Below are 1,151,187 nucleotides of genomic sequence, written 5' to 3' on the forward strand. Positions count from 1 at the left end.
CCTGCGACGGGTTCCCGCGCCTCGGGAGCGACGAGGTGCGAACAGGCAGACGTCGCAGGAGGAACACTGCTGCCTGCCGGGCTGCAGCGAGGCGTGAAGAGTTCCGTGCCGTCGGCTTCCCCTCGCACACCCCTCTCCCTGGCATCATCCCCTCCTCAGACCAACTTCAGAGCTGTGACGTCATCCGAGACAGCCTCCCTCGTCGCGCGCGTGCTCCAGAGTCATTGTTCTACTTGGACTCTTAGCCCCCACGGTAAAAATACGTTTACTAAAATTAAAATTTGCGAACCTTACAATTAATGGCTTATTCTGCCTATAGAACTGCAAAAAAAAAAAAACAAAAAAAAAACAACATATTGTGCATACACAGTTGCCATAATTTTGAAATCATAAAAATCTCGTATCACAGTAAAAAAAAAAAGTATGTGTTACAAGGTAATTCTTTCGATAACCAGTTGCCACTAGATATTTTTCTTTTTAAAAATTACCAATGTTATCACGGTACATTTTCAAATCCATTGTTGTGAGACATACAAGTATTTGCTGTAGTTCCATTCCTTCATGAGTTGGGAGATTTCAAGAAATGTTTCATCAGATAACTAATTAATTAGTTGCACATATCCCACAGTAATGACTTGTCAAATACACAGCCACGTTTCTAATATTTTCAACGTCTCTTGAGCAGCGGGGACATCAGGGACGGGCGTATACAAATTAAATAAATCTCGGCACAGCCTACACCCGCAGGTAGAGTTAGAAAAACCTAATTAACTTGGAACTTTCTGGATACTACTGGAATATACTAGAAACGTCTGAAACATTTTGAAAACTTAATGTACATAACATACTAATATTCTCCAATATTCCAAAATTATCGATGAAACATTGTTCCATATTCTATGTGGTGGACGATTTAGAATATTTTTTTTCGATGTACCTAGCATTGAATAACTTAGAAACATTTTCATACTATGCCTACTGGAGAAGTTTTTTTTTTACATTCAAACACTATATTTCATCATTTTCACAAATTAATTGTCATATTAAAATTTGTTTTGGATTAAGGGTTTAAGAAAATATTTAATCTGTGTACAATAAGTTTGAACGAATTTGATTGTGTGCGTAGTATAGAAGTTCTAATTATTCATTTAAAACCACAGTCACGGAATTGTTTAAGGAATTTTATTTTAGATAATATTTATAAGTTTTACAAACAATTTGAAAGATTTAAAAGCACATCTACTTTAATTTATATTTGTTTGTTGCCTTTTTTTTGTAAGTATATTTGTTTGTGCCTATTTTGTTGCATGGTGCGCGTGCATAGTAAATATCACTCTCAACATATTTTTACCATGCAACTAAAGAAGTATAACTAAAAAAAACATTAGCAAGTCTTTCAGTACTTAATAGCCAGTGATGTGTAATATCTAACATTGGTAAAGAGCAAATTCATGAGTTCTCATGTTGCAAAATAAACTTAAAACACGAAACTCGGTCACTAAATTAAACGTAGAATTCTGTAAAATAATGCCGAACGTGAGAAAAAAAAGCAAATAGTGATTTCAAATATATTTCTGCACGCGAATCACACGTAGTTTTCGCACAAATCACCAGAAATCGCTGCCGGAGCAGCTTAGTCAACTATCGAATCATTCGATTTGCAGACTGAAATTTTAAACTAGATAATGTAACGGCTCCGATAAAAGCGAAAAGACTTGAAAAAATACGGAAACCGGGTTTTTGGACTGATTTTCGACAAATAAATTTATTAAAATATTTGCCAACTCGTTAAAATTCACTAAACAGTTATTACTATAAAGTTTACATTTGGCTTTGTGAACTGTGGTTCGCGCCATCCGCTACTCTTTCCTTGACGTCCGCCGCATTCACAGAATAAAGCTGGACTCCCAATCTCCGTTTCATCCGTCCGTCACCCGTCCGTCCGTCAATTTCGGTCCGTTATTTCTCTCGGCAATTATTACCGACTCTCAACCATCCGCCATCCGTCCGTCCGTCACTATTCTAAAATATCAGTGCTACAACTTTCCGCCACATACTTTCTCAATTGTAGGTAAACTTTTGGTGAAAATAATTTATTTGGGATAATTAACTTTTTTTTTATGAATGTGATAAGTTGACAGGCGGGATCCGTGCTTTTACAAGTGGATTAAACGGGTGCCGTCTTAAAAATAACGAGAAATACATAAAATTATGCTTATTTTATTACTGCGTTAAAGGAAACAGAAAGAAGCTATTTCTATCCAGGCTTTTTCCTTCAGTTGCTTATCCCGATAGTCTTTGCTATTTATATTATACAAATGCTCCCTTTCCCGGACGTAATTTATCAGCATTTCTTCCGAAAAGCCCATTCTAATTAAGAAATCTTTACCGTTATTATGACAATAATAATCGGTCAATACGACACAGCCTTCTATATATTGCAAATTAAAAAAATCGAACACTGTTTTCGGAAAGTCGTATTGAAGACGATCGACTCAACAAGGCGGTGGACCATCCGTTGGTCCGTCAAAAGCTAAAGCTAGGCAAGGTTTTGACGGACGGACGGATGGAATTTTTCGGGCCATCTGATTGGCTGCAGGTCACGTGATTGACGGACGGATGGGTGACGGACGGATGAAACGGATGATTGGGAGTCCAGCTTTACTCCCGCCAAATTTCGTATACCGAGAGCTAAGATGTTAAACCTAAAAACAAATCAGTACGTCGGCTTCAGCCCGAGCAAGAGCCAGCCGAAAATAGATATCACACATGTGTTTGGAAAGAGATGGTATTGGGCCACACACAGACGCCCTAATTACCGGTGCAGAGCGAGATGGCCTATTTTTTTTTTTTTCTGAAACTTCGGAACTTTGACGTGGCGCGCTCGGATAAAGGGACGGCGCTAGGCGCTTCCACCTACAGTCAAATTTAGAGCCGGTACTCCGAAAGCGACTCTCTGGCTCAGACCGACGGCCGTGCGCCCCGACACAGCCCCTAGTTTACGAAAACTGACGGTTGAATAACGCTGCAGCCGGACTGGAAATCCACCCGCCCGTCCCGCGCTGCGGAGCGATCCAGGCGAGAACTTGCACGTTGCCGCTTCGAACCTCTCGTCCGGGACGAGTCAGAAGGCAATCCGGCTGCCCACCAGGTCTCTCCCATCACCGCTCATTACCTTAATGCCTCCCCGCGGCGGCAGCGGGGGGTAGAGGCCCTGCACCGGGGATAATCTCGACGATACAGCCCACCGGGAGGAACCCCGCCGGATATCCCCGGCTCGTTCGTTAGAAATGTCGGAGAGGAAGAAGAAAGTTTTTCGTCTTTTCACTCCACACAGCTCGTGCTCAGAAGCGGCGCGCAAGCTAACCCTATCCGTATTACTAAAGGCACACTGCCAGACTTTCGCTTCCAAAACCTCCCGAACAGAGCTGGAGAGTTATGACTAGGGGCATGCAGATTTCGCGAAAAGATTTTGAGACTAGATGAAAGTTAAAAAACTCATCGTCTGTGTTTCGTGATTGGGTGAGCTTCTCCCAGGTACATATCGATTGTTACAACTCCAATCACAGTGATTCAGTGCGGAAGTAAAAGGATTCTGAGTGGCCCGGTCAAATAAGGCAACGACTTCTCTAGCAGACGGCCGCCAATCACAAGGAAGGAACCACAGCTGCGGGTATACCTAGTTGCAGTCTAATAAGTGTTCAGATCTTTTCGTGAAAAATGCCTGCCCCTAGTTATGACGTCTCCGAAAACATCACTACCGCAGCCATGTCTGTTTGACAAGTTGGCAAAAACTGAAAAACACAACCATTTCCGTCAAAAAGAATCTTTATAATCGGGTAAAACACACGGACCATTAAACAGGTAACAAAAGTGAACAACTAAAATTGTGTTAATATGAATGTCGCATGGATAATAATGTTACGTGTAAAAAAAGTAAATTGTGTTTCTGTAACTTTGATAAATCAATGAACATTTATTTAATTATGAAACGAATATTCTTGTGAGCTCAATTTATACACGTTTAAAAAATTAAACGATGCACAAATAGTATAACAAGTAGCAAAATTCAATGTAGCTCTGTTATGCATTATTTAATAACAAAATGAGATTAAAGTAGAAAAGTTTGAGATAGCTCACACCAAAAATAAAGATCGATAAGTGTGACATGATTTAAAACATTTTTGAGGTTAGCAGTCCAAATTTATTTGATAGAGAAAATTACAAGCCATTTGTCATCCATTACTACCCCTCCAACTCTATTGTCAAATATATTTGGTGACAAATATTTGCCAGTGTGACAGGACCATCTAGGCCCGCCACATCCACACGGTCGCATCTGGCTAATGTGTTAGAGCTGATGGCAGATGCGAATATGGCATTTTATTAGTTCACGTAATCTATGACGTCAGGTGTTGTTGGTATAGTCGCGCTGAGCGGAGATGTTTGACCATAGCGGGCGAACTTGACCTTACGAGTTTGTACATCTGCTCCTGAAGGTCGACGAGTACAAACAAAGTGAAAGATAGCGCGAAAATAATAATCTTCAAAGATAATTTTTAATCTCATATTTTTATAATTTCGTCTCGGGTACCATTCGGTTGCATTTGTTTCCCGTTAAGTTGCTTTGAAACATTGAACAAAGTACCCGAAAACGAAAATAAAAATTATAGAAGTGTGTATGGCATGGAAATAAACGGGTTTGGTTTCGATACATTTTCAAGAAATGTGTCGAAAATAACATGACCCTACTTATAGCTCAACGCTAAATCAAACATCCAAATATTTTATTATATTTAGGTTCAACTTTATAAAATCGCCAACAAAAATTTTACTTCAAAATTTACGAGAAACAGAAATTTTATTAATTTTTATCTTGGGTTGCAAGTGTTCGATATTAGGAAAACGAAGAAGACAACACGGCGTGATGAACGTGATCTGAATCTCATTCAGTGATATGAATTGTTGTCAAATATGCGTGAGTTTGAAATTTACACTCAGTTTTACACTACAAGGAAAGAAGACTAAACAACATTGATACGCCTATGATTTTCTTCAATCTCAAGTCGTCATATCAGATAAATAAATGTCTCAAAGACCTATAAATAAATTGCAGGGCTGCTACTACATACGCTAACAAAAATGTCCCTAGTTTAGTCATACCTAAATATGTTAATCTCATTTTTATTATTTATTGTAAATCTACATAGAAGTATATCGTTTAAACATATCGTTTATGAATAACACGCATGCATTGACTTGCGACCCGTTTACTGTAAATTAAAAGCGTGTCAAAACTGCATTCATGTTTGTCAAGTTTGCGATATTAAGGGAAAAAAACGCGAATATTCAATAGCGCAATAGCGCAACAAACCGCTCACAAGCCACGATGATGCATGAAAGGACCCAAGCGACTCATCCTTTCACGTAAAGCTGCATCAGCGATTCTATAAGGATCATTGCAGCTGTTCAGACAGTCAACGCAAATGGCTGACTCTTTTCAGAAGTTTTGTTACATTATGCTTATTATGTGCGAATTTAATAATGGAAAGTTATTCAGGGAACGGTTTACAAATAACTTTAACTGTTGGAGGTATTGGAACAACACACAGCATAAATACCCGGGCAAGAATCTGAAACCAGTATTACTGCGAATACTTTTGTAGTGATACAGCTATTTTCATGTATATGTACAAATTTACAAATGTCTGTAATTTTACATGAATATTTCTGTTCAATTCACAAAAACAAATTACAGTGTAGTGTACTATCAACCATTGCAACAGATCTACCAGAATACATCTATACGGATACCCCTTAATTAACAAAGATGATAGTAAAATTAATTAAAGTTATCAACTTGGCGTGAGAGGCCGGGCCTTAACTAAAACAAGGTCGTCATTGACTTCACCAGTACGACGCACCAAGTTCCAGGCGGGAGCGAAAAAGTCATTTCGGGATGATCCCCCCCCCCCCTTCCCTCTGACGAGTCACAAGTGAAAGAGTATCTCCCTCACAATACATCGCATTCTTTGGACGATCTGTTGAAAAGGCCGGATCAAGGAAGTTCCAACAAACAAGAACGAACGAAGTTTCCAATGTTCGCAGCTTTTCCCGACCGCATCTCCGGGGAAGTTGAAAAGTCCACAGGACGGAACGATGGGTGGCGAGTGTTTTTTTTTTCGAGTGGTGGTGGGGAGAGGGAGGGGATATGGATGGAAGGGATGAGAGTGGCGTCGCCCCGGAGCGAGCGTTATAAATGTGCGGCTTAACTTGCGACAGAGATTCATCGCACCCAGGCCCCTGATTGATGGCGCGCCATAATTCATTACACGGCATCAAAATCTGAACCGGGTTTACGGGGCGGCGGCACGAAGCCTTTTCCCTCTCCCCCCTTCCTCACCAAAACCAAATCTCCTCCCACCCACCCTCGGCCCGATAAGGGAGGAGAACTACTAATGGGTCTTGGGTTCCTCCCGACACCAGATGCGTAAATTTGGATTATCCGGGCGGGCAACTGTAGGCGCCGATGTGACTAGGGGCGAGAGATAAGAGTGGAGGAGGCTCCGTGTTCCCTCTAGAGAGACCGCCGAAGAAACATTTGAAGCAAGGGGCAGAAGCGTCGTGACAAAAGGGAGGAAGTTACACACACACACACACACACACACACATATATATATATATATATCAAACTATCAGTACAACACGTGGAAGATAGTCGATTCCTAAAAGAGCTACAGAAAGGGAAAATAAAAAGGTCTTGCTGTTTCAGGTAGAAGTTGCAGAGAAATCTCACTCTCCCATCTCCTCTTAAATCTCTGCTGAGCGCTTAATAAAAACTTTTTAATCCCTACATTCCTTTTATACGTCATCGCACTATTTATTACCTTACCAAGATTTTTTTTTTTTTTTTTGCGTTTTCATAAGTGCGTACGTAAGATGTGAGCAGACTAATGATTGACCAATAAAAAAAAAGGAGGCAGACCAGTATTATAACATTTTCCGCAGTTAAATATATATATACATATATTTTTAATATTTCTTTTTTTTCTAATTTTAACCAGTTTAAAATTAAGGCAAGAAATGTAATTTTTTTTTAATCTATAAAATTTTAAGGTAAGTTATTTTTAATTCGGCTGAAAAAAGCTTTAAAGAACTTGCAATATACAAAAATTAATATTATTTTACCTTAAAGACAATTGAGATGAGGATACATAAGATGCGAGTGTTTAAATATTATATAATTTTAAGTAAGGCGCAGGTTTAATGTGTAAGATCAGGTTTAGCTGACTGCAAGAATTTTTCAAGAAAAACTGTGAGCATAATATTTTTAAAAAAAGCGTGTAGTTTACAAGTAACAGTTTTAAGCATATACTTTTTTATCAAGTATTGGAGAAACGAGATGAAATAACGCAAAGAAATTAATAGATTACTTAGAAAAAAAATCAGTTGTAGTATTAACTTCATGCTTTATTTAACCATGAAGTGGTTTTGTATTAAGTGAACAGTAACAATGTGCTGAATTAAATTACATTTACTTTTATATATTTTCAGAATTGTTTGTACTATTATTGCCTGAATAACACATTATATTGTAAACATAAAGATTAACTTTAGTTATGCCTTGACAAAGCCCTGAGACCAGTACAAATATCCGACACGTCATTTTAATGTAATGGAAAAGGGACTATTAACTCGGAGATCTACTCCCATTGAATCGTTAACATTGCTGTACTGAAATGCAAAAAAAAAAAAAAAAAATTGCTAAGATTTAAAAAAATAGCCTAGTACAAAACGAAAGACTCAATAAAACAATAAATATAGAATATCGTACCGGAAGTCAGTTTACAATGTCCAATATGGAGTGAGACGTGAAAAAAGGAACCGTTAGATATACTTGGAGGAACAGAAAATACACTAAGTGCCGATACAGGAAAGCTCAAACATTTTTTTCTGAAAACATTTTGTAAAAATAATAGCACCGTTTGCTTTACGTCCAGTAATATAATTTCATTTGACCGCAAATCAATTTTTTTATATATGTCCAAATGTAGGATGACAAAAATGTACTCTCAGTACGTTAAAAGGGGCGTGAAAAATTTTTGTTGTTAAAAAATAAAATACAAAAGTCAACCACTTATTTACAAAATATTTGCTGTGGTGACCGGATTTTCACAGACAGATAAAGATTTTAAAAACTACTTTTTTTTTTTTAAATCACTATCAATTACTCCAACCTTAATTGATGAAAATTTGAATATTTTTCGTATCCAAACATTACATTTAATTTTTTTTAACCAATACTGTGTTTATGATAGTTAAGATAATTAAAGAATAACTGGACAAATATCCGAAAATAATGTTCAGGTGCGAGATATACAAGCTTACATACAATAACATATCTACCGCACGTGCGCACCACATACCGACGTGAGATGGCTATCTTGTTTCATCTGTAACGGTTTTATCAGCAAATGATAAGAAAGCTGATAAATATAGCTTATAGTAACAAAAATAATTTTAACATAAAACTTTTAATAATGACATATTTTTTTAATTGGCCTAGTAGTTTTAGAAACTACTTCTTACAAAAAAATTCACACTCTGACTTACATAGAAGTGGTAATAATTTTTTAATATAGAAACATATGAAAAAAAAAATACAAAAAAAAATACTTTTTTTATAAAGATACAATGTTTCAGCTATCATCACGAAACATAAAGCTCCTTTATAACAAATATATTTCCACACTTAATAACCTCGTGCAAAGCAGTATTGGAAAAAGGCATAAAAATTTTGCATCACGGTTTTTTTTTTTCGCGAAAGAATTTAAAACGTGGTCCGACGATAAACGGATTTCTAATTACGTTCAGTCAGCATTGAAGCATTAAAAGTTTTACCATCCGCCGGATTGTTTTAAAATTGATTGAAACCGGGGTGGAAGTTCATACAGTAGTTACAGACTGCTACTGTAGTTGTAACCACTTGTCGCTAGGCTACTGTGTTCGCGACACATCGCGTGTTTTGTTGGTACGGAGCCGTCCAGGAAATTGCATAGAGGGTGTTTTTTTTTCTGAAAGCAGCTTCACGATTCCCCAACAGGAGATCGTGCCAGGGGCGCGGGTGTCGTCGAGGAGGGGGAGGGGGATGCCCTCTCCCGAGCTCCCTGGATCCAGGCATACGAGATGCTTTAATCCCACCGCCGGCGCCGGCGTCGTCACGCCCGGGAATCCAATTTGTGTCTCGTATTGCCCCTTTCGTGATCTCAATTTGTCCCAAACTGGAAAGGACAAGAAGTGGGTAGAGGGAGCGGCAAACGTGCTTTGATAGGAGTGTCTGGAAAGGGTTGGATTCGGGAAGAAAGAATGAGGCGAGGGTTGAAGGGCAATTCCTCACTTATTCTCTCCAACTCTCCCCCAAATCCCCACCCCACGGGGGTCCTTTTACAGCTTATTCGCTCGTCAAGCCTTGGAAAAACCCCGGGCCTCTGCTATACATGCTCTCTGTCGCACCGTGTTGCATTAACGGCGAGATACCAGAAAGCCCTCCGTTACCACGCGTGACTGGAATCGACATTTTCACGAAGGGGGTTTGTCGAGGACGGAGAAGGCGTGGTCCTCCTCTTCCCCCCCCCCCCCTTCCTTCACACAACAGAGCTCACAAAGAATTCTTTTCACTTCTCTCTCCCTTGTCCTCAACTCTAGACGTCTCAAGTCTTAAGAGTGTTTGCACTTGTCCACGTGCTCCCTAAATTCCGCACACCTGCTCCACATCGTTCGTATTCGTTACCAACATCTGCATTGTTCCACCAGAATACAAATGGAATATTAGCCGTCTTAAGCGAGGCTGCTTTATCTTTATTCTTTTTCTCTCATTCACGTGTCAACATGGCGGTCGTTCAGTTACCGTCGGTTTCATCTGTTTTTTGCTTGGGATTTATGACAATCGTAAATAAACTGGAAATTAATTTATTATGAAATGGTAATTTATTACTAACACTCACAAAATACCCTCGTTAAGTGTAACCAGTGTGTCCGTAGTCAATAAGAGATGACGCGCATAATAAAGGCCGCTACATGTGTATGCCTATATGAATCTCACTTCTTCCTACTTCCGTCTCTTCGCTCTCTCCAAGAAAAGACCAAATTGTATTAGTAGCAAATAAAACTGTATAAAAATTACCATTTTGAGAAATGAAGATATTTTGTACGTTAAACCCATGTCACACTCATAGGGTCACTTGCAGAGTCAGGTAAGTAAAATCTAAGAAAAAAATCTTTGCAGGTTAATATAATGGAGACATATTATACTTTGCCTCAAGTCACGACTGTACAAGCTGGCCTTAGTATGCGAAAAAAAAAGCAAAAGTGTCATCTCACTCATCACATCAAATTACAGCATGATTCCCCTTAATTGTGAAACCTATGGGTCGTAAAATATTCTAGTAAATAAATAATAGCGACAAAGATAAAAGCATTTACTTCTTGCGAAAAACAAAGCTGAAGTAAACATTTTTTTTTACTTTAACCACTCACAAAATATTTCAGCGAAATCTCTGTATTTCAAATCATGTACCATTTAAATATTGAAAAAAAAAACATATACAGCTCTGAATTATTCAATAACCGATTTGTGCGCTGCCTACCAAATTTAAATTGTCAGTCGTTTTATTTCACCCGGGATTGTTCTATCGAGGTTGAATTGGAAATATGTGAAACAATCGACACTAAAAATTAAACCACGCAAAACAATTCCAAGGCACAGAGTAATTTGTTTGTGATCAAAAATGTTTTATTAACTTGTACACGAATTGAAAACCAATTTGGTTTTTCCCTTGCGTGATTATCCAGCTTCGCATTTCTTTTTATTTTTTATGTATCCTTGTTCACGTGTTGCATCATCATCATCTGGCTGTACTGCGAATATTTAATTATGATATTTTAAAACACATACACCTCGTTGTGTTGAACAAAAATCGTGATCATTTCTCATTAATACAATATATCTTTCTTCCAAAGGCAGGCTCTGCTTCTTGTGTTTGCATGTACAAATATAACCAGTCTTTGAGTTTTCGGAATAATGAGTTAAAATTGAGTAAATTTTTGTTTAATGGAACCAATTTTAAAGAAAAACTTAAAAGTGATAAATGAGAAGCAGCCACGCGAGTCAATGTGAGCTGTGTTTATGCATATTTTAATATTACTTTTTTTTTCCAGTTAAAGATATTATTTCAAGAAACACGTTTTGCCGGTTATAGACTCAATCAGGCAGAACATATTTTTTTTCTGAATAGATATTTCAGCTGAATGGGTTTATGTCTTCGATTCCAAGAAAAGCGATGCCATTGAAATGTTTTTCTCTATTACGAACGTATACAAATCACTGAACACAAAATTAAATTCGTACATTTCCAACATGGGAATATAATATTAGTCCAACCAATAAAAGTCAAGCAATTTGTCTAGCCTTGGTTTCAATCGTAAATCAGATGATTTTATTTTGCGGATTTCTTTATTGTGGCAAACAAAAATATACATTCTTCATGATGAATTTTATTTTTGTATACTAAATTATCTACCTTACGTTGAGGTTCTACTTCATGATAAGATTTTTATGAACTTTTTTTTGTGGATACTAAAGTATCCACCTTACGTAAGAGGTTTTACTGTAGAACAACTTCAAGTTAAGAGCTGTGTCACAAGCGGGGTTAACTGAGCGATACAGTTGTGTACAAGTCAAACGATTGCTCAGAAAGATTGCTTCGAAAGTAAGAACATAAATAGTTTAATTATGTTCCCAATTATGTACAATAAATATAGAGTATAAAATTACTTCATTAAAACTGCAACTAATGTTGCTACTATTTGGAAATCTTAAACATGTTCTAAAAAGAAGGAACATTCATTCTTATCAGGCCGGTATTCCAAGATACAATAATTCGGGTTTACAGGTAGCTGTTCAATATGTCACAACTGTACCCTAACCGTATTCTAAGTGACCGAAACCCCTACCAAAACCTTTACATATTTTTATGGAAGAATTTTGGTATCCTATCCGTGACATATTAGTTGCCCAAACTTCTGCGCACGTGCAGAGCTCACATTTTCGGTGATATCGTTCAGATGGCGGACCCACGTATGGCGTCATAGACACGTATATAATCACTTTCGTGAATATAGGGGACGTACCAAGCGTGCTGGTGTGCCAAATAAAACTTTATGGTAACGAAACTATCCTGGAATACATTTTGTACTCTAATGGTCATAACAAGAAATAACCGTGACTAAAAGGTACTGGAGAAAATTATAAATATGGTTCCATTTTTGTTCGATGGTGATGCTATCAGTAAGATATTTGACGTAATAATTGTATTGATGAAAGCGAAACGTCCGCTATAATGCGTTGGCACAATTTTCTAGCCTGCGCAAGGCACCGTTTATTAAAACGGTTGCCGATGTGTCACCTTGGTGGGATTCGGTTTTGAATTGTTCTGGAATACGGCCCGCGAGTTGGGTTACAGTTGTATCCCAACAAGACAGGTTTTACTCGCTACCTTACCTGAACGTCTTGGAATACCGCTCTCAATGTTGTCTCAACAGGCACACGGTTTTGCTACTGTTGAGAAACTCGTTTTCCCCCCCACCGCCCTCGGGGAAACATTTTAGTAATCACGTGAATATGAACGTTATGGGCATGTTTATCATTGTTAAGCATATCGTAAGACAAGATTAGAAGTGTTTTGCCCATCATAATGAGTGATTTATAGCATATGACCGCTTGCACAGTAGTGTAAGAGAAATATTAAAAAAAAATTGTAAGTCTTTCATTACTTGACTGTTATATTTATCATCAATCGTCGGTACCGAAGAAATTCATATGTTATCATGTTGCAAATCTATACTAATATTATAAAGCTGAAGAGTTTGTTTGTTTGTTTGTTTGAACGCGCTAATCTCAGGAACCACTGGTCCGATTTGAAAAATTCTTTCAGTGTTGGATAGTACATTTATCGAGGAAGGCTATATGCTATATTATATTATCAATAACATTAGGTATCCTTACTAAAAATCCAATTTATAATAAAATGCGTTGGAGGGGGTTAGATACAACATGCAGTACACGTACGAAGTGTGTGTTGACAATGCCGCAGGCGCTAGAAGTTTATTTCCTATTACCTATTAACATTGTTGCCACGCACTAGATGCCTTATCATTATTAATTTTCCCATACAAGTAAAAAACACCCGTTTGATATTAACAACGAAGCAATCAGTACCCTCATATAGAATACATAGAGATAGTGTGAGGTATATATGTAGATATAAAGAGATAAATACAGATAGATAGAAACATAGATATATAGGACTACAGATGTAAATAGAGATAAATATTTATTTAGAGACATGGATAGATTATTTGCATATGTGTAACTACTTCAAACATATTACAAAACAAAACGAATGAGGCATTGCAATGCATGCCAAGCATTAGCTAGATAATGGAATCTTTTCAATATTAGTAATCCCTTATTTTTCATTTTTTTTTCTATATTGCTTTATAGAGTCTAGATTACATACAGACCAGGTAAATAACTATAAACTGGCAGAACAACGTCTGTCGGGATCTGAAAGTGATATAAATTATTTTGCACACTTGACATTCAAATTAAGAAGACAATTACTAACTACATCTGATCTCTAAACAGTTCCCCTTCACCCTGTGTTCAGCCCGGGCAACGCTGGGTACTGCAGCTAGTACACTTATAATACGAAACTTGGACACGAAGTTTAACGTAGAATTCTATAAAATAATGCCGAGCGTGATAAATATATGCACAATGTGATTACAACTACATTTGTTGACGTGAATCGCACGTAGTTTCCGCACCCTCAGCTGCCGGAGTAGTTACATCGACTATCGAATCATTCACTTTGCAAACTCAGTTTTAAACTTTAAAAATAAAACGGCTGTGATAAAAGCGAATAAAACTTGAAAAAAAAATATTAAATCCCGGTTTTGAACCTAATTTTCGACAAGGAATTTTATTTAAATTTTGCCCATAGTGTTAAAATTCATTAAACAGTTAATACTTTAAAGTTACCCTTTGTCTTTGTGGTTTTTTGTTTACGCCATCCGTCACTGAAGGCAGCACCATGGTTTTCACACATTTCCGTTCTCGACTTCCGTCGCATTCATGAAATTACTCCCACCAAATTTTGTATACCGAGAGCTAAGATGTTACACATCGAAAAATTGCAGTTTGATCAAAATAAGTATTATTTTACCTTTGCTACATCTTTGACGTCTCAGAGCTAATACGCTGAGTGGTTCTGAGTAAGACACAACTCACAACGGTTTTGACAGATTGCCGAGCGGAAGAAAGCAATTAACACCGTGATGTGATTGGAGTGAGGAGTCTGAGGTTAATACTTGAAAGCCCAGACAAAGCTTGAGTTTAAATAGTGTTCCGTATTTTCTTCAATAAAATGTTAAAAACTGACTGACATAGTGTCCCCGTGGTTACAGACAGCAAAACATCATCTAGAATATCTACTAAAGTGAGAGGTCGCTTTATATAACAGCTATCTCGGGTGGGGCCGCCCGTCCATTCCTTTTGGAAGGTAGTCATGTGTGCCGCCGTATGACAATTAACGCTCTCTCTTACTCCTACTGAGATCTTATGGTCCGTGTTCTGGAACATTTACCGTGCTTCTTCCTCAGCCATTTGATCCCTATCCAAACACTGAAGCTTCGAAAAAAAAACTGACTCACGCTGGGCTTTCACAGAATTTCTCACGGTGTTCACTGGCACTTACAGAAATATTAAAGCATTTAAATTATTTTCAATTTAAAAAGAAGCAGTGAAGTGGTAGCGGGATGCAACACTTTGCCTCAAGTCACGAACGTGCAAGTCGGGCCTAAGAGCGGAAAAAGAAGTACATGTAGCATGTTAATGAAATTCGGATACCTATATCCATTAACTTGTGTGTATGTACCCTTTCACAAGTGAAATGCGGCGTGTATTAGACCTGCAGCGACGCGGCCTTGTTAAAATGTCTCTCACGTGACTCGTATAAAAGTTGACAGTTCTTTAAAGTTGTACCGGTGATACCCATTTCCAAACCTAACTTTCAGAGTAAAGGTAACTGAGAGGAACCAGCCACGTAAGCAGAGAAACTGCGTGGAAAGCCGAAATCAGGTTGGCAATCCGGGGATTCGAGCCAGGGAGTCAACGTCTTATCACTTTGCGATTTTTTCCGTTTACCCTTATATTTAAACAAAAAGTAATTTATTTATACTTAAGAAAATGTTGAACGCTGTATTTTCGTTAGTCTGAGCAAATTTGTACCAATGTACATACAAGAGACTCATGGCTTCCTATACGAAGAGTTGGAAAAATATAAATTGTGTTACATGCAACGTTATAAAAACAGTTTTGTCAGAGATAAAAAAAATTATATTATAACGCTCAACAAGTTACTATATGTGCACACACGTTCAAGTATTCTGAAAATATGAAAGCAGCAAAATTGTATTAATGATTATTTAGGTAACGTGTTTGCAGATATGGGCAGTTACGAAAATATAAGTATGTTAAATACAAATTTCCTGTACCTACATTTGCTATTTGAATGGCAAATATTTATATTTTTATTTTAAGTATTTCTCATTTTTTGTCACATATTATCCAAATGTCAGAACGTGTTACAAGGCGAAACGTAGGATTCTAAGATGCACACTTCCTCAGTTACACGCTATAATTTTGCAACTTCTGTGATTGATGTTCTTCTTTTTGTTCTTTGCAAAGGTCCGGGTGATCAGATAAAAACCTAAGGGTTGTTCGGGTTTGGTAAGGCTCATTCATGCCGTAAAATAATTAATATACTTCTCAGAAAACAAAATACCGAAGTTGAACGAAAGTGTTTTTTTTTCTCCTTTGAAGGCGTGTACCAGAGGAGTGGTGCATGTCAAGACTTCCCGAGGAATCAGGCCTTCACGCGCGCGCCACTCTGATTGTCTCGCGGCAGGACCACGCAGCCGAAGCGCCGGCTGGGTTGTCGGACCGCCACGCAGGCTCCAGCGACGACGACGACGCGGATAAAGTTGCGGCATGTCCCGGCCATCCATATCCGGTCCGGGGGATCGCAGATGCGAGGGAAGAGAACGACGAAGAAAGAGGTAACGAAATGGCGGTGTTTGACGGGAGGAGCAGGAGAAGGTGGAGGAGGGGAGAGAAGTTTAGAGCAGGAAGACACGACCGCAACTCGCCCGGTCGCTTCCCTGCGCGACGACGGCCCATGAATAACGCAAGTTCCCAGCCGGCGCGGCGTGACGCAGGGGTCCCCTCGAATCCAAGACACGCACCGCACATTCGGAGGGCTTAACCCCATCACCCCATCACCCCCTGGGCCACCCTTCCCTCCTCCGCAAATAACACAGCGGTTTCTGGAACATCGCGCTAACTTCCTCGCCGCCAGCGGCGCAGCACATGTCGACTTCGGCGAGTCGATAATGTCCGAAACATCAGAGCTCCCCCCCCCCCCATTGCGAACGGTCTGGCACTGTTGCCATGTAAGCTACGAATATGACAAAGCTTTCTGTTCCATACAATGGTTTTGTTCAGGTATAGTTTGAAATGTTTGTGTATGTCTATATATATATATACATACATACATATATAGTTATCTTTAAAATAGCCCACTTGTTCACAGAGGCTACTTGTTCACATCCATGGAGGTTAAGAAGCTAAGGAGTAGACATGTTCAATCTTTGAAATGTAACTAATTGTTTGTTTGACAACATTCGCTTCATGGTGGTATTTAAAAAAAATGTTTCATATCTAGTTCGTTTAAAAAAAATTCTAGCATTAGTTTATACAACCACGGCTTGTTTTTCTAGCCAATTGTTAACCAGAACAGTCTCCGACTCAAAACCTCCATGCTCACATTAACATCTGAAACGTATAAGACAAAGTGCAATAGTCCCAATAACTTGGTTTTTCAAACACTTAGCCACAGTTTGTAGCAATGGTTCCGTATTACATGTTTATTGTTTAAAATGGAATAGAACATATCACTTCTTGATGTCAACATCTGTACGCAGGTGTATTAATCATACAGTTTTAACTACGTACAATACTGAGTTAATTTTACCAGGCTGTTACTTGTTAGCAAATGAAAACTAGTAAGGAGGTCTAACAGCTTGGAAATATATAAATCGTACGTCATGTCATGCTAGAAAATAACTCAAAATTCCAATATAGCAGAAATTTTAAAAATTAAAAATGGTGGGTCATAACCCCTGTTTACGTATGTGTGTTCTACGGTAATTTAGGAAGGGAATAATGTAAACATTTATAACAAAGATAATTTTTGTGCATGCGTGTCGGCTAGTTGAGGTGATGATCCAGCGGTTGGCCGGGTGGAGGAAGAGCGAAGGGAAACAATTGAGGGGAATAAAAGGTACGCTTCTCTTGGGGAAAAAGGGGGGAAGAAAGAAGCGTGTTTTGCCGAGTAATAGACAGGAGCGTAGTCTGCAGAAAACCTGCGTTTCACCGGCCCCTGATCAGTTCCCAAACATTTCCGACGTTGCACCACTCGCTCGTGGCTACTCCACGTTCGGAATGAAAAAAAAAGTACAATTTCGTGAGATTTCATATAATTTTCACGATTTTAAAGTATTACAAATGTCGATTGCCTTTCAATGAAGAACAAATTTTTATTACTGTGTCAAGCATACCATACAATTTAATAAAAATAAATATAAATAAAAATTGAAGATACACAATCTGGCGTCTGACTCGGGGTCAATGAATAGTAGGTTTCCAGTCGTCTGACGGCTCGACTTTACGCCAAGAGTTGTCATGAGGAGGAGATGAGGGTAAAATACGGAGGCTTCCCTGAGCCTAGTACATCTGTCGGTCAGTGTAAATGGTCGAGTGAGAGAGGGGGTACGTCGACCTTGCCCGCTGCCTCCTCTCTGTCGTCGCCATTCTAAAGGAAATGGCCGCCCGGTTATTGCGGCAGGCCGGGAGGTCATCAGGCACACGACTTGGAGCCTGTGAAATGTAGCTTGTCTCAAACTTGACACTTCTAAATTGTCTCTCGTGTTTGTTTCATTAGCACTGACAACCGCGCAAAGTTGTTCGCGAACGCTGTTGACATAAAAGCAGTGGCGGAAGGATACGTAGACCACTGGTACTACTTTTTTTAGACCCTTTTAGAGATACAGGCTTCTATGCTTTTTGGTACAGACACTAGGGAAGCCTCTAGTTTACAGAGATGAGAAACACACTCGAACAATTCCGAATTTTGCCGAACGCTTGTGAAAAACACCATATTGTAGGATTTACATATTTTACGGTCATAGACTTTTATAAATAACACTAATCTAACCAACCTTTCATTTTTGTTACGATCCAATCTAATCCAACCTATCCTCACTGGAAAAAAGTAACCAACTATTATTTATTTCAATGACCTAACCTTTTTACTTTGATAAACTTTGGAACTGTTCCGGGTTGTGGTTCTGGATTTCATCTAAGTGGTTAAAAAAAACACACTTATAAATTAAATACTAATGCTTGTTTCTCCATTTGCCCGAAATTTTATACGCCGACAGTTACTTTATAACCATTATCATTATAATAACAATTGGAATAGTGTTTATTATTATCTAAACGCTAGTTACTAAGAAACAGCCTCAAGGAAAAAGTTATAAAAACCACACAAAATGCATTTTATTTAACGGCTATTTTCAATGTGCGCCCACGGCTCAGCTATTAGCTGTGGATATCATAGTAACTAGTTAATAAAGTGCCTAGTATGTAAGTTCTTTCTTCTCTAGTTCTAGGTGCTGACTGGCAGTGGAGTGAGTGGCTAGTGTGGTCCCTAACCACCAGGGGTGTTAGCGCCCCTGGTGATAAATCCTTCATTGTATACAAAATATGCAAGCGGACTACCCGTCCAAGTTACCAACCGCTCGCATGGTAGTCTCATTTTTACTCTGTCTAACTCTTCATCCACACCATCCTCTGTATCCTAAATACTCCTACACAATTAACGCAACGCCAGGTACTTCAGCTAGTAATACTATATAAAAATATTTCCATGATATATAATTCATAATTATAAATTTTATTAACATAGCCGCAAGTATGATGTCCATTAGAATGCGATCCATGACCCAAACTTTATTTATCATTGGTCTTAAAACTGTCTACTACAGTGCACAACTAAACTGAAAGAGATAAGATTTTTCTGGCCATTACATACGCACCACACATGTGAAAGCCATTAACGTTTACAAAACTTTTATCTTAATTGGTTGAGAGAAATACGTTTAATACAAATTTATCTTTATTTCGGAAAAAAAATAACTGTGCGTAAACACTTTTGAAAGATTTCACAAATATATTTAGAAAATAACTTTATAAACATACGAATTATAATTTACCAACTCACCATTCATGCCATATTTCGAAAACAAAATTCTGACGCTCGTTTCAGTAACGTCCAACCCGCGACGGGATGGAAATGGAAAATCTTTCTAATTGAAGGGTCCGTGTCACCTGCGAATTTCACCTCGCTGACGTCACGGATGTGTCCAACGTGATTGGCTGCGGGGAAAAAAAAAAGTATTCGTGTAGCGTCCACCGTAGCGCTCGTCGCGCCGTTGTGATCCAGGCGTGGCGGCGCGCACTCGCAGCGGCGCGAACGGGAATTATTCTCGCGGGTGTCCGAAGTAGAGGCATTGCATGTTACTGACGTGGCGGGAGTGGTTTATTGAATGGAACGGAAGTCGCACGGAACGGAAGTGTGTAACCACGGTGCCACCATCTGCGGCGTATGACAGTTTTTCAAATACTTACTAAGTTATCAAAGTATTTTTTTTTTACAGTATGACTAGTCAAATTTACCCGATTAAAGATATTTTCCGCATAAGTTTTCCAAATATTTTTCCCCCCAAAATCATTTCACTTTCGATTTTATTTTGAATTGTTATCAAAAGTATGATTGTGTAGCACAAACCTTTTGTCACAGTAGATATCTAATAGTTTGGTGCAGGGTAGGGATTTAAAACTTTTTTCAAAATATGTTTATAACTCTAAACCTACTAGACTTTTTGAATTATTAATTTTTGATTCATAAACGTGATTTATTGGCCTATCAATTGCTCTCGGCTTGACTTTGAGTTAAGGGACATCCTGTATGTCAAATTATATATCACCTGTATGTCAAATTAAATATCATTTTTTTTTAATTTATACTGGCCATATATTTCTTCGTTGCACAAATTTAGGGAGTTAAAATTCAAAACAAATCATTGAGAATGATGTTGTTAAAATGCGCTAAGTAGAGCATTTAAGGCGCCCACATAGTCAATGGTGTATTGTGTTAATGAGGCGGGAAGATAAGTGCGACGCGCGCTGGTGCTTCTAGCGCGGTGTCGCCTCTAAGCGCGAATACCCTGATGTGGCGCGCACAGTCTTCTCTTCGTGCCTAGGACAACTATGGAATTTAAGTGGTAACCACAAGAGATGGCGGAGAAATGAAGATAAATGTGTAATGCAAGGCCCTTGGATGCTTTCAAGTATCTTTTCGGGGCTTTTCATGTCTAAAAATGATTCTGAAAAAATGCGTTTTAGCTCTTTTTACACTTCTTAAAATACAAATTGAAAACTAAAAGCGGTAACAAAACTTCCACAACCACCCTCAGGGCATTCCCAAATGTTTTCGTAAACAGACACAACTCGGAAAAGTTTAACAGTTTTCAATTGCATGATTTCTTCTGAAGCTCTGCAAACCGTGTGTGTGCACAGGAAGACGGGCCCCTTCAAGGTTTTCAGAAGATTGTTTGGCTACGAGCTTAAACATAGCGCTACTTTATACAAACTCTATGATTAAGATCATACATGATAAAATATTTTGTGAAATTTGTTTGTGCTTTTACCAATAAAAAACAACTACAAAGTCTCAAATATTTATTTAAATATAATATTTAAAAAAAATACAGTTTAAGGTGGCATTACGAATACAGTTGTTTAAGTAGTAAACATTAAAGAAATGAATAATTACAACTGTATCTGTAAAACGGCAAAACACGTTGTTTCAATAAACGAATAATGATTATAATTAATATAATAAATAATAAACCTACACGAATTGTGCAATACCAGAGTTCAATTACGTCCACATTTTTACTCGCTATATAAAGCTAATTTGTAATTTAATAGTAACTTTTGGTAAACTACCAATATTACTGAGAGAAGATTAAGAATTGCGTTATTTGCGAGCAAGTATAACCACAATGTTTTATAAAATATTTTACCATAAGTAAAGTACCAAATATGTTATTGTCATTAAGGCAGCTAAATTTTTTAAATATATATATATATTTCTCCTTAATTTTTGTTTAACTAACAATTTTTCAGACTGTACTAAAGCCCGGACACTTAGAAACAAGTTGTTACAAAATCATCACACTTAAGTAATAACGCGTGTTCAGTATAATACTAAGGGTAACTAACGCTGAAAAAGCCACCGATGGATCAATTACAAAGGCGTGGAAAGTCCCAATGTCTCAATAACTTCCGGTTCCGAGAAGTTTCCTGCCCAAGAAGAGAAAAGAGAGGAGAAACAGCCGCTGGATAAATTGTAACAAGCGGAATGAATGGTTCGAGACGTTGTAAAACAAAGCCGTGTCGAAGCAGGGATCGGGAGAGGAAGAGAGAAGCATACGGGTTGAGAAATGTAAAAGGCTGCCTGACGGGTGTTAGACTCTCGGCACGGCAGCCCGGGCATGCTGATTCCCGTCTATGTGCGGCGAAGCTGGTGACAAATGTCCTCGCAATCAACCCGACCTACCCCCAGCCACCAATCACACCATTCGACTCACAAACCACGAGGCTTCGGGTTTTTTTTCTCTCTCTCTCCCCTACTTCACTCTACTTATTTCTCCGGGGGATGGGGGGGGGGGGGGGGAGAGGGTGGAAGGGGTTTCCTCCCGCGCCACATCCTTCACAATCGTGACGAGCAGAAAGCACTCCGGGCTCGGAGAACGTAGGGCGAAGGGGTTTGAGGCGGGGAGGGCGATCTATAATCAGCTCTCTCTACCGCCAGAAGCCGGTCCTCTCCGCCCCCACCCTCGCTCCGTAATTTCCTTCTTCCCACCCTGTCCTTATCAACTTAGGTTATCTCGGCCCTGGGGAGGGGGGAAGGGGGTGTCGACGCCGCCCCTATTTCACGGCTGTCGCCCCGAGTTCGACGGCCGCCGCGATATCGGCCACTGCGCTCCGATCGGCGCTCGGAAAAGATTTTTCGGAAAATACGGAAAAACCCTTGGTGAAAAAAAAATCTCCAGGGACATCAGTAAAATGAAAAATTATACACATTAATTTTCCGTTAATTTTCCAGCAGTTTCTGTCCATTTTCTCATTATTACTGGCGCTTAACCGAAGCCCTATATGGCGAATTCCTCAATGACTCGAAAATAATGCATCCATCAAAAATGTTGTACTCAGAATAGTTTATAATTTATTATGATTGTTTATCAAAAGAGTTATTGATGGTAATCTATTATTTAAATCGTCTCCCCCTTTTTTATAAATATGCTAAATGATATTTAAATTTTTGAGCACACATTTCAAAAATTAAATTTGGTATTTAATAATTTTAATTTTGTTCTATATAAAAAATAAATTTAGGGTGAACTATGTTTTTTAAATATAGCACTTCACTTGAGGTCTAAATTGCATAATCTGTAATATATTCAAACTATTTATCACATCACACGAAAACAATTTTAATCCTCTATAAAACAACCTTAGTAACTTATTGAAAGTTAGAATCATTCACCCTATTTTTATAAAATACTGTAATAATATTATATTAATAAAACATTGATACAATTTAAAAAAACCTTTTAGTAAAACGAATATAAGAAGTAAAGTATTTATCAAGTTTTTATATAATTTGAAATTATTTTCCAATTTGGTATTAAAATACTAATTCAATAATTGCATTATATTTTAATTAATTCTCCATTTATTAATGTATGATCAAATTAGTTAATAAACAGTTTCACGTAACTTGTTTCTTAAACTACATCGAATTAAAAAATCTTAGGTAAAAACGTTTTTATGAAAAAATAATTTTTCTATTTGAATTATGATCAGCACAACTGGTTTTTTCTACTTGAAAAACTCTTAGTTTTAATTTATATACTCTAATACTTTTTAATCTATTAATATTTAATTTCAGTGTTAAAAAAAGTTTGATAATATTTCTAGTGCCTTAAATTTTAATTAATTATTAAAATAATGTTTAATTATTGGATGATATGACATTCTTCTTCAATATTGTCTAAAACTGTGAGTTTGAATCAAAGTATTTTTTAATAAATACTAACAATTTGTTAATTTTGCGTAAAATAGGCTTATTATTTATATTAATTACGTCTTGTTCCATAATTACTTGATTTATGCGGTTACGTAATAAAAATGTTTGGTTGTTTGAATTTATTTTAAAAGTTATTATGTGGGAAAAAAAAGAATCAAAAATCCTTACAACTTACTATTATATATTTTTACTAACATAATGCCTAAGTATAGGTATTTAAAATAACATTTAATGGCTCAAGTGGTAAAAATATAAATAAAGAACCTCACTTACTTTTCAACAGCACAGTAGGGATCATACGAAGTAGTTGCTACTTGAAAAGACGCTTCTTACCTAAGAAAATAAAACATAATATAAGAAAACAACACAAACATGTAAAACTTTAATTTCTAAGTACTTATATCCAGCTCTTCAATAAACAACAATTCGACGCTTTAGTTACACTGTTAGAAATGTTCTCCTTATATTTGAGAAGAACGTTGGTTACAAAGTATCCAGACATCTTCGTTAATTTACGGCTACCTTGTAAATTTACAGACACAGATTTAACTTCCTTTAAAGATGAATACAAAAGAATACTCTCAGTAAATTAACAAAACATTCAAAAACTGGTTAAGTCCACTGTAATAACACTCTTATTTTGTCCACGCGAGTGTTACAATTGTTTAAAACGAAACGTACAACTCGAGACGAAATACGACGTAGTTTCTACGAAGATTCAGTTATTTGAATGTACGAAGAGCTCTTCGGTTATTCGAAGTGTTTTTTTCTCTCGCATAAACGTCCGTAAATTTACTGAATATTCTAAAAGTGTTTTTATATATTATGTCATCAATCTTACACATTATTAAGTTACTTATACTATTTAATAGTATTATTATGTTTCCTGGCATTTCAATGACCACATAAAAGATCAATCGTTGTTAGTGTGGCGTACAACAAATGTATATTAAAAATTACGAAAAAATTCGAATGTTCATTTGACACATAATAAAAAATTACACACATTATTTTGATTAACTAACATTTACATCGTTTTCGTAGGCCAAGTATTCATCTCCGTTCGTATTCATCTGTTATACATTATGGAACGATTAAAGCTAACGATTGACAAACTATTACTTGATGCACCGTAAAAGTTATAATACGCACTACATCAAAACCTTCAACAAACATTTTCTTAACGTTTGTTAGTTTCTCTAAAATGCTTTCATTCATAACAATGGCACGTTAAATACATTGTCATAAAGATTTTAAAAAACCATAAAAATACCGCTGTTGCCTTTACAACAAGTCACAATTTCAATGAAATTGAAAACACATATTGCACTAAAAACAAATAATTTTACAGTGTGATGCGTTTATAAAATATATGTTTTGTTCGTATCGATCTTAACTTACTCTGGACACTGAACCAGACGTTCGGAATGAGAAAGAATTTTGCACAAAGAATCCGTATTTATAAATAAAACGCTAAAAAATAACAGTATGCCGTAGTAAGATTTTTGTTTCTGAATAATAGTAATGAGAATCAACATTTTGAAATGAACTCGCAAAACTCAAGAATCTACTTCCTGGTAGAGAATAATGTTTTTCAAACCCATACTAAGAACGCTTTCACAGTAGACCTTACCACTTCCAGTTTCACAACTGCATTGTGGCTCAAAATAGCTACACTTCTTTTGAAAAAAATATGTATTTATGTATAAGCAAACAGGTGATATTTTTGTACCAACTAACATATAACTTTATATTTATATATATATTTTTCTTAATCACATAAAAAAAAATTTAAATATGAATTGTTATAAATTTGATTATTCCTTTTTTATAGTATTATTAACATTTCTTGGAATTTTAATATATTTATTTAAATTAAATAACACAGTGTCTCCTTCCAAAACACATTCAACAGTTAATTACATTTTAATTTAATGGACTCATTACGTACTTATATGTATTTATATGCACGTGTCTATACAAGAGTATAGTGTTGGTGTTTTGTATCGGGATGTATATGTGTTTAAATAATAACATTAATGTTGAATAGGATGTTTACTAAAATTTCCGAATGTAATTACTAAATGTTTAAATGCATTGGTAACATAAAATCTCCATAAACCTAACAAACACTTGGCGCACGATAACCTAGGGAAGTAACAATGTTTTGTTTTTTCCCCTCCTACGATGACACTTAGTAAGAAGAACACGGCCGTGACATCTCAGAGAGGGGCGTATACAGCCGCGACCCTCTAGCTGCAGGCAGGCCTTGTTTGCGAAACACAACAGAGCTTCGTTACGGTAACTACGACCCTCCGCTCGGCAAACAACACGACAACAAACACACACACCCACACACCAACACACGCGCACCGAGAAACGAACAGCAAGGCACAGCGGAATAACAACGGACAGCCTGGGTGATTCGAGGACTCTTCCTTGCGCTGCCCGGCTGAGGGGTGAGGAGGTTAAAAGAAGCTCGCCTTCTTTGTTAAATTCGCGAATTTCTTACATACTGCTCCACAGCTGTGTAAAAGTTTACGGCAGAAAGACTTGTTTTAACGGTGCATCAACTAAAAATGATCAGCAGAAAATTTTAACTCGTGACAAATTACACACACAACAAAATTTTAAGTGAGCCTATATAGTTCAAGGTTTCCTGGAATGCTTGACAAAATTTACCTAACCTTGGTATGTAATGCCTGATTACAAAAAGAATTTTTTTATCACGGTTTTGTAAGTTCTTGGTTTAATTTTCAGCCTACGTGCTATTTTTATGACGTTTAAAAGGCAGTAACGCCAGCACTCAGAAGCAGTTGAATGTTGAGAAGTATTCCGCTATATGCTTTAAAATTATTTTTTTTCCTCCTAAAACGCTATTCAACAAGTCCATTTAGTAGACAAGTATTTGGAGCCAATTTTTAGTTTAATAATTTATGTAAAGCCGAATAGCTCACTGCTTCATTATAATTTCTGGTCAACTTTCCAATACAGTACTTGATTCAAGTATTCTTGATGACAAGGTTAGCTTTTTTTAATAGCCACTGTAAACTTTGTATTTATGAAGCGACCTATTGTTACTTATTTTACGGGCAGCTTTGTGGTTGAACAAAATTCCATTCATTCTAACTCAAAACTGAAGGCCGAAAATTAAATAAGATACAGTTCACGCTCTATGTTAGGTTGGTTATGAACAAAAACTACTTATTGTAACCGTTACCATGGTGCGGTATCCGGAAAAAAAAACCCATGGTGAACTCAAATTTTATATATATATAAAAATAAATATAATTTTTATGGACAATAAAATGCCGTAATTTTGTACAAATTACTTCCAAATTTATACATAAAATACACTAACGGAAAATCTCTGTGGAGTGCTTTAATGAAAAAAAAACCGGGGTAGAAATGGGGAAGGTTTAATGAAAAACAGATACAAAGTTATAACTCCCTTAATATGTCAAATTAAATATCCTTATTTAGTTAAAATATATTTTAAGAGGAATGGGAAATACTTTTGTCAAAATATTTTTTAAAGACCAAAAACAACTGCAGGTGGTGGGAAAAAAAGGGGGTTTGATATAAAAAAATCACAACTCCCTTAATAGATACACCATAAAATCCGCTCGGATGGATTTTAAAACTTATAAATATTATCTTATACTCTTTTCTTAAACAATTCTTAATAAGACGAACCATTGCTGCGAATAATTAAAAAACAAAGGTTTAAATAAAAAAAAAATAATTTTACTTATTTCCATACCATGAATACGCATAGGCCTACTATCAAATACGTTCTTATTTATTTCAAACCTATTAAATATTATATACATCATTTCGTTTTAAATATTTTTATATGTCTAACCATTACTGTAAGGGGAGAAAATACAAGGGTCGAAGGAAAAAGTGTAACTCCTTTAGTGGGTATACTATCAAATCTGTTACAATGTATTGTAAAAATACTTAAAACTATCTTATACTTTTGGCTAAAACAATTTTTGATGAGAGAAACTATTACTGCATAGTGTTTGTAAAAAGAAAAGAAAGATTGAAATAAAAAATTTTCCTTACTACGTTCACTATCAAATTTGTTTGAATTTATATAATCCTTATAAACCTTATCTTAAATCTTGTTCCAAAACAAATAATTATAGGACTCTTATAGAACCACTTATTAGTGCAAGGGATGAAACGTAGTGTTTGAGGGCCGAAATATTTCTTAACTATCTTAGTAGTATAGTGAGAAATTCGTTTGAAGTTATTCAATACCGGATGCAGTGCATTAAAAACATTCGAAACATTTTCGGTGCATGATATATGAAAAAAAAAAATGTTTCATCGATCATCTCAGAATAGTAGAGAACATAAAAGATATTAAATACATTTTGTTCTCAAAAGGTTTCAGAAGTTTCTAGAGCGTTTCAGCTGAAATATGAAATTCGAAATCTACCTGCGCCGGTAGGCTGTGTCGAAAGGGGTTTTTTAAAACGGAACAATGAGAAATAAATTAAGGTTTTATATAGTTGTGGGTTTATTGTAATAAGTTTTACACTTTTTGTATAGTTAATATCTTTTTTTTTTCTATAAGTGATGGATCAAGTGATTTTTTTGCTAAAGCGTTTACACTATATTCCATGTGTCTGTTATTCTACAAATGTTACTTAAAGATAAACATGCTTAAAACTTATACTAACTCAAGTATATTATATGAAGGTGAAGTTACATTAATAATAACGTCATTCGGAAATATTGGTAAATTCTCAACAGCGGTGAATTTGCATACGTATCTCAACTGCGTATATGGAAGCATTTCTGACGATAGAGAGGAAACTAATTAACTTGGTGAGAAATCATGAGTACAGCTACGCCACTGTAGAGCTTTCTTATATCTTGTTATAAACAAAGAGTGAAAAATAAAAAATGTAAATATGTGCAGAACACACATCAAACAAAAGCAAACATTAACACAGAAATCAACTGAACGAAGGAAGGAAGTGAAAAAAAAAAAAATACTTTACTGACATCTGGTGCATTGTTAGAAAGTACAGTAAATTACGGACTGATCAACGTAGAATGTACATAAAATAAATGGAATGTTCTTCGTTGTTCAAGATAGAAGGGTTTTTCGTAGAAACTACGTTGGAATCTGATTTAGGAGTAATTTGCTTCGTTGTAAACAACGTAAACATTAAGTTTCATCGTCTGAAGGAGTAAGGGTTTTCATGAAAGACTTGTGTTTTAAAAAGGGTTTGCAAATACTCAACGATAATTCGTGTAACTTTAAAATGAAATAAGTGAAATCGGTTTCCGAAAATGTTACGAAGACGTGCGTTAATTTACGGAGATATCTGGATAATGTGTAAGCATAGTTCTTCGTAAAACCAACGTGAGAATAGCAAAAAAAGTGTAAAATAGAACTGAATGTCACAATGGAGACAGCGCAGACAAACACTGCAGCGAAAAGAAGAATAAAAAAAACTGTTATGTTGACAGATAAGTGTAACACACCCACGAACACAAAAAAAAGAACATAAAGTATCTTGGAAGAGGGCATTCAGTGAAGCTGCAGGCATCCTCGAGGGAGGATCAAGGAAGATTGGGCAGTAAGGGGAGGGGGTAAGTCCTCCTTGATCCGGGATCACTCTCCTCTCTCTCTCCTCGACGAGGGGAGGGCTGCTCCGAGGAGACGCCTGTTGCCGGAGCGACCGTGTCTCGTCGCACCGCCGGCCGGCCCGGCTGCGCCTGAGCCTGCTCTCAGCTTCATTAGTCCGCGGGCTGCGTGGTCGGCGCCACTCTCTTGCCGGCGCCGGCAGGAGCGCTGCTGTCTGCACGGCACTCTGGTGGCCCCCGTCCTCGCCAGCTCCAGCGTACTGTCCCGGCTTGGCTCCGCCTTACGTGCCACTTACTACTAGCTTGCTGTAGGAAAGGTTTTGATGGAGATTGAAAACTGACGAAAACTAGCTTCTACTGCGCAGCTTAGGTTCCCCCCCTCCCTTCTTTGCGACAGAGAATTCCCGTCACTACCCTCTCTGAGGGTACCCAGAGGGTACCAGGTACCCAGAGAGGGTAGTGACGGAAATTCTCTGTCGGAAAGAAGGGAGGGGGGGGGGGGGAACCTAAGCTGCGCAGTAGAAGCTAGTTTTCGTCAGTTTTCAATCTCCATCAAAACCTTTCCTACAGCGAGCCAGTAGTACACTTCGGATGATCCACCCACTATCCCTCAACTGTTTCTGACGTGAATACGCCTTTAAAATTGCTTCCATAGTGGGACGCGATTACAAAAAAAAAAAAATATATGATAACAAAATCGGGGGATACAATTTGGTGTTGCAGCTTCATATATATCATCTCCATCCAAAATAAAATTACACCACTGGATAGCTATAGGATCAAATAACTCGTTACGCTAAGTGAGTACTGTGACGTATCGCGCGCGGTGGAGGTCATTTTGCTGCGTTTCGAGATTTCCATTTAGTACAACTTTTGACTCGGAGAAGCTACGACGTTCGTTTGGGTTTCAATCGTGAGATCTCGTCAAAATCAATCGATTGCATGTATAAAAAATTAGCGTAAAATAGTTACAGTGAATATATATGGTGTTAAAATTTAAAAAAAAAACATGATTATAACCTACATAAAATAGCGTATTTTATATTTTGTATAGAAAATATGACCTGTTACGTAAACGTATTCACGTACAACACACGGCCGTTTCATGAAACAGCCAAACCCCATTTTTTAAAAAAGTGATCAGAATAAAGTACTCATATTTATCAATACTTACTGATGTTTTATTTATTATAACAAGACATGGGCGCGAAGTAATATATTTTTTTAATCCACCTATCTTTTTTATAACTTTTTGATATGTTGTTTAAACTTTACATACTAAATTTATTTTTGACCGAAAATTTCAGCTTTAAACGCGTAAAAACACAGCATAGTGACTTAAAACGATCAGACATGTCTGGAAATTTCAGACTGTAGTGTTTTTGGTAATTTTCAATATCACTCACTGAGGTTATGTGGCACGCTATGACAGCTCAAATAATTTGAGTTAAACACATGTCACATTTAATGATGACTTAGTATTCAAGTTCCTCGAATCCCACTCTTACTTTAGCTGCCTCTGTGCATAACTTTTGCCGTATAAACCTTAAATCAAATATGGTTTTAAGATAATTAATTATAGCTCTGAAACTAATCAAGCTAAAGAAAATATATTCGATACAAATTTCTAACATACAAAAACATCCAAACAGAAATTTCAAATTTCGCGAAAAACAACCACTAAGGAGTATAAAGGGAAAAGTACCTATATTTTAAAGATAAATAATACAATTTCAAAATTTCATTAAGTTTAATAAATGATATTGGGTAACAATAGTAAACATATAAATACAATTTTATTTTTTGTGAAATAAAACCCCTAAGGGATAAAAAAAGGGATAGATATGTTTTTAAAATTAATAATTATATCTCAGAATTGAATTAGTTGTATTAAATAATATTGGGTGCCAATAATAAACGTTCGACAACTACCAACAACAATAATAATATGCTGCACAATTCAACCCCTAAGTGGTGAAAAAGGGGTAAAAATATTATTAAGATTAATTTATCTCCTAATTTGATTAAGCGTAGCAAATTATATTAGAAAAAAATAATAAACATACAAATATTACGAACCACAATTTTTATATTTTACGAAATTCAATTCTTAAGGGGTGCATAAGGAATAAGTATAGGTAATTTTAAGATTAATAATTATATCTCCGAATATAATTAAGGGTAGTAAATTATTTTGGGTCCCGTTAAAAATAACACAAAAACAACCCACCATAATTTTACCATTTTGCGAAATTAAAATCCTAAGAGGTGAAAAAGGGGTTAGTATGTTTTCACGGATAACATTTAAGTCTCCGCTTTAATTAAGTGTAATAAAAATATTGGGAACCTATAATAAACATACGAAAACTACCTACCACAATATTTATATTTTTCTAAATTAAACCCCTAAGGGGTGGAAAAAGTTTAATGTATGCCTGTAAGATTAATAATTTTATCTCCGAAATAATCAAGCGTAATAAATAATATTGGGTACCAATAATAAACATACAAAAACCAGCAATAAATTTTTTTATATTTTTCGAAACTCAATACCTAAGGGGTGAAAAAGATGTAGGATTGCTTTTAAGATTAATAATAATGCCTCCCAATTTAATTAAGGGTAGTAATTTTGGGTAACAGTAATAAACATACAAATCTACCATCCACAATTTCTATATTTTGTGAAATTAAAACTCCAAATTGTTAAAAAAGGGGTAAGTATGTTTTAAGAAGAATAATTTTATCTCCGAATTTAATTATTCGTAATAAATTATATCGGATACCAAGAATAAACAAATGAGAACTACTAACTACAAATATTATCTCAATATAATATAAATACAGTGTCCCGATGTTTGTTTCCAGTGAACTCTTCACCAAGTCAACCGATTTCGATGAAAATTGGCATTTATGTGTAATTTTTTCCAACTTGAGAGATAGGATCGTTTTTATTTCGATTAATGGTCTTAATAATTTATAATTAATAACAAATAATAAATAACCGATCGCCATGGGTAAACAAAAAATCATAGATCATAAACATACAAACAGTAATTGTGTGACATTTCTCTATGTCCAACACACTGTCATATAGCGCTACCCAGTTTGCTTTAACTCGCAGACAATAAAGCTCCATGTGTTTAGCCCGTGAAATGCCGGGTACTGCAGCTAGTATTTTATAAAATTCAATTTCTGAGGGGTGAAAACGTGGTAAATGTGTTTTTTAAGATAAAATCATATATCCGAATTTAATAAGTTCAATAAACATACAATAATTACCAACCAATTTTTTTATATTTTGCGAAACGCAACCCCTAAAGTGTGGAAAATATATATATGGTTTTAAATTAATATTTATATCTCCAAATAATTTAAGCTTTTTGTGAAAATAATAAACTAAGGAAACTAACAATCACAATTTGACCTCTAAGGTGTGAAACAAAGGTAAATATAAATTGAAGATAACTAGTTATGTATCTTAAGCTAACCAAGCATAACAAAGAATACAAGGGACCAATAGTAAACATACGAAACCTACCAAACATAATTTTACAATTTTGCAAAATGATTCCTAAGTGGTGAAAATAGGTATTATGTATATACGATTAATAATTATATCTATGAATTAAATTAAGCATAATATATTATTTTGGGTACCTACCAATAATAAACACCAACCACAATTTTACCAGTATGCGAAATTCAAACCCTAAGGTTGGTAAAGGAATATGTGTGTTTTTAAAATAAAAAAACTAACCCTTCAAATTCAATTATAATTAGTAGTTATAAACTAAAAAAACATGCATCTAGAGTAACATATTGCTAATTTTTTGCGTTTATTAAAATTCGTCTTTTAATGGGGGTTAAGTCATAAGTGTTCGCTTAGGGGCGACTGAAAAGTATCCATTCGGAATGGTTACCATTCCGTAAATTATACATCCTCATGTGCCCAGAGCAATCCGGAATGGTTACCATTCAGGATTTACTAGCAAATATCGTATAATTGCAAATCCTGAAAAGTATCCACTGTATGAATGGTTACCATTCCGGCTTTTACTGCAAATGTGCTGCTAGAAAAAAATCCGGAAAAGTGTCCGCAGTGTGAATGGTTACCATTCCGGATTGGATAGTCTTCAGTGTTCGTCTGCAAAATACGGAAAAGTATTCGCTGTCGGAATGGTAACCATTCCAGTTTTGTGTGCGCAGATATAAAAGGGGCGACTGAAAAGTATCCAATCGGAATGGTTACCATTCCGTAAATTATACATCCTCATGTGCCCAGAGCAATCCGGAATGGTTACCATTCAGGATTTACTAGTAAATATAGTATAATTGCAAATCCTGAAAAGTATCCACTGTATGAATGGTTACCATTGCGGCTTTTACTGCAAATGTGCTGCTAGAAAAAATCCGGAAAAGTGTCCGCAGTGTGAATGGTTACCATTCCGGATTGGATAGTTTTCCGTGTTCGTCTGCAAAATACGGAAAAGTATCCGCTGTCCAGTTTTGTGTGCGCATATATAAAAGTAGCTAATAAAAATCCTGAATGGTTACCATTCCGGTTTTCCTTGCGAATGCACTTAATTTAAAAATACGGAAAAGTTCCCGCAGTGTGAATGGTTACCATTCCGGGTTTATTTGACAATGCACTTACTTTAAAAATCCTAAAAAATACCCGCAGCCGGAATGGTTACCATTCCCGTTTTCGCCGCTGTTGCACATCTCATAATAATCCTGAAAACTATCCATTCGGAAAAGTATCCGCTAAGGGCGTGCAGTTGACTCATTTACCCGTTGCTAGATGGCAGCAGTGTTATCTGTACACGAGAGATGGCGTGCACAAAACATTTGTATATTAATTTATGATCAATTATAATATATTTTATTTTAGAAAGATTTACTACTCATATCTGTGTTGCGAATAACTGGATAATGTCAACTGAAAATAAATATTTAGTGTGAACAATATGTTTTGTAAAATATCTCTAATAATGTTTTTTTTATTTACGGGACTGGACTTGTCTTTATACTAAAAACACGCAATTAAAAACATTGTACGTATTTTAAATTTAATTTTTTATATTTCAGAAATAATATGCCTACTGCCAAATTATAATTGAGTGTTCATGAATACAAAAATATCTACACTAATGGCGTTCTTAAAATCAATTTTGTTTGGGCAAAGGCAGAAAGTACATAAGTGATAATAGCTGTATCTGAATAGTGGCCTAATGGATCCCTTAGCTAAGGTATCTATAGATAGTGCATCGTAATGGACGTGGCCATCTTTGAGTTGTATCCGAATTCTCACAAGGGATGTCGATGCATCCTCTCATGCGTCCACTAGTTCGAGATTTTAAAGGGACGCGACTCTCACATCTACTGATATGTCCATACATCCCTTAGCTTTGTTATTGTGACCATAACCCTTTGAAAATGAGTGTGTGATACGAGATAGTTAATAAAAATGGATTTTGAAATTGAAGTTAATCACGTAAAATGTAACTATGGTACTTATAAATACTTATAATATAAGTATATGTTACATAATTCACATAAACAGTAAATTAATTTTATTTGTAGGAACAACAAGTGCCCGATTCCAATTTTCTTCTATATTTTAATTCCCAACAATAATTTAAATCATCTGAAATTGTTTAGAAATTTAAATGTTCATTTACGTTTTACTTTCCCACCTTTAGATGTCATGAATATAAAAGGCCAATCCACATTAGTACAATGACAAACTAACAGGCAGTGGTAGCTGTATAACTATTCGGATATCGTACATACTTTAGAATGTACCTTTAAATTATGGTGCATTTGTTTAGGGATGTAGGGACGTGAACTTAATGGACGCATCCCTAGGTATTCGGATACAGCCAATATTTCGGTCATCAATGTAATAACAGTGCTAGCACACACAAATCTGAGCATGTAAACTATTGTTTACTTAACAACGAATATTTTAAAATTTAATTTGAAGGATAGGTAACAGAAATAATTCAATAACAACTTACTCATCAATACAAATATATTTTTGACGTGACAACGTCTTATAAATCGATGAACGCCGGCTGCACGCACGAAAAAGTATGACTCATTGTCCCGTTACGCTCATTGTACCCTTGCGCCGCATCTTTCTCTCTTCCACTCGATTGTAACAACCATCTATTTGACTTTTTCGAGGCACATTCAACTTGAAACACTCCCATTTGTTTCCTACTATTCCTATCATCGTCCTATCATCAGAATAACACAGATTGGAATAAGTTAAATAGCAAATATGTATAAAAGTTATAGTTAAAATAATCTGTTCGTTAAAGTAATAAACATACTTGAATTAAGGAGTGCACATAAAAGTAAATTTATCAATTAAATTGTAGATTTCATTTCTCTTCTTTGTATCCATACAAAATAGTGATAATTCAATAAAAATGATTCAATTTTATTTATAAAAGTATGCAATCATTTCATTAATGTTTTGTTATGACGTTGTCACGTTAAACTATCGTCCGTAAATAGACTTTACAGACAACCAATTTTTTTCGTTAAAACCATTACTTCCTACATTGTAACACTTGGAACCGGTCTGAACCTGGGTCTGTAATGAGTTAATCGGCAGTCTTGTCACCAATGTTGTCTGTGCTGTGGAATCTGGGTTTAAAGCTTGCCATTAACACTGAGAATCCTACTAGCCCACTAATACTATAAATGCAAATGTGAGTTCGTTTGTTATGCTTTTACGCCTTAACTACTCAACCGATAAACATCAATTTATCTTACACGTTGTCAGAGGTGCAGAAAATGACATAGGATACCTGTCATCAAGAAATAAATTATAGTTTAAAAACAAAAAGAACTTTAACAGAAAATCTAACAAATATATCGCTGGACGTAGTTTTTTTTTTAAATATATATTTTCACGTTGCGTAATGAAAAAAATTCAATAGCACTACATATTTTAATGTGCTTTTAACGTTAGCACTGCTTCCAAATTAATTGTCATCAGATTTCTGTGTGTAACATCTTGGAAAGTACCCTTAATTACTAATACTTATTGCCTGATATTGGTAGGTCAAACAAGTCTTCAGGATTAGTTAAAAAAAAATATTTTAATTTTCGATACACCCGCGCCCAACATTCACCTCCTCTGGTGTTTATTTTCGTAAATATGTTTTCGGAAAACTACAAGAATATAATATTACTTTTTTTATTTCTTGTGTATGTATTCCTTTGCAAACTTTTAAAATGTACCATCTTATTAGTATGATCAATTACTTAAATTATTTATTTAATTAAAATTTAAAAAAAATTAAATACTTCTACAAATGATCACAACGAAATTGGTAACTTAGCTGACGTTTCACTTAACTTATGTTTGCTTTAATAGGTGAATGTGGGGATACAGGGAATAATTACTTGTCATAATAAACATAATGAACATATTGTAATTAGATCATCTTTGTCTAAATTTCATTTTCAAGAAGTAATGTGAAAATAAACAATATAGATTAATATCAGTGGGTTTTTTAATCTTTGTTTTATCTAATAGTACTAATTTCTTAACGTTTAATAAAATATTCTCAAACCTTTGGCGGATGTCTTCTAATTTCGTTATTACTATATTTAAGCGTGTTTTCATAATCAATCCACTTGCTTGATTTTTTTGTTTACCGGTAAGTTACTGAAAAGAGTTCAAAGTTTGTGGCACACAACGGAACAGTTAAAATTCTTTCACGAAAGTTGAATATAATAATTCCACGAAAACGATAAAAATATGAACGCGTTTTGAAAACTGGCTTGACATCCGCTAGTTCATAATATTTTAGGTGTATGGTGAATTAATATAGACAGTTCGTTGGTGTCGTTCCCTTAAAAAACATTTGGAAATTTAAAATGACCTAAAATAAATCTGTAACTTGTGGTTGGATTAGACATGTTTCCTTTCGTCAATATGTCCACCCAGGGATTATGGCAACGTCGCTGTTAGTTACCTCTACCATCCTTACTATATTACCAGTTTCTACAGTGCGACTAGTTGCCTAGACCCCACCTTGCGAATTGTCATTTCCGGCTGTTGGAAGGAATTGCCAGCGACGTTCGACCATACGAATTTAAACCACGCCTCACTTACTTGCAGCAGCCAACCGAAGGCCAGTCGCACCCCTCAGCAACAACCTCAACCACCAACCAACTCTTCTTATTCAATGGCATTTCCACTTGCAAAATGCAGAAATATCATCGGTTTCTCACTTATTCCGATCAATAAAGATTACATTTAATATTCAGATTAAGCTGTTGCGCCTTGTTAGGGGCTTGTTGTTCTTTTATCCATACAAGTTCTTTGACGATACAACAAGCCCATTTTTTTTTTAAATTTTATTTATGTGGGGTGAACAAATTCCCGTTTTCGCCGCTGGTGCACATCTCTTAATAATCCTGAAAACTATCCTGTGATGGCGTGCAGTTGACTCATTTACCCGTCGCTAGATGGCAGCAGTGTTAACTGTACACGAGAGATCGCTTGCACAAGTCAGTTGCATATGAATTTATAATAAAATGTAATTTATTTGCTTTTAGAAATCCATAATCCATTGAAGTATCAAAACCGTTGCATGACTTTTTCTCTCTCTACCTCCACCCCTCTCCCTAATGGGTCTTAAATAAACAAGAAGTCAGCATCTCACACAGACCTTTGATTTCACGCGAACATTGTTTCCATTTCGGAGATACCTGTGATGGGGATGAGTCACGTAATTGTTGCACTAATTCGCTGCCAGCCTCGTGTTTAAAGTGTGGGCGTATAAGGGGATTGGGAGGGGGGAGTGAAAACAAGGTGGGGTGAACTTGCTGGCTAGCACAAAATGACTGTTTAGTGTTTGCAGACCAGCTAAGACACAATCTACAATGTTTTTATTTAGCATTAACACATCCTCGTATACCAACATCACAATAACATAAAACTTCAATAAATCTCAATGTGAATTACTTAACACGTGAAGTAACTGTGTATGTAATAGTATTAAATCGATTTAAAATGATTAGCCTATAGCTTAGAAATGGCTAAGTTAATAATATAATGGTTTATTGTACAATTTTAATTATCTCTTAGGATGACTTCTTTGTTATGGCTGCCGTTATCTATCTCGGTCTCTGCAAGGCCCGTTCTACAATTCCACGGATGCAGAACACGGATCACGTAAGCCGAAACGTAATTTAGTCTGTGTTCATTCCACAGTGGGACGTATCCGGTCACGGAAACATACGGATTCGCGGCAGAAAACTCGTCAACTCCCAACTATTGCGTGCCCGTGAATCCGTATATAGCCAATAGGAAGCAAGTATTTCGGCACCATTTTGTTTTAGAAGAAAACGGTGGAGATAAACAACTGAACAAAATAAGTTTTCGGCACTTTATTTTTTTTAAAATATTAATAAGGTAAACAAAGAGTTATAGTATTTGATATACAAATTAAAAACATAAAGTAATATACATGGTTTTTGATGTATTTTGTAATCGTAAAAGCATTAACATATTAATTAAATATTATTTATAAATATAAAACAATAAACAAATATCAGAAGCACGTTGAATATTTTATAAAACGTAGGATTATGGTTGTTTTCAAAACAATTATTTTTGGTTTTTCAAAGGTTGCCATTCATTACTTTTGTGTTGTAGAAAACAAATTTTTGTCCCAGCCGTCTAGTTTTCTCCGCTTACGTGTTCCGTGTCGGAGCTTTTACGTGTCTGTGTCATTGTAGAACACGCCTAAGAACGAGTCGGGCTACGCCAAGTGTTTCGTATTTTAACATGTATGCTCATCTACGAGGCATTTACGGCCACATCAGTATCGTGACACCTGATGTAGTAATGAAGGGATGGCTGAATGGAAGAACCGAATCTATTAACTAGTTAACAGCAGCCTATACTACTTTTGCTAAAAAGAAAAGTCGGGAGTGACCCAAAACTTAATCGCACTCCAGGTTTTTTTTTTTTTGCAATAAAGTGAATGGTAAGACCGTTTGTGTTTCAAAGTTAAGTAATTCTAAGCGCCTAATTATAGAATCATTATTATAAACCCCTGTTAATGATAATAATGTGTAAGAAATGCTGAATGTAAATTATTTAATTTGAGAAAAAACGGCACAATTGAGGTTAATGTGGTTATTTTTTGCGTGCGAGGTATTGGGACGAAGGAGCGATAAGGCGACACGGTTATACGCACCAAGTGTACCTTCGCCTCAACACGCAAGGCTCTGAAATTAGTGTTTCATCGATGTGTTGTTCTAGCCTAATATGTGACTTTCAGTAGCAACCAAATAATAAAATATTTATTTATTTGTCTTTGGAATGGCAATGTTAAGGTATAGTCTTCTTAATATGTATAAAAGTTCAATGCAAGACAGTATTGTTATATTTTGAAATAGGGCGTCTGAAAACACAGTTTTTGACTGTTTGAGGACTCCGAAACTTTATTTATAATACGCGTGATGTCTTGAAAGTAGGTCTACATACTCGTTCTCGTCTGAAGTACACAAGTTGTTGACAATAGGTAGAATGGTCTCGTAAACAAAACGTGTATTTCATACACATTTCTGTAGACAAACGTACTTAAAAAAAGAAAATTAAAAGGACTGAACATAAATCAGTAATTAAATTCCCTGGGCGCTTGTTCAACTATAATACTGAGCTGGGAAAACCATTGAAATAACATACAACAAATGTTAATTCACTAATAAATATGAAAGATTTATTTTATTGGTTAAACAAATCAAAAGTACAATCAGTCTCCAGTTAATAAGTAGGAATAAATGAAGCTCAAATATTAACTAACTAATTTTGATCACAATCTATAGAACAGTTTGTAGAAAGTCCACATATTTCAGAAAACAAAAAAATTAAATTAATTATTTAATTTATTTAAATATGTCAGAGTCTAATTGTTAATTATAAATGTTCCGGTTAGCTCAAGCATGAGATCCTTGCACTCAGGACCTCTGGACCTGTGTGAATAAGACTGTTTGTGTTGTAGAAAAAAAATATTAAAGTTAATGTTTACTCAATGCACATCACTTATTTACCGTCGGATAGTCAAAGTTTACTGTCTCGGCGTTACGATTACTGCAAAAATACGTTGGCGTCCCTAGTGATTAGCCACGACAGCCATACCTGGTTGATAGTAGAAAGTTGCCAGTTATATTACCGTCGTAACTCACGGTAAAATGCGTCCCGCAACTTGCCTTCAATAGTTGTGGTAACTCACGTTTTTCCCTTCGGAAAAACGTATAATTCGTAGTAAAAACACTTAATAATAGTCCGCCAAACTATTATATTCCCAGCAGTAATTATCTTGAAACACACATGGCATCATTTAATCACTCTTTTTGACGTGACAACGTCTAATAAATTGATGAACGCCGGCTGCACGCACGAAAAAGTGTCCCGTAACGCACATTGTCCCACTACGGATGTGTCCTGTTATGCTCATTGTACGTATGCGTGGCATCTCTCTTCCACTCGATTGGAACAACCATCGATTTGACTTTTCAATCAAGTTTTCATCGTTTGAATTATTAATATTATGTAATTTAACAACCGTCCACCGATTTTCAGCACAATTGGTACGGTTATTTAAAAGTAATGTTGAATATTGAAATACGTTTTTTAACGAACAGTGGTGTTTTACAGTTACACATAATAATTCAAATTACACCCGGGATCTTTTGTACAATGTTTTAAAAAATATTGTAACACATTAAAAATAAGTTTGGTGTATTTGGGATGCGTATTTGTTATAAAATCGTGTTATAAAAACAAAATAATATTATTCCCCTACCGTGCTGCCATCTACGGTGACGGACGCGAACCGAAAGAATCGCGATATCTACCCGCTATCGCGGGAACCAGGCACTCCTTAATACATATTTTCCTTTGTTTATCGCGATGGGCGTTATTATTAATGCATTATAATAAAATTTCGTGGCCGGGGCCACAATTGCATATCATTTTGAGCACTGAAAGAAATAATAACAAAAATATTTTCGACTGATTTTAATCTCTGGTTTTCATTGCTTATTACAACAATTTCGGCAATAAAGATAAATAATTTTTTGAATTTTAAAAATCTGATTGCTAGTAGAATTGCAAGTAATTATTCTTTTATTATTAAAAAAGTATCATCTGTCGGCGAGTGCAGTAATAATAGGTTAAGTTAGATATTTGATTACAGTTTATTTATATGAAAACTTGTTCATAATTATATTTAAACGAAAAGTTAATATGGTTTTCATTACTTATTTCAACAACAATTTCGGCAATAAAGGTTAATTATTCTTGCATTTCAAAAATCTGATTATTAGTATAATTTCAAGTATTTTTTCTTTTATTATTAAAAAAAGTAGCATCTGTCGGCGAGTGCAGTAATAATAGGTTATGTTACAATTGACTAAAGAATTATGGTGATTCATATAATTTATGATAGATATTTGATTACAGTTAATTTATATGAAAACTTTTTCATAATTATATTTAAACTGTATAGCTGAATGCCAGTTTTTAAAATTAGTTACAAGTCATCTAGACGTGAACTGTTTCGTCGACTGTTTATAAAGTTAAGTGAAAAGTTAATGTGGTTTTCATTGCTTATTACAACAACAATTTCGGCAATAAGGGTTAATTATTCTTGCATTTTAAATATCTGATTACAAGTATAATTTCAAGTATTTATTCTTTAATTATCAAAATAAAAATGATTCAATTTTATTCATAAAAGTATGCAATCATTTCATCAATGTTTTGTTATGACGTCACGTTGAACTATCGTCGGTAAACCGACTTTACAGACAACCAATTTTTTAGAAGTCGCCTCACTGCAGAATTACAGCATATATTTAATCATTTAATTCATACATAATCACTAGGTTATTAGATACATCAAATTACATTTTCACTTTAAAAACGCAATAAACAAGCTACTCGGCTAAAGGAAATGTGCATATTTGAACAAAAGCTAATGCTTATACTGAAGTCCAGCCAAAAGTGTGATAATTTTGCCGCACAGAAACATGATATTTAAGATTTACAGAGCCAATTATTGCTCAACTAATCTTCAAGAATAATTGCTATCATACAAACTGCTATGCTAAAAAATTCTCATTGATACACAGAGCAGCTTTGTTTACTATTACAAATGGCTATTGCTTATTGACACTGTAGTATCTTGTGGTAAAAATATAACACAGAATATGCTTTTTCAGCAATGGTAATTATTTATTTCGAAGGCAATTAAAAAAAATTAACAGATTAGCATTAAATTACGCAGTGCTGTTGAACGTACTATAAGAACAGCAGGCCGCACATACATCATGTCTGCCAACATTACACAAGAAGTATGAAAATATGAGCACGGGCCTTTTAGTCACGTACATTTTGAATTCCCGCGGTAATGTGGTCTGGCATGTACGTCATACGCGATTGACCAATAACAACAAAATAACGGGAGGAAATGACCTGGTTATATAGACCTTGATTGATGACCGAAATATTATCACTAACTTTCTGCCTTTGCCCAAACAAAATTGATTTTAAGAACTCCATTAGTTTAGATATTTTTGTATTCATGAACACTCAAGATTTTTTTTTTAATGAGGGACCCCCCCACCAAGGGGGTCCTCCCCGCCAAAAAATGTGCTCTTTATTGGAAAAAGGGCAAATACAAATACATAAAAAAACCTGGAGGAGAAAATTTAAACAGATAAAAAGAAAAATATTTACAATTTATTACTTAACATTGGCACTGGGCCCCTCCCAACAAAAGAGTCTTTGGGGGCTGGTGGTGATGTGTGGTGATGTCGTCGATTTGTTGGTTCATGAACACTCAAGTATAATTTGGCAGTAGGCATATTAATTCTGAAATATAAAAAATTAAATTTAAAATACGTACAATGTTTTTAATTGCGTTGTTTTAGTATAAAGACAAGTCCAGTCCCGTAAATAAAAAAACATTATTAGAGATATTTTACAAAACATATTGTTCACACTAAATATTTATTTTCAGTTGACATTATCCAGTTATTCGCAACACAGATATGAGTAGTAAATCTTTCTAAAATAAAATATATTATAATTGATCATAAATTAATATACAAATGTTTTGTGCACGCCATCTCTCGTGTACAGATAACACTGCTGCCATCTAGCAACGGGTAAATGAGTCAACTGCACGCCCTTAGCGGATACTTTTCCGAATGGATAGTTTTCAGGATTATTATGAGATGTGCAACAGCGGCGAAAACGGGAATGGTAACCATTCCGGCTGCGGGTATTTTTTAGGATTTTTAAAGTAAGTGCATTGTCAAATAAACCCGGAATGGTAACCATTCACACTGCGGGAACTTTTCCGTATTTTTAAATTAAGTGCATTCGCAAGGAAAACCGGAATGGTAAACATTCAGGATTTTTATTAGCTACTTTTATATATGCGCACACAAAACTGGACAGCGGATACTTTTCCGTATTTTGCAGACGAACACGGAAAACTATCCAATCCGGAATGGTAACCATTCACACTGCGGACACTTTTCCGGATTTGTTCTAGCAGCACATTTGCAGTAAAAGCCGGAATGGTAACCATTCATACAGTGGATACTTTTCAGGATTTGCAATTATACTATATTTACTAGTAAATCCTGAATGGTAACCATTCCGGATTGCTCTGGGCACATGAGGATGTATAATTTACGGAATGGTAACCATTCCGATTGGATACTTTTCAGTCGCCCCTTTTATATCTGCGCACACAAAACTGGAATGGTTACCATTCCGACAGCGAATACTTTTCCGTATTTTGCAGACGAACACTGAAGACTATCCAATCCGGAATGGTAACCATTCACACTGCGGACACTTTTCCGGATTTTTTTCTAGCAGCACATTTGCAGTAAAAGCCGGAATAGTAACCATTCATACAGTGGATACTTTTCAGGATTTGCAATTATACGATATTTGCTAGTAAATCCTGAATAGTAACCATTCCGGATTGCTCTGGGCACATGAGGATGTATAATTTACGGAATGGTAACCATTCCGATTGGATACTTTTCAGCCCCCCCTTCGCTTATTAAAAAGAATCGTATCTCTGAAGGTAATTACGTAACATGTAAATTAATGGAAAAAATAATTTTAAAAATCATCTTATTTATTAACTTATGTACAAGATTCCGCCCCTAAGAGGTTTAAAAGTATTACGTTTAGTTTAAAGAAATCAATGCAAATATACAAAGCTGCTATTAAAGAAAACTAAGGGAAAATAACTAACAGTTGTATATAATAGGGGCTCCGAGATCAGGCGCCAGGCGGTGGATTGAAGATTGTCAGTGTCCGCCATCTTGGATTGTGACGTCACGGCGGCCATCTTGGATTGTGACATCACGGCGGCCATCTTGGATAAGCGTAACGGGACACAGCGTAACGGGACACAGCGTAATGGGACACAACGTAAAGGGACAAGTAGATCACGGCAGCCATCTTGGATCCGCCATCTGTAAATCGAGCGCCCCACTCATGATGAAATGTTCGTCTCTGTCGCCATATTGATTTTTTTCTGTTACCGCTGCAGGCCGCCATCTTGGATACCGTCGACTTTGTTTCTGTTGTTTGTTCCTAGATAGCGCCAGCGTCACTCTTGATTTTTTCTGTTCCACTGGAGGCCGCCATCTTGGATACCGTCGATTTTGTTTCTGTTGTTTGTTCCTAGATAGCGCCAGCATCGCTCTTGATTTTTTTTGTTCCGCCGCAGGCCGCCATCTTGGATACCGTCGACTTTGTTTCTGTCGTTTGTTCCTAGAGAGCGCCAGCGTCGCTCTGTCTAATCACATAAGGTCGATGTTCCATTACCTACCATAGCTATTATGAGCCTTATCGACATTTTAAATTTTATTTTTTATAAAAAAATATATTGGAAACGCTGTGATTCGAACCATCGAAGCTCTGATCTCTAGGTTGGAAAACATACGCCATTAACCGCTCGGCCATCGAGACATTTACCAGACCGAAGATTAAATAAGGTATATATAAAAATAACATGCATATTTGGACTTGTAATTTTTTTAAATTTAAAGTAATAATAGCACCACCTGTTCGAGACAGACCTACCATCTTGTCATTTAGCCGCCATCTTGAAAATCCGTAATTTTTATGCTAGAGATGCGGGAAAAAGTTCAAAATTCATTAAATAAATTGACAATAAATATAATGATTGATTATATCGATTCCCGTCCTTGGTTCGAAACCGGCGAGGGTAAAAAATATAAAAAAACATCAGATCCTTCCTCCACAGAAGCCACCTACAGACCGATCTACCGTCACCAATACCAAGGTTCATATATCGCTGCTGATATGACGTCATGTCCGCCATCTTATCTTCATACGTTGGAGACCACCATCTTGTTTTCGTCGGCTAGAGTGTGCTGATACCATGTTAGTATAATTATCTGGTCACCACACCATTGACCTAGACCTTTGACCTTGACCTTGAAATTTGACCTTGACATTGAAATTTGACCTTGACTTTGAAATTAGACCTTGACCTTGAAATTTGACCTTGACCTTGAAATTTGACCTTGACCTTGAAATTTGACCTTCACCTTGAAATTTGACCTTGACTTTGAAATTTGACTTTGTCCTTGTCGACCATCATGGACCCGACATTTTATGTTCAGTAGATGCTACCAGGAGCTACCACCTGCTGGAGTACGTCATCTTGTGTGTGTACTCATATTATAGAGTACATTTCCATCTGGATAATTTCATTCTAACCCGCTACAGTGCAGTAAACATTTATTACCGAGGTGCCCCCGTCATCTTGAAATCGTGCAATTATTTAGCTAGAAATTCAGGAAAAAATACAAAATTCATCAAAAAATTCACTAATTAATTTACATATTGAAACGCTGGATTCCTGCCCTCGATTCGATACTTGAAGAGTGACAGTTGTAACTAAATATTAAATTAATTTTAGATTCTGTTTTCCATTGCCATTCCTGTAATTTATTAATCATTCACTCTTCAAAAATAAAACACAAGTCAATATACCTGACCATCTAAATAAATACAGTGCTGCTATGCTTCACATGAAATTCTAGTTTTTTTTTTATATTTAGATTAACCTTTAAAATGTTCATGTACAAAACCATCCATACATATACACCAAGCGTCTTCGGACCGCAAGACCGAGTCATGAACAATGTCAGTCATATAGACCATGAACTCAGTACACACAGGAAAATGGAATTTACACACAGAAAAACGGAATTTACACACAGGAAACGAAACGTACACACAGTACACACAGGAAACGGAACGTACACACAGGAAAACGAAATGTACACACAGGAAAACGGAACGTACACACAGTACACACAGGAAAGGGGACGTACAAACAGGAAAACAAAATGTACACACAGTAAAACGAAATGTACAAACAGAAAAACGAAATGTACAAACAGGAAAACGAAATGTACACACAGGAAAACGAAATGTACCCACAGGAAAACGAAATGTACACACAGGAAAACGAAATGTACACACAGGAAAACGAAATGTACAAACAGGAAAACGAAATGTACACACAGGAAAACGGAATGTACAAACAGGAAAACGAAATGTACACACAGGAAAACGGAATGTACAAACAGGAAACGGAACGTACACACAGTATACACACAGTAAACGTAACGTACACACAGTATACACACAGTAAATGTAACGTATACACAGGAAAACGGAATATACACACAGGAAAACGGGACGTACACACAGGAAAACGAAATGTACACACAGGAAAACGGAATGTACACTCAGGAAAACGGAATGTACACACAGGAAAACGGAATGTACACACAGAAAATCGGAACGTACACACAGTACACACAGGAAAAGGAATGATCACACATACAGTAGCGGAAACACAGGCTTATTTGGAAATCAGGATACAAGAAATAAATCATACTTTTTTAAAATATAAATAGTTCATTTATTTTTCAATAGTACACGCATGACAGTTAAACAATGATTATTGTATGTAGCCAGCTTTCCGAAGTTCTTACAGTATGGACGATACATCCTCGATATGCGAGTAGTTTCCTCTACGAACAGATGCCACCATTAGTCTTAGCCGGTCAACCAATATGTTGAGATCTTTCCATGATGTGGAATCAATCTCTTCTGCCACCATCTTCCTTGCACGTTTATTATAAATATTATGATCTCTGTTGTCTTCCGTTTTAACACCAACCTCAGGGTTACTTTCATCATCGAGCCAGTGATCATCACAAGCTTGATCAGATTTATTTATCATAACGTTTCCATCGCTTCGGTCTCAGGACACTACCACAATCTTCGGTCTTGTCAGCTTTAGGTTCTGCATCACAGTCTTCGATCACGTCGTAAGCTTCAGAGTCACTGTAGCAATCACCGTAGAAGGCATCGTCTTCACCCAGATTACCGTATAAGAACTCGTTATCGTCGATGTCGAAGTGTCTGCATCGCCTTCATGCTTCCTTTTTAGGAGTCCATTATTTTTACAAAGTATGGAGGATCTGCTAAATATAGGTTTGAGTGTATTTTCACTTTTCAAGGTGTTGATACTTCCATTAGTTTCAGTCTTCCCGAAACCATCAGCATCCTTCAATATTTGTTTCTCGTCACGATCGGCGTGCTACGGCTTCCATCTTTTCTAAATTAATAATATTATTTGTCTTAAAAATCTCCGCGTCCGTGTCACTATCACAGACGTAAAGACATCATCTTCGTAGCTGTAATCAATATTGTCATGAGCTGCATCAATATAACTCATTTTATGATATCGTTTCCACATTTCAGTTGTCAGTGATTTACCCGCAATCTATGATCTTGTGAGCTCCATTCTCATTTTCTGTAAAAGCTAGTGTGTACAGTTATATTATTTAATCCTTCAACCCATCATCCCAAACCCAATTAAATCATCTTAGTATATAGAAAAAAATCATCAGAGCTCCTTTCATTTGATCATAGGAACCACTTCATCCTTTTCACCTATAGTTAGCTTCTTGAGCCCAAGAGTCTTTCATTATATACATTTCAGTGTTCTTCAAGAGATGTGGTATACCACCATTTCTACATACAAATCCATCATATCAATGATTTGTTCACACATAAAAAAACCTTCACGTTATTTCTAGATGTTTTATTAAATTATCACTTCGACTAAAATAATTACCACACATAGTAATTTCAACAAAGGACTCTTTGCCCAAGACATTTTAACCATCATCTGTCTGAAAACAACCATGTCCCATCTATATCACAAAGTAAAAGAGGGTAGAGGTGATAGGACAAACAAGTGCTAGTCACTCATAGGGTAAGAACCATGTGTTGGATACTTATCTCGACATTTAAGCATCTATGTATTTTTCTTACCTCATGTAGAAAAATATCTTCCTATACATACGAATTTAAACTTATTCACGTGCCTCTAGTCAAAAGTACCTAAATTCAAGCACGTTAACCGCAAAAAAAAAAATTCTCAAGGATAGAGGCAGAGACTTCTCGATCGAGACACGCCTACCATCACCTGCAAAGAACATTGACCCCTCGCGCAGGAGTTGCAAGCTTGCAGAATGCTGCGGCAGTCATATGTTTTGCTCGAGTCATGCATACATCACGTCGCTAGCCCTCCAACTCAGTACACGTGAAACTCCAGTGAAATCATAATCCAGCATACGTAAAGTACTTGCTGGAACCACTTCAAAGTATACATCACTGAACCAGAGCAGAAAATCAGCCTACGAATGTATATCTTGTTACCTACAAAAATAAATGTATAGCACATATACGAGAGGAGTCGATTCCTACATACCATACTCAATACTCTGATAATTATAAGCGTCAAAATATTTTAAATCAAGACCTTAGCCAGTATACATTTTTTTTTTCATGTTGTAAAAATTCATGTTAGTAATCAGCAACGAAGGAGTGAGTAACTTGGACGAAGAACCGCTTACCAAGTATCCAGAATCTTACAGATACAGCCCATCCAGTGCACCAGCATACCCCGAAGTGTGGTCAATTGATAAACATTCTTTAATTTTTTAATATCACTACCATAGTGTACACCAATATATGACAGGTTACGATTTAAGACCATACATTTCCCACAAGTCTTTTAGTTTTATTTCGGGAAGTAATAAATTATTTCTCAGAAATAATAAATCAAGTTCCTAGTCAGATTTGCTCTAATGTTACGGCATTACCTGTACCAGCACATTACCAAAACATCTCCCATAAAAAAAATCTTAAGAATGCAGATGGCATACACAGTCAAAAATAATTTTAGCAAAAAAAACAACAGTCTTCATCATTATTGGTAAAACATAATAATACACACAAACAAGACAAAACGAACATTACAAATCCGACCTAAATTACGTGTCACATGTAGTTTATTACATTAAGATAAGCGATGTAGGTTAGGGAAAAATAAATAAAAAAATCTTTAATTCTATAATTTATTTAAAATTGTACATTTATACACAATAAAATCTGACACTGTATATATTTTTTACATTTCTCAGTCCACGCGACATTCAATATTATTAAAATAAATTATTATAGTTCGTATTAAGAGTGACAAAATACAAATAATTCATACAGATCACGATACCTCAGTTCAGGAGTGTAACACCTTAGAGGGCCAGAAATTATGCTAGAGACCTTCCTTTACAAAATTTATAATGTTTTTTCAAGTAAAATTTTCGTGTAACCTGTATACCGCACTTCTCACACAGAAATTTTACACGGTCAAGATTTCTTCTGCAGCCATGCTTTTCATGGATGCATGTACTTCGTAGTCGTTCAAATCGTTTACCACAGTAGCAGCACTGATACAGATATTCATCGCAATTACCATCGCTTCCCCGCTGTACAACCTGCAAATGAACTTTGCTTTTACAATGCCTAATCAAATTACTTTTGTTTGTGAAATGTACACCACACGGGTCACACGGAAATGTCACACGATTAGCGTTTCTTCTACAGACATGATTTTCATGTCTTCTTGCATGTTGACGGTATTTAAAACTTTTGTCACAGTACGTACACAGATGTCTCGTCGTTAGACCTTGAGTCACCGACGGCTCGGAAAGTATCTTACTTTCAATGTGCACTGCTGTTGTAGGCGACGAAGTCCAGTATGTTGCATGAGCTGGAGATTTCCCAGTCGACATTGACAGATCATCTGTACTGGATGCCAAAGAATCTGATGTATACACGACTGATGCAGAAGCTGGGAATTGCTCACAAAATGTTGTATTTACCAAATGCGATGTAGTTGCAGGTATCGGAGTCTCCTCTGCGTTCGATAATGCACACATTGAAGTCTCTTGGAGTGAAGAGGCAGTAGATACAGCCATCATCGGGATCTCTGGAGATGGTAGCCTCGTTACCATCGGAATCTCTGGAGCTGCCCTCATCGTTGTCATCGAGATCTGCTTCGTCATCATCACCTCCGTCGTCAGGGACCCCGGTGAAGACGCGAGACCCTCTGTCAAGATCTATGCAGTCGTTGACCCCGCCACCATTGGGATTTGTACCGATGTCGACGTTGCTACCATTGAGTTCGGATACACATCAATATTCATATACAAGACTTATATGCAGACGAGACAATCCATCAGATCTGCACTGCACCACTACAAGAGGTGAACTGAGGGACCTGCTGTCTAAGTCTCGCTTAAATAACCATGTTCGCTTGTATAATACGCAAGTCAATACATCATCCATTGTTATTACTTAAAAAAATTAGGAATTTCAAGGAATGAGAATTTAAATTATACATATAATCAACTAATCACACATCCTACATACACGGTTAATTTAGACTTAATAGAGGAGCAAGAGTCTGTAATCAATGGAACTTTCACAACCCAAACAAAATTTAAAGTAGGTACCCAAATTTAAATATTATGTAGAGCTACACATAACATCCAACTGACTCCAAATGACTACAACACATGACTAAAATAATTTATACGATATCAGCCTAGGTCCAAAGTCATTTTTTTGTACCTCTCATCTACAGTTCAGAGGACCTTCAGTGTTGATATAGCTACAGCCAAGACATGTACAGTACCATACATCTTCAAAGCCTTTAAAGTCGATCCTTGTTAAGCCTTACGACAAAAGTCTCCGAAACAAGAGGCCTACTCTACAAGTTTACTAGACATTTTAAGCTTGTACTAGCACACATCGATAAAAATCTTCGTAAATAACCCAAAATATTATCAGACCACTAGCATTCGATTTATGCACATACAGTAGGTCACCAACATATTCGTCAACACATGACCATTCTACATTAAGCTCCTCGCTTACTTATGTCAGCCTACTCGACTACACTCAGCACACATAAACTAAAAGAAGTCAAATAACATCCTATTATTTATTTACATTCGAATATTTAACAGCATGCCGACTGCTAATTAAATAAGCCTGACAGTGAACATGTTAGCAAAGTTTCCTTTTATATAGGACCAGGAATCCATTGAACCTTCAGAACCTAGCTACACATACACAGTGCTGGATGCAAGGAATTCTACACTTATTTGTCATCACTGACACTCATATTACATCATAGGCACTTGAGTCAACACTCATTTTCCATCATTAACATTCACAAAAATGCAAATTAACCACCATCGACACTCAATTCAGCACTCACTTTCCATAATCTAAACTCAATTCGGCACTCATTTTCCATCATCGACACTCTATTCAACACTCACTTTCCATAATCTAAACTCAATTCGACACTCAATTCAACACTCACGTTCCATAATCTAAACTCAATTCGGCACTCATTTTCCATCATCGACACTCAATTCAACACTCATTCTCCATCATCGACACTCAATTCGACACTCATTTTCCATCATATACACTCAATTCGACACTCATTTTCCATTTTCGACACTTATTATCCATAATCTACACTCATTTTCCATAATCGACACTCAATTTCCATAATCAACACTCAATTCGACACTCAATTTCCATCATCGACACTCAATTCGACACTCATTTTCCATCGATGACACTCAATTCAACACTCATTTTCCATCATCGATACTTAATTCTACATACTCCTTCTTTCTTCGACACTCATTTTCCATCATATACATACAGTAAAATGGAAACTTTCCACACACACACACACACACACAGAGATATATTAATATATTCAAACTCAACTCAATTCTTTAAAGTAGCAAACGCATGAACTTTATTAGGGCATGAACAACGACACATTTTAATAACAATTTTTAAAAATATATTTATATCAAAAATACAAAAGTATAAAAATCCGTCAGTCAATAAACATTACTAACTTATTATATATACCCTGAAATTCTAAGTTCATCAAGAATAGCCCACGTTTCTTTGATAACTGATAAAATTTCGTCATCTTGCGAAACAAGTAAAAGTCGCAACCTGTTCACCAACACGTTCGGGTCTTTCCACGATATATAATCAATTTTACTTGATGACACCATCTTCTTCGATTGTTTGCTGAACATATTCTGAAAATCGTTCTAATAATGATTATGATAATTTGTATCATCATCATCGCTGCTGTCCACATCTTTATCAAACACACTGACATCTTCATCTTGCATATCCCAGTATTTCGAATTTTTTGACATTGGAGTACCGTCATTGGCATCAAGCTTACTTGCTAATTTTCCAAAAAAATATTCCAAAGTCCGTAGAAGTCTACTATAAGACGTCTTGTCACTTTTTCTGGAGATGTTACTTTCATTTTCTTCTACCTTACTTATATCTCCAACACCATTTAAGCTATATCCTTTCTCAAGACCTGGAGAGATTTTAACACAATCGCTTTTAAGACTAGGTCGATCAATTTCATTGTAAGACATACTGTCCCCGAGCATATCGTCTCCATCTATGTACTTTATCTCCTGAACGAGCTTGGCTTTACAAGTTTTATAGTATTAGACGGAATGGACTTTTAACACAATCGTTCTTTTCATGTCTACGAGCATTATAGCTTTTATCAAAGTATTTGCTACAGTATGTACAATGTCCTTCAGATCGAGATCGATATTTGAGTATCGTACCTTCACTAGACTGTACGTACTCCATAATGGTTGAATAGCCACTAAAAGTATTATTTAGGTACTTCGTATTTTTATGTATGAACATTCATCAATTATTTACGAAAAAATAATTTTTTTTCTCATTTTGACTAAAAAACTCATGTTCCACGTAGTTTTACTACCCACCTTCATATTTCCTCATATGTTATGTTGTAAAAGCAACCAAAGTTGGTTGTAGGTTACGGAATGCTCACTCACGATCTGTTGAAAAAGGTGTGCTTCCCTAGATCTCAAGAGGAAGAACATTGACCTTATTTAAAAATTAGTGAATAATATCATGGCCTAGCAAGAATCACAAGATAATCTATTCACATATTAGCAACCATCATGTATCAGTTGTCTGTATATGCAGTCTCTGTTGTCTGTATAAGTAGACAATGTTTTGTGTGGGATGCGGGATGCTCCCTAACGATCGCAACAGAAGGAGGGCTTCGCTAGAACTCAAGGGGAAGGGAAATCTTCGTGTGAGATAGCTTTTCCCATTTGTTTCAAGACATAGTAATCGTCTGATTAATGAACTTTGGTTTTTGTGTGATTTCCACCTGTTAAAATTATTTTTTAAGTGTTGATTTGATAATATGACTTCGGAAATTTATACGAAACTCTGAATAAAATTACCTGTCTTAGACACCAAGGACAATACAGTTTGTCTTTCATGTTAATGCTTCTCAGCTGTCTCAAAGCATATTATTTGTCTGAGTAAAGTTATTATTTTTTAAATCCACCTTGATAAAAATATTGTAAGTGCTGATTTATTGACAGAATTTCACTGATTAAATGTAACTCTGAATAGAAATGACATGACTCAGTAAGTAAAAAATTCTTCATGCAGAGATAGATCTCTCACAAATAATCTGAAGCACTCGGTGAAAACCATCAGATGTCTAGTTAGGTATAATCAGAAACACTTGGAGAAAGCCATCAATATAATAACAAGAATAATCTGAAGCACTCGGAGAAATCCATCAGATGTCTAGTTAGGTATAATCAGAAGCACCTGGAGAAAACCATCATAATATTGTCAAGAATAATCAGGAACACACGGAGAAAACCACCATAATATTGACAAGAATAATCAGGAGCACACGGAGAAAACCACCATAATATTAACAATAATAATCGGAAGCACACGGAGAAAACCACCATAATATTGACAAGAATAATCGGAAGCACACAGAGAAAACCACCACAAGTTTTCTTTGATATCATAAAAAAAAAGAAAAAAAAATTTAAAAATAAAAATAAATAATAAAAAATTTTAAATGACAAAAAAAATAAAAAAAAATAAAATTCTGGCTTGTACTAGAACTATATCTTTGCTCAACAATGAGAAGTTCACAAGCTAGCAGGTAGAAGATAATGAAAGTAACATCTCCAGAAAAAGTGACAAGACGTCTTATAGTAGACTTCTACGGACTTTGGAATATTTTTTTGGAAAATTAGCAAGTAAGCTTGATGCCAATGACGGTACTCCAATGTCAAAAAATTCGAAATACTGGGATATGCAAGATGAAGATGTCAGTGTGTTTGATAAAGATGTGGACAGCAGCGATGATGATGATACAAATTATCATAATCATTATTAGAACGATTTTCAGAATATGTTCAGCAAACAATCGAAGAAGATGGTGTCATCAAGTAAAATTGATTATATATCGTGGAAAGACCCGAACGTGTTGGTGAACAGGTTGCGACTTTTACTTGTTTCGCAAAATGACGAAATTTTATCAGTTATCAAAGAAACGTGGGCTATTCTTGATGAACTTAGAATTTCAGGGTATATATAATAAGTTAGTAATGTTTATTGACTGACGGATTTTTATACTTTTGTATTTTTGATATAAATATATTTTTAAAAATTGTTATTAAAATGTGTCGTTCATGCCCTAATAAAGTTCATGCGTTTGCTACTTTAAAGAATTGAGTTGAGTATGAATATATTAATATATCTCTGTGTGTGTGTGTGTGTGGAAAGTTTCAATTTTACTGTATGTATATGATGGAAAATGAGTGTCGAAGAAAGAAGGAGTATGTAGAATTAAGTATCGATGACGGAAAATGAGTGTTGAATTGAGTGTCATCGATGGAAAATGAGTGTCGAATTGAGTGTCGATGATGGAAATTGAGTGTCGAATTGAGTGTTGATTATGGAAATTGAGTGTCGATTATGGAAAATGAGTGTAGATTATGGAAAATAAGTGTCGAAAATAGAAAATGAGTATCGAATTCAGTGTCTATGATGGAAAATGAGTGTCGAATTGAGTGTCTATGATGGAGAATGAGTGTTGAATTGAGTGTCGATGATGGAAAATGAGTGCCGAATTGAGTTTAGATTATGGAAAGTGAGTGTTGAATTGAGTGTCGAATTGAGTTTAGATTATGGAAAGTGAGTGTTGAATTGAGTGTCGATGATGGAAAATGAGTGCCGAATTGAGTTTAGATTATGGAAAGTGAGTGTTGAATTGAGTGTCGATGGTAGTTAATTTGCATTTTTGTGAATGTTAATGATGGAAAATGAGTGTTGACTCAAGTGCCTATGATGTAATATGAGTGTCAGTGATGACAAATGAGTGTAGAATTCCTTGCATCCAGCACTGTGTATGTGTAGCTAGGTTCTGAAGGTTCAATGGATTCCTGGTCCTATATAAAAGTAAAGTTTGCTAACATGTTCACTGTCAGGCTTATTTAATTAGCAGTCGGCATGCTGTTAAATATTCGAATGTAAATAAATAATAGGATGTTATTTGACTTCTTTTAGTTTATGTGTGCTGAGTGTAGTCGAGTAGGCTGATATAGGTAAGCGAGGAGCTTAATGTAGAATGGTCATGTGTTGACGAATATGTTGGTGACCTACTGTATGTGCATAAATCGAATGCTAGTGGTCTGATAATATTTTGGGTTATTTACGAAGATTTTTATCGATGTGTGCTAGTACAAGCTTAAAATGTCTAGTAAACTTGTAGAGTAGGCCTCTTGTTTCGGAGACTTTTGTCGTAAGGCTTAACAAGGATCGACTTTAAAGGCTTTGAAGATGTATGGTACTGGACATGTCTTGGCTGTAGCTATATCAACACTGAAGGTCCTCTGAACTGTAGATGAGAGGTACAAAAAAATGACTTTGGACCTAGGCTGATATCGTATAAATTATTTTAGTCATGTGTTGTAGTCATTTGGAGTCAGTTGGATGTTATGTGTAGCTCTACATAATATTTAAATTTGGGTACCTACTTTAAATTTTGTTTGGGTTGTGAAAGTTCCATTGATTACAGACTCTTGCTCCTCTATTAAGTCTAAATTAACCGTGTATGTAGGATGTGTGATTAGTTGATTGTATATATAATTTAAATTCTCATTCCTTGAAATTCCTAATTTTTTTTAAGTAATAACAATGGATGATGTATTGACTTGCGTATTATACAAGCGAACATGGTTATTTAAGCGAGACTTAGACAGCAGGTCCCTCAGTTCACCTCTTGTAGTGGTGCAGTGCAGATCTGATGGATTGTCTCGTCTGCATATAAGTCTTGTATATGAATATTGATGTGTATCCGAACTCAATGGTAGCAACGTCGACATCGGTACAAATCCCAATGGTGGCGGGGTCAACGACTGCATAGATCTTGACAGAGGGTCTCGCGTCTTCACCGGGGTCCCTGACGACGGAGGTGATGATGACGAAGCAGATCTCGATGACAACGATGAGGGCAGCTCCAGAGATTCCGATGGTAACGAGGCTACCATCTCCAGAGATCCCGATGATGGCTGTATCTACTGCCTCTTCACTCCAAGAGACTTCAATGTGTGCATTATCGAACGCAGAGGAGACTCCGATACCTGCAACTACATCGCATTTGGTAAATACAACATTTTGTGAGCAATTCCCAGCTTCTGCATCAGTCGTGTATACATCAGATTCTTTGGCATCCAGTACAGATGATCTGTCAATGTCGACTGGGAAATCTCCAGCTCATGCAACATACGGGACTTCGTCGCCTACAACAGCAGTGTACATTGAAAGTAAGATACTTTCCGAGCCGTCGGTGACTCAAGGTCTAACGACGAGACATCTGTGTACGTACTGTGACAAAAGTTTTAAATACCGTCAACATGCAAGAAGACATGAAAATCATGTCTGTAGAAGAAACGCTAATCGTGTGACATTTCCGTGTGACCCGTGTGGTGTACATTTCACAAACAAAAGTAATTTGATTAGGCATTGTAAAAGCAAAGTTCATTTGCAGGTTGTACAGCGGGGAAGCGATGGTAATTGCGATGAATATCTGTATCAGTGCTGCTACTGTGGTAAACGATTTGAACGACTACGAAGTACACGCATCCATGAAAAGCATGGCTGCAGAAGAAATCTTGACCGTGTAAAATTTCTGTGTGAGAAGTGCGGTATACAGGTTACACGAAAATTTTACTTGAAAAAACATAAATTTTGTAAAGGAAGGTCTCTAGCATAATTTCTGGCCCTCTAAGGTGTTACACTCCTGAACTGATGTATCGTGATCTGTATGAATTATTTGTATTTTGTCACTCTTAATACGAACTATAATAATTTATTTTAATAATATTGAATGTCGCGTGGACTGAGAAATGTAAAAAAAATATATACAGTGTCAGATTTTATTGTGTATAAATGTACAATTTTAAATAAATTATAGAATTAAAGAATTTTTTATTTATTTTTCCCTAACCTACATCGTTTATCTTAATGTAATAAACTACATGTGACACGTAATTTAGGTCGGATTTGTAATGTTCGTTTTGTCTTGTTTGTGTGTATTATTATGTTTTACCAATAATGATGAAGACTGTTTTTTTTGCTAAAATTATTTTTGACTGTGTATGCCATCTGCATTCTTAAGATTTTTTTAGGGAGATGTTTTGGTAATGTGCTGGTACAGGTAATGCCGTAACATTAGAGCAAATCTGACTAGGAACTTGATTTATTATTTCTGAGAAATAATTTATTACTTCCCGAAATAAAACTAAAAGACTTGTGGAAAATGTATGGTCTTAAATCGTAACCTGTCATATATTGGTGTACACTATGGTGGTGATATTAAAAAATTAAAGAATGTTTATCAATTGACCACACTTCGGGGTATGCTGGTGCACTGGATGGGCTGTATCTGTAAGATTCTGGATACTTGGTAAGCGGTTCTTCGTCCAAGTTACTCACTCCTTCGTTGCTGATTACTAACATGAATTTTTACAACATGAAAAAAAAATGTATACTGGCTAAGGTCTTGATTTAAAATATTTTGACGCTTATAATTATCAGAGTATTGAGTATGGTATGTAGGAATCGACTCCTCTCGTATATGTGCTATACATTTATTTTTGTAGGTAGCAAGATATACATTCGTAGACTGATTTTCTGCTCTGGTTCAGTGATGTATACTTTGAAGTAGTTCCAGCAAGTACTTTACGTATGCTGGATTATGATTTCACTGGAGTTTCACGTGTACTGAGTTGGAGGGCTAGCGACGTGATGTATGCATGACTCGAGCAAAACATATGACTGCCGCAGCATTCTGCAAGCTTGCAACTCCTGCGCGAGGGGTCAATGTTCTTTGCAGGTGATGGTAGGCGTGTCTCGATCGAGAAGTCTCTGCCTCTATCCTTGAGAATTTTTTTTTTTGCGGTTAACGTGCTTGAATTTAGGTACTTTTGACTAGAGGCACGTGAATAAGTTTAAATTCGTATGTATAGGAAGATATTTTTCTACATGAGGTAAGAAAAATACATAGATGCTTAAATGTCGAGATAGGTATCCAACACATGGTTCTTACCCTATGAGTGACTAGCACTTGTTTGTCCTATCTCCTCTACCCTCTTTTACTTTGTGATATAGATGGGACATGGTTGTTTTCAGACAGATGATGGTTAAAATGTCTTGGGCAAAGAGTCCTTTGTGGAAATTACTATGTGTGGTAATTATTTTAGTCGAAGTGATAATTTAATAAAACATCTAGAAATAACGTGAAGGTTTTTTTATGTGTAAACAAATCATTGAAATGATGGATTTGTATGTAGAAATGGTGGTATACCACATCTCTTGAAGAACACTGTATGGTATATAATGAAAGACTCTTGGGTTCAAGAAGCTAAACTATAGGTGAAAAGGATGAAGTGGTTCCTATGATTAAATGAAAGGAGCTCTGATGATTTTTTTCTATATACGAAGTTGATTTAATTGGGTTTGGGATGATGGGTTGAAGGATTAAATAATATAACTGTACACACTAGCTTTTACAGAAAATGAGAATGGAGCTCACAAGATCATAGATTGCGGGTAAATCACTGACAACTGAAATGTGGAAACGATATCATAAAATGAGTTATATTGATGCAGCTCATGACAATATTGATGACAGCTACGAAGATGATGTCTTTACGTCTGTGATAGTGACACGGACGCGGAGATTTTTAAGACAAATAATATTATTAATTTAGAAAAGATGGAAGCCGTAGCACGCCGATCGTGACGAGAAACAAATATTGAAGGATGCTGATGGTTTCGGGAAGACTGAAACTAATGGAAGTATCAACACCTTGAAAAGTGAAAATACACTCAAACCTATATTTAGCAGATCCTCCATACTTTGTAAAAATAATGGACTCCTAAAAAGGAAGCATGAAGGCGATGCAGACACTTCGACATCAACGATAACGAGTTCTTATACGGTAATCTGGGTGAAGACGATGTCTTCTACGGTGATTGCTACAGTGACTCTGAAGCTGGCGACGTGATCGAAGACTGTGATGCAGAACCTAAAGCTGACAAGACTGAAGAATGTGGTGGTGTCCTGAGACCGAAGCGATGGAAACGTTATGATAAATAAATCTGATCAAGCTTGTGATGATCACTGGCTCGATGATGAAAGTAACCCTGAGGTTGGTGTTAAAACGGAAGACAACAGAGATCATAATATTTATAATAAACGTGCAAGGAAGATGGTGGCAGAAGAGATTGATTCCACATCATGGAAAGATCTCAACATATTGGTTGACCGGCTAAGACTGATGGTGGCATCTGTTCGTAGAGGAAACTACTCGCATATCGAGGATGTATCGTCCATACTGTAAGAACTTCGGAAAGCTGGCTACATACAATAATCATTTGTTTAACTGTCATGCGTGTACTATTGAAAATTAAATGAACTATTTATATTTTAAAAAAGTATGATTTATTTCTTGTATCCTGATTTCCAAATAAGCCTGTGTTTCCGCTACTGTATGTGTGATCATTCCGTTTCCTGTGTGTACTGTGTGTACGTTCCGATTTCCTGTGTGTACATTCGGTTTTCCTGTGTGTACATTCCGTTTTCCTGAGTGTACATTCCGTTTTCCTGTGTGTACATTTCGTTTTCCTGTGTGTACGTCCCGTTTTCCTGTGTGTACATTCCGTTTTCCTGTGTGTACGTTACATTTACTCTGTGTATACTGTGTGTACGTTACGTTTACTGTGTGTATACTGTGTGTACGTTCCGTTTCCTGTTTGTACATTTCGTTTTCCTGTGTGTACATTTCGTTTTCCTGTTTGTACATTCCGTTTTCCTGTGTGTACATTTCGTTTTCCTGTTTGTACATTTCGTTTTCCTGTGTGTACATTTCGTTTTCCTGTGTGTACATTTCGTTTTCCTGTGTGTACATTTCGTTTTCCTGTTTGTACATTTCGTTTTCCTGTGTGTACATTTCGTTTTCCTGTTTGTACATTTCGTTTTCCTGTTTATACATTTCGTTTTCCTGTTTGTACATTTCGTTTTTCTGTTTGTACATTTCGTTTTACTGTGTGTACATTTCGTTTTACTGTTTGTACGTCCCGTTTCCTGTGTGTACTGTGTGTACGTTCCGTTTTCCTGTGTGTACATTTCGTTTTCCTGTGTGTACGTTCCGTTTCCTGTGTGTACTGTGTGTACGTTTCGTTACCTGTGTGTAAATTCCGTTTTCCTGTGTGTAAATTCCATTTTCCTGTGTGTACTGAGTTCATGGTCTATATGACTGAAATTGTTCATGACTCGGTCTTGCGGTCCGAAGACGCTTGGTGTATATGTATGGATGGTTTTGTACATGAACATTTTAAAGGTTAATCTAAATATAAAAAAAAACTAGAATTTCAAGTGAAGCATAGCAGCACTGTATTTATTTAGATGGTCAGGTATATTGACTTGTGTTTTATTTTTGAAGAGTGAATGATTAATAAATTACAGGAACGGCAATGGAAAACAGAATCTAAAATTAATTTAATATTTAGTTACAACTGTCACTCTTCAAGTATCGAATCGAGGGCAGGAATCCAGCGTTTCAATATGTAAATTAATTAGTGAATTTTTTGATGAATTTTGTATTTTTCCTGAATTTCTAGCTAAATAATTTTCGATTTCAAGATGGCGGGGGCACCTCGGTAATAAATGTTTACTGCACTGTAGCGGGTTAGAATGAAATTATCCAGATGGAAATGTACTCTATAATATGAGTACACACACAAGATGACGTACTCCAGCAGGTGGTAGCTCCTGGTAGCATCTACTGAACATAAAATGTCGGGTCCATGATGGTCGACAAGGACAAAGTCAAATTTCAAAGTTAAGATCAAATTTCAAGGTGAAGGTCAAATTTCAAAGTCAAGGTCAAATTTCAAGGTCAAGTTCAAATTTCAAGGTCAAGTTCAAATTTCAAGGTCAATGTCAAATTTCAAGGTCAAGGTCAAATTTTAAGGTCAAGGTCAAATTTCAAGGTCAAGGTCAAATTTCAAGGTCAGGGTCAAATTTCAAGGTCAAGGTCAAATTTCAAGGTCAAGGTCAAATTTCAAGGTCAAGGTCTAATTTCAAGGTCAAGGTCAAATTTCAAGGTCAGGGACAAATTTCAAGGTCAAGGTCAAAGGTCAATGGTGTGGTGACCAGATAATTATACTAACTTGGTATCAGCACACTCTAGCCGACGAAAACAAGATGGTGGTCTCCAGCGTATGAAGACAAGATGGCGGACATGACGTCATATCAGCTGACAATATATGAACCTTGGTATTGGTGACGGTAGATCGGTCTGTCGGTGGCTTCTGTGGAGGAAGGATCTGATGTTTTTTTTTATTTTTTACCCTCACCGGTTTCGAACCAAGGACGGGAATCGAAATCAATCATTATATTTATTGTCAATTTATTTAATGAATTTTGAACTTTTTCCCGCATCTCTAGCATAAAAATTACGGATTTTCAAGATGGCAGCCAAATGACAAGATGGTAGTTCTGTATCGAACAGGTGGTGCTATTATTACTTTAAATTAAAAAAAAATTACAAGTTCAAATATGCATGTTATTTTTATATATACCTTATTTAATCTTCGGTCTGGTAAATGTCTCGATGGCCGAGCGGTTAAAGGCGTATGTTTTCCAACCTAGAGATCAGAGCTGCGATGGTTCGAATCACAGCGTTTCCAATATATTCTTTTCATAAAAAATAAAATTTAAAATGTCGATAAGGTTCATAATAGCTATGGTAGGTAATGGAACATCGACCTTATGTGATGAGACAGAGCGACGCTGGCGCTCCTTAGGAACAAACGACAGAAACAAAGTTGACGGTATCCAAGATGGCGGCCTGCGGCGGAACAAAAAAAATCAAGAGCGATGCTGGCGCTATCTAGGAACAAACAACAGAAACAAAATCGACGGTATCCAAGATGGCGGCCTCCAGTGGAACAGAAAAAAATCAAGAGCGACGCTGGCGCTATCTAGGAACAAACAACAGAAACAAAGTCGACGGTATCCAAGATGGCGGCCTGCAGCGGAACAGAAAAAAATCAATATGGCGACAGAGACGAACATTTCATCATGAGTGGGGCGCTCGATTTACAGATGGCGGATCCAAGATGGCTGCCGTGATCTACTTGTCCCGTTATGTTGTGTCCCGTTACGCTGTGTCCCGTTACGCTTATCCAAGATGGCCGCCGTGACGTCACAATCCAAGATGGCCGCCGTGACGTCACAATCCAAGATGGCGGACACCGACAATCTTCAATCCACCGCCTGGCGCCTGATCTCGGAGCCCCTATTATATACTACTACTAACACCGACTTATATTTTAAAATGTAAATATGAATTAAGGGCAGGCAGAGAGAGAAATTTAGTAAAAAAAAATAAGGTACAAACGATGGCATATCTGTGGGCAAGTACTGCGCATTAATCTATCCAAAATTGTGAATTCTTTTAAAGAAAGGTTAAGCAATAAGCTGGTATGCCTTCTATTCTTTCTCGCTATTAACGAAACAGTAGCAAACTATTTTACATTGTAAAAATAATCTAACTCTTTTACATGTAAACTATTCACGAAAACCTTATGACATTAAAACTAAATTTCAAACGCAGTTAAAACATATTAATATGTGGCTACACTGTGGTGTAGCAGATAATAACTTTGAACAATTGTATGGAAAAATAAGTGATATTTTGATTTTTTTAGTGTGCCCCAAAAGAAAAATATTTTGCTTATTTTATTTAAAAATATTACTGAATAATTCTTGCTAAAATTTTTATTTATTTTCTTAGGCATTGGTATTTTTAGCACAGAAGTTACTACGTACCACTGTCACACTCGATTCATCAGCAAAATGTGTTTTATTAAAGACATCTCTGATCGATTTTAATTTTTTTACGTTCATCTGAATAAAAATACAGGAAATAGTATGTTTTTGTGATTTAACGACTTATATATTATTTTCGCCACACATGTCAAAACTTTGCAGGTCAGAACCCTTACACATCCGCATTAAGCTATACTTTGTGAGAAATTTATAGCGCGACGACAATTCACAGGATGATATCGAGTGCTTTTCTCTATGGCTCAGTTTTTTTTTTGGCTCGTACCCTTTCCGTACCCCTTTTAACTGCTTCCTCCTTCCACCGCGGTGATAGATCGACAGTCGACCACAATTGGATTGGAGGTTTTTTAAAGCTCTCCGCGGCGAGAGACAGACAGCTAGCTAGGTTCTCCACTCACGGGGTTGCCAACCCCCGATAGGCCGTCAAGCACTCTCCCACAGAGCCCGGCTCCCTGGAGCGGACAGACATTTCCAGCGGCGCGCAGGGCCGGAAACGTCGCACGGCCCACGTCACAGACGACGGGAGTTTCCCCGCGTGGGGAGATATTGGCACCCCTTCCCTTCCCTTCAACACACATCACTCTCTCCTCACCCTGATTCCGACCAGGGGGCTGTCCCACGCTGCGCTTATTGCGCACTAACGATTCCGTGCGTACCAACATCAGAATGTCTTTCACATTCAAAGCTGAAGCATATTCATTTATTTAATAATGTTACTTGTGCAAACTGTAATCTTACTTAATAAATCTTAATTATTTGACACGTAACAACGTTTTAGTGTTTAGAAAACTGAGGTTGTATAAATTAAATATAATTTTTTTAATGTTTGTATTTTTTGACGTGAAAACTTCTAATAAATCGATGAACGCCGGCTGCACACGAAAAAGTGTCCCGTTACGCACATTATCCCGTTACGCTGTGTCCCGTTACGCTCATTATACGCTTGCGCCGCATCTATCTCTCTTCCACTCGATTGGAACAACCATCGATTTGACTTTTTCGAGGCACATTGAACTTGAATCACTCCCATTCGTTTCCTACTTTTCCTATCATCGTCCTATCCTTAACAGAATAACACAGATTGGAAGAAGTTAAATAGCAAACATGTATAAAAGTTATAGTTAAATTTATCTATTCGTTAAATTAATAAACATATTTGAATTAATGAGTGCAAATAAAAGTAAATTTATCAATTAAATTGTAGATTTAATTTCATTCCTTCTTTGTATCCATTCAAAAAATATATAATTAAATAAAAATGATTAAATTTTATTCATAAAAGTAGGATACAATAATTTCAGCAATGTTTTGTTATGACGTTGTTACGTTAAACTATCGTCCGTAATTCGACTTTACAGACAACCAATTTTTTTTAACTGTTCTGGGATCAATCAAAACGCAATGACGGATTTGACGGAAAGTATTCTTTATTATATTATAGGCTTAATTAAATATTAGGCAGCATAAAATAACCGAATAGTTTTATGATATACAAAAAATTATTCATATCTCCAAAGCTAAAGCTTAATAAATTATTTTGGGTATAAAAACCGTATAAAAACCACCAAATAATTTTTTAACATTTTGCGAATTACCACGTTCCTAAGAAGTGTAAAAGGGGTAGGTTGATTTTAAGGGGAAAAATGCTTGCTTTAGTATCAATCTGATCAAGAAGTAAGAAACTAAAAATTAACAACATGCTTATACAGTTACGTATTGTAAATTTCCATTTAGAAATTTGACCGTTAAGAGGGTTTTTATTTTAGAACTATTTTCGGAACTCTGAAACAGAACATAAAATAATGGGTAGTAATAATCACACATTCGTTCTTGCGAGATTCCATCTCTAGTAACTTTGATATTAAATAAATTTATACTTCAAATTTATTAGCACTACAAGAAATAAACTAAGAAATAACAAAATGCATTTAGAGTTACATATTATTTTTTTCATTTATCGAAACTGGCCCGTTAAAGCGGTGAGTTTTGTTTTATCATAAAATATCATATTTATAAAGCAATTCCAGTGGGGATGAAAAACTGAGTATGAATAACATACATAATGAGTTAGCTATCATTATTTTATATTTTATCAAGATTCGACGGCATAGGTCGTAAAAATTGGGTAGTTGGTTTTTACAGTAATAAATATTATCTCCGTAGCTAATCAAGCGGGAGGTAATGTATCGTTCGTCCTATTTATTTCATTAATCAAGAACGGAAGTTTGCGACGTAAAAAGCCTAAACGTTAAGGGGCTGTCATAACAAAATGAATGGACCTATGTTGCCGTCTAAGTTTTAAACTCATCTACCTATTTCCCTCCCCCCCCACCCTTTTTTGACCCCTTTTCCGTCCTTTCCCCTTCAAACCTCGAAGGAGATATAGCATTACCGAAGGGATATATTTTCGACGTCGGAAAACGTCATCCCCTAAGGGGGTTGATAAGGAGTAGGGGGAAAATCCCCCAAATTTGCATGGTATGGGGAAAACTTATTGTGCTTCCAAAAGCACAACGCTTAGGTACAGTGTTCAAAAATTTATCATGCACGAACCACAGTTTTGGTACATCTTTTATAAAATTTCGGGAAGGGAACGTACACTTGCTATATATATAACATCGTAAGCTTTTATATGGTCAAATAGAAAATTTTCCTTGCTTTTTTGTTTGCAAAGGATGTTTGAATCCGCCATATTTTGGGGTACGTGTCTTTTGGTGACTTCTTGGGGAGCCTCTTGCTGGGAATTTCGAAAAGATATTTTTGTCCCTCCCATAGGGTAGAGCCTGAAAAGGTATCGTAGCACTGTGCGCCCCCCAAAAGATATTATGATGTTTTAAATCAAAGTACATGTATAAATATTTATATATGAATATATATGAAATTAGGAAAGGATATCATTTCTCTTAACAGTCACAAAATCAGATCGTTCACATTTATTTCCTTCCCCCGATATTATTTCCAAATATTTTAATCCTTTCTCCTTCACCATACCTCAAGTTCATGGTTTTTTTTTTTTTGCGTCGTTGTGGCATTTGTTTTCCACGAGCGATGCCCCCTCTCCCCGCACTGGTTTGGTATTTAGTACAAAAAACATACAAAATGTACCAATTCTTTTTTTTTTTTTACCACGTTCTGAAATTCTGCCCCTAAGGAGGGTGGAAACAGTTTAATATTGTTTTAGTATTAAAAATATTAGTATTCATCAAATCTAACTAAATTTAAGATATTGGTAGGCCTACTACTATATAAACATGCCTTGAAATAATTTCTCATTTTTACCATTTTCCAAATTTTCAACTTTAAAGTTGTAAATCATTTCATGGTAGCGGGTCAGTACTGGACCAGACAATGGGCCAATTAAAAACCCATTAATCTTAATTAGTAACCCCCTCTGCCCCTTTGCCCACCCCTATTGATTAAGAAGGATCCTTAAGCAAGTTTAAGGATTCAAATATGGCAAAAAAATTAATATGATGACAAAAAAATTTACAAATTAAATACTAGAGTATGTATGTGTGTATACAATATTGTAATACAGTATAACATAATGGTTATTTGAAAAAAAAAAATCTCATTTAGAGGATGCGTTTGAGCTAAAAATCCACCAAAAATGACGCATTAAATTAAATACGCCTTCAAAAAGTTTTATTTTTAAATGCAAGTGACTGTCGGTATGAGAGCCTCAAATCCGGATAATATTTGTAATGTTAATAACTGTATTAAATTTTTGCACAGTTATGCCACTACTAAAATTTTGGCATAATCTTAGCAGTGATAGCTTTTTCACTTAACCACATGGATTGCACATGGTTAAGCATAGCTATTACAAACTTAAGCCAAACCGCGGTCATATTACCAATTTGTTAAAATTCGAACATATAAATCTTACTTGGCAGCATCCTCAGCTATAAAATATGAATCACTTCTAATTAATAATACTTAATTAAAAGCTGGGGGAAGATTACGATGAAGCTGTCTCTCCCGAAGCACAGTTGCGGACGAGTAGGGAAAAAAAGAGAGAGGGTGAAGGTTTTTTTTTTTTTCGGGGTTAATTACGGTTCTGAGACTATCGGCATTCCACACTGCAGCGCCGGTACACCGTTATAAAAGGAGAGGTTACTGGTTTTGGAGGTAGAATGTTATGCGATGTAAAAAAAAGGGTAAATAATTACTTTGAGAGCGAGGTGTGGTACGCAAAACCCTCAAAAGACCAAAGTAATTCCCTTTTTTTTATTAACACCTTCCGCAGTGTCTGTCGGGCGTGCATTTCACACGCGCGTCGAAATAAAACGTAAATAAACTCAAAACAAAATTTCGCGTTTACGCCAGTTTTGACTCGGATTAGTAACAAATTTACCAATTACTTCTTTGTTCTTTAATGACAAAATTATTTTTTATGAAAAAATAAGCTCGCGAGGTATGCGTGATTAAGCGAAAATAATCATTCTAACAAAAATTCTCTCGCTAAACCAAATTTGATAAAATTTTATAGCAATGCCCAGATTCTTAATTCTCGCATTGATATTTTCTGATATATAGGATAATTATTTTTCTTTGAAAATGAAACCAACAACCTTTACATATTTTCTAGGTGGAACTTTGGAAAATAATAATGATAAGTTTTTCAATGTTGTATGTTTATAATTCCGCTTAATAAGCTTCTATGGCATGATTTACATTGTAAAACTAATCTTAGCCCCTTTAAACCCACTTACGGGTCAAATTTTTAAAAAAAATATACGCTACCATTTTTATATCTCCCGCACTTATAGATTTAGATATATAAATTTTCTTCCCAAAACCAAACTAACATCTTTCCTCCCTTTAGGTGTGCAAATACTAATAGTTGTAAAAATAAATTGGTAATTTTTGTTCGTTTAATATGTATGCCTAATATCTTAACTGTATAAACTTTATTAACTTCTAGGATTTATTATTTCGTAAAACATTATTTACGCGCCTTTTCACGCCATAAGGAGTGGAAATTCGTAATTATTATAAGGTAATACCTTAAGCACAAAAAAATTGCATCAATTTGTTAGATGTATTGATATTTATTCATTATTCTATGATTAATTTTACTTATAAAAAACCAATATGTAAAGCTAGTTGGTATCACCAGCTAAATTATGCTATGGACAAAAATATGAGGTTTTGTTTTATTGAAAAAAAAAAAAAAAAAAAAAACATTCGGGAGAACGAAGTTTGAATTAAAAGAGGAATAACATAACTATTGTACGAGGGATAAGTTATTGAGTACAAACAGTCTTAATTACCACTAAAATTGTGAAATTTATATCATTATTGCTGTTGAACGGTTAACTATGTGAAGTGCTGAGAAAATATTGATAATATTTTCATAATATTAACGTTGGAAGATGGCCAGACGACTACAAAAAACTTCGTCCTAGTGAGAATTTGGAAGAAGCTGCTTTTGGTTTGTAGAACTCTTCTATTTATAATAATTTCAAGTTTGTATCTCTCCCTCGGGTGTCTACTGTTAAAATTGGATAATTTTCTATTGTGACCGTTTACAAAATTAGTGCATACCTAAATGAAGAGGCACTATCATACCGGTCAATTCTGAAGACATCGTTACATACAGGCATTATTGTGAACGAGGAAGTTAAATTGTACGACGGCAAACTATCTTCAAGTGTAGCAGATCGTCGGAACCAACATGGTTCCACTACTTCGGACGTCGTTCTGGGCTGTACGTGATTTGCAGTAAAGGTTGAACGATTTGGTCGACATTACCACCATAAGTGTAATACATGTAAATCAATGGACCTCAAGGTATGGTGTTGGGTTATGTTTCTTTAATTATAGTATATTCATATTAGTTATATTTTGGTGTTAAGTGTTAATTGTGTTTTTAGCATTTAAATTATATTTTTAGTACAGCTGAGCGTACTAGTACAATTTGTACACATGTCAATTTGCTAGCATCATCTGACAGTTAATTTATATAATTAGTTTTCTTTTCTTTGTTGATTTTGCCCTAACAAAAAGCTCAGTGGTTCCCGTAATGTTAATAAGATTCTCAATTTTACTTTTATTTTTCTACCAGAGTTTTAGTCAGAGTGCACAAAGTTGACTATTAATCCTTGAATTAACTTTTGTTTGCTTCAAGTCAACTTATAATTTATTTAATGTAAATTCATACACGAGTGAGAATGTTTACCAGGTCTCTTAATATTCTTTGAATGCTAATGTTCTACTTAGTGTGTTATTTCAAATATCGTCATATAAATTCAATTTTGCATTAAATGTGCGCAAACATTGAATAACTTAATGGTAAAGATAAGTGTCACTTTGAATAATTTTCGATAAAATCATTGTCAATACATTAAATTTCTTTCATCGTATATTGTTATCCTTTCAAGACTCAAAGGTAATCAGAGTCAGTAGATTTTGCATTTTAGTTTTTCACACGGCGCCCAAAATATTTAACCAGTTTATATGTTTTAACCCAGTAATACAGACCTTTGAAATACTTGGGTTAATTTTCTGAGTGAGTGTTGGTCCTCGAGTGTTTAGTCCGAGAGGCTACATAAGCAAATATGCCCGTATGTTACCAACCCTTACATTATGTATAGCCTAGTGAGTAAGTTAGCGAATGACCTCACTAAAATAAAAGTTTAATTAAAACACCTATAGGTACTGGTTTTTTCATGATACCTCAACAAACATACACAATGTATATATATCTTTATATATATATAATTCTTCTGTACGTGTGTATTTAACTGAATTCCTCCTAAACGGCTGGACCGATTTTGATGAAATTTTGTATGTGATTAAGTTGGTTCGAGAATGGTTTAGATTCACAAATTCATCCAATATAATTTTTTTTCCGTTAATTAATTAATTTATGTTTTGTTGTTGATCTTTGGATGGTTTAGGTTCAATGTGTATATATATATCTATATATATATGTATGTGTTTGTGTTGCGTATTTATTTATGTGTTGTTAATCTTTGGATGGTTTAGATTCACAATTGGATCCGGTAGGTAGAGCTGCGATCACGTTTTAGAATATATATATATATATATATATATATATATATATATATATATATATATATATATTTGTGGAATATCAGTCAGGCCCGATAGTTGGTGCTGCGATCGGATTCTAGAATTTTTTTTATGTTGAATTTTCGCATAACAGTTACTTGCGTCGTAGCTTAGTGTTGTTATTACATTAAAATTAAAATAGAATTGCGTGCTTTCTGGGAATATTATATTATTATTTATTGAAATAACGTTTCAAAGTGTAATTACAATTATACATTGTGCAAATTTGTGAGGTTCAGTATTGAAGTAAGTATTTTACATGATTTTTCGTGAATTTTAATGATGTATACACGTGCATTCATTAACAATCAATTTAACCTAAAATTTTAAATTGTCAGTTCTCATTTTATTCTATGCAACTTATGACGTATTGAACGCCTCTTTGAAAATAAAAATATAAGTTTGTAAAATAAATTATAACACATATAAAATTAAAATATAAATTACTTATAAAAATTATAGTTTAAGTATATTTAACAATTTAAGTTATACATTTTTATTTATGGATATACAAAATATTAAAGTTTTCAAATTTAAAACGTTTGAACAAAACAAGGTCGGTCGGGTCACTAGTATGTATATATGTATATATATAATAGGATATTGGTATGTGTGTATGACGTTGATGAACTCCAAAACCGTTTGACCGATCGCCATGAAAATTGGAACATCAACGTGTATTTTCATAGGGAAGGTTTTTATGCTATCCATCTTTGTAACTCGCCGCTATATGTGACTGCAGCGCATAAACTTCTAAAACGTTCTACCGATCGCCATGAAAATTGGTATACATGAATATTTTACCACTGATATTTTCGTGACATACATTTTATTAACACTCTTCACTATATGGCGATGCAGCGCATCAACATATAAACAGTTTAATCGATTTCCATGGATAAACAGAAAATCATAGATCATAGAAATACAAACAGCAATTTTGTGTCATTTCTCTATGTCCACCACACTGTCATACAGCGCTATTACCCGGTTTTCAGCCCGGGCAACGACGTATACTGCAGCTATGAATAACTATTTATATTTTATTTGTAGGCAAATGCCATTTGTATCACACGCAACTAAACTATCTTTGGACATCTTATCTGCCAATAATATTAAATATTTTTGTATCACACGCAACTAAACTTCTGTCAATTCCAGTCATCATTAGAATAAATTGAAAAGAAAGGTATCCCGAACATCACCAATTACATCAGGAATCATGATTGGCTTTGTGAGCATGCTAGCTTAATTCCAAACAATGATGACGTCACTCGAATCAATATTAAGATTCAATTGAAAATTCCTGGTGCAGTTACAGAGTAAAAATCCATTGACACAGTTATAGAAGAGGATCCAGCTGTTAATTATCCAGTCTAATTTCTCAATTCATTGCATGGTGCCACCGGTAATCCCACCGCACCAACTGACGATGAAAATTGGCTCATAAATACTGCTCCTTCGGAATCTGAACAGGCTTAAGTTATGCAACTGAACCAGACTTTCGGTGAAAAAAAATTGGTTGCCTGTAAATTCGGTTTACGGACGATAGTTTAACGCGACAACGTCATAACAAAACATTGATGAAATGATTGCATACTTTTATGAATAAAATTGAATCATTTTTATTTTAATAATAAAAGAATAAATACTTGAAATTAAACTAGTAATCATATTTTTAAAATGCAAGAATAATTAACCTTTATTGCCGAAATTGTTGTTGTAATAAGCAATGAAAACCACATTAACTTTTCAATTCACTTTATAAACAGTGGACGAAACAGTTCACGTGTAGATGACTTGTAATTAATTTTAAAAACTGGCGTTTATCTATAAAGTTTAAATATAACTATGAAAAGTTTTCCTATAAATAAACTGTAATCAAATATCTATCATAAATTATATTAATCACCATAGTTTTTTAGTCAATTGTAACAAAACCTATTATTACTGCACTCGCCGACAGCGTAACGGAACACAGCGTAACGGAACAATGAGCGTAACGGAACAGCGTAACGGAACAATGCGTAACGGGACACTTTTTCGTGCGTACAGCCGGCGTTCATCGATTTATTAGACGTTGTCACGTCAAAAACTAATGCCAAGTGTGCAACAATAATTATGGTAAATGATGTGCTGATTCCGCGCATTCCAATGATTCCCATTGATTTGCCCTTCACGTTCAAACGTCTGCAATTTCCTGTGCGACTAGTGTTCGCGATGACAATAAACAAAGCTCAAGGGCAGTCACTGCGCGTTGCCGGATTTAATTTAACAAATCCATGTTTTTCGCATGCTTTCTCCAAAAACTCTATACCAATGGCACACTGTCGAGGTAATAAAATCTTATAGCTTTACGTATGTCCAATTTTTAATACTTGCATTCACTGTGTCAAAATGAAACATTGCCTATTATAGTAGTATATAATAGGGGCTCCTGAAACAGGCTTCAGGCTGTGGAGCCTGTGGAGCCGACCGCCATCTTGGATTGTGACGTCACGGCGGCCATTTTTGACTCAAAATTCCTCAAAATTCCTCAAACATGACTCAAAATGACTCAAAATTTCCCATTTTCGAGGGAAAATTTCCCGTTTCCGAGGGAAAAATTCCCGTTTAAGTCCAGGAAAATCCCCGTGGCTAGAAATGTCCATATAGCGGCTTAAAACTCCTAAGAGCTAGCCGCTCTAAGCCGCTATCAGGACCTGACCTTGACCCCGGCGGCCATTTTGGATCCGCCATCTTGGATGAAGTCATTTTGTTTTCTCGAACTTTCCGCCATTTTGTTTTCCGTCATTTTTAATTATGACGTCACCCCCCAATTTCCGTTATGTCCGCCATATTTAACTTTTTTATTTATTATCCGATTTTAATTAAATTTTTTTTAAAATTTATAATAAAATAAAATAAATAAAATTTTAATATATATATTTTAAAAAACGTCCCCGGTTCGAACCCGACGAGGTCAAAAAAAAATTTAAAATGACGACAGGCTCCTTCCTCAATGGCGGCTGCTGGCAGACTGACTTACCCCCACCACTTTTTTTCATAGCACATATATCGTCAGGTAACATGACGTCACGTCCGCCATCTTGTTTTCGTCTGCTACAGTGTGCCGATACCATGTTAGTTTAATTCTTATCCACTAGAGTGCAGTATCCATTTATTACTGTGACACCCGCCATCTTGAAATTTGGACGCCATCTTGAAAATCCGTAATTATTTAGCTAGAAATTCGGGAAAAGTTCCAAAATTCATTAAATAAATCACTCATTAATTTAAATATTGATTCGATCCGCTCCTGTCCTCGGTACGATACCCGATCGAAGCAATGATGTTTAATTTTATGTAAAAAATAATAATTTCAATAAACCATGTTCAACATTCTTAAAGAGACTTTAAAACCTCTACTACCATCATCCTATAAGCCATCAACACCACCATCTTGGAAATTCGTATTTATTGACTTATTAATTCGGAAGAAGTTCAGAAATCATTAAATAAATTTGCAACCAACAAAATGAGTAACTAGATCGACTAAGCTCCTTGGTACTATCTAGGATGATGAAAAAAAATAAACATAATATAATAGTGGTAGGTTCGAGAAAGAAAACAACACAAGTTCTTTCACAAAATAAACTTTATTACATAATATATATTCTACTACACGAACACTTGCGAAAGCCAGCAATCTTATAATCATTTAGGTCCGCATAGGCGTGAAATGACTAATTCTTAGCTTCAATCGGCTTATACTAGAAAGAGTCCAACCAGAACCTTTACAGACATAGTCCTCCTCTTCTTGACAGAGTTTCTGGATACCATTTTTAACAGTATGCTTCACATCGTCAGAACTGTAAATTACTGCAGCCGATGTCTTGAATGCGCACTTCTTCACTTCATTTTCGAATGGATACGGCTTTCCATATATACAGTCCAACCACAAGTTGTATTTTAATGGACCGTTTGTTGCAACGTCATCAGTAAGCTGATTGATTATGTCCTGTCTGATATCATCAAGAAAAGTACAAATGTCCTTCGACTCACCGAACGTATTTAGATAATAGTAGTCTTTCAACGTTCCACGAAATGCAGACTGCGCCAAGTAGAACCCATTATCATTCACTTGTAATGCGCCGAACACAGTCTTAGGTTTATTTTCTTGTCCAGACGTTATAGCATTCGGTTGCTGCACATCGGTTTTCTTGCTTGTTCTCTTACGAGTCTCCAATCTAAAGCGAGGAGTCGAAATTTCTACAGGTAATTCTTCAGCAGACACACGAACTTCTCCTTTACATTTTTTCACATGTCGTCGCAAACTATCAATACGTGTAAACCATTCATGACACCCATCACAACGAAACTTTATACGGGATGGATTCTTCCTGCATTTACTCCGTTCATGTCTTCGTGCATCATGAGAAAATGCGAACGACATATCACAGTAGCTGCAAGGATACCGGGATGATGAAGACGAGCCTTTCAGACCCGATCCAGATACTAACGTTGCCGCAGTTGCGTCATCTCTAGGCATGCTCTTATGCACATTGATGCATCGTTGTTGCACCGATACCTTTACTTTCTGCCGCTCTGCAGGACCTTTACATGTCTCCAAGTGATGCTTCAAATTAGCATTTCTTGTAAATTGCTTGCGACACTTAATACAGCCAAACATATTACGATAAGGGTTCTTAGCACATTCTCTCCTCTCGTGTCGTCGAGCATTGCTGTTGTTCGAGAAAATGTTGTCACAGTAACAGCACCGATGTTCGTTAGTCGTTGTTGAATCACCATACATTGAAGTCTCCATCGAGGGCGAAACGAAGTTCGACGAGTTTTCCTGTGTAGCCAGCACCACCGGCATTAAAGTCTCTCCTGCTGACGGTATCGCGACTGTTGAAGTCTCCTCTTTTGATGACGTCGCCGTTGCCGACGGGATCTGCACCTTCTCTGCCGTAGCTGACGTCAGGGTTCCCATAGTCGATGGTACACTGTTAAAATTTTTCACCGTAAATTTACGAAAAGTACCGGTTAAAAATTCTCCGGTGGTCTTCGTAAATTTACGGTTACTTCACTAGGGAAAAAAACTAAATCTCCGTAAATTTCACGACCAATGCCGTAAATATACTAGTACTTCGTAAAACTCAGATACGGATTCTTCGTAAATTTTACGACCAATGCCGTAAATATACTAGTACTTCATAAAACTCAGATGAGGATTCTTCGTAAATTTCACGACCAATGCCGTAAATATACTAGTACTTCGTAAAACTCAGATACGGATTCTTCGTAAATTTCACGACCAATGCCGTAGATATACTAGTAATTTGTAATTCTCAGATATGGATTCTTCGTAAATTTCACGACCAATGCCATAAATATACCAGTATACTTCGTAATACTAAAAAATGTATTCTTCATAAATTTTACAATTAATACTGTAAATATACAAGTACATTGTGAAATTCAAATACGGATTATTTGTAAATTTCAAAACCAATGCAGTAAATATACGATAATTTCGTAATATTCAAATACAGATTGTTCCTCAAATTTACAAAAGTTCTGTAAAAATTACTGAAACTTCGTAGCATAAAAATATGGTTTTACCGTTATGTTTACAGCACTGATGTAAAATTTACGAAGATTAAGTTATTTTCCATGGTGTAGTACATGTTAATTTATGAAATTCTCTGGGTAATTTTTAACCAGTATAATTACAGTAAATTTATGCTATTTTATAATGCAATTACATACATAGAACTCTTAATGTTTGTGCTTATAATAACTATATAGCTTACTTTTGGAGCAATAACATAACTCCAAGCCTCTACATTTTTTACTTGGTGGACATTTTACAATTCACACCAAATAAATTACTTTCTACCATTTTCTATTATAAACCCAATTTAGAGGTGGAATTTTAATCATGTACAGTGTATGTTGAGGGTTTTGTGTGGAAAATCAAGTTACATAAAATTTCTTATTTTGTCGTATGCATAAGAAGTCAGGAGCCATTTAGAATATACTAAGCCCTGACTTCTTCCCAATTAAAAAATGGTATTCTTTATCTAAATATGGTAAAATGTCATAGTTAAAAATATTATATTTACTCACAATCTTACATTAAATCCATTATTTGTTAGACTATAATCTAGAAGATAGGAATCCTGTTTTAAATTTTATCAAAATCAGGTAAGTAGCAAAGACTTCATTACGTAATAAACTTTTAAACTAAAAAAATTACATAATTTAAAGATTAGTAGGATACCCAACCTTGCCTTATGCTTCATTTAGCCTACTTGTGAGGTCTATTTATGATACTTATCACCCCTCCCTGATGGGTGGAATTTTTTATTAGTGAAAAATCATTACAAAGCAACACACTTTGAGGCATAAAGTATTAAAAAGTACCAAAGTATGGGTTTTTTGGATACTTTTAATGAGAAGTTACTCTATAGCATTTGTGTTAATTCAGTATATGGGCTACCTATGTTTCAAACTGTAACAAAATTGGTTAAGTGTAAAATACACAATTGAAAAGCATATGACCCTTAAAATTTTAAAGTTTATATATTTGTAGGAAGTAGGACCAGTGTTTATACTACAATGAAAAACTATGTTAACTAGTGAAGTAATAAAAAGTATAGATATTGTACTTAAATCATCTAGTTTTGAATAAAAATCAATTTACTATTTTTAAATAATTAATATTTCTAACATTTGCATGACGCTTCAGTTTATATATATATATATATATATATATATATATATATTACATCTTGCAAATCAATGAAAATGTATTTGTTATTATTTTAGTGCAAAAACACACTAATAGAGCTTATAATGATATGTAAATCCCAAAGTTTTTTGCTAAAAATTCCCACAATAAGTTTTGCTTAGGGGATATGTTACTTTCTGTAACAGAATTGAAACATTAAACAACAAAAAAACATAATACTTAACAGCACTGCTAGTTGATTAACGTACAGAATATGCCATTGTAAGACATAAGAACCATTATCGTAGCATACCGTTCCTTGGTTTATGTGCTAGTCAATTTTACAAAAATTAAAATAAATAAATGAGCTATACCTTTATAAATATTTATTTACAAAATGCATTGTTAATATAAGCCAACATTTAAAATAAATTTAAATGTAAAATATTCATATTAGAATTTTTTAGTCACAATAATTAAAAAAAAAATCTTGAAACACCACACAAATCTGCATGTACAAATAAATCATCCAACAGCTTTGACAATTCAACAATTTTAGTAATTGTATCTATCACTTTCTTCGAAGTTACAACTCTGAGGTTTCCTTGATGATTTTTTTATACATTAGGATTAATCTTCATCATGGACCTGAAAAAAAATAAAAGCATAATTTATAACTATCAGTGGAAGGTTGTATAAACTGATAAAAATCAATATAAAATTATCTATCCAAAACAAAGGGGGGTTGTACAGAAAAGTGTTTGTCAAATAAGACTTGCAATTAATGATACTGAAAGACAATGAAATGTGTTTTCATAGCTGACAGAGCAAGCACACACCTGTTTATTCACCACATTGGCACGTGATTAAAGGTGTCATATGTATTTATTTACTAGGTAGATTGTCATATAACGTACTATGATTATACATAAATAAAAACAAGTTTTTGTACAGGATGTTTCTGTATCTGACCAACAAATATCAGCTGCAGGTTCATCACGACAAAATAACCTTTGTACGACATATGTTCTGACTTGCTTCAAGGCTTGTATACGTCATTGTGGTTGGGGCTGAAAAATATTTTTATTGTAAATGACAGTGAAAATATTTAAGATGAAACACTGGGTATGAGTTCAACAACCATCATGAATTGTGTCACTGTTGTAAATATTTCCTGAAATAATTAGGGGTAGCAACAAATCACAAAAGTATGTGGAAAATAAAGCCCCAGTTTTCAGTCACATGGAGACTCATTCTCTATATGTTAGATTTCTATCAAAAAACATATAATTTAGTCAAATAAGTTTGCTGACTACACGTTCCTATGTAAATATTACAAATAACAGCCCACTTCATAATTAGTTTTGCTAATTAATAAAGTAAGGCAAATAACACCTGTTAGATAGCTTGTTTCAGACTTAAATACTCATGATTTCAATCAAAATCACATGTAATCTTGAATAATGCTCAAGCACTATTTGATAATGTTACAGTCACAAGAACATTTCTTTCTTTCAATTTTTTTGGGGTACACTCATTTAGGTTGCCATTTATTTTATTATGATAAGAAAGCTTAAAATCAATTCATTGCTCACAGGAGGAGTTTGATGATACAAAAATATTCATACTATTTTAAGATGTATATAAATTCAAAATAGAAAAAAATATATATGTTTCAACAAGCATTTTTGAAGGAAATTAAGTATTGAAAATCAAAACTGTTAACAATTAGTGTTTTAGCAATGATTACGGACAAGATAACGTATATGGTAAATTTGGATGAAACCAAAAAGCATATCAATTCACCATGAAACATCAAACATTAAATGTCATTAATCTCCAAATTTCATTTAGAAATCAATCAATTTGTTAGCAAAACTTTAGTAAATCACAAAAATGTAAATATATTCATTCAATTAATATCATTTTGTCAGCGTAAAGCTTGTTGCAAAATATAGCATCAAAATACATCGCAAAAATTTAATTTTACCTTATTTGTGCTATCATCTCATTTTTAAACTCCTGATGTTTGTACATTTCCAAATCACACAATCCCTTGTAAATTTATTTTTATTCAGAATAGTTCTGTTTAAGGCATAAATATTAAATAATTATTTTAATGTAAAAATGCATCCTATATTAGTCAAAATAGGATTAATAAATATTAGAGTATGTATTTATTATGTATTATTTGTTGTAAAACATACCACCTCTATGTATAAAATTAATTAACAATGACATCAAAGTCTCCTTTTTCAAAATCTAAATCGTCTTTAAAAATAAAACCATAAAATATTGTATCTAGCAAAGATATATAATTCAAGGGATTAAATTCAATAAAAATTTATTGTAGTTTTAGGAAAAGTTGTTAAGAAATAATTAATTTCAGAAATGAGGGGAGTACAAAGAGGGAGAAGGGATCACCAATGGAAGATTCCAAGGGAGTGGAGACAAACTGAACGAGGAAGGCAGGTGTTTCTGGTGAGGACGGGGCGAGAGTGAAATGGTCTTGAGGGAGGGGTACTGGATGGGAGAGGAGGAAAGGACTTCAGGTGACTTCAGGAATTGGGAGAGTGAGATAGCGAGGGGAGTTCCTTGCCACCGGGTGAAAGCCCAACTCCAAGTGTGAAGAATAATAATAATGATGATAATAAAATGAAACGGTTTAATATGAATTCATTGAAATATCTGCAATACTTTCTACAATCAAATTGAAATTTAAAGAACTATAAATAATTTACACCTGGTTTTCCTAATGCTCCAGCACTTACTATGTCTGATGTTTCTAGGGACATTTTCTTGTCCACAAACAAGATAAACTTCCGAGAAGTAGGGAGATGGCCCTGGAAAACAATAATACCATATAACTCATTAAAAGCCACAAAACTTATAAAAAACCCTGCAAGTTCACATTTTAGGCAAATAGTTAATGCATGTTTTCCACCAATCCTTGTAAATGTTTTAACTCTCAATTAAAAAAAAATTGCAACTTATTTCAACTATAAATTATCTTAAAGGCACACAAGGAAAACAAGAACATAAATACTGTAAATATATTTAGGAGCAAAAATTCAAAAGGCTAGCAGTAACAATAAACTTGGCTCCGATGGGAAGCTACAACAATCATGAAAGTCAAACTACTAGGTACCACTTCTGTCCCAACCCTCGCCACATAAGTACATTTTCTCAGTGATGACCACAGTCACCATGGATTCCATCACAAAGGAACATCGCATACAGGAAAGTAAGTTTGATAACCGGAAGACAAAAGAACTATATTGAAATTCAGACACAATGAATCATTTAACATTCAGAAAAATAAAAAGTAAATTTATAATTAATTAATACCAGTAATGTGTATAGTATTTTGTAACATAATATATTTACTGTCATATAACAGTTGAATCCCATTCCTAACTTTGACGTCGTCTGGCCGACGACCACCCCAGAGCCCGACCTGCACCCGCCAGTATACGCTCCCGCTAACGGAACACACCCCTGGCCATGGCCCACCCGAGTCAGGCGAGCCGAACAGCAATTAAAGGCAAAACCGCGGAAACCTGAGTAGACAAGAGAAGAACCGTACCCATTCCTCCTGAAACATTAAATTAGGATTTTAGCGACAGTAAAATCTCTTCCAGACACACCCATTTGGAGTCTAGCGTAATGAGGTCACGCCTGGCGCGAGAGAGGCCGAGCCTCCCTCGGACGCCATGCCAGTTCGGGAGTTCAGCGCAGCTCACAGACCGGGGCGGACCTACGTCCCACGGAGAGGCAACATCCTTTGTCTACACTGAAAGTAACGTCCGGTAAATATAGTCACTAATTAACAAACCCCCTTTTATTACTTAACCTCTCCGTGAGTACCCGGTCCCTTTTTTCGGTCCAGGACCTAATCCGGCCGCATCAATTTAAAGACACCCCGCACCACACTTGGTCAACGGGGCTGCTCTTCAGCATACGGCACGGGCCGTCTCCCGCAACGTACAGAACTTTATTTAAGGTCACGCGCACGGCGCTGACCACAAACCCGCAAGGGAACTTGGACAAACTTAATTGCGGTGCGTGTTTCACCACAGTGGGCACAACACCCGCGCCGAGACATTTGCATACGGGATTGGCCGTCTCCAATCGCCCGCCCCCTTAATTCAGTGTATTTTTGTATCCCGTATTTTGTACTGCTAACTTACGTTACCCGAGTAACGAGTGCCACGTAACTTGTGCGCACCCCCTTAATTCAGTGTATTTTTGTATCCCGTATTTTGTATTGCTAACTTACGTTACCCGAGTAACGAGTGCCACGTAACCTGTGCGCGCCCCCTTAATTCAGTGTATTTTGTGTCCCGCCTTTGTGTTACGAAATTACGTTACCTGCGTACCCAGTGAGACGTCTGAGACATAACAGCATCCGAGGCCACGTAACGCGGAACACAAACAATACGGCGCCACGGAATAACAAGTAAAAACCCCCCCGGGGACCTCTGTAGAGTGTTGTATTGTGTACGACCCGCTCCTCTGAATAAAAGGTACGACACCGCCACCTCAACTCCACGTCTCTTATTTAAAATCATCCCACGCAACACCGCCGCCGGCCCTAGTGGGCCACGCAGGGGCACACACATCCACGACCCCAAATTCACGACTAGAAACGAGCTAGTCTGGCGCCCACCCGGACAACACAGATCAAGAACCGCCTTTTCCCACTAGGAGCCACACCGGGACTCGAGCCCGAGACCCCGGACGACGGCAACTTTATGTACATAAAATAGTGTGAACACAAAAATGATAAATTAGTTGATAGACATGACTGATTTACCATCATACTTTAATCTACACCAATTTAGACAATGTGACCACAAGAAAAAAAAATGTTTCTTAAAGAACCATATTCTGTAAGAATATGCTGTAAATTATATGTAAATATTTCAGTTTAACTGCTGACATAAATAACCAAAATTTATGAATAACTTGGATTTAAAATAAAAATGTAAGTTTGCTACATAACAATTTTATGAATAAGCCTTTTCCCACAATTAAATGGCTTGAAATGATTTTATGGTTTGTTAAATTTCCTTTTCGTATACACAGTGAATGCTATATGAGTTACACTAGGTATCCATGTGGTAGAGGCAAACAAGCAACAGCATTGTAACCTATGCAACAGGCTGCAATATCTAAAAGATTGTGCTTAGCATTTCTCACAACAAAAAAAAATTGTTAGGTATATCTCACCCTCAATTTTAAGTGGTAATACTAATAGAACAAAAACCAATCACTTGTAAAAAAAAAAAAAACTTTGCAGTTTGCCTCTAACTGTAGCAGTGGGCTCAGAATTCATATAGAACTGTGTAAGCATACTGCAAATATACTTGTTAGATGCTGCATCATTATTTTGAGTAGGGGAAGTCCGGGCAAAGCAAATAACTTAATTTTAAACTAATATCTGCATGTCATTAAATAACTCAGGTGACTGAATTTTGTTGTGTTGATTCTTTGTTTTATGTACTATTAAGTTTTGCCAATATAAAATTTTATTTTAAATTATAAATAGTTTAAATTATTTATTTTAAAATATGATGCACATTATTCGCTTTGCCCTTGTATAGGTCCAAAGTGAATAAGAGCAAAGGGCAAAGTGAATAACAATGATATCAAAAACAATATTAAGCAATTACAATTTAGCTATGACTTGACAGTTAAAACTTAAGTGGCAAGTTATTTCTCTTGTAAATAATAAGCTTTAATTTGTCATATTTCATTTTTTTTCATAAACAATATAGGATGCAAAGTAACTTTCTTAATGTTAATGTAGGCCCTATTATTTATATTGCAATAGAAAAGCATAAAAGTCCCAACTAAAGCATATTCTGAAATTCTGTTACACTTTAAAACATCATGCTTGGGATGTTGCAGCGTTATATTAAATTCTGACACCTCACTCACACTCATGACACAAATATTGTCCAGTTCCACATATGAAGTGCAGGACTCATGACTCCAGAGTTTGCACAGGGCACACTGAATCCAGTCTTCTGTTGGGGGATCCTCATATGGTGCTTCACATATTTGACAACTGTATTCTGATTCTGTGCTTTCGACGTGTTTTTCACTCTTCTTCAGTATCAAAAAAATTTTCTTTGCTGAAACGTGAAGAGTAAAGTGCATTTTTTAGCATTTTGTTCCAGTTTCACCTTTTGGTAGACCTTAACTGGAGTTATAGTCAGTACTTCAGCTTGCTGGGATTTTCTTTTTCTTGTGTTTTCCTTGCGATATGCAGTTGGCATGGGTCTAATGTCTCTTGGACTAGTCCTGGAAGCACCCGATGGTCCTGCTTCACCTTCTAAAACATTTGAAGTGCCAGGGACAATGCTGGAACAATAATTGCTATGCACTACTGATTCTCCACTACCATTTTCATTTGCATTTTTGTCCGGCACTAAAGCAGGAGCATAATCTTCATCACCAAATATATTTGGTTTGTAGGGCCACAAGCCAGCAGACTTGAATCCGCTTACAGCATTCTGTGTTGAGGCAGCTTTCAAGTATGCTGGGGAAAGCAATTTATAAATATCGTATTGGTTTATAACTCTACAAGCATGGATCTTCTGAAACGAATTTACTTCTTGTTCAAAGTATTTCTTCAAAGGCCCGTAAACAGCTCGGTCAAGAGGCTGCATTTTGTGAGTGGTGTGTGGAGCAAAAGACACATAAACCACATTATTTTCAGAGGCAAACTGAAGAGCAGGGTAAAATTTGTGTGATTCGTGGTTGTCAAGCAAAAGCAGAATTTTTTTTTCTTTTTTAAGGCGGACATGTTCAACAAAGAATTGCAGCCACTGCAAGAATGCTTCACCATTACTCCATCCATTGTCTGTGCACGTTGCTTGTGTTCCTGGTGGCGCATCATCCAGCAGTCTCTCTTGCATGCGTTTTCTAGCAAAAATTAAGAAGTGTGAAATGAATCCTCCAGCAGCATTACAACAACAAATCACTGTAGTAAGTGTTCCTCTTTCTGCACTTGAGATTATTCCTACCTGTTTCTTTCCACAAACTGAGAGAATTTTAGGGGTTTATTTGTCGTCGTCTGAATGCCTGTTTCGTCCATGTTGAACAATGTGCTTGCACTCAAATTATATTTCTCCATCTGGTCCCATAAAATCTTGTAAAACCTATCAACTTGCGGCCGATTAAAGCCCCTTGCTCTACGATTGTTGTCGGTTCCGGCTGTCTGAGCGAAATTTCAGGATGCCTTTGCTGAAATCCCATAAGCCACTCATTACCAGCACTACGATTCTTATCCCAGTTTGATGGATGAGCTATGTTGTTTTTCTGGGTGAAGTCATATGCTAGTCCCATGAATTCACGTCTTGTCAAACCTTAAAAGATGCTGTCCATTTCTTGTATATATTCTAAAAGTTCAATTTCTTGTTCATCTGTGAATACAGTTCTGAACCTACCAAGCCGCTTTTTGCTTCAACCTGACTTACGATGTCTATAAAGAGTTGCAAAGGGTATTCCATATTTTGTAGCAACAGAATTTATTGAATTAACTTCATATTCTTCCATCGCTCGTTTCATGGTTTCCTCCGACCAGTTTCCTTGGTTGGTTGTTCTCTTGTATTTATACACCATCTGTGGACAGAGTTCATTTTGATATAAAATGTCCTATACTGATTGTATGGTGTAATATTTATGAGCATTACGGAAACTATGAAAAATTATTAATTTATTATGAAAACACTTAGGCCTAAACTTAGAACTTTTTAATTTATTCATTAAGTGCGAGTTCCTACCACAACTGTATGCTTGCAGTTATAACATTATGCCAGTAAACTAAAAGTTTAAGAACAACAAATATGTGGTAAGATTAAAAGCACTGGAAGATGAGTGTTTAAAATCTTAGTATAAAATAAGTTTTTTATGGAGTAAAAAGTTCCTGCTTCAGAATTAAAATACTTGTATTTTATAACTCGGTTTTTATACAGTTCAATATTTACATGTTAAAGAAATTTAACCGTTTTTTTTACATACAGAGAATAATACCTAATTTACAAAAATAAAATTAATTCTAACATTGTCAACATTCCACGAACAGCAGTTTATTTTCCACTGTAATGTTCGGTGTTATTCTGCTAAATGATATGACATGCACACTCGGGACACTTTAAATATCACTATGAATAATGTTTGTATAGTAAAATTGTTGTCAGGGCAAAGTGAATAGCTAATAATATTAATCCGGGCAAAGTGAATAGCTATTCACTTTGCCCTATTTACTTTGCCCGCTTTGCAGCCATTACAGAACAATGAGAGTAAATAAAATTTACTGACACGTTACTATTTACGTTATATGATATACATGTAGGCCATTGTATGGGTATCATATGTTACAGTAATAATTATTGTGTCGTTAAAACTTCTTGAGTAGTTTTAAACAACTCACCTTTATAAAATCTTAACAAATGTGGCAAAATCTTTTGTAATTATCTGTATGCGCCGTTCCTGCTGATGTCCATCTCGTACCGAGTTTCTTCGAGGGCCGATAGGTAGCTCTACCTCCTGGGCGAGTAGGCTAGAGCCATCTGTTGTCGTTCAGTTAATACTGCCTTTATTCGTTTTACCCGGACTATTCTCTTTGCCCGGACTTCCCCTACCTATGTCAGGTATTGTTACGTTAGGTTAAATTAGGTTAGTTGGATGGATTAAGTTCGTTAAGGTATCAATGAACTGAATTTCTCAAATATATATATATTTTTTTACATAACCCAGTCAACATTGGGTAGACCTAGGTGTACATGAGTAAACGCAGAATTAAAAAATTCTTAGTGCTTAGTTTTTATGTAACTTTGCAAGCCATCTTACTTCAGCCAGTCTTAATATTTTTAGCAATGTCAAAACCCCCAAAAGCTATTTATTATCTAAATAATAAATAATATGAAAAGTAAACCTAGTTTAATATTTTACTGAGAATTAGTAGCAATAAGTATAAACTAAGCACACATTCCTGAGAAATAAGCATTTCGCCTCAATCCCAAAATATACTAAAAGCGAACACAAGCTGTACTATTGAAACAAAATAGAAATAATAGAATACAAAAAGAATGCATGCAAAGGAACAAGTTATATGATGAATTGCAATAAAACATAACACAACGTGGAGCCAATAAATCATTTGATTTAATAATACAAGTCAATTACTTAAATAAAACAATATTTTAAAAACCCTTTACCAATAACATTGAAATTTAATTCCTTAATTTTTATACAATGTAGTTCAGAGATTTTGTGAGTAGTTGGTAACAAATAATGTACTAATTTGATTATAAAAATTATTTACCTAATTTGATTGATCATGCTTTTATCATCAAATTGTTAAATTACTGATCCTGGTACATACTATGATCAATGGTTGCCCCCATTTTTAAAATTTGTTCCACACAATATACCTATATTATTATTTTGAATAAACAAATACAACTTCCATAATATAATTAATTAGCTGCAGTAGTTAGGTATCCATGAGTTACATGAAAATGGATAGCGCTATATGACAAGTGTGGTGGACACTGAGAAATGACATACAATTACTGTTTGTATGTCTATGATCTATGATTTTCTGTTATAAAAATGAATTCACAATACAATTTGGGACATGCCCCATTGCTGTACATAAGAAACCTTAAATTTGTACAAAAACATTCATTTACAATAAAAGCTAAACATGCAAACACAGAAAACAAGCTAAAATGAGCCAATGTAAAAAAAAAACACAGAATTCTACTGTATATTTGTGCTGTTGATTTTTCTTGGCACTACCTGCTTTTATTTTGTTTTCTGTGTTTGCACATTCAAATTTTTTGTATTTTAATTTTTCTCGGTTATTTTCAGGTTTATAAAGACATACAGTCATACAGCAATGGTTTATGTCAAAAAAAATCTTTAGTCAATCTTACCCAATGCAGTAACCATTCAAAGACTGAACCATGAAATCTTGTCTTCAGCCATGAGGTATATATTAATACATGAATAAGTGGTGAGTTGTGTATGTATGTAGGCTACACACACAAAAAAAAAACCTACAAATGAGAAGATACATTGAAATTTTGGCATTACTTTATAAAAAAATGTAACATACCTCCACAAACATTCTGATCCCTAAACATCATCTACTCAATGTAACTTTAACTATAATAGGCCTACATAACACTATACTTGACCATACCAACCAAGTTTAATTATATATAATATCACTGATTTACCTATCCCATTATTTGTTTATTTATTTTATTATTATAAACAAATATTTTTTCTCTTCTTTTTACATTTTGTTGTATTTTTATTTCTTTTGTTTTACTTATATTCCTTCAAGCCCTTCCCCTTTACATTATTTTATTATAAATTTGCATCTAAACAACACTGCCCATGTTATTAAAAAAATTGCCTTTTTCACCCATTGTAGACAATCCTTTACATCCCCCACCCATGATAGAGTTCTACCAACATAAAATACCTACCCCTGGCTTAGAATAACTTTCCACTGATAGCCTAACTTTAAACTAAATTAACTTTACTGATTACCTGCCGCTTTGTTAATTTCTGCCAACTAAAGAGGCCTGAACAACTTATATTTTTTGGTTTCCTATATCTTGTTTTCCCAATTATGTTGAATTTGCTTCTTGTTTCTGCTAAATTCTACTGTTTTTTCCTTCCCTGCTGCCTCCCACTTATTATAATCTTCATAACCATAACAACCAAGTTAAATAATATACAACAACCTGATTTGTTCATCCCATAACTTTTTAATTTATTTTTGTTTTCAACCTTATCATTGCTTTTTTTTCACAAGCAGACTTTTTCCACATACTTTATTTTATAGTAAATTTAATCCTTAACAACCCTGCCAATGTTATTAGAAAAAATTGCCAGTTTCACCCGTCGTAGCCATTACTTTACCTCTCCCCACCCATGATTCAGTTCCACGTACATAAATATATATGATAAATGCTGTTCTGCTAAAGTCTGCCAACTAAACAGTCTGACCAATCAGCATTATTATTATTTACCTAAATTTGCTTTACTTTTGTTTTAACTCTTGTGCTTCCCTAATGTTTTGTTTCTGTTAAATTCTAAACTTTTACACCCCATGCTACCTTCTGCTCATAAAAACTAGACAATAACTACATGACCACAAAAGTTTAATCCAACCAAACTCCACCCAGTTAAAATAAAACCTACACAATTCCAACCAAACTTGTGATCCCCCCCCCCCCCCACCCACCACCAAAACTTAAAAAAAAATAATAATAATTGCAATCAACTTCACCTTTTTCATTGTTTTATTTTCTTTATTATTAAGTAGCTTGCCCCACCATCTGAGGTAAAGTCTTGTGGGTGTTAGACAGTTTGTTTACCATCAATTAGTTTTACAATTATTCATATTTTTAACCATCAGCTATTGGCCAAATTTTATATCTGTACTTGAAATATCTTAAGCTTTGAGGGTATTAGACACCATTCTTTAAGCATCATGCAAGCTCTTCAAGCAAACCAATACTTTTCTTTTTTCACAAAGTTTTTATTTGCTCAGTTTTTGTTTGTTTTTTCTTTTGCAGGTCTGAATTTTTTTTAAGTTTGTGAGGGTTATACCTTATGTATATTGGCAAGTGTTCTATGTACTAGTATTTATTTTTCTTTCCAAAGTATAACATGAGATACTTAAGGCATGCTTAGATTTGCAAAAAGATTAGGCCAGTGCCAATGTCTGCTCTGAACTTTTAACTCCAATTTCTCCATTGCAATAACTGAATGCTTGCACACAAGATTTTTCCTTGCTTTGGCATGTTTACTCTGCCGAATTAACATCTAGCATCACTTGGTTTGTGTACAGGACTGACCTGAAGTGTCTGGGTGGTAGGGTCTGCCATGAGCAGACTTTTAGTGCCCTCAAAGGCTGCCACCTTTTTTATCTTAAATTTATCTGGTGTTTGCTTTTTGAAATAATGCCTGGCCAAAATGGCAAATTGAACATAATAATTAACTTCACTCCCCTAATTATTTAAAAACCTAATGAGGAGTGGGAAAGACACCTCTACCCGGTTCAGCCCTGCATACAACCATACAACAGGGCTTGTGCATTAACTGTAGGCCAGCATTCAGAAAGATTTAACAGTCAGGTTAACTAATAGGCTCCCGCCCCTGTCGTACCACTTCCTGGAGTTGGCTGGGGAGAAGGGAGTCGCGGCGTACATGACTGTACCCTGGCTGGGGCTTGTAGGAACTTCAATACATCCTGGTGTCCAAGCTTGGTTGGTCTCTCCGAGGCTGGTCAAATGTGCTCACCCTCAGATGGCGGGGCAAGCTACTTAATAATAAGGAAAATAAAACAATGAAAAAAGTGAAGTTGATTGCAATTATTATTATTATTATTATTATTTTTAAGATGGGGGGGGGGGCAAAGGTTTGGTTGTAATTGTGTAGGTTTTATATTAACTGGGTGGAGTGTGGTTGGATTAAAATTTTGGTGTTTATGTAGTTTTTGTCTAATTTTTATGCGCAGAAGGTAGCATGGGGTGTAAAAACTTTAGAATTTAACAGAAACAAAATATAAGAGCAGCACAAGAGTTAAAACAAAAGTAAAGCAAATTGAGGTAAATAATAATATTAATGCTGATTGGTCATACTGTTTAGTTGGCAGACTTTGAAATTTTGGCATTTCTTATAAAAAAATGTAACTTACCTCCACAAACATTCTGATCCCTAAACATCATCCACTCAATGTAACTTTAACTATAATAGGCCTACATAACACTATACTTGACCATACCAACTAAGTTTAATTATATATAATATCACTGATTTACCTATCCCATTATTTGTTTATTTATTTTATTATTATAAACTAATATTTTTTCTCTTCTTTTTACATTTTGTTGTATTTAAATTTTTTATTTTACTTATATTCATTCAAGCCCTTCCCATTTACTTTATTTTATTATAAATTTGCATCTAAACAACACTGCCCAAGTTATTAAAAAAATTGCCAGTTTCACCCATTGTAGCCAAAACATTACATCCCCCACCCTCGATCCAGTTCTACCAACATAAAATACCTACCACTAGCTTAGAATAACTTTCCACTGATAGCCTAACTTTAAACTAAATTAACTTTACTGATTACCTGCCGCTTTGTTAATTTCTGCCAAATAAAGAGGCCTGAACAACTTACATTTTTTTTTGTTTTCCTATATTTTGTTTTCCCAATTATGTTGAATTTGCTTCTTGTTTCTGCTAAATTCTACTGTTTTTTCCTTCCCTGCTGCCTCCCACTTATTATAATCTTCATAACCATAACAACCAAGTTAAATAATATACAACAACCTGATTTGTTCATCCCATAACTTTTTAATTTATTTTTGTTTTCAACCTTATCATTGCTTTTTTTTTACAAGCAGACTTTTTCCACATACTTTATTTTATAGTAAATTTAATCCTTAACAACCCTGCCAATGTTATTAGAAAAAATTGCCAGTTTCACCCGTCGTAGCCATTACTTTACCTCTCCCCACCCATGATTCAGTTCCACGTACATAAATATATATGATAAATGCTGTTCTGCTAAAGTCTGCCAACTAAACAGTCTGACCAATCAGCATTATTATTATTTACCTAAATTTGCTTTACTTTTGTTTTAACTCTTGTGCTTCCCTAATGTTTTGTTTCTGTTAAATTCTAAACTTTTACACCCCATGCTACCTTCTGCTCATAAAAACTAGACAATAACTACATGACCACAAAAGTTTAATCCAACCAAACTCCACCCAGTTAAAATAAAACCTACACAATTCCAACCAAACTTGTGATCCCCCCCCCCCCCCCACCCACCACCAAAACTTAAAAAAAAATAATAATAATTGCAATCAACTTCACCTTTTTCATTGTTTTATTTTCTTTATTATTAAGTAGCTTGCCCCACCATCTGAGGTAAAGTCTTGTGGGTGTTAGACAGTTTGTTTACCATCAATTAGTTTTACAATTATTCATATTTTTAACCATCAGCTATTGGCCAAATTTTATATCTGTACTTGAAATATCTTAAGCTTTGAGGGTATTAGACACCATTCTTTAAGCATCATGCAAGCTCTTCAAGCAAACCAATACTTTTCTTTTTTCACAAAGTTTTTATTTGCTCAGTTTTTGTTTGTTTTTTCTTTTGCAGGTCTGAATTTTTTTTAAGTTTGTGAGGGTTATACCTTATGTATATTGGCAAGTGTTCTATGTACTAGTATTTATTTTTCTTTCCAAAGTATAACATGAGATACTTAAGGCATGCTTAGATTTGCAAAAAGATTAGGCCAGTGCCAATGTCTGCTCTGAACTTTTAACTCCAATTTCTCCATTGCAATAACTGAATGCTTGCACACAAGATTTTTCCTTGCTTTGGCATGTTTACTCTGCCGAATTAACATCTAGCATCACTTGGTTTGTGTACAGGACTGACCTGAAGTGTCTGGGTGGTAGGGTCTGCCATGAGCAGACTTTTAGTGCCCTCAAAGGCTGCCACCTTTTTTATCTTAAATTTATCTGGTGTTTGCTTTTTGAAATAATGCCTGGCCAAAATGGCAAATTGAACATAATAATTAACTTCACTCCCCTAATTATTTAAAAACCTAATGAGGAGTGGGAAAGACACCTCTACCCGGTTCAGCCCTGCATACAACCATACAACAGGGCTTGTGCATTAACTGTAGGCCAGCATTCAGAAAGATTTAACAGTCAGGTTAACTAATAGGCTCCCGCCCCTGTCGTACCACTTCCTGGAGTTGGCTGGGGAGAAGGGGGTCGCGGCGTACATGACTGTACCCTGGCTGGGGCTTGTAGGAACTTCAATACATCCTGGTGTCCAAGCTTGGTTGGTCTCTCCGAGGCTGGTCAAATGTGCTCACCCTCAGATGGCGGGGCAAGCTACTTAATAATAAGGAAAATAAAACAATGAAAAAAGTGAAGTTGATTGCAATTATTATTATTATTATTATTATTTTTAAGAAGGGGGGGGGGGAGGGGGCAAAGGTTTGGTTGTAATTGTGTAGGTTTTATATTAACTGGGTGGAGTGTGGTTGGATTAAAATTTTGGTGTTTATGTAGTTATTGTCTAATTTTTATGAGCAGAAGGTAACTTAGCATGGGGTGTAAAAACTTTAGAATTTAACAGAAACAAAATATAAGAGCAGCACAAGAGTTAAAACAAAAGTAAAGCAAATTGAGGTAAATAATAATATTAATGCTGATTGGTCAGACCGTTTAGTTGGCAGACCTTAGCAGAACAGCATTTATCATATATTATTATGTACGTGGAACAGAATCATGGGTGGGGAGAGGTAAAGTAATGGCTACGACGGGTGAAACTGGCAATTTTTTCTAATAACATTGGCAGGGATGTTAAAGATTATATTTACTATAAAATAAAGTAAATGGGAAGGGCTTGAATGAATATAAGTAAAACAAAGGAAATAAAAATACAACAAAATGTAAAAAGAAGAGAAAAAATATTTGTTTATAATAATTAAATAAATAAACAAATAATGGGATAGGTAAATCAGAGATATTATATATAATTAAACTTGGTTGGTATGGTCAAGTATAGTGTTATGTAGGCCTATTATAGTTAAAGTTACATTGAGTAGATGATGTTTAGGGATCAGAATGTTTGTGGAGGTAAGTTACATTTTTTTATAAAGTAATGCCAAAATTTCAATGTATCTTTTCATTTGTATGTTTTTTTTTGTGTGTGTAGCCTACATACATACACAACTCACCACTTATTCATGTATTAATATATACCTCATGGCTGAAGACAATATTTCATGGTTCAGTCTTTGAATGGTTTCTGCATTGGGCAAGATTGACTAAAGATTTTTTCTTACATAAACCATAGCTGTATGACTGTATGTCTTTATAAACCTGAAAATAACTGAGAAAAATTAAAATAAATGCATGAGCAAACACACAGAAAACAAAATAAAAGCAGGTAGTGCTTAGAATTAAAACTTCAACAGCATAAAAAAATACAGTAGAATTTTTTTTTTTACATTGGCTCATTTTAGTTTGGCTGTATCCGAATACTGGCCTAATGGATCCCTTAGCTAAGGGATCCACTAAAAGTGCATCGTAGTGGACGCGGCCATCTTTGTGTTGAATCCGAATTCTCACAAGGGATGCCGATGCATCCCTTCACGCATCCACTACTTCGAGATTTCTAGGGATGCGACACTCGCATCCACTAACGCGTCCCTACATCCATTAGCTTCGGAATTGGGTTTTATTTTGTTTGTGTATAATATTACTTCAGATTTTCAGCAAAATATTTGTTTAAAACATTATAAGCGAAAGTGATAACTTAAACAGAGACAAATGAAGACGTTAATAAATATAATAAAAATACGAATTTAAACTTAAAGGATAATTCAAAACTCATAAGTATTTTTAAAGTTTACAATTTATAAAATGTATTTTATTTGGATCGCTAAAATATATAACATACACGTTACATTATTTTTTTAATTGGTAGGTATTTATTATTTACGTTTTGCTGAATATTCGTAGATATCCCTACACAAAATGGCTGCGTGAACATTAGTACGACTGACAGTCAACAGGTGGTGCTAGTAGTAAAAGTATTCGGATACTATCCATCCATTAGAAATGCGTCCTCTACATTGTGGCTGCATTTGCTAAGGGATGTAGGGATGTGTGTGCTAAGGACGCATCCCTATGTATTCGGATACAGCCTTTGTTTTCTGTGTTTGCATGTTCATCTTTTTTTGTAAATGAATGTTTTTGTCCAAATTTAAGGTTTCTTATGACCAACAATGGGGCATGTCCCAAATTGTATCAAGATTTATGGTGATATTTCAAGAAAAATTATGGTGTTAAGAAAGCAGAATGTTATTTGTGTGGTCTTATTTTACTTTAAATACCCACAGTGAAATTTACACAGTTACTATACACCTAGACAACATTTTTTATAATGCTTGTATCAATATTACAATTTCAAAATTGGTTTAGTTGTTATTAGCTGTTACTTTATGAAGATGGTGAAGTATTAAATTTATAAGAATAACATGTTCTTAAATACTAGTTAATAATAATAGCTTTGTTAGGAATGCAGTTCTGAGGCACTTAAAGTAGCAGGTGGAGGGCAGCTATGACTGGATTATCTTCGGAACAGGGAGCCTGCCTATAAAAATTATTATTATGTATCTAAGTAAAGTTAGGAAGGGGCTACTTCCCAGATTCACCGAATTATAGTTTAAGTGCATAGGTTAAGTTTGAATTTATTTAAGGACCGCAGGGAGCTAGGCTCCCTGAAAACATAGTCTATCCAAGTTTTTTGTATTAATTTGATGTAGGTACAGGCAGACTAGATCTGACTTCTCACTTAAATTCACTTAGCTGTATTAAGTCAGTGACTTGTGGGGACTAGGTTCCCTTTAATTTTAGTTTTAACCTCCCACATTTTGAGGTAGGTAACCGGCCCCAGAGGCACGGTGAGATTAATTTGACCTTCAGTCTACCCCTAATTTTAATTTTCTTCGGGTGCTTGGCACCCCTGTCCTATTTGGTTGTGGTTTTAATATTGTAAAGGTTTTTCCAGTAAAAGTAAGGTTTTTCTGGAGGAAGTTAAGTGTTTTTGAGAGGACTAGATGCACAGATGCTCAGTGTACAGGTCTAGGAATCAAAATCAAAAGTGAAAGGTTTCTTATGTAATCAGCCATACTTTAAATCTGTAAAATTGTCAATATTAACATTATCATAAAAGAGCTTCCTTTTTATCCCCTGATTTCTGAAAACTTGTTAAATTTTAAGACCTTTGAAGTCGAGGGAAATGGCTAGTTCTGATATATTACCATGTAACAAATATTGATTGAGATATTTAAATTGCTGTACATTAATTCTTACAACAAGGTAATTATGGAGAGTAGTGAGTTTTGGGAAACCAGGCAAAAATTAACTTAGATGAAAAGTTGGTTATAATCATTTGGTTACATTAATAATGTAGCTGACCTAAACGAAAAAATCTATTAAAGAGAATTATTAACATTTTCCTCTTACAATCAGATCTCAGCAGGGTTACCGGTAAGAAGGTGCAGAAAAACACAGTTAATTATTTTTAATGTTTTTCACAAACTAATGTGACCCCTATTCACACCAATTTGCAGCCATTTTTATTGTAGATTACATAACCTATTCCTCACCCTCGTAGAAATTGTTTCGAAAACACGAAAATAATTTAAAAAAAAAAGCAGTTTTAAAAATTTTGTTTTCAGGAATGAAAGCATCTCTCCTTCAGAATTACTGAAATACAATTTATTTCTTTAATTTAATTTATCAACAACATATTTCAAAAAATTAAAAGAATGTGATGAACAATTCAACATACTTAAAGAAAGCCAAATCCTTTTCTGCATTTATTTTCGTGACTTACGTGTTTTAGATTTTATTCTGGAACGATGAACATTTTTCTTATTGTGAATGATTAACTTTTTTCCTTATGAATGCACTATACCAATTACAACAGCATTTTTTAAATTGCAATATTTAATATTGCTAAACATAATGAGAGGAATAAAAAGTAGAAATCTCAAAATTATAGTTTTATACTTTCTGAAGAGCACCTGCTTTAGCACATTGCCAACAGAGTACAGCGGGTGGCCAGGAAACAAACATTATTTTAACCCCATTTGTCAATTTTGGTTGGGTAAATTAGTACGAAACAAAAGCTTTTCAGTGCATGCATAAAAAAAGTTGTCCCAAAATAAAATCCATTCGTACATAAAAATTACATTAATAAATCCAGAAACAAATTTTGTTCATCAGAAAGTACGTTGTTAATGTTCATTGCATACTGACTATGTTTTGAATATGTGCAAGCATAATAAATTAAAGCAAAGAATACATGCTTAGATAATACTGAAGGATACTTTCCTAAGAAAAAAAACTTTCAAATGGCTATTTTTTTTTACTTCCTGACTTGTTTTCAAATCATTTTCTAAGCTGACATTTGATACTTCAAGTTCAATTTTAATGGTAAAAGTTCCGTATCGCGTATCTAAGTTGAGCCCTTGATCTTGATGGCATTAAACGGTACATTTTGACCCTGTGGTACACAATGCTTACTGTTTCAATTAAGTACATCATTATATCCTGAACTTCAGGTAGAACAATAAATATTGTAAGTTGAATAAAAGTTGCATTTTTGGTTAAAGAGCATAGAATAAAAGTATTTTCGGAATTTTTAAATTTTTTTTAACAAATATCGCCCAACTATGAAAATTAAAAAATTCGATATCTCCTAAAGTATTTGGAATTTCTTATCTCCGCCGGGTTTAATGAAAAGAGGAAGTGAAAGAGCATAATATGCATAATAATAAAGGTATTTTCGGATTTTTAACATTTTTTTTCTAAACTACATATTTACCGAAACTTGCGTGTCTTGCGTTCGCTTAACCTGGTTATATTATTGGTGGGATAAAAAACTTATATATATATTATAATTTATTTAAATAAAAACAGATACTCTAATTGAACTTACCTTGCGCATGGACTCACAAAATTCTTCCGATTGTATATAACGAAAATGACTTGCTCTCTTCTTCCACACATGGCTGACCACGGTCAACTTCTAGAATCAGCTATTTTTTCATTACATATAAAAGGTATTTTATCAATCTTAAAAGCAGTAAACTTAATTTCAATAATAATTAACATAAAATCACTAGGAATATCTCTTGAACAATTCCATATATATGCAAATTAAGAAACAGCAACAAAACAAAACACGGAATGCATGGGAAAAAAAAACAAATGATAGTTCACGAAGTAGGCCGAAGTACGCCGAAGTAAATTACGCGCATGCGCAGAGGGTACTAAACTGTGAATGAGAGAGAGGGGCGATAGCACAGCTATTTCTCTCTCTCTAATTCCACCGTAATTTTACGGAGATTACGTTTTACAGAAAAACGAAGAGCGTTTAGTTTATTTACGGGTGTTTCTTCGTTGGAATGTCCGTAAATTTACTGTAATTTCTAACAGTGTACATCCTCCATCAAGTTCAACGGTTGGATGGTAAAGATGCCATCGTGTTCACAAGAACAAGCAATTACACGACTTATGCACCAGAAGAAACAAACTAGGTGATCCGTACACCGTCGACATCAGTAACAACTGAGCCACCTGCTGTCTAGGACTCGTTTATATACTTGCACCGGATGGAATAATACGTTAGTCAAATCAAGAACCATTTACTATAATACTCGAGTCAAAACATCATTTTAAAAAGCACCACACCAAAATAAGGTAACACATTTGGAAGCAAATTCGTCAAATGAAATAAACACGCAATGCACGCACTAGCAGCTTTCATATCACAAAGTTAACATTTAAATTTCATTCAAGCGAAGTATCAGGCCAATGTCACATCATATTAACATCCTATTGGTCATACTATCCTTAAAATTACACAGTGTTATAAATCACACCAGTTATAGAAGGACTTATAGTTTATAACGCACATCATTTCAGCCATTGATCGTTAACAAATTCGAATTTAAAAAAATGCAAAATATACATGGTAAACGAAGAACCAGGTACGTAATCATTTTATATAATTTATGAGCACTGTAGACGCCAAGAGCTTGAAAGTACATATGTAAGAATGATATTTAATAAAACTCATATTAAATTGTATATTTATTCCCAATAATATACATAGATAAAAAAAAGTAGGTTTTATTCTATAAACCTCGCATTTCTTAGTTCATGTTTCTTTGAGGATGTATAAAATTTCATCATTTCGCGAACCAAGTAGAAGATTTAGCCTATTATCCCGTCATTTGGATGATCAATTTGGTCTCGCGTGCTACGGCTTCCATATTCTTTACATATATGTTATTATTAGTCTTAAAAAATTTCGCGTCCGTGTCACTATCCCAGACGTAAAGACATCATCACCGTAGCTACCAGTTATAATACCAGGAGCTGCATCAATATCACTCATTTTATGATATCGTTTCCTCATTTCAGTTGTCAGAGATTAACCACAATCTATGATCTTGTGAGCTCCATTCTCATTTTCTGTAAAAGCCTATGAGTCCAGTTTTATTATTTAATCTGTCAACCCATCATCACAAACTCAATTAAATCATCTTAGTATATAGAAAAAAAATCATCAAAGTTCCTTTCATTTAATCTTGGGAACCGCATCATCCTTTCCACCTATAGTGTAGTTTCTTGAGCTCAAGAGTCTTTCATTATATATACCATGCAGTTTTCTTCAAGAGATGTGGTATACCACCATTTCTACATACAAATCCATCCTATCAATGATTTGTTTACACATAAAAAAGCCTTCACGTTATTTTTACGTTTTATTAAATTATCTCTTCGACTAAAATAATTACCACACATAGTAATTTCTACAAAGGACACTTTGTCCAAGACATTTTAACCATCATCTGTCTGAAAACAACCATGTCTCATATATATCACAAAGTAAACGAGGGTTAGAGGAGATAGGTCAAACAAGTGCTAGTCACACATAGGGTAAGGAACTGGTGTTCGATACCTATCTCAGTCATTGTAGCATCATGTATTTTTCTTACCTCATGGAGAAAAATATGTTCCAATGCATACGAATTTAAACTTATTCACGTGCGACTAGTCAAAAGTACATAAATTCAAGCACGTCAACCGCAAAAAATATTCTCAAGGATAGAGACAGAGACTTAACGATCGAGACACGCCTACCGTCACCCGCAAATGAACATTGACCCCTCGCGCAGGAGTTGCAAGCTTGCAGAATGCTGCGGCAGTCATATGTTTGCTCGAGTCATACACACATCACGTCGCTAGTCTTCCCAATCATTTCATGTAAAACTCCAGTGAAATCGTAATCCAGCATACGTAAAGTACTTGCTGGAACCACTTCAAAGTATGCATCACTGAACCAGAGCAGAAAATCAGCCTACGTATGTATAACTTGCTACCAACAAAAAAATTTGTAGCACATTACGAGAGGAGTCGAACCCTACATACCATACTGTGAAAGTCGATACTCCGATAATTATAAGCGGCAAAATATTTTAAATCAAGACCCCGGTCAGTATATAATTTTTTTTCATGTTTTAAAAATTCATGTTAGTAATCAGCAACAAAGGAGTGAGTAACTTGGACGAAGAACCGTTTACCAAGTATCCGGAATCTTACTGATACAACCCATCCAGTGCACCAACATACCCCTAAGTGTGGTCAATTGATAAACATTCTTTAATTTTTTAATATCACGTCCGTAGTGTACACCAATATATGACAGGTTACGATTTAAGACCATAAATTTCCCACAAGTCTGTTAGTTTTATTTCGGGAAGTAATAAATTATTTCTCAAAAATAATAAATCAAGTTCCTATCATATTTGCTCTAATGGTACGTTATTACCTGTACCAACACATTACCAAAACATCTCCCATAAAAATCTTAAGAATGCAGATGGCATACTCAGACAATAATAATTTTAGCAAAAAAAAAAAACAGTCTTCAGAATTATTGATAAAGAATAATACACACAAACAAGACAAAACGCGCATTACAAATTCGACCTAAATTTCGTGTCAAATTTAGTTTATTGCATTAAGTTATAACGATGCAGGTTAGGGAAAAATAAATAATAAATTCTTTAATTCTATAATTTATTTAAATTTGTACATTTATACACATTAAAATCTGACACTGTTTATATATTTTTTACATTTCTCAGTTCATGCGACATTCAGTTTTATTAAAATAAATTATTATAGTTCGTATTAAGAGTGAAAAAATACAAATAATTCATACAGATCACGTTACATTAGATCAGGAGTGTAACACCTTAGAGGGCCAGAAATTATGCTAGAAACCCGTCTTTACAAAATTGATAATGTTTTTTCAAGTAAAATTTTCGTGTAACCTGTACACCGCACTTCTCACACAGAAATTTTACACGGTCAAGATTTCTTCTGCAGCCATGCCTTTCATGGATGCGTGTACTTCGTACTCGTTCAAAACGTTTACCACAGTAGCGGCACTGATACAGATACTCATCGCAATTACCATCGATTCCCCGATGTACAACTTACAAATGAACTTTGCTTTTACAATGCCTAATCAAATTACTTTTGCTTGTGAAATGTACACCACATGGCTCACACGGAAATTTCAAACGATTAACGTTTCTTCTACAGACATGATTTTCATGTCTTCTTGCATGTTGTCGGTATTTAAAACTTTTGCTACAGTACGTACACAGATGTCTCATCGTTAGACCGTTAGTCACCGACGGCTCGGAAAGTATATTACTTTAGTAGGTGTATTTGGTTCATATGGTGACAGGGGAGGGGGGAGGGGGATTCGGGGATTCGAGGCGGCCATCTTGGATGACGTCACTTCCAGCGGCCATCTTGGATGACGTCACTTCCGGCGGCCATCTTGGATTACTTCACTTCCGGCGGCCATCTTAGATTGCGTCACTTCCGGCGGCCATCTTAGATTGCGTCCCTTCCTGCGACCATCTTGGATTACGTCACTTCCGGCGACCATCTTGGATTACATCAAGTCCGGTGGCCATTTTGTTTTCTACAACATTCCTCTATTTTGAGTTTCGTCCGCCATCTTGAAAATCTTTATTTATTATCCGATTTTAATGAAAACAAATTTAAATTTTAAAAAATTAAATAATCAAAATTTTAAAATAAAATTAAAAAAATATTATTTAATAAAATTTTAATTAAAAACCTACGTATCGAACACCCCACTCCTCTAAATTACAAGTACATCATCTAGCACCCCCACCCCTCTGTTACAATGGCATCGTCATCGAACACCCCACTCATTCATTTTACAATTTTTCGTTACATCCACCATCTTGGAAAATCATAATTATTAACTTAGAAAATCAGGGAAAAAAATATATACCATCGTTGTCTGCTGGAGGGACCATCTTATTTAGTGGAGACTGCCATCTTGATTTCATCTGATGGATGTCGTGATCGGCTGTAGGTTTATAAAGTATGTTAGTGTATGTAAGGTCGAGTTACAATTCTCTACCAACATTGTTATGAACCTTATAGACCAAAATCCACAGAATCCAAAAAATCCACAAAATCCACAGTCATTTTGTTGTTGTAACCGACAGTTTTTTCTTAAAGTCTTATCACTTATAGGTTTTAACTAAAATATATGTTATCAATACTATCGTTGTGGATGCGTTAGTTAAAGTAATGATAATTTAAAAAAACATTTATTACTCCATCTTAGCTGGCCAAAAAATTTTCAGAGTCCTAACTCACAAGTAATAATCTCTTCTCATGTTTGCGTACACGTGTTTTAAAGCTGCATGGAAGCAGATATTTTTAATGTCTGCGTTCAATTTCACTTTTATAAACAAGTTCATGTTTGCGTACATGTGTTTAAAAGCTGCATGGAAGCAGATATTTTTAATGTCTGCGTTCAATTTCACTTTTATAAACAAGTTCATGTTTGCGTACTCGTGTTTTAAAGCTGCACGGAAGCAGATATTTGTAATGTCTGCGTTCAATTTCACTTTTATAAACAAGTTCATGTTTGCGTACTCGTGTTTTAAAAGCTGCATGGAAGCAGATATTTTAATGTTTGTGTATAATTACATTTCTCCATTCTGTAAGACATTTATAAGTATCAGTACCTCGTGGGATATAGGTTCTATATTAAAAATAATAAACAATATGTAGGTAAAATTGTATTTATTAAATTAAGAACATATTTTACACAACAAAAATGGAGCAAAAACAAAAACTACACATAAAAAAACTGAAACTTTACAACAAAAATGGAAACTATAAATCAAAAACATAAACTGTACAGCAAAAACAGAAAAACTATACAACAAATGGAAACAACTACCAAACTGCCAAACTATTTAAATCAAAAACTATTTACAGAAAAAAAATTATTCGCCGCCTCCAACATATCCGTGGGGTACTGTGTGGATACCATCTTCGCAGATCAGCCGTTTGTCGTCCTCCCACGTTATGGCCAGCTTATTGCTGTACTCAGTATAGAGTATGTGCTGATGGGAGCGAATTGCTCTAACGCCTGCCCTCATTGTGCGGTGGTCTTGCAGGGCTTCCAGGTAGTCATCGAATGTTATGTGGTTTTTGACCACACATCGCTGGATGCCCTTGGCCTTTTTCTCGCTCTTACCACCACACCTGTAGGCATAGAGTTTGGCCTGTAGGCTTACAAACTCCTCCATCACTTCTCCCCCACATTCATCTTTGAATTTACCGACAACTTTCTTGTTGATGGGGGAGAAGCATGGGTGGTCGGAAGGGTAGCAGCTGGTGTCGAATTTAGCCATCAGTGTAGGGTCGGCTTTGAGGTCTGAGTAAAAGTCTGTTGTCTGGATCTCATACACAAAACTGTCTGTATCCATATACATCAGGTGAATATTGTCATGGTAACGGGGTTTCATGGTATTGTAGTGGAAGTCGTACATGAGAGTCTTTGAAAGATCTAGTACGGCCAGTCCGGCATAGATCGGCTTGTCGAAAATGATGGTCTCGTGTTTAAGGTGGACTAGAGACAAATTCGGTTCGTACATTGTACGGTCCTTGAAGGACGGACGACACACCAACTTCTTGAACCTCTTCTCAGAGCACACCAACTCCATTTTGAGCCTCCGCCTTTTATTTTCCATCAGTTTACCAAATGTCGAGTTCACAGCGAGCTTAAAGAACTCCTTCTCGAACTCGTTGGCTGCTGCTTTCCGCTTGTTGGTATTCAGCCGAATATAGGGCTCCAACCATGCCGACTGCTCAAACTGCAGGACTCGATGTATCTTAGTCACTCTCAGCCCATGAGATACCGCTTGCTGGAGGTTTTTGTAGTGGACAATGTAGTGCTCTTTATTTTCAAGTGTTGTCATCAACTTTGATTGATTTGAGCCGGGCGGACACTGATTTATGGGGAGAAATGGCAGGTCTTTATGACTTTCATGGAGCTCGGGAGGGTACTCCACATCACACTCAATAATGTAGCCTGTAGGAGAATCATCTGGGACAGACACGACATCAATTGATGTGTCTGCCCATTGGAAATGCCGAATTGGAAGCGGCAGAGACATCGCCCACCCGTACAAATTATTTGCATCAATGTACTCCAGGAATGTGGATGGCTTGGATGCATCATATGTCTCAGGTATGTAGGAGTTATTGGCTACGCAATGACGTTTAATGCTTTGCGCTACTCCCCCCCTAATACCAGCCTCCACAAACATGTACATATCATAATCGGTAAGAAGCTCTAGCTGTACGCCTGTGGTTCGAAGCATCGCATCGAAAGCGAACCCTGGACAAGAAACATAGTGAGACGGATCTAGGCTGTATGTCTCCAAACATATGGAACGGAAATTCTCGAATACATCCGCCAAAATCAGGACATCTGTCTTTAAATACAAGTCAGCGTACTCCCCCAAAGTAGCACACTGAAACTTGTCCCAGACTTTCACTGCATGAGCGTACTCCATCTCTGAAATCATGGAATCAGTCAGACTATTGTAGAAATCATCGATGGATGGAAGACGAGTATCATCTAGTCGAGCAAAAGAATCCACAAAATCATACGGGAAGACACCCTTGCGGGTAACCAACTCCAACTCATCAGGCGCGAAAAACTCAGTAGTACTTATAAACTTGTCTGCAGGCAAGAACTCAGCGAGCGAAGCAAGACCCCGACTCATAAAACGGAACGTATCGACAAACTGAATGCTGAACTTATCATGTAACTTCTTGGAAAAAGTTATCAGCTTCTCCTCTGAATTCGGAATGATGAAGATGTCTTTACTATCATACCCCAACTTCCTGATAATGAAGTTCTGATCGTATGCCAGGTTGTGGAAGAACACAATCAACTTTTTCGGTCTGCGCCTGAGAAGGTTGCAGTCATTACATGCAGGCCCAATAAATTCGCCGGTGAAGTGATTGTGGTCACGAACTTTCTTTACAGTTCCTCCGAACTTTCCTCCACAGTAGCAACAACACCTTGCTTGCAGAAAAGCAGTGTTTTGTGCATGTGTGAGCGGAGTCATAGGAACAGACGTAGAAAATATTTTCTGTACGTCATGTCCAATCTCCACAATGCGGGATATGAACTTATCCTCTGCGTCACAACCGCGATACAATTCAGGCTCTGATGGAAGTGCTGAAGTGAGGTGTGCAGGAATGATGGTATTATCAGCTTTCACGTAAATACAGTAGCTGTATGCTTTATGCTTTTGGTACTGCAGCGTGTATGACTCATCAGTATTCGGGTGACATGTATGGATTTTCTCTAGAATAGCTTCAAAGTCGCAATATACCACGATGGGCATCTTATCACTGTGATGGAAGTTTTTGAACTTCAGAACAGGTGGCTGGCCGTTTTGATCGGGCGATGGCATCTCCATCCTAACAGCAGCATGCTGTTTGCAGAGCTCACGGTGTTTTTCCAAACACTGAAGACCAGTGAGCCCGCTAACCCTACCCCGATCATCGTAATGCTTGAAGCATCTTTTACAAACATGAATAGCATCATGATGTGTAGTGATTTGGGACCGAACCAGAGCAGAAAAATTAGTGATGTAGGTGAAATGGGATGAATCGTCATTGACCAAGAGCAGAAGATCGAAATGATGTTCTTTTTCTTCAGGAGCGACTCGTGCAGGAACAACATTCAGATTCTCGTCGATACTGTAGATGTTGATGGAGACTCCGGGGTTCTGTTTTTCAAACAGTGGTATTTGCTTGATTGGAGTAGGGAAGTCAGTGTTGTTGAAGTTGAACTTCCCCTCCAAGTCATGGTAGCGCTGGTTGACACGTTCAGGATGCTCACCTTCCACGTACTTCACAAGAATCGACCACTTAAAGCACATGTGGTCTTCGAGGTTTTGCGGATTTATCACTGCGTATTTGTCTTTGATGGAAGTAGGTAATTCGATGTAGGAGCTGGCACGGAGTGGATCGAGCTTGTTGATTCTCAACTGTAGTCGCTTAACGGCCGACAAAGTCCATCCGGACCCCTTACCCATGTAGTCTTCCTCCTCCTTGCAGATCTTAGAGATGGACTCGGTAACTGCCTCCTCCACCTCATGAACTGCGTAGAGGGGGACATTCATGGTTTTGAAGGCCCTCTTGTCTTCACAGGCATCTACGGGTTTTTTGTAGGCGCACTCGAGCACGATATTGAATTTGAGAGGTCCGTTCTCTTCAATCTCCTCCACAAGTTGGTTGATTATTTTGTTCTTGATGGAGTCCAGGTACGTACAAATATCCTTGGCAGAACTTGACGTATTTTCTGCCACGTACGTCTTCAAGTTACCCTTGAAACCCACTTCGGCGGTGATGAAGCCGTGGGTATTGGCCAAACAAGTCCCGGTCACCACCTTTGTTCGGCTGGTCGAAGGCTTGGGCGTAACTGCAGGCTTAACTGCTACCATCCTCTGCTTCTTTGTTGGAGGCGGAGCAGGCCCCTTGCATACCTTGATGTGGGCTTTTAACTTATCAGCCCTGGCGAACTCCTTAGCACAGTTGTCGCAGGTATGTGATATGCGGTTTGGGTTAAGACCGCAAGCCGACTTCTCATGGCGTCTTGCAAAATCAGCACGGGCGAAGGCCTTGTAGCAGAAGCTACACCGCATGCCTGATGTCGTAGCGACAGCTCCAGCACATGATGCAAGGTGCTGCTGCATCTTATCGCTGCGTGCGACCATCTTTCCACATAGGTGGCACTGTTGGTGGTCACGATGCTGGTTCTCAGCACACTGACGCTCGTGCCGGTAGCGGTTGTGGCCTGCCGTGAATGTAGCAGAGCAGAAACGGCATTTCTGAACGGTAGACGCCATCATCACGACACTCGGTAGACTGGTCTCAACGTACGGAACACACAACGGTAGCTCGACGCACGGAGAACTATAACAAAAGAATTAAGAATACAATGTAGCTAGATGTTAACACGAAAAAGTTGCAAACATAACCTCAAAACTCTATCCCTCAAGCTTATTAACCTAAACTGATAGCAATGTAACTAAATAAAAAAGTTACAAACATAACCTTAAAGCTCTAGCACTCAAGCTTACTAACCTAAACTACTAGTAATGTTACTAAATAAAAAAAGTTGCAAACATAACCTCAAAGCTATTCCTTCATGTACAATCCTAAAAATGGTAGAATATTTAAAGTACCTACTCATAAAAGTTAAAGCTGAAAAAGTATTCAATGTTAACTCAAAATGATTGATTACATAACCTCAAAACTACACTAATGCACAACTCAAAAATGCTAGAATATTTAAAGTACTGTTAAAAGTTTAAGCTAAACAATTCCTGGTTACCCATACATAAGTGTACAGAGAAAAAACTAGCTATCAGATAACCTACGAAAAAGCTGAGAAACATAAAAATATTAACGAAACATGTAGCATACCTCAGAAAACGATGAAGTGGAGCTGCAGAAGATGATGTATCGGTGGCGGTAGGAATCGTGGTAGCAGCGAAACTCACACACGAACTAGCTCACTCAAACTCCAAGAACACAATGAAGCTCCGACAGTTAATCCTGGCCTTTTATAGCCTCGGACCTGCCTGTTCTTGGAAAAACATTAGGAACAGAGTATTTCTGTTGTATCCGCCAATATGAATGTAGTACATGGAAGTACCATTGTCTTCGGAAAAACCCAGCATGACTCATGTGCATGTCGTAGCAGGTCTGTGAGTGGTGGTGGTAGAAATGTAACCTGACAGCCAAACATGGGAAACCACACTCGGGTAAAACTACGAATGACCTAGGTGATTAGAGATTAGGGCGCGAGGCACTGCCTGCATCGTGACTCATCACTCAGGAATGTCATCTCACAGTGTCCAGGGGACCCAAACAATAGACTTGACCGTGCATGTCACAACTGGTACATTAGTCCGCGACTTTGTGGCGCCATGAGGCGCTCATGAATGTCTGAGCCTGCCACCAACTGCTCGTCAAAGTGTCATCACGAAGCACTCGAGCTGCAGTCATGACGCGCATGCTACAACAGGCCCGTTAGTCACCGACTTCGTGGCGCCAATCTGACACTCGGGTAGACAGGTAGCTAAATGGTAATACTAGTAATGCAAGGAAATAAAAAAAATCGGGTATGTTTAATACATTTATTAAAAGTAAGAACACATTACAAAACTAAAACATTAACAATTTATTCTACATTTATTATGACCAACATTCGTTTATAAATTTTTAGCATTTCATTGCGAACAATCAGTTGAACATCCACAGAATGACACATTTTGCTGATGTTCCAGGAACAAACCCTTTTCACAAACATTTAAGGAGACTTACCTTAAGCTTTCTTTTGATTGGTCAAATAAAACATCTCCCTCTCTTCCCCTTTTACAATGATGCTGCTTCACCATTACGCTAAAATTCTGTAAGACCAAAAAAAAATATACTTCCCTTAAACCTTACGGTAGAAATTTCATCCTAGGATGCTGTTACTGCATCTAGAAATTAAAAATTATATTATCTCATACAGGTTTTATTTACATGTTAGGCTTAACCATCCTACCACACACACACACACACACACATGCGTGCGCATGCGTGCACTGAGATGAAATACATACTTGCCCAAATAATGTACTTTTATTTACAAAGGCAACATATTAAAACACATAATATTTAAATTTTGTGTAGATTGGATGGTACCAGAAACCATACTACAAAACGAGCGGACAACACTTGATTCTTTACTATGATTGGGCTGACGGATTGCCTCTGGAATGCCCTTGTTACCTTCAACGACTCAGAATTAATACTTTTATCCATAAAAAAACAGCAACAGTTTAACTAAGCAAACATACACCCCACACCCCTCAAAAAATTGTTATTACACAAGGCATTATTTACATGGTAGGAGACCGCACATACGAAGTGCGAAGCTTCAGGTTAGAAATATTGATTAAAATAACTACTAAAGATGCTAATTTGTTTATGAAAAAATTGCACATGAAATACAGACACTTGCTTATTTACACACACATACATACATACATACATACACCCTGCATGGCTTCAGAAGTAAGTACGATATTTTGAAAACCACTCAAGACTTACATCTGTTTATGAAAAGGAGCTAAATATTAAAAAAAATTCAAAGTTAATTTTAGAGATGAAATATCATGTGCAAGTCCTTGCATGCGAGAAGATTTTATTACGCAATTATCTTCATTTTCCCCAAACCATAGGTCTGATGTCTGGATACCACACAAATCCCACACCTAACATATGCAATACGAGATGACTGCACGCCAGTCCAAGCCCCTGCGCTTAGAGACGAATCTGCACTAGAAGCATTAGCAAGCATTGCAATTATCTCGCTTCACTAATGCAGATTCACCTCTGACTAGGTAGACCTCCTGAAACAGTAAACATAGGACGGTGAAACACATTAAAATAATGCATTTCAAAATAATTGAATAATATAAAACACTGCATATTTCACGAAAATCACCACGCAATTGACAGCCCTTTCAGTCACAATTCTGCGAATGCTATCACAGAATGCTAGATTTAGAAAGAAAGGATCATTCATTCCTTCATTATGGAACAAAGTAATACATCACATGAAGAGAAACAAAAAAGGCACACACTTCGTTCTTAGACTCGTGCCGCCTCCTTGACAGAGAGAAAAGATTGTACACATAAAATAGTATATATTTCATTTCCAGCGATGAAGCTGTACTAATATCACATTGACAAGCTTAGATGATCTAGGGAGAGATAAAGTAAATATATTAACAAAAAAAGTCGACTAAAATTCATTTACAAACAAAATACTTAACATTCCTTCGATTACATATTTTTCTCAATTTAATAAATGAGAGAACACAAACATTTGCTTAAATCACTATTTATCAATTTTAAACTCTCTTGTACATCAGGAAAAAATATATTGTATCATTCATTATTAGTTGTAATGTAAAAAATGCAAAACAGTTTCTTTGTGGGATGTGGAATTCTCACTCACGATCGAAAAAAGAGGGGCTTCGCTGTAACTCAAGGGGAGGGGGGGAAACCATCTTGAAAGTTGAAGTTTCTCATATATTTGGATGTATAGTAATCAAGTAAGTAATAACATTTGGTGGTATAATATCCGTCTGATTAAAGTTTATTTGCTAACATGAATTCACAAATTAAACGAATCTCTGAGTACATTTGCTTATCTTTTTAAAAAAAAAAAATGCACAGATTGATTGTTTTATCATGAATAACCAGGAGCACACTAAAAAAACAAACGAAATTCTCGCCAATAATAACCAACAGCACACAAACAATAAAAAAAAAACCATGTGTCAGTAATAACATGCAGCATGCGGAGAAAATCACCAAAATATTGTCAAGAATAACCATCAGTACATGTAGAATACCAATAAAGTCTTGACATGAAAAAGGCTGAAGTGCACGGAGAAAATCATCAAATTCTCGTCAGGTAAAAAAAGCAGAAGCACATGAAAAAAAACCAACAATATTATAACACAGTAATGTTGAAGCACACGTAGAAATCTATCGAAATTTCATGTGAAAAAATAGGAGCACTCAGAGAAAACTATCAGGGAGAAGATTAAAAACTCATAAATTATCAATTTTTTTAAAAAAGTTCAATTTAAATCCTGCTAGAACTCTCATGTTGCTTAAGCAAAGAGTTCACAAGCCGAATTGTGCCAGAACTCTCATGTTGCTTAAGCAAAGAGTTCACAAGTTGACTTGTGCTAGAACTCTCATGTTGCTTAAGCAAAGAGTTCACAAGCTGACTTGTTTACTCTTTGCTTAAGCAACATGAGAGTTCTAGCAGGATTTAAATTGAACTTTTTTAAAAAAATTGATAATTTATGAGTTTTTAATCTTCTCCCTGATAGTTTTCTCTGAGTGCTCCTATTTTTTCACATGAAATTTCGATAGATTTCTACGTGTGCTTCAACATTACTGTGTTATAATATTGTTGGTTTTTTTTCATGTGCTTCTGCTTTTTTTACCTGACGAGAATTTGATGATTTTCTCCGTGCACTTCAGCCTTTTTCATGTCAAGACTTTATTGGTATTCTACATGTACTGATGGTTATTCTTGACAATATTTTGGTGATTTTCTCCGCATGCTGCATGTTATTACTGACACATGGTTTTTTTTTTATTGTTTGTGTGCTGTTGGTTATTATTGGCGAGAATTTCGTTTGTTTTTTTAGTGTGCTCCTGGTTATTCATGATAAAACAATCAATCTGTGCATTTTTTTTTTTTAAAAAGATAAGCAAATGTACTCAGAGATTCGTTTAATTTGTGAATTCATGTTAGCAAATAAACTTTAATCAGACGGATATTATACCACCAAATGTTATTACTTACTTGATTACTATACATCCAAATATATGAGAAACTTCAACTTTCAAGATGGTTTCCCCCCCTCCCCTTGAGTTACAGCGAAGCCCCTCTTTTTTCGATCGTGAGTGAGAATTCCACATCCCACAAAGAAACTGTTTTGCATTTTTTACATTACAACTAATAATGAATGATACAATATATTTTTTCCTGATGTACAAGAGAGTTTAAAATTGATAAATAGTGATTTAAGCAAATGTTTGTGTTCTCTCATTTATTAAATTGAGAAAAATATGTAATCGAAGGAATGTTAAGTATTTTGTTTGTAAATGAATTTTAGTCGACTTTTTTTGTTAATATATTTACTTTATCTCTCCCTAGATCATCTAAGCTTGTCAATGTGATATTAGTACAGCTTCATCGCTGGAAATGAAATATATACTATTTTATGTGTACAATCTTTTCTCTCTGTCAAGGAGGCGGCACGAGTCTAAGAACGAAGTGTGTGCCTTTTTTGTTTCTCTTCATGTGATGTATTACTTTGTTCCATAATGAAGGAATGAATGATCCTTTCTTTCTAAATCTAGCATTCTGTGATAGCATTCGCAGAATTGTGACTGAAAGGGCTGTCAATTGCGTGGTGATTTTCGTGAAATATGCAGTGTTTTATATTATTCAATTATTTTGAAATGCATTATTTTAATGTGTTTCACCGTCCTATGTTTACTGTTTCAGGAGGTCTACCTAGTCAGAGGTGAATCTGCATTAGTGAAGCGAGATAATTGCAATGCTTGCTAATGCTTCTAGTGCAGATTCGTCTCTAAGCGCAGGGGCTTGGACTGGCGTGCAGTCATCTCGTATTGCATATGTTAGGTGTGGGATTTGTGTGGTATCCAGACATCAGACCTATGGTTTGGGGAAAATGAAGATAATTGCGTAATAAAATCTTCTCGCATGCAAGGACTTGCACATGATATTTCATCTCTAAAATTAACTTTGAATTTTTTTTAATATTTAGCTCCTTTTCATAAACAGATGTAAGTCTTGAGTGGTTTTCAAAATATCGTACTTACTTCTGAAGCCATGCAGGGTGTATGTATGTATGTATGTATGTATGTGTGTGTAAATAAGCAAGTGTCTGTATTTCATGTGCAATTTTTTCATAAACAAATTAGCATCTTTAGTAGTTATTTTAATCAATATTTCTAACCTGAAGCTTCGCACTTCGTATGTGCGGTCTCCTACCATGTAAATAATGCCTTGTGTAATAACAATTTTTTGAGGGGTGTGGGGTGTATGTTTGCTTAGTTAAACTGTTGCTGTTTTTTTATGGATAAAAGTATTAATTCTGAGTCGTTGAAGGTAACAAGGGCATTCCAGAGGCAATCCGTCAGCCCAATCATAGTAAAGAATCAAGTGTTGTCCGCTCGTTTTGTAGTATGGTTTCTGGTACCATCCAATCTACACAAAATTTAAATATTATGTGTTTTAATATGTTGCCTTTGTAAATAAAAGTACATTATTTGGGCAAGTATGTATTTCATCTCAGTGCACGCATGCGCACGCATGTGTGTGTGTGTGTGTGTGTGGTAGGATGGTTAAGCCTAACATGTAAATAAAACCTGTATGAGATAATATAATTTTTAATTTCTAGATGCAGTAACAGCATCCTAGGATGAAATTTCTACCGTAAGGTTTAAGGGAAGTATATTTTTTTTTGGTCTTACAGAATTTTAGCGTAATGGTGAAGCAGCATCATTGTAAAAGGGGAAGAGAGGGAGATGTTTTATTTGACCAATCAAAAGAAAGCTTAAGGTAAGTCTCCTTAAATGTTTGTGAAAAGGGTTTGTTCCTGGAACATCAGCAAAATGTGTCATTCTGTGGATGTTCAACTGATTGTTCGCAATGAAATGCTAAAAATTTATAAACGAATGTTGGTCATAATAAATGTAGAATAAATTGTTAATGTTTTAGTTTTGTAATGTGTTCTTACTTTTAATAAATGTATTAAACATACCCGATTTTTTTTATTTCCTTGCATTACTAGTATTACCATTTAGCTACCTGTCTACCCGAGTGTCAGATTGGCGCCACGAAGTCGGTGACTAACGGGCCTGTTGTAGCATGCGCGTCATGACTGCAGCTCGAGTGCTTCGTGATGACACTTTGACGAGCAGTTGGTGGCAGGCTCAGACATTCATGAGCGCCTCATGGCGCCACAAAGTCGCGGACTAATGTACCAGTTGTGACATGCACGGTCAAGTCTATTGTTTGGGTCCCCTGGACACTGTGAGATGACATTCCTGAGTGATGAGTCACGATGCAGGCAGTGCCTCGCGCCCTAATCTCTAATCACCTAGGTCATTCGTAGTTTTACCCGAGTGTGGTTTCCCATGTTTGGCTGTCAGGTTACATTTCTACCACCACCACTCACAGACCTGCTACGACATGCACATGAGTCATGCTGGGTTTTTCCGAAGACAATGGTACTTCCATGTACTACATTCATATTGGCGGATACAACAGAAATACTCTGTTCCTAATGTTTTTCCAAGAACAGGCAGGTCCGAGGCTATAAAAGGCCAGGATTAACTGTCGGAGCTTCATTGTGTTCTTGGAGTTTGAGTGAGCTAGTTCGTGTGTGAGTTTCGCTGCTACCACGATTCCTACCGCCACCGATACATCATCTTCTGCAGCTCCACTTCATCGTTTTCTGAGGTATGCTACATGTTTCGTTAATATTTTTATGTTTCTCAGCTTTTTCGTAGGTTATCTGATAGCTAGTTTTTTCTCTGTACACTTATGTATGGGTAACCAGGAATTGTTTAGCTTAAACTTTTAACAGTACTTTAAATATTCTAGCATTTTTGAGTTGTGCATTAGTGTAGTTTTGAGGTTATGTAATCAATCATTTTGAGTTAACATTGAATACTTTTTCAGCTTTAACTTTTATGAGTAGGTACTTTAAATATTCTACCATTTTTAGGATTGTACATGAAGGAATAGCTTTGAGGTTATGTTTGCAACTTTTTTTATTTAGTAACATTACTAGTAGTTTAGGTTAGTAAGCTTGAGTGCTAGAGCTTTAAGGTTATGTTTGTAACTTTTTTATTTAGTTACATTGCTATCAGTTTAGGTTAATAAGCTTGAGGGATAGAGTTTTGAGGTTATGTTTGCAACTTTTTCGTGTTAACATCTAGCTACATTGTATTCTTAATTCTTTTGTTATAGTTCTCCGTGCGTCGAGCTACCGTTGTGTGTTCCGTACGTTGAGACCAGTCTACCGAGTGTCGTGATGATGGCGTCTACCGTTCAGAAATGCCGTTTCTGCTCTGCTACATTCACGGCAGGCCACAACCGCTACCGGCACGAGCGTCAGTGTGCTGAGAACCAGCATCGTGACCACCAACAGTGCCACCTATGTGGAAAGATGGTCGCACGCAGCGATAAGATGCAGCAGCACCTTGCATCATGTGCTGGAGCTGTCGCTACGACATCAGGCATGCGGTGTAGCTTCTGCTACAAGGCCTTCGCCCGTGCTGATTTTGCAAGACGCCATGAGAAGTCGGCTTGCGGTCTTAACCCAAACCGCATATCACATACCTGCGACAACTGTGCTAAGGAGTTCGCCAGGGCTGATAAGTTAAAAGCCCACATCAAGGTATGCAAGGGGCCTGCTCCGCCTCCAACAAAGAAGCAGAGGATGGTAGCAGTTAAGCCTGCAGTTACGCCCAAGCCTTCGACCAGCCGAACAAAGGTGGTGACCGGGACTTGTTTGGCCAATACCCACGGCTTCATCACCGCCGAAGTGGGTTTCAAGGGTAACTTGAAGACGTACGTGGCAGAAAATACGTCAAGTTCTGCCAAGGATATTTGTACGTACCTGGACTCCATCAAGAACAAAATAATCAACCAACTTGTGGAGGAGATTGAAGAGAACGGACCTCTCAAATTCAATATCGTGCTCGAGTGCGCCTACAAAAAACCCGTAGATGCCTGTGAAGACAAGAGGGCCTTCAAAACCATGAATGTCCCCCTCTACGCAGTTCATGAGGTGGAGGAGGCAGTTACCGAGTCCATCTCTAAGATCTGCAAGGAGGAGGAAGACTACATGGGTAAGGGGTCCGGATGGACTTTGTCGGCCGTTAAGCGACTACAGTTGAGAATCAACAAGCTCGATCCACTCCGTGCCAGCTCCTACATCGAATTACCTACTTCCATCAAAGACAAATACGCAGTGATAAATCCGCAAAACCTCGAAGACCACATGTGCTTTAAGTGGTCGATTCTTGTGAAGTACGTGGAAGGTGAGCATCCTGAACGTGTCAACCAGCGCTACCATGACTTGGAGGGGAAGTTCAACTTCAACAACACTGACTTCCCTACTCCAATCAAGCAAATACCACTGTTTGAAAAACAGAACCCCGGAGTCTCCATCAACATCTACAGTATCGACGAGAATCTGAATGTTGTTCCTGCACGAGTCGCTCCTGAAGAAAAAGAACATCATTTCGATCTTCTGCTCTTGGTCAATGACGATTCATCCCATTTCACCTACATCACTAATTTTTCTGCTCTGGTTCGGTCCCAAATCACTACACATCATGATGCTATTCATGTTTGTAAAAGATGCTTCAAGCATTACGATGATCGGGGTAGGGTTAGCGGGCTCACTGGTCTTCAGTGTTTGGAAAAACACCGTGAGCTCTGCAAACAGCATGCTGCTGTTAGGATGGAGATGCCATCGCCCGATCAAAACGGCCAGCCACCTGTTCTGAAGTTCAAAAACTTCCATCACAGTGATAAGATGCCCATCGTGGTATATTGCGACTTTGAAGCTATTCTAGAGAAAATCCATACATGTCACCCGAATACTGATGAGTCATACACGCTGCAGTACCAAAAGCATAAAGCATACAGCTACTGTATTTACGTGAAAGCTGATAATACCATCATTCCTGCACACCTCACTTCAGCACTTCCATCAGAGCCTGAATTGTATCGCGGTTGTGACGCAGAGGATAAGTTCATATCCCGCATTGTGGAGATTGGACATGACGTACAGAAAATATTTTCTACGTCTGTTCCTATGACTCCGCTCACACATGCACAAAACACTGCTTTTCTGCAAGCAAGGTGTTGTTGCTACTGTGGAGGAAAGTTCGGAGGAACTGTAAAGAAAGTTCGTGACCACAATCACTTCACCGGCGAATTTATTGGGCCTGCATGTAATGACTGCAACCTTCTCAGGCGCAGACCGAAAAAGTTGATTGTGTTCTTCCACAACCTGGCATACGATCAGAACTTCATTATCAGGAAGTTGGGGTATGATAGTAAAGACATCTTCATCATTCCGAATTCAGAGGAGAAGCTGATAACTTTTTCCAAGAAGTTACATGATAAGTTCAGCATTCAGTTTGTCGATACGTTCCGTTTTATGAGTCGGGGTCTTGCTTCGCTCGCTGAGTTCTTGCCTGCAGACAAGTTTATAAGTACTACTGAGTTTTTCGCGCCTGATGAGTTGGAGTTGGTTACCCGCAAGGGTGTCTTCCCGTATGATTTTGTGGATTCTTTTGCTCGACTAGATGATACTCGTCTTCCATCCATCGATGATTTCTACAATAGTCTGACTGATTCCATGATTTCAGAGATGGAGTACGCTCATGCAGTGAAAGTCTGGGACAAGTTTCAGTGTGCTACTTTGGGGGAGTACGCTGACTTGTATCTAAAGACAGATGTCCTGATTTTGGCGGATGTATTCGAGAATTTCCGTTCCATATGTTTGGAGACATACAGCCTAGATCCGTCTCACTATGTTTCTTGTCCAGGGTTCGCTTTCGATGCGATGCTTCGAACCACAGGCGTACAGCTAGAGCTTCTTACCGATTATGATATGTACATGTTTGTGGAGGCTGGTATTAGGGGGGGAGTAGCGCAAAGCATTAAACGTCATTGCGTAGCCAATAACTCCTACATACCTGAGACATATGATGCATCCAAGCCATTCACATTCCTGGAGTACATTGATGCAAATAATTTGTACGGGTGGGCGATGTCTCTGCCGCTTCCAATTCGGCATTTCCAATGGGCAGACACATCAATTGATGTCGTGTATGTCCCAGATGATTCTCCTACAGGCTACATTATTGAGTGTGATGTGGAGTACCCTCCCGAGCTCCATGAAAGTCATAAAGACCTGCCATTTCTCCCCATAAATCAGTGTCCGCCCGGCTCAAATCAATCAAAGTTGATGACAACACTTGAAAATAAAGAGCACTACATTGTCCACTACAAAAACCTCCAGCAAGCGGTATCTCATGGGCTGAGAGTGACTAAGATACATCGAGTCCTGCAGTTTGAGCAGTCGGCATGGTTGGAGCCCTATATTCGGCTGAATACCAACAAGCGGAAAGCAGCAGCCAACGAGTTCGAGAAGGAGTTCTTTAAGCTCGCTGTGAACTCGACATTTGGTAAACTGATGGAAAATAAAAGGCGGAGGCTCAAAATGGAGTTGGTGTGCTCTGAGAAGAGGTTCAAGAAGTTGGTGTGTCGTCCGTCCTTCAAGGACCGTACAATGTACGAACCGAATTTGTCTCTAGTCCACCTTAATCACGAGACCATCATTTTCGACAAGCCGATCTATGCCGGACTGGCCGTACTAGATCTTTCAAAGACTCTCATGTACGACTTCCACTACAATACCATGAAACCCCGTTACCATGACAATATTCACCTGATGTATATGGATACAGACAGTTTTGTGTATGAGATCCAGACAACAGACTTTTACTCAGACCTCAAAGCCGACCCTACACTGATGGCTAAATTCGACACCAGCTGCTACCCTTCCGACCACCCATGCTTCTCCCCCATCAACAAGAAAGTTGTCGGTAAATTCAAAGATGAATGTGGGGGAGAAGTGATGGAGGAGTTTGTAAGCCTACGGGCCAAACTCTACGCCTACAGGTGTGGTGGTAAGAGCGAGAAAAAGGCCAAGGGCATCCAGCGATGTGTGGTCAAAAACCACATAACATTCGATGACTACCTGGAAGCCCTGCAAGACCACCGCACAATGAGGGCAGGCGTTAGAGCAATTCGCTCCCATCAGCACATACTCTATACTGAGTACAGCAATAAGCTGGCCATAACGTGGGAGGACGACAAACGGCTGATCTGCGAAGATGGTATCCACACAGTACCCCACGGATATGTTGGAGGCGGCGAATAATTTTTTTTCTGTAAATAGTTTTTGATTTAAATAGTTTGGCAGTTTGGTAGTTGTTTCCATTTGTTGTATAGTTGTTCTGTTTTTGCTGTACAGTTTATGTTTTTGATTTATAGTTTCCATTTTTGTTGTAAAGTTTCAGTTTTTTTATGTGTAGTTTTTGTTTTTGCTCCATTTTTGTTGTGTAAAATATGTTCTTAATTTAATAAATACAATTTTACCTACATATTGTTTATTATTTTTAATATAGAACCTATATCCCACGAGGTACTGATACTTATAAATGTCTTACAGAATGGAGAAATGTAATTATACACAAACATTAAAATATCTGCTTCCATGCAGCTTTTAAAACACGAGTACGCAAACATGAACTTGTTTATAAAAGTGAAATTGAACGCAGACATTACAAATATCTGCTTCCGTGCAGCTTTAAAACACGAGTACGCAAACATGAACTTGTTTATAAAAGTGAAATTGAACGCAGACATTAAAAATATCTGCTTCCATGAAGCTTTTAAACACATGTACGCAAACATGAACTTGTTTATAAAAGTGAAATTGAACGCAGACATTAAAAATATCTGCTTCCATGCAGCTTTAAAACACGTGTACGCAAACATGAGAAGAGATTATTACTTGTGAGTTAGGACTCTGAAAATTTTTTGGCCAGCTAAGATGGAGTAATAAATGTTTTTTTAAATTATCATTACTTTAACTAACGCATCCACAACGATAGTATTGATAACATATATTTTAGTTAAAACCTATAAGTGATAAGACTTTAAGAAAAAACTGTCGGTTACAACAACAAAATGACTGTGGATTTTGTGGATTTTTTGGATTCTGTGGATTTTGGTCTATAAGGTTCATAACAATGTTGGTAGAGAATTGTAACTCGACCTTACAAACACTAACATACTTTATAAACCTACAGCCGATCACGACATCCATCAGATGAAATCAAGATGGCAGTCTCCACTAAATAAGATGGTCCCTCCAGCAGACAACGATGGTATATATTTTTTTCCCTGATTTTCTAAGTTAATAATTATGATTTTCCAAGATGGTGGATGTAACGAAAAATTGTAACATGAATGAGTGGGGTGTTCGATGACGATGCCATTGTAACAGAGGGGTGGGGGTGCTAGATGATGTACTTGTAATTTAGAGGAGTGGGGTGTTCGATACGTAGGTTTTTAATTAAAATTTTATTAAATAATATTTTTTTAATTTTATTTTAAAATTTTGATTATTTAATTTTTTAAAATTTAAATTTGTTTTCATTAAAATCGGATAATAAATAAAGATTTTCAAGATGGCGGACGAAACTCAAAATAGAGGAATGTTGTAGAAAACAAAATGGCCACCGGACTTGATGTAATCCAAGATGGTCGCCGGAAGTGACGTTATCCAAGATGGTCGCAGGAAGGGACGAAATCTAAGATGGCCGCCGGAAGTGACGCAATCTAAGATGGCCGCCGGAAGTGAAGTAATCCAAGATGGCCGCCGGAAGTGACGTCATCCAAGATGGCCGCTGGAAGTGACGTCATCCAAGATGGCCGCCTCGAATCCCCGAATCCCCCTCCCCCCTCCCCTGACCTCATATGAACCAAATACACCTACTTACTTTCAATGTGCACTACTGTTGTAGGCGACGAAGTCCCGTATGTTGCATGAGCTGGAGATTTCCCAGTCGACATTGACAGATCATCTGTACTGGATGCCAAAGAATCTGATGTATACACGACTGATGCAGAAGCTGGGAATTGCTCACAAAATGTTGTATTTACCAAATGCGATGTAGTTGCAGGTATCGGAGTCTCCTCTGCGTTCGATAATGCACACATTGAAGTCTCTTGGAGTGAAGAGGCAGTAGATACAGCCATCATCGGGATCTCTGAAGATGGTAGCCTCGTTACCATCGGAATCTCTGGAGCTGCCCTCATCGTTGTCATCGAGATCTGCTTCGTCATCATCACCTCCGTCGTCAGGGACCCCGGTGAAGACGCGAGACCCTCTGTCAAGATCTATGCAGCCGTTGACCCCGCCACCATTGGGATTTGTACCGATGTCGACGTTGCTACCATTGAGTTCGGATACATATCAATATTCATATACAAGACTTATATGCAGACGAGACAATCCATCAGATCTGCACTGCACCACTACAAAAGGTGAACTGAGGGACCTGCTGTCTAAGTCTCGCTTAAATAACCATGTTCGCTTGTATAATACGCAAGTCAATACATCATCCATTGTTATTACTTAAAAAAATTAGGAATTTTAAGGAATGAGAATTTAAGTTATATATACAAACAACTAATCACATCCTACATACACGGTTAATTTAGACTTAATAGAGGAGCAAGAGTCTGTAATCAATGGAACTTTCACAACCCAAACAAAATTTAAAGTAGGTACCCAAAATTAAATATTATTATGTAGAGCTACACATAACATCCAACTGACTCCAAATGACTACAACACATGACTAAATTATTTTATCCGATACCAGGCAGGCTAGGTCCAAAGTCAATTATTTTTTGTACCTCTCATCTACAGTTCAGAGGACCTTCAGTGTTGATATAGCTACAGTCAAGACATGTACAGTACCATACATCTTCAAAGCCTTCAAAGTCGATCCTTGTTAAGCCTTACGACAAAAGTCTCCGAAACATGAGACCTACTCTACAATTTTACTAGACATTTTAAGCTTGTCATAGCACACATCGATAAAAATCTTCATAATCAACCCAAAATATTATCAGACCACTAGCATTCGATTTATGCACATACAGTAGGTCACCAACATATTCGTCAACACATGACCATTCTACATTAAGCTCCTCACTTACTTCCATCAGTCTACTAGGCTCCTCGCAGCACACATAAACTAAAAGAAGTCAAATAACATCCTATTATTTATTTACATTCGAATATTTAACAGCATGCCGACTGCTAATTAAATAAGCCTGACAGTGATCATGTTAGCAAAGTTTACATTTATATAGGACCAGAAATCCAACGATCCTTCAGAACCTAGCTACACATACACAGTGCTGCATGCAAGGAATTCTACACTCATTAGCCATCACTGACACTCATATTACATCATAGGCACTTGAGTCAACACTCATTTTCCATCATTAACATGCACACAAATGCAAATAAACCATCATCGACACTCAATTCAACACTCACATTACATAATCTAATCTCAATTCGGCACTCATTTTCCATCATCGACACTCAATTCAGCACTCACTTTCCATCATAGACACTCAATTCAACACTCACTTTCCATCATCGGCACTCATTTTCCATCATCGACACTCAATTCAACACTTACTTTCCATCATCGACACTCAATTCAACACTCACATTCCATAATCTAATCTCAATTCGGCACTCATTTTCCATCATCGACACTCATTTCAACACTAACTTTTAATCATCGACACTCAATTCAACACTCACTTTCCATCATCGTCACTTATTTTCCATCATCGACACGCAATTCAACACTCATTTTCCATAGTCGACACTCAATTCAACACTCAGTTTCCATATTCGACACTCAAATCGACACTCATTTTCCTTAATCGACACTCAATTCGACACTCATTTCCATAATCGACACTCAATTCGACACTCAATTTCCATCATCGACTTTTAATTAGACACTCAATTTCCATCATCGACACCCAAATCGACACTCAATTTCCATCATAAACACTCAATTCAACACTCATTTTCCATCATCGATACTTAATTCTACATACTCTTTCCTTCTTCGACACAATTTTCCATCATCATCACCCAATTCGACAATCAAATTCCATCATCGACACTCAATTCGACACTCATTTTCCATCATCGACACTCAATTCAACACTCATTTTCCGTCATCGATACTTAATTCTACATACTCTTTCCTTCTTCGACACTCATTTTCCATCATCTACATACAGTAAAATGAAAACTTTCCATCATCCACACACACACACACACAGATACATATATAAATATATTCATACTCAACTCAATTCTTTAAAGTATCATACACATGAACTTTATTAGGGCATGAATAACGACACATTTTAATAACAATTTTTAAAATTATATTTATATCAAAAATACAAAAGTATAAAATTTCATCAGTCAATACACATTACTAACTTATTATATATACCCGAAAATTCTAAGTTCATCAAGAATAGTCCACGTTTCTTTGATAACTGATATAATTTCGTCATCTTGCGAAACAAGTAAAAGTCGCAACCTGTTCGTTAACACGTTCGGGTCTTTCCACGATATATAATCAATTTCACTTGATGACACCATCTTCTTCGAATGTTTGCTGAACATATTCTGAAAATCGTTGTACTAATGATTATGATAATTTGTATCATCATCATCGGTGCTGTCCACATCTTTATCAAACACACTGACATCTTCATCTTGCATATCACAGTATTTCGAATTTTTTGACATTGGAGTACCATCATTGGCAACAAGCTTACTTGCTAATTTTTCAAAAAAATATTCCAAAGTCCGTAGAAGTCTACTATAAGACGACTTGTCACTTTTTCTGGAGATGTTACTTTCATTATCTTCTACCTTACTTATATCTTCAACACCAGTTAAGCTATTTCCTTCCTCAAGACCTGGAGATATTTTAACACAATCGCTTTTAAGGCTAGGTAGATCAATTTCATTGTAAGACATACTGTCCCCGAGCATATCGTCTCCATCTATGTACTTTATCTCCTGAACGAGCTTGGCTTTACAAGTTTTATAGTGTCTTTTTTAATTCTCTCTTCGTTTCATCCGCCTACCACACTTGCCACAACTTAGTATTTGACGGAATGGACTTTTATCACAATCGTTCTTTTCATGTCTACGAGCATTATAGCTTTTATCAAAGTATTTGCTACAGTATGTACAATGTCCTTCAGACCTTCACTAGACTGTACGTACTCCATAATGGTTGAATAGCCACTAAAAGTATTATTTAGGTACTTCGTATTTTTATGTATGAACATTCATCAATTATTTACGAAAAAAAGACTTTTTTTTCTCATTTTGACTAAAAAACTCATGTTCCACGTAGTTTTACTACCCACCTTCATATTTCCTCATATGTTATGTTGTAAAAGCAACCAAAGTTGGTTGTAGGTTACGGAATGCTCACTTACGATCTGTTGAAAAAGGTGTGCTTCCCTAGATCTCAAGAGGAAGAACATTGACCTTATTTAAAAATTAGCGAATAATATCATGGCCTAGCAAGAATCACAAGATAATCTTTTCACATATTAGCAACCATCATGTATCAGTTGTCTGTATATGCAGTCTCTGTTGTCTGTATAAGTAGACAATGTTTTGTGTGGATTGCGGTATGCTCCCTAACGATCGCAACAGAAGGAGGGCTTCGCTAGAATCAAGGGGAAGGGAAATCTTCGTGTGTGATAGCTTTTCCCATTTGTTTCAAGACATAGTAATCGTCTGATTAATGAACTTTGGTTTTTGTGTGATTTCCACCTGTTAAAATTATTTTTTAAGTGTTGATTTGATAATATGACTTCGGAAATTTATACGATACTCTGAATAAAATTACCTGTCTTAGACACCAAGGACAATACAGTTTGTCTTTCATGTTAATGCTTCTCAGCTGTCTCAAAGTATATTATTTGTCTGAGTAAAGTTATTATTTTTTAATTCCACCTTGATAAAAATATTGTAAGTGCTGATTTATTGACAGAATTTCACTGATTAAATGTAACTCTGAATAGAAATGACATGACTCAGTAAGTAAAAAATTCTTCATGCAGAGATAGATCTCTCACAAATAATCTGAAGCACATGGTGAAAACCATCAGATGTCTAGTTAGGTATAATCAGAAACACTTGGATAAAGCCATCAATATAATATCAAGAATAATCTGAAGCACTCGGAGAAATCCATCAGATGTCTAGTTAGGTATAATCAGAAGCGCCCGGAGAAAACCACCATAATATTGACAAGAATAATCTGGAGCACACGGAGAAAACCACCATAATATTGACAAGAATAATCAGGAGCACACGGAAAAAACCACCATAATATTAACAATAATAATCGGAAGCACACGGAGAAAACCACCATAATATTGACAAGAATAATCGGAAGCACACAGAGAAAACCACCACAAGTTTTCTTTGATATCATAAAAATAAAGAAAAAAAAAAATTAAAAATAAAAAAAAAATTAATAAAAAATTTTAAATGACAAAAAAAAAATGAAAAAATAAATAAAATTCTGGCTTGTACTAGAACTATATTTTTGCTCAACAATGAGAAATTTACAAGCTAGCAGAATCTGTTTATTTATTTTTTCATTTTTTTTTGTAATTTAAAATTTTTTATTAATTTTTTTTTATTTTTAATTTTTTTTTTCTGTATTTTTATGATATCAAAGAAAACTTGTGGTGGTTTTCTCTGTGTGCTTCCGATTATTCTTGTCAATATTATGGTGGTTTTCTCCGTGTGCTTCCGATTATTATTGTTAATATTATGGTGGTTTTCTCCGTGTGCTCCTGATTATTCTTGTCAATATTATGGTGGTTTTCTCCGTGTGCTCCAGATTATTCTTGTCAATATTATGGTGGTTTTCTCCGGGTGCTTCTGATTATACCTAACTAGACATCTGATGGATTTCTCCGAGTGCTTCAGATTATTCTTGATATTATATTGATGGCTTTATCCAAGTGTTTCTGATTATACCTAACTAGACATCTGATGGTTTTCACCATGTGCTTCAGATTATTTGTGAGAGATCTATCTCTGCATGAAGAATTTTTTACTTACTGAGTCATGTCATTTCTATTCAGAGTTACATTTAATCAGTGAAATTCTGTCAATAAATCAGCACTTACAATATTTTTATCAAGGTGGAATTAAAAAATAATAACTTTACTCAGACAAATAATATACTTTGAGACAGCTGAGAAGCATTAACATGAAAGACAAACTGTATTGTCCTTGGTGTCTAAGACAGGTAATTTTATTCAGAGTATCGTATAAATTTCCGAAGTCATATTATCAAATCAACACTTAAAAAATAATTTTAACAGGTGGAAATCACACAAAAACCAAAGTTCATTAATCAGACGATTACTATGTCTTGAAACAAATGGGAAAAGCTATCACACACGAAGATTTCCCTTCCCCTTGATTTCTAGCGAAGCCCTCCTTCTGTTGCGATCGTTAGGGAGCATACCGCAATCAACACAAAACATTGTCTACTTATACAGACAACAGAGACTGCATATACAGACAACTGATACATGATGGTTGCTAATATGTGAATAGATTATCTTGTGATTCTTGCTAGGCCATGATATTATTCGCTAATTTTTAAATAAGGTCAATGTTCTTCCTCTTGAGATCTAGGGAAGCACACCTTTTTCAGCAGATCGTGAGTGAGCATTGCGTAACCTACAACCAACTTTGGTTGCTTTTACAACATAACATATGAGGAAATATGAAGGTGGGTAGTAAAACTACATGGAACATGAGTTTTTTAGTCAAAATGAGAAAAAAAAAATCTTTTTTCGTAAATAATTGATGAATGGTCATACATAAAAATACGAAGTACCTAAATAATACTTTTAGTGGCTATTCAACCATTATGGAGTACGTACAGTCTAGTGAAGGTATGATACTCAAATATCGATCTCGATCTGAAGGACATCGTACATACTGTAGCAAATACTTTGATAAAAGCTATAATGCTCGTAGACATGAAAAGAACGATTGTGATAAAAGTCCATTCCGTCAAATACTAAGTTGTGGCAAGTGTGGTAGGCGGATGAAACGAAGAGAGAATTTAAAAAGACACTATAAAACTTGTAAAGCCAAGCTCGTTCAGGAGATAAAGTACATAGATGGAGACGATATGCTCGGGGACAGTATGTCTTACAATGAAATAGATCTACCTAGCCTTAAAAGCGATTGTGTTAAAATATCTCCAGAACTTGAGGAAGGAAATAGCTTAACTGGTGTTGAAGATATAAGTAAGGTAGAAGATAATGAAAGTAACATCTCCAGAAAAAGTGACAAGTCGTCTTATAGTAGACTTCTACGGACTTTGGAATATTTTTTTGAAAAATTAGCAAGTAAGCTTGTTGCCAATGATGGTACTCCAATGTCAAAAAATTCGAAATACTGTGATATGCAAGATGAAGATGTCAGTGTGTTTGATAAAGATGTGGACAGCACCGATGATGATGATACAAATTATCATAATCATTATTACAACGATTTTCAGAATATGTTCAGCAAACATTCGAAGAAGATGGTGTCATCAAGTGAAATTGATTATATATCGTGGAAAGACCCGAACGTGTTAACGAACAGGTTGCGACTTTTACTTGTTTCGCAAGATGACGAAATTGTATCAGTTATCAAAGAAACGTGGACTATTCTTGATGAACTTAGAATTTTCGGGTATATATAATAAGTTAGTAATGTGTATTGACTGATGAAATTTTATACTTTTGTATTTTTGATATAAATATAATTTTAAAAATTGTTATTAAAATGTGTCGTTATTCATGCCCTAATAAAGTTCATGTGTATGCTACTTTAAATAATTGAGTTGAGTATGAATATATTTATATATGTATCTGTGTGTATGTGTGTGTGTGTGGATGATGGAAAGTTTCCATTTTACTGTATGTAGATGATGGAAAATGAGTGTCGAAGAAGGAAAGAGGTTGTAGAATTAAGTATCGATGACGGAAAATGAGTGTTGAATTGAGTGTCGATGATGGAAAATGAGTGTCGAATTGAGTGTCGATGATGGAATTTGATTGTCGAATTGGGTGATGATGATGGAAAATGAGTGTCGAAGAAGGAGAGCATGTAGAATTAAGTATCGATGATGGAAAATGAGTGTTGAATTGAGTGTTTATGATGGAAATTGAGTGTCTAATTGGGTGTCGATGATGGAAATTGAGTGTCGAATTGAGTGTCGATTATGGGAAATGAGTGTCGAATTGAGTGTCGATTAAGGAAAATGAGTGTCGATTTGAGTGTCGAATATGGAAACTGAGTGTTGAATTGAGTGTCGACTATGGAAAATGAGTGTTGAATTGCGTGTCGATGATGGAAAATGAGTGCCGATGATGGAAAGTGAGTGTTGAATTGAGTGTCGATGATGAAAAGTTAGTGTTGAAATGAGTGTCGATGATGGAAAATGAGTGCCGAATTGAGATTAGATTATGGAATGTGAGTGTTGAATTGAGTGTCGATGATGGAAAGTGAGTGTTGAATTGAGTGTCGATGATGGAAAATGAGTGCCGATGATGGAAAGTGAGTGTTGAATTGAGTGTCTATGATGGAAAGTGAGTGCTGAATTGAGTGTCGATGATGGAAAATGAGTGCCGAATTGAGATTAGATTATGTAATGTGAGTGTTGAATTGAGTGTCGATGATGGTTAATTTGCATTTGTGTGCATGTTAATGATGGAAAATGAGTGTTGACTCAAGTGCCTATGATGTAATATGAGTGTCAGTGATGGCTAATGAGTGTAGAATTCCTTGCATCCAGCACTGTGTATGTGTAGCTAGGTTCTGAAGGATCGATGGATTCCTGGTCCTATATAAATGTAAACTTTGCTAACATGATCACTGTCAGGCTTATTTAGTTAGCAGTCGGCATGCTGTTAAATATTTGAATGTAAATAAATAATAGGATGTTATTTGACTTCTTTTAGTTTATGTGTGCTGCGAGGAGCCTAGTAGACTGATGGAAGTAAGTGAGGAGCTTAATGTAGAATGGTCATGTGTTGACGAATATGTTGGTGACCTAGTGTATGTGCATAAATCGAATGCTAGTGGTCTGATAATATTTTGGGTTGATTATGAAGATTTTTATCGATGTGTGCTATGACAAGCTTAAAATGTCTAGTAAACTTGTAGAGTAGGTCTCTTGTTTCGGAGACTTTTGTCGTAAGGCTTAACAAGGATCGACTTTGAAGGCTTTGAAGATGTATGGTACTGTACATGTCTTGACTGTAGCTATATCAACACTGAAGGTCCTCTGAACTGTAGATGAGAGGTACAAAAAATAATTGACTTTGGACCTAGCCTGCCTGGTATCGGATAAAATAATTTAGTCATATGATGTAGTTATTTGGAGTCAGTTGGATGTTATGTGTAGCTCTACATAATAATATTTAAATTTGGGTACCTACTTTAAATTTTGTTTGGGTTGTGAAAGTTCCATTGATTACAGACTCTTGCTCCTCTATTAAGTCTAAATTAACCGTGTATGTAGGATGCGATTAGTTGTTTGTATATATAACTTAAATTCTCATTCCTTGAAATTCCTAATTTTTTTTAAGTAATAACAATGGATGATGTATTTCCTTGCGTATTATACAAGCGAACATGGTTATTTAAGCGAGTCTTAGACAGCAGGTCCCTCAGTCCACCTCTTGTAGTGGTACAGTGCAGATCTGATGGTTTGGCTTGTCTGCATATAAGTCTGGTATATGAATATTGATGTGTATCCGAACTCAATGGTATCAACGTCGAAATCGGTACAAATCCCAATGGTGTAGGGGTCAACGACTGTAGAGATCTTGACGGAGGGTCTCGCGTCTTCACCGGGGTCCCTGACGACGGAGACGATGATGATGAAGCAGATCCCTATGACAACGATGAGGGAAGCTCCAGAGATTCCGATGGTAACGAAGCTACCATCTCCAGAGATCCCGATGATGGCTGTATCTACTGTCTCTTCACTCCAAGAGACTTCAATGTGTTCATTATCGAACGCAGAGGAGACTCCGATACCTGCAAATAAAACATTTTGTGAGCAATTCCCAGCTTCTGCATCAGTCGTGTATACTTCAGATTCTTTGGCATCCAGTACAGATGATCTGTCAATGTCGACTGGGAAATCTCCAGCTCATGCAACATACGGGACTTCGTCGCCTACAACAGTAGTGCACATTGAAAGTAATATACTTTCCGAGCCGTCGGTGACTAACGGTCTAACGATGAGACATCTGTGTACGTACTGTAGCAAAAGTTTTAAATACCGACAACATGCAAGAAGACATGAAAATCATGTCTGTAGAAAAAACGATAATCGTTTGAAATTTCCGTGTGAGCCATGTAGTGTACATTTCACAAACAAAAGTAATTTGATTAGGCATTGTAAAAGCAAAGTTCATTTGTAAGTTGTACATCGGGGAATCGATGGTAATTGCGATGAGTATCTGTATCAGTGCCGCTACTGTGGTAAACGTTTTGAAAGAGTACGAAGTACACGCATCCATGAAAGGCATGGCTGTCGAAGAAATCTTGACCGTGTAAAATTTCTGTGTGAGAAGTGCAGTGTACAGGTTACACGAAAATTTTACTTGAAAAAACATTATAAATTTTGTAAAGACGGGTTTTTAGCATAATTTCTGGCCCTCTAAGGTGTTACACTCCTGATCTGATGTAACGTGATCTGTATGAATTATTTGTATTTTTTCACTCTTAATACGAACTATAATAATTTATTTTAATAAAACTGAATGTCGCATGAACTGAGAAATGTAAAAAATATATAAACTGTGTCAGATTTTAATGTGTATAAATGTACAAATTTAAATAAATTATAGAATTAAAGAATTTATTATTTATTTTTCCCTAACCTGCATCGTTATAACTTAATGCAATAAACTAAATTTGACACGAAATTTAGGTCGAATTTGTAATGCGCGTTTTGTCTTGTTTGTGTGTATTATTTTTTATCAATAATGCTGAAGACTGTTTTTTTTTTGCTAAAATTATTTTTGTCTGAGTATGCCATCTGGATTCTTAAGATTTTTATGGGAGATGTTTTGGTAATGTGTTGGTACAGGTAATAACGTACCATTAGAGCAAATATGATAGAAACTTGATTTATTATTTTTGAGAAATAATTTATTACTTCCCGAAATAAAACTAACAGACTTGTGGGAAATTTATGGTCTTAAATCGTAACCTGTCATATATTGGTGTACACTACGGACGTGATATTAAAAAATTAAAGAATGTTTATCAATTGACCACACTTAGGGGTATGTTGGTGCACTGGATGGGTTGTATCAGTAAGATTCCGGATACTTGGTAAACGGTTCTTCGTCCAAGTTACTCACTCCTTTGTTGCTGATTACTAACATGAATTTTTAAAACATGAAAAAAAATTATATACTGACCGGGGTCTTGATTTAAAATATTTTGCCGCTTATAATTATCGGAGTATCGACTTTCACAGTATGGTATGTAGGGTTCGACTCCTCTCGTAATGTGCTACAAATTTTTTTGTTGGTAGCAAGTTATACATACGTAGGCTGATTTTCTGCTCTGGTTCAGTGATGCATACTTTGAAGTGGTTCCAGCAAGTACTTTACGTATGCTGGATTACGATTTCACTGGAGTTTTACATGAAATGATTGGGAAGACTAGCGACGTGATGTGTGTATGACTCGAGCAAACATATGACTGCCGCAGCATTCTGCAAGCTTGCAACTCCTGCGCGAGGGGTCAATGTTCATTTGCGGGTGACGGTAGGCGTGTCTCGATCGTTAAGTCTCTGTCTCTATCCTTGAGAATATTTTTTGCGGTTGACGTGCTTGAATATATGTACTTTTGACTAGTCGCACGTGAATAAGTTTAAATTCGTATGCATTGGAACATATTTTTCTCCATGAGGTAAGAAAAATACATAGATGCTACAATGACTGAGATAGGTATCGAACACCAGTTCCTTACCCTATCTCCTCTAACCCTCGTTTTCTTTGTGATATATATGAGACATGGTTGTTTTCAGACAGATGATGGTTAAAATGTCTTGGACAAAGTGTCCTTTGTAGAAATTATTATGTGTGGTAATTATTTTAGTCGAAGAGATAATTTAATAAAACGTAAAAATAACGTGAAGGCTTTTTTATGTGTAAACAAATCATTGATAGGATGGATTTGTATGTAGAAATGGTGGTATACCACATCTCTTGAAGAACACTGCATGGTATATATAATGAAAGACTCTTGAGCTCAAGAAACTACACTATAGGTGGAAAGGATGATGCGGTTCCCAAGATTAAATGAAAGGAACTTTGATGATTTTTTTTCTATATACTAAGATGATTTAATTGAGTTTGTGATGATGGGTTGGCAGATTAAATAATAAAACTGGACTCATAGGCTTTTACAGAAAATGAGAATGGAGCTCACAAGATCAGAGATTGTGGTTAATCTCTGACAACTGAAATGAGGAAACGATATCATAAAATGAGTGATATTGATGCAGCTCCTGGTATTATAACTGGTAGCTACGGTGATGATGTCTTTACGTCTGGGATAGTGACACGGACGCGAAATTTTTAAGACTAATAATAACATATATGTAAAGAATATGGAAGCCGTAGCACGCGAGACCAAATTGATCATCCAAATGATGGGATAATAGGCTAAATCTTCTACTTGGTTCGCGAAATGATGAAATTTTATACATCCTCAAAGAAACATGAACTAAGAAATGCGAGGTTTATAGAATAAAACCTACTCTTTTTTTATCTATGTATATTATTGGGAATAAATATACAATTTAATATGAGTTTAATTAAATATCACTCTCACATATGTACTTTCAAGCTCTTGGCGTCTACAGTGCTCATAAAGTATATAAAATGATTACGTACCTGGTTCTTCGTTTACCATGTATATTTTGCATTTTTTTAAATTCGAATTTGTTAACGATCAATGGCTGAAATGATGTGCGTTATAAACTATAAGTCCTTCTATAACTGGTGTGATTTATAACACTGTGTAATTTTAAGGATAGTATGACCAATAGGATGTTAATATGATGTGACATTGGCCTGATACTTCGCTTGAATGAAATTTAAATGTTAACTTTGTGATATGAAAGCTGCTAGTGCGTTCATTGCGTGTTTATTTCATTTGACGAATTTGCTTCCAAACGTGTTACCTTATTTTGGTGTGGTGCTTTTTAAAATGATGTTTTGACTCGAGTATTATAGTAAATGGTTCTTGATTTGACTAACGTATTATTCCATCCGGTGCAAGTATATAAACGAGTCCTAGACAGCAGGTGGCTCAGTTGTTACTGACGTCGACGGTGTACGGATCACCTAGTTTGTTTCTTCTGGTGCATAAGTCGTGTAATTGCTTGTTCTTGTGAACACGATGGCATCTTTACCATCTAAACCGTTGAACTTGATGGAGGATGTACCATCACCTATGGGAACCCTGGCGTCAGCTACGGCGGAGAAGGTGCAGATCCCGTCGGCAACGGCGACGTCATCAAAAGAGGAGACTTCAACAGTCGCGATACCGTCCGCAGGAGAGACTTTAATGCCGGTGGTGCTGGCTACACAGGAAAACTCGTCGAACTTCGTTTCGCCCTCGATGGAGACTTCAATGTATGGTGATGCAACAACGACTAACGACCATCGGTGCTGTTACTGTGACAACATTTTCTCGAACAACAGCAATGCTCGACGACACGAGAGGAGAGAATGTGCTAAGAACCCTTATCGTAATATGTTTGGCTGTATTAAGTGTCGCAAGCAATTTACAAGAAATGCTAATTTGAAGCATCACTTGGAGACATGTAAAGGTCCTGCAGAGCGGCAGAAAGTAAAGGTATCGGTGCAACAACGATGCATCAATGTGCATAAGAGCATGCCTAGAGATGACGCAACTGCGGCAACGTTAGTATCTGGATCGGGTCTGAAAGGCTCGTCTTCATCATCCCGGTATCCTTGCAGCTACTGTGATATGTCGTTCGCATTTTCTCATGATGCACGAAGACATGAACGGAGTAAATGCAGGAAGAATCCATCCCGTATAAAGTTTCGTTGTGATGGGTGTCATGAATGGTTTACACGTATTGATAGTTTGCGACGACATGTGAAAAAATGTAAAGGAGAAGTTCGTGTGTCTGCTGAAGAATTACCTGTAGAAATTTCGACTCCTCGCTTTAGATTGGAGACTCGTAAGAGAACAAGCAAGAAAACCGATGTGCAGCAACCGAATGCTATAACGTCTGGACAAGAAAATAAACCTAAGACTGTGTTCGGCGCATTACAAGTGAATGATAATGGGTTCTACTTGGCGCAGTCTGCATTTCGTGGAACGTTGAAAGACTACTATTATCTAAATACGTTCGGTGAGTCGAAGGACATTTGTACTTTTCTTGATGATATCAGACAGGACATAATCAATCAGCTTACTGATGACGTTGCAACAAACGGTCCATTAAAATACAACTTGTGGTTGGACTGTATATATGGAAAGCCGTATCCATTCGAAAATGAAGTGAAGAAGTGCGCATTCAAGACATCGGCTGCAGTAATTTACAGTTCTGACGATGTGAAGCATACTGTTAAAAATGGTATCCAGAAACTCTGTCAAGAAGAGGAGGACTATGTCTGTAAAGGTTCTGGTTGGACTCTTTCTAGTATAAGCCGATTGAAGCTAAGAATTAGTCATTTCACGCCTATGCGGACCTAAATGATTATAAGATTGCTGGCTTTCGCAAGTGTTCGTGTAGTAGAATATATATTATGTAATAAAGTTTATTTTGTGAAAGAACTTGTGTTGTTTTCTTTCTCGAACCTACCACTATTATATTATGTTTATTTTTTTTCATCATCCTAGATAGTACCAAGGAGCTTAGTCGATCTAGTTACTCATTTTGTTGGTTGCAAATTTATTTAATGATTTCTGAACTTTTTTCGAATTAATGTCAATAAATACGAATTTCCAAGATGGTAGTGTTGATGGCTTATAGGATGATGGTAGTAGAGGTTTTAAAGTCTCTTTAAGAATGCTGAACATGGTTTATTGAAATTATTATTTTTTACATAAAATTAAACATCATTGCTTCGATCGGGTATCGTACCGAGGACAGGAGCGGATCGAATCAATATTTAAATTAATGAGTGATTTATTTAATGAATTTTGGAACTTTTCCCGAATTTCTAGCTAAATAATTACGGATTTTCAAGATGGCATCCAAATTTCAAGATGGCGGGTGTCACAGTAATAAATGGATACTGCACTCTAGTGGATAAGAATTAAACTAACATGGTATCGGCACACTGTAGCAGACGAAAACAAGATGGCGGACGTGACGTCATGTTACCTGACAATATATGTGCTATGAAAAAAAGTGGTGGGGGTAAGTCAGTCTGCCAGCAGCCGCCATTGAGGAATGAGCCTGTCGTCATTTTAAATTTTTTTTTGACCTCGTCGGGTTCGAACCGAGGACTCCGAACTCCGTGTCTAAAAAGTACGTTTTTTTAAAAAAAATATATTAAAATTTTATTAATTTTATTTTATTATAAATTTTAAAAAAAAATTTCATTAAAATCGGATAATAAATAAAAAAGTTAAAGATGGCGGACGTAACGGAAATTGGGGGGTGACGTCATAATTCAAAATGGCGGAAAACAAAATGGCGGAAAGTTCGAGAAAACAAAATGAATTCATCCAAGATGGCGGATCCAAGATGGCGGATTCAAAATGGCCGCCGGGGTATAGGTCAGGTCCTGATAGCGGCTTAGAGCGGCTAGCTCTTAGGAGTTTTAAGCCGCTATATGGACATTTATAGCCACGGGGATTTTCCTGGACTTAAACGGGAATTTTTCCCTCGAAACGGGAATTTTTCCCTCGGAAACGGGAAATTTTCCCTCGAAAACGGGAAATTTTGAGTCATTTTGAGTCATGTTTGAGGAATTTTGAGTCAAAAATGGCCGCCGTGACGTCACAATCCAAGATGGCGGTCGGCTCCACAGGCTCCACAGCCTGAAGCCTGTTTCAGGAGCCCCTATTATATACTACTCTATTATATTTTTAAAAAGTGTGTATTTTATACAGCATGATTTGTAAAAAACAAAACATAAAGGAAAGTGAGCTAGTTTTTTTCAGTACTCGCCAGAGATATGTAACATCTAGCCTCGGTAACGAGCTAATTCATGGGTTATGATACTAAATTTGGACACAACATTTAACATATAATTCTTTAAAATAATGTCGTGCGTGATAAATATACGAAAATGGTGTTTTCGAATACATTTCTGACCGCGAATCACACGTAGTTTCCGCAACCACCGATAGAAATCGTTGCCGGAGCAGCTACGTTTACTATCGAATCATTCAATTTGCAGACTGAAATATCAAACTATATAATGAAACAGCTCCAATAAAATTAAAGTCTTGAAAGAAATAAACCTAACCCCGGCTTCGGACCTGATTTTCGACAAGGAATTTTACTAAAATAATGCCTATTATGTTAAATTTACTAAACAGTTAATACTATAAAGTTTCTCTTTGGCTTTGTGAACTTCGGTTCATGCCATCCGCCACACATTGCAGTACCGTGGTTGTTACACATTTCCGTTCCTTGACATCAGTCGCATTTACGAAATTACTCCCACCAAATGTTTTATACCGAGAGCTAAGTTGTTACACTTAAAAGAAGGTCATTGGCATTGTTCAGCCTATATCAACTGAATTTGAAAGACATGTTGGTATTTAGTACGTGACAGTTGGAACCATCGGTATGGGTGCGTTCACAGAGAAAGCTGGTAGCAAGTTACTTGTTCCTAGCGCTTGCTCCCAGCGCTTTCAAGGGCTTGTGGTTAGTGTTGGGTGTTCACAATAAAAGCTTAGTAAGCTTTCAAATCTCATTGCGATAAATCTTCCTCTTGTGATGAAGAATATTATTTTTACTAGAAAATGTAGATTTAAAAATGCGAGACATGTAATTAAACGCGGTAGAGGAAGATTTGGTGAATACCACCATCTGTTTCCTCAGCTAAAACTGGACAAGGTGAGATTTTTATCTTGTGTGAGGATGGAGTTGAGGACGTTCAATTATGTCCTCAAGAAAATTGAAACTAATTTGGACAAATGCTGGGGAAACTGGCATAAGCAACCAATTCATCCCGAAGAACGGTTAGTTATTTGTTTGAGGTAAGTCTTGGTTGATAATAATAATTTTTAGGAACCATTTACTATATAATAATTTTTATATAGTTTTTACTATGCACTTTAAGATAAAACTACTATTTATATGTGGTTTGTTTTATATTACATTACCACAGTTACAATAAATTATTTCAAATAATAATTTGTAGTTAAATATAAACACCTTAAAATTTTTGCATTTTATCTTTGAGGATCTTGAATTGTTAAGATATACTGCACTTATATCCTGAGATCAATTGAATTAATTATGTAATGGTGTCGGAGTGAGTAATGAGGTTTTATTTATGTCTAGTGAATTAATTAAAGTAGGTACCACAAAACACAACATATTTGGAGTTTCAATTATTTATTAATATAAGAACGTTACAATGAGTAAATTAAAGGAAACACAAATAGTTGTGAATTTAAATATAATAGGCATGTTTTTGGAAATATTTACTGTTTCCTACACGCATAAAAACTCCTTAACTAGTTATTTTTATTTGAGATTTAATAATTGGTCATGTCCGTGAAAATCCTCATTTGCAGAAATTGGTGTTGCCTCATATTCATCCATGGATGAGCTCTGGTTAAAAGTGCCACAAGGTGAAAATTGAGTGATGTTTCTAGGTGTAGATCCAACGCTGTAAGACATGGAGTATGCAAATTGCTGAACAACTTCCTGAATCCTTGCACGAAATGGAAAAATCTGTTCCGGACGTATTTTTCTGACATGTTGTAAAAGCGTCTTGAAGAATAATGAATGCTTGTCTTCAGGTTCCTTTTCTTCTTTATTATTCCTCTTTTGTGTTAAAATTTCTAGTTTTTTTTCTCTCGATTTACAGCATTGACGACATATACTAGTCATCAGTTCTTCTACGTTTGATTCGATCCGTTGTATGTTTTCTAATGTTTTGTGTTTGTGCAATTCCGCAAAAACGATCAGCTATTGTGGATATATCGTCATTATCCACGGAATTATCTTGCTGGGGCTGAACTACTACCACATCTTCAGACCCAATAACTTCTTCCTTGTCGCCTATATCTGGAGAGTTCCTCTGCTTTTCAATATCTTCAAAAGTATCTGGGCTTTTGAGTGTGGAACAGTTACCTGAACTTTGTTGAGGTCTAACAATGTCTTTAAAAAAAATTAAGTGCTTTGAAATACTGCCACTTACACGTAACTATTTCATCTCCTCTAGCTCCAAATTTGGGACGAGTCATCTTTGACAGCTCAGTGGAATATTTATCTCGTAAATATTTCCACTTCTTCTTCAGCACATGTTCTGAAATAATAAATTTGCTTAACTTCAATGTTCATTTCCAAAGCTATCTCCTTCCAACACTTCTATACGTAAACTCTATTCGCATTTTGTTTGAGACGTTTGTCCCAAATAGGTCCTCTTCTAAACACTTGTGAAATAATTTCATTGACATCCATGTTGACTGTATAAGTAGTTGTCAGCAACTGAATGCTGCCGGCGCCGAAAAACAAGTATCAACAGGTTCTTGCTTGCCGTTCAGCGCTTGTAGCAGGCGCTTGCAAGTCGGAACAAGCTTTCTCTCTGAACACACACACTTGATACCATTAAAACTTTTTCTCGGCCGGTCAGCGCTTGTCGGCGCTTGTTAGCAAGCGCTTGCAACCAGCTTTCTTTGTGAACGCACCCTATCATCATTTCGTCTATGACGGGGGTTCGACGCTCGGATCGTCAAATTCGTCCAATGGCGCCACCCACGCCGGACTGCGATTTGTTCGCGCTTCGCTGGATGACAAGGGGGAGGGTGGGTATTCCCAAGGTTAATAACCCTATCTGCCCTTACCCACTTACCCCTTACCAATACGGTAATTACTCGCCGCACGAGATAGACTTCGCGTTGATGAACATATAAAGGTAGGGCAGTGAAGGCCATTTGCATCAAACAAACACCGGCACTCCCATCATTCCCCCTCCCTTTTCCGCGGTCCCCGACCTCGGAATGGTATGAAGGAAGGGTGGAGACTGTCAACTAATCCCCCACTCTCCCTCAACCACTGTTTGACGGGAAGTGTGGTGGGGTGGTGACGTGATAAGCAAGGGGTGGCGGTGTTCCATGGCCACTCAATTAAAGGGTTGACGTATGGCCAATTCCGCGTTGGGGGATACTTGATTTACGGCCGTGTGCCCGAGACCCGACCGCAATCACAAGGGGTGTTGGTGGGGAGGAGGATGGTTTTGCAGCCGATCCGCCATTCGGCGGCGGCGACAACGAGCCATAAATATCGCGTGGCAAGGGCGTGCCAGATCCGGTCACGAGACTGCGGGCGTAATTCGCGGAACAGAATCGACGGCGGAGCGAAACAGATCAGTCGAATTCAAGAGGAAAGTGAAAAACTCGAGTTTCGAAAGAAAAAAAATTTGATTCTTCGTGCAATGAATGCTAGGGATAAATTTCCTCCTCCTCCTCCCCTGTTCGCCAACCTTTGATCTCTGTGGCTTTGATTCCTTTCAAACTTGCCCAAAAGATAGAAGAACATTTTCCCTCCTTGCGACTGAGTATTTTATCACAGCGTTGACTGTGTACCCGCTCTTTCGGAATGATTGGATAGCAGCTTATTCTTCACACTGACAATGAACTAAAAAATTTGTGAGTCTTATTGGTGACTTAACTGTTTCTTGTAGGGTGAATGAGGAGAGAAAAAGTAGCAGAAGCTTTTTGATTCAATTCTAAGTTCTGGAAAAATGAGTTTAACTTATAGGGTTATTTTATAATTTGTTGTGAATGAACGTATTGACTACATTTTTCGAATGTTTACTTAAAAACCCTTTTTAATTGTTTGATTTGAAATCAATTAAGTAGTTTTAAGCACCTGCTACTACGATGGCGCATTGCCTTTCGAGTTGAAATCGCACTTAACAAGGTCCAGTTCTTTCCCGAACTGTAATGTATGAGGTCGTGAAGGAGAATCTACTTTACTGATCAAGGATCGATGCAAAAGCGGCGAAATAAGTCTGGCACTATTCCGTAGATACAATAAGAAGGGCAAGAGCGTACGCTGAATTTAATTTCTTTTGGGGAAAAAAAGGGGGGATTATAACTACTTTCCTACTGGTTGCTTTCAAATACTTTTCATTTGTTGGGCAGAATGATATATATGTTTTTTAGGATGTATCCTCCCAGCCTCCCCCCCCCCCCCCCCCAATCCGTACATAGGCCTCTCAGGAAATGAATTGGCACTTTGGATCGTCTACGGGTATGACGCAAGATTTAAGGGAACAATTATGACGGACGGTATTGGTATAGGGATACGTGGTGTCTTTAATACCCAAATAAACTGTGATGTGTTTTGCTTCTTAAGTTACTCATCTTTTCACATTATAGAGCACTGACTTGCATAGGTACAACACAGTTCTCTCATTCAGTTCAATCTAGCTATTTATACGTGACGATTGGACGACTGTAAGTCTGAGTATAAATCTGACACGGCAGCACTTCTGAGCTCTCGATAATTATAAAGTACCAGAGCCTTAAATTTAATGGAAATATCCCTCTGAATGTAAAAGGAACTCGTCACACAAATTATGTTTAAAACATACAGATGCAACAAGGCTTAAAAGAACCTCACCACGATTCAATCATTCGTAGTATTGAGAAATCATGTATGTCAATAACAACAATTTCCATTATTTTTCAACCACCATTGTAACGTTAGTCATGATTCTACATGTCGCATGTCTGCGTCGCGTTACTTGACTCAAATTTGACAGTTCTAGTAAGTATTGCCAGTGATAACCATTTCCCATAGTGTCACTTGCAAAACGTCGCATTATTTTCGTTTACGAACACTAACGAACACAAGATGTTGTTTGCAAAAAATAAAATTGACAACAAGAGTGGCAGAAGGATATGTACCCATCCATTTGTATTATTTTTCAGAACTGCAGGATTGAGTCAAGTTACATTGCACAGGCTGTACTTACTCATGGGACGGAAATGTGTGTCTGTGATTCGGGAAACCGCGAGGGGTTGGGCTTCAAGTTTGAATGGGGCAAAGAGCGCGTCAAAAAATGCGATTTATTGTGCAATGGATTTTGGGGGGGAGGGGGAGGAAAGCCAAAAGTTGGAAGGAATTGTTAACAGGCAAGTCCTATAAGGCCGTTTCTGTGTCTTGAAGAGAAACCGTGACGAAGAAGAGGACCGCAAGTTGGAGGATCTGGTGTAACCCTACACTCATCCCACGCGACTCTAGTCTCTCTGGAGACTCTTGCGATCCAGAGAGCGTAATCGCTCGCCCTTTTCCCTTAACGCCAAGTGTCACGCGTGACGTTACGAAGTTATCACACAATCCTGTCGCCTTTCCTCTCGCCCGCGCTAACATCGTCTAACCCCCCCTTCCTCCTCTTCAACATCAGCCATCCGCCATCCAAACAGGGGGAGACTTTAAACGTAAACAATATATGACAAGGAGTTATGAAGTTTCTCACTCTGCCTTCCTCTGGGAAACACGAGACCTTCACATTCGCGAGGGAAGATTCACCCTCCTGTACGAAGACCCTTCAGAAAATCGACGCTATAAGATCAGGAAAACGTTGCATGCTATAACGCTCGTGGAATTCACAAGAATTATATGATAATAGTACAATTTTATGAGCCAGGAATTATCACAGGTGTTGGCTAACCTAAAACGCTTTAAAAACAGGTGAATAGGTACACACTAGCTAACATGAAAGTCGGTTTTCATGGTTAATATTTTTTTTATGACAAAATGATTACACTGGACAGCATGCATTATGAGCATGACAATATTTGTATGCATCTTCTTAAGGGATGTTCTGCTTCAGCTGCGTTTATCCTGTACAGCTAGCCTTTCAACAAATGATATAATAATGTTTATAACAATTATTACAATACATGACGAATAAATACACAAAATGTTACATTTGTTTATAAATATTACATGGAGCTCTGAAACTTTATTAAATCGCTTGGCCAGTTTTGTTCATTGTCAATGAATTGATCTCTAGGAGAGTATGCAGTCCATAAATGAACAACTCATTGGCTCGGCTAATTACTGAGGTTTTCTTGAAGTATTTGGCTGTACTCGTTAATTTTGAGTTATTTCTTAACCTAATTAAAAAACCAAATTCATGCCCTTTTTTTTTACCTTTCTAAGGGTGGAATTTCCATAGATACATTAGGAACATTATCTTCTTTATTTTTAATGTATATAACTCACTTTACGTTGATTCGGAGATATGCACAGCATGAATGAAACCCAGCTTACTTCTTTTCGCCAAATTTAAAATTTGAATATATTAATTTTTTGTTAGGGTGTTTAGCTTAGTTCAGTCAGTAATCAACACAAAACTAAAGACATATTAACATACAAAATATCCAAAAACGTTTTATCAGGATTCGAAATAGATGTTCCGAAAGGAATTTCTCTGCATTAAAAAAATACAGTTTTCAAACTTAAAAGCTTTATAAGAATACTATTAGAGGTATAAATGATGAAAATCGCTTGCTTGTTTTGAAATATTTAATATGATTTAGACATAAAGTAACTGAAAAAAAAATTAATAGGAAATAAAGTCCGGGGAAAGTACGAATCATTATGGTTTTTAAATTGGTTTTATAATTATGAAGTTGTGTTTGCTCAGATCTTATCAATTAAGGGACGCATGTAACTTTATTTTGAAAGTAAAAATATAGATTTAGAAATAATATTTCTTACGACTTAGTTTCATTTGAAGTTTTTAAAGTTTTAAAATTGCATAAATTGTTTATTTTAACTGATTTTTCATTCAAGCATATTATTTTTAAAACAAAAATTTCAATCGAATATTCAACAATTTGACTTTATTTAACTAACATGCTTAATTATGTGCGCAGTAAATACTGGAAAACCATTCAGGGAACGATTTTTGCAAATAACTTTAACCATTGGAGGCACTGGGACAACACGAAGCACAAATGGCCGGGGGAAGAATCCGAACTCAGTATATTACCGCGAACACTACTTTTGTAGTGATACAGTTGTTTTCGTTTGAATGTGGAAATGTACAAATATCTGTAATTTTACATGAATATTTCCGTTCCATGTAGTGCAAGGTAATTGTACCGGGGCATGGCACGATAAGTACGGCGCTAGCAAGCGCCAGGCTTGTGGATCGGTGATGGGAGGAGAGTTGTACCCAGGAGGTGGCGGAGGGAAGGGGGGAGCTCAATGCTGCCTGGAGACGCGGTTAATGAAGGCCTCCCATCATTCCGCCTCAGGATCCACACCCCCCCCCCCCCCCCCCTAGAGAGAAAGGTTGGCGCGCGGGAACGACGTCGTTAGCGCAGGTTAGGTTAGCGCGGACCCACCCTTCGACCGCGACGACGCCGGGTGAGGCGGGCCCCCTGCGCGCCTGCCACTGCCACGGTGGCACCCGAGGGGAGAAGGGGCGCATCCTAAACTATTTTGTTTCCTTTACTTCGCGTTTCTTCTCGCTGTATTCATTGTACAAACACATTAAAGGCTTTATTTTTTGACGTGGCAACGTCTAATAAATCGATGAACGCCGGTTGCACGCACGAAAAAGTGTCCCATAACGCACATTGTCCCGTCACGCTGTGTCCCGTTACGCTCATTGTACGCTTGCGCCACATCCATCTCTCTTCCACTCGATTGGAACAACCATCGATTTGACATTTTCGAGGCACATTAAACTTCAAACACTCCCATTCGTTTCCTACATTTCCTATCATCGTCCTATTACAGAATAACACAGATTGGAAGAAGTTAAATAGCAAACATGTATAAAAGTTATGGTTAAAATAATCTCTTCGTTAAAGTAATAAACATATTTATTTTGAATTAAGAGTGCAAATAAAAGTAAATTTATCAATTAAATTGTAGATTTCATTTCATTCCTTCTTTGTATCCATACAAAATAGTGATAATTAAAAAAATGATTCAATTTTATTCATAAAAGTATGCAATCATTTCATTTTTTTTATGACTTTGTCACGTTAAACTATCGTCCGTAAACCGACTTTACAGACAACGAATTTTTTACTAAACAATTTCTTATTTAACGACAAATGTTTATGTCAGTTGTAGCATGTACTGAGGCACGAAATCACGTGGTTTACAGTTTTGGATTATCTGTTCTTAAGAAGCACTCCTCTTGAAGTTCTTTTTTTTTTTAGTTTAGCACTCATTAAATCAATAAAAGATATGTTTTTCATGTTTTCGAGAAAACACACTTATGCTTGCTTATATATTTTAGCTTAAAGTATGCGTATTTCTAACAACATATATTTATATATTTATCATATCTATATTAAGTTTGATGCATAAGAATATATATATATAATAGAGATATATCTTAAGCATAAATATTAAAACGGTTATTCCGTTTTAAACGGCCGCGCCTCTGTGACGTCAGGTGGGCTCAAGTGACACGGTGGTTGATAGTCGCGCATGCGCAAGGTGATGGCAGCGCCACTAGCGGTGGTGAGCGGCGAGGACTGTGAAGGTGCCAGAGGAGAGACGGAGTGGACAGGCGGTAGATGTTACGCGACGTGCTGGAAGTCTCGGCGAGCACACAGTGAAGTGCTAAGAGACTTAGAGGGGACAGCAATCGAGGGTCCCTCGGGCAGCAGAAACGTAACCGTTCGACAAGGAAGCTTGCAAAGGGGTGACCGGCTCTTCAGTGACCCGGCTATGAATATTGTAGTAGAACGAGATGCTGCCGATTGGGCTATCGCTGACGCCGTCCATCCATGGTGGTGGTCAGATTGGGGTGACCAAGAGGATGACGTCTCCATCAGCTGCAACGGCCGCAACGTTCCGCAACGCTTCGCAGGAAAACTAAACGGACGCGTCGGACAATAAGGTGGGAGAAAACTATGTAAGAAACATTTAGGACGGATCATATCCCAGAGGCTTTTCAAAAGGGTAAAATATTGTTAACTTGTTGTAAATTGTACCAGTGTAATCGCGTACTATCAGTTCCATCAACGTAACTATAATAAAATTCTGGAGGATGAAAAAATTATTATTTTTTATTAAGTCGTTATGTTCACCTAGGGGGCTTAATATATTTATGCGTATGCACATTATGTCGTTTGAATGTTTATTCACAGAGCATGATTTAGCAAGACTTCTGTTGGTTTACTCCGCGTGTTCCTCGTTTTTCCTTCCAAGAATTCTTTTGGCTTTCTTAGTGTAATAGCTATTCTTGAAAACATGAATACACTAAACAAACAGGCATGTTGAAGGACAATGATTCCAGTTAAGACACAACTAACATGATTTTTTTCTGTAGGGCCAAAATTTTTCTAGAAATATAATTTCTGATTAAAAGGTTTTGAGATTCTTATTTGATACAATTTGATATAAATCAGTGATGGTATAAAGCTAGCATTAGTAATCTTAATAAAATAGTAGGTAGGTTTATTTAAACCATTTTATTTGACAAATTGGGATCAAATTTTGTATTTATTATTAAAAAACTTTTTTTCAATTAAAACAAATTAACTTAAGTGAAAATTATTTGACAAACACAGACATTTTACTGAAAAACCGAAGTTTTAAATTATGCATTGAGCCGGTATCAGGTTGGAAGACTGACGTTTTCAAAGCATAGAGGTTGGCGGCAGCAATGTTGAACAGTTTTTGTGTATTAATTGGAAGTTTTTGAATAAAAAACGTTCCTTACATTCATTATTTTCCTATAATTTCATATATTTCTGTCTTTTTTCGCATCATTTCATAACAGAGCACGCACCGCTCTCCGACGCTTCTCCGGTTCAGTTCCAAGCACATATTTATTGTGCTTGACTAGTTGTTATTTATCAACCTCTTATGTATGTAAAACGAATTTTAAAAACTAAATACATTACGTGTTGGTTTATGCATGTTTAAAATTGCTCCCGATGTTTTGGTATAACATTTTGCAACCATTTTCAAGGACCCCTGACAATTTTGCAGAGGACCATTAACAATATCATTACTCTATTGTACTATTTACACACACTCTAAGATACATTAATAATAAGGTTTTTTATAGTGTGTTCATCTAGATGGTTTTTGACACTATTTTTATTTAAAGGTTTAGGTGTACGTAATCACAAAAATTCAAATGCAATAATTCAACCATTTCAGACTAGAGCCACTAAAGGTCCTACTTCCTACGTAACAAGGCACGCGAAGCTATCTCATTTTAAAAATAAGGTAATCATTTCCACTTTTTTACATTACCGCCACGTTTCCTTGAGTTTCCAGTACATTTCCGAAAAAATATTCTCTTAATTTGTTATAACTTCCGATCACACATAACACCTATTGTTTCAAATGCATAATAACATTTTTTCTGTTAATGAGTAAAGGGGTTTTGTTGAAGTCCTCATTTGCAACAATCTTTTTCACACATTAATGAACACACATGATATTGAAATGAGGATTTTTTTATGGTGAAGTCTCATTTCCTGTAGCCAGAAATGAGTAAATATTTAAAAGTAATATCATTTGACGACGTGGGAAATGAACCTTCTTTAAAAGCGACGCTAAAAGGAATTGTTTCCTTTCCTCTCGGATCCGCCACTATCGACCGCAACTTATCACTTTTTTTTTTTCATCAGTCCCTGCCGTCCACTCGTTCCCGTGAATAGCCAATCTGCGAAGCAGTTCCCCGCGCGCGCTGATATATGAAAGAGGTCGGCCGGACCTGGTATAGAGGGGCTGGCAAAATAAATAAGCGCGTAACGCGAAGAAGAAAGGCAGAGGTTGACAATGGCGGTCGCAGACGTAAATAATAATAAAAAAAAAAGAACGACGGGGTCCGAGCGGCTGCCAAAAGGGACCATAAAAAAAACATATTCCTCTCGTACTACGCTTCCATGTTGCAAAAAGTTCGTAAACCAACGGATAGTTTTAATTATTATTAAGTTGCGAAAAACGAAAAAAAAAAAAATACCGCATCCAACAATTCATAACTCCCTCACTGATTACATCATAATGTACAACCCAATTTTAACTACATTAGGGCAATATTTATTATTTATAGATTACTGATCATCTATACAAGATGATTCAAAATTATTTAGACCAACTTCGGCTACACGTTCATCATGAGGAAATAAGTTGAATTATTTTGTACGTACTTGTGGTCTAAAGAACTTATTAAGGCTGGTACACGGGTTTGAAGTTGGAGCTCAAAAACAGTTTTAATGCAAATAACAGAGAGAGTATTTAAGACTAAACACTAAGAATCGGAATAATGATTAACTAAACAAAGTTATAAACCATTCCAAAACATGCAGCTGTTGTAAAATGATTTCGTGTAAATAATTAAAGGATACTTTTTGTACCTTACTATCCTCATTACTTATAACCTCTTTAGGAGGCATTAGAACTTTCAGAGAATTTGGTAAAAGATCAAGCTCTAGTTTACTCATCACAACACATTATTGGAAATAAGACTGTAACCATCTATTATTTCAAAGGTAATTTATTTTACGACAGCGACACGATTTTACGGTGGTTGTTGAACTTTGTTCAATTAAATATCGCACAGACGCTAAGTTTTTCATCTGAAATATTTTCTCTATCAGTTGCAACAAATCAGTTGCTCATATTCAAATTTAAGGGCGGATGTGTATGTATGTTTGTGTGTGTATATTTATGCATTTGAAAGCACTTAATGCCATGATTTGTATTACCTATATCATCTTATTTTTCGTGAATAACCTGCAACCGAAGTTTATAAAATTCAGACTAATCTTGTATTTATTAATTAATTTCCAAGACTCTACAAAATAAATACCAGTTTTTCTAGCTTGCAATGTATATAGCTTTCACTCAAGTTATTTGTGATGGTGAATTTTATTCCATATCATTACTGGTTGTGTTACAATAATCAAGTGAATACTTATATTTCAAAGATTGTGTGTAATCCTATTTATTACTGAAGCGCGAGTGACTAAGCTATCATTTTGCTCCAGTATAGATATTATAAAATTAACGCAAAAATAATAAACTTATAAATAATAAATAAATACGCTGCGCCATTGAAAAATTGTATTTGTGTGTGTGGCGTTCTATAGATAATTTATTCGACAGCTTTTTTTCTCGTGGATAATCTGCATGTTTCAAACAACGGGTTGCGGTGTTTCACAGTTAGGCAGGTTCCAACATACATTTCCAGTTTCCGAACTCGAGTTAAAATAAAATAAAAAAAGACAAGGCAACATTAACAATTAAAAAAATATAAAAATATAACGATGCAGGCTTAGGAAAATACACAAAGTTATCGACACAAAACCTTGAGAAGTAATACAGAAACCGGTATATAGGAGACAAGAGAGTCTAAAGGTTAGTTCGGCTTAAACAGTCTTCAGACAGTAGAAAATCCAGAGTAAAACTTCAATAATTAAGAAATTTGGTATTGGTGATTTAGTTTTGAAACATACAAATCCCATCAGAAAAGTTTGGGAATATGTGATGAAAAATTTTCTTTTATATGACGGACTGTATAAATTCACGAAAATTATCAGGGAAAATTGTTATCAGTTTGTCTGATCAAAATAACAACAAAAATGTGGGTAATATTAACGTAGATCAGTTAAACTATTACAAACCACCTTAAGTTTCCGAACAGACGTTAAGGAACTCTGCGATAGTAATATTCCGAGTGACTTTCAAGTATTTTTGTATCTTACAAGCTGCATATAGCAAATGAAATGAACTAATATTATTTTGGTTCGACCATATATATTTAACCTTCCTTTTGTATTTCGGAATTGTTAATTGGAAATTTTGGCCACAGTCATCGATCAGCTCATAAGGTTGAGTAGTAATTTCGTCATTGTTCCAGAGAACGGAGTCCTTCGGCCTGCACTGTGATACGCAAGCAACCACGGGATTTTTTTACGAGCAGAATGTAATTGTTGATTCCGGTACCCTTAAAGAATATATTTGTGAGTTTTTTTTTATTAGTGTAGATGTTTTGTACGACCAAATGGTAGTTTCGACATGTATTTGTTTTCCTTGTCAGAAAATGGTGGCCGTGGTGATTTGTGAATTTTCGTATGAAAAAAGTTCAAATCAATTTATGTCTGAGAAACGTTATTTCAGCAAATCAATCATCATGGGTAACATTTTTTTCGAACTTAAAAATATATGTATATATATATATATATATATATATATATATATATATATATATATATTATTGTTCAATACATATCTATTCAAGTATTTATGTACGTGAGTAGGAGTGACAAGGCGGTTCTGGACCAATGTAAACATTGAAATGTAAACATCGCCCTGGGCGCCACCATCTTGTTTCATGGGGGCCGCCATCTTGTCTCACGGAGGCCGCCATTGTTGTTGACATTGGCTACCAGGGCGCGCCACCGTCGCAGCCAATGGGGGCCGCCATCTTTTTCCCGTCTGCTGGAGACCGCCATCTTAGTTCAGCCTTTAGTTACCGGAGTGCGCCACCGTCGCTCCGAAGGCGGGAATTGTATACAAAAAATCCTGGGCGCTGGGTGCATTCGATCCCGGGGACGCACCAACATCGTGGTTACGAGGCGGACGCCTTGACCACTAGACCACGGGACCAGATGAAGTATGGGGAATTAAATAACGAAGATATGCTTTAAAGAAGCTATGCCTAAAAGAAGCTATGTCTTTAAATTTTCGAAAAGCAATACTAGCTATGCTTAAATGTCGAAAAGCAAACCCCACACCCCAAGTATGCTTAAAAACCCCACCATTATGGTTAACCGCCATTTCTTTAAATTTAAAAAAAAATATATGTCTATAAACCCCCACCACTCCACAACCGCCATATATTTCAAAAAATATGCTTAAAAGAAGCAACCGCCATGTTGTTAAATTTCGAAAATAAAAAAAATATCGCTATGCTTAAATTTCGAAAGAAAAAAATATGCTTAAATAATACAGTCATTCTAGCTATGTCTATAAAACCCCACCCCATATTAGCTATGACTAAACCCCTCCAACCCCCCACTACAAGTATGCTTAATCGCAATGTTTAATTCCCAACCACCAAATTTCGAAAAAAAAAAAATCCTTAAAACCCCCACCCCTATATTAGCAATGACCAAAACCCTCCACTCCGAGTATGCTTAATCGCCATATTTAAATTTCGAAAAGAAATAAAATACCGCTATGTTTAAATTTAAAAAAAAATATGCGTAAAGGCCCCGCCATACTAGCTATGCCTAAACAGTTAACTTTCGAAAAGAAATAAAATATCGCTATGCTTAAATTTGGAAAAGTATGCTTAAGCCGCCAATGTAAATTCCAACCACCATGTTTAATTTCCAACAGCCATATTTAAATTTCGAAAACAACCCCCCATGTTTCAGTATGATTAAAAGCCCCGCCATATTAGCTATGACTAAAGAAACATAACCTCAAATATCCCGTGCAGTTAGTGAGATGTTGCCCGCTGGAGCTTCACTTGTAAACTGCGCAATTATAATCCCCACATCATATTATAAGCATAATGTCTTTAAAAAAATGCTTTAAGTAATAAGCATAGTTAAATTTTATAATATTAGGAAAACAGAAAATAAGCATAGTTAAATTTTTATAATAATGTATAAACAATGTGTTAAGCATATTTAAAATTCATAATATTGTGAAAGCAATGTTAAAAGTTTTAATATTAAGCAAAGTTAAATTTTATAATATTTTTACAAACACTTTGTAGTAATTGGCTCTCGGCCAATGTGTTAAGCATTACTTTACGTCGAGTACAAACGCCGTGCTGGAAACCTTGCTCGTGCGACCAGGAATGTATTAAGGGACCCCTGCAGTTAACACGAAGCGTTAAGTAATTAGCTGCGGCACGAATGCCTGAAATAAACTATATAGGCATAGTTTAAAAAAAAGTACGCAAAGTTAAAATAAAAAAACAGTTCTATCCCTCCAAATAGCGCTCTGAAACATGTACCAATAAGCATACATAAAATAAAAACTCACCGGAACGCACCCCCCATCCACCCCGGGGACACGTAAGAAAATAAATATAAATTAAATGTTGTGTAGGGAGTTGCAAGCATGTTCTCACACCGGTGGCCGCGATGCGTCTGCAGATGACTTGTTGACAAAGAGCCTGATGCTAGTGAAAGTGTTTACCGAAACGGCGCGTGGCCGAAGGGGGGAAGGTGAAAGCTCCACTCCCCGACTCGTCCGCGAACTCCGAGGGGGGAAGTTGTTATGCCGGACACAGGCGGCGAGGCCGAAAAACAAAACTCGGAGGGGGAAAGACAGGCAACCCACATCCTAAAGTCGAAAGTCACGGTGAGTAATCCAGGTCTTTACGGAAATGGGAAAACCTTTCCACGACACTAGGAAACGTTCGCCACACTTTTTATGAATTTTATTCACTAAATAAGTATTGGGGTACGCAGTTACTTGAATCTCAGGACCATAAAATCCGCCTTTAATTTCATAACCGTCCAAATCACTCAAATGAAACACATGTGGAAAATTAATCATAACTCTGACCACTTTGAAAACTTCGTGCGACCACCTCGGTTTGAATCCCTTCTCAAACACTGTCTTGTGTTTTGATATACGTACGTACGAACCCACGCGAGTCTAGAATCGATTTTCTTAACATATCTGTAAACTGTTTGTAGCAAAGAGTTATCCCTCACAGCATTCGGAGCCATGCCTATAGTGCGGTGGAACCTATTATTGTAGACAGAAAGTAATTTCGGTAAAAGTGTAAGCCACTTATAATTTCCTTGTGCCAAGAACTCACGGTAAAGCATATCCTTTAAAGTCCTATTAAAACGTTCTACAACAGACGCCTTGACTTTGCTATAACTAGAGTAATGGTTAATTGCGTACTTTTGCATTAAGGCTTGAAAATGTTTATTGTAAAATTCCGCTCCAGCCTCGCTTTGAATATTCTTAAAACTTCCCGCCTCATTTAAAATACTCTTCATGGCTGCGGTGACTAATATTCCGTCTTTCGTTTAACTGGAACCACATAAGCATGTTTGCTATAAACATCTATAGCAGTAAGGATGTACTTGAAACCGCTATTTATCCTGCTGTACGGAATCATCTCCACCAAATCAATCTGTAATAAATCGCGAAGCCCATATGTCAACACAGGTCTACGAGGAAAAATTCTGTGAACTCCGCGATGCAGTTCATTAGAAATCCCACGTTGTGCGACACTCTTTTTACGATATATCCAGCTTCCTTCAACTCTTCAAGAATAGATATCACCTTGTTGCTATGTCCGGTATGGCCAGCGGCTTGCGAGGCCATTAGTAATCTGAGGCGAGCAATAAGCTGGTTCGGGTTGTCCCAATAGATAAATTGCTTTGTGCGTTGCAAATCCAATGTTTTTTGTAACAAACCACTTCCTCGCTGAGATGAGTCAATATTCGGAAACAATCCTTTAATGATATCAAACTTTGCATGCATTTCGCTTTTATAACGTTTTGTCGTAGGATCATTTCTTTTATAATAAAAATTTGTAATATCTAGTAAATGTCCGTATTGTTTTAAGGCAGAATCGGAGTAGGTGTGCGGCGCTCGGCGGAACAATAATTCGAATAAGCCGGGAGCAGGCTGTATCAATTCTTTGTTGACGCGAATTAAATTATTATCGTGAAAAAATACTTCCGTATCCCCTAAGAACCAATGGTTGCTGCATTTATAGAGACCATAGGTCCCATCACCCGAGCGAAGGTTGTAGCTCCGTAAGTAAGACTGTAATTCACCCAATGAATCATTCATAACATTGCGACGTATACTAGTGTCAGAATCATAACCATCACTCATTAACGGTTCCGGCTTCACCTCTGAAGACTCTTGTTTCGGAACAATGTCACGTTGCGGGATAGACTGCACAAACAACTGTCCAAGCCTATCCAAACGCGAATTAACAGACTTGAACATTTCCTGATTAATCGCATCCCTCTCCATTCATGCTCGCTTAGCCAAAATATATTTGGCACGTATGTTCCGTATGACATGATCTAAAGCGTTTGCCTCGGCAGACATGACTGAAGATAACCATACAGCATAAAGCCTTTTTATATACAAAATGTCTAAGTTTTATGAGGCGGTCTCTGAGGTGTGGGCCACTTAGCAACAGTCCTCGCAGTCGATGCAGAAACCAATCCATCAACACCATTCTTAACAACACCAATAGTACGAGCCAATTGAGAAACACGTTGCAAAATGTCAGCGCCACTATCGGTAAGTTTCAATATTAGTTCCGCCAAGATACCGTTTACCTTTTCTATAATCGTATTCTCAAATAGATCGAGTTTATTCTCCAACAACGTAACATACATATCACCCAACTTTGTTGGCAGAACCGACAGACGAGAATTGATTTGGTCCACAGACCGCTGCTCCTTCACCTCCATATTACGTAAAAACTTGATAATACCAACCTGCACATCCCGTACATTGACTAACGACGAATTGAGCTCCGTAAACCGACGCAACAGCTCCTCCGTCACCGTGCGAGTGATTACACTCGCGACCAAGTCGATATAATGTTTACTCGCGCCATCCCCAGCATCCTTAGGCATACCCACACGCTTTAAAAGTTTTCCGCCCAAATCGCAATTCCCATCAAGATCGCAAGATATACACGAGTCAAGCTGACGTTTCAGAGGACCACCTCCAAACTTTGATACGCTGTAGGACATCCTTCAATGACTCGCAACAATAAAATGATCAAAACCACAACGATACCTGCCATTAAGTAAAGGATAATCCTTTACGATAACAAGAAAACCATGTTCATTTTTCCAACACATGAAGCACATATCCTTAAACGCGCGAAACTCCATATCACTCTTTACATGATCATCGTAGGCATGTCGCAAATTAAGCATATCCATGCAGAAAAGAACGATAACATTCGCATTATCACGAAGCAAATTTTTAGGTATTCTACCATAAGTTTGACCTAGGTAAAAACAATCAACATGTGCGTGTCGACCCATAGAAAAATACTGTTGTATGATTCCTTGTTTCTCACACATTATATCGTCAAACACAAACACTGAATTGGCCCTGGCCTCGCTAGGAGGTACCACATCAGCATTTTCAGTATATGGGAAAAATCCCAAACCTTCCACCGTAGCCAGCCGTTTATACTTTGCTTGGTGCAGCGATTTTGAATATAGATACAAATTCTCGAACCGAAGAACGTTCGGTTCCTCGAGTAAACTAAGTAGGACACACGTTTTTCCGCATTCGGACGGACTGAAAAATTAAACATCTTATTGTCGAAGGTAATAAAGAACCATGCCGCGACTCGCGAGCACTGGCTTCATCAGCCTGTGTAATCCGCACAGGCAGCGACACACGCTGTAGGACTACTTCCATTAGGCAACTAAACAGAAAACTATAAAAACAGCATACTTATACCAACTCGAATCAGTATAGTGTTATGCGTTGTACACCAAAGAAGGTACAAAGAGGTGGAGGAATAATAAACTCTGTTATTAACAAGCTGCCAGTAGTAGTACATCTGCCAGGATATAATTTCTGCGGTCCGGGAACGAAACTCGCCAAGAGGCTAGCACGCGGCGATACAGGAGTCAACTCCCTTGACGAGGCGTGACGTCTCCACGATATTAGCTATTCTAAAAGTAATAACCTAAGTGACAGACATATAGCCGACGGTATATTAGCGAACAAAGCCGCACAAATAGCAAAGAATCCCGCAACGAAATTCGGTGAAAAGATTGCAGCGTGGGGAGTCAATAAGATAATGAGAGTAAAACGTAAGATTGGCGGCGGTGTCTCAACAAAGAAAAACCACGCGAAAAAAGGCGGACTACTACCTTTCATTTTCCCAGCGCTGGTAGCGCTAGGCAGTCTGATTGTCGGAGCGGCGGGTATAGCCAAGACTGTAAAAAATGCACAGCACAATAGTAAAATTGCAAAAAACCGTTCGGGCCTATACCTGCATCCCTACCCAAAGTCAGTGGGAGGGGTCAAGCGGAGAAGAAGGAAGAGGGGCGGGAAAAGGAAATGAGGATACTGAGTAACCTGTCAAAGCGAGCTCTTACCACCACAGACATAAAGACAGCAATTAGGAAATTAAAAATTCCACATTTTAGAAATGTGTTTATGAAGGATAAATTACCCACAAAACCATATCACGAGAGTGGTATTATTAATTTAGATACGAGTAAGGGGCCCGGAACGCATTGGGTAGCGTATATGCCAAGACCTGTCGTACGGCTCGGTATTACGATAGTTTTGGAGACCTGCCGCCCCCTTAAGAAATGCAGCGATACATGAGAGGCTGCAAAATAACATATAATTACGATAGACAGCAAAAGCTAAACTCATTCAACTGCGGACACTTGTGCATAAAGTTTCTCATCTCGGTATATAAGAGAACCAGCTTCGAAAGAACATGTCCATCACGCTAATACTAAGTGGAAACACATCGGAACTGTGTTCAACACACTTTCCACCGATCGACGTAAGTGACGGGTTATGGCAGGTCGCTCTCGTGGATTTTACCGTATACAATTCCATCCCGAACGTGGACGAAAACAACCGGATGTTTAGGTACAAGCTGAAGAACGAAGAGATGACGCGAGAAATAAAATTACCTATAGGCTCCTACGAAGTCTTAGACATTGAAATGTATATTAAACAACACCTACCCACAGATGTAATGTTTTCGTTGAAAGGTAATCCAAACACTCTACAATGCGTATTGCACAGCAATGCACAAATCGACTGCACCGGCGACTGTTCCCTAGCCCCGATGCTTGGATTCGAACCGGAAGTCTACGAGGCGAATAAAATTCACGAGTCGACCCAGCCAGTAAACGTGATGCCGGTAAATGTGATTAGAATCACAGTGAATATTATTGGCCACAGCTTTCTTAATGGAAAACCAAACAGTACGATACACGAATTATCCCCGAACGTTCCTCCAGGATATAAGGTCAGTGATACGCCTCAAACACTCATTTACAGTCCGGTTACCGTGCAAGAAATACGATAGTTAGTTATTAGAGTGGTAGACCAGAATGGTAAATTAATCAACTTTAGAAACGAGGTGACTACACAACGCTTACATTTGAAAAAAGTATGGGGGTAAGATACTTTGGTTTGCATAAAGGGGTGGGGGTGAGCAAGCATAAAGCCAGTACGAAAGCAAACATCAAGCGGTTAACACCTGCCATCGTGAGGTTCCTAGAAAAATTAGGTTTCAAAGTATTTCCAAATGGAATATAGTATACTCGATGTGCAACAATCACCGCAGTTTGACGATGCAGTCTCAAAATGTGAAATGCACACGTACAAACCATACATTGCAGGACCGTATGAGCAAAGCTCCGAGATAGTTATAGCAATACAAAACTCCGACGTGTATACGCACATTGCTAAATCGTTTCTGCGAATTCGCGGTGCATTCACGAAACCAAACGGGCAGAAACCAGACAATGCAAAAATCGTAAACAATGGTATACTACATATGATAAATCGAATATCATTCGAACTTAACGGCGTGAAAATCGACGAGGTACGTGAAGTTGGAATTGTGACAACTGTGAAAAACTATTAAAAACCCACGCGTGATGAAAAATCCGTAAATAAGATGGGGGGATGGTGTCCGGACGGTGATTACAGTTTACCACTTACAGCGCAAGGCGAGTTTGAAATATGCATTCCGTTGAACCAGTTGCTAGGCTTTGCAGAATACTATAAACAAATATTAATAAATTGTAAACAAACGCTCGTTATAATCACTGCAAACAGTTATATTAACGATATAATGGACACAAGCGATCAGCCACAGCAAGTGACATTAAGTTTGCAATCTATCGACTGGCTTGTTCCGCATGTAACGGTAAGCCCCGCCCAGCGCACACGGCTGTTGAAAATGGTTGAAAAAGGCCGCGACATAGATATGGCTTTCAGATCGTGGGGAGTAGAAGTTTACCCGAGTTTACCACTATCACAGAGCGTCAGTTGGGCTGTAAAATCTAGTTTCTCCAGCGAATGCCCTCGTTATATAAAAGTGGCATTTCAAACCAGCAGGCATAATGTTCTAGCCGCAAACAAATCTAAATTCGACCATTGTAATTTACAAAATATCAAGGTCTATCTTAATTCCGAGGCGTATCCATATTCGGACCTAGCCATAAACTTTACGAATGGATACTACCTACTTGCATATAATATGTACTCGGACTTTCAAGCGAGCTACTACGGTAGACTAAATACGCCTCTACTTGACCCGGAAAGATTTAAAGATAAGGCCCCTCTCTTTGTATTCGACGTGTCACGTCAAAACGAAAAACTGACCTCAACCGTCATAGATTGTAAAATAGACATTACCGCAGCAAACAATATACCGCCGCTAACACAGGCATACGCGATTATTCTACACGATAGATTAGTATCGTACAACCCGAGGGATCAAAGTATTAAAATAATGAGCTAAACGCGATGTATGTTCAGTCGTGTTTCAGCCGCCATGGCGAAGTGTGTTAACCTCCAAGGCTTCTTCTCACAGCACTGGTTTATCGTTAAGGAAGTTAGCATCGCAGACCCTGAAGGGAATGTGATTACGTGCTCGTTTCAACCACAATTTGCGTGGGAACATTTAATTAGAAAACATCAACAAACAAACACGTGGCTCACCAACAACTTCCACAATCTGAAATGGGAAGACGGGATATTTCCCTACACAAGCCTGCCAAACATATTGGCAGCGCACCTGAGTGGAACTATAATGGTCGCCGGGGCCGAACAGAAACGTTGGCTAGCTAAACATTGTCGCAAACATGTGCGCATAGTGGACGTTCAAAGTGAATATGACTGCCCATCATTAAAGATATTAGATAAAACGTACAGCAACAACCGCAGAGGCACAAGACCGGTATCGTCGCACCACAACGCAGCGCTGCTCAGAGCATGGATGGTTGAAAACATTGCCGAGAGCGATGAGAAGGCGGAAATGTCAGAGGAGGAGGGGTAGGCCGCAAGGTCGCAGCAAGCGGCGAGAACGTAAAAAACAAAAACATGATGTCGGTATAAATATAGCTCGGTGGTCCAGAGCTAATCAGTAAACGGTAGCCCACACCCGTTGCGAATGACGTTCGACCCAACAGCACACTACCTGGAGGTAACGCCGGCCTTTCGCCGCGTGCAGTGTGTCACCCCGGACGGTCATTTTCAGCTACACGTATGCAACTTTGATCATCATTGGGTGAGTGACTGCGATGAGGAGAACCCAGACATCCTCGAGACGCCCTGCAAGCTGTCAGACTGTGTCGTACACCATATACAGCCAGATACTACTTTCACCACAACGCTAGAAGAACTTAAGGCAGCAGCCGACACTGAAACTATAAATTCAGTCCCCGATTATTCCTCCGTAACGTGTGAACTGACACGCATCACGAAGCCAGAGACTATCGTTCGTTGGGTAGAGAGGTGCGGTGGATTTATTCACTATACCATATATGGTAATCGTAGATGGTACACATTGTGCAGCTTCCTACAGTGTAGACTCTTCCGCTTCAAACCCCTCGTGTAACAATGTTACGTAACCGCAAACCAAGGACTCTGAATGAAGCGATCACAGTAAGACATAATGTTGGGCGCTGGGATGAAGACTATATACCTGATGCTATAGACATACACGATGATCCTGTATTCTACCCGCTGTGGCATCTACCGCCGGACCCAACACAGTGTGAAAGGCAGGCATGCACTATGTTTAACCCTACCGAAAAAAAGATACATGCTTACCCATGCGGGTTTGCATAGTATAGAATACCGAATACGCTTCTTTGATACAAACAATCCAAACATTATCAAAGCCTTCACATACCTCGAGTACTGTAGAGACAACACGCATTTCCGATTGAGGTGGGAACCGAAACGGCCATATAATACTGTGCGACGTGTGAGCGTGTTTCAGTGTGAGGGTAAAGACTGTATTGTCCATTTGAGCCATCCGCATGCACGCTTCCCATGCACGCGTCACGACCTCGAAACATCCAGAATACCTGCTGAAGAATCCGGTTACGCCGAGACGTGTGCCGGATCATTACATTCTCGCTATGACATGCAATTACCAATTAACAAATTCTCAATGCCTTCGTACCTAAATACCCAAGTAACAGGTCGTACACCGAAACGTTGCCGTTTGATGCCACTCCTCCTCCTGCAATGAACTGTTCAGAATGCCGTGATTGCATAATACATTTAATTATTCATCTGGTAAATATTGTTTTAAATAGATCCGCAGGTCCGTGCGTGAACAGTCGTGCGGAAACAGTGACAGTGTAAAGATGGCTAGCTTTAATCCCCGGAACACGTATCCAGATGTAACTCCAAGCGTAGGCAGTGTAGAGTATAGCGAGTGGAGCCAGGGCGCGTTGAGACATGTTACGGAAGAATGTGACTCTACCGTGCACTCGAAACATATACACAACCCAAGACCGGAAGACCTGCCTCTAGAAATGATTCCCTGCCACGGCTTCGGCGAGTGCTTGCTACCCAACGATACAACTCTACCCGCAACAAGTGCAGAGGTCTACGCACATGCCTTCGAGACGCAGCCGCCATTGCCCGCCTGCAGCCAGACTTCATTTCCGTCGGTAGAGCCGAGACTCCGACGCCGCCCTTCCTCCCGCAGAGCGCGGGGCCTCGATGAGGGCGACCTGGGTCCAGCGGTGAGCAATGACCAAGCATTGGACGAAAGAGTGTTAGACATTGCCAGAACTGCACTTCGCAAAATACTTACAGACCTTTTAAAGAAAATATAATTTATTTTATACGTAAAAATTAATTACAAGTCATTTTTTTAATTTCCATGTAATATCATTTATGCGTAAAAACACAAATTCAGTGTAATATCATTTATACGTAAATTGTTTATACGTAATATTCATTTCAATGTAATATCTTTATACGTAATATATTGTAACTTTTATTATTTTCAATGTATTGTAACTTTTATACATAAAAATTGTTTATACGTAAATTGATTTCAGTGTAACTTTTATTTTATACGTCAACATTGTCTTCAGTGTAACTTTTATTAATATCAATGTAATGTAACTTTTAATTTCAATGTAATGTAACTTTTATACGTAAAGTAATGTAACATAAGAAAAATACTTGGTTTGTAACTATATTCCAACAGGTGTGGGCTATTAAAAACAGAAGAAAAAAAATGTCTCGATGTATTTTTCTTTCTACTTAACCCTGACAACCACATAAATAACTAATGTGTTCACTCTTAACCTTGCAAACCACATAAATATTTTTTTTTGAAAATGGGTTCACTCATGACCTTGCAAACCACATAAATAACTAATGTGTTCACACTTGACCTTGCACACCACATAAATATTTTTTAAAAATGTGTTCAGACGGAAAAGTCCGTGTGACGTACATGTTAATGGACGTGTGGTAAAAGTGTGTCCGACCCGGACTGACCTAGCTGGGCATGTATAAATACCGCCGGCGGGAGGTGATTGCATTTTCTTTTAATCACATCTCTACGTCTCTACGCGGGGCGGGCTCCCCTCCCCAACTGCGGGGCGGGGAAAGGCTCGTTGCCATGACAACACGGAGCGGAGGGGAGTGCGCTCAGTCGAGTTTACAGCGTTACATGTTCACAGTCGCTCAGTCATGTTTACAGCGACACATAGTTTGCGCTCAGTCACGCTTAAGGCGATTGGTGCACGGTAAAAAACGGTCACAGGCCCGAAAACAATGAATTTTGTATCATATGACCACTAAAGAGTCTAGATGCCTATGTGGGTGACCGTTACTATGTAGGGAGGTCAGGAGCTTAGTTCCAGCTCGTCAGTGGCGAGATGGCCTTCATACGGGAAGGGTGTCACTGGTGGTCGCTCTGCGGCCTGCCATCTAGCGGGAACTAACAAAACCTCGAAGGTTGTATCTCGCTCTCCCTCTAACACACAGCCGATAAGGTTCTATCGTGCCTGGAAGAGGGGAAGGTTTATCAGGTTTCTCTTTCACTCATTCTTCGCCATGGGGAGGCGGACTGGATTATTTTGTCCGCAACTGCGCAGACGTCATGTGGCCACTCCCGCACTCTTCTCACTCAACTCGCTCATTCTCTCACACTATCTCAATAAATCTTTTCAAATCTTCAACATCAATACTTTAAACCATTGTGCTTCCTACAGATTAATTATATTTCATGCAAGTGCCCGAATTCAGCTGCAAAAAAATAAAACGTGTAGAAAATTTTTTTCTTCAAAAACCTTCCCAAACACTATGTGTTAAAAAAACATTCTGAAAGCCCATTTTTCTAGATAAATGGAAATTCTGAATCACCTACGCCACAAGGAAACATTGTGCTTTAATATTATGTAAAGAAAACACCTCTTAGTTTTATAGTTATGTAAAGGTGGTGTGATATGTTTTAGATGTCGCACCCTCTTATCATCCATGTAGAAGAGTTACCCGAAAAGCTAACAAGACTATTGCCATGGAAATGGAAATATGTTTAAGGAAATATTTTTCAAATGTTTGTAAACAGTAAACAACATATAAAAAATCTTATAACTGTAAAATTAAAATACAAACAACCCTATAGCAAATTTAATTTCAATATGAAAAAGTCTACAATAATGTTTACAAGAAACGAAATTGCAATAGCAATACAAAAATATCGCAATTTTGTTACATTGTTAATATATATATTATTTTTAATAAAGGCAATAAAAATGACATACTAAATATTTGGAATACAATAAATACCTTAAGCCCTACATAATTGCTGCGATATTCACAATAAATGCTTTTCTTAAATATAGTAATTAAAAAACGTCGTAAATAAATTATGAACATACATATTATGGTGAAGGAAAGTGGACACTATCACACTGAAAAATCTTAGAGGGTAGTTTTCCTCATCTTATTTCTTTCTTTGCGTTTTTGGTCTTGTTCGTTAAAATATTTCATGTTCAAATACTTGATACGCATATACGTTCTTGTCCTGACAAAACAGTATATAACTTCTTCTGGATATTTATTTTCAGTAGTTCCGCAAATAATTTTAGTCAGTGATTCAAAAATCCGCTCTTTTTTGCACAAATTGTTGCCATGAATATTATCAAAACACATTTCAGCGATCTTTATTAATTCCAAAAATTCATTAGTGGGACATTTTAAGTTACCCTTTGATTGTACATGTATCCAGCTATCGTCCTCCGAATTGAAATCCGTAGTGCCAAGGTCAGGATATTTATTTCTGAAACGGTGAGCTACATAGCCAGAAACATATTTCAGCCCTTCAAGAGAAATTTCGTCACTTGAAAGGGGCCTGGCCTCTAAATCTAAGTCTATTTCTTCCATGTCAGCAAGATCTATTTCATTTAAAGGTGATTTCTCTTGAAATGTCTTTGTAGAATAATTTCCTTGCACAAAAGTAGTTCTGTAATTTCATTCTGATAAGCACTGTCCTCTTCCATTTCATTTGACGAAAAATCACTTACCAAACACATTTCGTCTATCTTCTCATCCGTGTTTTTCCGTTCAGCAAAAACTGCTGCAGAATGTTTTCACAATATGTAGTTTATAATTCTGTATTTAAAGTAAATGGGCGACAGATGCGTATTTTTACATGCTTTATATTAGCTTCACCTGTATGTTTGTCTGTCCGTCTGTAACTCTTTCGACTAAGTTTTCTTTTCTTGCAAAGCACATACTTTTACCAGTTTCAATTGTTCCTTCCTCTGTGCTAGCCTTTCAGCTTGCTTAACTATTTTTACATGTTACATGTTACATGCTTTATATTAGCTTCACCTGTATGTTGTTTGTCTGTCCGTCTGTAACTCTTTCGACTAAGAGTGAGTTGCCCATCACTGTAAAGTGTCCCATCAATTTCATTATGTTCGTTAGCCGAGTGGTCTAAGGCACGCGATTTCTATGGAGTCAGCTATCGGAATCAGCGATCGTGGGTTCTACTCCCGGCCACGCCGAAACAAAAAAAGTTTTTTTTTCGGTAAATTCTAAGATTATATCCATACATCTAACTGTAAATGTTTCGGAGAGACTTTACTATTTCTTTGTGACGTTGCAACTCCAAATAGTTATCTCAGATGTTAATAGGTAGTGTCGGTAACTCATTTCCCTATGATAATTATACATAAATATAGTTTAAAAAACTAAAAAAAAACATGCTTTTAAAGAATATCAAACTAAAAAGTTAAAAATAAATATAGTTTAAAAAACTAAAAAAACATGCTTTTAAAGAATATCAAACTAAAAAGTTAAAAATAAATATAGTTTAAAAAACTAAAGAAACATGCTTTTAAAGATTATCAAACTAAAAAGGAAAAAATAATTTTAAAATTTAATTTATGACAATAGTATATAAGCAATACTAGTATAAATGAGAAAAAAGCATGGGGCGCTTAATATACAAAAAATATGGCACAAAGCGCCTCAAGCTTTTTTTTCATTTATACTAGTATTGCTTATATACTATTGTCATAAATTAAATTTTAAAATTATTTTTTCCTTTTTAGTTTGATAATCTTTAAAAGCATGTTTCTTTAGTTTTTTAAACTATATTTATATTACATGCTTTATATTAGCTTCACCTGTATGTTTGTTTGTCTGTCCGTCTGTAACTCTTTCGACTAAGAGTGAGTGTGTCTAATCACTGTAAAATGTCCCACCTATTTCATCACGTTCGTTAGCCGAGCGGTCTAAGGCGCGCGACTTCTGAGATGTCAGCTTTCGGATTCGGTGATCGTGGGTTCTACTCCCAGCCACGCCGAAAAAAAAAATGTTGTTTTTTTTCCCTGGTGAATTCTAAGATTATATCCATACATCTAACTTAAATGATATTCGGAGAGACTTTACCATTTCTTTGTGACGTTGCAACTCCAAATAGTTATCTGAGATGGTAATAGGTAGTGTCGGTAACTCTTTTCCCTATGATAATTATACATAAATATAGTTTAAAAAACTAAAAAAACATGCTTTTAAAGAATATCAAACTAAAAAGTTAAAAATAATTTTAAAATTTAATTTATGACAATAGTATATAAGCAATACTAGTATAAATGAGAAAAAAGCATGGGGCGCTTAATATACAAAAAATATGGCACAAAGCGCCTTAAGCTTTTTTTCTCATTTATACTAGTATTGCTTATATACTATTGTCATAAATTAAATTTTAAAATTATTTTTAACTTTAGTTTGATAATCTTTAAAAGCATGTTTCTTTAGTTTTTTAAACTATATTTATTGATGTTCCATACCTCTAATATACGGACAGAGAAAAAACCACTCTAACACATCTTAGTTCAGTTTAAATGTTAACAAATATTTAGGTTAACAGGTCCTATACATATTTCCGAATGTTTTACTGACTGAGTTATACTGGACATTAATTAAATTGATCGCTGATATTTATACTTTTAAACGAAATTTTGAATTTATCATTTTATGTAAACTCTAATGCGTTAAAAAGTGTAACGCAACACTACACACAGGTAGTGATGTCTAGTGCACTGCCCTATGCACATTAGTTAACAAAAATATAAAATGAAATATTAATTACTGATAAATAATACCTTGATGTCGTGATACAAGTAACACATGCTTATCTGATATTTATCTCAATTAGAATACGAAATAGGAAGATAAAATAATTAACTGATTTTAAGACTGATTTATTACTTACACAGTACAGTGCATTTTGAATACAAATGGGTCTTAAGAAGCGAAAATCGTACTCGATTAAAGGATGGTATGGTGTTCGGTATATTAAGGTTTCCCTCAAAGTAACGGTTTCAGAATGCTTTTAAGATATTAGTTACATCCCAACATAAGTTTAAAACATTTCTCTTAAGAGTGTGCTTCGTAGCATTAAAAAAATGTGCCTTAATTATTTTGCAAATTTATCATTGTTATGGTGACGATGTCAGGGGTTTTCGTAATTTTTTTTTTTAGAAATATAGTACAGTATTAGCAACTACGTTAAGAACTGTTATTTTATTCACACAGAGAAAAGAAATACAAAATGCTAAAATTTGGCATTTGTCTTTTTATATACTATATAGGTTTGTTATTATATGTGTGTTGTAACATGTATAAAAATGTTAAATATATTCAACAATATTTGGTAATTATATATATTAAAAAACTTTTATGTACGTGACTTGAAACTACGTGAAAGGTTTTCAGTCTATAAAGGCCTATTCTATGATTTATTTAACATTATTAATTCTTATGCAAACAATTAATAAAATTGGAAATTTCTTACATTGTGAGTATATGCATAGCATTACAGTTATTCCAAACAATTCTCTACCAGTGTTTACCTAAGGTTTGCATGTTACGTTGGTTCTTCTACTAATACACGTATATTACAAGAGGTTTGTAATAGATTAAATGAGGTAAGTAAGAATTCGTTTTTATAAACGTTGTGTATGAAATTATAAATTTTGAGATGTATAATAACATAAAGAAGTGCGTTCCGAAGACATATGTCGGTAGTGTTACCCACTGAAACATTATTTCCACTTCAACTCTCTGTAAAAATAAAAGTATGGGGTTGAATGCGTCAAAAGGGGTATATAAATAAAATTTGAGGCTTCTTCCTTATTTCATATGCTAGTGTCCCCCACTTACAATTGCAAACAAAAAGTTTTCCTCGATGTTGTAATTTACTCTGCGTAATCACAAAAAATTTTGGCAGTAAATAAGTATTTAATTTTTAAAAATGAAAGCATTCATGTTTCGAAAAAAACATTAAAGCGATGTGGGGAAAAATGTTTATAGATACTCCAGTAAAATTTTCAGTTTGATTGTTTTGATAGTTTCGGAGCTGTTGCGAGTTTAGTTTGGAGGATTCTCGGCCGCGCGAGGCGAGTTTGGCTCTTTTTCATTTTCTTCCAGCGTAGTAAGCCGATACCCGGCTTCACCTCGCATCCTCTGCTGGCCTTCCCTTGTCCTCTCCAGATGTATTACTGTATATTAGCTCCATGAGCGCGGCCTTGACATTCCCTTCGTTTCTTCGGTCTCCTCTCGTCATCCCTCTACACCCCATTCTTCCCCCTCCCCACCCGCAGGCTGCGGCCCGCCGGCCGGAGCTCCGCCGGACTACCTGGTTGCGACAAGCGCCGCCCTCAGCGCCACGTCGCGGGGACATTCTTCCCGGCGGCGAGAGTTTTACACGCAGCACTAGAACTGTCACTCCAGAGGGCATGTTTTGAGTCGGATCGTATCAAAAACAAAAGGATATGAAAATATATACATAACTCAACAGTGTTCTGCCAATTATGTTTTCATTTGCATTTACATTTATTCTTTAAATCGCTCCTGAAGTAGTCCAGCAGTGATCAATAAAAATTGTCAATATTAAACTGTAATTTTGACGATGAAAATTTTTTCTTCTTACTTTTATATGTGCAGAAACCTATTCATACACTTGTTTCTTGAACTATACTTAAGTTTAACATAATTATGTGTTTTATAAATAATTCTGGCTTGGAATAAAAATAAATGCATTTAAAATGACATAACTCAGTAAAAAAAAGTTAATTAAAAATATCCTAGGTATATTATGTCTTAAAAAGAAGCATCAAAAATAAATATGTACAGTTAAATTAGTTTTGTCGTAATATTTTCCATGCACCAATCGCCTTAAGCAGCTTGGGCTTCACTCAGTATACACAAGACCCTTTCCTTTAATAATAAAAAATGTTTATTTTATGTTTCCAGAACATTATTTGTACCGCTGAACGTAACTTCCCGTCTATCCCCTCCTCGCCATGTCTACTCCCCCCGAGGCGAAGTGACCCCATCCCAGTGAGGCTTCCACATCGGACACTCGTGACAGTGCACGGGCGTCCGGGGTGGAGCCACGTAAAGCTGGCGACCTGCCTCCCCTGGAGAGTGTTATCTTGGACTCTGCTTTTGCTAACCGGATAGTGGACTTTCGGATCGGAAATGATGTTGATCCCGATTTGGACCGGTTTCTACAGAGATGTAGGGTTCCCTTTCTGGCCTTAACTTCCGTCTTGGTACGCCCTTTTAAAGTCTACATTTCACTCTCGGCTTCATTTGTTAAGGATTCTGTGGAGGGAGGCGAGAGTGAGACATTTCATTTTACAACACACTCAGCCGCGGTACTGCTCTCTGATGAGGTAGGGGAAATCTATGATTCAGTATTCATTCCGGAAATCAATAGGAACGTTAGCGAATTCGCTGCTCGTGGCAGTGGGTGGGCTCTACAGCGATTGATTAACATGGATGTACATGTTTGAAGCTATAGGGCTTTCACTGTTGGCACACCGCACACAAAATTACCGACGTTTTTATCCAATAGGAAAACTTGTGTCAATATTGAATGTCCCGAGCAGCATTGCTTTCTGTATGCCGTTATGGCAGGTGTGATGCCGGCGGATGCCCATGTTAACCGAGCCAGTTCGTATCCGGATCCACTTGTGGCTTTCAATACGTCTGGTTTGAGTTTCCCGTCCATTCTCCATCAGATTAAGACTTTCGAGAGGAACAATAATATTTCCGTTAACGTTTATGCTTGCGTAGACAGTAAGGGGAGTATTGTTGATGAATGTTTTAGTGGCAAATCTGTATCCTCTATCCAGCCTCTTCGCGTATCCTCTGAGCGAAGAGCGAGACATGTAAATATTTTAGTGATTCGTTCTAGTGGCGCGGCAGAGCACCTACACTTTGTAACAATTAAGAGCCTGTCCAGATTATTACATTCCCAACTGTCAAAGGCTACTCATAAGAAATGGATTTGCGAGCGCTGTCTTCAATACTTTACAAGTGAAGACAGGTTAACTTTACACACTGTACTCTGCAGCCAGCATCAAGCGGTGCGTTCCTGTTTTCCTACAGAGGAGAATAAATATTTACAGTTTACAAATATTGCAAAACAGGATCGCCTCGGCTTTATTGCGTACTGTGACACCGAGTCATACCTTAAACTGATATCCACCTGTTTACCCGGTGATGAGACATCTAATACCACTCGGGTAAACGAACATGTACTATACACATGCAGCATTTTGTTAGTGTGTGGATACGATAGCTCTTTGACCAGGTATGTGCAATTCGAGGGTGATAATTGTATTGCTGAAATGGTCGCCGAATTAGTTTCAATGACAAAGTGTGTATGTGATATTTATTCAAAGACCATCCCTATTAAGACGCCGACTCCAGCCGTCTCTGCAAGGCTTGCGAGTCAAACACATTGCCATATCTGTAAGAAGGTATTGGCTGGGCAGAAGGTGCTCAATCACTGCCATTTGACTGGTGAAATATATGGTTATGCCCATTCGAAATGCAACCTGGCTTTCAGGATGCAAAAGAAACAGCTTGTCGCGGTATTCAATAATTTGCAAAATTATGATGCCCACTTTTTAATGAAGCATTTAGTTTCGCGGCGGATTGCACAGCCGGACAGCTCCTTTGTTGTAGAGAATCCCGGCGAGGTCAAAGTATTAGGTGTAACTCTAGAGAGTTACAAATGTATTACTAAATACATACATGTCTCAGGTAATGCGCAAGGAGGCATGCGCACTGTGCGTCTTCGATTTATTGATTCACTTAACTTTTTTAATTCATCTCTGGAAACTCTCGCTGGCAATCTCACGCCGGATCAGTTGAAACTCACCGGTTCAATGTTTCCGGACGATGCACAGTTTCAGTTAGCTACGCGTAAAGGTGTGTTTCCCTATGACTTTGTTAAGTCTAGTGAACGTTTGCAGACTGCCTCGCTACCACCAAAGGATGCGTTCCATAATGTATTGAGTGGCACGGACGTGAGTGATCTGGACTATACTCACGCTCAAAGGGCTTGGGACGTATTCCATTGTGCCGCATTGAAAGAGTACGAACTTAGTTACCTTATGGTGGATACTTGTTAGCTGGCCGATATATTCGAATCTTTTCGTTTTGTTTGCCTACAACATTATTCGCTTGATCCAGCACATTACATTACCGCTCCCTCGCTCGCATGGGATGCACTTTTAATTAAAACCAGTGTGCGTCTTGAACTTGTGACCGACCCGGACATATACCTCTTCCTAGAGTCTGCCGTTCGTGGAGGTATTACAAATGTAAGTCGATGTCACGCGAAAGCTAACAATGTGTACATGTCCAGTCACGACTCGAGCCTTCCGTCTTCATACATCTGTTATTTCGATGTTAACGCACTGTATGCTCACACAATGTTGGATAAGCTTCCTGTGGGTAATTTCCAATGGGTTCCCAGGGATGAGTATACGAGTTGGGATTTCAACACCATTGACATCGATGGTGATACATCATTTTTCGTGGAAGTAGATTTGACCTTTCCCGATGATTGTCACGATCGCCTATCAGATCTGCCTCTGACCCCTGTGAATAACGTACCGCCAAACGGGCGTATGAGTAAATTACTGTTAACATTCGCGCCACATACTAAATATGTTGTCCATGCTAAAACACTGCGGCACTACTTTCAGTATGGGGCGGTCATCGGCCAGGTTCACCGTGTGCTGTGGTTTGCGCAGGCGGCCTGGATGAGAGACTATATAGCCTTTAATGCTGAGCGTCGTGCCCAGGCTGCGAACCCCTTTGAGAAATCGTTTTTTAAATTACTGTCGAACTCGGTTTACGGAAAAAGTTTGGAAAATACGCGAAAGCATAAGGATATATGCATCGCGTCATGATACGATTCCATTTATGGGGCGGCTGAGCTGATTGGTAGTCCGACATTCAAGGCTCGGCGAATCATCGATGAGAGTTTAGTCCTCATAGAGATGCAGAAAGGGACAATTACCTTTGATAGACCGTTGTACACAGGTGTCGCCATTTTAGATTTATAAAAATTAGTCCTCTACGATTTCCATTATAATTACATGCAAAAGAAATTCCCTCCACAGTCTCTGCATCTCCTGTACACGGATACAGATTCGTTAATTTACCACGTTGTGTGTGACAACATTTACGATTCGATTCGCCCCGATTTAGCTTCCCGTTTCGACACTTCAAATTATGCGCCAGGTAATGAGCAACGCTTCCCCTTGGTTAATAAGTGTGTAACGGGGGTGATGAAGGATGAGGCCACTGGCAATATCATCACGGAGTTTGTTGGTCTTCGCCCGAAGCTTTACGCATTTAAGATGGAGGACGGTTCTTCTACGCGTAAGGCCAAGGGAATCAAGGCCAGCACACTGCGTTCACTCCTTTTTCCTCAATACCTGGAATGCTTGCTTCAAAATTCACGGGTTATCGCGACCCAACACCATTTCCGATCGCGAGGCCACACTGTGTTTACGGAGCGTGTGACCAAGGTAGCATTGTCTTCAGGAGATGATAAGCGTTGGCTTTCTGAAGACAGTGTCAGCACTCTACCTTGGGGACATAAGAACCTACGCCTTTCCCCAGACCATGATTAGCCCTTTCCCATTGTTACGTTCAGCTATGATGTCGTCTCCGAGTGAGGGGTGGCCTAGCGCTCCAATCCTCCCACCCCCTCGAACCACACACCATTGCACGTGGAGAATAACCTATTGGTATGTCACAGTACACAAATACTTTATTTAAAAAAAAAAGACATGTAACATAATTTATATAATTGTTTTTAAAGCTAGAATGATTTTAACGTAATTTATACACGTAATATTTAAATTTAGAGTTAGAATGGTCTTAATGTAATTTGTTTTACACATGTAATTTAATTTTCCTCTTTTACAAAGGCTAATGTAATTTATTTTTTTCTTTACAAGTCTTAACGTAATTTCTTTTACACATATTTATTTTCTCTTTTAAATATCTTAACGTAATTTCTTTTACACAAGTAATTTATTTTACAAAAAGAAATGTTAACATATTTTATACAAATGTTAACGTATTTTCTATTTCCAAATCTTAACGTAATTGTTTTACACACTTGGGTTATGCTGTAGCTACTGCGTATGTATTGTTCTGCAGATCTCCCCAACACGAGATGGCTGTATCATGTGATGATATGTCAGCCCTTATACCGAGAGAGATAGCCGAGCTGTTCTTTATGGAAGAGGTGGTGGAGGGTGAGCCACATCCACCATCCTCTGCGGGATTACCCGCGGGTGCTGTGGTGTTGGTGGGGCCTTCGGGGTTGGGGTCGTCCGCCAACCGTGGATGAGCGACGTGGTTATTATATATATATATATATACCAAACGTAAAATAAAACCAACATTCTTTTTTACCCGTGTGTTGTCTACATTATTTCTTTTTTCCACCCCTGTATATTCCTTGTGCTTGCTCCTTTCCTGTACGCAGCGATAGCCTGACCTTGTTTCTCTGTGGTAAACACTTTCACTGTCACCCAGCAGGTAAACACATTCCTGGTCGCACAAAGCGAGGTTTCCAGCACGGCGTTTGTACTCGACGTAAAGTAATGCTTAACACATTGGCCGAGAGCCAATTACTACAAAGTGTTTGTAAAAATATTATAAAATTTAACTTTGCTTAATATTAAAACTTTTAACTTTGCTTACACAATATTATGAATTTTAAATATGCTTAACACATTGTTTATACATTATTATAAAAATTTAACTATTCTTATTTTCTGTTTTCCTAATATTATAAAATTTAACTATGCTTATTACTTAAAGCATTTTTTTAAAGACATTATGCTTATAATATGATGTGGGGATTATATTTGCGCAGTTTATGAGTGTCGCTCCAGCGGGCAACTACTCACTAACTGCGCGGGATTTTTGAGGTTATGTTTCTTTAGTCATAGCTAATATGGCGGGGCTTTTAAGCATACTGAAACATGGCAGGTTGTTTTCGAAATTTAAATATGGCTGTTGGAAATTAAACATGGTGGTTGGAATTTAACATTGGCGGCTTAAGCATACTTTTCCAAATTTAAGCATAGCGATATTTTATTTCTTTTCGAAAGTTAACTGTTTAGGCATAGCTAGTATGGTGGGGCCTTTACGCATATTTTTTTTAAAATTTAAATATAGTGGTATTTTATTTCTTTTCGAAATTTAAATATGGCGATTAAGCATACTCGGAGTGGAGGGTTTTGGTCATTGCTAATATAGGGGTGGGGGTTTTAAGGATTTTTTTTTCGAAATTTGGTGGTTGGGAAATAAACATTGCGATTAAGCATACTTGTAGTGGGGGGTTGGAGGGGTTTAGTCATAGCTAATATGGGGTGGGGTTTTATAGACATAGCTAGAATGACTGTATTATTTAAGCATATTTTTTTTCTTTCGAAATTTAAGCATAGCGATATTTTATTTATTTTCGAAATTTAACAACATGACGGTTGCTTCTTTTAAGCATATTTTTTGAAATATATGGCGGTTGTGGAGTGGTGGGGGTTCATAGACATATTTTTTTTTTTTAAATTTAAAGACATGGCAGTTAAGCATAATGCTGGGGGTTTTAGGCATACTTGGGGTGTGGGGTTTGCTTTTCGACATTTAAGCATAGCTAGTATTGCTTTTCGAAAATTTAAAGACATAGCTTCTTTTAGGCATAGCTTCTTTAAAGCATATCTTCGTTATTTAATTCCCCATGCTTCATCTGGTCCCGTGGTCTAGTGGTCAAGGCGTCTGCCTCGTAACCACGATGTTGGTGTGTCCCCGGGATCGAATCCACCTGGCGCCCAGGATTTTTTGTATACAATTCCCGCCTTCGGAGCGACGGTGGCGCGCTCCGGTAATTAAAGGCTGAACTAAGATGGCGGTCTCCAGCAGACGGGAAAAAGATGGCGGCCCCCAGTGGCTGCGACGGTGGCGCGCCCTGGTAGCCAATGTCAACAACAATGGCGGCCTCCGTGAGACAAGATGGCGGCCCCCATGAAACAAGATGGCGGCGCCCAGGGCGATGTTTACATTTCAATGTTTACATTGGTCCAGAACCGCCTTGTCACTCCTACTTACATGCACTCTAGACTGCTTTTCAGCTAGCTAGATATCTGAAGTGTCACAAACATAACAGGTTGATATTGGTTGTAATATAAAAACTTCGATAACGTACGACAAAAACGAATCCATGAACACGCTGTTTAATTTCAACACTGGGTATATTCGTCGCTGCGTTGTTTATGCGCTGTTCATAATATGATGTATTTAGTTTCATCATTGGTTTCGTATGTGCGTCGCTTTATTGTCCAAGATTTTTGTTGTTCTTGTTGCAAATTTATTGCCAACACACCGTTTCGTTCTGCGCTGTAATTTTATTTTCAATTAAATTCCTAATATGGAAAATTTTGTACTATCTAGGCATGTAACTTCTGAAATACAATATTATTAGTTTGTTCTCCATGAGTTTTTTTTTTATATTCTTGGGGTTTTTCAATGATGACCAGTGTAAACCAGTAATAACATATATTCATGAAATAATTAAAAATAGTACCTAATTTATAGCTTCATATTAGCTTCGTATTTCATTTTAATCTGAAGAATTTTATTTTTTAATAGATATTTTGTTTCTGCTTTGATTTATACATAGTAACCAACGGAAAGTCTGGATTTTAAAGTGGTAAAGTTATATTTTGTAAAATTTTAATAATTTAATTGCGTTTAAATTAAATTCGTTGCATGAAAGTATTTTTATTGCATAGTTGGTAACTTTTGATTATTTTCAAATAACTTATTACTGTTAAAGTTAGATCATTTACTGTTCCTGATATTTTTAAGACAAATTTGAAATGATTACCATCTGATAACTCGTCCCTATTATAGTTGATTATTTGCTGTTGGTCGAATTGCAAGCTAGTTCTTCATGTTATAAAACCAAGAGATTTATTTACGCTTTTTTATAAAAAAAACTTTATATAAATACTTATTCACTGACAATTAATTGAACACTTTTACTAATTGTCTGAGTACTGAGAGACTTTTTAAAATAAAGAACCAAATCATAATTTGAGCTATATTTCTGTATGGCATGATTGTTTCTTGAGCTGTGCTATTGAGTATGTAATGTGTACATCCATATAAGGGTGCAATGTATTTTGTCTAATGCTCAAATCTGTGTGTGTTTCTTGTCAGTTAAATAGTTTTACATCAATCTTGTTTTGGTTAAGATTTTTATAAATAAATAAATATATTTTTATCGTTTTATTCATCAATATATTTTACTTCGAAAGATTTATAATTCCTATAATTAAAAAAATACCTTTCATATCGCATCATAGTTATTTTTGAGCACTGATAATACTTATTGAAATTGTCTGCCTAGTTATGAAGTTCAATGCCAATACATGTTGTAAAATAACAAAATTTTTATTGATATAATTTACTTATATTTGTACTAATAATACTCATAATAGTAACTACTTCAGGCCAATTAAATTATTTCTCCATTTAATTAACCTGTAATTTATTTGCTTAAAGTTTCCTTGCCTTACCCTGAAACTTTCTTAAAGAAATGGACTCCTATCTTCTTTGTTGTTGCTAATTAATTGAATTCTATACAACTACCATGGTTTATGTAGATTCCTAGGTTCGTTTCACTCCATTTGTTTGTATTGTGGTATTTTATTTGTTCGTGTTGTACTGTATTTTCGTTATTCCGACTCATTTTTCGGCGATGGAAAAGGGTCAGTTCTAATTAAAATTATATCTATATATTTATTCTTCATGACTGTAATTAAAAGACCGTGTCACGTACTGTAAGCTGTATGTTAAAGTAGCCTGCAATTAAAACAATCAAGCGTTAGCAATTACTCATATGTTATATATCGTATCTGATTAAAAGTTAAAAATTTTTAATCACAGAAAGAAGGATTAATCTTGATCCTGTGTCAATAGGAATAAGGTGATGCTAATAAAAATCTCTTTCATTTTCCACCCATCGTCAATGTGGAAATGTTTAAATACAATCGTCTGAATACGTGCTAGACACACGCGTAGTGACATTTGTTCTAGGCTTACGTAGAACTGATGTGTGCATGGTTATCAGTGATTTATGATTTGGTATCATAAGAAGCATGGGCGTAATTCTGAGGGGGGGGGGGGATGGCCGGGGGCCCATCCCCTCTCCTGAAATTAAGAAACTCCTCACTAAGGGGATTCGCTTGCGCTTTCAAAATTGTGACTGTGAAACGGGTTTAATGTCAAAACTATGTTTTATGAATAACTTTCTGAACTTTTTAAAGTTTTCTGCTTATTGTATTATTGCATGCGTATAAGCCAAAATATGGGCAGTTTACAACAGTATGCAAGCACCCTATCCAGAGATCACTTGTGTCGGTTAAAATCCACGCGCAAAACTCTTGGGCCGCGTGGAACTCCCCCCCCCCTTCCTCCAAAATTCCACAGGCCCCTGTTGCCCCCCTTTGCACCCCTGGTAAGAAGTATTATGATTATATAGCTTGACCACTTGGCCACTTATATTCTGTATTTTATCTTTTAAATGAAAAGTATTACTGTTATATTAATTTTAATGGACGTTATCCATCGCCTATCATTCGTAAAATAAAGTAACAAACCACAGGACAATACATATGAACAAGAAACGCAAAGGAAAACCCCAGAAAACGACGCAGACCTACGAATTCAACCCCGGCAGTCAAATAGCCGCAAAACAAATGTGTTATTGGGATCGAAATATATTTGAAAAAAACAAAAAAAGACAGGGAAAAAACAATAAAACAAACAAAATACAAACACAGAAGATGCAACATAAATCAATAACTAGTTAGTAGGGCAGAAAAGCCAACACAAAACTTCATGATGTTCCAAGCCTGTTTTATGTTCCTTTTTTTCTAGATGAGACGCTGGATGCAAGAACCAATTTCAGTGGGCAGTTATTTAAAATTATTCTTTAATCGTTGTTATCCTGTCGATTAGGAACTAGTCAAAGTAATTCAGAACGTCAATAAAAAATAACAGGGAGTCCGGCAAAAAACCATGTACCGAATTCCTCAACTGTTTGTTTGACTTGTCCAGGTTCTTTATAGTTTTTATTTTTTTTGCTGACCAAAAACTTGTAATGTTATTTATAGAAAACAACATAGTTTCAGTGTACGTTCAGATTCTTCATTGTTGTGATCAAACTGTCTAAACAGAAACATAAACAATAAATTCAGAAAAAAACAAAAAAATGAACAACACAGCGACGGACAGAAGAACCCAACTATGATACTAAACAGACAATCTGAACAACTCAACGACACTACAGCAAACCCCAACAATAAAATAAAACAGGTATTCTGATAAGATAATGGCGAAAACACAGACGAACGCAGAAGGCTTCCCGTGGCAAAAGAGTGGCGAAGGTTTGGGAACCGAGATCTGGCAGAGGGATTCTTCGAGCGGGTGCCGCTGGTGTGTAAACTATGCTCGAAGCGATGTTTCCCGCACGACGCTCCGAGGCACCGTCACAGACGGAATTCAGCCTAACTTGCAAAAAAACATAATTATAATTCTATCAAAGATATATTCGGCACATTAGAACTGCAACAAAGACAGTTAACGGGTTAACGATACAGGATGGTCCTTGCCTAACCATTTCATTTAAATTCCTTAACCTAACACATATTTCTCCGACTGACTATTCCGGACTTTGGCCTGTCTCGTCTTCTGTCCGCGGCTGAGAGGCGGCGATGACTTAGGCCTGAACCCACGGTTCCATTTACAGATCGGGGATAACTCATCGGGAGACATCTCGCCAGCTGGGGACGTGGCAGGAAACGCACTGCAGGAAAGCCTTGGGAGGGAACTCGGGAGCAATGCTGACGTGGCCCCTAGAGGCCAAAAATAAATTATTGGGCGGGGGGGATAAAAAGCACTCTCAGTTTACCAACCTAACCCGCTTCTCCCCAACCCAGCTACCCTCTTCAGTGGTCCAGCTGACCTCAGCAGTTCGCCCGGGGCAGCCGGCTCCAGCCCGAATATTGAAAAACTTTATATTTTATTCGCCGGCGAGGGAGCGGCAGTAACGTTCCGTCGGAGAGACGCGACGCCCGACGCCAGCGCGGTCCAGACAGCAGCTCTGGGAGGAAGGAGGGGGAAAACTTATGTTACAAAGTGAATCGATACTCAGTAAAAAAATTTATTTAACATAGTAAAGTAATAAATATCGTTATTTCACTTACACACAAGAGTGTATCTTTAATCTTTTTTTTAAATAAGCTTTAATGATACTTCGTCCTTGTTGCCAGCCGAGGGATCGTGGTTCTGCGCCCAGCCTCCGAAATTCTTAACAATTACTTCACTTTCTGTGCCCGTGACTTTATCCGCGTTTAATAATACACAGTGATACAAAGTAGGTGATTATTTACAGTAGGTCATATTTTACCAAAGCTGGCTCTGCTTTTGGGAGACAGCCCGCCATCAAACGCTCTGACGAAGTTCAGAAGCAATAACTGCTTCGCGTTAGAGAGGTTCAATCGGCTCAACAAGCTCAAATAATCCCTCAGTCTGTTTGTGCCCATAACGTCGCTACTCTTTTGTCTTGGAAGTGTTCTCTGTGTTTTATTCCGTGTGTTGTCAGAATACCTGTTTAATTGCATCGCTTGGTTCGTATGTGCATCGCTCTATTGTCGGTGTGTTCTCCAGTTTACCTGTTTAAGCATGATCATTGGGTTCCTCTGTCTGTGATTGTGCTGTCCAAAATTGTGGTTTGTCTGTATTTACTGTTTATGTTGCAATTGTCTCATCGTTGTCAGCCGGCATTATGTTGTGATATCGTTTTCACTAATTCCTTATACGGAATTCCATGCTATCTTTAAATTTAGCGTTTGAAATTGGCTGATATAGGTTTGTTTTCTATTTTTTTTTGTATTCATCTTTTTACGTTCTTCGGGTTTTATCTATGAGATACTGTACAAACTTGCAATGGCGTTTGTCCAAAATAATTATTTAAACCACGCTTTCCCGTTGCAAGAATTATTTTAAAGAAAGAAAACCTATAGGGCTTTAGTAATATCTGAGATTGCATAGCTACATATGCAAGCCACTTTTAGTAAATGTAATGGCACCAATATTTTTTTTTCCTTTAATGAATAAACATTTTAATATTGTATTAATTCTAAGGAAATTTAATTTTTATTTGTTGTTACAATTATAAAATTTTAAAATTCTTCAATTTATATTTTCTCCAGGCCTCCGTATTTCTAAATCTCGCTTTCAGCCACTACAGACGTCGGCCCGGGAAACTCCTGTCACAACAAGCACGCCGGCGGACCTCGCGTATCGCGTATCTCGTGCGTGTTTTCTTCACCGCACTGCGCGATGCGCGGCTGCTTGTAGTAGCGCGCCTTGCCGCGTCACGCAGCACGTCCTGTCTCGCCTCGCGGGATGGCGTATCGCCGTTTCTTGCGGTGGCTGCGCGGCTCCCCACCTGCCTAACATTATTTTTTTTCGCCACGACTGCGGTTAGGGTCCACCTCCGCATGCGAAATTACTCCCCACCTGGGGCGATTTTGTATTATTCCACTGATCACTATCCTTCCTTCCCTGGATCCTCCATGCTGGCGCTTGTGGAGTCCCTCCAGCCACCCGCCCTCCCCCTTCTAGCAAGAACTAGGAACCACAATCCCTCCCTCTTGGAGCCTTCAGGGAACTCTTACAGAACTACGCGCTGTTCCATCATGCGGGAGGCATTTTGTCGTTGGGCCGGCCATCGCAACACTTCGTTTATGATTCTCTCAGCGTAATATTTTGTGAAGTCATCAACCATAAAGGATATATGCGGCGAGTAAAGGGATATTTATTCCCTATTTTTTAATCATTTAATAATGATTGGAATATTTTATAATTTTATTTAATAAGCATTTGCGGGATTCCTGTGGTCCAGCCTAACCTATCCTAATTACAGCGCAAACAAATCAGATATACTTATGTGTCCAAACCCAAAATAATTCTATTAATTTCATTTTATTTATTATTCTGTAGTGTGTTTTCCATTAAATTGTAAAAGTAGACAACTTCAATGTATCACTAAATCATAATTTTTACCCGAGCGTTTTTAGCACAATTATTTTTGTAAGAAGTAAATTCCAACAATATTATACATACACACGTACACAAATTAAACTGACTTCATTAGAACGCTTTGCGTCGAAGTGGAAATATAAATCGCCATTGTCGAGTATCTAAGCTAGTGTGTGTGTGAGTGTACGCAAGAAGGAACGAATGAGTGGAAAAGATGGCTTCGCTGTTGACAGCGCAGTACTGACAAGGGATTGTTGCTCACCTCCAGACAACTGCTTTTCTTTTTGTCATTCCACTCGCATGAATATTTGTTACCACATAAACACGAAATCTGGCCCCCATCCGGTGATTAAGAGGGTTACGGCACCCGGCAAAGCAGCGCTTACCGGCTTTGTTTTCGATTCCCCACGGAGGCAAGGACATTTTTATAACATGCTTCCGGGATGGTTGTAAGCTGCTCTCAGACCACCTGCAGGTTTAAATAACATGGATTCATAAATATTTTACTTAACAAGGTACAGATTTACCAGAGGGTGCACTTGCATCCATTCATTCTCGTCGGGAAACCACTTCACATGCCAACTTAACACGAGTTGCGAAAACTAGCAAATCACAAAACGAGTGTTATTTTCACAAACGCCCTTACGTGTTAAGTCCAGATCAGCAATTCATTTTCACAATGCGTACGCGTAACTCCACTTACGTAACTTACGTTACACTACGTAAGCCACTCCGGGCTGTAGTACTTGCTTAAAATCGTGCCTAGGTAAGCCGCCGTCAACACCTGCCAACCACCGACAAGCTCGAACGACATCAGCCGCTACCATACGTCAATTATGCCATGAAGGTCCTTACGTCCAACCCTTCTGAGTTAAGTCGTCACGTCGTATACTCTGCGGTGACAGAATGGCTAAGTACCACTCGGACTTACAATTTCTCCAATACCTGCTGCAATAATTAACCTATATATATACATATATATATATCAGTTGGTAGTAGAGTAATTTAGGCCTATTTTAGGATTTTACACCATATTAATTGAAATTTATATTTTTCACATAAAACTAAAATGTTCTGCACCGATCAAGTATAGAACCAAGCACTGTAATCGAGCAAACCAACGAGTATATTAATTGCAGATTTTTCAATGAATTTTGGATTTTTTTCCGTATCACACTGGAAATAAGTCTACCACCAAACATAACTTAGACACTCGGCGTCATACTAATACAGGCTGTTGCAACGGCGATCGGGCAGCATAACGACGTGTGGCGAGTCGGAGCGTCGGGGCGGCGTAGTGACCTTCTTCAGCGGGCGACTGCACACCAGCAGCCCAAGCAAGGGGTGTATACACTGGTCTCGACAATCCTTTGAGCAACCTAGAAGATTCTTTCAAAATATTCTACAGCCTCGCGACAATGGCCGCCGTCCGCTGACGTCACAGGTGGTGTGGACACTGAAGCATCTTTTTTTTCTTTCACAGGGACACTTTTTTTCTCAGCCGCGTCGCGGGTTTGCCTACTCTACAGGCTTCCTGAACGCTGCGCTAAGTCAAGAGCTAGTTACAGGATAAAAAAAAAACACAACTATGCAAAAAAATAAAAAGTGGGGGTGGGGGGGGGGGAAGTCATCTATGAGAATAACAAGTTTTTTAACTTTATTTTTAGTAGAGTGTAAATGACTGTAACGCGTGTTTCGAGGATAATTTTCAGGGATGAAACATCCTATAGAGATTCTTGAAAGCACTCAAGGGACTTGCATTACAAAATTAACTTCGTTTCTTCGTCATATAATGCTATGGTCAGTCAAATCTTACAGTTTTCCCATGTACGACGATGATACTGCAATCCACAGCCTTTGCGTATAGAGGCGATACCGCGCTAGAAGCACTAGCGAGCGTCTCACTTATTATCCCGCCTCACTAACACAGATACACCTCTGACTTGGCGGGCCCCTTAATGTGAGAGGACTGTGTAGATTGGAACTTGAGAAATGATTGCCAGATTATTTTCATACATTGTTTTTGTTAGCGGGTGATTCTACAAAGCTATGGGATAGATACCTTGGTGTCACGTCTTTTAAAAAAAAAAAAAAAACTTTTAATACACTACGTTTAAAAATGATTCTTATAATTTGTCAAGCCTATAAAATTTAAATGAAGTAAGATATAAGCTTTAGGTACATTTTAGTATATACATATAACAATACAAAGGTTTTTATATTTCCTTTTCACAAAAAATAAATCATGAAATTGTTGGTGCCATCGTCGAATGCTCCAAGTAAAAGGAGGTTTACTGTCATAGTGTGAACGGAAATCACGATGAACAGTTGCAACTGGCCCTCGCTCGTTGAAACGGAGGGCGCTGAACGCTTCTTGTTGCAGCGCTGTCGCCGTCTCGTCGCACACTGAACCGTGCGCGCTGACATTGCCAGCTGTGTCGACCCGGGGGCGATGCCTGTCCGCAACCAAGTGAACCAGCCACGCGCAGCACGAGCCACGGGAAACCTGGCGTTTCCATGTGCGGTTTGCTGATTGCCGCGATGTTCTATCGTCAGGTATGTCCGAGTTGCATATATCCCTATGAAATCGAAGCGATCATTTTGTGAAACACGGCGTGTGTGTGTGTGTGCATATACACAGACATTCCGTCGTCACGCCACCTTCGAATTCAAACTACTGCCACCCTACTGCAGACGTTCTGCCACGCTGACCGCTTACATTCCCACACGACCGCTGAGAGCGATCACTTCTTTCTCTCGAGGCTCCAACTCCTTTCACCCAAGAGAAAGAGAGAGGGAGAGGGAGAGAGAAATTGCTTGCTCCTGGGGCCGCTCAGAGAGCATGCATGAGTAATGTTTGAAGTGAGCAGGAAAAAAATATATAGAACGCCCTACGGGGATAAAAAAAAAGCAAGAGTGTCACCTCACATAAATTGCGAAAATAAATCACGGGAGGACGTCAGAAGTTTGTTTCCAACACAAACAGCTCAAATTCTGAAAAAGGGGGTGGGGGTGGAAAGGTCCTGACCCAAAAAAAAAAACCGCTCTCGCAGACCTCACGCCCCCACCGATCCTCTGCAATACCACGAGACAGGACGTGATAGCTGTAGTAACTCGGGGGAAATCAAACCAAAACAGAGGTGCTGCCATCGACAAAAAAGCACTCATGTACATGTATACAATTTTATTTTAACTCTGAACTACCGGCTCCGGGTGAACAGCTGTTGTGGGTTCAAGTTCACGCAGGATGAGGGATTATGCGAAAACACCACAAGGAAGAAGAAAAATCACGCATAAAGATAATCATGAAAACCTTACACTTCATGCCATTGAGTGATTATCTCTTCTAAAAAAAATGTACGATACGTTTTCATTTCCGAATTTATTAACTGACATGAGTCCGTAAAAAACAATCCCTTTAGGCACAGCCCACTAGCTTAGGTAAATTTTGAAATAACAATTTTTTATGGAAATGTTCTGGAAACTTCTATAAACTTCTGCGAAATTTTAAGAACTTAATGCAGATTATATCCTATATGTTCTATAATATATCAAAATGATCGATAGCACATTTTCTCACATTTAATGCAGCGAAAACGTTCGAATTTTTAAGTCAGTGCATCCAGCATTAAATAGCTTAGAACGAACTTAATACTATGCCTACTAAGCTAATACATACTATTTTCATACCTTTCCCTAATACATAGTCATATAAAACTTCGCTTCGGACCAAGGTCTAAGATAATATTACGATGGTTTAAAATAAATTTGAACGAATTTGATATAATACTAAATTCGTTCTAAGTTATTCAATGGTGGATACATTGAGTTAAAAATAGTCTTAATATTTTCGCTGCATGGAAAATGAGCATATATTTAATAGATCCTTTTGAAATATTAGAGAACCTAAACATTTTATGTACATTAAGTTCTTAAAATGTTACAGAATTGTAAAGAAGTTTCTAAAATATTTTCAGAAAAAAAAAGGTACTTCGAAATCTACATGCATTTGTCTGTTCTGTATTATTTTATTTAAACATCCCACGTAATAATTTGTGCTGTAAAGTCATGGTTTGACATAAGCTAGTATTAGCATATTCTCAGTATTATTATGTATTCATCATCGTGGTCCATTCTTGAGGATATTTTATGACAACCAGTGTATACCAGCAATGGCGGATGTCCATTTACATTAATCTTTGCCATTGCCATAGTCATTAAAAAGTACCCGGGCTACCTTTTTAGGTACTACAGACTGTAGCCGTTACCATGGCGCGACTTCCGGAATGTTTCTACATAGTTTTCATTTCATGATTCATAGACCCAAAACCCATCATTATCTCATAAGTTTATCACTTTTTTTTTTGATACGGTAACTGTCGTAATTTTGCACATCACTTCCAACCGCATGCATAAAACATAGTAATGGTAAATCTCGGTCTAGTTCGTTACGGGAAAAAATCCGATCTAAGGGTTAGAAATGGGGAATTTTTTTAATAAACAGAAAAACTACTTAAAAATAACAAATATCACATACGTAGGAATTTTTAGAGCAATAACAAGAACTTCTGTCGAAATATATTTCTTGACACGATCAACCATTACTGCAAGGGGTTGGAAAACAAATGTTGGAGGAAAAAAAAAAACACAATTCCCTTTATTAGGCGCTTCATAAAATCAATACAAATTGTTTGTTAACCTTATGAATAAATATTATTTAAAAATTTTGTTTGATACATTTTTTGGTTAAAGGAAACCATTGCTGCAAGGGGGTAGAAAAACAGAGTTTGAAATTTAAAAAAATCATACTCTGGAACCGTATACACTATTAAATTCTTTCTTATCTATTTAAATAAAATTAGATGTTGGTATGTATGAATGTATGACGTCGATAAACTCCGACACCGTTTGACCGATCGCCATGAAAGTTTGCACATCGAAGTGTTTTTTTTTTAATGGAGAAGGTTTTTGTGCTATCATTTCTTTTGTAACTCGCCGCTAGATGATTCTGCAGCGCATCGACTTCTAATCCGTTCAACCGATCGCCACGAAAATCGATATATATATATATATATATATATAGAGAGAGAGAGAGAGAGAGAGAGTTATGTTAACACGGAGCATATTTTCACTATATCCATTTTGCTACAACCCGCCGCTAGATGGCGCAGCAGCGCATCAACTTTTAAACCGTTCAACCGATTTCTAGGGACAAACAGAAAATCGTAGGTCATAGACATACAAAGAGCAATTGTGTGTCATTTATCTATATCCACAACACTGCCATATAGCGCTATACATTTTGCTTTAATTTGCGGACAATATGTCACCTTGTGCTCAGCCCGGATAACCCCGGGTACTGCAGCTAGTCCATTGTAACAATAAAAATCTGCTCGTAGCTTCCCGCCTAAAGCAGGGTCTGCACTCACAGGGGCCGGCTGCCCTACCCGAGGGACAGACCTGTCGTATCGGCCAGCCTGGAGAGTGCGTGAGATGAGATGTGGTATGGAGCAGTGACGGAATTAATTATGAGGGGAAAGAGAGTACTTCGAGAAAATCCACAGGCCAGGACAACGTCCGCCACGTTTCCAACTTAAGCGGGTGGGAGGGGAGTGATGAAAACACTCGACCACTTGTCTATTGTAAACCTTTAAGATATTATCTACAACCTTTGTCTGAAATAGTTTTTAATACGACCAACCACTTATGTAAGGGGCAGAAAAAAAGGAGTTGAAGAAAAATTAAATTATTAACTCCTTTAGTAGGTACACTATCAAATCTGTTACACTTGTTTATATACCTTATAAATACTACCTAAAACTTTTGTTTGAAATAATTTTTGATACAACCAACCATCACTGCTACAAACGGTGTAAAAACAGGGTTAAAAAAAACAAAACAAAAAAGTCTATCTCCCGTATTAAGTACACCATCAAATCTGATACAATTTACTAAACATATTTTAAGTATTATTTAAAACTTTTGTCTTTAACTGTTTTTGATACGACACACCATTACTGCAAGGGGTGGGGGGGAAAAAGGGGATTGAAGAACAAAAAAAATCGTAACTTCCGTATCATGTACACTATCGAATCCGTTTTAAATTTGAAACTTCTACATAATATCTAAAACTTTTGTCTTAAATAAATTTTTATGCGACCTATAAAAACTGCAAAATGTGAAAATAACTAGGGTTGAAGTACAAAAAGAATCACAATTTGTTTAGTAGGAATTCGTTACAATATGTTGTAAAAACCTAATCATTATCTAAAACTTTTGGATAAAATTTTTTTTGATGAGAGTAACTATTACTGCAAGGGGTTGAAAAAAGGGATTGAAATTAAAAAAAATTAAAACTAATTTAATAGGTAGGCCTAAACTATTAAATTTTTTCAATCTTATTGTAAAACTTCTAAATATTATCTTAAAACTTGGCCGAATCAAATTTTTATACGACCATTTACGTTTCCTTAAATCAAGGAACTGGATGTGACCTATCTAAAGGTTCGGAATACTGCTAGGGTACAGGTTTAGCATATTCAAGCACCTAAACCCTTATTTTTGGGTCTTGGAATACCGGCCCAAGGGTCTTCAAGGAATGAAACCTAATTTTCGTGACCCCCCCCCCCCCCTCCCTCCAACATTAAGTCGCGAATGAATCCGGAAGTTCGCCGCTCATTATGTACACTTCCGCAATTTTAGAGTATTTTGTATTTCGCCCACCTAGACCTGCGGAAATATATTTTCCCGAAAAAAAAATTAATTGCGTGAATTTTATTTATTTACAGACCTAACCTACCTTTTACTATTACCACGTCTGACTAGGGGTCAGTGCATAGTGAGTTCCCCTCCCCTGTACCGACGGGAATATTTGATGTCGAGGCGGGACGGGTCGCGGCGAATTAAATGGCTTTAATAAGTGATGGTGATCGCCGGCAGCCTATGGGGTTTTTCATTACTTACGGCCAGTCGTGGGTGGTCTGAAGAGGGAGACGGGTGGGGGAATAAACCACGTGTCCGCCTGGAGGAGAGGAATTTTTCATCGGGTCTCCGTGTTCTGGAGGGAGTAAAATCAGGCTGAGAGAGAGAGGGAGTTCGAGAAGGAAGAGGGAGGGGGCGGGGCGGAGAGAGAAATATAGTATTGCCTGCGGATGGATACGACGCCGACGGGAGCAGGATAAAAAAGAAACGGTAGCAGTAAAAAAACGAACCGAATGCACGCAGTTTTATCGAGGTCGTTCAAATGCCCCCTGCTTGGAATAACAATATGAAAGCTAACACTGAAACCTGTTTAGAGACCTGTCTTAAGTCTTCGTTTCTGATTGATCCATTTATACTATAATTTATATTCCATGTTATTTATTAAAAACTTTTTATTTTAGCGGGCATAGATAACAGCTTCCAAGGGAATCCCACTTTGTAGCAATCTAACAGAATATCGCATCCCACAGCATGTAACTACCACGCCGTGCTTAGTAAACAATACATCAACACAAATAAATAAAACTGAAATATATGTCAGAGATTTTTGAATTATTGCACATAAAACATTTTTACTGTTCGCTGATTATATACTTAAATCAAATCTAAACTTAGAAATTTTTTTGTCTGTCAAACTTCCACTATGTAATAAGATTTAAGTGAAATATGCGTATTCCAGTGACATAAAATATAAACATGTTTTATATTATAATACAAGTTTTAATTTAATTTTAATGTTATTGTAATATTTCAAATGTTCGGAAGATTTGACGATAGTTATAAACCCTTATCAAATGGTATCTATTTTGATTCAAAAATTTTAAAATTACGATCAAATTGTAAATGTATTAATAAATCTCACGAAATTACTTCAAAGATTAAAAATTATTTGTAAGTTTAATAAATAAATCTCGTGCAATAAGTTGAGCCACTAGTTTTTAACAATCAGTTTTTTATAATTAGTTCACTGTTTTAAATAAAAATGAGATTTTATCAAAAACCCTGAAAACCTCAGGTTCTAATATTTCAGGAAAATCTAATTTTTATCGATTTATTAATAATATACTAAAAATAATAGAGTACGAAGACGAAAACTGCATATGAACAGTTAATCAAAAACTGCATATCACAGTATTTCATGATTTCAGTGCATGCTAGTACTAACATAATTTGAGTTCAAAAAACTTAATATAAGAACTTGTTTTGTAGAAAAACTTTTATAAACAATTAAACATGGTTATATGATAAAGTTATTTAAAATCATGTTCAAAAACTCTAAATATTAGAAACAATATAATTTAGGATACAACCCCCTTAAACACACAAACATTGAGTCACGGACAACCCAGTTAAGACATATCTCAAATGAGAAGTCATTAAATAGGTGACATTTCACGAGCATGTACAATACTGTGGAGTCAATCCTACAAGTAAGGGAACACGCGATATATTCCAGTCTCTATCGATTAATTCGTGTGTTACGGTTAGAGACTCTGAAATCTCTCGCCTGCCGGCTAGACTTTATGGCACTATGTTCTCTCAAGCTTAGTCATTAAAGCTTCAATATGTTTCTTGTAGTGTCACAAACTATTCCTAGGAAACTGTTTTACAAATAAATCGTTTGTAAAAGTACAAAAAAATTATCTGTTATACAAGTTTTTTACTTTTTGACGTGACGTCTAATAAATCGACGAACGCCGGCTGCACGCACGAAAAATGTCCCACTACGGATGTCCCACTACGGATGTGTCCTATTTGCTCATTGTACGCATGCGTGGCATCTCTCTTCATGCTCATTGTAGGGCATACGCATGCGTGGCATCTCTCTTCCACTCGATTGGAACGACCATCGATTTGACTTTTCAATCATATTTTCGTTGTTTGAATTATTAATATTAAGTAATTTAACGATTGTCCACCGATTTTCAGCACAATCGGTACAGTTATTTAAAAGTAATGTTGAATATTCAAATACGTTTTGAACCAACAATAGTGTTTTACATTTACACATAATAAATAATAATAATTCAAATTACAACCGGGATCATTTGCACAATGTTTTAAAAAATATTGTAACACATTATAAATAAATTTGGTGTATTTGGAATGCGTATTTGTTATAAAATCGAGTTATAAAAACGAAATAATATTATTCCCCTACCGTGAACAACATTTGTATACATGTATATATAACATCTGGAGCTATTTATTATCTAGTATGGCCTCTTGGGTGAGTGATCAGCGGGGCTATCTTCTATCTGTAAGATAGTCGGTTCGAATCCCGGCAGGTGCGATGTTATTTTTCTTACTTGTAAAAATAAATACGGCGCACGTAACATTTCAAAAGTAATAAATATATTTGAATAATGAATGCAAATAAAAGTAAATTTATTAATTAAATTGTACATTTCATTTCACTCCTTTGTATCCATACAAAATAGTGATAATTCAATAAAAATGATTCAATTTTATTCATAAAAGTATGCAGAGGTAGATTTGATCATACAAAAGATAGAAAAATTAAAAAAAAATTCTTCCTCAAAGAATATAATATTTTTAATGCCTAAATGGTTTGGTCGCAAAAACCTATTACGGCTCAGTCTCAGGCCGAATATGATATTTCCTTTTCTTCTGGATCAATCATTTCATCAATGTTTTGTTATGACGTCACGTTAAACTATCGTCCGTAAACCGACTTTACAGACAACCAATTTTTGATGTGTAACACCTTAGCTCTCGGTATACGGCATGTCGTAAGTCGCATGGAACGGAAATGCGTAACCACTGTGCTGCCATAAGTAGAGGATGGCGCAGAGCAAAGTTCACAAAGACGAAGGAAAACACTACAGTATTAACTGTTTGATTAATTTTAAGAAGATGAGCAGTATAGAATAAAATAACTTGTCGAAGATCAGATCCAAAGCTAGGGTTTAGAATTTGAAGTCTTTTTCACTTTTATCGGAACCGTTTGATTGTATAGTTTAAAATTTCACTCTGCAAATCGAATGATTAGGCAGTCGACGCAGCTGCTCCGGCAACGAATTACAGCGGCGTGAGCGGAAACTACGTGTGATTCGCATCGAGAAATGTATTTGAAAACACAAATTGCGTATATATTCATCACGCTCGGCATTTTAAAAAAAATGATTATTCGTGTCCGATTTTCGTGTTACAAGTGTATTTTCAACACGAGAACACAAGAATTCGCTCATTACCGAAGTTAGACGTCACACGTCTCTGGCGAGTACTGAAGGACCTGCTCAATATTTCCTGTATTTTCCCTATAACAATAGTTGTAGTTAGTCAATAAAAGGTTACGCGTCGCTTTAAAATGTACGGGTAACCCGTTTCAAGACGTTGACTCCGCGCATGTGAAAATTTGCCAAATGATTGCCGTTCACCGTCCAGCTCACTTGGCGGGAGGACCGACAGACCAAAGACGCGACGTCGAGAGTGCACAGACTTCGGCGTTGGATCGTAAATTTTCCGAACGAATGCTTGGTCGTACCACGTGGCTCGGAGCACACTCGTAAACTTTTGGAGGTTTTATCTTCTTCTATCTTTAACGTCCACGAAAGTGCGACGTAAAACATTAACTTTTCCCGTCTTATTATTTTTTTAAATTTTTTGTGAGTGTGCTGAAACAAGCAAGTAAAAAGAGACGCTTTATCGACGTCGAGTCATTAACCGGGTCTCGGTTCTGGGGAGGTAAGTCCCCGTTGTCACTGTGCCATGTCCCCGCTACCTTTTGCCGCAGGCAGCCCCGACCATGATGTAAAGAAGAGGAGGTGAAACCGTGCGCAGGTTTTCCCCCTCCACGCGCTCCCTCGCTACGTCACCTTGGTCGTAGCCAGCGCTCTTCTTCCAGGCGCTTCCCATCCATTTCATCTGCGTCTCGTGCGAACCTTTGTTATTGTTGGTGCTTACACAATCCTGAGTGCTTTTATGTAGCTGTGCAGTGTTGGGATTTCACACTCATTTCAAAAAGACTCGAGATTCTGGCATAAAATATTTTTATTTTCCAAAAAATGAAGATCTTTGCAATAAGTGGGTGAACGTATGCAAAAGGAAGGACACATTCTGTGTTAGCAGAGGTAAGTTTAAACAAACGTGATTTTAAGTAGAAATGTCGCTCTTTTTATAATACGAGTATTTATTTATTTTTAATTTTTTTATATTATTAACTGTAGGTTAATATTAGGTCAAGGAATATATTTCGTGCAAAATACTGAGTTATTATCTATAATAATAAAGTATTTCGCGGTAAAAAGGTTATTTACTGAATTAATTTATTAAAAATGAAATCTCAACGTATATATCCTACCCATTAATAAAAACTCAAATCAATTGCTTTAAAATGTTTGGTGTTCGGGCATCAGCGAGAACTACAGAATTTATTTCAATTTAACTTTTTTTTCTTGTTTGTTATAGAACTAACCTAAACACTAGGTTGTGTAGTATTAATAAAGGGGGGGAAATATTTCATCAATGCATGTAAACAAATCGAATGAAAGTAGGAATGTGAACCCCCTATACATAAAAAAGAAACATGCGCATTTTTTCTATTGTTCAAAATGTTCTCTTTAATGTAGTGGAGAGGACATATGATATCATTACGTTTAAATATATTTAAGTATACACGCAAAACCGTGAGATAAGAATTATGAAATATACAAATAGTAAACAGGCTTACATACAACCACTTTTGAAATTCGAGGTCTAATATGTTTGTTTTAAATGAATTCGTTTAGGCTTTGGAAGAAGTTAATTTTTATTTTATTACGATATGTATTTAACTTAATAATGTTAATGCAAAATACCGCTCAAAATGCGGTGCGTGTAAGTGAATTACTTTTCTTGTTACATGTGATGATACTGATTTTAATAATATGTTAGTTACCTAAAGATATTTTAAGATTTCAGCACTATAATCTCTTTGTGTTGTGTTATGTTGTTGGTTTACACACAATAATGAAAATTAACGTAAATGAATTCATTGTTATCTAATTTTGTCTTTGCCAATTTTTCCATTCAAGCGTTTAGATAATGGTACAATTTTGTTTCGTCTCTTCATGTAAGAGTTTGTGTTTACGCCTTAAATAGCATTTAACGCGTTAAAAAAACTGCCGTTTTAAATACTTAAAAATAAGGTTTGCAGGGACCATAGCTCAGAACATTCTCAGCGCACGTGCGTGTGTGCTCCATATCTTTGAATATATATATTCAAAGTCCATATGTTAATCCAGAAAGAGGAAGGGGGGGGGGGCACAGGGGCACGTGCCCTCCCACCCATCTAAGGGTACAATATACATTGATTAATAACGACTTTTGCAGTAATAAACAGGTATCATACTAGGCCCAGACTCACGGTTCCGTCCCCCCCCCCCCCCCCCAGTAGTTCTTGGATCCGCCCCTACTGTGTCTACAATCCTAACACTAACACAACTCGGCTATAAATAAAAACAGTGTAGCACATAAGTTTGCATGTTTGTAGGTATTAATTTTTCTAGATTCTATAACTATAAAGCGCATGAGGTATACAAAAAAACAGTTATGTATTGAAAATTGTACATGTGGACATTTGCAGCGCGGCTTTGGAATAGTAATTATGGAGGTAAGCGGCTTTTCCGTAAAACTAGATATAAGTGGGAAAAATGGTATTTCCGATTTTAATATTTCGATGATTACAATGATTTTATTATATTTCAATATTTTTATATTTTTAATGTTTTTATTACACCATTTACCTTTATTTATTGCCTTCAAATCATTTTAGTAATTACAGAATCCAGGAGGAATTTTTAAACGCCAATTTTAAGGGGAATTAGATGAACTTGGATATTTATTTTGTAATTTTTTTCCATGGAAAGGCCGTGACTCTCTTCAATTGTCTTATCAAATTATGCGAGTGCCTGCAAATGCACAATGTTCAGGAGGTAAAAAAAAATACTTATTTTGTTATAACATGGAATTTTCAGTAATCAAAATTATAGCAAGCAACATTTTTGAGTTTTCAGAAGTTAACGTTATAAAAATGGAGACAGAAACACCTACAGCCAAGATACACAAGTTAAAATTACATTCAAATACCTGGCTATGAGGGACGGGAGTTCTTCAAGCCATTATGAATCGATTTTGGCTTTAATAAAATGTAGTGTAGAAGGCATACGGGTTTTGTGAAATCTTTACTGGCGAGTTATTTTGTAATTGAGTTATTTTTAGTAATCAACCAACAATTATGTGCCATGTTTTAACGCACAATGTGCTTGAGGGATTTGAAAACTATTAGGTTTTTCCTCTCCAAGATAATAAACAAATCCAACCTTTTCGTTTTTTTTTCTTGTGAAAAATTTTTTGTAATGCCTGCAAGCTGTTTTTTTGCTGAATATTGTAGAGCTATTTGGTTTAATTATATGTTTTTAAATATATTTTTTAAATATACTTTCTATCATTATTTACCCTTTTGTTTATTGTTTGTAACTAAATAAAATTAAATTTAGTAAATAAATCAAAAGCGCTTATGTTTATGTAAATTACAAATAAGTATTTATAGAAACTTTGCTTTGTGTCAGATGCTTTTTTTTTGTAATACGTTTGTATTATTATTTGTCGCCTGCATCCTGAATGTTTATTACATCTATTTTATTAATATTCATAATAAATATTTTCGAAGTATATTCATTCCAATTACCATTACCATCCTGTGTTTACAAGACCCAATCAACATTTTGAAGTGATGAAACAGCAGAAAAATATTGCTTCGTTGATTTTATTATTAATATAAACCCCGTGTTTGGATGCTAATACATTTATTTAAACTGTATGTTCTAAATGCATGCTATACAATGTACATAGCAAAGTATTTCTACGCTTCGTGGTCACTCCTACTATTCAAACGATTGTAAATGAACTGTCTGTGCGTGGTATTGCCGTAAGCGCGCTGCGTGTAGACCGGGCCGTGCGACCAAGGTGACGTAGTGCGCAGTGGAGGACGCGTTTGGGCGGCCGGACGGTTTCACCTCCTCTTCTTTACATCATGGCCCCGACCACGTCATTACCACACCCTCGAGGGGCAAGGGGGAGAAGGAACCACAGGATGTCATTTGCGAACAGTATCGGGTCGACCAGGGTGCCGGTGCCGAAGAGGGGTGGGGAGCCTCCCTCAGGTAAGTAAATGGCCGGGTGGCGGGAATGTCTTCACCCAGGGAGGGGAGAGACATCTCCCCGTCGTCAACTCGTCAGCTTGTTCCCGGTAACGGCGACGCGAAGGTGCGGTTGGAGGGGTCGCGATTAGTCGTCGGCGTGGAGGCCACGCAATAAGGCGAGCGACCGCCTCTCTCGCCGACCCCCCTCCCACCGCCATCTCCACCCCTCGCCGGACGCAAAGCCGAGATGGCCTCATGAATATGTAAGAAGGCGCTGGTTACGTCGTGAAGACGGCTCGGAGGAACAATTGTCCGTCGGGAAGGACGAGCGTGTATTATTCATGGCCGGGAGAGAGAGCCGCGGTCCCGGGGGCGGATAATCTGAACGAGGGCTGCGACGAACCCCGTGGCGGAAGGGCCGAGATGTTTGGTCCTTGAGGATTGGTCTGGAACGGCGCGTCGCAGGGGCGAATCCGGACACTGGATTGGAGCGGAGAAGGATGGGGCAATGGGGCAATTTATATCCCCTGTGTGCGTATATTTTTTTACACACAACTCCACTTCCCAACCCATTAAACCACTACTCTAATCAAATAAAAAATGAACACGTCAATAAAAATTGATTACGAAAACTTCCTTTAACCGGTTCTGGGTCTTTAAAAGTTTTCTGGAGAATTTTTCTCCAACTCTTTTCCATGACTTAATATTATTTTCTACACATACCTACGTATAACACCTACAAAGCTGCCGCTCATTTTTTTTTTTTTTTTAGATTTCTTTGTGAAATGTCGTCTCCTCCAAACTTTCCTTTTATTTAGCCACTACACCATTTTACATACATTCTTTAGTTGGTCCAAAAATACAGTTAGTTTCACGCTTTCAACACAGATGAGCGTGCAACAAACAACAATTAAATAAATTGATATGTTATTAACTGATGAAAAACCTTTTTCAATACAGTTCTAAGAAATATTGAAGCACTGGATATTTATTTTTAGAATTGATTTTGTATGCCTATAAAAACAGGTTCCACTTACAGACTTTTTTACGGCTTTAAATGCATTTACATTCTAGTTACCTGTTGGACTTGTCTGACAAAGTCATGTTTTTTTGCATACAAATCTTAGAGATGTTTGGTATTAGTTTATAGTGTATTAACTAGAGTAAGAAAAAGTGTTCTCGTTTCAACTTCGGGTGGGGAACATGTAGCTAAAGATTTTCTCCATTCTCCAAGCTGCGTTTATCACCCAACTAAGAGAAAAATTCTTAAAATTGAGGTATATAACATTACTCTCGATCTGATTTTTGTTTTATACCTGGTAATACTACAGCTAACGATATAATGGTTCAAATTCCCAGTTTAGGCTCGTATTTCACGCCATACAAAATGAAACTACTGAGACAATAAGCGTTCTGTGAAAATAAATGTTCTATAAATTTAAAAGTATTTAATATTTTGGCCTTTCTTATACGAAAAACCTAAGTAAAACTTGAACCGTCTTAAAAAAACTGTTATGCGACATACAAAAGTCGCAGAAAAGAATATTATATTATTAAAATCTTCATACATCTTCTTGGCATGATTTAAAATTCCCAAGTTTTCTTCATGATCACGCAAGCTCTGCTGACGATGACAGCCCTCAATTAGCTCTCGTAAGTCAGACACAAGTCTCAAACTTCAAACAAAGGACTTTTGGATATCACTTCAAGTAATATACTTAAAATGACTATCATCTATAGTGATGCCTCCAATAGTCTTCTCGATTTTTTTCAAAGACCTGTATTAATTTACTATAAACTTAACTTCGCCTTAAAATTAATTAAAAAACAAAATAGTCAAAGATGGGTTAGTTATATACACAATGTTAATATGAAATGAATAAAAACTATGTTTATATGAATCTAGTTTATTATAATGCGTCTGTAATATAATGACCATACAAATTCACGGCCGTTTCAAAGCACGTGATTGTTCTTCTCAACTCTTGGAAACTGAGCTTCCACGCCAACCAATAAATCAGCGCGTTCTTAAGACAACTTCGTGGCCGCAGAGCCGACCAAGGGCCACGTGCGCATTAGAGAGACGCGAAGTGAACAACTATTCCCCCCCCCCCCCCCCTCCGGGTAATAATGCACTTGGCCGTGTCCATTCGTAAAGCTGAAAATTTGTCGACCACAACATTCGGGTGGGTCCGAAATCCTAGACCAGAAACACAGAGGTTTTTGTTCCAACAAATCAGTAAGTATCGAAATCTAGAAGCTAAGCTAACAGGAGAATGTGTGAAACATACATATAACGTTCTTTAAATGATTAATGCAATGGGTAATTTGAATTTCATGCGATTTTTTGGACATTAGCCATTGCAGTTTTGCACTGTTTGTCAAGGAAAAATTTCGGGAATGCAAAATAATAAATAAAAACGAAAACAAAAATTAAAAGAGAATAAGCCTAAATGCGCTGATGTCAAACAGCTGCACCTAACAATGAAATTAAACGGATAATATGGACAACACAATGACGACAGCACAGACGAACACGTTCAAACTTTAACTGTCAAGCAGCACAATAATTCAGAAGAGGGAACTTTGAAGTTTGAATGGGTTCGTCTGTGCTGTCGTTACTGTGTTGTCCATAATACCTGTTTAGCTTCATCGTTGGGTCCATATGTTTAACATCAGATGATTTAGACTTTTTATCTGTGGATTTAGGTTTTCATATTTTCTTCTTATTTTGAATTCTTGATCTTTTTCCAAAATGAACAGTGTAAAATTAAAATGGCGTAAGTCCCACAAATTGTTTAAATCACACATAACATCCCCCCCCCCCCCACTTCACCTCTCGGATACCAAACTGTTGCTTTATCACCGCCGGTTTTCGAAAAGTAACATGGCTCAGAATTTTGTTTTAGCCAAAGGACAACTTGAACTCATGACCTGTTATGTTCGACGTAGCGGAGATGTAGCCTGGATGTCAGACTACCCCGTACGACTGCAATGCGCGCGTGCAGTCTAGTACCTGGGCGCAAGAACAGAAAGTCGCCACACTTGAACACTTTTAGAAATATCTATTATAAGTGTTTCATTTTTGTCAAGAAGGCATGTATTTATGTACTCTTGGTTTAAAAGACTGTAAGAAAGGCGCAGTTTCTGGCAGAAAGGGCCGTCAGAAGACAATTACAAAACTTTTAGATTATCTGGACTGCAGTATAGGCTACAAATACTCCCTAATATTTTTCATAGTCAGTGTAGAGTTACATGTTTCAAATTTGACGAAAAAAGTAACAGTGGTATCCAATACCCAACTGTAAATTTCAAAGACATCAGGTGTTGTTTGTTTGCGAACGCTGACAACCATGTGAAGTTGTTTGTAACCATTGTTGAGAGAAAAACAGTGGCAGACGAATATCGGAGCCACTATTGAAAACTGTCAAATTTGAGAAAATTGACGCGACACAGACTAAACCGTGGCAAGAGCCCAGCAACGTACAAACACGAGTGTATTTCAGGGAATCAAAGGTGAGTCTTGAATTTTTTTTATGTGTAAACATCTTAGGTACCTATATCTCGGTACACTGCACTTGGTAGGAGTAAATTCGTGAATGGAAAGATAGTAGAATTAACGGAAATGTGTAACCACGGTGCCGAGGTCGTCAAGATGGCAGACTAATGTGTAGCAACATAAACCCATATACAGTCACTTTCGTAAACATTAGGTGACATACTAAACATATTGGTGTGCCAAATTTAACTTTATGATAGTGAAACTATTCTGGAATATATTTGGTAAACTAAAAGAGTCACTGTTAAAAGTAATTACAAGTTTTAAAATACGTAATAAAACTTGCATTAAAATCATTATAATACATTTTGTCCTCGAACACTCCCAATAGGCTCGGTAGCACAGCAGCAGAGCGCGCGTTTGTGAAGTTTAACGGCGAATTTTTGACTTGGTTAAAACCTCGTCACTGTAAAAATATTTTTATTTATTTTTAATAACAAAATAATATGATACTATGTACTTATAACGTAAAATCAACTCAATAAGGTTAAGGTTTGTTTATCGGAAGTATTTACAGACTGATTTTAGTTGTTTAGGCAAAAACAAAAATACAAACATATACATAGTGTTATAATATGTGTTTAAAATCTTTCACGTTTATATTTTAACAATGCCAAAGAAGTATAACCTCTTAAGTATGCGGAAACTGTATAATATTAACTGTTTAGTGAATTTTAATATGATGGACAGCATTTTAATAAAATTCCTTGTCGAAAATCAGGTACAAAGCCGGGTTTTAGAGTTTTTGCAAGGTTTATTTTTTTTTATTTTTTTTTTTCGATGACGTTTTTAATATTTATAATTTTCCATTATTTTCGGCTGCCATTTGAGGAAAATAATGGCAAGTAACATTTACGATTCCGGCAGCGAATTCTAGAGGAGGGCGCACAAAGTATGTGAGTGATTCGTATCTAGAAATTTTAAAAGCGACTATTTTATTCATCAATTATTTATCTGGCTCGGCATTACTTTTTAAGAATTATGCGTTAAAATTTCGTGGCCGAGTTTTGTACAATGGGTTTATTTGAAAACATGGAAAACACGAGAACACCTGAGTCTGCTCGTTACCGAGGTTATATGTGTACACATACATCAATGGCGAGTACTGAAAGGCTCGCTCACACATATATATATTTTTTGTGTGTGTCATATTTTCCTTCCACGCGGAAATAAAAAATAAAAAATCAACCTGTGGTCGGGAGGGAAAGAGCAAGGTCCGCGACGAACTCTGTTGGAAACGTCGGGCGAAAACGGTCGTGCTCCGACAGGAGGTTGGGAGAGTGTAACTTTGCCGTGGCGTCCTCTCGCGTGGTGAGAGGGGATTGGTTTGACAAGGGGAGGGGGGTAGGCGGCTCGTGTGCAGATCGGCGGTCCCGGTTAGCGGTCGGCGGCGGTGACCCGGGGGGGGGGGGGGGGGGTATTGGAGCTGGAGAGAGGAGAACGACTGCACGAGGACCAGGGGAGGGGGGAGCGGCAATCCTGTCCGCGACAGCCGGCCGCAAGTTTCACAACTCGGTTATGGCGCCGACGCTCGCTGTACCCCACCTTACCCCTCCCTCCCCACCCCCCCTCACTCCACAAAACAACCTCAATCAACAACATACCCTCAACCCTCGACGGCGACGCTGACGGTTTCACGCCCTTCCTAATTGGAGCTCTCCCGTGACTCGCGCCGCGACCCGGCGACACAGGGGTGCGTCGCGTCCATCTCTGACTTCTCGCTTCCAAATAAATTACGCACGCGAGAAAATAGTCACAAAAAATATTATTCTATTCTCTCACACATCAAGAAACACTGACACATAATATTTTTAAATAGTTATGGGTGCATAATTTTCTATTACTTATACTATGCCTACAAGCTTAAAAAGATTTTTACATTTTCTCGAAAAATATTTCCCACGTCTTTTTTATCGTAAATCATTCCACCAATCGACACACAAAACCGTTGTTTATTTCTAATTATTTAATGGCATTTGCATTAGTATCACAATTGCCTGTGGCCTAAATACAATACAAAAAATTCTGTACCTGATGATACTAGCATCTCCACCATATATATTTGATTCTTTATATTGTAATCACAACCTAGCGGTTAAAACTTCTTCAAGCACCATTAATATATTTTATTTTATATACCAGTTCAGAAAGGGAAACAATTTTTATTTTACTCTAGAATATGTCTTTCCTAAATGTGCTTAATGTTTAATTATATTTGCGAGGTGACAGCTTGAAAGTTAAGTAAAAGCTTTGGTTGTGTTGCCACCACCGCCCAACGAACAGCTGTTAACATTATTTTTGTTACGAGTGGGAAAACAGGTTCGAAAACGGTAGCCTAGTTGATTCACTACATTTTTTTATTTATTATCTACTATTTAGACTATTAATTAAATTATAAAACTTAAAATGTCGGTCCATAAATCACTCACTCATTGATTTAGTCCACAGTTTACTCTCTCCACTGGAGTTTGGCTCGAAGGTGACTCTCTCTACTGCTGGTCTCTTACCGCGCACCTCTGTTCCTACACACTGCCTCGCACTGCTCTTTCGTCCGTCTCGCACAACACCATCCCGATGCACCAGTCTCCGCACATGCTCAGATCGCCAACCAGCCCGCGTGGTCACCTGCGGGTGTGCCGCAGTCCATTACCGTTACAACCCCCTTTTTTTTATTAGCAACAAACCCCCCCTCCCCCGTCGGGGCCTCAACAATCCTTAGCGTCTCTTGAGGGTTCGGCAAATTCCTAGAGCCCCCACCTGAGTGAAGTGGCGTAACTAGGACATCATTGTTGTGGGAGATTCGGGTGTCAAGTCGACTCTGATAAAGCGATACTTCAAAGGGGCGTGAGACCACACCAGAAGGGTGGCTGAGGGCTTATAAAACAGGAGATGTCAACCTCCGAAGGAATAAATTAATAAAACTATAGTTGAATTAATTGGGCTATCCTATTCGAACCCGGTTTCCCACCTGTAACTTTATAATCCACGTTTCCTAGAAATTTCCCCGTTATAAAGGTCAATGAAACTTTCTTGGCACTAACGTTTTCTGAAAAATGTGTTTTATTTTTGTGAGTTTTTTTTTTGTGAGAAGGTAAACTTATAATATATTTGGCATTTGTTGCTCACATAAATGAAACTGGCTTCGAAGCTGTAACAAAAATGTAATTATATTTAAGTTCAAACCCAAGTAGATATTTTTAGTTGTACTGATTAATTAATAACATGTAAAAATTTGTATAATTTTAATATTTATATGTTTATTTTAAAAAAATTGTTCTGTACTAAACAGAAGATATTTCCAAACACCTCCAAAAAGTACCTTTAGTCTAAAGGATCCTTGAAAAGTGTATTTTAAAGATGTCCGTTTTAAAGAGCCGCATATGCAGTTTCTTGACAAAGGAAGAATGGCTTTTATGCATCATTTTTGTCATTGATAGATAGGTATGTGGCATTATCTTTTATTTAAGCTGTAAATATAATCCGTTGCTTTGCCACTCAACTTCTGTCTACGCCCTTTTAGATTTTATTGTGAAATGATTAATTCTAACGTGTAATAGTTGGAAATTACCTGAAAACAGAGTGTAAAGAAGTTTTAAATGTAAACAAATGATTACCGGGACATGTTTATTTTTTGATACGGTAGGTCGTTTGAGCGTCGGCGTCGGAAGAATTCGGATGTAACCTTTTGCGGCTAGTTTCTCACATGCGAGTAATGCAAAGTCGCTGTCATTATGCACATGACACGGAGAGCAGTCGAATCTACGCAACGCGACGCTACCATGTTGCTTGTAGTCCTCAGCACGCATGAAGCTCAAACAATCAAGGTTAAGCAGCTATATTAACGCATCTACTAAAGAACAAGTTTGAAATTATTTAAATGAGACATTAAAAACAATTAATAATTGTTACGTAGGGATTTAAGGAGTTTATCGCGGGAAACTACATTTTGAATTAGCCACAAAGAATTATTCGAATAGGAGGAAGACGGCTCTTTAGGTAAAAAATTATAAGGAGGTTGTTTATTCATTTCTGGAGTGCAAAGAGTGAATGGGGAAGCTGTTAAGTTGAATCTGTAAGTGGAAGTCTTGGAAACCTGGGCAACGAGTTAATAGAAAAGAACGTGCTGTAACCAAATAAACTAATTTGATCAAATTAAAATATCATGTGATCAAATGTGATCAGATGATGATCAAACGATCCTATTTATAAAATATATAATATTAAGACTTGATGGGGCTAACTACGCACACGTTATAAAAGAATAATTTTTATATTTAAATAAAATATCCACAACGACAAAAAGTATTTTCTCTTCATATTTGTGCTAAGTTGTAGAGGTATTCGCCATTCTGGCGAAAAGAATGGAGACTTAAAGAAAAGAAAAAAAGCAATTCTACTAGTGAAGAAACGTATTTATCGTTAAAGTGTGTTTGTACCTTCTTTTATAACTATATGCTTTTCATTGTAATTTTAAATAATGCTTTGTGTTAATAAATGTAATCTATTCACTTATATGAGTCAAAATTGTTTAGGCTTTAGACATAATAGAGTACCTATCCATTATATAGCAATCGTGAAAATTGCAGATGCAAACATTTGTACATGGCCACGTTTGTGTGGTAACGTGTGTGTGTTTTACATGAACATAATTATATACTATTTGCTCACAGTTGTAGTGACACTTTGGTAGCGTAATAACTAGTAAAATGTGTAAAAATACATAGATATAATACCATAATTTTGTGTATAGGTGTAATAAAGATATAAAATAATGTGTCACTTTGTTAGTAATATAATAATTATACTATATTTCGCTATGTAAATTAATATTTTTATATCATATTTTTTATACTTGACCAACATATGTAGTTGACAATTAAATAAAGTACTGTAATTTATATACCATAGACAATAGAAAAACAAACCAATATGTACAGTGTTATATTATCACTAATGTTGAATTATACATAATTACGCAAGCATAAATGGCTAATGGTACATATAAAAAAATACCACAAGTATTAATCTTGCCAACCTTAGAATAAATGAAATAAGTTTTTTGACGTGACAACGTCTAATAAATCGATGAACGCCGGCTGCACGCACGAAAAAGTGTCCCGTAACACACATTGTCCCACTACGGATGTCCCACTACGGATGTGTCCTGTTATGCTCATTGTACGCATGCGTGGCATCTCTCTTCCACTCGATTGGAACAACCATCGATTTGACTTTTCAATCATATTTTCGATATTTGAATTATTAATATTATGTAATATGCAAATAAAAGTAAATTTATTAATTAAATTGTACATTTCATTTCACTCCTTTGTATCCATACGAAATAGTGATAATTCAATAAAAATGATTCAATTTTATTCATAAAAGTATGCAGAGGTAGATTTTATCATCCAAAAATTTGAAAAATTAAAAAAAAATTTCTCCCTCAAAGAATATAATATTTTTAATGCCTAAATGGTTTGGTTGCGAAAACCTATTACGGCTCAGTCTCAGGCCGAATATGATATTTCATTTTCTTCTGGATCAATCATTTCATCAATGTTTTGTTATGACGTCACGTTAAACTATCGTCTGTAAACCGACTTTACAGACAACCAATTTTTTTTTAACTAACGAACGTATTTCAACCAGAATAAGTTAAAATTCCTAACTATTTTGTGAAGCTTTTTTATAAAGTTGTCTTTAAAATTGATTTTAGCACAAGAAATGAAATTATACATATTCTTTTGAAATAGTCAATTTCAATTTTTGGATAAAATGTCCTCGGCTAGTATTGGGAAAATTAACAAAAATCTCTGTATCTCCCACTGGGATGTAAAAATCCACCAATAAGTTTATGAATATTCAATATTTAAATTATCTTTTACAGTCTGTAAGTTAAGTTAGTCAATAGTCAAAAGCTTCACGGAATCTTTTATAGTGGACAACAAAGTTTTACAATTAGTTTCACTATTGAGTTGTTTACACTCACCATTCAATTACCCAAAATGAATTAATATATCCAGGTAAAATTTCTTGCCGTTACCACTGAAGTTAATACAAATAAAAATACAAAACCTCTTATACCATGTAGAGATGATGCGTTATAGGCATAAATTTGGCTATCAGAAATAGTCCCGGTATACTTACTAATGTAGCTTACTATCAGTAAAAGAATTCTCGGAATAGAATCAGTTGTTTCAGAGATTACCCCTTACATCCAAACTTAAAAACTTACAAACAAACTTTACCTCTTGATAATATTAGTATAGATATAATATTTATACGTTACCATTACCACAGATATTCGAAATAAAAAAGGTGCTGGTGGAGAATAACAACGTTATTAAATATTCTATTTTAAAGGTGTTTTAAACTTCAATCCAAGTAAAACAAAACAGTATTTGTTAAAACGAGTTTTTAAAACGGATAAAAATAGTATCTATATTTGAAAGTAATTATTTTCCTTAGTAAAACGCATCAGGTGAAGGTTGAAAGAGACCTTATAAAGCCAACTCTATTCGGTCCCTTGCGGATCTGAGTGTAGCTTGTATGTGATCGCCCGCTCCAAGGAGAGCGGCGATGGGCGGTCCGCCCTGCAGAAGCGCTATCTCGATCGCAGGAAGGCTGGAGTAAACATTCCTCGGACGGGATCCCAGGAGCGATGGCCGCCCCTCGCGGTAACGAGCTCTGCGGAACCGCGCCCTTTTACGACCTGGCGCGGCGCGGCCCCGGGAGCCGTCCGAATAAAAAGCTACGGGCGTCCCTCCCGCCGGGATGGTCAAGCGAGGAAACAGCCGGGAACAGCAGGGAAACGGGGAGAGGGGGGGAGAGAAAGATAGGCCCGGGGCTGCGGACAAGATCAGTGTCTCGGGCGAGCCGTATCAATCCAGGAGTAACTGGACGAGCGAACCCATTGGACGCCAAGTCGAGCATGGCCTGCTGTGAGAGATAACGTTCCCCCGCGCCGCCAGCAGAACAGAGAGAGAGATACTACAGGAAAGCATCGTGCTTAAATGGCACTCTGCGCGCTCTCTACAGTCCACTGCGAATGTTTTCCGAAACACACAACACGGAGAAGCCAGCGTGTGAAGTAAATACTGGGGTTACAAAAAAAAATACTGAGTTATTCGAAACATTTTAGGGCGTCACTTAATGGGCGAGCGTTTTCAGTCGACCTCTTTGAGCTCTCGGCGAGGGTGGAGAGTGAGTGGAGGGGGAAATGAGGGGGGTGAATCAGCGAGGGCGATTGGCTCGTGGATTTCCACTCGCCGACGCAAAAATAAAAATGAACGCTCGGCAATGAAATATGTTTCGTTCCGGGTGTCAAAGTGAAAATTCCTTGCTGTTTTCACTGTCGAAACCCGCGCACCATCTATCATTTCAGTTCCAAACTGTGCGAGTGGATATTTCCACGTTAAAAAAAAAAAAAAAAAAAAAAAAAAAAACGGGTTTTGCTTGACATTTCACGAAAAGCTTGTATCACGTGTCATTTTTTTTTCACGTCCAGAGTAAGCTTCAGTACAACAGGCTCCTACCGACCCACCTATTTAAACTTGAGCCCTTTCGCTCTGCACTGGGTGTCATCATGCAACAAGGACAAAAACGAAATGGATTCACATTTTTTTAAGTTTTTTTATAAGTGAAACTTCTTTACAGTCAGTAGGGTGAGTCGAGATGACAGCTCATAGAGAGTAACGAAAAATGCAACACTCAAGTGCGTAGATAGGCCTATATAAATAAAAGGGGGAGGGGTAGAACGAATAACTTATAAAATTGAGAGTCAGACAAATGAAAGACTCTTTGCATGCGTTTCGTCTCCATGTTTGTTACAACTGGTACTCCCCAGAGTGAACATCCATTGTTTAGTTTCATCGTTAAAGTGAATTATTTAAGTGTAAAGTGCTTATTTATTTCTAAAGCGCTTTGTGGCATCCATTTTCTTGCATTACTTTTCAAATTGAACATATTCATAATTGTGTCAAAAGAACCCATTCAGAATTTAGGGGCAAAACAATTAATGATGTCCGACTATTAATGAAAATCGACGAGGAATTAAAGTAGCCATATATATTTTGCGTTATCTACAAAAGAACATTTTTGACATGTTTTTAAAATTAAATATTAAAAACAATTAATAATTGTTACGTAGGGATTCAAGTAGTTTATCGCGGGAATTTACATCTTGATTTAGCCACAAAGAATTATTCGACAAAATACAATTTCAAAAAATCGTATCAGAAGATAATATTGAGGCACGCAATACTAAACAATATGCCACAGTCTCTTCACCATGTTGGCGTAAAGCCTCATAATTCACAGCCGTAGAGGGCCATTAAGGGCTCGGTTCAAGGTCACGGTTGTGATTCTGTCCCGCTGGAGAGCGCTAGTAGTCACGATCAGTTGAACACTCGTTATCACAGACATATATTCTTCCCGGGTGCCGCTGTCATCCGGGTAGAAGCGGGGGGACACGATAATTACAACGCGGTGTTGCCAAGCGTTATCTGACACGTGACGCTCGCACCAAGGGCTATGGGCTACCGAAGACAGGCGGTTCCGCGGTCGCTCTGCTAGATATCCGAGGGCAGCTAGGCAGTGCCTTCTGCTTCCGAATGGGCCCCAATTGGCGGCGTGTGCTATTTGCTTGCTGATTTAACCATGGATATATTGAATAGCAATCCGTGGACCATTTGGCCGGCTGGTAGGAAAGGCAGTCTGGTACGATTAAGGAAAAGTTAAATAGAATATTACCTACAAAATTATATTCAAATAAAAAAAACCACAGAACTAAAGGCAAAATCCTAATAATTAAAACAGAATTATTTTTTTGTGTATGCTCAGTTTAAAGTTATTTCCATAAAGGACATAGATATTTATTTCAATGGTTTCGATTTTGGCAAACAATATTTTGATAAGTTAATAACGTAACTTTCTTTTTAGTTTCCTGATATCATCTTCCAATCGGTTTTACAATAAATATTTGATACATTCAGCAAAATACGTACCGTTTGTTTGATTCAAATGTTACTATATTTATATAAATTTGAAATTGTACGTTATTAGACTAACACTGGATTGAAAAGAATATATTGTGTGACAAATATAAATTCTTCAGTGCAATCTATACTAATCCAGGCTAATACTTTGTTACCAATAAAAATTTTATATCTTTGAGGCCTATTGACTCGCGTTTTGATTAGGCTGGGACAATATGTTACAAAACGCAAGCAGAATTAATAATAAATAAACGACATTTTAGCATTTTTTCTACAGTTTATTTTCATCTCGTGGTTCCGGGTTATAAATGTCCAGAACATTTAATGCAATACCTTACTTGACCCAATATTTTTCACCCAAGATATATGTAGTCCGCGATTGCCTTGATATCCTTACAATCTAATGCCTCGGCTTATAACTTATATTAGACACAAAAATATTTCCTTCATTGCTCCGATGAACCGCCCCGTTTTTCACAGTCATTCGAAAGGAAACTTGGCATTCGACTACTATAAACGTAAACACTGCTTTATATTAACATAATTCCATGTAAACAATTTAGTATTTATCGAAATATTTAGGTATTAAATGAATAACGCCCAAAAGCACCTCCTTTACTTTGAACCTCGGGAAAATCACGAATTCTACTCATTGAAAACAGAGACTTTACCACTCGAATCGGAACTACACATGCAGGTTTTATTTAATTCCAATAAATGATTGATATAAACTTAACCACACAATGTAATGATTTATTTTCATTACCTACTTTCATTTTCTTACTAAATGAATGACTGAATTATTCACAAATATTCAAATACCGTAGTGTCACGTTCATCCGACCTTTTCTTATCCAACATTTCGTATTATCCGACATTTCACAAAATAATAACTATTCTATCGGAAACATAAACGACAATTTGTGTCATAATAATTTTTGTTGATCCCGACTCTAGGTACTGCAACTTATTATTCAGCCATATATATTTTTTTTTGGTTGTAAAATTTTTTATTAGGTTTGAAATGTATAAAACATAAGCAAATTTTTACGTTTATAATATTTTTATATTATTACTTTTCTGTCGTAGTTTTCCCACTACTATGTTGAAACACACAAGTGAAAACATACAGCTAGTGTGAAAATATATAGCTATAACGAACATTTCTCTGCTTCGTAAAAATAAAAGTAGCTTTTTTGTAGTGTTTTTTTTTCCTGTGTAGAAAAAAATAATTAAGAAGTTGTGGTTCCCAGATAAAAAGGAAATAGCTTCACACGAATTTTTAATTCACACCTTTTTCCAGCTCTATTTATTTATATTTTAGCTTTTTAGCTAATTGCTTCAACTCTTTCAGCTCTAATAAGTATTGCAGTTGTGTTTTGTATGCGCCGGCTTGAATGTGTGTTATTTTTTGGGGGAAATCGTTATTTTCACTGATCTGACCTGAATAATAAAATTTAGAATACATTTAGATTTTAAATGCTCATGCACATTATAAAATGTTCATAAACTAATTTGATCAGTTAAATAGTTCGCTCATGTTTATCTTTTTCAAATACATGGTGAACACAGCGTGCGCTGTGGATGTAATAAACATTTATTATTTTATTTAACAGTCTGAAATAAAAGACGGATATATTCAGTTTACCTATCTATTTACGGCTGTAAGCAGACTATTACCAAGATAACGACTGTACATTGAGTCAGAAGTTCTTTGATATGGTAATGCACAACATCGCGAAAATTCGCCCGCTAAGAAGTTTGGCACAAATTATACTGAATATTATGGGAGAAAACGTAATTGCAGTTACTAAGTGACCACTTCACTACATAAACCTAAATGTAACTTTTATATATATGTATATTCCAGCCTCATGAGCCATCTGAATTAACTTACAATTAACTTTGTCCAACGTAGGCCTAATCATTGGCTACAATATCAAAATTATTTTCAAGGGTCTGTCGAATTACCTCAATTTCGTGAATATAGTTTTTAAAGAAAAATAATTTTTTCCTGTTGTTCGAATCAAATACAACCATGTTATAAAAAGAGCAACATAATAACATTGTGCGTATTATAATTGTATTCATTGGCATGTTGATAGTATTACATTCTCTTGAAAGTAATAAATTGTTTAACTGATAACAATGTATTAATATCCTACATAGTAATCTTCATTTTAAAACATCCAATATTTCAACTCCATTAATTTCAGCACTGACTAGTTTTAAAAACTTTGATACCTTATTTTATTTTACAGGTTCCCGTGTGCCGGCGGGTTTGTTAGGGCTTGGCGTATCAACTACCTAATCTTAGGAACACTACTGCCTAAATTTATTGGCCAATAAATGCAAGACAATGGCCAATAAAGCCGGCGGAATCTTTATTACTAATGCCTAAAATTTATTTCAAAATCTCTTATCCATAGTTAGAAGTCCATAGGTTTTGACGTGACGTCTAATAAATCGATGAACTCCGGCTGCACGCACGAAAAAGTGTCCCGTAACGCACATTGTCACACTACGGATGTCCCGCTACGGATGTGTCCTGTTATGCTCATTGTACGCATGCGTGGCATCTCTCTTCCAGTCGATTGGAACAACTATCGATTTGACTTTTCAATAATATTTTCATCGTTTGAATTATTAATATTATGTAATTTAACGATCGTTCACCGATTTTCAGCACAATCGGTACGGTTATTAATTTCCCACCTACCACTATAAGAAATAAACATGGCGGACTACATACGTTTTTAAAACTTCCACAACACAAAACAAATTTTTTACGAATATATATATATATATATATATATATATATATAACATCTGAAACAATAGTTTCTAATATGGCCTCGTGGCCGTGCGGTAAGCATCGATGACTACAAATCCAAAGGTTGACGAATCAAAATTCCGGCCACTGCGATACCTTCATTTTTGTACTTGTCAAAATAAATACGGCTCGCGCGACACTACAAAAGTAATAAATTTATTTGAATTAATGAATGCAAATAAAAGTAAATTTATCAATTAAATTGTAGATTTAATTTCACTCCTTTGTATCTATACAATATAGTGTTAATTCAATAAAAATGATTCAATTTTATTCATAAAAGTATGCAGAGGTAGATTTTATCATACAAAATATAGAAAAATTAAAAAAAAATTCTTCCTCAAAGAATATAATATTTTTAATGCCTAAATGGTTTGGTTGCAAAAACCTATTACGGCTCAGTCTCAGGCCGAATATGATATTTCATTTTCTTCTGGATCAATCATTTCATCAATGTTTTGTTATAACGTTGTCACGTTAAGCTATTATCTGTAAACCAACTTTACAGACAACCAATTTTTTTGATTGCTTGTCTTCTGCATTCCATATATGTATATTCACGTAGGTCTTGGATTTCTGCAACAAACAAATGCCCTACAACGACGTATGTTCGTCATTGCTTCCATATAAACGTAACTTGTAGGACCCGGGTTCGCGCCCCGGCTCCTCCAAGGCGGATTGCTCAGGCAAATGGTGGCATTTGTCTGATAGGAATACAATCCCTTGTAACAAGTGAGGCTTACCCAAGAGGCGATTTGGGTGGAAACAAAAAATCTGCTAAATTGGCTTCCATATAGGAGTACGTTTCTTTATGTGCTCCCATATGGAAGCCAAACTGGTAGGTTTCTCTGGGGTCGTGGAGTTTTGCCAAAAAAATCTTTTTTTCATTTTAGATTATAAAATTTTAACGTTTGATACATTATCGCGTTGGAAAAATATTAACCACTTTTTAAATACCAGACAGTGAAATGTAATTTTAAAATAGTTGTATCAAACGTAATAATTCCTTTTACAAGTTAATATTTACGTTACATTGCATTACGATATCTAAATCAAAATCTTATGCACGGAATTTGTAAAATTTATCTGTATATTATTGATTATAAAATCCTTGTATATTTTGATTTTTGTCATATTTTTTTGATAGTTTTAATAATTTCACCGCATTTTTATGCAATAATTAAACTTAGATAGTTTCTTGTGAAATTGTTGCTTTTCAACGCTCGCTCTTTACGTCTGCCAGTCCGGGGCGGATGGACAAAGAAATTATATAAAAAAATTATACAATTTTACAAATATTCATGGCACACTCGGAATTCTGATCCAAATTCCTTCCAAAGGTACATAGCGACTTCAGCTACTGTCACCTGAAATAATACTGTTGAATATTGCATAGAGTGGTCATTTCATGTTGCACATTTAAACGGTATTGCTTGCAATCTTTTAAAAAGGCTTGCTGAATATATAGGCAGGCAAAATAATAAAACTTTAAAATGTGTATTGTATTTCTTGTAAGGCTGCATGTACCATACACAACCTATAAAGCCAATAAAAACATTTTACGAATTAATAATATATTGATTTCCCGCTGGAAATCTTTAGCCCTAAGCCGGTTGTTCACTACAGAATTATATACTGTACTGACTGTGTTGCTTTAAAAAGCATACTCTAGCCGTGAAACCCATAAAAATCATAAGTACGAGTGGCCGCTATGCGCGTTAGAAGTGATGTATCAATATATATAAGAGATAGGGGAATAATAATGTCTACGAATGTGTGGAATGTGTGCAAGTATGCAAGTGAGCAAGTAGACAAATTTGCAAGTATTCAATTAAGCGAGTGTGCTATAATGCAAAAATTTCATTGAGCACCTCACTCCTGAGCCCCGTTCCCCTATCCTCCTTCGAGTACGACACTGATGCTGATAGTTACCCTGTAGGCATTACGCTTTTGTTATGCTGATTACAACATCGCCTCATCTTACTTTACCAGCTGTAAAAAGGTTACAATTAAATTTTCTTAAAATAATTGTTGCATCATATAAATACATACCATTTACTTTTACGTTTAGATGCTAGCAGAAGCTTTATTCGATTTTTCATGGACTTTCTACGGTGAGATAAAGGTGGTGAGATCTTGGAACACTTACGCCAATTTGTTCCCATGGCTGTAGTGTAGCAACTGGAGAATTGAACCGAGGAACAAAATCACTTGAAGTGCGGGTTCACTGTTTCATAGCCTGTCGCGTGACAGCTGAAGATAAGGGGTGGATGAGGGGGAAATAGGCGAAGTGGCAACTAGGCCGTTCCTTCTCTCTTCCACGCGGCCCTTATCTCTTGTCCGCCGCCGGCGGACCATGTCATATTACCAGCGTGCATTGCAGCCTATACATCAGGCACTGCCACAAAATACATTTAAAAAATTTGGTGTTGCTTGTATATTTAACCAGATACATTGTCATAGCCAAGGACTTTTCGTGAGATTGAGATATGACCAACGTTGTTACGAGATGATTAAGGGGGTAGAACATACTGACTGATAATTGTGACAAAATTAAAACTTAATTTTACAATATCAAACTTAAAAATTTAAATTAAATTAAAATTGTTTTCGTAGAAACATGTATGCTTATAATATCTACAATTTGGTGTTTGTTTTAGTTTTCTATTACAATAACTGACGGAATCGCGTGCATTTAAGTTTAACCTGTAAATCCCTATCCCGCCATTCGGCTAGCATGGGAGTGAACCGAGCCCTTAAGTCATAGATACCGTTACGTCGAAGTGAAGTTAGGAGTCGATAATAATCGCTAGCTCTCTATATTTATATTGTTCTTTAATAGCGGAGTTTTAACAATCAATTGGGAAACACTCTTGTTTAGAACTGAGAATTCGTACAACGCAACGTTTAAGTAATTTATCGCATGTTACTTATGACTTACTTGAAGGATCCTCCCAGAAATTGCACTTCTACGGCCTCATTCCACAGCATTTTACATACAAAAATCAATTTCACCAGCTTAGGTGACACGCATTCGCTCCTGTATCTTTTTTCTTGATCTATTACTAAATTATAACTTTATTGGATGAAGTATCCGCTGTTTAAAGTTTAAGTTTCAACATCATAGCAAAGTGTTGTTAGGCATTCAGTCACTTAGTGTGATATTTATTATTTCGTATCTCCCCTTTCCTCTAATATGAAATACGTAACTTATGTTTGTCACAAAAACTGAATTTATATACGTATTTCTCATTTACATCTGAAACTAAAATGGATTTAGTTTTTTTTAGCGAAGAAAAACAAATTGCGCTAATTTTATAATTACATTCAAACGTTCAGAAGTCTTAAAAAAAATAATTTTATGTGGAACGGATAAATTACTTCTCTTCACCAGTATCGGGGGAGGGGGGAATGCTTCCCACCAAACTCTACACAACTGTCGAGAAGCTTGCAATATTCAGAGGAAAACAAACGTCTGCTCTCGCCAAGTTCTTGATGCATAGCGGAAACAGGAAACACCCCAACCCCCACTACTCCTTTCCCACCTTAGTTTCCAACCCCTTCAGGCCCCCATCGGGCTACACGACCTCACTTGCGACTGCCACCCCTTCCCCTCTACACTTGGTAAGGGACCTGTCACACCGTCAAACTTTCTCCTCCAACACCGTCCAACATGTTTCGTCAAATAAAGCTGGGCGGTTCTGATGTCACAAAAACGTCTCTAGCGTAGCCATGTTTGTTTGACAAGAACACATGAGCCATTAAAGAGGTTATAACATGTAATAACTAAAACAATATTAATATGAATGCCGTATGCAAAACAATTTTATGTCTAAAAATGATTTTTTTTTCTATAACGTTAAAAATTCACTGAACGTTTATTTTATTATTTAACGCTTATTATTGTGAGTTAAATATAAACTTGTTTAAAAATTTTAAAACAGCACAAATAACATAACAAGTTAAAAAAATTCCATTTAGCACTGCGATGCGTTATTTAATATCTAAATGAGATTAAGACTGAAATAGCTCTGAGATAGCTCAGACCAAAAATAAACGTTGATAGTGTGAGACATTATTCAAAACATTTCGAGGTTATCCGTCCGAATTTATTTGATGGAGAAAAATTGAAAGCAATTTTCCATCCAATGCTACCTGCTCTCTACCTGCTCTGTCAAACACGGGAAGCCTTCTTTTCACAGACGAGAGAGCCAAAACCCGAAGTTCCCCGAAGTTCATGTTTTTTTCCGTATCTTTAATGTAGGTATCCTAACCAAATCAACCGTCCACAATGTCTTAAAGTATTTATAATGTAGCTAACCTAACCTAATTGACCATTTGTATCCTTTTGGCAACACCGCCATATTTATTTACAATGAACCAAAAAAAAAAAACGAAGATGCACGATCGGTAGGGACCGGAAAAATTCGCGGATTCGTTTCGCGCTATGCTGGCATGCAAACAGTTGTACCTTCATATTACTTCTGGGATTGGCTCACAGTTTATGTTAAGGACTTTGAGCCAGTGGAAAACCTTCAACCAAAGAAGTATCGAATCGGAAGCATTCTCGTTGACAGGTCTCAGAAGTAATTAGCCAAAGAGAACGTGACATTTGCCCGAATATGTAGGTAATCGTGGAGTATATCCTAGAGGTCATTGAACTCGCGAATATTTCCAGTCCCTAACGATCGGGCGTTTGGCTCTCTCGTCTGTGAAAAGAAGGCTTCCCGTCAAACACAGCTGGAGACAAATATGTGACAGTGTTGAGAGGGCCTCGCCGCGGCGTGCAAGGATGCAAGGAGGATGTAGCACCGGGAAGAGCGCGGTCTGGGGAAAAGTGCGGTGCCGTGTCGCCTCCCGCCGCCCGGCCGCGGGTCCCGAGAGCCCAGCCTCGCTTCCTGCCGGGAGGACGCGGCCGCCGCACCGGCGCCAATCACGAGGCGCCATTCGCGATCCAGACACGGCTTGCCTCTCAAGGAACACTTCACGCCGGCACCAACACACCACACGTTCTCGGTTGGGAAACAGACCGAGTGGAACGTAGCGTCCACGGGAATTTTCCCCACTGCATAAAAATAAGTCGTGTAAGTCGTAGTTTCACTAACATTAATTTATATAGCTTACACAACCCATTTAAAAGCACAAAGTTCACACGAAGATGTGCAAGAAAATACAATTAGGTCGCATATTCTATCCTTTTTTTTTTAATGCGTAACATCTTAGCTCTCGGTATACGAAATTTGGTGAGAGAAATTTCGTGAATGTAGCGGAAGTCGGATGGAACGGAAATGTGTAACCACAGTGCTGCCATCTGTGGCGGATGACGAGGACCAAAGTTCACAAAGCCAAAGTGAAACTTTTTAGTATTAAATGTTTAATGAATTTTCACAAGATGGGCAGTATTTTGATAATATTACATGTCGAAAATCAGGTCCAAAGCCGGGATTTAAAATTTTTCAAGTCTTTTTTGCTTTAATCGGAGCTGTTTAGTTATATAGTTTAACATTTGTCTGATTATCAAATGATTCGTTAGTTGACGTAGCTGCTCCGGCAATGAATTATAGTGGCGGGTGCGGAAACTTGGTGTGAATCGCGTCAAAAATGTGGGTGAAAACAATTTGCGTATATATTTTCAAATGCTGGGCATTATTTTAAATAATTCCACGTTAAAATTCGTTTCCATTTTTTATATCATAAGTGTATTTGCAATATGAGAACACGTATATTTGGTAGTTACCTAAGTTAGATATTACACATCTCTGGTGAGTACTGAAATACTTGCTCACGTGTTTTGTTCTCTTGTTTTAATTATGCAATACACGTGAGGAATGTACTAATTTTTACATTTAGTTACAATAACAATAAATAAGTTTTTAATATTGGTAGCGATGTATAAAAATAGATGCTGCATGGTCGAAACAACGAGAACGCTTTATTACGACAGCCAAATTTAACCCGTCAATAATACAGACTGAATCAGAATCTATTCGACAGTTTTCGGCTGCACGTTGAAAGCTTATAACATGAATCATGATATAAAGTAGTTTACAAGTTTGGTATTCATCAGTGAAGATGGAGCTGAACACCTATATTGTTGCAAATAATAGAGAAAGTGTTAAAGATGAAACGCAAAGTGTCTGGACAGTGTTTCGTTGAACCACGTTCTACAACCACCACAAAACTTGTCACCATCGTAATTTGCATTCAATTATTTTCGGGGTATCAACAAGTAAAACATGTGTAAGTATTAAATATTTCCATGAAATCATCATTGCATGACAGTGACAAGTTTGCGGTAATTGAGGAATTAGATAGCATCTCATGTATTTGCTCTATTATTGGCGATAAACAAGTTGTTTAGCTCCAATTTAAAAGGCGTATACCACTTTAGATCATAAACGTACACATGTAATCAACTTTTTTTCCCTTGGTGAACCTACAGCCGAACATTCCCTGTCGAACTCAGACTCATCATGTTTGGGTGCCAAATATAAGTAGTTAACCTTACAAATGTAAATTCTACAAATGCTAATTGTCTTAATTAATGTGTGTTTTGGGCAACGTAGGTGTTTTTTTCTTCTGCGAAGTGATAAGGCACAAGTGTAAAAACGTCGAGGCGACAAAGTGCTTTCAAGTGTTAAGCATTTAATTCTCTGGCTAATTTTCCATCATCAATTATCTCTCATTTTCTCCCCTTCGGGCGCTGCCAGGTAACGCCTCGCTGACTCTTTGTGCTACAATTATTTACACGTACATTAACAGCGACATGATTACGATTCAAACTCTGTTCATGAAAATGTCAACAAAAGCAGCCAATGCTAATTATTTTTAATTATACCTTATGTAACAATACGCTAATTTAAATTTCGACACAATTTTTTTATGGTCACTGGCATGAAAAAAAATTTAATTGCCATGTGACCAAAAAATTTGCGCGTTTATTATTATATTGTTCTTTTATTAACAATTATAGATGCAATATGCAAAAAAGACTTTGTATGCTAATTGTAATTGCATTCCTTAAAGAATTTTTACATTTATATTTACAGCTGTAATTCAGAACTATACTAAAAAAAAACTAAAACTTTAATGTTGCGGAGTTAATGTCTCAAGAGTAAAATAAATATTCTAAATAACTTACTTGGCTAACCTACATGAGGAAACTGATTTAAAAAACTGTGAGGTAAATCCTATGCTAGAATCTCTGATATAATAAATATTTTTTTTTAAAAAACAACTATAAAAGTACACTATTAGAATTCCTTAGCAAATACGGAGCATTAATAATTATTCACTTCTTTCTAATAATTTAAAAAATTATAGCCATTAATTACGCAATATTTCGAATCAAATTATGTCATAAATTTCGAAATTGGGTACATCTATTAATAAAGCTTTACACATAATTTTTCGTATAACAATAGTAAACAAAAACTGGTTTGCGTTCACTTTTCAAAGAGTGTAATATTTAGCATCGTTTATATAACAAATACATCATTTTATTCGACGTGCCAAGGTTTTATTAGAAATGTTCCATTTTTTAGCTTATAATCTTTGTAACAAAGCATTGATTTCAAGCTGTGTTCGGTAGCCAGTATACGTTCATATCGCCTTTTACCTAGCATAAAGATAAACATGTAATCATTCACAGTTTAACCATAAATAAAAATGTTTGTCTCACACGCAATGTTAATTTATTTTCGCCAATTTTCAAGGGCTATTTCTAAAGTGTTAACCATATAACGCCCTTTAATTAGTTGTTTGACACAAATATTGCAACAGATATTCACATAATATAATATCGGGTGAAAAAATCCATGCAAGTGATGATAATTACGAAGACCCATGACATTACACTAGGTGAATATCTGTTGAAATTATTTGTGGCATTAAATAAAATAAATGACGGAAAAATGAAAAGGGGGGTGGGGGAATCAACAACCGAGCCTCCAACACTGTGAATTTAAACGTTCGTCCTATTTGCAGGGCGGGGATAATACCTCGTGGGAGAAACGAACCTTGAAGTTGTCACGAAGTGGCTGACGCCGTCCAACACAGCGCAGAGTTGGGGGAAACGTTTGTAGGGGGGGGGGGGGGAGTGGCTGGCGGTGCCTCCGTCCGCCCTCATTTCCTGCCGCCGGACGTGAACACAAATGGCGGCAGACATGCTGTGCCAACGGAAGCGAGTAGGGGTGAAAGAAAAGACGCCGAGAAGAAAGAGGAAGAAATGGGTACAGCAATGAGTCTTGGCTACACAGTCGCGTTCCATTCGATTCATCCCAAAGATACATTTTCGAGGTGAAATGTTTCAGAACGTATATATTCCTCCAGGAGGAAGACGGACCACGAGGACTATTCCAAAGATGGTAAGAAAGGAAATAAGAAAAGCTGGAAAAAAGAAACGCGTGGTGGACAGAGGTGGTATAATATCGGAGAAGGGGGTGAAGGAGGCTCAGTGAACAACAGAGGGGTGATAGGTTCAAACGTCGATACTACAGTACTTGCCAACGGGCTAGAGATGGACGGAGAGAGCATGTAGGTTACCTATGAGCAATGTCGTCCCCCCCTTCCAAGGACGTAGGTCATACGGGAATGGCTGCAGTTCTAGGGGTAATAGTGGGAACAGAGAGAGAGAGAGAGAGAGAGAGAGAGAGAGAGAGAGAGAAATACAAACTAGCTGCGAACCCCTTCGGAGAAGCACCCACGCTCTAAGCAACATGAACCCTCCAGTTGCTTTAAACACACCGCTACTAACAGGCCTCCCGGCGCGGGGTCGGCAGAGGTGCAATACGAGATAAATTCCGCTTTCCCCCTCCCCCACCCCTTCCGCAACCCACGCCAATTGAAACCGCCTAGTCTAATTACATTTCAATAACAAGGGGGAGCGCGCGAACCCCCGCTAGTACAGCTGGAGATATGTTTTGCTGGGGGGGGGGGGGAAGAGACCCGGGGCTAAGCCCCGCATGAATCTGGACCGTTGGAGGGCTAACCCCCCTCAACCACCCCTGCCCAAAACTAATTTTCATTCCCAGCCCGCTGCCCATTAGCGCGGGATTATAGCTATTTTATACATTATTCACGCGCCCTAAACACCTATTACTTAGCTCTCGCAATCCTACAAGCATTTACACCTCGCGGCCACTACAGTTCTAACAACGGTCAGCAATAAAAAAAAAGAAAATGTATGCGAAAAACACAGGTTGCAATGGAGACTAATTTTTGCACCGCTCATAAACGTAAATTATTGAAGTCGTTTTGCAGAAAATGGCAAATTTTCGTAATGCGGGACGTTCATTGGCCTTAGTGTACTTAATGTGATAAGATTTTTTTTTTTTTACTTGCAACATGCGGAGCTGAAGAAAATTTGTGTTTGTATTAAATTACTTTTAACTTGAATTTTTAATCGTATGGAATTATACCAAACAATTGAATACGTAATGAAATAGGCCTACATAAGCTATTTACATGTATATGTTGATTTTTCTTATCTTTTAGTACCTGCTTAGACTCTTTACGAACGTATTGCTTGCACTGGTTTGATCACTATTAACGCTAAATGATTTTTCAAAGTTAACTTGTTTTTAAAAAAATTCAGGTCTAAAATATTTTAATTTAAGTTTGTACACTATACATTTTAATTGCGTATTTATGTTCTCTTCCTATTATGACAATTTATATATGATATTATTTTAAGTAAGAAAAATATTTTTATTTAAGCTATTTCAATTTTTTTTATTTTCTTCTTTTAGTAAGATAATGCACGAGACGAAAGTTTCTTAAAATTAGTGGTTTTAAGAATATCTATTTGCATTTTACTGATATTTTGTTACCAAAATTAAACTATTTAAAATATAATAAATTATTCTAATATCAGTGAATTTCTGCACCTTCTGAACTGATATATAGTTAGAGACTTATTTTTTTGTGTGTTTAGTATGAATTCACAGATTATTTTATGATGTCCAAATGTTTTTGTTCGACTAATTGTTTCCAATCACAAAGGAATAGTTTTATCTACGAAATAAATCTACCGATTAGACGGGAAACGTCACAACCGTTTATAAAAATGAATATAACATTTTACATCGTCTTTAATTTGTTTTTTATCGATTTAGCATCAAAAACATACCCTAAAAACATAAACAAAAAATATTAATTAAAAAAACGAATTACAAAAACTCCTATGTAACCTTAATTGGCATAAAGGAACAATTACCGATTAATCTTTTCATTTCAGGGAATCTTTGGTAAAAGTAGAGAATTTTTTTTTCTGTGTGGGAGAGAGCAATGAACAGAGAGTGGCGAAGCAGTCTGGCGGGGATGGAGGAAGATACCAGCGCCCCCTGGAACGTGCTCCGTATCGGCCCAAGTGCCTCACTGACAGCGGACAGCGCACCGAAGAGGAAGAGAGGATTGCCGACCGAGGCAGGGGAGAACTAACTCCCTCGCAGAGCGGCTGAATACGGGATCGGGCTGGACCTTCTAGCGACTCGCCCGAAGTGCGTTCCGGAACGTACTCTCAATCTTAATGGAGCCTAACGCATGCAGACCTTGTCCACCTAGGATAAGTGCATGGAAAAATACCAAGTGAACGTGACTGACTGCTTTCCGTGGTTTCAAAACGATTGCTTACGTGCTTAAGTGTTGAATCATTGCCGCTGAAATTTGGCATGCGATGAACCCCGAAGCGGTTTGTCCCAAGCAGTTGCCACAAGGTAATTGTCTATACTTATGATAAATTCCATGTAGAATATTCTGTAAACTTCTAGATCATTCTGGCCACTTAATTGACCAAACACCCTAAATATTCTAGAATATTCCAAAAAGGTACTTCGTACATTATTCCATATTCCATGCAACAAAAATAATTAGAATACTTTCTTTTGAATGAATTTGGCACTTTTGTAGAATTTATAGATATGTATAAGATTCTCGATAAGAAAGACATAGTCATGAGCTTTATGTAATTAAAGCGCAGGTATTTAGGTTCTGTGTTATGCCGCTAGTGAAAACACTGCTGTAAATGGCACTCACATTTACTCAACTTCTGACGATTATTAAAGAAATTCATTTGCGACCTGTGATAAATCAGATATAAAATAAGTTTTAGATAAAGGACTTTGGAAGTATTAACAAGATTTTTAACAATAATAAAGAGTTCAATAGTATCTACAAATGGAGCAGTGTAAATCTGCTCTGCGACTTATTTTTGTTAACCTTTGATGTGAGGGTTGGTCGTACCGAAAATTGATCGAGACAAAATTTTATATAGCATTTAGAAGGTTAACATTACTCTTAACTAATATAAAAAGGGCCTACTAATTGATTTATGATTTATCCTTTCAAACGAAATTTTTTCCACCTCTTGATCTAATGTTTAGTGTTATAAAAAAATTATCGAACAAATTTTTCGATACTACTCTTAGAAGGTATTATGATTTCAAACGGATGCAATAATATTGTTATTAATGTAGTTATGGTGACTTCAGATAAAAAAAAAAACTTCCATATTAATTTGTACACCCTTGGTCCGATATTGCCCCTTGACACACGCGACCGAAATTCTCATCACTTTATTTTATGTATTAACCTAAAAGTAATTTGTGCTATATTATGGCACTTATCTTGGGCATATTTAAACTTTGATCTTACGCTTATTTCGGTAACTGCCCTAGGAAGTATTTATTATAGATTTACATAAAATTGATTAGGTTTATTTTTTAAGTTTTCGACGAAGTGTCAGAAATGTTTACGTTAAAACCTGGTTTTGTTGCTTCACCTGAGGAAACTAACCTTTCAAATATATTTTCTTTCCTCCCACGACCCTAAAATGACAATGAAATAAAAAAAAAACTCGGGTGTCATTTCTAAAGGAAACACAAAATTTAGTTTTCACACAACGTTTAGAATATAATTTTTCCTATACCAAATTTTTTGTTATTGTGTTATGACTAAACGTATATAACGTATTTATGGTTTAATTTGATAGGGAAAGGGTGAATTGAATTTTAAAAGTTATATTCACGTAGGTCTATCAGTTTTACTGTAAAGCCCAAAATACATAATTGTATTTAAGATTCTTTAAGTTCGAATATGACTTGAATCCATATAATTCCTTCAATCCGATATAGACATGCCATTACTATCATTCATATAGGTTAAATGTCACACAGTTATAAAATAAATAACCGACAGTAATTTCTTAAATTATGGTTATGGTTTAAAAACTAGCCAATTTCTTTGAAAACGAATCAATATAAAAAAAAGAAGATGCCAAATCATGCAACTGTGATTTGAGTGCGAAATGTTATTCACGAGGCTTTGTGAGAATATTTCAGAACAAGGAATTTTCTTTTAAAGTTTGTTCCTAATTGTAAAACTGTTGGCAATAAACCTTATTCAAGGGTAAAAATATAAGATTTTTTATCGGTACCTTAAGGCTTAAGGTGTAAAACATACGATTTATTCACTTTGCACGACGAACTGAAAAGGGCAAGTCCGAACATTCTTAATGTTTCCATGTTGCGGTGCCCATAAGAGTAAAAGTCTTGTGAACTCTTTAATTCACATGGAGGCCGCTATAATCTGGTGACCAAAACATGTACAAAAATTTAAACAAAAAATTGCCAAAGTCTATTTAAATATTGGACGTGTTTTGGGCGCACCTTCATAAACCTCAGACACTGAGGAACGGTTCTGAATCCGCAGCACGAAATACGCAGGTATCGCGGTGAAGGAAGAGAAGGGGGGGGGGGGGGGGGGGGGACCCGGCAGAGGACACTTACGCCCCCGTTCAAAACGCAGGAGATCTTCATCAATATGCAGAGCCGCAGCGTTCCAGAGGCGGGAACCAGCCGGGAAGAAGCTTGGCGGAATGGTGGAACGAGGAGAAGGGGGAAGGAGGGAAGGGGGTTGCACTTCGCCCGTCGACCCTCGCGGACCCAAGCCGTGCACCTGCCGGCTCCCCTGATCGGAATTCCCGAGGAAGGACGTGGGGAGTGCGTGTAGAGGGGGGGGGGGGAGAGGGTGCATCGCCCCAGTCTCTTGCAGCGTTCATCCCGTTAAATATTTCACGCCGGTAGCGCTCCTAGCCCTGTATCGGCCGCGCGGAGGCAACCCGTATCATCTGCGCCTTCGTCCGCTCCTTCGCATTACCTCCCGTCCTCCTCCCCACCAGGCGAACAACCAAGCATCCCTCGGCGGTGCTGGGCATCCCCCCCCCCCCCGGGGTGTTTCCCCGCGCGGAGCACCCTCCCAACCCCCCAGGGGCGCACTGGCTATAGGAGGCCTCGCCCTGAGGCGCCGCGGTAACGGACAACGCTGGGCAAAGAAGGGAAGTGGGGTTCGAACCCGCGTTTCCTGAAGATCCGCCGACACATGCAGGGCGCGATACACAATGGCACGGAGACGGCGCCGGATCTCCCGCAACATCTCACTTCCTCGTCTGCTGCTTCCACGACTCACGGAAACGTAACAAATGACAACCAATGATAAGCATTTCAAGATTATGAAACATTTATTTAATTATATATATATATATATATATATATATATATATAAATATATAAATATATATAATGCTTCCAGATCGTAGCACCGGCAGAATGTAAATAATATAATAAAAATAAATGTCAAAGTAATAATAGAACACTTGATACTCTTGTAATTGAAACCATTTTTAACGTATTTAAAACATTTAAAAAAAAACATGGCCACCACAACGCAATCAAGTACACGGCTTCTATTGGTCGCACGGAGCAACGTAAACGGAAGAACTCGGCATTGCCGAGCTAATCCGTACGGGTCCGTCTCAGTCAGCGGTGATAGTGTGGAAACTCTGTTCCGTGAGATCCGTCTCCGTTTCCGTGTCACTGTAGAGCGGGCCTGCGGCCGGAGTCAACGCTATGCGTTTGAACCGGAGCGGCTGCCAGTTTTTGCATCAGTTTTATTCCGATCAATTTGCTTAGCATATTTTTGAGGGACATGTGGGCTAAAGAATATTCAAAAACAAAAACATCTGCGGAAATTTTAGCCACAGCGGCAGAAACACACATTGTGACACCAGCCTTATCAATGCCAACCGACTTGAATCCACCCCTTCCTTCCCCCTGCCTATGCTCCTTTCTTTTTATTCCCATCCAATACCCTTTAAAAAAAAATTTGCAGGAATCTCAACCCAGGCGAAAATATTATTTTTATTTAATGGAGTTCTCAACTTTCCGACGCTTGCGATGCGGGAACGGGAAGCTGGCGTGACCGAGGTGCGGTGTATTTGCCTCGCAAGTTGTTTCCCGGAACGCTATATTGGTTTTGTTTCGAGGAGCAGCGGAGGGTAAAAAACAAATAAACCTTCCTCGGAAAGCACGAACAGGAAATATCGGTGATGTTTGGAAGGGGAAAACACTGACTAACATCGCAGGTACAGTATATGAGAGGAAATCTCGCGACGCAAAGCAATAACATAGCAAATAAACATGTAACTGTAATGAAATATAATAATATCTTGCTAGTGTAAATGCCACAACTGTTTGTTGGTCTGGAAAAAAAATTCGAATAGCTCTAAACGTTGAATATTCTAATACAGGACATCAAATAATCTCCTTAAATTTGTTTTGCCCAGCAATTATTTACAACGTATGTATTTTTCTTAAATTTTTCTTGCCCAAGACAATAAATTCTTTCGTTATAAAAACCTTTGAGAATTCACCTGACATCATTTAAGTGTGTTCCAAAGGTAATACTAATATTGTTTAGAAATAATCTCTTAGAATTATTTTTTACTAAATTCTTATTTGTCAGTATTTTTAGTATACGCAATGTAGACGTTAATACCGTTAAAAATATATATTTCTGCAATTAAATTAAAACTGATTTATTTTTATAGATAAAAGTAATTTCCTGGTGTAATTTTTAAAGCACAAAAACGTACCTTATATCCAGTAACACAAATAATACGCTTTTCCAGATATATAGGAGTATATACTAGAGTATATATAAACATTGTAAAACCTTTTTACCCTGATTGAAATAAATGTCCTCTTAAATAAATTGAATTCCAATTGTAATGTTGAATTGATGAATTATTTTTAAACATTTCCACAACCTAATGTAAAAAAGACATTCTACTTATAATTTACTATCAAAATTTCAGTGAACGAGGCCAGACAGGATCATGAATGAGGTCATGCAAGCAAGCGCAGGAGTACAGGGCTTGAATGAGATCATGGAAAAAGCAAGAATGAATTGGTATGTCCGGGTCCTAGAATCGGAAAAGAGAGAATGCCTAGGAAAATGATGGCGGGGGTTGAATATAATACAGGAAGAAGGCCCCAAGAAAGACCAAGGGGAAGATGAAAAGAGCAGATAGTTAAATAATGATGATTTTATTTCGGCGAGCAAGAACTATTAATGTGCGATTTACATTTGAAAACTAATGTGTAAAGGTAAAGAAATTATGTCTTCAGAAGTAATTATGACCTCATAAAAAAATTCTACATGCCTGTATACCCCGTGCTCAACGAAATACATACATCGTTATTCAAACCCAGCGTATTTTCTGGAACTACGAAAAACAAGTCGCTTATTTGAGAAGAATTTTTCGTTGAAAAGTTCTAAAAAGCACGATAATTTCCAATAGGGTATAGGGGAGTGGGAGAAGGTCCTCAATCCCACTGGCAGAATAAACTTGGCTTCATCCTTAGAATATTACAGTAAATTTAGGGACGTTTCAACGTAGATTTAACCTGAAGTAAACGAAGAGTAACTGGATCTACGTAGAAACTATATCATAGTTCTATTTCATAGTTTTGTTTTTAGGGTAAACATATTCGTATAGTAAATAAACGTGTTTTTAAGGAGACTAAACGTGTTTTTGAATGGTTTTCAAATATTCCAAGAATATATATATATATATATATATATATATATATATATATATATACTTTTTTGTGGATTCACTTTCACAGTAATAAACCTTAGTACCCGTAAATTTAAGAACAAACGGTAAATTAGTGAAGATTATTGGGCGATTGGTAACCTGCGTTCTTCGTAAATTTAAGGTAAAAATCTATAGAAGTGTTGTACGCGGGCTGTGTTGCTTCCGCCGACAAGGGAAAGCCAACGGTCACCTCCCGGCGAAGAGTCCGCTGACTATCGAAACAACCCGGGTCGTAACAGCGACTCCGAGTCGAGTCGGTTCGCCAGCGGCTGAAAGTCACACCACTGTTTCTGTCCCAGACAATCTTCTTGTACACATCCTGCCTGTGGCTTTACAAACTTCACTTGCGTCGCCGTTTACTATAAGCTTTGGGTTTTTAAAATGTATGAGTGTGTTCGAAATTGAGATGTGTAGAATAAAGACTGATAATAGAGGCTCCTTTCTTTTTCCATACACTAAGTTTTTGGCTTTTCTTAAGAGCATGACAAAAAATATATATTATGACGTAACAATAAGTCGAAAGAATTTTGTGATAAATTGCGTTTAGAATGCATGCTTATATAAATTTTATAACGCAGTCTTCTCCAGAAAATAGCTTCCGAACAAATAAGTCTGGTCGTGGGATGCAATGGTATTCACTTGAAACTAAATAAACAGCACAACTACGGTTATCGAACTAGGTAATGAATGTCCGGTACTAGGCTATGAGCTGAAATTTCTTCCGAGTCATTTATTGCATAAGCCTCCATGCTCTTCCTTCCGTGAGCTGCAAGATCACATCTTCACCGTCCTTATTGATCACAAAAAAAAAGTCCTAATATTTGGATATTCGCCGAAACAAATATAAATATTCAAGAATCATATTCCAGGACAATTTTTTTACAGTAAATTGAGCATGTAACTATTAATTCAGAAGTATTAAACAAATTTGAGGTAATAATATGGATTTTGTTATCAAACGGAAGTGTTTTTTTAAGTAAGTGTCATCGAAAGGGAAAGAAAAGTACTTTTTTTTTAATCAGGGTATGTTTTTCCCTTGAGCCCAAAACTCCCAGGGAAGATTTTTTTTTTAAAGCGTAGCCCAATCGAAAACAATCTTATTCCGAGTCCGCGAGGAGACGGTGCGCGGTAATGTCGTTTATCTAGTGGTGCCGCCGAGTCGAAAACACGGGAAACAGCCCAGGAACCACGGGAGACTGTTAGGCAGAAGGAGGGGGAAGGCGTCACCTCGTTAGAGGGACTCGCAGCCCGCGGCGGGCAGATGTGCGTCTCCCAACTCCATCACGGGCGCACGGGAGACAAGCCCCCGCCCGGCGCCCTCCCCACCCTCGAGGAGGTGACCTTGGCTTCCCGTCCCCGGCCCAGCGTCGAGCTATCGTCGAAGTGAGTCGGGAAAACCTTCTTTGTCTCGGAGGAAGAGTTGCTGTACTTGCCTTCCCACTCCTACCACTCTGCTCATGAAAATGATTGCATTTCAAACATTCAATTTTTACACGTGTGACATCTTAGCTCTCGGCATGCGGCATTATTGGTGGGAGTGACTTCGCGAATGGAACGGAAGTAACGGACTGGAAACGTGTAAGAACGACGCTGCTGCCATCTGTGATGGACGACACGAACCAAAACTCGCAAAACCAAAGGTAAACATTGTAACACTAACCTGTTTAAAGAATTTTAACAAAATGGGGAGTGTTCAACACAATTTCTTGTCGGAAATCAGGTCCAAAGCCGGGGTTTAGTATTTTATCGACTCTTTTACGCTTTTATTGGAGCCGTTTCGTTATACAGTTTAGAATTTTTCTTTGCAAATCTAAAAAGTCAATGGTCGCCGTAGCTGCTCCGGCAGCGAATTCTAGCTGCGGGAGCGGAAACTATGTGTGAATCGCGTCCAGAAATGTAGTTGAACACAATTTGCGTATATTTATCGCGCTCAGCATTATTTTAAAGAATTCTACTTTAAGTTGGTGTCCGAGTTTCGTACTATAAGTGTATGCAAAATGATAATACATTTATTTTGCTCGTTACCGAGTGGCATTTTGTGATGTACTTACATATAGTAGAAAAACATTATATAGTCTACAATTTTGACGCATACATAAATATATACGTGCATGCATACATGCACACATGAGAACGTGTAGGCATTCACAAATGCATACATACATACACAGACACACACAAGTGTGCATAACTAAACGTTCTTGAATAATTTGGTATATATGTTTATTTTATGAATTAGAGTAATGTGTATGGTCAAAGGATAGTTTCACTACAACCAGTAGTATGAAATGAGTATGGCTGTTTAGTCACAAAGCATTTTAGTAAGGCCTGCATTTCCCCACTCGTAATCGTGAAACGTAAAGCAAAAAATAATACTGATTCGTCACTTGGACGTGAAAGCGAACCGCAAAAGCCTCGCGGCACAGGCGAAATTTAAAATTCTGAACTTTTTTTGTCTTCATCGAATGATGTAATACAACTGACATCAGGCCTCTATAGGGAAGGCGATTTTGTATTTTTTGTCTACGTTTTACTAACACCCGATCTGTTCCGAGCATATCCTAAGTACACCACTCGTGCATGCAACTTCGCGGTCGGAATAAAAAAAAACACCACTCTTCCAGATTTCATAAATTTACAAGCTTAAGAACATTTGAAATGTCGCTGAAATAACATAGACAAACTTTTATTTTAGTTACGATCAGCTGGACACGTAAAAAATCTACCCTCTTAGGGAAAAAAAAGTACAAATTTTAGAGACATAACTAACCTACCTAATAACAGACCACAGATTTACGATTATGAACTTGGGTAATCGGGCCTCCGACTCGGGGTCAGTAAATCGTCTTCTCTGTCTAGGTGGTGTTGCCAAATACGCAGGAAGCAAAGGTCAGCCAATTAAAACTGAGTTGGCCGTTTTTAACAGGGTCACTATTGTAGAGAGAGATAGCCATCATTTCTGGCTGGATCTCCCGTCTGCTTTACTATAAATATCTACAGACAATTTAGGCAAACTTTTCGATGTGGAAGTGGGGCCACCACTAATTAGACGTAGTTACGCTACAATTAGGAACCAGCTAAAAAAAATACAATTTTCTTGGCCCAAGTCAGTTTCGCGACGCCCTGTGAAAGAAATTTTACACTTATGCTAGGACCAAAATAGCATGACAGACGGAAAGAGACGCGATTCGACGGCGAAATATCATACTATTGTGAACATGTAGTTTTTAACTGCAGGAAAAATCCGAAACTTACATATACTTATGTACACACACACAAACACACACATATATATAGTGTTTCTTGTCTTTACATCTACAAACCATTAACAACATCCATCAATGTTTCCCAGCTGGTTTTAATGAATATGTTCAAGAAACATTTGCTAAGTCCAAATAAATTATTTATTCGTACAAATCATTTCTAAATTTATTACAAGTTTTCCCAAAAATACAAAGTAAACAAAATGATTTAAGTTTGTAACCAGGAGTTAGGAATATGTTTGTACTACTCGTTTTACCAATTCACTGGAAAACCAAAATTCTGACGTTCATTTCAGTAATTCCACATCTGCGACACAATTAAAATAGAATACTTTATAGTCGGGAAGTCTTTAAGGTCTGCGATTTTTGTCACGCTGTCGCTACAGATGTGATTCCAGCATTAGGTTAAATCACAGCAGCATTATTTGGCATATTCATTTACCATATTGATTCCTTTCAAAATTAATTCACAAGTATTAATAATATTTCTAATCCAAGAACCCTAGTTAAATAAAGGCAGTTTTTCCTATGTGTATAGCTACGACGAATTAGCAGTCAATCAATACTAATATTATAAATGCGAAAGTAACTCTGTCTGTCTGTCTGTCTGTCTGTCTGTCTGTGTCTGTTTGTTTGTTACCTTTTCCCGGCTGAACGGCTGAACGGATCGTAATGAAATTTGGCAAGGAGACAGATTATATCCTGGGGATGGACATAGGCTATCTTTTGTCTAAAAAATAATCTTTAAATGGGTTAAAAAAATATATCTTAACTTTATTTAATGTGTGTCATGGATATAAAAACTGTTAGTGTCATTCCTCTATGTCTGCGAGCAATAGCTTTCAAGCCATTACGTTATGTTTTGCTATTGTAGGAAATTGAGTAGAGAGTAAGAAAAAAATAAAGATCTTGACAGTTTGTAGTGTCGCCATATTTGTTTCAATTTTCAATACCGTTTTTGTATATTACAATTTAAATTGCAGAAAAAAATCATGTTTCATAGACACATAAATAGTGAGTGTGTGTCATTTCTCTATGTCCACGAGGTCTCGCCGCATCAATTTTCTCCTTGGGGCGAACCCGTTTGCTTGCTTACATAAACAGCTTTAATCGTTGAATGATTTCATGATTTAGTTCATGAAAATCTGCTCTCATAAAAAAGTTAGTTTTATAGACATTCAATAGGTCTCTCTCTCTCTCTCTCTCTCTCTCTCTCTCTCTCTCTCTCTATGAAAATCAATCTATGAATCGTTACAAATTTATTTCCTTTATTTTTTAGTTTGATTTGATACAATATGATTTCACTAAAAATCAATTTCTACCCCTTCCTATTTTCATTTCCACATTACGAAGTTTCACTTCTTCCACGCGGAGGGACTCCACGCATTATTTTTGCATGCAATTAAAAAGTATTTTTAATTTCTTCTATATAAATTTTTTCTCCCTACCTAGGGCACTCATAATTATTTTAAATTTCACGTGTATGTTTTCAATATCATTTCAGTTGTACAATTTTTTTTTGTCAATTTGGTCATTATTTATACTTTGTTTCATTTTGGAAACATACGTATTTTAGGTATTATGACAAATAAAAAAAATTTGTTTCACTAACACTCTTAGGGTTTTTATTGTGTGGATAGTTTCAAGTTTAATATTATGTAGGTACATAAATTCTTAAACTTATAAATTTCTTCGAAATTTATTCATAGGTTGGTAAAGCCTACTAATATTTTCTATTTGTCAATATTGTTATTTTTTTACAGTACCTACTTATTTGCAAGGAGATTGGTTTAGTGTTTATAATTTATCTGCTGAGCGTCAAGAGTCTTAGGGCTGCTGAGACCGAAGACCAGAAATATTTATCAATTATGTAATATATTGTTGAAAAATTTGAATTTTACTATTTCAGGAAAGTAGAATTTTTTTATTAATTAGAATAGTTACGTGTGATTGCCATCTTCCTTTATTTCATATTAAACATTATGTTTAGTTGAGTGTGAGATAATTTAATTTATGTATGTTTTAATTTCATTTAATTTATTTTATATATATATTCTTACCTACCTACTTCTATTAAATTTCAGGCGGATGTTAACATTGTCATTCCAGTTGTATAAATTTTTTTGTCAAATTAGTTGTTATTTATACTTTTTGTTTCATTTTGGACTATGTTTTTTTTCTACTTATTTCAAAGATTTGTGGTGTGTACAGGGAGTGATATCTCTATTAATTTCTATACTCCTTTGGATAAGCGGAATATTGCCACCACAGTTTTACATATAAACAAATCCTACAAATGTTTTAAACAATATGACAAATAAAAAATAGTTTCACAAACATCCTTAGTTTTTTTTTTTTTTTTTGGTGTGTATAGTTTGAAGTTTAATATTATGTATGTACGGAAATTCTTAAACATACAGTTATTTATTAATTTATTTAGATAATTATTCATAGGTAGGTAATACATTTATATTTGTCAATATTGTTATTATGGTAGATAGGAGTACAGTAAATGCCTACATTCTTATATTCATTTATATCTCTTTCGATTTGGAGTGTTTCCGAGCCATTCGGGGTCCGCAAACATCACCCCCACCCCCAGGTGGTTAAAGCCCCAAAATTTCGAAAGTTAAAATTTTTTAAAAAACTATCTCTTTCGATTTTAAGTGTTTCCGAGCCATTCAGGGTCCTCGAACCCCTGCCCCCCTCTGGGAACAAAGCCCCAAAATTTCGACAATTTCAGGAATTTCAAATATCTATTCTTTCGAGATGGAGTGTTCCAAACCATTCGAGGTCCTGAACATCCACTTTCCGCAAAAGTGAAAGCCCCAAAATTTCGAAATATAAGAATATATATAATTGGATGTTGTTGGCATGTATGACGTCGATAAACTCTTACACCGTTTGACCGATCGCCATGAAAGTTGGCACATCGAAGTGTTTTTATCATGGAGAAGGTTTTTATGCTAACCATTTTTTGTAACTCGCCGCTAGATGGCGCTGTAGCGCATCAACTTCTTACCTTTCAACCGATCGCCATGGGTAAACAGAAAACCATAGGTCTCAGATACACAAACAGTAATTTTGCTGTAACTCGCGGACAATATATCAATCGGTGTTCAGCCCGGGCAAAGCCGGGTACTGCAGCTAGTACAGAATAAATGGTGAAGTGGTATATACTATCCGTATCTCTCATTCACTTTCCGAAAACATTCCAGAACTTTTTTCCTTAGTTATCATCATTTGTCCCGTTCTAAGGAACTACTTTCGGCTTACCCTACGATCAACTGTTTAAAAAAAGTGTCCGCGTGGGAAAAAATATCATACTGAAAAAAATATTTATATGTCCCGTTTTATATTTAAGATGCATATTCATTTTCACCTATCATTTTCGGCAGCTAGTATAAAAAGTAACTCATTTGCATCAAATCATGAAAGTAAAATGACGCCGTGTTTAAAACAATCATTTTGTGAAATAGCCTAATAGCTTCTGCTCATAAATGCACATGGTAAGTTATTTTCTTTGTCTTAACGATGGCTATGTAGATATATAAATCTTATAAAAGTTACTTTGTCAAACAGTTATTTGGAAGCCCACATTCTGTTAGTAGATAATAAAGAGCAGTTAGGCACGCACATCAAACTTCGCTCCGTTGCAACCACAGGATAGCGCTTACATGCAAACAGCACGTTATTATTGGACTTCATACGGCTTCCCATACAATTACCGTAGTACAAACGTAGCATAATGACACACTTATCCAAGTATTTATTAAACGTTTACCTGCTACAAACTTTGTATTTAATGTTTCATACTTATCGGTTCACCGAAAGAAGGAAGTAGATACCAAACTATACAGAGGAAATATTTCTGGAACTATGTTCTCCATTAAGCAATTAATGTACAATAATCGTAATGATTTTTTTCCATGTGCTGTCACAAATTTAAATAAAAAATCACATTTTAATCAAGTGTCTTTTGTAGTCATGATACATCTTGAAAACGAAAATAGACCACATGTACGTATCGATGGTTGATTTCACTTTAGCCCTTTCTCATCTTTCAAATGTGTACTTCCCACGAGGCGTGTGAACGACTATGGAAGAAGTCTCTAGAATTCATCAAATAAAATAAGCGAGACGGATGTCTAGCAGGCTATGCAATAAAATCTTCGGAAGATAAAATTTTAACACTAAAAAGGCAAAATCGCATAAAATAAAAAAAGTTCTTACCGTGAAAAATAAGGAATGATAGATTTTTTTTTCTCGATAAATTATACGTGATTCATTTAGACATATGTGAATTAAATATTTTTTTTAATCCACATTCGTGTTTTAGTCTAGCAGTTAAAGACCAAATGGGATGTGTCATTTGATAAAAAAAAAAACCTTAGTAACTAGATGGTGCTGTGTACCGCATTGGGTTGGATTTCATTTTTATTAAGGATTTATCGGGTTGACTGGTAGACCAAAGCGGAAATACTTTTAAAAAACTCAGAAAAGTAACGAATTGCATTTCGCATTTTTTGTGAAAAATTTAACGTTGAACAGTGAAACTCTACTCTGCTAAACAACGCATAAATTGGATCTAAAAGCGTTCATCATGTCAGAATAAACTCCAACGATAAACAAATACTGAAATATGAGATAGCAATCCTAGCTATTCTAGTCTGCCAGCACCCAGATGCCTGTGTGAACTTCGCTGACGTTACAGTCTCGCAAAGGAACTAGACAAGTGCACTGCTACTCATTGTTGGCCAGTTGGCTCGCCTTAACTAGACGAGTACTTTATATGATCTTCACTGGAAACTTTGAGAACTGAATAATTTCTGACCAAGAGCTTCATACCTTATTTTAGCCAGGTAATGCAATAGTTCCAAACCATTGTGAGTATCCTTAAAAAATTTAAAACAAAACTTAGCATTTAACAAGTTACTGTTGTAATACGTTTATAAGCAAACAGTAAATTACTCCCAATAAATAAGGGAAAATTCTAATAAATTATTAATTTACAGTACCGCTGTACATAGTTTGATTTAAACTAGCTTATCCTTAAAGACTCTAGACAAATAGTAATGAATATAGATTTCTTAAAAAACACGCGTGAATCGTAAAAACATAAATTAATATAAAATATGCACAAGCTTTTTTTAATCGCCCCATAGTGATGTTTCTAAGCAATGGTCATGTGTCTAGGACATGATGCGGTTTTACGAAAGCGGGAATTTAATCTGTGTGTTGGCTGTTTGGTGATTTATTTTCTTCAGTTGATGTTAGGACAGTTGTGTTATGGAGAAAGATTTTTCTCAGATTAACACTGGGCTGTAATGTTTCAGGCCTGTATTGGGATCCATCACTGTCACAGGATCACATGGTGATGGAGGCTTAGTACTAGTTACAACTCGTGGAGGTACATCTTAGAAGTTAATTAACACAGATATTGATATTTATTTTTTCCCAGGTATTTTTCAATTCATTTTTTTCATTAATTATTTAATTTCCATCCATCATTTCCATTGGCACTCTCTAATATGTATTGTTTTTAAGTTTCTAGCTACGACACTTGTCGATCAAAACTACGTGTAACAATTAACATATTTCAATGAACATTTTTTTTAATTTGGTAACGGAACCAACTCTATGGTACATTTTGGTACATATTTAAAGCTTCCTTATTTTTAAGCTCCAGAGCTTTTAAACAACATTTAAGATATTCTATCCTTCTATGATTGCCAGCATTTTAAAGAGAGCATTTTCCTTAGTCTTCGGAATAAAATCCAATGGAAATTATAATATCCACTGGAACCCAAGGTAAACTGTTCCTTAGCCCGTTGTTCCACCGCGGATATCTTGATTACCTACCCCTCGCCACTTCCTCCTCGTCCACCAACAATCCAGATCAGGACCAACTTCTGCACATTCGAGTACGCTTCCAAAATGTTGTTTACCAGCGACCTTCTCCTAGACACCCAACCCCCCCCCCCAATTCCCCTTTTCCCTTTTCCACCATCTTCCGATAGCAGGGAGGAAACTTTGGGAGCCACAAGTACGTGATTAAAACGCCCTTACCTATTCCAGCCCGACACGATAATCATCTGCCTGTGAAATATGTAATTGAAACGAACACTTCAAACTCTTCGAGGTAACTCCCCCCCCCCCCCCCCCCCCCACCCCCACGTGGCTAATAAGGGCGTCTCTCGGAGTGAATGGAACAGCCACCGGATCAATTCAAGAAAGTCTCGCTCCTATAATTAGTACCCATCTAAATAATGATCCATAGAACGCGCTATACCCAAACGGTTGCTCAGAGTCTAAAGCGATCTCAAGTTATTTCTCTTGAAAGTTAGCAGCAGTCGATGAATAATTTCGTTGCAGTCATTTCAGATTTACAAAACTAAAACAAAATTAACTGAGATACCCTGAGAGTTGATAAGAAAAGAACACTCTTCCTCTGTTATAGACGTTATAATTTTTCTACGCTCATTTTGAAATTTATAAATAATATTATTCAAAGTCGCTAACCGCGACTGTTTGATCACTTACTTAGTCTAAATAACACAATGTATTTTTATGCGGTTTTCACCATTATTTACAGAAATTATTCCGGAAGTTTGATGTGATAATACATTCACACTAAATTTAAAGATAGAAGAGAAATCTAGATTTTTGTAATCAAGTTGTAAAAAGACGCTTTTAAGGGGATTACTTGACTTACTCTGACTTATATACACGACTAATACATCAAATGATTGTACAACATAATTGAAAGAATTAACAAGGAATAGATTTGAACGTTGAGAGCTTTTCACAAGGACAACTATATGTAGTCCTTTCGCGTGTGACGTCTAAACAAAATCTGTTTGCGTTGCCTCGTGGGAAAAAAGAAAAGCTGTCAACGTTGTTTACGAAGAAATTCTTTATTTATGGGCAGTACGTGTTGGGTGTATAATTTTTTGAAAACACCGGACACTTACGCGGCAGTGTTGCCAGATTAAGGGGCCCGCCTAGTCAGGGATGTGTGTGTGTGTTTGTGTTAGTGAGGCGGGATGATTAATGCTGACTTAATTTCACATCCGTAGCGTGGATTAACAATAGTGTTGATGTTGTATATGAGCTAATGTGTAAATTCTATGAGGGTGAAAATGAATGACTTCTACACAGGCCATGGTTTTATTTTAATAATATTAAATTATCATTACGAATAGAACAGTAATGTTAAGGTAAATTGCAATGATTCAATTACGGTGCTTAAAGTAATGGCTTACATTTTTAAATAGAGCATAAGGCCAATACAAAATCATAATTTCCTTTGTGATAAACGTAAATTTTTTATATTTATAAGATTTTATTACTATTTCCATTATTTTTTCACTAGACTGTTTTATAAAATACGGTTAAGAGATTGTTCTTTAAGGTCCGTGTTCTTTTAAATACCATATATTAATAAAAGTTTTTATAACCGTTGCCACAATGCATAACGTATGTATTATAATATTGTAAAGTTTTCTTCACTTATATTAATGCATAAAAAACCTTGAAACTCAGCATGATGTTTATTAAAAGCCACTAAGTATTTTTCCTCAGAGGACTAACATAAAAAAAAACGCGTCGAAACAAACTCAAGTGCATAAAGGAACTTTTCTTTATTACAAACTAACTGAAGTACACAGCTGTGCCCGTGCTTTAGGCAGAGTAGTTAGACTTCCATCTGTAGATGGCTCTCATACGCTCCAGCAGACGAAACCTGACTACTCGCTTTTCATAACTGATTTGATTGATTGACTCTAATTCTCATTTAGCTGTCATTGATAAATTACAGTATTAGTGCAGAAAGTACTTTTAAGTAATGAGTAGCTAGATGATAAAAGATATTTTTATTCTATTTTTTATTTTATTAAATTGATATTTAATTTAATTTTTTAAGTTAAATTTAGTTTTCTTATTAATTTATGATGTTTGAAATTCATATTTTCATAGTCTTTGGCTACAATAACATTGTATAGTTATATTTTCAATTGATAATTGAAATAGCGTTTTTATCGAAAGTATGAATTTGTATGAGAGAGTGTGAAATTTTTTTATTCTCCTTACCTACCGTGTCCAGCAATTTGAATTCGCAAAGGTGGTCACCCTAGATATGATGGAGGGGGGGGGGGGGGCTAGGGTGGCAGACCTGGTTGCGCCGGCCCCGCCCGCCTGGACGTGACGCTGTTACAAGCCTCTTGACTAGCCGGCACACAAGTGCAGCCCAGGGCCGAGGGCCGGACGCGGCACAAGAACAGGAGGACTAATTGCGACCGCGCCCGCACAGACCCGCTCGAGGGCTCGCGACCCGCGCTGCTCGCCGCCGCCATCTGCGCCCAGGGAGCGCCGCCGGGTAAAAACCCGCTGATAGCCGCCGATCCGCATGAAAGATGGGCGGAAGTTCGCTCGTACGAGCTCGGGTCGCATGCAGCTGCTGTGGGCGGCGATGGTCCGTCGCAAAACACGGTCGCGATTCATGCGCACTCTACGGAGAGCGGTTTTTCCTGGTCCAACATACGGACGATATATGGACATTCAGACCAAGAAAAGTTCAGCAACATTACGACAGAGCACCATTAAGGGGTAAGAGATCTGATTTATTTTACAGGTTATGATCTTTCGTGGATTTAAATAAATTCATAACATATGGTTTAAAAAGAGGTTGTTGAAGTGAAACTTATTTGGGTGCGACGGGAGTAACATTTCATGGCCAAATTTTAAGTTTTTTTTCCTAATCTAACTAATAACTAAGTGTATTTGGGAGTGGTCTGGGTAGGGAAGACTCTAAGTGCGTCTCAGGCCGAAGCCTATACGCTCTAAGCATGCAGGTTATGAACCATGCAGGAGAGGAAGCATGCATCAAGTGCTAGGAGGGGATTGGTCAGCCATGGCAAAGTTTTAGCCATGACTAACTCCCCTCACTGACTATTCTAGATTAAAAACTAGATAAGTTGGGTCCAGGTAAAACCTGCTTAGACACAGGGAAAACCCTGGGCACTGACATGCGGGATGCAAAATTTCATGCATTAATTACAAGCAGGTTGGTTACAGGAAACATAAGGATGGTTCTGGAATAAGAGTTGGTCAGAGTAGAAAGACTACTATGCAAATGGGTGGGAGCTTGGACATTTTTTCCGCATTTGGTTTGGTGGCACTGGTTGTTTCGGGGGCGACTTTGTCGTTTCCCACCAGGCTGCCAGCCAGCCTAGACTAAGTTAAGAAGGGGAAAAATTCGTGTACGCTGTTGAATTTAAGTAAATGTAAAGAAACATTAAATTAACATAAAAATAAACATTTAAAATATGTTTAGTTTGGTAGCTTTAATTTAATCGTGCTTAACGAAAAAGTGTCCCGTTACGCACATTGTTACGTTACCGCTGTGTCCCGTTACGCTCATTGTACGCTTGCGCCGTATCTATCTCTCTTCCACTCGATTGGCCTATGCGTCCGAGGAGAAGAAAGACAGCGGCAGCACACAACTTACATCTACACGTGAACTGTTTCGTCGACTGTTTATAAAGTGAAGTGTAAAGTTAATGTGGTTTTCATTGCTTATTACAACAACAATTTCGGCAATAAAGGATAATTATTCTTGCATTTTAAAAATCTGATTACTAGTATAATTTCATGTAATTATTCTTTTATTATTAAAAAAAAGTAGAATCTGTCGGCGAGTGCAGTAATAATAGGTTATGTTACAATTGATTAAAAAAGTATGGTGATTCATATAATTGAAAATATATATTTGATTACAGTTTATTTATACGAAAACTTGTTCATAATTATATTTAAACTTTATAGCTAAGCGCCAGTTTTTAAAATTAATTACAAGTCATCTACACGTGAACTGTTTCGTCGACTGTTTATAAAGCGAAGTGAAAAGTAAATGAGGTTTTCATTGCTTATTACAACAACAATTTCGGCAATAAAGGTTAATTATTCTTGCATTTTAAAAATCTGATTACTAGTATAATTTCAAGTATTTATTATTTTATTATTAAAATAAAATAATTCAATTTTATTCATAAAAGTATGCAATCATTTCATCAATGTTTTGTTATGACGTCACGTTAAACTATCGTCCGTAAACAGACTTTACAGACAACCAATTTTTTGGTATAATGATTTTCACGTTTTAGTTTGGAAGGGTAATAATTTGTCACAAAGTATTATTTGATTAACTAAATCACAATCATATTATAATTATGGGCCCACGACCGTATAAGTCCAACTAAGAATATTCTAGTTAAAAAAAAGTTAAAACAAATACCGTGCGTATAATATTGATTGTTTTTATTTTCACTTTGTGGCAATATGGTTATCATCCTATATAAAGTTACGCTCATCACTGACTTAATGATCGCGTAACGCTGAAGGCTATATAGCTTTAATTGATCTTTGCTAACCCGTTCCTCCTAGCATTGCTGCCGTGTCCGTGGAGCTTGGTGTTAGGTTAGCCATTTTCCTGCACATCATCGGTGAGTCAAGTATCTTAAATGTTTATGCTGTTTGGGAGGTGCTGGATTTTCGAGGGGCGACTTCTATCGTTTCCCACCCTGCTGTCAGCCAGCCTGAACTTAAGACGAAGGAGGGAAGATAATTTGTGCGTGTAAATTAAACTAACATAACTAATCCTACCGTGTCTGTCCCACCTCAGCACCGCCCAGCAACAGCGATCCACTCGCTGGTATGGGTAACTCAACGGTGTATCTGAAGGCCTGGTCTTAGTATTCATACAGTGTCTCACAACTCAACATCAAGCCAAGGACAGTCGACAGATCAATTAATCATGACTCTGAATATATGAAATAATTAAAACAGAGTCATAGTATTCGAGTTATATGCATTTTTTCAAAAGTTTCTAAATCAACACTGAGAATAAACATTTTTGCTACGTAATCATAAATAACCCTATTATTGATAAAAATTACTAATATAATTAAATATTCTTTATTTTTAGGGGGGGGGGAAATATTTGGAAGATTTAAGCTGCAAAAAAATTTTTATCTGATTTGTCGTACTGTAAAAAATTACTTTGCTAGCTTAATTTTAAAAGATGGCCAGTTTAAAAAGGGTAGGGATATAAAAACTTTTGAAAAAAAATTTTTTGCAAAACTTTGTTCCCCCGGAGAAACCACCGGAATGGCCACCGCATGGGGAGCCCAAGAACAGAAACGGGCTCCCCATTTGGAAGCCACCTGGAAGGTTTTTTTCTGTTCCACGCCACCGTTTCTTTGGTAGCCTGACTTGTTACAAGGGATTGTATTCCTACCAGAGAAAAGGCCACCATTTTGACTAGGCAATCCGCCTTGGAGGAGCCGGGGCGCGAACCCGGGTCATTCTAGTCACAAGGCAGGCGCTCTACCCCAGAACCAGAGTGGTGGAGCAGATACTTGCAGTCTTCTTAACACTGACATGATGTTATTCCACGAATTTACTGTAGTTTCGTGTGTCAATAGCACGTACAGTAATATCTAACCTCGGTAACGAACAAATTTATAGATTCCTATGTTCTTCGTTCAGCATGAATTGTGTAATTTCATAACAGTGAAATATAATTTAACTGGCAATTTTTTGTTGATTTTCTGCAAACAAACTTACAGTCCCGCTGTACAATAATTATATATAGAACTATAGACTATTAAAAAAAATTTGTTGTCTGTAAAGTCGGTTTACGGACGATAGTTTAACGTGAAGTCATAACAAAAGATTGATGAAATGATTGCATACTTTTATGAATAACATTGAATAATTTTTATTGAATTATCACTATTTTGTATGGATACAAAGAAGGAGTGAAATAAAATCTACAATTTAATTGATAAATTTACTTTTATTTGCACTCGTTAATTCAAATATGTTTATTACTTTAACGAACAGATTATTTTAACTATAACTTTTTGATTGAAAGTGTTTGTTTGATTGGAATGTTCAACTGACTCCATAAAATAGTATATTCCCTTGCACGTAGGTTAGGCGTTTTAACTTGATATTAAAATTTCTAAATATGTTTTTTTAAATTGCTCTTTTATGTTTCTTTTCGTTTATTGCTCTTTATTTTGGAAAAATTGAAAAATGGAAAAATAACCAAAAAATTGGTTAACTGTAAAGTCGGTTTACGGACGATAGTTTAACGTGACGTCATAACAAAACATTGATGAAATGATTGCATACTTTTATGAATAAAATTAAATAATTTTTATTTTAATAATAAAAGAATAAATACTTGAAACTATACTAGTAATCAGATTTTTAAAATGCAAGTATAATTAACCTTTATTTTCGAAATTGTTGTTGTAATAAGCAATGAAAACCACATTAACTTTTCACTTCACTTTATAAACAGTCGACTACACAGTTCACGTGTACATGACTTATAATTAATATTAAAAACTGGCGTTTAGCTATAAAGTTTAAATAAGTATAATTATGAACAAGTATTCATATAAATAAACTGTAATCAAATATCTATAATAAATATTTATATGAATCACCATAATTTTTTAGCCAATTGTATACATGTTTGCTATTTAACTTCTTCCAATCTGTGTTATTCTGTTAAGGATAGGACGATGATAGGAAAAGTAGGAAACGAATGGGAGTGTTTCAAGTTTAATGTGCCTCGAAAAAGTCAAATCGATGTTGTTCCAATCGAGTGGAAGAGAGATAGATGCGGCGCAAGCTTACAATGATCGTAACTGGACAAAGCGTAACGGGACAACGAGTCATCCTTTTTAGTGCGTTCAACCGGCGTTCATCGATTTATTAGACGTTGTCACGTCAAAAAATCCTATAGCTAAATGGAAAAATACAACCTTTTTTAAAATTAGTTTTAATCAGAACCATTATTGTCCTATCAACTGTTCTCGTTTAGACGTTGAGTTATGGGACATTCTCAGCCTAGTTTTAAATGGTCCCTGTGGACAGTCATGATCTGAGAAGTGTCTGGTTAGTCAGATTGAGTCTGCTTGGAAAGGGTACAGTAGCTACAGACGTCAAGAATATGTTACTGACTCTGAACACGATATCTTTAATTAAACAAATATTAAAACACGACTAGAGCGATATTAGTGTGTAATATTTATATCCCAATGATAAATCTAGTTTATACAGACTTTTCAATTATGGGTCATGTCTAGAATACATCATCTTTACTGCTGTGAATATATATTTTATTATTTTTTAATATAATTTTTTGTTATATCTTATAGCATTTAAATTATATTTTATAAAATTTTATTTCATGAAAATTTAAAAGAAAATCTTAGCTCAAATATAAAGTATTGTCACTTTGGTTAGGAAATTATTAAGTGTGACTGAAAAGGTTAATACCAAAAAAAGTTCTTGGAACTATATTTTGATGTAGGTACTCTGTGCGCCTTAATGTGAGCTCATAAAAATAGTTGCGAAAAAAATGCAGTTTGATGTAAGAATAAATTTATCTAAGGATGACAGCAAAAGTGTTTAGATTAGCGCGAAACAACTATAATTGCTATTTCTGTGCGCGGACGAGTACAAGTCTCGGCGAGATACTGGTAACACAGAGTTTCTCACTCGAGTGCAGCCAATTTCTTTCGATGCCCGAGCACCCTCTGCAGGCTTAGCAGCGGAATAATTAATGCGAATCGGATTGCAGGATTTCCGAGTTCGGAAGGTGAATGGGAATCGAGGACAAGAATATCGATCGAATGAAATTTGTATGAGATTCAATGAAGCACTTCCTACTGGGGTGAGGTATTACGCTTGCTAATGGGTTTACCTACTTCTGAAAACAGAATCTCTTTAAGAGAAGTTAAATAAAATGAAACAAGCACGAAAAGAAACGCTTTTGAAAGAAAGTGTAGCGAAACTTAAATATAACAGGTATATTCAATGAATAACTATCAATACAATTACCTTTACATCCAGGTATATGTTAACAAATATATAAGAATAAAAACTATTCCCTTTAAAAATTAATATTCGAATAGTTTTATACATGGTGAGTCAAATAAAATATGAAAACATTTCAAAATATTAACAAAACTATGATTCAAAAATTATATGGATTTTCGTGGAAACAATTAAACGCATAACAAAACGTTTTTAGGCCTAAACATGGAGCAAATTTTACTCGTAGAGTTATGAAAAATTTCTGACAGTAAAAAAGTAAATATAAAGCTATACAGCTTTACGCTGAATGATCATTCACAGAGTCTACGTTCGTCGGTGACTTCGTGTTAATAGCGGGATACGTACTACCTGATCACCGACCCCGTGCCTGGTGCGTAGAGGTGAAAAGGCGTGTGAAGCATGAGACCGTTTCGCCCTTAAGCTCGTGTTACACTGTGTTTCTTCCGGTGCGGCGTTTTTTAGCTGAATGTTTTTTACTGCTTTTTTTTTTTAGAGTGCCCAATGCCGGTCTCTCAAGAACGCATTAAGTAAAATTATCCAATTCAAACCTGTCAAAAACTGACCAAGAAGAAATCACCTAATATAAACTGACAACCGCTGTGGTTCAACAATGAAGCTATTAGTCTATGGAATGGGTATCCGTTGTGAAGTTGAAATCTACTGGTTAGCAAATGGAGAGCTCTAATATGCTACAAATTTGTTTAATAGCTTGAAAAGAACACGCCCGGAAGAGTCGTGATGATGCCATCAGTAGTGAATATTGCTAAACAAACATAATACCCACCCATCTGCGAGAAATTAGCGTCCAAATTCATTATAATCAAAAATTGCTTTTTCTATGCAAATAGTAAAGGGTGGTGAGGGGATGTACTCATTTTCACTTCAAGTAGTAACATGGCAATGATTGTACACGCCATCCCCCGTACTTCTTACCTTCATAGTGAGTAGTATAGTTTGGCCGGTCCTGAAACAGGGTTCTGGGTGTGGTGCCGGGTGCCGAGCCACATCTCTGACGTCACGTCCATCTGTGACGTCACGGTGGCCATCTTGAATGAGCGTAACTGGACACAACGTAATGGGACAAGTAGGACATTGACCTTCGACCCTCAAAATCCACCAAAATTGCACAAAAATTGCCCAAAATTCCTCAAAATTAGCCAAAATTACCATTTCTTAGGAAAAAAAATTCCACCAAAAAATCTCAAAATATTCCACAAATTAAAAATTTCTCTTTTCGAGGGAAAAAGTTCCCGTTTCGAGGGAAAATTTCTCGTTTTATTCCTTAAAAATACCAACAGCTAGAAATGTCCAAATGCAGGCTCAAGCATCCATGTCTACAGCCTCTGATAAGCCTCTGACGTCATCATGGATTATAACGTCACCGCTGCAATTTCCGTTACGGCCACCATCTTATTATCCGATTTTAATGAATTTTTTTTTAAAAATTATAAATAAATTTAAAAAATAAATTTTAATAAAAAAATATTTAAAAAACAAACATTTACGACACGGAGCTCGGAGTCCTCGGTTCGAACCCGGTGAGGGCAAAAAAAAATGGCGGCCGATACTTCCTCCACGGAAGTCACCTACAGACTAACCTACAACCAATAACAAGGTCAACTAGTATGATGTCATGTCCGCCATCTTGTCTTCGATGCTGGAAGCCATCATCATTGTATCGTCGGCGAGAGTGCGCTGATGACATGTTAGTTTAATTCTTATCCGCTAGAGTGCAGTAATCATTTATTATTATTGCTGTGACACCCGCCATCTTGAAATTTGGCCGCCATCTTAAAAATCCGTTATTATTTAGCTAGGAATTCGGGAAAAGTTCCAAAATTCACCAAAAAAATTGGCCATCATTCTACAGATCTATTCGATGGATTCCTGTTGTCCTAGGTTCGATACCCGATCGATTCAATAATGTTTAATTTTATGTACAAAATATAAATTTCAATAAACCATGTTCAACATTCGTAAAGAGACTTTGAAACCTCTACTACCATCATCCTATAAGCCATCAACACCACCATCTTGGAAAATTCGTAATTATATTGCTAGAGATTCGGGAAAAGTTCAGAAATCATTAAATAAATTTGCAATCAATATACTAATTAATTAGATTGACTAAGGTCCTTGGTACGATCTAGGATGATGCAAAAAATTGAATATAACATCAATTTAACATAATAGTAACAGGTTCGAGGGATTAAACACCGAAAGTTCTTTTACAAACATAAATTTATTACATAATTTATATTTTACTACAGGATCACTTACGAAAGCTAGCAAATTTATAATCAATCAATTAGTTTCGCATCGGTGTGAAATGACTAATTCTTAGCTCCAATCGGTTTATACTAGACAGAGTCCAACCAGAACCTTTACTGACATAGTTCTCTTCTTGACAGAGTTTCTGGATACCGTTTTTAACTGTTTGCTTCACATCGACAGAACTGTAAATTACTGCAGCCGATGTCTTGAATGCACACTTCTTCACTTTGTCATCTAACGGATATGACTTTCCATATAGACAGTCCAACCACAAGTTATATTTTAATGGACCGTTTATTGCTACGTCATCAATAAGCTGATTTATTATGTCCTGTCTGATATCGTCAAGAAAATTACAAATGTCCTTCAACTCACCGAACGTATTTAGATAATAGTAGTCTTTCAACGTTCCACGAAATGCAGACTGCGCCAAGTAGAAGCCATTATCATTCACCTGTAGAGCACCGATAACAGTCTTAGGTTTAGTTCCATGTCCAGACGCCATACCAATCGGTTGCTGCTCGTCCGTTTTTTGCTTGTACGCTCACGAGTCACCAATCTAAAGCGAGGAGTCGAAATGTCGGCAGGTAGTTCAGCAGTAGGCGCACGGACTTCACCTTTACAGTTTTTCGCATGTCGGCGCAAATTATCGATTCGAGTAAACCATTTAAGGCACTCATCACAGCGAAACTTCATGCGAGAAGGATTCTTCATGCATTTGCTCCGCTCATGTCTTCGTGCATCATGGAAAAATGCGAACGACGTATCACAGTAGCTGCAAGGATGCCTAGTTGAAGACAAACCCGAACCAGATGACGATGTTACTGCAATTCTACCATTTCCAGGCATGCTCTTATGCACATCGATGCATCGTTGTTGCACCGAAACCTTTACTTTCTGCCGCTCTGCAGGGCCTTTACATGTCTCCAAGTGATGCTTCTATTAGCATTTCTTGTAAATTGCTTGCGACACTTAATACAACCAAACATTTTACGATAAGGTTTCTTAGCACATTCTTTCTTCTCATGTCGACGAGCATTGCTGATGTTTGAGAAAATCTTGTCACAGTAACGACATCGGTGTTCGTTAGCTGTTAAGGATTCGTCATCCATTGAAGTCTCCATCGAGGGCGAAACAACGTCCGTTGAGGTTTCCTGTACAGCCAGCACTACCTGCATTAAAGTCTCTTCTGCTGGAGGTATCTCAACTGTTGTAGTCTCCTCCAGTGTTGACGTCGACGTTGCCAACGGGATCTGCCCCACCATCGTCGTCGCTGTCGTCAAGGTTCCCGTAGTCTACGGTACAACCTCCATCTAGTTCGACGTTAAAGACGGTAAAGATGCCAACGAGGTCTCAAGAACAGCTAATGAACACGACTTATGCACCAGAAGAAACAAACTAGGCGATCCTTACACCGCCGACGTCAGTAACAAACTGAGCGACCTGCTGTCTAGGACTCGCTTATATACATGCACCGTATGGAATAATACGCTAGTCAAATCAAGAACCATTTACAATAATACTAGAGTCAAATCTACAAATTAAAAAAGAGGATCATTTGATCGAAAAAAAAATTCGATCTCTCCAATATACGCCAGGCTCCATTAGCTACAATTCTCGTCATCAGATCCATCTATATTTTGCTTCTAAGCTTCAATTGACCATTAGCTTCAAGTGCTCCAACAGCTCCATCAGCTCCAACACGTAATGTACGCAATGTACGCGCAATACATGCAATTTACGTACAATAAATGTAATGATCACACAGTACACACAGAAAACGGAACGTTCACACAGTACACACAGGAAACGGAACGTACACACAGTACACACAGGAAACGGAACTTACAAACAGTACACACAGGAAACGGAACGTATACACACAGTACACACAGGAAACGGAACGCACACACAGTACACACAGGAAACTGAACGTACACACAGTACACACAGGAAGCGGTACGTATACACACAGTACACACAGGAAACGGAACGTACACACAGTACACACAGGAAACGGAACGTACACACAGTACACACAGAAAATGGAACGTACACACAGTACACACAGAAAACAGAACGTACACTGTACACACAGGAAACGGAATGTACACACAGTACACACAGGAAACGGAACGTACACACAGTACACACACAGGAAACGGAATGATCACACATACAGTAGCGGAAACACACAGGCTTAGTTGGAAATCAGAATACAAGAAATAAAAACATTAAATTTTTACTTTCAATATTTAATTACTTTTCAACATTAGACAAATACAAGTAATAGAAGCCATTATTGTATGTAGCCAGCTTTCCTCAGTTCTTTGAGTATGAAGGTTATTTCTTTGATGCACGGATAGTTTCCTGCACAAAGCGAGCCATGTAGAAGTCTTAGCCGGTCAACCAATATGTTTGGATCTTTCCATGATGTGTAATTAATCTCTTCTACCACCATCTTACTTGCTTGTTTATTATAAATACTTTTAATATCTCAATCGTCCCAGTGATCATAATAAGCATTATCAGATTTATTTATTATAACATGTCGTTTCCATCGTTTCGGTCTCAGGACATCGCCACATTCTTCGATCTTGTCAGCTGTAGGTGCTTCATCACAGTCTATGTCTTTGTCAACAGCCTCAGAGTCACTGTAACAATCACTGTAGAAGACATCCTCTTCACCCAGATTACCGTATGAATTCGCTATCGATGATGTCGAAGTGTCTTCATCGTCTTCATGCTTCCCTTTTTAGGAGTCCATCATCATTTTTACAAAGAATGGAGGATCTACTGAATATAGGCTTGAATGTATTCTCACTTTTCACGGTGTTGATACTTCCATTAGTTTCAGTCTTCCCGAAGCCATTAGTATCCTTCAATTTATGTTCTTCCTCACGATCGGGTGAGCTAATACCATCACGCTCAGGACAAGGAAAATTATTGTCGTAATGCAGATCACTCTTCTTTAGTCTAGTGGATCCATCGGTGTCCTCTATGCCGTAAGTAGTCTTGACTTTACATGTTCTACCATGTCTTTTTAAGCTGTCAATTCGTGTTAACAACCTGCTACAACGATTACAGCTTAACATGGTGCGTAGTGGGTTTCTAGCACAATCGTTCTTCTCATGACGTCTAGCATTACTTCTCATGACAAAATCCTTGCCACAGTATCTACAGCAGCTTCCTTCCGATTCAGCTGCAGATAACAAACTATGATCCATGGTAGCTTCTGTGACTTATGTTAGATACAAACTGTCAGTGTTCTCCAATTGGAACCATTTTTTAAATAGAATTTTTTTAAATATTTCATCAGCGAGAGTTAAGTTATCTAATGCAAAGCAAATTGATGCAAGTAGTTCTGGCTGTCATCAACAGATGTCGCCACGTGTTGCTTGCAGGTAAATAATATATATTTCATTAATGCGGGATGCGGAATGCTCACCATCGTTCGCAAAGGAAGATTGACTTCGCTAGACTCCAAGGAGAAGGAAGTTCGTCCTTCCTGTTAGTGCTTCTTAGATTTCTCAGAGATTATTATTATTCGACTGAGTAATGATTTTTTTTTTAAATTTCCACCTGTTAAAAATATTACAAGTGTTGATTAAGTAGCAGAAGTTCACTAATTAAATGCAACCTTGAATAAAAATGACATGCCTCATTAAGTAAAAAAATCCTTCATGCAGAGATCTTTTTCTCATCAGTAACCAGAAGCACTCGGAGAAAACCATCAGATGTCTAGTCGGGAATAATCAGAAGCACACCAGAGAAAACCATCAAAATGTTGTCAAGAATAATCAGGAGCACACGGAGAAATCCACCATAATATTGTCAAGAATAATCGGAAGCACTCGGAGAAAACCATCAGATGTCTAGTCAGGAATAATCAGAAGCAACCAGAGAAAACCATCAAAATATTGTCAAGAATAATCAGGAGCACCCGGAGAAAACTACCATAATATTGACAAGAATAATCAGGAGCACACGGAGAAATCCACCATAAGATTGTCAAGAATAAACGGGAGCACACGGAGAAAACCACCATAATATTGACAAGAATAATCGGAAGCACACGGAGAAAACCGCCACGAGTTTTCTTTGATATCATAAAATACAAAAAAAAATTAATAAAAAATTAAAAATAAAAATGAAAAAAATTCAAACATTCTGCTAGCTTGTGAACTTCTCTTTGATGTGCAAATTTAGAGTTCTAGTACAAGCCAGAATGTTTGAATTTATTTCATTTTTATTTTAAATTTTTTATTAATTTTGTTTGTCTTTTATGATATCAAAGAAAACTTGTGGCGGTTTACTCCGTGTGCTTCCGATTATTCTTGTAAATATTATGGTGGTTTTCTCCGTGTGCTCCCGTTTATTCTTGACAATATTATGGTGGATTTCTCCGTGTGCTCCTGATTATTCTTGTCAATATAATGGTAGTTTTCTCCGGGTGCTCCTGATTATTCTTGACAATATTTTGATGGTTTTCTCTGGGTGCTTCTGATTATTCCTGACTAGACATCTGATGGTTTTCTCCGAGTGCTTCCGATTATTCTTGACAATATTATGGTGGATTTCTCCGTGTGCTCCTGATTATTCTTGACAACATTTTGATGGTTTTCTCTGGTGTGCTTCTGATTATTCCCGACTAGACATCTGATGGTTTTCTCCGAGTGCTTCTGGTTACTGATGAGAAAAAGATCTCTGCATGAAGGATTTTTTTACTTAATGAGGCATGTCATTTTTATTCAAGGTTGCATTTAATAAGTGAACTTCTGCTACTTAATCAACACTTGTAATATTTTTAACAGGTGGAAATTTAAAAAAAAAATCATTACTCAGTCGAATAATAATAATCTCTGAGAAATCTAAGAAGCACTAACAGGAAGGACGAACTTCCTTCTCCTTGGAGTCTAGCGAAGTCAATCTTCCTTTGCGAACGATGGTGAGCATTCCGCATCCCGCATTAATGAAATATATATTATTTACCTGCAAGCAACACGTGGCGACATCTGTTGATGACAGCCAGAACTACTTGCATCAATTTGCTTTGCATTAGATAACTTAACTCTCGCTGATGAAATATTTAAAAAAATTCTATTTAAAAAATGGTTCCAATTGGAGAACACTGACAGTTTGTATCTAACATAAGTCACAGAAGCTACCATGGATCATAGTTTGTTATCTGCAGCTGAATCGGAAGGAAGCTGCTGTAGATACTGTGGCAAGGATTTTGTCATGAGAAGTAATGCTAGACGTCATGAGAAGAACGATTGTGCTAGAAACCCACTACGCACCATGTTAAGCTGTAATCGTTGTAGCAGGTTGTTAACACGAATTGACAGCTTAAAAAGACATGGTAGAACATGTAAAGTCAAGACTACTTACGGCATAGAGGACACCGATGGATCCACTAGACTAAAGAAGAGTGATCTGCATTACGACAATAATTTTCCTTGTCCTGAGTGTGATGGTATTAGCTCACCCGATCGTGAGGAAGAACATAAATTGAAGGATACTAATGGCTTCGGGAAGACTGAAACTAATGGAAGTATCAACACCGTGAAAATTGAGAATACATTCAAGCCTATATTCAGTAGGTCCTCCATTCTTTGTAAAAATGATGTTGGACTCCTAAAAAGGGAAGCATGAAGACGATGAAGACACTTCGACATCATCGATAGCGAATTCATACGGTAATCTGGGTGAAGAGGATGTCTTCTACAGTGATTGTTACAGTGACTCTGAGGCTGTTGACAAAGACATAGACTGTGATGAAGCACCTACAGCTGACAAGATCGAAGAATGTGGCGATGTCCTGAGACCGAAACGATGGAAACGACATGTTATAATAAATAAATCTGATAATGCTTATTATGATCACTGGGACGATTGAGATATTAAAAGTATTTATAATAAACAAGCAAGTAAGATGGTGGTAGAAGAGATTAATTACACATCATGGAAAGATCCAAACATATTGGTTGACCGGCTAAGACTTCTACATGGCTCGCTTTGTGCAGGAAACTATCCGTGCATCAAAGAAATAACCTTCATACTCAAAGAACTGAGGAAAGCTGGCTACATACAATAATGGCTTCTATTACTTGTATTTGTCTAATGTTGAAAAGTAATTAAATATTGAAAGTAAAAATTTAATGTTTTTATTTCTTGTATTCTGATTTCCAACTAAGCCTGTGTGTTTCCGCTACTGTATGTGTGATCATTCCGTTTCCTGTGTGTGTACTGTGTGTACGTTCCGTTTCCTGTGTGTACTGTGTGTACATTCCGTTTCCTGTGTGTACAGTGTACGTTCTGTTTTCTGTGTGTACTGTGTGTACGTTCCATTTTCTGTGTGTACTGTGTGTACGTTCCGTTTCCTGTGTGTACTGTGTGTACGTTCCGTTTCCTGTGTGTACTGTGTGTATACGTACCGCTTCCTGTGTGTACTGTGTGTACGTTCAGTTTCCTGTGTGTACTGTGTGTGCGTTCCGTTTCCTGTGTGTACTGTGTGTATACGTTCCGTTTCCTGTGTGTACTGTTTGTAAGTTCCGTTTCCTGTGTGTACTGTGTGTACGTTCCGTTTCCTGTGTGTACTGTGTGAACGTTCCGTTTTCTGTGTGTACTGTGTGATCATTACATTTATTGTACGTAAATTGCATGTATTGCGCGTACATTGCGTACATTACGTGTTGGAGCTGATGGAGCTGTTGGAGCACTTGAAGCTAATGGTCAATTGAAGCATAGAAGCAAAATATAGATGGATCTGATGACGAGAATTGTAGCTCTTGGAGCCTGGCGTATATTGGAGAGATCGAATTTTTTTTTCGATCAAATGATCCTCTTTTTTAATTTGTAGATTTGACTCTAGTATTATTGTAAATGGTTCTTGATTTGACTAGCGTATTATTCCATACGGTGCATGTATATAAGCGAGTCCTAGACAGCAGGTCGCTCAGTTTGTTACTGACGTCGGCGGTGTAAGGATCGCCTAGTTTGTTTCTTCTGGTGCATAAGTCGTGTTCATTAGCTGTTCTTGAGACCTCGTTGGCATCTTTACCGTCTTTAACGTCGAACTAGATGGAGGTTGTACCGTAGACTACGGGAACCTTGACGACAGCGACGACGATGGTGGGGCAGATCCCGTTGGCAACGTCGACGTCAACACTGGAGGAGACTACAACAGTTGAGATACCTCCAGCAGAAGAGACTTTAATGCAGGTAGTGCTGGCTGTACAGGAAACCTCAACGGACGTTGTTTCGCCCTCGATGGAGACTTCAATGGATGACGAATCCTTAACAGCTAACGAACACCGATGTCGTTACTGTGACAAGATTTTCTCAAACATCAGCAATGCTCGTCGACATGAGAAGAAAGAATGTGCTAAGAAACCTTATCGTAAAATGTTTGGTTGTATTAAGTGTCGCAAGCAATTTACAAGAAATGCTAATAGAAGCATCACTTGGAGACATGTAAAGGCCCTGCAGAGCGGCAGAAAGTAAAGGTTTCGGTGCAACAACGATGCATCGATGTGCATAAGAGCATGCCTGGAAATGGTAGAATTGCAGTAACATCGTCATCTGGTTCGGGTTTGTCTTCAACTAGGCATCCTTGCAGCTACTGTGATACGTCGTTCGCATTTTTCCATGATGCACGAAGACATGAGCGGAGCAAATGCATGAAGAATCCTTCTCGCATGAAGTTTCGCTGTGATGAGTGCCTTAAATGGTTTACTCGAATCGATAATTTGCGCCGACATGCGAAAAACTGTAAAGGTGGAGTCTGTGCTCCTACTGCTGAACTACCTGCCGACATTTCGACTCCTCGCTTTAGATTCGTGACTCGTGAGCGTACAAGCAAAAAACAGACGAGCAGCAACCGATTGGTATGGCGTCTGGACATGGAACTAAACCTAAGACTGTTATCGGTGCTCTACAGGTGAATGATAATGGCTTCTACTTGGCGCAGTCTGCATTTCGTGGAACGAGGAAAGACTACTATAATCTAAATACGTTCGGTGAGTTGAAGGACATTTGTAATTTTCTTGACGATATCAGACAGGACATAATAAATCAGCTTACTGATGACGTAGCAACAAACGGTCCATTAAAATATAACTTGTGGTTGGACTGTCTATATGGAAAGCCATATCCGTTAGATGACAAAGTGAAGAAGTGTGCATTCAAGACATCGGCTGCAGTAATTTACAGTTCTGTCGATGTGAAGCAAACAGTTAAAAATGGTATCCAGAAACTCTGTCAAGAAGAGATTTTTGTCAGTAAAAGTTCTGGTTGGACTCTGTCTAGTATAAACCGATTGGAGCTAAGAATTAGTCATTTTACACCGATGCGGAACTAATTGATTGATTATGAATTTGCTAGCTTTCGTAAGTGATCCTGTAGTTAAAATATAAATTATGTACTAAATATTATGTTTGTAAAAGAACTTGCGGTGTTTAATCCCTCGAACCTGTTACTATTATGTTAAATTGATGTTATATTTAATTTTTTTGCATCATTCTAGATTGTACCAAGGACCATAGTCGATCTAATTAATCAGTATATTGATTGGAAATTTATTTAATGATTTCTGAACTTTTCCCGAATCTCTAGCAATATAATTACGAATTTTCCAAGATGGTGGTGTTGATTGCTTATAGGATGATGGTAGTAGAGGTTTCATAGTCTCTTTACGAATGTTGAACATGGTTTATTGAAATTTATATTTTGTACATGAAATTAAACATTATCGCATCGATCGGGTATCGAACCTAGGACAGGAATTCATCGAATATATCTGTAGAATGATGGCCATTTTTTTTGGTGAATTTTGGAACTTTTCCCGAATTCCTAGCTAAATAATTACAGATTTTCAAGATGGCGGCCAAATTTCAAGATGGCGGGTGTCACAGCAATAATAATAAATGATTACTGCACTCTAGCGGATAAGAATTAAACTAACATGTCATCAGCGCACTCTCGCCGACGATAAAATGATGATGGCTTCCAGCATCGAAGACAAAATGGCGGACATGACATCATACTAGTTGACCTTGTTATTGGTTGTAGGTTAGTCTGTAGGTGACTTTCGTGGAGGAAGTATCGGTCGCCATTTTTTTTTGCCCTCACCGGGTTCGAACTGAGGACTTCGAGCTCCGTGTCGTAAATGTTTGTTTTTTAAATTTTTTTTATTAAAATTTATTATTTAAATTTTTTTATAATTTTTAAAAAAAAAATTCATTAAAATCGGATAATAATATGGTGGCCGTAACGGAAATTGCAGCGGTGATGTCATAATCCATGATGACGTCAGAGGCTTATCAGAGGCTGTAGACATGGATGCTTGAGCCTACATATGGACATTTCTAGCTGTTGGTATTTTTAAGGAATAAAACGAGAAATTTTCCCTCGAAACGGGAAATTTTTCCCTCGAAAAGAGAAATTTTTAATTTGTGGAATATTTTGAGATTTTTTGGTGGATTTTTTTTCCTAAGTAGGCCTAATGGAAATTTTGGCGAATTTTGAGGAATTTTGGGCAATTTTTGCCCAATTTTGGTGGATTTTGAGGGTCGAAGGTCAATGTCCTACTTGTCCCGTTACGTTGTGTCCCATTAACGCTCATTCAAGATGGCCGCCGTGACGTCACAGATGGACGTGACGTCAGAGATGTGGCTCGGCACCCGGCACCACACCCAGAACCCTGTTTCAGGACCGGCCAAACTATTCTACTATAGTGTGACAACGGCCTAAACGCCCCCGCGATTTTAAGAGCTAATTGGCCAAGTCAGGTGGCTCGCTTTTAGAATTCACCAATGAGAATGCAGATGTGTGACACTGACTCGTTGGCAGTGGTCAACATACTTTTCCTATCCTAAGCATCAGTTCGAAGTGATCGGTGGTTGCCTAGAGACGAGGAGTTTACATCTTAATTTATAACTCTCACGTTAGCTCTCAAGAGAGATGACTCGTGCCACATTTTGATGCAAGGCCACGCCTAGATCCTATTGGCCTCTTTCGTCCTGACCACGTGGCTGCCTCTGCCACAGATCACAGAGAAAGGATGCACACAATCATTATAAAGACGAAATCTGTTGAAAAATTTCGGATTTTCACGAGATACAGTCAATTCTAGCTAAACTGAAAACTTTTTAAATAATTCATTTTTACCAAAGACGGCACAAAATTCAATCCAAGCAAATCTTGTCTTACTTTTTTTTTACCTACTAGGTACGTCATATTGATAAGAAGATTCGTGTTATTTTTTTTTTTCATTATTTACTGAAAGAAATCACTTGGCAAGAAAGATTAGCTGTAACGCACTATAGATCATCACTCAAGTATTTCGTACAGTTCGGGCAGATAGTATTGCGACCTGCAGTGCGTGGATAAGGAGCGAAAGAGGTGAGTGGCAGAAAGAAGAACTGGGGGAGGGGAATACGTTCCAGTGATGTTCGGCCATGAAGAAGGGACTTGTCAGGAGACAGCATGCTGTGACGTAGATGAAGTCATACCATACTATTCCGCCCAAAAAAATTGCTAAAATAGTACTTGATAAAGTCCTTTGATGGTTAGTAAGTATGAATTAGAATCTCCGTAGTTAAAAACAGTCACTTCCATTTTTTTTTAAACAATTGTCTTTAAAACTTTTTCCACCATGAAAACACTACAACGACTGTTTGGGGGATTCAGCAAATACGGCACAAGAATTAGCTGAATAAAATCCACGTGTTCACATAGTTGCCACCTAATCAAGCAGACATGTGACTATGAAAACAGAAAATTCTCTTTTTGCGCAGAATTGTTCTTGAAGTATAAATATATTAAAATATTTTGAAAATATGTTAACCATGTAGACCGTAGTGTGCGATGGAGCCGATGTTTTTAGAACTGTTATTGTGTAAAAGGGTCGTCACGAGTCGGCATTTTCTATGTCTAGCATTTTAGCTCTCGGTACACGGCATTTGGTAGGAGAAACTTCGTGAATGGAACGGAAGTCGCATGAAACGTAAAAGTGTAACCACGGTGCTGCCATCTGTGGCGGATGGCGCGAACTAAATAGTTCACAAAGCCAAAGAAAAACTTGCTAGTATTACTGCTAATGAATTTTTAACACCAGATAAGCAGTATTTTAATAGAATTCCTTGTCAAAAATCAATTTCACAGTCAGAGTTTAATATTTTATCGAATCTTTCCCGCTTTTTTTAGGAGACGTTTCATTATATAGTTTTATAATTTCACTCTGAAAATCGAAAGAATTCGTTAGTTGACGTATTTGCTCCAAAAATGAATGCCAAAATAATAAAAGTTGAGATTCCAATTATTTTGATGCGTAACCCACACCCTCCAAACATGTGCAATGGGACAAGACCGCAAGTTCAAGCACTCAGGAACAACATAATTGAAACAGTCATCCTCACAGAACCAGCAGCTGGGCAAATGGTGCACGTTTTTACATTCCCACGATCCCAACCGAATTACCTTTTCAATTTAAGCGATTACAATTTCCAGTTAAAATTTCATTTGCGATCCTCGTCAATAAATCCTAGGGTCAAACATACAAATATGCTGGTGATAATCTGAGAAAATAAAGTTTTTTCTCGCGGACAACTGAATGTAGGTCTAACTATAACAGAAAGAGCGGAGGATCAGTATATTTTGAATCATTTCAAAAATATTACCAAAAAAGTAGTATACTCAGAAATATTAAAATAAACCAGTCTTGAAAAAACTGAACAGATAATTTTTTATCTCATCTTATACATGATAATAAACTATTTTTTACTCTTTTCTATGTTCAACTGAATTGTAATTTAGCAATAACTAAAACATCAGTTTTTTATTTTGACTTTCAAAAGAGTTGTTTCTCTAATAAAAATATAAATCCACCCGAGTGACTATGGGACGTGTTGCTAGTGTTTTAATGAACGCAGTGGACCGATCACGCATCGACGAGCGCTCTGGCTTAAAGGGGTAGTATTCAATCGTATATTATTTTGCTTCTAATAGCTTATGTTTTTAAAAAGGATTTAGAATAAATTCATAATATAACTAATTTATTGTTTGTTAAAGGTTTTATACTTATCAAACTCTTATTTAAAGGTTTTTATGATCTTAAGATCAAATTATAGTGTCAGTCTTAGCATGGACTGAGAGCATAAAATTATGTGGTAAATAGCGTTTTAAGACTATTTATTATTGGCACATCATTAAAAAAATTTAAAAATTAGTTTTCTTCCAAATTCCTGAAAACCCCGGGTTTCTATGTTTTGTAAGAAATTATTATTTTTTTAATAATTATATACTAAAAATATAGAGATTTAATAAGAAGGCTACATATGAAACTGTAAACTACATTATTTCATGTTTTTAGTACATGCTAACACATAGGCCTATTAAAAATTGGCGTTCAATTTTATAAATGCCATTAAATTAAGTATTGTTAAGTAGAACGAACAATTTTTATAAACAATTTAGTATGTTTACATTACATATTCATTAAAAGTCAAATCCAGAAAAAAATAATATGAGCCCAATAATTTAAGATACTGCGCTTTAAGTACTCATACATCCGTCATTCCTCATGTTTGGTCACGCTATACCACCAGCCATGTTTAGTAACGGCGCGCGGCCGCATATCTAATCACTTTTATTGGTCAACTGCAACATATGGCCAGACACTTTGCTATGACAGACATTCGTATAGGCTTCCGTAATGTGCGGCATGGTTGCCGATATGCTAACGTGAATGGGATCCTAAAACATGCAAATGTATGCAGCGGAATAAGTTTGTATGTCTCTGAGAATTTGGGTGGATTGGACAATCCGTGTACGCTGGTAGCAAGGGATGTCATGCGAGCATCTAAAATAGGAATCTAATTTAAGCTTTGCTAACCAGAGAAGCAATGTTAGATACAGTGCTAGGTAAACCAAGCAAACTCTCTAAGGTAGGGAAGATACGATTATGTAAGGTATATAACTACTTATCAGCTAGGAAAAACTATGTAAGCAAGAAAAGCTAAATGGCTGAGAAAAAAATCGTCTTTATGGAAGGTACTGGCAAAAAAAAAAGTGTATATAGAAAGTTAGTAGTAAAATATTGGACGCTTTAATTACGCTTCATTTTTCTCTCATTTTTCTTTCTGTGTTGCATTTTCGGTAGACGGGCTACGGTGGCAAGACATACAGAAAGTTCAGCGTTTTATAAATGTGGAGGATATATTTCATATTCTAAAAGTACTGAGGAAATAAATACGGCCTACGTTTCCGTACTACAGTAAAAAAATTCAATTTATTTCAGAACATTGTTTTTTTAATGCTGGTGAGCCAGTTTAAAGGCAAGATGGAATGGAAATGGGTTCTTCACTTTCTCCCTTTATGACAAACATTTTCATGGAGAGTTTTTAACAAGAAAAACTGGGGGAAAAAACCAACACTCTTCTTTAAATCTGGCTTCGTTATGTTGACTTTTCTTGTCTGGCAACATGGCCACAAAAAATTAGAAGAGTTCGCCCATTTCCTCAATTCACTCAGGCCATCTATACATTTCACTTATGAAATAGAAACCGAAGGGAACTTTCTTTTCTAGACGTCCTAGTTTTCAGGAATACCTGCGAAATCACCACTAAAGTATACAGAATCCTACACATAAAGGCCAATGCCTTAATCTCAATCCTAATCATCCGAAAAGCAGAAAATATGGCATAATACACACCTTAAGGGGGTGCCTCCAATTTCAGGTCAAGATTTTATATTTACAGTAATTACAAATAAACTTATAGACTTTTTTAATTCTTTAACTTTCACGAAATGAAAAATATATACAGTGCATAATTTTTTGCATAATTAGCTGCCAAATTTACATTTTTAACGTTTTTGGGTTGTACAAATAAGGATAATTTAATTTATTGCAGAATTGAAACTTTTTAGGTTTAACTGCAATGCCAATGGCTACTTCAAGAAAAGGTTTGCATTTCTTTCAGAAGATATTAATAAATTTTACCTGGCATTTCAAATTTCTCAAATTTGATACGATTTTGTCAGCCAAGAAACATGAAATGAGATTTTGTGATAGAAATGTAAACCATATCATGAAGTAGGTAGTGGCATTGCAGTTAAACCTAAAAAGTTTCAGTTCTGCAATAAAATTAATTCTCCGTATTTGTACAACCCAAAAACGTTAAAAATGTAACTTTGGCAGCTAATTATGCAAAAAGTATGCGCTCTATATATCTTTCATTTCGTGAAAGTTAAACAATTGAAAAAATCTAAAAGTTGATCAGTGATTAATATAAATATAAAATCATGACCTGAAATGGGAGGCATCCACTTAATTAACCGAGCTAGCTGAAATAATTTGTTTACACAAGAAATCAGTAACTGATGAACGAAATCACTTAAAATATGGACCTCTTGCATATGGCTACACACCTACCAAAATAAAACATAACAACAGACAAATCCCAAATCACTCAACAAAAAAATACAGATAAACCCAGTGGCACATTAGTTATTTTCTATGTTCGTGGCCTCTCAGTAAATAACACGATTCGGAAGCAAATACAGTCAAAGAACAATTTTAAAGTCAAATTCTACCACCAAAAGCATGATTACCAGAGTAACCAGCTGTAGATAAGTTGCAATGTCAGAACTACGTTTATTAGATTACCTGTGAATGTGGTTGCATGTACGTTGGAGAAACAGGCCGACCCTTTCAACACACATTAAAGAACATAAAAACAACACAACGAAAGATGAAACTAAAAATTCTAGACTTGCCCGAAAATGGCAGTGACAACAGCCATAAAATACTCTCGGACAATGCTTATCATTCATACAGGAAGAACACCTATATTAAAAGAAAACTAAAGGAATCAGCATTTATTGTCGTCAATAACAATATTATCAGTCATTAAAGTATTAAATTAAAAAATACATGGTTTCCTTAAATAAAAAAAAGAAACCAATCGACCGCAAAAATCACTTGCAAACAAACAACCCTAACAGCAATAAGTGCATGGCCAATCAGGGGAGCCCTCACCTGCCATTAGCTGTGCTAGATGAGGTGGTCGAGCAAATATAAACCACCTGTTTTACAGTGTCCACATCAGTCTGTGTGTGACTGATGCGGGAACAAATGCCAGTTCCCGAAACGTCGCAACTGATTGGTCATAGGAAACCTACTGTGTTCGTCGTTGTGTTTCAATTTTATCTATTTATCTTCATCGTTGTGTTCGTATATTTGCTGCGTTGTCCAGGTTTTGTTGTCTGTCTCCAATTTACTGTTATTGTTGAAACTCTCGTCGTTGTGAGCCCACTGTGTTCATCTGTGCTGTTATTATTTTTTTTTCATGACTAAATTTCTTCCACGGATTTCTTTTGCTGTCTGATATTTAAGTTTGAATGAGTTTGTCTGCGTTGTGTGGTCCATAATACCAGTTTATGTACATCATTGGGTTAATGTGTTTGACATAACCTATTTAGGCTTGTTCTCTGTAGGTTAATGTTTTCATTTTTATTTCTTAATATTCGTTCTTGAATTTTTTCCATGACAAACAGTGCAAAACTGCAATGGCGTATTAAAAAAAATTGTATGCATATATATATATATAAAACACTGAACTATTAGATATATTTAAACGAGGTACAATACAATCGTGATGAGCTAGAAGCAAATACTTTTTCTAACCAATCATGTTCGACAAATCCGTGACATCTGCGGGAAATAAATATGGACGCGACGGACTTTACGTTTAGGAATATTTTCTATTTCCATTGCGTCGCGGGCGCGCCAAGTTACTGAAATGAACGCCAGAATATTGTTTTCAAAATATTGTTAGTTTGGTGCGTTAATATTATTGTTATTATTATATGAGTATTTCTGAGGTTTCATGTATATAATTTATTTTTGAAATCTCTGAAATATGTTCACGCTGTCTTTTTTTTTTTTTTGATTGGCTATTACATTTTAATTAAACATGTTGATTAAAAAAATGAAATCCTGCTAGCGTTGATAGCGGTAGTAGGGAAAGTCCTCTAGCCCCGGACAGTTAACATTTTTCGTTTATAGTAATTTAATTAACAGGTGTTTAAATTAAGTATTATATGTCAGATATCTTTCAACAAATATTTAATAATATTGCTCACTCAATAAAAGAAAACACTAATGCAATTAGTGAAAACACTGAGTTAAAATTATTGAGTTATTTTCTTATTTCTCGAGATTGGCGGGTAGTATCGGACAGTTTAAAAACTTGGTCAAAAATTTGTGTACATAATTTAAGTACTTTATATATACAGGATCATAATACATTGAATCTATGTTTCGAAATCCTGGGGACACATAAATATTATGCTACAGCTTTTTAAGCAGTATAAAGTTATAAAAACTTATCTGTTTTAATGTAAAAACGTTTTCAAAACTGCACGACGTCATTCAAATTTAGAATAAGAGTGTATAAATAGAAGAAAATGGTGTAATAATTCAATAAATTTTTTCTTGATTTCACAGAATGTCCAGCATAAAAATATACCCCCAAAAGAAAATTAGACGATGTTCTTAAGTTTATCACATCTGTCACATTTATAAAATAATGGTGCTCCTTCAACACTTGCACAGTTTTCATGGGCCCATTCTTTACACACACAGCATTGGATCCAATCTTCTTCAAAACTTTCCCCACATAATATGCAGATGGTTTCCTGTAAACTTGACTGTGATGTTGTTGCAAATGCATCGAATTTGAATGATTTCTTGTACTTCAGACGCTTTCTTGTTTCCTTCTCAACTGTCTTATTGTGCTTAGCCTGCAGGGCTTCTTTAAACGGAGTTGATGTAAGAATTTCACTTCTCTGCGTCTTCCTTTTCCTACTTTGAATCCTGCGTTTGCTGACATCTGGGAGAGGTGAGAGTTTTTCTAAAATAGTCAAAGTGTTGACTAATCCACTTGAACCTGGAGTTGGTTCCACGTTGGATGGTGCTGAACTGGACTGTGTGGCATACATTCCATTTTCTTGGCTGGTCGACGGATTTTTCACTTCTGTCATTTTGGAACGTAGAAAATCCAAATCTGAAAATACACCCGAGTTGAATGGATGGATGCCTGTACACGAGAATCCTTTCAGAGCGATATCCAGACGACATACCTTGGTGTAGGCAGAACTTGCCAACTCTGCAATGTCGTATTCATTAATACACAGTCCATGATTCTTTCTCATCCATGCGGAACATGCTTCGGCGTACGCCCCTTTAAAAGGTTTCATGAATGACCTGTCGAGAGTTTGCCGCCTAGGAGTGGTGTGGGGAGGCGTTGATAGCATGTGGATATGCTGCGATCTAGCATACACAATGACGTCCAGTTCCTTATGACTGCAGTGGCCGTCGAGGACGAGAAGTGTGGGACTTTTCTCCGTTGGATGTGCGTGCTTAGCAAAGTGTTTTAACCATGCTAAAAAATGTTCTGCATTCATCCAGCCATTTGGCTGAGCGACTCCGAAGCTCTCACCAGGAGCACCAATCATAACCCTTTGATTCATTTTTTGTCGAGGAAAGATAAACATAGATGGAATGAAGTGCCCCGTAGCACTCATGCAGAACACTAATGTTACTTTTCTACCTCTCTCCCCAGAAGTTAGTTTCCCAACTTGTCTTTTTCCTTTCACTGAAATCACTTTGCTGTTTTCATGGACAGAAGATATTCCCGTCTCATCCGCATTATAAATACGGGAAGGTGGGAAAGAATATTTATCGAACAATTGACCTAGTTTGACATAAAATATAGTAACTTGAGGCTTATTAAAACCCACTGCTCGCATTATGCTGGTAGATTCTGCAGTTCTCAATGACAATTCTGGATGCCTCTTCATGAAATCGTAGTAGAAGTTTTTCCCTGGAAGTTTTATCTCTTTATTGAACCTATGGGGCAGATTCAAAGCAGCCGCCAAATCATACGCTAGCTTCAGGAACTCTTTTCTGGTGAGAGGCATAAGCATATCATCTAACTGTTTGATGTGAGAGATTAATTGTTCCTCGTAACTATCTGAAAATGTCTTCTCAAAACGGCCTAATTTTGGTGAGATCTGAATTTCCCCTCCACTTTTAATTCGCATTAATCTGTCCTGTAAAGTGCTCTTTGGAACACTAAAAGTTATTGCAGCTTCTCGTACACTTAAAATATTAGCCAACACATTGTTTACAGCCAGCTTCATATCGTCTTCGGACCATTTTCCTCTTCTTTTCGCATCATTTTTTTCTTTAGACATGATTGAATTTTATATAATCTGCAAACAGAAAACCTATTTCATGTCTGAACACATTAAAGGCCCGTGTAAAATTAGCATGTGGTTTCTCTTACCAGCTAAAGTAAAAATAAATGCTATAATTTCAAATTATTAGTAACGTCTTCAACACGCATGGTAAATTATAATACATTCATAATTAGATCGTACCACTCTTTTAAGTAACAATTATAAAATCAATAACAAAAATAGGTAACGAAAACTACTTTTAAAAACAATTAGAGACACTCTCGTAACCAACATTTGTAAATCATGCAAATTGTTGCTAATGCATACTAAACACAAATCTCATTATTGAAAAAATAATCAGGAATTTATAAACGAGCCTTAAACCAGTTACATATGTGTCTGAAAACAAAACACTTATATTTGTGTGTCTTAATACAGAAAATAGAGTACCTATGTATGTGTCCGGTACTACAGGACAAAGGGCTTGTTGGCTAATTGTGTGTCCGATACTAGACGACATAAAGTGTCCGGTGCTACCGGATCTGCATGCGACCAAATTAATTCTCGCCATTAGATAAACACCGTTAGATTTCCACTAAAAATCAATGAATATGTTATTCAGACTATAATAATTACCTGAACACAGTTTAAACACAATCCATTCAACTAATTCCGGGTAGTTCACCTTCAAATCTTAACTTGGGTAGAAACATAAACAATGATATTCACAAAAACGCTCACAGTGTGGTCACAGCTCGAGGAACTAACACACTCTGCCGGAACATTTGTGTACTGGAAGGAACCTTTAAGACGCACCCTGCATTATGCTGATACCTAGCGGGATTTTCGTGAACTCTTATGTGTCCGATGCTAGAGGCCGTCCTGTTCTAGAGGACTTTCCCTATGTTTATGTGTATGTAATAACAAGAGGGTAAGAACCTCATGTTCACAATAACTCGATATTTTATTGCCGCATCGCGTACACCGTGTGGCATCGTCGCGCTATTGTGATTCCAGCATTGTAGATACCAAACCCAAATTTCGAGAGATTTTGATTTTTATTAATTGTTTTTAAATATTTGAACAAAATTAAGTTTTCTATATTTAAGATTATTAAATTGAATTTATACCAATTGAGGCGCGTTATGAAAAAATAATTGGACTGAAACTTTGCGATGCGCACGCACCATGCATCGAAATTTTCACAAGATGAAATAGGCTACATAGGTACAAACAAAGGCTACGTAAAATATATGATTTTACACCATAAACTTTTGTAATTGACAATAATATTCAATTTCATTAAAAACATTTATTTATTGTAAATATTTGTGAGAGAATTTAGGTTCATAAAATTTTTCAATTGTATTTTCAAGCGAGCTTACGTTGCATTTCTTTAAGTAGGTACTTCTTTAAGCAAGGATGAGAATTTATTTTAAAGACGCGCGTGCAACATGCAACAAAAAGTAACAGGATGAAAAAAGGTACATAAAAAATAAAAATTATACATGTGTTATTTAATCATATACTTTAGTGATCAATTTTAAATAACGATCCCTATAAGTAAAATCATTAAATTATTGAGAATATTAGTGATAAAAATTGTGTTTATGAATTTTTAAGTGTATTTATATATGTGAGTTTATGTTCCCGCATGTATAAATTATTTGAATTATAAATTATTGTATTATTATTTAATAAATAATTAAAATTAATAAATCAGAATAAACATTCAGCAAATGTATTGATTTTTATTAGTAGATAATTAATATTAAACAAAATTATTTTACTTAGTTAAATAATTAATTTTATACAAGTGTTTATTATAATACTAAGTATTTATTTGTTTTTAATTTGATTGAATTTATACTTTATCAACTGAATATATAATTGTATTATTATATTTCTATTAATTATCTGCATGCAAAATTAAAGATAGTTTTTTATCACACCAAGTGTATAACTTATAACGTGTGTACATAAATACATATATTATTATATTTCCTGAGTGTTTACGGGAGTATAAGGTTAAAAAATAAATGTTCAGGGTCAAGATCTGCTAGTTGCTTCTGGTATTTCCAAACATATATACATGTATGTGTATACGTGTATATACAATCTGAAGTATTCGTGCCAACGAGCATTACTCCTACGGAAAGAGTGGTAACTTCCATGTTAAATGCGTGTCGCAATAAGCAGACTGCTATGGAGCGACCGCAGCGATACCATGTGTGTCGTGGCAAAAGCTGAACTAACGAGCGTGCGGCGCATGCTCATTAGGAGCCCTTTTTTTAGCTGCCACGTGCTTGTTTTTCCCGCCATACAGAAAATTAAGGATTTGTTTGTAAACAAAGATGCAGAGAAGCAATACATTCTTCACAAAGGATGTTACTTTATATTATTTTCTAAACTAAATTGGTCAATTACTTTGATATTGCCTTATAAAACACTTGTAATGAATTTTCTCGGCAAATCATTATGTACTAAATCGAAACAGGCGTAACTCGGACCTACTGCATCTCTGCATGTTTATTTATAAAAGTTACACTCGTTAAATACTTAACCTTCTTTAAGCTTTAAATTGCAAAGAAAGGCTAATATTCTTGTTAAGGTGCCTTATATTATCTGGTTTGTACCATATGAAACCCCGACATCTGTCATGTTAACCATAATAAATATATTGCCAGAATGGAATCACTTTCGTGAGCATTTTGTTTGGTTTAAGTTACCATGCGCATGTATAAAACGTACCTATATTTTAAAAACATACAGGCCTCTAACCCAGGTGTGAATACATTTAATTACACTTTTAACACATAGGTCAGGAATGTTCTGTTATGAAATGAATCTAGTTATCATGTTCGTTACTAAAGTTTTTTTCTCCTGTAGGCCTGACTAAATCCTACTTTGTTACCATTAAAACCAATTTTACCACAACTGGTTTTACAGTTTCAACCCCCCCCCCCCCCCCCCTTCAGTGCTTTTATACACAGTTAAACATTAATAACATATTACCTCAAAATGCTGAATTACATGGTACACAAATAGGCCAAAATTGCATTTTGTAATAGATTCTCACTTTTAGAATGGGCCTTAAATGTTGGCCAGCGCATACAGCTGGCTTCGCAAGGAGGTGGGAGGGAGAGTTTCACCACAAACTATGTAGCATTCCTACAGACCATGACATCTTTCTGCACACTGCAAGCCCGACCAAACCCCTGCTTGGCAGGTCCTCACAAGGCAGCAGTAGCTAGGTAGGTAAACTATCTTTCAGGCGGAGCAGCAGTATAGCCATACAGACTATACATTAACATATTGAGAAGCGAGAACATGTTTATACTTTACTAACTACTCAGTGAAATTGCGCTGTTGCACTGCATTGCCAGTCGCCACTTCTCAGAATATTTTTTTGCAGAAAAAGAAGCATCTTGAAGGTTGGGATATAATGTAGGCTAACATTGACCCATAATCAACACTGTTAATATTTGTTGTCCTATTCAGGTTTTTAATCAGAATATATAAAACTAAAGTAGAATAATTAAATATAGCAGTTTTTGCCTAAGTCATGAGCATACATTTATCCAGACGGATCAATAATGCTGTGTACTCTTTTTTGCAAAAATCTGGCTTCTGGGAGCCCTAGTAGATCAAGCTGTCAAAACAACTGTCCAAAAGTTGGCAAAAACAGTTAACCATGATCACTCTGATGTTTGATATGAAACCTATTTCAATGAATGAATTAATGAATGTCTTATTTATGTGCCATACTTTCTGAAAAAAGGAAAGAGGAAATTGAATTTGCTGTAAATAAAAAAATGTACCTTCAGACATGTTATACCAATATATTTAAATTTCATTCAAGATAACAAATTAAAAGGTTCACTGTTCACAAGACACAAAACCTAAACCCATGTTTACTGGTGCCAATAAAATTTGTAAATATAGTTGTCTTGTTTTCCTATATTTACAAAATTAATGTTAAAATTATATTTCAACAATCAAAAAGAACACTGTTACAACAAATTAATGCTGTTTAATAGTGTAAATATGTACCAAGGTAATTTTTCCAGTTGTTAGGGTTTCACCCACTCACTTTTGTGGTGCTGTAGTGCCATAACTGTCACAGGGTATACTGAAAGCTCCAAAGTCAGGGTATGACCTACTTGGGCCAGATTATTTTGAAATGCAGAATATATTTCATGCAAAGGTAACCTAAATAGGCTATTTATATGTATTACTAGTTTACCTGAGTCAAATAACATAATTTACTCTACTAATTAGTTTATTACATCCGCCAGATCATTTCAGAGTACAATTTTCTACAAATATATTGGACAAGTGAATTTTATACATTAAATATCATGATGAGCAAAAAATCAACCAATATATGAAGAAATGTTTACACTCTTCAGCGGCGAGAAGAAGAAAAGTTATTATTTTATTTATTTATTTTTTAAAATGTCCAAGTCGACTACAAAAATATACAATTATATTGAACATGTAGTATAGGACTCGTCAAGAATATTAAACATTATGAATACACATTTAAGTACAATCATATACACATAAACGTAAATAATTAAATAGTAAAAAACAAATAATGTACATTATATAATAATAATAATACATTTTTAGCATAGTTTTGCTTCCATAATATAATTAATAGAATAAAATCTGAATTCCAACAGCGAATCTTTCAGTATTTTTTTTTTAAATACAAAAAGTTGGTTTTCTGAATAAAAATGTGGTGGAAGTTTATTATAAAAACATATAGCAGAGTATCTCGGACTATTTGCAAAACATTTTGTACGATGTTGTAAGATATGAAAATTATTTTTTGATCTAGTCGAATAATTATGTAAATTGAAATTCTGCAGTTCATTCAATTGTGAATGAGCAAATATATGTAATTCATAAATGTATAACGATGGTAATGTTAAGACACCTAAGCTTTTGAAAAGTTGTCTGCATGAGGTACGATTATTTACATGCATTATTATACGTACAAATATTTTCTGTATTTGAACAATTTTAGAAGAGTCCGTGGAATTACCCAAAAATATTATTCCATATCGTGAGGTTCAACATAACCAAAGTAAATAATGTTTAAAGCATTTAGATTAGTCCATTTTGAAAATGTTCTCATAGCAAATAATATTGAGCTCATTTTTTTAGTTAAATGAGCAATATGAGATTTCCAATTAGGGTTCTTCTCAATATATTTACCTAGTATTTTGGTTGAATTTGATTGAGATATATTAAAACCATTAATCGATACAGTTGGGTCTTGCAAATTGTATAAGTTATTAAGTTTAAAATGCAGCCACGTTGTTTTTGTGTTATTAAGAATTAATTCATTAGCCTTAAACCAAATTATGATGTCCCTAGTTAAAATTTTAATATTTGCAATTAAACTTAAAGGGTTATCTCCATGTATAGATATATTAGTGTCGTCAGCATATAATACAACATTTTTAGGCAAATCGTTAACGTATATAAGAAAAAGCAAAGGTCCTAGTACAGAACCCTGAGGAACACCAACAGATATGTTTTGCCTATCTGAATGAACATTATATTTTATGTTGGTTAAGGGATCTATATGTTGTACTACGACTACTTGTAAATGCTGAGACAAGTGAGATGTTAACCAATTAAGCACTGTATCTCTTACACCATATGTGCTTAACATTTTAATTAATATTTTATGGTTAACACTATCACAAGCCTTACTTAGGTCACAAAATAGCCCAACAGGATGATTCCTTCTGTGTAGGTCCATAGTTATAATGCTGATAAATTCATAAAGTGCAGTTATTGTCGATTTACAACGCCTGAATCCATGTTGACTGCCCACTAAAATTTTATTTTTCTCAAAAAATGACATTAATCTATTAAACATTAATAATTCTAATATTTTTGAGAATGAGGACAGAAGAGATATTGGACTGTAATTCTGACAGGCGTCACGAGGACCTTTTTTATGCAAGGGAATAACTTTTGAACACTTCCATAAGGTAGGAAAATAACCTTGCATAAAAGATTCATTATAAGGATATAACAATGGGTCAACTATATAATCAATACCAGTCTTTAATAATAAAATCAGGTACAGCATCTAAACCTGATGAACGTTTACCTTTTGATTTATGAACTACTGACAATAACTCAATTTTAGTTACAGGAAATATGAAAATAGAAGACGATGTATAGGTTGTGCCAGAAATGGAGGCTGTATTGTACACATTATTATTAATAATCTGATGAACACGGAGTTGGTTATGCACTATTTTATAAAAATATTCACTAAACTCATTAGAAAAAAATCTTTGCTCTTCTGGTTTTGAACGACAGCATCTTACTGCACATTTTCGCTCATAGGCATATCGTCCAGACATTTTTATCTTTTCACGTTTTCTTGCTAACCAAATATTTTAAAATGATTTCTAATTTACCAGCTGCAGGTTGATGTTCAACACTAAACATAAACACAACATGGCGCCAGCAAGTCAACCCTTGCGAGTCAAATAAATATCCTACTTATTTTAGCGGAGTATTTTCAAAGCAAATTATTGTTATTATAATACTGAATAATTTTAAAAATTGATGTAGAAACTTCGTTACAAGTACAAGTAGCTATGCTATACTTGTTGAAGTCTTTAGTGTGATTGTGTGATATTACATTTAGCGCGGTCACCTGTATCATGGCGAATGACGAACTAACAAAAAAAAGGGTCCATCATAAAAAAAAAAGCCTGTGCAACGATTTCCTATTCCAGTTTCCTCCCCATGATTCGTGCTTTGTTACTGCAGTCTACGGACAAAACACTCTCGCACAGCTCATAATACATGACCCGTCTTATGGGTCCACCATTGTTGCGCTTCGTATAAAAAAAACATGCAATGCAATCACCGTTTGCCAGGAGACTAAGAAAGCATTAACAATGCTATAGTCGTTGCCAGGAGATAAATATAGCATCAACATTGCCATAGCCATTGCTAGGAGACGAAGAAAGCATCCACAATGCATTAACCATTGTCATGAGATAAAGGAGGCATCAACATTGCAATAGCTGTTGCCAGAAGACGAAGAAAACATCAACAATGCTATAGCGAAATTTCATCAAGAGGTATTAAAATTATTTTTTAAAGGGTGGTTTTCTGGAATCTTACATTGACAAATGACCTTTCTCGTTCTAGATCGTTGTAAAACAATATTTTTATGAGAAACAAACAAAGAAAAGGAAACACTATATATATATATATATATATATATATATATATATATATATATATATATATATATAAAATATATACATACATACATAGCGTGTTGCGACCAACTGAACTTAAGAGTTCAGCCCAACTGAACTTTAACGACGATACATAACGTTTCATACGTAGCAAGGTGCCGAGTTTTTTCGTTGCCGTGTGAAAAATTGCCGGTGAAGGGATAGAGGGGCAAACGTGAAGCGATCCTATTCTGCCACCATCAAGGTGCGCGCCAACTGGCACGAATTATTCCGTGAGGATTAGTTCCATGTTGTCAAATGCGTACGCCCACTGCACGTGAGGTGAAGCGAAACGTGGAGAGAAGAGACGCGCGCCACGCGAACAGTTTGACACCCACTGGCGCGAAGCGAGGAGAAGAGGCATGAATTTTCCGCGAGGATAAGTTCCCGAGGTTGTTTTTGATTGCCATGTTTCCCAAATAAATTCTTCATATTTTACACGAAGTTGCTGGGGAAAAAAATTATGCATTGTGGTAAATCTAGCTTTTGTTCACCCACGAACGGTAAAATTCGTACAAATTTTATATGTAAGTAATGTTCATGAATTGGAGTGTGCACAACTGCAATTACAACTCAATACCTATGTCGTTATTTAACAAATTCGTAGGATGTTATTTTAAGGGGTGCCCTCTACCCTAACGTTTCCCCTAAGCATTAGCGCGAAAGGAGATCCCTGCTATATTGCTGGCCGCCTCGCGCCTCTTCGCTTTTCCTCTCCTCGCTTCGCTTCGCGCCAGTGGGAGCGCACCTTCACTGTTCTGTGTTCGAAGGAAAGTTACCCCCATCTTATCTTCTCTCTCTCGTCTCTCTCTCTCCCCCACACGACGGCGGCGGCAGCGTCCTAAAAGCATTAGACCCCGGGTCTTGCGAGCCGCGGAGAGACCGTCTCACGGACACTTTCAAGGGAATTGCCGGGCGGTGAGAAGTGATAAAAGTTGTGGCAGGTTCTCTTCAAAGGCGGGCGCGCGAAGCAGCAAGGAGGTTTAAGCGTAGGGGTTGGAAGTTAAACTCGGAATAAGACTTTTTTTTTTTTTACCTCGCTCGCAAATTGGATAGTGGAGCGGGGAGTGAAGGACCCCCCAACGATCGCAACGTCGCGTCTGAAGTGTATCAGCTAACGTTTACAACTGACGAGAAGTATTTTGCATGGAAGTAGCTTGGATTCTGGGTTGTAGTCGTGCGTGTGTGTGATATATTCGCCTTGGACGCGGCTACAACGCAGAAGCCAAGCAACTTCAGACAATTTGCAAGGAGTCCCTTATTGTAATCTGTAGCCATGGTGAAAGTATAGCTTCTTTCTCTTTGAAACCCCGATCAGCTTGTAGCTTTTTTTTTCAGTGATTTAAAACATAATGTTCACCCCACAATGTTCTCAATATAGAATCTTCTAAAGCGGTAAGCCATTAAAGATTATAATTATCCGTGAACCACACGGTGACTGACTTCATGCTGTGGACTTACGGTGCGAACCAACAATATGGCATTCTCCTCACATCAGTACATCTCGCTTAAAAATAAACTAAACATTTTTTAAGGTAGAACTGAAACCTCGTGAGTCTAACTCTTATACTGTATCACAAATGAATGGCTTGCTCGAATTCCTTAGTCAATTTTAGCAACAATATCAAAGATCACTGATCGTTTACGTTTTAGGCCATAAACTATATTTTTCTGAGAGTAAATTTCGGAGAGAACAAACCAAATCCGATAAAGATTAAAAAAAATAATGCATTGCAAGAAAAATTAATCACGCCAAAAATACTATAATCGGTATGGTGGATCTAAAATGCTTGTAGTGGTACTAAAGTATTTTGATAACTTGTTTCCGAAAAAACAATATTGCAAAAGTACAGAAATTATGTACTTAAAAATATTAAGGAAAATTATAATAATCTCTTGCATCATTTTCTAGTAATATTTATACATATACTATAACATCATACATTGATATGTTCTTGTCTATGCATATGATTTACGCTCAAGAGTGTCTCAAGAAAACAATAACTGCGGAGCAAGATGATCCAAGTGGCAAAATAGATAGTGGGGAAATTTAAAAAAAAATTGTCAGTAGCGCCAGCAAGATATACACTGAGTCGCTTTTGAACTATAAGAAAACATCGGACGGGCTTGGATCAGAGTTAACTGCATTAAAGGTTGTTTCGAGATCGCTTTGCATTAAAAAAAAATTTAATTATTTTTTTTTTTTTTTGCCATTCAGATCACTTTACCCTGTAACGCTTCATACCTTATTCTCGAATAAAAATTTATATATTTTATATCATGTAGATAGCGATTACCTTCTCTGCCGAACGTAACAGCTGAGGTGAGAAACGTTAATGTAAACGAACGAATGATTGAAAGAACTGATGATAAATGAAGACTGATCGAATGATCGTGGACTGTTGACATTGAGGGTCATTGGAGACGAAGATATATTGAACGACAAGATAGAGCAATGAAGGAACGCACAGGTAAAGCAAACGGGAGCACCATGACAAGAACCCACATGTTCGCAGGAAAGTCCACCAAGTTTTAGAATCTTTGTAAAAAAATAAATTCTAATTTTTACCAGGGAAATAAAATCCGAAACGCGTATTTGAGGGGAAACTGTGATCTGATCACTAGTATGGAGCAACTATGGCTAAGTTGGAGAGGGGAAAAAAGGGGATAACGCCCGCCACGTTTCCCCTTACCGCAAGCGTGGACTTGGATCCAGAAGGTATCGAACACCGACTGCAGTAGTAGATGGGTATAAGTTTTTGAATTGCTCGTGTTTTTTCGTCGGGTTCCTTTGTCTGATTGAGGACTGGACAAAGGGTGGTTTGTTGGGAAGGGTGTGGGAGACCGCAAATTGGGCCAGCCGCTCTTCACGGTAACAATCACGACAACCCCCCCCCCCCCCTACCAAGCAGATCCCTATCACGTGGCGCCCCGACATCAGCCCAGGTCCCCTGTGCCTAGCCGCGCCGTAATGACCTGCATCACGACAAGCCGCAAACACAAGGAGTTGCCGCCTCGTGCAGGGCTCCGGGTGTCAGCACACCATTCACAAACCACTTAACATTTCTTGAAAGTGTTTGATCAGGAATGGCATTTAAGAGCGGGTTTTTACTTGTCTACATAAGTTTCATTTCAAGTTTTCGGGTTTACGGTTTTTTTATTGTGGGCACTGAAAAATACGAAAACGGCACTGAGGGTCATTGGAGACGAAGAGGTATTGAACGACGAGATAGAACAATGAAGGAACGCACTGGTAAAGCAAACGACAAAAAACCCACATGTTCGCGGCATATTCCACCAAGTTTTACAATTATTTGTAAAAAGAAATTGAATTTTTACCCCTGCGATATTCTCCAACGGCCGGGTGCTGTACAGGGAGGAGTAAAAGGTCCAACAAAGCCAGATAATATAATTTTTATTGTGTCGGGAGAATGACAACACATTCAGTGTACCATGATACATACATATTTATTTACCTATGCTGGACGGCATTTTTCCACCCTGCCATTTTGAAGACAGGTTTATTTTGGCGAGGTGATTATTATTAAGTCAGCGAATAACTACGTCTCTTCAACTTTTCGTTGTTAACTTTTAACTATGTGTAAATAATATCGTTTTATGCTTTTTTCCTGCAAGAAATCAAAACGAAGAAGTTTGTTGCGTATAGTGGTAATATATATTTCGGTTTTTCTATTTCGGTCGGTGTAAAATGGACTGTAAAAATCATCGTTTCTTAGCAGTGTATATTTTTATGCCAGTATGCAATAGTTTTTTTTTCTGGCTGTTCGATTAACATCCATTTTCAAACTTGCAGTTATAAATATGTCGTCAGATTTCCCTAAAATGTTCACGTATGTGCGTTTGTTTCTTTAATGTAATCGGAGTCTAATCATGATGAAGCATATTTTTTTATGTATTGGGCTCAATATTCTCATCATCAGAAGAGTAGTTAGTTTTCCGCTTTGAAACCTTACGTGACAAAATAGTTCATTTCGTATCAGAGACAGCGGAACGGTAAAAATTTCTGTCTCGCAAGTTGTCCGATGCACGCCTCTTCATCAACAGGGGTGTGTTACCGTGTCTCTCTCTCTTTCTCCCGCACGCTTCGTGCTCCGAACAGGACGAAGACGGAGAAGAGGACTGAAGAATGCGAGGGAGCGCGCTGTAGCCGATATTGGAAACGGTCGCTGTGAATCAACGTGGCCGTGCGGAGGGTCAGTTCGCCGGCACCAGTTCGGGTTTTCGTTATTTCCCGTCGTGTTAATCCTCGTTCCCGTTCCAATTTCAAACGTATGGGTTATACGCGGATTGATTGGGGGAAAAGGGGAATTTGCGGAAGGGTCGTGGGTCATATTGACACGAGCATCAAGGGGAGAGCCTTCTCCATTTCTATTGCAGAGGTTTATTTATTTTACCTCGTATGGGCACCAACCTGTTTTATATATATTTATAGATGGAAAGGATTTTTTTTTTCTCTCAGAATATCAGACTTTGTTTGATCTACAAAATAAACAATTGTAAACAACTAACAGGATTTGTACTCTAACAAAGTAAGTATTGTGTGAATAAGGTAAAACGTTTATTTCATTGTACAGATTCGGTGAACCACAATTTCTCTCAATTATACGTACTTAGTTGGATTGTTTTAATTTTTTTACCTGTACGTCAGTAGAGGGCTTATTTCAAGCTTAAATTAAATTCAAATTATAGTTATATAACTTTGAAAATGGAACTAATTATTCTATTTCCCTGCTAAATAACTTAATACGAGGTTCAGTTCCCCTTAGCCAGAATTATATGATAATAAAAACGGTTTTGATTCCATTTTTGGTTTTAATATAATAGTCGTAAAGTACAATGATTTTTACTCATAAAGTCGTGCCCAAAAACTGATAAGCGTTACATATATATCTACTAAGCACAGAGGCAGGGCGTGGTGAAAGTTTTGTGAGGGGTATGGAAAACATCTAAGCTAATTTGAGGGGAGTTAAAATTTTTGGAAATAAATATCCCATTAAAAATATATTGTAAATAATTTCTGATGTGTTGAAAAGTAATTATTAAAAATTAAACATTTCACAGTAGCACTAAAAAATTAAATAATATTTTTTTTCCCACTACACGGATTAAGAGTAGCGTGGCGTGGTTACTTATTTTGATAGTTCTAGGGGGTTATGGGGTGGCGACCGCCCCATATCGCCTCTCCCATAGGACCAACACAGATCGGAACAGTCCTACGTCCATTCTGCAGGACACGTGTCACGAGTATGTACTGATGTGATCGTGCGTTGGTAAACAATCTTGAACAGTGATTTCATTACTAAAGAAAACTTCATCATTTATAGATCTTTTAATTGTTCTTGCAATGGAGAACATTAATTTAAGTTTTTTTTTTACAAACGCCATTGCTGGTTATACTGTATTTGATAAGAAACCTCAATAACGACGAACAATAATTGGATAAAAACACAGAAAATAAGCCAAAATCAGTCGATGTCAAAAAATAAATAAAAACACAGCACATAAAATTCCGTGGAAGGAATTAGTAAAACATTATTGCAGCACATACAGACCCAGCGGGCTAACAACGGCGAGGCTGAAGCAACAAGAACAGTTATTAAAAACAAAACAAAAACGACTTTGGACTACTATAATTCCTTCCACGGAATTTTTAATTTTAGTTTTTGACATTCGCTGATCATGGCTTATTTTCTGTGTGTTTATATTTTCATATTTTTAGTCCGGCATTGAGGTTTATAATGACATACGATGTAACCAGCCATGGCGTACGTCCAAAAAAAAAATCTAAAATTAACGTAAGCGTGTGTCAAGGTCCACGTTTCTGTATAAATTCGCGTTAATTTGCGCATGTTTTCAACACTGCAACACAGCAAGAACACGTTTCGCAACGGACACGAATCAGCGCATTGCCGCTCGGCGTCGATTGCGAGCCGCGTCGTGGGCGGTTGGTGGGGAAAGGGGGAAGGGGGGCGGTTGACGGCGCCGCTGGCGACGAGGACATCAATTAGGGCGACTTCGCTCAACCAACCCGAACGGACGCCGCTCCCCGGCCAATCACATGTCGCCCGGCCCTAGCTCGCGGGGAACCTTGCCAAATTAACGCCCGCGCCGCGTACAATGAACAGGGCGCGTTGTCGGCGAGACGACAATCAAGGGGTTTGGGGGGAGGGGGGAGGAGGTGTTATTAATCAGCGGTATTCGCCAATAGCCTCGGCGTCATAATGTGCGGCTCACGAAAACACGCTCTTGTTCGCGGTAGAGTGCTGTACGCTACCGGCGACCGGGCTTTAACACCGGGATTACAAGTAGCATACTTGTAATAGATTTTCCGCGGAGCGTTAATGCTCCGTATAGGATTACAGCGATGGCACTACGGTTTTTTTTTTTTCACGAAGCGCAACACAAATACGCATGACAGGACGTTGTCGCTGCGAGAAGCCCTATTTACTCCTGGCTGAGTTTGGGGATGTCGTTTGGGAAGCGCATGCATAATTATTACGAAATGAAACGTTACCGAAGAGACACTACTTTTTAGATGGGAACTACGGGCAACATACATTCCTGAAAGAGACAAGTAGGCTACAGAGGCCCTTAAAGTGAAGCTGTAACGGAATTTGTAGTTGTTGAAACAGGAGTACCCTGAGAAAATCCATCACGTGTTATACAATGTGGAATTTTTATTTTGAGCTCGCACTCCAAACATCAGCCATCACCTCTCCTTTTTCCCTCCAAATGACAAAAAAGTAATATGGTCAAGCATGCAGTAGGTCAACATCTTTGATCTGTCACATTCATGAACGGTCACCCACTTAGCCACAATCAATCTAAGAGGCTGTTCATGATACACCAGTCCTTGCTCTGTTGTTACCTTTACTTTGTGGGCATTCACGAATAGGGAGTTAGTAGCTGAGAGGTTGGTGGAAGAGAAGAAAGAATGTAAGTTATAGTGGGCTACAACAAAAAAAAAAAAAAAGATTAATAACATTTAATCGGGTAACGTTATATTAAAATAAAAATTAATAATACCAGAGATATAGCTACTATATTACTATACTTCAGCGCAAGCCACAGATTAAATTAAAAAATTGTTTCTGTATTTCACAAGCCAAGCTGAACAAATGACGTCCAAAGTTTGCGGTTCGCCATATTCGCTTGCCAATGACTCAAGTTTGCAATGAGAAAACTACTTTCAAATCTAAATAATATTTTACAGAATTATTGTTTTAAAATTTTTAAGGTAAGATAATGGTTTGCGTGTGTATACACGCAAATTTTATTTTATTACAATGTAGTACAAACAGTTCCAAAAAAAATTGGTTGGCTATAAAGTCAGTTTACGGACGATAGTTTAACGTGACAACGTCATAACAAAACAGTTATGAAATGATTGCATACTTTTATGAATAAAATTGAATTCTTTTTATTGAATTATCACTATTTTGTATAGATAGAAAGAAGGAGTGAAATTAAATCTACAATATAATCGATAAATTTACTTTTATTTGCACTCATTAATTCAAATATGTTTATTACTTTAACAAATAGATTATTTTAACTATAACTTTTATACGTGTTTGCTATTTAACTTCTTCCAATCTGTGTTATTCTGTTAAGGATAGGACGATGATAGGAAAAGTAGGAAACGAATGGGAGTGTTTCAAGTTTAATGTGCCTCGAAAAAGTCATATCGATGGTTGTTCCAATCAAGTGGAAGAGAGATAGATGCGGCGCAAGCGTACAATGAGCGTAACGGGACACATCGTAACGGGACACAGCGTAACGGGAAACCGTGTAACGGGACAATGTGCGTTACGGGACACTTTTTCGTGCGTGCAGCAGGCGTTCATCTATTTATTAGACGTTGTCACGTCAAAAATGCAATTACTAACTCATCTATTTCCCAACTGAAAAAAAATTTTTGAGGTGGAAACCACAGAGACATGAGTTTAAGTTATGTTAGATTTTACTCCGATCTCATAACACCCCCAGCATTCTGTGCATGCCGCAGACACGTTTACGAGATGACAAATACCAAACCCATAAATATTAATTATATGTTTACCCGTGCGGACATTTTGTTTATCTCCTTGATCTTGAAGGTAATAGTAGAGACTGAAAAAACTGGTAGATTTATTTACCTTTAGGATAAACTCCGCAATGCTCTAAATACTCGGGAAAATGACACCTGTTCATTGTCTACTGTCTTATAAGATCCTGTTAATTGGGACGCTTGTGATTCGATACTTCTTATTCAATGGCTCTGGTCCTTCAGATTAACTGTGTCCCAATCACAGAAGCAGCAAAAAGGAGAAACCTGTTTGGATTTTATCTAAATGAATCAGCTTTCCGTTCTCTAGATATAAGCATATGGAGAAAGGGGTCTGTTCTAAAGTTTAAGTCACCCTACTTAGCAATTGGTTAACAAAACAGACTGTAGTTGAGTATAGGCTAGCATTAGAAATGTATGTAGTTGATTTTAAAGAACACTATATCTGTCTTACAAATAATATTGTAGACGAAATACTTGTTGTATTCACCAAGTTTCTTCAACGCTACATTGGGACTTTTTGGAGGTTACTTTTAATTATTTTTACTGTTGAATTAATTTAACTTTTTCACTTCACTGTTTTAATAGCAATGGTCTCTCTTTTACGATGAGGAGCCAATAGAAGTTTTGATTTTAGTATTGGTCCGATAATTTGTTTGTATTCATGATAAAGTTAGATACTCTTTTAACTGTGACATTTCTTTGTTTACATATTGGGTTTGTGGAATACTTCCAGTAATCGCTGTAGCTGTACTTATATTCAAGAATACATGAGTGGTCGTTTAATTGAATTTGTTAAAATTTCAATAAACATTTTGTGTGTTTCTAACAACATACTATTTAGCGTTCGCTTTAATCAATCCTTCCTCATTTTTTCCCCTTCTGGGGGGGGGGGGGAAATTGAGTGATGTATTTCAACAATGAGTAATATTTATTGTTAATCATTATTAATTTTTAATTAATAATTAGCAATTATTGTAATGCTGAGCAGTTATTTTGAAGTGAGTAATAATATTGTTAATTCATGTTTATTTAGAAAATTGTCTTCTTTCTCTTTTCATCTCTCTCTCTCTCTCTCTCTCTCTCTCTCTCTTTGCCGTTTTACCCCTTACGATATACTTACGAGTTTGGTCTGAATTGCCAAAGCAGTTTCACGTGTACTGAATTACACGAGCTCTTATTTTCTATTTTCATACTGAGAAGAAGAGATGTGGCTTTAATTCATCATGAATTTGATTTCAGAACTCAACAAATTACTGGTAATCTTCAAAAAGAATCTGGAAAGTAAATATGTTACCAACTCATGTTCATACACATTCATTACCGCATTTTTCATAAGCACAAACGATAGTGTTTGCACAAAATACATAATTAACTAGGCATTAAAAAACGTGCGTTTTAGGATTAATCACTGTCAAATTGCCACTTTCCAGCTGGGTGTGCTTGCATTTTCCATTTAGAACTGAACTCCAAATATGTATGATAGTAACATCTTAGGAGTAAATTTTCACTAAGTCACCCAATTCGAACCAGTTCTACCGCAGACACGACGCCAGTTCGGAGAAACGACGTTTGCAACTGGATTCAGAAAATCGACTCGCCTAATTAGATAGCTATCTCGCGCTTAAGTTACGGCGTTGGTTTCCGGACCAGAGGGGGAACGCCACAGAAGTCCCGAAACGTATAGGCAGGGTTAGGGAGAGAAGGAGGAGGGGGTAGTATGGCGTGAAGGTGTTTCGAGGGGGCATGGAATGGGTAAGTTTCGAGTTTCTGCCCGGTTTCGGGGGGCAATGCGGTGTTCGGGGGCTCAGGGACCGGGTTATGGTTTATCACGCCGGGACTTTCCGCAACAGCGGTCAACCGCCGAAACTTGGCGCGGCAGTGGGAGTGTCCACCCCCCTCCCTGCTTGTCCACCGACCAAACCCTATTCCCCCATTCATCATGGCTCGCGAGAAACCCAGGGATCGATTGCCAACATCAACGTCTGAAACTGCGCCAACTACGGTGACGATAGGTGCCAGAATTACCCGTTTACGACCCTGAACTTTCTTCTCCCGATTGAAAGCTGTAACGTTTTTAGTAATCAAGACTGGAAGGACTGAATAATGTTGCGAACCCTTCAAAATTGGATAACAGATGATAATGTTGGAAAGGGGAACAAAACTTATTTTTTCCTTCATGAGATTGAAGCGGTATTGGAACAGTTTTTAGAAACGGGCGAAGTACATATAAGTTCATATCGAGCATTTGATCCAGTACAGGCCAAGGTTACAATTAACAAAATTTATCGATCACAGGACGAGGTATCTACTTTTTGGAACAGCCCAGTGACTGAGAGTTAAACCCTCTCATGGCATACAATCATACAACCAGTTTTAAATAATCAAACTACTCAAATTTCAGTTTTAAATGTTTTTATTGCAAAAAAAATGGTACAGCAGTAAATGTACAGTGTTTTCGCTCGTATTTTATGCTGTCCACATATGAGGACATTATAATTTAGTACCACAAACAACAAATATTTAATGTCCGCATCTGAGGACATTGTTCTTTACTGACACAAAAAGAAAACAAATATTAAGTCTCTCATGAAGACAGTGTGTAAAAATAACTAGTTCTATAAAATACATCAGTATCGTTGATCCCAATAAAATTCTACGTTATTATTATCGGAGTAGGTATCCGGAATGTCACTAAAACTCAGAAATACAATTTATATCACTACAAAGTATATAAACTTTGGAACTATGAAACCCTAAGTAAATTTGTAATATTATATCTAATGTTTTTGGTTTATTTGATATGAAATCTTTGAATACTTTGAGGACAAACTGGACTTTGCAAAGACCACACAATAATCTAGTCTTACTCTTGCACTGGCTGTCATGACATCAAGTTGCGTGTGTCTGAGTTGATTTTACTGGGTAGTACTGTGCGCCATCATGTCGCAGTTATTTTGGTACAAAATGACTAGCTCTTTTTTCTTAGGTTCTTGACTTTCATCAGATGGACGCCACCGCTTATTTTTTTCTTAGAATTTCTGCAATTCCGTGATAAATGAGTCCAATAACAATCTGATTTTTGAATTCAGGAAGTTCTATGATTTCGTTTTGGTCCCATTTACACAAAATCCATTCTTCTGGATCAACAGCATTATGAAATGCATCATGTAGCTTGTTCGAAACGGGACGAATTCTGACAGCTTTATCCTTATTATCTAGCGGAATGGAACTTGTATCTGTAAAATGCAAATACCTATGCATTTCCTCAAAACGATTTAGTGACATTGTATTATCAATCAGGTCCTTTCGTAGTCCACTTTGTTCACACCAATACTGTCTTATTCGTGGATACTTTATGTAGATCATAACAAAGAACAATGTCAAAAAATGCATTTAGTTCTGAAATGGAAAGAGAAAGGTTGTCCTTTCGCAGTTGACAAGCATACAAATTTGTATGATATGCAATTTATGAAAGTAGTTCAAGAGGAAACAAGTGATAAAAAAATCGAGTGGAATGTTGCCATGAACTAGTACATTGTGGTTACCAGTAAATACTGTGCACAGTTAGCCTTACCATTATCACGTTCACTGAACCACATAACCATTCTTTCTTGACTTGTAACACAACTTTTTGTATGAATTATTTCATCCTCTATTTCTTCCACATCACTATCGTCTGCCGATCACGAAGACATAGTGTTGAACAATTTTTGAGGCACATAGAAGGTATCTTGGTCTGAATCATGATCAACAAGATAATCTTCAGACTCTTCAGCCAAAATCTGAGCAATTTCCCAGTCTTTTAATGGTAGCAGCCTGTAATTAAGTTGAATTCACGGTAATGATTTAAAATTATGTGATATTCTCGGAATATGTTCCATTTAAAAAGAAACAATCTAGGTTAACTGTGAGTTTTCAAGGCAAATATTGCAAGCATAACAAAGCAAATAAAAAATGCTTCAAAAGTTTATCACAAATACAACAATACTGATACAAGTCAGTAATAATAATAAAAGCAAATATTTCTTGAACAAATATTGTAAGAGTAATCATTTCAAAAGTTAAGGATTTTATATAAGTTTTAAATTAAAGTTAATATGTTCCATTTATTTTGAATAATCCTGTAAAGTACATTGATTTTCTGTTACGAAAATTTGAAAATGTGAGTTTAATAAATATATAATTACAAAATATAATAATAAATTTTACTTCTTTTAAACATATCTAGATATAGGAATTAACTCACCATCACTTTAGATGCTCAATCTTTTGTAGCAAACACGTAAATATTGTTCAGAACATGGCGTCAAAGAGAACAATAACGTGGGATATTAGTGAAAGCTGTAGAAGATGGAACTAGTGCTGCCATCTTTGCCGCGTCTGGTGAACTAATATCCATCTTAAAGCAAGCCTTTAATGCATTTAAATTTAAAAATTCATTTTCATACTAAGCATACAATAACTTTGTTTTATCTTTCCCCAAATGGTGACACAATGCAAGAGAGAAACAGAACTCTTGTCGAGTAGGTCACACGAAGCTGAATTTATGAGGGAAGCATTACAAGATTTTTAGCTCGAAGGTTTTGCTGCTCATGAAAAACTTAAGGAATTAAAGTTCGACGGAATTATCATCAAACCTGTGGCACAAAAGGGCTAAAAAAGTGGAAAAAAAGAGCTAACAATCAGGGACAGATAAAAGGAAGGGTAAAAATACCGACCAATATTCCAGCAGGTACTAAATTAGTGCAATAAATTCAGTGATATTATCCCACCCGATTTTTTTAAAAACACTTCATCGATGGACATCAACGAAGCGGTTTCAGCTGATGATTTAATGATGTGCAGTAGTTTCAACAGTTTTATGTTTCAGAGTGAAGTGGTAAGGCACTGGATTCACAATCTGGATAATACGGGTTAAAATCTTGGTCCAGCCATCACGATTTCGGTTTTCTTTGGTATTCCCGAAATTCCGCTGAGATGGCCTAGATTGTGTCGTTTGTGAACATTCGTATTTCATGACGTTGACGCGACGTAAATTCAAAATAAAAATATACTGAGCATTTTCAGTGTGAACTGAAATACGACTGGATTGCAACCTAAACCGGGTGAAGTTAATTTGACAGTGACGTAGAAATATGATCAAAGATGCAGTCTCATATTTCAGGAAAGTAGACATTTAAACTACACAAAGTCCAAGATAAAATTACAGAATTAATTGAGTTAGTACAAATGACATAAATCACGAATATTTGAAATCCAAAAAAAAGTACAGGACATTGAAAATTTATGTTTAGGTTAAATGGAGTTAAATTAAGTCCGAAAGTTAACTGAAACCCAATTTAAATGTGTTTTCCATTGTGGAAACTCTTACATGCAATAAAAACTTCACATCAGATACAGTTTACTATATGTTTAACATATGTTAAGTTCCTCGTGAAGATTTTGGATTCCTTTTGACTTCACTATTCTTTGGCAAGAAACAATTTAAATCATAAATCTTCCCATATATCCACATATCCTTGACTATCAAACTGGGATTAAATGACCAGAACTAAAATTGTATTTATTAAAGTCAAGCCTTAAAAGTGTAAGTGTTATATAGATTAAAATATAACAAACAAGCCTAGAATGTTTCTGCAACCTTAAATGTCATATACAAAATATTAATTTTTCATTTTAGCATAGTCTACTAGATTATGTAAAAAAAAATACAACTATTCACTCATTTGAATGAAATACTTCTTTGGCCACTTATTCTCGAATGGTTATTATAAAACTCAATGTTAATAGCCTGCCTGACTTTATACTGCCAATCAAGCTATACTGGCAGACAAATGGCCTGTCCATCAGGGGTTTCACAGCGCACGAAATGCTATCTTTTGTGCCACCTTTGTGTGCTGTACCCTTAAATGCATCCAATATTATTAATTAACTTTCTCTACATGGTCTGTTCATAATAAATACGTATGCGAAACCACAGCGCTTCGTGAAGTAATCAGATGAGCATTTGGGACGGTTGGCGCGATGATCATAAGAATTGCGTTTTGCGGTTAATTGCAGGTTTCATGACCGTTCCAGATTTTATTCCAGGAAGTTTTGTGGTGAGGGGAAGGGGGGAGTTGTGCTGTCGACACCTGGTGGGTTTAGCGGTCTCCGACCCTGGATGTAACATTTAGTGTCACGTCCAACCCCGAATCTCAGCAGCCCTTCTTCCGCCGAGTGCTGCGCATTCTTCACTTGCCTCCCACCCAGGTGATCCGGGTTCGAACTACACAATGAGTCTCACCCCCTCCCCCCCTCAAGTGGTATTAGCCTGGTGGACGTTGCCTGTTAGCTGTTAGGTGGGTTTTCTCGGGGCACTCCAATTTCCAAATAAAATGGTTCCACGTCACTGCTCAAACCCTCTCCACTTTACGGCTTATACATTTACAATGAGTTCTAAACCACCACCACCATTACTGCATTTATACTTGATAAATTATTATTTTTTTCGCATACAGCATGTGTTAAAAATATGTGACGCATGCCTTAAGTGGAAGAGTGTTATAGATCAAAAGTAGACAAGCACAAGTGACCACCAATTTAAGTCTGGAACTCAATCTCTGAAGTGCTTTAAGAGTCGTTTTCCAGAATAAATAAATAAACGCGCAGTTCACAGCAGCCGTCATCAGTGCCGTGGATCTCCGAGATGGGCGCGTACACGGGAATCAAGAGAAGGCCGACGGGCGGGCTTGCGGACGCAATGCGAGGGAAGCACGGACACTCCACAGAGGAATTTACCATCGACACGCGAGCCAGATGCGAGAATCTTTCAGTGATCACGCCGACGTCTCTGCGGGAGGGGATTTATATGCTAACTGCAGGCGGAATGGCCGGCGTTCGAGGAGAGTGTCCTGTCATCCTGTCACCCGGTCTCTTTCTGTCTGGGTTGTCTACGCTTCGCCAATTTGAGTTCCGAGCATATAGGCTACGTATTGTATAGTATCTCGTTACTTGGCTTCTAGGTTGTAGCCGCGTCGAAGGCGAATATTTAATCGACTTTTCGATCAACCTTGCAGTCACTATCATCAATGCAGCAGGTACCTACTAACCCATGCGTCAAGCGACTCCAGACAATGCCATCGAAATCCTGACATCTTAATGCTTGTATAGGTAGTTGTGTTCTATCAACCCCTTGCCTTAAGTACGAACCACAAATTTTGAAACATGCTTTATATATGTTTACATAGTATATGCATGTATTATGTTTATATTATAAATCATAATTACTATGCATCTTTATATGATAAATAATATATAAACAATATGAAACAAATATAAAATATATTTATAGGTATATTAAAGGCTTCATCTTTACATAAAAGAATATTTTTTTTTTACATTTAGTCATCACAGGAATGTTTTTATGACGTGTTGTTTAACGAACTTAAACCTGTACCAATGGGTGGTTTCTTAGATGTCTTCTCAGCATCTCTCATATGGGTGTCATATATGTATACATATACATATACATATAAATACATATACACATATACATGTTTGTGTTTGTGCGTAAACAGAAAACCATTGAAAGTAGTAAGACGGTGTATACGCTGCTATAAGAAATCATAAATCGTGAGGGAAATTATTATATTTCTTAATCTTTGTTAGTACGGTTACGATTTAAAACAGCGCGCATTCAGAAAATTAACTAAAGTCGTTTTTTCAATGTAGGGGAACGATACCAACGATGTAAATAATGATGTGTGGTCACTTTTTAATTAGTTAGGTGAATAGGCAACTCACACATGTATTAAAAAATGGGTGCCGGGATTGCTTTCGGGAGAAAAATAAATAAAATGATTAAGAGAAGCGTTAATTTACTCTCATGTTATTTATTTTTTACGGTGGTTGTTACGTAGTTGTAACGAGCTGTGTTCACTTTATTCCTTTGCGAACCAGTGTAGGTGCTCGACAACGGAAAGGAAGATTATCTGTCGTAAAGGCAGCGCCTAAACCGACGGAGGAAACAAAAGAAAAACATTTTCCCCGTGGCGGTAACAAGCACGAGTTACATGTCCATCCGGGGAGGAGGGCTCGGACATTTACTTTGGTGCGCGCAATGAATTACTTTCGAGTCACGGCGCTGACCCTCCTCACAACTTTGAAGTCGTCGTCGCCCCTTTGTGCCGGTGAGACCCGCTCCTCTCTGGCGAAGGATGAGCCCCCGAGGAGGGGAGGAAAACGCGCAGGGCAGAGCGGTCGAGGGCTTTACGTGCGACAGCCCGTTTCCAACTATTTTTTTTCTCCCTCCCTACCTTCGGGCGCACAAACCCCGCGGCAAATATTTACCGACGCTGCTAATTCCGCGGGAGGCGGGGTCCAGAGGGGAAGAGGGCGAACAAAAAAGACCGTAGCGCAGAGAGAGAGAGAGAGAGAGAGAGAGAGGGCGGATGTGTATTTCAGCGGGGATGCAGAGGAATTAAGCCAGCGAACTGTGTACCTGCGAGCGAGCGCCAATAGCCCGGGTGGTTAGGCCACCCACAAAGCCTTGCAACAAAGAACACGCACAATGCAAGCCGCCTCGTAAAGGCCCCTCCCCCCCTCCACTCGACGGTTTTCTCTCCACCCCCCCCCCCCCCTTCACATACTACCATCCGCAAAACACTATCCACACTAACCCTCTAACCCACGTCGAACAAAATGCTCCGCCGGTTTGAAGGAATGAGGGGGGGGGGGGTGATAAAAACCGCGAATCAATAATTAATATCCGGCGGGTATTAGCTGCAGCGTGCAGGAGTAGCAAATCCCGACACACACGAGCAGGGCCCGCGCTCCCGCAAGTCGTGCAGCGGCAGAGTCCCGGCTCACACGGGCCTGTATACGATGCGTCACGTCGAGCAAATACTTTAAATATATTTTTTTTTGTTCTCTAGTACTAAGTAGATGTGAAAATGGCGGGTAAGTTAAGATGTTCGCACTGGAATTATGATGTGTAAACATCTTATTTCTCAGTATACGGCATTTGGTAGGGGTAATTTAATGAATGGAACGGGAATGTGTAAACACGATGCTGCCATCTGTGGAAGTCATCAGGAATCTTGAAAAGATGGCGTACAAACGTGATTCATACGCATAGGCCTATATTAACTTTCGCGAAGATCGGGGGATGAACTAAGCGTATTGATGTCCCAAAGTGAACTTTATAGTAGTTAAACTATCCCTTAACACTTAATAATATAATATATGGTCATGAAAATAGATAATTTCACCTTTGAAAAATACGTTAAGATGCTGGCATTACGATTCCGACAACCTTTAGTCACCACTGAAATATAGAGATAGCGCAGTGTTCATCATACTATGCAGATACAACAAATTGTTAGCCCACATATATTCGATGCCATGTTGAATAAAAGAATATCGTCATGAAATACTTCCTGTTAAATCCTTAATGTTGAATCAGCTCAACAAGGTTAAGTTTTGTTGTACGTATTATTTACAGACTGATTTTTTGTCGTTTATGCAACTAATATATACATACAATTACTTATTTTTAAAAGATGTATTTTTTAATCTTTCAGGTTAATTTTGTTTTATAGTATATTTTGGACTGCAAAGTTTAGTTGAAAAATAGTTAAAGATAGCGTCGCGTTCGTAATGTTATAGAGAACCAACAAAATGTTGAATATCTTTGACATCATGTTTGTTCCAACACACTTTACTGGCTAATAAATTATTGGTATTTTTAAAGTTGCGATTATATCTTGTAACCGATCCGGACACACCAGGTCGGCTACAACCACTAAGCGTACATATCACCCTTATACACTTCACAAGTGAAACACTAGTTCGGCAAGCACTGTAAGTGTGAGTTAAAGACGTAATGGGGCTGACCCTAACGAACAGACTTAATACAAGAGGTACCAAAATATATATTTTATTTTATAACAATTCAGAACAATATCATCACAAATAACAAATGTATAAGATATTTATATAGTGGAAATAGATACATTCATATAAAACAAATTTATGTTAACGCCCATGTCTATATGAATTGCGCTACAATTACGGGCGCACAGTCACATACGAATTACAAATGCAACACACATATATGGCTGCAAAATCTGACTTACTTCCTCTAGACCGTAGCCTTAATAACGTTAGTAATACGATAAGTTAGAGCGCATATACAAATCAACGCACTTGTACAAACAGTACATGCCTTAAATGCATACTTATGTACGCCATTCAAGTGTTTGGTAGCTAAGTAAATTATCATGAACAAATATAAATATACCCGTATAAATATCTGTAATTAAGAACTCTTAATACACAACACGAATAAAACAGAATGCATCTCCTACTAAAGTTAGATGAGCCTAACAGCCCCTAGCAAATTTAAGAACGTAAGGAGGTACTATACCCGAAATTACAATAAATACACCGGACATGTGTAGCACAAGGACCGTCAAAGACAGACACCGAAAAACGGAAAGTCCAAGTACAACCTCACACTAAATAACACCTAATGAAAACGCACCCGAAGAAATCCGCAAATCCCGAACACAGACCACTTGCTGTGTATACAAAAGGAAAAAGGCGCAGCTAATAAGGCGCAGCTAATAAAGACGCGGCTCTATGTTCAAACATAGTAACGGCCTACAACCACTGCCATAAGGGCGATCAAGGAGCCGACGGGCATAGTAACGGTGTCAGAACGAGCTCGTAGTGCACTTGTCGGTGGACAGCCTTGCTCAGAGGGAGCGAGGACTGCGAGGAATAGCCTCAGGCCAGGGGCTTATATATCAGCAAAAACTAAGCCGATAGAGGCGCTAAAATCGCAGTACACAGGGGAAAGGAGGAGAAAAGAGGGGAAGGAGGGGCGGCATGGCTGGACTAGAGGTGGGGCGGACAAGTTTAAGAAGGGGAGGGCGGGGAAAGTATTGGCGGGCCGCCGGGGCTTGCAGAAATTGGCTACAATCTTGTTATAATATTCAAGTTTACAAAATGTATTCCCTGATATTCACTACCATAAAGATTACTTCAACATACCAATACGCTTACTACATCCCCTGACGTTCGCGAAACGTAATATATACGGGTGCATGTTGCCGCACGTGGGTCCGCCATCTTGACGACTTCGGCTCGTGGCTGTAGCAGTTTCTGCGTGCATAAGCATCGGAATTTCAACTTGTTAAATTTCTATCGTGTAATGCGCTCTTATTCCATTGCATTCTTGCTGCATACTAAAATTTCACTCTCAACGAGCCTAAGGAAGTATAACCTCAAAATGCAATCGATAATAGTTCCGGTCAATGGATAAATGTCACAGGTTCAGCGTTCAGGCATTAATATGTCGACGCGTTGTTCAGGATAGCCCTGAGAAATCAATAGTACAATCCTGTTAAACAGAATTATTGTTGAGTTTTAATAAGAGGAAAATTTTTTGCCCTTTTTTTTCCTGGAATTAATCATTTTCGTATATTTATCACGCTTGGCATTATTTTAAAGAATGATTCGTTAAAATTCTTGTTCGATTTTCGTGTAATAAGTTTATTTGCAACATGAGAACACATGAATTTGCTCGTACCGAGGTTAGATGTTTACACATCACTGGCTAGTGCTGAAAGACTCGGTGACATTTTTTCTAAGATGACCAGTTGGACCTGCCAATAGCGTACAAAAATTTAAGATTTATTCAAGTTTTTTGACTAGAAATAGCGTTTGAAAGCCGAATAACTTTCCTATGACAGTTGAGTTTCGTGTTTTCGGTTTTAAAGTGATTTTTTTTGTCAATGAAAATGTATAAAAATTGAGCTTTTTACGGGCGTTTTGCAGACATAACAGATTTGGCACTCATATAGGAAAGGATAGGCACGTTACTTTTCCACCATAAAATTGTAGCGTCTCATAGAAGCCCGTTACCGACGCGAAGACTGCGCATAAGATCGGGAGCCGTGTTCGTAAGGGCGAAGGGGCGTGTGATCCACGAGCCAATGTAGCGCTTAAGAGTGAGCGATAGTAAAAATTTTTTCTGCAGATTGGAATGAAATTTTGTCAAAAGTTTTATTTAGCTACTGTTGTTGTCTGTACGTAGTTTCAAAAATTTTCATAACATTTTAATTGAGATATTAAACCTTAAGTTTTAATAATTTAAAGCAGTTTTATACAGAACTTTAAAAAGTCTCGTGTCTGACGCGTTAACTATATATGCATGTAACCTTCTTGTTTACTAAAATAAAATTTCGTTTTAATAGGTGCAATAATTATATGATAAATTAATTAAATTATAAATCTCTGCATAATGCAGAAGTGCAGTCTTTAGTCTTTTATGAAATCGCCTCTTACACGTTACTAATATATTGTAGAGAGATGGGATGAAGCCCTTATAGAGACAAAGCACCATGAATATTTGTTAAGGCTAAAATATGTCAGAGCTATGTCTGGGAAAGCCAAACGAAGATCAGCTAATATTACCAATTTTTCACACGTAGCGAGTGAAGACGTCTGTGAAACTATTTCCACCTAAGTTCGTATTCGACGAATCAAAATGGAAGTTAAACTATTATACAGTAGAAAGAATACTGCATCGTTTGATACCTAACATATGTCTGTGCACTGCCTGGTAACTCTAAACGAAGGTTAGTTGAAAGTCCAATTTCGCGTTGTTTTTGGAATTTTACACGCAGCCGTTTAAAAATAATACGCGCTGAAGAGCGCTGAGAACAGTGCTGCTAAGGATTGAGCAGCGGGAACTTCCCTGAACCAGGTACTACCTGCTCGTGGTGGGGCGAGACCGCGGTAAGCCGCTTATCTCTCTTCAAGATCAGGAAAGGGGGCAGTGTATTGTTACCTGCCTCTTTCTGACCACTGAACCATGGAAGTGCAGAGTATATCAGTGCTATCGTTCAAGTTCCTTGTGTTCAAAGAGCTAATTAGTAATCATATTGAATTCTTTAACATTAATTTTTATTAACGTTACCACATTTTTCCCTGTTCACTTACAATTTGGTTTATCTGACACATCTGCCTCCCTACTCTCAGTACGCCTTCATGGCCAGTGACAGTACACCTGGTTATAATTAGGCCCGTTATGTAATGACACGGAAACATAATCAAACGGTAACGCATCTCGTAAACGCAAGACGACCATTTAGGGTACTCCGTCAGCTCGTTCTACAGTGTACGGATTTCACGGAAACATAACAAAACTTGCGCCAATAAGCGTATAAAATACTGACGTCACGCAACATCATTGTAAACAAGCTCAAACATGAAATTTTAAACATGCATCGGTTTTTATGTTTAGTTTACGTTGAATTGTGCATTATGACTTCTGTTTGATGCATTTAACTAGTCTAACGGCTTATAATTAGAGACGCCTGAATTTCGCGTATAGATTTCGTGACTGGTTGTATTGCATATCACTGCATCTCGTATTCACGTAACTGATTGGGTGCTTGTTACTCTCGCGCGTCTGGGCACTTGAAAAAATATACGTCAAATATCGTACCGCACATACGTTAATGTATGAATAATCACTTACTGTAATTTGTACATCTCGGAATGCATTTATACAAAACACATTCGGCTTCGTTTTGATAAAACTTAAACAATTAGCTTGTCGGTATTCCACGGTAAATTTATCAATGTACTGAAATATCAGTTTTGGTTTTAAAGAAATAAGTTTTATATATTACACTGTATCAAAACAAAATTTTGTGAATTAGCACATAAAAAACAAGGTAAACAACCTATATTTCATAAAATCATTGCTATATCCACCGGTTTTAGAGTCTCGATGTATGTAGATTAACCGACATGCCGAAGGCATTACTTGTTGGAATTTCACGCTTAATCTAGCTCTAAAAGTAAATATTTCCATTCGTTAAAAGTGTGCCGCAAATATACTTCTGTTTGTTTATTGATATGGTTTTTTTTTTTACTTGAGCCATCGTCGTTACTCGGCTTTTTTTGGCCGTTCAAAATTGGTATTCCCGAAAGAGAGGTGTACACCAAACTAGACTTTTTTGATATTCCAGACAGAAGAAACGACGTCTTAAATAATAATGCCGAAACAACTAGCAAATACATAAATATCGTATGGGGAAGGTACCTGAGGGTAGGGTATCGTACCCCGAGTGCAGACTTGTTATTGGGCGCCTGTAGGCATCTGCGTGCCCTAAGGAATGATAAGCAATGAAGCCCTGCAATGGCGAAGCGCTTGAATGAGCGGGGCGGTGGAAACGGGAGATCCCCGAGAAACCCCGCCAGCCACGAAATCGGAATGATTCCTACATGCGAAATTCCGGGCTTCTGCCCCACTGAGATCGAATCCAGATCGCTTTGGTGGGAGGCGAGGGGTCTGACCCCTCGACCGCCGCGGACCCTAACATGACTATTCAAAAACAAGAATAAAATGGACATGTTCATGGTATACGTAGTGATAAAATAGTGTATTGCTATTAGCTGCATGGAAGAACGCATGCACAAGAGTTCGGCATTGCCCATTTCTCCATCTTTCTTACGCTTGCGGATGCGAATATGTGTACACTTACGTGTGAATGTAGAACGAACTTAGAGTGTCGTACATTTCCCTTTTCGTAATACGTATACGTTTGTGTGTCACGGTCAAACGGGCCTAATCATTACTTGCATAGCCGTTTCATAAATAAGTACTTAAAATTAAATGTACAACTCCTGTGCTCAGAAAACTGCTCGTAACTAAGTAGGCACTTCGTTAGCGATGCTACGACTTTGCTGCAACTATTTTAGTATACAACGTGTATTTTAGTTAAATTTATTAACATTTCTGAATGCGTACTGCTGTATTTTCGTAAAATTAGTACCACACACGTGATGTCACGGAAGTTGTTATTATGGCATAGTTGTAATGCACGTGTTACTGAAGTCTCTATTGTTTTATATAATCATCCTAACTACACTATTAATTTCAACGACAGTTTGTAATTTATTTGGAAAAAAATTTATCTTGGTTTTCATCTGAAATAAGTGCATATGGCCTGAACACTGGCGAAGTACACTGCTTTCAAATAACACAACAACAATTTAAATTACAAAAAATTACAATTACAACTTTTTTATATATCTGGTTATTTACTAAAAATACGTTAATGGAATTTTAAACAAAATAGACCCTAGTTAACTTTAAAGAAACCGCGTCTCTATGAAGATTCGAACCACAAAACACATTCTCTATATTAATCTAAACACTGCTAACTAAACATACCCCAGAACAAATGAACAATAAGCACCAAAACGAAAATATTTAACAGAATTAGCATAAAATGTACAAAATAAAAAAAGCTTTTTTAAACATAGCATAAAAAATAGAATATACAATAAGCGCGGATGTGTCTTATAGTGCCCGGTTCTAATACTACTATAACAACCATGATTTAGTGAATTATTTTGGATATACGCCATTTCTGGTTTGAACTGTTAGTCATTTAAGAACCTCCAAAAACCAAATAAATAAATAAATAAAATATTAGAAACAGAAAAAATAATTTCCAAAGACAAACAAGACCAAGTCAGATGTATTCGAACATAGTCTGACCAGCAAGGGAAATAAAAATAAATATGGACAATACAACGGAAACATCACAGACCAAATATTTAACCTAAAAAAACTAGACAGAACAAGAATTCCGTGAAAGGAACTTAGTCAAGAAAAAATAATGTATTAAACACAGACGAACACAGTGGAAATACAGTGAGACAGATTGGATGCAAGCAGACAGAAAAACTGGACAACGCATCAAACACATAAACACAACGATGAAAATAAATAATTCTATGAACAACACAATGACGACAGCACTAACGAACACAGAAGTTTTTCAATGGCGGGAACAGATGTCAGTTCCCGAGACGTCGCAACTACAATTTGTGGACACGATAACTACAGAAATTTTTTACCAATCACTTCTAAACTGATAAATAAATTCTGAAAGTGGAAAATCTCGATCAATTTCGTTAATAGGCAATATCTGACCAAAGTGGTAGAATTGGGGAAGGTTTTTCGAAAACCTGAAAAATCGCTATAACTCCCATAGTATTAGAAATATCATATTCGTTTGAACTTATTAAAATTTGTACAAGTAATGTAATGAAATTTGATCTTAACTATTTTTATACGACCAACCATAACTGTAGGGGGTTGATAAAACAAGGGTTTGAGGACAATAAAAAAATCATAGCTCCCAATGTAGGCACAACTTCGGATCTATGCAATTTTTGTAGTATTGTTATGATTTTTATATAAAACTTTTGTCTAAAACATTTTTGGATTAGACAAACGTTTTCTGAAGGGGGTCAAAAAATAGGAGCGAATTATTAAAAATAATTCATAACGCCGTTAGTAGAAACACTACCAAATTCGTTCAATTTTTTTTTGTTAATCTTATAATTTTTATCGTAAAATTTAGTCTAAAACATTTTTTTGACTAGACAAACAGTTTCTAAGGGGTTATATAAATAGGGGTTGGTTATAAAAAAACCATTACTCCCTTAGAAGAAACACTATCAAATTAGTTCAAATTTTTTGTAAAAATTATAATTTTTATCTAAAACTTTTGTCTAAAATTACTTTTTACGAGACGAGCCAATATTGCAAGGGGTTAAAAAAACAAAAGTTGGAGAACGAAAGAAAAATCACAGCAAGGGCACAACTTCGGATCCGTATGATTTTTATATTAATTTAATAATTCTAATCTTAAACTAATGTGTAGAAAATTTTTTGATTACACAAGAAATTGTTGCAAGGGACTGAAAAAAGAGTGACATAATAACACACACAGTTCACTTCTTAGGTATACCATAAAATCCGTTCAAACTGTGTTTAAATCTTACAATATTCATCCAAAACATTTTTTCTGAGAACATTCTTGATAATACAAACCATTGCTGCAAGGTATTTTGAAAACTTTGGTATGGAATATGATAATAATTAAAAGCTCATTATCATGTACTCTATGGAATTAATTTTTGTTTTTGTTTACATTTTTAGTGTTGCAAATATTTTCTTAAGTAAATTTTATGTTACAAACCATTATTGCGTGGGGTGGTAATATAAACGATAGAAATCTAAAAATCTTATTACTTTTTTAACAAATATTTTTATAAAACTTTATAAACTTTTCCTGAAACGTTAAGCTGAAATAATTGTTGATAAAAAGAACAATAAAAACCGAAGTTGGGATTATAAATAACAATAACCATAAAAAGTATCAATTTAATCAAATTTTATTTTTATTACCTTTTTTTAATATTAACTTAAACCTTTGTCCAAAGGATATTTTTGTACGACCACGTATTAGTGGCAAGGATGAAAGATAGTGTTTGAAGGTTGAAAACAATTACATAACTACTTAGTAGGTACAATATTAAATTCGTTTAGACATTAAATGCTGACTGCATTGAGTTGAGAAAAAAACATTAAAAATAGTTTCGCTGTCTGGAATGCAAGAAAATGTTTAGTCGGACATTTTTTTAATATTGGGTAACATGTCTATAAAAGGATGTTATGTACATTAAGTTTTTTAAATGTTCCAGGAGTTTGTAAAAATCTTCAAATCACTTCCACTTTGAAATCTACGTACGCCTGTAGGCTTTGCTGAAATGGATTTTTTTATATCTATTTACAGACGCACACGAGATAGTTACATAACTGAATCATCCAGTGTCAATAAGTTATCAAATCCAAATTAATATGTTTCAAAAGGTAATATCAATACAAACTTTTAATATATTATCTTCGAAATATATCTTTTGACTTTTTTTTTAAATAGATATTTCCTAATGCATAATGATAAACACAATAAAAACAAATTGAATTGGAATATTAGTAAATTCATTTTGAAAAAGTTAATGCATAAAGTGGCTTACTAACATTATGCACTTAACGATTGAAATGTTGTTAGGTGTTTTACATTACCTGGAAGACATATGTTAATATTATACAAATTGAAACCAAATTACAAAATTTGCATCTTCGTTTTGCAGATGACGTGCCATATAACATGTATATTTTCTTAGAAATTCTATCCAAATCGGTTGCAACAAAAGACCTAACTATAAAAAAGTAATCAACAATATTTTTGTTTTAAATTACAGCATTTTGGAACAGATGTTGAAACTTATACAATTTTAATTTCTATAAATTTTTCAATATTATGCATGCAGAAAAAAATTCTCTTTTCTTTATTTAAAATACTTCGCAATGAAAAATCAGATACATCAGGTCACGGTTAGGTTTTTTAAGGCCTCCTAGGTTTATGATATATATTTAAATGAAATTATTTACATTAAGTAGATTAACGGATATTATTGTTGGCAAAGCAGGTCACAATTATACTGACAAATTTGGACGTCGTTTGACTAAATGGTTTTTGATTTATGGCGATTTGACAGATTTTTTTATGCGCGTGAGCATGTACTGCACGCGCTAGCAACTGACGATCAAAAATAGCGGACGCGCATACGCTCCTTGCGCCTTACACATCCCAGGTACGCCACAGGACGAGATCGCTCCCCCCTCCCCCCCCCCCCCTTCTGGTTTGCTCTTCATAACGGCCCAACCCAACCCCAACCGCTCCAGCCAGACACAGTGGCGGCAGCTAATCCTGCTTGATTGACAGCAGATACCCAGCTACGACAACGCTCTCTGTAAGGATATTCTGGAACTTTTTGGGAGGCTTTTTCGTGACCTCGGTGGCTCCTCCTCGATTTTGTCATTTCCTCCTTTCGTCTCCGGCCTGTCGCTCACTCTTAAGAGCGCTCGCACGGAATTTGCGCACCCCGTCATCTTCGATTTGTCAAATTTTTTTCGCTATAATTTGAATGTTGTGTTATTTATCACAATTTCAGCACATCATTGTGTTGCGTATTCATGCGATTAAAAGTCACATAAAGAAATTTCACACGTAAAATATAAATTACACTTTATTTAAATGCTGATGTTTATTTATACGCAAATTCCATTCACAGCAGTACTACATAAATATTGACTTCGGTTTTTGTCACTTGGGATGGAACGGGGGTGGCATGTACCCTTTATATCGGCCGTAATATTGGTATGACAACGTATGTTCTCGTCAATGCCGATCAGTAAACTGTCCTGAGTAAAGTATCTCATGTTATCTATCCTCCATGAAGATGCAGCTGCGCATTCCGTAATATGGTTCTACATGTTAAATACTAAGTAATTTTCACATTAGCCAATCGCTCTCGAGCGAAAACCGCACTCTGCATTGTATGTTTTGATGTTTCTGAGTGTTTTATGTCTGTGTTTTTTTTTTTATATGTTAGAACTCCTACACATGAACCTTCCAACAAAAAAAAAATACCAAGAATACCCGTCTTCATTGCACTCTCGTATTTACCTTGTTTACAGCGGAGCACATAACTCGGAATTCGGAGCAGATATTGCGAATATATCTAGCTGAAATCACGTTTATTTCAGGTAAATTCTCCGTTTGAAAGTCCGTGTTTTGACTGTTATTTCCCGACATCGTGACAAGGAGGGGGAGCTGAAGGCACGAGCGACGTCGCTTCCGAACCCCGACAGTAGCTAGCGAGCAAGTTTGCCGACGTAAGTTACGCGTTACCCGCCAGCCCGCCCGGCTGCGGTCTGAGTGGCGCTCGGGACCCCTAGGCGCCATCTTGCTGACTCGAATGACAATTAGATTCTACCCCCTCCCCCCTCCTGCACACACACACCACCTGCGTGGCTTCCCTCGGAAACGGGCAGGTTCGACTAACTACCGCACCGCCAGGCGCGCGACATGGCCGCTACAGGCTTCAAAGGAGGCAGAAGACCAAGGGAAGGAGGAGGGGCAGGCTGATAACCCCCTCTCTGCCAAGTTTACAATTAATAACTATACACTGTTCCACCAAATCAAATCAAATCAACGAGTTCCAAATTTGAGTTCCAACTGCTTATACGTGCTCCCCCCGCGTTTCTCCCCGCGAACTAACAAGGTTTACAATCCTTTCGTTTTTCACTTCGGAGGGTAAGGTCCCACGAAGGGGCACGCCGGAGTCCTGGAGGGGAGGAGACGGAAAGGAAAGCGTTGCCTAGCAACGGGGCAACACGAGCTGTCGGGTGGGGGAAGTCTCTGCTCGCGCCGCCTTGGAGAGCTCCGAACAAAGACTGACAGTGCCAGAAGGCATGTATCACCACATGAACTTAAATTTTCAGTGGTTGGACATGACATTAAAGCTATAAATAGTTGCCCGTGCAATAAACGTTTAACAAAGACGGTACCCCGTTTCTAACCAAGAGTAAAATTGTAGGCAACCATGGTGATTTAAGTGGTGATAATAGCACTGTGCTAACGATATTAAACTACGTTAATACTCAACAACAGACGTAATTAACATCCGTGCGCAAAATTTTTAACATAAAATTTTACATCGGCCTATGAATGGATAATGTTTGTACTGTGGTTCAAGTCATTAGATACTTTTGCGAGAGTCATGTACCTCGTTTAGGGTAAAATTTCAATTCGGATTGAACCTGGAGTGGAGTGAACTCGGAGTGAATGTGTAACTAACATAGACTGACGAAATGCGTTTATGGTAAATATCACAATCCAGATTGAAATGTAAAAAAGATCGAAGTTGGAGTCAACATGGACTGAAAAAAACTTGCCTTCAATCCTTTCCATTTAATTATTATCTGTTCTGTTGTTCTTTTGAACCCCGCACTGTCCCTTTCTGCCTTCACCAACTCAAATATTTCACCTTTCCTATACTTTTTTCCGTCCAGCAATCTTAAAATATGTTTTTCAATCATTACGTCCAACAATAACTCTACTTCCATCTCTGCCCACACATTCCTCTGCTCTTTTTTTTTTTTTTGCCATTTTCTCAAATTATGCCTGAAATGCAACGAGTCCAATAACAAAAAATGCAATATGGCGGCGGCTTGCTCGTGCGTGTTTTTTTTGCACTCCAGTCCGTGTTTAAAGTAAAATCTCAATCCGGATTCTTCAGTCCAGTCCACCTCAACAAGTGGAGTGGATTATCTCACTTCACTCCAACTTCAGTCCACAACAAAGTGTTTTAAGTAAAATTTCAATCTAGATTCCTCACTCCACTCCAGGTTCAATCCAGATTGAAATGTTACCCTAAACGAGGTAATGTTGTAAGCTGTGTACTGTATGAGACATTTTGTGACCTCCAGGTTGTGGCGCAATCTCTTGTGCAATCAGCGGAGACAATCAAAGGCACAGCCAAATGTATAAACGTTCAAAGTTTTTGACGTGACAACGTCTAATAAATCGATTAACGCCGGCTGCACGCACGAAAAAGTGTCCCGTTACGCACATTGTCCCGTTATGCTGTATCCCGTTACGCTCATTGTACGCTTGCGCCGCATCTATCTCTCTTCCACTGGATTGGAACAACCATCGATTTGACTTTTTCGAGGCACATTCAACTTGAAACACTCCCATTCGTTTCCTACTTTTCCTATCATCGTCCTATCCTTAACAGAATAACACAGATTGGAAGAAGTTAAATAGCAAACATGTATAAAAGTTATAGTTAAAAAAACCAATTCGTTAAAGTAATAAACATATTTGAATTAATGAGTGCAAATAAAAGTAAATTTATCAATTAAATTGTATATTTCATTTCACTCCTTCTTTGTATCCATACAAAATAGTGAAAATTCAATAAAAATGATTCAATTTTATTCATAAAAGTATGCAATCATTTCATCAATGTTTTGTTATGACGATGTCACAAACTATCGTCCGTTAACCGACTTTACAGACAAACAATTTTTTTTGTAACTGATTGTTGTAAATGCAAATAGTCTTATGCAGTTATTGGACATACAGCATTTTGCACTTTGAGTGACGACACAGCTACAAACGAATAGTATTCAAGCAAAGAGTGAAACTAAATGTGGAAAGAGATAATACTTTTCTAGAAAGCACTTATCAACAGCATTATCTTTTGAGGTCAACCCATGAATATGCTTTCTTGTTATGTCATATAATAAACACATTTCGCATAACTTAAATGACAATAAACATTAGACTTCGCAAAAAATATGTAATTGTATTTTAAAGAGGTACCAATTAACAATGCTACAAAAATTACGTGTTATTTAAACTAGGTATATAAATAGTTTATATACGAATAAGTATCGAATATATATATGAAAAACACCAATTATATATAAACTTACAGACATCTGGACTACGTTGATTTGAGGTAAAGTCTTTGGTGAAACGTCTGAATAATTAACTTTAACTTCAAACAGTGCACCGGCCAACTTGTGTTGCTTATTGCTTGAATTGCTAGTGTCCGTAAGTTATAGGAACATGCAGGGGTAGATCCAGGATTGACTTCTGGGTGAGTCACCGGTAGTTTGGACCTAGAATAATAACTGCTTATTAGTTCAGAAGTCATATCATCCAGTGCATAATTTATCCTTCTTGGGGGGGGGGGGGGCACGTACCCCCATGATCAACTCCCCCCCCACCATTCTAAATAAGCCACTGGGAACATGGGAAAATGAAGGGAAGGGTTGCAGAAGCGTGGAATAATATCGCCTGGATTTTCCCACAGGCAGCATCGGAAGGAAATCAGCATATCATTGATAGATACAATGTTCTGTGACAGTAATTCGAATTTGCATGATGATACGGTCTTGGTAGAGACCTGCTAAGTTCGCGGTACTATCTGGAAATTGGCTAGAACGCATATCATTATACGCGTGAACTGCTTTCTCGTTGAACCGTAGCTAGTTCTGACACGCCCCGTAGGACAAGAAACCAATAATAAAACATTTAAATTCAAGTGACTTAAAAAACATGTAGTCCGGCCGGACTATAAAATGTATCAGCAGCCAACAGACAATAGACACCGAATTGTTTGTGTACAAGTATGCTGTGATCATCCTGGAACAAGAAAATAACGCGAAATTGAAAGATCTGTACATTCGAATAGACGTGACCTAACTAACCAAAACTTAAAAGCTCAAAAACCAAAATTTAATGCCGCACTTCATATTCAGTTAAGTCTACATATTGCGTGCAGCACAAATGTATCTACCTGGTCAATATTTTTATAATTTCACATAACCACAATAAATCATTAGTTGTGGTATTTTAGATTTTATAACAAAATTTTGTGGTGAAATATTTAAACCAAGCCTACTTTTTTCAGTTATTCTTCAAGTCGAGCTCTTTATCGACCATATGATAAAATTGAGGTCCTAAATATGTTCCAGATTTGGGATCATTATTTACAGAGTTACAAGTACATGCTAACTCCCATAACTGCTCAGTAAAGTTTAATGCTATGATTATCTACCATACTGTACCCTACCTTCGTTTCGGATTACTAGTGCGAAATTCCTATCTTAAAACTAATAAATTCTGATAGGCTAATACGTTACGGGTTAACTTAAACCACCCATAGAAAAAGGAGGGATGTAATTTAAAAATTTTTTTTCAGAATAACAATAAAATAAGGGAAAACGCGAAACTATGATTCAAAACTGAGCCACGTGTATCGCTGATAAGTCAAATACACACGCCCTAGGCCAACAACCAAAAACAAAATTCACAATTTAGTCTACTCTAAAATTATATAAACAGCAGAAAAAACGTATCGAGTTAATCAATATTTTTAAAACTTAAAATTAAATTTTTAACAATGCTAATAATGACGGACGATTTAAAATATTACGTTTGGCTTTTGATATAAAAATGATCATACAAAAGGAAGTCCTAACTGAATATTTACATTATAATTATTTTTATTTAATTTTTTTTTTTGCCTATAGGCACTTCACGTGGCATTTATATCTCATTTGTGAAGCCAAAATCCCTCCAATAAAAAAAAATTTCAAATGTTTAAGCACGCTGCTCGGATCTAAACATTGTAATTTTACTGTATGAATGTAATAAAAACTAAGTAAAGACTAACAAAGACGTTACAAGAATGATTTCTGCAATTGTTTTTAACATTTCAAAAAAACTTCTACGTGTAGTATGAATAATCGATACCAAATAAGGCTAGCCATACCCAGTTTTATAAATATGTATATAGTTATTTAAGTAATAATATATATATATTACATAAATAACGATGATACTGCGGGTATGTTATTTTCATTGAGATTTAGATACAGAAAGAAAACGTGGCTAAGTGCGTGAGGATGCTACAAACCACAAACAGCGTGTCAACGACGGTTACCTACTAACGCTAGTAACAAATACCTACGTATAATATTTTAAAACTTTCGTTACTATATTCTGCTATATACGGTACTTAAATTATTTCTTCTATTTTGAAGCACGATGTATGAGCGATTGGATTGCAATTAAATGTTTATTTTTTTATCCCTCAATATAACTAAAATGTTAATGAATTAGTCGTTTCTTTACCCCATTTTTTATGCAGTGGACCAAGTTACCGCTGCGTAATTTGACAATATTGCGGTTTTTTGATTCCGACGACGTTTTTAACTACAATCCTGAAATATAATTATGATTTAGCTACTGAGAGCTAAGTATCTATTTAGTAGTAGTCATTTTTATATCCAAATCACACCATCAAGCTTGCTTAATGGTGAAAGGAAATAAAAAAAAGTATGTAAACACAGCAAGCTGACCTGGTATAGAAATCCAGGGCGAATCAATCAGCGTGTGAAGTTCTTTTTTGAATCTTGAACATTCGCACACAACCGTAACCGCTTTGTACATTTAAAAATAAAAGCTTAACCGAACACGAAGCGCATATTCGCGTATTTTCACAAAAAATTTTAACACATACAAACAAACTACCCCCTTTAGCACTTATGAAATGGCCGGTGACTTTGAGAAAGTACGTAACTTTCTTTACAGATGACGTTAGAGTGCATATTGCAGTGTTTTGTAAACCCGCCAAGCTGTTGGCGCTGCTAGCGCTGGAAGTTCATTTAGTTCTTCTGAGAAGCGATAGATAGCAGCACAAATCGGAAATCGTTCCATCGTACCCATTCGTACAAACCGTGCCATTTGATTACACCGACAACATTCTTGTCAACTGTTTTATTTGCATGTATAATATGTTCTTAGCTGTAACTGTAACGTAATCTGCTTTTATTTACAGGTTTTTTGTAGCTTTTTTACGGAAATGACTGTCAGGCACCGATTTAAAATTGTTCAGATTAGCTGGAACGCTCTTCAACTTATTTACTTCACCACTTCACGAGATAAATAATGTATACTATAAATTATGTAGACTATTTTTTTGTATTTTATGCATGTTTCCATAAATGACTTGCGATTTGTTGTTAAAACTGGTAGTATCAAACACAAATATAAAGAGTTTTTAACAAAGGACTTTCTATTTTAAGAAATGATATATAAGGATTTATTAATTTTCAAATAATTGCTTCGTATCTTGCCTATGTTTATATTATGACGGCAAAGGTTCTTGCGTAAATATTGGATTAAGATTTGATCCTTTTTTTCGTTTACGAAATATATAATATATTTATGGTATTTAGGATAACATATTACTTCGTACGCGCAGTGCCGGCGCAACATGGTTTTCTCTTTTTATATCTGGAACCATAGGCGTGCGCACGGTAGGTGCCACAGGTGCCTTGGCACCACCATTAGGGTTAACGTTATTTTGTTTTTTACAAGCAGAAATAATACATACTTACAAAAAACCGTATTATTTCCAAAAAAAAAATGTTTTTCAATCGTATCCAGTTACAGATATGTGCTCATAACACTATCAGTATATCAATTATCAATATAACCAACTATACACACGGAAACAAGCCAGGTGCAATAAATTACTTGTGTTGTACACGCGGGCCGCGGCTACGAAACTTCTGAAATGTAAATACTTCTCCTAGTTCTCCTCGAATTACATAGAATGCACGCTCGGTGTCCACTGTTCACTCCACTCGGCAGGCGCACGGAATAATAGCCGCCGTCCGCCAGGTAGCACTACTGTGTAGTGTTTACTCTTACTGTTTACTCATCAGTTTACTGTTCTAATGAGTACACGAGTACAGCCTGTGTTTGTTAAGTGGATCACTCATTAATTAATTATTTTATTTTCACTAGTTGACAGTTGTTATGGTTCGTTAATTGCTGTATATATCTGTCTGTATGATGTATTATATGGGTGATTAAAATTAAAAAGCCGGGTCCCGAAAAGGATTACTCAATGCAGTCGCCGACAAAACATTTTTGTTGTATTCCAAAAGTTAAAACTTTTGCCCACTCTTATTTGTGTATTTTTATTATTTCAATATTTTACATATTTGAGGTATGTTACAAAAACTCCCTTGACTTGTTGATTTTAAAACTTAACATTTGAGAATGTTTTTTCTAGCATTAATTTGGCGTCTTCAGAAAACATGTAGGCTAAGTACGATTTTTCAAAGCCACCAGCATGAATTCCGTGCAAACAATTTGTGCAATTTACTTTATGGCTCAACAAAGCTTAAAACTGTAAATAGTTTAGTAGTTTTCCTTGCGATTAAAACGTTCAAAGCCATTATTGGTCATAAAAAAAGTTAAAATTTTTACATCTGTATATTTAATGTTTTTGTTCGGAAACACCTTAAATAGCACCATTTTGCGCTTTCAAATCCAAATTTTTCCGGGAGAGAGACCCCGGACCCCCCGCTTTAGGCTCGGGTATGTGAATAATAGGGCTGTTGTGTAATTTGGCACCACCACTACTGAAGTCCTGCACACGCCTATGTCTGGAATAGTTTATTTTAATCAGTGTTCAAGCCATGCAAGCAGTCAATATGGTAGTTTTTCACTGGTTTCAGTATAAAATATTACTATATTTCACAAAACATATATTTTATGTTTAAAAAATAAATATGTCCACCTGGGATAGATCATGTAACTTTATAACAGTGAAAGAATTTTTGAAATCGGTCCAGTAGCTTATTTAATTATGCATTCCGTTGAGCCTTGATTTTGGTTGATACCATATTTACAGTTCACATATCCAAAACATGCTGCAATCTAAAGTTATATATTGATACACTGAAATATACACTTACTAGATAATTAAGCGTGGGTATACAGCTTTGAAAGATAACAACTTCCAGAAACTTTTATTCACATCTGTTATAAATTTTATAATGTTTAACATTTACAAGATATATACATTTGGACTAAAACCAACATGTCTTAGGTACTTATTATGTACTTATATACCTACTTATATACTTTATAAAACTGAGCTAGACTTCAGATATTGCTGTTGCTTCAGTACGCAGTGTAACTATATGAAGGAAACCTCAAACAAATAAACAAACTCACGCTCTCTTTTTGTACTTTAAGTAGGAATCAATAAAATCGTATTTTATAATTTGACGCATTGCATAATAGTAATGATTCCTCGACAATGCGGCAACTTGAATGATTATGATGATTCATTACTGGTCGATTCTGATCAAGGTGTAGGATCTGCAGTGATACTAAGGTCTTATTTATGAGCTACGCAACGATCGAAAATGTCGCAACAACGCAACGTGACCATCACAGTCGTTTATAAAGCACGCAAGCTGCAAGACGTTACCAACCCCTCACTTAAAATTTAAAATAGTGTAAAAATATCCTGGGTTTCATTTGATAATTCATATTAATCATGAAAACGAATTACATTGTAAATAATATTTAAAAGGGTTATTTTCTTTCACTCTGTGTAAGTTTAACAAGTGAAAAAGTTATGTACATATTAAAGAGAACATCGTATGGTTTTATGAACAAATAGTCTGCTTTTTCGGAACACTTTTCTTCCAACATGGCAACGCAAGAGAAAACGCAAGAAAGTAGGAGGTTGAACAATGCTTGCGTTGCGTTACCATGCCTTGCCTTATTAAACTGGTACTCTGAAAAGTGGTTGCTGAACATTTTGCGTCTTGCGATTTTGCGTGCTTCCATAGTTTACAAACTATGCCTAAATGTTTTCGTGGCAAGGTTATTCTCAGGGCCGGTGCAAGGTAAATTGGCGCCCTAGGCGAAAAACCTCCCCCCCCCCCTTACCATCCAACCCCACACCGGTCACCCAAAAAAAATTTCCTTGCCTCAAAATACATCACGTAACCCTAAGATTTTGTCAACAATCAGATGTAAGCAGGCTTTTTTTTTTTAATTTTTTACTTATTACAAATCATAAACAGGTCACCGTGGACTTTAAATAATTACTTATATCAATATAAACATTCCAAACTGTTACAAAAATAAATTTTCATCTAGTTTCAATAATCGTTAAACATCTGGATCTACTCCCATGTCGTTTTATGTTTTACGCAGGATATCTTTACTACTCAACCTCCGTGGCTCCACTAATTCTAATTCCGATGAGACAAGAACAGCTAATAAAGACGTAAACCAACTATCGCCATATAGGATAAATACTGAAATTACATTTCAAAAAAATCTTAGGGGGGAAAAAGCGGTTTTCACCTCACAGGAATAATCAGCTGTTATGTGTCGTGCTGCGCCGCCCCCAGCCACCTGGCGCCCTAGGCGGTTGCCTAATTCGCCTATATGGACGCGCCGACCCTGGTTATTCTGTGGTGTTTGGTTTGGGGATTTCCGCAGTGTGAAAGTTAAAGAGACTATACACAGCACTAAGTCCTAAACTCTAAAAGGAAATTTCTCACAATTAGAAAATCGCCAACCAGGCCAGGATTCCGACCCGAGATCTTTGAACCGCATGCCAGGAGTCCTGATCATTAAACCAATGATGGACCAAATATTTTATAAAGGGTTGTAATTGTACATTCAAACGTATCTGCACAATTATATGCAGATTCTTCCAAATGATCTCATTTAAATCATAACCTGTATAATACAACGTCACAATAATTTTATTTCCGTGCGCACTAAGTATTTCAATATCGTGTATGGAATTTTTCAAAATTTTCAACATCCACTGTAAAAATATGATTGTACTTTTAGTAGGAAAATCCTTGAAAAATCAAATGAGGAGTTTCGTTAGTAGTATACGAATGTATGTCCGACGGCAGGATTCAGGTTGTGGTGTGTGTGTCCTATCCGCCATCTTGGATTGTGACGTCACGGCGGCCATCTTGGACGAGCGTAACGTGACACTTTTTCGTGCGTGCAGCCATCGTAACGGGACACAGCGTAACGGGACACAGCGTAACGGGACAAGTAGATCGCGGCGGCCATCTTGGATCCTCCATTTTGGATGACGTCATTTTGTTTTCTAGAAAATTCCGACATTGTGTTGTCCGCCATTTTGAATTATGACGTCATCGTTGCAATTTTCGTTATGGTCGCCATCTTGAAATTTAGACGCCATCTTGAAAATCTGCAATTTTTATGTTAGAAAATCGTGAAAAATTTTAAAAATCATTAAAAAATTTAAATAATCGAATTAAATAAAAATCTTAAAAACCACTGTTGCAGTTATCGTTATGGTCGCCATCTTGGTTTATATAAATGTTGCATATTTCGTTACACCCGCCATCTTGGTTGAGTACTATACCATTCTTACACTTTACGTTACGACCACCATATTGGATCCTATTAATGTTGCAATTATCGTTATGGTCGCCATCTTGAAATTTAGTCACCATCTTGAAATTTAGACGCCATCTTGGAAATCCGTAATTTTTATGTTAGAAAATCGGGAAAAATTCCAAAATTCATCAAGAAATTAACTTAATAGAATTCCGATTGATTATATCGATTACCGTCCTCGGTTCGAACCCGGTGAGGGCAAAAAATAAAAAAATCAGATCCTTCCACCACAGAAGCCACCTACAGATTGACCTACCTCCACCAATAACAAGGTATTTACCATCAGCTGGTATGACATCATGTCCGCCATCTTGTCTTCGTCCGCTGGAGTCCACCATCTTGTTTTCGTCTGCTAGAGTGTGCTGACATCATGTTAATATATTGTTCTGTTCTCCATACCTTTAACCTTGTATATTAACATTAAACTTTGACCTTGAACTTGAACTTTGACCTTGACCTTGAACTTTGACCTTGACCTTGAACTTTGACCTTGACATTTGACCTTGACCTTTGACCTTGACCTTGAAATTTGACCTTGACCTTGAAATTTGACCTTGACCTTGAAATTTGACTTTGTCCCTGAAATTTGACTTTGTCCTTGTCGGCCATCATGGATCCGACATTTTATGTTCATTACATGATACCAGGAGCCACCACCTGCCGGAGTACGCCATCTTGTGTGTGTACTTGTATTATAGAGGACATTCCCATCTGGATAGTTTTATTCTAACCCGCTACAGTGCAGTAATCATTTATTATGGAGGTGCTCCCCGCCATATTGAAATTCGACCACCATCTTGAAATTATGTAATAATGTAGCTAGAAAAGCGGGAAAAAATCCAAAATTAATTAAATAAATTTGTAATCCATATAATGATTGATTGGATCGACTAAGGTCCTTGGTTCGATCCCTGACCGATACAAAACATCTTTAATTTAAAAAAAATACTAAAAAAGTGTTGGTTTAAGAAAATAAAAACACCACAAGTTCTTTTTAAAAAAATGTTATTACATAAATTCAATAGGAAACGAAACGTATACACACATTACACACAGGAAACGGAACGTACACACAGTACACACAGGAAACGAAACGTACACACAGTACACACAGGAAACGAAACGTATACACACATTACACACAGGAAACGGAACGTACACACAGTACACACAGGAAACGGAACGTACACACAGTACATACAGGAAACGAAACGTATACACACATTACACACAGGAAACGGAACGTACACACAGTACACACAGGAAACGGAACGTACACACAGTACACACAGGAAACGGAACGTACACACAGGAAACGAAACGTATACACACAGTACACACAGGAAACGGAATGTACACACAGTACACACAGGAAACTAAACGTACACACAGTACACACAGGAAACGAAATGTGTACACACATTACACACAGGAAACGGAACGTACACACAGTACACACAGGAAACGAAACGTATACACACATTACACACAGGAAACGGAACGTACACACAGTACACACAGGAAACGAAACGTATACACGCAGTACACACAGGAAACGGAATGATCACACATACAGTAGCGGAAACACACACGCTTAGTTGGAAATCAGAATACAAGAAATAAAACATACTTTAAAATATATAATAATTTATTTATTTTTCAATAGTACACACATGAAAGTTAAACAATTTATTAGTCCATCATTTTTACAAAGTATTGTGGATCTACTGAATATCGGCTTGGTTGTATTCTCACTTTTCACGGTGTTGTTACTTCCATTAGTTTCAGTCTTCACGAAGCCATCAGCATCCTTCAATTTATGTTCTTCAACATGATCGATCGATCTAATACCATCTCGCTCAGGTCAAGGAAAAATTATTGTTGTATTCTTTAGTCTAGTGGATCCATCGATGTGATCTATGACGTAAGTAGGCTTGGCTTTACATGTTCTACCATGTATTTTTAATCCCTCAATTCGTGTTAACAACCTGATACACCGATTACAGCTTAACATTTTACGTAGTGGGTTTTTAACACAATCATTCTTCTCATACCGTTCAGCATACTTTATCAAGGTAAACACCTTGCTACAGTATCTGCAGTGATGTTGTTTTGATACAGCTACATACATCGAAGGCTCCAAAAGGCTCCAATTGCTCCAACAGCTTTTTGTTTCATCAGCGCCAATGATATTTGGCTAGAATGCTACGAGTCTAAGAGACTATGAGGTCTCAAGGCTACGAGTCTAAAATGATCTAGCTGGTTATGACTTATACATGGCTGCGGCGAGTCTGCATGGCTAAAATACCGCGTGGCTACGTAAAAACATGACTATGAAGCTACAAGGATACAAGTCTACTCGGCTCCAAATAAATGCAAGACGACATGGCTACAAGAAAACTTGGATACAAAGCTTCAATTCTACGAGTCTACAAGACTCCACCAACTACCTTCGAGTGTTTAAAGCTCCAACTGCTCCATCAGCATTATGTTATAAGATTACAAGGCTACTTGCTTACGTAGCTACAATTCTATGAGGTCCCAAGACATCATGACTACACGACTACGAGCCATGAGGTTACGAGACTACACGCCTACGAATCTTAAAGTTTACGAGACTGCAAGGCTACAGAGCTACGAAGCTTCTAGAACACAAGTTTATGTGACTGCGAGGATACAGGACTTCAAGTCTGCATGAGTTCTTGACTACGAAGCTACTCGTCTACAAGGCTCCAATTACCGTATCTTTCTTCGACGGAATTTTCTCTTTTGCTCCAACTGCACCATCAGCTTTATGTTATAAGATTACAAGGCTACTTGCTTACGTAGCTTCAAGTCTACGAGGCTCCAATGCATCTTGACTGCGAGACTACGAGACTATACGATTGCAAATCCTCAAGGTTACGTGATCTCGAGGCTATAGGTCTATGAAGCTTACAGAACGCATGGTTACGAGACTGCCTGACTAATTGGTCATGGCTACGAAACTTAATGTCTCTAACTGACTAAAATAGCACCATTCAGTGGTGAGAGTTAATTTATCTCATGCAAAGGTACTTGTTGCAAGTAGTTCCGCTTTTCAACAACAGATATCGCCACATGTTGCTTACAGATAAATAAAATTTATTTCTTTTATGTAGGATGCAGGATGCTCACTAACGCCCGCAAAAGAAGCACGGCTTCGGAAGTCACCAAGGAGAAGGAAATTCGTCTTGTACGTTAGTGCTTCACAGATGTCTCATGGTATATTACTAGACTGAGTAATAATTTTTTTTTTATTTCCACCTCATTAAAAAATATTGCAAGTGACGATTTAGTAGCCGAAAATCACTAATTAAATGTAACTTTGAATAAAATGACATGTCTCATTAAGAGTAAAACTCCTTCATGGAGAGATCGGTTTCTCAGAAATAACCAGAAGCACTTGGAGAAACCACAGGAATGATCGCAAGCACACGGAAAAAACCTTCATAATATTGACAAGAATAATCAGGAGCACACGGAAAAAACCTTCATAATATTGACAAGAATAATCAGGAGCACACGGAGAAAAAACATCATAATATTGACAAGAATTATCGGTAGCACACGGAGAAAAACAATCATAATATTGACAAGAATTATCGGGAGCACACGGAGAAAAACCATCATTATTTTGATAAGAATAATCAGGAGCACACGGAGAAAAACCATCATTATTTTGATAAGAATAATCAGGAGCACACGGAGAAAAACCATCATAATATTGACAAGTATAATTAGGAGCACACGGAGAAAACCGACATAATATTGACAAGAATTATCGGGCGCACACGGAGAAAACCACCACACATTTTCTTTGATATCATAAAATTAAAAAAAAATTAAAAATAAAAATAAATTAATAAAAAATTTAAAACAAAAAAAATCTACAAAAAAATACATAAAATTCTGGCTTGTACTAAAACTCTATCTTTGCTCAACAATGATAAGTTTACAAGCTAGCAGAATCTATTTATGTATTTTTTGTAGATTTTTTTTTGTTTTAAATTTTTTATTAATTTATTTTTATTTTTAATTTTTTTTTAATTTTATGATATCAAAGAAAATGTGTGGTGGTTTTCTCCGTGTGCGCCCGATAATTCTTGTCAATATTATGTCGGTTTTCTCCGTGTGCTCCTAATTATACTTGTCAATATTATGATGGTTTTTCTCCGTGTGCTCCTGATTATTCTTATCAAAATAATGATGGTTTTTCTCCGTGTGCTCCCGATAATTCTTGTCAATATTATGATTGTTTTTCTCCGTGTGCTACCGATAATTCTTGTCAATATTATGATGGTTTTTCTCCGTGTGCTCCTGATTATTCTTGTCAATATTATGAAGGTTTTTTCCGTGTGCTCCTGATTATTCTTGTCAATATTATGAAGGTTTTTTCCGTGTGCTTGCGATCATTCCTGTGGTTTCTCCAAGTGCTTCTGGTTATTTCTGAGAAACCGATCTCTCCATGAAGGAGTTTTACTCTTAATGAGACATGTCATTTTATTCAAAGTTACATTTAATTAGTGATTTTCGGCTACTAAATTGTCACTTGCAATATTTTTTAATGAGGTGGAAATAAAAAAAAAATTATTACTCAGTCTAGTAATATACCATGAGACATCTGTGAAGCACTAACGTACAAGACGAATTTCCTTCTCCTTGGTGACTTCCGAAGCCGTGCTTCTTTTGCGGGCGTTAGTGAGCATCCTGCATCCTACATAAAAGAAATAAATTTTATTTATCTGTAAGCAATATGTGGCGATATCTGTTGTTGAAAAGCGGAACTACTTGCAACAAGTACCTTTGCATGAGATAAATTAACTCTCACCACTGAATGGTGCTATTTTAGTCAGTTAGAGACATTAAGTTTCGTAGCCATGACCAATTAGTCAGGCAGTCTCGTAACCATGCGTTCTGTAAGCTTCATAGACCTATAGCCTCGAGATCACGTAACCTTGAGGATTTGCAATCGTATAGTCTCGTAGTCTCGCAGTCAAGATGCATTGGAGCCTCGTAGACTTGAAGCTACGTAAGCAAGTAGCCTTGTAATCTTATAACATAAAGCTGATGGTGCAGTTGGAGCAAAAGAGAAAATTCCGTCGAAGAAAGATACGGTAATTGGAGCCTTGTAGACGAGTAGCTTCGTAGTCAAGAACTCATGCAGACTTGAAGTCCTGTATCCTCGCAGTCACATAAACTTGTGTTCTAGAAGCTTCGTAGCTCTGTAGCCTTGCAGTCTCGTAAACTTTAAGATTCGTAGGCGTGTAGTCTCGTAACCTCATGGCTCGTAGTCGTGTAGTCATGATGTCTTGGGACCTCATAGAATTGTAGCTACGTAAGCAAGTAGCCTTGTAATCTTATAACATAATGCTGATGGAGCAGTTGGAGCTTTAAACACTCGAAGGTAGTTGGTGGAGTCTTGTAGACTCGTAGAATTGAAGCTTTGTATCCAAGTTTTCTTGTAGCCATGTCGTCTTGCATTTATTTGGAGCCGAGTAGACTTGTATCCTTGTAGCTTCATAGTCATGTTTTTACGTAGCCACGCGGTATTTTAGCCATGCAGACTCGCCGCAGCCATGTATAAGTCATAACCAGCTAGATCATTTTAGACTCGTAGCCTTGAGACCTCATAGTCTCTTAGACTCGTAGCATTCTAGCCAAATATCATTGGCGCTGATGAAACAAAAAGCTGTTGGAGCAATTGGAGCCTTTTGGAGCCTTCGATGTATGTAGCTGTATCAAAACAACATCACTGCAGATACTGTAGCAAGGTGTTTACCTTGATAAAGTATGCTGAACGGTATGAGAAGAATGATTGTGTTAAAAACCCACTACGTAAAATGTTAAGCTGTAATCGGTGTATCAGGTTGTTAACACGAATTGAGGGATTAAAAATACATGGTAGAACATGTAAAGCCAAGCCTACTTACGTCATAGATCACATCGATGGATCCACTAGACTAAAGAATACAACAATAATTTTTCCTTGACCTGAGCGAGATGGTATTAGATCGATCGATCATGTTGAAGAACATAAATTGAAGGATGCTGATGGCTTCGTGAAGACTGAAACTAATGGAAGTAACAACACCGTGAAAAGTGAGAATACAACCAAGCCGATATTCAGTAGATCCACAATACTTTGTAAAAATGATGGACTAATAAATTGTTTAACTTTCATGTGTGTACTATTGAAAAATAAATAAATTATTATATATTTTAAAGTATGTTTTATTTCTTGTATTCTGATTTCCAACTAAGCGTGTGTGTTTCCGCTACTGTATGTGTGATCATTCCGTTTCCTGTGTGTACTGCGTGTATACGTTTCGTTTCCTGTGTGTACTGTGTGTACGTTCCGTTTCCTGTGTGTAATGTGTGTATACGTTTCGTTTCCTGTGTGTACTGTGTGTACGTTCCGTTTCCTGTGTGTAATGTGTGTACACATTTCGTTTCCTGTGTGTACTGTGTGTACGTTTAGTTTCCTGTGTGTACTGTGTGTACGTTCCGTTTCCTGTGTGTACTGTGTGTACGTTCCGTTTCCTGTGTGTACTGTGTGTATACGTTTCGTTTCCTGTGTGTACATTCCGTTTCCTGTGTGTACTGTGTGTACGTTCCGTTTCCTGTGTGTACTGTGTGTACGTTCCGTTTCCTGTGTGTACTGTGTGTACGTTCCGTTTCCTGTGTGTAATGTGTGTATACGTTTCGTTTCCTGTGTGTACTGTGTGTACGTTCCGTTTCCTGTGTGTACTGTGTGTACGTTCCGTTTCCTGTGTGTAATGTGTGTATACGTTTCGTTTCCTGTGTGTACTGTGTGTACGTTTCGTTTCCTGTGTGTACTGTGTGTACGTTCCGTTTCCTGTGTGTAATGTGTGTATACGTTTCGTTTCCTATTGAATTTATGTAATAACATTTTTTTAAAAAGAACTTGTGGTGTTTTTATTTTCTTAAACCAACACTTTTTTAGTATTTTTTTTTAAATTAAAGATGTTTTGTATCGGTCAGGGATCGAACCAAGGACCTTAGTCGATCCAATCAATCATTATATGGATTACAAATTTATTTCATTAATTTTGGATTTTTTCCCGCTTTTCTAGCTACATTATTACATAATTTCAAGATGGTGGTCGAATTTCAATATGGCGGGGAGCACCTCCATATAAATGATTACTGCACTGTAGCGGGTTAGAATAAAACTATCCAGATGGGAATGTCCTCTATAATACAAGTACACACACAAGATGGCGTACTCCGGCAGGTGGTGGCTCCTGGTATCATGTAATGAACATAAAATGTCGGATCCATGATGGCCGACAAGGACAAAGTCAAATTTCAGGGACAAAGTCAAATTTCAAGGTCAAGGTCAAATTTCAAGGTCAAGGTCAAATTTCAAGGTCAAGGTCAAATTTCAAGGTCAAGGCCAAAGGTCAAGGTCAAGGTCAAGGTCAAAGTTCAAGGTCAAGGTCAAAGTTCAAGGTCAAGGTCAAAGTTCAAGGTCAAGGTCAAAGTTTAATGTTAATATACAAGGTTAAAGGTATGGAGAACAGAACAATATATTAACATGATGTCAGCACACTCTAGCAGACGAAAACAAGATGGTGGACTCCAGCGGACGAAGACAAGATGGCGGACATGATGTCATACCAGCTGATGGTAAATACCTTGTTATTGGTGGAGGTAGGTCAATCTGTAGGTGGCTTCTGTGGTGGAAGGATCTGATTTTTTATTTTTTGCCCTCACCGGGTTCGAACCGAGGACGGTAATCGATATAATCAATCGGAATTCTATTAAGTTAATTTCTTGATGAATTTTGGAATTTTTCCCGATTTTCTAACATAAAAATTACGGATTTCCAAGATGGCGTCTAAATTTCAAGATGGTGACTAAATTTCAAGATGGCGACCATAACGATAATTGCAACATTAATAGGATCCAATATGGTGGTCGTAACGTAAAGTGTAAGAATGGTATAGTACTCAACCAAGATGGCGGGTGTAACGAAATATGCAACATTTATATAAACCAAGATGGCGACCATAACGATAACTGCAACAGTGGTTTTTAAGATTTTTATTTAATTCGATTATTTAAATTTTTTAATGATTTTTAAAATTTTTCACGATTTTCTAACATAAAAATTGCAGATTTTCAAGATGGCGTCTAAATTTCAAGATGGCGACCATAACGAAAATTGCAACGATGACGTCATAATTCAAAATGGCGGACAACACAATGTCGGAATTTTCTAGAAAACAAAATGACGTCATCCAAAATGGAGGATCCAAGATGGCCGCCGTGATCTACTTGTCCCGTTACGCTGTGTCCCGTTACGCTGTGTCCCGTTACGCTGTGTCCCGTTACGCTGTGTCCCGTTACGATGGCTGCACGCACGAAAAAGTGTCACGTTACGCTCGTCCAAGATGGCCGCCGTGACGTCACTATCCAAGATGGCGGATAGGACACACACACCACAACCTGAATCCTGCCGTCGGACATACATTCGTATACTACTTTCGTTCCATTTGTAATTTTACAAATATTTTACAATTGCCTTGCAGTTTTACGATTGATGTCGTTTCCAAGTTGTAAAAAGTACAAAGGGTTTTTTTACGGTGATCGGGAACGACTTGATGATTAGAGTCCCGGAAATTTCGTGGAATCCTCTGGCCTCAGGATAGAATTCAAAGTTATATAGGTGTGCTCGACCGACCCATGTTTACTTTCTCATTGGTTGATTTCTTAGCGAGAACATTTTTATTCTTGTTAATTGGCACTGCCTGATTCGCTTACTTCTCTCCTAGCTGGACATCGTTGGCTCACGGTCGTAGAGGGGCGTGTCCAGATAAATGTGGTCCAATCATGAACACAATGCGACAGTGTGGAGGTTCGCGACTAAATGAATGCTCTAGTAATGATCCGTCTCCCGTCCGCCCGTCAATCACCTAAACCACAACCAATCAGATGGCCCGAAAAAGTCCATCAGTCCGTCAGTCACAAGCTTGCCAAGCTGTAACTTTCGACGCACGTAGGAGAGGCTGGACTGCGTAACACTATGCACTTGAACGGCGTTCTCATAGGACAATAAATAGTTTGCCGAACACCGAAGAGTAGTATATGAATGTATTTCCGGGGACAGGATGCAGGTAGTGGTGCCTGGTGCCGAGCCACATCTCTGATTCTGACGTCGCGGCGGCCATCTTGGATGAGCGTAACGGGACACAACGTAACGGGACAATTAGATCACGGCGGCCATTTTGGATCCACCATCTTGTATCCGCTATTTTGAATGACGTCATTGTGTTTTCTCGAACTTTCCGCCATTTTGAATTATGACGTCACCGTTGCAATTTCCGTTACGGCCACCAACTTTAACTTTTTAATTATTATCCGATTTTAATTTAAAAAAATTAAAATTTAAAAAAAAAATTAAATAATAAAATATTAATAAAAATATTTAAAAAAACAAACATTTATGACACGGAGCTCCGAGTCCTCGGTTCCAACCCGGCGAAGAAAAAAAAATTAAAAATGGAGACCGATCCTTCCCTCGTGGTGGGTGCTGGCAGACTGACCCCCACCACTTTTTGCCATTCATATATATCATCAGGAAGTATTATGTCATGTTCGCCATCTTGAAATTTGGACGCCATCTTGAAAATCTTTATTTTTTATCCGATTTTAATGAAAAAAATCCAAAATTCATCAAAAAATTAACTTATTTGAATTCTGTTTGATCAGATCGATTTACGTCCTTGGTTCGATTCCCGGTGAGAGTAAACGGCCGATCCTTCCTCCATGAAAGCTACCTAGACTGATCTACCACCAACAATACCAAGGTACATATATCATCAGCTGGTACCACGACATGTCCACCATCTTGTCTTCATCCGCTGAAGACCACCATCTTGTTTTCGCCTGCTAGAATGTACCAATACCATGTTAGTATAATTATCAGGTCACCATACCTTTGTCCTCAACTGTTGACATTGAACTTTACCTTGACCTTGAACTTTGACCTTGACCTTGGACTTTGACATTGACCTTGAACTTTGACATTGACCTTGAACACTGACATTGACCTTGAACTTTGACATTGACCTTGAAATTTGACCTTGAACTTTGACCTTGAAAGTTGACCTTGACCTTGAAAATTGATCTTGACCTTGAAATTTCACCTTGACCTTGAATTTCGACCTTGACCTTGATGTACGACTTTGACCTTGTCGACCATCATGGATCCAACATTTTAAGTTCGGTACATGCTACCAGGAGCTACCACCTGCTGGAGTACACCATCTTGTATGTGTTCTCGTCTTATAGAGTAAATTTCCATCTGATTAATTTAATTCCAACCCGCTACAGTGCAGTAAACATTTATAACCGAGGTGCCCCCGCCATCTTGAAATTTGGACGTCATCTTGAAATCGTGTAATTATTTAGCTAGAAATTCGGGAAACAAAATCCAAAATTCATCAAAAAATCACTCATTAATTTACATATTGAATCGCTGGATTCCTGCCCTCGATGCGATACTTGAACAGTGACAAGTGTAACTAAATATTAAATAAATTTAATATTCTGTTTTTCCATTATCTTTCGCGGAGTTTATAAATCATTCTCGCTTCAAAATTAAACACAAGTCGACAAATGTACGACAATGTTCGACGAATTAAATACGTTGCTGATAAGCCTAACATGAAAGTCTAGTTTTTCGATAATCTGAATAACCTCTAAACCGTTCATGTACAAAGTCATACATACATATAGACCAAGCGTCATCGGACCGAGATAGGGTCATAATCAATGTCAGACGTATAGACCAGTTATTTCCGAACCACACGACCTTCCTCACGTCAGCTAATTATATTCAATTGAACCAACGGACCATGTTTTTTATGATTACAAGAGGACCAAGAATACAATCAAAAAGGCAGCACCATCAACAAAAAGGCAGCACAATTGGAAGCACCATAATCAAAAAGGAAGCACATTTTGGAAGCAACATTAACAAAAATGCAGCACATTTGAAAGCACCATCAAAAAAGGAAGCACAATTGGAAGCACCATAATCAAGAAGGCAGCACATTTGGAAGCTCCATCAAAAAAGGAAGCACAATTGGAAGCACCATCAACAAAAAGGCAGCACATTTGGAAGCACCATAATCAAAAAGGAAGCACATTTTGGAAGCACCATCAACAAAAAGGCAAAAAGGAAGCACAAGTTACGAGAACTAAGTCTTAGTTAGAAATCAGAATACAAGAAATAAAAACATTAAATTTTTAAAATATATTTTATTTATTTTATTTCTTTACATTATACAAATGCAAGTAAAACAAGCCATTATTGTATGTGGCCAGCTTCCCTCAGTTCTTTGAGTATGAAGGATATTTCTTTGATGCACGAATAGTTTCCTGCACAAAGCGAACCATGTAGAAGTCTTAGCCGGTCAACCAAAATGTTTGGATCTTTCCATGATGTGTAATCATTCTCTTCTACCACCATCTTCCTTGCACGTTTATAATAAATATTATGATCTCTGGTGTCTTCCGTTTTACCACCAACCTCAGGGTAACTTTCATTTTTGAGACTGTGATCATCACAAGCTTGATGAGATTTATTTAATATATCACGTCGTTTCCATCGTTTCGGTCTCAGGACACCGCTACATTCTTCGATCATGTCAGCGTTAGGAGCTTCATCACAGTCTATGTCTTTGTCAACAGCCTCAGAGTCACTGTAACAAACACCGTAGAAGGCATCGTCTTCACCCAGATTACCGTAAGAATTCGATGTTGATGATGTCGAAGTGTCTTCATCGTCTTCATGCTTCCGTTTTAGGAGTCCATCATTTTTACAAAGTAGGAAAGATCTACTTGAATTCGGCTGGAATATATTCTCACTTTTCACGTTAAGGATTCTTCCATTGTCTTAATTCTTCCGTAAATTCAAAAACTGATTCTTCTAGCCTGTGAACTTCTCATTGTTGAGCAAAGATAGAGTTCTAGTCCAAGCCAGAATCAGTTTTTGAATTTTTTTGTGATTTTTTTATTAATTTTTTATTAATTTTTTTTTCTGTAATTTTATGATAACAAAGAAAACTTGTGGCGGTTTTCTCCGTGTGCTTCCGATTATTCTTGTCAATATTATGGGGGTTTTCTCCGTGTGCTTCTGATTATTCTTGTCAAATATTATGGTGGTTTTCTCCGTGTGCTCTCGATTATTCTTGACAATATTATGGTGGTTTTCTCTGTGTGCTCCTGAATATTCTTGTCAATATTTTGAAGGTTTTCTCCGTGTGCTCCTGATTATACTTGACAATATTTTGATGGTTTTCTGCAAGTGCTTCTGGTTACAGATGAGCAATTGATCTCTGCATGAAGGATTATTTTACTTAATGAGTCATGTTAATTTATTTAAGGTTACATTTAATTAGTGAATTTCTGCTACTTAATCAACATTTGTAATATTTTTATCAGGTGGAAATTAAAAAATAATATCATTTCTTAGTCAAATAATAATAATATCTGAGAAATCTAAGAAGCGCTAACAGGAAGGACGGACTTCCTTCTCCTTGGAGTCTAGCGAAGCCATCCTTCTTATGCATCCCGCATAAAAGAACTAAATATTATTTACCTGCAAGCAACATGTGGCGACATCTGTTGTTGAAAAGCAGAACTACATGCATCAAGTACCTTTGCATGAGATAGATTAATTCTCGCTGATGAAATATGAAAAAAAAATTCTATTTAAGTAATGTATCTAATATAAAACACTCAATTGGTATATGTAATTAGTCTCAGTAAATAATATAAATTCCGATTTGTATCTGACGCTGTATCGAAAGAACATAGGTGTAAGTTTTGCAGCAAAGAGTTTATCTTGAGAAAGAATAAAAGACAACACGAGAAGAATGACTATGTTAAAAATCCACTACGTAATATGATAAGTTGTGTTCGATGTAGCAAGTCGTTTACGCGGAGAGAGAGCCTAAAAAGACATGGCAGAACTTGTAACGCCAATCCTGCGTACAAGCTAGAGGACAACGATGAATCTACTAGACTAAGGAAGAGTGATCTGCATTACGACAATAATTTTCCTGGCTCTTCCGATCTTGACAAAGAACTTAAATTGAAGGAGGTTGATGATTTACGGAAGAATGAAGACAATGGAAGAATACTTAACGTGAAAAGTGAGAATATATTCCAGCCGAATTCAAGTAGATCTTTCCTACTTTGTAAAAATGATGGACTCCTAAAACGGAAGCATGAAGACGATGAAGACACTTCGACATCATCAACATCGAATTCTTACGGTAATCTGGGTGAAGACGATGCCTTCTACGGTGTTTGTTACAGTGACTCTGAGGCTGTTGACAAAGACATAGACTGTGATGAAGCTCCTAACGCTGACATGATCGAAGAATGTAGCGGTGTCCTGAGACCGAAACGATGGAAACGACGTGATATATTAAATAAATCTGATCAAGCTTGTGATGATCACAGTCTCAAAAATGAAAGTTACCCTGAGGTTGGTGGTAAAACGGAAGACACCAGAGATCATAATATTTATTATAAACGTGCAAGGAAGATGGTGGTAGAAGAGAATGATTACACATCATGGAAAGATCCAAACATATTGGTTGACCGGCTAAGACTTCTACATGGTTCGCTTTGTGCAGGAAACTATTCGTGCATCAAAGAAATATCCTTCATACTCAAAGAACTGAGTGAAGATGGCCACATACAATAATGGCTTGTTTTACTTGCATTTGTATAATGTAAAGAAATAAAATAATTAAAATATATTTTAAAAATTTAATGTTTTTATTTCTTGTATTCTGATTTCTAACTAAGACTTAGTTCTCGTAACTTGTGCTTCCTTTTTGCCTTTTTGTTGATGGTGCTTCCAAAATGTGCTTCCTTTTTGATTATGGTGCTTCCAAATGTGCTGCCTTTTTGTTGATGGTGCTTCCAATTGTGCTTCCTTTTTTGATGGTGCTTCCAAATGTGCTGCCTTTTTGATTATGGTGCTTCCAATTGTGCTTCCGTTTCTGATGGTGCTTCCAAATGTGCTGCCTTTTTGTTGATGGTGCTTCCAAAATGTGCTTCCTTTTTGATTATGGTGCTTCCAAATGTGCTGCCTTTTGTTGATGGTGCTGCCTTTTTGATTGTATTCTTGGTCCTCTTGTAAGCGTAAAAAACATGGTCCGTTGGTTCAATTGAATATAATTAGCTGACGATGAGGAAGGTCGTGAGGTTCGTAAATAACTGGTTTATACGTCTGACATTGATTATGACCCTATCTCGGTCCGAAGACGCTTGGTCTATATGTATGTATGACTTTGTACATGAACGGTTTAGAGGTTATTCAGATTATTGAAAAACTAGACTTTCATGTTAGGCTTATCAGCAACGTATTTAATTCGTCGAACATTGTCGTACATTTGTCGACTTGTGTTTTATTTTTGAAGCGAGAATGATTTAAAAAACTCCGCGAAAGATAATGGAAAAACAGAATATTAAATTTATTTAATATTTAGTTACACTTGTCACTGTTCAAGTATCGCATCGAGGGCAGGAATCCAGCGATTCAATATGTAAATTAATGAGTGATTTTTTGATGAATTTTGGATTTTGTTTCCCGAATTTCTAGCTAAATAATTACACGATTTCAAGATGACGTCCAAATTTCAAGATGGCGGGGGCACCTCGGTTATAAATGTTTACTGCACTGTAGCGGGTTGGAATTAAATTAATCAGATGGAAATTTACTCTATAAGACGAGAACACATACAAGATGGTGTACTCCAGCAGGTGGTAGCTCCTGGTAGCATGTACCGAACTTAAAATGTTGGATCCATGATGGTCGACAAGGTCAAAGTCGTAGATCAAGGTCAAAATTCAAGGTCAAGGTAAAATTTCAAGGTCAAGGTCAAATTTCAAGGTCAAAGTTCAAGGTCAATTTCAAGGTCAATGTCAAAGGTCAAGGTCAAGGTTAAGGTACAGTTGAATGTCAACAGTTGCGGACAAAGGTATGGTGACCAGATAATTATACTAACATGGTATCGGTACACTCTAGCAGGCGAAAACAAGATGGTGGTCTCCAGCGGATGAAGACAAGATGGTGGACATGTCGTGTTACCAGCTGATGATATATGTACCTTGGTATTGTTGGTGGTAGATCAGTCTAGGTAGCTTTCATGGAGGAAGGATCGGCCGTTTACTTTCACCGGGAATCGAACCAAGGACGTAAATCGATCTGATCAAACAGAATTCAAATAAGTTAATTTTTTGATGAATTTTGGAATTTTTTTCATTAAAATCGGATAAAAAATAAAGATTTTCAAATGGCGTCCAAATTTCAAGATGGCGAACATGACATAATACTTCCTGATGATATATATGAATGGCAAAAAGTGGTGGGGGTCAGTCTGCCAGCACCCACCACGAGGGAAGGATCGGTCGCCATTTTTAATTTATTTCCTTCGCCGGGTTGGAACCGAGGACTCGGAGCTCCGTGTCATAAATGTTTTTTTTTTAATATTTTTATTAATATTTTATTATTTAATTTTTTTATAAATTTTATTTTTTTAAATTAAAATCGGATAATAAATAAAAAAGTTAAAGTTGGCGGCCGTAACGGAAATTGCAACGGTGACGTCATAATTCAAAATGGCGGAAAGTTCGAGAAAACACAATGACGTCATCCAAAATGGCGGATACAAGATGGCGGATCCAAAATGGCCGCCGTGATCTAATTGTCCCGTTACGTTGTGTCCCGTTACGCTGTGTCCCGTTACGCTCATCCAAGATGGCCGCCGTGACGTCAGAATCAGAGATGTGGCTTGGCACCAGGTACTACTTACTACCTGCATCCTGTCCCCGGGATTACATTCATATACTACTCCGAAGGAAAAAAGAGGGTTGTCTGTAAAGTCGGTTTACGGACGATAATTTTACGTGATAACGTCATAAGAAAACATTGATTAAAAATTGCATACTTTTTAATTTTCAATAATTATTTACAGTTTTTGCAAATTTAATTTAAATTATTTTTTAAAATATAATCACGATTAATTAGTTATAGAAATAAACTGAAATCAAATCAATGTCAATAAATTGTTCATTTAGAAATGAAGAAATTTGACCGATTAATAAAAAATTTTAAATTTCTGCTTTTAAAAAGCCCGCCTTAACCTGTTTGATATAATAGAAGATTTTCTCGCACGGTGGTTGGCCGGTTTCTTGCACGCTCGGCTCAGGCGTAACGTGACAATTAGTCATGATTTTTCGTGCGTGCAGCCGGCGTTCATCGATTTATAAGACGTTATCACGTCAAAAGAAACCAATAACAACACTACCAAATCGAAATGACCTAATCACATGCAGCCCGTCCAGAAGGTAAAAATTTTGCAGCGGCCAATGGACAAAAGACACAGACTTTTTTGTTCTGTGTACCAGGGTAGGGCTTCTGACGTTTAATGGTCATTTACGTTTTGTCACAGTTTCTCAGGCAGTGCTTTGTCCCCCACGCGCACAATGTTTCTGTGACCTCCCTCGTGATCATTTGCCGTAGTTCCTACCATTAAAGTCGTTATTATAGTCGCAGTACGTTTCCCCGGATTTTCATGTCAGCAATGCGTCTGTCGAGATGTTTGCCTATATCCTTTGTTGACGCTAATAACACGTCCCCCTTCAGACACTGAGAGAAAAAAAAAATCTTAATTGCTACGTATTTTCGTGGACACATGTACGTAACAACAAAGCGGCGAAAATAGGGAAGACATAAGACATTTTGTAAGGAACCGTCATCGTGTTTGATAGGGATATTTTCAGGAAACCGTAAGAACATAATCTGGATAGCTGGAGAGGTGTTAGATGCCAAATCCTTTCAAATGCAAGTCCTTCATTGCTTAGTGTATCTTCCAGGTCACTGGATTGCAATGACGTGTCTTTCCATGTATGTAATCGGACTAATGTTCTTATGTGTTAGCATAATTTAAAATTATTAATATCATTTTTTTAGAACATCTCATTTTCTTCCAAGGAATGTGGCGTTTCCACCACATTATTATTTGTAATTATGTTTTTAAGACGATCTTAATTTTTTGTATTGATTTTTTGGTTACAGAATAACTTAAGGTGACTTTGTATATATTTTAATTATTTTAAATTAAGTTGTTAATGACAATTTTTATTGCTGGTTGGCCGATAGACTCTGGCCAAAGGCCACTGCTTCCAGAAAGTTTTAGCTGCCTCTAGAAATTTGAGTCAAGTGTAAGCTTATAATATTTAAAACGTCGACAAAAATTTTAATTAAGTTTTTTAGTATTTTTTTTATTTGTAATGTTGTGTTACGTATATAATACGGCTTAAAATGTTTGGACGTTTACGAGAAATTAACAGGACTCAGAACTTTGAGTTCGCCGATGGCCGTTGGCTGGCGTGACGTCAGTGGTGGTTGACCGCGGCAGTAGACAGTGATGGCTGGACGCGGCGCGCTGTTGCGCCTGCGTTTCGGGCACCGGGTTTATAATAGTGGTGCGTAAATTGAATACTTTACGTGACCTTACGTCTGCACGCGGTGTGCTGCTTGAAAAATAACTCCGTGAACGACCAAGTGAGAGAAGAGTTCTACGCCGTGCAAGTTAAACTATTGCGCGGATTTCTGCGCGCAAATGCTTCGCGTCTGGAAACAGCCTTACGACCGAACACGTGAGATGCAACTATGTGGGCGAGGTGCTCAGGTAAGAGGCAGAACCGAGGACAAGTAAGTGGCCACGGACTTACATGTTTTTTTGAATGGTGTTTTGGATCCCGGGGTCGGTAGCGTGGTGATAAAATAAACAGATTGAACATGTAACGGTGCGCTAGTGTGTGTTGTGGATTCTGTCAAAAAAAACTCGCAGTTGAAGCCCGTAGACATAATGCAAAGATTGGAAGACTTAGCACGAGTGTACTGCTTGCATTGGTAACGCGGTGATAAAGTTTCTGAGTTAGCGAGGTCACGGCCCTTTTTAACTGGTTGGCAGTGCGCTTAAAGAACTTAGACTTTTCCCAGCACAGAACTGTTATCAGGTTTTTTAAGAGAAATAAATGTTTGTTATGTTTCTTAAGTATTATAAATTACGTAAGTAGCAAGACGTATTGCAGTAGGAAAGTAGGGAACTCCCAGAATTTTCAGATATTTTAATATTATTTTTTTCATATGCTTATTTTTAAAAAAAATATTTAATTGTAATATAATTTTAGTCTAAAATTAAAGTGCAATAATGTGTTTAATCTTTTGAAGACTGCTGCTTCAAAAAACAACTAACATGGCTTTTTGAAAAGTAATTTTAAATGGTAAGATATGTTTATTATGAATTCTGCCTACACCTTGATATGATGGATTTTAAGTCAAAATTTTTGGACGATTTAAATAAATTTTGCTATCAGCAATGTTGTGCAAAATAGACGCAAATCCGGACCGGGCGTGGTAGTTGTCTCCTTTTACTCTGGAGCGGATAAAAGGGGGCAGGGATTTGTCGTCAAGTTTCTATGTGTCTCATTTTTCACCCTCCAACTAAGTTGATATTAGGAACTCGAATATTATATTTTTTTACTATAAAACTTTATTAAGTTATATTTTATACTATCGTACTATCCTTTGCAGAGGTTAAAATTTCCTACAGTTATTTCGCTTATGACTGCCATCATTACAGAGTAATTTATCATGCTCTATGATGAAACAATGCCAATTAAACATTCCGTATTCTCACGCAATTACGTCGGTAGCAAAAAAACATATACGTGTTGTATATTAAAATCAGTACCTATTGCCGTCTTTAACTACCGCGTAACCGTTACCGGTTTCATCAACAGAATAAAAGTAATGCATATATTTAAATTTATTAAATTATTGCGTCAGATAAAGTTTGTTTACCGGTATAAAGCTAATGTATCCTTTCAATAATATAAACAAATTTACTGGACGTATTTACACGTTATTTATTACCTTGTTTCCTGAACTTTTTGCTCATCTGCCTAGTCACGTAGTCGGAGCATTACGAGTAAGGCCGGGGTTATAAACTACAAAAGGGACGCAAAAGCAACGACGCAGTAACTCAACACACAATAAACAAAAGAAAATCACTGTTTTTATTAAGCACAGAAGTCACAGGACGTCACGTACCATACATCTTGAAATTGTAAAATAGTAGAAAACGAATTTCATCCCCATGTTTCTTTTGTTGGTAGATGTTTATCATGAAAACGTATAAAATTGTCAATAACGTTGTTTGAAAGGGTTACTTTCTTTCACTGTGCAAAAGTTAAACAGGTGGAAACTTTTTTTCTTTCTTTCAAGGTGACAATAAAGTAATAATTGTCTACAAACACTTTCGCGAATATTTACACTCATTATTAGGGAAATACAGGTTCCGAAACTAGCTGGGAGTAAAACGCTGTAGCATGGTCTGTGTCTCGTGATTGGTTGAGTTTCTTTCAGGTACGTGTTTACTGTCAGAACACCAATCACAGAAGTTCAGTGCATCCTGAATGGCTCGGTCGAATAATGGCTTCTCTTGCAGACGGCCGCCAATCACAAGGAAGGTGTGGGTATACCTTGTCGCAGTCTAATCGGCGTTCAGATTTTTTTTCGCGCAATATACATGCCCCTACCCATTATATTACAAGAGAGGTATAATGTTAAATTTTCAACAAAAAAGAAAAATATCCTAACATAAATGACGAGAAAATTAAAATATCAACATGGCGTATCAGACCCCAGCTTAAACAGTCATAGCACCATTTGAATTTCCAGTACGCTAGACTTGATCGTACTTTGGTCACCAGAGTGTTCCTGATCTGTTCATTGGATGTTCATCTAGTGCCAGATATCATTTTTGAAACTAATGCCAGGGCCAGATGAATACAACTAATAATTTAATTTATTCCCGACCATATTTTAATGTATTATTCTGTGTAAATAAGCGGTAGCTAGGGGCAGGCATTTTTCGCAAAAATATATGAACGCCTATTATACTGCAACAAGGTATATCCGCACCAGCGGTTTCCTCCTTGTGATTGGCAGCCGTCTGCGAGAGAAGTCGTTGCTTTATTTGACCGAGCCATTCAATCACTGTTATTGGTGTTGTAACTGGAGACGTACACGCGAGAGAATCTCATCCAATTACGAAACACAGACGATACTACAGTGTTTTAACATTCAGCTAGTCTTGAAATCTATTTGCGAAATATGCATGCCCCCAGTGACGGCACATTTTGATGAAATTGTTTTAAATTAATTTTCACGATACGAGAATCTTTCAAGGTATATACTTGTCGATTTACCTATACACATTTCTTTAATCCCCATCATTAAAAACGTAATTAGATCAAATGTATACCTAATTTTATTCTAATTTTTGCTACGCAATCCTGAATATCCAACAACACAAAATAAATTTAAATCAAAAAAATACCTTTCGGCACAGCCTACATGCGTAGATAGATTTCACTATAGTAGTATATATTGGTTCCTCCTGCGCCAGGCTTCAGGCTGTGGATATGTTTGTCGGCCGCCATCTTGGAATGTAAAGTCACTCGGCCATATTGGATTACCTTGACCTTGAACATGAACTTCAAATTTTGTCAAAAATTCCTTGAAATGTGCCAAAATTTGTCCAATATTCACCAAAATCCGTAAAAATTTCAAGGTTTTTGAAAAAAAAACATTCCGCCGAAAAATCTCAAAAAGTTTGTCAGATAAAACATTTCTATATTTCGAGGAAAAAATTCTTGTTTTGAGGGAAAATTTCTCGTTTTAGTCCTCAAAAATGCCGATGGCTTGAAAATTCATTAAAACGGCTTTAATTCCCCGACGAAAAAACTGCTCTAAGCCGCCGATGTCATGACCTTGACAATTATGATACTATGGTCGCCATCTTGCAATTATCGTTACGACCACCATCCAAATTTTGTATGCTAGAAAATCTGGAAATTTTAAAATTTGTAAAAAATAATTAATACCTAAATGTTTAAATAAAATATTCCGCCATCTTGGATTATGGCGCCACGGCCGTCATAGTGAAAATCCGTATTACTATCAGAGAAATTTGGAAAAAAATTACAAATTAAAATTTTAACTAATAAAATTTTAATGAAATATTATTTTAAAACGCACCTTCGTCATGGAGTCCTCTTTTCGAATGTGAAACCATTTCAAGTATGGAAGTCTTTAACAATTGTCCGCAATTACATGAACATAAACACAACTACATAGTGCCCGGCAATGGTATGATACATGTATTCATTCCAGCGGTAAATGAGACATCCTGTTTTCTGCATCTTTCTACTGAGGCGTGGTGACTTCCAGAATTGGAATTCATTTATCATAATAAAGATGCTAAATATTTTGTTCAGCAATTTTTTTGTATGGTTTAAGTAACGTCTGCAGTTATATAGTTTAATTATTAGTTCAATTTTTTTAAATAACTTCATTTGCGTATAAATCAATTAACAATTAGTGCCCCTAATTTTAGACAGCTGTTTCAAACTGAGTGGTTTGAGTGTTATACACCTGCCAGGCTTCAAAGTATTTTGTTCTTAATTTTATTTTAGTTTTGCGCGAAAACAGTGGGGTATAGGTTAGTACACAACAAAGCGACATTTTTAGTTAATTTTGATATACAGATTAATAATCAGCTTTTAAAAAACACATTATTCATTTGCGTCACCTCAATTTATGGGAATTAAGAGTGTTACCCTAAATTATTTCCATTTAATAATTTCACTTCACGACATGATTTACATTGTTTGTAGAACTGTGTTCACTTAGACATAACGTAGATGCTTGGGGTTTCATCAAGAGCAGTTAATTTAAATATTTTCGAAAACTACGGTCTCAGCTGTAAGTTCAAAGGCTTATAACTAGGGGCAGGCATTTTTCGCGAAAAAATCTGAATGCCTATTAGACTGCAACAAGTTATACACGCACCAGCTGTTTCTGCCTTGTGATTGGCGGCCGTCTGCGAGAAAAGTCGTTGCCTTGTTTGACCGAGCCACTCAGGACGCGTTTGCTTCCGCACTGAATCATTGTGATTGGTGTTATTACAATCGATATGTACCTGGTATAAACTCACCCAATCACGATACACAGACGATGGTACAGTGTTTTAACTATCATCTAGTCTCCAAATCTTTTCGCGAAATCTGCATTCCCCTACTTTTAACTAGAGAACCGAAAAATTCACGGGTTCATTTCGTTTTATGCTAAAATTCAAATAATTATACCTTAGTGCTGCTTCTATCATTGGTTCACTGTTAATCTGGACGACTGAGGGCCAATTAGAGACTATCACTCATAGAAGTGTAGAATCACAGGCCACCCAGTCGAGACGACTCACAAGTCAGCAGCCAATGAACAGTTGGCATTTGCCTGAGTGTGTAGAGGATATTGGAGTCTATCCTGGAGGTCGTTGAACCCACGAATTTTCCGGGTCTCTAGTTATAACAAACAGTCTTGGGAAGCATTTTAGACTGCATGTCGTTTATATGTTTTAAAATTATTTCTTCATGGCGAATCTGCATCCAATTTTACGGTCTAATTCAGACCGTGTATAAACTTTTGATTTGACAATAGTTTTGGAGCAACTGAACCTGAAACAAAAACCTATGTAAAATATTTCCGGTATTTGCACCATGGCATTGTCTACAACTGTAAACTTTCTTCGAAATCTACCTAAAATGAAACAGCATATACTTTGTTTGGGGGATGGTAAATAAACTTTGCATGACTTATGCTAGAAAAATATTTTATAAAGTAACTTTGACTAATAGTTATTCAGGGCTGCTATAAGAAATTATAATAAGTAATATGGAAATTTGTAGACACAAAACCAAACAATTTATTGATGGTTTGGTCTTTTAAATCTTTCAAAATCTTTAACTCGAAAACTAAGACACCTTTTTTTAATATTCAGAACTGTGATTAATTGGTTAATCAACAATTTTTGGCTTTACGTTGAGTCCTGGGACATTCTATATACTTTCTCCCGTTGCACAAACCAAGAACTGTTATTCATTTGCACGTACACAAACTAATATATTTCAAACAATGACAACATAGTTTAAAAGTAAAGATCTTATATTACATTTTTTTTTCTAAATGGAACAGAAATAATCATGTGAAACTACAGATATTTCTACATTTGTACGTTTACGTGAAAACAGCTGTATCACTAAAAAGATATATATTTGTTAATCATTTCCTTAATAGCTGTCCTGTATTAACTGCGCACATTAATAAACATGATACAACAATATTGTTGAAAATTCGATTATATTACCCATGGTTTTGAAAATAAATAAAGAGTCAATTAAACTTCAATTAAAATATAAAGTTATGTGCTGAATTTCGTACTCAGTATTATCTCTAAAAACGTATTATTTCATATGTGCTGAAATAACCATAGCCATGTGTTATACAAAGTTACAGTATCTTTCTTGTAGCATTACGAGCTATTTCTTAGCAATTGGTTTCCAAAGGAATCTTTTGTGAAAGTTCAGAAAGTTTTTTTTTCCAGTGTGTAGCAAAAAAGGTTACTCCCTCCACTCGCAAGCAAACTGTCATGGTAAAAGGGGGAGGGGGGAATAAAACGCGTCGGCAACACGGCAGGAGACGGACGTGTCTCGCGAAGGGGGAAGGCGCGCCGCAGGATGTGACGAGGCAGGCGCAGTGGGAACTGTCGCGCTGGCACCGTCCTGTCACCTACACGTGAGAGGGGGGGGGGGGAGGAGGAGGAGGATCTGTGAGTGCGCAGGCGCGCCGGTCCTGGACAGCAATTAGCCGCGCCGCCGGAGGTGCAAAGTGCGGCCAGGCGACCCATGCCGGCTGACGGCTTGCTTCCTCGCCCGCCCGAGAGATCATTCACACTGGGCAAAAAAATTGGTTGTCTGTAAAGTCGGTTTACAGACGATAGTTTAACGTGAAAACGTCATAACAAAACATTGATGAAATGATTGCATACTTTTATGAATAAAATTTAATCATTTTTATTGAATTATCACTCTTTTGTATGGATACAAAGAAGGAGTGAAATGAAATCTACAATTTAATTGATAAATTTACTTTTATTTGCACTCATTAATTCAAAATATGTTTATTACTTTAACGAATTGGTTTTTTTAACTATAACTTTTATACATGTTTGCTATTTAACTTCTTCCAATCTGTGTTATTCTGTTAAGGATAGGACGATGATAGGAAAGTAGGAAACGAATGGGAGTGTTTCAAGATTAATGTGTCTCGAAAAAGTCAAATCAATGGTTGTTCCAATCGAGTGGAAGAGAGATAGATGCGGCGCAAGCGTACAATGAGCGTAACGGGACAATGTGCGTTACGGGACACTTTTTTGTGCGTGCAGCCGGCGTTCATCGATTTATTAGACGTTGTCACGTCGAAAAAAATTTAATGAGTCTTTTTAGTACTCGCCAGATATGTGTAACATCCAACCTCGTTTTGCGACCAAGTTCTCGTATGTTCCCGTGCTGCAAACACACAACTCGGACACGAGAATCAACACTTAAGTATTTAAAAATAATGCCGAGCGTGATAAGTACAAGCAAATTGTCTTTCAACTAAATTTTTGGACGCGAATAACGCATTGCGTTTCCGCACCCACCGCTAGAATTCGCTGCCGTAGCAACTACGTCTACTACTGAAAAATATGATTGACAAAACTACGTTACAACTATATAATGAAACGTCTCCAATGGAAACGTAAAAGACTTGAAAAAAATAAATCCCGGCTTTGTACTTGATTTTCGACAAATAATTTTTATTAAAATACCGCCCATTTTGTTCAAATTCATTAAGCATTTGGTACCATTAAGTTTCCCCTTGTCTTTGTGAACGTTGGTTCGCGCCATTCGCCACAGATGGCAGCAAAGTGGGTACACATTTCCGTTCTATGCGACTTTCGTTCCATTCAGTAAATTACTCACCAAATTCCGTATACCAAGAGCTAAGATGTTACACATAAAAAAAATTCCTTCACTTTATTCACGCAAAGTATCATCACTTGATGAGTAGCCTACTGAGTTCACTTGCTTTAAGCAGGAACTCACAGGTTCGTCCGTACACGTGTTTACAACGGGACACGGAATTCGTAACTCAGAATACGTAGAGACCTGCAAAATTCGCGGTTTCGGTGGTCTTCAGGATAGACTGCACATACCCCTGTACACTCGGGCAAATAACGCAAGTTCATTGGCTGCCGACTTGTAAGTCGTCTCAGCTCGTTTGTCTGTGATTCGATCCTTTTTTGGTTGAGGGTTTATAACTGGTTGAGATTCGTCCAGATGAACAGTAAGCCAATAGCAAAATGATCTAAGAGGTATATGTGTTTGAATTCTAGCCTATCACCGAATGAATCCGCGAATTTTGCAGGTCTCTAAGAATACGGCGTAGAGCACTGCCCTTCGCCTCCGCCAGAGAGCAGCAGGTGCGGAGCGGCTGCCTCGCACGCGACTCCCTACTCCCTGCACGTCACGTGCCTGGACAGCGCGGACGTCTGCCCGACACGTGCAGGCACTTGCCTCGTGCCGCAGACCCCCCAAGAGTCGGGCGAGGGGTCAGATGATCTGTGTCGCCCCGTGCTCCAGCTGTCCGCTGGCTGTCCTCGTGGCACACCACAGGGGTACATCTCTGTACAAGTGAACCTTCACTGGTAGCGAGCTAGCAAATGTTCAGAAAACACGAACATTCGAAACACGCGTGCAAGTTAGCAAGCATACAAGTGTACAGGCGAGTTTTTCAGAATGTCTGCAAGTATCAAAGAGCGGAAGGAGGTATGCATGTAAGGGGGACGCACCACAACGCCGAAATACCACAACGCCGAAATACCACAACGCCGAAATACCACAACGCTGATAGTACAATAACGCCGAAAACCATAACGCCCGAATGCCAAATTGACTACAACGCCGACATCTAGAAAACTGCTGTGTACCACAACGCCGAATTACCACAACACCGAAATACATTACCGCCGAAAAATGTCACTGCAGGACTGCCACAAAGGTTAGGTTAGGTAAGGTAAGGTTAGGTAAGGTTAGGAGTAGTATACGAATGTATGTCCGGCGCCAGGATGCAGGATGTGGTTGTGGGGTCGGTGTCCGCCATCTTGGATTCTGACGTCACGGCGGCCATATTGGATGCAGCGTAACGGGACACAACGTAACGGGACACAGCGTAACGGGACTCAACGTAACGGGAAAAGTAGATCACGGCGGCCATCTTGGATCCGCCATCTTGTATGACATCATTTTGTTTTCTCGAACATTCCGACATTTTGTTTTCCGCCATATTGGATGATGACGTCACCGTTGAAATTTCCGTTACGGCCGCCATCTTTAACTTTTTTATTTATTATCCGATTTTAATGAAATTTTTTTTAAAAATTATAAAAAAATTTAAATAATATAAATTTAATAAAATATTTATAAAAAACAAACATTAACGACACGGAGCTCGGAGTCCTCGGTTCGAACCCGACGGGTGCAAAAAAATTAAAAATGGTGACCGATCCTTCCCCCCATGGTGGGTGCTGGCATACTGACCCCCACCACTTATGTCAAAGTATACATATCTTCACCTAGTATGACGTTATATCCGCCATCTTGAAATTTGGACGCCATCTTGAAAATCTTTATTTATTATCCGATTTTAATAAAAAAATTCCAAAATTCATCAAAAAATTAATGTATTTGGATTCTGTTTGATTATATCGATGTACATCCTTGGTTCGATTCCCGACGAGAGTAAACGGTCGATCCTTCCTCCATGAAAGCTACCTAGACTGATCTACCACCACCAGTACCAAGGTATATATCATCAACTGGTATGACATCATGTTCGCCATCTTGTCTTCATCCCCTGGAGACCACCATCTTGTTTTCGTCTGCTAGAGTGTGCCGATATCATGTAGTATAATTATCTGGTCACCATACTTTTGTCCTCAACTGTTGACATTTATCATTGACCTTGGCCTTTGACCTTGACCTTGAACTTTGACCTTGACCCTGAAATTTGACCATGACCTTGAAATTTGACCTTGACCCTGAAATTTGACCTTGACCCTGAAATTTGACCTTGACCTTGAAATTTGACCTTGACCTTGAAAATTGACTTTGATCTTGAAATTTGACTTTGACCTTGAAATTTGACTTTGTCCTTGTCGACCATCATGGATCCGACATTTTATGTTCAGTACATGCTACCAGGAGCGACCACCTGCTGGAGTACACCATATTGTGCGTGTACTTGTATTATAGAGTACATTTCCATCTGGATAATTTTATTCTAACCCGCTAGAGTGCAGTAATCATTTATTACCGAGGTGCCCCCGCCATCTTGAAATTCGACCGCCATCTTGAAATCGTGTAATAATGTAGCTAGAAAAGCGGGAAAAAAATCCAAAATTCATTAATTAAATCACTCATTAACTTACATATAGATTCGATCCGCTCCAGTCCTTGGTTCGATCCCTGAATGATGCAATAATGTTTAATTTTATGAAAAAAATAATAATTTCAATAAACCATGTTCAACATTCTTAAAGAGACTTTAAATCCTCTACTACCATCATCCTATCAGACATCAAGACCACCATATTGAAAATTCGTAATTGTAATGCTAGAGATTCGGGAAAAAGTTCAAAATTCATTAAATAAATTTGTAATCTATATACTGATTGATTAGATCGACTAAGGTCCTTGGCACGATCCTGGAAGAAGCTAAAATCAACTTTAATTTTAAAAAAGTACCAGAAAAGTGTAAGGTTCGAGAAATAAAACACCACAAAGTCTTTTACAAACACAATATTTATTACACAATTTCTATCCTACTACAGGATTACTTGCGAAAGCCAGCAATCGTATAAACATTTAGCCCTGCATAGACGTGCAACGACTACTTCCTAGCTCCAACAGCTCCAAATGTTCCAACAGCTCCAAATGCTCCAACAGCTCCAAATGCTCCAACAGCTCGAACAGCTCCAAATGCTCCAACTGCCTGTTCTTTTAACAGCTCCAATGATATTGGGCTACAATGCTACGAGTCTAAGAGACTACGACGCTACAAGGCTACGAGTCTAAAAGGATCTAGCTGGTTCCGAGTTATACATGGCTGCGAGACTGCATGACTAAAAGACCGCATGGCTACGAAACTATATGTCAATGAAGCTACTCGGATCCAACACGCAATGTACAAACAGTACACACAGGAAACAAAACGTACACACAGGAAACGGAACGTACATACAGTACACACAGGAAACAAAACGTACACACAGGAAACGGAACGTACACACAGTACACACAGGAAACGTGACGTACACACAAGAAAACGGAATGTACACACAGTACACACAGGAAACGTGACGTACACACAGGAAAACGGAACGTACACACAGTACACACAGGAAAACGGAACGTACACACAGGAAACGGGACGTACACACAGGAAAACGAAATGTACACACAGGAAAACGAAATGTACAAACAGGAAAACGAAATGTACAAACAGGAAAACGAAATGTACAAACAGGAAAACGAAATGTACACACAGGAAAACGAAATGTACACACAGGAAAACGAAATGTACAATCAGGAAAACAATATGTACAAACAGGAAAACGAAATGTACACATAGGAAAACGAAATGTACACACAGGAAAACGGAATGTACACACAGGAAATCAGAAAGTACACACAGTACACACAGGAAACGGAATGATCACACATACAGTAGCGGAAACACAGGCTTATTTGGAAATCAGGATACAAGAAATAAATCATACTTTTTTAAAATATAAATAATTCATTTTAATTTTTATTAGTACACACATGTCAGTTAATCAAATGATTATTGTATGTAGCCAGCGTTCCGAAGTTCTTTAAGTATGGTCGATACTTCCACGATATGCGAGTAGTTCCCTCTACGAACAGATGCCACCATCAGCCTTAGCCAGTCAACCAATATGTTTGGATCTTTCCATGATGTGGAATCAATCTCTTCTGCCACCATCTTCATTGCTTGTTTATTATAAATATTATGATCTCTGGTGTCTTCCGTTTTAACACCAACCTCAGGGTTACTTTCATCATCTAGCCAGCAATCATCACAAGCTTGATCAGATTTATTATAATACGACGTTTCCATCGCTTCGGTCTCAGGACACCAACACATTCTTCGATCTTGTCAGCTTTAGGTTCTGCATCACAGTCTATGTCTTTGTAAACAGCCTCAGAGTCACTGTAGCAATCACCGTAGAAGACAAAGTCTTCACCCAGATTACTGCAAGAACTCGATATCGTTGATGTCGAAGGGTCTTCATCGCCTGTATGCTTCCTTTTCAGGAGTCCACCATTTATACAAAGTATGGAGGATCTGCTAAATATAGGCTTGAATGTATTCTCACTTTTCACGGTGTTGATACCTTCATTAGTTTCAGTCTTCCCGATACCATCAACATCATTCAATATTTGTTTCTCGTCACGACCGACGTGCTACGGCTTCCATCTTTTCTTTATTAATAATATTATTTGTCTTAAAATCTCCGCGTCCGTGTCACTATCACAGATGTAAATCATCATCATAGCTGTCATCAATATTATCATGAGCTGCATCAATATCACTCATTTTATGATATCGTTTCCACATTTCAGTTGTCAGTGATTAACCACAATCTATGATCTTGTGAGCTCCATTCTCATTTTCTTTAAAAGCCTAAGTGTCCAGTTTTATTATTTAATCTGTCAACCCATCATCACAAACTCAATTAAATCATCTTAGTATATAGAAGAAAAAAATCATCAAAGTTCCTTTCATTTAATCATAGGAACCGCATCATCCTTTCCAACTATAGTGTAGTTTCTTGAGCCCAAGAGTCTTTCATTATATATACCATGCAGTGTTCTTCAAGAGATGTGGTATACTAACAGTTCTACATACAAATCCATCCTATCAATAATTTGTTTACACATAAAAAAACCTTCACGCTATTTTTTCGTGTTTTACTAAATTATCTCTTCGTCTAAAATAATTACCACACATAGTAATTTCTACAAAGGACACTTTGTCCAAGACATTTTAACCATCATCTGTCTGAAAACAACCATGTCCCATCTATATCACAAAGTAAACGAGGGTTAGTGGAGATAGGTTAAACAAGTGCTAGTCACTCATAGGGTAAGAACCATGTGTTCGATACCTATCTCAGTCAATGTAGCATCTATGTATTTTTCTTACCTCATGTAGAAAAATATCTTACAATGCATACGAATTTAAACTTATTCATGTACGGCCAGGCAAAGAATTTAAATTCAAGCACGTCAACCGCAAAATAAAAATTCTCAAGGATAGAGACAGAGACTACACGATCGAGACACGCCTACCGTCACCCGCAAATGAACATTGACCCCTCGCGCGGGAGTTGCAAGCTAGCAGAATGCTGCGACAGTCATATGTTTGCTCGAGACATGCATACATCACGTCGCTAGCCTTCCAACCCATTTCACGTAAAACTCCAGTGAAATCGTAATCCAGCATACGTAAAGTACTTGCTGGAACCACTTCAAAGTATACATCACTGAACCAGAGCAGAAAATTAGCTTACACATGTATAACTCGCTACCAACAAAAAAAAAATTGTAGCACATATACGAGAGGAGTCGAACCCTACATAACATACTGTGAAAGTCGATACTCCGATAATTATAAGCGGCAAAATATTTTAAATCAAGACCCCGGCCAGTATATATTATTTTTTTCATGTTTTAAAAATTCATGTTAGTAATCAGCAACGAAGGAGTGAGTAACTTGGACGAAGAATCGTTTACCAAGTATCCGGAATCTTACTGATACAACCCATCCAGTGCACCAGCTTACTCCGAAGTGTGCGCAATTGATTAACATTATTAAATTTTTTAATATCACGTCCGTAGTGTACACCAATATATGACAGGTTACGATTTAAGACCATAAATTTCCCACAAGTCTGTTAGTTTTATTTCGGGGAGTAATAAATTATTTCTCAGAAAAAATAAATCAAGTTCCTATCAGATTTTCTCTAATCTTACGGTATTACCTGTACCTGCACATTACCAAAACATCTCCCATAAAAAATCTTAAGAATGCAGATGGCATACTCAGACAAAAATAATTTTAACAAAAAAAAAACAGTCTTCAGCATTATTGATAAAAAAATAATACACACAAACAAGACAAAACGCGCATTACAAATTCGACCTAAATTTCGTGTCAAATTTAGTTTATTAAATTAAGATAAACGATGTAGGTTAGGGAAAAATATATAAAAAATTCTTTAATTCTATAATTTATTTAAAATTGAACATTTATACACAATAAAATCTGACATGGTATATATATCGTATACATTTCTCAGTTCATGCGACATTCATTTTTATTAAAATAAATTATTATAGTTCGTTTTTAGAGTGACAAAATAAAAATAATTCATACAGATCTCGATACATCAGTTCAGGAGTGTAACACATTAGAGGACCAGAAATTATGCTAGAAACCCGTCTTTACAAAATTTATAATGTTTTTTCAAGTAAAATTTTCGTGTAACCTGTATTCCGCACTTCTCACACAGAAATTTTACACGGTCAAGATTTCTTCTGCAGCCATGCTTTTCATGGATGCGTGTACTTCGTTGTCGTTCAAATCGTTTACCACAGTAGCAGCACTGATACAGATATTCATCGCAATTACCATCGCTTCCCCGCTGTACAACCTGCAAATGAACTTTGCTTTTACAATGCCTAATCAAATTACTTTTGTTTGTGAAATGTACACCACACGGGTCACACGGAAATGTCACACGATCAGCGTTTCTTCTACAGACATGATTTTCATGTCTTCTTGCATGTTGACGATATTTAAAACTTTTGTCACAGTACGTACACACATGTCTTGTCGTTAGACCTTGAGTCACCGACGGCTCGGAAAGTATCTTACTTTCAATGCACACTGCTGTTGTAGACGACGAAGGCCCGTATGTTGCATGAGCTGGAGATTTCCCAGTCGACATTGACAGATCATCTGTACTGGATGCCAAAGAATCTGATGTATACACGACTGATGCAGAAGCTGGGAATTGCTCACAAAATGTTTTATTGTTTTAAAAAAAAAAAAATTGGTAATTTATGATGTTTATAAACGACATCCTCCCTGATGGATTTCTCCGTGTGCTTCCGATTATTCTTGACAATATTATCGTGGTTTTCTCCTTGAGCTTCCGATTATTCTTGACGTGACATCTGATGGTTTTCTCCGTGTGCTCCTGATTATTTGTGAGAAATCTAATGGTTTTCTCCGAGTGCTCCTGATTATTTGTGAGAAATCTAATGGTTTTCTCCGAGTGCTCCTGATTATTTGTGAGAAATCTATTCCCTGCATGAAGAATTTTTTACTTAATGAGACATGTCATTTCTATTCAGAGTTACATTTAATTCGATAATTTCTGCTACTAAATCAAAACTTGCAATATTTGTATCAGGTGGAATTAAAAAATATCATTACTCAGTCAAATTAATATTACGCCATGAGACATCTGAGAAGCATTAACATGAAGGACAAACTGCATTGTCCTTGGTGTCTAAGACAGGTAATTTTATTCAGAGTTTCGTATAAATTTCCGAAGTCATATTATCAAATCAACACTAAGAAAAAAAGAATTTTAACAGGTGGAAATCAGGTAAAAACAAAAGTTCATTAATCAGACGATTACTACGTCATGAAGCAACTGAGAAACGCTATCATACACGAAGATTTCCCTTCCCCTTGAGTTCTAGCGAAGCCCTCCTTCTGTTGCGATCGATAGGGAGCATCCTGCATCCCACACAAATCATTGACTGCTTATACAGACAACTGATACATGATGGTTGCTAATATGAGAATAGATTATCTTGTGATTCTTGCTATGCCATGGTATTATTCACTAATTTTAAAATAAGGTCAATGTTCTTCCTCTTGAGATCTAGGGAGGCACACCTTTTTCAAGAGATCGTGAGTGGGCATTCCATAACCTACAACCAACTTTGGTTGCTTTTACAACATAACATATGAGGAAATATGAAGGTGGGTAGTAAAACTACGTGGAACATGATTTTTTTTTTTTTCAAAATGAGAAAAAAATCTTTTTTCGTAAATAATTGATGAATGTTCATGCATATAAATAACGAAGTACCTAAAAAATACTTTTAGTTGCTATTCAACCATTATGGAGTACGTACAGTCTAGTGAAGGTACGATACACAAATATCGATCTCGATCTGAAGGACATTGTAGGGGAGGACGGGGCAAGTTGGCGATGTTAAGAGTTCGCCATTTTTTATAATTTTAATTTTGGAAATACGATTTCCTTCTTTCCACACACGATTAGAATAGTCCTTTGTCGTGGTGTAACTACATGGAAAAATTTATATTTCTACATTATCTCCAAAATTCTGCCCTTTTAAAAATATAATGCAAATGTGCCATCTTGCCCCGTTACCGGGGCAAGATGACTTTGACTACGGGGTAAGATGACATTTCTGTAAAAGTTTAAACATATTTATTTTTAGAATGCAAACTAATGTAAATTAACTAATTTAACATTGTTACATGCTTTTTTTTTACATATATGGCATATTATTAAAGGCTTGGTTTGTTGAAAATTACAATTAATAGTTAACTTACATAACTAATTCAGAGTTGGTGTTTTTATAAACAATAATCGCAAACAAATTTTCCTCCTTCAAAGTTCGAGCAGTCCTCATGCCAACATATGTGGCATTTGCAACACTCGATCCAATCTTCTGATGGAGGGTCAACATAAATCTCATCACACACAAGACACTGCACTTCGGATATTTGAGCTGAAGTCATGCCTGGCGAAAGTTGGAGCTTCTTGGATTTTTCTCGAGAATCGAACTTCAGTTTCTTAGTAACAGTTCCTTTTTTGGCATCTCGAGACTCATGTCTTTATTGCTTCAAACGTTCTTGTTCTATCCTCTGAGCTTTTCTCTGAACCAGCATCGCTTTCATGGGTGAGCTTGTGATGACACTTGCACATTGCTTATGACATCTTTTTTCTCACATATGATCTTTCTTTAGGCAATGGTTTGAAATCGAAAACACTTCGGCACAGTTTTGGCTTAACAGGAGTAGCATTTCTTATAGGCCCTATCTTAATGAGAGTAGTCATCTTGCCCCAGTCAACTTGCCCCGATCAGCAATGTTATTAGTATTGGATTTTTTCGCTAGGAAAAAATATAAAAGGTTAACAATATATAGTGGTTAAGAAAAGTATATTGTCTAAGGTAATAATGTGTGGCATTGAATAACCAAATATCTTACCTGTTTGTCCATGAGATATTACTTCCAAGTTCTTGAAAATTACAATACGTCAGACCAAATGTACGAACATCATCTAACAAACAACTAAATGGTGGTAGCGGCTTCGCTGTGCGATTCTTTAGTGCCCACCAGTGAGCATCGCTAGTAGTGTCTGTTAGGTGGTGCTATCTAGTAACATGACGTGGAACTAAGTCATTCGTCGTCTTGCCCCGCTCGTCAACTTGCCCCGTCCTCCCCTACATACTGTAGCAAATACTTTGATAACAGCTATAATGCTCGTAGACATGAAAAGACCGATTGTGTTAAAAGCTCATTCCGCCAAATACTAATTTGTGTTAAGTGTGGTAGACGGATGACACGAAGAGATAATTTAAAAAGACACGATAAAACTTGTAAAGCCAAGCTCGCGCAGGAGATAAAGTACGTAGATGGAGGCGTTATGCTCGGGGACAGTATGTCTTACAATGAAATTGATCTACCTAGCCTTAAAAGCGATTGTGTTAAAATATCTCCAGGTCTTGAGGAAGGAAATAGCTTAACTGGTGTTGAAGATATAAGTAAGGTAGAAGATAATGAAAATAACATCTCCAGAAAAAGTGACAAGTCGTCTTATAGTAGACTTCTACGGACTTTGGAATATTTTTTTGGAAAATTTGCAAGTAAGCTTGTTGCCAATGATGGTACTCCAATGTCAAAAAATTCGAAATACTGGGATATGCAAGATGAAGATGTCAGTGTGTTTGATAAAGATGTGGACAGCACCGATGATGATGATACAAATTATCATAATCATTATTACAATGATTTTCAGAATATGTTCAGCAAACATTCGAAGAAGATGGTGGCATCAAGTGAAATTGATTATATATCGTGGAAATACCCGAACGTGTTAACGAAGAGGTTGCGACTTTTACTTGTTTCGCAAGATGACGAAATTGTATCAGTTATCAAAGAAACGAGGACTATTCTTGATGAACTTAGAATTTTCGGGTATATATAATAAGTTAGTAATGTGTATTGACTGATGAAATTTTATACTTTTGTATTTTTGATATAAATATAATTTTAAAAATTGTTATTAAAATGTGTCGTTATTCATGCCCTAATAAAGTTCATGTGTTTGCTACTTTAAAGAATTGAGTTGAGTATGAATATATTTATATATGTATCTGTGTGTGTGTGTGTGTGTGTGTGTGTGGATGATGGAAAGTTTCCATTTTACTGTATGAAGATGATGGAAAATGAGTGTCGAAGAAGGAAAGAGTATGTATAATTAAGTATCGATGACGGAAAATGAGTGTTGAATTGAGTGTCATCGATGGAAAATGAGTGTCGAATTGAGTGTCGATGATGGAAATTGAGTGTCGAATTGGGTGTCGATGATGGAAATCGAGTGTCGAATTGAGAGTCGATGATGGAAAATGAGTGTCGAATTGAGTGTTGATGATGTGAATTGAGTGTTGATGATGGAAATTGAGTGTTGAATTGGGTGTCGATGATGGAAATTGAGTGTTGAATTGAGTGTCGATTAAGGAAAATGAGTGTCGAATTGAGTGTCGATTATGGAAAATGAGTGATGATGTAAACTGAGTGTCGACGATGGAAAATGAGTGTTGAATTGAGTGTCGAATATGGAAACTGAGTGCCGATGATGGAAAGTGAGTGTTGAATTGAGTGTCGATGATGGAAAGTGAGTGATGAATTGCGTGTCGATGTTGGAAAATGAGTGCTGATGATGGAAAGTGAGTGTTGAATTGAGTGTCGATGATGGAAAGTGAGTGTTGAATTGAGTGTCGATGATGGAAAATGAGTGTCGAATTGAGATTAGATTATGGAATGTGAGTGTTGAATTGAGTGTCGATGATGGATAATTTGCATTTGTGTGCATGTTAATGTTGGAAAATGAGTGTTGACTCAAGTGTCTATGATGTAATATGAGTGTCAGTGATGATAAATAAGTGTAGAATTCCTTGCATCCAGCACTGTGTATGTGTAGCTAGGTTCTGAAGGTTCAATGGATTCCTGGTCCTATATAAAAGTAAACTTTGCTAACATGTTCACTGTCAGGCTTATTTAATTAGCAGTCGGCATGCTGTTAAATATTCGAATGTAAATAAATAATAGGATGTTATTTGACTTCTTTTAGTTTATGTGTGCTGAGTGTAGTCTAGTAGGCTGATATAAGTAAGTGAGCAGCTTAATGTAGAATGGAATTGTGTTGATGAATATGTTGGTGACCTACAGTATGTGCATAAATCGAATGCTAGTGGTCTGATAATATTTTGGGTTATTTACGAAGATTTTTATCGATGTGTGCTATGACAAGCTTAAAATGTCTAGTAAACTTGTAGAGTAGGTCTCTTGTTTCGGAGACTTTTGTCGTAAGGCTTAACAAGGATCTACTTTGAAGGCTTTGAAGATGTATGGTACTGGACATGTCTTGGCTGTAGCTATATCAACACTAAAGGTCCTCTGAACTGTAGATGAGAGGTACAAAAAAAAACTTTGGACCTAGCCTGGTATCGTATAAATTATTTTAGTTATGTGTTGTAGTCATTTGGAGTCAGTTGGATGTTATGTGTAGCTCTACATAATAATATTTAAATTTGGGTACCTACTTTAAATTTTGTTTGGATTCTGAAAGTTCCATTGATTACAGACTCTTGCTCCTCTTGTAGGTCTAAATGAACCTTGTATGTATGATGAGTGATTAGTTGATTGAATATATAATTTAAATTCTTATTCCTTGAAATTCCTAATTTTTTTAAGTAATAACAATGGATGATGTATTGACTTGCGTATTATACAAGCGAACATGGTTATTTAAGCGAGTCTTAGACAGCAGGTCCCTCAGTCCACCTCTTGTAGTGGTGCAGTGCATATCTGATGGATTGGCTCGTCTGCATATAAGTCTTGTATATGAATATTGTTGTGTATCCGAACTCAATGGAAGCAACGACGACATCGGTACAAATCCCAATGGTGGCGGGGTCAACGACTGCAGAGATCTTGACGGAGGGTCTCGCGTCTTCACCGGGGTCCCTGACGACGGAAGCGATGATGACGAAGCAGATCTCGATGACAACGATGAGGACAGCTCCAGAGATTCCGATGGTAACGAGGCTACCATCTCCAGAGATCCCGATGATGGCTGTATCTACTGTCTCTTCACTCCAAAAGACTTCAATGTGTGCATTATCGAACGCAGAGGAGACTCCGATACCTTCAACTATCGCATTTGGTAAATACAACATTTTGTGAGCAATTCCCAGCTTCTGCATCAGTCGTGTATACATCAGATTCTTTGGCATCCAGTACAGATGATCTGTCAATGTCGACTGGGAAATCTCCAGCTCATGCAACATACGGGCCTTCGTCGTCTACAACAGCAGTGTGCATTGAAAGTAAGATACTTTCCGAGCCGTCGGTGACTCAAGGTCTAACGACAAGACATGTGTGTACGTACTGTGACAAAAGTTTTAAATATCGTCAACATGCAAGAAGACATGAAAATCATGTCTGTAGAAGAAACGCTGATCGTGTGACATTTCCGTGTGACCCGTGTGGTGTACATTTCACAAACAAAAGTAATTTGATTAGGCATTGTAAAAGCAAAGTTCATTTGCAGGTTGTACAGCGGGGAAGCGATGGTAATTGCGATGAATATCTGTATCAGTGCTGCTACTGTGGTAAACGATTTGAACGACTACGAAGTACACGCATCCATGAAAAGCATGGCTGCAGAAGAAATCTTGACCGTGTAAAATTTCTGTGTGAGAAGTGCGGAATACAGACATGACGTCATACTAGGTGAAGATATGTATACTTTGACATAAGTGGTGGGGGTCAGTATGCCAACACCCACCATGGGGGGAAGGATCGGTCGCCATTTTTAATTTTTTTGCACCCGTCGGGTTCGAACCGAGGACTCCGAGCTCCAGGTCGTTAATTTTTGTTTTTTATAAATATTTTATTAAATTTATATTATTTAAATTTTTTTATAATTTTTAAAAAAAAATTCATTAAAATCGGATAATAAATAAAAAAGTTAAAGATGGCGGCCGTAACGGAAATTGCAATGGTGACGTCATCATCCAATATGGCGGAAAACAAAATGTCGGAATGTTCGAGAAAACAAAATGACGTCATCCAAGATGGCGGATCCAAGATGGCGGATCCAAGATGGCCGCCGTGATCTACTTGTCCCGTTACGTTATATCCCGTTACACTGTGTCCCGTTACGTTGTGTCCCGTTACGCTGCATCCAAGATGGCCGCCGTGACGTCAGAATCCAAGATGGCGGACACCGACACCACAACCACATCCTGCATCCTGGCGCCGGACATACATTCGTATACTACTGTTAGGTTAGGCTAGGTTAGGCTAGCCTAAGTTTGTTAAGGTTGTGGTACGTTTTTCGGCGTTACTGTATTTGGCGTTGTGGTACACAGCAGTTTTCTAGCTGTCGGCGTTGCGGTCAATTTGGCATTCGGCGTTATGTTATTCGGCGTTATTGTACGTTTGGCGTTGTATTAACGACCCCATGTAAGTTAAGTACTCAAGTGTACAAGAATGCTAGTGCACATGAATTTCTGTTTCGTTTAAAAACACACACACATACATATAAATATATATATAAACATAAATATAAAAATAAAAGTGACAAATGCTCTGAATTCATTATTTTTAATGCAATCTTTTTTTGACGCAGGTGCTCTCTTGCGGTCTCAAATCAAGACTCAGTCACGTAGAAAGGGGAGAGTAGTTTTGTGTAGCAAATACAGAATATTGTCTGCAATAAAGTTTTGGTGACTCTTGTGTACGTTATACACTATATATTGTGAAAACTATATAATGTTTTACCGTCCTACGCGTAGAAAGTTTTTAAACATATTTGTAAATTTGCAACCAAGGTAGGGTTAATTGATTCAATAGTTTTCAGATTTATGCACGTGAACCTTAATCCGTAACTATGAATTTAATCGCTTGTTGAAGCACCCCATAAAGTACAAACATGAGACTAATTAAGGCATTAGAAGATAAATTTAAGTCTCGTCGTTATTAACCCCGCTGTGCTCGTCTGTGCTATAGTTTATGGATTTATGTTATCTGACTTTATTTCTTTCACGAAATTCTCTGTACTGTCTGTTTGGCTTGGTCTCTGTGTATTTCGTATACATCTCTGTTGTGTTGTCAATTTCTGAGGTTTTTTTACAACATCAAGTGTAAATCAGCAATAGTGTATGTCCATGAAATTGTTTTAAATCATTATTTCCCAATGCAAGAATCATTCAAAAAACGATCACAAGTTATGTATCACAAGTAGGGACACCTGTATTTCACGATTTCTTTTCATGTCAAGGTATTTCACAAAACACTGTAGCTTTTTCTAAGAGTCATGTCAAATTGTGAGGGTGCAGCAGTACGGTTACCACATTCTCATTGGCCCCGTCAAGAGCGGGACGACACCTCTCCCCGACCTCAGCCAATAACCACAGGAGAAAAGCTACAGTATTTTGTGAAATACCTTGACAAGAAATGTATTCGCGAAATACAGGTGTCCCTAATCACAAGTTGTTGAAAAAAAAGTGTAATTTATCCGTGCCTACAGGGAAGCCTGTTTAGTACACAATTCACATGAAGCTAGTTGATTTTTTTTAAATTCAGCATTTAGGTCCTTGATGTATGTTAGTGTTAACTCTTTAAAACGCGTTTACATCGCTTACCATACCTGCACAAAAGTTTTCAGGGATGTAATAGAAAGTAACTGGTTTTAGGCCACACAGCTCTTAACCGTAACTGAGACCAGCGTGTGCCGTAAGTATACATGCTTAAGCTTCTAAAACTTTTGCGATAGAGCTGGCGGCGCAGAAACTAAGTGGTAACAAACTGGACATCGCTGTAAAAATTCCATTACCGCGTTCGGCGCTACAGATAAAAGACGGTTTGTGAGGTTCGAGCTGACATGACGTCGTGAAATGTGTGTGGGGGGGAAGGGGGCGGTGGAGATCCTTCGGAACCGGTAAAAACACGTTTCAGTTGCCACTTCGCACGAGTGCCTCCTTCTATAATTCTCAAACACTCTGAAATCTCATACGAGCTATTTCTGGCGAGCAGTGGACCTGAGCGAAAAAAACCACGTGACTAAAGTAGGCAACCCTGGCACGCGTTTTCCTGCATATTGATGATGCTGTGAAGATAATATGAAATTATTTATGACTTAGGGCTTTTTCATTCGAACAAATGTTTATGGAGTTTTGTTTATTGAATACAAAAAGCTAATGTGAAAGCACGTCAACGATTGGATTCAAAGAAAATTTCAAACGTTATTCAAGTTCTTAAATTATTTTGGAAGACGTGTTATTTAAAAATATTTTTTTTAAATTATTTTTATTCGTTTTATTCAATTCTTCCGTGTTAAAACTACTTCAAAATTGCTTCTTGAACATTGTAGTTAATAGTTTTTTATCTGTGCTAATATAGCCGCTCAGAGTAAATTACATATATTTAAACAAACAAATTGGAAACAACTTTCTGCATTATTCAGAGCTCAAACAATAGTTTATTTAATTTTATTTTTGCCAGTTTCTCTGTTTGTTTGTTTTGTATGTTCTGATATCGCACCAAAACTATACCAAACTTTTTTTTATAAAACGTTTTTAGTTTGTCAGGTTTTTGGCTAACTCAAACACTAGGTTAAATGACACGAGACAAAATACCAACTTTAAGTGCCGGAAAAGGTGTTAACATAGTTTTATGATTAAAAAAATAATAATTTCAGAATTAGCAAAATTAGCGCTATTATTTGAAGTGAGGCTAGAAAGCAAACCATTACACATTTAAACTGCTATCTCATTAGACCATAGGTAGTTTTGACACGCCCCGGAAAATAGGAAACAATTACAAAATTAAAATGGCCCAAGCACATGCAATTTCGACAAAATACACCGAGTCATTTGTGCTCGATTGCGTTAAGTTTAAGTGCATCCTTGTGACTAAAAATAACGCGAAGTTTGCAAGTGTCGATTTATTAGTTTGCAAGCAGAAGTTTATAAATGTGGTATGAATAGTTATCAAACTAAAACTATGAATAGCTTTAATCTTTTTTTCTTAAATTATACCCCTCATGGGTGTAAAAATGAATAAGTATAGTTTAATTAAGGAAAATTCACGTATTTTAATCTGAAAGTAATGAACTAAGCATGAATAACAATCAAACGTTGTTACGTAGAACTTTTTTGTTTTCAAATTTTTCTATTTTCGAACGCTATGGTGGTGAAAATGGGCGTAAGTTTTATTTTATTATATAAAAAAATCACATTCCCGAGGTAAATCAAATGGTAGGTAACTAAAAGATAAAAAATAACGAATATGAGACTGAAGAAACAAGACATACTCAAAAAGTAATGTATTTTTTAGATTTTTAATTTTTTATAATTCGCCGACTGAGGCGAATATGAGGTAGGTTTAGTTTATTAGTTACAAAATTATTTCATAAAATATAATTAACTAAGCAAAAATTTCACCGCTAAATGGATTGAAAATTAGGTAGGTTAAGTTTTAAATTTAAAAAAAATATATATCTGAATAAAATCAAGTGGAAGATAAGAAATTGTAGAATAATATCATACATAAATAGCAAAGTAGTGTATTTTGATTTTTTTTAAATTTCTAAATTTTTTTAGAAAGTAGTCCATACAATGTGAATGTTATTTTTCCCCATCATATTTCCTGTAAAAAAACGGTGCATTTCAGTAAATAACGTGACAAATGATGATTATGTTGATAGAAGAATATTAATGTATAACGATGGGAAATGAACAAAAGAATCTCTGAGCCGCACCGTAGAGGGTGAAGCCGAGTTTAAAATAAGGCCTCGCGACTGTCTAGTTCCTCGCCTTGCCGCTGGCGAGGCGCGGCGCGCCGGAGAGTGTTTACCGGACACTTGCGTCATCTTCGCCTCCGGGCGGGGGAGAGCGTTGAACCGGAAATATGGTCATCACTTTAAATGAATCATCAAGACGAGCGCCCAAACCTTCCCCCACCCCCCCTTTTTTCCTCTTCCAGGCTCCTCTCAGAGCTTCTCAACCCTTCCAGCAAACGAGCCAATCCTTCCCGCGCGACTCTCCATTAGCTTCGCCGGTTTTTATTTTCATTTTGTATTTTCCCTTCCTTCTGTCCTGCGGAGAGAATTCGTTAAGTGGCTGGCATCGGTCCGTTGAAGAAGGAATGGGCAAATGTAAGCATGCACCTGCCTGTGCCTTCCCCACCTGCCTTTCCTCTTCATTAGTTCACCAGTCGACCTAAACTGCGCTGATGTAACAGCTTCATCGACATTTATGGATTCATTATTTTAACTCTTGGAAGGACTATAGTAATTGTTTGATTTCGTGTACACCCTTGATCTTCTGTGGTAACGGCAATAAACACACCATTTAAGTAACAAACAGATACGATTGTATGGGAAGTTTACTTTACCCATATGCATCCATCCTAAATTTTCTTAGTAAAACGCAAATTCCACAGGAAATTTCTCATACTATTATATAGGTTTAAAAATTCAAGCAGATTGTTATAAATGCTACGAGAAATTTATATCTCTGTGTTTGCAGGGTTTATCAAAGCCCTTTTTATTGTTGGTGTGTTTCTTCCCCCTCCCCATTTGAACCAAAATGATAATTACTAGGTAAAACCAAGAAATTTTAGAAATATATACAAAACTTTTCCAAGCCCTGTACCGCAATAACTAACGTTGGCACTTATGCAAATTGATGGCTTCGTTTAAAAGAAGACTAAAAGGGATGAATATATTTCTATTATCGCTAGTTACTAGTTTCAAAGTTAAAAATCTATTGACTACAAGGCACAGAAAAGATTGGCATTGACTACCTTATAATTTTAAACACACTATTTCAATGGGACACAAGAAATAAAATGATAGTTGTATGAATAGACAAATAAGTACCCGTCATCAAAATAAATACCAAATTATTTTATATATGATTGCGTGGGACTGTCAAGGCTAACAGTAGTATATAATAGTTCCTCCGGGCACAGGCTTCAGGCTGAGGAGCCAGAGGAGCTAACCACCATATTGGATTGTGACGTCACGGCGGCCATCTTGGATGGTTGTGACCTTGACCTTTGACCTTGACCTTGACCCCGACGGCCATTTTGGATCCGCCATATTGGATGACGTCATTGTGTGTTCTCTAACTTTCCGGCGTTTTGTTTTCCGCCATATTGGATGATGATGTCACCGTTGCAAATTTTGTTATGGTCGCTGTCTTTAAATTTTACTATCCGATTTTAATGAAAATTTTTTTAAAAATTATAATAAAAAAATAATTAATAAAATTTTAATGAAAAATATTAAAAAACAAACATTTACGACACGGGGCTCGGAGTCCTCGGTTCGATACACGATCGATGCAATAATGTACTTAATTTTATGTAAAAAATAATAATTTCAATAAACCATGTTCAACATTCGTAAAGAGACTCTAAATCCTCTACGACCATCATCCTATCAGACATCAAGACCACCATATTGGAAATGCGTAATTTTAATGCTAGAGATGCGGGAAAAATTTCAAAACTCATTAAATAAATTGTCAATAAATATACTGATTGATTCGATCGATTCCTGTCCTTGGTTCGATCCCAGGATGATACAAAACAACTTTAATTTTAAAAAAATACTAAAAAAGTGTTAGGTTTGAGAAAATAAAAACACCACAAGTTCTATTAAAAAAAACTTTTATTACATAAATTCTACACTACTACAAGTACAAAAAATACAAATTACTAAAGTTTTGTGGATTTCTCGATGTCTGCATCTGCCACCCACGAATTAAAGCGAGGTGGAAAGCCCCACCATTTCACGTAGGACAGTCCATTTCTTCGTTTTATAATCTTCTCCACCAAGTACGTATCGGGATACAACGTAGGCTGAATCTCTTCAGCATAGAAGCCGCCATGGATAGGTTTGTGGTCCAAATCTTCGAGGTAGTAGGTCCTAGGCTCTGATTCACGAACATGTGTCACACGGAAAAGTTCGGGACTCCAGTTCGCAGTGAAACCTTTCTCGAAGATACCTTTCTGCTTGGAGATTCGCACAATGTCACCGACGTTAGCTTTACGCTTTCGTAGTTCTTGTTTCTTCGTGTTGGAAAACACTGTTTGAAGCAGGCGATTGTCTGTTACGTCCTTTGGCTTCATTTTCGTGGTAGAATGCACCGTGGAATTATACTCGCTTATTAGTTTCGGCAAGATGTCAAGCCACTTGTAATTTCCGTTAGCCGTGAACTGCCGCCACATCTTGGAACGCAAAGTTCTGTTAAACCTTTCGACAACGGAGGCTTTGACGTTACTAAATGTAGAGTAGTGTTTGATGCCATACTTCTTCATCAAAGCCTTGAAGGCTGCATTGTAGAATTCTTTCCCGAGGTCCGTTTGCAGGTGCGACGGTACACGTCCATCACGCAAAATATTGTTCATGGCCTTGGCTACTTCAGTTGCAGTCTTTGATTTGACAGGTCTAGCCCAAGCGAACTTGCTATATACATCGATGACTGTCAACATGTACTTGAAACCTTTATTTAATCGGGAATACGGTATCATCTCAACAAGGTCCGCCTGGAATAAATCATCAATTCCACGAACTACGACTTTGCGACGAAGGTATTTCCATCTAGCAGGAGCATGAAGTTCGCGAGCGATTCCGGTTCGACTCATTGTATGTAGCCGGCTTCCCTCAGTTCTTCAAGTATGGAGACTATTTCGTTGATGTGCGAATAGTTTCCTACACTAAGCGAAGCATGTAGAATTCTAAGACGATCAACTAATTCATTGGGGTCGTCCCAATATACATAGTCAAATATCTGACCACTTTCTAGCTTTTTTAAACCTTCGCCATGTATTGTTAGTTCACTGAAGAGATTAGCGAGAATGTCGATTTATTCATGATCTTCGTCTTTATATACACCACTATCTGGATCGTTATCGCGAAAATGTGCATTGGTTAGCTCTAGCAGTTTTTTGTACTCTTGTAAGTCTTTGTGAGAATATCCTTTAGGCTCCCTGCGAAACAGCAATTCGTACAGACCCGGAGTCCCGCGCGTTTTGAACTCTGCTACGCGCACGATATTTCCTGGTAGAAAGTCTATTTCTTTAGCACCGAGGAACCACTTATTATGTTTTCTGTACACTCCGTAGGTCGTGTCATTATTCCGGCTCGTAAACGATATCAGGTATGGTCGGACCATTGCATTAACTTGATGTCCCTTTTTCGGTATTTTCTTATTGTGCATGGACTCTGTACCTGTTAAGTCCTCTTCTTCTCGATCTGGTTCATACTTTCTCTTCTTTACAGTCGGCATTTCATCTTCAACTTCTGTCTTCACAATGATGGCTGGTTCTTCCTTGTTTTTAAGTTCGTCGAGGCGACTAGTGATTGGTTTAAATATCTCCTCATTTGCCATCTCACGTGCAAGTCTGGTTCGTCTAGCAAGTAAATATTTTTCACGAACAGACTGTATAGCTCGATGAAGGTCACTGGCCAGGTCCGACATTGTACTGGCTGAAAACTTATAGCAAGACCTCCTTTTATACTTTTTTATTCGATCGCAGAAACTTCTTTCTTGTGTTTGGTTAAATCTGAATTTGTTGACAAGTGAGATAGTGATGCTTTAAGACTACTTTGAAAAGTCCTCAGATCGTCACGTCTTTATGCATTCGATACTTCGATAATGTCGCGAATGCGAGAATCCGAGGCTTCACACACTGGTCGATGGCAACGAGATACTCTAGTAATTCCTTTTTCACACTTTCTACTTTTTGAGCCAGTAGTATAATGTATTTGCGGATAACGTCGTCATGAGACTTGAGAGCAGTACGTAAGTCTCGACTGCTGCGTCCAAATTTGGAAATGCTATGACTCATGTTTGACGATAAACTGATCGAAACCTCGTCTGTACCTGCCCTTATATAGAGGCCAGTCCTTTACGATGACTAGAAATCCGTGTTCGTCTTTCCAACACAAGGAACACATGTCTTTGAATTCCTGAAACGACATGTCGGTGTTTACGTGATCGTCGTAAACGTGGCGTAAATTAAGTTCGTCCATGCGAAACAAAACTATGACATTTGCGTTGTCTCGTAGGAGATGTTTTGGAATACGACTGTACGTCTGACATAGGTAAACGCAGTCTACCTTGGAGTGTCTGCCCATCTAAAAGTACTCTTGTATTATGCCTTGTTTCTCGCACATTACATCGTCGAAAACAAACACGGAATTGGCTTTTGTTTCGCTTGGAGGTACCACATCCGCATTATCATTAAATGGAAAATACTCCAGACCATCCACTGAGCGTAGAACAGTAGCTAGTCGCTGGTACTTTGGCTGTTGCAACGACTTGGAATATAGGTAAACGTTCTCGAACCGAAGACCGTTTGGTTCCTCTAATAAACTCAGTAGAACGCACGTTTTACCGCAGTTGGACGGACCCGCCATAATGCATCGTACGGCAGAAGGCAACAGTAAGCCATGTCGTGATTCACGCGCACTAAATTCATCGTCTTGCGTAATGTGCACGGGTAAACACACTTCTTGCTTGACGACTTGCATTGTACTGACGAAATTGTATAAAATCAAACACATTTATACTTTCTGGTCAGTTGTGCGTAATGACTCGAAGAGGTAAGAACAAAAAACACATCGGTGCAGGACTCGTGAACTCGCTGATAAACAGTCTGCCATTCGAGTTACACATTCCCGGCTACAGATTCTGCGGCCCCGGCACTAAACTAGCGAAAAGGTTAGCTCGCGGTGATGTGGGCATTAATTCTCTCGACGAAAAGTGCAAGCAGCACGATATCGCATATTCATTAAGCAAGGATCTGGAATCCAGACACCGGGCCGACGAGATATTGGCACAGGAAGCCGAAGAAATATGCAAATCTCCAGAAGCAGGGCTAGGAGAAAAAATCGCAGCGTGGGGCGTATCTAAAATCATGAAGGCAAAGACGAAATTAGGACTGGGTGCTCGTCGAGCCAGCTCCATCAAGTCAAAAACTAACTCACGCAAGACCAAACGCAAGACTGGTGCAGGCGTGCAAAAAGCCAAGCAAAAATTACAGACTCTCGACAAGATGATTATAGGAGGATTTCTCCCTTTGCTTTTGCCTGCATTGGGTGCTCTCGGCGGCCTCATCGGTGCAACGAGCGGTATAGTGTGGGCAGTCAACACTTCGAAGAATGAGCGCAAGCAGTTAAAAGAAGCACAGTGACATAATGCAAGCATGGAAGCCATTGCCATGGGTAAAAAAACGGCGCAGGACTCTACTTGCAACCTCACAAATCAGGTCAAGGCATGAGGAAGAAACGAATGAAAAAATCCTAAGTTATTTGCCGAAACGTCCGCTCACCAACGTAGATTTAATAAAGTACGCACGCAAACTGAAAATACCAAATTTCCGCGGCGTGTTTATGCGAGACACTTTGCCCAGCAAGCCAAAGACACGTGAGCGCGCCATAATTAATTTAGACACGTCGGCGGGTCGCGGCACGCACTGGGTGGCCTATGTAAAGTCTGGAAAAATGGCCGAGTACTACGATAGTTTTGGAAATTTACGGCCTCCGCCAGAACTGCGACAGTACCTGGGCCGGTCCACTACGTTGTTTTACAATTACGAAACGGAACCGAGGCCTAATCAAACAAACTGCGGATACTTGTGTCTTCGCTTTTTAACAAACAAAAATTAGCTGACAAATAAAAATTGCTACTTAAAGGTTGTGCAGTGATGATAATTTATTAGTCATGTCGATAACACTTACCTTGACAGGTCACGCATCTGAGCTGCGGGCGGTTCATTTCCCGCCTCTGGATTTAGACGGAGAATGGTGTATCGGACTCGTAGATTTTCAAACGTATAATGCCATACCTAATATCGACGAAGAAAACTGCAAGATCTGCTTCCTGAAAAGCGATGGGACCGCTCATGAAATACAGTTACCTGTTGGCTCTTACGAAATTGCTCACATTGCAAATTACATCAGGGATATGTTACCACAGGATGTAGACTTTCAACTGCGTGGAAATCCAAACACTCAAAAAAGCATTCTAACATGCAGTGAAAATGTCGACTTTATGAAACCTGGCACTATAGGTACGATGCTCAGATTCGAATCAAAGGTGTATGGTACAGGAATACATACGAATCTACGCGCGCAGTAAACATTTTGCCTGTGAATGTCATAAGAATAAACTGTAATTTGGCAAGTGGAACGTATCTCAACAGAAGACTAAGCAACATGCTGCACGAGTTTTCGCCGATGGTCCCGCCAGGATATAAACTGGTCGAAGTACCGCAAAGTATCATTTACGTTCCAGTCGTCGTGAAGTGCGCACACGAAGTCGTCGTCAGAATCGTTGACCAGCGAGGACGATTGGTGAATTTTCAAGACGAAGAAATTACATTACGTCTGCACTTGAAGCGATGGGCATACAGTTCGTAACACCGAACAGTTATAAAAGAAATCGTATTGCAGTGAATAAGAACAGTTCTCTACCAGACATCGGTGCATTAACACCTGACAGCATAAAGTATCTTCACAGTATTGGACAAGTGCCGAGTAAATATGGAAGACGAAATCCTCAACGTGGAAGATCCGGTCATTTTTGATGACAGCATTACAAAAATGGAATTGCACGAGTACCAGCCTTTCCTGCTCGGACCGTACGCTCTACCATCGGAAGTACGCATTGCTGTACAGCACCAAGATATTTGTACTTTACCTTCGCAGTCATTTCTACGTATAAGAGGCACGCTGACAAAAGCGGATGGTACGCACCCGACAACGACATCAATATCCTGCAATGGTATTCTTCACCTAATCGAGCGCATTACTTATGTACTCAATGGCGTCGAGGTAGACCAGACGAGAGATGTAGGCATAACATCTGCCATGAAATATTACCTTTCGCTCACGCCGAATGAACTGTCTGCTGCAAAGATGGTCGGTTGGGCTCTCGAGGATGAATATAAGCTTCCGGTTTATGCCGAAGGGAAGTTCGAAGTTTGTGTTCCTCTGTCCATGCTTCTTGGATTCACTGAGGACTACAAGCATATAATCATTAATTCGAAACAAGAGCTCGTACTGCTTCTAGCCAACACGCACATTAATGCAATTGTCGTCGCTGCAGAAAACCCTCAAGATGTCTCGCTAACACTACAGTCTATCGAGTGGATGCTGCCCCACATCCAAGTGAGCACCGTTGAACGAGTCAAGATGTTGAAGAACATAGAAAATGGCAAGAACTTCGATGTGCCATTCCGATCCTGGAGCCTGGAAACTTATCCTGGCTTGCTTCATAGTCAGCATATTAATTGGATAGTAAAGCTTAGCTTCGCTACGGAAAAACCAAGATACATCATCGTCGGGCTTCAGACCGGAAGACAGTTCAATGCAGGAGTGAGTCGCTCCGTATTCGATAACTGTCAAATACGTAATGTAAAAATATTTTTAAACAGCGAAAGTTATCCGTACGTAGACATGAACATGGACTTTGAAAGTGGAAGATTTCTTCTCGCATATCAAATGTATGCCAAGTTTCAGCAAGCTTACTATGGGCGGAGGCAGTCACCGATACTGAGTCCCGACACTTTCAAGAACAAGGCTCCGTTAATGGTGTTTGATGTTTCCAAACAGGATGATCGAATAAATTCAAACATCATCGACTGTAGGATCGAGATAACGACTAGCGGAAATATTCCGCCAAACACCTATGCTATTTGTCTGATACTTCACGATCGGCTTGCATCGTACAATTGTCGAGACAAACTTGTGAAAATTCTGACATAAATACTGTTTCGTATTCGATAATAATTTAGTTACGATCGAGCATTGCTAGCGACAAGATGTACTGCAACCTGCAAGGTTTCCAGAGTCAAAATGGATTCGTGCTCAAGGAAATTAGCGTCACCTCCGGAGACAAGACTCGAACTCGCAGCTTCCGACCTCCGTATCCGTGGAAACTACTAGACGAAAAAAGTAAACGGTCGAATGAATGGCTATGTAAATATTATGATGGACTAGAGTGGGACGAAGGAAAAATTCCGTACCACCAAGTGAAAAACACTATTGAAGATTTACTAGTTCAAAACGAAATAATCTAAGTTGCCGGACCTGAACAGAAGAAATGGCTACGAGAACTGTGTGACGACGGAGCGGTTGAAATTGTAGACCTACAGACCGACTACGGCTGTTAGGCCAGTAAAATAAAGGTTTTGGTGACGAATAATTAGAGGAAAGCTGGAATCTGTTTTAATCGACGAAGTTCATTCGTAGTAAGAGTATCCTAAGTTTGCCCCGATTTACGAGTGGAGCGTTGGCCGCCATTTTGAATAAACTGTAGATTAGGTCATTTTTTCCTGATTTTTCTCAAATTATCCGAAAACGAATTTTCCAATCAAAAAAATTGTTCCGAAGATAAATGTAGCTTATTAAATTACGATTCGAAAGAGTACAAAATACATTGAAATGGGTTATTTTTTAACTTAATTAACACTTTTTGAAAACCACCTTTTAAAATGTATTTTATAAATATTTAATTTTTTAGTTTTATTACTAGTAATATATCCGAAATATATCCTAACCGAAAAAAGTAATGAAATAAAAGTTGAAGAACATTTTATTATGCTTTTTACGAACACTGAGTTTTATTTAGTAAACATACATTTGTATATATAAATTAATAATTTGAGCCACCATTGCAAAAATGTTATGTTGTGAGAAATCTTTCTTTTCGAGTAGATTATTTTTGATAAGCAGATATTTATTTGGTCAAACATAACATTTATCATCTAATTTGATTTGGTAGGAAACGCAAACTTTATACAACATAGGATTAAAAACACTTTAAAAATGATCACACATGCTAAACCACTTAAGTGATATAAACCTTTCTTTTACTTCATCTGTTGCATTGAGAATAAGAAATGGTTTTGTGACTTAATAAATATACATTAATCACTGAAAATAAGGTAATCAAAATCAACGGAAGGCTGGGTGCCGACAAAGGTAAAAAATAAAATAAATGTTTCCTAATCCGAAATAATTTTGACAATCGAAAAAGTTTTATCGTTACTAAAATTGAAGGAATAATTTACATACTCATTCGTTTACAGACGATACATATAATCCATTGAAAGTTTTAGCACTTAAAAATTATCATATGTGATGGATTTATTGGATACTCGTAACATACATACTACCGAAAATATAGAAACACAGGGGTTAATAACAGCATTAAAATGTTTTACCAGTAACTTTATAAATAAATACAACATAGTGATTATCAAATATAACATTATAATAAAACAAAAAGCTAGAAACTGGTTCTATAAAATATATTCAATATAATGTACTATGGCTTTATCAGTCTCATGACAACATTATCAGAAACTTGTTAATATCAATTAGCACTGTGCATTCGTGGAGAATTAAATAGTTTCTCTTTAAATAATAACGATTCAAAATAAAATATTTATAACACAGAGAATAAAATAAACACATATGATAATGATTTAAAGACAGGCCAGTTATCTCGACACTGATAATATATGACATATTATTACTTACATAACCACACATGTGATTTAAACAAAACACAAATGATATGTTTACATATTTTCAAAATAATATCACATCAGACAGGTATTCGTACATGGTGCCTCTAACTCTGAAGATTTACCAATCTCCCTTCTCATCTTAAATCAAATCATTCAGCAGTGCATCTATGATAATCAAGAGACATTTCATTATCATTCATATTGTACAGTTATAACAAAAAAAAATTTTACAAACAAAACAGTACATAATACACACACTTATGTTTTCTTTCTTTTAGAACAAGGTAATTCAGGTGGCTGCTCTAAGATCTCATTCTCATAGTCTGATAAACACTTGTCTTCTTGGAGGTCTAAATGCTCTTCGTTGCAGACGAAGTTTGGTTGAGCAATGTCGTCTACTGGGGAATTGGCGCACGATAGGCCTTTGCAATTCTTGCAGATCGTTGTACATTTCAAATTTTTTTCGGCAAGAGCAGACTCCATTACAGCCTATGGCACACCTGCAAGACACAGTTTTGAGGAGCTCTTCGGGTGCTGCATCTCTCCTTGTTGTAACAGAGACTAGACCATGTTTGGATGTCTTACAGCCCCATAGCAGTGGATCGGTGTGGTTGTTGCTCCACATTTGCACTTGCAAATATGTTCTCAAGGAATGCTGGCGAGCAGCTGCTGGAGTTAGAGGCAAAGAAGCGAGGTTAAATTCATTTCTTTGTAACGATTTCTGAAACATCTCGTAGCGTATTTCACCTAGTGGTATATCACTACGTCCAGAGTATATTGCCGCAATGAATTTCAGTCCTGCCACATCAACCTCATCTGCAGTAGTTTCGGCTTTGTTAAACACCCTTACAGCTTCTTGCAAACTGACTCTCTTTCTCCAGCAACTTAAGAAATTTCAGTTTTCCTTTTCTGAAAATAGCTGATGTAGTGTCGCAACCACTGAATGCATGAAGGAATAGGATATTATCCTTAGCAGGTTCGGATGAATTGAAATTGCGTGGACTGTAAAGTGCATTGCTATGTTGACCCTTTCCTGGCTTCAATAAATATATGTTGGGGGAGTCTGGAGCTAATGCAGTCAAAATCACCAACAGGTCAGTGGCTTCCCCCACAATAACCACACAATCAGCATGCTGGGCGATGACCATTGCACTGGTCACAATTAGAGTGTCAGCATCCTCCTTCGCCTGCTTTACAACAAACTGCTCAGATTTCAATTTCTCAGTCAACATGGAGATAAGACGGTTCTTGTTATGTTAATTTGATAGAAATAATTCTTGTGGCATTGTCACCGACATTGCCTCATCAAACATAACATTTGCTTCTGTCAGCTTATTGCCTCTTCGAAGTTCTTCCGCAGATTTTATACCCTTCGCACTTGTTTCATCTGGATATCCATCGAAAACAATGGTTGTACCTTGTCCAAAGTAATATTTAACATACTCGACATATTTATTTAATATTGACGAAAAGGGTTCTCGAGCCTGCCACAACACACGGTGTAAGAGGTAGTCTCCATCTATGACGTAAGCAGAGTTACTCATATAAATTGAATAATTTTCAGGAGTAAACAGGTCGTAGAATGCTGATTTGCGTGTTTTACGCATACCAACTTCGTCAAATAAGGACAACGGATACGGATCCAGCACAAATTGAAAGTATTGTTTCAGCTGTTCATTTGATTTTTTTATGAAATGAAATTCTGCGGAAAATCGTATCAGGGTTGACTGTAACTTCTTCCTTGTGAATTTTTACAGCAGAATTAACACATCGTAGGGGCATCACTCTTTGTTTTCGCTGAAACTTGACAATACCAAAATTACTGCCACTCATCCTCGAAATGCTGGAATTTCCGTTTTCATAAGCTAGGTGGCAGTTAATCTTCTCTTCTCCTGTCAGTCCAGTACTTATGGACATTACTTCTTCCTTAACTGGGAATGGATTATGAGAGGTAAACCAGTCCAGCAATTTATGTACATCAATGTCGTCTCTTAATAAACGTGATGCCCTGGCATCAACATGCTGCTCAGTTGTCGCAAATGACACTCCACAGAATGTTTCAATTTGGTCTAAAATCTCAATAGCAGCAGGCATTGAAGAGATCCACTTTTCCAGAGTACTGTCTGTAATTAATACCTCTTACTTGTACATGTAAATTGTTTCCATATTCATAACTTAATAAATATCTAATAAAATCAAATGTTTCATATACTTGATTTTAACCTACATATTTACGATAAATAAATGCAAGCATTCTACTGAATAATCTATAAGTGGGAAAAAACCAAGTCATTCACACCTCAAAATGTAAAATCGCATTTACCTGTTAATGTAAAAATTTATTAAAATAATTAGGTTTAGCTAAATATTGAAATAAATTTCCTATAAATGATGTACCCCATTTTTTTTTTAATTATGAGCCACTTCAGAGATGTTGAACGTGCAAAACCGATAGATTTGTAATTTCCCACAAATCTAAATAAATGAGTAATTTTCAAATTGTCTTCTAAAGAAATCGCAATACCCCTTTTCGTATATATGGTATTCATTTGAAGCGAAATTCAACTATCTAAATTTAACATCTTTACATACTAATTGATTGATCGCTTCGTTTTGGAGAAATTTGAGAAAAACCTCCGAAACAAACAAAAATATTCAGTTTTTTCAAAATGGCGGATGAAGCTTCACTCGGAAATTGGGGCAAACCTAATGTGATCATACTAGGGGTATGCTGAATACATTAAAACAGTTTCCAGCTTTCCTCTAATTATTCGTCAGCACTGTCTTTTTTTAGTCTAATTTTACTGGCCTATGTCCTTCCCTGCGCAAGCTTAGTGCATACGACGTGCAGCCACGTGACAAGTTTGAACGTGTCTGTGCCTGTACAAACTCGCAGTTAATGCAGAAATGGCACACACGATGTTAGTAGGAGCCTGCATATATAAATGGCGTACATACATACGAGCCTTCAGTTGTCGTTCTACCCGCAAGAAGATGTTTACGTTTCATCCTGCTAACGTGTACGTGAGCGCAAGACCTAGCTTCAGCAGTGTCGAGTACAGCTACTGGGATTCCGGGTATCTACGTACATATACAGAAATCTGTGATGGAGGCGCTCAGCATTGGCGGTTTGCGCACTTTCCTGTGTCCTACGAACCGACTCAGCAGCTGGTAGATTGTTGCGAACCTGGAAACTGTGCCCTCTATCACATGAGACCACACACAATCCTTCCTGCTAGCATCGCTGAGGTAGTCGCCTCGTCTGCACGTGCAACACCAAACATGGACGTGTTGCAACATGTTGCGACCTGTGATGCTTCTACGCAGACGTCCAAACGGTGTGCGTCTCGTCGTCGCAGTTCAGGCAGTGAATCTGTCCCAACTAGCACTGAGCCTAAGCCCAGACGTAGACGTGGTCACAGACGTCACCGACCATGTCTTGTCGGAGTTTTCGACGTCGCAGAAGATGACCAGCTGGAAACCTGTGTTCCTGATCGCGTGACCGGCGAACCAGTTGGAACCGGAGTCAACGAACCAGTTGGAACCGGAGTCGACGAGTCATTTCGTGCAGCATTAAAGACTTTGCTTGTGAAAATGCTTGATTCCTTAACCTAATATGTATTTGTGTACTTTTTGTAAATAAATGTGTAAAACTTGAACTCGTGTGTTTTTTATTTCTACAATTTTTAGATACCTAATAAAAAAATAATTTTAAATACAGACAATATTTTGACTAATGTAGTATACCAGTAGACCACGGGTATATAAGCGAGGTTCAGACGACTGGACTCACAGTTCACCTCTGACCGTGGTGCAGTACGGACTAACTCTCTTCAGGTAGTTTCGTGAGATCTAGTTATGTCGGCCGGAATAAACTGTCTACCGTCAGCGGCGGGGACCTCGATGGCAGCAACGTTGATGGAGTCGGAGATCCTGATACCGACTGCAGAGGAGACCACGACAGCGGTGGAGATCCCGATACCTGCTGCAGAGGAGACAACGATACGTGCTGTTCCATCATCAGCTGAAGTTTCACCATCTGCATTCCAGACTTCAATTAATGAAGAGCGTACAGCGCATCAATGCGAATATTGTGACGCATCTTTTACAAAACCTACGAATGCGCGCAGACATGAAAGAAGCAGTTGTCCGAATATTTTACTGAAAAGAATACAATTTCAGTGCAATAAGTGCGATAAACTAATTTCACGTCTCGACAGCTTACATCGTCATTATAAAAATTGCTCCGAGAAAGCTAATTGCGAGTATAATGAACATGGTTATTGTTTTGACTCATGTGTTGAACAAGCTAATGAGAATATATAAGTGAGACCCTGGTGATATGAACTTCAGTCTGTCTCTGGCTGCGGTGATGAACGGCTCGGATAGTTAGACTTGTATAACATAATAGACCAGTATCTAGCTATTCTTGAGAACTCGATGGCATCATTACCAGTATCAACACCAACCTGGATCGAAGGTCTACCATCATCAGTGCAGAGCCCGATGACAACGTCGTCTACAGCTACACCTGCCTTCTCAGCACAGCAGGAGATTTCGACGTGTGCAACATCTTCTGCAGAGCAGACCTCAACGGCTTCAGAAGTTAACATGTCAGCAGTGTTACAATGGTTGTCAACAGTTCCAGTGCCATTGATGAAGGAAGGAGCATCCAGCGATGTTCCATCACCCGACTGCACGTACTGTGAGAAGATCAAAATCTTGGAATTACGGGATCATGTAATACACAATTGTAGTAATAACTCTGAACGCATTAAATATCAGTGCAACTGGTGTTTAAGCAAGTTTGTACAATATGGAAGATTAAAACGGCACCTCAGGAATTGTGATAGACTGGCTGTACATTCATCGGAATCAAGCTGTATATTTTGTAACAAAACATTGGCAAATATTCAAAGTGCCTAACGACACGAAATATATCACTGTCCTTTTAATGAAGTCGATAATTCGTCTTTGTGTGAAAATTGTGGTGTACCAATATGTCGACCTGATAGACTGAATAGACATTTACGAACATGTAAAAGACTTGGTCCATACAACAAGAAGATGTTTGAATCAAGGAATCCACAAAACTTTAGTAATTTGTTTTTTTTTGTACTTGTAGTAGTGTAGAATTTATGTAATAAAGGTTTTTTTTAATAGAACTTGTGGTGTTTTTATTTTCTCAAACCTAACACTTTTTTAGTATTTTTTAAAATTAAAGTTGTTTTGTATCATCCTGGGATCGAACCAAGGACAGGAATCGATCGAATCAATCAGTATATTTATTGACAATTTATTTAATGAGTTTTGAAATTTTTCCCACATCTCTAGCATTAAAATTACGCATTTCCTATATGGTGGTCTTGATGTCTGATAGGATGATGGTCGTAGAGGATTTAGAGTCTCTTTACGAATGTTGAACATGGTTTATTGAAATTATTATTTTTTACATAAAATTAAGTACATTATTGCATCGATCGTGTATCGAACCGAGGACTTCGAGCCCCGTGTCGTAAATGTTTGTTTTTTAACTATTTTTCATTAAAATTTTATTAATTATTTTTTTTTATAATTTTTAAAAAAATTTTCATTAAAATCGGATAGTAAAATTTAAAGACAGCGACCATAACAAAATTTGCAACGGTGACATCATCATCCAATATGGCGGAAAACAAAACGCCGGAAAGTTAGAGAACACACAATGACGTCATCCAATATGGCGGATCCAAAATGGCCGTCGGGGTCAAGGTCAAGGTCACAACCATCCAAGATGGCCGCCGTGACGTCACAATCCAATATGGCGGTTAGCTCCTCTGGCTCCTCAGCCTGAAGCCTGTGCCCGGAGGAACTATTATATACTACTGCTAACAATAATGAACCCAAGCTTTGTCCTTTCATTAAATGCAGAACATTTTGAAATCGACTCCTGATCAATTATCTTTTCAAAAACTGCACATAATTAAACTAAATTACGGTTTGTCTTACACTTGTTCCGTAATGGAATAATTGTTATAAGCGAGGGTGAACAAGCATATTAGACTAAGCATTTCAATCCATAAAATTTAATTAAGTGCAACCCCCCGAAGACTCAAATAAACAAATCCAAACATGTGATGATTTAATTAAATCTCATTAATTTTACAGGTGATATACATAGATCATTATCATATCTTCCCTCAGCGACACACTGGTGTCTCTGAAAGATACAAGATTCTTCTAAAAATAAGTAAACTGAAGAGCAACATTTCATCTTTATGCGTCGTGTAACAAACATCTGGCGCGTCAATGGCCTTAATCATTTCTACAGAGAGTAAATTGCTGAGGGTTTGTCAAGTAGTTCTCCGCTTTGCTTGAAAAACATCCGTAAACCAAACGGTGCTTTTTTCTGAAGGACTTTCTAGTGATTTGCGGACTATCTTTTAAAAAAACATGTATACAATAAATCACCATCTTTAACTATAAATCGAGACATGCAAAATTTGGACAGAGCCTGGAATGCATTTCATTATACTTTTGACGAGCACTAATCTGTGTTCGAGACGTGGGGCCCCTGGACTCCCCGCAGGCTAGCACCTAAGGACAAGAAACAAATAAAAACACAACAAAATTCAAATGACCCAATCACATGCAACCCGGCTGTAAGGTGAAATGTGGCAGCAGTCAATGAACGGTATACAACCGACTTATTTATGAACAAGTGAGCATATTTTATCCTGGTACCAGGGGCGCGTGAAAACTACCTGCAGTCCAATGATAACGCTGTCGAAATGTATAATTGTAAAATATCCAGTCTTTCTGCAAATAGTTACGCGCATTTTGCATGCCTCTAGAATCATCACAACAGGAAGACATTTTACCATAAAAAAATTCTGAATATTCATTAGACTGCAACAATGTATAGCCGCTTCAGAAGTTGTTTCCTAGTTATTGGTAGGGACTGGAAAAATTCGCGGTTTCAATGACCACTAGGATAGACTCCACGATTCTCTATGTACTCGGGCAACTATCACCTGGTTATTGGCTACCGACTCGGGACACCTGTTTACTGCGATTCTTATGATTCGATACTTCTTTTGTTGAGTGTTTGCCATTGGCTCAGAGTCCTTCAGGTAAATTGCGGTCCAATCTCTGAGGCAGCATTAAGCTAAACGAGTTTGGATTCCAGCCTGTCTCAAAAGGAATCCGCGAATTTTTCCGGTCTCTAGTTATTGGCGACCGTCTGCAAGAGTAGAATTTATCTTATTTATCCGGGGCCTTCAGGATGCTCTTGCTTCCGCTATTAATGGCTGATAATCGTGCCCGAAAGTGGACGCTTGCCTGTAGGAATTCACCAGTCACGAAGCTCAGACGATGTTTCAGTGTTTTAACACATAGCTAGTCTTAAAAACTTTTCGCGGCAAAAAAAACGCCCTTACTCACCACCAGAGATCCAGGAATTTCGCCGATTCATTTTTGTGTCATGATAGAATTCATAGTCTTGTGCATACTGTACCATCACATGCTTTCCCACTGAGCGATTCATTGCTGTAGAACCTCCCATTCTTTTGAATGAGTAGAAATGATTCTGTTAATATACTACTAGCTGGTAGTTGACTGTTCCACGGTCGTAGAGGGGAGTGGAAGTACAATTTTGGACCTATTGTTATGTGCATACTAGGGGCTGGTTCACAAGGACACACTCATTTTCGGATTTTAGCGAAAGTCCTCGCTACACCCCTCTTCTCGATTACTCTTCCTCGGCGCTTTTTCATCGAAATCTATGTCATTATGGAGGATTCTACAGGCTCCCGAGGCCCGTGGAGTGGCGTAACTAGGACTCCATTGTTCCGGGGCTTCGGGTGTCTAGTCCACCCTGATGACGCCCTACTTGAAAGTGACTCGAAACCATTCCCGAAGGGGGACTGAAGTGTCTCTAAGGCAGTGAAGTGAAGAGGACGAGTGACCCCTTGGCGAGCGAACGGGCCTCGTGCGCGGAGACTGGAGCATCGGGACTGTGCTGCGTGCGACGGACGAGTGAGTAACGCGGGGCACTGTGCTGGGACAGAGATGCGAGTTTAGAGACGATCAGTATGTTGAACAACGTTCGAGTCGAGCTCGGGAGAGTTGACTGTGGACTAAATTAAAGAGTGAATAATATGTGGACCAATTTAATCAATGGTGTAAAATAGTGGTTAGTAAATTAAACTAAATTTAATTAATTTGGTTATCCTTTTCGAATCTGTTACCCCAGTGGTAAAACTATAAATAATGGGCAGCCATTTTTCGCGAAAAGATCTGAACTCTTATTAGACTGCAACAAGGTATACCCGAACCTGTGGTTTCTTCCTTGTGATTGGCGGCCGTCTGCGAGAGAGGTCGTTACCTTGTTTGACCGAGCAACTCAGGACACGTTTACTTCCGCACTGAATCACTGTGATTGGTGTTGTTACAATCGATATGTACCTGGGAGAAACTCACCCAATCACGAAACACAGACGATGCTACAGTGCTTTAACTTTCAGCTAGTCTCGAAATCTTTTCGCGAAATCTGCATGCCCCTAACATATAATTAGAGACTCGGAAAATTCGCGGGTTCAATGACCTCCAGGATAGACTCCAATATCCTCTACACACTCGGGCAAATGCCAACTGTTCATTGGCTGCTGACTTGTGAGTCGTCTCGACTGGATAACCTGTGATTCGACACTTCTATGAGTGAGGGTCTCTAATTGTCCCTCAGTCCTCCAGATTAACAGTGAACCAATGACAGAAGCAGCACTAAGGTATAATTATTTGAATTTTAGCATAACACGAAATGAACCCGTGAATTTTCCGGGTCTCTACATATAATCAAGGCAATGCTAAAGGTATAGATGTTTGCAATCTATCTGTTGACCAGAATAATTCGCAGAATTTCCGGGGAACCTGCTCATTTCCACTCGTGTTCCCTGACGACCGCAGAGTCGTCTCTACTTCTCTCCCGAATGACTTCGCGGTATCCGCGTGCCGTCGACCTCTCCCCAGACGAGAGGGGCACTCGGAGATCTCGGCGAGGTGGCGAGGCGGTCGAAAGTGCGTTGACATCGGCGGGAGTCCGTGACCCTGCCCGCGAAAAAGGCGTTTCGAGACTCGTGATCCAGATGTGCACTTCGTCACTCGCGCCCGCCTCGCAAACAGCACGGGGGATCAACGAGCTCCGCCTCCAACACAATGGCTGGCGGTGTTTGAAGTGCGGATTCCCTCTGACGCGAGCTCGCGGATTCGCGGCTTTGTTCCTCAGGACGCGTGAAAACAAGGCAATAAAACCCCGGTGGAGAAACACCTGGGTGCAATGACCGATTTGAGTGTTTACAGTGTCTGACGTCAAACATTTTCGATACAGCATCAAATACTGTGAAAATATCAGATTTCTAGAATTTTTGGAGAGAAAAAAAGTCCTAATAATAAAGATTTTTTTACAACTTACAAACCATTAATTAAAACCTGTACATGTATCATACGATTACATGCTCATGTTCATGCTAGGATTTAATTATAACTCGGCCTTTAAACAACCCAAAACCATTTAAAAATCACTTACGGAAATGAAACATAAGTTCATTTAGACCTATAGCTAATTACTAGGAACAGGCATTTTTGGCAAAAAAAATCTGAACTCCCATCACTGCAATACGGAATTCCCGCGCCAACTTTTATTCCTTGTGATTGGCGGTCGTCTGTAAGCGAAACCATTGCGTTATTTGAACGGGCCATTTAGGACGCGTCTGTTTCCGCACTTATTTATAATGATTATATGCTGATAGAAGACATTTACCTTAAACAAACCACTCACGATACCAGACGTTTTTTTCAGTGTTTTAACTCTCAGGTAGTCTCGAAATCGTTTCGCGAAAAATACATGCCCCTACAAATTAATCCTTGTTATATATTATTAATACATTAAAAATCATAAGCAAAAGCAATACTTTGTTAAAGAAGAATAACTTAGTTTATACATTATCCTTTAAAATATTGTTACGAGGATACTATAGGCGAGGCAACAAGAAAGGCCAGTCAGTTTGCCGCGTAGGCCAGCGGGGTTCCAGGGTAGGCCCCACCTCCCGGCCACAGGTAACACCCGTCACTCTGCTACATGGTAATCTGATTAGAGCTGCGTCCGTCAATCCCTCTCGAGGGTTGGCACTAACCCATAGTCCCGTCTGAGTGAAGAGGCGTAAATAGGACTCCAATGCTCTGGTAGCTTCGAGTGTTAAGTCGGTAGTTCTGATGACGAGACACTTCGGAGGGCTACGAGACCTTTCCAGGGCGGAAGTTCACAGGTTTTTAACGACGGCGTCCTCCGGCAGTGAGTGTGACAGAGGCTGGTGGCGACACCGGCGACCGAGTGCGAGAATGATGAGTGAAGTGAAGAAGGTGAGTGATCCCTTGGTGAGTGCCAGCGGGCGACAATTTGTATTAATAGTTTTTTTATATTTTTTAAATATAACCTATTTTTCTAACATGAAAATTACGAATTTTCAATGTGGCAGTCGTAACGAAAATTGCAATGCTAGAAAGTGAGGTGTTAGAGGGCGGAAAATGAAAAAAATTCGGAATGGTGGAAAATTAAATTGCGGAATTTTCCAGAACCCAATATGGCGTATAAAAATGGGGGAATACAAGATGGCGGAATCCAAGATGGAGACTGAGGTAAAATGTCAGGGTCAAGGTCAAAGTACAAGGTCAAGGTTATCCAAGATTGACACCATGACGTCACAATCCAAGATGGCGGTCGACACCTTACTCACCTCAGCCAGAAGCCAGACGCAGTACCGGTTATTATTTACTACTAAGAAGCATTTGCTAAATTGGAACACTAATACATGAATTATGGGAACTTATTACCATGAGAAGTCTAAGGACACACATGAATCATTTAATAATGAAGGATATGATTCTGAAAAAGAAGTTCATATGTATTAACTAGCTGCCCGACCCGGCTTCGCACGGCTATACTAATGGAAAAAAATTAAGCCACATCTCCCATTTACAGTAATGGTAAATAAAAAAAAATCAGTGAAAATTTATTACAATGCTGTATAATGTACCGGAGAGAAAATGAATAGCACCGATGGTTTCCCGACTAGTGCACGCAACGTACAACTGATGTACCCGCATTTCGCTACGGCAGTCTACAGGCAGATCACTCTTGCGCCGTTCATTAAACATGCCCCTCCTTGTGGGTACGCCACTGCCGCGTGATGCCCGTTGCCATGGAGACGCAGAAGGCATGAAAAATGCCAAATCCTGTTCTCATGCAGACAAAGTACCCACTGTAGCCTGGTTTTAACCACCCATGGGATCTAATTTTCGGAAAATGTCATCCTGCCTAACATAAGGAACATTACTGTGAAGTTACAAGTCTGTAAAATATATATACTTGAAAAAAAGGGCAATAAAAAAACAAATTAAACACAGAGAGAGGAAAAAAAACAATAGTTTAGGTTTGCGATTTAAAGTGATAAAAAGTATTTAAATACTAATTGAACTCTTATGAGGGTACTGATTGCTTCGTTGTTAATATCACACGGGTGTTTTTTACTTGTATGGGAAAATTACGAATGATAAGGCATCTAGTGCGTGGCAACAATGTTAATAGGCAATAGGAAATAAACTTCTAGCGCCTGCGGCATTGTCAACACACACTTCGTACGTGTACTGCATGTTATATCTAACCCCCTCTAACGCATTTGATTCTAAATTGGACTTTAAGTAAGGATCCCTAATGTTATTGATAATATAATATATCCTATAGCCTTCCCCGATAAATGTACTATCCAACACTGAAAGAATTTTTCAAATCGGACCAGTGGTTCCTGAGATTAGCGCATTCAAACAAACAAACAAACAAACTCTTCAGATTTATAATATTAGTATAGATTATTATGTAATGTATAATAAACTTACGGATTATTTATATATTTTCCAACAGGGAATAATGTAATAAAAATAATATTAAATAAAAAAAATTAAGGTCAAATTTTTGTGAGTGGTATAGCTTTTTTTAAATTAAAACATAAAAAATATACCTATCAATTGTACATTTTGACACTATGGATAAAAAAATAGGCAATATAGGAGAATAGTAACAAAAAAAATAAAATGGCTAGAGCCACGATTATTTAACAAAATCACTGAGTAGTAGACTTGCATAAGATATACATATGCTTCACGTTTAGGACTGTGAGAAACCATAGGCGTGTGCAGGACTTCAGTAGTGGTGGTGCCAAATTACACAACAGCCCTATTATTCACATACCCGAGCCTAAAGCGGGGGGTCCGGGGTCTCTCTCCCGGAAAAATTTGGATTTGAAAGCGCAAAATGGTGCTATTTAAGGTGTTTCCGAACAAAAACATTAAATGTACAGATGTAAAAATTTTAACTTTTTTTATGACCAATTATGGCTTTGAACGTTTTAATCGCCAGGAAAACTACTAAACTATTTACAGTTTTAAGCTTTGTTGAGCCATAAAGTAAATTGCACAAATTGTTTGCACGGAATTCATGCTGGTGGCTTTGAAAAACCGTACTTAGCCTACATGTTTTCTGAAGACGCCAAATTAATGCTAGAAAAAACATTCTCAAATGTTAAGTTTTAAAATCAACAAGTCAAGGGAGTTTTTGTAACATACCTCAAATATGTAAAATATTGAAATAATAAAAATACACAAATAAGAGTGGGCAAAAGTTTTAACTTTTGGAATACAACAAAAATGTTTTGTCGGCGACTGCATATAAGTCATTGAGTAATCCTTTTCGGGACCCGGCTTTTTAATTTTAATCACCCATATAATACATCATACAGACAGATATATACAGCAATTAACGAACCATAACAACTGTCAACTAGTGAAAATAAAATAATTAATTAATGAGTGATCCACTTAACAAACACAGGCTGTACTCGTGTACTCATTAGAACAGTAAACTGATGAGTAAACAGTAAGAGTAAACACTACACAGTAGTGCTACCTGGCGGACGGCGGCTATTATTCCGTGCGCCTGCCGAGTGGAGTGAACAGTGGACACTGAGCGTGCATTCTATGTAATTCGAGGAGAACTAGGAGAAGTATTTACATTTCAGAAGTTTCGTAGCCGCGGCCCGCGTGTACAACACAAGTAATTTATTGCACCTGGCTTGTTTCCGTGTGTATAGTTGGTTCTATTGATAATTGATATACTGATAGTGTTATGAGCACATATCTGTAACTCGATACGATTGAAAAACATTTTTTTTTTTGGAAATAATACGGTTTTTTTGTAAGTATGTATTATTTCTGCTTGTAAAAAATAAAATAACGTTAACCCTAATGGTGGTGCCAAGGCACCTGTGGCACCTACCGTGCGCACGCCTATGTGAGAAACTCCATCATAACAAAACTAGATTGAGAAGACTCGCGCCCCGAATTGAATGCTAGTGAATCTTATTTGCAAATAAAAATTGAACTATAAAATCTATCGCGTCAATCTGTATATATTTATGTACTTTTACAAATCCTTTGTACAAATTGTAAAAATAGAACTGAACTGTACTAATTAAATTTAATATGTGCGCTTATTATCAATGTATGGTAAATAAGTAAGCCTGTATAAATAACCTTTTCTTAAAAGTTCATTAGTGAAAGTTATAAAATTTTGTTTGTTATGTTTGTAATATTTGGTTTTTTAATAATTCCTTCGAGTAATATTTCCCAAAGCGAGTAAACGATTGTATTTTTTATCAGAAGGATACGTTTTACTCACACCAAAGATAAGTACCAATATTAAATTGTATTACAGTGTTTTTATTATGTATATGTCACTGGCGACCACAAGCCGGTTATCAACGAGGATAAGAAGAAGGTTACCCAATCACACGTAAGGCTACAACCTTGTTATCGACCAATGTGCGTTCTAAAAAAGCTTGTTAAGTGATAATACATCAGGCAAGTTGAGTCTAGCCTAGAGTGAAATGAATCCGCGACTATTTGTGGCTTGTAATTAACTACAAATGGCAGTGTGTCGGACTGATGTACGTGTATTATGTGTAACATGTAATATCCTTGCCAAAACAAGCCAGCCACGGATCGACAGCGACGGAGTGGGCCTCCAGACGTGGGAACCAGTTCCAGGGGCCGCTCCTAATGACACTGCAGATTCCCGGGAAGGGATTGGCCCCGGGAGAAATAGGGAAGGCTTCTAGCCTACCCCTCCCCCCTCCTGCTCCGCTCTTCAATTCCAACCCCCGCTCTCCCTTCCCCGAGCCCTGTCCTGTTCCAGCCCGCCCCGGGGCCCGCTGCCAGACACATCTGCCGCCCTCCGCCGACTAATGGGCGATGAGGAATGCAGACGGTGATCCGCCCCCCTCCTCTTACAGGAGCTAGCCCTACCCCTCCACCTCACCTCCCCTTCTTAACCGAATAGTGAGTGGGCCACACATAATGGGTATTTCTTCCCTTCCGAGTATTCGCCAACCGCCATTCGTTACTTCCGCTTGGGTGAACGAGCTACCGTTAGCCAGGGAAAGACAAAACCCTGCCTCAGAATTACAGGCCAATAAGCCTACTAAGCACTGTGTCGAAAGTCGCGGAAAAAATCCTACTATCCAGGCTTAACAAACACATACACGATCACAACTTACTGCCGGACGAGCAATTCGGTTTCCGAAGTACCCATTCGACAGTACATCAATTAGTTCGTCTCACAGAAGAGATCACTAGCGCATTTAACGCTCAAAACTATGTAGTTGCGACGTTTTTAGACGTAGAAAAAGCCTTCGACAGGGTATTTCATGCGGGGCTGATCTACAAATTATTTCAAACTAATTTCCCCGACTGCTATATTAAGCTAGTCGCGTCCTACCTCGCAGACAGAACCTTCAGAGTGTCAACTGAAGGAGCTCTGTCTGATATTAAACAAATAAGAGCTGGCGTACCACAAGGCAGTATTCTTGGCCCTGTCCTATTCAACATATATACATATGACTTACCACGCCCTGAACACCGACTAGTAAAGATAGGTTGCTATGCAGATGATACTATACTTTACAGTAGATCATATAACCTCCAGCCAGTGGCGTAGCGTGGGTGGGGCGGAGGGGGCGGCCCGCCCCGGGCGGCAGCCCGCGGGGGCGGGTCGCCGGTGAAGCGGGTTGAGATCTGATCTATGATTCATTCATTACATGTGTCAGACACACTTTAATGTTCCATTTTTATCTAACATTTTGCGCACCAACTATTTTTTAATATTTATTTAAAAGAAAAACTGCGAAATCACTGACAGAGCTCTTATAATGTTTGTTTGTTTACATACGAACGGCAACATCGCATCACGCCGTGCGAGCTGAGTTGAGCGGCACTCCTTATTATGTTCATTACTCATACAAAATATTTTGTTTCACGCGTCGGCCCGTGTCGATGCCTCTCTTTCGCACTCATTGAATTTAGTACTACGCATTGTACTGTAAAGTTTGACCTTAACCCAGGGCAAACCAAACAACTTCCGCAAACCGGGACACAGTAAAACTCATATATAGCCCCGTACCGCGAGCGCAGGTAAACCCAAAAAAATATTAAAACCCAAACTAATAGCAGGCTTAAAAAATACTAATAAGGTTGCGAACAGTGAGAGGAGGCAGCAAGTTAAAAAGACGCAAAATTTATATGACAACATTTAATAAATATATATATCATAAAATCGTTTCATCACAAATCGGCGCATCCATCATAAAATACATACCCTATTACTACTTATAAAAATAGCTATATAATAATACTAAAAAAATACTTTAACAATTCCCCCCAAAAATTATAATTTGATCATATACTTCGGAGCTCCGAAAATTTAATATAATTACCAAAAAGGCATTTAAAATATATAAGAACATATTAATACAAATACAAATACAAATATAGATACGCACCGGGCGTATCACCGCTGTAAATACCAATTAACATAGGCGAAATCTAGCAAAAAATGGACACACCTTAACATGCAAATAAATATACCAAAAATTTAGCAAATTACAAATTATGGGTTTACAAGCCCCTCTCAGTTAAGTCATTTTCTAACGGTCGACGCCTTTTTTCTTCTAGGTCTGGCAGGGATTGGGTGAAACACGCTGAACGTAAAATCCCTGTTTCAGTTTTATTAGTCCGTTAATTTAAATCCCAAAAATCCACAAATTATAGTTTCGCACCAGGGGTCAAAGGGGTGAACGGGGCGGTGGCACGGCTGGCACTTACTTGCTTTTTGACGTCGTGATGTCCGGTCACCAAATACACTCGTTTGCTCACGAGTGTTTTTAATGGCAAACCCTTGCCATTATACGTTACCGTAGCTGCAGGTAATTGTACGGATATGACGAATCCTTCGCCATACCGTCTTGGAGTTTATTTCGGCGCACATAATTCATCCTTGGAAAATCCTCGCGATATTCACACACGCCTCACCAACCACTCGCGTTCATCGTACCAAAGCGTTCTAAATTATATAAATGAACCCCGTTCATATTCAAAAAGGAACACTCGTATACAGTTACTTTGATGTGGAACCATCACCATGGCCAACCCGCGTTTTACTTCACGTGCGCACCCGCCTGGGCCTACCAGGCGACTCCGCTCGCCCGTCTCACCTGACGTCACACAATCAGCTGTTCTGCTCGCGCGCCGTCTAGCGCAGCGATTACCAACATATTCGGTAGTGTCCTCGAACTTTCCAGACCAATTTAATAACTTAAAATCTTAAACTTAAAAATAATAAGACTAAACAAGAATTACAAATTTCTTTTTTAAAACAACATATAACAAACTTAAATCCAAAATAACTCGTATTACCAGGGCATCCGAAAGATTAATAAAATACGTTAACCATTTCTGCCAACATAAACATTATCAAAGGTAGCAGCTGTAGCACACATGCTACAGTACTGATCTTTGTTTGTTTTAGTGCATCGTGAAATACCGTTACGCAATCACGCTTTACTCGTATGTTTGTTTCGCGAGAGTTTCGGATACGGAACGAAAGTCATTTTGATTGTGTTTCGATCTTTTAAATACTGTTACGATCGCGCTTGGCTGCAGTGCTTGGCGTCGCCGCGCTCGTTAGGCCTGTCTGCGCCCCCTTCCACCCGCATCATCTCCCTGGTATCTCGTGTCATACTATCTCGCAACATCCTGACCGTCGCAGCGCGCATCTGCCTCAGATCGAGTTACTTAAAAAAGGCCGCACTGCGGCATAAAAGGACTCAAGACATGTTTATCGGCGCATTTTGTGGGAACCCGATGCTGTTGCGTTTATCGGCATTCTTTGAGCAGCCGCCACGTCCTTCGCCAGGACTCACGACGCGTTTCTGGACATTTCGACGGCGAAGGTCGCGCGATATCTCGGAGACATGCCCGATTGTTCTGGACGGGAACCCAAGGGCTATATTAGGAGGTTGGGCCGACCTTCGAGTCAGTCAGTCGGTGACTGAGTGAGTTCTCCCGCGGCGGAGTTTCCGGGCGATAGTGCCGCGGGTGCGGCAGAGTGGCGAAGTCCTTGGACGAAGGTTCCAGGGCAGGGAGTGAGTGAGTTCAGTGGAGTCGGGAGTTTCCGGGCGATAGAGTTGCGGGCGCGGCGGAGTCCCGAGTGGAAGTTGCGAGCGAGTCGTCGTGTGGGATCTCGGCGAAGGGTGTGACAGCGGCGGCGGAGTGCGGCGACGGAGTCCCGCGGCGGAGACCCACGAGGGGTGCTGCGGCGAGAGTTGCGCCAGAGTTGCGACCCAGCGAGGTGTGTTGAACGAGTGACTGCGGAATTGACATTTATTTAAGTTTAATTAATTATTTGCTAATTTAGAAGATTATTTGTAAGTGACAAGTAGTGGTAATAAGTAAAACTGTGTGTGTGAAATAAAATCTTTTAATTGGGCTATCCTTTACGAACCCGCAGGGAAATCGTAACAATACTGTTGAATCTTCTAAAACTAAACATTTAGAACTTTACCCAATCTTTGAACTAGTTTTTGAAAATGAAAAGAGTCAAAGAAAGCGGTGCGTGATTCCGCAAAAAAAAGGCTAAGAAAGAAGCAGATGCGAAGAAGTCTCAAGGTGCATTACTGAAATATTTTAGTTCCATTTCTGGTTCGAAAGCCACGTTAACGTCTTCGGTGGCATCCTGCAGCAGCGGAAGTGATTCCAGTGTAAGTAGGTATATGATTCCTCCATCTAGAATCATGCATGGCCTAGCATTACTCCAGTTATTTATTATTATTATTTATTTATTGTTTACAAAAGTTACAATATTTCTTACATTAGTCTCGCAAAACCTATTCACCTAGGTTTGTCTGCGAGTACGGAGTCACACTCGTTCATTAAATCTTATTTTATAATACACTTAAAATTGCTCTAATAGCTGTTTGAACATTGATAATTGTTTAAAAAGTATGGAGTATATTAACATAAATTACATTGAGTTAAGGTACATCTTTTTAAGTTTACGACTGAATTTTGTCCTGCTACCTGAATTTAAAACTTCAATAGGGGATGTTTTGTAAATCAGGTAGTAGTCTAGGAATATTTTTGTTTTTTTTTTTGTTTTTGGATAACTTGATTTTTATGGTACCTGTCATACAAAGAAAACATAATTTTTCATTTAGCTCAAAAATGGCGCCAACGATTTTTCTCAAATTTCTCGTCATTTTATCTTTTAATAACATCTATAACATGGCTTACTCAGTCAGTTTTTACCCGGAAACTCTAAAAATGGTAGCTGCCATACAAAATCAATTTTGTTTGTAAATTTTCCTATAAACCTGGCAAACCGCGCCGTCACCAAAACCACTTTTGTTTTGTGATAGATAAAATACTTATTTGAAATTCGAACGTGTCCTCCGGCCAATATTCATGGGAATACATAACTTATTTTACAGGTACAAGAAGAAGACGTACCTGCCGTCGCAGTTGGAAGTAGTTCTGGTCCCACCACAGAGCAGGGTCAAGACGAAGTCGACTCATCAAAAGTACCTCAAGCATCTAGTCATAAGCCTGCAGAAAAAGTGAATGTTGCCAAAGAAGACATAATTGAAATCGTGCCTTCTGCTCCTGCCAAAATCAAAGATGTGAATCTCGACGATGTAGGTTGCTGGACTTCTCCTATGACCGACGAAGTAAGAACGCTTCTAGTACGTCGCGGATCTGACTCAGTACAGCACATCGATTCCAAATTTGCCGATGTTGTTCGCTCAGGGACTTCAATGAAAGGCGGTACCCGAAAACTATCCAAAGAGTAGTTCTACAAACCATTATCTAACGGCGAAAAGGTTCTCCGAACATGGATGGTGTACTCGCCTTTGAAGCAATCCTTGTATTGTTTTTCTTGCAAGCTGTTTGGCAATTCAGGCTCTAACTTCGCATCTGAAGAAGGATTCAACAAATGGTGGAAGCTAAATCCAAGAATAGGAGACCATGAAAATAGCCTGGGCCATGAACAGAGCTTCTTGAAATGGAAGGAGTTGGATGTTCGCCTGAACTGTAAAGCAACCATCGATCAGAAACAACAAGAAGTTTTCGAAAGTGAGGAGAAGAAGTGGAGGGATGTACTGTACAGGTTGCTAAATATTATCCAGTTCTTAGCCAAACAGAATCTGGCCTTCAGAGGACATCGAGAAGACATTCGGGGAGATGATAGTGGCAATCGCGGGAACTTTCTGGAGTTAGTGCACCTCCTAGCTAAATACGACCCTCTTCTAATGGAACACCTGACAAAGATAAAGCTGGGAGCAAGAGTCTCAGTTTCGTATCTATCTCCAGAAACCCAGAATGAATTTATAAACTTACTGGGACAGCAAGTTCGATCCACCATCATCCGTCGTATTCAAGAAGCTAAATATTATTGCGTAATCTTCGACAGTACACCAGACATCTCCCACAATGACCAAATGAGCCAAGTTCTGCGATACGTACATATCGAAGGAGAAAAAGTCGCAGTGGTAGAATCTTTCATTGACTTCTTCGAACCAAAAGGAAAAAATGCAGAAGATCTCAGCAACGATATAATCGCGAAGATAACATCAGACGGACTGGACATACAGAATCTGAGAGGACAGGCTTATGACAATGCTGCCACAATGTCAGGGATCCACAATGGAGTTCAAGCCCGGATTAAAGCACTGAATCCGAAAGCTATATTCGTTGCATGCACAAACCACTCACTAAACTTGGCTGGGGTACACGCTGCTTCTGAATCAGTGGATTCCGTGACGTTTTTTGGAACTCTGGAGAAGCTGTTTGCCTTCTTTTCCGCATCAACTGTTCGATGGAACGCTTTGGTTGCCGTCACAGGTCAAGCAGTAAAACGAGTCACTGAAACGCGCTGGAGCGCTAGAAATGTAGCTGTCAAGATGCTTAAAAATAAGTTTGAGGTAGTTCTTGAAGTTATCTTTAAAAGATTTGTGCAATGGGAGTGCATGACTTGATGTAAGTTTTTGGACATACGCCATTGCTAAGAACTTTTTCTGTTGAAGAAAAACTAATAAATAAAATAAATAAATAAAAATAAAAATAAAAATACTCAAAAAAAGATACAAAAAACACACAAAATTAAGCAAACAATTGCTGTTGTCAACAAGGATATGAACACCACAAAATATTCCTAAACAGGAATATGGTCAGCAAACAAAGAAAAAACAAAGAAAAATGTACTAAGAGAACGAAAAAATCCCTACAAATGATGACAACACAAAAATATTGAAACCCAAAATAATTCAGCACAACAGTTGAAGCGAGACAAAAAACATGACAAAACGAAAAAACAAACAAATACAATAGTTTTACCTAAACAGAAACAAGCGACGTTTCGGGAACTGCTATCTGCTCCCGTCCTCAGGCAGAGACGCACATGGTACGGAAACACAGGTGCGACTGCGTATTTTTATTTTTATTTATTTATTTTATTTATTAGTTTTTCTTCAACAGAAAAAGTTCTTAGCAATGGCGTATGTCCAAAAACTTACATCAAGTTCTTGAAGTACTGGAACAATTAACAGATTCATCTCAAACTTCCGAAACAAGATCGGGAGCCAGTCTTCTCCTGACAGCCATGCAGTCATTTAACTTCCTAACTTTTCTTGGCTTTTGGGCTGCAGTGCTACCTGAAGTAGATGACGCACAGATTTACCTGCAGCAACGAGGACTAAGTGTGGATAAGTGTGCTCAGAAACTCTGCGCTTTGAAAACCCTCTTAGTGGAAAGTAGAGACCGTTTCGTGCAAGAAGCAATTGACTTTGCTAAGACTCTCTGCGAAAAACTCGGAATCGAACTCAAAACGAGAAGAATTCGCAGGAAAAAACGCATGCATGGCGATGAATCTTCTGAAGATGCAGCTTTGTCTCACGAACAGGAAATCCGTCGCGAGATTATCGCATCATTCGACAAGATCATTCAAGAAATGACGACTCGATTCCAGCAAATTCAAGAAATATCGGACAAGTTCGGATTTTTGATGCCAGCGAAACTTTTGGACAGCAAGTTCGAGTGTGATCTTTCCCATGTATTAGAAGACATCGACAAGGACGAGTTTCAGATGGAGCGGAAGCGTCTTCAGCAGTTTGTTGTTGTTGCCTGTTCTGAATCAGAGGAAGATATAAGTGGTAAAGGACCACTGGAGCTCCTCCAGTTCATTCAAAAACTGAATCTCGGAATTTCGGTTCCAAATATAGTCATCTTGATTCGTATATATTTGACTTTGGCGATTAGTGTTGCAAGTTGTGAGAGAAGTTTTTCGAAGTTGAAGCTAATAAAAAATTACCTCAGATCTACTATGAGCTCCGCTAGACTATCAAACTTGGCTATATTGTCGATTGAACAAGAATTGGCTGCTAATATTGATTTTGACAAAGTTATTTCTGACTTCGCTGCTCATAAGGCCCGTAGAATCCGCTTGTAAAACCGCTCATCCTATTTTAACTTCAATAAAAGGTACCTCATTGCATGTGAAATTTAATTTTAATTAAGCACCTATAGAATGGGGGCGGCAAAATGGGTCTCCCGCCCCAGGCGCCGAGATGGCACGCTACGCCACTGCCTCCAGCTGGCCACGGCCAGACTCCAGGATGCATTAGCTGTGTACCAGCAATGGTGCACATCCTGGCGAATAAAAGTAAACACAGCTAAGTCAGAGGCTATTGTGTTTACCCGCAAAAACCTTCCGCCTGTAGAACGCAGGCCACCCATACATTTGTTCAACGAACAAATCCCTCACAAGGACGTAGTAAAATACCTAGGCGTACACATGGACAGGAAACTGCTCTGGCGCCATCATATTGACGCCAAGCGGGCTCAAGCCCATGCTAGAATGAGCTCACTATATCCAGTCATGAGTAGGCGATGTGGAGGCACAGTAAAAAATGGTCTGCTGCTCTACAAAGCACTCATTCGCCCCATAATTACGTACGCAGCCCCAGTATGGGCAACTGCTGCGAAATCGCACTTAATAAAGCTACAACGAGTACAAAACAAATGTATTCGGGCAGTTACAGACGCCCCAGTGTATTGTGCTGTAGCAGCCTTGCATCGTGAAACGAAGTCGGAAACCTTACAAGACTTCTACATCAGAACTACACAAACTTTTTACGATAAATGCGCAAATAGTTTAAATCCACATATTTCTACATTAGGAAATTATGATCCAGACATTAATGAGAAATATAAACGCCCAAAATCTATCCTGTCACACCGCCCGCCGTAGACGCGGACGCGGCGGGACTGCTCTCTGATTGGCCGGCAGCCCGCGGACCAATCAGCGCGCCCCCTCCCCCTGCTCCGAGCGCGAGAACACGCGCGCGGAGCGTACGCACACAAGCTGGCAGCTCACGTACATTAAGTTAATATTAAGTTAAGTTAATATTAGGCCCCAATTATATATAAGCACACATCATCCCACTACACACTGCACAACACAAACTATCAGGCGAATCAAATAGTCGTGCTTTGGCCCAGCGGGGCCCTAATGGAATAAGTAAATTATCCTTCGAAGATTAATAGCGTAGATGCTAGGCTAGAGTCTTTCAATGACAGAAGGTGGCAATTTCTCTAACTGACCGACTGCCTTTTGCTGGCAACAGGTCGACCTGAAGCTATGTCACCATTCTGGAGTCTGGCTCGATGCCCTGCTCGCGACCGCAGCTCACACAGCGTAGTACTGCAGCTAGGACTTTTCAATGACAGATGGTGACAATTTCTCTAACTGACCGACAGCCTTTTACTGGCGACAGGTCGACCTGAAGCTATGTCACCACTCTGGAGTCTAGTCCGACGCCACAGTTCGCGACCGCCCCACTTACACGATCATATTACACAGCCACAATGAGTGCTAACTGGCAGCACGACGGGAAACGGCATAAGCCGCCCCCAAAATGACCAGACCTGACCAAACCAATGCGGACTAAAAGTCCAAGTGCCCCACCCTTGCATAGTAGAACTTCTACCACGCCCCACTCTTCTTCCAGGACCATCCTTCTATTCCTGTAATCCACCTGCTTGTAATAATGCATGACCTTTGCATCCCGCATGTATGTGCCCAGGGTTTTCCCTCTGTCTATGGAGGTTTTACCTGGGCCCAACTTATCTAGTTTTAGTCTAGAATTAAGAGTGAGGGGAGTTAGTCATGGCGAAAACGTCTGCCATGGCTGGCCAATCCCCTCCTAGCACATGATGCACGTGACCTTTTCTGCATGGTTAAAAACCCGCATGTTTAGAGCGTATAGGGCTTGCCCTGAGACGCACTTAGAGTCTTCCCTACCTAGACCCCTTCCTTACACACTTAGTTTTAACTTAGGTTAGGAAAAAAAAAACGAGCTACCGTTTTCAACCAGCAAAAAAAAAAAAAAAAAACCATTTTGTGTGTGTGGCAGCTACACTGGTTAGGAGTCGAACTTCACGGCTAGAGGAATAATAATGGAAAAGAATGTGTGCAATTGTGCGCAAGTTTGCAAATACCCAGTTGTGCAAAATATGCGAGTGCGGAAGTACGGAACTATGCAAATGCGAAAGTTTACAAGTGATAAGGAATGCAAAAGAGAAAATATGCGAGTGTGCCATATAACGATAACATGCTAAGCTTCTTCTCGCCTCGGAAAAATCGAGTGTCCCACCGTTTGCATTCCTCAACATTAGGGTTTTTTATTCCTTCTCAAAATGATTCTATCGCTCATTGGACTGCAATATGATATGCCGGTGGTAGCGATTGTTCCCCCATTGACCGGGCCATTCAGGACGTGTTTGCTTCCGTAGGCCTACTGGATGACTATGATTGGTGTGCTCACAGTAGACATGCACCTGAAATAAACTCGACCAATCACGAAACACAGACGATGCTACTACTTCGCGAAGGTCTAGAAAACCTTCGCGAAAAATACATGCTCCTAAGAACAATGCTAGAAGTTAGTTTAATAGCTTGGAAGGGAACTTGCTATAAAGAAACGCCTTTCCATTCTCGCACCGTTATCCGATCCACTGCGGCCTAGTGGCCCGCTACCAGACACTTCTGCAGCCCTTCGCCGTCTAATGGGTCATGAGTAAGGCCACTTAACTTTCACGAAAAGATTCCCAGATCAGAAGCTTGATATATTCTGTCTTAAAATTTCCATCAGTAATAACAATATGATTTTTAATAGATTTTTTCATTATATATTTTAGGATATAGTCAATACGAAAATTTTAGGATGCAGTATTACGAAAATGAATATATGAACTTAATAACAATAATAAACTTAAAAATTAGTAGTGAGGTGCTTCAGGGGCGCAAATCTGTAGGATTCGCCAGTGGGGCCCAGGAAATTTACGGGGGGCGGGATGATTTATAAACCGAGAATTTTGCACGTTAACCGATACTTCATATCTGGATGCGATGCCCGTATGCACACAGCCCATATTTTGGCCTATATGCATGCAATAAGAAGAAAACTTTAAAATATACAGAGTGTTTTCCATAAGACATAGTTTTGACATCAAACACGTTTCAAGTCACGGTTTTGCAAGTGTGAGGCCCGGGCCCTCCTGCCCCCCCCCCCCCCCCCCTGATCAACGCCCAGGGGGTTCTTGATACCATTTGTCTTAAATTTTCTATCACTAATTTTGGGATCGAGTCATAACTAGAATGAAAAAAGAGAGTACCCCACGCTTGTAGATAGATATATAGAGTCGTACGACATTATTTGGCTGTAAGACAAAATACTTAAATTTAATTTTTTTTAATTTCATTCAACAATAAAATCGGGATTTAAAAGTTTTTTAAACTATAAGCTCATTCTTGTCTCTATTTCACACCAAAAAAAAAAACTAAATGTTAACGCATTGTTCCAGATCCATGGTTAGAGATGCAGAAATTTAACGCATTTATTTAATCGCAAGTTATAATGCAAACCTTCACACTCTCGCACTGTGTTCATGATTTGAGCGCAGTTATTTGGACACACCCCTCAACGATGCCCAGCTAGGAGAGAAGTAAGAGAATCAGGTAGTGCCAACTAACCCAGGATAAAAATTGTTCTCGCTGAGAAATCAACCAATGGGAAAGAAAAAAAATGGGTTGAGCTCCACCTATTAGTTTGAATTCTACCCTGAAACCAGATATAGCTATATCTGCGAAATTTCTGCGGTCAGAAAGACAGACACGGTAAACACGACGTCACTCACAAGTCACTACTTGACACCGATTATCTCAAGGGATCAGGGTCACTGGCTTATTACTTCAAATATATTTAGCGTCAGAAGTTTCTGATAAAACATATCATTCACGGAATTTGTTGATCACACCTCGTACACCCATTCTATTGACTAATGGGTAGAGACCTGCAAAATTCGCGGATTCATTTCGTGATATGCTACAATTCAAATAATTATACCTTAGCGCTGCTTCTACCACTGGTTCACTGTTATTAATGAGGGCCAATTAGAGACCCTCGCTCAAAGAAGTGTCGAATCACAGACACTCAGTCGAGATGACTTACAAGTCAGCAGCCAATGAACAGGTGGCATTTGCCCGAGTGTTTAGAGTGTTGTAGAGTTTATCCTGGATGTCATTGAACTCGCGAATTTTTCCGGTCTCTACTAATGGGTGAACTAGTGACAGCCAACTCAGAGGTAGCAAGCCACGGGTCTGTTACGTCTGCGCTCACGGTTACCGGAGACACGAAATAACTTATATATCCTCAGCGTGTAGAGAACAGTGTATAGTTTATGGCTAAATGTGATTTCTAAATTAATTAATCTCTATAAACTTCTTATTTTCCAACCTAATATTATTTTCTTAAGAAATAAAATTCTGTATTATAAAGCATTTTGACAAATATTTATTATTACACTAAAAACATATTTGAAGCCACAGAAAATGAAATTGTGTCAATAAATAAATACTTATTCAGATTAACGTTAGCTACAAAAATAATTTTTCGTGACTTTAAAATGTTGTCACTAATATGATTAGACGTGCAAAATTCGCTTTATTTTCTGGTACCAGGATGAACTTCACATACTTGTATTGAAAACATTTTTTTTCTATTGGCTGCTGTCACATCCGGCCGGATTTTCATGTAACTGGGTCATTTGAATTTTGTGATGATGTTATTAGTTTTGTGTCCTTTGGGGCGTGACAAAGAAAAACTACCAAAGGTCTAACGAGAACGCAGTTCAATTTTGTAATATTGTTTTTTTTTCAGCTTTCTCCAAATAATAACATCAATTTTGCGGGCCACCACAAAATATTTTTAAGGGCAGATATTGACATGACTTTTTTAGAAGCCATTATTTATATGTGTGTGTTTCCTTCGTGTAAGTGGTATTCGGGTTTGTTTTAAAGATTTAACTATTGTGAGTAGTGGTGGCTGTTTAGCATTTGCAAAGCGAGCTGGTCTTCACTCAATACTGTAACAGAGTTGCAGAAACTAGACACTGGAAACGTAGTACTGTTTTCTTTTCTTTTTATCTAAACGCTTGAGCGTAAAACTATTGCCCAATGATATTTTTTTTTACGCTTCACCCAGCTTCCGCTGCCTGCAATATTTTTGTCACCGTTACTCGTTCATTTTATGTTCCCCAGAACTTCCCTCTCCTTCGCCACCAAACGGAGGTTCCGCCGACCCGAATCCTGGCAAGGACTGCTGCTGGACCTGAGCCCACTCCTGCGGTCGGCGCCTTTGACGGCCTATCGACCATCGCCCGGCCCGCAGACCCCGCTGTCGGCTCTTCTCGCCGAACATTTCGCCTGTCTCCCGTCGCTTGCCTGCACCGTCGCGTCGGCAGAACATTCCCTCGCAGATAGGCACTGGGAACATTCGCGACTCCCATGACTTTCAGGATGGTCTGCGAAGTCCCCTACGCGCACTCGGGAGGCCGCTGACTAGTCAGTCGGATTCAAATGGTTGCCCGTGATTCGATACTTCTTTGGGTTGAGGCTTTCTCACTGGCCCAGAGTTCGTCCAGATGAACGGTGAACCGATGGCAAAAGCAGCTTGAATTTTTGCCCATCTTGAAATGAATCCGCGAATTTTTTCCAGTTTCCTACTATTATATAGGATCTTGCAAAAATTTTGCGTTATTATTATTATTATTATTATTTGGAGAGACATTAGTAAGCCTACCAATGTCAATTTCATTTGGGTTTTCGTTGGACCGTAGGTGGGTTTGACCTGCCCCGAAAACCAAAAAACTAACAACAATATTACAAAATTCAAGTGATACAACCCCATGCGATCCGGATGACAGGTAAGAATTGTAGAGGCATGTTTTTTTATCCGCGAAAAGATTTCGAGACTGTCTAAGAGTTGAAATACTATCCATCATCCGTGTTACGTGATTGGTCGATTTTATTTCAGGAACATGTTTAACGTCAGCACACCAACCATAGTAATTCAGTGCCGAAATAAACGCTTTCTGAATGGCCTGGTCAAAAAATAACGCAATGGCTCCTCTTACAGTTGACGGCCAATTACAAGGAATACACGGTTAGCGCGGGCGCAGTCTAATGGGCGTTCAGATTTTTATCGCGAAAAATGCCTGCCCCTAATGAAGTGGCAGCAGTCAAAGTACACCCAGAATTTGTTATTGCCGTATGCGTGGGTTGAGATTATCTAGGTACCCGATTATAACATGAATTTTACAGGTCCATACGCAGAACGACTTGAATTGCAGAGTGACTTGAATTCGACTTTCTGTGCAAACTTTGCCATGCCAAACTTGATTTGAGCTTGACTTTGATAACCACGACACATACTTACATTCACAAGCTTGCTGCAAGCTTAGAAGTTAACGTCTTGATGTAGGCTTTTGGACACACGCTATTGCTATGCTCATGTATGTCTGTAGAAGAAAACTACAAAAAACACAAATGACAAAAACAAAAATTAAGCAAAAAATTGCTGTTGTCAGGATATAAACACCACACAATACTCCACAACAGGAATATGGTAAATGGTCAAAACTGTTGTGTTTGTTTCGTCTTTTCGTTTTGTAGTGTTTTTGTCTCGTTTTGACTGTTGTGCTGAATTTTTTTGGGTTCAACATTTTTGTGCTGTCATCATTTGTGGGGGTTTTTTTTCGTTCTCTTCTATTTTTGGAAAACTATTTTGTTTGTTTCGTCTTTTCGTTTTGCTGTGTTTTTGTCTAGTTTCAACTGTTGTGCTGAATTTTTTGGGTTCGGTATTTTTATGCTGTCGTCATTTGTGTTTTTTTTTTCGTTTCTGTTAGTCTATTTTTTTTGTTTTTCTTTGTTTGTTAACCATATTCCTGTTGTGGAGTATTGTGTGGTGTTTATATCCTGACAACAGCAATTTTTTGCTTAATTTGTGTTTTTGTCATTTGTGTTTTTTGTAGTTTTCTTCTACAGACATACATGAGCATAGCAATGGCGTATGTCCAAAAGCCTACATCAAGTCATGCATGCACTCCCATTGCACAAATATTTCAACGATAATAGAAGTTTACGTATCATGACAATGTGTCAAAAGCTTATTCAAAATAAACTGCATCAACCTGCCCATATGATAATATATCTCTTAGATGTAAATTACAAATACAAATAAATTTGCTATCGTCGGTTTACATGAGAAAAATTCGTGTCTAAAATTAAATGGAAATTATGAATTTATATAAATGAATGATATGTAAAAAATTCAGTAAACTCACATTAAAGTCAAATTGATGTGTAATTTGTAACTAAGTGTTTTTCACATAGCTTGTTTCTATAGTAATGGATAAATGCCAGTAGACAGACTTTTATTGAAAATCTGAGTTAAAACAGGTGCTAAAATCTGCTTAGAGCCTCTGATAATGGAGTTTAGAATAAAAACAGTTCCAGCTGATCTTTTAGAAATTTGATTTTTAGTTTTAATGTAAAGCTTGACGTTTGTGTCCAGCTTAATCCAAGCTTATGCCAGCTTGATTTAAATGTTATTTAGGTGCAGGCGTGATGCTATACATAGCTTAAAATGCTATCTGTAGGGACTGCAAAAATTTGCGTGTTCAATTACCTCTGCTATGGACTCTACATCCCAGGACAATTGTCTTGTCTACTCAATCAAGGGAGGTCTTTATTAAGTGGTTCGTGATTCGATAATTCATTGGTTAAAGATTTAGAATTTTAGAGAATTTTCTTTACATTATTTATAACTCAAAAATAAACTTTTTCTTTTTTCTTTTCTTTTTTCTGTTTGTTATGACATCGCTCAAAAACAACTGAACGGATTTAGATACAATTTTTTTTTGGTATAATTTGAAAATTCCGTCCTCTCGGCTCCCTAAAGAGATGAAAAGGGGTAAATATGGTTTTTACTAAAAGATAATACCATTGAATTTACTTCCACCGAAAGTAAAAAAAAAAAAAACCCCTGCTTAAGACCTTATTTTCAACAAGGAATTTTCACAAAATACTGCCCATCTTGTTAGGATTGGGTAAACAGTTAATACTTTAACGTTTCCCTTTGTCTCTATGAACTTCGCCATGCCCCGCTGTTCCGGTAATGTTTACGTCGCCGAAAAATTCATCTGTCACAAGAGGTGAAAAAAAAAAATGGCAGCCTGGTTAAAATGGGCCTACCAATGTTGGGTGTGAATTTGAGGGGAGGGGAGAGGGAATTGAACGGTAAGTTTTACGACATCGGCTGAATTTGGCTTGCTTTCTATATGTTTGCACATTCGTCTGTTTTATAAAAATTCTTCTTCTTTGTCTGTTATTGAGGTTATTACGACGTACGTTGCAAGCAGCCATGTCGTTATGTCCGCAAGAAGTCTTAAATCAAAACATTTGTTTGAATCAACTTCGTGTATTTGTTTCGCAGTGTTCAAAAAAATTTATTGTCCAAGACCGAGCTACGGAGTAAGGTGGGGCGCAGTGGTAACGCACTGCACTCTCCTCCTAAAGGAACGGGGTTCGAAACGCGGACCAGCCAATCGTACATCGGTTTCCTATTGTGTCCATGAATTGACTCCAGATAAACAATTAAATGGTTCTTCACCACAGGCCATGGGCGACTTTTCCCCAGTTTCCGTGTTGTGTTAATTTTATTCGTCTGTAGTACTTTGTGAATACTAATTTTTTGTGCGACGCGAATATCAAATTGAATGTTTAAAATATTTGCGACGTCGAATCGAATTGCGAATACTGTTATCGACGAATCTCTATTTTACTTTGTTTTATATAATACAGGATAGAAGAAGAAAAATTGTATGTTTTTAAGATCGAACTGATTAAGTGATTAACTTTTTGTTTGCTATGTATTTACATCATTCAATAAAAACATCAATAAAAACATCCATAAAAACAAACGGAGAGCAACTAAGGTAAGTGCACAGAATATGGCCTGTTTCCCTAATATGGCCTATTTACAGAAAAAATATTTAGTTAGAAAAATCCAGCAGGTAGCACCACTGTACAGCAGATAGTATCGAATGCTTCCAACTAACAGCAAGATAAAGTGCCACGGGCACAATGACTCGCTACAGGACGTTCTTATTGTGTTTTTAGAAGTTGGTTGACGAAGCCATCTTATTTACTAACGTAATGAAAGAATAAATTGTTTCTTACACGTAAGTCATACAATATTTAACTTTACTTTAAAATGTTAAGAATTGTATACTCTTTAAGATGGTATAATGAAATATGCTTTCATTTTACTAAAAACATAACTTCAATGTGGTTATTTAATTAAATGTAAGGTGTCCTAATATGGTTTGTGTAGGCCATATTAGGGTAATGTAGGCCATATTAGGAACATAAAATCTGTGTTTCGATTTTTTACTATGTATTTATTTGTATGAATTTTTCTATGTTTTAGGCGATGGGTCCTTGTCTTAAACGTGCTCAGTGGACAGAGAAAGACTTGCAACATGCTGTTGAAGCGATCAAGTCGAACACACTATCAACATAGTATGTCGCATCAGAAAGATTTGCTGTTCCACGTCGGACTTTACGCCGATATATCGATGAAGGTAAAACATTTAAATCAAAACTTGGTAGAAGAAGCATTCATAACAATGAACAAGAGCAGGATTTGTGTGGACGTATAATACAATTGGCAAACACTGGATATCCTTAAACAGCAACAGCTATCAGACTTTGTGTTTACCGATACTGTACAACCAACAATATCAAGAATATGTTTTCTATTCAAAAAGGCCTTGCTGGACGGAAATGGCTCAAGGGGTTTCTGGAAAGAAATAAAAATATTGCTAAATGTACGGCTCAAAACCTCAACCCAGCAAGAGCACAAAAGGTCAACAAGTTTATTTTGTCAGTCTATTACAAGAAACTGAAAGAACTATTAATCTCTAAAAATCTAATGGGGAAACCTGAGAGTATATATAACGTCGACGTAAAGGGGCGTAGGTTAAGTCTGCACAAACAACCTTACGTGTATGCCAAAACAGGAAGTAAACGGGTACACATTGTTGCTAAAGAGCATGGAGAAAGTGTTTCCATTGTTACTTGTGGCAACGCATTGGGTTCTGCTGTGCCCCCCATGATACTGTTCAAAGGTGTCCGTATGAAGCCAGAATATGTAGATAATTTACCTCCAAGCTCTGTCTGCCAGATGACACCACGAGTTAGTATGACAACGAAGGCATTTGTAAGCTGGATACATCATTTCAGTAGATTTAAAACACCAGGGCCATGCATCATTATATTCGATGGTGCTAAAAGCCATCTGGATTATGAAATTGTTGATGTGGCTGATCAGTACCAAATAACTCTTTTCTGCCTTCCAGCAAATACGACACATGAACTCCAGCCTCTAGATAAGTCAGTGTTCAGAGCTTTTGAGCACTATTGGGATGAAGCTGTGTTGTTATACTGGAGTAATCATGGCGACAGGACAATTACAAAACATCGCTTTGGATCTTTGTTCACTGGAGTGTGGGACAAATGCATGAATCCGTCCAACATTAAGTCAGGCTTCAGAGCTACAGGGATTTACCCATTTAATCCTGACATTCTGCCTGATGAAGCATATGCACCCAGCTCTGTCACCGAAAAAACTAGCCTTTTTAATAGTGGGCCAGAACATGTAGAGTTACAGCGAGAAAACTCCAACCAGCGACCTGAGTGTTCAGGAGTGCCTATTTTACCATGTGATGAAGAAGAGGAATTGGTTCAGGAAGTACTGAGGAGACATAACACCGATGGCAGCTCTGTTAACAGCACAAGTGATTCATTCAAAACTTTCTTGCCAACACCTCAAAAAGAAATTTAAAGAGCAGCAAAGAGGAAATCATCTATAAACTGCAATGCCATTCACCTGAAAAAATCTCTATTTTCAAGACCAAGTACAGAGCATTCAAAGGAAGCTCCTGGTGCTAAAAGGAAAACTTCTCTCACGAAGGCAAATGTCTCAAGGCCAGGTGGGCGAAAGCTTGATGCTGGAAGACGCACAGACCGATTGCCCAAAGCTTCAACATCTGTCGCCGACCAAATACAAGAGTCATGGTACTGTGTTTAGTGCAAAGAAGAGAGAGTTATTGGCATGCGAAAATGTAAGCTTTGTGAGAAATATCTCCATGAAGAATGTGTAGGACTTATGGCTGATAACACTGATGAGTTTATTTGTCCATATTGTGAAAAATAAAATTAGACTTATTTTTAAACATCGATAATAATGTCATGAACACTTATATTTTTAATTAATCAATGGTTTGCTAGTTAATTTGATTTAATAGCAGTTGTTGACAATTCATGTTAAACAATTTGTGACAATCACTAATGTCATTACCTATTCCTGTATATTATTCTTGAATCATGCAAATTAGAATTTTTTTAAAATTTTAAGTAAAGAAATAGGTATATTTCTACATATTTTGAAGCAAGAAAATTTGTGTAGGCTACAAAAATAATGAATGTTATCTGTTATTATGGTTGAAATTCTTATTAAATTTAAGTAAAAATTATAGAAATAACATTTAACATCACTATAAGCAATATTCCAATATATAAAATTAAAATGTTTCAATCCATTATATATTTATTTAAGTGAATAATATTTTTTACAGCTAAGTAAATCTTTAATAATCTTTTTTCTGCTTAAATCACGATCGTGTGTCTAATAGGCCATATAAGGAGCACTAGGCCATATTATGTCCACAATACAGATTCGCACAAAATGCAATTGTTAAAAAATATACACATTGCAAAACACATCTTATAACAATTTTTGAGTACACAATATACTTCTCTACAACACACATAAATTATTCACCAATTTCGTCATTGGTTTTGTGTGTAGGCACATCCAAACCTTAGCTAGGCCATATTCGGTGCACTTACCTTATTTGAATTTTGAAGTAACCAAAATCCTTCAAGCAAAACATACAACAACAAAAAAACTATTTTCATGAGCGAATCTTATAGGTTTCATAATTTTAAAGCTTTGCAACAAAAGAAAAGCTTCACATAGGACACGAAGCTAGGCCTCAAAACTTAAGCTTCAAAAAAAACGAATAGTGAATTTCCTGGTGAAATCAAGTAGAATTTTAAAGAGAGTTTCGATGGATTCGCTTAGTTGAAGCTTTGTGTATGCCTATTCGACTGTAATAAACTCGCTGACGATGAGATATTTTTTATCCAAGGTAGAAATAAAACACCGAAGTTCACCTCCGCGGCCGAAGTCGCTTAAGGCTTCGACTTCAGGCCGTTAGTGCATGGGTAAGTTACAAAAAAATATTTCATAGCATTTTTCATTTTCTTTCGTCAATTTCATACACCTATGAAAATATGTTGACTTTTATAGATATTACATTTAATTTATCTATATTATGGATGAAACTGAATTCGTAACTGTGAAATAATTTTTTTTTACTAAATGTCCAGCTTCAAACCATCTCACAGGTTGAAATTCTGAGTGTATCACTTTAGAACACAAAAAGAAACACTGTATAGAAATCATATTACAGGCAATCTATGGTAATGGTACGCTATAATTCGAAGCATCTGTATAATAGCGGCAATAAGCAGAGTTTTCAGAGATAAAATGGTTAGAACAAAGGAGGTTTCAGCGGGTACCAATTCAGAACAAACAGAAGAAGCGCTGGCGTGTTCGCTTGTCGTCGCGGAGAATTTTCGTGCGGATCAGAAAGCACTCCCACGCGACACGAAGCCGTTATCTGGTCGTCATTTCCAGAAGGCCTGCTCCACGATGTGGGGAAATGGGCAAAGTAACTGGGTGGTGGGCACGACACCAACATCGTCTGCCCCAAAAAAAAAAAAGTGTTTCTGTTAATTGCCGGGCAATAAAACTTATTAAATGCCGGCTCCTCATTCCTCCCGTTATCTCGGCCGCCGTCGGTTGGGGGACTTATCAAAAAAAAAAAAAAGGAAAGGTCAATGACTCCGTATCTCTCCTCTCTCTCCTCTCTCTCTCTCACTCTCTCTCCCCCCACCCCCTCCCTCGCCGGGCTGGTCTAGCACCGGGTACGTGAACTTGGAGCTTCGGCCCGGGACCCCGGGAAGTTGTGAAAAGCGCATTAGAAAAGTCTGATAGACGTTTTCTTCCCCGCTTCGTGCGACCCGGTACAACGACCGTGTTGGTCGGTCCTCCGCAGACGGAGACCACGAGCGAGCGAATGTTTACAGCCGCGTGTGCTGGACGCGCGCGTTTCCCCCTTACCTAGAGTCCGAGAACATCCCCAGTTATCAATCCAAGAACATTTGGGTGTCAATGATAATTAAGAAGGTTATTATATTTTAATATCAGGTTATGAGTAGAGACCTGCAATATTCGCGGAGTCATTCGGTGATAGGCTAGAATTCAAACACATATACCTCTTAGATAATTTTACTATTGGCTTACTGTTCATCTGGACGAATCTCAACCAGTTATAAACCCTCAACCAAAGAAGGATCGAATCACTAGAGACAGGAAAAATTCACGGATTCATTTCGCGATAGGCTCAAATTCAAACATGTGTACAATTCTGCTGGTTCTGCTAATGGCTCGCAGTTTAACTGGAACTCTCTGGGCCAATAAGAGACTATCGATCAAAGAAGCGTAGAATCACAAGCTACCCAGTGAAGACGCCTCACAATTTAGTACCCAATGAACACGCGTGTTTACATGAGAAATGCAGAGTATAATGGAGGCTATCCTAGAGGTCATTGAATCCGCGAATTTTTCCGGTCCCTACGAATCACAGACAAACCAGCTGAGACGACTTAAAAGTCGGCAGCCAATGAACTTGCGTTATTTCCCCAAGTGTACAGGGGTATGTGCAGTCTATCCTGAAGGTCATCGAAACCGCGAATTTTGCAGGGTTCTAGTTATGAGTTATACCATTGAATATGTTCAATGGTTATACGGAGCACTAAAAACACGTTTTACTACTTATCTGCCAAGAAAATATTTTTTTTACTACTTACGCAACTTATTATATGTATTGTGTGTGTATTACGTAGAAAATGGTATAAAGAAATTGCTTTCCAATTTCAAATACATACAAAGATTCATAACTTAGTTTTACTAAGTTTCCTACAGCTAAAAAATATTTTTAATTTATACAACCTCTTAATTTCCCCTGAATGCAATACCCTAAGTTACGACAAAATATACACCTTTGTGATTCTAGGCGCGTATTTTTAACCTGAATACGTTTTAACTAAGCTATCAAAAAATTGAACTAGGTTATGATTACTTTTTACTGAAAAAATATTTGTAATTTGTATCAGTGATAATGATGTTCAACTTCCAGTATTCAAAGTTGGCATCGTGCAGTAACAGAATCAAAGCCAAAACAACCAATTTGTGCAATTTGTTTCAGAGAAAGCTATATATAACGAATGAAGATACATTATTTTTCGTTTACTTGAATTCATAAAATGAATGTACGTGTTTCCGTTCGTTGATACTGTTTTCAAATTGTATAGTGCCTTCTGACTTAAGTACATATCCGACGCGTCTGTACATGACACAATCTTCACACTAATTTCTTTCTAGCTGTTTCATTAATTTTTTCAGTGAAAGAATATCGAGCAGACAGAACTAAGAAAATTTTAGAAAATTTTAAGAGTTGGGGGTAATAACAATTCTTAATAAGTATATCTTTTTCAAACTGCATTTAGTAATAAATCTATATCGAATTATATAATACCTGAAACAACTAGGCTATCTACTAGCATCTACTAACGATTGGCAAAATCATAGGCTTATGATTTGAATAATAGGTTACACTGTAAAAAGGTTTCTAAATTGTACAATTTAAATCCTTGGAAACTCAGTTGCCAACGATATAACCAGTAAAACTGCAAGTCAGTGCTTTGTAAAATTGCAATTTTACATGTTGTATCGTTGCCAACTGAGTTTCCAAAGACTATCCGTATAAGAGTATAAACATTATTTACAGTGTACTTTTTCGAGCCACGAGAGACAAGTCGTATGAAGCATTCAAAATATTAGCTCTCATGTTTCACTTCTGCAGTGCATGTCTTTATATGAATAGGATTTCTTTCTCCTTTATTTATTCTGCAACACCATTCTAGACCAATGTATTCTTACATCTCTGAGCATTAACTCATAATTGATTCGCAAAATATGATTGCGCGAGGAGATGTTTTATGAACAGGAATTTTGGGCCGCAACCAAGAGTAAAACAAGCCCTATATAAAAAAAAAGGAGAAAGTGATGCTGTGTTCTGGTGAAGAGGGGTGGATTTAATATTTCTATTCCAAGGAAGATTTTCTCATTACAAAACAACAATTAATTTAGCAATTTTTCAAAGAAAATATTTATCCAATTATTATATTCTACTTCTATGCTTCTTTTTGAGAGGCTGCAAAAAATAGTTGCGTCAGATCATCAGAATTCAGGATTTCTCAAGATCGATTCCAGTAGTCTGTTGCAAAACTGGAAAATTTTTTTATTGCAGCCTACCTGGTATGGTTGACAATGTTTGCAGACAGGCTATTTATTATTCTCGATATTTAAACGTCCAATCGTGACTATTAATTAGCGTTGGTACAAACGAATGTTATTCCATAAGTGAATAAAATCGTAACGCATACATCAAGGTCCCAAGTCCTTGATGTCGCGTGGTAGAATTATCTTCTTATTTTTTAAACTCTTCTACCGGACCATTCCCTTGCCTTGCTTACATCATGCTCGCTTAACGTATGCCATTCTTCCATCCCACGTGAACAGGGGGGGGGGGGGGGGTTCCCCCGTCTGTAATACGGGTTTCACTTGTGCCCGTATGGCTGGACTAGCATGGCAGGGACAGCCATGACTAGCGGATCCCCTGACAAAGCACACGTGACGCGCGCCCCTTTACGGGGGGGCGGGGAACCCCGAGGGATCAGGTGTGTGTAAGTCGGGCCCCTCCCACATATCACTCCGCCAGAGTTTCAATTTACGATTGCAAAACTAACAATTGTTTGCTCTTTCATTGAATGACACAGTGATGACATGTCATTTAATTGGTACAATATTTTTTTAAAAATACAATTTCTTAAAAAGATTTTCGCTATACAGGCAGTACAGCGCGAATTAAAACATTATTTGGGACATACGTGAGTGTTGGTTCACGCTGTATGTCACGGATAAAACAAAACAAAACAAAAACAGGCAAAGAAAGACAAACACACAGAAAACAGGTCAATGTTACATTAAAAGACAGCACAGAGAATTACGTGTATAGAATGAGTCAGAAGAGTATCACAGCACAGATGAATACAGTGGACTGATAACGACGATACCGTTGCAACGAGAACTGTAACATTTGGCATGACTGATTTTAGCTTTTTTCCTGTGTTTTATGTGTATTCATCGTTATATTTCCTTTATTCTGGTTTTATTTATGACATACAGTGGAAACCAGCAATGGTGGTTGCCAAAAATGTTTTAAATCTATATTCCCCATTGCAAGAATAATTCAAAGAAAGTAGATTCTATGAATGTCTTCAGATGCACTTGTTAAGAGGCCACTCCAGTGTTTCAGGGGCACTACGCAACCCGCGTTAACCTCATAAGATTCAATGCTATTTTCATTTTGCTTATAACTTATTAACTAATATATATTTCGAAATGATGCTTGCTTTATATGTAAGACAACGATGCTCTTATCAAAGCCCCTTTCTTCAAAAACGTGCATAAATTATGGTTCAAACCTAGACAATACACTTATGCATATTAGTAAAGATTAGTATAAAACCATAATTTATGCACGTTTTTGAAGAAAGGGGCTTTGATAAGAGCATCGTTGTCTTACACATAAAGCAAGCATCATTTCGAAATCTATATTAGTAAATTAGTTATAAGCAAAATGAAAATAGCATTGAATCTTATGAGGTTAACGCGGGTTGCGTAGTGCCCCTGAAACACTGGAGTGGCCTCTTAAGTCCAAAATGAGGAAATATTTGCTTTTAATACTCTGGGATTTAAGGAAATATGTCAAAACGGGGGTTAAAGACGAGTATTTAAAAAAATATTAGCGTGTCTTGGAGTACTAGCCAGTGATTTGTAAACATCTAACCTCGGTAAAGATCTTATTCATGTGTTCTAAAGTTGCAAATAAATTTATAATACGAAAATCGGACACGAAATTATAGGTAGAATTCTTTCAAGCAATGACGAGCGTGATAATCGTGCGAATATTGTGTTGTTAACTACATCTCTTGACGCGGATAACACGTCGGTTCCCCACCCGCCGTTATAATTCACTGCCGGAGCACCTAGGTCGAACTAACGAATAATTCGATTTGCAGAGCGAAAGGTTAAACTATATAATGAGACGGCTCAGATAAAAGCTAAAAAGACTTGAAACAATACTAAAACCCTGCTTTGGACAGTGAATTTAATCAAAATACTGCTCATATTGTTAAGATTGAGTAAACCGTTAATACTATAACGTTTCTCTTTGTCTCTATGAACTTGGCCACGGATGGCACGGCCGTGGTCACACAATTACGTTCCATGCGACTTCCCTTCCATTCACCGTGCACCGAGAACTGAGACGTTACGCATAAATAAGCTGCGCGACCATGGGGACGCCCCATGCGCATGCGTGTTGCGTCGCGGGGCAGCAAGGGGAGCCAGCGCGACGGTGCTGGTTGACGGAGGGAGGGCGAACCTGACCGGCCATGTTTCCCCGGGAGGGGAAGGGCCCCCTGCGGGAGGAGAAGCGGAGGGGAAGCGAAAACGGCGGGCGAACGCCGAACGCCCCGAAGTCAGTCAGTGTGGCGCACGCCGGCGGCCGACGCGGTCTTTAACGTGTTACTGGAGAGAACGGGCCGACGAGGGGAGACGAGGCGTCGCGCGTGTCGTAACACTTCCCGTTAAATTCCCTCTCCCCTCCCTTCAAATTCCCGCCCAACATCGGTACACATTTTAACCAGGCTGCCAATTTTTATTTTTTTTCCACCTCTCGTGACTGATGAATTTTTCGGCGACGTAAACATTGCCGGAACAGTGGGGCATGGCGGACTGACGTGGCTTCGGGCTGGACGGATATTCCGCGGGTTTCCGTAGTTCTACGTTATAATTAATTTAAATATATATATATATATATATATAAATTTTATTTTCGAGTTCGCGGGCCTGCAGACCCCGTGGCGGCGGCGCGGGGCGCGGCAGCGGTGCGGTCACTCACGCCGGCACAGGAAGCAGGAGCTCTACACATCGCCTCGCGGGGAGAGCGCCGGCTCCGGAGATGATCATATCCAAGGATCTGTTCCTTCTGGGCGACCAAGACTACCTGCGGCTGCCCAAGGACGACAAGCGAGACATGGTGCGACCTGTCGCCAAGCCACAAAGGTGAGACACAGTTGCGTGCCGGGTGTTTGGCCAGTGTTCTGTTGTGTGTGTGTGTGTGTGTGTGTGACACTGGTCGGAACTACTGGCCAATACCAACTTAGATTCACGATTACGTGCTAGAAAAACTTTAGAATCTTTTATTGCCACGTGAAATCACGCGTTCACACAGGAATTTTATCGTAAGCATTCATAAAACTGACCCTAAGATAATTTATCGGGAAAGAATATAAAAATTTCTTAAAATAAATTAGCAAAATCATCGTCAAAACTTGAATTTCCAAGTTGGCTAAAAATATTGTTTGAAAGAGTTGATTTTCAAATTTTCCATTAAATTAAATAATAGCCCTGGGACCACCACTGGGCACGCACACACACACACACACATCTCCCACCGTCCCGTACATCTTGTAAAATGTCTTCGTATAAGTGTCTGTAGTGTACACTAACGATGTTCCAGCACGATAACGTTTCAATTAGCTTCTATACGTGTGTTCCCCTGAACCAGTACGTGTTGCATCACCAACTGAATTGCGACTTTCCCCAGAACCAAGTGACCCACAGACACATTCCGGCCGCCTGTAGTCCATCAAGTTGAATCCTTAACTTGTATGTTATTTTCCAATGTTTGTCATTCATACTAAATTCCCTGAGGCACAAAAAAAATATTAAAAGGTATTTTGTTTTGGAATTGCAATTACACAACGGATAGGCTAAAAATTCTGCGTGAATGTATTTACAATATCTACATTGCAGTGGCGAACGCAGGGGCAGGGGTAGGAATTTGGGAAATATATCCCTTTTCAAGTTTAAAAAAATATATATTATTTTGCGTGATTTCGGTGAATGCGATATGCTACTTTGTGACGTAAAGAAACCGAAACACACAACCTGGAACTCCAAACTACACAGGAAGTGACGTATGTTGAGAAATGGTAACACTACAGTCCAAGCTCTCTTGTTTGTTTTTTTGAAAACACGGATTATTATATTTTTTTTTGTTTTGAAAATCCCCCCTCCCCTATTTTTTTTTCTCTTCCAGCCACTAAAAACTCCCTTTTCCGCCACTGCCTGCAGTCCGGTCGTCGAGGGCTGCAGTTTTCGCGCCGCCGCGTGCAGTCACGCGAGACGCGAGTAACACAACCTCCGCAGGTGCGCTGCTTGCACCTCGAACCCGCCGCTCGGTCGCTCGCTCGCTCGCTTCGCGACCCGGCCCTCCGGGAAACTGCCGCGACCTTCTTTCCAGGGCTGTCGCTTATTTCTGCGTGGCCTTGCGTTCGGCCCGGCTGCCAGTCGATTGCATTTTTGCTTGTCCTTGGTCTTTTATTTTTTTTTGTTTGTTCGTTTCCCGCCCACTCGAGCTTTTAAAGTTGGCCTGTGTTCCGACACCATTGGAAAATCTAGAAATTGCTCGAATTCTCCGTTTTACCCGGTGGTTCACGAGCAATAATTTGTTATCACACCATATTTTAAGTTTTATTACCTACTAAAGTACTTAAGAATTAGTTCAAAACATGTCTGCGTGTTTACTATAATCGTTAACTGGTATTCATAAAACATTATACAGTAGAACCTCGATCATCCAAAACCCGATTAACCGGGCATTCAGTAAACTTGGTTCTCAATTAAATATTAAACATACTTATTTTTCTTGGGGGGGGGGGGGGGGGAGTTAATTGGTTAAATTGCATGTACCTATGCATATCAAATAGTAAATATAATTCATATTTTTTCATTGAAATTATGTCGTTTAGTTCATTACAAATAATTTCAGTCATACATATTTTAAAAAATTAATAATTAGTGCCAGTAATACTTTTACATTTGTTTTGCATAAAATACTTACGAAATTTTGCTGTATTGTATAACCTAAACATATTTTAATTCGATTATCCGTGATTTTCGCTTATCCGTGCTGACCTTTACCCTCCCCCCCAAATTACCCCAGTTAATCAAGGTTCTAATGTAGATTAATGGTATAGCCTAAACAGTACTACATTTTAAGAACGTAATAATAAATAGTAAATAAAAATTTTTAGCTTCTATTTCCCGCTCTTTACTTTCCCTAAGTAGAGAGCTTATTCGGTGGTTGTAGAAAGTTCTAGAAAACTGAAAATCCCCCCCCCCTCTCCTCTTTCTCACCCACTCCAGGCTCGACCGAATTAGTTTCAAAGAAATGTGGACATCTGGAAATTATATCTTAATCTACTGTTCCTTCACAAAACACTACTCGGAACACCTGAAGCAACAAGGACGGCGGTTTGAGAGAGTCGATGGAACGCGATGGGGCGTCGCCCGGGTCTTGTCGCCGTGTTGCGAACAGGCCTCACCGCTCCGCCACGCCAAATACCTACAACTCGCGCATGCGCGGCAGCTGTTCGAACTCCCTTGCACGTCTCGCGCGCCTCGAACAAGCTGCGGCATGATCGGGATATCGAAACGTTTCTGGAACACCCACACATTCGAAGTACCGTAATTTTTTATTTTAACGAATACGGCGTCTTCAGGTATCCGGAAGGTAGTTAATAATAAAATTCAGGGACTGGTATCCTTGTATTATATGTACGTAAGAATCTTTTTCAAGGAAATATTTTTTTTTAATGAGGCGTGAATTTCTGTGCAGGAATTTTTAAACATTTACCTATACTTTCTATTTGAAAATGATTTTGAGCAATCTCTTTACCAGTAACTAATAATTCCCGCTAAACTGTAAGGCCTAAATGTGTGAACTAAATTCCGTGAATAGTTTAAAAGTTTTTTTTTAATTTCACACTTTTTGATGGTATTTTGGGTTTCTTCTTTATATTTTCCACCAATATTTTTGTTTTACAGCGCAAGAGTTACGCTGCAAGGCAAACTACAGCTCTATATTAAATCATATCAGCGAAGCATTCCAGATTCTAAATTTTTTACCCAGCTACAGGAGAGAAGCAGGATTCATTTGTCGAGGAGTAAGGGGGGGGGGGGGACCACTTTGTCTGCCGTTTGGTTTTAAATTATTTATTTTTTGTGTGGAAATGATAGATATTTTTAGATTTTGGGAGGATTTTATGAGGATATATCCCCCTCTTAACATGATCAGTGTTAGCTCCTGGTCCCATATGGTTTACCCATTGCACGTCTGACATCAGTAGATACGTACATCGTAGCGCTTGTGAAATTGGTGGAGAATATGGTGTCTGGCATGTGTCACCATTAACTTACCGTTTTTTTTTTGTGCTTTATAAATTATAAACTGTACTGTGGTCCCTCGAAGGCCCTTGATTTGTTTCGTTTCGCTACATTGTCGAATTAGCTTCAACACTGGATTAGTAACTTACATCAGTGCTTCGATAAAATGAAGCTGTTGACTTAGTTAAGAACAATACTTGCTCTTTACAATAAACCAGAAATGTATTGACAGTGGGGGACAATTCAACAAACGTTTCTAACCAGAAATAGATTTTTGTTGGTATTAAGATGATTTAATATTTCTTATGTGTAGGTATAACGCCTATAACATCTGTCACATGGTTAAGTTTTCTTTTAGTACAGTTCAAACTTTACCAGATTGTGTAGAAGCTGTCAGCATTTAAATTTTATCTTATTACTGTTTACTTATAAACTACTAATGTGAAAAAAGCTTGCGCATGATTGTGATTATCGTTTTATAGTATAACAAGTTGACCAGTAAATACCTATATAATATGATTGGAGTAAGATAACAAACATATATTCATCTAATTTCACTAGGTCTACCAACTTTACAGAGATGTACTTATATGCAATAACAAGTAGAGATGTACTGTAAAGCTTACATAGTTCTACTTGTACCTATATTGACTAATTGGAACTAGTTTCTAAAAAAAAAATTTGTAATAAAAACAAAACAGCTACGGTGTACGTTTGCCTTTGGTGATACAATTGGTAACTAAGTTTTTATTGTGGTAAGGTACAAAAACGGGAAATTATTATGAAATCTATTTGACGGTTGATATTGTCTTAGCTGAGAGCGGGACTCGAACCCATGCTCTGTCCAGCTGCCGGTCGGGATCTGCTCTAATGATTGATGCAGGCTCAAGTATTTGTCTTCTGCTCATCGTTCCCACATTGGCTTACGATTTGCAGACAAAAACCTGTCGAAATCTGCTGATGTAAACAGTGCCATGTGCGTTTGTTTGTAAATGGTTCTACAACACACACACACGAGAGAGAGAGAGAGAGAGAGAGAGAGAGAGAGAGAGCTTTCATTATAGTTATTAAATGTAAAGTCTTGTTTTGACGCAGTGCATTTATGAATAACTAGAAGCAATAAATGCATCAAGCACGTACTGTACTGAGACCAAAAACATAGGCACCAAAACAGGACAGCTCTATAGAATCAACATGGGCAAACGTGGACAAATAACCTAGTGGCATGAAGTGGTACCAGAATATTTTTTTTTACTATTTTATAGCTGGAGACGAACATTTTTTTCGGTTTTATTAAGGAATTTAAACGTTAGAGGTTTATTTTTTACATTTAATTTGTAAAAAAGTAAAAAAGTATATATATATATATATGAAATTAATTTTTTTAGTCATTGGTTTTTATCGAATTTTTTTAACAAACAAATTGTTATTACCAGGGGGTGCCCACGTCTGCATGATTACATAGTAACTGCTTGGGGCCTTTTTTATCAGCTCATGTTTGTTAGACTTCCAAAAATTGACTGAGGAGTAGTGTTTGCATTGTGGAAATAGTTTTAAATGACTGTATTTCTTGGAAATGACCGTGTTTAACGACATATATTCTAATTTGAATTGACTAACCATGATCAGGCGTGACAATATGGTGATTGCGGGGGGAAAAATAAGTAACTTCAACTATGTCACAACATGCCGTGTCCTGCCAATTCCTAAATGCATGGTTACTGCACATATATTCTGCCATCCATTGGATTGGTGCAATAATGGAAGATATGTCACACAAAAATCATGAAGCGGTCCTGTTTTGAAAACCTCGACATAAACCCGTACAATGTCACTTTCGTAAAGCTTTGGGCACATATAAAATGTATTGAAGTGCCAAACGAGAAACGACCCTGGAATATATTTGATAAACTAAAATGGTCATGGTAAAAAGAAAACCCCAAGTTTTAAAATATATAAGAAATCTGGCATTACATTGTTGAAGTGACATAGTCACCTTAATAATTCCCATTTGTCCTCCCTGATAGCTAGGGGCAGGCATTTTTCGCGAAAAGATCTGAACACTTATTAGACTGCAACAAGGTATACCCGCACCTGTGGTTTCTTCCTTGTGATTGGCAGCCATCTACAAAAGAAGTCGTTGCCTTATTTGACCGAGCCGCTCAGGACCCGTTTACTTCCGCACTGAATCACTGTGATTGGTGTTGTTACAATCGATATGTATCTGGAAGAAATTCGACCAATCACTAAACATAGACAATTCTACAGTGTTTTAACATTCATCTAGTCTCTAAATCTTTTCGCGAAATCTGCATGCCACTACTGATAGCGCAGTGGACATCTCTCACAGTGGATAGCTCTGCGGACAGTGGGAAAGGGAGGGGGGTCTGGCCGGCAAGGGGGTGGAAGGGGGGGGGGGGACTTGCTCTCCCACCTTCACCTCCTGAAGCAGAGAGACCGGGCTACTGGTTATCTTCCACAGTCTTGACCAGCCCCAACTGCGTCTGACAGCCATCGTGTTCGACGGCGAACATGTAAATATAGCGTCAGCTCGTCCTTATTTTGCCTGAAAATAACGTTTAACGGATTTTTTTATACCATTTTCGCTGCTTGAAAGATCTTAATTTCGAAACGAATCTGTCAAATATGAGAGGTCCAGGAAAGCATAAAAAAAAATGTTTTAAAATGCTGGCCTTTGCCTGTCATGACTCTTGAAGTAAGTAGCCTATACGTATTATGTATTTTATTTACGTAATATTGTAATGTAATCAGCCGGAAGAAAGTGAAAACTTAATAAGACAATACGATATATCTTTTAAAATAAGTTTATTTGGATTTGGATGTACGTATTCATTTTCATTATTAATTCATATTCATATAATGAATTTTCTTCAATATTATGTTTGTTAAATATTTAAATTATTTTATTCGTACACAATAGAGTGAAGATGTCACAAAAAATGGCTAGTTGTTTCTCAGGAACGTTGTCTTTAGTTTTCTTTTCAATTAAACTTTTTTATAGCTTAAATATAATTATAATTATTACAAACAGTTGTGTAGGCATTGGTGCCATTTGAAATGACCCGTGATGTTTTAGGCTACCGAATTTCATAGCGTTAATGTGATTAAAATTGGTCCAGCGTGGTTGACGTAAAAACAATATGGACTCACGATAAAATTAAGCGTTAAAAATGTTTAAGTATTCAGCCGCTCTGATCGTAAAAATCTTCCACCCATGCTATGTGTGTAGTTTTTTTTTTAAATAATCGTGTCTTAAATCTCCCTTTTAAAACATGATCCTTCTCCCTGTTATGCGCGGCATGTTAATTTTCCAACGGTACTGAGCACACTCTGTGTTCCGTAGGGTCGGGGAACGGGCAGGAAAGAATGCGTTTATTTTTACGACCGACATCATTTCCTTCTTTTTTTACTTCTCTTTTCCGTGCCGAGGGGTGAGTTGGGGGAAGGGGGGGGGGGGGGGCGCACGAACAGATCCCCACACGCTCGTACAAGCGCCTCGTTGATGTTTGGAGCAAGTTTGTAAACATGTGGACTGATTTATGGGGTCGGCAATTTGCGAACACAAATCCGGCCAGTGGGGTAGCAAGCTTGCCAAACACTGCGAGAGGATTTTCTAGCAATGATCGGCAATTATTGAGCTGTATCAAGAAGCAACGTATGCCGTCCTCGATGGAGTTCATTCACACTCTTAATTGCGTTGCTTGTGTGGCGTGCGTACAACAATTCTAAAATTAAAAAAAACTTAAGTCCAACCTAACGTTTTGAGGCAGAGACATTAAGGCTAGGCTTAAACCATGTAGCAGATTTTTTTGTTGTTTGGTTGTTAATTTCAGACTTTTAATAAACAAATGATTTTTGTTTCAAGTGACAGTAGAAGTAGTACCTGTGTATTGCCCAGTTCTAGAAACAAAGAAAGTTAACTTATGGAGGAAATCAAAAATTGTTTATCATGAACACGCGCCTGATACCCGAAGTTCGGAATTTTCAACAGATTGTAATACTTATGCATATGCATATTATTAATTTTATTTTTGTTGGTCTTCCACACACACTATGTTAATGTCTGTCACTAATTTGTATTATTGGTGTTGGTTGGAGAGAGATGCTCTTCCGCTATTGCCTATAAACCAATGTGGTTATCGCACCATTGTACGTCCATGATTCGTTAGAATTGTAAGAGAGAGATGCAGTGTTTTGAGGAATATCTCAACAGACGAACATCTGCACGAAATTAAATTGTTTCTTATAATATGCAATAATTATGTAGGTAAACGTCCGTAGGAATTGTCCTTGAACGGAACCAGTGACCATAGAGACGTGATAATTTCTGGGTTATTTTCTGGTATCAGGATGTACTTCACACACAGATAGGTCGGTTTATATCTTCTTTTAGCTGCTGTTACACTAACCTTTCCGAACGCATCGCATATTATTGGGTAATTTTGAATTTTTTAATGTTGTTCAAGAGTATAATTGTATGAATTTCACCCTATCTCTAAATAATAACGCGAATTTCGATAGTCTCGCCTTATAACTATGGAGTGGAAAAAATCACGTGTTCACTGAACACTAGGATGGATCCATAATCATCTGATTTTTAACAAACGTCGCCTGTTCATTGGATCCAAACTTACAAGCAGGGACTGGAAATATTATCGCTTTCAGTTACCTCTAGGCTAGCTTCCATAATATTATGCTTACCCGGGAAAATTACACCTTATCTTTGGCTACCGACTTGTGAGACGTTTCAGCTAGGTATCCTTTGATTCGGTGCTTCATTCTTTGACGGTCTCTCATTGGCAGATAAGCTGTGAGCCAATAGCATACTCAGTGAAAATATACAAGTATTTGAATTGTAACCTATCGCGAAATGAATCAGCGAATTTATTCCGGTCTCCACTAATGACAGTTGGGAGCAACTAATCAACGTTCTGGGTTACGCCGAGGCTAGAGGAACACCGCAGATGCGAGCCCTGAGTCTCGCAGCTCCTTTCTCCGTGTCGCCTCCAACAGCCGGCGCAGCCAAGGAGATTGGAAGTGCGGGGAAGCGTGGGATGAAAGCCACATCCGAATAGTTCCGAAGTTCTCCGGAACTCCTCCACGAGTGTCGATCACTCGTGGGGGGGGGAGGGGGGGAGAGAATCGATTTATGTATTTAACGGTCATAGGGTATTTCAAATAACAATAACCTAACCTAACCTATCCTTCTGGGGGGAAAAATATTACATTGAACTAATCTAATATAAACTAATATTTGGTTCGGTAAATGTTGTAACTGTTCGGGTTGTGGCTGTAGCTTTCATCCCTGTGAACTGGAGGCCATCCTCGCGCGCAGTGCGTTCAGCGCCGGACCGCCGCTGGGCTCGGCAGTCACGTGACGCGCATGCGCCCTGTCGGCGCCGCCGCGCCTCAGTCAGACACAGTCGCGAGCGAGTGAACGACAATACCCGACGGTCGGTCGTTGGAGCATGCCGAGACGAGGGCGTGCGTCGGCGGAACGGACAGGGGGCTGCGCTGAGACGGGAGTGGCCGTGACACACACAGCCTCTCTGCGCAATAAATGCTTTCGTAATTCCGAGACGTTTGTTTACTTGAAAACCAGATCTGGACAGCTGAAATATCGAGCTGAATACTTTCACAAACTTATTTCCCAATTATATATATTTTTTCATCAGCATCTCTTCTTTAATAAATTCTTCATTACAGTTGGAATACATTTATTAAATATTAAAGAGTAGTGGAGATAAACTACCACTTTGAGGAACACCGAATACCATGACTCGAAGTCCGGGACTCGAATCCGGACATCGTGTTAGCGGGAGGCGCGTGATCCGACCACCCAGCCACGGGGAGATCAGCGCTGGGCCCGCGAGTATTCCGTGAACTATCCCCGGTTCTTGGGAACATGTACGCTATTAAAAAATGCTTCACCTTCAGATCTACGAAGAACGCTGGTTTACAAAATAACCAGGGATCTATCCTCGTACATTTGCGGCTTTCTTCGTTAGATTACGGACAATGTGCAGAGACCTGAAAAATTCGCTGTTTCAATAACCTCTAGGATAGACTGCACGATCCTCTATGTACTCGAGCAAATTACACCTGCTCATTGGCTACTGACTCGTGACACCTGTTTACTGGGATGCTCGTGTTTCGGTACTTATTTTGATGAGGGTTTTCCATCGGCTCAGAGTCATTAAGGTAAACTGTGGCACAATCACTGAAGCAGAATGAAGGTAAACGAGTTTTGATTCTAGCCTATCTCGAAATGTAACCGTGAATTTTTCCGGTCTCTAACAATGTGATTGCTTACTGTTAACATGAATCCAAACGAATATTCTTGTTATAGTAACAAAACATTATAAGACTGGCTAAGTCTACAGTAATAACACTTATTTTGTCAGCGTGTGTGTTGGCCGTTGTATAGAACTAAACATAAAAAATCGTAAATTGAAATACGGCGTGGTTTCTACGAAAATTCATTTGTTTGGAATTACGAAAAATCTTCGTTCATTTGAGTTCAATTCGTCTTTGAAAAAAACCAGTTAATTTCTGTAATTTTAAACAGTGTACAGAGATCGAAAAAAATCGCGGATAATTTCGCGATATGCTTAAATGATAATAATTATTCCTTTTAGCTGCTTCTGCTATTGGTTCATCGTAAATCCGGAGGACTCTGGGGCCATTCAGTCAATGAACTACCGATAAAGAGAGATCGGTAACTAAATCCATGGCTTCATCCCAGATGGCTGAAAATTGAAAAACCATTACCTTTAGTCTGCTTCTGTGATTGGCCGATGGTTAACGTTGGTGGACTCTGAGCCAAAGAGAAACCATCTTAAAGAGAAGTATCGAGTCAAGGGCAACCCCGTTTACAAGTCTCTCGATATTGAACAGCCAATTTAACAAGTGGCAAATTTTGTAGAAGTCGATGGGGTTTATCCTAGAGGTCACTTATCCTCGAATTTTTCCAGAGTCACGATTATTTCGCGGACATATTTGGTAGGAAAGAAACTTGAAGCACTTAAACATTGGCTTCACGTTGATGATTGGTCTACAGTGCTCTTGAAACGCCCTTGACACCCTGAGCCAGTCATAAACTAAGAGAAGCGGTGATCATTCAATCACGTTTAATTGGCCGAGGTAGTGACCTTATGGCTAAACGACCTGTGAGTGATGAGTAAATTGACACCTATACGGATATTTTACATGTAATGATTTACTATAACATATTTCAAAGTGAAAATTTACATATAGGGGAAGGGGGGGCAAGATGGGGTCGTGAGGCAAGATGGGGCAGGTGTTTATTTGTCTGCATGGTGCTGCCATCTTACGGGAAAGGATTTAATATCGAAGAGCAAGTCACGCTGGCTCGGCGTACAAGATTTTAGTAAGCTTGGAGTATTTAGTTGTGTTCGGTGGCCATTTTATTGTATCTCACTGTTTTGATCTTATTTTAATTGGTTTTGGCAAGGCCAACAGGTAAGCCACGATTTAAAATGTTATATTTCTTGGCTTGTATTGAATAACATTGTGTTTGAGGTATTTAATACTGTAACCGCGGAACTGACTAAAAAAGCTGTAAAGTTATTATACTTCTTTTAAGTATTATGCTACAGTTGAGGCAAGATGGGGACGTCCCCATCTTGCCCCTTAACATTGCTCCCATCTTGCTCCTTAAAAGCTCCTAAATATTGTCATGCCAAGAGTAATGCTTTTGATAAGTTGTAGTTATATTATAGGTTTAAAAACCATACCTGCTCGTTTGTAATAGTCTAGTAAAAACCAATTTTTTTAACTATTAGGACAGCTGTATGACCAATACCAAATTACTCCAGACAGAGTGTACAACTGCGATGAAACAAGTGTGTCATCAGTGCCAAAGTGAAGATCGAAAACCATCTCTTCGAAAGGAAGAAAACAAGTTGGAGCTCTAAAATCGGCAGAGAGAGGACAAACAGTAACTGTAGAACTTTATGTCCGTGCACCAGGCGTTTACATGCCACCGATGATATTTCCTCGACAGAGAATGAAAGACGAACTGTTGGATGGGTCTGCACCTGGAACTTGGGCCGAATGTCATCCATCAGGCTGGATGCAGTCCGACATTTTTGTAAGGTGGTTCAAGCGGTTTATGCAATTTACTAACGCCTCCAAAAATAATCGTGTTTTATTACTGTTTGACGGCCATTCTACACAAACAAAAAATCTTGAACTAATTGATCTAGCAAGAGTAAACGGGGTTATCCTCCTCTGTTTCCCGCCGCACTGCACACATCGTTTCCAGCCACTGGACGTTACATTCATGAAGCCACTCAGCACATATTATGAAGTTGCAGTAACCATTGGTTGCGATGCCACCCAGGGCGTGTTGTCACAATGTATCAGATAGCCAGCTTGTTTGGAAGTGCTATTCTACGAGAAGCCACAATGACGACAGCCATCAATGGTTTCAAAACCACGGGAATATGGCCAATACACCCTGAGGTCTTTCAGGATAGTGATTTCTTGCCTTCCGAAACAACTGACAGACCAGCGCCTAGTGTCGTTGAAGGAGCCAGCATACCAGAATCTTCGGGTTCTCAAGTATGGAAGGATAATTCTGTTCCTAGTTGTTCGTCCAAAACTACTGACAGAATGATGCCTGATAATGTCACTGAAAAAGATAGCATACCAGAGTCCTCGAATCCTGTAGTAAACAAGAATTGCATATTTCCTAGCTGTTCGTTCTCCACTGTACAAAATAACACTGGTACATTGAGTCGAGTATCCCCAAAAGATACAATGCCGTTTCCCCATTTCGGCAAAGAAAGGAACAATTATAGTGATCGGCGCCGTGGGAAAACTGCTATTTTAACTGAATCGCCATATATAAATGACCTGAAAGCTCAAACTGGGAAACGTGCTGTTTCTTGCAAAAACAAGCTGAACCTAGAGCACAGAATGATGACAACAAAGAAGAGTAGGCCCACCCAAAGAGAAAAAGGACAAAGGTTCTGAAGTGAAAGAAACTGACGATGCTAAGTGTATTTTTTGTGGTCATTTGTTTTCTGAATCAACGGAAGCGTGGGTTAAGTGTATAGAATGTCAAGGGTGGGCTCACTGTGCATGTGCTGGAGAAGACGATGAGGACGAAGACACTGCTTATGTATGTGACATGTGTGAATAATGGTACCCCATCTTGCCCCAAGTTATGCCCCATCTTGCCCCATGTATGGGGCAAGATGGGGTGTTATCGTGAGATCGTAAATGTTTTGCCATTGTTTTCAGTGAGTAACTGTAACTATCATTTTAGTTTACAAAGATAGCCTGACATTTTGTGCACCTGTAGAAATATTTGTCGCCATATTAGCAACAACCATTATTTTTTTAAGGCAATTTCTTCTTAGCGTCCCCATCTTGCCCCCCCTTCCCCTATATAGAATATAGAATTTAACTTGATGAATGATAAAAAAAACACTCAATACAGCAGTGTAACTCTATGCATACAACAAATGTGTTATTTTTCAATAATAAATATAATTTCACACATGAATATACTGTAAAAATACGTAAATAATGTGTGCGTAAATTTACATTGAAATTAGTAGAATTAATCATTCAAACTATGTGAAAGTATGCATAAGGAGCATATGTGATTTTTAATACTATATGGTTAAATTAAATTACTTGTCAGTAATAGGTAAATTTATAGCTACTTCGTTAGTGTTATTTAACGACAAAACTGGGTATTTACACAGACCTGTGTGGGTTTAGATACACACATACGGGGACGCGGCAGTTAGGCAGAAAATCACTGGACCGAAAGGCACTAGATCGAAAGTCATTAGACTGAAAGGCACTAGACCGATCAGGAACTAGACGGAACATGAACTAGACCGAAAAACCCTAGACCTAACAGGCACTAGATCGAAAATCACTAGACTTAAATGCACTAGAACGAGCAGGCACTAGACCGAAAGTCACTATACTGAAAGACACTAGACCGAGCAGGAACTAGACGGAACATGAACTAGACCGAAAATCACTAGACCTAAAGGGACTAAACCAAACATGCACCAGACCGAACAGGCACTAGACCGAACAGGCACTAGACGGAAAACTTGACAATTATTCTCACTAGGAATATGTCTTGACTCTGGCAACAGGGACTAGACGGAAAGTCACTAGAATAAATTCGTTTCCCTAACAAGTGCAGAATTAGTCTCTTCAATCGTTTGCAGTCAATTCGAGAATGTGTCTACACTGTGTCTACAAGTGACCAGCTACCGTACCCGAGACTCGAACTCAATGTCACCTCAGTCCAGCTCAATGACGTCAGGCGTGCAGCAGGCAAACCGTATGGAACAGGTTGAAAACTAAGCTGGAAAATGGGAGGGGAGATGAGGGTACTACTCCCACTCCCCCTAAATAATATATTCCTACTATCAAAATTAAACTATTTTAAAACAAACAGTGGTTCTACAAACCCCCCTCCCCCCAAAGAAATTAAATTATACTTACGCTCTTGCTTGAAACTTCAGGGCAATGTTTTATGAAGCAAGGTACACAAGCTTATATCCTGGGAATGTATTGAGCTAGTATGATTAGAAATAGAGCTGTTGTTTGCCTTGCAATGCAACAGTTATGTAAAAAAAACGGTGGAAAATATGAAGGGGAAATAAAACACAATGCCATCAACAAGTGTTGTATTAAAAACGCTTTGAAACTAAAGTCACAAAATTTATCTCATACGTATAAGGTTTATAGTTAAGCGGGAAATATCTGCTAAACTACAGTTGAAGAGCTTCCTCATAAAAATCCAGACATAAAGTATGTGTATATCTTTGAAACTACCTGCTGAGGAAAGAACGCCTCGGTCAAATAAAGGGTTCTAAAATAAAATGAAAATAGGTCACTTGCCGTGCGGGATTGACCGTTTCGGACGCGGCCTTCGATCTGTGACGTCACCCAATTCCAGCCACCGGCGTGACCAATCGGAAGGAAGTTTTCCCCTCCCCTTTCCCTTCGCCGCCTCGCAGTTCTTCCTCGCCGCATTGTGAGCTTCTCGTCCAAGTACAAGCGCCGCGCGGCCTTTGCTCGGCGGAGCGGGGAAACCTTTGCTCGTGATCCGCGACGGTCACTTAGCCGATTTAGCCTTTCTTTTTGTTGGAATCGGCGGTGCGGACTTTTTCGTCTCTTTCTCCGCGCCTTTGTAGGCGGGATCGCAACTCCTTTCCTGCGGTCCAGCTCGCCATCACAGGACAAATTATCAACAGGAACGGTGACTAACCAACGAAAGAAAAATGCGCCAAAATAATTGCCTAACTAATATAATTTCCTCTCCCTATTTTTTAGTTGTAAGACATGTATTAAATATCACACAGTTTTTCTTCGTGCGCATCACGGACTTTCTTGTAGTTCTACAGCCGCTAAAAATTCGGTCGCTGTAGCAAAATTATTCCATTTAAGTAATTGGGAGTAACACATTTATTTTCCACATATTATATTGTGCCGTGTTGTTACCTACAATAGAGCAATATAATTCGCGGTGGTTGTAGAACATCGTTGGATTAAAAATAATTCAGAAGCTCCGTGTTCTATCTTTAATAATTTCTCTATTATTCACAGTAAATTATTGATGTTCAGGCCCAACCACAAATACGTATACCACCCTTGGTAACCACTTTAGATCATAAGTAGAGCCACGGAATTTTCGCACATTCATTTAGTCGCAAGCTAGAATGCAAATCTCAACACTGTCGCACTGTATTCATGATTGGACCGCAGTTATCTGGACACGCCCCTCTACGACCGTGAGCCAACGATGTCCAGCTAGGAGAGAAGTAAGCGAATCAGGTAGTGCCAAATAACAAGGATAAAAATGTTCTCGTTAAGAAATCAACCAATGACTCTAATCATAAGTCGAATAGAGGTTTTCAATTTTTTATGTTACGATCACCTGCAGCCGACGTTTGTAGGATCGCATTCCTACTAATTATACACAGTTTCTTATAAAGTTTATTTTGCTAACGCATGAATAATAATACATTTTTAAGTTTAAATTTATCAGTACGTTAGCCTCATCAATCTTGTATTTAGGTATAGAAAAGGTCAGATTTTCTTTAAGACATTTTTAAGTCCCAGAACAAGTCGAAAACTTAGAATTTGGCAGTTCAAAATTTTTTCCATTGCCTGTCAACAGTCTAATCACACACAACCAAAAACAACGTAAGTGTGATATAAGTCTATTCTGCGATATTTCCGTGGATTTCTGCCGTCTTGCTGTAGGCTACTATACATTATTCTGCATGAACCTGATGGTTAGGGCCATGCATATTTCGCAAAAATATTCCGAGATCAGCTGAAAGTTAAAACACTGGAGCGTCGTCTGTGTTTCGTTATTGGGCGAGTTTCTTTAAGGTACACGACGATTATTAAAACACCAATCACAGTAATTCGTTGCGGAAGCAAATGCGTCCTGAGTGGCTCAGCCAAACAAGGCAACTACTTCTCTCGCAGACGGCCGCCAAGCACAAGGAAGAAAACCTTGCATACCTTGTTGCAGTCTAGTAGGCGTTCAGCTTTATTCGCGAAAAATGCCTGCCCCTACTGATGGTTTACGTTTTTTGACAGCATAACACCGCTTTTTCTGCGGTCACACATGATAGTCACGTGTTTTTTGCAGGATTTTTTCACTATCATTTAGTTGTTTTTTTGATCATGTCAAACAACACCGCTATTTAATAACAGAGGGCATTATAATGCAAGATATTTCTAAGTCCTGTCTATTCATAAGTAATAACAAGAAATTTAGCAAGTTTTATAGGGCACATTGAAGGGAAATATTTTGATTTTCTGCGCTCTCGGTGGGAGGACTAGGGTCTTCCTCCAGGGAGGTTCGTCTGTGGGCAAGGATTGGCGAATTGTGTTCCCTCTATAGACCCTTTGTCAGAGGCACGATTATTTGGAGGAATCATTAGTAGGGACTGGAAAAATTCGCGGTTTCAATGACCACTAGGATAGACTCCACGATTCTCTATGTACTCGGGCAACTATCACCTGGTCATTGGCTACCGACTCGGGACACCTGTTTACTGCGATTCTTATGATTCGATACTTCTTTTGTTGAGTGTTTGCCATTGACTCAGAGTCCTTCAGGTAAATTGCACTCAAATCACTGACGCAGCATTAAGCTAAACGAGTTTGGATTCCAGCCTGTCTCGAAAGGAATCCGCGAATTTTTCCGGTCTCTATTCATTAGTAGGGGCAGGCATATTTTGCGAAAAGATCTGTACACTTATTAGACTGCAACAAGGTACACCAACACATGTGGTTTCTTCCTTGTGATTGGCGGCCTTATTTGACCGAGCCACTCAGGTCGCGTTTAATTCCGCACTGAATCACTGTGATTGGTGTTGATATGTACCTACCTGGGAGAAACTCACTCAATAACGAAACACAGACGGTGCTACAGTGTTTTAACTTTCATCTAGTCTCGACATCTTTTCGCGAAATCTGCATGCTCCTATTCATTAGTAGTAACTGGATAAATTCGCGAGTTCTATGACCTCCAGGCTAGACTCCACGATCCTCTGCATGCTCGAGGAAACGTCACCTGTCATTGGCTGCTGACTCGTGAGGCGTCTCAACTGCGTACCTTATTCAGATAATCATAACTAGGGTCCCAAAAAATACCCAGATTAATTTCGCGATAGGATAGAATTCAACCATATATATCACCAAGATGTTTCCGATATTGAAACATAGTTAGGGGCAGGCGTTTTTCGCAAAAAAAAATCCGGACGCGTATTAGACTGCAACAAGGTATACCCGCTCCAGCCGTCTGCGAGAGAAGTCGTTGCCTTATTTGATCGAGCCACTCAGGATGCATTTGCTTCCGCACTGAATCACTGTTATTGGTAGAGACCGGAAAAAAACCGGATTCATTTCGTGATAGGCTGAAATTCAAACATGTGTATAATTCTGCTGGTTCTGCTATTGGCTCGCGGTTTAACTGGAGCTCTCTGGGCCAATGAGAGACTATCGACCAAAGAAGCATCGAATCACAAGCTACCCAGTGGAGACGACTCACAATTTAGTAACCAATGAACACGCGTGTTTACTTAAAAAGTGCAGAGGATAATGGAGGCTATCCTAGAGGTCATTGAATCCGCGAATTTTTCCCGTCCCTACACATGGTTTATTGGGAAACTCTTGGACAATCAGAAACCCTCAACTAAAGAATTACCAAAACTCAGCTGTTTTACCAGTCAATTGACAATGGACAAGTGACCTTTGCCCGAGTATACAGAGGACTGTGAAGTCTATCCTGAAGGTCGTTATATACGCGATATTTTTTTTCCCTGTCTCTTGCAGACGGCCGCCAATTACAAGGAAACAGTCCAATATACGAACGGATTTATTTTTCTAGGAAAATACACGCCCTTAACTATGCGAGGAAATGGTAGGTCCCATAATATTGCGAAAGTTTCGCTGACACGTTCGGCCTTATTGGATGGCGAGAGCGGCAGAGTGGTGACGCGTGCAGTGAGTGTCGCCGTCGACGAGTGTTTGCTGGTCCGACGGCGGCGGCCCACGGACTACTGACGTGGCGGCGTCGGGGAGGGGGTGGCAGTCCTTGGTGGTGTGTTAGCCCCGCGCGGGGTTAGCGACCGGCAGATCGATTGTCTGGGACGAGGCTTCCCGATCGATCAATCACTCCTCAATACAGATCGTTAGCTCGCTTGCGGCGCCGGCTGTCCGTAACCGTCCTGTGCGTGGGAAGGGGGGTGGGAACTGAACGAGGAAAAGGGGAATCAGTAGGGGCAGGCATTTTTCGGGAATAAAGCTGAACGCCTACTAGACTGCAACAAGGTATGCGCATACCAGCGGTTTCTTCCTTGTGATTGGCGGCCGTCTGCGAGAGAAGTAGTTGCCTTGTTTGGCTGAGCCACTCAGGACGCATTTGCTTCCGCTACGAATTACTGTGATTGGTGTTTTAACAATCGTCGTGTACCTTAAAGAAACTCGCCCAATCACGAAACACAGACGAAGCTACAGTGTTTTAACTTTCAGCTGATCTCGGAATCTTCTCGCGAAATATGCATGGCCCTAGGAATCAGGTTCTCGCAGGCGCATGTGATTTTCGCGAACATATCTCGACACCATAAAACACTGTAGCATCATCTGTGTTTCGTGGTTGGTCGAGATTGTATGAAACAATCACAGTAATTCAGTGCAGAAGCATGCGTGCGTGTGCTGAATGGCCCGGTCGAATAGGAGAGTGAAGAAAACCCCTGGCGTGGACATACCTCATTTGTAGAGACCTGTAAAATTCGCGATTTCAAATCCCTAAAGGATAGACTCCATGATCCTCTATGCACTCGTGCAAATTACATCTGCTGATTGGTTACCGACTCGTAGCACCTGTTGACTGGAATGATTGTGATTCGCTAATCTTCTGTTAAAGATTTTTCATTGGCCCAGAGTCCTTCAGATAAACTGTGGCCCAATCACTGAAGCAAAATAATGTCAAAAGTATTTGGACTATCCTATCGCGAAATGAATCCGCAAATTTTACAGGTCTCTACTCATTTGCAATCTCTAACGGGCGTTTTGGTTTTTATTTTATTTTGGCGTAAATTTACTGTTCCTGTGTATGACTACAGACAGGGACGAAAATCTTTTGGATTCCTATAGTGAAAAGCGGGGTGGGGGCGAGAATACGTTTACCAACCCCGTTTCACTGTCGCGATTTTGCGAGTGCAAGCGGGCCCCCCTCAGTGAAGGCCTGCTTGTTTCAAGAGAGACTGGGCCCCTGTTATGCTCCACACACAAAATATACGTTTTTCCTTTTTAAATAATGTGAGAAATCTGTCAACTAGGCGAAATTGGGCATAATTTTAGCGTAAAATGCAGCTATCTCTCCCTCTCACCCCGGAATCTACGACTGAGACCTTAAAAATTTGCTTTGCTTTCTGGCCATTAAGCTGAACTGACCCACACACACCTCTAAACAAATAATTCTATGTGTTCATTGGCTGACTTTACTGCTCGAAGCCACGCCTCTGCTCAATTAGTCCGCGTTGAATCCAGCAGCTGAGTGTGCTAAAATGTTTTCCACTGGCTTAGAGCCATCGACGCTTCTGTAACAAAATTGAGAAATAAAAAAATTCAAAAGACAGCTGTTTGAAGTAAGTAAATAAGTTACTGATTAATATTTAGAGTTAAGAGGTATGTTGCTTAATTTATTTTATTTGAAATTTATACGTGAATTGTAAACAAATCCTCGTCAGGTCATCGTGCTACATTATATCCACTTTTAATTTTGGTTGCGTAAGAAAAATTGCATAAATAGGCTTAAGGCCCTGTCGTCTCACACGCTAAGTTGATTCATTTTTTCGTTTTTTCGTCATTACAATTTCTAGGGCTACTTCTAACATTTTAACTCCATACCTCTCTTACATTTGTTGTCTGCCACAAATATTTTCATCATATATTACACTAAGTAAATATCTGTTGAAAATATTTGTGACAGAACAATTAATCACTATGGACTGGAAAAATTTGCGTTTTCAACGACCACTAAGATGATCTCTACAGTTCTTTGCATATTCTGGCAAAATGTCACCTGTTCATTGGTTGCCGCGCTGTGCTACGTCTCAACTGGGTAACCTGCGATTCGATACTTCTTCGGTTGTGAGTTTCTCATTGGCCCAGAGTACTCCGCACAAACTGTAAGCCAATAGGAGATGCAGCACAAAAGTGCACGCAACTTATTTGAATTTTAGCATAAAACGAAATGAATCCGCGTATTTTTTCCTGTCCGAGTAATCACAACAAGCTCGTAGCACGGCGTTTTATGATTGTTTAATCGAAGCAGAGAGATAAAAATTTTCAGTTACAACTTGTCAAATACAGTGGCCAAGGTATTCCTGTTTCAACCTATGCAAAACCTGTGTCAAGGAATCTATTGCACTTGGGTTATAAACTGACTTTAACTGCCTTTAAGGACAGATTAAATTACCAGGAACGTTCGGTCCTTCAGTAGCTAGTCATTAAGTATGTCTTGTGGCTAAAATGTTATTAAACGAGCAAAGTTGAAAACCACTATTTTTTTTTTTTTAATTTCTGTTTTTAATGTTCCGAGTAGAAATCCTGCTTCTATTTCATTGGTCTTCGAGGAAGAGCGCAAGCTTGTATTTTATTATTAATTATTTTTTTTAATTGCCTGATGAAAACGATGTGTTTATGTGCCTGCGCGTCTGGATGAAAAATCATACGTCTCCCGGCACACAACACCTCTGGAAGGCAGATATATATATATTTTTTTTTCCGTCCTGGGAATAAAGTATTAGCAAATCTGAGGTAACAAACATGATTGGGAATATCTAAAGCCACGATTATTTTTTGGATGCGTTAGTTAGCAATGTATACATGGAAAACGTACACACATCTTCTCACTTCGATTATTGGACTCCAGTTCTCTTTACATGGCCTTGAATACCCTGAGCCAGTTACAAACAAGAAGACTTGGTTACATAATTACCCGCCAAGGGATGTGACCTTGTTATTGACCAATGAGAATTATAAAAGTTCTTTATTATACTCGTATACAATTAAAAAAAATCATTATATTTATTTTTTAATACATATTTAATACATAGATCTTCTGTGTGTGTAGAATCTGCTTGGCGAATAATGATTTACCGTTCACAGCGTGTTTTCGTTTGTCAGTGCTGTAATTTACTTGAAAAATGAATTTCTAGCAAGGTATTCCATTATCTGCCAAATGGTGTAGGGATGTGGCTGGGCAACACACGTTGTTCGTTATTTTGTTGCTTATTAAAAATATTTTTAATAAATATTTCTAAAATGTGATTATCTGCCAATTTGTGGGGAAGGAAAAAAAACAGTTAACTTCTTGTCCATAAATTTAATGCTCGTAAAGTGAAAATTTCACAGAAATTTCATTAAAACTCAAGTAATCTAACACATACGTAAAAGCGAAACTTAATAAATATAATATAAAAATAAAATAGTAAATATTGCTAGCAGAGTTTATTCTTATTTTGAGCTTGGACTATCCTTAATCTTACGCATTTATTAGACCTCACCTCGAGCCAGTGTAGCCATTCAGACAAACGACTTACCAATAAGCAGGGTGCATATTCTCGATTGTATGTAGCACTGTGGATTGGGGCCTGGTGGTCAAGTATATCTACAGCAGGGAACTGTAAAAATCGCTCATAATTTGGAAAACAGACTATACTTTAAACTGTATCACATTTAAATGCTCTCTTATAATTTACCATGAGTTTTTGACACTCCCTGAATGACGATAAGACAACAATAGCATTGAAAAAAAAATCCTAGTAACCCATTTAAATACAACCATGACAGACGATAAAATGCGTCATCAACCATTCAACAAATGATACTGTTAGGATTATGTACAGGATAATGTACAGGAACGTAAAGTCTATCCTGATTCAAGGTTATTAAAAAACGCTTCTTATTTGTTCAGTATACTTCATCACCAGGCGAGAATGCGTTGTCCTTATATTCGAGGTATGGTGCTAAAGTGTTAATTGGCTGTCGCCTGCTGTCACACGTCATTTCCACTGATCTCCATGTAATTCGCTTGAACATGGATTAATTATTACCCTTAGCTTAAATTCTGGCGCGATGCAGATAGTCGATGCTCTGATGGTACTAAAACATACCGCGAAACGGTAGAGTCCCTCCTATTTATGATAAGAGACATGCCATACTTGGTTCTTTTCTGGTACCAGTATGAATTCCATAAACATTTACTAGAGACCTGCAAAATTCGCGGTTTCAATGGCCTTCAGGACGGCCGACTTGTAAGTCGTCTCAGCTGGTTTGTCTGTGATTCGATCCTTCTTTGGTTGAGGGTTTATATCTGGTTGAGATTCGTCCAAATGAACAGTAAGCCAATAGCAAAATTATCTAAGAGGTATATGTGTTTGAATTCTAGCCTATCCTTGAATGAATCCGCGAATTTTGCAGGTCTCTAACATTTACACAAATAAGTCGTTATATTTTGGCCACTACCTCATTTTACATTTACATTTCATTGGTGTGCCCGCGACAACCGTGAATTCCTTGTGATTGGCGGTCGTCTGTAAGAGAAGCCATTGCCTTATTTGACCAGGCCATTCAGAAATCGTTTATTTCAGCACTGAATTACTGTTATTAGTGTGCTGAAAGTAAACACGTACCTGAAATAAACTCGACCAATCACGAAACGCAGACGATGCTAACTTACAGTTTTTTTTAACTCTTAGACAGTCTCGAAATATTTTCCCAAAAAAATTATGCCCGTACACTTCTTACCTGCCATCCAAATTGCATGTGTTTGGGACATTTGAATTTTGTTATGTTTTTTATGGGTTTCTTGTACCTCAGGGCGTGTTAAAACTAACAATGGTCCAGTGAGAGAGAACTCACTTAAAGTGTATAATGACATGCGTTCCAGCCTTGCCCCAAATTAAAACGCGAATTTCGCAGGTCTCTGCTTATTATGCAGGTCTTTAATTATATGGTACGCACTAACAACATGTCCAGTTTTACCAACTAATGTAGCGAACCTGCCGGCAATCCCCCAGTTTGGAAACCAGGTACGCGAGCATTAGTTGCCCCCCCCCCCCTTTTTTTTTACATACACACACACACACACTCTCGTCTCCACCCCGTCTCGCTCATAATTGGCAAAGATCCGGAAATTTCGCGAATTATTTTGGTTGCCAGTTGGACGGTAAAAATCCGCCACTCCCTCCTACGACAGTGGGAAGAAGAGAAACCGAATCACATCGACCCCCACAGAAGAAGGGGAGGTTCTACAGTAAGAAATCATCCAATATGGAAGCATATGATGTTACAGTACACACAGGACTGTGGATTTTTTGCCTGACGACCTAATTAATCCGCAAAATTTTCGGGCCTCTATCCATTTGCTACAGTTAGTATCACTATTATGTTGCGGGTTCATTCACTCCACTTATCTCTATACAATCAAGCCATTTGAGAATCCACATTGGCAGGAATCGGAAAAATTCGCCGATTCATTTCGCGGTGGACTAAATTTCGACTACATATACCTTTGAGCTGCTTTCACTATTGGCTCACTGTTTATCTGGCGGGCTCTGGGCCAATGAGAAACCTTCAACCAAAAAAGTATTGACTCACAGACAAACAACTTCAGACGGCTCACAATTCTGGAGCCAATGAATTGGCGTTTTTTTGCCCGAATGTACAGAGGACTGTTTAGTCTACCCTGTAGGTCATTGAACCCACGATTTTTCCCAGTTCCTACACAATGGTTAACTGCAGGCATTTTTCGCGAAAAAATCTGAAAACTCATTAGACTGCAACAAGGTATGCCCACACCTTTGGTTTCTTCCTTGTGATTGGCGGCCGTCTGCGGGAGAAGTCGTTGCCTTGTTTGACCGAGCCACTCAGGACGTGTTTACTTCCACACTGAATCACTGTGATTGGTGTTGTTAAAATCGATGTGTACCTGGGAGAAACTCACCCAATCACGAATCACAGACGTTGCTACAGTGTTTTAACTTTCATCTAGTCTTGAAATCTTTTCGCGAAATCTGCATGTCCCTACAATGGTCTATTTTTTTGGTGGGTTACACGAGTTGGATAACCAGTGCTTCTCCTTGTTTACAACTGGCTATGGGTCCTCAAGGGCGTGTCAAGAGAACTGCAGTCCAGTCACCAACGTGAAGCAGATGTTTACGTGTTTCAAGTATACTTCGCCACCCATGGATTCTCAAAACAATCGTGGCTCCAGCTTGCAGAGTGCCGACGGTACGCCGCGAGGAATCCTCCTCACTTCGCTCCCTGTGCACTCGCGTACTTGAAACACGGCGGTTGTCGCTAGCTTCAAGGTCGTGTCCCCTCCCCCCACCCCTCCACTCACCGCCCTGGCTGCACCGAAGTGGACCTGCAGGTTCGCTTGTGGCGCTCGGAACACGCCTGCTGCCCGTCGTGAATGTTTCGCGTGTCTCTTAAAGAAGCCGCGATCCGTGCAGCTGCACTGTTTAAACATTTCACACAGCGTTCCTCCCTCCTCCTGTTTCCGATTAAGTGCATCAGTAGAGCCATGCAGATTTCGCAAAAAGACTAGATGAAAGTTAAAACACTGTAGCATCGTACCTGTGTTTCGTGATTGTTCGAGTTTCTCTCAGATACATAGGGGCAGGCATTTTTCGCGAAAAGATCAGAACACCTATTAGACTGCAATAAGGGTATACCCGCACCTGCGGTTTCTTCCTTGTGTTTGGCGGCCGTCTGCGAGAGAAGTCGTTGCGTTATCTGACAAAGCCATACTCAGGACGCGTTTGCTTCCGCACTGAATTGCTGTGATTGGTGTTGTCACATTCGACATGTACCTACAAGAAACTCAACCAATCACGAAACACGTACGATTCTACAGTGTTTTAACTTTTGACTAGTCTCGGAATCTTTTCGCGAAATTTGCATGCCCCCCTACTAATAAGTTGTTCAATGTTCGGCTTCCAAATTCGGATGGTCTCCTCTCTATGGCAAGGAGTCTACGACACCGCCTGTCGCCTCGCCGCCATCTCGAGAGCCTCGAGTGGGCGGGCAAGCTTAAGCGCGTCACCGCGTGACCTTCGCCGCGACCTTCGGCTGATAACGGCTGCCTCGCTAATCTGCTTTCCAACCGCATGTCCCTCCCCTGCGGATCACGGTGTCGAGCCTGGACCAGTAGCGATGGCCGGCTTCACTCTTCCAGGGCCAGATATATCATTTTCGAAACTAACCGGTCCGAGAGCCAGACACACATGCCTAGGGGCAGGCATTTTTTGCGAAAAGATCTGAACGCCTATTAGACAGCAACAAGGTATACCCCCACCCGTGGTTTCTTCCTTGTGATTGGCGGCCGTCTGCGAGAGAAGTCGTTGCCTTATTTGGCGGAGCCATTCACGACGCGTTTTCTTCCGCACTGAATTTCCGTGATTGGTGTTACAATCGATATGTATCTGGGAGAAACTCACCCAATCACGAGACACTGACGATGCTATAGTGTTTTAACGTACATATAGTCTCGAAATCTTTTCGCGAAATCTGCATGCCCCTACACATGCCACGCATGCTACATTTAAGACACAGCTATAGTGTAGAAATCTTATCGCTAAAATTACATGACCCTACTACCTATTCCATATGGGGTTCTAAAATTTCAACTTTTTAATATTTGTGATTACAAACTTAATTAAATCAGGTACTAATTTCTGACTACGTAGATTTCTAGGGAAATAAAATTGCAGCATGTGGCAGTAGTCGGTGGACGCGCACACCGACTATTTGTGTACAAGTTCGTAGAGTAGAGAAAATAACGCGAATTTTGCAGGTAGAAAGCAATCGCTGGTTGGTAATCGCTCTATCGTACAAATGTTTCGGATTTTAATGACTGACAATTCGAGTTGGCATCTGTTTCTCATTGAGATAAGAATGCACGTCAAGTCGGTTAGTGCAAGATGTCTGAGATTCGTTAAGGGTCCCGCCTAGTCCGGAGTGGATTTGTTTTGGTGAGGCGGGGTGATAAAGTGCCACGCTCGCTGGTGATTCTAGCACAGTGTCGCCTGTAACCGCTAGGCCAGGGGTCGGCAACCTGCGGCTCGCGAGCCACATGCGGCTCTTTGGATGTTAAGCTGCGGCTCTTTAGTTCCGTGCCAGAAATACTGCATCACCAGCTCATTTATACAGAAAATATATTTTTTTTATTACAAACCAGTAGTAAGCCTGGTTTTTTTTCCACGGTTGTTATATTTTATTAACACTTTGAAGGCTGCCGACGTAATATTACGTCATTGCGTGTTTTGGTAAAAATGCGATCGACGCAATATTACTGCGCAACTTTATTTATTCAAGTACTGTTTATTGTTGGCAAGAAAAATTTTTGTGGCTCTTTAAATACTTTGAAATTTTGTAAATTGTCATTTTTGGCTCTTCCGACTCAAAAGGTTGCCGACCCCTGCGCTAGGCTGTGGAACTGGCGCGCAGTCTTTTCGTCGTGCATAGGGCAACTTCCTAAAACAGTAACAGAAACCGATGTACTCCTTCACCCTCAGCACATTCTTTAATGCATTTTTATACTGGCACCACTTGGATATCTCGAGCAGTTTTTCAATATGCGTGGTTAGTACCGAAGCTCTGCACACCATGTGTTGTGCCCTTAAGGGCCCCGTTGTGCAGAGCTTCAGGAAAAACAACGCGATTTCAAAACTACTCAAGATATCCGAGTGGGGTCTACTTACGAAAAGCATTTAAGAGTTCGCTGAGGGCCGAAAAGTACTTTTGTTCCGGATTAAATTTTTAAACTGTATTTTTAGGGGAGTTAAAATGTCATGTTTTCAGAGTAATTTTTAAGCGTAAAACAACCAATACAGATTCTTGAAAGCACTTAAGGGACTTGCATTCCATCTTTATCTTCATTTCTCTGCCATATAATGTTACGGTCACCGCTCAAATTTCACAGTTATCCTGTGACTACGAGAAGACTGCACGCCAGTTCAGAACCATGCGCTTAGAGGCAATACCTAGCTATAAATAGCAGAGAGCGTCGCGCTTATCATCCCGTCTCACCAACACACATACACCTCTGACGAGGCTTGCCCCCTTGAGGTCAAACGAGGTATGTAAAACGACGTGGCTTTGCGAGCAGCGATCTGTGGATGTGTCCGACTGCCACCGGGAAGCCGTGTTTGTTTTGCGACGGAACGAGCTCGTGAAGTGGTTTGACAGAATACGTGGGAGAGACGACCAATAGGAGCTTCGATCCTCGCCCACGTCCACGTCGAGCGTCGAAGCTGCTCTTCGTTCTACGGCTTCACCCCCCCCCCCCCCCCTGCTGAACTGTCTCGTCACATCGGCCGGCTGAGCTGGTGCGGATGTTCGGTGTCGACGTCGAAATGACAGGCTTACGTCCACACCAGTATGCAGGCAGTTTTCTGTTCACGTCGTCAGAGAAAGGGAAGAAAATAAATTCGTAACAACATGCCCTTGGCATACCTAATTGCATGCAAGACCGTCAAGTGGACCGAACACCAGGGTTCCCAGTTGAGTTTAGAGATATATTTTTAAAATTCGTGTTTCTACCCTGATAGTTGGATGAAATTTCAAGTTTATTCCTAATGGAATTCATTGGATACATTACAAGCTATGCGAAACATGCAATTCACGTTATAGTTATGGAAATCTGTTTTTTTTAATGGCGGGGTTTAAAAGGCTTAACTTACATTAAGTAATGTGAAGGAGCCCAACAAAATAGGTGGCTTACTCTTAAATCTGTATTAGTTTCAGTTTTTGTGCATCGTTTATATGAAGAAAAAAAATATCCTCATGATATCTCTTAATGTACCTACAAAGACCGAAAATAAAAATTGTTTCCATTCCACAGTAAGCCTTGCCTTTCACCAGTTACTATGACTAGCTCAGTTTATGTGGATGACTATTTATCCAATGAGAAACTTTCAACATCTCTCGAGTATGAAGTCAATAAGCAATATACATTTTCCCGACTATGTAGCAGAGCGGCTAACAAACTAAGCAAACATACTCATAGCTATAAAAGCTTCTTATTTCAAATTTACCAGGGACTCGATCCCAGTACCTCACCGTAGGCCTATTTTGACTAGTGTTCTGTTAACTAACTTAAGGATGCTAGCTTGAGACGCGAAAAAAGAATTTTATCTAGTTTTTAATTTGTTTACTAAGACTGATATAAAGTTTCTGTATTTGAGCAACACAGTAACTATTTCAGCAGCGATAACGATGAGGTCGACTGTTTGATTGAATTCCAAAGACATAATCATTGACTAACGATAATTTTTAGTGCCTCTACTGCATGAAAACAAAATACCAGGAGTATTTGTTCTACATAATCGTATGTTACTTTAGAATGATCAACGGTGATGAATGCAGTAAACATATTTGTTAAAACGAAGTTTGTGAATTTACATTTGAATGATACGGGTGGCCCAAAAGTTCCAGTTTTGGAATATGGTATTTATAATTAAATGAATAGGGACTGGAAAAATTCGCGGGTTCAGTCGACCTTCGGGGTAGACTGCACAGTCCTCTGCACACTCGGACAAATAACGTCAGTTCATTGGCTCCTGACTTGTGAACCGTTTCAAGTTGGTTGTCTGTGATTTGATACTTCTTTGGTTGAGGGTTTATCATGGGCCCAGAGCCCTCCATATAAACAGTGAGCCATTGGTACAGATAGCTATAAACTATATGTATTTGAACCTATAGCAAAATCAATTCACGATTTTTTCCTGTCTCAATAAATGAATTAATTGACATATATTTTGGTCACTAAATGAGAACCTCTCAAAGAAAACCTGAGACGAAAATAATCCAAATCAATAGGGCCTCCCACCGGCCCCATTTATCCCTCTTCCAGGAAAAACACAGGAGCGTCAAAAGAAAGGATTATTAAGAAGTGGCGTAGAAATTAGAACAAAATTCGCTTTAGACGGCACTAAAAAATAATAAATTAAAACAAATATTTAGAGAAAGGATCATGTGTGAAACCATTTTATGTTTACACAAATATGGCGTGAATACCTAAACACGCACATGAGGTAAGCAATAGAATTGTACATATTTTACTTCAGGTATGCAAATGTGTGAATACATCTAAAAAAAATTATTAGAAATTTGCTCTTAAATTTAAATAAAATTAATTGGTCTAGAAACAGGAACATTAATATTATCTATAATTTAAAAAAAAATGTATCCAGGAGCAGGTATTTTACGAAAAATTTCGACTGCTCATTAGACTACAGTCGGGTATGCCCAAGCCTGCGGTTTCTTCTTTGTAATTGGCTGTCGTATGGGAAAGGTGCAATGTTTGCTTCCGAACTGAATTACTGTGATTTATGTACTGACAGTGGGTGTGTAATCGGAAGAAACTCAACCAATCACGAAACACAGACGATGCTACAGTTATTTTTAATACAGCTGATCTCAAGATACTTTCGCGAAAAAAAAAAACATACTCCTAATAATTTTTAATCAATAAACTGACTGGATTTTTTTTTTTACTGTTCCCACGTATTCTTGATGTTAATAGTTCGCAAATCATACGCTGGTCAGATGGTTTGGACATTTTTATTGAGATGTAGCTTACTCACTTTGAAAAATAAATTATATTTTATGTCGAGCCAATGAAGCCAATAGCGTAAAATGAATATATTTCTTCCTACAGCTAGTATTTAAAAATTTTAAAAGTTTCTTCAGCTCAGTGATAAATAAGTAAATGTGTATAGCCCCACTATCGAATTAGGTTTAGAAGTAAACGCAAATATTTTAAGACTGGCAGTTGCGGTTGAATACCGTATTTAGCTTTCATTAAAGTGTTTGCTGCTATCCGTAAACCGTCGCAGTGTTTTTACCAGTTCCACGTTTATGTGCAGGATAAAATAGGTTGTAGTTTTGACAGAACTCGTATGATGTTGAATTAATTAATGGTTTATTTTGTTGTCTTCGCTATCCCTAGGATATTAGTGCACTCTGCATCACGTGTGTCAAGTTGGCGACCACACATTGGAATTTCAAGGTCAAAAATGGTCAAAAATTAGTGCTCAATTTGTGCTAATTTGTGCCGTAGAAAACAGAATTTGTGCTGCATTATGTAAAAAGTTATAGCATATAGTAAGTTGGTCGCCAACTTGACGTCAAGTTGGCGACCACCCAAGGATAATATCAATTTTTTGGAATGAATTAGTGCTCAATTTGTGCTGCCAGAAGCCAACATTTCGAGATTATCGCAACGTAAACAAAAAAGTTATAGCCCTTGATATGTTTGAAGCAAATTGACAGCTGGCGACCACACATTTGAATTTCAAGTTCAAAATTTGTCAAAAATTAGTGCTCGATTAAAGATAATTTGTGCCGTAGGAAACATAATTTGTGCTGCATTACATAAAAAGCTCGTACTACGACTGAAAAGCGCGTTTGTTGTAAATTCCCCCCACCCCCCTTGCGTATTTAATTACGAAAGCTAGATAAAGCATCAAGCTTTCGTCCAATCGCTCCACGTCCTTAACATCTGGACGTGGAGAGTGTTTGTAGAAGCGACGCGTGTCAACAAACTCTCTCTTATCGCGTGTAAGTTCAAGGCAATGGCCGCCCGCCGGCCGACGATTATCAACGATGACATTTCCTGTTATATTTTTTTATGTAATATATTTGTCTGCTTGGTGTTGACCATTGGTCCGGTCTCCTAGACTGCATCGCCACAGGAGAAAAAAAAAGCGTTGATTGGTCGGATTTACGACGTAAATTTGTAAGAAACGTATAACATAAGCCAAATATATGTCCAGTCATGTTGGACCTATGCGTTCTTTGAATGATTCTTGTACAGGAGAAGATTTATTTAAATTATTATTTCGAACATACGCCATTGATAGTTTGCACTTTTTGTCATGGAGAAAACACAAAGTACGAACAAAGAAAAAATGAACACACAAAAAGACAGAAAACAATACAAAATCAGTCGATGTTAAATTTATAGACAGCAAAGAGAATTCCTTGGAATGAATAGAACAATAATACAGCACAGACGAACACATTGGGCCGACAATGACGAACAGTGACAACAAAAACTGTAAACACAGATGAACCAAGACCCTCGACAACACTGTGACGGACAGAGGTATTCTGAAAAATATGCGGCTAAATCACAGACAAACACAGTAAGGCTTCCTAAGACAAAACTGTTTCTACGTTACGGGAACTGATACCTGTTACCGTCATCAGACACAAACAGATTTGTATGTATACCTTCTTCCCTGTATAGATATGATGCTCACTGAAAATTCTTTATATAAGCTGCTATTTACATATATATACTTTATTATATAATATATTCAGCTTGTTATATTTAGCTTTTAATTAAGTACATAGAGTTGGGGGATAACTTGTCTCAACCAGAAGTTTTATCCTTAAAAGGAATTTTTGTTTTGTGTTTTGTAATTTATTATATACTTAACCGAGAAGTTCAAACAATTAAACGAAACGAATCTCAACCTTGATACGGCTAATAAAAAATTGACAAAAAAAGATCGCAAGGAAAGGTATAACAAGCCGACTTTTTTAATATTTTTATTAGTAGTCAACGCACTCGCAACACTCCAGTTCAGGTTATTACAACGCTTGTAAATTAAATTTCCCCGTCCGTTTCTATTGCTGCCATCATTCGCTGTCAGATGCGAGTAGAACTTTCTGCGAATGGTCTGACCCCCCGCAGCCCCTTCGCCAGAAAATCTTCTCCGCTTATTTTTTTTCCCCCTTTGCACACACTGCACCCTTCTTTTTCTCTCTCCTCCTAACCACTTCCCCTGCGCCGCCGGCTCGAGCCCTCCGACAACAGGTTTCGCCATTAGACGTTCGGCTAGATCATGCTGACGTCACTACCTCATCAGAGACGAGTCAGAGAGGTTTGAAAAAGGGCTTAAAGGGAGGGAGGAGGGTTTGTTGGGAATCTTAGTAGGAAGACGCGAGCGGTTTCTCTTACGCCGAGTCATTTATACATACGATCAGACAGTAGGCATATGTGTTAGCGTTGTGATGAAAGTACCGAGTGTCCCGTTTCAGTCACACTTTGACATTTCCTAACGTATATATATTTTTTTAATTTAAACCTCACAATATTTTATATTTTATGTAATAGTAATCTTAAACTATAATTATAATTACTCACCATGCCATAGCCGGAACGCCTCACGCCGAACGCTAATACTAGTTGTTTGATGCGAAGCGAATATCAAATCAAATATTTAAAATATTCGCGAAGTCGAATGGAATTGCGAATATTGTTCTCGGCGAATCTGTGTTACACTTATTTTACAAGATACAGGATTGAGGAAAAAAATACAATTTTAACGTTTGTAATCATTGAACTCGTAAAGCTGTAAAACCAATTGGGCTATATATAACACCATTCAATAAAAATTAACAAATAACCATGCTTAGTAACATAATTGAGCATTCGTAAAAGCAAACGGAGTGCCTTCTTTTGATTTTTTTAAGTAGTCAACTTTATTCAAGTCAGACCTATACAACAAAAAAAAATTCTAATTATTTTCATGATCGTATCTTAGGCTTTCAATGTTTTAAGGCTTTGCAGAAAAACGCGAAGCTTCACATCAGACGCGAAGCTTTGCACCACAACCGATACGAATAGCAAATTTCCCGGTGAAGTAAAATCGAATGTTGAAAAGAACTTCGATTGATTCTCTTATTCGAAGCTTCGCACAGGCGTGCGGAGAAAGAAGGCCGCCCGGCGACGGAGGTCAAGCTGGTGACAAGCGGAGATGAGCAGAGAAAGAGATAGGAAGAGGGAGAGAGGGAGAGAGAGAGAGAGAGAGATGGAAAGAGGGAGTGAGTGCATGTGTTCGCTTGGAGTGCCGCCTCAACAGGACCGAGATGGAGCGGCAGGTGCTGATGAGCCGGCGAGAGATGACAGGTGGGCAGAATGGAAGTATCTTCCCTCTACAAGTTCTTTGCTCCCTCGCCTCAGAGGAGGGCTTTCTTTGATAGATTGCTGCAGGCTGCATTATACCTTTGCGATATTCACTTTACGCTGAAAAAAGAGAATAAAGATAACCTTGTGTTTTATTAGTCTTTCTTCTACTCAGAAGACGTGAACAAAACCTAGTGCCTGCGCATATACAGTAAAATAAATATTTATTTAGTTTGACAACATATACGTTTTCCCACGGTCAGACAAATAAATAAAGTTTATTCAACCAAATTCAAATCAAAATATGGGTGCGTATACTTATGTACACGCGTTAGAAGTTATACTTACTTGGCATAATAAAACACTAACTTTGCATTTCCATGCAAATAATTCATAGAAATAATATAATATTATGACTGGAGTGATATTAGGCCTATAAACATGTTTGGTAACGTATGAATTCAATAAAATTAAAAAATATATTAAATAAATACTCAGTATTTAATATTAATATAAAGACGTGTATTAAATTAATTATTTCATTAAATTAAATATAGAGATAAATTTTTATTAATAATGAAAATCAAATATTCTGAATGTTTATTTAGATTTGCAATTTTTTTTATTATTTATTAAATAATAGTTTAATAAATTATACATAAGGGAACATAACATCACAAACACTCTCATGAAAACGGCCAGAAGATTACAAGTTACCCCGTTGAGACGCCTTTTGGCCCTAGCACGCAGATTTTCGTGTAATCTATCCTGAAGGTCAATTAACCCGTGAATTTTCCCAGTCCCTAGGCATGCCTTGTTTTGCAGCCACCTTCACGGGCGACTAGCAACTGTCGGGGACATTATCAAACCATGGACTTCGTCTAACTCAAAAGCCTAGGAGTTTTTGGTACTTTGGCCGCAAAAGCATACGATCAATATTTTATGAAGAAGGTGTACCTACTACATCTGCAGCTGCATCTTCATTCGCTTGGAGTGAGCAAGAAAGCTCACTGTATTCCTCTCCTTCTAGTTTGGTTGAATTTTGTGCACTGCCAGAAATATTTCTTAAATATACTGTAATAATAAACGAACGCAATAAAAAAATACACACCGTAAAAATATTTGCCAATAGTCCATGTTATCTCTTTTAATTTTGCCAAGAAAAATGTTAAATTTTTTTTATTATTGTAAATGTACCACAATTGTATGGAAAATGTTTCCTACATGATATAGGTTAATACCTAGATACTTATCAAATTGGTCTTAAACCAAATTGGCCTTAATGTCAAGAGAGAGAGAGAGGCTGAAATGTATGCCATTTTACACTTTAACCGCGTTCTCATTGGGCAATGCGGTGTTTTCGACAGGTCCCGGTGAACAAGAATCCAGTAATAGCATTACAGAATTCAAATTACTCAATCACATGCGATCCGGCCGTAAGATACAATGTGGACAGCAGCCATTGGACGATAAAGCCCACTTATTTGTGTACAAATGTGGGGAGTTCATCCTCATACCAAAAAATAACACAAATATTTTCTTTATTTATAAATAACTTCCATGTTATGAATAGGAAAATAAATACAAAAAAATTTAGGGTGTAATAATTATTTGGCAAATGATATACATTGTGAAAAAGAATATAACAGATAAAGAGTGTGCTCTTTGTTTTAGGGACATGAAAGAATGTATGTAGTTTACTAGGATACGGAGGAGTGGAGAAAAAGTGTAACCAGTACCCGATTGCTCGAATGTGTTGAACTGTAAAATTGGCGTGTTTAGCCTATGTTTACTTTTAATCGCCAACACTAGCAATTGTGTTACACGTATATTCGATTCTGTGTACTGTTGTTAATTCGTTAAGAAAAACACGCCACGATCCTTTTCTATGCGTGTTTTTTTTTTGTATTAAGGAACATGCAGTGACAGGACGGTAGCACCGGATAGTATTAATTAGCGAACAACAAGAATTCACGAGCTCTCAGAACCACTTTTTCGCCAGTGCATATAAAACTAATGGGTTCGGGTGGGAAAGGAAGACTAAATTGCCGTAACCCGCACGGGGTAACGTAGTTTTAATGGCTGTGCAATGATCATACGTGTCAGATTTATGGATATCGTGCTTCGGGTAATTTGAACGGCTCTCAGCTACCGGGAGTCGTTACCAACCTTACGGCACTCTTGCTGCTAATTTAACTAGGCCACTTAGCTCGCATGGAGTGGCAGAAAAGCGAAAGAATAACCCGCTAAATTTATATCTCTTGCCTTTAGGGGATAGGCGGCCGTGATTTAGAATCCAGATATCTATCACACTATCTATCACTTGCGTCGGGTCTAGCTCAGATACTGCTGCTGATAAAGTTTAAGTTTATAAGATATCATATAAATAGGATATATTTCAGAATAGCAGAACCCGGCAGACGTCCTGCCTAAATGGCTGCATTCATTGCAGTATGCATGTAGCTGAGTAAAATAGAGCCAATGAAACGTTGGTTTATCACACAGATAGTCTCGAAAGCTTTTCGCGGAAAATGCATGTCCCTAAGAAGGATAACTCATGGATAGAGACCTGCAAAATTCGCGGATTCATTTCGTGATATGCTACAATTCAAATAATTATACCTTAGTGCTGCTTCTACCACTGGTTCACTGTTAATCTGGATTAATGAGGGCCAATTAGAGATCCTCGATCAAAGAAGTGTCGAATCACAGACACTCAGTCGAGACGACTCACAAGTCAGCAGCCAATGAACAGGTGGCATTTGCCCGAGTGTGTAGAGTGTAGTAGAGTCTATCCTGGAGGTCATTGAACCTGCGAATTTTGCAGGTCTCTACTCATGGAATATTTAAATAGGTATATTATTTATATTATATTACAGTTTAAAAAAAATTGCTTTGAAATCATCGCGTATGCACCGTGGCACATTTTACACTGTTAGAAATAAAAGGAAATTTACGAACTTCAGAACGAAGAATTCACCTCAAATACACTAAGATTTGTTCGTAGATCCATATTCCAGATATTCGCCGTCGTCGCTATGTTTTCCCGTTTGTTTGTGTTTGTCCTAGTGGATTTGTATTGTGGTTTTATCTTTTATGTTGTTCCTTGTTCATGCATATATGTTTGTGTCTCCGTTATTTTGATGTTATGTGGTCCCTGCCCGTGTGCCAGGCCTGGTTGTTCGTTGGGCCTTCCCGTAGGTGTGGTTTTCTCTGTACGCAGTGCCCACCTACGATATTGCGTGCTTTTGTTCTGTGAAATAGTTTTATTTATGTGTCTATGCATTTTTTTGGTAGTTGACTTCCATGCATTTACATTACAGGATCAGACGTGGCACGACGCGACGCCACGAAACTGTCGCGATCGGACACGAGGCGAAATTTATGGAAAGACTGCTGCTCCAACTTCTTTGAGAGCAGACTGTCTGTCTACTTGTGCGCGAGTGTGAAACATTTGCTAACAAAGACATCCCGTAGTGTGTTTCTAGCAGACTAGCTAAAAGCTGTTTTTCATTGTTACTGTAGTAATTTTAGTTATCGCTCACTTGTAAAGTACTTTAATTGATTTTTCTCAGTATTTGTTTTTAGCAAAAACACTAATTTTTCTAATAGATATTCACGTGATGTAACAAAGTGGATTTAAAAAGTCTTGCAAGTGATAATAATTACGATAACTTTTATCACCCATGATTAGAGACCGGAAAAATTCGCATATTCATTTAGTGATATGCTGAAATTCAAACATGTGTACAATTCTGCTGGTTCTGCTATTGGTTCGCAGTTTAACTGGAGTTCTCTCGACCAAAGAAGCGTCGAATCACAAGCTACCCAGTGGAGACGCCTCACAATTTAGTACCCAATGAACACGCGTGTTTACTTGAGATGTGCAGAGGATAATGGAGGCTATCCTAGAGGTCATTGAATCCGCGAATTTTTCCGGTCCCTACCCATGATATTACACTAAATTAATATCTGTTGAAAATATTTGTGGCAGAACAACGAATGCAAGGGAGGTATGGAGTTTTGAATTTTAGAGTGGGAGACAGCCTTAAGATGAAATATTTTTAACAGCGTAGATATGCATGGATGCCGTCTACAGGACTTGTGTACGCTGTGTTGCCGCAGCTGGTTGGTGGGGTGGACCCTAACCCGCCAGAACACAGCCACTTGGAGGTGTTGACACAAGCAATTGCCGCCTCGGGCTTCTGGCGTTCGCACCCCTTTCCTTCACCTCCCCCCCCCCCTCAAAAAAAACCTTCCTTCTTCACTCACCCAGGGATCTTCTCCCACACAGTCACGTCAGCCATGTCGCCCTCTGCTCCTCACATTTTTCCTCGAGGGGGAACAAAAAAGAAAGGAATTGGGAGATGTAAAAAAAGAGGAGTTGGGGGGGGGGGGGGTAAAGCAAATCCACTTGTCATAACAGTTGAGTTGGAGGTCCACAGTTAGATCACCCCACTTACTGACTTTTCGAGGCGGGAGATCCCTTTCATCGTGGAAGTTTCAATGTCCTCTGGTCCGTCAGTTAGTTCACTGGAACGAACTAGATCAGGCGACGAAGCAGTCTATTAACTGAGCTACCCTTAAGAACAGGCTGAAAACATACTCAGCTTAATAACTGCGTGGCCTGTCTACTGTATGTGAATGTGGGAGTGAAATGACACAATGTCTCACAAATTGATTTTGTATTGGAAATGTATGACTTTCAACCATTAATATTACATTCCTGGTGGATGCCTAAGCTTCATTTCGAGTTGCATATGAACTGGTTTCCTGTTTATCTTTTATATTTGAATGTTTAGTTAGCATTCATGTAATCTTACCTACGTTATCATATCTTAGTTAGGTTTTATTGTTTTTAATTATTATTGTTATTATAGATAATGCATTAATGTATATAAGTCTAAGAAAAGGCGTATCGCCTTAAATTTGCAACCAATAAAGACGATAAATAACTAATAAATAAAAATAATCAATATAAGATGTTATTGTGGCAGAAATAGAACTGCGAAATTCTCGCTATTTCCTGGTATTGGAATTAATTCTACCATCATTTACACACATAAATCTGGTCCTATTGCCCAAATGTTGCTGATACATTTTATCTCTCAGCCAGATTGGCTGTTAATAGGACATTCCAATTTTGTAATGTTTTTAATTGTATTGTCCCTCGGGTTGTGTCAAAACTACTAACTGATAACCATGGTTAAAGAATATGACTGTGCTGATTACAATAATGAATGAATATGGTTTAAATTATTAAACTGCATTTGATGAAAAATTAGCCCCTTAAGATGGAATATGGTAGAATTTGTGCCCCAATAAGTTTTCATGCTTATGTTTGTTTGGTAGTTCGTTGTGTTGCCATTATTTTGCTCAAGAAGCTTACTATATAGTACCGAAAATATGAATTTTTTGATTTGCTTATTAAGTTCATGAAAATGCGCCTTCATAAATTGGCAAATCACTGTTAAAAGACTTCTTGATGTATAACGACGTGGTTCAAACCATATACGCATCGAGTCTAGGAACCAAATCGTTTGATATCACGATAGTGAGGGGGTTGTCAATTTCTACATATTATATAGATACGCTATATAGATAAAACGTTTACGTATCTTCGCTTTTAGGAGAATAAAACCTAATATTATTTATTGATTATACACAGAAATCACAATATTCCATTTGATTACTTGTATTTTTGTCCTCAGAGAGTGCAAAAAAATATATAGAAATCAAATTCTTGACATAAGTACCTTAACTGTAGCATAATCAGTACTATATATATATATATATATCGTTTCTTTATAATTTAGCCACACATAATTTTGGCACAGAAGTTACGTCAGCAAACTTTGTATCTTAACGTAGACGTACAATAAAAACTTGTAAAAATGTTGTTATAATTTGAGTCATTGCGCTGTCGGAAGCGAAACTATGCTAATGCATAAGGGAGATCTTCGATACGGTGACCAGTGCTGACAGATTGGAACCAACGCATTAGCAATTCATATTTTAAAATCCATGACGTGTGGCCTTCAACAAACCTTGTGCGTAATCTGCACTTAAGCGTGTCAGTATAACAAGGTATGCAAATTATTATTGTTTAGCTTATACATACATGACTACAAACAGATATAATTTTTTTATTGTCTACTTAAAATATCGTCCTAACTCCTATGACTTTATCTATCAGCAACTACCTTTTTTCTTTATCTTACGTTATAACACTATCTTTCCTGTAGCTCCTTAATTATCTTGTTAGTTTGCAAAACTAATTCATTATGACCTAAGGCTTCTTGCTACTATAAAAAGTCATGCTTACAGGCATATATTTTTCGTGTTGAAACACTGCAGCATCGTGTTTGGTTGAGGTTATTTAAGGTACATATCCGCAAACGAATTACAGAAAACCAAATGGCCTAGCCAAATAAAGCAAAGGCTTCTCCTGCAGAAGGCCGCCAGCTATACAGGAGAAACTGCTGGGAGTTCCAGTCTGAGTGTTCAGATTTGCTATGAAAAATACCTGCATCTAGGCATGCTTTTAACTGTTTTGGAATTTTCTTGTTGATCAAATTTATAATTCTGTAATTTATCATTTAACACCTACCTTTTATCTTCTGGTGCCGCACTATGACTCATTCTACGAAAATTCGTATTTTTAACACACAGGGTCATAATAATTAAATTAAAAATATATATTTATTGGAAAAAATCCTATCTTTAACATTTTCACCTCGAAAAGCTTCAGAACGCTAATTGATTCACCCACCGGTTCGTGGGGTTATTCCTGCCCAAATTGCCTTAAGCTGTCTTCTAAGAATTTTAAAGCTAAATGGAGTTTTTTTTATTTAGCCTAATGTTTTTAACAAGAAGTTTAGACCAGCTCCAACCAATTTAGGTTCTAACTTGATACTTACTCATTAATTTTAATTATGTCAGAAATCAGAATCTGACAAATGTCCCTTGAATCGCCACATTAATCAGACGCCTTATCGATCATGAAGTTATGTAATCAGTATGGACGCGTCCTCTAAATTTTTGTTTCATTCCTCTGTCTCTTCGCCTAACGGCTTTCCAAGTATAAATCGTGACTTTGGTGATCGACGATAACTCAAACAACACGAAAATTATAGTTATTTAGTGACACGGGTTTCTTCCCCCCCCCCCCCCCCCCCCCCGGCCTACCTAATTATCTTCAGTGTCTAGAAATAAGGATCTCGGCGGTGTGGGGATTTTGGTTCGTGTTTCGTGTGGCGGGTCTCGAAGCGGCGCGTCGCGACGGTCACGCGAACGGGAGGCAGAGAAAGAGAATCGCGTGACCTTCGTACCTCGTTGCCGGGCAGAGGGGTGGTGGGGTGGTATGGGGGAGGAGGAAGGGGGGGGACCTTGAAGCAACCCGTTTTCGTCGCCGGACCGCGAGCGCCGTGCGTGCTTGACATTTGGGCGGGAGCGCGGCGTCTCGGCCGGCGGCGGAGGGCCGCTGCTCGAACCCAGCCGGGCGAGAGCCCCCCCCCCCCCCCAGACATCCCCCTCGCGCGAGACGTGGCCGTGAATTGCGACCCCGCCGACTAGAAACACTCCTCCAGCTTTCCGGACCTGCGCGCACAGAGAAAAAGGTTTGTTTGAATCAAACAAATATTTGTTTATATATGGCGAAACAAATATTTACTTGGTGGAACAAAATATTTTGTAAGTTTAACCAAACTCGGTAAGTAACAAAAATAATTTGTTACACCTAACCAAATTATACAATGGAGTTGACAAAATCATTTTGTTGGGTCAACAGAATCTTTCCTACTACAAAATATTTGTTTAAATTAACAAAATATATTTATTTCGTCATATATCAACAAATTTTTGTTAAGGTAAACAAACCTTTCTCTCAGTGCGCGCACCACGCACGCTGTACAGTGGAACAAGAGTGTTCACGTAGGTTTGCAGACATTTGTACGTTCTACACGTGGGAAAAAAACTGTACCAACCTCTATAGATTAGTGTTCGCAGTAATGCTGGGTTCGGATTCTCACCCCTGGCCTTTATGCTCCGTGTAGTCCCAGTCTACCTCAAAAAAAACCTTCCCGTAACAACTGCGCGCATTAATAAGCATGATACAACAAAATAAACTAAAAAATTGGATGTCTGTAAAATCGGTTTACGGACGATAGTTTCACGAGACGTCATAACAAAACATTGATGAAATGATTGCATACTTTTATGAATAAAATTGAATCATTTTTGTTGAATTACCTATCACTATTTTTTTATGGATACAAAGAAGGAGTGAAATGAAATCTACAATTTAATTGATAAATTTACTTTTATTTCCACTCATTAATTCAAATATGTTTATTACTTTAACGAAGAGATTATTTTAAGTATAACTTTTATACATGTTTGCTATTTAACTTATTCCAATCTGTGTTACCTATTCTGTTAAGGATAGGACGATGATAGGAAAAGTAGGAAACGAATGGGAGTGTTTCAAGTTGAATGTGCCTCGAAAAAGTCAAATCGATGGTTGTTCCAATCGAGTGGAAGAGAGATAGATGCGGCGCAAGCGTACAATGAGCGTAACGGGACACAGTGTAACGGGACAATGTGCGTTACGGTACACAGCGTAACGGGACAATGTGCATTACGGGACACTTTTTCTTGCGTGCAGCCGGCGTTGCTCGATTTATTAGACGTTATCACGTCAAAAACATTTTATACTCGATTACAGTTTCCACGGTTTAAAAAATTAATTTGTCTTGAATGAAACCATTAATTAAAATTTAAAATAATAACGCCCCTATTTTCTTAAGGAAATGCTCAGTATTATCTCGAGAAAACGCATTTGATGTTTTCAAAAATAACCATAGCCATTTGTTGTATAAATTTACAATATATTTCTTGTAGTATCACAAACTATTCCTTGGCAACTGGTTTCCAAAGAAATATTTTTAAAAGTTCAGAATTTTTTTCTGAGTATACAAGGCTTCTCACGCTATCCATTATTGTCATTAATTAATTTACTGTAAATACATTTGTAACGTAAAAAAAACATTATTTTACTAAGAAGTTATTTTACGATAAACCATCCCATTTTCTGGTCACATATTTTGAAATAATTAAATCACTTTCAGGTTGACTACACAAATATGTAATAAAATTTACTCCACTTTCCTAGACTAAAACATTAATTTTCCCTAATTATTTTTATAACTAACCTTTGTTAAAATTTTTAGAAAGAAGTTTAAAAAAAATCTGCCACCAGCATCTCTATAATTGGTCCAGTTCTCTCTCCACTTTCTTTATGGAAAAGATAACCTATTGATCAATAACTGGCCTTTTATTTTGTTTTAGTATGTTTATTAATGTGCGCCGTTAATATTGGAAATCTAATCAGGGAACGGTTTGATGTACTGGGACAAACACAAAGCATAAATTCCAGGTTAAGAACACTATTTTAAAGTTATATAGTCATTTTCATTTAAATTTAACAAATTTACAAAAAAATCTGCAATTTTACATGAAAAAATATTTTTTTTTTATATTTACAAAAGAAATTATAGCGTATAGAATTTAATTTGTTATTAATATGTTGTATTTATTTTGAATCGTGTTTAAAAAAACATGGAATATGATAAGCCTAACAATTGCGGATGCTACCCCATGAACACCGGTGTGTTTGTTAACACCTTGAGCCGCCTCTACTCTCGTGCGCTCCTGCTCTAACCCCCCACGAGATCTGGCGCCACGCCACGGATCGTGGAGGGGAACCGTTGACCGGGACGGACCGTGTGCCCGACTCCCGCCGTTGGTCACAGCTACTGCCCGCCCCGTCAGCGAGACGCTGATGGGTCGTTACCACAACGCCGAGATACCACAACGCCGAACGTACAATAACGCCGGATACCATAACGCCGAATGCCAAATTGACCGCAACGCCGACAGCTAGAAAACTGCTGTGTACCACAACGCCGAAATACAGTAACGCCGTAAAAAAATGTTGCTGCAGGGAAGGGGGGGGGAGGCACAGGAGCAAAATGAAAAACAAATGAATGAATTTGTGTGCTAACCTTACCTAACCTAACCTTTGTGGCAGTCCTGCAATGACATTTTTCGGCGTTACAATGTATTTCGGCATTGTGGTACACAGCAGTTTTCTAGCTGTCGGCGTTGCGGTCAATTTGGCATTCGCCGTTATGGTATTCGGCGTTATTGTACGTTCGGCGTTGTGGTATTTCGGCGTTGTGGTGCGTCCTCGACGCGGATTACTACGCCCCGTGTGATTTTCCCGTGCAAAATATTTCGACTCAACGCTGTACCCATCGCTTTATTTTCGTGATCGGTTGAGTTTTCTTTCCGGCGAAAGCCCGCTTGTCACAGCCGCGAAACGCGTCCTAAATAGCTAGGCCAAATGAGGAAGTGGCCTCTCTTGCAACTCTTGCAAACGGCCGCCAAATCATAAAAATGACGCCAGAAATTAGAAGATTTTTATTTGCGTAAAATCGCGGGTTTTAAATTATTATCATTCCGTTACATTTTTTTTTTTTTTTTATTTGACGTGCAAAATTCAGCTACCAGGATCAATTTTATACACTTGTTACAAGAACAATTCTGTGTTGATTGTCCACATTTTTACTTTCCGGCTGTACCGCACGTGCGTTGGATCTTTTGAATTTTTTGATGTTTTTACGGTTTCTTGTCATCAAAATGGGAAGTGGGGGGGGGGGGGTTTGAAGGCTGGCCAAACTTACCCGTGGTCCGATAAGAATGAAGTTCAAATGTACATATACCTAACTAACGGTACACATTCAAACCGCTCTCCAAATAATAATGATAATTCTGCAGGTCTCTAAAAACAAAGACATATTTTTCGCCAAAGAACTAGTATTTGTTTCTTAGAAATTATGGAAAACATTCACCTGTCAAAAAAAAATTAATTCATAAACATTTACTTGTTCCTGGAATATACTACACCCAATATATAGTCAGAATTTCATTTCAGGTCGTTTGGCGAGCGGCGAATTTTTTCTTGCTGTGTCTGCCAAACTTAATAACAGCATTTAACTTTTCTGATTTTTATTCAAACTGTTTCCCCAAAAAGTTCTGTTTTACATGTGAACTAGGAGAAAAAAAATTATTTGCAAAAGAAAATGTGAGCGAGTATATTAGTACTCGCCACAGCCAGTGATGTGTAACATCTAGCCTCGTTAAAGAGCAAATCCATGTGTTCTCGTGTTGCAAATACATCTTTAATGTGAAAGTTCTGATACTTCAGGACTCATCTGCTGAATTATTGTTATTGGTATGCTGATAGTAGGCATGAACCTGAAATAAAATTGACCAATCACGAAACACAGACGATGCTACAGTGTTTTAAACCTCAGTTAGTCGCGAAATCTTTCGTTAAAAATACATGGCCCTAGTTATTCCTTGACGAATACAATTTTTTTAAACTGATAAACGATTGTAAACCATTTACCAAAACTTTTGAATTCAAGATGGCGTCTATTGGTGAAACCGTTGGTTGTCGTTGGCTCGAGAGTCTTTATACGCTTGTCTGAGGGTTTACTTTTCAATTGGTGTGCACAGCCTGGTATAGTCTGCGTCATGTAACTTGTCTCAAGTTAGACAGTCGACAAAAAGTAGTACATACCAGTGGCACCCATTCCCCAAATGTTCCATAAAAAGCATCGCACGATGTTTGTTTACGAACACTGACCACCACATGGAGTTGTTTACAGAACAACAATGGTGGAAGGATACATAGACCTTGGGTGGTACTACTTTCGAGAACTACCAATTTTGAGAAAAGTTAAATGGCTCAGACTCAGGCGCGTTAGCAGAGGGGGGCAGTTGGGGTTTGTGCCCCGATCATCACATGTAAAAAAATGGGAGAGGGGGGGGGGGGTTGGCGTTACTAAACTGGCGGAGTAGTTTTTACTATATATATTTACTTGACTGCCGTAGTGATATAACACAATAAAAAATGTTCGAGGGCAGATGAACTGGATTATTTGTATTGAAAGATACCTACATGTATATCGTCAAATCTTTAAAAACTGCTATTTTCCGCGTACTATCCAACTTTCGATGTGTTAAAAATTAAATGATTGAAGATAAATTTTATTTATTTACCATCTGAGATGAATCAAAAATATTTGGAATAGTGTAACTAATATGTGGTGGCGGTATGAGGTGTTGTCGGGAAAGGTTTTGGTTTGGTTGATTTGAAAATAAAAGGGCGTGGGGTCAAAATGAGTTCCTGCCCCGGGTGGAAACATGTTCCTATAGTTACGTCTTTGCTTTAGATGGCAGTAGCTCTTTTGCCGCAGTTTATTTGAGGTTGCGATTGGTTTGGGGGGGGGGGGGGGGATAACGGCGTCGATCGCCCGTGTTCTGCGAGGGAAGTTATTTCCCAGTTACGTCAGTGAATGCAGCTTCGAGGAACTGCCGCGTGGGCGCGACGCGCAAACAGCAAGTCGTTACTTCACAGCTGACCTTGAAAACGAGACCCCTTCCTCCTGCCACACCTCCCCCCCCTCCCGGTGAATGCAGGTAACATGATAAGGGGAGGTGAGCGGGCAACCGGAAGTATTAGACGTAGCTATTCATTGGCGCGCGCGCATGAATGTGGTTGCGGGTTTCGGAATCATATAAAGGATTGCCGAGTAGAGACGCGATGGGGAGGGGGGGGGGGGAGGGGTTGACACACGTGTCTTCATCCGAGTGTGGGAAAAACCTCGGAAAGTCATTTAACATCTTTTGAAAGTTGGAGGGAAAGCAAAAGCTTTAAGATATACATTTCGATCTAAAATGAAATGCTAAGTAAAAATGTAATTATCAAGTTCCGGAAAAATTCGCGCGTTTAATGACCTCCAATATGAACTCCCAAGATCCTCTGCACACTCGGGCGAACGTCACCTGTTCATTGGCTGCGGACTGTGATGCGTATAAACTGGGTAACTGGTCATTCGACATATCGTTGACGGAGAGTTTCTGATTGGCCGAGACTCCGCCAGATTAACAGTGAACCAATAGCAAAAGAAGATACAATGGTATAATAACATTTTTTTTTTTGCATATCACGTAAATAATCCCTGAATTAGTCTGGTCTCTACTAATTTTTAAAAAAAGGCTGTTCACCTAAGGTTTCGGTAAGTTGTTTACGTATTAAGACGTCTTAAATTAAGTAATGCCGGGTGGAAGTATCGAACCAGAGATTCGTATTCACTGGCAGGAGTGTGACGCAATGAAGATCAAAACTAATCGAGCTCCAAGTTAAAATTGAGCTACAGTCATTCGAAAAAAAACCTGCAGAATTCGCGCTAAAATTTGGAAGGAGGCTGGACTGCATACCGTTACACACTTTAACGACGATCTCATTGGACCAAGGGTAGTTAAGACACGCCCAGACACATTCACGTGCAATCCAGCGGGAATGTAAAATGTGGCAGCAACCAATTGATAGAGACCGGAAAAATTCGCGAATTCATTTCGCGATAGGCTAATATACAAATAGTTATACCTCAGTGCTGCCTCTGCTATTGGCTCACAACTCACCTGAATGACTCTGGGCCAATGAGAAACGCCCAACCAAAGCTTTATCGAATCACAGGCTGCTACTTTGGGACGTCTCACAATACAACAGCCAATGAGTGGGTGACATTTGACCGAGTGTACGTAGAACTATGGAGTTCATCCTGCAGGTCATTGAACCCGCGAATTTTTCCGGTCCCTACCAAATGACAGTCAACACGTACTTAAGAGGCCGTGTCACAAATTTGCGCTCCTATCTATATCAATGTTATTTTATAAGGCAGTCTTTCTCAAAGTCTATAAGTGGTAGGGGCCGGAAATTTTGCCTACTGAAAGTATACAATACATTTAACATAACTGCTTTTATCAAATTTAGTTATCATATCATATATTATTTCTGTGATAAAAATAATATTATCAGTATTTTGATTTGTCCAGATACATTGAAATTTTGCTTACATCTATAATTATTTAGCAAAAACTGAAAACGCCATTGAAATGTATTGCACATTATCTTCCGATCAGTATCTTAATGATCATTATGGGTTTATAAACCTGGGTGTAATCAAGTCTTTAACAATTACATGACAACATTTATACTTAATAATTTGGAGATAGGCCTTTTCTACCCTCAGCCCCTGAGCTTTTACTACCTGGTCTGGCGACCGACCTGTCACTCTTCAACCACCCCAGGGGTCTCGGACTACACATCCCCCCCCCCCCCCCAAAAAAAAAAAAAACTGTTCGTTCATTTGTTTTTATGTTCGAGCGAAGGTTTACTTCACAAGTGCCACAGACTTCACACATTTATGCTAAGGGAATATTCCGCTGTTGTGACGCCATACGAATGTATTATTCGCGACCATACAACTTTTTTGTTTGTCATCGGAAAGATATATAATAATGGTGTTTTTTTATACAGGGAAAAACCGTCGTTTATCAAGAACACAGGTTTCGTAAAACAAGAAGAAAAAAAGTTTCGTACCATGTGCATCTCTGCCTGAGGACAGGAGTAGATAGAAGTTCCCGAAACGTCGCTTGTTTCTGTTTTGGAAAACTGCCGTGTTTGTTTCGTCTTTTCGTTTTGTCGTGTTTTTGTCTCGTTTCAACTGTTGTGCTGATTTTTTTTTTGGTTCAATATTTTTTTGTGCTGTCATCATTTGTGGGTTTTTTTTTGTCGTTCTCTTCTGTTTTGGAAAACTATTGTGTTTGTTTCATCTTTTCGTTTTGTCGTGTTTTTGTTTCATTTCAGCTGTTGTGCTGAATTTTTTTTCAGTTCAATATTTTTGTGCTGTCATAATTTGTGGGGGTTTTGTCATCCTGTTAGTCCATTTTTCTTTGTTTGTTGACCATATTCCTGTTATGGAATATTATGTGGTGTTTATATCCTGTTGACAACAGCAATTTTTTGCTTAATTTGTGTTTTTGTCTATTGGTTTTTTTTATAGTTTTCTTCTACAGACATACATGTGCTTAGCAATGGTGTATGTACAAAAGCTTACATCAAGTCATGCACTCCCATTGCACAAATCTTTCAAAGATAATAAAGTTAACATTTTCATAGACATTTTATTATATTCGTTTGCCGTCCAAGTACAAATGTCACACTATATCGCACGTAAGTATATATTTTACTAATTTGTTAGTTGTCATTTTATTTAAATTACAAATAACAGTAATAAAAATATTACTTAATAGTCCAGAAAAGAGATTGTTATTATTCATTTAATAGGGGTTTAAAATATGGTACTACATAGATACTTATATTATCTTTTTGTCTTCTTTGGAACTTTACTGGAAGAATAGCATTTGGTATGTATGTTAACTTACAATTAAAATACTTCAGAAGTACTCAATTAACAGTGAACAACCTAAGCCCTATACTAATTTCATTATGTTGATGGAAATATAATTGAAATTACTAATAATGAACTGTATGTGTTTCATGTAGAGATATCGTACGAACTGTATGTGGTACAGACCAGCATTTGCTAAGACTCTGTAAATAAGTAATTTCAGTTAATGTGTAGAGAATATTAAAAGTTAGAAATGATATATATAAAACAATGCAGAGTTATCAGCATAAAAATAGAAGTTATTTTTACGTAGCACCTACTGGAATGTGTATTTTGTGTTGAATTATATGGCATGATTAGTATTCTCTTATTGTATGTGTGTTTTGTTGAAATCTTATAAAACATAACTTACTGTTGAAGGATTTTCATTTTTTTTGTGATCTTACTTAAACACGTTTTAATAATATTACACATGTCTATTTTAAAAGCATTTTAATTTATACTTATATAATTGTAATAGGCTTTATACGGACTCTCACGATGCAGGTGATCATCTATAATTATCTACATCACCATTATGGCCGTTTCACAAGATCAAATATTTATTGAATTCAATCAGTTGCATTCATTGTACATGATTTTCGATATGTACATGGAATTCAATACAAATTAAGATGTTACTCAACTAAGCTAATTCTTATTAACTTATAAGTATTTTGTTTGTTCACTACATAAAAGTAAAAGATTCTTTATTATTTAAATAATGAGCATCTATAAGCAATGACGTTTTCTAAATATTTACATAAACCTAATGGAATATATATTTTAATAATTTATATCTACGATCACATTAACGACAGTATTACATAATCAATGAGGTAATGAAATATCTTTAAAGGATATTTTCTCCTCTGTAAAGTAAATTTGTAATGCAGCCCTTTTAATGTTAGTCTTGTGAGTTATTTCGTCTTCTAATATGCTACAGCAATATATAAAATTAAGTTTTATGAGTGTTTTAGTCTTGTGTATGTAATCAATTCAATATTTTTTTTTTTGTAAATTCGTATTCATAAAGATACATACCGTAATAAGATAAATAGTGATATTTGTAAATATTAAATCTTTGAAACAACATCCATAAGAGGTTCTCCTACCTCTGTTAAACTGAATGATGGTGCATTGTAAAAAATGAGGTAGTCTGACTTAAGTGAGATTGTATTTAGATTGTGTGTAATGCATATGCAATATCTAAGCATATGAATTTGTTATTATCCTTTTATAACGTTACATGATTTTAGTATACTTTTTTTATGTCAACTAACATTATTTTTCGCGGAATATTACATACAGATAAAGAATAATTACCACATGTTTGAAGATTAATTGTATTCCGATACTTTTAAAGTATTAACTTTTTAGATACGACTGATACTACAGTTGTAAATGTGAGGTTTCTTGACTCTGAATCCCTGCATCCGCAATTTCCTAGTGAGCCGCCGGTCAGATTGCCATCCTCTCAGATTGTCGAGGAACCAGCTATTTTTCGTCGAGTAAGCTGGAGCTGTCAACCTTCCCACTAATCCTGTGATGAGGGTATAGTGGCATTTTCACGCGCTGCGGCTACAGTTCCTTCGGTTGAAAAAGCCACTAAATCTCACTGTTAAAAGAGAGAACTTCTAGGGCAGAATATTGGAAATAAACATTTACTGACACGGCCTCTTAAATACGTGCACACGAATGTTGAGTTCATCCAGGTGCTAAAAAAATTTTTTTTAGGTCATTTGTGATTAACAACACAAAATGTTTCAGAAAAATGTCCCGTTATTTCTCAGAACAGTTAAAAATTTTATGTTGTAAAATTTTACCCTGCAGTCGTCTTAAATATGGAAACGATAGTTATCACAAAAAATAATGCACTTCACTCGATAGGGCGACGGGTTCGTATATCGTTTACACATTGCAACGCACGACGATTGGTAGAACTTTGCTCGGATGGCGTAGATGGAACGTCGTCCCGAGTGATCAACGAGTCCTTGATATTTTTTTGACGGTTTCGTAATTATTTTTCCCTGCTGGTGAATCACGTGTCTTAAAGGCTTGCCAACGTAATTTTAGCATCACCCTGGCGTGTGCGGGGGGAATCAGACACAGTGTTGTAGGTTTTTCCTAATGACCAGTTTTCGGTTTCATCCGACAATCTGTTGGCACCCTCCCGTTGCGCGCACGCTGCCAGAAGTTTTTCGCCGAACGGAGAGTAAACGTTTGCGGACTTTCCTCCTGGGATGGTCGGGGGAGGGAGGGATGAAGGAGGAGGTGCGAGGAAGGATATAAAAAAGTAAAAGGGGGAGGGGAGCCAAGGTTCTCTGTAAGTGGGTGTCGACTTAGTTAGGGTCGTCCACCTGCTAACGAACTGAAGACGTGATAGTCGCTGGCACCAGCACCTGGCCGACGGACCTTGGACCGAGTTTTCAAACAAACAAAGGATCCGGCATGTGTTCTCGTTGCTTCGTGACGCCACGCCGGCCTATGCACGACAGTTAGTGCCACAATCATTTCCGGAGGCGCGAAAATTTCGGCGGATTTTTTTTTTTAGCGAACTTACTTCAGATTAAGGCCCCTAACTACCCGGGCACACAAACGGTGTGCAGAGCTTCAGAAAAAAACACGCGATTTGAAAACTGCCCTTGTTATCCGAGTGGTGTCCGTTTAAAGAAAGCTGTTTCCGTATTTAGTTGTTAAACTACAGACATTCTTAGAATACTAAATATGGCTACAACGCGTGTTTTTAGGCATGAAACACCCAGTACATATTCTTGAAACCACTTACGAGACTTGCATTATTACACCTTTATCTTGATTCTTAAGCCATAAGATGTAAATGGTTATCGCTGAAATCCCGCAGTTGCCCTGTGCACGACGAGAAGACTGCGCGCCAGTTCAGAGCCTTGCACTTAAAAGCGATAACTTAACAGCGCTAGAAGCATTATCGATCACCGCAACTAATCACCCCGCCTCGACCACACAAATGCACCCTTAATATACACCTGATTCACGTTGGTCATTGGACCACAGAGCCCTTGACACGCCCTGGGTGTCCCTGAGCCAGTAATGAGCAATGAGAAGAAGGGTTGACTCCACCATGTACCCCAGACCTCGGTAACGTCCAAGGAACACACATTAGTGGCTTTATTGTTAGGTACTGGAAGCATTCGCCTGTTCAGTGACCTCCAGGACAGAATCCACGATCCTGTGTGTACTCGGGCCATCAAAGTCTCCCTGTTCATTGGCTGCTGACTTGTGAGGCGTCTCAACTGCGTACCTTATGGTTCAACACTTCATTGACTGGGGATCTCTATGTAATTGGCCCCAGAGTCCTCCGAATTTACGGTGAACCAATAGCAGAAGCAGCTAAAAGTTAGGTATGCCTATAATTATTTGAATTTTAGAAAATGATAAAATGTATCCGCGAACTTTTCCGATCTATATTTATTTGCTACAAATCGTTTAGTCTTGTCTGGTTTGAAAACAACCCGCGAAATAATTGTGGCTTGACAATTATTTTACTGTTTTTTTTTTCGCACCGGACCAGATGAAACCATACTATAATCACCCTAACCATTTTTAGCGTTCTAATTGGCCGATTATTAAGTGAGAGAGAGGCCTTCCATGCTTTGCAAAAGTTTTCAAATGATTGGCTCACATTGCTTCTTCCTGTTTATTCTTGGCCCAGGATAGTTCGAGACGTGTAAAAGGAACTGCGTGACAATCACAGTAAAGTTAAAGCATATGTGTTCAGATCTGCTTTACAGCATAAACATAAGATGAAGGAGTAGACACTTATGGTTTCAGGATCAACTCTGTCGGTTTACATGTGATTGGATCATTCGAGTTTTGTAATGTTGTATTGGTTTCTTGGTCTTCGGAGTATATCAACACTTTTTACGGATCAATAAAAGTGCAGTTCAAGTGTATAATTGTATGAATCCCATCCTAATTCAAATTGTTGCGCGGTTTTTAGGGAAAAACTTTTCTTTTCGTGAAAATGATGTATATCGATTTTTTGAAATTAGTTTGTTATTACTTTTGGTAGAGTATTATCTAACATTGCTTAGCTAGCTTTAGGCGAATATTGACAGTAATATTTTTGGCCCAAAGTGCGGTATAGTAGCCTACGTGCCAACCCTAGATAATCAAACCTGGTGTGTAATACGTTAACACACTGAATAAAAGTTTAACAAGCAGTATAATTATCCTGTAAATTCAATATGTTATTACAAATAGTGAGTAAGGACTGAAAAAATTCGCTATTTCAGTGACCTCCAGGATAGACTCCACTATCCTATACGTACTGGGGGAAATTATACCTGCTCATTGGCTACTGACTCGTGACATCTGTCAACTGGGATGCCTGCGATTCGGTACTTCTTTTGTTTAGGGTTTTTCATTGTCTCAGTTTCCTTCAGGTGTTTACTGTGGCCAAATCACTCAGACAGCATGAATTCGACCGAATTTGGATTCTAACCTAACGCGAAATGAATCCGCGATATTTTACGGTCTTAAATAATGAGTGATTTTTAAAGAAAAAATAAACGTAACAAATAAAGATCGCAGGCTTTCGCGGCCATTGTCTGAAGTTGCTTGGCTTCTGGGTTGTAGCCGCGTCCAAGGTGAATATATCACCGACGTATCGGTCGACATTGCAGTCGCCATAATCAGGATAGAGTTACCTACTGAGGTTTTTACAAGTTCTTCTGCCTTGAAACTCTCGCCTGAGAGGAGTGTTTCCCTATTGGCTGCAGCTGTGGGCCAATTATAGCATTCCTTTGAAGGTTAACCTCGGTAAAATATTCGCCTTGGACGGGCCTACAACCTAGAAGCCAAGCTACTCAAGAAACGCAACGGTCGAATCTCTGCACAGGCATTTGTTCTCGACTTGGCGGAGGAATTTCTGGAAGTTTTCTGTTTGTTGTCCTCGCTTGTCCGGCGATTATTGAGCGTGCAATTAGCATTCCATGTACTTCGTATAGATGCTACCATCATGCAAGCCGGAGATATTGTTATATTTGTTATTTTAATACTATTATTGCGACACTTTCTCTTACGAACATAATGGAAAAAAATTAGCGAATTTCAGTGGCCAAAAATTAGTTTTTCACAGTAACAGAGTCACGATTATTTTGCTGATTCATTTCACTCCAGGCTGAACTTAAATCGCCTAAACTTACTATTAACTGGAAGGGGCTTATATTTTTTCGCTTGAAAAAAATCTGTTCCCTCATTGAATTGTAACGAAATAAAACCAAGGAAAGAACTGAAATGTATGTAAATGTTACCTAATTGAACACATTAATGTGAAAATAACCGAAATAATCTTAAACGATACAAATGAAAATGAAATAATTCCACAATTACCGAAGTGAATCGGAAACCTAATACAAGTGCTAATACTAATACTATGCAATAAAGTATGCCCGCGCTTGCGATTGTTCCCTTGTGATTGGCGGCCTCCTGCTAGAGAAGCCATTGCCCTGTTTGGCCGGGCCATTCAGGACGCGTTTGCTTCCGCACTGGACGGCTGTGATTGGTGTGCTAACAGCAGGCATGCACTTGAAATAAAACCAAGTCGACCACGAAAGACCGACAATGCAACACAATGTTTTAATACACAGTTGGTGTTGAAATCTTTTCGCTAGAAAAATGCAGGGTCCTGATTAATGAATATTTTGTTTCATCGCTCTAATTAATTTTTGAAGTGGCGAGTTTCTCTTCTTAGGCGCATGGAGGCCTCGAACAAATTTATTTCAAGAACATTTGTACTTGCATTTATAAATTGTTCAGTCTCCTCCCCTTCCTCTTCATCATACGTCCTACGACCACTTCGAACGATCTGAAGCACGAAGTTAACAAGAACCTGTTTGTTAAACGGGAATGGGCACTGCTGCAATGAAATTTCAACTGACAGTTTTACATATTCGCCCAGAACGGCTGGCGATTTGAACTATACGTACGTTGGTTCGCCAGAAGTCATAAATACCTTTTTATCTGCGGAGGAAAAGTGACGAGGGGGGGGGGGGGCGTGTAATTTATTTAAAATTTGTTTTTCTTTTCTGTCTGTGTATGGCGGCTCCGCGACTTTCAGACTTTATTCTCTTGCATTTAAAGTGGGTGGAATTGGGAATTAAAAAATTTGATTTCAAAGTCACACGAAATCTGTTCTTTTTTACGTACACTTTCAGACTGTCTATTGCTGTAGGAACTGACTTTACGTAGCTTTCTAATTTTAACAAACATAAAGCGCTGTTAATTTAACTTTATCTAGCAATCCTGGCTTCTGTTTTCCATGGTTACCCATAAATAGGAACTTGAAAAATTCGCGGTTTCAATTATGTCTGGGGTAGACTCTACTGTCCTTTATGTACTCGGACGCATTACACCTGCTCATTGTTGAGGGTTTTTCATTGGTTCAGAGTCATTCAGATAAGCTGTGGTCCAATCACTGCTGCAGCAAAAAGGTAAACATATTTGTATTCTAATCTGTCGCGAAATGAAATCACGAATTTTTCCACTCCCTATGCATTGTCTCGGATATTATTAGAGGCTTGTAAATTCGCGTTTTTTGCGGGTCGCACAAGTTTTAGTCAGCTGATTTTAAGTTGTATGTAATGTTAAGTTGTGTAGCTTTTAGTCCGTTGGGGCATGTCAAATAAGTCGTGATACAACGGCAAGAGTAATTTAAGTGTGTAAGCGAACTTTTACAATTCATATTGTCGCCAAATAGCAAAACGAATTTTACAGGTCTCTCGCCAAGGAAAACAGTCATTTAAGTGTGAAAACTTTTTCAAACCATACTGGCGACAAATAATAAAGCGAATGTTGCTGGGTTGGCACTACTTATGAGTAGAGACCGAAAAAGAAACGCAGATTCATTTCGCGATATGCTAGAATAAAATAAAATGTACATTTATACTGCTTCTGTGATTGTCTCACAGTTCATTTGAAGTCCTTTAAGCCAATGAGAAACCCTCAACCAAAAGATTATCGAATCGCAAGCATCCCAGTTGACAGGTCTTAAGAGTCAATAGCCAATGAGCAGGTGGCATTTGCCTGAGTATGTAGGAGATTATGGAGTCTATTCTAGAAGTCATCGAAAGCGCGAATTTCTACAGTCTCTACTTGTGAGTAGACTCAAGGGACTCAATGGGCCAATTAGAGAGCCTCAGTCAATGAAGTATCGAATAACAAGAAACCCAGTTGACATGTCTCACAAGAAAACAGCCAATGAATAGGTGATGTTTGTCCGAGGCTGCAGAAAATCGCGGATTCCAGTCTGGAAGTCATTGAACAACCGCGTATTTTGCCATTCCCTACTTATAAGTTATAGCCCAACTGACCAGATGTAGAGCCAACTAAAATAAAAATTAGTACGTATTTAAAACTTGAAACTGTGAGCACGTAAAATATTCAACCCGAAATACCATTGAAACATTTATCAGCCCTGGGAACAGTTTGTGTTTAGTTAAAGCAGTTGCATTTTGGCACAGTGCCATGGCAGTTACACACTATCAAGTTCAAAACATAAGTGATAACAGAAATAACGGGCGAACGTCATAATATCTACTAACTCAGTAGTTTGCGGGACTGTTTCTGGATTATGTATGCGTGTGCGAGCCTACGAGGTGTGATAAAAAAATTTGAATCATTTTGTTACGAACAAAACACTCATGGCTAGCGATGCGCACCTTTCCCAATGTTGATCCCATGACTGGAAGCATTTCTGGAAGGTTTATCGGAAGGGTCATCAGCTGCTATGTCGTGGCCCTCTCAAAGTCGGGTATGGTGTTAAAAGGATTTCCTTTAAGCACGGACCATTTTTCTGGTCTCAGTTTCGCAAACAAAACTTAATGTTAACGCGTTGTTCAAAATCCATTATTAGATTGCAAATCCATTATTTTGCGTTAAAATTATTAGTAAGTTGGACTATACGCACACCGTTATGCTTCTCTTTGCGTTCGACTGTGCAGAATATTTAACACATTAAATTATTGAGCGGCTGAATTCCACATCATCGACTTGATCGGTGATACGTGGAGTCTCAGTTACTTAACGGAATCATTTGAGCTCCAGCTTAGCCTCAACTGGCCTTTACATACTCAAGCCAAATACTCTTTAGAGCGCTCGTTAGACGGTACCAAGTGGTCATGGATGTAGGTGTTTAGGTTAATACTTCCGTTCCTTCTCCATCACCGACCCAGGGGTTTCAAGGGCGAGTAAAGTCGACCACACTGAAAAACTAAATATTTTGGCCACGCGCCAACTAAGTTACTAAGTAAAACAAGTTTCTAATAAGTCGACCATGCCATCGAATGATTCCGCAAAGTACTTCTGATAAAAAAAATAAGCCAATGGTTTGATGACCAGTTGTCGAGTACGTACAGGACTGTAATGGCTAGACCGCTGGTAAAACACACCTCGAAATGGTGTATTCTAATATGCTGCACTCAAAATTATTATTTTTTGGTTACGTTTATAAACATGTGCGCAGCGTGTCTGTTCTACACTCGTAAACGAAAAACTCAAATGCATTGGAAATGTTGTTTGGTTAATACCTTACATTCCATGCTGTGAATGTTAGCCAGAAGGTTTTGACGGCGTGTGTTAGCCACAAGCGCACTGTAGACACGGACTGCGAGGGTAGCCGCAGGGGAACATTGGTGGGGGGACCATGACAAGGAGGGAGGGGGTTTCGAATAGAAAGCCCGGCGCATGCGCCCGGCGTGTCAGGGATGTCGAGGGGGGGGGGTGTGGAACAAGAAAAACACACGTCAGTCAGCGTAAACAGCGCCAGATAAAGATAGCGTGGGCAAACGCCCGCTCTGTTTAAACTACGACCGAAATACGCGAGGGGGTGAGAGGAGGGAAGCTTGCATGCATGTCGGCCTCTGGGGCAGCAAAAAAAAAAAACCTGCCGCAGGCGCGCGTGGTCTTCCTCCGCGTTCACGTGAGATTTCACGCAAAATTTAAATACTTGAAAATATTTCTATTTTTTTTTTTTTGAGAATCCCACATACCTGTAGGTTTCGGTGTTTTTTTTTTCAAACTTTACTTAAAATTCGCTTGGTTATTTGGAGAGAGGCTGGAACGAATAACATTGTATGTACACCTGAACTGAGTGCTCATTGGACCACCACTTGATTGGACACACCCCGAAGGACAAGAAACCAATAACAACATTATAAAATTGAAACGATTGCCTGAAGGTAAACTGTGGCTGCAGCCAATGGACAGTAGATACCGACCCGTTTGTGTACAACTATGTGAAGTTCATCTTGGTGCCGGAAAATAAACGCGAATTTCGCAGGTTTCTGCCTTGGAGTCTCGTTGTGCGACCATCATGTCAGTGGTTGCAGCATCTCCTCTGTGAAGCCGAGGGTCCCGGGTTCTATTCTCGGTCGGGTCGGGGATTATTTTTGTCTCGTGGATAAAATTTCCTTCTGGAGGTTTCGGAAGGCAACGAGGAACCAACGCTGAATCATATCGTCTGGTTCGCACCAGTCCCTCCACAACATTCGCTCAAAATTATGAACAGGTGCTGGGCCGATAATATTTCGGTAATTGATTTAATGATTTTTATTGCTCAATGGAAAACCAATGTTGTGGGCCTTGTATCCATTACTATCATAACCATCGAGTGAGCAACTGTGGTTCAACCAAAATGAAAAAAAAAAATTTTATACTTATATAGAGCTACGAAAATTTTGCGAGTTCATTGCCTAGCTAAGTGGACTATAAACACACATAGTTGATGATTGTATTACAGTGCTCTTGACAAGATTTTGGCGACACTGATCCAGTTTTGAACAAGGAGAAAACGTTCCCCAATCACGCGCAACAGGTCAGGATGTGACGTTTTTATTGGCAAATGAACACTCTAAAGATGCTTCATTGTATACAGGCAAGTTGAGTCTAGCCTCGAGTGAAACGAATCTGTGAAATGATTGTAGCTCTAGCCATGCACGTGTGCTGTAAAGGGGCCTAAAATTTATATAACTTTAACTTATTCATTCATAGCTGGGTAACAAAATTGATTTAGTAATCTAAAATGGCGAAACTGCGTAATAGTTAGAGACCTGTAAAATTCGCGATTTCAAATCCCTAAAGGATAGACACCATGATCCTCTATGCACTCGTGCAAATTACATCTGCTGATTGGTTACCGACTCCTAACACCTGTTGACTGGAATGATCGTGATTCCCTAATTCTTCTGTTAAAGATTTTTCATTGGCCCAGAGTCCTTCAGATAAACTGTGGCCCAATCACTGAAGGAAAATAATGTCAAAATTATTTGGACTCTATGCTATCGCGAAATGAATCCGCGAATTTTACAGGTCTCTAGTAATAGTGATATTTTTACGAAGATAAATTAAAATGAGAGCTTTGAAATGTCCGCGATCGTCCATGAATTAATCTTAGGGTCAGGCATTCTTCGCGGAAAAAATATGAACGCCTATTATACTGCCACCAGGTACCTACACCAGCACCAGCGATTTCTTCCTTGTGATTTGCGGCCGCCTGCGAGAGAAGTCGCTGCCGTATTTCAAAGAGCCACTTAGTACGCGTTTGCTTCCGCACAGATTCGCCGTGATTGGTGTTGTAGTAATCAATGTGTAGGCTGAACGAAACTCACCCAGTCACGACACACAGGCGATGCTACTGTGTTTTAACTCTCAGCTAGTCTCGGTAAAAAAAAAATATATAGGCTATATATGCGAAATGTGCATGCCCCGAGTAATGGGGAGTTTTCAAACATCCAGCGTGCAACACGTAAGTCACTCTATCCCCTTTTTTTTTTTTTACCGTCTGCACGTGCACTGCTGTAAAGCCAACTCCAGCCCGGCTGAGCTATTGGGGAAAAAAAATTTGAAAACTTCTTAAGATATTCGAGTGGGGCCTGCTTATGAAAAGTATTTAAAAATACGTTAAATGAGGTTGGCTAAAGACAGGAAAAATTCTCTTAATCATGTCAACGATAGGCCGAAATTGAAAAACGCATACCTTTGAGCTGCTTTCACTATTGGTTCACTGTTTATTTGGAGGGCTCTAGGCAATTTATTAACCCTCAACCAAAGACTTGTCGAATCACAGAAAACCCACTCGAGACGGCTCACAAGTCAGGAGTCAATGAACTGCGTTATTTTCCCGAGTGTACAGAGGACTGAATTTTTTCCAGTCCTTTACTTATGACTAGTTTTCTTTCCGTAAACTGCATTTCAAGAAGACTGAAAATGTTTGAGACGCGTGTTTTCAGAATAATGTATAGGCATGAAAAATTCCGGTACAGAATTTTCCAAGCAATCAGTGGATTACATCACACCGATATCGTTATTTCTCCGCCATATAATGTTTACACCACATCTAAAATCTCACAGTTGCCCTAAGCACGAAGAGAAGACTGCGCGCCAGTCCACAGCCTTGCTCTTAGAGGCGATCTCGCGCTGGAAACACCAGCGAGCGTCGCACTTATCATCCCGCCTCACCAACACAGACACACCCCTGACTGGGCGATCACATACCTGCGGCTGCGACAGTGAGCGCTCTGAATTCGCGTCGACGACAGCTGTAAAGTGTCAAGACGGTAATGGAATCATGAATACAAACAGCGAAGGTGGAGTTCGTTGAACTTTATCGACGCGCGAAAACCTTTTCGCGAGGAGTCATTACTCCCTCGTGTGCAGGGGTCATTTGTTGTAGTGAAAGTTAGCGCACTTAGCACGTTTAATGGCCGCGCGGAGCGGAGTGGACATGGCGCTAACCCAGCGACGTGTGTGTGAATTGTCTGGAGACTAAACTGGTCTGGGTTTTCACTCGAGACTCTTTCACCCGCCTTTTAGGCTTCTTGGATGTTTATACAATTATTTTATTTTTTTGTTTCGGAAAAAATCCTGTGGATGGACCACTTAATAATCATGGCATTTTTCATTGCTTATGGATTTCAAAACTTTTAACTATATATGTAAATAAAATATGTCATCTGCTATTTGTAAAAAAAGTTGTGTAATTTGTTTTTTAAACCTTATGTTTGATGCTTGAAACATCAAGGTCTCCAGGATTGTTGTAATCTTATAATTAGAGACCTGTAGACTTAGCCTAGTCATACGGCGAAAGCAAACGTTTGTTCGTTTGAACGTCCCATGTCATTGGCTCGCGATTTAACAGACAACTCCGGAACGACTGAATCATGTGCGGTGAAAAGGTACAGTTTGGCAGCACTAAATTCCCACATTAAATAGATAGAGGAGCAGAAATTTCATGGATTCATTTGGTTGCAGGCTAAAAATCACAGTCCTATGGATACTCTACCTTATATGCTTTCCTATTGGTTGATGTCCAATAAATTTACCCTCCCCTACTTTTGAGTGGTTCTATGAAATTCGGACTGTCTGCTACTAGCTGGTAGATGATTAACCCACAGTCTTAGCTTTGAATATATATATTCAAAGGTCTTAGAGAGGAATGGTGGAACCATTGGGTATTTTTCGCGACAAATAAACTGATTGCTCTTTAGCCTGCAAAATAAGCCATTGCCCTATTCAACCGGGCCATTCAGGACGCGTTTGCTTTTCGCACTGGATGGCTGTGATTGGTGTGCTGATAGTAGAAGTGCACCTGAAATTAACCAAGCCAACCAAGGAACACAGGCAAAGATACAAAGGTTTAACACACAGCTGGGCCTGAAAAAATTTTTCAGTCTGACTGGGAACCAAATTAATTCGCGAAAGTAGTTCCGGGGTCTCTTAGACAGGCGGAGCGTCGGGGTGGCGCCAGGAAACGGCGCGGATTGGACAGGCGCGGGCGCTGGTCGCTCAGGTGAGCTCCGCGGCTCGGCAGCGCCCAGGTGCTGCGACGGGCTCTGCGCATGCGCAGCGGGCGCCCCTCCCGGGGTTGCCACATCCGCGGAGCCGAGCCAACAACACGGCGCGCACCGAAATAGCGCGCGCCCGGCGCACGCCCGCACACTCGCCTCGACAAGCTTTGATCGCGCGCGCGTATTCGTCCGCCGACCGACGGCTCCGTCCTCACGATTATGGCGCATTACTGTGAACTTTCTTTTATTTAACCCAAGCGACAACTAAAAAATAAACGATTGTATATACCTAAAATAAACGATAATAGGTATACCTAAAATACATAATAAATAAGTAACTACCAATGCACTGGTTTAAACATCTTTCGAAAACATTAGTTTGGCACGAGTTTCAACAAAGACGCGCCCGCGACGTAATCGATGGAAATAGAAAAATTTTTGTTATCGGGGATTTTGTCGCATCCGCCATTTTCGTCGCGCTGACGTCATTTATGTGTCGAACGTGATTGGTCATAAATCTTCGCGTCACAGCCGTCGTGCTATTGTGATCTCAGCTTGGAGGTCTTCCTGGCTTCAAGCCTGGGTCACGTCTGGGCGAAATTTCTTCCAGCTCGTAGTTTCTGTACTTTTACAAAAGATTCCTTTGGATACCAGTTGCCAAGAAAAATATTATAATACTAGAAGAAATTTATTGCGACTCTGTACAACACATGGCTATGGGTATTTTTGCATATATAAATACGTTTTAGTAGATAGTACTTAGTATTTATTACGAAAATTGGCACATAAATTTATATTTTAATCGATGTTACATTGAAGCTTTTTTTAAACCATGGAAAAGATAATAGAATATTTGACTGTTTTGTTTTACTGTGCTTATTAATATGCGCAGTTAATATGGTCAAGATATTCGGGGAAAGGTTCACAAATAACTTAACTATTAGTACTGGGAAAACACAAAGTATAAATGCCCGGATAGGAATCCGAACCCAGTACTAATGCGAACAATATTTTTGTAAAGATATAGTTTTTTTCATGTAAATGTACAAATTTATATACATATGCAATTTTTGATTAAAATTTTTCATTCCCTTTACACACATTAAAAAAATTTCAGTGTGCGTCTGGTTATTATCAGTTTATTTCCAACATGAGAACACATGAATTCGCTCGTTACAGAGGTTAGTTGTTGCACATTTCTGGCGAGTACTGAAAGTTTCGCTCTCGTTTTTTTTTTAATGATAAATGTTAATCTTCTTCAGACAAGTGGATATGTCATGTATTGGTCATTTGGGGAAAAACCGCAGGCCTCTCTTTGTTTCAGATTTATTCACCCAAATCATGGAGGCAGAAGTTGACGCATTTTTACATTGTGAGGCACCTGTGCCTCATATGAAGATACATTCGCAAATCATTTTAATATTTGGAGAGAGGCTGTAAAACAAACATAATAAAATCACAATAAACAATAATGACATTGCAAAATTCAAATGACTCAATCACATGCAATCCGGCCGTAAGGTAAATAGTAGCAACAGCTAATGGATTATAGACAGCAACTTAATTATGTACAGGTGCTTTACTAATATTGCTACAGACTGGTGACAGGTGGGCACATTAAGTCATCCATAGATGCGTTAGTCATCTGACTCAAACTAAATTTAAAATAAAGAAATCATATTAAGCACAAGTACCTTATGGCGTTTTAATTATAAACGCCATATAATATTGAGAAATATGTATTTATATAAAAGAAACCTTTCTTTACCTCTGATAATATGTGGTGAAAGTTCTATGAAATGTTTTGATTTTTAAATAATATATTAACATTCTTTCAAATTTCTGTGTACCGTAAGTTCTAAATTTTCTCTTCGTTCTTTGAAACTGTTTTCGAGGTTTATTGGTAACAAGCACATTAGCATATTAATTGAAATGATGATGGATATAAATTTTCACTCAGTAAGTGTAAAATTTAAAAGTGAAAATTATCAGTGGATTGTATGAAGGAACACCTGAAATATTCCTCAGAAATTTAATATAAGGATGATAAAATTGAACCTCTGTTCAGAATTTTTGTTCTCTTACAAAGAAGGGATTTCCTTTTATCATTAGGCCTACTCAACAAAAAAAAAAAAAATTTGTCATGCAATTTTTCCTTACATGGTAGGTAATGTTTTCTTAATCGTCAGGAAATAATATTGTCCTAAAAATGAATATTTTTTTCCCATCTATGTAATTTTCTTTTTTATAGGTGAAGAAATTTTACTAAAAAAATTACCGTGAATCCTTGCAGGTAATTAAGTTATTGTGTTTTTCAGAAAACTACACTTGGAAAATTAATTCCAATTATAATCAAGCACAAAAGTGCTCTTAGCTTTATATCTTTTATTTCTAGACGTATGTACGTGAATATTACTGCTAAAAGACTTTTTTCCACGAGTGTAAGATGTTTCTCGTAAACTGGAAACATCGCAAGCACAATAATTGGAACGTATTGCCTATAATTGAGCTCTGTGGCTGGCGGAAATAGTAATTTACATTTTTTTTGGACGGTGTATCTTTTCAGGCCAACGACCATAGCTTTATGGGGGACGTTCGCGAGATTATACGTCATAACTTTTCCAGTCTCTCAAAAGCTCGCCCAAGATGAATAAACTTTTTTATTGTATTTCGTTGATAACTAGTGAGAGGGCTTATTTCGTGGGCTACTTACTTATTCTGGCGAGAAATTAATTCATTTTTACTGTCGATTTACTTTTTTTTTTTAAATTTTAATGGGGAAACTCGTCTCGGTGGCTGTAATAGGGATGACTCCTATGAATTCAATTTCGTTCTATTGAATGTAAATGGAATAATTACAAGGTGTAAAGTAGTCGTTATCAATTTTATTTCCCCGCGCACTTAAGTTGTAATTATATTACGTGTTAGATATATAAAGTTTTGGTACTCGCTGTAAACAGTGAATACGAACATTACTGACTGTGAGATCGTGATATTATAAATCTTCCATCGTTGTTATTTTAACGCGAGCAATAGGTAATTTTACAACGTAAGTATTAATAAAAAAAATTGCCACCTCAAATTACTTTCACCAATATACACAGGACCAATTTTTTTTTGTGGTGTCAACCAAATCATTTTGTAGTCTACACATAATGGTGCCAAAATGGTGCCATCAATGGTGCCAAAATGTTGCTATCCCAAACTACTTACTAGCTTTACATAAATCGGAAACACCTGCACTGTAATTTTTTGTGTCAATGGGACAGAAATATTCAGGTAAAATTACAAATATTTGTGAATTAGTACATTTATCTAAAAACAACTGTATCACTCACTACAAAATAGTGTCCATAGTAATATTTTGTTTGGATTCTTACCCGGGCATTTATGCTTTGTGTTTGTCCCAGTACCTCCAATAGTTAAGTTATTTCCTTATTGTTCCCTGAATAGCTTTCAAGTATTAACTGTAGACATGAATAAGCACGACAAAACAAAATAAAGTAAAATTGTTGAGTATTCGATTAACTTTTCCATGGTGTAAATAATAAATAATAATTTTGAGTAAAACATACGTAAAATTTTAACTTTGGGTCAATTTTCATAAGAAATGTTCGGTATTTACCTTAGCCATGTGTAATACAAAGTCGCAGTATATTGCTTGTAGAATCACAGACGATTTCTTGGCAACTGGTTTTCAAAGGAATCTTTTGTAAAAGTACAAAAAAAAACATGTTTTTTTTTATGTGTGCAGACGTTTTTTTTTTCGCAAAGATTGGCTTGCGTGTTTCCAGAGAGCATCCATCCGTATTTGGGCGAAAAGGGGTCACCCTTCCCCATCCCCTCCCCCAAGCTCGTCGTTCCTTTGTTCCCGTCGAGAGGCGCGATGTGTGTCTCGCGGTCACGGCTGTAGAAGGTGCCAGCACCTCCCCCCACCCTCCCCTCCCCTATAGGCCGTATGCGGTACGCCGTTAATTTATAGCCGGGCCGAAGGAACCGATTTTACAAGCCGCGGGGTCGGCGCGTTCTCGGAAGGACGCGAGCGCAGGACCGACTAATAAAAAATTAAAAAAAAAAAAAAAACCGACTGACTGGCCGCAGCGTGTGATCATCCACGGGGTTCAATGAACCCTGCGCAGACGTCTCGGGACCATTACTACCCCTTCCCTCCTTCAAAACTTTTTTTTTAAATCGAAATAAATTTGAATTAAATAATGGTCCTGCTGCACGTGGGTTTAAGGGCTGTATAAAAGACAAAAGAAAGAATTTTTTTTTGTCCGAGGTCAACCGCTCCTTTTTAAAAAGCGAAGGCACAGCAGGTATTCTGAAATGTTCGCTATGGTTTTTTTTCTTTCTTTTTTTTACCTTCTGAGGCGGGCTGGAGTGAGGTCGTCGACACCACTGCGTGCGGACAAAAGAGCATCTGCCGAGAGTTGCCTCTCAGACGGCGCGCAGATCGCTGTTACGACCCTGCCGACTGGTTTCTGTCTCTCCTGCTCGCCTCGCCAGGGGTGGCATGGGCGTTGGTCCCATGTGGGGGACGTTGGCCCGCTTGCGATTGCAAAATCGTGACTGAAAACGAGGTTGATAGAATCTAACGCCAAATCTAACTTTAATGGAAAAATTGCTGTATATATTTAAAACTTTTCTGCTTATTTTTTGCATATTAGCCAAAATACAGGTAGTATACAACGTACAAGCACCCTGTCCAGAGATGACTCACCCACACGCGAATTCTGCAGATGTGCGCCATTGATGGGTAGTAGGAAATAGAGACTTTGGGCACAATGTTATTCTTATGGGACTACGATTTTGTGGTGAACTTTTGTGGTGGCTTGTCAATCGTCAGACTTCGGCCATGTTCGGGCGTGTCCGCAGCTCGTGGTTTATGATCAGCACCTCGGCGGTCATCTTGGATGACCTTTACCTTCCAAATTTGCCAATATTGGCCAAAATGGTTCAAAGTTGACTAAAATTGGCCACAAATTCCTCAAAAAACGCCAAAATTTCCAGTGTTTTGGAAACAAATTCAACAAACCAAAAAATATATAAAAACTTTTATTATTTGTGATTTAAAAATATTATTATTATTTTTATTAGAACAAGAGAGGTCGGTTACACACTTAAGTTGTATTCGTATTTGAACATATGTAGATATACATGTCCCGAAGGACAAGAAAAATAATAACATTATAAAAGTTTAAATCATCCAATCACATTCCATCTGGTTGCGAGGTAAAAAGTGGTAGCAGCCAATGGATAATTTAGAATGACTTATTAGTGTACAATTGTTTGGGATTCATCTGGTACCGATAATGTGCTGAAACATGACTGTCATACGCACAGAAAGTGTTTTCTTTTATTTAAATAACACTTTTAATTATTATTATTATTTATTGACATTTTATGTTTTTGTTCTGTGTTCACGTCTTTGGACGTATCTGCAACTACCATTCTCTATGGTGTAATATAAGTGACGCCGAAGCTCAATTAACAAGACCCCTCTAGGGAACATTGGACCTAAAACGGCAAATTGAACTTTTTATTTAATAATTACATAAGAGATTTTCCATTGTTGTAAAATCCCATTTTAAATTTAAGGAATTGTGATGTATTAATTTGTTTTGTTAATTGTCTGTGAGTGATTTTGAACGTGTAATTAAGTCAACAATTTTAATGATTCAGCCAATCAGCGACGTTGTTACTTAAGAGAAGCGTCACTACAGAATTAACAGTAAGGAGTCTGAAATTAACGGCGATGATGGCTGCATAGGCCGGGTTGAAATTCCCTTAAAAACCAATGAAGATGTATAGCTGGATAGGTCATCCTACGATCAGGATGTTTTGAAACGTCGTTTACATCTTAAGTATATGTTATTTAATTAGGGCACGTCATAACTGACGTGTACTGAGGTGTGTTTTACCGTGAGTAACCAGCGACTCATGACGCTATGCTAATTTAAATGGTTTCTACCTACCTACATCGTGATTTTGCCGACGGACTTTCAAATATTACGTTTCATTGTCGAGCTATTATAAAATCATATTGAGATAAATATTTTTATTAAAACAATCACGCATCCTGTTTTCCATACTTGACTTTTGTTCAATCACCCAGAGGTGAACTGAGACAGATGTCTCGAGATGCTCTACCGCAAATATTCAATGAGTTCAGCCGCGGAAAATAAAAACCAACTTTAATAATGAACATTTTAAATAAATATTATTTTCTCACGCAAATAATTTATTATAAATCGAGATTTTCAACAAACATTATTATTTTGAACCATATGAACTTTTGTTTCATGTTACCATGTGTGCAACCTAACTCCTGTAATTTTATCAAATATAAAACAACATACCACTGGATTGGTTAGAAACAAAACATACTTTTATTTAATTAAAGAATATTTATATTAATCGTATGTTTATATGTTGTTATTTTACAGTGTATGTGTATGTGTCCTGCATAATTCTAATTGGTTTGTTGTCTATTCCCATGCCTTGTGAAGGTTTTTATAGTGTGATAATATTTAATATTTCCCTTGTGTATCATACTACATGATCTTTAAAACTATTAAGGAATTTACTTAGTGCATAAGGGTGGCGCCCATATTTGAATTTTTAAAATTAATTAACGAATATATTTATTTTCCAGAGCCATAACCATCTATAGATAATTATTTATTATTTAAACTTCCATATTTAAATGACAAGTATATATTGTTGTTACTTAACAATACCACACACTATCTATGTATTTGTGTATATTTATATAACGAGTACATCACAGATAAGTGGCTACCACTACGTGGAGCCCAACACACACTGATTCTGTCACTTGTCTAAGTATAATAACAACGCGAATTTTATAAGATTCTAGTAATATGATTATAAAGTAGCAACCACCAAACTTTTGCGCCATTCATATAAATTATAAAATATTGTTAATACTTTTACATAGTTTACAAACATATTTTTTTCCTTAATGTGGTTAAAAGATTAGATCCCATTTGACATTACCATGTCGTAATATATTGAGAAAATGGTACTTATCCCATGCCATGCCAACATTTTGTATGAATAATAAAAATTACAACTATTAGTAAGTTTTGACAAAAATCGGGTCTGTAAGAATTAATCTTCCGTAACAAAAAAAAAATTAGAAACATTTAATACGAGCTACTAATTCGAAAATGTTTGAGCTTTAGAAGAGAAAGTTAGGCAAATGTACAGGACTGCTATTGCCAATGTTTGTTCATGATTTGGCATGGTTGAAAGCTACACTTTATTCGTAATTTTAAATCAACTCCGTGATCAACTTAATAGAAAGAAAACTACGTGAACTTTCTGCTGTCTGTCGTACCACAATCAGCACTTTTAAGGGATTTACCTACCCGGATACCATATCGTGTGCCACGATAATGTTTTCACTTCCAAAAAAAGAACCTTTTAAAATGACTTAATCGCCCCAAATAATACTTAATATTTAAGGGTGCGTGGTTAGGTCTTCAGGTAGGCAGAATAGTTTACGAAAGAAAAAAAATCTAATCTATAGTCTACATACAAAAAAAAATGTAATTTTTGAATACGTATAAATAGAAGGTATTTACATAATGATTAGTCAGATAGCGTGTTTGTGTTTCAAATTATTCTATCCGGTTGGGGTAAAAGTGGGAATCATTCAGACGATAGGTAATTGATGTAACGTTGGGTCAGTTAGATACGGATGGAATGAAGGCTCGCGTAATGGTTTTCTCGGAAAGGCGAGTCGTTGGCATAGAACACCCATCCTCTACTGGCTGGAAAAGAAAAAAAGGGGTGGGGCGTGTCCTCCCCTCTCCACCGACGTCTTCTAGCCCCTGTCCTTGGCTGGTAGGACATGAGAGGCGAACTGAGAACATGATGGAGCTTACGAGATCACGCGTTCCTTTGTTCATTTCACAGTCTGTTCTATTTTATGTATCTCCTCCAGGCCATATGATAAAGAAAATTTTATTGGGTGTATGGCCGTCACGCCAATCTTACAATTTCAAATATTTTGATACCGCCTGTGATAAAACTTCCGTGCTTAATTTATTTTGTTTGACATGGCATACGACTTAGCCTTGGCTACTTGTTGAAGTTAACTCTAGTGAACTGATGTGATTATCATGGTGGTTGTAGTCGCCTGTTAGTAAATTTGTGGTTGAAACAAGGCATGTAATATCTGGGAAGTATGATTTATGCCTTTACATGCTAGAAATTGGGATAAATAGTTAGAAGCAAGAATTGTATCAAAAAGTCCAAGATGGCGGCGCATAATCCCGCTTTAAAGTGAAACTTCACAGGCAAAAGTATACGAACAATAGTTTAGACGCAATTAACAGCTGTTAGAGCGAAAGTATTTTCAGTGCAGTTCTTCGTCAGCTCGTAAACCTGCCTTCTATGTTTCCGCCAAGTAACTTTATGAGTGTGATACATAAGTCTGCGTTTCGAAGTGTTTATCATGTAAATGCTAGTACAGTACAGTTACCTACAGGTTACGTGTAAGTTATGTTATTAAAGATTTATTTAAACCTGTAAATTAAATATCTAATTGGCGTTAAGAGGCTTCAGAATAATGTGGGGAACGTGCAACTGATGAATCCGCAGCCTCACGGCATTGCCACACACCCAATTGCGTGACGTCGCCATATTAGTGCAAGTGGAACAAACATGGCGCCAAAAAGTAGTGCAGTTACACAACTCTCTTCCTGATCATTACAACTTTCATAAACTACAATTTTCATTACCACCTTTCGTTATACTCTGATGACTCATCGCCTTGACTTGCCTTAACTACCGACTGTAAAGTTTTCATTTTTCTATTCATTAAATCATTTGAAAAAATAAAACTAAGTAGTACAGTATAAAACTAAGCAGTATAGCATACAGCCAAGAACAGTATAAAATTAAGTAGTACAGTACAAAATTTAGATTACTAATTGTAACAAACATGGCAACGAAAAACCTGCATAGACTCTTACAGATCACTCTCTCTTCTTTGTTTGTTAATCCTCCTTCCACCCTTAGAATCACCACAAAACTTTCCAGTCCATGCCATTGAGCCATTTTCGTTTGTTGTTTTTTATCTCTCACTTTAGTTACCTACTCACTTTTCTTTACCATGTGATGACGTCATCGCTCGTCTTACCGCACAGGCCATGAAAAAGTTTCACTTAAAAAAAGACGAATTAAATAACCCAAATATCAAAGTTCTTCTGACATAAACCCCGCTGTGTTTCTGTCTTGTTCTGTGTAGCCATATGTAGGAGTTGAAACCGTGAACCTGCATAAAATATTACCTTTAGTTAAAGACGCGTACAATACTCGTTCTTTCCTGGTACCGCAAAGAACTCCACATACTAGTAAACACGCAGTCGGTTTCTATTGTCCATTGGCTGCGGTCCCCTCATTTTGCCTTCCGACCGGATTGCTTGTCTTAAGTCATTTACATTTTTGCATTGTGGCTACCGGTTTCTTGTTCGTCAGACGGTCAAACAAAGCTACAGATGGTCCAATGATAACGCAGTTCAAGTGTATGATGATATACATTCCAGCCTCTTTCCAAATAATTGCACGAATTTGGCAGGTCTGTGTGGAAAAAGAAATGGGAAGGGAGGGGGGGGGGGTTTCTATAATACAAGCGTATTTCTGTGCTTTTCAAGGTTTGGTACCGCAATTTTTCTTCTTGATAATTATCTCGTACCTACAGACTTAAACAACGCGGGGTTCAGCGACCGAGTGGTCATAAACCAAACCCTCCCCCCTTTTCCACAATTTTTCCACGCCATATTCCCGCTGCACCTAATGGACCAGTTTTGTTGTTTGGTTATCACTACGGACTGGAAAAATTCGCGTTTTCAATGACCACTAGGATAGACTCCACGATTCTCTATGTACTCTGGCAACCATCACCTGGTCATTGGCTACCGACTCGGGACACCTGTTTACTGAGATTCTTATGATTCGATACTTCTTTTGTTGAGTGTTTGCCATTGGCTCAGAGTCCATCAGGTAAATTGCGGTCCAATCACTGACGCAGCATTAAGCTAAACGAGTTTGGATTCCAGCCTGTCTCGAAAGGAATCCGCGAATTTTTCCGGTCTTATTTTTTTGGCGGCGAAGCGAAGCCATTGCCTTGTTTGGCCGGGCCATTTAGGATTCGTTTGCTTCCGCACTGGATGGCTGTGATTGGTGTGCTGTCAGTAGTCATGCTCCCGAAATCAACCCAGCCAACCACGAAACACACAGCTGGTCTGAAAATCTTCATCGAATCATCATACAACTTAACAGCGTTCACGTTGGACCATATGAAGTTTCGTCACACCCCGAAGGACAGTAAACCAGTAACAACATTCCGTAATTCAAACGGCCCAGTGACATGCGCATTCCGGCCGGGAGGAACAATGTGGCCAATGGAAAACAGGCACAGACATGCTTGTGAGCGAGTATGTGTTCAGACTGTTGCCAGAAAACAGCGCGAATTTTTAAGGTGTCCAAATATTGTGTAAGTTGGCTTCATGAAGAATGTACGATCGTGACTACAAACCTGTCTGTAAAAAAAAAACACAGCAGAAACCAAGGGATAGGGAAAGGGACAGCGAAGGACCGTAAAGTCTAGGGTCTCTTAATATGGACGTTGTTATCTTTGGCCGCCACCGAGTTTATTTTTACGCCCCTGCTTTGAAGTTCAAGAATTTAGGTAGACGGCAGCTCGACTTCATAAGTTGGTAGCTTGTGCAGTATGAAGCCGGCAGAGTGCTTTGTTCTTGCATTTTATTCGATAACATACAAATGCCTTTTAATTTTATTTCCATAGTGTGATAATATCTAATTTAATGTAGGAATGAAGTACAAAAATTACTTAAAGTAAAAGTAAATATGAGAATTTACGTCACATATTTTTTTACGAATAATCAGTTTAAATACAACGATAATTCCAAGGTTTTAGTGGATTCCGAATCACTTGTGAAATCGAATCATTGATATTTGTCTCATTAAGCCATCACGACCATCATTTACATGGACTACTAAGGATGAAAATGTTGTTACTTTACAACCGTTGACATTACAATACTTTGGGTTTATGTTGTTTCATAAGAAAAAAATCACTATTAGTTTTGAAGAGTAGTTATATAATGTAAATCAAAGATACAAATATTAAACGAATATTAGTGCTATTTAGTGCTAGTGAACAGTTTCCCGTTCAAGGCAAAAATAAATGTCAATGTTCACCTTACTAAATATTTTTTTATGACAAATAAATAATTTTGTTGTGACCACTAAACGTCTTATCTTTTTTCTGGCACTAAACTCTTAGTGGAATGTATGTTGACAAAGTGTTTTATAGCGGGTATATACTTTTTTTTTAGTATAACCATACCTTTGATGTCCTAGCTCCAATTTCACTCAGTTTCCCACAAAAAATATTATAATTTATATTATGTCAGATTTTATCATGAATACACTCAAAGTAATAAAAATAATTGTCCAAAAAAATGCACTCATCTCACAAAGTATGATAAATATTAAAAATTGTATTATTAGTGTAATGGAATTTTGGATCTATGATTATCTAACCCGAATTCAGCTGATGTCAGGATGGGCTTCAAAAACATTTATCAATACTTACTAATATTATAAATGTGAAAGTAACTCTGTCTGTCTGTCTGTATGTCTGTTTGTTTGTTTGTTACATTTTCCCGGCTGAACGGCTGAACGGATCGTAATGAAATTTGGCAAGGAGATAGATTATATCCTGGGGATAGACATAGACTATCTTTTGTCTAAAAAAAAAAATATTTAAACGCGTTAAAAAATATATCTTAATTTTATGTAATGTGTATCATAGATATACAAACTGTTAGTGTCATTCCTCTATGCCTGCCGAGCAATAGCTTTCAAGCCATTACGTTACGTTTTTCTATTGTAAGGAACTAAGTAGAGAGTAAGAAAAAAATGAAGATCTTGACAGTTTGTAGTGTCGCCATATTTGTTTCAATTTTCAATACCGTTTTTGTATATTACAATTTAAATTGCAGAAAAAAATAATGTTTCATAAACACATAAATAGTGAGTGTGTGTCATTTCTCTATGTCCACGAGGTCTCGCCTCGTCAATTTTCTCCTTGGGGCGAACCCGTCCGCTTAGTTAAATAAACAGCTTTTATCGTTGAATGATTTCATGATTTATTTCATGAAAATCTGCTCTCATAAAAAAGTTAGTTTTATAGACATTCAATAGGTGTCTCTCTCTCTCTCTGGAAGATCAATCTATTAATCGTTACAAATTTATTTCCTTTATTTTTTTAGTTTTATTTGATACAATATGATTTCACTAAAAATCAATTTCTACCCCTTCCTATTTTCATTTCCACATTACGAAGTTTCACTTCTTCTGCGCGGAGGGACTCCACGCAATATTTTTGCATGCAATTAAAAACTATTTCTTTAATGATGCCAAAGAAGTATAACTTCTCATGCGCGTTCCTAAGTACACGCACCCATTTTTTTATTTAATTTCTTCTATATATATTTTTTCTCCCTACCTAGGGCACTCATAATTATTTTAAATTTCACGTGTATGTTTTCAATGTCATTTCAGTTGTACATTTTTTTGCCAAATTGGTCATTATTTATACTTTGTTTCATTTTAGAAACATACGTATTTTTAGGTATTATGACAAATAAAAAAAATTAGTTACACTAACATTCTTAGGTTTTTATTGTGTGGATAGTTTCAAGTTTCATATTATGTAGGTATATAAATTCTTAAACTTATAAATTTCTTCGAAATTTATTCATAGGTTGGTAGGGCCTACTAATTTTTTCTATTTGTCACTATTGTTATTTTTTTACAGTACCTACTTATAACTTATCTGCAAGGATTTTGGTTTAGTGTTTATAATTTATCTGCTGAGCGTCAAGAGTCTTAGGGCTACTGAGACCGAAGACCAGAAATATTTATCAATTATGTAATATATTGTTGAAAAATTTGAATTTTACTATTTCAGGTAGGTTGATTTTTTTTATTAATTGGAATAGTTACGTGTAATTGCCATCTTCCTTTATTTCATATTAAACATTATGTTTGGTTGAGTGTGAGATAATTTTATTTATTTATGTTTTAATTTCATTTATTTTCTTTATATATTCTTACCTACCTATTTCTATTAAATTTCAGGTGGATGTTAACATTGTCATTCCAGTTGAATAAATTTTTTTGACACATTAGTTGTTATTTATACTTTTTGTTTCATTTTGGACTATGTTTTTTTTCTACTTATTTCAAAGATTTGTGGTGTGTACAGGGAGTGATATCTCTATTAATTTCTATACTCCTTTGGATAAGCGGAATATGGCCACCACAGTTTTACATATAAACAAATCCTACAAATGTTTTAAACATTATGACAAATAAAAAATAGTTTCACAAACATCCTTAGTTTTTTTTGGTGTGTATAGTTTGAAGTTTAATATTATGTATGTACGTAAATTCTTAAACATAGAGTTATTTTATATTTATTTAGAAAATTATTCATAGGTAGGTAATAAGTTTTCCTTTATATCTCTTTCGATTTGGAGTGTTTCCGGGCCATTCGGGGTCCTCAACATAACCCCCCCCCCCCCTCCCAGGTGGTTAAAGAAGCCCCAAAATGTCGAAAGTTTAAAATTTTTTAAAAATCTTTCTCTTTCTATTTTAAGCGTTTTCGAGCCATTCAGGATCCTCGAACCCCCGCACCCCTCTGGGAAAAAGGCCCAAAATTTCGATAATTTTAGGAATTTCAAATATCTATTCTTTCGAGATGGAGTGTTCCGAAACATTCGAGGTCCTGAGCCTCAACCCCCCCCCCCCCCCTCCCCCTTCCGCAAAAGTGAAATCCACATAATTTCGAAAAATTGGAGGAAATTGTATCAAAATTAAGTCATTACGAACTAAAGTGTCCGGGGCATGGTGGAACTTTTACCCAAAGTCGACTTCGCACCCAATTTTGTGGGTGGGGGTGGGGGGGGGGGGGGAAGTGCAAAACCCCAAAATTACGAAAAATTTCAAAAATTTCTTAAATTTAAGTATACTTTTTTACTATTTGGAATGTTTCCGAGCCATTCGGGGTCCTCAAACTACTCTCCCCCCACAAGGAGTCAAAGACCCAATAATTAAAAAATTTCCCAAACTTTCGAAAACCTATTCTCTTTCGGTTTGGAGTGTTTAAGAGCCATTCGGGGTCCTCAACATCACCCCCCCCCCCTCCTTCTCAGGGGTCAAAGCCCCAAAATTCAAAATTTAGAAAATTAAAAAAATCATTCTCTTTCGATTTTTAGTGTTTCCCTGCCATTCAGGGTCCTCAAAATCACCCCTCACCCTCTGGGGACAAAGCCCCAAAATCTCGAAAATTTCAGGAATTTCAAATATCATTTCTTCGAGATGGAGTGTTCCAAACCATTCGAGGTCCTGAACATCCACTTTCCGCAAAAGTGAAAGCCCCAAAATTTCGAAATATAAGAATATATATAATTGGATTTTGGTATGAATGACGTCGATATACTCTTACACCGTTTGACCGATCGCCATGAAAGTTGGCACATCGAAGTGTTTTTATCACGAAGAAGGTTTTTATGCTATACATTTTTTTTGTAACTCGCCGCTAGATGGCGCTGTAGCGTATCAACTTCTAAACCTTTCAACCGATCACCATGGGTAAACAGAAAATCATAGGTCACAGATACACAAACAGTAATTATGTGTCATTTCTTAATGTCCAACACACTGGACATATCGCTATCCATTTTGCTGTAACTCGCGGACAATATATCACCCGGTGTTCAGCCCGGGCAAAGCCGGGTACTGCAGCTAGTAGCTTATATTTTTTAAATGATTCCCGCCGTAAAAATCCTTGAACTGTTGCTGGGCGTGTGACAAATAAAATAAATAAATGATTCCACGTTTAATTGACATGTGTTCGAGGTCTCAGAGCTTATGCAGCCCAGTTAAATTAACATATGTGATTCTAAAAAAAAAAAAAAAATAAAGAAAGCAGCAAGCAGCTAATTGAAAAGCTGCAGTCCTGAGGGTATTCTTTGAACCGGTATGTGTTTTTTTCCCAACAGCCAAATAAACATATAAAAGTTTCCAGTTTCTCAATAAATTTCAATACAGGTCAGGAATACTCATGAGACGTTGATGTTAATTCACAGGCTGCTGTAAAAGTATGCGAAACAATTTTTGCACTCGTCAGAAGAATATTTACCTTTAATTTTTAAAAACAATTATTGAACTTATTTATGTGGTGATAATAACGAAGGATAATAAATCATATTAGGCCTATATATAAATAAGCTAACCTTAAAAAAATACTAAGAATATGAAAACACCTTTCTAAGACTACAGTACGATATTAACTTACTCAATAAATTACTAGCACGTAAGAAATATACGTTTGTAACATATAAGATAATAAACATAATTTGATGTTTCAGCAATTAAAAACAGATATTAAAAAAAGAAAATCACAAAGTTTACCAAATTTATACCTAGACATTTGCAAAATTCCCGTTATTATTTTTTGGAGAGAGAGAGACTGGAATGCATACCATCACATACTCTGACTGCGTTCTCTTTGGACCATACGGGTCGTTTCGACATGCCCAGAAAAATACAAGAAGCTCAATAGATTTTGCAATAAGGTATGCCTACTCTAGCGATTGTTCCCTTGTGATTGGCCATTGCACTGTTTGGCCGGGCCATTCAGGACGCGTTTGCTTCCGCACTGGATGGTTGTGTTCGGTGGACTGACAGCAGACGTGTTCCTGAAGTGAAACCCGGCCAAACACTTGAAAGACAATGGTACAAAGTTTTAACACACATCTGGTCTGGAAGTCTTTCCGCGAAAAATACACTACTCTAATTATAAGTGACTGACTTATTTGGGTAAATTGTGCGCGAAGGTCTCTATTTATATACGAAAAATAGTTTAAAATACAATAATTTCATTGAAACGGACTGATTTGTTTTACGAGTTCGGTCCCGACCTGTCACGTTATTCGTCAAACTCTCCGAATGAGTTCTAATGAGCGTGTCAAACATGTACGAACGTGCAAAGCTACAGTGTTAGAAATTACAGCTAGTTTACCTACTTTTCAACGAAGAATTCACCTCCAATAAGCGAAGAGTTCTTCGTAATTGCAGATAGATGGGACTTTGTAGAAACACGCCGTAAATAATAATAAATTTTTAATTCTCTTTTTTATACTTTGTTACAATTCGCTTAATTAAACAGGAAAGTTTGCACTCAAAAAGCAAGCTTTAATCTACGTGAAGTTTTTTACTAACGGATACATATAAAAAATTGTAATAAGTAAATAAGTATACTACCTAATAAATATTACATGAGTATTTATAAAGTTGAAATAAAAAATTGAAATTAATTTAAATACAAGATAAAATATAACATTGTTTCATAAAATATATTTATATAAATAAGTAAAAATTAATATTTAAATGAAAGTGTACAAGTAGATAAAAGGCACCATTTTTTAAAACCTTACTTAAGTATTAAATAAATATGTTAATCAATTAAATTATCGGCCAAAGATTGACATATTTTTTATTTAAAAATATTATTTTCTTTAATACATTTTCAGGAAGATTAACTACAGTTTTTGGAAGCAAAAATTCTAAAAATCTATGTGAAATTGTTTTATGAAATAGATATAAGGTAGTGGAGGGTAAGTGTGCGCATTTAGTGGAATATTTGGCATAAATATTTACCAATACGCATTTGAAGAAAATTAATAATACAGGATGATAGAATAATTATTCGAGAATGTCCTGGAGAGCCCAAGTAATTGTACAGCAGGGGATTCTCTTTTAATGAGCAAAATGGTAAATGTCGGCATTTGCGCACCCTTATTCTCTGTGGGAGTGTAAGTGTGCGCAGCATGTCGGGTAAGTGTGCGCATAATTCTTATCAGTTGTAAATTGTATGCTTTATATTTATGTACCCACTGTATTCACTTTTACGCATAAAATTGTACTGGACGAACATTTATACATAAATGTAACGTATTATTTTGATAATTAAAACATTTATAATTTCTTTTTATACAACCAATAAATCTGATGCTACTATTCCCTACACACGCTACTCGCACCCAGTCAAAATCATCACATATTCTTTAAACAATATTAATCACAATAAAATACTCCGCACCCTTCATAAGATGAGCAAAGTTAATGCCATCATTCACTACACTCACAACATTGCACCCAGTCCTCATCACTGTATGATTCATCACATCCAGGGCAGATGTAGTCTTGTGAAGGAGATTGCTGATCGGATGCACTTCTCATATTGAATGTTAGTTTGCGTTTGGCTGTAAGTAACTTCGATATTTCACATTTATCTTCTTTGTTGTTTTTCAACAACTGATGTTTAACTTGGTTAGCTTTCTTTCAGCTCTTGCTTTCGCATTTTCAATTTTTTTCTTTTCTTCCTCTTCTTTAAGTTTCTTTTTTTCTAAGAGCAAATTTTTGTAAGGTGTTGCAGTTAAAATCTCAGATTTCTGCCCAATTCTTTTCCTTTTGGTTTGCTTTTGAGCTTTGGGCAAGGGATAAATCGCTGTGACTGAGACAGTCGGTCCTGACGAAGTACCAGCAATTGGAATGATTTCTATTTGTGACACGTCTGTGTTTTCTTACGTCTTTGTTTCTTTAACTGTGAAACCATTTTATTTTTGAAGCCAGTCTAGTATCCTTTACGCAAATGAAAACTGTGACATTTGAATTAACATGCTGACTCTACAGTGTACCTATAATTATGTTGTACAGCTGGCTTTTCAAAGTAAAAGTTTGGTGTAGAAATGTTTAAACCTAAATTTAAAGTAAATTTGCCAGTTTATTGAGAACCTAACTGAATACTGAGTCTTAAAGCGCTGCCCTGCTTACTAGTCAACTATAATAGGTAAACAAAATATATTTATAAATTTTAATAATTGAAAATAAATGTTAAATTTCCCACAGTATTTATGTTATTTCAGAGTAATGTACAATTCAAATTATTCGATTTTTAAACGCATTAAATACAGCAGGAATAATAATACTCACTAATTTAATTCTTTTTCGAAGTGAAGATTCTTTGACTCCTACTTTCTTGGCAGCAGCCCGCAGACTTGACCCTCGGCCAATTAGAATCTTTGCTTCTTCAAACTGATGTTTATTGAGACATGTTTGGTCTGTTTTTCTCTTATATTTCCCCATATCGAGTGAAAACTGGAAAAAATAAAAATATGAAGATATGATTCCAATACAGGAATTATGTAATAGCAAAATACTAATAATAAACTAATTGAATGCATTTTTCGGGAACGAGAGGCAAAGTGTACGCAGGCGGGTAAGTGTGCGCATTAACAATATTGGCGCGCACACTTGCACGCCTGCAACACTAGTTCATAAAAGTCCCGCTAGATGGCATAAGAAGGAACATTTTCACAAGTGAGCTACTGCAAACATAAGCTACGCCTGCCAGTTTTTACGCGACAACTGCGAGAACACGATTGAATTATTTTCAAAGGCTTAAGCCCTTATATTAACATAACAAAATATTACATTATAAACAGTGAAAACTAGTAGGTACCTATATTACCTGTACAAATCGCAGAATTCGATTAGGAATCTTCGCTGTTCATTCTTCCTGCTTCTTTCCCAACTCGCTACAATACTAGCATTTCAATTGCTGCACCAGTGTTACCAATTACTGAAAAACGTCACTGCGCACACTTTCCCGCCAGCGCACACTTACCCTCCACTACCTTATAGGTAAATTTATGTTCTGTCTATGCCTTGTAGGATACTTATGATCTACATAATTTAACTTTAGACTTTCGACTTATGTTTTTCAGTATGAACAGAGAAAATACACACGTGGAGGAAATAATAGGGTTTTTGCAGTGATCTTTAGCAGTTTTTGAATGTTTTTCTTGAATTCCAAGATTATTCTTGTGGATTCATGTTAAAAGTAAGTGAACTTTTTACCCGTAACTTTACTAAGGGAGCTATTCCAAGACGTTCGGGTAAGGTACCGAATACGCACTGTCTTGTTGGGACACAACCGTAACCTAACTCGCGGGCCGTATTCCAGAACGTGTCCAAACCGATACCCAGTAAGGTAACAGGTCGGCAGCCGTTTTAATAAACGGTGCCCTGCACGAGGCTAGAAACTAGTTCCAACTAATTCTATCGGACGTTTCGCATCCCTCGATATAATTATTACGGCAAAAATCCTAGAGATAGCAGCATCATCGCAAAAAAAAAATTGAATTGCCTTTCTAATTTTCTCAAGTACATTTTTATATAGTTGTGATTGTTTCTTGTTATGACCATTAAAATTTACAAAATGTGTTTCAGGATAGTTATTCTACCATAAAGTAACATTTGGCACACCAATACGCTTGGTACGTCCCCCGATGTTCACGAAAGTGACTATATACGTGTTAATTGAGCCAGCCGCGGGTCTGCTATCAGGACGAAATCCACGAAAAAGTGAGCTCTGCGCGTGCGCGGAAGTTTGGGCAACAGATAGGTCACGGGTAGGACACAAAAATCCGTTCCCTTAAAAACAAGTGTCCTATCTAAGGGTTTTGGGAGCGGTTTTGTGCACTTGCAATTACGGGTAGGGTACAGTTGTAGCGTATCAAACGCCCAAACTCTTTTTTTTGTGATACCGGTCCAAGATAACGACGAATTTACAAAGATTCCTTGATTATTTTTTGTAATCAACGTTCTTCGTAAATTTAAAGTGAAAAATGTTGACAGTGTGTTGCGTCTCAGCACCGCGGCCTGCTGATCCGACACCCACCCAGACATTAGTCTCCCCGCCTCCCGTGCCCTGCCCCATGCAGATGAATGCCTCCTCCTACTGATTGATTTGGTTAACAAAACAAGCCAGCGGGGTTGGCGCTGCATGTATAAAAACGCCCTCTCCCCCCCCCCCCCCCCCCACCCCCACCACCAACTGCGCGTGTTAGGTATCACGGCACCAGTCCGCGTGACCAAATTCCCGTGAAAGTCCCTCTAGCTCCTTTTAGAGTACTGGAATCCAAAATTCAGTGATTTGGGTTTTTTTTTTCTCTGTAATATCCTGGGGCTGAAAGGGTTGAGGAGGTCGGGTGGCAATGATGCTGGGATGGGTTGCTTCAGCCTCTCGGTGTAGTTCTTCCTCTAACAACTCCGAGTCGCGAAGGCAACAGCATATCCACAGGGGCAGGTATTTTTTTTTCTCTTTGGACTGCAATAAGGTCTTTCCACGAAAGCGGTTTCGTTCCTCGTGATGGTAGGCCGTCTGCAACATAAGCCAGCGCCTTTTTTTTTTTTTTTTTTTTTCGGCCGGGTCATTCAGGACGCGCATATGCTTCCGCAGTAAACATTGCTGTGATTCGCTTGCCGAACAGTACGCATGAACCTGAAAAAAAATAAAACTTAACCAATCAACAATCACAGACGATGCTACAGTTTTTCAACTCCTTTCCATGCTCATTTTTCTAAATTTTTTCTAAATGAAATTGCCCCAAGAACGTCCTCGGGAGGTTGGGTTTGGACTTAAGGCGTCTGTTTGATTGAGATGAACGGCCCGTTTTCATTGTATCACACGACGCACTGCTCCAGACCTTGCCACACTGCCAATCTTTCGCCCCCAAACACCTTCCGAAGAAGGTTAGTCAAATAATGTTGGCGGATTATGATGACGCAGGAAACTTCACTATTGCAACCATATTTGTTTGATAAGTTGGATTAATTCAGCTTCCATAAAATGTTTTGTATATAGGAGTGGTTATAAAATATGTTGGACTTTTTACGGGATCACCTAATCAGAATCGTGCCCAGCGAAGATGAAACTAACGTTCGCTTTCGTCCCAACGATTCTTTAAAATGACGAATAACACATGGGGACATTATAGGGGCTATAAATGCAAAATAACTAAAAAATTGAATATGAATTTAGTATGTAAAGTATTTCATCTGTTTATAGCAAAAAAAAATCTTTTACTGGAAAAGATCGCAGATCAATTATATTACTATACAACAAGTATTAATGTGAGGTTATCTGACAAACTTTGATGGAGATAGTTGAAAGCCATGTTTCGTTCACTATTATCCCTAAAACCTTGTTGTAAAATATAGTTGGAGACGAAACTCGAGAGTGTGGCAGGGCTTTAAGGCTCTTCGGAACGACATGGTTGTCTCGGGGGGCGGGGGGGGGGGGGGGGGGGGAGGAGTGTTGGTAATCCACATATAACTTAGAAACACACAACTTAAAACATGCAAATTTAGAATTCTCGAAAAAATCTACATAAAATGGAGCTGTTATAAGTTAAAACGGTCGTTAATTAGAAACACGTAACTTAGAAACACAACGCCAAAGCACAAAACGTAGAAACCCCCTAAACTAGAAAATTATTGTTTGAAACTATCATAACTTCGAAATACAAATATTAGAAATGTCATGATTTAAAAACACGTAACCTGTAAACACAAAACGCCGAACCACACACAGCTTAGAAATACTGTTGCTTATAAACACACTATTTAGAACTGTCATAACTTAGAAACACACTACGTCGAACCTTATGACTTAGATGCGTCGTAACTTGGAGACACGTTACTAAGGAACAGGCATGACTCATATAATTCTATCTCGTGTGTTTCTAAGGTGTGTGGTTTTAAGGTGTGTGTTTCTAAGGCGTGTGTTTCTAAGTTATGACAGCACCGCTGTCTCGGGTAGGACAGCCGGCTTCATCGTGCGACTGCCTGCCTGGACCTGATGAAGCTGTGCCGCGCCGCCCAAACTCTTGCCCACCGGCCTCACAGCGTCCTGATCTATAAACGAAGGCGAAGTTGTCGATTCAGGCTCATGCAAAGTGGGAAGTGGAAATTGATGAGCAAAGTAATGAATAAGTGAGAGGAATAGTGAGGGCTCGATCATAATTTATTCGCCGGACGTCTGGTGTCGCAAACGTGGGGATATGGGACCCGGCAGTTAGTTACGCAATCCGTTTGTTGCTGCGCACAGTAAAATACAAATCGAATTATATTTTAAGAAAAAAAAATCAAACATCTAAAAACAGAAGGGAAAAATATTAGTGCTTGTTAGTAACAATGACATTTATTTTATTGTCTTATTTTTAAATGGCGAAGTTAAAGCGTGCCGCCTTGTCTTATACTTAACCACATACGACTTTACTAAGTATGTATATTTATTACTAGCTTAATGAACACTGTAACCAAGAAAAACGAAAAAAAATTACAAATACAATGAAAAAAGCAAATTAAAAAAATACTAGCAAATATAAAAATAACAACAAAATATTAACCCACAATATAAACATGATTTACATACCTAACATAAAAGATATTAAAGGTAGATTTTAAAAGGTTATTTTTTTATATAATGCTATAGTTTTCTGAAACATAAAAGATATTTAAAAATTTGTTCACTTACATGAAAACAACTGTATTGCTACAAAAAATGTACGCAGTAATACTGAGTTCGCATTCTTGCCCGGGCATATACGTATGCTTTGTGTTATACCAGTACTTACATTATTTTAAGTATTTGTAAACCGTTCCCTAAATAACTTTCCAGTATTAAATGTGGAAATTATTAAGCATAATGAAATAAAATCATATCAAATGGTTGTATATTTGATTATCATTTTAATGGTTTAAAATAGTTATGCTTGTATAAAACATATATCAAATTTGGATATTATCCCACATTTTTTGTAAACGTGACAAGAAATGTTCAGTATTGTTTCCAAAAACGTATTTCATATTTGAAAAAATATTCATAGCGATGTGTTGTAGAAATGTACAGTATTTTTCTTGTAGTATCATAAACACTCTTTCGTGGTCCCTGATTTCCAAAGGAATATTTTGAAAAATTACAGCAATTTGTTTGCACTAAGATTTCAAACTTGAGCCCAAACTTGTGTTTTCTATATCAATTAGAAGGTATGAAAGCCAGGAACTTACCCGAACCCCCTCACATTTGGGCTCAGTTTCGTTTATAGCTGGGATGGTATGTCGAATATTCTTTGGGATGTTTGGCTGAATCCCATCTGTGATTGTGCCTCAGATATAAAAATGCGTAGCTTACAGACTATTATTTACTGTTTACACAGTTTTATACGGACACCGAAGAACCCTGAATTGACTGTGGAGATTTTAGAAAGCATAGAACAAAACGTTATATATTTGCGGTTTTCTATAGAAATATTCCACGGTTTGTTCAGAAAAGAAAAATATATATAAAAGGCGCTTTGTTGTTCATGAATATATTAACGGTCTGTGATTTCCTTATTTAATTACAGATTTACGCTAAAGACAATTCTAAATCGAAGTCGTAGCTACGTCAAGGCTCCATGAGTATCGAGGATAACCAACGGTCGCTGCGGCTATCAGCTGTCTCGCCAGGAGCATTTTTTTTTTTGTAAATAGAACAGAATTATTCATTTAAATTGGCAGATATTTATAAATATTTAATTTATTTGAAAATAACTCTATCACTACAAAATAGTTTTCCTAGCAACACTGGGTTCGGATTCTTATCCGGGCATTTATGCTCTGTGTTCTCAGTATCTCCAATACGTAGTCAGAGTTATTTGTAAAACGTTCCTTGAATAACTTTCCACTGTTAAATACGCACATAAATAAATATAATAAAACAAAATAATGTTAAATATTTCAATATTCGAATATTTTTATCCTTTTTTTAAAATTACTTATGCTTGGATGAAACATCAAATAAAATATGAAATTAGGCTCCAATTTTCGTAAGAAATACCCAATATTATCTTGAAAAAACGTATTTTATATATATATGCTAAAATAACCGTGGTATGTATTGTACAAAGTTGCGATATCTTTCTTATAGTATTTCAAATTATTTCTTGGCAGCTGTTTTCCAAAGTAATCTTTTGTAAATTGCAGTATTTTATTTTTTTATTTTTGTGCAGATAGCGATTGGCCGTGACTAGACCTTGCAGAGTACCTGTCACTGTCTGCAGCACGGCAGAGAACTGCGTGGAGCCATGACACTTTGAAGTGGGGGGGGGGGGGGGGGGAAGCGGGAAGTATTTGGCAAACTGCTGGAAGACCTTGGCCAGCTTCGAACCAAGGTTGTTGTTCGCTGGCGAATACTCCCCAAGGCCAGCTTGCGACACAGACGAGTGGTTTCTGCGCCGCTGATAACATAACGCCTTGCGAGTTATGCTTGGGATCAGGAGAGTTCGCAAGATGACACACTTAGAGAGTTATTACAAGTATTTCAAAGATATATGTTCTTATTGCTTGGAATATTTTCAAAGATAGCCTTAAAACTCTAGTAACATACAGTTTTCGATTTGATTACTATCTACGCTGAAGGAGATAATAGACGAAGTTATGTCTTATCCTCTAAAATAAAATAACTCTTAATATTCATAGTAGGTTTACCTATATAAAACGAAAAAAAAAAACATTTTGGACTCTTATTTGCGTTTCCTTCTTTGATTAATTATTAATTGGGCATTGAAGCGTTCACGATTCGTGAGCAGATTCGTTGTAGTTCAGATAATTTTTTTTATATTTCGTGTTGGATTACAAAACACGTCTATCGTACACCTTAACTGAATGTAAATAAATAACATAGAAAAAAATGGGACGCAATTATATCCGCGAGTGCAAAGCTGCGGGTAAAGTCTAATAAAATTACAAAAAGAAACAAGGAAAACACATGGTTACTATTGCGAACTCCAAACAACCAGATACCCGATTTGATTCTCAATTAAAATGTGTCAAGCTATATATTTTAAATTGAACCATCGAGCCTTGCCTCGCCACGTGGAGCGTGCCGCATTAGTGCACTCGCCCACCGAGAATGTGCAAGAACAATTTTAATAGTTGTTAAATAGTTGATAACCATTTTTAATGTTTTTTGTTGTAATATATACTTTATATTTTATATTTCCTTAGACCAGCTGCTTACTTAACCTACAGTATTGGCTAATGAAGGCTTTAGGCTACACTTATTTTAGTCTCCTGCGCACAAATTTGCCACGTTTAATTTTTTTTTTTACAAACGGCACTCCAGCAGACACATTTTTGTTTAACTTTATAAATGTAAAGTAGAAATTTGACGTAGAGCATTATTAAAAAAAAAATTACTAGTAACACAATAACAAACGCTGCAGTAAAATACCAAACAAACAAAATTGTATCATATTTTATAACCTCTACAACGTGGTAACTAACTACGTAGGCCAACACACACGTTTCGGACAGTTCCATTGGTTAATATGCCGATTAGCATTGAAGCCACGAATTATTTTTTTACTGCGCAGCTTGCGCGCGCTTTCTGTATCAATGAAAATTTTACTTCCTTAACAGTTGCTACCGCTGACACCTGAGAGTTGGCAGCACTAATCGCTACTATCCTAGAAGGGCTGGTGCGCACGTCGACTCGCGAACTTCGCTCCGTTCCACAAACATTGGCACTGAAGCGTGCGTAATCGTATTCTAATACTAAGTTCCAGTTAAAATCCCTAAAATTTCTGACATATCATCAAAAATTGAATATGCTAAGCTTAATGATAGTCAAAATTTCATTTGGAGGTTAGAGTTAATATTTATGGCCTCGTGAGGTTTCAGGCCAGTTTAATCTATTAAGTTTTTTTATCTTTGTGATGAATTATTTTTATATTTGAACTAAACTATAGGCCACTCACACAGAAAACCTTTTGTTTGTACTTTTACAAAACATTTATTTGGAAACAAGTTGCCAAGAAATAAACTGAAATACTACAAGAAAACTACTGTACATTTTTACAACACCTTACTATGGTTATTTTTGCATTGATGAAAAATATTTTTGGAAACAGTTTTACATGATGATATCAGTTCCATTAAAAAAAAAAAATTGAAGTCCAGTATTTCTTACTGGAACGCCCAGCGTAAATGGCGTCATATGCAAAGTACATCAGCTTTTAATCTTTAAATTAAGGGGAACGACACCTCTGGGGCATATAAACCTTTAGTCTGTTCATTTTTAGATATTGTCGCGTCACGCGGTTCAAAGAGTAAGCTGGTGTGTGAACTGTGGAAGTTTGAGGTCCCTCTTGCTTCCACCTCTGGCAGTATACGCATATAGAAATATAGAAATCAAGGTGTAACTCGAACTTCCAAAGCATTGTTTCTATTGATTTTCTATTGATTTCTATGCGTTCGCCAACTCCAGGGTAGCTGGCACACGCTCTGAAACGGGCATCGACTAAAAAAAAAAAAAAGTAGCATTAATTTATTTGATCCGAACTTTCATTGCAGAATCTTGTAGGCAACAGAAAACGGAGTGCAATTACATGTCTAATAATATTATCATAATTTACTCGAAAACTGCAATTTTCCAGTTATTTCCTTATTGTTCACAATATCGGCATCTGCTATCCATCGTCCGCTATCACGCTGTACTTTCCGGGCGGACTGCGTGTGATTGGGTCATTGGAATTTTGTAATGTCATTATTGGTTTGTTTTCCTTCTTGGTGTTGCGTCCAATGAGAACGCAGGTCGTTCGTATAGTGTGTGCTGCATCCAACCTTTACTCCTGTCACATGACAACGCGAATGTTGCCGGTCTGTATGGATGGCGGTGATCGTGGTGATTGGCCTGCGTGTGGGAGTCCCGTGACGTCGACATACGGCTCGGCCGCCCGGGCCTATCTGCATGCATCTCGGCTGTTGGCAACACTGCTCGCCGACCAGTCGGGCGTAACCGCGGCCGCTTGCACTGCCTGCATCTCCTGCGCAGCCTCGCATTCGGCGCACAGACTTGCGCAAGTCGCTTTATTCGGGGTCATGTATGATTAGAGTCCGGAATAATTTGCTCATTCATTTCATGATATGCCAAAATTCAAATAACTATGCATAGGGGCAGGCATATTTCGCGAAAATACCTGAACACTTATTAGACTGCAACAAGCTATACCCGAACCTGTTGTTTATTCCTTGAGATTGGCGGCCGTCTGCGAGAGAAGTCGTTACCTTATTTGACCGAGTAACTCAGGACGCGTTTACTTCCGCACTGAATCACTGTGATTAGTGTTGTTACAATCAATATGTAACTGGGAGAAACTTATCCAATCACGAAACACAGACGATGCTACAGTGTTTTAACTTTCATCCGGTCTCGAAATATTTTCGCGAAAACTGCATGCCCCTAACTATACCTTTGTGCTTCTTCTGCTATTGGTAGGGACCGGAAAAATTCGCGGGTTCAATGACCTGCAGGATGAACTCCATAGTTCTACGTACACTCGGTCAAATGTCACCCACTCATTGGCTGCTGTCTTGTGAGACGTCCCAACGTAGCAGCCTGTGATTCGATAAAGCTTTGGTGGGGCGTTTCTCATTGGCCCAGAGTCATCCAGGTGAGTTGTGAGCAAATAACAGAGGCAGCACTGAGGTATAACTATTTGTATTTTAGCCTATCGCGAAATGAATTCGCGAATTTTTCCGGTCTCTAGCTATTGGTTCACTGGTCATCTGGAGGAATCTCGGGCAATTAGAATCTCTCAATCAAAGAAGTGTCGAGCCACAAATTACCCAGTTTCGACGGCTCACAAGTCAGCAGCCAATGAACAGGCGACGTTTGCTCGAGTATGTTGAGGACTGTGGAGTCTATCCTAGAGGAGGTCACTGAACCAGCTGGAATGCTTACCGCAATAGGCTATACACTTGGACTGCGTTCTCATTGAACCACTGGTGGTTCTTTCACGTCCCGAAGGGCAATAAACCAAGAATTCAAATTACTTGAGACCGGAAAATTTCGTGAAATCATTTTGTGGTACGCTAAAGTTCAAACAATTATAATTTTGTGCTGCTTCTGCTATTGGTTCATCTTCAACCCGGAGGATTCTGGGGCCAGTTAGAGACACTCAGTTAATGAAGTATCGAATCATAAGGTACCCACTTGAGATGCCTCACGAGTCAGCAGCCAGTGTACAGGGGACTTTGGCCCGATGATGCTGAGGATCGTGAAGTCTATACTGGAGGTCATTGAACCTAGAATTTTTCCAGTCCTTACAAATGACAGACACATGCAATCAGGCCGGAAGTTAAAATGTTCAGCACTCAATGGACAACACGCTTTTTTTTACAATTATGTAGTGTTCATTATGGTAACAGAAAATAAAGTAAATTTCTAGAAGTTTCAACCATTGAAGCTAATTTTATTTCATGGAATAAATTGAAACGAGTTTTATTAGCATATGCTTCGTTTTACTTTTCTTTTTTTTTCATGGGAGCGTAAATAATGTTCGCGGGTTCAGTGACTTGCAGGTTAAACGTCAGAAAAGTCCCGGCATCGGCTGGCCGAAATAATCCGTTCATTGGATGAATGCCAGTGCTAATTCTGGCACCTCATTAGTTGTAGATCGGTCATTGGCTCGGATCCCTGAAAGGCGTGTCTTGTAACCTCTGGTCCAGTGCGAAAGCAGCTCAGTAACACGTGCATAGTAAAAGTGTTTGTACGTCGTACTGAGGCCAGGTCCATTCGTGAAATCATTCATTCCCACGCAGTGCCGAAGTAGCAAGGAAGCGTTAAGGGCTACGCCAGCGCAGTCGGCAAAAGACTATGGTTATTTCTGCATATCTGAAATACGTTTTCTAGGTAATATTGAGAATTTATTATGAGACTTGGCGCATAACTTTATATACCCAACCACGAAACACAGACAATGTTACTAAGTAATACACAGCTAGTCTGGAAATCTTTTCGCTAAATGTTTATGGCCATAAACATGAACAAACTATAGAGTTACAATTACTTCGTATATTCATTTCCCCTCCAGGATAGTCTCAGATTGTCTATATGCCTATATAATTCAGTAACGGGTAACGGATTCAGTTGGTCCCCCTTCCGAAGTGGATACCGTCAAGGGTTTCCGCAAACAGCGAGCTAGATGTTGCAGTTACAAAAAAAATGTGTAACCTATCCTCACGAACTATAGTTCAAATTTAAAAATTTAGTTTCAAATAAATAATGTCATTAATTTTGTTATTGTTTATTATTGTAAGAACACATGAAAGATACTGGACTTAAAAAGAAATCCCCCATCCTTCCTTTTTTGCCTGGAAACGCCCTTGATATAACTAAATCTACTTAATAAAACTGTAACACTGAATGACAGATAACTTACAGTTTAAACCGATTGACCTAGAAACTTGGAATTTTGGGGAAATATTCCTTGAGTACCCTAGGGGTGCACTAAGAATGGATTTTTTTTAAAAATTACATCCCTGGGGTGAAAAGGGGTGTTAAAGTTTATATGAAGCGAAATATCACTCAATGACACACTTATTGCGAATCATCAAGAACTATAAGACCTACGGACTTGAAATTTGGCACGTATATTCATTTTTCTACCTAGACATCCGCTAAGAAAGGATTTTACGGAAATCAATTTCAACAGGGGGTTCCGGTTAAAGATAAAAATGTTCCCTATGGTGCTTTCTTCGTATTATTCGATAGTAAGGTCACATCCTTTCGCCTGTTACAGGTGATTAGGGTAAAAACTTCTCTTTTTTCATAACTGGCTCAGGTTCGTCAAGGACGTGTCAAGGGCACATGAAGCAGAAGCACATGGGCTCAAGTCCACTTTGCTTAACTGAAAAAAAAAATTGTTGTACTTTCAACAAGTCGAATAATTGGAAACCTAGTTTTCAACGTTATCACTTGTAAAACTGCAAGGCGGAGTTTCGTCAAATTGCAAATGGTTAGAGACAGGAAAAATTCGCAATTCGATTACCTTCAGGATAGACTACACAGTTATATGTATTTTCGGCCAAATACCGCTAGTTCATTGGCTGCTGACTTTTTGGCCGTCTCAACCGGTTTGCCGGTAATTCAATACTCCTTTAGTTGACAGTTTATCATTGGTCCAGATCATCCAGGTGAACAGTGAACCAATAGCGAAAACAGCTTAAAGGTATAAACTTTTGAATTTCAGCCTATCGCAAAATGAATCCGCGAATTTTCCCGGTCCCTGCAGATGGTACAACCTTCCGCCTTGCAGTTTTACCAGCGATGCCGTCGGCAACTGTCCTTGTAAAGGCCTGCTCCGGCCGTCGACCGGGAGACCTCGCGGGCCCGCGCCGGAACGCAACGCCAAGTCGTGACGCGGGGCGGCCGTCGTGTCTGGAGCCGAACAGTGGCGTCCGCGACGCGGGCAAGGCGGCGGGCGTCGTCGGCGTCCAACTGTGCCCGGTCCGCGTGCGCCCGGTCGCGCTAACGGCGCTGCAGCCCCGCCAGAGGGCGCGGTGCGTGCTGAGCGACCGGGTCCGCGCTCCGTTACATGCGCGCTCCGAGCCGCTCAAACCCCGCGCAAGTCCGTTCCGTAATTACATTCGAAGCATGATCCTGTAAAAAAAAAAAAAACAATATTTTCAGTATTTTTACAAAATATTCCTTTGGAAAATTTTTCCCTGGTTTCATTTCACTCTAGACTTAACTCAGCTTGCCTAGAAATACGCTTAATTAATTATTTTTGACGTGACAACGTCTAATAAATCGACGAACGCCGGCTGCACGCACGAAAAAGGATGACTCATTGTCCCGTTACGCTGTGTCCCGTTACGCTCATTGTACGCTTGCGCCGCATCTATCTCTCTTCCACTCGATTGGAACAACCATCGATTTGACTTTTTCGAGGCACGTTAAACTTGAAACACTCCCATTCGTTTCCTACTTTTCCTATCATCGTCCTATCCTTAACAGAATAACACAGATTGGAAGAAGTAAAATAGCAAACATGTATACAAGTTACAGTTAAAATAATCTGTTCGTTAAAATAATAAACATATTTGAATTAATGATTGCAAATAAAAGTAAATTTATCAATTAAATTGTAGATTTCATTTCACTCCTTCTGTGTATCCATACAAAAGAGTGATAATTCAATAAAAATGATTAAATTTTATTCATAAAAGTATGCAATCAATTCATCAATGTTTTGTTATGACGTCACGTTAAACTATCGTCCGTAAACCGAATTTACAGACAACCAATTTTTAGATTGTTTATTGGTCGATAACTAGGACATATCCTTTGGGGGGTTATACGTTATTAGGTTGCCACTTATCTTCTTCTTGTTTACAACTGACTTATGGTTGTCAAGGCCGTGTCGTAAGAATTGTAGTCAAATAATCCCACGCGAAGCTGATTTACATGTCTTCAAGTATTCTTTGCTTTCCAATGGATCTACGAATTAATCGTGGCCCTTCATTTAAGATGCATCATCGTCAAAAATCAAGATATGCAAAATAATTTTTATTATTGGCATCAAATTAGAATATTTTTAAAAGATTTATATTTTGGTATCATGGATTATAAGTAGGTTCATGTATTTTTTACGAAAAAATCTGAAACCTCATTAAAGTGCAATAGGGTTTGTCCGCGCCATGGATTTATACTTGGCAATTGGTGACCGTCTACAATAGAAACAATTTCCTTATTTTGGCTGGCCACTCAGGACGCGTTTGCTTCTGCACTGAATGGCTGTGATTCGTATGCCGATAGAATGTTGCTATTTCTGTATTTTCCTTATAAAATGTATTGAAACTATCTATGTTCTGATGAGACTGTGGGTCACGTGTTTACGGTATGCATTTCAACCTCTCTTCAAATAATAACGTGAATTTCGCAAGTCTCTAGACATACAAATATATAAAGAATAAATATCAGCCGAAGTATTACACAAGAAGAGAGTTTTGGATATTAAATAAAAGTAGAGGCCATTATTTCCCAACAAAAAAAATATCTGAAAGATCATCAGATTGCAACAAGGTATGTTCACGGCAACGTTTTCTTCCTCGTAATTGACAGCCGCCTGCAAGAAAAGTTTTTTTTCTTCTTCTTCCATATTTGGCCTTGGCCATTCTGAACGCAGTTCTTTCCGCACTGAATAACTGTGATTCCTGTACGGAACACGTGTCTCAGAGAAACTCGACTAATCACATGAACACATACGATGTTAACAGTGCGAGGTTAAACACACAGCTAGTATAGAAATTATTTCGCAATAAAATATATATATCTGTACCTCAGAGACATAAGACATTTGTAGAGACCGGAAAAATTCGCGAATTTATTTCTCGATAGGCTAAAATACAAATAGTTATATCTCAGTGCTGCCTCTGCTATTGGCTCACAACTCACCTGGACGACTCTGGGCCAATGAGAAACACCCAACCAAAGCTTTATCGAATCACAGGCTGCTACGTTTTGACGTCTCACAAGACAGCAGCCAATGAGTGGGTGACATTTGTCCGAGTGTACGTAGAACTATGGAGGTCATCCTGGAGGTCATTGAACCCGCGAATTTTTCCAGTCCCTAGACATTTGGTAGTAGTAGTAGTAGTAGTAGTAGTAGTAGTAGTAGTAGTAGTAGTAGTAGTAGTAGTAGTTTTTTTTTCAGAATTTTGAATGATACCTCTTTTATTTAATCAATTATTTCCTACCCAAAATATGCGAATTTTTGACATATCGTAGATGTTAGTGTTGTGTGCCAGTAGAAAATAAGTCAGACGGTGGTCAGGTGTACGGTTCTGAAGTTCATTTTGCCCAAAAAGTGTACATAGTGTGTTATGCCTCCGAGGGATTGGAGCTACGAGGAAACGTACCGCGGACATTTCGGGCGGGAGAACCGTGGCCGGCTGGGCGGGTTACGGTACCTCGACATCCTTGGATGCGGGTTAATGCGACGGGATGGCGGGGAGCGAGCCGGCGGATGAGGGCCGACTGCGGCATGACTTTGGCACGATGCCTCGGCGAACCAGTCCTCGAGGTGGCCGCCCGCCTGCTCGCCGTGTGCTTCTTTACCCCGAGACATTCCTCCTCCCTCCCTCTCCTCCTTCTTCCACCTGCGCTGTCCCCGCCGCGAGCGACCGGTCTGGCCAGAAACACGGCCCGAACAGTCCAAGAGACGACATTCAGGTTACACGTAGCGGCACGCATTTTTCCGCGAGAAGATCTGAACACTTGTTAGACTGCAACAAGGTATACCCTCCCGCACCAGTGGTTTCTTCCTTGCGATTGGTGGCCGTACCCGAGAGAAGTCGTCGCCTTATTTGATCGAGCCACTCTGGACGCGTTTACTTTCGCACTGAATCACTGTGATCGGTGCTGTTACAATCGATATGTAACCTGGGAGAAACTCACCCAATCACGAAACACACAAACGGTGCTACAGCGTTTTAACTTTCTCATTTAGTCTCGAAATCTTTTCGCGAAATCTGCATGCCCCTAGTTATACGAATTTTTTCTTACTTCCTGTAGCTCAAATGACTGTTGGTCTACTGCATGTTGGTTAAATTACTCTCGGCAATCAACTTTATGTCTGCTGACTGTCATTGAAACTTTTTTTTGTGGTCTGCAACCGTGCCACAGACGCTGCTTGCCCGAAAAGTCAATCCCCTTTCAAAAAGAGGACGGTAGTTATTCCTTCGGTCAGCAGCGTGAAGACATTCGCGAAGTTTAAAAATAAGATACACCCATTAAACCCATTCAGAACCTAACGGGTTGGGGGCCTGCCAGATTAGAGTTTTTACCAAGTGAGAGGCTGCAACGAATGATTTGGGGTCCGTGTATTTTTTTTTCTTTCGCTAAAAGAATTTCTAAACCAGCTGTGTGTTAAAACACTGTAGCATCGTCTGTGTTTCGTTATTCGTTGAGTTTATCGTATTTTTAGGTACGCAACCACCGATATCACACAAATCACAAACATTCTGCGCGGAAGCAAACGGGTCTTAAATGGACAGCCAAATTAGGTACCGCTTCTCTTTGATTCCACCGCCAAATTGCGATGAAGAGACCTCTCGGGTGCTGGCATACCTTATGGCTAGAGACCGGAAAAATTCCCTGATTCATTTCGCGACAGGCTGAAATTCAAACATGTGTATAATTCTGCTGGTTCTGCTATTGGATCGCGGTTTAACTGGAGCTCTCTGGGCTAATGAGAAACTATCGACCAAAGAAGCATCGAATCACAAGCTACCCAGTGGAGACGACTCACAATTTAGTAACCAATGAACACGCGTGTTTACTTAAAAAGTGCAGAGGATAATGGAGGCTACCCTAGAGGTCATTGAATCCGCGAATTTTTCCCGTCCCTACTAATGGCTAGAGAGACGAAATTTTCGCGCATTCATTTAGTCGCAAGCTAGAATGCAAACCTCCACACTGTCGCACTGTGTTCATGATTGGACCGCAGTTATCTGGACACGCCCCTCTACGACCGTGAGACAACGATGTCCAGCTAGGAGAGAAGTAAGCGAATCAGGTAGTGCCAAATAACAAGGATAAAAATGTTCTCGCTAAGAAATCAACCAATGGGAAAGTAAACATGGGACGAGCACACCTACAACTTTGGATTCTATCCTGCGGCCAGAGGAATCCGCGAAATATCCGGGACTCTACTCATAGCCGTCTATTGAGCAGTAAAAGTAAAGTTCACATCAATAAGGTTGTTCCGTAAATTATTACCAATTGAATTGGAGCATTCATATTTCGCGTAAAGATTTCGAGACTAGTTAAAAATAAAAACACTTTAGAATCGCATGTATCTCGTGATTGGGTGAGTTTCTTTTAGGTACATGTCGAATGTGACAACACCAATCACAGCAATTGAGTGCGGAATCAAACGCGTCCTGAGTGGCTCGGTCAGATAAGGCAACGACTTCCCTCGCAGACGGCCACCAATCACAAGGAATAAACCGCTGGTGCGGGTATATCCTGTTGCAGTCAAATATGCGTTCAGATTTTTTTCGTGAAAAAATACCTGTCCCTACCAATGAATCACTCCCAGTTTATATCATCGGCTTGCAAACAGAGATAACATCCACGGCCTGAAAATGTTATAATTGGTGCGTTTTTTTTATATTTATCACGATGTCACTTGGGATGGACTGAAATTTCGACTATGGATCCTGACGAATGATAAACGATTATAAGGGGCATGCACATTTCGCGAAAAGATTCTGAGACTAGCTGAAATTTAAAACAATGTACTATCGTTTGTGTGTCTTGATTGGGTGGGTTTCTTTCAGGTACATATCGATTGTTAAACCACCAATTACAGCTATTCAGTGCGGAAGCAAACGCGTCCTGAGTGGCTCGACCAAATGAGGCAATGAGTCCCCTCGCCGACGGCCGCCAATCACAAGGAAGAAACCGCTGGTGCGGGTATACCTTGTTGCAGTCTAACAGGCATTCATAATTATTCGCGAAAAATGCCTGCCCTTAACGCTTATTCTCAAGCAGTTGTGGCTGAGCCCAAGGCCACAAAGATTCTGCTTCATAATTTTTATACTATTTCAGTTTGTGCTACTCTGTGTATTCTAGCATTTGGTTAGTTTTATTGTAGGTTTCAATATATATTTACTGCAGGTCAAATAGGCAAATAAGCTATTTTATGTAAGCGGCAGTCAAATAAGTTTGTGGATATTTAATTTTTATGTAATTTTCCCGTGGTCAGTTAGTTGCGATTGCTCGAACATGTGTTTGGGCTTAATGTTTTTTTTTTTTTATGAAGGGTGTACGAATAAATGGAGGTGACATTTCATCTAATTTTATGCGCGTGAATTTCGAAATTTATGTTATCGCCTCGCAGGCACCAGGTGTGCGAGAAGCAGGGAGAAACGAGAGAAGGCGGAGGATATTCCCATGGTAATGGGGCACCCTTGGCCTGAGGGACCAAGTCGGAGGAATGGGACATCTGCTAGGATATCGAGCGGTTATTTAAGACCCGAGTAGGAAGTCCTCCGGAGGAACTTGGGCGGTGTGTTTTAAGGGGGGATGAGGAAGGGGGGAGCTCGCACGACGGCGTGTCCAGGTGTCCTCGGCGGCCGTTGCGAAAGTCGCCTCGCGGGGAGATCAGGTTCCACAGCCGACCACTGTCAGGACGACAAGGCTGTTTCCGGCAGTTGATGCACGCCGACGGCCGCGCTAGAATGTCGCGGCCCCGCCTCACCCCCCCTCCGCCATATGCTCTCCCGACAACCACCTGGAACACACGTGGCCGTCGATCAGCAGGATTGGCCCACTCCTGCACGGTCGTCGGATCCAAGTTTCGGAGCCCACAACCCCACTTTAACTATTTAATGACGATGGGGATCAGTGGCGGACGCAAGATGTAGGGGGAGGGGGATGCGTGAAAAAAGTTTTGAAGAAATACCACTGTAGGCAATGTTATGTTGGGTGATGCAAGGCGAGCTTTTACAAATCCTGCAATTTTAAATCTGTGAGAAGCCACGTGACCGGCCATATGTCAGTGAGTTAGGTTTTTATAACACACATGTTCATATGTTACCTTTTATATATAAATGTGTATTTTTTTCAAACCTTCTGCGGCTCTTCCGAAAACAAATAACTAGTAGAGACCGGAATAATTCCCCGTTTCAATGACCTCTAGGATAGACTCCATGATACTCTATGTACTGGGTGTACTGGGACAAATTGCACCTGCTCATTGGATACTGACTCGTGACACGCGTCAACTGGGATGATTGTGTTTTGATACGTCTTTTGTTGGAGGTTTTCCATTGGGAGAGTCCTTCAGATAAACGGTGGTCCAATCGCTGACTCAGCATAAAGGTGTACGAGTTTGGAGTCTAGCCTATCGCAAAATGCATGTACATATACCTTTAAGCTGCTCTTGCTATTGGCTCACTGTTCGTCTGGGCGACTCTGGGCCAATGAGAAACCCTCAACCAAAAAAGTAACGAATCTCGGGCAAACCAGTTGAGACGACTCACAAGTCAGCAGCCAACGAACTGGCGTTATTTGCCCGAGTGTACAGAGGACTGTGTAGACTATCCTAGAGGTCATCGAAACAGCGAATTTTTCAGGTCCCTACAAATAACGTATCCGCCACTGGTTGGGGTGATGATTCCGGAGTCTGGATTGTACAAGAGACGTTGCCCCTGGGGAATGGCCGTAGTGACCAGGGAAAATTAGGCACGGGGAATCTGTGGTGGTTCCATATTGCCTTCCGCGGTACGGGGCCAGTTATCTGATGAGTATTTTAGTGCAATAAACGTGTTTCTGCAACACGCGTCAGTGTTTTAAGTAGAGACCTGCAAAATTAGTGTTGTTTCCGTTCACCAGGAATAAACTTGTACACAAATAAGCTGGTGTTGGTTTTCCAGTTCGCTGCTACCACATTTTACATTCCGGCTGGATTGCAAGTGTTTATATCATTTGAATTTCGCATTGTTTTTAATGGTTTCTTTTACTTCGGGTCTTGTCATAACTGCCTTTAATTAGGGCCATGTATTTTTCGCGGAAAAATCTGAACGCTCACTAGACTGCAAAAAGAAATTACCCGCACCAGCGGTTTCTTCCTTGAAATTGGTGACCATCTGCAAGAGAAGCAAATGCCTTATTTGACCATGCCATTCACGATGCGCTTGCTTCCACACTGAATAGCGGTGATTCGTGTACCAACAGTAAACATTTACTTGAAATAAACTCGACCAATCACGCAACACAGACGATGCTATAGTTAGGGACACCTGTATTTCGCGAATACATTTCATGTCAAGGTATGTCACAAAACACTGTAGCTTTTTCTTAGAGTAATGGCTAATCGTGTGCGTGCAGCAGTACGGTATCCACATTCCCATTGGCCCCGTCAAGTGCGGGAAAACATCTCTCGCCGACCACAGCCAATAACTACAAGAAAAAACTACGGTGTTTTGCGATGTACCTAGACACGAAATGTATTCGCGAAATACAGGTGTCCTTAGCTATAGTGTTTTAACTTTCAGATAGTCTCGAAATCATTTCGCGAAAAATACATGCCCTTACTGAAGTGGTTTTAATATGAATACAACAGTTGAGTCTAGCCTGTAGTCTGGATGTTTTATTGAATAATATTTTTAATACAACCACCCCCAAACATGTCACTGTCGTAAAACGATTTCTTTGAAATAATCTAGGGGCAGCAAGAAACCACGACCTAAGTTTGTTGGTCAAATTCTGGCTTGTCCTATGTAATGAAACGTGTGTATAAATTGCAAATAAAACGAAAATAAGGAAGTTAAGTAGCAATAACAAGGGACCGGACAAAAACGCGGGTTATTTTCGCGACATGCTAAAATTGAAATACTTCAGCTTTAGTGCTGCATTTTCTGTTGGCTCGCCGTTGATGTGGAGAGCACTCTCGACCAATGAGAAACCCTCGACCAGGGATTATTCTCCACGCGGTGGAGACGATATAACTAGGGCCATGTATTTTTCACGAAAAGATTTCCAGACCAGCTGTGTGTTAAAACACTGTAGCAGCGTCTGTGTTTTGTGATTGGTTTTTGTTTCTTTCAATCGTCGATAAACGAATCACAGCTGTTCAGTGCGTAAGCAAACGTCTCCTGAATGGCACGGCCAAAGAAAGGAAATGGCTTTTCTTGCGGACGGCCGCCAATTACAAGTGAATAATCGCTAGCGCGGGCAAACCTAATTGCAGTCTAATGAGTGGTCAGATTTATTCGCGAAAAGTGCCTGTCACAGTCACAGTCCAGTTACAACTCAACTGGTGGCATTTTCCTGAGTACATACATTACTGTGGAGTCTATCCCGGAGATAACTGAAATTCCTATAAATCGCTCATTTGGAGGGGGAGGTCTCGAGCGAGGTAGAGGATAACACGCTCTGCGCCGACGCCCCGCTGTTTTCTCTTTCGACGAGGTGAAAGTGGCCTCGCCGCGCGTCTGAGACCCAGTTCCGCGCGAGGGATCGCCGGGGAGGTTAGATTAATTATTATTTTTTAATGAAGAGTGGGACGGGTTGAGAGGGGGTTGGGTTTGGAGGGGGGATGTCTGGTCCTCCAGGGGGTCACCGACCTCTACCCGCATCTCGCTCGTAGCCCGCGCGGGGACGCACCAGGGCGGGCAGCGACGGCCGACGCGGCGTGCGAATCTGTGTCAGGAGGCGCTAATAGACCAGAATGCACCGCGCCGCGGGAGGGGAACGGAGGGGAACGGAGGGGTAAATTCGCGAACCACCCGCAGGCGCCTTATTCCCTCCTTCCCCCCCACTCCCCTCCTCAACCTTCTACCTGTTTCGCGAGGAGAAAGGGAGGTATAGTTGAACACCGTTTTTCGCCGATTCGCGAAGCGCGATCGAAAACCCCCTGGAGGGCCGGAAAGGGAAAGTGAACCAACGCGTGTAATTTTCTCCACTCTTCCCCCTTTACCTGTCCTCATCGCTCCTTTTCCTTCGTAATCGATATCGCTGCCACGAACCCCTCCCGGCGACTCCTTTCTAACCGCTCTCCGTCTCTTTCTAGCGGTTCGCGGTTTAGAACCTTGTGAAGGAGGGGAGTTGGGTCGATCTGTGGAGGGGTTGGAGGGGGGGAAGGCCGTCCTATCGCGTCTCTGGGCGCCCACCGGCCCGCGCGACGGGTCAACGCCCTCCGAAAACAAGATGGCGGGCGCTCGAAGTTGCGGTGCGGCTGGCCATCCCCTCCCTCCGCCACGTGTGTGCGCGTGTGTGTGTGTGTGTCTCTCTCTCTCGCACCGCCGCTTGCACAAGCGACCAGCAGTCCCTCTCGCTCGCTCCCCTCACGGCCGGGAGCGTGTTTTATTGCCCCACCTCCCGGGAATGTACTACCGGTCTCGAAAGCATCGCTCCTCCTCTTCCCCTCTCCCGTGGGGGCAACTCTTGGCCAGTTCGGCGCGCCGGCTTTATTCGCAGTGCCCCAGTTTCGAAACACACGTCGGAAATAGTTGCTTGCGTTGAAATGCTGCTGGGAGCCAGCGAAAGTGCACTTTGACATTCTGTGGTGCAGTTGCATATCTGGCGTGTGTTAACGATGTAGAAAATACATAAAACAGGTACTAATCACAAAGGATATTTCCTTCATTTAACATTTTATACGTTTGCAGTTTCACTTTCGAAAGTTATTTTGGTAATTAGTTGTAGTTTTAAATTTTGTATTTTTTTTTTTGCTGGAATAAGTGAGGAGACAAGAACAAGTAACCTTATATTAGCATTAACGTAATAGTCTAACATAAAATTAGGTTCCGTAATTATTTCTACTATAGCATCATCCATAAATTTATGTTTTTTATAAGAGTCGCAAATTTTTTTTTCTGTTACTTCGTTTCTATTTCGCAACCGCGAGAACACATTTTTCGAAATATTTTGTAATTAAATGTGTATAAATTTTAAAGCTACTGTTTTAGCCACGTAGTTATCAGGGGTGGGGTATATACTTAACCTAACACTGTACCGACGTGGCGCACTTTGCTGCGCCCGTGAAACTCCATCTAAGTCTACAAAATTATATTGCAAAAAAGTTGTAATTGCTCATACTGATTGTCTCAAAGGCTTAAGATTGCAGATTCCAAAATGATATTCAGCGAATAGTTTAGTTATATTTTTGTGGGTATCCCTAATATTTATAAATTCAACCATAGGAGCCTAAAGAAATGAAAATATCATTAAATAAAATATTGTATAAAAATAATTCAGAGATAGAGAAATAACTTTTATGTTGAAAATTTTTATTTATTGGAAGAAAACAAGTGAAACCAGATTCAGCATCGAATTAATGACGGCAAGCACCATTTCCCGTATTTGACACATGCTGGGATATAAAAAAAATGTTTTAATTTTAGGAGTCTTATTTATGAGATTACAACGTTTAAGTACGATAAAGACGCCGGCATAAACCGTCGATTGTTTCGAAGAGCGATACACCGCGTCGCTGGAAACGAGAGCTGGATGTCGCTCACCTCCTAGCAGAGGCGCGATAACCGTCATGACGTCACCCCTCAGCAGCGCTGCCCCGTCCCCGCGACCTTGCGCGGCACGTGGTTGACCTTTCTGGGTCGCGGGAGGGCGGGGCCTGGGAGCGCGCATGCGTGTACGCATTTCCCACCCCTCTACCCCTATCCTTCCCCCCCCCCTCCCCCGGTACACAACCATCGTGCCAATCCAACCACCCTTCACCCGCGCAGCGCTGTGCACAGAGGCGGAATATTACTACCCGGGGTTTAGGGGGGAGGCGAATGTTTCCAAGTTTGTTGTTAAAAGTTTGCCGCAACGAAAAAAAAAATCCAGGTGTCAGATATACTTAAACCACTAGCATTAGAGACCCTGAAATATTCGCGGTTTCATTTCGCGACAGACTAGAATCCAAATACACTTAACATTTTTGCTGCTTCAATAATTTGGGCCACAGCCAATGAAAATAAAAACCTCAACAAAGAAGTATCTAATCGAAAGCACCCCAGTAAACAGGTGTCACGAGGTGTCACGAGCCAATGAGCAGGTGTAAATTTGCCCGAGTGCATAGAGGATCGTGGAGTCTATCCTAGAGATCATTGAAACGGCGAATTATTTAAGTTCCTATTTAACATGTTTTTTTTTTTCACATTCTTTAGACGACACCATCATTTGTTTTTAGTAAAAATTAGATCCACGATTATTTCGCCGATTGGATTAATGTCACTCCAGACAAGACTCTAAACTTGCACATATATATAATAAAGTCGGTATGAATGTTACATAATTTGTCGGATTACACTTGATTACTCCTTGTTTCTACTGGATCAGGGTTGTAAAGGGCCTGTTAAGGGCACTTTTAGTCCAATCATAAACGTGAAGTAGATGCAAATGTTTTTTTTCTAGTATACCGTGCTACCCAATGAATTTGCGTAATAATATTGGCTATAGTTGTTATAACAATTTTTGCTCTGTAACTGTAAAACTTTTTTACGTGATTTCCTTAGCGTAATTTTCCAAATTGAATGTATTATGTTTTGTTAGAATTTTTACTCTGGTCTTATTATGTTCTATCAGTCAGTTAAATTTTCTCTTCTTTCGTTTATTTGAAACAAGTGGTTTACTGCCTGTCTTCGGTTTATAGATTCTTATTTCATCTCATTTTACTGTGAAAACAAAAGCAGCTTACGTGATTGAACTACAATTGTTTTAGTCATGTTCGTCCAACTGGCTTAACACGTTACAAATCAGTTTGTTGCAAAGAAAAAACCGAAAATACATGAAGATATGCTGCCCAGAAATGTAATAATTTTATTAAGATATTATGACCGTGTGGGAAAATAATTTGCACAGGAAATATGCGGATTCTTGCCCAGAAATCTTTCCCTTACGAAAAAAAAAAAAATCAGTTATGTGCCAGCCATATTTTAAGTGTACACCCAAAACTGCAAACAGCCATGGAACTAGCTATTTATAAACTTTTTTTTAACGCATGTATACCTACCACACAGAGCTTCAAACATCTCTGGAAAAATTACATTATTTTCTGATAATAAAAACATAACAGAATGCAGTGCTTTATAGCAATATACTGAGACCTGTGTAGGTAAAATAGTAGCAGCCTAACAACAACTCTAGTACTCTAGATAAAGTGGAGTAATGAAAAATTATAGCTATCTAGTTAGTTCGTATTTCTAGAAATTCAACGTAGAAGGACTCAGGTCTCATACGGAAGTTTGCCCCTCTATAAGTAGAGTCACGATTATTTCGCTGATTCTTTTCGCACCAGGCTAGAATCAGCTGTTCTATACCGTATCAGTAGCGACTGGAAAAATTTGTCGGGTTCAGGGACCTCGAAGATAGACTCCACCATTCTCTGCAAGCTCGGGAAAACTTCACTTTTTCATTGGCTGCCAACTTGTGAGGCGTCTCAAATGGGTACCTTGTGATTAGATGCTTCACCGAATGAGGCCCTGTGATTGGCCTCAGAGTCTTCCGGATTTACGGCGAACCAATAACAGAAGCATCAAAAAGGTATAATTATTTGTGAATTTTAGCATATCACGAAATTAATACGCAATTATTTCCCGGTCTGCACTAATCCCAAGCCACATAAGGCCCCTTTCAGACGAGGCGGTTTGGTTGATTCAGCTAAGTTGCCTGGTTGACTCTCAACTTGTTGACTGCCGCGTGAAGACTCTTAACAGGCAACTTGTGGAATCAACTTCTCTTCCCAAAGAGATGTCGGGAAGATGTTAGTACTCGAGGAGGCAGGAGGCTTTCTTGAGCTTGCTCTCCTGCAAGAAGAGAATAAATACGGCTTAACCCAGTCGGAAATAAATAAAAATAATATATAGATGAATAATAAATAGAGACAGGAAAAATTCGCGGATTCATTTCGCGGTAGGCTAGACCCAAAACTCGTTCACCTTCATTCTGAGTCAGTGATTGAACCACCGTTTACCTGAAGGTCTCTCAGCCAGTGAAAAACCTTCAACAAAAGAAGAATCAAATCACAAGCATCCCAGGTAACGCGTGTCACGAGTCATTATCCAATGAGCAGGTGCAATTTGTCCTAGTACATAGAGGATCGTGGAGTCTATCCCAGAGGTCAATGAAACCGCGAATTTTTCCAGTCTCTAATAATAAATAAATAAAAACCTTTAACATTGACGAATGAACCCCTGCGTGACGACCTCGGTGAACTCAACTGGGCGACTGGTGTGAAGGACGAATGCCGAGTAGTGTCTTGTGTTGAGTCGACTGGTGGGGGTGGGGACGTGAGCGGCACAGGTGTCTATTGGCCGCCCGCCAGAGCGGACGAGTTGACTGCGCGTGAAGGTGGTCGGTAGGTTCCCGATCACTGGCTACATCGCGACACTCCTCCACCCAACTAGTGGAAAACACTAGTCGCCTCGTCTGAAAGAGGCCCAAGTGTGCCCGTTGGCCACACCGAGGTCACATGTTGAACTGGACTCCACATGACTGGGACAACACTTCTTCTCCGTACTTCCGCCGCGTCGAGGGAGAAGGTTTCACCGACGTTTCGATCGACACTGCAGTCGCCATCATCAGAGTACCATCCTATTGAGGGTCTGAGATACACTCTTGTCTGGTGTTTCGCTGATTGGCTGCAGCCACGGGCCAATCAGAGGTTTCTTCCTGGTTGGATTGGCCAATCGGAGGTTTGCTTCCGTAATTGGTCGGGGCTGCTGGCCAGTCGGCAGCTTCTTCTCTTCTGGTTGGCCAATCAGAGGTTTCTTCCTGGTTGGATTTGCCAATCGGAGGTGTGCTTCCGTAATTGGTCGGGGCTGCTGGCCAGTCGGCAGCTTCTTCTCTTCTGGTTGGCTGGGCTATCTGAGCAGCTACAGGCGATCCGTCTTTTGTATTATGTACATGGGACAGAGTGGCAGGCGAATAATCACCAGGATCAAAGAAACATCAGCGGTTACAGACATGAAAACTTAACATCAGCCATAGCAGAAACCTACTGGGAAACAAGCCTAAAAAATTGATTTTGATTAATTTGAGACTATATCCAACATCCCCCAATGAAAGAAACGATTCAATCGTAAAGCCATAGGAGTATTAAAACACCCATCAAACATAAACAGGGATGATAGTTACACATTGAGCAGAATCTGGGAACCTCTTTTCGGAAACTTAAAAAACCAATCAACAATAACCGTGATAGTCTGCGATTTTTATTGACTTTTCTCCTTGTTAGTTACTGGCTCATGGATATTCAAGGCGTGTTAAGAGCTCGGTGATCCAATCAGATGCAGACGTACATTAGCTTCAAGTCTACTTTCTTACCTAATTAATCAATGATAGCTTCGTGCCCCTTTTTGAAAGGCATAAATGCCTTCGCGAAATCCCACATGGAACACAGCAGCACGGTCGTCTTGTAAGGAATAAATGCTCTGTTTTTCGGACGAAAGGAGCGGAAATTTTTACCCGACACGGCCAAATAAAAAGGAAAACAACACGAACTAAAAGGCTGCAATTAGTACCATGTAGAACAGGTCCAGTCTGGAATTTCCAGCCTTGTTTAGTAGTCGTGTGGCAGAAGAAACGTCACTGACCTTGTGGGGTCCTCCGAAACTCCCCGGAGTCCGGTTTGCGAGCAACGCTCTCCTCACACTGTTTCCTCAGGTTTCTTGATCACTGACAATCTGCGCTGGGCGTAAAACTTAGTTTTGGACGAATACAAATGATTCCTCACTACATTCTGAACTGAACGGTGAAAATTATCCCCAATCAAAAAACGTTTTACTGCAAACTGATGTTAACTTCGCTGAACTCATTTCAACGCTTCTGATACTTTAAGTAACTGACACTTGGGCTAAAATTTCAGCTGCAAAGACGCGATTCATTAAGGTCAGATTCAAAAATTATTATTTTTAATATATGACTGTAATTTTGTGAGTTTACTTTCGACATTTTTTGTGACTTGTTATCAGAAATCCATGACTTATAATAAAAAAACTTTCATACTTTCACTGTACAGAATTGTTCACGCGTATTTAGAAAAGTGATTATATAAATGTAATTATACAACTATAACACAATACTTTTTGTATTTTGATAGCATTCTATCGCTTTTTTTATTTCTGTTTCTTGATATTAATTTTTAAAAATCTGATAAATGTTACCTGCATCATTATTTCTTGTTTTTACGACTTTTTGTCCAACACTTTCCGCTAATATTTGTGTCAGCATTGACTGCCGTGAAAAAGCACACACTATAGTTTCTAAGGGTTAGGAGGTTCTGTTCCAGACATCGGGCCCCAATGATTTAGTCACTGCTGTCTGTTCGTGAATTGCAGGCTTCTAGCTCAGAGAAGTGATATCACGGAGAGCTGAAATTTCCATATATTCTTTATTGCCTGACCCTAAACTGAAAATCACGTTCAATATTTTTTAGAATATTTTAGAATGATGGAGATCTTATGCTGGTGAAAACTTTTTCCATAGAAAATGTTTTTAGGCTTTTGGCGCTTCGTTGTTTATAACGCATTTATTAGAATATTATATATAGTATATAACTTTTTAAAGTTTATAGTTCAGTTGTAACTCAAAACATATAGTGCACGTGAGTTGGCAACTTAGGACATTTTTGTTATTACTACTAATTAGTAAATAGTAAAAGTAGATGAAGTTCATGTTTAAAATGACATAGGCGTATTCTATTTTTGAACAACTAATTCTAACAATATTTCCGTAGCCTATTAAAAAGTTGTAAGTTAAATTCAAACACTGTGCAAAAGTCCGTCTCGTTTTAGTCGGTTTATTTATAGTGGATTGCTATTCATTCTCATCATAACTAATAGGTAAGTAATTTACTCTGAGAAGTGACTTTGGTGCACGTGATGCAGTATGGATTTTACTTTTAATTTTTAAAGTTTGCGATACCTTTTCAGGTTTTTCATCTCATCACATTAATCATAACACTCACATCTGTTCTCGAGACTTAAAACATAGCAACGCCTTATCATTTTCTTCAAATTGTCAAAACCTAAATATTTGCAGAGATATATTTAATTTTCTTAAGAAGTAGCCAAATGAACATTTAATGTGAATTAAACTTTGAGTAGCCTATATTGGTCTTAAAGACGTTCGGTTAAGTTAGCGAATAATCACTGCATTTCTGGGATACAACTGTAACCCAACTCGCGGGCCGTATTCCAAATCGAGTCAAAACCGAATCCCAGTAAGAAAACTAATAGGCAACCGTCTTAAGAAACGATGCCCTGCGCGAGGCTATGAACTGGTGTCAACGAATTCTAGAAGACGTTTCGAAACCAGCGATACAATTGTTTCGACAAAAACATTAAGTAGACCTAGCAGCACATACAAAAATAGACCCGCCTTTCAAAATTTCTCAAGTACTTTTTAAGTTGCGAATATTTATTGTCATGACCATTGAAGTGTACAAAATGTAGTATTAAGGATAGTTTCACTCTCACAAAGTTTCATTTGGCACACCAATACTCTTGGTACGTCCCCTAATTATCACATAAATGACTACATGCGAGTTAATGGCGACATGCACCTGGTCCGCCATCTGGACGAAATCAACGAAAAAGTGAGCTCTGCGCATGCGTGGAATTTGGGAAACAGATTGGCAATGGATAGGACAAAAAAAATCTTTTCCCTGAAAGTAAGGGACTGGCCGTGTCCTATAATGCATTAGGAATACGGTTGGGGTACAGGTGTTGAGGTGTAGCATATTCAGTGTCTGAACCCGTACTTATATGTCTTGGAAAACCTGCCAGCGCGGTGCTCCGGCTGCTTTCGTCTGGAACACAAAATTGAGACCGTTAATTGGTTCGCTTTTATCTCCGTTGGGATTTCTCTCTCCGAGGAAAAGTTTTCCCTCAGCAGGAGGTCGCTGCCCACTCTGTTGTGGTTAACTTCAGCCGTGATCATTAGTTCTCGGGTTCGTGGTTCGCGAGTTGTAGGGCAGATGGCAGCAGCGTTCATCGAGGGAGAGTTTAACTGCCCCACCATTTGCCGGCGGAGCGAATTCTAACCAACATGTCCCCCTCCTTTTTACACGTCGAGGGATCTGTCATCCGTTCGCATTCGCTACAAGCTATGTCAGGACGTTTTAAGGGAATGAACATCGTGTGCGTGAATCGTTATCACACTTTATCTAGGGAGAAGTCCTTTCCAGGATTTAAAAAAGGGGTGGGGGAAAAAGACAATAAGAAAATTACAGTAACTAAGCTACATAAGATAACAAAGAGATTATTTTAGAAAGATTATTGTAATCCTTTGTGAGCTACATTAATGTATTTTCTCGCCACTATATCCCGACATGTCTCGCGCACAGAACCGGCAGGGATTGTTTTTCCAAGTAAGTCTTTCACTAATATGTGTTAATGTAAGCATTACTTTCATGCAATCTTGACATATACCTATGTAACAATATTTAATAACATTAACATTTAATAACATTAAAATATAGGTTTTTATGACTTGTTTGAAGGTAATCAATCATAAAACGAATAACTTAAGAGCAAAGTATTGAAATCAACTAAATAAAAACCAAAATAGGAACTATTCCTTGAGATTTAAGAGTGACAATCGATTTTCTTCTAAAATTAAATTTAAAGAAAATCATCTTAGCTGAAAAAAAATTATATAATGTTTATACTCGATCCTCTCCTTCCCCAAATCCTGCTCGGCTACGGCTACGGCTTTGTAATCTGCCTGTCTCGTTTAAACATTTGCAAAGTAAGTTTGTGTCCTTCTGTAATTAATAAATAATCACGTTTTCTTTATTTTTCTTATACGTAAATAAAATTGAAGCTTACAGTGTATACAATTGCTACAAACATTTCTCATTGACTTTTTATGGCAATTATTTTTTAAGGAATTTGAATTAATTTCGCGGCTTGTTTTATGAAAATGACAAAGAGGGGCATGCATATCCATTCACCAACTGTCACTGGCCAAGCATCACACGTCACTTGTTGACGCGAAGCTAGGCGCTGTTTTGTACGTCCCGCGCCCCAGCCTTCGCCCTGACCTTGATCTCTGCGCGCTCGGTCGCGGCTCGCATCTGGGGGTCTCCGCGCGGGGTGCTGTCACAACTTAGAAACAAGCAAGATAGAATCTTTGAATATATATACTGTATAGAAGTCGCCATCCCAGGTTAAAATTTCTAATACGGTTTTGAGGTAGTTGGTTAATTCACCGCCGCAATCGCCACCATCTCTAGGGCATCGACTTGTGGTGGTCCCTAGCGGACAAGTGTCGAACTCTTCAAACACCCCTTCCCCCTCCTGTTGAACGACGTTGAGCTGCAGTGAATGATGGATGAGGGGAGCGGGGAATGACAGCGGGCGACAGCGCTGCGCTCTAACGTGTAAATAACAACTAAGACGATACAGGGCGTTACGGCAGCGCACTGCAGCGGTGAAGTTCCCAAGCTGCTCATCATAAGCTTCTGAAAAACGTAGAGTAAATCCTATCCACTCGCGACTTCTATACAGTATATATATTCAAAGATAGAATCTTCTAAGTTATACCTGTTCTAAGTTGTGTGATTCTATGTTATGACGTTTCTAAGTTGTGCGGTTCTGCGTTGCGTGTTTCTAAGATACGTGTTTCTACGTTATGACAGTTCTAAGTTGTGAGTTTCTAACTTGTGATAGTTCTAAGTTATGACGTTTCTAAGTTGTGTGGTTCTGCGTTGCGTGTTTCTAAGTCACGTGTTTCTAAGTTATGACAGTTCTAAGTTGTGTGTTTCTAAGTTGTGATTGTTCTAAGTAATGACGTTTCTAAGTTGTGTGTTTCTACGTTGCGTGTTATGTGTTTCTAAGTTATGATCGTTCTAACTTATGACAGTTCTAAGTTAGGTGGATTTTTTCGAGGTTTCTAAGATATGACTGTTCTAAGTTGTGTGTTTCAAAGTTATGTGTGGTTCCCTCTCCACGCGCGGGCAGACGTCTAGGAAGTGGCAGCAAGCCAACGAATCTACACTGTAAAAAAAATTGTGTAAATTCCCACATTAGCTGCAAATGTACTTTTTTACATGTTTATCGTGTAATTAAATATATATATTATAACGCGAATTTTTTTTCCTGTCCCTAGTAAAATAAAAATAACTATATATTTAAAGTTATATAAAGTTATTTATAAACAGTTATTGTAATTTGACTAGGGACAGGAAAATTAAATTGGCGGATTCATTTCGCAATAGAATATATTTAAACTTTGTACATCACCAAGATGCTTCTAATGTTGGCGCATAGTTTGTTGTCGATGATCTTGGCTAATGAGAAACCTTTTAACTAAGGAATTACCAAACCACCAGTTCAGATGTTTCACAAGTCAAAAGCCAAAGTAGCTACAGCTGATATTTCCCCGTATATTCTGAAGGTTATTGAAAACAAGGAATTTTTTTCTGTCCCTAATTTTTTACACGTTCCTTGTGCAAAATCACTACTTCATTGTGTAATTTTCTCACCATATAAATAGGTTTATGGTCTAAAAACTCAACATTAGTGTAAAAAAAACAGAGTTGCTTGGTAAATTAACTATTCTTCTGATAGCTTACACCCACAATGTCCTAGTAAATTATAATTAGCATTAAGTAAAATAACACTAAGAAAACACTATTACCTAGTGTAAATTTACTCAATTTTATTCATCAGTACGGTCTGGAAACATTCGCGTGTTCACTGACCTCCAGGATAGAGCCCACGATCCTCTGCATACTTGGCAAACGTCACTTGTTCATTGCCTGCTGACTTATGAGGCGTCTCAACTGAGTACCTTGTGATGCGATACTTGTTTTATTGAGGGTCTCAGAGGGGCCCTAGAGTCCTCCGGATTAACGATGAATAGGGATAGGTATGTTTCGCGGAAAAATCTGCACGCCTATTAGACTGCAACAAGCTATACCCGCACCAGCTGTTTCTTCCTTGTGATTGGCGACTTTCTGCGAGAGAAGTCATTGCCTTGTTTGACCAAGCCACTCGGGACGCGTTTGCTTCCGCACTGAATCACAAAACACATACGATTCTACAGTGTTTTAACTTTTAACTGGTCTCGGAATCTTATCGCGAAATTTGCATGCCCCTAACGATGAACCAATATCAGAAGCAGCACATTTTAGCATAGGCCTATCGCGAAATTTATCTACGTTTTTTTTCCCCGGTCTCTGCCTATCAGTAGAGACCAGAAAAATTCGCGGATTCATTTCGTGATAGGCTGAAATTCAAACATGTGTATAATTCTGCTGGTGCTGCTATTGGCTCGCAGTTTAACTGGAGCTCTCTGGGCCAATGAGAGACTATCGACCAAAGAAGCGTCAAATCACAAGCTAACCAGTGGAGACGACTCACAATTTAGTAACCAATGAACACGCATGTTTACTTGAGAAGTGCAGAGGATAATGGAGGCTATCCTAGAGGTCATTGAATCCGCGAATTTTTCCGGTCCCTACCTATCAGGCAAGATTCGTTGTGCAACATTCCCGCAAAAGCCGCGTTGTTTTACACGAAATGTAGGTATATATTCTGAAAACTCAACATCGCTGTAAAAATATCCTACATACAGTTGGCGTGTATATTAACAATTCGTTTGAGAGTTATACTGTCATACGCCATACACTAGCTCAGCAAATCTTCTGTGGCGACTCACTATTTGCTCACAACCACCTTTTTTATAGTTGCATAGCATTCTGGAGTTTTTTTCTTGGGGGGAGGGGGAAATTCAAATACATTATCGATAGAGACAGGCATTTTTCGCGAATAGATCTGAACACTTATTAGACTGCAACAAGGTATTCCCACACCAGCTGTTTCTTCCTTGTGATAGGCAGCCGTCTGCGAGAGAAGTCGTTACCTTATTTAACCGAGCCATTCAAGACGCGTTAATTCCACACTGAATCACTGTGATTGGTGTTTTTACAATCGATATGTACCTGGGAGAAACTCACCCAATCACGAAACACAGACGATGTTATAGTGTTTTAACTTTCATATAGTCTCGAAATCTTTTCGCGAAATTTGCATGCCCCTAATTATCGAACACAAATTGTGTAGAGACCCGGAAACGTCACGGATTCTTTCGGCCACCAGTTAGACTGCAAACATCTATAGGTACATTATCATTGATTTCATTATAAGTAGAGACCGGAAAAATTCGCGGATTAATTTCGTGATAGGCTGATATTCAAACTTGTGTACAATTCTGCTGGTTCTGCTATTGACTCGCAGTTTAACTGGAGCTCTTTGGGCCAATGAGAGACTATCGACCAAAGAAGCGTCGAATCACAAGCTACCCAGTGGAGACGCCTCACAATTTAGTACCCAATGAACACGCGTGTTTACTTGAGAAATGCAGAGGATAATGGAGGCTATCCTAGAGGTAATTGAATCCGCGAATTTTTCCGGTCCTTAATTATAAGTTTACCAGTCAGCCAGTCAGCTACCAGCTAGCAGTCACGCCGACCCTCTCCTGAGTATGACAGGTTCTACATAAGGAATCAGCCAATAGGGAAGCATATAAAGTACAGTACACACATGACTATACATTTTAGCCTTATACCAAATGAATCCGCGAATTTTCCAGGTTCCAACGGTTTGCAATACATTTGGAAGGTATTCTTATACAATTTATGTATCATTTAAACGTATATATATTTATGTGTGTATATAATATAAATACATTTACACTCACATCCACACAAACATTCACGTTGTACCTATGTGTATGTTGCGTGACTCTTATATTTTTCGAATGATTCGCTGCAGTTGGTCGTCCTAATCTGCACCAATATTCTCATCTACCTATAGCTAGCACGTTTTAAATGTCTAATATTATATTATTCCTTTCCTCCTTTCTCTCGATCACAGAGCTAAAAATCCCAGAAGGCAATTAGAAAATGTTGCGTCACATCATTTTCTTTGGCATGCGGATCGCGGCACGTTCAAAGCCTTTTTCAAAACGAAACAAAACAAAAAGGTTTCCGGCGAGAGAGAGGAAGCTGACGTCGATGACGGAGGCGGAAGCCGCGTGTCTCCCGTTCCGAAGGCTGCGGCGGTGTTGTCGGATCGTTATCCGACCTCTCGTACCCCTCCCTCTACCTGACGCGACTGTCGGTAGGATGACGGGTTCTCAGTGTGTTCTGTTTTTAATTCTGTTCGGGGTCGCCAACTCTACCCGCCGCGCCGCGCTCCGGAGGTTGTAGTCCCTCCGACAGGAGCCTTCAAATAGCTATAGCTGGGGGCATGCAGATTTCGCGAAAAGATTTCGAGACTAGATGAAGGTTAAAACACTGTAGCATCGTCTTTTTTTCGTGGATGGGTGAGTTTCTCCCAGGTACATGACGATTGTAACAACACCGACCACAGTCATCCAGTGCGGAAGCAAACGCGTCCTGAGTGGCTCGGTCAAATAAGGCAACGACTTCTCTCGCAGACGGCCACCAATAACAAAGAATAAACCACGGGTGCGGGTATACCTTGTTGCAGTCTAACAAGTGTTCAGATGTTTTCACGAAAAATGCCTGTCCCTAGCTATAGTGTATGATAGAGTCATGGGCGTAGATCCCGAGAACCAGCCCCCCCCCCCCCCCCCCCAACAGGTAATAAAAAGAAAATCTCCTCTCTGAAGTGACCCGCTTGCGCTTGCAAAATCTTAACTGTGAAACGGGAAATTATAAATGTAATCCCACGGCTTCCTCCTCCCCTCTTGAAAAACAACAGATTCTCGCCCCTGATTATAGCCACAATATTTACATGGATTCATTGGGTAGAAAACTAGACTTTAAGAACATATGCATCTTCTTTACGTTGATGATTGGACCACATTGCTCTTGACGATCCTGATCCCGGTATGGGCATACACAGGGAGAAAAAGCGGTTAGCCAATCACGTGTAACCCCTCAAATGCTTGTGATTCGGTACTTATTTTGTTTAAGGTTTTTCATTTGTCCAGAGTCCTTCAGATAAACTGTGGCCCAATATGTGATGAAGCAAAAAGTAAAACCTATATGGAGTCTATCCTATCGAGAAATGAAACTGTGAATTTCAAAGGTCTGTAGGTACTTATAGCAACACGCCACAAAAGTATGTGTAAAATAAAAACTGTTACCCCCAATTATTTCAATGAAATAATTCTTCTGCGTTGACAAAATTCGCGTTGGTGGTAGAACTTCTTTCAGTTGAACATAATTCAGACCTTCAGTGTTCTGTCTGAAATGCCAGGAATCCGTTTCCGGGACATTCGTCGTGTCCAAGTATGAGTAGTAGCAGTAGACAAATAAGACTCCGGGGACGGTGGTCGCTCTCGGAGCACGAGTAGTAGTAGACAAATAAGGCCGACGCCTTCTGCTTCCGCGTCTGGACGCGACGCGACGGCCGCAGACTACTCGACGGCCGTGCAACGGATTATTTGGCAAACACCTACAGCGCTGTCGGAATGCGTACGTGCGTGAGCGTAGTTGTGCGTGTGTGCGCGTGTGTTTGAGTGCCACTCGCCGAGGTCAAGGGTATTCTCTCTCTCTCTCTCTCTCTGTACCTATCCCCTCCTTACCCCACCTGGACAAGTTAACGGGATTTTTCGCTGGCCGTTTGTCCTTTTCGGGGTTGGGCCGGGCGCGTCTCCTGCCCACGGTGTTGCCAAGTGTACCTGATATCTGGTACGCGCATGCGTACCGGACCCTCGGTGCAAAGGTACCATAACATTTCATAATCATAACACATTAATAATGTTTAGAGACCCGTAAAATTCGCGGTTTCAATGACCTCCAGGATAGACTCCAATATCCTCTACACACTCCGGCAAATGCCAACTGTTCATTGGCTGCTGACTTGTGAGTCGTCTCGACTGGGTGGCCTGTGATTCAACACTTCTATGAGTGAGGGTCTCTAATTGGCCTTCAGTCCTCCAGATTAACAGTGAACCAATGGTAGAAGCAGCACTAAGATATATTCATTTGAATTTTAGCATAACACGAAATGAACCCGCGAATTTGGCGGGGTCTCTAATAATGTGCGCAGGCTTTCACGGCCATTGTCTGAAGTAGCTTGCCTTCTAGGTTGTAGCCGTGTCCTTGGCGGATAATTCACCAACGTTTCGGTCGACATTGCAGTTGCCATCATTAGGAAGCAGTTACCTACTACCCCTGATTTTCAAAACAGACCAGCCAACCAGAAGAAAGTATGGCTCTGATTGGCCCACAGCTGCAGCCAATCAGGAAGCACCTTACCCTCAGGCGAGAGTATATAAAGGCAGGAGAACTGGTAAGAACCTCAGTATGTAACTGCTCCTAGATGATTGCGACTGCATTGTCGACCGAAACGTTGGTGAATTATCCGCCAAGGACACGGCTACAACCCAGAAGCCAAGCTACTTCATTTTATAACACAGTTCCAAAAAAAAAAATTACACGTAACTTTGATTCTCGTGAAAACTATCGTTAACTTTACAGACTTTTTAAAGGCATCACTAAGAATTTTTTTTCCCTGCTGCTAGTATGAACTCAAATCTTGTTCACAAACAAGTCGGTTTCTATTGTCCATTGGCCTATTGCCACATTTTACTTCCGGACGCACTGCGTGTGCCTGGGTCGTTTAAATTTTGTTGATGTTGGTATTGGTTTATTATTCTTCAGTGAGTGTCAAAAACCACATATGGTTCAATGAACAGGCAGTTAAAGTTCAAATCGAACCTCTTTCAGTATAGTAAAGCGCATTTCGCACGTCTCTGTTTAACGAAATATTGTTCTAAATTCAAATATGTAATGTGAAATATAATAAACCGGCCCGCCAACTCGGTCAGGTGGCCATGGGTCTGGCTGGTGGACCAAGGGTCCACGGGTTCGATCCCTGGCCGGGAAGGGGACTCTTCAAACCTTCTCCCTGGGTTCAGGACTGGGCGTTCATCTCCATCCCGCGGAAGGCAATGATAAACCACTGCATATTCAACCCCACCTCGCCAAGCATAGCGATGTCACGGCTGTCACCGTGATGCCCATTAACGTATTGATTTATTTATTATCGTCTTTGTTGCTGGCAATGTAAATGCGAGACGCTTTTTCTTACACTTAATCACATTTTCTGCTGTTACATCATTCTTTGAAATTTTACAACAAAAAAAAAAAGCATAACATAAACATAATAGATGACTAAATAGGTAATAAAATAGAAAGCAGGATTAAGCTTTGGTTAAAGGTTTATGACATAAGAGGTAACAATTACAAAATTCAACCACATTTAAATTTAATAAATGTAACTTAAAATTAAGTATATGCACAACCATAGGTTTTAAAACGTAAAAACATCCGGCGTTGCCAAAACAATATAAGTAGTATTACTTTAGAAATGGTCATTCACATATTCACACACAGATTCAAGCAGTGAATAATAAACCTAAAGAATACCTTTTAAATAGGTTACCAAGAATTTAAGGTACCTGGTACTGTAACTGTTTTCTCTCTCTCTCTCTCTCTCTCTCTCTCTCTCTCTCTCTCTCTCTCTCTGTCTCTGGCAACGCTGTGCTCGCGACGCGAGTTGGCGCGGCCCGTTTCTCGTTCTCTCGAGAACCACTCTACTCTCTTTCTCCCCCCCTCCCCCTCCATCCTTCATGGCACGTCGTTGGGTCGCTGGTCCGAACCCGCACAGAACAGACAAGCCTGCAGAAGCGAAAATTGTGCACCCAATTACCTTCGTTCACACTTGCTCCTCCGTATTACGGAATGGTTCCTTCCCAGCAAGACTAATTGACTCTTAATTCACAGGTTCCTATTCTAAAATAACCTAGTTGTTCTGAGTGCACTACTATCCAAGTATTCGTGCATTTTATTTGACATTAAACCACATCTCTTTTTTTTTTCATACTACAGTGAGCTACGAAGTTGGCAAACAAAAATCTCACGCAATAATTCTCACGCGGCAGAATGGGAATTTCTTGTAATTTTTCAATTCATCACTTTAGTTTTATTGTATTGTCAAAACATATTTTTTTAAATCATTTTGTATTTTACCTAATGAAATATGAAGTTCCATTACACCCTCTTACGGCAGAAAGTTGCTAAAATTGCATACCGTTCATTTTATTTCATGTAGGTATTGGAAGTCAGTAGTGACGCTGTAAAAGTTCCTTCTGCTGCAAAACCTCTTAAACGACTTTGAATATCATCAGACATTAATTTCATGGTCTAGAAATTATTTTGTGATTTATTTAAGTAATTTACCAAGTGAATTTTCAGTAGCCACTGTTTTAAAGGCTTTTAAAATTCGTTCGCGCGAATAATTTAAAAAATGACTTACACATACATACTTTATTCAAAATAGTGTTATTGCATTTGCATAAAACGAGGATGTAAACTCGTAAATTCTGTTGACAGCGAGCATTATGTCCTTCGAGGCTGCTTACTATAAGGCATTCGACAGTAAAGGAGATGTCCATGTATGGTCTGTCTGTGGAACTTCGACTCTATAGCTTGGAATTAATCCAACACAAAGGCGGCCCAGGGAGGTGGCATCTTTACGAGGTAAACATCCATATTTGAATATAAAAAAGTACATAAATGTAGTAGGCCTGGATCGCTCTGTGCTGACCGTTTCGTTTCGCGTGTTCGTGCGGCCTCGGTGGTCGAGATGTCTGGTGGGTTCGATTACAATGGCGTCGGAACTCGGGTTTTTTTTTTCGCAAGTGATAAACGAGGCGGACGTTGCCGTGGGTCAATGAGTTTTCTCAGGGCATTCTCGCAAGCCCCTTAATTACGTCACTGCCCGTTTCGCTTGAACGGATCGCGGAAGAACCGTTCTGCGTGAACGGATTACGGGGGAACCGTTTTGCGTGAACGGATCTCGGAGGAACCGTTTTGCGTGAACGGATCGCGGAGGAACCGTTTCGCGTGAATGGATATCGGAGGGACCATTTTGCGTGAACTGATCGCGGAGTAACAGTTTCATGTGAACGGATCGTGGAGGAACCGTTTCGCGTGAATGGTTATCGGAGGGACCATTTTACGTGAACGGATCGCGGAGAAACAGTATCTCGTGAACGGATCGCGGAGTAACAGTTTCACGTGAACGAATCGCGGAGGAACCGTTTCGCGTGAATGGATATCGGAGGAACCATTTTGCGAGAACGGATCGCGGAGTAACAGTTTCTCGCGAAACGAGATGTCTAAAGTGTTCGATTACCGATGGGATTAACGAAATTTTTTATTTCGAAAGTGCTGGACATTGTCGTGGGCTGGTGGGTTTTCTCGAAGTACTCTCGCCCGCCCGTTCGTTACGTAACTGCTCGATTCTCGTAATTCACCCCCCCCTCCCCCCCGCAACATCTCTAATGAATACCGACGTCAAGGTGACTTCAAGGAGGAGGTATAGGAACACAAAAAAGCCATATTGGTTTCTACATTTAGTATGCCATAATTAGAGACCGGACAATTCGCGGACTCATTTCGTAACAAAGTAGACTGGAAGAACTTATACATCTGCTTCACGCTGATGATTGGACCACAGTGCTCCTGACACGCCCTTGACCAACGCCGTATCGAATCACAGACTACCCATTTCAGACGTCTTACAAGTCAACAGCCAACGAACAGGTGCGGCATTTGCCTGAGTATGCAGGGAATTGTTAGGTCTGTTAGAGGTCACTGAACCCACGAAATCTCCCAGTCCCTGTGTAGTTATGGACCGGTGAGCACTCTGAATAGGCCTGATCGCGCGCGGTGCCAGTAGAGTCCGGCGAGGAAGTAAGTGATCGCGGCTCCGCTGTTCGGACACCACTGGGCGGCGGTCAAGGCCGCGCGCGTCCTCTTTCTTCATTCCGCGCGCCGACGCGACGGTGAGACGGATGGCGGGTGTCTGTCGCGGACCCTCGCCCGTCCTTCCTAGGTCCCTCTCCCCCTCCCCTGGGGGAGCGGCACCCCCTTCCCCCGACTCCTGCTTTTCACAACCTCCGGAGCTAACGAATACTGCAGATAGAGCGAGTATTTCAGGACTTGCCAGGGATGTATAACATCCAACATCGGTGACCGAGCGTACTCACGTGTTTCATGTGGCAAATACACTTATATACAACACGAAACTCGGACACGAAATTTAATGTAAAATTCTTTAAAATAAATGTATGCAAATTTTTGATTTCAACTACATTTCTTGTCGCGTAGTCTTCGTCTTAACAGCACTTTATTTTTAGTGTACAATGTATTAAATCAATAAATATTAGGTTTTCCCAAAACCACAGAAACCTGAGTTTTTTTAACACAGCGAGACGGGTGGAATGCGAAGACCGAAGAAACGAAGGAAAAAAAATTATATCCTATTACGTTTGATAAAAAAGTTGAGGGCGCAACAGACTTCGCAGTTATAATATTGTTTTCTTTATGTTTCTAGAATGAGCATCAGAATTTGGTTTTCGAATGTTGTTTGACCTGGTGCATGGGCAATACAATTGTATTTCGTGTTTTTTTTTTAAATTTGAGGGTTTATAATAATAAATTCGTTTGTAATTTTTTTTAACAAACCTTATAAATAAATAAAAACGTAGTAGGGGTAGGCATTTTTCGCGAAAAAAAAAAATTCTGAACGCCAATTAGACTGCAATACGGTCTACCTGCGCCAGTGGTTTCATCCTTGTGATTGGCGTCCGTCTGCAAGAGAAGCCATTTCCTTATTTGGTCGGGTCACTTAGGACGCGTTTTCTTCCGTACTGAATAAATGTGACTGGTGTTCTAACAGCGAACATTTACCTAAAAGGAACTCACCCCGTTAACGAAGCATAGATGATGATGCATTTTTTATGCTTGTCTCGAAAATTTTTCGTGAAAAATACATGCCTCTAAAAATAAGTTGAACTTTTTTTCTTCTCAAACAGCACCATTGGCATAACAATTTGTCGTATGGTGTTTTCTCGTACGGGGCCAACCTTTTCGCCGCTCCTTATGGTTAGGGGCAGGGTAGACTCCAAGATCCTCTATGCACTCGGACAAATTACATCTGCTCATTGGCTACTGACTCGTGAAACCTATTAACTAGAATACTTTTGATTCGATATTTCTTTCGTTGAGGATTATTCATTGGCTCTGAGTCCTTCAGACAACCTGTGGTCCAATCACTGAAGCAGCAAAAAGTTAAACACATTTGGATTCTAGCATATCGCGAAATTAAAACTGTCTCTACTTATGGTTAGAGACCGGAAAAATTCGCGGGTTCATTTCGTGATATGCTAAAATTCAAATAATTATACAGTTGCGCTGCTTCTGCTATTGGTTCACTGTTAATGTGTAGGACTCTTGGCCCATTAGAGACCATCAATTAAAGAAGTATCCATTCACAAGTTACCCACTTGAGACGCCTCATAATTCATCACCCGATGAACAGGCGCCGTTTGCCCAAATAGGCAGATGATCGTGGAGTTCATTTTGAAGGTCATTGAACTCGCGAATTTTTCCGGTCTCTACTTATGGTTGTTTGCTGAGGAGCGGAACCCAGAGGGCGGCGCCCGCATGAGCTACATGCGGGTCGACGTCACACCAGCCGTCGACTGACCTTCCCCAAGCCGGCTCGACGTGAGCACCGCGGGGAGGTGTTCTGCCGCGACACCCACCCACGACTACTTCTGCGCCACCGTCAACTTCAACTGAACCTTCTTACTGAATTACTAGGGGCATGCAGATTTCGCGAAAAGATTTCGAGCCTAGCTGAAAGTTAAAACACTGTAACATCGTCTGTGTTTCGTGATTGGGTGAGTTTCTCCCAGGTAAATATTAATTGAAACAACGCCAATCACAGTGATTCAGTGCGGAAGCAAACGCGTGATGAATGGCTCGATCAAATAAGGCAACGACTTCTCTCGCAAACGGTCGCAAATCACAAGGAAGAAACCACAGGTGCGGGTACACCCTTGTTGCAGTCTAATAGGTGTTCTGATCTTTTTGCGAAAAATGCCTGCCTCTATGAATTACCAGAGACATGAAAAATTCGCTGTTTCAATAACCTCTAGGATAGACTCCACGATCATCTATGTACTCGATCAAATTACACCTGCTCATTGGCCACTGACTCGTGACGCCTGTTAACTGGGATGCTCGTGTTTCGGTACTTCTTTTGATGAGGGTTTTCAACCGGCTCAGAGTCATTAAGGTAAACTGTGGCCCAAATCACTGAATCAGCATGAAGGTAAACGAGTTTGGATTCTAGCCTATCTCTAAATGTATTCGCGAATTTTTTCCGGTCTCTGTGAATTACAAACATATTACACAACTCCAGAAGGACGGGGTTTTGTATTAATTTCATCGTCATTACTATTACTTGAGAACTATTTATCAAATTCTAACACTATACACAAAGGGGAAAAAAGTTCATTAATATTACAAAAAGATTCCTTTGGAAACCAGTTTGAATGAATACTACAAGAAATATAGGCCTATTGTAACATTGTACAACACAGGGCAATGGTTATTTTTGCATATATGAATTACGTTTTTCCAGATAATACCGAGTATCTGTTACAAAAAATTGGTGAAACGTTTTATTTTATAATTTTTATTAATTCAAACTTATATTTTCTTTAATTTTTTGAAATTATGTCTAATAAATCGATTAACGCCGGCTGCAAGCACGAAAAAGTGTCCCGTTGCGCACATTGTTCCGTTACGCTGTGTCCCGTTACGCTCATTGTACGCTTGCGCCACATCTATCTCTCTTCCACTCGACTGTTTATAAAGTGAAGTGAAAGTTAATGTGGTTTTCATTGCTTATTACAAAAACAATTTCGGCAATAAAGGTTAATCTTGCATTTTTAAAATCTGATTACTAGTATAATTTCAATTATTTATTCTTTTATTATTAAGATAGTAATGCAATCATTTCATCAAGGTTTTGTTATGACGTCACGTTAAACTATCGTCCGTAAACCGACTTTACAGACAACCAATTTTTAAATGTTTTAAATGTTTGTTTGAGCTTTATTTATAACATGTTTGAATGATAATGCTACAGTTACTAAAAACTAAAACACTACAAAAGAAAACAAAAATATTTTTGCAAAACTCCGTTCCCCCGGAGAAACCCCCGGAATGGCCACCGCATGGGGAGCCCAAGAAAAGAAACGGACTCCCCATTTGGAAGCCACCTGGAAGGTTTTTTTCTGTTCCACCCACCGTTTCTTTGGTAGCCTGACTTGTTACAAGGGATTGTATTCCTACCAGAGAAAATGCCACCAATTTGTCTGGGCAATGCGCCTTGGAGGAGCCGGGGCGCGAACCCGGGTCCTACAAGTCACAAGGCAGGCGCTCTACCCTAGAACCAGAGTGGTAGAGCGTATAGCTACTTGCAGTCTTCTTAACACTGACATGATGTATTTTCGTGTGTCCTTAACACGTGAAATAACATCTAACCGCGGTAACGAACAAATTTATGTGTTCTTATGTTGTTCGTTCAGCATGAATTATGTAATTTCATAATAGTGAAATATAATTTGTATAACTAGCCTGGCAACTTTTTTAGTTGATTTCCTGCAAACAAACGTACAGTCAAGCTGTACAATAATAATTATTATAGCCTAGTAAAAAATATGTAAGATGGTAAATTTATTTTTAAAGATTGTGTTTAGTTAAAATATGTGTGTGCCAAGCATGAAGTTATTGTATAAACATTTTATTTATTTGGTTTTAAAGCCACAGAAAAGTTACTTTTTTATATCACTTTTGGTTTTCTTTTGTTTTACCGTGTTTAACATGCGCAGCTAATACTGGAAAGCTATCTAAACAACTGTTTGCAAATAGGCATTTTCAAAATCTTAAATTAATTACTAAATCAATGATAGTGTTGGAGATGTCAAATTAAAAGATACATTTTCATACTGTCATCGCTGGAATATTAGGTAATGATACTACTGACCTTAAATCGATCAGTTTATGAAGACTAAGAATTTAGATGACACTAGTTTTGTGATATTTGCTTACTTATTGAGAAATATTCACATTATTTGAATACTTTATATATTTGGAACTTCCAGTACTCCTGAGTACAGAATTCTTGGTAATAGCTTACATCATGTTTAAGCAGGAGCATAAATGTTTTATTTCATACAATGAAACCCTCAGAAACTTAATTAAATCATCGGGATTATTAAATCTAATTGAATATTCAATAAATGTACCATATATTGTTTTATGCTCAGTTATCACTGGAAAGCTATTCAAGTAACGGTTTAAAAATAACTCTAACTACGTATTGGAGGTACTGGGACAACACAGACCATATTTTTACAAAACTCCTCAAGAATAGAATACACTACCGATCTTTTCAGTTTCATAAAACATATGTTGGAGTTGGTCTCTTTTCAGCATCTCAATTTACGGCGGCTTCTACTGACATTCGAGAGAGTTGTTGACAACTTTCTGCAAAAGAATGCATAAGTGGTAACGCGAATGACATATTTATGGTTTCCTGATATATAGCACGTTCCGTAGCGCCCTTCAGTTTTGTGAACCCTGGTGTTTATTGGCGCGTCACTAGCCAACACGTCGAGCTAACTTGGAAGCGCAGACCAAAATCAAATACATCAAATCTCCAGAAAGTTTCTTGCACGGGGAATCCCGTGTTTTCTCGACGCATTCCGTATCGACGGGTGTTGCGAAGTGCACCGACCCCGGTATCTTGTTTGTTGTAGCACACTTCCTTCGCCTGCCGATAAGAGATAAGCGTTCTGCAGTTCTAGCGACCGCCGCTAGTTGTCGTCCCAAAATAGCGAACCAGAGCTGACTCGACGCGCAGCTGTCTTTGCGGCGTGGTTCGGGAAGTTGTTTTGAGCTTTACACTTTAAACACGAGCTTCACAACCAGTCATATTTAGGAACTGAAATATTTCGCGGTTTCACTGACATCTAAGATAGACTCCATAATGCTCTACATACTCGGAAAAATGACACCTCCTAATTACTATGGGCAGTATTTTTCGTGATAAGACCTGAACGCCTATTCGACTGCAGCAAGTTATACCCGCACCTGTGGTTTCTTCCATGTGATTGGCGGCCGTCTGCGAGAGAAGTCGTGGCCTTATTTGACCGAGCCACTCGGGACGCGCTTGCTTCCGCATTGAATCACTGTGATTGGTGTTGTTACAATCGATATGTACCTGGGAGAAACTCACCCAATCTCCAAACACAGACGATACTACAGTGTTTTAAATTTCATCTAGTCTCGAAATCTTTTCTCTAACTCTGCATGCCCCTACTGATTATCTACTTAGACCTGTTTACTGGGACGCTTGTGAATCGATACTTATTTTATTAAGAATTATATATTGGTTCAGAGTCTTTCGAATTCACTGTGGCCCAATAGCAGCAGCTATACAATGTTAAACGTGTCTTTATTCTAGCCTAATGAGAAATTAATCCGCGAATTGGTCCGGTCTCTGACTATATTTATGATTTCAGCTAGTCGCAAATGGTTTCATGTCGACTAAAATGTTTTAATAAGTAAACATATTTCTGATAAGTACGGTAAAGAGTAATCATATTATTTTCGTAAAAAAAAAGTTTTTATGACGTTTTTAATCGGGCCATAGTTTTTGACACGCTTAAAAGTACAGTATGTGTCATTAATTTGTCTCAAAAGTAGACTATAAATTGTTTCAAAAGCAGTATGTCTCAAGTAGCAGACTACCAATAATCTACATATCTTGATGCCACTGTTGTTTTGCTAAAAAGGTGTCATTATTTCTTAACCAACATCATGTGTTGCTTTGCTGGTGACATTTGTGAAAGGGTACCACCAGTACTAATTTTGAATACTCTCAAAATTTAAGACAAGTTACATGACACATGACCAACATCAGACCAACAGCAAATGTACATTCTAATCGTGTTAAGGTCTTCAAAACTGTAAAATATTACCCTCCAGGTCAGAATCTAATGAAAAAGTGATTCAAGTCTCGACTTAAAACCAGCACTAATGTGATCTAGCCTGTTGGTCATTGAACCACAGAAATTTCCCGGCCTCCTGTCTCGGTGGCAACTGAATTTACAAAAAAAAAAAAATTCTTTTCGTCGGACTTTAGATGACCGCGTCGTTCTATGCAGACGTTACAGAACGGAACATGCAAACGCGTGAAGGTGCGTGTGTGTGAGGGGTGAGGAGGGGGAAGGAGGGGGAGGGGAGCAGCAGCACAGGTGCGAACACGCCCGCATGCACCCGGGGAAACGAGACAGACGCAGCCAGCTGGAAACGCGCGTCCTTCCCTCGTGCGCGATCACGAGGCTTCGCCCGAGCACAGACACAGGATACGTTAAGGACAGAAGCGTCGGGTCGTTACCACAACGCCGAAATACCATAACGCCGAATGTCAAAATTGACCACAACGCCGACAGCTAGAAAACTGCTGTGTAACACAACGCCGAAATAACAACTGAATGAATTTGGGTGTGTTTCTTAAATGTACCTTAACGCCTAATCTAGCGTAATATAACCTAACCTAACTTAACCTAGCCTATCCTAACCTAACCTAGCCTAACCTAACCTAACCTAACCTAGTCTAACCTAACCTAACCTAACCGTTGTGGCAGTCCTGCAATGACATTTTTCGGCGTTAGTGTATTTCGGCGTTGTGGTACACAGCAGTTTTCTAGCTGTCGGCGTTGTGGTCAATTTGGCATTTCGGCGTTGTGGTATTTCGGCGTTGTGGTGCGTCCCCAGAAGCGTCGTCTGGCGGGGAGTGGCATAACGGTTTACCTTGAGGGGGGGGGGGGAGGTGGCCAGGGGGGGGAGGTGGCCATTTTTGAATGTGCCGGGAAGCGTGCTAAGCGTTAACTTGTTGTCCAATCGGAGCGTGTCCTAGGAGACCGTCATTCAACGTCACTTCTGTCCTTACTTATTCTGTGGGACGTGCAATGGTATCTCGTAGGCATTATAAAGTAGCTAATGTTCCAGCGAAATTAAAAACACAAATTATTTTCGGACATACGCCATTCCAGTTTTGTCATGGGAAAAAGAACTCAAGAATCCAAAATTAGAAATAAAAAATGAAAACATAAAACATTTGCTGTCCAACAGATGGAACCAACGATGAAACTAAACAGGTATTATGGACAACACAATGACGACCGCACATACAAACACATCCGAAAGTTAAAATATCTGACAGCACAAGAATTCCGTGGAAGAAATATAGTCATGAAAAAATAACAGCACAGACGATTAAAGTGAGCTAACAACGACGAGAGTTTCAACAAAAACAGTCAATGCAGCCAGATAACGAACCTGGAAAACACAGAAAACATACGAAAAAAACGCTGAAAATAAACAGAAATTATGGGAAACACAACGGAGACAACACCGACGAACACAGTGTAGGTTTCCTAGGACCAAACAGTTTCGACTTTGCATAAATTAATTCAAAGAACGTAAAATGACAAACCTTTGACTTGAAACACTAAACGAGTTTCATAAATGTTACAGGCACCACTTCGAAACTATATTGTTAAGACCTGTGAATTGTGTACGCCTTAAATAGTGCCGCGATTGATAATTTCACTCCACGACAGACCCGACTTTCCTTTTTATCATGTTTATTGGTCGATTCTTTGGCAAGTTACACGTGAATAGGAACCCGATTCTTCTCCTTGTTTATAACTGGCTCTGGATCAAGAGCTTGAAACAGATGTTTAAGTGTTTCAAGTCTACTTATTTACAAATGAATTCGTGAAATATCCATTGTTATATTCATAAAGTATCGTTAAATCGTTGAACTTGAAATTAAATCTTCAATATGCTACATATGTTCTAGTAACAAATTTTAAACTGTAACGCAAAAATGTATTTTTTATAAAATAAATTACCATCGATATTTGTTAATATATAAACAATCTAATATACTCAATCATTGGCCTGACAGCTATAAGAAATATCAATTTTTTTTATAAATATTGTACCACTACTACTCTTTGTAAAGTTCACCATACACAAACAAATTATAAACATTTCATCGCATCAAGGTCACATTTCGCTGCCAGATTATCAAACGAGATCTCTGAAAATAACCTCTTTTTAAGGTGTTTACAGGAAAAATTAGTCTGTGTCTGCTGCTTGTTTGGTGTGGGAGTGACAGCTTCGTGAAATAAATAACCATTTTGAAATCGGCGCCGAGTCTGGACGCTAAATAAACCACCGTTGTGCGGAAACAGGTTTCGCCGTTGGCAGTCGGCCAAGGTTATACTGAAAGCCTTCGCGTTCCGTTTGCCGGTATTAATGTCGATGCATATGTCGTGCATGTTGAGTTTTGGTTCGGTCTTTGCTATGTTGCAGTACCGTTGTGCCTAGAATTTTTGAACAGAGTTGTATTTTTCGATACGTGAGGCCGCATTCCATCTCGGAGTGTCATGTAAGAAACTACATTGTGTACGTAGTTCCCAGGTTTCATGATATTGAAGAATCTTTACGTATGCGGCGTGACTACGGCAGTGTTAGTAAACATTCAATTTGCTTATTTTGGTAAATTACAGATTTTTGGTGGGTGAAAAATTATAAAAGATCTAATAAATATGAGGGAAATGTCATGAATTCTGTTTTTAGTTTTTTTTCTGGACACTATAATCACCCATAAAACTGTGCAATTACTGCAAATAAACACAAAATTATACCTTGGAAGCATAAAACACTATGTCCACTTTTGGGCAAAATGCACTTTCAATTATGAAATTGGCTACAGTTTGACGTTCTTTCTCGTGGAATACGACACTAAGATCTACGAAATATAAAAAATTCGCATATTTTGGATAAAAAAAATTAGTGGAGTGAATAGGTGAAGCAATGTTTAAAATTCTTTAAACTTCTCTCATGTAAAATATTGGCGATGTGACATAGCGTGTTATGCCTCCGAGGCACAGCCCGAGGCGATCTGGTCGAATCATCAACATGTGCTTCAAGTATACTTTTTGTTACCCAACGAATCCACGAAACTATCGTGGCTTCTATTGGCCAAATGAAAAAAATATATATATATTAATCCCCGTTAAATTTGATCAATTAAATACATATAATGTGTTTTTAATTCTGATGAACTGAACTGAAGAAAAAGTAAAACAGCTTTTCATTTATTTTATAATTTTTTTTGACATCACAATGTGTATCTGTCACCGATACAACAAATGTGGCTGTAACTGTTAATTCCACTCACTGATGATGAGTAAATAATGTTTCATCTTTGTATCTTTCTTTCTCCACGTATGTTTTTTCCCCTCTCGATCAGTATTTTTTTTGTCGCGAGTCTTTCTCTGAGCGAAGTCATCCGTCGCCTCGTTGAACCCGCAGCGCAGGAGGGGAGGGGGACGTAATTCCCATCTTTGCGAGTGCCTGCTTGATTTATGACTCCTACCAGGATGTGACGTTGGGGAGAGAGCTTCTGTCCGCTTGTAAGTGAACCGGCGACGTAAAATAAAAAATAAAAAAAGACGAGTCCGCGCCGACTGAGTGATAAAATACTCATAATCGAGCGTACTGTGGGCAGAGTTGAACTCTACGGCTATTATTACAACCAACAGAAAAACACCTAGCTCAATTCTGCTGAACTCTCGCCGCAAAATATCCAAATCAGTTATTAGTGATTACTAGGGACCGGAAAAATTCGCGGGTTCAATGACATGCAGGATGAACTCCATCGTTATACATACACTCGGTAAAATGTCACCCACTGATTGGCTTCTGTCTTGTGAGACGTCCCAACGTAGCAGCCTGTGATTTGATAAAGCTTTGCTCGGGCGTTTCTCATTGGCCCAGAGTCATCCAGGTGAGTTGTGAGCCAATAACAGAGGCAGCACTGAGGTATAACTATTTGTATTTTAGCCTATCGCGAAATGAATTCGCGATTTTTTCCGGTCTCTAGTGATTACAATGTTTAGCAGCCGTTAGCGAGTAGAGACCAGCAAAATCCGTACTATTATTTGGACGGATGCTCCGTTATCATCGACAATAGGTAGTTTTGACACGCCCTGAAGCATAAACAAAAATACCAACATAATGACCCACTCATATGCAATCCGGCCGGAAGGTGAAAATTGGGCAGTAGCTAATGGATGGAGACAGGAAAAATTCGCGGATTCATTTCGTGATAGGCTAAATATTAATTAATTATACTTTTGTGCTGCTTCTGCCATTGGTTCACTTTTTAACCCGGAGGACTCTGGGGCCAGTTAGAGACACTCAGTCAAAGAAGTATCGAATCACAAGTTACCCAGTTTAGACGCCTCACGAATCGGCAGCCAATGGACAGGTGAGTTTGCCCGTGTATGCAGAAGATCGTGGAGTTTATCCTGGAGGTCAATGAACCCGCAAATTTTTCCGGACCCTACCAATGGACAATAGATAAGGTCATGCAAATATCGCGATAAGATTCCGAGACTAGTTAAAAGTTGAAACTCTGTAGAATCGTATGTGTTTCGTTTTTGGGAGAGGTTATTTTTTGAGGCTACATGTCGAATGTGACAACACCAAATCACAGCACTTCATTGCGGAAGCAAACGCGTCCTGAGTGGCTTAGTCAGATAAGGCAACGACGTCTGTCGCAGACGGCCGCCAATCACGAGGAAGATACCACTGGTGCGTGTATAGCTTGTTCCAGTCTAACAAGAATTCAGATTTTTCCGCGAAAAATACCTGCCCCTAACAATAGAGTCCAACTTATTCATGTATAAATGTGTGGAATTCATCCTCGTAGCAGGGAATAACACGAATTTGGCGGGTCACTACTCATTAATTTCTGTCTGTGTGTTTTTTTTTAAGTCAGTGATGTATGCAAGGTTTATTTAAACCATAACTAGTGTTATAGATATGGAAAATTTTCTTTCGCGCATCCTGGAATGAAAAACGTGATTTCCAATCACTTCTTGCATTTATTCCTACCACCATTTCTCCTTTAAAAAACCTTTAACGAAATTTATTCGTCGCGTCGAGCAGAAAAAAAAAAAGAATCGTGCGTCACATTAATGTATATACCGGGACACTTAATTTGAATAATTTTCTTTCGTATCATTTGAAATGAAATTCAATTTCACAACATGAAAACGTGTAGGGTATAGACATAAGGTGATTAAAATTTAAATCACCTGTTCTACTTACAAGATAATACTGCCTCTACAAACAACATACATATAACTATTCGTTCCTCGGCAGTAACATTGAAACTTTTTTTTATGGTCCTGCGTTAAATTAGTGGAGAGGCATCGCAGTGAGGGAGAAGGAGAGGGTTTTAGATCCTTGACGCGGCTGTAAATCAGGTCCGCGAGACGGCATCGCCCCGATCAGGTTATTCCTACTCCCCTCATTGGCGACTTTCCTTATTCTTCCTTTTAGTGCGCGCGGCCGGCGTCTGGCCGGCGACCCTGCCTGGTCGGGGCGCCTCGCGAGGTGGTCCGCCCACGACCGGCCGGGTGTCTGCCCCAGACGCCGTCACGCGTCCCACGCGGCGCCGCCTCCGCCTGCGTCTATTGGCTGCCCACGCCCGTGATTGGCTCTTCGCAGGCAGGCGGCGCGGGTGCTTCCCGCTCGCGCGCAGGCCTTCTTGGCCGAGTGCTGGAAGCACAGGCGTGTATCCGGGAGTAAAAAACGTCCCTCACTGTAGTAGTGGCCTACTCATGGGCGCGACTAGGGTTTTTGGAAGTGGTGGACCGAAGGAAAATATAAGAATGCATTTTTTAAAATTAATGTTTTCGTGGGTTCTGAAAGTGAGAATTAGAAGGTGTGGTATGGAATATCCCAGATAAGTGCGGGGTCCTCATCCGGAAAATTAAAAAATATGCAATGATACTTTAAAAAACATTTCTAAGCTATCCGAGGAACTTTAAGTGCTTTTTTCAAAAACTTATTAATCATAAATATAAAGTGCCAATGAATTATGGCTTCTCTTAAATTTTGCAGTTGCATATTATTGAAAAAAAAATTAAAGCTTTAGAAAGGGACAATGGCCCTTCCTGCGCCTCCTTTTCCCTCGATGACTACGCCCTTGGGCATGCTTGCACTTGCAAAGTCGTTAACTAGGAAACGGGAATGATAAATGTAATTTCGTACCTTGCTCGTTGGGAATCCTACATGTGCGTGATCTTGGTCAAGAGTTTTCAAGAGTTTATCGGAGGCCAGCTGGCGTTATTTCATAACTAATCAACTGAACAGTTTTCACACACCAATACATAGTGCCTCCACTTTCTAAATCATAATTTCGCCTATTCTTTTAATACTGACTTATGCGTGAGGCATTTATAAATAAAGTTATATTGTACATTCAATTATTTAGACTCGTGCTGTAATACTTCAAACTACGTCGTATCAAATAACTGTGGCATATTCAAACGCAACCATGTACAAAGGACTGAAATATCTTACCTGGCCATCAGCAAACGAATATACTAGAGTGGTTTGTGGATGCAAAGTTCATGAATCTTTTGTCTATACTGGAGCTAAAAAAAAACACGCATAATAATCTTGGCAATACAGTTCACGTACAATCTAAAGTATCGTGGATTAATAACAGGTGTCCAGGTTTATTACCAACGTATCTTCTGAAATACATTGAATGAAGTCTTGTGCCACTTTGTTGCACATACTTTATTGTTATGCTAAGTTATTTTTTCTGATCACAGGTCACTTGATCTTTGAATGTAGTTGGTAGTTCTTTTATAATACAACTTATTATCTAGTTCTTACATAGCGAGGTATTTAACAAATATTTTGGGTGCCTACACGTGCCACATTTAATGGATGTTTATGAAAAGACTACACAAGTATCATGCGGAGCTTTCTCGCGGGCCTCAAATGGCCCAGAGGCATGAGTTTAACCACCCCTGACGCTGGCTTCGTGTAGAGCGGCAGGCGACGTCATCTGGATCACGAGTGTGTGAATACGAAAGCTTTCCCTCTCCCCGCCTTGTTGGCAGCCACCATTAGGAAAACTCCACTAGGCTTACTGAAGGATTCTGCTATGCATTGAGGCAAGATCACGCATTTAATAGACCACGTAGTTTAATCGCAGTTACTGAAAAATTGAGAACAAAAAAAAAACAAATGGTAATATAGATACAATAAAGAAAACCGTATCGGTCTTGCGGTTCTCAAGTGATGATCTTTCATTCATGCGGAAATTGATTATTTATCTTATATATATGTGTATTGTATATATACTATATATATCTGTGTGTGTGTAAAATTTTCCATTCTTTTTAGGATTTTTTTTGTTACTACTCAGAGGAGAAAAAATATTAAGGTTCCCGCCTTCCTGTGCACACATAATGTGTGCAGAGCTTCGGAAGAAACCACACGATTTGAAAACTGCTCAAGATATCAGAGCAGTGAATATTTACGAAAAAAACATTTAAGAAAACTATGAGGGTGGATGAGTAGTTATTTTTTTTCATATTTTTTTTTAAAACTATATTTTTATAAGAGTGATAATGGCTAAAACACCTGTTTTCCAAACAATTTTCAGGCATAAACACGGGTGTAGATTCTTGAAAGCACTTAAGAGACTTGCATTACACTTTTATCTTCATTTCTCCGCCATGTAACGTTATGGTTACTACTCAAATCTCATAGTTGTCCTATGCACGACGATAAGACTGCGCGCCAGTTCACAGCCTTACGCTTAGAGGCGATACCACGCTAGAAGCACCAGCGAGCGTCACGCTTATAATTCCGCCCCTGACTAGCGGGCCCCTTAATTAATTTCACTTTGCCAACAATAGGTATACAAACAACTGATATCAATCCGTATGCGTGTTTTCACCGGAAAACATGTTATTGTTTGCTGTTAATGTACTAAACAGATAACCCACGCCTCGCAGTGGTATGCCATTATAGCTAGAACGGGCACCTACCACTTATAAGTATAAAAAAAACTGCTGATAGCCGGATTATTAATGTCCAAACAAATCGTCACTTCTTGTGCTATCAAGCGCGCACTTTATTTTATGACAGATCGTGGCGAACAGAAATATGAGGAACTCGGTGCGCAAAATGTCAAAAATTTAAGCGAGTCTTTCAGTACTCGCCAGAAATGTTTAACTTCTAACCTCGGTAACAAGTTCATGTATTCTCACTTAAAAATGTTGTTGTAAGAATTACAAAAAAGTTTTGCAGTTTCTGTTTACTATTATAATATTTAGCCACTTATCTACGAAGTGTTGCAGAGTCTTTGAGTCTTGCTGTAAATGTTTAAATAAAGTGGCCATAGTGAAGACTAGACCACGAATAAACGAAATATTACATGTGTCATAAATACGTATATTCTTTTTTTTTTTCCAGGCACTGAACAAGATATCATTGGTATGAACACACACACACACACACACACATTTCTTCTAGGTGAAAATCTTAGACACGGACGTGCATTTTTCGTGAAATAATTTCAAGTCTAGATGTGTGTTAAAACACTGTAGCATCGTCTGTGTTCCATGATTGAGTTTCTTTCAGGTAACCTATATACTTTCACTGTTTGCACAAGAATCACAGCAAATCCGTGCGGAAGCACACACGTCTTGTATGGCCAAGCTAAATAAGCAAAGGGCTTCTCTTAATTCTCTTAACAGATGGCTGCCAATTACGAGGAAGAAACCGCTGGCTCAGGCTACTTTTTTTCCAGTCTAGTAAGCGTTGATGAATTTGAAGTTTCGCAAAGAATACCTACCTCAAATCATATCATAGGTAATAATTTTATTTAATGATACATTGAAATGTATTTTTCTATTAAAAAAAAAAGTCCACAAAAATATTCGTTTGAAAATTTTTACAGTCTCTCTTGGCTTATATCGCAATCAAAATTACACAAGAAGGATGTAGGGAATTTAATTTCGTTTTCTGTAGAATGCCTACAATTTTCTACCCTGCGTTCTGCAAAAACTCTTGATTGATTTCCTGGGAAATCCTCAACACTTGCGAGCTGGCGAGGTAGTGAACATGGTGGCTGATTCCTCTGAAAGCTCTTCGTCAGCTTGATTAAGTGCAGTCGTCAGTGTAAGTGATGGCACTCTGCAAGTCCCAAGACGTCATGTGTTTTGTTGCGGTTATAGAGTTCGCGAGCTCGGGTTATTAACGAGCGGTTTGTTTTTATTGCGCGGAGTGCTTGCAGGAGCCGACTTCTAAAGGTGTTGTTTTTTCCTGTCCAAAACGGCTGTATTCCACCCTCTCTCGCTCATCCAGCAGGAGATTCGCGAGCTTGATTAATGAGCGCTGCTGAGTCCGAAAATACCCGCGGGATTTGCTGCGCCCTCTGAGCTTACAGCGGGGGAAATAATTTGTCTTCTGAACAGAGTGAGGGAATGCCTATCTCATAATCAGTAGCTGCGTGAAACTGTTATTGTTACCAAAGGGGCCACCTAGGCTGGTGTGTGTTTGGGTTGGTGAGGCGGCGTGATAAGTGCGACAATCGCTGGTGCTTCTTGCGCGGTATCATCTCTAAGCGCAAGGCTCTGGACTGACACGCAGTATTCTCGTCGTGCATAGGACAACTATGAGGTTTGAGCGCCAACCATAACATTATATGGCGGAGAAATGAAGATAAAGGAATAATTCAAGTCCCTCGAGTCTACCGGGATTTTCATGCCTAAAAAGTAACCTGAAAACACGTGTTTTAGCCATTTTCTCTCTTTTAAAAACACGATTTAAAAACGAAATACGGAAACAAAACTTTTGTTTCGCCCTCAGCTTATTATTATTTTACGTAAACAGCCACAAGTCTAATATCTTAATCAGTTTTTCAAATCGCGAGATTTCTTCTGAAGCTGCTCATACCGTATGCGCGCCGGATAGGTGGGTGCCTTAATTAATATATATCAGCCCATTCCACATTATTTTCTTGAACCCAGAATGAACACCGCTCATTTTACATACTAAAACCATTTTCCACTGACCATTGCTTCTGCCACGTTTTACCTTTCAGTCAAATTGAATGTGATTGGTTCATTAAAAATTGTGTAGTGTTTTTTTTTGTTTGTCCTTCGGGACGTGTCAGTACTACTAATGATCCAATAAGAACGCATTTCAAGTTTATAATGGTATGAATTCCATTTTCTCTTAGAATAATACCGCGAATTTCGAAATTCCTAGAAATTAATATTATAACTGTCATTATCAATGTCATTAACTAAAGGGACTCACCTTTACACCTTCCGGCTTTTAGCCTGATAAAAAGCTAAGTGCACTCTAAACATTGACGCAATACGAAATTTAAAATGAGTGTCTTGTCAAGAATGTTTCTAAATGAAAACTTACGGTCTTAAATATTGCGTGTCGTTGTTATCGCCTGGGAATATGGTCGCCTTGCCGTCGGTCAGTTAACCCTGCTTGATAAACTCGTGTGGTGACGAGCACTCTTATAATTGGAGGTGACTTTACCTAGCGCTACGCAATCGTCTGTTGGAGTCGGGGCGTTGCTGTTGAATATTTTAGTGAGCAAGGTGGTTATTACAAGTTTTATCTTTGGCATTAAACTTGTCGTAGCGTATCGACTATAGTTCATTCTCGACAGTTTCTTTTTTTTTTTTTTTTTTTGTGAATTCATTCTCGATGTCTACAGTTATTACAAAACATAGTTTCCTTTCGCAACCAAAGTGTATGAAGATATCAATCTAATAAATGCATTGTTTCTGGCAAAATTTTCAGTGTGTAGAGTAGGTATTTGGTGCCTGTGGCTGGCGAGATAGATGAAGTTGATGCTGAGAGACAAGCCATTGATGCTCGAAAAAAAAAAAAAGAAATTTGTGAGGTAAAAAACTAATCCCTTTGAAATGAGAGAAAAGTAGCCTTTTTTGGGGATGTTTCGCTTGTCTTCTAACTTAAAATTGGTTATAAATTAGAATGTTTACTTTAAGACATGAGAGTAATGTAGTTGAAACTGACATGTTTTTAAATCTGTTTAGACAGCCCCATTTGAATGTGTTAATTCTGACAATTTCTATCAGTGTCTGAATTTCAATGATTTTTCAGTGAGGATCATGGTGGTTGTGTGGTCAGCATACTCACCTCCTCAATCAAAGCGTTCGGGGTCCGATTCTGGGCCAAGTAAAATATCTTTTTGTTTTTCTCGTAACTGGGTAACTTGGCGGACGTTGCCATCAGTCTGTTAGTTTCCTTTTCTTTGGGACACACGTTTCTCCCCAAACAACCCATGCCACCAATGCCCTTTTCTCTTCACGTCATCGCCGGTATGACGTGTGAACAAACTCCAAGATGGCGCACTCCCTGGACAACAGACTGAAACAGCAGCACGGGGAAGAAGGTCCGGAAAGAATTCAAAACAGGAGGCTGAACTATGTTTCAAATATCTCCAGGTCATTACCGACATACGATATAAGAAAAAGTACCTATTTGGTGGATTTTCAGTAGATTTGACTATCTTTACCACGTCATCCCAGTGGATACCAGTAATTCACCAGTAAAAAATAAAATTCGTTAACACAAATTTCAGTTACTTTAATTCCACTGATCTAGACCTCTGATCAAAATTTTTTTATAGGTACATACTACTTATTGCACCGAAAAAAAGTAATAATTAGAGGCCTGAAAAATTCGCGGATTCATTTCATGATTTATAAAGCTCATATAATTATAACTTTGTGCTGATTCTGCTATTGGTTCACCGTTAATCTGGAGGACTCTGGAGCAAGTTAGAAGGCCCCAATCAATGTAGTATCGAATAATAAGGTACCCAGTTGACACGCCGAACAAGTCAGCAGCCAATGAACAGGTGACGTTTGCCCGAGCACGCAGAGGAGTCCATCATGGAGGTCGTTGAACCGGCGATTTTTTTTCCAGTCCATATTGTTAATTGCGAAAGGATCCGTCTCTCGTCACACGACCATGCTCGGAGATAATCACGCCAACGTCCTTCATGATTACGGCGGGCTTAAGGACTATCGGAGGGGTCGGATACCGAGCCATGGACCTCCTCCTCAGCGATCACGCTGCCCGAGGACAGGACAGCTCGACGATGTCAGACGTGTGGGCAAGGCTCGGAAGCACGACCACGTCGGAGAATTTACACGATGGAAAAAAAAAGAGGAATCCGTATGTGGGCAGCATAGTGGAACCTCCCGATTTGTTTATTCATCATTGTTTGTTAATGCATCCAGCTCGCATTGCGCACTGACGTCTTTTTCTGTTACGTGCTGCTTGTCTGGGACAGTCTCCCTCGCTGGGACAGCCTACCTCTCGCTGGGACAGTCTCCTTCAATGGGACAGTCTTCCTCTCTCTGGGACAGTCTTCCTCTCGTTGGGACAGTTTCCCTCTCGTTCGGACAGTCTCCCTCTCGTTCGGATAGTCTCCCTCTCGTTGGGACAGTCTTCCTCTCGTTGGGACAGTCTCCCTCTCGTTGGGACAGTCTCCCTCTCATTCGGACAGTCTCCCTCTCGTTCGGATAGTCTCTCTCTCGTTGGGACAGTCTTCCTCTCGTTGGGACAGTTTCCCTCTCGTACGGACAGTCTCCCTCTCGTTCGGATAGTCTCCCTCTCGTTGGGACAGTCTTCCTCTCGTTGGGACAGTCTCCCTCTCGTTGGGACACTTTCCCTCTCGTTCGGACAGTCTCCCTCTCGTTCGGATAGTCTCCCTCTCGTTGGGACAGTCTTCCTCTCGTTGGGACAGTTTCCCTCTCGTACGGACAGTCTCCCTCTCGTTGGGACAGTCTTCCTCTCGTTGGGACAGTCTCCCTCTCGTTGGGACAGTCTCCCTCTCATTCGGACAGTCTCCCTCTCGTTCGGATAGTCTCTCTCTCGTTGGGACAGTCTTCCTCTCGTTGGGACAGTTTCCCTCTCGTACGGACAGTCTCCCTCTCGTTCGGATAGTCTCCCTCTCGTTGGGACAGTCTTCCTCTCGTTGGGACAGTCTCCCTCTCGTTGGGACAGTTTCCCTCTCGTTCGGACAGTCTCCCTCTCGTTCGGATAGTCTCCCTCTCGTTGGGACAGTCTTCCTCTCGTTGGGACAGTCTCCCTCTCGTTGGGACAGTTTCCCTCTCGTTCGGACAGTCTCCCTCTCGTTCGGATAGTCTCCCTCTCGTTGGGACAGTCTTCCTCTCGTTGGGACAGTCTCCCTCTCGTTGGGACAGTTTCCCTCTCGTTCGGACAGTCTCCCTCTCGTTCGGATAGTCTCCCTCTCGTTGGGACAGTCTTCCTCTCGTTGGGACAGTCTCCCTCTCGTTGGGACAGTCTCCCTCTCATTCGGACAGTCTCCCTCTCGTTGGGACAGTCTCCCTCTCGTTCGGACAGTCTCCCTCTCGTTCGGACAGTCTCCCTCTCGTTGGGACAGTCTTCCTCTCATTCGGACAGTCTCCCTCTCGTTGGGACAGTCTCCCTCTCGTTCGGACAGTCTCCCTCTCGTTCGGACAGTCTCCCTCTCGTTGGGACAGTCTCCCTCTCGTTCGGACAGTCTCCCTCTCGTTCGGACAATCTCCCTCTCGTTGGGACAAACTCCCTCTCGTTGGGACAGTCTCCCTCGTTGGGACAGTCTCACTCGTTGGGACAGTATCCCTCTCGTTGGGACAGTCTCCCTCTCGTTGGGACAGTCTCCCTCTCGTTGGGACAGTCTCCCTCTCGTTGGGACAGTCTCCCTCTCGTTGGGACAGTCTCCCTCTCGTTCGGATAGTCTTCCTCTCGTTGGGACAGTCTCCCTCTCTCTTGGACAGTCTCCCTCTCGTTGGGACAGTCTCCCTCTCGTTCGGATAGTCTCCCTCTCGTTGGGACAGTCTTCCTCTCGTTAAGACAGTCTCCCTCTCGTTGGGACAGTCTCCCTCTCGTTGGGACAGTCTCCCTCTCATTCGGACAGTCTCCCTCTCGTTGGGACAGTCTCCCTCTCGTTCGGACAGTCTCCCTCTCGTTCGGACAGTCTCCCTCTCGTTGGGACAGTCTCCCTCTCGTTCGGACAGTCTCCCTCTCGTTGGGACAGTCTCCCTCGTTGGGACAGTCTCCCTCTCGTTCGGACAGTCTCCCTCTCGTTGGGACAGTCTCCCTCTCGTTCGGACAGTCTCCCTCTCGTTGGGACAGTCTCCCTCTCGTTCGGACAGTCTCCCTCTCGTTGGGACAGTCTCCCTCTCGTTCGGATAGTCTTCCTCTCGTTGGGACAGTCTCCCTCTCGTTGGGACAGTCTCCCTCTCGTTGGGACAGTCTCCCTCTCGTTGGGACAGTCTCCCTCTCATTCGGACAGTCTCCGTCTCGTTGGGACAGTCTCCCTCTCGTTGGGACAGTCTCCCTCTCGTTCGGACAGTCTCTCTCTCGTTGGGACAGTCTCCCTCTCGTTCGGACAGTCTCCCTCTCGTTCGGATAGTCTCCCTCTCGTTCGGATAGTCTCCCTCTAGTTGGGACAGTCTTCCTCTCGTTGGGACAGTCTCCCTCTCGTTGGGACAGTCTCCCTCTCATTCGGACAGTCTCCCTCTCGTTGGGACAGTCTCCCTCTCGTTGGGACATTCTCCCTCTCGTTGGGACAGTCTCCCTCGTTGGGACAGTCTCACTCGTTGGGACAGTATCCCTCTCGTTGGGACAGTCTCCCTCTCGTTCGGACAGTCTCCCTCTCGTTTAGACAGTCTCCCTCTCGTTCGGATAGTCGTCCTCTCGTTGGGACAGTCTCCCTCTCTCTTGGACAGTCTCCCTCTCGTTGGGACAGTCTCCCTCTCGTTCGGATAGTCTCCCTCTCGTTGGGACAGTCTTCCTCTCGTTAAGACAGTCTCCCTCTCGTTGGGACAGTCTCCCTCTCGTTGGGACAGTCTCCCTCTCGTTGGGACAGTCTCCCTCTCGTTGGGACAGTCTCCCTCGTTGGGACAGTCTCCCTCTCGTTGGGACAGTCTCCCTCTCGTTCGGATAGTCTTCCTCTCGTTGGGACAGTCTCCCTCTCTCTTGGACAGTCTCCCTCTCGTTGGGACAGTCTCCCTCTCGTTCGGATAGTCTCCCTCTCGTTGGGACAGTCTTCCTCTCGTTAAGACAGTCTCCCTCTCGTTGGGACAGTCTCCCTCTCGTTGGGACAGTCTCCCTCTCATTCGGACAGTCTCCCTCTCGTTGGGACAGTCTCCCTCTCGTTCGGACAGTCTCCCTCTCGTTCGGACAGTCTCCCTCTCGTTGGGACAGTCTCCCTCTCGTTCGGACAGTCTCCCTCTCGTTGGGACAGTCTCCCTCGTTGGGACAGTCTCCCTCTCGTTCGGACAGTCTCCCTCTCGTTGGGACAGTCTCCCTCTCGTTCGGACAGTCTCCCTCTCGTTGGGACAGTCTCCCTCTCGTTCGGACAGTCTCCCTCTCGTTGGGACAGTCTCCCTCTCGTTCGGATAGTCTTCCTCTCGTTGGGACAGTCTCCCTCTCGTTGGGACAGTCTCCCTCTCGTTGGGACAGTCTCCCTCTCGTTGGGACAGTCTCCCTCTCATTCGGACAGTCTCCGTCTCGTTGGGACAGTCTCCCTCTCGTTGGGACAGTCTCCCTCTCGTTCGGACAGTCTCTCTCTCGTTGGGACAGTCTCCCTCTCGTTCGGACAGTCTCCCTCTCGTTCGGATAGTCTCCCTCTCGTTCGGATAGTCTCCCTCTAGTTGGGACAGTCTTCCTCTCGTTGGGACAGTCTCCCTCTCGTTGGGACAGTCTCCCTCTCATTCGGACAGTCTCCCTCTCGTTGGGACAGTCTCCCTCTCGTTGGGACATTCTCCCTCTCGTTGGGACAGTCTCCCTCGTTGGGACAGTCTCACTCGTTGGGACAGTATCCCTCTCGTTGGGACAGTCTCCCTCTCGTTCGGACAGTCTCCCTCTCGTTTAGACAGTCTCCCTCTCGTTCGGATAGTCGTCCTCTCGTTGGGACAGTCTCCCTCTCTCTTGGACAGTCTCCCTCTCGTTGGGACAGTCTCCCTCTCGTTCGGATAGTCTCCCTCTCGTTGGGACAGTCTTCCTCTCGTTAAGACAGTCTCCCTCTCGTTGGGACAGTCTCCCTCTCGTTGGGACAGTCTCCCTCTCGTTGGGACAGTCTCCCTCTCGTTGGGACAGTCTCCCTCGTTGGGACAGTCTCACTCGTTGGGACAGTATCCCTCTCGTTGGGACAGTCTCCCTCTCGTTCGGACAGTCTCCCTCTCGTTGGGACAGTCTCCCTCTCGTTGGGACAGTCTCCCTCTCGTTGGGACAGTCTCCCTCTCGTTCGGATAGTCTTCCTCTCGTTGGGACAGTCTCCCTCTCTCTTGGACAGTCTCCCTCTCGTTGGGACAGTCTCCCTCTCGTTCGGACAGTCTCCCTCTCGTTCGGATAGTCTCCCTCTCGTTCGGATAGTCTCCCTCTCGTTGGGACAGTCTTCCTCTCGTTGGGACAGTCTCCCTCTCGTTGGGACAGTCTCCCTCTCATTCGGACAGTCTCCCTCTCGTTGGGACAGTCTCCCTCTCGTTGGGACAGTCTCCCTCTCGTTGGGACAGTCTCCCTCTCGTTCGGATAATCTCCCTCTCGTTGGGACAGTCTCCCTCTCTCTTGGACAGTCTTCCTCTCGTTGGGACAGTCTCCCTCTCGTTCGGATAGTCTCCCTCTCGTTGGGACAGTCTTCCTCTCCTTGGGACAGTCTCCCTCTCTTTGGGACAGTCTCCCTCTCGTTCGGACAGTCTCCCTCTCGTTCGGATAGTCTCCCTCTCGTTGGGACAGTCTTCCTCTCCTTGGGACAGTCTCCCTCTCGTTGGGACAGTCTCCCTCTCATTAGGACAGTCTCCCTCTCGTTGGGACAGTCTCCCTTTCGTTCGGACAGTCTCCCTCTCGTTGGGAGAGTCTCCCTCTCGTTCGGACAGTCTCCCTCTCGTTGGGACAGTCTCCCTCTCGTTGAGACAGTCTCCCTCTCGTTGGGACATTCTCCCTCTCGTTGGGACAGTCTCCCTCGTTGGGACAGTCTCACTGGTTGGGACAGTATCCCTCTCGTTGGGACAGTCTCCCTCTCGTTCGGACAGTCTCCCTCTCGTTGGGACAGTCTCCCTCTCGTTGGGACAGTCTCCTTCTCGTTGGGACCGTCTCCCTCTCGTTGGGACAGTCTCCCTCTCGTTGGGACAGTCTCCCTCTCGTTCGGACAGTCTCCCTCTCGTTGGGACAGTCTCCCTCTCGTTGGGACAGTCTCCCTCTCGTTGGGACAGTCTCCCTCTCGTTGGGACAGTCTCCCTCTCGTTCGGATAGTCTCCCTCTCGTTGGGACAGTCTCCCTCGTTGGGACAGTCTCACTGGTTGGGACAGTATCCCTCTCGTTGGGACAGTCTCCCTCTCGTTCGGACAGTCTCCCTCTTGTTGGGACAGTCTCCCTCTCGTTGGGACAGTCTCCTTCTCGTTGGGACAGTCTCCCTCTCGTTGGGACAGTCTCCCTCTCGTTGGGACAGTCTCCCTCTCGTTGGGACAGTCTCCCTCTCGTTAGGACAGTCTCCCTCTCGTTGGGACAGTCTCCCTCTCGTTGGGACAGTCTCCCTCTCGTTGGGACAGTCTCCCTCTCGTTCGGATAGTCTCCCTCTCGTTGGGACAGTCTCCCTCTCTCTTGGACAGTCTTCCTCTCGTTGGGACAGTCTCCCTCTCGTTCGGATAGTCTCCCTCTCGTTGGGACAGTCTCCCTCGTTGGGACAGTCTCACTGGTTGGGACAGTCTCCCTCTCGTTGGGACAGTCTCCCTCTCGTTGGGACAGTCTCCCTCTCGTTGGGACAGTCTCCCTCTCGTTGGGACAGTCTCCCTCTCGTTCGGATAGTCTCCCTCTCGTTGGGACAGTCTCCCTCTCGTTGGGACAGTCTCCCTCTCGTTGGGAGAGTCTCCCTCTCGTTCGGACAGTCTCCCTCTCGTTGGGACAGTCTCCCTCTCGTTCGGACAGTCTCCCTCTCGTTGGGACAGTCTCCCTCTCGTTGGGACAGTCTCCCTCTCGTTGGGACAGTCTCCGTCTCGTTGGGACAGTCTCCGTCTCGTTGGGACAGTCTCCCTCTCGTTGGGACAGTCTCCCTCTCTCTTGGACAGTCTTCCTCTCGTTTGGACAGTCTCCTTCACTGGGACAGTCTCCCTCGCTGGGAAAGTCTCCCTCCCTGTGACAGTCTCTCTTGCTGTGACACCGCTGGAACAATCCCTTGGGACCGGAAAATCTTCGTTGTCATTGATCTCTAGACTAGACCACACAGACCTCTACATACTTGAGTCAATATCCCCCTTTGATCGTTGGCTGCATTCCTGACCATCACGTAACTGGGGCGGTGTAGACGTGTTGATACTACGGTGATGACCATTGCTAGAGACTGTAAAATTCGCGGATTCATTTCGTTTCATACAAAAATTAAAAAAGAAAAAAATTCCTTTGTGGTGCTTCTGCTTTAGTTCATAGTATATACAGAGGAGATTGGGGCCAATTAGATATCCTCAGTCAATGAAGTTTCAAATCACAAGTTACCCAGTTGAGTCGCCTCTCAAGTCAACAGCCAATGAGCAGGCGACGTTTGCCCGAGTGTGCAGAGTATCGTGGAGACTATCCTGAAGAATTTTTAACGTACGATTTTTTCCAGGTGAAGGAACAAAACAAAGTCCAGTCATGAACTAAGGAAACAAATTCTCTGGCCCGACCGGGAATCAAACCCTGGGACCTTTCCGCTCACAGACCAGGAACTACATAGAACTGGGCCAAAAGTAAGTACTGGAATATCAATTTTGGGTTTTCATAATGGCAGTGAGCACTCGTCCGACGACTGGAACAAACGTAGGAAATTAAGTGACCCGCTATAGAGCTATGATTTCGCGTTTGAAGCACACTTCAGTTGCGATAAGGACGGCACCAGCAGGCGCATCAAGTGAAACATCGCCTCTACGCGCAAGGCACTGCACTGGCATGTAAACTTTTCCCATCATTCCGTGTGCGTTGGAAACTCCAAAGCGGTGACCAAGTAGTCTTTACTGTACGATTGCTCTAAAATATGATTTTCTTCCGTTTCTAATAATTCATTCTAAAAGTCTCGTCACAACACCTTATACACTCGCGTAAGAAATTCTTTAGCGAACATTACAGGGATAGGTCTAGTTAATAAAGACGGGGACAGAGCCAGCAGCATGTTTCTTTAGTGATATAAGTTTAAGTATAAGTATAAGTTTTAATTACTCTACCAGAAGAATACCTTTTTTGTGCTAACAAATTATATATTCAGCTTTGACTTTGTTACTAGTGCATATGAAAGAAATTATTCTGTACGCGTAAACGGTGTAAGTTAAAACCTTGCTCGAGGAAAATGATGTTAAGAAATAAATAAAGCTGTAAAATACAAGCCGGGGTAGCGTTATCACTGTTTTCCATCAACAAAATGTGTTAATTTGCTACCTTGTTATACTTTTGTGCTGCGAGTTCTTGGCAAGCACATTGTATATGCGGTACGTGTTCTGTCGGCTGTGGAAGCCGCTCTCTCAGCAGACTGATTGTGACGGGGATATACAGGGCCGCCCATTAGCGTGAGTTGCGACATCGTCGACTTTTTTTTGGGGGGGGGGGGGGGGGATGGGTAGGAGAAATAAAAATAAATAAATAAACACAAAATTTTAAAATATGTTTTCAATTTACTTTTATTTCCCCTAAAGTGGAATATTTCACTTAGTATTTAGTGTTATATTTTTATTAAAAAAACTATTTTGATAAATTAATTGTTAGTACAACTTTCTGTGCTAAGTCCAGACTACACCGTTGGATACTTTCAATTTAAAAGTAATTTGTAAGTAACTTTTTTGTTTGTTTTAGGTTGCAATGAATTTTGGTTTTTTTTTTTTGGGGGGGGGGGGGGAATGCGCCATTATCATTGGGGCAAAAGGGGGGTGCGTATCCCTGGGGATCTGTACCATTAAGCATGAATGTAGTACAGCCGGAGTTTAATGGGGCGAGGGGAAGAGAAAGCTGCTGGTTGATACTGTTGCAATCGATTTATTAATTTAGAAAAGAAAAAAAACATACATATAATGTTTGGCGTTTCCTATTTTTCTGAGGATTCAGCAGCGGTCCTGTCAATACAATGTATTTATGTAGAAAAACATTCGTAAGGGCTGCAGCAAGCGAACTCACACTAGATGTTAGTTGCTTTTACCAGATGGCTGATGACAGATTGGTAGAATCATACAAAATTAAGCGTTATTCCCTACCAGCAGGATGAGTTCTAGACACTTGCGCCCAAATAAGCCGGTGTCTATTTTCCTTTGGCTACTACCACTTTTTACCTTCTGGCCGAATTGCGTGTGATCGGGTCGATTTAATTTTGTAATGTTGTAATTGGTTTTTTTGTCATTAATGGTGGTTCAAAACTACCCATGGTCCTATAAAAACGCGGTTAAAGTTTATAATGGTATGCATTCTAGCTTCTCTCTGGATAATAAGAATTTTGCAGTTTACATTTTGCTTATTATTATCAATTAGGACCTTAAATCAATAATGTCAGAAGTAATTGATCTAAACTTTGGTTACCTCAATGTTATTTGACTTGATTGTTTTCAAAGTCTTTTTTTTCCCTCTTATTTTTGGGTGAAAATATATCTATATAAATATATTTTTTACCACGGCTTCGTTATCTCCAGAGGAGTCGCTGTAGTTGTAACCCATACAGTCAGCTCCGTTCTCATTCGCGGAACGAGCTTATTTCGCCGATTGACAGCCAGCAACGGAATGAGACGTGCTGCCGAAGTGTTGATATCGGCCGGTAGGCGCTGTCGGGCGCCGAGCGTGTCGAGGCGACGTGCCGACGGACAGATGACGTCGTCGTGTCTCCGCGTCTCCGTGCGTCGCGGCGCGCGTCGTCCCTGTAGGGTTATTTATACGTCGCTCGCGCTCGGCAGACGCAGCCGCACGCTGGACTTCTCCTCCTTCTCCTTTCCCTCTTCCTTCATCCTCAGGCCTTCAAAGGTCTCGCGAGGAGGTTTGTCGGGGTCTTCAGAACTAGCCTTCCACAGCAATGGCAAAACTAAAATAATAATTTATATTATTTAATCTCAAGGGGCATGCCTTGTCAGGACTATATGTGAGTTAGTGAGGCGGGATGATAAGTGCGACGCTCGCTAGTATTTATAGTGCGGTATCGCCTCTAAGCGCAAGGCTCTGAATTGGCGCGCAGTCTTCGTGCTTAAGACAACTATGAAATTAGAGCTGTGACCGTAACATTTTATGGTGGAGAAATGAAGCTAAAGGTGTAATGCAAGTGCCTTAAGCGCTTTCAATAATCTGTAATGGTTGTTTTATGCCTAAAAATTACTCTGAAACACGCGTTTTAGCCATTTTAACTCTTCTAAACCGGAAACCAAACTACTTGTCGGCCCTCAGAAAATTCCTATGCTTTTCGTGACCAGAACCCACTTGAATATTTCGAGTAGTTTTTCAAACCGCACGTGCTTTGAAAAACTCCTAGAGTTATCAGCGTGGAGTCTGTTTACGTAAATCATTTAAGAATTCGCTGAGGGCGAATGGAACACCTGGTGCAGATACTTGCAAACACCCATGGGCCTTACATTACACCTTCATTTCATTTTTTCTGCTCCACGTAATGCAATGGTTACCGCTCGAGTCCCACAGTTGTCCCACAGACGGCGAGAAGACTGCGCGCCGGTTCGCGGCCTTGCTAGCACATCCCGCCTCACTCTCCCAGGTACACCCCTGACCAGGCGGGGCCCTTGCAACTGGTGCACAGCGAGGTTGTTCGGAGAAGCACACCTCACGGGGATCTGAACCAGTGCGTTCCCTAACGCGAGTCCTTACTCTGCTTGGTCTAACTGGAGATGTCACGTTAATTGACAAGCGAGAAAACTTCCAATGCTATAATCAACCTTATGATTGATAATGTTAATTATATTACCATATCATTTCAAAGGTACACGGGCGTTATAATATTCGCTTAAATATTACGATTGTTGCGCTTGTCTGCCGTGTGATCGATGATTATTTGACTGCAAGGTCCGTGTTGTTGAATTCCCAGGAAGATATTTCATCGAGTTGTTGTGTCCTGTCATTTGTGATTTTTATTTTTGATCGTTTGGCGGTAGTATACTTATCAAGGGCAGGGTTCGCGAAGATGTTCGTTTGAAGGTGAATCAGTTACGATTCGAGCCACTTCTCCTTGCATCGCCTCGCGGTCCTGCCCGCCGGTGACAGGCTTTGGGCTAGCCTCCTCCTCTGCACTCCCACGGGTACTTTTGTCTCAATCAAGTCGAGAAGAGACGCCGCAATCAGCCAATCAGCGCTTCTGCCCGCCGACTAGAGACACGTGCGTTGGAGGGTACGTCCCGGTCCAAGGCTCATGCCACGCGTCGGGGCTACTCGCTGTAGGATACCATTCGGAAAAGAACCGTACTAATGTTTGGGCGTGACAAATAAATCCCATGGATAATTTGCTTCGCTCCTGCATTTTTTTTTTCGGGGATGAATTCAAAGTCATAGGAAATATACCATGTTTGTGTGATAATTTTATATTCATATGTCAATAACTTAAAATTTAACCAAAATTTATGTTACAATTTTCCTGATTTTGGAATGTCACATATTTCTGTGTAACCTAGAATTAATTTAATTTTTTTTTTTTTTAACTTGCCCTGTCTAAACGCCAAGTATAAAGCATTTGGTTTTTTGTTTGAATTCGCTGTGTTTGCCACACTTGTAACCATAGTAATATTAATTTAAAATCTTATCTGTTTTTTTATATAGTTCGAGAAATAATGTGTATCACTCAATCTGCACAAAATCGGCAAATCCATGCACTGTTTACAGGAGACGAGGAATGCATGCTACTGCTCACTATAACTGTGTTCTCATTGGACCATGGGTAGTTTTGACCTGCCTCGAAGGACAAGTAACTATTAACAACATTTTAAAATTCAAACAACCCAAAAGATTGTCCCTCGCGTGGAAGGTTAAATGTGGCAGCAGACTTTGGACAATAATAGACAATCGTCTATTTGTTTACAAGTGTTTGTAGTTCATCTGAGTACATATTAGAACATAACGCAAATGTTGTAAGTCTTTAGTAAATATTTAACCTGTAACACACGTAAAAATATCTTGTGAGGTACTTGTGATATTTAAGATAGAATAAATTGGATTCATAGGTCAGAACCACTTATAACTTTTATGAATATTTTCTCGTGTTCTTATTTGTTTTGGTTTCGTGAACCAATAGAAATGAGACGGTGTTGTATTGTGCTGCACTTAAATAATGTCTTGCATTAAAAAAAAAAAAAAAAAAAAAAGATACGTTACCGTCTGGCATAAACGTTATCGAAGATTCTTTTCGTCGATAACCATAAAAATAACTCGAAAACTGGTTCAGTAAATGAGCAGCTTTAAACTCGTGCCATTTCGTGTGTCTCGGTATTTCGCTCAGCCTCGTGAAGACGAAACGGATGTGTTAATCAAATCGGTTTCCCGCGGCAGCGCAACCGGTTTTTTCCCGCCGCTGTGCAGTCCGGGTGTGTAACAGTACGAGCGCGCACTGGTTTGGCAGCGGCTATAATCCGGCCAGTGGTTCCCCGATCTCGCGGTTTCGGAGCGAGAACATATGTTCCTATGGCTCGTGCTGGAGCAGGCAGGCGCTTACGGGGAGCCCACGTGAGCTTCTTCGTCGTTATTGGTAGTTGTGCGCAAGAGAAGCCATTGCCTTATTTGGCCGAGCCATTGTTGGCACGTAACCTGAAAAAGAGGGGGGGGGGGGGGCAGACGGGGCTTGTGCCCCTGGGCGCAGCATTTTGGGGGGGGGGGGGTTGCAGATGTTGGAGGGCAAATGAACTCGATTATTTGTATTGAAAGACACATACATATATATCGCCAAACAATTAAAAAACTGGCATTTTTTGCGTACTATCCAACTTGCGATGTATTAAAAATGAAATTACTCAAATAAGGCTCTTAATTTACCATATAATTGGAATGACAAAACATATTTGGAATAGTGTTGTAGAATTAATATGTGGTGGCGATATGAGGTGTTGTTGGGAAAGGTTTTTGTCTGGTTGGTTAATATATATATATATATATATATATATATATATATATATATATATATGGGGCGCTGGGTGTTAACTGCGCGTTTGCTTCAGCAAAAATTTGTCGGTACTGAACGAAACCCAACTAATAACGAAGCATAGATGATACTACAAGGTTTAACGAACAGGTGATATTGAGGTATTTTCGTTATAAATACATTACCCCAACGTATGCCATGTACATCACGCCAAACAACTGTGATAATGCACTAAGTCTCAACCTGCAAGGTAACGTGGATGTAATTTAGCGTATATAATTGAACGTATCTCATTACTTTAGGGTGTTGTCTTTTGAGCTTTAGCAGTAACTGAATGTTGTTCATTACCGACGTTTTGGCGCACATTTCAGCCGCTATATGCAGGGTACTATCAGTAAATTGGTACCGACAATGAAAATTAATATAAAATTTAAATACATGATTTCGCAGACTTTCATTGTTTACGTATCGTACCTATTACGAATACTCTTTAGCGTTCAACAAATAACGGCGTACCTCATGGAAAACGTGGACAACTGATTTGAACATCGTGTGACGTCATATTGCAGGTATGTTCTGCCTTCTTGTTGGTGCGTTCAGGTGGAGTTTTCCGTAAGCAGGACAAGTGTCTGTCATGAATTGTACTCCACGACTCTACCAGTTTTTGAGACGAGCCGTTTCAATTCATGGCGCAAAAATGATGATGTTACTATGATGTACGTGTCTCCGTTTCTTTAAAGATTCTGAGCAGGAATTTGTTTGATCGTGATATATTGGAAAACGCCCATGCTAGACATACAGCCACTTTCACCCTACAATGTTGCGATTTAAGCACGAAGCGCGATGAAGAATAGACTACTACGTGGGACGTTCTGAAAGTAAGTTTCGTCGTTTCTTTTTTCTCTCTCACGGAAGACGTAAAGCAAAGAGAGAAAACACATTCCTTCAACAAAAACCAATCTCTCGTGAATTCGCGACGGGGGGAGCGAGAGCAGAGGAGGATAGGCGCATGCGCAGAGTGCAGAAGAATAGAGATAAGCAGCAGACCGACGTCCCCGAGCTCAGTCGAGTGCGAACCAGTATGGCAGAGAGACGTGTGCTTGAAACGTGGTCAACAATGCAAGCGCGTGCTGTCTTGTGCGACCAATGTATTTGAAAAAAAGAGGTGCAAAAGGCTGTAAAGAACTTTCTGAAATTGCTGGGCAATGATTTTTGTTGTGTAACATCCTCAGCTCTCGGTATAGCATTTGGTAGGAGTAATTTTTTGAATGAAACGGAAGTCGCGTGGAACGGAAATGTTTAACCACGGCGCTGCTATCTGTGGCTGATGGCGCGAACCAACATTCACAAAGCCAAAGGGAAACTATAGCATTAACGCTAAATTAAATTTAACATTATGGATAGTATTTTAATACAATTAATCGTCGAAAATCACGTCCAAAGCCAAAGTTTTGTAATTACTCAAGTCTTTTTCGCTTTTATCGGAGCAGTTTAGTTACATAGTTTAAAATTTTCGTCTGCTAATCAAATTATTTAATAGTCGTTGTAGCTGTTCCGGCAACAAACTCAACTGGCGGGTGGCGAGACTATGTGTTATTCGTGTCAATAAATGTAGTTGAAAACACATTTTGCGTACGTTTATCACGCTCGGGATTATTTTAAAGAATTCTACGCTTAATTTCGTGTCGGAATTTTGTATTATAAGTATATTTGCAAAATTAGAACACATTAATTGGTTCGTTACCAAGGTTAGATGTTACATATCTCTGGCGTATACTGATAGAATCAATCACATTTTTAAATGTGAATCTTTTGAAATTGATTTTACGGTATATGAAAAATGTCTGTGGCAACTATGTGAAAAATATCCAAACGATTGTATTTTGTTACGACATTGGATTTTTTGTTTGCAATAGAGCTTCCCTATGAAAAAAAAAACGAAAATTACTTTCGGAACGTCCGTTGTAGTATCACTGTTTTTTACAATTTTGTGAAATGCTACACTCAGTTCGTTAAATCGGAAATCTGAAGTTTCAAGGCGACGCTTTAGTTGCTAAAGCTCATCACACCTTTTGTATGCAGTTCTGAGCAGACTAACCGTATATATTTTTTTTTAAGGGAAAACAAGCTCCGCCATCTTGCATTTAACCTTTCGTGTGGCATGGTTCTTTTGCAAAATATCCATCCTACCTATCGGCAAGATAAGTAATGTGATGTAAAAACAACATTACAGAATTCAAACGACCCAATCTCACGCCAAACCGTGCGCAAGGCTAAATGTGGAACAAGCTATAATGGACGACAGACACCGTGTGTGGGTTCATCCTGGTACCAGGAAATAACGGCTATAAGTAGATGCTAGTTCACAGACGCAGACTTAATCAAGGATACAAATATAGGTCGTGTGTTTTGTAGAACCATAAAATTAGATAAATATGTAAGGCCTACAACAATAACAGTTTACAGAAAATATTTTAGGTACTCAGGCAGCAAACTTTGGAATGACTCCCCAAAAATTAAGTCCGAACAAAACTTCCATGAGATATTGTTATAGACGTGCAATTTAAATGAACTCAATGTAATGTAATTATATTTAAATATATTTTTATTTATATTGACATAAATATATATTTTAAGATCAATTATTACAATAAAAATGTTAATTGTAAGTAAATGAAAGTCACGTAATTTTTGAAAACCGGCCCTCGGTAGATCTGTGTGTGGGTGAATAAATAAATGAAATCCAACATGGCGGGGCTTAATGCCGCTAACTTGGGGACTTAATGGCGACCGCAGCGCGCTCCAGCCACAGCGGGGGGCAGTAGTCGTCGGCGCGCGGCGCGCCAGCCCGAACAAAGATGCCCGCACCAACTGTGCGATTATAAATGATAATCATATTCTCCCGGGAGGCATAGCGCGCGGTCCTTCCCTGGCGGCGGGCCAGCCCAGCGCCGGGTGCGAGTCGCTCGGAATAATTAAGGCGGCTCGCGTTCCGGTCCCGTGGTCCGTCCTGCCGTGGCGATGCCTGGATGGGTTGTCTCAGCCTCTCGCCGTAGCTGAGGATCTATCGGCTTTATCGACTGTGATTCGATACTGGATGTAGTCCACCGCCTGCGTCCTTAAGAGCTCGGGATTGGGCTGGATCTGGGAGATCCTATTACGGGGCGACAGGCATATATTGGTGTAAGGGGTGGGGGTGATGCTGGCTTGAGGTCTGGTTGGCCTAAGGTCAGCACTTCTCCAATATAGTTGTAAAGCAGCGGCGGGGGACGATCTTGACTTTAAGGTAGGATGCCCCCTAACACCTGGATGGAGATGGCAGTTCTCAGTCCTCACATATGCAAGATCTGGACTGTTTGTGATGACTGTTGTTACCCGGACTCTAGCTAACGGTGCACACGCCGGGATACAGTCCAGGAGAAAAACAGCCGGAAAAAGTCTTAGATGCGCTTTGGCCAGATCACAGGCTCCCTGTGTTATCGGGGTGGTCCCAGAGATTTGAGAGACCTGATTAAGATGGGGATTCCTCTGAGTGAACAACAGATTGGCGGAATGGTTAAGGGGGAAGGGGGGGGAGGCAGGCGACCACGATGCTGGGGTGGGTCGCCTCGGCCTCTCACTGCAGCTCCTCTTCAAACACCTTCAAGTCGAGATGAAATGGCGTATCCATTCCCCTGTGACTCTAGGGAGCCCGTGTTGGTGACTACTCAGCACTCACCAGGGAGTAATTGCCGTCAAACCCAGCACGTTGAACACCGCAGCAGTCACAGCTGAGCTATCTGCCGTGGACGGTTCTGGGAGGAATGCAATCAAGCCTGTCTGATCTCGGAATGAGTGATGCATCTGATAAGCTGTGCTGTGAAGCCCTGTGCTGGCACGTGCCTGTTCTCAGGGGTGCCAACATGAAGGATTCTCCAGGAAAAAAAGGGGGGACGAGAGTTTTGAGCGTGGGTTTAAACCGATACAAGTCAGCTTCAGATATGATGCTTATATGTTGAATACTTCCCATACTTTGGCCTATATGCGAACAATGCAAACAAAATTTTAAAATTTGAAAGTTTTTCATAAAAACTTATTTTTGACGTTCACATTTTTATCAAACGCATTTTACAGTCACGTTTTTGCAAGCGCAAACGGGCCCCTTCAGTGGTGGGCTTCTTAATTCCAGGGGGTTCCTTAACCCCCCCACCTCCCCCATCCGAAAACTAAGCTCATGCCTGTGCTGGTGCTGACTACAGCGAACATGTTTTCCAAGCCTGTTCGGTCAAGTGTGTTCAAAGTTCTGGCTCTAAATGGCTACGCAAGCTGACAACAAAACAAGAAAATAAGAAATTTACATAATAATTCTATGTTTTTATATTCAGTTAAGTACATATATTGCAATGATTAACAACTTTTTATAACCATTGCTCACAAAACATTATGGAACCTTTAAAGCTGTTAAATTTTACCGTTAGGCCGCAATGGCAATTTTTCAATGTAAGGGTAGGTGTTCATTTCTAAACTCAAATTAATTATTACAGCCTCCATTTTATGGGGTTCGATAATTCAGGGGTGGATCTATACTTTTTTTGAGGGGGGGGGGGGGGGTAAGTGGCACCTTCTATATTAGAAAATATCATAAACTTTCCATTGCCTAAGGAGTGGTTGTAACTTCATTACAGCTTGAGAAAGTAACTGCAAATCAACTAGTTCTTACATATAACATGAACACGGATGCTGACGCTGTACAATTGTGTGGACGGTTCATGTGTGCGAGGAGATCCCGGTCTTTGGGCCGGAGAACACGTCTTGGCGCGGACCTGCTGGCTGGCAGCCCGGGGAAACACAGCAACTGCCGGCTCGGGCCGGTGTCGGATTGTTGCTGGCTCGACTCTGCTTGAAGGAAGTCCGGCAGGGAAACTCGTCGTTGTGACGGGCTGACACGGCCAGAGGTGACACGTCTCGAGCACTAGTCTCTAGAGCCAGTAGGTTCTCGCCGTATCACATGTTCTCTGAGTGTAAATAAAGCCTTTTTTGACGTGACAACGTCTAATAAATCGATGAAAGCCGGCTGCACGCACTAAAAAGTGTCCCGTTACGCACATTGTCCCGTTACGCTGTGTCCCGTTACGCTCATTGTACGCTTGCGCCGCATCTATTACTCTTCCACTCGATTGGAACAACCATCGATTTGACTGTTTCGAGGCACATTAAGCTTGAAACACTCCCATTCGTTTCCTACTTTTCCTTATTCATCGTCCTATCCTTAACAGAATAACACAGATTGGAAGAAGTTAAAGAGCAAACATGTATAAAAGATATAGTTAAAATAATATATTCGTTAAAGTAATAAATATATTTGAATAAATGAGTGCAAATAAAAATAAATTTATCAATTAAATTGTAGATTTCATTTCAATCCTTCTTTGTATCCATACAAAATAGTGATAAATCAATAAAAATGATTCAATTTTATTCATAAAAGTATGCAATCATTTCATCAATGTTTCGTTATGACGTTTTCACGTTAAACTATCGTCCGTAAACCGACTTTACAGACAACCATTTCTTTTTCCGTACACATTCATGTCATCTATGAGTGTTCTGTAAATAACAATGACAATTACGTTTCAGCAAAGAAAGAAGAATTAGTGATCCTGGTTTCGTTTCGAACGCAACATTTTACGTGATGGCCACGTAGAACACGTGTGCCACCAAGTATAGTCCACCCCGATAGCGAAAACACTTTCGGACAGTTTTATGTTTGGCTTTAAGCCATTTATTACAATAAATAAAAATAATGACTTTTTTTCCAAAAAATAACTAGACTGGCAAAACCCCTTAGCAGTATTTTTCTCCGAAATTATAATTTAATATTAAGTTGTAAAAACTTAAAAACGATGATAAATATCGCAAAATAGATTTTGTATGTATTAAATTTTTCTTTGCTCGGCCATAGGTCATAGCTAAAAACCTGAAAAATTAGCAGTTTCATCTCATGATAGGGCTAGAATTCAAACAACTATACCTTTCTTTTGACTGTTTCTGCGATTGGCCTACAGTTTACATGAAGTGTTCTGAGTCACTGAGGAACTGTGAACCTAAAAATGTATCGAATCATGGATAATCCAGTAAGACATCCCTCAAGTAGGCTGCTAATAAACGCGTGACATGACATTTTCCTGACCGTGTATAAGACTGTGAAGTTCATCCTGGAGGTTATTGAAACCGCGTATTTTTCCCGTCCCTAGATACAGCTTATATACTTCCCAGATCACTTGGTGAGAAGTAATGGATAATCACTATTGATAGTAATATGTAAGAATTGCGCCACTGTTAAATTTCTTCGCGCTACATCACTAGCGTAAACTATTCTAGTTCTGGTAGGCTACAAAACACGTAAAATATTAGGTTCCAATGTGCTGCTATGGCCAGATCGCACAGTCGTGACTTGAGGCACAGTAAAGTATTTCTCCATTTGATTAACCTGAAAAGGTTTTGCTTAGATTGTACTTACCTGACTCTGCAAGTGGCCCTATGAAACCAGCTCCAGCCTTCAGAGCCGTTCTGCCAATGATGCCCTTGGTAGGGCCATGTATTTATCGCAAAAAAAATATTTTTTCAGACTGTGTTAAAACATTGTGTATATTGTACGTGTTTCTTGGTTGGGTGGGTTTATTTCAGGTACATGTCTACTGTCAGCGCATTAATCTACCCATCCAGTACTGAATCAAGGACGTCCTAATTGGGCAATGGTTTCTCTTGCAGACGGTCGCCAATTTCAAGGAAACAATCGCTGGCGCAGTCATACCTTATTGCAATCTAATAAGCGAAAAGTTATTTTCGTGAAAAATATATTCCCCTTGCCATTTGCCACTTCTAAAATTTTTAAGCTTTAAAATTGGCTACGGCTGGTGTAATCAATCACCAGAAGTAGCCTACTACTTATGGTTTGGTTGAGTGAGGGTATGTATTTATAGGTAGACTACTTGACAGCTTAAAAATCAGATCCTAATTTTTTTAATGTATAATTAATGTGGTTAAGTGATTAATGAGCAAACCTAACCTTCCCTCGAGGTATTAATTAAGGATCTTGCATGTTGTGTCATTAATCTTCACTTTTTCTAAACCACATACGTGATGGACGTACCAATTGGCAGGAGCCTTAAATGGCGAGAACTAAACCGGACCTATCCAGGACTTGACTCAGAAGTTATGACCAAAGAAGTAGTTCCGTTCTTCTGATCCACAATTATCATAACACGAGGTGTGTTTTTTTTAAAGGAAGTACCTTTTTAAATAAAAATAAGTAGACTTTTCTATTTTTACATGAAAGCCTGCACCTTTACGACGATATCGTAAAATGTATGTTCTCTTACACTTTTTCGTCAACTTTCTGCACTTAATCTACAATAATAACAGAAGTTAATCCACTTCATTCCTCATCATGAACATTCGCCACATTTAAAAGCTCTAACCCATTTCCGTACCATTCCACCAGTCATAATGTTTTTGACGTGACAACGTCTAATAAATCGATGAACGCCGGCTGCACGCACGAAAAAGTGTTCCGTTACGCACACTGACCCGTTACGCTGTGTCCCATTAGGCTCATTGTACGCTTGCGCCGCATTTATCTCTCTTCCACTCGATCGGAACAATCGATTTGACTTTTTCGAGGCACATTAAACTTGAAACACTCCCATTCGTTTCCTACTTTTCCTATCATCGTCCTATCCTTAACAGAATAACACAGATTAGAAGAAGTAAAATAGCAAACATGTATAAAAGTTATAGTTAAAGTAGTAAACATATTTGAATTAATGAGTGCAAATAAAAGTAGCAAATAAAAGTAAATTTATCAATTAAATTGTAGATTTATTTCACTCATTCTTTGTATCCATACAAAATAGTGATAATTAAAAAAAATTATTCAATTTTATTTTAAAAGTATGCAATCATTTCATCAATAGTAGTATATAATAGCCGGAACTAGATCTGGCGCTGGCGCGTGGAGCCGAGAGCCGGCTCCACCATCTTGGATTTGTGACGTCACGGCGGCAACAATTCCTCAAAATTCCTCAAAAATGACTCAAGATGACTCAAAATTTCACGTTTTAAGAAAAAATTTCCCGTTTTCGAGGGAAAAATTCCCGTTTCGAGGGAAAATTTCCCGATTTAGTCCTTAAAAATCCCAACGGCTAGAAATGTCCTGATAGAAGCTTAAGCATCCTTAACTCAAGCCTCAGTTAAGCCTCTATCAGGATGTGACCTTGACCTTTGACCTTGACCCCGACGGCCATCTTGGATCCACCATCTTGGATGACGTCATTTCGTTTTCTCGAACATTCCGGCATTGTGTTATCGGCCATTTTGAATTATGACGTCACCGTTGCAATTTACGTTACGGCCGCCATCTTTAAATTTATTATCCGATTTTAATGAAAAAAATTCTAAATTATAAAAAAAATTAAATAATAAAATTTTTAATAAAATATTTAAAAAACAAACATTTACAACACGGAGCTCGGAGTCCTCGGTTCAAACCCGACGAGTGCAAAAAAATAAAAATGGCGACCGATCCTTCCCCCGAGGTGGCTGCAGGCATACTGACTCCCTCCACTTTTTTTTTCAAAGAATATATATATCGTCAGGTAGTATGACATCATGTCCGCCATCTTGTCTTCATCCACTGGAGACCACCATCTTGTTTTCGTCTGCTAGAGTGTGCCGATATCATGTAGTATAATTATCTGGTCACCACACCTTTGACCTTGACCTTGTACTTTGACCTTGACCTTGAACTTTGACCTTGACCTTGAAATTTGACCTTGACCTTGAAATTTGACCCTTGACCTTGAACTTTGACCTTGACCTTGACCTTGAACTTTGACCTTGACCTTGAAATTAGACCTTGACCTAGAAATTTGACTTTGACCTTGAAATTTAACTTTGTCCTTGAAATTTGACTTTGTCCTTGATGTCCATCACGGATCCATCATTTTATGTTCAGTACATGCTACCAGGAGCGACCACCTGCTGGAGTACACCATCTTGTGCGTGTACTCGTATTACCATCATGCTAGTTTTATTCTAACATGCTACAGTGCAGTAATCATTTATTATTACTGAGGTACCCACCATCTTGAAATTTGACCGCCATCTTGAAATCATGTAATTATTTAGCTAGAAATGCGGGAAAAATTCCAATAGTCTCCGAAAAAATCATTTATTAATTTACAAATCGAATCGATGGATCCCTGTCCACGGTTCGATTCTTGACCAGAGACAGTTGTAACTAATTATTAAATAAATGTTAGGTTCTGTTTTCCATTACCTTTCGCGGAGTTTATTAATCATTCACTCTACGAAAATCAACTCAAGTCAATATACCGGACCAACGAATTAAATCAGTGCCGATCAGCCTATTATGAAAGTCTAATTTTTCAATAATCTGAATAACATATAAGCCGTTCATGTACAAAGCCACACATATAGATCAATTGCCTTCAGTCCATGAGACCGAGTCATGTCATTATCAGACGTATAGGCTAGTCATTTCAGGACCACATGACCTTCGTAATCCATCGTGACATTTTTATACATTCTAAAGGACCAAGTAACCTTGTAAAATATTTTAGTTTCACAAAGAGGTGATAAACTAGTAAATATTCAATCACTACATTTTGTACTACGCGCAATCAACAAAAAAGGAAGCACCAACAACGAAAAGACAGCACCACCAACGAAAAGACAGCACACTTGGAAGCACCGACTACGAAAAGGCAGCACATTTGGAAGCACCGACAACGAAAAGGCAGCACATTTGGAAGCACCGTCAACGAAAAGGCAGCACATTTGGAAGCACCGACTACGAAAAGGCAGCACATTTGGAAGCACCGACAACGAAAAGGCAGCACATTTGGAAGCACCGACTACGAAAAGGCAGCACATTTGGAAGCACCGACAACGAAAAGGCAGCACATTTGGAAGCACCGACTACGAAAAGGCAGCACATTTGGAAGCACCGACAACGAAAAGGCAGCACATTTGGAAGCACCGACAACGAAAAGGCAGCACATTTGGAAGCACCGACAACGAAAAGGCAGCACATTTGGAAGCACCGACAACGAAAAGGCAGCACATTTGGAAGCACCGACAACGAAAAGGCAGCACATTGGAAGCACCGAAAACGAAAAGGCAGCACATTTGGAAGCACCGACAACGAAAAGGCAGCACATTTGGAAGCACCGACTACGAAAAGGCAGCACATTTGGAAGCACCGTCATCGAAAAGGCAGCACATTTGGAAGCACCGACAACGAAAAGGCAGAACATTTGGAAGCACCGACAACGAAAAGGCAGCACATTTGGAAGCACCGACAACGAAAAGGCAGCACATTTGGAAGCACCGACTACGAAAAGGCAGCACATTTGGAAGCACCGTCATCGAAAAGGCAGCACATTTGGAAGCACCGACAACGAAAAGGCAGCACATTTGGAAGCACCGACAACGTAAAGGCAGCACATTTGGAAGCACCGACAACGAAAAGGCAGCACATTTGGAAGCACCGACAACGAAAAGGCAGCACATTTGGAAGCACCGTCAACGAAAAGGCAGCACATTTGGAAGCACCGACTACAAAAAGGCAGCACATTTGGAAGCACCGACAACGAAAAGGCAGCACATTTGGAAGCACCGACAACGAAAAGGCAGCACATTTGGAAGCACCGACTACGAAAAGGCAGCACATTTGGAAGCACCGACTACGAAAAGGCAGCACATTTGGAAGCACCGACTACGAAAAGGCAGCACATTTGGAAGCACCGACAACGAAAAGGCAGCACATTTGGAAGCACCGACAACGAAAAGGCAGCACATTCGGAAGCACCGACAACGAAAAGGCAGCACATTTGGAAGCACCGACAACGAAAAGGCAGCACATTGGAAGCACCGACAACGAAAAGGAAGCACATTTGGAAACACCGCCAACGAAAAGGAAGCACATTTGGAAGCACCGCCAACGAAAAGGCAGCACATTTTGGATGCATCATCGAATAAGGAAGCACATTTGGAAGCTCCATCAACTAAAAAAGGCAAAAAGGAAGCACAAGTTACGAGATCTAAGTCTTAGTAAGAAATCATAATACAAGAAATAAAAACATTACATTCTTATAATTTAAGTTATTTATTTTATTGCTTTACATTATACAAATGCAAGTAAAACAAGTCAATATTGTATGTAGCCAGCATTCCTCAGTTCCTTGAGTATGAAGGATATTTCTTTGATGCACGAATAGTTTCCTGCACAAAGCGAACCATGTAGAAGTCTTAGCCGGTCAACCAATATGTTTGGATCTTTCCATGATGTGTAATCATTCTCTTCTACCACCATCTTCCTTGCACCTTTATAATAAATATTATGATATCTGGTGTCTTCCGTTTTACCACCAACCTCAGAGTAACTTTCATGTTTGAGACGGTGATCATCACAAGCTTGATCAGATTTATTTAATATATCACGTCGTTTCCATCGTTTCGGTCTCAGGACACCGCCACATTCTTCGATCTTGGCAGCTTTAGGTGCTTCATCATAGTCTATGTCTTTGTCAACAGCCTCAGAGTCACTGTAACAATCACCGTAGAAGGAATCGTCTTCACCCAATTTACCGTAATAATTCAATGTTGATGATGTTGAAGTGTCTTCATCGTCTTCGTGCTTCCTTTTTAGGAGTCCATCATTTTTACAAAGTAGGAAAGATCTACTTGAATTCGGCTGGAATATATTCTCACTTTTCACGTTAAGGATTCTTCCATTGTCTTCATTCTTCCGTAAATCATCAACCTTCTTCAATTTAAGTTCTTTGTCGAGATCGGAAGATCCAATAAAATTATTGTCGTAATGCAGATCACTCTTCCTTAGGCTAGTAGATTCATCGTTGTCCTCTAGCTTGTACGCAGGCTTGGCGCTACAAGTTCTGCCATGTCTTTTTAGACTCTCTCTCCGCGTAAACGACTTGCTACATCGAACACAACTTATCATATTGCACAGTGGATTTTTAACACAGTCATTCTTCTCGTGTTGTCTTTTATTCTTTCTCAAGATAAACTCTTTACTGCAAAACTTACACCTATGTTCTTTCGATACAGCGTCAGATCCCAAATCGGAATTCATATTAGTTACTGAGACTAATGCCAGATACCAATTGAGTGTTTTAAATTAGATTCAATACTTAAATAGAATTTTTTTCATATTTCATCAGCGAGAATTAATATATCTCATGCAAAAGTACTTTATGCATGTAGTTCTGCTTTTCAACAACAGATGTCGCCACATGTTGCTTGCAGGTAAATAATATTTAGTTATTTTATGCGGGATGCGGGATGCTCACTAACGATCGCAAAAGAAGGATGGCTTCGTTAGACTCCAAGGAAAAGGAAGTTCGTCTTGCATGTTGGTGCTCCACAGATGTCTCATGGCGTAATATTAATTTGACTGAGTAATGATATTTGTTAATTCCACCTGATAAAAATATTGCAAGTTTTGATTTAGTAGCATAAATTATCGAATTAAATGTAACTCCAAATAAAATGACATGTCTCATTAGAACAAAAAAAAAATCCATGCAGAGAGCGGTTTCTCAGAATAGTCAGAAACACTTGAAGAAACCACAGGAATGATTGCAAGAACACGGGAAAAACCATCAAAATATTGTCAAGAATAATCAGGAGCACACTGAGAAAACCACTATAATATTAACAATAATAATCGGAAGCACACGGAGAAAACCATCATAATATTGACCAGATTAATCGGAAGCACACAGAGAAAACCACCACATGTTTTCTTTGATATCATAAAATTACAAGAAAAAATATTTAAAAATAAAAATAAATTAATAAAAAATTTAAAAAAATGCATAAATTTCTGGCTTGTACAAGAACTCTATCTTTGCTCAACAATGATAAGTTTACAAGCCAGAAATTTATGCATTTTTTTAAATTTTTTATTAATTTATTTTTATTTTTAAATATTTTTTCTTGTAATTTTATGATATCAAAGAAAACATTTGGTGGTTTTCTCTGTGTGCTTCCGATTAATCTGGTCAATATTATGATGGTTTTCTCCGTGTGCTTCCGATTATTATTGTTAATATTATAGTGGTTTTCTCAGTGTGCTCCTGATTATTCTTGACAATATTTTGATGGTTTTTCCCGTGTTCTTGCAATCATTCCTGTGGTTTCTTCAAGTGTTTCTGACTATTCTGAGAAACCGCTCTCTGCATGGATTTTTTTTTTTGTTCTAATGAGACATGTCATTTTATTTGGAGTTACATTTAATTCGATAATTTATGCTACTAAATCAAAACTTGCAATATTTTTATCAGGTGGAATTAACAAATATCATTACTCAGTCAAATTAATATTACGCCATGAGACATCTGTGGAGCACCAACATGCAAGACGAACTTCCTTTTCCTTGGAGTCTAACGAAGCCATCCTTCTTTTGCGATCGTTAGTGAGCATCCCGCATCCCGCATAAAATAACTAAATATTATTTACCTGCAAGCAACATGTGGCGACATCTGTTGTTGAAAAGCAGAACTACATGCATAAAGTACTTTTGCATGAGATATATTAATTCTCGCTGATGAAATATGAAAAAAATTCTATTTAAGTATTGAATCTAATTTAAAACACTCAATTGGTATCTGGCATTAGTCTCAGTAACTAATATGAATTCCGATTTGGGATCTGGCGCTGTATCGAAAGAACATAGGTGTAAGTTTTGCAGCAAAGAGTTTATCTTGAGAAAGAATAAAAGACAACACGAGAAGAATGACTGTGTTAAAAATCCACTGTGCAATATGATAAGTTGTGTTCGATGTAGCAAGTCGTTTACGCGGAGAGAGAGTCTAAAAAGACATGGCAGAACTTGTAGCGCCAAGCCTGCGTACAAGCTAGAGGACAACGATGAATCTACTAGCCTAAGGAAGAGTGATCTGCATTACGACAATAATTTTATTGGATCTTCCGATCTCGACAAAGAACTTAAATTGAAGAAGGTTGATGATTTACGGAAGAATGAAGACAATGGAAGAATCCTTAACGTGAAAAGTGAGAATATATTCCAGCCGAATTCAAGTAGATCTTTCCTACTTTGTAAAAATGATGGACTCCTAAAAAGGAAGCACGAAGACGATGAAGACACTTCAACATCATCAACATTGAATTATTACGGTAAATTGGGTGAAGACGATTCCTTCTACGGTGATTGTTACAGTGACTCTGAGGCTGTTGACAAAACATAGACTATGATGAAGCACCTAAAGCTGCCAAGATCGAAGAATGTGGCGGTGTCCTGAGACCGAAACGATGGAAACGACGTGATATATTAAATAAATCTGATCAAGCTTGTGATGATCACCGTCTCAAACATGAAAGTTACTCTGAGGTTGGTGGTAAAACGGAAGACACCAGAGATCATAATATTTATTATAAAGGTGCAAGGAAGATGGTGGTAGAAGAGAATGATTACACATCATGGAAAGATCCAAACATATTGGTTGACCGGCTAAGACTTCTACATGGTTCGCTTTGTGCAGGAAACTATTCGTGCATCAAAGAAATAACCTTCATACTCAAGGAACTGAGGAATGCTGGCTACATACAATATTGACTTGTTTTACTTGCATTTGTATAATGTAAAGCAATAAAATAAATAATTTAAATTATAAGAATGTAATGTTTTTATTTCTTGTATTATGATTTCTTACTAAGACTTAGATCTCGTAACTTGTGCTTCCTTTTTGCCTTTTTTAGTTGATGGAGCTTCCAAATGTGCTTCCTTATTCGATAATGCATCCAAAATGTGCTGCCTTTTCGTTGGCGGTGCTTCCAAATGTGCTTCCTTTTCGTTGTCGGTGCTTCCAATGTGCTGCCTTTTCGTTGTCGGTTCTTCCAAATGTGCTGCCTTTTCGTTGTCGGTGCTTCCAAATGTGCTGCCTTTTCGTTGTCGGTGCTTCCAAATGTGCTGCCTTTTCGTTGTCGGTGCTTCCAAATGTGCTGCCTTTTCGTTGTCGGTGCTTCCAAATGTGCTGCCTTTTCGTAGTCGGTGCTTCCAAATGTGCTGCCTTTTCGTAGTCGGTGCTTCCAAATGTGCTGCCTTTTCGTTGTCGGTGCTTCCAAATGTGCTGCCTTTTCGTTGTCGGTGCTTCCAAATGTGCTGCCTTTTCGTTGTCGGTGCTTCCAAATGTGCTGCCTTTTCGTTGTCGGTGCTTCCAAATGTGCTGCCTTTTCGTTGTCGGTGCTTCCAAATGTGCTGCCTTTACGTTGTCGGTGCTTCCAAATGTGCTGCCTTTTCGTTGTCGGTGCTTCCAAATGTGCTGCCTTTTCGATGACGGTGCTTCCAAATGTGCTGCCTTTTCGTAGTCGGTGCTTCCAAATGTGCTGCCTTTTCGTTGTCGGTGCTTCCAAATGTGCTGCCTTTTCGTTGTCGGTGCTTCCAAATGTGCTGCCTTTTCGTTGTCGGTGCTTCCAAATGTGCTGCCTTTTCGTTGTCGGTGCTTCCAAATGTGCTGCCTTTTCGATGACGGTGCTTCCAAATGTGCTGCCTTTTTCGTAGTCGGTGCTTCCAAATGTGCTGCCTTTTCGTTGTCGGTGCTTCCAAATGTGCTGCCTTTTCGTTTTTGGTGCTTCCAATGTGCTGCCTTTTCGTTGTCGGTGCTTCCAAATGTGCTGCCTTTTCGTTGTCGGTGCTTCCAAATGTGCTGCCTTTTCGTTGTCGGTGCTTCCAAATGTGCTGCCTTTTCGTTGTCGGTGCTTCCAAATGTGCTGCCTTTTCGTAGTCGGTGCTTCCAAATGTGCTGCCTTTTCGTTGTCGGTGCTTCCAAATGTGCTGCCTTTTCGTAGTCGGTGCTTCCAAATGTGCTGCCTTTTCGTTGTCGGTGCTTCCAAATGTGCTGCCTTTTCGTAGTCGGTGTTTCCAAATGTGCTGCCTTTTCGTTGTCGGTGCTTCCAAATGTGCTGCCTTTTCGTAGTCGGTGCTTCCAAATGTGCTGCCTTTTCGTTGTCGGTGCTTCCAAATGTGCTGCCTTTTCGTTGTCGGTGCTTCCAAATGTGCTGCCTTTTCGTAGTCGGTGCTTCCAAGTGTGCTGTCTTTTCGTTGGTGGTGCTGTCTTTTCGTTGTTGGTGCTTCCTTTTTTGTTGATTGCGCGTAGTACAAAATGTAGTGATTGAATATTTACTAGTTTATCACCTCTTGGTGTTACTAAAATATTTTACAAGGTTACTTGGTCCTTTAGAATGTATAAAAATGTCACGATGGATTACGAAGGTCATGTGGTCCTGAAATGACTAGCCTATACATCTGATAATGACATGACTCGGTCTCATGGACTGAAGGCAATTTATCTATATGTGTGGCTTTGTACATGAACGGCTTATATGTTATTCAGATTATTGAAAAATTAGACTTTCATAATAGGCTAATCGGCACTGATTTAATTCGTTGGTCCGGTATATTGACTTGAGTTGATTTTCGTAGAGTGAATGATTAATAAACTCCGCGAAAGGTAATGGAAAACAGAACCTAACATTTATTTAATAATTAGTTACAACTGTCTCTGGTCAAGAATCGAACCGTGGACAGGGATCCATCGATTCGATTTGTAAATTAATAAATGATTTTTTCGGAGACTATTGGAATTTTTCCCGCATTTCTAGCTAAATAATTACATGATTTCAAGATGGCGGTCAAATTTCAAGATGGTGGGTACCTCAGTAATAATAAATGATTACTGCACTGTAGCATGTTAGAATAAAACTAGCATGATGGTAATACGAGTACACGCACAAGATGGTGTACTCCAGCAGGTGGTCGCTCCTGGTAGCATGTACTGAACATAAAATGATGGATCCGTGATGGACATCAAGGACAAAGTCAAATTTCAAGGACAAAGTTAAATTTCAAGGTCAAAGTCAAATTTCTAGGTCAAGGTCAAATTTCAAGGTCAAGGTCAAAGTTCAAGGTCAAGGTCAAGGTCAAAGTTCAAGGTCAAGGTCAAAGGTCAAATTTCAAGGTCAAGGTCAAATTTCAAGGTCAAGGTCAAAGTTCAAGGTCAAGGTCAAAGTACAAGGTCAAGGTCAAAGGTGTGGTGACCAGATAATTATACTACATGATATCGGCACACTCTAGCAGACGAAAACAAGATGGTGGTCTCCAGTGGATGAAGACAAGATGGCGGACATGATGTCATACTACCTGACGATATATATATGCTTTGAAAAAAAAAGTGGAGGGAGTCAGTATGCCTGCAGCCACCTCGGGGGAAGGATCGGTCGCCATTTTTATTTTTTTGCACTCGTCGGGTTTGAACCGAGGACTCCGAGCTCCGTGTTGTAAATGTTTGTTTTTTAAATATTTTATTAAAAATTTTATTATTTAATTTTTTTTATAATTTAGAATTTTTTTTTCATTAAAATCGGATAATAAATTTAAAGATGGCGGCCGTAACGTAAATTGCAACGGTGACGTCATAATTCAAAATGGCCGATAACACAATGCCGGAATGTTCGAGAAAACGAAATGACGTCATCCAAGATGGTGGATCCAAGATGGCCGTCGGGGTCAAGGTCAAAGGTCAAGTCACATCCTGATAGAGGCTTAACTGAGGCTTCAGTTAAGGATGCTTAAGCTTCTATCAGGACATTTCTAGCCGTTGGGATTTTTAAGGACTAAATCGGGAAATTTTCCCTCGAAACGGGAATTTTTCCCTCGAAAACGGGAAATTTTTTCTTAAAACGGGAAATTTTGAGTCATTTTGAGTCATTTTTGAGGAATTTTGAGGAATTTTTGCCGCCGTGACGTCACAAATCCAAGATGGTGGAGCCGGCTCTCGGCTCCACGCGCCAGCGCCAGATCTAGTTCCGGCTATTATATACTACTATCAATGTTTTTTATAACGCCACGTTAAACTGTCGTCCGTAAACCGACTTTACAGACAACCAATTTTTTTCCCATACACTTAAATGATCTGACGATGAATTCCAGTCGCTTTCACGCCTTTACCACTATCTAAGAAATCGAATCACAGCGCGTATTTCACAGTCGGCAGGTTTATCAATCGGTGAAAGCATTATAAACACTCATAAACCAACGTAACCACGTTTGAATGTTTCCGTGATGGCGTTTGTGGCTTGCCAACAAATGCAAGTGCATAGGCCGCATGCGCATATTACCGACCGCAGCGCTGCAGCGGCCGAAATTCAAAACGGTACTTAAAAACACTCCTATTATATTGTCTTCTTAGGTCTTTACGTGCGATACCTAGGGACCGGAAAAATTCGCGGGTTCAATGACATGCAGGATGAACTCCATCGTTATACATACACTCGGTAAAATGTCACCCACTGATTGGCTTCTGTCTTGTGAGACGTCCCAACGTAGCAGCCTGTGATTTGATAAAGCTTTGCTCGGGCGTTTCTCATTGGCCCAGAGTCATCCAGGTGAGTTGTGAGCCAATAACAGAGGCAGCACTGAGGTATAACTATTTGTATTTTAGCCTATCGCGAAATGAATTCGCGATTTTTTCCGGTCTCTAGCGATACCATTATAGCACAATGCATTCGTTAAAAAATATTTAACGCGTTTTTCTCTCTTTGTGAATATAACGCGATTTTTTTTTCAAACAAATCTCAGTTGACCGAGTTTACAAAAACAATATTACTTGCCTTTGCCGTTCAGGAAGAGAACTCAAATTTCGCGTTATTATTTGGTATCACGATGAACTCCACTCATTAGTACACAAATAAGTCATGTCTATTGTTCATTTGCTGATGCTCCATTTCCCCTAACGGCCAGATTGCATGTGATTAGGTTATTTGAATTGTTTAATGTTGTTATAGGATTCTTGGTCTAATATATTTTTCGCGAAAATATTTTCAGACTATGTGAGGAGAGTTAAAACACTGTATTTGGTGATGGTCGATTTTATTTCAGTACATGTCTACTGTCAACACACCAATCACAGAAATTCAGTGTGGGAGCAAACGCTTTATGAATGGCCTGACTTATTTAGGGGCAGGCATTTTTCGCCAAAATATCTGAACACATATTAGACTGCAGCAAGATACACCCGCACCTGTGGTTTCTTCCTTGTGATTGGCGGCCGTCTACGAGGGAAGTCGTTGCCTTATTTGACCGAGCCAATCAGGCCGCGTTTACTTCCGAACTAAATCACTGTGATTGGTGTTGTTACAATCGATATGTACCTGGGAGAAACTCGCCCAATCACGAAACACAGACGGTGCTACAGTGTTTTTAACTTTCGGCTAGTCTAGAAATCTTTTCGCGAAATCGGCACGCGTCTATGAACAAGGCAATGGCTTCTCTTACGGAATCCCGCCAATCACAAGGAATAAAACGTTGGTGCAGACATACCATATTGCAGTCTAATGGACGTTCAGATGTTTTCGCAACAAACACCTGGTCTAGCTACATGCCAATTTTTTGAAGACGATGTTGCCAACCTGCCGTATTGGGATGTTTCTCACTGTCATGTCGTTACATGATGGATGACTTTGGAAGGAGGTCACTGCTAAGGAATTCCAGCCGTGTTGCTGTATTCTCTTCGTCCCCAGGGTCTTGCTCCGTCGTTGATCACGGACTATCACATTGAGGCGTCGTGGTTTTCGGAGATCCTGACCGGCCTTAACGTCGTCTCGCGCCAGACGAGTCGGGCGGGGAGAGCACCACGGACGACCGCGCCGACGAGGAAGGGAGGGGGGGAGCGATGATCTATTGGTCGGGACCGTCTGTCGGTCCGCCGGCGCCCCCACACGCACACACGCACGGTTTTGATTAATGTTCCCTCGCTCGGGAACGCGGGGCTGCACTCCCCTTTGGTTCCCCCCTCCCCCACACCCCGCCGGTAGCCGATAAGCCCCGGCCCTCTGTCACCGGACCACGACTTCACGCGCCGCGTCACATCAGAACGCCATTACTGAAGTATGCTCCGTGTTTCTCTGGGGATCATTACGCACTGGTCTTATCTACGACATTTATATGTGTTTTTAAGGTGGCCCGCACAGTCAGTGTGTCAGCCGGGCGAAATGATAGGTGCGACTCTCGCTGGTGCATTTAATGCGCTATCGCCTCTAAGCGCTAGAGTCGCGCTGTGGGGAAACCCTGAGACTGAGCGGTGACCCTAACATTTCATGGCGTAGAAATAAAAGCATGCGTGTTATGCATGCCTCTGTGTCGCTTTCAAATTTTGGTGTCGCAATTTTAGTACCTAGAATTTCTCATGCAAAAATAAATTTTCGAATTTAATTTGAGTTCGTAACATTTTTAAAATGCTTTTAGTATAGAGAAACTACACATATAGCTTGAGGAGTTTTTAAATAATTCGCTTTTTTCTTATGCTTAAGGAAACGTAATTTAAAAACAATGGTGATATCGATAAAAAATGTCTGCAATTTGCAATTTTCTTGTAAAAATATTATTTACACAAATATATTTTGACAATAACGTAAGAATTCAAATACACACATACCATTCTTCCACTTTCAACCTTAATTAACAACTGATTTAAAACAAGTGCATTCAACGGAAAAGCATTTATCAAATCAAGTCCGAGTATTCAGTTTGGCCAAGCCGTTTAGGGAAATAGGTAGACGTATAAGCAAGTGCATTGGTGACAGATTTTCGAGTATGCTTATATATAGGGGCACGCATTTTTCGCGAAAAGATCTGAACTCCTATTAGACTGCAACAAAGTATACCCACACTTGTGGTTTCTTCCTTGTAATTGGCGGCCGTCTGCGAAAGAAGTCGTTGCCTTATTTTACCGAGCCACTCAGGACGCGTTTGCTTCCGCACTGAATCACTGTTATTGGTGTTGTTACAATCGATACGTACCTGGGAGAAACTCACCCAATCACGAAACACAGACGATGCTACAGTGTTTTAACTTTCAGCTAGTCTAGAAATATTTTCGCGAAATCTTTATGCCCCTATATATATATATGTATATATTTTTTGTCCACTTTTTTTACCCTTTTAGCGTGTTGTGGAGGAGGCGTGGGGGTGAGAGAGATATTTTTCAAGCTAAGTTAAGCTCAATTTAATCGTACAGTTTGCAACACCAAAGAACACGCGCGCTTATGCGTTCCCCCTGGGTTGTTCGACTCGGGACCCAGTGCTTCTACCAACCCACCTGTTGAACTGCAGGCTCCTGTGTGCAGGTACACCGAAACTACTCGTGCGTCTTGACTTCGCTGATTTCTTTGTGGAGAAACCTCTAGACGTGTCAGCTGGTTCGCACGATTTGATCACGCCGCTCATTTATTTTTAAGTTACAGAAATAATATTTTGTAAACCAAAGTCTTCTGGAAAAAAAAGGACAAGTGACGGTACTATCACCAAAATAATTTTTGTATTAATATAGACTTTCTGTAATCGTTCGTACCAAGGCCAGTGGACTCGTGAAGTTACGACCACGGCCGAAAAGATAGCACTTGATTTTAAATACGATCCAGACAATTGTATCATAATTTTTTTTGTGCTGGTCGCCAGCCAAACCCCGAGTAAGTTTGTGGAGATGCAAAAACTTATTTGTATCCCGCCATAAATAATTTTTTTTTTATAATTTTACAAAAAAAATCATGGAAATTGCTTTCTAAAATCAAATTGTAAAGTTATAAATTTTTTTCTGTGTATTCGCCCTTTCTTTCATAAATAACGTAACGTTACCCGTTACATGTTTAAGACCACTAAAAAAAAATTGTCTGTAAAGTCAGTTTACGAACGATAGTTTAACGTGACAACGTCATAACAAAACATTGATGAAATGATTACATACTTTTATGAATAAAATTGAATCATTTTTATTGAGTTATCACTATTTTGTATGGATACAAAGAAGGAGTGAAATGAAATCTACAATTTAATTGATAAATTTACTTTTATTTGCACTCATTAATTCAAATATGTTTATTACTTTAACGAAGAGATTATTTTAACTATAACTTTTATACATGTTTGCTATTTAACTTCTTCCAATCTGTGTTCTTCTGTTAAGGATATGACGATGATAGGAAAAGTAGGAAACGAATGGGAGTGTTTCAAGTTTAATGTGCCTCGAAAAAGTCAAATCGATTGTTGTTCCAATCCAGTGGAAGTGAGATAGATGCGGCGCAAGCGTACAATGAGTAAAACGGGACAATGAGTCATCCTTTTTCGTGCGTGCAGCCGGCGTTCATCGATTTATTAGACGTTGTCACGTCAAAAATTTTCTTACAGTGTGTGACAAGACTTCCTTCTGTTTATTGACACATGCTGGGCCGCAGGCAAGAATCCTATAGATGCGCCAGAGCTGAGATCATTTGTTAATTGACTTCTGCCTTCATCAAATCATTTACGACTTAAAGGCCGCCCGGATTCAGGCCTGCCCGAGTTATAAATGTTTACCGCCGGCCCAGAGGAATGCGGGGCTCGCCCGACGAACGAGCGTTCAGCCATGCAAGAGAAACAAACATTTAGCTCAACGACGTTCAGCCTGTTAACGAACCATAAATAGAAATAGAGCTGTTCACATTCGTGATCGGGATCACAGAAACGAACGCTATCAGTAGAGACCTGCAAAATTTGCGGTTTCGATGGCCTTCAGTATAGACTGCACATACCCCTTTACACTCGGGCAAATAACGCATGTTCATTGGCTGCCGACTTGTAAGTCATCTCAGCTGGTTTGTCTGTGATTCGAGCCTTCTTTGGTTGAGAGTTTATAACTGGTTGAGATTCGTCCAGATGAACAGTAAGCAAATAGCAAAATTATCTAAGAGGTATATGTGTTTGAATTCTAGCCTATCACCGATTGAATCCGCGAATTTTGCAGGTCTCTGGCTATCAGCTAGAGACGTAATCCTAGCAATAAATTTATTGTTTTGTTCCTCAAATTCCAGTTCGCTGATACCTAGGGGTATCTATTTTTCCGCAAAATAATCTGACCGCTCATTATACTGCAATAAAGTACGTTTGCGCTAGCGATTGTTTCCTTGTAACTGGCGGCCGTCTGCAAGAGAAGCCATCGCCCCTGTTTGGCCGGGCCATTCAGGACGAGTTTGCCTCCGCACTGGACGGCTATTATTGGTGTGATGGCAGCCTCAAATAAACCCAGCCAACCACGAAACACAGACAATGGTACAAAAGTTTTAACACACAGCTGGTCCAAATCTTTTCCAGAAAAGTACATCCCTACTGATGACCCTTTCTTCAGAGAAACCTTATGAACCACGTTTTGTAAGTGTTAGTGATGAAATAGTTATTGATAAAGATCCAAAGTGTAATATTTTTGTTGAAATGCATGTACATAAAAAGCGTTTCTTAAACTTTTAAAAGTGAACAATTTCTATTACTTTGGTGTGGTATGTAACGAGTGTTTAGCTGAATATCCATGCTTCCAATAAACAATATCCACACTATTGTTTAATTTGGTTTTATTCAGCATTATTTATGGTAAATATTTATGGTAAACACTATTAACTTTAATGTTACATAAAATAAAAATATACTACCATTTAAATAAATTGTTGTATAATAGATATTTATTGTTAATAGCTATAAGTTATGTGACATGACTGTATTTTACCCCAGGTTGACCAAATATTGTTTCCCTTGTTTCAGGTAACTACGACAGGAATAGGCTCTTACACTGAAATAAAGCAGAAAAATGGTAAGTTATACACGTATAACAACTTTAATTATATATTTTTTCCTTAACAAATTTATGAGGGATACAGTTTATTCATGGTATATATCTTTACAGTTCGTTATTTCCGACTACTCCCATAAACGAGACAAAATTCCAAACAATTTCTCACAGTGTATACACCTCCCCTATAAGCTACTCAGAAAGGATAAGGAATTACTTAAGGCGACAATTTAAGGCGAGCAGATTTTTTGAGAATGTTAGGTGTTCCATTGACTAATGGACGTTCAGTCTGTCCATTTGCTTTTACAAAATATTTTCTAGCTACGTTTATTCCAGCCTTTCTGTGGTTTAATATCCTAAAGTATTCGCTCTAGACTTTTTCTTACAAGCACTGTGAAAATAACATCTAGTGAAAAATATACACCAACTTATTTGTTTGCAAGTTCGTTTGTGGAGTTCATCTTGGTTCAAAAAAAAATAACTCAAAGACTTTATTCGTGGATAGTTTTTACATGCCTTGAAGGACAAAATCAATAACATCTTGCCCAGTACTGTACCCCGGCAGGTGCAACACTAGACGGTAGGTTTTAATAACGAGCGAGAGAAGTGCTATGCTTAAATATAGTTTTATTTTCAAACTCAATTTGAGATGAACATCAATATTGAACATGTTGTTTGGTTTGTACACTTGGCCTCGTAGTACAGTCGTACTCATGAACGTCTGACTTTCTATGTGAGAATGGCGAGTAGAACTAATGCAAGTGAATTGTCTCGTACCTACATGGTGCTCGTGTTACGTACAGCAGCGAACACAACTCTTTGGAAAGACACTTAGTTTCGCTAGTCACTCGTCTTATGTAAATCCTGTGGTTAAGAGAATACTTAAATATTTCAGCTGCCCGAACCTTATACCTTCCGACCTTATTTACACAAATGTCTTACGTTTCAATGTTGAATTTCACTTAAAGGAAGCGTTACTCGTTTCCAACAGAATCATGTAGCAACAAACTTCAATCCCCTTAATTAGCTTATAAACTCCGTCTCAGTTTCCTTGGCTTGATTGCTAACAAGTTCTCAAACTACAGTCGCACTGCACATGTCCATTTTAGAGGTAACTCGTACAACTCCGCATTCGCGTTTCTCGTTACCTCTTCGCCCGTTCCAGGTCCTGCACTCGTCCTCGGCGGAGGTGGGCCAAGTCCTTGTTGTAAAAAAAGAGTTGGTGTCTTACCAGACGACAGTGTCCAAGTACAGCTGAGTCTTGGACTCCTCTCTTCTGGGCAGCGTGGCGTGACGTGGCAGCGATGGGCGGCAGTCGGTGCGGTGTGAAGGCAGCTCCGGCACACACTCTTCCCCTCTGTCTCTGCTTCTGCTTGATGGCCTGCTGGGATCCTCTATCTATACCAGCAAGCCTCGTAACGAGCATTTCATTTCCAGAATGTCCTATGCAGTAGTCGCCTCTTGGTCACGTGGCGATGACGTCATGGCCAGCGCAGGCAGCCAACTTATGAAAGTGGCGACGGGCCCGCGCAGCGAGGGTTGTAGTTGGCGGATGGCCTGCCTCCAAGGGGCAATACTCGGTGCACACCTAAGAGTCGCTTACATAAAAACTTTATATCGTACGTTGCGTACGTAACAAACATTTAAAAAAAAATGTAAATGGTGCGGTGGTCATTCTGCTCGTCTCCCGCCTGGGTGATCCGAATGAATGATTTGCAAGTGGGAAACGTGGCGAATGTTGTCACGAGCTGTCGGGTTTTCTCGGCATACTCGCATTCCCACCACTTATGTATTCTCTCAGTGCCCCCATTCTCTTCTCATCACCCCTCGCAGTATCGCTTTCTCTAATGACGAGACGTTGACGTTGAGCACTAATTCATGCATTCAAACACGAATAAATATGAATTTTATTCGTTATACTGTTGACTGTTGTAATTCACAATTGTTCTGTGCGTTTGGCTGTCTATACACTTACTTGTCACTCAGCAGTCATAACTCAAAAGTGACAGATTTTATGTGAAACCTAAGGTATTATGTCACGCAGTGATGCAGAAGCTATAGGACGACAGAACCTTCAAGATTATCATGGTCCCTGGATCACGGTACGAAGAAGTACGTTATAGTTACGATTCGGTGATGTGTAATCAACGTAGATGGCTTCTAATCCTCGGGTTGCGGGTTTGAGTCCAGCCTAAAGCGTGGGTGTTTACTTTGCAAGCTGTCCCCCGCTAAGCTGTATGGCGTAGAGCGAAACATTGACATCTTTATTTATTTTTATTTATTTTTTAAATAAAATCTCAATTGGAACGTTAGAGGTTGACGGTCTAAAACACGAAACTGACCAACGACACTCTAGAAGTGTACGAGCTGTGGTTGCTCTTAGTCTTTCTTTAATTTTCTTCCTCCACCTCATCAGTCATACTGTCAACCACGCCCTGCTCGAGTCAACAACGCCCACTGACTGAAGACACGACATAACAGGGTTTTACTTTCACACATCTCTAATCTGAGCACTTGTGGACCCCGTCTTTGCGTTTTGTTTCAGTCGACAAAAAATAAAATAAATTAATAATTACAGCCACAACATGTTGAAAACGTAATCTGTGCATAGCACGAAAAGTTCAGTGAATATTTGGTGTAGTTTTGGACATAGGTAACTTCCATAAATTTATTATCTACAATTGATCCAACCAACTAAAACGCATTTAAAGATGCTGGCTTGGTGAATGCTCAGATGTACAAAATTGCTTTTCAACGAGTTGTATGTTATTTTAGTTGGTTGCATTACAATATTAAAAATTACAGTAAATTATCTGACTTTTCAACGAAAAATTAACCTCAAATAAACTAAGAATTTTACGTAATTTCTGATAATTGTGTCTTTGAGTTCAAAGTTTTTTTTTTCGTAATAAACAGGGGGAAATCTCACTTTGCAATAATCTTAATCAGTTTTAAAATGGCTTAAATGTATACCAAGATTATTCATGTGAATCTTCAAAGTTAGAGAACTTGGTACCAATAAATTTACGAAGTTTACGATACTTATTCGAGGATCCTTGTGTAATATGTTACCAGCGTTTTTTTTCCAAATTTAAGGTGAATATTCTTAACAGTAAACGCGAGGAGATTGTCAGGCTTCGAAAAACTGCATTTTTGTTGGTCACGCTTCTTAATTGGCTACTATACACAGGCGACCGAAATTATTCCGCATTCTACAGGCCTAACAGGGACGCTACTGAATGTTTGTGATGCGCCAGGAAACAATGGTGCCACCTTAAACATAATTCAACCGCCCTTATGCTCAAGTAGAAGCTACCGTGTTTTGATAAATACCTTGGAACGAAATTTTGTCGGTATATTTGAATGTAGAAGTAATCAGTAGCTTTGTCCTGGTTAACTTCTACAGTTAGCGACTGGAAACATTCGCCGAATGTATTACCTCTAGCAAATGTACAACTATGTTTGATGTTGGAAGGGGAAGGGAGGGGGAATATACGGTCTAAGGGTTTCGCACGTGGGGCTAACTGATACTCAGGATATCTCAATAGGATTTCTATAAAAATATGCATGCAATGAGCGGAGAACTTTATAACATTTAAAAATTTTTTTCCTTAAAAATATTTTTGGCGTTATTCTTACGTTTATATTCCCCGTTTCACAGTTGCATCCACAGTGAGGAACTTTTTAATTTCAGGGAGCCTTGTCCCCCCCCCCCCCCCCAACCCCGTGCCATTTAGGTGTGTCTAGTATCCATGTTGAGCTTCAAAGTGCTATCAATAAGGAAAGCGATATCATCTGTTTGTCGGTAAATGACTTTGTGAGTTTTCTTTTATCGTTCGCTGGTGACTTGGTTCGACATTAGAGTCTGGCAATTTACTAGCGATTGACTTCTAAATGAACAGCGGTTGTATTTCAAGAAAAAACATGATTATATAAGTGTTTGAATTTCAGTCTGTCACGAAATCAAACCTCGAATTTTGCCAGTGATTACGTGTGGACTAACTCCGTAGAAAACTAATTTGTAGTCTAAACATTAATTGTGTATATGTATAACTCTCAAACATATTGGTGACGAAATATGAAGTACCATCGGTAAATTGTTTTCACTTATAAGTATTATATCACTTTACCTAACCAACTTTTGTTGCAAACATAGATTTTTGGGGTTTGAATAGTTCCTACGTAAACCTCAGCTCTGCATTTATTAATAAATTTTAAGTATCAAACTTTTATTTACAAATTATTGTTTTGGAACAAAATGCTTCCTGCATATTTACTTTACAAATTAACAAGGCTTATTAGAAAACGTTTGCAGAAATTGTGATGTTATTGAACATTTTAAAACTGTTTTAAGCGTTTTGTGCTACAGAGAACATTTTATTTTGTAAATGTAAACTAACACAAATTTAAAATTTTTACATTTACATGAAAAAAACTTTATCACTACAAATTAGTGTTCGCAGTTATAGTGGCTGATTCTTACCCGGGAATTAATGCTTTGTGTTGCCCCAGTACCTCCAATAGTTAAAGTTATTTATAAACCGTTCTCTGAATAGATTTTCATTGTTAACTGCGCACAGTAATAAGCGCGTTATAAAAATAAAGTCAAATTGCTGAATATTTGATTATATTTTCCATGGTTAAAAAAAAGTTATGTTTGAATGAAAGACAAATCAAAATATAAAATTATGAACCAATTTTCTTAAAGAATGATCAATATTATCTTGAAAAACGTAGATCATATATGCAAAAATAACCAGTCATGTATTGTACAAATTTTCAATATCATCACTGTAGTATTACACACTATTTCTTGGCAACTGGTTTCCAAAGGAATCTTTTAAAATTACAGAAAAATTTTAAACTATTATAAGCACTATTTTCTAATATAAATTATACAGAGCAACACACGTGAAGTGATTCCATTAGAACGAAAATTTTAAAAGTCCTAGAGGTGAATAACTCGTCGCACGATCCCTCGAAGCCTTCAAGATCGCGGAAATACTCCGTATTAAAAGATTTAGATGTCAAACTTTTTTTTTTACTTTATGGACTACTTTTCCGTGTATTTACAGAATACTTCCGTAAACCTTTTTTTATAGTTTGTACCCTGGAGTCCCCTGCAACCGCATTGCCCCATTTCTGTAGCGCTATTATAGCGACACGTAGGCGCGGCGCGCGGAAATGAATTGGCGCTAACCACGAGTAATTTATTTCGTAAACATTTAACGGCAATTGCGGAAAGTGACGCGGAGGTTGTGGCAACAATGAGGGAGTGAGGAGTACGGGGAGTTTGTTTATCTGCCTCGGTCCGCTGGTGCGGTCAAATGGTTCGGGCCCCATTCATCGCGATTATGGAGTCAGTTGAAGGCGAGTAGCGACCTCGCTACTGCACGTGGGCCACGGTCGGCCTAACATTAGGTCTAGGGCCATGCAGATTTCGCGAAAAGATTTCGAGACTAGACGAAAATTAAAACACTGTATCATCGTCTGTGTTTCTTGATTGGGTGAGTTTCTCCCATGTATACATATCGATTGTAGCAACACCAATCACAGTGATTCAGTGCGGAATTAAACGCGTCCTGAATGGCTAAATCAAATAATGCAACGACTTCTCTCGCAGACGGTCACCAATCACAAGGAAGAAACCACAAGTGCGGGTATACTTTTTTTGCAGTCTAATAGGCGTTCAGATCTTTTCGCGAAAAATGCGTGCCCCTAGCGATAGGTATCGAAAGATGGCCCATTGCTCCTTTCTTCCCTCACACAAGAATGCGCTGCGAGACAAACGACGACAACGCACGGCGCGGAGTAGCCGCGGGGACAGAGTTGCGCAGATCTACACGACTGTGCTCAGGGCTCGGTACCTGCTCCCTTAAGGGCTGATTCCGAGGTATCCATTATTGATCTCTTACATGGCAGGTGGGCCCCGCGGACCTGGAATGATACGCTATTTCAAACGCGGCATGGTTCCGGGGACTGAACAGCTGCGCACAGAGGTTGAGGAGAACCCATCCCAACATGCAACGCCACCGGACAGCCGCCAGCCGCCGAACACCCCAGGGGACCACCAGTGCTGCCCCCACCGTGGACCTGGTGAGCACCGACACAGACCCCACTCCTATCACTGGAGACCGGAAAAATTCGCGAATTCATTTCGCGATAGGCTAAAATACAAATCGTTATACCTCAGTGCTGCCTCTGCTATTGGTTCACAACTCACCTGGATGACTCTGGGCCAATGAGAAACACCCGGCCAAAGCTTTATCGAATCACAGGCTGCTACGCTGGAACGTTTCACAAGACAGCAGCCAATGAGTGGGTGGCATTTGACCGAGTGTACGTAGAACTGTGGAGTTCACCCTACAGGTCACTGAACCCGCGAAATTGTTCCGGTCCCTACCTATCACAAACCCTGGGACTCGTCGGTCACCCAGTTAACTCGTGATAGCAGCGGAGAAAAGACCGGCGGCGTTGTCGTCATCCCTGGATGGGCGCGTGCCGGCGCTCGCCTCCAGACCGCCGCCGCCCGGTGGCTGTTTCGGCACGCCCGGGACACGCCCCCTCCCCTCCTCAGACACGCGGGGTCGCCGACCCTCGCGTGCGGACACGCGACCCCGGAGTGCGCGGTCTCCAGCAGCGTGCAGCCTGCAGCTCTCAGCCACAACCCGAACACTTCCGAAGCTCACCGAAGTAAATGTTCAGGCTAGGTACGGTCACAGTAATAAATACTAGTTCTTTAATATTTTTTTTTCCTGCAGGGTAGGTTAGGTTATTGTAACTAAAATGAAAAATTGGTAGAGACCTGCAAAATTCTCGGTTTTCGATGGCCTTCAGGATAGACTGCCCATACCCCTGTACACTCGGGCAAATAACGCAAGTTCATTGGCTGCCGACTTGTAAGTCGTCTCAGCTCGTTTGTCTGTGATTCGATCCTTCTTTGGTTGAGGGTTTATAACTGGTTGAGATTCGTCCAGATGAACAGTAAGCCAATAGAAAAATTATCTAAGAGGTATAGGTATGTGTTTGAATTCTAGCCTATCACCGAATTAATCCGCGAATTTTGCAGGTCTCTAAAAATTGGTTATGTTAGGTTAGCGCCTTTCAAAATACTTTAGAAAAGTAAAATAATATAGTGGCTCTGATCAGTTGCTGAATCGTTTACGTGTCCTTCTGGCTCTGTTTGCTCTGTCGATAGTGTTTGTAAACAACTTCACGTTGTTGTCTAGTGTTCGTGGATAAACACCGAGAACAAGTGACTTTTGGGGACTGTCAAATACTACTATGCACTTTACTTGCGTTCCCATTGGAACACAGACAGGTTCGGCACGCCCCGAAGGACAAGAAACCAACAACCCTCATTACAACATTTAAATAACCCAGTCACAAAATGTGGCAACAGTCAATTGACAATGGACATCCACTAATTTGTGCACCAATGTGTTAATTTCATCTTAATACTAGAACATAACGCGAACTTTGCAGATGTATACAAAAAGCCACTTAATTGACAACGCAAGATATATATATATATATATATATATATATATATATATATTGCGGCCAAAAATAACTTGTTTAGTTTAGTAATGAAGTTATACCGAAAACTATGGCTTAATATTTAAAAATCCACAAATTTGGGGATTTATATCCCCACGAAACCGAAGTAAAACACTAGATGAAAACGTCCAACTCATGCTTGATTTTTTTCCCCGTAGTCAAGTGCAGGGTTTGTTGTCTCTACGTGCCGGCACAATAGCGTGACGTAGCATTTAAGAGGTGGGAGGGGGGGGGGGGAGTTAATAAAAAAGCCAAGAGACAACCGCGCCGTGTGGCACAGATAACGCTAGGAAACATGCGGTGCTCGTACTGGCCGCTGATGTTCTAGCCGGCGCTAAAGCTGTGTACCAAAGGACGAATTAAAAATATACAAGGGAAATTTTTTTATTAAAAAAATACAAATAAATATATTATCATTTGTTTTGGCTTATAAACGCTTGTGTCGTTATAACGATATGATAGGTAGCAGGTGGTATAGTTTGAACTAACCTAATTTTTTCATATAGTTCCATAATTATTTAGTGGATTTATTGGGTAATAAAGTATACGTGGATCACATGTTAATGATTGGACTTCAGTGCTCTTGACATGACCTTGACGACCCTGAACCAGTTATAAACGAGGATAATAAGTGGTTACCCAATCACGTATAACCTTACAAAAGATGCGACTTTGTTATCGACCAATAAGCATTTAAAAAATGGCTTGCTTTTAAATAGGCAATATGAGTCTATCTTGGTCTTAAATTAGTCCGTGAGGTTAGAGGTAATTATCTATTACAGGAAATTTTACTGATTGTTAAGGTTCAATACGTTTCGCTTGTCTTCTTGCTGGCGTTGTCCGATTAAGAAATCTTTTATGGCTTTTAAATAGGCCGATAATAAAGCTATTGTTGCATTACAGAATGAACGTTATTCATGTAAAACTAGCTACGTTCTGTCACAAATATTTCTTCCAATAAAAATGTTACGAGAAAATATAGTGTTTTGTAGACTATCACAGTAGAGAGCATTTTCTGGTTAGATCATCTCAACTTATAAAGCTGTAGGTAATGGAGACCTACGAAAAATCACTTATTGTATTCTCAGTCTTTATTAAGAGACTTAATTGATCTGAAAATTTCGCGTTGCTGTAATGTATACCATCAGAAATACCATAAGACATATCATTAGATTCACCATATGACAAGAAACCAATAACATTATCACACAATTAAAATTGCCCGATTATTTACAATACGGATGAAAGGTAAAATGTGATAGCAGCCAATGAAACAAAGGCTCCAACTTAATTCTGTTTTAGTGAAAGGAGTTCATCCTGGTAACAGAAAATAACTCGAATTTTGCTGGTCTTTGACTTTTACTGACTTGTACCATGTATTTTTTTATTCCTGGGTCCTAGTCCACAAAAATAAAACATGTTTACAAGCTCGTTAAAAATTTCAGCTGTATTGTTTCCCTAAAGCAATATTGTAAACTTGTAATGACAAGTGAATTTTCACAAGTTCACAAGGCAATTGTTCCGAGTAAAGTATCCAATTGTATTCTATTGTAAAATATTAAAATAAAATAAGAAGTGTTTATGATTCGACACTGTACAATTACCAAACTTTATTAGATTTTGAAGGTATTCATTATAAAGCTTTGATGTAAACTGGATTCATGATAAGCACCACTGTCTCATATAATATTAAAGTAAGCAGATGAATGTGTTTGCGATGTAAAACTGTAAAATCACTTAATTTAAATTTGTTTTTGAAAATATGAGTTAAAAAACTTTGATTTAAACTAGATACGCAATACGAAACAATTACCGCTTACAATTTATTTACTTGAAGACTATCTAAAATCTTCAGGTTTTTGACAGTTGTATCTAATAAACTTGTAGCCGACACTTCTTGTAAGCTAAAAATTCATAAACACATTTGAGCTGCTGCTTTAAAATTAATAACTTTACCATTACATTTAGTAAATTATGTTATATTGCCCAAAACTTTTGGTTAAAAGTGGAGTGTTGCTAAATCTTTATATATAAGTGTACCAACTACTATATTCGTCCTACACAACCAAAATATTTACTTGTTAGTGTCAATTCTAGACAATATATGTGAAATGGCTATTCGTGACAACTTGTGTTTCCAAGTGCTTATGTACTACATTACTTATACCTTTGTGAAATGAGCCACTGATTTATTGAAAATTTAAATGGATTTCGACATGAAATGAATGTAAATGTGTTACATTTTATGAAATAATTGCGGTATTTTTAATAAGTTCCAGCTGAAAAAACGTTTGGCGAGGCCTCGCGCATCTCCTCCACATAGCCACGCTCGGGCCGACGGGATTGGACGAGGACCGGACGCTGTAGCTCACGTGACCCGCCTCCGAGTCGGGTGATTCGCGCGTCCCTCACTTCCGCTCGCGCGCGAGGCTGCCTATAGCCCGTCCACCACGAACTGAACCCTGACTCGCAACTCTGACACACAAACAAATATATACATTTATTTTTGTTTATGGGCCAGTAAGAATGTATACCTATGCACCTACATTAATCGCTTTAACAGAAGCAAAAAGCTGCCGTATTTCAAGAAACACCTTTGACACGATATATTTCAAGGCTAGAGACCTGAAACATTTTCGTTATTATTTGGAGAGAGAGAGAGAGAGAGAGAGAGAGAGAGAGAGGTGGATACGCGCAACATGATTTAATTTGAACCGCGTTTCAACACGCACCGAAGGACAAGAAACAAACACAATGCAAACGATCCAATCACGTGCAAGCCAGGTCGGGAGGCAAAATGTTTGCAGCAGCCCATGGGCAAATAGACACCCCGACTTATTTGTCTGCAACTGTGTGTAGTTTATGCTGGTTCCAGGTGACGCGCAACACGGCGCAGTTGTTGCTCGAGGTACGTCTCCGCAGTTCTCCGTGTCTGGCCCCGGACCTGCCCCAACACCCCTGGTGGGGTTGGGGGGGGGATGGCGTCTGGGGCGGTGGGCGTGTGAAGGAATGCGACTTGCTACCCGGTCGGCCGAGCGCACGTACTTAGCACCTCCCCCTCCCCCCCTCGCACTCCATTGCTTCCGGTGTCTGGAGATGTGGAGCACTGGGCTATCTGCCCGGCGCGACGTGGTCCAGCTCTATCCCAGGGTCGCCGTCAACCGCCCTCCGCCGCGCCGGCTAGTCTCCCCCGCACGTCCACGGTCCACGGAGGTCCCGTCGTCACGCCAAACATGGCCGTTGCACTAACTTCATACGCACCTGTAAAATTACGCACTGTTTACTGCTACCACGGCGAGCTCCTTCACACACGTGGACACATGGAAGTCTGTGTCCCATGGTTAGAGAGACGAAATTTTCGCTCATTCATTTAGTCGCAAGCTAGAATGCAAACCTTCACACTCTCGCTCTGTGTTCGTGATTGGACCGCAGTTATTTGGACACGCCCCTCTACGACCGTGAGCCAACGATGGCCGGCTAGGAGAGAAGTGAGCGAATCAGGTAGTGGCAATTAACAAGGATAAAAATTTTCTCGCTAAGAAATCAACCAATGGGAAAGTAAACAAGTAATCATGGGTCGAGCACACCTATAACTTTGAATTCTATCCTGAGGCCAGAGGAATCCGCGAAATTTCCGGGTCTCTACCCATGGTCCATTAGCTGCTGCCGCATTCAACCTGCAAGTTCAGATTGCCCTTTGTATCTGTTGTTATTGGTATCTTATCCTTTGGGTAGAGACCGGAAAAATTCGCGGTTTAATTTCGTGATAGGCTGGAATCCAAATGTGTTTAACTTTTTGCTGCTTCAGCGATTGGACCACAGGTTGTCTGAAGGACTTAGAGCCAATGAATAATCCTCAACGAAAGAAATATCGAATCAAAAGTATGCTAGTTAATAGGTTTCACGAGTCAGTAGTCAATGAGCAGATGTAATTTGTCCGAGTGCATAAAGGATCTTGGAGTCTACCCTGTAGGTCATTGAATTCGCGAATTTTTCCTGTCCCTACATTTGGGGCATGGTCGCTAATCTTATGGAATTCTGTATCTAGGTAAGGGGGAGGTAGTTCGGAATCTGCTGCCCAAAGTTTTTGTTTTCCCCTCATCAGTGAAGTTTTCATCAGTGAAGGGAATTGTAATTCCTCCCCTCTCCTCTTCCCCCCTGCCTTCCGGTATCTATTTACGCACATGCTCCAGGGCGTGTCAATGCTACAAATGGTCCAATGAGAACAAAGTTCAAGTGTGTAATGGCTAGAGACCTGCAAAATTCGCGGATTCATTCGGTGATAGGCTAGAATTCAAACACATAAACCTCTTAGATAATTTTGCTATTGGCTTACTGTTAATCTGGACGAATCTCAACCAGTTATAAACCCTCAACCAAAGAAGGATCGAATCACAGACAAACCAACTGAGACGACTTACAAGTCGGCAGCCAATGAACTTGCGTTATTTGCCCCAGTGTACAGGGGTATGTGCAGTCTATCCTGAAGGCCATCGAAACCGCGAATTTTGCAGGTCTCTAGTAATGGCATGTACCTCAGCTCTTCTACAAATAATATTACGAATTTTCAGGTATCTATTGAAGGGACGTTATTTAAACCCAACTGTTCTACACTATGGTTTAGAATGTTTTGTGTGCGGTTCATTCTGAAATGTTATTATTACTACTTCCTTGATAGCAAAACTGTTACGTTGTCCCTTCTCTGTTAGCTTTTCTCAGTATGTCGAATTTTGGAAATGTCTGTATAAAATTTTAATCGGCTGGAGATACTTACAGGTATATCCATAATTGTCAGTTAATAGAAAATTACAATACGTTTAAAAACCAAACAGTGAATAAAAATACCTCAAAGTAAAGACAATTTTATTATTTACACAATCTTTTAAAATGTAAAATATAATTGACTGATTAAAACTTGCATGAAATTGTTATAAAGGCGATACTTAGATTGCTTCAATCAGCATAATATTTTCTCGCAAATTTATTTTCTTTTTTAAAGCCAAAAGCATAAAGAATTTGGAAGAATTAAATTTGAGCGAAAGTCTGAAGAATGTCTGTACAAGAGTCAGTGATATCATGAATGGTGACCATGCAACAAAAATAGTAATATTAATGTGGATTTGAAAGGGTTGAGACGAAATTATATCAGGTATCTCAATTGTTTTAGTTAACGTCGGTATCACGCGCTATGTTATTTAGTTGATTTTCTTGTCATTACTGGGTGCTATTTGTGAGCTCGCCAGTTATCCACTAAATGCTAACTAAAAGCGGTAAAAGGTCACTCAAGTGTTCATAACCAAGAACACTTGCGGGTCTTTTAACAACTCGAATTTGTGCCCCAACAGGTGTAAGAGAGCTAGGTACCGGAATACATTGACAAAAAAATAATGTTAATTACAGTCATCTCAAAAAAGTGAAATAAGTAGGGGCATGCAGATTTCGCGAAAAGATTTCGAGACTAGCTGAAAGTTAAAACACTGTAGCATCGTCTGTGTTTCGTGATTGGGTGAGTTTCTTCCAGGTACATATCGATTGTATCAACACCAATCATAGTCATTCATTGCGGAAGAAAACGTGTCCTGAGTTGCTCGGTCAAATAAGGCAACGACCTCTCTCGCAGACGGCAGCCAATCACAAGGAAGAAACCACAGGTTCGTGTATACCTTGTTGCAGTATAATAAAGAGTTGAGATCTTTTCGCGAAAAATGCCTGCCCCTAGAAATAAACCACTCGACGGGCCACACAAAGCCTTCAGTAAGTAACTAAGCAGTTCAGTTAAGTGTAAGTTAGCTCCAGCAAATGCGGCAACAAGCTCCGGTAAACGTGGCAACACCGGACGCGCTGCGAGCGACGGGGTGCGAGGCGCGGATCTCGGAAAGGTCCCGCGCGACCGGCCAAGGCGGCGCGGCGTATCGTGGGAAACAACAAAAATAAAGCTGCAGTTGAAAATTTGAGATTCCTGTTTGGCGCGAGATGTCCTTGCGCTGACCTTGGCTGCGGCTTTTCGCCGCTCAGCGCGCTCCACCCTAGCGCGAGCGGCGACTCTAGTCGTGTTTGTCCGGCTCCAGCTTGGTCGCGCTACTGCCGTCCATTTTGCGATACATACCAGGCCTTATTTTTCTTTTGGAAGTTCACGCCGTTCGTGAGTAGAAGTATAGTCGGCCTCATGTAACTTGTCTTAAATTTGTCCGTTCTCAGAAGTAATGCCAAGGGTCTACGTATCTTCTAGCCACTGTGTCTTCTTTCAACAGTGTTTGCAAACAGTTATATGCCGTTGTCACTTAATAGAAAAAAATGTTGCTTTCAATTGACATTTCGTAATTAGTACTACGGGTACTTCTTTTTAGAACTCAAATTCGTAAGTTGTACATGACATAGTCTTTAAAACATAGGAGACATATTAAAATGCCAATATTCATGGTGGGGTTTTGGCATAGTACGAAATATTACGAAATTCTATGCAGTAGCTGGCCACATGATTGTGGACAAAAATATTTTAGAGCATCTGTGAAAAAACTTGTGTTTTTTATATACCTACTTCCTAAAGTTACAAATGAAATTCTACAGCAGGCCGAAGGAGAAGTAGAACTAGCAATAAAACACCCTCCAAAAATAGATTCGTTGCTATAGCATTGGCTTTAACACGATAAAATAATCTTCTTCTTAGATTACGTTGAAAAACATTGTTTGTGACATAACGTCGAAATTTAAAAAATAAATGCATTTAATATTGGCTATTTCTTCAGCGATTTGTGATTACTTATTAATTTCATGGCCGGCAGTTACCTTATGTGCTGCGATATTCCGCAGGGTGTTACTGATTAGAGTGTTTTTGATACTATTTTATGTTTTACAACAAATATTTATATATGTTTTGACTGAGATTCAAATTGCAATAACATCAAGCTTTATATAAGTACAGACAATTATTTAAATTAACACACCCGTTTCTAATATGCTCACAATAAATTTTTAAAACTGTAATACCGTTTTGAAACTTATTAGTATGTTGTATAACTTACATAGTATGTGAGAAAACACAAATACGTAGGGGAGACCGGGGTAAGTTGACGATGTTAAACTTTGAAATGGCCTTTAACAGATAAATAAGCATTTATTATATCTTATTTGGTACCAATATGAAGTATATACTATTTTCTACCTAAAAATGTAACAAGGTTATATTAATGTGTGTAGTTGTGAAGTTATTGACAAGAAACCAATTAGGTAGCACATTCGTCATCTTGCCCCAGGTGTGGGGTAAGTTGACGAACCTATTGGGGTAAGATGACGAAACAAAAATATATACATTTATAGACAAAGTACACAATAGTTTAATAGATATCCTACACTAAACCACATGCAGGCTGTAAAGAAGATATATTGTAACATATTTGAACGACTTTGATAAAATTCCTTGCCACATATTAACGAAAAACTGCAAGTTTTTACTTTGAATAATGTCATTAACAATAGTCACACACATAATTGGAACAGTTTTCGTGCCACCACTCAGGACATGTGGAACATTGAATCCTGTCTTCATTTGGAGGTTCCACGTAAACTTCTTCACATGCAGGACAAGAAACACTATTTTGGCTTGATGGTTTTGCTACAGAATGATCAGAGCTTCGTTTTTCAGTTTTCTTAGTTTTTCTTTCATTTTTATTCTCTTCTTTCTGCTTCTTCTCTCTATCTCTTTGTAACAACATGTTCTCGATTGGCGAGCTTGTTATTACTGAAGCTGATCCTGTACTTATTTTCCTTGTCGCGGTTGTCCTGTGGGCCAATGGCAATGGTTTTAAATCATAAAACGATGCCTTTTTACTACGTGAACTTGCATTGGCCTTCCCAAAAGAAGGCCCTGCTTCATCGATAAGATCACTATTTTTTCTGGCTGGGCTAATTAATCAGTCAGCTCCTGAAGCATTAGGCATATAATTTAGCCACACATCGTTTGATGCATGGTCAGATGAAATTGGTGTTTAAGTGGACATTAGTTCTTCACTTCCGGGAAGTTTTCTTTCCGATGTAGCCGCAGCAGCAAAATCACATTCTTTGAATATCTGAGGGTTGTAATGCTCTATCCCAGTAGCCTCAAACCCTTTGATGGCATTGCCTACAGTTGCTGCTTTTGAATAAGGTGCAGCGAAGAGATTTCCCACATTACGGTCAGTTATTTGTTGTCCGGGATGTGACACCAAATAATTATCACAGGCTTGTGAGTAGAATGTCTTCAAAGGCCCGAAAAACGAAACATCCAATGGCTGCAACCTATGCGAAGTATGTGGTGGCAATCCGACCATCACAATACCATTATCACGACAAAAATTCACAGCAGCAGTCATTTCTACGTCACTCCAACTCCTTTCCGTTCTCCTTTCCGTAATGCCTGGGCATCTACAAAAAAAAATCAAACAAAATCGTTACGACTATTAACACAGGAAATATTTATAATATTATATAATTTCATTATTATTTTTCTTTTACATAAATGTTATTCATATCTGTATATCATTGGTTTAAAAAACACATTTAATACAAAATAATGCTCACACTGTCATTACCTATGGCAAGTTGACGATTGCAGGGGCAAGATGACGAATTCGTCATCTTGCCCCCGTCAACTTGCCCCAGCAGCCCTTTTTTTGCTTTACCAAAATCACTAACAACATTAACAAATTTTCTTCAACAATCTATACACTAAAATACTCCCAAAAGTCAGCATTTCATTTTACATATATAAACATTTAAAACAAATGGACTCTTTTCTCGTAATAGCTTAACATACGTACCTTCAATATTACAACAATGGCTCACGAAACAGACTGCCTCTCAATGCTGCCACATTCAAACTGACTGGAGAATTCCGCTGCACCTGCCTAGTAGGTGCAGATGGTGACACACAAGGTCACAGGTGCGCCAACCGTCTATCTGTGTTTCTGGATTAGTTACATACGATTCGTCGTCTTACCCCGTTCGCCAACTTACCCCGGTCTCCCCTACTAATTAATAGCATGCGTGGCAAATTCTATAGTTATTCAATGAATTTCTTCTTCCTTAGCCAGTACCGTGTAAATACATTTTACTGAATGTGGAATGTATTTTGAAACATTTTTATATGTTCCCTCGAAACACAGAGCGTCCGAAGTTGGGTTTTTGGTAAAAATTTGTTTCTGCTGAAACTTTAAAGTTGAAAACTACGCAGTATTCTAGATCGAAGAAAGTAGTTTGTCGTTCTTGTTTCAGTGTAGATATTAAAGGCGCGTACATAAACGAACAAAGTTGCGATTTGGTTTTCAATTGTCAGTCCTACGAACAGTAAAAGACCCATTTTGAATTATAGAGAGAGAAAGAGAGCGTCGCCATGGAAAGAAGGAGGGGGGGGAGGGGGGGTTTATGTGCGGTGTGGAATACTCCCCAGTTAAATGCCGAGTCCAACATTCAGAATAATAATAGCCATTTATAACGTTATCTTAACGCGTATCAGAACGTAACAGCGATAATCAAAAATGCCATCGAAAGATAAATAAATAAAACAGATATTTTTTTTTTTACCAATATAACACATCCTTTATATATATATATATATATATATATATATATATATATATATATATATGATGCATTAAAAAAACAATAATAATTACATTATTAATAAATCAAAATATTTAATAAGACTTAGGAATTAGTGATTTAAATTCCACCCATAGAGATCTTTAACATTTTATGTTTGCGTATTTAAAATAGGATAATGTAGATTAAGAAGCATTGGCGTAGGTACATACTTACCTCCGGAATGCGGTTTTTATTTATATTGTTGCAGTCATCTCAGAAAAGTGTTGAATACACTCCTTACAACAGTTTTATACAAAATGATAAATTTCATAGTCCTCCAACCCCCCTCCCCCCACCGCCCCTTCCCTAAACCAACAAACTTACATAATGTAACGTAATATTAGAGAGTCTGTTCAATTCAATTTGGAATGTTTTTGACGTGACAACGTCTAATAAATCGATGAACGCCGGCTGCACTCACGAAAATGTGTCCCGTAACGCACATTGTCCCGTTTACTGTGTCCCGTTACGCTCATTGTACGCTTGTGCCGCATCTATCTCTCTTCCACTCGATTGGAACAAACATCGATTTGACTATTTCGAGGCACATTAAACTTGAAACACTCCCATTCGTTTCCTACTTTTCCTATCATCGTCCTATCCTTAACATAATAACACAGATTGGAAGAAGATAAATAGCAAACATGTATAAAAGTTATGGTTAAAATAATCTGTTAGTTAAAGTAATAAACATATTTTAATTAATGAGTGCAAATAAAAGTAAATTTATCAATTAAATTGTAGATTTCATTTCACTCCTCCTTTGTATCCATACAAAATAGTGATAATTCAATAAAAATGATTGAATTTTATTCGTAAAAGTATGCAATCATTTCATCAATGTTTTGTTATGACTTTGTCGCGTTAAACTATCGTCCGTAAACCGACTTAACAGACAACCAATTTGTTTTTATTCTGTGTATTTGCCTGGCGGATGGGGGAGGGTTGAGCGCCACGCACGCAGCAGAAGTGCCGTGCTCGGGACCGCCCGGCCCTGAGGTCGCAGCGCCGGGATCAGTATTGCAGCCGCGGCCGGCGGCTGATTGAAGCACTTGTGCAGAGTCCGAAGGAGCGCGGTGCAGCGCTCGCCAGGGAGGGGGGGGGGGTTTACGGTTGGAAGCATAGGACGTGACTCGGGACTTGAAGTGCCACTCCAGCTGGCTAGAGTCCGTGTCTCTTCGCTTGTATCGAAATTTTGTCAGTCCTCAGAAGCGTAGCACCAACTGGTGTCCACTTCCCAAACTTGCCCTCTGCGAGGCTACACGCTCGCAACCACGCTCAGTTGTTTACGAAACTGTCGACGGAACAGCAGTGAGAGAATGATACGTGGGCCAACCTGTGGTTGTGTGTTAGCGCGGGCAAACATCGAACTACTGATCACAAAATGTCAAAAAAAAAACTTTTTAAAGGTTAAACGAGGATCGTTAAGTGTAGCAGAGATAAATTTTCTCTCTTTTAAAACACAGTTCCCCCTTAATTCAGCACGACAGTGTTTCGTGGAAAAATAACTGCTGAGCCAATTACAATAACGATAGCAACAGGTGCGAAAATATCTCGTTAAAAAATAAATCGGTTGAGTCTTAATGGCTTGGCTTTATAGTACCTTCTCAATTTTCCCAGAGACCTAAAAAGTTAACAACTAGTGCGTTATTGATTCATTTGCCAAACAGGATAATCAGTGGCGTAAATTGTACTGCCTGAATTCAAAAGTGTTTTTTTTTTAGATAAGAAAGTATGTTCACTTGAAATAGTTCTATGGTTCATATGTGTATTAAAAGTTTAACACTGTTCGTGTAGTTTGTTGTGCTTTCAAAGTAAAAATGCTCTGTCAAACATGCAAATATGTAGAATGCTATGTGTAATATTTTTTTAAGAGTTAGTGCTAGTTAAATAAATTTTGTCAGATGTTGATAAATTTTTGCACTGAGTTTTATTAAGTTGTTGTAGTTGCCTGTACAAAATTGTATAATATTGTTTCTTCATTTAATTGAGATATTTAATTAATTATAATATTTTAAGGCATTTTGAGACAAAAAAAGGAAGACAGGATTTTGAGATTCTAACCTTACATATATACAACCTTATTTGGTAAAATTTTAAAGTTTCACTGTCACAAGTGCAATAATTCTGTGATAATATAACTAAAATTTAACCCCATGTTTTATACAAATTTTCAGTCTTTTAGGGAATTGCATCTCTAGCATTAGTTAGCGTTTAAAAAAAGATAATCGGACCACGACATACACTTATCTTCAAGGAATAATTATATGTCCAATATTTATGCCTGCGATATTTGTGAAGTCTCTAGTAATTTATTTTAATTGCAATAAATTTTCACATCCAAAGAGTGCAGGGTTTTGGAATATTTCTCTTTAAGCAGCACACATGCGTGTTACATGGCAACTCATGCATCTGAGACACAGATGAAATGGTACAGAATCATTTGATACATATCACATATCGGTGCGATATCTGTAACTTTCAAACCCATTGATAAAAATAAAAAGTCAAATGTCGAGTTCTGCAGCCTTCTTCGCGGAAACATTCATGAAAAAAGGCACGCAGATGAGTGCTGCCAAGGCGATAACTGCCGCAGGAAACTCAACTACATCGCCAGATAAAGTGTTTATAAAAAAATACTTTTGTTTGCTATTTATAACTTAAGCATTTCATTTATACTGATTCATTTTATTTTATTACGTAACAAACAAAAGTAAATCTAAATGTAAGTAGATGCGGTAAAAGTTATGTTCAAATGTAAATCAATGAGTATATTTTATGAAATGCAAGGGAAGTATCTACAAGCGCGGGGACCAGGGGGAGAGAAGCTCGACCCAAGAGCGGAGGGCCGTGATTGGCTGGCAGACAGAGAGGGCGGGCCCAGTCCTGAGGGACGGAGGAAGGACACTTGTTTGAGGACCTCCAAGGAGTCAGGTCCGGGCGCGGCGAGTATTGTCTTGTAGCGCCGCGTCGAGGCTACGGCGGTGAATAAATTAGAAACACCGCACAAACGGGGAGTTGGTTAATGTTTGTAATAAGATGATTCTAGTTAAGATTAAATATTTTAAACTGTGACTGATTAAGTTCTGGATAACGTGTAGCATTTGCGCGATCGGTATTGCCGCGGGGCGAAACGAAAAAACGGTAAGACATTCCATCACCGATACATCCCGTGAGAAGAGAACCTTATACAACCAGTGCTTAAAATTAAGTGCTTGATTTCACTTCACTTCACATGGGTGCTTGTGTTTCTGAACTTCCAATTTTCTTACAATACATCAATGAGACGACTCTTGAATATGCTTTTGTATCATTTCTTAACAACATTTTGGTTGATAATTGTTATCAACCATGGACAAAACTTAGAGAAACGGGTATTACGCAGGTTCATTTCACTCAAATTACCTATGTATGATCAAGCATTTTTATAATGCTCATTGGTCGATAACAAGTTATCATTTGGCGGGTTACACGGTATTGGGCAAAAATTTCTTCTTGTTGTTATAACTGGCTTATGGTTGTCAGGACAAGTCGATAGCACTTTTAGTCAAATTATCAACGTGAAGCAAATGTATATGTTCTTCAATTCTACTTTGCCACCCAATGAATCCGCCAAATAATCGTGGCTCTACCAGTAAGTGAAAATAATAATGAATATTCAAAAATTTTATTTACTTCATTCTTTTGGCTTTGATAGGATTTGATTTAATATGACCAAGTTTAATTTTTTGGCATTTAGTTTACAGTTACATCTCAATCGTTTCAGTTGACATTAATTTTTTTTTAATTTTTTGTTTACAATCAATGAAACTCGTCCTTTAACAAAAGGTGGTAGAATTTTCACAAAAATAAGCAGCTTTAGATATGTAATTCGTATCCTACTAACATCATTCGCAGAAGGGGATAGTAATCACCGTTCATTCAACATTGGATTTTATATTATGGCAATTCAAATTTTAACTACCTGCCGCGTAATTAGACGTAACTAAGGTGATTTCACGCGTGGTGAGCCAGTAGGCAATAATCCTCCCAACAGTTCCTTTTGCCGGTGATCAGTACTGACTTGAGGACTCGACTTTTTTTTATGTTTGCACGGCAAAACCGTTCCAAGTCCAAGTTAATGAAACGTCCCTGAATAATTGTAGACGCTGCGAAACATTTTGCGGCGATACCGCGAGAAAACAGCGCCAAAGAGTGAGGTCGCTTTCCCGCAAACAAGTTGTCACGTACGTGGGCGCTAACGACAATTTTCGGCCTGCCGGGTTCTGTTGACCACAACAACCTTTTGTTCACGGCCCTTGTCTTCCCACAAAAGACGCCTCGCTCGCACGTGTACCCGCACTGTTTTATTACGTGGGGAGGGGGGGGGGGGGCGAATACTTCGTTGGCGGAGGAACGAACACGTTCGTCGCTGTCCGAAGAAGACGGTGTTCTAAGGTAGATCTCGAGGTGGACGAAGCCATCTTCAACAGTAAAGTGCTCAAGTGCGGTCGTTGAAAACCAACGGGCGTACCGGAAGAGTTAATCTGAGTCGTGTGTTCTGGAACTGCTTCATTTTTTTTGGTTCTGCTAAATAACACGAATAAAGTCTTGTTACAAGGAGTTCTCGTGGCGATGCCGTTCTAACAAGATGGTGCTGCTGCAGTTACTTGGAAGACTTCGGGCCCGCGGATGATATCGTGGAAACTCGTCATCGCGAACGGCCATGTACGCGAGGATCACGAAACACAGGTATGGATGGGCTTTCGAAAATGTTGGTCTTGACGCAAGGAAAAAATGATTTGGCAAAAGCGGCGACGATTGACTATTACTGCTTGCTTTGCATGGATCGTGTACTTACACAAGAATGGGAGAAGTTCCCCGATCCTTGCGGTCTCAACCCACAGAGTTGGATTTTTAATTTTTGGCAATTGCATACTTATTGGGGGGGGGGGGGGATCCGTTCTTTGAATTATTCTTGCAATGGGGAAGATTGATTAGACATACGCAATTTCTTGTTAACGCTGCATGTCATAGAGAAAATTTGAAGAATGGTCTTAAAATAAAGAATACACATACACACGGCATTTAACATTTGACTTCGGTTGAATTTGAATCTTTTCCTGGGTTTATATTTTTCTTTTTGTCCATTCTTTAGGTTGTTCTTCTATGATAAACAGTGTTATCTAGCAAGCATTTAACATGGGTTAATTTTGGCTGGTTTTCAGGTGTGTTTGTGTATTTTTCAGGTTGTCTCTATGACATACAGTGAAAAAAGCACTGGTGTATGTCGAAAATAATATTTTGAAGTATTTTTTTCATAGGAATACAGAAGTAAAGCGGTGGAAACACAGAAAATTACATCTAGTAATGATCACGACAAAATAAGTCATGCAAAAATTTTAAGTACTAACGTTTTTCTAATTTTTGTGTCAAAAAATAGCAGGTAACGTGATGCATTCACCTGGTAACAAAATTAGAAACAAAACAAAACATAATAATTCTTATGTAAGGGAACATCCTTTGGAATTGTCCAGGATGAAAAATAATGGCATGATATTTACAATGCAATAACCCACCACTTCAGGTAAATCCGAGCCTTTACTGGTGAAAGCCACTCATAGTGAGGTTCTCCGACTGAAACAAACTGCAGGAATCCGCTGATTCAAGAAAAGCAATAGGAATTAACACACGATCTGCTAAATGATCAGCTTGGAGAAATTTCAGATTAAAGCATATGAAATTGTTATTCAAGTGGCAGTTGACATGTTCTTGCAAATATTCTGCTTGGGCGACTTAATATGATAATAATGTTACAAATACGCATTTGCCGGTTTATTTCTTTCTAAAAGTAGATTACAGAGTTTCATGGTAACTTTAAACAAATTGATGGAACCCTAGGCCGATTTAGGGAATCATCAGTCTCGGAGGAAAATAAAATGGACACCTTTTTTATTACTGTTCTTGAAAATGTTAACATTACAAATTTACAATACACTTAAATGTTCTTATATCAATAATAACAAAATTTGCTCAAGTGTATTCATTGCTGCCATTAAATGTTAATTCCTTATATCCTACTAGCTAAAGTACCCGGTGCTGCCCGGGCTTAACAATCATAATATAAGAAACATCTCTACCTAGTTTCAAGTCTGGAGGATATACACTTGAAAAATGGGAAATTTTGATTTTAAAATTCCATTGATTGCTCAATCTCGGTGCATCAGCCAAAATTGGAACGCTAATCTTCAGCTTCATTTTGTGGGAAGGCAGGTAACCCTAGGCAATATGTGACGGACGCACCAAACGATAGCGCGTTACAAATTCAAGGCAACGCCATCTATTGACAAAGTTCTAAACTAAACTGAACTGTTATTAGCGCCTTTAGTTTTCTATCAGCCGCGGGCTTAACTAACCGGATGGGTTTCGCCAAGGAGAAGAATAGTAAGCTGCCAGATCTTGCTATATGATCGTGTGGCTTCATAGAGAAATTACAAAACCTGGATGTTTGTGTGTATGACCATCTCGTATAATTTTCTAATTTAAAACTGATTTTACCCCCTTTTCACTCCCTTGGGGATGGAATTTCATAATTATATGTAGTCTTTGTCACTCTCCAGCCCATAAACTATCTATGTGCAAAAAAAATCATGTCGATCCGTTTGTTCCATTGCTGCGTGAAAGAAGGACAAACATTCAAACAAACTTTCGATTAGAATATTAGCAGGGATTCGTGTTCACAAGTGCCTATTGATAAAAAAACACTTTCGTGTATAATATAAAAAATAATAAAAAAAATCTTTTTAAATCTGGAATAGTATCTGCGAAACAAAATATAAAAATGTTTCAATGTTTTTTTTTTTGGTGGGGGGAGGGGGGCGAAGTGGTGATTCGTTGGAACGTGAGACGTGGGACCCGTGTTGTAGTTGGTCCGTGGGAAGTCGCCTGGTGCAGGAGCTCCGTGACTGCTGGGGTCTGGGGTCGCTCCTGTAGCTCCTGTAGCTCCTGTAGCTCCTGTAGCTCCTGTAGCCTCGGCCACTACAGCCGACCGCGTGTGGCGTGCACAGGCCTTTATTGCTGGGGCGTCATTGCTCTCGCCAGTCGTGACCAGTAAAAAGAGAAATCCAGTTTTGCTGTCCCTTGGTCGCTCTACCTCTTGCCAATTATCCCCTCCCGTACCGTATTCTTTAAGGTGCATTTATAGTACACAGAAATATTTTTTGAACCTTTTCACCCTAATTGCTTCACAGTATTAACTGCGCACGTTAATAAGCACGTAAAAAAAAAGTCATATTGTTGAATAGGCCTATTCGATTATCATTTACATGGTTTGAAAAAAATATGCTTGAATGAAAGAATAGTTAGAATATAAAATTATGTGCCGATTCTCGTAATAAATACTTAGTATTATCTCGGCAAACGCATTTAATATATGAAAAAATAACCATAGTTAAGATTTGTACAAAGTTACAGTCTTTCTTGTAGTATAACAATCTATTTCTTGGCAACTGGTATCTAAGTAGAATCTTTTGTAAAATATTTAATATATATATTTTTTCTGTGTATCGAGCTGTTTAACCTGTTCGTAGCATTAGCATTTACACCGCTATAGTGTGTATTGCTCACCAATTACCTACTAACGAGAGTGACTTAACTTCAGAACAGACACACACTTCTTTCTGCCTTGCTGTTTCCCTTCCAGCCCAGGTTCGAAGACTGGTCCATCCAGAAACCAGGCTTCCTTTTTTTTTTCTCTCTCTCTGCCGTGCTTCTTTATTTCTCTCTCCTCGAGTAAGACGCGACCTTGAGCGGAACTTTCCCGATGCGCAGTTTCTGTGCGGCCTCCTCCCTCCCTTCGCCCTCGTTGCTGCACTTCTCCCCGCCACCAGGAGAGTATTTCCGGCAAGGTGAATAGTGGCTGAGTGCACTCGCTCTCTCGGTTCTGCCCGGTCCCTTGGAAGCCACGTCGATCGTTAGATCAGCGGACCTACAAGCATGGCTGTTCCTCTCACACCCCCTCTGAAAACAATCCTGACATCTTATACGGCACTTGGCAGGAGTAACTTCAAGAATGGAACGGAAGTCGCAAGGAACGGAAAATTTGTAACCATGTTGCGGCCATTTGTGACGGATGGCGTGAAACAAAGTTCAAAAAAAGCCAAAATGAAACTTTATAGTATTAACTGTTTAGTTTTAACCAGTTGGGGAGTATTTTAATAAAATCCCTTGTCGAAAATTAGGTCCAAGGCCGGGGTTTCGTACTTTTGTTCAGGTGTTTTTTTTTTTTTTTCAACTTTTATCGGAGCCCTTTCCATTATACAGTTTTAACATTTAGGTCTGCTAACTGAATAAATAGATAGTCTGCGTAGGTGCTTCGGAAGCGAATTCCAGCGGCGGGTGTGGAAATTACGATTGATTCGCGTCATGAAATGTAGTTGAAAACACAATTTCCGTATATTTAACAAGCTCGGTATTGGTTTTAAGAAATCTACGTTTAATTTTGTGTTCGAATTTCTAATTATACATGATGTATTTGACTTTCTCCAGTCTACGCGCTTCGTTTTGCACCCGCACGTCTGCTTAGGCCATCTCCGTGTCTTCTTATTTTTAATTTTCTTTTTCAGTCCAGATAAACGAGATCCGAACAGTGCGCCTTTTATAATGAGAACAGGTGTTCTGCACGTCACAAAGGTCACAAAGACGTCCTGAAATAAAAAATAGTTAAGTTGCTAAAAGTGGTGAAAACTTTAATCTCCAGCAGTCTTTTTCTAGCTTAAAATTGGTTTTTTTGGCGCCGCACTTAAGGTTATAGTTGCAAATTAAATATAAAAATGTTAAGGAATGCCCAATTAAATCAGGTGTAAACAGTTTTGAATTTTATAAGATATAAATCGCCACGTTCCTGCCAATAGTACTGTGTTTAATTTGGCTGATTATATAACAATTTCCCTGTTATAAAAAAAAAGTTGTAAGAACATTTTATTAAGAGGTTCTGGAAAAAGTCTTGAAATGCAGGAGAACTCAGTAGACTCATGCCTGTTGAGCTAAAATGACGAGGGAATAACGAAATGTAGATCCCAGGGTAATGTGCATTTTCCTCACGTGTAACTTCGTCGTTATTAGTTTGACAGGTTAAAATTCATCTATCATTTGTGAGGGAAAATACTGGTGAAAATGGCCTGCCAGCCTAGTTCTTTGGAAAACAAAATACTTTATTTACGTTAATGTAATTATTTGTGTGTTATTAAAGCTTTATGCCGCACATGAATTCGTCGTACGGGAGTATTTATTTATTGGAGAGACTATTTAGTTATTGCTGTTTCAGATATCTCAAAAACTGAAATATTTGTTTTATTCTCTGTTCATAAATAAAATTATTATAGTGTGTTCTGAATCAATTCAAGATTCTGTTTATGAGTTGTTGGTGGTATTATCATGCAGACACTGAAGATTGTTATAGATATAGCATAAAAATTGTTCAACATAAACATAAAAATACTGATGCGTTGGTTTCTGAAAGAAGCTCCTGATTATTATACTATCATAATGTGTTATTGGTATACGATCTTTGTGAAAACAAACCTACCGCGTACAATACACAAATCTGAAATATTATTTTCCCGAAGTGGAGCAAAATTGTTTGTATTTTAGATGTTTTAATTTTATTTAGAAATCACTATTATTTTTAATATTGATTTTTAAATTAGATACCAGCATAGCGCTACATAATATTCTAAGCTCAATTTTAAGTCTTTTTCATGTAATATCAACAATCAAACCTAATTTGTCATGAAATAATATTAAGTACTGTATTTATAGATATAGGCTATAGATATGAACTAATTATTACGGATAGTAACACCACTACAAAATACTTAAATAACACTAAAATAATGTTAATTTGTTAACACTTGCATAATTCAAAAATAATATCTATGATAAGATGCGTTTTTTAAAAAATATGAAATAAACTTTATTGATTTAGGTAGACAAACCATGACTTGATGTAAGTTTTTGGACATACGCCATTGCTAAGAACTTTTTCTGTTGAAGAAAAACTAAAAAATAAGTAAATAAATAAATAAAAATACCCAAAAAAAGACAAAAAACACAAAATTAAGCAAAAATATTTCTATTGTCAACAAGGATATAAACACCACAAAATATTCCGTATCAGGAATATGGTCAACAAACAAAGAAAAACAAAGAAAAATGTACTAAGAGAACGAAAAAAAACCACAGATGATGACGACACAGAATTATTGAACCCAAAAAAATTCAGCACAATGGTTGAACCGAAAAAAAAAACACGACAAAACGAAAAGACGAAACAAACACAATAGTTTTCCAAAACAGAATAGAGTGATAAAAAAAACCACAAATGATGACAAAACAAAAATATTGAACCCAAAATAATTTAGCACAACAGTTGAAACGAGAAAAAAACACAACAAAACGAAAAGACGAAACGAACACAATAGTTTTACCAAAACAGAAACAAGCGACGATTCGGGAACTGCTATCTGCTCCCGTCCTCAGGCAGAGATTCACATGGTACGGAAACACAGGTGCGACTGACTCTACTGACTCTACGACTCTGTCGCAGTCGTAGAGTCAGTCGCACCTGTGTTTCCGTACCATGTGCGCCTCTGCCTGAGGACGGGAGCAGATAGCAGTTCCCGAATCGTCGCTTGTTTCTGTTTTGGTAAAAACTATTGTGTTCGTTTCGTATTTTCGTTTTGTCGTGTTTTTGTCTCGTTTCAACTGTTGTGCTGAATTTTTTTGGGTTCAATATTTCTGTGTCGTCATCATCTGTGGGTTTTTTTCGTTCACTTAGTACATTTTTCTTTGTTTTTCTTTGTTTGTTGACCATATTCCTGTTACGGAATATTTTGTGGTGTTTATATCCTTGTTGACAACAGCAATTTTTTGCTTAATTTTGTGTTTTTTGTCTTTTTTTGGGTATTTTTATTTATTTTTTTATTTAGTTTTTAGTTTTTCTTCAACAGAAAAAGTTCTTAGCAATGGTGTATGTCCAAAAACGTCCATCAAGTCATGCACTCCCATTGCACAAATCTTTCAAAGATAACAGACAAACCGTGCAACGAAATAACTATTAGTTTGAGGTTTAGCCTGATAATGAAGACTGATGACCGCGGTGTAGTTAGCTACTCTGTAACGCGTTATTATTTAAGATTGGTTTACAAGGTTCAAGATCGAAATTTTGTGACATATCAGATTTCGACATGGTTTCGTTAAAAAAAATTATTTTTTTACTACGTGGTTACCTTCCAGCTAACGGAAAATCCACGGACAAAGTTTCATACGTTTGTATCTTATATATACACTCGCATATACGATCATTGAAACAAAGAAGAAAATGGTAGTTCGTAGAATATTAGCTTTGAATTTTGCGGGAAAAAATATATATTTCTGTCACCACATCTACAATAGAATTCCACAATTTTTTTTTCCGTCAGCCAATCGAGTGCGAGATAGGTTGACGTATGGCATGTTGGGCTAGGTCATGAGCCTCCAGCTGGCTGGCTGCTTCAGGGCTGTGAATGGCTGGCCAGATGACGAGCGGTAGTAGGAGGATAAGGGGGGTCGGGGTCGGTGTGACGAGGGGTGTAAAAGTAAAAACCCTCGAGGATTGGAAACGCCGACGTCAGCGCCACGTCGCGAGTGGAGGAAGCTCTCGTCGCACCGGGGCTGTTGCGGTCCACACTCACACGGGGCTGTTGCGGTCCACACTCACACGGGGCTGTTGCGGTCCACACTCACACGGGGCTGTTGCGGTCCACACTCACACGGGGCTGTTGCGGTCCACACTCACACGGGGCTGTTGCGGTCCACACTCACACGGGGCTGTTGCGGTCCACACTCACACGGGGCTGTTGCGGTCCACACTCACACGGGGCTGTTGCGGTCCACACTCACACGGGGCTGTTGCGGTCCACACTCACACGGGGCTGTTGCGGTCCACACTCACACGGGGCTGTTGCGGTCCACACTCACACGGGGCTGTTGCGGTCCACACTCACACGGGGCTGTTGCGGTCCACACTCACACGGGGCTGTTGCGGTCCACACTCACACGGGGCTGTTGCGGTCCACACTCACACGGGGCTGTTGCGGTCCACACTCACACGGGGCTGTTGCGGTCCACACTCACACGGGGCTGTTGCGGTCCACACTCACACGGGGCTGTTGCGGTCCACACTCACACGGGGCTGTTGCGGTCCACACTCACACGGGGCTGTTGCGGTCCACACTCACACGGGGCTGTTGCGGTCCACACTCACACGGGGCTGTTGCGGTCCACACTCACACGGGGCTGTTGCGGTCCACACTCACACGGGACTGTTGCGGTCCACACTCACACGGGGCTGTTGCGGTCCACACTCACACGGGGCTGTTGCGGTCCACACTCACACGGGGCTGTTGCGGTCCACACTCACACGGGGCTGTTGCGGTCCACACTCACACGGGGCTGTTGCGGTCCACACTCACACGGGGCTGTTGCGGTCCACACTCACACGGGGCTGTTGCGGTCCACACTCACACGGGGCTGTTGCGGTCCACACTCACACGGGGCTGTTGCGGTCCACACTCACACGGGGCTGTTGCGGTCCACACTCACACGGGGCTGTTGCGGTCCACACTCACACGGGGCTGTTGCGGTCCACACTCACACGGGGCTGTTGCGGTCCACACTCACACGGGGCTGTTGCGGTCCACACTCACACGGGGCTGTTGCGGTCCACACTCACACGGGGCTGTTGCGGTCCACACTCACACGGGGCTGTTGCGGTCCACACTCACACGGGACTGTTGCGGTCCACACTCACACGGGGCTGTTGCGGTCCACACTCACACGGGGCTGTTGCGGTCCACACTCACACGGGGCTGTTGCGGTCCACACTCACACGGGGCTGTTGCGGTCCACACTCACACGGGGCTGTTGCGGTCCACACTCACACGGGGCTGTTGCGGTCCACACTCACACGGGGCTGTTGCGGTCCACACTCACACGGGGCTGGTGCGGTCCACACTCACACGGGGCTGGTGCGGTCCACACTCACACGGGGCTGTTGCGGTCCACACTCACACGGGGCTGTTGCGGTCCACACTCACACGGGGCTGTTGCGGTCCACACTCACACGGGGCTGTTGCGGTCCACACTCACACGGGGCTGTTGCGGTCCACACTCACACGGGGCTGTTGCGGTCCACACTCACACGGGGCTGTTGCGGTCCACACTCACACGGGGCTGTTGCGGTCCACACTCACACGGGGCTGGTGCGGTCCACACTCACACGGGGCTGGTGCGGTCCACACTCACACGGGGCTGTTGCGGTCCACACTCACACGGGGCTGTTGCGGTCCACACTCACACGGGGCTGTTGCGGTCCACACTCACACGGGGCTGTTGCGGTCCACACTCACACGGGGCTGTTGCGGTCCACACTCACACGGGGCTGTTGCGGTCCACACTCACACGGGGCTGGTGAAGGATCGACGGGGCGGGTGAGTAGGGGTGGTTAGGTGGGAGGGGGGAGGGAGGCACTGCTGAACGCCTTGAACCTGTGGCCACGCGGATTCGGAGGTGACCCTGAGGGGCGCTCAGACGTCGACTGGCGTGACCCCCTCCCGCCGCGCCACTCACCGGGAGACCTCGCCGCACCGAACTTGGCCGCTGTTCAAGGTCGTCCCTCCCCCCCCCCTCCCCACCCTCCGCCACTGCTTCATTACGGCTGCGGCCGACCGGGCCGCACGCACCTAGAGACGTCACTAGTGAAACTGGTAGAATAGTTCCGTAGCAGCTTTACAATACATCGAGTCAAGCACTCCCATTGCACAAATCTTTCAAATATAATACATCAGTAACCAAATTGCGTTACAAGCGGCATAATGATGCATCTACAGCAAAGACAATTAGTAAAACAAACGGGTCCCGTGAAAGCACTTAAAAAAAAAAAAAAATTGTACTCTCTACAAGGAAAATCCTTCGAAACTCTGTTTCCAATGATATATCTGTTGTAAAACTAAAAGGAAGAGCTTTGTAGTATTCAAAATTATTTACACAAACCTATCCCCCCCCCCCTCAACGACAACAGACGTATTTTAAAATCCTAACGCACACACCTTTAGCAGAAGTGCCAATGTTTCATTACAACTATCAAATCTTATGTTTTTCAAGCTATTATTAGATTTTACATAACAGTGTACGTAACATTTGTATTTTTCCCCCGCGAAAATACATCCCCCAACTCGCACAGAAGACCAGTTGCCAAAATAGTTATAAGATATTGTAACTTTGTACAATAGATGGCGGTGATAATTTTGGGTTTAATAAAATCCGTTATTCGAGTTAATATTCAGTAGCTATTTCTAACAATAATTAATTGGTTCATAATTTTTATTTTATTTTAATTGATGTTTCATTCACGCATATATATTTTTAAACCATTGAAAAGATAATCGTATATTCGATAATTGGACTATATATTCTAATTATACTTACTAAAGTGCGCAGTTATTACTGGAAAGGTACAAATAACTTTTAACATTGTAGGCACTGGGACAACACAACGCATAAATGTCCGGGTAAAGAATCCGAGCCCAATATTGCTACGAACACTATTTTTGTAGTGGTACAGCTATTTTAATTTAAATGTCAAAAAAAAAAATTATAAACTTGTGTAATTTGACATGAATATTGCTGCTCCAAATACAGTGTGGAGTAGGGAAAGGCTCTCGCACGAGTTGTTCGGATCTCGGAGAGCCCGCGATGCGCGCGAAGTGTTGCCCAGCTTGTTGCGGGCCGCCGGTGCATAGCCGCCGCCGGGCGGGCTCCCTGGACGTGTGTGTGTGTCGCGACCACCGCAGCGGTGCAGCGCAGAGCTTCTTCCTTGTCCATTCGCGGCGGCGCGCGGGGCGGGTCCCGGACACCCGCCATCACAGACCGCTCCCAGCCCTGCCTTGGGGGTCGTCCATTAATCACGTGATGTTTTTTAGCCAATTTTAACCCCCCCTCCCCCCTAGTGATTTGTGGTGAGGTTTCAGACAAACACCCCCCCCCCCTCCCCCCCAATAAATCACGTGTATTTTTTGGTGCAAAATATTTTTAAAAATTTCGGAATATTATCTTTAAATATAGGTATAATCTAATTTAATTCTGGAAAATTAAGCACAGTGATAAAAATGTCCAGACACACATTTAGGTTGCAGGTTTTTTCTCACTGGCATAAAAATAATAAAGGAAAGGCTTCTATATGTGATATACACATGTATTCGGCGCCAAAATCACAGTCTTACTAGCGACTGGCAAGCCGAGCCGGGTGGTTCATGTTGCGGCGGGCGGGGATATTGTTGCCTGGCTACGGCGAGTCAAGGTCACGCGTCGCTTTTCGGTTTAGTAGAAATCGGGCGAAAAAAAAATTACACGTGATATCTCTCTACACCCCCCCTCCCCACTTGTGATATTTCGTGATTTTTCCCGACCCCTCTCCCCCCCCCACCCCTTTCGAGCCTCACGTGATTAATGGACGATCCATTAAGGGGGTGCGCACCGTCAGGGGTTAGTGTGGCGTGATGATGAGCGCGACGCTCGCTGGTGCTCCTAGCACGGTATAGCCTCTAAGCGCAAGGCTCTGAACTGGCGCGCAGTCTTCTCGTTGTCACAGGATAGCGGTGACCGTAACGTTATATGGCAGAGAAATGAAGATAAAGATGTAATGCAAGTCCCGCAAGAGCTTTCAAGAATCTGTACTGGTTGTTTTACGCCTAAAAATTACTCTGAAAACATGAGTTTTAGCCATTTTAACTCTTCTAAAAATACAGTTTAAAAACTTAATCCGAAATCGAAAGCACTTTTCGGCCCTCAGCGAACTCTTAAATGCTTTTCGTAAGCAGACCCCACTCGGATATCTTGAGTAGTTTTGAAATCGCGTTGTTTTTCCTGAAGGTCTGCGCACCGTGTGGGCCCCTTAAGTGGGTACGTCACGTCCCTGGCCGTTGCTTTATTTAACGTTCCACACGGTTTAACTGGTACACGTATTGTGTGTCCGAACTTAATATATACTTATATAGTGCATACATTTTTTCAAAATTAATTAAATAACTGGAATTTTAACATTTTTTAAATATTTTTGTGCAGTATGGAAAAGGAGAACAAAATCTAATATATAACAGAATAATTGTGGGAACTGTGGTAACTTTTGCGTGAATTGGTTTAAAATTCCTTCAAAAATTATTTAATTTTTTTTTGGCCTTTCAAAATCATTATAAAATTATATAAAAAGGCCAGGTAAAGGTGAATATATAATTTTTTAAGTAAATTAAACCTTAACACATGGTAGCCAGTAAAATTTACTTTATACTTAAAAATTTCCAGTTTTATATTCCATTTCATTATCCTTTTCCTCCATACTGCACAAAAACGTTAAAAATGCAACTTTGCCAGCTAATTATGCAAAACGTATGCACAATATATTTTATGGAACATAAATATAAACTAATGACATGCAAAAAAGTAACGGTAAATCATCAAACGTTAAGAATTTGAAAGAAAAAAAAGTTTCATTAATACCAGTCACTCGCAGATACATGCAATTGTTTATTTGTGAGTTGACAAACACAAATGACTGGGCCTCCGTGCGCGATCTTTCCTCGCTGAAGCATCACAAGCGACGCGCGGTTTGTCAGATCACGTCCTCCAGGAAGACGAATGCGCGGCGCGCGTGACTTCTTTACGCATGCGCGGGCCACAGGCATCTTTCGTCGAACGCAGCGCGGCCGGCGGTCGCTCCCGGAACTGTCCGGAGGTGCGTCCCGCGGGAAGCCTACGATTCACTCATCCTTCTAGACATACCCAAATACTCACGTTGGCAAGCCTTCTTTTCAAAGACGAGAGAGCCAAATACATGTTCCCCAAGTTCATGCTCGCTTTTTTTCCCGTACCACAACAGGTGTATTACTTTAGGGGAAAAAAATTCGCGGGCATTTATTCTACAAATGCGCGGGTTTAACTTATAAGATGTCATTCTTAAAATTAGCAAGAAGTAATTATAAATACTTTAAAACATTGTGGATGGTTGGTTATATACGTAAGTATAGCTACATTAAAAATACTGTAAAATCATTTTATGGTTGCTTAGCAAATAACTTTTTAATATGTAGCTATCCAGCGCTAGGAAACCGTTTACATGATTTCACAGTATTTTTAATGTAGTTATCCTAACCAAATCAACCGTCCACAATGTTTTAAAGTATTTATAATGTAGCTAACCTAACCTAATTGACCATTAGTTATGAGTTGTATATTTATTTTAATGAACAAAAAAAAAAACTGAATATGCACGATCGGGCGTTTGGCTCTCTCGTCTGTTGAAAGAAGGCTTGCCAACGTGAGTATTCGGGTATGTCCAGAAGGATGAGTGAATCGTAGGCTTCCCGCGTCCCGCCCGGTATCATCCGTGGGGATCACGACATTTTCACACGCGTCCACACAGTGGTCTTTCGATATACACTGATGCCAGTTATATGTCGGCTTGGTAACATCGATACATCAGGTTACCGAAATATCAAAACTGTTACCACTCGATGTGCTTATTATGAAATTAATATTCAAGTACATGTAACATTGACTTTTTTGATATTTCCAACATTTAAAAATTAAATTACCTAAAGTAAGTTTGGTTATTATTAAACAAAAGATTTTTTTTACTTGCAAACATTTACAAAATAATAGTATTACCTAATAAAAAGTTTAATATATGAGCCAATGGGCTGACTAATTTTCACAATTGCCCCTTAAAGATGCCCTTGAGACTCAGAGTCGATATCAATATCGTTGCCTATACCTAATGGATTATTTATACTTTCAGGGTGTAGAATCGAAAAGTGATTATATATTTTTTTCTAAATTTTGGAGAAAAAAACGTGGGAAATATATTTTAATTATAGTTTGATATTTTAAAATTCCATTATTATATAGAATATTTACTCGTAAAAGAAGATATGATGGCTATGCTGAAGCCCTGCCTTCACACAATCCTGGCGACGGCCTTGAACGAGCAGAGTCTCTGGACAGCCCTGGCTTCTCGCAGACCCCGTGGTGCGCGCCCGGTGAATCCCCGCGAGGCGACGACAGTGTTGCCACTCACAGCACACACAATCCGGGTGCGCGCTCCTCTTCAGTTGGGTGAACTTCTTAGCTCGGGTGTCATTCAAGTACATGAAAAAAAGTGTGAAATATATATATGTCTTCTTTAATACAAATGTCGCATACGCTGTTCTTTTAAATCTAATAATAGCGCGAAAATAAAATTTTACATTTTAATTGAAACATTGGCACTACTGCTAAGGCCCGTTCGTTAGGATTTTAAAAAACGTCGGTTGTAGTTGGGGGTAGAGGTTCGTGTAAACGTCGAATACTACTATTTCAGACACGTGTGAAATATGGCATTTACAGATAAAAGGTTGGTGTGAAAATATTGTAAATATAACCTGTAATGCAAATATGGTGACTTAAATTTTTGTAGTGCTCTATTAGTGAGGCCGAGACTGTTTTAAATTAGAGATATCCTTGATCCTGTTGTCGCCGACCTATTGTTTACTTGATACTAGCTGCAACATGTTCCTGTGGTTATTCAGAGATCCTTAGCCGAGACTATTTTAATAATGTGTAATGTCAATGCGTTACGGCCAGGGCACAGACTGTTTTCAATTCGGAGTGAATATTATTCAATATTTTTTACTGTTATTTTTTCGTTTTTTTTTTTTCCCCCTTAATTCGGATACATTTGCGTACCCAAACCTATCTTCTCGGGTATTGCGTACTCGAATTCTGGTACGTCTGGCAACACTGGGCGACGGCCGCGACTGCGATCACGCATGCGCACTGCTTCGGGTACCCCCATCCTCACCCCCTCTTCAGCCCTTCAATCACCGCGCGTTTCCGCTTCGACGCAGCTGCCGGCCGTCTTGGCGTGTTGCGTGTGAGTGCCATTCATTTCCGTCAAAGGAAATTCATGCAGTTGATCTTCTACAAGCTACAGGATGTCCATTAAAGAACGTTCCAGTTTCAATGGCGTGTTATAACAGTTTAATTTAGAATATTCATGTGAACGTGGAGGCTAGCGAAAAAGAGCTCTGTCGTATCGACCATTACGAGAAATCCAATAGTCATCTGGCTTTAAAGCATGTGTCAACTTTAACCTGTACCTATAGACTTTAAACGAAACGCACGTTGGGCTGAAATTACTGATTCACTCTTAGAAAAATGCAGAACACAAAATGCTTTACTCTCAGGATTCGCCATTTTGCGTAGGTGGCGCTGCAAGCTAAAGAAAAAAAAACACCAAAGCAGTTCCTACTTACGCATGCGCTTTTCTAAAACAGTTTGTGTTACTCCTTAATTGTGACTCTAACCTACACTCTACAATGCTTACAGTTGATACTATTGTAATTTATAACTGGGTCGTTCTTTTATGGACAAGCTGTATTTCCGTGCAGCACAGACAGCGTGCACCAGGTGATTCCTTACGCGAATATAAGACGACAACAATGATCGCTGCTGCTTCTCGTGCAGTTTTTTAAATAGCATTTTTTTTTCTGTAGCTCGGTACACATATGTGTGCCCGGGTAAACGGGGCCTAAAATTAAGTTTATGCACCTTCCAAAATAACATTTTAGAAACTTTAAATTTTCAAAAGGAATACCGGAAAATAATTTTATGAATGTTTTTAGTATTTAGACACCTAGAAGAGTTATTTACATAAACTTTACCGTCTGAAGTCCTAAACTTAGATTAGAAACCAAAGGTAACGTCCCTCCAGAGAGTAGGCGGCCAGTTTCGTGAAATTGTGGGGGAAAAAAATAATATTAAAGGGGGCAAGGGGGGTGGAAGGCAAAATTGCTTTAGTCAAAAAATTATCTGCTTATGTGCCAGTGAATAAATTATATCTGCCCCGTCAGGTCGGACTAATGTTCCTGGCACAATTATTTTTCACGTTCTTTATTTCGTACTTCATTCGCTCGTTTGTCAGGGTCCTTTATCTCCCTACCGACATTTTTTTTTTCGTTTGTCTTTTTTACGCCCGTGGCATTCTCAAACGCGTACTTTTCGCAGTAGAATAATATTCGTCATTTTCGTGGCGTTCAGAAACACGCTGTTAGAAATTACAGTAAATCTAAGGACATGTTAAGGGGAAAAAAACACATCAAACTAACAAAGGATTTTTTCGTATTCCCAAATTACTGGATATTCGTAGAAACTATGCCGTATTCTGAGTGTTCCGTGACCATGCGTGTGGAAGGAAGAATAGCTATTTTTTTTCTTTTTTGCTGTAGGCTGGAAAAATTTTTAAAAGTATTTTCAATGGTAAAATACCATTCTTATGAGTTAACGTGTAGCATGTCTGCTACAGCTCTGGCCTGGATAAGGTTTATGTGGTCAGAAAAGGTAGATTTTTTATATTTTTTTGGCCTCCCTGGCAATAGAAGTTATTTTGATTTACGTTTGTTATATTTGGTTTAACGTAAAAAAATATATGAAACTGTAATTTTTATTTAGTCTTCTTAATTTGTTAATTTTAATGGACTTTAGTTATTATATTGGTCTGGAAGGTTCGAGAGTATTATCGATTGTATCGCTCCGCGGCGAACGCACGTGGCGGAAGAGCTGTGTGTCTGACGTCAGCGGACATATGGAGTGGGTGTGACGTCAGAGGACGAGTGATCGGGAGTCGGCCCGTGGGCCTAGCCGGCGGCGGACGTGTCGAAATAAAGCGGGTTGACCGTGGTGATGCTTCCACTACGAAGCGATTATGAACGGCTTGCCCTTTTGAAAAAGGTTGGGGAAGCCGTATACGTAGGACGCGAGTGAGCGGTGAAGAGGTTGGTGAATATCGCGAGCATGTTTTAAGGAGGAAATACGTGCGTCGACGACACCTCCGAACCAGCATGACGGGAACTCGTCGCAGCAGAAAATCGCAACTACGGCAACGTCTAATGGTGATGGTTCGCCATCATTTTACGCTCGTGAGAAACTGAGTGTACCAGGTGACCGGACTTCTCGACGTGGAACGCAAGTAAGTGCCAGCCATGCCACCGCCCCATTGACCCTTTTTAGTCGCAGCAAGAAATGATAAAGCGTGGATTTTCCAAATTTAATTAACTTACTACGCAATCTGATTGTTTCAGCAGTTGGTTATTTTCCGCGTGCAAAAAAACTATACTCGACAGACGTTGAAGTGAAAAGACCGTCAGCGTTAGACTATGACTTAAACTGTGAAAGGCCTTTTTGTTTTAAGCCAAAATTTTGGAACTAGATAAAATTTTTTAAGATATTTAGTGAGATGTTAATATGTGTTAATATGTTGTTACATTACGCTTATCAGATGCAAAAGTTTATCCTTTAATATTTATAGTTGTACTATGCCTGGCGCGTCAGAGGTTGTTTTTAATATGTTATATATATATATATTTATAGTTAATATTTTTTTTGGGGTAATTATATTAATTCTTCGGAGCTCCGAAATATAAGATCAGAGTATACCGTTGGTAGTAATTGATGAAGTATTTTGTGTATAGTTTAACGGTAATTTTTTTATATGATACAGTATGTATTGGAAGTGGTTCGCGGCGATTTGTGAGAAATCCGTTTATGATATATTTATCTAACTATTAAATGGTGCCATATAAATTTCTCATTTTTTTTATAACTTGCTGTCCCCTGTCACTGTTCAAAATCTTACTAGTAGTGTTGTTGTGTCTGCTATCGGTTTGGATTCAAATATTTGTTTTTGGGGTTTGCCTGCGCTCGCGGTACGAGTCATAGAGTCTTTTGACGGTGTGGCGAGGCGCGGGAGTTGTACGTGTTGGCTAGGGTCAGGGCCAAAACGTTACAAACGATTGATGTTAGCAATGTCAGTAGTATCCGTTGATTAATGAAGACAGCTTGATAATTTGAAAACAGTGTTATTCTAAAATTATAACAGCGCAGTTCTTGGAAGTCCTGGAGCATTCAGGCCGTTTCCGTAACGTCTCTTTGCCACAAGGTTACTCGTGTTTAGGCCAATGCTTGTTGTGGAAAACTGCTTACGGTTATACGCTAGGCGTGCATTCTGGAGAGCTTTTTTCCCGTTACACTTCAAACAATAGTAAACTTAAACACTTTTTTTTTTAATGTGGTGAAAGTTCTATTAATTTTAATTTTTATAAAAATAAAAATGTAACAATTTCATGAAGAAGCCATAATTACCTTTAAACGTACAAAAAAATATCAGTCATATAATTTATTTAATTCTCAATTTCGGTAATACACAAAAAACTTTATAGTTGTAACTTTAAAAGCATACAATAATAAAAAATACATACAAAATTATCATTCCGTGAAGAAACTAACTAACCCCCTCAAATTAAGCTTGTACGGAAAATATGAGATAAAAATGTTCAGGATAGGAATTTGAGTACTATTAACCACAATAATGTACCCTGTATTTTGAAAATGAGTACGTTGATAACTTAGAAGGTTGGTAGGAGAAAGTGGCAGTTTTCCTTTACCAACCTATACGCGTCATACTCCAATTTAAATCTTTAAGAATTAGCTTATTGCAATTTTCATAAATAAATATCTTGAAAATGAGACGACAGATGTCAAATTGTATGCAATACCCAGCTGTCGAATCACAGAAAATGATCATCTGTTTAGTAATAATGATTTAACGAATCCACCATACCGTTTTAAGCGGAAACACATTGCATCATTTATTACCAAAAGTATATAAAGTTTAGCATTTATCTAGTGATGCAATTTGCTACATAACATAATATGTAAAGCTTAGGTAATATAACAAACGTAGGTATTCCAAACAAGATAATTATAACACAAAAAATTAATATGGTCGGTGACGCTGAGCCTTAATAACTGTTGCACATAGTAGGTTTGCAGTACATTGCTTCTGCGTAGCGGCGTGCAGAAGCCTCGTCTCATTGAAAACGTACCGAGTGCGAAGGACGGCGTCGAAGCTTGTCGCAGGCGAGCGCGTCCCGACTATTCTCGGTCCACAGATGCGCGCGCACATAGCCACCGCAGCGCTCACCTCGCGACTTCACGCACGGCTTGACGGCTCCTTCATCAGTCATCCCGCCCGCGGTCCACCGCCGTGCGCCCGCAAGCCGGCCCCGTCCGACCATGACCAACCCAACCACACCACCGTGCTCACGCGGGAAGCCCCACGCTACTTCCACCGCCGTGCGCCCGCGAGCCGGCCTCCACAGACCATGACCAACCCAACCACACCACCGTGCTCACGCGGGAAGCCCCACGCTACTTCCACCGCCGTGCGCCCGCGAGCCGGCCTCCACAGACCATGACCAACCCAACCACACCACCGTGCTCACGAGGGAAGCCCCACGCTGCTTCCACCGCCGTGCGCCCGCGAGCCGGCCTCCAAAGACCAGGACCAACCCAACTACACCGCCGTGCTCACGAGGGAAGCCCCACGCTGCTTCCAACGCCGTGCGCCCGCAAGCCGGCCTCCACAGACCATGACCAACCCAACTACACCGCCGTGCTCACGAGGGAAGCCCCACGCTACTTCCACCGCCGTGCGCCCGCGAGCCGGCCTCCACAGACCATGACCAACCCAACTACACCGCCGTGCTCACGAGGGAAGCCCCACGCTGCTTCCACCGCCGTGCGCCCGCAAGCCGGCCTCCACAGACCATGACCAACCCAACTACACCGCCGTGCTCACAAGGGAAGCCCCACTCTACTTCCACCGCCGTGCGCCCGCGAGCCGGCCTCCACAGACCATGGCCAACCCAACCACACCACCGTGCTCACGCGGGAAGCCCCACGCTACTTCCACCGCCGTGCGCCCGCGAGCCGGCCTCCACAGACCATGGCCAACCCAACTACACCGCCGTGCTCACGAGGGAAGCCCCACGCTACTTCCACCGCCGTGCGCCCGCGAGCCGGCGTCCACAGACCATGACCAACCCAACTACACCGCCGTGCTCACGAGGGAAGCCCCACGCTACTTCCACAGCCGTGCACTCGCGAGCCGGCCTCCACAGACCATGGCCAACCCAACTACACCGCCGTGCTCACGAGGGAAGCCCCACGCTACTTCCACCGCCGTGCGCCCGCGAGCCGGCCTCCACAGACCATGGCCAACCCAATTACACCGCCGTGCTCACGAGGGAAGCCCCACGCTACTTCCACCGCCGTGCGCCCGCGAGCCGGCCTCCACAGACCATGGCCAACCCAACTACACCGCCGTGCTCACGAGGGAAGCCCCACGCTACTTCCACCGCCGTGCGCCCGCGAGCCGGCGTCCACAGACCATGACCAACCCAACTACACCGCCGTGCTCACGAGGGAAGCCCCACGCTACTTCCACCGCCGTGCACTCGCGAGCCGGCGTCCACAGACCATGGCCAACCCAACTACACCGCCGTGCTCACGCGGCAAGCCCCACGCTACTTCCACCACCGTGCACTCGCGAGCCGGCCTTCCACAGACCATGACCAACCCAACCTCACCGCCGTGCTCACGCAGGAAGCCCCACGCTACTTCCACCGCCGTGCACTCTCGAGCCGGCCTCCACAGACCATGACCAACCCAACCTCACCGCCGTGCTCACGCGGCAAGCCCCACGCTACTTCTACCGCCGTGCACTCGCGAGCCGGCCTCCACAGACCTTGACCAACCCAACCTCACCGCCGTGCTCACGCGGGAAGCCCCACGCTACTTCCACCGCCGTGCACTCTCGAGCCGGCCTCCACAGACCAGGACCAACCCAACTACACCGCCGTGCTCACGCGGGAAGCCCCACGCTACTTCCACCGCCGTGCGCCCGCAAGCCGGCCCCATCCGATCATGACCAACCCAACCTCACCGCCGTGCTCACGCGGGAAGCCCCACGCTACTTCCACCGCCGTGCACTCTCGAGCCGGCCTCCTCAGACCAGGACCAACCCAACAACACCGTCGTGCTCCTGTGAGAAGCCCCACTTCTTTTGCCGCCTTGCACCCTCGAGCCGTACTCTTTTAAATAGTGACCAACACAACTACATCACTAGTGCTCAAGTGGGAAGTAGGCCTACACTTACGTTACACTCTTACGTTCTGGCGTCGCAGTTCCAACATCAGCGGTTGGAGTCCCGCGGATTCTATTCCCGCAGGTTTCAAAATATGGTAGGTTTATTCCTAAAGCGGAAAATTGATGCATGTCACCACCAGCTAGTCGGTTATCTTTGGCTACGCCCGTTTTGCTTTACTTCTCAGTCGTATCTTGATAACGTATGTGTACAGCGGTGGTTTATTTTTAGTTTCAATTGTTTCACTCGTCATTTAAATTATTCACGCCTGTCATTGAAATACAGCCTATAAAGATTTCAAAATATTCCATAAAAATGGGTTAGATGCACAAACGAAATTTTAATAATTGTACAATCTAAACTAAGGAACTTGAGATGACTTATATTGTGATGGCTTATTAGAATATCACCCCTGACAATTCTTTTACCTGTATGACTACATTCGTTTAGGAACTTAAAACTCTTCATAACTAAAAGTTGGCATAGAATTAATTATGATCAGCGCCAATGTTTTAAGTTGAAATAAGATTACATGTTTTGGTTGAGGTTAAAAGTTTTAAGGTAGTACTGTGGCTGAAGTATTTCCGTTTCTGAGTGATTTCAACGAGGTACCTTTTCGGTCCACTGAATGTTGTAACTGCTTCATAGAAGGCCTTAGCTCACTTTTTTTCAGGAATGCTAGCGCCTACGAGTCTTATTTCTAGGTGTTCAGCATCAACAAATATACGGTATGTACTTTAATAGCCAGGGAATTTTTAATTTCAAGAACATGCAGGGAAATATATGTTATATGTGTTAGGGAATGAAAATGAAATGCCTATACTAATGCTAATTCTGTATCGCTAACCTAACCTAATATCTTTGTGACGTTCACTGTAGTTTGTGTTCCGTCTTTATTGCAATGCTGCTGTGTTAAGTATTTTGTAGCACGTGAGTCAGAGTTCCTTTGTTATGGCGCCTGGAATTCTGATGTAAGAAACATCAATTTGTGCACAGTTTCCTGGAGTTTTATTAGTACGTTAATAGTTACGTTACAACATTGAATATGTAATTTGTACGTTTGTTGTGACAAACATCAGTGTTGGGAATTAAGGAAAGTATTTGATATATGTGGTTTTATACGGAAGTATTACATGTTTTTGTCATTGAAAAATCATAAAAGACTTTAAAAGTCAGGTTTGTGTGTTTTGCTGGACATGCTGTATTCAGAAGCTGGCTGTAGGGGATGCCACCACGCCTTTGATTTCACTCTTCAGCCCTCAACCACGAACTCTGTATCTAGGACCGTGTACTATTCGCGAAAAGTTTTCCAGACCACATGGTCTGTGTTTCGTGGTTTGCTGCTGGGTTTATTATTTCAGGCACATGTCTACTGTCAGCTTACCAATGATAGTCATCCATTGTGAAAGCTAACGCGTCGATCTTTGTACGGCCAAAAAGGGCAGTGGTTTCTCTTGCGTGCGGCCGCCCATTACAAAATTTTAAAAAATTGCTAGCGCGGGCATACGTTACTGCAGACTATTTAGCGATTATATTATTTTGCGAAAAGTACCTCCATTTCCCCCTCCTCCTCCCCCCCCCCCCTCCGGACAGACCACCTTTTAACAGCTTACACCATTCGTGTTTCTGTTAGCACAGGTTCTGTACGCTGTCTAACCAAATACACAGATTTTTTCGTTGGCTCCTCCTTGTATCATGACGTCACACGGTAAAAAAAAATACTCCTTGCGAACATGTTGAGTAATACGCGAAATCTCTGTTCTTGTTGAGTACAAACCACGTGATAAATACTGGCCGAAATTGTGAGTTTTAAGTAGCAGCAACATTTGCAATATGGTAAACACTGTATTTGAAAACCAATTTTTTTTAACTAAATTAATGCATTCTTCATGAAAATTTTATTTAACTGCTATAAAAGTTTGGTTACTTTATATGAGTGTGTTGTTTACGTTCTGTGACATTTAATTTATGTATATTCCTTTCGCCAGAATCTTGTCGCCTGGCTAGTTAGAACTGCCTGCACGAGAAAGACTGAAGTCCTGAAAAGTACCGACACAGGCCTGCATGTCCTTAGAGATATCAGCGCAATATCTGGAAGCCGTCGACCCTGACTGCAGCAATCCTACTGTCGTGCTCTCACGAGACGTATTCCCCAATCTACTGCTGTGACGTTCACGAATTCATGCCATTGTCCGTACCTCAGCTGTACGTATTTACTTTTTAACATCAGATGTTCCTACCACAGTTAGGAAATACAAACCACATTTCTATGTTTTAAAAACATATAGTTCTTAAATACTTTATGACACAAACATAAAGTTAGGTGAATCTCTTTTAGGGAATTTTAAATTATAATTATTATGAAATAGTTAGTGTTATTATGTTAGACCTGAAAGTTTTTCTTTACTTTATATGATGTTCTATTAATGAATATGGCCTAGAAATTTTAGAAACACAACTTTAAGAGTTAAAATGCTGAATAATTAACATATAACGTTGATTATGACAATTGCGAAGCTTTAAAGTCCACAAGCAATAAAGTATTAAATGGTAACATTTAATGCTGAAAAGAAGGATGCGAAGCACGTAACGCATGTCGAGGAATAAATGCCAGGCTCCAGAGCTCGTACGGCGGGGAAGAGTCCAGCGGCCTTGATAGCTAAGGCGCCTACCGTGGTAATGCTACACTCTAAATTTGACACATTGTATACTACTCTGAGTCAGTGGAAATATGTTACAACTGTTACACTTGAACGTATAAATTAAAGCTGTTGTTTTTTTTTCTTTCTTCAGCGACCGTAATTTCAGTGATATCTACTGATTTTCGCAGGAAAATGCAATGATTTATCATTCCGCAACATCTTGTTAGTATAATTTCAGTCATTATCATTTCACTGATTCACATAACTTATTCATTTGCAGAATTTGCAACTTGACGACTCCCGTAGCGCAGTTGTTTGCACGCCGGATCAAAGTGCTAGGGATTCCGGAATAGTGTAACGGGTAAGACATGGGTGTGAATTTGGTTTTGTCTTTAAAATAAGTCTCATATTTTGGTCACACAATTAATAAATTGTAAAATTAAAAAAAAATGTATATGTGAGCGAGTCTTTCAATACTCGCCAGAGATGTGTAACATCTAACCTCGGTAACGAGCAAATTCATGTGTTTACATGTTGCAAATACACTTATAATACGAAAATCTGACACGAAATTTAATGTATGATCCTTAAAAATAATTCCGAGCGTGATGAATATACGAAAATTGTGTTTTCTACTACATTTCTTGTCACGAATCACACGTAGTTTCCGCACTTGCCACTAGAATTCGTTGCCGGAGCAGCAGAGTCGACTATTAAATCATTTGATTTACAGACCGAAATTTTAAACTTTATAACGAAACGGCTCCGATAAAAAGGAAAAAAAAAAAAGACTTGAAAAAATACTAAACCCCGGCTTTGGGCCTGATTTTCGGAAATGAATTATTATTAATTTACTGCCAATGTTGTTAAAAATTACTGAACAGTTAATACTATAAAGCTTAATTTTGGTTTTTTGAACTTTGTTTTGCGCCATCCGCCACAGGGGACAGCACCGTGGTTACGCATTTCCGTTCCATGCTATTTTAGTTCCATTCACGAAATTACTTTTGCCAAATGCTGTATACCGTGAGCTAAGATGTTACACATAAAAATAAGTTATATCTTTTTTCACGTTCAAAGCTTAAAATACTTATAAGTAGGTACAATTAAATTAAAGCTTAATTAACTAGCAACAAACAATAACAATAACAAACAATTAGCACATAAGATAAACTTTATTTACCTAACGTATAAAATATCAAAGATACCTCTGTTAAACCTGATGATCGGATGTTAGCAAGTGCATGAATAATGACTTGATGTAAGCTTTTGGACATACGCCATTGCTAAGCACATGTAGCCTATGTCTGTAGAAGAAAACTACAAAAAACCAAAAGACAAAAACACAAATTAAGCAAAAAAATTGCTGTTGTCAACAGCCAACAAAAAAATTCAGCACAACAGTTGAAACGAGACAAAATAACGACAAAACGAACGTGAATAATGCTTTCTTGAACACGGAACGAATATTGTGAATAAATTTGAAGGTAATATCGCTTGCGAGCACTGGCACCATGTTGAACACTGTTGGTCGCAAGGACTCGTGGACGCTGGCAGAAATGGCAGGCAGGCGACAGGCGCGGAGGAGGCCCGCTCAAGGCCCCCGGGCGAGGCGACGGGCCGGCATTGTTCCCGGCGGGGCACCACGCCCCACCCCGCCTGAGGGGCCTCCCCTGGAACTGCCACTCGCTGGATCGAGACTGTGAAACGGGCTTGATCAAACTAAACGTCATAACTATGTTTGATGGTAAAACTTCACGTATATTTTTTAAATTTTTCTTCTTATTGTGTGAGTGTAGGACCAAAAATATGGGCAGTATACAACATACAAGCACTCTGTCCAGAGACGACTTGTAACGGTTAAAATCCACGTGCAAAACTTTTGGGCCGCGCTTCCATCCCGCCCTTTTTTTTCTGAGTATTAATTTGAAGCACAATCAAATATGTAGTCCTTAGTCTGATCTAAGTCAGTAATTTGTCGCCTCAGAGTTCAATCAAACAAATAAATTAGTTTTCTTTTTTTTCAGTCTTGCAGTGTTGTTTAGTCTTAGTGTTAATGGAAATAAAGCTAAATGTGTGGGCCTACTGCGCAGGAAAACTGGTCATAGCCGATTCTACATGTTATATAAGTTTGTTAAAGTATGCTTAAATAATAATGTGAATTGTATTGTATCAGCCAGATAGTGCGCTCAGACAAGATTTTATGTGTGTGTGTGTGAAATAGGAGAAACAGGGAAAACTCGTGGTGTAAAGGTGGGTATCCATATATTGCATGTTATCCATTACGTGTCATTGTTGCGTACGTATAACACTGTGGACGACACGGTGCAACGATCTTGGCATTCCCACCGTGTCATTCATCCGTTACAGTGTATCCGTATCAAAAACCAATGTAACTTCCCGTAGATACGCCAGAAGTGCAGTTAGTGGCCATGAGCGCAGGTTAACTTGCAGCGGCAGCCTTCATTTCTGTACTAGTACACAACTCTCGCTTAAAAGAAGAAAGAAGAGAAAGTCGTCTCGTTGGTGGATGTCACAAGTATTTACAAATATAGAGCTGTACGGTGGTTCGAATTTGTTGACTGATTTGATATTTCCAGGCAGTGAGTGGACTGTACAAAAAAGGTTTCGAGAATATATCCGACGGAATTCGAATTATTTTTGTGTGTTCAATTGGGCCGAAACATGAAGAAGAAAGACACGCCACCCGCCCACACTGGTTCTCTCGTCGAGCCGCTACTTCCTTTGATGTGACGGCGAAAGACCGACAGATGCGTATCTTACGTGTCACGTTTTGGCACGCAACCCTACAACGAGTAACCTCCGCACATGCACTTTTTGGTCACGCAACGGGGAAGGGATGGCCTTTATTTTTGATAAAGCTTCATTTTGATTATTTATATTGTAGTAATCTGTTTTGGTGCCGCCAATTTTTTTTTCTTTCATTTGCTATTGATATTTTAATACGAACTCCACACAAAAAAAGTGTGTTGTCTTCAAATTCCTTTCGCAGCCCAGCTTTTTCAGTGAGTTCAAAGTACCAAAGTACCAAAGTACACTATAAATGTGGTTCATCTTAATTTTTCAGTCTAAATGTTTTATAATTTGAGATATTCCTTAAAAGTTTCGTGACGATATAAGCGTTCTTATTTACTTTAGTGGCTACAAGGTATGGGGAGGATAAACATTTTTGGCACGTGCAGAATTGAAACACACGTAGTCCCAGCGTGTTTTGTCAAGTGTGAAATATTTCATATCCATCGTTTGCACGAGACTCCGTTGTTACTGGAATCACACGCGCTTAGAGCCGAAATTGTCATCCTCACTGCGAAGTAAAGCTCAGTGGTTCGAGCCCAACCCTGGGCGCGACACATTTTAGTCTAATATACGAACATAAGTTAGTAAGTAACTCGAATCAAGTTAGGAACAAAAACAATTAGAGACAAAATTAGTTGAATGCCAAACTTTTTTTATCTGCCACAGCAAAATTAGTAAATTTAAACCATGGAAAAGATAATCGAATATTGAATGACTAAACGCTATTTTTTTGTTTTATTATGCTTATTAATGTGCGCAGTTAATACTGGAAAGATATCCAGGGAACGGTTTACAAATAACTTTAACCATTTGAGGTACTGGGACAACACAAAGCATAAATACGTGGGTAAGAATCCGAATGCAGAATTACTGCGAACTCTATTTTGTCGTTTTTATGTAAATGTACAAACTCACAGTGGCAATAATGAAGTGAGGAGCTGGGTATTAATCCCTACTCCGGGGCCGGGTAGTCTGGACGCGCGTGGGCGGCGCGGCGACCTTGGACGGAGAGGTAGCCGTCATCTGTCCGCTCACGGAGGGCTATTACCGGCCCGCTTGGCACCGCCGGCAGAAACTCCTACCTCCCACCCCTCCCTCACCCCCTCGGCCGTGCCTCGAGGGATGAACGAACTGGAGGGCAGCCGTGGCCTCTTCGCCAACCACCTGGCCGGCCTCCGCTATCTTCACGAAACACGTGCTGGCCTCCACGCCCTTCTCCCTGGCGCCGTCCGCTATTAATAACACCCACCCCCACCCCCTTATCACTATTTTCAAAGAGAGAGAGAAAAAACAAGCCGTGAGCAAACCGCGTGATGTTTTAATTCGCCGTCGAGATACAGGCTGCGTCCCACGCGTCCACTCACACACACTCACACACACACACACACACACACACAAGTCATACTTCTTCAGGCGCGTCGAGGGTGAAATGCGCGCGCACCATCCAAGGAAATTTTTCACGGAATGAAGTCCGATTGCACACGCTCGATTTGTCCAGTTGTGTTCGAAAACAAGATGCACAGCGTAGCACGTGGTTTTTTTTCAAACTAATGATAATATATATAATGATAATATAATATATAATGACATAACACAAGGAATATATAAGCATGTACTTTTAGCGAAAAAATCTCATTTCTCAATAGTCTGCAAGAGAAGCCATCGCCCTGTTTGGCCGGGCCATTCAGACAGTAGACATAAGTACCTAAAATATACCTAAGTCAACCACTTGGTATCATAGACAACGCTACAAAGTTTCAACACACAAATAGCTACATATATCTACAAATGACAATTTTCTTTCAATCATAATGAACAGCGAAAACATTTTCTGCAATTATGTCTCTTCTGAAACATATTTATTAATCGAGAAAATTATAGTAGATCCTGCAGTGCGTCATTTTTATTTACCACTTTGTATGTTTTCTTTGATATGAGGATCGCTGCGATATCTCTTTTTTTGATGTTAATAATTTTTATTTATTTTTTTAACTGAAGGTTACAAGTATTGTGCTGCCTCTGAATCGTGATTCGTTTCAAAATAAGTTTTTTAATCATATTTAATATGACACTTCACGTCTCACTTCACTCCAATTGTTCAACTGAAATAAACCTTCAGCATGCATGGTAAATCCTAATTTATTTAGTCATACTAGAGACGTATAACTGCTAAATCGCTTGTAAACGTAGGTGCACGCGCTGTTTTTTAGGGGTTGGAAATGGAAAATAAAGGTGGGAAATTATAAGTGAGATTAATTTAATGGGTCTGCCTAGTCATGGCTGTACTTGAGTAAGTGACGCGGGACGATAAGGGCGTCGCTAGCTGGTACTTCTAGCGCGGTAACTCCTCTAAGTGCAAGGTTGTGGACTGGCGCCGTTTTCTCGTCGTGAAAAGGGCAACTATGATTTTTGAGTGGTAAACTTAATATTATAAATATGGCGGAATAATTTAAGTTAAAGGTGTATAGAAGTCCACTGAGTACTTTTAAGAATCCGTACCGGGTGTTTCAAGCCTTATAATTGCTCTGAAAACACGAAATTTTGTCCACACAAGATGAACAGCTAATCCTCCTCGAATAGTCCAGTGCACGCAAGTTCAACAGCTAATCCGCCAACAAGACAGTCGAGAACGTGTGGAACGGCGGCTGCAGTTAGCTTATTGTTGAGATTATAAAATATTATAGGACTTCGTATGTCCGGTTATTATTTAACTCTTAATAGTGTTAACAAAAACGTATGTCAGTTTGAGGCATGGAGGTTAAACGTTAAGAGTTGAGTGTGTGCAATATTTACCATTTTAGTAGGTAACTGAAGTATAGATAGCAAAACTTTTTTTATAGTAAAAAAATATATTGCTGAAGTGCAGCTAGCATTTTTGTTTAGGAATAAGTTCCTTTCACGTTATTAAAAAACCTCTAGTGGAAGCCTCTTTACAGCTACGGCTTGTTTTCCCTAACCAACTGCTATCCAGAGTGACTTCAACTGACACGCCTGCTACTTGGAATAATATAACACCTCCGTGGTTTGAACACCATCAGTAGGCAGAAGCACATGCCAGTGCTTGACGGTGCCGACGACAAACGTCAATGCAGAGATGCGCAGACAAGACAAGGGCGTCGTTAGCACGCGTCGGTCCCAAGCGCCGCGCCGGGCTGTGTTGGGACGCGCGCGCTGTCCTGCGCTCGCTCGCCGCTGCCAAGGAAAACGTTCGCGGGGGGAGAAACCTTGGCTATTTGCACCGGCGACGCAGCGCGCGTGCAGTTCTGTGCCCCCGAACAAGTCCCCCCCCCCCCCCCGGCCGTGGGGCCGGCATGCCGAGACGTAGTGGTATGTTGTCACGCCCGGAACATATCTCCGTCGTTAAACGCAGTCACTTCCATAAGACACGGTCATTTAAAACTGTTTGCGCAGTGCAAACACCACACTTGAGCCAATGTTTTTGGGGCGTCTGACCAACATGGCAGTGACCACAAGCTTAAAAATAAAAATAAAAAGGTAGATTTCGAAGTAACTATTCCTACTGGAAATATTTTGAAACTTCTATAAACTCCTGGAACATTTTAAGAATTGAATGTAGCCTACACAACATCCTGAATGTTTGCAAATATTAAAAAAATATATATCAGTTTAACTTTTTCTCGGATTCAATGCAGCAAAAATATTTTAATGTTTTTAACTTAATGCATCCAGCATTAAATGTCTTAACGAATTTAATATTATGCCTACTAAGGTAGTTATGCAATCATTTTTGACATCCAAAAATAATTTTCAGCCCTTGCACTAACACGTGGTCGTAAAAAAATATTTTTGGACAAAGGTTTAAGGTAATATTAAGATGGTTATCAATAAATTCCGACGAATTTGATTAAAACTTGTTTCCGACAGTTTTAGTTAATAATATTAATACAAAATTTGCACATATTCAATGTTTTTCCTATGAAGGGAGTTACGATTTTTTTTTGTCTTCCAGCCTTAGTTTTTTCAACCCCTTGCAGTTATGGTTGGTCGTATCAAAAATTTATCTGACAAAATATTTTGGTATTACTCCTACGAGTTATAATACTTTCAAACGGATGTGATATTTTTAATATTATGGGTGTTCCAGCGATTTTTCTGTTTTTCAAAAAACTTTCCCCATTTCAACCTCTTTGGTTGGATATTGCCCATTAACGAACGCGACCGAAATTTTTTATGACTAGTTTTTATGTATCAGTTTGGAAGTGGTTTTGGGGTCTATAGATTATGAAACGAAAAACCATATAAAAAAATTTCGGAAGTCGCAACATGGTAACTGCTACAATAGGGTACTATTGATTTCAAATATACCTAATATGGCTTCAATCTGTTACCATTACGTAGAGTTGAGGTTATGTGCTCAGAGGTGGCACAGTTCTCAGCATAAAGTAATGTTGGGTGTAGACCGCGTACGCAGGTTGCGCACTAGGAGAAACATTTTAAAAACCAAACTGAATGGCTTATTTGTCAACGTAACTGTCTAAAAATTCAACACTGCGTACGACTTTTGGTGCCTTGTGAGATCTTATGTCACTTTCTATGTCCGAGTTTGAAATGCAGCAATTTTTTTTAGCACTTCATACATTTTTTTGTATTAAATTACCTACTACCTAATAATAGTTTTGTAATAGTTTAAAAAAATTACGTGTCTGCTGGAGTATCATTTGTAAGAAAATGTGCATCAGTGTCTGCGCCACTTGATTTTATTTTTGTTTTAACAATTATGTTGGCAAATTATGCGCAGTAGTGGACATGAATCGATCTACATGTATCACATAATTATTCTACGGTTCCAATAAGTGAAGTGTTTCACGGTTAATATATAAATAATTCATATATATTGTTTCTTAAGGTACGATATGATGCTCACATAAATCGTAGTGATTACCCCTGCGGTTTGGTTAATATTAACGCTCTGCATGATTATTTTAGTTTTACCTTAACCTTACAGAAATTGTAAATTAGTGAGTTGCTACAATTATTCAAAATAAAAGTAATTTCCGCGTGTTCTTATTATTGTTATATAAACACATTAAAAAACCTACACACTTGTTGTTTGTATTCCTACAATTTAATTGGTTTTTGCGTGATATGTTTCAACCATATTACGTAAATCGTACACAGCAACTAAAATATATTAGTATATGATAGAAGCCTGAGTGTTAACCTTGTTGTGCTACTGTTCGTGTTTCATTTATATCGGAATATTTAATCTTTACAAAACGAAAATGCTATCGAGGTCTAAGTAGTGTTTAAATAATATAATAATGGAGCGGAATAATAAAAAGTAATATATAAAAAGATTTAAAAAATGGATGCTAATTTTTAGTAAAATACGTTTATGTATTAGACGTCCTTATAACAGGAATCAGGTGTTCACAGTAAAAATCTAGCTTGGAACGTGAATCGAGAGGAGTGGTTTTTTGTCTAGTTTGCTCGTGTTTGCGGTTTTGCAAGTCACGTTTTAAATCTGGAGAGTATCCGTTAACGTACTATTTCTTGTCCATTTACCACGGGCAGGAGCGGCTAGTGTGCTAGTGTGCTAGTGTGCTAGTGTGCGCTGCAGCTGCGCGCCATTCAAGAACTCGCCAGCGCTCTTTGTTCCCCTTTCGTACGGCGAATGGTAATCGAAAACAAAAATTCAGGAGTTGTCAGGAGATGCTGTGGCGAGGTTGAAGTCACTTTTCATGCCACCTTCGCCGTATTGCTACGCCCAAAAAAATTGCGGGAATAACGCTTCACTACGCCTGATGACGGTTGATAAGTATGGATCTGGGTAAAAGTTCCGTATCACGTATCCAAGTTTATTCCTTGTTCTTGGTGGCATGGTCATGTACACATTGATCCTGTGGTACGTGATCCTTGCTGTTTTGAATTAGTACGTCGAAAGATCCTGGACATAACAAAAACTTGTGATATAACAATAAATTGTGTCTCCTAAAATAGATACAAAAAAATTCCTCAAGACGTGTGACATAATTTATTTGTATTGTGATATTCGATTTTAAGTTATGTCCAAGATCTTCCGACGTAATAAACTAAAACAGCAATCAATTTATTCAGGATCGTGCCATGGGCACGTAATATGGAATAATTACCGAATCAGAATTATTGTGGCTAAAAAAAAGGTCACTATAATAAAATATGGTCATTAAATAATGTTCCCACATTGTAAAAACTCCACTCCACACAATGTTTCGGGTCTGGACAGAAAGCGGCTTCACGCTCAGCGATGGGTATGTATCACTGCGAGTCATTGGTGTAGCCAGCACGATTTAATGAGAACTCATGTTGTAGGAATACGTAAGCTTTCATTATTTTATTATGATGAATAATATTGCAATATTTTCAATTACTCTCACAAATTACTACACTTCTTAGCAAAATAAGGTATGATGTCATTTAATTTAAAAAAATAAATGTAATATTTTACTCTTGCTGCAAATAAATTAAACTTATGTTTGAAGATCTAGACATTTCTTACAATGTGACATACTCTTAATTAAAATGTAAAATTATAATATTATAATAGTTGTATTTTCTCTAAGTTTTTTTATATAGGTACCTAATCCTGAGGTATTCTTATCTTATATAAAATAAAAAGTTATCAAATGTGACATTTAAACCCAGCGAGAACTTCAAAAGCAGTTCAGCAGATAATGCTCGAGAGAACTCTGCACTACCAAGTGTACCCTACCTTTTGTTTATTGAACATGGGCAATTTCCAGAATTGTGCTTATCGTGAAGTACTTGCTCCTTGCAACCAGTAAACAGCGGCCATGCGATTGAATCTTGTTATGTTACAATATTTTTTTTTCCATGGTTGATTCAGGTCTGGGAAACCTGATCAAGTCAGGAAATTCTAAAGTGGTCAATGAAAACCTGAAAAAATTCAAAGGTCAACTTTAAGGGGTCAAGCTAAACTCTAACACAAAGTACAGTGTTAGTAAAATAATATCATTTAAAACTGCAAAAACAATATGAAATAATTAGAAAAGTATAGTAGTATATTATTTATGTTTCACTATTGAAACAATCAAAATATTATATAGTTAAAAACTGATCAATACTCTATAAAAGCGGCCCATAAGAAATATTTATGTAATGTTACTTTTCGCAAATTTGACAGTTCTCTTAAATCGTTCTAACGGTCTACGTGTTCTTACGCCACTTTTTTGCTGTTAACATTGTTTGTAAGCAAACCCGTGTGGTAGACAGTGTTCGCAAGCAAACAACCATGTGATTGTTCGCGAGCGACAGTTGGGGAAAAGGGTAACCGCTGGTACCTTTTTGTTTTTATTTGACAACCGTCGAGATCTGGAGGAGTGACACGCCGCACAGCGTGAAGTGCGGCGGCCTTGGCAGCGCTGTTTGGAATGCGCGGCGCGACCTCGGAGCGGCATTTCCTCCGCCACGAGGAAGCCATTCTCTTGCGAGGACGCACGTCCCTTGCACATGCGTCGCGCCGACGGCACCCTCGCCCCAGTCGCGCGACGCCCGAAGACGTCCCCCGAACCGAGGCTCCGCCCTGCGTCTTCCGCAGCGGCCTCTGGACCGAGTAGGTGGCCTCTGGCAGGGCGCACACATGGTGTGACATGTGCTCATCAAGTGACTAGTTCGTACGTCTGATTTTTTTCTTCTTCTTTCCTTCTTCTGGAAGCCGGGTAGGCGTGAGTGCAGTCACCAACCACCAAGAGCGTTCTCAGGATCACCACTTTGCCCGCTGTCTGCTTTCAAATTATTTCTTTTTGTTTATGGGAATGATAGAGGTTTTTTTTAGGATATCTTCCCCCCACTCCGCCCCCTTGCTAACGCCACTGTCCGCTAGTCCCACTGTCCCTGGTTACATGCCCAAACGAAAATTAAAATACGAAATCTGACCTAGCGTCCAAGTGCCCTCAAGCAGTACACACACTAGCAATCGTCGCACTTATCATTTCACCTCTCCGAAAGCAGTACACTCCTATCAAAAATATTTTTTAATGTTATTCACTTCGTCGTTTTCATGCCAGTTGGCATCGGGAATGTGGAAATCGTCTTAAAATAGTTATATTAAATAATAATTGATTTTCGTGAATAGAGGGGGCGGTCCATTAGCGTGACACATACCTTATCGGATTAGCAACGGTACTTCGCCACCCCCTCCCCTCTTGAATCTTCTTCGGTCTTTGTCATAAAATTGTTCGTCCCTCTAATTGATTCTGCTGGCCTCCGTAGCGCACCGCGTGGAGCAGCGTAACTAAAACGCTATTGTTCTGGGAGCTTCAGGTGTCAAGTCGACCCGGAACATGTGATACTTCAGAAGAGAGCTGAGGGGTATAAGAACGATAAAGTCAGCCTCTGAGGCAGTCCGCGCGAAGAGGGCGATTGACCTCTTGGGGAGTGAACGCGGATGACAAGCGATGGGCTTCGTGCGCGGAGACAGATGCATAGGGACTGTGTTGTGTGGGACGGGCGAACGAGTAGCGCGAGGCATATGTTTGTACAGAGGTGCGAGGTAACAGACGAGCAGTAGGGAGAGCCACTGTCGAGCCGAGCTCCAGTGGGGAGAGTGAACTGTCTACTAAATCAATTAATGATTAATTTGTTGCCAGACATTTTAAGTTTTGTTATATAACTAATAGTGTAAATAGTAGTTAATAGATATATATTGAATTAATTGTACTATCTTTTTCAAACTTATTTTCGCACGCGTAACAATACCTGCTAACCATCATAAGGCGCGGTGAAGGACCATTTCTGCAATGTTTTGGACGTGCCAGACAACATGCCGATGTTGAGATAAAAAGTGACTTGAACTACGTTACAACATGCCACCTCCTGTCAACAATTCCTAGTTCCATGGATATAGCAAACCCGTTACTGAACTGTTATGCTGACTGCGTGTATTCCACAGCGACGCACTTGGTGGAGGACTATAGCTGAAGGTCCCTTCACCCGCTCGTTAAGAGAGCGAAGACCCGGAGGCTGGCAGTTCATGTTATTGTTGTTGTTGTTGTTGTTGTTAAAATTAGCATATGCTAATAAAGCCCTGGGAGAAACCCTGCGTCAGCAGCTCGCATTATCCAGCGGCGTGTAACGAAGAGTGACGGGCGTAGCGGAGGATCCCTGCACCCTCTCCCCCCTCCTCTTCTTGTCCACTGTTTCTGCGAGACTTTCATACCTCCGCCTGTGGTGGTTCAAGGTTCCGTAACAACTCCTATCCTTCTAAGTCTTGTTAGCTCTTTGCCTTTTACTAGGGGCATGCATATTTCGCGAAAAGATTCCGAGACCTACTGGAAGTTAAAACACTGTACCATCGTCTGTTTTTCGTGATTGGGTGAGTTTCTATCAGGTACACGTATTTCGTTACAACACCAATCACAGTGATTCAGTGAGGAAGTAAACGCATCCTGAGTGGCTCGGTCAAACAAGGCAACGACTTCTCTCGCAGACGGCCGCCAATCACGAGGCAGAAACCGCTGGTGCGGGTATACTTTTTTGCAGTCTAATAGGCGTTTATATTTTTTCGCGAAAAATGCCTGCCCCTGCCTTTTACGCATTTCGTAGGGACGCGGTTTCAGTGACCTCTAGGCTAGACTCCACAATCCCCTACATATGCGAGAAAAAAAAATGCTACCTGGTCATTGGCTACTGACTTGTGAGTCCCGTCAACTGGGATTTTTGCGATTCGATACTTATTTTGGCTGAAGCTTTTATCCCTTAGCTCAGAATCCTTCAGATAAACGGTTAGCCAATCACAGAAGCGATAAAAAGTTACTTCTATTTGGATTCTAGCATAACGCGAAATAGATCCGCTAATATTTCCGTTCCCTACGTATTTTCTTGTTCTTTCACGTGAATTTTCCCAACAATTAAAGGGTTGCTGAATCATTAAAATTATACATTTTACAACTGAGCAACTAACCGTAAAGTCGTCTCAAGTAATTAAATTACAAGTTAAGAAATTGCTTCATACAACCACCATACTTAATACTGTAAAATAGTTACTTCAATTTAATTCGTAAATTACGCTGTAAGTATTAAACATTATATTTCACATACTTTTTATTTTTATTGCTAATATATTATATTCGAAATTGGTAGTTATTGTGCCAAATTTAAACTTTTTTTGACGGAAAACTTTATTATAAATCTGTCAAATAACATATTTTTTTATGAGTGTAACATCTTAGCTCATGGAATACTGCATTTGGCGGGAGAAATTTCGTTAATAAGTCCAAGAACGGAAATGTATAAAAAATACGGTGCTGCCAACTGTGGCTGATGGCGCGTTGAAAAAAACTTAACTGATACAAAGGGAAACTTTAAAGTATTAACTATTTAGTGAATTTTCACAAGATGGGCAGTATTTTTTTCCTTTTTTTTTTTTAAATAATGGTTACCTAGAGTTTTTTTTATTGTTTGTTTCAGGTGAGTGTACCGCTGCGCACCTCTGCGGCCTTGAATCATTGAAGTAGCTCCAGGCTCGTCTTCATCTGTTGAAGTAGTGAGTTAAAACATCTTCGGACGTATTTTTAAACAAATTTTTGACGGTGGCAAACCAGCAAATATATATTTTTTTTCAGTGTGTTTATCTGTGCTGATGTTCAGAAATTTTTTGTTTATTTTAAGACGTTTAAAAGCTTTTTTAGTGCATAGCTTGGTATGCTGTAAAACTTTATGATGGGGAAAAAAATATAAATAGTTTTTGTAATCAAATAATTCTAACCTTGAATAAATAATAATATCAAAAATAATGCAGTGATTTTTTGTATAAATTTGATTTGGCTTTTTGGGTTTATTTGGACTTGAATATTTCTATATGACTTAAATAAAAATCGTTGCTTTGTTGTAACGAAAATGCGAGATTTATTTAATTACAACTTATGTATCAAACAAGACGTCACCGCAGCGGTTACGGTAGCGAGGCGCTGACGGCACTGCACAGGAAATCTTTTTATTTGTAACACTGCAAGAAATATATTGTAACTGCATACAACACGTGGGTGTGATTGTTTTTGCATATGTATATGAAATACATTTTTTCGAGATTATACTGAGTGTTTCTTACGAAAATTGGCGCATAATTTTATATTTTAAAACTATGGAATCTTGAATATTAAATAATTGGACCTTATTTTGTTGTATAATGCTTATTATGTGCGTCTTTTTATACTGGAAAGCTATCCAGAGAACGGTTTACAAATAATTTGTAACCATTGGAGATACTGGGACAACGCGGAGCATAAATTCCCGGGTAAGAATCCGAACCCAGTATTACTGTGAACACTATTTTGTAGTGACGCAGTTGTTATCGTATGAATGTACAAGTTTACAAAATATCTGTAATTTTACGCGAATAGTTCTGTACCATTCAAAAATAAATTAAGTGTGGGTCCCGGTCCGCCGTCCGTGCAATACGGGGCCATGTCGGCCACTCCTCTTCTAGTACCACAAAACACCTGCCCTTATGGTGTATGCTCGACGTTTGTCCTTCGAAAGTGAAAATACGCCGATCAGAACTACATTTATTTTTTTGCGAAAATTTTCTGCGATTTTTTTCATTAAACAAATGCAATTTTTTCCCTTGTTCCAGAATACTAGATGTTAATATAACCAACACCGGGGCATGTTATGTCGTTCACTGACTAAACAGCCACATAAAAGGGAGAATTCCGTGTTTTTTGTGAACTGAACAAGGTATTAACGTTTTTGTTAACTCTCCAAGCCGATATTTGTGGGTCGATTTATAGTTAGTGAACTCTTTACCTTAAAGTTACAGTTATATCCTAGCATTTACGAAGATCTCGCTCTAGCTATTTTAGCTACTGTCCTTCGTATATTTTTAACAGTATACGAAAAAAAAAAGTAAAACACCCTTATCTTAAATATTAAACTGCGTATAATCAACTATGAGAAAGCAGAAATACATAATTTACGTGTTATAAGTATTTCAGCATTTTATGCGTACGAGTTTCAAAGGAGAGAATTTAAATATGTTCTGCGTCAAATTACTAACTATCATGTTTAAGATATCATAACAAAAATCTTGTGTCCATTTGAGTTCCGTTTGTAAGCAAACACATACCGCGTTCCCTCACCTTCTGCCAGCAGCTGAGATCGCTAAGGAGCTTCTGGGTTGGAGGCTACTGTCAATTTTTTCATTGATTGAGAACCCTGCATACCTGGGAATACATAGTGTATTGCAGAACTTAAGAGAGAAAAAACCACACGATTATAAAATGAAAAAAAAAAAAATATCCAAGTGGCGTCTATTTGCGAAAAGACGGTTAGAAATACGATGAGTAAATCTGATTTATATTTCTTTTATAACTGTAATTTTATTAGGGTGAAAAATGGCTAAAAGGTGTGTTTTCAGAATAAATTTTAGTCATGATACGCCTGGTAGAGATAATTGAAAGCACTCAAAGGACTTGAAATACTACTTTATCTTCGTTTCTTCGCTATGTAATGGTATGGCTACCGCTCCATGCGCGACGAGAAGACTGCCTTGTGCTCAGAGGCGACCCTGGCGCTTGGAAGCGCCTGCGCCAGCGCCAACGCAGCTGCACGGAGATGGTGACCAGATGAGGAGCTGCGCAGCCGGCGGGAGTGGCCAGCGACCAGGAGCGCCGCCCGAGTGGGTCACTGAGGCGGCCGTCGAAGCGCCCGCCGAGTCCACGGACGTCTCTCTCCGGGGTCGCCGGCCCAGCCAAGGCCAACCTCGCTAACCGAACACCCGTGATGCTGGAGGGGCAGGGGGGAAGGGATGTGATACACGGCGGGTCCACGCCTCTCCGAGACGGAGAACAATAAATTTGGAGAGCCTTCCCCCCCCCTCTCCAATTTTCCCTACTGACGTGGGCCGAAACTCCGTTCGGGCAACCGGTAGTTAAGAGAAAGAACGGCTTTTTTTTTTATGTCGACGCCTTCGTGTGCTAACCGCAATCTATTCCTGGTGTCACCGTTTGCGACTGGATACGCACCAGGTTTGTGTCTGTGTCGGTGAGGCGGGACGACTAAGTGTGACGCTCGCCGGTGCTTCAAGCGCGGTGTCGCCTCTAAGCGCAAGGCTGTAACACAACTGTAAATTTTAAGTGGTAACGGTGATATTATGTGGCTGAGAAATTATTTTAAAAGTGTAATGTAAGTACCATGAATGATGTTTCGTGACTAAAAAAAGTATTTTGAAACCATTTTCACTCTCCTAAAAATACAGTTCAAAAACGAATTATGGTTACAGAATTATTCACCCACCCTCAGCGTATTCTTAAATGTTTTTTTTTTTTTTTTTTTTTTCGTAAAATGACACGACTCTGATATCTTAAAAATTAGAAAAAATAAAAGCTAATGATTATTCTAACTTAACTTCTTCGCGGAGAATGTAATATCACAAAGTGGTCCATTACAGTCACAGACGTCAGGAGGACGGATGCTGCATGGAGAATGCGCCTGTGTTGTCTTCCAGCGTACGGACGTTGTCTTCGCCAACTCTTACACACACACGCGCGAGGGACAGTTGGGGGACGCACCACAACACCGAACGTACAATAACGCCGAAAACCATAACGCCGAATGCCAAATTGACTACAACGCCGACAGCTAGAAAACTGCTGTGTACCACAACGCCGAAATACATTAATGCCGAAAAATGTAATTGCAGAACTGCCACAAAGGTTAGGTAAGGTTAGGTTAGGTTAGGCTAGGTTAGGCTAGCCTAGGTTAGGTTAGATTGTGGTATTTCGGCGTTATGATACATTTAAGAAACACACACAGTAGTATATAATAGGGGCGCCGAGCGCACGGGTTCTGGGTGTGGATTGTGATTGTCGGTCCGCCATCTTGGATTGTGTCGTCACGGCGGCCATCTTGGAGGAGTGTAACGGGACATAGCGTAACGGGACATAACGTAACGGGACATAACGTAACGGGACAAGTAGATCACGGCAGCCATTTTGGATCCGCCATCTTGGATCCGCCATTTTGGATGACGTCATTGTGTTCTCGAAAATTCCGGCATTGTGTTATCCGCCATTTTGAATTATGACGTCACCGTTGCAACTTCCGTTACGGCCGCCATCTTTAACTTTTTTATTTATTATCCGATTTTAATGAAATTTTTTTTAAAATTTATTAAAAAATCCATTTAATAAAATTTTAATAAAATACTTATAAAAAATATACTTTTAGTACACGGAGTTTGGAGTCCTCGGTTCGAACCCGACGAGTGCAAAAAAAATAAAAATGGCGACCGATCCTTCCTCAATGGTGGTTGCAGGCAGACTGACTCCCACCACTTTTTCAAAGCATATATATCGTCACCTAGTATGATGTCATGTCCGCCATCTTGAAATTTGGACGCCATCTTGAAAATCTTTATTTACTATCCGATTTTAATGAAAAAAATTCCAAAATTTATCAAAAAATTAACGTATTTGAATTCCGTTTGATTATATCGTTGTACGTCCTCGGTTCGATTCCCGGCGAGAGTAAATTGTCGATCCTTCCTCCATGAAAGCTACCTAGACTGATCTACCACCACCAGTACAAGGTATATATCATCAACTGGTATGACATCATGTCCGCCATCTTGTCTTCATCCGCTGGAGAGCACCATCTTGTTTTCGTCTGCTAGAGTGTGTCGATACCATGTAGTATAATTATCTGGTTACCAAACCTTTGACCTTGACCTTGAACTTTGACTGTGACCTTGAACTTTGACCTTGACCTTGAAATTTGACCTTGACCTTGAAATTTGACCTTGACCTTGAAATTTGACCTTGACCTTGAAATTTGACCTTGACCTTGAAATTTGACCTTGACCTTGAAATTTGACCTTGACCTTGAAATTGGACTTTGTCCTTGAAATTTGACTTTGTCCTTGTCGACCATCATGGATCCGACATTTTATGTTCAGTACATGCTACCAGGAGCGACCACCTGCTGGAGTACACCATCTTGCGCGTGTACTCATATTATAGAGTACATTTCCATCTGGTTAATTTTATTCTAACCCGCTACAGTGCAGTAATCATTTATTACCGAGGTGCCCCCGCCATCTTGAAATTCGGCCGCCATCTTGAAATCATGTAATAATGTAGCTAGAAAAGCGGGAAAAAATCCAAAATTCATAAAAAAAATCACTCATTAACTTACATATCGATTCGATCCGCTCCAGTCCTTGGTTCGATCCGAGATCGATGCAATAATGTTTAATTTTATGTAAAAAAAATAACAATTTCCATAAACCATGTTCAAAATTCATTAAATAAATTTGTAATCCATATAATGATTGATTGGATCGACTTAGGTCCTTGGTTCGATCCCTGGCCGATACAAAACAACTTTAATTTTAAAAAAATACTAAAAAAGTGCTAGGTGTGAGAAAATAAAAACACCACAAGTTCTTTTAAAAAAATTTTATTACATAAATTCAATACACTACTACAAGTACAAAAAACACTGACAAATTAACAAAGCCTTTTGGATTCCTCGATTCAAACAGTCTTCTTATTGTACGGACTAAGCCTTTTACATGACTTTAAATGTCTATCCGATCCGGTCATCACCGCAGCCAGAAACGGACTGAAGTTCAAATCACTTATATAGTCTCATTAGCCGGTACAACACATGAGTCAAATCAATAACCATGTTCATTATACGTCTCGGAGCATTTTTTATAATGACGATGTAAGCTATCGATACGTGAAATTAGTTTATTGCACTTATTGCACTGAAATTGTATTCTTTGAACATTATTAGAACAACCGCTTCTTTCATGTCTGCGAGCATTTGAGGTGATAGTAAATGATGCACCACAGTATTTGCACTGATGCGAAGTACGCTCTTCATTAATTGAAGTATACAATGTTGATGAAACTTCAGCTGATGGTGGAACAGCACATATCGAAGTCTCCTCCAGTGTTGTCAGAGGCGTTGCCAACGGGATCTGCTCCAACATCGTCGGCGCTGACGTCATGGTTCCCGTAGTCGATGATACATCCTCCATCGAGTACGACGTTAAAGTCGGTAAAGATGCCATCGAAGTCTCAAGAACAGGCAATTACACGACTTATGCACCAGAAGAAACAAACTAGGTGATCCCTACACCACCGTCGCCAGTAACAAACTGAGCGTCCTGCTGTCTAGAACTCGCTTATATACATGCACCGTATGGAATAATACGCTAGTCAAATCAAGAACCATCTACAATAATACTAGAGTCAAAACAACGTTAAAAATAGAAGCACCGACTACGAAAAGGCAGCACACTTGGAAGCACCGACTACGAAAAGGCAGCACATTTGGAAGCACCGACAACGAAAAGGCAGCACATTTGGCAGCACCGACAACGAAAAGGCAGCACATTTGGAAGCACCGACTACGAAAAGGCAGCACATTTGGAAGCACCGACAACGAAAAGGCAGCACATTTGGAAGCACCGACAACGAAAAGGCAGCACATTTGGAAGCACCGACAACGAAAATGGCAGCACATTTGGAAGCACCGACAACGAAAAGGCAGCACATTCTGGAAGCACCGACAACGAAAAGGCAGCACATTCGGAAGCACCGACAACGAAAAGGCAGCACATTCGGAAGCACCGACAACGAAAAGGCAGCACATTTGGAAGCACCGACAACGAAAAGGCAGCACATTTGGAAGCACCGACAACGAAAAGGCAGCACATTCGGAAGCACCGACAACGAAAAGGCAGCACATTTGGAAGCACCGACAACGAAAAGGCAGCACATTTGGAAGCACCGACAACGAAAAGGCAGCACATTCGGAAGCACCGACAACGAAAAGGCAGCACATTTGGAAGCACCGACAACGAAAAGGCAGCACATTCGGAAGCACCGACAACGAAAAGGCAGCACATTTGGAAGCACCGCCAACGAAAAGGCAATGCATTTTGGATGCACCATCATAAAGACAGCGCATTTTGGAAGCACCATCGAATAAGGAAGCACATTTTGGAAGCACCATCGAATAAGAAATCACACTTGGAAGCTCCATCGAATAAGGAAGCACACTTGGAAGCTCCATCAACAAAAAAAAGGCAAAAAGGAAGCACAAGTTACGAGATCTAAGTCTTAGTTAGAAATCAGAATACACGAAATAAAAACCTTAAATTTTTATAATTTAAATTATTTATTTCTTTACATTATACAAATGCAAGTAAAACAAGCCATTATTGTATGTAGCCAGCTTTCCTCAGTTCCTTGAGTATGAAGGATATTTCTTTGATGCACAAATAGTTTCCTGCACAAAGCGAACCATGTAGAAGTCTTAGCCGGTCAACCAATATGTTTGGATCTTTCCATGATGTGTAATCATTCTCTTCTACCACCATCTTCCTTGCACCTTTATAATAAATATTATGATCTCTGGTGTCTTCCGTTTTACCACCAACCTCAGGGTAACTTTCATGTTTGAGACGGTGATCATCACAAGCTTGATCAGATTTATTTAATATATCACGACGTTTCCACCGTTTCGGTCTCAGGACACCTCCACATTCTTCGATCTTGGCAGCTTTAGGTGTTTCATCATAGTCTATGTCTTTGTCAACAGCCTCAGAGTCACTGTAACAATCACTGTAGAAGGAATCGTCTTCACCCAATTTACCGTAATAATTCGATGTTGATGATGTCGAAGTGTCTTCATCGTCTTCATGCTTCCTTTTTAGGAGTCCATCATTTTTACAAAGTAGGAAAGATCTACTTGAATTCGGCTGGAATATATTCTCACTTTTCGCGTTAAGGATTCTTCCATTGTCTTCATTCTTCCGTAAATCATCAACCTCCTTCAATTTAAGTTCTTTGTCGAGATCGGAAGAGCCAAGAAGATTATTGTGATAATGCAGATCACTCTTCCTTAGGCTAGTAGATTCATCGTTGTCCTCTTGCTTGTACGCAGGCTTGGCGCTACAAGTTCTGCCATGTCTTTTTAGGCTCTCTCTCCGCGTAAACGACTTGCTACATCGAACACAACTTATCATATTGCGCAGAGGATTTTTAACACAGTCATTCTTCTCGTGTTGTCTTTTATTCTTTCTCAAGATAAACTCTTTACTGCAAAACTTACACCTATGTTCTTTCGATACAGCGTCAGATCCCAAATCGGAATTCATATTAGTTACTGAGACTAATGCCAGATACCAATTGAGTGTTTTAAATTAAATCCAATACTTAAATAGAAATTTTTTAATATTTCATCAGCGAGAATTAATATATCTCATGCAAAAGTACTTTATGCATGTAGTTCTGCTTTTCAACAACAGATGTCGCCACATGTTGCTTGCAGGTAAATAATATTTAGTTCTTTTATGCAGGATGCGGGATGCTCACTAACGATCGCAAAAGAAGGATGGCTTCGCTAGACTCCAAGGAAAAGGAAGTTCGTCTTGCATGTTGGTGCTCCACAGATGTCTCATGGTGTAATATTAATTTGACTGAGTAATGATATTTTTTTTAATTCCGCCTGATAAAAATATTGCAAGTTTTGATTTAGTAGCAGAAATTATCGAATTAAATGTAACTCCAAATAAAATGACATGTCTCATTAGACAAAAAAAAATCCATGCAGAGATAGATCTCTCACAAATAATCAGGAGCACTCGGTGAAAACCATCAGATGTATAGTCAGGAATAATCAGAAAAACTTGGAAAAAGCCATCAATATAATAACAAGAATAATCAGGAGCACACGGAGAGAACCATCAATATATTAACAAGAATAATCAGAAGCACTCGGAGAAAATCACCATAATATTGTCAATAATAATCGGAAGCACACGGAGAAAATCACCATAATATTGACAAGAATAATCGGAAGCACACGGAGAAAACCACCACAAGTTTTCTTTGATATCATAAAAATACAGAAAAAAATATTTAATAAATAAAAAAATTTAAAAAAATTTAAAAAAATGAAATAAAAAAATACATAAAATTCTGGCTTGTACTAGAACTATATCTTTGCTCAACAATGAGAAGTTCACAAGCTAGCAGAATCTGTTTATGTATTTTTTTATTTCATTTTTTTTAATTTTTTTTAATTTTTTTATTTATTAAATATTTTTTTCTGTATTTTTATGATATCAAAGAAAACTTGTGGTGGTTTTCTCCGTGTGCTTCCGATTATTCTTGTCAATATTATGGTGATTTTCTCCGTGTGCTTCCGATTATTATTGACAATATTATGGTGATTTTCTCCGAGTGCTTCTGATTATTCTTGTTAATATATTGATGGTTTTCTCCGTGTGCTCCTGATTATTCTTGTTATTATATTGATGGCTTTTTCCAAGTTTTTCTGATTATTCCTGACTATACATCTGATGGTTTTCACCGAGTGCTCCTGATTATTTGTGAGAGATCTATCTCTGCATGGATTTTTTTTGTCTAATGAGACATGTCATTTTATTTGGAGTTACATTTAATTCGATAATTTCTGCTACTAAATCAAAACTTGCAATATTTTTATCAGGTGGAATTAAAAAAAATATCATTACTCAGTCAAATTAATATTACACCATGAGACATCTGTGGAGCACCAACATGCAAGACGAACTTCCTTTTCCTTGGAGTCTAGCGAAGCCATCCTTCTTTTGCGATCGTTAGTGAGCATCCCGCATCCCGCATAAAAGAACTAAATATTATTTACCTGCAAGCAACATGTGGCGACATCTGTTGTTGAAAAGCAGAACTACATGCATAAAGTACTTTTGCATGAGATATATTAATTCTCGCTGATGAAATATTAAAAAATTTCTATTTAAGTATTGGATTTAATTTAAAACACTCAATTGGTATCTGGCATTAGTCTCAGTAACTAATATGAATTCCGATTTGGGATCTGACGCTGTATCGAAAGAACATAGGTGTAAGTTTTGCAGTAAAGAGTTTATCTTGAGAAAGAATAAAAGACAACACGAGAAGAATGACTGTGTTAAAAATCCTCTGCGCAATATGATAAGTTGTGTTCGATGTAGCAAGTCGTTTACGCGGAGAGAGAGCCTAAAAAGACATGGCAGAACTTGTAGCGCCAAGCCTGCGTACAAGCAAGAGGACAACGATGAATCTACTAGCCTAAGGAAGAGTGATCTGCATTATCACAATAATCTTCTTGGCTCTTCCGATCTCGACAAAGAACTTAAATTGAAGGAGGTTGATGATTTACGGAAGAATGAAGACAATGGAAGAATCCTTAACGCGAAAAGTGAGAATATATTCCAGCCGAATTCAAGTAGATCTTTCCTACTTTGTAAAAATGATGAACTCCTAAAAAGGAAGCATGAAGACGATGAAGACACTTCGACATCATCAACATCGAATTATTACGGTAAATTGGGTGAAGACGATTCCTTCTACAGTGATTGTTACAGTGACTCTGAGGCTGTTGACAAAGACATAGACTATGATGAAACACCTAAAGCTGCCAAGATCGAAGAATGTGGAGGTGTCCTGAGACCGAAACGGTGGAAACGTCGTGATATATTAAATAAATCTGATCAAGCTTGTGATGATCACCGTCTCAAACATGAAAGTTACCCTGAGGTTGGTGGTAAAACGGAAGACACCAGAGATCATAATATTTATTATAAAGGTGCAAGGAAGATGGTGGTAGAAGAGAATGATTACACATCATGGAAAGATCCAAACATATTGGTTGACCGGCTAAGACTTCTACATGGTTCGCTTTGTGCAGGAAACTATTTGTGCATCAAAGAAATATCCTTCATACTCAAGGAACTGAGGAAAGCTGGCTACATACAATAATGGCTTGTTTTACTTGCATTTGTATAATGTAAAGAAATAAATAATTTAAATTATAAAAATTTAAGGTTTTTATTTCGTGTATTCTGATTTCTAACTAAGACTTAGATCTCGTAACTTGTGCTTCCTTTTTGCCTTTTTTTTTGTTGATGGAGCTTCCAAGTGTGCTTCCTTATTCGATGGAGCTTCCAAGTGTGATTTCTTATTCGATGGTGCTTCCAAAATGTGCTTCCTTATTCGATGGTGCTTCCAAAATGCGCTGTCTTTATGATGGTGCATCCAAAATGCGTTGCCTTTTCGTTGGCGGTGCTTCCAAATGTGCTGCCTTTTCGTTGTCGGTGCTTCCGAATGTGCTGCCTTTTCGTTGTCGGTGCTTCCAAATGTGCTGCCTTTTCGTTGTCGGTGCTTCCGAATGTGCTGCCTTTTCGTTGTCGGTGCTTCCAAATGTGCTGCCTTTTCGTTGTCGGTGCTTCCAAATGTGCTGCCTTTTCGTTGTCGGTGCTTCCGAATGTGCTGCCTTTTCGTTGTCGGTGCTTCCGAATGTGCTGCCTTTTCGTTGTCGGTGCTTCCAAATGTGCTGCCTTTTCGTTGTCGGTGCTTCCAAATGTGCTGCCATTTTCGTTGTCGGTGCTTCCAAATGTGCTGCCTTTTCGTTGTCGGTGCTTCCAAATGTGCTGCCTTTTCGTTGTCGGTGCTTCCAAATGTGCTGCCTTTTCGTAGTCGGTGCTTCCAAATGTGCTGCCTTTTCGTTGTTGGTGCTGCCAAATGTGCTGCCTTTTCGTTGTCGGTGCTTCCAAATGTGCTGCCTTTTCGTAGTCGGTGCTTCCAAGTGTGCTGCCTTTTCGTAGTCGGTGCTTCTATTTTTAACGTTGTTTTGACTCTAGTATTATTGTAGATGGTTCTTGATTTGACTAGCGTATTATTCCATACGGTGCATGTATATAAGCGAGTTCTAGACAGCAGGACGCTCAGTTTGTTACTGGCGACGGTGGTGTAGGGATCACCTAGTTTGTTTCTTCTGGTGCATAAGTCGTGTAATTGCCTGTTCTTGAGACTTCGATGGCATCTTTACCGACTTTAACGTCGTACTCGATGGAGGATGTATCATCGACTACGGGAACCATGACGTCAGCGCCGACGATGTTGGAGCAGATCCCGTTGGCAACGCCTCTGACAACACTGGAGGAGACTTCGATATGTGCTGTTCCACCATCAGCTGAAGTTTCATCAACATTGTATACTTCAATTAATGAAGAGCGTACTTCGCATCAGTGCAAATACTGTGGTGCATCATTTACTATCACCTCAAATGCTCGCAGACATGAAAGAAGCGGTTGTTCTAATAATGTTCAAAGAATACAATTTCAGTGCAATAAGTGCAATAAACTAATTTCACGTATCGATAGCTTACATCGTCATTATAAAAAATGCTCCGAGACGTATAATGAACATGGTTATTGATTTGACTCATGTGTTGTACCGGCTAATGAGACTATATAAGTGATTTGAACTTCAGTCCGTCTCTGGCTGCGGTGATGACCGGATCGGATAGACATTTAAAGTCATGTAAAAGGCTTAGTCCGTACAATAAGAAGACTGTTTGAATCGAGGAATCCAAAAGGCTTTGTTAATTTGTCAGTGTTTTTTTTGTACTTGTAGTAGTGTATTGAATTTATGTAATAAAATTTTTTTAAAAGAACTTGTGGTGTTTTTATTTTCTCACACCTAGCACTTTTTTAGTATTTTTTTTTAAATTAAAGTTGTTTTGTATCGGCCAGGGATCGAACCAAGGACCTAAGTCGATCCAATCAATCATTATATGGATTACAAATTTATTTAATGAATTTTGAACATGGTTTATGGAAATTATTATTTTTTTTACATAAAATTAAACATTATTGCATCGATCTCGGATCGAACCAAGGACTGGAGCGGATCGAATCGATATGTAAGTAATGAGTGATTTTTTTTATGAATTTTGGATTTTTTCCCGCTTTTCTAGCTACATTATTACATGATTTCAAGATGGCGGCCGAATTTCAAGATGGCGGGGGCACCTCGGTAATAAATGATTACTGCACTGTAGCGGGTTAGAATAAAATTAACCAGATGGAAATGTACTCTATAATATGAGTACACGCGCAAGATGGTGTACTCCAGCAGGTGGTCGCTCCTGGTAGCATGTACTGAACATAAAATGTCGGATCCATGATGGTCGACAAGGACAAAGTCAAATTTCAAGGACAAAGTCCAATTTCAAGGTCAAGGTCAAATTTCAAGGTCAAGGTCAAATTTCAAGGTCAAGGTCAAATTTCAAGGTCAAGGTCAAATTTCAAGGTCAATGTCAAATTTCAAGGTCAAGGTCAAATTTCAAGGTCAAGGTCAAATTTCAAGGTCAAGGTCAAAGTTCAAGGTCACAGTCAAAGTTCAAGGTCAATGTCAAAGGTTTGGTAACCAGATAATTATACTACATGGTATCGACACACTCTAGCAGACGAAAACAAGATGGTGCTCTCCAGCGGATGAAGACAAGATGGCGGACATGATGTCATACCAGTTGATGATATATACCTTGTACTGGTGGTGGTAGATCAGTCTAGGTAGCTTTCATGGAGGAAGGATCGACAATTTACTCTCGCCGGGAATCGAACCGAGGACGTACAACGATATAATCAAACGGAATTCAAATACGTTAATTTTTTGATAAATTTTGGAATTTTTTTCATTAAAATCGGATAGTAAATAAAGATTTTCAAGATGGCGTCCAAATTTCAAGATGGCGGACATGACATCATACTAGGTGACGATATATATGCTTTGAAAAAGTGGTGGGAGTCAGTCTGCCTGCAACCACCATTGAGGAAGGATCGGTCGCCATTTTTATTTTTTTTGCACTCGTCGGGTTCGAACCGAGGACTCCAAACTCCGTGTACTAAAAGTATATTTTTTATAAGTATTTTATTAAAATTTTATTAAATGGATTTTTTAATAAATTTTAAAAAAAATTTCATTAAAATCGGATAATTAATAAAAAAGTTAAAGATGGCGGCCGTAACGGAAGTTGCAACGGTGACGTCATAATTCAAAATGGCGGATAACACAATGCCGGAATTTTCGAGAACACAATGACGTCATCCAAAATGGCGGATCCAAGATGGCGGATCCAAAATGGCTGCCGTGATCTACTTGTCCCGTTACGTTATGTCCCGTTACGTTATGTCCCGTTACGCTATGTCCCGTTACACTCCTCCAAGATGGCCGCCGTGACGACACAATCCAAGATGGCGGACCGACAATCACAATCCACACCCAGAACCCGTGCGCTCGGCGCCCCTATTATATACTACTACACACAAATTAATTCAGTTGTTTTTCATTTTGCTCCTGTGACCCCCGCTCCCCGCAGCAACATTTTTCGGCGTTACTGTAATTCGGCGTTGTGGTACACAGAAGTTTTCTAGCTGTCGGCGTTACAGTCAATTTGGCATTCGGCGTTATGGTACGTTCGGCGTTGTGGTAACGACCCGACAGATGTACCCGGAGGGGGTTGGGGAGGCGGAGAGAGGGAACAAGCGTATCGCCGACGGGCGTGACGCCTAACGAGCGGCGGTGACCCCGACAGACTCACGCGACCCTGCCTGGTCCGACGCCCACCGGCTCGCATACACGGAGCTGGGGCCTCTGCTGCGGAGGTTTTAAGTTCCCGGGCGAAGATTTGAGGCTCGGTTTTACGAGTTTCTCTCCCCCCCCCCCCCCCCAACCCCTTTTTCCCTTGTCGTCGAAAAAAAAAATATAAGAAAACCAGTCCCCCGTCGACGATGATGTGAACTCCTTCGCGGGACTGCTCCGGCCAGTTCCAGGAATGCCTTTTTTTCTTTTAGTTTGAGCTGTCTCGCCGCCAGGGAGGTTAGCTCGTCCAGTGCACCATCATGGTACGATTCATCCGAAAACAGTGATACACTGACACTAAATAGTAGTATATCGAAACAAAAATGGTACAATGTTGCAAAAAGATTGGTACACTGTCTACACTGACTCAAAATAATTGTACGCCATAACAAAAAAAAAAGGGGGGGGGGGGAATTACCTACAAAAAATGATTTCCTAATTATTCATTTTATTTCTTACAATTGTATGTATTCGTGTTCCCTTGCGTGCATTTTGTTTATAGAAACATGAGTTTTTCAGAGTTATAAGAAAATATAATTTTTATTCGTTTGTGAACGAATTAGTAAACATAATTTTTTTAAAACACATTAACGGTGCTAGGACTAGAACTTTACCATTACATAAAGACTTGTTTAGTACATAAAATCCTTCTATAAAAAAATTTAAATGGTATATTATGAATTTATATAAAATATCTTGTAAAAGCTCGAAATATTATAAGCAAAGTAATTTTGGATACCACCCCTTTAACGTGACAGTGCCACTAATATTTATGTGGGTTCCATACTCGGGAGTTGGATTCAAACCAGCGATGGTTACCACGCGCGAACGAGGCTTCAGCAACCTAGGCCAGCTAGGACGCAATTCAGAACACAGAAATTTACTATTGACAAAATTATTTAAAAACAAACATAATTGTTGTAATTTTATATCTTCTCTCTCTTTCTCTCTCTCTCTCTCTCTCTCTATATATATATATATATATATATATATATATATAGAGAGAGAGAGAGAGCAAGAGAGAGAGAGAGAGAGCAAGAGAGAGAGAGAGAGAGAGAGAGAGAATGACGAGTGGGGAAAACGAGTTCGTAAGGATAGCCCCATTAATTTTTATACAGTTTTATTTACTAATAAAATTTACATTACTACAGCGTTACGCCGCTTGGCTCTTCGCCAAACTCGCACTTCACTCCACTCGCCGGTTGGAACTTTCGGAACTTCCGCGGAGGCCGGCGTCACCGCTTTTATACCCTTTGTAGGCTTTCTGGAACCGAATTGAGTGGTTGTGACGTGTCGCGTCCATCCAGGCCGACTCGACGCTCGAAGCATCCAGAACAGCGGCGTTTATTCACGCCATTCCACGCGGAATTCCAGGCCGCTAAGAGATAGATAACAGCACCGAGGAAGGATGGCGTGGGGGCAGGGGGTTGGCGAGGCTGGGCCACTCTAATCGTGTAGGTATGCATGCGTGACGTCAGTGACCGTACGGGCCTACCAGGCGCCCGGGTACATGGCGCGCGTCACATCATTGTGATCCAAGTTCGTAACACTATATATGTGTGTGTAAGCATCTTTATTTGGTGCAATACATATATAGAGTTGATTTAAACAAATATTTTTCTGTAGAAAAATTTTTTTTTGGCCCAACAAAATAGTTTGTTAAATTATCTGTATTTTTTTTTTTTACATATTTAATCCAGTGTAAAATTTGGTAAGGCCAGCAGAACATTTTGTTACACACGGAAAACAATATTCTGTGCTTATACTAAAGATTCCTTTGGAAACCTGTTGCCAAGAAATAGTTTGCAATACTACAAGAAAGATATTGTAACTGTGTACAACACGTGGCTATGGTTATTTTTGCATATTTCGCATACATATATGAGATCCTTTTTCAAGGTCATACTGAGTGTTTCTTACGATAATTGGCGCATAATTTTATATTTTAGTTGATGTTTCATTCAAGCATAATTTATTTAAACCATGGAAAAGATAATTGAATATTCAGTAATAAGATTATTTAATTTTAATATGCTTTTAATGTGCGCATTTAATACTGGAACTATTCGGGGAACGGTTTACAAAAAAAAAATTAAACTTTTGGGAAGCTGGGACAACACAAATCATAAATGCCAGGGTAAGAATCCGAACCCAATATTACTGTGAACACTATTTTGTAGTGATACAATTTATTAATGCAAATGTACTAATTTAAAATATCTGTAATCTTACATGAATATACGTTCAATATACGAAAACATTTAGTGCAGCAAGTACATATTTGTTTCGTAGTATAGAAACCAGTTGTTGTTTGCATCGGCGAACAAGTGTTGTACGATATTATATGTTTGAGTATAATCACTTATGGAGAAGAGACTGACTTTAGACAAGAGTTATGCTTAGGAGATCAGAGAAACAGGAATGAAGTTTATTAGGAGAATATTGGCAGTTACGAGGCGAGACAGGATCAGGAATAAGATAGTGCAAACAAGAGGACTTGAATGAGATCATGGAAAAAGCAAGAATGAGATGGTTCGGCCATGTCCAGAGAATGGGAAACGAGAGACTTCTAAGGAAAATAATGGACTCTCAGTACACAGGAAGAAGGCCCCAAGGAAGACCAAGCAGATAGTTCAACGTGTGCAGGAGAGAGGAGAAGAATGGAACAGAGTGAAAGAGGGGGAATTATGGAGGGACAGAGGAAGCTGGAGGCATTTTACTTTCCTGACCCGGCCGCAGGCTGGAAGCAGTTGATAATAATGATGATGAATGATTATAACGATGATAATGACGATGATTATGATAGTAATGATCAAGTTGATGTGTTGATCATGAAGATGATTATGGTTATGGATGATTGATGTTTGATGGATGATTAATTATGATTGATGAATGATGACAGTGATGATAGTGATAATGATTTGTATCGACTAATTCTTTTTCTCTGTGTAGACACGTGGTTGTTGACCGAACAAAGCATCATACGGGAAATATTAAGTAGGATATGAATTGTGCCTATGATTTCATTTAAATTATTTCTTGGTGGGCCGGGCTAAGTACCTATTGTCTCGGCAGCAACGCAGCGAAAATGCAAGTAATGATCTTTACTTCATCAAATATTTATTCCTGCTGCGTAGGGTGAGTATGCGGTAGGTGTGGCGCTCCTTTAACAGGCTTCGTGGGTAGGTATATTTATCATTATGATCTGTTAGAATTACATGAAACCAAGGTGACATAACCTAATGGAAGAACTTTGTTTAGTAGGAGACTATTTCTTGAACGCTGATTCACATGGTGATAATGTTGTCGTAGACACTTAACTTAAATGACCTACACTTCCAGAAAACACGGATAATAGGGTAGGTACTGAGAAAAATTGGCTTAAGAAGAATTTCAAAATAATTTTTTAATGGGTGGGCAGGGAGACAGCTATGAAATTGTATTACCAGCGAATGTTTTTTAGAGTAAAAAAAACCTTAGCTATTTGATGGTACACTTTCAACCCAAGTTGGTTAAACAAACGAATTAAAATCTATGGGCCTTTTCAAAGTAAATGTTAAACTGTTTGCGTCAGTGAGGCAGGTTGATAAGGACGATGCTCCCGGGTGCTTCTGGTGCGGTGGACGCCTCTAAAGCGCAAGGCTGAGAACTAGCGGGCAGTCTTCTCGTCGTGCATACGGCAGCTATGAATTGTTATCAGTAGCCATAACTTTATATGGAGAAGAAATGAATATAAAGTCTTAATGAAAGTCCCTTGGGTGCTTTCAAGAAGCGTTTCGGGGGTTTCTCATGCTTAAATATTATAGTGAAAAAATGTTTTTTTTTATTATTCTAAAAATACATTTTAAAAACACAATATACAGTATTCCTAATTGTTTTTTCGTAAACAGACGCCAGTAACACATCATGAACAGTGTTGTTTATCCTGAAGCTTTGCACACCATTGCGCTGTTTACAAACCACCCAAGATTTCTTGGAAGTGTCTGCTGACTATGAACAGCATTTACGAGACACTGAATTTGCCTGTACAAGGCTCGATTCCATTGTTTGGTCTTTAACATGTTAATTTTTTTTTTACGGTGGAAAGGTCTGAAACGAACGTTGTCACAAACCAATCAAGGAATGAAAACTTGTAAACAACAGTGATGTATGCCGTGAAAGGAAGTAGTGGTAGACTTTATCTTTAATATCCCAGAAAATTATAGGCTCGCCGCCTAAAGTCCCAGAGAGGCGTGTTGCCGGCTCGATGACTACACACCGGTTGGTTGCCTGGCGCGTAGGGGCGAGGAGGTATGTGTTGCGCGAGGCAGTGTCGCCCTTAGAGCCCCCGCTCTTTGTTACGCGATCACTAGTAGGGTACTCGGCTGCAGTGGTAACCGTGTTTATGTCGTGTATACGTTAAAAATTGTTTTTAATTAATATAATATCTAATATTACATTATTAACTTGTCATAATTTTTTTTATTTGTAATATATGTAAATTCTGCCCTTGCTATTGTTTTTTTAAAATTAAATTAATATTTCGTAACCTCGAAACGCAAACTCGTTGGTTGTCGTTATTTGTGTTTCCGTGCTTCGTGGAAGCAGCAGGCGAGGCAGCATGTGTTCCGGAAGATCCGTGTCTCCGTTACACGTGAGCCGTCTCCGTGTCCGTGTCATTGTGCCGCGGGCCTTAAGAGGCCACTTCAGTGTTTCAGGGGCACTACGCAACCCGCGTTAGCCTCATAAGATTCAATGCTATTTTCATTTTGCTTATAACTAATTAACTAATATAGATTTCGAAATGATGCTTGCTTGATATGTAAGACATCGGTGCTCTTATCAAAGCCCCTTTCTTCAAAAACGTGCATAAATTATGGTTTTATACTAATCTTTACTAATATGCATAAGTGTATTGTCTAGGTTTGAACCATAATTTATGCACATTTTTGAAGAAAGGGGCTTTGATAAGAGCTGCGTTGTCTTACATATCAAGCAAGCATCATTTCGAAATCTATATTAGTTAATTAGTTATAAGAAAAATGAAAATAGCATTGAATCTTATGAGGTTAACGCGGGTTGCGTAGTGCCCCTGAAACACTGGAGTGGCCTCTCAACACAAGGATAGAGGAAGCCTGCAGGCCATTGCCCCCGCGGAGTAGCAGCGTCTCCGGAGGTGGCCAGGAAAGGGTGGTGCGAGGAGGCTGGACGGGAGGCACTGAGTCAGAGGGTGGCTCTGTCGGCGACGACGCCGCACGTAGTCCCGGGGGAGGAGGGGGAGGCGCCGACCATTGTCGTCGCGAGGCGTCCCGCCGCGATATGAAGGAGTTCCCAGTCGCCACACGCATGCGCAGACGACCTCGTCCTCCGGCCAATAGTTACATTCACCTTTCGCCTGGCCCCACCTCGCCTCCCCTTAACGTTCGGCTTGACCCTCCATATTAAGGGGGATCAGGCCACGACAAATTGTTTTTCACGTATTTTGATACCGCTTTCAATAAACTTTCCGTGCTAAATGTTTTTGTTTGACATGGTATATGACTTAGCTTTGGCTACTTGCTGAAGTCAACATTTTTGTGAACTGGTGTGGTTATCATTATAGTAATAAGTAATAAGTTATTTCCTCGCAGCGCTCATACTGACTAGAGCCTGTTAGTAAATATGTGGTTGTAACATTGTAAAAAGTTCTGGGAGATATGATACATGTATGTCTTGGCTTGCCAAATTTTTGGATGAATAGTTTAAAATTCAAGTTATAGCAAAAAACACGATAAAATCCAAGTTGGCGGAACATTATTCCCCCTTAAGTGCTAGGTTTTTTAATCATTGCTAATTTCCATAAAAAAAATTGATCGAAAATAAGATTATAGAAGCAATTTAGTTCTATGTGTTAACCAGATACGGAAACCCAGAAAGGAACTTCTCATGAGGTACCGTGACGTAATTAAACAAAGTATTAGAATTATTAATTTTTTTATGTTTTACAAAAGGTAGGTAAAAGTGGCAAATACCTGACGATAAAATTAGATATTGAATATAATATGAAAGGTTTATATAACTGAACATTTGAAAAAATTGCCGAAGATAATAAATTTAAGTCATTAAAATGAGGTAACGCATCATGGGGAATAGTATCTAATTATTTTTTCTTTTAATATTCCGTGTTTTTACACGGGTTTTTTAATCTTTATATTTTATTGTTTATAAAATGTTTAAATGCTAAACAAGTACTTTTTTTATTAGCGTAACCTGGCTTTTACTTCTACGACGGCGGGAAAAAATCCTAATATGCACGAAGTTGTGTGATTCGGGTGTGTGACTCAGGGTAAGTGAATAATAGACAGCTTCCACCTCTCCCGACTATGGCGCGGCGTCTTTCAGTCGTCTAAACTAAAACTAAAATTAAAAAAAAAAGAGCGAGTCTTTTCATACTCGCCAGGGATGTGTAATTTCTAACCTCTGTAACAAGCAAACTCATGTGTTCTCGTGTTGCAAATACACTTATAATACGAAACTCGGACACGAAATTTAGTGTAGAATTCTTTAAAATAATTCCGAACGTGATAAATATACGAAATTTTTTATTTAATTGTCGAACAGACGAGCGAAGTGTCCCTTTCTGGGTCTACGGCCCGCAAATCGAATGATTCGATAGCTGACGTAGCTGCTCCGGAAACGAATTCTAGCGGCGGGTGCGGAAACTGCGTACATATAATTCGTGACAAGAACTGTAGTTGAAGAAACAATTCGCGTACATCCATCACTAGGGACACCTGTATTTCGCGAATACATTTCGTGTCAAGATATGTCACAAAATACTGTAGCTTTTTCTTAGAGTAATGGCGAATCGTGTGCGTGCAGCAGTACGGTATCCACATTCCCATTGGCCCCGTGAAAAGTGGGACGACACCTCTCGCCGACCACAGGCAATAACTACAAGGGAAATCGAGGGTTATTTTTTTTTTCAACCTCCGATCGGCTGTAATAAAAAAACGGGAATGAATTGGGAAATTATTTTAATGTCAAAAGAAACGTACATCTTTACTCTATTTTTCCACATAACCACCGTGCAGATTGAGGCATTTGTCGTACCGATGCACCAGCTTTCCAATACCCTCTGCATAAAATGATGCCTTCTGCCTATTCAGCCACGTTTTGACAGTGCTCTGCAGTTCATCATTGGTGTTGAAGCGTCGTCCTCCAAGCCACTTTTTCAACGTGGGGAAAAGGTGATAGTCACTCGGTGCCAAATCCGGACTGTAAGGAGGGTGATCAAACACTTCCCATCGAAATCTTGCAAGTAGTTGTTGTGTTACGGCGGCACTATGCGGTCGGGCGTTGTCATGAAGCAAGACAACACCAGATGTCAGCATTCCTCTCCGCGTGTTGCGTATCGACTGTCTTAGCCGTCGTAGTGTCGCGCAGTATGCAGCAGCATTGATTGTTGTCCCTGGCTCCATGAAATCAACCAGTAGCACACCTTGGTGATCCCAGAACACTCTAGCCATCTGTTTCTTGGTGCTGAATGTCCGTTTGAACTTTTTTGGCTTGTTTGGAGAATAGGTGTGCATCCACTGTTGTGATTGAAGTTTTGTTTCTTCATTATCGAAATTAATCCATGTTTCATCACCTGTCACAATTTGAGTAAAAAAGTGTTCACCATCGTCTGCGTAACGCAGCGAAAACGACAAGGCTGATGCCATTCGCCGCTCCTTGTTGATGTCAGTCATCATCTTGGGTACCCATCGGGCACAGATTTTCCTGTATCCGAGATTGTCTGTAACAATGGCGTATATAGGGCTGACCTTGAAATGAGCGGAAATTGTTCAGACAGTTCTGAAATCGTGAATCGACGTCTCTCACGAACAACTGCATCAACTCTCTGAACTGTTTCATCTGTTGCTACCGACTTCCTTCCTTGGCCACCTTCATCATGAACATCAATACGGCCTTCGCGGAATTTCCGACACCACTCTCGCACAACGCCATCGCTCATAAAGTTTTCACCTTACACAACACTCATTCGGCGATGGATTTCTGCTGCAGTGTGCCCTTCTGCCTGTAAGAAACGGATGACTCCACGCAGCTCGCATTTCGCCGTACAGTTTATCGTTGCAGCCATTTTGTCATTCCCATAACCAAGCTTCAACTGAGGTATGAGTTGGCCGCTCCACATGGTTGGTGGAAGGGGGTAAACACTACGAGACGTGTCGATTCGTGTACGAGCGATTAGGGTATCGATTAATGGGCATGCCATAGAGAAATGAAACTGTAATCACACTGCAGGGCACTGTTAAAACGTGGCTGAATAGGCAGGAGGCATCATTTTATGCAGAGGGTATTGGAAAGCTGGTGCATCGGTACGACAAATGCCTCAATCTGCACGGTGATTATGTGGAAAAATAGAGTAAAGATGTACGTTTCTTTTGACATTAAAATAATTTCCCAATTCATTCCCGTTTTTTTATTACAGCCGATCGGAGGTTGAAAAAAAAATAACCTCGTACTACTGTGTTTTGCGATGTACCTAGACACGAAATGTATTCGCGATATACAGGTGTCCCTATCTATCACACTTGGCATTATTTGAAAGAATTCAACATAAAAATTTCGTGTCCGGAAATGTATGTATTCACAACATGAGAACACATGAATTTTCTCGTTACCGAGGTCAGATGTTACACATCTCTAACGAGTAATGAAAAACTTGCACACATACGTATTTTTTTTTTAGGTAGTCAACACAACTTTTTTTAAAATGAATAATACCCAGATATTCTTCAAAACTACGTCCACTGATATTCCCACAGCGTGATTCTCAAATACCCTGCCCGAGAGAATAAAAATTCTGAAGATCATGTGATGAATTGTTCCTCATGTTAGGTCTCCGGCCCCACCCCAATGGCATATTTTGTCTCGCTTTCTCTCTCTGTATCATGTGTCGTGAAGTATTCCGAAACGGGTTCTCCCGTGTGAATGCCCTTTCCGTACCGGGCCAGTTTTTGGGAATTTAGAGCGGTAGTTTTTTTTTTTTTTTTTTTTTTTTTTTTTTTAGAGGGAGAAGGCGAAACACTTGGTGGTGATCGATGGACGTATCCCGCTGAGGTTGTCTCACCAGAAAAACCAGTCGTCGTGGTCCTCGATTGAGAGAGGAGTGGGGGGTTAGAGTCGATGAAAACCCCCAGCGTCCCCGTCCACTACCATTCTCCTGCCTGGTCAACGTGTCGGCTTGACCTTTAGAGAACAGTCCGACTCGGAAGAGACGGTCGTGCGTGACTTGATTCGTCAAATGTGAAGCATATATTTAATGACCATAAACAGGGATATATCCCCCTCACCCCTCACAGAAATTCTAAAAAAAAAAAATCTGTAATTCACACTACAACAAAAGGAAAGAATTTGAAAGCAAACAGCGGGCAAAAAGGTTCTACCTCTCTCACCAACCTTCCCCTTCCCCGGCCAAATATACTCGAAATAAAACTGAGCTCACGCTCTTGACTATAAACTGTTTACACGAGAAAAAAAATTAATAAGAGAGGAAAACAACATAACAGTTATGTAATACGTTCGCAAGGTATGGTCGTTTCCATACTTCAGTTCCAGCAATAAAATGATTCTTGGACAGAACACTTTACAAGACTGGTTCTCAAAAAATTTTAAAATCTTACAATTATTTGTAGGCGCGCCATGGACAGATTATCATGGTAATATTTTCTAATGATTAAGTTAAAAAACAAAAATATTTAATAAATAAAATGAAACATACCTTAAGTTTATTCAGACCTGCATACAAACAGTAAGGAGCGACTACAGCACTGTGCTGAACTAAATTATTGTTCGTTCAAACAAAACATAATAATTAGGTCTTAACAAACAAAGCGGTATATCCGTAATGAAATGGAATAATAGAGTAACTACATTTATTTTTATATCTGGACAGTGTGCACCCTGTGCGCTCTGTCGCACACTTTGAGAACCACTGCTCTAAATCATAGTTTTAGCAGTTCTCAGAGTTGAAATAACAAATAAATGTACAAACAACTAGCATATGACTTTCCCTATGTTAAAGTCTATATCAGTTCTGGACACCAACAGCTATATCCTAGAACCACATTTTTCCTCGGTGTAGTCACAATGATACCTACGTCATGTTTAAACTGAATATGAGTGATTGCCTTGACTTATGGGGTTTTCCCTTTTTATTTTTTGAAGAGATAGTCTTTGACGTTTGGTTTTTTTTCGTTTTAGGTTAAGAGTGGCCATTATCAGGGTAGCAGATCCAGGGATGATAGTTAATGGTTGAGCTTTTTCTGAAACTGGGGAATAGTTCTCTCCACAGACGTAAACCAGCCACAAAGGTTAAACGAATATATGTAACCTTTTAGGTTCCACATATATATAGATGGAGTTAAAGCCAGTGCGAATTATGCCGAAACATACGTCACTATGTAGGTAAAATATTGTGTTTTTATTTATAAATAGAGACAGACCCTGTAATTTGACTGCAAACATACATACATTAGCATCTCTTTGATGATAGGTTCATAATTTTTTCGCCACTCCCCTCTACTACTGTGGGCTAGATAGCATTAGAAAGACCCAATAACATGACCCACTCAAAAGAAGGAGAGGTTCTAAATAAGAAGTCAGCAAACAGGGACAGCATATAAGGTCCAGTATCCACAGGACTGTGAATTTTAGCCTGAAACCAAATGAATTTACGAAATTTCCGGGCCGTTACCTTCAAACGTTGTGGTGAATTCCGAGCAAAAGTATGAAATATTAAGATATTGTCTAGATTTGTGACACTTATTTTATTTGTGTTGGGTGTTTATCCTAGAATTATTTGCTGGTTATTAAATGCGAGTACAAAAAAATAACAAGTTTAAATGCCGATTTATTTGTCAGAGTTACCTTGCTTAGGTCATTTTTACAATATAACATGTCGATTTCCTGCCGTTTTATTTGTTTTTGTGTTCATCCTTGAGGACGATTGGTCGGGAGAACGTTTCACATGTTTGCAGTCAGGGTGTTCGTTGGATGAACATATCTGCTACGTAGCAGTTGAGTCCGCGTTCCAACGTACCAAACATTACCTTGTTCGATCAACAAAATGCAGGCGAGCGAGTCGTTTGTAGTTTCCGTTAAATCGTCTTCTATTCGTACTTAATAACGGGAATTAATTTTAAAAAAACGTTTCTTGACGTATGTGGTTTTTCCACTCGACGTGACTCAGCATTGCCAAACTTGGCAACACTGCACACCCACGCGCACACATTCACGCGCCCACTCGCACACACGCACACATCATACACACATATATATACACACACACACACACGCGCTACGGTGACAGTGTCCGTTTTTTTGTTTTTCATTTCGTTGCTGTTGACGATGTTACCTTTTCAACAACCCCGTCATGTTTATAGGACGGAGAAGTATACTTATAGTTGGACGAGGAAAGAAAGGGAGTCTACGCCTCGAAGATTATATCAAACCGTGTTTATGGCGTTGTTAATATTTTCGCGTTAAATTTTTCGAACAGTTTTGGTAAAATATTATCTTTAAACATTCACTTTTCGTGAATAATGAAATATTTCTTAGCTAATAATTTAGGTTCAATCTTTTTATTTCATCAATTTTTTGAGAGAGTAAGCTGTACAATCTGTGGCGTAAAATTTTTTAATATAGACGATATTGTGATTATTTTTTCACCGCGGTTTTGGTTGTTTTTTTACGGAATCCTCATAACTTCTTCCTTATTTAATCACTGAAGAACGAAGACAAAAATGTCTCCCCATCACTACACGTTGTTTTGAGATCAGGCTCTTTATCCCCTTCTTCATACAGTAAATACAAAAAACAACCGTTTCACTATTTTTTTTCTTCATTTATAACAATTACCACAGATGTATCACTCTATACGAGTGTTGCATATTTGGTTCTTTTTTTTTTTAATTTTATCAACAGATTAATTTTACACATTGTCAGACAAATAATAATTCTTATATAAAATATTAAATTTTTGCGTGACTGACTGTGTCATGGTAGTTCACTAGAAGTAAATTTACTTTGTTCCCGCAACTGGTTAATGAGTGCAAACAGTTTAACTTGTCGTAAACCCAAGCATGAAAAGTTTATTTATCTTCCACGTTTATTATTAATTTTATGTTTAGTGTTGGTAGATATTTTTCTGGTGATAAAATGTAGATATCAGATGAAATTAAAGAGTTTTGAATACATTAGAATATAGCCTAGATGTTAAGTTTTAATGCTATAGTTTTTTGTTACATGGAAAAGGAAAAAAAAAAATCTTCTGTTTTCGTTATCTATCCTTGATGCTGATTGGTAGAGCGGAAATGACCCGTGAATGGATGTTCGCAAATATTTGCTACTTCGCAGCTCTGTACGTGCTCTAATCCTGTATTCACTCTACCGTTGGAAAAGGGGGGGAGGGGGGGGGGGGCGTTGGGAATGTCGAGAATTTATACTTGTTCTCAATTTTAGAGTATTTTAAATGTCGCTTACCCAACCCAACCATCCCAACAAAAAAAACACAAAGAAGGAATATTTACGATAATTATATTTATATGCCACACCTAACATAAGTTAACCTGGCTTTTTCTTATTCGACCAGTGGGTGGGGGTGGGGGGGGGGGGGGGTAGAGAGAGATCCTAAGATGCACGAAGTTGTATGATTCGAGTGTGTGACTCAGGGTAAGTGCATATTGGAATATTGGACAGCTTCCACCTCGCCCGACTAGAGCGCGGCGCCATTCAGTCGTCCAGCAGACGAGCGAAGTGTCGCTCCTTGGGACTACGGCGCGCTACGCCGACCCGCGCGTATTTGCATACGAATGGAATAACGACCATAGTTGAATGTCGCCCCCTCCCCCCTCAACCCCCCCCCCCCTCCCTCCTCACACGTCCATCTTTGCGACCGCTCCAAGAGGCCCGGCTGGGGGTCAGTGATTGGTTCACGAGAATATTTCCCCCTTCCCCCTCCACTGTTAAAAATGTTGAAGTGAAACTGCTTTACAGCAGGTGGGCAGGTCGAGACAATTACGTCATCAGAGCGTAAAGAGGAGCGTTCACGCAGGCAGTGTAATCGATCCTGTTACTTGCCCCAGTTGCTAATCCCGTTACACTCTACCCGTGTACTTTACTTCCTTAACGAAAGTGTTACCGTCAAAAGGGCAACGAAAAGTTCCACTATCAGGAGTGGAGCGATCGATGATGGTATGTTTGCATTATACGTGCTTTCGCACTGGTGGTATATTTGCACACTCGCATACTTGAACAATGGCATAGTTGCACCCGTTCTCAAACCTTCCTTTGTGAAGTTTCACTTATAACTCACGGGGCGGCGATACACTCCATGTGTTCCCCTTTACTTTACAATTACAAGCTCATTAATTCAATATTTACTGGGGTCACTTTTCTGTTTGAAAACATTTTTTTTTTAAAGATATTTGATACCTGGTCACAATTGATTACTTTTTAATAAGTAAATTGTCCTCATCTCAAAGCGGAAGCGTAAGCAGAATCTCATTAGAACCACTTTGCCAGCTGTTTGCTTTCGAATTCATTCCATTAGTTGGTGGTAATTGTAGATTTTTAGCCCCCTCCAGAACAACATAGAATTTACGACGCCATAAATAGTGGGCTACCAGGTAAATGTATGTTTCCGGAAAATAAAAAAAGTTATAAGTTTTTGTATTAACCCACCCTAACTTGCCCCCCCCCCCCCCCCTTCCCGAGAACACACCCTTGTCAGAAAGCACGGGTGTATTATTAATTTGTGAGGCTCGACAAACCACCGAACCTGAGTTCGGTCCTTGTTGAAGTCGACATTCGTGGCCAAGTCTGCCTTTACCATTGAATCTGCTCCCAAATACAACCCGCTGGAGTATGTTTATTAATACTAAATAAGGACGTGTGTGGAACAGTCTGGAAAGTTATTATTTATGCATTGTCGTGACTTAGTAGTTAATAAAGTGTTCTAGCTGTCAAACAGACGTTTTCACCTATGTGCTAAAATATTTATTTAGCAAATCAATAATCTACAATACATACATAGAGTACCATTTTTTGAAGTAAATATGCCAAGGATTATAATTGTAAGGTTATATACATATGCATTAACTTTTCTGAGTGGTAATTCTTATGCAAATTATCTCTTCTTTATATTGTTTGTCGTTTTCTTGGAAGTATATAAATCACAACACATTTTTTTCACTCAAAAACATATCTTCCTTTAATTTTGTTTATGTTTGTTGACAGACATATTTTCAGTGCAATTTTAACTAAACAAATTATAAAAAAAAAATTCCAAAATCCAAGATAGCGGGGTACATTCCCCTTTAAGAGACATAATTTGCAATTATATTTATAGTAGCTGGAAATTAATTTTTTTTGCCAATAATTGTGGTGCTAAACAGTAAGTAATGCACTCAAAACCTGAATCTTTGTAACAGTGAAATGAAAAAGTTTAAAACTTTGGCCACGAAAGAATAAGGTTGTAAATGAAAAAAATTTCAATAACCGGTTAGTGATTAGGTTTCACAACGAAATCATTTTAAATCAGCAAATTTCAGTGAAGAAATATAAATCTTACGAATTTAGGTATACATCCAAGTGAAGAAGTAGTGATATATATTCAATCAAATAGGGTTGTTTTAGAGTAATTTCTACTATTTAAATTTTAGAGTGTAGAAAAAATATATATTACTATGGTTTTATACAAATTACAGTTCTGATGAAAGCTCAGTTGGCTACTTCTGCTCACGATAATTTTAATTTTGTACGATATTGGAGCACGTTTGAGATATACCCTACTTAATTTTGTCGTTCGGTAAAACGATGCGCGATGAGTTGAAAGACTTTTTGAGGTTCGCTTCACCCTGTGAGGTAACTAATATTAATTTTACATCCTTAAATGCAATTCTGTGTCCTATGAAATTCCTACCGATGTTACACTAATTAATATTTTTAAATATATATATATAAATATATATATATATGCTGTCGATTTTTGTGTCCATATACATTTTAGACGTTATCTGCAATGTGTGAAAAGTCAGGAAAATTTTAGTGATTGAAATGTTTGCCTGACTTTGAGAATCATGGGTCATCTACTACACACACGTGCATTTTCTGTGTTTCCGCTGCCGGGAGATTCGCGCAACTTTACATATGTGGTCTCATCTCCAAAATATTTATTCATAGAGATCTAGAGATAGCAAAAAAAAAAAAACCTGAAAAGTTGCACGGGGGTTAGTTGCGGTCGGCACTCGAGTCCCGTCACTTTATAATCGTAATTAAATCCCGTGGGTTGGTCGCAGGGGGAAGGGGGGGACTTGCCGAGGAGGAAGTAGGGGCTCACCGGGGGCTGACGGACAGCGACGCCCGTGCTCGAGGTCAACTTGTGTCCTTCTCCCCCCTCTCTTCATCCCTTCCGGCCTTCTCTTCTCCGAGAATCTTGGCTTGTGATAGCTGCCTCGTGTTCGCGAGCTACATTGCCAGTGCTGCTGATGGAATAGCTGTCATGAGAAAGAAAAAAAAGTTGTTGTCTGTAAAGTCGGTTTACGGACGATAGTTTAACGTGACAACGTCATAACAAAACATTGATGAAATTATTGGATACTTTTATAAATAAAATTGAATCATTTTTATTGAATTATCACTATTTTGTATGGATACAAAGAAGGAGTGAAATGAAATCTACAATTTAATTGATAAATTTATTTTTATTTGCACTCATTAATTCAAATATATTTATTACTTTAACGAAAAGATTATTTTAACTATTACTTTTATACATGTTTACTATTTAACTTCTTCCAATCTGTGTTATTCTGTTAAGGATAGGACGATGATAGGAAAAGTAGGAAACGAATGGGAGTGTTTCAAGTTTAATGTGCCTCGAAAAAGTAAAAATCGATGGTTGTTCCAATCGAGTGGAAGAGAGATAGATACGGCGCAAGCGTACAATGAGCGTATCGGGACACAGCGTAACGGGACAATGAGTCATCCTTTTTCGTGCGTGCAGCCGGCGTTCATCGATTTATTAGACGTTGTCACGTCAAAAAAAAAGTATGTGCGGTTGTTAAAAACAATTTTCGGTACTCACAATCCATAAAAACTGTTAATTATTAATTATGATGATTATGTGTCGCTTAACCCATTACTAGTCGTGAGCGAAAGCGACACCACACGATGATGACAGCCGTGACGTTTAACACTTCAATACAGTTTTGGTAATGCACATGAACGTTTAGGTGGATAATCTTTTTAACCTGTACAATTGTATGTGAATAGATGTCGGGAAATCTCGGTGATTAATTTTCAATCTAAAATTCTCAGTGTTACGTATCCTCTACTGACAAATTCTTTCGTTCAAGCAAGGTTAATTATGTTATGCATAAATAAATTGCTTTCAACAATTAGTTCTTTATTCCCAAGGAAGGATATCTTTTAGCGCGTCTGCACAGGCGACAGTAACAAAAAAAAATGAAAAGTTTGGTCTGGTTAATTCAGCGAAATAAAATTCTAAAAAAATCGGAAAAATGTACATTTCGACCACAAGGACGCGGCAGTGGATCACAGGCTTTCCCTGATTGGCCGAGCTCCGGTCCAGAGGCACGGCCAACGCGGAACTGTCTCAACTGAGGCGAGGTTCGTCCTCGAATCGCTCAGCTACAAAAAAAAACTGGCCGAGCAGTTTTATTTCTTTGTTATTTCTGTCCCGTCCAACTCTCCTCGCCTGGACCTTTCCTCCTGATCCGACAGTGACCTCGCTGCTTGAAATGCAACTGGACCCGGCTCAGGGATTTGCTCGGGCCACGGAGGCTGGCTCTGGCCGGGACCGTAGGGGCGTCAGCCGTGGCCCCAATCGCTGCCGCGACTGGCCAGAAACTCCCGGTGGCGCGAGATGCACGCGACCTTTTCCTCGCGTTTAAATCCCAGCGTGTCACTCGCCTCGGCCCTAGCCTAACCTGGTCCCCTGACTTGGGGTAAAACAAAAAAATAATCCTGAAAGTTAAGTTTGACCGCTGTTTTTTTAACCGTCCAGTTCCGTAAAATATTCGAATACATACAGCATATGCATTCAGTGTAAACATTTCCCTAGATGTACGGAGTTGTTGACCATTACAGCGCGCAGGGCGAAGAGGAGTCGCACTATCAGCGCCGAGCTGGGCGCCGGATCTCTCGTTTCGCACTAGTGTCTTCCCCTACTTGCCCTCCCTCCGCTGAAACCGCGCTCCCCTCCTCCTTGCGGGAGAGCGGTACTCGCCCGCGCCTGCTGCCCAATTCAAGTTCACCGGGTCACGGCCGCACCGTTGAGGGGGGGGGGGGGGGAGGGGTGCTCGTCCTGGGAATCTGCGAGGCCGCCCGCCGAGGGGCGACGCCCCGAAGTCGCCGAAGCACCTCCCGCCCTTTTTCCAGTTCCCCACGGAAACCCCTTTCCGCGAAATGGCCGCGGCACACACATTCATAACGCATGAGTCTAGCCGGGGCTGTGTCTGTGTCAGTGAGGCGGGACGATAGGTGCGACGCTTGCTGGTGCTTCTGGCGCGGTGTCTCCTGTGAACTGGCGCGCGGTCTTCTCGTATTTCGTAGGACAGCTGTGAGATATGAGCCGTAACTATGCCATATGGCGCTGGAATTAATATAAAGGTGCAATGCAAGTCCATCGAGTGCATTAATAGTGGTAATGGTGCGTCGTTTTAGCCCGTTGCTGGTCGTATTGAGCACAGGAAACGCCACGGTGACGTCCCTATGCTTGTCAAGGAAGGATGATTGGAACAGGTCATCAAAGAGCGATGAAAATGTTACACTGTAAGCGCATGAAAACAGAATTCGTGCAGCGTTACAGAGTCAGTAATGATGGTATTTATATTTGTTATTGTCATTCACTTGTAACTATGTAATTAGATTTTAAAATATGATTTTAATCTGCTTATAATTGTATCAAATTGAAACTTTGTACGTATTTGTAATCCGGATGACAATACCTCTAGACTATAACCTAAAGAGATAAGTGGAGAGTCATAGGGATAAAAAAAATACACCTATTTCGTACTTTGGGCAATAATCATGCTTTTTGTATATCGATAAGGACGGGGCATGATGGAAAATTTGCCCGGGGGTAGGCTGCCTCGCTCTCTCACCCCTCCTCCCAGGAGGTCAACCACAAAAATTTCGAAAATTAAAAAAAAAAATAGATTCCTTTTTAGTTTTGGATTGTTTTGGATCCAAGAGGCTGGAGAATGGTGTAAAATGTGCTCCGGGGTTCGGTTCGACTGCCCCCCCCCCCCCCCCCCCCCCAAATCGAATGGTGGTCACTTGCCCCAGATTTTTCAAATATCAGGAAAATTTAATTCCGTTGATTCTGACGTACTCCCGAGGTGTTCGGGCACCATCGGACCTCGTCAGATGATCCCTCCGGCCGGGAGGATCAATTTACTCCAAAATTGTTTGGACTTTGAAAATTGATTTTGTGGTGCATTTCGAGGAGTAGGCCTATTGCGAAGTGGGACGTCGGTGTGTCAACACCCCGCCCCCCCCCCCCCCCCTCGCCTATCCCTTCTCTCATAGGGATGGGTCCTGGCCCTTTTCAACAAAATGTTCTTTTTCTCAAAAATATTAACTGGGTCACTCTATGGAGAAACATATCACAAAATTATACGACATTAACTTTCAATATTATCATAGAGTAATATTTTCCATTTAATAATGATTAGTCAATGAGTATCAGCATTCTCTTTGTAATTTATAGTTATTTCAATGCTTCTGATGACAAATTGATCATGTGGTGCCTTTCGAGGTATTTATAAAAAAATTAAATATCAAATAAAATGTAAAAAAAATTGTGTATTTTGAGAAACTAAAAAAAATATACTTTCTATGTTTATGAACTAAAAAGTCAAAAATAATCTTTAAATTTAAGAAACTTGTTCAAAAGCGAAAGAATGAACTAAAACTCGTTAAAACGTAATTTTTTATAAGCTTAAAATAAGAATCAAGAAATAAACAAAACAATTAATTTTAATGAAAAAAAAGCTTATATCAGTTGCCTTAAATGTTCTAACACTAAGTCAATTCATTAGGATAAAGTCATTAAGAACATGAAAGAAGAAAGCAACGCGCGCTTCATATCAGTTGTCTTAAATTTTCTGCCACAAATGGATATCTTTTTTTTAGGACAGATCACTACGAAAATGAAAGAAGAGAGCAACCCACGCTTTTTTTATTAATGGTTTTGTTTATTTCTTGAATATTATTTTAAGCTTATTAAAAATATTACGTTATAAAGAGTTGTAGTTCATTATTTCGCTTTTGAACAAATTTCTTAAAGTTAAAGATCTTTTTTTTTTACTTTATAGTTCATGCAAAATAGAAAGCGTGTATTTTTAGTTTTTTTCAATTATAATTTTATTACTTTTTAGTGCATACAACATAGAAAGCGTCTTTTTTTTTGTGGTGATACAGCAGTGTTCATGTAAATTTACACATTGAAAAATTTTCTAATTCGACACGAATTATTCTATTCCACTTACTATATATATATATATATATATATATTACAGTGTGGGAAGCCCGACGCCGGGCTGGACGGCGAAGGAAGGCGGCCTGGGACGAGATAACTGGATGCTGGTTAGCGCGACAGCGTCTCTCCGGATCATAAATACAGCGGCCGAGGTTAATCCAGCGGACAGGAAGGCCGGCCATTACTCAGGCGCTCCGACCATCCGGGAAGGAGGGAGAGTAGGGGAAACTATATATTCCCAGCGCGGGGAGACCTCGCAATTCATTCTCGTGAGTGAGGTGGATTGGGGGGGGGGGGGGGGTGTTTCTTCTTCTTCAATAGCGAAGACCGATCGCGGCAGTCAGTACGACTGAATGACGCGGGAGTTTGAGTTTCAGTTTTTCGGCGCGTGAGCGGATAGTTAGGACACTACGTAAGTGGTAATGCTAACCTTTGCTTTGTTTAGTATAAAAAAAACTTTAATTAAAAAAAAGCAAAGCATCGTGCCTACTGGAAAGCTAGCAGTCGTCAATAAACAATTGTTTTAGTGTTTGCAACAAAAACGAATTCCAACCCCCCCCCCCCCCCCCCCCCCCCGGTGAGAGGATACGAAGCTTTATTATGACAAATTCAACGTAAATTAATTTTTCTAGAAATTATTGTACTATTTCCTTCGTTAACGCATAATTTCCGGAACAACATCATCGCAATTAATATGAGAACGAATTTTTTTTTAAAAATCTAATCAATGATGTAGGTTCATTAGTATGTGAACAATCATTTTATACTAACGTTAAGCTGATTTATTGTCTAAAACATAATTGCAACTTCTTCCCTTGTGCAATTGTAAATACATTTCAAAAATAAATAATTATGTAAAGGATTTTGCTGGTCTTAAATCCATCTTCTACTTCTGTAAGCCACAAGAACGTAACGGTGAAGCGTTAGAGGGCGGTTATGTGCTGTGTTATGAAATGTCGACAACCCAGACAGAAAGAGACCGGATGACAGGATGACAGGACACTCTCCTTGAACGCCGGCCATTCCGCCTGCAGTTAGCATATAAATCCCCTCCCGCAGAGACGTCGGCGTGATCACTGAAAGATTCTCGCATCTGGCTCGCGTGTCGATGGTAAATTCCTCTGTGGAGTGTCCGTGCTTCCCTCGCATTGCGTCCGCAAGCCCGCCCGTCGGCCTTCTCTTGATTCCCGTGTACGCGCCCATCTCGGAGATCCACGGCACTGATGACGGCTGCTGTGAACTGCGCGTTTATTTATTTATTCTGGAAAACGACTTCAGAGGTTGAGTTCCAGACTTAAATTGTTTGTCACTTGTGCTCGTCTTGTACATTTATTACATCTTAACACAACACAGAAAAAAAAAACTTTAACGAAAGATTCCTTTTGTAATACTACGAGAAAGATACTGTAACTTTGTACAACACATTACTATGGTTATTTTTTTTGCATTTACGAAAAGTTTTTTTGAAATAATACTGAGTATTTCCTAGGAAAATTTTAATTGAAGTTTCATTCAAGCTTTTTTTTAACCAATGTAAAACATAATCGAATACCTATTCAATAATTTGACTTAATTTTGTCTTAATATGCTTATTAATGTGCGCAGTTAATACTGGAAAGCTATTCAGGGAACGTTTTAAAAAAAAAACTTGAGTCAACACAAAGCATAAATTCCGAACCCAGTATTAACTGCAAGCACTATTTTGTAGTGGTACAGCTGTTTTCGTGTAAATGTACAAATATATGTAATTTTACATGAATATTTCTGTCCGATTAACAACAGAAAAATAATAAGTTAATAAAAGTTAGATATTAAGTTGCGCAATAACGAAGATGAATGCGATGTTGTCGGAGGGTTGAACGAACGGCACAGAGAAAGTGTGTCGCACGCAGGAGGCCGTCTGGAGTGGCCTGCAGTTTCCGTTACGAAGCCCTCGACTCGCTCCAGGAACGTGCCAGTCACCACAGTATCTTTCAACTTGACACATTTCAGGACTGGCCGGTGCAGAAACATATTTTCTCGTCGGTCTTTGTGTTTTTTTTTTAATATTGAACGATGGATTTTTGTGGTTGTATGAGTTTTGTTTTGAAATACTTGCATGAAAAATTCCAAGATTTACATAACCTGATCGTAGTTCCATCGCGTCACCTTGGGGGAAAGCTTAACCCCTCTAACATAGACCTGGTCGTGACGCGCTACGTGAATAACTAAACAAACCTGTAACGTGTATATGGGGCAACTATACAGGTACGCCTGCCCATAGCTTACTCCGACTCCCGAGCAAAAATACATTTCTTGAAGATTAAGTTTGTCCAGACATGCCGTCGACGTGCGGTTCCAACGCGGTTAACTGATATTTTAGGGGCAGGCATTTTCCGTGGAAAAAAATATATCCAAACGCCCTTTAGACTGCAAAGTGGTAATCCCACACCAGCTATTTTTAACACGCCCCGAATCTAGGGCGTAGTTCTGGGGGGGGGGGGGGGGAGGCCCTTTGCGCTTGCAAAATTAAACGTGAACTTCAAAACTATATTTTATGGATTTATTCTCAATATTTATAATTTTTTGCTTATTGCATGCATACAGGCCAAAATATGGGCTCAATATAACATACAAGAGCCCTATCCAGAGCAGACTTGTGACGGTTAATAAATACAAGCGCAAAACTCCCCCCCCCCCCCCCCAAATCATAAAAAAAAATTAGAAACCAATACCAGCATTAAAATTCAAATGGCTTAATCACACGCAATACGGCCAAAAGGTAAAATGTGGCAGCAGACACCGACTTGTTCGTATCCGTCTTGATGCCAGAAAACGTGAATTTTTTTTTTGGTCTCTAAGCAATAGTCGTTTTTAGGTCATATCTTTGCGACTTGCTCTACGTGAATTTTTTTTGTTAAATAATTTGAGCTCTTGGTCGTCACCACGTTTCTTTGAAGACACTTGCAGCTTTAATTGTATCCCTCTAGAAATGTCGAGTGCGTGAGAGCCACTTAACCCATTTGACCACGCCACTCTTCTCTCGATCGTGTTACTGCAACAGTGTACGTCAGCAACTCGCCTGAAGAAAGATTTGTGTATGTAAGTACGTATGAATGATTGTATGTTTGTCTGAATGCATGCATGAATTTGCAAAGAATATTTCTTAAAAATCATTACTGTAAGAAAATGGCATATGTACTGTATTTGTTTACTTTTATTCAAAAAATCTTATCAGACTTAGTACTGTAAGTGTGCATCTTACCCTTTTAATTACAATATGGATTGTTTATGACAGTGTGTATATAGGTATTTAAAAAAAATATGTACAGATAGAGCGTGTAATTCCGAGTTTTGGTCTAAAGTTAAAGCTCAATTTCACAACTTTTAATAATTTGTATGTGGTTCACTATGGTATCAGCCCGTCCAATCAGGATTGCATAAAGTTAAAATCGTAAATTAAAAGAGTAAGTAAACATCACAATCAATTTATCTTAAAACTTCCGCACACTTTGGAATTATAGTAAACACATTTGGTTGAAATAGCAACCAAACTTTTAAAATAACATTTGTCGATGAAACCTGGTAAACAGAAATTTATTTTGGTAATACTGTAGCAACCATGTCGTAGTTGATTCTAAAAGAAAAGTATTTAGTAGTGATTTTTCAAATTAATACACCAATTAAATTTAAAAGCTGACACTCGCCTGAGTGATTACAGTGATCTTTCTCTGTGTGTAAAAAAAAAAAAAAGAGCCCATAAACGTAAATTTATAAAGGTATAAAATGGCCCGCTAAAACATTCCGTCGCTCGCTAAACAGTGTTCAAAACCCATGAAAAACTTTCTTAATGTTCGCTGAGTTGGTAACACTGGTTGCAACGCCGCACTGCAAGTCAAACAAACGAGCGGTGACCGCTGTAGGTTACAAAAAAGTTTTTGCTTTCCTCCCCCCCCCCCCCCCCTTCTCTTTCTCTCTTTCGTTTTCTGAACAGCCTCTTTCTTGTCTACCGCCTGCTTACCTGCCGAGTGGCGTAATGTAATTAGCATTATTCTCACCTCGCGGTTCAAGGACGGTTCCCCCTCCCTCCCTTTTCCCGACAAGCGACGCGCCGCCGTCTTGTCGACGGGGCGTACGTGTCCCCAGCGACGACGGCGCGAATTGAGCCTCCGCAGCTGGACTCGCGACCCGAGGACCCGGGACCGTATCCTGGTCCGGCCGATTTCCTTTTCGATTTCCCATTGTTTCTCGAGACAGGATGGTTCCTTACAAGTCACCAATATTCCCTGCTCCGTATTTTCTGTGTGTTACCGTTTCTAAGAACGGCATTCCAAGACGTTCGGGTAAGTTTAACGAATAAGCACTGCCTTGTTGGGATTACAACCGTTACCTAACTCGCGGTGCCGTATTCCGGAACGCGTCCGAACCGAACCCCTATTAAGGTAACGGACCAGCAAACGTTTTAATAAACGGTTCCCTGCGCGAGGTTAGAAACTGGTTCCAACGCATTCTAGAGGACGTTTCACATTCATCGCTACAATTGTTACGGCAGAAATCCTAGAGATAGCAGCATGATCGCACAAAAATGTAATCGCCTTTCTAAATTTTCTCACGTACGTTTTTTAAGTTGCTATTATTTCTTGTTATTACCATTTATGTGTGCAAACTGTATTCCAGGATAGTTATTCGATTGAGGTACTCATTTCTAATACCTTTTTTTTTCTCTCTTTTGTATCTTCTTTTCTTTCTCATACAAATGTTTATTTTTCATGATGAGCACAAGAAGGGTACCCTGTAATAAGCAACTCTAAACTGACGTTCGCGTTGCGAGACAGGACTCCTCCCCCGCCCCTCTCCACAAGCCAATCAACGTCCTCAGACGTAACTCGCGGATGTGGGCGGGGCGAAAAGGGCAGGGATTTCCATTCAGGTTCAGGCTTTGTCATCTCCTCCCTCCCAGTCCCTGCTTCTTCCACGAACTCCCACGAACTTCCACGTCATCGCGAGTGGAGAAGCCTGCCAAACCCCAGATGTGGCCTTTGCAGCCTGGTAAGAAATGGCCAGGAAAAAATGCCAATTTTGGTTTTGGATTATTATGGTTTCTCTCTCTCTCTCTCTCTCTCTCTCTCTCTCTCTCTCTCTCTCTCTCTCTCTCTCTCTCTCCCACCTCCTGGGTGTGTATGTGTGGGTTTGTATAGTACAGAGTGAGTCTGAAATCAATCGACAATCTTCGGGAGCAGATTCATTACGACAAGACGAACTAAGTTGAAAACATAATTGACTCATGGTCTTAAGGCTGGTATACGCCTTTTAAGTTGAGGCTGAACAACAGTTTTATTGTGAATAATAGAGATAGTACTTAAGATCGAGCACTGCACTGAGCGTCTGGAACATGTTTATTTAGATGAATTCTTCAACCTACGCGAATTTTATGGTTCTAGTAAAATTATTTCATTGAAATAATTTGGAATAACAATTTTGTTACTTACCACATATTTATGTAACGTGCCACTACCCCTAATTATTTCAATGAAATAAATTTGCTATAGCCACAACATTCGTGGTGGTTATATGATTTCAGTCAATTTTTTAAACGCAATCCAGACTTCAGTGTACCATCTTAAATACTTCTTTATTATTTACGATAGAAATTTTGTACAGCCCCGACTCCAAAGACGTACGCTTTAGGCTATAAGTCATATAAAGGTTTTCAACTTATTTTGTCGTGATTAACAAGCAGGTTAAATTTGTCGGTAGAATTCAGACTCACTCTGTATATGTATGTGAGTGTGTGTGATGCGTTTTACAGAACGCGTTCGATTTTACAGGCCAAAATTACTAACGACCCAGGGAAAAGCGAAAATTTCTTCGTTTTTTTCTTTCATACGCCAGGCCAGACTCGATGGACGTGTAGGCTACATAATTAAGCTAGGATCGTCTGCTCGCTGACTTCTTCTTCTTCATTTTTTTCCCCTTCTGACCGGGTCGCGCATGATTCTCTCAAAATTTTATAAAATTAGTTTACAGTTTTTTTTAAGGGTGTTACACATAATCCGTTGTTAAAAATGTTTAAAAAGATTTTCCGCCTGGACTTTAGTCGAAACTAAATGTGAATTTTGCAGGTATCTATGAATTCCCTAGCGAAAACTAGGGAATTGCACGATTTTTTTTTTTTTTAAATATCTTTGGATCATCATTTTCGAGCTGCAGCTGTGCGTCACGTGTTGTTACAGGCGACTCGCTTCAAAAGGGTGATGGTTTTAATTGTTTTCATTTGGGACTTGCTGGTGGGATGGTTAGATAATGGTCTTGGCGGGTTCCGTGGTTAGATGCGCTTCACCCATCCACCCTCAGTGAATTCTGAAATGCTTGTTCGTAAACAGACACCGCTCGGATGTGTTGAGCGGTTCTCAAATAGCGTGGTTTCTTCTGGAGCTCTGGGGGCTTTAAGCAGATACCCTAATGGTCACAGAAGTCACCCAACGGCCCGTGCCCACGGCTGACGTCACGCCCCACGACGGACGACGGCCGCCAGCGAGAAGCGCGCTCGTCCCTACGGCCGACGGCTCTGAGGCGACGTACAGCCCGGCCCGCATACATTACCCCCTCAGCGAGACCATTGTGCGGTCGACACCGCGGCGCGGCCTTGGGCCTCGCAGTCAATAACCGCCAAACAGATACTAATTAACACCTGTCCGCGCGGTGTCCGTGGCTCAGACCTTACTGGCTTCTTTTTTTTTTCTTCTCTTTTTTTTTTTCCTTTAACATTCTTTAACGTCTGTGTTTTTGTACTCGGACCCTCTTGTTGGCAACGCGTTCTGCCTGGAACAAGTTCTTTAACATTTCGCAGTGTGTGCCTAATAAATATGGATGGGGAATGTTTGTAACATAGACGGCGTCTTTTCAGTACATCGTCGTTGCCTTTTTTTAAATCTTATTTTGCGGATTTGCAACATCGCTCGTGTGTGTTCTGGACGCATGCTCGTTCTTTCTTTCCTTTCTTAACGCTCAGTATCAGATGCCAAGGTTTTATATGCATGTTTAACATCTTAGCTGTCGGTATACGGCATTTGGTTGGGGTAATTTCGTGAATGGAACAAAAATCGCACGGAGCCTAAATGTGTAACCGTGCTGCCATATTTAGGGGATGGCGTGTAACATATTTTACAAAGCCAAAGGAAACTTTACGGTATTAACGGTTTATCAAATTTTTACAAGAAGGCCAGTATTTAAATAAAATTTATTGTCGAAATTCAGGTCCAAAACATAGATTTAGAATTTTTCAAATCTTATTAGCTTTTATCGGAACCGTTCAATTACGTAGTTAAAAATTCGCCCTGCAAATCGAATGATTCAATAGTCGACGTAGCAGCTCCGGCATCGAATTCTAGCGGCGGGTGCGCAAACTACGTGTGACTCGCGTCCAGTAATGTAGTTGGTAATAGCATTTGCATATTTATCACGCTCGGCAGTATTTTAAAGAATTCTACGTTAAATTTCGTATAATATATAACACATGAATTTGCTCGTTACCGAGTACTGAAAGACTCACTCACGTGTTTTTTTTCTTGTCATTACTAATATTTGAGGGCTTTTCATGTGAATATATCGCGATAAATCTCTTGCGTTTTATGTTTGATCATAAATTTTCTTAACAGTTACGAAAATTTGTGATCCAATAACAAAAGGAAGAAATCTGTCTGAATAAATTTACAATCAAATAGCTTACTTAATAGTACCGACAAGAAAACGATGTAACGAATAAGGCGCATGAACCAAGCCTCCCGTCATATGGGTTATTATTTATGACGTTATTTATGTTTTATAGCAATTCCAGCCGATTTTTCGCTACACTAAGCGTTGGATATTAATTTCCAGTTGTTACGGCATCACGCTAATAAGGTACTATTATTAATCAATGCGTAACTCGTCGACTATAAAGTGATTCTAAGTTCCATTCAACATTAATTTTTTTGAGTTTCAATGACAGTGTGCTGTAAATTTTTGAAAGATCGTGGGAGAATTTTCACTCAAGGAACTTACTGCTGCACGCAATCGTATTTGTGCGCAACAAAGATGGTAATCTGAAGAAGTGCAACTCGATAAATTCAGGACTGTGTCCGACGCATGTGACAGGCGCATGAACGATGCACAATGTCTTGTCCTTTGGCCGGGCGAGTTGACCCTTTCACTGCCGCCGAGCGCAAGCCGGTGACGTCCTCCGACAAGCTTGCACTGCAGGCAGTGAGCGAGGACTTTGGGCTCGGTCTCGTTTTTGAAGTGTAACTTATTTGCTGAGCGGGTGACCATTTTCGAGCGTTACGAAAATTCAGATCGCATGAGGGGAAATAAGTAGGTACGTGTGGTGGGGGAACCGGTAGAGAAATGCATAAATGACGCGGCATACTTGCGCTCTCGCGCTCTTGTGCTCTCGCGCACTCACGGACTTTTCACGTGCGCGGTTGTTTCTTGGGGGTGGACGTCGCGCTATCCCCACTCCGGGGCCGTTGGTGCGGGCGGTGATCGCTGGAGCAGCCTTGAGCGGGCTCCACGTGGCGGCGTGCGGCTCAGGTTGAACCCCGCCATGCTGCAGGGATAGGGACCCGCCTGCGCCTGACGACACCCCGACTTTAGGGAGTATTTAAGCAGAGGGCGACACAACGGGGGTTGAGCTTATTGTTGTGCACAGAGCCACGGGCCATTTTCGAAAGAAAATATTGTTCTTTCATGTACGTTTTATTAATTTAATTACTTGTGTAAATCAGTATTGTTAAACATTGTTATGTAAATATTTTTTTAGATGTAATTAAATATTCCTGTTGGTATAATGCTTTTCACACTTTAGTTTGACATGGGTTATTAATTGTCACTAATTATTATATGTTTAACTAAATCACACACCGTATTATAATTACGAGCTCGCTACTGTGTAAATGTGTTAAGTTCAACTAAGAGGCGTGAATATTTCTCGATCGGAGTGTAGCTGTGGATGACTGTGGCTCAACAAAGCAGCATTGAGCTAGGTCCTATTCGTATGCCATGTTGTCACTTTCACGTGCCAGATACCCTACCTCAGGCTACACACGTCCATTTGGACAATTAGTTAAGCGGCATAAACTACCTAATTATCGGCAAGCTTCAAGTTAAAGAATTATTTAAAATCAACGGTTATTTCAAATGTACGATAAATAAATTATAGTACATTTTTTTATTAACAGAATCTACAATTTATTTATTAGTGTGGAAAAGAGTTATAAAGAGACATAAATAACGCTCTATTAAATGGTCTATTAAAAAATATTAGTAATTTATCTCTATAACTAATAAGCAAGAAGTCATTTCGTGTAATATCACGTGTAAAAGGTCGCGCAAGTGGCATAACAACAAATGCAAGGGAGTTATAGAGTTAAAATGCTATAAGTAGCCCTTAAATAAAATTAATGATGAAAAAAGAAGAGAAAACATGTTGTGTGAGACGGAGACTCACGTGATCGTCTTGCGTGACCACCAGTGACATCTGCAGACAGTTGATGACTGGTTCAAGCCTCTATCGCATGTCAGCCCGTAGCTATAGTTAGCGACAATGCTATCTAGAATCGCTGACATTTTTCATTGGCTAGGAACTTAAAAAAAGAAGAAAGTATGTTCAGAAATACAGAATTGACGACACAATATACGAGCGTGAAACAATTTTTTCGTAATTTATTTTCACAGCTTCATCACGTTTTTATTTTTCAATGTTTAATCAACTCTGGTTTCATCAAAACTGTGTTTCAGTTCACAAACTGTACTTTAGACAACAGCGATGTCAATGAACATTCCCTACTATATTTACTTTATAAAAAAACTCACTCATTCACGCATTACTCACCAAGGATTCTAATTCATTTTACCCTCACATCGTAATCTGCCGTCTCAAATTAAAAAAACACGCTGCAGAGGTTTTTACGAAAGTGAACAATAAACGTGGACATAAATTACACCAGATTCATCACTACAGAATAACTATATCGCTAGTAAAAAAAAATTCGCAGTGGTTTTGGCACGCAGTCAGAATATTTTGTACATATTATAAATATTTTTTGATAACTAGTTGCCAAAAACAACCTAATGCTGACGCAACTGCAAGAGCAGTGTATCTGACTATATATTGCTAATTTAATGAGTGATTATTTTTGTTAACATGTATGTTTATTTTTAAAAAAATTAGCATATTATTAGGAGTTTTCCGTGAAAGTACAAGAATATTTTTGATCGATTTTATTTGTTTATCCCGTAGTGGGGAAGAACGCTTTGAAAGAGAAAAAAAATCACTCTCGCTGAGAATCCCGTTTCGTACATTTCCAAGGCACGTTTCTTTCCGCGTCCAGAGGGCAAATGAACACGCTGTAACACTGTTTCCGGGAGTGCGAGACGCAGTTTCCCGGTAGTTTCCCTGCAGCTCGCGCTCGAAGTGCTGGTTAGCGCGCACTTGCTAGAGTCGCTTCTCGCGGGCCTACCACAACGCCGGCTCTCTGGAGGGCCGCTCGCTCCTGGGAGAATGGACGGATCCGACGTGAACAAATGTGCATCTGCTCTCGTCTTCCCTTCCCCCGCCCCCTCCACCACCCTTCCGCGATAACTTCACTACGTGGACACAGCGCAGTTGTGGCCTTCAACTTCAATTGGAGTAGAACAATTTGTTTGGATCGGGCCAATTGAAGTCGTGTGTGTAAGGGGAAAAAAATTAAAAAAGTTTATCACGTCGCTGATCTAATGGACGCGGGGGGAAAGGGTGCGGAATGAAAAATAGGTTGAGTGCGCACTCGAAAGGAGAATACGTGCTGTGACAGCCAGGGTGACAATGACGATGCTAGAGTTGATGTGACCTCGCACTTCTCTACCCCCCCCCCCCCCTCCTTGACCACCCCTTTTAACGTCACCCTGTATCCAGTACGTCGTGTAGTGTTTCAGCTACTGGAAGTTCACCAATTTCACGATATTATTAGGCGAGAAGAACTTAAACTGCGTTCACATTAGGTCATAAGTAGTTTCAATACACCCCGAAGGAAAATAACCCAATATTTAAAGTACGAACTACAGACACAATCTTGTGCAATCCTGCCGGAAGGTACAACGTGGCAGCTAACAATGGACAACAGACACAGACTAGTTTGTACACAAGCATGTTGAGTCCATCCTGGTGCCAGGAAATAACATAGATATTGCATATCTCCAGCGATGCACTCACCTATATCGTCCTCCACAGAGAAAAAAGTTAATGTTTGGTTGATACAAACCAATATTGGTTTGCATAAGGCGAAAAAAATATTTACTTTCTGTGACAAAATATTTTCTGGATCCAATCAAAATTTATTGCAGACAACATTTTTATTTTGTCAACGTAGCAATATGTGTAGTTGAGTTAACGATAAAAAAAATCTGGGTGAACAAAATATTTTCCAACTTATTAGAATATTTGTTAAAATAGAATTTATGTGTGTAAACAAATATTTTGATGACGCAAGTAGGGCACGGAATAGACATTCTCAAGGAATCGATATGGCATGGTGGATGCTGGAACGCCCTTGCGTCTGATTGGTCACTCCCAGTGGAAGGTTTCGCGTCTCCCTTTCGGTTTTGCCGCTTGGCGTGTCCGCCCCCGCGCGCTGATTGGCGAATTGCGTTCCGCCATGACCGGCCGGTTCGGCCATCTTGGATGGCGTGCGCGGCGTCGTGTTCGAGGTAGACGCCGGCGCGGGTTCTCGCCTCCGACTGCTGCGTGGTTGCACCGTGCTGCGTGGCGCTGCAGCGGCAGATGCGGGAACTACTTGTACACAAGATGGCGTTGCCCGTTTCCTCTTTCAAAAACGTAATCCTACCAATTTTTTTTCTTTTTCTATATTGGCATTACACAGGCCAGGAAAAGGCTTGGGTTGGCCGAATTCGCCAAAATGTGTGTGTTTTTTTTTGTGTATGCACAGATGTGTATACATATAATTATACATATATGTACCCCGGAGGAACATTAACCATTATTCTCATGAGAGCAGTTTAAAGAATTTTAAATAATACCTACTCTGTGTGAGTTTTTGATAATTCGTAGATAAATGTGTTAGATGTCACTAGAAAGAACGTCAAACGGTGGTCAAGTTTATGATTACAAGTGCATTTTTCCCAAACGTGGACATGTCTCCGAAGTACAGTTATATTAAGTAGCGTTTCCGATTGTTTGTTTGTTTCTTTCTTATACAAATCTACAGTTTTACTCTGATCTCGTTGAAATTTTGCACCCTTGACCTTCGAAACACGAGGCAGATCACTGTCTACATGATATTTCGATAAAACAAGCTGTTGAAGCAGAATTGTGATATTTCTTGATAAAATTTCGCTATGTCATTGTGGGTGCTTTCTGCGTCTCAATGGCAAAGACCATTGGATTATTATTTTTTTTTTCCTTTCGAGGCGCGACAGTGGCGTACCCACGAGGAGGGTCTTGCATAATGAGCTGTGCGCGAGTGTTCTTTTTGCAGACTGCCGTGACGAAGCACGGGTTCTTGAGCTGACGACGTGACATAACAACATCTCAGGCTGCGAATTAAGATCCAACTTGGAGACTCAAACAAGTGCTTTTTATTTTCGGCTTTCGAGTGCCACAACACTTTATGTCACCTATAGTGATGGTATCGTTATGAGTTGCAGCTTTGACGAAACGAGACACAGATGTGGTTTTTTTTTTTTTGGCCGTGAGTCATAAAAACAAATATTTACTTTACGATGTTCTTTTTTTTTTTTTTTTTCGTTTTGCGAGCGGCGAGTCGGCGCGCATGTTGCGCGCGCAGATCGCGCGATAAGGCGCGGGGCGGAACTCCCGCGGTGCCGGATTAAGGCGCGACTCCGGTTGTGACAGCCGCGCCGTCGTCCGCGCGATCCGACTTCCAGGGCCGCCAACCGAAACCGGATGTCCCCGCGAGCAGGGCTGCCAGCCTCTCCCCGGCGCTGAAGTGCGTTCACGCCAGCCTAAACGCTTGGAATCAACGATCTAAAAAAATAATAATTATTATAATTTCCCAGTGACTAGCTTCGAACCACTCTTTCGTGGTAAAAAAAAGCGCGCGCTCTAAAGCTGTGGTGCTATAAAGCCCATTAGGAAATCTAATAAGAGTAGGTATATGTATTATAATAATTGTAATTCCAGTTTTCTTAGGTATCTTAAAACTTCAGTTAACTTTTTTACAATGACTACTTTTGTTTATCAAATATATTCAAGGGTAGTCTCACTATCATAAAGTTCCATTTGGCACACCACTACAGTTGGCATGTACCCTAATGATTACGAAAGTGATTATATACGGGTGTACGTTGCCACGCGTGGATCCGCCGTCTAAATGTCACATATACGTTCATCGGCTTCCTTTCCATTTTCACTAAATTACTCCTACCAACTGAAGTATACCGAGAGCTAAGATATTCACACATCAATAACAACATGGCATTCAACTTTGCCCTTTCATGATGTAAATACGTTCAAAGTGACCTTTTGCGGAAATATCTTCAAGGGTCGATATTCATGTTTGTTTTCTTTTTTATTGCGATAGAGCTCAGTATTATCACGTCAATTCATATTTTCGAGTTAATTATATATCTACTGTTTCTTCCTGACAGTGACGAGGGGTCGATACCTATTATTTTGGTGGGCATTGTGAGGCTGACTTTTGAAGGGCGATATCTCAAGTTTGACATTTCGAGATAATTTTGTATATTTCGCAGACTTTGTGAACATTTATTTACAATATCTAACTGCAGAACAGAATTATTTGAGTATGTTTCAAAGGTTTCTCAGTAAAACATGTGATAATAATTTCTGAAAAATGTAAAAAAATTGATTTTTTATTACCGTGAGGGTAAATAATTTCCATACTTTTATTTCGAATGACAGCAATCTGAATTTAATGGCATTTTTATGTATGCATCAAAATTATATTAATGCTGCCTGTTGTCGTTAGTGTCACATAAAAAGAAGAATAAAGTAAGCATGACAATTTCGTGGACGACTAATGGAGTTTTCGCTATTGCCGGCTTGTTTATAAAGCGCGCAGAATTAGGATTCTTCTGCCCCAGCGGTGGGGGGGGGGGGGGGAGTATTCACCCCTTCCCCCATGCAACCCCCTCTCCCCAACCAGCTCTTTTCGATTCACTGCAGTTGGTCCATGGATATATGAGTACTTTAATAATCAACCTTAAAAGAATCATATGTATACCTGAAATGGAACCGACTACTATGAATGTAAAATTTTTAAGTAATTTCGGCAAGATAACTGTGAATTACACAGAAAAAATATGTTCTGGACTTTTACAAAAAAAATCCTTTGGAAACCATTTCCAATAAACAGTTTGTAATATTTCAAGAAACATATTGTATCTTTGAACAACACAGGGATACAGTTATTTTTGCATAGGTATGTAAAGTACCTAGACTACGTTTTTCGAAATGATATTGAGTATTTCTTACGAAAATTGGCGAGTAATTTTATATTTTGATTGATGTAGCATTCAAGAATAAGTTTTCTAAACCATGGAAAACATAACCGAATATTTAATAATTTGATTTTTTTTTATTTTTATGAGTAGATAACTGCTCCCTGATGATGGCGACTGCAATGTCGACCGAAACGTCGGTAAATTATTCGCCAAGGACGCGGCTACAACCCAGAAGCCAAGTTACTTCATTTTAAAACATTTTTTTTTTACTTTGGACTACTTTGCTTGATTGCCCTCGGCCAAGAAAACGACTGATGCACTATGTTCAGGCTGTCAACGCTGAAGGTAGACAGACTAACTGTTCAGCATACAGTTTCACTGGTTAATAAAAGGGCTAAACATCTGACCAACCTACCCCATTCAGCTCCTGTTTATAGAGCGCTTTCTCGGTGCTGTGTGGCTTCCTGGTGCATTGTCTCGTCTCGCAGCTGTTAGCGTGAGTCAGTGCGGACAATTTTTTTGAAATAGTGGATTAGTTTTAGGAATTTTCTTAAATTTGTGTGTGTGTGGGGAGGGGGGGGGATGTTTCGTAATTTTTTCTTTGTATTCCTCGAAATAATTTTCTGCCAAAACTTCCCGATTTTTTTTTTTTAAATCTAACAGTGTGGTTTTGGATCTTCATCTTGTGCATGAAGATATTTATAATTGTTAAAAAAAAAAAAAAAAAAAAACTACATAATTCGGGTTATTTTCTGACACCAAGATGAACCCAGAACACTTTCACACATTTAAAATTGTGTATAATGTCCATTGGCTGCTTCCGCATTTTACTTTCCGGCCGGATTACACGTGATTGGTTCATATGAATTTTTTTTTTTTTTTTCGAAAAAAAAGCTGTTTACTGGTTTCTTGGCCTTCGAGTGTCTGTCCGAGTGCGAGGTTGGCGTGCGCTCCAGCTTCCGAGACAAAAAACAACAAACGAGAAGAGTGCATATTCCCGGTGACTCGAAGCAGCGAACCAGGCTGGGAGCCGCCGGCGCCGGCGCGCCGGGCGAGAGTAATTAGCGCCGCGGCCGCCGCGCGCGCTGCCGGCGGGGGGAGAGGCCATCGAGGGGTCGCCATCTTCTCGCCGCTGCTCCCGCGACGCACGGACCAGCCCGACTGGTCTACCGGCGGCGCACGTCCCTGCCGATACCTGCACCGGCCTTGTGGGGAGGAGGGGGGTAACAGCGTCTATATACTTTCACACGAGCTTCCTTCAGGAAACCATTTGGCACTATCTACTACAATTTCAATTATTGCAACTTTGTAACAACACATGGTTATGGTTTCTTTTATTCTATTTTTTTTACGTAGGATATATAAAATACTTTTCGGAAATGATAATTGGGGCATAATTTGATGTTTTAAATGTGATGTTTAGTTCAAGTATAAATATTTTTTTTTTAATCATGGAAAATATGATAGAGTACCTATTCAAAATTTTGACTTTTTTTTTTGTTTGATTATGCTTATTAATGTGCACGGTCACTCCTGGAAAGCTATTCAGGGAACGGTTTACAAATAACTTTTAACCATTGGAGGTAACGGGACAACACAATGCATCCGTACCCAGTATTACTGCGAATTATATTTTACAGTTATATGGTTGTTTTCACGTAAAAGTGCATGTTTTCAAAATACTGTAATTTTACTTGAATATTTCTGTTCTATTATATATATAATTATATATATATATATATATATATATATATATATATATAGACACAGTGCAAAGGTTTAATATAAGTCACAAGTTACACGTTTATTACTTACAAGATAATAAATATAATAATTTCTGTCCCACAATAAGCTTGGCAGCACTTGAAAAATTAATCAGTATTATACAAGTAAATAAGGTAAAATTTTAGTTCGAAGGTTATAATTTTACAAGTTTACAAAAAAAGAAGGGAAATGTTATCTGAAACATGGGGAAAAGGGATGAGAAGAGAATTAACTGCATAAATTACTGTATTTACTTAATGACACACTGGTGCTTTAGCTACACCGTACATGTCACCAATTGTGTGATATTGGCACCCACTTCCAAATAATGCAAAGCTGTACACAATTTTTGTTTGCTGCTGAGTGCGCCACTCTTCTTTGAAATATTTTGAAGTATATGACCTATTTTTTCATTCTATGATTCCAATTTTTCATCGAACTCGGCTCTTGGCTCAAAAATGAAATTTTGGTGCAATTTAAAAATTATTTTCTGTGGCTTGCTCATCGCCATCACTTGAAGAACTGAAAAGTATATTATGTTTTCTGTTTGTTAAATATAGCCCAAACAAAACAACAAAGTATAAACAAATCGTAAGTGTTGAGGGTTTCTCATTGGCCCAGAGTCGTCCAAATGAACAGTGAGCCAATAGAAAAAGCAGCTGAAAGGTGATTTGGATTTCAGCCTATCGTGAAATGAATCAGCAATTTTTTTTCAGTAATAGATATTTAACAATTTTATTTTTAAAACTGTTATTTTGGAACATATGCTTGTAATATGAAGTTAAACACATCTGTAAATTCAATTTTACATCTTTTAAATCAGCAAAGATTTTCGTAGCATTGTGGAACATAATTTTTCAAGTAATTTCAATAATTCAATTACTTCACAAGCTATTATGGAACAGGGCCCAAGTGTGCGTTTAACCACTTACAAAATCATCTGCGTTTCGTGACTGGCTGAGTTTTTTCCGGCACATGACTACTGTCTGTGCACCAACCACAGCTATTTTGTGCGGGGACAAACGAGCCCTGAACGGCCCGGCTAAATAAGGCAATGGCTTCTCTTTCAGAAAGCCGCCAATTACACGAGGAAGAAACCTCTTCTGCTATCTAATGAGCTCTCGGAATTACAACCGAAAAAAATATGTACATTTAGCGATAACTTCTAGTGGACGCAAAGACGTTGGAAGATGGAGCATGTGATAGCGAAAATAAAATTAATTCAAACCCATTGCCAGAAAACGATCAGAAAGTTGCTCATTGCGATATGGCTGTCATAAGAGCCTCTCAGTGTTTTCCTTATGGACGAAAATAATTTTTTTTTCTATATGACTCAGTATGGCTTCAACCCTGCTCCTCTATAATCCGGAAATATGCTCCTCGCGTGATTAAACGTGTACCAGACGATGGGAGAGTCCGCCTGTGTGCAGTGTAAGACATGATTTTATCCCCAATTTGAATTGTACATTTTGCAACAGAACTGCCAGAAACGTTGTTTCTTGACAGGTGCAACTCAAATACCTATGTTATTTATCAAAATACGTTGTGATTCTGTCAGTTGGCAGATTTTTTAGTCCGGGTTTATAAACTACGCAAGAAACGCAAGAACGAAAGAAACAAAAACTTCATAAAAGATGTTTTCAAATACCCGTTTATAAACCACGCAAGACGCTGAAACAAAGCGCAAGTATTTATTGGCCAACTTTAAACTTTTTTCATATCGGGTTGCGTTTTCGCCTTCCATATCTGAAGTGAAGTGTACCTAAAACTTTTAAAGACGCAAACGTTATGCACATAGAATGCCACAATGTTATTTTTATTATATACAGATGATTCCCAAACGGTGCCTGGGGAAGAAATTTGTTTTTTACTGTTTGCAATAATTTCAAGTTGTATGGGTGGTAACATTTTGTAACTTTCGTGCTTTATAAACAGCTGTGAGTTTCCTACGTTGGTTAGGTGATGCGTTGTTGCGTCGTTGCGTTTCTCTTGTAGTTTATAAACCTGGCCTTAATGGTATCCCCACTTATCTTTCTATACCTTCATTAACAACAATCAGTATCAGGACAGTGATTGAAACACGTAATTTTTTTTACGAGCAAGCTCTGCACCCGAAAGAGTCTGTATTTGACTTTTATTTTATTTTTAAAGTGGAACAGCTTCCAATCCGCACGCAGCTCAAGTGCCACATCATCACATGAGCTCGATGGTATGTACGTGAAGGCGACGGCGCGGTAACAGCGCTTGAGACTTTCGACGTTAACGTCTGTTATGTTGTTATTAAATGATAACTGCACCCAATATTCCTCGGAACCATGGAAAAGTTTTCTGCGGAAAATTCTTTTGGACTTTGGGATTTAATACACTGTGATCGAGAGTGAACTAACAATAATTTTAGCCAGCGTCTTAATTCCTCATTTATGGCAGATTGATTTTGTGTGTGTGTGTTGGAACGGTAGCCCGAGCGGATTTTACTGACGAAGGAAAATTAGAAGGAGGAGCGGGGATCCGCCGGTTTGCCAAGGCCGAAACCATTCTGCGGTCGCTCGGGAAGCACTTTGTCACTGTCCTAAGTGGCGCGTTAAGGCTACCACTTTGTGTGTCGTGCAGAAGTGGTTCGGCCACGCTCGGCAACGCTCGGCAACGTTCGGCGATCCTCCGGCGACGCCCTTTGCCGAAAAAATGTGGTTAAATATTTAGGCGTGCACATGGATAGGAAACTACTATGGCGCGATCACATAGAGGCGAAAAGAAAAACAGCTTTCACTAGGCTCATGGCCCTCTACCCCGTCATGAGTAGACGTTTAGGTAGCTCTGTTAAAAACGGAATAATAATTTATAACGCACTAATAAAACCAATAATCACGTATGCAGCGCCGGTGTGGGCAACAGCAGCGGAATCTCACTTGATCAAACTACAGAGAATTCAGAATAAGAGTATTCGTATTGCGACAGATGCGCCTGTGTATTGCCCCGTAAGGGCTATTCACAGAGAGCTCAAACTCGAACTTTTAAAACATTATTATTTCCGAACTGCGCAAAAATTTTATGATAAATGTGCCATAAGCAGAAACCCATATATTTCATCACTGGGCGAACAAGATCCAGAGTTGCATGGAAAATATAAAATGCCAAATTCAATCTTGGCTCACAGACCTCCGTAGTGTGCTGTGGCTGGCTGGGCGATCGGCCAATCAGTCTCCCGCGAGTTGAAACTTAAATTATAGACATTAATGAAATAATTTGCTAATTCAAAATGGTCCGAAGCACGCAGGTGTAGGTTTGGCTCCCGGGAGTTCACTGCCTGTTGTGTTAGGGCTGACTCCCTATGTCCGATGGGCATGGCCCGCCTGGCAGGCTTCACCTCCAGTGCCGGTTGTGTTTCTGAAAGACATAGGATTTTGAATTGGGTAACATAAATTCACAATAATAATTAAAAAAACTAATATAGTACAATTGTAGCGTTTAGGCCCGCTAAATTTAAACTGCGCGCGTCATCGCGGGCCTCCGGCACTCCGCTCCCCTCATCCTTCTTCCTCCTTTTTCCCCCCTCCTAGTGTTTGTTCAATTTGTACTCGTTCCCCCACCCTTTCAATGTGCGCATGCGCGCGCTGCGGCGCGAGTTTATAAATTCAGCTGCGGCCATGTTGAGGGCCTTCTTCTACTGGTTGACTTTGTCAGGCTTGGTTGTCAGCAGTAGCTGACCTGTTGTTAATTTACTAGCATGTAGTCCGAGAGCTTCTAGTTAATCTTCGTGCGTGTGCGACCTCAGGGGAGAAATGTAAGTTTGTTCCAGTCGTCAGTGAGGCGGTGGCCCTCACCCTAATGTAGAATCATTATGTTTGAATTTGTTCTGTCTAAATTCCTTTTCGGCCGCCACCATCAAAAATTGTTTGGATTATTGCTTTAAATTTAACTTAACCTTCGCTTCCGTTTTTCTGTTTGTAACTGTCTCCCCCTGAGACGTCGTCGCACGTATTTGTTTGTTAAAGTTTTTTAAAGATTAATGAAACTTCTTTCTTTCTTGTACCTGCACTTTGCAGTAGTTTTGTAAATTCAATTTTTGTAATATAACTTCATTCGTGGAAATTATGTCCCTTTTTGACGATCGTTGATTGAATCGCTTACTGTGTAGCCAGCTTACCCATTCAAATTATAATTGTCAACTAACTAGTTTTGTCAGAAATTGTTCTCACTTTATGTATTCAACCTTGCATTGTTTAAGCTTAACATTATCAGAAATGTTAACGTAATATTAATATTGAATTAATATTGAATTTGTTCTTGCTTTATGTATTCAACCTTGCATTGTTTAAACTTAACATTATCATAAATGTTAACGTAATATTAATCTTGAATTAATATTGAATTTGAATAAAATGTCTGTGTACCTGAAACCATTTACCTTGCTTACCTAACTGCTCCAATCACGTAAACCCCAGTCCTAGCCAGGTTCTGGTCTCCCTCCAACCCCAATAGGCCCCCACCTATTACACAATGTTCTTAAAATCTTAAAATATAGTCTGCTAATTCAAAATGGTCCGAAGCACGCAGGTGTAGGTTCGGCTCCCGGGAGTTCACTGCCTGTTTTGTTAAGGCTGACTCCCTATGTACGATGGGCATGGCCCGCCTGGCAGGCTTCACCTCCAGTGCCGGTTGTGTCTCTGAAAGACATGGGATTTTGAATTGCAAGCTTGCAACAAATGCCAAAATGCTCACCTGTAACTTTATACACCGACAGTTCCTCTATATTTAACTAGTAGTATAGTAAGTAGTAGATATTAGAGATTTGTAAATTAGTAATAAGTCCTAGATACTAAGTAATAGTCATCATAAATATATATTTCTAAAATAATAATAAAAAAAACTAAAAAAATAATAAAAATAAAAGTAAAAAAATAATATTTATAGTTATTATTTTAGTTTTATCTTAAGGGGCCCGCCTACCTGGGCACACATACGGTGTGCAGAGCTTCAGGAAAAACAACGCGATTTCAAAACTACTCAAGATATCCGAGTGGGACCTATTTACGAATAGCATTTAAGAGTTCGCTGAGGACCGAAAAGTACTTTTAATTTCGGATTAAGTTTTTAAACTGTATTTTTAGAAGCGTTAAAATGCCTAAAACGCGTGTTTTCAGAGTAATTTTTAGGCATAAAACAATAAGTACAGATTCTTGAAAGAACTTAAGGGGCTTGCATAACACCTTTATCTTCATTTCTCCGCCATATAATGTTACGGTCACCGCTCAAATTTCACAGTTATCCTGTGACGACGAGACGAATGCGCGCCAGTTCAGAGCCTTGCGCTTAGAGGCTATACCGCGCTGGAAGCACCAGCGAGCGTCGCGCTTATCACCCCGCCTCACTAACACACATACACCCCTGACGAGGCGGGCCCCTTAAGCACTGCACGTCCATCCTTCAGTTGGGTGTTTGCATATTTCGTAACGAAATGCCTAGTTTGTAAGTCATTTATCTGTTTCTGTCTTAGTTTCTTAGTTTTTTAGGTGCTGACTGCGGAGTGAGTGGTCAGTGCAACCACTCACCACCAGGGGAGCTTGCGTCCCTGGTCACTAAATCCAGTACTGGGAAAATAGCAAAGCGGACCACGAGTCCAAGTGACCAACCCCCACATGGTAGACTCTTTTAAACTCTGTCCAACACTTCATCCTGACCATCCTCTGTCTCCTGTAAATTCCTACACGTAATGCATGCCAATTTGCATCCCGCATGAATGTGCCCAGGGTTTTCCCTGTGTCTATGCAGGTTTTACCTGGGCCCAACCTATCTCTAGCTATAGTCTAGATTTAAGAGTGAGGGGAGTTAGTCATGGCGCCAATCGCTGCCATGGCTGGCCAATCCCCTCCTAGCACATGATGCATGTGACCCTCTCCTTGCATGGCTAATCCCAGCATGACTAGGCGTATAGGCTTCGGCCTGAGACGCATCTAGGTCCCTCCCTAACCCGGACCCCTCCCAAATACACTTTGTTTTAGTAAGGTTAGGGGAAAAAAAATCCCTTTGCCGAGTGTTGTGTCAGGGCTGGCTCCCTGTGTCCGATGGGCACAGTACGCTTGGCAGGCCTCACCTCCAGGTGCCGGCTGTGTTTCTGAAAGGCGTGGGATTTTTAATTGCAAGTCAAAATCTAAGACCACAATGCGAATGCATCTACATTCGCCTATAATTTCATACGCTGGCAGCTCTACCACTATATTCAAGAGATTAGGCATTAAAATATAACATTCCATAATTTAATAAGAACCAAACATATATAAACTATAAAACCAAAGATAAAAAAACTAATAGCTTTAGTTGATATAAGATTATATATTTAGAATAATTTAAAGGCATGTATGCCCGACCTTGTTATATTATACATAATTTGTAAGTTTTACTAATCTTTCGTCTTCCCTAGATATAAATGCTGCCTGAAAGCAGAGTGAGCGATCGGTGTATCCAATTAGCGCCAGGGGCGCTCGCGCCCTGGTTACAAAACCTAGAACTGGACAAAATATAAAGCGGACCACGAGTCCAAGTGCCCAACCCCCGCATGGTAGACTCTTTTCTACTCTGTCCAACTCTTCATCCAGACCATCCTCTTTCTCCTGTTTTCGCATCAAAATTTGCACCCCGCATGACAGTGCCCAGTGTTTTCCCTTTGTCTATAAAGGTTTTACCTGGACCCATGTTATCTAGTAGTTATAGTCTAGAATTAAGAGTGAGGGGAGTTGGTCATGGCATCAATCGCTGCCATGGTTGGCCAATCATCTCCTAGCACAAATTGCATGGGACTCACACCCTGCATGGTTAATCCCATCAGCACGACTAAGCGTATAGGCTTCGGCCTGAGACACGGCCTAAGCCCTTCCGTAAACCGGACCCCTTCCAACTACACATAGTTTTAGTTAGGTTAGGAAAAAAATTCTTTGCCGAACTTTTCCGCGGCTCAGTTCGGGGCCAACGAAACTTCCCGCTGAATATGCAGTAGAAATACGCGAAACCAAATAAGTACGTGGGGTAGGAAAGATATTTAAACTTCATACAACACATGTCTATGAAAAGTTTTGCGTTTATGACTTCAATATAATACTGAATATTTCTTACGAAAATTGACCAATAATTTTATATTTAACTGAAGCACAATTTTTTAAAACCTGGAAAAGATAATCGAATGTTCAATCGTTGCACTTTATTTGGTTTTATTGTGATTATTAATGAGCTCAGTTAAAACCGGAAAGTGATTCAGGAAACGTTTTCCAAATAACTTAATTTATCGGAGTTACTGAGACTACACAATGCATAATATCCTGGCTAGGAATCGTAACTCAGTATTACTACAAACAATATTTGATAGTGATACCGTTGTATTCATGAAAATGTACAAATTTACAAATACCTGTATCTGTAGGTTCACATGAATATTTCTAATCCATTTACAAAAAAAAATTATAGTGCATGTGCGTAATATGGCCCACCCTGGTTTTGAAATATTAATTAAAATCAGGCATCTACACGAGTCAACTTAACATTAAATTGCAATCCGCAAACCACCATGTTGACCCTTAATGCCAGTCATCGAAACCAGGCAAACCTCTTTCAGTGCGAACTCAACACTGACGGATGAAGGCTTCATTTTTAAAGGGAGAGAAAAAATAATTAACGTTTGCATTGTATAGTAACATAACCGTACTTTGCATAACCGTGTGACTTAGAATCATACTTTGGTACATACCTTCGCATGTAACGTAACGTGGTGGCCGGTGTACTTGAAGCAGATAAAGTTGAGTAAGACGGGGCCGTAGCTAGAGTGAGGGGTGGCTGTAAGGCGTCCCGGAATAGAGCGACTTTGGCCACGTGACAAGTATTCCGCGGCGTGCCGCGTGTCCCGTGAGGGACTTCCCAGGTGCGCCCAGCCGCCCTAAGCTCAAGACAAGTCAGCAGAAGATTCAGACACGTCCGCAGGAGCTTGAGACACGTCCGCAGGAGCTTGAGACACGTCCGCAGGAGCTTGAGACACGTCCGCAGGAGCTTGAGACACGTCCGCAGGAGCTTGAAACAAGTTCACATGAGCTTGAGTCACGTCCGCAGGAGCTTGAGATACGTCCGCAGGAGCTTAAGACACGTCCGCAGGAGCTTGAGACACGTCCGCAGGAGCTTGAGACACGTCCGCAGGAGCTTGAGACACGTCCGCAGGAGCTTGAGACACGTTCTCAGAAACTCGAGACACGTCCGCAAAAGCTTGTATCACGTCCTCAGAAGCTCGAGCCATGTCCGCAGACGCCCGAGTCACGTCTGCAGAGCTTTTGTTACGTCCACGAACTCTTGAGACACACGTTCACAGATACTTAAGCCACCGTATGCATAATTTTTCATTTTAGTTTTTTATTTATTTTTTTCCGCTTAATATCTAGTTTACAACGATGCCATAGGGATACTCATGACTCCGCGATTAAAGTTTACTGTGGTAATGAAATTTTTGCAAGTTTTATTCTTAACTATTTCGATTGGTATGCAACTACACGAGTTATTCTCTGTTTTGCTTTTTTCTCAGTGTTCTTAGGTGCAGTGCAAAATAAAGACATCGCCCTTCCACTATAAGACAATAAGCAATTTACGTTCCTTCTTTAAAACAAGTAAAGACTACAAATGGCAACATATATATAATTATTTAGATACTTACTGGAATTCACACCATTATAAACTAGAACATGTGTGGTCATTCGATTATAGGTAGTTCTGACAAGTTCCGAAGGCCAAGAAACCAACAATTAATTTATAAATTAAAATGATTCCAATCACCTGCAATCCGGCCGGAAGGTAAAAAGTGGCAGCAGATTATGGACAGCAGTCACCGACTTAATTGTGTACAAGTGTGTTGATTTCATCGTCGTAACAGAAAATAACTCTACTGTACTTAACTTCTGGTAATGCACTATACCTGTGTGTAAATTAATATTGCTGTGTGTTTTTTTAGTAGATTGAATTTATTCATTTCCTTTTTCGTCATTAAATTTTGAAAGAAAACACCAGTTAGGTATGCTTCTGTGTTACCTTAATGGGCTTGTATGACAGAAAGAAAAAAAAATTAGTTTCGCGCTGCAATTCATTATATCGTTGCGCAAGTTGTGGACATCAAAAGGGCAAAAAAAAAAAAATGCCAAGGAAATATGAGCTCACGTCGAGCCAGCAACGTGTGGAGTTTGTCGCCCGCGACGATAACGTCATGACACGAAAACTAGGTCCTTAATATGGAAGGAACGGTCGTTGCCCGGCTTGGAGCGGAGCCGACAGAAGAGGGTCAATCATTTCTATTTGAGTTTCTGCCCGTGAGTTTCTCAATCATGAAATCTTTTGCAATTTTCCCTAAATTTTGAGTTTCAGATATAGTTTTTTTTCTTCAAGAAATTTTTCTAGCAGTTTTTCCAATTTTTTATTTGATCCATTAGGTATAGATTCAGCACATTTTGTTTTTTCCTCAATTTCTTCCAGGTAAAAATCCTTAAAGTGTAAGTTTTGCACTCTATCCAAATATGTTTTTGATATATCATCTGTCAAACTTATCCATATTTTCCGTGTTTGATGTCTTTTATTTAATGATTTATTGACCTTGACATAGTTTGGAGTATTTGTAACTGCTTGGTGTAGATTTGCAGGTTGGTGTTTGAGTGGAATTTCAAAAATCTGCCCATCAGGTGTAGCTATTGAGGTTATGCATAATGGTGTTTGATTTCCCATCTGCTGTTGGTTTCACAGCAAAATCAAACCTCAATTTTGCCATGTTTCGTGAAATATTTGCAGAAAATGTTGTTTTATAATAATGTTTCACCTTGGTTAATTGGTAAAATGAAACAAAGACGTAATTGTGTTTCTCTATTTAACGAAAGAAACAACATTTAAAGCCCTTATTTCAGGTTTTTTTTTTTTCATATTTTTACAAATATAGATAAAATTATCTTCAAGAAAGTATAATGTTCACAATAATCATAGCCCACTCTCACTTTTCATTTAATTAAATGTCACAATATTTAGTAGGCTTTGTTTATATCGCGCCAAAGACAAACTGAAAGAAAAGAGTTCGAACATGAGCGAAATGGTTTTCTTTACAATGTGCGAACTCTTTTCTTTCAGTTTGTCTTTGGTGCGATATAAACAACGCCTACTAAATATTGTGAAATTATATAAATTGACAAAAATCTTATTTTGAAAATTGAAAAATGGAATAATCTTATCAAATTAGGGTATTGTCATCGGTCCTCGATAAATCGACAAAGTTTGAATGAAATAATGCCGTTTAAAGTGGGTTAAAATCGCACCCAAAAGAGTCGGTTACAAACCTACAAACAAACAGGTGAAGCTAATATAAAGCGTGTAAAAATGAGGGGGTATCTAAGAACTATTGAGCTATATCGAAAATACCCTATCTTTATTTGTGTTGTCCCTAAGAAAGAAATTAATAGGTATTATGAACGCCATATTGAAAAGAGCAGTTTTCTGTTTATTTGACTTCACTTTCGCTAACACATGCTGGACTGTTCCGATATCTTTGGTTTAAACGCGTAACGAAGCAGGCCTATCACGTTTGTGGTTGTTTCACGTTTGATCAAGCAAAATTTTATATCGAAATTTTTTGTTTCATTTCCGTGTCCGTAACAACGTATAGGTAACTCAACTCAAACAACGGCCTAAGCATTAATAATGGTAGCTGAGTGTAATGTTCGATATCTCTTTTTTTTCTGAAAGAATATCTTAAAGCTCCCTATTAAAGTATAATGATAGCTTTACAAGAAGAGATTTCGGAAATGTAGTTGCCAAAAATTTTTATTCTAGTGCAACATATAAAATATTAAACATATTTTTAGAAACATTTATTTTTGAATCATACAAAATTTCAACTCTATATAATAGTAATTAATAATTTTTTTCTAATTTTACTGACAAAATATAACACTTGAAATATTAAATATTAATTATTTTATTAAATGTCACTGATGTGTATTGAAATATTAAAGGGGACCTAGCGTCCAAGAGCCCCTAACCCCTGCATGGTTGGCTCTTTTCTGCCGCCTCCCCCCCCCCCCTACACCACCCCTCAAATATTCACAGACCATCATCCTCTGTCTCTTGTCGTTCTCCCACTCTTCATGCATACAAATTGCACACCGCAGGGTTTTTCCTTGCGTCCACGCAGGTTTCACCTGGGCCCCATCTAAGCAGAGTTATAATCAAGACTGAGATAAGGGAGTACAATCCTCGAACAAACAAGCACACGATGCATGCGACCCTCTCCTTGCGTGACTCATTACTAGAGACCTGTAAAATTAGCGATTTCAAATCCCTAAAGGATGGACTCCATGATCCTCTATGCACTCGTGCAAATTACATATGCTGATTGGTTACCGACTCGTAACACCTGTTGACTGGAATGATAGTGATTCGCTAATTATTCTGTTAAAGATTTTTCATTGGCCCAGAGTCCTTCGTATAAACTGTGGTCCAATTACTGAAGCAAAATAATATCAAAAGTACTTGGACTCTATCCTATCGCGAAATGAACCAGCGAATTGTACAGGTCTCTACTCATTACTGGTATGAGACTTCGGCCTGAGACTCGTCTAGGTCCCTCCCAAACCCCGGAGCCCTTGTAAAAATAAAATACACTTATATGTTTAGTTAGGGGTGGGGGGAGAAGCTTCCTCCGGGTAGGCGTGGCCGAAGGTGTAACCGGGGTGTCGCTGTGGTCGTCGCGAGGTCGGGCTGGTTGCTGACCGACTGTCCTGCTTAGTGGCCGCGGCCCAGCTGCGCCGCCGGCCACCCTTGATGAAGATGGAAGGCGATGACGTCAGGCCGCGCGGGTGACGTCACCCCCAGGTCGAGCATCTGCATCTGTTGTCGCCTCGGGTTCAAGCTCCGCTCCTGAGGAGCTTCTGGGAACCCGGCGAGTCGTGGGCGGTCGTCGAGTCGCCGCGACCACCGGAAGTGGCCTTTTTTTATTTTCATTCTTCTTCCTTTAATCTCATCATATTATTCTCAGCGGTTCCTTCCAGTCAACGGCGAGTCCATCAGACGAGGAAACTTAACAACTGACACAACAAACGACGCAAAGGTAAATTGTTCAACTTGTCTCGAATTTGACAGTTCTCAAAGTACACGTAACCGTCTGTCGCTGTTGTTATGTCAAACAGTTTTTTTTGTAAACAACTCCTTTGTGGTGGTCAGTGTTCGTGTAAAGACATCATGTGTTGGTTTGGAAGTTTAAGTTGGGTAAACCACTGGTATTGTTTTAAACAACTGTTGGATTTGAGACAAGTTGACTTCGTCGCGGACTATACCCGCATTTGTTTGGACCAAAAACCTCCGGTACGACCCACTGTAATCTTGGAGGTACCCGTCGCTTCAAGCCCTCTGTCTATAAACGTGCGACGTGAATCACTAGTCCTAGAGTGATTTCGGAAAACTATGGGAAACTGACATTGGTGCCCGTAAAATTTCATTTTCTGATAACTGCCGGGGCGGAGCGGCATTTGTTTCTTCTTAATATTTTATTCTCAACAAGTGGGCACTTTTACAAGGATAGTCCTCGGGAACTCAGTTGCTAACGATATCACTTGTAAAATTCCAAGGAAGTGCTTTGTACAATTTCAAATTTTACAAAGCTCTTCCTTGCAGTTTTATATATGAAATCGTTGGCAAGCAAGGATTTTCCTTGTAAAAAGTGCAAAACATTTTTACAGTAGAAGCGCTAACACGCCTGCCCAATGAGTCGAACCTATAAATCGGCATAAAATAAAACTATTTCTTTGCTTCTGGGTTCAGGCCACGCCCCTTGGAAATGATAGTATGGCCGACGTTTCGGACTGCCTTGACACACCCATCTTCAAGAGCCATTACCTATCAACTGAATGCGTAGAGTTATGGTACAGTGCATTTATAAGTACGAAGGTACATTCACATCCGAACTCTGATTTGTACCTCTGAATCGCCATGATTGGAGGAGAAGTGTCTCGCCATGATTGGAGGAGAAGTGTCTCGCCATTCAGGAAGTGTCTTGCCATTCAGGAAGTGTGTTCTTAGTAGGTGCTCAGTTTTATCCAGTTGTCTTTGTATCAGCGTCTAGCTTCTTTCCATACAGGGACCAATCACAACTCGGCTGCGAATGACCCTATGCAAATACCCTGGTAAAACTCCAAGCTTTCAGCTGTTGGTTGCCTTTGAAGATGGTTGCAACACTATATACCGAAACTTTGGGTAAACTGTCCTTTCTACTGACCTCAACTCGAAAACCAAGAAATAGTTAAAACCTTGGCCACGAAAGCTTATGGTCAGATTAAAGTGAGTGATTATTCGAAACCTACAATGTATTTTTTTTCTAAAATCAATGTCTAAACACAATACTTAAAATAGTTTTAGGATGCTGTCACACTATGCACTGTAATTTTTTTTTGTAAATGGAACTGAAACCGTCATGTAAAATAACAGATATTTGTAAATTTGTACATTTACATGGAATAACTGTATCGCTACAAAAAAAAATCGTTTTACTACTGGGTTCGGATTGTTGCTCGGGCAGGCATTTGTGCTTTATGTTGTCCCAGTTTATACATTAATTGAAGTTATTTGTAAACCGTTTCCTGAATAGCTTTCCAGTAATAACTGCGTATATTAATAAGCATAATACAACATAATAAAGTCAAATAATAAACATTAGATTACATTTTATGTTTTTTTTTAGATTTTACTTATATAAGACATCAAAATTTTAAATTATTTGCCCATTTTCGTAAGCAAGACAAGATTTTGCAGTTTGGTTTCCAGAACATAATTAATTTATGCAAAAATAACAATAGCAATTTAGGATGAAAAATTTACAGTAGTTATTTTGAAGTCTAAGAACTTATTTCTGGGCAACTGGTTTTCAAAGGAATCGTTTGAAAAAAAAATTGTTTCAAAAAAAATTGTTTCTGCCGCTGCGGCATTAACAACTTAAGCGTTTTTTGGCTGAATGTTTATCGGCAGTTTTTTCCTTAAAGTGTAAATTGCAGGTCTTCCAAGAATTCACTAAGCAAGTTTATCAAAATCGGACCTTAAAACAATTGAACCAAAATAAATCACGCGAGTAGAAACTGGCAACCAGTCCGGTTCAACCGCGCAGTATGACACCGGCCTTGAAGTATTTACCACGAGATTTAGCTATTTCGACTCATAACTCAACATTCGTTGGATACTTCGAAGTTCGACGGTTGGGCTCGTGCAGTCGGACGTCTGTGCGATGGGTTGCAGTTCGGCAGATCGACCTACCGTCCTTTGTCCCAATCCTCGCCACAATTTAAACCCGGGTCGAAGACCTCTTGACTGCAAAGCGAGGACGATTGATGCACTCGCAACAGGCAATTTTCTCCCGCGGTCTGCTGGCTTGGGCCACCTTTTATTTTTATTTTTTTACACGGGAAGTTTAAAAAATAAAAGTTCCTTCCCCGGTAGAAAAGGCAAAGGACAAGAATCTCGTAGTGCGGGGTTTCAAGGTAGAAAGGGTGGATACAACTGGCATAAAGGCTTGTTTCCTCCCTCCCCCTTCCCCGTTCACAAGTAACTGCCGTCTCCCGAAACCTGCTGGGAACTTCCACGACGATTCTCTTTTGTTCTTCTCCCGCGGATATTCCCTAAAGCGAGGGGGGAATTAGGCGCACGCGAAAGCGGTTCGCGAAGTTGCGTGTCGCACGTGAACGGATTTAAGTATACGGCGCGTTGCAGCTGATCCGGACACACTTGTAATCAGCTCCTGACAGCCCTCCCTGTCCGCGACTGCGCAAAGTTGTTTAAACTCAAACGTAGCTTGGCTTGCGTGTGCGTATATCTGTTGTAAAACAGATTTACACGATCAGTTTTGCGAAGCGTTATTTAATCTTCAATACTTTTTTTTAAATTAAATTTCTTTGTCTCTAATTTAAATACTATAAATTTTTAAAAGACTATAATGTTATTGCAGTCATCAGTGTGTCTTGCAAAATGTTAATGAAGAAATAAATTGAAATTAAAAATAAACATTGTCAGTGGCGCACGCGGGCATAGAGTTTTGCGCACGGGGTTAGCCGACACAACCGTCTCTAGAAAGACTTCTTGTCTGTTGTATTCTGCCCATATTTTGGCCTATAAGCATGCAATAAGCAGAAAACTTTAAATATACAGAATGTTTTCATAAAACATAGTTTTGAGTTTACGTCTATCGCGATTTTACAACCGCAAGCGCCCCCCCCCCCCCCCCCCCACCCAAGGGAGAGTCTGCTCAGTTATGGGCCTCCCTGCCCCCCCCCCCCCCCCCGGATCAACGCCCATGAACATAGTTATCTGCTTATTTTTCCATCATGTCCGTTACTTAATTGTGTAAAAAATGTCAAGAAAATCACATACGTATATATATATATATATATATATATATATATATATATATATATGTAGCATTAATTTTTAGTTTTTGCTAAAAAAGAAAGTTTTAGCAATTTTTCAATATGGAAATACTGTGAGTTATTTAATTATCGTTGGAAACAAAATACAAATTATATAATAGGGAATTAGGTATATATATAAATAGCTATGGAAGCAATGAGAAGCAATGAAACTTACAGCAGGTGCACTATAACGATTTTGTATAAAACCAAAATTTAACTGTAAAAGAAGAACTGCTACCAAAAACAAGGGCCGGGAAATGAACAGGAAAAAAAAACATAAAAAAATCACAAAACAATATTCGTCAAACCCGCAATCGTAACCATCGTAACGATATTATAATTTTTTTATGAAAATAAGAGTTTATTTTAATGTTAATGTATTTTAGACTTTAAAATTGTACTAATAGAGATTTCTATGATTTTGGGAAATTCTATTTTTTATTGATTAAATGAATGATAGGTATTTTAAATAAAACTGTTAGAAGACGAAGACTACATAATACAAAACCAAATTTTATGTAGGCCTACCACATGATTTCACGCTTTCAGTACATGCTACGATTGACATAAAATGTTGTCTTTATGTTAATAAAAACCTTTAAATAGGGATTTGTTTAGTAGAAATTATCTTTCACAAAGAATTAAATAGGGTTAATTTATGAACTTATTAAAATTATACGCAAAAACACGAAATATTAAAAGAAAAATAATTTGGGATACTTATAGTAAGTAACCTCTCATTCCCATGCCTTGAGGGCAGTGCACCGGCGCAGTGGAAGCTTTTTAAATGCTTCCCAGAAGTCGCGGAGCAATTTGGCTTCGGTGCACTGAACTTGACTCTGTATGCGCGGCGGAGGGGTTTTGGAGGTCAAGACCACGTTACACACGCTTCGACGACGAGGCACGGGAAGCAAAAGACCTCCCCCCCCCCCCCCCCTTCTCAACCGAAAATACTCATGACGGAGGGGAAATGGCCTGAAGGGAGGGGGGGACACAGCATGATTGCCGTATTGCGTGACAATGTTTTCGTCCAGGCTGACGAGCGAGAGAGTGGGGTCCCGATTGCATGCTTGCGACGTTGCCCAACGTCTACACCGTCGAAGAATATCCGTAAAAATTCACAAGGAATTTCTTGGGGGAAAAAAAACCTATTTGTATAAATATTTTACTTTAGTGTTGCTACAAGCGAAATATTTCTCTTTTTTTCTAACAGATTTCTGTAAAAACTTACGAGACTCATGATGTAGCGTAGGTATGTTTATTATGTTTTGGGTAGACTGAAATTCTTACATTATTTACGTACGTACACCAATTGTTCTATAGAGTCCACTAAAAATAATGTGTCGTATAGTTTGGATTGTCATAAGTATAGATTTACTGCGAATTATTTTGATAAATCGTTTAAAAATACATGTCTTTGTAAAATTACTAAACGATTTTCCTGTGCGGCAACAGATATACAATAATTAATCTGTTGTGTTCATTTGATCCTTGTAATTACACTTTAAGGTTATTTGCATTTGTGGATGTTGAATTTTTATTACAGAGAATTGTGCAAATAGAAGGATTTTCGTAGTTTTATTTTCAAATGTAATTTTTTTTTACGAAGTAGTAAGACATTTGGAAGTGAACATGTCCTTTGTCGAGATCTCTAGTCGCACACGCCACATATATGACAGGACACAATTTGCGTATCAGCGCCTGAGATCACGTCATATGGACTGCAGTGCCTGGCGTTTTGAAGAAAATCTCCCTTCCCTTTACACACACACACACGCACGCACGCACGAGCGTGTGCGAATTTCCTTCCTTGACAGCAAGGTCATCAGTGTAAGATACCATTAAGTGGGTGTCTTATCATTCACTGGCTGCTGCCACATTTTACCTTACGGTCAGATTGCGTGTGATTGGATCGTTTGGTTTGTTTAATGTTGCTGTTGGTATCTTGTCATTCGGGTACGTGTTGAAAATAACTACGGTCCATTGAGAACGAAGTTGCTTGCAGGCCAGCATATACCTTAAATAATAGCGCGGATACCTCGTGACTGCAGACATACTAGAGCCGGATTGGCACAAGTAACACAGTGCAAGGAAATCGTGTAAGAAATCTTCTACAAACCAACGCTGTCTTAGGCCGGTTTATAAACCACGCAAAAAAAAAAAAAATTCAAGAACGGATGATACGTAAGACGCAGAAAGTAAAATAGCGACGTTTCCAAATACCGGTTTTATAAATTACGCATGACGCAAAAAAAACCAAACGCAAGCATCGACCAAATTAACTTCTTGCTGTTCCGCTTGCGTTTTCGCCTTCGAAATAAGAAATTAAAGTGTTCCGAATGTTTTTAAATACGCACTACGTGTATAGAAAGCTGCATCCGAACTTACATTACAATTTACATGCATAACGTTTTCACTTACTAAACTGTCGCACAGTGAAATCAAATGACATTTTAAATAAAATTGTTGACAGTTTTATACGTTTTCGTGATTAACATGAACTGTAAAAAGAAGTCCCGTGAATAATTGTTTGATTGTTTCAATTTGTAGGAATGGTGAAGTTTTGCGACTTTCGTACTTTATGAACGACTGTGATTTTCCTTGCGTTGATTGAGTGTGGTGTCCTTGCGTTCTCGCGCTGCTGCCGTGGTTTGTGGACCCGGGCATAGCCGCAGCGGGAAACCAGGGCGGTTGGGCCCGGGATTCAGGCCCTTCGGGGCCCGGGATTCAGGCCCTTCGACACCCGAGCCGCCGCGCCGCCTCTCTCGGGCGCTTCTTCGGCGTCTTCTCTGCGCTTCTTCGCTGTCTTCTCTGCGCTTCTTTGGTGTCTTCTCTGCGCTTCTGCGCCCTTGTCGTCCTGCGCGGGGAGGTACCTCACTTTTCGTGCGCGCGACCTTGGACGGGCGACAGTGCCGAGTGGCGAAACTTCTTTATTTTTTACGAGCTTTTAACATTTACGACTCTAATTTTACGGCCGAAACCCCGGACAACTTTTTTTTTTTTTTCGTGGCTCGAAACGAAGGTAGGATATCTTTAGTGATCAAACGAGTTGCGTTAGTACACTATTTATTTTGCAAGACGCATTTTAGAGGTCGCAGAATTTAAATATTTTTTTTTTTACCTCAAGGTTATTTCGAAGTAATCTATTTTGCCGGGACTTTTAGAAGAGAGTAGCTTACCCATGGTCCAGCGAAAACGCAGTTAAAATGTATGATGTCATGCATTCCAGCCTCTCTTCAAATAATAACGCAAAATGTACAGGTCTACAGCATTAAGACGTTACGTTGGAATACACATGGTTAAGGGGCCGACCTATTCAGGGATGTATTTTTGCGTTAGTGAATTGGGACGATAAGTGCGACGGTCACTGGTGCTTCTAGCATTCGTGTCGCCTCTAAGCGCAAGGCTCTGAACTTGTGCGGAGACTTGTCTTGCATAGGGCAACTATGAAATCTGAGCGGCAACCAATAAATTATGTGGCGGAGAAATGAATTTAAAGTTGTAATTCAGGAACCTTTGACTGATTTCAAGAATTCATACTGGATGTTTCATGCCTAAAAATTGTCCAGAAAACACGCGTTTTAGCTATTTTCACTCTTCTAAACAAAAGTGTTTAAAAACTAAATACGGAAACAGAACTACGCATCTAACCTTATCGTATTATTAAATGCTTTTTCGTGAACAGACAACTTCAGGATATTTTTAGCAGTTTTTAAATCGCGTGGTTTCTTGAGGAGCTCTGCACACCTTTATTTGTGCCAGCAGCTAGGTGTGTTCTTAAGGACAGTGACTTTTTTTCAGACGTTGGTTTAAAAATAAATAAAAAAACAACAGAATGTTTGGATAAGTCCTGAATGGGACTGTGACAAGCACGGGCCTTCGCGTGCCAAACTTTATTTCGAACTGACACGAATCAACTCCCACCCTCCCTCGACCTTGACATTCACGTCGCGTCGGCGGGCTTCGCTTTCCTCCCGACCGACGCGCCACGCGCGGTGGTTCCCCGAAGCTGGTGTGCTGACCGCTCAGGGCCTGAATGTCCGGATGTGTCGCGCTCTGTCCGTCGGATCCTCTTGGGGTCAGCTCAGCTCGGACAGAGGTTCGCCGGGACCGTGCGAGTGTTAGCAGCCTGTGCATTGTTTTTGAAAATGAAACTTACAGATATTTCTACATTTGTACATTAACATTAAAACAACTGCAACACTACAAAACTCTGGGTTCGGATTTTTACCCGGGCATTTATTTATGTCTTGTGTTGTCCCAGTACCCCCAATTGTTAAAGTTGTTGTAAACCTTTCCCTGAATAGCTCTCCAGTATTAAGTGCGCACATTTATAAGCATAATGAAAAAAAATAAAGTCAAATGGTTGAATATACGATTATCTTCTCCATGGTTTAAAAAAAAAATCATGCTTGAATGGATCATCGATTAAAATATAAAATATTGCGTCAATTTTCGTAAGAAATACTCAGTATTGTATTGAAATAGTATTCCATATATGCAAAAATAACCATAGCCATGTGTTGTACAAATTTACAATATCGTTTTAGTAGTAGGCACATATTACGAACTTTTTTCTTGGCAACTGGTTTCCGAAGGAATCTTTTGTGAAAGTACAGTTTTTTTACTGTTAACTGGGGGGGAAACGTCAATTCACCATACACCTTAAAATATTTATTTCGTCGTGGTAACAAATTTATGAATAGAGCCACTATTATTTCGCGAATTTATTTCTCTTCAGGCTAGACTTTCTTCCATATAATCAGGCCTTTCCTGAACTCTCATTGGTAGATAATAAGGTCACATCCTTTGGCGGGATATAATTGATTTGTTAATCACTACGTCTCCTTTTTTACGTCAGGATTATGGTCGTCAAGAGCGTGTTAAATTCTCTGTAGTCCAATCACCAACGAGACACAGATTATACGCGCTTATAATCCACTTTGCTGCCCAATAAAACGGCGCAGTAGCCGTTTATCTATCTACGAATCACAATCCTGGTTGGTTCAGCTTTTGAAACGAAATTGGATTTGACTTTCCCCGCGTCGGCGTTTCAGGATGAAGTCGACTGGGCGACGCCTCGCTCGCAACGGCATACTTGCCGAGAAGTTGCCAGTCACCGATGTTCGCCGAACAGATGCGTGCGTGGGCGGGGCGGAGAAGGAAAAAAAAAAGAAAGACCGAGGAGAAGGCGAAGGGGGTGAAGAAGGGAGGAGAATGACGTAATCGCGCAAAGATAAGCACGCCTCAGTAGGCCTCGGCGTGAGATAGGTCCGTGGGAGAGGATTTTGGGTCATTGTTACGGCCGGGAGGAAAAGGAAAAGCATCCGTCTGCTGTTTTCCGGGCCGAGCTAAAAAAAAATTATCGTTTTTTTTTCTCCCACCCCAGCGCGACGGGAAAAGTGACGCTGAACGTGCGGATACTGTAAACGTTCCACGAAGACGATTGCCAACCGGAACACCTTGCATTCGACGAACCGCTCCCCTCTTCACCCGAATTCACGGGTTTTGGTACCTTACCCCCTATTCCGAAAAAGACCAGTCACTTCCTATAACGACCATACGGGGATGTAGGTTTTAATCTGCACCTCAGAACCATATACATTTAAAAAAAATCATTACTTTTATATAAAATTCCTTTGGAAACATGTTGTCAAGGTATATTTTGAAATGCTACAAGATGTAAATTTGTACAACACATTGCTATGGTTATTTTGTCACGTATGAAATACGTTTTTTTTTAGAAATAATACTGAGTAGTTATTATGAAAATAGACGCATAATTTTATAATTTAATCGATGTTTCATTCGGGCGTAATTTTTATTAAACAGCGAATAAAGATAATCAAATATTAAGTAATCGTACTTTATTTTTTTTTTAATGCTTTTTAATGTGCATAGTTAATACTAGAGAGCTATTGACACAACGGTTTGCAACTGGAGGTACTGGGACATCACAAAGCAAAAATGCCCGGGTAAGAATGTGAATCCAGTATTACTGCTACACTATTTTGTAGTGATACACTTGTCTTTATGTAAATCTACAAATTAACAAATATCTGTAACTTAAATAAAATATTTCTGTTCCATTTACAAAAAAAAATTCAGTGTACGAGCAAAAGGCAAATTTCATAATTTTTGTTTTGTTGCAGATTATGTCATAACAGTTTGTTTTATATTGAATCATAATTTCGTAACTCTCTTTAAACAATAATTCTAAATCTTTTAAGTTCAGTTAAAACCTGTGGCTGTTGGGAAGTCCGCAGTTAGGAAACACATTTATCATTACTTCCTTTTGTGCAAGCCATGCGCATATGGAGGTTGAAGTAAAACAAAGTATCATTGAAAGAGCAGTTTATTATTCTTCTGTAAACTAACTCAATTGGGATTTGGGCTCGAACGGTTGTAGGGTATGGAAATAATTAAACATGTACGCAAACGTACAACCCACGAAGTGTTTTTATGCAGATCATTTTAAAACTTGTTGTATTCTGTCTTATTGAGAATATTCAGGCACCTTACTGCGTCGTTTATTAGAAGCCTATACATAAAACTAGAATGCGTATTCGTAAATTGGTTAAAAGCAATTAGTACACACGTTTTCAATTAAAAATTGGTGCAATGTTCTCATCGAAATAAATGTGCTCAGATGTGCGACTAAAATAAGCTTAAATAACAGTAGGAAATAAAATATTGTAATCATCTTGAAGGCCCGTAAACAGGTAGTATCGATGGTAATCGTGATTGAGGCTTCCAGTTGGTAGGCGTGGAGGCTGGAGACCATGATTGATTTGTCATGCGATTCAGGCTTTATTGACCGTAAATAAGTATCTTGGCCGCTTGCCATTTGGAATGCATTTGATACGGGACACCGACAACTGACTTATTGTTTACGTTCCTCTCTCACTTCCACCATGTGAATAAACTGAAGAGTACACTCGGTTTACCCTAAAAGACTTTCGCCTGCATTTTTCCTAACGACGATACTTCAACAAGAAAACTGCACTGTGCCTTATTTCGTTTCATCTAACTTCGTTTCGTCTACTGTCGTTTTACCTAACGGCGATTTACCTAAAACACAACACATCTGTTGTCTCTACCTGCGTTTCTTCTACTTTCTCTATGTTTTACGCACATTTCTTTATTAATAATGGTGCCCAATTTTAAATATATATATATATGTGTGTGTGTATTTCTATTTTTTAAAAAACATTGTGCAGTTGAGTTGTAAATTAATTGTGATATTTATCAATTTTTACGTGTTTTCGTGCTGTATTCGTCATAATATCTTATGTTTATAATTACTTATATTTCAACTACGCCGTACAGATACATATATACATATATAAACGATAATTCGATATCGCTATCTAAAAATTGAGACAAACACGGAGTGTGTGCTCATGTTGGCGAATCAAACGGTTTGACATTGACGTTCGAGGTTGTTTTCTTTTTAGATTTTTATCAAGATAAGAGAGGATTTAAAGTGGCTTTAGCTGTAGACACAAACGACTTCCTCCCCCCCCCCCCCCTTCTCAACCCTCCCGAACCCATAACCCCATTACCCACAGGCAAAACTTTTCGCACAATCTTATCGGCCGCATAGCTCACCTGCCCTTGAAAATATGTAGGATCAGTGAACGATAACCGAGTTTACTGACCCCAATATTCTGCAATCGGCGGCACCAGTGACCGCTATCTACCACTCGCCTCGCAGATAGGCGATCCGCTTTCCGCGATAGCTGGGCGCGCACCTCGCAACCACACAGGAAAAAAAAATTCTGTACTTTTACAAAAGATTCTTTGGAATGTGGTTGCCAATAAATAGTATTCAATATTACTAGAAAGATATTTTAACTTAGTACAACACATGGTTAGGGTTATTTTCGCGTATATGTAATACGCTTTTAGAGATAATACTGATAATTTCTTACGGAAAATTGTGCATAATTTAATATTTTAATTAATATTTCATTCAAGCATATTTTTTTTTAAAACCATGATAAAGATAACATGACCTTCAACAATTTGACTTTATTTTGTTTTATTATTCTTATTAATGTGCGCAGTTATGCTGGAAAGCTATTCAATGACGATTTACAAATAACTTTGACTATTGGATCTACTGGGACAACCCAAAGCATAAATGCCCATGCCCGGGTAAGAATCTGTAACCAGTGTTACAGCGAACACTATTTTGTAGTGATACAGTTGTTTTCATGTAAGTGAACAATTTTACAAATATCTGTAATCTTACAAGAAAATTTCTGTTACATTTACAAAAAATTTGCATTCCGCGTGGTCTGATCGTTTTGAAATCGAACTTCTGACGTCCGTTACTATCAGCAACCGCGCACATTTCAACTGAAGCAATTCTTGGCTGCATGCGAATCATCTCACGCCATATTATATTTGTGCATTTTTTATAATTTTTATTAAAATTTAAATATCCTAACAATTGAAATTTTAAAAAAATATCGGACAACCGGGAGGAGTCGGCTGATTGATTATTTAAGACCTGCAACATCCGCGCTGTTATTTGGAGAGAGGTCGGAGGAATGCCGTTATACACTTGAAGCTGCATTCTCATTACACCATAGTTATTTTCGAAACAACCCTAAGGACAATAAACAAATAGGTAGCAACATTACATAATTAAAATAACCCAACCACTTAACGCCATTACTCGTGTCCATTTGACTACTAGTGTAATAGTTAAGGTTTGTTCGTTTTTTTACATAAATTTTGTATGTTTGTTGTGGTTGGAAATTATTTTTGGGCGGGCTACCGTGAATCAAAATCATAACACATAAAAATTACAGTTTTTTTAAAGAATTTATATTTTCAAAATTGAGTGAAATGATTTGATCTGAACCACGGATCAGTATAGCCACGATTATTTCGCGTATTCGTTGTGAAACAAAGTAGACTTGAAGCACATGTACATTTAATTCACGTTGATGATTGGACTACAGTGCTCTTGACGACCCTGAGTCAGTTATAAACAAGGAGAACAGGTGGTCACCCAGTCTCTACTGGGTGACACTCCAAAGAATGTGACCTTGTTCACCGGTGTGCGTTCTAAAAAGGCCCGACTGTACGAAGGTAACTTAGCCTCTCCTGGAGGCATGCATATTCCGAGACTAGCTTAAAGTTAAAACATTGAAGCATCGTCTGTGTTCCGTGATTGGGTGATTTTCTTTCAGGTTCATGTCGATTGTTGCAACATCAACCACAGTAACTCAGTGCGGAAGCAAACGCGTCCTGAGTGGCTCGGTCATACAAGGCAACGACTTCTCTCGCAGACGGCCGCCAATCACAAGGTAGAAACCGCTGGTGCAGATATACCTTGTTGCAGTCTAATAGACGTTCAGATTTTTGCGCGAAAAAAATGCTTGCCCCTACGGCTCAGTGATCTCGCACGAGGGGCGGTCGTGATATGGCACGAGGCAGTGAACACATCCCCCAGCCCGGCCAGCTAGGAGGGAGAGCTGGACTCGGCAATCAATAGTCGAGCGGCTGTGCGACCAGTCTCTCCCTCCGCCTGGTCCAGCGAGGAGAGTCACGTCCAAGCTACGACAGAGTTGTGCGTGGGAGAGAGAGAGAGAGAGAGAGAGAGAGGCTGTCTTGATGCACGTCTCGAGAGCGAGTTGGGGCACTGTGACACTCGCAATTCTCTAAGGGCCTCGCCTACCCGTGTGCAGCGCTTCAGAAAAGCATTTTAAGAACACCCTGAGGGCGGATAAGAAGTTTGCTTCCGGATTTCATTTTTTAAACTTTATTTTTGGAACAGTGAAATGGAAAAAAACACGTGTTTTCATGAAACACTCGGTAAAGCACTCAAGGGGCTTGCGTTACACCTTTATCTTAATTTCTCCGTCATACAGGGTTATGGTCACCGTGCAAATGTCGTAGTTGCCATAGACACAACGAGATGTCCGCGCGCCAGTTCAGAGCCTTTCGCTTAGAGGCGATACCGCGCTAGAAGCTCCAGTGAGCGTCGACCTTATTATATCGCCTCACTAACACACATACACACTTGGTTAGGCAAGCCCCTAAGACAGCAGGATGGGTTAGAGGTACCACGCATAGTCTGTCTGTGTTATGTAACTTCTCTCAAACTTGACATTTCTCAAAAATAGTACTAATGTTCTTCATATCCTTCTGCCACTATTATTCTGTCAAAAGAATGTATGGTAAATAATGGTGTTACCCTTATTTAACTCAATGAAATCATTTTACTACAGCGACAAGTTATGAGTTGGTTGTAGAACTTTGTTTATTTAAATATTATCGAGACTCTCTGTAATACATCTTAAATTTTTACTATATAATTGTCAATAAAAATATATCAATACCAACATATATGAGAGCGTCAGAGAAAGATAGCTCAGAAAATAAGCAAATTAGTCAATAAAATAATTGAGATACAATCCAGCACAATAATAGTTATATGTTAAAACGCACATCGTACATCAATTTTTGCCTCAAATCACATTGAATTTATAACAAATTAAATGAAAGTAAATGACATACTTAATAGCTACGTCTTAACCACGGCAATACCGTAGTTCAATATATTGCATATCCCAATTTCTACAAAAAAAAAAAATCTTTCTGAAATATTATAATTTGTTTCTGAAATATTTAATATATAATTTAGAATGGTTTTGAGAGTTTCTGTGGCTATCTTTTGTATCTTATGATTGAAACAATTCATTTTATGAAATGTTTTGAAGTTATGTAACAAAAATGAAAGGAATTGCAACCTAAAAAAATATTTAACTGTAAAAAAATACATCAATACTTTTTCATGGCAAAGTAATAGTTTCAAGGCATTTCCTCTCCTCGGGAAATTAAATAAAAACAAAAGAAACCAACTTCTTATAAAAATATTTATTTTTAAAGGAATTAAATTGTTAATGAAAAGCCTTTCAACAAACTTTTTTAATTCTCATCGACTACAATCTTTGAAGTACATTCGTACGTAACAATAAAATGAATTCAATGTATTGAAACCAATAAATATCTTATGGTGTGTAAAAGCTGTAGTTATTCGATCATTTACTACCAAGTTCAAAATTATTTGTCAAAATTAGTGGCTTTTAAATGTCTATAATGGAGTAAACCTTTTTAGGCTTCCGTAAATTGTTCACAAAATAACTTTTATTTTAACTTAGTTGTTCTTTAATCAGGACTTCAGATGAGTTATACTTTCATTTTATTTTTACCTATTGTGGTAACATTGAACTCCAGTATAGTCTGAACTAGGACATGTATAAAAGAGCCTTTTTATTAACAAGGTCCCATCCTTTGGCGGGTTATACTGTACGTGATTAGGTAAAAAACAAAAAACTTCCCCTCCGTGTTAATGAACGGCTCAGGGTCGTCCAATCATCAACGTGAAGCAAATTTATATGTGAATAAAGTCTATTTTGTTACATAATGAATTAGCGGAAGAATCGTGGTTTTATTTGCAATGCACAGTATTTTTTTTTTTTAATGGAACACAAATATCTATGTAAACTTACAGATGTTAGTACTGTTACGTGAAAACAACTGCACCACTACCAAATAGCATTGGCAGTAATTCTGGGTTCAGATTCTTACCCGGGGCGTTTTATTGTCCCAGTACCTCCAATAGTTAAAGTTATTTGTAAACCTATCCCCGAATAACTGCGTAGGTACATAATAAGCATGATACAAAAAAATAAAGTTAAATATTTGATTATTTTAAACATGGTTTGAAAACTACATATACATGCTTAAATGAAACATCAGTTAAAATATTTAATTATGCGCCAATTTTCGCAATAAATACTCAGTATTGTCTCGAGAAAAAAAAAGTTTTTTTTTTCATGTTTGCAGAAATAACCATAGCCATGTGTTGTACTTAGATAACAATATCTGTCCTGCAGTATTACGAACTATTTCTTGTCAAAGGGAAATGTTTAAAATAGTACAGGCTTTTTTGTTTTTCTGTGCGCTTGACGCACGGACCGGGGCCGGGGGGTGGGGAAGGGGAGCTAGTGACCTCGCGGGCCTCAGGGGTTGCTGAAAGCGAGCGCACAGTTCATTAATGCGCGTGCACCGACCCCGGGCCGGAGTATTGACCGGCTCGGGGAGGCTCCAGCGGTCAAGCACCCCTGGCTGCCAACACCCCTCTGCCTCCCCTCCCGCACAGCATCTCCTCGTCAAACACTCCGCGGCGCTGCGACCGGCCGGCAGACGGCACAAGCGGGCGCCTCGCAGAAAAACACATGCGCGCGTGTCCATTCGGGATTCGCCCGACAAAACTACGTCTGCATCAGGTTCGTCACGACCAGATAAATCGAAAAGATCTATACGTCTTATGGACTAAAGTTTTTTTTTTTTTTCAAATCTTTTGAAGAAAGATCTGAACAGCATTTTTTTACTGTAAATAACAGAAGACGTATTTAAGAACTACTGAGCGTCATTATTATTATTATTATTATTATTAATTGGACGAAGTTTCTACAACTACCAATTTTATTTCCCACCTACTTTAGGGACTGCCCTCAATTATTTCAACGAAATAATTTTTGCGACAAAATTTGCGGTGGTTGTAGAACATCAATCAAGTAAACATAATCCAGACGCTCAGTGTTCTATCTCAAATACTCTCTGTATTGTTTATAAAAAAAATAAGTTCTGCTCCAATTTCAAAGACGTATACAAGCCTTCGGGAAGCACATTAGACCGATGTTTTCAACTTATTTTGTCGTGGTGATTTTGCAGTCGAAGTTAATCGGCCAAATGCAGACTCATTCTGTATAATTACACATTATAAATAGGGACGAGAAAAAATTCACAGGTTCGGTCACGTTAAGGGAAGATTCCTCATTCATAAGCATAGGTACTAATATTTAACTGTTTATTGACTCCTGACTCGTGAGTCGTCTCAACTGGGCTGGGACAACACAAAACATAAATGTCCGGGTAAGAATCCGAACCCAGTATTACCGTGGAACACTATTATGTAGTGATACACTTGTTTTCATGTAAATGTTAAGATTTACAAATATCTGTAATTTTACATGAATATTTCTGTTCCATTTTGAAAAAAATATATATTCATACGTATGTTTACAGTGTGTATTTGAGAGAGAGGCTGTCCCTAACCATATGTGTGTTCATTCTCATTTTGATTGGACCGTCGCTATCCTGACACGCCCTAAAACACCTCGAGCTCTCGAGTGTGCGAAACCCGTGTGTTTGAAGCATAAAAATGGTGTCTAGCGCAAGTAGATGTAAGTTACTGTAAGGTTACCATTGCTCTAAGTGTGTCAGACTGGAGCGTTTGGTATGTTTTCTAAAATGTGGCGCAATGCTGGGACCTCTATTGATTATATACGATATATACATACATATATATACATATATACACAAACACTCCCATTTTGAGTAAAAAAGCAAAAATTTTATTTTCTAACAAACTCTCTCTTGAACACTGTTATTTATGTGGTGACGATTTTTTTTACTACAGCGATCACAAATATTTTTTAATACCCAAATTCGAACATTTTTCAGTTAACCAAAAAATAACTGACATAAATCTAGAGCGTAATCCATTATTTCATAGTTTTTCAAACAAAATTATTTCAAAATCAGGAATGACCACACAATGTAATTTAGTTTCCATAATATTATTAGTAGGTCTCTGGCGGCACTCCTCGCGGCCGAGGCGTTTTCCTGTACGTTTAGCGCTCAAGCCACTTTTCATCCCCGAGTGCACGGGGTTCTGAGGTTCTGACGTCTACCTTACTAACGTTTGGGCGTGGCGAGAAGTCACGAAAGATGAAGAGGTTTCCCCATTAACCCGCGGCGTTGTTGTTTAGGAAAAAAAAAAAATTCACAGGCGGACCATACTGGCGTTGTGACGAACCCCTCAAAAATTCACGTAGGTCGTACCTGTTCCGTGCTTGTATACGTTTACGTCGGCGAGGCCGAAATGGCGGCGACCTGATTGCAGTCGGGCAGGGCGTTACGTCACACACCCCCTTCCACTGCACCTACCCCCCCTCCTTCAAAATTTCCGACATCACTCTCCCTCTGGAAGAATGAGTCGCTGCGAAGCTCGGGTGTTTTGGGTCGTTCACCCCGGCAGTTTCCCAACGACCCCCGCGCGTATGTTTACCTTGCCCGCCGCGCGGGGGTCGCGCAAGAACGGCCCAACCGCCGACTTAACCCAGTTCCCCCTCCCTCCAACCCCCACCCTAGACATGCTCGCCCGGTGGGAAAGGAAGGTACGAGGGGATACGGCGTGCGATACTTTCACCCGGCGCCGTGTGTGTGTCTGCTGCCTTCGCATTGGTCCAGCCCCTTCTTCCCTTTTCCCCTTTCTCATTTCTACACAATCGTCCGATCGTCACGTGATGACCTATTCGGAGGTACCTACTGGTTCGGCGACCTTTAGTTAAGGCGTAGTCAGGAAGAGGTTTCTTCACAGGAAAAAAAAAATTATGTTCGTCTACATAAGATAGTTTTAAAACCAGGTCCGAATTAATAGTTTGTAGTACTCCAAGAATTAATACAACACATGGCTATGATTAATTTTTTGCATTTATGGAATACATTTTTACATATAATACTGATTATTTCTTACGAACATTGACGCATAATTTTATATCATAATTGATGCTCGATGCTTTTAATTGCTGGTGTTGTATCATGCTTATTATGTGCGCAGTTAATACTGTAAAGATATGCAGGGAACGGGTTATAAATAACTATAACTATTGGAGGTACTGGGACAACACAAAGCATAAATGCCCGGGTAAGAATCCGAACCCAGTATTACTGTGGAACACTATTTTGTAGTGATACCGTGGGTTTCATGTAAATGTACAAATTAAAAAAAAATTTCTGTAATTTTAAATGAAAATATATGTTCCATTAGCAAAAAAAAATTTACATTGTAAGTTCAGAACCACAGTGACGAGTGACTAGTAATGGGCGTGTTGCACGTAGAGACCGGAAAAATTCACGGTTTCGATGGCCTTCAGGATAGACTGTACATTCCCCTGTACACTCGGGCAAATAACGCAAGTTCATTGGCTGCTGACTTGTAAGTCGTCTCAGTTGGTTTGTCTGTGATTCGATCCTTCTTTGGTTGAGGGTTTATAATTGGTTGAGATGCGTCCAGATGAACAGTAAGCTAATAGCAAAATCATCTAAGAGGTATATGTATTTGAATTCTAGCCTATTGCCTAATGAATCCGCGAATTTTTACGGTCTCTAGTTGCACGTCATGACAGGCTTTTTCGCGACTCTACACTCTCGCACCAGTCGCCGCGGAGTCGGTGAACCAATCACGAACACATCTGCAACATTTCTTTCGTTACTGGCTATGATTGGCGAAAGAATGTAATTTCGCATTTGACCGGGCCAGCTAGAATCTAGTTTCGGTGTTGTTTACTTCCGATATGGGAATCCACGTCACGCTGAAAAAATTATTTTACTGAAACAGCAGGAAGAAGTTAAACATTCTGATCAAAACAACCAGAGTTTTCATAATAGTTTCAATAATCGTTTGCATAATCGAGCCGATGTAATCTGTAAACAAGATGCTGATTCTATGAGAATAACATTCGATGGTGCCTTTGCTGGGGGTTGGCCGTTGGATCAAGACACTTCATGTGCCAAACATCCTGTAAGGCAATTAAATCAAATAACGTGAGAGAGTCTGTCAGTTATCGTCAGTTATGCGTATCATTTCACTTCGGTAACATGCAAATTCATGTGTTTTAGTGTTGCAAATACACTTATAAAACGAAACTTGGTCACGAAATTAAACGTAGATTTTTTTTTTTTTTTAATTCTACCGAGCGTGATAAATATACGCAATTTTCTTTAACTACATTTCTTGGCACGAATCACATGTAATATCCACACTTGTCACTGGAATTCTTTGCCGGAGCAGCTATTGAATAATTTGATGAGCAGACCGAATGTTTAAACACTATAATTAAACTACTCCCAGAAAAGCGAAAAAGACTTTCAAAAATACTAAACCTCTGCTTTGGGTCTGATTTTCGAGTAGGACCATACTGACCATCTTGTTAAAATACATCGAACAGTTGATGCTACAACGTATCACTTTGTCTTTCTGAAATTTGGTTTGCGTCATCCGCCACAGATGGCAGCACCGTGTTTGTTACACATGTCCGTTCCTTGACCGTTTCATTCGCGATATTGCTCCCACCTAATTCCGTGTACCGAGAGCTAAAACGTTACACATCAAAAGCCACAACTTGCGAGTGTTTTTAAACCCATATTCTCAACTAATTTACTGGTAAGATTTCTCAGTCACTTGTGGTACATCTTCAGCGACCGTGACCACCCAACCAAGTACCCCATACTTCAAGTAGTCATAGAAAACTGCGCCAGAGACATTGATTTATTGCAATTTTTTTTTTTGCTGGAAGGCATTGTAACTTCTTTTTTATTTTCTCTCTCTCTCCCTCTCTCTCTCTCTCTTTTGTGGTTAGAAGAAATATTTATGACGTGTAGCGTAGTTACTTTCAGACAAATCACAGCCGTTCTATCATTCAGCTTCTGCGCTCTCTGTTGGCGCAGCAGAAAGAAGAACCAGATTCTTTCGCCAGTCAGAGCAGGTAACGAAAGAAAATGGAAAAAACGAACAAAGAAACCGAAGCTAAACAATCAGTCAAATATTTCTGCGGTAAATCATTGTTTCTAATATTTGCTTTTTTTTTCTGTTGTCCTTGCGATATTACCTCCGAAGTTTTTTTCAACATTTATTTTCAGTGAACGGAAATTTTACACAGAAACGAAAGTATGCACGATAAGGAAAATGAATTTGTCTCGCTGGTAGCATGGCGGAACGACATTAATTCGTCTCTCATTACCGACCAATTAGCCGCTGGTTACCAAGGAGGAAAACATTTACAATCATGCAGTTAAAGTAAGTTTACGATCGAGCAGTTAAGAATTAACGGTAATAATTTGTTCTGTTTCATAAAATATGACTCCGTGTGTACCAGTGTAATGGGTTTTGACTGTCAGTAACCGACTATTAAACCATTATACTTGCATACACAGTCATATTTAAGGAATAGGCCATTTCTTATTTTTAATTTTATAACTACTCAATCGAAAAATGTCTCTTAAGGCCGTAAACAGCATAAAATTGAAAGATGCGAGGAAATTGATAGCTGGGGCTACTTTTTCAGCACGAGCAGTTAATTACTAGCAACATGTTAAAAAAGTGACCACAGATTTTATCCAGCTCTGCTAATACTGCTAAGGCTAAGGGATGTCAGTTCTTATGTGCACATACTTCTGCACGTGTACATGGGATAGTGAGAATAATAACAATAATTTTCATCTGGGTGCCTTGATTGTATGCTATTTTTACAGCACAGTGTGTGAGTATTTGTAGCCAAATATAACAAAAATATGTTAATTATATTATTTTAATAGCAGGATAATGTGGCCAGTTAAAAGTATCAATTTTAAACATGAGAAATGGTACAGTAAAATATTGAAAAGACCACTGGTTTAAATAAAGAATTTATTTAATTTTAAAAACAAACACAACTTACTATAACTGTACTGGCCTTTCTCGCTACTGATCTGGACATATATGTAGGGAACGAATAAAACACAAGAGTTCTGTTTTCAGATTCTACACTTTCACGTATACGAAAATTCACAAAATTTGATCAATGTAAGTGTTTTTAAAATGGTATATGTATCAATATGTATCTCAAACTATTAATATAAATGACAAGTATGTGCTATTTAATTTTTATTGTCCTGCTAATACATTTATAGACACAGGATGGCACGAGTCTTAAAATCCTTGGACTACTGTGGATGAAAATATAATTAACTTGAAATTTTAGTGCATGAGTAACGTAGCGTCTTTTCAAATGACATATAACAACGTGGATGAATCCATGCGATTCAATATCTTTCTATACAGTCAACACGTAAACATACGTGAAAAACAGTCGATATACTTTCTGTTGAACTCGGTGTGTTAAACAATAAGACTTTACAGTCTATGATGTCAGAAAGTTTTAAGAACACTTACTGCGAATCTGTAGATATCACGCAATCCTGTATTGTAGCTCCTTGTGGAGTTGACCTATTTGTAAGGAATTTACTGAGTTGAGGTGACAAAATTCCAACAATTTAATGTATGTATTGCTATCTAAAACTAAATACACACGCTAATTTACACTCAAATAGTTTGCCACGTCTGTGTTAAAGGCGTCTAATTCCAGAAGAAGGTTTTTTCCCGAACGTTTTAAAATTTATTGTGCACTAAAATTAATGTTCTGATTTGCCTGCTGTGTCCCAAATCACAAACGTAACAGTTCATAAAACAAACATATATTAATGCAGACAAAAGATAAATCGACATCCAATTTAAAACAAAAAGTTTGTAATTCCTAAAATATTTAAATAAATATTTATGTTAATTATAACAAATCTCAATACCGCCTAGAGGGGTATGGTGTATTGTTGTCAAATGGCATCTCTAGCTTGCAAAGAGTAGCGTGGTCCATAGATATGTACTGTTCCAAAGTCCGTAACAATTAAAGAATAAAACTATTGGTAAACTTAAGATTATTAAAATGTAAATAAACAGTTTTTAATTGACTGCTGTGACTCGTTTCGTCACTATTTATTAACACCGTTCGGTGCGACATTTGGAATGGTTTGATTTTATTTAAAAAGAAATATGTTTATAAGCAGCGAGAAGAATATTTTCCGCAATTAAATGAATCAGAATGCTAGGGGAAGTGAAGAGATTTTTTTCCTGGGGGCGGGGGGATGGGGGTGGGTAAGCTGCCCGGTCCGTACCTTTGATTCTGCGTCGTTTCTTTCCTGCATCACAACGGAGCGTTTATGCATTTTTTTTTCAGTATCTTCATAACTCAGGTATATCATTGTGCATGTCTTGAAGAAAACAGGAACGGTTTCATGTTTTAAGCTTTTTTTTTTTAAAGTGAAATAAGTGATTTCGATTGCATGTCACGTTGAACCAGCTGTTTGACTTATTCACATGAAAGTGTTGGTGTTGAAAATTAATTTTCTGTGGTCTATTAAAATACCAATTCATTTACCGAGTTTTAATTATTATTTTTTTTCTCATATGTTTATATTTTGATTTGTCATTTTTACAAACTTTTTTTTACCTTTACCCATTACTGACCGGATTTATCTTTTTTTGCAGGTTAGTATCTACGACTTCCTGTTACTTGGACCTCAACTGAATCTTACGCCTATGTGATTGGTGAGTGGCAACATTGCTACTAATATTTTCTCTTGAGAACCTTACTGAGAAAAACCTCATTCAAAAATTAAAGGCAGCATTAATTTTTGCTCTTATTGTCTTCCACTACCAAACAATTGTTTATAGAATGCACTGTAATATAGCTACTGCATTAGGATTTTGGCATTGTTCATAGTTTTGAGTCTAGTTCAAACGGCTTCAAAACCATTTTTAATAGTTTTAATATGAAATTACTTTATATTAGTGATGGATAAAATCACAATTTGATAGAATCGGAATCTCGAATTCGAATACTACAGAGTACCTTGAATATACCCCTATAATCCGAATTAATTTTTTTCAAGTGTTAATAACAAAATAATGTAGAATAAATAAAAAAAAATTAACTGCGGTTTTCAAACATTCTACACTTTAAAATGTTGTTACAAAAACTAAGTTTCCATATTCAACACAGATTTTAATTTTATTTATATAATTACATGTTAAGAGTAAAATATCTGGGAGAATAATAACAAGATAGGTATGAAGGTAACAAAAATTAACATTGTAGACTTCAGGGGTTATCAGTGTTGAATTTTTTAATTTATTTTTATTACCTCTAATATATTTCTTTGATTATTTTTCCTCGAATATCGAATCCTTCGAATACTAAGGATTTTATGGTATTTGAGAATTTGGTTGGCCCATCCATATTTAATAGTTTAAAATACTTTACTAAAACGCACGTATAAGAATTTTACCACAAAAAAAATAATTCGTGCTGGCATCTTAGCATTCGTGCCTACTTCAGTGTAAGATCATCAAGGGAATGACAAACCCAGCTTCGAGAGTGACTCAAGTTGTGAGCGGCGAGTCGGTACCTCAGTGGTTTGCAGCCTTCTAGCTTCTGTGCGGACCACGAGACTTCGTGTCCCAGTCCAAGTACGGCAGCCTTGCGTGCTTGTCACGTACTCGACCAATCCGGACGGCTTCAACTTTTGGCCTCTTAAAACGGTATTAACCAGCCAAACTAGTTGTTTACTTTATTTTCAACAAATACATTTTATTTTAAGAAAATTGTATAGCTTAAATAAGTAATTTTTACATTTCATTTTTGAAACTCGAATTAACGGCGATAATTTATGATTGTATTTTTGTTTCGCAGCTTCGATCGGTTTATATGTATACATGTATTTGTTGAAAGATATTTTTTTTAATGTTTAAAAAATAATTTACTTATTTGCTAAATATATTTCTGCCGGTCAAATATTAAGTGAAATATGTATTACAAGTATTTAATTATATAAGCATTGTATCAAATATAACCTACAAATTTTTTTTTTAAATTGGCGACATTTATTCAACTGGAACTACTCGAGAAGTACACAGATTCGTTTACTAACATACTTGAATACTTCATTTCCAGTTCGGACAGCCCATATGATGTCACTTCCGGAGAGAAGTACGTATACCTAACTATATACTTCAGGATAATTGGGACACGGCCTTAATACTCGTTTTTTTATTGATAGAGACAGTAAAAATTTGCTTTTTCGATAACCTTTAGGTTAGACCCCATAATCGCCTACATACTTAGGCAAATGCCACCCGTTCATTGGCTATTCACCCGTCAGGCCTGTCTACTGGGATGCTTGCGGTTCGATATTTTTTTTTGTTTGAAGGTTTTCCATTTCCTTCAAATAAACTGTGCGCAAGTCCCATAACGTAGGGGCAGGCATTTTGTCGCGAAAAGATCTGAACACTTATTGGACTCCAACAATGTATACCAGCACCTGTGGTTTCTTCCTTGTGATTGGCAGCCGTCTGCAAAAGAAGTCGTTGCCTTGTTTGACCGAGCCGCTCAGGAACCGTTTACTTCCGCACTGAATCACTGTGATCGGTGTTGTTACAATCGATATGTACCTGGGAGAAACTCGACCAATCACGAAACACAGACGGTGCTACAGTATTTTAACTACATATTGGCAATATAAAAAAAAAGACCACAACCTGCGTCACGTTTGCTAGTTGCGTGCACATCCGCTTTATGTTTCCCTTGCGGAGGCCTCTAGGACGGTTCGCCCTCCAGAAAATGGCTGGGCTCGCGAACTGGGAAACCTCCCTACCTTTCCCTCCCCCCTCCATCTTCCTGTTTCAGGCTCGCCCGAGCTTTCTTCCTGCTTTCCAGTGACTAATTAGCATAGCGGGCGCTGCGCCGAGCGGCCGGGCGAGATCCGCTGCACGCGCTGCTCGACACTCCGGACTCGCGCGCCCGGAGCTCCCGTGGCCACGCCGGTCTCATCTCTCGGGTTTATTACCCTCGTCTCAATTTAGAAAACAAATACGACTCTCAGGCAACTGCTGGTATGGTTACCCGCAACAGGCCGTAGCTGATACCTTGCCTAATATGCCTGTTCCTTTTAGTTGTGTGTTTCCGTATCTGATGACTAGAGACCTGCAAAATTCGCGGATTCATTTCGCGATATGCTACAATTCAAATAATTATACCTTAGCGCTGCCTCTACTACTGGTTCACTGTTAATCTGGATTAATGAGGGCCAATTAGAGACCCTCGCTCAAAGAAGTGTCGAATCACAGACACTCGGTCGAGACGACTCACAAGTCAGCAGCCAATGAACAGGTGGCATTTGCCCGAGTGTGTAGAGTGTAGTAGAGTCTATCCTGGAGGTCCTTGAACCCACGAATTTTGCAGGTCTCTACTGATGGCGTCGCTGTCGCTGAGACGATAAACAAACAAACAAAAGAGCTAGTCTTTCATTACTCGCCGAAGTTGTGTAACATGTAACCTCGGTAACGAGCAAAGAGCAAATTCATGTGTTCTCATGTTGCAAATACACTTAAATAAAACGAAACTAGGGCACGAAATCTAACGTATAATTCTTTAAAATAATGCCGAGAGTGGTAAATATACGAACATTGTATTTTCAGCTACATTGCTGGACGCGAATCGCACGTAGTTTCCGCACTCGCTGCTAGAATTCGCTGCCGGAGCTGCTACGTTGACTATCGATCTTTCGATTTGCAGAGCAAAATTTTTAATTTTATAATGAAACGCCTGCGATAAAATAAAAAAAACTGAAAAAAAATACTAAACCCCAGCTTGATAATAATACTAAGTATTTTCTACGAAAATTTGCAAATAATTTTATATTTGCATTAATGTTTCATTTAAGCAATTTTTTTTAAATCATGGAAAAGATAATCGAGTTTTGAACAATTTTACTTTATTTTGTTGTATCATGCTTATTATGTGCGTAGTTAATACCTGGAAGGCTCTGGACTTGGTGTACCATAAAACTGCATACAAATCGTTTATTGTGAAAAAAATAGTTACCTGAGCTTCATTTAGGAAATTGTTTAAAAACTATTAAATAAATATTTCTAGGAAACCTTTTGGAATGAAAGAAGTTACATTATTGTATCAACTTTCCAATGGCGTGTGTGGACGATATGTATGTTCAGATCAGGGTTATTGTTTATTTTCTATTATTATCAACAACAAAAAAATATTTTCTTTGTATTTAGGATATATATATGTGTGTGTGTATATATATGTGTGTATATATGTATATATGTATGTATATATATATTACAATAGGTTGGTTTTTGAATACGCCGCTTTGCCTACAATACCGTCACAATGTTTAGCGTTGAAGGCTGAGGATAGTCTGGAAATGTTTTGGAAAGTGTTTTTTTGTCAGTGAGCGTTACCGTGCGTGCGTTTGTCGCACCTGGATCCAGAGCGAAGGATGGGGGCGCGCGGAGCAGGCGGGGAGGGAGGTCAAGGTGGAGCGACCGTGACCTCGGCACATGTGGTCGGTGTGTCGTCAGCGGGCTGTGGGCGCCAGGGGACCCCTCGCCCCCCTCCTGGCCCTCGTTCAGTCCCGAATTCATTCGGACCATCCATCCTCTTTGCCCTGCGTATTCTCCTGCATGTCTGTGCCCAGGGTTTCCCCCGTGTCTGTACAGTTTGTACAACTTAATATAGTTTTAACCTAGATTTAAGGCTGGGGAGTTCAATTGCTGCCATGGCTGGCCAATCACCGAACAAAGCACACGATGCATGCGCAGAGACCTGAAAAATTCGCTGTTTCAATAATCTCTAGGATAGACTCCACGGTCCTCTATGTACTCGATCAAATTACACCTGCTCATTGGCTACTGACTCGTGACACCTGTTAACTGGGGTGCTCGTGTTTCGGTACTTCTTTTGATGAGGGTTTTCCATCGGCTCAGGGTCATTAAGGTAAACTGTGGCCCCATCACTGAAGCAGCATGAAGGTTTGGATTCTAGCCTATCTCGAAATGTATCCGCATGGTTGATCCCAGAATGACTAGGCGTATTGGGACTTCGGCCTGAGACGCACCTATGTAGGTCCCCCCGTAACCCAAACCCCTACCAAACACATTCAGTTTTAGTTATTGCGAGATTCCTAAATTTTGCACAATCGTGGAGTAAATTAAATAAACCTGCCCGAACCAAACCAACCTTTTTGATGTGTGATATCTTAGCTCTCGGTATACGGCATTTGGGAGGAGTATTTCTGTGAATGAAACGGAAGTCGCGTGGAACGGAAATGTGTAACCACGGTGCTGCCATCTGTGACAGATGGCGCGAATCTATATTCACAAAGCCGAAAGGTAACTTTAAAGTATTAACTGTTTAATGAATTTTTATAAAGACGGACAGTATTTTAATAAAATTCCTTGTCGAAAATAAGGTACAAAGTCGAGGTTTAGTATTTTTAAATATCATATTTGTTTTTACAAGAGTCGTTTCAATATATAGTTTAAAATTTCTGTCTGCAAATGGAGTGATTCGATAGTCGACGTAGCTGCTCCGGCAGGGAATTCTAGCGGTGGGTGCGGAAACTACGTGCGATTCCCTTTCAAAAATGTACTTTAAACACTGTTCGTGTATATTTATCACGCTCGACATTATTTTAAAGAATTCTAAGTTTAATTTCGTGTCTGAATTTTTTATTGTAAGTGTATTTGCAACATGAGAAAACATAAATTTGCTAGTTACCGAGGTTAGAAGTTATACTTCACTGGCGAGTTCTAAAAGACTATCTATTTTTTATATATATAATTTAGTTACAATAATCTAGACGTGTGATTACCTGAAAATAAAAAAAAGCATTTTTTTACGTGAATTTTACTCATGTGACACACCTAGTCCAACCCACATTTTACTTTCACCACAGGAAGAGAAGATGCGGAGATGCACGAACGCGGTTTGTAGGGACGTCTGACTCTGGGTCAATGAATCGCAGGCTTCCCGGCTGCTTGTCGGGAGCCGAGCAAACACGGAGTTGCGTCAGCGGACGGCGCTGCTTGTTGCCGCCACGCGGCGCGCTCTGCTCGCACGTCAGTCGCGCGAGATGCTGCGTTGCCAAACTTAGTGGGTTTTAACATTGTTCGGCAGGGAACGTTTGCTATTTTTGACGTGACAACGCCTAATAAATCGATGAACGCCGACTGCACGCACGAAAAAATGTCCCGTTACGCACATTGTTCCGTTACGCTGTGTCCCGTTACGCTCATTGTACGCTTGCGCCGCATCTATCTCTCTTCCACTCGACTGTTTATAAAGTGAAGTGAGAAGTTAATGTGGTTTTCATTGCTTATTACAACAACAATTTCGGCAATAAAGGTTAATTATTCTTGCATTTAAAAAAATCTGATTACTAGTATAATTTCAAGTATTTATTCTTTTATTATTAAAATAAAAATGATTCTATTTTATTCATAAAGTATGCAATAATTTCATCAATGTTATGTTATGACGTCACGTTAAACTATCGTCCTTAAACCGACTTTACAGACAACCAATTTTTTTTATTTAAAGATGACTCCGTCTAACGATATCTAACATAGTCGATGCTGATTCAAATCCATTAATTATTTTTGAGAATTTATTAAAACTGCTCCACTTAATTTTTTTTTCTTACACTTTGTATCTATGACTAAATTTAATTTTTTTTCCCACAGACGTTGCTGAGTCTACTGAGAATTTTACCACATCGAGGACGAATCCATAGTGACGTCCAATGCTTTAATTTGTCTGAAATAATCTTGTTAGCTGAATTTCAATTTTATATTATTTTATTGAATTTAAATCCCTGATTTAATTTTGAGAGTGCATAGGTGACTGGCATGTAATATGAAGTAGGCTACTTAATCAAACCAACTATTTATGAGACAGTGGTATCTCATTGTACACGGTAGAGGCTATAGCGATAAACGGGGGAGTTTCTAGACCAATGTTCCGTGACATGTATACATGTACCCATAGTTGACGTTTATTTTAGGTACCTACTTCCCAGTGCAGGGTACACATAAAAATTAAGTACACGTGTGACCGTGTGATATAGAAACTGGTACCCCTCCTCTTGGGCTGTATTCGACCCTGGTTGTGGTTATACGTGGTCTTCGTCACGCAATTTGTCTCAAATTTTTCCGACCTCAAATCCAACCGTCACTTGCAGAGTAACACATGATATTGCTTACGAAAAATGTTGACGGAACAACCGTGCTTCGCCGTATTTTTTTTTTTTTTGTTTGTAAATTAAAGCGAAGAAAATTAGTAAAATTTGTACATTTAGATGAAAACAACTGTACCAATACAAAATGGTGTTCGCAGTAATACTGGGTTCGGATTCTTACCCGGGCATTTATGCTTTGTGTTGTCCCAGTATCTTCAGTTGTTAAAGTTATTTATAAACCGTTCTTTGAGCAGCGTTCCAGTATTAACAGCATACATTAATAATCTTAATAAAAGAAAATAAAGTAAAAAGATTGAATATTCGAATATATTTGACGTGGTTTAAAAAAAAATATGCTTGAATGAAAAATCAATTAAAATACAAAATCATGCGCCAATTGTCGTATTCCATTTATGCGAAACTAACCATAGTCATGTGTTATACAAAGTTACAATATCTTTCTTGTGGTAGATATTACAAACTATTTCCTAGAAACTAGTTTCCAAAGGAATATTCTGTAAAAGCAAACCTACTTGTTTACTGTGTATAAGAATATTACTTTAAATAAATAATAGTTTAAAAAACTAAAAAACACGCTTTATATAGAAAACCAAACTAAAAAATAGAAAATAAATTTTAATAAATTTGAATGAAGAATAGTATAAAAAATTTTAATAAATATAAATTAATAATAGTGTATATAAGAAAAATTTATTTTATTTAAAAAAAAGTGTGGGGTGCTTTTTAAGTTATTATCAAAATGATAATCCTTCTACTCATATATGTCAATAAAAAATATTTATAACTGTTGACACCATGCACCCCACGCTTTTTTTTTTAATAAAATACATTTTTTTCTTGTATACACTATTATTAATTTATATTTATTAAAAAAATTTATACTATTCTTCATTCAAATTTATTAAAATTTATTTTCTATTTTTTAGTTTGGTTTTATATATAAAGCGTGTTTTTTAGTTTTTTAAACTATTATTTATTTTCTACTTTTTAGTTTGGTTTAATTATAATTTAAAGTGATACTTATTTATCGACGTATGCAAGAAATTTTATAACAATGTAAAAAAACTTGATAGTTATTACATCAATTTACTATTAAAGTAGGTTTTGAATAGATATTAGCTGCAGTTAAAATAAAATCGATAAATATTGTTTTATCTCAGAAGTGTATCTAGATGTGGCTCAATTTTTTGTTTATTACATGACTTTGCTATTAAAGTGAATTTGAGTAGATATTGGCTGCTTATAAAATATATATCCAATATAGCGTGTTGAAAACCTATAGTACTCAATAATTTCATTATCCTATGAAAATCAATATATTCGGAAAGTCATTGATGTTAATTCTAATTCAGCATATCTGATAGGTGACCATCCTTTGTTTGCAAATGTCTCACTAAAATTTTTCTCCCATTTGTTCCAGTCCGATTTCATTGTAAGTTTCATTTGCACGCAGTTGTACCAAACTACACTGGAGTATTCTAATAAATGTTTTAAAATTTCTATTTTCTTTTTGTCTACTTTGATTAGGAAACGTTCACATTCTTTGTTGAAATATTTAATCCACTGGTAAGCATTTGAGTTTCTGCTCGTGAATTCCTCAATCATGAAATCTTTTGCAATTTTCCATAAATTTTGAGTTTCAGATATAGTTTTTTTTTTCTTCAAGAAATGTTTCTAACAGTTTTTCCAATTTTTTATTTGATCCACTAGCTATAGATTCAGCACTCTTTTTTCCTCAATTTCTTCCAGGTAAAAATCCTTAAACTGTAAGTTTTTCTCTCTATCCAAATATGTTTTTGATATATCATCTGTCAAACTTAGCCATATTTTCCGTGTTTCATGTCTTTTTTTTTTAATGATTCACTGACCTTGGCATAGTTTGGAGTATTTGTAACTGCTTGGTGTAGATTTTAAGGTTGGTGTACGAGTGGAATTTGAAAAATCTGCCCATCAGGTGTAGCTAATAAGGTTATGCATATGGTGTTTGATTTCCCATCTGCTTTTTGTTTCATAGCAAAATCAAACTTCGATTTTACCATGTTTCGTGAAATATTTGCAGAAAATGTTGTTTTATAATAATGTTTCACTCTTGGTTAATTGGTAAAATGAAACAAAGACGTAATTGTGTTTCTCTATTTAACAAAAGAAATAACATTTAAAGGCCTTATTTCAGGTTTTTTTTCCTTCATATTTTTACAAATATAGATAATATTCTCTTCAAGAAAGTATATTGTTCACTATAATCATAACCCATTCTCACTTATCATTTAATTAAATGTCACAATATTTAGTAGGCTTTGTTTATATCGCGCCAAAGATAAACTGAAAGAAAAGAGTTCGCACATTGTAAAGAAAACCATTTTGCTCATGTGCGAACTCTTTCTTGTAAAATTATATAAATTGACAAAAATCTTATTTTGCAAATTGAATAATGGAATAATCTTATCAAATTAGTGTAATGGCATCGGTCCTCGATAAAACTACAAAGTTTGAATGAAATCTGGCCGTTTAAAGTGGGTCAAAATCGCACCCAAAGGAGTCGGTTACAAACAAACAAACAAACATACAAACAAACATACAGGTGAAGCTAATATAAAGCGTGTAAAAAACGGTTGAATTCGAGGCGAGGGACATGACACGGACATACAAGAGTTTCTTGGCGGAAGTGATGCGTCGAGGTGAGGTTATGCACCGAACCTGGTAGTGTGTCAGTGGCGTGCCCCCCCCCCCCCCCCCTTCCCCACCCAACACCAATCATGCCTCGTCGACCACGTGACTCGCGGCTGGCCGCCGGCGGTCCCGGCTTCGAGTCCAATCTCCTCTTCCTCTCTCTCTCTCTCTCTCTCTCTCTCTCTCTCTCTCTCGCCCGCGCGCGGGGAAAGTGAATCTCGTCTGCTGTTGTTCGCGTCTCCCGTAGTCAGTGGTGGTCCTAGATTTTGCGGAGCCCAACGCCATTTACTTTTGAGGGGCCTTAAATATTTTTTTTAGGGATGGGCCTATCCATAGTTCATTTGGGATGTTGATGAGGGGGGAAGAGACATGAAATAGCCACCAAAAAAAAATTGGAAAAAATAAACTCTTTTAAACAACGGTTTCTAGCCAAAAGGGAATATATATTTCGACGATGTTTTCTAACTAATTTAACTTTTTTTTAAATGTTCTTTCCTAATAATTTAAATTCGGTTTAGTTTTATAAATGCTTACGATAACCTTACCGGTAAAAGTGAGTCATTGAACGAAGCAGTAAAATATTTGAAATTTTTTTTTTAGTACGAAATAATGATAACGATAAACTGAAATAAGGGTATTGACCATCTGTTTAAATTAAATTTTAATAACATCTTAGTTATTCCTTCTCCTATAACTGTCGATATTTTACACAAAAAACTGTACAAACACGGAACATAAAAATAAAATGAAACGGACAAGCGCGGGACCCTGCAGCCGTCCCTGACCGCAGTACCGTTCATTTTATGATCAGCACAGTCAATAAATATTATATATTTATGTATATGTATGTATCTTTAGCCACTGGTAATCCTTTGGAGACTCGCTGCCAAATAATTTACTCGACGCTTCAAAAGATCGTAATTTCAAAAGCAAATTGTTTTAAAATATGTAAAATTTATACTTTATAAACCCGGTTGAATTGCTTGTACGCTTTGAAAATAAAACCCGGAAAAAAAATTACAGACTTTACGACGTAAAATAGCTTCTCAAACATACGAAAAGTTCTTCGCAGTCCCAGGTAACATGATCTTCGCATAAACTGCGCAGGATTCCCACTACAGATTTTAGTGTTTCGTTGTAAACAACGTGGACACGCACTTTGATGGAATAAACACACACACGCACTTTTTGCTGTTGACTCAATATGTTTTTAAAGGTTTCATTGACATTCCAATGTGAGTCTTGTGGATTACCCTTCAGGTAAACAGCTTGAACATGTCTTAGTTGTAGCTATGGGGGAGAAGTAAATGACGCCATTCATAAGAAAATTCCTCTAAAAACGTTAATCACTTTTCCCAGCATATATTTTTAAGTCGTAACTTCCTGGGAAGGAGTAGGGTGACGGAAAAGAAGGTAAAAAAAAACATGAGCGACGATAAAAACGGAAGAAAATTATGGAGACTGTGGGCCGAGGCGAAGAAATGCACCAGTGGAATTATCTTAAATTTACCTTTTTATCGTTGTTTCAAAGTTGTTTTTTTTTTTTACTTTTCTCATCCCTTTATCACCACATTAATATTTTTAAAGTTCAGTTAGGAGGCTGGTGTTATTGAATAAAGGAGTTTATTGCTGCGGATTACTAATGGTACCAACCCAAGCCAACTTATATTTTATATTAATTTTTTGCTATAATTGTAATTTTGAGTTAATGATTCAAATTCATGGCATGACAGTGTATGGATAATACCCAGCAAATATTTTATAGCTACTTACGACCACTATTATCTTGCAAAAGTCATTTCACTCCAGAACAGACTCATCTTGCCTATACACAAACAAGCCTTTTTACATAGCGCATTGGTCGATAACAAGGTCCACGACCTTTGATGAGTCACAAGTGATTGGGTAACCACTTCTTCTTGTTGTTTGTAACTGGGTCTATGTCGTCCAATCATCTACGTGAAGATATATTTATGTGCTCCAGGCCTACTGTCTTTGGCCAAAGAATACGAGAGATATTCGTGACTCTAGCATCTATCTCCTGTGCACATTATTTATTTTACAGATTTTTTTTGTACGGTAGGGGATAGGTTGATATTATTCTAAATTGTTTTAATATGTTGTTATATGGCTCATGATGTTAATTAAATTCACAATATAAAATAATTAATTATCTATAAAAAAATATTAATTATACTAAAAATAGTCCTTATTTAATATTTTTTTATTTAAATAAAGGCAAATTTTTGTTGGTACTGAAAGTATGACATTATGGGTTTACAGTTGTGGTTTGTATGTTTATCTTTATCTTCAAACTCTGTAATTTTAGGATATAATTTATAAATCAATGAAAAATATGTTTTCCCAAAAAACTGTAAAAACTCAAGTTTCCATAGTTTTGGAAAACTTAATATTTATTTATTTATAAGAAATATTCTAAAATTTAAATGTTTTAAGACGAAGACCTTATAAGAACGGTCAAACCATAACTGTATTCCACAAACATGATGCTTTCAGTATATGCTAGTAATGACAAATTTTGGCCTTTAGGCTCATAAGAACCATTAGATAAATGTTTATTTGGTACAAAAATATTTTATAAACATTTAAGATTGGCTTTAGTAATAGTTTATTATAAATAATGCGCAGAAACACGAGATATTAGAAGAAACAATTATTGAATATTCTACCAGCACGCGCGCGCTCACGGTAAACAGAAGGAGGGGCCATGAATGAAGGTGGTATTGAATGATGAGGGAGGGGGGTGCAGAGGTGAAGGACATCCGTGACTGCACGAACCGGGTTTCCACTTATAGTCACGGTCGTGACGTCACGCATATACGAGAACGTGGCGCTCAGTCTGCAATTGATCCGCTGATAGAAGGGATTGGAAACATTCGAGGAAAGTCCTTTCATTGGTCGCCTACTTGATAAATGTATCCAATCGAGTTGTCCACGATACGATAATCCATTCATACAAACCGGGAAAAAAATCCGCGAATTTTTTTTTCGTGATATGCTAAATTTGAAATACTTATGCTTTAGTGCTGAATTTGCTTTTGGTTCGCCGTTGATTTGGAGGGCTCTTGACCAATGAGAAACCCTCGACCAGGGAAGTATAAAATCACAGACCACGCGGTGGAGACGTATCGCAAGTCAGTGACCAATTAACTGGTTGGCATTTTCCTGAGAACGTACATTACTGTGGAGTCCATCCCAGACTTAATTGAAAGCGCGAGATTTTCCAGTCCCCACCCATTCATTGGCTGAGGGTCCTTCACGTGAATTGTGGGTCAATAACATAGAGCAGCTTGAAATTAAAGTGGTTTAAATTCTTGTCTATCACGTTATAAACCTGCAACTCTCTCTCAAACAGATAGCGTGCGAAAGCTACGTAGTAAGTTAGTTATTTTATGTTCCCAGTATCTAACATCTTTTTTGCAAATAGAACTATCAAAAACTTGGGGAGTGGCTGGGCCCCTGTACTATTCGCGAAAAGACTTCCAGATCAGCTCTAAGTTAAAACTTTTCAGCATTGTGTGTGTTTCGTGGTTGGCTGTGGTTTATTTCAGGCACGTGTTGCTGTCAATCAAACCAGTCACAGCCATTCAGTGCGGAAGATATTGTGTTCTGACTGGCCCGGCCAAATAGTGCAATGTCTTCTCTTGCAGACGGCCGCCAGTTAGCGCGGGCATGCCTTATTGCAGTCTAACGAGCGATCAGATTATTTCGCGAAAAATACATGCACTTGGTAATAGCGTACGCATATGGAACATTTGTAGAAGTCACAGTATATCATAGTTTCATTACAGTATGAGCCTAATGTTTCCTTTCCAAAGACTTGAAAAACTCGCGTTATTTTCTGGTAACCAGGATGAACTCCTTAACACACTTGTACATATATCTGTGGTCGTCTATTGTCCATTGGCTGCTGCCACTTTCTACTTCACCGCCGGATCGATTTTGATTAGTTTATTTGATTTCTATTAAATAGGTACTTGAAAAATTTGCGGGTTCATTGACCTCCAGGATAAACTCCATGTTCTTCTGCATACTCGGGCAAACGTGACCTGTTGACTGTTGACTTGCGAGCCGTCTGAACTGTGTTCCTTGTGATTCGATACTTCATTGACTGAGGGTTTCTAACTGGCCCCAGAGTCTCGGGTTAAATATGATCCAATATCAAAAGCAGTGCGAATGTATATTTAATTTAATTTTAGCATATAACGAAATGAATCCTCGGTATACGGCATTTGGAAGAAGTTATTTCGTGAATACGACGGAAGTCAAGCAACGGAAAAGTGTAACAACCACGGTGCTGATATCTGTGGCGAAAGGCGGGTACCAAAAATCACAAACATAAAAGAAAAATATATAGCATGAACTGTTCAGTTCATTTTAACAAGTTAGGCAAGTATTTAATTAATTTTTTTTCTAAAATCAGGTCCAAAACCGGAGATTAGTATTTTTTCCAAATATTTTCCCTTTTCTTGGAACCGATACATTATATAATTTAAAATTTCTGTCTGCAAATAGAATGATTCGATAGTCCTCGTAGCTGTTCCAGCAGCGAATTCTAGTGGTAGGTACTGAAACTACGTGTGATTTGGGTCAAGGAATGTAGTTGAAAACACAATTTTTGTAAATATTTATCACGCTTGGCATTATTTCAAAGAAAAACTACGTTAAAATTAGTGTCCGATTTTCGAATTATAAGTGTATTTCCAACACGAAAACACGTGACTGAGCTTGATACCGAGGTTAGATGTTACACGTCTGTGGCGACTACTGAAAGACCCGCTCACAATATATATTTTTTGACGTGACAACGTCTAATAAATCGATGAACGCCGGCTGCACACACGAAAAAGTGTCCCGTTACGCACATTGTCACGTTACGCTGTCCCGTTACGCTCATTGTACGCTTGCGCCGCATCTATCTCTCTTCCACTCGATTGGAACAACCATCGAAATGACTTTTTCGAGGCACATTAAACTTGAAACAATCCCATTCATTTCCTACTTTTCCTATCATCGTCCTATCCTTAACAGAATAATACAGATTGGAAGAAATTAAATAGCAAACATGTATAAAAGTTATAGTTAAAATAATCTCTTCGTTAAAGTAATAAACATGTTTGAATTAATGAGTGCAAATAAAAGTAAATTTATCAATTAAATTGTAGATTTCCTTTCACTCATTCTTTGTATCCATACAAAATAGTGATAATTCAATAAAAATGATTCAATTTTATTCATAAAAGTATGCAATCATTTCATCAATGTTGTGTTATGACGTTGTCACGTTAAACTATCGTCCGTAAACTGACTTTACAGACAACCAAATATTTTGTTTGTTTATTCGTCCCGCCTCTCGTGAAGCTGCCGCTCGCGACATCGTGAATGGCTGTTCGTGTCCGTTTGTACCCGGCCACAGCTGGGAGCATGCGCCTGGGAGGGAGTATTTCTGAACGCCGTGATTCGAGCTTTACGAGTCTCGCCTGGACGCACGAAGCGACGTCACGAGTAACAGCGCTCAGAGTGATGCCCTCTGCTTGGCAGGCAGAGCTTACTTACGTCGAGTTTCACGCTACGTTACTATTTGAACGAGTGAATGATAGATAGGGCCATGTATTTTTCTCGATCAAAAAGAAAAGACCTTTCATTAGACTGCAATAAGTAGGGGCATGCAGATTTCGCGAAAAGATTTCGAGACTAGATGACAGTCAAAACACAGTAAAATCGTCTGAGTTTCGTGGTTGGGTGAGTTTTTTTAAGTTTCGCGTCGATTGTTACAACACCGACCACAGTGATCCTGTGCGGAAGTAAACGCGTCTCGAGTGGCTCGGACAATTAAGGCAACGACTTCTCTCGCAGACAGCCGCCAATCACAAGGAAGAAAACACAGGTGCGGGTATTCCTTGTTGAAATGTAATGAGAGTTCAGATCTTTTCGCGAAAAATTCCTGCCCCTAGCAATAAGGTATGCCTAATCAGAGGTTTCTTCAATTGTGATTGGCGGTCGTCAGCAGGTGAAGTCACCATATTTTTTTTTTGCCAGGCCATTCAAGGCACGTTTTCTTCCGCACTGAATAACTATGATTCGTTTGCTGACAGAAGTCATGTATTTGGAAGAAACCCAACTAACCACGAAATCCAGATAATGTTACAATGTTTTTTTTACACACAGCTGGTCTCGAAATAATTTCGCGAAAAATGCATTGTCTTGATAATAGACTAAACGGCCAACGCAGGATTTCATTTCGGAAAATAGGGGGGGGGGGGGGGGTTGGATATCACTTCAAATAAAGTAATTTACCAAAAATATAGTTAATTTCATTACTGGGGATCATAACATTCACAAATAAATCCGAATGCCTTCCTTGAAGAAAATTTGGAATTTAAGGCCCTAATACAGAGGCTCTATTTCAACCACAGGTAATTCAAGTAGGGACTGAAGCGCAACTATAATGCACGGTGTGAAACCGTGTTAGCGCTACGAAACTGATGGCGAATAAACATCAACTGAAAATGCTCAAATATCCATCACATGACAGCAGAACCTGGAGCGCTACCCGTAGCCTGCTGTTTGCTTTCTATATATTTCCTTTTGTTGGTAAGAAATTTCGATAAGTTAGGATTTCGGGAGGGGAATATATCCTCCCTCCACCCAATTGAATGCCAGTACTCGAAGAAAACCCACTGGCTCCCGACAACGTCCGTCATGTTTCGTATTTCCTACTCGCACCTTAGTGGCCCCTAAGAGTCAATGACGACAGTGTAATAATATCTGCACGCAGAAAAAAAGAAAGCTTTTGTCCTAATAAGAACGCAGTTCAAGTGTATAACAGAGTGCAAGTAATATCGCGAATTTGGAAGATCTGTGGTTACGACACTTTCCCTGGCGCGACAGCAACAGCCTTCCGACCTCTGGTGAATAACAAACGGGTCCAAAAAAAATAACAACTGTACACGCTCGTTAGTTCATGTCGCGCCACTCGCTCGACTGTGTCACAATTGTTTCGCTTATCGGCTCTTCGTTGTCTCATCCCAGGTGCTGAGCAGGGGAACTCGATAACTCGATAAGATAGTGAATTTCCCCCCCCCCCCCCCCCCCTTCCTTTCTCACTCTAGGTTTGTGAGAGAGAAAGACGAAAACATCGCTGCTTTGTGGATTGTTGTCAGGTGCCCGGTATCTCGTTTGGTTTGGAAACAAACGCTCCTAGGACTGACAGTGAGTTTTTGGAGCTCGTAAAAGCACAATTCTGCAAGAAATTGTGATTTTTTTTTTTATGAAACGATACCAATCGCCTTGAAATTTTGAATTGTCGGCTTATTTTTCAAAGTGTTCCTAAGTTATAACTCAGTTTATTTTGTACCATAGGCAAAAATAAAAATACTTAGGCAAATTAATAAAATTCAAACAAAAAGTTGTTGGGTTGATGCATTTCCTGACGTTGTTCGTAAATATATATAACCGTTCTTAATTAAAATAATTGAATAACATATAACCATTGATGAAAAATAACTACATTGTTACGAGTAGGAAAATAAGTTCAAAAAGGATAGCCCAATTAATTAAATACAGATTAATATACACTACTAATTTAATTACTACACTTAAAATGTCTGTTCACAAATTAATCACTCTTTAGTTTATTCTACAGTTTACTCTTCCCCACTGGAGTTCGAGTCGACAGTGGCTCTCCCTACTGCTCGTCTCTGAGCACGAGCCTCTGTCACACAACACACTGCCTCGCGCTACTCACTCGTCCGCCGCACACAGCACACTCCCCATGCACCTGTCTCCGCACACGAAGCCCGTAGCTCGTCGTCCGCTTTCTCCAACCAAGGGGTCACTCGCCCTCTTCACTTCACTGCCACCAAGGCTGGCGACGCCGTTTTTATACCCCTCTGCCCTCTTCTGGAATGGTCTCGCACAACCTTTGAAGTGTCGCGTCATTAGGGTTGACTTGCCACCCGAATATCCCAGAACAATGGCGTCTTGTTACGCCATCTCACGCAGGCGGGGTTCTGGGAGCGTGCCGAACCTTCCAGAGCCGCAGATAGTTTAATGAGAAAGTGCCGTGGAAGGGGGGATGTTAGCGAGGCGCCGTTGCTAATCTGATTAGAGAAATAAATGCATGATTTTTTCCGATCTCTAGCCATTACTAATTCTTTCCCCATTTATTCTTACGGGTTCAGTTTTGTCCTTATTTAATGACCTCGTAGTCTTAGAGATGTAAAAAAAATTGAGTGCGTGGCAGTTACACGCGTTAGGGGTGAAACTTCACAGATAGAGGGACATGAAATTTGTAAGGTACACAAATATTTTAAAAACATGTTCAAGTTCGCATATTTAGGCTAGTGTTAAGGTATGCGAGTGTACAAAGAAAATTGTGCTAGTATCCGAATGAGCAACCGTACACGTGTACAAGAACGCAATTGCGCAAGTATGCACGTGCGCTATTGTGCAAAGTTGCCATCGTGCGCAGGTACCATCTGTGTTTCCATCAAGTAATTATTACCCTTCCCTTCCCTTCCCTTCTACCCTATCGAGCGTTGTACAATTAATATTTTTCGTTACGTCCTGATCTCAACTTATGACCCTACTGGCTGTGATGACGTTTAACTTAAGTTAATCCTTATCACAGACAGCGATCTATTATTCATTCTTCGCCCCCCCCCCCCCCACCCCCAATTTTTGGACATTGAGCTCGTACTAACGAAATGAAAGACAGTTCACTACGCTTGTCGACGACGTCTTGACCGCATCTGTACCCGAGGAAGTGGCGTGGATCGAGTGCTGATTGGGGGAGGGCATTCAGCGGCCGTCAACACGGGCGGAGGTGAACGCCCACCTAGAGGCGACGACGCCCCTTCCGCGCGACGCATAGCGAACTCGACGAAACGTGTCTCCCCCCTCCTCCACCAATCATTCTTCAACCTGGCTTGACGCGACGCTAAGGGCGACACTGGCTCTGCGTCTCTACGGACAACTCACCTCTACAGGACTTTAGACGGTGACCCTGGAATTATAGCGAAGTAATAAAGGTTATGGTTCTCCGCAGCTGCCTATCCCAAGTTCAGTGCTACGTTTAGTTCAGTACCAATTTTATAATACTCTACACAGTAAAAAGTTTCTTAAAAATAAACCGGTTTTGTCATTTTCTTTTGTCAAAAAATTCGCAATAAAACTTAAAGGGAAATATTTAACTCGCAAAGGCTCATATAAAGCCCCAGCCACGCACTAAGCTGGAAAATAAGGTGCTAGCGCTATTCTGCCACCTTTCACAATATCGCTTTCAAACACAATGCATTGCGATTTGAAGAATTTTTTTGTAAAATCTAACTTTAAACATTTTAGCTAGTAAAAATTATGAATACAATAAACAAACATTCGATGACATTTTCGTAAATTTTCGAATATGGAAATCTTCTTCCTTTAGCAACGAACATTTCGATTTAAAAAAAAAAAAAAAAAAAAAAAAATCTTGAATAATATTTTAATCTCATCGTAAAGTATTTTACACGTTAAAACCCTATCACGGCTTACAGCTAAAGATCTGCAAAATTCGCGTTATTATTTGGAGATAGGCTGGATGGCGTATCATTTATACTCTCGAAATGCATTATTATTGGACCACATGTCGTTTTGACAAGTCCCGAAGGACAAGGAACCTCAGGCAACATTACGAAATTCAAATGACCCAGTCACAATGCAACCCGTCCGGAAGGTAAAAGTGCCAACAAGGAAAGAAATATAAATAGATAAGGGTGTGCATTTGTTGTGAAAATATCTGCGCCAACAGTTGGCTCGGTATGGCTCAGTTTTTGGCCTTTGAATATGCAAACTGGGAGTAGCAGTTTCTTTAAACACGTGTTAGGGCATAAATTTTTCAGCAGTGGTACACAATGTAAAAATCTATCTTTCACAATCGAAAAATGTTATCTAAGATTTTTAGACCGAAGAAGCACTGTTGGGTTATCAGATAGCCTAAAAATGAGTTTCCAAACATCATGTAAGCTTATTTATTCTTCCCTGGCGGGGGTGTTCCATAACCCCTAGAAAGGGGTCTAATTTAGAAACATATTCTGCCCCAAGAATGCTGGCCACGGGAGTGGTTGCGTGAGACAGAGTGTGCGCCAGAGTTCCCAGGGGGTCTCCCCCGGTGACAGGTCACCGGCCTGTGGCGTGTCGACACCGCGGAGAGGAGCAACCCTGTTGCAGTCCGCCCATGAGTGCACTTGCACGCAGCTCTCGCGGCCGTTCACTTGTCGCCCCGGGCCTTATTCCCTCTTGTTCAAACTGTTGATCCTTTCCCTGGAAACACATTTCATATTAAATAAGACTTTTTTTAAATACTTGCCAAGTAATAGTTTGTAACAATACAATAAAGATATTGTAACATTGTACAACATTGCTATTTTTGCATGTATTAAATAAGTTTTTCGAGATAATATTTAGTATTTCGTACGAAAATTGGAGCATAATTTTATATTTATATTGATGTTTCATTCAAGCATATTTTAAACGATGGATAAAGACCTCCAAAATTCGCGGATTCATTCGGTGATAGGCTAGAATTCAAACACATATACCTCTTAGATAATTTTGCTATTGGCTTACTGTTCATCTGGACGAAACTCAACCAGTTATAAATAGAGACAGGAAAAATTCGCAGATTCATTTCGCGATAGGCTGAAATTCAAACATGTGTACAATTCTGCTGGTTCTGCTAATGGCTCGCAGTATAATTGGAACTCTCTGGGCCAATGAGAGACTATCGATCAAAGAAGCGTCGAATCACAAGATACCCAGTGGAGACGCCTCATAATTTAGTACCCAATGAACACGCGTGTTTACTTGAGAAATGCAGAGGATAATGGAGGCTATCCTAGAGGTCATTGAATCCGCGAATTTTTCCGGTCCCTAGTTATAAACCCTCAACCAAAAAAGGATCGAATCACAGACAAACCAGCTGAGACGACTTACAAGTCGGCAGCCAATGAACTTGCGTTATTTGCCCGAGTGTACAGGGGTATGTGCAGTCTATCCTGAAGACCATCGAAACCGCGAATTTTGCAGGTCTCTAACGATGGAATATGTAATCTATCATACAATAATTTGACTTTATTTTATGTGTTTATTAATGTGCGCAGTTAATACTGAAAAGCAATTCTGGTAACGGTTTACAAATAACTTTAACTATTGGCGGTATTGGGTAAAACACAAATAATTAAATCCCCGGGTAATAATCCGTACCAGGTAATACTGTTAACACTATGTTGTACTGATAAGAGTTTTTTTTTCTTCGTGTAAATGTACAAATTTACAAATATCTGTAATTTTAAATTTGCAAAAAAGAATTGCGTTGTATTAGTTTATATAACAGAAGTATTATACAAAAGTGTGATTACCTACACATGCCAAATGAAGACTTAATCTGAAGCCTAATTAGAATGCCCATTGGTCGATAACAAGGTCTCATCCTTTGGCGGGTTTCATGTGGGTAACGACTTCTTCTTGGTGTTTATAACTGGCTCAGAGTCTTCAGAAGTACTTAGACCAATTATTCAATAGGAACTCGAAAATTGCCCGGTTTCAGTGACCTCCAGGATAGACGCCACGATCCTCTGCACACTCGGGCACACATCACCTGTTCATTGGCTGCTGACTTGTGAGGCGTCTCAACTGGGTAACATGCGGTTTGACAGTTCTTTTATTGAAGGTCTCAGATGGAGCTACATTCCTCCGGATTGACGGCGGACCATTGGCAGAAGCAGCGCAAAAGTATAATTAATTTAATTTTAGCATGTAAAGAAATGAATTCGCGAATTTTTCCAGTGTCTAATCGTTAGTGTTGGATAGATGTATACGTACTTCAAGTCTACTTTTTAAACCAATGAATCCGCGAAATAATCGTGACTCTCATTATAGCATTAAAATAAATGTCTAACGTCAAAGGCTGAATCTAAACGACTAACTTACAACTGTCTAGCACATAAATACATGCTCACAGTTTATACTAAGTTTAAAATATAAACTGGCCTTTAAGATTTTTTTAACCATTAAATGCACATTCATTGATGTGATTAAACAATTAATGAATATCCAATTATTCGTTAAGAATACATTTAAATAATTAATATTTCACAAAAAATTTTCTAACTGTGTGTTAAAACCCTGAATGATCGCAATGTTTCACAGAAGAAAATGCGTCCTCAATGGCATATGGCCTAATAAGTCTATGGTTTCTCTTGCATACGACCGCCAATCATGACGAAGAATCGTCTTGCGTGGGCATACCTTATTGTAGTCTAATGAGCAGTCAGTTTTTTTTTCCGCTCCCTACGAAAAATACCCGCCCCTGTGAATGACACACCAAAGTCACTTTTTTTTGTCCTGACCAGCCAACCGCAGATCACGGGTTTTCGTGCAGTCGCTGGTGCGTGCCAGCATGAGTGTGTGTGTGTGTGTGTGTGTGTGTACGCGCGCGTGTATTTCTCTGAAGTAATGAGCCTCGTAATGAGACGCTGATGCCGCTTCGTGGAAAACTACAGACCTTCGCGAGTTTCAGTCTGCCACGACGCAAAATAAAACAACATAAGGGAAAACTGCTTTTGGGAATTTCGCAGGAGAACATTGTTGAGCTACCGGTACAGGGGGATAAAATGTAGTGGTTTCAATTCGCAATAGGTTAAACTCCAACTACCTTAAACTTTGAGTGATTTCTGCTTTCTGCATACAATAGAGTTCCTCTAATTAAAAGTAAAGTCATCAATAATGCGGGGAATGAATTTTCATAGCGGCAACTGCTGACGCTACATCTATTTGAAGTAATGAGCTAAAATACCTGATCCATTGAGGTAGTCAGTGTCAAGTTTGAACAAGTTGTGACTTGTCAGTCGGCTTCCCAAAGCCGGAAGAGTGAGGTCGTATTTCTCGTGTCTGTCGCGCATCATGGATACAGACCCGGAAATTTCGTGGATTCGACTGACCTCAGGGTAGGATTCAAAGTCATATGTGTGCTCAACCTAGGTTTGGTTTCCCACTGGTTGATCTCTTAGCGAGAAAATTTTTATCCTTGGTTAATTGGCGCTACCTGATTTGGTTACTTCTATCCTAGTTGGGCATTGTTGGATCGCGGTCGTAGAGGGGCGTGTCCAAATAAATGCGGTCCAATCATGGGCACAGTACGAGAATGTGAACGTTTGAATTCTAACATGCGACTAAATGAATGCGCAAAATTTTCGAATCTCTAATCAGGGATTTTGAACAACGCGTTAACATTACGTTTTGTTCGCGAAACGGTGACTAGAAAAATAAGTCGAGCTATCAGAAAAAAACGGTTTGACACCATTCCCGACATACAAATCTTAAATCTCGAAACTCGTCATTTGACGGAGGTAAAACAAAAAAAAAGGGGGGGGGGGTTATTTTGCCTCCTCCTTCCTTCCTTTCTTTCTTGTTGTCATCGCCAGAGAACCTCAACAGATGAGGATTTCACGATGAAATAACAACGCTTAGCATTCATTTTCCTTAGTTCTTTAAAGCATCACTGTACATACAACATATCAGTCGTTTCTTAGTCGAGCCTTTGTGGTATGAAATTTCAGCCATTTTATTTAGCTTCGCGACTGTTTCGTGGAAGTTTATAAGTATGCCAAAGTGGGATAAATAACAAGGTTCCGGAGCTGTAACGAAGTGTGTATTTTCCTCGCAGTTATTATGTGACAGTGTTGCCTTTTTTGATCTGTAGGCCGCACCACCGACTAAATTGGAGCGGCAGAGGTCAGGTCTCTCGTGCGTGCGTGCGCGTATGTGCGTGTGCGTGTGTTCGGGTGTAAGTAAGGGAAGGGGGCAATTGGCGGAGGGGTTCTCAAGGTCGAAGTTATTTATTACTTCTGCAAAAAGGGGGGATGTGGAGGGGAGGGGGAGAAGCCGAAGGGCAGAGGAGGAATGGCAAGGTTTCGCGAGGTCACGGGTGAACGGCTGCGGAGTTTGCCGGAGGGTGGATTGTGGGGGGGGGGAGGGGGGGAGGAGGGACTAAATTGCCTCTAATGCCCGAATTGGCGGACAGTCGGAGTGTCGAAAACACGACACACACCGCTGCCAGCCCGGTGATGGCGCTTCCAGCAGACAAACAACTTCGTTTGCACTCCCAACGCCTGTCAAACATTGTTTATTTTCTCTTTCTTTTAGAATTTTTTTTTATTTTTACGTTCTCGCCAATCGACTTTTGAGATGGCTCTGGTCTTCCTTCCTCCCTTCCTCCCCCGGGCCATCCCTGTAGCTTGTACTTGAGTGCTTGGCAAGTGCAATGCTTTGTTTGTTTGTTTGTTTCCTCCCCGCCCTTATTCAATAGCCTCACGTCGCGCACCCCTCTCTTCGCGGAACCGGCCTGAATGCACCGCCGCGACGTCTGTTGGGGGCGCCGGGGGGCGGGGCCCGGGAGGAAGTGAGTTTGCGGAATCGCGCGAACCGCACGCCGCTTCGCGTAATTTGACGTGCTCCTCTGCCCGCGGCTCGTTAGCTGCGCGCTTGTGCTCTGCGATGAGGAGGGAGGGGGCGTGCGGCGTGATTCGTTTCGTGTCCGCCTGCACCAGGGGTCAGCAGACTTTCGATAGAGATGAGCTAAATATTAAGAAACCAGATTCTGCAATTTTTTTTAAAAAAGAGCGGCATCGTGTATTTTCTCTGTATCAACATGGAATTTTAAGACGTTAAAAAAAACAGAGAAAATCAAAATATTGTATTCACAAATTCAACAGTGTCTTAAAAATTAAGGCTCCTTAAGGAAAAAAAATCACGTGAATGTTAAATAAAATATGGTAGTCATTAGTAGAGTTATACTGATGAAACAAGAAAACCTAAATTAATAAAATTAATTAATAAATAAAATAAAAAAGCCCGCGGTGGCGATGCGATGGCAGGTGCGAGCGAGCCGGTTGAGGACATGCCTTGTGGTTGGGCCGTTTGATTTAGTTAGTTTTTTTTTAGTGCTGTGGCAGCGCTGTGAGTTGTAGAGCCGTAAAGTCACGAGTATAAAAAGAGTGGCATGCGGTTTGCGAGCCGCGGTCTGCACACACCTGGCCTACACCTCTCCACATGCCCCGCGTGGAAGTTCAAGTAGAAGCAGTGGTGGTCCAAGAATTTGCTGTGCCTTACCGAGGGCTCTATAACCGTCTTCGAAAAAGAAAAAAAAAAGTTATTTTAAACAATGTTTTTTAAACCAACCAGGATCATAAAATTTCGTCGAACCCAGATTTTTCGCATGTTAGAAACGTGGCGGACGTTGCTGTGGTCTGTGGGGTTTTCTCGGGGTACTCCCGTTTCCCCCAGCCAATTCCTTCCGTCGCTGCTCTATGCGCCATCTGATCCCTCCTCACGCATCATCTGTACCTCGCGCAGAGCAGCCTGCTTCTACGAGTGTCAGCCTCATGCCATCCATTTAGACACTGCCTCAGGGTTTCATTTTCATTTGCTAATCTATTTATGCATATGTTTAAAAATTAACTGGTATTTTATACGGACAATAAAGAACGTGTTAAAATGATTAAAATTGAGTAAATAACTTTTGCGTTACATATAGGTATATCCTAAAGAATCGTGGGCGCAAATATGTTAAGAGTCGTAAGGCCCGAGAGTTGTTCGCGTGGGTTTTAACCGTCAAGTGTCACCTCTGGATGGGGTGCTTGTAAGTTCTGTACCTACTGCCCATTTGTTGACCTATATGCACGCAATAAGCAGACAGACAACTTTAAAATAGAGAGGACGTTTTCAATAAAACATAGTTTTAACATTTACGTTTATCAACCCCGTTTCAGTCATGATTTTGCAAGCTTAAGCGGGCCCCCTCCCTCGACCCTTCGGGGAACTACGCCCAAGTAATGAACAGTATTCTACAATTAAAATGACAAATTATGCGTCAACAGCGAAAGGCAGGGCGCAGGGCTCCGAACAGTAGCCCCGGTTGGCTGGGCCCTGGAAAATGTCCTGGATAGAAGGAATGAAAGACAAGTAGCAATTATAACATTACACTTGCGTGTCCAGGAAATGACATTTTATCAAGATACCTGGGCTGGAATGCATACCGTTGTTACACGCTCGAACTGCGTTCTCTGCGAATCACAGGGTAGTTCTGACACTTCGTTCGCTTGTTGAAAAAAACAACTTATTTTAGTACTTTACAGCTACATGCTTTTTTTTACCCCTTTTAATTTCTCCCTTAAATGTTGTCGATAGGAACAGGTGTAGATTATTGAGGCAACGTTTTAAGCAAAATTTTGTACAATTGTTGTGGCAGGAAGTAGGTAGTTATCTAAAGTAGACTGAAATGTTTGTTTTTCTGACTAAACTAATTAAAAAAAGACGCTAAATCCGTAGGTCTGTAGCCAATGGTTGATGTGTTGATTACTTATCCCGCGGTGATTTTTTCTTCTTCTTTTAATTTCTTTCCTTTTTGTTGGTGTAAATGATGGAGTGTTATGGATTGTTTTGAGGATTGCACGCGCATATACGCCCTTGCTGATGTGCGAGGCGCGGCCGGAGCTGCTGGCTTCGCCCGCTGCCAAGGTCACGGCCGCCTCCTCTGAGGCCTGGTAACATCCATCTCGCCGAATGTGTGTTCGTCGAGCGAGGCGCGCCGGCTGGTCGGTCGCTCACCCCGGCCGGGGATGTGTACACGTCCCGCCTGTTCACCCCCGGCCGGCGCGGCTGTCGGACGCTCGGCGGGGCGAGGCGATGGCACACGCCGCGGGCGCCGCGACGCCCGACCTACCTCAGCCAGGGCCGCCAACCCGCGCGCGACTCCTCAGCTCTCGGCGCGCGGCGCTCGACCACGGTGCTGCCGTCTGTGGCGGATGGCGCGAGTTCACAGAGCCAACATGAAACTTCATCATGGAAAGTGTTTAATGAAGTTTAACAAGACGGGTGGTATTTTAATAAAATTAGATGTCTAAAATCAGATCCCAAGCCTGGATTTGTAGGTATTATTTTCATTATGTACTTAAAAATTATTGTGTGCTAATCGAATTATTCAGTAGTTGACGTAGCTGCTCCGGCAACGAATTCTAGTGGCGTGTGCCAATCACGTGTGATTCGCGTCTAGAAATCTAGTTGATAATACTTACAATTATTATTTTCAGCTCGGCATTATTTTAATGAATTTAAAAAAAAAAATTCGCTCGTTACCGATGTTAGATGCTGCACATCTCTGACGAGTACTGAAAGACTCGCTCACGTGTTTTTTTTTTCATGTCAAGTTTGGCTAAGTACCAACGACTAGGCCAACATACTGAATCATGAGAAAGGGTCGTGTATTTTTCGCGAAATGATTTTGAATTTTTAAAACTGTGTTTCGTGATTGGTTGAGATTCTTCATTTCCATGTCGACAACCCAATCACAGCCATCCAGTGCGGAAGTAAATGCGTCCTGAATGGCCCGGCTAAACAAGGCTACGGCGTTTCTTGCAGACAGCCGCCAGTCACAAGGGAACAATCGCTATCGCGGGCATAGGTACCTTTTCGAAGTGAAACGTCTTTGGATGCGTTGAGAGTAACATTTCAAGGCCGAATTTTAATGCAACATTTTTCGTGAAACACGTTACTGACGCGAAAAGGACAGAAAATAGGTACTTGGCCTAAGAGCTACAAATAAAGCACTATGCTATATACGTTGCTGAGCTCGTTTTCGTTCTCCTCTTTTGTGCAACGATTTGTCGTCGTCCCCCCCCAAAAAAAAAATATAACTGAGAGAGATAGATGAACGAATGAATAAGACAGAGAATGTGAGTATGCGCTTGTTTCAGAAAATAAATATAGGTATCCTATACAGTCAGCTGTGAATGCCTTGAATTTTTATATTTTCTACCAGCGCGTTCGCGTTCCTCCTTGTTCAACCAGCAGCGTAGAGGGCCCTGTTGAGACAATCCCTGCAATTCCTGCATAGATAGCGCTGCCTGTATATGCATTTCATATTCTGTTCTGAGATTTGGCTTTTTCCAAATGGCAGAATTTTTTTTTGTAGAAACAGTAATACGCTTATTTTTTATTTATTATGTGAGTATTTCAACAGTGAGTAATATTTATTGTTTACTAATCATTTTATTAGAAAATTGCCTTCTTTCTTTCTCACTCTCTGCAAGAGTTGAGGTTTGAATTGCCAAAGAAGTTTAGTCTAACGAGCGGACAGATTTACTAACGAAAAGAAGGTACCGTGTCTGCCGTTCAACATGGAGTCCGCGCGGCGTCTGGACGCCCACTGCCAAGTGTTGGTGTCTCTGGGTGCGGCTGCGGGCCAGCGACAACTAGTAACATGGATCTCCCTCCCCCCTTTCCCCCTCACCACTCTAGCCTCCCCGGACTCGCGAACCGAGTGTTTGCACAAGCGCTATACACAAGTCTCAAGGTCTGGATGCGCGGACCTCGTGTGTGTGTGTTCTGCACGGCCTCGAAGCGCCTCCCGGCACTGGGTTTGTCGAACTCCGCAGCGTAAACACACACACACACACACACACACACGGGAGGCCGAACCGACGCCTTGCTGCTTGGCTTTACTGCCCCCATGCCCCCCTCACCCACACATCATGTCCCCCCCTCCATCGTGTTGTTTGGAAGAGGGGCGTTGGTAAAATAGACAGTCCGGTACAGTCGGTGCCATGGCGCGCAAATTTTTTTTTCTCGCAAAGGTTCCCCCCCCCCCCCTTTTCTTCAAAAAACCATCTTGGCGGACCGGATCCTGCTTCTTCAGGGCGTATGCTGTTAGTTTTGCAGACGCAGTAGCTAGAGAACACGCGAAAATGTATTATTTTTTTAACTGACTCGAACTAAAAAAAACACGAGACATCAAAATTTCGCCTCTTCTGCTCGGAGAGGGGCTGTAATGCATTTCATTATACATTCGAACTGCGTTTCCAATGTACCACATGGAATTTTGATCCGTTCAGCATGACAATTGACCAATAACAACATAACACAAATTCAAACGAGCCAATCACTTGCCGAGAGGCGAAATGTGTCATCAGCCAATGGACTGCAGGCACCGACTCGCTTGTGTGCAAGTGTGGTGTCTCCGCGTAGCTATGCATTTAGTAGATATGGTGAGTTATCGTGGGAATATTTGACAGGGCCAAAATAATTCAGCCAGGAGTGTCTGCAATGTATAACCGTCGTTACCCCACTACGAAATAATTATAAGTAGGGGCAGGTATTTTTCACGAAAATATCTGAACGCCTATTAGACTGCAACAAGCTATACCCGCACCTGTAATTTCTTCCCTGTGATTGGTGGCCGTCTGCGAAAGAAGTCGTTGCCTTATCTGACCGAGCCACTCAGTACTGTTTTACTTCCGCACTGAATCACTGTGATTGGTGTTGTTACAATCGATATGTACCTGGGAGAAACACACCCAATCACGAAACACAGACGATGCTATAGTGTTTTTACTTTCATCTAGTCTCGAAAACTTTTCGCGAAATCTGCATGCCCCTAATTATACGACTTGTAATTTTATTTCTTCCGACTTCAAGAATATTAAGTTACTATCTTCGCGCAGTCAAGTCCCCATCTCTGGCGGGATTCTTGGTGACTGCGATGACTAAGTAGGGACTGGAAAAATTCGCGGTTTCAATGACCACTAGGATAGACTCCACGATTCTCTAATGTACTCGGGCAACTATCACCTGGTCATCGGCTACCGACTCGGGACACCTGTTTACTGCGATTCTTATGATTCGATACTTCTTTTGTTGAGTGTTTGCCATTGGCTCAGGGTCCTTCAGGTAAATTGCGGTCCAATCACTGACGCAGCATTAAGCTAAACGAGTTTGGATTCCAGCCTGTCTCGAAAGGAATCTGCGAATTTATCCGGTCTCTATGACTTAGGCGTCGCGCTCATGTGACGAGGGTTGTGGGTTCGATCCCGACGCTCCGGCGTGGGTCGAATGACGTGAATATTTTGCTTGTTTTTTCCATTAATTCCTAACGAAGCGCGGCTTCGGGGTTAACGTCTTTTCGCCGCCGACTGTACCCGCGGGAGAGTTTTACGGCCGGAGCTGTGGAGGTCACCTTCAAATACATTTAGCGTCAGCGTGTGTGTGTGTGTGTGCAGTGGGTGCATCGGGACTCCGGGCGTCGCGGTCAGACCTCGCCCACTGCACGGGGACCTGTGAGGCCTCGCTACTCTCCAGTCCCGTCGCTCTTCTGTCCCTCCGTGTGGACACCGAGCTACCTCTTGTCGCCGCCGCCACGTGCAAGCACACGGAAATGGACTACGTCCTGGCGTGCGCGAGATGGAAGCCGCGGACCGCATGCGTAGGGGCATGCAGATTTCGCGAAACGATTTCGAGACTAAATGAAAGTTAAAACACTGTAGCATCGTCTGTGTTTCGTGATTGGGTGACTTTCTCCCAGGTACATACCGATTGTAACAACACCAATCACAGTGATTCAGTGTGGAAGCAAACGCTTCCTGAGTGGCTCGGTCCAATAAGGCAACGACTTCTCTCGCAGACGGCCGCCAATCACAAGGAAGAAACCACAGGTGCGGGTATACCATGTTGCAGTCTAATAGGCGTTCATATGTTTTCGCGAAAAATGCGTGCCCCTACCCATGCGCCTGTTCCATAGTTTAAGTCATTATGGTTTGGCGGTCGGTTGGGAAAAAAAATGAACCGTAAACTGTAAAATGTTTTTTGTAAAGTAAACAGTAATAGTTAGGGGCAGGCATTTTTTGCGGAAAAAAATTTATCTAAACGCCTATTAGAATGCAACAAAGGTATACCCGCATAGGCGGATTCTGCCTTGTGATTGGCAGCCGTCTGCGAGAGAAGTCGTTGCCTTACTTGACCGAGCCACCCAGGACGCGTTTACTTCCGCACTGAATCACTGTGATTGGCGTTGTAACTAAATACGTGTACCTGTAAGAAACTCACCCAATCACGAAGCACAGACGACTGTGCGGTGTTTTAACTTTCAGTAGGTCTCGTAATCTTTTCGCGTAATATGCATACCTCTTATAATGTATGGTCAAAAAACACTTTTATAGGGTCGGAAAAAAATATTATTATAATTAGAAATTGTATAGAAAATAAAACGTTTAATGTAAGTAACCCGGGTGGTGTCAATCTGGCAACAGTGTTCACCATTTACTCTGTACTGTAATCTAAGCGTGAGATAGAGTATTTGCAACCACAACACAGGGGTCCTCGCAGGTCCAAGGTCGAAGAGGCGCTTAATAACTGCCAGGGAGGTTCGAGCGATCGTTTATCCTGCCGCGGCGCGCGCATCCTGCTGGCTGATGCGAGAACCTTGTGCTAATGCGCTTCGACTCGCGAAAAATAATCACCGCCTTCGAGGTAATTGATACTCTGACCAGTCCGAGATTAGACCCGAGTTGTTTTCGTGTTTCAGGTTCGTCGGTAAAACAGGTTATGTTTAGAGACCGGAAAAATTTGCGTGTTCATTTCGTGATAGGCTAAAATACAAATAGTTATACCTTAGTGCTGCCTCTGCTATTGGCTCACAACTCACCTGGATGACTCTGGACCAATGAGAAACACCCAACCAAAGCTTTATCGAATCACAGGCTGCTTCGCTGGAACGTCTCACAAGACAGCAGCCAATGAGTGGGTGGCATTTGACCGAGTGTACGTAGAACTATGGAGTTCACCCTACAAGCCATTGAACCCGCGAATTTTTCCAGTTCCTAGTAAAAGGGTATAGATGGTGATATTTAGGGGCAAAACGCCTGTTAGACTGCAACAAGGTATACCCCCACCGGCGGTTTCTGCCTCGAGATGGGCGGCCGTCTGCGAATAAATCGTTGCCTTATTTGACCGAGCCATTCAAGACGCGTTAATTCCACACTGAATCACAGTGATTGGTGTTGTCACATTCGAAATGTACCTAAAAGAAACTTACCCAATCACGAAACACCGACGATTCTACAGTGTTTTAACTTTTAACTAGTCTCAGAATCTTTTCGCGAGATTTGCATGCCCCCAATACTCGCTGCTGTAAATGCGGGCGCAGGAGGAAGAAGAAATGTAGGATGGAGAGGGGGTGTGTCCGGGAAGGGGGTAGCTGCCTGAAACTGGGCGATCTCCGAGCCGCTCACTTGCCATTCCGCGCGCGGCATGTGGGTCAGCCAGTGTAATCAAGCCCCTGTCCACCGGCTGGGCGAGGGGAGCAGCTCCGTGGTTCGGTCGCCCCCCGCCTAGTCAGGGGTGTGTCAGTGTAGAGCTGCGGCCACACAGGGCACTGTGCTCGCTATGTTGGCGACGTAGCCAGGTGTTTGGTTCTCGCGAATAAGCCAATGGGAGATCATATGTAGGTTGTGAATTAAAACCTGTCACCGAATTACACTAACTTTCTGGATCTTTATTTCCGTGTCAAATTACTTCTTACATAAAAAATAATTCCGTTAAGTAAAAATCGAACATCACACTATGCCACTAGCAGATACCTGCAAAAATCCCTTAACTTAATGGAACCAGGATGAACCGCACACACCTGTACGCAAATGGGTTGGTGTATTTTGATGATTGGCTGCTTCCACGTGTTACCCGGATACTGGTTTGGTAAGGGGCGTGTTCACACTACCCCATGATGGTCCGACGGGAACGCAGCTCAAGTGTACAGTGGCATGCATCCCAGCTCATGTCGAAGTTGTCTGCTCATTGGCGTACGTCCGGGCGTCGCGGAGCAGAGATTGGTTCAGCCGGGTTGGAAGGAGGGTGGGGGGGGGGGGGGGAGAGAGAGATGAAAACATTGCGCGGTAGCTATCGGGCCGATATTGACCTTGACCCCGCCGGGGGGACCGGCGTCCCTCCCCCCTCCCCGCCCATGGCGACCATCGACAGTTGCGAAACAGGCGCCGCTGCAGCGGGACGATGAACTGGCACACGTGCGTCACTGCGGGCACGAGAGGAAGCGCCCGCTCCCCTCCCCTCCTTCCCCCCCCCCCTCTCGCCGGGGTAGGGCACAGTGTTGCCGCGTTGCAGGATCTGCATCGCACATTTAAACTTTTTTTAAAATAGATTTTATGTGGATTTTAGAAATAAATTTATACCTCATTAAAAAAATAAACCCCGTTAATACAAAACTCTCATTAGTACAATTTTTTTTTTTTTTCACATTCCCTAGGAATTACATAGGAATTATATTGCTCAGTAATTTGTTTAATGCAAACCTGTGGTTAATGTTTAATTCAAAGTTGTTCTTGTTCCACGGGTAAACGAAAAGCTGACAAATCGTAATGCAAATATCCCATAATAATGTTAAAAAAAACTGTGAAGTTTCATCAAAATTTATATACCGAAGCCACTGCTTTGGTTCGTTGTAGTTTGGGGGAAAACCACTTGGAAATTCGTCCTTCCAAAATGATGGTAGTAGTAAGTATTTTTGTAAGTAATTTCTAGACGTTTGTCTCAAAACATTTTTAAGTGTGATAAAGCAGAAAATATTTTTTTTTAATCAACAGGTGATGTAACCACCTAAAATTATAATTTACAATAAATACATTTTAAACAGTACATTCAGTGTGGGATAAGTTATACATTATTTAAATATGCTTCATAAATTGCATAAAAATTGCGATGCATATTTGTAATAGCTTGATTAATACATACCTCATTATTGCGAAGTACCCCTTTATGGTCCCTACAGGTTTGTGTTATTGAGGTTTAACTGTGGGGTGTTTGGGAAGTGATTTTACAGATCAATGTTTTTGGAAAAATTCAATACAATCACAATTAATTCCCCCCTCCACCTCAAACATCGTAATTTACTTTTATTTGTTTTTTTTATTACATTCTACATTAACCTCTTTTACTTTTCCCTGAAGGCGTAGTTTATTTTATTTCAATTTAATTTTAGTTAGGTTCTACGTGTCCTCGACAACGAAGTCTTTGGAAACCGTTAATTCGACGACACAAGCCAAGCATCTTGGCGGAGATATCCTCAATGGTAGGGACTTGTATTTTTCGCGAAACTATTTCGATGCTAGCTGTGTGTTAAAACGTTGTAGCATCATCTGTGTTTCGTGAATGGTTGGGTTGATTTCAGGTACATGACATCTATCGGGACACGAATCGCAGAAATTTTTTGCGGAAGCAAACTCGTCCTCATTGGCCTGGTCAAAGGCGGAAATGGCTTCTCTCGCAGACGGCTGCCAATTACAACGAAGAAACTGTTGGCGCATGCATACTTCAATGCGATCTTACGAGCGCTCAGATTGATTCACGAAAAATACATGCCCTCAAGTAAGATTCACAGGGAGCAGGGGTTTGCGCAGAATCTGCTGCTGAAAAGTTTTGTGCATGAAGTTACCCTACTAAATTATATCCTGAAGATGGCGACTGCAAGGTAGACCGAAACGTCGGTGAAATATTCGCCTTCGACACGGTGAGAACCCAAAAGACAAGCAAATTCATGGCATTATTTGTTGTGCGAAAAATATTTCGTCACCTTATTTACAACTGTATTCAAGCGATTGCATGACAAATACCCCGTGTGTTTTCTCACTGTAAGTGGGAATGAAGGACACTCCTAACGCTTTCTGTCACTGTGTCCAATACAGATTAACCAATTCGATATTTTATCCCGGGAAGTTTTGACAGCTTTTCAGGCTGAGTTCCAATTTTTCAATTTTTTCGAAATTTTGTTCGTTATAGGCTGTGATGAAAGAAAAATTCTCGTTCCTCTTTCTCGAATAGGAAAATTATATACTTAATGCAATTGCTGCATTAGAGACCGAATACCTACACGTAAAAAATATTTCCTGCTTTCTTTGGCTTTAAATATTTTTCATGATCATTACGTCAATTGATAAACTACGCTGAGATTAGATATACAATTCAAACTGTACAAAACTAGAGTCTAGCAAAGTGAGGTCTAAATTTTACCTTCCGGCCGAATTACGCGTGATTAGGTCATTAATATTTGTAATGTTAGTAATGATTGGATTCTTATTTTTTTTCGGGGCGCGCCCAAATTACTAGCGAACCAATAAAAACGCAGTTCAAAGTGTACAATGGCACACATTCCAGCCTGTCTCCAAATAATATCACAACTTTGGCATAACTCTATCTAGATTAAGTCCCTGTTGAGAAAATTCTCAAAGTACTTTGAATTTTTGACTAATTAACAAAGAAAATGTATTAAAGCGGTAAACTGTACGTATTAGTTGGTCTATTGCTGAATGTTTTAAAGCTTATTATGTAGGAATATTTCTTAAGTTGGATTTTATTAACAGGATTTTTATTGTAGAGCATTATCAATTCCCAGCAAGAGAGTATAATTTCTTTCCGAAGTGCAACTGCATATTCATATCACTGAACGGAACTGTGTTAAAGCCGGGCTGGAGAATTCCGTGTGACGTGGCCGCTCCCGAAGCAAACGAATTTTTTTGTTTTTTTGACCGTGTATCTTCGGCCTCGTGTCCTGTCCACACTCGGCGGCATCTGTGTACACACTGGTGTGTGCGGGGAGAGTCGGAGAGGGGGTGGGTGGTGTGGGCAATATTGCCGAGCGTTTGGCCATTTTCAGTTAGCATGGACCCGCGAATCGCACCTGGGATTCCCACCTGGTCGACGAACCGAAGAAAGTGAGGTTAGGACAGCCCTAAGGTCACTTGCACCTAGGAACGTTTGATCAACAGACACGCCTGTATTCCGCGGGAAAATTTTGACTGTTCGACACGCTTTTAGCGTTTTGCACGATTTGTTTTCCTATTGAATATGCCATTCCGCAATTGACTGTTCCAATGACAATGCTGTTAATAGAGACAGGAAATGGTTTACGGTTTCGTTTCGCAATAGGCTTAAAGTCAAATATCTTGTAGTCAAGTATCTTCGTGCTGGTTCAGTCATTGACTCACAGTTAGGTATTATGCAGGACTCTGGCAACCAAAGCAGCATCGAATCACATTCAACCCAATTGATTCGTCTCATAAGTTAGCAGCCAATGAATAGGTGACGTTTGTCCGAGTATGCAACTGTGAAGTCTATCCTAGAATTCATTGAACCAGCGAATTTTTACGGTCCCTATCGATCACTGTACCATTGAACATCAGTGGATTTCCCTGAAATTAGCTACGCCACAAAGAAAACTATTTTACTAAGTATAACAGTAAGAACATGCTACACTGTTCTGAAATATATCGTGACACGAAAAGTTTTCGCAAAATACAATTCCGTGGTCACCTGCGAAATTCGCGTATTTTCTGTTACTAGTAAGTATGAACTCCACGCACTTGTAAACAAGTCAGTTGGGGTCTATTGTCTATTGCCTGATCTCACATTTCTCCTTCCGGCCAGTTTGTGTGTTTATTAGGTCATTTGAATTTAGTAACTTTTTTGTTTGTTTCTTGTCCTTCGGAGTGTTTTAAGATTCAGTTTAAGGGTATGATGGTATCCATTATACCCTCTCTAAAAAAAAATAGTGCAAATTTTGCACGTTTCTACTAATGGACTTTCAGAAAGAATAACTACATTTTTTTGGCAGCATAAATTCTAAAGATCTCTATGAAATTGTTTCATGAAACAGAGGAATAGGTAAATATATGTTCTGTCCATGCCGTGTAGGGTAATATTATGGACTACATAATTTAAATTATTTTTCCCTACTCGTTATTGCCGCTCTGAGATGCAATCTTTTCAAACCGTGGCTGAACCTCCGGGGCTGCCCACGCAGTTTGACAGCACATGGCGAGCTCAATAGACCGTCGCAGCTCGTCGTGGTCCTGACGAGATGGAATCTCGCAACCAGAAGTGTCGGCGTACCCCGCTCTTCCACCCCCCCCCCCCTCCCCCCACACACCCCCGCGCGTTAAGTCATTTACAAGGCGGATTCGATCTCGCGAGTTCAAAGTCAATTCATGCGGGGCTTAGATTAACCTTGGGCTGTTTCCCGGGAGAAGGGCTCTCGGTAAGGCCTAGGCTGCAGGTAGCGAGCGTATTTTCCGGACCAGCTGAAACTTGAACACGTTTCTACCCCCACCACCAAAAGATGATCCGGAAGAGACTCCAAGCCACTGATAGAGACCCTCAGTTAGAGAGTGAGCAGGAACAAAATTAAATTTATTTAAGACTAGCCGACACCCGCCTGCTTCGCAGATGTCAGTTATAAATTGTATTTGTTGGTTTTGAATGTCATCATAAAATGACAATCGCATGAAAAAAAATTTGCTGCCACGAAAACAAAAAAAGAAATCGCAAGATCTGTTACAAAGCTCACGTCTGTTATGTAGTTATGAGAAACTGGAGTATTTTTATCTTTGCTGGTACATAGCCTGTCATTTGCGCAACCGCGTGGTCTTACTGCATTCAAAATTTCAGGCAGATCGGTCAAGCCATTTCTGAATTATAAGCGCACATACAGACAGACCGACAGACAATAATTTCAAATAATTGTAGAATTGAGATCAGTAAGTCATAAAATGATTATTTAACGCAAAATTATTAAAATTACTGAAATATACAGGTAGACGCTACTGATTAATATATAAGTATAGATGTCTCCGTAGACAGCCAATCAATGGATAGGCGATATTTGACTGAAAATGTTGGTGCATTCATTGAACCTCTAGGCTTGAATCCATCGTTCTCTGTATGCTCAGAGAAATGGCATATTTTCATTGGCTGCTCTCTGAGATGTCTTAACTCGGTTGCCCTTGATTCGATATTCCTTTGACTTTGGAATTCTCAATGATTCAGAGACCCCACCATAACACATGTACCAATCGCAAATATATATATATATATCCCGAAATCAAAGTTATTTAAATTATAACATATCTCAAAATAGAACAGCGAATATTTCTGAAATATATTAATATTTTCATGAGTATGTATGGGACTATGGAGTCTATCTTAAAAGTAATTGAACTGGCGAATTTCTCCAGTCCTTTGCTATAGATAGTGGCCCGTAAAAATTCGCGGATTCATTTCACGATAGGACAAAATTTAAATGATTTGACCTTTGTGCTGGTTCTGCTTTTCACTGTCACAGAGAAATTCCTAACCAAAAAAAATCTAATCACATGCAACCCGGTTTAGGCGTCTCCGAAATCAACAGCTGAAGAATAGGCGACATTTTCCCGAGTATGCTGAGGATTGTGGAGTAGGTCCTAATTTTTTTTTCCAGTCTGACTGTAGATCGTGGGTGGGGTCAGCGGAAAAACACGGCGCGTGGAAACGGCCGGAAATAGCCGGAGTTGCACGAGCGAGCAGGCCCCCGCGTGCATGATTCATCAGCGCGGAGGCTGGATCGATTACGAGATGTGCGAGAGTGCAGCTTAGCATACCGTCGGCACGTGTCAATCACGGCAGTGTTATGTGGGGAGGTTCACGTTTGTCTTCGGCCACACCTGTCGATAATAAAGCAAAGTGTCACTCACATCTAAGGACTAAAGTTAGATAACAGATGTAATGCTTAGGGGCAGGCATTTTTCGCGAAAAGATTTGAACACTTATTAGACTGCAACAAGGTATACCCACCCGCACCTGTGGTTTCTTCCTTGAGATTGGCGACCGTCTGCGAGTGAAGTCGTTGCCTTGTTTGACCGAGTCACTCAGGAAGCGTTTGCTTCCGCAACTGAATCATTGTGATTGGTGTTGTTACAATCGATATGTTCCTGGGACAAAGTCACCCAATCTCCAAACACAGACGACGCTACAGTGTTTTTACTTTCATCTAGTCTCGAAATCTTTTCGCGAAATCTGCATGCCCTAATCTCCGTCGAGCAGATGTGAAATGTATCCGTGGATTATTCGTGGCTGCTTATGGTAATTAGCGACGTCGCATGCGTGTTCTGCGAGCGCAGCCACGGGACGACTAAATTTGGCAACGCCGCGGGCGAGGTGAGCCGCACAGCTGGACGCCGCGCTCCGGAACGGCGGACTTTATTTCGGGGTCCGGGGGCGGGCCCGCGGTGTCTGCCTCAGGGACGAACGACCGCCTTGAAGGTCGCGCGAGCGCGCGCGTGCGTGCGTGCGTGCGAGAGACAATAACTCTCCCGTCGCAAGAGTCTTCGCTTCCTCCTCGGCGCTGCCGCGGACACCTGGATCCCTTCGGCGACTATCTCCTGGCGCCGCGACGAACCAACTCCATGACACTTACACGCTAACAAGAAGGGCCGTGCAATTTGCGAGAAAGAGAGAAAAAAATCTGAGCAGCTGTGTGTCAAAACTTTGTGGCATTTCCTGTGCTTCATGGTTGGCTGAGTTTATTTCAGGTTGCCTACATGTCTACTGTATGCACACTAATCACAGCCATCCAGTGCGGAAGCAACGCGTTCTGAATGGCTGTGCCAGATAGGGCAATGGCTTCTATTGCAGACGGCTGCCAATAACAAAGGAACAATCGCTAACACGTCCATACCTTATTGCAATCTAATGAGCGGTCAAATTATTTCATTGTTATTTTTACCTTTCGACGTGATTTCTCGTGAATGGGTCATTTGAGTTTTGTGAGGTTGTTATTGGTTTATTGTCCTTCGAAGCGTATCAAAACTACATATGGTCCAATGAGAACGCAGTCCAAGTTTATAATGGTATGCATTACAGTCTCTCCCTATAGAATATTGCGAAATTTACATCCTACTAAGTTCTTTCAGCTTGGTGTATTAAACAGTTGTCTACATTTGTTTATAAGTTATAAACATAATATTATATATATTTTATTTTCTTAATTTTTAAGAATAATGACGGTTATTCATTTAAAAACAACTTAAAGCCATGACTCTTTGTGTGTTTTTTTTGCGGCGTTTTGAACTAGGCCACAGGTTTTTTCGACTCGCCTTAAGGATGATCCAAACCAGGAACAATCTAACAGCACATACATAATCGAATCACTTTCGCTTTCAAGACTGTTACGGCTTTCTCTCGAGGACATGGGCCGCTGAACAGATCAATAAGGCTCCGGCACCATCAAGTGTAGCAGGGGCACGAAGTTTCCGGGCCTCTGGTTACTGATATCAGCGATATCTTTATATATATATTTCTTGTGTGCGTGTGTATGTCACTGAACTCCTCCTAGACGGCTGGACCGATTTTGATGAAATATTTTGTGTGAGTTCACGGGGATTCGAGGATGGTTTAGATTCACATTTGGATATTTTATCTCGATTCTGAGTTAAGAAAAAACTAAAAAAATGTAATGTGTGTCATAGATATACAAACTGTTAGTGTCATTCCTCTATGTCTGCCGAGCAATAGCTTTCAAGCCATTACGTTACGTTTTGCTATTGTAAGGAACTAAGTAGAGAGTAAGAAAAAAAAAGCTCCTGACAGTTTGTAGTGTCGCCAATTTTGTTTCAATTTTCAATACCGTTTTTGTATATTACAATTTAAATTGCAGAAAAAAATCATGTTTCATAGACACATAAATAGTGAGTGTGTCATTTCTCTATGTCCACGAGGTCTCGCCGCGTTATTTTCTCCTTGGGGCGAACCCGTCCGCTTAGTTAAATAAACAGGTTTTATCGTTGAATGATTTCATGATATATTTCATGAAAATCTGCTCTCATAAAAAAGTTAGTTTTATAGACATTGAATAGGTGTCTCTCTCTCTGAAGATCAATCTATTAATCGTTACAAATTTATTTCCTTTATTTTTTTAGTTTTATTTGATACAATATGATTTCACTAAAAATCAATTTCTACCCCTTCCTATTTTCATTTCCACATTACGAAGTTTCACTTCTTCCACGCGGAGGGACTCCACGCAATATTTTTGAATGCAATTAAAAACTATTTTTTAATGATGCCAAAGAAGTATAACTTCACATGCGCGTACTTAAGTACACGCACCCATTTTTTTAAATTTAATTTCTTCTATATATATTTTTCCTCCCTACCTAGGGCACTCACTCTTTTAAATTCCACGTGTATGTTTTCAATGTCATTCGAGTTGTACAATTTGTTTTGTCAAATTGGTCATTATTTATACTTTGTTTCATTTTGGAAACATACGTATTTTAGGTATTATGACAAATAAAAAAAATTAGTTTCACTAACATTCTTAGGTTTTTATTGTGTGGATAGTTTCAAGTTTAATATTATGTAGGTACATAAATTCTTAAACTTATAAATTTCTTCGAAATTTATTCATAGGTAGGTAGGGCCTACTAATATTTTCTATTTGTCAATATTGTTATTTTTTTTACATTACCTACTTATTTGCAAGGAGTTTGGTTTAGTGTTTATAATTTATCTGCTGAGCGTCAAGAGTCTTAGGGCTACTGAGACCGAAGACCAGAAATATTTATCAATTATGTAATATATTGTTGAAAATTTTGAATTTAACTATTCAGGAAAGTTGATTTTTTTTATTAATTAGAATAGTTACGTGTAATTGCCATTTTCCTTTATTTCATATTAAACATTATGTTTGGTTGAGTGTGAGATAATTTTATTTATGTATGTTTTAATTTCATTTAATTTCTTATATATATATTCTTACCTACCTACTTCTATTAAATTTCAGGCGGATGTTAACATTGTCATTCCAGTTGTATAATTTTTTTGTCAAATTAGTTGTTATTTATACTTTTTGTTTCATTTTGGACTAGGTTTTTTTATACTTAATTCAAAGATTTGTGGTGTGTACAGGGAGTGATGTCTCTATTAATTTCTATACTCCTTTGGATAAGCGGAATATTGCCACCACAGTTTTACATATAAAGAAATCCTACAAATGTTTTAAACATTATGACAAATAAATATAGTTTCACAAACATCCTTAGTTTTTTTTTTGGTGTGTATAGTTTGAAGTTTATTATTATGTATGTACGTAAATTCTTAAACATAGAGTTATTTATTAATTTATTTAGATAATTATTAATAGGTAGGTAATAAGCTTTCTATTTGTCAATATTGTTATTATGGTAGATAGGAATACAGTAAATGCATACATTCTTATATTCCTTTATATCTCTTTCGATTTGGAGTGTTTCCGAGACATTCGGGGTCCTCAACGTAACCCCCCCCCCCCCCCAACCCCTCCAGGTGGTTAAAGCCCCAAAATTTCGAAAGTTTAAAAAATTTGAAAAATCTACCTCTGTCGATTTTAAGTGTTTTCGAGCCATTCAGGGTCCTCGAACCCCCCGCCCCCCTCTGGGAACAAAGCCCCAAAATTTCGACAATTTCAGGAATTTCAAATATCTATTCTTTCGAGATGGAGTGTTCCAAACCATTCGAGGTCCTGAACATCCACTTTCCGCAAAAGTGAAAGCCCCAAAATTTCGAAATATAAGAATATATATAAATTGGATGTTGGCATGTATGTCGTCGATAAACTCTTACACCGTTTGACCGATCGTCATGAAAGTTGGCACATCGAAGTGTTTTTATCATGGAGAAGGTTTTTATGCTAACAATTTTTTTTGTAACTCGCCACTAGATGGCGCTGTAGCGCATCAACATCTAAACCTTTCAACCGATCGCCATGGGTAAACAGAAAACCATAGGTCACAGATACATAAACAGTAATTATGTGTCATTTCTTAATGTCCACCACACTGGACATATCGCTATCCATTTTGCTGTAACTCGCGGACAATATATCACCCGGTGTTCAGCCCGGGCAAAGCCGGGTACTGCAGCTAGTGTGTATATATATATATATATATATATATATATATATATATATATATCGTGTACAATCATACGATTGTTGGTGGCATAATCTGCAGCTTCAATGAATCAACAAGGGAGTCCTTGGCATATTCACACGAATTTATGTTAAAGAATTTTCATATTTTTCTTAAAATTCGTTTGCAATCTAAAATTACTCGCAAATATTGAATGATCATTTGGTGTGTTATAAACAAATTCTGACTCCATAAACATAGGTTCACATTCTGACGTTCCTGAGATTTCTAAGTGTAAATATATAAATAAATCTGCATGCACCTACGTATTTCATATATATATATATATATATATATATATATATATACATACATATATGCAAAAAATAACCGCAGCCATGTGTTTTGCAAAGTTGCAGTATCTTTCTTGTAGTTTACAAACTATTTCTTGACAACTCTTTTCCAAAGGAGTCTTTTTCAAAACTGAGTAAGGTTTCAATGATTTCTATTGACGGCGGACTTCCTGCCAGGCTAAACCCAATCACTATGGACGGCGAGGTCCTCACATGCCCGCCGTGGCGTGTTCGCGCGCGTCACGTGGGCCATCTCCCCCCCCCCTCGAGGCTGCCGGCCAGGGGCGGGCGTATCTTATCACGGTCGCTGATAACCTTGGCGGCATCCCGAGGCCAGCGCTCCTGTGCGGCGCGCTCCGCGTCACTCGATTCAGAGGTTCCATCGATATTCGCGCGTTGCGTGTCGACGACAACCGAGCCACGCCGACGGAAAGTGAGCAGAGCGTATTTTTGAGCACGACAGTTCGTAGTCTGCGCGTCATTAGCGTAGATCACGGGGAAGGAAGGCCCCTTCGCCGAGTAGGCCTAACTTGCGCTTGCAATATCGCGACCTGTAAAATTCGCGATTTCAAATCCCTAAAGGATAGACTATTGATCCTCTATGCACTCGTGCAAATTACATCTGCTGATTGGTTACCGACTCGTAACACCTGTTGACTGGAATGATCGTGATTCGCTTATTCTTCTGTTAAAGATTTTTCATTGGCCCAGAGTCCTTCAGATAAACTTTGGCCCAATCACTGAAGCAAAATAATGTCAAAAGTATTTGGACTCTATCCTATCGCGAAATGAATCCGCGAATTTTACAGGTCTCTACGTATACGTCAAAACTGTGTTTTACAGAAAACTCTCTGAATATCATATATTTTTCAGCTTATTGCATGCATATAGGCCAAAATATGGGCGGTGTAGAACATACAGGCATCCTATCCAAAAATGGCTTGTGTCTGTCTGTTAACCCCGCGTGCAAAACTCTGGGGCCACTGCGAGTCCTACAGATAACCACCCCTCGTCTGTGCCATGTCAGTTGTCTGGGATGTGACACTACTAGAAATTAATACCGGTGGTACCCATTTGTCAGTTGTCACTTGAAAAGCGTTACAATAGAAAGTTGTTTACGAACTCTCTTGACAGAGAACAGCAGTGGTAGAAGGATTCGTAAACCTTTTGGTACTACTTTTGAGAACTTTCAGATTCTAAAAAACGATTCCTGAGACAGAATATGAAATACTAAGAAGGTAGTAGTTAAAAAGTTTCAAACCCAGAAGCATAATCATCCGTAAGCACAACACTTTAAACCGTAGTTTATGCCTATTGTGTTGCAGAAATACATCCTCTTGGACAACTGTCTCTACTTTAACAATATATACGGAACGTGGAAGCCAAAATTTGGTTTATAAGAGAATGCTTATGATTAGGGGCAGGCATATTTCGCGAAAAGATCTGAACACTTATTAGACTGCAACAAGCTATACCCGAACCTGTGGTTTATTCCTTGTGATTGGCGGCCGTCTGCGAGAGAAGTCGTTACCTTATTTGACCGAACCACTCAGGACGCGTTTACTTCCGCACTGAATCACTGTGATTGGTGTTGTTACAATCGGTATGTAGGCTACCTAGGAGAAACTCAACCAATCACGAAACACAGACGATGCTACAGTGTTTTTTTTTATTTTACAGCTAGTCTCGAAATCTTTTCGCGAATTACGCATGCCCCTACTTATTAGTAGGGACTAAAACAAGTCGTGGAGTCATTCGGCGATAGGCAAAAATTCAATTACACATACCTTAAAGCTGCATTCGCCATTGGCTCGCTGTTCATCTGGACGACTCTGAACCAATCACAGGCGCTCCAGTTGGGACGACTCACAAGTCAGCCGCTAGTGAATTGGTGTTATTTGCCCGAGTGTGCAGAGGACTGTGTAGTCTGTCCTGAAGGCCATGGGAAACAATTTTTCCCTGTCCCTTCTTGTTATATTCAGGACCGTGTAAGTTTCGCGATAAGATCTCAAGTTCAACCGAGCGTTTAAGCACTGTAGCATCGTCTGCGTTTCGTGATACATTGAGTTTTTTCCATGTCTACTGTCAGCACACCAATCACAGCCAGCAAACGTGTCCTGGATGGCCCGGCCAGATTGGTCAGTGGCTTCTCTTCCAGACGGCCGCCAATCACATTTGGACCACAGGTAGTTCTATCTCGCCCCGAAAAAAACTCGATTAATATGTAGTTTAATTTGGTTCAGGTTATGTTGAAATCATGCATTATCCCAAAAGCAGTTTCAAAAAGGAGAGTATATTTTCTGCTGAAGTAATTTTCTGTAAAAAAAAAGTTTGTTATTTCATATATCTACTTTTGTAAGTTGTTATCCCAACATTGCGTCACAGCACAGTATTTGCTACTCTCCGAATTGATGTATTGTCTGCAATGTTTTTCTTAGAACCAACTGTTTTTGACATCTCTGTTGCTGGTTTTGTCAGTCCAGAAGCTAATTTTCTTTTTTTCCTTATCCCATCCTCCGATCCTCCGCATTACGCAGACATGCGTCTGACAGCTTGTCATGACAATAATGGCATCAACAGAGAATAAGTATTTTTTTTAATGAACTCTGTGAACAATTTCTTGCTGCTTCATCGCGACCGTATTCCCGCTAGCTAAAGACTACTAAAGAAAAAGAAGTAAAAAGAATCTTCATTGTGTGTAAATGGTTGCGTCAACACAAAAGTTGGCAACGCTGTCGGTGGCTGGTGGTTCATTTCAAGACACTAGCAAATTTTTTACGATATGTACCAGTTTTAATTATCGCTCTTTTATTGCGTAGTTTCACTTAATGCAGTGGTGTACTATAAACATACTAACTGTAAACATATGCCCTTATGTGTTAAAAATTTTGTCTTCCTGTTCTAGGGGTCATATTAACTTAACCCTTTGGTCTTTGATTCTAGTAGGTATACCAACCCCAGCAAGTGTATTATTTATTATTTGGTATATCGCCTCCCACTTAGTTTACCTGAATATTATACTAGAATTTGTTATGCTAACAGCAATAGCGTAATTATTTTTATCAACATGTTACGAAATTAAAATCGCATATTTAAAATTATAACTCTGTTACCATACAGGAAAAAAAAAAACAATTCTGTACTTTTACAAAAAGATTCTTTTGGAAACCAGTTGCCCAGAAATAGTTTGTAGTACTACGGGAGAGTTATTGTAACTTTGTAAAACCATTTTTGCATATATGAAATCCCGTTTTTCTAGATACTAATGAGTATTCCTTAAGAAAATTAAACATAATTTTTTAAACCATGGAAAAGATAATCGAATATTTTATAATTAAATTTATTTTGTTTTATTATGCCTATTAAGGCGCACAGTTAATACTGGAAAGCTATTCAGGGAAAGGTTTGCAAATAACTTTAACCATTGTAGGTATTTGGACAACACAAAGCATAAATGACTGAGTAAGTATCCGAACCAAACACTTCACAAGAATATGTGGAAAATAAATTTGTTCGTCACAATTATTTCAATTAAATAATTTGCTACAGTAAAAACAAATTGCGGTGGTTGTAGAACACCATGCAATTAAACATAATCCAGACGCTCAGTGTTCTATCTCAAATACTCTCTGTATTGTTTACAAAAAAAATATTTGTTCTCCTCCAACTTCAAAGTTGTGTACCAGACAGCCCTTTAAACTATAAGACGTATATAGGTTTCCAACTTATTTTATCTTGCTAAACCTGAAGCAGAAGGTAGTTAGTTATACAAATTCAGAATCATCCTGTATGTATACGCAAATTGTTTTTACAGCTACATTTCTGGAAGCGAATCGCACGTAGTTTCCGCACCCGCCGCTAGAATTATCTGCCAGAGCTGCTTGCGCTTTTTTTTTACAAACTGGACAGAAAGATTTTCGTTTCGCACGCTCGCGAGGGAAACTGGCTGAGCGCGGATAAAGATCGCCTTTGTAACGTTGACTCATGCGCAGCAGAACCGAACGACCGAGAAGCACACGTCAAGCTTGTTCTCCGCTGGAGCTGAGTGCTCGTACAGGATAAATCCTTTCGTTTTAATTTTATTTCAGTCCGGAAGCATGCCCGTGTTTGTTTTACTTTGGGTGTAAATTATAGCAGTTGCAAGATTGATGACGTAATATTTAATTAGGTATACCGGTTGCTGTAGTTATATTTTTCTTTAAGGCACTTACTTGCAATGTTGATTAGGCGCGTAGTTAGTTCCTGAACAGCACTCCCTCGAGAAGGGTAAATTTTACATAAAGCTATTAATAAAAAAAGTAATGTTCCTCGAAGCGATTCTGATCCTTTTTTTTTTTTCTCTGCTCAAGCATTTCATAAATTGCTCCCCGTAAAACGTCTTGTTCAACATGTCCGTCAACTTTCGCAGCGGCGTGGGAATCAGCGAACAATTTACTCTTTAGCGCCGTGGCTCATTACTCGTGCTATTATTTTTATTTTATTTTGTGGTGAGGTTTAGCGTGAGGTGGTCGGCACAGGGAAATCAGCAATTTTTGTTTTGCACCAATTCGCCCCCTTCAATGAGGCCAATCATCTTCCTAAATAACCCCCCTCCCCCCGCCAACCCACGCTGCCAGTGAGGATGCAACTAGCGCATGATGTACACTTTTGAGCGACCCTGAGGTCGCTGGCTCCTTTGTTGTTTGTGGCATTGTGCCTGCACAAGTACAACGTGAACATTCAACAACAAGTAATACCAAAGGACTGGAGAGAGAAAAAAATCGCGGTTTCGACGACCTCCTGGATAGACTACAAAGGACTACTAGGGAAAATAACGCCAGTTCATTGGCTGCTGACTTGTGAGTCGTATCAACTGGTTTGCCTGTGATTCGAAACTTCTTTTGTCGAGGGTTTCTTGCTGGCTCAGAGTCGTCCAGACGAACAATGAGCTAGTAGGAAAAGAAGCTTAAATGTATATGTATTAGTATTTCAGCCTATTGTAAAATGAATTAACTATTTTTTACCGGTCTCTAGTAATGTTCAGAGAAGCGTAAAAACAATCTTGAAAATATTTGAAACTACAAATTCCCAAATATGTTCTTGTGAAATCACAAAAGAACTTAGTAAACTGCACCTAAAATTTCTGGTCTATCTGTAAATCAAATGGTGTGTCTAAACGAGCAGTTTTCACAAACATTGATTTACAAAAAAAAAAAAAAATATTTTGTCCTACATCAGTGTGTTTAGAAATGTAGGCTACTATATTTTACTCGTAGCAATATAAATTAATTTTGGAAACTTATATCCCAAAAATTCTCTCACTAAACGAACAAAGAAATATATGTATATATACACTGAATTCATAGCAAGACCATATGTAATTATATATTAAAGTTCTTCTTACCTAAAAAGTCCATATTTAATGGGTTTTCATACTCTTAAAGGGAAATTGATATGTCAATTGTTGCATGTACTGAAAGGATGAAATAATTATGTTTGCAGTTTTGGACTAACGGTTTGTATGTAGGATTCGTCTTTAAACTATCTTTAGTATGTATATCATTCCTTAAATCAACAAAAACTTAGGTTTTCCCAAAAAAAACGTATAGAACTGAGTTTTTCAAGTGTTTGTGAAACCCTATTTTATTGATTTATTAATTATATAATAACGATAAATAGTTGTAGACAGAGGCTACTAACGGTTTGTTCAAAACTGTTTAACCATATTAATCCATTTTTTCTGTTTATGCTACAATTGACTTAAAAATTTGCCTTTAAGGTTCATAAAAAATTAAAAATCAACTTGTTCAGTAGAGAAAACACTTTTTGTAAACAATTAAACATGGTTATAATATTATTTTATTTTATATCATGTGCAAAAACACTATATGGGCTAAAAAAAACATAATAACTTTCGATACTACCCCCTTAACGTGACATTTATTACCCTTTTTATTATGTGTGACATATTAGCTCTCGTATACGGCATTTGGTGGGAGTAATTTCGTGAATACAACGGAAGTCGAGGAACGGAAATGTTAAACAACCACGGTGCTGCCATCTGGGGCGGATGGCGCAAACTGAAGTTCACAAAGCCAAAGGGAATCTTTATAGTATTATTGTTTAATGAATTTTAACATAATGGGCATTATTTAAGAAAATTCCTTGTCGAAAATCGGGTCCAAAGCTGAGTTTAGTAATTTTTTTTTTTCAAATCTTTTTCGCTTTTATCGGAGTAGTTTTACTATATAGTTTGAAATTTTGCTCTTCAATTCGATTGATTCGATAGTCGACTTAGCAGCTCTGGCAGATGATTCTAGCGGCGGGTGCGGAAACTACGTGCGATTCGCTTCCAGAAATGTAGCTGTAAAAAAAATTTGCGTATATTAATCACGCTGGGCTTTATTTTAAAGAATTTCTACGTTACATTTCGTGTCCAAGTTTCGTATTATAAGTGTATTTTCAACATGATCACACATTAATGTGCTCGTTACCGAGGTTAAATGTTACCATCACCGACAAGTATTGAAAGACTCGCTGACATTTTTTTTTCTGAAACGTCTCAAACGTGTCTTGCGTCGACTTACGGATGCATGTCGTTGCTTACTGGTCTATTCGAAGCGGTCAGAAGGGCGAACGAGAAGCGGAAAGCAGGCGTTAATGGGCATCGCCCCACGTGAACGGCCGAAATCAATGCAATTGTTGTGAGCCGGGCGGGCCGCGACTCACAGCAGCTTCCTGTGTGCTGCCTGTTTCCTGTCCCAGACAGGCACAGGGGTGACCAGCGGGCCACAACCTGCCTGCAAATCAGATTTTTTTTAAATTTGCTTTTAAATGGAATTAGTGCCCGCCATCTTAGATGGCCAATCTTTTGCTATAAATAAAACTCTGAGTCGTTTATCACAATAATCATAGAAACATGGAAAGTTCCGCGTTTTTTTCCTTGGCACCAGGATCAACTCAACACACTTATACACAAATAGTTAGGAGTCTATATTTTCCATTGGCTGCTGCCCCATTTTAACTTCCACCCGGATTGCATGTGATAATGTACTGTTGTCCTATTCCCATCTCTTCGGAACGTGTCAAAACTACTTGTGGTGCAATGAGAACATCTCCAGTATCTCTACAAACGATAACGCTAAACTTTCAGGTCTCTGGTCTTTAAGATTAGCTCATAAATATCGTATTTATGTGGTTACAGTTTGGTGTTCTTTAACAGATTTAAATCCGTGGACGGCGAGAGAAAATATAAAACCACTACACCCATCGAAATAATCACACCATTATTCAGCATATTTGTCCAACATCATGTATTATGTATGGATGTTATATTACAAATCATTCAAAACCCCAAAAGTCTCGTCGGCAGCGAGGTCATTGGAGACTAAAACACACGATGCCCATCGGAGACATCGTAGAAGGAAACTGCCTGTGTGTACAGTAGCGAAGTACTCCTTCGTTGGAGTGGACTGAGTTTCGAGTTCATACAGTGTGGAAATCTGAGCCCAGGATTGGCGGGCCAGATTATATATAACCTGGTTACTTTGGAAGGTGGTCCCAATTGTCTTGCCCAGGTGGCCACTTCTGCATGATAGCATGGTGACCGGGTGAAGCCGGTTTATTCCCAGCTCATTGTCTGTGCCATGTTTGTTACACGCCCAAAAAATTGGCTGATGTGTAGTGTTTGCATTTTGTAAACATTTTTAAATGACCGTATTTTAAGTAAATGACTGTTTAACGACGGAGATTCTAATTCATACTTGCCAACCATCATCAGACGTGGTGAAGCACCGTTTCCGCAATGTTGTGGGATATGGAGAAATTAAAAAAGTGACTTCCACTACGTCACAGCATGCCGTCTCCTGGCAGATCTTCCGTTGTGTAGCTTCAGTCCCCTGCTATAGGAACACATGGAATGAATAACCGATTTGGGGTCTTAGCGTAAACAAAAGTTACGCAAGATAAATAATTTTTTTAGGCTCTGCCTCTTGTACGATGCCAAAACATAAAATACTTGTCTATCATGTGCACAGAAGTAGCTTGCCATAAACGCTTGCAAAGTGTGAGTTGTGCAATCGATTGCTCGAAATCGTCCTCGAAAGCAGTGGGTGACAAGGTGCGATAACCACAGTACGTTCCTATTGCGGCAGAACCGACAAAACTGTAATTTTTTTGTCGATGGAACAGAAATATTCATGTAAATTGCAGAATTTTTTAAGTTTGTACATTGACATGAAAACAACTTCATCGCTACAAAATAGTGCTCGCAGTAATACTGGGTTCAGATCATTTATGCTTTGTGTTGTTCCAGTATCTCCAATAGTTAAAGTTATTTGTAAACCTTTCCCTGAACACCTTTCCAATATTAAATGCGCACATTAATAAGCATAATTAAACAAAATAAAGTAAAATGTTTAAAGATTCAATTAATTGTTCCATAGTTTAAAATAAAACTGCTTGAATGAAACATCAATTAAAATACAAAATTTTTCTCACATTTTCGTTAAAAGTAAGTGGTATTATCTCAAAAAAAAGTATCTCATGATGCAAAAATAACCATGTCATGTTTTGTTCAAAGTTACAATAGCTTTCTTGTAGTATTACAAATTATTTCGTGCAAGTGGTTTCCAAAGGAATCTTTTGTAAAAGTACAGAATAATTTGTTTTCTGTGTATGGTTGTATTTCGTAATTACCGAGTTGTTTCGCTGATGTGGTGAGAGTCTTGTATTCGATTACAAGCTCCAGAAATAATGCTGGGTTTCACACTTCGTGTTCATTTTTTTTTCTCATCAATTCTGTTGGTTAAGGGCAATTTCTTTAAATTTAGCTTTATAGCATTCTTACTTTTGCTGTTCTGTCACAAATATTTTTAAAGGATATTTCCTATTGTAACATAGTGGCTGTAAAATTTCGTGCAACATATAAATTACGAACACTTGCACGCCATTTTACACCCATAATATTACACTTAGCAAATACCCGTTGAAAATATCCATGACAGAATAACAAATGCAAGACGGCGATAGTGTTCAAATTGTGTAGAAATAGTCCTTAACTAAGAGTAATGACGAGAAAATAAAAAAATTAACTAATCGCTATGAAAACCAGCCTTAACCCTGTAGCCTATTCTTACACTGAACTAGACCTTTATCTCAATGATACACGGAGTTTTAACCAACTTTGAATTTATGGGTAATTGTGTATATTCTAGTCTACTGTATAGATTCGAAAAAATATATATTTTAATTATAATTTTATTTGTTTTAGTATAATTAATATAATGTTATATTACAATTATAACTACTTCGAAATATATATAATGTTATTAGTTTTAGTGTAAGTAATATAATGTTATATTAAAATTATAACTACTACACAAAATATAATATACCTATATAGTTTTAGTAAAAAAAAAATGATAGCTTTGAAATATAAAAAGTGTTACCAAATGGGTTAGTTAATCTCGGCAGTCCCGTCGAGTGAAGCCAGTGCGGCTGTTGCCGGGACTCCGGGAGTCACGCCCGCTGTCACGTGCCTCGAGGCCAGGCCTTGGGCGGCCCTGGCGCCCCGGGTGTCGGCGAAACGCCGCGTGAAATGAGGGCCGCGCCAATTTCCTGCCGCGGGGCGGGGCGCGGTGGCTCCACGGGCCCTGTCCAAGGGCGTCTCGCGGGGGAGGGGCTCCGGCGTGACGTCACTCCCGCCATTCAACCGCGCGCGGGGGTGGAGGGAGGGATGCGATGACGCGCGCGCGAGCGACCCTCAATTTCGCGGTCGAGCGCGCTTGCGAGGCGGCGCCGACGACGCCACGGCGACCGACCGTCGGACCGCGACTCCCCCTACCCCCTTCCCCCTTCTCCCTACCCCATACCCCCTACCCCCTTCCCCCGATGCACCGCTGCCGTGGGCAGATGTCGCGTCTGGCTGTTCACGACCACGCCCTCAAACTGGAGGTTCTTTGTTTCGGCAGCTCCCACCTCACTCATATCTAGAGACCGGAAAAATTCGCGAATTCATTTCGCGATAGGCTAAAATACAAATCGTTATACCTCAGTGCTGCCTCTGTTATTGGTTCACAACTCACCTGGATGAATCTGGGCCAATGAGAAACACCCAACCAAAGCTGTATCGAATCACAGGCTGCTACGCTGGAACGTCTCACAAGACAGCAGCCAATGAGTGGATGGCATTTGACCGAGTGTACGTAGAACTATGGAGTTCATCCTATAGGTCATTGAACACGCGAATTTTTCCGGTCCCTGCTCATATCCATCCAGACAAAGGCAGGGCTTTAAGTTACGTGCGCAGAGCCTAGTTATTTTCTGGTGCTAGGATGAACTTCGCAACCCAACTGTACACAAATAAGACTGTGCCTACTTTCCCCTGGCTGCGGTCACAGTTTACCTTCCAGTCGGGTGGCGTGTGATTGGGTCATTTGGGTATTGTATTGTTTATATTGGTTTCTTTTCCTTCGGGGACTTAGGTTCCGATGAGTACGTGATTAAGTGTAGATATGCACTTCAGCGTCCCTCCATAACACTAATTTTTTTAACGTCTCTACATATGGGGCTTGAATGGAGGACTATAATAGGTTGCAAAGTGTGTGAAATACAAATATTTTTCTCACAATAACTTGCTGAAAGTGTTATCAATCGCACACTAAAAGGAGGGGGGCGGGGGTAATCAGATTTTGTAGGAGGTCTTTCAACGAGGCCACACTGCTGTAGCTTAAAACTTTGAAACCGCCTAACGCGAGTACACTAAGCTCTGTCACACAATTCCCTACGATAAAATGGCAGGGTCTCGCAAGTACACGAATCACGCTCACCTAATTACGCGTAGGGACGGTAAGACACATGATGCGCGTGCAAGTATCGTCCTTATGCAGTGCTTCCTTGCGTCATTTTAAATATCACGTGGAACCACTTAAGTGGAAAGGGATGTGCCGCGGTTTAGAATATAAGTTGAAGTTTGATATGCGATCTATTTTTTAAGGAACATGGGTGAATCATCCACAGCTAATATTTGATGTATGAATACAATTATTTTATGGACAGATGTTATCATTTCCCCGAGTGGGCGTCGGTACGACCCAAAGCCTGCATCCTAGGGAGATAAACGTCCCCTCACGGAGTTACGTCACGACCCGATGGCCATTAGCGTCGCGCCTGCGGGCCGACAGATGCCGCTCGCCCTATCAGCGACTCGCAGAGCGGCATGGGAGGGGACGAAGAAGGGAGAGGGGACCTGGGTCGATGCTCTCGCTGGTCCGGTCAACGAATGCCAGCTGGTAATTAGGTCTGGAGAGAATTAAAAGGTAGAAGAAGAAGGCTGTTAATGAGGACACGTGATCCTAGAGAAAATACACTAGAATATTAACACAGAAAACTACAATTTAAATTAAGTAGCTAAAAGAAAGACATGCTCAAGAATGATTGAACAAGATAGCCAGTAGAAGTTAAAAAAAACCAAGAAGTCGAGGAATTACGGTGGCTCAGGATAAGAAAGACTGTAAGAAATGTTTGGAAGTTTCAAGGGTAAGAAAATGCAATTAAATAGAACTAGAAGACAGCAGAACAGCAAGGGAAAAAACCTACAGAATATTGCTTCACGTGATTAAAAAAAGAGAAAAATAATATGCGGTGTTTATAGACGTCTCTAGATGATGAAATAGAGTTAAACAAGTAGAAAATAGTGAATAGACAAAGACAGTAGCTTAAAAAAGTTGCTAAATAAATTTAAGTAGAAATTAAAGATTTACAATCTACTAGGAAATAATGAAATGAATATAATTATATAAGAAAAAAATTAATTTATATTTTATATTTCGAGGAACCAGATAATATATAGTCTATATATTTGCTTTTATACTATGGTAAAAAGCTAAGAAGAAACAATGAAGAAATATAATTAAAGCTCCACCCACGGATAGCTCCTAGTTCCACATTTTCTTATAACTACAGCCACGATTATTTCGCAGATTAATTTCACTCCAGGCTAGACCCAACTTTCCTATATGCATAATAAAGGGGTTTCAGAATGCTCACTGTTCGATAGCAAGGAGGGTCACACGTGATTGTTCTCCTCGTTTACAACCGGCTCAGAGGGTTTTAAGATCATTCGTCAACGTGATGCAGATTCACGTGTGCTTCAAGTCCACCTTGCTTATTCAGTAAACCTGAACCTTTGACATATGCCTTTCCACTGACAAGTAAGAGAGTATTGTCAAGTGTTACTAATTTATCGGTGATGAAAGTTCATCTACACTAATTACATTAGAGTTCTTATTTATTTCCAAAAATGTAATTCTGTTAAAATAATGGCCATTTTAAAGAATAATTATTAAACATTAGTATGAATTTAAAATTTACTGTAATTAATAAATAACTTATAAAAATTAAAAAAAACACGCAGTCTAACTTTAAAGACACGATACCATTTGATACCATACAACAATTTCTTGAACTTGCACCATTTTTCGTTTACACTAAATCATCCTGTGTAAACCAGCAATAACGTATGTCCATGAAATTGTTTTAAAACAATCTTCCACGTAACAAGAATATTAAAAAAAAAAATGTACAGATCCAGTGTTTTACTCAAAAACTCACTTAAAAAAGGGTAAATAAACCAGTGATTCAATTTTAATAATAGAGACTGTGATATGTCGTGGGAAAATTGATTCTTCGGCTTGAAAATACTTATCTCGTGACCGCAGATTCTACTTTCGCTGCTGAAGCTTATCGACGAAAAATGTTCGTCCCGCAATTTGTTGAACAAAAAGGATCAAGCTATTGTGCTACAGATAGATACCGGAAAATGTGAGGATTCGTTTCGCAACAGGCAAGAATCCACATACGTTTACCTCTTTGCTGCCTTTCTGTGATTGGGCCAAATATAATCTGAAGTACTCTGAGCCAACCGAAAAGAAGTATCGAATCACAAGCGCTCCAGTTTACAGGACTTACGAGACAGTAGACAATGAGCAGTTGTCATTTGTCCGAGTATGTAGAGTATTGTCATGTCTATCCTAAAGGTCACTGAAACCGAGAAAACTTCCAGTCCCTAGCTATCGAACTGTTTTAGCTTGAAAATGAAATTTCAACCACAAAAGTGAAAAAGATGTTACATTGCTTTGACAATTATTTCAGTGCAAAAAAAATATTGCTGAATACAACTATCTCCAATCAACGAATATTTTCAGGCACGAATAGATAATTAACTAGTATTAGATTGGGGAGGGAGGATGTTTGTTAGTGGTAATGTGTATTGAATCACAATCAACCCAGATATTAAGACGTAAACCTTGTGGAATGTGCAGTGTGTCGCTGGCAGCGACGCAGGCGTGGCACAGATAGTTGTCCCAAGTTGCCGTGAATAACACAGGGGTTATTTAGCACACAGGAGTTGCTTGCAACGCAACGGCGCGGCGCAATGAACTGCGTCGTCAGGTTGGTCTGCGGCTAGCCCCTGGCAGCGGACGGGTCGGCTACCCGCAACGCGTAACTGCTACGCGGCACAGTCCAACCATGCAGGGTGCTCATTCATGGTCGTAAAACCGCAAGTTGCAGAGTGAATGTCAAAACCTTCGTCACTGGGAGCAGCCAGTTGCAGTTTTGCATTAGTCAAACAGACACAACGTAGCAAATGCAACGTTTTATTACCTTTTGAAGAGGGAAAATGTTTCCATACGACATTTCACACAGTAAAAAGTTAGCGGTTTTTATTTAACACGTATTTGTTTATACATACGCGTTAGTTAGATACTTGCAACCTATTTAATGGGTAGTATAAATTCACTTCAAGTAGTTCCACAAAATTCTCACAGAGCGCAGTGTCGTAGCTGTCTTTAACAGAGGATTATCTCTCGCCACTGTGTCTGAGACAGCCAGTCACGGCTCGAGAGACCCGCAAGAGATAGAACTGTGCGCATATCGTGCATATGAACTTCCTTTTATGTCGCGAGCTTCATTTTTCTTCTAGCTCTGCCATCCACATTTCGCCGACTTTTTTTCATTTTTTCATTCGACTTTTATCTTTCTGCATACAAGACTGCAATTTATTATTTATTTAAAAAAAAAATAAGTTAGTGATACGTTTTTGATTGAATCTTACATTGTGTGCTTATACAGGATAAATTCATAATCAAGAAAATTTTTGAAAAATATATAGCTTTTGTTCTAAATACGATATTTAAGCGAAATGCGTGATATTCCATTATTTGTTTTCCTATGTAGTAACTTATCTAATTCATTAAATTACTATTCATTGTAAGTGCGTATTTATAATGGAATAATTTATTAAACACACATTTACATAAACAAGCATTTAAAATTAAAAATTTTACGTTTTCAATTTTTTATTTCACACGAGCATATAGGTTCTAAAATTTAGAACGTAATAAGACTAGGCAGAAAAATGTTACGTTCTTGGTAAAAAAAACAGTACTGATAAGAATTAGGAAATAGTAGTATTATTACACCACGTATAATGTTTCCAAGCAAGATTCTATTATTATTTTGCAACAGTGAACACACACTATGGCAAAACCAGATTTTAGGTGTCCTAGTAGGTTAGTATTCTTTATTACTTTACGTGAGTGTGTAATCTCGCGGTTTCATTCACAAGAAACGATATCACTTGTAAAATAATCGTTATTTATAGTTCCTGTAACATACATGAATTTGACTACTATAATTGACTTCAGGGGCTCTCCAATCACATGACGTGTGGACCATCAAGGGAAAGTATTTCATGCTAAATAATCATTTAATTATAAAAATGGTGGCGTAAATGTTAATATTATTACTGCATTAAGCTGTTCAGGTGATAAGACAACTGAGCAATGCATTTTGTTTTCTGTGTATGTCAAATGAAAGCTAATAAATATGTAGTTTCATATCACTTGGAGTTGCATCCAAAACCTCGTAACTTTTAAATTGAAAAAACTCGGCATAACCGTATTTTTGTGTTACTGCAATAATAGCATTTCTGTTGTCCATTTAGGGCTATAGAATATATTCGCACCACATCAAAGCTTTGGCGAGTTTCTAATTTCGGACTGTCGACGTTTTCTTTTAACACATGTAAACAATGTCACGTGACTGTGTGGAACCTATTTTTTTTTTTTACAAACTGTATCTGAACACTAAATTAGCAGTAAAAATTATATTTCTGTATAAAAAAAATTGTATGTGTTGTCTCAATAAGACTTTATGTGATGGAAGGTGTGTTAAATAATAATTTGGCAGCTGTTTAAGTGAAAATGTTTTAATGAACTTCCACAAAAACAGGTAGCATAAAAACTTTCTTGCAATACATAACTTAATAAATTCATATCATGGACATTTTGTATTAATGTGTTTTCATATTTTATATTTTAGGTTCACTAAAGTGATATTTTATGATGGCAGCTACTTACATTTAGATATACTTATGTTGGGTTTATTAAATAATAAAATAAATTATAAACTAAATATCAAAGACAGAAACAGCAAAAAAAAAATTTTAGTTCACTTACAGATATCTGACATTTTGCACTATATTAAATACGTAGTATTACGTGTATTTTTGTTGTAAGTACGATTCACGGTTATTTTCATTTCTTAATAATGGTTTCTAACACAGAACACTCTCAATTTTAATCTTATTACTTTCCTCGTTGTAAACTTAGATTTATAATGTAGCTGTTAGCAAGCACACAAATGCGTTTAGTTAAAGAAACGCCTTGTACGATGTTTCATGTCATTGTGTATTTATTAAAACAGCAGAGCTTACTAGATAAACTATTTAGTTGGTTACTAACTTTTTAAAACAGTAAACTTAATACAAAAAATTACCAAAAGCCATGTATTAAATATTTCCGTAACTTTTGTAACGGACACAACTGCCGACTGCAGATCACCACGGCGGGGGAAGAGGTCTGCGGGGTGTTGTATTACAAAAAGCTCAAGCACCTTAGGTCAGTTTTTGCGCTCTGAACTATTCAGTAATGTATATTATATTGTTTATTGATTTATTGACTTTTTTTTCGTTTTGGTTTCATTGGCAATCGCCGTAGCAAAGGATTCCTTTTATTTTTGTGTGTGTGTCTGACAGCTAGAAGTATACGGCCTATCTAAGTTCTACTGAAACTCGCGTGAAAATTTTTCACCGCCAGAGCGCGTACATACGAGACTTCATGTGGCCCGTGGTGGTCCGGGGGGGGGGGGGGGGAGGGAGACAGTCACCTTGTACTTTCTATGTAAATATATTTTTGAGATTTAAATAATCGTGAAGAAATACATGGAGGATGGAACAAGTAAACTACAATAATAGACATCTTTCAGATATGTTAGCCAACTAAAAGACATTATTTCTTCCCTCTTTTAGTTTTTACTCTACTGTTAGACTGCCCACGTTGATGGGGGGGGGGGGGGGGGGGGGACACCTAAGTACGGTCCTGCGGTCACGAAAACATGGAAAATAGTCCCAAACATTCCTAAACAGTCCGCGTGTAAAATAAAGACAGGACATTTTTTTTCTTCCCCACCTTCTAATACCTTGCCACGCCTCCCCCCTGCGGGCCAGGAGGGACTCGGGGACAGGTCTGACGGCCGGGCAGAAGGGCGCCCCCGGCCCCCGGCTTTGTCCTGGGGGCGGCTCCCTCGCGCCTTCCCGGCGGCCGGCCGAGACAATGGCTGACCTACTGCTGCGGGAGCATAAGCCCTTTTGGAGGGACTGTAGTTAACAGTTCTTTAAGCCCTCCTCAACATCCACCTCCTCACCCCCCTCCCCCGCTGGAAGATAAACAAAGTGCCTTGTCGTTCCCTGAAAACATAACCGTGTTCCGCGAAATCTCCCCTGTCAGCATTCTCGTCGGGATTTTCCGAGCGAGCTGTGCGACAACAAACAATCACCACCACCACCCCCCCCTCCCTTCAACACTTCTCTCAATCACCTCCTTTACCTTCCTTCTCACCTCTTGTGGGAGTAACCAACGGATATTCGTTTATCTGTTCACGTCTTCTTTGCGAAGTGGAGGGAGGCTCGCTCGCTCACGCACGTCTGTGACGGTTATTTCATCTTCTCGGCGTTGCTGTTATTTCATGTCTTTCCTCCTGCAGTTATGTCAAGTTTTACATGCGGTAAAATGTCAATCAAGTGTTCATGATTATTATAATTACTTGTTTGACGTCTTACAGCTTGCAAATATCGTCCATGTTCACAAAATTTGCTACCAAACAAAATGATATAGAGCTGTCGTTTTAAATTTACAGGAATAACCTTAAATAATGGCGACAAGAAAATGAAATAACCATATTGCACAGGGATAGGTTCAATGACCTCCAGGATGAACTCCAAAGTTCTACGTACGCTCTGTCAAACGTCACTCACCCATAGGCTGCTGTCTTGTGAGACGTCCCAACGTAGCAGCCTGTGATTCGTATAAAGATTTGGTTGGGTGTTTCTCATTGGCCCAAAGTCCTCCATATGAGTTGTGAGCCAATAGCAGAGGCAGCACTGAGGTATAACTATTTATATTTTAGCCTATCGCGAAATGAATTCGCGAATTTTTCCGGTCTCTACACAGGGCTATTTCCCACGCTTCATTATTTCTACAGCAGTAATCACACTAAAAAAACTAAAAAAATGTATTGTAGATTGTCATGGTCAATACCTTCATTTTCGATGTTTTTCCGTGTCACTGCGGTAGTGTGTGTACTCCAACGTTTCGCTCTGCATTGCACCTTCGAGGTCGATTCAAGGTTGATTCTCAACCCTGAAGATTCCCCACTGCAGCGTGGAACGAGACGTTGGTGAACGCTAGCACTGTGGCGTGCGACGTGACAGAACCTTGAAAGCCAAGCTAGTTGGAGACTATCAGGTCCAAAGCCGGATTTTAATGTTTGTTCAAGTCTTTTTAGCTTTTATCGGAGCCGTATTATAATGAAGTTTAGAATTTCGGTCTGCAAATACAATGATTCTGTAGTCGTCGTAGCTGCTCCGGCAGAGAATTCTAGCGGCGTGTGCAGAACTACGTGTCACTCGCGTCCATAAATTTAGTTGAAAACACTCTTTGCGTTTATTTATCACGCTCGGCATTATTTAAAAAAAACGTTAAATTTCGTGGCTGAGTTTCGTATTATAAGTGTATCTGCAAGATGAGAACTCATGAATTTGCTCATCACCTAGGTTTGATGTTACACATCTCTGGCGCGTACTGAATGTTTTTCCTTACTTCATGTTCTTGTCATTACTATTTTTCACAACGGATATTTCCTTGGTGTAATCTAATGGGTGTAAAAAGTCGCAAAAGTTTTCGTAAACTTAATGCGCCATTTTACAACTGGCAAATAACATTTGGTTAATACCTGGTGACAAAACTTACCACCAAATAACAAATGGAACGTCGAGTTTACAAAATTTCATCAACAAGTACCATAATACTGTTTTAGGAGTAGTAAGAGGAATTATAGGTAGTTTTTCGAAATCTCATGCAAACAGGTGGATGGGAGCATTTTTTTAAAATCCGACTTAGACTGTTATCTTCCTATTAGTTTTAATGACATGATCTACCTCTTAATTCTAACGCCAAGTGTGCAAATTTTCATAAAGAAATGCCAATATCATGTTTTAAGGGATGGGAAAAGAGTACAGGGTGTTTTATGAAACCTCGTGTGGACAGGAAGTTGTGGGTGGCTTTTTTAAAATCAATTATGCCAGTAAATTAACTCTTGTTTTGAAACTAAATTTTCCTTAATTTTATTTAAATGTACCAACATTTTTCTTTAAGGGATTAAAAAGGGAATGGGGTGGTTTTCCAAAATCTCATGTAAGCAGTGACCTTAAGCATTTCCTAAATTATGTTTTGAATGTCATACGTGCACATTTTCATCAAGAATTGCCTACCAAATCAGTTCAAGACAGTAATTTCCCTCTTAATTTAAACGCAAAGTGTGCTAGATTTAATCAAAAAATACAACAATTCTGTTTTAGGGGATGAGAAAATTGGAAGGTGGTGTTTTTTTTATTTAATGTAGACAGTGACCTGCCTCTTTTGTAGAGATCAATTAGAGACAGTAATTTTACTTATTTTGAATGCAAAGTGAATAAAAATTATCAAGTACTGTTGAAGTTATGTTTTAATTGGTATGGTGATGGTTTATCGAAATCTCACGTAGACAGTGACCTTCCTCGTGTTTCAAAGGTCAAGCATGCAAAGTTTCAACTCAATCGAATAAAAGATGCGCAAACGCATAGAATACGAAAAAATATAAGACAAACACTCATTAATTTTTATACTAAAACATACAATTTCAAAGTAGTTTGTATTGTTAATTATTGCAAGTGGTCTGTTCGATGGTAATACAGTACAAATGCTTAATGCTGGGTAATATTCTAGTTATAATTTTTTTGAAACGTTGAAAATAGTTTCCAAAGAGGTACAGTACTCAAGAATATTTTGATCACCTAACGGGTGAAATTAATATTTTGTTGTTAAATAATGAACGATTAATATCTTGAATACCTGATAAAACTTTCGTTCGTACGGAAATACAGTATATTAAGTTATTAAGACAATTAAGGATACTCTCTTAAAGTTAGCAAATTTAATCCTAAATATGTATGGCGTTTGTAAGTGGCGTGAAGTTTATCAATTCGACCATCACTCAGTCGTTAAAAGTCATTCATTTTTGTAGAATGGATCGTGTTTAAATTTAACGATTATAAATGGCTGTGTAAAAATTTCAATATCTTTTTTTAATGATTTTCCTCCTTCAAAACATTCTTCGAAATGTTTTACAAGTTTGTTCTGGTTTAAATCAAAGGAATATAACATATGTGAAAAAATGATTTTTATTTTTTTCTGTTGAACTAGAAACCTGTAAAAACCAATGGATATAATAGCGACAACATACTGCGGTTTTATTTGATCCTTAGATAGGTTCATGTATCTTTTTTTAAAGCAATTGTTTTATTAATAAATACTGTGAGCTATCATTACCGTACGCTCTCCAAGAACTGCAGAAACACTAATAATGCACCGGTACTACATACTGTTAGGTATAGTCTGTATCATGTAGGGGAGACCGGGGTAAGTTGGCGAACGGGGTAAGATGACGAATCGTATGTAACTAATCCAGAAACACAGATAGACGGTTGGCGCACCTGTGACCTTGTGTGTCACCATCTGCACCTACTAGGCAGGTGCAGCGGAATTCTCCAGTCAGTTTGAATGTGGCAGTTTTGAGAGGCAGTCTGTTTCGTGAGCCATTGTTGTAATATTGAAGGTACGTATGTTAAGCTATTACGAGAAAAGAGTCCATTTGTTTTAAATGTTTATATATGTAAAATGAAATGGTGACTTTTGGGAGTATTTTAGTGTATAGATTGTTGAAGAAAATTTGTTAATGTTGTTCGTGATTTTGGTAAAGCAAAAATACGGCTGCTGGGGCAAGTTGACGGGGGCAAGATGACGAATTCGTCATCTTGCCCCTGCAATCGTCAACTTGCCATAGGTAATGACAGTGTGAGCATTATTTTGTATTATATGTGTTATTTAAACCAATGATGTACAGATATGACGAACATTTAAGTAAAATAAAAATAATAATGAAATTATAAAATAGTATAAATAGTTCCTGTGTTAATAGTCGTAACAATTTTGTTTGATTTTTTTGTAGATGCCGAGGCATATTATAAGCGGAAAACGGAAAGGAGGCGTTGGAGTGACGAAGAGATAGATAGAAGAAGCAGAATGAAGAGAAGAAAAATGAAAGAAAAACTAAGAAAACTGAAAAACAAAGCTCTGATCATTCTGTAGCAAAACCATAAAGCCTAAATAGCGTTTCTTGCCCTGCATGTGAAGAAGTTTACGTGGAACCTCCAAATGAAGACTGGATTCAGTGTTCCACATGTTCTGAGTGGTGGCACGAAAACTTTTCCAATTATGAAGTCAAGGATTTATATCAAAGTCGTTCAAATATGTTACAATATATCTTCTTTACATCCTGCACGTTGTTTAGTGTAGGATATCTATAAAACTATTGTTTACTTTGTCCAAAAATATATATATTTTGGTTTCGTCATCTTACCCCAATAGGTTCGTCAACTTACCCCACTCCTGGGGCAAGATGACGAATGTGCTAACTAATTGGTTTCTTGTCAATAACTTCGGAACTACGCAAAGTAATACAACCTTTTTACATATTTAGGTAGAAATTAGTATGTACTTCGTATTGGTACCAAATTAGATATTATATATGCTTATTTATCTGTTAAAGGCCATTTCAAAGCTTAACATCGTCAACTTGCCCCGGTCTCCCCTATTTAGTCTCAGTTTTTACAGTTCTTAAAAGTAGCATTAGAGGTACCCATTTTCCAACAGTAACTTGCAAAGTACCACTTGTTTGCGAACATTGAAAATCACATGAAGTTGTTTACTAATACTATTCACAGATTAACAGTGGCAGAAGGATACAGAGGCTATGAAGGTATCAGTCTATAGAGAGGGTATCTGTAATAAAGTTGAAGTCAACTGGTTAACAAATGGATAGCAAAACAAATCACAGCTGTATAAATACTAAATTGCTATAAATTTGTTTAATAGCATGAAAATAACTCGCTAGTAAGAGTCGTAAAGATGCCATCATGTAGTGAATATTGTTAACAAACATCTGCAAGATGTTAGCGTTAAATTTCATTATAACCAAAACATATTTTACTATGCAAATAGGAAAGGGAGGTTGGGGGATATTTTCATTTTGTCTTCAAGTATTAACATGGCAAAGATTGTACACACAAAATCTCTTACCTCTTACCTACATGACGTAGACCATTAGTATTACTTTTGAGAACGGTCAAAATTTGAGGCAAACTACATAACAGAGACTATAGTGCCATTTTTGCATGATCACGATCATTTCACAAAATTCCGAAACTTTTCAGGTTGCTGCGGTAATTAACCAAGTTAGTGGATACAAAATCCTTAATTGCTGGAATTAAAATGTTCTACACGTCACAATGAGCAAAAAAATCGGGGTCGAAAACAACGGAATAAACAAAGATAAAAAAAGGTCGTTAACCCGCTATTATTCCACGCTATCCCCACCCACTTCCTTTTTTCATATATGCATACATATTCATCTCCTTTTTTTTTCTATTTTGCATCGTTCCTGTTATTTTTCAAACTCTTTCTCCTATCAACACGAGAATAATTCATCACCAGGAAAATGTTTATGTTGTTGCTGCCCTGATTATATTTGGCTAGAAACCAGGAAGTTTCAAATGTTCACTAACATTCGGGATGTACATTCCAGGTACTGAGATTTATTTTAATTTTCAGATGCTCTAGTGAAGGCGTTTTATTATTGATGTGTAACATGTTAGCTCTTGGTATACGGCATTTGGTGGGAGTAATTTCGTGACTGGAACGGAAGTCGCGTGGAACGGAAATGAGTAAACACGGTGCTGCCATCTGTGGCGGATGGTGAGAACCAAAGTTCACAAAGCCAAAGGGAAACTTTATAGTATATACTGCTTAGTTAAATTTAACAAGATGTGCAGCATTTCCATAAAATTCTATGTCGAAAATCAGGTCCGAAGCCGCGGTTTAGTATTTTAAAAAGACTTTTTTTTATTTTACCGGAGCCGTTTCGTTATAGGTATAGTTTAATCTTTCGCTCTGAAATGTAATGATTTTATAGCCGACGTAGCAGCTCCGGCAGTGAATTCTAGTGGCAAGTGTGAAAACTTCGAGTAACGTATTTAAAAACAAAATTGTCATACATTTATCACGCATGGCATTATTTTAAAGAATAACTACGTTAAATGTCATGTCCGAGGCCCGATTTTCGTATTATAAATTTATTTGCAACACGAGAACACATGAATGTGCTCGTTACCGAGATTATATGTTATACATTACTGGCGAGCACTGAAAGACTCGATCACATTTTTGCTCATTTTGACTGTTTTGGCCTGGCCGTTCAGGACGCGTTTTGGTTGCGCACTGAATGGCTGTTAATCACGAGCCGAAGGAAGCCATGTCTGTGAAATAAAATCGACCTATCATGAAACTCCAACTATGTAAAAAAGTTTCAACACACAGCTAGTCTTCGAAGTATTTTCGCGAAAACTACTTACACTTATAGTGATGGGCTATTTCGTGACCATGACATTTCTTTTATATTATAAGTTTTTGTAGAAAGGCTAACATAAGTTTCTGAAAAAAAATTGGTTGTCTGTAAAGTCGGTTTACGGACGATAGTTTAACGTGAAAACGTCATAACAAAACATTGATGAAATGATTGCGTACTTTTATCAATAAAATTGAATCATTTTTATACATTTTAGTTGATAAATTCACTTTTATTTGCACTCATCAATTCAAATATGTTTATTACTTTAACGAAGAGATTATTTTAACTATAACTTTTATACATGTTTGATATTTAACTTCTTCCAATCTGTGTTATTCTGTTAAGGATAGGACGATGATAGGAAAAGTAGGAAACAAATGGGAGTGTTTCAAGTTTAATGTGCCTCGAAAAATTCAAATAGATGGTTGTTCCAATTGAGTGGAAGAGAGATAGATGAGGCGCAAGCGTAAAATGAGCGTAACGGGACACAGCGTAACGGTACACTTTTTCGTGCGTGCAGCCGGCGTTCATCGATTTATTAGACGTTGCCACGTCAAAAAGATTTTTTCAGAACACGTTTCTAGTGTACTAGCGGCCGCAGTACAGTTCAAAAGTGGTCTTCGCGGCGTGAGACATGCTATCCAGAGTGGACTTACGTCTCCAGCGTGGCGGACAAGCGAGAACCACGATAGACCGCAGCGGAGGGCCTAAATGTTTATGTTCCCCGCCCGTTGGACGAAGAGGGTACGGGGAGTTGTGGGGGGAAGGGAGCGAGGGTGGAAATGGCCTCCCAACCCAGTTCCACGAGAAAACGCCTTTCCTCCGCGAAGGAAAGGTTCAACTACCATTAAACATGGCACGTGACGTCACAGGCGAAGGAATAAAAGGGAGGGAGAGAAACTCCCGCGTACAATTCAAAAAAGATTTATGGGGGGAAAAGACTGTGGCCACGCCTGTCCAAAGTCTTTTCGCGCCTAAAAACAACCGTTCCACCCATCCTCGAGACCGACCACAGTAATAACAGTAATAATAATAACAAAAGAGCTTGCCGATGTTGGAAGAGCGAATATTTTCACGGCACTGAGGGAGGTTATGCGAGCGGAAAACAGTCGTAACTAAGATTGTAAAAAAACGCGGAAAGATCCTGCCGGAAAAATTTTTGATGGCCAGCTGCGCGATCGTTAAATATTCGGCTGGACCAGCCATGTTGAAATTTTTTTTGTAATTGTAGATTTTTTTAAAGAAACATTTTGAGAACGCGATTATTGAAGCAATTTTGCACATGTCATCCATCTGTGGACAATCAGAAAATGATCCTTTAGTGTGTGACAAAAACTTAATTATTATGGAAATAATTTCCAGCACGAATTTTGCCTAAACATTTGTTTAAAAAAGTAGGTAACTAGTAGCAATATATCTGGTGACTAAACTTGCTACAGAACGCAAATTTCAAAGTTTGCATAATGGAACATCCGAATATATTATTTAAAAAAAAAGGAAGTTGTATGAACCGCGTGCATATTTTAAGTTGTCTTCAAATAAATTTTATGATTTCGTTTACACTACACGTTGAACCAACTGCTTGACTCATTCACGTGGTCATAAGTGTTGGTGTTGAAAAAATTATTAATTTTGGTCTGCTAGAAGACCATTTAATTTAACAGGTGTTAATGATTGTTCTTTTAATCTAAAGTGTTTATATTTTGATTTTGAGATTTATCAACCTTGCTTACTTTTTCCCATTACTGACCTAAATATATTTTTTTTTCAGGTTAGTACCACTTCTTGCTTCTGCACCCTCAACTGAATCTTAGGCCTAAGTGATTGGTGAGTGGCCACATTTATACTAATAATTCCTGTTGAGTTGTTTACTAACAAAACTTATCTTATAAATATAAAAGTCGGTATTAACTTTTGTTATCATTGTCATCGTCAATATCATACAATATTAAAATATAATGCACGGTAACATAAATTACAAATTTTATCTAGTGTAGGTATTAGATTTTTTTGATTGTTCGAAGTTTTAGTCTGAGTCAAACGGCTCTAAAATATATCTTTGCTAGTTCTTGCTAGGTTTGGTCAAAATTTTCAGTATGTAGTAATTTTTTTACTTAAAGATTTTTATGCAAAAAAAATGGGCGCATGGCCACCCAATGCGTAAGTAATTCACCCGAACGATAAAACAAAATATTCAGTAATTTAAAATAAAATACATAACATACCGAAAAACACAACAACACTATTTGGAGTGCCTTTAAAATATTTTTTACATTGACAATTGGATTTAATTGGATTTTTAAAATGAAAACTCTTTGTCGTTTCCAAGAGCAACTAAAAATGCAGCGCTGTAGATTCGGTTTACAAATATGCCCGAGGGTAAGGAGTGAGGTGGTGGTTGTTCCCCTCTCACCCTGTTCTCCATCGAGTGCCCCACTCCTGCTGCCGTTGCTCACACCGGCCGTTAAAGGGGCCCCCCTCGTCAGGTGTGTGTGTGTGTGTGTGTGTGTGTGTGAGTGAGTGAGGCAGGATGATAAGCGCGACGCTCGCTGGTATTTATAACGCGGTGTAGACTCTAAGCGCAATACTCTGAACTGACGCGCAGTCTTCTCGTCATCACAGGACAACTGTGAAATTTGAGCGGTGACCGTAACATTATAAGGTACAATGCAAGTCCCTTAAGTGCTTTCGAGAATCTTTACCGGTTGTTTTACGCCTAAAATTACCTTGAAAATGCGCGTTTTAACTCTTCTAAAAATACAGTTTGAAAACTGAATCCGAAATCAGATGTAGTTTCCGGCCCTCAGAGAACTCTAATGTGCTCTCCGTGAGCAGACCCCACTCGGATGTCTGGAGTAGTTGTTCCTGAAGCTCTGCGCACCGCGTGTGTGCGCGGGCAGTTGCCGTCTGCTCGCTCGCCGGGCGTGACCTTGTGTCTGGCTGCCGCAGCGGACACCCTCACAGGCCGCGCCGTGGACTGCGCTGCCTGCGAAGCCTTCTTTTCACAGACGAGAGAGCCAAACGCCCGATCGTGCATCTTCGGTTTTTTTTTTGTTCATTGTAAATAAATATGGCCCCTTGAAATTTTACGCAACTTGTAATTTTCAGGTAAGGAATTATGCTATTTCTGATTGATTTTTATAATACTGAATCGTTTTGAATCTAACATGTTTATAAAAAATTACATAGGCTCTATACTAATGGTCAATTATGTTAAGTTGGCTACATTATCAATTCTTAAAAACGGTTGATTTGGTTAGGATAGCTACATTAAAGATACTGTGAAATAATGTAAACGGTTTCCTAGCGCTGGATAGCTACATATTAAAAAGTTATTTGCTAAGCAACCATAAAATGATTTTACAGTATTTTTAATGTAGCTATACTTACCTATTATAACCAACCATCCACAATGTTTTAAAGTATTTATAATGTAGCTTACCTATCATATGCTTCTTTTGACTCAAAAAAACCAGATACCGTTTTATCTTCATTTACTGAATAATTCTTTAAATTACTTCTTGCTAATTTTAAGAATACATATTATAAGTTAAACCTGCGCATTTGGAGAATAAATGCCCGCGATTTTTCTCCCCAAATAAATACACCTGTTGTGGTAAGGAAAAAAAAAGCGAGCATGAACTTCGGGTGTGGCTCTCTCGTCTGTGAAATGAAGGCTTCCCGCGCTGCCTCGACCCTTGTAGTTCCGCGACCCGCCACTAGAGGCGCCGTCCGCGGCGGTCGGGGACACGACAGATACCAAGGGGACCGCTAATCGCAGGGGCGGCTCGCGAGGGGACATCGCGCAAAAGCGTTCATTTGCGAAACACGATGTTAAATGGAATACAATACAATTTAATCATGCAATTATAACATAAAATCTTTGAAGTGTATTTCTTTCCAAGATTTAGATCATTATAGAAGTTACTATTATGTGATTTAATTAATTTTAAAGGCAGTTTTTTTTTTTTCCAAAATTTGTTTAATTTTTGGTTTCGAGCTCTTATTTCATGAAAAACTGTTTGCAATCTTTATAAAAACTATATACTGTATATGACTATATCTGTACAATCAGTTCTCCGTACTGAAAATATCTAGTCGATAAAACCAATACCATCGAATTCTGTCAAGTCGTTCAGATTGTGTTACTGTTTTTAAATGCGACCTTTCCTATGCTCTTAACAACATGACGTTAATTCAAGTGTTTTGTGTATGTCCCAAAGTTAAGTGATAACAAAATTAATGCCACTTATTATAAAGAGACAGTGTGGTTTTTTTTTGTAAGAAGTAAATTCGGAATCTACTTGGCCTATTTATGAAATTAATTCACTGATAAACAGATTAATTATTTCAGTTGGACATAGACTATGTTATACATCATAAAACAATCATGTTTATGAAAAATATGGCAATAATCCTAACTAAAACCAGAGGAAAAGGATTAAACTGACTTATTTTTTACGCTGATTAAACCGTTAGGGATTCAATAAAGTAACATGTCACGCCGGCACGTGGTTCGAAATATGCTGTTATATATCCTTGTAGGCCTATATCTTACATACACATCTTGCAAGTAAACATAACTATTGGATTTTAATTCAGCGTTTCTATAATCTTTGCCATGATATCAATATAGTGTTTCCTATGTAAATTTTAAGGGAGAGATATGAAAAAAAGTTCTAACTGGGCGTTAATTTTGATATCATTATATTAAAACCATTATTGAAAAGATAACTTTCTCTGTTAATATATACACATACACCTGTGCGATGCGGGGTACCGCAGGTAGTTTGCAATATTACACTTTGTAGAATAAAAAAACTGTATAGTGGCTACCGGTTTCCAAAGAGTTGCTGGTACCTTGTAAAACGCACAAATGTTTCCTCCGGCAAGGGCACAGAGAGAGTAAGGAGAGACAGAGATGTAACTCCTGTGTTGGCGAGAGTTCCTTATAGGATAGTATCTTGTGGGGTTGCCTATATCCCGCATAATGTCAACAACTAATATAGTTTAATGCCTTCCTTTTTTCAAAATAATTTTTTAATCTACGTGCTTTAAATATTTATAGTATTTTCGGTCATGCAGGGAGTCATTTCCGTTGATTTTATTTCTTACGTAGGCTAGTTATTTTCTCGAAAGTTTCTAGTTCCAGTGACGTTTTTTTGCTTATAACACGTACCTCACATATTTTCTGGCCAATCTTTGATTTTAGGAACGAATTCAATTAACATTTTAAAGTTATCAACCATGGAAGAATACCCGTGCGTTAAGACTATAAACATCTGCCACAGAAAAATTATCAAGAGTAACAGTGTGACCACCTTTTCGAATATATGACCGCTCTAAAAAGCAATAATTGAGATACTCTAAAATGAAATATCTTTATAAGCATTTAATATTTTTAAAAACGCAAAAAAATTGATTTTTATTGTAAAATAATTACTTTCTATCGAATACAAAGCACAGGGCAGGTGCATTGTTCCGAGCGCAGGGACTGACCCTGGGCCTGGGGGTGTGCTCGCAGCCGCGCTTGGACCACGTGAGGGGGGAGGGGGGATGGGTGGAGGAGGGGGGGCAGGACCACAGCACCGGGGGGAGGGGTGGTGGGTCCCCCCCCCCACCTTGGAGGGCGCTCAGTCCCGGCTCGCGCGGCGCAACGTCCAGGTGCTTGCAGCTCTCGCGAGAGTTGCGTGCGTGTGTGTGTGTGTGTGTGGGTGCGTGCGCGCGCGTGTGCGGCTTTAGGTAGGGGGGGGGGGGGAGGTTTCCCATTGTGCCGCGCCGCAGTTCAGTGACCTCTCAGCGTTCGTCCGGGGCGGCGGACCACCTCTCTCTCTGTCTGTCTGTCTCTCTGTCTGTCTCGTCTCTCCGGGGACGGGGCGACTCGCTCGCCATGGGGCTGCAGAACATCTCGGCGCGCATGGACCAGCACAGCTTCGCCAAGTAACCGCTTTTCAACTACCTCTCTCGACCTCCTGCGCGCCTGCTACCTGTTCACCCGCCAGCCGGTTTATTATATACACGCCACGATTATTTCGTGTATTTCGCACGCCCTAGACGACCCTGTGCCAGTCGTTGTACAAGAATAACATGTGGTTACTTACACACTCACGTGTGTCCTTGTTAATGACCAATGAGCATCTAAAACGGCGTACTGTAGTGGCTGTGAACTTGCGAAATTATCGTGGCTGTAAATAAATAAATAATAATTAACTTAGGATTTAAAAATTTATGAAAAAAAACCATGAGCATTGCTGTGGGTTTAAAATAATAATTTTCACGTCTATGGAATAACTAAATACTTAACAAATAGATTTTTTAAATTTTCCACGCTCAAAACAATTTTAGTTCAAATTAAAAAGAATAAAATTAACAAACCCATATGAACGTTGGGGCACTGTATACTTATATTTTAAAACGTTTACCACTTTTTTTTATAATTTATTTAACTATGTTACTCTGTATATTTTGATGGGTATTTCATACTAAAAATATTTTTTTTCCTCAAACGTTTGACGCCCCTAAACATATGTAGCCTATTAATTAATTCATCTTCAAAGACAATTTTAATGTGTAAAAGTGTTTTAAGTAAATGTTTAAAGGATTTCATTATTTTTTTTATAGTAAGTTTTTTCTTTATTAATTAAAATCATAAAAATTGTAGGGCAGCGCTGCTCTTGTTAGATTACCTATGCATATAGGCAGGGGAAATTTGACTGTGTTACTGCATTTTACCTCTAACACTTAAAGCCGATCGTTGGGTGTCATCTCCATGTTTTAATTAACCATCGACATGTTAAGTTTTTTCTTTAACGGATTTAAAAAAAAATTACGTTGTACAATGTAGGCTACGTTATTCGTACACATTGCCTTGCCTCCCGCTTGTTTTGCGTTAGAGATAGGGGAAAAAACATATGTTTATATTATTGCATTATATAAGTACCGTTATTTAAGCACTGGTAGGTTCTAAACATATTAATTTATTTTCATAAAACACTCTTTTCTTCTATTCCATTCTTTATAGGGGAAACATGATTAACTTCGTTGGTGGGATTTTTTTTACAAAAATTTTTAACTCTGTTCGCCCTCTTAGGGGTGGAATTTTGTAATTATAAAAGCTAGTGTTTACGTTAGCAAAATACTTACTAACAAAAAGGTTCAATCAAAATTCAAATGATTCCCGAATACAAACAAACTTTTTTTAATTACATGTTTTTTCTCTTAAACATGAAATATTTATGTTTATAGTAGTTTTTTTTTTTCATAAACTCATGCAATGTACAACCATTTTACCTTTGTTATTTCTTTTATAAGTCTAGATTACAAATTCTTTCGTTATTCATGTATAGTTTATTTAAGTAATACGAAGTATTCCTGTTTGGGAACTCGAATGTTGTAATTTTTAATTGGCAGATAATCCCAGTCATTTAAACCGTACCAGCAACCATTTTCAAACAGATTTACCCTAGGTTTAGTAGAGAAACGTAGCTAGCGTTGTTAAATGTTTATGTTTTGGATGTTTTCTGACAGTGTGTGTTTATTTACAATTTGATAAATGTACTAACATTACTGAATTTTCAGTAGTAAAGTTTTTAATTGTATTCTGACCTATAAATAGTATTTTTTTTTTTGGAAAGATAATTTAGTTCGTCATGGTGGCATTTTTAGTTTATTTATTCATATTTTCAGATTATTTTTATTCTCTACACATTTAAATATGAATATATGTCTAATAAAAACATGATAATTATATAACTATTTACAGTCAGTCATATAATTTCGTGAGTCCTAGTAAACCAGTTTTAAAATGTAATATCTTGCAATGATTAGAATTTCTTTCTTTTTGCATTTACTAAACGTGGCTTTCACAACATGTACTTGTTATCTTCAATTGCAGTAAACTGTTTAAGTCTTTTTTGTGCAAAGTTATTTTCTTTTGTTATTACTGAAACTATTTTATACATCTTTTAGCGTACGTGTATGACAAAACGTAAGCTATTTTTTTAATAATATTTTTAGTTTCCATTGCGTTGTATGAACAGTTTCATAATGTGCATTCCAGATTTGTCAGAAGATGTGAAAAAATATATTTTTTTCATTAGTTTCTTTGCCGCTTATGGAAACTATATTAGCTGTGCTTGTTTGTTTTCCGGAAGCAGTGAAATCTGTAAAATAAATTGTTTTCAGATTTTACAGTTACAAGGCTATTAACCTCGCTTTAAGACAAGTAGGTTAACCCAAAAATTGGGAACAGGGGCATGAGAAGAGGAGAAGCAATACGGTGGAGTGTTTTGCTCATTAAAACCTAACGGAATGTGAAACACAGTAAGGTCAGGAATCTTCGTGGCGCTCATGTTTTGTTCTGATTGCTTCTTTCTTCGGGCCGACGGGCGCAGCACAGCAGTCGGGAGTGACCACGGACTTCTGGGACAATTTACGTAACAGTTCATTCTCTGTAGCGCATACTAACGTCTTCTAAGTTCCTCGAAGCAGACCCCAAGGTTAACGGGAATTCTGCTCCCATAGTCGTAACTCGCAAGCGTCGGAGTAACCTAGAGCCGGTGAGGGTATTTGAATTTCCTTACGTGCTTCGACCCATGTTTGTTTGATGAAACCGTTACTTTATCGGAATCCAAGTAACTCTCGCGGTGACAGTTAACTTTCTTATCTTCAGATTATTTCGACATTTAGAAAACTTTCAGATTTTTTTAAAGTTATCATGGATGCGAGATTTTATTATCCTTGATTTGTATGTTATAGCTGAGAGTAAATTAAAAAGAGAAGCTGAGTAGCATGTATGCTACTAACTTCTCAAATTATTACGAACACCTTTCAGATATCTAATGTGATAGTAACCTGATAATATAATGTAGCTCTAAACGTCTTCCTAAAATATGTTTTTTCTTAATTTTTTTTTATGAAATTCATGTAATTGTTCCCCTCCTGAACACCAATTGCTTCCTGGTAGAAGTGTTAAATAACAAGACAATTTAATAAAGTTTACTCACATTACATTTAGTATCTGTTTGTAACATGTTTTAAATATTTCACTACAGTTTGTTTGCCTTTTATATATATGTTTTTAACAATGAGCAGGTACCGCAGAAAAAAAATAATAATCTTCAAAGAAGCAAAATTTGGAATACTGCGTGACCTATTTGGAGTAGTTTAATTATGTTACTCGTAGCATCTTCAGACACCATGTTAAATTTTTTGTTTTAAGCAAATTCCAAATTTTATCAACAAATATTTTGAAAATATGATTATCAAGCAATCTTGAATGTTAAGCTCAGCTGTAGAAACCCAGTAAATTAACTTACAGTTGGTTACCGAGCCAAAATTTATCACGCGAAAAAATTCATTTAGAACATTTGCCTGACATTTTATTTATAATCAGCAGATAACATGATTTATATACCTATATATGGCGACAAACTTTGCCGCAAAACACAAGATTAAGTTCATGTGCAGTTGAACGTCCATAAAAATTGTCCTTGATAAAATGAAATGCCATGAAAATGCAAGACCCGACAGTCAGGGTGTGATTCTTTTCACCCCGTTTTACGGTAGTCTAAAAGAAAAAATATAAGTGAGTGGTAACTGTTATGATTGTTCACTCAGTGGAAGACGAGACCGTTTCAGCACTCGCGACACCTAGGCCTCGATGACCCAAGAATTAGCTGACGTGACTTCCATGTCTTTGTGGTCATGGACTCGATTCCTGCTTCAGGCAAAGATTTGTTTAAGAATTATTCGTCCCAGCTTAAGATGACGACGTATATATACTTTGAAATAAATAAAATTGAGTTCTCTGTTTATTAAACTAACGTGCTTTTTGACACACAATGTTCTATTATGTTTCAACCAGATTTATTTTATTCTCGTGCCTCTCTCATAATTAACGCCTTCTGAGACGAAATCTGACACTTAATGCTCAGCTTTACTCCCTCCTTGCCCTTGTTTGGTTATTGCAATTTCATGTCATTATTTTATATCTAGGAACATTTAGACAGATGCATTAAATTTAGTGTTTTGTCGCTAAGTTTATGAAACATGTTATTTGCTATTAGTACAAGTTTAGGTAAATACATTTAAATATTTTACCTGATAATCTACCTTGTGGTCGCCCAATATAAGTTCATTTTCTTGGTTTTCAAAGCTGAATAACGCATACAAAATTTGCTTTTAAGATCTATTTTTCGGACTATTTCTTCATAAAAATTTGTACTTGTGTATAGAAACAATACATGGTGGGTGGAGCCAGGTTTAAGGAGCGACGAAAGTTTGTTTTGAGAGACTTTACATTCAACGTAAAAAAAATTGTGCTGTGTAAAAAACATAAACAATTTGAGAACCAGCTGCCAAAGATTTTTTAATGTGTTTAAGTCACTTCATGAAAAATATAATTACCGTTTTTTTTAGTACTCCAATTCACACTTAAATTTTTTGGCAGTAACTTTTGAATGTAAATTACAAAATAATTCCATATTAACCACAAAGAACTTGAAAGTCTTTTTGGGTTTCTTACTTTTGCCGCACGGCTAGTGGTATGTAAATCATGCAAAAATGTAGGGTGGCTAGTTTATTATTATAATATTTTTTCATTGGGTTGAGGTTTTGTACTAGTATTTTTCTCTTGAATGGAAGTTATTTACAGAATCGTTTAAAGTTTCCACAGCAAGTCATTTACGTTACGTAAAATGGAAATCTTTGTTTCAGGTTACGGCGAATCACAAACAATACTTCAACGACCGTGATGGGTGTGATTCCCGGAAATCTTTGTTAGTACAATGCTATCGCCTGTTTGATGGGTCTTATCTTCGTAGCAAACGCAAACTTTCTCGCTTCACCGACACCCGTGCTCCTCTTGAAATGAGGGATGAACACAGGAGGATCAAGCAGGCAGGCTCAGTTGAGGACGTGGAGAGTAGCTGCAGCCGTGCTGGGGTCGGGAGCCCGGGTGCAGGAAGGTCGGGGGGAGGCCCAGAAGCGGCGCCCCGCGGGAGATGCCGCCCCACTCCGCCTCCATGTCTCGCGGGTCGGAGGGCGCGCTCCGCGTGGCTTCGCGGAACCCGCGAGGGGGCGGGCGTCGAGGCCGGGAGAAACTCAGCTCTGCCCGACACGGCCTCGGGACCGTCCGGACCGAACGTGGGCCGCGCGCCGGCTGTTCCGGGCTCGAGTCCCGGGCGAGACATCCGTCTGGAACCCGTCTCGGAACATGTCCAAGCGAATGATTTTGGCTGTCGATGAAAAGTGTCGTGAAGGGATGGTTAGTCGTCGCTGTTCTAGGAGAGGAAGAAGCAAGCGCGGCTCCAGAAGGGGGGTGGCGGGGGCGATAGCCCCTCCCGAGACCAATTTTATTGATTAGTGTAGGTATATTTATGTTTATTTAAATATTTAATTTCATATGTTAAACTTTTATCTCATCAAAAGTTGCATGGAGCTACTAAGGTTCTGTATTTGAAACCTGTAATTTGTAAATAATATTCCAAGGCCAATATCTGACCACTTTCATTTTTTGCAACTACGACCTTTCTTTGTGCGATAACCCCTCCCGAAAAGTCATCCTGAAGCCGCCATTGGGCAGAAGTGGACTTGGATTTCAATTTCAAATAGCGTGGCAATCATTCGCTGACTGATAACAGTATGTCTAAACGAAAATAAAAAATGTTTTAGTAGTTAACTTAGGTACATATTCACTTATTACGCCTCACTCGTGCATAGTGAGCAGTGCGAGGGAGTTCCATGCCGAAGCACGGGTACATGAGCTAGTTCGTGTACGAGTGTTTGTTCATCCTGGTACCATGTAGCACCTGGAATTCCGCAGTACCCTAGTCTTGGAACTCAGCACACGCGTGCAGTGCGGTGCCGGGGGGGGGGGGGGGGGGGGGGATGGTGGACCACGCCTGCGCGTATGAAACCTTGCAATTACCAGGCCTGCGTCTGATAGGTGATGAGGAATAATATAGGTGTTACTCCATTAATCTGGAGACTTAGTGGGAGGCCTTATTTTTAAAATTAATACTTCAAACATCAATGCCTAAGGCAGGAGTGTATCTAATAAATAATTTTAAAAACAGATAGGGTTAGCTAATTATGTATCACATGGGTATATATATATGTTGTTTATGTGTATAATACGTATAGATATTTCACTAATTGTGTTTAGGTGTGTCTATTGCCTTGATTAAAATAATTTATGAACTTAAAAATATATTAAATTCGACAAAATAACTCATACAAACAAAATAAAATAACTCACTTTCTTGAAAATGGAGGCGAAAGCTCAACCCATGATTTCAGGTTCAGAATTCAGGAATTGATCTATACTTATTGCAAAAAAAAATTAATTTTATCTGTAAAGTAAGACTTTGCGTGAGTGAGAAGTGTACACAATGGACATGGTCGGGTTTACCTCCAAGGTGGAAGAGAAGTGTGTCTGTATTTTTTTTTGTTCGAGCATCACGCAAAAACTACTGCACTGATTTTGATTATTTTTTATTATCATTAAGGCCTTTGGCTAACTTAAATACTAGGCTAAAATTAATTCACGAATTTAATTCCCAAAGTGGTTAAAAAGGGGGTAATTAAGGTTTTAAAATAATTAATCATATGCTCAAAACTAATCAAGTATAATAAACTATACTGGATACCAATTATATGTATGTAATATGTGAAATATTACATTGGTAAAGTTTTGTGGTTGTCCAACGTTTTAATGCCATGCCTTCTGGTAAGTTATTTAAGTCAGTTGACGTAAAGAAGGTGGGCTACGTACGGGACGATCGCTAGCAGTTCTGCAACCAGCAGCAACGCTTAACCCCACTTGCTGCCGACGTTCAGAACCGTTCGAAGTGTTCCGGCGCGAGACGAATGGCCGTGACGTCGCCCCATGACAGCCGCGGCCAACCGATTGGACGCGCGGTCGGCAGCCAATGAGGCGCAGAGCCTCCGCGACTCAACGTGGGCGGCGCTCTTTGATCCGGCATCGTTCTGCACAAGACTATCCGTGGTCCGGTCGCTCGTGTTCGGACGTGACGTGAAAAAGAAGTACAAATTTTTCTAAAGGTAAATACAATTTTTTTTGTAAACGCGTGTTTTTAGTATAGTCACAATAAAGGTAACACTATTATTAGAAAAATAATAATTTTTTTATTAATGTAGAACTCCTGTGAGCGCTAATACCATTGTCAATGGACTCGGGAACGTTACCGGTAAATGGAACTTAACGTTAAATACGAGCCAGACAGTCATATTTTTTTTTCGCTTGTCGCTTGTCAGCAGCCAAACTCAGCGAGTATCTATGGTAGCTTTCTGGTTGTGGTTACCAAGCGATGTAATATCCACCGGTTAATGTAATTACAAAAAAAAAAATTGAGAAACTTGTTTTTAAAAAATATATTTTTGTAAGGTCACTTTTATTTTTTTTTTCCTGCTTTGTAGCACGTAGAGGCGAAAAGTAGTGTGATGAGCGAGCCATTGTAGCCCTTAGCGCGCTCACAGAACTCGTGCGCCACTCCGCGCGATGTGGAATTCTTACGTCCAGACTTCTGTTGATTTGATCCAAAATGACGAACGTTGCCTCCGGAAGGGCGGGACATCTGCCTGGATTGCGGGTGGGCTGCTCGGAGGAGGAGGGGTTTCCGGTTCCGTCGTTGTTTCCGGTTTGTCCTTTTCCCGCCGCTTGTGCGGCCTCCACGCGCGACCCACTTCCAGACTCCTCGCCGCCGGGGTCCTCCAGGTGGTCGGGGACCGGCCTTTCACCGGGTCCCGCGCCGTTCAGGGGGAGGAGGGGGGTTGGGATCGGCTCATTACGCGATGGGCGTTCCACGCGCGAGTCCAAGCGCTGATGGCCCGTTCTTCAGGTACTGATTCTTTCCCCCTAACCTAACTTGTTCTTAGTGTATTATAGTGGGAGGGGTCTGGGTCAAGGAAGACTCTAAGTGCGTCTGAGGCCGAAGCCTATATGCTTTATTATACAGGGTTTCAGCCATGCAGGAAGGGTACCACGCACCATGTGTTTTAATCGGGGGATGGTTAGCCATGACAGCGACTGATGCAGTGACTAACTCTAGACTACATCTAGTTAAATTGGGCCCGGGTAAAACATGCATAGATACAGGGAGAACTCTAGGCAAAGTCGTGCGGATTGCAATATGACATGCGTTAAAACAGGCAGGTTAAAAGATGATGGTCTTAGGGAAGGGTTTGGGTTTCTAACGTGCATCGTTTGGGTGCTTGGACATCTTGAGGTGCGGCTTCGTCCGCAGACCAAGCATTTCTGGGGATGATGAGGTGATCATCTCGGTGCCTGAATTGTGGGTTGCCCAGACATCGGCGCGGAGCTGTGACCACGACGGGCTGGGGTGAACTGGGTGAGGTGAGTCTGCAATGGCTCGACGTTGCCTTCCGCAGACACCACGTCCACCAGCTTGTGACTCAATATTTCCTTGAGACATTGTTCTACCTACGTACATATTTAATGAGGTGGCTATCATAAAACATTAAAACACTTGCATGTTTTATAATCATTTGTTGTTAATTAAAAACAAATTAAGCATTTTTTTACTCTTGTGGGTTACGTTATTTAATTTGAAATGTCTTAAGTATCATCAAAATAGTTATAGTAAATTTAAATTGTTTAAACTTAGATGATGATAATAATAAAACATTAAATAACGTGATCCAAGTATGACAAAATTAGTCCTGTCGAGCAAGCGAGTGAGTGTTTGGAGATTTAGTTGCCAAAGCAATTTATTTTAGTTAGTGCAAAAGTTGTATATATTTTTTGATTCACAAAAAAATAGTTTGGCTACTAGTTTCCACATAAGTCCATTATAAAACTAAATACTCCCCGCCGATTCAGCCCGTCACTGCTAACTTGTCCTGCCACTTGTCGCACCTGTGTTTCCGTACCATGTGCGTCTTTGCCTGAGGACGGGAGCAGATAGCAGTTCCCGAAACGTCGCTTGTTTCTGTTTTAAAAAACTGTTGTTTTTGTTTCGTCTTTTCGTTTGGTCGTGTTTTTGTCTCGTTTTGACTGTTGTGCTGAATTTTTTTGGGTTCAATATTTTTGTGCTGTCATCATTTGTGGTTTTTTTTTCGTTTCTATTTTTTTTTTGGAAAACTATTGTGTTTGTGTTCGTCTTTTCGTTTTGCTGTGTTTTTGTCTCGTTTCAACTGTTGTGCTGAATTTTTTGGGTTCGGTATTTTTTTGCTGTCATCATTTGTGGGGTTTTTTCGTTCTGTTAGTACATTTTTCTGTGTTTTTCTTTGTTTGTTGACCATATTCCTGTTGTGGAGTATTGTGTGGTGTTAAATCCTGACAACAGCAACTTTTTGCTTAGTTTGTGTTTTTTCTTTCTTTTTTGTAGTTTTCTTCTACAGACATACATGTGCTAAGCAATGGCGTATGTCCAAAACCTTACATTAAGTTGTCCTGCCATCGTCTCTGAAGCCCCCGATGTTGACGAGATGTTCAGCCCTAATTCATTCCTCTATTTATTTATTTATGCGTGATCTTTTGCCGAAATTAGTTTTGAGTTACCTCGCCCACGCACGCGCGCCTTTTTATATTCAAAACATTATTGGACTTACCCCATTGCAGGTTCACACTGTGTTACGATAGAGAAAACCCGAATAACGGGAAAAGAAAAATGACTACACAAACACGCAGAAGACAAGCCGAAATCAGCCGATGTAAAATGTTAAATGTAGGCTATAGACCGCACATAGAATTACATGGAAGGAATTAGTCAGAACAATATCACAGCACAGACTAACACAGATGGTTGACAACGACGAGAGAGTTGCAGCAAGAACAGCAAATACCGACAGACAGAAACATTGGACAACACAGTGACAAACAGACGAACCCAATGATGATAAGTACTAAACAGATGATCTGGACTACACAACTACGACAGCACAGACGAATACAGTTGGCGTTTGTGGATTTCTGTATTCATTTCTCTTTGTCCCTTCTTCGTGTTTTCTCTATTACATAAAGGTGTCATCCAGCAATGGCGTACGTACCGAATACTGTTTTAAAATTAATCTTGTAATTGCAAGAATAATTCCTAGAACTCCTTATTTCTTTTCTGTTCTTGTTGTCCTCAACCTCTCGACGTAGCCGTGCGCTCGCCAGTAGCATGCCGCGAATGGAAATGGCGTATCTATTTCCCGGTTATTGGAACCCATGTTGGACACTGGTAACAGTGTCAGGCATTTAAAAGATCCCATCTTTTCTTCTAACCAGGACTACGCCCTAATGGGATCAGTTGCCTGGGGGAGTTTTAGTGAATTCATGCGGTGTGAACCTAATAATGTGTCTGGCAACCACCTGCCATGCCACACTGGGGTCACTGACCTCCGAGTGGGCCTCCCCCTCCCCTTTCTGGCTCTTTCACGTCCTCTCGAGGCGGCTAACAATATTTGAGTAATTACGCGACCCGGGCTACCTCATTTTTACGACCTCCCCTCCCTCTTCGAAAGCTGCAGTTTTCCTCAGGTCCTGTCGTAAATCTTCCGGCGCGTAATAACTATTTTTTTGTTTTGTTTTCAATTTTGGTTCCCTCCCGGCCGAACCTTATTCTCACAGTAATGGTGATTTCACGCTTTCTTTTACTCGTTTTTTTTTTCTCTCCCTCATCTCGCATGAGTTTCGACGGCGGGTTTACGAGCCGCGACAAGCATTTTGACAACGCGCGTCCGGTGTTTTGTTTTAGTTTCGTTTTTGTGTTGAGGAAGTGGAACGAGGTTGTAATTTTTATTTTCTTGCCCGGACGTGACTGCCTTAGCGTTGGAAGCGCGTTTCTCTTGTTTGGAGGTCCGCTAACCGCGCGGAGAATTCTCTCTCTTTCTCTCTTGTGTCATTCCACGCCTCGGAGGTTGCGTTTCATAGCTCCAACAGTTGGACGTTCGGGATTCGCGAAGCATTCGGTTGTGCCTGCGGGACCCGGAGAGGCCCCACAGTTATGGAAGTTAAATAAAATAACTATTACATTCAAAACGCACCCAAACACTGTTGGTCCAAATTTAACCATTTTTTAAAACCCTTTACTTTAAATTTACAATAAATATCACGTAGCCATATGTTAAGTAAATTATGCAGCGTTATGGGTAGAGACCTTATAAAATTCGGTCTGTTATGTGGAGAGAGAAACAATACGCTTTAATTGGGGTTTAATTAGACCTTTGTAGTATTGACACACCCCGAATGACAAGAAACCAATAACGACAAAACCAAACTTAAATGACTCAATACATGGCAATCCAGCCTGTAGGTGAAATGTAGAACATCCAGTGGACAATATAACACCAACTTATTTTTTTTACAAGTTTGTGTAGTCTGTCTTTATTTTCAAAACTGAGAAGACATTTAGAAAATGGAACTGTGTAAGTAAGTTTTGCGGCACTCGGCTTTGCAGTTAGTAAGTTTAAAATTCTATTAATGTATTTTTTCCTTGCTTTTAACAAAAAATGAGATAATGTGCCGAATATATCTGACGCAAAAATAAACCCAAAAAAAAAAAACTTTAAAATGTTTATTTAGGGAATCAACCGTTGTAATTGTAAAAGTAAAAGAAATGACGTGAAAATTAAAAAAAAAAAAAACGAACATGTAAGGTGAACTGAGAGTCGTAAAAAAACCCACGTAGACTACAGCTGCTCATGACAGGGCCGAATAGCGGGATGGCTCACGGTAATTCAATTACTAGCGGGCATGTATTCGTCGCAAAAATATCCCGAGACAATCTGCGTGTTTCAAACACTGAGGCATCGTCTGTGTTTTTCGCAGTCGGTTGAGTTTATTTTTGGTGCAGCAGTTGTGTACGCAAGCAAACGCGTAATTTGAATGGCCCGGCCATATAAAAGTGACGGCTTCTCTTGCAGACGGCCGCCAATTACGACGAAGCCGCTTGCGTGGGCGTCCCTTATCAACCTGTTTTCGCGAAACATACCCTTCCCCTAGCAACCTAACCAGTCCGGAAGCAGGCCTGCTCCGGGGAGAAGTTGAAGTCACGCCCTCCCTCCTGCTCTATCGTCGAAATAAGGGGTGAAAGTTGGTTTTTGCTGTGGGTTGAAGATATTTTTTTTTCTATTCAATGTTTACTGGTCCAGTGAGAATCCAGATAAAGCGTACAATGGTATGCATTCCAGTCTCTCCAAATAATAAAGCGAATTGTGCAGATATCTATTTATTGCTATGTCAAGTCCACTCGTGGGCATATTTATCCGAACTGATGTCTTAACTGGTTTAGATATTTATGCAAAGAAATATATATCTGAATTTTTTTCCCCCGATGTCTTCTCTTCAGAAAGGCTAGAATTGGGGGGGTTGGTATTTTCTGGACAGCATGAATATAACTCGTGTGGATATTGCTTCAGGTATTTTTAACACACGGATAGAAGTCTACGTTTTTCTTCGACTCGCTGTCTTTTAAAGATGATTTCTAAACACAGTGCGTTTGTAACTTTGTACAACTCATTGTTTTTCCCTGAGTGATGTTTATTTATAGGCCTAAGTGAAGAAAGGTTTGTGTGGGTAAAAAAAAGTCTTAGGAATAACGGTAGCCCGGTGTGAGAGGTTTTAGGAAAGTCACTTCCTGTCAATATGTATTATTTTTTTTTTTTATATTTCACATTTTAACATCAATTGCACGAATACATATATAATGTTTTGCATTAAAAAAATATAACACACAAAAGCAAGCTTGCGTGTAAGTTCTAACAGTGTACTTTATGTGTAAATGTGGTATCTTTACAATTTAATGTAATTATATAAACAACTGCACAGTGAATTATATTAATTATTATAAGTAAAATATTAATAAAATGCAAATAATATTAGTGTACGGAAAAGTAATTCATGGAATCAAAATATCAATAATTAAAATTGCTATTCAAAGAGAAAAATCACACTAGCTCTCAGAGAAAAAAACTTACTTAAATAACTACAATAAGTAGAGAAAGAAAATTTTGCATTTTCAATTACCTCCAGGATAGACTCCACGATACCCTACACACTCGGGCAAATGCCCCCTGCTCATTGGCTACTGACTCGTGAAACCTGAAATGAATGTGCGAATTTTTCCCGGCTCTAACAATAAGGCTGTTTTCTTCGTAGGAGGCTGGTTGGGAGCAGGTTTAATACAGCTAAATGATCCGTAGGCCTACTTGGTTTATTAATGAGCACTGCTTTATTTATTTAACGGCTCGAGGATATTGTCATTACGAAAATTACTACATAAACTTAATAACAATATAGAACTTAAAATTAGTAGGCCTAATGGGGTGCTAGATTCATTTGTCTTAAATTTTATATTACTAATTTTAGGAAATGAAAGAAGAGAGCACCGCACGCCTTTAGTTATAAAGTTGTGGTGCCTCGTTCGACTGTTTGTCAAACTCCTTAAATTTAATTTTTTTTTAATTTTTAGTTCATTCTAGTTTATTTATAGGAGCATGTAGATTTCGCGAAAAGATTTCGAGACTAGATGAAAGTTAAAATACTGTAGCATCGTCTGTGTTTCGTGATTGGGTGAGATTCTCTTACAGATTGTAAGAAAACCAGTTACAGTGATTCAGTGCGGAAGTAAACGCGTCCTGAGTGGCTCGGTCAAATAAGGCAACGACTTCTCTCGCAGACGGCCGCCAATCACAAGGAAGAAACCGCTGGTGCGGGTATACCTTGTTGCAGTCTAATAAGTGTTTAGATCTTTTCGCGAAAAATGGCTTCCCCTACATATCGCTCACAGAAGTGAGCAAAGTTTTTCCTTTATTCACGTGTTATTGTAGTCTATGGCCATGGCTTACAAGTAAACCGATCGTGTTGTCATGTCTATGACAATGCTCTGATGGCTTGGATTTGTAAATTTTTGATGGTTTGTAATTTTTTGTGGGGATAAAATTCTTTAAAAAAAATAAACTTTTTTGAATTTTACCGTAGGTTACGGGACAATATTATTTATCTCTTGTGAAAATTTCAAGTTTCTATCTCGTCTGTAAATGGGTTAGAATTGGTATAGATGAGTGAGTCAGTCAGTTAGTCGCACATCAAGGTGTATAGATGCATTTCAGCCTCTCTCTCCCGGTAATAACGTGAATGATGGAGGTTCTAACCGTTAAGTTTTCTAATGATCCGAAAGTTGCGCTGAAAGCGGTTAACACGCGCGTAAGGGCGAAATCCATATTCAAATAAGATATCCTGTTGTTTTTTTAAGCGTGTCTGTAATCCAGTAAATTAACGTTTTAGTTTTTGACCTGCATCACTCGTGGCAAATGTCAAATAAGCGTTTAGCAAGGCTACTAATGTTTCCGCTCCAGCTTAAAAAAAAAACCACTGGGTGATTGTGTATTTCATTCATAAGCGCGCAACACGGCAAACCTGCTGACGCGCGCCGGCCATTGTCTGCGAAGAGCTGTGTCGGTCCACTTTCGCTTCCTCCCCCCCCCCCCCCTTTCCCAGCCGTGCCGACCACTGCACGCCACTTAACTCAGAGACGCCCTGTCGGTGCGACCTTGCAGCTACGCCCCCCGCCTTGTGTCCTGTCGCCTCGTGCGGCCTGTGACGTCAGCCGCCGGGCCGACGCTGGGCGCGGCGATGCCCCATGTGCCAGACTATGACGTAGGGGCTGGCATTTTTCGCGAAAAAAAAAACAAATGCCTATCAGACTGCAACAAGGTATACCCGCACCAGCGGTTTCTGCCTCGTGATTGGCGGCCGTCTGCGAGAGAAGTCGTTTGCCTTGTTTGACCGAGCCACTCAGGACGCGTTTGCTTCCGGACTGGATTACTGTGGCCGGTGTTGTTACAATCGTCATATATCTGGGAGAAACTCACCCAATCACGAAACACAGGCGATGGTACAGTATTTTAACTTTCAGTAGGTCTCGGAATCTTTTCGCGAAATATGTATGCCCCTATCTATCAGACAAGGTTCTCTCACGAACAGCAAAGAGCGACTATAGTACCGCACTGAACCGTAGAATAACACGCAATAACGACGCGTTAACATAAAGAACGGCACATACGTAATGAAATGTTGTAATAAGAGTAGTAACTATAGTTACTTTATATCTGAGCACACGTTTCTGTGGAAAACCACAGGGCTCACTTGGTTAGCCAGTCGTTTAAATGCTACATTAACATCCCACAGCGAATATGGCCTTCCTTTTTTAAATAACCATTTGACTAAAATAAATACATAAAATACAATCACGTGAATGGCTAGAACCTTGTTTTGCCATGCTAAGTAAGTGACATCCATGCTGGTCCAGAGAATTGGGTTTTGGGAGGGACCTAAAGCTTACAGATATGTGAATCAAATCTTCATAATGAGACATTTGAATAAAACTTCTTGTAAACGGTTAGTTATAAACTGAACACTTGTGCTAGAGATAAAATATTTATCGGTTTTAAATGTGTTCAGAGCAATTAAACAAACACATTTAATGATAAAAATCTTTCTTTATATACAATAAATTACTATTACAGCATTTAAGTGAATTCAATTCAAATCAAGGGCAAAATCACGAATTCACGGAAGTCAAATAATCAAGTGACACTGCCCTGATATTTGCGTCCGTGCAGAGCATGGCGAAGCTGCGCTGCGACACGTTTGTGTATCTTCTGTCCGCCAGGCGACAATAACGCACACTCGCCACACGCACAACGCACAGACCCGTAAACACCGCGTGTTGAACCAATCGTACCTTTAGGGGCTAGTTTCCCGCGTCGCGTCACAGCCAGCAGTTCGTTGGCAGCTCTGTCGTTTTCCTTGTCGGCTGGTTGAACGTGTTTCGACCGTCCAGTTTGCCACTGGTTTTCTATTGCATAGCGTGCTTCAACTATGGCCAAAGAAATTAGCGTTATATGCCTGGTCCATAAATAAGTCGGCTTCGTTTGACATTGCCGTTAGGATTGCATGTGAGTGGATCATTTTAATTCTGCACTGTTGCAATGTTGTTCTTAGAGGCGTGTCATTAAAACTGTCCATAGTCCAATGAGAAACACAGTTCATAATGGTATGAATTCCAGCCTCTCTCAATATAATAATGCGTATATTGCCCCAATTGCAGAGTAGTTACTATAACCATCCAACACAAAAAAAATTATGTACTGGAAACCAGTTGCCAAAAAAAATAGTTTGTAATGCTACAAGAAAGATATTGTAACTTTGTACAACACATGGCTATGGTTATTTTTGCATGTATGAAATACGTTTTTCGATATAATACTTGGTATTTCTTACGAAAATTGGCACATAATTTTATGTTTTAATTTATGTTTCATTCAAGCATAATTTTTAAACCATAAAAATTATAATCTAATATTAAACAATTTGACTTAATTTAGTTTTATTATGCTGATTAATGAATGCAGATAATACTGGAAGCTATTCAGTGAACGGTTTGCAAATAACTTTAACAATTGGAGGTACTGGGGCAACACAAAGCCCATGTAAGCATCCGAAAACAGTATTACCTACTGCGAACACTATTTTGTAGTGATACAGTTGTTTTCGTGTAAATGTTCAAATTTACAAATATTTGTAATTCTACATTAATATTTATGTTCTATACACAAGGAATTTTGTTACAGTAAACAGGAATTATTTATTTCTACGTCTTGCTACATCAATTTTCAAATTGTTGGTTTGCCAATAAATGCAAATGCTACAGAAAATTATTGACAATTGTTTAGGGTTCAATCGGTTTATTTATGTCTGCAACATTGCAACTTGCATTGCCATTATGGCGCTGTCCGGCGAAAGAGGCTTGTATAAAACTTCAGTGGGCCAATGAGACTGCAGCTGTTGCACTAGAGAAGTCTGTGTACGCCTGGAAAAAAAAATGTGTACTGTTATATTTATTAACATGTATGTGGGTAATTTCCACCTAAAATACTACGAAAAATTTGCTTCGTTTTCAAGAATCCTTTGAAACTATATATATATATATATATATATATATATATATATATATATATATATATAGACACCCACACAATCGCTAGCACGGGTAAACCTCAATGCAGTCTAATGAGTGATCATAATTTTTTTCGTGAATAATACATAAAGAAAAAAATTATGATCACTCATTAGACTGCATTGAGGTTTACCCGTGCTAGCGATTGTTCCTTTGTTATTGTCTGTTGTCTGCAAGAGAAGCTATTATCGCCCTGTTTGGCCGGTCCATTCAGGACGCGTTTGCTTCCGCACTGGACGGCTGTGATTGGTGTGCTGGCAGTAGACATGTACCTGAAACGCAGACAGACAATGCTATAAATGTTTAGCACACTTTATTTTTTTGCAAAAAAAAATGCATGGCCCTTCAAATAACTCTTGAACCTATGACTAGGGTCATTTAAGTTTATAATTTAATTGTGAAACGTTGCCCTAGTAACACCTCCCTAATTTGGAGGTCCCGATGCAGGGCAAAGAGTGAGCTAATATTCGCGTCGCGCCACTTGTGAACGGTGCTGTCAGGCCCCACGGGGCCGCAGTCTGCAGTGCGCCCCCCCCCCCCCCCCTCATAACCCCGGCCCCGCGAGGGGTCGACGACCCCGGCACACGGCCCGCGCGAGAGAGGAGTCGTCGAAGCCTTGGGAATCGGGTCAAGGCCACAAAAAGAACCTGGAGTAGGGATAAGGGGGAGGAATTTTTTTTTCTTCTTGTCTTCGGTCGTAAAATGGGAGTCGCTCGTTTTACCCCCTCCCCCACAAACCTTACGCGCGCCCGCTCTCTCTCTCTCTCTGTCTCTCTATCTATCTCTCCCCTACTTCCCTTTCTCCTTCTGCCGGCGGTTTTAACGAGTTCGTTGAACCCCGGAGCCTCTAGCTCTTTCCCCCTCCCGTCCCTTGCCCACCGACGAATAATGGGAGGTTTTCAAACACCTTGGGCGCGTCGCGCGCATGCTAAACGCGTGGTTATGCCCCACGGGTCGGACAAAGTTTTTAAGGTGGATGTGTGGCCGAAAAGGGGGAGGGGGGCGGAAAGGGGGGAGAGGAAACGAAGGAAAGACAAAAGGGGGTAACCGGGAAGGGGGAAGGCAGCTGGAGAGCTCACAATGCGTGTGATTACGTATGCGACGTCGCAGGAAGGCGAGGGGGCTTTAAGAGGGTCGTGTGTTCGTGACACGCGTTTCACTCTTCCGTCCGGGAGCCTCTTGTTCATCGGCGGAACTCCCTCTCGACTGTCGTCCGCTCGCGCGGTCTGGCGGGGCGCAGTCGAAGGAAAAGTTCAAAACGGGGCCACATGACGGGAAAAAGCGCAGCGGAGCCGTTTGCCATGTATGGCGGATGTTTCTTTAAGGCCCCACCCTGACCGTGCACACATACGGCCGTGCAGAGAACAAACCTGAAAAACTGCTCAATACGCTGAAGGCATATGGGCAGTTCTCTTTCCGTACTCTATGTATTGTTAGAAGAGTAAAAATAACTAAAACAGTTTTTTTGTTTTAAAATAATTTTCAGTCATGATACTGTTGGTACAGATTCTTGATACCACTGAAGGGACTTGCGTGTCACTTTTATTTAGAGGCAACACCGCACTTGAAGCGCCAGCGAGCGTCGACCTTACCATTCCGCCTTACTAACACAGATAAACCCGGGACTAGACGGGCGCCTTAATTATCTTGAAGTCTGCGAAGCGTTAAACCACTACTTTATTCATTATTTTGAAAGCCTGTCAAAAAAAACTTTAACGTTCGCGATAGTGATTGACTGGGGCGAGAATCTGTATGATTATCAGGGGAAAACGGAGGGGTGAGGTGGGGTTGGAATTAGCATGGGTCCCGCGCGGCCCGAGAGTTTTACGCGCGGGTTTTAATCGACACGTGTCATCTCTATATGGGTATGCTTTTATGTAATATACTGCCTATTTTTTTCCTATATGCATAAAGTAAACAGGAAAATTTAATCGTACAGAAAACCATAGTTTCGACGTTAACGTTTATCACGATTTTTCAAAAGCAATGGGATCCCCCTCGGATCTACCCTGAAATTGTTAGTATAATGCAAGGTTGGCTGTGAGCAATTTCAAAATTGCTCTCATATATATATATATATATATATATATATATATATATCGCCCAAAACAAATTCCTACTGCAAATTGCATGGGAGGTCGGCGAACTTCCGGTATGTTCGGGACTGATCCGATGGTTTTGGGAAACGTTATGCTTTCTTACCTACGAAGCTCGAAACACGATACCAGGCGACAGATGAAGAGAGTATCACTGAACACCCCGACTTCAGAGCGGTGGCGGTCCTATGGGAGGGGCGATGTGAAACCCTTCGTATCTCCAGGAATAAAAAATATTGAATTATAAGAAATATAATAATATACACTTCAGGCCACACCTTAAAAAAACTTTGCTTTATGTTTTGTAAAAAAAAAAAATAGTGCCACTGGTTAGTTTGATTTATTTTTCCTTTAACAATGCTATAAAATGCTCTTTTATGGATTTGACATAATATGGTGGACATACGCACATTTCTGGTTTATCCTGGTGATCATATAATGCATGTCCAACATATGTTAATTAATTATTTCCCTCCGCAAGTATCATTAAAAAAAACTTTTCTCATTCAGACTCTCCAACTTGACTGGGAAGTAATCAATGGCTAGGGCCGTATATTTTTCGCAAAAAAAAAAATCAGATCAGCTATGTGTCTTGGTTTTTATTTATTTCTGTTACGTGTCTACTGTCAGCACTCCAATCATAAAGCCATCCAAAACGTACTAAATGGCTCTCCCAAATAGGGAAATGGCTTCTCTTTCAAGGGAACAGTCGCTAGCGAGGGCCTACCTTATAGCAGTCTAATGACCTATCAGAATATTTTATCGCGAAAAGATACATGGTATCCTTCCGCCTCCAATTCGAAGATAGGCCCGCCATGGATTACGGCCTCGCGATGAAAACTTGACGCGGGTGGTGTGCGCGCGCCGGGCTGGGCCGCGGAGAAAGTGTGGCAGTAGTAGGGTTTGTGGAGGGGGAAGCGAGCTTCAGGGAGGGGAGTTTTGTCGCGGAGGGAGGGGAGGCATGTGGAGGGCATTGCCCCCGGCGTGATCAATCTATATCACGAGCGAGCGGGCTTCACATGTGTCCGGCAGGTCGCACGGCGCGGCTATGCCTTTATCGCTCCCGTTCTGCGTTTCTGCTTCCAGGGTGAACTTCACACATCTCTACACGCCTCTACACGGCGTACATCGTACATTGACTACTGGCATAATTTTTATTTTAGGCCGGATTGCATGTAGCAGCAGGTATTATTCGCGGAAAAATCTAAAAGCTCCCCTAGACTGCAAAAAGGTATTCCCTCTCCAGCAGTTTCTTCCTTGTATTTTGGCGGTCGTCATCATGAGAAGATGGCTTATTTCGTAGGGTTAGCGTCCCCACTAAGTGACTGCGATTAGTGCCGAAGTGGACGTGAACTTGAATGAAAAACGACCATTCACGAAATGCAGATGATGCAGCAGTGTTTCAACACACAACAAGTTCGAAATCTTTTCGCTAAAAATTACATGCCCCTAGTAATGAGTAGAGACGTGCATTTTTCCCGAAAAGCTTTCGAGACTTTCTGGGAGTTAAGACACTGTATATAAAACGTCTGTGTTTCGTGATTGGTCAAGTTTCTTTCTGATACATATTTACTGTCAGAACACCAATCACAGAAATTCAGTGCGGAAGCAAACGCGTTCTGGCGGCCACCAATCACAAGGAAGAAATTGTTGGTATGGGTATACTTTGCTGCAGTCTAATGGACGTACCGATTTTTTTTTTTTCGCGAAGAGTACATGCCTCTACTGAAGAGTCAATTGCAATTTTGGTAATTCTTTTTTATTGGTTTTCTGTTCGTGGTGTGTCAAAACGTAACTATGGTCCAATGAAAAAGCTGTTCAATATAATGGAAGTAGTTTCAGCCTTTCTCTGCAAATAAAAACACGAAGTCTGCAGGTACGAGTGCATCGATTCAATCACTAGTTTTTAAAGCTGTAAATAGCTGAAAAATGGTGATAAGAATAAAGAAGACCATTCATCAGGTGTACACCAGACACGCTGATTTTTTTTGTCGTCTATCATTACTCGGGGCATGCAGATTTCGCGAAAAGATTTCGAGACTAGATGAAAGTTAAAACACTGTAGCATCGTCTGTGTTTCGTAATTGGGTGAGTTTCTCCCAGGTACATATCAATTGCAACAACACCAATCACAGTGATTCAGTGCGGAAGTAAACGCGTGATGAATGGCTCGGTCAAATAAGGCAACGACTTCTCTAGCAGACGGTCGCCAATCACAAGGAAGAAACCACAGGTGCGGGTATACCTTGTTGCAGTCTAATAAGTGTTCAGATCTTTTCGCGAAAAATGCCTGCCCCTAATCATTACTCTCATGTAAACGTAAAAAAAAAAATAAAGTTGTGTAAATAAACGTTCAGAAGCGTGCTCGTTCTGCAACGTTTAACTGTTTCTAGTCTTGCGCGGGGGACTGTTTATTAAAACGGCTGCCGATCTGTTACCTTACTGGGATCCAGTTTGGGCACGTTCTGGAATACGGTGGCATCCTAACAAGGCAGTGCATATTCGCAACCTTACCTGCACGTCTGGTAATACCGCCCTCAGTGGCGCATCCAGAAACTAACAACCACATGAGTAGTGCCACGGAAATTTCGCGGATTCATTTAGTCGCAAGCTAGAATACTAACCTCCACACTGTCGCACTGTGTTCATGATTGGACCGCAGTTATCTGCTAGGAGAGAAGTAAGCGAATCAGGTAGTGCCAAATAACAAGGATAAAAATGTCCTCGCTAAGAAATCAACCAATGGGAAAGTAAACATGGGTCGAGCACATCTATAACTTTGAATTCTATCCTGAGGCCAAGGGAATCCGCGAAATTTCCGGGACTCTACACTTGAGCTCATGGCGGGCGGTAACGGCTAAGGGTGAAGGAGGGGGGGGGGATAGTTAAACATAAATAACTGTTCCCTTTGTACCAGTTCAAAGTCGCAATTGCATCGTTTTAAATTTTACACTTCTCTACAAATTGTAACGCGAAAATCTCCGCATTGTTGCCGTCATTGTTACCGTCGCTTTTACAAACAGAATGTTTCCAAACCGACGTGCAGCAAAGAGCGAGACTGAGAGCAACAACAGGAAATGATAACACGTTCCTTAGTTCAACTGATAAAGAGTGATCCGTGGCCATCTTGTAGTAAATATTACTCATAAAACATGACGGGACAAAATTCTTAGAAAAATTTCAATCACCCGGCAACTAATTTTACATAAGTTGTGTTTTAAAAACAAGGAAACATTTCCTCCACTTAACTATGGAAATAATTGTCATTAACAAACTATAGAGAAGAAATTTGTTTTATTTGGAGATTAGTTTTACAAATAAAAATCCAAACACTTTATATATATATCTCTCTTTTTTTTCCTTCAACCATATATATTTGCCAACTTGACCTCAAAAGTCTCGAATCATATGTTAATTTGTACATGTACATGAAAACAACTGTATCACCACAAAATAGTGTTCGCATTAACAATGGGTTTAGATTCTTACCCAGGAATTTATGTTTTGTGTTGTCCCAGTACCTCCAATAGTTAAAGGTATTTGTAAATCATAATTCTCTGAATAGCTTTCCAGTATTAACTGAGCGCATTAATAAGCATAATAAAACATTATTAAATCCAAATTTTGATAATTCAATTTTCTTTTCCATTGTTTAGAAAAATTATGCTTAAATGAAAGATTGATTAAAATATAAAATTATGCGCGAATTTTCGTAGGAAAAGATTTCGAGACTAGCTGAAAGTTAAAACACTGTAGAATCGTCTGTGTTTCGTGATTGGGCGAGTTTCTCCCAGATACATATCGATTTTAACAACACCAATCACAGTAATTCAGTGCAGAAGCAAACGCGTCTTGAATGGCTTTGTCAAATAAGGCAACGACTTCTCTCGCAGAAAGCCGCCAATCACAAGGAAGAAACCACAGGTGCGGTTATACCTTGATGCAGTCTAATAGGCGTTCAGATATTTTCACAAAAAAATTCCTGCCCTACTCATTATTATGTGTAGTACAAAGTTAAGATATCTTTCTTGTTGTGTTACAAACTATTTCTTGACAACTGGTTTCCAAAGGAAACTGTACAGAATATTTTGACGTGACAACGTCTAATAAATCGATGAATGCCGGCTGCACGCACGAAAAAGTGTACCGTTACGCTGTGTCCCGTTACGCTCATTGTACGCTTGCGCCTCATCTATCTCTATTCCACTCGATTGGAACAACCATCGATTTGAATTTTTCGAGGCACATTAAACTTGAAACACTCCCATTCGTTTCCTACTTGTCCTATCATCGTCCTATCATTAACAGAATAACACAGATTGGAAGAAGTTAAATAGCAAACATGTATAAAAGTTATATATAAAATAATCTGTTCGTTAAAGTAATAAACATGTTTGAATTAATGAGTGCAAATAAAAGTAAATTAATCAATTAGATTGTAGATTTTATTTCACTCCTTCTTTGTATCCATACAAAATAGTGATAATTCAATAAAAATGATTAAATTTGATTCATAAAAGTATGCAATAATTTCATCAATGTTTTGTTATGACGTTGTCACGTTAAACTATCGTCCGTAAACCGACTTTACAGACAACCAATTTTTTCTGTGTGTCAACGGGGCTTGGTGACACGGAAACAGACGAACCTTTTTCCGAATCCGTCGGTCCACCACGTCGCCGCGTCTTCGTGAACGAGGCTGCCGGGGGCGGAAGTAAACACGGCCTCTCCTGGCGACGGAGTGTGTACTGTCGGCGCCTCGTCTCCCGGCGATCCCGGAAGATGCTTCAAGCATGGGGCTGGGGTGGGGTGGAGGGAGGTTCTTTCAGCCGCGATCATCACAGAACGTTGCACAACAAAGCTCTCTGGCCGAGTACTTGTGAATAAAAACAAACTCTGTCTCTTTCTCTCTCTTTTTTACGACCCCGCAGTGCTGAAAATCATTACGGATTTTCCGTAATTATTACTTATTAATAGAGACCTGTAAAATTCGCGGATTCATTTTGCGATAGGATAGAGTCCAAATACTTTTGACATTATTTTGCTTCAGTGATTGGGCCACAGTTTATCTGAAGGACTCTGGGCCAATGAAAAATCTTTAATAGAAGAATAAGCGAATCACGATCATTCCAGTCAACAGGTGTTACGAGTCGATAACCAATCAGCAGATGTAATTTGCACGAGTGCGTAGAGGATCATGGAGTCTATCCTTTAGGGATTTGAAATCGCGAATTTTACAGGTCTCTACGTATTAATACTTAGAAACTTAATGACACGTTTCAAATATTTTGTTTATCATCGTTTCATACGAGGAATCTCTCTCGTGTAGGTGAACGTTTGTTAAGTACTCAACATAAATATACCAAATCCTGAAACTTCTGAGACATATTTAGCGTTTTAAAAAATAATTATTAAAGGTGTAGGTTATGCTACAGCGACAAAATTCGCGATGGTTTGCAGAAATTCGTTCATTTAAACACAGTTCAGACGCATAGTGTTGTTCTATCTTAAATGCTTTCTAAAATTTACAGTAAAATTTTTTTCTTCAGTTTCAACTTCAAAGAAGTGCCTTGGGAAGCAATTCAGACCGTTGATCGCGGTGAAGATGCGGCCCAAGGCTGGTGGGTGCAACGCCTCCCCGCCGGTGGCAACGCGCATGCGCGCCCGTGTGAACCGCGCTCCGCGACGCGGGAGTGTGAGTGGTCGCGGTTAGAAAGTGCCGCGGCTGCGAGGTGGCGCTGTCTGCGCGGCAGCTGGGCTCGGACACCACACGTCACAGCCAGTGTGAGACCTCCACCCAGAGCTCTCCAGCTGTTCACAAACCCCTCAACGTCTGCTGAAAGCGTCCGACTACGAATTAAAAGACACTAGAAGTAGGTATTAGCGGATTGCATTTCGCGATAGGATTTATTTCCCCTAACCTAACTTAAAGCTATGAGTGTGCGGGAGGGGTCTGGGTAGGCAAAGAAACTTAAATTAGTCTCAGGCCAAAACTATACGTAGGGGCATGCACATTTCGCGAAACGATTTCTTGAGACTTAGCTGAAAGTTAAAACACTGTAGCATCGTCTGTGTTTCGTGATTGGGTGAGTTTCTCCCAGGTACATATCGATTGTGACAACACCATCACAGTGATTCAGTGCGGAAGCAAACGCTTCCCGAGTGGCTCGGTCAAATAAGGCAACGACTTCTCCCGCGGACGGCCGCCAATTACATGGAAGAAACTACAGGTGCGGGTATACCTTGTTGCAGTCTAATAAGTTTTCAGATCTTTTCGCGAAGAATGCCTGCCCCTACCTGTACGTTCAAATCATGCAGGTTGTTAACCATGCAGGAGAGGTAGCATGGAATATGTGCTAGGAGGGGACTGAAATTCTACTACATTATATGCACTTCTAAGCTGTTTTTGCTATTGGCTTACGACTCTATGCCAGTGAGAAGCCCTCGACGAAAGAAGTATCGAATTAACGGGCAAACCAGCTGACACGACTCACAATTCAGCAACCAATGAACCGGCGCGGCGTTAAGTGTACACAGGACTGTGGGTTTATCTTTAAGGTAATCGAAATCGCAAGTTTTTTCCAATCCCTGCGAATAGCATTTAAGAGCTATTGCACTGGTCTATACAAGTTTCGTTTCATGGTTTCGTCCATACCGTGTGATTTTTAGACAGTGAAAAAGGTTAACACTGGTATATTCACAGTATTTATAGCGGCAGGGAGTATTAATCTTCAATATTCCACCATAAAATAATAGGGCCACCGCTACAAGTCTCATGAAGGCGCGTTACCGACCGAAGACTGTGCTTGATGCATAGAGGCTAAGAGGTGCGTGATGCGCGAGCCAGCTTCGCCCTTAGTGCCTTCCCTTTTAGAGCTCGAGCGTCTTAAGGACCCTCTTAAGGACCCCGCCTCCCTGGTCATACACACTGTGAGCAGAGTTTCACAAGAAACCACGCAAGAAACCACCACAAGAAACCATGGTTTCACAAGAAACCATTTGAAAACTGCTCAAAGTATCTAAGTGGTGTCTGTTTACAAAAAAAAAACATTTGAGAATACGCTGAGGGTGAATGAGAAATCTGTTTCAGTATTTAGTTCTTAATGTGAATTTTTAGAAGAGTGAAAACTGCCAAAAAGATCACATTTTTAGGAACACGATAACAGACACGTGTACAGATGTGACACTTTTGGAACGAGTATTTTTCTGAATCATGCGCCACAGTTTTATTTGTGTTCGTGTGTTACATTGTGAAGATGTTTTAATGGCATGTCCCATTTTATTCCGTGTTAGTTTTGTATTTGGATCAAACTCATGATTCAAGAAGGCAAGTTTTGGTCGCTATTCGAACTCGTCCCAGAGAAATTGGAGGGGGGCTTAGAGGAATAACCGTACAATTTGGTGGTAAAAAAAAAAGAACATTAGAAGCAAGGTGTTTTATTCTTGTCTCCGAGCGTATTTACATACTTCCTGTGGGAATGAGCACACGACATGATCACTCGTAGTTAGTTTTTTTTTCGACGTGACGTGATGTCGCAACTCGCTGGCCGAAACTATGTGGTTTCTCGTAATTCATGTTCCTCGGTGTAATTGGTCTCGCCGGTTCTCGGAGCTGTCTGCGAGGAGTCTTCCGCGATGGAAGGGATTGTTAGCACGAGAAGTCATGGCCTTTTTCTAAGACTCGTGATTGCGTGTTTCTGTGGGTCGTTGGCACGATGATTCAAGTGTCCTTGCTCGATCTGGATTGAACGGGTTACACCACAGTAAAAAAAAAAAAAAAAAAAAAATCAGTGAATAACAGGGAAAATATGTATTGAAAAACCTCCGTAGTATAACAATTATCGTATTCAAATTAATGGAATTTGTGGACTGTTAAAAGTTTCTTTCATTTTGATTGTTGTAATTAAAAACAATTTTTTCTCTAATGGTATGTTTAATTTTTAATGTTTAATGATTCAGTAAGTCTAGAGAAATTTTTATATTGTGTGTGTTTTGGAGCTGGTTGTAATTTTTATGAATAAAAAAGCGAAATAAATTTTACACAATTGAAAATTGTAATGAAACTACTCCCCCCCCCCCCACCCCCCTTAAGGATTTGTAGTCACAGAAAATTACTTTTGCTATAATCGATGTTAGCGGTTAGCCTGCGCCAGAAGATATTCTTACAGTAGCTTCAATTATGTCTGTGTGTGTGATTATATATATTAGCACAGACATTAAAGAACTTTCATAACCACGCGCACAGGTATCTTCAAATAGCCACGTCGAACTTAACCGTGCCATAAGTACCCCCCCCCTGGAAACCATAACTATCGGGATAATGCTACATACGCGGCACGCGCGCGGTAGTTACGGTGCGGTTCGGGGACGCTTGCCAGGCGCCTGGTGTTGCGCGCGCACCGGCTGTGGCCCGAGTGTTTGTCGTGCCGGAGCCAGGAGTGAGGTCGCCGACCCCCCGCGTCCCACTTCCCGAGCGCCGAGCCCGGCAAGACGACATAATGTGAGGCACTCAGTCACTGTACTATACCGTGTGCTTCCCCTCTCCCCTCGGATAACCCCTCCCTCCTCGACCACAACAACGATGCCCCTCCCCTCCAGCTCGTTCTTCAGCGGGCGCATTGCATTGTTGTTAGCTCATCGCCGCTCCTTCAGGCGTCGCGCTGACCAGTGTTGCCGGGTCGACCAGTGTTGCCGTGTTGACCAGTGGCGATCACAAGGCGGGGGGAGGGGGAGATTACTATATCCCTCACGAAGTTAAGAAAAAATTTTCAAAATGTCAATGAAGAAAGTATGTTACTGTTGTATACGGCTGCTACTGTAGGCATATGTGTCAGTGTGTTAGTGTCAATAGTAATGTAGTTTTCCTAATACAATTGTTCAAATATTATTTTTTTACTTCAATTTTTTTTCTTCAAAATATTACCCTCCTCCCGAAAAAAAAAGTTCCTGAATCCGCCTCTGAGGTCGACGGATTTACATAGTTCCTCGGTGCAGTTTTTTTTTCTGTAGTCTATTCGTCCACTGAAGCGGTATCGCAATGAATCGTCATGTTTATCAAACTCTGCATGTGTGAGTCATTGTTTACATTCTATTTATATGTTATAAAATAATAATTATATATTAATATTCAAGTTATAGTTAAAAATTGTTACCACACAAAATGTGTATAAAATATAATGTTGTTTTAGGAATACACAAATTTGTGATTGAAAGGATGAAACTCAAAAAGGCAAAAAAGTAGGTTTTTTAAAGTGGTTCATTTTGTTATGTTATGAAGCAAAAGTATTGTTCTGGTACAGTTTTTTTGGACATTTAAATAATTTTTTTGTTAACTTTTATCTCGTATTAGAGATGTCTAGAAAGTATTTATTTCTGAACTCTTTTTTGTGTAAATTAAAAACTTTTGCTATTGTGGTTGGTAACGGTGTTTTTTTTTTTTTTTTTTTTTTTAGATATTTATGATGTAGGAATTTTTTTTAGATTAAGAGTGATTGCAGTAAGCTTGAGTGATTTTTGTTTTAAAAACCTGGCGATACTGGCGCCGCACCTTCGCGGGCTCAAAGCGGCCAAGAAGCTTACGAGGCGACGAGAATTCGCATTCCCCTGTGTGAGCAGGAAACGTGGCTGACGTCACGGAGAGAGACAGAGGTTCTCATCCCCCACCCCTTATATTCATACTCACCGATGAATTCCGTCGTTAAGCCGTTAGTACGGCTCTAACGAACTAGAAGTCGACGGAAGCAAGATACATCTCTAGGACAAAAAAAACACAGATAAAAACATTACTGAATTCAATTGACCCAATCACACGAAATTCAGCAGAGCTGTGCTAGGGCTGTAGCTTGTCTCATCCCTAGTTGGTAGTGGTCATTGTGATGGACATTTACTCTCTATCTTTCCAATGCACATTTTCTGCCGTTTGCGTTGACCTTGTTTCGGCGTGCTCTGTTCCCAGATATATGCAGTAGATCACAATAGTTTATGGCAAAACTTTATATTGCAAAACAATATATAAATTTAAAACGTATCTGAAAAATTGCGTTTTTTTATAAAGTAAAATTCGGAGTGAGAACTTTTGATAACACATTTTCTTGTTGGATTCCATTTAGTGCTTCATCTTATAATATGGAAATTTTACGTCTAAGAAGACTCTATCTTGGTGTTTAACCATTTTATTCAACAATTGTTTTGTGTATTTAGATATTATAATTTTAAGCTCTGTTCAAGCATAGCACATAATTTATTGGAAAGCCTTGTTATTGTGTCCAACTGCTGCAAATATCTTCTCCTGTGAAATAATAATTTAGTTTTTAGTTTTGACAATTTTTTTTCACAATGACTTCAACTGTTATACTATTTGGAAAAATAAACAAGTCGTAATATTAAAAAAAACATTAAAACTTGGTATAATAAACGATGGCATACAAATAAGTTGCTTTATGTTAACAAGCCCGGTAGTATCGTTCTGAAAACATTGAGAGACATTTGTTCATGCACTGTGTTGCAATATAAGCGTGAGACAGACCATGGAAGTGCGCTACAGCGGGCCTCTCTCTCTCTCTCTCTTCCGGCTGCTCGCCATGTGCCCCGATAGCCGCGGTGACGTCACAGCCCTGCCCCCCCCCCCCCCCGGCTCCGCGAACTCGGGCGGACGACGTGTGGACCTCCGAGGAGTCCTTCAGAGCCGCGGAGGACGGCTGGCTCCGCGCCGCGCCGGGTCGGAAGGCGACGGGGAACCACCGCGAGGTTCGCCCGGACGAGCCGCGAGTCCACCAGTGGAGATGCTCCCGACCGGTGGATGACCGGGGGCGCGCGCCTCAGGAGCGACGGAGTTGGCGAACACCGGTACGAGCTGCGCCTGGCATTCTTTCAGTGTTGATAGGCAGTGAGCGCCTTCTTGTCGCTGGATTACTCAGGGCGGGACCATGGCCTGCCCCTAGAGACCGATTTTCGACACTAACCCGCTTAAAATTACAATAGTCAAGGCTCGCTTCTAAGCACGTATTAGGACATAATCATAACCAGCGGTAGTCTGAGGATCTGCATTCTGTATAGGAATTGCAGGTTTAAAAAATACACTTAAGGGTTAACAGATAGTCTGAAAATGAGTTTTCAAGCATTATTTTTGAAACATTTTGAGGTTTTTCTTGAAGGCCAAGGCCTATCTCCAGACCTCCAGAACCCCACAGATAGGCCTATCCAAAATATTCTCTCCTTCCCCCCCCCCCCCTAAAAAAACCCTCTTTAACGAATCCTGACTACACCCATGGTTTCTATGAGTGACTCTTGGTGGGTTATGACGTGAAGAAGGTGTCTCTGTTGCATAGTACTTACTAGAGTTTGTGATATTTAAAGCCAAGATTTTAGGAAAAAATTCTTCATCGATAGTTCTGGCGTGACTCCATTTTTCTTTGTTTTCTTCAACTCCACCGGGGTATTAAAGGCTGTGTCACGTTGTCTCGAATTTAAACATTTCTCAAAAGTAGTACCAGTGGTACCCAGCTGTCGCTTGCAAAGCAACACGATGTTTGTTTGCGAACACTAGCAGCCACAACGTATGCAGAGAAACGGTTCCAGAAGGATTCGTAAACAACTGGCACTTCTTTCGAGAAGTTTCGAATTTGAGACACGTTGCATTTCTCGCCACCTCAACACCTCGACACCTCGACATGCACCGAATACTTTGACACAATTAGCTGCGCAAACGCCGTTCAGATTTGCGATGGGTAGGTCGAAGTACTTTTTGCGAAAGAAAAAAAATCCGAACGCCACTAGACTGCAATGAGGTATGTCCGTGCCAGCGGTTTTCTTTCTTGTTATTGGCGGCCGTCTACAAGGAAAAATAATACATTGCCTTATTTGACCAGGCCATTCAAAGACGCGTTTGGATTATCTCTTATTCGTTTGCCGACAGCAGACATGCACATGATCAGAAACTCAACCGATCACCAAATACAGGCAATGCTACAATGTCTTACTACACATCTGGTCTCGAAATCTTTCAGTGAAAAATGCATGACCCTAGCGATGCGTCAACAAGGAAATGATGGGGTCAATCCCCGTTTTTTCCCCCCTGTGACCTGCTGTCTCTGCTTCGACTCTGGGGTCGTCCGCTCTCTTGGCCTCCTTCGTCGCCCCGTGTGTTGCTCGCATTGCGCCACGGAGGAGATGAAAGCACCGCCTCCTCCTGAGTGCTACGTGAGTCACGCCCTCACCGCCGACGCACCGGAACATCCGCGAAGAGTTCTGGAACCCGGCCGTCGCAGACGGAGAGAGAGCTAAGGTCTGTGCAATGCAACTGCGCATCCTTCCGCCACTGTCGTACTGTCGACAGAGTTTGTAAACAACATGTAGTTGTCAGTGCTCGTAAGCAAACACCATGTGTGGCTTGGAAAGTGACGGTTGAGAAATACTGACACAGGCTGAATTAAACATGGCTGCACGAAGTGTATTCACACACAAAAAAAAAAAAAGGAAAAGGCATTTGGTTTCAATCCTTGTCGACCACTAGGTCACTAGAGATGTACTTAGATATTACAAAGCCACGGAAATACAGGAATTTGCGTAAATACAGAATGCCACGGAAATATAGAAAACCTTGGAAACCCAGGAATCCGTGGAAACCCAGGAGGCCACGGAAATACAAGAAACCGCAGAGTTACAGGAAGTCGCGGAAATATTGGATCCTTCGGAAAACCAACTTTATCGTCTCGGTATTTACTTTCATCGTTAATCCACGCCTTTTGGCTCATAATAATTTTTTTTATTACATTATAAAAATATGTAAAAAAAAAAACAATGTTACGAGAAACAACTAATAAGCGTCGCGAACATGATTTTAACCAAATGATTTGAAGTGAAAACAGTTTTGCTCGTTTAGAAGTTGTGGCTTCACGTTGCAGGATCATTGAACACGTGTGAAATAAAATAATTTAAACTAAGCACAAATGCATTCAAGAAATTAAGTTGTTACATTAATTCATTAGTCGTTATTTAAATTAGACAACCTGTACATATTTTTTACGCAACCAGGATATCTTTGCGCAAAGGAGAAAAAATTTAAAAGATCTACAAAAAAAACTTTTTTTTTGGAAGTTGAATGGAATAATGTATGAAAGAAGTGGTAAAATATGCCAATAAAATATTAACACTGTGTTTGGATGACCGCCGACTAAAGCGGTTACGTGTTTTTCATGAACCGTTTTACTTGAAAATGAGTCAGTTAATATATGTCCCGCCAGTTCTTCTGCATTCGGTCGCATGGGATGATCCCGCTGCTCCGGCTCTGTCTGATGTGTCAGGCGACCTGGCCGGAGCCCGGTGAACGGATCACGTCAGGCGGCCGAGGGGGCCACGACGTAGCTACGCTCGTGCCTGAAGCGTACCGCAGCGTTCCTCTGTGGCGTGCAGGAAGGTCGAAGGTCGGAAAGGAGAGAGAGGGGAGAATAAAGTGACGGCAAATACGTGGGAAGAAAATGTTTCCCTTGGTCAATCAGTACTTTTGTCCGCCTCTTGTTTGCCTCGCCCCTTCTCAGCCGTTCCTCCGAGTCTATTTATAAACATTCCCCAGTGGCCCCCGAGGACATGGCACAACCTCCCCGCGGTGTTCGAGAGGGAGGAGGGAGAAAGGGGAAGGGATAAAAGTCTCAACAAGGAATACAGTTTGCTGGGAGGCGTCCCATAGAGGGGCCTGCACGAGGTGTGAAGGAAGGGGAACGACTTCTCCTACTCCTGATAGGCACAACCTACTTACCCCGTCCCCTGCCTCCCGAAATAATGTTATTCCCTCCCCTCGCCATCCCCCCTCCCCGCCACCAAGGGAACCGCGAAAACTCGCGGGCCGCACACGGGCGCGCGCGACCTCGCCGCCGACGTCACGCGGCGTTGCGGTAAAAACCGCGGGGAGGTCGTTCACCCGGCCCAGTCTCCGCCCGCCCCCTGGAGCGTGACGTCATGTGAGAGGCAGCGGCAGGACCGGACACTCTCCATGGAGACACGCGTCGTCCGCATCGCCTGGTGAGTCCCGCAACCCGCCGCGCACCGCCCCTGGCCCCTGCGGGGGTAGGCCGCCACCCGCTCGCCAAGCATTTCCTCCTCTGGACCCAGGCCAGGTCTTCGGGGTCATCGGAAGAAGCCTGAATGTACCCTTCTTCGCACACGGAACATGTTCAGAGGTGACAATGGCATCACCACACGATGAGTTGTCTGTTTTGTTTCGATATATGACATTAGAAAAACCCATATCGTAGACGTAATCAAGTTACTTTAAGAAACTGAAGTACAATTTCATTTCGGAAACTCCACTAGTTCGAGCCCTCGACTTCGTTGCTTATTTTCTCCTTCCTCTACGCACTCATTATGTTGTTGTTCATTTTGTTTCTTTACTAAAATGTATCTCGTGGCCTTTGATTCAATGGTTTACAGTATTTCGGCCAAACGCGCCTAGGCATTTTCGTTTAGTACTTCGATCTAGGTACTTGTCACCAGCCAAAAGCGTGGTTCTGACAAGCTCTGCCATTGCGTCGTGAGACATGGTTCTGCAGCGTCCACTGAACTGGCCTGTCGTCGAGAGACCACGCGGGCACCGCCCAGGCTTGGCAGAGCGTCTCTCCCCCCGCGACTCAGGCCTCCAGAACTGCGCAGTTGCGTGCCGCACTCGTCTGTGCCTGCGCAGCTTTTCCTCTCAGCATTTCCGGGCCCTCAGGAACATGACGTAACTACTACGACGATGTTGGGTTTCTTCAAGCGACTTTTATGCCAGCATATCCTCACACACGCGCGCGCGCGCAAGGACAGGTATTTTTCACGAATAAAACTACTGACGGCTCGTTAGAGAGTAGTAAGTTGTGACCACACAAGCGGTTTCTTCGTCGTTACTGGCGGTCTCGTGCAAGAGAGAAGCCACTTGTCTCATTTAGTCAAGCACCATTCAGGACGCGTTAGCTTCCGCACAAAATAGTTGTGTCTGGTGTGCCCACAGTCAGAGCCGTTGAGAATGGGAAAATGATGGTGGGGAACGCAAAATACCCGGGACTTGGGCATTACTGAGACCCGGTTTAGTTAGGTTTTTTTTAATTCTTGGTTTTACCCTAATAGGAAAAAGAAAAGTTGTAAGTCAATTGCTAATAGGAATTATAGCAAACCTTACAAGTTATATGCGATACTGCAGATCACAATTTACAGTATTTAGATTTTAATCTCAACAGGATAGTTTGAAATTTTGTTCATTGAGCAAATGGGGAGGGGCCCGAATTATGCTTTTTGCTCCCGGGCCCTTAAGTTTCTCTCGACGGCGCTGTCTGGCGCGCAACTGAATGCAGTTCAAGCAATCACGAAACAAAGACGATGTTACGAGTGTTCTAACACACAGCTGGTCGGGAAATATTTTCGCTAGAAATACATTCACCTACAAAAAAGCGAACTGGCAGGACGGATTGTTGGACGAAGCGCGTTATCGGCCGTTCTTTGGCCGCTCGATGAACGTCGGGAACGACCTTCAGTCTGATTGGTTGCTCCGCGCCGTGTGAGACGTAGACTGATGACGGAGATAGGCAAAGCTCTCAAGCTTCGCGGTGACAAAATGTTTCTTTCCAACTCTAAACGGCTTTTTTTAAAATTGTGTAACATCTTAGCTCTTGTTGTACGAAATTTAGTAGGAGTTATTTCGTCAAAGTAATGGAAGACTCATGTGTAACCACGGTGCTGCCATCTGTGGTGGATAGCGAGAACCAAAGTTCCCAAAGCCAAAGGTAAACTTTATAGTATTAACTTTTTTAATTAATTTTTAACAAGATAGGCTGTATTTCAATAAAAATTTATTGGTCGTTTATTAGATCCAAAGCAGGCGTTTAGTGTTTTTACAAATCCTTTTCGCTTTTATCGGAACCGTTTCATTATACCTATAGTTTAAAATTGCGGGCTGCTAATAAAATGATTCAGTAGTCGACGCAGCTGCTCCGGCAATGAATTCTAGCGGCGGGTGCGGAAATTATGTAATATCTGAGTCAAAAAAATATACCTGAAAAGACAATTTGCGTATATATTTATCACGCTCAGCATTGTTTTAAGGAATTATACGTTATCTTTCGTGTCTGAGTTTCGTGTTATAGGTGTATTTACAACACGAGAACACATAAATTTGCTCTTTACCAAGGTCAGATGTTTACCCATGTATAGCGAGTTATAAATGATTAGCACACGTGTGTTGTTTTTTTGGTTTTTTTTTTTTTAGTCAATTTAACCGCCGACACTTGTCCGTGGTGTACATAGCTACATACTGTTTTTTTTTCTGCTTTAAATCTATTTAAATACTAAACTTTGGCGAAATGTGTCTGATGGAGTACCTGCAAAATTCGCGGTTTTTTTTTTCTCCCGGTAACAGGATGACCTCCACACTGTTGAACACAAATAAGTCTGTGTCTGTTTTTTTCCACTGGCTGCTACCACATTTTACCTTTCGGCCGGATTGCACGTGATTGGGTCATTTGAATTGTGTAATGTTGCTATCGGTTTCTCGTTCTTCGGGGCGTGTCGAAACTACCATATCGTTCAATGAGAACGCAGATCGAGTGTATAATGGAGTGCCTTCCAGCCTTTCTTCAAATAATAACGCGTAACGTTTGCAGATCTCAAGCCATTATTTACGTAACCATATTTTGACGGTCTTGCGTGTTGGCAAACCGTGCGCCAATGACGGCCTCCTGGCCAGATTGCAAGCATCGGTACGTAGCGTCTGTAGTTGGTAATATCGGCCACGTTGGCAAGTCCAACCCTGTCTGATTCCGCTCCACCATATTGTTGAACCGTTGGGGGCCAATTTGTTGGTGAGTACAGCTGCCAAATTAAATAAAAGTCATGTAAAAATAAATAAGTAGGTACTATTATTGACTGAGACATATATACATATATCAAATTATTCCACGAGAGCGCGCCGCGCGGCTGGACGTCTGTCGGCGGCCGCTTACGTGAGCCCGCCGGCCTCCGGCGGATTTGAAAGCACCGTTATCTCCGAGGACCCGCGGAACCAATGAATAATTTAACGAAAACCTTCAGAGTGCCTGTTTTCGCTTGCACGCCGTCACTTCACGCGCTTCGTCGGCTGCAGTATTCTACAACCGGCATTTCAGCCCGAGGACAGTCAGTTGTGATGCCTTTACCACCACCATTAGTAATTAGCTCACGTATTTTATATATTGTTTCTTTATTGTTATTATGTTTTTTTTTCTAATGCATGTGGTCTAGTTATAACTCCCCCCCCCCTTCCCCTCAAAGGAACAAAAAATGTATAGTGTCAAGTAAATGCTACAACATTGAAACTGAGCACAGCTTTTAAAGAGGTACCTACATATTGAAAAAAAAAATAACGTGACTGATCTTAGTCTTTGAACAATTTTAAGCACCTCTTTGTACGTCCTGTATCCACGAAAGTATAGAAGTTGATTACCGTGGAAGCTAAAATAAGCGTTGTTCGCTATTACTGCCTGGAAATGATCGTCGCTGAAGTTGTAATTATACTCACCCGTTATACACCCATATCGTCAAATGGAAAACAAAATTGTCATTAGTTATATCACCCAAAAAATAAAAGAAATTAAAAATACGCTTGCATTATAGAAATAAAATATTATTTATGTATTTATGATTAAAAATATTTAAATGTAAACTATTATTGAGAAAATATTGTTTGTTTTTTTTTTCTGTGGTTTCCTTCAAAGCATATTAGAGGCGAATATTTATTAAAATAATACGTGATTTAAATTTTAAAACTCTTGAAAACCATTTGTATAAGTAGAATTGTGCTAAAACCACTTTTGAATGAAGTGGGAAGCAGGCGAATGATGAACGCATATGAATTGATAACTACCAAAATAAAAATTACACTGTTAGAATATAGAGTAAATTTACGGATTTTTTGAATGAAAAATTAATTTTTAATAAACTGTGATCTTTCTTCGTAATCTCAGATAACTGCCTCTTTTTACAAATTACGCGTGATTCCGACTTTGTTTCGTTGTAAACAAGGTAAACACAAGCGTGGAAAGAAAAAAAAGGTTTTGCTGAATATTCAACAAGATTCTGAATGTTTTGTTTGTATAATAATATTATTATTGCAGATTCATGTTCAGAATACGTTAATTTGGTGTCTTACTTTTTTGAAGATAAACCGTAAATTTACGAAGATTTCTGGATAATTTGTAGCCGGCGTTCTTCTTAAAATATAAGGTGAAAATTTTTGACAGTGTACAAAATGTCCTAAGGTCGTGGGTTCGATTCCAACACTCCGGCGTAGACGATCACTGGGTCGGGGTTTGGAGCGCATGCTATAATCATGAAGCTCCCGTTTCCTTAAGCCTCTGTGCGTAATTTTGCGAGTAATGCCCTAATCAAATAAAAAAATTAAAACATTAGAAATTGATTTATTCCAACAAAGTCTCCACTGATTTTAACGTAAGGTTTTTAAAATTTTCGGACCAGCCTATATTAACTTTAAGTATAGTCTGTCTTGTGTAACTTGTCTCAGATATGAGAGTTTCCAAAAGCAGGTTACAGGGATTACTTTGCTAACACTGAAAACAACATGAAGTTGTTGACAGACATTGTTTAAAAAACGACGCCAGAAGAACATGTGGAATGGTGGCACTATCTTAAAAAAAACTGTCAAACATGACACAGAAAGTAATTTTTTTTAATGGAACAGAAATATTCGTGTAAAATTACAGATATGTGCAAATTTGTACATTTACATGAAAACAACTGTATCACTAAAAAATAGTTTTCGCAGTTATTTTGGGTTCGGATTCTTGCCCGGGCATTTATGCTTTGTATTGTCCCAGTACCTTCAAAAGTTAAAGTTATTTGCAAACCGTTCCCTGAATGGCTGTCCAATATTAACTGCGCACGTAATAAGCATGGTACAACAAAACTAAGTCAAACTGTTGAATGTTCGATTATCTTTTCAGTGAATGAAACATCAAATAAAATATAGAATTATGCGTCAATTATCGTAAGTATTATCTTGAAAATCGTATTTCATATATGCAGACATAACCGTAACCATGTGTTGTACAAAGTGACAATATCCATATTGCAGTATGTATTATATACTATTTCTTGGCAACTGGTTTCCAAATAAATCTTTTGTTAAAATACAGAAAAGGTTTTTCTGTGTAAGTTTGGGGTTGTATTTTTCGCGGGGAAAAAAAACTAATCGCTTATTATACTGCAATGAGTAATAGATGTGCTAGCAATTGTCCCCTTGTAATTGGCGGCCGTCTTCAAGAGAAGCCATCCCCCTGTTTGGCCGTCCCATTCAGAACGCATTTGCTTCCACGCTGGATGGCTAATATTGTGCTGACAGTAGACATGCAGGCAACCTGAAATAAACTCAGCCAACCACGAAAAATAAACAATGCTAAGAAATTTTAACACGCAGCCGGTCTGGAAATCTTTTCGCTAAAAATGCTCACGGCGTTAAGGCTCATTTTCACACAAATCCCTCCCCCCCCCCCTTCATGAGTTACCTAAACATAATGCCATAATTTGTTTTCTGGGGCTGTTTCTTCTAATGTTACGTTTTATAAACATTGCATTTTCTTTTGGTTCTGAATCGAATGTTAGCACCAGGTCTATGAAACATTTTTAAAACATCAAATAAATATTGGTAATTTAAATTTTTGTTTAACTAATTGCTTCGCGGTTACTCACTAGAAGATCCTTTTCTGGGTATCCACACATGGTTAACACACACATACTTAATTGCTTCAATTATCTAATTTTTGATTAATTTCTTTATGAAAATCTGGAACGAGCTAAAAACCAATAATGTAATATGCAGGGTGAAGTAGCACCTTAACTATAGGTTGGTTGCCCTGGCGTCCACCGCTGCTCCGTACCGGGCGAGAAAGCCGTTGGTTCGGGCGCTTGGGTGGGAAACCTGGTCCGACCGGGAGGAGTATGTTGATTGGCGGAGAAGGGGAATGGAAAATGGAGGGGGGCTCTCCCAGCTGGAGCCGCGCCAAAACCGATCAGAGCAAATACCGTTTTTTTTTTCTTTCTCTCTCCCCGGTTTCCGTTCGCAAGGAATCCACTGGCCCACTGCGTGGTCCCGTTTCCTCCGGCGAGGCAGGGTTGCCAACCCATCAGGGAAACATCTTATTCCAAATCACTTAATGGCGTAGTATACTAAATCATTTTGTTTCTTGCTCATAATTTAAAACTTAATTAACAATACAAAAATGGTTAATTTTCATTAATGGTCGCGTCTATTCAATAAGTGCTTATTTAATGTATTTATGGTATTTAAGGACACTTTATTTTTCAACTCTTAGCATGTGTTAGGATTCACGTGGTACACTGTTTTCAGCTAACTTTTTGTTTTTAGCTTGCGGTATAAAACGTTTTAGTTTTAGGGTATCGTTTATGAATAATTAAAAACTTATTTTTCCCAAAACCCTAAAACAAAAATCCCAGATTTTGGGAGATAAAGTTTTTTAATGTATGAGAAAACTATACATAAACACGTCGCCATATAGGCAATATTAACTTGATTTCAATCACAGGGGGAGGGGAAACAGAAAAAAAATAAATTATAGCAGCCAAATAAGTCAGGAAACTACCACCTTAAACCAGAAAATCACCAGATGTTCATAATATCTTCACACAACATGTCACAAACTGAGAAATTTAATTCCCATTTCCTGACGCACGATATCTTTCTCTCTGGCTAAGCTGTACAGCTAAACGTATTCTCAGTGCCATCTCGTCCGCGTAAAACGGGGAACCTGAGTCCCTTAACCTGCTTCCAAACTATATATCCACGTCAGATACGTCAATACATCGTCAGAAATTGCCTTCCTAAATTACTCGAGCAGGTCTGTCTGTGTTTCAAAATCAACGATTTGGATAACTTGCTGCTGGGTTTTAAACTAAAAATAAAAATAGGATTAGCTGAAGAGGGTACGGGAGGATGGAGAAGGGGTAGGGGGGAGGAGCGCTTGGCGGGCCAGATTGCTTTCATTTCGGCGCTTGTGGCGTTGCCCGCTCGAATAGAAGTATCGTCATTCGGGAAACGCGCACTTTTGTTTTCGATTACGTTCATAAATTTTTCGTCCATAACACGTGACCGTTACAAAACATCCAGAAACTCATACTCCACGAACAATTTTTTTATTCAATAACTCCTCATCTTCGCAATATACGATGCGGTTTTTTTTCTTCCTGATAGCGGTTATCACGATTGTTGTGTTGAGTAGCGTTTAAAATACCAAAGCCCATGATTTGTTCCCCAGCTGTGCGATGTGTGTTTGTGAGCAGACGGCAACTGAACATCGCTGCTCATTACGATTGCCGCCCTGTTTCCGCGTGATCCGACCGTCACGTAAACATCGGAGTTCTTGGAATGTGGTCGCTGGCTAGTGATTTGCTCGGCCAGAAGAAACATATTATCAATCGCTAATATCTGTGCTATTATTGGTGCAAGTTTGGTTCTTGTGAGTCATGTATTTTTTAAAACTGGCGTTTATATTAATATTATAATAATCTACTGTATTGCAGTTTTGAGTATGGTTACTCTCGTTCAAACGACTCTAAAACAAACGCCACCAGCTATTTAGCCATCAGGAAATTGAATCGTTTAAAGTTTTCCTAATACGAAATCATTAATCGAAATAGGTACTGGCCAGAATTTCAAACCACACGCTAATAAACAGTTTAATTTTCCTTTTTACCGTTAATTTTAAGTGGAAGTAATGACAAACAGGGGGAATAAAAAGTGGATTCTCCGGCGCGGGGCCCGAGGGTCAGCAAGGACCTGGTGACGAAGAGGAGGGGGGGGGGGGGGTTAGGATCACTCGCTCATGACTTTGTCGTCGTCGTCCGTTGTGTAACTCGGTGGCAGTAGTGCTCCATTCGTCGGGCTTCCCGGGGTCGGCGACCTAACCCCCCCCCCCCCCCCCTCCGATCATGTTGCACCCGCGCTTGCTATTCATAGCGCGGCGCATTCCCGTCGCTCTCCACGTCGCGGTCGCGTCGCGTCGCCGGCCGCGGGATCAGTTCCTGGACGCCTCATTATCCCCAGCATTGATGACTGTCAACACGAAAATTCAAGGGGGAAAAAATCATAAGAATCTTTTGATTTTTTTATACTTTTTTGGACATACGCCATTGCTAATTCACACTGCATGTCATATTGAAAACCCGAAGAATTGACGAAGAAAAGCGAATAAACAAACACACAAAAAAAAAGCCGAAATTAACTCGTGTCTAAAGAAAATAGACACCACAGAGAAATCATCAATCAAAAAAATATTACAGACAAACGCAGTGGGCTGAAAACGACGAGTCAGGTTGAAAATACAGACAGACAACCACCTTGGACAACAGCGACGAAATGGGAAGGAACCCAACGGTTATACAAAACAGATAATCTGGACAAAACAACAACACAGTTACGCACATATGAACCCAGCTATTAAACGAATAAAATATTGAAACGGACAAGAATATAATCGAAACGTATAAGAAACTTGCATTTATAAGTTGACTTAAAGGTAATATTTAATATTGAGCATATTTCTGAGGGGAAAAGGCAAAGCTTTTTATTAAAGGATACCAGTACCACAGTCCTTTAATCTGCTGAACCACTTTTTTTTCCTTCTCTTTCAGTACAATAATTTTCAATATTTAAATAATTACACAGACCATACTTTTAATTGAGTGTTATGTTGATGAGCCTGCAAAAATCCGCGTTCTCAATTTGGAGACAGAGGCTGTAATGAAAACCAATACACACGTAAATAGTGTTTTCATTGGAATATAGATAGGCCTACCTAGTTTTGCCACGCCCTCAAGGACAAGAAAACAATTAACACATGAAAACAACTGTAAGTGTCAATACAAAATAGTGTTAGCAGTAATATCGGGTAAGATTCTTACCCGGGCACTTATGATTTGTATTGTTCCAGTGCCTCCAATATATAAAATTATTTGTAAACCGTTCCCTGAATATTTTCCAGTTTTAACCTCGCACATAATATGCATGGCACAACAAAATAAAGTCAATACTGAATATTCGATTATCTTTACCATAGTTTAAAAAAAATTTGTTTGAATGGAACATCAATTAAAATATTTAAAAAAAAATTGTTACTTTTCGAAAAATTATGTCATGTATGAAAAATTAACCATAGCCATGTATTGTATTCTAAGTTTCAATGCATTTATTATAGTACTAAAAACTATTTCTTGGAAACTGGTTTTCAAAGGAAACTTCTGTAAAAGTACGCAATCTTTTTTCTTTTTTTTCGTTATGGTTGCTTTATCCGGCTCACTAAATCTCTTTTCCAAAGTTCACGAAATATTTTCGCAGTCGAGATAGCCGGCGGTGATGTCTGCAAGTCGTTATCGCACATCGGCGACAGCTCTCAGGCAGTTGCAAAGCAAGTGACATCCGCTAATGTATACGTTGGCTTAGCGATGCCTCGTTACCATAAAAGGAAAACAGCACGCAAAAAAAAAGTAGTAAAAGTTTGATGGCGGACCGATGGGAGATAGCCTACGTCAGAAGTCTTGGTTCGGTAACTTAAGGGCGTATGTCGCATTCCATGTCTTTATTTTTTATAATTACGTTCCACACGGATAAACTTGCTGACGTTTTTGGGTGGCTGAACTTTCAAAAAAATGAAATAAATAAATACATTTTGCATACTTTTCGCATAATGAACTGGAAAAGATACATTTTTAATTTTATTGTGCAGTATGGTTAAGGAAAACGAAAAGTAATATACAACTGTACACGTTTAGGTTTTAAGTAAATTTTACTGGCAGCTATGTGACATTGTTTAATTTATTTCAGAAAAAAAATATTATTTTACTAGCATTTTAAAATCCTCAAAATATTTATGGTTATAAAAAGACTAAATAAAATGAAACAATTTTTTCTGTAATCAATTAAAACATTACCACACAATAGCGACCAACATTACCTTTTAACCCAAAACTTTTCGGTTTTTTTATTCCTTTGGTGATCACTATCGATTGTGTACAAAAATGTTTAAAACTAAACTTTACCAGATAATCATGCGAAACGTATGCACTATGTATATTTATTTTGTTGATGTTCGGCCACTAAAAAAATCTACAAGTTTAACCGTGTTAAACGTAAATTTAAAGTAATGACCTGGTACGGGACATACCCCCAAATCGCAATGGTTCAAACACTTCAGCTTGCTTTTTTTTTCTCCACCTTCGAGTTTCTTTGACCATTTCTTTGGTATGTGTCGTGTAACATTTCTGAAATTCGACAGTTCTTAGGAGTAGAACCAGAATTTAATTGTATTATTTTGCATCTGTTGTTCTGTCAACGATGTTTGCAAACATCATGTTGGTGCATGTACAGAGTTGACATATTCATTGTGGGAATTTTTTTTCACACTTCAATTAACTATTATTTTGAAAGCACCTTGTATCGATGTTACATAACAGTTTCTTCAACTCAAATTAATTCTGTGCAGAAATGTTTGTTTGGTTAGAATTTTGTTTGTCGAATAAAATAGTTTGTGACGTAAAACCATATTTTTAACTGGCAACTGACATTGTTTTCTCAAGCAAGCCTTCTTTTTCTTTGTTTTATATCCAGAAATACCCTCCTGATCAGTCTTACTGTTTCCAACCAGGATTCAAATGTCACTAAATATAAATTGAAATGGCTAGCATATGATGAAAAATGTGAGATATCTTTGGAGTGGTGATAAAACGAGTTCCTGAAAAACAAAATAGGCAGTGGTAAGACGTTCAGCACGTATAAATGAGCAACTATAAATTACGCTGTACTTGCATTTACCAAACAGCGAAATGAAATGCAAATAGGAGTGCTTAAAGCTATCGATATATCTTCCTTTTATAAGCTAGTCTTGACTTGTTGATCGCATGCGCAGTTTCTTTAACCATTCTAACTTCACACAGAATTTCATATGTTTGAATGACGACATCTGTATTTTTATGCCCTCTCATTTAAGCGTGCACGAAGCCCATTCACTAACTGAAATATCAACCGACGATGTACGATGGATGTCACTGTGTCATAATGCAATGTTTATAAATTGCTAAATGTACAATTTTTTTATTGACGTGACAACGTCTAATATATCGATAAACGCCGGCTACACGAAAAAGTGTCCCGTTACGCACATTGTTCCGTTACGCTGTGTCCCGTTACGCTAATTGTACGCTTGCGCCGCATTTATCTTTCTTCCACTCGATTGGAACAACCATCGATTTGACTTTTTCGAGACACATTAAACTTGAAACACTCCCATTCGTTTGCTACTTTTTCTATCATCGTCCTATCCTTAACAGAATAACATAGATTAGAAGGAGTTAAATAGCAAACATGTATAAAAGTTATAGTTAAAATAATCTCTTCGTTAAAGTAATAAACATATTTGAATTAATGAGTGCAAATAAAAGTAAATTTATCACTTAAATTGTAGATTTCATTTCACTCCTTCTTTGTATCCATACAAAATAGTGATAATTCAATAAAAATGATTAAATTTGATTCATAAAAGTATGCAATAATTTCATCAATGTTTTGTTATGACGTTGTCACGTTAAACTATCGTCCGTAAACCGACTTTACAGACAACCAATTGTTTTTTCGATGAATATTTTAGTAGGGACGAGAGGTGTGTAAAGGGAAGCATTCTCGCTGTGCAGAGAAGCAGCCCGGCAACACGGCGCAGCTAGCCTGTTCGCCCGCCGTATGCCCCCTCGCGAGTTACCTTCCTACTCGTGAGTCGACATCACCGCAGAGCCGTCCAGGACACGGGGCTCACGCCCGAGCCGCAGCTGGCGCGAAGCGGCCCGGCCCCGTGTGTCCCTGCCAAGGGTGTTCCATGTGCGGCATCTTAGCTCCCGGCGCGCGGCATTTGGCGGGAGTAATTTCGCGAATGGAACGAGGAAGTCTTTCGGGAACGGAAATGTGTGACCACGGCGCTGCGGTCTGCGGAACGCTCTGAAATCTCGAAAAGATGGCGGACACCGCTTGAGTCATCCGTTTACACTTTTTTCGCGAACATCCGGGATGCGATAAGCGTATTGGTGTGCCAAACTAAACTTTATGATATTACAACCATCCTGTAATACTTATGTTATAATTTATAGTATCTAATAAAAGGAAACAATGACAATTTAAAAATGTATTATAATTTTGACAACCCTTAGTAAACAATGAAATGTAGATATAGCGCAGCGATCGTGATACTGTAGAGAGACAAGAAATTGTTAGCCTACATATATTAGACACCATGTTTAATAAAAGATCACGATGAAATTTTTACTGTTGATTTTTAAATGTTGAATCATCTCAATAAGGTTAACGTTTGCTTGTAGGAATTATCCAAACACTGATTTATGTCGTTTAAGCAAAACCAAATAAACATACATATCTTACTTAGTGTTATCATATGTGTTTTCAAATGTTTTAGTTTTATTTTGTTTTGACGTAATCTATTGGACTGCAACTTTTAGTTTGAAAAATACTTAAAATATATCGCCGCGTTCGTAATGCTTTAGATAACCAACGAAAGTTAAATATCTTTGACCCCATTTTTGTTCCAACACAATTTTCCTGGGTAATAAATTCTAGGTGTCTTTAAAGTTTCGATTATATCTTGTTATGACTATTTAAGTTTATAAATTATATTCCAGGATAGTTTCACTGCCATAAAGTTTACTTTGGCACACCATTAAGCTTAGTACATCCCGCGATGTTAGCGAAAGAAAATATCTACGGGTGCATGTTGCCACACGTAGTTCCGCCATCTTGACAACTTCGGCTCATGGCTATAAAAGTTTCTGCATGCGTGCGCATTGGAATTTCCACCTGTTAAATTTCCGTTGTTTAATACGTGCTTGATTCATTGCATACTTAAAGTTCACCCTCAACGCGTCTATAGATGTCTACCCTCAAAAACGCGATGATAATTTCGGAATTTGGGGAAGGGGGGGTGAATGTCACATGTTCAGCGTTGAGGCATTAACATGCGACGCGTTCGGTACTCCTGTTGTTCGGCTAGCGCTGAGAAAACAATTGTACCATCTTGTTAAACATGATTATTGTTAGGTTTTAAAAATGGGAGAAACGTTACTATTTTTTTTTTACCTAGCCTGAATATTTTTTCATATATATTATCAAGCTCGGGCAATTTTTTTTTATTTTTTTTTAAGAATTCTACGTTTAATTTCGTGTCCGAGTCTCGTATTATACAAACGCTTATTTGCAACATGATAACACACGTAGACGTTATCTTTGAAAGATTTGTGCAATGGGAGTGCATGACTTGATGTAAGCTTTTGTACATACGCCATTGCTAAGCACATGTATGTCTGTAGAAGAAAACTACAAAAAACACAAATTACAAAAACGCAAATTAAATTATATCCTGACAACAGCAATTTTTTGCTTAATTTCTGTTTTTGTCATTTGTGTATTTTGTAGTTTTCTTCTACAGACATACATGTGCTTATGACCAAAAGCTTACATCAAGACACGTAGACGTGTACGCCTCACCGGCGAGTGCTCAAAGAGCTACGGGAAGAGTTTCCCTCGAGGGGTAGACGCAGGGGGGGAGTGACGCAAGCCTGAGGGATATTCGACGGGAGGTTGCGTCACGGGTCAGACGTGAGGACCGGGCTGGTCGGCCGGCCATCGGGAGGTGTGGCGTTGCCGTGTTTGCACGGCCCGCCAGGGAGGGGCGCCATCTTCTAGGAATGAGCGGGGAACTCGTTTACGGCTCCTGGATACAGCCCCGGCGTGGCGGTGCAACGATGTGTGTTCGCGCGAACCCTTCACCTGCTCGCTGGCTCTTGTCTTCCGGAAGAAGGACATTTCAACTTGAAACACCGTAAATTATTTTTGTAAATGGGACTGAGATATTACTGTAAAATTACAATTATTATTACATTTTATACATTCACACGCAAACAACCATATCTCTACAAGTAAGTAAGTCTACGCAGTAATACATGCTTCGGATTCGCACCCGAGAATTTATGCTTTGTGTTGTCCCAGTCAAAGTTTTTTTACAAACCGTTTCCTGAATAGCTTTCCAGTATTAACTGCGCACTTTAGTTAGCATAATATATTAAAATAAAGTACATTTGTTGGATTTACAGTTATCTTTTCCAGGGTTCGAAAAATTTATGTTTCAGTGAAACGTCTACTAATATATAAAATTATGCACAAAATTTCGTAAGAAATACTAAGTATTATCTCGAAAAACGTATTTTATATATGCAAAAATAACCGTAGCCATGTGTTGTACAAAGTTACAATATTTTGTTTATAGTTTTACAAAACATTTCTTGGAAACTGTTTCCAAAGAATTATTTTGTAAAAGTGAATTTTTTTCTGTGTAAGGTTTTAATCCGATTTGACCGTTAAAATTACATCGACTTATTAAATTGGGATACGACATGTCTATCATTTGTATTCCTATCACAGAAGTAGTAAAAACGTTCACGAATTTGATTATCAACGTATCGCCAAATTATTAATCCACGTTATTTCAGGGTGTTTAGCAATTTTAATTTTATCATACATTATTTTGTCATAGGATACAAAAAAAATATTATTTAAGTCTTATCGACTACTAAATCACTTGCCTGGTCTCATTGAACTTGAAGTAAGATTTATTGAAATATGTATATTGCTTTTATTACGAAAATATGCTGTATTTACAGTTGTGAATTTATTCTGGTCTCTCTTTCATTAAATATATAATTATCACTTGTAGAAAAAAAATAACTTCAGCAACAACTTTTTTGTGTTTTTGCAGAGTTAGTTACCCACGTGTTTGAATTAAAATGGTTTATCACGTGAATTTTTTTGTTTTATCAAATTTATTTTCCAATTTGTTTACGGTAGACATTCCGATACTCGATATTAGTATACACCGGAATTTCTGCCTATCAACGCCAATAAAAATAAAATCATGAGTGGTTAGACGACTATTATGAATGTTATGGAAAAAAATATAATTTTTAAATTATTTATTTAAGTAAATAATTTGTTTTCTTTGGGTGTTCATTAACTAAAAACCATATATGTTATTTCCTTACTTGGGCTTAGCTAAACAGGGCATAGTTTGATACTTGTTAGGTATTAAAAAATACCAGGGCTATAAACAAGCGTTTAACTGCGCGGTAAAAAGACCTGACTACCTTTAATGATAGGTATCTTACACAGAAATTAGCCCTGTAGAGGATTATAATTTCGCAGTTAATTGAACAGTTTTTTACAGCTGAAGATAATACACGTGTGATTACTTTCGTAACACGAGGTACGTATAATACATTCATATAAGTTTCACCCTTCTATTTATTTCACTTTCGTTTATATATAAAACACCAATCTTGCCTTGACGTTGTTTTTTACAACATAATTTTAAAATACGTAGTTGTATTTAAATGAGATAGGTCTACCTCTTACAATTTGATATAATTAAGTTACGATAAAACGTAATTGAAACACATTTGCATATGTCATAAAACTGCCTACTTAGCTTGAATACTTGAAGTGTTATTTAACCTTGGACGTGAGCACTAATTCACTTTCCTTAAAAAATTAAACCTAATCTTCAAACATGTATTGTTTAGAATAAGGCTTTAAAATTCACATAAAGTTAAAAAAAAAAGTGTGTAGAAAATGTAGTGGGATGCAAATTGTTGAACATTATGAAGTGCCAAACTTACAGCAATAGTTTTTCATATAGTTATGGTAGATTTTAACATAATCTGATTCCAAGCACGTTTTCAGGATCAACGTAAGCATCATAGATAAATGCATGCTTGATTTGTAAGATGTGGCAAATTCTGTACAGAACGTACAGCTTGAATCATAAGGAACGCTACAGTTTACAGGGATGAACGTCACACACGAACAGTTCCGAAGTTGTCCGGAGTTTGCCGATCGCTCGTGATAAAAATCCATATTACAAGGATTTATATATTTTACGGTCATAGAGTATTTTAAATAACGCTAACCTAAACTAAACAATCTTTCATTTTAGTTACGATAACCTTACCTAACTTAACCTACCGTTCCAAAAAAAATTTTAAAAAAATAAAGAACTATTATTTATTGCACTGACCGAACCTAACCTAGACTTTTACTTCGGTGAAATTCGGAACTTTATTTTTTTGTTGTGGCTGTAATCCCTGTGACCTGTTGCAAATATTGTAGAAGCAACAAAGGAAACTCAGGTCTGTTAACTTGGGAGTAGCACAACACGCGCTATTACAGCACCCCTAAAGGCGTGAGCTTTAAGAATACGAGCAAAATAATAATTTGTGTACGTTTTTTTGGGTAACTTGACTTTACATATTCTACCAATGTAACTGATGGATACAGGCACCCCATATTTTGGTAATAGAGTACAATATTTAGAATAAATGTTTTGGTAATTTCTTAAAGCAGGCGCTCTTCTGTAAAAATATTAACTTTTATTAGAATACACCTAGTTCTGAAAAGTGCTGCTAAGTATTTTAAATGTCACTAATATAACCAAAATTCTACGTACTTCTAATGCATTTGTTAGTAACCTATTTAAGCAGTGAAATAAAAACTTAAAAATATCGTGCTATCAAAATTGTTTACAACGCTAGGTACAGCTCTTCCCACTATGATCGCTTGGCATTACTTGTATCAAGGATTTTCGATGACTTTCCTACATTGACATACTACACTATTTTCCGTTAGTTTGCTAGTCACCGCGAACTTCTCTAAGCAGACGGGTCATGGCAAGGAAAATGATAGGTAGTTGTCAGACCTATCTCTAAGATCGCGATTCAAGGATAGCCTACAGTCAAATATTGTAGCAGTTTGATATAGGACTGTAGTCGAAAATCTTTGAGACAAGCGATGCCAAGCAATACTGGAGGCATGAGCTGCACCTAGCGATGTAAACAATATTGTTACTACGAGATTTTAGGGTTTATATTTTACTTTAAATTCTATTTAAAGTGTAAATGGGTTATTATTAAATGCATTAGAATTGTGAGAAAACCGTGCTTAGTTATGGAGGTATTAGTCTATGTAATGGATGTCTGTTCTGAATTTGAAGTCAACTGGTTAGTAATTGGATTGCAAAACAAATCGTAATTTTATAAAGGTTAATGTGATATTATTTGGTGTGCTGTGCCATTATTTATTTCATATTTTTAAACATAAGGGATTTTAAGAATTATTTAATTAACAGTAAATTGTTGTGGTCTCCATTAGTGTAAAGAAAACTAACATTAAACCCGGCCTAATGGCGTGTGGGTCCGCGCGCTCGACTGTCGTCTAATGGCGACACCCGTGACCCGTCTCTCTCGCCTGCTTGGGGCGGCCGCAGATTGACGATAAGTGTATCTCTCTCTCTCTCGAATTCACTGGCCCGCGGCCAACGGACGTTGCAGCGAGTGGATTGTTGCAGCGGGGATAGGTCACAGTGTCGCCCCTGGCGGCGCGTTCGCGAACCCTCGTCACCACAGTCTCCTCTGCCCCGCGGCTGGGCCTGGGGCCGGAGGTTCTAGTGTTCTGCGCCTGATATCCTCGTTGGTTCGCCATTGGCCAACACAGCTGTCGAAAACCAGACGTTGCCAAAGTCGGCAGGTGCGTTTGTTTACGAATGTAACATTATAATTTTGTTTGAAATCATTTAAATTTAAAAATTAATTTAAAAGATGACATATTTAATGCAAATGCGAGTGGTTTCAACAGTTTTCCAGCGAGATTAGCAATAGTTTTCAATAGTTCCATGTTCAGAGTGAGCGCAGTGCCGTCCCTACAAACACTTGACCGATCAGCATCAATGATGCGTGCCGAAGAAGATTGACAGCGTACTGACAGGCTGACAACCTTACAAGTCTAAAAAAAAAATATTCTCGATCAGGGGTGGAATGGGCTTTTAGTGTATAACCGCTGAGTGTAAAATCCTTAAACCACGTCGTAGAAAGTCTCTGCTCCAGTCCCAGCTTGCTGTTGGTAACGAACGAGAGCGACAGAGAGAGAGAGAGAGAGAGAGAGGCCTCTGACTGAATTCTCTCGTGTCGCGAATGCAGATTTCCCTGCTATCTCCCTCCGTCATCGGGAGCCGTGTTGTGAAAGCGCCGCCATTCGCCGTCCCCGCGGGTGCATTCAGCGACTTCCTGACGCGCGCCTGACCCCAGTCCCAATCTCTCCATCGCCGAGCACGTCGATTCTCTGCTCGCTCCCGGGACAATGTCATCCCAGCCCCACGCGGGCGAGGAAGGTCGTCTGTATCAGATATGCGTGTGTGCGTGAAGAGGGGAAGGGGTGGTGGTCACCTTCGACAGGCTTTCAGACTCGGAGAGGCCATGAAGGAGTAACGCCTCTCCATTCGCACATGCCATCAACACGGCCGAACTTGCCAGAACTTACGACGAACCAATCAGTAGAGATACCTGCAATTTTCGCGTTTTCGTCTGGAGAGAGAGAGAAAGGCCATGGGTAGTGACCAGGAAATTTTTTCTCAAATTCGTTTGGCGTCAGGCTGAAATCCAAACCCTTATGTTTGCTCTACCAACGTTTGCTTTCACATTGGCTGATTTCTTAGCTAGAACCTAATTTGTTCTTGTTAGTTGGCACTACCTGATTCGCTTACTTCTCTCCTAGCTGGGCATCGTTGGCTCACGGTCGGAGAGGGGCGTGTCCAGATAACTGAGGTCAAATCATGAACACAGTGCAGGAATAGCTTGCTACTAAATGAAAGCACGACATTTAAGTCCTTCTAGCCACGAGTATAGTTTTGAAATACTCGTAAGGACAAGAAACCAGTAACACTACAAAAAATTCAAATGACCCAATCACATGCAATACGGTTGGAAGCCAATACGGCTATAGCCAATGGGCAATAGGATTATTTGTATACCATAAAATAACGCGAAGCCATTTGTTACTACGTTAGAAGTTCAATCTAGATTGAATTCAGAGTGGACTGAACAATCCCTCACATGGTCGACTGGGCTGAACTACGAATGAAGAAAGTTAATCCAGACTAGTCACTAGTCTCTCTCTCTCTCTCTCTCTATCTATCTATATATATAGAGAGAGAGTGTGTGTGTGTGTGTGTTTGTGTGTGTTTGGGGACTGGAAAAATTCGCGGATTCAAGGACCTCCAGGATAGACTCCACAATACTCAGAATACTCGGGCTAACGTCACCTGTTATTGGCTGCTGATTTGTAAGGCGTCTCAACTGGGTAATCTATGATTTGATCATTCTTTGATTGAGGATTTCTTATTAGCCCAGAATTCTCCAGATTAAAAGTAAACAAACAGCAGAAACAGCACTAAGGTATAAATATTTTAATTTTAGCATATCACGAAATGAATTCGCGAAATTTTTCTGGTGCCAGGTTAGAATCTACAAACGTATGCACGATCCAGTTTGTGTCGTGCGTCCATTGGCTGCATAATTATTATATATGCTTGTATAAACTTTACCGCCGTTTACACTCGACGTGTACCTAAGCGATGAACTTAAAACAGAACCTTCGCCATTAAAACTTCCATTTTGTGACGGTACACGTCTTGCGTCTTCCATCCCCCCCCCCCCCCCCCACGCTTTTACCAACGGTGCTTGGTTATCTCATATTACCTTTGTTCCTCCTCCAAATAGTTACTACCCCACCCACTATTTGTTTATATAAAAAGAATGGGTAAGTGAGGAAGAGCGTGCATCCGATGGAAAAGTTTTGATGAACGAGACAGCTGTTGTTTCAAAGCCTGCTCGTGGCTTCTGCTACGCAGAGAGAGATCTTGCAAGCCCTGAGACCTAGCGGAGTGCGGTCTCGCTAGTAGGGCTTCCTCGGCTGTTAGCTATCAGCGGTGGCAGCTCAAATAGCCCGATATGTACCCGGGTAGTGTTCAAAATCGACACGATGGATAGCGCTACTATAGATTGTTAGATTTTTTGTCAGTTCATTGAGAGCGTTTATACTTTCAATTAAATATTAATTGAAATGTTATAACAGAATACAATTAATAAATATCAGTATGTAAAACATTCATTATTATTTAATTATGTTTCTTAAATGTGTTTGTTTTTATACAGTAATATGTTTTCGCCTGATCATTTCTATAATAACTGAAGAAATGGAATTAGCAGGTATAATATATGTGTAAAGGAGAACTGTTTCTATAACGAAAAAAATATATATTTTTCAGCGTTCTGAAAATGTATCGAGCATTCTGGCAATAAACAAGTCTCGAGGCGTTTATTATTAATACTCCTACAATGCGAGACTGATAGTTATCTAGTGCCTCCGTTCGAGCTTATAAAAACCGCTGATAGTCGATATTTTCAATATATTCCATCGTCACGCAGTTTCGATCACTTTACTTCATTCGTAGATTCATAGATGACAGTGTATTCGGTAGTTGCATGCGGGTACAGAAAAACTGCCCTTGAGTTTCCAGTCTTTCATCTGTGTGGTCGTTGGTTGGGATTACCACATGGTCCTCGTGATAGTGGTGAAAATGTCTTAAAAGGCAGGAGATGTTATGGTATAGTTACATGATTACTAAGCCATGTTTGCTAGCTGATCGCAAGTAGTGACCGGAAAATGTCGCAGGTTCGGCCCTTTCTTTTCTCGCTCGCTGGGGCGTTTCACTCTGTACTTTGTCCAACCAAAGAATCAGTGAAATACGCAAATGTTTCTATTTTAAAATTAATAACATTTTGGTTTTTGGCTTGATGCCTACGCTCAAGTCTTTTACGGGAAAAGATTTCCAGACCAGGCGTGTGTTAAAACTTTTTAGAAATGTCTGTGTTCCGTGGTTGGCTGGGTTTACTTCTGGTGCGTGCCTACTGCCATCACACCAATAATAGCCGTCCAGTGCGGAGGCAAACGCGTCCTGAAAGGCCCGGCCAAACAGGGCAATGGCTTCTCTTGCAGACGGCTGACAATCACAAGGGAATAATCGCTAGCACGGGCATATCTTACTGCAGTCTAATGAGCGGTCAGATTGTTTCACGAAAAATACATGCCCCTATTGATGTCATGCCCGTGGAAGCTAAGGTTTGTCCAACTGTTTGGCATGCCTTGTTGCAGTCATATCCAAGGGTGGTTAGAAACATAGGGCCGTTCACAACCGAGCTGTGATTGGGCCATTTAGTAGGTTCCATCATGTAGATATATAAAAAAAAATTTCTGGTCTATGATGTTACAGAGTTTGGTGATAATACTATCCTGCAGGAACCTTCTTTTTTTTCCTACATTGAGGTATTTAGTTGGTAAAAACGCGTTAGAACTAACCTCTACATGAAATGTTAGGCAGTCACGTTTTAATGACGTTTTATTGACGTTGATTATCCCTCAGGAACAGGCAAATTTTTTTTCGGGATAAAAAGTGGCCTATGCATTATTACAGCGTTAGGAAATAAAAAAAAACATACGTACACACTCACTCACAAACTTTCGCAAATCCTAGGCAAGACGAAACGGACTTAACAAACGATAGCGTGTTTAAAATTCAAGACACGGGCACCTGAATGGGGTTAAAAGGGATGGTAAAGTTTGTATGAAGTGAAATACTACTCACTGACTAACTCATCACGAATTATCAGGAACTATATGACTTACAGACTTGAAATTTGGCACGTATAATCCTTTTGCTACGTAGACATCCGCTGAAAAATATTTTTTTCGAAAATCGGCTACCAATGGGGGTTGCGGGGGTGTTTATTTTTTTTTAAATGCTATGGCATTGTTGGTATTTTCTTCGTAGCCATGGCAACGGCTATTGAATTGTTGGTGCTTTGTGCGTCTCCTGGCGACAGCTATTACATTTTAATGCTTTATTCACTTTCAGCTCTTCGTCAGCTACGAAAAAGGGTTGCAGGAGAGTTAAAAGTTCAAAATTTCCCGTCTTCCAAGTACGTGTCCTTCAGACCTGACTTGGCGTGTATGGCCCGGGCAGCGCCGGGTACTTGAGCTAGTTTGCAATGAGACTCAGGAAGCAGTCTGGACCACAGGTGCAACTCGTGCAGCCGAAGCTGGTCGGCGTGGCTCGGACTCGCTCTGCAGTCGGCGCTCTCGCGTGCCGCACTGCGCCGCGCCCAACAGCTTTCACCGCTGCGCCCCGGGCGTGGGAGCTCGGCGGGGGCGGGGGAGGGAGGGGACTTTTCCAGGTGCGGGGTCGCCGACCCCGCCGGGTCGCGGCACGTGTCGGGCCGAATTGAGGAGGGGCACCACGCGGAGTTTCTGGGGATCGATTCCGGACTCTCCCTCCCCCCCCCCTTCTTCCTTCTTCCTGCACCCTCCCTCCCCTCCGGCTGCGACAAGACGCGTGCAGCGCGGGGTTTTGGAGGGCCAAGTCGAGGCGACGACTCATCAGAACGTAACGAAAAATTGCAACGCTCAGTACTGGAGTGATCTACGGTGTAGGTTTAAGTGCAGAGTCAGACAACCTGTAGGACGCTTTGCAGGTTTTTCGACACCGTATTTATTGTTGAAGTGAATTAGTAAAGTATTAAAGTTTCAGTTTTGACTCACGTCCCATCGCCAAAGAGGCATTCACGACACCTGGGCCTGTTGGCGGTTGTTCAAACTTTTTTAAGGAGTATTTTTTTTCAGAGAAGATAAATTTTTTGAATTTGTTTTCATTAGCGTGGATAACTTGTAGCGTCATCAGCTTCGATGAAAAGGACTAGATAAAGTTTGTGTCATTTAACTTTTTTTCAAATTTGACATTCCTCGAAAGAAGTAGCAGCGGTATGGATTTCCGGAATTTAACTTGCAAGGCAACACGTGTGAGTTATAACGAACACTGTTGACGGAACAACAGCGGCAGAAGAATACGCAGACCGTTAATTGGACAAGTGACAAGACATGACACAGACTATACCCAGGATACGGGAGCAATGCTCGAACATCGCTGTTCGCGTGTTTTTTTTCTCTGAAAATGTTCACCGGCACCTTCACACACACACACACACTCTCTCTCGCTCTCTCTCTCTCTCTCTCTCTCTCTCTCTCTCTCTCTATCTTTGTCTCTGCAACGGTACGAGTCCGCGAACTGGGAAGTGCCCTTCCCAGACACTGACCCGAACCGATCTTTTTATATCGCGCGGGTTGAAGATACTCTCCCCCCCCCCCCCTGGGGTTCCCAAACCCGGGCGGTGAAGGTAGTTAGGTGGGGATGGGTCGCGTACGAAACGAACACGTCTTCAGCCACGACACTTGTCGTGCCAGCCTAGCTTGTTGTTCACTACCTCCGACCTGAGAACTTTCGAAATACATCTTTAAGGCGGCCGCCCGCTCGAAGTTTATTGAAAGCGTCTCTCATTTGAATAGCATTTAAGAGCCATTGAATGTTTCTATACAATTTTCGTGCCATGGTTTCGTTTCTAACTTGTATTTTTGGGACAGTGAAGAAGGCTAAAAACGGGTGTTTTAACGGACTTTTTTAAGTATGCAAAATTCAACACAGTATTGCAAGTGGTATAGGGACGAACATGGAGACTTTCTTCAATATCCCCGTGATAAAATTATTGGGTCACCGCTGCAAGTCCCATCGAGGCGCGTTACCGACGAGAAGACTGCACGCCAGTTCCATGCCTGGCGCGTAGAGGCGTAGAGGCGTGTGATGCGCGAGGCAGTGTCGCCCTTAGCGACCCCGCGCTCTGAGAGCTCGTACACCCGGCCATGTGGCCATTTAGTCATAGTCGCACATGCATTGTTTTTAATATTCTCGTCATGACTGTTATTTTAAGGGATATTTCCAAAAATTTTAACACGATACCTCCCTTGCATCTGTCGTGCCTGGTAAAAAAATATCTTCAACATATTTTCATGAAATGTAACCATCCGTTGAAATAATTTGTGAGTGAACAACAAATTGAAGGAGGCATGGTATTAAAAATTTATGTTTATAGTCCGTGAGAAATAGCAATGTCGAGAAAATTAAAAAAAAATTCAACATGGCGTGTGAGACAGAGTCTAATAATTATCAGCGACAACATAATTTTACCGTCACTAATAAGTAAAGACTTGTGAGATTCGGTTGTTTTCTGGTACTCAAATACGTGAGTGGATGTTGTTCATTGGCTGCTGTCACGTAAGATCCGGCAGGGAGTGCCTGTGATCGGGTCGTTAGAACTTTGTGGTATCGTCATTGGTTGGTTGACCTCCGGGGGCGTGTCAGAGCTGCCTACGGTCCACTGAGAAGGCCGCTGGCCCGTCGGGGACCTCGAAGCCAGGTCCCCGGCCACTGCGCGCGCCGGGGGAGAAAGTTGACAGCCCGCCACGCACCGCGGCGGTCCCCAGTTCGAGCCCCGGCCGGGGTGGCTGTCCTCGCCTGGCATTTGTTCCGGCGACTTTCACTCCGCCGGCGGTCATTCCGAGAGCCCTACCGCCCACACGGTGCGCACAGCTCCAGAAGAAACAACACTCGCCATCAGCCCATCCAGTTGGTGTCTGCTGACGAAAATACTTTTTTAGAATACGCCGATCTTAACGTATTTCGTTTTTTGACGTGACGTAAAATAAATCGATGAATGCCGGCTGCACGCACGAAAAAATGTCCCATTACGCACATTGTCCCGTTACGCTGTGTCCCGTTACGCTGTGTCCCGTTACGCTCATTGTACGCTTGCGCCGCATCTATCTCTCTTCCACTCGATTGGAACAACCATAGATTTGACTTTTTCGAGGCACATTAAACTAACTTGAAACACTCCCATTCGTTTCCTACTTTTCCTATCATCGTCCTATCCTTAACAGAATAACACAGATTGAAAGAAGTTAAATAGCAAACATGTATAGTTAAAATAATCTCTTCGTTAAAGTATTAAACATATTTGAATTAATGAGTGCAAATAAAAGTAAATTAATCAATTAAATTGTAGATTTCATTTCACTTTTTTGTATCCATACAAAATAGTGATAATTCAATAAAAATTATTCAATTTTATTCATAAAAGTATGCAATCATTTCATCAATGTTTTGTTATGACGTTGTCACGTTAAACTATCGTCCGAAAATTCGACTTTACAGACAACCAATTTTTTTTTTTTTCAACCGTAATAAAGCACTTGTTTTCATTACCACCCTTTACAGAATTCTCGAAAGCACTCAATGCCTTGTAGTACATCTTTATCTTCTTTTCTCCGCCATCTGATGTAATGTACAGCGCTCTAATTTCATAGTTGCTGTTTGCACGACCAGAATGTTGCGCGCCAGTTCAGAACCTTTCCGCTTAGGGGAAATAGCGCGTTATAAAACACCAGTCAGCGTCACACTAATCATCCCGCATCACCAACACACATAAACACCTTTAAGCCAGACTCGACTTGCCTCTGTAGGCCTATATATATATATATATATATATATATATATATATATATATATATACATATGTGTGTGTGTGTGTGTGTTTTTTATCAAACCTTTTTATAATACTCATTGGTCGATAACTAAGTCATATCCTTTGGCCCCTCTAGGTCCATGTATTTTTCGCTCATTAAACTGCGATAAGGAATACCCACGCTAGCGATTGTTACCTCGTGATTGGCGGCCGTCTGCAACAGAAGCCATCACACTATTTGGCCGGGCCATTCAGGACGCGTTTGCTTCCGCACTGGATGGCTGTGATTGGTGTGCTGGCAGTAGACATGTACCTGAAATAAAACCAACCAACCACGAAACACCAACAATGCTACAAAGTTTTTTTAACACATAACTGGTATGGAAATCTCTTCACGAAAAATACATGGTACTAGTTGTTAGGTAACCACTGCTTCTCCTTTTGTTTATAATTGGCTCATATTCTTCAAGGGCGTGTTAATAGAACTTTAGTCAATCATCAAAGCATATGTCTATTTCCTAGCCAACCAACTCGCGAAATCTGCTTATGGCATAGTTATGCCATTATGTTTTGTCCAACCGACAATGATAAACCATTACACTCGTATACACAGAGTCGTACGTTAAGGTCAGGACTAGTACTTGTAGTGGATCCCTAAGTACTCGATTGTTAGGGGCATGCAGATTTCGCGAAAATATTTCGAGACTAGCTGAAAGTTAAAACACTGTAGCATCGTCTGTGTTTCGTGATTGGGTGAGTTTCTCCCAGGTACATATCGATTGCAACAACACCAATCACAGTGACTCAGTGCGGAAGCAAACGCGTGATGAATGGCTCGTTTCAAATAAGGCAACGACTTCTCTCGCAAACGGTCGCAAATCACAAGGAAGAAACCACAGGTGCGGGTACACCCTTGTTGCAGTCTAATAGGCGTTCTGATCTTTTCGCGAAAAATGCCTGCCCCTATGACGATTGTAGACCAGCTATTGCGGAATGCAGACCACGCTGTTAGCTGCGAGGGGACGCTTGAAGCCTTGCGATGCAAGCGATGGATCCAGCGACTAGCTGCATGCGGGAGCCGGTAGCAGCGTCCAAGCGCCTCAGCCAGATGTGAACAGGTGTGGCGGGTGGCGTTGGGGGGGGGGGGGGAGGTCGTTCATCTCCCGACCGCCCTAGGCGCCGGACAAACACTGCATCCTCCTCTCCTTTCCACTTCTCGGCACGCGCTCACCTTTTTTTTCTCTGGTCTTTTCACCGCGGGTCGTATCTGTGTGATAGCCCGGCCCTTTTCCCTCACACGCCCGCTTCCTTGTTCGATAAGGCAAGGCCGGAGCTGGCCGGCGCGCGCGCTCATTGTGCGGGAGTGCGTTTCCCGCCGCGCGGCGATCCTTATCGTGACGGACTTCGGTATCGCGAGCCGCTTCGCTTATCGATTACGAGGATCATCGATCTGGGATTCGCTTTTCCGAATGCCACATCGACTGTCGGCAACTGCTCCATACGTCTGAATTTGTTAAAATTTAGTAAAGAACATACTATTTTACGAAAATGTTTCTCGTGTTTTTCGTTTGTTTGTTTTTTCATCAATAATTTAATTGAAATGCTATTTCTAAAAACATATTCTGATGTTTCACTTGAATTTGTCGTACTGTCACAAATATTTTCAACAGATAATCATTTAGTATAATATATCATGGGTGTAAATGTTGCGCAAGTGGATGATAAGTACTAAAACTTGCGCGATTTTACTTTTTACAAAATATTTTGGAAATATTTGGGGCAGAACAACAATTGCGAGGGAGCTATCGAGTTATTTTTAGTCCTTGTATAAATGTTACGCCAAAAAATCAACATGGCATGGGAGACTGAGTCTTAAAATACATGAGAATATAAATTTTCGAATAAACTCTTCCATCAAACAAAGTTGGACACACAACTATATTTAGGTCTTGGATTGTCCCCTCCGCTCCGCGGAAGACCACGGCAAATCAGCACAGAATCACGCAGGGACGTAACTAGGTGGGGCAGACCGGATTTCCATTAGATCACAAAAAAAAAAAAATATTGGAGGGCATTTGAACTGGCTTATACATGAATATCGTCAAATGTTTAAAAACTGGTATTTTCTAGTACTATCCTTCTTGCGGTGTATTAAAATTGGGATGACCGCAAATAAATATATTTATTTTCCATCTAAGTTTGAATAGAGAATATTTTTGAATTGTGTAGTTAGTATGTGGTGACGATATGAGGTGTTGTCGGGTGAGGTTTTGGTTTGGTTGGTTTGAAAAACAAAAGGGGGCCCGCCCCGGGTGGAAACCAGTGCAGTTGCGTCCCTGGGATCGCGCCACGATGACGTCCCCTGGTGCGACGCGGGTTGCACGCCGCGCGGGGAAGCGACCAGCAGGACTCGAGGACTCGTCGGCGATGCTGGCCGCAGCGTATATTCATACATGTCCTTGTTTACCCACTCCCTTTAAGCCGGGTTTACTTCACAATTCATGTTATTTGTCGTAATGTCAAAATAAAAATAAAATACTTTGTTTTCAGAATGGTGAGAATTTTGAATTTTGGTTTTTTTTTTTCCTTTTGCAAGCCGAATGGAAGAATGGATGCTGTGGTTTGTGGTTGTTGTTTTTCCCGCCCCGGTGTACTGTGACTCGTCTGCCCGCCGGAGAGCAGGGCCTGCGCTGCCGAAGCGACGAGTGGCTCTAGGGAGCGCCAGCCAAGAGCCCGCCGGAGAATGAAAATTGAATGAGGTCTCTCCGACGTATTTCCCTGGGGCGTGCCGCCTCGTACGTCATTCCCCGGCCTGCTTCAATCCCTGCTGCGGAGGACACACGGGAATGTATCTATGATATATAAAAGAGACGGAGACAAAAGATAGAGAGAAAGAGTTGGTCTCTCTGTAGTTGTCGTGCCGCGGTTGCGAAAAGAAACAGAGTCGTGACATCGTGACATTTGCTACACAGATTCTCCAGTGGGAGAGGGGTGCGTTTGCACCTCGAAGCTATTTTTTATTATGAATTTCTAGTCACTTTTTTACCACAATTTTTAAAGCAATTTTTTTAAACATTTTTTCCCCTATTATCTCTGCTTCACATTTTGAGCTACATGGTTACTATGTCTTAACTTTACAGCGTGCGTAAAATGACGCATGTGTTGAATTTCTAACTAAATTCACTGATTTTTAGTTAGCTTCATCACTATTGTTTTTAAAACTACCCGTCTTACCGTTTTATTCAATATTATAAAGCACCCAGACATATCAGCACGTCTTGGAACTTTCACAGAATATGTGACATTATGCCTTCGTTTAAAACAAGAATGGTAAAAAGAATTTTTATATATTCAACGCAGTGCAGGTACATTCTATTTGATGTTTTACTTCAAATTAAATAGACTAAAACACATTTTTTCTCTCCTTAGGCCTATTTCCAAATGCAAAATGCTCAAGGAGCTGAAATTTTTGTGAATAGGTTTATCTTAGGCTCTAGAGTCACCTCAAGAAAAGATATTTGTTTGTTTAACTTCAGCTCTTAAATTAATTTGGATTAAGGCCAGTAAACAGTAATCTCGTATTTTCAACATTTTAGTTACATTTTTATGCCGTATGGAAAATTCTGAACTCTATTTCTTACATGTAACGATACATAATGATAACACAGATGATATTATTTAGAAATCATTTCATCAAAAAAACATACATGTTTGACTTTTTAGAAAAATTACTGTGGTACATGTTACATAAGGGCCGTGTCCGAATTCGCCTGAAGTATGTACTTATACATACTTGTCCCCGGAAGTGACATCACAAGGGCTGTCCGAACTAGAAGAGAAGTATGCAAGAAGTAAACAAATATGCGTATTTTTCGCGTACTTTCAGGTTAAAAAAAAAAATCGAAATTTCGTAAAGTGTTTGGTTTGTTATATTTGATTGAACACTTAAGTCATTAAAATACTCGAAAAAATTATTATTTGAGAAGTATTAATGTATTAAATGAACAAAAATTATTTTTTAACAGGTTTATCAAATCCTTTCTAAAATACGTGCACATACGCAGATCATAACTTACGTAAAAAAACGTAAAAAAAACATAGAAACTTAGATAACCACAAATGCATGTGTTTGCAATAAAGGGTTAACATTTAATATTTCACATTAAAACGTCTTGCCGATATTAAATTTACTTGGGAAAATGTTTGCAGCCAGTTTAGCTGGCTAATAACGTCTGCAGAAACCAACCCGTCCGAAACGCTCTAGTACGCAACAAGGGCGAGTAAAGAGCGTACCTGAATCCTGGCGTGGCCAAGACTCGATAATGGTACCGCTACCGTAAGAACGGCGCGTCCGACAAGCCCGGGCCGGCTCGCGGCGCACGCGTCGCGTCGCCCCGGGGATGACGTCACGCGGAGGGGAAGGGGAGGGAGGGAGGGCGCCAGCTGGGCCGGGAGTAGGGGAAGGGGAGCGGAGGACGTCGACCTCTCCCCTCCGCGCGAGAGTTGTGATGCAAAAGGCCGGGAGAGTGTGACCCCGAGAGAGTGTTTACTGGGTCAGCGAGTCGGAGCCGGGGAAGGTGTGGCCTGTCGCGCGCTACACTTGTCCGTCCCTTGAACGAGGGCACTTATTAGCAGGTCCAAGTGACGCTTTTAATTATCAAGACACGAACAAACTTCAGCATAGGGCCCGGTTCACAATTTCTCATGCTTTAACAGAGAACGAAACTACTTAATTTAACACTGAAAAATATTTTAGCATTCTATAGACACTTTTCAAGAGGCAATAATGTACGAAATCGCAATGTAAGAACCATAACACCAAAAATAAGTATAGATAATAAATTAATTTATTATATTATCTTATTTAAATATATCGCATCTCATGAAATATATTTGGCCACAATCAGCTGGGTTTTAAATTATCATGAGATTTTTTATCTATCTTTGACGGCTGGCAGGAATGAGTATAACTGTACACATTCGTAACCTGTATAAATTTACTATATGTAATGGTAAAAATAAACTATGTGATTAACCGTCTCAGAGAAGGAATTTTTACATCAACAACTATGGCATTTTCATCTATTCATAACATTGCTTTTTACATTTATGATGGCAGGTTATATATATATATATATATATATGGCACAGGTTAATAACCATTTGTAGTGGAGCATGCCAACTTAAAGAATATATTTTTGTTTTAAGTATTTAGTAGTGAGAAACGAAACTGTAAGTACAGTCGATCATAACTTGAAGTAATGTGCACGATTTCCTACAAGTTATCCACTTTGAGTGAGAATAAGGATCTACATGGATAAGATGGGGCTGACGCTCACAGTAGCCGGCTACCTATCCGAGAAACAGATCTGTCGTTCCTGCCAGTCTGTAGAGTGCGTGAGGCGAGATGAGATATAGTATAACGGAATGAATTGGGAAGGTAAATAGAGTACCCCGAGAAAACCCACAGACTACAGCAACGCCGGTGAAAAGAGCGTGTTCTAACCATCCCACCCAAGAGCCCCATATATTTCTCTAGGTGCCAGGTGAAAAGAAACATGTGCCACCTTAGATACTCCTGAAGGTTAGACTAAATATTTACGGTCCCGTGCAGTGTGTTGCCCACGCGAGCCCGCTAAAGGCGTAGCGTCAATTTGATAATACAGCAAAAAACTTCTATTCACTGTCATTCATTCAACCGTTAGTATCTGCTATCCGTCATTGTAAAAAAAAAAAAAACATGAACATCAACGGACATTTTTAAAACTTATCATCTTTGAACTCGAGTCTCAATGACACAGAAATAAATGACAGATTATTTTACGGGAATTTAGCTTTACAGTACGTAGTTTATTATGTAAGTACAATATACGTACAATACATGTCTACGCATTCCTACTCTTACATATGTGTATTGAAGTTCGTAATGACCGTTTTTAAACATTAAATACAATATGTGTGTATTAATTTTCAAGTATTTTAGTTTCATTTTAGTTCCAAGCACGCGGTAAAATAACTTTACTGTACATATGTAGGTACCAGGAGAGGTTTTTGTTGCCGTCTGGTCGGTTACCGGCAAAAGCCTTGGTCCGGACTGTGACGTCAATGGATAACTGGTAGGAAATTATATGCACACTAGATAATGCCCGGCATGCGTTGCAATGCCTCAATCAATTTTTTTTTAAATTTTTTACGTATACTAAGCATCTCTCTTTATCTCTCTAATTCTCTATCTCTCTATGTATATCTCTATAACTCTCTCTATCTTTCTATTTATATCTCTATCTCTCTATATATCTTTCTAGCGGACCCGACAGACATTGTCCTGCCCAAATGTACTTTTTGTGAGATATGGATATGGCGGTAAGTATTTCTACGCTGGACATTTTGTATCTTCTCATTATACATACCTCTCCTCTTGGGCACGCCACTGCCGTTACCAAAAACCTTTCCCATGTTTACGCAGAAGGCAACAACAATGCAAAAGCCCATTGCCATGGAGGCTAACTATCAACAATGCTTAGTTTTTTTTGCTTTTAAAGCGTGTATTTTTAGTTTTTCTTAACTCAGAATCGAGATAAAATATCCAATTGTGAATCTAAACCATCCTCGAATCCCCGTGAACTCACACACAAAATTTCATCAAAATCGCGTACAAACAGACAGACAGAAAAAGTACTGTTTTATTATAGTAAGATAGATAGATTATTCTTACATGTTCGCATCCATGCAGTATATGAAAAATCAGCTTGCATAGCCCCACACCTATAACTATACGTATCTGCTGCCAACGACTTTTTCCGCATGGAATTTTGTATTATCTTGCACCATTTAGAAATTTAAATACTATAACATAACAGTTGATACAGTTGTAGTAGTTTTCTTATGTTCACAAATGATAATTTTTCTCACCTCTATTTCAGTCTTTGCAATAAAAATATGTTACTACCTAAATTTTGAGTAAATATGTTTCTACTTTCAAATTTAATGACGGGAAGACACTTCATAAAATGTCTTTGTAAACCACATTTACTGTTTTTTCCGTCTCGAGCTAGAATGTAAAGATTGTCTGCATTACTGACCCGCGAGCAAGCTACATACATTTCAGAGAGAGAGAGAGTGAGAGAAAGACACCTATTGAATGTCTATCTAACTAATTTTTTTATGAGAGCATATTTTCATTAAAAACTTCATGAAATCATTCAACGATAAAAGCTGTTCATTTAATTAAGCGGACGGGTTCGCTCCAAGGAGAAAATTGACGCGGCGAGACCTCGTTGACATAGAGAAATGACACACACTATTTGTGGGGCTATGAAACATGATTTTTTTCTGCAATTTAAATTGTAATATACAAAAAGGGCATTGAAAATTGAAACAAATATGGCGATACTGTAAACTGTCAGGATCTTTATTTTTTTCTTACTCTCTACTTAGTTCCTTACAATAGCAAAACTTAATGGCTTCTAATAATGCGTTGCAATTTTTGCTTTTAAAGCGTGTTTTTTTAGTTTTTATTAACTCAGAATCGAGATAAAATATCCAAATGTGAATCTAAACCATCCTCACTATTTGTGTGGCTATGAAACATGATTTTTTTTCTGCAATTTAAATTGTAATATACAAAAAGGGTATTGCAAATTGAAACAAATATGGCGACGCTATAAACTGTCAGGATCTTTATTTTTTTCTTACTCTCTACTTAGTTCCTTACAATAGCAAAACTTAATGGCTTCTAATAATGCGTTGCAATTTTTGCTTTTAAAGCGTGTTTTTTTTTTTTTAGTTTTTCTTAACTCAGAATCGAGATAAAATATCCAATTGTGAATCTAAACCATCCTCGAATCCCCGTGAACTCACACACAAAATTTCATCAAAATCAGTCCAGCCGTCTAGGAGGAGTTCAGTGACATACACACGCACACAAGAAATATATATATAAAGATTACTTCAAGTTACGATCGACTGTACTAACAGTTTCGTTTCTCAGCTATTGACACTAACCCACCTACAGCAGTAGTCATAGGCGATGTGGCTTCTCACACAGCAACATACCGTCTTCACTGATATTTGGCAATTTTTTTGGCGTGACAACGTCTAATAAATCGATGAACGCCGGCTGCACGCACGAAAAAGTGTCCCGTTACGCTCATTGTACGCTTGCGCCGCATCTATCTCTCTTCCACTCGATTGGAACAACCATCGATTTGACTTTTTCGAGGCACATTAAACTTGAAACACTCCCTTTCGTTTCCTACTTTTCCTATCATCGTCCTATCCTTAAAAGAATAACACAGATTGAAAGAAGTTAAATAGCAAACACGTATAAAAGTTATAGTTAAAATAATCTGTTCGTTAAAGTAATAAACATATTTGAATTAATGAGTGCAAATAAAAGTAAACTTATCAATTAAATTATAGATTTTATTTTACTCCTTCTTTGTATCCATACAAAATAGTGATAATTCAATAAAAATGATTAAATTTGATTCATAAAAGTAGGCAATAATTTCATCAATGTTTTGTTATGACGTTGCCACTTTAAACTATCGTCCGTAAACCGACTTTACAGACAACCAATTTTTTTTTCTCAACTGTCTCCGCCGTGACGCCCTCCGGAGCCGCGCCTGCGCCACAGAGGTCACAGCTAACCGGCGCCGCGCCTGCGCACAGAGGTCACAGCTAACCGGAGCCGCGCCTGCGCACAGAGGTCACAGCTAACCGGAGCCGCGCCTGCGCACAGAGGTCACAGCTAACCGGATTGCAATCCGGGCACTGAACCGCGGGCCCGAGGGACGGGCCACCGCATGAGATGCGTGAATCACGGGCCCATTGCGGTGGCTGTTACCGTGCGCTGAATGAATGAACAGGCTCGGTTGCGGGACGGGACTCGAACCCGCGCCGTGTGCAGATAAAACGGTGGAAACGGTTTCGGGAACGTGGACGCGGAACCATGAGGGATGTTCAGCAGCCGGGGAGAGACCACCGTGACGCAGTGACTGGAATACCAAGCGTCCGCCTCCTGGACCGGGGAGGGGGGAGGACTTGACTTCCTGGAAGGGGGCGGATCTCCGGCCTGTAGTGCGGTCCCCGGGGCTAGAGACGGCCTTCCGCGCCGCTGGCGGAAACTGGGTCAAGGCCGACACCCCCCTCCCCTCTCTGCCCGCCTTGTAGTAGCCGGCGTACATTCTCCGCTACCGGCAACAATGCAGTGCGATGTATCGAACCACCAGCAACGGCGGTGAAAGGGTTGAATGGTGGGGGGGGGGGGGGGCGGGGGGTAGGAAAATTCAAAACAATGGGAGCTCACGAGGGTGGCCACACGGGCGCGATGTTCATCTCTCGCGACAGAGCGGTGATGCGCGTCGTAGCTCACACGAAATCCTGTGACTCTGTTCCTGGGCGATGATCGCTCAGAACTGCGTGTGCTTTTGTGCGTAAGTTCGGCCCTAAAGCATTGTTGATTAGCGCCGTTCGGTGCCGTCCGAAGTTGTGGCAAGACACTTTTCTGAGAAATTAAATCAAATGTACCTTACCGTCATATATTTAAGTATTCGAACATGCATACATACACTTAACTAAGGATATAAATAGATGAATTCTCCATGTGTTTGCAACATTTTGTTGGCTGTTTATCGGATTTACACCGAATTGCTTACTTTAAAACACGTTTTAGCCATCGTCGTCGTCGAACAGCAAGATACGCCGTCTCCTCGGCTCCACCAAGAAGACTGGCCACAACAAACCCTGTAGTTGTGCGCTCTTGTCGCTCGTGTCGCTCGTGTCGCTCGTGTCGCTCGTGTCGCTCGTGTCGCGGCCGCTGTGTCGCTGGCGACGGGCCGGGCTCGCCTGTCTGGAGGGACCGCCTGCCCGGGGGCGCTAAGGGCGACACTGGACCGCGCACAACAAGCCTCTTCGCCTCTACGGGCCACGTGCTTTGGCGTGCAGTATTCGCGTCAGTAACGCGTCCCTAAGCGACTTAAAACGATTACCCTATCCTTTTAATAAGGGCGTGTGTCCCGAACCAGGTCTTTAATTTTTTTTACGTTAAACACGGTTAAACGTTCCGACTTATATACGTGGTGCATATTTTTTTGCATAATTAGCTGGAAAAGATGTATTTTTAACATTTTTGTGCAGTATGGATAATGAGAACCAAATGGAATAAATAAATGAAAATATTATGGTTTTAAAGTCAATACTGGCGGCTACTGCGTGGTGTAATTTAAAAGATATTTCAGAAAAAAATTTTATTACGCCTTTTAAAACCATAAAAATTCTTATTATATTAAAAAAATCGGGTAAATTTTTTTTCTGAAAGAAATTAAAAGATATCACAGAGCAGCCAGTAAAATTGACTTTAAACCCACAAATTCATGTTTCATATTATTTTCCATTCTCCGTACCCATACTGCACAAAAATGTTTAATGATGCAACTTTGCCAGATAATTATGCAAAAAGTACCTATACGGTATAATTTTCATTTTGTAAAATTCCGCTACTTAGAAAGTCGGTACGTTTAACGGCGTGGAAAGTAAATACAAAATAATGACCTGGAACAGTACATACAAGCTCGAGGATAAATATTAAAGGTTAATGTTCCCTGCGCGTACCTTTACTACTTTCAGTACTTCGTGCCAATTTGTTTCATGTCCAAAAACGCCCGTAAAATCGGCCGTTTACGTTTCTTTTAGCTGCCAGAAGATCACGTGTTTAAAGACGAAACCATGTCACGCTTTTCGTGATCTGGAACTTTTAATAAATCCGTGGATCAATCCGCGGGTTCCCAGTAACTCTCGCGACGACGTTTACACTCATTGTGTCACGTGTTGGAAAGGAGCTCGTTCTGACGTGCGGACGTGTGTTTTCCGTCGTGTGCTAGACCGGTACCACGGGAACTCTAGTGGACAGCGAGAGGCAGTCCAGTGACGTCAGAGAATCGGTGCGCTGCACATCGGGGGAGCTGAAGTGTTGCCCCTTGGAAGGGCAGCCCTTCAGGATTTTTCTGGCAATGGTTTGTTTGTACAGTGACTGGAAGGGCAGCCCATCCAATTTCTGAAAACATGTTTCTTTAAGTGTTTAAATAATCCTGAAAACTTGCCCCTTGGAAGGGCAGCCCATCAGGATTTTTCTGAAAGTAGTGTTTTTGAAAGGTTGTCTGTACAAACAAACCATTGCCAGAAAAATCCTGAAGGGCTGCCCTTCCAAGGGGCGGCATTTCAGTCGCCCCTGCACATCAACGTCGGTATCCAAAGGGTTTCAGAGCTCATCCTGATCTTGGATTCTGGCCTCTGTGGCGTGCGTGTCTCTGTGACGTGAAACCAATGGGGAAGCATAAAGCCAAATTTTGGATGAGGGGGTTCAAGATGTTGTCATATTAAAACAACTATTTTTTTTCTTTTTTTTTTTTTTTTGCTATCGTTGATTTCTGTGTTTTATATTCTGTTGACGAGTTTTTATTTATTGCTCAATTAATTTTATTGTGAGTTTGTATGGTTATAGTAAAAATCTACATAGATAAAATATAGGTATGAAATTTTTATATTAATGGATTTTTAATCATCCAAGATGTGTTTACATCTCCTCGTTTTTCTTAAAACGTTCGTGTCTATTAAACCATTTTAAAGGGTAGGGGGGCGCCCAAAAATCTAAATCCATCATAACACTTTTGGACTATTTTTTCTTTTACAGAAATGCCCTTCTCTTTTCGGAATGTAGTTTTTTATTGCTTTAAATTATTTTCTGCTTGGCTTCACCCGCCATATATTATATTTTAGTTTTGCTAATCCCAAATCCATATGAAGAAATGTTTCAAATAGGAATTGAGTTGTTTTTTGGATAATCCAGCTAAGGATACATAAACTAATACTCGTAAATTGAAGTGAGTGGTCATGATGCAATTAGTCAGGCCAAAATTTAAATCATGTATAACTACATGCGTAAAATATATCAGGCGCAGAAATTAACAGTAAAAAGTAATTTTCAAAGCTTTTATAGCAAATAATCCGTAGGAAATAGCAATAAAAGTATGGCTTGTGAATGCAATAAATCAACGTACAGGTCCCACCAAAATTTTAAGACCATTAGCAGATTTAAGATGATAATATTTTGGTAAACACTTATGATAGAAGTTACTCCTTAATTCAAATTAAAAACTCCTAATATAACTAAGTAGTATATATTAATAACTAATTAATCAATTCTAATATGAGTAATTATTTGTTAAACAAAACAAGATTAATAGTTCAAAAATATTTTTACTTCATTAGAAGTTTTTTTATGTATATTTTGGTGGATTTTTAATGTGGGTTTTGGTATATGTGGATAAGTCGACATATTAAAAAAATGGTTTTGCAAGAATACGCTGACATGTTTTAATAATCGTAATCAGTGAAGAAAGTTACGTAAACGAATGGCTGTTCAGAGAATGATTTTTTTACCACATTTATTTTGTTTTACATTAAATTTTCTAAATAGGCGTCCGAAATCCTCGAATGTTAGTTTTTGAAAGATTTTTCCGGTTGAGTCAATTTTCGTCGTTACTTTAGAACAAATATGATATTACATTGTGTAACGGTGTCTATATTTTTGCGAGCGCTGTAATCGGGTACAGGCATTGAGTGGTCGAGCCTGAGCAGTTTATGGGAGTCTCGGCAGGACGCGGTGTGGAAGGGGGGGTGGTGGCTCTGGAGGGGTGGAGGGGTGGAGGGGACATCGCCCCTGCGCCACTCGAGCCCCGAACAGACGACGCGCTGCTGACTTAGGCCCATCGCACGAGTGTCGGGTTGGGAGAGAGAGGTGAACATCCTGCGTGCTAGGTTGGGGGAGGGGGGTGAGTGGGGGGGGGGGGGGGAATACGCAATGCAACATGGGAAATACTTGGCCGGCGGATCTCGACGTCACATCCGCAGCCAGATCCGCGTGCGCAAGCCGAACGGTGAAAAAAAAAATAATTAATCGTTTTCCCAACATTGAACCAACGATTTAAAACAGAAAACGATGAGCGAAGCTTTTAGTTGTTGAGGTTATAACTAGAGACCTGCAAAATTCGCGGATTCATTTCGCGATATGCTACAATTCAAATAATTATACCTTAGCGCTGCCTCTACCACTGGTTCACTGTTAATCTGGATTAATGAGGGCCAATTAGAGACCCTCGCTCAAAGAAGTGTCGAATCACAGACACTCGGTCGAGACGACTCACAAGTCAGCAGCCAATGAACAGGTGGCATTTGCCCGAGTGTGTAGAGTGTAGTAGAGTCTATCCTGGAGGTCATTGAACCCGCGAATTTTGCAGGTCTCTAGTTATAACCTATCGTATCGTTTTTGTATCTGGTAAGGCCGGTGTTCCAGGACCAAAAAAAAATACGGTTTAGGTGTTGAAATATGCTACACCTGTTCCCTAACCGTATTCCTAGTGCACGATAGGTCACGGTCAGCCCCTTATTTTTAGGGAACGGATTTCGGTGTCTAATACGTCACTTATCTATTTCCCTAATTCCGCGCAAGCGCATAGCTCACATTTACGTTGGTGTACTCACGTCTGGCGCCATTAACTCGTATATATTCATTTCGTGAATATTGGGTGATGTACCAAACGTATTAGTGTGCCAAAAGAAACTATGACAGCGAAACTATCCTGGAATACATTTTGTACAATTTAATAGTCATAAAAATATCGCAACTTAAAATATACCTGAGAAAATTAGAATAACACCCTTTAATTGGTGCGACGGTGCTGAATCACAAAAACGCGACGAATGCGATGCGGAAGCAAAAATATAAATCACGTTGTTGCGAACATGTATTTCTCCGCCGCGTGACGTACAAGATAATAAATTATAATAAATGTTACGGGCCGTTACACATACAACACAAATACGACAGCCATTAATTTTTACAAGTTTTTTTGACGTGACAACGTCTAATAAATCGATGAACGCCGGCTGCACACACGAAAAAGTGTCCCGTTACGCACATTGTCCCGTTTCGCTGTGTCCCGTTACGCTCATTTTATATTGCTCTTTGCTAACCTGAACCTCCTAGCATTGCGACCGAGTCCGTGGCGTAATTCTGATTTCATGCATTTCAATGTAACATTTTCATTGCTCTTTGCTAACCCGTTCCTCCTAGCATTGCTGCAGAGTCCGTGGCGCAAATATCTTATTTTTGACTGCATTTTGGTGTTTGGCAAGCCATTTTCCTTCACATCATCCTTGAAACACTCCCATTCGTTTCCTACTTTTCCTATCATCGTCCTATCCTTAACAGAATAACACAGGTTGGAAGAAGTTAAATAGATAACATGTATAAAAGTTATAGTTAAAATAATCTCTTCGTTAAAGTAATAAACATATTTGAATTAACGAGTTCAAATAAAAGTAAATTTACCAATTAAATTGTAAATTTCATTTCACTCCTTCTTTGTATCCATACAAAATAGTGATAATTCAATAAAAATGATTCAATTTTATTCATAAAAGTATGTAATCATTTCATCAATGTTTTGTTATGACGTCACGTTAAACTATCGTCCGTAAACCGACTTTACAGACAACCAATTTTGACGTGAAAACGTCTAATAAATCGATGAACGCTGGCTGCACGCACGAAAAATTGTCCCACTACGGATGTCCCACTACGGATGTGTCCTGTTTACGCATGCGTGGCATCTCTCTGGTATGTTGCGGACGGTACAGAGAACTCGGCCGGCACGTGGCGCCGTACTGCTCAGGTTTCACCCCGCCATGCTGCAGGCATAGGCGGGTTGCGCCGGTTGGATCACGCCTGCGCATGTCGCCACACACGGCTTGGGGCAGACGACAACATAGCGGGGTTCGAGGTTATTGTTGTGCACCGCGCCACGGGAGTATATTCGCAAGGAAATGGCGTTCTTACAAGTACGTATTATTTTAATTACTAGTGTAAATCAGTATATTTAAACAGTGTTGTATGAGTATTGTTTTAGCTGTGTAACTAAATATTTATTGCTCGTATGATACTTTTCACGCTTTAGTTTGACATTGGTAATTATTTGTCATGAGTTATTGTTTTATCAACTAAATCACACACCGTATCATAGTTATGAGCCCACGAGCGTGTAAATATTTCCAGTCCAACAGAGAATATGCTGGTTAAAAGAAATTCAAACAAATATCGTGCGTGGAATATAATGAATTTATAACATCTGAAACAATGTTTTCCAATATGGCCTCGTGGCTGTGCGATTAGCAACGCTGACTGCGGATCAAATCCTGGCGGCTGAAATTTTTTTTTTGTACTTGTAAAAATAAATACGGCGCGCACGACACTTCGAAAGTAATAAATATATTTGAATTAATGAATGCAAATAAAAGTAAATTTATTAATTAAATTGCAGATTTCATTTCACTCCTTCTTTGTATCCAAACAAAATAGTGATAATTCAATAAAAATGATTCAATTTTATTCATAACAGTATGCAGAGGTAAATTTTATCATACAAAAGATAAAAAAAATTAAAAAATTTTGGTTGCAAAAACCTATTACGGCTCAGTCTCAGGCCGAATATGATATTTCATTTTCTTCTGGATCAATCATTTCATCAATGTTTTGTTATGACGTTGTCACGTTAAACTATCGTCCGTAAACCGACTTTACAGACAACCAATTTTTTTCCCCTTCAATCGGCCAACGTTCATTCGGGAAAATAACTGTGTGTGAACACATTTCAAAGATTGCACGCATAAAAATTAGTAAATGAAACCTTCAAAAGTTATCTTACAAAAATGTTCCAGTGTGACCATCTTTAAAAAACAAATGTCCGACACTCACTCACTTCGGTAACGTGGTGCCCGCAACGCGATGGACGTAGAAAAAAAAAGATCTGCCTCGTCGTGAAGTCAGTCGCGGTGGCACTGACGCCACAGCTGTGTCGAGTGCGAGTCCTGGGGGATCGCTGCGGTATCAGTCCTCGCTCGCCGCCGATGACCTCGGCGACTCCGCCTGCCAGAGTCGCGAGCTCGTGAACTGTTGCCGAGGTCCTCCAGCTAAGGTGGGTTCAATAGTGTTCGCAGGCTTTCACGGCCGCTGCCTGAAGTAGCTTGGCCTCTGGGTTGTAGCCGCGTCCAAGGTTAATTATTCCCCGAGGTCGCGGCTGCAACCTAGAAGCCAAGCTACTTAAGGTGGGTTCAAGATTTAAAAAAAAAAATTGAGAATTAACAAACGTAACCTGAACGCCGAGGAACACTCGGTAAATTAATATCCCGTTCATGATTGGATTAGTGCTCGCTAATTCCAGCCAGTTAAAACCGGGTGATAGAGCGGACATGTTATTTAAGTTGAAATGTTTTTGTATTCGTAGGCATCGTCTCCATTTTGATGTGCATTTCGGTGTGTAATCGTTGCCGAATCATAATTTGTCCAACGTAACATTTTTATCTATGGTGAAATTGGTTATGCACCTGCTTGAAATACCAGACACATGGTTACGATTGAACTTATGAATTGCGAAATTTCCTTTGGTTACCTAGAATCCATCACACATCAGAATCGAAGGATTTAACTTAAATATTTAAAAAGAAAATACTAGTTTACAACTATAAAATATTTTCAAGGTACTACAAGCCACATGGGAAGTTATGCGCATTGAGAATGATAATATAACTGAACCAATCCTTTATTGATTTACCTTTTTTTAATAGGTAAATAATATATTATATATTTTTTTAATTCCCTCCCGAAAAATATTCCTGTGTCCGCAACTGGCTGCCGAGTACTGAAAAAGCAACGAACGCTTGCTTTCTTTCAAAGAAGATAAATCATTTATCTTAGATGCTCGAGTGACTTTAATTTTTCCTGTAGTTGGTTTCCTAATTCTACGAGTGTTGCAATCCGTGAAAGTGGCGGTAACAATTAACGTCCACGATGATATATTTGTTCACAGCGGGTTCTTATTTTGGGCACGTCATCTGCCTTGGATCTTTTGGCTTCGCAGTTGCTTTAAACGCGAAGGACTGTGATTCATGGCCACATGTACACGCACTTTAATGATACGGTTTTGGTTCTGAGCACTGCGCTGGCGTTCGCTCCGTGAAAGTCGAATACATCATGTTTAATGGCAGCGACAAAAAAAAATCATGTGTCTCGCCAAAACAATACAAGTCCAACGTGTACATTGATGTCATTGTTTTGCCGAATTGCGTTTTATTTTAATATTAAAAACATAATTTTGTTCGTAGCTGACGTTCATCTCAAAAATGTTATTAGCCATTGAATAAGTATGCTATCGCACGTCGCTCATCTGTGTTCATGAAGAAGTCCCGGGACGAAGTGTCGCAGTGTATTAGTTTTCACAGCTACGTGAGACAATCGACACAGCCCGTGTTTAAATTCTGGTCTGGTTGGACTCGATATAAGTTTTGGATTGTTCAAAAATTCAAACCTACAGCACGGGTCACCACAACTATTTTTTTTTTTTGTATTTTTAACTACAATAAACTTTATAAGTTCACAACCTCCGGTGAGCAGCTAAAAGTTCCTTTGTTTCAAGTAGACGTGCAGTAGTTTCTCATGTTACGATATTACAATTTTTTTTAATGCGTGCAGCCTTTTATTTGTTTGCGAGTCACGACGTGAAGGCGTGTTTGGTGCAGATTGCCAGAGTGTTGTGCTAAGAGTGGGGGGGGGGGGGGGGGGATGGGGTCAAGGTCCTTCTCCCTTCCCCTCCCCCCCCCCCTTCCAAACCTTACAATGCACAGGTCCTGCGGTGTCCGAGTCCCAGGATCAGCGGTTCGCGTGACCTTGAAGGACTCTCCCGTGGAGTCGTCGCTGAAAATTGCGTCGCGTGTTTATTGCGTCGGCGGCGGTCATCAAATGGAGTGGCATGTAGTTAACGCGCTCACAGTGGACACACGAGACTGCTACTCAAAAATCCCCAAATTTACAAACATGGCGACCACGTTTCGAAGTACGTTTAAGGGGAGATAGAAGCTTAAATACTCCTTTGTTTCAGCAGTTTTTACATATCATTTTTTTATTTTAAATTGGGCTCCGTTAAAGAATAGTATTTAATTTACCGGTCTGCATGAAGTTATAAATCACTAAATGCTACTAATAGTTTCCCCTGTGAAGTCATTTGCGTTTTGGATTGTATTCATTTGTTGGTGGGGGGTTGTTGATTGTAACTGTAATAACACTGCCAATATACACTATGCTATGGTCTTTGAAAATCTCTTGATGAGTGATTTCTGCTTTAAGAAACCAAATTCTCATTATTAAAGTTTAAAAAAAAAATGTTATGGCATAACAACTGATGAAACGAGCATAGCATTTTTAGGTTTCCGCTAAATACTCAGTAATAGAAGGTCGGAATATGTTTAGAAAATTCTATGAAAAGCGGGAATATGTGATATTACGTTATTAATCTTTTTTCCTCAGAATGTTTTATAACAGGCCGGAAGCGTTTTTTATGGATTCTATCCTGCTTTGCAGAGAGTATGCAGCGAACGTATTAGCGTAATGCAACACATAAAGCCATTTTTCTTCGAAAAAGATTGATGCAAATCCCTTACATCAGGTTGAATTCATGTCATTTTTTTCTTGAATTTACGTGGGAATAAATGCGAAAAAAGTTATTATTTTAATCTAAATGCGACTTTAGTTTTTTTACTAGCTAAATGACAAATAAGCTAAGTAAAGCAAGAATGTTGAGATGGAAGGTTTTTTTAACTTAAGTTTGGTTAAGGTTTGTTGCAGCATACAGTGACTAGAAAGTTAGTGATTACACGTGCAAAGTGTTTGGACGAACCCAAGCTAACTAGCCAGGTACTACGAAAGACGCAATATTGATTTCAACATTTTTTTTATGCCATTCCAAGTTTATATCGTATAAAATTGAAAATGATCATTCGTTAAGGTATGGATTGATTATGAGAGATTTTTATAGACCATTACATAGTGACTATATTGTTAGTAATATTACAGTTGTAATACTTTTCTTTAAGGGAAAGCCCCCCCCCCCCCCCCCTTTTACCACATTTTTCCTGGCCACGTATACCTACAGTGTGCAGAGCTCCAGAAAAAAACCACGCGATTTAAAAACTGCTCAAGATATCAGATATAAGTACTTAAGGGCAAGAAAATAAATCACTTAGGAATACGCTGAGGGCGGTTGATTGGTTCTGTTTCCGTATTTCGTTTCTTAAATGTATTTTGAGAAGAGTTAAAGTATCTGAAACGCTTTTTTTTTAAGAATACTTTTTAGGCATGAAACAACCCGGTAGAGACTCTTGAAATCACTCAAAGGCTTCGCATTACACCTATTATCTCCATTCCCCTGTCACATACTGTTATGGTCACAGCTCAAATCTCATAGCTGCCGTATCCACGAGAAGACTGCGCGCCAGTCCAAAGCCTAGCCACTGAAGCAACCAGCGAGCGTCGCGCTTATCTTCCCGCCACTGATAATTCGAACTAACCAGTCGGAACTGCCGTGTGTATGCATGTATAGTGGACTGATCAGTCGGAACTGTTGGACTGGCGAACTGATGGCTCCCATCACATCGGACCGTGGGTCGAGAGCCCTCGGTCCGAACTGTCGTGTGGATAGGAACAGCGTCTCGCCAGTTCGAACTGTAAGTCCATTGGTCCATCAGCTGAGTTCTGTGGCAGACATCTTTGTTTATGCTCTTTGATTGATTTGCTACTTCTTATTTTTTTCCCCCCTTTTTCTAACTAAAAGTGCAACTGCAACATCCAAAGATATTTTTTTTCCATATTCTACGATGAAGATACGTCCAACGGCAACAGCAACCGCATGGCTGATCGTGTGTGTGGGAGGCTTCAGTTCAGTCCAGACTGTCAGCTCGGGCTGAGCAGCCTGAGCTGGGAGCTGGACTGATGGTGTGTGTGGGAGGCTTCAGTTCAGTCCAGACTGTCAGCTCGGGCTGAGCAGCCTGAGCTGGGAGCTGGACTGATGGTGTGTGTGGGAGGCTTCAGTTCAGTCCAGACTGTCAGCTCGGGCTGAGCAGCCTGAGCTGGGAGCTGGACTGATGGTGTGTGTGGGAGGCTTCAGTTCAGTCCAGACTGTCAGCTCGGGCTGAGCAGCCTGAGCTGGGAGCTGGACTGATGGTGTGTGTGGGAGGCTTCAGTTCAGTCCAGACTGTCAGCTCGGGCTGAGCAGCCTGAGCTGGGAGCTGGACTGATGGTGTGTGTGGGAGGCTTCAGTTCAGTCCAGACTGTCAGCTCGGGCTGAGCAGCCTGAGCTGGGAGCTGGACTGATGGTGTGTGTGGGAGGCTTCAGTTCAGTCCAGACTGTCAGCTCGGGCTGAGCAGCCTGAGCTGGGAGCTGGACTGATGGTGTGTGTGGGAGGCTTCAGTTCAGTCCAGACTGTCAGCTCGGGCTGAGCAGCCTGAGCTGGGAGCTGGACTGATGGTGTGTGTGGGAGGCTTCAGTTCAGTCCAGACTGTCAGCTCGGGCTGAGCAGCCTGAGCTGGGAGCTGGACTGATGGTGTGTGTGGGAGGCTTCAGTTCAGTCCAGACTGTCAGCTCGGGCTGAGCAGCCTGAGCTGGGAGCTGGACTGATGGTGTGTGTGGGAGGCTTCAGTTCAGTCCAGACTGTCAGCTCGGGCTGAGCAGCCTGAGCTGGGAGCTGGACTGATGGTGTGTGTGGGAGGCTTCAGTTCAGTCCAGACTGTCAGCTCGGGCTGAGCAGCCTGAGCTGGGAGCTGGACTGATGGTGTGTGTGGGAGGCTTCAGTTCAGTCCAGACTGTCAGCTCGGGCTGAGCAGCCTGAGCTGGGAGCTGGACTGATGGTGTGTGTGGGAGGCTTCAGTTCAGTCCAGACTGTCAGCTCGGGCTGAGCAGCCTGAGCTGGGAGCTGGACTGATGGTGTGTGTGGGAGGCTTCAGTTCAGTCCAGACTGTCAGCTCGGGCTGAGCAGCCTGAGCTGGGAGCTGGACTGATGGTGTGTGTGGGAGGCTTCAGTTCAGTCCAGACTGTCAGCTCGGGCTGAGCAGTCCGAGCTGGGAGCTGGACTGATGGTGTGTGTGGGAGGCTTCAGTTCAGTCCAGACTGTCAGCTCGGGCTGAGCAGCCTGAGCTGGGAGCTGGACTGATGGTGTGTGTGGGAGGCTTCAGTTCAGTCCAGACTGTCAGCTCGGGCTGAGCAGTCCGAGCTGGGAGCTGGACTGATGGTGTGTGTGGGAGGCTTCAGTTCAGTCCAGACTGTCAGCTCGGGCTGAGCAGCCTGAGCTGGGAGCTGGACTGATGGGAGGTGGGAGGTCGGACTCGATCCGCCCGAGTTCACGGCCACGGAGGACCCCGCCCCTCGCACGATGCCAATCAACTCTCACCCCCTCCTCTCAGGGGGGTGGAGAGGGGAGGATTGATTGACGCGATGGCGCCGTCGTCGACACCTCCGGGGGTCGTCGACCAACGCCTTCGCGCCTCTGCCTCCTCCGCGTGTTTCCCCGGCCTCCTCCTTGTTATCGCCAACAACGGCGTGTCTTCCCGCGGGGCGCCTTGGAGGAGGGGGGTGGGGGTATTCGCGCCTTTGAGGCAGGTCAGTTACTCGGGCAGGCGGCTCCGCGCGCAACAAGGGCACAACACCGCCCACCTCTCTCGCAAGGAGTTCGAATATTGTTTCAGCTAACCTTATCTCGGATTTTCCCTGAAGATAATGCAGGAAAAAGCTGGTCTGGTTCCTTACTACCTATACACCATAACCAAGTCCTTCCCCGACATTACTGGTCAGAGTTCCGTGTTAAGTCTCTAATGAATAATAATGAAAGGAAAAAAAAGTTGACGTGGCAAAATAGCGTTCGCAGCTGATAATATCTAGTAGTGTCCATTTTTTAAAATACTGTAGCATTTGTGTAACCCTTGTAGTGTTGATTCCAGCGTGATTATGAAACTATATACTTTTTTATGGTTAAGACCTTTGCCTACCTGGCTCAAATACAGTGTGCAGAGTTTTAGATTTTTTAAAAAAAACACGTGACTTGAAAACTGCTCAAGTTATCCGAGTGGTTTGTTTTCGAAAAACATTTAGGAAAACGCTGAGGGCTGATAGGTAGTTCTGTTTCTATATTTCGTTTTTAAAATGTATTTTTATAAGCGTGAAAATGTCTGCGATACGTGTTTTTAGTATAAATTTTTAACATGAAACATCCGGTAGAGATTCTTGAAAGCACTCAAGGGACTGGCATTTCACCTTAATCTTCATATATCCGCTAGGTAGTGTCATGGTTGTCTCTCAAATCTCATAGTTGCTCTATGCACGACGAGAAGACTGCGCGCCAATTCAGAGGCGACACCGCGCTAGAAGCACCAGCTAGCGTCGCGCTTATCATCCCGCCTCACCGACACAAAAACTCCCCGGACCAGACGAGCACCTTAAAAATATATACATAACAATGGGCTCCAAACTTTTGGTAACAGACGATTGAATTAATTTAAGTCATGCCACGCGGGCGGGACATCTCTTCAGCCTGCCATCTGCCCACAAACTGTCGAACATTGTTCAGAAATCCGGAAGACCATAATATGGTCGAAGAACCCTGTTCGAGATTTCTTGTTGGCGTCTGCACGCTAAGAGAACACAAACGGTACAAGTCTGAACGTCGGTAATGTTTCCGCCTGTTATGTTTAATGGAGTAGAATTCCAAATTGCATTGCTTCTGTCAGTTCGTGCTTTTTCTTGATATTTTTAATGAATACTTGTTATAACCATGGTACTTGTTTACAAATTTATTTTAATTGATAAGTGTTTATTTAATGGTTTGTAGAATACCGTAAGGTCTATTTATATTCCAATCCTAGATCAAAATTGTAATTATTGTATACCGTTTTTATTTGTTGTAAAAATTAATTTTTTATATCTTTAGTTTATATTTTTTTTCTGTAGTAAACTTTTTTTTTAATTTTTGTAAAATTAAAATTAATTCATAACACTAAACGGTTTTACGTAAGGGGCTATATACAAACGCATAATTCAAAACTGTACACCTAGTTATTATTACATGCTCTTAGTTCATGCTAGTTTTGAAATATAAGTCGGCCCATGAAGTACCTATTCGAAACCATTAAATAAACACTTATTACCTCTATAAACTCGGTCGTTAACATCCACGCTTGGCTATATCATGAGTTCAGTTCAAATCATGGGTGAAAAAAAACAACTAAATCACGTTAGGACAGCGCCGGGGGCGTAGAGGTGATGAGGCATCTGAAGCGCGAGGCAGCGTGGCCCTTATCGCCCGCTCACGCGCGCCACTGCAACACGAACACGCAGACGAATTAATCGCCAGCGGTTACGTCGGCCCGGCTGCGCTTCCGGTCGCGTCCCTTCCGCTGCGCGCCTCGCCGCAGCAGGAATGTAGGGAAGGGCTACCTTCCGGCAGGACTTCCTGCAAGTTCAAGGGCACTAGAGACTGCGCCTCGCCGCCACCACCCCTCACCCTTCATCACTGCTTCCCTCTACAACTCACATCTCACCGCCTTTCCACCCCCCACGCACACAATCACCTACAACAGTAACCGCGTTCCAACTCGCTATTCAAGGCGGATAATTAGCGAGGGACCAATCCAGGGTTCTAAATACATACATACGGCTATTTGGTGATTTAGAGTTGGATTTCAATGAGTTGGAGAAGTAAGATCACGGTTTCACGACACAGCTGAACTAGTATTAAATAATGTGTTTAAATAGACATATTTAAAAACATATAATTTACTGAGAAGGAAGTGATTCTCAGTTTACACGGTAATCGTTGGTTGTCAGCTCGGAACTGAACTGTATGTTAATGTTTTAGTTTCGGTGTTTACCAGGAATGGTCTTTAATCGCGTGGTAAAAAAAACAGCATAACACGCAATTATTCTGTACTGTGTAATGCGTAACTTTTCTTGTTTGGCCAATTAAGATCTGAAAGTGAGTGAAAAATTAACATTTTAAAATATGTCGCCAGAGGACGCAAAATGCATCAACAATACAATAGCTGTTGCCTCGGAGATAAAGAAAGCAACAAAAATGCAACAGAATTGAAAAAGAGGGAAAAATGTTATCTTTAGTACCCCCGAAACATTCCTTGGGGCTGATTTTCGTAAAATCCTTTGTTAGCGGATGTCTACGTATAAAATGAATACACGAGCCAAATTTCAATACCGTAGATCTATAGTTCCTGGGAATTCGTAATGATCGAGTCATTTGGTGGTTTTTTCGCTTCATGTAAGCTTTACAGCCCCTTTTCAACCCTTTAGGAATGGAATTTTTACAAAGATCCCTCCTTAGTGCATCCCTAGGGTAATTAAGGAATATTTCCTGAAAATTTAAAACCTCTAGGACTTATGGTTCAGGCTGTGCGTTGGCTCTCAAGTCAGTCAGTCACGGTACTGGATTTACTTTTTGAAATTTTCTGCTGGTGCACGTCTCACGTACGACCATCTTTTTAAGCTCTGGTTTCGTTTGAACTTTGAACCACCCCATCACAGGCAAGTTTAGAAGTTCTGAAGGACCTGCGAAATCTGTTTGGTCTAAATGAGGAATAACGAAGATCGAAGCGTTTGCAGAATTAATGTAACGTAACAATTTTCTGAGATAAAAAAAACAATCCAATGACGTAGTTCTGATTGTCGCGTGCCTGTGGCCTAAATCCGTAAATAATTCCGCGACGTTCTGCGCTTACGTTTGCTTCTGTTTTTCACCCTAACTCTGATTCGTATGAAACACTAAATATTTGAAGTAAAATCCAAAACAACCTACACCCATAGCGATTGTGGTTAATAGTAGCCACGAATATTTTACTATTTTATTTCGATCACTTGTCAGAGTGACAAAAATATAATATCTGGGAAGAATAATGGCACGAAGGGCTATGCGTTCGTACAAACCAATCCGTTTTCGAACGGGCCCGTTGCTGTACAGTGTCTATAGGCGTGGATTTTCCAATGAGATATAAAAAATACTACATTTGCATATATATATACACACACACGTGTATGGGCTGAAAAACAGTACATAATACGTGTGTATTAAATTTTTCTTAAAGTTTTAAATCAAAATATTTTCCCAGAAAAACCAAAGTTAAATTATTTTTTTTTAATATAGCTGGTTCATCCGAAAGTTTTATTCAAAAACAATGCCATTTCGTGAGAGAATTCTAGCTTATCAGTTGTTGTTTTTTAGCATGCTAAAATAGCCTCGACGAAGTGGACAGTATTTCAAAGGAACGTGAAATAACGAGCTCTCGGCCCCTGTTGGTGCGACGCCGACAGCTGGGCATCAGCCTCCAGAGGGTGTATCTGGAGGGGTGGGTAGGGGTGAACGACCCCACGTGACCTCCGCGAGGCCGCACAGGGTCACCGTTGACCCGGCCGATCGATGTAGCCGCTCGGCGAGAGTTTCGGCTGACGCCTGCCTCGTGACCTGTCATTTGCCAAGAGACAGTTTGTAACGCCACAAGAAAACTATTGGAAATTTGTACAACACATCGCTATGGTTATTTTTGCGTGTATGAATCACGCTTTTTGGAAATAACACTGAATATTTCTCGTCACGCTTACAAAAATTCGTGTGTAAAGTTAGATTGTGTTCAGTGATTTAAATCATCGGGAGAAAAATTGAATATTCCACAATAATTGGACATTATTTTGTTGTATTATGCTTATTGATTTGCGCATTTAATACTGGAAAGCTATTCATGGAACTAATACAGATACTGGGACAACATAAAGCATAAATGCCCGAATAATAATCCGAACTCAGTATTACTGCAAACATTATTTTGTAGCTATGCGGTTACTTTCATGTAAATGTACAAATTTACAAATACCTGTAATTTTCATGATTAATTCTGTTCCATTTACATTATTTTTTGTAGTGTGGCAGGGCAACGCTTTCGGTGAAGAAATAGCCGATATTTTAGTTCAAGAGGGAGAGATATAGGACCCGCAAGATGCCATCCTGTTGCAACAGATTTTTTAGTCCATAAAGATTATCTGTCGCTTGATTTTAAATATTTGGCTGTGTTAAAGCATAGTATATAACGTTATGTAATGGCTGATGTTAACATTGACTAGCTGTTGTGATAACACATTACGGGATTTTCAAAGATAATAACATAGAGTCTGTTGACAGTATTATTAAAGTTGTAGCAATTAAATAACATAAAATTCAATTCTAAACGGTAACGACTTCACAGAAGTCATGTTGTTTAGCTCGTCGATGATTTTATACATTCTTTTTGTTTACATTCTTTTGTAATATTCCATGGTTTTATTGACATTTCCACATAGTTTTGTGACGAATAAGTTATAGACAATACAATCCTACACCTTTGCTTGACTCGGGACCGAAAGCCGGCGTGCATCCAACAGAGCTACGGTCTGCTGACGATCGGACGTTGTTAGTCCATGTTATCCAAATACAAGTGTTCTTAAATTTAAAAAAATTGGTTGTCTGTAAAGTCGGTTTACAGACGATAGTTTAACGTGACAACGTCATTACAAAACATTGATGAAATGATTGCATACTTTTATAAATAAAATTGAATCATTTTTATTGAATTATCACTATTTTGTATGGATACAAAGAAGGAGTGAAATGAAATCTACAATTTAATTGATAAATTTACTTTTATTTGCACTCATTAATTCAAATATGTTTATTACTTTAACGAACAGATTATTTTAACTATAACTTTTATACATATTTGCTATTTAACTTCTTCCAATCTGTGTTATTCTGTTAAGGATAGGACGATGATATGAAAAGTAGGAAACGAATGGGAGTGTTTCAAGTTTAATGTACCTCGAAAAAGTCAAATCGATGGTTGTTCCAATCGAGTGGAAGAGAGATAGATGCGGCGCAAGCGTACAATGTGCGATACGGGACACTTTTTCGTGCGTGCAGCCGGCGTTCATCGATTTATTAGACGTTGTCACATCAAAAAACGTTTGTTTTGGTGTTATGCACATCAATTCAAAGGTACCTTGGACCAAATAACAGTGGTAGTAGGCTAACACTACAAAAAAAAAGAGAGAGAGTCTTTCACTGTTCGCCAGATATGTGTAACATCTAACCTCGGTAACGAGCTAGTTCGTGTGTTTTCAAACTGCAAATACACTTATAGTACGATAATCTGTCATGAAATCTAACGTAGAATTCTTTAGAATAATGCCGAGCGTGTTAAATACATACGCAAGTTGTGTTTTCAACTACATTTCTTGACGCGAATCACCCTTAGCTTCCGCACCCGCCGCTAGAATTCGTTGCTGGAGCAGTTACGTTGGCTATCGAATCGTTCTATTTGCACAGCGAAATTTTATACTATATAATGGAAAGCGAAATAATACTTGAATAAAATACTAATCCTCGGCTTTGGACCCGATTTTCGACGATTTTTTTAATTGTTCCCATCTTGATAAAAATGCGTTAAACAGTTAAAAAAATACATATATAGTTTCTAGTTGGCTTTGCGAACTTTGGTTCACGCCTTCTGCCACAGATGGCAGCACCGTGGTTCCATTCACGAAATCACTCCTACCGAACGCCGGATGCCGAGAGAGTTCAGATTGTTTGCACGTCAAAAATTAAACAAGTTTTGTAGCATCAGTGTACGTATTTTTTATTTATTTTTTTATTTCAGAGAGGCATCGGTCGTCGAAAAGGATGGTCGCCAAACCGTGAGCCGCAAACAAACGGGATGGTTGTTCGTCGCGGGCTCTCGGGCTCGTGTCTGTCCGGGAACACGGTTCAGCCATCGAGACTGTCGTCTCTTGTTTGCTGCGCCGCGACCGCCTGGGTGGGGGAGTGGCGCGCACTCGCTCTTGAGGCCGGTCCACACGCAACGTTTTCAGCAACGATTTACCTGCGCAGGTCACATCGTTGTAGACAAGACGTAGCGTGTAGACAGGAAAACTGCGCAGTTTTGTGAACTGCGCGGAGACGGAACACGGAGAAGGAAAACTGGCCAAGAGCATTTATGTCCGCGCAGTTTAGTCGACCTGCACAGACTTGTCGTAGCGTGTGGACACTTCCTCCGTATTCTCCGTACACGGGGCTCAGTTCTCCCTCGGTATTTGTGCCGGAACAGTGTAATCTGTTCAACGATGACCGATTTGCGACAGTGTTCACGTGAATTTCCAACAGAGTTCATTGGTCTGTACAAGTCATTTCCGTGTGTGTGGCGGGTCAAATCAAAAGAATATAGCGATAGGGACAAAAAATGTCAAGCGTATGAAGCACTTGTGCAAAAATACAAAGAGGTTGAAATCGCGGCTAACAGAGATAAAATCACAAAAAAAAAACACACTCACATTAATTCTTTGAGGTCGGTATACCGGAAAGAATTGGCCAAAGTAAGGAATTCTCGCAACTGATAGGATAAAACTTGGCTGCAAACTGTGTTGTGTGGACACGGCTAAACTGCAACCTTTTGTTTGCACAGTTTTGCCTGCGCAGTCAAAACTGTGTACAAAACGTTGCGCGTGGACAGGCCTTTACAGATCGCAGTACTTACATACACGGACTTGTCGACCAAGAATTCAACTCGTATAGCTTGCATCTTCGTAAAAGCTACCCCGTAGTTTGACTTCCGAGTTCTGTTTATGCGGTAATAACACACGCAGAAGAAATTAGTTTTTTTTTTAAATTTTGGTTTAGGAGTTTGGAAGGTCTACAATTTGAGCTGGAAGGTGCAACGCAGACTGTAATATCTCAATTTTCGATTCGTATGATATTGACAGTTTACCTTCGTTAAGATAAAGAGCGCATATTAAAAAAATGTTATGGAAAGAATTATTATTTTAAATTTTATCACAGTTGTAGTCATTCTTAAAAATGCATTTACACTAAACACCAATGAGTCACAAGGAAACATTTTATTTGCAGCCAATTACTATGTTTACGTCAGGAATTTCGTTTGATTAAGTACGATAAATTGTCAATAATTCTCGATAAAAAATTTATAAAACAAAAAAAACATGTTGAATCCAATATGGCGTCTTTCGGTTGCTGTGTTGGCATCTGACTTGTGGGTTGTGTGGACGATGTCAGCGGAGCTTCCAGCCTGTGACTTGTTGCGGACTTTGCTCTTGCGATCCAAGGTACAGTTGCACTTCAGTTTCACGCGCGCCGAAATTTATGGTACACGCACACACAACATCAAGGGGTATTTTTAAAAAACTGAACTTACAGTGCACGAAGTCTTTTCACGTAACTTGTCTCAAATTTAACACTTCTCAAAACTGGTACCTACCGATGGTCCACGTAACTTCTGCCACTCTTGTTCCATCAAAAGTGTTTTCTAAACAAGTTTAAAGTGTTGCTAGGCATGGCAATTGGGAAATGCGTGCCACCATAGAATAAAGATGGAGATAAGAACAAGATAGATGGAACTGGTACTATTTTCGAGAGCAAAAATCTGGAGACTTTATTCAAAACTGAGATTGTGGATATATTGCAAAACCTGTGAGAAAGATTAACAGACCCATTTACCAATCCACCAAACAAAAACTGTATCCCGGTAAAAGAGTTTTTGTTGTTGGAATTGAATACTTAACCAATTTTGTTTATCTGTGGATATTCTTTAAATTTATTGTTGCAGAATACGTAAGTATGACTGATAAATAAAATAACCCAGATAAATAAGTAACACAAAAATTAATATTTATAGGTAACCTCGAAGAAAGTTCCGCAGAAAGAATGAAGTAATTTAATTAATTTAACTAAAACCCCAACAACCAGTTTGGAAGCGTGCGTGACGATGAAAACGGTTCGCAGCAAATTTGGAACTGTTTCGCCATGTGAAGCCTGCTGTATTCGCCCGTGTTGTCTTCGTTTCGTCGCCCTGAGCTGCCTCTCCCCCTATATTTTCGGTCTTCTTTTGTCCATTACCTGTTACTCTTCATTTTATCCTTACTCCATGTGGGGCATTTTATTTAAATGTTAACCAATTTTTCACAACAGTTAGTCTCAGCTTGTTTTCTTATTTTTATTAATATTTATTTACGCTTCAGTTCCACGATTATTGATTTTTACATTGGCTATCACCACTTCAATTATTATTTAAAATTTATATCCGACTCTGTACTAGAAACGCAATGTGCGCCATACCATAACGCTCGTACCGTTGGCACGAGTCGCTCTAACGTCTCCCCTCCCTCTACTTCTCTCCCTCTAAAAACTCGCTCTCACACCGAAGTGCTGGACAGCTCAGCGCATGCGCAGTGGCCGTTCCGCCAGAGTACGCGTCTCCGGCCTTCGCGTGGGGTCGATAACTCGCGCGGAGTCGATACCTCGCGCGGAGTCGATAACTCGCGCGCGATCCGGGATCGAATCGCATCGTCGCCCGCAGCCGACCCCGCGCTAATTGCTCCCAACTCTTTACTTTCTGAAAAATTAATTACCAACGTTAATGGAAGTATCGATGACGTGAAAGAAGACAGTGAGCGATATTTCAGTGCATTTTGAAAGGAGAGGGGCTCCGTTTGGAGCATAAAATTTAAATAATTTATTTTCAATATAATTTTTGGGGGATTGTGAGAAAAAAATGTTTACACGGGATAGTGTTAGTGCTGTGAATCGGAGACAATATGTTTGGAAATACCGCTTATTCGTAAATCAGAAAACTAAATATACATTCGTTGATGTATTTTGTCTGATCTTAACTCACGCCGAAGAGAACTGAAGAGCCATTGACAGATGCCCAAAATCAGCATCTGGTAAAACGCTGTGTTCTTCGTCTCCGATCACAGAAGCGGTGATGCGCTAAGGGTGGTATTGACACGCGCATCAGATGCTCCGTCACCTCTAAGCGCAAGGCACCTAACTGGTGGGTATTTGAACTGTCTTTCAGCGTACAACCGCTTAAGTGAAGTGGCCATGCCGGAAGGGTCGCATGCATCATGTGCTAGGAGGGGATTGGCCAGCCATGGCAGCGATTGGCGCCATGACTAACTTCCCTCACTCTTAACAATAGACTAAAACTAGAAGTTGGGCCCAGTTACAACCTGCAAAGTCCCTGGGCTCTTTCATGCGGGGTACGAAAATCATGAAATATGCAAGCAAGTAGGCAGGGAAAGAGAAGCATGGTCAAGGAAGAAGAGGTGGTTGGGGTAGAACAGACATTTAAATTGCGTGAGAAACACTTAATGCTGTTACGTAATAAAAAAATTATTTTCTATATAAATTAGTATAAGATGCCAAATTTCTAGTATGACTCACCACAAAGTATGTGGCTACTAAAATAAAGTGAATTAATTTTCACTTGTTCGATTTCCCGGTAATGCATTACTTCTTACAATGTAGCTATGTTATTAATATACATAATGTCCATAAAAGTGTGTCCCAGTCCTAAATTTTAATAGTATCAACTGTAAGAGCTGGAGAGTTTTTGTTCAAGGTCACAAGGTAACTCAAACAGTTTTTGATAAGCGCATGCGCGAGTACTTTTTTTTTCTCGATTGCAGCGCCACCTACGCAAAATGGCGACTCCTGATCTTAAAGCGTATTGTGTTTTTGATATTTTTAAGAGTGAATCTGTAATTTCATTTCAACGTGCGATTATTTTTTGCACGAGAGTGTTTGAACACCGAAGTCCCTGACCGTTGGATTGGTCGTAATGGTCGAGACGACAGAGCTCTTTTCTTTTTTTCGCTGGCCTCCGCGTTCACTTGAGATAACACCATGCGATTTATTTTCCTTAGGGGCTTTATGAAATATCGTGTCTACGTTCCGCCGCTACCTAATGATTGGCCAGAGTTGAGACACAGTTTTTATGAGGCTTGCTTGTTAACCAGAGTGTGGGAAGAATTGGGATAACTAAAGGTGCACACATTGAACATTTGTAAAAAAAAAAAAAAAAAAAATTGGTTGTCTGTAAAGTCGGTTTTCGGACAATAGTTTAACGTGACAACGTCATAACAAAACATTGATGAAAATAATGATTGCATACTTTTATGAATAAAATTGAATCATTTTTATTTTAATAATAAAAGAATAAATACTTGAAATTATTCTATTAATCAGATTTTTTAAATGCAAGAATAATTAACCATTATTGCCGAAATTGTTGTTGTAATAAGCAATGAAAACCACATTAACTTTTCACTTCACTTTATAAACAGTCGACGATACAGTTCACGTGTATAGATGACTTGTAATTAATTTTAAAAACTGGCGTTTAGCTATAAAGTTTAAATATAAATATGAACAAGTTTTCATATGAATAAACTGTAATCAAATATCTATCATCACTCATATGAATCACCATAATTTTTTAGCCAATTGTAACACAACCTATTATTACTGCACTCGCCGACAGCGTAACGGAAAAATGAGCGTAACGGGACACAGCGTAACGGGACAATGTGCGTAACGGGACACTTTTTCGTGCGTGCAGCCGGCGTTCATCGATTTATTAGACGTTGTCACGTCAAACAATTCAATTCGACCCAGTGTATGATTGAAAGTGAAACGGGGCTGGGAACGGCGTGTCGCGTGCCGCAGGGTGGACGCGCTGCCCAGCACGGCGCTGCACCTGCCCTGGCCGGACCAGCGCGCGCAGCTGCCGCAGAAGCCCGTGGAGCTGGTGTTCAGCGGGCTGACGGCGCGCCTCGACAAGCGGCCAGTGCTGCAGGACGTGGGCGGCGTGGTGCGGCCTGGCGAGCTGCTCGCCGTCATGGGGCCCTCGGGTGAGTTGCACTCCCTTCGCCTCCCTGCCAGCAGGGCCGAACAGTGTGGCGATGGCGAGGTATATAGTGTTTCTTCATCTACGTCACAGCACGCCGTCTCCACGCGTACAGCTTAGACAGTCTTATTTATTCATGGCTCGGTGGTTAGCGCGTGCAGACTGTAAACTGTGAAACCTGGCCGACTGGCTTCGCGCCAGCGACTGACCCAGTGTGTCCACAAGGGGAAAAAATATATTCCGTAACAATTTAGGCGAGAAAAAAAAGTACTTAATTATAATTTGTTATTGTTTTTAACAATTTAGGAAGTTATTATGACATTGCAATGCTCTAAATTAAATATCACACCACACACACATACATTCCATAGTTTTTTAAAAATAAATACGCTTAATAATAAAACACATTGGAGTTACTGTAATCAGGGACGTAATCCAGGGGGGGGGTGTTTAGGGGTTCAACCCCCCCCCCCTTTAGCACCAAATCTTTAACTAATTTCTTATTCATCACTCAAACAAATTTCATATTAAAAATTAATAAAAAAAATTGTTACCATTACAATATTTAAATTTAAGTACCGAGATTGCTAAAATAGAACTATTTTACACCTCAAAATCCTAATTTTCCCGGGGTAGGACCCCCCGGACCACCCGGCTTTAATACGGGGGGGGGGGGGGGGCATGCTTCTTAACCCCCCCCCCCCATACACAAATCCTGGCTACGCCACTGCGCTACCAGTATCAAACTGCGCATACTGTTGGATATTCAGTGCTTTCAATAACTTATGCTTGAATCAAACGTCAATTTAAAATATATCTAATAATTCGCCAATTTTCGTAAGAAACATTCAGTATAATCTCGGAAAACGTATTTCATATATGACAAAAAAAACACCTAACCATGTTATCTGTTCTTGTAGTAATAAAAACTATTTTTTTTGCCAACTAGTACCAAAAGTATTTTTTAGTTAAAAGTACAGAAAACGTGTTTCTGTATAACTTTCCACATAACAAGGATCCAGTGCATCTCTCGTGCACAGTAATAGTGGCTCTAGCGCTAAACAGACGAAAAGGCGAAATCAAAAAAAATATATATGAAAGAATTTTAAAACAAACAGCGGGCAAAGTAGTTTTATCTCACCCTTCCCCTCCACCCCGCAAGTTAAATTCTGCTTACACGCCTGAACAGAAGAAATTGTTATGTGGAATTTCATTTCAAGAAGATACATACCCAACTCTTAAGAATGGCGTGTTGTGTACCGTCGTCGACTTATCATTCCACATAATAAGGATCCAAGGTGATCCAGATTATTGTGAACAGTAATTGCTCCAGTGATAAACATAAGTATTTCCAGACCGAATGGCATTGCCATATCTGCCTCATCTACATGTCCTGAACATGTACCTACAGTTATGGAGTTCTGACGTATGATTTTATTTACAGCCCGTGTGGTCCCGGAATGTCACTTTAATGACAGTTTAAATTTCCTTTCTCTCTCTCTCTCTCTCTCTCTCTATCTCTCTCTCTATCTCTCTCTATCTCTCTCTCTATCTCTCTACCTAACCTGGCACTTTCCTTTTCCTTTAACAGCAGGCCCTACTTTCCAGAAACTGGGGCATTTATATTTCTCTTTAGAGTTATTGCGCTCCAATAAGACTTGGTTTCGAATACCGCTCCATTCATCAGGATTAAGGTGTCTGCCGGTCACAAAATCCAGGGAAAAGCAGCGGAACTGAAGGTCAATTCTTGAAAAACAAAAACGACAGTGCTGGAAGCATTTTTTTAAAAACTTCAGTTTATAGTAGCACCTCAAATAAAAATAGTTGGAGAACGTCCATTTAAAAACATGTTTAAGATATCTGTTTTTTTTTTTTAAACTTCAAAATCGGTACGTTTGTGTGAATAGTAAATATATGTATGATTATGTTTAGTTAGGCTTCTTATATTATAATGATCCTGTGGTATATAAAATTTTTAAGAAAATTTAAGGGTCTGTATTAAGTTACAAAAAATAATTTTCTTATTTTTTTTTACCCCTGTAAAAATAATTTGCCTATAATTTGTAGCATGCCAGATCAATGTCACTGTACTCCATCTATAAATTGAATTTTGCACACGTCAAACTAACAAATATTTGTTTTTAAAAGTTTTTTTTGTCTTGTTTACCTACATCCTTCGCAAATGTTTATAGAGCCATTATAATGCTAAACCTTCAATGTTGTTAAGTGTCGTAAAAGTGTCCTGAAATTGGGTTCGCCACATATGTAATTAGGTACCGTGATCTTTGTTCACCATGATGGGTTCCCCATAACCCACCCGGAGAATAAGCAAGGGGTGTGCATCTATATGATTCTCATTGCGGAGAGGGGAGGTGGAGGGGTACATGTGTGCCCTAAGAGTTTTGCGCGTGGGTCTTAAGAGGGTGCCTTCCATTTCAGGTCATGATTTTATATTTAAATTAATCACTGATCAATGTTTAGACTTTTTCAATTGTTTAACTTTCACGAAATTAAAAATATATACAGCGCATATTTTTTGCATAATTAGCTGCCAAAGTTACATTTTTAACGTTTTTGGGTTGTACAAATAAGGAGAATTTAATTTAATGCAGAACTGAAACTTTTTAGTTTTAACTGCAATGCCACTGGCTACTTCATGATATAGTTTGCATTTCTATCACAAAATTTCATTTCTTGTTTCTTGGCTGTCAAAATCGTAACAAATTTGAAAAATTTGAAATGCCAGGTAAAATTAATTAATATTTTCTGAAAGAAATTCAAACCATTTCTTGAAGTAGCCAGTGGCATTGCAGTTAAACCTAAAAAAGTTTCAGTTCGGCAATAAATTAAGTTCTCCTTAGCAAGGGCGCCCATATGATAATTTTTAGGGGGGGGGGGGCCAGACTTGGGGTATGAAGTATTTTTAATATTTTGGAAGACAACTGCGGCTTGTTACTAGCCATAAAATAGTTCCAGTTCTGACCCTATTAAAAATTTTTGTCCTGTTACTAAAATACTAGACCACAGTACTCATTCGCCATAAAAATCTATATTGGCTACTTTATTAATTAATTATTAACTATTTTATTGAAACAAATGAATTTTTAGCAACAAAAATGCAGGAATACAGTCCTTATACTTTTGCAGCGTCTCGGGTACACGGATATCAAGAATACAGTCCTTCAACTAATTGCTCTCTTTACCCATAAATAAATGTCGCGTACAAATTAAATTAAAATAATTATAAAGTTTAAATGTGTTGGTCAAAAGATTCAACTTTGGGAGAGAAACGATTTAAATATGTTATCACAGTCAGAAAACAGTTGTTTTTAAATGTAACACCTGAACTACGCTTATAATTATAGTCAAAAATTGTTTCACAATTAAATGTATATTACTATGTTTCGATATGAATCATAATTGCTTATCATTTTGAATTAGCACAGATGGATTCAGTAGTCGAGGACTATAAGTTTATTTAGTGATAGAAAAGCGCAGAAAAAATTAGTTTATTATTTAACTAGACAATTTAACCAAACAGTATTTAGAGGTTAAGGAATTAAGTGACACCAAAACCAATGAAAATAATCGAAAATTTCTAAATGCTGACATAACTCATATCAGCTTTCCACAAAAGAGTTTAGTTCGGCGCAATTAATTCACACAAAACAACTGGACACTATGTCGTCGCATATTTTAAGAATATAAGAAGATCCACGTCGCAGTATAATTTTTTTTTCGTGTCGTGTGGTGCGGGCCCTCATTTGTGGTGCGGGCCCATAGGCTACAGCCTAGATAGCCTGCGCGTAAATACGGCCCTGATAAACCCTTAAATAACATGTTCAGTACTTAACTTCAGAATTAAGAGTACATTAGAACCTCGATTTTACGGAGCCCGGACTCAACGAAGCCGCGATTTTACGAATACATTTTTCAGAAACCATCTAAAATTCGGAAAATTTAACACCAAAATATATTTAATAAAAAATTAAAAAAACACTATGAAAACATATAAAAATTTTAATTTTAATGCACAGCGTATTCATATTTTTAAGCTAATACTACATCCATTTACCGTTAGTGAATATTGTATACGTTATTGCGTCATCAAACTCAAAATCGAAAAGAAAAAAATGGACTAGGTACACTATTTGTCGCAAAGTTCGAAATTTCTTCGATTGAAAAATTATGTCAAGGCCGTAAAAATATTTATTTTACCGCAAATGAACTATACTCAACATTCCTTACCCATTCCAACATTTCCAGCTCGTGAGCATAGCAACTGAGCTTGAAACCTTGTGAAGCCTGAGAGAAAGAAACGATATTGAGTACCTAGCTACTTCCTCTACTTTCCGCTAATATCCAGCAACCCATGCCATTAGGCATTATCTTGACATGTGTCGCATTCATTACCTTCGCTGCATCGGTTTCCCAGTAAAAAACGCTCAAAAATGGTATAAGTGACGCAGCAAGTAGACGTGACGAGCGGATTTTTAACTAAGCTTTTTTTAACTTACTATACAAACAAATAATTCCCTATGGCTATCACAAATTCAAGGGCTTCTCGCACTAAAATGTACTGTGTTTTTAATGAATGTCTGTCGTTACAGAGCAGCGTTTTTCTTCACCAAATAAGCCTATGATTAGAGACCGTAAAAATTCGTGGATTCCTTTCGAGACAGGCTGGAATCCAAACTCGTTTAGCTTAATGCTGCGTCAGTGATTGGACCGCAATTTACCTGAAGGACTCTGAGCAAATGGCAAACACTCAACAAAAGAAGTATCGAATCATAAGAATCGCAATAAACAGGTGTCCCGAGTCGGTAGCCAATAGCCAGGTGATATTTGCCCGAGTACATAGAGAATCGTGGAGTATATCCTAGTGGTCATTGAAACCGCGAATTTTTCCAATCCCTACCTATGATCACTTTTATGAAACAATACAGGTGTACACTGAACTGTCTGCTTGTTCTCCTCGATTATGTTACTAAAAGTGCGTTCATTAATATTTTTCAAGCCGATCTGTTAAAGATTAACTGATAAATATGATAAGGTGAAGTTCATAAAAATGCAAGGCAGGGAATTCTTCCAGCTTATCAACCCTACCCTGGATAGTCTCGTCTGTGTTCAGTCGTCTCTGGCAAGGAGTGGACAAGTTTTCAAACTCAAATATAAATTTATTTTAGTAGCACGCGTCTTACGAAAAGGAAAGATATCCAAGAAAGGCATGTCGGACAACCTACTGTCACCACACAAAAGTTAACATGATGCAATGCGTGGTGCAACTGTGTTTAGTCGCTGTGATGTCACTTTTATATCACTCGTGCAATGAGGCAAGTTGTGGAATGCTAAAAAAAAATAAGGGGAACGCAGGGGAGGGTAGAGGGCAGACGGCAGTCATTGTTTTTACTATTTTATATAATATATATATACTCCGTTCAATAAATTATAACATGTATCTTCACGGGGTGGGGTGTTTAAAATTTTATGAAGATAACGATTTTACGAATGCAATCCAAGCGACCGTGAGCGTACTTAAAATCGAGATTCCAGTGTAAATTGCTTCCGAGTCTACTGAAGGTAGCGGAATCTTTATCCCTTTAAACACTTTTGAAGGGGAAAAAGTGGTTTTCCTCTAAATTCAAAATTCCAACATAAATTTTACGTTGTAGACTTTTCTGATCAATAATTCTTATTTGAGTAACTTTAAAGGTGTTAGCTTACCTTAAAAATTGTGAATATTCTGAGCGGATGTGACGAATGAGGAAAACTAAGAAACACTACATAATAACAATGGTTTTTATCTTTACACTTTTCACTGATTTATTTACACTTAAGTTATCTTTACTGACTGAATACACTAAACTAAATCTAGACCAGATGCATAAAACTGTAGACCTAAAGACTATTGAAAAATCTCTGTTTTGAGATGTTATTTGTGAACATACACATTATTATGACGAAAAAGTAGCAAAACATTTCGCCGTCTACAAGTACATGTCAACTGTCGCGTCGTCTAACTCTGACTTGTCTAAATCTGTTGTGTTGTGTTATCGAGTGAGCTTGGGCAGGATTACGAAGGGGAATGACTCGCCACGGGCGTTGCGCTTGAACAGCGTTTTCTCCCTGTTCACAACACTTTATATCGCAGCAGCAGAAACTAATGCTTCAACTAACATAAAAAATGAAGTAGACATGTAAAAAACGATATACAATAATATCTTCGTGTTGAACCACTTCTACATAATACCGAATTTAAATAATTTTCTTTAAAGTAAAACACCTGACTACACTATATTTTTTTTCCTTCCCTGAAAGCTAGGGGGGGGGGGGCCACGCCCCCCCCCCTGCCCCCGAGTATGGGCGCCCTTGCTCCTTAGTTGTACAACCCAAAAAACGTTCAAAATGTAACTTTGGCAGCTAATTACGCTAAAAAGTATGCGCTGTATATATTTTTCATATCGTGAAAGTTAAACAATTGAAAAAGTCTAAATGTTGATCAGTGATTAATATCGATATAAAATCAAGACCTGAAATGAGAGGCACCCCATCTCCGGAGGAGGTGCGACGGAACACAGTTCAGGGTGGTGGTGGCGGGGGCAAGCGGTCACGGGCGGCTGTTGGTCGGCAGGCTGCGGCAAGACGACGCTGCTCAACTGCCTGTCGGGGCGCACAAGGCTGGACGCGGGAAGCATCCGCCTCAACAAGGAGCCGCTCAGCAAGCGCTGGCAGCGCCGCATCTGCTACGTGCTGCAGCAAGACATCTTCTTCCCGGACCTCACGCTGCGCCAGACGCTCGAGGTCAGTCATCCAGTCCGTCACACGGGAGATCCATCCTCGATGTCATTTCATCCATTAGAGTTCTGGAATACGGCCGATTTAGGTCACGGTTGTGTCCCAACCTTACCCGAACGTCTGGGAACACCATACCGTTTCATCCCTTCTTTTTAAATAAACCAGGAAAACTATACACCAATATACTTATGTAGTAATTAATTTATTTGTCATTTACCTATATCTATTTAAACGATCCACTAGCTCCCAAGTTGCCTGTGTGCAGGGAGTATCAAATTGTCTTGTTCACCACCTCGTGCCACCTCTGGTAATACTTGTATTTTTCTTTATAATTTTGCTCAGCTGTTTCCTAAGGTTTTTTTATTAAATTAAAATTATATAATTTTAGGGCACGAGGGGCGTTCATGAACTTGCAAAAGCTTGGGTTTTTTTCCGCGTGTTCCATCTCCGTTGTACGGGTCACATATACTCCAGGCGCTACTGTGCTACGCACATTTGTAGGGGGTCGTGCTAATGGGAAATGTCCCGTTCCAAAAATATTATTTTGTATTAACGTTGCACTCGGTTACACGTGCAGACTTTTTGATTGGCTGATCTTAAACTAAATTATAAATACATATATGTACATGCTTATTGTTTACGTAGCATACTTTCTTTATAATTAGCAGAGTGCATTTTTAACGTTGAATAAATAAGTTTAAATTTTTTAGGTTTATATGTAATATTGTTAAAAACATTCTGGCAGATTTTTTTTTTTTTTTTTTTTAAGAAATGCGAACAACTTAACGTAGTAGACAGCATAATTGCCTTTAAGCTTCAAAAGTTTCAGTATTTATTCCGTTCTATTATCCGTATCTGCTCTGCACAAAAAAAAGAAGTTATTAATACAACTTTTGACAGACAATCATACAAAAAAAATATGCAGAATATATTTTTTGTGAAAGCTCAGCCACTCAGTAAAGCAACATGTTTAACTGAGTTGCAGCTCAACATAAAATAATGACCTTCAACCTGCCTATGAACTCTCGCGGTTCGTGGGAAGAAGGCTACGGGAAGTGAGAGAGATGACAGAGGTATGCGAGCTGGTCATGAACCCAGTCCGTAGACCATTGATGTCCGGTCACCAACCACGTGACCGACTGATAAATTTACACACGTGCGTCATCCTATAGTCGGCGTAAAGTTGATCGAACTTCATTGCAAAATAAAATAATTCATGTCTGCAGCTTCATGCAGTTTCAGTAAACAAAGACAATTATAATACAATACGAAAATTTACCCAAGGGAGGGAGAGACAGTATCAGCAGGTCCAGAATTATCAAAAATTTATTCATATCCCTGGAAGGATACATTGGATGGGCAAAGTATGTTCAACTTTCGCGAAAATAATTGAGTATTGGTAAAACTTGCTGAAAGTCTGCCTGTTATATGAAGAAAAATATCCCCCACAAAACTAAGATCATACATATTTATAATTTAAATTAAAATTTTCAACGCATGACATGACAGGATAAGGTTTAGGCATGAAAAAAAAGGGGGGTCAGTGGGGGTCAGTATTCGTCTCCCTCACTCCCACCCCTACGGAGAAACTATATGGCCGCGATGGTGAATTGTAGCTCGCCCTAGGAAACTGCGTAAATGTTTTAACCGACGCAGTGAGGTTCCAACCCCCGTCCCCTTCCTCCCCTTTTTTCCCCATTTCGCATTGGCCAGGGCACTGCGCTGAAGTAACGGTGTTGGCGATGGGTTGCTGACGTATAGTGGCACTCTTGGGAGACATCCTTCCACCCGCAACGTGGTCGAAATGGGTAAAAACATGATATTCATAGACTTCGAGTCAGACGCCTGAATGACACAGGCCACGTGCAAATCAGAATTTTCTTGTTATGTCTTAAAGGTAAAAATTTGGTTATGTTAGGTCAGGTATGATACATCAATAAAATTATTGAAAAATCGTTCTTTATCACTTACCCCCCCCCCCCCCAAACCAAATGTGAGTTTGCATCTGTGTGTAATCGTAAATGAAACGAAAGGTTGGTTATAGATCAGTGTTATTAAGGCCCCCGCCCACCCGGACACACACACGGTGTGTAGAGCTTCAGGAGAAACCATTCGATTTGAAAACTGCTCAAAATTTGTTGTGACCGTTGTCTATTTACGAAAAGCATTTAAAAATACGCGGAGGTCGGATGGGGAATTCTGTTTTTGTGTTTCTATTTTTTTTTTCTTCAGATGAGTGAAAAGGGCTAAGTGTTTTCATAATCATTTTTAAACATGAGTTTAACAGTACAGATTCTTAAAAGCACTCAAGGGACTTAGTTCCACCGTTATATTCATTTCTACGCCATAAAATATTGTGGTTACCGCTCAGATCTCAACGTGTTCCTGTGCACGACGAGATCCATAGCCTTGCGCTTGGAGGCGGTGCTGCGCTGGAAACACCAGCGAGAATCGCACTTATCGTCCCGCCTCACCAACACAAGTACACCCCTTTGCTAGGCGGACCCATTAATAATACTTTAAAACCGCTATGAGTTAATGTATTAGTAGCGGCGAACATTCGGATGTGGTCGGGTACTGATTGGGGATTAGTGAAAGGCTAGACTCACCGGTGAATAACAGTAATTTGCCGTGTTCGCAATACGTCACTGGCTTGCTTCCCCCTCCCCCGCTACCAGTCAGCGCGTGTTTATAGGAGCGGGCCAATGTGGAATGTAGGTTAGAAGGTTGGCGGGCGGCCAGGCGGTCGTAAGCACTAGGGTTGGCAGGAGGTCGCCGGGGGAACAACAGGCGAGCCTCGTACCCCGCGATGTCGCCTTCATTTCCCTCCCCGCCGCGGGCGGAGCGCGCGGGCAGCTGTTCGCGTTACTTCCCGGCGCCAGCACAGACTCCACACACTCGCACACGCGTGAGTCGGCGTCCACTGCCACACGACCTTCCGGCCGGATCGCACGGGACTGTCTCTTGACTTTCTGGGCGTGTTCAAAACTATCTAGAACATAGTCTCTTTTGAAATAAAATAAAAAGTAGCAAGGTGTAGCTCAGTTCATGTGATAAAAGTGAAACTTCTTTGGCAGTTAAAACCTCTACTCGTAAGTCTATAATAAGGGGTAAAACGGCAAAGAGAGAGAGAGAGAAGACGATTTTCTAAATAAAACATGAATTTACAAAATTATAACTTACTTCTTCAAAATAACTGCCCAGGATATAAGTAATTATTTATCAATACATAATTATTAATTAACAATAAATATTACTCGCTGTCGAAATGATCACACCATAAAATGTTATTATAAGATTTTCACGACCCCAACTACAGCATGAAAACAATTCTAACTACAATCTATCTATTTAAAAAGTAAATAAACTTCGATAAATTTTATTCTCAACTACATTAATAATATCACTTAGTATCATTCAGCAAAACCATTTATACAATTTAATAACAAAATAAAAGAGATATTACCCTCATTTCCCGGTTCCCCCACCAAATACCTAACGATCGGAATTTTCGTTTAGCTCGAAAATTTTAGTCCCCTCAGCAAAGAAGTTTCACTTCAAAACCTTTAAAAATTACTAATAAAAATACAAAAGTATGGTACGAATAAACCTTAACCACGCCTGTGATGGTGAATACATATTGTTTGGTTAGGACAGGCGCCCGTATATGTCAGGATTTGCACCCATTGAAATAACAAGAGCTTTTGAGCTGGTGAACACGGACGACCATTGTCCCCTGACGTGAAATACGCGGCACTCTGAGATGAAACAATGGACTTCCCGCCGGGCCGAGAGGGGAAAAGGGTGGGGGGGAAAGAGCGGATAAACCTCATACTTCCACTATCCGCTGAGCATTGTAGCGAAAGGCAAGTGCACACTAGAGTTCAGGTGAGTTCTTCGGCCTTGTTTCGCTCGCCCGGCCGCACCAGTAGCTGATAATATTACAGTGCATTGACGGCAGCTGATAAGGCAACGTGGAAAGCTTGGCAGCCTAGCAGGAAATATTGAGTGCTCTGGAAAATTCATCTGCAAAAACTTAAAATCCTACAGTATTTTTTTTATTTTCGATATAACTGTGTGGTTTATGAAATACGTCACGGATAATTGGTATATTGTGATGTCTGGGAACGGTAATATTTACCAGGTTTGCATTATTTATTATTTTATTATTGTATGAATTTTAACTGTATTAAAAATTTGGTTTTTCTCTGATATCGTATTTTATAGGAATATACCAGTTTAAGTTCATGAGTTACATAAAAAAATAATGATATCAAAACAAGGATCAATTCCATTATTAATTTTGTAATTAGTGTTCTTTATGTGAATTTAAAAAAAAAATATGATTGATAAAATTTTTAAGTGAAACCTATTAATAGCGGGAAGGATAAGTTAAGACGATGATGTATCAGAGAGTAACGAAAACTGCAACGTACATGGGTGTGACGTTCTCTGGTTAGGAGGGGTGTGGGGGAGCAACGAATAAAGTAGAGAGTCGAACAACTGTAAGACTCTTCGCAGGTTTTCGGTCGCCGATTTAGTTTTATCGTTCCAGTGGATTATTAAAGTGCGAAGTTTCACTCCTGACGTGCGTGGCGGCCAGATAATGAATTGAAATATCAACTAATACTTGCATTGAAATGGGTATTTAGGTTCTACACTAGCTAAACCCGTCCTTGTTTCGCTGTGGCTTAGTCTGAAATGAAATCAACAGGAAAGTAAATCAAAGAATTCTTGGGAACATAAATTACCGAGGAAACATATCATTCAATTTAATCCTTTTTTTTTTTTTTTTTTGCTGTGGCTATGCTATGTGCACCGCGTGCACCAGTCGAGTTCAAGCGTTTTTTTTTCAAATGACGATATAAAAGTGCGGTTATGTTATACTTCTTTAGGTACATTATGAAGAAAGAAAAAGAAGCGTTCTTCATAATTCCAAATAACTGAATCTTCGTAGCAACTACGCCGTATTATGACTACCGAGTTGTATGTTTCGTTCTAAAAATAAAAAGATAACCACACTCTTGTACAAAATAAGAGTGTTCTTATTGTATAGTTAAAAAGTTTTTTTTATAATGATTTGTTAATATACCAAGAATATTCTTTTGGATAATGGTTATAAGAAAGTGAGCTCTCGAATCCGTACATTTAAGAAGATGCCTGGATAGTGTGTAATCAGTAGGGGCAGGCATTTTTCGCGAAAAGATCTGTACACTTATTAGACTGCAACAAGGTACACCCGCACCCTGTGGTTTCTTCCTTGTGATTGGCGGCCTTATTTGAACCGAGCCACTCAGGACGCGTTTAATTCCGCAACTGAATCACTGTGATTGGTGCTGTAGTTACAATCGATGTGCACCTGGGAGAAACTCACCCAATCACGAAACACGGACGGTGCTAGAGTGTTTTAACTTTCATCTGGCCTGGAAATCTCTTCGCGAAATCTGCATGCCCCTAGTAATGAGGGTTGTTCGCAGACTGAAGGTGATGGTGTCGGACAGCGCCGCAGAAGGAGTGCGAGGTGTCAGCGTGGTCCTCCCTGTTGCAGTACGCGGCCCGCCTCAGGCTGCCGGACAGCATGCCGTACGCGCAGAAGATGCAGTACGTGGACCACATCGTGGACGTGCTGGACCTCGGCAGCTGCCAGTACACCAGTGAGTGCCCCTGTCGTCCTCCGAGGGCGCGTCCTGGAAGGGGGTCGCGAGAGTTCTTCTTGGGGGACACAAGGGTTTTTCTGAGAGTACACGAGGGTTTTTCTCGGGGGGGCCCAAAGGTTTTTCAGGAGGACACAAGAGTTTTTTAGGGAGGGAGCACAAGGGATTTTTGCGTGCCACAGGCGTTTTTCAAGGGGGCACAAGGATTCTTCAGGGGGGAAGGGGGGGTCACGAATTTTTCTGGTTGGCCTATGGGTTTTTCAGGTCGGGGAGGAGGGTACAAGGGTCGTAAAGAACGTAATTTTAGCGGGACCGAGTTGAACTTATTGTCAATTTTTAAGCGTCTGGGGGGGGGGATGTTTGCACGTGCCCCCTTGCTCCCCCTAAATCCACCTATGCCGTCCTCCAACACCCCATCATTCTTATCTGGGACTGACTGTTAGCGGCGATTAGACGCCCAACATTGCCTCAAGTGTTGTGTTTTGCATTGTCAAAACGGGTTTAAAAGATCCTTTTTTAGATAAAAAAAAAGTGACTTTCTAACGACGTAGATTTTAATTCATACCAACATTGAATAAATATATATACATACATATACAATGTACTTACTAACCATCATCAGATGTTATTAAGCACCATTTCCGCAATGTTCTGGACGTGTACGGTATGGTGACGGCGAGGTTTAAAAGTGTCATCAACTACGTCACAGTGACTCCGTTGTGGAGCGCGTGTTGGTCTCTGTGCTGTGTTTGCGTGTTGACGTGCGCGCGGACTGAAGGAGCGTGTTGGAACGCGCGTGTTGCAGTTATCGGCGACTACATCAACCGAGGTCTGTCGGGCGGCGAGAAGAAGAGGGCGAACATCGCCTGCGAGCTGCTGACCAACCCCTCCCTCATGCTGCTGGACGTGAGTTCACCCCGCTGTTGCTGTCTCCCTGGCCTGTCCCCTGTCTGGTCTCCTTGCGAGGCCCGGTCTACACTGAGACGGATCTCCCGGCACGTCTCACTTCCACACTGCACGGAGGCGTAGCTAATGGCAACCAATCATACTGCATATTACGCTTCGAAACCATACCACAGGCTGAATTTACATACAAAGTATTGATAAACGACAAAGTAATAATTGACCTCTAGATATTCTTGTACTTGAAACCATTATTAACGTAAGGTAGCTGGGCTTCTGGGTTGCAGCCGCGTCCTTTGGCGAATAATTCACCGACGTTTCGGTCGACATTGCAGTCGCCATCACCAGGCAGCAGTTACCTACTGATATCAGTAGGTAACTGCTCCCTGATGATGGCGACTGCAATGTTGACCGAAACGTCGGTGAATTATTTGCCAAAGGACGCGGCTACAGCCCAGAAGCCAAGCTACTTCAGGCAATGGCCGTGAAAGCCTGCGAACATCATTATTAACGTACTTAGATCATAAACAAACATGGCCACCACCGCAGCCAAAGCACTCGGCTTCTATTGGTCGCACGGAGCGACGTAAACGGAAGAGCCCAGCATTGCTGAGCTAATCCCTACGGGTACGTATTCCGTCCGCGTGCTATTGTAGAAACTATGTTCTGTGAGATCCGTCTCCGTTTCCGTTTCATTGTAAAATGAGCCTTACGGATAGTTACCAAATACGTTGACTTCGGTATGGGATTTTAAGAAGCGTGTAATCAACATTTTGTTTGTCGTGCAAAGGTTATAATTATACTCATTTTCTTCAATAAATAAGAAATTTGGTTTTTATCAACAAACAATCAAAATATCTTTACAGAATCATATAATTTTTAAATTATGGCTTGCTGAGAATTTTCCGAACGGTATTTTGGCTAAAGCAGTTTTATTTTAAGCTTAGGTTATTGAATGACTTGTCCGTATTCAAGTAGCATTTTGTTAATGATTGGACATTGTTCTTATTTTGGCAGGGCTCATGAATTTGAATTTATTAATTCAGGTAATGTATTTGATGAGATGCTCTTCTGATCAATACTTATATGATTGAAAAATAATGGACACACTTCACTGTTTAACACACATAGTTTAATGAAAAAAAAAGAAAATATAACAGTTGAATGAACTCAAATTAGCTGCGGATAAAAACCACGGGTACATAAACAACGCGCCGAGGATTCTCCAGCAAGAATCATGCCAAAACAAATAACCAAATTCATAATTATTAGTCAAGCATAAGCTTAAGAAGGACCAGAAAGTTGACGGAACAATCATAAAAACTTGCACGACAGAATTGTGGTGAAACCATAGGTGGTGGATGGTCGTTTTTTAAGCAAGGAACACATTTACCTCCCCATATTTTATCTATGGAGAGTAGTATGGTGTCCCTTGAGCCTTACCGAGTGCCACCACAGCCGATAAAAATGCCTGGCTTTGCCCTGGTGTGGCTTATCATACATTATGTTGCTTCCATAATTTCATGTTTTTGCTCATTATTTAAAATAAATTATAATTTAACCATCGTAAGTAGTTATATTTTTTTAAATTTTAATACGTATTTAAGAAAGGTTTTTAGAAACTTAATAGGCCATTTTTATGTCAACCCTAGCACGAACTAAGAACATGTAATCGAATTGTATACAGTTTTATTGTTTATACTTTATATGCATTACTTAATTTATTTTATATCACTCAAAAATAAATAAAAAATTGAATTTCCCAAAACCCTGGAACACTCGGTTTGTAGGATTGTGGAAAAACGAATTTTTTTTTTAACGATAAACGCTACACACAAGCAATTAATTTAAAACTGTAAACAACATGATTACGAGCTTTTAGTTCATGCTATGGCTGACATAAAATTTCTCTTTAAGGGGAATTAGGCCTCGCCATCTTGCAATTTCACATATTTTGATTCCGCTCGCAGTAAATCTTCGTGCTTAATGTTTCGGATTGACATGGCACAGGATTCGGCGTTGGCTACTTGTTGAAGTCAACACTTGTGAACTGAAATAATAAGTTATTTTCTCTTGGCTTTTACAGACTGGAGCATGTTAGTAAATTTGTGGTTGCAACAAACTGCCGTGACATGCCAAAACAAAATTATGATTAATAGTTCAAAATTAGAATTATAGCGAAAATTTGGAATCTCTATTAAGTTTCTAAAAAAACCGTTACATTTATAAAAACAATTGCAAAAATTTTTCACAATGGTTGTATCATGAATGCAGATATCGCGAAAATATTTCTAGACTAGATGAAAGTTGAAACATTGTAGCATCGTCTGTGGTTTCGTGATTGGTCGAGTTTCTCCCAGGTGCATATAGATTGTCACAACACCGATCACAAGTAGTGATTCATTTGCGGAAGCAAACGCGTCCTGGGTGGCTCGGTTCAAGCAAGGCAACAGTTTTCTCTCGCGGACGGCCGCCGACCGCGAGGAAGAAACCGTAGGTGCGGGTATACCTTGGTTTGCGGTCTGATAGGCGTTCAGACCTTTTCCTCGCAAGAAATGCCTGCCCCCCTGATCGCGAGTGTGTTTAAGGAGGTGCCTCCCATTTCAGGTCAAGATTTTATATTTACAGTAATTACAGATAAACTTGTAAACTTTTTCAATTGTTTAACTTTCACGAAATGAAAAATATATACAGCGTTTACTTTTTGCATAATTAGCTGCCAAAGTTACATTTTTAACGTTTTTGGGTTTTACAAATAAGGAGAATTTCATTTATTGCAGAATTGAAACTTTTTAGGTTTAACTGCAATGCCACTGGCTACTTCAAGAAATGGTTTGAATTTCTTTCAGAAAATATTAATTAATTTTACCTGGCATTTCAAAATTCTCAAATTTGTTACGATTTTGACATCCAAGAAACATGAAATGAGTTTTTGCGCGAGAAATGCAAACCATATCATGAAGTAGCCTGTGGCATTGCAGTTAAACCTAAAAAGTTTCAGTTATGCAATAAATTAAATTCTAATTTTTTTTGTACAACCCAAAAACGTTAAAAATGTAACTTTGGCAGCCTATTATGCAAAAAGTATACGTTGTATATTTTTTATTTTGTGAAAGTTAAACAATTGAAAAAGTCTAAGAGTTGATCAGTGATTAATATAAATATAAAATCATGACTAGAGACACGCAAATTTCGCGCATTCATTTAGTCGCAAGCTAGAATGCAAACCTTCACACTCTCGCACTGTGTTCATGATCGGCCCGCAGTTACTTGGACACGCTCCTCTACGACCGTGAGCCAACGACGCCCAGCTAGGAGAGAAGTAAGCGAATCGGGTGGTGCCAATTAACGGGGATAAAAAGTTCCCTCGCTAAGAAATCAACCAATGGGAGAGCAAACATGGGTCGAACACACCTACCACCTTAAGTTCTACTCTGAAGCCAGACGAATCCGGGTCTGTAATCACGACCTGAAATGGGGAGCACCCCCGCCTTCATGCAAGGAAGGAGAAGGCGGGACCAGCGGCGCGCCTTGTTCGCAGGAGCCGACGTCCGGCCTGGACTCGCACTCGGCCTACAGCCTCATGTGCAGCCTCAAGAGGTACGCCGAGAAGGAGGGCAAGACGGTGGTGGTGACGGTGCACCAGCCGTCCTCGCAGATCTTCCACATGTTCGACAAGCTGCTGCTGCTCTGCAACGGCCAGGTGCGTCCGCCCGAGGGCTGGAGTCCCCTCCTGTCACGTCATGCGCTTCACTTAACAACTTACACGCCAGTTTCCTTTTCGATCAAACTACCCCACGTAAAAAATTAACTCAATTGCGGAAATCGATAACTCATTTCCTCACGAATAAATGAATTTGTAGATTCTTTGAAATAAAATAAATATTGCAGTGACAATCGTCCAGCTTGAGGAGCGGACAAACACAAGCAGCGTTACGAGAATTCCGTGGCATCGCTGCTGCGTCACTTCTACCTCTCCCCTGTCGTCTTCCCTTCCGGCCGTTACAACTAGCATGTAGCATGCTACGCTACGTACCTATCCCCCCCCCCTTCTCTTGCCGTCATCCCATTCGGCCGCTAGCGCATGCGTTACGAGTGGCGTCGCCGCTGACGCACTCTCCTCTCCTCTACCGGGTTCCTACACCACGCACCTAACTATTCCCTTCATGCGATCGGAATTTTCGTAACGCTCTAAAATTGTTATCCTTTCAGCAAAGAAGTTTCACTTCAAAAATGTTAGTGGTCATATCTGTAAACGTGATATGTGCGTAGCACATCACTTGTAATGTTTAATATATATATATATATATATATATATATATATATATATATCGAAACTCAACGGCCCCCCTCTCTTCTTTCTTCCAGGACGGCCCTGGGTAAAGACTCACAGGCCAACATTCTCGCCTACTGTGCACCAGGTCATCACTGGCTCACGATTCGCTGCTACGAAATCAAAGATGTGCTAGCGAAAGAGAAGCCAAACCGAATTGTTGTCTACAACGACCGATCATTTTCTCTCCCCAAACATTGTGGCCATAAGTTTCACTCAGTGCATTCTTATGGTAAAAAAATATAATTGTCAATGTAACGTAACGTTTATATCTATCTACCTTCTATACTCGTTTCACTCCTTCCCTTGTCTGTCCAAAATCCTGCTTCGTGTTTAAAACCTAAAGTTTTAAACATTTGCACGGGCACCAAGGTGTTTTCGGAAATATACGCACAGAGTTGATTAAAATTAAATATTTTGTAAAATGAAAACAAAAAATCTTCAACCAATTACCCTTACCAAATGCCGAGACACCAATACACCAAGAGCTAAGATGTTACACGTAAAAGAAATCGACAAAAAAATTCAATTAATTATATTCCTGTTTACTATTCCAGATCCATTCCTGGATTTAACAATGCAAACCCCGTGTTTTTGTGATCACAGAAAGTTATTTAAATTACAATGAGAAATTATCACGATAGTCAGTCCGTTGTCACTACATATTCCATGGTGCTGCGCGATGTACTTTTGCTTCGAAAAGGGCTCCAATGCAAAAGTGTGGGGTGAACTCGGGAAGCCAAGGAAACCTTAAAAAAGGATGGCTTTTGGGGATTCAGTGCCCGGACCTCCTGAATGCAAGTCCAAAGTTGCTGGGTTTTTTATTGTATCAACCTATTTCCATGTAATCTAAATGTTTTTTAAGGTTCCTGAACTTATTTTTAGTACTGTGTTCACGACTAACCAAGTAGATGCAAATCCATACAATTAAGTGCGTGTTAATTTTTATATACATTAATCATCCCATTATACTGTTTTTTTTTTACAATTACTGTATTATATTTACTCTGAGGCTGTTGACTGATTTAAAAATTGTTTATTGCTAAGCTAGGTATTATCTTATGAAAATAGTTTACAACCTTTTTTTTATTGAGACTTGACGTAAAGAAAATTAATATTTCGTTATAATTTCTAGTTTTTATCATAATCTATTAGGACTGCTTTGTTCTTTTTATGTTCTTTCCATCTTTTAAGTCATATTATTTCAGTAACTTCAAACAAAGACAATAATAAATTATATATTTTAAGAACGGTTACGTTCATGAAATATTCTCATTTCTGAACACTGCTTTATTTATTTAAAATTTGCAAACTTTTACAATAATAATTCAGCTTTAAATACTCAATTTTTATGACGTAGTTAAATTACATTATATTTTAAATTCAGAAAATTATTTTGAACACAATAAATTAATTTTTGTAGTAAAAATATCCCAGGATAACTAACACACATTTATGAACTTCTTTTCAGACGGCGTATTTTGGACCAATTCAAAAAGTGGTGGACTTCTTCAGTAATATTGGCTTGACTGTAATGCCGCAGTATAATCCAGCTGATTTTATACGTGAGTATATTTTAGCTTCTTTTATTATTCTTAGAAGTTTAGTTTTCGCCTAGAATAATCCTATTGAAATTTAAATTTCAATTCTCATTCAGGATTAGATTCTTTTATTTTGTCTTCGAATCCATCAGATTCCATAATCTTTAACATAATGCTCATTAAACTCCAGATTTACACATTCGGATACAACAGCCTGCTTGATGTTTTACTATAAAAAATACAATTAATATTTTGTTAATTTACTAACACAAAGAATAACAATAATATTGCTCAAGAGCTCCAAAATAGATTAGACCGTGATTAACAATAGTGATGATCCAAGTACCAACTAATGGAATAAATTATTTGCAAGCATTTAATTATAAATCCGTGTAGTAGCTAATATTCACCAATCTGGCAGAGATGGAAGTAATATAGTACACTTAACTAACCATTAAAAAACACCACTGGAATACAGAAGTTGTGATTTGAATATTTGTGTTACTATTGTTAATCGCAGTTCAGTTAACTGGCATTTGCAAAGGTTTATTTATTTTGGTTAGTAAAAATAATTCACTTATTTATTTTAAGCAATACATATGACAGAAACAAATATAACATAATTTATAAAAAATATACTCTCTTTATTTTTGTGTTGTGGAAAAAAGCATTTTGTGATTTAATTTTTAAAAAATGCGATGAAAATTTTCTATTACGACCTTTGAGAGTGATGGAATTTTATTTTGTAATGGCATTAGTAGTAAAATAATTTAGTTTTTATAGTAATATCAATGTCTGATTATTATGGGAGGAAAAATTCAGCTCGAACTAATTAAAAGCCAATTTAAGGATACAGTTTATTTTTCAATTGTGTGTATATTTTTAAAACAAATATGTTTCCTAGAAGGCTAATGCAGGTGAATTTGTAGACATGAGCTTCAGTTTTATGTATGCACATTGAAGATGATGGCAAACAAAGCGTATGTTGTTTTGCTGCCGCAGTGGAGCAAGTCAAAGGGAGCGAAGAGATGAAGGAGAAGATCATAGCGGCTTCCAAAGAGGCGAGGAGGCTACCTGACTACCCTCAGGAACTCTTGCCAGAATACTACACGAACTCTGTTACCATCTGTGATAAATACCTCAACAACTACCAGGAGAGCCATCTCCAAAACAACGGTGAGCAACCAGCAGTGGTCCCACGTGGGGTGGAATGGGTTCGGTTATTGCCAACACGAGGGTGGGTGTCAACTCTCATTACTTGCCTTCAAACCGATTTGTATCTATTCAAGGCGCTTGGCTATCTGGTTCGTGATTTGCATTTGATTGCAGTTGAAACACGTCATTTTAAAAATAAACTATTTTTGATTTCAAATTTTACTTTATTATTTAGGCAAAAAAACACGCTGTATTTTGTCATTGAATAACTTTCAGAACATCTTTCTTGCGAAATTTTTTTTTTTTTTTTTTTGTAATTTCAAACGCATGAACAGATCTCTTTTTATCTTTCTTTCAGGATGTTGCATGAAATAAGGCATTTTTAAGTGCTATTTAGGCGTGACAACAGGATAGGGCATGGACTTCGTCCTAATTAAGCCGCCCCGTTAGGCAATATTGCCAACAATTTCATAACTATCCAAGTATTGCTGTTATGTGAAAGAGAAGTGTACATTCACAGTAGTGAGAGTGTAAAAGACAGTAATGATGTTGATCCTAGCTTTTTTTTTTTGCTTCACCTAGATTTGGAAAATTTACCCACACTCCATTTCAAGTTTCTTATGATTTTTTATGGCTAAATTATATAGTATAGAGATTTTTCTGTTCCTAAAGTGATATCCTAATGTTATTTTTACGTTACTTTTAGATAGCAGCAAAAAAATTATGTTATAATTTTTTTAAATTTGATCACATAATTATAAAAATAATGACAGATCATTTTGTTCATGTTTAATGCATGTTTTCATGTTGATTTTCAAACATTTAGTTTGTAGAGCATTAATTTTTATTTAAGGTATAACTTTAGTTTTGAACATAATACATTTTTTTTGCACGACAAATAAGCATTTTGACACAAATTAGTTTTGTTTAATATATAATTTAGGTTTTTATTATTTTTATTTTTGTGTTGCTTTTGTTCTTCTCAGTTGCTGAGTTTGATGTATGCTTGTTCGCCCTGTTCAGGCCATGCCATTAGCAACAATGGTTGCCATTGCCAGAGGGAGTTGTGGTCTGGGTCGAGGAACGACCACACCACGTCCCATCACAAAATCGCAGCTAAAAAACCTGTAGACATGTGTGTCGTCGACAGTGGGAAGCAAAACAATGTTTACACAACAATAGGTATGCTTACTGGCACGGCATTTGTGTATGGCTCGGGGGACTAACAGCATGCTGAAATGAGTAAATAGTCTTATCGATATGGTGCAGGCGGTATTGTAAGAAAGTGTAGCTTGTAGTTGCCCTTTGAAGAAGTTCTTCAAATCAATTTCCCAAAGTTTGTACCTAATTGTTGTAATTTTGTTAACCAACGTGATTTTTAAATTCAAATTTTGCTTTTTTTTTTAGCATACTGACCTAATTACATAATGTAACTAAGATTATGTTATCCTTTATTAGATTAAAGTGCATACTTAGTATATTACTTCTGTAATTTTAACAGAACTCGAAAAATTGGCACTGTTACAGTGCTTGTTTTTTTTATGAAAATTTGAAAACTTCGGTAGTTTTATCCAGGCTTACATTTTAATTGGTTGTTTTAGTTAAGTTTCTTAACTGTGCTGTGATACTACAAGTATGTACTGAACTTTCAGTACTGTTGTGAGATGCGTGCCATATTGTATCTTAAGGGTATTGTAGAAATAGAAAAAAAAGTTAATTATCTACAATACACGCTACCTTTTTTTTTGTATAACAGATTGATTTAGTAATTTATAAGTTGGTTTTATTCCTGTTTGTCCCTGCATGACTAATTTTTGGGACCTGTATACATCTAGTATTTTCAAAGAAAATTATAAATTATAATGTGTTTAATTAAGACAAAAATTAGTCTAGTTGTGTTTGATACTTGCTGAATGAAAATTACATGGAAAAATGGTTTTTGATGTTGTGTGATAAGAATTTGAGTTCAGTGGTGGAGCGACAATGTTGTGAAAATGTAACCGTTAAAAATTAAGGTTGTTATAATAATATAGGACGAAGAATTGTTTCTTGAAAATAACTGGAGTTTTACTTAACTCAAGTTTTTAAATTGCATTACAATTATTAAGTATGCAAAGAACCCTGCCTATTATATTATTTTAATCACCTAAAAAAATATTAAGCTTCTGGTAGTAATGTATGTATGAAATAAATAGTTTAGCAAAATCAAGTTCTGGTATCAGGAAAGAAATAAAACTGACTAGAGAAAATACACTTTTTTTTTATTTTGGTTGAATGTCCTACTACGACACACATCAGAAGTGTTTAGGGAAGATCAAGATGGCCGGACCATGATTTGAATTTGGCTCCTTTGGAATGCATTGTCCTACCACTGCGCTACTTTATCAAAACATTTTTTTTTAATGCCGGGTCTGTTTGTAAGTGTGTTATTGACATGATTTTGTTTTGTATGTCAATTTCATTACCTTTGATATATTTTGGTATAATATAACGGTGCTGATTTACACCGAATGCCTTTCCCGAGACTTGACTCAAACTCAGAATCCCTCGCATAAAAAATTGTTGTGCCTTGTAATAAATAAGCTAACACTCTTTTTCTAGTTTTATTCTTTTTTCATTATATCCTTTTTCAAAGATTTATATGTATATATCGAAAATTGGAATATCTGAGCCTATTTTCAATATAGGCCTATTTCCAAACTTTTAAAAAAATATTATTCACCACTAGGACTAAAAAAAACATCCACAACACATGTTTTTTACGATTTTTCAATAGTTTAACAGTAAAGATGCAAAACAGGTAAAGAACAAAGAAAATTTTGCAATTTGACAAAAAAATTAATAAATATTGGCTCATTTATAATTTTTTCATTGGGAGAAACATAATTATACCTTAATAAAAATATGTTATTTAGAGAAAACAGGATTTTTCAGATGTGAAAAAATTATCATTTTTTACTTGGACATGGAAAATATCAGCAAGGTAAAAAATACTTCACAACCATCTATCATTCGGCTCCGTGCGTCCAAATGTGCTACGGAAGTTGGTCCGCCGTCCATGCTGGAGAGTGCTACAGAACGCAATCTAGGTCCAGCGCCTGCACAGTAAGGTGACAGTGTATTGTGTTCCATGTTGCAGTGATGAAGGACGAGGAAGGGAGGACGCTCTGGCAGGACAATCACAGCCACGCGTCGTCCTCGGTCAGCAGTTCCGACGACGACGTCAGCTGGCAGTGGCCCACCAGCTTCTGGACACAGTTCAAGGTGGGCTTCGCTCAGGCTTACTTGCTTCCACATTACTGAATCCATCAGGTCTGTTCCACGTCCACAATTGTCGACAAGGAGGTCATGGAGAAGAACAGTGGCCCACCAGCTTCTGGACACAGTTCAAGGTGGGCTTCGCTCAGGCTTACTTGCTTCCACATTACTGAATCCATCAGGTCTGTTCCACGTCCACAATTGTCGACAAGGAGGTCATGGAGAAGAACAGTGGCCCACCAGCTTCTGGACACAGTTCAAGGTGGGCTGCGCTCAGGCTTGCTTGCTTCCACATTACTGAATCCATCAGGTCGGTTCCACGTGCATAATTGTCGATAATGAGGTCATTGGAGAAGAACAGTGGCCCACCAGCTTCTGGACACAGTTCAAGGTGGGCTGCGCTCAGGCTTGCTTGCTTCCACATTACTGAATCCATCAGGTCTGTTCCACGTGCACAATTGTCGATAAGGAGGTCATTGGAGAAGAACAGTGGCCCACCAGCTTCTGGACACAGTTCAAGGTGGGCTGCGCTCAGGCTTGCTTGCTTCCACATTACTGAATCCATCAGGTCTGTTCCACGTGCACAATTGTCGATAAGGAGGTCATTGGAGAAGAACAGTGGCCCACCAGCTTCTGGACACAGTTCAAGGTGGGCTGCGCTCAGGCTTGCTTGCTTCCACATTACTGAATCCATCAGGTCTGTTTCACGTGCACAATTGTCGATAAGGAGGTCATTGGAGAAGAACAGTGGCCCACCAGCTTCTGGACACAGTTCAAGGTGGGCTGCGCTCAGGCTTGCTTGCTTCCACATTACTGAATCCATCAGGTCTGTTTCACGTGCACAATTGTCGATAAGGAGGTCATTGGAGAAGAACAGTGGCCCACCAGCTTCTGGACACAGTTCAAGGTGGGCTGCGCTCAGGCTTGCTTGCTTCCACATTACTGAATCCATCAGGTCTGTTCCACGTGCACAATTGTCGATAAGGAGGTCATTGGAGAAGAACAGTGGCCCACCAGCTTCTGGACACAGTTCAAGGTGGGCTTCGCTCAGGCTTGCTTGCTTCCACATTACTGAATCCATCAGGTCTGTTCCACGTGCACAATTGTCGATAAGGAGGTCATTGGCGAAGAACAGTGGCCCACCAGCTTCTGTACACAGTTCAAGGTGGGCTTCGCTCAGGCTTGCTTGCTTCCACATTACTGCATCCATCAGGTCTGTTCCACATACACAATTTTTGACAAGGAGGTCAATGGAGAAGGTCAAATGCTATGCAAGTCAGAGAAATTGAGGGAAGGATTCTGCCATGGACTACTGAAAACCCATCCCAGTTTTTTACTGGAGTGATTTTGCAAAACCAAGACACGCCCAATTCAGAATATTATGGACATTGTCGTTTCGAATGCGAGTAAACTGTTTTGGCTTAGTGCCACATAGCTCGGTTTGAGTATAAAAATTTTAAAACATACTGGATCTTCTCACAAAAAAAAGATGGTGGCAGAAAATACTCATAACTGGCACGTGGCTGCAAATCTGGTTTCGGATAAAAACTTTAATTTTATAACCCGTGGCAAATATAATGGATTGAAGGTTTGAATTCCCACCTCACCTCCATTCTAAAGTTCTCAACTTATAGAGAATAAAATTATATTTTTGGGGGAAATTTAGGGGGGTGTATATAATATTTTCTGAACACGAGCTTCCTTCCCTCACCCTCATCTAATTTACAAGATTCTTGACTTCCCAATGATTAGAGTATCCATTTGAAATCAGTCATAATTGGGAAGAAATATGAGTTCATTCCTAGTAAATCCTCTCGTCTTAGCCAAGCAGTTAACAAGCATAACACATTATCATATCACAGAATGTTTAAGATTAAAAATCTATTGTAATCTCACCTACTAGTAGGCTAGTAAAAATTCCACCAGCAGGGCTAATGACAAGGGGGGGGGGGTGTGGGGGCTGGGGGCAAAATCCCCGCAGCCCAAGCACCAATAGGAGCCCGGTTTAGTTCCTGAATTTTTTTAATTCTTATGTTTACTCTGATAATAAAAGAATATAAAGCAATTATACTGTTAATAAAATCCATTGGAAACATTACAAATTATACCATTTGACAATATCAGGTTTACAGTTATGGCCACGGTAACATTTAGTCTTTTTTTAATTGTGAGGTTTTAAAATTGTACTTTAAGTAATGGAGAGTGGGCCTGACCAAATTATATTACCCCGGTCTTTTTGCTTCTCTCGATGACCCTGGCCACCAGAGTGCATACCTAAAAACCATTATGTGCATGTCCCCTCAAATTATTTTGTACATGTGCTGCATGAAAGCAAATGCGAAATACGTTCTACACTTCACTTGCACCACACACTATTTAAAATCACAGCTCAATACTAAGTCTTGCATCATAAATCCATACTACTGAGTTGGTGGTACTCACTATTTGCATTACCATTCAAATTCCTTTATGGGACTTACATTGCACATTATGACTGATGAATAGGAACCTTCAGTTTCGTTGGAAGTAATTGCGTGTTAACCTTCGTAATGATTAGTTCCTTGAATTTTTGCGTATTCTTGATTGCTAGAGAACGCTTTAAAGGCAGTTTGCGGAAGGACTGCATCCAGACGCAGAACTGCCTGACTTGTCTTGTTGTCCTATGGCTGTGTGTCAGCGTCGTCCGACTGTTTTTGTGGATGCACTAAATGAATTTCGTGATTGTAGACTCTCCTGTTCAAAACTGCGCAAGTGTGGTTATAAATGGAGACAAACTTTACTGCAGTCATGAACGAAGCACTCGTGCAGCAAGCAAGAAGACACGTGGTGCTGGTTGAAGCCTAATACTGAGCTGTAACTGCGTGGACGACTGTGTGCGGGCACAGTGTGCAGTAATGTGAACGTGTGCGCAGGTGCTATCCCAACGGAACTTCCAGGAGGCCAGGCCACGCATGCTGTCGAAGCTGAACTGGGTGCAGACCATCGGCCTGGGCGTGCTGGCGGGGCTGCTGTGGTTCCAGCTGGAGCGGCGCGAGGAGTCGCTGCACGACATCCAGGGCTGGATGTTCTTCTCCACCACCTACTGGATGCTCTTCTCGCTGTTCGGCGCGCTGTCCTCGTGTGAGTTCTGCCGCCTCTTGTCCGACACCTACCGGGCCTCTTATCCGACATCCACCGGGCCTCTTATCCGACACCCACTTGGCCTCTTATCAGACACCCACCGGGCCTCTTATCAGACACCCACCGGGCCTCTTGTCCGACACCTACCGGGCCTCTTATCCGACATCCACCGGGCCTCTTATCCGACACCCACCGGGCCTCTTATCCGACACCCACCGCGCCTCTTATCCGACACCCACCGGGCCTCTTGTCCGACACCTACCGGGCCTCTTATCCGACATCCACCGGGCCTCTTATCCGACACCCACCGGGCCTCTTATCCGACACCCACCGGGCCTCTTATCCGACACCCACCGGGCCTCTTATCCGACATCCACCAGGCCTCTTATCCGACATCCACCGGGCCTCTTATCCGACACCCACCGGGCCTCTTATCCGACATCCACCAGGCCTCTTATCCGACATCCACCGGGCCTCTTATCCGACACCCACCAGGCCTCTTATCCGACACCCACCGGGCCTCTTATCCGACACCCACTTGGCCTCATATCAGACACCCACCGGGCCTCTTATCCGACACCCACCGGGCCTCTTGTCCGACACCTACCGGGCCTCTTATCCTACATCCACCGGGCCTCTTATCCGACACCCACCGGGCCTCTTATCCGACACCCACCGCGCCTCTTATCCGGCCCCTAACCGTTCCTTTTATCCGACACCCACTTGGCCTCTTATCCGACACCCACTGGGCCTCTTATCCGACACCCACCGCGCCTCTTATCCGACACCCACCGGGCCTCTTATCCGACACCCACTTGGCCTCTTATCAGACACACACCGGGCCTCTTATCTGACACCCACCGGGCCTCTTATCCGACACCCACCGTTCCTTTTATCCGACACCCACTTGGCCTCTTATCAGACACCCACCGGGCCTCTTATCCGACACCCACCGGGCCTCTTGTCTGACACCTAGCGGGCCTCTTATCCGACATCCACCTGGCCTCTTATCCGACACCCACCGCGCCTCTTATCCGACACCCACCGCGCCTCTTATCCGACACCCACTTGGCCTCTTATCAGACACCCACCGGGCCTCTTATCCGACACCTACCTCGCCTTCGCCATATTGTCATGTCTAAATATTGTGGAAATGGAGCTTGACCACGTCTGATAATGGGTAGCAAGTGTGAATTTGTATCTCCGTCGTTAAACACAGTCACTTTCATGAAATATAGTTACTGAAAAACTGTTTCCACAATGCAAACACTTCACTTCAGCCTATGTTTTCGGTGTCCAACCAACTTGGCTCAGACCACGAGATAAAGAAAATGGCGTCACTCCGTTACCATGTGAACATGCAGGCGTGGTCACCCCCTGGAGCAGAGTGCATGGGAATGCTTTGAGGCGAAATGAGAATCAATCTCACCAACTTAGAGAACCAAGCTACACAGTTAGAAAGTACAGTAAATTTATGGATTTTCATTGAAGAATTTAACGCAAATAATCAAATAGTTCTTCGGAATTTCAAATAACTGAATATTTGCAATAAACTACGCCATGTTTATACTCCGAGTTGTAGGTTTAGTTCTAAACAAATAGTGTTCTTGCTTTTAGACTTAACAAGTATTTGAATGTTTTGTTAATATTCTAAGAATATTCTTTTGGATTTGTGCTCCAAGTAAGTGAACTCAGTATCCGTAAATTAACGAAGATAGCTGTTAATCGAAGGTGAAAATTATTAAGAAGCTGGGTACCACGTGGAGTCACATTTTTGATCATTCCTAATGCATACCTCAGTTTAATATTTTTATGCGGAAATTTTGTGTTTTTTGTTTCGTGCATGGTACATATGTTTTGGATTTTTTGTATGGTAGTAATCATACGCTATAATCATAGTGTTAAGGTATAATTGTTTTGTCATAATTTAAAAAAAATCACATTTTAATTTATTTCATAACCATAGAGTATGATGTCCCCTAGAATGCAGGTACACGAAAGGTTTGATGAACTGAAAGGTTAGCAAGCACAGACTGAGAGCCACAGTCAGTGACAGCCACACGCTCGTGGGCTCGTGACTACAACGCAGCGTGTGATGACCGCAGTCCCGCCGGAGCGCGAGGTGATCACGAAGGAGCGGCTGTCGGGCGCGTACCGCCTGTCGGCCTACTACCTCGCCAAGATGGTGGGCGAGCTGCCCCTGACGGTGACCTTGCCCACCGTGTACCACCTCATCTCCTACCCCATGCTGGGCCTGCACAGCCCGGCCGTGTTCCTCACGCTGCTCGGCTTCCTTCTGCTCAACACCGTGGTGGCGCAGGTGCGTGTCGGCTCTGCCATCCAGGCCGGGGCCAGTGGCGTACCGGTGGGTCCGGGGGACCTACCCCGGGAAAACTTGCATTTTAAGGTGTAAAATAGTGCTATTTTAGCAGTTTTCGGTACTTAAATTTAAATATTGTAATGGTAAAAATGTTATTAATTTTAATATGAAATTTGTTTGAGTGATGAATAAGAAATTAATTAAAGATTTAGTGCTAAGGGGGGGGGGGGGTGTTTGAACAACCCCTAACCCCCCCCCCCCTTGCTACCCCCCTGGCTTCCCCCCTGGCTGGGGCCCTTGGGCACACAAGAATTTGGGGCCCTTTTGGAAAGTAAACATACTAACTTTTTTCTATTATGATCTTCTATTTATTATGGGTAATCAAATAAACAATATAATATGTCATTAATGATATTACTTAATATGCTGCTGGTTTTGTTTTGGTTACGATTAAGATAGTGGTTTCTTTCGGGATTTCTGTTGAGCAAAATCTTCTTTAGACAATGTCAACATCTATTTTAGGCCTCGTTTAGACTGTTCAGCTCGACTTGGAATTGGATTGGTTTACGTGCTTGATCGCTTGATGGTGTACTTAGTAAATTAGGATGCGTTCTGAAATATTAATAATTAGTGCAACCCGACAAACAAAAATTTTCACGGTGGCGCTGTTAGGCACTGTGCTCGACAAAAATGTTTTGAGAATAAATGTGAGCGAGATTGTCGGTCCTTCGGGGCCCCGTGTGCCCTTATGGTAAAGACGGTATTGGCTGCCATCTGTGGCGAAGCACACAAAGCCCGAGGGAAATTTTTTTTAATAATACCTGTTTCATTCATAATAACAAAATTTGACAGTTCTATTTTTTTTAAATAAGATTCCTTGTCAAAAATCAGGTCCAAACTCAGGTTGCAGTATTTTCTCAAGTCTTTTCCGCTTTCATAATTCAATAGTTCACGTAGTTGCTCCGGCAACTGATTCTAGTGGCGGGTGTGGGTACTAAGCGTGATTTGCGTCCAGAAACGTAGCCGTAGTTGAAAATGCAGTTCGCTTACGTTCATCACGCTCGGCATTATTTTAAAGGATTCTACGATTAATTTTTTTGTCCGAGTTTTTTTATTAATAGTTTATATGCAAACGTGAGAACACGCGAACTCGCCCGTTCCCGAGGCTAGACGTTACACAATTCTGGCGAACTGAATCCGTATTTCTCTGGTGGGAGGCGAATGATCTGGTCGTTTTAATGTGCACCCGATATGCAAATCTCCAATTGTGTCTCGTGTATGTTTATAGTCTTGGTTAAAACCGTTCATTAACTTAAAAAAATTGTAAATTCTGAAAATTTAAGAAATCGGATTTTAATCACCTCTTCAACTCTCCATGAAAACTTTGAAGGATGAGGAGTTTATCAAGTACAGCCTACCCTTTCCTATACCTGGACACACTTACCCTTCCCTGTATCCATTTGCTAGGGTGCAGTGAACATTTCGCGCTCTGAACGCTCATTCTCCTTCCATCGCGGCTGTCAGGTCCTAGGCCGCCATTCCGAGACGTGCGGGTAAGGTAGCGAGTAGGCACTACCTTGTTGGGCTACAGCTGTATGCATATTGACAGGTTACTACTAGTAACAGGCAAGTTTCTCGCACGGTCGATTCTGGGTGACTCATATACTTTGAGGGCAGATATTGGACACACGCGTCAACCAATTTGCATAAAAAATATTCATTTTGTCAATTAAATGTGAAATATTTAAACCAACATTTGAACTTTTTTGTATAAATCCTAAACTTCATCTAAAACTTTGGCTGAAAAATTTGTTGATGAAACGAATCACTACCGTATAAACAGGGGTTGAAATTAAAAAAAATATAAATCATAATTTTTTAGTATTAATACCATCTTATTGACACATTTCCTTTCATTGACTTCTGTTCCTTTTTCATGAAATTACTCCTATCAAATGCCATGTACCGAGAGCTACGATGTGCTCACATCAAAAAGTTTATTTAAGAAGTCCCCCGAAACCACATTGAATTACAAGAATATAAATATTTTTCAATAGTTCTGTGCGAATATCATGGCACTCATAAACAGTGACTGTTGATAACTTATTGCACATATGTACACATAAATGCCTGTTTATTCGGTTATATGTATTTGTTGAAAAATTGTTTAGGTGGGCCATGCCTTTCTGCCATCACTGGTCAGGAAAGCAAAACAAATTTTTACTAGAAAGTACTAGATTTAAATTAAATTCTACGTCCTTGATGAATTCTTAAGGGGAGGGGGGTTGTGTACATATAACTATACTAGTGCTAATTTTAAATCACATAATAACAACCGATTTTTATTTTGAATAGGTACACATATAAGTAATGTGTTGCAACTAGCGTTGCTTTTTCTATGACTTAATTGGATTGGTGTTTTTGTAAGAACGTTTTATGCCTGCGTAGGTTTTATAAATTATATGGAGGTAAATGGAAGACTTAGTGTCTTCATCAATTTTTTTATTTTTCCATCTCCTCGGCGGTATTGAGCCTGTTCCTGAACTGTAGGCCCTACTTGTTTGTCGTGGGACAGTTTACTCCAAATCATCTTACAAAGGTCGAAATAAGTTTTATGTTTTGTTTTCTACTCTTTGGTTTTCTAATGTACTTAAGATAAAAAAAAAAGGGGAGGTTGTCTGTAAAGTCGGTTTACGGACGTTAATTTTACGTGATAACGTCATAAGAAACTTTGATGAAAAATTGGATACTTTTTAATTTTCAAATATTATTTACAGTTTTTGCAAATTTAATTTAAATAATTTGTTCAAATATAATTGCGAACAATTCCTCGCGCACGTGTGCCCGTGGCGCAGCGCCTCGCGTCTCGCCCGGTGGGGGCGCCTCGTGACGTGTCGCGCGGTCGTGTTGCAGAGCGTCGGGTTCTTCGTGGGCGCGTCGTGCATGGACATGCAGGTGTCCATCACCATCAGCGCGCTCTACACGCTCGCCACGCAGCTGTTCGGCGGCTACCTCGCCACCAACATCCCGCCCTGGCTCAAGTGGCTGCAGTACCTCAGCATGGTGCACTACGCCTACCAGAACATGCAGATCGTCGAGTTCGGGGACGAGTCGCCCATCAGGTCTGTCTCTCTGAGGGGGAGGCTCATTTCTTTATATATATACATACATTTATTTATTATAATTATTTGAGTGCCTGCCAACAGTCAGAGCCTTTAACAGGTGGGCACTTAACAAATATTACAAAAAAAATAACAATAACATACACGAAACACGATAATAACGCAACAATAAAATGGGACAACACAAACATAAACGCATGACAAAACGACAAAAGACACTTTAAGAAATATAATAACTAAATTTGTCAATTTTAAATTACGTAATTCATTATCAATGAAATAACAATAATACATTATTTACATCAGATATTATCTTAACTGCAAGAAAATTAAGAATTTAAAATGTCTTTCATTGAGATTTTTGCCCTTTTGAAAGGGTCTAAATCTTTCAAAATATCATTAAAATTATCAGTACACCGTTTTGACAGCTCATTTTTTTATGTGATACGTTCGAAAAGTTCGCATTGTTCTATGATTGAATGAAGGAACTCGAAGACCAATTTTGTTTAATATTTCAGTGCTGTGGTAAACATTTATAAAACAATTTATTACAAAAACAGTATCAGAAACTTTCCTTCTAATCTGCAGTGTATGCGTGTTCATGTTTTCAAGGGTTTTATATATACACTTATATATATACCTATATATATACCTATATATATACCTATATATATAACGACGATGCCAGGTTCAGCGTTCACGTCTAAACGGCCGGGGTTGCATCATTTTAGCTCTGGCGTGATCTCGTTTCAGTAACTGGTTCGACCACAGTTCCTTTTGCTCCGTAGATCATCGGGAACACTTTGAGTTGATCCCGACAGTCCTGGTGAATCACGATAATGATCTTTGGATCAACACTGTGCGAGCATACATTTCCGGAATCCGTACGGACTTTATTGAGGTTATTATTGGCACATATTACTTTCTTTTTTTTTAAAAACAGAATAAACCAACATACATAATTTTTTTTCAAGTATTACTAACCATTTTAATACACTCTGCATTTATTCCTTTCCCACGGTCAATTATTTGTTTCATATTAATTTTTTCATTGTTTGCACTTTAACTACTGCATACAAATTTCGTTCTCTTTCCTCAGATATACGCTCCATAGGTAATTTTAATTTTCAGTGTGCATTTGCTGTTAATAAAAACGTTTATGTTCGTAGTTCACTTATTGATCACTAAATAACATTGACAGAAAAATTTTATAGTAACTAGCAATTAATAAAAGGACTGAAAGAAAGCGTAAAGTTTTTTAACCGACTATGTAGGTATATATGCAATGTGCTTTAAAAGTGCCTGATGTTATTTGTTGCACACAATAATCATTATGTATGTCCCAAATAAATTTTATCATGATGAAATATCATAAATCTTCTGTCAGTTAATTATATACTTTGTATCGTATTACCAAAATTAGTACGTGTTAGAATGGGTTATGTATCTACAATCATTTATTTGTAACTTATCTTTGTTGGCATATTTAAAACTTCATAGTTTTATTAATTTTCATTGGCATTTAACCAAACTTATAACAATCACAGTCCTTTAGCAGGTTACCCTTAAATAAAATAATTTATGTTGAAGGAAAATTATAGACAGAACCATACACTTTGATCTGAGTTATTAATATAAGTGTGAGCTTTGATTATCTGCATCATCGATTGAGCATCTGCAATATAGTTATTTAATGAGTTGGACTGTCATTTAAACAAACAGAGAACTGGTATGCAAGTATTTTAAACTTGATGACTCATAGCAGTGAACGCTTATGTATTTACGCAATGACCTTCTATGACCGTCCATTAGTGATTTAACAAATATTCGCATTCGCGAATATTCGTATTCACAAAATTCATGCGAATATTTTGTGAATATGAGTAAAGGAACAAACTTATTTTTTAAATGTAAAAATACTATTTAATAAGGCAAAAATATGAATTTCTTAGTATTTTAACTATATAAGTTTTATTGCTCCTTTAAAAAAATAAAAAGTTTGTTCACTAAAGTAACCTTTGTAATTGTATCTGTTATAAATAAAGCTTTAAACTTAGTATTATAAACAATAAACTTTTCACTAGAAAACAAAAATTATATAATTAAAACTAACAAGCTCATATTTTTCTCTTAAACTTTTATCAGTCTTTACTTTTACATTATTTTAATTTTTTTGTTTTCAATAATCAGCTTCTTTTAAGACACTAAAAAATATTGATTCAAACAAACATAAACGTTATTCTTCTCTTTAACTATTATTTTCCGGAATAAGATGCAAACGGTGATAAATTTGTGATGGCTTCACCGGTAGTACCAACGGCTGCTTCACGAATGCTTAGAAATAGACATTCGTTACATCACTACCGTGCAAACATCAATACCGTGCATACATCACGAACATGCATACATCACCACCGTGCATACATCATTACCGTGCATACTTCTCAGCCATGCATAAAACACATTCGTACATACTTCATCGCCATGCTTACAACACATTCGTGCATAAATAACTACCGTGCATACATCAATACTGTGCATACATCACCATTGTGCATACATCACCACCATGCATACATCACCACTGTGCATACATCACTACACGTGCCTACATCACTCCCGTGCATACATTACTACCGTGAATACTTCACTACCGAGCATACATCTCTACCGTGCATACAGAAGTGCAATACTTCCCCATGAGTGGGAGGAGAACAGGGCACATTTATGAGCACCGTATCATCTCCCTTGTTCAGAGCCGACTGTTCATCTTGTCGGTCTTGTTGCATTAGACTTTTCTGGGAATGTTGATTAGTTAGAGACTCAGAAACAAAAATAATATATATTTATTATTCTTATTTATGTATTATTTTTATATACTCGTATTAAACCAAGTTCAATAATATTTCGTTATTTAATGTGTGATTATAAGCAACATCGTTCTTGCAGAATCAAAGTTTTCTTAAAAGACTTTGATTAAAGGGCAACCGTAATATACTATTGCTGACAGACTGTGTACATTAGAACCATAATAAGTATGTGACATTGTTGTACTGCAGCAATTTAATAAACTAAAAAAATGCAAAAGTGACGATGAAAAATAGCATTGAATTTTGTAGGAAATTCAGCTTAAGTATTTCACGAAGGAACAGACCACTTTGTGACATTAAAAATTAGTGTAACTCAAATGTGACGAATTTGTACGTGGTGGCGGTATTTTTTGTTGGAGTACATATTGTCATCGGGCCTATTGCACTGTATAAATAAAAATAGTAGTGCAATAAGATTGTGTTTGTGTTTGGAATGGTTGGGTTCTTTAACTAGTTATGTCCCTGACATTAGTAGCAGTTTCCAGCAACGCATTAAGTGTACCAGTGTATGGGGCAGATGTATATATGTTTTACATTCAATACGTAAAGCATTTTCAGAATATAATTTGCCACTGTGCAATCATCCAAAAAGTTCTCATCTTAAAAATTGTGCAGTTAAATAAGTATTCCCACTTTAACAAGTAACTGGATACTGCAGACTTCCCACAACTTTGAAGTACTGATCTAGTAATAATTGCTTTGGATAGCTGGATATAGTCACAAAGCCAGTCTCAGAAAATTCGCATCCTATTTTATACTTAGGTTTATAAACATATGTGACATCATTATGTGTGACTAACTCATGTACGATTAGCATTTAAGGGTGTATGTATTTCCCATTTCAGATCATTATTTTATTTTGACGTACTGTACGGTTTAACTTGTAGACTTTTTGAGTGACTGAACTTCAACAAAATGAAAAAAATATATATATTGCATACTTCTTGCATAATTGGCTGGTAAAGTTCAATTTTTAACATTTTTGCAGTATAGATAAGGAGAACCAAATGGAATAAATAAAAACAGTTTCGTGTTTAAAGGCAATTACTGCTTGATGTGCTTTAAAATTCTTTCAGAAAATTTTATTTAGCCTTTTAAAATCATAAAACTTCTGATTTTTTTTAAACGGTCAGGTATAATTATTTAATTATTTCTGAAAGAAATATTAAATTATATCACATAGCAATCAGAAAATTTGACTTTGAACATAAAGAATTACAGTTTTATATTATTTTTAATTATCCTTATTCATACTGAACAAAAACGTTAAAAATGAAAATTTCCCAGCTAATTATGTGAAATGTATTCGGCATTTTTTTTTGGGGGGGGGGGGGGGGGAGTTCAACCACTCAAATAGTTGGGCCGGTTTAACCGCGTGGAACGTAAATATAAGATAATTACCTGGAATTGACATACACTCTCTTAAGCTCTAGTTTAGATTTTTTTTAAAAAACTACCTGCTGATCGCAGTGCTGTTGTTTCCAGGTGCGGCGCTCACACCAAGTTCAAAGCCTGCGAGAATAAAACAGTGACCAACATTCCTATAGTGGACATCCTGGAGGCTCAGGGCATCAGCCTGCCTCTGTGGGCCAACACGCTGGTGCTAATCGTGTTCCTGCTGATATTCCGAATACTCGGCTACATCGTGCTGAGGTACTTCCGTCGCCCCAAGTGACGCGTCGGGACTGCCACTTGACGTTCGTCGGCGGACTAGAATTAAAGGAAAATGGCTGTGTTTATTATAATTTTTGTTCAACAACAATTCTGTTTTTTTTTTTTTTTTAAGTGAACGTATCGACACTACTTGTGCGGAGTGTTTTCTTCCTTATGCGCATTAGGGAAAAAAATATATAATAATCACCATTTTGTCTGCGTTGCTGTGGTGTCATTCCTAATTGAAGAGTGATTTTTTTTCCACGTGAGAAACTGACTTCGTAGTGCCTTCGGACAAGAAAATAATGTGCCAAGAATACGCAGAAACTGCACTGCCGAGTGAAAATTATCGAATGGAATGGTGCCGAGTGTTTTTTGATGTTTAGAATCTGTGTTACGTGATTAGTTTCAACTACCTGATGGCACATAATTTTTCGTGCAAACAAATTTAACATGTCTAGATAATTGGTTTGTAAAATTAAGTGTTCTGTTTTTATACCCTACAGTGCTTGACATGTGTGTTTTAAGGTCTATTTGTGCCCTTGAGAGCAATTAATCCCACCTCAGCACAGGCTACAGTAACCACAGCAGCAATTTAAGTATTCTGTTTTACCACACACTACGTATCTCTATGTTACCGTGATATGGGAATCAATGACACAATACCGTACCACAGCCACCACGTAAAGTATTTCTGTTCAGAACAATTTAAGATTAACTAAATGCAAGGTTGGCTGCTTGGTATGAATTATAGTTATCTATATGCATCTCTGTATAATAATAAATATTTACCTCCTGTATATGAATGCTGTCTGTGTATACCTTTTGTCATCTTGTTATAGTTATGAGCTTAAATCCAATCAAATAATAGGACTTTAAAGACATTTCACAAGTAAAAATTGGTATGGATGAAAAAAAAAAAAGTGTGTATGGAAAATACGTTAATTATGTCCAGTGAAATTTATTTTCATCAAACACTTGAAAATAAATAAGTAACTGTGTAATTAATCAAAGAGTCAAGTTGCAATATTATATAAATATATAAAAATGCTAATTTATTTTTTCAAGTGAGTGCATATGAACGTAAGTGAAGTGTTATTTGTGAAGCTTGCAGTACTACAAAAGTATGTTCACCATGTGTATTATTACCTGCCTGTACCAGTTATGTTGTGAAAGGTAAAATATTCTATTGCTGTTTTATATGTTGAGACTTGAATCAGAGTGCTAAGATACAAACCAGATCTTTCTTCAAAAGAAAGTCTTAAATTTAAACACTAAGTAACCAAAAAGTATCCATTTACATGAAAATTATACAAGTGATTTTAGAAACTTAACATAATTGTACTTTTACTTGCATACTATTATTTATGTATTGTGTATGTTGTTATTCTTCCATTACTGTGCGATTTCATACAACTACCTACCATCATTTAGTTTGTTTACTTAGTGACTTTCATTCAAAAAGACAGAAAAAAGAAACAGCTGCCCTAGTCTCATAGTGTTTTTGAAAGCAAAGCTGCTGAAGATGCTATTTATATTCAATAAACGAAATTGCGTTTAACAAAGTCTGGTTTTTGTGTGGTTTTTATGCTCAATATGTCATACCCTATAACAACTACCTATTTCCTAAAGTAAAGTGAAAAATAATTTTCTTAAATATGGAAAAATGATTATTCATTGTAATATTTTCACTACAACTTTTCAGATAATTATATTTTGTGGAATTGATCATTTTAACACTCACAACTAGTCCAGGGAACTAAGAACTGTAAGTCTATTCATTAATGTATTCAAACTTCATTAGGATTTAAACTTCCAAATCCTTCTTCTGTCCATTTATTCTAATATACTTTTATTGAAGTGAAAATTCCTAGATGGTAAATAATAGTTCTCCTTACAATAAAGTCTGGCATTTAATTTGACAAACTCTCTTGACTGAAAAATAATTCATAAAAGTTGGCCCGCTAGGGAACAAGTAGAAATTTTAAACAATTATCTATCGCTTTCATTGGTATTTACGCGCAAAATACCAATGCTGTAAGTGTTAGTATAATTAACCTCACCAGTTACGTTAATAAAGCCATTTTCCAGCTAATAAAGTGGCATTAGGAAAAATATTTCTGTTAACTTACCCTATGGGTAGTTGGTGAGAACACATTTACTGACATTAAAATTGTCTGGACACAATAAAAACACAATAATATTACTTTTGAAAAAAAAAAACTAATAAAATTCCCAACACTATGCTCTTCAACAAGAGAAGACTCTATAAAAAAAATACTTCACACAAACAGTATGGATTGCAGCAAGAAATTTCACCAATAGAACGGAGACATTTTGGTAAGTGCTAATCAACAATGAGAGATATGTCTACTATGTCAGAGAGTAATATTGTTCACTGTACTATTTTTAGTGCTTTATTACACAGGAATGTAAAAAATAACTTTCTTTTAAGCTGCATTAAAATTATTTCATGTAATTGAAACCTCTCTTTTTCACTGAAACATAGGATAGGTATTATTATATAACTATGATGGACGATGTAATATTTAAAAGCTGGAAAGGGATGAATTATTCCTACCTATTCTACTTTTTCTTTTTGATGAAAAATTATCCATGTATGGTAATATTTAGAAAGAAAAGTTTAAAGTTTTCCATCCCGGTTCACAACTCAAAGGGATAGACACGTTCAATAATAGGGACGAATGATGGGAAGACTTCACATCCATGCAGCTTTGGTGGAGAATATACGTTTAATTGATTTTTTTCTTAGTCCGACTGTATTTATATTACTGACTAGCCAATAACCCGCGGCTCCGTTCGCGCTATTTCAGGGTATTGCTGATATCTTACCATTGGAAGAAAAGTATGTGATTTATTCCAAACATATTTACTAAGGAAATAAGCACAATAAATTTTCATAAGCATAGAATATTTAATTCATCAAAAAACTTTAAGAATTATATTATATAAGTGGTTATGCGTAGGTCTTTTTAATATTTAGTATATAAAAATATTTTATTTTTTAACTTCTGTTTTAATGTGTATGAGGATATATTTTACTTTGATTAAACCAAACTTACCTCCTTTTCATTTCATGTGGTTGAGAATTTTAAAAAAAACTGCTTAACACGCATATAATTCTGTTAATTAAAATTATGCCATCGTTTACACTAACAATTTAATATATTATGGTTAAAGCTATGCTTAGAATAATTAAATAATTTCACCTTATTACAAATACCTCCATTATTTTAAGATTTTTGATACAGTCGTATCTTTATTTGAAATTTAGAGTAATTATATCAGATTTCTTATCCAAATAATGAGTTATTTCTTAGTTATTGTACTGTTACACAAATACTGTTTTGTTTAATGAGCATCAAAATTGTAATTATGTTATTGTCTAAAATTAATACTATGATATGAATAAACAAATTTTGCTCTATGGCACATGATATATCTTTGGTAGAAAGAAAAGAAAATGGTTGTTATTCCATGTAATGGAGAGGAGGATAAACAGAAGAAAATAAAAAGTGTGTGTTCTTTTGAAATTGTAATGATTATTTTATAAATTATATAAATTGTTATAAACTTGGTGTTCCAGACTATATCAATAAGGACCTTTATTACTCACTCAGTGGTCTGAAAGTAAGTAGTCTTAAGGCTAGTCCACATACCTCGTCCTCGGACAGTGGTCCGCGGACGCCCAACGTCCGCGGACGAATGCACACATTTGTGCTGTCTACATGCTGCTGGTCCGAAGCAGGTCCGAAGTGAAGCTTAGCAGTCGTAGCACCAGAGTGCAGTAAATGTGCGAGGCATTTGCTTTTGTCTACATCGAGTTGTTTTCATTTAAATTATTCTGCTAGATTGACATATGCATAGTTTTTTTTGTTTAAATAGTTTTGAAATTTAAGTTTGCCTTTTTGGAAGTAATTGTGGTTTTCATTCCTGTTCGTAGCAATAGTGTTTTAGCGTAGTTATTATTATAAATTAGTTAATTTTTCGTGGCATTTGATTGCTTTGAAGATGAATTCGTACGACATTAATGATTACGTACTTCTGAATTTTGCTTTTATTTTATTGACATCGACATTCCTGTTGTTGCATCGTGGCCGAAACAGAAGAAGATTTTGGGCTCACGAAATATGTGGCACTCGGGAGACAGAAGGCGAGTATGCCACACTTTTTCTGCGTTGCCTGAACACCAGCCATGACAAGTTTTTTGCTTATACCAGAATGGAAGTTTGGCAGTTCAAGCGATTGTTACAGGAGGTTAAGCCCCTTCTGTTGCGTCGCAGCAAGCGTGCCTTACCACCACAATTACGTCTGGCTATTACAATAAAGTAAGTTATAAATATTTTCATGGTTTATGCCTGTAACACTTTTCAGGTTTCTTGACACGTACAAACTGTTACTTTTGTAGGTTTTAATACTTGTAGTGGTGATAACATGCATGGAATGCTTAAGCTTAATGCGACATTATAAAAGACAACCAACAAAAATTATTTTCTTTGTTTAGATACCTATCACATGGAGGCACTATGCAATCGCTAGCCTGGAATTACCGTGTGGGAAAGTCAACTGCCTGGAAAGTGGTTCTTGAGACATGTACTGCAATTTGGGAGGTCATAGGCAAACAATACGTGAAAGTGCCAACAACAGACGCAGAGTGGATTGAGATTGCTGACACTTTCTGGAATGTTTGGAACTTTCCTAACTGCATTGGTGCAATTGATGGTAAACACGTGGCCATTAATGCTCCTTCAGGATCTGGGAGCGAGTATTTCAACTACAAGGGATTCCACAGTGTGGTTTTAATGGCTGCATGTGATGCACTGTACAAATTCACTTGGGTGGATGTTGGAGCTATGGGTAATATGCCTTTGTGAATATAATTTATTTAATGTTTGTTTTTCATATTAATTATGAGCAATAATATCACGGAATGTCATCTGTCTTTTCAGGTTTAAGAAGTGACGGTGGTATATTTGGAGAATCCTCTTTTGGCAGAACACTAATAGCAGACAAAGTATCTCTGCCATTTGGTAATTTGCCAAACACTAACAAAGCAGCCAATTACTGGTTTGTGGCAGATGAAGCTTTTCCGCTTAAAGCGCAGATCATGCGGCCATATCCAGGCCGGTACTTAGAAGAGCCAAAACGTATTTTCAATTATCGCCTGTCACGAGCTCGCCGTGTGATAGAAAACTCGTTTGGCATACTAGTAGCTAGATGGCGGATTTTCCAAGGAAAGCTTGCAGGTCAACCACAGAGTATAGAAAAAATAATACTGGCCACTGTAGCTTTACACAATTTTCTAATGGTAACAAAAGAGATGGACATATCCATATATTGCCCTGATACATTTGTTGACCAGGAAAACAATGGACATCTGTTTCCAGGTGACTGGCGACAACTCGTTGACAAAGTTCCACACACAAAAGTAGGGAGGATTGGTTCAAATAATTCAGCGAAAGCAGCTATTTTGGCTAGGAACCAACTAGCATCGTATTTTGTTTCACCAGAAGGAGAAGTGCCATGGCAATACGATGTTGTAAACCGTGGATGGGCATTGAATTGATTATGTTGTAATATTTAAATGCAATTCATTGTTTATTCTTTTATTGCTTATTTATGTACATTACATTGATCCTTATTCCACCATTGTGATGGAACTGTATATAGTAAGGTAAAAGACCCTGGATAAAATCAGTCTACACACTGAGTTGTGTTTGTCTTGAGTCGGTAATCTGGTTTTGACCCGGGTAGTTGCAGTTTGGTTTTAATTTTGTTGTTGTGTTGACACTTGTAGAAGACAGCTGGTCCTGTTACGCTGAGGCCTTTTAATGAAAGTTGTTTTTCACATTTTGTTTTTTAGTGCTTGTAGAGCCAATCTGGTACAGTAGTTATTTTGCAATTTGTTAATATAATGGTTACTTTGTTTGTAATAATTTTTTTGTTGTTAACTGAGGCTCACTTTACATATGTTTTTGTTCTGGAAATGTTTATGAACTTGCCAAGTGTGTATGCATATTGGCATAGTAGCCTACATGTGTTTTTATTAATTTTTTTACTGGACATGAAAGCATTCCATAAAGTCTGTCACCACATCCAAGGTTTTAATTCTAGTAAATTGTTTAATCGCATTTACAGCAATAGTTTTGTTTTTATGAATTTAATTGGTATGAGAGTTATTTTAATAACAATATCATACATAACTTCAAATTTGAAATAAACAATTTTAATTGCAACCTTCTGAAATAACTCTGCAGATTAGGGAATGGAAAGATACGACAAAGGTAACAAACTTCTACTACAAGAAAAATACACAATCATTTCAGAACCAAGCAAAATAAAAGCAAAACATTGTACCTATTACAATGGGTACAAATTATGTATGTAAAAGTGTACAAATTCAATACTTAAAAACTAACAAAATAATCTATGGAATGTAGGATTTTATGACTGCAAGGACACGTTCCTCACATTCCAGCCTTAAATCATCTGGAACCTTTTTCAATAATTCTGATGCATATCCGACAAAATGGTGAATATGTGGATCAGCTTGAGAGCCACGTTCGATGTACTGTGTAAAAGCCCTCATGCCCTGTGTAAATATAGGCACCAGATCATCTTTCTTTTTTTTTGTAAAGTTTTGCGGTGGTGGATTGATGCGTTGCCAAGTTTGGTTATGGCCAACACTGGCACTGGAACCAGCAGACATGGCACTGTCTCCATTTCCAGTGGGAGATGTGGAACTGCCACAGATTCCACGTGGAGAAGTAGTGCTGTTACTGATACCAACAGGAGAGCCAGTGCTGCTGTTAAAACCTGACATACGTCCAGCTCTTACACTGGAAACAGTTGCAGATGTAGCACTTGTGCTGGGAACAGCTACAGAGCCAGTACTTCCACTGGAACCAGTTGCAGATGTAGCACTAGTGCTGGGACCAGCTACAGAGCCAGTACTTCCACTGGAACCAGTTGCAGTTCTAGCAGATCCAGTACTTCCACTGCAACCAGCTGCAGAACTAGCACTTTCATTGGGACATGTGGGAGATCTAGCACTTTCATAGATTACAGCAACTTGTCCAGTACTGCTATTTGAAACTGCCACAGATACAACACTGTCACTTGTGTTAACAGCAGTATGGTTTTCATCAGACACAGTGATTTCACATTCATCTGCAGTGATATTGTTTTCATTTTCCCACAGGGGGGTATCCCAAATTGATGTCTGAGATGACTGGGTGTCTAGCATTTCCTGATCCCCTGGAAAGTTACTTGTGGTCCTGAAACAATATTCATGTTATGTAGAGCAAGCTTGCATAATACATCTATGCCTGAAAACAACAAACGAGTTTTTGACTACACAGGAACATAAAAGACAGTGCTATAGTTGAGGGGTGGGGAGAATAGGTACATGTATATACAAATGTACATTATGGTGTATGCTACGAAAGGTAGGGTGTACTACATACGTCGCCCTCCTCCAAATAGTTCATTGCAGTAATGGACAACAAAAATAAATTTCTTTGTCAAGTCTGTTGACACAATAATAAGTGGGTAAGCTGAGAAAAGTGTCTGAAGAGAAAATCGCAGGAACCCTTGTTTTTACAGGAAGCCAGGTAGGCTAAAAGGTTAACTCAACAACACATGGACAAATCACCTGACAAAAAGTATAACAGCATATGACAAAATGAGCTGTAACACCACAGTGTGTTGATTGTGCTTGACAATCTTTAAAACTATTTTTTTCCAGAAACCATTCTAGCAGAAACCCCAATTGTTTCAAAATATATCACACCTTCTTTTCACTGCAGAATATTTGAGGTACCATGTCATCATCTGGTACAGCGGTGGCATTTTGTCATGGACCGCTCCTGCACCAGCACCGGAACGGTTTTCTGCCTTTTTCCGTCTACAATACTTGGTGAAATTGTTTTTGATGAGAAGCCATCTGCGTCTTGCCTCTTCACCTAGGAAATGTCATACACTTGTGAAATTACAGCACATGGATGTGAATTCAGCAACAGCAACTAACTTTGATATTTAGTTTTCAAGTTAGCCTATAGGATACTAGGGATACATAAAATATTACATACTATTGGTGAAAGACATTCATGATTTTATGCAATAAGGATTGAAGTTAATAAATAATCATAAATATCCTCAACACACTTACGAAATGAAGACATATAATCATGAACTTACCATTTACTCCAACAAGATCGCCAACCGAGGACCATGCATTGTCTTTCAGTTTTGTATTTTTAAAATTTCTGTCCCTCGAGTCAAACAACTCCGGTCGCACACGAACAGAACTTATTATTATTTCGTCTTTCTCGTCTTGAGAAAAGCTTGGCGACTCCATTCCAACTATCTGCACGAACGAATCGACCACCGACAATGTATTATTCGCGCGCTAGACAGCAAAACAAAACAACTGTAGCCTTCTATATCATAATAATAGGTTTGTCTGACTCTCCGGGGCGCGCTTTTCCGGAAGCAGTTTGGCGGATGGCCGTTTTACTCGAGGGAGCAAGATGCTCTCAGGTGACGCCCTCAATGCTCCTCCTCTCGAGGCAGAGTTGCGAGGACAAATCGTCTGCTGGTGTTTTAGCGCGTTCATCTACTTCTGTGTTCGAAAATTTTCAATATATTGTGATTTCTTATACAATGAATACGTAACTTATGTCTCATATTATAAATAAAATTCTGATCGTTATTTATATCTCGTTAAATTTTGAATAAAGTGTTTTTGATAACATGTAGGTAGTATTGATTTAATTACTGCAAGTTATATTTTGTACATTAATTTTGACAATATGTTAAATAAATAAATATTACAACATAATATAATTCAGCTTTTATCATACGTGGCACAATATTAGGTGAATTATTGCCTAAGCAGTTTTAACTTCAGACGAATAGTTTTCACGTCTGCTTTTGCACCATGTAAAAACACAGTGTAAAACAAGTCGTTCTCTTCGCGACCAACTCTTTTTTTATTTCAGGTCAAATTGCTCCCAACTCTTTCAACTCCCGCGAGTCAAACAAATCTCTGACTCGTCTGCGGACTAAAAGTTAAATTTTGCGAATGATCTTGGGACATGGGACATTGGGACATTAGGACATGGGGATGTGATGTCAGAGGGTCACGTGCACCAATCAGCAGTTAGCTGTCCGCGGACAACGGTCCGAGGACGAGGTATGTGGACTAGGCTTTACGCTCTTACGTAAGTAGCTAAGCCGGCGCAGAAAATTTTCATTTTCATCAAACCAATGTAATAAATTTAAATAGTTACTGCTGAAACCAGCACATTATGCTAATTATTACTAAAATATAATCTCCCAAATTTTTTCTCGCTTCTTTTCCCAAAGGATAAATATGGCAATATCCTTTAACCAAATAAAACAAAACTCATCCTGATTTTTTACCGCAGATGAAAACTCCAAAATAATTAAAATAAATTAAAATTTATATTGGATTTAATTGTATTATGTCAAAATTTATTTAGTTTATTTAATTATTTTTTAAAATAATTTTATCCTCTTTAACACTTAAGGTGTGTGATATTTCAGAGAACGTTAAATAATATAAAGTAATTTAAGATTTGTTTATTAATAATTTCCAATATATTAAATGAAATTTGATTTGATCAAAATTTATTTTTAATGTTAATAAAATTACAATATTTTACCCCTTTAAAGAAGTAAAACTTCAATACGTAGTAAAAAAGGGTTGGCAGATTTTGCATGTTTATAAATAATACGGCCTAACGTACATCCCGCTTTCTTGGATTCAGAGATAAAACTTTTATAAGAAAAAAATTGACCGCCTTCATTCTTTTTGGGGTAGAATATATAAAAATGATAAAGGAAATAAACTTGCTATTCAATAATGTACGTTATTCTTTTTCAGTTTCTTACCTCCATATTAATTTCCTTGGATATATGCCCTTTAGGAATTGAATTTCGCAAAATGGTAAAATTGTGGTAGGTAATATTCATATGTTTATAAATTTTACCCAATATCCTATCTTTAATTATATTAAAACGGTTTTTACCCCTTTTTAACCCCCTTAGGGGTGGAATTATGTAATTATATATAGCCTAGTCTTTAAGCTAGGCAGAGACATTTCTATTAAAACAAATTCATCAAAATCCGTCAAGTAGTTTTAGATTGATGCTGGAAAAGACAAACAGACAAAATTTTAAAAACTATATTTTTTGTGTTGTCTATAACGTAAATAGCCATTTCCAATGTACAGACTTTTCACCGCGAACAGCTTTATTATTAGGATAGATAAGAGTTATCACACTATTTTCAGTTGCTTATGTAACACGTGGAAAGTTTTTGTAATAACAAGATGAATTGCAACTCCGCTAACGACTGGAGGTTGGTGGCGTGTGGTTACGACACTGCGATGCTTCGAAACGCGTTGCCGAAGCGCCTTGAAGCAGGCAACTGCAACGACACTGTTGCCTGAAGGATGGCGTGGCTCGCTGGAGACTTGAACAATGGCCACCCGTTCGAAACGACCAACCCGCGAGAAAATATTTAGCCCGCCAAGGCTCGACGAATGGCCACCACAATAACTTTGAAAGATTATTCATCCACTTCAGTCAAAACAATACAGTCTACAGTCAAAACAATCGATACACAGGCGAGTCTTCCGGTTAGTTTTCTTCTTCTTACTAAGATCTCGGTTGGTACCCCTGAGTTTAACGTTGTTTTGGAAAGAACCTTGATGTTTTTGCTTGAAGTGTACAGTATTTACCAGCACACAGCAGTAACCTATCTATTGACTTGTGATGATCACATGATGTAAAACATCTGCATGTAAACAGGTAAGGTTAGGTGCTTCTTTCGTGTCCTTAAAAATTTTTAAAAGCAGAAATAAAACAAGAAAAGTCTTGTGACTAATACACATGGTCACACACTAAAAAAATAACGATAAAGTAAGACAACAGATTCTCGGCAAATTTTAATATAAAAAAATTACACTCGCATATACTTTATTACACTTTGTATTACTTACCCAAATTAACACCCAAGATTGGCAAGGCTGAACGCATATTTATTTATGCGCAGTTATTATGAGCCATCCAACAGCCAACGAACAACAACTTAGCGGCTGTCGTGAAGACACATTTAAAAAAATTGTTAAAAAAATAAATCGAGACAAATCGAAGTGTTTGTCTGTGATTTTCAAATTCTTGTTTGGTAAATAATATATATAAATCAAATCTAAATAAAAAATTGTCTGAAAATTATTATTAATTTAGTATTTATTTTATTCTGTGGTCTCAAATGATTCCCAAGATAGATGACTTGTGTACAAAATTATTCGCGCCTGAAATTAAGTCCAAAAATGTGTTTCACAGTGAAGCTTTTACTTTAGTGTGTACATAAATAAGCAATAACAGTCCATATCTTGCAAATACACGTATCATACGAAACTCAGACACTAAATTCAAAGCAGAATCCTTTAAAATAATGCCGAGCGTGATAAATATACGCTAATTGTGTTTTCAACTACATTTCTTGACGCGAATCACACGTAGTTTCCGCACCCGCCGCCAATAGGCCTATTCTTTGCGGGAGAAGCTACGTTGACTACCAAATGATTTGATTAGCAGACTGAAATTTTAAACTATTATATGAAAAAGGCTCAGATAAAAGAGGAAAAGACTTAAAAATTTCCAAACCCTGTGGAACTGAATTTCGACTTGGAACTTTATTTAAAAAACTGCCCATATTGTTAAAACTCACGAATCAGTTAATACTATAAATGTTCCCTTTGGATTTGTGAATTTTGGTTCGCGCCGTCCGCCACAGTTGGCAGCACCGTGGTTACACATTTCCGTTCCATGCGACTTCCGTCCCATTCACGAAATCACTCTTACCAAATGCAGTGTACCGAAACTAATATGTTCCACTTAAAAAAACTGCATGCGTCTACATACCACTGTAATATAACTACCGCGCATTAGGTATATGCTCCGATGTTTCCAGTACTGCCATGCATACCGTGCAATCCAACTACCCTGGGCAGTTTGTAACAGACTTCTCACATTCATTCTATATGCTAACGCACGATATTCCAGGCCCGCCCTAGAGAGAAAAAAATGTTGGGAAAGGAAGGGGAGGTGGTTATACTTTGCCCCGATCCTCAGTTGATATGGTCCTCAACAGACTAAAAATTTTATTTTAAGTTGCTATTTAATATCGGTTTACTTGTACTATTTACAAACAGCTTTATTTGAATGATTATTACAATGGGGAAGATTAATTTAAAACACTTTTTTTTGGACGTACGCCCAATTTTTGGTTTCTGCATATAATATAGAAACGATCACAAGAATGGACAAGAATTATGAATACTACAAAATAAAACACAGAAAAAAAAGCCAAAAATCAGTCTAAGTCAAAAGTTGAAAGGATAGATAGCATAGAGAATTCTATGGAAGGAATTAGCCAGAAAAATAAATATCACCGCACAGACGAACACAGCGAGCTCACAACGACGAGACAGTTGCGACAAGAACAGTAAATACAGACAAAATAAATATAGTTTAAAAAACTAAAGAAACATGCTTTTAAAGATTATCAAACTAAAAAGTAAAAAATAATTTTAAAATTAAATTTATGACAATAGTATATAAGCAATACTAGTATAAATGAGAAAAAAGCTTGAGGCGCTTTGTGCCATATTTTTTGAATATTAAGCGCCCCATGCTTTTTTCTCATTTATACTAGTATTGCTTATATACTATTGTCATAAATTTAATTTTAAAATTATTTTTTCCTTTTAGTTTGATAATCTTTAAAAGCATGTTTCTTTAGTTTTTTAAACTATATTTATTTTTAACTTTTTAGTTTGATATTCTTTAAAAGCATGTTTTTTAGTTTTTTAAACTATATTTATTTTTAACTTTTTAGTTTGATATTCTTTAAAAGCATGTTTTTTTAGTTTTTTAAACTATACTTATGTATAATTATAATAGGGAAATGAGTTACCGACACTACCTATTACCATCTGAGATAACTATTTGGAGTTGCAACGTCACAAAGAAATGGTAAAGTCTCTCCGAATCATTTACAGTTAGATGTATGGATATAATATTAGAATTTACCGGGGAAAAAAAAAAAAAACATTTTTTTTTCGGCGTGGCCAGGAGTCGAACCCATGATCGCTGAATCCGAAAGCTGACGGCACAGAAGTCGCGCGCCTTAGACCGCTCGGCTAACGAACGTAATGTAATGTTTGGGACATTTTACAGTGATGAGCACTCACTCTTAGTCGACAGAGTTACAGACGGACAGAGTTACAGACGGACAGACAAACATACAGGTGAAGCTAATATAAAGCATGTAAAAAACGCCGTGGACAACACAGCGACAAACAGACGAATCCAACGATGAGACTAGGCTGCCTACTGTTTTCGTCTGTACTGTGAAATTTTATCGGACTAATTGTTGCACTGTGCTGTATGTGCATTTGACATTTGACATCGGCTGATTTCGACATGTTTATGTGGGTGTTTGTGTACTCATCTTTCTTGTCCTTTATTGTGGTGATTTCTCTATGACATACATTGAAAACAAGCAGCGGCGAACGTACATTTTTTTTTTTTTTAAATCACGAACTGCTATTGGTTATTCTGGCCCGACATGTTGGCTCAGTGATTAGGACTCCTGGCTGGTGGGGTGTGAGCCCAGGGTTCGCTACCTGAATCGGATTTTTTTTAACCTGTGTTGACAGTAACCTTCTCGACTCAGAACTGGGTGTCGTATCGTCCCTTCAGCTCCACACTGCGGAAGGCAACGACGAGCCTTCGCAGCTTCAGCTCACCTCGGTCATCTCCCCGTCGCCATGTCCGGGGCACAGGCCAGCCTCCGCATAGCACAACTCATCGTCTTCAGCTGCTAAGCAACAACAGAGATAAGTGCTTAAGAGGCCCGCCTCGTCAGGGGTGTATCTGTGTTACTGAGGCGCATAGGCAGGATTGGGGGGGGCACTTGCCACCCCAAAAATTTTAGAGAAAAAAAACTTTTTTGCAGGTGTTGATAGTTACCTCTCTTTAGCGCTGGCGCACGGCGCAGCATCACTGTGAGTGAATTACACTCGTTCCAAGTTCGTTGTTAGTTCCAATGTCACCGATAGATAGCAACATAGCAGTAAAAATAATAAATTTCGTATACATAAAACAAAACTTCTTACATTTGTATTACGTCTCACGTAAAATTAATACTCAACGTAGTAAACCAACTGCGGTAATTATTTTATGAGCTATAATTTTAATTTAACTTCTAAAACTATTATATAAAAAATAAATAATAATTCACTTAATCATCGGTGATACGAAGTTACCCACACAGAGAACCTTTCTGCGTATGTACGTACACATAAAGTATCTCTATCTGTGGGTAATAATGGGATACGGGAACAGAATAAGTAAAGTTAACAGAAGTGACATTAGACAGATTTTTCATTGTTGTTTTTGTACCAGCTCTCGGGGCGTGCAGAAATTAAATGTAAACACGGCCGCCCAATAGTTCTGTAATATATCTATCCCGAAATAATTCATTTGAAAATTGTATGCGTCATAATACTTACTTGGTAAATGTTTCCTCAAAAAACTTGAAATAAGTAAAAATTTTAGTATAACATAACATCCACATTCAGTGTAAATCTTTGGTGCCATGACAACAAAGAAATAAACGAGTTCGTTAAAAACCACACCATGTTGCTTCTGTTAGGCCTACTTGTTTATTCTGTGACACGGGTCAAAACAGTGAAAGTGAATTGCCAAAAAAAAAAAAAAAATTTGTGGTAGGCTATGTGTCAATTGTACGTCATAACATTTCAACGTAATACACATCAAAATTATTTCGGGCCGGCCCGAGGGAGGGGGGAGGGAACAAAGTGCACTATTTATCACTTTCCCTCGTTTGTCCCATGTCTCATTACTACCCCAATACTTATTTTTTGTTTTGTTTTGTACTTTAATACTGCCATGATAACCAAAAGTTATTGACAGAATCACAAAACCACTTAATTTATACTTGTACTAAATTGTCATATATAATATTTTTATGTAATGTTAAGTCGGTGTGTTTATATTTCAAGGCTCAACTAAAAGGACAGAGTTCACTACTGACTTTTTTTGGACCAGTCAGTAAGAAGAAGCGAAATGAGAGCTGTCAGCAATAAGAGTATGAGCCATCTGATTCGTTTTCTCATCAACTACCCGCTCCTTGCCCTCACTTGAGTGACCGTGATTCTTCGTCTAGGGCTGAATCTGTTTCCAAACCAGATGTTTCCGCTTTTTTTACTAAAGACGACTCTTGTGTGCTTGACCAATTACTCAGGAACGAACGCGATCCCTGTCATCATCCATCTCTAGCTATGAAATACTTCGAAGAGGGTCAATTTCAGCCTGACAAGTTAAAATTTCATTTTACGGTTGGTCGCAAATTTTGGGCTGAGTGGTACAAAACATATACTTGGCTGGAGAATAGCCCACTGAACGACAAAGTATACTGTTTCATATGCCGACTATTTCACCAATCAGTCACGGTAACAACAGCTGAAAATGATTTTACAGTCACCGGATTTTGCAAGTGGAAGAAGGCTACTACAGCTTTCGAGAACCATCAGAAGAGTAACACACATATCAGAAACAAAGTGAAATTTGCTTCACGTCAACAGGCCGAAAAATATGGAAGCATTGCCGAAAGGGTTATTGATAAATATTCCAAAGACGTTCAAGAAAACAGACTGTACCTACAAGTAGTGTGCAAAACCTTGATATTTTGTGGAAGGCAGGCAGTTGCCTTAATAGGTCACGATGAGACCACTGCTTCAAAAGTACAGGGAATTTTTTGGAGTTGATGGAGCTTCGCAGCAAAGATAGCAAATTAATAAGACAATTCTTCGCTGATCGACACAAAAACTTCCAGTACACAGATGGAAAATTTCAGAATGAACTGCTAACCATTATGGGAGAGCAAATAAAGACTAAAATCACTGATAAAATAATACAGGCAAAAATATTTGCTTTGATTGCTGATGAAACACAAGATATTCCCAGACTGCAGTAAGTAGCTGTTGTGATAAGATATGTGAACGACAATCTAGAGGTTCATGAATCGTTTGTAGGATTTTACTATACAGAAAAAACTGATGGTGAATCGTTAGCAAATCTATTGAAGGATGTTTTAACTTCTTTAAATTTGGAAGTAAAAAACATACGAGCTCAATGCTACGATGGAGCATCGAATATGCGAGGGCCGTACAAAGGAGTTGCGGCAAGAATCCAGAAAGAAAACCCTTTGTCAATGTACATTCACTGCAATGCACACGTTTTAAATCTCTGCATTGTAAGTTGTTGCACAGGGGTAACATCAATAAGGAATATTTTTTCCAATGTACAAACTTTGTACAACTTCATCGAAAAATCAGGCAAACACCACGCAATTTTTGAAAAAATTCGCAAAAGCACAACAGTTTTCAGTGTTGGAACAAAAACATTGAAGTCTCTGAGTGACACCAGATGGTCCTTTCGTGTTGAAGCTGTACGTTCATTACTTGACAATTTTGAAACTTCATTGACAGCTTTGAGCGAAATCGCAGCAACTGATCATACCTTTGGTGGCAAGGCCAGTGCCCTACTTAAATGCATGGAAGATTTCAATTTTATGTTTGATCTTTTGTTGTAAAGAAGAGTTCTTTCTCAGTGCAGCATCCTATCTAACTCCCTCCAAAGTGGTAGTGTGAGCTATGAAACAATAAAACGTGTGGCGAACAGCACTATTGATGTTTTGCTTTCTTTTAGGACAGATGCCTTTTTCACTCAACTGTTCAATCACTGCACTGAGGTAGCCGAACAGTATGGTTTCCAGCCAGCACAGTTACCAAGAAAAGCAGTATACCACGAAAAATAAATGGTGGTAGTAAAACTCCCTTTGAAACTGTGGAACAGTTTTACATAATTACGATACATTACCCTCTACTTGACATTCTTGTCCAAGAAATACGAGACCAGCTGGATGAAAACAATTTAGATGTCCTAAATCACCTGAGTAACATTCTAGGTGAAAATAAAATTAACGCCTCTAGTGTAAATGTTGTTTGCAACTACTACAACTTAGACAAGGAATGCCTCGTGGCAGAACTGCAGTGTTTTATAAAATGGAAATTATTAAGAACAAGTCCATTGAAGAAAGAGTGGTTGCATCTGCATGTGTATGAAATAACGTGAAACATATTTTTCCATTAATTTTCGAATTGTTTCGTTTGTATCTTACCATACCTATGAACTCGGCTTCTGTGAACGATCCTTTTCATGTTTGAGACGGTTAAAAACATATTGCAGGAATTCTTTAGGACAAGAAAGGCTCTCTTCTTTGGCTTTGTTAGCCATTGAAAGAGACATAAAAATTGACATATCAGATGTGATTACTGCTTTTAATTCAAGTCGAAAGCGAAGATTACATTTTCAGTGAATGAGAAAAAGTAGAAAAACTTAACTGAAATTGTGCGCTATTTACAGTAAAATGACTACATTTTTTGTTACTTATGTCACTATACTATATTTTCAGTAAGAAAAAACCTTCGCAATAATAAGGCTTCATATATTATAATGGGAGTAAGTGTTGAAATCATGGGTTTTTTATTGAGATTAAATCCCTCTCTTTCCCCCACAGTAATTTCTACATTAACGCGGCCGAAAACTGTTTAAATAGCACCATTTTGCACCTTGAGTTCAAAATTTTTCCGGGGGAGGGCCCCCGGACAACCCGCTTTATTCGCTGGGTTGGTGTTACTTCATTTTCCCGTTGCCCCCCCCCCCCCCCCCCAACAATAATGCTGAAATCCTGCCCCTGCTGAGGCGGGATGATAAGCGCTACGCTCGCTGGTGCTTCTAGCGCGGTGTCTCCTCTGGACTGGCGCGCAGTCTTCTCGTCGTGCTTAGGAAAACTATAAAATATGGCAAAAAAATGCAAGCCACTTTAGTGCTTTCAAGATTCTTTGCCGGTTGTTTTATGCCTAAAAATTACTCTGAAAACATATTTTTTAGCCATTTTAACTCTTCTAAAATTACTATTTAAAAACTTTATCCGGAAAACAAACTACTTCTTGTGGCCCTCAGCGAACTCTAAATGCTTTTCGTAAACAGACCCCACTCAAATATCTTGAGTAGTTTACAAATCGCGTTGTTGTTCCTGAAGCTCTACACACCGTATGTGTGCACAGGTAGGCGGGGCCCTTAGGGTTCTCAACACAGATTTTACAAAAATTCATAATACATCCATATTTAATTGGTTATAAAAGATTTTTTTTACTAAACAAATCCTTAATTCAATTCTTTATTTATTTATTTAAAGACGAATTTTTATGTCAGTCCAAGCATGTACTGATGGCATGAAATCATTTGGTATATAATTTTTGATTATCAGTGCAAAATTTTGCTTAGTTTTTCAGTGCTATATTTGCATAAAAACAATTTGGATAAACTAAAAAAAAAAAAATTGTTAGGACCACTAGACCACCTGGTTGGATACTGCCAAATCCAAATTCCTAGGTAAGTAAATGTTTTTTTTTTTTTTGGGGGGGGGGGGGAAGCGATTTTTTGGTTAAATGGGTGGGGGAATGGGCCGAAACGGGGTTGGGCACCCCTGGTTATCTCTGCCAAGACGTCCGCAGCGCCGGTCACCAGACGCGTGTCAGAGGTTATCGACCGTGTGCGTATGAATGTATGTAGATCCATGCGAGCAGCTGCCTGCTATATAGCAGGAGGTCGTCGCCGCTACTGCTCTTTCCGCTCCGCGCCGCCAGAAGTGCTGGACGCTACGACACTCGTTCCATCGCCAGCGGACAATCCTCTACCAGGTATGCCACCTCACCCCCCCCCCCCTCTCTCAACGGTAACATTCGCGCTTAGACTTTAGTGATAATGTACAAACACGTCTGTCCTTTCGTCGTTGTGGTGTCCAGAATTATATATTTAGTCACATCGCTGTGTTCGTCTGTGCGTCTCTGTGCTGACCTTGTGTTGTTCAACGTAGTTTTTTGTATTTATTTACTTTTCTTATTGAAACTGTCTCTTCATCCTAATACCTTCCACGACATTCTCTGAAAACTCTATGCATTAACTTTTTACGTTAGCTGATTTTTCCTTGTTGTTTTCTGTGTTTTTGTGTTCATCTTTTTAGTACGTTACTGAGCTTTCTTTATTACATACATTGTACCGAGAAACGGCGTACGTCCAAAAAAAAGCTTTTTAAAATCAATATACTCCATTGCAAGAATCATTCAAATAACGAAATACCGTTAACCTTTACACGAGAATGTATAGATAAGGGGAAAAAATATATTTCCGCACCAGCGGTTTCTTCGTTGTTGTTTTCGGCCGTCTGCGAGAGAAGCCATTGCCTTGTTTTTTTTTTTTTTTTTGCATTGTCATTCAAGACGCGTTTGCTTCCACACAAAATTAGCTGTGATTCTTGTTATGGCCGACGTGAACGTGTTCTTGAAAGAAACTGAACCGATCACGAAACACAGGCGATGCTACTACAGGTGTTTTGAGGAGCCCGCCTGGTCAGGGGTGTGTCTGTGTTGGTGAGGCGGGATGATTGGTGCGACGCTCGCTGGTGCTTCCAGCGCTGTCTCCTCGTCGTGCGTGGGGCTACTATGACATTTGAGTGGTACCCATATCTAGAGACCGGAAAAATTCGCGGATTCATTTCGCGACAGGCTAGAATCCAAATACATTTGCCTTTTTATGCTTCAGTGATCGGGCCACATTTTATCGGAAGGACTTTGGAGCAATAGAAAACCTTCAATAAAAGAAGTTACGAATCAGAAGCATCCCAGTTGACAGGTGTCACGAGTCAGTGGCCAGTGAGCGAGTGTGATTTACTCAGGTACATAAGTGATCGTGGAGTCTATCCCGGAGGTAATTGAAACCGCGAATTTTTCTGGTCTCTACCCATATCATTATATGGCGGAGAAATGAAAATAAAGGAGCAATACAATTTCCTGAGGTGCTTTCGTAAATCCTTACTGGAACTTTCATGCCTAAATATTATTCCGAATACATAGTCATTTTCAGTCTTCTAAAAATAAAGTTTGAAAACAAAATGCGGGAACATAAATGCCTTCAACGCATTCTCAAACGATGTTTTTTTCGTAAACAGGCACCATACTCGGATATCTAGAGCGGTTTTCTAAACCCGTGGTTGGTTCTGAAGCTATGCCCACCTTAAGTGCGCCTACATAGGCGGTGCTCTTAACACACAGCTGGTTACAAAATAATTTCACGAAAAGTACACGGCAACCAAGGTATAGAATCACGATTAAAAAATAAGTTTTACTAAAATATTCGTTAGCAATAACTATTTTTTTCACACCAAAATTATATATATATATATATGAAAGGAATGAGTTCTAAAGTATTTCAGCAACATTTCCAACAAATATTCCCGAACGTCTGCAGCAAAAGTAATAACCTTACTCTGAGGTTGCGTTCTGCTAACGGCAAGTTTTCATTACATGTCCGATGTTCACATAAATTACTTTTAGGGAAAAATTTTCTATTTTATACTTAAGAAAAATATCCAATGGTCAATGGAGTTATGGTTATTACGCGATACAGAATAAAACTTTCAAACGCTTTAAACATTAAGCTAACTACACTGTAAATGTTCTTTTGTAAATGGAACAGAAATATTAATGTAAACTTACAGATATTTTTCTATTTGTACTACATCGGCCCCAAAAGAGTATCTAGATTGCCACGAGACGTAGCACAGAATATGTGGCTGTCCAGGTGTTGTGCCGTTGACGTTCTGGTCACAAGGCCAACACGTTAGCAAGTTGTAGTTTCTTAGCTAACTTTATAAGAATGTAATAATGCTGAGTTGGTTATAGACTTTATTAAAAGTAAAGCATGCCTTCATTACATTTTGTTCTTATTTTTAAATAATTACTGTGCATATTTAAGACCTCGATCTTAAAATTTTTAGTTTTTTGGGTGTAGAAGGATGGGGGAGACGTACAAGCTTTTATTTTCGATAAAAAATGACTTACCCGTTCCTCGACCATGACTCGAACCCCAACTCCTTCGCACCGAAATCGGGTTAAAAGTATGGAAGCGGTTTTTAAATAGAATAATTTGGCTGGGAAAGAAACTGTTGGAAAATAAATTACTGTAATATTGTGTTTCTAAGTTTTTAAATTTAAAAAGAAAATGTTAAAACTACTCAGAAACACAATCCTACATATAAAAACATTTTCGTACGTTTTTTTTCTCTTATGGACATGTTCTCTTCGCAATACACAGTGTGATATTTTTTTCTGCGAGTTATGAGACAAATAGCTGAATCGGACCTAACAATATTCATGTAAAACCCTTTCCCGTCTGTGTCTTAAAAGTAAGCAGGATCATTGGTTTGTCACTTAATAGACACAATTTAGGATACAAGCCATTACGGTGTAAATGATTTTTCAAAAGTATTATTTCAAAATAACTTTCTCATTTGAAATTTACTTTTGAAAATCCAACACTTTCTTACTCTTAGGTCTATATTTGAATTTCTTATCAATACGATACTGCACCAACGTGTGAACTTTCTAGCCTGCGGCTATTAAAATTCAGCCAACTCGTGCGAAAACAGCGCGCATTGTACTTTCTAATTTGATTGTTTGCAAATCACATTGTCTCACCACGTGACCTGAAATACAAGCCACGTCGATGAGTTGCAAAAATAACGGCAAGGCAAGCCTCAAGGTTCAGCCCTAAGTAAAACTTCTGCGCATTCTTGCTCAAATTTTGTGCGCAGAAAAAAAATTATCTGTACTTTTTACAAAATATTCCTTTGGAAACCACTTGCCAAGAAATAGTTTTAATATTACATGGAAAATATTGTAACTCTGTACAACACATATCTTTAGTTATATTTGTCTATATGAAATACGTTTTTCAAGATAATAGTGAGTATTATTACGAAAATAAGAATTTTATTTTATATTTTAATATATGTTTTATTTAAGCATAAATTTTAAACCATGTAAAAGATGACTTGACTTTTTTTTTTTTGTTTTATTGTGCTTATTAATGTGCGCTGTTAAATCTGGAAAGCTATTCAGATAACGGTTTACAAATAACTTTGACTATTGGAGGTAGCCTACTGGTACAACACAGAGCATAAATACTCGGACAATAATCTGAACCCAGTATAACTGCTAACACTATTTTATAGTGAGTCAGTTTGTTTTCATGTAACTGTACAAATACCTGTAATTTTATATGAATATTTATGCTACATTTACAAAAAATATACAGTGTACAATTACACATTATCTTACGTTAATACGGTTGCAGTATTAATTATTTATATAAATGTTTATTTGTGACGTAACGTAGGTACTTTATTTGTTTACTCATTAATTTTATAATATTCCTTTTATATATTCATACAATTTTACGATAGCACATACAAAATTATTTTCCTAAATTTTAGTTCTTTTTTACATTTTAGTTATTAATGTTATAATATTACTTTTATATTTTCATCAAATTGTAAGAGAGCATATACCAATTTATATTCCAACCTTTTGTAACTATAGCCTAAGTTGAGGTAGCTAAATTCTGTCTGAATCCCATAGTAAACAAATTTCGTTTAGTGTTATATTTAAAAGTATTGCTTAAACTTAAAGGACAGAGTATATTTAAAGCATTCCCGTATTATTCTTCGACTCACTTTCAATTACACTTTTCTATGGGTATTTTTATTTGTTGTTTGACTGTAAATATTTATCAACAATTTATCAATATGTAAATGCATCTCATTAATGAAGAAAATAAATTAAACCAACAACAATTTGAGCACATAGATGTTTATATTAAATCGTTGATAACACACATTAAACTAAAGCAAATCATGTTCCCTGTTAATTTGATGCAGTTTCGCCATTGATGAGCAAACTAGATTCAAGTAACGCTACACTTTTATTGGCTTAAAAATCGTTAAGAACTAGCACTAGCATATCTACTGTCTACAATTACTTAGTTTTGACGGCTCACGGATTAGCTCATCTGGTCCGTAATAGTTGAGTATATTAAGAGGAATTTTTGCTTTATATTGAGGTTTTGGAGGTTGGAAAACCTGATTCTCATTTTTGTGGATGTTTTGTATAAACCCTTTCTATTTTAGGCTAGGCATACAAATCAAAATGAACTAGAAAATTACATAATTTTAAATTATCAGATTATCATTACATATTTTATAAATATTATTATAACAGACGACTTTGTTTTGTGACATCTCTTCGAGTCATTTATATACATAACAATATATACTTATATATTAATTCAAGCGTATGCATGTGATATTACTACCGTAGTTCGTAAAATATGTATTATGATGTTGGTTTGAAAATAAAAAATGTGATCGTCTTACCATCACTACGCGTACATCTGCGAAGACTTCTCAAGTGAGTTTTAAGATAGTAGTTAGGAATATTAACCATTCAAGGAGTACCAAATAATTTAATTCATTTTCCGATATTCCACACCTAAGAATAAATTAGGGTAGGTTTGTATTTGTAAAATGAAATTGCTATAAACGAATATACTAAAGATGAAGGTAAGAATTGGACATATATTAATTACATTCATTAAGTTACATAGTGCGTATTTTACATTTTTTTTCAAGTTCGACTATTAAGAAAGTGAAAAGGGATAAGTTTGGTTTTACGAAGATAAATTTAAAAAAAAATAGGCTAATCAAGTGGAAGGCATGGGTATTAAAACTAAACATACAAAAAATTTAATTTTACTACATTCGGAAACCTCATCCCTACATCTCCCTTGCTTCTTACTACAGCGTTGTTTACAGAAAAGTTATTAGTCCGGTTAGTTTGTAATGTTTTTATAGCCAGTATTTACGCGAAAAAAGATGCGGGAACAGCTAGTAATGCAATAAACTGGAAAACATACTAAACCCCGGATTTGGACCTGGTTTTCAACAAGAAATATTATTAAAACACTGTAAATTTTGTTAAAATTCATTAAACAGTTAATACCCAAAAGTTCTCCGTGGTGTTTGTGAACTTTGGTTCACGCCATCTGCCACAGAAGGCAGCACCGGGGTTTTTTACACATTTCCGTTCCTTGCTATTTCCGTTCCTTTCATGAAATTACGCCAATCAAATGCCGTGCGCCGAGAGCAAAGATTTTACATAAATATGGCGTGTGAGACCCAAGAGCGGCATCAAAATGAGCCCGAATTTTATTTAATTTTTTTTTTCGAGAGTATATTTATGTTAACTTAAATACTTTAATTCGTGTGTTAAGTTTTCTTTTATCAAAAGTTTTATGAAAGGACTAATGTTCAGCATTTGAGACCATAAACTTGTAAATGTTCCTAGGCGAATCTCTGAGTAATTTAATGTCATATTTGGCAACGGTATCCTACCCACCCGAAAAAAAAACCTTCCAAGAGCCGCAAAACCCTATTTGACCCTCCATTCAGTCCATTGTTACGCTGTCCGCCATCCATCCGTGCATCACGTGGCCTGCAGCCAACCGGATGGCCCAAAAAATATATCCGCCCGTACTGTGGAAAACTCGGCAAGCTCTAACTTCTGTCGGGCACACGGACGGATTATATCTATGGTTTGGTTGCACCACTCAATTGTCACAAGAATACAAGCCTGTGGAGGAGTTCGTATTTGCTTGTTCAGATGTTTTGCATAGTAACTTTTCAGTGGTTAAAACTCACGTTCAAACAATTAATTCATGACACTGAATTTTTTACTTTTTTTGTAGCTAACTAAAGCTATGTTCATTTGTAGGAGGTATCCTGGTAAGGTAGGGACGGTGTGTCTCAGGCCGAAGCCTATACACGTAGTCATGCTGGGATTAGTCATGCAGGGAGATGGTCGCTTGCATCGTATCCTCTGTGCGGGGATCGGCCAGCCGTGGCAGCGATTGAAGCCCTGAATAACTACCCTGTCTTAAATATAGATTAAAAATATGATAAGATGGGCCCAGGTAAGACCTGCATAGATAGACACATGAAAACCCTGCGTACAGACGTGCGGAATGTATGCTAAAAAAAATCCTCTGAGAGGAAAAAAATGGATTTTTGGGAAACATATTGTGACGGACGGATGAAGTCATGAAAGACGGGCCACTGGTTGCAGCCGCCATGTCGCTGGACTTCTACTACGTGCCGCTGAGTCCGCCGTGCCGCTCCGTGCTGCTCGCAGCGCGGGCTGTCGGCGCCAAGCTCAACCTCAAGCTGGTGGACCTGGCGGGCGGCGAGAACCTCACGCCGCAGTACCTCAAGGTCAGTCCAGTACTTTCCAACTAGATCTAGTACTTCTATCTGTTTTTTTAGTGGTCTAGTACATTTACGCTCAGATCTAGTACTTTTTTCCTTTAATATATGCTATTACAGTCAGTGGCGTAGCCAGGATTTGTGTATGGGGGGTGTTAAGAAGCAATGCTCCCCCATATTAAAGCGGAGGGGGGGGGGGGGAAATTTGGATTTTAAGGTGTAAAACAGTGCTATTTTAGCAGTTTTCAGTACTTAAATTTAAATATTGTAATGGTAACAATTTTATTAATTTTAATATGAAATTTGTTTGAGTGATGAATAAGAAATGAATTAAACACCCCCCCCCCCCTGGCTACGTCCCTGATTACAGTAACTCCAATATGTTTTATTATTAAGTGTAATTATTTTTAAAAACTATGGAATGTATGTGTGTGTGGTGTGATATTTAAGTTAGAGCATTGCAATGTCATAATAACTTCCTAAATTGTTAAAACCATAAAAAATTATAATATGGTACTTTTTTTTCAAATATAGTACTTTTTTTCTCGCCTAAATTGGTACGAAATATTTTTTTTTCCCTTGTGGACACACTGGGTCAGTCGCTGGCGCGAAGCCAGCCGGCCAGGTTTCACAGTTTACAGTCTGCACGCGCTAACCACCGAGCCATGAATAAATAAATAAAACTGTTTAAGCTGTACACATGGAAACGGCGTGCTGTGACGTAGATGAAGAAACTCTTTTTATCTCACCATCGCCATAATGTTCCGCCCAAAACATTGCCTAAATAGTTCTGGACCACGTATGAACATAGTCAGAAAGTATGAATTAGAAACCCCTTAGTTAAACACTGTCACTTCCATGACATACAGTAATTTCAAACTGTTTCCACGATGAAACCACTACACTTCAGCCAGTATTTTGGACGTCTAACCAACAAGGCGGAGATATGAGTTGGAAAAAAAATTGTTTTTTCAGGCTACAGTGTAATGAAGCAGACGTAGCCACCCCTTGACTGTACACTACTTTTAGTTTTACATTAAGTATTCTATTTTCTATCAACTCTATGAAATTCTCAATATTGTTAATACTTTTAAATATTTTTCTTTTATTATTACGCTTTGCACATGCTGAATTTTGGCAAAACGAAGACGAAAGGTCATGATGAAAGTGGCTGGCGTGCTTCATGCAAGTAATTTCATTCAGTGTTTGGAATTTGTTATGAAATACGAGTGAGTTTGACAAGTATGTATGCGTGTAGTACCACGAAGAGAGAAGGCAAACAGCATTGATGGGCTTTGCTTCAGTCTCTCATCAAATTATTTTCAGACATTATTAATGAGGTGATTTGTTGTTGTTGTGTATGTGTGCATATACAATATTAGTTGACAATGATGGTGTGAGTACTAAAACTAAATCATTAATGCCTCCAGATGAACCCGCAACACACAGTCCCAACACTCAACGACAAGGGTTTCGCCCTGTGGGAAAGGTACGTACATTTTGAACAGACTAATCTTTAATTGTAAACTAGTAATTATATACGAAAACAATATACCTAAGTGCTGTAAGCTTTTTTATCGCTAAGTTGCAACTATTTTATTAGTAACTTCAAATGTTTGACGGATCAAAGGGATATTAAAAAAATCTTATATGTTCTAGAGTTGGTTTATATTAAAAAGGATAAAAGTGTTGGTTTTTGGAAACGATAAGAGTTTTAGATGTTCAACCCTGTGATTTCGCACCCCTAAAATATTGATTCATTGTAAAGAAAGCTGCTATCATGACAAATAAGGCATTAATATACGGCTATAATCAACATGTGAAACCCTCCAGCCAGGTTAACCAGGCTAAAAGTGAGAATTCTCCAATAGTTGCTATGCATAAACCTACTTCTGCAAAATTTGTTGCAATAATAATTAGTCAACCAGTGGTGCAGTTAACATTTGGTTTTGGAGGAGATTTTCTTTTTCAAGAGAAAAATTAAAATCTATCCCTACATTCTCCTCCCCATGCTCTTTATATTATTAAAGTTCTCTAAAAGGCAGAAAGGTGCTTCAAATACAGTCTACATAGTGTCGATTGTTACTGCGAATTCTTTACAACTATGGTAAAATTCTGCTTAACATTTGTAAAAGCAAGTTTTGTAAACCTACACATTGTTTTTTTTTTGTCTCCACGAACTATAAGGGAGGTTTCAACACCCATAAACTTTTTCTTGGATGCGCCTCTAGGTCAACCGGGTTGTAAGCCTGTTACAGTTCCGATAATAGTACAGCTCAGTGTTTTGCAAGAAGCGGAGATGTGTTTGGTATGTATCCTCCCGGCGAGAACTCGGAGGTCAGAGGCGCAAGGACAACAAACTTTATCAGCGACCCGTGGCCGTCAAGTAGCTACTGGCAGTCCTCGGCACGTGAGCCAGAGCTGTCGAGATGAACCAAGGCCCCCGGGGAAAACAATTATGACCCCCTCCCCCCCAACCACAAAAAAAAACTAATGTAAATGTCCCCCTCAATACAAAAAAAATTGGTTGTCTGTAAAGTGGGTTTACGGACGATAGTTTAACGTGACAACGTCATAACAAAACATTGATGAAATGATTGCATACTTTTATGAATAAAAATTGAATCATTTTTATTGAATTATCACTATATTTATGGATACAAAGAAGGAGTGAATAAAATCTACAATTTAATTAATAAATTTACTTTTATTTGCACAGCGTAACGGGACAATGTGCGTAACGGGACAATTTTTCGTACGTGCAGCCGGCGTTCATCGATTTATTTGATGTTGTCACGTCAAAAAAATGAATCTTTCATTACTCGCCAGTGATGGTATGGTAACATCTAACCTCGATAACGAGCGATCTCGTGTGTTCTCAAGCTGCAAATACACTTATGATACGAAAATTGGACATGAATTCCAACGCATAATTCTTTAAAAATAATGCCGAGCGTGATAAGTATATACGCGAATTACGTTTTCAACTATGTTTCTTGCGAATCACACGTAGTTTCCACACCCGCCGCTCGAATTCGTTGCCGGAGCAGCTGCGTCGATTTATAATCATTCCATTTGCAGACCGCAATTTTAAACTACAATAAACGATAAACGCTCTAAAGACTTTTAAAAAATACTAAACCCGGGCTTTGAACCTAATTTTCGACAAGGAATTTTATTAAAATACGCCCCATTTGTTAAAATTTGGCATGTGAAGACGTAAATCATGTCCCCCAGACCTTGTATACCTTGTTGAAACCACTTATGTATGTACTAACATGCTCTAGTTTGTAAGGGTTGTGAGGAAAAACTTAATTTTTTTTCACGCGGGCGACTACAACCACCAGTTCACAAGTGCTGAATTCAAAAAGTAGCCAAAATGAAGTAACAGCCAAAAGCAAGCGGCATCTTGATATTTTAAATCGCAAGATGGTGAGGCATAATCTCCCTTAATATATTTATTTACTATGTAACACTACCAACGTATGTCGGATATATGGCGAAATTCCACTGGCTAAAAATCAACGTTCAACCGTCGTGTGTGTGTGGCCTGGTATGTATTAAACTGTGGAGGCATGTGTGTGGCTTGTCTGCGTTGCAGCCGGGCCATCTTGGGCTACCTCGTGCAACAGTACGCCAAGGACGACAGCCTCTACCCCAAGGAGCCGAAGAGGCGCGCGCTGGTGGACCAGAGGCTCTACTTCGACATCGGCACCCTCTACCAGAGGTTCGGCGACTACTACGTGAGTACCCCCGTTGCTGCCGTCAATCCACCCATTCCTCCGTCTGTTTTCGTGTTGTATCTGTCTGTCTGGATCAACTTACGAATGGGATGAAATAAGAATTTAAGCATATTAAATATTGCCTTCATGCAAAAATAAAAAAATCATTTAACAAAAAAAATTTCGTCAAACATAACAGAGGTATTGGCCAATAGTTTGTGACTAAAATTTGTCAATAATACTTCAAGAAAATATATACCGATAAATGGTTTATCACAACATCGGTATACAAAAACTCACTGACTGATACACACTTAATTCAAATATTTTATGTACAAAAGCAAAATTTTTCTTAATGTTTTAAATGGTTGTTTGAGCTTTATTTATACCATGTTGTAATGATAATGCTACAGTTACTAAAAACTAAAAAAAAAAAATTTTTTTTTGCAAAACTCCGTTCCCCCGGAGAAACCCCCGAAATGGCCACCGCATGGGGAGCCCAAGAAAAGAAACGGGCTCCCCAATTGGAAGCCACCTGGAAGGTTTTTTTCTGTTCCACCCACCGTTTCTTTGGTAGCCTGACTTGTTACATGGGATTGTATTCCTACCAGAGAAAATGCCACCATTTATTCTGGGCAATCCGCCTTGGAGGAGCCGGGGCGCGAACCCGGGTCCTACAAGTCACAAGGCAGGCGCTCTACCCCAGAACAAGAGTGGTAGAGCGGTTACTAGTAGTCTTCTTAACACTGACATGATGTTATTCCACGAGTTTACTGTAGTTTCGTGTGTCCTTAACACGTGCAGTAACATCTAACCTCGGTAACTGACAAATTTATGTGTTCTTATGTTGTTCGTTCAGCATGAATTATGTAATTTCATAACAGTGAAATATAATTTGTATAACTAGTCTGGCAATTTTTTAGTTGATTTCCTGCAAACAAACTTACAGTCAAGCTGTACAATAATTATAGGCTAGTAAAAAAATATGTAAGAGCGTGCACTGTCGATGGTAAATTTATTTTGATAGATTGTGTTTAGTTAAAATATGTGTGTGCTTACAAGCATGAGGTTATTGTATAAACATTTTATATATTTAGTTTTAAAGCCACAGAAAAGTTACTTTTTTATATCACTTTTGGTTTTCTTTTGTTTTACCGTGTTTAACATGCGCAGCTAAAACTGGAAAGCTATCCAAACAACTGTTTGCAAATAGGCGTTTTCAAAATCTTAAATTAATTACTAAATCTATTATAGTGTTTGAGATGTCAAATAAAAAGATACATTTTCATACTTACATCACCGGAAATTATAGGTAATGATAGTACTGACCTTAAATCGATCAGTTTCTGAAGACTAAGAATTTAGATGACACTAGTTTTGTGAGATTTGCTTACTTATTGATAAATATTCACATTATTTGAATACAATATATCATTGGAACTTCGAATACTCCTGAGTACAGAATTCTTGGTAATAGCTTACATCAGGGTTAAGCAGGATCATAAACGTTTTATTTTATACAATGTAACCCTCAGAAATTTAATTAAATCATCGGGATTATTAAACATGAACTTCTTTTAGTACACAACTACAGAAAGTTTTTATTTAATATTTGTGCACGTCGCAGTGACATCGCTATTTAATTATTTGTGATTTTAATTGTAACTTGGTGTTTTTATTTTGGATGTGTAATATTTCTACGTGTAATAGTATAAAACATGTATTATGTTTTAACTGTTACAGTATTAAAAGTTCATTTAATGGTCGTGTATGTTTATTTTCGTCCAAAAAAATATTTTGTACAAAAAATATCCTGCAACAAGAGATTTCACTTTTATTATAATTTTGTTGTTTTAAATTATTATGTTCGAACTTTTCCTTCAATTCAACAACTAAGATATAATAAATTTTTTTGGAAATTAAATTCTCCATACATACTACACTTGATATTTTGAGATTATTACGAAATAATATATAATTTTATTTAAATACATTTTTTTTGCAAACGTACGGGTTTCAAATACTATATAAATACTTTAATTTTTCTTTTTTAATGGTTCTTGCAATTGGGGAGATTGATTAAATATATATACATAATTTAGGACATACGTCATTGCTGATTGCAATGTATGTTATAAGAAACCTCAATAACAGACAAGAAAGATAAATGTGCAAACATACAGAAAACAAGCGAAACTCAGGGAACATCAAAACATAGACAGAAAATTACGTAGAAAGAATTTGTAAAAAAAAAAAATAGGTTGTCTGTAAAGTCGGTTTACGGACGATAGTTTAACGTGACAACGTCATAACAAAACATTGATGAAATGATTGCATACTTTAATGAATAAAATTTAATCATTTATATTTAATTATCACTATTTTGTATGGATACAAAGAAGGAGTGAAATGAAATCTACAATTTAATTGATAAATTTACTTTTATTTGCACTCATTAATTCAAATATGTTTATTAATTTAACTAACAGATTATTTTAACTATAACTTTTATAAATGTTTGCTATTTAACTTGTTCAAATCTGTGTTATTCTGTTAAGGATAGGACGATGATAGGAAAAGTAGGAAATGAATGGGATTGTTTCAAGTTTAATGTGCCTTGAAAAAGTCAAATCGATGGTTGTTCCAATCGAGTGGAAGAGAGATAGATGCGGCGCAAGCGTACAATGAGCGTAACGGGACAAACCGTAACGGGACAATTTTTCGTGCGTGCAGCCGGCGTTCATCGATTTATTAGACGTTGTCACGTCAAAAAACTTTGAAAGTTAACATAATCTTTTTTACATAAAAATAAGGGTTGTCTTAGTAAAGAGCTCGTTTGGTAAAATTTACTTTATGTATTGTGGACTGTTCTAATTTCATGTCATTTAAGGCTGTCTCACGCACCATATTAATTTTTTTTTAATTGTATCGTCATAACTATTATTTAAGGGCTTTCTCTTAAATCCTAACGCGATGCCTTCTTTGCATTTGTCGTTCTCTCGCCAATATTTTCAACACGTGTGAACACTTGCGCGCCTTTTTGCACCCACTATATTACACTTGGTGAATATATGTTGAAGGTATTGGTAACAGAACAAAAAATGCAGGGGATTTATCGCATTAAAAAAATACAGAAACAGCCCTTAACTAATAGCAATGGCGAGAAAAAAAAATCAAAATGGCGTGTCAGACCAAGCCTTAAGATAACATTTTTTTTTTTGTTTTGGCATCAACTGGAAAACAGCATCCGTCAGGCATTTTAAATTCACGAGTGTTTGAACGAAAAATACTGGCAGTAGGTTCGTCTGTAATAAGTAGCGAGTTAAGGCGAGGAGGCCACCGAGAGAGCGCAGCACTGCGCGTGTTCTCCTGCAGTACCCGGTGCTGTTCGCGGGCGCCGCCTTCGACCCGGAGAAGATGAAGAAGTTCGAGGAGGCCGTGCAGTTCCTGGACAAGTTCCTGGAGGGGGAGAAGTGGGTGGCGGGGCCCAGCCTCACCATCGCCGACATCAGCATCGCCGTCACGCTGTCCAGCGCCGAGGTCTGTCGCACTGCAGACCACGCGGCGAACACTCCTCTAACCCTGCAGGAACACTCCTGCAAAGCTGCGGCCACGCAGGGTCTATTCCCGCTTTGTTCGCTGCGCCGAGTGAAACACAGCCAGCTGCATCTAGGGTGTCACTGCCCACACAAAGCTGTGTTCGCTGTGTTCGCTGTGTTCGCCATGTTTGCGATGTCACCTGATGGTGTTTGGTTCTCAGCTATTTTTTTTTCTAGAGCCTAACGAATCCTTTAGCTAAGGGATTCACTAAAAGTGCATCCCAGCGGACAGTGGACGCGGCCATCTTTACGTATCTTCTGAATTCGTTGAAGGGATGCCGATGCATCCCTTTATGCCTTCACTAAAATCGAGATTTCTAGGGATGCGACTCTCGCGTCCACTGATGCGTTCCTACATCCATTAGCTTCGGAATCATGTTATTTAATATTTTTTAAGTTATTTGGCATAAGAATTGTTTAAAACTTAATAAGCGTACGCGATAACTGAAATAGTTACATATAAAACCGTTATTTAAAATTACCAAAAGAGTGAACTTAAACTTATAGGAGTATTAAATGATCTGTGTAAGTATTTTTAATATTTTGGGATTCATAACAAAATTTCTTATTTTGATCGCGAACATTTATAACATCCACTCTAAATTAAAAATTTTAAATTGCTTGCTGTTATTTACGTTTTGCTGAATATTCGTGGATGTCACAACTAAAAATGACTGCGTGCGCATTAGTACTGCCGAGACCATATATCCCTTGCAACTGCATTTGCTAAGGGATGTAGGAATGAGTGTGCCATGGACGCATCCCTATGTATTCGGATAGAGAGTTGGAATAATTTTCTAGATGTCCTTTCTGTCCTTGGTGGCTCAAAGTCATACTTCACGCACTCACTAATCAGTTGACGAAATAGTAGAACAATACTTAGTTATTTATTATATATGTTAGTGACTAAAATAAGGATTCAGAATCATATTGATACTGCTCGGATGATGTGTAATGTATAATGTGCGAGGATCTCGGGAGATGGCTTGTGTCGGTCAAGGCCCGTCTACAATTGCAATGTCCTAAATTTTGTCTGGTGGACACGGATCGCTGATTGGTCCAAGTGACCCTTTGACGTAATCGGGGTTATAGGCGAAGGTCCGAATCTCCCTGGTCGGAATACATTCAACTTGAACTTTTTGTCGCAATGTGTGTCCTTTGGTAGTACAGAAGAAGAACACTCGTGATATTTGTTGCTTCCGGTTCCCGTTAAAAAAAAAGTAAACATAAAATTACTGATATTCATTAGCATTTACTTTTGGGCGACTGAAATGCTACCCCTTGGAAGGGCAGCCCTTCAGGATTTTTCTGGCAATGGTTTGTTTGTACAGCGACTGGAAGGGCAATCCATCCAATTTCTGAAAACATGTTTCTTTAAGTGTTTAAATAATACTGAAAACTTGCCCCTTGGAAGGGCAGCCCATCAGGATTTTTCTGACAATAGTGTTTTTGAAAGGTTGTCTGAATTGATGCCCCTTGGATGGGTAGCCAATCAGGATTTTTCTGACAGTGGTAAATTTGTAAAGTGACCTAACATAACCTAACCTAACCTAAACTAACCACTGTCAGAAAAATCCTGAAGGGCTGCCCATCCAAGGGGCAACAATTCAGACAACCTTTCAAAAACACTACTGTCAGAAAAATCCTGAAGGGCTGCCCTTCCAAGGGGCAACAATTAAGACAACCTTTCAAAAACACCACTGTCAGAAAAATCCTGATTGGCTGCCCTTTCAAGGGGCAACAATTCAGACAACCTTTCAAAAACACTACTGTCAAAAAATCCTGATGGGTTGCCCTTCCAAGGGGCAAGTTTTCAGGATTATTTAAACACTTAAAGAAACATGTTTTCAGATATTGGATGGACTGCCCTTCCAGTCGCTGTACAAACAAACCATTGCCAGAAAAATCCTGAAGGACTGCCCTTCCAAGGGGCAACAATTCATCTCCCCCTTTACTTTTGCCTTACAGAATAAAAAAATAAATATTATTGCACACACAACTTTCACAAGTTAACTAAATATTCAAAACTTAGCGAGTACTCATTTACAAAGCATGAAAACAGTAAACAAAAACAATTATTTTGGCACTCTATATTTACTGCGATATGGTGACTACTTTAGAAATCAGTAGATTCGGACATCACAATTGTGCCGTCATTCACATTAGGATAAGGACACGGAGCGTCTACAGGTACGGACTATTGTAGACGGGCCTTTAACCCCACCCGCAAAACCCTTAGGCCAAAATGACCCCTCATATTTGTGACTCTGTGATGTACTATAGTCACTATGAGTCACAATATGGCTTCCCTCGCAGGTGCTGGGCTTTGAAGTGAGCGCCAGGAAGTACCCGAACGTGGCGCGGTGGTACGCTAGCGCCAAGACCTCCATACCCGGCTACCAGGAGCTCAACACGCCTGGCCTGCAGGACCTCAAGGCGCTCCTGCCGGCCGGCAAGTGAATTGCTCCGCGAGTTGGGAGCGCTCCTGCCGGCCGGCGAGTGAACTGCTCCGGGAGTTAGGAGCGCTCCTGCCAGTCGGCGAGTCAACTAACTGCTCCGGGAGTTAGGAGCGCTCCTGCCGGCCGGCGAGTCAACTAACTGCTCCGGGAGTTAGGAGCGCTCCTGCCGGCCGGCGAGTCAACTAACTGCTCCGGGAGTTAGGAGCGCTCCTGCCGGCCAGCGAGTCAACTAACTACTCCCTCGCCTCATCCGCAGCACGCTCTTGGCGGGTGCGTCTCACAGCTACCACCGTAAACAAACAATAACATAAATAGTGAAATATATGAATAATCCATTGCAATGGCAATATTTTTTTTTCTCACATAACCAATTTTTCCCCCCTTCGGAGTTAATGCAGAAGAGTTATAAACCTACAGATATCATTTAGTTTTAAGACTAAGTAGGCCTAACGTACAGAAAGAGAGAGGTTTTCGAAATAAAACAAAATAGGTGGGTGTATTCATTGGCTCATACATACAAAATATATCAGTAGTATCTATAAAATCATAATACAAATTTTGTATTTTGATGGGGAGATTTTTATTAACGGTTTTTTAAAAATGGTAAGAAACATCGTAATATAAAATATTAGGTGTCCACGGAAATATAGCTCAATTTTAAATAACTTTAAAATTTGTTTGAGGTTTTTTGATGCTTTATCTTTTAAAAAAACTGGAAAGTTTGACGGCTTTTTGGCGAATTTTAGGCAAAGTTTGGCCAAAATTGGGTCATTTTTGGAAAATTCTGTAGGTGAAGGTCAATGTCATGGTCTTACATGATGGCCGCCATGACGTCACAGTCCAAGATGGCGGTCCGGCACCAGGCACCACAGCCAGGGTCAGTACCGGCCAATATATACTACAAACAACCCTGCCTCGATTCGCGCTTTTACACCCGGGGGCGCGGAATACTACCATAATTGAAGTACCTATTCCGCCTGGCCTCTTCGAAAAAGGCGTAAAAGTACCATAACGAAATTCTGCCATATTTTCGTATACACTCTATGGAAAGAGTACAACGGCATTGCCCTCGAAGTAGTGTGTAGAATACTCGGTAGATAGCGCTGTCGACCCTCTAACTGTTTCTCAGGTTAACTTTAAAGCTTACAGATAGCGCTTCTGACGGTGAAATGTTTCCAAAAATTATTTTTATAGGGAACAGCACTGCATTCTTATTGCGACTACATATGGTAGTTTTCCATATACGAAGGAGAATTCTGCCAAAATTTCTTATACATTCTACGGAATGAGGAAAACGGCCTTACTCGTAAAATCGTAATGTAACTAGCTTCATAGATCATTGGTATTTAATGAGTGCAAATCTAACGCAAATATCCAAGGGTTTTCTTATGTAATGTTGTCATTTTTAGGGTGACAGAACACAAAAAAAACTCAGATATTAAGATTTTTAATGTCCATATTAAATTCTTTAAAGTCTACAAAATGTGTTTATAAGATTCTGAAATGCGAGAGAAATATTTTTGTATAGTGTAGTTTTTTGGCACAGGGCAAGCATCTAGGGGAGACATAAGCTCGTACATGGAATGTTGGTGGGCTTTGCACAGGCTTGCAGTCTTCCAAAAATAAACTATGTATTTTTTTCTATTAGGAAATAATAAATGTTACTATGCGTAGCATATTATTCTGCTTATTTAAAACTGTCAGATCAAATTTAAATTCAATTTTTCGTGCCTTACAACGAATTATGACACATAAATAACAACCAAAAACACATTAACACAAGACATACCAATAACTTTACGACAAAACACGAAACAATACAGCACACAGATAAATAAATATTGATAAAGTTAATATTAACTAATTGGTTATTTTGGTTTTCAAAAAAATCTTAAACAGAAACTAAAATGGAGTATACAAAATAAATATTTAGATTATAAAAGTTTTAAATAAATTTTTGCTTTAGTTTTTTTATCAATGAATGTTTCTAGATAATTCAAAAAGAGTTATAATTTTTTACAAATTTTATAGTTACAAATGGTTTTAAAAGTGTCACTAATTCTATAATTGCAAGTTGAAATTCTTAATCCAAACCGAGATATTATGTCTGGCATCAAAAATGGTAATAAAGCGTATATAATAAAATGCGTTTCACTGATTGAACGTTTACTAAATAGAACATGCTAAATTTTTAAAATATTTATTTAAGAAATACTTTCAATTCTATTACAATCATAATTAGTTATTTCATTCCAAATTACGACACAATATTCTACTTCATATCTAATCAATTTGAAGAACGAAGTATACAATCAGGTATTTATGCAGATAAAGTATTAAATTTAATAAGACCTGACATATTCAAGTGCAAAACTAATAGCATTATCTACATGTTGGTGAAAAATAAAAACTTGGCATCCACTATAACTCGAAGGTATTAAAAGTGGACACCACGTTTAATGTCATTGCTTACTATGTGATAATTATAATTAATTGAATTAGTTTTTTTACTAAATGTTATACAATAAATGCTATCGTTTGTTAACTTGAAAACCACATCTGGACAGCTAAAATATTTTGCTGAATAGTTTCACAAACATATTTCCATTTTTTTTTTTTCAGCATCTTTTCTTGATCAATTTCGATTACAGTTGGAATATAATTTCTTAAATATATATAGTAGTTGATAAACTACTACTTTGCGGAACATCTAATACCATGAAATTGAATACCTATGCATTTGCACATTTGACTGCAAAGCGTATATTTGTAAGATAATTAAAAATATATATACATACACATAATACTGTGCGTGTTAGACGATCTTCCTGATTGAAAACTACGTGGTTTTTCAGAAATAATATTTTTAGAAATAAAAAAATCATATTGTCAAAAACGCCTAAAATACTACATAACAGAGGTATTGGTCAATAGTTTGTGACTAAAATTTGTCAATAATACTTCAAGAAAATATATACCGATAAATGGTTTATCACAACATCGGTAGGTATACAAAAACTCACTGACTTATACACACTTAATTCAAATATTTTATGTACAAAAGCAAAATTTTTCTTAATGTTTTAAATGGTTGTTTGAGCTTTATTTATAACATGTTGGAATTATAATGCTACAGTTACTAAAAACTAAAAAAAAAAAAAAAAAAAAAATATTTTTGCAAAACTCCCAAGAAAAGAAACGGGCTTCCCCATTTGGAAGCCACCTGGAAGGTTTTTTTCTGTTCCACCCACCGTTTCTTTGGTACCCTGACTTGTTTCAAGGAATTGTATTCCTACCAGAGAAAATGCCACCATTTTGTTTGGGCAATGCGCCTTGGAGGAGCCGGGGCGCGATCCCGGGTCCTACAAGTCACAAGGCAGGCGCTCTACCCCAGAACAAGAGTGGTAGAGCGGTTACTAGTAGTCTTCTTAACACTGACATGATGTTATTCCACGAGTTTACTGTAGTTTCGTGTGTCCTTAACACGTGCAGTAACATCTAACCTCGGTAACGAACAAATTTATGTGTTCTTATGTTGTTCGTTCAGCATGAAATTTCATAACAGTGAAATATAATTTGTATAACTAGTCTGGCAATTTTTTAGTTGATTTCCTGCAAACAAACTTACAGTCAAGTTGTACAATAATTATAGGCTAGTAAAAGCTAAGTAAGAGCTTGCACTGTCGATGGTCAATTTATTTAGAAAGATTGTGTTTAGTTAAAATATGTGTGTGCTTACAAGCATGAAGTTATTGTATAAACATTTTATTTATTTGGTTTTAAAGCCACAGAATAGTTAATTTTTTTATATCACTTATGGTTTTCTTTTGTTTTACCGTGTTTAACATGCGCAGCTAAAACTGGAAAGCTATCCAAACAACTGTTTGCAAATAGGCGTTTTCAAAATCTTTATTCAACCAGTCGTATAAAAACAAAAAATAAGCATCTCCCGGCTCTTAAATCTTATAATCATGTATTTCTAATTTTTAGACTCGTGGCAGTAATCACTCTACAACAGCGGTGCTTCCTCACACCCAACACTTCACTTTCTACTTGGACAACTCAGTTTTTCTCGATTGCGAAATCCTTCAAAAATTGTATGTTATGGTTAAGAACATACTGATATTGGAATTTTTTTTTTTTTTTGCGTAAAGTTACATGAAGTGACTCTCCTAGTATCAGATATTGTTTCTCGTTACTCTAACAATTAACAATTTTATAGTTCTAAGGTGTCCGTATGGCTCGGAGGGTATGGTTGGTTTTGAGATTTCACAAGTATGTCTCTATTCAACGCGGACCAGCCTACCTGCATTCCATAACATAAAGACACTATTGCTCTTTATGTTTTTACCATAAATTTTTCTCTACTTCACTGTAGATCATTATTAAATAAGTCGGGTAGATTTCTTTTAAACTGTTCCAAAAAAATTCATTTAGTTGTGTATGACTACACGTCTCGGTACGGAATGAAATCAGGCCACTAGGGATTGAATGTCCAGCTCCTGGCTCGATGGTGTTCTGTAACACCACTGGCGGAGGGCCTCCGTAGTCTGCCTACCGCGTGGACGCGACTTTTGGACCGTCACAAAAAATCTCGGGCTAGTGAATCGTTATTCAGTTTGTTCTGAAATAATTGCAGGCAGGAAACCTCGCGGCTAGGTCCACACAGCACGAGGCATGGTCCGCACCTCTTGGCCAGGCTAACAAAGGGAAACTACGTAGCAAGCGAAGACGAGCTCTGGGGCAGATACAAGCGGACGATCGGGTGGACCCAGGACCCAGGGCGTCTGCGGCCAGCCGCGGAGCCGATGGGAAGTGATAGACAAACACTACGCCCTTGCAGCTGCTTCGGATGGACAAAGACGGCGGCGAACGCGTCCGGCCCTGGGGGAGACATCGAATGGCGCCGAGCCATAGGGGTCGCTTTCCCGCGCAAAACAGTGATATCACGGTATTCGATCTGGTCCATGCTTGGAGACTTATTCTCATTGTGAATATTTTTTTATTAATTTATAAAATTAAAAAATAAATAAAGAATTTCCTTATTAAATGTTTGTTCTTATATGAACATTCGACAAAAAAATTTTTTTAACACTAACCGCTAGTCGCGCGGGGCGACTATCATCGCGTCGGTGGCGGCGCTCCTTCGCTGCGTTGCACTTCCCTGCACCACAACACTCGTTCGGATCGCGCACTCTCGGACATGTCCCCCCTCCCCCACCCGCGAGACGGCAATGGGACATAACGGCCTGTGCGAGTCGAGCAGCACCGACACGCGTCGGCAGGCTTTTTTCTTAAATTTTAACACGATACTTCCCTTGCATTTGTTGTGTTCTGTCAACAATATTTTCAACAGATGTTCACTAAGTGTAATATAATGAGATGAGTGTAAAATGTTGTGCAAGTGTTAAACTTGTTATTACACTTAGTAAATACATGTTGAAAATATTGGTGACGGTACGGTAAATTCAAGGGAGATATCGTGTTAGAATATCAGAAAAAGCCCTTAAATAGTATCAATGATGATAAAATAAAATAAAAAATCAATATGTCATGTGAGATTGGGCCTTAAATGCCTTCGTTATAGTTCATGTGAAAACAGTCAAAAATACATAAAGTAAAGATTAACCAAAAGAGCTCTTTAAAAAGACAGCCCTCATTTTTATGTGAAAAAAATATTTTCACTTTACAGTTCTTCGTAGATTAAAGGTGAAATTTTTTAACAGTGCAGCCGTTGCAGCACAAATTTACTCGAACTCACCATGAAATAAGAATAAAAGGCACAAAAAATGGTGTCAAAAATGGATGTATACAGCGGACATGAGTTGTGTTGTTAGGTTTTCGTCCTATAATTTGCCGACTAATGAATAAATCAGCAAATTTTAAAATAATTTATCTCGAACGAGTGCAATCTGTTTAAAAATTTCACTGAACGCAGTCATATCAAAATCAGTGCATTGGAAGTGGGAATAAAATGGTTGAGACGCTATTAGCTCATCGAATCGTAACTGGTAGTTTCAATCAGTAGTACGGATTTGTCCACTTAATCATAAGGTTTTGCATTCAGGTTACAAACGACGGGATATCCAATATCACGGTGGTTTCCTAACCGTTTGGGTTATGACACGTTGTCATATATTTCAGTTTTAGGGGTTGGGTATTGTGGATTTACTTTTTGATAATTCACAAAATTCCAACTTCTGAACGTACACTCTTAGAAAATACAGCTAATTTACGGACGTTTCAACGAAGAATTCAGCTTACATAAATGAACAGTTCGTTATTTCACCTAACTGAATCTTCGTAAAAAAAAAATACGTCGTATTTCGACTTCCTCTTTTTTTAAGGTAAACAAGCACTAGGATGAAATAAAAGTTTGTTTTTTTTCGCAGGAGTCTTGACAAGTTTTTGAATGTTTTAGTAATATACCAAGATTATTCTTGTGGATTCATGTATAACGCAAGTGAACTTAGGACTGTACCTGCAAATTTAAGAAGATCCACGATAAAATTTATGAAGATCCTTTGGATAGTTTGTAGCCAGCGTTCTAAATTTAATGTGAAGAATATTTTTAGCAGTGTAGTAGTCTGCTTGAGGACGCGCTACACAGAGACAAGAAAGTGTGAACGCGTCTTCTCGCAAGTGCGAGACGAGGATGTGGATCAACCTCGCGCGGAGCTTTTCGTGTTTTGTAACGTTGTTTACAAACAACCTGCTTCGACATTGCTGGAGGGGAGAGGGGTAGAGAGACTGTCCGAGGAGTCTGGCGGGTTGCCAAGCCCGTTCTCGACGTCCGACGAGAACGAACGCTGTGCCGTGTTGACTCGGAGAGACTGAGACACGAGTTAGCTACTTCTCTTCGAAGCTCGCTGGAGGGCACGAGTCACAGATGGCTGACGGCGATCAACTCAAGGTAAGAGCAGTTGACTCGTCACGATTAGAGTGATGATTTACACCGCTTGTGGTTTGCGTATTTGTTTTTTTTTTTAATATATAAATGTTTGTTTTAGAGCAATTACGTCCAAATTTACGTAGCGTTCCCAAATCCACTGGACGAAATAAATAAATTTAAAAAAAAATATCTGTTCGTTTGGAAATCCAACCGTCATTCCAGAATGTGGTGTGAGACGCGACGAGATGGAACAGCGACGGAAAGTAAGTACTGGTGCAAAAAAAACGGGAGAATCCCAAGAAAACCCAGTATTCGTGACCACGTCTGCTACGTATTCCAATTACAGAAACTTTCGGGTTCATCACCGCCGGAAATCGAACCCAACTCACCTCGGTGGAAGGCGAGCGGTTTGACCATTCGACCAGATACTTACTAAGCATTATCTACCAGCAGTAAAAAGCTCACGCAAATGTTCAGGACTATGACCACTCACGTGATCTCTCCACAGCTCGGAATAACGTTTAGTGAATATCTAGCAAAAAAAACTTGTGACACATCAACAAATTCAAGAGAACTGTCGGAATATATTTACAGGGAAATCCTTTAATTAACACTACCTAATCACAAGACAGTATACAGTGTCCTGAAACTTAAAAACTTTGGAATTTGATAACATAAAAAGTCATAATAACTTCAGCCATTTCTATTTATTCACTGTAGTAAACTATTTATATTTTAATTATAAATTACAGGTCGTACTAACTTAGAATGTGTGGTACATAACGTACATTCTAGTGGACAGCATCTTTTATGGTCAAGTTCATGAATTTTATTAATAAAATTTTATGTATTAAAACATTTTTCGTATAGTCATGTCATCGTAATTATTCTTTATTATTTTTATAGTATAAAAAATCCAAAAAGTAGCTTAGTTCCAGTACAAAATATTACAATTGTATGTTAGGTATTGATAAAGTGTGACTGAAAAGGTTGAAGTAAACAAGGGTTAGTTAGGGTTGAACGGATGAGCAGTAACGAGGTAAGAGTGGAGCTTGGTCGGAATGCATCTGCGAGGGAAACGGGAGTCCCTCGAGATAAACAGGCAAATTCCTCAAAGCAACGTTCGCCACGTTTCCCAACTGTGAAAAATCCATCTTCACTGGCAAGTGATTTTACCATTTCTCCGCCGTAAGCTTTCCCAAACAAAGACAGATTCTACATCAGTATTATTTTTAGATAGTGTTTTGAGAAGTATTTTTATGCAAAATAAACCTGTTTAGTCCATTGGCTAATAGTTACTTTATATTGTCTGTGAACAATTACACCATATAAAAAAATACGCTATTTGTTTTGGAAATAATATTTTTCATCTCAACTAATAACGTTATAGTTCTAGAAATCATTAGTGTATGGTATACAGAAAATCTTACAACAAAAATTATGATAAATAAAGATCACATGTTTTCGAAGCCATTATCTGGAGTTTCAAGGCTTGTGGGACTTAGTTGCGTTACGGACGACTTGCAGTTGCCATCATCAGGGTGGCCAACTACTAACTGCTACCCTGATAATGGTGGCTGCTATGTAGACCAAAAAGTCGGTGAAACCTTTGACCTCGACGCGAGTAAATCCCACATGCCATGAAACTTCAATAAATAATCATTAAATTATTACAAGGAAAGCTTGATTTTTTGCACTTGAGATATAAACGCGGTTTGAAATCTACTGATAGGCTGAATTTAAAAAAAAAAATAAGCAGTCTACATTATTATTTTAAGAAAGCTCCCTTTGCAATTTTGTTGTAAACTATACATTACAAACCGCGGCATCATTGACGAAAATTTCACGATAGTACTAATGTTGTAACACGTAAGAAATGTATGTGCATTGTAAGTAATTATAGTAAATTTGCGGACTTTCCAACGAAGAATGTATGTTCATGCGCTAGTGTATTCGGAGTCAGTATGTAAATTTAACCTTGATAAAATTACACCTACCTACTTTTATCACAGTTAGGGAGCGAATTAAAAACAAATATTAGAACTCGCGGTTCTTTCTTTATGTATATAATGTATCCATCCCATCTCCCGTTGGATTTGGTTTGTAGGCCTTAATAAAATACAACATTCACTTTTCTGTGTTTTATTAGGAATAATAAACATTTGTAGGATAAAAGTGAAACACTCGCATGTATATTTTCAATGTAAATTTACGTGCATAAATTGTCTTAACTTCTGTATTCGGAGAAATGCTTAAACTTAATGAAAACAAATTCATAACTTCTAACTTAAACATGTAAAAATTGTCACCAAACCACTAACAAAATAGAAAGTAAATATGCGATTCTAACCATTGGGGTAATTTCAAGAAAAACTCCACATTAAAATAAGTTTAATTCTTATTTAGTTGGAGCAATTCTAGCAGTTAGAGATATTTGTAGCCGGTTGGAGAAATTAATGCAGTTCTAACGAAGACAGTTGGAGGCATTGTATACTTCCGTATCATGCTATCGATCGTATCTTACTGATAATGAGTTCATATCCCAATGATGTGTTTGCCAGTAATAGATTATATCCATACAATAGTCCTCGAAGTTAAGAGACTCTTGTCTGCTTGAAATATGTCAGATTTTTTGAAAATTATAACAGGTATCGCCGAAGATGCTTTGTCTATACGCCTAACATTGGACACGACCTCTTTGAAAGGTATTCCAAGCCTCGAAAAAGAAGGCTACCGTGTTAGGCGCAGTGATAACGAGTGACATATTTATTCAGCCGGACATATATCTTGTCTTATTTCATGCTAAGAACGATTGATTAATTAATTAAACTTTAATTTTAATTTACTTTTTTGTATCGAGCAACGATGGAAACAAGGTCAGATAGTGATTGAATCAATCATTACATTAATAGGTGAATTTTTCGATGATATTTAGTTTTTTTCCTCAAATTTCTAGCTTAATAATTACAGATTTTCAAAATTTCGGAAAAAAACCAAATGGTGGACGTGTCATCATCAAATATATCCGTCGAGGTCCCGATCATAGGTAACGAGTGGCGGATAAACCCGAACATAACCGAATCCTCACGATTGGCAAGCCAATAAGCCATCAAGCCGCAGTCCCTTAAAAATAACACTGCGCCCGTATCGCCATTGATATACTACTGTTGTCTATTTCTGTTTCCCTAACCACTTGTAATAACAAGCCTTGGCTAAATGAGTAAGTTTTCCACATATAAAACAGTTTTAATATAAAGTAATTTTCTTATACTTATTTTGTTCCAAAAATAATTCATCACTTGACAACGACAAATTGTTACCTAAACGCTGTACTCGTAAACGATTTTCCATCTTCACAACTATATCCCCCAAGGTCTGAAACAGAAGACGGACTACTGGCTAAACAATACTGTTTAATTTGTGAATTCAGATAATCCATTACAATCTCAACTAACTCCGGACAGGGATATGGATTGCCCAAGACATTAATGTATATCATAACGTCGCTCACGTACACTAAAGATGTTTCATCTTAATCTGTGGGCCAAAAAAAAATATTAAACAAGAGTTCTTTCACTCGACCCTTATTACTAGATATCTACTTCTTTGGTTTCTTCATTGTGGAAAATGTTTGCAAAATTTCTAGTTAATACTTATTGACCACGGCCAGGCGTGGTCCACAACGTCTCGGGCGTTGCAACATGGCAACGGCGAGGTGTAAAGTGACTTCAACTACGTCACAGCACTGACGTTCCCCCGACTGCACGAGCCGCGCCCCCAGCACTCGGGCACGCGGGTCCCGGGGAGAGACGTGACGCAAGGTGGAAGCTGCTGGCCTTGTGGAACCAGCTCCATCCTCGCTGCGGGCGGTGCGACTGCCGTGTTTACTGTCCACCAGCCTTGCAGGGCCCACACCCAACTCGCTTGGCCAGTTGTGTGCAAGTGAGGGAAAGCTTGTTTGCATCAACAAATGTTTTTTTTTTTAAATTTCAAATAAAATGTTTATTTGGTTAAGTGCACAATTATTTTTTTAATGTTTTATTTGTTTTGTTTTTCCTACACGTGGAATTTTGCCAAAAAAAAAAAAAAAGTGAGCGAGTCTTTCAGTTCTTGCCAGAGATGTGTAACATCTAACCTTGGTAACGAGCAAATTCATGTGTTCTCAAGTTGCAAAAGTAAACGTTATGGTAATGAAACTATAATAGAACTAGCTGCAATACCCGGCGTTGCCCGGGCTGAACACAGGGTGAAGGGGACCTTTTTTGAAATCAGATGTAGTTAGTAATTGTCTTCTTAATTTGAATGTCAAGTGTGAAAATTAATTTATATCACTTTCAGATCCCGACAGACTTGTTCTGCCAGTTTATAGTTATTTACCTGGTCTGTATGTAATTTAGACTTTATAAAGCAATATAGAAAAAAAGCTGAAAAATAAAAGATTACTAATATTGAAAATATGCCATTATCTAGCTAATGCTTGGCCTGCATTGCAATGCCTCATTCAGTTTTGTTTTGTAATATGTTTGAAGTAGTTCCACATATACAAATCATCTATCCATCTCTCTAGATATATATATATATATATATATATATATATATATATCTACATCTATATACATCTCTCTATCTCTATTTATTTCTTTATGTCTGCATATATACTTCCCACTATTTCTATATTTTCTATATATAAGTCTCTATATTGCTCTATACATCTATAGGTATATCCCTTTAACTAACCCATTTCATTCTCTATACCTCGCTCTATCTCAACTTATCTCTCCGTCTCTATCTCACTATATATATATATATATATATATATATATATATATCACTCTATCTCTATCTCTCTTTTATATTTAAATAAATTGTGTCATGCGTGCGCACTTATACAACAAAAACAGACGAAGTGCCGCTATTTAAAATGAAATAAACACATTTTTTGACACGATTCATGCTCCAACTATTGAAAAAAAAGTTATACCGTCTCAGTAACCTTCATGGGCATGAGCATAACAAATCACCAACAAATCATCGCAATCGGATGAATGGTATATAGGAACGCATACGGCACAAACAAACGAAAATTAAAGACATGACAAACGCATCAAACGATAGTGCGTTTTTAAATTCAAGGCAACTCTATCTTTTGATGAAGTTAAGAACAAAACTGTTATTAGCGCCTTTATTTTGCTAGCCGCTGCGAGCTCCACTAAGCGGACTGGTCTCACCAAGGAGAAAAATATTAATTTGCCAGACCTTACTATGTGTATGATCGTGTGTCAGACATAGAAAAAATGACACTCACTCACTATTTGTATGTCTATGACCTATGATTTTTTCTGTTATAAAATGAAATTATCACTTTTTCACTCCCTTAGGGATGGAATTTCATATTAATATGGGGTATATGTGTTAATCCAGGTTATAAGCTAGCTGTAGGCCAAATTTCATTCAAATCCATTCAGTAGTTTTTACGTGAAAGAGTAACAAACATCCATCCATACTTACAAACTTTCGCGTTTATAATATTAGTAGGATACATTTTGTAAAGTCATAAGAAAATATAAAAGCAACTTAACAAATATCTATAATTTATTAGCCAATAAAATTGTGTTAGTAAGAACATGGCGTCAGATAAATAAAATTTCGTTGGTTCTCTACAGCATTATAAAAGTGACGCTATCTTTCAGGGTTTTTTGTTTTTTTCAAACTAAAAGTTGCAGTTCAATAGAATGATATATATATATATAGTTTGTTTTTGCTTTAACAACTGAAATTGGTCTGTAAATACTTCCTACAAAAACAAACCTTAACCTTACTAAACTTATTCAACATTGTTGTTATAACATATTATTAAATTATAATTATATTAAAAAATTGGAAAAAAAATTCCCTGCGCGAGATTTGATCCCCGTCACTTCATGTCATCATGCGTGTGTTCTATCACTAACATACTGAGACAAATTGAATGTTGGGAGAATATTATGTATTATCAACTGTGTAATGATATTTTCCTAGCTTATTTTAAAAGTGGAAATACTTTTTACTATGGCTATTTTACTTTACCAAATATATTCCAGTGTAGTTTCACTAACATAAAGTTTCATTTGGCACGCCAATATGTTTTGTATGTACCCTAATTTATACAAAACTAACTAGATACATGTTTATGTTGCTATACGTGGGTCCGCCAACTTTGACCTACATTCCCGTTTATCCAACTTCATCCCATTTTCACAAAATTACTCGTACCAATTGCCGTATACAGAGAGATATGATGTTCACACATCAAAAATGTTATGATAAGGCTATTAAATACTTGTTTCGTCCGTACACAAACCAACCATTTTCTACGAGTAAAATTCCCTGTATGCCGTAAAATGTTATAACGCATTTAAAAAAAAAAATAGAGAATATTCCGGACGCCGGGTATTATGTTCACGCCAATCACAATGTATTTGCGAGGGTGAGATAACCCGTTGAAAGACGTCCGCGGGACGTTTTTATACACGTTATGGAACATTCCCTGTAACACGACGTGTGCTTTGGGCATGCAGTACATCCTGCACCCTCTGCCTGCAAGGTTGGTTCACCGGGTGCCCGGCCATCCCTCCTCCAAATGTGAACGTGGCCTCCGGTGCTTCAAGTGCGCCGGAGCACACTGGTCCCGGGACTGCCCCGCCAGTCCCGAACAGAAGAAATGCTGCCTCTGTGGAGGTGACCACAACGCCACATCCCCTGAGTGCCCCAACCTAATTGCCTACACCAAACGCCACCCTGCTCATCCCACGACTGATGCTCCTACCACCACCCCTGCTCCACCCCTTCCACCAAATACCAACTCTGCCCGAACATTCCCTCCTCTCAAGGGAAATGCTTGGTCCAAACCCCCCACCATTGTCAATCAACCTATCCCTCCACCAAGAAATGCCCCCCCATCCACAAACAACCTCCCAGTCACCAATGAAACCACCTCTCTCACTGACACCTTTCACGAAATAATCTCCTGGATCAAGAACTACCTACCCATCATCCGCCGCACCATGACAGCCCTCTCCCAAGCTTCCACCAAGACGGAAAAATTTGAAATCCTACTGCAGGCATTAGTGTCCTTCGAATTAATCCTCCTCCCCCCCTCCCCCACTACGGATCCTCATTTGGAACTCCTTCTCCCTCCTCCCCAAGCTCCCTGACCTCCTTCATCTCCTCCACACCCACTCCCCTGATGCCGTATTCCTATCAGAAACCTGGCTCTCCCCCACAGACCATCTCCAGATCCCCGGCTATGCCATCCACCGCACCGATCGTAATGCTAGGGGCGGTGGGGTGGCGCTGCTGCTCCGCTCCCACATCTCCCACCACCGCCGACACATCCAGACTTCCCCTGGGACTGAGGCAGTCGCCATTCGACTGCACGGAGGCCCCTACGCCCTCACCCTGGCATCCCTCTATCTCCCACCACAACACCCCTTCTCTGTAGCCGACGTTGTTGCCCTCGGTAGGCTCGACGCACATGTTGTGCTTGCGGGGACTTCAATGCCACGCACCCCTCCTGGGGCTGCACGGCCACCAACAGGAGGGGCAGCTCTCTCCGACAGCTTCTCCGGACCTCCCACCTCTCCCTCCATGCCCCCCTACCCCCACATTCTACCCAGCCCAACATAACAGGCACCCGAGCATCATAGACTTTGCTCTGTCCTCGGCCCTTCCCCTCCTCACTGATCTTCTTACCATCACCTCTGGCACCTCAGACCACATTCCAGTCATCAGCTCACTGCACTACCTCCCACACTCTAACCCCCACCTTCCCCGCTTCGACTTCCGAAAGCAGACTGGTTTGCCTTCCAGAACTCCCTCTCGGACTCACTCGACCTCTCAATCTCATTCAACTCCCCTGCCGATATTGATGCCAACACCCTTGAACTCACCCATGCAATATCTGCTGCAGCCCACTCCCACATTCCCCTTGCCACCCCTCGCTCCCTGATCACCCCCTTTCCACAAGCTATCAGAGACGCATTCTCCCTCCGAAACCGCTTCCGTGCTCGCTGGCAGGAAGGCCGGTCCCCGTACAGCAGGAGAATCTACCTCCTGCTGCGGGGATGGTGTCGCCGGCTGGCGGCGGGGTGGAGAGCTCGGCAGGAGACGCAGCACCTCACCTCCCTCTCTGCAACCACTAGATCCCTATGGTCCTACCTGAGACGCCTGAAAGCCACCCCCACCACCATCCCACCAATCACCACACCCACAGGGATAGCAGAAACTGCAAAGGAGAAATCTGAAGCAGTGGCGGCCTACCTTCAAACCACCTTCACACCAACCACAAGCACTTCCCTATCCTCAGACTCTTCAGATGACGAGGGCTCCAGCCTCTCCCACCACACCACCCTCCCACTCCTCCCAGATGCCCCACCCTTCCCCCTGGTCACTCCCAAGGAACTATTGAAGACTATCTCCCACTTCCATCTTTCGGCAGCCCCAGACTCCAACTCCATCCCCACCCCACTTATACGCCACCTACCGCGGAATCCATAGTCTTCCTCACCAAACTGATCAACACAATGTTTCTCCACTGCCATTTCCCTCATCCTGGAAGACCGCTATTGTCTGACCCATACCCAAACCAAACAAACTACCAACTCTCCCCTCATCCTACAGACCCATCTCCCTCCTCCCAATCCTCTCCAAAATCGCAGAGAGGACCATTCTGCAGCATCTCCTCTCCATCATCATTACCCACAACCTCCTCCCAAAACACCAGTTTGGCTTTCGTCCCCATCACTCCACATCCCATGCCATCGCCCGGGTGGAACTGCTGGTGATGCAAGGCTTCTCCAGAAGGCAACACACGGGCATGGTGCTCATCGACTTCGCACGAGCCTTCGACTCCGTCCCACACGAATAACTGATCCACCGCCTCTCTGCCACTGCGGTCCCCCCCCCCCCACCTGACTCGCCTCCTCTGCTCCTTCCTGGAGAATCGCTCCTTCCAGGTACGAGTAGAAAACGTCCTCTCAGACCCCCGACCCATACAGGCCGGCGTCCCCCAGGGCGCCATCCTGAGCCCCATCCTCTTCACTCTCCACATAGCCGACCTAACCCCTCCCCCTGGCACCTACCTGGTCCAGTATGCAGATGACACATGTCTCCTTGCCTCCTCTGTCTCTGAGCAGATGCTCGGGGACCGCCTCAGTCGAGGACTCACCTCCCTCAACAGCCAGTTCTGTGCACACGGCATCAAAATCAACCACACCAAAACCGATTCCATCCTCTTCTCACGATACCACCCACGCCACGACCACCCTCCACGAATCCAACACGCCATCCCATGGTCACCCACTATCCGCTACCTGGGGGTCACATTGGATGCCTCCTTCACCTTCCTCCCCCACCTCAACAACATCCGAACCAGGACCAGGGCTGTCATGGAAAAACTTGCCCCAGTCCTTCGACCCACCTCCGGCACCACCCTTCACAACCGAGTCACAGTGTACCACACCCACGTCATTCCCCATCTCACATACGCCTGCACTACTTGGGCCCACTCCTCCCTCTTCAAACCTCCGACCCATCACCCGTGCGTACTTCCTTGGCACCAGACTCATCCTCGGCCTCCCTCCTAAGTTGGAGGCGGTAATTAAACACCGTTTTAAACAATAAATGAAGTAAATAATCATGTATTGGTTCATTTGAATTCTGGTCTATCACGAACAATCACGTGACATCATTATCCAATAAAAAAATAGATACTCGTAAACAAGAAACAATGGTTAAAGCTACATGAATGCACTGGTATAATTGTGATGAAATTTAAAAATTCTATATCTCCTAAAGTATTTGGAATTTCTTATCTCCGCCGCTTTTAATGAAAAGAGGAAGTTGAAGAGCATTTAATAAAGGTATTTTCGGATTTTTAACATTTTTTTAGCAAATACCGCTCAACTACATATGATGAAATTTAAAAATTCGATATCTCCTAAAGTATTTGGAATTTCTTACCTCCGCCGCTTTTAATGAAAAGAGGAAGGTAAAGAGCATAGAATAAAAGTATTTTCGGATTTTTAACATTTTTTTTCGCAAATACCGCCCAACTACATATTTACCAAACTTAACCTATAACAATGGGTCGGACATACAGGAGTGAACCCACTTCAATTAAACATGCACCGATTGACCATGACTGAGTGACACGTGCAGTTTTGGCAGTAAAGGAAGGCATGTCAGTATGGGCAGCTGCTAAGGCTCATTGTTTTTAAAAGTCTGCCCTTCAATGGTACTGTGCAAAGCCAAATCTATAGATTTGAACAAAAGGTGTCCAGACAGCCTTACCTTCAGGTATGATAAAATATATTTTCGAAGCAATTGTAAAATGTTCGGATTGGGGTATCCACTAAATACTTTTGATACCTGTTGCTTTGTAAAGTTTAGTCTGGATCGAGAGGGGAAGAATATTCCAAAATTTAGAGACAACCTTCCAGGTCGTGATTGGGCTCTGAGCTTTTTGAAAAGAAACAAACAGGTACTCTCACAAATAATTTGTCAAAATATCAAAAGAAGACGAGAAAGTGTGAGCCCTGGGGTTATTAATGCTTATTTTGACCAAGTCACAATTACACTCAAAGACATTCCATCTCATCTCATAATAAACTACGACAAAACATGTTTGTCAGACGATCCAGGTCGCCGAAAGCTTATCTTCTGGAGGGGATGCAAATATCCAGTGAGAGTTTTAAATGAGAGCAAATCTGGGGTACCAGTACTGTTTGCTGCAACTGCATCAGAAACTATTCTTCCCCCTTAAATATTATTTGCTTCTGGATGCAAGGGGACCCGGAAGGGCACAGTACAATAGGAGCAAGTCTGGCTGGATAGATGGCCATTGCTTCCTCGTTTGGATACAAAAGATTGTTGTCCCATATTGCAGAAGATTCGAAGGAAGAAATGTCCTAGTTGGGGATAACTTGAGCTCACATTTGTCACCAGCTGTAGTCAAGATATGTAGATCTAACCCAGCCACTAGACGATGCTGTTTTCAGGTCGCTGAAGATGCACTGGAGGTTGGTTTTGGAAAAAAAAAAAAAAGGAAGCTCAAAACCAAGAACAGCAGCAAGTCATTTGTCAAGCTGTATATTCCTTGTCTTCTAAAACAGACATTGGAAAAAATGAAAGTAAAGGACCAACTTGGCAAGGACATATGTTCAGGTTTTGAAAAAGTGGGCTTGTTCCCATTGAAAAGAGAATGGGTCCTTGAAAGACTTCCTGCATTTCCTGCGGATCAACCAAATGAAGGACAGGAGAATGAAATAATGGTGAACAACCTCTCACAGTTTTTTTAAGGAGATTCTCTATGGTAATGAAGAACCTATAGCAAACAGAAACAAGAAAAAGCATCTCAGAGTTACAGTAGGTCAGAATGTTTCTCTTGCTGAATTGGAATCAGAGGATAATGAAAACAAATTCTTGTATCTGTCACTGAACACACGACCTTTAAAGAACTTCTTTATAAATTGATGTTTCACTGTCATTCAGGCAGACATTATGATCTCTGTTGTAATACCAAATACCACATTAAATTATAGTTCCATAAAACTGATCGCAATGTAGTGAAACATACATTTCTTGGGTAACAATTGCAGTGATCATTCTCATTACTCCTACCCTGGAACTGTGCTTGCCTACAAATATTAATTTATTTATAAATATCACTGATGTGTCTTTATGTATAATCCAACATTATATTGGTGATGAGCGGATGAATGGTATGATTGATGTTTGCAGTACTTGTCTGGATTCGGCAATGAATTCACGTCTGAAGATCCAAGATGTCCCGGAGCTTTGCCTCAGGGCCAAAACAACCCACAGAAATGCCCTTACGAACTCTATGCAGAACAGCTGTCCGGGACTGCCTTCACAGGTTAATAACTTGCAGCACCAGTGTTCACTTAACTCAGGTGCAATCATTATACAAACAGTAAACACCAACTCAAAATTAAATAGTTGTAACAAATGCTGTTCATCACTCACCAATAATTATCATTACAAAGTAACCCTTGATATTCAGAAGAACTGATCATGTATCATTTCTCTTTTTAACTGTAATGTGAAAATAATTAGTTACCAACATTTTTCTCATAACCATCCCCCAAATTAATGTTTTAATGTAATCAGGTAAGTGACAAATAAATAAAACAAAAACATAAAATTTAACCCATACGGGTATAATTAATTGATGGCTAGTGCAATAAGTCCACAAAGTTAATTCATGTCTGTTAAAAATAGTTTCTATTAAATATGTCTCAAATTGTTGTTGTACAGTTAATGATATTTTTGGCTTAGTAAAAATGCTGGTTATTACCAAGTAAACATGAACGACATTTGAAGAAAATTTTAAATGCATCACCTAGGCATGTTAAAATAATATTTAGCAATAATTCTGAAAATAATACAGCCAGACATTTAGAGAAATTTAAAATTATACACAAGTAAAAAAGCCATAAATTTGCAAAAGGATGTAGATATCATTAAAAATAATTGTAACAACTTAACTAAAAATTTATTACAAACTCAATAAAGTATTTAAAATATAAATATAAATACATATATCATAAAATTAGGTTTTTTTATAAAGATGTAGAACATTATAAATCTAGCAAAATTATTTAAATTAAACATAAATAAGATAATATCACTACTTATTTGTTTTTATTAATTTTTTTAAGTTTGCAATGCAAAAAGTGTATTTCTTTTTCCCACAGCACCTCGGCATGAGAACAAACGCTCTTGGCTCTACAGAATACGACCGTCCGTGATTCACCTCCCATTCGAGAGAGTAACATCTACACGCTTGGTGCAAAAATGGAGCGAAAACCCTCCAAACCCAAATCAGGTACAGGTATTTCACACCTGAAAGTTACTGTTGGATTACACTACTACTGGAGATCATAAATACATAGCTCATAGTCATAGTTTATTAACTTATCCTTAAAATGGCCTGAAGCTCCAACTCCATAGTAATTCTGAAGTGAACATTAATGGTTTTTTGAAACTCTAAGGACAACTATAGTTGCCCATGCAAAGGAATTCACCATTTATTCTCTAAATTAACAAGTGTAATAGGATGATTGAATTATAAAATACAGTAACAATGCAAGAAATCTTGAAAATTAATTATTTTTTTGGAATTTTGAATTTCAAATACAATCAAAATTTTAGTATTCAAATTAATTTTTATTGAAGGAAAAAGATTTGAAGAAAAATACTGGAGGAAACGTAGTAAATCCAAATAAAATCAATATGGAAAATGCTGAAGTCCTATTAATCCCAATATAAATATATTTTGTACTTTTAGTTTGTGATTATTAATATAAAATTATGACACGTATTGATTTAAAAGCTTAGTTTATGAAACAAACATTTAAAGGATTAATTTAAAATTTTCAACACAGTTTAGTACCTATATATAGATACCTAGATTTAGATTTGAGGTACACTTTTGTGATTTTAATTCAAGAAAACAGGGATCTGACTCCTCCTATTTCCATTGGCGGATGCAGGAGGAAGGCAGAGTATATGGGGGATATAACCCCCCCCCCCCCTTCAAGTTATGAAAACTTTGCAATATATCAGTGAAGACAATACGTTACAGTTCGAGAAGCCACATCGCCTACGGCTACTTCTGCCATATATGTCAGTGTGTTAGTGTCAATAGTCTTGTACGTTTTTGAATACACACGTTCAAATTTTAAATTTATTTCTACTTTTTTAAAATCCCCCTACTACAAAAAAAATCCTGTATCTGCCAATGTTCATCACTAATTACCGTATTTCAATCCTATTGTGCCAAAAAATCTGGATAGCCAAACCAAAATAAAAACTACCGCAGAAACTTGGGCAAGCATCAATCCTGCAAAAGCTGATACTGCACATAAATTCAAAATTAATTAACTGCTAGATGTTTGCCACTACAGAAAATAATTTGTACAGTGATGCAGATGAATGCATATCTGGTATAAGCGAAGCCTACTTGCCAATGAAACCTCCAACCATGATCTCTGGCCCTTTAACGAACTGTGTCGACCTGAGCAGAGAACAAGGAACTGTACTTACGGGATCCGCCAATTTGTGTTATTGAGTTGGGATGATAAGTGCTACTGTACTGATGCGTGTAGCATGGTATCGTCTCTATGCGCAAGTATCTAAACTGGAATGCAGTCTTCTTGTCATGCATTTAGGACACTATGAGATTTGTGCAGTAACCACAAATTTATAAGGTAGAGAAATGAAGATAAAGGTGCAATGTGAGTGCTTTCATTAATCTTTATTAGATTTTTTATGACTAAAAATTATTTTAAAAATTAACATTTTGACAATTTTCACTATTCAAAAAATGCACTTAAAAAAACAAGAAATGGAATCAGGACTGCTCATTCGCTCTTAGTGTATGCTTAAATGCTTTTCTTAAACAGACACCACTCTTGATATCTTGAGCAGTTTTCAAATTGCATGTTTTTATCTGAAGGTCTGCACACCATGTGTGTGCCCAGATAAGCAGGGCCTTTGAGCAATCCTATTGGTTATAACTTAAAATGTGTGCGTGGGGTCCACACGTGACAGCAGTGAAACTTCTTGCTTATTAGGTATGAAAAGAAATACGTAAATTATTGGTATTTTTTTATTGAACAAGAGATAATAATTGAGAATAGTAAGGATGTGGTTAAGAACTGAAATAAAAAAAAAAGCCTTTTTCCATGCCCTGTAATCTCACATTTATTTACTGGAACTTTTTGGCACCTATTTTTGGATTGTTTGTTCTAACGTTGCCTTTAATAACACATCTACTTCTGCATTTTTATTATTTTTAGTCATGATGTTAAATCACTTCTCCAGCTGAATAAAATGAAAGAACAAAAAACACTCCAATCAAACATAAATTACACTTATAAAGTTTATCTCGCATGTCTATAAGTAGTTTTTGACATTTCAAATCACAATGTTCACGTTCAAAAAATAATTACACTTATAAAGCTAACCTCTTAGGTCTATATGTCTTTTTTATATTAACAGTCACACTATTTACATAAAAATAAATGATACTTATAATATTAGTTGCACAAATCAAAAATTATTTTCTACACAAATAAATAGAGTGTAGATACTTTAAATCAAGTAAAAGAAATATGGTAGCATCGATAGTTAGCAGTAGTATGTAAATGGGGCTACTGTCACTGGGTCCTGGGTGTGGATTGAAGATTGTTTACATTGTGACGTCACGTGGGCCATCTTGGATGGTTGTGACCTTGACCTTTGACCTTGACCTTGACATTTGACATCCAAAATTTGCCAAAAATTCCTCAAAATCCGCCAAAATTTCCATTTCTGTGGAAAAAAATTCCGCCAAAAAATCTCAAAAATTGTGATAAATTAAAAATTCCCGTTTTCGAGGGAAAAATTTCCCGTTTTGAGGGAAAATTTCCCGTTTTATTCCTTAAAAATACCAGCAGCTATAAATGTCCATATAGAGGCTTAAGCATCCATGTCTACAGACTCAGATAAGCCTCTGACGTCATCATGGATTATGACGTCACCGTTGCAGTTTCCGTTACGATCGCCATCTTTAAAATCTTTATTTATTATCCGTTTTTAATAAAAAAAATTAAAATTTATAAAAAAATTCATTTAATAAAATTTTTAATAAAATATTTAAAAAAACAAGCATTTACGACACAGAACTCGGAGTCCTCGGTTCGAACCCGGTGAGGACAAAAAAATAAAAATGGCGACCGATCCTTCCCTCGTGTTGGCTGCAGGCAGACTGGCCCCCACCACTTTTTGCCATTCATATATATATATATATATCGTCACCTAGTATGACGTCATGTCTGCCATCTTGTCTTCGATGCTGGAAGCCATCATCATTGTATCGCCGGCGAGAGTGTGCTGACGCCATTTTAGTTTAATTCTTATCCGCTAGAGTGCAGTAATCATTTATTACTGTGACACCCGCCATCTTTAAATTTGGACGCCATCTTGAAAATCCGTAATTATTTAGCTAGAAATTCGGGAAAAGTTCCAAAATTCATTAAATAAATCACTCATTAATTTACATATTGATTCGAGACTTGGTTCGATCCCTGGGCGATTCAAATGATCTTAATTTTTATGTAAAAATACCTAAAAAATGACAGGTTCGAAAATAAAAACACTGCAAGTTCTTTTACAAACAAAATATTTATTACATAATTTCTATTTTACTACAGGATCACCTGCGAAGGTTAGCAATCTTACAAACATTTAGGTCCGCATAGGCGTGAAATGACTAATTCTTAGCTCCAATCGGTTTATACAAGACAGAGTCCAACCAGATCCTTTACAGACATAGTCCTCCTCTTCTTGACAGAGTTTCTGGATACCTTGTTTAACAGTTTGCTTGACATCGTTAGAACTGTAAATTACTGCAGCCGATGTCTTGAATGCACACTTCTTCACTTTGTCATCGAACGGATAAGGCTTTCCATATATACAGTCCAACCACAAGTTATATTTCAAAGGTCCGTTTGTTGCTACGTCATCAGTAAGCTGATTGATTATGTACTGTCTGATATCATCAAGAAAATTACAAATGTCCTTCGACTCACTTAACGTACTTGGATAATAGTAGTCTTTCAATGTTCCACGAAATGCAGACTGCGCCAAGTAGAAGCCATTATCGTTCACTTGTAATGCTCCGATCACAGTCTTAGTTTTATTTTCATGTTCAGATGCCACAGCAATCGGTTGCTGCACATCGGTTTTTTTACTTGTACGCTCACGAGTCACCAATCTAAACTCAGGAGTCATAATTGCTGCAGGTAGTTCAGCAGTAGGCGCACGGACTTCTCCTTTACAGTTTATCGCATGTCGGTGCAAATTATCAATTCGAGTAAACCATTTATGACACTCGTCACAGCGAAACTTCATGCGAGAAGGATTATTCGTTCATTTACTCCTCTCATGTCTCCGTACATCATGTGCAAATGCAAACGTCATGTCGCAGTAGCCACAAGGATGCCTAGTTGAAGACAAACCCGAACCAGATGTCGCTGTTACTGCAACTGTACCATTTCCAGGCATACTCTTATGCACATCAATGCATCGTTGTTGTATAGAAACCTTTACTTACTGCCGCACTGCAGGACCTTTACATGTCTCCAAGTGATGCTTCAAATTAGTATTTCTTGTAAATTGCTTGCAACACTTAATACAACCAAACATTTTACGATAAGGGTTCTTGGCACATTCTCTCTTCTCGTGTCGACGAGCATTGCTGATGTTTGAGAAAATCTTGTCACAGTAATGACATCGATGTTCGTTAGTTGTTGACGATTAGCCAACCACTGAAGTCTCCATCGAGGGCGAAACAGCGTTCGTCGAGGGTTCCTGTACAGCCAGCACTACCGGCATTAAAGTCTCTTCTTTTGGTGGTATCACATCTGTTGACATCTCCTCCAATGTTGACGTCGTCATTGCCAACGGGATCTGCTCCTTCACGGTCGTAGCTGTCGTCAAGGTTCCCGTAGTCGATGGTACAACCTCCATCGAGTTCGAAGTTAAAGTCGGTAAAGATGCCATCGAGTTCGCAAGAACAGATAATTACGAAACTTATGCACCAGAAGAAACAAACTAGGTGATCCTTACACCGCGGACGTAAGTAACAAACTGAGCGTCCTGCTGTCTAGGACTCGCTTATATACATGCACCGTATGGAATAATACGCTAGTCAAATCAAGAACTATCTACAATAATACTAGAGTCAAAACAACATTAAAAATAGAAGGACCATCAACGAAAAGGCAGCACATTTGGAAGCACCGTCTAGGAAAAGGCAGCACATTTGGAAGCACCGACAACGAAAAGGCAGCACATTTGGAAGCACTGACAACGAAAATGCAGCACATTTGGAAGCACCGACAACGAAAAGGCAGCACATTTGGAAGCACCGACAACGAAAAGGCAGCACATTTGGAAGCACCGACAACGAAAAGGCAGCACATTTGGAAGCACCGACAACGAAAAGGCAGCACATTTGTGAGCACCGACATCGAAAAGGCAGCACATTTGGAAGCACCGACAACGAAAAGGCAGCACACTTGGAAGCACCGACAACGAAAAGGCAGCACATTTGGAAGCACTGACAACGAAAAGGCAGCACATTTTGGATGCACCATCATAAAGGCAGCACATTTTGGAAGCACCATCGAATAAGGAAGCACATTTGGAAGCTCCATCAACAAAAAAAAAGGCAAAAAGGAAGCACAAGTTACGAGATCTAAATCTTAGTTAGAAATCAGAATACAAGAAATAAAAACATTAAATTCTTATAATTTAAATTATTTATTTTATTTCTTTACATTATACAAATGCAAGTAAAACAAGCCATTATTGTATGTAGCCAGCTTTCCTCAGTTCCTTGAGTATGAAGGATATTTCTTTGATGCACGAATAGTTTCCTGCACAAAGCGAACCATGTAGAAGTCTTAGTCGGTCAACCAATATGTTTGGATCTTTCCATGATGTGTAATCAACCTCTTCTACCACCATATTCCTTGCACGTTTATAATAAATATTATGATCTCTGGTGTCTTCCGTTTACCACCAACCTCAGGGTAACTTTCATTTTTGAGACTGAGATCATCACGAGCTTGATCAGATTTATTTATTATATCACGTCGTTTCCATCGTTTCGGTCTCAGGACACCGCCACATTCTTCGATCTTGTCAGCTTTAGGTGCTTCATCATAGTCTATGTCTTTGTCAACAGCCTCAGAGTCACTGTAACAATCACCGTAGAAGGAATCGTCTTCACCCAATTTACCGTAATAATTCGATGTTGATGATGTCGAAGTGTCTTCATCGTCTTCATGCTTCCTTTTTAGCAGTCCATCATTTCTACAAAGTAGGAAAGATCTACTTGAATTCGGCTGGAATATATTCTCACTTTTCACGTTAAGGATTCTTCCATTGTCTTCATTCTTCCGTAAATCATCAACCTCCTTCAATTTAAGTTCTTTGTCGAGATCGGAAGAGCCAAGAAAATTATTGTTGTAATGCAGATCACTCTTCCTTAGTCTAGTAGATTCATCGTTGTCCTCTAGCTTGTACGCAGGCTTGGCGTTACAAGTTCTGCCATGTCTTTTTAGGCTCTCTCTCCGCGTAAACGACTTGCTACATCGAACACAACTTATCATATTGCGCAGTGGATTTTTAACACAGTCATTCTTCTCGTGTTGTCTTTTATTCTTTCTCAAGATAAACTCTTTGCTGCAAAACTTACACCTATGTTCTTTCGATACAGCGTCAGATACCAAATCGGAATTCATATTAGTTACTGAGACTAATGTCAGATACCAATTGAGTGTTTTTAAATTAGATCTAATACTTAAATAGAAATTTTTTCTTATTTCATCAGCGAGAATTAATATATCACATGCAAAAGTACTTTATGCATGTAGTTCTGCTTTTCAACAACAGATGACGCCACATGTTGCTTGCAGGTAAATAATATTTAGTTCTTTTATGCGGGATGCGTGATGCTCACTAACGATCGCAAAATAAGGATGGCTTCGCTAGACTCCAAGGAAAAGGAAGTTCGTCTTGCATGTTGGTGCTCCACAGATGTCTCATGGCGTAATATTAATTTGACTGAGTAATGATATTTGTCAATTCCACCTGATAAAAATATTGCAAGTTTTGATTTAGTAGCAGAAATTATCGAATTAAATGTAACTCCAAATAAAATGACATGTCTCATTAGACAAAAAAAACCATGCAGAGAGCGGTTCCTCAGAATAGTCAGAAACACTTGAAGAAACCACAGGAATGATTGCAAGAACACGGGAAAAACCATCAAAATATTGACAAGAATAATCAGGAGCACACGGAGAAAACCATCATAATATTTGCAAGAATAATCAGGAGCACACGGAGAAAACCATCATAATATTTGCAAGAATAATCAGGAGCACACGGAGAAAACCATCATAATATTTGCAAGAATAATCAGGAGCACACGGAGGAAACCATCATAACATTGACCAGATTAATCAGAAGTACTCGGAGAAAACCACCACATGTTTTCCTTGATATGATAAAATTACAGGAAAAAATATTTAAAAATAAAAAAAAATTTAAAAAAATGCATAAACAGTTTCTGCTAGCTTGTAAACTTATCATTGTTGAGCAAAGATAGAGTTCTTGTACAAGCCAGAAATGTATGCATTTTTTTAAATTTTTTTTTATTTTTAAATATTTTTTCCTGTAATTTTATGATATCAAGGAAAACATGTGGTGGTTTTCTCCGAGTACTTCTGATTAATCTCGTCAATGTTATGATGGTTTCCTCCGTGTGCTCCTGATTATTTTTGCAAATATTATGATGGTTTTCTCCGTGTGCTCCTGATTATTCTTGCAAATATTATGATGGTTTTCTCCGTGTGCTCCTGATTATTCTTGCAAATATTATGATGGTTTTCTCCGTGTGCTCCTGATTATTCTTGTCAATATTTTGATGGTTTTTCCCGTGTTCTTGCAATCATTCCTGTGGTTTCTTCAAGTGTTTCTGACTATTCTGAGGAACCGCTCTCTGCATGGATTTTTTTTGTCTAATGAGACATGTCATTTTATTTGGAGTTACATTTAATTCGATAATTTCTGCTACTAAATCAAAACTTGCAATATTTTTATCAGGTGGAATTGACAAATATCATTACTCAGTCAAATTAATATTACGCCATGAGTAGAGACCTGTAAAATTCGCGGATTCATTTTGCGATAGGATAGAGTCCAAATACTTTTGACATTATTTTGCTTCAGTGATTGGGCCACAGTTTATCTGAAGGACTCTGGGCCAATGAAAAATCTTTAATAGAAGAATAAGCGAATCACGATCATTCCAGTCAACAGGTGTTACGAGTCGATAACCAATCAGCAGATGTAATTTGCACGAGTGCGTAGAGGATCATGGAGTCTATCCTTTAGGGATTTGAAATCGCGAATTTTACAGGTCTCTAGCCATGAGACATCTGTGGAGCACCAACATGCAAGACGAACTTCCTTTTCCTTGGAGTCTAGCGAAGCCATCCTTATTTTGCGATCGTTAGTGAGCATCGCGCATCCCGCATAAAAGAACTAAATATTATTTACCTGCAAGCAACATGAGGCGTCATCTGTTGTTGAAAAGCAGAACTACATGCATAAAGTACTTTTGCATGTGATATATTAATTCTCGCTGATGAAATATGAAAAAATTTCTATTTAAGTATTAGATCTAATTTAAAAACACTCAATTGGTATCTGACATTAGTCTCAGTAACTAATATGAATTCCGATTTGGGATCTGACGCTGTATCGAAAGAACATAGGTGTAAGTTTTGCAGTAAAGAGTTTATCTTGAGAAAGAATAAAAGACAACACGAGAAGAATGACTGTGTTAAAAATCCACTGCGCAATATGATAAGTTGTGTTCGATGTAGCAAGTCGTTTACGCGGAGAGAGAGCCTAAAAAGACATGGCAGAACTTGTAGCGCCAAGCCTGCGTACAAGCTAGAGGACAACGATGAATCTACTAGCCTAAGGAAGAGTGATCTGCATTACGACAATAATTTTCTTGGCTCTTCCGATCTCGACAAAGAACTTAAATTGAAGGAGGTTGATGATTTACGGAAGAATGAAGACAATGGAAGAATCCTTAACGTGAAAAGTGAGAATATATTCCAGCCGAATTCAAGTAGATCTTTCCTACTTTGTAAAAATGATGGACTCCTAATAAGGAAGCATGAAGACGATGAAGACACTTCAACATCATCAACATCGAATTATTACGGTAAATTGGGTGATTGTTACAGTGACTCTGAGGCTGTTGACAAAGACATAGACTATGATGAAGCACCTAAAGCTGTCAAGATCGAAGAATGTGGTGGTGTCCTGAGACCGAAACGGTGGAAACGACGTGATATATTAAATAAATCTGATAAAGCTTGTGATGATCACCGTCTCAAACATGGAAGTTACCCTGAGGTTGATGGTAAAACGGAGGACACCAGAGATCATAATATTTATTATAAAGGTGCAAGGAAGATGGTGGTAGAAGAGAATGATTACACATCATGGAAAGATCCAAACATATTGGTTGACCGGCTAAGACTTCTACATGGTTTGCTTTGTGCAGGAAACTATTCGTGCATCAAAGAAATATCCTTCATACTCAAGGAACTGAGGAATGCTGGCTACATACAATAATGGCTTGTTTTACTTGCATTTGTATAATGTAAAGCAATAAAATAAATAATTTAAATTATAAGAATTTAATGTTTTTATTTCTTGTATTCTGATTTCTAACTAAGACTTAGATCTCGTAACTTTTGCTTCCTTTTTGCCTTTTTTTTTTTTGTTGATGGAGCTTCCAAATGTGCTTCCTTATTCGATGGTGCTTCCAAAATGTGCTGCCTTTATGATGGTGCATCCCAAAATGTGCTGCCTTTTCGTTGTCGGTGCTTCCAAATGTGCTGCCTTTTCGTTGTCGGTGCTTCCAAATGTGCTGCCTTTTCGTAGTCGGTGCTTCCATATGTGCTGCCTTTTCGTTGTCGGTGCTGCCAAATGTGCTGCCTTTTCGTTGTCGGTGCTGCCAAATGTGCTGCCTTTTCGTTGTCGGTGCTTCCAAATGTGCTGCCTTTTCGTTGTCGGTGCTGCCAAATGTGCTGCCTTTTCGTTGTCGGTGCTTCCAAATGTGCTGCCTTTTCGTTGTCGGTGCTTCCAAATGTGCTGCCTTTTCGTTGTCGGTGCTTCCAAATGTGCTGCCTTTTCGTTGTCGGTGCTTCCAAATGTGCTGCCTTTTCGTTGTCGGTGCTTCCAAATGTGCTGCCTTTTCGTTGTCGGTGCTTCCAAATGTGCTGCCTTTTCGTTGTCGGTGCTTCCAAATGATCTGCCTTTTCGTTGTCGGTGCTTCCAAATGTGCTGCCTTTTCGTTGTCGGTGCTTCCAAATGATCTGCCTTTTCGTTGTCGGTGCTTCCAGAATGTGCTTCCTTTTTGTTGATGGAGCTTCTATTTTTTAAATGTTGTTTTGACTCTAGTATTATAATAAATTGTTCTTGATTTGACTAGCGTATTATTCCATACGGTGCATGTATATAAGCAAGTCCTAGACAGCAGGACGCTCAGTTTTGTTACTGACGTCGGCGGTGTAAGGATCACCTAGTTTGTTTAATCTGGAGCATAAATCGCGTAATTACCTGTTCTTGCGAACTCGATGGCATCTTTACCGACTTTAACGTTCAACGCGGAGGTTGTACCATCGTATACGGGAACCTTGACGACAGCTACGACGGAGAAGGAGTAGATCCCGTTGGCAACGATGACGTCAACATTGGAAGGAGATTTCAACAGATGTGATACCACCAGCAGAAGAGACTTTAATGCCGGTAGTGCTGACTGTACAGGAAACCTTGACGAACGCTGTTTCGCCCTCGATGGAGACTTCAATGGATGGCGAATCGTCAACAACTAACGAACATCGATGTCGTTACTGTGACAAGATTTTCTCAAACATCAGCAATGCTCGTCGACACGAGAAGAGAGAATGTGCCAAGAACCCTTATCGTAAAATGTTTGGTTGTATTAAGTGTCGCAAGCAATTTACAAGAAATGTTAATTTGAAGCATCACTTGGAGACATGTAAAGGACCTGCAGTGCGGCAGAAAGTAAAGGTTTCTATACAACAACGATGCATTGATGTGCATAAGAGTATGCCTGGAAATGATTCAGTTGCAGTAACAGCGACATCTGGTTCGGATTTGTCTTCAACTAGGCATCCTTGTGGCTACTGCGACATGACGTTTGCATTTGCACATGATGTACGGAGACATGAGAGGAGTAAATGTACGAAGAATCCTTCTCGCATGAAGTTTCGCTGTGACGAGTGTCATAAATGGTTTACTCGAATTGATAATTTGCGCCGACATTCGATAAACTGTAAAGGTGAAGTCCGTGCGCCTACTGCTGAACTACCTGCAGCAATTACGACTCCTGAGTTTAGATTGGTGACTCGTGAGCGTACAAGTAAAAAAACTGATGTGCAGCAACCGATTTCTGTGGCATCTGAACATAAGACTGTGATCGGAGCATTACAAGTGAACGATAATGGCTTCTACTTGGCGCAGTCTGCATTTCGTGGAACATTGAAAGACTACTATTATCCAAGTACGTTAAGTGAGTCAAAGGACATTTGTAATTTTCTTGATGATATCAGACAGGACATAATCAATCAGCTTACTGATGACGTAGCAACAAACGGACCTTTGAAATATAACTTGTGGTTGGACTGTATATATGGAAAGCCTTATCCGTTCGATGACAAAGTGAAGAAGTGTGCATTCAAGACATCGGCTGCAGTAATTTACAGTTCTAACGATGTCAAGCAAACTGTTAAACAAGGTATCCAGAAACTCTGTCAAGAAGAGGAGGACTATGTCTGTAAAGGATCTGGTTGGACTCTGTCTTGTATAAACCGATTGGAGCTAAGAATTAGTCATTTCACGCCTATGCGGACCTAAATGTTTGTAAGATTGCTAACCTTCGCAGGTGATCCTGTAGTAAAATAGAAATTATGTAATAAATATTTTGTTTGTAAAAGAACTTGCAGTGTTTTTATTTTCGAACCTGTCATTTTTTAGGTATTTTTACATAAAAATTAAGATTATTTCCATCGATCGGGTATCGAACCGAGGACAGGAATCGATCGAATCAATATGTAAATTAATGAGTGATTTTTTTGATGAATTTTGGAATTTTTCCCGCTTTTCTAGCTAAATAATTACGGATTTTCAAGATGGCGGTCAAATTTCAAGATGGCGGGTGTCACAGTAATAATAAATGATTACTGCACTCTAGCGGATAAGAACTAAACTAACATGGTGTCAGCGCACTCTCGCCGACGAAAACAAGATGGTGGTCTCCAGCATCAAAGACAAGATGGCGGACATGACGTCATACTAGGTGACGATATATATGCTTTGAAAAAAAGTGGTGGGAGTCAGTCTGCCTGCAGCCACCATTGAGGAAGGAGCCTGTCGCCATTTTTAATTTTTTTGCCCTCACCGGGTTCGAACCGAGGACTACGAACTCCGTGTCGTAAATGTATGTTTTTTAAATATTTTTCATTAAATTTTATTAAGTGAATTTTTTTATAAATTTTAAAAAAATTTCATTAAAATCGGATAATAAATAAAAAAGTTAAAGATGGCGGCCGTAACGTAAATTGCAACGGTGACGTCATCATACAATATGGCGGATAACACAATGCCGGAATTTTCTAGAACACAATGACGTCATCCAAAATGGCGGATCCAAGATGGCGGATCCAAAATGGCCGCCGGGGTCAAGGTCAAAGGTCAAGGTCACAACCATCCAAGATGGCGGTCATAATCCTAGATGACGTCAGAGGCTTATCGGAGGCTGTAGACAAGGATGCTTAAGCCTCTTTTAGGAATTTGGGTTCTTTCTAGGGCAAAACGACTTTTGAGGATTTTTGAAATCCTAATTTTTGGATTGTGGAATTTTTTGCGATTTTTTGGCGGAATTTTTTTCACAGAAATGTAAATTTTGACGAATTTTGAGGAATTTTGGGCAATTTTTGTCCAATTTTGGCGAATTTTGAGGGTCAAAGGTCAAGGTCAAACTTGTCCCGTTACGTTGTGTCCCGTTACACTCCTCCAAGATGGCCGCCGTGACGTCACAATCCAAGATGGCGGACCGACAATCACAATCCACGCGCCAGCGCCGTGCGCCAGTAGCCCCATTCCTATACTACTTAAAGTACTTTTGCGTGAGATATATTAATTCTCGCTGATGAAATATGAAAAAAATTCTATTTAAGTAATGGATCTAATTTAAAACACTCAATAGGTATCTGGCATTAGTCTCAGTAACTAATATGAATTCCGATTTGGGATCTGGCGCTGTATCGAAAGAACATAGGTGTAAGTTTTGCAGCAAAGAGTTTATCTTGAGAAAGAATAAAAGACAACACGAGAAGAATGACTGTGTCAAAAATCCACTGCGCAATATGATAAGTTGTGTTCGATGTAGCAAGTCGTTTACGCGGAGAGAGAGCCTAAAAAGACATGGCAGAACTTGTAACGCCAAGCCTGCGTACAAGCTAGAGGACAACGATGGATCTACTAGACTAAGGAAGAGTGATCTGCATTACAACAATAATTTTCTTGGCTCTTCCGATCTCGACAAAGAACTTAAATTGAAGGAGGTTGATGATTTACGGAAGAATGAAGACAATGTAAGAATCCTTAACGTGAAAAGTGAGAATATATTCCAGCCGAATTCAAGTAGATCTTTCCTACTTTGTAGAAATGATGGACTCCTAAAAAGGAAGCATGAAGACGATGAAGACACTTCGACATCATCAACATCGAATTATTACGGTAAATTGGGTGAAGACGATTCCTTCTACGGTGATTGTTACAGTGACTCTGAGGCTGTTGACAAAGACATAGACTATGATGAAGCACCTAAAGCTGACAAGATCGAAGAATGTGGCGGTGTCCTGAGACCGAAACGATGGAAACGACGTGATATAATAAATAAATCTGATCAAGCTTGTGATGATCTCAGTCTCAAAAATGAAAGTTACCCTGAGGTTGGTGGTAAACGGAAGACACCAGAGATCATAATATTTATTATAAACGTGCAAAGAAGATAGTGGTAGAGGAGGATGATTACACATCATGAAAAGATCCAAACATATTGGTTGACCGGCTAAGACTTCTACATGGTTCGCTTTGTGCAGGAAACTATTCGTGCATCAAAGAAATATCCTTCATACTCAAGGAACTGAGGAAAGCTGGCTACATACAATAATGGCTTGTTTTACTTGCATTTGTATAATGTAAAGAAATAAAATAAATAATTTAAATTATAAGAATTTAATGTTTTTATTTCTTGTATTCTGATTTCTAACTAAGACTTAGATCTCGTAACTTGTGCTTCCTTTTTGCTTTTTTTTTGTTGATGGAGCTTCCAAATGTGCTTCCTTATTCGATGGTTCTTCTAAATGTGCTGCCTTTTAGTTGTCGGTGCTTCGAAATGTGCTGCCTTTTCGTTGTCGGTGCTTCCAAATGTGCTGCCTTTTCGTTGTCGGTGCTTCCAAATGTGCTGCCTTTTCGTTGATGGTCCTTCTATTTTTAATGTTGTTTTGACTCTAGTATTATTTAGATAGTTCTTGATTTGACTAGCGTATTATTCCATACGGTGCATGTATATAAGCAAGTCCTAGACAGCAGGACGCTCAGTTTGTTACTGACGTCGGCGGTGTAAGGATCACCTAGTTTGTTTCTTCTGGTGCATAAGTTTCGTAATTACCTCTTCTTGCGAACACGTTGGCATCTTTACCGACTTTAACGTCGAACTCGATGGAGGTTGTACCATCGACTACGGGAACCTTGACGACAGCTACGACGGAGAAGGAGCAGATCCCGTTGGCAACGACGACGTCAACATTGGAGGAGATTTCAACAGACGTGATACCACCAAAAGAAGAGACTTTAATGCCGGTAGTGCTGGCTGTACAGGAACCCTCGACGAACGCTGTTTCGCCCTCGATGGAGACTTCAATGGTTGGCGAATAGTCAACAACTAAGGAACATCGATGTCATTACTGTGACAAGATTTTCTCAAACATCAGCAATGCTCGTCGACACAAGAAGAGAGAATGTGCCAAGAACCCTTATCGTAAAATGTTTGGTTGTATTAAGTGTCGCAAGCAATTTATAAGAAATGCTAATTTGAAGCATCACTTGGAGACATGTAAAGGTCCTGCAGTGCGGCAGAAAGTAAAGTTTTCTATACAACAACGATGCATTGATGTGCATAAGAGTATGCCTGGAAATGGTACAGTTGCAGTAACATTGACATCTGGTTCGGGTTTGTCTTCAACTAGGCATCCTTGTGGCTACTTCGACATGACGTTTGCATTTGCACATGATGTACGGAGACATGAGAGCAGTAAATGTACGAATAATCCTTCTCGCATGAAGTATCGCTGTGACGTGTGTCATAAATGGTTTACTCGAATTGATAATTTGCACCGACATGCGATAAACTGTAAAGGAGAAGTCCGTGCGCCTACTGCAGAACTACCTGCAGCAATTACGACTCCTGAGTTTAGATTGGTGACTCGTGAGCGTACAAGTAAAAAAACCGATGTGCAGCAACCGATTGCTGTGGCATCTGAACATGAAAATAAAACTAAGACTGTGATCGGAGCATTACAAGTGAACGATAATGGCTTCTACTTGGCGCAGTCTGCATTTCGTGGAACATTGAAAGACTACTATTATCCAAGTACGTTAAGTGAGTCGAAGGACATTTGTAATTTTCTTGATGATATCAGACAGTACATAATCAATCAGCTTACTGATGACGTAGCAACAAACGGACCTTTGAAATATAACTTGTGGTTGGACTGTATATATGGAAAGCCTTATCCGTTCGATGACAAAGTGAAGAAGTGTGCATTCAAGACATCGGCTGCAGTAATTTACAGTTCTAACGATGTCAAGCAAACTGTTAAACAAGGTATCCAGAAACTCTGTCAAGAAGAGGAGGACTATGTCTGTAAAGGATCTGGTTGGACTCTGTCTTGTATAAACCGATTGGAGCTAAGAATTAGTCATTTCACGCCTATGCGGACCTAAATGTTTGTAAGATTGCTAACCTTCGCAGGTGATCCTGTAGTAAAATAGAAATTATGTAATAAATTTATGTTTGTAAAAGAACTTGCAGTGTTTTTATTTTCGAACCTGTCATTTTTTTAGGCATTTTTACATAAAAATTAAGATCATTTGTATCGCCCAGGGATCGAACCAAGTCTCGAATCAATATGTAAATTAATGAGTGATTTATTTAATGAGTTTTGGAACTTTTCCCGAATTTCTAGCTAAATAATTACGGATTTTCAAGATGGCGTCCAAATTTAAAGATGGCGGGTGTCACAGTAATAAATGATTACTGCACTCTAGCGGATAAGAATTAAACTAAAATGGCGTCAGCGCACTCTCGCCGGCGATACAATGATGATGGCTTCCAGCATCGAAGACAAGATGGCAGACATGACGTCATACTAGGTGACGATATATATGAATGGCAAAAAGTGGTGGGGGCCAGTCTGCCTGCAGCCACCACGAGGGAAGGATCGGTCGCCATTTTTATTTTTTTGCCCTCACCGGGTTCGAACCGAGGACTCCGAGCTCCGTGTCGTAAATGCTTGTTTTTTTAAATATTTTATTAAAAATTTTATTAAATGGATTTTTTTATAAATTTTCATTTTTTTATTAAAAACGGATAATAAATAAAGATTTTAAAGATGGCTATCGTAACGGAAACTGCAACGGTGACGTCATAATCCATGATGACGTCAGAGGCTTATCTGAGGCTGTAGACATGGATGCTTAAGCCTCTATATGGACATTTATAGCTGCTGGTATTTTTAAGGAATAAAACGGGAAATTTTCCCTCAAAACGGGAAATTTTTCCCTCGAAAACGGGAATTTTTAATTTATCACAATTTTTGAGATTTTTTGGCGGAATTTTTTTCCACAGAAATGGAAATTTTGGCGGATTTTGAGGAATTTTGAGCAAATTGTGCCCAATTTTGGCAAATTTTGGAGGTCAAATGTCAAGGTCAAGGTCAAAGGTCAAGGTCACAACCATCCAAGATGGCCGCCGTGACGTCACAATGTAAACAATCTTCAATCCACACCCAGGACCCAGTGCCAGGAGCCCCATTTACATACTACTGTTAGCTGTTACAAAAACTGAGGAGTAGACAAACACAAGCAGCTTTACGAGAATTCTGTAGCGTCACTGCTGCGTCATTTCTACCTCTCCCCTGCTGTCTCCCCTTCCGGCTAGTTCTACTAGCATATAGCATGCTATGGTAGTATCTATTCCCCCTCCCTCTGCTGTCTTCCCATTTGACCACTAGCCATGCGTTGGAGTGGCGTCGCTGCTGATGCACTCTCCTCCTCTATCGGTTCCCCCATCACGTACCTAACTATTACCCTCATGTGATCAGAATTTTATATAATGCTCAAATTGTAGCCCCCTCAGCAAAGATGTTTCACTTCAAAAATATGAATAATATTTCCACAATAATCAAAAGACAAAGTAGTCATTTACTCATGAAACTATGAAGTGAGGTGGCACACTGGCAAAACACTGAAATAAAGTCCACAGGACACTCATTTCAGCTTGACCTTGGTTTCCCAAAATCAACTCTTGGAAATGCTGGTATGAATTTTTATCATAGGCAGTGGCCGATCAATTCCATCATCAACTTCCCTGTCATCAAGTGTTACTGTGTCCAATTCTCTCATCATCAGTGGTAAGAAAAGCCTAACTAAAAAAAAAATTCTTTGTGACATATTTTTTCAGATGCGTTGGTTGCCTTTCAAACTGCCGGGAGATGATGAAAAGGTAGACTTTGTTGATGGCCTGTACACAGTCTGTGGGGCGGGGCATCCCTCAACAAGGTCAGGGGTAGCAGTTCACGTCTTCCTGTGTAACACATCCATGGAAGACAAGTGTTTCTACAATTCTGATGGCGATTTTCTCATAGGTTTGTATTTCAATAACTAAAAACAATTACTAGAAAATATTTGCCCTAAGGTACATTGAAAGGCCTTTAGTCCGGCATATCTGAGACCACGGCCACGCCACATTTACGACTGTGCTGGATTAGCGATTTCGCAGGATTATTCAAAATTAAATTTAGTTGTAGAGGGAATGCCAAATGTGAAAACATGAATTGTGTAACCCACTATAAAAAGGAAAACTCTACTGAAAAGAAAACTAACAGTAATGATAAACTCTGAACAAACGAATGTGTAATATAGCAACTTGGTGGCCCAGGTCAAAATCTGAATGCGAGCAGCTCTTTAGTGCCCAATTACAGAAAGTGTCAAATTTAGAATGCTGTATAAAGGCTTGTAAGTGTTGTAGGCTACTTATAATTAATAATATGAGGCCATTTGCTTTTTTACATAGAAGTAGCACAAACAATCTCATCCACATATAACCTTAACATTTTAGGGTGGCATTTTCAGATTTTATAAGGAAATTATTATTAATGTACAGAAGCTTAAATAAAATAAATATGAGCAAGTCTTTGAGTATTCACCAGTGATGTGTGTAAACATCTAACCTCAGTAACCAGAAAATACATATGTTCTCATGTTGAAAATAAACTTATAATACGAAACTCGGACACCAAATTTAATATAGAAATCTTCAGAATTACGCCGAGCATGATAAATATAAGAAAACGTATTTATTTTAGGGAAAAACTGTAAAAATTTTCCCTCTTTTTAAAATCTATCTATAATTCTGTTCAACAAGATGGTACAGGTGATTTCTCAGGGCTAGCCGAACAACAAGAGTACCGAACGCGTTGTATGTTAATGCTTCAACGCTCAAAATTTGATACTTACCCCCTAGACCGGAATTATCATCGGCTGCATTTTTGATGTTATACTTCGTTAGGCACATTGAGGGTGAAATTTTAGAATGCATCAGAAATACAATGAAATAAGCACTCATTAGTCATTACACAATATAAATTTGACAGGTTGAATTTCCAATGTGCATGCATGCAAAAACTGCTATAGTAACGAGCCGAAGTCATCAAGATGGCGGATCCACATGTGGCAACATGCACTCGTGCATGTTTCATGAATATTGAGTGTGTACTAAGCGTACATTTTTCATGATACAAATTTTGTGTAGTCTTTTGAAAAACGTATTTTGGCTAGCCCTTCAAAATTTATCCTTTCGAATTTCCATTTGTTTGTTTAGTAATTTTACAGATGTTACCGACAGTGATTGTACAACAAATAAATCATGTTCTCGTGCATGGCTTAGTCAGGCATTTTGATAGCTTGATTCATTATTTTCATGACGGTTCATGCAGTTGTAGGGACGTGATTTGTGCTGTCACATTAGTTTTGGAATTGTTAAAGCCTTGATTGTGAAACCTGATGATAATAAAGTTTTCAGGAAAGTGTACACGACTCAGATTTAATTGTTTGTTTGGTAATTCTGGGGTGATGTGCTGGTCAGGATAGTAGATTTGTATCTTGGTCCCTGTGTTTCTTATGCCTAATACCTGTTTTCCTTTTGTGAGCGTGAACACACATCTGTATCAGTACAGTACCCTCTGATGTCACCGTTTGCATTTTTAACCACAGTAAGATGCACATTTTTTAAACTTCATGCTTATTGGTTAGGCCATTGGTTTGAATAGTTGGCTCGTGATGTGCACATTTTGACTTGATTTTCGAAAAGGAATTTTATTAAAATACTGCCCTCCTTGTTAAAATTCACTACACAATTAGTACTATAAAGTTTTTTCACACGTTAGAAGTTATACTTCTATGGCATTACTAAAATATTAAACTGACACATTTTAAGACACACATTATAACACTAAGTATTAGTTTGTAAATATAATTTTGCTCAAATTATTTAAATTTTTCAGTCTGTAAATACTTCTTACAAGCAAACCTTAACCTTATTGAGCGGACTGAATATTATTATATTATAATGTTATTGAAAAAGTAAAAAAAAAAAAATCCCCGTCCCTTACAGTTAACTAGCATGTGTTCTACCACTCAGACAATATGAGTTTAGGGAGGAGACTATGTTCCGTTATACCTCGTTCATATGATGTAACTGGGACCAAAGGCAATTGTACAATCAAAAAAATAGGATAATTCGGTTAATATAGGTAATAAGCAAAACAATTAAAAACTTAAAATAAGCAGACACAGGGCTTTCGAAAATACCAGAGCAATAAAATCCACTGAAAATAGTAGGGTACTGAAAGCGTCTATCTTATGACTTAATTCTTTGAAAGTCAGAAGCTAACATCTCCACTTTATTACTAGGGGGGAATAAAACTTCAATAAAACTCATCACTCAGTGTTAATCTTATCAGTAGAGCTTTACTCTGCGTAATTAATGAGAGAAAAACACTGTACTAAACTTCAATGAAAATATGACAACTGATAAGCTAAAATTACTTATAAATAAATTTACCCTAAATTCTGTTACTTAAACCATTTCTTTTACCATCCAGTTTTGAGTTATTTCATAAACAACCTTAAAATTTATTTAACTAGCCTCCCGTAGGTAAGTTTAACTTACGTAGTCTTTTCATAATGCACGGTTCCAAAGACGTACGACAAACCATCCCGAGAGAGCCTGACACTTGCACTTACGTCTCGACTTCAACTCCTGATTTCCAACTTTGTACCTCAAGGGCCACTGCCCGCCAAGTGAACCTAAATGAAAATTTTGTATCGCTAAAGGACTCTGAATTCGCAAACTACCGACTCGTTATCACTGAGAGAACACCTGTCCGAGTTGAGCCCACACAAATGTTAACGACTTACAACATCTTAAAATAATTTTTAAGAATTTAAACTGAGACTCGTTCCCTCTGGAACCAACCCTCTCCAAGCAAGCCCCGTGCAATAGCAAACACACGCTTAAAGATTCTATGCCCAACTTACTAGAAAATTTCAGTTTTGCCTTAACCAAATTCTGCATCAAGGTCTCGGGCCATCTGAGCGGGCCCCGTCTCGTCAGCGACTCGAGGGAGCAGTGCGCCTTGGTTCCAGCAGTTGCACCCAGCACACAGCTGTGGGAAGGAACTCCAGACAATGGACTGTGTTGTGTTAGGTCAGCGAGCAGACACCGTTCTCGCCAGCACGCTCCCATTACAGAATTGCACCAGCGCGGCTGTTAGACCCACAGTGTCCAAATTATGGAAAACCTAAAATTTAAATTAGGAGATACTGCAAATTCTAAACCTTGACAGTATCACAGTATCATAAAGTAAAGAATAAACCAACATGAGGAGTTTTTAAGTTTAGATACACGGGTAAGAAACAAGCTCAAGCTAAGCCAATTCATTCTAAAGATAGATCTCCACTATCCTCCTTTGTGCAACAGCATCATTAAGTGCCATCACAATCACATAAGACATCCTGGCATACATGAAGAGTAGCGGCCTTAAGCTCTTTAAACTCATCTTATTAACTGGACAATATGGTTATACCATCAGTTAAAATTATTTAACCAGGAACTAAATAATCTTAACTGTGATAATGCTGAACAATGTGATAGTAGGGAAATAACATACATACTGAATATTTGAATCAACTTTGTGTTGAACCTACGAGGGACGAACATGAAAGATAGGGGATGAGATTAAGGGAAAGAGAATCGAGATAGCAGGAGAAATTGTGAAGAAATAATGCCCCTTGAGAGAATCTCACAAGAATGACAGTCAATTGTTTGACAAAATTATTTATAATTTGACAGTGTGAGTCTTCTTTTGGACCCATTTGTAAGTAGGTCCCTGCTATTTTGAATAGTTCACATTAACTACATTTTTTTTTACATAATACTTAATTTTAGTTATTAATTTATTACTGTACAAAAATTTTATGTTTTTACAGTGCCTCAAGAAGGAACACTTAACATTACAACAGAATTCGGCAAGATGAAAGTTGCGCCCAACGAGATATGTGTTATACAGGTAGGTGTTGGAATCAGAATCTTTAAAATAGAGGAACCTACAGGTAATGTGCGTCAGTACGATGTAAACTTTTCTGTCCAGAGTAACTTAACTCCAGCCATTTGAACTTCTGTTTCATTAATAACTGATGAATATGAATACAAAGGAAGCAACAGAATAGGTGGCCGAATTTTAGAAGTTTAGAATTTGTTCAACATAGGAAGTAATGACATTTTTTTAAATAACTGTGTAACTCTCGGAGAGTGAACTGATTAAAAACGTATTGCGTTTTATAATATTGTGTTATCAATTTGATTACTGCCATAATAAATCGCCCAGCGTTTAACATGATCATTCTAAATTTATGGTTATTTTTTAGTAAAAACGTTTTATGATAAAATTCATACTACAAATTATGACTAGCACAGCCTTATATAAAATTTGAGGATAAAATGTTTCAATAATTGCATTTACAGCTAGGAATGAGATTCAGCGTTGCAGTATCAGGGCCCACTCGTGGATACATTCTTGAAGTGTTTGATGGCCACTTCCAGCTACCGAACCTAGGACCCATCGGTGAGTTGTAACATTTTAAACAAGCGACAGTATATTGAAACATTTACTATATACCACAAATATAAAGAATTATTTATTTATTTTACAAGTTTATTTTCACTTTATTCAGTGTTATATTCAAAGTTCACGTCATGCTTCTCAAATTAATTAAGTATATAAGTAGATATAAGTATAAGTGCCCAAATTATTCTGTTAGTAAGACTTGTTTAACGTTCTATAGTAAACTTTCCTGCAGCATTTTAGCACTTCTTACGAAATATGCAGACCGTCTCCTGATCTGAAAATGATGTTTACGTGCCTCTGAATCATTCTAACCTCAGCCGAGACACATATTCCATTAGCAAAATTTATTTCCACAGCAAAGCAGTTGAAAATCACTGGTAATGAAAAAATGTACACACAAAGGTAATTTTATATTTTTAAAATGAAAAGGTTTATTTCATGTGCACTATAATATATTTTCCAGGGGCAAATGGCCTGGCAAACCCACGAGACTTCCTGACTCCCGTGGCGTGGTACGAAGACAGAGACGTGGACAGCTTCAAAGTAGTCTCCAAGTTCCAAGGTCACCTGTTCCAGGCGGAGCAAGGCCATAGTCCATTCGACGTGGTTGCCTGGCACGGAAACTACGTGCCATACAAGTACAACCTCGCCAACTTCATGGTGATAAATGCTGTGGAGTTCGACCACTGTGTAAGACCACTCGAGTATGATACTTGTGGCTCATTACCACTTTCAATCATAATTACTTTAAACTCTATTTAATTTTGAAAGTTTTGAGCACAGTAAAAATTTTATAAGAATTTTGCAAGTAATGAACATAAATGGAATTAACAATTATTTGATAACACTTGTGTATCTTACCAGCATTACTGTTCTGGCACTTTACAATAACACTGAAGAATAAAATAAAACATCTCAGATGAACTTTACAGTAAAAATACCATATCTGAATTAATTATCACCTGATCAGTGATGACACATTATAAAATAAAAATGTAAATTTCTTACATTAATTTTCAGTATCTTGAAAATCTTCTTAGAACATTTTGACTACAGAATATAAAATATTACCAAATTAAAATAAATTAAAGAAATAGTTGGCTTAGTGCAAAATGTTCATTGAAATAATGTTCCACTGGCATTTTTGTTCATTGCCCACAGGACCCATCTATCTTCACGGTGTTGACCTGCCCGTCTGCGAGACCTGGGACAGCCATAGCCGACTTCGTGATATTCCCGCCTCGCTGGGCCGTGCAAGAACACACTTTCCGTCCACCCTATTACCACAGTGAGTTCATCAAGGTTCATGTTCACAGACTGCAAGATAGAAAACTTGTTGGCTCACAGTGTTCATTGGATTACAAAAGACTAACAGCTAAATTTGTTCATTAAGGCTTTTTGTTTTGAGGTTTTTTTCCCCAGACTTTGTTATTTTATATTTACGTCACGTTTTGAGAGCCCAACGTTTTGTAAAATAAAAGTAGGTAATATATTATTGCATACTTTTTTGCAAAATTAGCTGCCAAAGTTGCATTTTTAATATTTTGGTGCAATACCATTAGGATGATTAAATATACACCAATCCTTCACTTAGCATGACTAATGCGTTCCTAAAAATGCTGGTGTTATTCAAAATCGCATATTCTGAAGAATTAGTTTCCATAAATAGCAAGGCTAATTTATTTAATGTTTCAAAATTGCGTAGGAAAATATATTTTACGTAATATAAAAACGTAGAATAACACTCAAAAATAAATATGTCACACCATTAATCTTTATATGCCTCCCATCGCACTTTGTATGACAAATACGACACCGCGTAACGGGAGATACGTGGTTATGTACTTTATCGTCGGTTGGCTGGCTGACTTGCCTGCCCGGGCGTGACCAACTCACGTCGCGTCCTTTCATCTATTGGATGTAGACTCAGACAGCAGGATGTGGTCCACTGGCGAGCCAGGCCTTCTCTCGCAGGTATCGCATCCTGATGGATCCGATTCACTCAGCAAGGGCCATTTGCCCTCTTCACCTCTCGCTGATCGCACGGGTATCATCCCTATCACTCCCCGAGGGGAAGACTCTCTCCGCTGCTCCGCTCGGAACTCTCGCGGAGGTCGGCGTCGCTGCTTTTATACTCTTGGCAGGCTTTCTGGAACAGACTGGGGGGAGAGGGTGTTTTGAAGTGTCGTGTCATCCTGGGCCGAAGACGCCCGAAAGTCCAGAAAGGCAGCGTTTATTCGCGCCACTCTGCACGGGAAACCTGCAGTATTTCCAGGCCACTGAAGGCCATATTTCACAGATTTTTTTATTTTTCCATGTAAAAGAGTTGTGCATGGATACTTAAAAACTGTAGTCGTTTTTTGTTTAAGAACCATAATTTTCAATATATTTCACTTCTAAGTTGATAATTTAGGGTTTTTGTGTACCGTTTTTTTTAATTGACTATCCATTTTTCCCTACTAAATTGTATTTGATGTGATCTATACCATCTGCACAACAAAATAACATATTATTAAAGCGATAAAGCAAGTTGCCGAATGTGTGTTGTAGTCTTAAGTGATGCTTAAATAAGCGCATATATTTTGGTAAAAATTACCATTTATCTCTCATCGGAAAATTTTCAGATTTTGTTAATCGATAGTTTGAAACTTAATCTGTGAAATAAAATCTGTTTCGAATTTCTTAGTAATTTGTAGCTCCCAAAAAACATCCCGTTTTGCAACACTGAATTTGTTATAAGTAAGTTGTCTTCAACACTCTTCTCTTGGACTGTACAGTAGTTGAGCCTGTGTTGCAAGCACCCGGCCACCCGCTGACACCCATGGTGCGCGGAACTGTCTGCCCCCCTCGGGCAGCAGTAGGCTGGTCTTTGACCTTGAAGATTAGTCACACAAACAAAGACACTTTCCAAGATTAAACTGGCAGAGTGAGCATCAGCTGGAAGACGTAAAGTGAAGTGAACTTTGTGGAAATAAATACTATTTTAGCTTTATGTATTAAGGGGATTGGTGCAGGACAAAAAACAGTCATTCGTCATAATTTGTTGGAAATGAGCTTAAGTGTTTCATAAATGCTTGTTTATTACTACTGTAAGGCCAGCCAGCACGTATATAAGCTAGCGGGTTAGATTTGGCGAGTTAGTGGCGAGAGAGCTTCAGTGAGGGGAGGTTGTCGAAGGTTGCAGCTCTGAGGCCTGCCATCTAGCGGGAATCTTTCGAAGGTATTCCACAATATCGCCTTTCTCTCTATCTCTCTCCAACACGGACACCCAACCAGCTCTTATCTTCGCTTCCCATCTCACCCTATCATTCATTCTCGGATCAGGTAGCCGCCCTTCCCCGTGTAGACTTTCGTGTTACTGAATAATTTGTCCAAAGCTGAATTTTTGTACTGTGGTAGAGTTGACTATGCTTAATAACATACCGAAAGTTTACCGCTGTAGACCTTGTGCGTTATCACCGAAAATTTGCATTTAAGTCCTAGGTGACAGCAACTTGCATCAGTCCATTAAAATGCTACCCATTTATACAGTTTTTAATTCTGACTGTCCGTAAACTTACCAAAATAATCTAGAAACTGTAATACACCCATTAATGTTAGAAAAATTTTAAATTTTTAATATTTAAGATATGATATAAAGCGATTAATTCACGACATATATTTTTTTTATCTTTGCCACCCAGATAAAAATACGATTTACACCGATTTGAAGAGCCCAATGCGAAAAAATGTCTAAATTAATCTTTTTAATTATACTTTTAGCTTTAAGATAGTATATTTATAAAGAGTCTAGCATAATTAGTTGCCTCATTAAAGCTGCCCGAGCGTTGCAGTGTACTGCGGCCGTACTGATCTTTCACGGCCGGCGGGCTTTGAAACACGTTGCGTACTGTGACACTTAATAAACTTGGTCTTATTTAGGGATTACTTAAAATATATTTAATGCATATGATAGGGGGTATTCATGTTACATCTATTGAGATATACATATTCTTTTTTCTTATATGAATGATTTTTGATACAATAAAATTAACAATAAACAATTTCTGCTTGGAACTTATAAATCAAAATTCTAGAGGACCTCTGGTTTTATATATGTGTGTTCGTATTTTGTTACAAAAATTTTATTATTAAAAATTATTTTAATACCAAAAAGTATAATTATTTTTTATTTCTAATACATTAAGTATATTATTTTACATCAGAACTGTGCAAAATTTTAATGTAGCCTATATTATAATATATATATATTTAATTGTATGAAATTAGTTTACTACATAACAATTGAAGAAAACGATACACCGTAAATGTGCTTATTGAGTTTTGTCACTTTTATAACATAATTCGTATGATAATATTATTTTTTTCCAGAAAATAAATAAAACACAAGTTGTGTTGTAAAATGTATTGATAGAATTACATATTTAGTAATTTTTTTTCTAAGTTAATTCATTGGAGTGCTGCGCCTAGCTTACTTCGTTGAATTGCTAGTGGCAAAGAGCGGTGGTGGATGTTTTTGCAAGAGTTTGACCTATTTTATGACCCCAGCTGTGAGAGGGTGTTCGTCCCAGAAATCCTAACGGTCAAGGAAAATAGCCTTTCTCTGTAGTCACGTACGGGTCTGCTACTCGCGTAATATCGTCAGTTTATCACAACTTTCCGGGAAGTTCTATTGTTATTTATTTATAATTTAGAAATTAAAGAGTTGATCATACTAACATTTTTACCTAAGCAAATCGTATCCTGGAAGATTTTTATCTACGTTTGCAGCAAAAATCACTAGCAGTTAGGAAACTTTTATTCTTTCAGAGTAAAATTCAGTCTGGAATTACCATACATTAAAAACCTTAGTTTTCTGGAGCAAAATACGTCCCGGCACGAGCGACTTTAACACTGCTGCACACACACTACGCAGCTTGAAATACATCAGTGGTCAGACTATTGTAGCAGACACTCAAAATATACACATTTAAACCTTACAAAAAAAACACAGACAATATTTATGAAGTGATTTTGACGCTACGCTCAACATATTTATGTAACATGTAGTCAAATTTCTATAAAAAAAACATTTCTTACTTTTTATGATTAAAATTACTAATTTAATAATAGGATGTTTAAACTTTGAGGTGTTTATCACAGTTACTATGTAGGACATTCTTTTATATTACTTTGGCGCCATAATGAGAACCGGCTTAAAAAAGAATTAAAGTTATTAAATTTACGAAACATTTTTGTGGATCATTGTAGAAATTATCATTAAGGACTCAACTGCTCATTATTGGTGTGATCACAAGGTTTCATCGGTAAACTTTTGACGTGTTACTAAGAAATGTTCATTCTACTACTGTACAAATTTTCGGCTTTGGGATAATTTTCCATGTATTAAAAACCTTTGTTTCTTCACAGCGAAATTCGTCCCGACCTGAGCCTACTTCGGCAACCTCGCAGTAGTATACACTACGCGGCTCGGATTACTTTAGTGGTCAGACACATTGTACCAGGCTCTCAACAAATAAACTAATTAAAAATTTAAGAACTAAATCGTGATCGTAAAATGGCCGCCATTGTGATTTGCGAATTTATGGAGAAATAAAAGCAGTTAAAATCTTATGTAGTTTCCAAGAGACATTATTACATCACCAATCATCTAAAATAACAGGTTTGCAAAATTTCAACATATTCAGTAACTAGTCAGTTTTTTCAAATGTGTTAGTATTAACAATCTGGACCATATCTAGTCGGTGAGGTCTGTATTATTACAGACTATCTGTATTCTGGTATTTGGATTTTGAAGCTACTTAATGATTCGCTTTCAATGTCTATTAAAATATACCTAATGCTAATTGCAGGAATATTTCTAATCGATTTCAAAATTATAATTCCTGAACATTTGTAGCGGACACATTTCAATGTAACACTTATGTGAAACTTCAACATAACTCGAAAATCAATGTCACTTCGTGTACACGAGATGGCCCCTGCTCTGTTAACAATGAGTCATCACAACCGGTGCCGTCTGTACGAGTGTCTTCACAAGTTATCCTGAAATATGTTCTTAAATAATAATTCAAGTGAATTCTTAAACTCCTACATATCTTAAGTGTCGTAAATGAATCGTAATATTTTGTAAATCCATATAATATAGGAGCCAACATGGTGCGAAGCGATGGACGCGATAGGAATAATATTTTTTTTTACCAACCACTACATCAGTAAATATTTGTGGTTTCCATTCGCTATGAATTCAAGCATGTAACATGTGTACTGCTTCTTCAATTCGGCCACAGTTAAATGGGAGGAGGCTCTGAATCACTGAAAACTCCTCAACCAAATCAACGATGAATCACAAGCATTACAACAAACAGTTGTCACAAGTCAAGTAGCCAATGAGCAGGTGACATTTTTCGAGTCCGTAGAGGATTGTTGAGACTATCCTACAGGTCAATGGCAACGCGCCCTTACGCGCATGGTTAATACCCCGCATGATTAGAGTGTAAAGGCGTAAGCCTGAGACACATCTAGGTCCTCATCTAACCGCGCACACTTAGATTTACCTCAGGATAGGATGAAAAATATTTACTAATTTTGCAGTCCTAGCAGTCACCAACGAATAGCCAGCAAAATACATAAATAAGCTCACGAATATTGTTCGTGAATGAAGGCGAAGCTGATACTTTGGAAACGTTACCAGCAGATATTAAATAATGTTTAACTATTATTTACGTTGCTTACTTCTTAAAACTGCATTCATGTAAACTGATTTTGTGTGAGACTATGTTGAGTGTTTTCTGCTACACTTAGTTTTCTGAAAAAAGTCTATTGTGGCTTAATAAACATGTTAACATTGATGCCTGTCATAAAAAAAATCAAACGTAATTATACGGATACATTTTGAGTATAGTTTATGAATGGTTCACGCATTGCTTAAAAAAAAAAACATGTTTACAATTTTACACATATTTTTGTTGTCGCATCGCGTCCATCGCGTTGTACATACGCAACTCTGAAAAATAAATATATGGTAAAAAAAGCTATAATAAAATAATCACTTATCTTTTTTTATTCTTTTTTCGAAGCGCTCTAATGGTTTTCGATAGTTTTGTTATTTTGTGTACTGTGCTTGGTGGAGGTTTCTTCTGCATTTTATTCCTGAATAAATCTTACGCTTGCAACAAAAAACATCTAGCTAAATCACTGTGCTAAATAATAACAGAGAATAACCATTCAATTATACGTCGAGCTAAACCAAACACGTTCTCTTATCTACTGAAAATGAGTACGTTGGCCTTCATATCAGTTTCCCGCGAAATCCCGTCTCCTCTTCGTAAACAGCAGACAGCTGTGGCAGAGTGGGAACGAGCTGCAAAAAGTTTGGAAAACTGTCGCAAGGTGTCACTACTGTCCAGCGCGCTCCATAATTCCTCGTATCCGAGCTTGCACGCGGCTCAAATTTCTACAGCTACGTTTTTACTTTAGATCCGACTGCAATAAGCTAAAGACTAAAATAAAGTCAATCATTCAGCCGACATATATGTAGGCGTTTGAATTACAAATGAAAACGCGAATGTTATTAAATTCGCAAATGAATATCACGCAGTTTCGTAGCAGCTCAGTTATTAAAATTAAAATTGTAAATACGTTAAATTAATAATGATTACAGATAAAATAATGGTCACTTTCATATCTCCCGTGTCTGAAAATTTATCTGCGAAAGTTTTACCACTGAATTCTTTATAGTTTTTTAATAAAGCTTGAATTAAAAAAATTCCCGAAAATCAGCAATAACTTAATTAAAATAAAAAAATAAAAAAATAAATTTTACACCAGAATGGTTCAAATCTTCTCTAGCAGCTGAATCATTAACAAATATATTATTTTTTTTAATACGATGCTGGTGCACCAATCCCCTTAAACTTGCTCATCGAGTTTTATATTGATGGGCAAACAAATTCCGGGCAAACCTCGGGCTTCTCGTCCACGGAAACGAAATAAACACGCGAAAGCTGCGAACGAGATATGGAGGAAAAGAAGCAAAGCATGTAACATTGATAATGAGGAAGAGGGGCAAGCAAATATATATATTAATAATCTGAGTTTAATCGGAATAGAATAACAATTACTTTAACATGAAACAATATAGTTACATATTTTAAGTAATAAATACATTTCTATTGAATTGAGTTGTGTCGAAATTTAGAAATTTAAATATATTAAAGTTAATGTCAGCCCCATTGCGAATTTGATTTGAAAATGTAAACTCAAGCGCATATTTTTGCAAATTGAGTATTGCAATATGTTGCTTCAAACTTAAAGGTGGAAACCTATTTTCCCATACGGATTTTAAAAAGTGTTCAATTCTAATTTTTAATTGGTATTTTACTTTGTTTTTGTGGTAGTTATGTATGTTCAGTTTTACATTTAATAAACGCAATTTTTTAAACATAGGTACTGAAACTAGCCATCATTGCGTACTCAGTAGATTGCCAGCTAATGGTGCAAGAGGTTGCGGGTTTGAACAACGGCCAGGTTTAGATCTTTGCGGTCATAAATTTAAGTTACTTTAGCCGTTCCCATTAGCAATGCAGCTTATAAACCCAAGTATTACAGCTATATAATGTAAAGGTCAGGTGAATCTTGATTTCAGTTATGCTTAAACAATCTGGCTATTTATGTTAGTACATATCGCGGGAAATTTTCTATACTATTTTTATAGCTTTTGAGCAGTACATTTAACTTAGTTAATTTTTTTTCTCTCAATCACAGCGTGAGTAAAATTATAAATCATATAACTGGGACTGTATTTAGAAGTATAGAAATACTATAGCATCAAGTTCCTGCTTTGAATACATTCATAGTGTCAAGCCTTATTGCCAAGTGGTTTTTACGAGTCTCCAAAAAACTCATCGCACAAAATTTAAACAACATAATAAATTATTTTCTTAAAATAAACAAACATATATAAGATTGCCTTAAATTGTATAATAATATTTCAAATATATTTTTAAGTCATTATTTAACATTTGTCCATATTACTTAGTATGACATTGTATCATTGATATTACCCGCCTGCCATGATTAGGTAGATTTCGAATAAAGGCTACCTATTGTAGCCGTTCTCACGTGCGACTTCTGGAAAATTTTTACATAGTTTTTCGTTTTATGGTCCACAGACCCCAAAACCATAGTCAACTCAAAAGTTTATATATATATATACACACACACACACACACACACACACATCAAATTTTTATGAACACGATAACAGCCACAATTTTTTACAAATAACTTCCAAAATGATACATAAAATATAGTTAATGGGTAAAATCCGACCCAATGGGTAGAAATGGGGAAGGGTTTCCGAAAAACAGAAAAACCGCAATAACTCCCATAATATGATGAATATCACATCCGCTAGAGCGTCTAATAAATTGTAGTGAAAGTACTATTTTTTTTTGTTTGGTCTAAACTAATATTTTATACAGCCAACTATAATTGCAAAGGATGAAAAAAAAAAACAGGGGTTTAAGAACAAAAAATCCCTTTTGGCACAGCCTACAGGCATAGGTAGATTTCAAAATAACTATTACTTCTGTAAATATTTTTTTAACTTCTATAAACTCATTGAATGGATGTAATAGTGTATCTACTGAGAGAAGTATGAATTTTTTTAAATTCTTCCCCTTATTTTCAACCGCTTGCAGCAATGGTTCGTCCGATCGAAAAATGTTTCAGACAAAAGTTTTAGGTAAAAATTATAAAATTATTATACAGTATTTACGAATTCGATGTTGTGACTTCGAAGGAAGTTGTGATTTATTTTTTTTTGGTTCGCCAACCCTTGTTTTTTCAACCCCTTGCAGTTGCGGTTGGTCGTCTAAAAAATTATTTCAGACGAAACATGTACATAATAATTTACGGTTTCACACTAAAACATGGTACATTAATTATGATTTTTTTTTTAATTCGACCCCTTTATTTTTTCAACCCCCTGCAACAACGGTTCATCTTATCGAAAATTGTTTCAGACAAAAGTTTTAGACAAAAATTATAAGATTTACGAACAATATGAAAGGATTGAATATTGTCTCTATTGAGGGAGTTATTAATTTTTGTTTAAATTTTAACCCTTATTTTTTCAACCCCTTCCATAATGGTTCGTCTAATCAAAACTTGTTTCAGACTTCAGTTTTAGATACAAATTATTAGAAAAATATATAATTTGTACGAATTCGATGTTATGCCTACGAACAGAGTTATGATTTTTTTTGTCCGCCAACCCTTGTTTTTCAACCCCTTGCAGTTGTGATTGGAGCAGGAATCTCTCATTCATCAGGTCCATCGTGGCACACCATTGCGTGGAAAAAAAAAATGTGCGGAAGAAGTCCAGGAAAAACTTTGAAAATACTACATACTGAGGCGGTTAAATTTGGAAGGCTACATGAAAAAACCGCACTGCGCAAATATGAAGAGATCACTGGTGTGACTACAGAAGAGTGTGGAATATTTGTGTCTCAGTCAGTGCCCTACCTCGGTGCTTCTCCAGACGCTCTAGTAGGCAGTGATGGCATTGTAGAGGTAAAGTGTTTTCCTTCTATTGGTGAAAATAAATTTTTAGATGTACTTAAATGAAAGCGCTTGAATTGTTTAGAAGAACAAGACGGTAGTCGGCATCTCAAGAAAACTCACAGTTTTCATTACCAAATTCAGGGACAGCTTAACATTTCAAACAAAAAGTATTGCGATTTCATTGCCTACAGCAGCAATAACTTCTTTGGTCAAAGAATTTTTAAAGATGAACAATTTTGGCTTGACAAGATGATACCTGAAATAATAGATAGCCGCATAAAGAGGAAAATGAAATGCAGAGACCCTAAATATATTTTAGAAGCACAATAAAAGAAACAAATGGCAATTAAATCAAAATTAAAAAATGATTAGTTTTTTCTATAAATAACTGAACATAAGGCTTTGATAACCAACTAATATGCTATATTAGGCCTAGTACTTTACAAAAGTTAAATAATAATAATAATAATAATAACAATAATAAAAGGCGACTGCTTTATCCTAAAATCATAGAGATTTTTGTTATATAAAATTATTTGTTAGAAGTGTTTCGAACTATTGCAAGAATTTGTGTGTATTTTTTCATCTGCTGCCATAAACATTCCATACATATATTTTGGCATATAGTTCATTTTAATTAACACTAGTTTGTTTTGTTTTCACAATTAAATATATTGCATTAATGAATTACGTTATAAGCAGAAGTGTTATCAGTAGCAAACATGTGTTTTCTCTTCAATTTATCTAGGAAATTTTCTTCATACGAGATGATTATTACAGATGTTTCTTAAAGAATGCTTGATCTGTCTTAGTATGACTATGACGGCAATTGTTTCGTTTTGGGATTTTAGCACTGTAGTAAACATTTAAATTATTTTTGCAAAACATTTTTGTAAGTGTTGGAACCTTGGTACTTAAGGTACGTGCCATTTAAATTTATAATAAATATATGAGTAATTTATAAGGAAACGTTACTGTTTATTTCGAGGATTCAGAAATTAAGCTGGAAAGAATTCCGAGTGTATATATATTGTATGCACACTCACAGTAAATATCTATGTAGAAACCTATTATAGATTTTACGTTGCAATTCTACAAAATAAATATGTTACTGGAAAAAACATGTTTTGCAATCTTGGAAAATATAAATCTCACAAATAAGTTTAAAATGAACCAAATTATGCTTGTCTACCGTAAAAAAGTTTGGTATCTTAGTTGTTCCCAAAATAAAATGCTGCATATAAAATACTTTGAGTGTGTGTTCTCGCAATTTCAAATTCTTGCACATTTTTAAATATTCAAAAGCCTAAGAATCAATATATGGTATGGAAACAATTTGACATTTTTTTAAAGGGTTTTAGTTACATGCAAATACGTTAAATTAACTATTAAAAAATGCTGGAGACGTTATATTTTTTATTAAATATATATAGGCTATGAATAAATTCATTAATATAAAAAGTTACAAGCCAGCTAATGGTTCTCTATCATTCTTTTGCGGAAATTACCGTTGCAGTTAATCCGTTTTCTGTGCCGGTACAAAATATGCGATATGTTACAGTTATACTTGAACTAAGTTAGAAATTATACCTCTTTCTTCTGCATTTCTCTTTCTTACCGTCAAGCTTTTATCACGAAGTGTTTCTTGTTTTTTTCTAATGCTTCTCCAAAAGCCGCCCCCAAGCATTTTCAGAGTAAAAAAATATTTTATCAGAAGTTGCTTATCTAAGGCAGTTTTAAAAGCACACTAATATTCTATGTTTTTTTTTTCAAATGTCAGTTTGTTTATATATTATATTGGTTCATATTTGCTGAAACTCAATATGCAGGGTTACATAAAGTAGGAGTAGTAGGCTGGTACTGGATCAATGTAAACATAGAAATGTAAACACCGCGCCAGTACCCCCATGGGCGCCGCCATCTTGTTTCATGGGGGCCGCCATTTTGTCTCACGGAGGCCGCCATTGTTGTTGACATTGGTTACCAGGGCGCGCCACCGTCTGCTGGAGGCCGCCATCTTAGTTCAGCCTTTAGTTACCGGAGCGCGCCACCGTCGCTCCGAAGGCGGGAATTGTATACAAAAAAACCTGGGCACTGGGTGGATTCGATCCCGGGGACGCACCAACGTCGTGGTTAGGAGACGGACGCCTTGACCACTAGACCATGGGACCTGATGAAGTATGGGGAATTAAATAACGAACATATGCTTTAAAGAAGCTATGCTTAAAAGAAGCTATGTCTTTAAAAGCAATACTAGCCATGCTTAAATTTCGAAAAGCACCCGCCATGTCTTAAAAAATGCAACCATACTAGCTATGCCTATAGACCCCACCACTCCACAATATGCCTATAGACCCCCACCACTCCACAACCGCCAAGTTGTATTCGAAAATAAACATCTCCAACCCACCACAACAAGTATGCTTAATCGCCATATGTAATATCGCTATGCCTATAAACCCCCCCACCACCCCACAACCGCCACCATGTTGTATGCTTAAAACAATTGACGCCATGATGTATGCTTAAAGCAAACACCCCACCATTATGCTTAACCACCATGTCTTTAAATTAAAAAAAATATGTCTATAAACCCACCACTCCACAACCGTCATATTTAAATATGCTTAACCTGCCATGTTGTATTCGAAAATAAACGTCTCCAACCCCCAGTACAAGTATGCCTAAAACCCCCGCCAATATGCTTAACCGCCATATTGGTAAATTACAAAAATTAAGCTAAAATCAATTACCGCCATATTAGCTATGACTAAACCGTTAAATATCGAAAAAAATATGTCTATAAACCCCCCACCCCAAGTATGCCTAAAACCCCTGCCATTATGCTTAACCGCCATGTCTTTAAATAAAAAAAAATATGTCTATAAACCCACCACTCCACAACCGTCATAATTTAAATATGCTTAACCCGCCATGTTGTATTCGAAAATAAACGTCTCCAACCCCACTATAAGTATGCTTAATCGCCATATTTAAATTTTGAAAAAAAAAATGCTATATTTAAATTTCCAACAGCCATATTTAAATTTCCACCCGCCATGTTGCAGTATGCTTAAAAGCCCCACCCGCCATATTAGCTATGACTAAAGAAACATAACCTCAAAATCCCGCGCAGAGAGAGCGAGATGTTGCCGGCTGGAGCGTCACTCGTAAACTGCGCAATTATAATCCCCACAACATATTATAAACATAATAATGTCTTTAAAAACAACACTGTGTGTGTGCAACACGCCAAGTAATAAGCATAGTTACTACTACTTTACATCGAGTAAAATAAATAATAAGCATAGTTAAAAGATTTAATAATATTAAGCATATTTAAAAAACACTTTGTAGTAATTGGCTCTCGGCCAATGTGTTAAGCTTTACTGTACGTCGAGTTACAAAAGCCGTGCTGGAAGCCCCGCTCGTGCGACCAGGAATGTATTAAGGGACCCCTACAGGTAACACGAAGCGTTAAGTAATTAGCTGCGGCATGAATGCCAGAAATAAACTATATAGGCTTAGTTAAAAAAAGTACGCAAAGTTAAAATAAATAAACAGTTCTATCCCTCCAAATAAGCATACATAAAATAAAAACTCACCGGAAAGCACCCCCACCCACCCCGGCGAAAGGAAAAAAACTAAATGTCGTGTAGGGAGCCGCAAGCATGTTCTCACACCGGTGGCCGCGATGCGTCTGAGGGGACCTGTTGACAGAGTCTGGCGCAAGTGAAAATGTTTACCGATGCGGCACGTGGCCGGAGGGGGAAAAGTGAAAGCGCCACTCCGGGACTCGTCCGCGAACGCCCCAGGTGGCAAGTTGTTATGTCGGACACAGGCGGCGAGGCCGAAAAACAAAAGACGTGCGACCCACAAACCTACGGGCTAACATCACGGTAATTAACCCAAGTCTTTACGGAAACGGGAAAACCTTTCCACGACACTAGGAAACGTTCGCCACACTTTTTATGAATTTTATTCACTAAATAAGTATCGGTATATGCAGTTACCTGAATCTCAGGACCATAAAATCCGCCTTTAATTTCATTACCGTCCAAATCACTCAAATGAAACACACATGGAAAATTATTCATAACTCTGACCACTCTGAAAACTTCGTGCGACCACCTCGGTTTGAACCCCTTCTCAAACACTGTCTTGAGTTGTGATATACGTACGTACGAACCCACGCGAGCCTTTAACCGTCTAGAATCTATTTTCTTAACATATCTGTAAACTGTTTGTAGCAAAGAGTTATCGCTCACAGCATTCGGAGCCATGCCTATAGTGCGGTGGAACCTATTATTGTAGACAGAAAGTAATTTCGGTAAAAGTGTAAGCCACTTATAATTGCCTTGTGCCGAGAACTCACGGTAAAGCATATCCTTGAAAGTCCTATTAAAACGTTCTACAACAGACGCCTTGACTTCGCTATAACTAGAATAGTGATTAATTGCGTACTTTTGCATTAAGGCTTGAAAATGTTTATTGTAAAATTCCGCTCCAGCGTCGCTTTGAATATTCTTAAAACTTCCCGCCTCATGTAAAATACTCTTCATGGCCGCGGTGACTAATATTCCCGTCTTTCGTTTAAGCACGTTTGCTATAGACATCTATAGCAGTAAGGATGTACTTGAAACCGCTATTTATCCTGCTGTACGGAATCATCTCCACCAAATCAATCTGTAATAAATCGCGAAGCCCATATGTCAACACACATCTACGAGGAAAAATTCTGTGAACTCCGCGATGCAGTTCATTAGAAATCCCACGTTGTGCGACACTCATTTTACGATATATCCAGCTTCCTTCAACTCTTCAAGAATAGATATCACCTCGTTGCTATGTCCGGTATGGCCAGCAGCTTGCGAGGCCATTAGTAATCTGAGGCGAGCAATAAGTTGGTTCGGGTTGTCCCAATAGATAAATTGCTTTGTGCGTTGCAAATCCAATGTTTTTTGTAACAAGCCACTTCCTCGCTGAGATGAGTCAATATTCGGAAACAATCCTTTAATGATATCAAACTTTGCATGTGTTTCGCTTTTATATCGTTTCGTCGCAGGATCATTTTTTTTATAATAAGCATTTGTAATATCTAGTAAATGTCCGTATTGTTTTAAGGCAGAATCGGAGTAGGTGTGCGGCACTCGGCGGAACAATAATTCGAATAAGCCGGGAGCAGGCTGTATCAATTCTTCGTTGACGCGAATTAAATTATTATCGTGAAAAAATACTTCCGTATCCCCTAAGAACCAATGGTTATTGCGTTTATAGAGACCGTAGGTCCCATCACCCGAGCGAAGGTTGTAGCTCTATATGTAAGACTGTAATTCACCCAATGAATCATTCATAACATTGCGACGTATACTAGTGTCAGAATCATAACCATCAATCATTACCGGTTCCGGCTTCACCTCTGAAGACTCTTGTTTCGGAACAATATCACGTTGATGTGCAACAATCACCGCAGTTTGACGATGCAGTCTCAAAATGTGAAATGCACACGTACAAACCATACATTGCGGGACCGTACGAGCCAAGCTGCGGTGATTGTTGCACATCGAGTATACTATATTCCATTTGGAAATACTTTGAAACCTAATTTTTCTAGGAACCTCACGTTGGCAGGTGTTAACCGCTTGATGTTTGCTTTCGTACTGGCTCTATGCTTGCTCACCCCCGCCCCTTTATGCAAACCAAAGTATCTTACGCCCATACTTTTTTCAAATGTAAGCGTAGTGTAATCACCTCATTTCTAAAGTTGATTAATTTACCGTTCTGGTCTACCACTCTAATAACCAACTCTCGTATTTGTTGCACGGTAACCGGACTGTAAATGAGTGTTTGAGGCGTATCACTGAGCTTATATCCTGGAGGAACGTTCGGGGAAAATTCGTGTATCGTACTGTTTGGTTTTCCATTAAGAAAGCTGTGGCCAATAATATTCGCCGTGATTCTAATCACATTTACCGGCATCACGTTTACGGGCTGGGTCGACTCGTGAATTTTATTCGCCTCGTAGACTTCCGGTTCGAATCCAAGCATCGGGGCTAGGGAACAGTCGCCGGTGCAGTCGATTTGTGCATTGCTGTGCAATACGCATTGTAGAGTGTTTGGATTACCTTTCAACGAAAACATTACGTCTGTGGGTAGGTGTTTTTTAATATACGTTTCAATGTCTAAGACTTCGTAGGAACCTATTGGTAATTTAATTTCTCGTGTCATCTCTTTGTTCTTCAGCTTGTACCTAAACATTCGGTTGTTTTCGTCCACGTTCGGGATGGAATTGTATACGGTAAAATCCACGAGAGCGAGCTGCCATAACCCGTCACTTACGTTGATCGGTGGGAAGTGTGTTGAACACAGTTCCGATGTGTTTCCACTTAGTATTAGCGTGATGGACATGTTCTTTCGAAGCCGGTTCTCTTATATACCGAGATGAGAAACTTTATGCACAAGTGTCCGCAGTTGAATGAGTTTAACTTTTGCTGTCTATCGTAATTATATGTTATTTTGCAGCCTCTCAGGTATCGCTGCATTTCTAAAGGGGGTGGCAGGTCTCCAAAACTATCGTAATACCGAGCCGTACGACCGGTCTTGGCATACGCTACCCAATGCGTTCCGGGCCCCTTACTCGTATCTAAATTAATAATGCTGCTCTCGTTGTGATATGGTTTTGTGGGTAATTTATCCTTCATAAACACATTTCTAAAATGTGGAATTTTTAATTTCCTAATTGCTGTCTTTATGTCTGTGGTGGTAAGGGCTCGCTTTGGCAGGTTACTCAGTATCCTCATTTCCTTTTCCCGCCCCTCTTCCTTCTTCTTCTCCGCTTGACCCCTCCCCCTGACTTTGGGTAGGGACGCAGGTATAGGCCCGAACCATTTTTTGCAAGCGCCCGCATTTTACTATTGTGCTGTGCGTTGTTCACGGTCTTGGCTATACCCGCCGCTCCGCCAATCAGGCTGCCTAGCGCTGCCAGCGCTGGGAAAATGAAAGGTAGTAGCCCGCCTTTTTTCGCGCGGTTTTTCTTTATTGAGACACCGCCGCCAATCTTACGTTTTACTCTCATTAACTTATTGACTCCCCACGCTGCAATCTTTTCACCGAATTTCGTTGCGGGATTCTTTGCTATTTGTGCGGCTTCGTTCGCTAATATACCGTCGGCTATATGTCTGTCACTTTGGTTATTACTTTTAGAATAGCTAATATCGTGGAGACGACACGCCTCGTCAAGGGAGTTGACTCCTGTATCTCTGCGTGCTAGCCTCTTGGCGAGTTTCGTTCCCGGACCGCAGAAATTATATCCTGGCAGATGTACTTCTACTGGCAGCTTGTTAATAACAGAGTTTATTATTCCTCCACCTCTTTGTACCTTCTTTAGTGTACAACGCATAACACTATACTGATTCGAGTTGGTATAAGTACGCTGTTTTTATAGTTTTCTGTTTAGTTGTGTAATGGAAGTAGTGCCACAGCGCGAGTCGCTGCCTGTGCGGATTACACAGGCTGATGAAGCCAGTGCTCGCGAGTCGCGGCATGGTTCTTTATTACCTTCGACAATAATATGTTTGATTGTCGGTCCGTCCGAATGCGGAAAAACGTGTGTCCTACTCAGTTTACTCGAGGAACCGAACGGTCTTCGGTTCGAGAATGTTTATCTATATTCAAAATCGCTGCACCAACCAAAGTATAAACGGCTGGCTACGGTTCTTAGAGCGGTGGAAGGTTTGGGATTTTTACCGTATACGGAAAATGCTGATGTGGTACCTCCTAGCGAGGCCAGGGCCAATTCAGTGTTTGTGTTTGACGATATGTGTGAGAAACAAGGAATCATACAACAGTATTTTTCTATGGGTCGACACGCACATGTTGATTGTTTTTACCTAGGTCAAACTTATGGCAGAATACCTAAACATTTGCTTCGTGATAATGCGAATGTTATCGTGCTTTTCCGCATGGATATGCTTAATTTGCGACATGCCTACGATGATCATGTAAACAGTGATATGGAGTTTCGCGCGTTTAAGGATATGTGCTTCTTGTGTTGGAAAAATGAACATGGTTTTCTTGTTATCGTAAAGGATTATCCTTTACTTAATGGTAGGTATCGTTGTGGTTTTGATCATTTTATTGTTGCGAGTCATTGAAGGATGTCCTACAGCGTATCGAAGTTTGGAGGTGGTCCTCTGAAACGTCAGCTTGACTCGTGTATATCTCGCGATCTTGATGGGAATTGCGATTTGGGCGGAAAACGTTTAAAGCGTGTGGGTATGCCAAAGGATGCTGGGGATGGCGCGAGTAAACATTATATCGACTCGGTCGCGAGTGTAATCACTCGCACGGTGACGGAGGAGCTGTTGCGTCGGTTTACGGAGCTCAATTCATCGTTAGTCAATGTACGGGATGTGCAGGTTGGTATTATCGAGTTTTTACGTAATATGGAGTTGAAGAAGCAGCGGTCTGTGGACCAAATCAATTCTCGTCTGTCGGTACTGCCAACAAAGTTGGGTTATATGTATGTTACTTTGTTGGAGAATAAACTCGATCTATTTGAGAATGCGATTATAGAAAAGGTAAACGGTATCTTGGCGGAACTGATATTGAAACTTACCGCTAGTGGCGCTGACATTTCGCAACGTGTTTCTCAATTGGCTCGTACTATTGGTGTTGTTAAGAATGGTGTTGATGGATTGGTTTCTGCATCGACTGCGAGGACTGTTGCTAAGCGGCCCACACCTCAGAGACCGCCTCCTAAAACTTAGACATTTTGTATATAAAAAGGCTTTATGCTGTACGGTTATCTTCAGTCATGTCTGCCGAGGCAAACGCTTTAGATCATGTCATACGGAACATACGTGCCAAATATATTTTGGCTAAGCGAGCGCGAATGGAGAGGGATGCGATTAATCAGGAAATGTTCAAGTCTGTTAATTCGCGTTTGGATAGTCTTGGACAGTCGTTTGTGCAGTCTATCCCGCAACGTGATATTGTTCCGAAACAAGAGTCTTCAGAGGTGAAGCCGGAACCGGTAATGATTGATGGTTATGATTCTGACACTAGTATACGTCGCAATGCTATGAATGATTCATTGGGTGAATTACAGTCTTACATATGGAGCTACAACCTTCGCTCGGGTGATGGGACCTACGGTCTCTATAAACGCAATAACCATTGGTTCTTAGGGGATACGGAAGTATTTTTTCACGATAATAATTTAATTCGCGTCAACGAAGAATTGATACAGCCTGCTCCCGGCTTATTCGAATTATTGTTCCGCCGAGTGCCGCACACCTACTCCGATTCTGCCTTAAAACAATACGGACATTTACTAGATATTACAAATGCTTATTATAAAAAAAATGATCCTGCGACGAAACGATATAAAAGCGAAACACATGCAAAGTTTGATATCATTAAAGGATTGTTTCCGAATATTGACTCATCTCAGCGAGGAAGTGGCTTGTTAAAAAAAAAAAAAATTGGATTTGCAACGCACAAAGCAATTTATCTATTGGGACAACCCGAACCAACTTATTGCTCGCCTCAGATTACTAATGGCCTCGCAAGCTGCTGGCCATACCGGACATAGCAACGAGGTGATATCTATTCTTGAAGAGTTGAAGGAAGCTGGATATATCGTAAAATGAGTGTCGCACAACGTGGGATTTCTAATGAACTGCATCGCGGAGTTCACAGAATTTTTCCTCGTAGACGTGTGTTGACATATGGGCTTCGCGATTTATTACAGATTGATTTGGTGGAGATGATTCCGTACAGCAGGATAAATAGCGGTTTCAAGTACATCCTTACTGCTATAGATGTCTATAGCAAATGTGCTTATGAGGTTCCAGTTAAACGAAAGACGGGAATATTAGTCACCGCGGCCATGAAGAGTATTTTACATGAGGCGGGAAGTTTTAAGAATATTCAAAGCGACGCTGGAGCGGAATTTTACAATAAACATTTTCAAGCCTTAATGCAAAAGTACGCAATTAATCACTACTCTAGTTATAGCGAAGTCAAGGCGTCTGTTGTAGAACGTTTTAATAGGACTTTCAAGGATATGCTTTACCGTGAGTTCTCGGCACAAGGCAATTATAAGTGGCTTACACTTTTACCGAAATTACTTTCTGTCTACAATAATAGGTTCCACCGCACTATAGGCATGGCTCCGAATGCTGTGAGGGATAACTCTTTGCTACAAACAGTTTACAGATATGTTAAGAAAATAGATTCTAGACGGTTAAAGGCTCGCGTGGGTTCGTACGTACGTATATCACAACTCAAGACAGTGTTTGAGAAGGGGTTCAAACCGAGGTGGTCGCACGAAGTTTTCAGAGTGGTCAGAGTTATGAATAATTTTCCACGTGTGTTTCATTTGAGTGATTTGGACGGTAATGAAATTAAAGGCGGATTTTATGGTCCTGAGATTCAGGTAACTGCATATACCGATACTTATTTAGTGAATAAAATTCATAAAAAGTGTGGCGAACGTTTCCTAGTGTCGTGGAAAGGTTTTCCCGTTTCCGTAAAGACTTGGGTTAATTACCGTGATGTTAGCCCGTAGGTTTGTGGGTCACACGTCTTTTGTTTTTCGGCCTCGCCGCCTGTGTCCGACATAACAACTTGCCCCCTGGGGCGTTCGCGGACGAGTCCCGGAGTGGCGCTTTCATTTTTCCCCCTCCGGCCACGTGCCGCATCGGTAAACATTTTCACTTGCGCCAGACTCTGTCAACAGGTCCCCTCAGACGCATCGCGGCCACCGGTGTGAGAACATGCTTGCGGCTCCCTACACGACATTTAGTTTTTTTCCTTTCGCCGGGGTGGGTGGGGGTGCTTTCCGGTGAGTTTTTATTTTATGTATGCTTATTTGGAGGGATAGAACTGTTTATTTATTTTAACTTTGCGTACTTTTTTTAACTATGCCTATATAGTTTATTTCTGGCATTCATGCCGCAGCTAATTACTTAACGCTTCGTGTTACCGTAGGGGTCCCTTAATACATTCCTGGTCGCACGAGCGGGGCTTCCAGCACGGCGTTTGTAACTCGACGTACAGTAAAGCTTAACACATTGGCCGAGAGCCAATTACTACAAAGTGTTTTTAAATATGCTTAATATTATTAAATCTTTTAACTATGCTTATTATTTATTTTACTCGACGTAAAGTAGTAGTAACTATGCTTATTACTTGGCGTGTTGCACACACACAGTGTTGTTTTTAAAGACATTATTATGTTTATAATATGTTGTGGGGATTATAATTGCGCAGTTTACGAGTGACGCTCCAGCCGGCAACATCTCACTCTCTCTGCGCGGGATTTTGAGGTTATGTTTCTTTAGTCATAGCTAATATGGCGGGTGGGGCTTTTAAGCATACTGCAACATGGCAGGTGGAAATTTAAATATGGCTGTTGGAAATTTAAATATAGCTTTTTTTTTTTTTTCGAAATTTATATATGGCGATTAAGCATACTTGTAGTGGGGTTGGAGACGTTTATTTTCGAATACAACATGGCGGGTTAAGCATATTTAAATATGACGGTTGTGGAGTGGTGGGTTTATAGACATATTTTTTTTTATTTAAAGACATGGCGGTTAAGCATAATGGCAGGGGTTTTAGGCATACTTGGGGTGGGGGGTTTATAGACATATTTTTTTCGATATTTAACGGTTTAGTCATAGCTAATATGGCGGTAATTGATTTTAGCTTAATTTTTGTAATTTACCAATATGGCGGTTAAGCATATTGGCGGGGGTTTTAGGCATACTTGTAGTGGGGGTTGGAGACGTTTATTTTCGAATACAACATGGAAGGTTAAGCATATTTAAATATGACGGTTGTGGAGTGGTGGGTTTATAGACATATTTTTTTTTAATTTAAAGACATGGCGGTTAAGCATAATGGTGGGGTGTTTGCTTTAAGCATACATCATGGCGTCAATTGTTTTAAGCATACTACATGGCGGCGGTTGTGGGGTGGCGGGGGGGTTTATAGGCATAGCGATATTACATATGGCGATTAAGCATACTTGTTGTGGTGGGTTGGAGATGTTTATTTTCGAATACAACTTGGCGGTTGTGGAGTGGTGGGGGTCTATAGGCATATTGTGGAGTGGTGGGGTCTATAGGCATAGCTAGTATGGTTGCATTTTTTTAAGACATGGCGGGTGCTTTTCGAAATTTAAGCATGGCTAGTATTGCTTTTAAAGACATAGCTTCTTTTAAGCATAGCTTCTTTAAAGCATATGTTCGTTATTTAATTCCCCATACTTCATCAGGTCCCATGGTCTAGTGGTCAAGGCGTCCGTCTCCTAACCACGACGTTGGTGCGTCCCCGGGATCGAATCCACCCAGTGCCCAGGTTTTTTTGTATACAATTCCCGCCTTCGGAGCGACGGTGGCGCGCTCCGGTAACTAAAGGCTGAACTAAGATGGCGGCCTCCAGCAGACGGTGGCGCGCCCTGGTAACCAATGTCAACAACAATGGCGGCCTCCGTGAGACAAAATGGCGGCCTCCATGAAACAAGATGGCGGCGCCCATGGGGGTACTGGCGCGGTGTTTACATTTCTATGTTTACATTGATCCAGTACCAGCCTACTACTCCTACTACATAATATGATTACGTAAATTTCCTTTGCATTTTTTCTTCAAAACCATTATTCAGTTGCCTGCACAATATTCGTTCATATCTGAACGAGATTTTGTGAAAATTTGCCGCAAATTCATGATTGAACAGTTAATAACGTTTACTGAATTGTTGGTCTGCCGAACTCAAAGTACTCATTTTCGCTCAATCTCTCTTTCGTGTGACCACAATCCTTTTCGGTGTTAATGAGTGCTATTTTTTCATGCTAGTTAACTGTTATTCTATACTTGAAAATACCTGTATTTTTAGTTTTGTTCATTGGAATTTCATACAGAGGTGATGGGGCTGCCTTGCGCGGTGCTGTGTTCAGTGGCGGATCCAGGATTTTGGTTTGGGAGGGGCTTGACCCAGCTGAGGCTAGGCTTTATCAAGGCAAACACTAAAACAATAGTGGACCCAGAGTCTTTTGGAGGGGGCTTGAGCCCCTTAGCCCCCCCCCCCCCCCCCCCTCTGGATCCGCTACTGGCTGTGTTTCAGCTAACGCCAATGGAGCTAAGGGACTCCTTGTCAAGGAAGTGATCGCGTGCCATATTTTCTGTCCTCTTCGCTTTGGCGTTTTGGTTGTCCCTCAGTTCCTAGAAACTCTGCAGGTAATCTTGGAGGAAGGGTGTGAGCGGATGATGGTTGTGGGGGTTGCTGGGTGGAGGGGTGCGGGGTGGAAGAGGACGGCATTAGGAAGAGTACAGTCGCGCCTAGAACATTGTGGCCGGGCATATACCAGACTTGCGGGCAGGTAATTTGGCCTTAAAGGCCTGAGGCGGAACGGTGTTTGGTGAATAGAAAGGGGGGAGGGAGGGGGGCTAGCGAGGACCCTTGTAATCCGGCCAGGCACGCGTGGCATGCCTTACGTCAGTGAACGGCGCGTGACGTCAGTGGCCGTGTGGGGCCCCCAGCCAGCTCCGAACCTGGAGTGCGTCGCGGTACTGTCTGCATTCGTAACAATATAAACACACATGTAAACCGTCTTGTGTGCACAGATGTCACAATCAAAAATCACTGACCCGCAAAAAAATGTTTTCCGTCTGTCAGTCTTTACTGAAGGGAAAAAAAATTGAAAACAATTTGAGTCAACTGAAATGTGTTAGAAAACTGAAATGTCTCAGAAATGTGTTGGTTTTGCAAATAAATAAAAAGTTAATTCTTGAGATAGTAAATTTAACACTTATCACCCCAAACAACTGCGTTATTTTTAACCGCAAGTGAAACAGGTTGACTCTCCGTCGCAGGGAACTGCATGAGCGAGTTCATGGGGCTGATCCACGGCCGCTACGAGGCCAAAGAAGAGGGCTTCCTGCCGGGCGGTGCCTCACTCCACTCCACCATGACACCCCATGGCCCAGACACGCTGTGCTTCGAGGGAGCTTCCAACGCTGAGCTCCAGCCCGCGCGTTTAGCCGACGGCACTCAGGTACAGCGAGCAATCGTTAAGAGCCCGGCCTGTCATGGACACATACAGGTTGCAGAGCTTCATAAAAAACCACACAATTTAAAACATGCATAAAATATTCAAGTGGTGTCTGTTTACGAAAATCATTTAAGGATACCCTGAGGGTTGATGAATATTTCTCTTTCTGTATTTCATTTCTAAACTGTAGTTTTAGAAATATGAAAAGGTCTGATATGTGTGTTTTTAGAGTAATTGTATGCACGAAACAAACGGTACAGATTGTTTAAAGAACATAAGGAACTTGCATTACACCTTTATCATTTCTCTGCCATTTAATGTGCGTACTGCGTACCAGTTCAGAGCCTTGCGCTTAGAGGTGATACCGAGCTAAAAGCATTTATCATCCTGACAAATATAACACAAATATAGGTATCCTTGTCTAGGCAGTCCCCTTAACTCGGCATTATTGGCTTGGCACATTCGGTTATACAGAATTGTCAAACAGTATGCATTCATTTTTCATAATTTCACTTTTAAAAATTATTCCCTTCAAACCGAGGTACTTTTCTTGCAACTTGAGCAATGGAGATAAGTAGTTTTGGAGTAGGTGTGTGGAATCAATATTTTACTGTTAATAATTTTAGTCCATGAGAATGAACAACACTCCAAACCCTCCCCCCAATTTCCTTGGGAATAGAAAAGCAATTGTGGTTATCTTGTTTGTATGACAATGCTCTCTAAATGGTAGCATTTTTTACGATTCTTTCTAACAAATTCCTTTTCAGCAATGCACCTGCCTGTCAGGGGTTTTGTGCTAATGAGGCGGGATGATAAGTGCAAAGCTCGTTGGTACTTAAGAGGGGTATTTATTGCCTCTAACTGCAAGGCTGTTTGGCCTGGCGCGCCTTCTTATTGTGCACACAACTATGAGATTTGAGCGGTACCGCAACATTATATGGTGGAGAACGGAACACAAAGGAGTAATGTGTAATGTAAGTTTCTAGAGTGCTTTCAAAAATTTTACCAGGTGTTTTATGCCTGAAAAGTATTCTGAAAAAAACATGTTTTAGCCATTTTTACGCTTCTAAAAATAGTTTAAAAACAAATGAAACACAACTCACCCGCCCTCAACATATTCTTAAATGATTTTCGTTAACAGACACCACTCTGATATCTTGAACAGTTTTTAAATTGTGTGGTTTATTCTGAAGCATTGCACATAGTATGTGACCAGGTAGGCGGGGCTTTAAATAAACTTCATGCATTATTTTTAATGCAGCTATAGCTTTATAGCTAACCATTGACTTCATTATTTACATCAGCCACCATCTCTATTAAACTATTACCCCGATGACTTTCACAGTACGTGTGGTTTAAGGAAAATTCAGATGCAGACTATATAAACAAGATTAATTGTAGAACCTTAATGGCTTGTCTATCCAGCAACGTCCACGCACCATAAAATCAGACTGAACTACTTCTCAAACAGATTGTGGATGTCATTGTTTCAGGCCTTCATGTTCGAGAGTTCGCTCAGCCTGACAGTGACCACTTGGGGTGAGGAAACATGTCACAGACTGGACCATTCCTACTACCAGTGCTGGCAGACCCTCAAAAAACACTTCAACCCTGCCCGCAAAAACCAGTAATGCCAATGGTCACCACTCAAAGGCTGCTAACATGGACACTGCACTCTCTCTCCCCCCACGGATCTTCAAATGTATTGTGTAATTTAATAACAAGTCAGGCTTTAGAAAATCTTATACACTAGTTTTGTCAGTGGTACAATCTGAAGGAAGGCAGGTGAAAAATATATGTATTGGAATAAACTAAATGCTGAAAAACTGTCATCTCTACAGCCTTCATAAATGACACTTTCCCATGTTATTGACATAGTAAACAAATACCACTTGTTACAAACTTACAGAAACAATCAACAACAAAAAAATAAATGAATGGTGAAAAATATTATATTTACTTAGGTGAACCCATATGTATATTTTTAAATTTCAGGCACAGTAATTTATTATAAAATATAAATGTACTATTTAAGAAGGTATTTTATTTTCATTCTATTGAAACCAAATAGAATTTTTAAAAATATGAAAAACCAAGTTTAGTTAAAAGTAGGGTGCCATACCTGCATGTTAAATGTATCCAAAAAAAAATTATGTTTTTAAAATATAAATCTAAACCAATAAGCAGTTATTGTGCTTCAGCCCATTGAAATTGGAAACAGGATCTTACAAGACTCTCCACCCAACCACCGCTTTGGCCAATCCTGGCATGCTTCCCCTGCTAGTGACCAGAACAAAAGCTCCACCTTGGCATCAGCAGGTAATCACAAGCTACCTCTCACCCGGAACACCTGTCTGCTCACAGGAATTCCGAAGAAACGCCGTAACACTGCTACATTTAACAGTCTAGTTTCATTTTTCATACGATTAGGCCATTCAAATCCTCAAATGTCACTGAATCCTCACTATTCAAAAGATTCAATATTCTAGGGAAAAGTATCATAGAAAAATATTTGAGGAAGGGGAATTCAGAAAACCAAACACTTGCAGCTGACAGGGACTAAGTTTATTAATCCCTACAGATGCTATCAAAAAAAAGTCTGCATCTGCCACCAGCTGCAATGCAATGAGGGTGTGAGTTTAGCATTCCAGGGAAAATTAAACAGAAAAGAGATTGTTGATATCCTGAACGTGAAAACCTGTGCATGTATTTAATTTACATTTGTATCATTTCAAATTTTTTTGGTTAGTTCACATAAATATGTACAGTTAGGTAACATTTCCACACATTTCAGTTCTTTCCTTTGATTTACATCATTACAATTCAAACATTTAATCATTGAAGTTTGATACAATTAAAATACTTTTATTGACCCGGGGTAAATCTATTAACCCTTGATACATATGCTATCTAGTATTTTAAGATTCGAGATTCGAATTAAAAGATTGAAAGAAAAAAATATTGGAGGAAATTAATTTAAAAATTCAACACTAAATAAATCTGAAGTTTCTAAGTCTATTTTTTTTTTCCCCTTTCATATCTAGCATATCGTCATTCCCCAAGATACTGTACATTTGATGTGTAATTATATAAATAAAATTACTGTATGTATTAAATTCTGGAAAATTAGCTATAAAACATTGTAGCAGTTGACTGTTTCAACACTATAGTTAATAATTTTTCCTTTCTTGTACATTATTTTATTTTTGACCCTTGACACCTAGATTTGGATTTGAGGTAATTTTTTTGGGATCCGTCAAGACTCAAATTTGAGAAAATTGGGATTCAACCCATCACTTTTTTTTTGTAACAACGTTCATGGTTTCTTATTATGCAACCAAAGTTTTCATTTTGTTACGTCAAATATTGTTATAGAATCGCATGGGTGAAAAACAGTTGGAAAAAAAAAAGGAACGTAAAAGAGCAGTGCTAAATATCTCACACTGGAATCATTGGCATCATCGTTTCTGTTCCTCCCTGTACATTCCACAGTGGCATTGACTGTGTGTGTAGTTCAACTAAAAGCACCGAGAGGCTTGTCTAGCAAGGTGTACGGGTGTATTCAAAGTGCCATGTCATCACGTGCACTCTTGACTTAATGCCCAACAGATTTCCGATTTTTTTTAAATTTTATTTAATTTAATTTACACTAGGGTGTTCACACAAATCTTAGAAACTCTTCAATTACTTTTCCATGTATTCCAGCAACTAATATTAAAATTTCGTTCACAAATTTTTTTTAAATAGGTAATTTACCTACTTTACGATTATCTTCAGAAATAAGTACAATCCTGTTTCAGTCATCCCTACAGATTTCTACCAGTTAAAACAGAACCTTGCATACAACATTTTACAGTGTGTACGACCATGCGCTAAAATTCCATCTGGGAAAAAAAAAAAAGTGTTTTAAGTCTGGGTGATGGCATACCAGAGTATGACATTTCCCCTTCAAATTATTAACACTGAGGAATTTCCATGACTTCCAGGTTACTTACCATTTTCAGACTGTGTAAACTTTGTGCTGTGGAATAGTTTCCCCACAGACATGTGACTAGTGAATGGATAGCCTACAGTTCACAGAGATGAAAAGCACAATCCCAAAGTTTACTGAAGTAAAAGGTTAGGTTAGGTTAGGTGTTAGGTCAGTGTAATAAATAATAGTTCTTTATTATTTTTTTTTTCAGAAGAGTAGGTTAGTGTTATTTAAAATATTCTATAACCATAAAATGTATAAATCCTTGCCATGTGGTGTTTTTTCATGAGTGGTTCAGCAAACTTGAGAACTCCGGAACTTTTCGGGTGTGGCTCTCATCCCTGTGAATTGTAAGCTACCCATAGTTAATTTTGATATTTCATAGACGTTGATTTTAAAAAAGTTGGCGTTATTTCTCATGTCCTTTGAACAGAGAATGAGTATCACACACATCCTATTCCCTCGATGGTTCGTTGCTTACTAAAACAATCTTGACAACATAATTTTGCCCTATCTCACTAAGGAAGCAAGGTTTAGCCAATCAGATTTAAGATTTCAAATTACATAAAAATCTTTTATAATAAGCAACAAACAAGTTCTATGAAAAAGCATTTGATATTTGTTAAAAATTTTTATTCTTGTACATTATTTCATTTTTGAACCTTGAAACTTAGATTTGGATTCGTGGCACTCTTTGAGATTTGGATTCAAGATTCAGTTACAAGAAAATTGGGATTCCACCCATCACTAATTAAGTTCTATAAAAAATCTAAATTAACTACAGTTGCATGTTTGTGGGAATCTATTTCACAGTGCAGTTTTTATATTTGAATAGTCATGTATTATAAATGCTACAAGCAGGTTATATAAATCCTTTTTTCTTTCTACTGTCTGGATCAATGAGCTGAAACCCAAATAACATGAGATCCCTCTACCACCCAGAGAGACTCCTGCTTCCTCCCCCATCAACCAATGACAAGACAGCATTTATTTGAGATCTCCCCCCCCCCCTCCTTTTGTGCTTGCTTCAGAATGTGAGCCATACTCTGCCACAGTGTATTGACGAATCACATTAACTCCCAATTCGTACAGCAAGAATTGCTGTGTGGCAACTGTTTAACAATGAAGCTTATTTCAAAGAGACACACATTGATGTAATTTAAGGCTAGCACATGTTAGGTAAATTTTACTAATACAAAGCCATTAATATAAGGAAGACTATTAAATTGTGTTCCATGTTAATTCAAACCTTATTTTCATAGATACAGTTTTACATGGAATTTATTATCATTGTACAAACTTTACAATAGATGGCACAGGATGTCAGCAATTGTAAAGCCATCTTCTTGGCAACAGAAACTTATATATCAGCTGGAGCATAAAAACTTTGCAATATATGCAGTGTAGATTGCAATGGTCCTCAAACAACTTAAAATGAAAATTTATATATAGCATAAGGAAAAAATTTTTGTTTAAGTTTTGAGAGACACATCATTCCTCACTTACACGCCTCAAAAGCACTTTGTTAACAAGAATAATTCTTTGATTTTTTTAATAAATCAATATTTTTTTTAATTTATGACAAAAATATGTAGCACAGTCACTGTCCTAAATCATTTATACAAGCACAAAATTATACATCAACTTATGTGTTTTTACATTTTAAAACAAAGCCAAGCTGATTTAAAAAAAAAAAATACATAATATTTGCTGGTAAATTTAAATCCAAGCACAGCTAGGGTATTAATTTTCATATACAAACACACAAAAAATTTGACAAAACACTACTACACATTTTTCTACACTTAACATTATTAAACAAAAAATAATTTATGATCATCCAGTCTGTATATTAGTAAGTATTCACTGCTTCAAGTAAAGTAAAAAATGAAAATTTTTCTTAAAATCTAAGAGGTTCATATAACTGCACGCACATAAGATAACATTTAAAATTATCCGCTTAAGACAAAAAAAATCATGAATGACAATTTAAGAAGTAGGTCCCAAATATTGCAAAACATTATCATCAACACTATTTGGTCTGCTAATTTCAATTACACACATGTTATCTGAATACAGTATGCTACACTCCGAACACTGAATGCTGAAACAAACGTTCCTTACCACACTACTTCAATGCAAAACGAGGAGAAATCACTCAAGGACCTTCCTACAAACACGCGAACAGTTGATATAATACCAGTGGTAGAAAAGTCTTAAAGTCAAGTTCGAGAAGTGGCGCGCCGAAGCCCCACACTTACGATGCACCTGCTTCCAGTTCAGACGCCGGGGTTTCCGGCTCCTCATCGTTGTATATGTTCTCCGCCATCTGCCACACCTGAGAACACCACGTCACTCAGAGCTCACAGGAAATAACTGTGGTACGCAAGCAACAATTACAACAAAAGCAATGTAACACTGAGTAACGAAATACAGTAAAACCCTTTTAAGAAAATTGCACCTAAGATTTAATGCGTTAAAAAGTTTTAAAAATTTACAGCTTGACTTGTGTGTTAGCTCACTACTACATTAACCACTGGAAAATGCTATTTCAAAGAGTTGGAAAACTACTAGACTCATTTTGATGTAATCACTTTAAAAAGCCTGGTTTGAAAACTTAAATAATAAAAAAATACTTTCCTGACATAACTTCTTAAAAACTAATATTATTTTAATTTCTTTACTAAATTACAAATTATTGATAGCAAACCCAAAATTATGTTGTTATAAAAACGTACACAATAATAGCAAAATTACAAAAACTGTTCCAATATAATTCTAAAATATTTAAACTAGTGAAGTGTTCTATAGCCTAAGATGCAGTTTTCCGACTTAATCATCAATGCAAGCATCACAAAAATTTAAACATTCACTTCTGTAAGTTTTGACATCTGTCTATGACCACTTGGTTGTAATGACTAAATAAATGTTCACTGACATTATTGATGAGACCCCTAATGGCTATCAGTGCTGCTGCTGAAAACAAAAGATGCTAATCACAATAGCCACTAGCATTTTCCAGACATCACGTTCACACCTATTCTTTGCTACTCTGTGATTAACATCCTTCAAAAATTACAGTATTATCCAGCCCACCTACACTACATTTGTCAGAAATTAACAAACATAAATAGCATTTAAAATAAAAATTGGCAACAAAAAAAATAGCTTCTCTAGCAAAATGAAAATTTTTAAGCACCCCTACTACACAGTAATAAATCAAATAAATTGTTTTATATAGAACTAGCAACCTACCCCGGCTTTGCGTGGATGCGATCTATTAATGTGGCTCATTTAGATAATAAGTCAGTACATACAAGCATCAAGCGTCATTTTACGACTTGATTACAAAACACCGAGATTTCTCAACTATTTTTAAATTTAGTATGAATACACACAAACCTTCCGGAAGAAGTTCTCTAAATGATGTTAAAACAACATCAAAATCGATTGATTATGTAGTAAGATGAAGTAAGTAAACAGACAGATGCGAATAGTGACTTTCATTTATACTTAGTGATGGGATTTTCGATACTTCGATACCTCAATACCTTCGATACTTGACGGTATCGCAAAGTATCGAGTATCGAAACTGTAAGTTCGATACATTTTTTTGATACCGGAATGCTTGTTCATTTGTATTGAATTAAGTTTTGAGTCGCCATTGTACAAAATACAACTACAGTAGAACCTCGATGATACGTTCCTGTTTCATACATTTTCCCGCGTCATAAGCAGATTAATTTTTGTCCCACCTTAAGTCCAATATTTACAATGGTTTACTTTCCCAGAACATACACTTATAAAATCATTAATTTCCCGTTTCATACGTTTTTACGAAGCGGAAAAGGCCTAAAATTCACAAAATTTTTGTTATATTCCTCCTGATAAACTACGTTTTAATGCTTTTATTTTGAAAAACGTTCATAGTTTACCTTTGCAAATGTTAGAAAATAATTTTATTGCACCATATATATGGATAGTATCAGGAAGACTGTGCACTTCGCTAGTTGCATCTATGGCCAGCACCAAGCGAGACAAGTGGTGCAAAATAGCAATGATTATGAAAATGGTGCACGTGCTTTACCAAGGCACGGATCTCATATTTTGTGCATTCATTAATCTTTGAACTGAATATACCCTTTTGTTAATGTTTTCTTACGATCGGATTGTTTTGTATTTTACGTTTCTCAAGTTAAAATTTTATTGAAAATTGTTCTGCTGCATAAAGTTGTTTGTAAAATAAAACAAACAAGCAAAAATTTCTGAATTTTTTTACAATAGCCTAATTTTTTAATTTCTAATTTAGGCTTGGTGACTTTCCCACCCCCCCCCCCCCCTACAAGAAAGGACTTCATAACATTTTGTAAGGCCACTGTTTCTCATGTCAGCTTTACTTGATTATGGACTGTATTTTACATTTCTGGTGGTACAGTAAGTCCTCTATTTACGTCATACCGATTTACGTCGTTTCGGATTAACGTCGCGAATGTTTGAGTACTCATGTTTCAATTTAAGTTGTCGCCGATTCACAATAACGTCGTTTACAATGACCGTAAATCTTTATTTTAACCAAAACACTGTATATAATTCGTTTATAATTCTTTGTTTCCTTCGGTAGTTAATTTATGCTATGTAACGTAAGCTACACTCCTTGGCACTTCAGTCGCTATGATATCATTGAGTTGGCCGGAGTTTTAAACGTGCCGTTGTAAACTTTATCGTGATTAAATGCGTTTGTAGTAGGCCTACAGTATCAGCTCACTGCAATTTATGATTTTTTCTTCATAAGATGTCTTCCAAACGACTAAATTTATCTTCAAACGTAATTTCAAAAAATAAGAACAGAACACATGTTTCATTAGCCACGAAAATGGAAGTTTTGAGACGTTTCGATTCGGGCGAGAGGGCTGTTGAGATTAGTAAAGTGTTAGGTCTGCCACCTACCACAGTTCGTACAATTCGATCAAACGCGGACAAAATTAAGAGTAGTTTACTGAACATGTCATCTGTCAGTGCTACAAAGACGAGTTATACACGTAATAGCGCTATGGAGAAAATGGAGAAGATGCTTGCCGTATGGATTGAAACACAGAACCAGCACAATTGCTCCGTAAATTTCCATAAATTATTCCCGTATGTAAATTGTAAGAATTGCGCCGCGCTATTGTATAACCTCTTTTAGGTGTTTATTAGGGGTGTGCGGGATCCCGACGCTTCGGGAAAAAAGTCGGAAAAATAGGCTTCCCGAAATGCCGGGCGGAAATTTTATTACTCCCGAATTTTTCGGGAAATTTTTTAAAAATTTACAAATGTTTACTAATAATGTGAAAATGTTTTCTATCAATTCAAACTGTTTTTACAGCAATATTTTTTATGGATTCGTACATTTTTGAAGGGTTTCCGTACTATTTAAACGCAAAACATCTTTTATAGGTATGCCGATCGTAGCGACAGCTGTGGTGTGCAGTGAATTATGATAATCGTTTACACATATCTAATTAGAATTTAAAAAACGTATATGGAGTACCTTAAATATTGTATGCGTTCATAAATATATTTCTTCGAGGGTACAAATTTGCAAGATACGTGAATAGTCAGTTATATAACGTTATTGCCGTCACCATCGAATACTTAACCTAAAACCACTGTGTCATTAGACAAACAAAACACATGCGCAATCCAACCTTTTCGCCAAAGATAGAAGAAATACTAGACTTGCGTTTCATAACGAAGCGTAACCGTTCTCATTACCTGATAGCAGTGGCGATGTAGAGAACTGTATTGGCACTTTGAAAAATATGAATGAAATCACGTAGTTTTACACCACTGCTCACGAGTATCTAAACATCTATGATTTTGCTTTGGGAGAAAAAAATAGTTGTTTACTGTTTAGTTTGGCGGGCTTTGTCGGCTGATGTTACCTTATTAAGGCTTGTGCAAAGTATCTGTTCCTATTTTCGATGCCGTTGTATATTAAAACAAACTAGCAGCCTACAAATAATGGATGTCGCAACCGATCAGCTTGTTACTTGTAAACCTAAAAGTGTTTGGAAGTATATTGAACGTCTGATAGTAAATCCCTGGCAAAGTGTGTCTCGTGTGAAAATTTTTTTGAGATGCGAGCATGGTAGCACGTCTGGCTATAAAAAAAAGAATTTGAGTATGCTAAAAAATATGAATTCGCCGCTGAAAAAAGGGCAAGTGAAGCAGACAAAAGAAATAGCAGCAAAAAAACAACTAACTTTGCAAGAAACGTTTAAATGGCCATCTTCTCATATTATAATTAAAAAATTGGTTTTTTTTTTTTCCCGATCCCGTCCCGTTTCCCGCGGGAATAATTTATTTTTCCCGAAAATTTCCCGCAGTACAAAAACCTATTCCCGCACACCCCTAGTGTTTATTACTTCATGTGATTATTTTTAATCAAGGGCTCTCAATGTTTGTCATACTTATAGTACTTTTATTGTATGTATGCATTTCTTTTGACTTTGTTCTTACCAGCCTCCAAAAGAAAACAGTTGTTTTCTCCCGTGAATGACTCAAAGTAAAATCTGTGTAGCGCTAACCCACTTTGTATCCTTACACTTTGAATGCATTATGCTTTTATATTACGTACAGTATGTACTATATATGTTTTTATATTTCAATCAATAAAGGTAATAAAGAAGCTGGTTAAATAACCATTCTATAAAGCTGAGAAGTACTAGTTCGACTTGTTTTCCACGCTGTCGGTTGTCATTTGCTGATAAAATTGCCCGTTATCACGTCTGTATGCCTGCGCTTCCGGCCGGCCGGTGGCATGAAACATGGCTCATTTTGCGTCGTTTCTATTTACGTCGCGGTTTTCAGGAACGTAACCCCGACGTAAACAGAGGACTTACTGTATATATAATGATGAATTCATATCTTTTATTAATATAATGCAATTATTTACACATTATGTATTTAAGTTTAATCTGACATTGTGCTGGTATGCTATATCGGAAAATTTTTTTATTATTGCCATTCCCTTTTCATACACTTTCCCGCATGAACACCATTTTTGTGCCCTCCGTTGAAAAGTGTATGACAGGGGTTCTACTGTACTAGAACAGCTTATTAGCCATAATTATGATAACCAATAGGCTTACATCAGAATAAATCATAATTATTTAAGGCGTTAGTCTTTAAAGTTGTTTACAGTATGTATTTTTGTAATAAAGAGGGAATTTATATAGTTTAAAACTAATTTATGTTATTTGTAATAATTGTTACTAATGGGAAAATATTTTTCCCTGGAGTATCGAAAGTATCGAACTGGAAAAACAATACAGAATCGAGTATCGAAAGTGTGGTATCGTCCCACCTCTATTTATACTATTTATAGATTATAGATGAGAATTGTAATTCATTGAAGAATTAAATTTATTTGTCCATAAATTAATTGCCCTCCGAGATCTAGATCTAACCATGCCATGACCAAAACGAACTTCACGTTCAATGGAGAGTTCTCTGGCTCTCTGTGACCTACGTCTATCTCGGTCAAGTCTAAGACATAACTCACATTCAACAACCAATTTCCTTTTCTTCTTCGGTTTCATGATTAAAATGTAAACGTTTTCTGCTTGCATCTCTGGTACTACGGCCTATATTTGGACGACTTCTTTGTGGTATAATTACATTGGAAAAAATAATAACTTTAAAATAAGAAGAAATTAAGAATAATTTTATAAAATCAAAATAATATGAAATTAAATCCACAAATAATATTACCTCTCATAAATCAATAAACTCTCATTTAAAGAAATTCACTACGTAAATAAATAAACAAAAGAAAAAACATAACCTCAACTTAACTACCAACTAAAAAATAGCCAATACTTGATACATATAAAATTTCCTTGAAAAATAAAAATAAATAAAATGAAATTAAAATAAAAAACTTTAAAATTAGAATAAATGAAGTTTTATCCTTGAAAAATCAAAAATTATTAACTCAAATCAACAAATCAACATTCACTACGTAAGTAAATAAAGAATAACGAACTCAACATAACTATGTAATAAAAAGAGCTAATATTAGGATTATGTACAACAGGGACAATAAATATGCAGTGACTTTTTTAAAATATTATTTAGAGAGTAAATAAATAAACAAAATAAGAAATTGTGATATCTTTACTAATCATTCATAGCTACTGGGTGAGACGCTGCTTTACTGACAAAACACCATCCACAATTCAGACATTTTGTACAAAATATCTAAAAATTATATGTACATACAAACCTTCCTCATTTAATGCTCTTTCCATTAGTGAAAACCGTATCGAAATCTGTTGCATGGTTTAGAAGTAAGAGAAAAAACAAACAGACAGAAACAGACTGCAACTTTGTTTTATACTACCGTATTTACTCGTGTATAGCGCGCCCTCGTGTATAGCGCGCACCACGATTTTTGCAACAAATTCCAAAGAAAAAAACCTTTTTTCCCGTAAATAAATTTTACTAACATTTTGTGGTACCTGTTAAGTAATTACGTATGAAAGAAATGATAATTTAAATTGATGTGTGGTGATGCTTCAGGAAAATACTTAAACTCTGCTGTGTAGACGGAAGATAATGAAGCGCTGTATCGTCACAACTGGTACGTGGGCGGGAGGGAAGGAGACAGGCAGGAACGGGACGCGGAGGATTAGATGACTCACCGGTAGCAGCTGCGACAAGGAAGCGAAGGAAGTGGGAGGGGGAATGGCGACAACATTCTCTCTCTCTCTCTCTCTTTTATTTTTGTAGCTACGCTGGCTTTCTGTAGAGGGGGAGGTCTAAAACTAAACAAGAGACGTGCGAGCTTGCGCGCGCACGTGTGTGTGTGTGTGTGTGTGCGAGAGACCAGGTTGCGTGCGTGCGTGCGTGCGTGCGTGCGGGTGGGTGTGTGTGTGTGTGTGTGTGAAAGAGAGGCCTTGTTGCTTGTGTGTATGTGTGGGGGGGCTGGCCAGAAACGTCACCCATCACCCGGCAGTTAACGACTTCCACTCCTCCTCCCAGCCTCACCCCATCACTTTTTTTTTTTCCGTGTATAGCGCGCATCCTTATTTTTTTCCTTCACTTGAGGGGAAAAAAGGGCGCGCTATACACGAGTATATACGGTATTTAGAGTTTAGAGAAGAGATACTTACTTGCATGATGTTATCTTCCGAGACTGAGCATATCACCCAAGGCTCATTAGGATTCCAAGAGAAGTCCGAAATTTTTGCAGTGTGGCCACCATGAATGAACTAAAAGGAACAGAACATCCAAATACGTCATCGCTGGATTAAGCTTCTATAATAATCTAAAATGGTAATACCATGTTTTCTCGCATAATCGTCGCACATTTTATTCTAAAATCAAATTTGAAAAGTAGAGGTGCGACGATTATGCGGGGGGGAAAAAAAAATTTTGTTAGGTAAAGTTATTCATGCAAACAAAACCCATTTATGGAAAGTACGTTTATTTACAAAGTGAAGTTTAAAAGAGCACACCAAACAATTTAAATAATAATTCATGCAACAAAAACCTTTCTTCAACTTTAAGTAGAAAAACCAAATCTGTGATGTGAACGCCAGCCACTTGAATATGTGACGTGAACTAACGCGTAACTGTCGTAGTACACGCATGCCACGAAAGAGTGCGGGCCGTCAAATGTTAACTCGGCACGTGACAGAGAGGGCGCGTTGCATTCATTCGGCGAGATATCGATATTCAACTACGTGCACGCGCTCTATACGGACAGCAACATAACCAAACACGAATGATGTCAACTAGCGCTGGCTACATGTTTATAAACAGTACACCGGGCCGACGATGATCAGATAAAGGTTATAACGTTTAAAAACTTCTTTAAAAGAAAATTTGCACGTCAGACAACTTTGTATTTACGTTAATTAAATAAGTGATAATGTCCGAATAAATATTAGCTTTCTACTTTAAAATACATTGTTTTATACGGAAAAGATACCTACACCGGTACACCGCGGCGACGCAGACGATCAGATAAAGGAAATAACGTTTAAAAACGTCTTTAAAAGGAAATGTACACATCAGGCAACTTTGTATTTCCGTTAATTAAATAAGTAAGTGGTAATGTCCGAATAAATGTTGGATTTCTACTTTAAAATACATTGTTTTATACGGAAAAGATACCTACACAAAGCACTCAGCATCTAATAGCGGGACCAAAAACATCATGCGACATTTACGCGATATGTTTTTGTACCCCAATTTTGACGGCCTAAAGTATGGGTGTTACGATTATGCGAGTGCAACGATTATGCGATAAAAGAGGGTAAGTCCATATAACGTATCCAAGTTTATCCTTTAATCCTGATGGCATGATCTAGTGTACATTAATCCTGTGGCACATGATGCTCGCTGTTTTAATTTAGTATGTCGAAAGATTTTGAACATAAAAACTTGAGACATAAAATAATGATTGTAAGTTGAATACAAATAAAAAAAATTTCACAAGAACTGACATGAGTGTTTTGGTCAGGAACAAGATATGTGATATGGAATAATTAAATTTTAAACAATTTTTTTTATGATTTAGCAGTATAATAAACTTTCTAAACACACTTATTTGTTTAAAAAAGAAATACCTATTATGCAAATTTAAAAAAAAAATCCTAGCCAAATCAGTGCAATTTAATTCAGTTTGTAATAACCCAGGCCCTTTTTACTACACAATTTAATTAATATGTTATTTTTTATCATTTTCAGTACTATGATTAGGTTTCCTGGCATGATTCAAATAATAGTTTTTATTAGATATTTTCAAGAAATATTCTTGTGTGTGCCAATGTTTTATGATTGTAATTTACATTGTTTCATAGTTTTTAGGTTGTTCTGATGATTTGTTTGTAATGTTGGTGAAAAAGCTCATAGGCATTATTTTTACCTGTGGGTGTATTTACATTTTTCATGTGCATTCACCTATTTAAGTATTGGCTTTCATTCATGAATGAGTGTTCACATAATTTTCTTTTATACTTTTTTTTGCCATGGTCCTTTGTGAAGGCAAGGAGTTGCGTTGGATTGCCAGTTGCGTTATTGAGTTAGTCGGAGTGCTGTTGCCATGCACCATGATTGGCCAATATTTTTTTGATTGATTAAAAATGATGTCACTAAACTCGTGATTTTTTCTTGTAATTTTTGCTGGAAAAGCTATATTGCGAAGAGTAAGAAATTTGTATACTATGTTTTTGTGAGTGCTGTGATGTGATTGGGTGGTGAAGCCATGCACCTGCCACTTTCCTCGGGTGGTATGAAATTGTGTGAAGCCTCGTCAGTCAGCGTCTGTGTTAGGTACCAAGAGGTCGTGTATTGGGCAGTGTCTCAATATTAACATATTAATGGTTTGACAAGAGAATTTCACGCCTGTGGTACGGGCACTACCTTATATAATCATCTTTGTTCAGTTTTGGAACTTTTATTTAGAATTTTGTGACCACAGTCGTAGGTATTAGCCCACAAGGATCGATAAACTTAAGTCTTTGTTCCGAGGATGTGATCCTCTGGAATCTCGTATTTCAACACAGACTAGATAATGCAAAAAAATGTTTGAAGATTGCTCACTGAAGTGTGTCCTTTCGTGTCATACTATGCAAACCTATTTAAAACTCCTAGATGTTCCTACATTCCACTCCCTTTTTCCAGCGAAGCACACTTTCACTCGCTTACCAGCAGCTCTGGGGGTCCATCCTCGGCATCTTCTGACGACTGCTCCTCCCCGATCTTGCTGAGGTCCCACACGTGCAGCCTGCGGTCGGTGCCACTCGAAGCCAGGATCGTCTCGTTGTGCGGGGACCACTGGACCTGTCACATCCACAAAAACTGTCTGTGCAGTCAACCTCAAGACGAATGCTTCGAAACTAAACAAATCTAGGATACTTAGTCACGAGCTGTTAAAAAAAATACAAAGTACACACCGTACCTGGAAAATTTCATCCTTGTGAGATTCGAACGAATGAAGCTTCAACTTCAGGTTGCGCAAGTCCCACAATGCCACAGTCTGAAATCAAACAAGATCCAACAGTAAAACCTCCATCCAAAAAAACAGTGCAAAAATTTTTTAATTTATTATGATTCGTTGTTTGGTTGTAACCGCAAAAGATTTCATTCTGGAGATCACCAAGGTCTTGAAGATACTTGATCACAAAATGTTCCAGTAACTGGCCTAATGTTACAAGCAAAAGCAAAACATTTTGCATGGACATAAAGACATCCAAGCTAGTTCAGGGTGGTTGCACGGCTGCTGGGAGCAACATGGTATATCATGGAAAGTTGTGTGTGGGAGGATAAAGAATCCTAGCAGGACAATGGCATATAAAGGTATATAATGTCATATAAAGCTGAATCAGATGATGATTCTGACTGATATGAGCAGCCTGTGACAGCAATGGAGGCTGTTACGAGTTTAGAAAAATTGAATAAATTTATCTCTAAATCAGAAAAAGTTCCAGAAATGATCAGGAAATCTTTGTAAGACATAGAACATTTTGTTCAACAGAGCATCATTCAAACTCCAAAACAAACTAAAATAACAGATTTTTTTTTTTTTAAATAAATATTTTTCAGTTATGCAGAAACAATATTTAAACTGATGTCAGTTCTCTTTGAGAGAGATGTATTTTTCAGTACTAAATACAAAAATTTGAGGTCCCTGCAAGTACTTAATAATGAGATTCTGCTGTGTAAGTAGCATTTTAATAAACCAATTCTCAGAGGTGTGCTTTTCACAAACCTAACACAGGAACGTTTCCATAAATCAAAGACGGATGCAAGAATAAGTACGCATCTTACGGAGCCATAGCTGCAGCACCTGTCATGAAATGTGCAGTTAAAAGCATGGGAAAACGATATTGTTGGTGTCATGAAAACCTAGCATGAAGATTGCCTTCACATACATTGCTAGTTCAGTCATTTTCAACGGCTGAAGAGGGAAAGTTAACTCAACACTGCTCACGATAAGATTGAGAACAGTGCACACACAAATTCGAGCTAGTTTATTTTTCCTGTGTCCTTCCTTCAGCCGACTGCCAGCCAGTCACGTGCCGATGGGCGAGTGGAAAATATCATAATGGCACGTGAAACAAACAAGACGGAGCAAAGAGACGTGAAGCAGCAGTCACTACATTCCCATCAGGTTTCAAGTGTGACAAATGTGACCGCTGAGGGGGTGGGCGACACGAATTAAGGGTTGGACTACACAGCTTTCTGACACGGTAACAGGGTGGTTAAACGGTAGAACGGCCAAACCAAGATGTGTGCCAGAGTGATACAGTCTGTTTTTTTTTTGACAGCTTCGGAATACAACAAACTAGTAATTAAACTAAATTTAAGCACAGATAACACGAAAATTGGATAACCCGGGCAAAAGTAGCGTAAAACAAGGAATAATAAAATATGTATATTAGACACCTGCGAGTACTCGAAATTCGAGTTTCGAGTCGAGTTTTTTAGTAATACTCGAACTCGAGCTCGTGTCTTTTCAACAACTCGAAATTCGAGCGAGCTCTACTTGCACTGTGCCTATAAAAAAAAAGACTCTCATTATATCGGAATAAAAGTCTTACAACACTATTATCCTTTACTTTATAATGTAACATGATCGACCATTTACATGAACACATCATTTTTACGTACCCGGGATTTACGAATTTCCGTGATTAATTTTTTTTACTTCTTTAATTTTCCGCATAGCATTAATGTATCACTTTACTGCTTTATGCGGAAGTATTTCCCGCTTTATGCGGAAACATTTCCCGCATTTTACTGTAAAAAGCGTTTAAATTGTCCGGGGTCTCATCATTTACGCCATTAAATGTGTGATATAAAGTCCCGTTTAAAATTTTTATGAAAGTTCCTGCCAGTAATGGCGCACGTAAATATAAATATGAAGAAAAGACAAATGAACAACAACTTACGAAGAAATATGGATGATGTACCATAACTACAGTACAATTCCAATAGTTATCTTAAGATAATTACCATAAAAAGAACTAAAGATTCTTTGTAGATACCATAACTACTGCAGAAGCATGATAGTTACCACATTTGCACTATAGTTGCCGTAATAACCGAGATGTGTATTTACCGTGATGGTAATGTATTTATTTAGGACATATTAAAATTAAAGAACATTATTGAAAAAAAAAAGGATGTTAAATATTGATATGTACGGTTGGCACATGTTGCTAAGAAATAATGTGATCTGAAAGAATGCAGTACTACTACGAAAAGTGAAAAGGGTACTCGTGGATTTTTAGGTTATGGCAGTCTCTTTCGTTTTTCAGTAATATCGGCCGAAAATTAACAAGAGTATTGGAAGTTGGCAGAAATGCCGATTCAACTAAATATTGGCAAAATCGGCTTCTTCAGTACAGCTCTACATTTGATGACATGAGTAAACATATTTCAGACTACAGGACATTGAAAAAGACTTTAATTTCCATGTAGGTTTATTGTGCGTAAGTTTTTTTTGCATGTGTAAATTGAATTAAGTAAAATGCTTCTATTTTTATTACTTTAAATTGATTAAACTTAATGACAAGTTACAGATATTTGACACTAATTTTGAGGTTAAACAATTTGGTAAATATGTAGAGTAACGGTATATGCGGAAAAAAATGCTAAAAATCCGAAAATACTTTTATTCTATGCTCTTTCACTTCCTATTTTCAAATCAACCGGCGGAGATAAGAAATTCCAAATACTTTAGGAGATATACAATTTTTTAATTTTGAACATGTAGAGTAGCGGTATTTGCGAAAAAAAAATTCTAAAAATCCGAAATTACTTTTATTATATGCTCTTTCACTTCCTCTTTTCATTAAAACCGGCGGAGATAAGAAATTCGAAATACTTTAGGAGCTATAGAATTTTTTAATTTTGCAATACAACACCTGTACAACCATTAGACCGACGCCATTTTTGTTATTTTGCCGTGTGTTCGTGAATGTTTAATAAATAAAATGGTCGATTAGGTCAGGTCAGTTACATTATTAATACTTTCAAACTAAGCGGACATAAAAAATAATGTGAATTAATTTCAATGGTTCTTTAGTTTTAAAGTATTTATAATGTAACTGACCTGACCTAACAAACCCGGACAAATGATTAACATTAACAACTCACGTAAAATATTTTTGTTACTTATTACTTGCGCAACAATATCCAAATAAATAAGACTTTAAAATTAGAAACGTTAAAAACCTACCTAAGTTGGAGGCGGGTACATTTCCTTTGCCATTAGAAGGAAATGATGTAGTCGTTCACCTACGTCGCGATACCTCCGACGGAACATTAATAAATAAATAAATAATCACGTATTGGTTCATTTGAATACTGGCCAATCACGGAACTGTCACGTGACAAAATTGTCCAATAAGACACATAATAGATACTCGTAAACCAGAAACAATGTTGATCGCCGCATGAATACCCAGGTATTGTGATGAAAATTTAAAAATTCGATATTCCTAAAGTATTTGGAATTTCTTATCTCCGCCGGTTGATTTGAAAAGAGGAAGTGAAAGAGCATAGAATAAAAGTATTTTCGGAATTTTAGCATTTTTTTTCCGCTTATACCGCGACTCTACATATTTACCAAGAATTTTACTAAAGAATTCCAGCCACACAGGTTGCCAGCGAGAGACGCTTCTCTTCTGCTGTAAACACCATCTCCAATCGTAGAGCTAATTTAACTCCTGAACGTGCAGAACAAATTATTTTTCTGCATGATAGATTGAAGAACAGAATTTAATACTCTATGACAATCTCTCTCAGAATTTTTGTGCCGAAAAGTGGAAATGTTGAAACAATGTGAATGTACTTTTCAAACAACATGATTTTTGGTGCTCAGTTAGTTGAAGCTCAGTAAGGACTCCAGAAAAATTGACAAGGATGAAATTATTCCAAAGATATGTTACATTTACACAAACATATACGTACTTGTAAACTGTGGTTATGTTAGTTGGATGATATCAGTTACTAATGAACCAATGGAAACAGGTTAGATTCAATGGAAAACGTGTTTTTTTTTCCTAGCAGTGCAAATTATAAAAGCACTCTGTAAATAGTTACCCAAAATTAATAAGCCCACTTCATTTTAATACTTTCTTCAAACATTATACCTACTAAGTTTAAGGTAAAAATAATTTCCCAAAAGTGTAACTGTATCACAAAAGCTCAAGCTTCGAGAACTTTCAAGTAGGCTCGCTCGAGCTTGGCTCAAAGTAAAATTCTTAGGCTCGCAGACCTCTAATGTAGGTCTATCTATTTAGTAGGCAAACAATGATAATGGTTTCTTTTTTTATTTCCATATTTTTCTCAAAAGTTCTCACATTTTATTACTCCATCACAGTAAATTTATGTGCAATAAACTTAAAAAAAAAAAAAACTCGAACTCGACTCGATACTCGCGAGTATTTTAGCAAACTCGCTCGAGCTCGACTCGAAGTGAAAATCTTCTGCTCGCAGACGCCTAATGTATATTGTATACTGTATACAAATCCATCATACTCTTTCACTAATCAACTAAAGTTCTGACGATGCAAGATTAGTTTCTATGCACTGCACAAAGCTCATCATTAGGGATGGTGATTTTTCGTTTTCGCAAAATAGATGCGAAAATATGCTAAATTATATTTTTTCCGCTATAAAATGCGAAATCTAGACTATTCCGAGATAAAAGCAAAATCAAGGTAAAAAACGTATACAGTAAATTCCCTTTATAAAGTACTTTAGGGGACCAAAAATATGATACTACTTTATAGAGGAGTACTTTATAAAGGAGTTACCCTAAACCAAAAAATGGTCACTTCCCGCACATGTTTAGAATTTTTTTTTTCATTTTCTAATTAAAACGTATGTATGTGGTCTTACACGCCTTGTTCTTATCAATGATGTGATTTACTTACTTAAAAAAGTAAAGTAATGCAAAATATTAGTAAAACATAGTTAATATAATTTAAATACATAGGTAACCTTAAATATACATACAGTAGAACCTCGATGATACGTTCCCGTTTCATACATTTTCCCGTGTCATACGCCGATTAATTTTGGTCCCGCCGAAAGTACTATATTTACAATGGTTTACTTTCCCGGAACATACACTTATAAAATCATTAATTTCCCGTGTCATACGTTTTTACAAAGCGGAAAAGCCCTAAAATTCACAAATTTATTTGTTATATTCCTCCTGATAAAATACGTTTTAATGCTTTTATTTTGAAAAACGTTCATAGTTTACCTTTGCAAATGTTAGAAAATAATTTTATTGCACCATATATATGGATAGTATCAGGAAGACTGTGCACTTCGCTAGTTGCATCTATGGCCAGCACCAAGCGAGACAAGTGGTGCAAAATAGCAATGATTATGAAAATGGTGCACACGCTTTACCAAGGAACATTTCTCATATTTTGTGCATTCATTAATCTTTGAACTGAATATACCCGTTTGTTATTGTTTTCTTACGATCGGATTGTTTTGTATTTTGCGTTTCTCAAGTTAAAATTTTATTGAAAAATGTTCTGTTGCATTAAGTTGTTTGTAAAATGAAACAAACAAAAAAAAATTCTGATTTTCTTTTTACAATAGCCTAATTTTTTTTATTTCTAATTTAGGCTTGGAGACATTTCCCCCCCCCCTCCAAGAAGGACTGCTTTACTTGATTATGGACTGTATTTTACATTTATGGTAGTTTTATTATATGTACAGTAGAACCCTGTTATAACGAATCTGAAGGGAGTAGTTTATATGTTCACTATAGAGGGGAAACTTTATATCTGGGAAAACTTTTATATTGGCAATACATACTCAAAAGCAAAATCTTAACTACACATAGGCCTAAGCCATGAAAAGAACGAATGAAAATACTCAAAGCAACAGTTTTATGAGCAAATGCAGATAATATTTTTAATGAACTACACTTTCTATTACCTAATGGTTCTTGGAAATCGGCGTATTATCCTTTTTTCGGGCATTTAATACTCTGTGACGTTATCGCAGCTTGAGAAAGAAGATTGTTCAGCTTGTTTAATGTTGTACTTAATGTGGATGTTGCAATTCCCAGTTCCTTTGCTATTAACACGTGCGGGACAGTGGGGTTGGAGTCTCCCTTTTCAATAATGTCCAGTTTATCTCGCACAGATAATGCCTTACGTTTTTTAACACGTTTTTCACCCCTTTTTATGTACGTATTTTTTATTGAAGCACATTTGCAGCTTAATAACACGTAATTATTTTTACCGTCAAAAGTAAATAAACGAAAAATAACGAGTCTGGTGCATCAAAGATTACAACGTATCATTTAGTATCGCAGTTGCTAAAGCTGGAACGAAATTTTCTCACTTTCTATGGAAAAATTTTGTCCACAGAGTTCTATCTAGTGGTAGTCTTACGAACCTTACCCGATCAAAATGTCCGAAACGTGAACGATAAAAATGAGACGTAAAAATATTGAATTTGCTGCTATAATGTACATACGTATTTGTGTGGCGGTAATTTATTTATAATTTTGATAACATAATAAATGTACACGTGTTCGCCCATTCTTTAACTATGCAGGGAAAACTATTTTTTATTTTCACCAAACTGATCACCATTTTTGGCTACACGTACCCTACCGAGGCCACTCGAATACGACTTGTTTATAATATGAACAGTGGACAATCGAGTAGCGTATTGCTGAGAAAAACTTCAATGTGATCCAGAAGAGACGTTTTGTGAAAAAACTTTTAATTATATGAAAATATTTGAGATAAATGTGCATTATGTCGGCAAAATTTGTTCGTGGTACACGGGAAAACGTATCAACATTGACAAAAGTTGTGCGCTATATCCAATAAATTAATACATAACCTCAAATCATTTTGCCGGGACTGAGACGGAAATTCACAATAAACGGGAATTCATTATAGGCGGGTTCACTATAAACGGGTTCTACTGTATATATAATGATGAATTCATTAATATAATGCAATTATTTACACATTATGTATTTAAGTTTAATCTGAAATTGTGCTGGTATGCTAAATTGAAATTTTTTTTTTATTATTGCCATTCCCTTTTTATACACTTTCCCGCATCATACACCATTTTTGTGCCCTCCGTTGAAAAGTGTATGACAGGGGTTCTACTGTACATAGTAGGCTTACCTCTTTTTGCAGTGGAAGTAATAGCCATTCATACAGTGCATCAGAGATGTTTTTAAATGTTAATTTCATAGGCCCTACAATACAGTATTATTTCCATATCTTCCATATTTCCATATTTTCTCCACTTTGAAAACATTAATTACAAAAATTTGGGCACTGGCATAAGTTACCGACACGTTTTTTAGTACCGGTACTCATAGTGTGACCTACAAATCTTTAGTTGCGTCGGAAAGTTTCACTTGCCATTTTATCTAGTATACATTTAACAAAACTAACAATCTATGTAATAGAAAGTGCGAGTTCTTTCAATGTGTAAGGGGAATTGAATTATAATTTCAGGGTATATTCCATTTATACGTTATTACCGTATAGGTTACGTTACGTCGCGAACAAAACACTGTTTAGATTAGCTACAAGATGCAGCATAGCCAACCTCGAGACGCTCGGTCACAGGCTGCAGTGTAGCCAGTAGGTACGAGTAATAAAACACGTCATCGCTGCCGTAACTATTTGCTTATTCAACAACGATAATATGCATAATATAGTACATTAAACAATATTTAAAATTTGGCCCCGTGTCTTCGTTTGATGTTGATAAATTTGACTTGGCAGTCAGTTAACACGTAAATACGTAAGTTGAGTAATGTTTCGCGCTAAAATGAAATTTAGCCGCGCGCTGTTTCCTGCACTGATGCTATCGTGTTTTTTTTTTAGCCATGTTCATCAATAAACACGCTTGTAAAGCAACGTAATATGGCGTATTGCGAAGTAAAACGAGTGAATGCAATTATTCTACGTAGAAATACTACATAGAGAAATATTACATAAACTTTTTTTTGTTCACACGAATAAAAATTGTACGTATTACCGAGTAATAATGATTCGCGCCAAGAAAAATTGTACGTTATATGATAATAATCCCTATGAATTATCATTGCCTTTCAAGGGACCGACGTGTTAATACTTTATACAGAATAGTACGTAAAGGAGGGGTACGTACTAAAGAGAATTTACTGTATTCATTTTCACTCTACACAATTTATTTACTGATTGTATTTCGTTTCAGTTCAGTATCAAAAGAAACCATCATTTTATGGCGTATTCAGCACAAGTATCTTATTGTCACGTCATTCACTACACTATTGTTCGTAAATATTGAATGAAGAATGGCCATCCGTGCCTCGCGATTGTAAACAAAGCAAAGAACAACTAGCTGGAAGAGTGTCCGTCATCTTGCAGAGTACAAGTTTTTAGGCCACTATATTGCGACATCTCTGCTTCGCCGCGCTAACAATTGTAAGTCCCATTTTCTGGCTGTGTTTCACGTGAAAGCCACGTTCTTGTGTAGTCTGTGGAAGGTGGTGTGTTTACAAATACGTGCATACTCATGAATGTGTTGTATACTGTACTGTTATTACTCGTGGTAAAAATGGGACGAAACGTAATTTCCATTCGCGATCACATAAATGAATACAAAAGTGAACAGTTCTACGAAAGTGATACGAATATTTTAATGTGCAATTTATGTAATCGCCGTCTGGAGTGGAAAAAAAAATATGTACATGGAAAGCACATTAACTCTGAGGGACATCAGGCTGCAAAAAAAAGATTCACTGAGAAATCGGATAAAGAAAAAAAGTCGGTATAACGGCAAGCAACGGTTTCTGGCATGATCGAAAACCAAAAGAAGGCGAAAATTGAAAAAACGAAAAAAATAATTGAAAAAACAAGTTCCTATAACATTATTTGTGCACTCTACATCAACTATGGCCATGAACACAGCTAAAAAATATTTATTGTAATTTTAAGTATTCAATTTATTGCACTCATAAAGTCATAAGTGCTAAAAAGTTGTTTGGAAACCTGCCAAGATAGGCTATCTTTGTAGTTGTGCTAGCTATTTATTTCTGTGGTTTTTAATAATTAATATGTGTATTATTTAATGCTTTTTAAAAATATACTTTTCTTCAGTAATGTAAAATGAGAGAATTGGCTAAATCTTGTTTTTAAAAATGCTACAAAATGCTAAATTTCAAATTCAAAATGCTAAATGTTATTATTTTAAATGCTATAAATCACCATCTCTACTCATCATATGACGCTTGTGCAAGCTATTGATACTACATATCAATTAACATTGTAGTAGAAAACTATTTCTACACTTGAGCTATCGAAATACCCTGGATCAAAATTTGACTCTTGTGTTACATATCTGCGGACACACTGCACGATGCTTTTAGAAATAACGTTGATTACACATGGATAATAGCAGAGTTTCATGGCAAACTTGGGTGTTTGCTCAAAAATGTTTAAATTTTGCAGGAAAAAAAAATATTTAAAGACAGCTGAATTTCACGCTTCACCATTTATAGGGAGGTCTGTAAATCAGTCCGCGGGAGGCGGGAAACGAGGGGCATGCGCACGGCCTCACCTTGTCCGCGCTGCCGGTGGCGAGGATGAACTCCGAGTAGGGGTTGAAGGAGAGGCAGTTGACCTCGGCCGTGTGGGCGTCCACGGTGTGCGACGGCTTGCTGGTGTTGTTGCAGCGCGTGTCCCAGATCATGAGCTTCTGGTCGTCGGCCACCGAGCCGAACAGGGACTCGTGCAGCAAGTGCCACGCCACGTCCTGCCACAAACACACGACACTGCTGGAACACCAGCTCACCTGCACACTAGACAAGAGTGACATTCGTTACATAAACTAAAGGTGTACGTGTCTTGTTCTTTAAATATTTCTTTATGACAATAAATTGCGTGAAAGTGCACCTTGGATGCCTTGGATGACAAAAAGACTACTTTAAAAAACATTTCATCAAAATGTAATAAAGGTAAAAATCATATTAACTCATATTTGAATAAATGAGTACAACATACTGTAATTTCAGGTCATCTAGCAAATAAAAAATCTAACTCATTAGATGTATTGAACCATTCAAGGTCACCTTGAAAAGCTTTTCATCAGAGACGACAATGAATTGGCACGGTTAAGTCCAACTCAGAGATGCTTATTTTTTTAAAAAGATCTCATTTATTCCTGTAACTGGAAGTCTCTAAATTTAAATAATACAGTACAACCCTGTTATAACATTCTCCAAGGGACCAACATAAAAAAATGTTATAAGCAGGAAAATGTTATAAGCAGGAAATCATCTTCACTTTGTAAAAATTACGCGTGGATTGATTAAATTAAAAAGTATAGGTAAAACAACACAAAATACAGGAGTAATACACTAAGTACAGGAATAGAGTGGAAAATTGGTTAATTTTATTTATAGATAATACCTAATAATATGCTAAAGAAAAAAAAATGTTTTGTACGATACAGTTCAGAGTCGAAACAGAAATATTCAACTCTTTTGCAATCACAACACGCGTTTTGTTGGGGTTCCTGTCCACTTGGTTAATAAACTGAATTTTTTCAGCTACAGAATATATTTTCGCTTATATTTATCGGCCATCATAGCCGTACAAAAACCTGAATAAAATTTCAATACAGCGTATTTTAATTAAATACGACCGTGACTACAATAATTAAAAAATAATTACGGCAAAGGTTAACCACAAACAAAAGCCGTGAATATATCCAAAGAACAGTTAACCATCTCAAGGTGTTAAACCTTTGAAACAAAAACCAGCACCATAGACTACAGTAGCACTGTTTCCGACCATGTATCAGTGCACAAAATGCGCAACATAAGTATAAAGGAACAAGTCATAGGCTAACAAGCGCGAACAGGACGCCATATTGATAGTCGATCCGGTGCAAGTTGTGGAGTGCGTGTGTACCACATCTATGGTGAACTACTCAAATGTAAACATCTGATGTTTGTATATGCGTGCTGTATTTTCTAGCTATGGTTTCGCTCTAAATTATGACTTTGAAGGAAGGGATACTGCAAATTGTGGCAGTTATCAAAGCAAATTTGAACGTTAAAGGCGGGAATGTAGAAATTTTAATATTGTTACAGGCGGGAAATTAAAGCATTGTGATAAATGGAGAAATGACGGGACCATGAAATTATGGTGTTATAGGCGGGAAAATGTTAAAAACGGGAATGTTATAACCGGGTTGTACTGTATAAACAAACAACAAAATTTAAAAAAAATGATAACATTTCTTCAATGTCAATTAAAAAATTAGACAGAATAACGCACAAAAGAAAATTTAATACAGTAGAACAATATCTTAAGTTGTACTATGCCACGCTATTGTAAGATACACAAAGCACAATAAAAAATGTAGGCGGATGACAATAAAAAAGAAGAATCCCCCCCCCCCCCCCCCCAACACAAAACAGCTTGATTGGTGCTGGAATACAGATTGTGCCGAACCAAGGAATGCCTGGTTAAAGTGAATGACTATTCTAAAATTTTCAAGATGAATCAATTTTTGCACAATTATTATTTTGCCATCTAAAACCTATTTAAATTCCATAAATCAATGTTCTTATAAATACAGTAGTGTCTCGATTAACGAAGTTAAACTGGACCAGCCACAGATAAACCAAAAAGCTGGATTCAATAGAAATAATAAAAAAAGAAATTCTTTGTTTTCAAATGGTCCAGTGGTATAATTTATCGGGTTTATCCAGCTTCTATTCAGTGTAGATTCTTTTGTGTCACTCCATGATTCACCTAACCAGTAAATGGCATCTTAGAGGATAATTTTCTTCAGGTTTTCCACGACAGTTAGATCATTGTCTAGGTCCTCAAGCAAATGTTCAACAGTCTTTACTGGTAATGGCACTTTAGATTGACTCGGATAACATGAAACTCAGTAATCAAAGATTGGTTAGTCAATCACAACTTTATAAACAGTACTTGGAGTGAAGTATCCAAACAACATGCTCAGTTACAAACTGTTATGAGAAATCACCAAATAAAAACTAAAGCTGACTCATAATGATCTCTCTCGTCCATCGCCCTTCAACAAGCCAAGCGATTCACAATGAATCGCGCAACCGTAAAATACTTTTCAATTTTAATTTCACCAACAGACTATAAATCTTAAATACTGGTAAATATTTATATTGCAATGATATATAATATTAATGATCATGACAGTTAAGCACTTAACAAATCATTAAATTCAATTTTTTTTGTTCTGAAATTAATTAAATTATTTTTAGTTGCTAAAAATATGTTCAAATATAAATTAATAAAATTTAATGGATGTGGCAAAACAAATAAATATGCTTAAAAACCTTTAAAAATAGTAAAGGTTGCCGGTAATAGATATCTTGCTAACATTTTGGAGGTTATTACTAGAGGCACGATTATATGGTAATGTGCGATAAAACGAAATAACACCGAAAACCGCTTGAAAACACGAAATAAAACGAAATTGTGCGAAATGTCACGAAATTTCGTCTATCCTGATTATTTACGTTTTTTTTCCATTCTGTAAGGATAATTCACTATCTTCAGCACAATCAAATATTTCTGACAGTAACTAGCATCCATATATATTATATGTGACGGTGATTCATTATAGATTTTAAAATGAAGTCTCGGAATTAATGTAATATTTTCTTTAAACGGTAATCTTGTGTACCATAATAATTAAAGATGTTGATAACTATAATACAATGGTCGCCGTTCACTTTCTGTAAATACAAAAATAAACGTCCAAAATATGTTTTTCTAAGATTACGTTTTTAATCATTAAAATATTACACACTAAAGCGCATTGCTTTTACTGTTTATTTAAAATAAAGTACGTAGGGTACGAAAATAAAATTAACCCTGCTTAACGTAACGATTGTAAATAATAAATAGTACATGTTTATGTCTGTATTAATTTTCACGTACGTATGTTGGTATTCGGTATGTGTTTGTATTCGCATCTATTCTCCATTGTTTTGATCTTTCCAGCACGGCAAGTTTTTGCGTATTAGGAGGTTAAATTCTTCCTATGTGATTAAAAATTTTTGATAATGCCTAAAACGAAGGTGTCTGCCGGTGACCGATCGAAAGAATTTTCCAGCGAAGGATTTTATTTCAGTGATAAAATTTTAATGTGCAAATTCTGTAACTGCAGGCTAGACTACGAGAGACGTGATACGCTTGTGAAACATGTCGCGAGTGAGAAACATAAGCGTTTGAGGCAAAACTCATCTGTTAAATGACATCCTTGTCTTAAAGAGTCTTTAATGCCATTAATTTGCTGTTCAACCCAAGAAATGTGAGTAGGGTTAGCATAGAAGATGCAAACCTACAGAAGTCCCTGCATAACTTGCCTTATGTTTCCCATCTTCCCATTGATACATTCATACATGGCTATGCTGCTTTCAAATAAATAATTGAGGATGAACTTTCATTCCCAGAAACAAGCCAAATTGATGTTGCAAAGGTACTTTGCTCCCTTAAAGGGGACTACAGTGAATTTTCTCAAGCCAGTTTAAGGGCAATCTGGTTCCCAACATCAAATGTTGATGCAGAACGTTCATTTTCCAGGTACTCACTGGTAGTTAGTGACAGAAGACAACGTCTCACTCCAGAAAATGCGGAAAATTTAACTATGATAGCATTTCAATAAAACCGTCTTAATAGTAACTTTGGAAGTGCTTAATTGTGTAATTTTGTAGTGTATGTGATTGTAATTAAGTCATGAAATTTTTAGTAGTTATTTGAAAGTTTGAATTTATGAATTTGCAAATGAACTTAATTATCTATTAATTTGCAAATGAACTTAATTGTAATTAGATCATGAGGTTTTAGTGATTATTAATATTTGTTTTAATAAATTTGCATGTCGTACAGAAAAGCAAGAAAATTTTGCCGTGGGCAATTTGAGAAAATAAAATAAAACCATATAACACCGAAATCTTCATTTCTTTACACCGAAATTTGTCTTAAAATAACACCACAAAATCTTTACTCTAGTTATTACATCCATCCGTCCGTTGAAAGTTAAAGCTTGGTAAGGTTTTGACAGATGGACGGATGGAATTTTCCAGGCCATTTGATTGGCTGCAGGTCACGTGAATGACGGACGGACGGACGGGTGACAGACGGATGAATCTGATAATTGTGAGTCTAGCTTAACGACATACTTCTACTACTGCAGTGTGTCCAGTGAAAATTGTTTTAGCATCAATGATCCTGTTTTCCTTCGGAGTAGCATTGATGTCCCAAAGGCAGATAGTGTGGTCGTCGGAAGCACTCAGAAGGTAGCCATTTAGGTTGGGATTCCAAGACAGTCCGTACCCTTCTTTCTGATGACCCCGCAACCTGCAACACACAAACATCACCATTGAAGCTGTGGGATGGTCTCGCAAATATCAATCACTAGCTGATGTGTTATGGAAGTCTACAGGCAGAACATTCTTGCACTGCTCATCATACACAACCTTGTGGACATGCCACTGCCACGCCTTTAATGGGGGGGGGGGGGGAGGGCGCCTCCACTTAATAGTGCAAAGGGGGCTACAAACAGAGACACTGATGAAGTCCAAACATAAATATCCCGACTAACCGTATTCAAAAACAATAACTTAAACATAATTTAATTTGGGAAGGAGGAGGGGGGATGGAACCACTTTGCCTACTGTTTGCTTTCAAATTCTTGCCTTCTTTTGGTGGTAATGATAGATTTTTGAAGATTTTACTTAGGATTTAGGTACATGTGTGTGTGAGAGTGTGTGTGTGTGTTTATGTGAGAGAGAGAGGGATAATACTCCTCCTACTCCTTGGGTACACCACTAATTAAAAGTGAGTTAAATATTGATTTCTTTTGGCACCTCAATGCTTTAAATAAAACCTACCTGAGGTCTGGGTGGCACTCCCCACTAGGGTCTGGCTTCGAAGGATGCTTAGTGTAGTCGAACACGAGCACATCGCTCGAAGGGGTTTTAGTGGCGATCACACATGGGTTCTGGGGCATGTATCTTGCCCGATTTACTTCTCCTTCGTGGTTTATCTTGATCTCAATTTCGATCTTGCCGCTCACAGAGCCAAATCCACCAAACTCTGGAAAGAAAGAAAAAAACACACACTTTCAATAGACATGCAATAAATACACACAATTATTATTCCAGAGAATCATAACCCCCACACAATTTTTCCTGACTTCTTCACATCTCTTAATAATTTTCCTGAACAAAAAATGTACCTAATATTTGATTAAGAAATAACTAATTAGATTTTGGGGTATCTCCGAACACTGACTTTTTCAATGTAGTAACAAAATGTTGACAGAATAAAAAAGTGTGTGTGAAATAGTACTGTGCCGATACGAATCAGCAGATGTCAATTTTGAAGATATTTAGTTGAAACAGCATTTCTACCTATTCACAATATGCTTGTTAATTTTAGGCCGATATCATTGAAAAATGAAAAAGCCTGTCATAGCTTAAAAATCCACCAGTACCCTTTTCACTTTTCATACTGCTACATACTTTGAACATCATTTGTTAGCTACATGTGCCAGCCGTACATATCAAACTTAACCATCCTATGTTTTAATTAACATTCTTGAATCTAATACAGTAGAACCCCGATTTAACGAAGTGCTATGGTTACCGAAAATGTTTACTCTAAATCGATGTTTCGTTAAATCCGATTTTCCGATTTTCAACGACCCCCGCACTCATAATCGCGTCCCTACCGTTTCCATATCGTAGACAGGGTCGACGCTGATATCTTGTGCTGCCGTGCTATCTCAGACTTCGTCAACTTTACATCTTCAACGTCTTTTAATCTCGCTCGTACGGCCCCCGGTTCGTACGTACACCTCGGTCGTACATACAGATTTTCAGAAACCATGAAAAATGAGGCATAAAATAAAAGTTTAAAAATATGTAAAGTGTAAGAAATACGTTAAAGTGTATTAAAATACAGTCGCAACCTGCAGCGCTTATAACAAATACGAGCTACATACACATTGCGTCACAGTAAAAAATAAAAAATAAAAAAATTGGCCGCAAATTGATGCAAAATTTCCGTCAATAGCGCGCCGTACGCGGAGAAAGGTCATTGTACTCGGTCAGCTGCAGTTACGGCGCGGCGTAGCCGCCGGCTGGCTCTCTTTGTTCGCTGAGCTGCGCAGCACTTATAAAAAACGTATTCCAAAAACTAAACACCGCGCACAACGCTCTTACTGAGAATAATAAAGCTGTAGCAAACCGTATGTATTCGGTACCGAGTAACAGGTGCGCCATCTAGTAACGAGTAACGAAACGTTACACACGGCTGCATCTCGTTACTCGCATTTTTCGTATGTTTTACGCATGCGCGCGCATATTCGATGAATTTGCGTTACAAAGAACGATGTTTGTTTATTAAGTAAAGTATAATTTGGAAATTCGTCGTCAAAGTTTTTTACTGTTTATTAAAGGTATTGTGTGTGTAGACAAAGTTTGAGATTGGAACAGAAACAACGTAAGAAAGTATTGTTTACAAATTAGAAATATGTTTTTATTATCGCGTATTTTCACGGTTTTTTTTGTTCTTATCTTAAAAGAGATAGTATAAAAATGCCGCTCTAATGAGATTTAATTGTTTCTTGGTTAACAAAAACTGTTAATTATCAAATATTGTTAATTGTTTATATTCTATTTATTATTATTTACGCGACGTCATACTGTACGCGTACGCAATACGACTCGATTCGTTGCTGCAACATAACATAGCATGTTATGCGGTATCAGAAGTAACGAGTAATGTAACGTGATACGATAGTAACGAGTACTAATTTATTGTTATAGTAACGAATACATACGGGGACGCTTTTTTTCGTTACTTTTACACCTCTAGAGAATAATGATAATGGCGTATTGGTGTGACGTGGTCACAAGTTGAAAAAACCTGGAGGATGGGAAAGGGAATATTTGGAAACGTGTGATTATTGCCTAGCACTGTTACTATGCGGGCGTGAGTGGAAGATAACGTGGTGAGTCAAGCCAGGCATAGAAGAGGGGGAGGGGGATGCGGACAAAGAAACCCTTCATGACGTCATGTGTCGCGGACAGTCTATCTATCCATGCGCGCGCAATGGCACGCACCTACGCAATTCAGTTACAGCGCCCGCAGTTTTTAAGCAATTTGAACAACTTTTTTAATTTTTTCGTATTTGGACAGATGATGCAAAGGCACATATTAATATATAGTACCTCCATTCTATTACTGACACCACAAAGTGTAATTTTTAATAAGATTCCATTACTATTTACTTTCATTTTTTGGAAATCTATATTATTATTTTAATAAATTGGTGTTTTTTTGATGGTTCCTGAAAACCTTTATGTTAAATCGCTGTTTTCGTTAAATCCGTGTTCGCAAAATCGGGGTTCTACTGTACATCGTAAATAAATATATCACCAGCACGATAAAGTTATATAAGAATAAAACGTTTTATTTAGAGCATGGCTACCACTACAAACAATGGAAAATATCACCTGCTTGAACTGCAAAGAAATGTTCATAATATTGTAAGGAAGACAGTTTTTGATTAACTTACATAAAGTTTTTAAAGTTGAATAAAAAATAATAACTAAATAATATAAAACTTCACATAACGTGCAGTTATACTTTTACGTTTCCCATGCAAAGCGACCACATGAAATGCATTTCCCTATAAATGTTTGGTACCGTAAATTTTCGCGCTGCACGCATAAAGATGGTATTGAAATTCCCGTTCTTGAATTGTAAACATGTACAAAATTTTGCAATTTTTCAAATTTAAATTAATTTTTTTAAACTTTGTATTTTGTGAATCTTTCATAGTTACTGATTATTAAATAATATTGTTTTATATAATTATGTATTAAATAATTTAATTTTCCAGCTTCCATTAGTAAATTCATGTTTCAATAAGCAACTAACGGGTCAAAACAAACAAATGAAAACAAGCTAAAAACAGGAGTTTAAAAAAAAAGAGAGGTTATGTTCCATTGTGAAAACTCTGCAAATTGTGAAAGAACTGCAGATTCTTTAATTCGATTTCAAAACAAATAAGGTTGCTATCTGAAATGTATGCATATCTTAAATTCAAGACCTGGAATGAACATCATATAAATTTTAACAATACAAAAATTAAAGCTCATATTTATACTAATTTTCTAACCAAAATAGCAATATCATGCTAAAAAAAATATATAAAAAAATAACATTTCACAGCTAGTTTACACCTGTAATTGGGTTTCTATCCACATCTCTCTATCTCTTATCTTTCTCTCTCTCTTTCCCCTTGATTTTCCACTTTTACACTAAAAGTTCTTCTTAGTTTCTTCTCCATTGAGACCGTTTTTGTATTTTCAGATACATACATAAATTTCAGCAGCATTCTCTCAAGCCTTCCACTGAACATAACCTTACTAATCATTTTATCATTTTATTAAAAGTTTCTACTCCAGCTGTAGTCCATACAGATTTATTTTAATTAATGGAAAAAAAAAGAACATGTTCCTTACAAACTTTATGTCCACAACTCATATTATTGTAACTTTTCTTTAATCAATGCCATATCTCTACTGTAGACGTGACTGCATGGACTTGTCCAATTTATAATTAATTGTCATTACATTTCCAAATTCCTGAGTAACACATATGATATACATATTTGATTATTTTTCTACTAGTTCCTTCTAATTATTGCCCTGATTCTCCAAATCATTCCCCACATACGCAAGCAGATCAAACGACCTGCTTACTTACCGCCCTTCTCATTATCATAATGAGAAGCATCAAACTGTGCATCTTCATTGGGCAGCTGCACGCTCGCAATGAGCAGGTGATTCTGTTCGTCTGACGTGTGCGTGCCGAGAATGAGGCGGTGCACGGAGTAGTCTTTGCCCTCAGGTCTGTTGGAACAAATACGGCACATTAAGGTGTCTACCAATACCTAGAGAATCCAATTTCCAAGACTTTTCCACAACCTTTTAACAAAATTTTCTTACATGTTTTTTTTATTAAAGGGTGCATCTTAAAAATTTACATATTTAACCAAAATTAAATATGAGAAAATATTATATAAAATATTCTACCATTCGCAAGAAAGTGTTCATTTTCAAGCTAGAAAGCTAAAACAATTTTAGAGATAATTGCCAAAAAGTGAAGTACGGCATCAAAAAAACTAATTTAAGTTATCTGCTGGAAATAAAATTTAAATTTCTGTGACTTCTGCCACCATTACTGCTTATTTAGGAACATTTTCCTGACTTACGTGACCAGTTAATTAGTTTCAATAATTTTTCGTAACTTTCAGGACTATTGTGACCTGAAAACACCTTGGTGAAAGAAAACACAGGAAACATCAGTTGTGGAAATCTATCACAACATTTCTGCAGATAATGATAGGAATTTATTATTTACATTACATGTATGTGCTAAGTGTGAGCAAATTAGGTCAAGCCAAAAATTTAAATATTAGTTGGTATTTAGAAAACCAAATTCAAAATTTGTTAACACAGTAAAATTTTGGGCATGACTATGCTCATTCAAAAAAAAAAAAAAAAAAAAAAAGGAATATTTGTATTCTTATTAGAGTTCTACATCACCAAATTTTATTTATGTCAAACAAATAAAGCACAAAGCATAAAGAAAGCTGAAACTTTCACCTCGTCACATCTGGCAACCACTGTGCGGTGAGCGAAGGCCATTCGAGGGCATGAGTCATCACCAAGTCATACAGAAACGGAGTGTTCTTCTTCCATATCTTGTACTCTTCATTAATGACCCGCTCTTCAACTGCATCATCAAAGGTGTCTGCAAAACACAAGTCAACTGCCAACAGCTGTATGCCACCAAAATGTACACCTTACAATAAAATATATTTTTAAACCCCATAAAATTAGTACAGTAATTAATACAGAACATATCTGCATTCAAATCAGTAGCGTAGCCAGGATTTGTGTATGGGGGGGGGGGGGGGGGGGGGGTGTTAAGAAGCATGGTCTCCCCCCCCTATATAAGTGGGGGGTGGGCGGGGGGTCCTCCCCCGGAAAAATTTGGATTTTAAGGTATAAAATAGTGCTATTTGAGCAGTTTTCAGTACTTAACTTTAAATATTGTTGGTAATGGTAAAAATATTATTAATTTTTTAATAAAAAAATTGTTTGAGTGATGAAGTAAGAAATTAATTAAAGATATTTTTATCAATCCAAGTGCCTTGTCCATGTCCACTCAAAATCATAAATCATGCTCGAAGCTCGACAATGCAAAAAAAATAATAAAAAGGTTTGGGTTCCGGCAGAACTGGCCAATTCCTGGAAACAATTAGCTTTAGCTTGAAGAGTTACCCAGTCACCAACTGCTTATAATTACCGCACTGGTTAAATACAATAGGTGTAAGATACGTATTTTAAAACTTGGTACCCGTCACAGCGTCACAACCTTATAGCTTCTGCTCGTGACAGGGGTAGGGGAAGGGAAGGAGAATCGGTAGGGCTCGCTTACTCTTCCCCTCCAGTGCAGTGGCCGGTGATAGCAGTAAGACACCCAGGCTTTTAGCTAACCTGCTTTCAGATAAGAAAAAAAATAGGGGCTAAGGGGGGGGGGGTTTAGAACCCTTAACCCCCCCCCCCCCCCCCCTGGCTAAGCCCCTGATTCAAATATATACTTCTGTTACACCCATAAATTTACTTCAGGTTGTTTTTGAGTGATGAAAAATAAATATAGTTTAAAAAACTAAAGAAACATGCTTTTAAAGATTATCAAACTAAAAAGTAAAAAATAATTTTAAAATTAAATTTATGACAATAGTATATAAGCAATACTAGTATAAATGAGAAAAAAGCTTGAGGCGCTTTGTGCCATATTTTTTGAATATTAAGCGCCCCATGCTTTTTTCTCATTTATACTAGTATTGCTTATATACTATTGTCATAAATTTAATTTTAAAATTATTTTTTACTTTTTAGTTTGATAATCTTTAAAAGCATGTTTCTTTAGTTTTTTAAACTATATTTATTTTTAACTTTTTAGTTTGATATTCTTTAAAAGCATGTTTTTTAGTTTTTTAAACTATATTTATTTTTAACTTTTTAGTTTGATATTCTTTAAAAGCATGTTTTTTTAGTTTTTTAAACTATATTTATGTATAATTATCATAGGGAAATGAGTTACCGACACTACCTATTACCATCTGAGATAACTATTTGGAGTTGCAACGTCACAAAGAAATGGTAAAGTCTCTACGAATCATTTGCAGTTAGATGTATGGATATAATATTAGAATTTACCGGGGAAAAAAAAAAAGCTTTTTTTTTTCGGCGTGGCCGGGAGTAGAACCCACGATCGCTGAATCCGAAAGCTGACGTCACAGAAGTCGCGCGCCTTAGACCGCTCGGCTAACGAACGTAATGAAATGGGTGGGACATTTTACAGTGATGAGTCACTCACTCTTAGTCGAAAGAGTTACAGACGGACAGACAGAGTTACAGACGGACAGACAAACATACAGGTGAAGCTAATATAAAGCATGTAATAACCATCTGAAAATACTTTGTATCAATAACCAAGGGTAGGATTCCACACTCTTAATTAGGCCGATTCCCCTAAGGTTTCCCTGTTCACCTTGGCTACGATTTTCGAGCGCTATGAAAATTCCGATTGCATGAAGGGAATAGTTAGGTACATGTTGGGGGAACCAGCAGAGGAGGAGAGTGCATCAGTGGCGACACCACACCAACGCATGCGCTAGTAGTGGAATGGGAACACAGCAAGGGATAAGCATGTAGCGTAATGATTCATAACAAATAAACTTATTACCAAAATAGCCAATTCCTTTATAAATCTATTTGAATACATTAACTTAGAATTTTTTTTCATTTGAGATCATACCCCCATCCTTACTTGCTTACTAGGTATAAATAAAGATAAATTATTTGTATTTTTTTTTTCGAACAAGAGATAAAATAAAGTAAATAAATACAGACTTTTGAAATTTGAACCAAAATTTATAATGTGAAAATACAAGAAAATGATTAATTACTGAGAATGAGTGTAGATTAAAAAGGAGGGGGGGGGGGGGGGGTGTAGGGGTGCCCAGTCCTCCCCTGGAATCACAAAGTCCCTCTCTGAGGTGGCCCGCTTGAGCTTGCAAAATCATAACTGTGAAATGGGAATGATAAACATTATTACACAGGTAACACACCCCCCCCCCCCCCCCCCCCCCCGCAATTGGAAATCCTACAGATTTTTGCCCATGTTTCTGAGTAAATTTGGGGTTTACTCTAAAGATACAAAATCATTCCCAAACAACAGGCAACTTCCCCACCCCACCCTACCTTATCCTCCAAAATGAAATTTTGCACACTCTTCTGTACAAAATAGATGCAAAAAGGTATGAAAATAAAGAGAAGAAATTAAATTGTCAGATTTTGGTCTAGGGTTGACGGGGGACTCAAAATATTTTCTAATAACAAACACTTTGATTTCTTCACAGTTCATTTTATAACTGATCTTCCCTTAGCTAAAACTGTTCCAGCACTTCTGGGAAAATGGTCCATTTTTCATTTTATTCCCTACCTCACCAGTGTGATGACCTTATCCTTGTGGAAAGAATTGTGAGCTTCTGGGACCCACTAAGCCATTTACATGAATTTTGATTAGGCTATATAGCAGTTGTAAGAACAAACTAAGTAAAGAATTCAAAGTGGTTGAAAAAAAAAATTTTTGCATCCACAAAAGCAATTCAAAAAAATAGAATTAAAACAAAACATTTTCTTTCCTTTGAGTGGCACTGCAATGCATGCCGGGTACTTGCTAGTAACAAATAACATTTTCATCAGCATTATTTGAATTTGCTATCACTAGATAGGCAGGCCAAATAAAGCTTAATATAATGTAATACTGACTGTTATAATAATTCAATTCTGGGGTGGTAAAAATACTATGTTGTAGGTACCCATCAATCAAAATTCAAGGGAGTTCATTGTACAAGTATCAATCACTACTTCCAGCCATCTACTCTAGTTACCAACCACTGTATCCTCCCAAGCTTTTACAGCTTGTTACAATTTTATGTTTACAAAAAGGTCCACTTAGTGACCATGGGAGGAACTGATTATTTAACTAAAACTGTCATAATAATAACACCAGAGCACCATTAACTTTGACTCCAGAAAATGCCCGATGCTAGTTCCTATTACCTTCAAGTCAAAAATTGTAATACAAATGTTGAATTGCAAGCTGAGGTAAATTATTATTTTAAAAAAAAAAAAGAGTGGGTCTAATTCCCCCCCCCCCCCCCCCCCCCCAATGCAACAACCAAAAAAGTCATCAATGGAAAAAAAATTTTTATCAAGTTTGTATAACACCATGTGAAAGCTACCTGCATCAGTACGAGTTAACTAAAGCTGAACGCACACAGAACCAGACAAAACATGATATGCCACAGGTACAACACTACACGATGCATTACAATAGCTTAATATAATACTCTCTTGTTGCAACATCTAAACACCGTATTTTTTTTACGTTATTTCTTCCAACATTCTTAAAATGAAATTGCTGTTCGTGATACTCCTCCAAAGATGGATTGTAAAAAATTAAGTCTTTCCTGTACCAAACCTACTAAACAATCTGCATCCTGCTTAATATTGGAAAAAAATTCACTTAAAATACTTTACAAGTGAATATTTGCTCAAATTAAATAAACCACAAAAAAAATCTTTAACTAGTCCGCTATTAACATACTATGGCATGCCTTTGTTGACAAATTTTTATACTAGAGCATGCACAGAACACTATACATAGCCATCTTGTGCTTTATTAGTGTTGCCAAGACTGTTTTCCACGACAGATATCCCTGATCCTGTTGTCACCACTTGTTTACTTGACACTAGCTGCAACTTGATCCTGTGGTTCTCCAGAGATCCTAAGGAATACAGTGTAGCCGAGATTGATTGTAACGTTGCAAGACCTTGCCCTCCCCAGCTTTTACAAGTAATTAAAAAAAAGAAGAAAAATTGGTAAATATGTAGTTGGGCGGTATTTGCGAAAAAAAATGTTAAAAATCCGAAAATACTTTTATTCTATGCTCTTTAACTTCCTCTTTTCATTAAAAGCGGCGGAGGTAAGAAATTCCAAATACTTTAGGAGATATCGAATTTTTAAATTTTATCATATGTAGTTGAGCGGTATTTGCGAAAAAAAAATGTTAAAAATCCGAAAATACCTTTAGTAGATGCTCTTCAACTTCCTCTTTTCATTAAAAGCGGTGGAGATAAGAAATTCCAAATACTTTAGGAGATATCGAATTTTTAAATTTCATCACAATTATACCAGTGAATTCATGTGGCATTCCGCATTGTTTCTTGTTTACGAGTATCTATTTTTTTTATTGGATAATGATGTCACGTGATTGATTGTGATAGGTCAGAATTCAAATGAACCAATACATGAATATTTAGTTCATTTATTGTTTTAAAACGGTGTTTAATTACCGCCTCCAACTTAGGCGAGTTTTTAACGTTTCTAATTTTAAAGTCTTATTTTTTATTGTTGCGCAAGTAATAAGTAACAAAAAAATTTTACGTGAGTTGTTACTGTTCATCCTTTGTCCCGGTTAGTTAGGTCAGGTCAGTTACATTATAAATACTTTAAAACTAAAGAACCATTGAAATAATTTCATATTATTTCTAATGTACGCTTAGTTTCAAAGTATTTATAATGTAACTGACCTGACCTAATCAACCATTTTCATTAATTAGGCATTCACAAACACACGGCAAAATAAAAAAAATGGCAGCGGTCGAATGATAAACACAGGTCTTGTATGCAAAATAAGAACGGCGATATCTCCTCAAGTATTTGGAATTTCTTATCTCCGCCGCTTTTAATGAAAAGAGGACGTTGAAGAGCATCTAATAAAGGTATTTTCGGACTTTTAACATTTTTTTTCGCAAATACCGCTCAACTACATATGATGAAATTTAAAAATTCAATATCTCCTAAAGTATTTGGAATTTATTACCTCCACCGCTTTTAATGAAAAGAGGAATTTGAAGAGCGTCTAATAACGGTATTTTCGGATTTTTAACATTTTTTTTTCGCAAATACCGCTCAACTACATATTTACCGAAATATTATGCTTTCTCAGTATTGCAGTATATCAGCTGATTATATATCTTCGAAGTCGTAGTAACCTAGTTTTTCATACTTGTATTTTATTATTTGTAATATTCTTGTGAATAATTTTAATGTTAAATATTTTATTTTAAAAAGCCTCTTAACTATAATTTCATTGGCTTTCACTCTGATGACTGGGGTATTATTTGTCTGTGAGTTTCAGTATTTTATTGCATTGTTACTCTTTTAATATTAACATTATGTATGCATTTTATAGTGGTCTTAAGACTGTGAGTATTAGGCAGAAGGAAATAGAGACGTGCGGCCACACAGCGGCACTAAAGACGATAGTTTATCGCCTCCTGTGTGAGACAAACACAGATGTTAGCCCAGAACGTGGGAACATCTGACTGGGCAAATCACAGAATTCTGTGTTAAATTAAAAAGAGACAGAAGGTAAGAGAGAGAGACAGAAGGTATGAGAGAGGGGCAGAGACTGGGGAAGCCCTCATATTTGTAAGAATAAATTTTGAAGCCAGTAGTAAGGCAGTATTTCAGGGAAGTCCCCAGCTAACTGGAGTTTTCTGTAGTGTTTAGTGATGTGCTGTGTTTCATCAGTCGTTGTTCAAGTACTGTGCCGAGAGGCTGTGCAGGGGCAGCGGCTAATAAATATTATATAATGAGCTGTTTAAGAATCAACAATTTCATATTTGAGTGCCGGGGAAGAGCCGCAGTTTAATATCAACCTTCGTTTTTTTTTATCAAGTTTCGGACTTTCAGCTAGAATTCATCAAGACTCCATACGTGCGGCGTAGGACCGGGTGGTCCGCTGGCCCACCAGGAATTATGTTCCCATGTATCTGTGTACCTAGAAGATAAAGTCGCTAGGGATATTAGATCAGGAAGGCACAGAACAGTGAGTAACGATCGGCAAAAGTGAGTGTATGCTGCCGGTTTTAGTGTGTCAAGAACATGTGACAATTTAAGTCATCTAGGAGAATAAGAATAAAAATTCATTTCTGATGTTCCTATCCAGTAATTATCATAAACAATACCTGAAATATTCGTAGAGTTGTTTCAAGTGTTTTAAGTTTGTACAAGGAACACTCGTCATCTTAGCCGGGCATGATTGTGACTTGTTGTATGTTTTCTAAAATATCAGGATGTTTAATCTCAGTACCTTACAACCAGGGCTAACACTGTTTCATACCCTAATTTGGCACAATTAGGATGGAACACCAATTAGGGAAGAAATTATTTTTGGCCCCAGCCATAATGTACTGACATTACACATCCCTGTCATTTTAAAAGAGCCCTGGGTACGTTAATAAAGATCAACATGACAGTCGCACAGGCTACCTATTGTAATCTATAAACAGTAATTTCTTCAAAACCATTAGTAATTTTGAAACGCTCTTTTCAGGGTAAGTAGAGGAATGTCTTAAGTTTGCAAAAACCCACAACTTTTTAAATTTTATAATTTTTTTTATTGTAAAGTCACAACCATCACAATTTACCAAAATTCTTGAAGGTTATGATTTCATCCGTCGAACTGTCAAAAGTATTAAGTTACCTAACACTTGACGGACGGAAGACGGACTAATGTAGTTCTGGCATTATAAACGTTTGTTACAGTAGGTTAAGAACACTACATTGTGCAAAATTGTGACGTTTGGTTAGGTGTGATTAGCTAAACAAAAATGCTTTGAAATCGTGTGAATGGGTGATTAGGTTAGCTAGATTAAAAATACTATCAAATATATGTGGATTTTTGGTTAGGTCTTTCAAACAAGTTAAAATTGTATTAAAAATCTAAATATCCAAAATAATCTAACTTTTTTTATTGCACAAACAAATTAATAACACTTAATACAACGCATTTAGAAATCAAACTATTGTTAAGAGCCCTTAGCAACATAACAAAACGCTTTGTGTTCAGATAAAAAATTTAAGTACTTTAATAAATTTATTTGAAAACGATGACATTATATCATTTTAAAGTTTTACGAATAGCTATCTATATTTTATCTCTGTGGAAATAATAAAAATTAAATAACAATGAAAGTTAACCTAAGATTACTAAATTCCATTCTCAAAAATAGCAAACCTGAACATTAAATTGCAGGATATTTAAGTTATTTAACAAAACAAATGTATATAATTAAAAATTCCAAATGGCACCTACCTCCATCCTTATCGCCCATGACGCATTCACAAAATATTAATAAGCAAAATATACGATTTTGGCGTCCACGTACACCTACTCCCGCCAAACCAATTGGAGTGCGTTCATTTCTCTATCATACTTTTGACTTGCAAAGTTCGGGTAATACTCTATGAGTTGATGCTTTGATAATTGAACTAGCATAAAATCACAAAATAATAATAATAATAATAATAATAATAATAATAATAATAATAATAATAATAATAGTTAAGAGACAAACTTTGACTGCTCAAAATTAAAATAATAAAAAACACATTGATGTGTCACATAACACACAAACATATGCTGTCCCATGGACTTGGCATGTTCTGCTGCGAAGCCAAAGCTTGAGGTGTGCTGTACACCTTAATATTTTCCATTGAGACTTTTACTGTAGGTATTAATTTAAATTTGGTAATTTGTTACATAACTTTTATTAGCTGATTAATGTGAACATGTGAGTAGTGTCACACTACTCTGGTACTAGCCTGGATAGCTAGTAGAGGTTGGATAGGTCCTCTGTCATATCACAGGCTCTCTGGGTTTTCTGAGGGGTCCCACCCAGATATGTGATAGGCTCAGATAGGGGACTCTACTGCTTGCTGGAAGGGCATAGTTTGCAGGGAAGCTATTGGCTACTGATTGGACTAGATGTTGGATTAGGTCAGTGCTGAGATGGGTAGCCTCTACTTCTCGACTTAGCTCTTCATCAACACCTCTGGGCTGCGAAGAAACAGCGTATCCATTTTCCTTGTAATATGGGGCCTCACCACTTACCTTCTGTCCCTTAAGGGTTAGGAAGCATGTGTTATAAATTTTGCAGTATGTAAGCTTTGAATGATTGTAGCTATTGCCCCGACGACGACTGCTTCAGTGACTGCCGCTTCGGCGATATCTGCTCTGGTAACGACTACTCCATTTAAAACAGTGTAACTTGTGCTAACACGGAGATTGACGAGTGCATTGCAACGTAAGCAGTAGTTGTGTCAGAAAAGAATGTAGCAATTATCAAAGATAAGTTTAAAATCTGGCAAAAAGTGTGCCATTCTGCCAACAGCACTAAGAGTTGACGCCGACCACCAATGCTCCTCTGTCGCATAGACCGCTATGCCTCATCAACGTCTCGCAAAAGCGTGTGCACCGAACGCGCCCGTGCGCGCAGCAAAGGGTAGTACGTGTGACGAGGCGAACGCCATGCAATGAGTGCTGCACTGGCGGAAGGATCAGGCCGGGTGTGGCATATCCTTCCGCCGCACTACAACAAATTATTTTAATTATATTATATTTTTCCACAGGTTTTTATTAAACATTATTTTTCATTAATTAATAATTCAGTCCTGTCAAAAATATGTCTCACTGTGCGTTTTGTCCCGAACCTGGCCGGTTCAGTTTCCCGCGAAATTCACACATTTCCGCGGGAGGGCTGGCGGGGGAGGGGGGTCGCGCGCGGTGACACCGGCAGTGTCCTTCGAGAGCTCAAACAGGCCGGCAGCCTGCGTGCAAACGCGGAACCATCAACCTTTGCTTTCACCGACATGTAGTTTTCAATAGTGTAATATCTTTTCAAACTTTTACGTACAGTTCCGCGGTCGGCCTCAATTTACCATGAGGTATTTAACTTAATTAAATCAGTGCTCCAAGATGAGTGTTCTACGTCATTCGTAAGTACTGTGGGAAGTTTACGTGAATTTACGTCGGCGCTTCACGCCCCAACTTAGCCTACAGGCTACTTAGTTTTGGCCCGCACGGGGCAGCCAGCAGGCAACACGTGCCGTTGAACATAATAACGATTCAGTCCCTGGGACACATCTAGATATCACGTAGAGTCGCCGGAGACACGGGCCTACGTGCCACTAGCCCAGTTTATTAAGTGTTATGTATTAGTGAAATAGTTGCTCGTCAAAGTGTTATCTGTCACGTTAGGGTTTATGTATCACCATTGTACGGCATTGTGTCGCCAAACATAATAACGATTCAGTCCCTGGGACACATCTAGGTATCACATAGAGTCGCCGGAGACTCGGGCCTACGTGCCACTAGCCCAGTTTATTAAGTGTTAGGTAATAGTGAAGTGTATTGTTCGTCAAGATATCGTGCGCCATGTCAGAGTGTATTTTTGTAACTATCGCATCACGTGTACAAGTCCGCCCCTCACGCGCATTAAAATCGTGAGCCGCCACTGAGGAAGTGAGCTGCGCGTGTGACTAGTCGCGTCGGGCAAACCGTTACAGCCAGAACGGGCAGCACCATGTATTGGGCTGTGCTGTATTAAATTCACCAACTATCTTCCAGAAACTTTGTGTTATTCTTCAGGCGTCCCGAGTGGCCATAACAGCTCGGGGGGCCCTACTGCGTTAACCCCTATCTCTAGCCACAAGGCAGGACCTTCCCTGAGATCACGAACCCGAGCAAAAATCACGTCTAAATAGTCAGAGGTAGCGGGGACGGCATCAGAGTACTGTGGAAGCCCAGGACCAATGTGATACAGGCTTTTACCCTAAAAACCATTGCTCACTAAACGTTTTGGCGACCCTTCCAATCTTAATAACAACAACTTCTTCCTTTAGAAGATTAAAATCCTATTTTCGGATTACCATATCTCTGGACAGACTGATTTAATTGGCCTTACTTAATGTCCATTACAACATTCACACTGACCTGAATGAAGTGGTTACTGAATTTGCCAATAATAATGATAATAATAATTCTGTAAAATGTTTAAAGTTTAAAAAATATATGTTTAGTAAAAATTCAAATTTTCTGTAAATGGATTTTTTCTTAAAAATCTGGACATACACTCCTCCCCATCCGAAAAAAAATTCTGGGTACACCTATGTGCAGTATGACAGTTGTACGAGTATGTCACGACCACGGCCCATGTGTGTAGGCCGTGTGTTACTACTGATATTTAGTGGTCTGATACATGAAGAACTGTCAAAAATCTGTAGCGTGCTCAGGAATAAAATATGCATATAAAAAGGACAAAGAGGTTTGGATTGATCATGGTATTATGTATTTACAAGGAAATGTGCTTTCTTGGTGGGAAAACATAAAAGGATATACTCATTTCTGGACTGAACCCCTCCTAAAGATTATAACCTGTAGTTTTAATTAGTTTTAAAAAAAAATTAATTGTCAGGATATGCCCTTTAAAATAAAACTTTTTTTTTTAGTGTAAATGGTATCACACATGGGATTCCGGAATTCATTTCGGTTATTTCCTGAATTATATGTAGCAACCGGCAGGTGGCGAACTACAACCTACAAGCAGAGATCTCTGACTAGAATAGTGATGGGCAGAACGGATCTTTTGACCGAATCGGTTCTTTTGGATCAGTACCGTGAGATGATTCGTTCAGAACGATTCGTTCATCTCGGTCAATTCGTTCTTTTCTGTGTATGGGATCTGGCTCTTTTATCAGGTGTCGTAACTCGTTCATCCTTTAGAGTATTACGTACGTGTATTTGAATTTGAACATTGCTTTCCGTAGCCAGTGAATCACAGTTGCGTATATGAAACAAGATTATTTATATTTTATTACTTTTTAAGTTACAAATATTAATATATAGGCTATTTACACTCTAGTGACAGTAAAGTGTTTACATGTAGACCAACACATTTAGAGAAAAAAGACAAAAATTTAATACTACTGCAATTCAGTATGAAGAGAAACAAATGAAGTACATTAATTAACCCAAAAATGGTAAGCGTGAACATTTGTAGTTACTTTCCCTGTTATTTTTTAATTCATACGGTTTTTTTTTTGTTTTTTTAGTTTTTTATTTCCAAATTTGTGTATGTGAATGTGAAAAAGCAATTTTAAACCACTACTTAACAGTTGACATTTTCAGGTATAGATACTTTTCATGTTACCCTATTTTATTTGATCAGTTATCGTTTGCTCTTGTGAACATGCGCACGCTGTGATTACTAATTCTTCAGACTCCTGACGTCATGAATCATTTCACGAACGAATCAGACCGGGCGCATGGCCGGTTCTCTCATCTCGTTCTCTCGTTCTCTCGTTCTCTCCGCGTTTTCGTTCTTCCGAATCTTTCTAGGTACCGGCTCTCAAAGAGCCGGTTCTTTACATCGCGAACGAATCGCAAGATTTCGTTCTCTTAAAGATTCGTTCTTTTTGAACGAATCGTTAACGAACGACCCATCACTAGACTAGAAAAAGCGTTACATGAATCTGTGGTATTATTATGTTAAACGGTCAAGTGGAGCGAAAGGAAGTGTGTGGGTTTGAATGAGGATGTTTGGAACTATTGTAGTTAAATTAATGTAGTGATATATTTTGTTTGAAAATCATGCACGGGAACTGTATTTCTGGTTTAGTGCACCTTTGTTTTTTTATAACATTATGTCTACTTACATTAACCTTCAAAGTTGCCGGTACTAATTTACCGCCTTCGTGTAAGTTCAATGTGTCACAGAATGGTCACACCCGGCAGTTTGACTTGTCGAGGTAAGTTATTATTTTTTTTAAAATTTAATCAAATGAAATTTAAGTTGGATACACGTAGTTTTGAGTTTCAGGTGCAAGTAAAGTGTAAGTAGTGGTTTTGTTCAGTCATTGAATGGGCCACAGACTATTCTTTAGAGTAAATAGAGTAATTTTTTCTTACATGAGAAACACCTGCAGAGCAAATTATAACTCACGTTTAATTTAATTTTGGCTTTCATCTAGGGAAGTATTGTAATTTACTATAGCTGCATTCAAATACCTGTACTAACCTATTAAGAGTTCCTCTATAAGGGCATTGTAGGGGACACGGCCATTTTTTTGTTGCTTCCGAATTCTTACAAGGGATGCATCGGCATCCTTACATGCGTCCACAAAAATTGAGGTTTCTTGGGATGCGTCCCTACATCCATTAACTTCAGAATCATGTTTTATTTTGTTTGTATATAATATTACTCGTTAGATTTTTGGAATAAGATTTGTTTAAAACGTTTTAAAAGTACCTAAGTGATAACTTAGAGATAAATGTAACCTTAATAAAAATTGCCGCTCTGACTTCCCAACCCACCTAAACCATAGGGACCAGAATTACCGGACTTATCCATTGTGAGCGATTACTCTTTGATCATTCTTTGTAGATTCTTTGTTCTTGTCTTATTGCTTATTACCGTTGTAATTATTCTACCCCTATGTTATTTTGTGTATTTTGTGTTTATTTTGGTATCTTGCTAAAATAGCACCACTATTTTACACCTTAATATCCAAATTTTCCCGGGGGAGGACCCCCGGACCCCCCCCCCCCCGCTTTAACACGGGGGGGGGGGGGTGGCATGCTTCTTAACACCCCCCATACACAAATCCTGGCTACGCTACTGGACGTAGGCACAACATAAATACAAAAACACAACACAAATTATAAGGACAACACATAAAGGACACTAGCACAAAATGGCACAACATACACAAATATAAATGAATCTAAATTATTCTAACAGCAACAACAAATTCCAGAACAAAAAAAAAGAAAACTGATAAACTACAAAAACCAAAGTGAGAATAACAACAATATAAAATGGTAAATATTTACAATCGCGGTAGATGCCAAAAAAAATGCTAAAAATCTGAAAATACTTTTATTCTGTGCCCTTTCACTTCCTCTTTTCAAAACAACCGACGGAGGTAAGAAATTCCAAATACTTTAGGAGATATCGAATTTTTTAATTTCATGATATGTAGAGTCGCGGTATATGCCAAAAAAAATGCTAAACATCTGAAAATACCTTTATTATATGCTCTTCAACTTCCTCTTTTCATTAAAAGCGGCGGAGATTAGAAATTCCAAATACTTTAGGAGATATCGAATTTTTAAATTTCAGCACAAAACCAGCGCATTCCTGTGGCGTGCGTGCAACATTGTTTCTTGTTTACGTTCGAGTATCTATTTTTTTATTGGATAATGATGTCACGTGATTGTTCGTGATAGGCCAGAATTCAAATGAACTAATACGTGATTATTTAGTTCAATTATTGTTTAAAACGGTGTTTAATTACCGCCTCCAACTTACGTGAGTTTTTAACGTTTCTAATTTTAAAGTCTTATTTGTTATTTTGATATTGTTGCGCAAGTAATAAGTAACAAAAAAAATTTTTTTACGTGAGTTGTTACTGTACATCCTTTGTTACGGGTTTGTTAGGTAAGGTCAGTTACATTATAAATAATTTAAAACTACAGAATAATTAAAATTAATTCACATTATTTTTAATATCACCTTAGTTTGAAAGTATTTATAATGTAACTGACCTGACCTAATCGACCATTTTAGTTTACTGTTCACCCTCTGTCCGGGTTTGTTTGGTCAGGTCAGTTACATTATAAATATTTTAAAACTAAACAGCCATTAAAATTAATTCACAAAATAATTTTTAATGTCGGCTTAGTTTGAAAGTATTAATAATGTAACTGGCCTGACCTAATCAACCATTTTATTAATTACGCATTCACGATTCACGTATTGACGAACACACGGCAAAATAACAAAAATGGCGCCGCTCGAATGGTTCCACAGGTCTTGTATTGCAAAATTAAAAAATTCGATATCTCCTAAAGTATTTGGAATTTCTTATCTCCGCCGCTTTTAATGAAAAGAGGAAGTTGAATAGCATATGATAAAGGTATTTTAGGATTTTTTACATTTTTTTTGGCATCTACCGCGACTCTACATATCATGAAATTAAAAAATTAGATATCTCCTAAAGTATTTGGAATTTCTTATCTCCGCCGGTTGATTTGAAAAGAGGAAGTGAAAGAGCATAGAATAAAAGTATTTTCGGATTTTTAGCATTTTTTTTGGCATCTACCGCGATTGTAAATATTTACCTATAAAATAAATTATAAATACTTAATACTATACAAGTAAAATTAATTGATATTATTTTTAATTTCCGTTTATTTTGAAGTATTTATAATGTAACTAACCTTACCTAATGGAAAATTTCTGTTATTTAGGCATTCACACACACACGGCAAAATATAAAATGGCGTCTGTTGAATGATTACACAGGGCTTGTATTGCAAAATAAGAACGGCGATATCTCCAAAAGTAATTGGAATTTTTTATCTCCGCAGGCGGTTATGAAAAGAGGACGTAAAAGAGCATATAATGAAAGTTATTTTATATTTGTACGATTTTTTTTTGCCGCTAATCCGTACACTACATATTTACCAAAATGAATTTAACAAATACATTATTAAATAAATTAATATAAGTTATTAAAAAAACAAAGTTATTGGAAAATAAAGAATACATAATGTTAGACTAATTGTACAATAAGCTGACTTATAAGTTTTAAAGAATATTCTAATATGCTTGTTTAACTAAGCTGCATGGTCCTTTTATTAAAATTTGTAATTAATCTATAAATAATTATAGAGGATACACAAAAAAGATAAACAGGCAACTGTTTAATTGAGGAACTCTCAAACCAGAATTAGTATATAAGGACATAATTGCATTTGATTTTATAACAACATTTTTGAACAAAACAATCATCTAGCTGAGTTCTACGATCTGAAAGAAGAGTAAGAGTTGATTGTGGACGCTTCTTTATATTAATTAATTTGTTTTGTTTTTAATACATTTTATTTTTACAATCTGTTATATTAATAAATAAATAAATAAAGTGATAGGATGAAATCTGAATTATTAGCATAAAACATAATTATTTTATTAGGACAGAGATTCTACGGGAGGTAGAATATAAATAGTCAACATGTTTATGAAAGTGTAATTTATTCTATAATGATTCCAAGATCTTTAATGTAAGAGGTTTTAGATATTTTCAAGTTGTTTAGTTTATTGACATAATGTGTGTGTGCATGTGCATGCACATCTGTGCACGTGTGTGTGACCATGGTGTCACTTGCTTTCTAGCTGTTTTGATTGTTTGTCTTAAATTGAAATAAATGATACTGCTCTTGATTAATTATTAACAGTTTTGTACTTAAATTTTTTATTGAGTTTAAAATGTTGTTTTGGACATTTATTTATTTATTTCATTTATTTATTCATGCACTCCGTTTTAGTCCCAAATTAGGGACATGGAGCAAGTTAAATACATTTTAATACAATAGAAGTTAAATATAAACCAACAATACAAATCATACAATCATATTACAAATGGTTCAAATAACAATTGACGGTATATAAACCTATATCAGTTATAAAATAAATAAATAATAAAATACACACACACACACAGTAGGGCTATAATACAATAAACACCAAGCTATAATTATGCAGAAATCAGAATTAAATTTATACATACTAATATTGGTGATCCAAATATTCAATAATTCATTATTCTGTTTGTGCCCTAGGACATGAACAGATGCCAGTCTCTGAACCTTCGCAACTGTTATGTTAGGAAGCCGACTGTATTTGTCATTGTGGTGTCAAAAATATCTGTTTAGTCTCATTGCTGGGTTCATCTGTGCATCTATTTTGTCGTGTTGTCCAATTTATCTTAGTATCATGGTTTGGTTCTTGTGTGTTTCCGTGTTATGCAAAGTCATTTGTTGTGTATTTACTGTTCTTGTTGCTACTGTCTTGTTGTTAGCCCACTGTGTTCATCTGTGCTATAATAAATTTTATGCTAATTTCTTCCATGGAAATTTCTGGGCTGTCTCATGTTTTTAATTATTGATATTGTTTGATTTTGTCTGTTTTTTTTTTGTGTCTGCATATTTATATTATTTTTTCTGTTATTGAGGTTTCTTTTGATATTCAGTATAACCAGCAATGGTATATGTCCAAAACAACATCTATTGAGTATTCAACAACCAATCATTACACAACAGTGGAAAGTGAGTAGCAAGAAATTTAGACTGATTTACAACTTTGCTCTGGACCAAAGTCAGCTTTCAGGTAGCATTATTACATCAAACTAATTTGTTTGCAATGAGTGGATTTGTAGGCAAGTTTTCTAGTTAGCTCTCTCAGTACAATTGAGACTTATGGGCCCACCTAATAGGGGTGTTTTTGTTTTTCTAAGGTGGGATGATAAGTGCAACGCTTGTCTGTGCGTCTAGCAAGGTATCGTGGCTAAGCACAGGACAACTATGAGATAAGAAAAGTAAACATAATAATTTATGGCACAGAAATTAAGATAAAGGTGTATTGCAAGTCTCTTGAATGCTTTCAAGAATCGGTAATGGGTGTTCTGCATACATGTGCATTTGCTATTCTCACCTTTTAAAAATACAGTTTAGAAACAAAATACTGAACCCACTGTGTATCATTTAATGCCTTTCGTAAACAGACGTCACTCTTATATCATGAACAGTTTTGAAATCACGTTTTCAATTAGTTTTTCTGAAGCTCTGCAGCCTTTATGTGTGCCCGGGTGGACGGGGCCTAACACTTGCTGTTCTTTGTTCTTGTTGCAGCTTGTCAAAGCAAGGCGTGTGGCAGGCGCAGGTGAACAGCAGTACGTACGTGTTGGTGTCCATGTGCGGCCACTTGGATGCGGCAAATGCGGACAAGTGCCCCGACACGGGGGCGGCTGTGTGCCTGACCAGCCGAGCAGGTGGAAACTGGACACCCCTCGTACCAAATGCCGGTCGCACTCCGCTTGGTGAGCCGCCCTTCCTTCAGCTCTCATCTCTCTCCATGCCTGCTGTAGTGCATTTTCACTAGTCCAAATGTTTTTAAGTAACCTTTGGAATAAGAGTGTGTGTGTGTGTGCGTGCTTATGTATGCAAGTTATAACTTACACTTCTAAGGCATAACAAAAAAACCTGAGCTTTAATATAATGCAAATTCATAACTGCTGGCAATATTTTATGGTTTTATTGATGTGTAACATCTTAGCTGTCAGTATACTGCATTTGGTTGGAGTAATTTTGTACCAACCTCGGGGATTAGTACAAGTATTTACCAATTAATATAACAGAATGCAATAGAACATTAGCATTGACGAAGCAAGGTGCCTAATGAAGGACATGTGAACTCTTAAAAAATTAATACTTTACATTTTCGTTCACGAAATAACAGCTCATTTGTTCAAAACAAGTAACATGCAACTATGAGACTAACAGCGATAAGTTGGAAGTAAGCATATAAAGGTACAAAGTTTATGACCATAATGACAATTAGGGCATAACTGCACTAAAAACTAGTGAATACAGTCGCAAGAGCAATGACTAACCTTTAAATCATGCAGATGCAATATAATGAACAAATCATGCAATACAATTAAGTTTCTAAGCCGTAAATTGCTAAAGATTCATACATACGATCGCAACTACGCAAGAGCAATATCAAGAGCAATTAATACACTGGACATGATTTATACCAAAAGGGAGAAAATTACAGCATCTGACAAAGGTTACAACAAATTTGCGCATGATGACCTAACCTAACCATGTCATGGATTCACGAACCTTCGTAAGTACAATCACAATACTATACTCCGTGCGGTACAAACTGCAGTACAATAAAAGAATTCAACTACTAACATTACATATTTTATGCAACACCTACACAGTTGCATTAAAGCTTTGAACTCCTCGCAACGTTTATCTTAACTCCTTTTAACAGAGAGAGTGCCATGAACCGACCACTCGGGAACATTAAAGTTGACCTAAAAAATTGATAATACTGGGCAAAGCCCAAAGGCAACACAGCCAATCAAAACTACTGAGTTACATTATTGCACACAAATGATTCCTACACGTTATAAGTATTGATAAGCCAAACAAAATTTCCAAAGGCAATCCGAAAACCAATTTAGAAAAAAAGGCTAATCCAAATTTAATCACATACCCCAACCTTCGTGCTGCCCAAACACGTCAGACACGGAGAACAACCTGCTACCCAATTAATTACATGCTGCCTCGTTCGAACCTAAAATAATAAGAACGTCAGGCAGCCGTTGCAACTACCAGGGCGACCAGCCATTAGAGCGCATGCGCAGAGAGAAGACTGGAGTAAGGGAAAAGGAGGAATGGCAGTACAGACCACCAGGGAGGAGGGAATAAGAAGGAGAGGAGAAAGGAAGATTCTTGTTTAGCGATGACGTCACACTCCTAAATGTCTTCTTGCTGCCGGCAAAATTTCATGAATGGAACGGAAGTTGCGTGGAATGGAAATGTGTAACCATCATGCTGGCATCTGTGGTTGATGTCAAAGTTCATAAACATAAAGGAAAACTTTATAGTATTAACTGTTTAATAAATTTTAACAGATAGAAAAAATTGTTAGTAAAATTCTTTGTTGAAAATTAGGTTCAAAACCGGGGTTTAATATTTTTTCAATTTTTTTTTCTGCTTTTATCGAAGCAGTTTCTTTATGTAGTTTAAAATTTTTGTCCGCCAATCAAATGATTCAATAATCAACGTGGCTGCTGCAGCAGCAAATTCTAGTGGCGATTGCTGAAACTACGTATTAGTCGCGTCCCGTAATGTAGTTGCAAACATATTTAGCGTAAATATACATATTTATCACATTTTGCATTATTTGAAAGCTTCTACATTAAATTTCATGTCCAAGGCCTGAGTTTCATGTTATACGTATATTTGCAACATGAGCACTCATGAATTTGCTCGTTACCAAGGTTAGATTTTACACATCTCTAGTGAGTATTGAAAGACTAGCTCACTTTTTTTTTTCGTTAATTTCGTTTTTAAAACAGGTTTCTGGTTATTGTTTTTTTATTTTCATATATCTTCTGTATTCATAAAATGAGTGAATTATTCAACATATATAAAACTAAAATATTGCTTAATATTTATTTCACCAAATAATCTTATTTTGACTGACACATGATGCACTTATGCAATAAAAAAAACAATTGTAATAAGCACGGTCAGAACAGAACTACTCAGTTACATTAAAATAAATTGGCAAATTTTTGAGTGCTTGAAAAATTTGCCAACATTCATGTAAAATTGTAGTACTAATAAGATATTCAAGATCAAACAACTATGAATAATTTTTTTCAGTGATTTAGTTCATGTGTTTTGGTAAAAAATTCATGCTAAATAAATTACATTCAATGAGTTTCAAAATAAAGGTTGCAGAATAAAGGTCAAACACTTTGTTACCCCAGGCTCATAATTTGTAATAATAAATTCCTGTGTTATTTTAGGGACAAAATTGTATGGTAAATTGCAGTAAAACCAAAATAACACCAAATATCATGTTAATACAACATATAACACACAAAATGCAAGTTATGTATAATTTTGCAGAGAAATGAACTAAAAACAATAAATCAATTGGCCATTGGATGAAACTAACTTAAATTACAAATATTTTATATTTTTTTTTAATTTACTATAACAGGGTGTCTACCGGTCACGGAAGTCACGAAAAAGTCACTGAATTGAACACATGGTCACGGATGTCACGGATAAGTCACGAAAGTGGCCATATGGGTCACGTTTTTTTCGTAATAGAAATAATTTCCAGTCTACAACTACGGGTGCTTGTTTTATATTTTTTTTCATACGTTAAAGCTTAATTTTATATTAAAATTTTTATTCTTTTTTCAACTTTTCAGCGAAAACTAACCTACTTTATGTAAACAAATACCGTAGTCAAAGAATTTAAACATCAAATATGTTTCGTCATGCAAGTGTCTGGCTTTACGTGGCATGTTGGGTAGTGTATCGTTTTGTTGACAATATGGCGCCTCAAGCGTGTGTTATACGTGATGGCTATGCAGTTAATCGGTAACTTTTTTATGCTTGCAGTGAAAGGATATATGATGTAATGTATTGGTTAATTGAATTTTTCTGCGTAAAAGATTACCAATAAAAAGTATCAAGTGTTTCTGTAAGATTTAGAAATATTTTCTGGACGTGTGTTTACAAAAACTGTTTTTCAACATTTTTATATTGTTTTTTATTAACATTGGGTGTTTGCATGTGAAGTTTTAATAGTTCAAAAAGCTGTGTTAGACGTATTCAACAGACCTATAGCACGCACGCCTCAGCAAGACGGAAGACCTAAGGAAACATAACGAACAGGATGAGGTGTTAAATGCAAGAAAAAGAGCTGCACATGAAATCAAATTACTCAAAATAAAAAAGGAATAATTGCTTGAAGAGAAAAAAGAAGAATTATTAGAAATAGAGAATGAATTGAAAAAACTCAAGAAAAGTATATTAAACTGTTTTTAGTGTCGATAAATAGCCTAATATAGAATATGTAGGTTAGATGATAATGCATAACCTTGAATAATTTTTGTGTACTCTATTTAAAAAGAGTCTAATGCATAATATATACGTATTAAAATTTTCGGTCATAAAATTTTTTTAAAAGATCCCAAAAATTCCCCAAAAAGTCACTGATTTTTGCTTTTGGGACTTGGTAGACAACCTGTATAACAAAATATAAAATATTTATCATTAGCTTTGAGATATGACTTTTATAATAAAACAAAACAGATTGCTTTTTATTCCCTTTTGCGATCGGATATATAAAAATGGTAAAGGTAAAAACATGCTGAGAAATAATATAATTTACATTATTCTTGTTAATTTTTTTAACTTATTCTTAATTTGCTTGAGAGTATGATTTATTTCTATAAAAATTAACTTAACCCCCGTTTCACTACCTTGGGGTCAAATTAACTAATAATTTAAATTGTTAGTTCTCCCCTTTTCCACCCTCTTTGTAGTAGCATCTCAAGAAAATATAAAAACATGCAAGGTAACTCATTTAGTGATTTGTGATGTTTTTAACTCCAGCATAATTTCTTTGAAGATATGAATTTTCATATTAAAACAAAACTTACCCCCTTTCTTCCACTTGAATGTTTAATCCTGAAAAAGTTAAAATGTTAAATTTGTAACTATATGCTTATTGCTCTTTTCTTGTTCTTTAGAGTTAGTAGATACACAAGTATGCAATGTTTTTCTTAAAACCATTTTATCCCTTTTACACCACTTAATGGTGTAATCTCGCAAAATGATAAAAATATGTATGGTTTATTAATTGTATTATTTTTACTGACTATTTTACATCTTATTTTAGTTTCGGAGATAAGATTTTTTTAATTAATAAAACTCACTCCCTTTTCACCCCCTTAAAAGATAAGCTTTGATAAATAAAAAAAATACAATCTGTAACTCTCCATGAAAGTTGTTCTTTCTTAGTTTCGTATCTCTAGTTTAATAGATTAGGAAGTATTAATTTTTTTAAAAAGGGGTTGAAGGGGTTAAGGGGTTGAATTGTGTAAGTTGTAAAATTTTGGTTGGTAAAAAAATTACATTTTTTAGTTCTAAATATTGTAAATAGCCATGTCCAACAGTTATATCTTAATTTCATCCAAAGTACTGACTGTTTAACTCAAAAATTATTATTATTATTATTATATATTATTATTATATTATTATTATTTTATTTTTTTATCAACTGTGGATCAAGTGTAGGCATTGATGAACGTTGCCAAATTTTTTTTTAAAATCTATTATTATAAATTACTTCATTGTAATGCATTTAGTTTACTGTAGTTTATTACATTTTTTAATTTATAATTCAAGATGTAAATATCACCAATAATCATGTGGCAAATAGCTTCTTAATTAGTGATTTAAATGCAAAGTGTCGTAAGTAATGTTTTAATTACTTTATACTTGTTCAATTTATTTATTTTATTCATCCAGTACCTTAACATGATTTGCTTATTTTTGTTTTTATTGTGTTTAGGGAGGGGGGGGGGTGGCGGGGCAGGAAGCAGGTTTAGAAAGTTACAGCCAAACTAATAGTGGCCACTGTAATGTTATTTTATCACAAGAAAATGTCAGCTCTTGTATAAAAAATGTATGATTGCTGATTGGAATATGTGAATATTTTGTAACATTTAAAAACAGACTTTTTAAATTAATTTTAATTAGGAATCATACAGCTAGGTTGATTTTGATGCTTCATTGCATACTTACAAATAATTAATTTTTTTTGTGTTGCAGTGGGTAATACGTTAAATGAAAGTAGTAATGACTTCAGCATAAACTTTGTTGGAGGACAGATGTGCAAAGACTCTAAAAACTTCAGTACAACTATATTCTTCACTTGCAGTCAGGTGAGTTAATTTTTTTTTTTACCAGCAAGTATGCTAATAGTGTGCATGGTCCTTTCATTGTACTGTTATTGTTTTCAAAGTTGGGTGGTTGTTACTGTGAAGATGAATAAAAAGTAACATATTTTGTTAAATATATGTAAACCTATATGCAGTTACAATAATGAATTATATATATATGTATATATATATATATATATATATATATATATATATATATATATATATATATATAATTTGAGCGAGAATTAAATTCATATACTTAGCTTCTAAAAATATTTCTGTCATTGTTCAAGGATGCTATGATAAGTAGCAACATTCCAGGTTGGCACTAGGGGGTATTTGTGGCCAAGGAATAGGCCACATACAAGCACACTTTGGCTTACGCTGGGAGAATCTGCTTTGGAGTTTTTTAGCTGTCCAGTTTACAAGCATGTCATTATCATACCATTGTTTCTGTTTTCTTCAAAGAGGAATCCATTCCCAGGAAGAGAGGTACATCTGATTGCTTTACTCATATCATTCCTAGGGATACCCGATGAAGGGCGCACATGCAGTCGGCTGGTTCTGGCGATTCCTCTGTCGTTCCTTCGGGTGGTTGGGAAAACCCAATAGCGCCACGAAAAGTAGGGCGTGTCACAGTTTATTAAACTTTTTGGCTGGGAGGAGTGGGATGTGATGCTGGTAACCTGCTGGCTCTGGTCACGATACGTTATTGTCCCCGTCTGAGAGAACTATTGTCAGGGGAATCTCCCTTCCTCCAGATTGGACGGGACCGTACTCATGGTAGAGGTTGAAAACTGCTGGAATGGTGGGTTTACTGTTATCTCCCAATAGAGAAGGTGTACACTATTATATGTACACTTAAATATGTACACGAACCAAAACTAATTGCATCTTATACACAATCATTACATATTTCAATAAGTATGGAAGTGATTTTCCTTTATCAGATATATAACATGAAAAAAAAAAATCTTACTATTCCATATTTAATTTAATTTAATTTAAAAATTTTTGAGTCAAGTAAAAAATGTTTTGTTTACTGTGTTGCTTAGCGGTTATTGTCATAAAGTTTTCATGTTCATGTCATTGTTTCTGTAGCTGTATTTTTTATGTATATTTTTCTTTTGCTTTTTTCATTGATTTTTGGTTTGTCTGGTTTTTTCTTTATATATTATTTTTTTTTGTATTTTGCCTACTATCCAAGGCTTATAAGCCATAGGTTTGTAAAAATCTTCAATCTACTTAATAAAACGTTAACAATGACTGACAGACAACGCACAGCTTAAACCGACAGATCTAAAAGCATGTAATTTTGCATAGAAGTTCCTTATATAACGAAGATGAGCACTAAGAAAGGATTTTTTTTTTTAAATAGTCTATTAATGGGGTTAAATAGGGGATGAAAGTTTGTAATGGAACTTTGTCTTTTTGAAGTAAGAAATATTGAAATTGGTGTTTAGGCTTATGTTTATAAATAAGTCAGTTGTACCAGCATTTTTTTTTCCAGAAGTTTTCAGAATGTTCCATAAAAAATAGTTCAAAATCCTTCCTGTACATGTGGGCTGTTCCAAAAGGGATTTTTTTGTTCGTTTATAGTGCTGCATTTAGCTGGCACTTAAATAAATGGACTGAATTAATTAATCAATCATGTCCTGGTTGGGTGGGCTCAGTCCGGAATGGACACTCCTGTCGTGCTTGCAGGCGGAGGAGCTGGTGTACTTGTCCACCGCCCAGGACGAGTGCACCTTGGTTCTCTTCTGGAGCACGATGGCGGCGTGCGTGTCCAACCAGGAGGCGGTGGACAGTTGCGTGCTGCGCAGCGGCGCCGGGAGCTTCGACCTGCGCCCGCTCCACCGGCCCGCGGGCTACGCCGTGCGGTCCGCCGCCGGGCACCAGTTCGAGCTGGGCCTCTGCATGGCCGGGCCGGGCGGGCGCTGCCTGAACGGCAGCGTCGCCGCCTGCGAGGTCTCCGGCGGCTCCCGGGAGCTGCTCGGGCTCTTCGGCAAGCACTTGCTGGAGTACTCCCCCGGGGGCGGCTTGAAGCTCGTCTACAAGACTGATCACAGCGGTGCGTCTCTCTTCTCCGCTGTGCACGCTCAAATATCTAGTTAGTAAGATCGTGTTCCTTGAGTGAATGGTTCTTGCGATGGGAAAGATTGAATGAGGATGTTTTTCATTCATAAACTATTATTTATTTCTGGTTATACTGTATGTCATAAACCTCCATAACTCACGGAAAAAAAAAAAAACTTTATATGTAAATACATAGAAAACAAGCCAAGGTCATTTTTTGTCTTTATTTTTGTTGTGGTTGCAACTGTCTCATTGTTGGCACCCCACTGTGTCTGTCTCTGCTGTAACATTATGCTTGTTTTCTGTATGTTTGCATGTTAATCTTTTTTTGTCCATTTCTTATGGTTATGACGTGTGGTGTAACCAGCAATGTCATATTTCGAAAAAATCTTAAATCAGCAGTTAGATAGCAGTTATTGTTTTCTTTATGATTTTTACAGTAAGTGTTCGATAAGTGTCCATTTATTTTAGTCCCTAAATTTTTTTAAGTGCCACTGTGGTAAGATACAGGACTTAAATAAAGATTGATTTAAAATAACTTATTAAGTATTGTGCTACATTATTATTATTAATGCTTACATTTTGGTATGTATGCCTTTTTCTTGTTATCAGTGTTGTGCCATAATGTTCATTGAAATACTATTATATATACTTGTAGGTAGTCACAAGAAAACGGAAATCAGCCTAACTTGTAATTACAGTGCGATGACAGTCGCACCAGTATTCTTAGGTGCTGAAGACAATGTGTACAAGTTTGAAATTGAAACATGGGCGGCGTGCGTGCAGTGGCCAGTGGAATGCCACGTGAGTATTGCCAGATTGTTTGACACAGACTTGCAATTCACTGTAAAGGAATTTGAGGTGTTCTCTCTGTTCTGTGAGTGGGGAGGATTAATGACATGACTCCCAGTCGCACAGACAAGTGTAAAGTAACTTTGTTTGTAAGAACTAAGCTCACTTTAATCTCCTATCCAATTTAGTTTATTCTTTTTGGTGTTGCACCATGCTACTACTACTTGCAACCAGTTCGAACTGTATTTTTATGAGATCTTGGTGCACCATTTTGTGGTAGAAGCTGTACAATTTATGATTCAAATGATACCATAGAATCAGTAAGAAAATTGGTTTTTGGCTGAGAGGATGACATGGTGTTGGCAACAAAAAAAATTGGTAATAAACTAGGGTTGTGCGAGAATGAGATTTAGGCCTCGAGAAATTTTCGAGAAAGAAAATATTTTTCTCGCAAGAAACGAGATGAGAATGAGAAATTTTTAAATAATCAAGATTTACTGTAGATATCACTTTCAAAATATATTGTTCTGTAGATAAAACTGTTGTTTATCATATAGAATGACAATTTAGTTGCCTGTGCACAACTGACATGCACAACACGTTGTGTAAGCCTACACTAAATTATAAATAAACATTCACTCACTTAGGTAAAAGTCTAGTAGCTAACATGTTAATTGTGGTTCCCGTTGACTTATCGCCACTTTTTGTGTAATACTGCCACACTGATATGTCCACATCTTCCATTTTACCATAAAATCAAAGTTTAATTTGACAACAAAGTTTACTTCTGTTAAACTGTTATATTCCTGCAACACTTTTTTTTCCACTTGGTTACGCCGCAGTTAGAGATACAGCAGTATTAGGAAATTATTCTCATATTCCTAATAACATTTTACAGGCGTCACATTATTTATTCATACCCGCAGAGTAGCTCACGTAAACGGGAAACTCTGGTACTGTAATGAAAACAAAGAAATTTATGCTAGGGAGGCTTTGGCGGGATTCATTACTCGTGACGTCTTATGACTGAGTGAAGCAAAGGTGGAAAAGGAAATGGGATGAACATACTATTTATTCTGCCTTTTCAACGGGTTTGAACACACACATTCACGTAATTTTACGTAATACAAGGGAGTGAATTGTTCTGCGTGTTCAATCCATTCCTTTACATTCCAGTCCATTTAATAATCACATGACTTGCGCAGTCTTTTATTAGAAATGAAATAAGAAACGGAACAGTGAAGACGACTCGGTCTGGCAGCATGACCACCATTTCCTTTTGTTCGTTAAAAAGTAAATTTTGTATTTTGACGTAATAATCAAAATTTCAGTATGCTATTAAACATTACCGAACAAAATATTATGACTAAATTAAAGGTACTGCTTTTAATAACTTTACCGTAATAATGTGTATGTAAACAAAACCAATTTTGTAGGTTAGGTTCGAACGTATTTTATTATGTATTACGCTTACGTAATTTAAAAATGAAATACGGCAGTTTTTCTTTCAGGATAAATTGGAATTTCACAAGACAGATTTTATTCACAGTTACGGTTATTGATAAAGGTTTTGGATGGTTGACTATCGGCTAGTCTAATATCTCTTAATGATTGCATCATGTTTGCTTTGTGTTCTGCCAAATCATTTTTCGTCCAAACAGGCAGACGCGTTTTGTATTTTTAAAACATTTAAACTAAAATAATGGCAGTGTGTGTGTAATGTTCAACATATGAAAATACAACTATCAATATCAAATTTAGTTTCCATACCAAATTGAGTTACCGGTACCAAAAAAAAATTCTCGTTTTTTTCGAGAAATTATTTTTCTCGCTCGCTGTTCGAGAATGCAATATTTCTCGAAATTTTTCTTGAGGTTCGAGATCTCGCACAACACTATAATAAACATATATAATATATAGTATGTGGTCGTCATATAGTACCTAAATCGAATCATGAGAAACAGTTATTGTTATATTAATTTAAATAATGTAGTTTTAATGCTGCTAGCATTAAAACTACATTTGTGTTAGACTTTATATCTCAAAATTTGGTATGCTTTGAATTTATCACCATGAGAGTCTTGAAAAAATTTCTACCTTGTAAGAGGGTTGTTTATTGTGTTTGCAGGTAATATTTAATTTGATTTGTTTCTCACTTTATTTTATTACATAATTTGCTTTGATCTGGTTGGGTGAGGGAGGGAGTTGCCCGAGGCTGATAGAAAAGAGGTTGCCTCAGAATGAGTGCCCATATTTGTGCGCACTGCGGAAAGATGTTTTCGCTTGTATTTGCAGCAACTGTCTTCTTCCTGGGCACCCTCTCGGCTGCTATAAACGACGGTCGCGGCACACTGTTTCACTGTTTGTTTCGGGGTGATAAAAGAAGCAGGCTGATGTTTGAAGCTTTGCTTTGGGGGATTTTACAACAGTCATGCTATTTGCTCAGCCTGGCGTATACAGCTGATACTTGCTTGAAGTGTTTACCACAGGAGATAAACTTCCAGGAACTGGGAATGGCTTAGCTTTGAGTGAAACTTAATGTGGGGGGGGGGGGGGGGGGGAACACGGATTCCTTAAAGATAAGTATTACAGACATCAGTGAGTATAGCACTAGATAAGATATCTAGGAAAAGTTTCATCCTGTTCATGCATGTGTTTGTTGGTTTAATTTTATCAACTACTTTGAAGGGTACCTAACCACATATAAAATTTTGAAGGAATCTGTAATGTAAAAATTATGTTGCCTAATTATTTCGGTGCACAAGAAAATACGAGAGTGCACCTGAAAGTGATTTTTATCTAAAACTCTTAGAAAAATATTTATAATTTAATTTTTATTCCTGCTGAATTATGAAAAATTGTTATTGAATTTCCTAACTGAGTCTACTTTTTTACCTTCAATGAATTCTTGAATTATGTGTGTCTTGGGTGCTTGTTCTTTCAGCTTATATACGGTATTTCATTTTACCTTGAATCAGGAATGTTCTTATGCTGCCTTAGCTTTAAGTTGTTACTCGATGTTCTCGTCACAATGACTAGGATGTTGTTTCATTGCTTTTATGAGAGTGAAGCAACCTCTTTCTACTAATTTCAAGTGCTATTGGCTCTTGTGGTTTTTGTTTTGTTTTAACAGCAGCTTATGTTTGATAGTAGAGTATCAATTTGCTTTAAAGGCACGGAACCTTGTTGCTTTTTCCATGTAAGTAAATACTTGATTGAATTTATAATTGGAGCCATTTTGATTGAATAGTCAAATTACTCACCCCCAACCAAAACAATCTAGGTTCACTTCCCAGACGAGTAAAATCAGGAGGATGGAAACGTGGACGTTGCTGTGGGGTTTCTCGGAATTACTCTCGCTGCTCCCACCCGTTCAATCCATCAATCCCCCATTATTGTCGAGACGTGAAGCTACCTCATAATTAATAATTTTAGTGTTGCCTGATCAGTTTTCTGGCTTTAACTGGGCCCAGTAATAAACATGGAATTATTATCGTAATTACAATTACTTAACATGCTGGAACATCTTTTTATGAAGGAACTAATAATGTAAAGTAATACAGGTAATCTTAGTAATTTAATACAGTCATGGTTCGCATGTAAAATATATGTTAATTTTTTGTAGACGTATGACACACAAGGTAACAAGTACGACCTGAAGGACTTGCAGAAACATGTAGGCAACTGGGAGATTCCTGGGGATGAAACGGGCAAGAAGTTCGTCATAAACGTATGCGCCGCTGTTAACCTGGATGCCAGTCATAAGATGAAAGGTATGTCAACTTATTTCATCATTACTTTTTTTCTATTTGAATAAAATTTTTCCTTACAGTGCCTGTCTCTTCTGCCCTCTTTAAGTCATTACCATTTGGGACATAATATCTTAAAGTAATTTTAGACCAAAAGGAAAAAAAATTATATTTGGTTTTGATAATCATGTATTATCGGAAATGGAATTGTAGTCTATTAGGACTCATTTCCCATCTGCTTCAGCTTGCCTTTATTGTAAGTAGTTATGTATTTTTGTTAGTAGTTGTGTGATACAGTACTTGACAACCATAACTGGTAAGTATTACAGTGGTAACTAGAGCTTGTGTCGTAAATAAACATTCTCTTTACTTCTCTGTGACTGTAGGAAGTCATGTGATTATTTCTTTTTAGAGTGCTTGCTGCTAATAGAATAAGTAGCTGCAGCAGGCAAGACAGTGGTTGTGGAGATGGCGAAACACTATTGGCTGTGGCATTCAGTTTCAATAATGAGAAAATAAGGGTCTGTAAAAAATGGTTGAGTATCATCACAGAATCATCCCTTGTTTTTGTTCGTAGGCATAAGAATTGTTCATCTTCAAAAAGATGGACCAGCTGAAGTGTTTTGTTTGTGCTTTTCCTTAAACAGGGGCTGGTGCTGCTGCATGCAGCACCAACGCCACAGGGTCAAGGTTGTGTTCCAGCCTGGGCACATTGAGCACTGGCCCTGTCAAGGCAGACCAAGGTCCTTTGGTACTGCACTATACTGGTGAGTTCCCGTTTCTAATTTGCAACTTAAAAAAAAAAATAATGAAGTCATAGTTCTTCTTTTGAATCTTGGGTGCCAGGTCACCATGACGTCTAACTTTTCCTGCTGTATTATAGCAGTGGGAGAGTGGACGCTTTAAACACCTATGACAGAGACCAACAAAATTCACCCAGCTCGTCTGAATAGAATGCATCTTGACTACATAAATACATGAATAAATCATTTAAAAAAATTTGTGCTAGGCAGAAGGCCAGGCTCTTCACACCGTGTGTACAATTTCCTGCATCCAGCTGTCTGTTCATTTATGCAATTTGTGAGGAAGTGTCATGTGAGGGATAAGATCTGTACCTCCCATTGGCAACTGATTATTTTTGTTAGCATTTGTAGCCCTGTTTGAAATTAGCTTTTAAGCATTCAAACACATTATTTTTCCTTGTGCCATAAATAACTTTTAACAGTACAAGATACCAAGGTATAACTATACAGTGATTCTGAAATCATAAACCAATCTTGTTACAAAATCTTGTACAGAAAACACTGGGTCCGAGAAACCAGACAGTATTTAAAATTAGTGTGCGTATATTTTGCCTATGGTGCACAGCACAACATGAACTTTCAATAAATAAAGTACTTTGTGTAGATCTATCGTCAGTTTCCCCCACAGCGGAATCACTCACTGTGAATGCATCACCTGGCATATTTACAACTAGACAACAGTGCAATCTGAAAACAAGATGAATGTGGTAGGCGTGGCATTGCTCTGGTGCTATAGTGTTGTTTACTTGTCTGCTGTTTGAGGTATAATAAATAATCTAAATAAGTGAAGGATTTTAAGATTGGCTCCTAGTTTTTGTCAGACTGCTTAACATTTAGAGATTTTTTAGAGACGTGTTTTAAACCTTAAAATAAAATTTTACTACCAATTATTGAAGAAAATGTTGGGGTACACAACAATTTAACTGTGAAGTCGACTGTTTTTAAGTAATGACTTTGACTTCAGGTTTTCCATAAAAAATTTAAAGTGGTAGAATTTCATTTGTGGATAACGTTTGGACATTTACTTTAAAGTTTTGCTTTACGAAAAAGTATTAACACTTGCATAGTTCCTTGTGAAATCACAATCAACATATTTTCCCTTTAAGCTAGTGTAATGTGTGTTACATTTGTTTCAGGTGGTTCTCCATGTCATAATGGTTCCTTGAGATATAAGACTGAAATCTCTTTTGTGTGTGCAAGATTTGAAAAAGGTCCAGAGTTCCTGTCAAAATCCAATGATTGCGTGTATTCATTTTTATGGGAAACTCCTTCAGCTTGTCCAATCAAGGTTTGATGCAAATAATTTAAAACTCAATATAAATAAAACAAAATTTATTAAATTTGGTAATAAAAGACTGCTTGATCAAGTATTATCTGAATTTCAGGATCAAGCGATAAGTCAAACTGAATCAACTAAATTCTTGGGCTTACATATTGATGATAAATTAAAATGGAATGAACATATCAATCAAACTACAGTAGAATCTCGTTATAGCGAGCACGGTAATAGCGAGAACACGGCTATAACGAGGTATTTTTGAGGAATTTACTGCGTGATCGCTTGTAGCGCGCTTCTGTTATTTGTCTGCTTTATCTCCGCCCCTCTCGCTCGCCACTAGACATCTTGCCGTTGACGCGTCACATTCTTCAGCCGTGCAGTCGCCACCTAAGTGCCGTGGCTTAAAAATAGAATCCCATCCTTTCTTTCTTTTATCAAACTTCCGTTAGTTATCTGTGCCGTGTGTAGACAAAGTTTGAGATTGGAACAGAAACAACGTAAGAAAGTATTTTTTACAAATTAGAAATATGTATGTTTTTGTTTTTATAATCGCGTATTTTCACGTTTTTTTTTTTTGGTTATCTTAAAAGAGATAATATCAAAAAGCCGCTCTAATGAAATTTAATTGTTTCTTGGTTAACAAAAACTATTAATTATCAAATATTGTTAATTGTTTATATTCTATTTATTATTATTTACGCGACGTCATACTGTACGCTTACGCAATACGACTGGATTCGTTGCTGCAACATAACATAGCATGTTATGCGGTATCAGAAGTAACGAGTAACGTAACGATAGTAACGAGTACTAATTGTTATAGTAACAAATACATACGGTTACGCATTTTTTCGTTACTTTTACATCTCTAGTCGGCACTACCGTATTTATTTCCGAATCGCTAGGGCAGTTTTCTTGTAACTTTTGTTTCGGTCAGTTGTTGGGGTATCTGTCCGAGAAAGGGGTGGTGATGCTTTGAGTTTAATCCCAAATTTATTTTCTAAAAAAGTTGACAGGTTTCTTTAAATGAAAAAAGTATAGTTTTCCAGCGACTATTACGTTTGAGGCGTACGTGCGTTGCCGCAGCCGCACTCCTGCTTTTTTGTGAGGAATTAAATCGTCGCGCTACACTAGCACCACCTGTTAAACAACATCCCGAACCAACATGGCCGCCAGCAGACAGCCCGCGTCGGCAATAGATAGCAGGACATGCTGTGTCGGCCGCGGGCTGAGATGCTATACTTACGTGGCTTGATAGGGTATTCTGGTTATTTTGACGCAATCGGTGATCGCATCCGTACTTATGGGGTATCGTTTTAAAGAGAATTCACACATCTGCTCACAGAAATTAAGGTTTCGTTAATATAACCTGTTATTTTCCAATTATACAGGTTTAAACACAATTTTTATGCTATTTTCGGTTAATTTTTATTTTTTGGGGGCCAAAATTTGTCCAATTCGGTTATAGCGAGGACACGGTTATAGCGAGGATCAAACCCGGAACCGTGACACCTCGCTATAACGGGACTCTAGTGTATTCATAAATTAAGTAAAGCTTGCTACGCCCTCAGAATTCTTAGCCAAATTATAGACAGAAATTCTCTACGAACTGCATACATTGCACTTTTTCACACACATGATATATGTAATTGAAATATGGGGTAAGTGTAGTAATAGTATTAAAATTTTTAGATTGCAAAAAAAAAAGCCATACATATTATATGTTTAGCTGATACAAGAGCCTCATGTAAACCTTTATTTACTGAGTTGAATATATTCCCTTTTTTTTTCGGAACATATTTATAGGTTGCTCTTATTTGTAAAAGCTAATATAAATAATTTTGTAGAATCAGAACATACTGGACCATATATCATAAGATATACCTAACTATAAACTGAAACCAAAATTCCACAACACAACTTTATTTTCAAAAGGAGTACAACTACCTAAAGAAATTATATTACTACAAAATTTTAATGAATTCAAAAAAGTTGTTAGAGAATACATCAAAGGAAAATAACACCTGGTGAAATAACACCTTGTAATGACAATGTAAATAATATGTAATTTGCTATATCCAGCTCATTTTTCTGTGGGTATTACCTAGCCAGTTTTGTATTTACAGTTTCAATAACCCATCTTTATGTATTTTTTTATGTGTATAATTATTTTAATTTTTTTTTTTTACCTGACATGCTCTTAAACTCTTTGTCTTGGAACGGTTTAGTTAGTGTATGTTTATTTTTCTAATTTTTCTCAAAAATGGCCTGAAGTGGGGCAGATTTTGTAACCTCATGCAACTACGTTTTTGGATAATTACTTCTTAGGTTCCTCTGTTTAATCAACTGACTCTTAAAAGAACTCAAACGTGAGGCGGCGACATGGTAGCGCCATATCTGAACGTCGCTCCCTGCCTCCTGCACTTTTGCCTGATCACGATACTCGTGGAGTCATCCCTCAGTAACAAGATTGTGTCAGTGTAAAACTAATATGTTGTTTATAATGTTGTGATTGAGTAAAACTCTAATTGAATGTGTTATTGCAACAAAAAAAAAAAAACCTTGCAGCAGAAGAATTTGTGTTAAGGTTTTTTGACTCTTTTTCTTTTGCAATGAAGTGTCGTGAGTGGTTGCGATCACTATGTGCCGGGCCTATTCGCCGGAAGTGGTCAGAGGTTTGAATTAGACCCCAGGCATGTACTTGTACATACTTGGTAACTACTTTAAATTTTTTTTTTTGAAGTGTGTAACCATACTGTACATTTATTTATTTATTTTTTTTTGCAGTATGCAGTTGGGAAGCAGTGCGTGGTGACTGAACCCACCTACAACACGCACTTTGATCTCCGACCACTGCACAACACACGGCAGGACTACTCGGTACACTTGGACGACGGAAGCTTCTCCCTAAACGTGTGTGGTCCGTTGAAGGAACCCTGTGGCGGCTTCCGAAATGCCAGCGTGTGTTTGAGAACAGGAAATAAAGAGATTCCTATTGGTGAGTTTGCAATCTTAAAAAATTTTCAGTATTTTGTGTCACGCATAGAACATAGGGACAATATTATTTGGTGAATTGTGATACATATAACTGTAATAACACCGAAAAATAAGTCAATGCACCATAAAACACCAAAATGCAAGTCTTTTCAACATACAGTTGTTACTTAAGCCAGGGAATTTCAATGAATGTCATTTATTTAGTTAAAATTAAGTGTGTACTAAAATGTATTGACCAAATGGTTAGGAAAAAATTAGTTTTTAATTGTTTGGTCTCACATTTCTTTTTACTTAATTTCACAATGCTGACTGTACATTTTTCAAACATGCAAATGTTTGCCAAATATTTTTTTCTTGGAGTAAATCTGTTAAGGACATGCTTATTACGAATGATTTTATTGTATAAGTGCATTATGTGTCAACTTAACTAACATTTTGGTGAAGTAAGAAATTAAAAACATTTTGGTGCCATATGTGTTCAGTTATGTACTATATTGTTAAATAAACAGACATTAAAAAATAAAAATCAATCAACCTGTGCATTACCTGCTGCATTTATGTATGATTTAATAACCATACGATTTCAGTGTCATGTTTATTTATTTTTAAATATGCCATCATAATTTTTTGAGCAATGAAACTTCTCAATAAAATCACTTCATGTTAATAAGTTAGTTCAAACAAGAGTTTTCATTAAATCCATAATTGATAGCCAGTTGCAGGTGACATCTGAGGTGAAATAGTGGTCATATGGTAGCAGCAGTAAGAATTTGGCTTCGATTATTACTTTAGCATTAATATAAATTTTATAATAGTGTTCATTATTTATTATGATTTTTGTTGGGGGTTTGTCACTTGTCAGTCCACTAACACAGGACACACTTTGTTGTATTGTAAAGAAATGTTCTTTATAACTTTAGAAGAGAAATTTTTGATAAAACAAATTGAATCGTAAGTATTAATTCCATGTCAAATCAGCACTCTTTTAATTCAAAATCTACTGAATCCTCTTAGAATTTAGTGAAATTGAGTTTATAGCCTACGTATATGAAGTGACTGAAGGGAGTGGGGGGTTTAGATATTTTTAGCTATTATTTTAAATTTATTTAAAAACCTCAAATGTTGCATGATTATGATTCACAAAAATAGTCACTCTAGAACAATTAGTGTTAGAACGTTCAAATTGGTCCCATTGAATAGCCTTTTTAATAAGCTTTCACATTATATATGATAGGTTTTGCTTGATCAAAAAATATATCAAAACAATGTGATTGGATACTCAAATTTGGTTTTCTCAAAATTGGCAATTTTAAAAAATTGAAAAAAATTGGTTATACTATCCTTATTTCAACTATTTCATATTTTAGGATAAGTATGGTTTCATGAGTGAAGCACAAATAATTTAATAGCACCATTTTTTGTTAAAATTAATTTCAACTTCTTTTAGGTATGATAGATGCAAATTACAATATTAGAAAAAATGTTATGTGCAATTTAGCTGACCTCACCTAACCTAATTTGACTTAGTTATTATTTAAACTCTATCCCAGAAGCTGCTACACCAAAACCTCACAGGTATAAATCACTTGTAATGTTTCAATGCTTCTTCAACAAACAACTTGGTGATGATTCTACATACCAATACAGTTTATTTCATTAATTTATCTCACTTAGTTCCAGTAAGCAGCGACTTTCGTCAACTATACTCAAATGAAACTGTAGAAGCGTCGTGTCTGTTTATTTAAAATATTTGGTAAAAACTGATTGCAGGCGATGTAGGGAATGTAATAGAAAACTTTTAAGAACTTTGTCTGTTTAAACACACTAATCTCTAAAAATACTGGATGAATGTTCATTGGTTTCCACAGGTAACTTGAGCATAGCTTGGAGCAATATATAGGCTTTTTTTCATGAAAATCGGTTCACGGGGGAAAAAAAATCTAATTTAAAGTTTTAGGAGTCTGCTCAGCTAAGTACAGTTTGTAGAAAAGTCGAAAGATAGTGCTTCATTAGTAGCTTTTTAAAAGGCACTGACAGAAGTCTACGGACGTTTACCTCGGTGACACGATAGCAGCATAGTACACTAAAGAACGAATAGAGGGACTGTTTATTTTTTTTAACTCAGTGATGGAATTAAGTGCCGCAATCTTATTTTTACGAATACAAACTAACATTGAATTTACTTGGCTAGAATATACTGATTTACTGTTTTCGCTTTGTGATTTGGATATTAAAAATTTAACAAAATATCTTGCTGTAGGTTTTATTTATATGTATTTGACTTCTTAGCTAAGATAAACTAATTTATTGAATTTGTTTTGTGATTTGGGTGTTTACTTATTACAGCCTGTCCAAAATAACATAGAGTTGGAAATTTTGACGGGAAGTGGCACAGGCGAGCAAGTTTTTATACCCTGCCGCAACCCGCTTATTTCTAACAATTTCCCATTTCACTTTTAACGTGCAAGATTCCCGGAGAGCTTATGTTATGCCATGACCATAAACAAAGCACAAGGCCAGATGCTGCGTTTTTGCGGGAGTGGACCTTGGTGACAGTTTTTTTCGCATGGCCAGCTCTACGTGGCTCTCTCCCTTGCTAGTGAAGCAGACAAGCTCTTTGTTCATGTCCCCAATCATACTACTTCAAACGTACAAAAAGAAGCTGTATAAGTTTAAATTAAATTCCACATGTACAATGTTGGGGGGCTTAGCTAGTTTACCATAAAGTTGTTGGAACACGTGCTCAGCAGCATTGCACTGATTCCCTTGTTTCTGTCGCCAGGCTGGGCAAGTGACAGTCTCCACTACGTGGATGGACGGGTGGCTTTCGAGCTCCACGGAGCAGAATGCAAGCCGGGCAACAAGAGCACCGTGCACATCATCATGCTGTGCGACTACAGTGTGGAGTCGGTAGCTGAGCCCGTGGAATACCTGTCCACCGTGAGTACGGCCAACAGCAACGCTTTGGGCCAGAAACGGCCTCAACTCAAAATTTTTCAAATCTTGGTGTATAGATGCTGGATGTTCTATACAACCAGCGTGCATGTTTTAGAGAAGTATTGAAACATTTCAACAATATTAGAACAGAACTGTAGTACAGTGAAATGTCCTAAATCCAGCGTGTTTGAGACCACTGCCTTGTTGTATAAGCAGTTTGGCTGGATTTTTGAATGTCAATTTAGTGAAAAATTGAAGTGGAAACCCTATGAAACAGGAAAAACTGAACTGTAATGAAAAATGACAGTAGCGATAAACTATTGAGTAAACTATAAACGCAGGCAGCACAGTAGTGCGACCTTGCAGCCAAGGAGAACAACCAGAATCTTCCCGAAAAAAATTTGAATGCTAGTGGTTCACTTGGAACCGGATTTCAGAAAATGCCAAACCATAGCAAGCCAAATTAAACAATCCTTTCATTGTACATCAGGCAGGTTAATTTATAATTTTAACAGCTGAATATTCTTAAATATTTTCTAAGAAAAACAGTACTGGAAAATGGTCTTCTAGTTAATTTTTTTTTAAACTAAGTATTTTATTTTATGTAATAATTTGTGTGGAATGACAGCTTAATGCCTCACATGAATCTGTTGAAAAGTACACTTGATCATCAGTTTTGTGTGGCCTGCATTTTTTCTGAAAATTCAAGAAATTATATGAATTCAAACTAGTGATGGCCCGATATCCAAAAACCCGATACCGATACCGATATTTCCAAATTTACCGATCCGATACCCGATATCCGATATTCCGATAATAGGCCTATCTCATTTCTAACACTGATTATATAAAATTGTGGTTCTGGAGTATTGTTAGAGATAATAATGAAAAATGTTAAATATTAATAAAACATACTTATGTGAATGTATATTATTTTTATTAATTGTAAAATATTGCAAATTCACATTAAATGAAAGCTAATAATGAAATTATCATAATGGCCTACAAATAAGCTCTCTAAATTCAAGGTCTTAAAAAATTAAATTGTTTTTCAAGGCCAGATAAAGCAATATTCTGATGTAGGTATTACCTACATACAGTATGCAAAAAAAATATTGTAAATACAAGGAAACAAATTTCAGTTTTTTGTGGAGAAATATTAGCATTTGAATGTGTTCAGGTGAAAGGCGATTCCGTTTTTTGGTACAAATTCCACCTGCAGAGCTAAACAATCTTTCAGAATGAAATCTTGTAGCTGTCCGGTATTAGTCTCTAGTGTATTTGCTTATAATGTATGAATCACGAGTCACTGCATGTACTTAGTCCAGTGTCTCAACTGTAATCTACGAAAAATACCGTCCGAAAAACATCACACTTTTGTACCCTTTGTATAATTTCATCACTGTAAACGACACGCTAGAATGGAAGGTCTTCAATTAGCAAATTTTGTGACCATTGTTCAAGTTTATCACTCCATTTTTTGGTGCGAAAACATGTTAAAAATACGTGAAAGTAATTTCAATACAACTTTGAAACGTACTGCAGAGTTTTTAAAACCACACATCTTTATTTATGTTGTTGGCAATGCACTCAATATTGCCAACATAATACCTTTGCTGCAACTTGCCCTACTTAAACACGTTTCACATTTTAGCTTTTGTAAAACTTATGTAACGTCTTTGTATAGAACAGCAGTTGGCGAGCATGAAATGACACAGAAAGAAAATGCCTGCAACTTTATTCTTCTTTTATGTTTACTTACGGCTACGCCACTTATTAAATTAAATATCGTAATTATTTTTGTTTATGTTTTCAATTTATGTATTGTTTCAGTGGAAAATAAGCTTGGAATTACTAGGTAATATGGTGACGTGAAGAAAGATAAATTACGCCCGCGGAAAATAAGCTTGGAATTACGGTTAAGGTTATGTGAGAAGTATTATTGGCGAGAGAAAACATTGGTTATCAAAATATCACAAGTATTTACCGATGTCCGATATTGAAAAATGTGCCGATATTACCGATCTCCGATATCGAATATCGGGCCATCACTAATTCAAACCTAGTTAATATATAAGTTGTTATAGTCAAATTAAATTTTGTGCATATTCATTTTTCATCAAAATGTTTGTATAAGATTCAGTTTCTGATTACCAGAGAAAAAAGTTTTGTTTTACACCTTAATTGTGAAAATACAGCGAAACCCCTTATTTACGTTACCGTTATTTACGTTTTCCCGTTATTTACACTATATTCTTCAGGTCCAGTTTAGTTCCCATTTAGTCCAATACAATACTTTCACGCGAATTACGTCTCAAAAATCGAATCCATCCCGCTATTTACGTCACGTAACAACCATTGTAGGCCTAAAAACATTGTGTAAAACGTAATGTTTATAGTCGGCAATGAACATTTTAAATCGCAAAATATACGTATTTTATAATATGAAAAGTTACTTTTATTTCTAAACATATAATAATTTAAGCCTAGGCGTGTAAAAGTCCGAGTAATTATAGCAGGAGACAATCTAAAATGTACTAGGGAAAAATGTAAACTCACAAATGTATAAACGTACCGGGAATGTCGGGAATATTACGACTTTACGAGGCTGCTTCTAAGTTGTGATATTATATTTACAGTCAAACCTCATTATTACAAACCTGAAGGGACCATATTTTAGCACTTTGTAATAACGAGGGTTTGTATTAACCAAACTATTGCGATATCATGACAAAAAAATTGATTGAACTTTAAATGCCTATATTTACAACCATAAAGAAAATTATATACACTGTTGGTAGTATAAGCTGGCTTCACTACATGCATAACAATTACATATTAAACACTGAAGAAAACAAACACAATGCAACACTTACAGAATAAATCATAATACAAACTTCAATAAACTTGCATTCATGACACATTTTCAATTCAAACATTTGGTTTGCACTATTTTTTTCTTATAGGCATTGTTTACCACATTACAAAGCTTATCAAAGGCCAGTACTGATCAAGTATTGGTTGAGCAGTCTGTATCCAATCTTTAACTTTGGTCGTATCTACTCCTGCCAACTCCCCACACATAGATTTGCCAACAATATTGTTGCGATCCTTAAACCGTTGTAGCCAACCATTGCTGAACTTGAAGTCTGAAATTCCTAACCTCAATGCCAGGTAGTCTGCCTTCTGAATCATAGGTCCATAAATAGGCAAGTTTGCTGCACGCATTTCTTCAAACCACTGCAACAAGGTAGCTTCCATTTCTTGATGTTTTGGTCCTCTCATTCTTTTTCTTGTTGATAATTTGCACGAACTCGCAAAAGCCGATTCAATCTTTTCACGATTTTTTAGTATTGTCGACAACGACGATTGCGGGATTTTAAATTCTCTCACAATTTCGGTTTTCGTTCTCTCTCCATTGTCTACTTCTTCGATAATTTTAACTTTAACTTGCAATGTAAGGTCGCAGTCATATTACAAAACAACTCGCACTCAAAATTGAGGTTAAAGGTGGGTTTACGATTGAAAATTAAGAATTAAGACTTAGTCGTGTACTTACCATATGACTCTATGTAAACTAGTGGAATCGTTTATGATTGTCGTGTGTGAATTTTGAAGGGTCGTGTGCGAACCATATGATGACTTAAGACTTAACAGAAATGGTTATATTTTATATTTTTCGTTAAGACTTAAGGGAAGCGACCAATCATAACAAACCGGAACCTTTCAACCGGAAGTTTATGTCTTATTATTGGACAGAGTGAGGCAGTATTTTGGGTTAGAATTCGTATATTTGTCATTTGTAATCATCATCCATTTCGAAAAATAGATATCCCATTTATCAATAACCTATTTCATACCTGCTTCTCTGTTTCGAACAATGGCCGACCATGTGTTTTGTGCTGTGATTGGTTAGAATTAACGACTTCTATGTCAATCATAAACTGGAAAATGTAGTTTTGACTTAATCGTGTGTTCGATGTTAAGTTATAATTCTTAAGGAAATCAATCGTAAACCCAGCTTAAGACACACATGCGTGAACAATGGAAAATAACAGAACTTTTTTCCATAGATTGTTTAAACTTCTACGTATGTACACTTCCGACGACTAATATTAATAAGGTATAGAGTACTTTCCTTTTCGTTTTCCGTTTACAACATGGCATCTTTTCTAGTTTAGTTACTCTAATCGCCACTAGAGTTGAACTTTTCATCTTGTTTTTCGACCATTTTGCACTGTAGGATACATACATATATCTTTGGAGATATGTTTGTTTACATGACGGTTATGAAGACGTGATTTACTTTAGACTTCGGCTGTGAAATTCGTATTAACCGTTTACTTATACACGTTAACAGCTACTTGAGGGATCAAAACAACTTCGTAATTCATATTAACCGTATTTCGTATTAAAAGTACTGAATAACATAGGAAAGCATACCTTTTTTTCTGGGACTGTGAAAGTACTTCGCATAAACGGGAATTTCGTACAAAGCGGATTCGTATTAATGAGGTTTGACTGTATGTCACAACTTAGCCAAAATACTGGTACGAGATATAAACTTCACAAGATAAAATGAGAGGAGTCTTGGTAACTGTTTTATACGTATTTTATAATTTCGGAAATATTGTACAGTTGACGCATATTTTTTAAATTAACCATTTATTTCTGGGGATCGTAAATAATTAATTATTGGTATCAAGACATCAAGATGAACGTAAATTTGAACATGTCATGGCAGCGAGAAAATTGGTGTGTATACCAATAAACTGGTATTAGAACTGGACAAAACTGGTACACGGGAGGTGGAGCTTATATTTTTTCCGCTAAGCTCGTATCTATTGGCTGGCTGCTGATGGAACGTCGCGTTGAGTGAGTTATACTGCGCATGCGCAGCTCAGAGAACAGAGAGAGCCAGCCGGCGGGTACGTCGCGCCGTAACAACAGCTGATTGTGTACAATGACCTTTCTCCGCGCACGGCACGCTATTGACAGTAAATTTCCAATTTGCAGCCCTTTTTTTTTAAACTTTTTTACTGTGGTGCAATGCGTATGTGTAGTGTAGTCCGTATTTGTTATGAACGCTGCAGGATGCGACTGTATTTTATTTAACTTTAACGTATTTCTTACTTTTCCCTTTATTTACACTTTCCCGCTTTTTACACTCTTTTTACTTTGTCCCCATGAAAAGTTCAAATAAGGGGTTTTGCTGTATTGAGTATCAAGTGAGGAAAAATTGGTTATCCACCCGCGTAGTTATTGCAAGCCGAACTAAGTATTTTAAGTGTGCTCTCTCAGTATCCGCATCCTACTTTTTTGCAATGCATGGCAAAGTAAATACAATTTTCACTTCCCTACAGGTAGCAACAAAGATATAATGGTGCTGTTATTGGCAGTAAGGTCTCCTTTGGCCTTGAGTCATGTGTACTTTCTAGTTTTAGCTAGAAAAGAAAAATTTGTGGAGAAAAGACTGACATGATTCTATAGATCTATAGTTGTGAGTTTTAAAAGTATGTAAAGTAATTGTGAGCAAAAATAAATGGGAAAAACTAGAGAGGAATGAGCGAGAAATTGACCACTTATCAAGACTGTTGATAGTCATTTTGGGCCAAAAAAGGAGAGAAATTTTGTTGCAACAGGCTTGCGACAGTGTTCACATCTTGTTTAATTTTTGTTTTTTTAATTTTACTGCTTTTTTAATGGTTGATAACATTTTATTTCTATTTAAAATGGCATTAAAATACTTAACTAGCTGTCTGTACAAAAAAATCTGCTTTAAAATAAAGTTATACCCCTTTTTCACCTAGTTCATTGATGTTTCAGCTACAGTTAAATCTCATTAAAACGTACTGCTATAAACCCACATTTTGTACTTACTATTGAAATAAACAGTTCCATGGACGAAAATTTGTATAATTCCCAAGGGGGGCCAGCAGCAGCAGGATAGCGTTTATCATTGCCATTTCGTAGTTACGGTTTTGGAAGCGTAAGCAGGTCTCCCTCAAAAAGGGGGGGGGGGGTGGTGGTGTTTGTTTCCAGGGGGGTTCTGGTCCCCCAGGGATCTACAGATGTAAACCCATGACTGTTACTAAGTGTAAAACATATTGTAGGGACCTGAAAATTTGTACTTAAATTGAGAAATCCTTTAAAGTGAGGTACTTTTTAATGAAGTGTGATTGTATTAACTCGTAATGTAGCGAGGTAACACAAGCAGTAAGGTATGTGACTTGCATTCCAGTTGTCCCGGGTTCTTATCCCATGTGCGGCCATCCTGATTGTGGTTTCCTCGAAATCACTCCAGGCAGATGCTGGGATGGTTTGTTACTGCAGGACATGGCCGATTCTTTTCCCAACGTAACTGGTCTGTGTTGATGAGTGTTGGTTACGTCTCTAATAACCTTGCTGGGAGTGAGATGTTAAACCAAAATAATTATTATGTGTGTCTGTCGAGTGGTTTTTCAGGATATCTAACAAGTCAAAAAAGTTATGAAAAAGTGTCTAAACTGAAGGACTGGTTACAAAAGTTATAAAAAAAAACCCCAGAAAAAAGAGGAACTGTGCTGGAAGTCATAAAAATTTAATTCCTAGCCAAATTTATAAACGTTCACTTTTTTTTAAGCTTCACTTCAGTTAATTGTTCCCCTTTAAATATAATAATTTGGAGACTATCCACTTTAAACATGTCAAAATTATATCTGAATGAAAAAAGTTTTAGATTTGTAACATAAATATTAACACATGCCTGAAAATTGTATGTTTCTATTTTGCATTATGTTTATTATACATAGAAAATGACACCGTGAAATAGAAATAAGTATCATGAAAAAGTCCTGTGTTGCAGACACCCTGGTTTATTGAAAGGTAACTTTTGTGTGCAGGATCAGCTGTGCACGTTCTTCTTTGTGTGGCACTCTCGGGAGACGTGCTTCCCGAGCAGGGAAGTGGACTGCAGGGCGACGGACGAGAACGGGACCGTCTACGACCTCTCGCCCCTGTCGCTGGCGTCCAGCAACCACGTGTTCCTGCACCGGGACGCCGCTGGCCGGAGCAAGTTCACCATCAACGTGTGCCGCTCCGTGGTGGTCGGCTACGGCACAGTGTGCAGCCCGGGCTCGGCCGTCTGCATGGAGAACGTTTCCCAGCCCGGCAGCCACAACAAGTGAGCTTGCTTCGTCCACCGTGTTTATTTAGTTTTGACGTGACAACATCTAATAAATCGATGAACGCCGGCTGCACGCACAAAAAAGTGTCCCGTAACGCACGGTGTCCTGTAACGCTGTGTCCTGTTACGCTCATCGTACGCTTGCGCCGAATCTCTCTCTTCCACTCGATTGGAACAACCATCGATTTGACTTTTTCGAGGCACATTAAACCCTTGAAACACTCCCATTCGTTTCCTACTTTTCCTATCATCGTCCTATCCTTGACAGAATAACACAGATTGGAACAAGTTAAATAGCAAACATGTGTAAAAGTTATAGTTAAAATAATCTGTTCGTTAAAGTAGTAAACATATTTGAATTAATGAGTGCAAATAAAACGTAAATTTATGAATTAAATTGTAGATTTCATTTCACTCATTATTTGTATCCATACAAAATAGTGATAATTCAATAAAAATGATCCAATTTTATTCGTAAAAGTATGCAATCATTTCATCAATGTTTTGTTATGACGTCAAGTTAAACTATCGTCCGTATACCGATTTTACAGACAACCAATTTTTTTATTTTTTTTTAACATTCCATGTCTTGTTTACAGAATATTTCAGAATTGTGACTAAAGTAGTAAAATTTTATGCATGACCAAGCTGTGGGATTAACATCTACTGAGTGACCTTGATGCTGGAATAGCACGACTGTGGAGACTCAAAAGTTTTTTATAACTGATCACGTTGACACATCCATGAAGTCAGCGCGACAAAAATGGCAGTCGTGACAGTCCTCCCCCAAAATATAAATATTTTCTCTTTATATCTCATTGGGGTTGCGGTGTTACTGAAATGTGTTTCAGAATTTTTTTTTTTTTTAAGTTTGTTAAACTTTTTTATTGTTGTTAATATTCTTGTAATTTTGAGGTGTTGTTTTAATATATTTATCTGTGAAATCTCTGAAATGTTTTTAACACATTGTGATTTTTTCATTAGAATGTTAAATTTGAATTTTAAAAAAAACTCTCTCAAACACATATATTAAAAAAAAAAAAACCTGCAAGCATTAATGGCTGTTGTATGTTTGGTGTCTATGTACAGCATTGTATATACGAACATTTATTTTTTGTTGTCTTATTAGTTAAAACTGTATGTTGGTTCAAAATAGGGATGGGTTGGTACCGGTTCTCGGTTCTCGGTTCTCGGTTCCTACGGTTCTCAGCATTTTAATCGGCACCGAGAACCGCAGCTAAAATGTCGGTGCCGGTACCGGGAGTATAGCAAAACCCTATACGAAAATAATCCTTCACAACTTAACTGCAGCATGAAATGGCTCAACTCACGTCCAATTCACATATGAATTATTTTTTTTGGACTTCTGTGGAATAATATTCACATCTAACTATAAAATAAATTACACGTGAAAATATTTAATGTTCTCGTCACATCTGTAAACAAAGTACGTTTTACAATCAAAACATAACAGTTTAAGGTGCCATAGATGTAGTTCATAGATGTGTGAAACTTTATAACGTGCCAGAGCAGAAAGATGAGAACAGAAAGACGCCATGTTTGTTTCGATGGTTTTTAAAATAGGCAGCTAATTGAGTCGTTGACACGTAAGTATGAGTGACTGATGTACAAAGAACAATTAAAAGTGCAAAAGTATATTTGTTTAATAGAATTGATGATTGATTTCAAATATTTCCGTAATAATTTTCGGCATTCTAACATTTTATGCTATTTGTGCAGTGCTGTGGAGTGTAAGTTCACTGCATCTGCAGCCATCTAGCGGAATGGCTAGTAACTTTCTCTTTTAGGCAAACGGGATTGCTTTGAAAGTGGCACGTCTTTTTTTAGTGGTAATAGCGTTGACGAAGATCCCGCGGACACGTGGTAAAAGATGTTTATTTTTTATTTTTTGCAAAGTGGTGTATGGATGGTAGATGTATTTTACTATTGACTGGACAAACGAAATGCTTGTTGACACTTGTAAGTAGAGTCATGCGAGTATAGGATTTTTAGGTCGAGTCGAGTTCGAGCGAGTATTCAAGAAATGTTTCGAGTTCGAGTTAAATTCGAGTCGAGTAGTAAAATCCATAAATATCCATTATTGATATATAACTGTCATGTTTAAAGACCAGCAAATATCAAGGCCCTATACAAATCTTGGGTGTGAAGATCCTCATTGCTGCATATATTTTCATGGTCTTTAATAATTTTGTTTCTTTTGAAAATGCAGAGTATTATTAAAATTTACTTGTTAGCAAAAAAAAAGTATAAAGGCATGATTTAATTACCGACACCGAGCAAAATTTTATTCAAAACCATAGCATAAGTGCAAAAGTATTTGTCAACATTCTTACCAGTCACCACAGTAGAATCTCGTTATAAAGTACAACAATAAAGCCTCAACTTTTATACCTACTTAGTAATGAAAGTACTTTATTCTAAAGTTACCTTTAAAATGTAGTACTTTTGAATTTTTGAAAATAAAGTAATAGGGGATCAAATGATACATTAGCTTGGAAGCAAATATTTGTAAAACAACAAGAATTCAAAAAAAATTACTGAACGTAATACAGTAGCCTAAATTCTAGGCCTACATATACAAAATTTATATCTGTTGAACACAAAATGACATATGGTTTAAACTATTTTGCAGATATGTACATTTATTGGGATAGAATTCCCTCGTCATATTCTAGGCGAAGTCTCTTGCGACCAGCAGATAAAGATTACTGTTCATACAGTTTAATAATTTTTTCGCGATCTTTTATTATGGTAAATATGTAGTTGGGCGGTATTTGCGAGAAAAAAATGTTAAAAATATGAAAATACTTTTATTCTATGCTCTTTAACTTCCTCTTTTTATTAAACCCGGCGGATATAAGAATTTCCAAATACTTTAGTAGATATCGCCGTTCTTATTTTGCAATACAAGACCTGTGTAATTAAAATTATTTTCGTATTTTTAACATTTTTTTTTTTCGGAAATACCGCCCAACTACATATTTACCGGAATTTCTTATCTCCGCCGGGTTTAATGAAAAAAGGAAGTTAAAGAGCATAAAATAAAAGTATATTCGTATTTTTAACATTTTTTTTTCGGAAATACCGCCCAACTACATATTTACCCTTGTTTTAAAATTTCCACTTTTTACTTCAAAGTAAACTGCTTGCGTTTCTTTTTATCTATTTAGCCATCCATCCTGATTAAAATATTCAATCAACAATATTGTTTGCCTCGTGCCAAGTCAAACGTAAACAAACCTCTCATCCATAGATAACCATAGCTCCGCACTAGTAGCTTACGTCGCGAGCATGGCTGTGCCAGGCAACATTCCGACCATGGCAAAACAAAGCGTGTCGGCCATGTTGTGACACCAAACAGTTTAAAAATTAACCTGCATAAATTATCATTATATTGGATTTTCTATTTTGTATATAAGATAAAATATAATTTTTATTTAACGTTTGTATCTGCGGTAATTAAAACTTTTAAAACGTGCTCTATAAATAACCAAAATATGGCGCAGCTAAAAACAATTGTCTTGAAAAGGGGCGAGAGAGTAATCGATTGTTTAGATCGTCTCATGCACTAAAGTGTGTGATCCATGGAGGACGAATGGCGCGTTTTACTGTGTTTGTTTACGTTTTATACTTGTTTACGATTCTTGAAATTGATAAAAATTAATCATAATGTACATTTATATTAAAGAACCCCTGCGCAAACACAGTATCTATTATGTAAAATTTTCCTGATAACTGGAAAAGAATGGTCGTATTGAAAGGTAGGATACGTTTTTAATGTTAAAGTGAAATATTTTTACATTGTTTACATTGGTGTTTTGAGCGGGAATTTAAAATGATACGTTCAACTGAAAGATACAATGGGTTTATTTTATTTACATGCGCAAACAAGGTTAGTTAACACGTAATTTTAAATATTTTTATACTTAGGCCTAACCAAAAAAGAATGAAAAGACATTAAACTCAAACTCGACTCGTGAGTCGTGAACTGCCGTGCCGAGTCCGAGCACGAATTAAAAACTCGACTCGAACTCGAAATTAGAGTACTCGCAGGTCTCTACTTGTAAGGTATAATTATTCCGTCAAAACAGTACAAATTGTGTAAGAAATGTCATCAGAAGTGTGGCAGTAATTGACTTGACTGCAAACAAACTGAATTTGATGTAGACAATTTATTATTTTAATATGTACTTTGAAAGTTCACCATCAATTTAATTTATTTCCATTATTGTAATATTTTCTTTTTATTCCTATGTTTAAAAGGAGGGTGTATGTAGTTTTCTTGAGATAATTGCTAGATTAAAATAGTAAATTTTAGTTTTATTAGGGGTTCTCTATATTATTTAGAATTATTTTTCACTAATACATATTACATTTGCAATAGGTTGGTGTGTTTGCTGTAGCCTGAAAACTGTACTAAAACTTTTAATTTGTTTTGATAGCCTCTTTAAAGACTGAAACATTATGCCAATGCATTTCTTTGTAAGCATACAATAAAAACATTGAGGAAAAAACAATACAAATAAATTATTATTTTTCAGTGTTATAAACAATAAATTGTTGAAGATGGAAGTCTAGATACAGGCTTTTTAGTGCTTTTTTGTAGCCGAAACAATAAATAGTTTATTATTTGAAACACCTCATAAATAATGTTTATTTTATTTTTGAAATCAGAACCGAGAACCGATTTTTAAGAACCGGTACCGAACCGAGAACCGGGGAAAAACAGGACTTGACCCATCACTAGTTCAAAATAACGCAATATTTTGCTTTTGCATCGCACCGTCACTTTATTGTGATTCCAGAATGATAAATTAGCAAGGTAACAATTTTAATTGAGAATATTTGCATGACTATGTACAAATAGCAGATAACATACCTAAAATATAATATAGGTATCCACATTTTAATTTTGAGTCAACTAGTAAAAAAAAAATCGTGTGTGTGTCTATATATATATATATATATATATATATATTAGGGATGGGTCGGTACCGGTTCTCGGTTCCTACGGTTCTCGGCATTTTAACCGGCACCGAGAACCGCAGCTAAAATGCCGGTGCCGGTACCGGCAGTATAGCAAAACCCTTTACAAAAATAGTCCTTCACTACAACTTAAATGCAGCATGAAATGGCTCAACTCACGTTCAATTCACATATGAATTATTTTTTTGGACTTCTGTGGAATAATATTCATCTCTAGCTATAAATTAAATTACACGTGAAAATTTTAATGTTCTCGTCACATCTGTAAACAAAGCACGTTATACAATCAAAACATAGCGAGAAGCCTAAAACTCACATAGTTTCGGTTCCCTGCAAGAATTTCCGAAGATTTCCGAAGTTTTGAGTTTTGGTACTAACACCACTTCAGCCGCTAAATCAGAAGTTTCAAATGAAAACAAGCATGTTGTGACTAACCCTTCGATTTTTTTACATGCTTTATATTAGCTTCACCTGTATGTTTGTCTGTCCGTCTGTAACTTTTTCTGTCCGTCTGTAACTCTTTCGACTAAGAGTGAGTGGCTGATGACTGTAAAATGTCCCAACAATTTCATCACGTTCGTTAGCCGAGCGGTCTAAGGCGCGCGACTTCTGAGACGTCAGCTTTCGTAGTCAGCGATCGTGGGTTCTACTCCCGGCCACGCCGAAAAAAAAAAGTTTTTTTTTTTTCTGGTAAATTCTAAGATTATATCCATACATCTAACTGTAAATGATTCGGAGAGACTTTACTATTTCTTTGTGACGTTGCAACTTCAAATAGTTATCTCAGATGGTAATAGGTAGTGTCGGTAACTCATTTCCCTAAGATAATTATACATAAATATAGTTTAAAAAACTAAAAAAACATGCTTTTAAAGAATATCAAACTAAAAAGTTAAAAATAAATATAGTTTAAAAAACTAAAGAAACATGCTTTTAAAGATTATCAAACTAAAAAGTTAAAAATATTTTTAAAATTTAATTTATGACAATAGTATATAAGCAATACTAGTATAAATGAGAAAAAAGCATGGGGCGCTTAATATACAAAAAATATGGCACAAAGCGCCTCAAGTTTTTTTTCTCATTTATACTAGTATTGCTTATATACTATTGTCATAAATTAAATTTTAAAATTATTTTTAACTTTTTAGTTTGATAATCTTTAAAAGCATGTTTCTTTAGTTTTTTAAACTATATTTATTTAATTTCAATTTTTGAGAGAAATCCGAAGTTGCACGAACGTGGTAGGGAACCGTAACTATGTGAGTTGTAGGCTTCCCAAACATAACAGTTGAAGGTGCCATAGATACATGTAGTTCATAGATGTGTGCAACTCTATAACGTGCCTCAGCAGAGATGTGAGAACAGAAAGACGCCATGTTTGTTTCAATTTTTTTTTAAAAATAGGTAGTTAATTGAGTTGTTAAGACGTAAGTAAGGGTGAGTGGTGTATAAAGAATAATTAAAAGTTCAAAATTCCACAGAATATTTGTTTAACATATAATTTAATTAATGACTGATTTAAAAATTTTCATAATAATTTTCGGTATTCTAAAATTGTATGCTTTTTGTGTAGTGCTTTGGACTGTAAGTTCACTGCATCTGCAGCCATCTAATGTAATGGCTAGTAACTTTCTCTTTTAGGTAAACGGGATTGCTTTGAGGGGGGAAGTTTTTTTTTTTTTTTTTTTTTTTTAAAGTAAAGTGGTGTATGGATGTGTAGATGTATTTTACTATTGGCTGGTCAAACAAAATGCTTGTTGACACTTCTAAAGTACAATTATTCTGGCCAAATAGAGCAAATTGTGTAAGAAATGGCATCAGAAGTGTAGCAGTAATTTACTGTTGACTGTGCAAACAAACTGAATTCAATGTAGGCAATAAGTTTGATGGACATTTTAATAGTTTAATTCTTTGAAAGATCACCATCATTGTATTTATTTACATTATTGTAACATTTTCTTTTTATTCCTATGTTTTAAAGGAGGGTGTATGTAGATTTCTTAAGGTAATTAACAGATTGATATAGGTAGTAAATTTTAGTTTTATTAAGTGTTCTCTATATTATTTTGAATTAATTTTTTTATTAATACATATTACATTTTTAATAGGTTGGTGTGTTTATTGTAGCTTGAAAAAGTGCTTTTTTTGTAGCCAAAACAATAAATAGTTTATTACTTAAAACACCTCATAAATAATGTGTGAATAATATTTTTTTTATTGTTTAAGTCAGAACCGAGAACCGATTTTTAAGAACCGGTACCGAACCGAGAACCGGGAAAAAACAGGAATTGACCCATCACTAATATATATATATATATATATATATATATATATATATATATATATATATATATATATATATATATATATATATATATATATATATATAAATTTTTCATACAAATGTAAATACTGTACTAATTGCATTGTCATTAATAATAAATTAGGCCATTTTTATTCATTATTACAAAATATTAACAAAAATAATAATATTAATAAAAATAAATTCTCTAGCATTTTGTGGGGTATAATGAAAATAAAAATATTAATTCAGTTTATATGCCTTTGAAGATAGTATATTTATTAGTATCCTTCAAACTTTTATGAATTTGAAACTAAATGTATAATTTTATTCATTGTCTTTTTAAATATGTTAAGTTTTTATACTGCTAGCGGATAATACACTAAAAATAATTATCATACATACTGATAATATATACACCCAATAAAAGAATATTTGGTACTTGTATACGCTAATATTGTGTTTGTCAGATGCATCAAATCGCTTGTGCCAAAATTTTAGTTTAACCAAGGTTTTTTAGGCCATTTACACTCACTGCACCATTATTTTTCTGGTAGGTGGGCAGTAAACAATTATGGAAGTATATTTAGCACATATTATTACTTTTTAATGATGCACAGAATATCTATTATTTGTATGGAAAATGAGAAGTAAAATTGTATCTGTATGTAGGTTACTGATAAAAGCATGTATGTACCAAATAGATAAAAATCAGTAGGAAAATAGGTTGAGGGGGAAGTAAGTTTGATTTTAATACATATTAACTTTTTTTTTCAACTAGCCCTCAATTTTTAAGTGTTTACAACCTCTGTTCTGTTATAACCTTAGTTGGTACAAAAATAATTTCTTAATGCTACATGCATGCAAGTTAAGTTGCAAAAAAAAAAATAATCTAAATACATGGCTATAATTTAGTAGTTAAGTTTAATTTATCCATTTATTTATTCCAAATCACAGAGATATTAGTATTCGGTTTTAAACCTTGTGAATGCAGTTTTTAATTAGTAAATCATAATGAATTAATTTTTAGGATGCTATTTGGGTGGGAGTCTTAGAGTTTACAGCAGCACTGGCTTTTGCTTAAGGATGTTACAACCTCTTAGAAAAAAAATTAATTCTTAAGATTGAATTTTTTTTTAATGATTCTTAAGAGTTGTTTTGTGTAATGTAAATAAAAATTTATGTACTTAAATATTTAAGTGTTTTTTTTATGAATTTCTTTAACATTTACTATGAATGTGTAAATGTAATGTTTTTGAATCAGTACCAATACTGATACAAAATATTTGCAGTGCCACACTACCCTAGAAAAATCATAACAATGTTGTTGCAGCTTGGTGAATGTTGGTGAAGTGACAGACCCACCCAAGTTTGAGAATGGCTTGCTGGTACTGAGATACATGGGGGGTGACATCTGCAGGGATAGTGGCCCGCCAGTAATGTCGTCTTCCATCGTTTTCGTGTGTGATCCATCTGCTGTAGTAAGTAGTCAGCTATTGTGCATTAATTGTTAGGTTGTAGATTAAGTATTTAAAACATTTAAATGAGCAGTTGTACAGTTAGTAAGCTGATTTAATTCCCGAAAACACTCCAGGCAAGTACTAAGATGATTTCTTACAATAGTCCACGATTGCTTGTCCAATATCCGTGTTCTGTGTTACGGTCCCTAATGACCTCGCTGTTGCGGGGAAGTTAAACAGTAAAATAGTAAAAACTAAAAAAAAACTGGTTATTCCTGTACCTGAGGGCCCTGTGTTTGAATTTTTAGTCGCACACGAGTTGAAAGTGGTATTATCTCGAACAGAATGCAAGTTTGCTATGCTGGATGGTGAAATGTAGCTGCTGAATAAAGAGAGCAGTTTCAAATAAACAAATATAAAGGGCTTAAATGTATGTCAATTCATAAAATTATTCATCTTAAGTAATAATTTTGCCAGGAATGTTAGTTATGTTGTAAGATCTACTGAATGGAATTTCCATAACCCTTTCTCGTACATTGTATTTATATCTAAAGCCTGAACTAATTCTTAATATACTTTCGTATCCTGATTAAAATCTAACTTGCAGGCCTACTTTGGGTAATCAAGTGAGCTGTTTCAATTATATAAATAGAAATAATATAGATAGACTATGTCCGAGTTATTTAAAGAAAATAATTTGCAAAACTATTTAGCATGAATAATAATTATGCTGGGAAGGTGTATACGATCTGAGATCTACATGCGATTATTTCAAGTATAAACATTTCTCTTTCATTTCACTTATATTCTTGTAGCATATAATACTTCTATTGTGTGACTAACGTGTTAATTTTAGTATCATAATTTAGGGTTGTGCGAATGTTCGGTATACCGAAACCGAAATTGAAATTTTGCTACTTTCATTTTCGATTTCGGTAAGAATTTCATCTGTCGAAGTTCGTTTTTAGCAAAATATTTCGAGCCAAACGAAAGTTCAATAGCTTACCGAAGTTCGTTTGTTCTAGTTGAAAAAGAACTCGTAATTTAATAAAATTTAGTAATAACAAATGCTAATCATTTAAAGACATTAATTAGAAAAGAGATTTCCGTTAAGATTAATTTACGTGGCGATGAAAAAAACTCACGTTAATGAAAATACGGTAAAATCATGTGAACAAACGTGGCCGATGAAGTAAACAAAATTCAAACGTGATTACAGTAAGCCTAGGTATCAAAACAAAATCATGCAATATTTGAACAATTACCTGATTCATTTGCTTTCAAATAGGTACAATATTCGTAAAACATACATTCCAGAACTGTTAGTACACTATTTAGTATTTACCGTATACACATAAACAAAGAATGTAGGTACCTACTTTTATTCGCGCACGGCCAAACAAAAACATTTTTGTCGGCTTTATTTAAATTTTACATACTCTGTCCGGCATATAAAATCCTCAAAATATACAGCCAATTAGACAAAAAGGTCAACAAGTCACTGCGTGTAGGCCTGTGCGAAGCTTCGACTTTGCGAATCGAATCGAAGCTTGTTTCGATATTCGATTCGGCTTTGCCAGTAATTTGCTATTCGTTTCATTTGAAGCTTCGAACGTGATGCGAAGCTTCGCGTGCAGTGCGAAGCTTTAAAAAAGAAAAAAAAAAAAATTTGGTAAATACTGTTGTGCGGGAAAGTGCTACTTCAGTGAGTCCCTATACAGCCTTAGTTTTCCCTGAAAATCATCAAATACGCTACGAATACGAATATTAATGGCCACGTAAATCGATTTTTTTGAACAAATGAGCATCGACAATCTCCAGTTGCAGCCACGGCCGTAGTTGCTACTTTGTTTTTAGTCGTGAGGTGTGAGGTTATGACGACAAAGAGTAAACATTCTCTTTACCACGTAAAATGGCAAGTTCAAACCAAAGTTCTGATGAATCACCGGGTTTTGGTTTAAAGCGTAAAAGAAAAAGTCTTATTTGGGATTATTTCACCGAATCGGGAAGTTCGGCGGCAATGTGTAACGAATGCAATAAAATCTTCTCGACGCCACGAGGCAAGTTAATTCACACTACCCAAGGCCAAACAAATTGTATAAAGAAAATTATGTCTATTAGCATACATCTGTCTTTTGTTTTTCACGGAAGTATTATCCTACAGTACACTACGTATTCAATTCTTTTGAAATTATATAATCATTATTTTTATATGTAAATATCTGTTTGAACCTAACTATAAAATAAACTTGTTTAATTTTAGGAGTAAAAACGCAAATGATGATGTGAGGATATGACCACACATTATTTAGAGGTTTCAATAATCCTGCCTTTCAAAACAAGATTGTGCAAAAAAAAACTTTTTTTTTTTTGTGTTCGTTACCATTTGCGACTAAGAAATGCAAATAACGAAACATTTTATAGTATATTATCATAATATACAGAGATGTTTCGTTTAATTTAAAATGGATAATTTTATAGAATATAATAAGTTCTTCTGTAAACAATTAAATATAAATAAAAAAAAAGGTATTGTTAAATACATCATGTGAATGGTTGGTTGGTTAGGTTAGTGTGGCTACAGTAAAAATAATGTAAAATTTTAGGGATGGCTAGGTTACTTAGCTACATACATTTAAAACTCTAAATTTGTTTGAATTGTTTCTTAGGTTAAGTTTGTGACATTTAACATGTAAAGTCAAATGAATGGTTGAGTTTGGTTTGTAGCATTTAAGATGCTTTGTGGGACAATGAAGGGTTTGTAGCATTTAAGATGCTTTGTGGGATAATGAAGGGTTTGTAGCATTTAAGATGGTTTGTGGGACAATGAAGGAACACTAGCAAAAATTAATTTTTTTTAATATTTTTTTTCCTGTGTTCACCCCTCCCATAGATGATTGCATAGGTTAGGTGAGCTACATAAAAAAATACTGTGAATTGGTGTGAATAGTGAACAGTTGGTTAGGTTAGTTAAGCAACATTAAAAATACTTAATATAATTTTTTGGGACTAGTAGAACTCAAAAATATTTGCAGAATTATAATTATTCCAGAAAGCACCTACTCTAAGAAATTACCTTAAAATTGTCATACTAAATAGCTTTGTGCAAAACTTCTGAAAATGTTTATTTAATATTTTTTTTAGGTACTACTACTACACTGCAAAACCATTTGCAAAACAAACACAAGATGCTGTATACGAAGTTACAGGAATGAAAAAATTCAGATATGTCTCAAACATCAAAAAATCTTCAAGTAGGCCTAACACAACCAAAAATTTCCGATTTTGTTAACAAACACAAAAAAATGGAACCAGGTGACCCTGCTGCACAAAGCATCACTAAACAAATTGCAAAAATGTTGGCTTCTGAGATGCTGCCTTATGATTTTGTTGAAGGCAAAGGTTTCAGGGAGTTACTTGGCAACAAGTACATAGCGCCCACTTACCAAGTGCCCTCCAGAACAACGTTTTCAGAACACTACATACCAGCTTTGTACAATGAAACCAAAGAAACACTTAAGTCCCAGTTGACGAATGATTTGCCTAGAATATCAGCTCTGTCTCTGACATCAGATAGTTGGACATCTCGGTCCACTGACAGTTATGTCAGCCTGACGTGTCATTACCTGCAACCAGATTTTACCTACGTTTCATTTGCACTGAACACTGTTGTGTTGCAAGAGTCCCACACGAGTGTTAATATCAGCACAATGATCAAGTCTCTTTTGTCAGAGTGGGGAATATGTACTGAAACATGTACTGTTCCCATATTTTCCATTACAGACAATGCAGCCAATTTTAAGCTGGCTTTCTCTTCACTGTTTCATGAACGTTCACGATATTGCTTTGTCCACACCCTCCAAATAGCCATTGAATACAGTAAAAAAGATTGTCCCGGTGTGAAAACTCTACTGAGCAAGGCTAGAGTTATTGTTGCTCACTACAGGAGGAGTAGTTCGGCTAGAAAACGACTACACAAACTCCAGGCACAACTAAATATGCCTCAGCTTGAGGTTATACAAAATGTAGACACACGTTGGAGCTCTGAATTTCTCATGTTAAAGCGGCTGTTACAAATAAAAGCTGCCTTGGTCGCAGAACATGCCAACAGTGGTAGTACAGAAATGTTGTCATCATCAGAATGGAAACAAGCAGAAAGTATTGTTGAGGTGCTGCAACCATTAGCTGAAGCGACAGAAGAAATGAGTGGTGAAAGTTATCCAACCACATCAATGATAATACCTATTCTCCACTGTCTAACATCCAACCTAGAGAGCCATGCACAACAGCAGAAAGATGGTACTTTGTTTGCCAAAGCATTGTGTAAAAACTTGAAGTCAAGATTTCCAAATTTCAAGAAGGAGCAAGTCAGTTGCATTGCAATGCTAGTAGACCCTAGATTTAAGGGCGTGCTGATGTCTGATGTTGAGGCAGAAAGTATTCTCAGTACTGAATTAAAAATTTTACCAAAAGAAGCAAATGAAAAGGTGATTGTAAAATCTAGTGAAGAAAAATCTGTTTTGTGGGCTGCACTTGACTCACTGCCCAACCAACCAGCCACTAACCAGAAAGAAGATGAAATAAGAAGTTATCTCAGTGAACCGCGTCTCCCAAGAAGTGACGATCCACTGGGTTGGTGGAAAATTCAAGGAAGTAAAAAATATCCAAACTTGTCTGTTGTAGCTGCAAAATATTTAGGGATTCCTGCAACTCAAGTTAGTTCTGAACGACTGTTTTCAGTGGCAGGTAGTGTTGTTACCAGTAGAAGAGAATGCCTTCTCCCTCAACATGTTGAACATTTGGTGTTTTTGAAGGCAAATTTAAAATGACATTTGATATTTTTAACAATCTTTAGATAGTTCATTTTTTTTTACTTAATTGCCTAAAAAACAAAGCTAACTTGTAGTTTTAATGTAACTGCATAAAAAACTGTTTTGCTTATTCATTGTAATTTTTAGAATTCAATTTTTTGCTTATTACTTTGCTTTGTTACTATTAAAAATATAATACAGATAAAACTTTGTTTCAAAGTCTTACTATTACCTATTAATCCAGTATTTAATAATTTAAGTGTAATATTGCCTTGTCAAGAAATATATTCGCAATTCGATTCGGCTTCGTGAATATTTTTAGTATTCGATTCGTTATTCGCTTCGCACAGGCCTAACTGCGTGTAATGACAACTCGGCAGCAACCATTTGTTATGTTTTGTTTTGACGATGTCTGCCTGGTCTACAGCTTCCTGAGCTAGCCATGTGTGACAGTGGTGCAAGATGGCGGCCGTTCCGCAGTAGTCGCGTGTTTTTTCGTCAGTACCATGCACGTGATAAATATATTACCATAGACTGCGACATTGTGTACGATAGTCTGTGTGCTGAAAGATCTGGATTGATTCTTGAAATTTACGAGTGACATGGGGCTGTGTTGTGTGGTCTAGGGCGGATGTTGATTATATTTAATATTACATATCCTATTCTTGCGTGCCTGATGCAACACGTGGTGAACATGAACGAAACAACTCGCGCGACTTTTAAAAGAAAGAAGTCAAGTTTTGTGTGGAAATATTATACTCAAGATGAAAGTGGTGAAAGTGCAACATGCAATTCATGCAAGAAAAAAGATTTGTACGCCAACAGGTAAGGGATTGAAATTACAATAAATATGTTCATGATTTAATTCTTATTTTGAACCTTACATTTAATTACACTTATTTTAAAACATGTGTTTGTCCCTCCACGAAGGTGGTGGTAAAATTAATAGTTTTAAACTAGGCAAAGTAAAAAATTGGTTTTTACATTAGGCCTAAATTTAATTTTTAAAAAAATTTTAATTACACAAGCTTTGTGGTTATCAGCACATCTAGCACAGAAATTGTTCCTTGTAAAACTTTAAGGTGCCAAATTCCTTTTACCGTACTTTTGTTGCAGGGAGTACTTCTGGTTTGGTATATTGGACAACATAAAGATATTGAAACTGAATTCAAGAAACTTAAAGAAGAAGCAAGCCAAGTAGATGTCACACCCTCAACGAAACAAGCCACACTTTTTGATGTCTTGAAGAAGAAAGAAATATGGAAGAGTGACAGCCAGGAAACCAGCCATCTAAATTCCAAAGTGGCAGCCTTTTTAATAAAAGGCTTTCATTCATACTCTACTGTGGAGGAACCAGCATTCATCGAGCTACTGAAAACATGCCAACCATTGTATAAGTGTCCATCAAGAACCACATTTTCCAGAAAAATTATTCCTGAAATATACGATAAGACAGTGCAACGACTAAAAGAAGAAATAGCAGCAGATATAAGAGGCGGAGTCAGTGCTGTTTCCTTTACTACTGATACATGGACTTCCAAAGCTAATAATGGTTATATTTCATTAACGTTGCATTATGTCAGCAAGGAATGGGTACAAAAAAGTCGTACACTCTGTGTCCGCCATTTTCCTGGCTCACACACGGCATCAAATATCCAACTAGTTTTGAGCACAGTGATGGAAGACTGGAGAATCCCAAATGATGGCAGCATCACAGTTTTCTTTGTAACAGACAACGGGAAAAATTTTGTCTCTGCCATAACTAGTGAACACTTATGGACACATTTACAGTGCCTCGCCCACACTCTTCAGTTGGCCATAAAAGATGCCAAACAGGAAACACCAACTGTGGAGAAATTGCTCTCAAAGGCAAGAAGTATTGTAGGCAGATACAAACGAAGCAGTATTGCTAAAGAACGGCTAGAGCAACGTCAAATACAAGATCAGAAGATTCCGCTTTCTGTGGTTCAAGATGTTGAAACAAGGTGGAACTCAGAGTTTCACATGCTCGAGCGCCTATTGGAATTGAAGGAATACATAGCTGCAGAATTGGTGTCAACCAATTCAAGTGTTGATTGTCTCAGTGCACAAGAATGGGCAATTGCAGAAGGAATGGTTAATGTCTTGAGGCCAATTGAGAAAGCCACCAACGATTTGAGTGGAAACAAATATGCAACACGATCCATGGCTATTCCATTCCTGCATTTTATCGAGTCCTCAATCGAAAAATCGATTTCAAACAGTGGAAAGTGTAGTGTGTTTGCAAAAAACTTAATGAAGACTCTAAAGTCTAGATTTCCCTTCTACAAAGAAGACAAGGTAAATCTATTGTGTATGGTGTTGGACCCTCGTTTTAAAATGACTCTCCTAAATGTACCAGAGCAGAACACCGCCTTGATGCATTTAAAGAGTAGCCTGGGAGACATTTCCTCTGAAGTCGAATAAACATCCGAGACAAACGATGAAGAAAGTGCGAGTTGTGATGATTTGTCACTTTGGTCTGCAGTAACACACGTGAAGAAGCTATCTGAAAACTCAACTATTGATGATGAAATTTCCTCTTACTTGAATGAAGTACTTGTAAATAGAAAACAAGATATGTGCTTCTGGTACAAAAGTGTTGGTTCTTTCAAATACCCTAATATTTCTAAATTGGCTGCTCAGTACCTTACTATTCCAGCTACATCTGTGCCAAGTGAGTGCTTGTTTTCGGCCGCAGGGAACACAGTCACAGATAGGAGAACTCAACTTTCCCCTGAACATGTCAACCAGCTGTGTTTCTTACACGATAATTTCTAGTTTCCAATTTTCTAAATGTTTACATTAATTTATGTTTTGTTTGACATTGCTGATTAGTTTATGTAGGCCTACTTGTGCAGATAAGTGTTTTAGTAAGTTATGTTTTTGTTATATTAGTTGTGGTGGCTGCGAGTCCTAGAAAGGCAAGGCAGTGATGTTTGTTTGTTTTTTATAAATGAATATTTTTGTTTTACTGGCATCATTTTTCATTTACTAATGCAACTTCATAAAAATAAACCTATCATCTGCTTAGCAGACTTTATTAAACAATGTAAAACTCAAGCACTGGTTTGGATCAGGGCAAAAAATTAAGGACTTTTTAATTTTCATTATGTGTTTATGAATTTGAGTAGTCGAAACTTGAAGGCATGATTTGCCAAAACAGAACAGATGATAGGATAATTAGAAAAGCCTCATTTTAAATCTGAAACAAGTTCATGTAGCTTTAGTGCATCTCAACCTTAAACTGGAGTAACACAAGCATTTTATTGGTTCGTCAACTGTAGAAAATTTCAGATGACATTTGAGGTTATATTGTATCCTGCTAGCATGTCATCAAACATGAGTTTATGAACTTGTCATTTTTAGATACATCAAAAGGCACCAAAATGATTTATGTAACATAATTTATTACTGTAGAGCAAATTTGGGGGCACTTTTTTTCTTTGTTAATTAAAAAAATTTGCTTAACTTTCGTTAATAATAGATTTATCTCATAGAAAAATTCATTTTCGTTTCACTTTCGCGAAACTTGATAAATTTTCTTTCACTTTCATTTTGTGTGGATAAAGTCACTTTCGCACATCCCTATCATAATTATTATATTTCGCCTTAGATGAGATCAAAAATCATGTTCTTTCACTCTTACACTGAATAAAATTTAGCCCTTAGTCGTGCTGTTGATAAATGTTTAGAGTAATAGCTTCTGAGTAAAATACTCGGTGATCAAATTCTGAAAATAGTGTTTTGAAGTACTGCTTATTATTCTTGGTTACTCTGTGAAGTAGCATGGCTATATTTTAGGAATTTAATCTGGAATGATTTGTGCAATCATTTTTCACTCTTTTAGAGAGATATTGGTTAGATTTGTATTGGTCATTGGATGTTTTAATACTTGGTTCAGGTATGGAAATAAATGCTGTTAGCCATGCCTTAAAAAGTTATTCCATTAAATTATTTATTGTTTGTATATTTGTATGTAATTATGAAAAAAATTATCAGGGTAAATTACTAAATCATTTATTTTATCTGGATCAGTTGATGTATTTATATTGTACTCTTGCAGTGTTGCATTGGTTAGATTTGTAGTTGTCTCCAGTGATCCACCCATTGTAGGCATGGAGCTAGGAATTATTATAGGTCATGTTTGTTTATGTTAGGGCTGCTAATTAAAATAATTTTGTGAGCCATGGCAATATAAATGCCATGTTTAAACTTATTATTAATCATTAATTCATATTTTTCTACGTAACCATCCAAGATAAAATACATAATTTCCATTTTTGGTATGATACATAAATGCTTGATTGTTACTGTAAATTGCATTTTGAAGTTTATTCCTATTTGTAAAATAAGTAATATGTATATAACAGACTCACAGCATTATTTTACATACCTAAACTAACCTGCAAAAGATAACACTGAAAGGAGCATACAAGCACTTAGAAGCATCTTATATATGTCATAATAGTAAAACCTCAAAAACTTCATAGATGGAATCGTTCTTTTTTAATTTTAGTTTCATCATAAAGTATAATAATTACCAGTCACAGGGTTTTTTACCAAATGAAAAACGTGATGGTATAAAACCTGCAACCAAAGACCATGGGGTAACATGCGAGATATGAGACAATCGCCACATGCTGTAAAATAGATTAGTTACAACATGAAAACCAAATTTCTTAGGTGCACACGAGCCACATGTGACATCATCTTCTAGAACAGAAGTTGTGAAATTGTATGCTGAATATTTTTGTTTCAGCATAGCAACTCTGCCAAGGGTTGTCTCGTATGTGCGCTCACTATTTCTGGTCGAACTCGCATACGACTAAGAGACGATTGTTTCAAACATAGCTGACAAATCTCACAAATAGGAACAATATTATATGTAGAATTGCGATAAAACTGAAATAACACCAATAAACGTGTCGTACACCACCTACTTAACTTAGAAATGCACCATATAGCACTAAAATGCAGCAAAAATCATGAAATCATCATTTTAGCAAAACATAATGCCAATCACAAAATTGTAATTTTATGATTTATAAAATTTGTTGAATAAAATTTATTTAGCAATGAAGTTTGTGCCAAAATGTATGGACCAAATTACATAAAAAAAATTAATTGTACTTTGATCGTGCATCTCTACCTCATTTTACATTACTAATAATTTTATGTTATCAAAACACACAAATGCTTCTGGTTAATTTTTGTCTTTCAGAGTAATTCTCCTGTAGTAGTGCTTATTTCGAATTATTTGTTGTAAAAATACCTCTTGTATCACATTATAAATGACACTATTTTGGTTTAAATAAACATGAAGAAACAACTTGTGTCATAATTTTTGAAATATACACTAACTTTATGAATAAACAGAAATTATAGAAATGAAAACGATAACATTGAAACATTTTGTTTTGAAAATGAAAACCATAAGTCCATACTTGGTTCTACTGACAAGTAACTGGAGGAAGGGCATTTAAGCGATAGGAAGCAAGGACTTGTAAAGTATCAGTAGATATAGGAGCTAGAATCTCAGGAACGTTTGGCTGAAGAAAATATCTTCCAGCAGTGGGTAAGCCTCTGTATTTAAGGAAGAAAATAAAGTAAAACTAGTTTAAAATTCATAGTACCATCCAATTTTCCGGTTAATATGGTCAAATATTTTGGTCCCACCATTTTCTCCATGTGATGTGTGTTATTTTCCATCAGGGGCATAGCCAGGGGGGGTGTTTTGGGTGTCCAAACACCCCCCGAAATATTTAAAAAAATATATGTACTTATGACAAAATTTACACTTGTCTACCTGTTGCAAATGCACTTACATGAATTAAGTAACAGGGTGATTGTTGTGCAGAAATTACTTTTAATTGGCTGATGGCTGATCTAGAGCTCTGGACTGTTTCAACAGTTTTTACCCTGCAGTGAGTGTACTTGCGCAAGCTTCAACTGGCCAAGTTATCCCTTCCTGCGGCGTAGTACCAGCACTCCTGTACAAACTGTGACTGGGCGGCCGAGTTCTTTGTACTGTAGGGGCCACGAAAGTAGCGAGCTGAATCCCATAGTTCTAACAGCAGACATTGCTCGACACGGATCGGCAGAACGAAGCGGGGGAGACAGCGCGCGCGAAACTCGGCACGGTCCGGCTGTATATTATGCGTTATAAAAATATTCAGCGCACTAATGAATGCGCAGCATTTAATTGTGTATCTGTGAGAATGTGAAAATAGTAATGGTGTATGTTGTAAAATTAAACACATTGTAAAACGGGGCAATACGGAAACATTAAATTAGCACTAGATGTCCTAAGTTAAAGAATGTATACTAGCTCTTACAAAGGCTGAGCCAAACACGATGTAGCATTATCACTATCACTATATTCATCACTGCTGAGTGCTGTCCCTTACACTGTTACTGGTTAGAGGAAACGAATTCGTCATCGTCACTATCATCATGTAAATTTATTAAAATCTGGACAACTGGTCCATGGCCATGTTCATTATGCAGTCCGTCTTCCAGTATTCATCTTCTAATTTTTCTACATGATTGCAATAGCCTACCCAGTCATTCTTTGTTTCAGAGTTAACAGTATCCAGTGTGTGCATCTGAAGTGCTTGCGCGGAGAACTCTCACACGGTATTACATTCCCGAATGCATCGCTTTATCTTTGCCCATGCTAACTCCGATAGCGTTTAACTCGCACATGTATGGCAGGAGTTCGAATGACATAACGTCCTGCATTCTTAAAAAGTCGATCAACCCGAAAAAATTTCTCCGTTGGTTTGTCTTTTTCTTCTTATTCCATCAGTAGACATTTCAGCATTCTTGCATCACACACTAAACCCCTGCGTTTTAGTCATGCAATAATTTCGTTTTTTGTACAACAGAATATGGCGAAAGTTCGGTATAACACGTACGGACAGCCTTTTTCAAAATTAGTAGCATTCATTTCCTTTTGATAATTGTTTGGAACTTCTGTTGAAATTCCGCGACAGGCCATGAAGCAGACAACAAGGAGTAATCATTCCCACAAATCAGTTGAACAGTACTATCTAAGATAAATTTTTCTGCCATGTCTCGATGGAATCATTGTCAATCTTCAGCATCGATTTACTCAAAACAAAGACATTCTTTCAGCTTTTGAGATTCTTCTCCCCAAACATGCACACGAAAATTGTGTGAAATAGATCAACAAACTAAGCCTCTATTTTCAAGATAAAACTTCTCAGGCCGCGGTTGAGGCGGAATATCTCTTGTGGTGTGAGAAATGGAAAGACAGAAATCTGTCATACCAAATGGGATTATGTCTGTTTTGGAGGCATGCAACAAGCATTTTTACCCAACCATACGACAACTGTTGTCTGTTCTGGCAACTTTACCTGTATGAACAGCTGAGGTCGAGAGGTCATTTTCCTCGATGAAAAGAGTTAAAACATATTTAAGAAACACTATGTGCAACAAGCGACTAACTGGCCTAGCGCTCATGTCAATTCATTATCCATTGTCTTTCACATCTGATGACATTTTAAATGTTATGGCCAGTAAACCCAACAGAAGAATGGTATTGTAAAAAGCTTTTATAAATATGTACAATAAGTGATACTGATGCATAAATTACTTCTATGTATTCTATAGTGTAGGTCAAATATGTATTGCTTTAAAATGTTTGATTCTTGTGAGTTTCTGAGCAGTTTCAGTTGTAGTAATAATATATGGTGGTTGATAATTGACTTCTCTGTTTATGTATTTATAAGTACTATAAGCAGTTTGAGAACATATTTATAAAATACTGAATATTTTATTAGCAATATCATTTGCTCTTGCTGAGTGCAATGTATTTTATTCTTAGGTGTTAAGAGTTAAACTTCTAATAAACCCACTTTTTTACTATCAATATATAGTAGGTAATCTTACTTGATACAGAAAATTCATTTATCGAGTCAATGACATTCAACAAAGGCGAAACTAAGAAAGAATCCTTGAGCCGTTAACACTTAATATTCAGCAATGAGTTTTCAACAGTGTCTCGTTAAAAATATTATAAAGTCGGGACACAAATTTATGTTATTTAAATCCAATATTTTAATTACGAAAGTGCTTAAATAGCACCCATTTGCACATTAAAATCAACATTTTTCCGGGGGAGGGCCCCCGGACCTAGTACGGGGGGCAGGGTGTAAGTAAACACCCCCCCAAAATAAATCCTGGCTACGCCCTTGTTTCCATGAAAGAAGTTACACAAAAACTTATAATTTTCTGTGTAAAAATAAAGGATTCTTTAGAATTTATTATTTACTAGGAAATTACTGTTTTCTTATGTAATAAACAAAAATAGGTAATTTTTCAATGAATAAATTCTCTTTCAGACCCGTTTTCAAAAGTTACAACATTATTCTATTCTGCATCCACTATGTGGCGTTAATGAACATGAAGCCAGCTCTGGTTTCAGTCGTGTTTGGTTGGGTTGATGTGTGTGTAGTGTGTGCACTCAGTCAAATATCATTAGCGATAGCTTACCGATAGCATGCGCACTCTGTCTTGTGCAGAGTAAACCATATTTGATAGCCTGCACTATTTCATTGTCAAACTGTACTGTGACTATGATAGTTATTTATTTGCTAAATTAGTTTTGTCTCGTGTTCTGGTTTCTGTGGTCAATTTATTTAAAGTTAGTACAAAATATGGTTTTTGCCAAGTAATATTTATTTACTAGTAATATGGCATCAACTAAGAGTGGGTTAAAATGTAAATTTGGAATGCGTGTTTTTATATTTGTTTTTGCTCTTTACTATTCAAGTTAGTATTAATTATTTCAATTATGTTAACTTTTTGTTAAATAGGCTTAGGCCCAGTTTTAATACGAAAATGTAATGATAGTCAATTTTGTATTGCTAGCAAACTATGAAGGGGAGAAAATTTTAGTTTATCTAGCTAGGAAATTTTTTGAAGACAGTCCCTTGAAATTTTTTCAACAAATTTCTCTGTATTAGTATAGTCTGTGACATGAAACTTGTCTTAAATTTGAAACTTCTCAAAACTAGTATCATTGGTTTACTTATCCTTCTGCCACTGTTGTTTTGGCAACAGTGTTTGTAAACAACTTAATGTGGTTGCCGATGTTCGTGAACAAACAACATGCGGTGCTTTTTCAAGTGTTGGGAAATGGGTGCCACTGGTCTTAATTTAACTGTCAACTTTGAGGCAAGGTACATGCCTTACACTGTAGTCTTGTTGGTTTTGCTGGATTTTGAATGTTTTGGTTGAACTTGAACAACGAACAACAGGAAAAAATAATCTCGGTTTGGATGGGAAGATGCTTGTTGGGACATTGGCACCATTTCCACACCACTTGAACATTCACAATATCTGTCACATCAGTTATTTAGGTTTTTTTTTATTATAGGAAACTTCCCCAGTTCTGGAAAAAATAAAAAACTGCCATTATAGTTTCTCGTGGCGCACGGACGTGGCTTGCCCGCAGCGGAAACAACAAGAGCCAATTCCAGAAGACAGGCAGGCTGCTCAGGCCAGTGACTGCATTGCAGTGAATCCCGCCACAAAGTTCAGGTATTGAGCAGTCTGCATGATTAGTTAATTAGAATGGTGGAGTAATATGATCACATGCCTGGATCGTGGGGACACAAAAGCTATACTAAGTTTTTTTTTTACTCTGTGTTTCTTATTAAGTAATTTTATGTATTTCTTGAGAGATTGTCATAAAAAAATTTATTCCAGATATTTTTTTTTAGAACTTTTGGCTGGCAATGTAAAGTACCTTACAGTTTTAGGTAGCTTTCGAAGAAATATACCTATTGTAGCCGTTACTATGGTGCGACTTCTGGAAAATTATTACTTAATTTGTTTCATGGTCCATAGACCCCAAACCCATTGTCAACTCAAAAGTGTGTGAAGGTGTGTGTGTGTCTATATATATCACATTTTTAGGAACACAATTACTGCCTTAATTTTTCACAACTCGCTTCTAAACTGAATCAATTTTGATGAAACAAATTATTACAATAAAAACAGGGTTTGAAATTTAAAAAAATTCAAAACTTTCTTAGAATCAAATTTGTTCGACTTTATTTTAAACCATCTTATTATCTTAAACCTTGGTGGAAAGCATATTTTAATATGACCATGTTTTTAGTACAAGGGATGATAAATAGTGTTTGAAGGTCAAAAAAATTAAATAATTACCTAGTTGCCATAATATAAAATTTGTTCTAAGCTATTCAATGCTGGATGCATTGAGTTAAAAATATTCTTTATATTTTCACTGCATGGAAAGTGAGAAAAAGTTTAATCAATCCTTTTGTAATACTGGAGAACATAAATATGTCATGTCCATTAAGTTTTTAAAGTGTTCCAGAATTTTATAGAAGTTTCCAAAATATTTCCAGAAGAAATAAGTACTTCGAAATCTACCTCTGCCTGTAGGCTGTGCCGAAAGGGATTTTTTTAATATAATTTTGTTTCTTGCTAGTAAAATTACGTCAATTCTAGGTAGCGACGACCAAAATATATAATTTAGAATCATACAATCATTTATAATTTAAATTGTGTTGAGATAAAAATTACCTATTTTTTGACAATTATTTGTAACCCTCTATGAAGTGACAATGTATTTCTTTACATTTATTGTTATGAACTTCTCTTAAGTTATCTGGGAACTTTAAAACCAGTTAAATGTTCTTAGGTTCCCCCCCCTTCCTGCCAGATATTTGACTGATTGCTTTTTCTTTTTTTCTTTTTTAAAATTTAAATTAAAAAATATTATTGTCAGGAAGTAAGGCATATCAATAAGATGAATGTGCATGACTTAAAAAATTTAATTTCTCTGTATTCTAGATTTGATCTTTCCCCTCTGAAGAACATAATATATACAACATATCTGTCTGTGGTGGACTACCTGCTGAGGTTTGCGGAGAAGGTGTTGGTGAGTTAAATTTTAAAACTTTAAAAATTAAGGTGTGAACTCATGTGTTCTTTTGAATCTGTATAAGCTTGATATTTATGTATTACCTACTTTTTTTACTGAAGTTTCAGATCAATATTATTAAGGTTTGTTTAAATTAAGCTTGTACATAGTTATAAAAATCATTGTCAGATATTCTCGAAAAGCCTTTTAGCATTGCAATTGTTGTACAGTTACACAGTTTTTACTTAAGTTTGCTGCAGAAAATTACATTTTTCTATTCTCTCTTTCACTAAATAACATTGGGTTTTAAGTGATACAAATGTTTTTATTTATATTTTTCCTGCTAAATTATTTTATATTTTCACTAACAAATATTATGTAAATTTGTAAATTTTCCCTCTTAAGTATTGTTCATAATTTGCATTTAACACTTATTGCTAAAGAGACATCTCTCATCTCATTATTGTCCTTGTAATAAAAGGAACCTGATGCTTTAAGAGTAATTCAAAGGAAATCAGAGGTTTTCCTCCTTTGTTTCACAGTTGGAAATCATAAATGAAACATTTTTGATGGCTCACCCTAGCATTAGTAATTTATTTTTCTGTAATAGTTTATAATATGAAGAAATAGTTTAGGAGAGGTCATGCTAATTTTGTGTGTTATTATATTACTCCCTTGGTTTCATTGTCTTTTTTTCCCTCCCATTTTCCAGAATATGTACTAGTTAAATGAAAATAAACTAAGTTTTTAGCCTTGATAGGGGGATAAGTTAGTACAAATTCAGGGAATATGTAAGAAAGCCAAACTAGTCAGTTATAGCTGCTGATAGCCCTGCTAAGGTGTGTTACACTCCAGACCTCAGGCTAGCTCTTATTGGTCTGTATGAAAATATGTACATAAAATAAAACATTAAAAACACATAAGTTCTACGACGGTCTCCAGTAGCCGATAATTTTTTGGAAAGGCCAGTGACGACAGTACAACTTACACTATAAAATGTCTTAACACCTTGGAATAAACAGGCGTGCCTTCCCACAAACTGGAGTTGAAGGTTGACATCCCAGTTCTGTTGATGCATAATCTTGAAGCACTGAGATTGTGCAATGGCACGAGGCTACATGTCACAGAACTGGGGAGGAATATCAAAAAGCCACTATTCTTACGGGAGTAGCTAAAGGAGAGTGTGTGTTGATTTTCCAAGTACCTATTATCCCAAGTAATTCACCATTTCAATTTAAGTGCCTGCAATTTCCCCTAAAGTTTGCATTTAGATTAACCATTATTACGTCCCAGGGCTAAATGCTGAAAGTGGCAGGAATTTATTTGGGCACTCCGTGCTTATCACATGGTCAGCTTTGTCAGTTGCTCAAGAGTATCGAGTGCCCAAAACTTACACGTACTGGCGGAAAATATTAAATCGTACAATGTCGTCTACAGAAGTATATTAACTTAAAATATTTGCATCAAATAAAAAAAACAATATACAATATGACGGGGGAAATATTTTACCCAATTATTTATTTTTTTATTATTCTCACATTCTTCATTTTTCTTAGTATCCAATTCTGAAATCCACGCAGACGAAGTCGCAGGCAAATGCTAGTAAAGTAATATATGTATGTGTAGATTTTTTTTTTTTGGGGGGGGGGGGGGGCTTAATTTTTATTTTTAAAATAAAAAAAAATATTTCTACAAGTTTCGGACATAAAGAATTATTTTTGTGCTATATAGTTTCTCTGAAGTGCTGAATGAAACTTCCCAGACCATTGTAGCTGTTGATGAATAAAAACAATTTTTGATAGTTCTGTAGAAATAAATTATGTATTCATTGTCAGTTACAAAGGTGCTAATGTTTAAATGCCTAAATTTCCTTTCCTGAAATAATTTACTTCCTATCTTTATCCTAAAATATGAAATCTCTTGAATTCTAAATATTTAATGGTATTTTAGGATTTGATTGGCTCATTATTCTGTACTGTAGTAGAAGTCACAATGAAACTGCTGAGTCTCCCATCTAGTCAGGGGTGTATTTGTGTTAGTGAGGGTGGATAATAAGTGACATGCTCACTGGTATTTCTAGCACAGTATCACTTCTATTAGCAAGGTTGTGAACTGGCAAGCAGTCTTCTCGTCATGCATAGGGAAACTATATAAGATTTGCGCGGTGACCATAATATGCAGCTGAGAAATGAAGATAAAGTTGCAATGCAAGTCCCTTGAGGGCTTTTTAGAATCTGACCCGGATGTTTCATGTCTAAAATTTATTCTAAAAAAACACGTTTTAGCTATTTTCACTTTCCTAAAAACACAGCTAAAAAAGCAAAATACGGGAACATAACTAATCTGCCCTCAGTGTATTCTTAAATGCTTTTAGTAAACAGACCCCACTCCGATATCTTGAGCAGTTTTAAAATCATTTGGTTTTCTCTGAAGCTCTGCAAACTGTATGTGTACTCAGGTAGGCGGGGCCCTGAAGAAATATCTCAAGTGGCTTAATATAAGACTTTACACAGGAAAAACTTCTTGAGAGGGTCAAATCATAAGTGCTTGTTGATGCGAAGGCAAGATATTTGTAACCCTGTTGGGATCTGCTGAGAAAAGTGTCACTGTGCATGAATTCTTGCTCAGGGGTGTGCCAGGTCGGTGGGAGCAGGACGGTGTCGCTGGGCGCCGGCAACAGCCGCCTGTCGTACGATGGCATGCTGCACTTGAACTACACGGGCGGCGACGCCTGCCTCGGTGGCGCCGGCAGGAGGAACGCCTGGCTGCAGTTCGTGTGCGGGCCGGAGGGGTCCGCCCCGGGCCCGAGCTTTGTGGACGAGCTGAGCGACTGCACGACCGTCATCGCCTGGAACACGGAGCTGGCGTGCGAGCGGAAGGCGAGTGTCGGGGTGGGGGGGGGGGGGGGGGGGGAAGCTTGATATGGGTCTCCGAGTACTCGAAAAATATTTGATATTCATGAATAATTTGATACTCTGTTCGACATTTCAAATACACACACATCTAACGTTTTATATACTAAAATCAAGTTTAAAAATGTAGGGGTGCGATTTTTATGCGAAAAAAGCTTTTTTTTGTTACATAAAGTTATTCATAAAAACAAAACCTATCCATGCGTCAGCTCAGCCACTGTGGTGGTGCCTATTGCAGGAGAAATTCAAATTTGCGTGCTACTGTTCATGCCTGTTACTTTTGCAGGGTCGCGATTATGGATGTTATGTACCTGGAACAAAACTTGCTTGTCTTAGCATTCCCTGCCACCTATATTAAAGTTAATGCCCTGCAGTTCGCGAACACTTTTTTATATGGTGCGAGGTGGTACAGAGAACACGCATTCCAGGGGACTTTGGTGTTGGATCACCGGTTCAGACACTCGGTTATGTTTTTTTTCCGTGCGGTTTCCCAGAAATCTTCCCAGACAAGTGATGTGATGGTTTGTGGGCCGAGGCAGGGCCCTGCTCCGAGACGTCGCTGTGTTCCCGCAGGTGCCGTGCGAGGTGGTCGTCGGCGACAGGCTTGTCAGCCTCGCCTCGCTGGCGGGCTCCTCGTCCAACTATGAGGTCCCCGTGCAGGGGTTCGTGTTCTACATCAACGTGTGCCGTCCCATCGTGCCCATGCGGGGCCTGCGCTGCCTGGCCAGCTCCTCTGCCTGCGTCGCCACCAGACACACCAACGGCAGCCTCACGGATGAATTGGTAATTCTATAGCAGTTTCTGGCCCGGGTTAAGGTGGAGTCTCACGTCTCACACGCCATGTTTAATTTATTTTCTCATCATCACTATTAGCTAAGGGCTATTTCTGTGAATTCAACTTCACGCCTCTATTGCATTTGTTTTTCAACATGTTGGTGTAAAACGATCGTGCAAGTGATAACAGTTACAAACACTTGCGCGAATTTCTACAGCAATTAGATCACACCAAGTAAATATCCCTTTAATATAATATAGACCAAATGCAAAACTATTTAAGCTTATTAGCCAGGAAAACATCGTAAGTAGGAACTTCTGACGAAGGTTTTACAGTTAGAAACTTAAAAAAATTTGGCTAACCCATTTAGTGTCAGGCTGAGCTTCAAATATGTCTGTGTTCGCCACACCCACATTTTTTTTTTTTTTTTGCTGGCTGATTTCTTAGTGTACTGTGCCTTTTTTTCTTCTTATTCTACTGATCACTGGTAGTTGTTGGCTCGCAGTCGTAGTATGCATAAACATTTACAGTCCCAAATGCAACCAAATGAATCTGGCTAATTTCCAGGTTCCTTCAAGCTTTATTAAGCTATAATTTTACGAATTGAGGTTTGAGCTTGTGTTTTCTTAGGGTTCAACCAATTGCTCCAAAAAATTATTCAGTCGCTACGCAATATCATTATTTCACACCTGGTTCATCTAATTGTCTTCAACAAGATGTTGAAAATTAATTTATTTATTTATTCATACATTCAAACAATTTCATTTAATTCAGATTTTGTATATGAGAGTTTTGTGGAGTTCAAAACTCACTGTAAGTAATCATTTTTATTTTCGTAACAAAAGTTAAGTTTACTGCATATTATTACTTTGTTTGCTGGAAAATTAGAAAAACAATTATGTGACACCTTGAATCCTGTCTCGGACCGAAATTAATTGAGTTGATGGTTAAAAATTATTAATGGAAAAAGTCATGGTCATGATAGCAGGTTTAGGTCTGTAAAGAGCCTAAACTTTTGATGTTTCGAGCGAACTCAGTTGTAACTTACATTAAGAGCACCATGTTTGTAGCAGACTTAACTGGTAGAACATTTAGAAGTAATACCCAAACATAAACGTGTCTGTTGTGAAACTGAAATTTCTTCGTAAATTACTTTAGATTGTGACAAATCCAGTTTTTCGTTAAAAAAAAGATTAAGGTTTCATATCACAAAACTGAAAACAATTGGTAATCTGGGTGATTGTGCTTCGTGATGGAAGTTCCCTAACCCATTATTGATACTTTATGCATTAAAAATAAAATAATTAGTTTAAATTGTATAACTAAATATGATGTAAATACCAGTTCATAAAATTATTTATTTTACCATTAAAACACATTCAAATATTGTACAAAGTTTAACAAATCAATCAAATTTCTTTTTATATATGCACAAATTATGATTTAGCACTACACATTTACACATCATTCTAACTTGGTGCTTTGACTTAACTGAAATGATTTCAAGACTACAGCAGCATTAGAATTCTAGCTATTACAAGGTCATTCAACCAACCTTTTCTCTGTTATTAGTTGTGTGTCTTAAATAAGTTTTCAGCAATCTATCTCTGTAAAAGTTGTTACTAGCAGTATTGTATTAAGAGAGTAATGTTTGGATAGATGTTTTCATTTTATTGAGCTGATGTCTCAATGCAGTTCTTTTGGCCTATGTTTTCTTGTGGGTTTGACATGGTCCAGTGATGCTTTACAGTGATATTTCATCTTTCACCTTTTGATTTAGCATGGGTTAGCAAGCAATTTATTGTACTATTATAATATTGTTAATTGAAAACTTAAAAAAATTACTGGGAATTAGACCTTCTAATAGCATCATATTGTTTAACATTATCATTAAAGCGTGATTCTAGGTGGCTTACTAAATGTTCATGAAACTGTAAGAACACAACATTTTCGTATGTTGCTCTGACGTGCGATGTGCCGCGATCGTCTGTTGTCACTGAGCCGTCAGCCCCTCTCTTTCTGAACAAGAGTTCGGGCTGTGGCAGACGACGAGATGGCAAGTGCCGCCCATTGCCAGGGCGACCACGCCCGCATTTCCGGTTGACCTAGGCAACCATGCCCAGGACCAACGAAGTAGCCCGAGCCCACCCAACTGGCTGCTACCCCCAGTCCACTGTCTCTCCTGCCAGGCAGGCCGAGTGCACACGGCACCAGTCGCCTGGAGATCCCAGAAGCGGCTGGCGATTCTCGGAAAACCACCTTGGCCTACGTCAGTCCCAGGCCCTCATCTATGGTATATGAGGCAGTTCCTTGGCCCTACAATGGCAGTTGGTGTCCGGGGAACACCGTGAGAACATCCACAAAGACACCGTGCCAAGCCCCCACACTGCCGAGACCTGTTCTCGCAATGCCGACAAGAGATGTCTGGCAATCCCAGCGCGAAACGAGATCGGAGGACTAGCGACCGGGAGCCAGACCACTGAGTAGTATCTGCCTAGCTAAAGGCCGTAGTCAACCGTCCGCCGTGAAATGGCACCATGTGTGAGTAGTGTGTGTTGATTTGGGACCAGTATGAATGGAGATGCTGTCGCAACAAAGTGTCAACTCGTAATAAACCCAGTGCAATATCATCAGTAAGTGTTTCTACAAACCACTTGCCAAGTTTTAAGTGCCCTTCAGCAAGAGACTACCTGCCCAGACTCATTTGTGGATATGTTCTATCCCCATTAACAAGTTCATGCTCTGTTATTTCTGGCTCTCACTTAAAAGTCAGTTAACAGCTGTTAGCAAGATGCATGCTTCCAAATAAAGGCAGCTGGAATCCCAAGATGGAAGCATAGACAATAAATCTGAAAGGGATTCAGGAAGCGTCACGCTACAGCTCAGGAACTGACACATTCATTCTTTGAGTTTGCTTTGGAACATACATGCAAGGACGGGTCCGACCACAGGGACCTCGGTGGTTGAGCGGTCAAATCCATCGCCTCCTGCCAAGGGCATGTGGCTTTGATTGCCTGCAGGGTTGAACTGTTTTTCTTCCCCCCTCCCACAAGTGTAAAACTGGTGCATGTTGACGTGGTAGATGGGTATTCTTGAGTTCTTGAAGCAAAGCACAGTAGTCACTGCTAGTCTGGACTAGATTGTCTGGATGGCCGAAAGTCAGAATTAAACAGAATTTGCGTTAAAAATGCATGTAATACAAGTTTTAGTTGAGTAAAACTAAAAAAATTGTTGGTTTTTTAAAATTATGATTTTAGTTTTGTAGACCTAAGTTTTAAACCTATGAACTGATACAGGATTAACAAAACCAAACATTTTTGTAAAAAATTTTAGTTTGGATTTATTGGATGTGCGGACATATGGATTAGCGGGACTAGGGATGTAAATTTTTTGTTCATTAGCAACAGGGATGGATGAAAATTTTTGATTGTAGTATTTGATGAGTTCAGAATGAACTGATTAATTTTTGCATGTCTGCTCTCCAAATACATCTTATTGGCAGGAACTTAAAATTTTTTTTCTGTGTTTGCTAAATAGAGCCTCGGTGTTCCTTATTTATCTCCGACTGTTGTGAACGGTGGTCTCGTTTTGAAGTACCTGAAAGGATCGCAGTGTGTCAACAGTCCGGGGGAGGACATTTCAACAGCTCTGTACTTTGTATGCGATCCTAAGGCTGGTAAGGTAAGTTCACAATTGAAACCAAAATTATCTGTGTTTTTTTATTAGTTCTTTTAAATAACAAAATTTTTCAAAAGCTGTATTCTACACTTATATTTTAAATATGTAATGTACTCGTTCATAAAACGTTTTGCGCAGCACCGTAGTTTAATGTGTTTACTTTAGTTGCTAACATTTCATAATTAGATAATTTAGTAATTGAAATTTAAAAAAAACTTAATAATGTATACTTATTAAACACCACTAAACGTGATTGATATAGAACAAATTATGTACTATGCACTGTATATAATTATTAATTTCACTCTTCTAAATTACATATTATGTCTTCATGTAAAAAGGTACATAATCTTGCTAAAGGAAATTCCAGTTAACCAAGTAATATCCAACCATTTTGATATTTTTTACTCTTTGAAATATAGTTGTTTTAATATTTTTGGTAGCTTAATATACTGGTAAAATTTGGGCTTAAAATATTTTCTATCATAAAATCAAGTTACTGACAGTTATGTTATTTTAGCTAAAGTTTGTGTTAATTTATGTGAAAATAATATTCTTACAGGGAGCACCAAAATTTATAAATCTTACTGATTGTCAGTATCAGTTTGACTGGAAGACTAGCATTGTGTGTCCTCCTGAAAACGAGACAAATTATTTGACAACAACTAACAACTGCTCTTTTCATATTGAAGAGAAAAATGTGAACATAGATCTACAACCTTTTGCTGATCATGGTGCTATAGTGGTAAGGAAAAAATTTTTTTTTAAGGAATTATTAATTAAAATTTATTTTATAATTTACAGCAAATTACTGTTTTCTTGTAGCTTTCAAGTAAGTAAGCTCCATAATGATTAAGCTCACTGTGTAAGTTACAGAACAAAGTGAGGGCCTGCCTCGTCAGGGGTGTATGTGTGTTAGTGAGGCGGGATGATAAGCGCGACGCGGTGTCGCCTCTAAGCGCAAGGCTCTGAACTGACGCGCAGTCTTCTCATCGTCACAGGATAACTGTGAAATTTGAGCGGTGACCGTAACATTATGTGGCCAAGAAATGAAGATAAAGGTGTAATGCAAGTCCCTTAAGTGCTTTCAAGAATCTGTACTGGTGGTTTTACGCCTAAAAGTTACTCTGAAAACACGTGTTTTAGCCAATTTAACTCTTCTAGAAATACATTTTAAAAACTTAATCCGAAATTAAAAGTACTTTTCGGTCCTCAGCGAACTCCTAAATGCTTTTCGTAAGCAGACCCCACTCGAATATCTTGTAGTTTTGAAATTGCATTGTTTTTCCTGAAGCTCTGCACACCGTGTGTGTGCCTGGGTAGGTGGGGCCCTATAATGCTTTTGTCCTGCATCATCACTACATTTGCACATAACTATGTTAAGTGTTACAGTTCTTTGGACTTGCATATGAGAGTATTCGGGTTCGAATCCCAGTACATCCATCCTGCTTCTGGTTTTCCGTGGTTTCTTGAATTCACTCTAGGTGAATGCGGAGATGATTCCTTACTGTAGGACATTGCAGACTATACCTGCTTATGCAACTTGTAATGTAAGTAGCTGTCTCCAACAACTTTGTTTTCAACAACATGGAAGACAAATACCTACCTGTTATTGTTACCATATCAGGTAATGGGTGAAATAAAAGGCCTAACCCACAGTTTTACCTAATTTTTATTTCCAGGCAGTCTTTTATTTCTCAATCTCTTAACTTTTAACGTAACCCACCATATTGTTTTTGCTTCTTTCAGCATTATATTGAGTTCCTGTACTACTGTTTTTTTCTTAACTAAAATCATTTGGTTTTCTTTTAGTTATTTGTTTACATTCATCACTTTATTCCCATTGGTGCTGTATCTTCTTTTTATTTACCCTCTGTTTCTACTGCATCACATGCTTTATACTACATACAATATCTGTTTGCATTTTGTTGGCAATTCTTTAAACAGATTCTGTAATAGAGCCTTTTTATCCTGACTGTATGCACTGTATTTATTTTTGTTTCTACAGTTTCTTGTATTTAAGACTCTCCACTTGCATTTACCCTTTACTATTTGTGTGTACGGTTATTTCAGGATGTCTTGAAATTTAATGGCTTGAAGTTGATGTTTCTCATTTGAAAGATGTGACTGCTTATAAAACAAACATTATAGCAGGTCATAGCATAGTTTATTTTAATTGTGTTTCAAGTTGAATTACTGTGAAGTAGTTTTGAACTTTATCGTTACTTTTTTTTTTTCTTCCAGAAAGCAAACAGTGGCAAAATCTTTTACGTCAATCCATGCTTGCTGAAGTCCTTGTGTGATGGGGTAGGCGTATGCAAACAAGAAATTGGCCAAAACGTTTCATATGGCCGTACTCCCCGCATGGTGTTCAACCCCAACAAAAAAATTTATGGGCTGAGGTTTACAGATGGCTCTTTTTGCAGCACGGGAAGTAAGTAACAAACAGGAAGTAGCAGTCAGCGCTGCATAACATAAGGTGTTCTTTGAGGTTGCCACTCCCACCTTTTACCTGCGAACTTACCTTGAGATAAATTTTAATCCATGCAGTAACACATGCACATGCAGTAACCCAGTCTTTCTGTTAAAACTATATTGACGTTCGGTAATCGGGTATGGCATGGTCCCAAATTTGCCATATTGATAGAGAAAAGACTTTATGGTTTTATATTTAGTCCAGTTTGGTTACTAAAACAAAATATTTTGGTGTTATTGTTTTTATTTTATAAATACTGTTTTATAACACTTACTCCACCAAAATAGTGAATTTGTATGCTGCATTTTTACGATAAAATTTTTTGTAATAAATTGGTCTCAAACAATAAAAATAAATAAGTGTATGTTTGAGCTTTAAAAGTGGTTCAATGAGAGATGCACAATAAAACAAATTAAATTAATTTTTCTGATCTATGCACTTTGATAACAGTGCTTGTCTGGAAATGACATTCTTTGAATTTCAAACATAAAGATTTTTTTTTTTTTTTGTAATTTGAATTAATTTTTGGTTAAATGCTGCTTAATTACATTATATAACTTGTATTTTGGTGTATTATGGTGTATTAACTTTCATTTCGATGTTACGCTGTGTATTGTAATGCTTTTTGGTGTTACTTCAGTTTTATCGCAATTCACCGTAAAATATTGTCCCTACTTTTTAAAGACAGTTCACTGTAAATAGGAAATTTCTTTGAAGAGACTTGTGTATTGGTACATTGGGTGGCCAAGTCATTAACAGAAGTACAACATGAGGATAAAATATCTATTGGTTATTTTCCATTTTCGGGATCAACAACATAAATGTGATTAAACATTTTTTTTTATTTATATTGTATTTGCGCTTAACATCTCGTCCACAGGGAGGTCGTAAGAAATTTCCCCGCTCAGTGATGTGGACAAGCATCGACTTTGGCCTGGAGTGAGGAGCCACGCACACTGTTTGCCTGGCGTTATTTCAGGAAACCATCGGAAACTGAAATCAGCATTGCCTGACGGGGATTCAGTTACTTAGATTTTATTATTTTTGCATAATATTATATTTGACATGTTTTTGTAATTTTAAACCTCATCTTAAATGACCGCGTTTGTTCCAAATGCATCATAAAATTTTAAATAAATAATATACTAAGAATATACAATGAATTATTCTAGAAGTTCTTCTATCATGTGAAATTCCAAAAATCAGACAAAAACTTAATTTTTAGAAAATTTCTTATTGCATAAATTACAGTTTTTTGTTTTTTTTGTTTTTCAAACTAGTTAGTAATTACTAATTACACTTTTCATAAGTGAATAAATAGAAATCAAACAAAATTATGTTAGGTAGTTTTTTTTTAATGAAAATCTCAAATTTTGCTGTGATGCCAGTTTGGTATTCTTCAAATAAAACTTAATAACTTATTCTTTGTTATGAGAAATCCGCCATCTTTATTCTAACATTACTTTGATTGATGATGGTCTTAATTATGATGAATTGTAGATCACACAGATCCACTCTCATGCTGAGTTTTATTTTAGTCAATTGTCAGTTAAGGGCATAAAAAAGGTGATGAAAAAGGATTTGAATTATAAAATTTCTTTTTAAGAATTAAGCATGAAGTAAAATAAGAAAAGGTGGTCTGTTGTTTTCAGCCAGGCATTCATCGGAAATTCGTCTTGAGTGTGATCCTCACGAGCACATAGGAAAGCCAACTGTCCAAAGCGTGAGTAGCAGTGCTCTGTTAATATTCTCTGCAGTGACACGCTGTTATTACATTTCTATCTGTAATATTTGATCCTCTCTTTCTTAATCACTATTTTTTCTTTGTTGTGTAATCATGTTTGACCATTTCAAGTTAAAATTCTTGAGTTATCGCAGAGATGTCATAACAGGCTGCCACTGCATTTCATGTTCAGTATGCTTTCTCTCTCTCTCTTTCTCTCATTCTTTCTCTCTCTCTGTGAGATATTCCTTGTTAACTACTGTTAACTAAATACTGTCATGGATATCCTACCCCTGCGGGAACAACAACATTGGTAAGGATCAATGCATTTACTTAGAATTTTAAGCTGCCGATAATGCAATTGAACGGATCAATGACCTCTGCTTACAAAGAGTAAGGCATTCAAGTAACCAAACTGACCAATTACAAAACAGCTCTACATTTCGAAGTCAGCTTTTTAAGGCTGATAAATACACTCTGTTTCCAATGAGTTTCTGGAGTGAATTTTTACACAAAAGTGTAGTTTGAACCGATTGGCTACAGAAATACTTTACCGTGAACATTCGTCTTCACTGTTGCACATTCGCGCGCATATTTGTTGGGTTTTTCAGTTATGAAATGATTCTTAGAAATGCGAGCAACTTAAGAAATACAACCTTGGTAAAAAAGTCAGAGGAACCTAACATTATTGCGGTACCAAAAATATGTTCAAAATTATTCGAAAAGCTTATTGCAATACCAGTACCTAAAAGCAGTGAACTGTAACACAACAAAGGTGTATAAACATAATAACTACATTCTTTAAAATGTTCTTGCAATGGGGATGTGATTCCAGATGTTATTTTGGACATATACTATTGCTGGTTACAATGTATAGAAACCTCAATAACAGACAAAATAGATAAATGTACAGAAAATGAACATTCATGCACACAGAAAACAAGCAAAAATAAGCAGTTGTAAAAAAAATTAAAAACACGAACAGCACAGAAAATTCCATGGAAGGAATTAGTCAAAAATTTATAACAGCACAGACGGACACAATGATGTTGGACAACACACCGATGATGCTACTAAACAGATAATGTGAACAACACAACAGCACAGACGCACAGGCTAAACCCAGCAATGTGACAAAATAGATATTCTGGACAGCACAGATGAACACAGTAGGCTTCCTAAGACGGCAGTTACGACACTTTGAGAACTGAAATCTGTTCCCATCCTCAGGCACAGACTGTTGTCTTAGTACTGTCGTTGTGGTGGTGTCCAGAATATCACCAAATGTGTAATTATTGTACAGTGCATCGTTAGTGTTTCCGCACCATTTCAAACTCTGGGAAATAGTCACATCCGAGTCTCACAGCACCGTGTCAGACAATGTCTGCGCTGCAGCACGAAATACCACCTAGCTCAACACCAGTCGCCACCACAGCGCTTCACAGTGACATAGTCCGTAACTGTGTCTTAATAGCTGGTAATTAATCGTTGCGCCGAGGAAAAATAAATACATTAAAAAAGACAGGTAAATTTAACTGCATTAACGGGATACAAGAGCCAGTCCTGTCGGTCGTTATCCGATAGAGCGCGCGGGTGTCGCGAATGTGCAGCGCTCGGCTGCGGCGAGGCTTACTCCGCGTACGGGTTTGCCAAGTCGTCAGTCGCGCGCTGGCCGCTGTCGCAGTTTCTTGGTTATCTGCCTCCCTGCCACCCGATATGTTTCCTCCGCCGGGATCCACGACCTTCACATGCTGTGCGCGTTATATGTGCACGTGTTATTTTACATACCATTTCAATTAAACAGTTGTCAACTACAATTTCTTCGCTGAAACAATTTATTTATTTGGGATTTAGTTACTATTTGAAGAGTGGCTTATAGCGAGAGATTCTGATGTATAATCTCGGCCCGGGTATGATTTCGTGGTCTAATTTCGAGCATAAACCGAAAACAATAAAAAAATAATTCCCAGTCTTATAACTCTAATCGATTAAAAAACCTTTCACTCGATAAGAAATAACTTCTTTTAATTGTACTAAATACTTTAATAAAGTGATGTCTTAAATACTTCCTGAAATGTACAGGAACAAACACTATTCAAAATTTTATGCTGTATTAAACAATGATACTCTGGCCAGAGTTTTTTTGTGTAATTTTACAGAGAGTTCACAAAGATAGTTTTTATGTATGTACATTAATGATACCGTTGAAAGACACCATTAAAAAATTTTATACAATATGTGTACTATTTAAATAATTATATATTAATTACATATAATTTAGCATAACATTAAAGATTGAAATGAACATGTTGACATACGTTTTTAGACAGAGAAATTATAGTCTTTCAAGCACATTCACTGCTACGATACACATAATATTACTTTAGTAAAAGAGATGTCTATATAAATTTATAATAAGTTTGAATTTAATCTACAAATAAACATAAAATATGTGTTTGATAACCCAAATTCTAAAAAAAATCGTATTGCTTTTACAATCAAAATATGATCATAATATTATCTACACTGTTATATTAGGACTGTGTCAAAAACAGAAGAAAACATGCATAACATTTAGGAAACCAAAACTGAAGTAATCTGTTTTATGTTTTTCTTTAGTGATTTTTGAGCTTCTTTTACAAAGTCAGGCTCTCTCGCATTTAGTCTTTGGGTATTTAATGGATCTGCTATCTCTGGAAGTAAGCACTCCGCAAAAAACTGTTGTAGCTTTGACAGCATGAGTTTTTCCCTAATTTCTTTGTCGAACAAAATTCTTTCAACATGGAAATCATTTTTCGTATGAACTACAAAGTCGTAATAATTTCTACTGCAGACGCCAAGTTTACCTTGAATCTGGTAAAAAAAAGGTAAAAAAAAAAAAAAAAAAAAAAAAGAGGTGGGTTTTCTTAGATACACGTTTTTTTTTTCTTTTTTGAAATATAGTCCTTTAATTTATCGTCACCAGCTGAAAATAAGTATTTAACTTCTAGCAAACCATCGTCTGCCACTAGTACATCTGGAGATATTCCGAGAAATGAAAAGCTTGGGTGCACAAAGAAAAACCACACTCTTCGACTTCGACATTTTTTAGTTTGGAATACATATTCTTAGCCACATTTTCGTTAACTCGTCCAAACTGAACGGCTTTGGAATTTATCTCCCTGTGATACAAAATTTATTTTACTAGACAGTGACAGGATGTATGTGTTCTTTTTACCACAAAACCGAAACTATATGCTGTAAGTCTGTTCATAGAAGCATCCCTCCATTTAGTGTTCTCGTGTTGACCAACAGTACTTCCTTCTTTCCAACTCATGAATGTGTTTTTATGTTGTTGCATCCCGATTCAGGTTTTCGAGGATAAACTTCATCTTTGTATCAAGTTCTTCAGGACTCAACATGTCTTCAGGACACAAAATGTCTTCAGCACTTGGACCATACTCCAAATCAGGACCAGGAGTGTTGTTTGGTCGTCTCTTTTTATTTGGAGGGCCATCTTCATGCTGGAGACAGCTAATTTTTAAAACTGTTTGGAAGTATTTTCCTGGGCTTCGACCAAATTTGTTTTTCCATGGGATGAAGTGCCACCTAGGACCTCTGACATGGGCCAGTCCAGCTCCCATACAACGAGCGTGATAAGAGCCTCTTTTAGCAAAGTTTACCCGTTTTCCACTTGAAAACTTAGCTAACATTCATATATCGGTCAACTTGATTTTTAGTTTTGTTAAGTACGAGTCTATCAGATTTCATTACCATAGGATCAAGAGCCTTTTCAATAGCTTCCATAATCCCCGACTCTTTCACAAATGTCACAAAATTTTCATTGGTATTTTTTCTTTTTCAGTATTCTACACGGCAGTTTTCGTGACAACCGAATACATGATGAGGACCATTTTTTATGTCAAGTTTCAATCGAACGATATATGTACCAACAAGAGATGTTCCAGCAATTTCGATTGCTTTTCTAGCGCCGGATTTTAATCTTACTATTGTTGATTCAAGCAAACGACGTGCAGATGGTGGAAATGACATATTTCTGGAAAATTTGTGAAAATGGTTTTTTTACAATGTGGTTTGCACACTCAATTTTTATGACTTTCCTTCCGTAAGGAACTCGCTGCTTTATTCTAGAGTAAACACTGAATCTCCGTCACCAAAGTAAGTATTTTTACAAGTGCTGCTCAACACTCCCGCAGAACCCTTCTACTATTATAGTTTGTTCCATTACAATGCTTGGACCACTATAGTTTTTAAAGCAAAGATGTTCATTCACCTTTTTGTCTTTTAGTCTTGCAAATTCGCATGCGAAGCAATACTTCCTTTTCACTCCCAGGTACATGAGTTGGTTTGTTTCGGCTCTGATAATGCAATTCTTCAAAAGAAAAAAAAATTTAGCATGCACATTTTGACTGAATGTTATAAGTACTGAAATATTTTATTTTATGAACAACAGACTATAGAGTAAGCATTGGTGTAAACAGGAAGATAACTCACCACTCCACTTAAATTGAAACTATGTCATAGTCAGTCCTCTTATTCCAGCCGCCGTCCCCTACGACACTAATATGTGGTGTATCATTTTCTACGTTCCCTATGGCAATAGCTAGTTTTTTTTTCCATTCTCTATCATTTTCTTGGAAAGTTGTCTTTGCCGAAACTAAATTAAAAAAAACCATCGTAGTAGTAGCGTTAAGAAAACTTATGCAAATCACATGTACACATATTTCACTACACAAATCTATCACATTGTAGGGTTGTGTGAATAGTGTATTTTGGTGGTCGAAAATTTTGAATCGAATAGGAATTTTTTTAAAATTTATTGCGAATAATTTCAAGGTCAAAAAATTATCTTACATTTTCACTTAGATACAGAACAATACAGAACACATGTAGTGAAAATAGTAATACTGACGCCACTCCCGCTGCCTGTATAAGTTTTTTAAGTAATTATTAACGTTGGAAAAGATCTCGGGGGGTTTTAACGAGGGTTCAGCCTCGTGGCTGCAGGCAGGAGCGCGTCGCGGTTCGAAACCTACCTGGGCTGTTCAGGCCACCCAGGACGCCTTGTAAATAACTGGTAAACGAATTGACACGACACTGCACTTTATTCAGAACCGATACACTTATTGGTCCAGGTACTGGCCGCGTCTGTTGTCTGACCGCTGCGACACGCGTATCTCGGAGCGTAAACGGTGCGCGCGACCAGGATAGGTTGCAAAGTGGTATCTATGGACTGATACAGTGGCCGATTATCAATGTGAAAGATGCGGCGGATAGTCGTGGAGATACTGTGCTGCAACAACTTATGCAGACATTTACGTTAACATGGAGAATGGCACGTATGTTCCAAAGTTATTTGCAATCTAACCTGTGGCAAAATATTAAAGTCCCGAAAAGTATTTAAACCCGGTAAGCTGGAGACATACATGTTACAGTCACTTTCTAATTGGAAATTATTCGGTTAGATTGCACATTACAAGTTACACATTTATAGACAATGAAAGTTAAGAGGCGAAAGTTAGCGAGTAAGAACTCGACACACGTTGCTAAGAGTCTTCGATGATAACAATTAATTGGCTGTGAAGCCGAAACTGCGTAACTCAATCTCTGTCCTTAAGAGTGCGCGATACATGTGGTTCCGAGCAGCAAAATCGATGTTTGCGGTGGAGCAGATTCTGTAAATGCCATGACATAAATTGGATTTTGGTAAAATATTATTTACAGAGTAAGGTTGGATCTTAAAATGTTATTACTCGAAATTTCGGCATGCGTCTTATTTTATTAACTAATTATTCCTAAAAACGGCAAAGTTTAGTAGACGAATGCTAGTATAATTTGATTGGAAATGGGAAACAAAATAATAATATTATACAACACATATGTGTGCATGAGTTAGAAACAGCAGGATGCATTTAGAAGCAATACCAGCTGAAAAATCTGTTCCGCCGTAACCTTTGTAATCGGTATACGAAGAACGAATTTTACACATCGTAGTTCACGCGTCAACACACAGATGTCGGGCACTCCGCACGCAGAGGTTCATTGCAGTAACACATAACAGATGTCGCACATGTCGGAGATCGCCACTACTTGTTTTGTTGTATCGCGCTACCAGGAAGCCACATTTTTAAATTGAAATAGGTGGGAAACGCTGCAATTGGTGGCAATAAGACGCGTTTTAAAAATAATAGTGACAAAGGAAACCTGCTTCTTTCTGCAAGGCGGAAAAATAAAAGTTAGGTAACTTATTTTTAAATTGATGGCATTAGTTTATTTTTGATTGCAAAATCTTTAAAACGAGTGTATAACACTTTCCACGTATCTGAATATTTCAAATAACAGCAGCGCAGAGACTGTGGCATCCGATACCGGCCGCAGCGTGGGAAGATAGCGCGGGAAAGGGCGGGCGGCGCGGCGCCGGGCTGGCGGGGCGGGCCAGTGCGCATTCCACGTTCACACTAGAGGTGTAAAAGTAACGAAAAAAAGCGTACCCGTATGTATTCGTTACTATAACAATCAGTACTCGTTACTATCGTATCGTTACTTCTGATACCGCATAACATGCAACGAATCAAGTCGTATTGCGTACGCGTACAGTATGACGTCGCGTAAATAATAATAAATAGAATATATACAATTAACAATATTTGATAATTAACCGTTTTTGTTAACCAAGAAACAATTAAATCTCATTAGAGCGGCTTTATTATATTATCGCTTTTAAGATAATAAAAAAACGTGAAAATTCGCGATAATAAAAAACAAAAACATACATATTTCTAATTTGTAAAAAATACTTTCTTACGTTGTTTCTGTTCCAATCTCAAACTTTGTCTACACACACAATACCTTTAATAAACAGTAAAAAATTTGGACGACGAATTTCCAAATTATACTTTACTTAATAAACAAACATCGTTCTTTGTAACGTAAATTCATCGAATATGCGCGCGCATGCGTGAAACATACGAAAAATGCGAGTAACGAAATGCAGCCGTGTGTAACGTTTCGTTACTCGTATATAGACGGCGCACCCGTTACTCAGTAACGAATACATACGGTTTGCTACAGCTCTAGTTCACACGCTACGGCCGGAGGTTCCCCCCCCTCCCCGTTGTAGTAATAGTCGTTAATATTTAATTATATGTTGTTTATAACGACAAAATACACACAAGTAATACCAAATATATTTAGTTCGAAAAGTTAAAGAAATAAAATGGCGTGAAAAGGGGGGGGGGGGGGGGGGGCAAATGGGCCAGCCCCGATTTTACAAAGGCAGCGTTTTTACGAATGCCATCCTTGGAACCGTGAGCCAAAGGCGCCCAAACCCATGAGCAGGGTAGGGCCGTGGCCCCCTCCCCCAGCTTTCAGGAAGAGAAAAAAATGTATGGGTTTTTGAGGATTTTTGGCAAATTGTAATTTTTGACACTTTTTGTCAATTTTTAAAGATCTGCCCCCTCCCCTTACAAACTATTTTATAGTCTGGCCCCCGCTTACAAACTGCCATATGGGCGCCCTTGCCGTGAGCATACATAAAATTGTAGTTCTAGTATTATTAAAATGTGGAAACTAACAAGTTCTAGTGTTGTCACAAAAAACGAACTTGAACCCAAATTTGTTGACACGAACTTGAACCGAACTATTTTAAAGTTCGGTTCGAGTTCGAAATTTCGAACGTTCGTACAGCCTTATGCAATACTACTCTTCAAATGTCACACGTGAATGAAAACTTATCAAATAAGCGTAGCATAGCAATTATATATCGCGTCTATTAAAAACATTAGTTTATAGAATTTAAAACATTTATCCACGACTCTTTTTGGTCATTACATATTTCGGATTGATACATCTGGACACACATTAATGTTAATTGTTGCTGACATCACATAACACAGTATAAACAAATACTAAACGTCCAAAATATAGGTATACGCCACAACTGCATTGCCAGTTCACTATCTATAGAGCATCTCACTCTTAGATTGCAGTGTGGAAGTAAATGGGCGCATTCTCTCTCTCTCTCTCTCTCTCTCTCTCTCTCTAACAAACGTCGATTGCCGTTAGCACTGTCCTTGTTTCTTTGTGCGTTGTTGCCAAATATCAAACGAAATTAAAATTTTAATTTTTGGACCAAGCTTTTTTTCATATTGTATAGCATCGAAATACGCATCAGGCAATGCGTATTTTGAATACTTAACAATATTTTTAGTGTCCGAAAAAATTAAATACATAACTTATTCGCTGCGAACTGTTTTGAAGTATTCCGATATGTTTCACATAAAAAAAACCTACATGTGTATTTCATTCAGATTTTTTTTATTAATAAATTAATGCCTTAGGACGCCACCGAAAAAATGTTAAGACAAAAACTGTACAAGTTTCACTTAAATAAGTTTTTTTAATATATTGAAATGCATTTTCTCACAAACTGACACATCAAAAAGTTGACCTGCGGAAATTTTTTTTTCTATAAAAGATAGATGGGGGACGAAAGCGTGAAAAATGTTCACAATTAATTGAATTAGTTTTTAAAAGCAGCTCCATCTCAATTGTTTCTACAGTTTCCGTGGAAATAGCTGTTAAAGATGTGTCTTATCAGTACAAGAGCGCGCGCTGCCGTCGTAAGAGGAAACAGGATCGTGTGTTTAGATAAGTGGTGTTCTGTCCTACAAGCAATTTCAAATCAATGGCTTCCTTAGTCAACAAAAATATTTTAATCGATTCTTGAACATAATTATGTAAAATGTATGAAATAAATACGAAGGAATTTAATAGCGATCATGGTACAAAATTTTGAATTATTTTTCTATCCTTCTCAACACCAAGCATCTTAACAAACATTGTTTTAGACAAAGTTTTGGAAAATAATAATGATATTTACAAACAATTTAAACAGATTTTATAAGGTGTAATAAGACAGTTACGTTTTTTTTGTCCGGTGAAAATTTTTTTCGAACCCATGCAGTTAGGGCTGGTCGTGTCAAAAATTTATTTAGAAAACATTTTTCGGCATAGGTACTCCGAGATATCATACGTTAAAACGGATTCGATATTATTCATATTATGGGAGTTGTTGCGATTTTTCTGTTTTTCAAAAAATCTTCCCCATTTCGAACCAATTGTTCGGATTTTTCCCATAACTTACTCAACCGAGAATTTCCATTACCTTATTTTATTTATCATTTTGGACATGACTTGTGCAAAAATACGGCATTTATCGGGCCCATGAAAATGTGATATATATATATGGGATTTTTAGAACATAAAAGAAAACTATAAGAAATTTTTGTCTACACTAGGTAGTTTTTATTATAAATTTACATAAAAGTGGCATTATTACAAATTTATATGTGTAATAGTATAAAATATTATAAATTACGATATGATTTCTCAAAATGCTTCTTGTTCGATCCGAATTACAAAGACACGCATCTCCTGAAATTCGTAATGTGTTAGAGATTTGGCAACAGCGCGCGCCATAAGCCATGTACTCCAATCTGAGTGGGACGGGCTATAGCACTAGCTGCCGGCCGAGGTCGACGTGCGACCTGAAAGATAAGGTGTAGCGCTGTAAGCAAATACCGCGTCTACCATAAAAGGCAAGTGAATGGGTGTTATGGGTTTGACAGAGGGGAACATGGATGCACGGGGGAGGAGTACAGTTTAATAGAATATTATAATTACATCGTAAAATGTTATTGGCCCCGAAATGTTTGTATCAGTACGCAGTGTAACATAGGTACACTTATTTGTAAGTGAGGAGTATTTCAAACTTTTGGGCACGGTAAACGAATCTTACGAGATGCTATAGCTTCAATTATTTAATGTGTACTACTTTTGGTGGTGAAGCCTTTTGTACCCTTGTTCTGTTTTGTGCGAGTACATTACAATAATCGTAATTTTCACCGCGACTGATACTGGATAACATTGTAAAAAATCTCACGTGTCTAAAAATTTCATAAATACGCATGAACAGATGAATAGAAAACAAATTGCAATGACTACTAAAGTACTATTCCAGCTTCTTTAACAATTAATTGTTTATTTGTGGTATCATATGTGGTTTTCTACTAAGATTATGCTTCATTTCAAAATGAATTTTGACATACTTTATATAGTAAATTTAAAATACTTATTGGTGGAAAATAACTTGAAAGTTTATGTATTTTATCGCTCAAAGACTTGTTGGAACCTAAAGATTCGAAGCAATTCGATACCCCGAAGATCTTAATGAAATTTAAGAACAACCGTTACTAATACTTATCTTTATAACACTATCTAACAATGTTTCAGAACATCAAATACAGTTCCGTAGGCGCCAATACTTTAGCTACTAGCGACTTTAACAATCGCGCACCGTTCGTTCACTATTTGTATTCAAAATGAAGCTAATGGTCTCTGTATAATTTCATTTAATTTTTTTATAAACCGACATTATAGGTTTGAATTTATCTATAACATTAATTTATTCCAAGTCGAATTCTCCAGTTACACAAGAAAGTAATCTTAGTAACATTTAGCATGTTTGAATGCAAGTGGAGCCAGGTGGAGTAACTTCCCAGCTATAGTAGAATAATGTAATAAAACGACTACTTCGTTATGTAATTATGTACCTAGATGCGTACGATTTATGAAAACATTTTTTGGTTAGTTGAGCTTTTACAAGTGCCAGTTGTGTGCATATTAACTCAAACAACAGATGTTTTCTTTTATGTTGTTTGAAATATTCATTGTAGCAATCATAATTGTATCAGTGTAGCCTACATATTGTTATTAATTAAGTATCTCACTGTTCTTGTAACTTTAACCCAAAATATATGTTATGTGCGGTATTCTAGGGTTCAATATAAAAATGTATAAAAAGGCCTATTATAAGTAAGCATGCTTTAAAACCCGCCATTTTGTAAGGTATATTCATGATTAATTTACATATAGAATAGTTACCTATATTATAATGATATGTGAATATGTTCCTTACTATTTTTAACTGTATAAATTGAAACAAAATTTTGTTTTAACTACGATGCATTTACACAAGATAGGCTAACTTTCAAAAGAAGGTTTGAATGAATACAAGGTTTCGCCAAAGCTATTTTCTGATGCAAGAAGTACATAGTAAATGTGTTTTTGTGTGCTTTACTGTAAGACCTATCCTACTGTAAATTCATTTCATATAGTTAACTTAATATATACTCCATAATCTTTTATCTTTTCTGCACACATTACTTATTATTTTGTGGATGCGAATTGTAAAACTTCGATTCTTGCATGGGCCGAACACGGAATGTCAACTTTCTAATGTATTCTATATACATTTTTTAAGTTAGTAATGTATTCTATATATTATATATGTAACATTTTTGACGTGACCACGTCTAATAAATCTATGAACGCCGGCTGAACGCACGAAAAAGTGTCCCGTTACGCACATTGTCCCGTTTCTCTGTGTCCCGTTACGCTCATATTATATTGCTCTTTGCTAACCTGAACCTCCTAGCATTGCGACCGAGTCCGTGGCGTAATTCTGTTTTCATGCATTTCAATGTAACATTTTCATTGCTCTTTGCTAACCCGTTCCTCCTAGCATTGCTGCAGAGTCCGTGGCGCAAATATATTATTTTTGACAGCATCTTGGTGTTGGGTAAGCCATTTTCCTTAACATCATCCTTGAAACACTCCCATTCGTTTCCTACTTTTCCTATCATCATCATATTCTTAACAGAATAACACAGATTGGAAGAAGTTAAATTGCAAACATGTATAAACGTTATAGTTAAAATAATCTCTTCGTTAAAGTAATAAAAATAATTGAATTAATGAGTGCAAATAAAAGTAAATTTATCAATTAAATTGTAGATTTCATTTCACTCCTCTGTATCCATACAAAATAGTGATAATTCAATAAAAATGATTCAATTTTATTCATAAAAGTATGCAATCATTTCATCAATGTTTTGTTATGACGTTATCACGTTAAACAATCGTCCGTAAACCGACTTTACAGACAACCAATTTTTTTCCTGTATTCTATTTATATATATGTGTGTGTTTGTGTGTGTGTGTAAACTTTCTAATGCATTCTATATATGTACAACGTGTATCTAAAACATACTGACAAATTCTGGCAGAATATTCCTGGCGAAAATACAAGACGAAAACCTGTGTACCATACATTTCTCGTAAATGTATTCGGAGTTTTGAACCCCCAAAAATAAAATTTTCCTATTCTTGAATAACTTGCACTGCGTCTGATGATTTTGTAGAACGCAAATTGTTCACCACGAGATACGTGGGTTGTAATGAACATTCTTCAATGAATATAACGGCATTTCTGTTTTAGCAAATTTTATCACCTGAAAAGCTAATAAAAAATAAAAAATAAACCAGGGCAGGCATTACAAAGCACGTTTGCAAGGTGTAAAGTTTCCTTCCTAAAAAATCATATGCCACAGTTTACTTACTGATGATGTTAATTTCAAGATATAGAAAATTCCATTTTCGGAGGTTCGTAACTCGATTTATGAGTAAAGTGGTTATTAGGCTTTCGTCTTGTATTCTTTCCAGAAACAGCCTGCCGAAGTTTGTACGTAAGTTTTAAATACTCGTTGTGTATATATGTCAACTTTATATGTATTATATATAGTGCTCAATAACCAAGAGTAAACTTACTTTGGTTAAGTTGCTGAACCTATGACTAGCCTATGGAAAGAAAACGCTACGTAACATGAACGAAAATAAATCTAAAGTAATACATAATTTTTCACTCAAATTAATTACATGTTTCAATATTAATTTTCGATGGGCTCTTTCGTGGGCATCTTTATTGGAAGGCTGCGGTGTGCTAGGGTTAATGGCTGTCGCTCATTAGCTGTTATAGTCTCTGTATCATATTTAGATATACCGTAGCTTCAATTACAGAATAGCCACTGAGCGACAGGCAGCTAGCCCTCCCATATCTTAGGCCGCGGCCTTCCACCATAGACGCTCTTAACGACACATATAATTTAGTCTAAAATTTGCCTCAATATAGATACACTACTTAAAATATAACAAGACTCGCTGAAAAAGGATTGAAACTAAGGCCAACGCGAATGTGAGTTCAGTAATTGAATTTTCAGAGGTAGTATATACATAGGTGGGTAGTTACAACGACCATGTTCTACGTTACTACGTTATATGAGAAGAGACATAAGTTTTCTTTCTGTAGCGAGAAGTTGGCTGAATTTCAACTTAACACAATAATTATATAGTGAACTGTCATTCAATTTCGAAAAACAGATATAACTTCCATTGAGATGAAGTCCATGTTGTCCGAATTTTGACGTTCACTTTTTTAGAAAGTTTCTGGCAGTCCAATAGTTTTCTGGTAAAATAAGATCTTTGCAATCCTGTTTACAGAGACCTTTCTCACAAGCTAACGTCAAAATTCGGATAGTAAAATAGATTATAGTAGTTCTGTTTAAATTATGATTACCAGTTGTGATTGCAATAATAATAATTTATGCGTAATATACTGTAATGCCAGTAACATTCACTTTTAAGTTCACTTAATTGGTTACGGAGAAAATATTATGTTGATCGATAAGAAAAGGTAATCTTAATTATACATAACATACATTTATAAAAGTTAAATTAAAGTTAAAATTAAAGTATGGACATTTGGATTTAAAGAAAATATAGAAACTAGTATCTAGGTCCATTGCGGGGAAAAAAAAATACAAATTCTAGTTTGACTTTTCAATCAAAAACGTAGACTACACGGACTTCATGTTTTTTTTAAACTTCGAAACGAAATTTGGAGAAACAATTAGCAAATGTTCATGTAGAAAATAGTACACTAGCAAACTGATTAGAATAATATTTCCTGGAGTAGTTCAGCTTCAGTTGCCTGAGCCAGTGCCTAGTAATCCGGGTCAGCCAGACAACGCTGACCAGACAGAGCGGAAAACTGTTCCAGCCTATGAGGACGCGCCATTGGTATTAACGCAACCGCGCGCGATAAGAGCAGAAAAAGTTGAGGTCAAGCCGATATTTTGTAATGCGGAAAGTGCCGAGATCGGAGATTTTTCAGAGTTTAATATGCTGTTATCTTCTCAAACTATTAACAAATTATGTTGTGTTTTATTCTCTACAAATCAACGGTACATTTGTTACAAAACACGAGTCAGAAACGTCAAGTGTATTTAAAAAGGTATAAATAAGAAGCCTCGTTCTGAAGTTGTCAGGCAGATGACAATACTAAACTATTAGGTATGTAGTGTAACCTTGTATCTAAAGTTCTATTTTTTTTTTTTGTTTCGCTTGCAGTAAAATGTAAAATAAACATGAGTGATAAAATTTACTTAGTAATATTTTATGTACCAGAACTGTTGTACGGTTTTTATTTAAACGAATTGGTGTTGTATCACACAGTAACATCCACGGGCGCCAAAACAGTTAAGCATAAAAACGGCGTTCCTTTAAACGAAAAAAAATTGTTCTATCCACTCTGTCTGGTTATGTATGAAACGGGCGTGATGAGACCAGTGTCGTCTTGTGCTTCTCAGCACATCATAAAGCCGTTGCGTTGGCTGCTAGAGCTGACTCATCCCACCCCTATCAGCCGACCAGCATTCGTCTTTGTCTCTCACTTCCCCTCCCCCCCCCCCCCCCCTTTTCGACCGAGGTGACATTCCGTTTTCCTACTAGTTCGCGGTATCTCCACTTGGGTTCGCACCATACGCCCGTGGCCGAACGCAACGCTATCCTACGAGGAAAAAATGAACCACTTCAACTGACCGCGCGCGAGAAAATATTATCTCCCACGCGCTCTTAATCTCTGGACACGAAATTACGTAGAAAATGCAAAGCTCCCTGTTGGGATAAAATTAATCAGTTAAGGAGTCACACGAAATATTGTGCGACTGGGTGGGGTCGGCGCAGAGCTGGTAAAAGGATTTTAAGAACTTACACTATTGCTGAAACGTGGATGTGGCGCGAAAGTTGATGGCTCTGCGTTCGCGGAGCGTCCGACCCCTGCGAGCTCCCGATGGTAACTAAGCGCGAGACCGCCCTGCGGCCTCGCGCCTAAACACGTGCAGCGCGGGAAAACAGATCCGGCCAGTTTTGGGCTTGAAAGACATGTTACACAATATATGATTATAAAACAATTAGACATAATTTCCTTTGGACTAGTTATCTTTTAATTGTTATTATTTAGTTTTTGATTTTAAAAAATAATTACATATTTAATTCGGCGCATTGCCACACCTGGCTGGGCGCTGTCGGCGCTTTGGTGTTCGTCGCGGCGCACTTTTATACACTCGGCGGACATCACGCTCGGGCGTGTTCGACGCACTTAAGAGTAAGTGGTGTTGTGACATAACGACCTTTGCGGACCAGAGGGAGCACCGGCAGTTGGCATCAATACTATATTAACTTTTGCAGACAAAGTGAAAATTGTACCATGTTTATTAACTATTGAAGCAATGTAAACATCATTAATATGCACATTTCTCAGATAGAAATATTAAAAAGCGCAGTGTTGTACTTTTTAAAATTAAAATTAAAATCCAAATTCCATGACCGCAATGAATAACGGAGGGGTGGGGGGGAGTTGAGAATTTGTAACATTTGAAGTAAGTAGGCTGGAAAATAACTTGTTGCACTCATGGGTGCCGCGTGTTGAGATCCTCTTCAAGAGAACTATACTACCAGCCAGCTTGTGTTAGCTACCCAAGGTCGACGGCCCACTGTTGAGATTCAGCGCTTCGTTTCGTGTTGTCACTGGGCGTCCTCACACGTACATACCCACACCACTTGAGGCAGTTATTACTCCAGCTGCCCGAAAGTAGCGGCAATCTCCTGATAGTTCTGTAGATCTCTTTCCAGGAGTGTCACGTGAAGGCTGACATTTCACGAATGTGGTAGCACGGTCGTGGGCGGCGAGTGCTAAGAGATGGTGTTATCATCTTGTAACGCGTATATTTATAAATGTGTTTGTATGTAAATCTGTTTAGTTTCGCTATTTAAAACGTGTTTATCTTAAAACGTTCATTGGTTACCAAAAAGTAATCAGTAGGTAGAAACCAGAGTTTATAACTGTAACTGCCATTTTTACTTCCACGTATTATTATCATAACGAAAAAAGCAACCGTTTTTGCGGAGCGTCACAATTTGACTGGGCACATAGCGGCGGTGAGGACTGCCATACACACAGTGTGTGAGGTAACATTGCGTGAAATATACCCTGCATTATTTGAATGTTGATATTGTTCCCGTAGATGCTAGCTGCCAGACGAACGGTCACGTGTCACGGCTTGTTTTGGTATCAATTCAGGTCCTACATGTACTTGTAGGTTATCAGTTTTTTTTTCATAAGACAGCCATATATTAAGGGAAATAAATAGTTAGATATAACAGTGTATTATTTTCGTGCTAGAGAAGGTTGAATACGGATTCAAGAGAAAAAAAAATGTTTTTATTAGGTTAGATCGGGGATGGTCAAAACTAGTCCAAATGACAATAACGATGCTTTTCCCTGGAATCGTGAAGTGTTGTATGATTAAGAGTCTACTGTATATCGGCAAATAAGCAATGAATACTATAATATCTTAGAAAAAAAGAGAAGTTTGGCTTCACCTGAGTAACAACCAGCAACTACAGATGTGCCTGTAAATATTAGCAATTTTAATCTTTGATATTCGACTTCCGAATGTGAATAGTTCATAAATAACTGCGCAACTATTCGTGTTTACCCCAATACATTTTCCATTTTTTTGTGACTAATATTGGTATACTAAAATTAAATAAAATACTCATTTTTAGGCAACTAATAAGATTTTCAAACTGTTGTCTCATTGCTATGTGGATTCATTCAATGTAGCTTCCTAAGTAAAAACAAAATAATGCCTGATAAAGGGATTTATCTTTAAGTTACATTCAGAAAGTCGTCTAAAAATTTACAATTATTCTTTCTCCTCCGAAGAACAGAAAAACTTAAAATGTTATGTAATAATACAATGGTATATGTACCTACCGGCTGCTTAATCTAATGAGCCTTTTATTTAATGTAAACCTTAGCATGCAAGTATGAAATCCATTATGAAACTTTTCGCACAGCGGATCTAAGCTGTTCCATAATATGTAAAATATATTTAACCTATCTGAGGTACAAGTTTCAAGTTTCAAGTTTCCACTTTTGGTTCACATTGTCTTGAACTCCAACAAAAGAGGAGGGGGGGAAGAGATCTCAGTGCTAGTGCACTGAGATTCTCAGGGTAGACGAATTAAGTAAAAATTGTTGACGGAGTAACGACAGTGCTAAGAAATTAAGTTTGCCGCTGAATATGGGTTGAATTCCCCAACGTAGCCATGTTAATTTTTTAAGTCTTACACATAGGAACTGAAATAATATATATTGAATTGTAAGGCACAATATTTTTTATAAGCAGCAATTAATTTAAAAGTTGGCTAATTGTAACTAACAATTTGGCTTGGACAGTATAATACTCACGTGAATGAAAACAATACAACAGAATTAACTCGTCATTGGTCGCGCTATGAGCATTTTGCTCACTCTCAGAAATAATGTTTTACTGTTATTGTTTTTATTGCTGTGGGGAGGTGTCCTTGTTTCTAGCTGAGTTTTGAACCTTCCTTATTAAGTCACTAGGTGGCTGACAGGATGTAACTGATACTTGGTCTTGAGATAAGATATTGTTTACAGGCATGCACGCCGCATGAGCAGTTTGCTCACAGTGCGACCAGTCGTGTTGCTACAATTGTGACATTTCGGTTTGCAAAGTGCTGTGTTTAGTCGTGGAATATATTCTCGTGAGACTTATTTTGTTTAATATAGATCTAATGATTCGTGGTATTACTTATTGAAATGAATCGGGAGAAGAACATTGTGGCTTTGGCTCTTCAACTAATCGCCGAATGTTACAGAACAGGAAACTTATGTTATAATTATCAATTTTTTGATTCAAAACACAAAAAAAAAATTATAACATATATAACATAAAACATCAATTATAGTAAACATTATTATTTTGTCACAAAATTGTTGATTTTCTTATCAAAATAAGAAATTACTTTTGAATACGTAAGGTGAAAAGCTGAATTTGGATAGAAGTTCGACAAGATTTTATAATTATAAAAAAAAAACACTTAGGAATTCTAGAGGAAGATATGTAATTATAGTCTTTCCATACTTTTATGAATCTATTTTATTTTTTACTAGAATTTTCAGTAATGTGATATATATTTTTGCTTTGTATTTACAGAAGTTCCACCATGGTTGCAGTAGAGTTTACCACCTGAAAACCAAGCAGCCGCCAATGATCAAAATTTTGACCAAAATGTTGAAAAATCCTAATATTTAGGTGTTATAAAATGTAAATTTCCATAAAAGCAGTTAATTTTGAAGTAGAAATTCTCTATTGCATAATGTGTGTTCTATTAGTCATAGTCTCAAATGTATAACATAAATTAGTGTGCTCTCAAAAGACTCAGTAGATTTAATAATTTTTGTGCTAGAAAATGATGAAGTAGTAAATAATGCGTGATTTTCTGTTTTGCTTCCTAAACTACTGCATTTATTGTTGATATATTCGTAGGCCGTACGAAGGAAACTCAGTATACAGCCAAATAGTTTATTCTGATAATGATTTATGTAAAAAAAAATTCAAAAATTATGTGATAATAATATTAAATATTATTTAAACAAGCAGAGTTGTTTCATTTGCAATAAGTAAAATATTTGGCCTTTTAAAAGTGGTTAAGCACAACTCTAATCGTAAAATTAAGTCTGTGAGCAAAATGCTCATGCGCGACCACTAGTGTAACATTTTACAATGCGACCAATGACGGATTAAGTCAGTTGAAAATTAACTTGTTTTCATGCTTACCAAATCTAATTTTCCACGTAGAACTGTTTGTTTACTCTTACTTTTAAGCTGAGGATTTTTTGCCTAACTAATACTTACATAAAAATAAATGCATTTCTTGAATCAGGATAGTTTAGTTTTCAAATTGAAAAAATTGCAAGTTTTTTTAAAGCAAATTATGGCACAACATATTTTTTGCCCAAACACACTTTACAGTAAATGGAAGAAATAATTAAAACTATAAAAAATTTGGGTTCACATTCTCTTCAAACCTTTCGCTTTTCGCAGCACATCCATGGGTCTCTGAATTGATAGCACTGTTCTTAACTTCTTCTCGTCGTTGACACAGTACTCCGCACCATTCAGATTATTTACTGGCACGGAGGAGATGGGGTCAGATTCCGTTAGCCGAGGATGGGTCCGAAGTAATGGCAACACGGCAGCCGGCTGCACGCTCCCGCGCGTAAGACAGGCGCAAGTGAACCTACTCGCGGCCAGAAAAAATAGCTGAAAATGCAAAATACGAAATATTTCTTGTTCTAATAAATTTAGCAGTATGCCACCGCTTACTTTTTTTATCTTTACTTTAAAAGGAAAAATTTTGCAGACTCTAAATATCTGTATATCTTACAGCCTGTTTTTTAGACCACTTTTTCTGTTTTCCTTAATTTTAAAAACGTAAAATAAAATACTTATCAATATGTTTTCTACAATATTAATCTGACAGATGATTTCTGTTGTAAAACTGCAGCAAACAAACCAAGTATGAAATTTTTATCTGAAAAATTGTAGAAGATGTAGAAAACACTTTTTAACCTACAATTCCCTATCAAGTCGCTGGACCAGGGATGGCCTTAAATAAAATGAAATTTCAACCAAAAT

General features: G+C 38.5%; 5 protein-coding genes across 10 annotated transcripts; 4 read left to right on the forward strand and 1 right to left on the reverse strand.

Annotated features, from left to right (window-relative positions):
* Positions 1-398,088: 398,088 nt before the first annotated feature.
* Positions 398,089-914,815, forward strand: LOC134542563 (uncharacterized). 5 transcript variants are annotated; one of them, XM_063386927.1, is made up of 14 exons: positions 398,089-398,668; positions 876,346-876,530; positions 883,158-883,327; positions 888,870-888,975; positions 889,781-889,881; positions 893,420-893,581; positions 895,683-895,776; positions 896,755-896,928; positions 897,931-898,089; positions 900,047-900,171; positions 903,078-903,285; positions 905,391-905,605; positions 908,519-908,727; positions 913,083-914,815. In XM_063386927.1, exons 1-14 carry the CDS (start codon positions 398,565-398,567, stop codon positions 913,270-913,272), a joined length of 2,202 nt encoding a protein of 733 aa, XP_063242997.1. In that variant the 5' UTR covers positions 398,089-398,564; the 3' UTR covers positions 913,273-914,815. The 5 variants fall into 5 exon arrangements, with proteins under 5 accessions (XP_063242997.1, XP_063242999.1, XP_063242998.1 ...); XM_063386928.1 differs by lacking the exon at positions 398,089-398,668 and adding an exon at positions 593,320-593,432; XM_063386931.1 differs by lacking the exon at positions 398,089-398,668 and adding an exon at positions 704,185-704,202.
* A 17,230-nt stretch (positions 914,816-932,045) lies between these two features.
* LOC134542552 (glutathione S-transferase 1-1-like) lies at positions 932,046-948,737 on the forward strand. Its single transcript, XM_063386912.1, has 6 exons — positions 932,046-932,161; positions 938,480-938,625; positions 940,047-940,105; positions 942,218-942,359; positions 945,714-945,878; positions 948,254-948,737. The coding sequence occupies exons 2-6, from the start codon at positions 938,485-938,487 to the stop codon at positions 948,395-948,397; spliced, it is 651 nt and encodes a 216-aa protein (XP_063242982.1). The 5' UTR covers positions 932,046-932,161; positions 938,480-938,484; the 3' UTR covers positions 948,398-948,737.
* Positions 948,738-955,007: 6,270 nt separating this feature from the next.
* LOC134542586 (homogentisate 1,2-dioxygenase) lies at positions 955,008-1,016,944 on the forward strand. Its single transcript, XM_063386962.1, has 10 exons — positions 955,008-955,309; positions 967,067-967,202; positions 968,044-968,174; positions 985,764-985,947; positions 989,852-989,931; positions 990,387-990,486; positions 990,953-991,179; positions 991,651-991,777; positions 1,014,940-1,015,121; positions 1,016,612-1,016,944. Exons 1-10 carry the CDS (start codon positions 955,286-955,288, stop codon positions 1,016,747-1,016,749), a joined length of 1,329 nt encoding a protein of 442 aa, XP_063243032.1. The 5' UTR covers positions 955,008-955,285; the 3' UTR covers positions 1,016,750-1,016,944.
* A 3,410-nt stretch (positions 1,016,945-1,020,354) lies between these two features.
* Positions 1,020,355-1,058,650, reverse strand: LOC134542588 (chromatin assembly factor 1 p55 subunit). Its single transcript, XM_063386963.1, has 10 exons — positions 1,058,473-1,058,650; positions 1,050,833-1,050,980; positions 1,049,931-1,050,076; positions 1,046,042-1,046,246; positions 1,045,331-1,045,508; positions 1,040,707-1,040,901; positions 1,031,045-1,031,122; positions 1,030,792-1,030,926; positions 1,028,250-1,028,348; positions 1,020,355-1,021,429 (listed from the first exon to the last, which is right to left on the reverse strand). The coding sequence occupies exons 1-10, from the start codon at positions 1,058,489-1,058,491 to the stop codon at positions 1,021,349-1,021,351; spliced, it is 1,284 nt and encodes a 427-aa protein (XP_063243033.1). The 5' UTR covers positions 1,058,492-1,058,650; the 3' UTR covers positions 1,020,355-1,021,348.
* A 4,009-nt stretch (positions 1,058,651-1,062,659) lies between these two features.
* On the forward strand, positions 1,062,660-1,122,665 carry LOC134542585 (cation-independent mannose-6-phosphate receptor). Of its 2 annotated transcripts, none has more exons than XM_063386960.1 (15): positions 1,062,660-1,062,965; positions 1,067,908-1,068,095; positions 1,073,437-1,073,549; positions 1,075,254-1,075,620; positions 1,076,284-1,076,429; positions 1,080,043-1,080,190; positions 1,080,814-1,080,933; positions 1,082,106-1,082,257; positions 1,085,036-1,085,246; positions 1,088,028-1,088,185; positions 1,095,064-1,095,344; positions 1,103,993-1,104,140; positions 1,118,355-1,118,518; positions 1,119,803-1,119,890; positions 1,122,501-1,122,665. In XM_063386960.1, the coding sequence occupies exons 1-15, from the start codon at positions 1,062,808-1,062,810 to the stop codon at positions 1,122,582-1,122,584; spliced, it is 2,526 nt and encodes an 841-aa protein (XP_063243030.1). In that variant the 5' UTR covers positions 1,062,660-1,062,807; the 3' UTR covers positions 1,122,585-1,122,665. The 2 variants fall into 2 exon arrangements, with proteins under 2 accessions (XP_063243030.1, XP_063243031.1); XM_063386961.1 differs by having other exon boundaries at positions 1,095,070-1,095,344.
* Positions 1,122,666-1,151,187: the final 28,522 nt, after the last annotated feature.

This window comes from Bacillus rossius (assembly GCF_032445375.1).
Source record: "Bacillus rossius redtenbacheri isolate Brsri chromosome 9 unlocalized genomic scaffold, Brsri_v3 Brsri_v3_scf9_1, whole genome shotgun sequence".
NCBI classification, from domain to species: domain Eukaryota; kingdom Metazoa; phylum Arthropoda; class Insecta; order Phasmatodea; family Bacillidae; genus Bacillus; species Bacillus rossius.

Coding starts and splice junctions, on each gene's coding strand:
- LOC134542586 (XM_063386962.1), top strand. CDS start 955,286: ATGGCTGACGGCGATCAACTCAAG. Junction 955,310..967,066: donor CTGACGGCGATCAACTCAAG/GTAAGAGCAGTT, acceptor TGATGTTTGCAG/TACTTGTCTGGATTCGGCAA. Junction 967,203..968,043: donor GTCCGGGACTGCCTTCACAG/GTTAATAACTTG, acceptor TTTTTCCCACAG/CACCTCGGCATGAGAACAAA.
- LOC134542585 (XM_063386960.1), top strand. CDS start 1,062,808: ATGCACGGGAACTGTATTTCTGGTTTAGTGCACCTTTGTTTTTTTATA. Junction 1,075,621..1,076,283: donor CTACAAGACTGATCACAGCG/GTGCGTCTCTCT, acceptor ATATACTTGTAG/GTAGTCACAAGAAAACGGAA. Junction 1,082,258..1,085,035: donor CTTCAGCTTGTCCAATCAAG/GTTTGATGCAAA, acceptor TTTTTTTTGCAG/TATGCAGTTGGGAAGCAGTG.
- LOC134542563 (XM_063386927.1), top strand. CDS start 398,565: ATGATCATATCCAAGGATCTGTTCCTTCTGGGCGACCAAGACTACCTG. Junction 398,669..876,345: donor CCTGTCGCCAAGCCACAAAG/GTGAGACACAGT, acceptor CGCGTGCCGCAG/GGTGGACGCGCTGCCCAGCA. Junction 893,582..895,682: donor TGCTGCTCTGCAACGGCCAG/GTGCGTCCGCCC, acceptor ACTTCTTTTCAG/ACGGCGTATTTTGGACCAAT.
- LOC134542552 (XM_063386912.1), top strand. CDS start 938,485: ATGTCGCTGGACTTCTACTACGTGCCGCTGAGTCCGCCGTGCCGCTCC. Junction 940,106..942,217: donor GGTTTCGCCCTGTGGGAAAG/GTACGTACATTT, acceptor TCTGCGTTGCAG/CCGGGCCATCTTGGGCTACC. Junction 945,879..948,253: donor TCACGCTGTCCAGCGCCGAG/GTCTGTCGCACT, acceptor CTTCCCTCGCAG/GTGCTGGGCTTTGAAGTGAG.
- LOC134542588 (XM_063386963.1), bottom strand. Junction 1,050,077..1,050,832: donor TGGTTGCCAGATGTGACGAG/GTGAAAGTTTCA, acceptor TTGTTCCAACAG/ACCTGAGGGCAAAGACTACT. Junction 1,040,902..1,045,330: donor GACACACTGCAGTAGTAGAA/GTATGTCGTTAA, acceptor TGTTTGTGGCAG/GACGTGGCGTGGCACTTGCT.